Below are 1153433 nucleotides of genomic sequence, written 5' to 3'. Positions count from 1 at the left end.
ATGAAATCCCGCACAAAATACTATAGGAATCTCCCGTTAGCCTAGTGAATATAGAAGTCTCGGTCGGGAAAATTTGGACAGGGTACCAAGATAGACTAGAGAGAACTCTGTTAGAAATTGGAGCCCCGTCGGAAAGAAATAGCTACCAGGAGAGAAGAATTCAACACATCGCGTAATTTCAAGAAAATTGCGAAAAAAATCGCGATAAATTTATTTCACTTAAAAAGTCTTGTAAAAAAGATTGTAGAGTAAAAAATCAGGCAATGACAGGCAAAAAAAGCCCTAAACTGTTTAGGTTTTCAAAGACCACTTGAAGAGGCAGGCCAAGTTCCAGTTGGTACTTAGAGCCGTAAAGAAGAAGAAGAAGAAGGATCTGCAGAAGAAAGTTCTACCCAGTTGGACGGACATCCAGGATCAATCCCCGGAAGGGGCACCAATTAAGGTACCCTAACAGTCTAACACAATAGACTAATGAAATAAAAAAAAAGATCGATTATCCAGGGTGATTTTTTCCTATTGCCGAATGATCGAGTCCGTCCTTTGATTGTTTTATGTGCACATCCCATCTATTATTGATCTATCACGATTAGCTAAGCTTAGTATAGTATACTTATGTTACACATGGGAAATGATTGAGCCATTTTACAAAACGACAAAATTGTTGGTGATGATATTGATATTCACGTATAACCTCCTGCCACCTCCTGTGAGGTTTTCATTAATTACATTGTCTAGATTATTTTTTTTTGGTTAATTGATTTATTTTTTGTCATGTTCAAGTAAGAAGAAAATTATGCGTGAGAGAAGCATAAATTAACATTATTTTCAGCTGAATTTGAAATGTGTTGAAAGCTACTGTAGCATATACGTCTTCTATGTCATTATTGGTGGTTGCTTCAAATTCACTCATGGATGCATTGCCTCAAGATTAATGGTAAACTATAAATAATTCGTGCTCGACGGACAAAAACTTTAGTGTTGACAAAAACGGAATGAAATGTTGACGAAATCGGATACAGGTCGGACTCGATTATCCGGGGGCTCAATTAATCGGGGGCCCGATTATCCGGGGCTCGATTATCCGGCAAAAATGGCTCGATTATCCGGGGAAAAGTTTGTTTATGATTTGTTTACAAGATTTAAGATTATAATATGTCAAAAAATGTGATAAACATCAAATACAACACCTAAAAATTGGATTTAACCTATTTGAAAATTGTTTTTATTTTTTCACATTTTTCAGCTAAAATTTCATTTTCAAAAAACATGGTTATAATAATACCTAACGTTAAGTTTAGGCACTACAGAGTCATGTATGTTAGCTTCTATGTTTAACGAATAGTTATTGATTTAAGAACTTCAAAAATAAAAGAAAAGAAGCATGGCTCGATTATCCGGGTGATTCGATTATCCGGGGTGAAATAATTTTTGAGTCACCCGGATAATCGAGTGCGACCTGTAGTCAGAGATGGCATAGATACACTGATAAACAGCTCTGCGTACACATCTTCAATAAAATGTGCGCAGCTTTGTTTCGCTACGAATGTGAACCGGCAACAAACACACATCGCGCAGCCGTAAAACTTTGCGTGAGAGTGCGAATGTGTAAGTTGCCACACCAGCTGCGTGAGATGTCGCAGAGCTCAAACTTTTTCTGCGTGAGCTTCGCTCATTTCTGGGAATGTGCTACACATCTGCGCTGTCTGAGCTGTAAGTTGTATGCTCTCAACAGTACAGAGTAGCGCAGCGCTGCGGTGTGAGCTGTGTGTTGGACTGTACTTTCTCTTGCTTTCCTGCGCTCACCGTCGTGTGCGACGCGGCAACGATGCCGAGCGCGTGCAGTCGGACCACACAGAAGAGATTATTCTTTACACGCACTCTTTCTCATCTGACAGGCTGTGTGTATTGTGTATTTTTTTATCTTCTCACTTAGAACTCTGAGGAGCATGCCATCTCTGCCTGTAGTGACAAAAACGGATAGTGATAAAAACGGATAGTGACAAAAATGAAACACACATGTATTTTCGGAACGAGCTCAAAGAGTAGAAGCCAAAAATCGATGTCCGCCGCCATTTTGAAACGAAGATGGCGGCCATCGGATTTTGAAAATCGATAGAAACCCATGCAATATGGGTATTTTCGGAACGAGCTCAAAGAGTAGAAGTCGAAAATCGATGTCCGCCGCCATTTTGAGATCCAAGATGGCAGCCATCGATTTAGAAAATTGTTTGAAACCCATGCAATCCACTTATCCGCCAGCGGTAATGGCGGCGGCGGGCAAAACCAACCGGTTCGAATTTTGACGTTTCTTGGGGGAAAGTCAAAGCGGTTTCATTCTGCTCCTCACCCATTCGCCCACCGTTCGTTGGCACCAACCGATTGCGGTCCCAAAAATACCCATATTGCATGGGTTTACAACCATATATGAAATCCGATGGCCGCCATCTTGGATTTCAAAATGGCGGCGTACATCGATTTTCGACTTTAACTCTTCGAGCCCGTTCCGAAAATACCCATATTGCATGGATTGACATCATTTTTTAAAATCCGATGGCCGCCATCTTGGATTTCAAAATGGCGGCATACATCGATTTTCGACATCTACTCTTCGAGTCCGTTCCGAAAATACCCATATTGCATGGGTTTACAACATTTTTTGAAATCCGATGGCCGCCATCTTGGATTTCAAAATGGCGGCATACACCGATTTTCGACATCTACTCTTCAAGCCCATTCCGAAAATACCCATATTGCATGGGTTTACAACATTTTTTGAAATCCGATGGCCGCCATCTTGGATTTCAAAATGGCGGCGTACATCGATTTTCGACATCTATTCTTCAAGCCCATTCCGAAAATACCCATATTGCATGGGTTTACAACAGTTTTTGAAATCCGATGGCCGCCATCTTGGATTTCAAAATGGCGGCGGACACCGATTTTCGACTTCTACTCTTCAAGCCCATTCCGAAAATACCCATATTGCATGGGTTTACAACATTTTTTGAAATCCGATGGCAGCCATCTTGGATTTCAAAATGGCGGCGGACACCGATTTTCGACATCTACTCTTCAAGCCCGTTCCGAAAATACCCATATTGCATGGGTTTACAACAGTTTTTGAAATCTGATGGCCGCCATCTTGGATTTCAAAATGGCGGCGGACATCGATTTTTGGCTTCTACTCTTCGAGCCCGTTCCGAAAATACCCATATTGCATGGGTTTACAACAGTTTTTGAAATCCGATGGCCGCCATCTTGGATTTCAAAATGGCGGCGGACACCGATTTTCGACATCTACTCTTCAAGCCCATTCCGAAAATACCCATATTGCATGGGTTTACAACATTTTTTGAAATCCGATGGTCGCCATCTTGGATTTCAAAATGGCGGCGGACACCGATTTTCGACATCTACTCTTCAAGCCCGTTCCGAAAATACCCATATTGCATGGGTTTACAATAGTTTTTGAAATCCGATGGCCGCCATCTTGGATTTCAAAATGGCGGCGGACACCGATTTTCGACATCTACTCTTCAAGCCCATTCCGAAAATACCCATATTGCATGGGTTTACAATAGTTTTTGAAATCCGATGGCCGCCATCTTGGATTTCAAAATGGCGGCGGACATCGATTTTTGGCTTCTACTCTTCGAGCCCGTTCCGAAAATACCCATATTGCATGGGTTTACAACATTTTTTGAAATCCGATGGCCGCCATCTTGGATTTCAAAATGGCGGCGGACACCGATTTTCGACATCTACTCTTCAAGCCCGTTCCGAAAATACTCATATTGCATGGATTTATGTATAGCATTTTTTGAAATCCGATGGCCGCCATCTTGGATTTCAAAATGGCGGCGGACACCGATTTTCGACATCTACTCTTCAAGCCCGTTCCGAAAATACCCATATTGCATGGGTTTACAATAGTTTTTGAAATCCGATGGTCGCCATCTTGGATTTCAAAATGGCGGCGGACACCGATTTTCGACATCTACTCTTCAAGCCCATTCCGAAAATACCCATATTGCATGGGTTTAGTTTTTGAAATCCGATGGCCGCCATCTTGGATTTCAAAATGGCGGCGGACATCGATTTTTGGCTTCTACTCTTCGAGCCCGTTCCGAAAATACCCATATTGCATGGGTTTACAACATTTTTTGAAATCCGATGGCCGCCATCTTGGATTTCAAAATGGCGGCGGACACCGATTTTCGACATCTACTCTTCAAGCCCGTTCCGAAAATACTCATATTGCATGGATTTATAGCATTTTTTGAAATCCGATGGCCGCCATCTTGGATTTCAAAATGGCGGCGGACACCGATTTTCGACATCTACTCTTCAAGCTCGTTCCGAAAATACCCATATTGCATGGGTTTACAACAGTTTTTGAAATCCGATGGCCGCCATCTTGGATTTCAAAATGGCGGCGGACATCGATTTTTGGCTTCTACTCTTCGAGCCCGTTCCGAAAATACCCATATTGCATGGGTTTACAACAGTTTTTGAAATCCGATGGCCGCCATCTTGGATTTCAAAATGGCGGCGGACACCGATTTTCGACATCTACTCTTCAAGCCCGTTCCGAAAATACCCATATTGCATGGATTTACAGCATTTTTTGAAATCCGATGGCCGCCATCTTGGATTTCAAAATGGCGGCGGACACCGATTTTCGACATCTACTCTTCAAGCCCATTCCGAAAATACCCATATTGCATGGGTTTACAACATTTTTTGAAATCCGATGGCCGCCATCTTGGATTTCAAAATGGCGGCGGACATCGATTTTTGGCTTCTACTCTTCGAGCCCGTTCCGAAAATACCCATATTGCATGGGTTTACAACAGTTTTTGAAATCCGATGGCCGCCATCTTGGATTTCAAAATGGCGGCGGACATCGATTTTTGGCTTCTACTCTTCGAGCCCGTTCCGAAAATACCCATATTGCATGGGTTTACAACAGTTTTTGAAATCCGATGGCCGCCATCTTGGATTTCAAAATGGCGGCGGACATCGATTTTTGGCTTCTACTCTTCGAGCCCGTTCCGAAAATACCCATATTGCATGGATTTACAGCATTTTTTGAAATCCGATGGCCGCCATCTTGGATTTCAAAATGGCGGCGGACACCGATTTTCGACATCTACTCTTCAAGCCCATTCCGAAAATACCCATATTGCATGGGTTTACAGAATTTTTTGAAATCCGATGGCCGCCATCTTGGATTTCAAAATGGCGGCGGACACCGATTTTCGACATCTACTCTTCAAGCCCGTTCCAAAAATACCCATATTGCATGGGTTTACAACAGTTTTTGAAATCCGATGGCCGCCATCTTGGATTTCAAAATGGCGGCGGACATCGATTTTTGGCTTCTACTCTTCGAGCCCGTTCCGAAAATACCCATATTGCATGGGTTTACAACAGTTTTTGAAATCCGATGGCCGCCATCTTGGATTTCAAAATGGCGGCGGACACCGATTTTCGACATCTACTCTTCAAGCCCGTTCCGAAAATACCCATACTGCATGGGTTTACAACAGTTTTTGAAATCCGATGGCCGCCATCTTGGATTTCAAAATGGCGGCGGACACCGATTTTCGACATCTACTCTTCAAGCTCGTTCCGAAAATACCCATATTGCATGGATTTATAGCATTTTTTGAAATCCGATGGCCGCCATCTTGGATTTCAAAATGGCAACGGAGCTCGTTTTTTGGTATCCGGAAGATAAAAATTTTTGATTAAAACCAATATTTTATTTAAAGTTAATATTTTTTTATTCAATATTTTCCCACTATGCGGAAGATTTATGTTCCGGTTTTGCTATCAATGATAGGATAGATAGAGATAATGATAGAATTTTTCTGATAGTATCTTTTTTTCTAAAGATAGATGATAGAGATAGACCACGTCTATCCTTGATAGTAAAAATGCTGATAGTATCAGTTACCTTCTATCAGCTGATAGAGATATTTATTTTATCTTCTATCCATCAGTTTAAAAAAATTGATAGTATCTCTATCAGTGCCCCCACTGATAGTATCAATTGATACTATTCAAAGATAGGACTGATAATGATAATTGATAGAGATAATTTTGGTGCCTGGTCTCAGGAAATCACAGGAAAGTTTCAGAGGGCCTCTGCACAGAAAAAAAACTGTTGTGTAATATTACATCTGAACTGCTGCAACCCGATCAATACGTCGGTTGCATGAATATTATACCGGGCGATATACACATAAGAACAAAAGATTTTACATTATTCACAGGAATCGTGATTACATTGATTATTTAGAACATCGGAATGAGTTACATCGGGCGGGTTGCATTTATTTGTTTTGCTGTGTGGGGCGCTTAAGGGGATCTCAGTGGCCTTTTAAGGAGATTCAAGGCCTATTCAGAGGATCCCAGAGAATTTCAGGGAGGTCCAGAGGGTCTCAGGGGCGTTTCATGTGGTCCCAGGAAGATTCGGGGGAAGCAGGAGGTACCTGGAAGTTTCAGAGGCGTTTCAGCGGTCTCAGGTTTCATGGAGCCTCATGGGATTACAGGGGGTTCTAGAATGTCTCTGGGGCTTTTCATGGGGTTTCAGGGGCTTCATAGGGGATCACAGGAACGTTTTAGGGGGTCTCATTGGCCTTTTAGGTGGTCTCACGGGGTTTAAGAGGGTTCCAGCGGGTTTCAGGGATATTCAGGGAATATCAAGATATCTCAGAGGTGATTTAAGGGAATCCCAGGAGATTTAAGGGATACCGGGAGATCAAAAGGGCGTTTAAAGGGATCTCAGGGGCGTTTCATGGGGGTCTCGGGAATCTCAATGGCGTTTCAAGGGATCTCAAGGGACCCCAGGCACTTCAAGGGGTTTCAGGTGGTCGTAGGTGTGTCTCAGAGAGTCTCACACTCTTTATGTATTTCTAAACCATATTCATGGTTAGGAATAATACATTCATGGGCATATTTTCCAGATAGATAACGATCCCATCGTGGCTGCACATGCTGAGCTATTCGTTTTTCGCCTAGCGTGGTTTGGTTATGCTGCTTAACGTCAAATTTATATCATTGTTACTATGATCGCACGATGCGCTTCAACCGTAACACATTCAGGATCTTATCATGATCACTAGATGTATATTCTTGATTTCAGGAGATCCCAGAGGATTCCAGGGGCTCTCAGAGGCGCTTCAGGGGGTCTCACGAACGTTCTAGCGCATTTCAGAGGTATTTTAGGATGTCTAAGGGGCGCTTAGGGGAGTCCTGGAGTGTTTCAGGAGGGATCTCAGAGAGTTTCAGGGAGCTTCCAGGGGTGTCAGGAGCATTTCAAGAGGTCGCAGGGGCGTTTCAGGAGGTTCCATGGGTCTTAGGATGATCTTTGGGGTCTCAGGAGCGCTCTAGGGGGCCTCAGGGGCGTTCCAGCGGAACTCATGAGAGACTTAGGGGGTCGGATCTTAGGAGAATTTCAGGGGGTCTCAGGGTTATGTAAAGTCTCAGGGGGTTCAGGGGATCCAGGGTCTCTGGGGTGCTCCTCAATTCTTCGCATTCCCTTAGAAATACATCTTAACGCCTTGAGACACCTACAGAAAAACACTGGGAACTCCCCTGAAATGTCTAGAAACACCCCTGAACCTAATTGATCCCAATGAAATGCCCTTGAAATCCCCGTAACCAATTTGAAATACCTCTGAAAATGCCTGTAAAAGGTTCGCGAAACCCACTGAAACGCTCCTAAAAACCCTTCGAAGCGACCCTGAGAAGTTATCATATGGCAATAAAGCCTCTCGGAAGGTTCATAAAATATTCCTGCAACTCCAAAAAATGAGAAAATACATCCAGTTTCACACCTGGAACACATCTGGAACGCCCTTAAATCCCCTTGAAAAGCCCATAGAAATCACTTAAAACCTCCGAGACCTCCTGGGATGCTCTTGGGACTCCCTGAAACCCGATGAAATAACCTCGAACACACATGCATCGCCTTTGAAGCTCTCTGAAATCCAATATAACGACCCTTATACACCATTAACCGTAGTGTGGCCAGCAAAAAAAACACCCGTAGAAGGCCGGCAGGGTACCCGGGTACCCACGAAATGGAAATGATTATATCTCAGCGATTTTTCCACCGATTTTAAAAGTTTTTGCCTCATTCAACTCAGAAACTCATTATCTATCGAGATCGTATTTGGTTGGACCGGTCCGATCACCATGGGTACCGGAAAATCCGGATTTACGGATCCATGTTTTTATACAATACAATATACGGGATTTTCGGTAGGTTAGTAGCAATTTCGGTACCAAGCATCGTAAAATTGCTTTGGCATATTGTATCTGACTGGCCTGGAATCATAAAACGTGTTGACTTTGAAACTGTGATTTCGGAACACGCTTCTCGTGGGGCCATGGTTGACCATAAACATCCTAGTCTTAACAATGTGGGTTTCAATATGGTATAAGGACATGCTCCCAAAAATATGGATTTTCCGAAAACCACGGTGATTAGATCGGTCTAACCAAATATTTTCCCGATAGATGATGAGTTTCTGAGTTGAATGAGCTAAAAATTTCCAAAATCTATGCAAAATTGACGGAGATCATTTCAATTTCGTGGGTACCCGGGTACCCTGCCGGCCTTCCACGTAATAAAAAAATGCAGGAGCCCCTCCCCCTGCCCCTGCTTACTTTAAAATTCGGTCAACCCCATTAATAGATGTATATTCACGAGTTCTAAGATCTAACAGAGTTCCAACATCCTAGTTTCAACAACTATTAAAATGTCGAGATTTGAAATTGAAAACCCGGATTGATCCACCTAGTGGTGATAGTGCCTTTCTCGTCGAATTTGTACTCATGATCTTTCCGTCGACGTAAGCATCCTGAATCCTGTGAATACTTTATCTTTAAAAGCAAGAGTTTCATCCAATTCATCATCGAGTTGGGAATCTTATTGATGGCACATATTTCCGGCATTTTGTTCAATGTATAGGCAGAGCTGAAAAATATCAGACCTCTTACTTGACTGCGTGGCCACCTTTATTATTACTGGAGGCCAATTAATACCAAGACGATATTAACAAGCTAAAATATAATTTATTTCTCAACCACAAATCACTTTACAGTTTTCAGTTAGATCTGCCCACTGGAACTGAAGATTTCCATCGTCAAAGTTTCGAGGGAAATGATGATGCAAAAGACGGAAGATTGCAAAATTAACACGTTGTCCCGTATCACCTTAAGTTTCAATTTTCACATGCAATCCCCATTCTACTGCATATTTACACCTCAGAAATTTTAAAAGGTGTTATTTGATAAGCCTGCTTCAGTTTTGTTAAGATTTTGTTCTCTAACACATATTTATCGCTTGTATTGATTATTTTCACTGTTTGTACCACTTCCTATGAGATACCCGGAACCGGTTCCAAGACTGTACCTATTGTCTCAAATATAGCCTGAGACTAGTTTCTTGCTAACTGTTCAACAGGTTTTCTGCATGGATTTGATTCATTTTACATTTTGGTCACTCTGGCAGCACATACAAAACGGGTTCCGGAACACTACCGGTAGTCTCTGATGTGATCGAAGGCTGTGTTCTAGCAAACCGTTCATCAGATTATCAAAAAAGTCGCGACACATTAATCGCATGCACGGGTTTGGCTCCTATATGCTTTTAACCACTTCCAGCGCGACACCCGGAACCGGTTCCGGAATACTGCTGGTTGTATCAAATATGGTCTGAAACCATTTTCTTGCTAGCCGTTCATCAGGTTATCTAAAAAGCCGCTATTTGATGTGTCGCATGCATGGGTTTGGTTCAATTTTATATTTGGCCACTTCCGGTGGGGCACCCGGAACCGGTTCCGGAACGCTACCGGTAGTCTCTGCTGGATCAAAGGCTATTTTCTTGCTCACTGTTCATCAGGTTATCAAAAAAGCCGCGGTTTGATGTGTCGCATGCATGGATTTGACTCTCTTTTATATTTGGCCACTTCCGGCGGGACATCCGGAACCGATTCCGGAACACTACCGGTTTAAATTTGGCCTGAGACTATTTTCCTGCTTACTGTTCGTCAGGTTATCAAAAAAGCCGCAGTTTGATGTGTCGCATGTATGTGTTTGTTACATTTTTATGTATGGCCTCTTCCGAGGGTACTGGTCCGGAACACCTAAATGGCCATAACTCCGGAACGGATGGACCGATCCGAACCATTTTCAATAGGAAACAATGGGACCAGATTCCGCGTCGAATGAACCGTCGGCCATTAAAATCGGTTGATGTTTACTGCCAAAAAGTGATGTGAGTTTTTTGTACACATACACACATACATACACACACACATACACACACACAGACATCACCTCAATTCGTCGAGCTGAGTTGATTGGTATATGTGACTCGACCCTCCGGGCCTTCTATCAAAAAGTCATTTTTGGAGTGAACATATAGCCTTTCCAGTACACTTAGTGTACGAGAAAGGCAAAAAGGTACCCGGGTACCCTGCCGGCCACATAAGTGTTAAACCACAGGAATGCTCCTGAAATCTCTTGGATCCCCTCCGCAACCCCCGGAAACCCCTGGAAGGCCACTGAAACAAAGCAAAGCAAACATAACCGTACACTTCTTAGTTGCTACTCCGCGATTAACCAGAACAATCCCCTGCACAGAGAACCAATGAATGGTGCTTGGGGCTAGCTACACACTCTCAATGTGCACAATTCAAGAGTTCAATATGTGAAAGTCAATATCTGCGCCGGCCATGTCCTTACGGTCATCGGGAAAGGTTCGACATCCGTTGTCCGCAGCATCCCCATAGTTGTCTCGGGAAGGAGTATCTGTTAGTAGGGCAGGGTTAGGTGTGTATCTCGGAGCCACCTTCGGAAAGTGATATGATCCACTAGTTATGTAAGAATACACGTCGCGTTCTTCATCACGATTATGATTTATTTGAAAAGACATTTAGCGTAACTTTGTTCAGCAAAATTTTAGCTCATGAATGGTCGAATAACCACACGGTATTTATTTATTTATATCTGCTTCGATTTTTTGAAATAGGTTGAATTAGCAACTAGGGTCGAACTTTTGCCCCACCTTACTCTAAGTATAAGTATAAGTACACGTATAAGTATAAGTATAAGTATAAGTATAAGTATAAGTATAAGTATAAGTATAAGTATAAGTATAAGTATAAGTATAAGTATAAGTATAAGTATAAGTATAAGTATAAGTATAAGTATAAGTATAAGTATAAGTATAAGTATAAGTATAAGTATAAGTATAAGTATAAGTATAAGTATAAGTATAAGTATAAGTATAAGTATAAGTATAAGTATAAGTATAAGTATAAGTATAAGTATAAGTATAAGTATAAGTATAAGTATAAGTATAAGTATAAGTATAAGTATAAGTATAAGTATAAGTATAAGTATAAGTATAAGTATAAGTATAAGTATAAGTATAAGTATAAGTATAAGTATAAGTATAAGTATAAGTATAAGTATAAGTATAAGTATAAGTATAAGTATAAGTATAAGTATAAGTATAAGTATAAGTATAAGTATAAGTATAAGTATAAGTATAAGTATAAGTATAAGTATAAGTATAAGTATAAGTATAAGTATAAGTATAAGTATAAGTATAAGTATAAGTATAAGTATAAGTATAAGTATAAGTATAAGTATAAGTATAAGTATAAGTATAAGTATAAGTATAAGTATAAGTATAAGTATAAGTATAAGTATAAGTATAAGTATAAGTATAAGTATAAGTATAAGTATAAGTATAAGTATAAGTATAAGTATAAGTATAAGTATAAGTATAAGTATAAGTATAAGTATAAGTATAAGTATAAGTATAAGTATAAGTATAAGTATAAGTATAAGTATAAGTATAAGTATAAGTATAAGTATAAGTATAAGTATAAGTATAAGTATAAGTATAAGTATAAGTATAAGTATAAGTATAAGTATAAGTATAAGTATAAGTATAAGTATAAGTATAAGTATAAGTATAAGTATAAGTATAAGTATAAGTATAAGTATAAGTATAAGTATAAGTATAAGTATAAGTATAAGTATAAGTATAAGTATAAGTATAAGTATAAGTATAAGTATAAGTATAAGTATAAGTATAAGTATAAGTATAAGTATAAGTATAAGTATAAGTATTAGTATAAGTATAAATAAAGGTATAAGTACACAGTGCCCAACTTCGCACCGATCGTTTTTTATTTTCCTTTCCAGTTGGTGTTCAGAATCAATCAGAGGGCATGGATGGAAACCCTGAGAAGCGTGAAAAGTATCAATTCACGCGTAGCAAAAATGAATACTAATTATAACGCCATCACAACCCCGACACACCACTCAATATGATCAAACTCCCAGCCACATCACTACGGGAATATGAACGAGCACCCTGGATGGATGACTGATGACTGCCATTGCACCTCATCCCAACGAACGGTGATGCGATGGTTTCTAGCAAAACCTAGTGACATAGGATATGCTGGTTGGTTGGTTTAGCAGTGATGAATTTCGCTATCCTGTGGCACCTCGCCGGTTTATCAAAAGTTAGTTCGGCACAACAACATCATATACCTAGTGTCACTGGCTTTTTGCCTTTTTGTTATTATCATCGCTTTAGCCGCAAGGCTTTGTTGGTTCAAAATCCATCATAATTTATAATTCATCCGATAACAACGTCCAAATTGACATTAATGCAAATTTGTTAGTGGCTAATTGAATGGCCTCGCAGTCAATTTTCATGGTTTTGCTGATCGTTGGGAATAGGGAGTTCATGGTTTGGTTTGAACGGTGGTGACATGTTTGGATAATTAATAGTCGAAATTTTGGACAATTCCTTGGAGGAATTTAGTACTATCGTTCCATTGGAATTTACTTCGAAAGGCACCATAAATTATCATCCAAATCACATGAAAACGTACCTCGCATTTCATTCCAGCAAATCCACCATTTCATTTGCCAGTAAATCCTCTCCATTTGTTTTATGGAACACTTCAAAATGGAAAGAGCAAAACGAATCTTATGTTTTCTACCTTCCGAGTAAAGGATACTAATTTCTAGAGCTCAACCACAACCTCTGGCTGCACCCATGCTGCTTGATCTCCCAGTCCAACTTTCCACAACAGTAAAACTGAGAGAAAGATTCCGACAACCCTCAGCTGGAAAACCCCATTCTTATGCAAATAATAAATTATAGCTGGTGTACAATTAATTTAATATTTAAAAGCAATGGAGTGAAACCAACCGGCAGCCACCAATCCTTTCCTCGCACCGAAAAACTGCTTCCGTATTCTTTGGTGCTCCATTACGATTCCCAACGCCCGGGGCCTGGGGCACCTATCCTAAAGTGAGTTCACCTTTTCATTTCAGTTGAAACCGGTGTTCCGCACCGCCACCCCCCACCCGGAACAACTTGAGACGTTTGCTGGGAAATGGAGACACACTGCGAGTCGTGCCTGGCAGATGCCAGAATCAACTTTTCCAAGATAATTCTGAACCAATTGTGAATTATTTTCGTATTAACATCATTCTTTTGAGCAGTCATATAATTTATAAGGAAGCAGAGTGCCGGAAAGCGGATAGCTGCTGCATTTCATTTCCATGTGGAAGGGTTCTAGCTTGGAGTCGGTTGTTCACGTTGGTTGTACTGTTTACTGTGGAAGGTAGTGAGAGTTACATCGGGTGGATCTTAAATGTTAAATTTTTAATCCACAAGACAATGGATTGCTCTCAACAACAATATTTTGTACCGAACCAGTTGAATTGTACTAAATAATAAGATGGAACAAACTCGCAGCGAGCTTGACCGGACCGAAACATAATACAGAAGCTCCAAAGAGATTCATTATTAGCATCTAAAGCAGCTTGGAATCCTCTTATGGTACTCATCGGAACTTGTACATAATTTAATGTTACAAGACGTTCATTGCGGCAGCTTAGTTTTTTTTGTCAATAATAGAACATACATACATCAGGCAAATTTTCCAGCAGGTATTTGTCACTCCGTCAGTGGAGAAACTCAAATGTACCTCACTAAGAACCACCCGGAGCAATCTGCATCTGATACGCAAAGAGTTCGCAGCCTCATCCCAAAGTAACCCCATCATTTTCCAAGAAGAGCAACACGAAATCTCCTCCTACTTGCGACAAAATTTCCCGCAAGCACACACCGCCGCCGCCTTATACACCTACCGAAGATGGTGGTGGTTCAGCTCGGCGTACTTCGTCCCCTGTTTCGTTATGCACCAGCCAGATGAATTCAAGCTTTTCGCAAGATGGAAAATGATACAAGATTATAACGCACTACTGTACCTACTTCATGCCGCCCCCGGGCCGCGACAGGAAGCAAGAATTTTGTGAAGTATGAAAACTTCTGCTTACTTATTATTGTTGCGAAGTTTTCCTTCCGCAGCAACATCGCCTCTCCACACCTGTACACAGAGGCTTGCCTCCGTCCTTGCACACTGTTGAACTGGAGGGTCATGCCCACGTTGCGCTTCCGCTTTTCTCCAACATTATCTTCGTCTTCCGTGGCTATCGTTTATAGTAGCGTTTCGCTAACAATCAAAAGCACCAGGGGTCTTCAGCCGGATTTGCATGTTTCTCTTATGGTAGTGCTTTGATTGGTTCACTTACTGAGAACTTGTATTGCCAAATGACTCATTACGAATTCTTATCACAAATAGATCCTCGAAATTGCTAAGAATCAAATAATATCCTTTCCTAGCTAAAACATGTAAAATAGTTAGAGAGAATGCAACATGATGGTTGTTATTTCGTGATAAAAGCCTGGACACCCCACGAAACTTTGTCCGTAAACCAGTCTGTCCGAGACAAGTACGGACCCCTCAGACTTCAACCCTGCGCCCGTTGCAGAAATGTGACCTACATTCCGTACCAGGCTGCATAACTACCCGAGCAGGAATGAATAACTGCCACATAACTGGAGCATACCAAAGTCAGGTATCATACCAAGACAAGGTATTGGTCGGTTATCCACGTATTGGAAATAACTTATTTTGGTATTTTGTAGGTATTGATGGAATATCTCAATGAGTTATTGGTTTGGTGTTGAGGACTGCTTGAGGTATTATTCAATTATGGAAAAATCGCTATTTGTATGGAAAAATCGCTGATTATTATTTAGGTATTGCCATACCTGATGTCATTATTCACGCGTTATGCACAGAATACACACCAGATATTATTTTAGGTATTTTACCTCTTATGCAGGGCTACTTAATACCTCATTCAGGTTGTAGGTATTCAGTTTTCCATACCTGAGTTTGGTATTCTTCAGCTATTTTCTCCTGCTCGGGTATCCATTGTTTGCTGCTAACTGCTGGACAGGCGATAGATGGCCGTCGCAGAAATTAAGAGTAGGAGCTGGCTCCATGTATATCTTGCTCATCTCAAACAACGGTCGTCTACTGACTAGGAGAGATCAGAGATGAAACCAACTCGTACTGGGCCCACTGAACACGAACGAAAAACATCGCATGTGGCGATCTAGATTTGCAGATGATCGGGACAATATTAGGCAGGCAGATACCGACAGACCACCGATCGTGCGTGGAGGCTGCGCGTGGGTTATTTTAATTGTTTTTGTGTTAGTTATTACGTCAAATAAATGTTAGAAGTTAAGTGCAAATAAATGTCTAGCTTTAAATTAAATAAATGTAGTGATTTGCAACCGAAGTAAAGTCGCGTGTGTTCTTGTGTTTTACAAACCCACCTATCAACGAAATTGCCCGGATAGGAAGATTCTGGAAAATGACTCTACGAGTGTTGAGGAGCCATCAACTATCGAAGGCGGAGGTAATTCGGTTCCCCAACACAGTCGGTTTAGCTTCTTTAGACTGACACACTCACCTTTTTTGGCTATCTTTGAGCCTGAACTTCATCTTTTATTTTGAGTCGCCATCTTGGATTTAGAACGCCATCTTGAATTTTCTGCTTGGAATTTTTGGACTCCAGACATTTTCTACATACCAAATATACTCTAAAACTCTATTAAACAGCTGCCATTTTGAATTTTTAGCTGCCATCTTGAATTTTAGACCGTCATCTTTGATAATATTGTCGCCGCTTTTGGACTCCTGGAATGTTACCCATACATATTTCACAAATATTTCCCGGGTTTAGAGCCTAAAACTCGATTAATTTAGAATTTTTAACTGCCATCTTGAATTTTACACCGCCATCTAGGATATTAAGGTCGCCATTTTTTGACTCGAGACATTTTTATTACACCAAGTACACTCATATTGCGTGACTTTAGAGCCTAAAACTCCATTTAACTGTCGCCATTTTGAATTTTGAGCCATCATCTTGGATTCCAGTTCGCCATCGTGGATATTGTTGTTGCCATTTTTGGACTACTGGAACGTTTCCCATACCGATTTTACCAATATTTCACGGTTTTAGAGTCTAAAACTCCATTAAACAGCTGCCACCTTGAATTTTTAGCTGCCATCTTGGATTTTAGACCGCCATCTTGGATATTATGGTCGCCATTTTTACTCCAGACATCTTTATTATACCAAATATACCCAATAACCATAATGCGTAGCTGAAGAATCTAAAACTCCATTAAAAAGCCGTCATCTTGAACTTTGAATCCCCATCTTGAATATTAGGCCGCCATTTTGAATTTTGGGCCGAAATCGTGGAATTTATGGTCTCCTGTGTTGATTTTCGCACAAAACTCGTCAATCATGCAGGCTAAAGGTTACAAATATCGGCGCAGTTTGTTTTATTCGGCCAGTTCTACCGGTTCTGGTCCGGATCACTAAAATGGTCATAACCCTGGAACGCCTTGACCGATCCAAACCATTTTTAATAGCAAACAATGTGCTAAAATTCCGGTATGATTCGTGCTAAAACCCAAAAACCCGGCCAATGGGAAATGCCTTAAAAGTGAGTGAATTTTGTGCATAAATTAAGTGAGGGCTTAAATAAGGAAACTTAGTTCACGAGAACAAGGGCATTTGAGATGGGACCAAGGTTGATTTCCAGATGTTCTACACGCTCAGAAAACCGTTCTGATAAACGTGAACAAACAAACGCAAATATGAGAACAAGCAAATATACACCGTGAACTAGAACTACTTCCAGCTGTCAATATGGGCGTTCCAGAAAACGTGAAATCTAGTTCACGGTGTACATTTCTTATTGTTGTTATCGTTGCTATGCATAGTTCCCGTTTGTTCCCGTTGCCGTGACTGAGCGTGCACGAATATCGGAACGGATTTTTTTGCGTGTAGAATCTAGAGGCTCTCAAGGGGTTTTTTAGGACATTTCAATGGGATTACGGGGCTTGTTGACTACGCCTGGTCGACCTTATCTAATTCCATACCACTGAGTAACACACACGGCGGTGATCCAGTGACTGTATGCGGGACGTCCAACGTGGTAGCAAAGATACAATAGACTGTCTGTTTTCAATAATATTACATCATTGCCTGCGAATTGTTATGTAATACGTTGCCGCTGCACATTATGTAATCTGTTCTAGATATTAATATTGAGTCTATCTAACAATGAATTTATTTCTTAGAGTACGCCATAATTTCTACGCTTGAGAGTGAATTCGGTTTCATGAGTATTGTGTGGTGTTGCGAATGCATGTGGTTTGGATCATTGGTTTGTCCTTTGTCGCGTTCAGATTAATCCTGTGTGGAATGGGCTTAAAGCTTCTGCTCCCTAATGGGGTGGAGACGCGCGACAGGATTTCTTTTATTAGACATAATCTCGTATAGCAAAGTGGTCGGTTGTGCACGAAAGTTAGTGTTTATTGATCCATTATCAGATCACATCACCAACCATTGTTGACTGCTAGAATGACAATGTATCCTACCCTACTAACAAAAATTACTTCCCAAGACAATCGTGGAGACACTGGAATTTCCGGTCTCTATAACAACGGTTGTCTTACTAACATTCCCTTCTCACCTTGATGGCCGTAAGGACGTGGCCGGAGCCGTTATTGACATTACTATAACTGTGAGTTCTTGAACTGTGCAAATTGAGAATAGTAAGCTAGTTCCTAGCCCTATTCATTGGTTGCTTGTGCAATTTCGATTGCTCTGGTCATTCACGCAGTAGCAACTACGAATTGTGCGGTCATCTATGCTCATGCTCATGCTCATTTAGAGTGAATTCGGTTTCAATTCAGATTGGTTGGGTGATATAGTTTCGAAGGTGAGCGTACGTACATATGGTGCAATTTGTTGACATTATAACTTGATGCTATATGATTTGGAATTAGTAGTTGAGCAAGGCCTGCAAGCTAATCCTAGGAAAAACTTTGGCTGGTACAGTTTGAAAGGTAATTATTAACATTATCCGCAACACTCGAAGAAGTTTAGAGAAAGCCTAAAGTGCCCCACACAATGCATACGTTTGCATGTGCGTGACAGTAGTTTGACACATTCACTCAGCCAAATAACCTTAAGATTTCTATAAGGCCCAACTTATGAAACGGCCTTTAAATAATTCATAATGAATCGGATGAATTTCATAAGGTCACTCTATGACGTAAAATCGTCTCACAGCTCAGCTTTTATTCATGTTTAGCAGCATGGTGTTCTCAAGCGTCGGAAGCCGTGTGGATAAAACACGGGCTCGGTGATCCCGACGTTCATGGATCGAATCCAGTCTGCATCATTTTAAGATTTTTTTGTTCTTTTTATAAGTCTATCTTATGAAATTTTTCATAGCAAGCACGATCAATTTTCATAAGGTATTCTAATGTCATCCATAAGAATTAGTTATAGCAAATTTTCATAAGGTATTTCGATGAATTTCGTTAGTTTTTTTCGCTGAGTGTTCCCCATGGGAAAACTGTCAAAAAAACGCAAACCTCGACGGAACGGACGCTATGTGTTCCAGGCTTAAGTTTATTAACAAATACAGGGGTTCCATAATCGTCCGGAAAGGCACACTGTTGCGAGAGTTACGATCTGAGGATGGATCACTAAGAGTAAGCTCATTATGATCATGTAGAGGAGTAAGAATGCTAATGAATTTGTATATTTTAGGAATTTTAAAATTTTTCTCACCTTGAGGATAAGTTCATTGAATTTAGGTCCAGTATCCTCATTGCTTTCGCAACAACCCTTCAATCGTAGGGTTTCAGGGCATTTGAAATTGATTACGGTTATTTCAAGGGCGTTGAAATGGAATTTTACATAGACGTTACAAGGCCATTCAAGAGGATTCAAGTGTTTGTGAAGTGGTCTCAGGAGTGAAAAGACGTTCAGGGGTATTTCAAAGGGGTTTCAGATCGAGACCTCTAGAACCCTCCTGAAACCCCTGAAACGTACCTGAATCCTACAAATACCCATCAGAGATCTTTTGGAACGCCTCTAAGACCTTCTGAAGCACCCCTGAGACCTCCCGGAACCCCTTGAGGCATCTGGAATCCCTTAAAACCCACTGTGCTGTACCCAGAGGAACTTATTATGCAACGTGAATGTACCTCATACTTTATTATCTGGGAATGTAGGTTTTGGCCTCTATTCTCCGAATCTGTTTGGTTTAAAATAGGGTCTGGGAGGATTTAGGCAGGGGGCCTATTTTGGGCACTTGCTGCTATAACTCAGTCAATTTCAAACCGACTGACTTGAATTTTTGTACATTGCTTGATACTGTACATATCTGATCGTGTCCCAAAAATCAAGTCAATCGGATCGAAATTAGCTGAGTTATAGCAGGAAGTGTCCAAAAAAGGGTCCCCCTGCCCAAACGGTCCCAGACCCTATTTCATTTTGGGCTTTTGTATGTGTTTAATTTTTTTTTTTCTTTTTTTTCATACAACTGTTTTTGCATCCCATATAAAAATGTATGAAAAAAAAAACTCAAGATAGAATATTTTAAGCTGCTCATATATTGAATATAGAGATGCACAATGCGGTAATTGCGAATAAAATGCAATGTTCCTTTTGGATATAGAGTGAGAAACCCTAAAGCGCGCCTGAAACCCTCTGAAACGTCACCTCCCACTAACGCGTTTCAACACTAATGAAACGGTAATATCACAATAGATCTAATAACACTAGTTTACAAAATAAAACGAAAGTCGTGAACTTCTGTCAACGACCAAAATTTGTGAAGCACAATTTAGTATTGATTTTGAAACCGACCTTCAAAAAATTTTAAGTAGAACAGTTTCAATAAGAAAAAAATAATTTAAAAATTCTTTCTCGACGTTTATTTGACACATCATATGTAGGCGAGTTACAGTAAAAAAAAATCAGCTCAATCGGAGCATTGATTACGGAGAATGAGATGTTTGAAGTGAGCGACTTTGCTTAAAAATAGAACAAAAATCGATTTCAAATCATCAACCTTGTATGGAAAGTCGAAAAAATTTCCACTCTGCTGTAATTTTTTTTCTTTCGCGTTTTCGAACTCAGGGCATGATTCTACACCAAAAATGATCATCAGCTTACCGAGTTCAAAAATGCTGTAAACTAGTGTAATTGATACCGCCTGAAATACCCCACTGAGCGTTGCCACAAGAATCCCCGCTAAACCCCCCGGGACCTCCTGAACCGCCCTTTAGATCTCCTGGTGACCCCCCCCCCCCTGAAGTCCCCTGAAACTCCCCTGGGACCCCCTGGATCGCCCTTGAAACCTCATGAAGTTGATTTGGTGAGGGTTGATTAGGTTTTTTTCGCTGATAATGGCCATGGTCTTTTCGCTTTCAGAGCGAGAACAGAGGGTCGAGACCAGGGTTGTGCAGTTTCAGGATGGTTAATGTCGAACGACACTCGCTTTAGCCATCACTTCATACGACAAACGCAGTCCATCAAAACATAATCGATTCACGCAAAACCCACTCAAGCCAACCCTCGTTCAATGCAGAGTCAACCACATCCAACAGCAGCGATCGTCTCTTGTTTTCGAACCACACGATGAAACACCGAAGCGAGTTTTTGTTCTACGCCTTGCATTCTATTCATAGGGCGTGCAATGTTTGTGTTTGCTACGCCATGCAATACTACTTAACAAATTGAACTTCATCCTGGCCCTTTCAGATGAGAGTCACCCAGCAGTGAGTGACATAGCTCTGCGTCGAAACGACGGTAAACAAGCGTTCGGCTGCTCAGGAGTTGTGCAGAGAAAGAGCGTTGCGGCGGCAGCCACCGTGTCAATGCGTTCGTCTCGAATGTGTTCATTAGCAACATAGAGACGGTCGGCTGTAGCGTTGATGGAGGAACATGTTGATGTTGCGGCTTTTTTGTGTTATGATGGTGATAATGCACAAGACTGGTCGAGACGTTTCGGGAATCGCTGCTGATAGTTGGCGGCCTCCCACGTTACTTCCGACAGGTAGAAGACAATACGCATTCGGCTGGTTGATGTCCCATTCGCAAACAGTTTCAGCCGAACTGATAACGGTCGACTTTGGCTTCCTTGTCGGTGATCGAAAGGTTTGGAAAGCGTTCGCATTGTAATCGGTCCATAGCTTAAATAAATGTTCTAGCTGGACAGGGACTTCGATGCCCTGGGTTGCTTCATCATGATGAAGTGATGATTCTCTTCTACAGCTTTGAAACTAATGTTCTGCCCGACAACAACTCAGCAGCGCGAGACTCGGACGTAGTCACATGGTCGGCGCGCTACCGGGCAACCGGAGGGGCTTCGCGGATCAATTAGGGCGCTCATGGATTTAAATAATTAACACTAAAGCGGTTCGAATCTACGGTGTATTCTGGTGTTCTGTTGTTTGGGTCACTGGTTCACTGCACGTACCTTCTTTGGCTGCAAACCTGCGAGCGCTCGCGACGGGGCTGCTGTTCCAGCGATGGCAGACCAGGCTCGTTGTAGTCCACCGGCAAGATGGTGGAGCAGCTACCGATGATCTTTGGAATCCCGAACTTACAATGGCGCTGTAGATGGACTGGAATGGCGGTTTGTGGAGTTGGTTCTAGACTACAGGCGCTTCCTTCAAACGTAGTCGGTCGACGACGGCAAGGCCGCCCTCTGTCGAACCGAGAAGGGAATCTCTCCTTGGTAATTAGGGCTTTTGCCCGAGAGCTAGTTCCTCCTTAGCGTTTATGGCCCGAAGCCAGAGGAACAGTGTCGGTCCTTTACGATTAGATTTGGGCACCTTACGGCAACCCAGATCGTGGCGTGCACTGGCGGTCCTTCGACGCGCCAATCAGAAGGCTACGGTCTAGTTACCTGAATTCGGAATAACCTTGGCACACCTCACTATTGGCCTTACTATTGGCTTTGTTCACTCCACTATTTAACTTCAGCACGTCTGATCTACACGCTCGCCTGTTTTAAAGTGGGCGATGGCCGCCCCCCGAAAGTCCTTCGAACCCTTCAGCCATCTCATTTGTTTCGTGACGTCATTAACTGTGACTTGATTCACGACATGTTTAGCTGTAGAACATGTTTGCAGCCCAGTGGTTTTCTAATCGCTGAAGTATGTGAACCTACCTAAATCCTCGACTTACATGGCGCATATTTAAAAAACTTATTTGAACCTTGTAACAACGGTTACAGCTTAATGGTTTCGATGTGGCGCTCGAATGCTATAGTGGTGTGACGTAGAAATAAATCTGTAAGTTTGAGACCAGTTTAGCCCACACAAAACGGTAGTTTACAGGATAGGATTTTTTTATGTAGTTCATTTATTTGGGGCTCCAGCACGTATAACGCTTTACGGAGCCGAAGATCTTTGTTTGTACTTAATAGTATACATTATACAGAGTAATAACTGTTTAAGGCTCAAGCATCCGTCATTATTTTTCGGAAATGAAAAAGCAGTTTTCTCGCTGTAAATCAAAACATAGACCGTGAAAATATATTCACTGCATTCTATTCCTCGTGTGGAGTACAGTGAATATATTTTCATAGCAAAGACTTTTGTTTTGATCGAAAAAAACTGCTTTCAAATGTTTGAAGATGACGATGATTTCAATGAATTGTTCAACATTAATGATATCTTTTAGTAATGGGCGGAAGCCAGGGTACTCGTGGCAGCTCGAGGTTAGAAGGTCACATTTTGAGGTATGGTAAGGATGGACCATAGGTTTCACTGCACCTCATTCGGGGGTGAATCGCATCTTGATAGCGTATTCGGTTCCTAGTGGTGTTGGTACTAACCTGTTGTAGGACTTGGTCTTCCGGATGGCCAGGAGCAGCTTGGTAGCACAAAAAGGACAATACAGAGAAGAAAAAAAAAGCTGGAGAAGATAACACAAGCGAATTAAACTTTTATACCAGCAGAGCGAAGAAAGTCGAAAATACATCCCATCGCGGGTCCCCAACACATCTCTCACAAGAATAAAAAGTTGTCTACCTCGGGCCTCAAGGGTATCCAAAAGAAGTACTCTGGAGGCGTCATCATCCGGGCATTGCCAAACTACGTGGCCGATGTCTGTGAGATATAAGATGTACTGAATAAAGCTGTGATAAAGAGAATGATCACAGCAGGCGATATAGCGCATTTGAATGTGATGCGAACTGTCAAGCAGACAATAATGTTAGCATCCCTGCTTGCGTAGCAACAACTCCAGGCGTCACCCAACCGCGTTCACTCTTGCCACTTGCGAACCAACGTCAGCCTGGGTAAGTTGTCTGTGCTACACGTGAGGGGTGATTCCTTCCCAGAGAAATCCTAAACTCCACATTGGCGAATTCCTGCCAGTTTTTCGTTCAATTGCGAAAAAAATATCGAACCAATTTATTATTTTGTTGGGAGGAATCACTCTTCAATTTGCATGCGAAAGTGAGAAAATTCCGACAACCCAAAAAAAGTGAAAAATGTGGTGTGATATTCATCGTGGGCTCCGGATGGTGCATGCTTCCGGATGATTTTTTGTGCTTGGACAATTCTCGAGGAATAATGAAACACGAGAAAGATAAACCAGCAGCAGTAACTGGTAAGGAAAAGCTATAGTGATTCTGTTATTTTGTGCTTACAGCGTGTTGTTTGCCGTGGGGGGAAACCTCCGGCAATGTCCGCTGCCGAAAAGCAAGGTTAGAAAGATCCTGTTGTTTTGCATCGTGCAAATGTCGGATCGAATGCTTACAGCGTGTTGTTTGCCGTGGGGGAAAACCTCCGGCAATGTCCGCTGCCGAAAAGCAAAGTTAGAAATATCCTGTTGTTTTGCATCGTGCAAATGTCGGATCGAATGCTTACAGCGTGTTGTTTGCCGTGGGGGGAAACCTCCGGCAATGTCCGCTGCCAAAAAGCAAGGTTAGAAAGATCCTGTTGTTTTGCATCGTGCAAATGTCGGATCGAATGCTTACAGCGTGTTGTTTGCCGTGGGGGGAAACCTCCGGCAATGTCCGCTGCCGAAAAGCAAGGTTAGAAAGATCCTGTTGTTTTGCATCGTGCAAATGTCGGATCGAATGCTTACAGCATGTTGTTTGCCGTGGGGGAAAACCTCCGGCAATGTCCGCTGCCGAAAAGCAAGGTTAGAAAGATCCTGTTGTTTTGCATCGTGTAAATGTCGGATCGAATGCTTACAGCATGTTGTTTGCCGTGGGGGGAAACCTCCGGCAATGTCCGCTGCCGAAAAGCAAGGTTAGAAAGATCCTGTTGTTTTGCATCGTGCAAATGTCGGATCGAATGCTTACAGCGTGTTGTTTGCCGTGGAGGGAGAATCCCGACAATGTCCGCTGACGAAAAGCTAGGTTAGAAAGATCCCGTTGTTTTGCATCGTGCAAATGTCGGATCGGAAGCTTACAGCATGTTGTTTGCCGTGGAGGGAGAATCCCGACAATGTCCGCTGACGAAAAGCTAGGTTAGAAAGATCCTGTTGTTTTGCATCGTGCAAATGTCGGATCGGAAGCTTACAGCATGTTGTTTGCCGTGGAGGGAGAATCCCGACAATGTACGCTGACAAAAAGCTAGGTTAGAAAGATCCTGTTGTTTTGCATCGTGCAAATGTCGGATCGGAAGCTTACAGCATGTTGTTTGCCGTGGAGGGAGAATCCCGACAATGTCCGCTGACGAAAAGCTAGGTTAGAAAGATCCTGTTGTTTTGCATCGTGCAAATGTCGGATCGGAAGCTTACAGCATGTTGTTTGTCGTGGAGGAAGAATCCCGGCAATGTTCGCTAACGAAAAGCTAGGGTAGAAAGATCCTGTTGTTTTGCTTCGCGCAAATGTCGGATCGGAAGCTTACAGCGTGTTGCTTGCCGTGGAGGGACAGTCCCGGCAATGTCCGCTGACGAAATGCTTGGTTAGCAAGATGGCGTTGTTTTCTTTCGTGCAAATGTCGGATCTGAAGTTTACATCGTGTTGTTTGTCGTGGCCGATAAATCTTAGCAATGTACGCAAAAAAAAAAAAATAAAAAAATCCTGTAGTTTTGATTCGTGCCGTTTATCAAAAGGTGTCGTCAATGTCGGCTAGCCAAAAGAAGGATTATGTTGATGCAGTTTGTTTTCTGTGGCTAGTGTTTCAATGAATTACAATGCTTTATTCTCTTTATCTATAGATAGATCTATAGATTATATATAATGTATTTTATCAGATATCTCGAATTTAAACGACGGAGCAATGGGTTAAATTTGGGTATAAGATTGAATAAAGACTCAAAGAGCAAGATTTTTTTTTTTCAGAACCACCCAGTACCCAGTAGGGCCCATATAGCCGAGGCGGTAAACGCACGGGTATTCAGCATGACCATGCTGAGGGTGACGGGTTCGATTCCCGGTCGGTCCAGGATCTTTTCGTAAAGTAAATTTCCTTGACTTCCTTGGGCATAGAGTATCTTCGTGCCTGCCACACGATATACGCATGCAAAATGGTCATTGGCAGAGGAAGCCCTCAGTTAATAACTGTGGAAGTGCTCATAGAACACTAAGCTGAGAAGCAGGCTTTGTCCCAATGAGGACGTTACGCCAAGAAGAGAGAGAGAGAGAGAGAGAACCACCCAGTACCAAAGCGGTAATTTTCTTACAAGTATAGAGCCTTGCATTACAAACAAAACTGCAACAAAATCACATATGATTTTTAAGCATTGCCCTTAAAACTATTTTGAGAGCAAGGACGGCTGTATAGAGCGACCCCGAACGAGAGGAAAAGAGTTCGTCGGAAAACATCATTCCTACAATTAAGTACTATAATGTTCGATCTTTTTGGAAAACAAAGTACAGTCAACTTTCGGTCGTTGGGCTACGTTTAGGTGGGCTACGTTTTAACTGGGCGCCCGTTAGGTGGGCTATAGCCCAGTTAAAACGAAGTCAAACGTCACTTTTTGACGTGAAGCATGATTTATCAAGGTTGGTAGCCCTGAATCTCTATTGTTAGAGATTATTTCACAGCTCAAAACTCAGCCCACCTAGTGAAAGTCTTTCACTAACTGGGCTACGAGCTTAATGCAACGAACGAAAGTTGACTGTAGCAGCAGCGTAGTCAGAATGGTACTTCACAATGAAAACTGTATTCGGCAGCCATGGCAGCAGCTGCAACGTATGTGACGATGTAATATAACAGTTAATTATGCTGAATGGTTGTAAGTAAATACTCCAAATTGAGATACGGAAATTCAATTTTATGTTAAAAATGTGTAAAACTTCTTTAGAGTAGAAGAAGGATGTGAGATATAAGATGTACTGAATAAAGCTGTGATAAAGAGAATGATCACAGCAGGCGATATAGCGCATTTGAATGTGATGCGAACTGTCAAGCAGACAATAATGTTAGCATCCCTGCTTGCGTAGCAACAACTCCAGGCGTCACCCAACCGCGTTCACTCTTGCCACTTGCGAACCAACGTCAGCCTGGGTAAGTTGTGTGTGCTACACGTGAGGGGTGATTCCTTCCCAGAGAAATCCTAAACTCCACAATGTCATCATAATCGGAACCGCACTTAGTACAAACATTGCTCAACGCGAGGTTAATCCTGTGTAAATGCGCATCTAGCGAGTAATGCAAGGAGTAATGGCTGGACATAAGTCATGACATCACGCGAAAATAGGAATTGTAATTACATAAGTGACCCGATTTTGTCAGCTTTTTTCCGGAACACATTTTTTGCTCCCCTCCAAAATTTAAACAGATATTCATTGGGTACGAGTGCCATCAGTAATCTCACGCTCCCATATTCATCATATTCGAAAACAAGCGATTGAGGCACCGAATGATTCCGTTCTTTTTGGTTTCATGCGTGCTCACTTCTAACAAAAAATACAAAAATAGGAAACAAAACAAACAGCGCTTCAATCCTTTGTTTTTCATAGGATGAAAATGCGAGCCACATGCTTAATAAGGGAACCAACACCCTACTTATTATCTGAATAGATCGACATTCCAAGCTAAAAATATCACAGATGGCTCTTTTTTGTGTGGTAGTAAAATCAAATTTTCTCCGTGAAGAAACGGTTCCAGAACATGAAGTAAACACAGAACGTTGCCTTTTCAAACCATTCTTGATTATTATTCACTAACTTTTCACAAAACTCTCCCGTTTTCTAACAATTAACGTTTTTCGCGTTTTCCCATACGATTTGACAGTTCCTGACTACCCAAGTAACCACAGTGCTGAAGCCTTATTGCATGCAGATATACGGTGTATTTAGTGCAATCATTACTTTACATGCAAACTTAAGGTTGATTTAAAGTGGAAGTGGGCAATTATAGAATCAAATTAGGATTATACTGGTATAATCTTGAAGCAGCCGCATAATTGCCCATTTCCACTTTAAATCAACTTTAAGTTTACATGTATAGTAATGATTGCTCTAAGTACACCGTATATCTGCATGCAATAAGGCTTCAACATCGTGGTTACTTGGGTACCATGCTTCCGTGAGCTTGAGGTGAAAATTTTAGAAAGTTGACAACCGAGAGTACAGGAAGAAATATCGGAACCCCAAATGTCGTCAACAGCAGAGGAAGAAATGGAACCAGCATCGAAAGTACCAATGGATGACGTAGACCAAACAGAAGAGGAGCGTCTGGATCAAATTGATGTAGCGGCAGAAAAACTTGGATTTGGAAGTTTTCGAGAAAACTTAGCAAAATTATCTGAAATCATAGAAGCACTCCCAAGTAGCCAAGGTAGCAGCAATGATCAAGCAAGTCAACGACGGGCGCAGTTCGCAACGTCAGGCTCGACAGAGTTGCGACCGAAAAAATCCGCTCGTAAGAGCAATAAGTATAATTAGAAACTATTTTTAGTCTAATGATTCGGCTCCGTTATGCTTAAAGGCGGCTCGAGCCTACTAAATAAACAAATAAAGAAAAAAAACCGACGATGCATTGAATACAAGCGATGGTGTCGCCACCGGGCTGTCAGCGCTGGAAACTAGATGCTATAAAAGTTCTTGCATGCAATATTCACTGCTGGCGCCAACTGATAGCAATCAATAAAAATGTACACAGCAATCAATCTATTGGTCAATATTTGACCGTTAGATAAGAGGGCAAAAAGTTTGTCGCAAAATGGGGCTGACAAAATCGGGTTCATACTGTACTAAGGTAATTACCTTTTCAAGGCAAGTCTGATTCTAGCGCCTTGTATTCAATTAGACAGCTGATGCTCGAGGTGCAAGTCGCGTCCAGAAGGGGTGCTACTACCGCCGAATCGACGTGACGACGTGACGTGGTGTTTGAAAACTAACCCCCCCCCCCCTCCTAATTTAACGATCAACCACCTAAGCGAGCTCTCGCTTCTGTCAAATCAGCACAGACGCGAACCTTTAACTATATGAATACACGGGGGTTTGGGATCAAGCTATCCAATCATCGCAAACCGTTATAGAGGTGGCGATAACAAATTTGAATTTATTTTTTGTTCTAGCTGTCGTCGGTTCGTCGGTGGTGCTACTTCGACGTAACGACTGCTGCTGAATAGTGGTTTTGCAGCGCGGTGTCACGAACACTGATGCAAATCTGCTGGTTGCAAATATGCCCATTTGATTTTGCTGGGAACAGCTGATCTTTGTTTACTATTTTCAACCAGTAACTCAAGTGGTGTTCGTGTAATGCAGCGTGTACGTACACGCAACACTACTAAAAGCAGAAACCACTATACGTGCATATCAAAACCAAGCTAAAAACCAATCTAGGAACCAATAGATTGATTGCTGTGTACATTTTTATTGATTGCTATCAGTTGGCGCCAGCAGTGAAAATTGCATGCAAGAACTTTTATAGCATCTAGTTTCCAGCTTGTATTCAATGCATCGTCTGTGGCATTCTCGATTGTCAACTTTCTCAAATTTTCACCTCAAGCTCACGGAAGCATGGTAGTCAAGAACTGTCAAATCGTAAGGTAAAAATGGCGAAAAACATTAATTGTTAGAAAACGGGATAGTTTTGTGAAAAGTTAGTGAATATAAATCAAGAATGGTTTGAAAAGGCAACGTTATGTGTTTACTTTATGTTTCGGAACAGTTTCTTCACCGAGAAAATTTGATTTTACTACCATACTTAAAAGAGCCATCTGTGATATTTTTATCTTGGAATGTCGATCTATTCTGCGTTTTAGAGTGACTTTATGAAATTCATTCTAGTCGGTATGGATTATTTCAAAGCTGTTTCATAAATTAGATCTTATTAAAATCTCCAGCTAATTTGGATGAAAGTACGTAACTTACAGATGTCCCTAAATATCCGCGCGTTTACCACTTTGGGGGCTATATTGGCGCGTTAGATTTTTAACAGAGAAGCGCGCGACAATTTTCGTTGGTCGGTCGGTTTTCACGGTAGGGTGATGGGGACAAGTGTGTATTTCGGGATCAGAATCGCGCGTCGTGAAAGGTCGGTTTTCAAATACGGTTAAGTAAACGATCAATGCGCTAACACGTTTAATATTGAACGACCGTTGAAATATAGTGCATTGGGGGTGGTCATCGCGACCAAAGAAATCATAATCGAGATGAAGACCGCAACGTGTATCTTTATTCAACTAGTGGATCATATCACCTACCAAAACTGGTTCCAAGATCCACACCTTACTCTACCCAACTAACAAATACTCCTTCCCGAGACAACTTTGGGGATGTTATGGATTTCACGGTTTCTAGGAACAATAATGGTTGTCGAACTAACATACCTTCCCTTTCCCGATGACCGTAAGGACGTGGTCGGTGCCGTTATTTACTTTCAAATATTGAACTCTCGAATTGTGCACATTGAGAGTGTGTAGCTAGTCCCAAGCACCATTCATTGGTTCTCTGTGCAACTACGATTGTTCTGGCTGGTCAATCACACATTAATTCAATGAAGGACCCTCAAAATGCTCCATGATTTGAATAGTGTGTGAACCCCTAAATACTGCACAGAGCTCTTTCCACCGAAGAAGCACAGTGGGAGGTTCAGCAAGAGTTGCTTTTTCATCTTGTGCAAAGTTGTACACAAAGTTACTCCTCTCGTTAAATTATCGTCAAGATAACGCAATTCTTCCTGCAGAACGGAAGGAAAACTCTGGGTGGTTGGGGATGGGGGTCGGATACTGTATCTCCAGGATGATGATGGGTAATAATAATGTAAATTTGAAGACAATGAAGACATCCGACCAAGCAATGATAAACTTCGAGCCTCGGTGACGAGCGCTGAGGCTTGAGTTGAGTTTCTCGAATCAGGAACACAAGTATAAGATCCAGAAGTGCCTGCTGCAACAGGGGAGCCTTGAAAGTGAGAACGATCTGGTTGTGGCCAAACAGGAGGCCTGTTAGTAGAGTCAAGTGGGGTAAAATGCCATTTTTCAAACTTTCATCGTTTTCAATGATAATTAGCCTCATTTGTTAGGCTTCCAAAGTGGTAACAGCAACTAGACAATATTTGCTCGATACTTCAGCAAAAATATTCACAAAACTATTGCATTTTCATCGATTTTCAGCGATTTTAAAAACTGATTCGTTAAACGGAAGTGGTGCAAAACGACTATTTGCCATGGGGTAAGATGCCACTTCATGAAAACATTCAAAAATTACGTCCATCAGTTTTCGGGCATTTCCGACTCCTTTTCCCCCATCTGTCCCTCTTTTTTCGTATATTCAATAAATGGAGTGTTACCTCCCTCCCCGCAAAACGATGATCGTAATATTTGAATGACCTGAAACATGGAAAGCTTAGACATCAACAACCATGCGTCTCCATGTGTGCCTCAATCTTGTTGGAAACACTTGGCTGGTAATAAAATCACCAGAAAACCTTAATTGCAAGCACGAAAAACCGGAAGTTGCCAATTTTCATTGGGAAATCAAAGGATTTTTCGTGGGTTTGGTGGCCTACACGGAGAAACGAAAGTACCCAAAAGTGAGTTCAATCCACCCAACTTCGAGGTTGCGTGCGGGAAGCCAATTTTGAGTTGATGAAGTCGATGTTGAGGTAGGTAGTTTGCATTTAGGCGTATTCGGCCAAAGTACCTAAAGTCGAAGTTCTTTTTACTCAACCATCAGTTAAAATTACTCAACTTTCAGTTCTATGTCACTTACTCAATTTTGGCTTCCCGCATCGAACTCTCAAAGTTGGGTTGTTTTGCTATTCACTCTTTGACAACAACAAAGAGAGCGAATGAAATAGGATGCAAAAAAGAACTCAAAAGTGAGATTAAAAATACTCAAATTTGAGTTTCCTTGTTTTTCAGTGTAGCTTCTAGAAGAATGTTCGATGCAAACATATCTTGACACCATTTACCTACACTCAGCGAAATAAACTACCAAAATTCATCCAAATACCTTATGGAATTTAGCCATAACTGTAAAGTATGAATGCCATAAGAATACCATATGAAAATTAAACATGCTTATTATGACCTAATTACATAAGATAAACTTATGAAAAGAGAAGAAAAATCGTAAAATGATGCAAACTGGAATCGATCCATGAACGCCGAGATCACTGAGCTCGTGCCCAACCCACGCGGCTAACAACGCTTGAGAATATCGTGATGCTAAGTGTGTATAAAAGCCAAACTGTGAGTCGATTCTGCGTCATAAACCGACCCTATGAAATTCAATCTAGCCGTTATGAATTGTTTCAAGACCATTTCATAACTTAGACTTTATGATAATCTTAGGTTTATTTGCCTGAGTGTATAGCAATGATCAAGTCCTATTCAGGAATGATTTTATGAGTTGGGCCATTTTTAAAAGACACGGACAACGTCTTCAGCTTTCGGCTGTACAGACTGTTTTAAACTTAACATTAGACAACGGACAACGGAGCATGCACCAGTGGAAACGAAGAAGAAACTATTCTCACGAAAAGTTTCAACGCCCGAAGCGGGAATCGAACCCTCACCCCATAGCATGGTGCGATTATAAGCTTGGTGACCCTAATCACACGGCTACGAGGCTCCATCTTGGCATTTTGGGCTTTGTTCCCCTACAACTGAATAAGTTCCTCAGGGAGGTTATGTAAGCGTAATCACATCAAACAGAGAACAGGCGGTTGCCGTTGCTTTTGTCGTCATCGAGAGATTGAAGTTCTATGCTTACAGAATTGTAAACCAATGTTCAGTGTGTCCCTGTAATTTGTGATGGGAAAAGTTTTTGCCTTAAAACATTGAGTTGAGGATTCGAAATTATTGTTGTTACCTAAGGAAAAGATGAAGCAAGTTTCCAAGAAGCTTCTATAAAGTTAATTACATATCTGCATGGACTTTAATTAGGAATAATTGATTCCTAGCAAACAGGCCTCTCGTGTCGTGTCAACATCTGTTTTGGGGGCCATTCAGCAGTTCAAGCATCCACTCCAAGGAATAGGTAATTCCCTGTTAACAAGTTGCCATTAGTTTGAAAATTTATCGCCACCTGTTGGCGTGTTGGTCGTCTACGTTTGTGCTTAGTGAGACCGAGAAGCAGGTATATCAGGAATTCCTTCTCTCCTTGTGCAGGGAAGATTGACTTGAAGTTGTTCCGTATCTTAGGTGAAACAAGGCGATTGATACAGTTTCCATCATTAACCGAGATAATTTATTGACGTGCTTCGATTCTATTCCCACTTCGAATACGCCCTCTCGTATCAGGAATTTTGTGTCGCAGCTTCACACGCCAGGACGGTAGAAAAGTTACAGATCCAGATAAACGACATTGAGACACGCCAACGTCGTCGTAGTGATGCTCCGTGCATTTATAAAGTGCTCTCGATTTCCTTGGCTTGTGAAGTACAAATTCATCCTCATTGAAATGCTAATTTAAGCTCGAGTTTCAGCCCCTTCGAATCAATCTCAAATCGACAGAGCCAGAGTGAATGTAGTGGGAAAACCAGTGAAGTTTGTTGATTTATTATTCCGCCAGTGTCGCATGACTCAGTTGCAAATTCAATTCGCTCGTCTACAATGTCTTTATATATTTTTTTATTAAATTTGTTTTCATTATGACTGGCGTCACTTTGTTTCAATGTAATTATTTTGAGTTGCTTTATGTACGTCTTGAACCGAAGAGTGATTTGCTGATGCTTTTGACGTTTTCAACATTCATTCATTTATTTGGTTCAACATCTTCATATGTGGAGATGAACCAGCCTCGGGCTGAAAATCTCCCTAATAAAGCTAATAATAATCTTCATATAGATAAGACTGAGTCAACAATTCTACGTCACACATTTCAGTTCGTTGCTGTTTAACTCAACTCTGTGGAATATTCATCAGCCACACTAAACCACAGAGAACAGACATCCAAGTCCAGTTCCAAAACTGTGTAAGGAATTTAACGGCCATTTGAAATCGGCAACACAAGTGGCAATAGCGTGGCGCTGCAATCGGTTAATTTCCCATACTAACTTAATTCACCACTTGAAATGTTTCAATTCACCACTGACTGTGGCAATATGGTGTTTGGTGGCGTTAGTGTTGTCATCATGTATTGGTTTGCAACCTTACTCAAGTAAAGATTCAAATCCTTACACAACTTTCCGAATGAAATTTGTTCTAGCCTGGATGTCTGTTCTCTGTGACTAAACATATACCTAAATATTAGAGTGGGTCAACGTTATATGGAGAAACTTTAAATTTGATCGTATCAACTCGGAACAAAGGTTTTTCAATATATATTAGCGTCCAAAACAACTGTGCAAAATTTGGGAGCGATTGGTTGCGTCCCCGTCCTCCGCATTGCGATTGAAATTTGTATGGAAGTTAGTATGGGAAATCGAACTTTTTCGCATTTTACTCATAACTTGAACTCTTTTGCCCAATACCATGTAATTGATGACGTTAAAGTATAGCCTAGGATATGCCGAAAAACTTTGCCGAAGACCGCAAAGTGATCCGACGCTTGTGAAAAAGTTATTCGCCTGGTAACTTGGGCCAAAAATTGAGATTTTATTATTGATGTTATTCCTTTACATGTTAAATGTTAAGCACCACAGAGAACAGACATCCAAGTCCAGTTCCAAAACTGTGTAAGGAATTTAACGGCCATTTGAAATCGGCAACACAAGTGGCAATAGCGTGGCGCTGCAATCGGTTAATTTCCCATACTAACTTAATTCACCACTTGAAATGTTTCAATTCACCACTGACTGTGGCAATATGGTGTTTGGTGGTGTTAGTGTTGTCATCATGTATTGGTTTGCAACCTTACTCAAGTAAAGATTCAAATCCTTACACAACTTTCCGAATGAAATTTGTTCTAGCCTGGATGTCTGTTCTCTGTGTAAGCACCACCTGGCAATCTGTATGCTATAACTTTTTTCACAAGTGTCGGATCACTATGCGGTCTTTGGCAAAGTTTTTCGGCATATCCTAGTCTATACTTTAACGTCATTAGTTAGATCGGTTTAGACGAAAAATTTCAATTTATGAGAAACGTTTTCTGCACGTTTTCCCATACTAAATTCCATACAAATGAATTAACTACATCGGCTGTTTTCCTACTCTCCGCATCGACCAATGTGGCGCTAGCTTCTATGCGCGAAAAATCGCTAAAAGTAAATCGAAAAAATATTGTATGGCGAATAGCATCTAAAGGCAAATTTATCGAAGTAGAATACATTATACGAAAAAATATTTGGTAGTGGTTGTGCACAATGGTGACTACTATTAAGCCTACCAAATATTTTTTCAGTAAAAGCTTTCTATTTCAAGTAATTCAAGTTTAGATGCTTTTCACCATACAAAATAAAATGGATTTACTCCTGCTGATCAACTGTGGCTGCGCGCAAAGCCGGTAGTCCATTTCAATCGCAATGCGGAATACGGGGAAGTATCCAATCGCTCCCAAATTTTGCACAGTTGTTTTGGACGCTAAAAGGAATCAAAAAAGCTTTGTTCCGAAAAATCGACTTTATTGACCCAGTCTAAAATATATTTCGACAATGATTTTTCCTAAGGGCCTAACTGACCTGATCGATTTCTCTTCGTCGACTCTTCTATAGCAACATGTAGTCGTCTTCTTCGCATTTCAACCTGAAAATCTTTGGAAAACTTAATACACATTCTGTGATAACACAAAGAGAGGATCGATGAAGAGAACTCGAGAATGTCAGTTAGGCCCAAATGAAAAATCAGTGTCGAATTTGCTTAATACTTCAGTGGAAATATTGATGACCCTGAATAATGCATTTTCATCGATTTTTAGTAGTTTAAAAAGTTGATTAGTAAAACGGAGTTGTGCCTTCTGTCATGGAATAAGATGCCACTGCGCAGCATGAGCCTCTGCACGAATCTGGCGTACTGCTCACTCCCACAGAAAACTTGAAAACAGTTCGCACAGTAAAAGTCAAATGTGACTTTTACTGTGCGCGCTGTTTTCTAATTTTCTGTGGGAATGAGCAGGACAGGGCAAATTCGTGCAGAGGCTCATAGGCAAAACAACCATGCATCTCTATGCCACAGACAAACAGACGTATCGCTTGGAACAAATTACGATAAAAATCATCGTCACGAAAACATAATCGCCCAATAATGCTTACCAGGCTGTGTTGCGCAAACCACTCAGTAGGTGGTAGTAGTGTGCAAACGTTAAACTGGAGCAAAACGATGCGAGCGCTGTGACCGAGCTATTTGCGATCAACGAAATATTTGAACTAAAACCGGTAACAAGAGTAACGATGGTGAGTAGAGTGAGACGTCTGTTTGTCTGTGGTAAATAACGGTGTGCATTTGACTGATCCAGTTGCAATGCGAGTCTAATAAAGGTGAGGAAGAAGATACTTCGTGTGCGTGAGATCCGTGTCTGGTGCAAAACATGTCACTACTACAAACAAAGCGAGCTCCCATAAGAACGCGTGTCAAATAGTGACGTCACTATTTGTGTTTACATTTTTCTTTGCTTACTAATACATAGCCATCTTTTCTTCTTCCTCACCTGTAATGTACTCTCATTGATCCAGTTGTACACAAAAATGTGCCAAACCGTGTAGATTTCAGAAAGACCCGCACGCCTAAAGGCAGGCAATTTATTGCAATAACATCTGCTTTTCCCGAAGAAATGGCGCCTAGCTCTCCTACACCTAGCGCGCCTTACACGTTTCAGGTGAAAAGCTCAACACTCTGGCAAGCTATACGTAGATGGCGCTGATGGCTATGGGTTGTTGTCTAGAGTAAAGTTGCAATATAAAATTCGTTTCAGACCGTTTCATTCGCCTCGATTTCAAACACACTAAATCTTAAGAACACATCTAATTTTTAATTGCATATATAAAAATATCGTTAGACGGAAACATAATGTTAAAAATTTACCCGAACTGCGAGCAGAACTGATGGATAATATACATATATGAGCCTCTGCACGAATCTGGCATACTGCTCACTCCCACAGAAAATTTGAAAACAGTTCACACAGTAAAAGTCAAATGTGACTTTTACTGTGCGCGGTGTTTTCAATTTTTTTTTGTGGGAGTGAGCAGGACAGGGCAAATTCGTACAGAGGCTCATATATATTTTTTGTTTAAAATGTAAAATTTCAGGACTCCAACATATCCTCAATAACTATTACACAGACAATCTTTTCCCTGAAAACTATGAGTGAATAAATGCATAAATTTCCTTAAATTTGAAATTATGAGAAAAATATTCTCCGTGCAGTTGAAACCCGGAATTTTCGACTAACGAAGTTGGGGTTTTCTCCAAATCCGTGCGTCGGACCTAACTTCGGAAGTGGTGCGCTGTATAGCGGACCAGGTTTACTACACAGCGCACCACTTCCGAAGTGAGGTCTGACGCATGGATTTGGAGAAAAATCCAACTTCGCTAGTCGAAAACTCCGATTTTCAACTAAATTGAGAATAGTTTTCTTATTGCATCGCGAATGCGGGTAATTTTTGTTAAAACTCATTGTTTTAAAATGTTTATCCTCGGGTGTACGAACGCATTTTTAGCGTGTCTTGCTCCCAAGCACGTGGAGTTGAGGCGAATTCTCTCTGTTTATTTACATCCCAGCACGGAGAAAGTTAGGCGTTCGACAATGTTAGGCATTTGTTAGTTATGTTGCTCATCGAAAATTTTTGGAGAGCATAAATCATAACCCCGAATTTATGCTGAATGTTCGATTTTTTCGCGCATCATTGACAGTTGAGCAAATGGCAGTGGAAAAACACTTTGTTAGTTGCGGCAGCTCAAAAATCGCGTTCGTCGGTCGAGAAAAAGAAAAAAATTGCTCGTCTGAAATAGTTAAACCCGTAGGAACCATTTCCGTCGTTGCGTTGTCCAAACCGTCAGTTAATCGTCGCTGCGCCTGGCCACTAAGTCCGTTTCGTTCGCGTCGTACCATCGCCGGAACCAGTCATCTCCAAAACAGTGACCGATTCCGTTAAGTTTGGCTCCATCGTGTCGGTGAGTCATTTTATTTTTAATTTGATTTATTTTTCATCTAATTTCAATTAAATTTTAATTAAATTTTGATCAAATTTTAATTAAATTTTAATTAAATTTTAATTAAATTTTATTTAAATTTTAATTAAATTTTAATTAAATTTTATAATTAAATCTTAATTTATTTTAATTTAATTTTAAATTTAATTTAATTTTAATTTCAATTTTAATTTAAATTTAAATTTAAATTTAAATTTAAATTTAAATTTAAATTTAAATTTAAATTTAAATTTAATTTTAATTTTAATTTAATTTCAATTTGAATTTTAATTTTAATTTTTATTAAATTTTTATTAAATTTTAATTAAATTTTAATTAAATCTTAATTTATTTTAATTTAATTTTAATTTTAATTTAATTTTAATTTTAATTTTAATTTTAATTTTAATTTTAATTTTAATTTTAATTTTAATTTTAATTTTAATTTTAATTTTAATTTTAATTTTAATTTTAATTTTAATTTTAATTTTAATTTTAATTTTAATTTTAATTTTAATTTTAATTTTAATTTTAATTTTAATTTTAATTTTAATTTTAATTTTAATTTTAATTTTAATTTTAATTTTAATTTTAATTTTAGTTTTAATTTTAATTTTAATTTTAATTTTAATTTTAATTTTAATTTTAATTTTAATTTTAATTTTAATTTTAATTTTAATTTTAATTTTAATTTTAATTTTAATTTTAATTTTAATTTTAATTTTAATTTTAATTTTAATTTTAATTTTAATTTTAATTTTAATTTTAATTTTAATTTTAATTTTAATTTTAATTTTAATTTTAATTTTATTTTAAATTTAATTTTAATTTTAATTTTAATTTTAATTTTAATTTTAATTTTAATTTTAATTTTAATTTTAATTTTAATTTTAATTTTAATTTTAATTTTAATTTTAATTTTAATGTTAATTTTAATTTTAATTTTAATTTTAATTTTAATTTTAATTTTAATTTTAATTTTAATTTTAATTTTAATTTTAATTTTAATTTTAATTTTAATTTTAATTTTAATTTTAATTTTAATTTTAATTTTAATTTTAATTTTAATTTTAATTTTAATTTTAATTTTAATTTTAGTTAGGTTCAAGCTCTCGCTGCAACCAGACGTGTTTTTCAATTTCGCTTCGTATCGCTATTTTCGTTTCGCTTTTGGTCTCCCACTGCTGTGAGGAGAACGTATTTCGCGTCAGATTTCCTGGCGACCATAGAAACCTGTGCTATCCAACGCGTTAGCAACCATGACCGCCGTGCGTGCTCGCGAAAACACCTTCAAGGTAGATTTGTCGAACTTTCCGAAACGCCCGTCGTTCGAAGAAATCCATGGCTTTATCCATGAGACGATTGGTCTTACTGTGGAACAAGTGCTGCGTCTGCAGATGAACCACGCGCAAAATTGCGCACATGTGAAGTGCTGTGATTTGAAGACTGCCCAGGACGCGGTGGAGCGGCATGACAACCGTCATGAGTTCGAAGTCAACAGAACCAAGATCAGAGTCCGTTTGGCGATGGATGACGGGGGTGTGGAGATAAAAATCCACGACCTGTCCGAGAACGTGCGGAATGAAGACATTTCCGCATACTTGAAGCAGTTCGGAGATGTTGTTTCAATCAAGGAACAAGTTTGGGGAGAAAATTTCGCCTTCAAAGGCGTGTCATCCGGAGTACGAGTGGCCAAAGTTATTCTGCGCCGGCACATCAAGTCGTTTGTCACGATCTGTGGTGAAGAGACACTAGTGTCTTACCGAAACCAGCCACAATGGTGCAAGCACTGCACAAATCCATCACATCCAGGGAACACATGCGTCGAAAACAAAAAGTTGTTGGGACAAAAGATCGACCTCAACAACAGGCTGAAAGTTGCGCAAAACAAGTCGAGCTATGCCAGCGTGTTAAACCAGCCTCCAAACGCAGCCTCGCTTATGCCTGAGTTCGTAGGCACCAATCTGAATCAGCTTAACGATGCCGCTCGCACATCTCGTGCACAAACAGTAGCAGATGAAGCAGCTACCTCCTCCGGCGCGAACGTCTCTGCACCCTCGAAATACCACGAACGAATGGACGAGAACGAAGGAATAGAGACTACCATGATGCCTGCTGCTGTGGCTGCTGTTGTTGCTGTTGATGATGCCCCTGCTACCGTCACCGCCCCCGCCGCCCCCGCCATCGATCACGCCGTCGACCCCGCCGCCGTCGTCACCACTGCTGCTGCCACCCCCGCTGCCCCGACTGCTGTTGCTGCTGCTTCTGTCACCCGTACGGCGGAAGATCAATCCCCCCAGAAGTCAATGAAAACTGCGCCCAGCCAAGTGAGTGCGTTCAAAATTCCCTCAAATCCGATCCCATCCAAATCTATTACCATGGAGATTTCCGAAAGCGAAAGCAATGAGTCGTCCACTGAGAGTGGACCATTCACGAAGGTCAAACGTGGACGAGGACGTCCAAAAAAACAGAAGCTGGACGCGCCTTCATCAACGTTTGTCGATTCTGCCTAACAAAACTAGCGACGATCTGAAAGTTATCCGATAATCCTGCTCAACTAATCTTGCAATATTAATATGTACCCTATTCCTTTCCCAATTATTAACCTCGAGTCAGCCGCGAGTATGTTCGGCTTCCCGTCTCATAATCAGTGAAAATGGATCATCCCGCCACTATCAGTTACAATATTGGTTCGATTAATATCAACGCTATCTCAAACGAAAATAAAATTGCTGCCCTCCGCTCTTTTGTTCGTCTGGTCGATTTAGACATCATTCTCCTACAAGAGGTCGAATCTGCAAACCTATGTATCCCCGGTTATAACATCGTTGCCAATATAGATGAGGCGAAAAGAGGCACAGCAATCGCCCTCAAATCCCATATACCTTATTCGAATGTCCAAAGAAGCTTGAACAGTCGTATTCTAACAGTAAAGATTTCAAATGCCGTTACAATTTGCAACATTTACGCACATTCTGGAACCCAGAATTATGCTTCACGAGAAAAACTGTTTAGAGAACAACTGCCTTTTTATCTCCAAAATTCCGCTGAACACATCATACTAGGTGGTGATTTTAACAGTGTTATTGATGCAAAAGATGCCACTGGCTCCAGTAGCTTCAGTCTGTCTCTCAAACAAATAGTGGACAATTTACATCTCTCTGATTCGTGGAATTGCCTCCATAGGAATATGATCGCATATAGTTTCATTCGCCCGAATTCTGCCTCTCGCTTAGATAGAATTTACATTTCAAGGTCGCTTGTTCCGCATCTTCGCACTTCGGAGTTGTTCGTTACGTCTTTTTCAGACCATAAGGCATATAAAATTCGCTGCTGTTTGCCAAACCTGGGTAAACCACACGGTCGTGGGTACTGGTCAATTCGTGCGCATATCTTGAACGAAGAAAATTTGGAAGAATTTGAACAAAAGTGGAATCGTTGGTTGCGTGTTCGTCGAAACTACGACAGTTGGATGTCGTGGTGGATACAATTTGCCAAGCCAAAAATTCGTAGTTTTTTCAGATGGAAAACTAATGAATCGTTCCGTGAATTTCACGCTACTAATGAGTTGTTATACCGTAGATTAAGAGAGGCATATGATGAACTGTACCAAAACCCCAATGGAATAACAAAAGTTAACGAGATCAAAGCGAGAATGCTTCAAGTACAAAGTCGTTTTTCAAAAGCATACGCACGTATAAATGATAGATTTGTCTGCGGAGAGAAAATTTCAGCTTTTCAAATTGGTGAACGTTACCGGAACAAAACTATGATCAGTTCCATACGCCACCAAGAACGCCAACTTACAGAAGTTTCTGAAATAGAAAACCACGTATACGATTTCTTCAAGAACCTGTATACTGAGCAAGAACTCAATAGTAGCGAAAATTTTCCCACCAATCAAGTTATCCCTCTAGATTCCGATTCGAATAACGCCATAATGGACGAAATCACGACTGCGGAAATCTTTTTTGCAATTAGGGAAAGCGCTTCTAGGAAATCCCCTGGGAATGATGGAATCCCCAAAGAATTCTACTTGAAGGCCTTCGATATTATTCACCCACAACTCAATTTGATAATTAATGAGGCTTTGAGAGGAAACATTCCTGATGAGTTTGTCGAAGGAGTCATAGTGTTGTGTAAAAAGAAATCGAACGACCAAACCTTGAAAGGATATAGGCCAATAAGTCTCTTGAACTACGATTACAAACTCCTTTCAAGAATTCTTAAGCAGCGCTTAGAAAATGTAATGGTCGAAAATAATCTTCTTACTGTGAGTCAAAAGTGTTCAAACTCTGACCGTACTATTTTTGAAGCAATCCATTCAATCAAAGATCGAATTGCAGAGCTCAATTGCCGTCGTATATCTGGAAAACTGATTTCGTTTGACCTAGATCATGCGTTTGATCGTGTTAGTAAGAACTTTTTAATGGTTGTGATGCGGAACTTCCGTGTGAATCCCAGTTTCATCGAACTCTTAGGGAAGATTATGTCCGCTTCAAGCTCTCGCCTTCTCATAAATGGAAATCTCTCTCCCAAATTCCCGATCCAACGCTCCGTTCGACAAGGAGATCCCATGAGTATGCACCTGTTTGTCCTTTACCTCCATCCCCTCCTGGAAAAGTTACGCACCATCTGTAATCATCCCCTGGACCTAATAGTGGCGTACGCAGATGATATATCAATCGTTATAACGGACATGCGGAAACTAAACCTCATCAAGCAAGCTTTTCTGGACTTCGGGCGATGTTCAGGATCTCTTCTGAATTTCGACAAATCGTTTGCTGTGAACATCGGGACTCACAGTGGCGCAAGAGATACTGTTTGGCCACAGGTATGCGAATCAGTAAAAATTCTAGGGGTAACTTTCTTCAACTCTCAAAGGCAAATGATTGATTTCAACTGGGGCGAAGTCATAAGAAAAACGTCTCGGTTAATGTGGTTATTCAAACCAAGGAACCTAACACTGAAGCAAAAGGTCATAGTTCTAAATACTTTTGTTACATCGAAGCTGTGGTTCCTAGCATCAGTGATAAATATCCCAAATCAAGCGATTGCACGGCTTACTTCGCTCATTGGAACCTTCATCTGGGAACGATACTCATTCAGGATCCCCATTGAGCAGCTCACGCTCCCAAATAACATGGGTGGTCTCAACCTGCATCTCCCGATGCACAAATGCAAAGCTCTACTGATTACCAGATTCCTTAAAGAACTACAACACACACCTTTTGCTAGCTCCTTCAATCACCACCTACAGAACCCACCAAACGTAACTGCTATTCCAGCCCTTTACCCATGCTTGAAGAATATTGCCAAGATGCTTGCCTACGTCCCTAGGAACCTCCTAGAAAATCCCACGACTGCAGCTCTTCACAACTATTATCGTGGGAAACTAAAAGTGCCAAAGGTTGTTGAAGAGAATCCTGGAAATAACTGGACAAGAGTTTGGAAGAACATCAGAAGCAAAGGACTAACATCAATGGAACAATCATTGTATTACCTGCTGGTGAACGGAAAAATTCCACATGCTGCACTCCTGTTTCGGCAGAACCGTGCAGACAGCCCAACGTGTCAGCATTGCCCCAACATCGAAGAGGATATACAGCATAAATTCACCGGTTGTCGTCGAACGACTGCCTTATGGAGACATCTTCAACCACGGTTGGAAACAACCTTAGGTAGGAGGATAACGTTCAACGATCTTCGGATACCACAGCTAGAAAACGTTTCCAGAAGACAGAAATCGCAGGCGCTAAAGTTATTTATCAACTTTGTAAATTTTGTTTTAGATGCCAACCACGATTTTTCAGTGGAATCGTTAGATTTTGTTTTAAACTGTGCCTAAATGTACATTGTGTATGCGTCTAGTTAAATAAAGTTCCAATAAATGTGTTTGAAAAAAAAAAAAAATTTTAATTTAAATTTAAATTTTAATTTTAATTTTAATTTTAATTTTAATTTTAATTTTAATTTTAATTTTAATTTTAAATTAAAAATTGACGATTTAAATTTGAAATTCAAAACTAAAATCGTGATGGTCAAATTATAAGCTCGCGTGAAATAAAGGCACTTCACATTATGATTGTTACATGGAGGACTACAAGGATTTCATAACATGAAATCCATATTCACCAAAACATAATACTCATGTTCAGTATAATATGATATTGATATGCTCACAAGTTGAATTCTACTAGATCGAAATGGTATATTTATTTGCAATTCAATCAGAATGCATAAGTATTTCATTTTGATTCCGTGTGAAATACTCATTACAATCGTGTGGATTGATGATTGATTAAAAAATTAAAATTAAAATTAAAATTAAAATTAAAATTAAAATTAAAATTAAAATTAAAATTAAAATTAAAATTAAAATTAAAATTAAAATTAAAATTAAAATTAAAATTAAAATTAAAATTAAAATTAAAATTAAAATTAAAATTAAAATTAAAATTAAAATTAAAATTAAAATTAAAATTAAAATTAAAATTAAAATTAAAATTAAAATTAAAATTAAAATTAAAATTAAAATTAAAATTAAAATTAAAATTAAAATTAAAATTAAAATTAAAATTAAAATTAAAATTAAAATTAAAATTAAAATTAAAATTAAAATTAAAATTAAAATTAAAATTAAAATTAAAATTAAAATTAAAATTAAAATTAAAATTAAAATTAAAATTAAAATTAAAATTAAAATTAAAATTAAAATTAAAATTAAAATTAAAATTAAAATTAAAATTAAAATTAAAATTAAAATTAAAATTAAAATTAAAATTAAAATTAAAATTAAAATTAAAATTAAAATTAAAATTAAAATTAAAATTAAAATTAAAATTAAAATTAAAATTAAAATTAAAATTAAAATTAAAATTAAAATTAAAATTAAAATTAAAATTAAAATTAAAATTAAAATTAAAATTAAAATTAAAATTAAAATTAAAATTAAAATTAAAATTAAAATTAAAATTAAAATTAAAATTAAAATTAAAATTAAAATTAAAATTAAAATTAAAATTAAAATTAAAATTAAAATTAAAATTAAAATTAAAATTAAAATTAAAATTAAAATTAAAATTAAAATTAAAATTAAAATTAAAATTAAAATTAAAATTAAAATTAAAATTAAAATTAAAATTAAAATTAAAATTAAAATTAAAATTAAAATTAAAATTAAAATTAAAATTAAAATTAAAATTAAAATTAAAATTAAAATTAAAATTAAAATTAAAATTAAAATTAAAATTAAAATTAAAATTAAAATTAAAATTAAAATTAAAATTAAAATTAAAATTAAAATTAAAATTAAAATTAAAATTAAAATTAAAATTAAAATTAAAATTAAAATTAAAATTAAAATTAAAATTAAAATTAAAATTAAAATTAAAATTAAAATTAAAATTAAAATTAAAATTAAAATTAAAATTAAAATTAAAATTAAAATTAAAATTAAAATTAAAATTAAAATTAAAATTAAAATTAAAATTAAAATTAAAATTAAAATTAAAATTAAAATTAAAATTAAAATTAAAATTAAAATTAAAATTAAAATTAAAATTAAAATTAAAATTAAAATTAAAATTAAAATTAAAATTAAAATTAAAATTAAAATTAAAATTAAAATTAAAATTAAAATTAAAATTAAAATTAAAATTAAAATTAAAATTAAAATTAAAATTAAAATTAAAATTAAAATTAAAATTAAAATTAAAATTAAAATTAAAATTAAAATTAAAATTAAAATTAAAATTAAAATTAAAATTAAAATTAAAATTAAAATTAAAATTAAAATTAAAATTAAAATTAAAATTAAAATTAAAATTAAAATTAAAATTAAAATTAAAATTAAAATTAAAATTAAAATTAAAATTAAAATTAAAATTAAAATTAAAATTAAAATTAAAATTAAAATTAAAATTAAAATTAAAATTAAAATTAAAATTAAAATTAAAATTAAAATTAAAATTAAAATTAAAATTAAAATTAAAATTAAAATTAAAATTAAAATTAAAATTAAAATTAAAATTAAAATTAAAATTAAAATTAAAATTAAAATTAAAATTAAAATTAAAATTAAAATTAAAATTAAAATTAAAATTAAAATTAAAATTAAAATTAAAATTAAAATTAAAATTAAAATTAAAATTAAAATTAAAATTAAAATTAAAATTAAAATTAAAATTAAAATTAAAATTAAAATTAAAATTAAAATTAAAATTAAAATTAAAATTAAAATTAAAATTAAAATTAAAATTAAAATTAAAATTAAAATTAAAATTAAAATTAAAATTAAAATTAAAATTAAAATTAAAATTAAAATTAAAATTGAAATTGAAATTGAAATTGAAATTGAAATTAAAATTAAAATTAAAAATTAAATTAAAATTAAAATTGAAATTAAAACATGCTCCGAGTTTTTTATTAAATATGTTTCGTCCAGCTTTCATTCGAGGCAAGAGTATGGTTGTAGTAGTGAACGTCGACAAAAGTTCACTACTACAATCATACTTCTTGCTCGGATGACAGCTAGAATGAAAACAAGCAGCATAAAATCTATGCCTAACATTTGTCTAACAGCCCATAGTAAAACATGTCTAACGTTAGTCTAATGTTAGACTAACAAACATGTTTCGAATTTGCAACATGTCTAACAAAAGTGTGTCATATCTGTCTAATTTTAGACTAACATTAGCCAAAAGTGAGACAAAAAGTTAGCCTAACATGCTGGCCAGTTAGTCTAACATTAGGCTAATGTTAGGCTAACCCTCCGTACTGGGATTACTCACCCCTGCTTGCTGGCGAACAGCGAGCGAAAGCTCTCGCTCGCTCATCGAAACGTCAAAATATTCGCGTTTGCAATCGGTTTCACACGTGTTTTATTCATTTCCTTAAATTTATTGGTATTTTTAGGAAATTTAAAGTGTTTAAGCTGAATAACTGGTTACATCTTTGTTCTGTAACGGTAAGCATACCATTTGGATGTATAGTTCGGCGAATTTCAAACGATAACTCTTGCTTTTCAGTCGCAACGATGGCCACAAGTCTCGCAGCCCAGCTGCAGCGTTTGGCTGCCCCACAGACATCGTTGCTGTACGACAAACGAAAGCAACCGTCGATCCTTTTCGATGCCAGCCAGGCCGCTTCCAAGGATCGGGAAGTAATCTACGACATCGGCATCAGCGGGCTACACGAGCTCATTCAGTTGAATTCAGCATTTGCCCAGTTTGAGGATACGCTGTTTGATAAGACTTCGATCGATTTACAGCGCCTGGTGGAGAATAAGGAATTGAACCAGAAGTTGGACACCAACATCCGGAAGTTTTTCTTCCATGTTTCGCCGTATTTTCTGCTGCAACCGGCACACAAGTGTCTGGAGTGGTTGATTCGTCGTTTTCAAATTCATGAATTCAACCGGGAGGATTTTGTTCGGTTGATTCTTCCCTACCATGAAACGTTGATGTTTGTAAGATGTGTCCAGATTTTGGCCATGCCGGGTAAAAATGATCCGTTGTACTGGTTGAGTGGAGTGAAGAAGAGCGGAAGTCCTTTGGCGAAAAAGGCAATCATCAATCATGCTGTCGGGTATCCGGGATTTTTGAGGAGTTATGGAGAATTTTTGGAACGAGCAGTGCAGGAACTGGACAGTAAAGCGAACGTTCTACAGGCCATGATTGCTTTCTATTGCACAATAACAATTGGAGTGTTGGACGCAGTGGACTCGGTTAATGAGAATTTAGTCACTTCCATACTGAAGACCCTCACGAAGGGTTTAAACTCAAAGGCAATTGATTTCACTGCCGCCTGCTACATGATAATCGGACACCTGGTCACCAAGGCAAGCTTAGCGAAGAAAGCACTGGAAACCTTTCTCACCCGGCTTTGTGTTCTGATGCATCCCTCCCTGGAGGGAGATGCTGCCATGGTGATGGTGTTAATCACAGACACTCAGAAGAAGCAGCTGGGCCAATTCTCCGATAGTTTGGTTGCATCTATTTTGGGCGCAAAGTGGCTACCATTTGCTTTGGCTCGGATCAAAAAGGATGGCGTCAATGTTACACCGCTGTTCCGAGCGATTTTGGAGAAATGTTTGAAGAAGATTTGCCAACAAGATGAACAGCTCGAGACCTATGAGAAATTCTGCGAAGGCTTACTGCTCGGGATAACACTGGATGCGAACGAATCCGAAGCTATTATACAGTGAGTATTTGCCTATTCGAAATTCGGTGTTCGAAAGCAACAGTTAAATTCTAAAAATGCAATGCGCCTGATTCCCACATAATTTGAATTTTTGTTTGCGTGATTGGAGCCACAAAAAGTCACTATGTTTGTATTTTAACCATTTGTTTACAATTGTAGATGCGTACTGGATTCGTATTTCCATAAAAGCAACGCTCCGGTAATGAACGCAGCCGCCATGGACGACAAATCCTCGGAAATCATTAGTCTGGACTCGGAGGAGGAAGATTTCGAACGAAAGGACGAAACCGTCACCCGTTGGTATTCGGCATTCTTGAGGCGGCTCGAGACTCAGTACCCGACCGCATTCGACAACGTTGTCAAACGGATTATGAAGGGCCAAGGGAATTTTTCACAGAACAAGAGAAATGCTTTGCGCAATATTCTTGGATTTTTAACGCAAGCTTCGTACAACGAAAACGACACGAACATCTTTGAAAGTCTTTTTCATTATGATGCGGACCGTAGAACGGATGCGGTACGATACTTGGTGGATAATTTCCAGAACATCAGTCTTAAAGGCGATGGCAACTGCGAATTGCTGAAGGACAGCATCAAGGAACGATTGAATGACGACAACTGGGAAGTAGTTGCAGAAGTTCTGAAGCTGGACACTGCGGATTTAATCAAACTGATAGGGAAAGATGAGCTCATCGACAAACTGATCAAAATAAGCTTGAAGTGTATGAAAGACTTGCAGCGATGGGAAGCGGTCACGTCGAAGGTAATCGACGTTCTTACGGACAAAAGGCTCTACCAAGGCACAAATCTGAATAAGATCATAATCGCTTTGTATCCCTTCCTGTTTCCGTCGGAAGATGATGAACTGGGTGCCGAAATAGCCCAAAAGGTCCTTGCGTCGGATTTTTCCCGCAAGCACAACATCCTAATGCTGTCGATGAATAAAATGGACAACGTAGACTGCGAATCGATTCTGGACACGCTGGAAGCGATGCTCGGCGAAGGCCAGAACTTCCACTCCATTCAGGTGTGCTTCAATGTGCTGTTGGTAGCCTCGTCCCTTCCTCAGGATGCACCCGTCGCCCTGGCCACTCGGGTGTTCAACTTCGTGATCCGACTGCTGAGTGGGCGCTTCAAATACGCTCCTTCGTCCAGTTTGAGCTGTTTGAAGTACAACCGTTTACCGATGGACATTCACGTGATTGCCACCGGGTATTTGATCGATCGAGTTCGGTTCGCCGAGGAGGGCCAAAATTATTCCCGGCAATCGGCGTCGTTCAGTTTGCAGCTCAAGATTTTCGGTTTGTTGACGGAAAAATACTTCAGCATGAAGGCAGAGCATGGCGAATCCAAAAAGGTGTTCGGTAAAGAAATTAGCAAGTTTTTGAAGCGGTTGTATCCGCAGTCGGAGCAGCGGGTGGAGTTTTTGACTAGTTTCTATGCGGCACACTTGGTGGAAGGCCAGGTTACCGGGAGCCACATGATGGCGGTTCAATCGGAGATGCAGGTCAGGACGTTCCGGCTGTTGAATGCAATGCTGATGCAAGTTGGTAAGTAGCACAAGAAGTTCTCATGATAGGACCTAACATATTTATGAGCATTTGTTATCCTTTTTCTTGGCTTAATGTCCCACTGGGTTAAAGTCTGCGTCTTAGCTTAGTGTTCTATGAGCACTTTCACAGTTATTAACTGAGAGCTTCCACTGCCAATGATCATTTTGCATGTGTATATCCGTGTGGCAGGCACGAATGTACTCTAAGCCCAAGAAGGAAGTCAAGGAAATTTCCATTACAAAAAGTTCCTGGACTGAATGCGGATCGAACCCGACACCCTTAGCAAGGCCACGCTACAGCTATGGCTAAAGTGGCTCATTTGTAATCCGTTGGAAATAAATAAAAATTTCTTGCTTGGTTTCGTATCCACATTCGATCGACAGTGTAAACTGCCGTAATTAGCGTTGTCAACCTTCCAGATTTATCCAAATTTTTAGGTCTCATTTTACAAAATATCTGCAAGACCCAGACAAGGTTTTTCTCAGGTTTTGTAAGGTTTGTCCAAAATTTGTAATGTTTTTACGCGATCCAGACAAAGCTTCAGCTAAATCATTCAGATTTTTCGAAAATTGATCTTGTGCCCCTGGTCGTAATCAAATGCAAAGCGCTGTAAAAGTGTCTTTTTACTCTTTCTTATTATTGTGAAAAAGCTAGTTCTTCACTCTTCACTCAATAAAAGTATCCCTCTGAGATGGCCAACAAATGAGTCTACGTAGTTTATGGACAGCGCCTATCAACCCTCGAGCAGTCGCGTCTTCTACCATCTTCAGCGACACCACGTTCACGTGGTGTGTGTACCACAGGCGTGCATTTTTCAGGGTGCGTGTACTCAGAACACGACGCCACCACTCCCGGGTCAAGGATTTCGCTAATGAAACCCCTCGTCCCAGGCAGGTAGACTGGAGAACTTATTCAATTCAAAAATACTTCTGCGTCACAGTTCGTGCCCAATATCAATATTTTGTAGCGGTAGTAGCCATTTGGGGTAACGAAGGCAGTGATTTCTCTAAAAGGTAGTGACCACGGTGTACAACATTCTTCTTGTTACAAGATGCCATGCCAATGACAACATTCTAGTTATTTGAACGCTTGCACTAAGTCTGTTTTGCTAAAAAATCAACAGCCATCGAGGTGCGGCAGTATCTCTTCGTAATGAGTGACGATTCCCTGGAGGAACTTTCATAGGAATCCTGAATTATGATCTCCTCTAAATCTAAAAGTACTCTAAAGAACTCGGAATGAGTTCCATGATGATTTCAGGAACTGTTGGGACAATCCCGGAAGGACATCTTCAGGAATCTCAGCAAGAAGGGAATCCTGAATAAATTTCTGGAATAAGGAGCTTTCTAAGCAATCTCAGAAGGAGAAATCTCAAAAGGAATTCCTATAGGAATCTTGCAACTCCGAGAGGAATCCTTGAAGCAAGTTCTAGATCAATTTCAGGAAGAACTCCTGGAAGAATTTCGGAAAAAAGCGTGGTGCAGTTTTAGTATCAAACAGGTGCGTGTCATGAATTGCCCTCCCCCTGGATATTCGATCTTGACGCGATGGGAGGGCTTAACCCATTAGCACTTTAGCGCCAGTTATTCACCACCGCTTGGACATTGAGCTAGATATATCTGGTTTACGAGTTTAGTGCAAGTGAAGGAATCGGCCGTAAGTGCTAATGAGAACCAAAGGAGTATCCGTTGTGCATTTATCACAAGTCCAAAACAAGTTATAATTCAGCTTGCATAGACTTAATCTTTGCATTCTTTGAATTTTCTCAAATTTAACAATAATTGTTAAATTTAATGTAACGCAAGAGTGGGTAGGGGAGGTCTCTGCGTTACACTCATCGTTCATTACTTGAATTCGATAGTACACAGGATAGGGGACGCTAGGATAAGTTGACTTACTGTTGACTGTTTACTGTTGATTTTAGGAGTTTATATTTGTAATTCTTATTTTTATAGGTTTTGTTGGGATGAATATATAAAAGTTGACAAATAATCATTATCATTTTTATTTTTGACACAAAAATCAGTTGACTGAACTTTTTTGTTTTTATATCTTAGGCGGTATTATATCACAGACCAAAAAAGCAGGAATTTAGTTACATGTTTCTTACATGACGGTTAACAATATTAATGGTTACGGTGGATATAGTATTACTTCGGACTGAGATGATCACATATACGCATAGAAGACAACTAGCGAAATTAGGAACACAATTTGACACAATATAGACTATATTTTGACATAAAGGGTTTGACTAATTTCTTTACAACATCGAATGGAAGCTCAAAAAGTGTTATCTAACACTAATATGAGAGTTATTTGGGGATGATGCAAGCGGCGTCGGTGGTGTAGTGGTAAGCGTGGTTGCCTCTCACCCTCTGCCCCTATGGTGTCTCATCAATCAACTGTCCGATGCTACCCCCGCGCTAACTGGGTTGTCTTCCAAAGGACGGTAAATGCAAAGCTGAACCCAAACGATCAAATTTTTGCCACCATAGAAACCGAAGATGGAATCAACGCTGCCCTGGCCTATTTCAAAAACACACTTCTGGATGCTGAATCAGTCGCTGTTCCTCAAGTCGCCCCTCGTCGATACGCTGTAGCTGAAATCTCCGAAGACACCAAACAACTGATCCGGCTGCGTAACCTACGGCGTCGGCAGTGGACGCGTTCCAGGGACCCGATGCTGAAAGAAATAGTTCTATCTCTGAACAATCGCATCCGTGACAATTGTACCAACGCTCGGTACAGCAAGTTTACGGAAACCCTGGTGTCAATGGAACGCGGCGACAACAGAATTTGGCGTCTCTCAAAAGCTCTGAAGAATACGGTGAAGTACAGTCCTCCTCTGCGAAGTGGTGGCACGTTATATGCCTGCCCCCAAGAAAAAGCTACATTGTTAGCCGAGAATTTTGCCAAATCGCATAATAACCAATCGGTCGATGATAGGGACACAGTCGATGCTGTCAAACGTTCCATCGAATTGATTGAGCAATCAATGCCAGCTGCCGACAACTCTTGGATTGTTCGTCCCAAGGAAATCGCTATTACTATTCGCAACTTGAAAGTCAGGAAATCGCCTGGCCACGACGGAATAAGCAATTGGCTGTTGAAGCACCTCCCTCGGAAAGGTTTAGTGGTCCTCGCCAAAATCTTCTCTGCATGCCTTAAACTATGCTACTTTCCAGCTGAGTGGAAACACGCAATAGTAGTCGCGATACCGAAAGCGAAAAAGGATGCAACTGTTCCTTCAAATTATCGACCTATTAGCCTTCTTTCAACACTAAGTAAACTCTTCGAACGCGTCATTCTGACCCGCATCGATAGACACTTAGAAACCGCACGAATCATCCCACACGAACAGTTTGGCTTTCAAAAAGGACACTCAACTAGTCACCAGATCGTACGTTTGGTTAAGCAGGTCAGGCGAAACCTACAACAAGGCAACTCTTCGGGTTTGGTCCTACTCGACGTAGAAAAGGCGTACGACTCGGTTTGGCACGACGCGATTCTGCACAAAATGCATGTTGGAAACTTCCCTGTGAGACTTCTGAAGATCATTCACAGTTTTCTGAAGGATAGGACCTTCCAAGTCTCGGTAAATGGTTGTGCCTCGGAGCGGATGCAAGTTCCATTTGGCGTACCGCAAGGCTCCGTATTAAGTCCTACGCTGTACAACATTTTTTCAGCCGACATTGTGCAAATAGAAGGAGTACAATACTACTTTTTTGCAGACGACACTGGATTTCTCGTGTCACATCGGGATGCCAATGTAGTAGTTGACAAGCTACAACATGCTCAGGATTCTATTCTTGAATACCACAAGAAATGGAAAGTCAAAGTAAATCCTACCAAATTTCAAGCCATCTTCTTTACGCGTCGTCGGAGCCCAAGGTACCTGCCTCAAACTCAAGTTTCCTGCAATGGTGTCGACATTCCTTGGTCCGCTACGGTTGGATACCTCGGCGTGTGCCTGGACCAGAAACTCAACTTTGGTTGCCATGTGACCAACAGCATCCGGAAATGTGATACCCTCACAAAAACTCTCTACCCGCTTGTCAAGAGGCGCTCTCGGCTGCATCCTACTATCAAGTTGCTCCTTTACAAAACCGTTTTCCGGCCTACGGTGGCGTATGGGTTCCCTGCTTGGTTTGACTGTGCACAGTGCCACCGGAACAAAATACAAATCAAGCAAAACCGCCTTTTAAAGATGATGCTGGATTTGCCCCCCTTCCACCCGACCGACGAGGTCCACAGGCTTGCCGGTGTGGAACGGTTCGACGACTGGCTCCAGAGGCTGGTTCCTAAATTCCTGCAAAGCTGCTCTTCCTCTTCGAATCCTCTCTTGCAAGATCTGGCCGTGTAGTATTGTGATATTAGTTTTAAGCTTTCTTCTCTGTCCCATTTTCGTATAAGTTATTTCGAAGGTTTTTTTGTATGTATTTTCCTTCCCTGTCGATTTCTGTAAAGTCTCTGATAAACATTAAATGTAGCTTTGTTTGATGTTATTGCTGTAAGGAATTCCGTGTCACAATGTAAGGTCTTTATAAGAACATGTTGTATTGGATTAGTTTACAAAATAAAATAAATAAAAATAAATAAATTTTGAGTGATGGACCGAAAGTTCTAGAAAATATTGTGGATTTGGCATCTTGTGGATTGGTTTCCAAAATATCATCATGGACCATGGATTAAACTACCAGAAATGCCAGACAAAAAAAATATCTTACTTATTCTGGAATTATGTATCTTTTGTTAACTGCCAAAAGATCGTGAATCGATAAACAAATGGATAAGAAAATAAGCGAGATACACTTTGTCTAATATCACTTAATCAGTCGAAAATATTAGCTCCGAGGTACTTGGTATTCATGGTTATGGTGTAAAAAGGACAAAAATAATATATCTACTATGCTAATCAGTTTTGGAATTAGCTAGTTATTTTGGCTGTCCAGTTCTTGCATTTTTCCCACAATATATAAATTCAAAGCTCTCATTTAATATATTGTTAGTTTTCATAGAATTCCTGTTTATTTGTAATTTGTTATTTATAATTTTATTGAAAACAATAATCTGCTAGTATTCACTTTATATGAGGTCAGCATTATTGATTGAACAATAATTTCCCATAGACTGGTCAAAAGCTTATGCAAGATAACAAACGAATATAATAATAATAAAAAAGAATTTATTGAAATACTCCTCGAAAGATTTCTCAGTAACCAAATGTCCAATCGAAATAAAATTTCAGGGCCTTCTACAAGGATACTGGAGCTTTCCTTTGTGCTAAGAGAACCCAAATCGGTTGACAGACGGCTGAGATATTTATTATGATACACTTGGTCAAAAATCTCTCAAAAGTTTAACCTGTATTTGAAAGATATCTCGATAACCAAATATCCAATCCTAATAAAATTGTATAGGGTTCTACAAGGATGTTATAGCTTTCATTTGGTGCCAGGAGAACCGAAATCGGTTGACAGACGGTTGAGATATTTATTATGATACACATGGTCAAAAATCTCAAAAAGTTTAGTTGTATAAATCCTGAGTACTCTTCGAAAGATATCTCTGTAACCAAATGTCCAATCCTAAGAAAATTTCTGAGCAATCTACTAGTTGTAGCTTTCATTTGGTGCCAAGTGAACCCAAATCGATTGACACACGGCTGAGATATTTAGTTTGATACACTTTGTTAGAAATCTCAAAAAGTTTAGTTGTATAACTCCTAAGGGGGGTGAGGGGCTGAGGGTGACGGGTTCGATTCCCGGTCGGTCCAGGATCCTTTCGTAAAGGAAATTTCCTTGACTTCCTTGGGCATAGAGTATCTTCGTGCCTGCCACACGATATACACATGCAAAATGGTCATTGGCAGAGGAAGCTCTCAGTTAATAACTGTGGAAGTGCTCATAGAACACTAAGCTTAGAAGGAGGAGAACTCAAATCGGTTGACAGACGGCTGAGATATTCATCAATATGCTAAATGTCAAAAATCTCTCAAAAAGCTAACCTATATGACTTCAAAGTACTCGTCGAAAGATATCTCGGTAACCAAATGTCCGATCGTAATAAAATTCAATAGGGTTCTACTAGGATGTTATAGCTTTCATTTGCAACTAAGAGAATCCAAATCGGATATCAGACGGCTGAGAAACGTGCGTGACTTTTTTTTGTAACATACGCACACACACACACACACACACACACACACACACACACACACACACACACACACACACACACACACACACACACACACACACACACACACACACACACACACACACACACACACACACACACACACACACACACACACACAGTGGGTTACCCACACACACAGTTTTACCCAGTGGGAGTGGTGATACCCAGTGGGAGTGGTGATTGTCGGATTTGCCGACGATATTACGCTCGAAGTCTACGGTGAAACGATCGAGGAGGTGAAGTTGACTACCGACCACTCGATCAAGGTTGTGGAGGCGTGGATGCGGTCCAGAAAACTGGAGCTGGCTCACCACAAGACAGAGGTGACGGTTGTTAACAACATGCAGTCGGCGCAGCAGACGGAGATCAGTGTAGGAGAGTGCACTATCCTGTCGAAGCGCTCTGTCAAGCACTTGGGCGTGATGATCGACGATAAGCTTACCTTCGGTAGCCACGTCGATTATGCCTGTAAAAGAGCCTCCACAGCTATTGCGGCACTGTCCCGGATGATGTCCAATAGCTCAGCGGTGTACGCCAGTAAGCGCAAGCTTCTGGCTAGTGTTGCTACGTCCATACTTAGGTATGGCGGCCCGGCGTGGGGTACCGCGCTAAGTACTGAATGCTACCGACGGAAGCTGGAAAGTACTTACAGGCTTATGTGTCTGAGGGTTGCAAGCGCGTACCGTACCGTGTCTCACGACGCTCTCTGTGTCATTACTGGTATGGTGCCCATCAGCATTCTTATCAGTGAGGATATGGAGTGCTTCGAAATGCGCGGCACAAGAGGCATACGCGAGACTGTCAGGATGGCCTCTATGGTCAAATGGCAGCGCGCGTGGGACAGTTCCACCAAAGGAAGGTGGACCCATAGGTTGATACCGAGGGTAGATAGTTGGATTAATAGGCGCCATGGGGAAGTTTCATTCCACCTGACACAGGTCCTTACAGGTCATGGTTGCTTCCGACAGTATCTACACCGTTTCGGGCATGCGGATTCTCCCGAATGCCCAGTGTGCAATGGTTTAGAGGAAACGGCGGAACACGTGTTGTTCGTGTGCCCGCGTTTTCGCACAATGCGTGACCGCATGCTTGCCACATGCGGGGAGGACACAACTCCGGACAACTTGGTCCAGAGAATGTGTAGGGATGAGATTAGCTGGAATGCCGTTTCAACGGCAATCACCCATATCGTCTGGGAGCTACAGAGGAGGTGGCGCGTGGACTCGGAGAATGGCTAGTCCAGATGCAGTACAAGAGGTGGTCCAGGGGTTCGAAGTCGGCTTCGTAGGTCATACCGGTGCCCTGCGGTCGAGATCGACCCTTACAGCGATTAAGTGGCCGCGGAGAGGAAGTCCCGGTAGCGGTGCTGTCGTGGCGTCGGTCTACTGGGTTGGATCTGAGCCCGCGGTTGGAAAGGGGTCCCCGGCAAGGGACGGGGTAGGTGAGATCCTGCTGTCTGCAACCTACGGGTGCATCTGATAGGGCCTGAAGGGTAGTGATACCCTTCCTTTGCGGGCAGGTCAGATCGGGTTGCACGTGGGCATCAGTTCTTGATGTCCGCTCAGCAGTAGGGCGCGGGCGGGGTTGACCCTGCCCGCCTTCCGAGGACAAAGAGAGTGGCGAGGACCACTCGGGAAACTGGCTAAGCGCCAGCATGCTATCGTGATGGACTCTCCAGTGCGAGTCATCGATGTTCGTTGCTGCTAGGCTACGGCAGCTAACCTTGAGGGTGCGATATGCACTAGCCCCTCTCTGAAGCAATACCTTCTTGGTGGTTCCGGAGAGACGTAGGGTTTGGCGACCATAGGAATGTGTTTTAGTGGGTCGATGAGAGAGTAGTCCTGGCTTCTACCGGCATTGTAGAAGACGGCCTCATCCCCACACTACCCTAACCTTCCTGTTAGGGTGTCTGATGAGCAGATTTATCCCCCTATGGTTTAGAAAAAAAAAAAAACACACACACACACACACACACACATACATACACACACAGACATTTGCTCAGTTGGTCGAGCTGAGTTGATTGGTATATGAGACTCGGCCCTGCGGGCCTCGGATCGAAAGTCGGTTTTTCGAGCGGTATTTATACCCTTCTTATGGGTGTAAGAAGGGTAAAAACAGTATTTTTAAAAACTACTACGACCTAATACTAATTACTACACACTTTGCTCAAGTTGACGACATCGTCTAGTCCATCGTGAGTATTGGTCCTAGTAGGGGGAAAGTTGGGAAAGGGTCCAGGCTTTGCTATTAGCTGTCCTGCAGCTCCACCTGGCCACTCTTCAAAAAAAAAACAGGTGCGTGTCATGAATTGGTCAGATATTTGGATGATTTTCTTGTTAAAAATCTCGTGAAGTTATTGTAAAGGGCATCTTTGTTGAGCATGAGCATGAGCATGAGCATGATTGACCGCCCGCGGTTGCTCCTCTGTTATTGCAAGGACAGCTGCATTTACACAATGAACCAACAGATAATGCTTGGGACTAGCCTTTTCTTCATTGTGTAAATGCTGGCATCCCAATACTTCTTTAAAAAGCAATACCAGCGCCGGCCGCGTCCGAATGCAGGTCAATTAAGGATAGGGAAGGAAGTGATGACGTGATTCTCGCTTAGGCCAATAACCGAGGAATTCTCTGCGTTACTACGAGTAATCACTAGGAGTTTGGATACGGGAAGGATGATTTGTTAGGGGCTTTGTTTTGGTAAACAAATTGCTACAATCACCAGACCGATTTTTGTTTTGCTACGAACGATGCACTCGCGAAAAATTGAATACGTCCTCACATACGCGACATGCCAGGGAATAATGTCCACCGCACAATCAATTCGAGAAAACAAAACCGCATCTACTGCTAGCTGGCGTCGTACGGCTGATCCCGGATACCACACTCACGCCCCGATCACTGTATTTTAACTACCGGATGGCTTCCAGACATTTTGTTTTTTTTTTATTTCAAAAATAGTTTGCGTAAAACGAGGTTCGCGAAAATAAAAAACGAAAGAAGCACACATCAACACCCGTGAAATTACGAAACTGTACTCGAAGAAACAGAACACGCGAAATTATGAAACTCGGCTCGAAGAAATCGACGCGGACACCGTGGTCTACCTGTCACTGAATCGTACGGTAATCTTAATCTTTCTAAAAAAGAGATGCCTTGCCGTTTTGATCGCTGCTTGTAAATCTGAAATAGAAAATAGTATTAAATGGTGATACGTTCACAACAGTTTTATTTTTTGTAAATTGTGTTATTTACACATAGGACAAATTTACCTGCATTCCTCTGAAACAAACGGTATATTAGCAGTGAAAAACAAATTACAAAAATAGAATAAAAACAATTAATAAACAAAAAAAAACAGTAAAAAAAGTAAACCAAATCTTGATCCTGCATTTAAATTAACCAGACTGGAAAATAGCAAGATTAAAATTTGGTATAATATGGTAGATCTTACGCCGTAACGCACCATTCCAAGGTGATCTACCCACGTTACGGGTTCTTTTTTAGAATTTAGGCAATTGGTACAATTATAGGAATTATAACTGCTTTCATTTTCAACATAGATGTTTCCTTCTTTGCTGCATAGGCTGTTCTTTCGAATTGCACTTTTCAGGAAATTATCGGCATCACAGCTGTTTACTTTTTCAACATAGATTTCCCCTTCTTTTCTACATGGGCTGTTCTTTCGAGTTGCAATGTTTAGGTAATTATCGGCACCACAAGCACAGGTATTTAGAAATACACATGTTGTTGTGGAAGTTTCGTTTTGGCTATGAAAATTAGTTTGACACTTGTAGGACCGGTACTGATGTTGTAAGGGCGTGGCAAACTAGATGTTGGCCACACGTAGTAATCCTACATTATAGAGATGTGCGGAGGCGGCCATCGTGAGCCAATCGAGCAGAGAGAACTGCCAAAGTGTGAGCCAAATGAACATGTTTATCGTTTGTAGGAACGGTATTGCAATCGACAATAAACGTATTACAAATATTTATTTTTTTATCGAGAATTTGATGGCATGTAAATTTAGTAAGAAGATAATATTTAATTGATTCTGCTTTCAAAAGCGTACACTGAGGATACTGTTCGTATGCTTTTCATAGTTTGCATCTTATGAATCAGTAATTTTTATTTTTTTCATCATTTCATAGTTCTCGTATGCTTTTCATACATTGAAAAGCGAAATCCATAAGACTTGTCGTATGAAAAATCTCATAAGAAGCATCGTATGAAAATAATAAGATGTGTTATATGAAACACCATTGCTAAAAAGCAACAGAACCTTTTATTGGCTTCTAACCACGTCAACTTTCGAAGCGTCAATAGGCGTATGAGTAAAGCACGCACTCGTCAACCTTGACGTTCCTGGTTCGATTCCAGGTTGCGATTTTTTTAATTTGTGTAAAATATTTCATAAAAGTATGTATGATAGTCATACGACATAATTTCAGATTTTATACATTAACGGTATGGTTTTCATACGTGATTGTTAGGAAATTTATACAGTAACAATATGACAATAATAGTTGGCGCTTTGAATCCAAAATCATAGTTCGTAACTATGATTTTCGCAAGAAATTCTTGTGGCAAAAAATCATAGTTGATTCGTATGATTTTCGGAGTTGCAGTATCCTCAGTGTATGTATGCTCATGAAGAAACTTTTGTCGCTGCTCTTCTCGAAAAAACTTTCATTGCTGCTGTTTGATTCACTTCTGCCGATTTGATTCGCGATATGGTCCACTGCACGAATTTACGCTGGCCTGCTTACTCCCACAGAAAATTTGACGTTTGAGCGGTGCCGACACCGCTCAAACGTCAAATTTCGTGTGGAAGTAAGCAGGCCAGCATAAATTCGTGCAGTGGACCATTCTTTGCAATGCATTTCAGATTTCTTCGATTGCGTTGTTATTTTTTTTTTTTGAAAATTTGGGAGAAAAAGTTCGAGTATAATTAGCAAACGTAAACAAAACAACTTGCACCACAATAAAGTCACGCAAAAAGTTTGAACATCCAGCTTTGTGGCAAATGTTTGAAGCTGTTGTAAACAAAACAAACAGCGTTGCCAAATCGACATATGTAACTTCCGCTCATCTCTATGTAAATTGTAGAGGATTTCTAATCACACGAATACTCGCGACATTGACATTTTGTGGCGCAAAAACAACACACTTCTCAAAAATATTTTTTTTGGAATATAAACACGATTGGGCTGATATTTTTATGCAACTAGTGTAGTATTATCCAGAATCATTCTGACCATAGAATGTGCGTTGTTTTCTGCATCATTCGACCAAATTAACCCGATTTACCCTATGTTATCCAAGAACATCCGCGCCGGGATGAATAAAATTATGCGTGCAAAGGTAGCGTTTATAAATGACGTAGGCTATATTCTCACTTAATATTTCTTTCATTTCATCTCAATGCTCATAATTTCCCCTTTGGTCTATCCAAAGTGAGTATTTCTATACTGAATGATTCCAATACAATCACACACATGTTGTTCAAGTTTAATCATTTTTATTGACTGTTCGGCCCTCAGAACATCTGGCATGAATAGCCTGAGCAATAAGTAACGTAAAAAGCATTTGTTACAAAATAAAAGTGCTCGACACACTGTTCAACGTCGGGGCACTTTAGGGTAATAGGTACAGTCGATACAAAACACGAATGTGATATCCTCTGTTCTAACACAGCCAGTCACAAGAACGTTGCAGTTTTGAAGCTTATCCACATCCAAGCTTATTGTAAAGGGCATCTTTGTTTTCAAAAAAGTAGAATGTGAAAGCCAGCATCTTTAGAAAAGTTTTTAACATCACAGAAAAAGCAACTTTTTGCAAATAAAATGTTTCGAAAATCCACTTCACAATTTACTTAATTTTTGATTTAGTGTGTTGTTGCTATATTTAGTCATTATTCGGCCTATTCGGTATATTCGGCCGAATAAAACATTTAATATTCGGCTAAACGAATATTCGGCAAAATCCCAATAGAAAACTTACAAAAGAAAAGTTATTCAAAACATGATTAAAATACTTAAAACCCTCTGGAAAAAAGGAGCTGCATTTGCTGCAGGAGTATTTGAAGAAAGCAGAGTTTTCAAGTGCCCACTACATATATCGATTGTAAAGCTACAACACTCGGATCGGATTGGATGCCAGAGAACCGTAACCATACAAAAAGACTGGTTTAGAAGAATATATTTTGAACATGATCAGATCAGAGTTCCATTCAGAAGTACCTCTTGCGGTCCTTACAGATCGCAGAGGACAAGCTTTTTCTTATCTGTATAGTTCATTAATACACGCATTACTTCCCTTCCGAAGGAAGAACTCATTTTTTGTGAGTTTGTCTGGAGTGGGATTCGATTTCAGGTCCTCAGCGTGATAGTCAATTGTTCTAACCATCACACCAGGTCCGCTCTCAGGACAAGCTTCTTTTAAAGCAATTCATACTGCCCCCATTGGCACAACAGTCCCATGTGAATAGGAAACCCAGCCAATATGGTACTGTTATGCGAATATGGGCAGCATAGCTATGGTATAGCAGCACAATGGAGGGCGTTGTAGTAAAAAAATCACGCCCACAAATTGGAGTACCAATGAACGCGAGTGATCCATGAAATGTGGTCGCAACCTGTCGCAACCACATCGGTACAGGTTGCTGAGCTTGTTGGGCAGCTTTTTTTGTCTGTAGTATTAACGAGATTTTTAACCCTAGGCTAGTTCATCTCGGGACCCACGTTTTGTTTCTCTTCCGAAAGAAGAACTCACAATTATGTCGGGAGTGGGATTCGATCCCAGGTCCTCTACGTGATAGTCTTGTGTTCTAACCACCACACCGTCCGCTCCATTGTTGAGCAGGGATGCATGAACACGCAAAACTTTGCGAAATACCTAACACTGAAATATGTTAAGAAGGTCAAATGGAGATTCCTCATCTGACACATGCCAATCAATCAACTCATGACCATTTCTGCTCGAGTAGAGTTAGGTTAGGTGCAATTCTAATTAAACTTTTCCATGAACTGTACTGCCTAAATCTTCTATCAAACCGAAACCTCTCAAGGACGCAATATTCTAACTCTAATATTAACGGCGTAAAACTGTTAGTACCACCAGTTTTTTCGATCGTTTAATATGAATATAGGTGGTACTAGTGCTCTCACGCCGTATATATGAGAGTTAGAACATGGCGTCCTTGGTGATAATTGTAGGAAAAACACTAATCTACAATGATGATGATTAACCTGGGCTTGTTAGGGGAATATCTGTAAATAAAAAGAAAATTGCGTTAAGTACTGTTCCTTTGAATTCCACTAAGAATTTGCATCCTTTGACAGATACGTATTTCGACCTCAACTGTAAGGTCGTCTTCAGTGTCTTGTACACAAATACAGTACAAGACACTGAAGACGACCTTACAGTTGAGGTCGAAATACGTATCTGTCAAAGGATGCAAATTCTTAGTGGAATTCAAAGGAACAGTACTTAACGCGATTTTCTTTTTATTTACTAATCTACAAGTTTGCCGAACATCACATTTCAATATTATGCTTCTGAACTGAGTTATGGACAAATGAGTCAAACGGTTGCCAAGTGATCGAAAACATCCTTGCTTGAAATAATGTATAAGAAAAGGTTCAACATATGTACTGTTGATGTTATTCTAAATTATAGCATGCTCGAGGCACGTCACGTAAACTCACCACTGTATAATGTATAATGAAAGCAGCAAATTCGGGTTCACAAAGACATAACTATTTCATAAATCATACAAAATATTCCAAAACTACACTTTTCAATAAAGTAACATATATAACTGATGGTAAGCCAGAACAAGACAAAATAAAACAAAACAAAAATACTCGAAGTTTAAAACCACGACAACTTATTGACAACTTGATAAAGAACCTAACAAATTACATAGACATTAGTAAAAAAAAACATGTTCCCACTTCCTACCGTAACCAGTTTGCAACAGTGTCTTCTTGGATGCCACCCCATCCGTGCACGTCTGGTTAACTGCTTATCAGAAGCATTATGTTGTATCCTATCCAAAGCCTAGTTTAGTAGTTTCAGCGAGGTTTAGAGCCAAATATCTCCAACTAATTCAACTCCATCTTCCTACTACAGATTTCAACCTGAATCCGGACATCCTGGCGAACGTGCTGCTCGGCCTGACCTCCGAGCTTTCCGTCATCCGCGAGTGCGCCCTGAAAACACTGGAAATAATGTGCTCCGGTGACCGTTGCACTCTTGATCCACCGTACAAATCGTTCCTGAAGAAGCTACTCAAACGACGCGAAGAGCTCGCAATGGACGGCGAGCAACTGTCGCTGGTGATGTTTACGGTGTTTTCGTACGATCGGAACGGTAAACTGCTGGGCAACGTGCTGGCAGATTTGGTGAATAAAATCAACAGGGAGGACACGCCGGAATATGTGGCCGCAGGGTTGCTGGACATCCTGAAGCTGCTGGACGACGAGGACATCTTCGTCCAGGTTGTTGGACGAGGTGTGCGGATCCTGAAACGGGCTGCCAGTGGATCGTTGGATGTGTTTGAATCGAGGCTGTTGAAGTCGTTGGTGGCGAGAATCAATCCGAACACGAGCAGGAATCTGACCCGGGACGATCGCTGTCGGGAATTTGTCCACATGGCATTGCAGAATCATCTTCCGTTGCGGTGCTTCGAACGGAAGCACGTTTCTACGTCGATTTTGATGATTGAGGCGATTAGTGAGGAACTTTTTGCAACTTTCTCGGAGGCGCATGCTGCGGAGATTATTAAGTTGGTTGTGGAAGCGGCAACGCTGTCGCAGAACCCCGAAACGAACAGTGCTGCCGGAAAGTTGTTTAAGGGATTGAAATTGGATGTTTCATTGGTGCTGGACATATTGGAGTCGATGAAGGTACCTCATCGGACCCGCAATGAAAAAAGGAAGTCGAGGGCTTCTCTGGTACCGACCGATTCGGTGTTCTCATCGACGGAGTGGAAGTGCGGAGTAACATTGCTGGAACTACTCCAGAACAAAAAGCAGTTCATCAACAAGGTGCGACTAATTCCGAAGCTGTTTGAGATTCTGAAATTCTGTTTGGATTTTGAAGAACAGTCTGGCGTTGAATACGTCAAACAGATGATTCTGTCTCTGCTGTTCAACTGTTGTGTTAGTATGGAAGGCAAACCGGAAAAGGATTCCAGCATTGCGCCAAGCACTTTCAAGGTGGAGCTAATTGTGCAGTGTATTCGTGCGACTCAGAATCCGCAAACCCACCATCACGCGTTGTTATTGCTAGCTCACGTAGCTCATCTGGTGCCGGATCAAGTTCTGCACAACATGATGGAGATTTTCACGTTTATGGGTTCGTCCATCGTGAGACATGACGATGTTTACAGCATCCAGATAATTTCGAAAATAATTGAAACAATTATTCCCACTTTGGCCATGGAGAAGTCTGGAAAAAAGGAGGAGAAGGTTGTACCTATTCTGAAGATTTTTTCAGATGTCATTATGGACGTGCCGGAACATCGTCGCATTCCACTATACACAAAACTGATCGAAACCTTGGGCGCCACGGAACATCTGTGGATGTTCCTGGGTGTCCTTTTGGAATCGGATGTTATGAAAGGTGGCAAGAAGGCGGACTTGGATTCCAGTAAGAAGCGACACAAAGTTGAGTCGACTGATTCACAAAATTTCAGTAAACGTTTGGAGATCGGTATGAACATCGCCAGAGAATTTGAACCCCGAGTGGTTATGGAAACTTGCAACCAACTGTTACAATACATTATGGAGCTGCCGGTGCAGATCGAGACGAAGGAAGATCGAATGGAAGTTGACATAACGGATAACGGAATCTTCAGTGTTGCGAGTCATACAAATAAGGAACTGCGACATTATCGTTACTCGACAAGCGCGTTTGTGGCAGCGTTGATTCGATCGACTGAAATCATCAATAAGATTGCTTTGCTAGATGAGAAGGAAACGGATGCGATGAGGATTTACTACCGGGAGCTGATCGTCAGCAGTTTGGCGTATATAAATGTGGTGGCAAAAATTGTGGAAAAAGCTCGCAGCGAAAACGACCAACGAGAGCTGAATTATTGGGAAGTTGCATTGACCAAGTGCTACGAAATTCTGGACGGAATTGTTTCCCTGCTCGCTCCCATGATGATGATAACCGTATTTGGAGGTCTCTTGAAGCATCGTTTGTTGATCATCCGTATGAGAGTGATCGACATTTTCAACAAGAAACTACAATATGAGCAGAGCTATTTCGACGAAAGCCACCATCCTAAACTGTTGGATCTGTTGGGGCCACTGTTGGCACTAGTCCGCGGAATCCTCACCGAGGAAAATGTAGTTGGAAGTCACTCTGCACGATATAAGATCGCCCAGGAAGCGTATCTGTCTTTCAAGCATCTTTCAAAATTGCTGGCTCATAAGTATCCAGCGGAATTCAAAGCGGCCCTCACCGGATTGGTGGAAGAATTGCACGACTACAAGAAGGACCCCAATTCTTCCAGGTTAGCGTCGTTGATTCTATGTATCGGCGAGGTTAGTGTCAACGTCGGTGCACACTCGATTCCATTCCTCCCGAAATACATCCCGATGTTGACCAAATTCGTTGCCATACAAGTTCAGAAAGAGGAACCATTTGATATACTAACCAGCAGTATCGTGACATCAATCTTGAAAATAGTCGACTCTCTGTCTCGCTTCCTGAGTCCCTACCTGAAATCGATTATCGTTGGAATTGCCAAGTTGCACGCAAAACTCGGCGATAGTCAAGATCCTCGCCTAACCAACATCTCCAATCGCCTGGCTCAGATTTGGGAAAAACTTGGCTCTAATGTTCCTTTACGGCTGCTCATCCCGGCCATCGAAGATAGTTACTCGACGGTTGTTAAGGATGGCTCATTGGACGCCATCGGTCCCCTCATGAAGCTTTTGTCCAACTCCTTCAACAGCATCCAAACCAGCGAATTTAACACCCTTCAATCAGAACTGGCTGATTTCTTCCTGTCGGCGCTCCAGTTCCGCTGCGACAACTCGTCAAGCGCCAAATTCCTGCCGCAATCGGTCGACATCGCCGAAGAGCATGTCATTAAAGCCTTCGTCGTATTGATCCTGAAACTATCGGAAAGCACCTTCCGGCCACTGTACTACAAAGTGTTCGAATGGGCCAATCGCGACACTTCGACGAACGATCGCGCAATCACGTTCTTCAACCTGTCTAGTCACGTGGCGGAGGCCCTCAAGCATCTGTTCGTCCTATTTGCAAGCGAACTGATCACAAACGCTGCCCGGCTTCTCGATGCCACCAACGCTGCCAAGACTACCGACGAAGAAGATCTGTTCTTCCCAGTACCCAGCAAGAACGTCACCCTCATTCGCTACATCCTTCGAACCTTGTTTAGCATTCTCGTCCACGACAATCAGAACTTTATCAACTCGGTTCGGTTCGACACACTGCTGCAACCCATCGTTGATCAGATGGAGAACACGCTCGTCTTTGAGGACAACGAAATTCGTGGATTGGTTGTAAACTGCTTGGCCCAGATGGCGGTCGCCGTTGCGGACGATACCCTATGGAGACAGCTCAATCACCAAGTCCTGCTCAAAACGCGCAACAACGATCCGGAGATAAGGTAAGATAAATGCCACTAATCGATCAACCTATCAGTAGACCTTAATTCGCTATTCCCGTTTCCCACAGATTGTTCGCGCTGGAAGCGTGCACCGAGTTGGCTCGCAAGATTGGTGAGAACTTTGCGCCCCTGTTGCCGGAAACCATTCCGTTCCTGGCCGAGCTGCTCGAGGATGAAAATCAAGCGGTGGAGAAGGCCGTTCAGAAAACGGTCCGCGAGGTTGAGAAAGTCACCGGTGAACCGCTGCACAAGTATTTGTGAGCAGAGTAGGCTGCGACATAAAGTACATTTGACAGTTTGGAATAAGTTCAATTTTCAAATAAGGTGGACAATAAACCTGTCAGTTGATGTGTTTAAAAAGTGCGTTCTTGTTGGCAAGATTATTTATGAAAAAAGACAAGCCTGGGGTAACTGTCACCAAATAGTAAGTACCAGTTTTATATACGTGTTGTTTTGAAGACGGGCTACTTCCGCTACTCGGCGATATTAGAACCTTTTCTCCGTGGTGTCTTTCTTACGATGTCCGATTGTATCCTGTAAATCGGTCTTGACGATAAATGACGATACCTTTGTTAAACATGTTTGAAAAATATTAAAATTTTCGCTTAACACTAGTCCTACATTGGTGTCATTATGACCTAGAAAACCACGTTGAGTGTACCTATAATATTGCGTCAGCGGGGGTGAACTAAGCTTATGTACGAAGAAGGTTAAATCTTTTAAAACATGTTCGAAAGGATTCCTGGAAGTGCACAATGTGCCATCACAACTTATGCACACGCACCAATATACATAGTAGGAGCAGTGTGCATTGACGTTGACCCAACTACCACTAGGCTTACATGTTGTATGTCTAATTGCACGCGATACCAAGAAATTATATCACCTTTTACACCCCAGCCAGGGTTACTTCGTCACTAACTGTGTGTTGTTCTTCAAGCCCGAGATTCATTCACTCCAACGGATACAACAGCATCACGTTAGATTGACTGGTCTTGAGATGATGATAAGGAATACGAGATAAAACTCCCTATTTGCTTACCTTATCCAGTCAGGTCGGTTTCTGAGATAGACATTCCTTGAGCACGCTTTCGGTCATCCCTATGCTTTGTGAGTACTTACCGTATCTGGTGTTTACATATCCAGAAGATAGATAAGCCATTCGTGAGATTTGTAAGTCGTTTTATCAACTTTTCTGTAACTAACGCTTTTGCGTCGGGGAGACGGCTTTGGCAGTTTATTATCGTCAGGGAGTTAATGAAGTCATCGAGGCTTACATACATATTTTGGAGTTTTTCGTTTGGCTGCTGTAATTTCGATAAAGGTTTGGATTACCGAAACTTAGCAAAGTTTAACCGAGATTCAGTAGAATTTTACAAAAGTTCAGTAAAGGCATGTCCAATGCAGTCAACGAAATTTCCTTTACGAAAAGTTCCTGGGCCGACCTGGAATCGAATCCGCCACCCTCAGCATAGTCATGCTGAATACCCACGTCTTAACAGCTGTGACTTTAGGGACCTTATGAACAGTGCTGTCATGGTAAAATCAGAGCTGGTTCCTTAAAGCTTGCAAACTTCAGCGCCCTTTATACTAGTGCGCCCAAGGAAATGACTTCATCATTCCGAGAAGACCCCCCATGCATTATTATTTAACGATTTTTTTTTTCTGAAATTATCGCGGAAGGGACTTTCTTGGTATACTTTAATCAGTTTGCAAGAATTCTTCTTAACATTTCTAGAAAATTCTCCAGGATTACCGCCAGGCAAACTGCCTAAAATTCCTTTGGAGATTCTGGAACGTTCACACAAAGAATATTTTTGTGGGATTTCCAAGAATAAGTTTGGCGAAGAATTCTTCTAAAAATTCCTCTTACTATCCCTTCAAAATGCATTCCAGTTTACGGATTTCTTTGTAAATTTCAGCAGGGATTGCCCGAGATTCTTTCAGGAAATCGCTCAGCAATTTTCCTTAGCACTTCTTCAGGAGTTTTCTAAGAAATTTCTCAAACGATTCATGTTGAAACTTGTTCACGGGTTTCCTTAGAAATTTATTCCAAAATTCCTCCTGGGTTTTGTGTTACGTGACACAAAAATCCATGATGGGACTGTTATGCGGGTACTTTTGATATGGGACGCTCATGACTTGGTATTGATTTCACACATTGACAAAAAAATTCGTAATTTTCATTATAGTTGTTGGAAGTACACCGAAAGTGATGACTATTCATAACGTTAACTCAAAAGTGATGAAAAATCAAATGGGACTGTTATGCGAGTGGGGGCAGCATAGTTATAAGATAAAATATACTAGGGGAATTCAATTAACAGCGTAAACTGATTAAACTGATGTCTGCAACAGTATCAAAGTTACCCCGTTTTACGGTAACACGAATCAGAGGGCCTGCTCCAGAAGCACGCTGTCCTCCTAGCCAATGCTAGAATCTCAAAATTGAAACCTCAAAGTCCGTTAAATTTAGTAAATAGGACCACTGTGCAGTGGTTGCACTCATTACTAATCCGGTTGCCCCTCGACTACTATCACAAAAACACATCATCGTTCAAATAAAAGACAATGACTGGTCTAATGGTTTATCATCCCTGTCGCCGTGATGAAACTTTCTTGATCTCTCTTTTAGTGTAGTTTTGATCATCTGGCAGACTGCGAGCGTACACGGCCAGCCGAAACCGCGCCTCGTCCTTTCCTCCGCGCGTGCTTCCACCCCCGTCAGCAGCAGTTTAGGCTCACACGTGGTCAGTAGTCCTCGATAGTCCGTAACGTGTATCCTTCCTTGTGCGCTAATTACCGTTGTTAATTCGGTTGCCGTGCTTCCGCATCAGCAGCCCGGTTGAGTATGTTATCGAGAAGAGAACGTCCGAAAAAGTTTTGATCCATCTTGATGTGAAAGTGCTTTCGTCTGTGAAACCTATGGGGGGATGCCTATTAATGGAAAAACTTTAACTGCTCGATGAAGTGCGGTGTGTGGACCGTTGGAAGAGAACCTTATGTATCGATAGTGATTCGGGGTCGTCATCACCGGCATAACAAAATTTTGTTCGCTCCGGTGTGCACCAATCTAATTATGCAGTGAATCACTTGTGAATTCGTACTAGACGATGTTTTCAAATCGAATAAGCAAAAACAAATGCTGGACACGATGTTTTTTTGTAAAGCAAAACAAATCAAACGTTCGAAAACTTATTAATGCCTTATTTAATACAGGTTATGTGAAGATTTCTGGGATATGCTTGATTGGTGTTTCACAAAACTATTTTTTTTTTCAAATATACAATACAGACATGTTGTATCGATTCCCTTACGTATGAAATTTGAAGAACACATCATGAAAACACTCGCGGTAATAATCAAAATAATGTAGATCAGAAAAAAATGGACGAATCCTTAGATAAACTCATGACTCCATTCTTGGAAGCCCATTTTCGGCAATTTGTTCTTTTCGTTTTTGAAACCTGTTGAACTCAGAGTTGACCTCAGATCCTTCCCAACCAAGCTGAATTATATGACAAAGTTTCAGGCAGTTTAGCCGACAAAAACCCCAACAACAAAGAGGACACACCTGCCGAAAATATTCACAGTCATTCTAGATAAATTTCTGGAAGAAAGTCTAAAATAATGTCGTTGAACTTCTTTTGAAATATTTGAAAAATAATAAATTTGAAAATAGTGATCTGTACGAATACACAAGTGAGTTGCTCTAACTATTTTCCCGCACAACTCGGGAAGTGCTCTGGAACCGGCAAGTGTGCAAGTGGAGCTGAACGTGAACCTTTTATCCGAGAGGCCCTAGGCTCATTACTTATGCGGTCTCGTATTTAAATATTTATTGCTGTTTCGTAATTTATGGTTCGTAAATAACCGTATACTTACCACCGTAAGTCGTCCACCACGCTGCCGGTCGGTCTTGTTGTTCCCTGTGATAGGCCAGGTGAAAGTGTGGCGCAAAAAGGCCAAATCGCGCGACCCGGACCGGAGGAAAAGGCGAAACGGAAGGAAATCACCGACCGCCAAGGAGGCCGGTTATCGTTGGGTTCGTCGATAGTGTCTTGACGAATTCGAGAAACGGAGACCAAAGCAGTGACCGTTCGGGAGTGAGTGAGGTACACTGACTGTGTAGTGGAGTGTGTAATCACGCAGATCTGCGAAGCAAGGTCCTTGGCCGTGAACGCCATACGACAACGTGATTTCCGTTGTCGCCGTCGCCATCGTTGTCCGAGTCGACTGTGGAATAAAATACAACCGAGCAACTGTAGTCGCTGGAGGTTTTCCCAGAACGAGCCGAGATACAAACCAAAGAAAACCATGGACAAAGACAAGGAGAAGTCACTGATTATGTAAGTTTGTTGTGCACGTCATGGAACTCTTAATTGCCGCACAGGTAATAGCATAAATGTTAGTTTGCTGGTCGTAAGCCGTCGTAAATAAGAAAACTTTAATTAATTGCCCCTATTTAGAACGATGAAAGATTTTTTATGACGATGAACATGAAAATATACGGGCTCAAGATAAAGAGAAGGCTCAGACACATGTACTATTAGCAAAATGTAAAACGGTTTATACAAGCCATTTGACGAATTTCGCGCCAACCCATCTATGGGGCTAGCAGGACCCTGTCAGAACTTAGTAGGCATATAGACTACTTCTTTTAAAACAAAATATGCAATGTTTTTCGAAATGTAACAAAAGTAGATTGGGTAGTGGATACGGTTAGGAGGATACCTCAGATCAGTCTTCAGCATAAAAGAACAGCAACGATCAATCGTTGCATATTTATGCATAATGGCACAGCCTAAGTAACCTCAGTCCAAGAACACCTAAGTCCGGTATTTACTTTTAGTAAAAATGAAATGGCAAACTCGCGTGTCATGCCTCGAGTTTGTGTGCTTGTCAACAACGCAATCGTTGCCACACTCGTCTCTGAATTAGATGTATGTGGTGCCACAATTGATGTATCTTTTGGAAACCTCAACAGGCAATACGTTTATTATTCTATTTATTTACCGCATGATAAACCATCCTCTACGGAGGCTTTCAAATAAGTCATCGCAAGTCACTTGAAAAGGCTTACTTACCTTACCGATCAGGCTAAGGCCGGGGTGGCCTCTACTGCACATAGTAGCCGTCTCCACTCCACTCGGGCCATGGCTGTTTGTCTCCAGTTCCGCACTCTGCTTCGGGTCCGCAGATCGTCCTCCACTTGGTCGACCAACCTAGCTCGCTGCGCACCACGCCTTCTTGTACCGGTCGGATGACTCTCGATAACCATTTCAGTCGGGTTGCTATCCGACATCCTGATGACGTGACCCGCCCACCGTAGCCTCCCGATTTTCGCGGTGTGGACGATGGTTGGTTCTCTCAGCAGCTGATGCAGCTCGTGGTTCATTCGCCTTCTCCAAGTCCCGTCTTCCATCTGGCTTCTGCCGTAGATGGTACGCAACACCTTCCGTTCGAAAACTCCAAGGACGCGTTGGTCCTCTGCACGTAGGGTCCATGTTTCGTGCCCATAGAGGACTACCGGTCTAATCAGCGTTTTGTAGATGGTTAACTTCGTGTTACGGCGAACTTTATTCGACCTGTGGAGTCCAAAGTAAGCACGATTTCCTGCCACGATGCGCCTCAGAATTTCAATGCTGGTGTCGTTGGCGGTCACCAGTGAGCCCAAGTACACGAATTCTTCAACCGCCTGGATTTCATCACCGTCGATATGAATTCGGGGTGGTGGGCGCGGTGATTCCTTCCTGGAGCCCTTTGCCATCATGTACTTTGTCTTCGACACATTAATGACTAATTTGATTTGCCTGGCTTCACTCTTTATTCGGATGTACGTTTCCCAAATTTACGAGCTATAATATCAATATCATCAGCGAAACCAAGCAGCTGAACCTTCGTGAAAATCGTTCCACTCGTGTTTATCCCCGCTCTCCTAATTACACCCTATAAAGCAATGTTGAACAGCAAACACGAAAGACCATCACCTTGCCGTAACCCTCTGCGAGATTCGAAGGGGCTCAAGAGTGTTCCTGGTACTCGAACTACGCACATCACTCGATCCATCGTCGCCTTGATCAATCGTATCAGTTTATCCGGGAATCCGTATTCGTGCATAATCTGCCATAGCTGTTCTCGATCGATTGTATCATACGCCGATTTGAAATCGATGAACAAGTGTTGTGTGGGCACGTTGTATTCGCGACATTTCTTCAACACCTGGCGGATGGCGAACATCTGGTCCGTTGTAGCGCGTTCGCTCATGAATCCAGCCTGATACTGCCCCACGAACTGTCTTGCAATCGGTAATAGACGGCGGTATAAAATTTGAGAGGATATCTTGTAGGCAGCGCTCAGTAGTGTGAACGCCATTTTTGTAGATGGGACACACGATACCTTCCAGCTACTCCTCCGGTAATACTTCCTCCTCCCAAATCTTGATAATGACCCAGTGTAGTGCTCTCACCTCACTTAAAAAGGCCTTCCGCAGTGATGCCAATGCTCACCATATTATCTGGGGTAGCTCAGACATTAACGTGAGGGTTCCTTATTGATGGAATTCTAAAATAGTACAGATCTTGGATTACTTAGCATAATCTACCGCACACCCAGTCTACCAGAAAGCTCTTCGGTCTGCTGGATCGTCTTTTGAAACGTTTGAACAAATGTTTCTAGTCTGAGTGATTACAGTCGGTTTAACAAAATCCTTGCGAAATCCTAGGATTTTCGAGTGAACAAACTTCGTTTGCAAAATGGCGATTTCACTTCCTCTGATGAGATAGTTCAGTACACACTTGCCTGGATGTGGGGATATTACATCTTCAGATGAACCTGTTTCTTAGTTATGATTCTTTAGCTTTGACTCGGAGTATCATAGCTATATAGAATCGATTGTGTGGACACTAAATAGCTTTGCTCCTTTTGAATCTCCTGGGGCAGATGGGATTTATCCTATTATGCTTTAGAAAAATTTGATTACTTCAAACAAAAAAACTATTTGTTTGCAGTATGTATTTCTACTGGGCATATTCTCAAATCTTGGCTTCGTGCGTTGTATGTAGAAGCAGAGACCTATCTATCTGACCTCTTTTCTTCTGAAATGCTTAGACCGCATTGTGGATCATCACATCCGTGATGTTCAACTGGTCAGCTTTCCTAAGCTACATGAGGAACATGCCTATTAATCTGGTAAGTCCACTGTGACTCTTCTACACAAGGTTGTTCACGATATCGAGAAGGAATTCGCTCAAAAGCAATCCTGCTTGAGTGTTTTCTTAGATATCGAGGGTGTCTTTGTCAACGTGCCTTTCGATGCCCATATTGGAAGCCGCACGGAGTCATGGTATATCTGCAAAGATTTCCAATTAGATTCACCAAATGCTCAAAAACCGACATCTCTTCGCGACATAGTGTCAAGCGACGATTAGGAAATCGAGTGTTTGTGGATGCCCCTAAGGGGGAGTCTTATCACCACTTTTGTGGAATCTCGTAGCAGATACGCTATTGAGGCAACTCAATAATAGCGGGTTTCCTACTTATGTTAGTCGGTATGTGCATCAGCTCAGCACCCTTTTTGACCTAATGCAAAACGCTCTTCAAGTAGTTGAGAGTTGGTGTTGCCAGTATGGCCTTTCGATAAATCCGAGTAAAACATCTATTGTTCTTTTCACGGAAAAGCAAAACCGTAATGGTGTTTGACCTTTGCGTCTCTTTGATTCTGAAATCCATGTGACTGAACAGGTAAAGTACGTTGGAGTCATTCTTGATTCCAAGCTTTCCAGGACCTGAACACCTCATATTGAGTTCTGAATCAAGAAAGCTTGTATGGCCTTCGGGCAATGCCGGCGAACCTTTGGTACAACTTGGGGTCTTAAGCCCAAGTATATCAAATGGATCGACACAACTGTTGTTCGGCCAATATTGGCCTATGGATGTCTTGTGTGGTGGCAAAAGGGCGAAGTGAGAACGGTCCAATCAAAATTAGGCCATCTCCAAAGAATGTGCCTAATGACGATGTCTAGAGCGTTCTCTTCAACTCCTACAGCAGCGCTCGAAGTTCTCATCTCAAACAAGAAGCACTTTCTTGCACTTACCGTCTATGGATGATACTCGGTTTACTAGAGGAAGCTCCTGTGATCCGCATTTCAACACACACCTCGTTGTTTCCACTTTTGGTGAATTGGGACAAAGTTACAGAAAAACTTGTAGTTAGAAGACACAGATTGTTGCTAATTGACAAATTGAGAGATGAATTTTTGAAAAAAACGCGTTCTGGTGGGATTCGAACCCACGACCCCGTATTCGCTAGACCGGTGCTTTAACCAACTAAGCCACAGAACAGGCAATAATTCTGCGGAATAGAAAGCCAAACTGAACCCGAGCCTTCATCATGAACATTCACTATTTCAAGAACCATCTCTCTTTCGGCTTAGATGTCAATCCACAACACAGCCTAGAAGAGTGGACATCTGGTTATCTGGAGTGAAGTATTTCAGACGGCATCTTATGTTCCACTGATGGCTCCCTTCTCGAAGGTCGAGCAGGTGCTGGTGTTTATTCTCGTGAGCTAAGGCTGTATCAGTCTTACTCACTTGGTAGACACTGCACCGTTTTTCAGGCCGAAATCTGTGCTTTTATATGCGGGGAGTGCAATCGACACTTCAGCAGCCCGTAATGGGCAAAGTAATATACTTCTGTTCAGATAGCCAGGCTGCTATTAAAGCACTTGCTTCGGCCAACTCTAGGTCGAAGATAGTTATCGCTTGTCGAACTCAAATCGAGGAGCTAAATTCAGCAAACGCTGTTCACCTTGTATGGGTACCTGGCCATTCTTCCATCGCTGGAAATGAATTGGCTGATGAGTTAGCTCGCACTGGAACATCACATGACTTCATTGACCCTGAGCCAGCTATTCCGGTATCCAAGTGTTGGGTAAAGCTTCAGATTGACACCTGGGCTGCCACTCAGCACAAACAATACTGGAATAGTTTGGAGTCATGTCGTGAAACAAAATTGGGTTGTACTGAGCCATCTCTAGGGATGGCAAAGTATCTAACAAATCTGTCAAAGCAGAATTGCAGCATGCTGGTTGTGGTAACGATCCTGGAGGGTCAAGTACAATAACACACGCGCTGCGAAGTGGAATGAACTGTACGTTCGTATGGCCGGAGATAGACTGATCGCATGCGCCACAAAGCACACCGACGAACATTCATCGGGTGCGCACGAGGCATGCGAAGGGAAACGAATATTAATTGATACTCTACCACATCCCCTTTTTCCTATAAAAAAGATGTTTTCCGTCATTTGAGTTTTACTTTATAGTATTTAGTGATAGTCAAATAAGTATCACTCATTTTATTGTTTCGCTTGGGAATCAGCTAAATTAAAACATTTAATACAAACTCATCTGAACTATTTTGAATTCTTCACTATTTACATAATTTGGAAGACCTGTTAAAATTTTAAACCTACTATTATATAGGTTATTACGCCCGCTATCGACTACTTGAATACTGATTACATCAACGCATTGTTTTCATGGAGGAGCATAAACACAAAGCTCTATCCCTTCTTTTTCGATTGAATTATTAGAAATGAAGTGCACCGAATCTAATTTAACAGTTTATAATTTAACACTGACCAATTCACTCGCATCTTTTATGCAAAGCTGAACAGAATCAAACCACTATTGGTTTGCTACACTATGTTGATTTATATGACATAAACTCTTATTCAAAGCGAAAACTTTTAGAGCTCTGAATAATTTTACTTTTATGGTACTGATGAAACTTATTACCGAGGGTTTGGATACATTCATAGTTATGATACGGATCACATACTTAGGTGACATCTGAAAGAAACACTTGGCATTTGAAATGTTGGCATTATATTTCCAGCTAGACAAATATTGGTGAATTTGAATTGAATTTAAATGATGCCATGTTTTCTCTTACCTATTTCTGATTAACTAGTGTTACAATAAGGCGTTTAAATACCAATTGTTTTGAAAACTTATATTTTGCACCTAATGTAACATGCCATGCAAACATCATAGTCTCGAAAACTGTTATCTAAAAAAAACTAGAGGTTTACTATATTTGATGAGAGGTTTGATAATGATATTCGACATCATACATTATTTTTACGCCTTTCATCGGTTAGTTAATACTTTGCAATTGTTTACGCACACCAACCACTCTTGAACAGATTCTTGCCCATTTTTTTTTCAGAACAGTTCGCGATTAATTTCAGAATGTTGTTATTGTTGTTTGTTCATTAACCCCTATGTGGCCGACAGGGTACCCTGGTACCCAGCGCCCATCCGAAAAGCACGGTGTAGAAAAAAAAGCAAAAAGTTTGTCGGACACATAACGGTTAACAGGGATTTTAACCTTTTATGGGTCATCCATCCCGTATTTTGAGAATATTTACGATGAAGACTGTGTCTTTATTTTATCATTTATTCTATTTTTTTTTTCAGTTTGTTTGACAACCCATAGTTGCAATTGCAACAATGAAACACCCCTTGTTGATGATGGATTTTTGTTTTGTTTGCACAATTTAAAATATTGTGCACTATTCATTCAAATATTTAAACAAACTTCATCAGTATGGGTCCATGCTGTTGAAGTTGCATCATGATGAGAACAATAAGCTTGTTTCCAAAAGTGACAGTTTCATACCAACCATGTCATAACGAGGAAGAATATTAACTGCACTTTGCTACGCTAATATTTTTCAGCTTACTGATTCCATCATTTCTTGATAAGTTGATTGCCAGCGTCAATGAATAACATACTTAGCATCCCTTGCATGAATAACGCCTTCTGATCCACGAACTGGACTATCACAGCCGTTCTGTACTACTTGACATCCTGGCCAGTACTATCGAGAATAGTGATGTTCCACTCAGTAATGCTCTGCTACATACTAACCAACCACTGCACTCCGAGTAAAATTGCACGACACAGGAAGTTTTTTTTTCATGGAGTATAAGCTAGGTTTTTTTTTAATTCCGCAGGGGACGCACTACTTAGCTAATAGAACAGGAGTATGATGCATGTTTTCTTAACGAGAGAGCCTGCTAAAATAGTCGTATCTCAATAGATGAAAAATCACATCTTTTACTAATATGTATTTTCGTTTATCCATTCCACTTCTGGATACAATTGTGTTAAGATCAATGTTCCACGCTCTTCACAAAATATACTACTTTCTCCTTCTCCCTTTGTACTATTTACTAAGACAAACTTTCATAGTGGGAAGTGTACAGCGATACGCTGGCAATGCGGTATTCCTATTAACCTTCTTCGTGCATTAGCATGGCGCTCATCACGAGGACATGGTGCACGCTGATCGTGTCTGTCTGGGTCATACAGCCCATAAAAATACAGTCAAAACCGTCTTCTAAGTTCCCTTCATGAATGTTCAGCAATTATAACAATTCGTAATTAACGATCTCATTAGGAAAATAGTGTACTTTTTGGCAGAGCAACCATATCTTAGTCATGAGTGATAACGCAGTGATTTATGTATGAAAATCAGTATATCGGTCAAAGATATGTTTTATCCGTACTTTGATACTTTCATTCTGAGATCTTGGGTTTCACAATCTATGAACAAGTGTTTTTTTTTTCTTTACCCCTTGGAGTTTTTTTTTTGCCACTACTTTTGCAACTTCACTGCTACCGAACAATTTTTTTATGCACAGTTTTAGCGCAGGAGTTAATAAATAAAGTAGAGTAGTGTTGTAAAAAGCAGTAACAAACAGAATTCATTCGTGATGTATGATTTAACAATGATCGCATTATTCCTATAACATGCTCCAACAATTTCTCGGTATCCACATACATACGTTCTACTTTTATGTGAGGTATAATTCAACTCTTTTACTTCGCTGTATTATCATACTGAAATACGTAGCTTCTCATCGTCCGTTGTTTTTACTACAAAACCTATTTAATACTATAGAACAAAGACAAAACTTTTCTCCTTTCCGTAATCCAAGGTAATCCGTTTAGGAATCATTCACCGTTTAAAAAAAAATTAATCCTGCTCCAATCAACATAATCGCCCGTTTATCCAATGTATCATTTTTTTCATCGTTTAGAAGCAATCGCTCAGGAGATTGAAATTATCGTTAATTGAATTTGATATCTCAAAAACGATGTTTCAAGAGAACACATCATTGCATCATTTAAGAGCGAACATTGTTGTGTCATTCGAAAGCAATAGTTTACGGAATTTATGAGACACATTCTCACTAGTGTGTTACATTCTCTTAGCATTTAAGTACGATAACTCACGAGACCACCTTCTCGCATCATTTAAGAGCGAACGTCCTCGCATCATCCAAGAGCGACCATTCTTGAGTTACATTTTCGCAACATTTAAGAGCGATAACTTATGAGACTACATTCTCGCATCATCCAAGAGCGACAGTTAATGAGTTACATTCTCGCAGCATTTAAGAGCGATATCTCATAAGACCACCTTCTCGCATCATTTAAGAGCGGACATCCTCGCATCATCCAAGAGCGACTGCTTATGAGATACATTTTTTTTTGCATCTATGAGCGATAACTCATGAGACTATATTCTCACATCATCCAAGAGCGACAGTCAGTGAGTCACATTCTCGCAGCATTTAAGAGCGATAATTCATAAGACCACTCTTTCGCATCATTTAAGACAACATCCTCGCATCATCCAAGAGCGACAGTTTATAAGCTACATTCTCGCAACATTTAAGAGCGATAGCTCATGAGACTACATTCTCGCATCATCCAAGAGCGACAACTCATGAGTTACATTGTGGCAACATTCAAGAGCGATTGCATATGAGTCAACCTTCCCGGATCATTTAACAGCGAACATCCTCGCATCATCCAAGAGCGACATTTAAGAGCAACAGTTCCTGGGGAACATTCTCACAACATTGAAGAGCAAATGCATGAGACTACATTTTCGCATCATCCAAGAGCGACAACTTGTATGACATATTATCATTATATTCTGATCGATTACCCGTAAGACTTTTTCCTCACATCATTTAAGAGTGATCATTCTCGCAACATTTCACATTTTTTTCATTCAGACTTTCGTATCGTTTCATCGATTACTCGTACGATTTTGTTTCATTGTCTAAAAGCAGAATCTGTATTTTGAAATGTCCTCTGTGATATACACATAAGCTCCATTAAAAGTGCGGCTTTTGATTCATGTTAATTCCATATCACTGCATCTTTCGCACTTTCTTCTTCTTTCAGACTCTACATTACTACTGGGATCGGGTCTGCATCTATTTAAATTAGCATTCATTGAACACTTCCTCTTCCTTAAATCTTATCCATGCCGACCATAGTGGTGTCTGCCTTTAGTAGTGTTGCTTTAGTACATACATGTTGCATAATACGAACACTGTCTGAATTGCTGGAGGAAAATGATAAACAAACATCAACTGTTCCCCGCAAAACCAAACGAGCACATTTTCAACCAGTATTTTTGCGTTAGTATTTGTATGACTGCGCGAAAAGAGCTCAATTCCATGGATAAATAGGTGTAACTAACACAATGATGCACTGTGTCTAGGAAGTCGAGAAGTCCCAACTAAAACGGGAACCCGTCGTGCCGTTTCCGGATTGGCGACCCAAAGCCCTACTCACTAGGCTAACTGGAAACTCCATCGTTAATACTTTTTATTTGTTAAAATCATGGGCGACCAAAAATTATATCATTATAGCTTTTCAGCATCTACTATTTAACTCCATTCTGTTACAAATTAACAAAAGACAAGTTTACTTCAGTGTATTATAGAGTACAATATTTTTTTCTTTGGTCTTTGGTTAAATAATCGTTCATATATGACAACTGATAGATTGCAATAGTCGTAAATTAATGTACAAGCCAATGGAACATGTGATAACTGCTCTGGCTTCAACACAATGCTTTCAGAAAGACTTACCTTTATTTTACAGCATATGATACCTTCGCGATTTACTGGAATGTTTAAATCAAATGTTTAAACACACTGCAATCTCATTTCTTTTGCGGTAACAGTCATCATTTGCAGGAGCAGCAACAAGTGACCGAAGTCGACACGCCTGCGCACATCATTCACGCACTCAGCATCAAACATTTTTCCTTTCCTCCCTCACACTTGAACACCGGTTGCGGAAATAATTTCGCACTCCCTCAAAGCTACAACAATAAAATCGAACGATATGATTCCCCGCGCCTATTCACAAGCGTGACCTTGGATGCTGCTTTCACCTCCAGCAGCAACAGAAACATGACAAAAGAAGCGGAGGAGAACCTACGGCGCTGCAAAACTCTTTTCTTTCACATTAATTCGGCACTGATTTGCATCGGCTGTCGGCCGTATTTCATCTTATCGACACCACAGTTCTTCAAAAACTTCTTCTTTCAAATAATAATTTCATCACTCAATCACTTCAGCGCATCACATCGTTCAATTTTCCACCCGTCCCCCACGCTCAGCATAGATTCACACATTTTTTTTTTCTGCCGATACTTATTCTTTTTTTTTTTCCTTTCGAATTGATTTATCTACCACACTATACACAAGGACATATTATCGCAGGATTCTACATCCTCGTCGCCATCTTGTGGTAACGATCCTGGAGGGTCAAGTACAATAACACACGCGCTGCGAAGTGGAATGAACTGTACGTTCGTATGGCCGGAGATAGACTGATCGCATGCGCCACAAAGCACACCGACGAACATTCATCGGGTGCGCACGAGGCATGCGAAGGGAAACGAATATTAATTGATACTCTACCACACTGGTCATAGCATTGACTGGCCACTGCCGATTCAGCCATCACATGGTGAATATTCAGCAAATTGATTTATTTGTCTGTGATAACTGTGAATCCGATTATGGAACTTCGAATCATTTAATTATTAAATTGTAATATGTAACTCTCCAGTTGCGCAACTGCGTTTCCGAGTACTCGGATAACACTTATTAAGTGAAACTGACTTCAGAAACCTGAACCTTCAGGACGTTCTGTTGTTCCTGACCCGCTGTGGTAAAGAGCTATAGGGGAACAGAGCCCAAAACGCCAAGATGGGGTAAAATGGCCCAACTCATAAAATCATTCCTGAAAGGGACTTGATCATTACTATAGGTGAATGGTGTCCAGATATGTATGCATTAAACATTCTTCTAGAAGCTAAGCCGCCAAACCCACGGAAAATCTTTTGATTTCCCTATGAAAATTGGCAACTTCCGGTTTTTCGTGCTTGCAATTAAGGTTTTTGGGTGATTTTATCACTAGCCATGTGTTTCCAAGGAGATTGAGGCACGCATGGAGACGCACGGTTGTTGATATCTACACTAGGGCAGTTCAGACTTTAAACATATCAAAAATTCAAAGCTCCCATATGTTCATTGCAATCCTTGGTGCAAAATTAGAGTCCTGTCAAATTTTCAGTCATTTCGGTGATGATTTAATGGTGGCCCAAAAGCGAAATAGATTTATATGGGAATTACTATGGAGAATAAAAAAAAGGATCTCCGCGCTGTAGAGCAATAACACATGGATGAAGTCATAGGGTCAAAGTCAAATTGAATTCTTCTGACCTCAATGATGAATGTTGCCGAAGACCGCAACTCGTTTCGACTCACGAGACAGAAGTTATTCATCAATAACCATCCATCCACGCTTGAACAGAAGTCCACAGCTCGACCGACACGCTTGACACGCAATCATAGTGTGCGTGTTACCTTCTTGTACATCTTGCAGGACATCGTGTATAAAGATGCGCATGTGAGTAAGAATTTTTTTAATATCTTTTTTGCTGATTGTCGAAACAAGTCCCAGTCTTCGGCAACATTCATCATTGAGATCTGAAGAATTCAAATCGGCTTTGACCCTATGACTTCATACATGCGGTAATGCTCTACAGCGCGGAGAACCTTTTTCGAAAATTCTCCATAGTAATACCCATATAAACCTATTTTGCTTTTGGGCCACCATTAAATCACCACCGAAATGACTGAAAATTTGACAGGACTCTAGTTTTGCACCAAGGATTGCAATGAGCATATGGGAGCTTTGAATTTTTGACATGTTTAAAGTCTGAACTGCCCTAATCTACACTATCCATGTTAGGGGTCATTCAAATATGACGACCATCGTTTAGCTAGGGGGTCACACTCCATGTATTGAGTATACGACAAAAGTGTGACATAGAAGTGAAAGTGAGTCGAAAACGCCCGAAAAATGATGGATGTAATTTTTTAATGTTTTCATGAAGTGACGTCTTACCCTAAGGCAGCTGGCCAACCAGCTTTTAAAACCGCTGAAAAGCTATGAAAATGCAATAGTTTAGTGAATATTTTTGCTGAAGCATCGAGCTCTCGACGCATACTGAATTAGACACCAGCAAACAGACTGCTTGGTGGCTAGGTATGCGGAGTGCGAGAGTAAGTCTCGGCTTCAAATAAAAATAATACGCTCTCACTTGTAGTTGTTGGGCACAAACGAGGCTGTGTTGTGGATTGACATCTAAGCCGAAAGAGAGATAGATGGTTCTTGAAAAAGTGAATGTTCATGGTGAGGGCTCGGGTTCAGTTTGGCTTTCTATTCCGCAGAATTATCACCTGTTCTGTGGCTTAGTTGGTTAAAGCACCGGTCTAGCGAATACGGGGTCGTGGGTTCGAATCCCACCAGAACGCGATTTTTTTCAAAAATTCATCCCTCAATTTGTCAATTAGCAACATTCTGTGTCTTCTAACTACAAGTTTTTCTGTATGCATCGAGCAAATATTGTCTAGTTGCTGTTACCACGTTGAAAGCCTAACAAATGAGGCTACATATCATTGCAAACGATGAAAGTTTGAAAAATGGCCCCACTTTCCCCTTAGTTCTTTTAACGCTTTATGTGTTATCACAGTGCCCTTTTCAGGGCGCTATTTGAACTCATTGTGGACCGCTTATGTGTTTTTGACGATTCTATTTCCTTACCTCCCTTTTCTCTATCCAAATCCGTATTTCGTTCCCTCTCCCTCGGGTAAATGATGAATACACGGTCAGAAAATTCACTCATTTTCGAGCTAAAGTGGGACAACTCAAAATTGAGTAAATTTTTTTTCCAGCGATAGCGCTGGCCCAAGCGCGAAAATCTCATCAGTTTAAGCCGTATAATATTCTTGATGATGCGAAGAATATTATACGGCTTAAACCAGTTGGATTTTTGCACTTGGGCCAGCGCTATCGCTGGAAATGGAATTTACTCATTTTTTGAGCTGTTCCAGTTTAGCTCAGTTTTGTGTGAATCTTACTCATTTTAGAGTAACATTTTCTTAGCGTGTAGGCTCGTGTTCTTGGGTGATGGCACCAATTTCCAAAGTGGAGGAGAACGTGCCTCTGGATGCGACCTACTGACGCGACCTTATCACTCTTCACTACTGATTTCTCCTACCAATCAATCAACCTTCACAACAATCATTATAGAATAGAAAAATGTTGCATAATTTTCTACTTTATGCAACACTTTGCTATTCTATAATGAAATAAGGAAAAGTAGACCGTTATGACACACTTCATTTTTTTTTAATCAAACCAGATCAAATGGTTGAAAGGGACCAGAAGGGAAAATACAGTCGATAGTTGAACTAGGTACATACAATAAGTTGACCCAGTTCCACATCGTGACTGACGATCAACTTCCACTTCCTATCGTAAGTGGAAAGTCACTCATCGACGATGGAATTCCTTGGAGGCGGCACATGGTCCCTGGCAAACTTTGAACCGTCGTCGTCGCAACAGTTTCTCCGTGTGTGAGTCCTGCATTTACATTCGACGCCGTCATTGGCATCCCCCCCTCCAGATCCAGGCTGCCGGGGCATCGGGGCGCGTGAAAGCAAAAGTTTACGAGTTCATTTGTTTTAAAACCACTCGTGCGAGCCACGTTTGGTTTTGCAAACTGTTGAAGCACGCGAATAGTTACCGGGTGGTACCTTCGTGCAATTATGGGAATGTTTACTCTAATTGCATGCAGCCATTGTTGTTTTCCGACAAATATGTCTACACGTTATAGGATTTCATATGTATATGCGTGCTTGTACCTACCGGTGGAATAGGACGGCAATATGGGTTACTGAAAACTATAAAGTTGCGATTAGTTGGACACCTTAGACAGTTGAGGTGCGAAGTTGAACTGTTATTTGCCGGTAATTATTAGTATGGGAAATTGCTAGTGATTGCATGTCAGGACGATGAATTCTTCGTAATGCATTATGTCATGTAATCATCAATGTAAACTTGCACTAACTGTTTCCGCATAGGACTTAATTCAATGGAAAAACATTTGTGTTTACCCAACTGTAAGCGTGGGTAACTTTCTTCTGAATATTCAGGCAAGAATGATCATTTCCTAGACTTAATAGTATGAAATTAAAAATTGTTTTCTTTCCCGAACCGCAACCACAACTCTAAAACACCAGATAGTATGGTTGGCTGGCTCTTTGCCATCACGGAGCATAAACTTTGAACTCACGCAACAACAATGTAGTCCGCAACTGTTGAGCAAAGAATCTCAATAAAACTGAAGTAAAAGTAATGGAAAACTGTCACTAGAATCGCACTGATTTCCATCGTCCAAGTTTCAATCGGTGCTGCTGTTGTTCCCGTTGTCGTCGTCGTCGTTGGCGTCGCTGTCGTCCTCGAGGTGGCGCGAGTGACGACCAGCATCAGGGAATGGAATTACAATGGGAGTTTTTAGTCAACTTTTTACCTCGAAGCATTTCCGTAGCAACCGGATCAGTTGGCACAGTGATTCGTGATGAGTAAAATTGTTTGAACATTTTTTTTTGAAAAATCAATGGCATCTGATGTTAAAGTCAAAGTCAATGAACTTGAAGTCGATGGACAGGTGATTCATTGGTATCTGATATTCGCGGGATTTCTGAAGGAACTCATTCGTTTTAGGTGACAGACTACGGTATAACACTTTGTAGGTGGCATTCAGAATTATGATCGCTCTAAAGTTCTCACTTTCCAAATGGTAACTGAGTTTGATATTCAATCATGCCTGCATCGGTAATCAACTTTTATTGACCCCCCTCCACGGCAGGCAAGGGCGTAGCCAGCTTTTCGGTCAGGGGGAAAGGGGGGCAAGCACCCTTAGCCAATTTGTACCTACTAGCCTTTACTAGCTAACTAAAACTAAACGCAATGCGATGAAAATGAATATACTTAATAATATTGGGTAATTCTCGCTGTGACCGGCCCACTATTTACACCTTGTCTTCAAAAATGTTTAAGGTGCCGATTTTCTGAAAGCCCTCGCCTAAAAAGTTAGAAAAATGCATTTGGTTACTCAAATTGATGGACCCCCCGTTAGTTAGAGCCACAACAATTTTTGCAGACCCCTCGATTTTGGTCAAATGGTGGCTTACTTAAACCGTTATAACTCGCAAGTTTCTCCAACAACCACCTCAAAACGAATTGTTGTTGAAAAGAGGAAAGATAGAGTTACTATTTACAATAATAAAAAGTTGGACCGGCCATATTGATTTTGGCCGCCATCTTGGATTTTTATACCAAAACATTTTTTTCACCATGAGGGCAACCACCGATTTTCAAAATTTTTGCATCAATTGAAAGCTGGGACATTTATACATAACATATCAAAAAATTAGAGATGTTTTTTTCTTCTTTCAAAAGTTATCCGCAGTTTTGTAAATTAAGCCATGTTTTCTCCATACATTTCCATGCGCACCGGCAAAGACATGCAACAGCATCCGAGTTTACGCCTGCATGTATACACAAAGGCGCCTGCCGCAAAATTTGGCTAAATCGGAGGTTCGTTTCCGTTTTTGACTGATTCTCAATTATGCGGGCATTGTTTTTATAACTTTCTTAGTGTTTTGAAAAGCTTCAACCTTCAGCTTTCCATTAGTGGGTTCAGAATTTGAATTCGTTTTCGTAAACACTGCGAAATAACGCTGCATTTATGTAAACGGTCGGCACCGGGCCCAGTGCGCAAAAGTGGCATTATTTACAAATCGGCACCTTAAACATTTTTGAAGACAAATAGTGGGCCGGTCTCAGCGAGAATTACCCATTATATTTTAAAAGCACAATTTAACCCTTCAGCAGTCACGCTGTTGCTTTTGTACTATACGTTAAAATAAGCTCGTCGGATCTTCATTAATCAACGTGGTGCTAGTAGCGGTGAGCAATTTCTGGAAGATTAAGGAATTTTATTCACTCGTGCATTATTTTGCTCTGATTTTTTTTTGATAATGTCTACAAAACATTCATAAGAAGTTTTTATTTTATTTTTATTTTTTTATTTTATTGATGCATAAGGAGGTCATGGGGCCAAGTCTCCAATGCAAGTTCAAGAACTCACATCGTCCATAATACACCGTGGAATTTGGGAGTAGGCATTGCAACCTCTTTAGCCATGCGATTTTTAAGTTTTGCGTGACCTTAAGGATGAGGAAAGGTGGGAGATTTATTTCGCGTATTGAAAGAATGTGTTGTTAATTAAATGGTCAGCGTTATTTACCTTTGTGTAATTTCACACAAACTGATCAAACTTGACGATATGGTGCTTGATATTCATTAAACCGTTTATGCTAGTTCTTCTTGTGGTTCTTGTTCTTGTGTCTTCAATATTGGAAGCTTGGTTAATAATGATTTCAAAAAATAGAAGGACAATTTGTGTATCAACTTCCTTCCTGCAATCAAATATATCAAAAACAACAAAAAAGGACCGTGACGCTTCTTCGTTTGATCACGAAACGTATCGGTTCTTGTTTGCACCACGAGTGTGAATCTTTCTCTGTAGAGTAAAGATGCATTTAAGCCCCGAGACCTGACAGCAATCAAGCTGATCACAAGGTTGTGCCTTTGCCCAGGGTCTACAAAACATTCATTAGAAGTTAAAGCTGAACTCTTTTGGAAATTACGAACTTTTTTTAGGACTAACCTAGAATTTCCTGGGTACTGTATAAGTCTTTTTAAAATTATATATCTCCCAATAATATTCGGTTGAGTAAAAATTACTCCAGAAATGCTTGAAATAATTAAAAAAAATAATTAGGAAATCTTGGAGAAGTTCTTGAGTACATCCCTGAAAAGATGATTGAAGGATTAATGAAATTTCCGCAGGAACTCCTGAATGAATTTTTGAAGAGAACCTGAGAGAAATTTCTGAAGAAATCATTTGAGGAATTCGTGGAGCAATCCCTGGAAGAATTCCCGAAACAATCCCTGGAAGATTTGCTGGATAAATCCCTAAAAACACCTGGATGAATCCCTGGAGTAATTCCTACAGGTATGCCTGGAGGAAGCCCATTGGCGTAGCTAGGGGGGGTTCCAGGGGTGCCTGGCACCCCCTAGAACAAATTTGGCAACCCTTAGAATTTTTCCTTGACAGTTACCTAAAATTTAACATTTCACACAATAAATTTAAGGCACATTTGAATAAAACTTAAACACACACGGAATTATTTAAACACCTGTTGCACGTTTTGGCGTTTTGCATATTGGTAAGAACAATCATGGATTCCTCCAGTAATACCTTTATCTATTCAATAGTGACTTTTCTAGGCTTCCTTTATGGACTCCTCCCGATATTTCTTTAATAAACTTCTTGGAATTCTTCTAGGGATTCTTCCAAAAATTTATCTTGGGATTTCTTCAGGAATTCCTGGTGGGGTTATACAGGACAACCTTCCTGAGATTCTTTCAGAAGTTTCTTCCGGTGATTCTTCCAGGAATTCCTTCAGAGATTTTATTCAGAGATTCTTCCAGAAATTTCCTTTGGCCTTCCTCCGAGAACTGTGGCTAGGATTCCAGCAAATTTTCTTAGAACTCCTCCAATAATTCTCACTGTGATTCCTTCAGGAATTCTACTAGGGAAGTTCTTTCGGAAATTCTTCCAGAAAATCATCCTGGGATTTTTCTAAAAATCCCTTCGGTGATTCTTCCAAAGATTTCTTCAAGAATTTAACCAGGACTTCCTCCAAAGGTCATTCCAGAAATTCCGCAGGGGATTTCTCCAAGAACTTCTATTGGCCTTCCTCAATGAATTCTGGCTGGAATTCTTCAAGCAATTCCCATTCTAACTCCTTCAGAAATACTTCTAGGGATTTCACCTGGCATATTTACATGCTGCAATACTTTCGGGAAATCTTCCTGAGATTCCTCAAAAAATTCCTCCTGCGATTCTATCAGGGATTCCTCCAGTATACTTCTACCGATTCTTTCAAGGAGAACTGTAGGTATTCCTCCGGGGACTTGGTAGAGGAACTTCTTTTAAGATACCCCCGGCATTCCTGATTCATGGATTTCTCTAGAAATTACTTCTATGATACCTCCCTGAATTCTAGGAATTCCTCCAGATCCGCGCTTCCCAAACTCATAAGATCCGCTTCTCAATTTTGGGAAGCGCTGCTCCAGTTATTCCAGCTGGGATTCTTCTAGCAATTCCTGCGGTTCTTCCAGCTATTCTTCCTTAATACATTCTAACTATGGTAGTTCAGAAATTATTCGATGACAGATTTGATGGAGGAATTCTGAAAAGGGATATTTCTGTTGAATTCCTTGGAGGATTCTTTCACAAATTCCTGAAGGAATTCTTGGAGTTGGGCGAACTTGGAATACTGTTCAGAAATTCAGTAGTTCAGAAACTATGCTACGGATTCTTCTAGAGCTTTCTCTTGGCTCTTTTGCTGGAATCTTTCCAGGTAATCTTCCTGAAATTCTTGCAGAAATTTCTTTGGTTCTCCTACCAGGGATTCCTCCAAGGACTCATTCAGGAATTCCTATAGAAATTCCTCATGGAACTCCTGCAGAAACTCCATTTGGCCTTCCTCCAAGAATACCTCAAACAACTCCTCCTATGGTTCTTCCAGCAATTCCTTCAGAAATTCTTACTATGATACGTCCAGATATTCTTCTTGTGATTCCTTTACGAATTTATTCTAGCATTATAGCTGGAATTCTTCCGAAAAATCTTCCTGATATTTCTTCAAAAATTCCTCGCGATTCCTTCAGGACCTTCTCTAAAGATTCTTCCAGAATACTTCTACCGGTTCTTACAGGGACTTCTCTCGCATTTTTTCTTTGGATTCCGCCAGGCATTCCTGATTGGGTTTCTCTTTAAATTCTTGTATAGTTTCCTCCAGCAATACCTCCTACGATTTCTGCTGGGATTTCTACAATGATACACCTACCTCCTACAATACCTCCTGAGATTTTTCCTGTGATTTCTTCAGAAGCACTCCGGTGGTCCTCCAGGCATTTTTAAGGAAGATATTTTATCCAAGGATTTTCTCATAAATTCATCATGCACAGAGAAAATGTTCTACTCAGGGGCTGAGTTGATCTTCTCAGAAATCGAAAAATCCTTTGTTTTCTTACTCAGTTTCCGTTAAAAGTGGGACAACCAATTGCCAATGGGTTGTCCCACTTTTAGCCGAAACTGAGTAAGAAAACAAAGGATTTTTCGATTTCTGAGTAAGACCAACTCAGTCATTGAGTAGAAATTTTTCTCGGTGTGGGATTTCTCCAGGAACTCCACTTGGTCTTCCTCCAGGAATTTCAGCTGGATTTCTCAAGCAGTTCCTACTGTGGTTCTTCCAGCAATTCCTCCTAGGACTCCTCCAGAATTTCTTACTGTAATATCTCCCGGAATTTTTCTAGAAATTATTCTAAGAATTTCTCCAGGGATTCCTTCAAAACTTGCTGGGATTCTTCATTCTTCATATTGCAGAAGTACCTTCAGTGTTTCCTCCTGGAAATCCTGAAGGTTTTCCTGGAATTTCTCCAAATATTTCTTATTGGATTCTTCCAGTAAATCCTCTTGACTTTCATCCAGGAACTCCTCCTGGGATTCCATAAGCGATTCCTGCTTAAGGCTCAAATGAGAATCGTATAATATCCAAAACTGAAAAAGCACTTTTCTCCAGAATGACAAAAAAGTGAACAAAACCAGCGTGTCCGATTGTCATAATTGACTAAATAAATAGTCGGACATTCTTATTTTCTTCGATTTGTGGATCATTTTGGGAAAAAGTGCTTTTTTAGTTCTGGTACATTTGCCATTCTCAATAGAACCTTAAGTGTAGAATTAGCATAAGTTAAAATACACAATAACAAAAATTAAAAAAAAATAAAAATGATTCCTGCTGCTTCTAATGTTTCAGGAATGCCTCCTGTAGGTCTCGTCAAGAAATTCTCACGGTGATACCTGCAGGAATCGCTCTAGGGATTTCTCCTGGCCTTCTAGCTAGGATTCTTCTAGGCAGTTTTCCTAAGATACTTCCAGAAATGCCTTTGATCCTTCCAGGGATTTTTCTAGAGACTCATCCAGGAATTATTCTAGAGTTTTTATTTGTGAATTACTATAGAAATTAATCACGGTATTACTCCTGGAACTCCTCTTGGGCTTCTTAAAGGAATTCCAGTATAAATCTCTAGAGGAATCCCTATTCGAATTTCGGGAATAGTTGGAATTTCCAGAGAAATCCTAGAAGGCATTACTAGAGAAATCCCTAGTAAAATCTTTGGAAAACTTGTAATTAATTAGAAGGCACAGAATGTTGCTAATTGACAAATTGAGAGATGAATTTCCGAAAAAAAATCGCGTTCTGGTGGGATTTCTTTTTCAGTTATTTTGCGGATTTATTAGGCAATTGAATGAAATTATTTTTGAAATTCTTTATGATTTAACTGTATTTATATTCATTGCTTCCAAAAGTTGCTGAATTGGAAAATCTAAAATTCTCAACTGGTCTTGGTCAAAGAAAATCCCATGAAATTCACGAAAAACTTACTGAAAAAATTCCCAAAGAAATTGTCGGAAAAAAATCCATCAAAATTACATTGGAGCTTTCAAAGTAGTTGCCAAAGGAATGCATATAAGAATTACTAGAGGAATTCCTGAATAAAAAATATTAAGACTTTTTAAGGAAATTGGCCAAATCCAATCTCAAAATAAATTGCCGAAATATTGTTTATATTCTATAAAAAACATAGAAATGAATTCAAAGAAATTCTCAAAGAATTTTTCGAAAGCATTTAAGGAATTTCTGAAGAAAATTTAAAAAGAACCCCAAAAGTAATTTCCGTAGAATCACCGTGACAGAATTTTTAAAGAACCGCCAAATTTTTTTTTTAAATAAATTTCTGAAGGAAATCACTAAGAAATTTGTTGAATCGATTTCCAAAGAAATTACCAAAGAAGTTACCAAAAGTAATAATCGAAGTTGCCAAAATTTTCAAATGAATTGCTGATGAAATTCCCGAATAAATGTTCAATGTAAGTAACATCGGAATTGGCTTCTTTAGCGGTGTTGAGATAATTCCATATTCTGAATTTTTCATGTGAAACTGAGGCAAAATCCAAATTTTCATGAAGTTTGTATAGGAGCGATTTGTCGAATCACCCCTCGTCGCATTTTGTACTGGAGCTGTCAAACAGTTACCCAGCTGTCAAAAGGTGATTTCAAAAAATCTCTTTCGAATTGATTTTAAGTACCAAAATAAAGTTCTAAAAATATGAAAAAAATATAGTGGCTCAGAAAAAGGTGCTCTTTCGTATAAAATCAAAAAATCAATACATTTTTTATTAATTTAAAAACCCAATTGCCGAAGGTATTCCGGAATCATCTGCTGCAAGTATTCGTTACATAAATACTGAAGAAATCTAGAAGAAAATGTCTGAAGATTTTTCAATAAAATTATAGAAACGATTAATGAAAGATTTTCCGAAGGAGTTTTCGAAGGAATTGGCGAAGGAATACCGACTAGCATAAATAATAAAAATCCAAAAAATGGACGAAAATAAAAAAGAAATGCAGAATGACTTGCCGAAGATATTAAAAAAAAAAGTGTGTGGAAGTTCCCATAGTCATTGTCGAATGGCTTCACTAAAAGAATTCCCTAAGGAATTGCCTGAAGAATAATTGGAGAGTTTTTAGAAGGAAATATCAGACATCAACAAAACAATGCTTGAAATACTAATTTAAAAATATGCTTTATACAGCATTCCATTCACCAGATATATTAATATATGGTAATTACCAATCCAGTCGAAATCGGAATTTGGTGCGAACATCAGGATCCCGATGAGAAAAATCGAAGTTCGCTCGCACCAAATTCCGGGTTTCAACTGGATTGATAATATGTTAGTGAAGCTTCAGACCGGAACTCAGAATATTCGAGTGCGAATTTTGTAGTTTTGAGAATCATACTCACCTGAAAGTCTCTTTAATAAAGACAAATCAATCAATCAATCATACTCACAATTTTTCTGTAAAAATATTTTCGTGTCCACGTGGTAATATACAACTAATAAAAAAAAAAACGCTTTTTAGACATTAATTTTGTGGCCAAATCAAAAATGCAAATATGTATTCTGATTTTGGAATTTTAAGTATTTATATTTCTTAAAATTGTTCTTGAAAGCTATTTTTATAAGGATTGTTATCATGCAATAAAACAAAGAGGATGTCACGATGAATACAACTTACACGCAAATCTGTGGATATTTTAAAGTTTCCGAGATTTACACGTCTAATGATTGCTTCGAAAATATATTCTAATGGATCTGATTGTTTTCAATCCACAAAACAGGCGACAACGATGATTGTTAAGTACAGTAGACGTTCGATAACTGCAACATGTTTACGTTTCACTTAGCGAACAAAATTCGGTAACTGCAACGTCAGAAAGACGTCAATAACCCATCAATTGACGTTAAATGAACGAAAAATTCATTCGATTGTTCTTTTGGGCTAACATGGCGCACCGTTTTGATGGATAGCGGTGCGATAACTGCAAATTTGTTGCACTTACCGGACTTGCAATTAAAAAGCATTGCAGTTAAACCGTTTGCATCGACCGAACGTCTACTGTTCTTAAGTTCAAACTGAAAATACAAGTTCTATTTTCCCGCGACGCAGTATATCATTATACCAAGAAAACGAGGTCGGATCGGTATTTCCTTAAAAAAAGCAACCTGAGAGCCACTGAAACTGGCACCCCCTAGGCACCCCCTAGGAAAAAATCCTAGATACGCCAATGAGGAAGCCCTGTAGAATCCCTGGAAGAATCCCTGGAAGAATTTCTAAAAGTCTACCTGAAGGAATTCCTGTATAAATTATGGAAGAAATATCTCGAGACATCTCAAGAGGAAATCTTAGAAGAAATCCTAGATGAATCCCTGGAGGATTCCTTGGAGAAATTCCTAGAAGAATTCTGAGAGGACTCTCTAGAAAAAAATCAGAAGAAGTCTCTTGAGTAATGCCTAGAGGAAAACTTAGAGAAATTTCAGAAGCAATCCTTCGAGGAATTCTTGGAGAAATCCCTGAAGGAACTGCTGGAGGAATCCCTAAAGCAATTCTTGGGAGAATTTTTAGATGGAATCCTGGAGGAATGCCTGGAGAAACTTGTGAACAAATTCCTGAAAGAATTATTGGATGAGTCCCAGCACGAATTCCTGGAGAAATTTTTTGGATGAGTTCTTGGAGAAATCCCTGGAAAAAATCCTGGAGGAATATCCATAGAAATCTGCAGAGGAATTCTGGGAGGAATTTCTGGAGAAATTTCTGAAAAATAATTCCTTGAGAAGTTCCAGGAGGAGTTCCTGGAAGAAACCTTGGAGGAATTTCTGGAGGATTTCCTGAAGGAATTCTGGAAATATCCCTGGAGAAATTCGTGGAGAAATCTCTAGAAGAATCCCTGAAGCAATTCCTGGACGAATCTCTGGAGGACTTCCTGGAGGAATTCCTGGAGGAGTTGCTGACATAGTTTCTGGAGGATATCCAGGAGCAATTCCTGGAGAAATTCCTGAAGAGAAATTCCTGGATAAAATCTTGGAGGAATTCCTAGAGGTATTCCTGTGGGAATTGCTGGATGAATTTCTAGAGGAATCTCCAGAGAAATCCCTTGAGAAAATCCTGGAGGAATTTCTACTGGAATTTCTGGAGGAATTCCTGGAGAAATCCCTGGGGGAGTCCTTGAAATAATTATTCCATTATACATTAATAGAGAAATCTCTAGAGGAATTCTGGGAGATTTCTATTTCTGTAAAAATCCCTTGAGAAAATCCTGGAAGAATTTCTAGCGAAATTTCTGCAGAAATTCCTGCAGAAATCCTCGAAGGAACTTCCTTGACAATCCTTGGGAATCCTTGAAGAAATTTGTGAAGAAATCCCTGAAGGAATTCCTGGAGAAATACCTGGAGGAATCCCCGAAAAGTTAGTGAATGTATTCCTGGAGAATTTCATGGAAGAATTGCTGAAAAAATCCCAAGAGGATTTGCTGGAAGAATCCTTACAGGAACTTCTGGAGGAATCCCTGGGAAAATCCCTGGAGAAATTCGAGGAGAAACCCCTGAAGGAATCCCTGAAGCAACTCATGAAGGTATCTCAGGAGATTTTTCTAGAAAAATGCCTGGAGAAATTCCTGAAAAAAATCCTGGAAATATTCCTGGGAAATTTCCAGAAAGAATTTCTGGAAAAATCCCCAAAACATTTTCTGGAAAAATTCATGGAGAAATTGCTGACATAATTTCTGGATGTCCAGGAGCAATAGGGTCCTAACATTAAAGATGAAATCTCGCTTAAATTGAATAATACGATCAAGCATGGTGTTCTAATCGGAATTGTACTTTACTCGAACTTGAAAAACAAAGGAATTATGAAAAAATTCGAAATAAGTAAAATGGTAAATAGTTCTACTTTGACATTTGAGGTCAACCTTGTGTGACTGAGCTCGACATTTTTTGCACTGGGATTTCAAAAATGTTCCTATCTGACATACACGGTGAAAAAAAATCACTCAAAGTATGTGTTATAAGCTAGGGACGAGACAAAATTCTAAAAAAAATATATATATATATTTTCAACTACGGTTAATAAAAACGTCAAAAAATTAGTAAATATTTACTCTTGAACCATATATTGTGGTTTAAAACAAGAATCCCGATAGGACTTTAGGAGCTTATTCTTGGATCAATTCCCAGAGAAATTGCTGGAGGAATTCCTGAAGTTGGTTGATTGATTGATTTGTCTTTATTAAAGAGACTTCCAGCCCTTGGCTGGTTCATCTCTGAATTCCTGAAGAAATTCTTAGGGTAATTGCTGGAGAATTTCCTGGAGGAGTTCCTTAGGGAATTGCTGGAGGGATCCTTGTAGGAATTCTTGGAGGAATCTTTGGAGGAATGATTACAACAATTACTGGATGAATTTCTGTGGGAATCTCTACAGAAACTCTGGAAGAAATTTCTGAAAAATAACCTGAGAAATTCCTGGAGGAAATTCTAGAGAAATTCTCGAAGGAATTTCTGAAGGAATCCCTGGAGAAGTCCTTGGAAACCTTGGAGAAGTTCTTGGAAAATCCCTGAAGATGTTCCTGGAAGATTTTTTAGCGGAATTCCTAGACGAATCCCTGGAGCAATTTCTGGGGAAAAATCTGGCAGAATTCTTGGAGGAATCTCTGATAAAAATTCTAGAATGTGTTCCTAGAGATAATCCTGGAAGAACTTTAATAGAATTTCCTAGAGAAATTCGTGGATGAATTGCTGACATAATTTATGGTGGAACTCCTTGATTAATTCCTGGTGAAATTCCTTGAGAAATCCCTGAAGAAACTCCTGGAGGATTTTCTCGAGGAGATCCTGGAGAAATTCCTGGATGAAATTCTGGAGGAATGCCTGCATGAATTTCTGGAGGCATCCCAGGGGAAACTCCTGGAGGAGCCCCTGATGCAATTCCTGAAGGAATCTCTGCAAGAATCCAAGGAGGAATCTCTGGAAGAATGCTTGGAAAATTTCCTGGAAGAATGCCTAGGGAATTCCTGGTGGATTTTTTGAAAGATTCCCTGAAGTTATTCCTGGAGAAATCATTGGAGGAATTCCTGTAGGAGTCTGTAAAATTTCTGTAAGAATCCCTAGAGGAATTCTTGGAAGAATCCCGGAAGCAATTACTGGAGGAATCCCTGGAGGAAGGTCTGGAGGAAGCCCTGAAGGAATACATTAAGGAAACCATGGAGGATTTCTTGGAGGAATCTTTAAAAATATCTTGTAGGAATTCTTGGAGGGATCCCTGGAAGATGCACTTGAGAAATGCCAGTTGGAATTACTAAAGGAATCTCCAGATGAACTCCTGGAGAAATCTTTAGAGGAATTTCTGGCGGAATTTCTGGAGGAATCTCTAGATGAATTCCTGAAGGAATTTTTAGAGAAATCCTTGCAGGAATTCCCAGAGAAATCCCTGGAAAAAATCCTAGAGGAATTCCAGTAGAAATTAGTGGATGAATCTCCTAAGGAATTCGTAGAGGATTACCGGGAATTATCCTGAAAAAATCGCAGATGGAATTCTTTGAGAAGTTCTAGAGGAATCCTTAGAAGAGTTCTGAAGACACTCCAGAAGGAATCCCGGATGCAATTTACAGAGGAATTCCTAAGGGAATCCTTAAACAGTTCCTGAAGGAAGTACTGAAGTAATGCCTGAAGGAGTTCCTTAAAGAATACAAGGAGGAACTCCTGAAGGAATCCTAAAAATAGTTTCTGGGAGGCTTTTTGGAGGATTTTTTGTTTAAATAAGTAGTTCCAGAAAGAAACACAGAAGGAATTCCTGAGTTATGCCCTGCAGAAATTCTTGAAGGAATCCATGGAGGAAGCGCCATCCTGTAGGGATTATCGGAGGAATCGCTAGAAACATTTCAAAACAAGGATTATCTAGAGGCATTTCTTAAGGAATTCCTGGAATAATTTCTGGAGCAATCTCTGAAGAAATTCGTGGAGGAATCCCTTGAGAAATTCCTGGAGGAATCCCAGGAATAATTCATGAAGAAATTGTAGATGGAATCCTTAGAGAAATCTTAAAGGAATTCTAAGAAAAGTTCGTGAACGAACTCTTCGAGGAATTTTTTGTAGCAGTTCCTGAAGAAATCCCTGCAGGAGTTCCTGAAGAAACCCCAGGAGGAATTCCAAAAGCAGTTCTTAGAGGCACTCCTAAGGAAATCCCTAAACAGTCCCTGGAGCTGGAATAATGGATTATTTTTTGGAGGAGTTCCTGAAAAAATTCCAAGAGGAACTCCTGAAGGAATTCTATAAAGTGTTCCTGGGTGAATCCTTGGAAGAATTTTTTTAATCCCTGGAGTTGTTCCTGAAAGGAACACAGAAGAAATTCCCGGGTGAATCCCTGGAGGAATTCCTGAAGGAAAACCTGGAGGAGTTCCTAAAGAATTGCCATGAGGAATCCCGGAAGCAATCCCATTAGAAATTCCTTTGGAAATCCCAGGAAGGCTTTCTTAACAAATTCCTGGAAGAATTTCTGTAGGAAAAAAATATGAAGGAATCCCTCGTTGGATAAATGTACAACTCGTGCTGTAAAAATCTTCATTCTGCACCTTGTTGCGTGAACTACTATTAAAAATCATCAGTTTGTTATAAAATGAACTTAATGTTTTACCTATAATTTTGACCACTTTTCTCTAATGCCATCACAATGCGCCATTGTGCTCGCCATCATGTTCGCCATCGTCACCGATGCCGTCCTATGTCAACTATCAACGCCGCCGCTACTGCTACTGCTGCTGCTGCCAGTGCCAGTGCAGACAATGTGCCAGTTGGTACCACCTAGTAGTAACCACTTGTCACCGCGCGGAAGTCCGACTGCTGGCTGGCTGGATCCAAATCCCACACCATCGCCAAAAGTTAACGACAAAGCGAAGCAACAATTTCACAATTAAAGTTTTTCCTCCTATACTTTGGACCACCAGGCAAACACATACACCGCACAAAAGGAAGGGAACGAATGGGCTTCGAGGATACCTACTAGGGAAGGGTGGATTGGTGGATGCCCGTTTCCGCCTTATCCGAAATGTGGATCTAATGAGTAAATGAAAGTGACACGAACCGAAAGAATGGAACATCAGCTTCCGGGAATGGCTGCTATGGCCGATCTTTTGGCCCGCGGTCCATTGTCGTCGTTCCGTATTGGCGTAATATCTCTCCGGATTGGAAGGTAAAGGAGTCGGGTTGATGGAAGCTGGACCGAAAAAGAGCGAGGGTCATCCGACACGGAGTAGGGCTAGTGATTCCATTGTTTGTGTCATGTTAAAAATTTGAGGATTCCAATTTGTTCCAAATTTTAAAAGATTTGTTTTTTTTTTGCTTGTAGTTTTAGATTAATAAGCAAAAATTAAGAACACATATCAAGTTTTGATTCAATTTCATAAATAACAAAATACTATTAACATTGAGACGCAGAAAGGACCCGTTTCCCTACATTTGTATTTCAAAGCATGAAACAATTTTACACAGCTTTAGGTTCGCCATAGTGTTGCAGAAAATGCGAAACTACGGCAGCTGCGTGTTGGAAATTTGTCAACAAACTGTCTCGTTTGTCTTCCCAGAAGGATCACTTTTGGGTGTGGTGATGGTGTGAATGTGAATGCTACACACCACCGAGCGAGCATCCAGATGAGATTTCCCGATAGGAACGGAAAAGTTGCAGTACAGGGTGCGGCAGGAAAAAATGCGAAAATTTCAAGGCACTATTACACGCTAAATATGGAATATATATGACTATTTTTCCATGACAGTGTATCAGTCAATGTCTATATTCTAGCACTGCAAAATAAAAATAAACATATTTGATGTTTAACATGTGATAATGTAAGCCTAATAAGCGGGTATCAAAAAACTGCGCGCCCAATGGTCATTAAACAAAATGACTATAACAGTAATAAAATTTGCTTAAATTCGATTAACAACCAGACCAAACTGATCCAGAGCCATGTAGTTTCACATACTAGATGAAATAAGTACATATATTTGATGATATTGTAGAGCAAATTAAAAATTTTGTTTTACCAGATACGAAATTTAGCGACCTGTGTACTTTTCTGCGGTTTGAAAATTTTAATTGTCCTTAGCTTCAGGCGTCGCCCTGTAAAGGTTAGTGACCAAAATGGATTTTTTTTTAATTTACTTTTCAGAAAACTAGCCTATTAGAGATCATGGAACGTTGAAACATAGATTAGTTAACGTCAAATGGACGAAAATGAGATTTGAAGTTGAAAAACACTTTCGCATTTTTTCCTGCCGCATACTGTATAGTGAGTGGATAGTCGTCAGAAGGGCTCTGATGCTTTGTCCCTTAGCTTTACATTTCACAGTTGTTGCACTCTAGTGGCATTGTTATCGTTTTCTCCGTTTGTTATTCGAACTTGTTGAGTGGCATCTAGGGTAACTCGATTGCTGGAATTAATGCCTTATCTCCGAAAGTATCCACCTAATTTGTAGCATTTGTAATTTCTTCAGTGTTTCCTTAAGGTTGTTGAGCCATATCTTATGTGAACATGTTTATATGTTCAGTTTTAGTGAAGCAAGATTATAATTCATTTCGAATGGTAAATAAAAATATCTTCTCAGCTGAAGCCAATCCAATACGTTTGAACAGCATTGTCCAAGTTTCTGTTTATCGATTTAGTTTACATCGAAAATATCTTTTCAAGCGATCGAAATTCTGGGTTCGATCCCAAAGGATGCATAACCTGAATACCCTCGAAAAAGCAACAGCGTCGTCATTTGTTCTTCTGGTTCCACTTTCCACTACCTTGAAGCTCATACAGCGTACCTAATGTTCACAAACTCTTCGAATCAACTGAAGCGCATAAGGGTCGCATCTTAGGAAGGCAGTTCCAGCATGGAATGTTGAAGGAAACATATTTGTTTTTGCTTATGTTTCACGGGCAGCGTGGATTTGGGTTCGTTGTGAATCCAAATGTTAACATTATGCTAATGCCTAGGTGCGTTTTTTTTACAAAATTTTCAGCAGTCTTCTGTATGCGGAAGAATAAACCATTTCTTCAAAACAGTGGATTGCTCATACTGGGAGTGAGATTCTTCTGCCGCTTGAATAAGTCGAGGCGCAAAACTGCCTCTTTAATAATAAAGAGTTCAATTCCCATTTTTTTGAAAATATCATTCACATATTCAAAACCTTTTCACTGAATAACTCTAAATTCATTGTAAATTGGCAATTCTTATACAGGGTGTTAGGTTCCTGAGTGCAAACTTTTTAAAGGGTGATAGAGGACCATAAATGGTGAAAAAAATTGTTCTACGCATATGGTCAAATCTCAACCGTTACGTAGTTATTGAGCTCCCCATGTTTTTGACTCTTATTGCCTTAACTGGCTTTAACTTTAAAGTGGTCAAACTTATCGCAGTTTTTTTACCCTTATTCGAAGGATTGTTGAATTTTCTATCAAATGGCATCTCTGAACCGATTGGTTTAGTTAAATAACTAAGTTTTCTAAAGCAAAATAACTAAAAATAGTGTGTTTTAATTTGTTTATGTCAATTATCTTTGAAACATGCGTAATAAATTAAAATTCTTTCTTTGGAAAAGTTGTGGCCCCTGTTCCACTCTACAATTCGTTCTTCGACACCAAACTTCTAGCTCTTATCGTTTTCTTGCAATTTCGAATGAAACGTCGCATTTCAGATCATAAATTCGGCATCAACATGTCTAAAGGGTCTAACTCGTTTTGCAAACAAACATTGTTTCTGTAGCTGTAGGCCCTACAGTGTAGGGTCTATCTCCGATCCACTCACGCATCTGGGGGCCGTTATCAGACAGATTTATCTTCGCTCTTTCTGATAACGGCCCCCAGATGCGTGGGTGGATCGAGATAGACCCTACAGCGACAGGAACAATGTTTGTTTACAAAACGAGTTAGAATTGTGGAGTGGAACAGGCCACAACTTTTCCAAAGTAAGAATTTTAATTTATTACGCATGTTTCAAAAATAATTGACATAAACAAATTAAAACACACTATTTTTAGTTATTTTGCTCTAGAAAACTTAGTTATTTAACTAAACCAATCGGTTCAGTGATGCCATTTGATAGAAAATTCAATAATCTTTCGAATAAGGGTAAAAAAACTGCGATAAGTTTGACCATTTTAAAGTTAAAGCCAGTTAAGGCAATAAGAGTCAAAAACATGGGGAGTTCAATAACTACGTAACGGTTGAGATTTGACCATATGCGTAGAACAATTTTTTTCATCATTTATGGTCCTCTATCACCCTTTAAAAAGTTTGCACTCATGAACCTAACACCCTGTATATATGCGGCAATTCGCCGAACCTAAGTCATCCTCGCTAAATGTAAACGTATGATGTAGATGCGTATATAATTAACCTTCACGTACCCGACCGCCAACAACTCATTTTCAAATTTCTGGCATTTCGTCAATTTTCATCCGATTTTTTCGAAGTCACCCTTAATCGATCATAAATTCTAGCACCAATTTATTACACTCAAGTGACCATGTAATATCCTGAGCCATTCCAGAGATATTCTGGATTGTGGGGTGGGGGTTTTATATGTTTTGCCAAATGGCCAAAAGTGATTATTTCGTGTGTTATTGTGTTTGAGAGGCCCACGCGGAACCTGTTCCTGGTATTCTGGAGCGGCCATATCAGTTATTACATGCATCAGCACTTTTTTTTCTACCCCATTTTCTCGAAATCATAAAGATTGATACTTTGCACGGCATGTTTTGATTGCAAACCAGATATGCCCCCGATGACACCCCCGTGGAACCTGTGCTAAATGTTCCGGGGTGGCCATATTAGTTGATACAGACTTCAATCTATCGTTTCTGACTCAGTTATTCGAAATCATGAAGATTGATATGTCGCACGGCGTGTTTAGGTCGAAAATCAGAAGTGTCCCCAATGAGGCCCCGCGGAACCTATCACGGGGATCCGGATGGGCCAACTTATTCAAATCTGGTTGTCACAGTTGTGTTTCATTGTTCGCCAGAAAAATTTCGTCGAAAATCGATGGTTCAACACAAACACAAACGAAACGATCACTTTTATCCATTTTGGCCACCCCCTGACCCCAACACAATCCGGAATATCTCCGGAATGGTTCCGGATATTGAATGGCCACTTGAGTATAATAAACTAGCACTAATTTATGATCGATTGAGGGCGACTTCAAAAACATCGGATGAAAATTGACGAAATGCCAGCATTTTGAAAATGAGTTTTCGGGGGTCGGGTACGTGAAGGTTAACCTTCGTCGTGCATTGGGGACATTATGACCCAAAACGCGATTTCAAGCATTAATATCTCTTTTATTAGTTTACTTATCGTAATGAAACTTCTTGACTTTTAATATTATGCAGAAACGAGTTTTTTTTTTTTTTTTTTTTTTTAAAAGTAGAAGTATTCGACCGTATTCGATTTGCAACCGATCTAGGAAGCTAGTTGAGCCTCTGCCTTTTCGGATGCTACCGGACTTTTTTGCGAGAATTTGCGGGAAACCGAGATAGAATGATTTAAGCGCATGCGTTAATTTCACAATGTTTTACTCTGTGCTTAGATAGACTTTTGGCATTATGACGCAATCTCTTTATAGCTTGCGTAACAATACACATAGCAACATGCTACTATTATTGTGGAAGGTTTTGTTTCAGGTAAGACTGTGATTGTAGACGTTTAAATCAATATCACACACTTACTCAAAGTGCAAAGTTTCGGTACATCAATTCGTGTGGGCAATTATGATTTTTAATAATCTCAATTTATGTATAAATGTCATGTATGTATAGTTTTTGGTGGAAAAATTCGCTGCTCAGGTGTTTCAGATGTCCGGCATTTGGCAGAATGCCACTTGGCCGAATTATGTTCAAAATAATTCAGAGACCTCTTTTCACATTCTAGCTGCCAATTTGATCATCATTCATTTTTCCTTCTTCCTTCCTCCAATCATTGACTATTCTTTCTTATTTCATAATTCAGGGATTAGTTGATGTTAAAACTGTCAATATTTTATCAGAGATTTTTCCTCCTTTTAATCAAAGGGGATTATTTTGAGTTATACTGACGTGGTGAACAGTGGCACGATCGTTTCTTCTTCAGCCAAACGGCATTCAGCCAAATGACGTTCGGCCAAATGGCGTTCGGCCAAGCGGCAATTAGCCAAATGACACTCGGCCAAATGACTTGGAGTCGGTATTTGAACAATAAATTGTGTTCGCTCTTCGATCATATGTACAAGGGATGGATATATTCGCGATTAGGGAAAAGATTTGATTTTCCTCATAATAGGGTGCCGAGCCACTTAGGCGTGGCTTCTATTTTGGGCACTTTTCCGCTACAACTCAGTAAACTTCGAACCAATCAACTTGAATTTTAAACAGGGCTAGATGCTACAACTATCTCACCGCGTTCCAAAAATTGTGTCAAATGGTTCACAATTGACTGAGTTGTAGCAGAAAGAGCCCAAAATAGAAATGACTGCCCAAGTGGTTCGGTTCCCTATTTAAAATGCTGTGTCATTCATAGGCTCGGTAGCTAAGTCGGTAAAGCACTTGTGTAGCATATATGGGTCGTGAGTTCAAATCTCACTTGAGGTGTGGATTTGTTCCCATTTTCGCTAATAATGTATCCATCTGTACATATGTATGTACGTTGAGTTTATTTAAAATTCTAATTTTGATATACCGAAACTTTGCACATTGAGTAATTCTGTGGGCTTGATTTAAAAGCTTATATCCACATTTAAGGGCCCATATAGCCGAGGCGGTAAACGCACGGGTATTCAGCATGACCATGCTGAGGGTGACGGGTTCCATTCCCGGTCGGTCCAGGATCTTTTCGTAAAGGAAATTTCCTTGACTTCCTTGGGCATAGAGTATCTTCGTGCCTGCCACACGATATACACATGCAAAATGGTCATTGTCAGAGGAAGCTCTCAGTTAATAACTGTGGAAGTGCTCATAGAACACTAAGCTGAGAAGCAGGCTTTGTCCCAGGAGGACGTTACGCCAAGATGAGAGAGAGAGAGAGAGAGAGAGAGAGAGAGATCCACATTTATATTTGAAACAAAACCTTCCAGAATGAAAGTTGTTTGTTACTTTGTATATTGTTTCGCAAGTCATAAAGTCATAGCGTCGTAATGGCAAGAGTGGTTGATTATTGAAGCACAGCGTGAAATATTGTAAAATTTAAGGAAGCACTAAAATCACTATAACTTGGCTTCCCGCAAATTCCCGCAAAAAAGTCCGGTAGCATTCGAAAGAGAATAGTCTAAACTAGCATCCTAGACCGGTTGCATGTCGAATACGGTCGAATACTCCTACTTTTTGAACACATTGACAAATTTAACCGTAAAATTTGAGTAAATATTGTAAAATTTATTTTTAAACCTAAAAGCATCGCAATTTGTGCATCAAATATGCAAAGCATACTAAATTTACTTTTAGGAAACGTATGCGTTATATTTTTAAATCACACTTTTCATCACAAATCACATTTTTCTTAATATTGGTTAAAATTGAGAATTTTCGCTCGTAAGAAGTTTCTCCATACAAAAAAACGATATAATTTTGTTACAAATCGAAAAAATCAGTCGGTATATAATCAAACATAGCCCAAACAATCATACATATATTAAAATTGATTGATCTTAGAAAAACAATTTTTTGACTTTTGTCGCGAAATTTTGATTTCTGGCCCATAGTGCGTAGTTGGTCACACGTTCGCTTCATATGCGGATGGTCATGGGTTTGGTTCCCAGCCCCGGCACTTGCAATTTTTCATCAGTTGCTCTTCATCGAGAGCGGTTGACACTGACCCTCTTCTGAACCCCATGGCTCAAACGGACCTGGATACCTGGAAATCGGCGAACTGCTACTCATAATGGACCCCCAAACGGACTGGAAAGGAACAACGGCCATCCATCATCCTTGTGCTGCTCATCATTCTACCATGTAGTAGAAAAGTGAAAGCAGCATAAAGGCAGCCAGTTCAATAAAGTAAAAATAGAATACATTTGGGCGCTGTACAATACTGTAGGTGCAGCAGGGTGCAGCTGTAAATTGAAGTCGCTCACATAGTTCCCTAGTGGACAGTAGAGCTGTAAATTAGGTTAAGAATTAAGAATAAAAAAAATTCGTGAAGAATGTGTTTATATGTTGAAATAGTGGTTCCGGGAACATTGGCCACCGTGAATCTGCTACACAGGGCTCCATGTCGGACATGTGGGATAGCATTACATTTTGCCAGTAGTTGAGGAATATCTCGCATTCTGGACCACTTAGAAGGATACTGTCTTCGGTAAAGTTGCTCAGAAGACAAAGAGCTTTCACATAGAAAACAATTTAGTTCGAGAATCACTCACTGCGTGGCGCTAGTGATCCTATAAGCTACCTGTTCAGTCTGAATGTCGTATATCTCGCGTTCTAGACCACCTAGAAGGATACTGTTTTCGGCAAAGTTGCTCAGAAGACTAATATCTTTTACATAGGAAACAATTTAGTTCGAAAATCACTCACTGCGTGGCGCTAGTGTTCCTATAAGCTTCCAGTTTAGTCTGAACATCGTATACTTAAATCGTGTTCTGGACCACTTAGAAGGATACTGTCTTCGGCAAAGTTATTCAGAGCCAGAGGACTACAGAGGACTTACATAGACAACATTTTATTTCGAGAATCACTCACTGCGTGGCGCTAGTGTTCTTAGGAGCTTCCAGTTCAGTCTGAACGTCGTTTATCTCGCGCTCTCGACCACTTAGAAGGATACTGTCTTCGACAAAGTTACTCAGAAGGCTAAGAGTTTTCATGATGTGATGCTACACAACAAGACGCTTTCAGCCAAATTTCGATGAGCTGAAAGATTAAGTTTGTTTTGCTGAACTTTCGGCAAAATTTGCTGAGTTACAGAAAAACGTTGATGGTGATCAGTAGATTTGACTGAACAAATCAGCAAACCTTGCTGAATTTTTACAAACAGTTTGCTAAAACTTTCAACTCGGTAAATTTTAGTAAAAATTATTTGGGGTGTATTGTTCTTAGAAGCTGAAAGCTTGATATAATCGTTGTGTATCCGTGTTTCTATGTTTGTAAAACCTTCCAAGAAGAAAAAAAGCTTTTACATTGAAAGTTTATTTCAAAATTCTCTCACAACGTGGTACTTGTGTTCATTGGAGCTGTCTGTTTAATCTCGGTGTCATGGAGTTTATTCGTTTTTTTCAGTTATGACTTTGGATATCTGTGCAGCAATTCCTTAAGGAAATTCTTTGAAAATCGGTTCAAAAATTACTTTGAAAGTTCCTTCGGGAATTTCTTTGGGATTTTTTAAACCTGCTGCTACATTATGATCTTGTACCGAATTATCGAACCCTCTAAGCAGAATACCCTCTACGAATGAGTGATGTCAAAGGATAAGCAAAATAGGGCGGAATTAAAAGGTACAAAACTGATTACACTCATTCGTAACCTGCTAAATTATTTTTGGAGTTTTTTGCCAATTCTTTCGGAAACAGTTTTAGCGACAATTGAACTCGCAATTTCTTTGGTGGTATCGTGAGGTCAGATTTGAGCTGCATGAAATTCTCGGGGTCCGAGGAAAACAACAGAAACCCGTTAGAGAAGTGCTGGCAGGACTTGATTTGGAATACGTGAACCTGATTTACTAGTTTTTGAAACGTGTTGATGTCAGAGTTTGATGTAGTATGTACCTTGTTTTCGTTGCCCGCCTTTTGGTTTTGTTGTTCGTCCCTGTCCGTCGTCGCCCGCCTTCCGTTTGTCCTCTTCTTATCGGTATCTACCGTGTTAGGATTAGAAATATTTCAACACAATATTTAAATTTAAATCTTGCTATAGAATCCAGCTTCTACCAAAATTGCGTATTGTAACGCACCCTCACAGTCTATTGTGTAAAAAACGCACTCGCATTCCATAAGCTAATTAGGCGATTTTGAGCTTCCTCTTTTCGCTGTCGCCCAACCAGACCGGTCACCAGCACAGTAGTGTAGATAGATATAGTTAATAAACCACAGTGAACTCAGCCACATGCAAATAAAGTGTAGTCTCTCCTGCAAAATAAACTCGGTTTTCGATCAGTAATCGCGTCGTTTTATGTGAAAAGTGATCCCCGAAATTTACGCCCGTGATTTCGACCCCGTTCAGAACATTTTTGGTGCCGTGACCAGGATCACGGGTGTGTGAAAATCACTTTCTGGATCGTGTACTTCGACGCTAACACCTAACCCCATCACCCGTCGGGAGGATTTCCCGAAGGATTGCAGTACCGTACAACCATACAAGGCCTGTTTTTGGACAGGTACATGTGAGTATCTGTCCATTATTTCCCATCCCCATTGTACGGTGCTTCCTTGGTGGTTTTTTGGATCGATTTCAGTCCATTTCTGGTGTGATTGCTGCTGGGAGACACGAGGTTGTTGCTGCTGTTGCTGTGGATGGTTGTCCATTCCACCCACTGGATTGAAACTGGTTGTTGCTGTTGCTGCAGTGATAGTACCACCACCGGTGCTGAATTGAATTAAATTATCCAATCATCGTTCGGCTCATTCTGCCGAGCCGCTTTGTATGCAGCGGATAGTCCACGTCCGTGGATTAACATCGTGTTCGAGGTTCCTGCTATAATATAACACAAGGCCTGTCTTTGGACAGGCACAGGTGAGTGTCTGTCCAAGTGTATCATACCTCCCCCTTCGGTACTTCCTGGGTCCTCTCGATCATTACAGCTCCCATTTGGAAGTCGTCCGGCGCACACTATGTCGGAGAAGAAGATGAAGCAGAAGGAGCTCAAGCGTCGGAACATCATGGACTCGATCGCCCGCATCGATGAGTTCCTGATCAACTTCAATCCCGAACGAGACACCAAGGAGGTAGCGATACGATTGGCTAGATTGGACAAGCTGATGGAGAACTTCGAGGACATTCAAGGTGAATATGAAACTTTCGATGATTCCAATGAATTCGTGAAGAGCAATATGAGCATTAGGGCAAAGGTAGAAGAGCAGTATTTTCGGGTTAAAGGTGGTCTTACGTCGCTGCAACCTCCTCCCGCAGCAGTCCCAACACCGACGGCGGTTTCGTCGGCACCGGCAGTTTCCCACTCGATCGGCGTAAAGCTTCCGACGATTACGCTGCCGCAATTTGATGGTGACCTGAACGACTGGTTGACGTTTCACGATTCCTTCAGTTCCCTGATACATTCTTCCGGGGATATTCCTTGCATCCAAAAGTTCCAGTATCTCCGTACCGCACTGAAGGGCGATGCGCTGAAGCTAATTGAATCCCTAACAATCACCGCCGCGAACTATAGTGTTGCTTGGCAATCTCTGCTAAACCGTTATTCCAACAAGTATTTGTTGAAAAAGAAACACCTGCAAGCGATTACGTTTCCCCCAAAATCGCTTTCCAAATCCGCTTCCAAACTTTGTGTCGTTGTAGAGGAATTTCAACGGCATGTTAAAATTTTGGAACAGTTGGGTGAACCAACAGCTCAATGGAGTAGTTTGCTGGTTCAATTACTTTGCTCCAGGGTTGATGAGCAAACCCTCAAAGATTGGGAAGAGTACGTTTCCGCTGGTAACGATCCCACGTACACCAATCTGGTTGAATTCCTCACCAAAAAGATACGCACTCTGGAATCTCTATCGATCAACGCAGATCATTTCGCACTATCCAGCCCAAACAAGCACAGTCCCCCCTCAAAGCCGTTGAAGTCGTCCCAAGGTCCCCCCTCGTCTAGGATCAATAGTTATGCTGCAACGGAAAACTACCTACCTGGATGTCATGCATGTAGCCAACAACATCTGTTGGTGAAATGTCCCGCTTTCGAGAAAATGTCGCTGAAGGATCGGTTGAATTTGGTCAATGCCAAGAAGATTTGCAGCAACTGCTTTCGCGGAGACCACTTCGTCCGCAAATGCTCCTCCAAGTTTTCGTGTCGTATTTGCCAGAAACGACACCACAGTTTGCTGCATCCTGGGTTCGACTCGTCAACGAACGGTAATGGAAACTTGAACTCCAGTCAAGGTCAACCACCTCAGTCAACCAACGTAGCACGATGTGAAATCGAGACGACCTCGGCGCCAACTGAACAATCCATATCTTCCAACTCGGTGTCTGATCCACACAGTGTGAATGTGTTCTTGTCTACCGTCGTACTTATCATTGTTGATGGGTACGGGAGAGAGCACTTTGCTCGGGCGTTATTGGACTCGGGTTCGCAATGCTGTTTGATGAGTGAACGACTCTGCCAACAATTGCGATTGGTTCGCCGCCGAATCAACCAGCCCATCTTCGGTGTCGGTGAAGCGCAGATTCGGGCTGTTGGCTCGGTTAGTACCGAAGCTCGATCACGATTGGAGAAGTTCGCTGTACCATTAGATTGCCTGGTTCTTCGTAACATCACAACAAATCTGCCTGCAGTTACGATCCCAAAGAACAATTGGTCCATTCCTGAGGGCATTAACCTCGCCGACCCAGAATACAACGTGTCTCGCAAGATTGACCTGATTATCGGTGCTGAACACTTCTACACCTTCCTGAAGGGTGGCCGGATAAATTTGGGAGAGTCATCGCCGACACTTGTGGAAAGCGTGTTTGGATGGCTTGTATCTGGGAAATCGTCGTATGCTCCAATTACCCACCCCCCTCTGTGTCATATATCCACCCTAGAATCGCTAGACAGAAACATCGAGAAGTTTTGGCAAGTAGAGGAAGTTGACACGAAGGTTCTGTCCCCAACAGAGCAGTACTGTGAGGAATTCTACAAGCGGACGGTATCCAGAGATCCCTCTGGTCGGTATGTGGTCCAATATCCCAAAAAGGAGGATTTTTCGCGAATGATAGGCGACTCCTACCCCACTGCATTGAGGCGGTTGGAAGGCCTTGAACGTAAGCTGGACAAAAATGAGCCCCTGAAGGAAAGGTATCAAGCGTTTATGGCAGAATTCATCAACCTTGGGCACATGAGTGCAATCCCCCCCGAAGAGAAACTGCCCCCTGCGACGTGCTTTCTCCCCCACCACCCGGTTGTGAAGGAGTCAAGTTCGACCACGAAGGTTCGTGGTGTATTTGATGCATCCGCAAAAACCAGCTCAGGCTATTCCCTCAACGATGCCCTAATGGTCGGCCCGGTTCTGCAAGACGAGCTGTATTTGATTGTTCTTCGGTTTAGGAGGTACAGAATAGTTCTATTGGCAGATATCGAGAAGATGTACCGTATGGTCCGCATGCACCCTGACGATCAGCCCCTCCAATGCGTACTGTTTCGATTTTGCAAAGATGATCCCATCACCAAGTACGCTCTCACCACCGTAACGTATGGATTATCGCCGTCGTCGTTTTTAGCTACACGCACTCTCCATCAGTTAGCTGACGACGAAGGCAGTTCATTCCCACTCGCAGCCGAAGCCCTAAAGCAGGATTTTTATATGGACGATTTCATCCGAGGAGAGAATACCATCGACAGAGCTATACATTTACGACAAGAGATGACGGAGCTACTCAATCGTGGAGGCTTTCGGCTGAGAAAATGGTGTTCCAATTTCCAGGAGGTCCTTGAAGGAGTACCAGAGGACGACTTAGCCACTCAATCCAACCGAACATTTGACCCTGACGAGACGATCAAAACTTTGGGACTCAGCTGGGAGCCATCAACCGATCAGTTTCGGTTCGACATCAACGTAGGAATGAAGGATGGGCCGATTACAAAGCGCAAGATTCTGTCGGAGATTTCGCGTTTGTATGATCCACTTGGCTTGATTGCACCGATAGTAGTGAGGGCCAAGATAATGATGCAGCAATTGTGGATGCTTTCGTTGGAATGGGATGAGGAGGTACCTGTCGAAATACAAGAGAAATGGACGGCGTTTGTCACCGAACTACCGGCCTTATCCAGTTTCCGACTGGATCGCTATGCTTTTGAGGAAGGGGATGTGCAACTGCACTGCTTTGCAGATGCATCTGATGCCGCTTACGGGGCTTGTGTTTATGTGCGTACTATTGGGATCAACGGAACTGTGAAGGTCGAGCTGCTCACTTCGAAGTCCCGAGTGGCACCGCTCAAAAAACGTAGCATTCCCCGTTTGGAATTGTGTGCTGCCCAAATTGCTGCTCATCTCACGTCGAAGGTTCGCATTGCTCTTGGAATTGAAGCGGTTTCCGTTGTGTACTGGTCAGATTCGATGGTGGTTCTCTATTGGCTCCGTTCCCCGCCACAAGCATGGAAGACTTTTGTATCGAACCGTGTATCAGACATCCAAATCCTAACCCACGGATCCAAATGGCGACACGTATCCGAAATGGAAAATCCCGCGGACCTCGTATCGCGGGGCATGGCAGTTGAGCAGTTAACATCGAGTCAACTTTGGAGACACGGGCCTGACTGGTTGCGGGAGGGAGAGGACCTTTGGCCAGAACAAAAAGTTGATTTGAAGGAGTCGGACAACGATGAGCTGCTAGAGCGGAAGATAACCAGCTTCGCAATTCAGACCCCACCCCCACCAAACCCAATAATCACCCGATTTTCTTCGTACCACCGACTAGTTCGAACAGTTGCTTATTGCTTTCGTTTCGTCAACAATACCCGAATGAAGCAAAAGGTAAACTCAGGGTTCTTGTCCACCGAAGAGCTCGACCACTCAGTGCTTGCCCTGGTCAAAATGGTTCAAACTGAGTGCTACCAAGCTGAACTCCGTGCTTTGAAAAAGGGACAGACAGTTGCAACTCAATCCAATTTGAAGCTGTTGAACCCATTCGTCGATCCATCCGGCATAATACGAGTCGGTGGCCGGTTGCGACTCTCTGCTCAGCCCTATGGAACAAAGCACCCGATATTGCTACCTGGCTTTCACCATTTTACCAAACTGCTCCTAACGTCCTATCACCGCAAGCTGCTGCACGGCGGTATTTCGCATACACTAGCTGTTGTGCGGAACGAATTTTGGCCAACCAACGGAAGAAGGGCAGTTCGTAGTACGATATGGAATTGCCACCGCTGCACACGTGTCAATCGGCAGCACTTTTTTTGTACCAGTAAAACCACAAAAACGATCCTTAAACAAATACGAAACGATCCATAACATATATTTGCATGTTCCACAGAATTGAACTGAAAATCCCTAAAAAAGCAGTAATGATCCATACAAAAGTGCAATACGATCCATAGTTTATGCGAAAAGAGCAATAAAATTGCTTACAAGACCCCATGAAATGATATTTTTTATGGATCGTTGCGCATTTCTTTATGGATCATTTGGTTTGTTTTATATGCAAAAGGATGTTTTCCCCGTGTCAATCCTCATCCAATTAGGCAACCGGTAGGTCAAATCCCATCTGCCCGAATCACACCTAGCCGCCCATTCTCTTCAACCGGCATTGATTACTGCGGACCGGTGTTCGTTAAATCCAAAATACGCAGATCTGCTCCAACCAAAGCCTATATAGCACTGTTCGTATGTTTCAGCACTAAGGCTGTTCATATTGAACTAGTCGGAGATTTGTCGACGCAATCCTTTCTCTCTGCTCTACGGAGATTCATTGCTCGTCGTGGGTTACCCGAACACATATATTCGGATAATGCCACAAACTTTGCTGGGGCAAAACACGAACTTCATGCTCTCTACCAAATGCTCAATAACCGAACCGAAAATGCTCGTATCGCTACCTGTCTCGCAACGAATGGGATCAATTGGCATATGATCCCCCCTCGTGCCCCAAACTTCGGCGGCCTCTGGGAGGCCGCAGTTAAAGTGGCTAAAAAGCACCTCGTTCGTCAAATTGGGATTAGTTCGTTGCTGCAAGAGGACCTGGAAACAGTGTTGGTGCAAATCGAGGGAGCCATGAACTCCCGTCCTTTGGTCGCTTTATCGGATGACCCCAACGACCTTGAAGCGCTCACACCGGGTCACTTTTTGGTGGGCTCGAATCTTCAAGCGCTTCCTGAACCGGATTTGCGAGACGTCCCGGCCAACCGGCTGGACAGGTACCAATCAGCGCAGCAGAAGGTGCAACAGTTTTGGTACCGATGGACTTCCGAGTACCTCAAGGAGCTACAACATCAAGCTATAATCAACCCACGAAAGGTCGGCCTCAAGGTTGGTCAAGTAGTGATTGTCCAAGATCAACAGCTTCCACCGATTCGCTGGCCATTGGCCCGCATCATGCAGCTCCACCCTGGTCAAGACGGCGTGGTACGCGTTGTGACCATACGTACCGCTTCTGGAGTCTTCAAGAGGCCAACGTCCAAGCTTTGTCTTCTACCGTCGGCGCTGGAGGAAGACGCCATAGGAGCCGCAGAAGATACTTCAGATAAGTGAATTTTGTTAATATTCGACATCAATGAATTGAATTATTATTGTAATTTTGAAATATTCATTTCGGTGGCCGGTCTATGTTAGGATTAGAAATATTTCAACACAATATTTAAATTTAAATCTTGCTATAGAATCCAGCTTCTACCAAAATTGCGTATTGTAACGCACCCTCACAGTCTATTGTGTAAAAAACGCACTCGCATTCCATAAGCTAATTAGGCGATTTTGAGCTTCCTCTTTTCGCTGTCGCCCAACCAGACCGGTCACCAGCACAGTAGTGTAGATAGATATAGTTAATAAACCACAGTGAACTCAGCCACATGCAAATAAAGTGTAGTCTCTCCTGCAAAATAAACTCGGTTTTCGATCAGTAATCGCGTCGTTTTATGTGAAAAGTGATCCCCGAAATTTACGCCCGTGATTTCGACCCCGTTCAGAACATACCGATAAAGTCCTTTCTTTTTGGTTCCGTTACAGATATGGACAATTTGTCCCATCAATGTTTTAGTATAAGTTAGTAAATAATTTAGTTTTAAACCCATAAATCCGTCCTTCCCAATTTTATTTTATTTTTTTCAATCCTTAACCTCGAAACAGCCGCGAGTACTTCGGCTTCCCAAACTAACATAGTTTTAAGGTAGTAATAAATTCTTAAATGTAAAATCAATGTAATAACAAAAGATTTCGGCTCAGTTATGCCCATGTAGCGCCCGAGCCTTCCAAATAAACGAATAAGTAAAAAAAATCTTTGGTGAAAGTTTTCAAGATTTTTTTAGGAACTTATGTAACAAATGCTTCGGCAGTGGCTTTGTAGACTTTAAAAAAAAATCTTATACGGAAATTTCTTTGGGAATCCTCCTGAAAGTTCTTTTTGTGTTTTTTTACAATTAGTTTGGAAAACCCTATGCTTATTACTTTGGGAATATTTTGGGAAACATATGTGTCAATTCTTACTGATTCGGTATTTCCTTTGCAAATCGGTTTGGTGAATTTCTTAAAAGTAACCTTGCGAAAATATTTCGAATTTCCTTTTGGCGGAATTTCTTCAGCAAATTCTTTGAAAATCCTTTAGCAATATTTAGTGGATTTGATCCAAAACTTCATATAAGTTTTTTTTGGGTTTTCTATTTCGGCAATTCTTTGGATTTTTGTTTGTTAAATCTTTTGGAAATTTCTCAGCAGTAATATTGGAAATTGATTGAAGTTATTATATTTGAAAATACCTACAGTATAACTGTGGGGTGCGTGATTGTACTGTTAGTAACGCCAGTCTTTTAGGCTATTGTAAGCCACGAATTGTGGGTTCGATTTATATTCCGGTCGGGAGAAAATTTTCGCCAAACGGGAAATTCTTCATTGAGCCACTGGATATCTTACAGTCTTACATGTAATCCGTTGTCTAGTGTAAGTTATATTCAGTCTGTGGTCTTTGGCTGAAGAAAGTGTGCAAATTTATCAGGCAACTCTTACGGGATTTCCTTTATCAATTTCTTTGGAAGTTTTCTTTTATCTCTTTATTCGGGGATTTTCTGTCGTAAGCAGGTTCATACCGGCTTTCTTTGGAAGTTTCATCTGCAATCCCATTGGAAATTTAGCTGACAATTACTTTTGTTATTCTTTCGACAGCTCTTTGCAAAATTGAATTTTTAAAAATTTCTTCAGTATTCTTTTAGCATTAGAAAAAACTTACAGAATTTCGTTTGTTATTACTTTGAAAATTCAACTAGATACTCCTTACGAATTGACAAAAAAAAATACAATGGTATGCCCGAAGGAAATCTCATCGGAATCACCTAAAGAATTTCCAAAAATCAAGGTAGTTTCAAGAAGATCATCAAAAATCAAAATTCAGATTATTTCAAAAGCAATTTCCAAAAACGTTTGAATGTTGAAATAGCTGAAAGCACCCTCAACAAATTACCGAATGACTTTCCAAAGGAATTGCTACTGAAATTTCACAAGGGAATTTTGAAGTTAATTTCGTCTTGAACTAAATTGTTTTCTATGCGGAAGCTCTTAATCTTCCGATCAATTTTTCCTAAGACAGTATCCTTCTAAGTGATTCAGATCGCGAGACGACGTTCAGACTAAACTGGAATCTCCCAAGAGCACTAGCGCCACATTGCGAGTGATTCTCGAACTAAATTGTATTCTATGTGAAAGCTCTCAATCTTCTGAGTAACTTTTCCTAAGTTACTTTTCTAAGTGGTCCAGATCGCAAGATATACGACGTTCAGATTAAACTGGAAGCTACCAAGAGCACTAGCGCCACGCAATGAGTGATTCGCGAACTAAATTGTATTCTATTTGAAAGCTCTCAATCTGTTGAGTAACTTTTCGCAAGACAGTATCCTTCTAAGATGTGCAAAACGCTTAAGACCGGTGATCCTGTGCGGACACTTAACCTTCGAGGACGCGCGCCATCAAGCAACCGAAACTGCACCGCGCTCGCGCCGCATACGACGAGCGAGGTTTTTTGGTAGTGTTGTACTTTTTACAACAGCGCGCGTGCTGAAGGGTTAACCTCTATGCTCGAGGAGGACTTGGCGTGTTTGAGCTACAAGTGCTTAGAACGATATTTGGTGGCGTGCATGAGAGCAGAAGGTGGACTGAATCACATTTATGTAAATATGTTGAACTAATCAATTGATTGAAATGAATGTTTGGAAAATTCTCACTTAACGATTGTATATGGCTATAGGATTTGAATACGCAAATACCGTACATCGGATGCTCGATATACAAACCCTTCGATGACCAAAAGAAATGTTCACACTCAATCCCGAACTCGCACGGAACGGATGCTGCCCTGAATAACGGATTCCTAAAACGGCTCTCCAGATGGGTTGAAAACTATAAACCTTTTAAGAAATGGCAGAGCACACTATCATCATGGTGCGATGTATGGGTATGCTGATGAGCTGAAATGGTTTGCATGCCAAACGAACCCGAGTCCGGGCAGTTGGTGTGCCTTCTAGCTTCAGCTCCATCGCTGGTTGTGTACAGTGTTGGACACGCTCCAGAAGTACCGAAGAAGCTGGAGCAGTTTCGAAACGTTAGTGCCGTTCCCATATTCCACGGACATTTAGCCACAGCAGTAGTGAAAGCGGGTGCGGAAAAACGGACGACATCCATATAACATTGTAAAATGGGATTCCCGCACCCAAAACAAAGCGCGCATATTCCGTGCATAAACGCGCCTGCTGCAAGCGCAAAAGTAGCTTGTCGGCGGTAGAAGCACTTTTCCGCGCTTATTTGATGGAGCGCCCGCGTGCACAAAAATTCGAGCAGCTTTTTTTGCCACACATTGACAAGCTGCAATGTGTGGGTGTCATCGGTTGCTACGTTGCTGTGAATGTATTGGTGTTCACATACTTTCGCGTCACCAATACATGCAAAACGGGCATGTGTATTGGTTGGGGGAAAATGTTGAGAATGTGTGGGTGTCCTACCGTGTTCGGAAGGATTGACAGTGTTTTGTTTTCATTAGTCATTCCGAATCCGATCGAACGATGGACACGGGGGTGATTATCGGTCTACTTCGTAGGCGAACGGCAGTGCGGATTTCTTGCCGTTTATGAGGCATTTGGGAAAGTTCGTCTTCCCATTTTGCTCCCGTTTAGTTGAAAGCTGTGACAGCAAAAATTTAATGAGCGATTAAAACGATGATCCGGCAGGAGGGGTGGGAGCCTGTAGCAGTCGGATGCGATGCAGAAAGGTACCGGGCGCAGAGGCAACACCGTCAAGCTCGGTATGGAGAGTTTCCGCGATGGTCAATCGGAGACAGCTGCAGGAAACAACGGTGTTGGCTAACCTGGCCAACCTCAATTCATCTTTCAGTATATGGAGGAAATCTTTCGACATATTTCGGGGAAATATTTGTATATTTTTTAGAAAATTTATTCGGCAACTTTGCGCAAATTCGGTGCAGATTTCTTGGGGAATTGGTGCGAAAAAAATCGTTGATTCTTTTGAATATTATTTCGCCTTTTTCTGCAAGGATTCCTAAAGAAATACCTCCAAAAATACATCCAGGAATTCTTGAAGGAAATCGCCCAGACATTCCTCCAGGAATTCCTCTAGTGATTCCTTAAGAAATTTCTCCAGGGGTCCTCCAGAAATTTCTTCCTCAAGATTCCTCAAGAAATCCCTACATGGATTCCTCCAGGCATTTCTCAAGGAATTTCTCCAGGAATTCCTCCAGCAATTTTTCCAGGAAATCCTTAAGAAACTTCTCCAGGGATTCTTTCAGGAATTTCTCCAAGGATACTTCCAGGAATTTCTCCAGAAATTCCTTCAGGGATTCCTCCAGGAATTTCCCCTCAGATTCCTCCAGGAATTTCGCCAGAAATTCCTCTAAACATTCCTCCAGGAACGTCTCCAAAAATACCCCCAGGGATTCCTCCAGGAATTCTTTTGGAAATTCTTACAAGAATTCCTCCAAAGATTCTTACAGGAATACCGCCAGGATTCCTTCAAGAATTTTTCCATGGATTTCTCCAGGAATTTCTCTAGAGATTCCTCCAGGAATTGCACCAGGGATTCCTCCAGGAATTTCTCTAGAGATTCCTCCAGGAATTTTTCCAGGGATTCCTCCAGGAATTTTTCCAGGCATACCTCCTGAAAATTCTCCAGGGATTCCTCCAGGAAGTTCTCCATGGATTCCTCCAGAAATTTCTTCATGGATTCCTCCAGGAATTTCTCCAGGGATAACTCCAAGAATTTCTCCAGGAATTTCTCCAGGGATTCCTCCAGGAATTTTTCCATGGATTCCTCTAGGAATTTCTCCAGGGATTCCTCCAGGAATTTCTCCAAGGATACCTCCAGCAATTTCTCCAGGGATTTCTCCAGGAATTTCTCCAGGAATTTCTCCATGGATTTCTCCATGCATTTCTCTACGGATTCCTCCACAAATTTCTGCGGGGATTTTTCCAGCAATTTTTCTAGGGATTCCTCCAGAAATTTCTCCAGGGATTCCTCCAGAAATTTTTCCAGGGATTCCTCCAGGAATTTCTCCATGAATTCCTCCAGAAATTTCTCCAGGGATTCCTCCAGGAATTTCTCCATGGATTCCTCCAGGAATTTTTCAAGGGATTCCTCCACAAATTTCTGCAGGGATTCTTCCAGCAATTTTTCTAGGGATTCCTCCAGGAATTTCTCCAGGATTTCCTCCAGAAATTTCTTTAGGGATTCCTCCAGTAATTTCTCCAAGGATACCTCCAGGAATTTCTCCGGGGATTTCTCCAGGGAAAACTCCAAGAATTTCTCCAGAAATTTCTCCAGGGATTCCTCCAGGATTTTTTCCATGGATTCCTCCAGGATTTTCCAGGCATTTCGCCAGGAATTCCTCCACAAATTTCTGCAGGAATTCTTCCAGCAATTTTTCTAGGGATTCCTCCAGGAATTTCTCCAGCGATACCTCCAGGAATTTCTTCAGGGATTCCTCCAGGAATTTCTCCAGGGATTCTTCCAGGAATTTCTCCAGGGATTCCTCCAGGAATTTCTCCAGGGATACCTCCAGAAATTTCTCCATGGATTCCTCCAGGAATTTATCCATGGATTCCTCCAGAAATTTCTCCAGGGATTCCTCCAGAAATTTCTCCAGCGATTCTTCAAGGAATTTCTCCAGGGATTCTTCCAGGAATTTCTCCAAGGATTCCTCCTGGAATTTCTCCAGGAATTTCTCCAGGGATAACTCCAAGAATTTCTCCAGAAATTTCTCCAGGGATTCCTCCAGGAATTTTTCCATGGATTCCTCCAGGATTTTTCCAGGCATTTCGCCAGGGATTCCTCCACAAATTTCTGCAGGAATTCTTCCAGCAATTTTTCTAGGGATTCCTCCAGGAATTTCTCCAGGGATACCTCCAGGAATTTCTTCAGGGATACCTCCAGGAATTTCTTCAGGGATACCTCCAGGGATTTCTTCAGAGATTTCTCCAGGAATTTCTCCATGGATTCCTCCATGCATTTCTCCAGGGATTCATTCCCAAATTTGTGCAGGGATTCTTCCAGCAATTTTTCTAGGGATTCCTCCAGGAATTTCTCCAGGAATTCCTCCAGAAATTTCGCCAGGGATTTCTCCAGGAATTTTTCCAGGGATTCCTCCAGGAATTTCTCCGTGAATTCCTCCAGGAATTTCTCCAGGAATTTCTCCATGGATTTCTCCAGGAATTTTTCAAGGGATTCCTCCACAAATTTCTGCAGGGATTCTTTAGCAATTTTACTAGGGATTCCTCCAGGAATTTCTCCATGATTTCCTCCAGAAATTTCTCCAGGGATTCCTCCAGGAATTTCTCCAGAAATTTTTCCAGGGATTCCTCCAGGAATTTCTCCATGAATTCCTCCAGGAATTTCTCCAGGGATTCCTCCAGGAATTTCTCCAGGGATTCCTCCAGGAATTTCTCCAAGGATACCTCCAGGAATTTCTCCAGGAATTTCTCCATGGATTCCTCCATGTATTTCTCCAGGGATTCCTTCAAAAATTTCTGCAGGGATTCTTCCAGCAATTTTTCAAGGGATTCATCCAGGAATTTCTTCAGGAATGCCTCCAGAAATTTCTCCGAGGATTCCTCCAGGAATTTCTCCAGGAATTTTTCCAGGGATTCCACCAGGAATTTTTCCATGAATTCCTCCAGGAATTTCTCCAGAGATTCCTCCAGGAATTTTCCATGGATTCCTCCAGGATTTTTCCAGGCATTTCGCCAGGGATTCCTCCACAAATTTCTGTAGGGATTCTTCCAGGAATTTCTCCAGGGATTCATCCAGGAATTTCTCCAGGGATTCATCCAGGAATTTCTCCACGGATTCCTCCAGGATTTTCTCCAGGCAATCCTCCACGAATTTCTCCAGGGATTCCTCCAGAAATTTTTCCAGGGATACCTCCAGGAATTTCTCCAGGGATTCCTCCAGGAATTTCTTCAGGGATTCCTCCAGGAATTTCTCCAGGGACACGTCCAGGAATTTCTCCATGGATTCCTCCAGGAATATCTCCAGGGATTCCTCCAGGGATTCCTCCAGGAATTTCTTCAGGGATTCCTCTAGAAACTTCTCCAAGAAATCCTCCTGGGATTTCTCCAGGGATTTCTTCAGATATTTTTCCAGGAATACCTCCAGTAATTTTTATCAAGGATTCCTCCAGGAATATCTCCAGGGATTCCTCCAGTAATTTTTCCAGGGAAATCTCCAGGAATTTCTTCAGGGATTCCTCCAGGAATTTCTCCTTGGATTCCTCCAAGGATTCTTCCAGGGTTTCCTTCAGGAATTTCTCCAGCGATTCTTCCAGGAATGTCTCCAGGGATTTCTCCAGAAATTTCTCCATGGATTCCTCCAAGAATTTCTCCAGGTATTCTTCCAGGAATTTCTCCAGGGAATCCTCCAGGATTTTCTCCAGGGATACCTCCATGGATTCCTCCAGGAAATTCTCCATAAATTTCTCCAGGAATTTCTCCAGGGATTCTTCCAGGTTTTCCTCCAGGAATTTCTCCAGCGATTTTTCCAGCAATTTCTCCAGAGATTCCCCCAGGAATTTCTCCGGGGAGTCCTCCAGGAATTTCTCCATGGATTCCTCCAGGAATTTCTCCAGGCATTCCTCTAGGAATTTTTCCAGGGATTTCTTCAGAGATTCCTCCAGAAATTTCTCCAAGGATTCCTCCAGGAATTTTTCCAGGGATTCCACCAGGAATTTCTCCATGAATTCCTCCAGGAATTTCTCCAGAGATTCCTCCAGGAATTTCTCCAGGGATTCCTCCAGGAATTTTCCATGGATTCCTCCAGGATTTTTCCAGGCATTTCGCCAGGGATTCCTCCACAAATTTCTGTAGGAATTCTTCCAGGAATTTCTCCAGGGATTCATCCAGGAATTTCTCCAGGGATTCCTCCAGGAATTTCTCAACGGATACCTCCATGCATTTCTCCATGGATTCCTCCAGGAATATCTCCACGGATTCCTCCAGGATTTTCTCCAGGCAATCCTCCACGAATTTCTCCAGGGATTCCTCCAGAAATTTTTCCAGGGATACCTCCAGGAATTTCTCCAGGGATTCCTCCAGGAATTTCTTCAGGGATTCCTCCAGGAATTTCTCCAGGGACACGTCCAGGAATTTCTCCATGGATTCCTCCAGGAATATCTCCAGGGATTCCTCCAGGGATTCCTCCAGGAATTTCTCCAGGCATTCCTCCAGGAATTTCTTCAGAGATTCCTCTAGGAACTTCTCCAAGAAATCCTCCTGGAATTTCTCCAGGGATTTCTTCAGATATTTTTCCAGGAATACCTCCAGTAATTTTTATCAAGGATTCCTCCAGGAATATCTCCAGGGATTCCTCCAGTAATTTTTCCAGGAAAATCTCCAGAAATTTCTTCAGGGATTCCTCCAGGAATTTCTCCTTGGATTCCTCCAAGGATTCTTCCAGGGTTTCCTTCAGGAATTTCTCCAGCGATTCTTCCAGGAATTTCTCCAGGAATTTCTCCATGGATTCCTCCAGGATTCCTCCAGGAATTTCTCCAGGTATTCTTCCAGGAATTTCTCCAGGGAATCCTCCAGGATTTTCTCCAGGGATACCTCCATGGATTCCTCCAGGAAATTCTCCATGAATTTCTCCAGGAATTTCTCCAGGGATTCTTCCAGGGTTTCCTCCAGGAATTTCTCCAGCGATTTTTCCAGCAATTTCTCCAGAGATTCCCCCAGGAATTTCTCCAGGGAGTCCTCCAGGAATTTCTCCATGGATTCCTCCAGGAATTTCTCCAGGCATTCCTCTAGGAATTTTTCCAGGGATTTCTTCAGATATTCCTCCACAAATTTCTCCAGGGATTTTTTCCAGGAATTCCTCCAGGGGTTCCTCCAGGGATTTTTCTAGGAATTTCTCCAGGGATTCCTGCAGGAATTTCTCCAGAGAAACCTTCAGGAATTTCTCCAGGAATTCCTCCAGGAATTTCTCTAGGGATCCCTCAGGGTTTCCTCTAGGAATTTCTCCAGAGACTCTTCCAGAAATTTCTTCATGGATTCCTCCAGGAATTTCTTCAAGGGTTCCTCCAGGAATTTCTCCAGGGATTTCTCCAGGAATTTCTTCAGAGATTCCTCCAGGAATTTCTCCAGGGATACCTCCAGTATTTTTTTCAAGGATTTCTTCATGAATTTCTCCAGGGATTCCTCCAAGAATTTCTCCAGGGATAACTCCAGTAATTTTTTTTTTCAAGGATTCCTCCAAAAATTTCTCCAGGGATTCCTCTAGGAATTTCTCCAGTGACTTCCTGAAATTTCTCCATGAATTCCACCAGGAATTTCTCCAGGGATTCCTCCAGGATTTTTCCCACGGATACCTCCAGAAATTTCTCCTGGGACACTTCCAGGAATTTCTGCATGGATTCCTCCAGGGATACCTCCAGTATTTTTTAAGGATTTCTCCAGGGATTCCTCCAGGGCCTCTGCAAGAATTTCTTAATGGATTCCTCAAGGAATTTCCCGAGGGATTCCTCCAGGGCTTCTCCAAGAATTTCCCTATGAATTCTGCCAGGGATTCCTCTAGGAATTTCTAGAGGAATTTCTCCAGCATTTTCTCCTGGGATTCTTCCAGGGCTACTTCTCCGTGGATTCTTCCATTGATTCTTCTAGGGATTCCTCAGGAATTCCTTCAGAAATTTCTTCAGTGTTTCCTCTTAGAACTTCTCCACGGATTCCTTCACGAAATCTTCCGAAAATGCCTCCAAAATAGCTCCAGGGATTCCTGCAGGAATTCCTCCGGGGATTCCTCCAGGCAATCCTCCACTAAAACCTCCAGGGATTCTTCCAGGAATTTCCACGGGCGTTCCTTAGGAATTTTCTTCAGGGATTTCTCCAGGAATTCCTCCAAAGATTCCTCCAGCAATTTTCTAAAGAAATTCCTTCAATGATTCCCCCAGAAATTTAATCAGGGATTTCTTCAGTAATTTCTCAACGGTTCCTCGAGGAATTTCAAAAAGGATTCTTAAGGGATCTCTCCAAGGATTTCTCCAGGGATTCCTCCAGGAATTTCTTCAAGGATTCCTCCAGAATTTTCCAGGATTCCTCCTTCAGGATTTTTTTTTCAGGGATTCCTCCAGAAGTTTTTCCAGGGCTTCCACCAACAACTTCTCCAAGGATTCCTTCAGGAATTTCTCCAGGAATATCTCAAGGGATTCCTCCAGGAATTTCTTTAGAAATTTCTCCAGGAATTTCGCCAGGGATTTCTCCAGGGTTTCCTCCTGGAATTTTTCCAGGGATACCTCCAGGATTTTCCCCAGGGATTCGTCCAGCAATTTCTCAAGTGATTTCTGCAGGAATTTTTCCAGGGATTCCTCCAGGGATTCCTCCAGGAATTTCTCCAGGGATTCCTCCAGGAATTTCCCCATTGATTCCTCTATGAATTTCTCCAGGGGTTTCTCCAGGAATTCCTCCATGGATTCCTCCAGACATTTCTCCAGGGATTCCTCCACAAATTTCTGCAGGGATTCTTCCAGCAATTTTTCTAAGAATTCCTCCAGGAATTTCTCCAGGAATTCCTCCACAAATTTCTTCAGAGATTCCTCCAGGAATTTTTCCAGGGATTCCTCCAGGAATTTCTCCATAAATTCCTCCAGGAATTTCTCCATAAATTCCTCCAGGAATTTCTCCAGGGATTCCTCCAGGAATTTCTCCTGTGACTCTTCCAGAAATTTCTTCATGGATTCCTCCATGAATTTCACAAGGGATTCCTCTGGGAAATTCTCCAGGGATTCCTCCAGGAATTTCTTCAGGGATTCCTCCAGGAATATTTCCAGGGATACCTCCAGTAATTTTTTTTAAGGATTCCTCCAGGAATTTTTCCAGGGATTCCTCCAGGAATTTCTCCATAAGTTCCTCCAGGAATTTCTTCAGGGATTCCTCCAGGAATTTCTCCTGTGACTCTTCCAGAAATTTCTTCATGGATTCCTCCATGAATTTCACAAGGCATTCCTCTAGGAAATTCTCCAGGGATACCTCCAGTAATTTTTTTTTCAAGGATTCCTCCAAAAATTTCTCCAGGGATTCCTCCAGGAATTTCTCCAGGGGTATCTACAAGAATTCATCCAAAGATTCCTACAGGAATACCGCCAGGATTCCTTCAAGAATTTTTCCATGGATTCCTCCAGGAATTTCTCTAGAGATTCTTCCAGGAATTGCACCAGGGATTTCTCCAGGAATTTCTCCAGGCATTCCCCTAGGAATTTCTCCAAGATATCCTTCAAGAATGTTTACAGAGACTCCTCCAGGTATTTTTCCAGGAATTTTTCCAGGAATTTCTCCAGGAATTTCTCCAGAGAAACCTTCAGGAATTTCTCCAGAGAAACCTTCAGGAATTTCTCCAGGAATTCATCCAGGGATTCCTCCAGGAATTTCCGCATGGATTCCTCGAGGAATTTCTCCCGGTATTCCTCCAAGAATTTATCCAAAGATTCCTTGAGAAATTTCTCCATGAAATCCTCTAGAATTTCCTCCAGGGATTCCTATACGGATTTCCCCAGAAATTCCTCCATGGATTTCTCCAAGAATTTTCTCTAGAGTTCCTCCAGGGATTCCTCCAGAACTTTCTCAAGGGATTCCTCCAGAAATTCGTCCAGAAATTCCTCCAGGAATTTCTGCAGGGATTCCTCAATGAATTTCTCAAGGTATTCCTCCAAGGATTCCTCAAGAAGTTCCGCCAATAATTCCTTCAAGGATTCCACCAAGTATACCTCAAGGAATTTTACCTGGAATTTTTCGAGGGCTTCCTCCGGGATATTCCCGTGGGATGCCTTAAGAAATTTCTCCAGGGCTCCTCCAAGAATTTCTCCAGGAGTTCCTCCAGGGATTCCTCCAAGAAATACTCAAGGGATTCCTCAAGGAACTTCTCCAAGGATTTCTAAAGGAATTTCTCCAGGTATTCTTCAAGGAATCCAGGGATTCCTTAAAAAAATTCTCTAGGAATTTCTCCAGGGCTACCTCCAGGGAATCCTCCTGGAATTCGTCCAGGGTTTCCTCTCCAGGTATTTCTCCATGAATCCAGGGATTCCTTGAAAAAGTTTTTCAGGATTCCTCCACGAATTTCTCCAAGGATTCCGCCAAGGATTCCTCCAGGGAATCCTCCAGAAATTCCTCCAGTATTTCCCTAAGGGATTCCTCCACGGATTCCTCCAGGAATTCCACCAGGCATTCCTCCTGGATTTCCTCCAGGAATTTCTCAACGGCCTCCCCTAAGAATTCTTAAAGAGATTCCTCCAGAAATTCCTCCAGGAATTTCTCCAGGGATTCCTCTAGGGCTCCAGGAATTCTACAAGAATTCCTTCTGAAATTCCTCCAAGAATACCTCCAAGTATAAGGAATGAAGGTATAAGGAATTTTTAAATGTCCTGCGACAACTTTTTCGGCAATTATTATAGGGTGTCGCACTACTTGGGCGGTGGCTTCTATATTCGTCTGTTTTCCACTATAACTCAGTCAATTTTGAACCAATTGACTTGAAATGTTGTACACGGGTAGATACTATACCTATCTCACTGCATTCCAAAAATTGTGTCAATTGGTTCAAATTTGACTGAGTTATAGTGGAAAACAGACGAAAATAGAAGCCACCGCCCAAGTGGCGCGATTCCCTAAAATCCTTTCAGAAGTGCCTACTTTTAAATTTCTTTAAAAAATCTTCCGGCAAACAATTTGAAATTAATTTTAGTCAGTTTTAAGAAATTCCTTTGGGGGATTTCTCCAACGATTGCTTTGCAAAATCATCTTTCAGTATTTTAAAGCATTCTTTCGGCGTAATTCGGGGAAATATTCGTATATTTAGAAAGTTTCTTCGGAAACTTTGCACAAATTCTTCGCGGATTTCTTGGATGAAATTTATGAGAAGACAATAGTTGATTCTTGTGAAGATTCGCATTATTTTTTCTGCAAGGATTTCTCCAAGTATTCCTCCCGAAATTCCACCAGAGGTTCCTTCAGAAATTCCGCCAGGGATTCCACCAGAAATCCCTCCAAGGATTTCTCCAAAAATGCGTCTAGGAATTTCTCCAAGAATAACTCCAGGGATTCTACCAGAAATCCCTCCAGGGATTCCTCCAGAAATCTCTCCAGGGATTCATCCAAAAATTCCTCTAGGAATTTCTCCAAGAATAACTCCAGGGATTCCTGGAGGCAATTCTTCAGGAATACCTTCACGGACTCCTCCTGGGAATTTCCAGAAAATCGTTCAGGCTTTCCTCCAGCGATTCCTCAAAGGATTCCGCCAGCAATTTCTCCAGGGATTCCTCCCGGAATTCCTCCAGGGATTCCTCCAGGAATTTCTGCAGGGATTCCTGCAGAAATTCCCCCAGGAATTCCTCCAAGAATACCTCCATGGATTCCTCCTGGGAATCTTCCAGGAAACCATCCAGGCATCCCTCTAGAAATTCCTCCAGCGATTCCTCAAGGGATTCCTTCAGGGATTCCTCCAGGATTTTTTTCAGGAGTTTCTCCAGGGTTTCCTCTAAGAAGTTCTCTAAAGATTCCTTTAGGAATTTCTCCATGGATTCCTCCAGAGATTCCTCCAGAAATTCCTCCAGGAATTTCTCCACGGATTCCTCCAGGAATTCCTCCAGGGATTCCTCAAGGAATTTCTCCAGGGATTATTTCAGGAATTCCTCCAATGATTCTATTAGAAACTCATTAAGCTATTACTCCAGGAATACCCCCAAGAATTCTTACAGGGTTCCATCTTGAATTTCTCCAGGGATTTCTCCAGGCTTCCAGGCTCCAGAAATTCCTCCAAGGATTCCACCAGGAATTTCGTCAGGGATTCCTCCAGGAATGTTTCAAGCGTTCCTCGAGGAATTTCTCCAGGGATTCCTCATGAAATTTCTCCATGAATTCCTTCAAGAATTTCTCCAGAAATTTCTCCAAGGATTCCCCCAGGAATTTCAACAGAGATTCCTGAAAGAATTTCTCCAGGGCTTACCCCACGAATTCCTCTAGGGATTTCCCAGGAATTTTTCCAGGAATTCCTCCAGGGCTTCCCTCAAGGATTCCTCCAGGGATTACTCCAGGAATTCCTCCAGAGATTGCTCTAGGGATTTATCCAGGTATTCCTCAAGAAATTCCTCCAGGAATTTCTTCAGTGATTTTACCCGGGATTACACCAGGAATTTCTCCAGGGTGTCTTCCAGGGCTTCCCTCAAGAATTCCTCCAGGGATTCCCTCAAGAATTCCTCCAGGTATTTCCCCCAGGAATTTCTCCAGGGATTCCTCCAGGGCTTCCCTCAAGAATTCCTCCAGGGATTACTCCAGGAATTCCTCCAGGAATTTCTACAGGGATTGCTCTAGGGATTTCTCCTGGGATTCCTCCAAAAATTTCTCCTGAGATTCCTCCAGGAATTTAGGGAATTAGGAATTACACCAGCAATTGCTTCAGGGATTTCTCCAGGAATTCCTTCAGACATTTTTCCATTGATTCCTCTAGAACTTTTTTCAGTGTCCTTCAGGAATTTCTTCAGAGATTTCTCCAGGAATTTTCCAGGGTTCCCCCAGGAATTTTTCCAGGGCATCATCCAAGAATTTCTTCAGGGATTACTCCAGGAATTTCTTCAAGGATTCGTCCAGGAATTTCTTCATGAATTATTCTGGGTTTTTCTCAAGGGATTCTTCCAAGAATTTCTCCACGGATTTTTCCAAGAATTTCTCCAGATAATCCGCCAAGAATCCCTCTAGGGATTCCTCCAAGGTTTCCTTCAGGAATTTGTCCAGGGATTCCTCCAGGAATTTCTTCAGGGCTGCCTCCAGGAATTCGTCAAGGGATTTTTGTAAGAATTCCTCCACGGATTCCTCCAGAAATTCCTCAAAGGATTCTTTCAGGAATTCGTCCAGGAATTCCTCCAGGAATTTCTGCAGGGATTCCTAAATGAATTTCTCCAGGTATTCCTCCAAGGATTCCTCAAAACATTTCTCCAGTTATTCCTCCAGGGATTCCTCCTGGAATTGCTCAAGGGATTCCTCAAGGAATTTCTCAAGGGATTTCTCAAGGAATTTCTCCAGGTATTCTTCAAGTAATCCAGGGGATCCTTCAAAAAAATCTCCAGGGTTTCTCTTGGAATTTCTTCAGGGCTACCTGCGGGTAATCCTCGAAGGTGTTCGTCCAGGAAAGCCTTCAGGAATTCGTCCAGGGATTCCTCCAAGAATTTCCACACGGATTTCTCATGGAATTTCTGCAGATATTCCTCCAGGTATCCAATGATTCCTTATAAAAACCTCCAGGCAATCCTCCAGATATTCATTCACGAAACGCGACGCGAGACAAGACACGACACTTATGGTTCTTACAATCGTCAAAATAATTTAAAAAAAAATACCTTAATGCCGACCGGTTTCGGGCTCGATGCAGCCCATCTACGGGACAATGTCCGCCCGTAGGGACAATGTCCCCCGTAGATGGGCTGCATCGAGCCCGAAACCGGTCGGCATTAAGGTATTTTTTAAATTATTTTGACGATTGTAAGAACCATAAGTGTCGTGTCTTGTCTCGCGTCGCGTTTCGTGAATGTCGTGATTGTTCTTACGTTAGCACTAAATGCACAAATTGATAGTGAACTCCAGATATTCCTCTAGAAATTCCTTCATGGATTCCTCCTGAAATTACTTCAGGAATTTCTCCAGGAATTTCTCCAGATATTGCTCCAGGAATTTCTCCAAGGATTGCTCAAGGAATTCCTCCAGGAACACCTCCAGCGATTCCTCCAGGAATTTCTCCTGGGATTCCTCCAGAAATTTCTCCTGAGGTTCCTCCAGGAATTTCTCCAGGGATTACTTAAGGAATTTCTCCAGGGTTCCTCCATTAATTTTTCCAAGTATTCCTCCAGGAATTGCTCCAAGGATTTCTCCAGAAATTATTCCAGGTATTCCTCCAAGGCTTCCACTATGGATTCCTCCAAGGATTTCTTCAATTTTTCCAAAAATTCTTCCAGGGATTCCTCCAGAGCTCTCTCCAGAAATTCTTCCAAGGACTCCTCCAGGAAATTCCTCCAAAAATACTTCCAGAGATTCCTCTCCAGGTGTTTATTTAGGAATTTCTCCAGGGATTCCTCCAGGAATATCCCCAGGTATTCCTCAAGAAATCCCTCCATGGATTCCTTCAGGAATTTCTTCAGAGGTTTCTCGAGATTCCTTCAGGAATTTATCTAGGGATTCCTCCAGGAATCCCTGGAATTCCTCCAAGAATACCTCGAAGGATTCCTCCAGGCTCCAGGGATTCCTCCAGGAATTTGTCCAGGGATTCCTACAGGAAATTCCTCAGGGATTCCTTAAGGAATTTCTCCAGGGATTCCTCCAGGAATTTCTCCAATCATTCCCCCAGGAATTTCTCCAAGATACCCTTCAGGAATTTTCACAAAGAATCCTCCAGGAATTCCTTCAGGAATTTCTCAAGAGATTCATCCAGGAATTTCTCCATGGATTTCTCCAGGCATTTCTCCAGGCATTCCTCCAGGGATTCCTCCAGGAATTTCTCCTGGGAATCTTCCAGTAATTTCTCCAGGCATTCCTCCAGAAAATTTCTCCAGGGATACCTCCTGGAATTTCTCCTGGAAGTTCTCCATGGATTCCTCCAGGAATTTCACTATGGATTCCTCCAGGAATTTCTCCAGGGATTACTCCAAGAATTTCTCAAGGGATTCCTCCAGAAATTTCTCCAGGGATTCCTCCAGGAGTTTCTCCAGGCATTCCTCCAGGAATTTCTCCAGGAAGTTCTCCATGGATTCCTCCAGGAATTTCTACATGGATTCCTCCAGGAATTTCTCCAGGGATGATTCCAAGAATTTCTCCAGGGATTCCTCCAGAAATTTCTCCATGGATTCGTCCAGGAATTTCTCCAGCGACTCTTCCAGGAAATTCTCTAGGGGTTCCTCCAGGAATTTCTCCACGGACACCTCCAGGAATTTCTCAAGGCATTCCTCCAGGGATTCCTCTAGGAATTTCTACAGGGATTTTTCCAGGAATTTCTCCAGGGATTCCTCCAGGGATTTCTCTAGAGATACTTCCAGGAATTTCTCCAGGGATCCCTCCGGGAATTTCTCAGGGATTCCTCCAGGAATTTCTCCATGGATTTCTCCAGAAATTTCTTAATGGATTTCTCCAGGGATTCCTCCAAAAATTTCCCCAATGATTTCTCCAGAAATTTCTCCAGGCATTTCTCCAAGAATTTCTCCAAGATATCCTTCTGGATTTTTTACAGAGATTCCTCCAGGAATTTCTCTAGGGATTCCTTCTGGAATTTCTCCGGGGATTCTTCTAGGAATTTCTCCACGGATTCCTCCAGGAATTTCTCCAGGGATTCCTCCAGGAATTTCTCCAGGGATACATCCAGGAATTTCTCCAGGGATTTCTCCAGGTATTTCTCCAGGGATTTCTCCAGGAATTTCTCCAGGGACACTTCCAGGAATTTCTCCATGGATTCCTCCAGGAATTTCTCCAGGGATTCTTCCAGAATTTTCTCCAGGCATTCCTCCAGGATTTTTTCCAGGGATTCCTCTAAGAATTTCTCCAGGGATTCTCCAGAAATTTTTCCAGGGATACCTCCAGGAATTTCTCCAGGAATTTTTCCATGGATTCCTCCAGGAATTTCTCCAGGGATTCTTCCAGGAATTTTCTTAGGGATTCCTCCAGGAATTTCTCCAGGGATACCTTCAGTATTTTTTTTCAAGGATTTCTCCAGGATTCCTCCAGGAATTTCTCCAGGGATTCCTCCAGGAATTTCTCCAGGGATACCTCCAGGAATTTCTCCAGGGATACCTCCAGGAATTTCTCAATGGATTCCTCCTGGATTCCTCCAGGATTCCTCCAGGAATTTTCCCAGGTATTCTTCCAGGAATTTCTCCAGGGATTCCTCCAGGATTTTCTCCAGGGATACCTCCAGGAATTTCTCCATGCATTCCTCCAGTAATTTCTCCAGGGATTTCTCCATGGATTCCTCCAGGAATTTCTCCAGGGATTCCTACAGGGATTCATCCAGAAATTTATCCAGAGATTGTTCCAGGAATTTCTCCAGGGATTCCTCCAGAAATTTCTCCAGGATTCCTCCAGGAATTTCTCCAGGTATTCTTCCAGGAATTTCTCCAGGGATTCGTCCAGGAATTTCTTCAGGGATTCCTCTAGGAATTTCTCCAGGGATTCCTCTAGGCATTTCTTCAGGGATTTCTCCAGGGCTTCCCCAAGAATTTCCCCAAGAATTTCTCCAAGAATTCTGCGAGGGATTCCTTAACCCTTATGTGGCCGACAGGATACCCGTGTACCCAGCGCCCATTTAAAAAGCACTGTGTCGAAAAAAGCAAAAAGTTTTTCGGACACATAACGGTTAAGGAATTTCTGGAGGGATTCCTCCAGGATTTTCTCCTGGGATTCTTCCAGGGCTACTTCTCCGTGGATTCCCCTAGGGAGTCTTCTAGGGATTCCTCCAGGAATTCCTTCAGCAATTTCTCCAGAGATTCATCCAGGGCTTTCCGCAAGAATTTCTCCAGTGATTCCTCGTAGAACTTCTCCGGGATTCCTCCGGGAATTTCTCAGGGATTCCTCCAAAAATTTCCCCAGGGATTTCTCCAGAAATTTCTCCAGGCATTTCCCCAGGAATTTCTCCAAGATATCTTCAGGAATTTTTACAGAGATTCCTCCAGGAATTTCTCTAGGGATTCCTTCTGGAATTTCTCCGGGGATTCTTCTAGGAATTTCTCCACGGATTCCTCCAGGAATTTCTTCAAGGATTCCTCCAGGAGTTTCTCCAGGGATACCTCCAGGAATTTCTTAAGGGATTCCTCCAGGAATTTCTCCACGGATACATCCAGGAATTTCTCCAGGGATTCCTCCAGGTATTTCTCCCGGGATTTCTCCAGGAATTTCTCCAGGGACACTTCCAGGAATTTCTCCATGGATTCCTCCAGGAATATCTCCAGGGATTCCTCCAGGATTTTCTCCAGGCATTCCTCCAGGATTTTTTCCAGGGATTCCTTTAGGAATTTCTCCAGGGATTCTCCAGAAATTTTTTCCATGGATACCTCCAGGAATTTCTCCAGGAATTCCTCCATTAATTTTTCCATGGATTCCTCCAGGAATTTCTCCAGGGATTCTTCCAGGAATTTCCTTAGGGATTCCTCCAGGAATTTTTCCAAGGATACCTCCAGTAATTTATTTCAAGGATTTCTCCAGGATTCCTCCAGGAATTTCTCCAGGGATTCCTCCAGGAATTTCTCCATGCATCCCTCCAGTAATTTCTCCAGGGATTTCTCCAGGAATGTCTCCAGGGATTTCTCCATGGATTCCTCCAGGAATTTCTCCAGGGATTCCTCCAGGAATTTCTCCAGGGATTCCTCAAGGAATTTCTCCAGGGATTTCTCCAGGGATTCATCCAGAAATTTATCCAGAGATTGTTCCAGGAATTTCTCCAGGGATTCCTCCAGAAATTTCTCCAGAGATACCTCCAGGAATTTCTCCAGCGATTCCTCCAGGATTGCTCCAGGAATTTCTCCAGGTATTCTTCCAGGAATTTCTCCAGGGATTCCTCCAGGAATTTCTCAGGGATTCCTTAAGGAATTTCTCCAGGGATACCTCCAGTAATTTCTTCAGGGATTCCTCTAGGGATTTCTCCAGGGATTCCTCTAGACATTTCTCCAGGGATTTCTCCAGGGCTTCCCCAAGAATTCCCCCAGGAATTTCTCCAAGAATTCTGCGAGGGATTCCTTAACCCTTATGTGGCCGACAGGGTACCCGGGAACCCAGCGCCCATTTAGAAAGCACGGTGTCAAAAACGGCAAAAAGTTTGTCGGACACATAACGGTTAAGGAATTTCTGGAGGGATTCCTCCAGGATTTTCTCCTGGGATTCTTCCAGGGCTACTTCTCCGTGGATTCCCCCAGGGAGTCTTCTAGGGATTCCTCCAGGAATTCCTTCAGGATTTTCTCCAGAGATTCATTCAGGGCTTTCCGCAAGAATTTCTCCAGTGATTCCTCGTAGAACTTCTCCAGGGATTCCTCCACGAAATCCTCCGAAAATACCTCCAGGGATTCCTGCAGGAATTCCTCCGGGGATTCCTCCAGGCATTCCTCCACGAATACCTCCAGGGATTCTTCCTGGAATTCTTCCAGGAATTCCCACGGGCATTCCTTGGGGATTTTCTTCAGGGATTTCTCCAGGAATTCCTCCAAAGATTCCTCCAGCAATTTCTTCCAGCAAGTCCTTCAATGATTTCCCCAGAAATTTAATCAGGGATTTCTTTAGCAATTTCTCAACGGTTCCTCGAGAAAATTCAAAAAGAATTTCTTAAGGGATCTCTAACAGGATTTCTCCAAGGATTCCTCCAGGAATTTCTCCAAGGATTCCCCCAGAATTTTCCAGGATTCCTCCTTCAGGAATTTTTTTCAGAAATTCCTCCAGAAGTTTCTCCAGGGCTTCCACCAAGAACTTCTCCAGGGATTCCTTCAGGAATTCCTCCAGGAATATCTCAAGGGATTCCTCCAGGAATTACTCCAGGGATACCTCCAGGAATTTCCCCAGGCATTCGTCCAGCAATTTCTCAAGGGATTCCTGCAGGGATTTCTTCAGGAATTTCTCCAGGGATTCCTCCAGGAATTAATCTAGGAATTCCTCCAAGAATTTCTCCAGGGATTCCACCAGGAATTTCTCCATGGATCCCTCCAGGAATTTCTTCATGGAAGTCTCCAGGAATTTCTCCATGGATTTCTCCAGGAATTTCTCCAGGAATTTCTTTAGGGATTCCTCCAGGAATTTCTCCAGCGATTCTTCCAGGAAATTCTCTAGGGATTCCTCCAGGAATTTCTCCAGGGACACCTCCAGAAATTTCTCCAGGCATTCCTCCAGGAATTTCTCCAGGGATTCCTCTAGGAATTTCTAGAGGGTATTTTTCCAGGAATTTCTCCAGGGATTCTTCCAGGAGTTTCTCCAGGGATACCTCCAGGAATTTCGTCAGGGATTCTTCCAGCAATTTCTACAGGGATTCCTCCAGGAATTTCTCCAGAGATTCTTCCAGCAATTTCTACAGGAATTCCTCTAGGGATTTCTCCAGAGATTCCTCTAGGAATTTCTCCAGGGATACCTCCAGGAATTTCTCCAGGGATTCTTCCAGGAGTTTCTCCAGGGATACCTCCAGGAATTTCTTCAGGGATTCCTCCAGGATTCCTCCAGGAATTTCTCCAGGGATTCATCCAGGAATTTCTCCACGGATTCATCCAGGAATTTCTCCAGGGATTTCTCCAGGAATTTCTCCAAGGACACGTCCAGGAATTTCTCCATGGATTCCTCCAGGAATTTCTCCAGGATTTTCTCCAGGCATTCCTCCAGGATTTTTTCCAGGGATTCCTCTAGGAATTTCTCCAGAGATTCCTCCAGGAATTTCTCCAGGGATTCCTTCAGAAATTTTTCCAGGGATTCCAGGGATTCCTCTAGGAATTTCTCCAGGGATTCCTCAAGGAATTTCTCCACGGATTTCTCCAGGGATTCCTCCAGGAATTTCGTCAGGGATTCTTCCATGCAATTTCTACAGGGATTCCTCCAGGAATTTCTCCAGAGATTCTTCCAGCAATTTCTACAGGAATTCCTCCAGGAATTTCTCCAGGGATACCTCCAGGAATTTCTTCAGGGATTCCTCTAGGGATTTCTCCAGAGATTCCTCTAGGAATTTCTCCAGGGATACCTCCAGGAATTTTTTTCAAGGATTCCTCCAGGAATTTCTCCAGGGATACCTCCAGTATTTTTTTTTTACAAGGATTCCTCCAGTAATTTCTCCAGGGATCCCTCCAGCGATTTCTCCAGGAATTTCTCCAGGGATTCCTTCAGGAATTCCTCCAGGAGGAATCTTTTCAGGGATTTCTCAAGGAATTTCTTCAGAGACTCCTCCAGGGCTTCCCCCAAGAATTCCTCCAGGGATTAGTCCAAGAATTTCTCCAGTAAATCCTCCAGCAATATCTCCAGGAATTTCTCCAAGGATTTCACCAGGGCTTCCCACAAGCATTCCTACAGGGGTTCCTCCAGGAATTTCTCCAGGATATTCTTCAGGGATTCCTCCAGAAATATCTCTTGGGATTCCACCAAGAATTCTTCCAGGTGTTCATCCAGGAATTTCTTCAGGGATTCCTCCAGGAATTTCGTCAAGAGGAATCTCTCCATGGATTTCTCAAGGAATTTCTCCAGACTCCTCCAGGGCTTCCTCCAAGAATTTCTCCAGGGATTACTCCAAGAATTTCTCCAGTAAATCCTCCAGGAATATCTCCAGCGATTAGTCCAGGAGTTTTTCCAGGGATTCCTCCAGGAATTTCTCCAGGGATTAATCCAGGGATTTCTCCAGTGATTCGACCAGGGCTTCCCTCAAGAATTTCTCCAGGGATTCTCCCAGGAATTTCCCCAAGGATTTTTTCAGAAATCACTTCAAAAATTATTAAGAGGTTCCTCCAGAAATTTCTCCAGGAATTCCTTCACAAATTCCTTCAATAATTATTCCAAGGATTTCTCCTGCAATTCCTCCACGAATTTCTCAAGGGATTTTCCCAGAAATTCCTCTAATGCTTTGTCCAGGAATTTCTCCAGGTATTTCTCCCGGAATTGCTCCAGCGATTCCTCCAAAAATTGCAGATCCAGGAATTGCTCCAGGAATTCCTGCAGGAATTTCTCCAGCGATTTTTCCAGGAACTCTTCGAGGAATTCCTCCAGAGATGCCTTCAGTAATTTACCCAGGGATTCCTTCAGAATTACTCAAAAGATTCCTCCATACATTCCTCCAGCAATTCCTTCAGCAATTTTCACAGCGATTCCATCAGGAATTGGAGATCTAGGAAATCTTGCAGGACTTCCTCCATAAATTTCTCCAGTAATTCCTCCAGGGTATCCTCCAGGAAGTGCTCCAGGGATTCCTCCAAAAATTAATCCAGAAATTCTTCCAGGGATTCCTCCAGGAATTTCCATAGGGATTCCATCAGGAATTCCTCCGAGATTTCCTTCAGAAATTTCTCGGGGGATTCTTTCAGGAATTTCTCCAGGGATTTCGGCTTTCAATCCAACAAAAGTGTTGATTTTCTTATCTCATAGCCAACATTTCTATCTAGATGTTGGGATCTTCTTCAGTGCCTGCGGCTTATTTGTTTAATATGTTTCATTGGGAAGATTTTACAAACTACATCTAGGTTATTTTCTTGGACTGAAAGCCGAAATCCCACAAGAAATAAGTCAACTTCCCAGTCGAACCTCTACAAGTTTCTCCAGGGATCCCTTCAGGAATTTCTTGACAAATTCCTCCAGAAATTCCATCAGGAATTTTACAGCGATTCCTTCAGGATTTCTACCAGGGATTCCTTCATCCAAGACTGCAGATCCAGGAATTCCTTCTGGAATTCTTCCATATTTTTTTTCCAGTTTTCACCAGAAATCCTTAAAAAGTATTCCGAGGATCAGTTATTGTGGCAAAGATTATGATAATAATCTTTGAATTCCCTGTTGGTTGGCGCCAGAAATCCTTAAAATATATTCCAATAATCAGCAATTAGCACAAAGTTTTATTAAAAAATCAGTGAATTCCCAGTTTGCGCCAGAAATTCTTAAAATGTATTCCGAGAATCAGCTATTACCACAAAGATTTATAAAAAAAATCCCGCTTTGCACCAGAAACCATTTAAATGTATTCCGAGGATCAACCATTGCGGCAAAGATTATAATAATAATCTGTGAATTCCCAGTTGACACCAGAAATCCTTAGAATATATTCCAAAAATCAGCTATTACCACAGAGATATATAAAAAATCAGTGAATGCCCAGTTTGAGTTTGCACAAGAAATTTAAGTTTATTATTATTATTTTTGTAATTATTAATTTCTGGAGTTATCTCTAGAGAATTTTAGGGAGATTTATATTTCTTTTTCGATTAAGTATCTATATCTGAAAAAAAAACGCTCAAGAAATTCCTGAAGGAATTTCTAGAGGAATTTCTGGAGGGATTCCTGGAGAAGTCCTCGAAAAAAAAAAACCTGGAGGAATTTCTGGGAAAATCCTTGGAGAAAATCGTGGATATATCTCTGGAGAAATCTCTGAAGCAATTCCTTGAAAAATCTCTGGAGGAATTTCTAGAGGAATGCTTGGGATGTCTTCCAGGAATTCTTCCAGGGAATCCTCAAGGAATTTCTCCAGGAATTCCTCCAGAAGTTCCTCCAGAAATTTCTCCAGGGATGAATACAAGAGTTCCTCCAGGGATTCTCTCAGAAATTTTCCCAGGGATTCCTACAGCAATTCCTTCAAGAATTATTGAAGAATTCCTCCAGAAATTTCTCAGGGAATTCCTTCACAAAGTCCTTCAAGAATTATTCCAAAGATTTCTCCAGCAATTCCTCCAAGAATTCTTCAGGAGATTCTCCTAGAAATACCTCCAGGAATTTTACCAGTAAATTTTTAGGAATTCCTTAACCGATTCCTTCATGAGTTTCTTCACGGATTTCTTCCGAAATTCCTCAATAGATTAATTTAGGACTTCCTTCTGGACACCAAATCCAGGAATTGCTTCAGGAGTTCCTCCACGGATTCCTTCTGGGTATTCTGGATATTCCGAGAATCAGCTATTACCACAAAGATTTTTAAAAATCAGTGAATCTCCAGTTTGCACCAGAAATCCTTAAAATGTATTCCGAGGATCAACCATTGCCGCAGATTCTGAAAATAATATCTGAATTTCCAGTTGGCACCAGAATTCCTCATAATACATTCCAAAACTCAGCTATTTGCACAAAGATTTATAAAAAAATAATGAATTTCCAGTTTGCACCACAAATTTTAGTTCATTATTATATTTTAAATTTATTAGTTTCTTGTGAGTCAGTGTGTGTAGTGACGGCTCGGCAGCTGGAGGCCAGATTTGCGCGCGCGTTGCCTTCGGTACCCCGATTTTTCTTTGTTTCGCATTTTTGGTTCGATTGATGGCAGGCGATTATCCGGTGAGTTTGTTCCTTGTTATTCTCTTTCTATGGATTCTACATCAATTATTATATTGATACAATTTTATACCATATGTTTATAATATCCTCTTTCAAATATTTTTTCATTGACTTTGTATAGTTCGTCACCATGAGTGTCGACTTTGATTTTTGTTCCATTTTGTCACTGTTCGGGATGGCATTTTACAAACTATCTCTTCTTTTTATTCAATTTCATTTTTTTTGTGCAATCTCTTAACGACATACTGTTTTTCTATGTATCTGTCCATGTATATTTGTTGTATGTATTTTTATGAATAAATATTGAGCGATCACCTTACGTGGGTGGTCAATTGTTTGTTTTCCGCGTGAAGCGAGCAATAGCGCATCAGATTGCATGTTTTGACACGTCTTTTGTTGTAAATCTTGAGTGTCCACCTGACGCGGGTGGCTGATTGTTTACTTTCCGCGCGGAGTGAGCAATAGCACTTAAGTTTGTATGTGTTGTCGCGTCTTTAATAGTAAATATTAAACGATCACCTGACGTGGGTGGTCGATTGTTTGCTTTCCGCGTGAAGCGAACAATATCACTGCAGTTTGCACGGCATACTGCAACTCCAAAAGGTCATATTACTTATCGAAGTGAATCCTGACCCAACGATACCTGCCCTACTAACAATCACTCCTTCCTGCAGCATTTGGTGGAGACGTGCGGTAAACGCCAACTTTCACATAACAAAAGTTGCTATTAACATTCCTTCACTCTTCCAACCTGACTGCAAGGACGTGGCCGGCGCCGTTATTGTACTGTTAAAGAGAGCCTCTGAAGCGTGCACAGTGAGAATGTTGACCACTCCCAGTCAATTATTCAGTTGATTCATTGTGCAACTGTCATTGGTTCGAGTCAATCACGGAGTAGCAACCATAGATATGTGCAGTCAGTCTAAGCTCTCTCTCTAAGCTCTTTAAATTTATTAGTTTCTTGAGTAATCTTCGGGATTTTCGGGAGATTTCTATATAGAAAAAAATCCTGGAGGAATTTCCTGGAATGCCTGGAAAAAATCCTGGAAGAACGCATATGAGAGCTCCTGGTGGAAGTCTTGGAGGAACCTTGAAGTAATTTCTAGAGAAATCGTTAGAGGAATTCCTGTAGGAGTCTCTGGAAAAATTCTTGGAGGAATCCCTTGATGAATTACTGGATAAATTCGTGTAGGAATTCCTAGGAGAATTCGTGGTGGAACTCTTGGAGGAATCCCTGAAGCAATTTCCGGAGGAATATCTTGAGGAATACCTGGAATTTCCTGGAGGAATTCCTGAAGAATATTCTGGGGGAATCTCCTAAAGAATACGTAGATGAATACCAGGAATAATTCATAAAGAAATCGCAAGTTGAATTCTTGGGGAAAAATCTGAAGGAATCCTTAGAAGAGTTCGGGGAAGAACTCCCTCCTTAGAAATATTAGTTCCTGAAGAAAACCCTAAAAAATTGGTGAAGGAACTCAAGAATAAATCCAGGAAGCAATTTCATGAGGCATTCCTAAGGGAATCTCTAAACAGTTCCTGGAGGACATACTGAAATAATTCTTGGAGGAGTTCCTTAAAGAATACAAGGAGGGATTCCTGAAGGAATCCTTAGAAGAGTTCCTTGAGGAATTTTTAAAATAAGTTGTTCCAGAAAGAATCGCAGAAGAAATTGCCAACTGAAGCCCTGAAGAAATTCTAAGAGGAATCCCTGGATGCATTCCTGAAGGAATACGTGAAGGAAACCCTAGAGAAACGCCAGTATGGATTTCCAGAAGGATCTCTAGAGAAACTTCTAGAGGAATGTGTAGGGAAATTCATGGAGGAATTTTTGGAGGAATTCCTAGGGGAATCTCTTGATGCGTTTCTGGAGGAATCCCTGCAGCAATTCCCTGAAGTAAACCCTTGAGGAATCCTTAAAAAAATCGCGGAGGAATCCTTTGAGGAATTCCTTGAGGAATTCCAGGAAGAATTTCTGAAAAAATTGCAGATGGAATACTTGGAGAAATACTGAAGGAATCCTAAAAAGAATTCGTGAAGGAACTCATCGTGGAACCCCTGTAGCAGTTCCTGAAGGATTGCCTGCAGGATTTCCTGAAGAAATCCCAGGAGGAACCTCAGAGGCAATTCCATGAGGCATTCCTAAGGGAATACCTAAACAGGTTCTATAGGAAGTACTGGGTTAATTCCTGGAGCAGTTCCTGAAAGAATTCCAAGAGGAACCCCAGAAAGAATTCTTAAGGGTTCCTGGGGGAATACTTGGAAGATTTTTTGAAAACATTCCATGGAGTTGTTCCTGAAAGCATCATAAAAGAAATTCCCGGGTGTATCCCTGGAAACGTTGTTCCTTTAAGTTCCTGAAGGTATCCCTGGGGTAACTCCAGAAGAAACCCCAGAAGGAAACCTGGAAGCAATACAAAGGGGCATTCCTAAGGGAATCCCTAAACATTTCCTGGAGGAAGTACTGTATTAATTTCTGGAGAAGTTCCTGAAAAAAATCCAAGAGGAATTCCTGAAGGAATTCTAAAAAGAGTTCCTGGGGAAGCTTTGGAAGAATTCTTAAAATAATCCCCGGAACAGTTCCTGAAAGAAACACAGAAAAAATCTCGGGTGAATACCTGGAGGAATTCTTTTGAGGAAAACCTGGAAGGATTCTTGAAGAAATCCCAATAGGAATTTCTTAGGAAATCCTACGAAAGCTTGGCTTAACAAATTCCTAGAAAGAAAAAAATATGAAGGAATCCATGCCTGTAATATTTTTTTGACTAATTATTTGGAACCTTTGGATGGACTCCCAAAAGAATGTATTGTACAATGTTTTAGGGAATTCCTGGATTATTTTTTAGATAATCTCTGGTTTTGAAATATATGGAGAAATCTTTGTAAGGAACACTTGCAGCAATACCTAAAAAGATCTCTGTTGATATTCCTTAAGAAACCCCTGGAGGAATCCTTCAAAAAAGCACTGGAACAATCACTGGAAGGACCTCTAAAGATAGCCTAGGAGAAATTCCCAGAGGAATGTCTGGTGGAACCCCTAGAGAAATTCTTATAAAAATTTCTGAAGCAATCCATGATGGAATCACTGAAGGAAGCTATGGAAAATTCCTGAAGGAATTCGTCGATGCATCCTTGCAGAAGTATCTGTAAAAATGACTGAAACATTTCTTGGAACAAACCTTGGAACGGTCTGAACCCTGCAATATGCCCATGGAAGAATCCACGAAGGAAAAATTGCAGGAGAAGTCCCTTGAGGAATTCCTGAAGATGTCTTTGAAAGAATTCATAAAGAAATCTCAGATATTTTTCTCTTAGCATGGCGTTTGCTTAAACTCAATACTATTGAAGCATATCTGGAAAATTTGGCATGTTGTTTTTGTATTCCATGAGTAAACATCACGAACTTAGCCATTCAACCAAGCTTATTATTTGGTAAAATTCTATGATAAGATTGGAAAAATACTTGGTGAAATTTCTTATGATTTTCTAGTGAAAAAGTTTTGATGATTACACGGATAAAAACCTTAATTATCAGAATTGTTTATTTCTTGAACAAAATTTTCTGGAACTCTGAAGTATTGATAATTTTTGAGTTGGCTCGAATAATAAAATATCTGGTGACAAGGGGGGGGGGGGGCTTGTTCGCGCACTGTATCGCATAGAATGGAAAATCATTTCTCGTACGGCGGGGGTGTTCGTACAGTATTTAGTTTAGTTTAGTTCTCCAATTTCGAAATTGGTACGTACAGGGGATGGCCAAAATGTTTGGGATAGGCAACCTTTTTTCTCCCGCAAAAAAATTCAACATGCTGTAAATTTTCATGGAGTGCATCAAAAAATCTCAAATTTTGACTGTTTGTCAACCTATTATATGTGCATAATTGTTACAAATTTGGGCTCGATTGATCAATTTTTCGCGAAGTTAGAACCGTTCGGGTAAAACACTATTATTTAGACAACTAATTTTTGAACTGTCTTATCTCGTAAACCAGTGAACTGGCCTATTAGAGATCATGGAACATTGAAACATAGATTGGTTAACGTCAAATGGACGAAAATGAGGTTTGAAGTTGAAAAACACTTTCGCATTTTTTCCTGCCGCATACTGTATTTTTTCGGATGCTCGGTGACTCGGGTGACTCCACAAATTTAACTTAATGATTAGCCAACAACTGACAATTGATGCAATATTGAAATTTCTCCCAATTTCTACTAAAATCCCTCATTAATTAAACTTTAAAAAAATTCTTGGGAACCCGGGATTTCCCGGAATATGCTTCAGTTTTTATCTTGAATCCCGGGACAACAAAAATGGCCGGAAAATCGACACTCTAGTACGTAACGTTCCTTTCCCTAACCCAACATAACGAACGTTCGTTGGGATTAACCGTTCTCTATAGTATAGTATAATAAGGGGATTCACTAAACAGCGTATTTTTTTTTTGTTTTTATTAATGTGTATAAAACTAAACAGCATAATTATTCACGTAAAGCGCAGTTTCTGTCATTTCTTCGCATAACTGCGTACTGCGATCGAAGAAAAAAACTGTTCTTTGAATCGCAAGGAATTTCCCATGCATCAAGATAGGCTGAGAAATTCCTTTTGAACTGCAAACAGCCTTGAAGCCATGATTATATGATTATTTGAAATGTTTAAAAAGGACACGGGCACGTTCAATGCTCCCAGTGAGCTTTTCGCTCTTTGAATGAAGCACGACACTAGACAACGAACTAGCATGCAATGTCCAGTGACACAGCCGAAAAATTTACCTGACAGCTGCGGCGGAAATCGAACCCTCGCTCCTCAGCACGAAGCGACTAAAAGCTTGGTGACACTACCCGTAGGAACACGGAGCCGCACATTACGAATGAAATAATCAAAGATAGCCTAGGTGATCCTGATGAACACCGCGTTTATTCAGGATAATATTTAATCAACGGTTTACGCTGTTCACTTTATCCGGGGTTCCCAACCTTTTTGAGGAGACGACCCCCTTTAAGAATTGTTAAAACATCTGCGGTCCAATGAAAATTCAATTTGAATTTAGCGGGGCATCCGAAATTTTTTTTTTCTTCTGAAGGCGTTTTGTACTCAAAATTTGTTCCTCAAATTGGGGCTTTTGCGGGTGGCGGTAACCAAAATTAAAAATTGATATAATTTGCACAAAATAGAATAAGAGTTGTCTAGAAAAACGCAGTAGGCGTTGCCGCGTGCAGACATGTTTTGATCTGCTCGTCACGTTTCTTTCGCGTTCGGAAGAATTTTTTTCGCGATTCCGCCGACGGTTTAGTCGGTGCTACGCCATCCGGATGGTACTTCCGCGGGTGAAAATTGTGAATAATTGATTTTAAGAAGATGTTTGGGCGCTTGCGGGGCTTGTTGAAAGTGAAAGTGACCTCGGAATGGACGTGAGTAACCAGACATTCTGAAACGGGTCACGGGGGATTACCGGTTGGGAACCCGTGCACTAATAAATAATAGACGACTCTTTCTTTGCTTTACTTACGATTTTTCTCATGATCGTAGCCGACAATCACAAAGTAATCGGCGAACTGGGATATTTCTACGGTGGACGGAGTTTTTTTTCTTCCCACCTCAGCTGGCGCTGCTGCTGCTGGAACTATGTTGTGCAACTCCGATGGTGACGACGACGATGAAGTCCATATGCATATACATATGTATGAACAAAAACAACAATCTGGACTGAACCGCGAATAATCTGCCAATTCTTTTTTTATCTATTTTTATAATTTCACTAATGATTTTTCGCTTCACTCGGAATTTTGATTTTGCACTTTTTTTTATTTCTTTCTTCACTTGCTTCTCTACTAGGTAGGAAATCACTTATTTGAGAAAACTCTCCACAAAGCTATAACATTTTATCATTCGAAGCTGATAACACCCGAAAAATGTATTCTCCTTCCAACCGAAATTCCCCTCCACACCACCCACGATTGCACTCATTTGGAGCACTTACAACTCGATATGCACATCGCCGAAACCGAAAAGCAGAGCAGCGATCTTATTTTTGGGACCGCACCCCAGAAATTCACACCGAAAATCTAAATATGAAGCACTTCTGCCAAGACTTCTTCCTATGTTGCGTTCGCCACCCGCCACCTACTGCTTTACTTATTCCCACAGGTTGGCAGGTGGACAACGAGAGAGGAGCATCACCCCATCCGCAAACACAAGAACCACACACTATTATCGTCCCAGTAGCAATCACTTTCCTTCTTTTTCACGCTTTTTTTCTGGTATCAAATACTGGAGAAGGCGCTTCTGCTGGATCACCCGCCTGCCCTTTTCACTCCCGGAACTCGACCACACCTCGACGACGTATTCCGCGAATTCGATTGCGCGACCATAATATGGTAATAATAATAAATAATTAATAAAAATATCACTTCGCGCGATTTTGATTGACACGGACTGTCGAAACGGCGACGACGGACGGGCCCAGTCAAAAACAAACTGACGTTCAATGACACACACTTAAGCGTGCGCATACAGTACGGATGCTGTTTGTACATTCCATACAGTACTTGTGTGCGTGCACCATCATGCGCAGTTTGGTCGAGTTCCCAAGTCGAGCAGTTCATTAGTAGATCTTTGTATCGAGATACTATTTTTGCGACGCATGTATGCGATAACCAAGCATGAGCGCTTGCGCACCATCCAACGTGAGCGTTTTGCGCTTATGACGTGCACGTTTCGTGCACAAAACGTCGTGAGCTAAACGCGCTTAAATTCTTGTTTTGGGTGCGTGGATTGGATGGCGCATGTTGTGCCATCATGCGCCAAGTAGGTCCCCCACATGCTGGATCTGGAGTTTCTCCATCGCGTCTTCCAAATTCTAACCAACCCAACCGACGACGACGACGATGAAAACGGAGAATGCATGCTCATTCGAGGTTGATTCGTGACCGAGAGCATTTTCTTTCTTTCAATTCCTCCGGGTCGGGTGGCAGAGCGTCTTTCTTGGCCAGGCGATATCGAATTTATGAAAGTGTAATCAATTTGTTCCGAAAAAGCGGCGGATATTGGATGTATGGGGTGGTGGAATGGGGTGAAAAATTGGTTGACTTTTAGTGGCATATCTCGGTTGCCTGCCGGTGGTCGTTGTTGGAATGTATCGCAGTTTTCAATTTGCAGTTTGTGCTTTTGCGGTTTGCTTGCCTTTGTGCTCGGGATCGGGCCTCGTGATTTTTCCTCTCCGTTGCCCGTGAAGGGCAATGCAATGTGGGCGATGTGTGTAATATTGCAACATGACATGAGCTATCATGGAAACTAGCCGGGGTAGTGGTTGCAGTTGTAAGCATAGGGCAATGACACGTGGGATGGAAAGAGTGGGTATAATTTACAACTAAGCTTTGTCAACGGATTACATTTCTTCGGAACGGGGGCAGACATGCCGCTAGAATTAATGAGTTTTATGGTTATCCCTGGATTTAACTTTTTGGCATTAGTTGACGACGGTGGGAATGCATAACGTAAAAAGCGAGAATGTTGAACGACCAACATTTTAATGGAAATGTCAACAATACTTCGCCATGTTATATTTGTCTGAAACTAACTAGTTTGTGTCAGAAACAGCAGTCAAAAACAAAACCAGCTGTTTGCAACACCAGTTATGAGGGAAATAAACAGTTCATAAATTGAATTTTGTTGCAGCATTTAAAACACGATGATAACACGTTTTTGTGAGATTAATATTCGATTATCATAAAACATCAATTATTGGTAGTCTTCTTGTGGCATTTTGAAAATCTCAACTTTGAACGATGATATATGACAAGTTTGACAATTCCTACCAGAGACGGCTAGAGAAATCTTTCATCTATGTAGCACAGCGTGATTAGTGGTTTCCAAGGGTAAACTAATAAAACCAACAATAAAACAAATTACTCTATCACAACATTTTGATAACGTTCGTGTGACTGCAATCTGTGTACAGGAGTGGACGACCAGACCACCCTCGATAGCATCTTGACATTAAGTACAGATAATAACAAGAAACGCTGGCGTCAAAAAACAAAATTGAAATTTATTAAGTCTTCATCTCACGGGTCTGAGTGCAGTTTTTTGAACAAATGTACTATCGAAACTCGTTTAGTGTTTGAAACTAGCATATGTTAATTACTTTTTGACGAGCATGGTAACCATGCCTTTGAGATAATATCTGTCATTTCATTGTGTAGTTCACATTTAGGCATAGTGAAAATAGTGATAGCGGCGACAATTGACAAAATGGAATTGAGGTAAGAGTTCCGCAGAAGCTTGACATAAAATCAATTCTATTTGATTTTAATTTGAAACAATACGTAGCATTTTATTCAATTATAACTATTTCAATGATTTTTGTTCAATAATGAGTTTAATAAACTACTTTACATTTTTTTACATTTTTTGGGTGATTTTTAATTTTTAATCTAATTTTGAACACCTTTGCTCATAAAAAAACAAACGTTACTTAATATACGACTAAAATTTGATTACTCAAAAGTTGCATCTTTTCTTAATACTTGATACTGATTAAAACGATCATATATCTTGGTTTTACGGATAACCAACCGAAATAGCACAAATGTGTTGAAAAATAAACACATTAAAATAAAAAAAATAGTTCTGGTGGAACTTGAAGCCACGTCTCCACAATTCAGCAGACAAGGCGCGATGCCTGTTCTGTGGCGAAGTTGATTGACGCGACCTGTGTAGTTGGGGAAACATGGGTTCCAATCCCACAAGAACCATATATATTTTCTTTTCTCGAAATTTTTACATTTTAATTTGTTTTTATTATCACAATCCTGTGTACTTCAGGCTTTGCATATTTATGTCTATGTGGTATGTATCATGTTTCTGGACCGAATTGAAAAAAATATATAAAACAACTTTAAGACTTTTACGACGGGCTTGGTGGTCTAGTGGTTACCGCTTCTGATTTGTATGCAGAAGGTCCTGGGTTCAATCCCTGGCCCGTCCCTTTCCTCCTACTTTGTATCTTTCTATATACTTTCTCTCTGCTCTCTACATATACAACTCGTGTATATTAACATGTTCAAAGCCATCGCTAGAACATAAACGGGTTGAAAAAGCCGTTTCCCTTCCTTCCAAACTTTCACAGCACAGTGTCTCATTTTTTTTAAATTTCTTTTTATTTGTGAATTTTAACTTAAGCTAATTCTTCACACCACAGTGTCTCAATCCTATTAGAAAACGCCTACAAGTTATGCAATCAAGCGAATTGTGCCGCACATCTTCAAAATAAATGAAACACACAATTCTATCACCTTTACCCTGGTATCCACACCAATGTAAGAACCTTCTGCCAACCAATTCCCACCAACGATCCAACATCTGCGTGAATTTGTGCTGGCGCAGAGGTATATTCGGCCAGATGTGGATACAAACGATTGCAATCATCACTTCCTTACCCTTCCCCACATGGACCTGCAACCTTACGTGGCAGGTGCCATTGTCGCCTAAAAATAGAAGATCACCAACGCTCACACACTGGGAGGTATGTCTCAATGAAGGTTTCTATCCGACATTAAAAGGTTTTTATCCGACATATGGCCGAAAAGTCAGATGAAAAATTAAGAATCCTTTTTTTAGTTATTCGTCCCAATATTGAAACCCATAGCCGCAAAAAAATAATATCTACACACTTAAATTAAATCGCCGACCTCAGCAAACGGATAGCCGAGAATCCAACAGCCGAGAATCCAACAGCCGAGAATCCGGTAATAATTTACACTGAATCTCAATAAAAGTTTTACCGAGATGTCGTTGAAACTTTGCCGAGATCTCGGTAATCTAACTTTTAGTGGTAATGGCTTATTGAAATCTCGGTAAAAATTTTACCGAGAATCAGTAAATATTGTACCGAGATATCAGCTGTTAGATTCTCGGTAAACCGTTTACCGAGATCAAGTTCTGAATTTAAGTGTGTACAGTCAAATTCTATAGAAAGTTCAGCAAGGCAAGTTACTTTCAATGTTTGGACGATGAATTTGGATCCGATACTTCCTTCTTCTGGGATTTCTTTAAATGGGACTTCTTTCTAGAATTTCTCTCTAATATTATTAAAATTTAAGCTGATAACCCTAGTTCATTTATACTACTTTTCATTGACTTGAATGTAAAATTTTTATCAGTGGTAGTAACAAAACTAACGGGAAAAATTTGGCAAAACATTGAGATTCATGTGAAAAAATAGACCAATTTTCGAGTTAAAAAAAATAAATCGTTATAAAGTTAATGAACCTGGGTGTGTTGGTGGAATACATGTAAGTGAAAGAAAATCGGATTAAGTTCTTCTTCAGTCGAGCCAAGTATGAGACAGTGGGGGTCGAAAAACGTATGTAAATATTCAGTTGTATTTTGAAAGGAACAGTACTTAAACCGATTTTCTTTCAGTAAAATCGATTTAACTTTTTTGTGAACAATTTTAAGATCAGTCAAACGTTTTTCAAAATTCATTGTATAAGTCATGAATGCTCAAAATTTGATTCCGTTCGGTTAATTAAATCTGGAGATATAGGGTTAATCGCCAATTTAATTGCACACCTTCAAAACTCGTCAATTGCTGCACACTGCATGCTTTTCTTGTGGGGTGAGCAACAATTGGCGACTTTTAAAGATGTGGCGGTTTACCCTAGCAATTCAAAAATGGATATCAGAAAATTATGGTCTTGTTTTAGAATTGTACTAAATTCATGTCATGCTTCATGTATAATAACCCAATCTTTCCCAAATTTGGACCATTAATAGACAATTAGTTGATCAATATACTGTGAAATTTTGACAAGAAATTAGGCAGTTTGCAAAAAGTAACACGTATTTGAAAATTTTGTATGTCCCTATCATTCTCAAATCCTCCCAGAAACGCCTTTTGCTATTCATTCAGGTATTCCTTCTTGTTTTTTTCTGGAATTCCTTCTGGGATTGTACAAGAAAATTCCTTTGGAATTTCTCAAATAGTTTTTTCTGTGATTTATCTTGGATTTTTTTTCTGAAGCTCATCGTGGAATTCTTTTTGGTATTTTTTCAGCATCTTTAATAATTCCTTAGGGATTTTATCTGGGATTCCTTTATAAATTGCTTTCAAGACTTCTGAATGAGTTCTTTCTGGGGCTTCTTCTGGAGGTTTTTCTGAGTTTTCTCATGAATTTTCTTCTGGTATTGTTCATGGAGTGATTTAGCGATGTTTTTCGGCTTTCCTGTATATATTTGTTCGCGGATTTTTTCTGCGATTTATCCAAGATGATTCTGGGGTAATTCCAGAATACTTAGTTGAGCTTTATCCAGAGATTCCTAATGGTGTTCTTACTGTTATTTTTACTGGACTTACTTCTCCTGAACTTATTTCTTCTGCATTCTTTTTCCGGGATTTTTTTATGAATTCTTTTTACTGGCTTTTTCCTAAGGTTTTTCAGGAGGTCATTCTAAAACTGCACAGAGCTTAACCCAGCAAATCGTTCAGAGATTTTCAAAGGAGTTCTTTCTGTGATTTCTCCTGGACTTATTTCTCCTACAGTTTTTTCAGGAATTTCTTCTACTGGCTTTTTTCTAAGATTTTCCCAAAAGGTCATTCTGAAACTCCACAGGATGTTCTTTCTGTGATTTTGCATGGACTTACTTCAAGTTCCGAGTTTCTTATGTGTATTTTCAGGAATTCGTTCTGGTGTTTATCCTGCATTTTCTTTTGGCAATGTTCCAAATAGTCCTTCCCATATTCTTCATGATGTACTCTCGGATTTTGTTCTGGAATTCTTTCAGAAACTTCTGAGATTCCTCACGGAATTCTTTCTGAGACTTGTCCTGGAGCTTCTCTTAATATATATTTTTTTTGCGGGAACCCTCACTGGAATGCTTCCAGATATTTTTGTCTATTATGACTCCAGAAGTTCTCCTGGAGCTCCTTCTGAGATTTGTTCAGGCATTCTTTCTGTGGATCTGCACAGAGTTTTTTTAGGATTCCCCAGAAAACCAATCAGGAATTTATTTCAGTCGTCGACAATTGTTTCCTGGGATTTCTTAAGCATTGCTTGTGGGATACCTCCAGATTCTCATAAGAATTATTCAACTGGTACTCTCAACATTTCAGTAGTAGTTCTTTATGTGATTTCTCCTATATTTTTATGGTACTTCTTTAGCAGATATTTCTGGTAGTCGCCCTGGAGTATTTTTTAGTGATTTCTTTTTTCAAAACTCCCTTTCATGATGTACTGTAATTCTTCTGAGGAACACTCTACCCCCGTGTCGGGTGAATTAAACAACTCGTTTTTTTTTTAATCTCAAGACAGCGTAGCTGTTAACCATTACTCTTCTAGGATTCCTTCAGAAGTTCCTTTCTAGATTCCAGAAGGTGCCCAAGGAGAATACTACAATACTTTCAAGGAGAAAGTCTTCAATAGAAATCTCAGAACATATGAAGAATCTCAGAAGTAATTCCTGAAGATCGCCCGCCAGGGATTCCTGAAAATAAATGAGGGGATTAGAAGCCGAGGGGTGTAAGTGACAAAAAACTGCTTTCGAGTTAATGTTCGGGGTTCTGTTAAACCGAACTAAAGACCATTTTTTGAAAAATTAAGTTTTCTTAACCATTGGGTGAAGAAAATGATGATCTTCCTTTCATGTAAAAATCCAGTAATTCGGACAGCTCTTCGTAGAGTCAATTCAAAATTTCAGTTTGGCGGAACATACAAAACTTTATTTTGCGTCCAACCAGAGTGAACTGTAAACCATTCGATAGAATTAGCGAAATATTTTAGTTTTGGTCCAGGTGATGAACATTTCAAGTTCTCCTCATCGCCGTCAGATTTCTAACTTCTATCCGACTCATTGATACAATCTGTGAGAGAAATGAACACGTTATTAGAAATATGGGTGTTGGAGGAACCAATTATGTTTCGATGGCGCTGATTGCCATTATTCCAAATCACATTCAGCCAGACCGAACCAAGTCCACAGCATTTTAGAATCAATTTTTTCTCAACAATACAAAAACCAACTGGTTTTTAATACCAGAGTTATGTCGATACACCTCATACTGATAATTTAACACAGGAGCCGTCATTGAACAACAAGCCTAATTAGAATAATAAAGCTTAAAAAAACTCAAATACTTGGTTCGCTTTGGCTGATCGAAAATGGCGTTTTCACGAAAACCATCCTTGAGAAGAATGTTTGGAATTTAATTCAGACTTAACGACTGACCTTCAGCAAGGTAATATGACCTAGAGGTAACGCGCTTGGTTTTCACTCAGATGATCCAAGTTCGAATCTCTTTCATATTTTTGAAAACTTTCTTTGTACTTAGTGCACTTTGGCAGAACATTTTCATGGTTTTCTTCGACCAGCATAAATTTGAAATACACAAATTGCTCCACATTGTGTCCACATTCACATCTGAGGACCTCAGGGCATGCAAGGACATCGTTTGACATAATCACTCTTGCTCAGTGCTTCCACATGCACCGCTTATGAAGAAAAAGCATGGGTGGGAAGGGCTGAGCTGGGAGGGCTTCCGCCGTTCATATTTCAAACTATTTTGAGACCTCTGTGCTACTATACTATACGCGTCCTCTCTGATTCATGTTAAGGATTGTGAGTAATATCGACTTCAACTTCAGACGATGAAAAATCGAGATTTTTTTTCACAATCCGACTGGTTTTCTCTGAAACAAAGAGTCAGCCACACTGAACTATATACTATATTCCAATGTTTTTGTTCAGCCAGAGTGAACTGAGTGCAAAGTACTGAGAAATTAAATGTAATTATATCAATGATTTCAAATAATTTACATGTATTCTTCATCTCTGATTAATAAAGGCTTGTGAGTTACATGTGTGTGGAAAAGTTTCAAATTATCTTAGCTGATGTTTATTTGTGAGTTGTTGAACTTTAAACTTAATTATCTCGGAATAAGCTTTTTGGCGCTTAGTTCGGTTTAGCAGAACCCTGGCCAAAAGAGGTTCAAAGTTCTTCATCAATTTTTCGTCCCATACTTAATAAATAGAGTCTTAAAATTTACACAATTTTCTTCGATTTATTATATAATTTTTTAATTGTTGTAAAATAATCCTAAAAGAGTTCTTAAAAGTTTGAAATCTGCAGAATTTTTCGCTATGTTTAGCTCAAAACTGACAAAATGGTCACTTTGAATCTCAGAAGAAAATTCCTAAAAAAATATCAAAAAGTACTCCAGCAGAAACATAAAAAAATAGTCCAGGAGGAATCTTGAGAAAAAAAATCTTAAATACTTCCACAACGAATTTATGGAGAAATCCCAAAAGAAATATTCTTCCTAATGATAGATTCCATTAGGAAATTCGCGAAAAATCCCAGGTGGCGCGCAGATTTAGGAATGTGACCAACGTGACCAACGTGACCAAAAATGCTTAAAGTGGCCAAATACTAAGCGAGAGTCCATAAGGCGCGTCCATTAATTACGTAACGATCTGGAGCTGATTTTTGACCTTCTATATAAACAAGACACATAGTACAGAAAAATACAGATTTTCAGAATGTAGTACAGATTTGGGAATGTCCATAAATTACGTCACGCTTTGAGGGGGGAGGGGGGGTTCAGCAAAGTGTGACGACCTATACAAAAATTTCAGAGGTCCTATACAAAAAGTGTGACATATGCGGGAGGGGGGGGGGGGGTTGAAAATTGTCGATTTTTGCGTGACGTAATTTATGGACGTTCCCTTTCTCAAGAATGCATTCAATTTGAAGTTATTTTCAAAAAAAATTAATGTAAACTTTATAAATTGCTGCTTAAGCCTTTTAAGATTTTGAAAATTTGTACATTTTTACACATCATTTAGAAAATAAATACCAGTAAAAATTTAAAACCGTCAAAAAGTAGTACACATTTATTAGTTTATATTGAAATCTAGGAGTTTCTGTGTCTGCTGTACCCTTAAAAAACGCGATCCAGAAAAATCTGTGTTAATACAGATTTTACATAAAATAATCTGGCATCTCTGCTCTGGAGTGAGGGGGTTGAATGGCCGAGTGTAATGGCCCATACAAAAATTTTCGGATTTTCACACAAAAACGCGTTATGGAGGGGGGAAGGGGGTAAAAAATGATGCTGCCTAAATGACGTAGCATTTTAAGGGGGGGAAGTCTCCGATTTTGCTACCCACCATGTTTTAGGTATAGTAAAATATGCTATGTGGAGAGAGGAGGTGTCCAAAATTCGCTAAAAAATGCTACATCATTTATGGACGCTCTCTAATAAGCAGCTCATAAACCACGTTGACGATGCTTTGGTCCATTTAAGGCGTCCCTCCACCCTCGTTAACTTTCGTCCACACAAAAATTTTAAAATTCTCATGAAACGTAGACTTTGGTCAGAACACCCCCCCAAGTCTACGTGGTTTATGAAAGGTCCCTAACTTATTTAGTGTCATGTTTGGCAGCATTTGGTATACGTACGTAGCTGATTTTTCTACCACAATTTGCTTATTGATGTTGCAAGAGGTTCAGTGAAACAGATATTTAGGGTGAACTTGGATATTATCGGCTGATTTGTTCTGTTTGTCATGGGAGGTTTTTGTTGGCCAAATTTCCTGGAACTTGGTGATATAATTCAGCTTGATTGTGAAAGATTTAACGCCAACCTGACCTCACAAGTTTCAAAACAAAAAAAAACATGACGAACAGAACCAACCTGATGAAAATACGTAAGTTTACCTATGATCTTATTTACCTACGTACTTTTGCTAAACAATATTTCGATCATTACTTTGTTTTTTTTTACAATGAAATATAACCCATTCGTTATCGTTACTGTCGGTGTTTTTCATTTACTCATGCTCCGTTGCAGCAGAACCGTTAAATTGTAGCCTTTAGTTTACGAGGGATATTAATTTAAGTGATTCCACGAAATACTGATCCTGGCACCGAATCCACCAGAACGAAAAAAATAATCGTGCTCCACTTGCCAAAGTCCATGCCAAGTCGGGAATTCTTTTGATTACTGCAATAGAAGCTTACTGCGCTGCTGTGCTGCTGGGCGCCTTATTGGCGAATGAAGTAGATATTTTCCGCATGATTTTTTATTCACCTCCTCTTCGCGTTGGACCCTACTTATCGCAATCATCTTGAAACACATCCTTCGACTTACGCATCGGATTTTCACTGCGCCACTAGAGCAATGAGGTACCTTACTGGCTTGAGCGGAGCTGCCTCTGCATGCAATAACGTAGTTCTTTTTTTTTTTTTAGAAATGCACCCGTACTACTGCCCCCATTTCAGCACGCGGCCAGGACCATACTACTGCGCTGCGGAAAAGTTTATTGCTTTCGTAAAATTTCAAACATTTTTTCCCCTAGCGCTGCGCTCATACTCCTAACAATTCAACTTTGCTTTCGGAAAATCTTGGCACCCAGGGAAAAGTTGCTCCGGACTCGTTCCCTAGAACCGGAAATGCAATCTTTCTGCTAGTTCGGCCTTCGTTTGGTTTTCTCGCTTTTTTCTCTGATTTTCTTCCTTGACCCTCGGATTGCGATTTCCGCTTTACACTCGCGTGAATACCTACTCTATGGCCATGGGGCAAGGGCAAAAAATACGCTCGCTGCTGATCTGCACGTTAGGGCGAGCTTAATTTGAAAATATAAATTTTGCTGAATTATGACGAGCTGAATGTTTTAGCAATCAATTTGTTGTAATTCAGAAAAAAAATGTGATCCGTTCACCAAACTTTGTTGATCACCAGCAACGTTTTGCACAAATTTATCAAATTTACCAAAAGTTTAGCATAACAGTGAATAACAGAGTACTTCTAGATTGATTTTTTCTGCAGCATATATTCATATTCAAGAATGTAAAAGAAAATAATATAAAATAGGCCGCACCCTACTACGCCCTTTTTTGGCTTGCTTCCTTTTGTGCTCTTGCATCCTCCTGCCTGGTCACCGACCACCCGACCCCTCGTTGAGGTAACGAATGTTGATCCACTAAAAATTCTTCCATTCTTTTCTCTCCTCATTGCAGTGAATTCAAGAAAAGCTACGGAACCAGTGCCAATGGCGGCGTCGATGAACAACACCGGACATCAGCGCCATCGCTGCAGCACCAGAGATCGGTTATCTACTGCGTGCACGGAAAGTTGGCACAGTCGTGCTGCGAGCTGAAGGATGATGATGTTAGCATTAGGAAAATTGAGTGTAAGTAGGATTTGGCAGCGTTTCCTTTCGGGTTGTTATGTTCTTGCTTAATTCAGGGAGATACTTTCCAGCTTCCAAGGGAACTGAAGGCGTTTTCTAAGAAATTTATCCAGCAATTCTGACATAAAATTCCCTAAATATTCAGCAAAAGTATTGTTCCATGGCATTAAGTTTGAATTTAAGCATTTCAGCAACTAAACTTCTTCAATAATTTTGACACAATGCGTTATTTTAGATCTTTTTAGAAAACGACGCAACACACCAAAAACCGGAGAGACTCTGAAATCTATCGAATCCTTTTGAAACTTTCTGAAACCGTCTAAACCTTTCCTGATTGTTTTTTTCTGAAATCTATCTTATCTTTTTAAAACCTTCTAAAACCCCTTTAAACTGTTTGAAACTTTCCTTAAGCTCCAGTAGAGGTCTTAAACCCACATGCACACCCACGAAACCTTTGAAACCTTCCTGAAACTGCCTTGAAATCTTTTGAAATGCCCCCGAAACTTTCTTGAAACTTCTTAGAAATCCCTTGTTACTCCCAAACTCCTCTAGAACCTTTGAAGTTCACATGAAATTCCCAGAAATTTAGATTATAGTTTCTTGGGAGAATTTCTCAACTAGTATCTCGGGAAACACTTCAAGATTTCCTCGTAAAATTTCGGAAAATTACGTAAACTTTTTGGAAAATTATCTAGAAATTGCTTTGCTAGTATTTCTACAATTTCTCTAGAAGCCAGGAAGTTCTAACAGAACCATCTCTTTCAATTTCCTCATATCATGTTTTTTTTTCGTAGTAAGATCCACAAAAAGTTGCTCGAGGAATTGTTGCTGTAGTACCTCGAGTATTTTTTTTCACAAGTTCCATGTTCGTTTAGCAATCCCTTCGAACATTTTTTCCCGGATTTCTTCGGAAAATTCTCCGACATGCTTTGGAAAAATGTTACATTTGTAAAGTAATTGTAAGAATTTTCCATGAATCGCATTCCCTGATGCATAGAAAATTAAGTTTGTTAGTAATCGGGAGCGTAATGTTATACGATTACTAGATACGCAACCGTCCCTAACACGACCATTAGAATGTGGACTGTCTCCGCGGCGATTTATGCTTTTGTACTGAATTTATAACAGTTCTTAAATTTTGGAACGCCAAATATAGACTAAGTTCCAGCGGTGTTTGTTTTGAATTCCAAATTCCGCATGTCTTGCCAACGATATTTTGAAAGTGAAAGAATTTATCCTCTGAAATAAATCGAATTCACGAAGATACAGGAGGTTTCTGAAGATAGCTTATGTTTGTGGGAAGATTCTAGGGATTCTGAAAAAAAAAACTTGCAGTTCCGGGTGTTCACGAGATTCAAGAAAATTCTAGTGACTCACAAAATATATGTTTGAGAAATTTTCTTTCATTTGGAGAGCTCTTTTGAGGGTCCCTTTAGCAGTTTTAACGAGAGTTCCTATAGGCATTTTTCGGGAAATCCTCTTGAAGTTTCTCCGAGCATTTATCTAGGAGTTCTTCCAGGAAATTCTCTAGGAGTTCCACTAGAAATTATTCTAGAGGTGCTCCCAAAACTACTGTAGGAGTCTCTTCGAGAATAACTACAAGAGTTTCTCCAGGTATTCCGAGAATTCCTAAAAGAGCTTCTCCGAGAACTCTTCTTAGAGTTCCTTCGGAAATTCTACGAGTTTTGCCGGAAATCTCTCCGAGAATGCTTGTAAAAGTTCCTCTGGGAATTATTCTTGAGGATTCTCTAGAAGTTTCTCTGGGAAATTTCTCCAGGAATTCTTCTAGGTGTTTCCCTCGGAATTCCTTTAATAGTTTTCTCCAGGAATTCCTAAAGAAGTTGCTGCAGGATTTCCACTGGGAATTCTACTAGATGTTTATCACTGCGGGAGATTCTTTCGGGAATTTCTCTGAATGTTTTTCTTGGTGTTTTTTCTGGGAATTACTCTAAGGATTTCTCTATGAATCATTTTAGGAATTCATTTGGGAACGGTGGGAGTTTCCTCCAGCAAACTTCGGAATGTCCCAAAAAATTACCACGTGGTTCTTCCGAGAATTCCTCTGGAAATTCTTAAAAAAGTTCCGCTGGGAATTGCGGGAGTTTCTCCAGGAATTCCTCAATAAGCTCCTCCGGGGGTTTTTCTAGAAGTTCCTCTGGGAACTGCTGACAATTTCTCCGGAATTCTTCCGAAAAATCCTTTGGGAGTTCCTCGGAAAATTCCTCTAGGATTTCCTCGGAAATTTTTCTCTAGAATTTCCTCTGGAAATTGTAGGTGTTTTCTCTGAGAATTTCTCTAGAAATTCTTTCGAGAAATCCACTAGAAGAGTTACTTCGGGAATACTTGGAATACCTTTGGGAATTGCGGGAGTTTTCTTCGAGAATTTCGCTGAGGATTTATTCAGGATCTCCACTAGAAGTTGGTCCAGTAATATCTCTAGGAGTTCCTCCGGAAATTGTTCTAAGAGTTCCTCTCAGAATTCAAACAGAAATTCTTCAGGGAATTCCTACAGGATTTTCTCCAAGAATTCTTCTGGGAGATCGTCCGGGAATTTTTCTACGAGCTCCTCCGGAAATCCCTCTAGGAGTTCTTCTAGATGTTCTTCCAGAAATCCCTCCGAGAATTTTAAAAATTGCAGGAGACTCGTCCGCGAATTCCTTCAAGAGTTTTTCCTGGAATTCCTCTAAGAGTTCCTCTAGGAATTTCTCTGGAGTTCCTTTACGAATTCTTTTTGTGGGAGTTTTCTTCGTAAAGTCCTCTAGAAGTTCTTCTCCGAATTCCGCTAGAAGTTCTTCCGGGAATTCTGCTAAGAGTTTCACCGGCAGGTTCTCTATAAGTTACTTCGGAAGTTCTTCTTGCTAGAAGTTCCTTTGGGAATTTCGGGAATTTCCTCCAAGCATTTCTCTAAGAGTTCCTCCTGGAATTCTTTTAGGAGTTCATCCGAAAATTTCTACTTTCGAGAATTCCTCTAGGAGGTCCTCTACGAGTTTCTCCGGAAATTCCTCTAGAGGATGATCTCTTCTAAAAGTTCCTTTGCAATTGCAAGAGTTTTCTTTGAGGATTCCTGTAGAACATAGTTTCCCAAACTGTGGGTCGCCCACATGGGATCGCCGGGACAGTTGAATATTTTACTGTAACAGACAACAAATGAGAAAATGTCTATGGCGGGTCGCGAAGAGTACGTCTGCTGCCTAAGGGGTCGCGCACATGAAAGTTTAGGAACCTATACTCGAGAAGTTCTACCTGGAATACACTCCGACCTTGATTTACGTCCACTATCGGGGTCCACTATTGGGGTCTATAGTTAGCCTAGTGGTAATGGCTATGGATCGCCAATCCGGAGACGGCGGGCTCGATTCCCGTTCCAGTCGGAAAATTACTTACTGAAGACGTCGCCACAGCCCAAGTCATATACACAAGTGACCTATTTGGGTCCAATGTCCAAACTCGATTTTAGGACGGATTTATTACTATTGTTATTTGTTGTTTTATTTTGGTCCATTTTCACCCGTATTTTGTCAAACGCAAATGAACCCTGTATAATCAGATAAATCTCACCATTCTTAAATGATGCTTCCTTGTATTGTTTGTTTCTTTTCTCGTTTCCTCGCGATTTTTTTCCATGGATCATCATGATATTTGTAACCGATGTTATTTCCACTTAATTGCGGCTACTCTGTACTGATATTTTGCCATCTCAATAACATATTTTTGTGTCGCAATGTGACACAATGGACTGCACTTGAGGTTCACTATGACATTATCGAATATTAGAATTGCCTTTCTCACACCGGATCTGAAAAATTGAGTTCTATTTGAATCTGCATGGTCAGTGCAGCCAGCAATAACATAGTTTTTGGGTCACAACATGAAACAAAGTATTGCATGTGAGGTGCACTACAACATTGTCGAACATTTGAGTTGCCTGTCTCACACCACATCAGAGAAATTGAGCTATATTTGAACTTGTATGATCAGTGTTGCCAGCAATAATATGGTTTTGTGTCGCAATGTGAAACCATCTACTGCACTTGAGTTGTACTATAACATTGTCGAATATTCGAGTAGCCTGTTTCACGTAGGATCTGAGATATTGAGCTATATTTGAATCTGCATGACCAGTGTTGCCAGCTACTGCAAGAGCTCCTTGTTTAATAATCATGTTAAAAATTACTGTGTTTTGAAAGGATGCCTCTTGACTTATACATAATCTTAACTAGACATTCGAATTCGTTATCTTTTCGCGAAACCGTGTTGATCGATGTTTGACACTATGCAGTGTTGCCAGTTGCAAAGATAATTTTGAAAAACCAAATTTTACAAAGACATGTACTCAAGATGAGTACTGATGACAAGCACTAGATGACTTTCTGATAATAATGTGCTACGTTACTTCAAACTACAATGAACATGAACACCACAACAATCGTAGTGGATTACATATTCAGATTTCCACAGTTTAGCAGTGTTGCCTGCTTTAAAAAAAACTTTTATTCGATGCATCATGAAATAGCGTTTGACCTCTACTTAAATTATGCTGAATAGTCTAATATTTTGCAGACATACATAATGTAATACATGTCGAACTTAACCGTAGTGTGGCCAGCAAAAAAACACCCGTAGAAGGCCGGCAGGGTACCCGGGTACCCACGCAATGGAAATGATCATATCTCAGCGATTTTTCCACCGATTTTAAAAGTTTTTGCCTCATTCAACTCAGAAACTCATTATCTATCGAGATCGTATTTGGTTGGACCGGTCCGATCACCATAGGTACCGGAAAATCCGGATTTCCGGATCCGTGTTTTTATACAATAGAATATACGGGATTTTCGGTAGGTTAGTAGCAATTTCGGTACCAAGCATCGTAAAATTGCTTTGGCATATTGTATCTGACCGACAGGGAATCATAAAACGTGTTGACTTTGAAACTGTGATTTCGGAACACGCTTCCCGTGCGGCCATGGTTGACCATAAACACTTTAAGGTATCCTAGCCTTAACAATGTGGGTTTCAATATGGTATAAGGACATGCTCCCAAAAATATGGATTTTCCGAAAACCACGGTGATTAGATCGGTCTAACAAAATATTTTCCCGATAGATGATGAGTTTCTGAATTGAATGAGCTAAAAATTTCCAAAATCGATGAGAAATTGACGGAGATATGATCATTTCAATTTCGTGGGTACCCGGGTACCCTGCCGGCCTTCCACGTAATAAAAAAATGCAGGAGCCCCTCCCCCTGCCCCTCCTCACTTTAAAATTTGGTCAACCCCAGTAATAGATGTATATTCACGAGTTCTAAGATCTAACAGAGTTCCAACATCCTAGTCTCAATAACCATTAAAATATCGAGATTTGAAATTGAAAAAGGTACCCGGGTACCCTGCCGGCCACATAAGTGTTAACTGAAAATTATATGTTTATATTTAGAAAACTATTCAAGATTTAGAGCAATGATATAAATGGACATTAATCTAAATTTTGAACGTAAAAAAGTGGACGTAAATCAATCTGGCGTAAAATAAACGGACGTAAAAAAAGGTCGAAGTGTACCTCTGAATGTTCTTCCGAGTATTCTTCTAGGAGTTAGTACGGAAATTCTTCTGTAAAATACTCCGATAATTCTTCTACAAGTCCTATGGGAATTTTGCGAGTCAATCCGTCATTGTCACATATTACAAGTGCTCCAAGATAAACAAATTCTTCAGTAACTTCAAACACATCCCCATCAATCATTACCTTAGCACTTACACTACTAAGCCTGCCCCTGTCTCTACCCGCTATCATGTACTCCGTCTTGGTAGAGATAATCTTCAAGCCTATCCTCGCTGTCTCTTTCTTCAGAGGAGCATCATAAGCTTCTTCCGCTGCCCAACGATCAAGCCGATGAGATCATCCGCAAAGCCGATGAGCGTGTGCGACCATGTGATGATAGTGCCATTTCTGGCTATTTTGGCGTGCAGACCTTCTAATCGCTCGTTCGACTGCAATTTTGAACAGTCAATTTGAAACATTATCATTCTGCTTCAATCCATCTAAGGTCACAAACGAGTGTTGCGCGTATCAGCCTGATTAGTTTCGTGGCTAAACCATGTTCTGACATTATCTGTCAAAACTTTTTACTGAATCGTACGCTGCTTCAAAATCAATGAACAGATGGTTAGTCTGTAAGTTATATTCCCGAATTTATCTAGGATCACGCTGCAAAAGAAAAGTGAATGTTAGTAAAATTTTAGTTAGAACAAATGAACACCTGCATCTTCATGTAGTTTTCGTGGGACAGTTTTTGTTATTCGCCCATTTTGTAGATACATTACACACAATCTTTTGCATCTACCTCTCTAGGTGCTAACACTTCTTCCAGATTCTGATCGCATGGTTATAGATAGACCGCTATGGTTACCTGGCTACAGCTTCATTTCGGAACGTATTTTCACGGTAGGATGACGACGACAAAAGAAATATGCTACAGCAGAAACATCAGCTTGTATCACAGAGCCCCTGAAGGTATGCGAGCCCCCCACAGCACCGTAGAATCTCTTGCGGAATTTGGTTTAATTTTCAGTTACAATGACGCCAATATGCAACACACCACTGTCGCGGTAACCGGTTGTTGCTCCGGTGGTGTGTACTGTGAGAGCTGGGAAATGGCATTCTCTGCAGCCATTCTTTGGATTAAGCAATAATTTTCCTACCAACCATCCTACTGTGGGTACCAACCAGCAACAACGCCCGTACGGTTTCGCTTGAGTTACAGGCAAAAGGCAAAACCAACAACGGACGACGTCGACGATACTTGCGGCAACCGTCGTCGACGTCGTTGGTAACAACGGCAACGTGTATGGAACCGGTTATGTCCCAGTGAATAAATCGTTTACTGCTTATTCACTCGACAACAACGGAAGGAGGCAGGCATCAGGAAAATCGTTGCTTCCACCAGGCAACAACGGCACCGACAAGCGGAAAACTAGCAGATTGTTGAAAGAAAATTAACGCTATTGTTAGTTCATTGTCATACCTAGAACACGTAAACTATTTCCGATGGCATTTTCTTTTCAACCGTAGAAAATGATGCTAAGCAAGTGTGAATGGAGAGAACACCCTCCACCCATTATTGTCCTGTGCTGGTTTATGGTGTTTGTTCGGAACCCAGTAGTGAATAAGTATGGAAATTCTTCGGATGCAGGTTGATAATTGGCATGCAATGATTCGGATCATTGTCTTTCAGCTTGTTATTAGAATTTGCTACTTGTGTAGCGAATCTAACATTTGCATGAGTCCCTACTGAGTAACTGCGCCTGCAGTAGCGTAGCTAGGGATTTGGGGGCCCGGTGCGGAACCAAATTTGTGCCTCCCCCCCCATGAAAATTACAGATGTACATATTTTACAATGGTAAATCTATTATTCTAACTCTTAAATAATCACACCGTTGTATTTTGTACAAAACGTTGAAAAAAATCTCGACTTACTCAGCGTTAGAGTGATGCTGGCACTGGTGGCCGACTAACTGAATGAAGGTTAAAATTATGTTCTGTATTCATTCATGATTTTTTTTCGGGGATTTCTGCAAGGATAAGTACATCCCGGAATTCCAGCAATGAGCGTAAGATTTTTTTTCTAAGCAAGTTTTTCAACAATTTTGGTTAATGCAAGGGTGTCATTCAGTATTTCTCTCAACACTTCTTCAGAAATTTTTACAGTGTTGTCTCCGAGGATGTTTTCAAAAGTACTTCAGGGTACTTCAAAAGATTCTTGTAAAGGCTTCATCGAGTGTTTCTCGAAACATTTGTTCAGAAAGTCAATTCTAACAATAATATCTCTGAGGAATTATCTGTAAGATCAAAGAATTCTTAAGATATTCTTGAAAACACCACTACAAAAAAATCTCCAATGATTTTTTCGGAACCAGATATTTTTCCAAGAAATTACCTCAGAATTCCGTAATACGGAAGAGGAGTCCTTTTAGAATTTCTTCAAACATTCCTCCTTTCTTTCAGGAGACCCTCTTAATATCCCTTAAATGATTTTTCCACGGAAGTCAAGCATTTCTCCATAAATTTATCCACGAGGTTATCTTGGCATTTCCTCAAGCATTCATTTCTCATCTTGGCGTTCCTTTGAAGATTTCTTAAGAATTTCTTCCAAGGATTCCTTTAGAAATTCCTTCAAAAATTACTGCAACGCTTGTTTTCGAAAAAAAACTTGCAAGGATTCTTCAAGGAGATTCTCTAAAGTTTCATCAAGAGATTCATCCTAGAAATCTTCCAAGAAATTCCCAAAGAATCCAATTCTTAACCTCCATGGTTCCCTACAGGAGTCCCTCGAAGAAAATTCTTAGGGGAACTTTTGTAGGATTTTCTTCCAAAGACCCATCTACTCCAGTAGTTTCCCCAAGGAATCCTTCAGGAATTTTTGCTAACATACCTCTGCGACTCTTCTAAAAATTTCTATTGCGACTTTTGATAAGACTCTTTAAAAATTATTTTGAAAAACCTTTTGAAAAACCATTCTTAGTTTTCATCAAGCTATCTCAGTCATAAATTTCTCTAGGGTTTATTAATGATTTTTTCACAAATTCCTCTGAAAATTTGTTTAAAAAAAAACTCTGAGAATCCCTGGAAGGCTCAATGTGCCTTAGTAATCTTACAATCCTAAATTCATCTTATTCGAAAACAAAGCGATTACGGCACCGATTGATTACGTAATTTTTGTTATCATTCGTGCCACTTCTAACAAACAAGCGCTTCATTCCTTTGTTTAAAGTAGGATGAAAACAGGAGCGTATTTGCATATACATATAGTAAAATATTTCCTCAAAAAACACTTTCGGAGTTTCTTCATGGATCTTGTTAGGAACCTCTGCGAAGGTTTCATAAATCGGATGAAGCATTCTTTGCTTCATTTATTCAATAATTTCTTTTGGACTTTTCCAGGGATCGCTTTAAGAATTCTACCAAGGCTTTATTTAAAATTCTAAAGGAATTCCTTCAAAGAGGCATTTTGAAATTCCCCTTCAGGAGTTTTTCCAAGGATTTTTTTATTAGTTTATTCAATCATTTTTTGCGATTTCTCCAAAGATTCAACTAATTCGAGTTAAAAATCTTAGAATTTTTTCAAGCATTCTCACAGAAATATTCCCAAAAAATTCTACTGGTATGCCTTCCAACATTTTTGCGGGTTTTCTTAGGAAATTGTTTGTGAACTTCCTGAGACTTAGGGAAATTTCTTAGGTAATTTTTTGAGATTTTCTTCGGCCGCTCCATTGTAAATGCTTGTTTTATTTTTTTTTATTTAGCAAGAGTGTATCTCATAGAATTTCAAAAGTAACAATAGTTGGAAATCCGTAAGAAATTATCAAATGAAATATCCAGAGGAATTACCAAAGGAATTTTCTACTAGAGAAACTTTCTAAAATTTCCGCCTCAATTTCCAATTCTTAGAATTTTCGAAGTACCGGCCGAATGAATTTAGTAAGGAACTATTGAAAAAATTCCAAAGCAATTGTTAGGTAAATTAGCAAAGGGACTGCGGTGAAACTTTGAAAGTACTGCTGTAGATATTTTCAAAAATAAAAACCTAAATCAATTTCGAATATTATTGTCCAGAAATTTCCGAATGAGTTACCGAACCAAATTTCGAAGGAACTGCCGAAATTATTTAAAAAAAAAAATGTCCAAGAAAACCCCAACAATATTCTTATAGAGGAAATTTAGGATCAAATCCAATAAAAATAGCTAGAAGGATTTCCAAAAGCTTTGCCAAAAAAATAACTCCGTCAAAGGTAATATGAACAAAAAAACAATGAGAAGTTGTAAATGGAATTTCCAAAGAAATTTCCGTAGAAAAAAAAATCTGAAGAAGTTCGCAAAGCCATTGTTGAAGCATTACCGAGTACTGATAAAAGAAGTTTCCAAAGGAATTGCTTAACAATTTCTCAAAAGAATTGCCGTAGGAATTTTCAATGAAACTTGTAACAGAAATGGAACTTGTAATTTGCTTCCAAAGGAATTGTGAACACAATAACTGAGACAATCTTCAAATGAGTTGCCAAAGAATTTCTTTAAAAATAATGAAGAATGTATGCAAAAAAAATATTTAGGGATTCCCAAACCAATTTCCGAAGAAAATTTTCAGAGTATCTGCCGAAGGAGTTTCCAAATAAATTTTCAAAGATATTCCTTTAGCAATTCCTGTACGGAATTCCAAAGTAATTACTCAAAAAGATCCAAAAGAAATTTCCGAATGAAATTTCTATTCAAAAATGCAAGATTTTTTTCAAGAGCTCTTACAGAAATTCGTCCAAGAAATGTTATTGGAATTCTTTCAATAAATTCTTTGGGTATTATTCAAGGTTTCCATCTATTGATACCATTAAAGATTTCCGGAGGTCCTTCACGATTTTTTCTAACGATTTCATCAAGCATTTGTTCCAAATGGGGAACTCCAAGAACTTTTCTTAGATATCTTTTACGATTCATCTAGGAATCACTTCAAGGATTTCTTTACAAAATCCTCCAAGATTTGCTTAGCAAGTTGCTACAGCGATTGCTTCGGGAACTCCTCTAAGTGTTTCTGAAGCAATTTCTTCAGTTACGTGTTATATTCCTAAGAGTTTTGTTTTTAAAGATCTCAAGAACCAATTCCTTTGGGGCTACCCCTTGAGCAAATTTCCCAGAGGAATCCTTTAGGAATTCCTTCAAGATTTGTTTTTCAGAAATTTCCGCAAGGGTTTTTTTAAATGCCTTATATGCGTTTTCTAGAATTCCTTTCAAGGATTTCTTACGAAGCATTATTCAAGCATTTCAAAGATTTCTTCAGTAATTCTTTCAATAATTGCTGTATAAAATCGTCCAAAGATTCCTTAGGCAATTTTTCAATTCCTCTTTCACAAATCGTTCATGAATCCTTTAAGAAATTCCAGAAAAGACTAAATCTTTTTCTCCAAGGATTTTGTCAAGCTTCGTTACAAAGATTTTTTTCATGGATTTCCTTCAGATAATCCTGCAAGAGTGAAAACATTCATCCCCAAAGGATTCCTGCACAAATTCACTCAAGGGGTGTTAAAGAAATTCCCCCAAGGTTTTCAGCAGAAATTTCTCCACGGAAATCTATTAGAATTCTTTGAAATTGTTTTTTGATTTGCATCAACGAATTTGAGAGGAACGCTGAGAGGTTTATGCCATCGATTTCTTTGAAAAATACTATAGGCATTTCATAATTGATTCTTCCAAAAATCCCTTTGCTTTCTTCAGGAATCTACGTAATTCTTCATAGTACCTCTAGTACTTCTACTACTACTTCATACCCAATGATTCTTTCCGAATACATCTTAGAGTTCATCTAGAAGATTCTTCGAGGATTCCTTTAAAAATTCCTCCAAAAATTCCTGCAAGAAGTTCTCAAAGAATTCTTTCGGAAATTCCTCCGAAATTTCTTAAGAAAATCTCACAAGGATCCATTTAGGAGCCATACCTGATCGAGCATGATCTCAGAAATTCATCATAGATATTTTCAATGAGGAACTCCTGCTAGATTCCTTCTTGGAGAAGTCTTTAAAAGAGTCCTTGGAGAAATCCCTTAAGGTTCATCTGAAGCTTTCGTTAACGGACTTCATGACATCAACCATAAAGGAATTTATGAAGGGATCCGAAGAAGTTTTCTTGAAGGAATCCTTGAAGGAATTCGCAAAAAAAAAATAATCCTTGAAGGAATATTTGAGGGATTCCTTGATAAATTTTTGAAGAAATTCCTGAAGAAATTCTCGAAGGTGTTCCTGAAGGAGTCAATTCAAGTATTCCAAAATCAATGCTCAGATGAATTTCTGAAGCAATCCATGAAAAAATGTTCTAAAGTAAGTCTTAGAAGTAACTGCTTGATAAAGCGTAATACATATTCCCGAAGGCAAGGTATGTATTTACCTTGCCCGAAGGAATTCTTGCAGAAACCCTTCAAGGAATACTTGGAAAGAAATACTTGATGAAATCGTTGGAATACGTTGATTGCGCTTATTTGTCATACGAAAGCAAAATAAATCGACAAACCATTTTTATTACGGTTTTGACTTGACATGTGTTTAGATCGGAATTTTCATAAATGCGGCCCCTGAATTTTAGCTGCTACCTTAAGCTAAGTCAACAACTATATTTGGTCTTGTTATTAGGATATCAGGAACGTTTTCACAATGCTTATAAATTGTACCTCCAAATCGGTAATGAATTTCGCAAAATCCTATTTCAGTTTCTAACACACTTTTCTTGTAATTTTGGGGCCATCTATGTGCCCCATTAAAAAAAAACTCTTGATAATCACGAAGGGGCCCCCACAAAGGGTCTTGTATCATTTGGGCAGGTGTATCTATTTTGGGCACTTGCTGCTATAACTAAGTCAATTTCAAACCGATTGATTTTAATTTTTGTATAGAGTTGGATACTGTACGTGCCTAACTCTATACAAAATTTCAAATCAAGCGGTTTGAAATTGACTTAGTTATAGCGGCAAGTGCCCAAAATAGTTACACCTGCCCAAATGGTACAATACCCTACCTATCAGCAGTTCTGCAAAGTGTTGAACTTATACTTATAGGAAACTTTCACTATTTAAAGATCTTTATTCAAACTAGTGTTAGAAACCTTCCTTGATTTGGAAGCCCCCTGAATTCGGGGACACAGTGCGGACTGCACCCATCGCACCCCCTGCTACGCCACTGTGCGCCTGTCTACCTTCATCTTGGGCCGCTTGAAATTGGATATTTTTCTATAAAAAAAAGAAACTTTGTTTATAAGATGCTTGATTTATGATTCTTTGCGAAGACAAGGCTTATAATACACAATTTAAACATAAAAAGCCAAAACTCAGTAATAAAAAAGAAGAATATTCTTACCTTTATAAAAATACAGAATAAATAATATTTCAAGAATCATTGGCGTCATATAATTTCCCAATGTACCTATTTGCGGTTCTCCACGGCCCATTTTGTCCGATGATAAAACAATTCCCCATGACGGAAATTCGCCTGACAGTTATGATGTCCATCCATATTCACCACCATATTTTCCCGTTCATGCATAGTCAACTTAATTCAACAGCCACCATGCGTCCCCACCCAGCCAAGCACTGATGAAGTACACAGCTTCCGCGCTTGGCTTGCCAAACCGAGGGACAACACACTGCTGCTGCATGACCACCGCAACTAAGATGAATGACGTGTCAGAAAAGGGTTACACAAACAAGCTTTCCCCAACGCGAACGAAACGCGCGTTTGTTTGGTACGGCCCTGTGTACACACTACACACACAGTTCGGCTGGTACCCTTCGGAGTTCGGAAGGCCTTCCGCGATGAATTGGTCAGCCAGTGTGCGCTTTACCAGCCAAGGAAATTGGCAAGAGATTACGCGCATCTTTCTGCACCCTGCTCATCATCTCGGGAGGATCCGCCGAACCGAATGGGTGACGACGACGACGACGACGCCGACGACGGGTGGCCCGAGGTGATGATAGGAAAGCGTGAAAACTTTGCCACTGCCGCTCATAAATCATTTTCCGGACGAACCCGAACTTCGAACTGTTTGCTTAGGACTTCGCCGCTTGTTGGTTGCTGTGTGTGAGCGTAGAGCGAGTGTTGACTGGACGGACGCGATGCGATGTTGGCAAAAGTGCGGAATGACTGGAATGTTTGTGCAGGCACAGGATGGTGGTGACGGCGACCGGCGGATGCTGAAGAAAGAGCAAGTGATGACGATGATGAAGATGAAGTTTGCAACAGCTTAATCACCTACGTTTAGAGGCGCGCTCGCAATGGACAACAAATGGACTCCCCTGCGCTGTATGGTGCAACCAGGGCTGGATCTAAGGGGGGGCCGGGGGGGGGGGGGGGGGCGGGCCCCGGGCCCCCACATTTTTTGGGCCCCCACAAAAACCTTTTTTGCTTGTTAACATTAGCTTTATTTTTCATATTGCTCAAGCACTGTTCGAAAATAAGGAAAAAACATTTTTGGTCATCTCTCAGAAGGGCCTCCACATCCGCTCGGGCCCCGGGCCCCCACAATCCTTAATCCGGGCCTGGGTGCAACATAGCAGAAGTGTGGACTGGTGGTGTATGTGTTGCGGTTTGGCGGTCAATCAAAGCGAATCGGAGGATCAGTGGGTGATGAGTGGTTTGACATTGGCCGGAAATAGGACGGTTTGTGATGATTTAGTTAGATCGTTCTTCATGCGAGTCGAGCGGTTGTGCAATCATTATCGATTTAAAGGACAGCACAAGCTTGAGCGTAGTGTTTGAAGTGGTCTAATGATCGAAGCCGTATGCATGCAACAGTTAATTACATTTCTGAACAGCAAGTTTGAAAGTGAGTCAAAAATGTACATTCTGGAAGAAAATTGGTGTAAATCTAAGAAAAATCCAAAGATTCCTAGAAATGCCCGGAAGAATTAGATAAAAAAAGTTGAGGATTCGAAGAAAGTTTAGAGTAATCAAGATAAACCGAGTGGATCTAGAGGATTTAAGTAATTGGGAAATCATCAAGGGAGCATCAAGGAAGTGAGGTAATGTACTATCAATTTCCTTGAGAAATTCTTCACGGATTTTCTCCATGAATTCTCCCAAGATTTTCTCTAAAAATGACTCCAAAAACTCTGCTTGCGTTACTTCTGAAATAGGCTATCCAAAAAAAAAATCGATGTTCGAAAAGTCAAGGTGCTCAACCATAAAATGAAAGATACGCATTGTAGAACATTTCAATTTTCTAAAAAAAAAAAATCATTTAGAGGATCTGACAGGGTAATTAAAAAAAACGACCCTGTTTCATAAAAATTCTCAAAAATAAATTGTCGTAATATTTTTTCAATTTCTGAATACTTTTAAATTTTTCGTTGTGGTTTAAAAAAAGACGTTGAAAAAATACTACGAAAATATTTTTTTTTGAGAATTTCCATGAAAGAAGGTTATTTTTTAAAGACCACCCTGACGGAACCTCTAAATGATTTTTAGTAAATCCAAATGTTCTAAAAAAAGCTTCAAATATGCTTATCTTTCATTTTAGTGTTGATCACTTAGACATTTCGAACATAGTTTTCTTGGGACAGCCTACTCTGAATATTGCCCCAAGCAATATTATAAGAATAAGTTCTACAATAAGTTCCACCAGTAGCTTTTTTATTGGAAATTTTTCACGAATTCCTTTTGTATTGGCACAGGATTTCCTTGAAGGGATTGCTGTTGGAATATCCTCAGGCCTCCCGGCTTCTAACAACTCGTACAGTTTTTGCTTCAGAAATAGCTCCTGGATTTCCAAAGGGAAACCTGGAATAACCAGTAAAAATTTTCAAAACCTCTTCATGGGAAACTCGTAATTAGAAGACCCAGTATCTGGGCTAATTCAGAAATTGAGAGACAATCTCAAGAAGGAAAAATAAAACGTTTTGAACCCTCAACTTCGTGTTTGCGATTGCTGAGTTAAACCACAGAACAGGTTGAAATTCTACAGAACAGAAGGTCAAACTGACTCCGACCCCACACCACTCCTTCAAATTTTTCCTTCAGAAATTTCTTCGTAAAAACTCTCAGATTTTTTTCCTTAAACTTTTTCAGGAAATTTTTCCGAAACATCCACAGTATTTTTTCAGAAATTTCGCTTAGAATTTCACCAGAAATTTCTGCAGGAATTCCTAAAGAATTTTTCCAAAGAATAACCTTTCAAATTCCTGCTAAAAATTCTACAGGAGTCCAAAATAATTTATCAGGGAATTTGTTTGCAACTTCTCCAAATATAATAAAAAAAAAAAATAAATAGATAAAAGGAAAAACTTCCAAAAACTTTACAAAAAATCAGAAATTTTAGGAGTTCTCATCAAAATTTCCCAAAAGTTCCCCCAAGAATATTCAAATAAATCGTCTAGGTACCCTCAGTGTACCAGTAGCCGCTCGTGTTCCAATAGCCGCTCACGAGCATAGAAATGATGTTCACCTGCAAAAATACAATGTGTTTATCACGGATATTCAAAATGTGCGTGCCAAATTACATTTAAACGGGGAGGATTGCACATATTTATGCCGATTAACTTCCGTTTCATGACGGTGAGCGGCTATTGGAACACGAGCGGCTACTGGTACATTGACGGTAATAGTTCAAGATAATCCTCTAAGAATACTTTCATGAATTCTTTCAGGAATTGTTTCAGAAGTTCTTTTAAAAGAGATTCATTCGGAAATACCTGAAGGTTTTTTTCTTCTGAAATTTCACTCGGAATTCCTTCAAAATTACTTCAGAAATTACCCTAAAAAAATCTCTAAAAGATTATCCATAAATTCTTTTATGAATTCTTCCAGAATGTTTATGAGAATCTCTTCAAAAATTCTTATAGAAACCGTCACACCAGTTACTCCAATAGTTCTTCAACGAATTTCGAAGGAATATTCCTTTAGAAGATCTTTAACGAAATCTACTACAAATCCCTTCAAAAACTCCTGCAGAAATGGAAATTTCTTCAGATATTTTGATGAGATACTTTCAGAAAATCATATAGAAATTGCAGAAATTGATCCAGAGTGTGCTGCACAAATTTGTCTAGTAATTTGTCTAGATTTTTTTTCCAGAGATTTATCTAATAATTCTTCTAGGAACTCCTCCAGAAACGCCTAAAGTAGGTAATTCGGAAAGGCATCAATAATTTGCTCTGGGCATCCCAACATCGAAATTGATTCAGAAATTTCTTTAGGAATTCCTATTAAAAGATCGTTTAGTAATCCCTCCAGGAAATCTTCTAAGAATTCTTCAACATCTAGAATTTTCCCCTTAAATTTCTCCGATTATTTTTTCAGTAGTTGCTCCTGGACTTCTCCTGGAAGGTCTTTAGAAATTTCTCCAGGAGTTCGACCGGTTCTCCAGGAAGTCCCTCAGAAATCTATTTATAAATTTCTCCAGGGCTTTCTCTAGAATTTTATGAAAAGATATCTACAGAGATCACTATACGAACAGCTTTCAAAGAAATTTCCACCTGGAATTCCTCCATGAGCTGCTTCATAAATTTCAGAAATAATATTTAAAAAGAGATATGGACAGTGTACACTATCTGAAGCAATGAAACTTATCTCTAGACAACTGACACACGAATCATGCATCATGCAGTGGGTACGAAGAAGAGATTATTTTCACGAAAAAATACATCTCCCAGAGCGGAAATCGAACTTCTACTCTTGCTTCTACTCCAAAGTGGGCGATGTGAAGCATGGTGATTGTAACCACACGACCACGAGGCTGCCAAAATTTTTCCAAAATTGCTGCATAGTGCATATATCCCCTTTGGAGTCAATCTAGAAATTCATCCAGAAAATGCTAAAGAAATTTCTACTATGTAGGTACAACTTCTCAAAAAAAAAAAACCTTCAGGGATTCCTAAGGATATCCGTAAAGAAATTTCTCAAGAAAAAATCCAAATTTTTTTTCGGCAAACCATGCAAACAATACTCCAGAAAGTCTTCTAGAAAATCTTCTAGAAATTTCTTCAGAAATTCCTCCATGAATTCCTCTAGGATTGTTTCACAAATTCTTCTGCAAACTATTCCAGTAGTCCTCAAAACGTTTTTCCTTCTGACCTTCTGATGTAATAACAATTTACTGATAAATCTTACCGAAACACATTTAGGAATTTCTCCTGAAATTCCTGTTACGATGCTTTAAGAACTTTCTTCAGGATTCAATATAAAAATAATCCATGAATTCATTCAGATATTTCTATAGGTTTTCCAGGAATTTCTCCAAAACATCCCTCAGGAACGAACCCCAAGAGCTGCTCCAGAAATTCCTCTCCAATTTTTTCGGAAATTGGTTGGTGTTGACCGTTAAAATTCCTGCATTCCTCCACTAGTTCCTCCAAAAATCCTCGCTGGGATTTTTTTTCAGAAATTTATCCAGAGAATGCTCCAGAAGTTCCTACATAAATTTCACAAGAAAATTTTCCAAAAATCTCGCCATGAATTTCGCAAAAAAAAATCAAGAAGTTACAGAAGCTCTGTAGAAATGTCTCAAAAATTCCTCAAGAAAATTCATTCAATAATTCTCTCTAAATTCCTCCAGAAATTCCTCCAGAAATTCCTCCAGAAATTCCTCCAGAAATTCCTCCAAAAATTCCTCCAGAAATTCCTCCAGAAATTCCTCCAAAAATTCCTCCAGAAATACCTCCAAGAATTCCTCTAGAAAATTATCCAAAATTTCCTCTTGAAACTCCCATAGGAATTCTTCCAGAAATTCCTCAAGGAATTCCCTAGACATTCTTCCACGAATTCTGCTAGGAATCTTCATTGGAAATCCTTTAGAAATTTCTCCTGGAATTCATCCCAGAATTGCTTTGGAAAGACGTCCATAAATACCTAGAGAAACTCGTGCAACAATTCCTTTATATATTCCTTCTGGAATTCCTCTAGAGATTTCTCTAGGAGTTTTTCTAGAAATTCCTCAAGGAATCCATTAAGAAATTCCTTCTGGAACTCCCCACAGGAATTTCCTCAAGAATTTCCTCCAGGAATGTCTCCAAAAATTTCTTCAGGGATTCTTCTATAAATTCCGCTGCAATTTCCTCCAGATATTCCTTGGGAAACTCCTCCTGGATTACCTTTAGATATTCTTCCAGAAATCCCATATGGAATTCCAGAAATTGCTTCAAAAATTCATCCAGGAACTGTTCTAGAAATCCCTCCAAGCATTCCTCTAGGTATTTGCTGGGATAATCCTTAAGGAGCTTATACAGAAATTTCTCTAGAAATTCCTTCAGGAATTCCCCTAGAAATTCTACCAGGAGTGTCTTTATAAATTCATCCAGGAGTTTTTCTACAAATTTGTCAAGGAATTTCTCTTTATATTCTTTTAGTAGTTTCTCTAGAAATTATTCCATTCCTGTATATGCTACTCCAAAGATTCATCTTGAAACTATTTTACGAATTATTCTAGAAATTACTTTAGGATTTCCTTCAGAAGCTTGTTCGAAGATTTCTCCAGAATTTCCTTCAGAAATTCGTTTGAAGTTCGTTTAAAAATTTCCTCATGGAAATCCTGTGAGAATTCCTCAAGAATATTCTCTGAGAATTCCTACCGGAATTTCTCTAGAAATTACTGAAAAAGTTTCTCCAGAAACTACTCAAAGAGTTCCTATAGAAATTTACTATAGAAGTTTTTTTTATAAATTGCTCCAGAAGTTCCTTTTGAAATTTATCCAAGAATTTCTCTAGAAATTTCTTCAGGGATTCCCTTTGATGTTTTGCCATGAATTCTCCTGAAATTCGCTTTGTAATGCAACCAGAAATTCCGTAAATTCTAAAGAAATTTCTCTAGGAACTTCTCAAGGATTTAGCGAATACCTCTAGAATTTGCTTCAGGAATTGTTCAAGAATTTCTTCTAGAAATTGCTCCAGAAATATCTTCAGAAATTCCTCTTTGAGTTTTCTATACATTGGTCAAGGAACTCATTTTGAAATTTCTTTAGGAACTCTTCAAGTAATTCCTTTATAAACTGCTCAAGGAAAACTTCTAAAATAAGTTTACTGGAATTACTCCAAATTTTTTTTTGCACCAGAAAAATCTCCAGAAATTCAAAAAATTTTCTGCGAGAATACTTTCTTTTTAATTCCTCCTGGAATTCATCTAGATATTCCTCCACAATTTTTTCTAAAACTACCTCCAGGAATTCTTCTAGGAATTCCTCCAAGAATTGCTTTAAAAATTCCTCCATGAAATATCTCCAGAAATTTTCTCAAGTAAACCCTCCAGAAATTTCTCAAGGAATGCCTCCAGAAATTCCGCTAGAACAGAATGAAAAAAGCTCATCAAGAAATTGGAACATGAATTTCTCAAGCAATCCCTCAGGAATTCCTTGAGAAATTTCTCCATGATCCAGGAACTCCTCCAACAAAATCTCCAGGAATTCCTTAAGGAATTTTGCCAGACATTCTTCTAGAATTTCTGCAGAAATTTATCTAGGAACTCCCAAAAGTTTCAAGGAATTTCAAGAAGTCCCTCCAAGAAGTTCTGCAGGAATCCCCCAATACATTCATCCAGGAATTCCTCAAGGAATTCTTCTAGTAATTTCTCAAGATATTCCTCCAAAAAATTCTCAAGAAATTTCTGCGGGAATGGCTTCAAAATTCATCCAGGACCTCTTCCAGAAATACCTCAAAATTTTTTTTTCAGATATTCTGCAACATATTTTCTGCGGTATTTTCTATAGGAATTTCTAGAATTTCCTCCAAGAATTCCTTTGTTTTTTTTTTTATCAAGAAGTCTTTAAGAAATTCTTCCAGGAATTCCTCTAGTAATTCTCCCAGGAACTCTTCTACTAATTCTTCCGAGAGTTCCTCTAGAAATTCCTCCAGATTTTATTTCTAGGAATTATCTATAAATTTCTTAAGCAGGTACTAAACGAATTCTTCTAAAAATTCTACCAGACATTTGTTCAGGAGTTCCTCCCTCTAAAAACATCGCCAGGAATTCCTCTACAAATTTCTTTAGGCATCCCTCTTGGAAATTTTTTAGAAATATATCTTCGATTCTGCCGGTGATTCTTTCTCGGCATATTACCAAAAAAAAATCCTTTAGGAATTCCTTCACAAATTGCTATAAACATTTGTTTAAGAAATTTTCTAGGAATTCTCCTAGAATTACCCCTACAAATTTTTACTGAAATGTTTCCGGCCATTCTACAGAAATTCTTCCTGAAATTCTTCCAGAACCTGCTTCAAGAGCAGATTCAGAAATTTATCAGAAAATTGATTTAAAAAATACTCCTACAGATATTCCTTCATGAATTCCTGTGGGAATTTCTCTAGAAAAACCTCAACGAATTTCCCCTGAAACTCCTCTGGAGATTCTTCCAGAAATTGATTCAGATCTTTTATTCAGGATTTCAACCACACATTTTTTGGATATTGTGTAGCTGCGGATGATGAACCACAAGTTTTTACACTGCTTTGGCGTAAGTGTAGAATTAGCATAAGTTAAAATACACAGAAACAAAAATTTAAAAACAAAACTGGAAACTTTTAGTGGCTACGCAGTCTTTATTCTTAAAACGGGTAAACAATAAACCCGTTTTAAGAATAAAGACTGCGTAGCCACTAAAAGTTTTCAGTTAAAGTAACAGTCGTCCCCTTAAAAGCTAAAAACAAAACTTCTTCGGGAAAGCTAACGTTATCAAGAAATTGATAGCTTGGATGAAGTATGTCCATGTCCAACTCAACGACTAGTTCTAAGAATATCGGGTATTAAGCCTGTCAAATTTGTGACTAGGATGATGTCTTGTAGAAACAGCAGTATATTGATAATTTATCAAAAACAGGATTTTACAAAAAAGTGTTGACCACAAACGTCTATTGGAGCACAAAAACGAATTCGCAGAACCAGTGGTACAGCTTGCAATTATTTCAGTTCTATGTTGACAAAAATATCCCAGTTGCATCTACAAAAACGTTCAACATTATTGTCTCGCCTCGTTGCTCCCGCAACAGCAAATTGTCAGTCAACGTCAATATCCCTCAGCGGGTAACCAGGTTTTCACAAGCATTTTCTCTGTCTCTTTGCAGCGCATTGTCACCGGCCCCGGATGGATGGAGTTGACAAAATTGCCAGGAAGAAACTAATTTTAGCGAGCGTGCTGTGCATCATCTTCATGATAGCGGAGATCGTAGGTAACTGTTAATTTTGTTCGACTACGTGGTGTCTTCCCTGTTTTCAGTTGTGCGCTTACTCGTCTCTCACAATAAACTCTTAATATTCACTTCGCTGCACTCAAAATTAATAAACGCTCCGCTTTGGAAGCTTGTAATAATTCCGAAGAAATGCAATTCATTCAGGACGCCACCGGTGTTATAACGTTTCCACGTATACGTCATAAGCATCGGCGTTTTTCTCCTGCCCGACCCCCGCGCAAATTGATAGCGCAATTTGTCACTGCGAAGGTGTTAGTTTTTGCTTCACTTTCTCATCAAACGCCCGAACAGCTTTTTTTTGCCGCCCCCGGCTAACGTGTTGTACTTGTGTCTTCTTGCTCCGCGTAGGTGGTATCTACTCCAACAGTCTGGCAGTAGCAACAGATGCAGCACATCTATTAGCCGACCTGGCCAGCTTTATGATATCGCTGTTCGCACTCTGGGTTGCCGCGAGACCGTCGACCAAGAGGTAAGGTGTAACGCAAATTGCTCATCTACTTTTATTTTATTATACAGCTGCTCTTCTTCGGGCGGAGGCGCCGGACAGCACTACTAGAGCAGAGCGATAAAAACAGCTTACTCGAGTGCAACATCTAGATTGCCGTTGAAAATGAGTTGATTGTTATTAAACTGTAATAAAATTGGCCGATAGTGTCTGGCCATTATGGTTTTTATTTTATTGTTAAGATGGATCGTTTACTAGAAGTTTTCTGCGTGGATTGCTGTTGTGTTGAGAAGGAAGATTTTTTCAAAGCGTTAAACGTAATTATTAGATGTGTTACTGCTAGGTATGTATCGGATAGAGTAACTTGCTCATTAGGCTCCCCATTGCATTGAAAAGCAACTAAATAATCGGAAATAATTCGGTTTAAATCCGTAACATAAAAAGGAAAAACACGTCATTTTAACTCTCATATTTTTAAATTACAAAAAAAAAACACAGCTGAAGCATACACAACAAAGAAGAATTTAATCTTTCAACCATAGGCATTCAACCCAAACTTCTGGCCCAAGATATCTTCATCTCCCTAGAGGGTAAACTTTTTCTTTCCAACCATTTTTACACTCTCTTTGCATACAACTATAGCCGAAAATTCTTCCCAGCTGACAGAGCAGCACACAGCACTATTGCTCAAACAATTTTGATAACGAAAAACTAGTTAGAGAAGAAAATTGAGACTGTGACTACAGCACAACAACAATAACAACCCCCATCAGGCTCACGGGCATTCAAAAAGGAGATGATGCCACACTTTTTCTTCAAGCGGATGAAAGAAGAAGAATGGCGCAGCTGACGGAAAGCGAGCCGAGCTGAGGATATCATAGGAGGACCGAAAGTTTTGCCCCGGTTGGATGATTCTTCCAATTTTTTTCTCTCCCTTAGCAACTTCAACTGGAAAAGTCAAAAGCTATCAAGGAATGGCAAACACAACACAAAACGGCCACAGGGATTTTTTCCCGTTTCACGGAAATGGTGAAGCCAAAAGCTACGGATTCGGGATGGTTCAGGATGTTATGTATGGGTAAAGTGAAATGATACACGTAATTACTTTGCCAGCAGAAACAACAAGGGAGGCTTCCGTTCGAATGGCAGGAATGTGTACGTTTGCGGAGGAGGGGGGAGTTGTTTTCAACATGGGAATTCGAGATTAATCAAATTAGGGTTCAAAGTTTTGCGCCGGAAAATTGGTTGGATGATGCGTGCTTTAAAAGTTGTTTTCATGATCATCGGGTTGTGTCATTCCGTTGAGAACGAGGAGGTTTTGTCACCAATCTTTCAGGAAAAGATTTTGACGCAAATATTCAAATATTCCCTGTATACAAGGGGTGGCCAAAATGTATGGGATACGCAACATTTTTTCTCTCACAAAAAAGTTCAACAAGCTGTAACTTTTCATAGAGTGCATGGAAAATTCTCAAATTTTGGCTGTTTGTCAATCTATTATATGTACATCATTGGTACAAATGAGCTCGATTGGTTAATCTTTCGCAAAGCTAGAACCATTCTCGTAAAACACTATTTTTTAGAAAACTTATTTTTGATCTGTCATATCTCGGAGGCCAGTGCACCGAATTGAATAAAATTTTGAACGTTTATCAACAATGTATTAATCCTTGAAAAAGCTTTAAAACATAGGTACTTTTAAAACGTTGAATAAAGTAATGATGGATTGACACTTTTTGGATCTCTCTCAAAAAATCGTATTTCTTTAAATCAATGTGATTAATTTTTAGTTTCGATATCCAAAGATTTTCTACTTCTGTTCTCAAAATATCTATAATAAGATATATTAGAGCCTATTTGGGTTAAAGGAAGAACACATTTAGTAATTTTTGTGTGATATTGTAAATTTGAGTTACTTTCCTATATATGGGTGAAAATGTCAAACCACTATAACTTTATTCGTTGTGAGAAAATATTAAATTTTAAAACGTCGTAATAAGTATCAATATATTGTTGATAAACGTTCATAATTTCATTCAATTCGGTTCACTGGTTTCTGAGATATGATAGTTCAAAAATTAGTTGTTCTAGCTTCGCGAAAGATCAACCAATCGAGCCTAAGTTTGTACCAATGATGCATATATGATAGGTTGACAAGCAGTCAAAATTTGAGAATTTTTGATGCACTTTATGAAAAATTACAGCATGTTGAACTTTTTTGTGTGAGAGAAAAAAAAGTTGCCTATCCCAAACATTTTGGCCACCCAAACATTTCGACTCCCTGGGCATAGCATATGTATCATTGTACTTGCCTCACAATATACAAATTCATGCAATGGCAGGCAAGGAAAGCCCGTCAATTAATAACTGTGGAAATGCTCAAACAACACTAAGTTGAAGAGAGGCAGGCTAAGTTCCAGTGGGAACGTAGAGCCACAAAGAAGAGAAGAAGAAGTATATCTTATGTGAATAATCTCTTTTCATATGTTTGCGTAGATATTCGAAAATAAAAAAAAACCTTGCCCATGTGAAAAAAAAAACAACTACTATTTGATCTTTATTATATTGATGCGGCCACAAAACACAAATCATTTCCATCCTGATATTTAAATTTTTAATAGTGCTCCCTTCCCAAGTAACAATTATACTTTTGTGGCAATCCTGAAGTAATTTCTAAGATGAATAATAAAACTTAGCAATAAAGCTCTTTGTTCTGCAAATCCGAGATTAAATAGGCTTAAAACATCCATAAGATTAATCTGGCCCACTCTCCAGGAGATCTTCAAGGCTGCTTTTGAAGACTGCTTTGAAAGTAGTTGTATTTATGTACTTACACTGATGATTGATTATAAGAACTTCATAAAACTTTTACAAGAATAACTTGAGGCATGTTGATCTTTTAGCTGTCTTTCTCAAAAATGCTAATAGTGCATATTAAATGAATTTTTTTACCTAAGCATTATTCAGATGCGAACTAGTTTTTGTTTCATGGATGAAATGTTAAATGAACTGTGAATTAATTGTCATCAAATTGAAATGGCTAAAGCATTAAAATTGCCTGACAGATCGTTGATGACAGGGAATCAAAATTTTCCGTGCCATACCCACTTTGTCGTTGATATGCCACCCAAAACATACGAAAATAACAAAGCGCCTCAAAAATAATATCATTCATGTATATACGAAGACATAAATTTCCTATAAAAACAAAAGCCTACGCCACTTTTTCAATTCTTTCTAAACATGGCTGCCGTTCCAAGCGAACAAAACTCATGCAGCCGCCATCAATTGTTATTACCTTTAATCCAAACCACCTCAAAACAATGATGGAACCAAGTCGCCTTGCATGAAATCTACAACATTTATTGAAGATTGATTTTACTAGTGATAATCTTAAGGCAGATTTGTTCATCTTAAATGAAACTTATTCGTTTTATTCAAGAGTAACAGCCTTTGACAATTGTTTGTTTACCTTTTTGGAGCGAGAAAGTTGTTTCTGTATATTTTGCGTCAGGAAGTGCCGATTATATTATAGTTTCGTGTATTTAATTAGTGCATTACTAAGATTTATTAGTATTACACTATTTAGCATGAGCATGCGAAGAGTCACAGTAAGTACCCATTTCATTTTTGATTCAAGTTGCTGTGGCCTGTGTGAGTAACTGGCTGAAGGTTGGACTACAGCAGCAAGCTACTCGCATTTTTGATTGGCTATAAAACGAATATTTCGTCGATATGACTACTTTTGAGCACAAAAACGGCTAAATTAACAGTGAGCGAAAATGTTTGAGTGTTTATATTTGCATAAGAAAGCCAATTTGTTGCATAATTTATTATTTGAAATAATAAGATAGTTCGTTGTTTCATTATTCCGCTTAGTTCTTGTTCCAGGGTAGAGGCTCTAGCTCAAGAATTGAAAGCTTTAAGAAGTTTTTAAAGGAGAACAACTCAGATGAATTGTACTTTAATAAACGAAGCATAAACTTTTAATAAAATTAGTTGATGTTATGTGTTGAAAATAACTTCAAATACGTCTTAAAACTTATTATAAGATTAAATGCATTAGTGAATCAAGTTGTTTTATGCGCGATTTTCATAATTAACTTGAAGAAAACTTAAAAACCGCATACGAACGGAGATTATTTTCTCTTGATAAAAACAACTATAAATGTTTCATGAATTCTTCATGCTATGATAAAGCTTCTATAAAAATAAACAAATCTAAAAGGAGTTTAAATTGTTACTTGGGTTTTGTTGTCGTGTGAGCAGCTTTATGATTTTGGAAGAGCAGATATTCCTACAAATAAAGTCCCGACATCACTTCTGAATAATTTTCAAGAATTACTCCACGATTTTTTTCAAGAATTCCTCCACGTGTTTTTCCAAAGTCTATCAAAGATTCATTTGGAAAATTTCCCCAGAGTTCCCCTTTAATTTCGTTTGATTATCCTACAGAAATTTCTCCAATAAAGGTTCCTAACCCTTATGTGGCCGACAGGGTACCCGGGTACTCAGCACCCATTTAAAAAGCACGGTGTAGAAAAAAAGCAAAAAGTTTGTCGGACACATAACGGTTAAAGGCTTTCATGGGTTTCTTAAAAAAATACATCCATTGATTTTTTTCAGTAATCCTTACGAGAACTATTTTAGGAAATCGTTCACGGATGTCTTCGAATTCTTCAAGAAAAAAAAGGTTCTTCCAGAAGACTCTCCTAAGATTTCTTTAGAAAATCTTCCACATACTGTTGAAGAAATTTTTCCAAGGATTCCTGGAGATTCCTTTAAAAATTCCTTATGAGATTTTTTCATAAATTTGTCCAAGTCCTAGGAAACTTTTTATGGTTTTCTTCCATAATTAATCCATGTATTTCTTCAGATATTACTACAGGAATTTGTTATTATCTATAGAGGTTTGTTTCGAAAACTACTCCGGCGATTTTTTTTTCAGAAATTCTTCCATAAAACATTTCTTCAAGGTTTCCGTCAAATATTCCCTGATAAATTTCTACAGAAATTTTTCCAAGAACTCTTTCAGGTTGGTTTTTATGGGTTCTTTCTGAAACTTCACCAGGAGTTACTGTAGAAATTGTTCTAGGGATTCGTTTGAAAAATTCTTCGGGAATTCCTCCTTAAGATTTATTTTGAAGATTCTGAAACAAATCATTCCAGCGGTTTCTTCAGAATTTTTTTCAAATATTCCATCAGAAATTCGTTCAGGTATTTTTTTGTCCACCAGAGATTTGTCCAGGAATTGCTCTAGGGATTCAATTGAAAAAAATTGACCAGAAAATCCAGCAAGAATTCCTCCAGAGATCCTTGAATTTCTACTTTCAGTGATTCAGGCAAGAGTTCCTCCTGAGATTTTTTCAAGAATTCCTTTCCTTCATGTTTTACATACTTCAAAAATTTATCCGTTAACTCCAATAATTCCTCCATAGATTTTTGAAGAAATTTTATTAAAAAAAATCCCTAGGAATTTCTACGGAAGTTCCTTCAGAAATATCTTAAGAGTTTTTTTTCCTTGTTTGCCGACTCATACTTTTACGTGCCTATATGGAGAGATGGAAAATGATGAAGATTGCAGCTGAATAGACACAAACTAAAACAAACCTACTCGTTAACAACAGGGGCCCGAGAATACTCGCACTTCTTTATTCGTGAGTTAACGAAGCTGGCAAGCACTCGCATGTGATTCGCGAAGCGTCGCTGATTTTTTTTTTGTTTTTACGAAAAACCCATTTTTACGCCTGCACTGCCAGGCTTTTCAGAAACAATGAAGCATAAAGCCTTTTTTTCTACGAATTCCATCATTGGTTTTCCAAGACGTTTCTGCAGCAGGTTCTTAGGAAAATCCTCCTAGAATTCTTTCAAGAATTTCCTGGGATTTCTTCGGATATGCTTCCAGAGATTCAGTCAAAAGAAATTTCTAATATTTCTGCAGTAGAATCCCAAGAAAGATTTCTTCAGATTTCTTCAAAAATTTCTTCAAGGGATTTTTTGAGGCATTCCTGTCGAGATTCCTATTGAAATTACTTTGAGAAGATGTTTTTATATTCAGCGATTTCTGCAAAAATTCAGGGATTTCTACTGGAATTTTAGCAAGAGATTCCTTCAAACATTTTTCCATGGAGTTTTTCGGAAATTCTGCCATTTTTTTGTACGAATCCTACAGAAATGCATAGGAAATTCTTCCCAGGCTGTTTGCAAAAATTCTTTATGAAACTCTTTCAATGATTCCTGCAAAAAATCTTACGAGGATTGTGTGGGAATTTGCTCTTGCAGTTCCATCTGAGGAATTCCGCGGAATCATGTCAGTCGATCCTGAGAGACCATTTAAAAAATATCTGTAACTTTGCACAGTTTTTCAATTTCATCTAAATCGCCATTTTTCGATATTAAACCTTCATATTCACTCACGACTAACTTTTCAAAAGGGTGTATGCGAAAATAGTTCAAAAATATTCTAAAAGCAGTACAGCAAAAACGGATTGTTCGATTGTTATGAATTTTTCAGCAAAGTTAGGTAACTAAATGATGATTCCTTAGAAAATATACACTGCAGAAAATTTCTTTTTTTACTTTAAAAAAATATGATCTTTGTCACAAAAACTCAAATATCTCAAAACCAAATATCTTTTTACCAACGCCATTATATCAGCTATCTACCATAAAATTTTGGTGATGGTAAACTGATAAACAAAAAAGTTATGACATTTCAAACATTTCACAATTTTTACATTTAGTAACAAATTTTTTTTTTCTGTGTAAATTATTCCGAGAATTATATTTTGATGCTGATTTTATTGTAAAGGCTACCGCCTGACTTAAACACGTTGTTTTCATGATATTTTTGTTTGATTATTTATAATTACTATGTAGAGTATCTATTTGAAACTTAGACGCGATCCAGTGTTGTGATCAAAAATATTGAGAGTGTCATATTTTTATTGTACGTGACTGGTAAAAAAATCCCTTGATAGTGTTGAAAAGCTGTTGATTATAAGAAAAATGGAATTAAACTTATTTTGAAGACAAAAGCTGTATAATAAAAGTTTTATACAAGCGTATACGTCTAGTTTATCTGCAAAAAAAATTACCTCTTAGAGAACAGACTTTATGATCGGAAGAATGCGAGTAACTTCAACAACAACAAATGCATGAGAGGTACATACCACAGACAAACAGACGAAACGCCTAGAACAATTTTCGTGAAAATCCATCGCCCACCCAGCCAACACAAAGTCTTATATGATGTTGAATAGGATGCTAAAGTGGAGGCCATATGCGTACATGCTCCCATTTAACCGTGGGTAAAGTGTGCGTATATCGCCTCCACTTTTGCATCCTATTCAACATCATATGCGATTGTGTGTTGACTGGGCATTTTTTTTTTTTTTTTGTCTGTATTAACGAGATTTTTAACCCTAGGCTAGTTCATCTCGGGACCCACGTTTTACTTCCCTTCCGAAGGAAGAACCCACTTTTTGTGAGTATGTCGGGAGTGGGCAGTTCACACTACCACCACCTGGTGGAAATGTATCACGAAACACTACGTTGTGCAATATCGTCATCAGAAGGCGCTAATGTGAAACGTCAAACGCAAAGAAAAACGATGGGCGCTCTTCTGGTTTTGAAAGCCACAACCAAGATTCAAAATGATCGTTAAAGGCGTGGTCAATGAAAATTTCGTCAGTGTTACGTTTGTTTGTCTGTATATATACCATGAATATGCTCACGAAAAAGCAAAAAAAATACTACCGCTATGGATATTTATAGTAATTTTTTTCTTCAGCCAAGCAAACAGCACCAAACTAGTCAGTTAAAATTAATAAGTGATTTTGTTTATTTTAATCTAACGAACAACATGAACAGTCGCTTTCTCAAAAATCTTCAACTAAACGCTCTCTTGTAGACCGTTTGATGAAAAAAAAATGTTTAAAAGAGTTACGAAATCTCACCGAAAGCACCATAGATAAACTGAAAGATACTGGTTTATGCCCAAATGTTCACATTGAATACACATTTACGCATTTGCACGTCCTGCCGTCTAGACTTTGACAAACGAGCCATCTGTATATCATCGGTAAAGCAGGGCGTAGGAAGTTCGAAAACGACAACAACTGAGAAATTGCCAGAAGTGTTAAGTGCAGAGAGTCATGCCACCGTACCATCAGCGACATCTATTTAAACAATTTAATCACGCCGCTTTTCAAAAATGGTTTGAAATATTCTCCTGTGGAGATTTTCCTCCCAGGGAAAATTCCTGGAGGAATTCCTGAGAAAATTTCTGGAGAAATCACTGAAGAAGTTTGCGAAAAAATCAATGCCTTGCATTCTGGAGGGACAATAAGAGGAATCTTTAGAGGTGTTTTTTCAGAAATCATTATAAGAAACCCTTCTTATCCGAGAATCTTCTTTCTGTTAACATTGCAGAATAAGCTCTATGTATGAACAAAAGAATCTTCAAAGGAATATCTGGTGGTGTTTCTGGAGAATTGTTTGAAAATTGTTTTCTTGCTAACCTTATGAAAGGGTTTCCCGCAAGAATGTTTTTTCCGCGATAATTACAGAAACAACCTTGAGACATAATAATGCATGGAGTTGTTTTCCCGGAACAACGCTCAATTAGGCACGATAGTGAAGTCATTTCTTTCGGGGCGTACTAGTATAGTATAGAGGCGCTGAAATTTGGTAACTTTGAGTAACCAGCTCTAATTTTAACATGACAGCGTTGCTGATGTTTGTATGATATAATTTAGTTTGAGAATAGGCCAACTGATTTGCATTCGTGCAGGTCTCTGAAGTGTTATGAAGTTTAATATTGGGAAAAGTGACTGCAAAATTAGGAGAATCGTGAAAGCCTAGGTGGGGCAACATGAGCACCAGGCAATTTCAGCAGTGCTGAAAAAATCATTTCGTCATATCTAAATTCAATCACCTACAGTTCATTTTAGAAGCTGAACCTGAGAATATGGTATATTGGAAAATTTGTGCAGCTAGACCAGTTCTGCTAGAAAGTCACGGAAAAACCGCTATTTTTTGAACATTTAAGGAATATGTCATGGACTACCTTTGAAAAATGCCAAATGATATTCACGGTGAATATCATTTAGCAATTTTCAAAGGTAGTCCGTGACATATTCCTTAAATGTTCAAAAAATATCGGTTTTTCCGTGACTTTCTAGCAGAACTGGTCTTGCCGAACAAGTTTTTCATATACCATATTCTCAGGTTCAGCTTCTAAAATTAGCTGTAGGCGATTGAATTTAGATATGACGAAATGAAATTTTCAACACTGAATTTCAGTGCATTAAGTTTATATGTGATGATGCATTAAAGATAATACATAATAAACACCACAATACTCTGCACCCCCTGAACGTCTTCATGTACCTACCGAATTTGTGGCGAACACCAATTTTAAAGGATTATTCTCTGCATTGTTCAAATGTCCAAGTGCTTGCTGATCCTTCTCGAGCATGGCCCATGTTTCGTGTCCGTAGAAGACCACTGTAGGAGGAACGGTAGCAGACTTTCACCTGAAGCTGACTGGCCGGATGAGTGAGATTAACTAGATAATCTCAACACTCTTCTTCTTTATGGCTCGACGTTCGCATTGGAACTTGGCCTGCCACTCTTCAACTTAGTGTTCTAAGAGCACTTCCACAGTTATTAATTGAAGGGCTTTCTTTGCCTGCCATTGCATGAATTTGTACAATGTGTGGCAAGTACAATGGTACAACTATGCCCAGGGAGTCGAGAAACTTTTCCCGACCGGAATAGGAATTGAACCCGCCGTCTCCGGATTGGCGATCCATAGCCTTAACCACTAAGCTAACTGGAGACCCCAATCTCAACACTCTATGGGGGTGTATCCACGGAGCGATTGGTACTGCAGCGCGGGAGGGGATAGGTGCCATTCAAAGTCGACCTAGAGGTGGTTCGACGAGGAGTGCGAGAGGGTAACGGACGAGAAGAATACTGATTTGAGCCGGATGCTGCTGTCAGATACCCGACAGAGCGGTATTGGGAAGTGAGAGAAGCCGAAAAGAATCAACCGCAAAAAAGAAAAGAGATCATGAGGAATCTTTAATTTGCGGCTATCTCAGTCATACAATTTATTTAAAGTTACTTGTTTATTTTACCCGACGTTTCGGCCGTTGGGTGTGGCCTTTTTCAAGGGAAAAATGGTATGTCGTCTTTGTCTTTAAAGATTTTGCTGTAAAGACAAAGACGACACATCATTTTCCCTTGAAAAGGCCACACCCAATGGCCGAAACGTCGGGTAAAATAAACAAGTAACGTCAAATAAATTGTATGACTGAGATAGCCGCAAATTAAAGCCAATACCAAGTTCCAATCGTAACCATCATCGAATCATGAGGAAAATGTAATTGCTCATGCACTTGGAAGTATGGAACAGAGTGATATGCGGAGGTTTTATGAAATTGTCAATGGCGTGCGAAGAAAAACAGCGCCTACTCCCGTCATGTGTAATGATCGCGATGGAAAGGGGTTGAAAAAGCACTTCGAGGTATTGCTGAACGGTGAAAATGGAAGATCTACAAGCGGGATTCGACTCGACGACGACGGGCAGGCTGTGGAATCGCCAACGCTAGACGAGGTCAAGTCGGTCATTAGTGGATTGAAGAACAACAAGGCTGCTGGGAGGGGCGAACTCCCAGCTGAGTTTCTCAAACACGGTAGTGAGCAGCTGTACCAACTCTTACACCGCATTATATTGAAGATATGGGGAGAGGTTGATTTGCGTGCTAGATGATTGGATAGGCTCAGTTGCCCTATATACAAGAAAAAGTATCGACTGGAGTGCACGAACTACGGAAGTATAACACTTCTCAATTGAGCGTACAAGATTTTGTCCGGAATTCTGTTTGACGGGCTGGGGTCGATTGAAGAATCTTTCGTAGGCGACTATCAGGCGAGTTTTCATGAAAGCTAATGAAGGGCGGATAAGATTTTCACGTATGTGGGCCAAGTGTATGGGTTAGATGATATTTTGTCAACGTTCGTAGCCTCAGACGAACTTAAGCAGGGCGTTGCTCTTTCAAACTTACTGGTCAACATAACACTGTAAGGGGTAGTACGCACCTCATAAGTACTGTGGAAAAAGATAGGCCAAGGAACGGTCAAGAAATGATTTCGCTGTTAAAATTTCTTGAGCGGTCCGCAGCTGGAAAGAAATGAAAATTGTGTAACGCTCGTAACGCCTGACGGGCAAATCGAATGGAGCTGTCACTTTTCCTTGCGGAAAAATATTCCGTTCAATTATTCCTCAAGGAAAAGTGACATTTTTTCCCATACTAATCAGTTGTCAAAATTCCTTTGGTAATTAGAGGGATTTTTTCTGGAGTGCTTTTCTTACCAGGTGCATACCAGACTTAAGGAGCGATAAGGAAAGTTGATGTGCAAATTATGGGGCCCACTGCACATTTATGAATACTGGGTCTCCTGCCAGCGAACGAAGCACAAATCTGATTCTTGAGTTCTTGAATTTCCGCCAGGAATTTCACCATAATGAATTGCAAAATTATGAACTGTACCGAGCTTGGCGTGTAAACAAAGGCCTTTGACAAAACATGTATTTTGTTCGTTGGATAAACTAACTTGAATTTGTGAACAAAAATGCAGGTGCTCTGATGGGGATCGAACCTACAGCTCTAAATTCATAGATATTCTTTTAATCTCACGCTCCCAAATTCATACTACTCGAAAACAAGCGATTACGGCATCGATCAAAGCATCGATTGATTTCGTTCTTTTTGTGCTCACGCGTGTTCACTTCTAACAAAAAAAAAAAAACAAAAAAACAAGATGCTAAACAAACAGCGCATCAACCCTATTGTTTCAACTTTTCAACGCACAACTGTGAGGTGGCGTTTATATTCCATTATCACTCGGCCCACTTGGCAATAACAACAATCCCCAGGAAAATATTTCAAAAATTTATAGTTTTCGCAAGAAAGAAAAACAGAAACAACACCGAGCCAAGATTGTGCCTTTTGATAGAAAAGAAATAGTTGTTTTCGTCCTCGCTGTTTCGTATGTGTAACGAGTCCTGCGGCGACGTGCAGCTCCCCGATTTGGCTTCCCTACTTCTTCGAACCGGGTTAGCGAAGAAGAGATTCTTAGAAGGAAAAAAAAAAAACTGACAGAATCCTTCGCTACTGAATGCAACTGGGTACCCAGGAGCTACAGGGATGGTATCTCGCTGCACCTCGAACGGTTCTTTTCCGTGGTAACAATCGAGCTCCTGCTACCCAGCACGAGAAACGGATGTGTCGCCTTCGTATAGTGCTCCAAACTCCTAGGCGCCCATACGAGAGCTATTGTGTACAGCGAGAGTCAGAGCTAGTGCTTAATCCCTGAACTTTGCGTCGAAAGCCAATTTGGCGTATAAAGGAAATAGGATTGCATTTGTATCCCGAGGGGCTTAACTTTTTTCTCCCATTCCCAGCTCGGTAGCGGACCGAGTTGTGTGTGACTTTTTGAACTTCTGCGAAGCGAGGGCCAACCTCGCTGCTCTTCTTTGCGAAGGTTAGGGGGCAATTGTTCGATAACGAACGCCTGTGTATTCTGAACTCCAGACACTGACTGAAATTGTCGGCTTTTCGTTTTGTTTCTTGCAGGTTATCGTTTGGATGGCACCGGGCAGAAGTGATCGGTGCTTTGACGTCGGTGCTGATGATTTGGGTCGTGACGGCCATTCTGTTCTACCTGGCCGTGCTGAGGACAATCAATCAAGACTTCGAGGTGGACGGTCAAGCAATGCTGATTACTTCCGGATTGGGCATTCTGGTGAACGTAATGTGAGTATTGGATTGGACATTCTTTTCGCTTTGATTGTCGGGGTTTTTCGTTCCGGATTAATGATACAAAGGGATCGGTAACAGTAGTGATTGTATAATCCTTGAACTTTCTTTTTGAAAAAGGGATTTTTGTTCATGGGTAACGATGACATACATGGTTCTCGCAACATACGTGATGAACGTTATGAGGAGTTTGATTTATTTGGTCTATTTTCTATCTTCTATCTTCTATCTTCTATCTTCTATCTTCTATCTTCTATCTTCTATCTTCTATCTTCTATCTTCTATCTTCTATCTTCTATCTTCTATCTTCTATCTTCTATCTTCTATCTTCTATCTTCTATCTTCTATCTTCTATCTTCTATCTTCTATCTTCTATCTTCTATCTTCTATCTTCTATCTTCTATCTTCTATCTTCTATCTTCTATCTTCTATCTTCTATCTTCTATCTTCTATCTTCTATCTTCTATCTTCTATCTTCTATCTTCTATCTTCTATCTTCTATCTTCTATCTTCTATCTTCTATCTTCTATCTTCTATCTTCTATCTTCTATCTTCTATCTTCTATCTTCTATCTTCTATCTTCTATCTTCTATCTTCTATCTTCTATCTTCTATCTTCTATCTTCTATCTTCTATCTTCTATCTTCTATCTTCTATCTTCTATCTTCTATCTTCTATCTTCTATCTTCTATCTTCTATCTTCTATCTTCTATCTTCTATCTTCTATCTTCTATCTTCTATCTTCTATCTTCTATCTTCTATCTTCTATCTTCTATCTTCTATCTTCTATCTTCTATCTTCTATCTTCTATCTTCTATCTTCTATCTTCTATCTTCTATCTTCTATCTTCTATCTTCTATCTTCTATCTTCTATCTTCTATCTTCTATCTTCTATCTTCTATCTTCTATCTTCTATCTTCTATCTTCTATCTTCTATCTTCTATCTTCTATCTTCTATCTTCTATCTTCTATCTTCTATCTTCTATCTTCTATCTTCTATCTTCTATCTTCTATCTTCTATCTTCTATCTTCCATCTTCCATCTTCCATCTTCCATCTTCTTTCTTCTATCTTCTATCTTCTATCTTCTATCTTCTATCTTCTATCTTCTATCTTCTATCTTCTATCTTCTATCTTCTATCTTCTATCTTCTATCTTCTATCTTCTATCTTCTATCTTCTATCTTCTATCTTCTATCTTCTATCTTCTATCTTCTATCTTCTATCTTCTATCTTCTATCTTCTATCTTCTATCTTCTATCTTCTATCTTCTATCTTCTATCTTCTATCTTCTATCTTCTATCTTCTATCTTCTATCTTCTATCTTCTATCTTCTATCTTCTATCTTCTATCTTCTATCTTCTATCTTCTATCTTCTATCTTCTATCTTCTATCTTCTATCTTCTATCTTCTATCTTCTATCTTCTATCTTCTATCTTCTATCTTCTATCTTCTATCTTCTATCTTCTATCTTCTATCTTCTATCTTCTATCTTCTATCTTCTATCTTCTATCTTCTATCTTCTATCTTCTATCTTCTATCTTCTATCTTCTATCTTCTATCTTCTATCTTCTATTTTCTATCTTCTATCTTCTATCTTCTATCTTCTATCTTCTATCTTCTATCTTCTATCTTCTATCTTCTATCTTCTATCTTCTATCTTCTATCTTCTATCTTCTATCTTCTATCTTCTATCTTCTATCTTCTATCTTCTATCTTCTATCTTCTATCTTCTATCTTCTATCTTCTATCTTCTATCTTCTATCTTCTATCTTCTATCTTCTATCTTCTATCTTCTATCTTCTATCTTCTATCTTCTATCTTCTATCTTCTATCTTCTATCTTCTATCTTCTATCTTCTATCTTCTATCTTCTATCTTCTATCTTCTATCTTCTATCTTCTATCTTCTATCTTCTATCTTCTATCTTCTATCTTCTATCTTCTATCTTCTATCTTCTATCTTCTATCTTCTATCTTCTATCTTCTATCTTCTATCTTCTATCTTCTATCTTCTATCTTCTATCTTCTATCTTCTATCTTCTATCTTCTATCTTCTATCTTCTATCTTCTATCTTCTATCTTCTATCTTCTATCTTCTATCTTCTATCTTCTATCTTCTATCTTCTATCTTCTATCTTCTATCTTCTATCTTCTATCTTCTATCTTCTATCTTCTATCTTCTATCTTCTATCTTCTATCTTCTATCTTCTATCTTCTATCATCTATCTTCTATCTTCTATATTCTATCTTCTATCTTCTATCTTCTATTTTTCTATATTTCTCAACTTCTCTATTTTTCATCTCTAATTTGTCATGTTTTAACTTTCTTCTTGCATTTTTTATCTAGTTGTTTTCCGTTTTCACTACCACTCTCTTTATATGCAGACAGGTTGACACATTTTTTTCGCTGTTTGATTTTATTCATCGATCGATTTTGCCCCTTCAATGCACTTCATAGCAACCCTTCATATATGCATAAACGATGCGCTCAAAATCACATCGCCGGAAGTCATGCTGCTTGAGTGTCACACATGTGACGAAGGGTATCCATGATGAAACCAGAGAAAAAAAAGATAACCCTTGAACACAAGAGCAACAGATTATCTCACACACCGTGCGTGTGATCCTGTTGGTCTAGCGGTTCAGCTGGGTCGGTTGGTTGACGTGACGCTACTGTGAAGCAGTATGATGGGGAGCGTGAAGCTGGAAGACCTTTGTGACCTCTTCGGTGGTGGATACCGGGATGATGCTTTGTGTGTGCATTGCATGGGGCAACTCTATAGACCGGCTGATTGGATGCACTGTAATTTAGCGTTATCATCGTCATATCTATTGGTTTTTAACGTTCACTGTATGGGAATGGGGGGTTATTGAACGTCAAAGAACAATGTATGGGATCAAGAGACCGTGACGTGTGACGAGAGCTTATTACTTTTTAATTGCAAATATAGATGACAATATTGGTTTGATGGTGGAAAGAGGTTGAAAAATATCGGTGGAAAAAAGTGAAACAATGGAGCAGACGTTGGCTGACACTGTCACGATGATTTTACAGGCTTCACGTACTAGTTTAATTTTAGAAAGACAAAGCAAACTTCAAATAGCCAATTGAGCCAATGTCATGATATCGAACCTATGTTAAATACATCATAGCGTAATGCTACCGTGTCTGTTTCTCACCTACTACACTTCGATTTAATTCCATTAGTTCTGGTTTACTTTCTCCAGCTTAAATTACACATTGCTGCCCTTTGGTTGGGCGGTCACTGCGGTTGACCACTTTCGTATGTGCCTCTGTATGCTAGTTCGTATCGAATTATCCAGCACGGATATTAGGAACTTTATTACATGAGGATAATCCTTCATTTGTTGAACTAATGAGAGGAGTATTCAGAGCACGCCATCAACAGCTAGTTTTTGGGACGCTTTGCTGGCTGTTGAAACGCTGATAAGCAAGTTTCGCTGCTAAATTTGTTTCACAACGACGCTAAAAGCCTCATAACCAAATTTAAATTATATCCACCTGACGCCAAAGTTTTTAGCACGACCCAGTTTATTTCCTGCAGCCAGCCTCTGGAACGCACAGAATACGTTACTTTACAGAAATAATTGTGTGTAAAGCTCGTCAAATCTCAAGATTACATGTTTGTTCAACTTTTTCATTGTCGCTTCTCAGTGCTTGTTTACCCAAACTATGTGTGCCAGCTTGTCATCCAGAGTGGTAGTTGTCGTTGTCGTCTTCGTCCTCCATGTAGGTTGTAGGGGTAGGTATTGTTAGCGAAAGGATTATAAACACTGACGGCGAGGAAAAAAACGGGGAAAAGTGCATGTTGCGCTCGAAGGCGGAGTAGAAGGTGTGCATAATCTATTATTCATTATTTCACGTCTCGCACTCACACGCCACTACTGTTGGTTTTCTACAGTTGGTGCTTTTAAAAATGCTTCGCTCTATGTCCCGTGATTTGGGGGGAGGATGAGCAAAATTTACAGTCGATCTTACATGACGGTGACATCATTTGTGTGGTGGGAAAACTCAGATTTAACAGTTGCATCACTGACCTAATATTATGATTATAATAAGCTCCTAAAGCGTTGTCTCAATTTCTGCTGAAATCGGTCAAGTATTAATTAGTACGACAATAGTTATTTATGCAACGAGTTGCAAAATGATGATTTTTTCAGCACGAGTCGTACATTTATCCAACGAGGCTTGCCAAGTTGAACAAATACGAAGCGTACTGAAAAATCGAGTTGAATACAAAATTGTATGCAATGATTTTTTCATTATACAACTCATTTGAGTTGCATAATGTTTATAATGCAATTCAAATTGGTTGCATTATGAAAATTATGCAACTGTTTTTCATTATGCAGCTCATTTCGGTTGCATAATAAACCAGTACGGAAAAGTAGGTCATTATGATACTGAAGTGAGTAATATAAAGTTGCAATTATGATACTGAATTGCATAGAATATTGTTAACTCATTTTTTATTCTTATAAGGAAAACCACACAAAATAACTTTTTAAAACAGTTTATAATTTATACAATACTACTTGCTTAGCACTCATTTTTGGGTAAATTTTGTTTACCGTGTATGTCAAACAGGAACATTTGTTATCAAAAGCGAGCCAATGTGATGTCCTTTACAACCCACCGTTCCAGTTTCGTTACGTCAAGATTGACCTCAAACAAGAACTGTTTACCATTTTTTATTTTATTTTCAAATTTATTAACTATTCTGCCACTGTTTTAGTTCGGACAAATTGCAATTGGGATCAGAACAGTATGCTTCTTCGTGTTGTACAACAAAACTGGGAAAATATTCTTCATTTCAGGACCCTTTTAAAACAATAATAAAAAATGTTATAGAAAAATCCAAAAATAAAAATAAAATTAAAAAGGCTACGTCAGTCACATACAGGTTAAAAAAACTTAAAGTTAATTACTCATCAAATGTTATTTTGCACTAACTTCCCCTGTGACAAAAGCGAGGTCTGCACATCGCTGTTGATCCGCGTTTGATATGTACAAGTGAGTTCAACATAGTTCAAGACCTAGATGACATGAATATTGAAAATCTTAACCATCGATCCAAAAGGATATCGTGTAAACTTGTTTCTTCAGCCTTACTTTAAATCATTCCATGGAAAATCGATATATAGTGGATCTCCGAAAGTCGTGATACTTGGGAGGTTTTTAGTTTATCGGAAATTGGTAATTATAGACTCGTTTATGCATATTTTATTTCGTCATTCTCAGGATAGGGGTGATAAAAATAACCATTTTTTTGTTACTAAAACTATGAAATAACTTTTGGACCAGTAGGCCGATTTAAGATTTTATCGCTTAAAAATAATAATTTTCAGAAGAAATATGCAGAAAGAAGGCAAGTGAACGTAGGTAAATTAATGTGCACACTCGAGTCTCCTTTTAAAAGCTGCTACTGTATATAATTTTTTCGTATTTTCATGGTCTCAAGACCGAAGGAGCTACCGGTTTTTTTATACATATTTAGAAGGCACAACATATTAAAACACAGCGCAACATTTTTTTGTCTCAAGAGCAAACTTATGTGTCTCCGAAGGATTTTGGGCCGCTGAATCCGAATCCGGGCTCAGATTTGCTTTAACACGTCACAATTTTGAGCTATACCTCAATTTATAGGGCAAAATATGCGATTTTGGGCTTTTTTGACTGCAAGCCATTTAGCTTGGAAATAATTATTTTAAGCAATCAAAAGGTTAATTGGTAAATTAACATCTAAATTACCGACTCATGCAAAATATTTCGTTTTATCTAATCAAATTTGATAGATTAAAGCATTTTATGTTAGTATGAAAACTTGCATGCAACTTTTGGAGGATGACTTGTATAGGAAATATCATACCTAGTATAAATCGCTTAAAACTATCAAATTCGATTTGATAGAACGAAATATTGTTAATTGACCAATTAACCTTTTGATTGCTTAATAAAATATTTCCTTGCTTATTGGCTTGCAGTCAAAGAAGCCCAAAATCGCATATTTTGCCCTATAAATTGAGGTATAGTTCAAAATTGTGACGTGTTAAAGCAAACCTGAGCCCGGATTCGGATTCAGCGGCCCAAAATCCTTCGGAGACACATAAGTTTGCTCTTGAGACAGACAAAAAGTTAATTTTTGTTACGCTGTGAAATCAATGTTGGATATGTTTTAGTTTTTGTGAAATCATTTTTTTTAAATATAGAGACATATTTCTCCATACTATACTTACTTGATACTCGATGGGATACAAATCGTAGCGGTTGCCGAATGAAGTAATCACCTCCACTGGTCTGGGTTAACAGCTTTCGGTATCCCTGCACGTATATCTAATCGTTCGGTCTTATCGATCGAAATTCTAATGATCTAGAAGTGTGTCGTTTTCAGCAGGTTAAGAACTGTCTTGGAATCCTTGCACCAGCGTCAAAAATCCTTTTGTCTAACAATTCTCATAAGCTAAATAATATCACCTTCAGCAAAGAAGTTCAGTTTGGTTAGAACTAACTGGTAATGAAATCCTTGGTTCATAAATTATTTTCTAGGTGGCACCTAGTGTCATCAAATTCAAATACCTACGTGTATCTTGAAACCCAAAACGAAAAACTTGGAGCGAGATTCGTCCGTTAGACGACACCAGTATGTAACCATTCAAGACTCTCACTAGGTTTTGATTAAGATGGCTTTAGCGCCACTCTCGCGTACGAGAGATCACCAGTCTTTTCTGAATTTGCCCGACTGTTTCTGGAACTATTCCCTTAGGGACTCGTGAACGGCTATTATTTACTAAAATTGCCAATGTGACAAACCGGTAGGTACGCCAAACTCCTTTCCTTGAACCCGTTTATACCCGAACTTAAGCTCACTCAAATCAAACGTAAGCAATTGAAGAATAGAAGCCTGATAGGTCAATTTACCAGTAACGAAAAAGAAAGGAAAACTGAACGTAAAGGGTGAATTCTTCAGGGAAATGCCCAAACAGAATCAATTGACTACTCTCAGGTCTTTAAATTTAGCATTAACCTTTATTTATTGGAACCAACTTATTCGGTAATGGGATCTAAAACTAAGGGAAACTAAACATGATCATGGGAAAAGTTCCCACGTACCTGCGCAGGTTTTTGTAGCGGGGTGATGTCTCGATCTCCAATGCTGTCCTGGCCGTGGAACTCCCGACCGAGCCGGCTAAGACGGCTTGCTCTGACGACGTTCGATTCGACGTCCTCGATAGCGATGGCGGCAGATGGCTTAGCCGCTGTAGATGCTGCTATGGCGCGCAGCGATGCAGGTTGAGCTCGGGTAAGATGGCCGAATTACAGTGCGGAGGAAGTGGTGACTGGACGGAAGGCTTCCGATTTTTTATCCACGAGAGCTTAGCACGGACAGAGTCGTGCTTCTCGTATTGATCCTCCAAAGGTCACTAGGGATGCGACAGAGCCCAGCGACCCGGCTTCGCGTACTTAGTTCCTGCTTGACCGAGCGGGGAAAGCCACGCCTTCTACTTCCCAAATTCGGACTTGGTCCGGCGTACGCTGATTAGCGACGTACGGGGGACCGAGCTCTCGGACTCTCTCCACCGGGGCTTATGACGTGTGGTGGAGTCGACGACGGTTTTTGGCGATCGTCGAAGTTGAATCGTTCGACTTTGACGACGAACTTCACTTCTCTCCGTGTAACTGCCTCGAAAGGCTGACCTTAGCGGACATCGGAGCTCTATTTCCATCCTTCCTGGACGAAGTTGACGCCTGAAGACGCCACGGAACCCCAAACTCGACTCCGCTTCTTGAGATCTCACACTTGCACCAGCCCGTACAATAAAAAGGGCCTACGCGCTGGAGAAAGTCCAACGCGTATAAGATTCATTTTTTTTTTCATTGATTTAGTTAACATCAAATTCATGATAATACTGAATCAACAATTTGCCGCCATTATACTCGATTTGCAGCTGCAGCTCTCCAACGTCGGTCACGCCCAACACTCGCCAGATCACGCTCCACCTGGTCCGCCCATCGTGCTCTCTGCGCTCCACGCCTTCCTGTACCAACCGGATGGTTAACAAACACCAACTTTGCAGGGTTGTTGTCCGCCATTCTTGCAACATGCCCTGCCCATCGTATCCTTCCGGCTTTGGCCTCTTTCTGGATGCTGGGTTCGCCGTAGAGTGCAGCGAGCTCGTGGTTCATCCTTCTCCGTCACACACCGTTCTCCTGTACGCCGCCGAAGATCGTCCTTAGCACCCGTCGCTCGAAAACCCCGAGTGCTTGCAGGTCCTCCTCGAGCATCGTCCATGTCTCGTGTCCGTAGAGAACCACCGGTCATATTAACGTCTTGTACATGGTACATTTGGTGCGGGGATGAATCTTTTTTGACCGCAGTTTCTTCTGGAGCCCATAGTAGGCACGACTTCCACTGATGATGCGCCTTTGTATTTCACAGCTCACGTTATTGTCAGCCGTTAGCAAGGAACCGAGGTAGACGAATTCTTCTACCACCTCGAAAGTATCCTTGTCTATCGTAACATTGCCGCCAAGGCTTGTCCCGTCTCGCTCAGTCCCACCTACCAGCATGTACTTTGTCTTAGCCGCATTCACCACCAGTCCGACCTTTGCTGCTTCGCGATTCAGGCGGGTGTACAGTTCTGCCACCGTTCTAAATGTTCTAGCAATAAAATCCATGTCATCCGCAAAACAGACAAATTGGCCGGATTTCGTGAAGATCGTACCCCGACTGTTGAGCCCGGCTCGTCGAATAACACCTTCCAGGGCGATGTTGAATAGTAGGCAGGAAAGTCCATCACCTTGTCGTAGTCCCCGTCGAGATTCGAATGAACTGGATAGTTCACCCGAAATCCTTACGCTGTTCTGCATACCGTCCGTCGTTGCTTTTATCAGTCTGGTATGTTTCCCGGGAAAGCTGTTCTCGTCAATAATTTTCCATAGCTCTCTGCGGTCGATACTGTCGTATGCCGCTTTGAAGTCGATGAACAGGTGGTGCGTTGGGACCTGGTATTCACGGCATTTCTGGAGGATTTGCCGTACGGTGAAGATCTGGTCCGTTGTCGACCGCCCGTCGATGAAACCGGCTTGGTAACTTCCCACGAACTCATTTACTTTAGGTGAAAGACGACGGAAGATGATCTTGGATAGCACTTTGTAGGCGGCGTTCAAAATGGTGATCGCTCGAAAATTCTCACACATTAACTTGTCGCCTTTCTTGTGGATGGGACAGATTATCCCTTCCTTCCACTCCTCCGGTAGCTGTTCGGTTTCCCAGATCTTGACTACTGACTGGTGCAGACAGGTGGCCAACTTTTCCGGGCCCATCTTGATGAGTTCTGCTGCGAGACCGTCCTTACCAGCCGCTTTATTGTTTTTGAGCTGGTGGATGGCATCCTTAACTTCCCTCAGCGTGGGAGTTGGTTCGTTCCCGTCCACTGCTGCACCAACATAGTCATTTCCTCCGCTGCCTTGGCCCTCCGTGCCTACATTCTCTTCGCCATTCAGGTGCTCGTCGAAGTGCTGCTTCCACCTTTCGATCACCTCACGTTTGTCCGTCAGGAGGCTCCCGTCCTTATCCCTGCAGATTTCGGTTTGCGGCACGTAGCCTTTGCGGGATGCGCTTCTGGTAGAACTTACGTGTTTCTTGGGAACGGCACAGCAGCTCCATTTCCTCGCACTCCGCTTCTTCCAGGCGGCGCTTTTTCTCCCGGAAGAGACGGGTCTGCTGCTTTCGCTTCTGTCGCGAATAAGGTTTTGAAATTGAAAACACGAAAAACACTTAAATACACTGAACAACTACCTTTATTTGTACTAAAAATGAGTACGTTGTAGAACGTCGCGAACAACGGCCTCGCAGACCGGAAACACGTACTAACAAAACTGTAGGGCAACATAAAATACCATTTATAGAACATTTAAAACAAAGAATTCATTTTTTACGTAATTACCTTCGGTATATGACTCGAAAGGTCCAAATTCACTTTCAAACGAAATAACTTTCCGAAAACACTAGTCAAGTCGCGATCACTCCTACACTCCAGCCTTGTAGCGATTGATATGACTAAGCTTAAGTCATGTTCTTTTTAAGAAAACTTACTCTTACAATCCCCCTATTATTTCATTAAATTGCGCCAACGAACTATTCGTATGGCGATTTGAGTCAGTTACTTTGGTTATGGCATATGAGTTAGCGGAGACACAAACCAAAAGTCGACATGCATTATTTTAATGCTAACACAAACCAGCCACGAGCAAATTCAGGTTTTATCCGTTGATTCAACAAAAAGTACTGCACCGATTCACATGAAATTTTGCAGGTGAAATGACCACATCTTAAGAGGTTACCAGGCCAAATTTGAGCAATTTTATTGTATCTATTGCAGAATTACAGTCGTATTTCTGTGCCCCGATTATTGCGGATACAGGCTTTACCCCTTTCTTCCACTCCTCCGGTAGCTGTTCGGTTTCCCAGATCCTGACTATCAGCCGATGCAGATAGGTGACCATCTTTTCTGGGTCCATCTTGATGAGTTCAGCTGCGATACCATCCTTGCCAGGTGCTTTGTTGGTTTTGAGTTGGATCCGCTTCTGTTTGTATTGCTCCACATTCTGTCGGGTTCCATGCTGCAGTATTACCGCCCGCGTTGCGTCCTTCTCCTCCAGAACCGCTATGCACTCCTCGTCGAACCAATCGTATCGTCAACTTCGTTCTACGTACCCGATAGTGCTCTCGGCTGTGTTGCTGATGGCTGCTTTAACTGTAAGAACATACCAATATACATAAGATGCATTATGTAGATAAGAGAGAGAAAGTAGATAGAAAGATACAAAGTAGGGGGAAGGGACGCCACTAAACCACCAAACCCGTTACAATTTCATATCTTAAAATAATAAATTGAACATATTTTCCTAACAATTCACAGAATGGGAGCGACACTTCACGGCGGACACGGACATAGTCACAGTGGCAGTAGTGCACATGGCCACGCACATGGAGGAGCGTCGGAGGAAAACATCAACGTTCGGGCGGCATTCATCCACGTGCTTAGCGATTTCGTGCAGAGCCTGGGAGTGTTTCTAGCGGCGCTGGTTATCTACTTCAAACCCGAGTGGAACATCGTAGACCCAATTTGCACGTTCTTGTTCTCGATTTTGGTTTTGTTTACAACTCTGGCCATTATGAAGGATGCACTCATGGTAAGTGAATTCAGTAGTAAAGTTCGTTCAACCAGCTGTAACCTCATTATTCTACGGTAAAGGAAACCATGTGCTATTCGTTAGCGGTTTTTATCGCGGAAATATTAATATTCAATTTGCATATCTTCAACGAAACCACCGCCTTGTTTCGGAAGTGTGGCGCAAATCGTTAGGAATTTAATTTAATTGGAACCCTTGGCAAATTTTCCTAATGCCACGCTTGCCCGATAAAAATGCCTAATTCATCGCAGCAATTACGATCATTAAGGTTGAAAGCAGGTGGAAAATTTTGCCGGTTATCCGTCGGACGGTTTTATCCTTTTTGAAAAGTAGAAGAAAAAAAACTGCGAAGACGAAACAACGGATCGGACACTCGAGCGAGGTTGGAAGTGGTTTGGGTTTCGTCCTGCGGGTTTGAATTTTTACAGCTTCTGTATCGCACGTGTTTCGTTGCTCGCGATTTTTCGTTATCACTTAATTTTGAACCCATATCCTGAAGCATTATTACCTTCGCAGGCAGGCTCGTCTGTCGTTTCGCGTAACGGAAGGAAAAAGTATGTAGAGAAACGACTCCCGTTCACATACAGGGTGAAGTAAATGAAAAGTATTTTTTTTTTTTCTCTTGGTGAACAAGAAAAGTGATTGTGAGAGATAGGGCATGATAAGGTTACCTAAAAGAACCGTAAGTTGAGTTGCAAGTGGAAGTTAATACTATTTGATGATTGCTTACATAAAACAGAGTAAGATGATTGCTTCATATCTTCCAAGTTGGCATACCTTCGCTCAAAATAGGTTTAATCAATAACTCAATCCACAGCACCAAAATAACTTCATGTGTATACATATCCCGATGAATCGCTTTCTAAAATAAATCCAGACGAAGACAGACTTGTCCACGTGTTTTCTTTGGCGGAAACGCTTCAAGCAAAATCCTTCAAATTATGAATTTCATCACTCTTCCGCCGCTGCCGATGCCACACTATACAGCCCAAGCCTCTTTACCGCAGCCAATGCCGAATAATGAGGACCAACGAGACGGAAACCCGAAAAAGTTGTAGATGTTGGAACCGTTGCCGTTGCCGATGGTCGGCCGGCTTTGGGGCAAAACGGGAGTGCTTTCGCGACGCCTAATGAATATTGTATTTCAATTTGAAACGCTTAAGGTAATGGGCCTGAGAGAAGCACTTCCACTTTGCTCACTCGGCTATCCAGGTGGCTGATGAAATCCGTTGGGCTCGGTTCGATTCGAGAACCCGTGCGGGCCGTTTTATTCAGCTCAGGTATTCTCAAGCTCCATCTTCTTATTGCTTTTCATTTGAATGCTCACAACCGCGAACGGGGTCATCGGCGTAGCTAATACATGAGTGAAGGTATGCCTTTCTTTTCAAATTACTCACACATTTCAGAGGTGTTTATAATGATTTTTTGATGTTAAAATAGCCTTGCATCGTGGATGAGCAATCAATAATTCTTTGCTTTTTCAGACTGAATTGCGAGGAATGGAAGAAACATTGAATCGTTGTTCAAGTGGTCCATTAATTCAATGTCCACGAGATACAAATTTTGTTTTGTTTTTCAAAATGTTGCATCCCATGCAGTTTGTTTATGAAAACATTTTTTAATCAAGTTCACTGAACATTGAAGCATTGCCAGTCGTATATTACTGGCTACACTCTTGGCAAAAAGAAGGACATTTACCTCTGCCTGGAAAAACTCACATGTTGGAATTTTTATGCACGTATCTTTATTTTTTCCTGGGAACGCGAGTACCCGTTTGCTTCCCCTTCTAGTACTACCCACCGCACATTTGAACCGGTTTTTATTTTTATTGCGTTTTCGATCCGATTTTCATCCACAATATTCTTGTTCCAGCTTTTTATCTCTTCTTTCTTCGACCCCTCCCCAACAACAACGATTTAATATTATTTTTGTTTCCGTTTCCATACAGGTTCTTATGGAGGGTACACCCAAATATCTTGATTTCACCGAAGTCATGCAAACCTTCCTCCAGATCCAAGGTGTCGTACGGGTACATAATTTAAGAATATGGGCACTCAGCATCAACAAGATTGCGCTGTCGGCTCATTTGGCTGTCGGTGAGTATATTTGCATGTCGTTTACGGTAAGCACGCACCGTCCGCGACCTCGCCTTCTTGTACGTGATTGTTTGGGGTCGGATGGGGGAACTACGGGAGCTGGGTTCTCACCACACAACCAATTTATTTCAAGGTGTTTTTTTTTCGGGTTGAAGGGTAGATTTTCATTTATTATTTCTTCGAGTGGGCTCGTCCTGATTTTTATGGGCGGGTTATCCGGGATTAAATTGGTTTGGCAAATATCGTGATGAAGATATTTTGGGGTGCGCCTCAATGAAGTAGATGAAGGTGTCACGTAATGGTTCTGATCTGGATTAGCTTTGCAGACTATTCCACACTATGCATACCAAGATGCGAACAAAAACTTATTTACTTAAATTTACTTGATATTTTGAGAATACAAAGCCATATTCATTAGCATGTGGTATATTCACAGCTTACCAGATGTTGATGAATATGATTTTGTAGTCTCAGCATCATTCAGGCCCTTTTTTTTCATGACAAATCATGGAATTGGTAGTTTTAATTCATGTTTTTTTTAATTCATTTAAAAAAAAATATCAGTTCTAACGAATGTTCTTCTTAAAATTCGTCAACATTCTTACTTAGGACTGGATACTGACAAACTTTTCTCTTAAATTTCAAATAAACACGCCGAAGGAGCTCTGGAGGAATTTCAGGAGGATTACCTGAATGAATTCATGGATGAGTCCATAGAGGAATCCTTGGAGGAATACTTGGAGGAATCCCTGATGGTATTCCTGGAGGAATTTCTAGAGAAATTGCTGGAGGAATTCCTTGAGTAATTCCTGGGAAAATCCCTAGAGAAATCCCAGGAAAAATTTCAGAAGGAAATCTTGGGAAAATTACCTGACCGAGTGTTCAGGGAACTCCTGGAGAAATTCTTGGGGAACTCCTGGAGAAATTCTTGGGGAACTCCCGAGGAATCTTCGGTGAACTCCCGTGGAATCCTCGGGGAAATCCTGGAGGAATTTCCGAGGAACTCCTGCATGATTTTTCGTAACGTTTTTCAAGTTATTCCTGAGGAACTCCTGAAGGAATTCCAGAATGGCTCCTGAAGAAATTTCTGATAATCTGCCGGGAAACTTGTGAAGGATATCAAGGGAGGCATTTCCCAGGAACTCGTAGAGGTATTCTCGGAGAACATCACGAAGAATTTCTGAGGGACTTCTGGAGCAATTTCCTAGGAACGCCTGGAGGAATTCTTAATTCCAGAATAGTTTGGATGACCTAGATCATCAAGTGAATGTTGCTTGGTTATCAGATTTGCACTCTGAGGTTCTAAGAGTAGCGTAGATTATATTCCGTCAGTATTCGCTGCAATAAAAATATCCTAAGATTTACAGATATGGCGATCCATACTCTAAAATACATTGGGTCCATTTGTATGCCAGTGGACACCTAAATAGAGATACTTGTAATATTATGGGGTGCAACAGACACAATCGTGAAAGAATTATGCCAATAGAGTGAAGAGAAACAAGAGTAGAGCCTATAGACTTTGAAGGTTCTAATTTCACAATAGTTTGGAAAGCCTGGAATATTCCATGAATGTAAAACATCATTATAGATGCGCACTGAGGCTCCATCAGCAGAATAGACTACATTCCCCGAATAAGATAAAGTATGTAGATATTGTAACCCAAACTTCAAAGTGTATTGGAGGCCGTTTGTATTTTACGAAATATCCAACCTGCACAATATCGAGTTGCTCGTAGCATTGCCAGGTCTAATGGACATCAACGTGACTATATTTCTTGAACAGAGTGAACACAAATGATGGTAGATGTTGTACAACGAATTTCAGTGTAGTTTGGATTACCTAGATCACCCAATTCATGCACCATGATTTTTCTAGGGGTGCTTTGAGGTTTTTTTTTAGTACCGTAGCTTATGTTCTGTGATCATTCATCGTGTATAAAATTTGATTAAGAATGTTGGATTTGTGACAACAACTTCAGAGTACTTTGGAGGCCATAGAATAGCACTGCGATCAAAACTGCAACATATTATGATGGGTAGCAATGCATTGCATGTCAAGCATTAGTGAAAACTATTGATGATTAACAATACGATGAAATTTGAGCAAAACCATGTAGAATTAAAAAAAAAACCACGAATGTTCGGCTCCCACCAAAAGGAGGGAAGGTACAAAGGGGGGAGGTATCACGCATTTCCTAGCACAACTATTCCCCTTGACCATAAAAAGACTGCAGGGTTAAATGTTTTAATACGAAAAAAATATTGCATTTCTACTAAAATAAGATCGTCCCGGGTGTTTACAGGTTAAAAACTTGAACAGCTAAAATTAATGTGTAGTGGAACGAGTGAAACAACGTCTTTCTGGTTTATAGGTTTATTACAATCTGCGCATCCCTAATGTTTAACTCGACACTGATTTTTCATATGGGCCTAACTGACTTTTTCGAGTTCTCGTCATCGATCCTCTCTTTGTGTTATCACAGAATGAGTAGGGTAATTCGCCAATTGTTGAACGGTTAGTAGCGGCATTTTGGTTTTCGTTTGTTTTTCCGTGCATAATTCCACTTTAGTTGAAAAATATCCAATGAACGTCTAGATCTACTTATCCCTTATACTGCCCATTGAATTTGTATTCCCTTAAATTCCATTTTCTAAGACAAAATAGAACATTTGTATGGGAAGTCTGTAACCCAAATGTTGAACGCTTTCTTAAGCTAGCTCATCCTAATGTTGGACGGTTCTCGCCAATTGTTGAACGGTTGAAGCTTTGTTCGTAATTGATGACGTATAACCCGACATCAACCTATCATTCACCTGTTTTCATTTTGGCCACCAAACCCAACATAGACATGACAGTTATCCGATGTGGGTCAAACAGTGGTCCAACATTTGATAAAAATTGACCTGACTTTGACCCGACATCCGATATTTTTTCCCCCTGGCGGATTTTTTCCCGGGTTTTTTGTGTTTTGTGCCCAGCTAGTCCGAGCTAGTGACAATTCATTTAAATGACAAAGAGTCGCACATTTTAAGAGAGCTCTAGTGGACTGAAATCGGTTTAAAGATGATTAGATGCAAAAATGGCTGAAAAGGTTTGATTAGAAGCGAAAACGTTAGAAGTAAAGTACGCCTTTTAAAGCCCCTGAAACTCTTCTGGAAACCCATGGGACCCACTTAACCCCCAAGAACACTCATGGAACGACCCTGAAATCCCTTGAAAACCCATGGATTGCTCCTAAGCCTCCTGGAACGTCTTGAAATACTCCTGGGACCCCCTAACACTCTGAATTTCTCTTGAACACCTCTGAAACGCCCTTGAAACCCATTGAAAACCACTGGAATCTTTCTGAAGCCCACTGGAACACCCCTAGAACATCCCTGGAACGCCTTTGAAACCCCACGAAATGTACGGTTAGGTAAACTGAAAAAAAAATCTAGCAGTCATGCTAACATCGTAGGTTATGCCAGTGTTCAACAATTGGATCATGGATGCATAATGATAGTGTGATAAGAAAAATATTTTTTTCAAATTAAATTGCAATGAAAATGTGATTTTAAACTGTTAATGATATCCTTCTAGTTCTTGTAACTATGGTGTGCCTTCGATATTTGTGGTCGATTTGCCCGCAAAGCTTAGTTCGTAACAGCAGTTTCTTAAAATTAATCTTAAGAATTGTGCAGTTTTCGTGTCATCAGCGGTATAACATTTTCAATCAATTGTTTTGACGAAAAATATGTATAATTTTGTAACTTAATTAAAGCAATATAGTGACCCACATGTATATGCATCTACATCATACGTTTACGTTGGATGAAAATTACTTAAGTAAGATTTATAATAAAATATTTAGAAACTGTTCAACATTTGGGTAGTGTTCAACAATTAGCGAATTACCCTATTGAGTTTTCAAAAGATTTTTTGGTTGAAATGCGAAGAAGACGACTACATGTTGCTATAGACACAAAAAGAATAATGATTTTATTTGTTTTGATCAAGTTATTAGCGAAAGAGAGAGATTCGACGAAGAGAAATCGATCAAGTCAGTTAGGTCCTTATGAGAAATCATTGTCGAATTACTCTCTGGTCCTAAATCAGTCAACTATGAACTACTACATAGATAGGATGATCATAGGGGCAAAGGATGCAGAAGAGTACTCATAACCTAGTTACAGATTATCCCTTTCCAACTCATGACCTTCTTCATCAACTCCTAATAATTTACAAACGGCCAACACTTTAATAATGATTTCCTGAATGATTCGAGGTAATGGTTCATTCGGGGTAGTGGCTTTCGGGGTAATTGCTTTCGGGATAATGGCTTTCGGAGTAATGGCTTTTGGCGTAATGGTTTTCGGGGTAATGACCCATTCGGGGAAGTGGATAGCGGAGTAGTGACCTATTCGGGGTAGTGGCATTCGGGTAATGGCGTTCGGGGTAATGGGGTGGAGCCCTTCTGAGGTATCGACGTTCATACGCCCACGCCAGCTTACCTTCTTATTTCTCGACGTCCAGCATTGACTGGAACTGGATCACCCTACGCTGGGCCTGACACCAGCCGAGCCGAAGGTCATTAGACCGGCCATTTGACCCAAGGTCATTAGGCCGAATGGCCCAATGATAACTGCAATTCTGCTCTTGCTGTTGATTGCTGCTGTAATGTAAAGCTTACTTACTTACTTAAGTAATGTAAAGCATCGACTGGCAATTTTGTTTATTAGAGCTTTATTAAAAAAGGCTCTTCCCATTTATATCGTTTAATTTAATAATTATTGCAGTTGACTCTACTGATGTTTCACCCATGAAATTCTTCAATTCTTTTAAACATAGGCAGTTCTTCCTAGATTCATTGTTAACACTAGGAGCCACGAGATCAAAAAAGTTACGCGAAGCCCCGTGATCGAAAATTTGTTGTAACTAAATCTCCAAACGACTGTAACTCAGCGATGGATCAACTGGTTTTCAATTTTTTCATCAATCTCTTATCCGAATCTTAAAGTTGAAAGATTCGTCATTAACATAACCGTCATCATTGAAAATTCGAAAGCAGTTTTCTCGTTCAAATCTGAAATTTCTGCAGTGCAAATGTATTCACTGTAATGCATTCTCCACCCGGAATACAGTGAATACATTTTCACTGCGGAAATTTCAGTTTTGAACGAGAAAACTGCTTTCGAATTATCAATGATGACGATTATGTCAATGACGAATCCTTCCACCTAAAAGTTTCAGAAATTCTAGGGATGTTCAAATATTTTCTAGAAAAGTGCAACCGCTACAATTTTTTTCGACCTGCTTTTTTGATTGTAGATGTTAAAAATATTTCAGTAAACGTCATAAATCTTAGTGGTTCAAATGAATGCATATCGTAAATCCTAGAAAAAAAATATTTTGAACATCCCTAGTGCTCCTGACACAGTGTGCAATACAATTTTCAATTGGTTATATTTGAGCGATGGCTCAATCAATTTTCAGAATTCTTAAACCAAAGTTTCAGATAAATAAACAGAGATTATTCTACACTCAGCCAAATAGCCTTAAGATTTCCATAAGACCCAACTTATGAAACGGCCTTTAAATAATTCATAATGATTCGGATGAATTTCATAAGGCCGCTCTATGACATAAAATCGTCTCACAGTGTGGCTTTTATTCATGTTTAGCAACATGGTATTCTCAAGCGTCGGTAGCCGTGTGGATAAAACACGGGCTCGGTGATCCCGACGTTCATGGATCGAATCCAGTCTGCACCATTTTAAGATTTTTTTGTTCTTTTCATAAGTCTATCTTATGAAATATGTCATAGCAAGCAAGATCAATTTTCATAAGGTATTCTTATATCATCCATAAGAATTAGTTATAGCAAATTTTCATAAGGTATTTCGATGAATTTCGCTAGTTTTTTTCGCTGAGTGTAGGGGTGTTCAAATTTCCTTAAGAACAGTGTGACCGATACATTTTTTTTCGCCATGCTTGTTTGGATGTAAACGTTCTAAATATTCATAAATCTCATCATAAATCTGAGTTGTTCAACTTAATATAGTATAAGATAACTGGATGCGTATCGTAATTCCAACAAAAAATATGTGAACATCCCTAGCGCTTCTGGCACAGTGATTAGTTGCAATTAAATTTTCAATTGATTGGATCTCATCGATGGCTGAACCGATTTTTAAAGTTATTTTGCCAGTCTCTTGCACTTAATAAAAAGTTACAGCTTCTTGAACATTTTCTTGCTACTTAATAATAGGGTAACTCTCGCTGAGACCGCACAGAAAAAAATATGTAATTAAAATTCAGCGAGAAATCATGCACATAAAGGGAATGCTAGTGTTGGTGCAATTTTACATGAGATATAATGTAAAATTACACTACTTTCGTGTAAATTTCCGCCAACCATCGCGTAAACCATCATGGACACCAACCGGTTACACGACTATTAGCGGAAATTTACACGAACGTAACGTAATTTTACATGATATCTCATGTAAATATGCACTAACTCTAGCATTCCCTTTATGTGCATGATTTTTCGCTGAATTTTACATATTTTTTTCTGTGCGTCCCACTATTTACACCATGTCTTCAAAAATGTTTAAGGTGGCGATTTTCTGAAAGTCCTCCCTAAAAAAGTAAGAAAAATGCATTTGGTTTATCAATTTGATGGACCCCCCGTTAGTTAGAGCCACAACCATTTTTGCGGACCCCTCGATTTTGATCAATTGTTGGCTCATTTAAACCGTTATAACTCAAAAGTTTCTCCAAAAACCACCTCATAACAAAATGTTGTAGAAAAGAGGAAAGAAAGGGCTACTATTTACAGTTATAAAAAGTTGGGTCGGCCATATTGATTTTTGCCGCCATCTTGGATTTTTATACCAAAACTGTATTTCACCATGTTGGCAACCGCCGATTTTCAAAATCTTTGCGTCAATCGAAAGCAGGGACATTTTCACATAACATATCAAAAATTTAGAGATGTATCTTTTTCCTATCAAAAGTTATCTGCACCAAATGCATTTTTCTAACTTTTTTAGGGGGACTTTCAGAAAATCGCCACCTTAAACATTTTTGAAGACATGGTGTAAATAGTGGGACGGTCTCAGCGAGAGTTACCCAATAATTAAAACTTGTGTGCTCTTGTAAATTTGCAACCGTGGTTAATAATGTGGAAGATTTATCCTCCCCCCCCTTCTAGGAATCCCTCTCAGGGTTCTGGAGCAATCTCTTTCAGGATTCTAATGGGATATCTTTCAATACTGCAGGAGAATTTCTCTCAGGTTTCTAGGAGAATACCTCTCAGGATTCTGGAAGAATCCTCCAGGGAGTACTGGGTATATCCGTTTAAGTATTCTGGGAGAATCCCGAGCTAAAACTTTTCTCAGGATTCTGAGGCAATCCATCGCAGGATTCAGGGATCCATCTCAGAAAACTGGAGTGATTTCTCCCAGGATGCAATGGAAATCCTTAATAGAATTCAGGGAGAATTTCTATTGGAAGAGTCTTTCTCTTTTTTCTGGGATGAGGTCTCTTAGGATGCTGGTGTGAAAATTTTCTGCACTTCAAAGGAATCTGTCACAGAATTTTAGAGGAATCCCCAGAATTATGGAAGAGATTCTTTAAAAAATTCTGGAGGAAGTTTTCTCACCTGTATAATATGGGAATACCTATCAGAATTATAGGGAATCTCTGGATTCTAAGGGAATACATTGCAAGATTTTGGGATAACCCTACCAAGGTTCCCTACCAAGGGTAAAATGCCTTTCATGATTCTATGAAATTTCTGGATGATAAGGGTTGATTCCTCCAAAGATTCTGGAAGACCCTCACATAGGATCCCACTTAGAATTTTGAGGAATTTTTTCTCAGCATTCTCAGGAACTCCTTTCAGATTTCTTGTAGAATCATACTCAGCATTCTCAGAGTTTTGGCGAAATTCCTTTTAGAGTTCTGGGGGAACATTCCTTAGGATTCTGGGAGAATCTCACACAGAATTCTAGTGGTATCCTTCTCAGGATTCTGCGTAAGATCCTTTTGAGATTCAGGGGAAAAATATCACTATGTATTATGCGGGTACTCTTCGCAAGATTTTCTGAAAATTTGGTTTTCCGGGGTAATCCCCGTCAGTATTCTGGGGAAATTTCTCTTAAGATTTTAAGGAATTTGTCTCATGATTCTGGAGAAATCGTTGGGACTCTAGGGCTATATTTGTCAAGATTCTAGGGTACTTTCTTTCAGAACTATTAATTATTGGAAAGTCTTGCATGAGATTCTGGGCAGAAATCTCTAGAAAAATTTGGATTTTGGAGAATTCCTCCGGCATATATTTTGTGATTCCTCTTGGGGAATCAGGTAGAGTTCTGTTTTCTTTATTCTGGAGCAGTAGCTCCTAGAAATTTTTCTCAGTAACCAGGGGAAATTCTTGACAAGATTATGATAAGATTCGCTTGAGGTTCTGGTGCAATAATTTAAAGTATTCTAGAGGAATCACTCTCAGAGCTCTGGGGCAACCCCTTTCAGGAGTTTAGGGGAATTCTTTTAAAGATTCTGGGGGAATGTCTTTCAGGAATCTGCGGTAATTTTGCTTTTTTACTTGGCAATACCTCTCAGAATTCCAGAGAATCCTTCTCAGGATGCTAGGGAAGTCCATTCTAGAAATTTTCGTATTCCCTTTCAGGGAGAATCCTTATCAGATTTTCGGAAAAATCCTTTTTAGATTTCTAGAAATATTTCTCTCAAGAATCTGGAAGAACACCTCTTATGATGAATATCATATCAAATCACCTAGGATTTTAGGGGAATTCTGGGAACAAGTATTCTTTAAGTAAGGATAAGGGAGTAAGGATTCTGGAGGAATTCTTCTCAGGGTTCTGGGAGGATCCTATCTTTCATAATTCTGTGGGAGTTTTCTTTGGTAATCCAGCCCAGTATTTTGAGGAAACCTTTCTCAGGATTCTGGAGTGATCCTTTTTAGGGTTCTAAGCTACCCTTTTCAGGATTATGGGTCATTTCTTTTAAGTTTCTTGGGGGATTCATATTAGAATTCCGGAAACCTTTTTTGTGAGAATTTCTCAGTATTCTAGATGAATTTATCTCAAGAATGTGGAAGAACCGCTCTTGGAATTCCACGCAGGATTCTGGGATAATCCCTCTTAGGATTCTGAAACATTTTGGGAGAATCCAGAGGGAAAGCTTCTCTTAGGATTCTGAGACAATCTAGCACAGGATTCTGGGAGAATTCCTCTCGGATTCTGAGTCAATCCGTCTCATAGATATGGAGTAATCTCTCTCAGTATTTTTGGAAAATCCTTAGAATTGAGAGAGAATTCCTCCCAAGATACCGGAAGAGTCTTGCTTTCTTTCCTAGGTAATGTCGCTCAGGATTCTAGTGTAATTATTTTCAGCATTCTGAAGCCCTGGCCAAGTTCGCAGGGGTTGACGGTATTAAAGTGAAGGAGTTCCATTTTGATTATTGTAAATGTAGTGTTCTTTAGTGATGTCACCTTTTTAACACTTTAATGCGCCTCCAACGGTTCATCACGAACCGGCTGCTGCAGATGGAGTATGGCTGATCATATGATCAGACATGCTCGATAAACACGGAGGAACCGCCGGGGCTCATTAGAGTCTATTCCCAAGCAATAGTTCCAAGTCGGTTGGATTTTAGATGGTTTTGATGATCGTTACAAATCCTAAAAAAAAAAACATTATCGGATTTGTTACAGGTTTTGGAACCTTTTACAGCCAGCTGACTTCAAAATGTTGTTTGTGCTCTATTTCCCACGTTTCTCGGTTGATTTTGATTAGTAATTTACTGATGTCATAGTCGCTTTTTCAAATTTTTACAATGTTAGTTGGTCATATTTTCTTTAAATGAAGCAATTAAAATCGACCGAAGAATTAATAGTGGGAAGGAGATTTGCAGCACTTAATTGTGCTGATAGATTCGAAGCTAACGTGCGAACGTTATGCGTTCGACGTGACATTTTGGACAACACCTGACTGCTTTTATTAACTGAACAACGTTACTTGTGTATGACTAGGTTGACATTTCTAGGCTACACTTGAGAAAATGACATGGTTTATCTAGGTAGGACCGATAGGTCAATTGAACGAGTTTGAATATTTTTCATAGTATTTGTAGGGGGATGAATGCATAATAGTTGACAAGCAATCTTTATTATTTTAAAATTTTATTGCAATCAACTGACCAACTTGGCGTATTTTTCTTTATCTCTTAGATGGTATTCTGACAACAACAGAAAAATATCACAAGTTCAGTTACATGTTTCTGTGGGTTTTGAACCGATGATAATTTAAGGACACAAGAGATGAACACAGAGAAGTAGAAAACGATTATCGAAATCAAGAAAACAATTTGATCCAGGATCGACTATATTTTAACATACGGGGTTCGATTGATTCGATGAAAAATAAACAAATATACGCCAACTGATTTGACGAGGAGAAATACATTTTGAACGGAACCATACCACAAAATCAAACAAGAAGACAAACACAAATTGTGTAACACTACATAGGCAAATCCTGACTGACTGACCAATTGAAAACTTTCCATCCTTCTTCCGTAACTTTCTGAGTCAGTTTGCATCGTTTTCCGCGTACGGCTGGCAAACTGCTTCTGGAAGATTACGTACTCTTTTATATCTTCGGGTCTAGTGTAGAGGTTTCAACTCTATTCAGAGTGCAGCTAGAAACCTAGCAAAAACAAATATTTTCAGCATTCTGAAGAAATCTCTTTTATAATTCAGGAGAACACCTTTCAGAATTCTGGAGGAGTCTCTTTAAAGATTCTGCGGAAATTTATCCCAGTGATATATGGGAATACTTCTCAGAGTTCTGGTGAATCTCAGGATCTAAGAATTTTTCTTTCGATTCAAAAATGTTAGTTTCATTTTTGTTCAGAATGCACTGTTTCAACGTATATTCATTTTCGAATCAGAGTCGCAAAATGTTCGATATGCAATCTCAAATTTTGATATTGAATTTATTTAGACAAATTAAACATACCATGAACTTACTACATGCAGCAAACGAATTATTTTATGTTTTGTAATATTTTATAATATATAGGGCCCATATAGCTGAGGCGGTAAACGCACGGGTATTCAGCATGACCATGCTGAGGGTGACGGGTTCGATTCCCGGTCGGTCCAGGATCTTTTCGTAAAGGAAATTTCCTTGACTTCCTGGGCATAGAGAATCTTCGTGCCTGCCACACGATATACACATGCAAAATGGTCATTGGCAGAGGAAGCTCTCAGTTAATAACTGTGGAAGTGCTCATAGAACACTAAGCTGAGAAGCAGGCTTTGTCCCAGTGAGGACGTTACGCCAAGAAGAAGAAGAATATTTTATAATATCGGATCGATGTGAAAACATCGATTCAAAGCATTCGATTAAATCAGTGAATTGATCCTGCTGATCCGATTCAAATCGATTAATAAAAATCGATGTTTAAGCCAGATTTGCCCAATGCTGTGTGTTGTCCGTTGTCTAGTGTAAGCAATGTGTTCAGTCTGTGCAGCCTCTGGCTAAAGACGGTGTGAATTGCCTTAAAAAAAAATTAAGTCTCATCTGCATTTTGAGTAAAACTGAGTTAATGGCAGTTTTCAAAATTACAAAAAAAAATTAAAATAATATTTGTATCGTGCAATAAATTTACGTGAATCCAGCTCAAAGAAAAAGTTAATTAGCAGTAACAATTAAATTAAATCCAAGTAACATTTTAAGTCAAATAGACTAGAAGAGGTTCTTAGGGCCATCATAAAACCCAAATAGAAACTTTTAGGTTTTCTGACGGTTTTCAAAACCATTACAAGATCCATTGGTAGTCAAAATGTTACTCATGAATTATTACATCCACATAAAAAAGTACACCAAACTTTGATCTTGGAATATTTGTGAAGGCAGAAAATATCCAAATCAAAATTTGATTTCCTAGATCGAACACCCCCATTTTAAGGTGATCTACTCACGTTACGGGTTGCGTGAACAAAAAATGGTAGATCTTCACAAAACATATCTAATTTTCATTTTTTTGCACTTTTTTCATTTCATCAGAGCCAAACACCAACACGGAAGCAGTTCTCCAGCAGGCAACACGTTCCGTTCATGCAAAGTACGACTTCTTCGAAACCACCCTGCAAATCGAAGAGTTCCAGGCGGACATGGAGGATTGCAATCAATGTACGAATCCAGCTTAGGAAGATACCGTGACGATGATTGCAGCGGTGAGGATGTGAGGGCAGTGATAGGGAAAATGCGCTGAATGATAAGTAATTCGTGATTAGATGATGGAGTTTTCCTTTTAGTGTAGCATTGAATTTCATTACGTTTCCTAGTTACTCATTTTAAAGCAAATCGTTAGCCTTTTCCGTACATATGTTCAGAAACAAGCAGATATTTCAAACTAAAACAGAAAAATCAACTGAAACATTGAAATAAGTGATCCTAATCATACAGTATTCTTATTGTTGTTTCAATTTACGTTTATCTAGAAAAAAAATGCAAAAATCTACTAAAAGATTTTCATATAAACACTGCTTGAAATCTCATTGTGTCATTTTCATATACTTTGTTGTACAATTCATAGAACAAACGTTATAGTATAAATTTTATTGCTCTGTAAATCATATAATTTCGTGATTTATAATAGTTTCCAATAATGCTTCAAATTTAGAAAAAATATCAAAGTTTTAGAGTGTACGATATGTAATACAATTGCAGCATACGTCTGGAAAATTCGGTTTAAACTGAAAGGTTCCACAGCAAAAGTGAAATCAGACAGGCGAATTTCAAAGATGACTGAGCAAGATACCTTATGCCCAAGCAAAACAGAAAAAAAAACACACACCAAAGGAAACAAACAACACTTATTTGTATTCAGATGATGCCCGGGTAGTAATGAAAGATGAAGAAATTCACCAGAATGTGGCGAATAAAATCCAACAAACGAATGCCTAAACATGTGGAAATTGGGAGGGAAAGCAACCGAACGAAAGAAATTGTTCCGTTTGAATATTTATGAAGAGCTCTCCCCCCTTCCCCCCACCGTAAAGCATTGCCGACGAATTTTGCAAAGGAAAAAAACTGGGATGAATTCGACTGAAAACTCCGATACTGCAATCCCATATCAGTTGCGAATGTTTTTTTTTTTTTTTGTTTTGGGTTCATAAGAGTCCGGGCACATTCGTACACTGTTTGGCTTGTGGGAGATTTCTGATTGAGCAAATGAACTGCTGCAGTAGCTATGCGTAAGTTCGGGTCAAATTTATTCTGCGTGTGGTTTTTTGATGATGTTGTTCGAGGATGAAATCTTAATTTAAGGGAAACTCTATGAATTTATGATTGAGGGAATCACATAAAGATGCTAAGAAAACTGTGCGATGAGTATGGAAAGAATAATTGAGCAATTTGTAATTGTGAAATGAAAAAGCTTTGTTTATTCTGCTTGTGCTACTGTAATGAGATCAAATTTGACTGATTTTGCTTGTGTGATAGGCTGGGATAGAGCTAGGTTTCTAGCACTTCCACTACTGGTGGGCTAATCGCAGAAGGATTACCCTGTTCAACTCGACGTTCAAGATACTGTTGCGAGTCCTGTTTAACAGACTGAAACCCTTGACGAGTCCTTCGTCCACGAATACTAGGCTGGTGTTCGTGAGGACCAATCAGCGACTGATCTTAACACGGAAGTATACATTGCATACTCACCATCTGGTAATAGGAGGCAATCAGTGAAGTACTAGATTGAAAGTAGTGAGCTGGATTTTTGTATGGCGAGATGATCAATTCTCCATTTCTGCAATGAAATGGTGCAAACAGCGTGGGTTATATGATTTATTGACTAATTTGATGCTGTTTGAGCAAAAGTTTGGATAACTGTGTTGTTGAAGTTGCAGGAAAAAATAATACAACAACACAGTTATTCAAACTTTTGCTCAAATAGCATTAAATTAGCCAATAAATCATATAACCTACGCTGTTTGCACCATTTAATTGCAGAAATGGAGAATTGATCATCTCACCATACAAAAATCCAGCTCACTACTTTCAATCTAGTACTTCACTGATTGCCTCCTATTGATTTCAAAGCAGCGTACGAATCAGTGAAAAGAAATGCGTTTTAGCAGATAATGTCAGAATATGGTTTTCCAGCAAAACAAATTAGTTAGATTCGCGACGAAGTGTGTAACTCGTTTGTGACCTTGGACAGATTAAAACAGGGTGGCTTTTTCAAATATTCGGTACAACATTGTACTCGAAAGGGGCGATTAGGAGGTCTCGCGAGCTGAAAAATGGTACTATGTATCATCACACGATCGCACATGCTTCTTGACTTTGGGGACGATACTTATCCAATCGGCATCGACCATAGGGCATTGGTATAAATCTTATGTTCCTCAGAAGAGGGAGACAGCGAGAATAATAAACTCGACAATGACGACGTACATCATTGCGGTTAGAGGCAGAGGCAAGTCTAGTGGTTTTATTATGAAGGTAGTGGTAGTGAAAAATATATATATTACCCAAGCAACACACATGTTATAATAGAGTTACGACAGCGCAAGTTTTGGTTGTATAAAAGTTTATTTTACGTAATTCTGACATTGTGTTGAAATAACGTAAAATAAACTTCTATACAACCAAAACTTGCACTGTCGTAACTTTTATATAACATGTGTGTTACTTGGGTAAGGAACACTGGTGGCAATCATGGTTCCCGTTAAGTAAAAAAAATGTTGCAGGCCATCGACTCTGAGACTTGGACGATAAAAGAGTTATATAGAACGCGTATACCAGCTGTATAAACAGCTGCAACTTCATCGAAAAATTCAATAGCCTTAGTTCCAATGCAGCTCACGTAAAACCAGGATATCGACACCCGATAAACTCTACCACGCATACCTAACTTTGAACAATGTAGTTCAACCCCGAAAAGTGAACCTCGACACCAAAACCCTCACGAAGCCTCCGCGCAGAGTCTGGAGCTGCATAAGTAATTCAGCGAGAAAATTGATTTCCCTTGTCGATTGAAATTACAAGGCATTTTTTAATTAGAAAGACTCCACTTACTACGTTGGCTGGCTGGAACGAGCTTGAGACATGCAACCGGCGGAGCGGTCTAGGACCTTTGGGAAAACTTTTGCTTGCCTGCCTAGGTACGGTGCCCGCCGCGCCGTATAGCAAAGTGGAGGTCGAGACCAGAAAGCCGAAATCAACCGCGGCGCGAAAGCATGCAGAGCACGTGCTTCTTTTGTGAATCACAGTGCATTGGCTCCGCTCTAGAATGGGTCCTTGCGATGGCTGCGCTGGTATTATTTACACAGAGTAGGTATTTGCTTGTTAGGACGGCTTTCGGAGAGTGGGGTTCCTTGAACAATGGCAAGCATAGCGCGCCGCACCGCTTCCAGGTAAGGTGAAGAAACAGGCTCCTCCTGAACAAACGATGGGCCATTAGCTGTTAATGACATCCCGACTAGAAAATTGTAACAAAAATATAACATAATCCTAACAAATCATGATATTTCTATCTCAATGTGATATAATCATGTTCAACATCCTTGGTGTTTTCAAAATACTATAACTCAATTATATCACATTATGTTATAAATGTTGTTTCATAACTTATTGTATTATAATTTAGTTTTGAATCTTCGACATTTGGGAAATAATGTAACAAAATTATATCAAATTATGATAGAAACCAGTAATCCAGAGGCTAAAATTCATATCACATTTTGTTATAATTTCGATATGATTATAACAAAATAGGATATAATCTTGATTAGACCAGTGTACTTTTTGTTACAATTTTAGTTATTTTAACATCATCCTGCACCTAGTTTATAACATAATAAGTTAGAGAAAAATATTATAACATCATAACACAATATGATATAAACTTGATATAATTTTCTAGTCGGGATTCCAAAAACATATGCTTTCATAAATTTAGGGGCCGTTCAATGCGTCATGTGCATGCAAACGAATATCAGATCGTTGATTGAAAACGGTCGAAGCGCATGCAACCAAGTGGTACTCCCAGATAAATACGGTAATTGAAAAATTGGACTAAACAATGGGCGACTTTGGTTAGCTAGTCCTTCACCGTTGATTGAAAAAAAAAACTTCAATACAAGGTTCGATGTCATATAAACCAGAGGGGATATTTTAGTTCTTGAACTCGAATCGGGCACGAAACAGATAGAAAGTCTACGTAAAGCAGTTAATTATCTGAACTCCACACAGCTCGGTTAGAATCTGTGAGTAATTCTGTTTCAGCTGGTTCAGTAACAATTCCCAATGGTTTAGTACGATTATTGGATTATTATTTTTTTCTTAGATTGCCGCGGATTTCCAGTCAAAACTTTGTCGTAAAAATTATCTAGACTAACAAAAGGTTTATCTCTGAAAATCATCTAAAATTTCTTCTAGAATTTTAGATGATTTTCTAGTGAAATATAGAGCCATCGTAAAACCAAAATAAAAGGTATAAGGTTCTATGGCGGTTATCAAAACCTCTACATGACTCCTTTATGTTAAATTTAAGTGGAGCGTTTAAAAAAAATCTTCAAATTTTAAGCTTTTTAGAACTTTTTTAAGATAGTTGATTACAAAAATTGAACGAATTAAAGAAAATGGATTAATTTATTTGTCTTTATTATAGAGACTTTCAGAAAGAAAATTGAGTAGATTTTGATCATTTACACCCCTTTGTTTCTTAGAACATATTGGAATTCAGTTCACCGCATACATACTAGTATTTTCATCTCGGCGAAATTAATTCTCTAAAATGCACACTTGAAAAATTCACAGAAGAATTTATAAAATTATCTTTCTAAAATGCGGAAAAGACCGAATAGGTCATTAGGCTGAATAGGTCCTTAGGACAAACAGGTCACTGGGCCAAATAGATCATTAGGTCGAATAGGTCATGAGGCTGCAAATGGCATAAGGCCGAAAAGGTCATTAGGCCGAGTAGTACGAATAGGTCATAAGGTACAACTAGTCGTTTCATCGTATAGGGCGCTGCATTGTTTTGAATTTGTATGGGATTTTGACGTTTCTTGGCCTTGTTGTTTACAAAATTGCTGTAAGAGTGAAAGAGAAGGAGAGAATTTCATGCAGTGCCTTATAGATGGAATAGGTGATTAGGTTGAAAACATCATTAGGTCGAAAATGTCATAAGGTCGAATGGGTCATTAGGCCGAAAAGGTCATAACACCTATTAAATCATTAAGCCTAATGGGTGATCAGGTCTATTATGTTATTATCACTTGGAAGCGATTTAGTCGACTCGGTCATTAGGTTGGACAGGCCAGGTCATTAGGCCAAGACTGACATGTGAAAAGAGTGGAACAGCCATTGCACGCCTCAGCTTCTTTTATCCCTCCTAGGCGTATTACAATTCATTCATAAATACTTTTCCCGTTATCAAAAAGAAGGGAGTCTGCTCTATCTGTTACTGGACAGAGATTACATAAATAATGGAAAATACGCTCAGGAGCAACAGGGTAAGCAGGAATTCGAAAAGGTTATTACGCACTTTTCAAATGTTAGTCTATTAAGACATTAGGCCAAATGGGTTCGGTTTTTGGCGTCTTTTACGTTTGGCTGAAAATTTGATCCCTTGTATGCTTACATGTGATGAACAATCGATTGAATTTTCAGTTCGGTCAGTCCACTGGAACTGGAGAATTGCATCGTCAAAGTTTCGAGAGAAATAATGATGAAATAGATGGCAGATAGCAAATTTAACACGGTGTCCCGTATCACCTTAGTGAGCAGTTTTGGGACAAAACGTCGAAAGACATAATGTCAAAAGGAACAAAACTTTGAAATGTGAAAAAATAGTCCCTTCGTCCTTTTGTTTTTAAGCAAATTTTTCCCCACTATTCATTCTACACTGTGTGCCATTTATCCCTACCTTCCCCGTAGACTTAGTTAACGTCAATATTGTCAAAAGGCATACATTCGCTTACTGCTCCTGGCATGTGTATGATTTCCAAAGTGATGGCCGAGTGCAGTACGCTGTACTCAACGGCAAAACTCAAACATGTACTCAAACGTGATTGGCTTGATAAATGACATAGCGACAAAACGTCAAATGCCAAAACGTCAAAAATAATTGAATTGAAAATTGAATTAATAATATAATCTTTATTCCTTGAAAGAAACCCTATTCTTTCACTTTTCTACGTTCATTTTAGTCGGGTTGCTATCCGACATCCTGATGACGTGACCCGCCCACCGTAGCCTCCCGATTTTCGCGGAATGGACGATGGTTGGTTCTCTCAGCAGCTGATGCAGCTCGTGGTTCATTCGCCTTCTCCAAGTCCCGTCTTCCATCTGCACTCCGCCGTAGATGGTACGCAACACCTTCCGTTCGGAAACTCCAAGGGCGCGTTGGTCCTCTGCACGTAGGGTCCATGTTTCGTGCCCATAGAGGACGACCGGTCTAATCAGCGTTTTGTAGATGGTTAACTTCGTGTTACGGCGAACATTATTCGATCGTAGAGTTCTGCGGAGTCCAAAGTAGGCACGATTTCCTGCCACAATGCGCTTCTGAATTTCTCTGCTGGTGTCGTTGTCGTCGGTCACCAGTGAGCCCAAGTACACGAATTCTTCAACCGCCTCGATTTCATCACCGTCTATATGAATTCGGGGTGGCGGGCGCGGTGATTCCTCCCTGGAGTCCTTTGCCATCATGTACTTTGTCTTCGACACATTAATGACTAATCCGTTTCGCCTGGCTTCACTCTTTAGTCGGATGTACGTTTCCGCCATCGTCTCAAATTTACGAGCAATAATATCAATATCATCGGCGAAACCAAGCAGCTGAACGGACTTCGTGAAAATCGTCCCACTCGTGTTTATCCCCGCTCTTCTTATTACACCCTCTAAAGCAATGTTGAACAGCAAGCACGAAAGACCATCACCTTGCCTTAACCCTCTGCGAGATTCGAAGGAACTCGAGAGTGTCCCTGATACTCGAACTACGCACATCACTCGATCCATCGTCGCCTTGATCAACCGTATCAGTTTATCCGGGAATCCGTATTCGTGCATAATCTGCCATAGCTGTTCTCGATCGATTGTATCATACGCCGATTTGAAATCGATGAACAAGTGATGTGTGGGCACGTTGTATTCGCGGCATTTCTGCAACACCTGTCGGATGGCGAACATCTGGTCCGTTGTAGCGCGTTCACCCATAAATCCAGCCTGATATTGCCCAACGAACTCTCTTGCAATCGGTGATAGACGGCGGCATAAAATTTGAGAGAGTATCTTGTAGGCAGCGCTCAGTAGTGTGATCGCGCGGTAGTTCCCGCAATCCAACTTGTCGCCCTTTTTGTAGATGGGACACACGATACCTTCCATCCATTCCTCCGGTAATACTTCCTCCTCCCAAATCTTGGTAATGACCCAGTGTAGTGCTCTCACCAGTGCTTCTCCACCGTATTTTAGAAGCTCGTTTGGTAGTTGATCTGCTCCAGCGGCTTTGTTGTTTTTCAACCGGCCAACCTCCTCCTCAATCTCTTGAAGGTCAGGGGCCGGAAGTCTTTCGTCCTGTGCACATACTCCTAGATCTGTTACCACTCCACCTCCGGTACTTGCAACGTCGCCATTGAGGTGCTCATCGTAATGCTGCCGCCACCTCTCGACCACCTCACGCTCGCTCGTGACAATATTCCCGTGATTATCTCGGCACATGTCGGCTTGTGGCACAAAGCCTCTGCGCGAGCGGTTCAGCTTCTCGTAGAACTTTCGTGTGTTCTTAGCGCGGTACAGCTCTTCCACCGCTTCGCGATCTCGTTCTTCCTGTTGGCGCTTCTTCATCGGAAAGACTGAGTTCTGCCTGTTCCGCGCCTGTTTGTAACGTGCCTCATTCGCTCTCGTACGGTGTTGCAGCATTCTCGCCCATGCTGCATTCTTCTCGTTTTTCAACTGTTCACATTCGCCGTCGTACCAGTCGTTTCTGTGATTCGGAGTCGCGAAGTCTAGTGCTGCAGCCGAGGTTCTACCTAAGTAAGTAGTGATCCGAATCTATATTCGCACTACGGTATGTGCGGACATTGGTTATATCCGAGAAGAATTTACTGTCTATTAGAACGTGGTCGATTTGGTTTTCTGTTTGATGGTCGGGTGATCACCAGGTGGCTTTGTGGATATCTTTGCGGGGGAAGAAGGTGCTTCGGACTACTATACCACGGGAGGCTGCAAAGTTTACGCATCGCTGGCCATTATCATTCTATACGGCGTGCAGGCTGTTTCGCCCGATTGCCTGTCTGTACATTTCCTCCCTTCCTACCTGCGCGTTCATGTCGCCGACAACGATTTTCACGTCACGCGGCGAGCAACCATCGTATGTTTGCTCTAACTGCGCGTAGAACGCTTCTTTCTCGTCATCGGGTCTCCCTTCGTGTGGGCAGTGGACGTTGATGATGCTGTAGTTGAAGAAACGGCCCATAACTCTTAACATGCACATCCTTGCGTTGATCGGCTGCCACCCGATCACACGTTGTCGCATCTTGCCCAACACTATAAATCCTGTTCCCAGTTCATTGGTGGTGCCACAGCTTTGGTAGAAGGTAGCCGCTCGATGCCCGCTTTTCCACACTTTCTGTCCAGTCCAACAAAGTTCCTGCAACGCCACGATGTCGAAGTTGCGGGGATGTAGTTCGTAGTAGATTATCCTGTCACATCCTGCGAAACCTAGTGACTTGCAATTCCATGTTCCAAGTTTCCAATCCTACACGGTAAAAAATATGCACTCTGATATGAACAGATTGGCACTTGAATTCGCACTACTGTCCGAACAGTTTGTTATCATCTAAATATCAGTTGAAAAAGAACATCCAATGCCTCTTCAGTTTTACTGGAAGTGCACTTCAATTCACTGTTGACAATGTTTTGATTTCAAAATAAAAAATAAAAAAGTGTACCTCCGCAACACCAAGATTCGATACCAGGACCTTGAGAGTCCCAGTCTTCTGCATTACCACTACACTACTTCACATCTGATAATGAGGTGCGAATCGAAGCGAAACACTTTCTACCACCTGTTATTTTTATTTACTTTTATGCTCAAAACAGTCATTACCAAATCAACAGTTTTTCACTTTGGATTGTATTGCTTTATACATAAGTGCAAATCTAAGTGATTTTCAGTTAATTTCTTCGGTGGGTTTGTTTTGGTTCTCAAATCGAAACTGACAGCATTGCGGTTTAAAAGGAAAAGAATTTCTAATCATGTTGATTGGGACGTTGAATAGTTAAAGGATTTTTCTCTTACATCCAGCGTGCAGAATTTTTACCGTGTAGTCCTTATTTCGTCGCGTGGGTCTTTGCCGATTGTATCGAGTCGTATTTTCTCTTATGTTATTCTCAATGGGGATTTTTACGGATGGCTTATTGGGCCTACGCCAACACTCCTGTCTCGCCGGAGGGCCATCGTGCCAGTTTTGTTTAACGTCCCAACCAACACTGGGACGACCATGCTGATGGGGCTACCACCTTGGATCTAGCTGGGCGTGGTGCAGCGTTTCTTACTCAGCCGCTGCTGGATGCCAGAACAGACGCTGTTTGAGCCGCACCTCCTTGGTGAACAGACACTCGGATCGTACCTCCTCAATCTAGCTGAAGTCAGAAGGACAACAGTGCCCAGGCTGCACTACCAGCTAAGCACACAACTCTTAGCTGGCGGTCTTTGTCATCGCTTGACCCGTGGAAGCATGAGGTAGGAACTTGTGAGGACCAGAGCTATATTGGACGCTCTCTTTATCGACTCACCGTTTTGCAGCCCCCTTGCAGACGTAGTTTACGCCAAAAAGCAATATGACAGGTCTGGAATTGTTTTTATTATTATGATCAAATCATTCACTACACAATTGTATTTGGTTTGAATTAACCGAGTTCCAATTTCTGTAGTACAATCTTGAAACCTACTACCATGATGTCTAGTCCAAATCACGCTTACTGATGTTATCTACACTGTTACCAATCGTGTTTTGTTATTTTCATTAGCACATAGTGCTCCATAGACTGCTTACTTTATCCCTGCTAACCCACAAACTAAATTTCCCTGTGGAGCAAATACCGTTTCAATTCAATTCCTCGATATGACGCGGAAATCGCTCCGATACCTGACATCGCTTCCGGTTTTGATTTATATACCTACTTCAGCTCGGAGGTGTCTGCCCTGGTACAGATACACCACAGTTGACAACTCTTCTAATGGAGCTACCTACTTGCGCGTGCTTATATGTCTATGTCTCGCTTTCGGGGCAGACTGTCGTCGGTGGCATCGTCGGGTTGTTTGGTACGATGTCAGCTATCTATTGGAAAAATAGCTCCACCTCGACTAACACTAGGACCTCTCCACGAAGCATAGCGTATATCTTCCTACAACCAGCAACGTCAAATCAGTTCATTCAATAGAATAGAGTTTTTCTCGTGTTACCCTCAATCAACCGTTGTCACAGCCAAGACAACCCACCACGGGGTTGTTATATAGGTACGTCTGGAGGAAGCAAAAGTGTTGTGCTTGTGTGCATTGCATTGGAAGTTGACCGGAAAACTATCGTCTCTGCACTGACCAGTACTGACTGGATATTGACCCACTTGCTGCCATAGCTGCCTCCGGGACTTCGAAAGTTCACATTCCAAACGAACTATGCAATCTTCCAGACGATTTGAAATTATCTCAGGAATTTTTCTTAGCTTGAAAATTTGCTTGGAAAGAGAGCGAATGGTGTTTGAACCATTACTGGAATCGTGCTGTTTGATGTGAAATCATAAATTATATATTTGATTTGGTAAGTACTATTATAGTACAATACATTTAATACATTTATATCCTAAAACCCATATAAATAGCCAAATCAGCAAACGCCGCAAGCTTGTCACTTTTACTTATTCGATTGACGGTCATCATGGAAATTTACTTCAAGGTTGCGACCATTCATTTGCAAAGATTTACATTCATTTGCTATTATCTCAGTTCAGAAGCATGCTATCGAAAAACAATGTATGGATGAATTTAACCTTGTAATTTTATCTGAAAGTTTGCCGAATAACATTGGAATTGCACACGCATACCAAAGTCGTGAGCGAGCTGTGAAGGCAACTCTCCACGCGGTGAATGTAAATTACATTCACACTGAATGGTCGCAACCTTGTTTACTTACATCCTTGAACACAGAGTATCTTTGTGCCTGTATTACGATAAATATACGCATACACATCGGATTTTGCTGACACTTTCAACGCCAATTAGACATAAGCTTATTTATATTTTTATTCACAGTTTAAGCTTTCTAAATATATAGCAAGTTACATGACTGCAGCTGGAGAGCATTAGAAACTTTACGACCAACTGAATGCAATCTTCAATGCAGCATAAACTCACGCCAGAAACACACAAACAACAATTGGTATCCAAACTGCTGATGCAAATTGCAGCAGCACCAGCTTGGTATAATTGTTTGAAGAACTTCACCGTCTGTCTACTAAAGAGAGAGCTTCATAAACAGTGGCAACCAGCTCTTCCAGCTCATTCACGGAACCATCAACAATTGAAGAGCACTCGTGCTGATGAACTGCTGCATTCCATTCATGGCCTGACTCTTATCCTTATCGCAACAATCATCAAAGAGCGAGCGCTGTGCGCTGTGCTACGCTGCTGCTCTACTATAGGTACAAGTAGTAGAAGGAGCTTGGCGTTTGGTGCAAAAACGGTGCTGCGAGGCGGAGCCCAGGATAGGCAGACACAGGCGGGTTGGGTTTATTCCCACGCGACCCGCCTTCAAGTGCTATAAACATGTGCGAAGCTACATGTGCTTTGGCAGTAGTTTTTGAGGCCAATACTGCATTGTGGGTACGCCCGGAGGTAATGTAAATGCGGATATGCTTCAGCGATCAATGTTTCCTGTGTGTTCACCTTTTCGTGCCAATCCCGCATTCCCGGCCGACCGACCGACCGAGCCCCTCTGGCCTTTGCATGAAAGGTTCACGTTCAAGCAGCGTCCTATCCTGAAGACCTTCCTGGCTCTCTGGCGGTGGCCTTTCCTAATCCCGTACATTCCGGCGCGGCTTGCGCTCTTACTCTTGCTCTTCTTGGGCCTGCTCCAGTCAGGATGCCAAACGAGCGACCGCCGAAACCAACGGAAAACATCCTGACACAGGAAATATGTTCTTTGACTTCATAAAAATCACGTTGAGCCAATAGGTGAAACGCTTTGCGGGCGGAAATAAGGGGCTCCTTATAGGAGCATTCACCGCACACAGTGGCGTGAAGAAACAGATTTTCTCCCACTGGGAGGGAGAGAGGCGTCTGACTTGACTTGCCTGTTCCCTTCGGCGCTGTGGGCCAGAAATGCAGTACATTGGGCAGAGTCATATTGATTTTGTGGAGAAACAATTTGTTGAAGACTAAACTTTGCTATGATTGGAAGCATCCCAATTAAAGAAAGGTATTCGTTTTTCAACTAAATGTTTTAAAATACCTTATGTTTAGAGCTTGAACGGAATATGGATTTGGCCTTGCCCAGAAAAACCCGCAAACCTTTTTTAAAATTCATGGGAATGCATCCGGAGATTCTTCAAGGAATTTCTTCTGGAATTGGACGATAAAAAATTTTTGTATGGACGAATGACCACGCGGGGGAGGGGGGGGGGGTGTTGAGAAGTCCCAAAAAATGACCACGTGGTTTATGGACAGCCCCTAAGTTTTGGTCCACGTGGTTTATGAACAGCCCCTCTAGGGATCCTCCGGCGATTTCTCCAAGAATTGTTTCTGAGATTAATCCGAGAATTCCTCCAACGATTTCTCTAGGTATTCCTCCGAGGATTTCTCCAGGAATTCCTCTGAGGATTCCATCAGGAATTGCCGCGGGGATTGTATCAGGAATTCCCACAGGAATTCCTTAGGGATTTATCCAGTGATTTTCCGGGGATTTCTCAAGGAATCCCTCCGGTGATTCCATCAGGCGCTGTCCATAAACTACTTAGACTCATTTTTGGCCATCTCTGACCCTCCATCTCCCACCTTGAGGGAATGTGCCACCTGAGCCGACGTTCTTATACACCCCCTCTCCCCCTCGTAGACTTTTGTTCATACAAAACTTTCGAAATTTTTGTGGAGCGTAGACTTTGGCCAGACCCCCTCGTCCCCCCTTCAGAGTCTACGTAGTTTATGGACAGGCCCTCAGAAATTGCTGCGAAGATCACGTCAGGGATACCTACGGCGATTCCTAGAGGAGTTTGATTCAATTCAAAATATGAGTCTTGAGCGTGGGAAAGGTCTTATAACTTGATGACGGTTCGGTGGCACCCCTCCAGGAGGCCCTTTAGGGATTCCACAGCAATTGCATCCAAGAAATCCTTCGTGGTTCTTCACAACTTTGTTCCAGGGCTCCTCCAGGAGCTTTTTGTGGGATTCCCAAGGAATTCTTGATGAGATTCTTCCGGGGGTTCCTCTAGGATTCTTTCAGAAGTGCCCTCTGGGGCTTTTTAGGAGTTTCTTCTGAGAATCCTGATGAGTTTTTGTCTGGAATTCCATCAAGAGCTCTTGCCAGAATTGCTCTAAGAAGTACTCCCAAAAATCTTCCAGAATTTTTTTCTGGGGTTTCTTGAGGAATACCTGCTGAGATTACTTCAGATGTTCCTAGTTTCCTTCAAAATTCTCCGAAGTTTATTTAATAACGAATTCCGAGATTCCTCCAGGAATTTCTTCCGTGGTTTCTGCACAAATTTATTCTAGGATTCCTGTAGGATTTCCTCTGTGATTTCTTAGGGCTTCATCAGCGATTCTTTTTGTGGATTCTGCAGAAGTTCCCTCTGGGATCTCTTTTGAAATTCCTAAAAGGTTTTTCCAGAAACTTTATCCAGGATTTCTTCAGAAATTCCATCGGAGCTCAATGGATTTCTTCCGGGATTTCTTAAAGGTTTCCGGGATCCTCCAGGAATTCCACCCTGGATTCTCCTAATAGTTTGTTTTGGAATGTCTTTGGTAGTTTTTCTTTTACTTCCAGAAGGTCGTTCTGGAATACATTCCTGGGAATTTTATCAATTTATCTCGGGATTTCTTCCAGGATTCTTCCCGGAGTTCTCTAGGAGATTGCTTCTAAAATTCCCTCAGGGATTCCTTCCAGGGATTCCATGCGAGATTCATTCCGTAGTTTCTTCTGGGATTTCTCCAGGATTTTTTTCTGAGATCTTTTCAGGAATTCCACAAGAACTCCCGAAGCTCCTTCCGGGATTATTTCAGGATCTACTTCTGGGATTCGTCAAAGAACCTCTTCCTGGATTTCTTCAGGAGCTACTCCCAGGATTTTTTAGGGAAATTCGTCCGAGATTCCTTCAAAAATTCCTCTAAGAATTTATTCTAGGCGTCGGTCAAAGCCTCAGATGATTCTGGATTTTCTTCACGAACTTTTTCGTGTATTCTTTCAGATCTTGTTTGGGGAATTCTTTGGAAACCCTTTGCGGGACTCCTCTTGAAACTTCGTCCAAGATTCTTCAAAGAAGTTATTCTGGAATGTTTTCTGAAACTGCTTCCGGAATTGCGTTGGGAACTCTTTCCAGGACTAATTTAGGTAATATTTTCCGCTTACCTTAGAATGTTCCGTTTGGATTTCCTGAAGATCCATCTGGAATTCATCCGGTAGTTCATTCTGGAGTTGTTTAAGATGGACAAAATCTACTAAAAAATTAGGTAGTTTGAATTTTCTGTCCACAGGGCACTGCACGCCGCGATTGCTAAGGAAAGATCTTTGACGATACGGACTTAGAAAAAATTCATCGGTTCCTAATGTGAAGTCGATTGAGCTCAAAATGAGGAGTTCACGAGAATGGGAAAGTGGGCTGATTTAAGACTTGCTGGTAGCATCTCTCTAGGATCACCCTCAGAGGTGTTACAAGTACTCGTTTTGGGATTTTCCCTGGTATTCCTACTACACTTTCCTCCAAAAGTTCTTGGATGTCTCAAGAAATTTCTTTCCAAATTGTCTCTCGGAGTTTTTTTTTCCGAAATTATTTCAGTTTTTCCTTTTAGGATTTCTCCAGTAGTTTCTTTTGGGATTACCCAGAATTTTGTCCTAGGACATCTTTCTGTAGTTATCTGAGATTTTTCTTGATTTCCTTCAGAAGTTACCTCTGAGATTCTGTCAGAGATCTTCCAGAAAACTTCAAGGGATTTCTTCTAGGATTTCTCCTGAAGTTTCGAGAATTCTCCAAGAATTGGTTCCGTGATTCTTTCCAAGATTCCTCCAGGAAATTCTTCTGAGATTCTCCTAATAGTTCCTTAGAAATAACTTCAGAAGTTTTTTTTCCAAGTTATATGAGGTATTGGGTATAGCGTATTATTATGTGAAGGGCCCGTATAGCCGAGGCGGTAAACGCACGGGTATTCAGCATGACCATGCTGAGGGTAACGGGTTCGATTCCCGCTCGGTCCAGGATCTTTTCGTAAAGGAAATTTCCTTGACTTCCTTGGGCATAGAGTATTTTCGTGCCTGACACACGATATACGCATGCAAAATGGTCATTGGCAGAGGAAGCTCTCAGTTAATAACTGTGGAAATGCTTATAGAACACTGAGCTGAGAAGCGGGCTTTGTCCCAATGTGGACGTTACGCCAAGAAGAGAGAGAGAGAGGGTATTGGTTCATGTGGCTCCCATTTTCATCCTACGAAAAAGAAAGGTTGGAAGCGCTGTTTGTTTTGTTTCTTATTTTTGTATTTTTTGTTAGAAGTGAGCACCCATGAAAACCAAAAGAACGGAATCAATCGGTGCCGTAATCGATTATTCTCGAATAGGATGAATATGGGAGCATGAGATTACTGATACCCTAAAAAGAATTGAATTCCGGTAGGAACAACTGGAGGAAACACAGAAGGAACTCCAAAGGATTTTTTAATATAGCTGATAGTAAAACTATTTTAGAAATTTTCGGAGGAATTCTTCAAGGAATTCCTGTAGGAGCTTCATAGGGAACTTCTTGAGAAATTTCGTAAAGAATGCCACAAAAAAAATCTTGGACGAATTCCGTAATGAGCTTCTGGATGATTTCCTCAGATTTTATAAAAGGAATTCTACAGGAACTCCTGCAGGAATCCAGAAAAGAGTTCCTAGAGGAATACTGGATGGAGTTATTGAAAACTCTGGAAGCCGTTTCTGAAGAATCCCGTAAGACATTCCTTGAGGATTTTCGGATGAAATTCTTGAAGAAATCCTATATGAAGTTCTTGAAAAATAGCGAGGAAGGATTTGGAGGATTTCCGGAAGAAGTTTCCAGAGGAATTGCAGAAGGCGTTCCCAATGAAGTACAGTTGTTTTCGAAGAGTCAAACAGACAGACAGGACAGACAGGACGGACAGGACAGACAGGACAGACAGGACAGACAGGACAGACAGGACAGACAGGACAGACAGGACAGACAGGACAGACAGGACAGACAGGACAGACAGGACAGACAGGACAGACAGGACAGACAGGACAGACAGGACAGACAGGACAGACAGGACAGACAGGACAGACAGGACAGACAGGACAGACAGGACAGACAGGACAGACAGGACAGACAGGACAGACAGGACAGACAGGACAGACAGGACAGACAGGACAGACAGGACAGACAGGACAGACAGGACAGACAGGACAGACAGGACAGACAGGACAGACAGGACAGACAGGACAGACAGGACAGACAGGACAGACAGGACATACGGACAGATAAGTAACGATTTATTCAGCAATTGTACCAGGAAGGACAGACAGGACAGACAGGACATAAGGACAGATAAGTAACGATTTATTCAGCAATTGTACCAGGAGTTGCTTTGGAAGTTCCTCTAGGCATTTTTCCGAGGAGAAATGTCCCTTGGGAACAGGGAGTTCAGCGGATTTTGATTTTTCAAGTTTCCAAACAAGGTTGACGCTTCGATATCGAATTTTGTTCTATTTTTAACTCTCTAATACCCAAATTTGTAATTTTGGTCTAAACATCATTTTTTCGTCGACTAAAATCGATTTAAACAGTTTTTGAAAGATGATTCTTTTTCATTCTCGATTTTGTGAATTTTGGTTTTTGATTTTTCTAATATTTTTTTTGAACATCCCTACACTTTTATATTTTTCCTGGAAGCCTTTTTGGTTAATGATTTTTTAAGACGAAAACATTTTGAGATTTTATGATTATTGTTAAAATATTTTCATTTGAATTTTAGACGTGGAAAATTTTATTTTTCGTGTTATTTTCAGGAAAATCATTTTAGTGTGCATTCATCTCCCTTAAACTCTTTTGCTATGATAGAATTATTGAGGAAAAATTTATTCCGATATTCTTTGCTGCTAAACATCGGGTACACCTCAGGGAAGGAAGTTTTATTGAGGAGTGAATGTATTTAGTAAATACACAAACTGTAGCAGATATATTATATAAAAGCTTATATATTTTTTCAATTCAGTAATACGCTTTATTCATTAGAAAATTCCACCTTCTGATCCACTGTGACCAAGTCGGCTACCAATCATGTGTCAAGCCACTACTGCTACAGAACCTGTGGTTCAGCAAAAGGTACTGCACAGTACAGTACATACGTGTCGAGCGTTGTTTCCCGGCACGTAAAACAAAAATCAGTCCTCGCTGATTCATGGCGCTCGACTGGAAGGAGATTGGAAAATTATGTTCAACAATCTTGCTTCCCATCGACCAGGGGGTTTCTTCCTCCATCGCGGACCGTATTATGCTGGGAGCGCCCGCCACCGGTTGGGCAGTGCACTCACGTATCCGTCGACCTGCTTTCGCCCGGGTTCACTTACAACCGGATATCGGGGAGCTATACACACATACCTATGTACATACTTACACTGAAAAGTGGAGAAAAAATCCTTCTGGTGCTAGCATTACTTTCGATTTTTTTTTTCGCCATGGGTTTGTTAATGCAAAACTCGTACTGATTCTCCGGTCTGCCAAACTTCACACAGGTAGCATGAAAAGTGGTTTTTCATTTCGTTGCTTCCGGTGGCTGTCTTGCAGTTTCACATTCACCGGAAGCATGAGTGGTTTGGCGATGGAGAATCGGTTTACGGAGCTAGGGTGCCTAGCACCATTGTGCTGTTTCTCATCATTATTGGGTTTGACGTAGGGATGAATTTGGCGAATCTAATTTCCAAGATTGAATAAATGACCGTTTGTTATGTATACAGCAAATAATTTTGTAATAACCAGGCGCGTAATTTCTGGCGATGTATCCATTTTCGAACGTAATTTCAATATGTTACATGTTTTTCCTACAATTATCACACTCATCATGTACACCCTGATTGTCACCGGAAAGTGTCAACAAACCCATTCCAGCGGTTATTTAGAAGCAGTATCATATTTATTACCAAATTCTAACTCGGTGGAATAGCCGAGAGGTAAGGGATACGCCCCACAATCCACGGATCCGTGTACGAATCCATGCCAATATTTTACTTATATATGATTCATCCATCGATCCGGTTCTAGCGATTGCTAGACAAACTATCAAGCCGCGGCGGCTAATTTTCTGCGCGAAAAGGATGGTAATTTATACATCACTTTAACGACGCGACTGATGTGCACCGAAAATGTTGTGATATCACAAGAATTTTTTTGCTGTGTAGTCATATTCTATTCTATTCTAGCGCTTTCACAGCCAGTATTGAAAAGCATCCTGGAAATACCAAAATTTCTTCCGGTATTTTCTTGTCAGCATTAAAATTTGCAGCATATCAGCGAAGGTGATACAAATATTAAAATGGCCAGGCTCACTGTGCAGACTAATTGGGTTTGAGGAAATTCAAAAATATACGGCAATCAGATTACCTACGTATGGATAGTATGATTAACATAATGTTTATAGTTTGATAAAAAAAGAAGAAACAGGGACTACCGTATCAACCAGACCCGTGCATAGAAGTGGCACCATGGGAGGGGTTTTCCAATTTCGGCAAAAGGCGGGGGGGCGTCTAGTGTATGGATGGTCGGTAAAGAGGACGGGGGGTTTACATGAAAGTTGTTCATGTAAAATTCAGCGGGAACATTTACATGAAACATCATGTAAAATTACATTATGGTCATGTAAATTTCCGCCAAACATCGCATAATCCACCATGGACTCTAACCCGTTACTGACTATTAGCGGAAATTTACACGATCATAATGTAATTTTACATGATATCTCATGTAAATGTGCACTAAATCTAGCATTCCCTATATGTGCATGATTTCTCGCTGAATTTTACATGAATATTTTTTTCTGTGAAGAATAATTTAGGTGAGCTGCGCACCCGGAGAAAGCAGTGAATCACAGATGATACCTGGAGGAAGATAGAGGAGCGAAGAAACGCCAAAGCTGCGATAGAGTGGCCGAAAATACAAGGAGCCAAAGCCGTAGCCCGTCAGCGCTATTCAGCTCTCGAGAAGGAAATGAAACGGTCATATAGACGGGACAAAAGAGTGTCGGTGGACTCCCTAGTCGACAAAGGTGAAAAAGCCGCTAATACCGACATTCGTCTCCTCTACGATGTTTCACGTCGCCTTAATGGGACTAAGATAAATGCTACGATGTGCCCGTGAAAGACACGTCTGAACATATTGACAGGCTGGCCAGTTGAAACGCCAATTCTTGCATTTATGAAACCTTTTTCAAGTTTTGACCAGGTCATCAACACCTTATCATGATACGTCAGGGGTTTGACGCATTACCTTGCCAACACAAAAGATCCATTAGTGCAGGAGATAGAAACAGCCACCCGTAGCAAGAAATCTAACAGAGCCCTAGGGGTCGATTACTTTTCAGCTGAGATGCTCAAAGCTGACACCCACAGTATCCGCACAACTGCTGCAACATATGGGTAACCGGGACATTTCCGGCCGACGAGATGCAAGGCGTATTAGTGAAGGTACCCAAAAAGGGTGACCTGACTGTATGCGAAAATTGCAGGGCATCATGTTACTGGTGTATCGTTCTCAAAGTCCTCTGCAAAAGGATCCTTAACCGGATACAGGAGAAGGTTGACGCAACTCTCCGACGGCAGCAAGCAGGACTCCGTGCCGGACGATCCTGTGTGGCTCTGGCTCATATTCTCACGCTCTGTATCATCCTGGAGCAAATCAATGAATTCTCTATTTGGTGTTCATTCATTACGAAAAAGCTTTCGACCGTCTCAATCACGGAAACATGTGGGAACCCCTTAAGGCGCAAGGGTGTCCCTGAGAAAATCATCGGCCTCATTGAAGCACAGTACACGGCATTTTCGTGCTGAGTACTGTACAACGGTGTTTTGTCCGATGCGATCCGGGTCGTTTCTGGAGTGAGGCAAGGTTGTATACCACTACTGTTCCTCATCGTAATCGACGAGATCTTGGTAGGTGCGGTTGACCGTGAACCAAATAGTGGATTGCTTTGGCAGCCCATTACCATGGAGCACTTAAATGACTTCGAACTGGCTGAGGACGTTGCTCTCCTAGCTCAACGGCGCTCTGATATGCAGAGCAAGCTCGATGATCTTGTCAATCGCTCCTCAGCGGCAGGTCTTACCATCAACGTCAACAAGACCAGATCGTTGGATGTAAACACGGTCAGCGCTTCCAGCTTTACGGTAGCCGGGCAATCAGTGGAGAACGATGAAAGCTTACAATATCTTGGTAGCCTAATGGTGGCCGATGGCGGCACCAAGATCGACATAGGTGCACGGATCAAGAAGGCGAGGACGGCTTTTGTGAGTTTAAGAAATGTATGGAAAAACAACCAGATTAGTCGACGCACCAAAATCCGAATTTGCAACTCGAATGTGAAATCTATGCTGCTATACGTCAGTGAAACCTGGTGTGTATCAGTGGAGAACACTCAACGGCTGCTGCAGGTCTTGATCTATAGAAGCCTGCGGTATGTAATTCGTGCATGATGGCTTCACAATTGGATCTCCAACGTAGAGTTCCATCGTCGATGTCATCAAAAGCGGATAGCGACAGAAATTTGAGATCGAAAGTGGAGGTGGGTCGACCTCACTCTACACAGGGGCGGAAACGAAATCTGCAAGCGAGCGTTAGATTGGAACCCAGCAGGATACTACAGTAGACCCAGAGGCACATGGCGGCGCTGCCTCAACAACGCTTTATTTCGTTGTGGAACAGAAATTTGACCTGGCCTCAGGCGATGGAGGCCAATCGCCAGTATGACGATCTTTCAATTTGGCCCTCTGCACCACCGTGGGTGTAAGAGGGATTTCGAAGGGATTTCAGGAAGCTACACAGGTTTTTGGCGGGTTTCGGAGGCGTTACGCAGGCGTTTTGGGGGGAGGGAGGGGGGTGGGGTAAGTGGGTTTTGTAGGGTCTAAGGTACGTTGCATGGAGTCCACAGGGGTTTTTGATGGCATTTCAGGATATTTCAGAAGACTTTTAAATAGTACCAAACCGTCTAATGGCACCTTTAGAAGGGAACTGTCTTCAGAAAAGTTGCACAGAAGATTTAGAGCATTCACATAGAAAACAATATAGTGCAAACTTCACAAAAAGATAGATGCATAGATAGATAGACACATAAGATGGATAAATACTTACCTTACTTACCTTACCGGTCAGGCTAAGGCCGGGGTGGCCTCTGCTGTACATAGTAGCCGCCTCCATTCCACTCGGTCCATGGCTGTTTGTCTCCAGTTTCGCACTCTGCGTAGGGTCCGCAGATCATCCTCCACTTGGTCGACCCACCTAGCTCGCTGCACTCCACGTCTTCTTGTACCGGTCAGATGACTCTCGAGAACCATTTTAGTCGGGTTGCTATCCGACATCCTGATGACGTGACCCGCCCACCGTAGCCTCCCGATTTTCGCGGTATGGACGATGGTTGGTTCTCTCAGCAGCTGATGCAGCTCGTGGTTCATTCGCCTTCTCCAAGTCCCGTCTTCCATCTGCACTCCGCCGTAGATGGTACGCAACACCTTCCGTTCGAAAACTCCAAGGGCGCGTTGGTCCTCTGCACTTAGGGTCCATGTTTCGTGCCCATAGAGGACGTCCGGTCTAATCAACGTTTTGTTGATGGTTAACTACGTGTTACGGCGAACTTTATTCGATCGTACAGTTCTGCGGAGTCCAAAGTAGGCACGATTTCCTGCCACAATGCGCCTCTGAATTTCTCTGCTGGTGTCGTTGTCGTCGGTCACGAGTGAGCCCAAGTACACGAATTCTTCAACCGCCTCGATTTCATCACCGTCGATATGAATTCGGGGTGACGGGCGCGGTGATTCCTCCCTGGAGCCCTTTGCCATCATGTACTTTGTCTTCGACACATTAATGACTAATCCGATTCGCCTGGCTTCACGTTTTAGTCGGATGTACGTTTCCGCCATCGTCTCAAATTTACGAGCAATAACATCAATATCATCGGCGAAACCAAGCAGCTGAACGGACTTCGTGAAAATCGTCCCACTCGTGTTTATCCCCGCTCTTTTTATTACACCCTCCAAAGCAATGTTGAACAGCAAGCACGAAAGACCATCACCTTGCCGTAACTCTCTGCGAGATTCGAAGGGACTCGAGAGTGCCCCTGATACTCGAACTACGCACATCACTCGATCCATCGTCGCCTTGATCAACCGTATCAGTTTATCCGGGAATCCGTATTCGTGCATAATCTGCCATAGCTGTTCTCGATCGATTGTATCATACGCCGATTTGAAATCGATGAACAAGTGATGTGTGCGCACGTTGTATTCGCGGCATTTCTGCAACACCTGGCGGATGGCGAACATCTGGTCCGTTGTAGCACGTTCACCCATAAATCCAGCCTGATAATGCCCCACGAACTCTCTTGCAATCGGTGATAGACGGCGGCATAAAATTTGAGAGAGTATCTTGTAGGCAGCGCTCAGTAGTGTGATCGCGCGGTAGTTCCCGCAATCCAGCTTGTCGCCCTTTTTGTAGATGGGACACACGATATCTTCCATCCATTCCTCCGGTAATACTTCCTCCTCCCAAATCTTGGTAATGACCCAGTGCAGTGCTCTCACCAGTGCTTCTCCACCGTATTTTAGAAGCTCGCTTGGTAGTTGATCTGCTTCAGCGGCTTTGTTGTTTTTCAACCGGCCAACCTCCTCCTCAATCTCTTGAAGGTCAGGGGCCGGAAGTCTTTCGTCCTGTGCACATACTCCTAGATCTGTTACCACGCCACCTTCGGTACTTGCAACGTCGCCATTGAGGTGCTCATCGTGATGCTGCCGCCACCTCTCGATCACCTCACGCTCGCTCGTGAGAATATTCATCGCTCTTCCATCGCTTCGCGATCTCGTTCTTCCTGCTGGCGCTTCTTCATCCGGAAGACTGAGTTCTGTCTGTTCCGCGCCTGTTTGTAACGTGCCTCATTCGCTCTCGTTCGGTGTTGCAGCATTCTAGCCCATGCTGCATTCTTCTCGTTTTTCAACTGTTCACATTCGCCGTCGTACCAGTCGTTTCTGTGATTCGGAGTCGCGAAGCCTAGTGCTGCAGCCGAGGTACTACCTATGGCGGATCGGATGTCCCTCCAGCCATCTTCAAGTGTAGCTGCGCCAAGCTGCTCTTCCGTTGGTAGGGCCACTGCTAACTGCTGCGCGTAGTCTTGAGCCACTTCTACGTTACGAAGTAGCTCGATGTTGAGCCGCGGCGTTCGACTTCGACGCGTGGTGATAGCTGTCGAAAGTTTTGAGCGCATGCATACAGCGACTAAGTAGTGATCCGAATCTATATTCGCACTGCGGTATGTGCGGACGTTGGTTATATCTGAGAAGAATTTACCGTCGATTAGAACGTGGTCAATTTGGTTTTCTGTTTGATGGTCGAGTGATCTCCAGGTGGCTTTGTGGATGTCTTTGCGGGGGAAGAAGGTGCTTCGGACTACCATACCACGGGAGGCTTCAAAGTTTACGCATCGCTGGCCGTTATCATTCGATACGGCGTGCAGGCTGTTTCGCCCGATTACCGGTCTGTACATTTCCTCCCTGCCTACCTGCGCGTTCATGTCGCCGACAACAATTTCACGTCACGCGGCGAGCAACCATCGTATGTTTGCTCTAACTGCGCGTAGAACGCTTCTTTCTCGTCATCGGGTCTCCCTTCGTGTGGGCAGTGGGCGTTGATGATGCTGTAGTTGAAGAAACGGCCCTTAACTCTCAACATGCACATCCTTTCGTTGATCGGCTGCCACCCGATCACACGTTGTCGCATCTTGCCCAACACTATACATCCTGTTCCCAGTTCATTGATGGCGCCACAGCTTTGGTAGAAGGTAGCCGCTCGATGTCCGCTTTTCCACACTTTCTGTCCAGTCTAACAAAGTTCCTTCAACGCCATTATGTCGAAGTTGCGGGGATATAGTTCGCCGTAGATTATCCTGTCACATCCTGCGAAACCTAGTGACTTGCAATTCCATGTTCCAAGTTTCCAATCGTAGTCCTTATTTCGTCGCGTGGGTCTTTGCCGATTGTATCGAGTCGTATTTTCTTCTATGTTATTCGCAATGGGGATTTTTACGGGTGGCTTATTGGGCCTACGCCAACACTCCTGTCTCGCCGGAGGGCCATCGTGCCAGTTCTGTTTAACGTCCCAACCAACACTGGGACGACCACGCTGATGGGGCTACCACCTTGGATCTAGTGCAGCGTTTCTTACTCAGCCGCTGGATGCCGGAACAGACGCTGTTTGAACCGCACCTCCTAGGTGAACAGACACTCGGATCGTACCTCCTCAATCTAGCTGAAGTCAGAAGGACAACAGTGCCCAGGCTGTACTACCAGCTAAGTACACAACTCTTAGCTGGCGGTCTTTGTCATCGCTTGACCCGTGGAAGCATGAGGTAGGAACTTGTGAGGACCAGAGCTATATTGGACGCTCTCCTTATCGACTCACCGTTTGGCAGCCCAAGATGGATAAATACATCATATCAATTTTTAGTGTCATCACTTGCACTAATCTGGCCACAAGAGAGCTTCGCACTCTGAGTAGCTGCTAACCAAAGATTTGTGAAAGGCTTCAGTAGAGGAACACGCAAACTTTCATTAAGAGTATTCCTCAGTCAGCCACATTCTTTGAGACTCGAATGTTGAAGGTGTCGATGAGGGGCCTCCGGAAGCGACAACACCAGCAGTCTTCAGATTGCCGGTGGTGTTTGCGCGTCATTGCACCATGCCCAGCCCCACAGTCCATCGTCGACGTTTCTCCTTCAGGGTATATCGGTTTCAATTTGATCAGCCAATCAACCGAACCGCAAAAGTTTCGGTTGCTGCTGCAACCTCGGCAACCTACACGAGTCGCACATGCCGGCGATGGTGAGCGTGAGCAGGAGCAAATCGACAAAGACATTGCCGGTTCACATGCAAAAGAAACCGAAGACGCCTTCTTCCGCTACCGAAACGGATATTTTAGGATCTTGAAACGCGACCCCGGAATCCACATCATGTGCTTATAAGCTTCTCCACTCACGATCAGACCTTTACCTCCACTCAACACTGACTGACTACCCGGTGGAGTCAAAAGGTGCAAACCCGACACGGGACTCGTGTTTTTCTAATTGGGTTAAACATTAATTGCAATTTCCCACTCAACACATTTCCGCCACTTCGGGCTAATATAGTGCTAATGTTGGCGGACGTTTTTCACCTTGGCTCTCTCTCGGTTGGATTTCCATTTAAAAGCTACATTTTTAGTGAATGGTAGGGGCAAAATAAAAGTATGTGTTCGAAAACACCTTTCGTTCCTTCCGCCTCCAGCTTGCAGGAACCCACTCATTTCCTTCTTCAAGTTGAAGGCGGACTTCAAGGAAAGAAAACTTTCTCGATTGTAGATCGCCGTCGCCTGCCGCCTATCGAGGGAAGGTGAGCAAAATTAACGGAAGCAAAACTAAATAAGTTTCTGATTCGAGTGCGGGTTGTGGTGGTGATATACAAAGTTTTTCCTTCCGTCCGAGAAAATTACCAACAGTACAGCGGTGGAATTGCATTAAATCTTGAAAAAAAAAACCCAGATTAATCCACCTAGTGGTGATAGTGCCTTTCTCGTCGAATATGTACTCAACATTTTTTCCGTCGCCATAAGCCGTTCCTGAATCCTGAGAATACTCTAGAACGGAAAAAATTTCATTTTCTTCTTTTGTCACAGTGCTCGTTGACTCGTCAGGGGGGGTTGGAGTTGATGAATAATAAATGTATTTGATGAAAAATTTCTCAAAACATTAAGCAAATCGCTTAATTCATCGGATTTGATAAAAACATTTCTGGAAGACTCTAATTTCACGTTAAAATTTATAAATTTATTGGTTTATTTATTTGTGCCCTTCTTCAAAATGTTGAACTCCGACTAAACTTTCCAAGAAGGGACCTCTCTGGACTTAAGAAAAAATCGAAATTTGTGTCAGCCTTATTCAGAAAAGCAAGAATTTTATCAAAGCCATAATCGAATTTGGAAACTTATTGATGGCTCATATTCCGACGCTATGTTAAATGTATAGGCCGAGCTGAAAAATATCAAACCTCTCAGTTGACTGTTTGACCACCTTCACTAGCACTGGATGCCGATCATAATCAAGACATTTCAGCAAATTTTTTTTCTGCGCACTTTAGCCTATATTTTATTATCATTAGTTATAGGATTCATGTAAAATTTGACAAAAAAAAAGTGCTAGCGAGCGAAATCTCCATATTCAAATTTCAACCGTGTTACATAGCGCGAGGACTCAACCAGTTGCATCAAAATTGTTCGCAGTAAGTTTAGACGCAAAAGGGGATTGGTGCTATAAAATTTATTTTTTTCCATACAACGTTGATCCATCCTACTGTATAAAGACGCCTCAGGAATCTAAAATAGTGTAATTTGACAAGATCGCTTAAATTTCTATAAAGATTTTGTTCTTTTACACATATTAATCGCTTGCATCGATTTTGTTCACCTGCGTAATTTATATTTATTTATATTTATTTACATTTATGGGTTTGGTTTAGTTTTTTAATTGGTCACTTCCGACGGGACACCTGGAACCGGTTCCGGAACACAACCGATTTAGATACGCTATGAAACTATTTTCCTGCTTACCGTTCATCTGGTAATCGAAAAAGCCGCTCTTCGATGTGTCGCATGCCTGGGTTTGGTTCACTTTTTTAATTGGCCACTTCCGACAGGACATCCAGAGCCGGTTCCGGAATACCGTCAAGGCGCCATTCACCGTGGGGGCTCCATTCACCGTGTGCCTTCGAATATTTTTTCATTATTTCCATATTATGATTGAATGATATGACAATTTCCCTTCAATTTCACCAATACAACACTAATGTATTGTTAGCGTGTGAAAACGCTCATTAGAAACATTAAAAAGTATCATTTTGACACTAAAGTGTGTTTACATGAAGCGGGTTTCTGCTCATTCACTGCATTCATAGTGAAAAATCGAAAACTGCACTAAGGTGATTTAAGCGATAAACTAAATGTAGTAACGTTTTTATTCCACCAAGAAGCAATTAAATTCACATATCAGGCATGTATTTTGCATTACCGAAGTAAGTTTAACAAGAAAGTACGATTACTCGTACTTTTTAATTGAAACAAAAAGCCACGGTAAATGGGTACCCTAAAAATCAATGGTCTCCATTCACCGTGCCCCATATTGTCCCATATATCTAGAAAAAAATCGAAAATTTGAACATTTTTTTTTTCTAATAAAATCTTGCAAGTTATTACTTGAAATGAATTTAAACGAAGAAAATTCCCTTGGCTGGGTTGTTTTGATCATTTTTAAACAAAGTAGAATAAAATTTCTCATACACGGTGAATGGGTCCCTACTACCACGGTGAATGGTGACCTACCACGCAATTAGGCGACCTTACTACCCTTTACTGATTGTACTATATCACCAAATTTTGTGAAAAATTTTCTACTTCTGTGGTTATTTCTTTAATTTTAACCTATAATGAAGGCAATTAAAAGCGGCACCAACAATGTTTATAAGACTGGTGTCAAATGACAGCCCTTATTTACCCCGAATCCTCTTAAATCCACGGTGAATGGTGCCTTGACGGTACAATTAGTTCAGATATGGTCTGAAACTATTTTCTTGCTTGCCGTTCATCGGGTTATCAAAAAAGCCGCTCTTTGATGTGTCGCATGCCTGAGTTTGGTTCATTTTTAATTGGCCACTTCCGGCAGGACATCCGGAACCGGTTCCGAAACACAACCGGTTCAAACATGGTCTGAAACTATTTCTCTGCCTACCGTTCATCTGGTTATCGAAAAAGCCGCTCTTTGATGTGTCGCATGCCTGGATTTGGAACACTTTTTTAATTGGCCACTTCCGGCAGGACATCCGGAACCGGTTCCGGAACACTACCGGTTCAAACGAGATTTGAAACTATTTTCCTGCTTACCGTTCATCTGGTTATCGAAAAAGCCGCTCTTTGATGTGTCGCATGCCTGGGTTTGGTTCACTTTTTTAATTGGCCACTTCCCACAGGACATCCGGAACCGGTTCCGGAACACTACCGGCTCAAACATGGTCTGAAACTATTTTCCTGCTCACTATTCAACTGGTTATCGAAAAAGCCGCTATTTGACGTGTCGCATGCACGGGTTATGTTCACTTTCTTGTTTGGCCGCTTCCGGCGGGACACCCGGAACCGATTCCGGAACACTACCGGTTCAGATATAGTCAGAGACTATTTTCCTACTTCCCGTTCATCAGATAATCAAAAATGCCGTGGTTTGATGGGTCGCATGCATGGGTTTGTTGTATTTTTATATCTGGCCCCTTCCTGGGGTACCGGTCCGGAACACCTAAATGACCATAACTCCGGAACGGCTGGACCGATCTGAACCATTTTCAATAGGAAACAATGGGACAATGTACCCCGTCGAATGAACCATCGATCGTTGAAATCGGTTCATATTTACTATCTAAAAATGAGGTGACCTTTTTGTACACATACACACACACACACACATACATACACACACACACACACACACACACACACACACACACACACACACACACACACACACATACATACACACAGACATCATCTCAACTCGTCGAGCTGAGTCGATTGGTATGTAACACTTGACCCCTTTGGGGGCTCTATCAAATTTTCGTTTTTGGAGTGAACATATAGCCTTTCGGTACACCTTGGTGTACGAGAAAGGCAAAAATCACAGCTACCTTTTTGCCTTTCTCGTACACCAAGGTGTACCGAAAGGCTATATGTTCACTCCAAAAATGAAATTATGATAGAACCCCCAGAGGGCCAAGTCTTATATACCAATCGACTCAGCTCGACGAGTTGAGATGATGTCTGTGTGTATGTATATGTGTGTGTATGTATGTGTGTGCGTGTGTATGTGTGTATGTGTACAAAAATGTCACCTCACTTTTGGATAGTAAATATCACCCGATTTCAACGCTTTTGTTTTCAATCGACGCGGAATATTGTCCCATTGTTTCCTATTGAAAATTGTTTGATTCGGTCCAGCCGTTCCGGAGTTATGGCCTTTTAGGTGTTCCGGACCGGTACCCCAGGAAGGGGCCAGATATGGAATTGCAACAAACCCATGCATGCGACCCATCTAAACACGGCATTTTCGATTATCTGACGAACGGTAAGCAGGAAAATAGTCGCATACCGGAACCGGTTCCGGGTGTCCCACTGTAAGTGACCAAATGTAAAAGTGAAACAAACCCATGCATACGATACATCAAATCATCGCTTTTTATGTAACCTGATGAATGGTTAACAGCAAAATAGTCTCAGACCATATCTGATCCGGTAATGCTCCGGAACCGGTTCCGGGTGTCCCGCCGGAAGTGACCAAATATAAAAGTGAACCAAACCCATGCATGCGACACATAAAATCGCAGCTTTTTCTATAACCTGATGAACGATAAATAGGAAAATAGTCGCGCAGACTATATCTGTACCGGTAGTGTTGCAGAACCGGTTCCGGGTGTCTCACCGGAAGTGGCCAAACATAAAAGTGAAACAAACCCATGCATGCGACACATCAAATCACCGCTTTTTCTGTAACCTGATGAATGGTAAACAGGAAAATAGTCGCAGACCATATCTGATCCGGTAGAGTTCCGGAACTGGTTCCGGGTATCCCGCCGGAAGACGCCAAATATAAAAGTGAACCAAACCCATGCATGCGACACATCAAATCGCCGCTTTTTCTATAACCTGAGGAACGGTTAGCAGGAACATAGTCTCAGATCATATCTGAACCGGTAGCATCCCGGAACCGGTTCCTGGTGTCCCGCCGGAAGTGACCTAATTCATACATGCGGCACATCAAATTATGGCCTTTTCGATAACTTGTACGATCAGCAAGAAAATAAGCTATGCCCACATTAGAAACTACTGATAGTGTTCCGGAATCGATTTGAGGTATCCCGCTGAAAGTAGCCGAATGCAAAAGAGAACCAAAAAATATTCGCGACACATCAAATGGCTTTTAAGGTATCCTGAACGCTTACCAAGAAAAAATATCTCAGATCATGCTTGGGAAAACTAGTAGTGTCCCGGAATCGGTTCCCGGTGTCCCTCTGGATGTGGTTAAATGTAGAAGGGAACCCAACTCCATACATGCGCTTCATCAAACCGCGGTTTTTTCGATAAGCTGATGAAAGGTTTTCAAGAAAACCAGCTCAGATTACGTTAGAGATCACCGATAGTATTCCACAACCGGATTCAGGTGTCCCGCCGGAATTGGTCAAATGTAAAAATGAACCATGTAAATTTTCCGGAACCGGTTAAGGGTGTCCCACTGGAAGTGGACATACATAAAAGTGAATCAAACCCATGCTTGCGGTACATCAAATCGCTTTTTTGTCAGTAATCTGATGCATGGATGATAAGAAAATAGGCACAGTCCACAGAAGTTACTACCGGTGGTGTTTTTAGTTCCGGGTAACCTGATTAACAGTTTTCATAAACTCAGATCACATTTGAATATACCGGTAGTGTTACGGAATCATTTCCGGGGGTCTCGTAAGCAATACAAAATATACTCAGATTACATAAGAGGCTACCGGTGGTGTTGCAGAAGCAGCGTTGGGTGCTTTAGCGAAATTACGAAAGTGAACTAAATGAATGCAAGCGATAGAAATGTGTAAGAGAACCAAAAACCTAAAAAAAACTAAAGCGATCTCATCAAATCACACCATTTTAGATTCCTGAGACGTAAATTTACAGTAGGATGGATCAACGTTGTATGGAAAAATTAAAATTTAAGCGCATCAGCCCAGAACAGCCTAAAATTACTACGCAAAATTTTGATGCGGCTGGAGGGCGAGCTCTGTAATGTGGTTGATATTTGAATGTGATATAGCATTGGCAATTCAAATTACTACATTACATTCTAAATGAATTTTGCAACCAATGATAATAAAATATAGCATAAAATGTGCAGATAAAACTTTGTCAAAGTGTTCTGTGGAAAAAGTTTAATCCTGGCTAGTAATTGTAATCTTGGTATGAATCAGCCTCCTGTGAAGGTGGTCAAGCAGTCAACTGAAAGGACTGATACTTTCAGCTCTGCCCATACGTTGAATATAACGTCGGAATAAGTGCCCCAATTCGATGATGACCTTGATAAAATTCTTGATTTTCTAAATAAAGTATTCTCATGATTCAGAAATTCGTAGGTGATACAGTCCCAGATCGCTGTTACGAGCATTTCCCCCTTCTCGTCCATTACCAAAGCACAGAGATTTGGGGCTGATCACTGACTCTAAGGCAAGATTGATTGCGTCGACGGAAAGATCATGAGTACATATTCGTCGAGAAAGGCACTATCACCACTAGGTGGATAAATCTGGGTTTTTAACTTTTATTTTCGTGCACATTCCAGTGATTGGGTCGTAATATAATTATAATTGTACTGCATATGGAAGACTAGATAGTTTATCGGATGCATGCTGAAGTATATATTACATGCTGTAAATATTACTTTTTTGCGAAATCAATCCAAAGAAAACAATCGAGCGTGAAGAAGAGACTAGTTAGGACGGTTCATTTCGTCAATGAGAAAATGTTTGTCAGCCAAAGAGAACGACGTTCGACTAGCAACGGAGCAATTAATGGATGCATGAATTGGTAAGCTCGATGATTTTTTTTTCACGTTTATCAATATGTCTATCTTCAAAATGGAAAGGTTAATTACAAGAAAGTAACAGAAGATAGCAAATGTCAGCACCTAAGTCATCTCAAATTCCAAAATAATCTCATACGTGAACCTCATGAATGGTGAAAGAGACCGACGAAAATTTTGACATCTTTGCTTATCAGGCTCTAGTGAAAATTTGAATCGACATCATACAACCAATTCTAAAACACTAACCACGAAACACTCTTCGCAGATAAATGGCCGATACAAAAAGCACTTTATTTCTAACCATGCTCGCATTCATCACATCCTCGTCATCGCTATGATTCCTATGGAGAAAGCTAATCGAAGCAAATGGGTACTTACGCTGCCAGTAGCCGATTGGCGCACAAATAGTACGGCGCTACGGCTGAACATAAAATAAGCTCTACCGCGCTCTTGTCTCTTATGCTGGTGGTCATTCCACACTCTCCAGTAGGGTACCTACTGCTATTACTGTAAATACAGACTGATCCAGTTGATGTAGGACGAGATCCGGGTGGCGACCACGGCCTCACCGGACGCGCACCGTTCCTTGTCCCCGAAGCTGTACAGACCCACCAGGTAGGGCAGGTAGACGTTGTTGACTCGCTGGAACGAGATGAATGGATCGCCCTTGTGGCCGCAGTTGGCCGCCTCGCTCCCGTCCGGCGCGAGTTTGAACTCCTGCCAGCACATCTGGTCGTTGTTGAGCTCGGTGTGGGAGGTGAACTGTTTGCAGTCCCGATTGTGCACCACGTTCTTGTCCCGTGCGGTGAAAAACTGTTTGTTGAACTGCACCTCCTGTGCGTAGTAAGGCGTTCGATTTAAATCACGCCACAAACAGGCCGGAATGGCGTTCTCGTTGACACTGCGCCCGTTCGTTTTGGTTTGAGTTCACGTCCGTGGAGAAGGGGGGAGGGTCCAGATCCGGGTGGTACATGCAAAAGACAGACTCATTATTTACCACGTGTGTGTAGGGTGCAATTAAGTTTTCAATCGTTCTGTCTAGCACAAAATGATTTGAAACAGGTGAAAGTGCGTTCTGCAATTCGATTCTGAGCAACAGTCCCGAGCTGGAGAAAGTTACAGAGTCAAAACCAACAATTAGTACCTATTTAAAATATTGACTTAATCAAAACTATCTAAAACAAAATTAAAAAAAACCTTCTGAAGTCCTTGGAGAAAATCCTGGAGCATATTACAAGTTTTATTTATGTGTTAAATGTGCTATTTTAACTTGTAAACATTCCTCTAATATTAATGCACATTTATAGGGTTCTGGCAGAATGGAAGCCTGCAATCCTATTTCGATTGCCAACATTCAGGCCATTTCGGGCCGCGATTAAGTACTAGAGATGTAAACCTTTCCCTGGCACAGACTTCAAGTTATAGAACTCTAGTGATGAAACCGGAATCGCGATGCCCCTTAGGATTAGAAATTCCTAGACAAAACTCAAGCTATGAAAGCAACTAATGCAGCGAACGAAAGGCAACCTGCCAGATAAAATACGATAACAGGATTGACTGATGGACCAACAACATTTATGAAACCTCGTCATCCTGTCATCGGAAATTGTTATCCACTAGGGTAACAAAGCAAAATAAATGTTCTGTGTTGTGCATGTCCAAATGTGAGGTCCTAATTTATTACGCATTTATAAGGTTCCACTATAATATGTTATATTTTAATGTGCATTTGTAGTGCTTCAATATTTTTTCGTAATAATGGCGCCCAACGTGGGGCACGGGTATTGGTAGGGTCCATTTACTTTCGTAAAATGGCACCCAGCCGTAAAACCCACGCGGGCATTGTAAATAGTGTAAATACGTTACGGCCATGAACACTTGCAGTGATCTGCACAACTACGTTGTGAAGTAAGATATCATGTGCTTTGTGATTATTCAGTTATTCCAAGATCGATTGGAACTTTTCTGATCGATTTGGAGGTTTTGTTTGAGTTCGTACTAGTGCCGCCAAGATCGGACGTCCAATTATATTGGAAGATTCTCTGTTCGATTTGCATTGGAGCCTAGCTACAGTTTTCTTGCAGTGTTGCGTATAATTTAAGTTGCAGTGTTGCATATAGTTTAAGTTGCAGTGTTGCGTATAATTTAAGTTGCAGTGTTGCATATAGTTTAAAAGTTGCAGTGTTGCGTATAATTTAAGTTGCAGTGTTGCATTTTTTTGTTTTCGTAGGTCTAGCCGAACCAACTTTAAGGTCATCCATGAAAGAGTTGCTTTGTTGAAGTTGGATGTAAGTTAGTTATATGTTAAAGGTACCTTTATATAAGTTTTTATATAATTTGAGTACGTACGAAATTTTTGTGGATGGTTTCACCCACAAAATTTTCTTTTCCGTTGGTTGTGGTTGTATTACAAGTTTTATTTATGTGTTAAATGTGCTATTTTAACTTGTAAACATTCCTCTAATATTAATGCACATTTATAGGGTTCTGGCAGAATGGAAGCCTGTAATCCTATTTCGATTGCCAACATTCAGGCCATTTCGGGCCGAGATTAAGTACTAGAGATGTAAACCTTTCCCTGGCACAGACTTCAAGTTATAGAACTCTAGTGATGAAACCGGAATCGGGATGCCCCTTAGGATTAGAAATTCCTAGACAAAACTCAAGCTATGAAAGCAACTAAAGTTGCGTACGAAAGGCAACCTGCCAGAGGAAATACGATAACAGGATTGACTGATGGACCAACAACATTAATGAAACCTCGTCATCCTGACATCGGAAATTGTTATCCAATAGGGTAACTGGGCAAAATTTATGTTCTGTGTTGTATATGTCCATATGTGATGTCCTAATTTATTACGCATTTGTAAGGCTCCACTATATAATGTTATATTATAATGTGCATTTGTAGTGCTTCATTATTCTTTCGTAATAAGCAATCAACAATGTTTTTTCATTAGGGTCAAACTGACATTATTAATTTTACTCTATCAATCTTCTCTCTGTATAATTACCGAATGTGTATTGAGTTTTTCAAAGAAGTATTGGTAAAAATCTATAAGTGATGATTATGATTAAGTTTTGATCAAGTTAATAGCGAAAGATATAATCAACGAACAAAAATCAAAACACCTGCAAGCATTTAGAAAAAATATCCTTATCCTTGGAGTCGAAGGAATTCTTGAAACAGGATAACATAGCCATGGACAAAACACTTATACAAATCATGGATGGACTAGCTGTTCAATATGTACAACAAGTCTTTGCAAGAATATACCCGCATAGACCTAAAACAGCTTCCGCGAGATTAGAAGATGGTGAAAATAGCTTCAACAAATAGTCATTCAACAATATAGGAAACAAAGATTTTTTAAATTTCTGCACCAAACTTTACTTTCGGTACTTTTAAGTTTTCGAGGCGAATACTGCACTTCCTGTAAAGAATCATATGAAACTAGCCGAGAGCACACTTACTGTGTCAGTTTTCGCGCCAAACAAAGCATTCCTGCAAAAACTTACCACTACCACCCATGCACACTGTAGGGTAAAAGCTCCCTTAGTGGAGGTAGTACCATTAGTAGTGGTAGTCGCAATTTTACATGGGAAAATATACTTTTTTACCTTTCTGTCATGAGAAACTCGAATTTTTCTGAAACCATGTAACCGATAATGTGAAAACATAGCTTAAGATGTCCTGAAAAACTTTATCGAAGACCAGAAAGTGATATGATGCTTATGAAAAAAGTTGCTATTGTTATTTCTTTATATGTTTAAACTTAAACACATGCATGCGATTTGTTGAATATAACATACCTGTGACAAAAATGCAAAAAGTTCTACTGAATACTAAATCCCATACAAATTTCAATTGCAATGCACAAAGTGTAGACGCAACCGATCGTGCTCAAATTTTGCACAGATACTCAGGACCCGAAATGGAACCAGAAAAAGCTTTGATCTAAGAAAACGGTTCCGATGACCCACACTACTGTACATATTTATGTAGTTAGTAACACTGGATCCTTGTCGTGATGATCATCATTTAACGAAAGGTTCGACGTTTAGAGGTTGAGTGGGTCCCAATAGTTGTGGTGAGTCGTTATTCGCTACATGGACGTTGGATGTGAAGGACTATGATTCCAAGTTACTCGGATTGGCCAAGGCTCTTTCGGCTGTTGTACGTAGCACTCACTGTTCTAAGGAAAGTAATGAAAATAACAGCAAAGAACTATCTCGGAAGAATTTCCGGGAGTAAATCTTCCAGAAATCCTCAAAAAAAATCTGCGAGTGCGCCCTGGAGCAATATCTGAAATTCTTGATTACACTTCAGAACATAATCTCCAAAATGTTTGACAACTCTCAGGTCACTTGACAGATCACACACAAGCAAGATATGGAGAAAAAATATATTCTACTTCACAGACCTTCTTGTCGTCCTCTTTTTGCTTGTGTTATATGATTCATGTGACCTGATAATTGTCAAACATTTTACAGGTTATGTTTCGTGGTGTAATGAAGAATGATATCTAAACACATGCATCGAACAAATTTATAGACAAAAACAAGAGTGTATTATTCCCTAGAGAAATCTCTGAAGGACTTTTGTAGGATTGGTAAAGAAATTCTGGAAGATTTCTGAAGGAAACTGTTGGGAAATTCTTAGAGGAAACCAAGGAACTACTGATGGGTGCTGTAGAGGTTTTTTTTTACAGATTGTCGCGGTGGAATATTTGAAGCAATTTTTTAGCAAAATACGCTTGAGAATTGGATGGATGCATCCGCAGAAAAAAATTCTGATAATTTCTGCAGCAATAGCTTACAAAACCCTGTATTTATCCCGGAAAGAATCCGTTCAGCAATTTATGTGTTTTAGCAATACTAAAGAAGCAATTTTCCAAAAAAAAATATTGAAGTAACCTCTTTATAAATCTTTTCTTCGAAGATTTCCAGTACTGGTAAACTTATCCACAAGTCTCACTCATTCTGTTCAGCCAAGTTTGCAAAATGAATCGTGAAAAATTTAAACCATGAGTTTTGAGGACAAGTAATGTATTGCCTTTTCCGGCTATATCAGTCGGCCAGTATTTGTGTAATAGATGAAAAAGTATTTGGAGGAAATGTGCGTTTCATTGAGAAATAGAGAGATAAGCTTGTGGAAAAATTAAAACTTGTTTTTTAAGCGATTTGAACCCATGACTCCGAATCGTTAGTCCGGCGCTTTACCAACTACGCCACAGAGCAAGTTACGATTCTGTGGAAAAGAAAGTCAAACTGGATTCGAAGCGGAAGCACCACCATACCGGATTCGTCTTTCATAACTTTAGTCCTGTTCAACGACGTAGGTTGAACTTGCTCGAAGTTGCTGCATCCCGCTCTTACCCGAACAGGACTTTTATTTGCTCCTTCTGCTCCAACACGTGCGAGAGTATTTTTTTAGAGTGTTGGTATTGAAGCGCTGAACTAGCGAAACGGAGTCGCGGGTTCAAATCCCACCAAAACAGGTGGTATTTTTTTATCACAAGTTTACCTCTCAATTTGTCAATAAAACGCACTTTGTCTCAAAATCCCATGATTTTTGAGAACTTGAGCTTTTACCAACACTGTTGATTTCTGATGGAATTCCATGAAGAGTTCCTTTAGCAATTCCTGGAATCTTCAAGGAGCATATTCCTCAGGCATTCCCTGCAGAATTTTTTTTGTATCGCATGGATTTTTTTTTCGAAAAGATTCTCACGGAATCACTTGAGCTGAGTAATTCCTTAAGCAACTTCTGAAAGAATTCCTGATATTAAAGAATCTTTGTATAGGATTCCCAAAGGATTTTTATGCAACCACATATGATTCAGTCATTTGCTCCTGCTCGGGGAATGCGTTGTCGGTGGACGATTGGAACCGAATTGAGCAAACGATCCATCAGCTGCAAACTAACTCGCTGCTGCCTTCTCGCGGTTAATAGAGCCCTCAGTAGGTTGGTCGGTACCTATAGGCATACTTACGCAACATCCGATTCGAGCTTCAGGATGGCAATATCGTAGTCGTGCGTTTTGGGATTGTAACTGGGGTAGCGAATGGTTTCCATCACTCGGATAATTTGTGCCTCGCCGTCGTCGATTTTGCTGACATCGGTTTCACCGATGCTGATGACATCTGGACTGCGTCTGGATTAGAGAGTGATGGGGATTATTCAAAGTAAATGAGTTACAAAATGTGCATTGTGTACGTCTCGATCGCAAGGAAATGCCACAATCGAGTGAAAATCGGTTGTTGACAACATTATCTGTTGTTAGCTAGGCAGTAATTGAAGGCAAAATAACAAAAAAAAAAATATAAGAAATAACTACAATCTGTTTCGAAAAAAAAAACCGCTTAATCTAGAATAAAATTTTATGGTTTTCACTATCTCTATCATTTGTAGACAGGGGTGGAAATATTCATTTGCAATTTTTTGTTGCTAGAGTAAGTAGTTCTGAAGCATACTGTTGAATTTTGCCAGAAGTCAGTATTTCTGTTTCCATATTTAATCTAAAATATTGTGAAATAATGTAAGGATAAATACTTAAAATTCAGAGATATCTATATAATTGAAGCAAAAATTCATAACGTTAACATGAGAGATTTTCAACCCTCTTCTGTGCCATGCATTGAATCATACTTCATGAAGTTCCATTCATTCTGGTCAGTGAAGCCTAGCCGTATTAAAATATTACACCCTCGAGAATAATCGCCCTACACACACAGAAAGCACCCACGACCCCCTTCCGGAACTTACCTCTTGACCGTGTTGGTGCAGCCAGCCGTCGTGAGGACGGTGTTCCTGTTAATTAACGTGCCCATGCAGTTCCAGCTAGTGGCAGCAGTCCGATTGACTTTCCAGCCGATCATGACCGAGTGCGGATGGTCGGCGGCCTCTTCAATGCGCTGCCCTTCGGGCGACGCGAAATCGACATGCTTCTTCCTGAAGCGCTGGTAATTGGTTTCGCATTCGGTCAGCAGCGGCAGATGAGCCGTAGCGATGAACGAGTTAACCGGACAGCACACTATCGGTGCCGTTTCGTTGGTGCAGAATTTGATTTCGTCCACCAGCGAGCGATGATTGCAGTGGTCAATATGGACGCAAACGCCCGCCTCACGGTCCCAGGCCTCGCAGATGTAGTCCAGGGCCAGTTCCTTTTCCATCAGCACCTGCGGGGTGAGGGGATGCGGTATGTAAAATGTGCAATTCAGTATTATAATGTATATTTTAAATAACTTGGAGTCATGTGGAGCGGACCTGGTGTGTTGGTTAGAATACTTGACTATCACGCCGAGGACCTGGGATCGAATCCCACTCCCAACAAACTCGCAAAATGTGAGTTCTTCCTTCGCAAGGGAAGTAAAGCGTGGGTCTCGAGATGAACTAGCCTAGGGCTAAAATTCTCGTTAATATACACGGTGTTCAATAAGTTCGGATACACAGTAAAAATGAATTCATTTCCCATATGTAATTCAGATTTGCAAAGTGAATGTATTAATTGAAAGCTTACATAATACTGATCAAATACAGTATATGTTTTGAAATAAACTGTCCTTGATCCTTTTGTAATAATTGCAAATGTGTCTCAAGTTCCTTTCGGCCGGCACGCACGTCTGTCATTGGTATTTTGTCTAGTTTTTATTGAGTTATGGTGTTAAGTTATATCAAATTAGGTTGTTGTCCTCAGCATTAGTGGTAGCAACTATGGCCATACGAAATAATCTATAAGATTCAGATTTGGTGAAGTACGAACTCATTTTATTTTGATCTTTAAAATTGCTAAAATTGCCGCTGCACCTGTTTTAATGATTTTTGTTTTGTCAAAAAATATCTTAGTTTAATCTATAGTTATCTCCTCCAAAACTTGATTATAACCCTATTGTAGCAAATTTGAGCCAAAATTGGCTTTATATAATGTATTTATGCCTTTTTCATAGATTTAAGCACATTTTGACTAAACTTGCAAATATATCGCCATATAATCACTGAAATAGCAGTGTACAGCTTTTGTCTATTAATTTAGTTATTTTAATTTAGTATAGTGAGATGTAAACTCAAAAGTCAACGTTTTAGACTTCTGTAGCTTGAGCAACTTATCGAAAATTATTCCAGCGTGCCGGAGCAAACAAACTTTAGATACATCTAAGGCTTATGAAAAAAGTAGAAAAAGACTTAATTCAAAACCATATGCTTTATTTGATCAGTGTTATATGACCTTTCAATAAATACATTTACTTTGAAATTCTGAATTACAGATGTGAAATAAATTCAAGTTATATGGTGTATCCGAACTTATTGAACACCGTGTAGATAAAAAAGGCACGGTAAAGGCTGAGTATGCTGCGCAATTCAGATCCCATTGTGATCCACTAGCCTCTGCCCAACAACTCCTATCCCTACCTTCTCGTGGTACCGGCTGGAAACTACGAGCAACCTTAGGGAAGATTGGGAACCCCGGTTGGAACTTTGGTCGTAGAATGACAGGGATCCCGAGCAGAAGAAAATAACAAGTGAATAACATATCAAGGTATTTACCTTAAATACTACCATACCTTGATATGCCCTTCATTAGGTGGACATAAGAGGTAAAATAACAAAAAATGAATAACAAAATTTTGTATAAATAATACCTAGAAAATAACAAGCCTTGTTATTTCAATAATGAATGCATACCTAAAATTTCAAGAGCTGTATTTGTTATTCTAAAGTTATTGAATAACAAACTAATAACATTTCTTGTTATTAAATGTTTCATTTGTTTGATGACTTCATGATGTAATAGCAAATCTTGTTCTTCGGTTATTTTCACTGCTAAACCAACAAATAATACATCAATACCAAACTTTGCTCAAATACCTCCTACTGTTATTGTGATGCTCTCATAACATTTCGTAGAATAACGCAGCAATATCAATTTAAAGTATTAGACCACATGTTGCTCTTTGCATGGTATTTGTAAGGTATGCCCTTCTGCTCGGGAAGGGAGGCTCCTTCGGCAAACCTGAGCGTCTGTTCTCCAGGAGGAGCGGCTCACAACAGCGTTTGATCCCCATGTTAGGGGCGGCTGATCTACGTCCGAGTGCCAGGGAAGGACTTAACTGTGTACTATGGTCTTCCGAAAAGTTGGGGGTTGATGTCAGGCCCGTAAAAAAACATAGTAACGGAAAATCAGCAACATAATAATATGAACCGAGACTAACGGCAACGACCCTAGCGAACAAAAAGGACTTGCGATTGCAAACTCGGTACGTGGAACTGCCGATCTCAACTTCATTGGGAGCACCCGCATACTCGCCGATCTACTAAAGGACCGCGGGTTCGGCATCGTAGCGCTGCAGGAGGTGTGTTGGATAGGATTCATGGAGCGAAGGTTTACAGGTAATCATACCATCTACCAGAGCTGCGGCAACACACGCGAGCTGGGAACAGCTTTCATCGTGATGGGTGATATGCAGAGGCGCGTGATCGGTTGGTGGCCGATCGACGAAAGAATGTGCAGGTTGAGGATCAAGGGCCGATTCTTCAACTTCAACATAATAAAGAGCACAGCCCACATTCCGGAAGCACTGATGATGAATGAGGACGCATTTTACGCGCAGCTCGAACGCGAGTACAACCGCTGCCCAAGCCACGACGTCAAGATCATCATAGGAGATTTGTACGCTCAGGTAGGCCAGGAGGAGGAATTCAGATCAACGATTGGAAAGTTCAGCGCCCACCAGCAGGCGAACAAAAACGGCCAACGACTCATTGATTACGCCGCCTCCAAAAATATGACTCTTATCGATACACCTGGAGATCACCACAGCAGACGGGATCTCAAATCGACCACGTTCTGATTGACGGAGGCACTATTTCAACATTATCGACGTCAGGACCTATCGTGGCGCATCAACTCCGACCATTATCTGGTGATGGTTAAACTGTGCCCACAACTCTCCGTCATCAACAGTGTACAGTACCGCAGACCGCCACGGTACAACCTAGAGCGACTGAAACAACCGGATGTAGCCTCAGCATACGCGCCAAATCTCGAGGCCGCGTTGCCGGACGAGGGCGAGCTCGATGAGGCCCCTCTAGACGACTGCTGGAGTACAATAAAAGCAGCCATCAACGACCCAGCCGAGAGCACCATCGGGGACGTGTAATGGAATCAACGGAACGAATGGTTCAACGAAGAGTGCAGAACAGTTTTGGAGGTGAAGAACGCAGCGAGGGACCCGACAAAACATGGAACGTTACAAACAGAAGCGCAAACAGCAGACCCGCCTCTTTCGGGAGAAAAAGCTCTGCCTGGAAGAAGCGGAGTGCGAAGAAATGGAGCTGCTGTGCCATTCCCAAGAAACACGGAAGTTCGATCACAAGCTCAACGTATCTCGCAACGGCTTCGTGCCGCGAGCCGAAATATGTAGGTATAAAGACGGAGGCCTCTTGACGGACGGACTTGAGGTGATCGAAACGTTGAAGCAGCACTTCGATCAGCACCTGAATGGCGTGGAGAACGTAGGCACGGGAGACCATGGCAACGGAGAAAACGACGACGCCAGAGCTGCGGACTGGCTGAGGGAAGTTAAGGATGCCATTCATCAGCTCAAAACCAACAAAGCAGCTGGCAAGGATGGTATCACAGCTGAACTTATCCCAAAAAGTTAGCAACCTGTCTGCATCGGCTGATAGTCAGGATCTGGGAAACCGAACGGCTACCGGAGGAGTGTAAGGAATCTGCCCCATTCACAAAAAAGACGACCATTTGGAATGTGAGAGCTTCTGGACGACCACTATTTTAAATGCTGCCTACACAGTGCTATCCCAGATCATCTTCCTTCGCCTGTCACCAAAAACGAATGAGTTCGTGGGAAGTTATCAAGCCGGCTTTATCAACAGCCGGTCGACAACGGACCAGATCTTCACCGTACGGCAAATCATCCAGAAATGCCGTGAATACCAAGTCCCAACGCATCACCTGTTCAACGACTTCAAAGCGGCATACAACAGTATCGACCACGCAGAGATACGGAGGAGAATCATGGACGAAAACGGCTTCCCTGGGAAGCTGACTAGACTGATTAAAGCAACGATGGACGGTGTGCAAAACTGCCTAAGAGTTTTGGGTGAACTATCCAGGGACTGCGACAAGGTGACGGACTCTCATGCCTACTCTTCAACTTCGCTCTGGAAGGTGTGATACGACGAGCCGGGCTCAACAGCCGGGGAACGTTTTTCACAAAATCCGGTCAATGTGTGTGCTTTGCGGACGACATGGACATTATCGCCAGAACATTTGGAACGGTGGCAGATGTGTACACCCGCCTGAAACGCGAAGCAGCAAAGGTCGGCTTGGTGATGAATACCTCAAAAACAAAGTACATACTGCTAGGCGGAACCGAACACGACCGGATCCATCTGGGTAGTAATGTTACGATAGACGGGGATACTTTCAAGGTGGTGGAGGAATTCCTCTACCTCGGATCATTACTGACGGCTGACAACAACGTGAGTCGTGAAATTTGGAGGCACATCATCAGCGGCAGTCGTGCCTTCTACGGGCTCCAGAAGAAACTGCGGTCGAAAAAGATTCACCCACGCACCAAATGCACCATGTACAAAACGCTAATAAGACCGGTGGTCCTCTACGGACACGAGACATGGACCATGCTCGAGGAGGACCTGCAAGCACTCGGAGTTTTCGTGCGACACGTGCTAAGGACGATCTTCGGCGGTGTGCAGGAGGACGGTGTTTGGCGGAGAAGGATGAACCACGTGCTCGCTGCACTTCACGACGAACCCAGCATTCAGAAGGTGGCCAAAGCCGGAAGGATACGGTGGGCAGAGTATGTTGCAAGAATGCCGGACAACAACCCTGCAAAGCTGATGTTTGCTACTGATCCGGTTGGCACAAGAAGGCGTGGAGCGCAGAGAGCACGATGGGCGGGCCAGGTGAAGCGTGACCTGGCGAGTATTGTGGCGTACTATTGTTGATTATGTTTTGTCTTAAATGTGATGTTGAACAAATAAATGTATGTACAGATAAAACAAATAATAAATTGGAGTATTGGCCCTCATGGAACTTTTCAATATTTTTAATCAATGTCAAAGCATCAATGTTAGATAGAAGACTTAAAAAAGTTTTGAAGCTGTGACACATATCTAGAGAAGCAAACTGAATCAATGATTCATACCGCATACCCTCACCTGTGGTACACTGTTGACATTAATCGTTTTGTAGATAACCGAATTCATCCATTCGCGGAAGGCAATTGCCCTGGATGCCACCAACGGTCGACCGAATCCACAGTCCGGCGCATACGAACCGACGCCAATCAAATCCTCCGGGAACGGATTGGTGTCTCTCGCGGGTCTAATTTCGTTCAGCACTTCGTTCCCGTTCCACGGTTCGCACGCCCCCGGCACCAGATAGTCCCTGGACCAGGTACAGAACTGCGTCGTGTCGTTGATGCCATCCTTCAGAATGCCATACTTCTTGTAGAACTCGGTGCAGTTGTCCCTGGGCAGCAGTTCCAGGGCAGCCGTCAGGTAGCGCTCGGTCCCATCGGTGTTGTTATCCACGGTGCCGTCATCATTCAAGTTGTACGGTCCGATACCGAACGAAAGGAACCGGCTTTGATCTTCGTTGCCGGCGGCGGTGGCGGCGGCGACACAAGAAACGGATTTCCAATCGTAACGGTTCCTACAGTCATGTCACACCGGTTGTCGTCAATCGCGAGGCAGCATGGGGTTGAAAAAAAAACAAGAAATGGATGGACGATAGAGGGAAGAGAAAAAGTGGGTGAGCCACTTAACAAATTTCGAATCACGTCGAGATAATCACCTGTTATCGGTCTGCAGCCGGATCAGTGCCAGATCGTTGTAAAGCGTTTTTTTGTCGTACTCCGGATGGAAGATTACCTCGGCAATGCGCTTCCAGTCATTCTTGTAGTTGACGATGTCGACCTCGCTGGGGGCCATTAGGGAGATTGTGAAAGGAATGGAAATAAAAGAGATGATGTGGGGTAAAACTTGTGTTATGCAAGTGAGGGTGGTAAAGCTAAACACTTTAAATTAGGTGATACAATGTGTATACTTATGCATTTGAGTAACAATATGATTTTACAGCAGAGGCCCAGAAGGGACCGAGTTGCCTGTAAGATTGCATGAGATCCCGGTATGAAATCATATTTATACAAGTATTGAAATGTGTAAAGTCATTTTGAAACTTTTGAGATATTTGCGCTGATTGCTTAGTACCACCTACAGGCAGTGCTGAAAATGTCATTTTGACTTTTCTGGATTCAATTAGGGGGGGGGGGGTGTGATTAAGGTAATAAGGAGGGGGATTAAAGTAATAATCTTTGAAATAATTGCTAAAGCAGTCCCTATAGAAACCCTGGAGAAATTGCATAATTGAATCATAAGTGATTTCTATTGCAATATACTACAGCACACCTATTGTAATCCCTCCCTCGGGAAAACCAAAATTAGTAATCCTCACAAAAACCACATTTCTATTCTATTCTATTCTAGTGCTTGCACAGCTAGTATTGAAAAGCATCCTGGAAATATCAGAAATACTTCAGATATTTTCTTGTCAATATTAATATTTGCAGGTAATCCTCACAAAAACCACATTTAAACCAAAAAATAAAAACTAATGCAACCACCTCTACCCACCACAAACTTACATATTCTTCACGCAACGTGCCGATGTCAGTGCGAAATCCTGTGCCACTATCGTACAGCCACAGATCCAATCAATGTTGTCGGCGTCCTTTCCAACGGCACACTTTGCTCCCACAGTGGCGATATCCCGGAAGGGTTGCGAAAATCGACGAAAGAAAGACAGGAAATGCCAAGGTGAAAATTTACCCACTCAAGTCGTCGTCGTCGGTTGCGGTTGAAATGGAGAACAAGTTAACTAATCGTAATCCCGCTCCGTGCCGTCCCCGTCGCGTCACGCTGGGTGCGAGTGCATCGTACATACCTTGAATTCTTTGAAGATCTGTAGCTGTGCACCGGTTGGATCGACCGACATAGTTTCTTTTTTCCCGGTTAGTTGTGGGTGGTTGTAGGAGCTCTAAGGAGGAAAGTTTATAGGGAATGTTATTCGATGGCGACATGTTTATTGTTGCATTTGTTACGTACCTTAACGGCAGTGGGAACAAGGGCTTCGTCCCACTCGCGTCTAGAGATGTGCCTCGTGACACACTCTTGGGGATAATAGTTCCTCTTTGTAACATCTTCGATCCAATTAATGTAATGAGCTAGCTTGGCGTACACTCCGGGCGTTGTTTGTCCACAAGGAACTCCCAGAACAGAAATACCTATTACAAAGGGCGTGTATCTGGAACTGGACAGCAGTCGAACCTGGAGCGGCCCACCGGTGTCTCCAGGACAGGTTTTTAAAGTCTCATCTCCAGCGCACATCAGCATGCGGTTGATTCCCTTGCGGAATGCTTCTTTGTTGGTGCGATACCAGAACTTGCAACGATCTTGATCAATTGGGTTTAATGCGCTGTTGTAGATTGGTGGAGAGACATCCGAATCTTGAAAAGCGTTAAAGACCATGTGAGATAAGAGCATGACATTTTTGACTGGTAGAGGGGCTTATACTAACAGAAGTCCCAACCGGTGGCATACATCTTCGGAAATGAGAACGAGTCATTCGTATACAAACAAGCCGGCGTTACAAAATCAGTCACGCTGCAAGGTATCAACACATAAACAGAGAGAAAGAGTCTGAGAAAAAGCAGTTCTTAAAGAGAGAAACACAAACATAAACAAAAAGAGCGAGAGCGCGTGCCATCGATCACGCCGAAGAGATTTTGTAATCGTAGACAACCTACGTCACCGGTTTTGCAAGTCTGAGCAGTGCCACATCGTGATAGGCGCTGTTGAAATCGAACTGCGGATGACGGATGATTTCCTTAATGTCCAGCTGCTGCGCAAAGCGGTCATCGTTGGGACTGTAGAGATCTAGGTCACCGAACCGAACCGTCGTAGGTTCTGCCCTATTGAATACGGATTACTGTTAGAATATGAGGTTTCAGAATCTTTTATCGTAATTACTCTTCATCTTGTGTGCAATGGGCAGCCGTCAGCACAAAATCCTCCGCAATCAAAGCTCCCGAGCATCTCCACTCAACATCACCACTGGGCTGTTTCCATCCAACTGCGGCCAAGTGGGCAAACTCTCTGGAATACGTTGGAAGCTCCGCTGAAGAAGTAGAAGCTTTTCGATCGACCAACTTCTGCAGTCGTAGAGAACAATCTAAAACACACATTCGTTTCTATTCAATCCCGATCTCCAAATCACAACAATAACTCACCGTCCAACGAACCCCTATCAGGAATCGTATGTACGCTAAGCTCTGAAACGAGAAATCCAAAACCCACCCATTAAAGCACAACCATTTTTAACCTTGAAACACTTGCAGGCGATCGCATAACAACAATCTTTCACTCGCGATCACACGCTTATCAATTTCGCCCGCTCCGGTTCCAACCTTCAAACGATTTAAGGAACGCCTGGGCTCGAACAGCTGATGGGGCCACCACGGCCAGGATCGTCACCACCGTCGTCGCAGCCAGCGAGAGCTGCCGTCTCCCGCCGGCGACGGACTCCAGCGCTATCACTCCGATTCCGAACATTGCGCGAACCGAACTGACTGAGGCTCGCTTATGCTAGGCGTTGAAGTCACCGTTGCGCACACAGGCGACAAACCCGATCGTTGCTCGGTTGGCTTTCTTGCGATCGCTCGCTTCTTGTGTCTCACGCGCCACATGCATATGAGAATGCGTGGATTTTGGCTCGATCGATATGGCGACGCGACGACGACGACGTTGATGCTCGAAGGCTCACACGTGTATTATGTAAGCCGAAATTGAATATCGATCGCGGCCCGATATGCGATGCCACTATACCGGTGCGCTGCTGGTGCAGTTTAAGAAAAGTGGCCAAAGTGATTGAATGGAAGTGAGCGACACCCGACGCCTCCTGGCCCGGCTTTACTTTCACTTCCAGGTTCGTGCGACACGACTAAAGGTGTGTGCGCAAGATCGGCTTGGGGCCGGCTGTAGCAGTGCAGCGGGTCTTTGTGGTTGAAAGGCCGGAGATGTGAGTGGGTGTGTTTGACGTACGGCTTATAACGGTTGATTGATCGTAAATGTAGCTAGCTAGAGCGTCGTATTTACTACTGCAGCCGAATGGAATGTGGTGATAGACTTGATCATGAAGAGATGTTGCATGTATGTTGCACAGAAGAGTATGTCTCATGAGTGTTGTACTCTAGGCTAATATAGACTGGTTCACGCGAATCAATTGAATTGGTTAGTTTAATGATGAGAAGATATAGCAACTTGTTTTTCTTAATTTACTAAAAGTACACATTTCTGGGGCAAATGTTGGGTATGTATGCTGTTCAATTGTACACAAATCGAAGTCGTGACCCGGTGTTTCTTAGTGTTCCATTCAGACAATCCACTCCGCTGAATGTCTTCCAGCTTCAATTCCCACCGATTCAAGTTTTTTTTTTCAGAAGAAAAAGCACGAACGCCGGGGAAATTACCCATTACTAACAGATCTCATTCGCATGCTTACGATATAATAAAGCATTTCACTCACAAACGACAATACAATACGCGCGCGCCCGCTTGCAGTCGACGAGTAGCTATAATCTAGCTCTCACCACTGTTTCCGACGACTGCTGTTGCAACGTCGTGGATGTGTTGCTTTATGACATATCGCATCGTAAAAATCCCTTTTATTGAAATCAATATCCTTGCGAATCGGATCTATTGCCCCGTTCTGTTCCTACGTACCTACGTACGCTGCCGCCGCTACCGCCACCACCTGTTCTTAAATTTGAGTTGGGCGAAGTGGTGAGCTGGTAATAGGTAAGGTACGCTGCCGAAAAGCGGCGTGTCATATGTTATTCCTCTCTCTGTTTTCATTCATGTGTGCATGCAACACTATCAAGGTACAGTGTTGCTTTCCAGTGTGCGATTTTTTTTAAAGCTCAGTACTCTACTTCAACCCATCTAATTTTACGAAATTAGTTTCAATCTGTCAAACTAGTGTAACTAGATTCATCGGTAATCCATGCTCTGAGACTGCAGAAATTTGATTCTTATACTAAATCGACTGACACTTTGGAATCAATTAACAAAGATTTCAACCTATGAATTTGAAAATATATCAATGATTTGTTGCATTTGTTTCATTTCATTAACAGCAATATCGTCATAGACTAAATAGTACCGTGAAGAAGCTTCAGGACAGAAGATCGAAGGACAAATGGTCGAAGAACAAATGGTCAAAGGTCCATTCGTCCTTTTGTCCTTCGACCTTATGTCTTTCGATCTTTTGCCATAGATTCAAAACGTCCAAGAGACAAGTCGTCGAAAGGATAAAACGTCGAGAAGTGTGTAAGTTTTTGCAGTTCAGTGTGGACTGTTTTTGGATTTTGTGTGAATTTAAAACATGTTTTGTGAAAAAAGTGCAGGTATTGTACGTATGTGTTGTGCAGTTTTCTCCGTCAGTTAGTTGTTAGGCAAAAGTAGGATGGTCTACCATACTATGCCACCATACATAAAGTTCCACAACCCAGTACCAGATGGAAATCATGATCCCTTTGGTAGCCTGAGAGGGGTGGCGATACGATAGATCCACCAAGATGGAAAGATGACCAACTGATTAACGAGGACACACGAATATTGTCTCGTTATTTTGGGTCACTGTCTGAGCACTAAAAGCCAATGACCCATTTGCACTCCATGATGCTTCAGACTCGTGTTAAAACCACCAACTGAAAAGGTTGAGTGAACAATATTGTGTAGATGCTCAGTAATGTTTTGTACTAGGAATTGCGGAGAAGGACAGCAGAGCCCTGCTTTGAGCAATACGTTGGAAATCACCGGCAAGTCCCGACGTAAATTAAACAAGACACCGTTGAAGGAACAATGGGTCCAATAACCAAATATGCCAGAGATCCGGCCGACGATAGCTTAACCCTCTAATACCCAAATTTTTGATTTTGATCTAAATATCATTTTTCGTTATCTAAAATCGATTTAAACATGTTTTGGAAGATGATTCATTTTAATTCTCGATTTCGTGAATTTCGGTTTTTGATTTTTATAATTTTTATTTTTGAACATCCCCACACTTTTATATTTTTCCTGGAAGCCTATTTGGGATACGGATTTTTTGAGATGAAAACATTTTGAGATTTTATGATTGTTGTTGAAATATTTTTATTTTAAATTTTTTTCATAGAAAATTTTATTTTCCGTGTAATTTTAAGGAAAATAATTTTAGAGTATATTCGATTCCCCTCAACTATTAAACTAGGGTAGAATGATTTGGGAAAAATTTAAAATATGTTAATTGTAGCTATTCAATACAAAATAAACAATGACTTCTAAAAGGTGACTAAAACATCAATTTTTAAATGATTTTTAAAAAATGTAAATACGCTTTAAAATACACCAAAAACCATTTTGAGATATACAAAACAGTCCTAAATATCAGCCAAAAATATAAAAAAATTGATTTTCCACGAAACAAAAATTACAAAAATGATCAAACTATACCCCGTCTAAAGGCGAGGTTGGGTATTAGAGGGTTAAAGTCGTTATCCCTCTAATACCCAAATTTTTGATTTTGATCTAAATATCATTTTTCGTCATCTAAAATCGATTTAAACATGTTTTGGAAGATGATTCTTTTAAATTCTCGATTACGTGAATTTCAGTTTTTGATTTTTCTAATTTTTATTTTTGAACATCCCCACACTTTTATATTTTTCCTGGAAGCCAATTTGGGGTACGGATTTTTTGAGATGAAAACATTTTGAGATTTAATGATTATTGTTGAAATATTTTTATTTTAAATTTTTTTCATAGAAAATTTTATTTTCCGTGTAACTTTAAGGAAAATAATTTTAGAGTGTATTCGATTCCCTTAAACAATTACACTAGGATAGAATGATTTGGGAAAAATTTAAAATATGTTAATTGTAGCGATTTAATACAAAATGAACAATGACTTCTAAAAAGTGACTAAAATATCAATTTTTCAATGATTTTTAAAAAAATGTGAATACGTTTTAAAATACACCAAAAACCATTTTGAGATATACAAAACCATCCATAATATCAGCCAAAAATATAAAAAAAATGATTTTCCTCGAAACAAAAATTACAAAAATGCTCAAACTATACCCCGTCTAAAGGCGGGATTGGGTATTAGAGGGTTATTGTACTCACCCTCAAGGAAGTTGTGACGTATTATTGAAAGTTTGTGGAAGGAGATAACAGAAGAGGCCTCGAAGAAGTGAGAAAAGGAAAAATACAGGTTAGAGTAGAGATTAAGAATGTGGGAAAGTGTAGGGAGAAGAAGAGGTCGCAAAAATCCGGAAAGTGCAGAATAAGAGGCCGAAAATATCCAACATTAAAAAAGTATGAAGATAACGTGTCATGAGGCTTTTTTATATACGACAGTGCGAATACTCCCTGCCCGCGAAGAACTGGTGAAGAAGCATGTCGACCCTGAGATGTTGTTTCTGGAAGTCGCAGGACGGCTCCCCTCTGAGCTAGCCGGAAATTACAATAATTGAAGAATGGTGTTCCTTTAAAAGAATATAGAACTCTCTATTTGCTTAGATTACTCTTTTTCGACGTTTTGGCATTCGATAATTTGGCATTCGACGTTTTGTCTGTCGACGTTTTGTCCCTAAACCTCTGGACCAGTACCCCAGGAAGCAGCCAGATATGAAAATGCAACAAACCCTTACATGCGACATATCAAACCGCGGCATCTCTAAAAACCTGATGAACGGTAAGCAGGAAAGTAGTCTCAGATCATATCTGAACCAGTAATTATCTGATACCGGTTCCGGGTGTCCCGTCGGAAGTGGCAAAATATAAAAGTGAACCAAATCCGGGCATACGACACGTCAAACCACGGCATTTTCAATAACCTGATAAACGGTCAGCAAGAAAATAGTATCAGACCATATCTGAACCGGTAGTGTTTCGGAACCGGTTCCGGGTGTCCCGCCGGAGGTGGTCAAATATAAAAGTAAACCAAACCTGTGCATGCGACACACCAAATCGCGACTTTTTCGATAATCTTATGAACGGTAAGCAGGAAAATAGGCTAAGACCACATTAGTAACTACCGGTAATGTTCCGGAACCGGTTCCGGGTGTCCCACCAAAAGTAGCCGATCTGGGTGATCCGCCGGAAGTGATAAACTGTAAAATTTAACCATACCAATACATACGGTACCGGAAAACCCCGCTTATTCTACAATCATTGCTGTTGAATTACCGGGGTAAGCTTTTTTTTCAACAAAATGATCACCCTACGCCTACACAATCTAGTTCATGGCAATTTTGCAACTCTGTCTTAGTTTTTGTTTTGATTGTTGGATTTTTCATTGGACACAAATGTGTTGATGCGAATTGATAGCTTGTTCTTTTCACGATTATTGGTTTCCGCAGTTCATGTTAGTCGATTTAACAGCTTTTTCCGATAACCTGATGAATGCTACATAAGAACATAGACTCAGACCATATTTGATACAACCGGTAGTGTCGCGGAGCTGGTTCCGGGTGTCCCACTGGAATTGGTCAATTATAAAGTGAATCAAACGCATACAAGCGATGTATGAAATGACGACTATTTAGGGAACCAATGAATTAGTCTCATACCATATATAGGACAACCGGTAGTGCTCCGGAATGAGTTCCGGGAGTGTCGCCAAAAGTGGTTAAATATAAAAGTGAAGCGGCGTTGTTAATATCCTGAGGAACGGTTAGCAAGTAAATTGGCTGAGACCACATTAGAGACTACCGGTCGAAGAGTTGCAGAACCAGCGTTTGGTGCTTCGCCGGAGCTACGAAAGTGAACAAAATCAATACAAGTAACACATCAGTGTAAGAGAACGAAACTTGATAAAACAAAAGCCACTTACAAACAGACGTATCACTCTCCCTATCGTTTTTGTTTTCAACGGTTGATTCAAATATTCATCAGTTCACAAATTTGATGCTCACGGTGCACGCATCATTATCTCTCCTCTTTGACGTCTACTCACTACCGCCATCTAGCCAGCTGATTTGCAGCACGCAGCCGGATTAGCATTGGGCGATTATGTATCGTGACGGTGAATATAATCGCAACAGTCATATGGCTGTTTGTCTGTGCTAAAGCGATCTAATTAAATTACACCATTTTGGACCCTGAGGTGTAAATATACAGTAGGATGGATCAACGTTGTATGCGAAAATTAAAAATTTAATAACTGGGAAACATTTTGTTGCGACTGGTGTGTCCTCGCGATATGTAATGTGTTTGTAATTTGTATGGGATTAAGCATCGAAAATTTCACATGCTTGTATTTTTGTCAAATTTTACATGAATCTTGTAACCTATGAAAATTAAATATAGCCTAAATTGTGCAGAAAAAACTTTGCCGAAGTCCGATATTTTTCAGCTCTGCCAATATGTTGAACATGACGTCGGAATATGTGCCATCCATAAGTTTCCCAATTCGATGATGACTTTGATGAAATTCTTGCTTTTCTAAATACAGTATTCTCAGGATTCAGGGACACTTCGGCTTCGACGCACATTGGAGTAAATCATATCAAAACCTGATCATAAGTGAAAAAGCTCAAAATGCAGTTATTGGGTTTTCCGTTGTGTTTTTGCCAAGTGTAGTTATCGTGTAATCGTGTGACAGCTAAGCAGTGTCCAAATGTTTTGTTTACGCTTATCAGAAGAGTTTTAGTGAAGCTGAATGTTAGTCGTTTTCTTTAATACAACTCACAGCTCGTGCAAGTTTTGACCATACAAAGTGAATAAAATTGTTAGTCAATCAATGCAACGATGCAGTTTGTTAAAGAAGGTTAATGCTGTTATTCTATTAATTTGAACCCAAAATAAATTGACGTTAAGTTTACATACAATATATGAAAATATTTTTAAAAAATATTTGATGGCATCCTATACCGTACATTCAAAATGAAATAAGTTGATTTTCCGGTTATTTCCGGGAAATCTGCTTTTAGTGTATGATAAAACTATTGTTCCTCTTTCAAATGCAGGAAGAAAACCTTCCGGATGTTTCCGGTTTTAAAAGTTGCAGCACTTTGAAAAAATCGTGATTTTTTTTTTTTTTTTTTTTTTTTTTTTTTTTTTTTTTTTTTTTTTTTTTTATAATTTTTATTAGTATCTCAATCAATTTTTACATTCTTCAACTTAATCTAGGTGTTCTGTGTATTATAACACACTATCATCCTAATTTGGTGAAATAAATTTAAGCTATTATCAATACTAAATAATAACATATTACATTTCATTTGCTGTAGCAGTTAAGACTTTTTGCAGGCTTTATTTTTCACCTGCGTGTCAGAAATACATTTTTTTCAATTTATCCTAACCCTAACCCACCTTAAACTAATTATACAAAGAGCTAATCGTAGCAATAGAAGACTGCAACGATTTTTGACGAAAGTTGGCAATGATTTTAGTTGACATATGTTCCAATGTTTCAATATTAGAAATTTGATGCAACTCATTAGTGCTATACCAGGGAGGCAACTTCAGAATCATTTTCAAAATTTTATTTTGAATCCTCTGAAGTTGCTTCTTTCTGGTATTGCAACAGCTCGACCATATTGGGACAGCGTACAACATGGCCGGTCTGAAAATTTGTTTATAAATCAAAAATTTGTTTTTGCGACAAAGTTTTGATTTTCTATTAATAAGTGGGTATAAACACTTAATGTATTTATTGCACTTAGTTTGAATGCTTTCTATGTGGTTTTTAAAAGTTAAGTTTTTATCTAGTAAGAGCCCTAGATACTTAACTTCTTCCGACCAATTTATTGGAGTTCCCCTCATAGTGACAACATGTCTACTTGAGGGTTTCAAATAAAGAGCTCTTGGCTTATGTGGGAATATGATAAGTTGAGTTTTGGAAGCATTTGGAGAAATCTTCCATTTTTGCAAATAAGATGAAAAAATATCTAAACTTTTTTGCAATCTACTACAAATAACACGCAAACTTCGCCCCTTGGCTGAGATTCCTGTGTCATCTGCAAATAACGATTTTTGACATCCCTGTGGCAAATCAGGTAAGTCGGAGGTAAAAATATTGTATAAGATTGGTCCCAGTATGCTGCCTTGTGGAACACCAGCTCTTACAGGTAATCTATCTGACTTGGAATTTTGATAATTTACCTGAAGTGTTCGATCCGATAAATAGTTTTGAATAATTTTAATAATATATAGTGGAAAATTAAAATGTTTCAATTTTACGATCAAGCCTTCGTGCCAAACACTATCGAATGCTTTTTCTATGTCAAGAAGCGCTACACCAGTGGAGTAACCTTCAGATTTATTGGAACGAATGAAATTCGTTACCCGTAAAAGTTGATGAGTAGTCGAATGACCATGGCGGAATCCGAACTGCTCATTGGCAAAAATAGAATTTTCATCAATATGAATCATCATTCTATTTAAAATAAGTTTTTCAAAAAGTTTACTGATAGATGACAGTAAGCTAATTGGACGATAACTAGAAGCTTCGGCAGGATTTTTGTCAGGCTTCAAAATTGGAACAACTTTAGCATTTTTCCATTTTTCAGGAAAATATGCTAACTGAAAACATTTGTTAAATATATTAACCAAAAATGATAAGCAACTTTCTGGAAGTTTTTTGATGAGAATATAGAAAATTCCGTCATCACCCGGAGCTTTCATATTCTTAAACTTCTTTATAATAGATCTCACTTCGTCCAAATCAGTGCCCAATGAATTGTCGAAAATGTTCTCATGATTGAGAATGTTTTCGAATTCGCGGGCAACCTGATGTTCTATTGGACTAGTGAGACCTATACTGAAATTATGCGCACTTTCAAACTGTTTGGCAAGTTTTTGTGCTTTTTCAGAATTAGTTAATAATATTTTGTTATCCTCTTTCAGCGCAGGAATAGGCTTCTGAGGTTTTTTCAAAATTTTTGTCAATTTCCAAAACGGCTTAGAGCCGGGGTTTAATTGAGAAACTTTATTTGCAAAATTTTTGTTTCTCAATTCGGTGAAACGTTTTTTAATTTCCTTCTGAAGATCCTGCCAGATTACTTTCAAAGCAGGATCTCGAGTTCGTTGGAATTGTCTTCTTCTCACGTTTTTAAGACGGATCAGAAGTTTCAGATCGTCGTCAATAATAACTGAGTCGAATTTGACTTCACACTTTGGTATTGATGCGCTTCTAGCTTCGACTATAGTACTAGTCAAAGTTTCAAGGGCATTGTCAATATCAAAATGTGTTTCCAATGAAACATTAACATCTAAATGGCTATCGATGTATGTTTTATATGTATCCCAGTCAGCTCTGTGATAATTGAAAGTTGAGCTGATGGGATTAAAAATCGCTTCATGGGAAATTTGAAATGTTACAGGAAGATGGTCAGAATCAAAGTCAGCATGAGTAATCAATTGGCTACAATGCTGACTTGAGTCAGTTAAGACCAAATCAATTGTTGAGGGATTTCTAGCAGAAGAAAAACAAGTGGGGCTATCGGGATATAGAATAGAAAAATATCCTGAAGAGCACTGATCAAATAAAATCCTGCCGTTTGAATTGGACTGAAGGTTATTCCACGAACGGTGTTTCGCATTAAAATCACCAATTATGAAAAATTTGGACCTGTTGCGAGTTAATTTTCGCAAATCAGATTTAAGAAAATCTATTTGCTGGCCAGTGCATTGAAAAGGCAAGTAGGCCGCAATGAAAGTATGTTTACCAAAGTTTGTTTCAACAGAAACACCCAAAGTTTCAAAAACTTTGGTTTCGAATGATGAAAAAAATTGGTGCTTGATGCGCCTGTCAACGATGATAGCAACTCCACCACATGCTCCATCTAGGCGATCATTTCTATAAATAAAATAGTTTGGGTTTCGTTTGATTGAAGACCCAGGTTTTAGATAAGTTTCAGTAATAACTGCAATATGCACATTATTAACTGTTAAAAAATGGAATAGCTCATCCTCTTTGCCATTTAGAGAACGAGCATTCCAATTTAAAATGTTCAAAAATTTATTTGGATCCATTACCAAAACGTAATCCAATTACTATTTTATTTGTAAATTTAACTCCAACTTGGACTGCTTCAGCCATAGTTTGAGTTTTGAACATTGCATCAATCATTTGTTGCAATTGTTCAGATAAAAAGTCAAAATCGGAAGCAGACATGCCTGAATCACGTGCATTTTCCGAATTTGATGTTTGGTGATAGGAATTATTTGAATTTTGCTTACCCGCAGCCACATGGGCATAGGTAGCTCGATTCGTTTGAACAAAATTAGAAATATTACTCACTCCACTGCTGGAGGGTAGATTATTCGCTCTAAGGTTTGTTTGGTGGTTAACTACCTCCGGCGAATAGGTACGAGCGGTATGAAAATTATTCAACCGATCGTTGATGGAAGAATTTGTGTTGTTAGAAATTCTACCTGCAGAGTTTCGGGTACGACTAGCGTTCCCATTCATCTGCCGGGCACGTGATTCGACAACTTTTTTGCGGATAGGGCAATCCCAAAAGTTTGACTTATGGTTGCCACCGCAATTCGTACATTTAAACTTCCTGGTATCTTCCCTTACCGGACAGTTGTCCTTGGCGTGAGAAGAACCTCCACAAATCATGCATTTAGCATCCATGTGGCAATGTTTCGTTCCGTGCCCCCAACCTTGGCACTGACGGCACTGAGTTGGGTTCTGGAAATTTCCCCCAGGCTTACGAAAATGTTCCCATGTCACTTGGACAAGAAACATTTTCTTCGCCTTTTCCAAATATTTCAAGTTATTTAGATCACTTTTGTTGAAGTGAACTAAATAAAATTCTTGAGAGATACCCTGCCGAGGATTCTCAGAGCGGGTTCTCTTTTTCATTTTTATTACTTGGACTGGAGTGAATCCAAGTAATAAGTTGAGTTCAGTTTTGATCTCATCAGGTGATTTGTCATCACTAGAGAGACCTTTTAATACGACTTTGAACAAGCGTGCAGACCTGTCGTCGTATGTGAAAAATTTATGCTTCTTCTCAGTAAGGTACTTGAGAAGAAGATCCCGATCTTTCAGGGTTTCCGGCAATACGCGGCAGTCTCCTTTCCTGGCAATTTGGAAGGAAACCTTGATTCCCCTTATGGAATTCAAGATCTCCTGCCTAAAACCAGCAAATTCACAGACGCTGACCACGATTGGCGGCACCCGTTGTTTTTTAGCAGAAATTGAAGTACCAGGGCTAGAGGCATCCTCAATTTGCTGTTCCGAAAAATTGTTCAGCGTTTCATAAGGATTACTCATTTCAACGAAATTTTCATCCGAAACAATTGTTTTAGTAGAAGGAACCGGAGAAGCTGAAAGTTCTCCTTTCCTTCTAACTTTGCCGCGTTTAGCGACAGTTTTGAAACCGACTTTTTTGGAAGGAAGCGGTGAATTCAAGGATTCACCCTTCCTTTTGTTCGATGATGCAACCATGATTTAATTTGAAGCGACCTTCCAGGAGGTTTTTTCCCTAATCGGTGTCCAAGTAGGATTACCACCGTTTCACGGAATTTGACTTCCGTAAACGGGTCCAACGAAAAATCGAAGGCACGGGTCCAGGCAAGGATCGAAAAGGAATCAGTAGGTATAAATTTAGCGCTGAAAAGTGCTATTGTGGGTAGTACTGAGAAGTACTGTTGAATTGCTTTAGGTAGTAAAACTTCCTGCAGCAGAGAGAGCTTACGTCCGCACAGCACAAGAGTACGATGCGAACTGAAAAAATCGTGATAATTATATTATTATACCGTCAAGGCGCCATTCACCGTGGGGGCTCCATTCACCGTGTGCCTTCGAATATTTTTCCATTATTTCCATATTATGATTGAATGATATGACAATTTCCCTTCAATTTCTCCAATACAATGTTGTATTGGTGAAATTGAAGGGAAATTGTCATATCATTCAATCATAATATGGAAATAATGAAAAAATATTCGAAGGCACACGGTGAATGGAGCCCCCACGGTGAATGGCGCCTTGACGGTATGATATTATTTGCCCAAAAACACTATTTCGCCCTCTGAACGTATTTTTGCTGAAAACTAGAATACAACAGCTTTCAAGCAAAAAAATAAGTTTTAAATCGGTCAACCGGTTCAAAAGCTGTGATTTTTTGAAAAAAAAAATAGTTTCGAAAAATTTTACAATTTTAAAATTGGTCACCCTAATGAGGAATTAAAAAAAATACGGTACTAGTTATTTTCGATAAACTACAAAACCACCAAGTATCACGATGTTCGGAGACACACTTTATCAATTTTCTATGGTATTATTATATAAAAAAAATCTTGTTGAAGTCGGTTAGATTGGTTGTTTCTTACTGCTAGGTGAATTTATATTGTTATAAAATTCATTGAAAACTATGAAATACGTTTCATTACTAATTTGGGTTGTATTTGGGTTGCAAAAATACGTCAAAATAATTTTGATCAGTTTTGATGTACTAGGTGCTCCACTGTGCGACGGAGAGATCATGTGAACATTTTACGAAAAAGGCACATATTTGACGAAAAAGGCACTACCACCACTAGGTGAATTAATTTGGGTTTTTCTTATAAGTGACACACACCAGCTAGTAACTTGGCCTACTAAAATTTTTGTCCATTTGACCTTTTGTCCCTTTCGACCTATTGTCCCATTCGACCTTCTGTCCCAAGGAATTCTGCTTGCTGCTGTCGAAGAGATACGTCAATATTCTCCTGTATCCGGTTAAGGATTGATTTGCAGAGGACTTTGAGAACAATCAGAAGGCCGGCACCAGAGGCACGTTATCCTCCATTTGGGACATTTGTGCCATCATATGCGACCGGCTCCCGAATCATGCTGGGGTGTTCTTGAAAAAGGTTTCCAAAGTGCTCCAACGTTTCAACTGGTCAGACGAGTCGGTCAATAACTAGACAGACGTATCTTTCACGGGAACCGCAGCATGTCCGGATGCGACGGATATCAACGGTGTTTGCGGCTTTCTCGCCTTCATCTGCTAGGGAGTCCACCCACGCTCTTTTGTCCCGTCTCCATAAGCGTTTCACTTCCTTCTCGAGAGCTGAATAGCGCTGGCGGGCTATGGCTTTGGCTCCTCCTACTTTCACTCGCTATATCGCGGCTGTGGCGTTCCTTCGGTCCTCTATATTTCTTCAGATATCATCTGTGGTCCACAGCTTTCTCCGGGTGCGTAGCTCACACAAATTATTCTCGCTGGGAAGACAAAGGCGGTCTTGATAGCGCTTCATCGATCTTCTACGCTTTCACTTTCCGGACAACACAGTTCTCTAGCTCCTCGACGAAGGACCTTTTCACCGCAGCGTCTTCCAGACGGTTTGTGGTGAACTGGCGCCCGATTTTCTCCTCCTGTCGATGAATCAGTTACGTTTAGTGTAAATAATAATTTGCTATTAGTGTTTATATTGAGACGCAGACGATTCGTTACTATATTAAAGCATCCAATAATGATGAAATGAAAATATGTATTTTCTGTAACAAAGATGTGAATTATATTCGGTTAAAGATATTCACTATTGGAAGAAAGTTTGTTTCTCAACGAACACTAAAAAGCGTGGTGTGATGGTTCGTATTCTCCTTGAGTAAGCTGCCTCATTGGAGCGGGTAAAGAATGACGCTTGCCTTTTATTTTATTTTGTTTGTGCAAGCTGCTTTTGGAATAATACCCCTGTGTCCTCCATCGCGCTTACGAACTTCTGTACTACACACCGTTCCCCATCGTACCATGGTAGGGAAAACTACAAATTCCATTTTCTCGATGATTGCGATTTTGCACGATGACGATGTGAGATATGGTGTGTATGATTCAATACGTCAGCTTCAGCTCTTTTGTTATTCGGTGATGTCCTGGCTCTGTGAGAAAGCTTTTTGGTATACAGGAGACCCTGTAACAAACGCTCGGTAACCGGTGGAGAAATGGTATGCATACATACCTATCACGAGAGTTATTTTATGTAAAATGTTTTATTGATTTCGTGGTTTATAGCTCGTAAGCAGTCAGCATTTAGGGAGTTCAATCCGTTTCAGGCACAAGCGATGGTCAACAGATGTCATGATCAATTTTCATTCCGATAAAGTTTCTTTTTCTCAACACGATTATTTGATGAGATGTTAAATAAGTTGAGTTAATAATGTTGCTTAGTTCTTACTGTGTTCCCTATCATATATATTTCTATTTTTTTTTATTACCGATTTGAGATTAGAAAATTATAAGAAATTTGTCCCCGTTTTAATGGATTAATTCAGGATGTTTTAAATTATTTTACCTCTTATCAACAAAATCTGTTGCAGTTTCTGCAATGAAACATTTTCCACTTTATCCTAACTCAACAACATCGAGGCACCGAACTTGTGGATCGATATTAAAGAACAAAGTCAGTTATCATAATAAATTAGCATCCGCCTCGTCAAGACAAAGCTGCCTCGCATTTCTGGCGCCAACGTGGTGGTGCTCGCTCCCGAAACAGACGCGTAAGTATGAAGAACTATTGTCAGAACTTTCTTGATTTGCCAGTTCGTCATCATCGTCGTCGTCCTTGTGCGCCTTTCACAGACATTATCTGCCGCTGCACGTTATTCTCATCAAAACAACAGAATCATAAGACACACCATGCATCACATGTTGCCCCATAGCCAACCGCTTTCCCGCCGCGGGTTTTGCTGATGGCTGTCGGACGTTTCCCATTTAACCCTTCTTCAGCGCCATTATCGTTAGAGTTTCGTGTCCCCTGTTTCGTTTCAGAAGCTCGTTGCGATCTAATGTAGAACTGTGCTTTAGCTTTATTGTGATGGAATTCATGAATCCCTACATGGTTTCACTTACGAATCATAGGGTCTTCCCAGCAATCGATCTATAATTCAACGTGCCGTTCACTATTTGATACATCAATCTGCCGTTCTTAGTTTTGTGGTTTCCTCGCTGCTTCTGTCCACGCACATAGCACATGCCAGTGGGGCAAATGTGGAAACTCTTTCCGCTGACTCGAGGGAACGGTTCCACGGAATGGATAATACTTAATTTCCAAGGTGCTACTCTATAACCTCCATCAAGGTGAAATACAAATACGTAAATAGTGTAGACTTTATTTATAAGTTGAAAAACTCATTGATGGAATACATTACCAATGGAGCATCACCAAAATTTAATTGTATTCAGAGAAGTTGGTGGTCTAAAGGAGGATTCATTAGACGCAGGAAGAGGGGAGAAATTCAATTACGATTTTCAGTTGCTGAGAGACGGTAGGCATAGAGACCTTAACAAATTACCTTAGGGCTTTCAAGAACTCTGTTGAGAACGCGTAATAGAATCTACATGCGTAACTACTGATTATTAGTTATACAGATAAAAGTTATATGGGGCTTCTCCTGAAATGACATTAAACTACTTAAAAACTCCTCTAAAACCACCTTAAGACCCCTAACACCTTTTCTTATATTTTTTTCATATCCCCCCTATAACCATCTTTAACAAATCCTCTCGAAACGAAACCACATGAGATCCTCCCCCCCACCCACGAAATCCCGTAGAGCTCATTGAAACACTGGAAACTTTTTCAAACATCGCTAAAATTGACGTTAACTTCTTTTTAACTCCCCCTGAACCTCACTGAAATACTCGGAAACCCTATGAAATGCCTTGGAGCTCCCCTATGTTGAATGTAGGTACATCCTTGGAGGTGAACCGCATAAATCTCCCTGAAATAGCTTGAAACCCAATTTAATCCTTCCCAAGTCTACCTCAGAAATGTCTCTTAATCCTTCGGAAACCCTTATGCAGTGCCTTTGCTTCCCTTTTCCAATAGTGCACAAGATCTAACCTTTAATTATATTGTAACGTAGAAAAAATCGTAAGTTTAGTGTTGTTAATTATTAAATCTCAAGAATGTGGCGATTGCGTTAACTATGCAAATGAAACCCGATGAAGCTCCTCTTAAAAGTCCTGGAACGCTTAGAAAAGCCTCAAACCCTCCTGAGGCCACCAAAAATCTTTCCAAATCCCCAAGGAACTATCTTTGGAATCACCCTTGGAGCTCCTGAAGCATCCTCTTGAAACTTCCTGAACCCCACTGACACGCCCTTAAATTCCTCGAAGCCTTTCTGAAACCCTCTGAAAGACTCCCACGTAGTCCAAGACCCACAGATATCCCGCAGGCGATTTCGAAGATTTTCTGAAGTGTGGAAACAAAACTCAGGAATCACAAAGCAAATCCACAGCAGCTTCGAGTCGAATGTTGTCGCGCAGCGAGACGTTCATCCAACACTTATGTATAATTGCATGTTGTAGTTCTCACTTCCACTCACACTATAAAAGCACTCGCGAGTTCCACTCTCAAACAAAAAAAAAAGAAACGCAAGAGGCTTCTCGTGACGAGGCAGAAGCAATACACCACTCTAGAACATGACGAAAAATTCTTTTGATTTTGATGAGTACAATCAAGTTTGCCCTGGAGCTCAAACGGCATTCGGCCAAATGGCATTCGGCCAAATAGCCTGACACCAGAACCCATTGTGATCCACTAGCCTCTGCCTAGCAACTCCTATCCCTACCTCCTCGTGGTACTCAGGGAAGATCGGGTTACCAACCCCAGTGGGAACTTTGTTCGTGGGCTGACAGGGATAGGCTTCTGCAAACCTGAGCGTCTGTTCTCCAGGAGGAGCGGCTCACAACATCGTTTGATCCCCATGTTAGGGACGCTGATCAACGTCCGAGTGCCATGGAAGGACTCTAAGCTCAACTGCGCACTATGATCCTCCGGAACTTAGGGGGTTGGTGTCAGGCCCTACGAGCCAGTCGTAAAAACCCATTGTAACGGAAAATCAGCAACAGAATAACATGAACCAACGGCAATGACCCTAGCGAACAAAAAGGACTTGCGATTGTAAACTCGATACGTGGAACTGCCGATCTCTCAATTTCATTCGCGCATACTCGCCGATCTACTGGAGGATCGCGTGTTCGGCATTGTAGCGCTGCTGGAGTTGTGTTGGACAGGATCCATGGTGCGAACGTTTAGAGGTAATCATGCCATCTATCAGAGCTGCGGCAATACACGTGAGTTGGGAAAAGCTTTCATCGTAATGGATGATATGCAGAGGCGCGTGATCGGTTAGTGACCGATCAACGAAAGAATGTGCAGGTTGATGATCAAGGGCCGATTCTTCAACATCAGCATAATAAACGTGCACAGCCCAGACTCCGGAAGCACTGGTGATGACAAGGACACATTTTACGCACAGCTCGAACGTGAGTACGATCGCTGCCCAAGCCACGACGTCAAGATCATCATAGGAGATTTAAACGCCCAGGTAGGCCAGGAGGAGGAATTCAGACCAACGATTGGTAAGTTCAGCGCTCACCAGCAGACGTACGAAAACGGCCTACGACTCATTGATTTCACCGCCTCCAAAAATATGGCCATACGTAGCACCTTTTTTCTAACACAGCCTCCCTTATCGATATACCTGGAGATCACCACAGCAGACGGAATCTCAAATCGACCACGTTCTGATTGACGGACGGCACTTCTTCGACATTATCGACGTCAGGACCTATCGTGGCGCCAACATCGACTCCGACCACTATCTGGTGATGGTCAAACTGCGCCCAAAATTCTCCGTCATCAACAATGTACGGCACCGGTGATTGCCTCGGTTCAACCTTGACCAACTAAAATAACCAGATGTCGCCTCAGCATACGCGTAGAATCTCGAGGCAAGCGCGATGAGTTAAAGCAGCCATCAACGACGCAGCCGTAAGGAGCGCAAAGTAAGCCTATAGCTACTTGCCACAACGGGATCAGAACAACAGAACATCCTGAAGATGCAGGCTTCTTAGGTCAGTTTCACTTAATCAAGTGTTTACCGAGTACTCGGAAACGCATTTGCGTAAAAACTGGGTAGTTGATATCAAATGATTCAAAGTTCCAAAGTCGGATTCTCAGCTAAGATATACAAATGAAGCAGCCTGTTGAGGCTTGTGATGGACAAAATCATAAGTAGGATAACCACATTGAGTTATCTCAATTGCGTATCTACGAGATTCCTCAAAAGTGGTGGCAAGACTCCCGCATGGGGGCATCTACAAACACTCAATTTCCTAATCGCTGCTTGACGTAATGCCGAGAAGAGATGTTGGTTTTTGAGCATTTGGTAAATCCAATTGGAAATCATTGAAAGATAAATAGGACAATCCATGCGGCTTCCAAAATGGAATCGGAAGGTACGTGTTCAAAAGTATCCTAGAAATCCAAGAAAACACCCAAACAAAATTTTTTTGAATGAATGTTTTTCCGATATCGTAAACAACATTGTGTAAACAAATCACAGTGGACTTTCCATTTTGGTAAGCATGTTGGTTCCCAAGGAGAGGCATGTTTGCCAAAAAAATTCATCACGGGTGCTCGACGAAGTGTACTAATCATTTCAGAAGAAAGAGGTCAAATTGATAGGTCTAATCTTCATACGATGCATTATCCACTTACGGAATAAACTTGACAGTATAATCCCACCAAGATTTGGGAATAGCAAGGCTGCAAACAAGCAGTTTTATCAAAACATTTTGGGGCTCGAGGTGTGACACGCGAGATTGCCATTTCAATTTTACTGAAAGTAGCAAACATCGCGTCAAACGCAAAATGCTGAACCATATAGGTGTTAATTAAAGCATTGCATCTACATAGAAATCCCCCTACGAAAGTAAGGTTCTTGGACCAAAGCTGTCTTTTAAGCTGAAGATTGATCTGAGCTGTCATGACCATAGCCACTACCCAAACTAGGCACGATCAAACTCTTACAACCACAACACAAGAAAAAAGAGCAGCGATAAAAACCAATTCAGTATCGATTGAAGAACGTCACAGACGAAGATACACAGAGGACACTGTTAAGAACGCATAATGCGAAGAGCCATATAGGTTATAATTGAATCTAATATACAACATACTAATAATCCCATCCTTATTGAGCCTCGCTGTTGAGTCTTAAGAAGGATAGCAGATTATCTCGGAGAAACACAAGGTCAACTGCACCATTGCTCCGGTTAGCGCAGTAAGGGCAGAGTACTGTGGAAGGCACCGTTAAGCGGTTAGGATTTTATTAGACCCCCCTAACCATTCATTCCTAGGCACGGTAAACGTATAGCCGCATCACACCATGAATTAGGGGTCACCTGTTAAATGGACTCTTACCACCGGAACGGACTGCTTGTAGTGTTATTCTTAGCCAATTGTGACAACCGCTACCGACACTACACGGCTATCTAGGCTGATCGAGAAAAGAAGTTAATATTGATAATCAACTTCATACGGACCTGAACAGCCGGATACTTTTTGTGGCATTGTTTTAAGTATTATGAGATTCTTTAAAGGATTTTTGTGAAATTTGTTCAATGATTTCTCACGGAATACCAGTTAGGATATTTTTCTCGCGGAATACCAGTTAGGATACCTCGCTGAATGGCTTTGAAGATTTCTAACGAAATTCGTTCCAGGATGTCTGAAACATTTGTCACCGCATTGGACTTCTCATTGAGGGCAGCCAGAAGGTATACTATCATGTACACCCAAACCTGCATTTAGGTAATGTGTCGGGACTGTCTAAATAGAGTTTTTACCTAAACGGATTCAGTGTATTACCTAAATGGATTTCAAGGTTGTAAAGAAATTTAAGAAAGGGGAGTGGCTAGGTTATTTAAAGGGGGATTTCAGAGGGCTGTACAAGAAGACGTGGAGCGCAGCGACTTCGGTCGACCAAGTGGAGGATGATCTGTGGACCCTACGAAGAGTGCGGAACTGGAGACAAACAGCCATGGACGGAGAGGAAAGGAGACGGCTACTATGTACAGCAGAGGCCACCCCGGCCTTAGCCTGATCAGTAAGTTAGGTTCAGAGGGCTGTCAAGGGAGTTTCAGAAGGGTGGATCAGATGCGTTACAGGCGGCTTCAGGGGCGTTTTTGGGGGTTTCGGAGGGTCTCAGGTGCGTTACATGACGTCCGAGGAGGCTTCAGAGGTTTTTCGATGGCTTTTCAGGATGTTTCAGTGGATTTGCAGCAAGTTTAGGGGGTCTCAGGTAGTTTTTTCATGTCATTTTAGAAAGTATTAGAGGTTTTTCAGGGGGTTGTAGGCGTTACAGGAGCGTTTTCGGGAGCATTGTAGGATCTCAAGTGTGTTACATGAGAGCCGTGGAGATTTTAGGGGGATTCAGAGGGACCTCGAAGGCATTTCAGGATGCATCAAAGGACTTGTGGCGGGTTTAAGAGGCGTTTTGCAGGTGGTTCAAAGAATCTGAAGTGTGTTGAATGGATGGGGTCCGAGGGTTTTCAATGGCGTTTCAGGATTTTTAACGGGTTTCAAAAGCGGTACCGGGGTGTTTTCGAAGGTTTAGGAGGGTTTCAGGTGTGTTACAGGGGGTCCGGGGGGTTTTCCAGGGGGGTTCCAATGGTATTTCATGATGTTTCAGAGGATTTTGAGCGGGTTTCAGAGGCGTATTGAAGGGTTCCGGATGGTCTCAGGGATGTTACAGGGGGCTTTGAGGGAGTTTAAGGGGGCCTACATTTTTTTAAATACATTTTGGATCACTGCCCTCAAGTGATTGACAGGGAGATTCCAGAGGCACTTGAAAGCGTAAGTATAAAGAGCTATCATAATGATCAACAGAACTCTTGGAGATTCTTAAAAAAAACATTGAACTCATCTTTTGTCAGAACATAGTTGCATGAGGCTGTGCAATCATGACTTGATTCAATGGCTTCTGCTCAAGAAAGTTTTACTTAAGGCAACCTTGAACAGTCCCAGCACCCCAGCCCCCTTATCTCTCTCCCCACAGATTTTACCTAAATGGATTATACTTTGGAAGTTTGGGTGTATCCACCTTCTGATTGTAAGTGGCTATTGTAGGAATCTAATCCATCGAACGGAAAGCATATTCTAGAAATTCTACAGGAACATTCGTGACGAAAGGGGGCTGTCCATAAACCACGTGATCATTTTTCTGGGTACTCCGAAACCCCTCCGCCTCCCCTCTTGTTGATTTGTTCATGCACATGGCACAACTTTTTAAATTTGTATGGCCCGTGGTCTTTGCCCAACAAACCCTTCCCCCTCTCTCACTCGAAGAACCATGTGGTTTATGGATGGCCGCAACGACAGACAACTCTGGGATTTTGTATATGAGGGAGTCAAAAGCATAGGGGTGTAAGTGTCAAAAATCCAATTTTGAGTAAATAACGCTCAATGTTTTTTACCAATGTTTCATCCCATAAAAATGCATTGAAATCAAGCTGAATTTACTCCGATTTAATATATTTTTTTAAAGGTTGTAATAGTTTCAAAAAGTTTGAAATCTGAAGAATTTTCGTATATTCTCAGCTCAAAATCGAGAAAAAGGTCACATTTCTTTGCATCTGGGCCCCTAATATATGATATTACCTGGCAGATATCTGTCACGAATTCGTAGTGGAGTTCCTTCATAGCATTTCTTCAAAGATTTTTGCGAAACTCTTCCAAGGATTCCTTCAAGCAATCCTCACAGAATCCCTATAGAAATCCTAGCGGAGTCCGCAATGGTGCGATTTTGCATCAATTTCATACAGATTGCCTTGAACGATTTTTCCCCAAATTTCTTCGAAGATTCCTGCTCACGGAATTCTTTCGAAGATTTGTTGCATATTTTTTTCATGAATACATACTGAAATTCTTTCAAAGATTCAATTGTCAAAGATTTTTACAAATATTTTTCTCGTAATGTTAATTTTATGGAGTATTGGAAGCACTCAATAGATTCATCCAAACCTTGATCCAAAATTATTTGGTCATTTGGATGTCATTCACAGTGTGTTCAACTGTATATGCTATACAGGGCATATAAAATCCTGAGCATACCGTCACGTATGGTATGCATTACAAATCATCCGGTTCGACACGGTTATTGTGCCTTGAGAAGGACACTGCCAAATTTAGCTTCAGGGAGGGAAACACTAATGTCACCGTGGGAATGCCCAACATGAGAATCACGTCGAACACAGCTCGGCATTGTCGATTGTTTTATATCATGGTTACCTAATCGATATTCATTCACATATTTGGTTGCATTGTACGGGGGAGCGGAAACAAAATCAATGAGTGATGTTGTTCCATCCGACTATAGTGGCCATACTACCCCTCGAGCAAACCAAGGTTCACAATTCCAATGTTATGAAACCAGGAATCAAATTGACCACCGCATGCCCAATTATCGGCAGGACATGTCGCCGTAATGAGACAAGATGCTGGGCTAGGTGAACCAGAGGACTGCGACCGAGGTGATTTTATCACAATTTGGATTTGAATATACCGAGACCGAGTTATTTCGACTAGAAATCGATCTCGGACTAATAGGTAGCCATCGGATAGGAAAAACAGCTCCATTCTGGGAAAAATTGGATCCCATCCGAATAACAAAAGAGAAATCAACCACCTGAAAGCAAGCCGGCTAGATAATGGAAAACATGATAATGAATTCGAAGAAACACAACCAACCGAAGTCAAATGGCAGGTCAAAAGACCTTTTGCCATGGTAATGTTGTTCCCATATCACAAAAACACCATCCTCCACCGTCGAACCCACTGCAATGAAAGCCAATGACTCGGAGGCGAGCGCGTCGTCGTCAACATCGCAGGCGCTGGCTAACTGGCTGTTGTTCCGTCGTCGTTGTCCTGGCCTTGCGAGCTACCTACTATGCTACCCAATTGTGGGAGTGAAGGTGGGCAACAGCAGTATACCGGTAGGCATAGAAATTAACAGATAATAGCGCTTATAAGTTACTTTTTATGTCCTTCCTGGCAGTACAATCCACCGGTGAATCACGTTCTCACCAGTTCCCACAATACAGTGCCAGTGGTGTTTGAATAAATTTTGAATATTTCAGGAACATCAAACAAAATTCTTGAAACTGAAAGGAAATTAAAAAAAAGAAAAGGAATGGTAATAGGAAAAAGATGATAAAAAGAAAATACAAAAACCAGGTTGAGGAGAAGAAAAAAGGAAATATGAAGGAAATGAGGAAAAATATAAAAAAGTATAATAAAAATGCAAAGGAATAGGAAACCAGAAAGAGGAAAAGGAAAGGAATAGGACAAGGAGCAGAAACATAAACATAAATGGAAGTATAACAGGAAGCTTTCCCATGTCTTCATAACTAGAGAACCACTGATGCTTTTGTTTCTTTTTTTTTCGCCCAGTCATTCCCACCAACACCACTTCTGCCTCTATGGCCCAGAGGTATGTTCGCAGCACCACGGTACCGTATTCTCTCCACCAAGAAGGGATGATTACATCATTAAATATACATTATCGTTTACACTTCGTGCCTCCAGTTTGCACGCTCTAGGATACCCATCCAATTGAGCCCCCACTTACGCTGCACCCTTCGCCGTGGAAAAAAAGAGGCAAACTGCTGCTCACTGTACTCAGTACCGAACAAAACCCCTGCGGAAAATTACGGCCTACAGGACCGAAGGTGAGTTGTAATGCTTTCCCTTCCGTGTAATCTACATCTCGATTGCTTTCGGGCAGATATTCGCACTCGCAGATAAATACTCGACTCCGTGTGACTGAGGACGGGGTGCCATCCAAAAGCTTCTCGCATTTGCCCCGTAGAGTGTAAATAAATTCCATCATCCTCTTAGTAGTTCGTCCTCTGGTTCCGTTGGTCGGTGTCGTTGGTTGCGGAGGAAGCTTATGAGCCAGAGCTTGTTGTAGTTACCATCCAGGAAGGTTCACGCCAGACTGGCGGCGATCGGAATGCGAATCGGATTAAAGTACGACTATCGGTGTACATGATGGCGCGGCGTGCGGCGGGAAGCGGGAAACTAGGGGAAGTGAACATAGCCACACCTGTATGTGCGGTTCGTATCGTTGGTCGGTTGGATATTGTGGCTTGGTAAAGCCTAACCTGCTTACCACCGCGATTGCATGAATACCAAGCCGGCCAAGCCAATGCTTATAGCAACCAACAGCACCAATCCCCAACCGACATATTCTCTGATGGTGACTATCTACTATCCATCCTTCGGTAAGCCGCCACAAAGACCGACTAATTCCGAACCGAAAACATTGACATGCAATCTTTTATGTACTCTCGGTGAAACAAATTAATACGAAGATTTATATTCATTGACGGTGTTCGATTCGGGAAGTGGTGCCAGCCAGAATTGAATGATCATAGATAATAAGCAATTTTTTCGTTGTGATTTTAAGAAATTTTTAGGAATTTTTGAAAATTACATTTGTTTGCCCTACATCGCAATAACCAACAATAGTATGCCATAATACTCGGTTAGCGACTGCCACTCTCCATCCTCGGTCTTGCAAAATGCTCGCCAGATCACGCTCCTCCTCGTGAAGCAGGACTTCCCCCGAACTTAGCTTCTTGTAATTCGAACTCGCTGTCTTAAAGATATGTCATCATCTAAAAAAATTCACCAACACTTCTTAAAAGTACACTACTTTATTTTCCGAATAAAAAAAATATTTTTAATTTTCACAATGTACTGAATTTGAAAAGAAGATCTACAAATGAAACAAACTAGCTGACTATCTAAACCACTGAACTGAATCACTAACTAACTGCCTGAACTGAGCTATTTTTCCCAAGTTTAAATGGGAAAAACCTAAGCAAACTGGTATCAATTATTTTTCCAAGTTAAGATGGAGTACAAGAGTTGTCGATTAGCCAGAAATGGCGTCGAGCTCAAGACCCCAAACTTAACAATGGAAAAATTCTAAACACAAACTAACACCTCGATCCTTGGATCTGCTAGGCCTTATATAAGGGTCCTCTCCCTAGCCATCAACTCTTATTCTCCTGATCATAATTATGATCCGATCGAAAATTCTTCAGCACTCTCCCCCAGACCAAAGAGAAATCAATTTCCCAATGCCCCCATGCGGGGAGCAATTCTAATCTCTCCCCTACACGGATGATCTATTTTCCCTATGCCTCCCATTTTGCCATCTCATATCCGCGAGATCGATCGAGTATCCAGAACGGATGGTAATTTTTTCTCTATGCCTACCTCACATCTGAGATTCGCTCATCGCTCTCCCCAAAACAAAGGCTAATTTGCCCATGCATCATTGCATCACCCATCCATAATCTTCCTCAGTGAGATCGTATCGGGATAAAAAAAATTGTTTTCCCAATCCAACTCTCAAAATTCTGAGGTGAGCGGGAACATCCGCGAATTAATTCTCAGAGTTTTTTTCTTTTTCTTAGGGTGGCTGATTCATCAAGGGCCAACCCAACCATCATCATCCCCGAACTTGATGTTTCACGAACGCACCGGGCGATCATAAATTTATGGTGTCACCCGTCTCAGTTTTACGATCACTCATGCGTTAGAATTTTCACGCCTTCTAAGCATGGAAGTGTGGACGGCCGTCCAATCGATTCAAAACATAACTTTACGATCCATTTATGATCGTCGTCTGTGATTACCTTTCTTTTCGGGGAAGGTTATGCATTGCCAAGTTTTTTCTTGTTGCCAAAAACAACCCATTTTACGATCGGATTTCTAGACAATTGGGTTTTTAAATTTTGAAAAATATATTGATTCTTTATATTCATACGAAAGAGCACTTTTTTCTGAACCGCTATGATTTTTTTTCAGATTTTTAGAACTTCATTTGGGTACTTAAAATCAATTTCAAAGATATTTTTTGAAATCACCTTTTGACAGCTGGGCAACTGCTTGACAGCTCCGCGCAGTACAAAATGCGACGAGGGGTTATTCGACAAATCGCTCCCATAAAAACTTCGAACTGATTTTTAAATAGGTTCCCGGGCACCAACATTCATGTAAATTTGGATTTCGGCTCAATTTGACATGCAGATTCAAAATATGGGATTATCTCAACACCGTTTAAGAAGCGAATCGTTTATTTCATCAAGACGACCCTGTATGTACTTGAATTTCGTCACCCAGAATACAGGCAGAGAAGGCTTCAACATATGTTGAAAACCATGCCCAATGTTTATGCCATAAAATATAAGCCGAGATCCCAAAATGTTGGTTTCCCTTTCTCGAGTCATTCTTGAACAACTGACTCTCTCCCTTTTTGTCGCTTGTTCTCAATGTTCCCAACAATTGATTCATTGTTCATCAAATATCGTGTTCCAAAACAAAAATATGTTTTCCTTCGATACTTTTCATATCTCTTATATGAGCGAAAAATGCAAAATTGTTGCAAATGATTGGGGAAAAGGGTGGCGTACGGCCCATTCCCGAGAAATGGCAAAAAATATCATTTTGGCAATAAATAGCTGAATCTCGATTCAGCGGTTTGTTGCACTCGTCCGCCCATCGTGCTCTCTACACTCCAGACATTCTTATGCTAATTAGATCAACAGCGAACACCAATTCTGCATGACTGTTTTATGACATTCTTACAACATGCCCTGTCGACCATATCCTTCTAGCTTTGGGAAACTTCTGGAACGTTTTTAGAGGGTTCATCACTAGTTTGACCTTTGCTATTTCGCATTTCAAGTTGGTTCGTCGCATCACACCTCCCAAAGTGATGTTGAAGAATAGGCGTAAGAGTTCGTTACCTTGCCGCAGTCCCTGGAGAGATTCGAATGAACTGGATAGTTCACCCGAAATCTTTACGCAGCTTTCCACACCGTCCATCGTTGCTTTAATCTGTCTAGTCAGCTTGCCACGAAACCCGTTTTTGTCCATGATTTTCCGTCCATGAGCTTTGTGTGGTCAATATTGTCGTATGCCGCTTTGAAGTCGATAAAAGGGTATGCGTTGAGACCTAGTATTCACGGCGTTGCTGGAAGTTTTGCCGTACGGTGAAGATCTGGTCCGTTGTCGACCGACTGTCGATGAAGCCGGCTTGATAGCTTCCCACGAACTCATTAGTTTTAGGTGACAGGTGACGGAATATGATCTGGGATAGCAGTTTATAGGTAACATTCAAAACGGTGATCGCTCTGAAGTTCTCACATTCCAAATGGTCGTCTTTCTTGTGAATGGGGCAGATTACCCCTTCCTTCCACTTCTCCAGTTGCTCTTCGGTTTCCTAGATCCTGACTACTAACCGGTGCAGACATGTGGCCAACTTTTTTGGGCCCTTCTGGATAAGTTCTGCTGGGATACCGTCTTTTCCAGCTGCTTTGTCGGTTTTGAGCTGGCAAATCGCATCCTTACCTTTCCTCAGCGTGGAAGTTTGTTCATTTTCGTCCTCTTCTGCTTTGGCATAGTCGTTCTCTTCGTTGTCGTGGTATCCGGTACCTACAGGGGATAGACAAAATGATCGGGACAGGCAAAATTTTCACTTTTCAAAAAATGTCCAATTAGCTGTAGCTTTTCGAAAAGTGCATTAAATATTCTCAAATTTTCACTGTGAGTTGATCAACTAGTTGTGTATCAGTGGACAAAATTTGGAAAAGATCGAACTATTCCGCACGAAGTTCCAAGCATTTCAGAAAAAGGTAGAATTATCCGATAGCCAACTTTGAGCTGTTATATCTCCGGATTCAATGAACCGAATGCAATGAAGTTTTGTCCATTTATGACTTATATAATGAGCTCTGAAAAGCGTTTGACTCAACTTGAAATTATTAACTAGAGATAAAGTTATTGCGATATAATAAACTTTATGGTTTTTTTAGTAAATTGGTCAATTTTTAATATGCATCCCATTACTTTTTCAATGAATTGCCGTCTATGTTGTTATTTTCTTTCAAAACATGTCTTAATTCAAGATAATCGGAGGGAATTTAAATGAACTATAATTAGCATCTTGAATTTTGAAACGATGTTGAAATTTAAGAAAATTTGGAATTTTATTGACAAAAAAATCTAATCGTTATAATTTTCTTCCGTGTTAAAAATTTTAAATTATGACAAAAGTTTTTCAAAGCTCATTATATAAGTCATAAATGGTCAAAATTTCATTGCATTCGGTTCATTGAATCCGGAGATATAACAGCTCAAAGTTGGCTATCGGATAATTCTACCTTTTTGCCTTTCTCGTACACTAAGTGTACTGGAAAGGCTATATGTTCACTCCAAAAATGACTTTTTGATAGAAGGCCCGGAGGGTCGAGTCACATATACCAATCAACTCAGCTCGACGAATTGAGGTGATGTCTGTGTGTGTGTGTATGTATGTGTGTGTGTGTGTGTATGTGTGTGTGTGAGTATGTGTGTGTACAAAATAAACTCACATCACTTTTTGGCAGTAAACCTCAACCGATTTTTATGACCGACGGTTCATTCGACGCGGAATCTGGTCCCATTGTTTCCTATTGAAAATGGGTCGGATCAGTTCAGTCGTTCCGGAGTTATGGCCATTTAGGTGTTCCGGATCGGTACCCCAGGGAGGGGCCAGATATGGAAATGCTACAAAACCATACATGCGACATATCAGACTGCGGCTTTTTCGATAACCTGATGAACGGTAAGCAGGAAAATACTCTCAGTCCATATCTGAACCAGTAGTATTCCGGAATCGGTTCCGGATGTCCCGCCGGAGGTGGCCAAATATAAAAGTGAGCCAAATCCATGCATGCGACACATTAAATAGCGGCGTTTTCGATAACCTGATTAACAGTGAGCAGGAAAATAGCATTTGACCCAGCAGAGACTAGTGGTAGTGTTTCGGAACCGGTTCCGGGTGCCCCGCCGGAAGTGGCCAAATATAAAATTGACTCAAACCCATGCATGCGACACATCAAATCGCGTCTCTATAGATAACCTGGTTAGCAATAAAATGGAATCAGACTATATTTAGGAAAACCAGTAGTATTCCGGAACCGGTTCCGTGTGTCCCGCCGGAAGTGGTCAAATGTAGATAAGAACCCAACCCATGCATGCGACACATTAAATAGCAGCTTTTTCGATAACCTGAAGAACGATAAGCAGGAAAATAATCACAGCAGATACTACCGGTTGTGTTCCGGAACCGGCTCCGGATGTCCCGCCGGAAGTGGTCTAATATTAAAGTGAACCAAACCCTTGACCAAACCCATTCATGCGACACATCAAATAGCGGCTTTTTCGATAACCTGATGAACCGTAAGCAGGAAAATAGCCAGCAGAGACTACAGGTAGTGCTCTAGAACCAGTTCTGGATGTCCCGCCGGAAGTGATCAAATGTAAAAGTGAACCAAATCCATGCATGCAACACGTCAAATCGCGGCTCTTTAGATAACCTGATGAACGGTTAACAAGAAAATGGTTTCAAACAATATTTGAGACAACCAGTAATATTCCGGAACCGGTTCCGGGTGTCTTGCTGGAAGTGGTGAAATGCATATGACACATTCTACGGGCCCCGTATCATCAATACCAATTTTTCAAAGTTAAGTTATGGCATATTTGACATTTTTATCACATTCTACATTACTCTTGTCATCCAAAAATGTATTCGACATGATATTAGTGTGACAATAAATATAAATTGAACGACGATTAAGATTAACATTAAAATCGTGATTTTAAGTCTTTTAGGCACACTTTTCATCCAAACTATCGTATTTTAAACACCAACACACTGATTTTTCAAAAGTCTTCCATCATTTGTAGATAAATATATGTAGATTTTTTAGCATAAAAAGATTTTTAATCGGAAGACTTTACAAATCTGAAATATGGCTGATCATAGTATGGGTTTTTATTGCGTTGTAACGTCACGAAAAATCCACATTTTTAAATTTATTCAAATACGGAAAACGTTACAAACATGAAATTTTGTATGCTCTTTGTACTCAAAAAGATCTTTCGAATGAGACTAAAAAAAAAGAAAATCGGTTCACGGAAGCCTGAGCTTCACCTGGTTGAAGTTTGCGTTGTAACGTCACGAAAAAAAAGTTCTGTTGAAAAGACCAAATCTTTCTGGATTGGACGGCTTCTGAATTGGACAAACGTAGTTCTATATTAAAAACAGTTTCGTTCTCGTTGTGTATGAGCTCTTTATCGAGATTTAAAGTTCCACCAACAGGCGGCGCTAGAGAACTTACAAATTTTTAATTTCATACATCTCAGGATCCCTTTTACATAGAATTACGATTTCTTCGGCAAAGTTGTTTGGTAAGTAAAGGACTTGCAGTTGATTTACTAATAGATGCGAGATTTTGCCACTAGAAGACGTTAATTTCCATTTTGCAAAAGCAGGCAAGGGATTAGAATTTCTTAAAAAGTATTCTACAAGCTGGAACTTTTTTCACTTTGGACATTTTGTATTCAAATCAAATTGTAATCAAAGATTAATATATAATTCTTAACTCTCAAATTTTAATTTAATTTGATTCACTTATTCCTTAGATACAAGAGTTAATAGAACACAGTCAAAAATATGATTCTGCTTAAAGCGCTCCATCTTTGTGTAGAACTAACCAATCAAGTCCAAAATTGTAGAAATTACAGATAACAAGATGAGGAACTATCAGTCAAAATTTGAGAATTTTTTATATATTTTATAAAAAGTTACGGCTTGTTGAATGCGTTTCGGGTAATTAATAAAATTGGCATGCTTTTGAAAATTTGCAACTACCACCACTGTGTGGCAAAAATTAATACCATACGGCTATTGAACTGAAAGTTTAGTGATCTACCAAACAACTTTAATATAGCAACCATCTTTCCCATTATTCACGATCCTGAGATAAGTAAAACTAAAAATGTTTATGCCCTCTAGCGCTATTGAACTGAAAGTTTAGTGATCTACCAAACAACTTTAATATAGCAACCATCTTTCCCATTATTCACGATCCTGAGATAAGTAAAACTAAAAATGTTTATGCCCTCTAGCGCCTCCTAGTGGAAGGATTTGAAATCTCACGGACAGATACGGCCCATCAATTGAAAATTCCAACTGTCTAAATAGTTAGGATCTTGAAATATATGGGATGGATATTACGTCAGTGTTACATCTATTTTTGATATAACAAGAATCACCGACAAACAGACTTAACACCTACGAAATTGAAACTCATATATCTCGGGACTTACTTAGACTTTAGACTTTTAGAATGTTGATGTCTTTGGATAAGTTGTTTATCTTGTCAAAAATTTTCAGTTCAAAAGCCGTTTGATTCAAGTTTCTAACTGACTAGTGGTAGTTGAAATTTTGAAAAACAATACACTTTATATTTATTCAAAAAATATTCAACATGTTGTAACTTCTTATAAAGTGCCCAAAGATTTTGCCAAAAATTAGTTTCTCAACTAATCAGTGTGTCTGAATCTCACATCCAATAGTAAATCAGCTGTAAGTTTTTGACTTATCAAACAACTTTTTTTGTCAGAATTAGGTCTATTTGTCTCTGGAATCACAGAAATTGATGCCCCTAAGTGGTATGCAGATCCTCAGGTATGGCTTTGGTTCAATAACTGCTCGCACATCTTAAAGCGTTTTCAATTGAATCAATGACATTGCATAAATTATTGAAAAAATGATTAATTCGACGGCGTCATATGTTTTATGCTGCAAAATCTAAATATCTGGCGGTGCGAAGTAATGAATATTAACGGTTTAGTCTTTGGGACAATATTAGATCAATATGGGTGGTACTAGGCCGAAGATGGGTATCAGGTATCAGAAGGCCGGCTCCAGAGGCACGTTATCCTCCATTTGGGACATTTGTGCCATCGCCAAAATAACAGCCTATTTCATCATCTACCTGAGGGAAAAGGAAGGAAAAAGGATTTGGATGGGGATAGGGACAGGTAGGGAAATAGGAAAAATACCCTGGAAGAGGGTATTAACGCACAAGCGTACCACAATGGGTTCAAACAGCGCCCTGAAAAGGGCACTGTAATAACGCATAAAGCGAAAGAGAGCCTATAGCTCTTTACCACAGCGGGTTAAGAACAACAGAATGTCCTGAAGATTCAGGTTTCTGAAGTCAGTTTCACTTAATAAGTGTTTACCGAATACTCGGAAACGCAGTTGCGCGAAAACTGGACAGTTACATATCAAATGATACGAAGTTCCATAATCGGATTCACAGCTATCACAGGCAAATGAATCAGCTTGCTGAATATTCGCCATGTGATAGCTGAGTCGGCAGTGGCCAGTCAATGCTTTGACCAGCATGCTGCAATTCTGCTTAGACAGATTAGTTAGATACTTCGCCACCCGTAGAGATGGCTCAGCACTATACAATTTGGTTTGACGACATGACTCCAAACTATTCCAGTATTGTTTGTGCTGAGTGGCAGCCCAGATGTCAATCTGAAGCTTTACCCAACACTTGGATACCGGAATAGCTGGCTCAGGGCCAATGAAGTCATGTGATGCTCCAGTGCGAGCTAACTCATCAGCCAATTCATTTCCAGCGATGGAAGAATGGCCAGGTACCCATACAAGGTGAACAGCGTTTGCTGAATTCAGCTCCTCGATTTGAGTTCGACAAGCGATAACTATCTTCGACCTGGAGTTGGCCGAAGCAAGTGCTTTAATAGCAGCCTGGCTATCTGAACAGAAGTATATTACTTTGCCCATTACGTGCTGCTGAAGTGCTGATTGCACTCCGCACATAAGAGCAAAGATTTCGGCCTGAAAAACGGTGCAGTGTCTACCAAGTGAGTATGACTGATACAGCCTTAGCTCACGAGAATAAACACCAGCACCTGCTCGACCTTCGAGAAGGGAGCCATCAGTGTAACATACGATGCCGTCTGAAATACTTCTTTCCAGATAACCAGATGTCCACTCTTCCCGGGAAGGGAATTTCGTGGAAAATGTCCTATATGGAAAATTACAAGCAATTGTAAGATCACTTGGAGCAAGGACAATTTTGTCCCAATTCACTAAAAGTGGAAACAACGAGGTGTGTGTTGATGTGCGGTTCACAGGAGTTTCCTCTAGTAGACCGAGTACCCGTAACCGGTAAGTGCAAGAAAGGGCTTCTTGTTTGAGATGAATGTGTAGTGGGGCAACGTCAAAGAGAACTTCGAGCGCTGCCGTAGGAGTTGAAGAGAACGCTCCAGACATCGCCATTAAGCACATCCTTTGGAGATGGCCTAATTTTGATTGGACCGTTCTCACTTCACCCTTTTGCCACCACACAAGACATCCATAAGCCAATATTGGCCGAACCACAGTTGTGAAGATCCATTTGATATACTTGGGTTTTAGACCCCAAGTTGTACCAAAAGTACGCCGGCATTGCCCGAAGGCCATACAAGCTTTCTTGATTCTGAACTCAATGTGAGGTGTCCAGGAAAGCTTGGAATCAAGAATGACTCCAACGTACTTTACCTGTTCAGTCACATCGATTTCAGAATCAAAGAGACGCAAAGGTCGAACGCCATTACGGTTTCGCCTTTCCGTGAAAAGAACAATAGATGTTTTACTCGGATTAACCGAAAGGCCATATTGGCGACACCAACCCTCAACTACCTGAAGGGCGTTTTGCATCAGGTCGAAAAGGGTGCTGATGCACATACCAACTAACAATGTTAGGTAGTCGTCGGCAAAACCATAAGTAGGAAAACCGCTATTATTGAGTTGCCTCAATAGCGTATCTGCTACGAGATTCCACAAAAGCGGTGATAAGACTCCCCCTTGGGGGCATCCACAGACACTCAATTTCCTAATCCCTGCTAGACGCAATGTCGAGAAGAGATATCGGTTTTTGAGCATTTGGTGAATCCAATTGGAAATCATTGGAGATATACCATGACTCCGTGCGGCTTCCAATATGGCATCGAAAGGCACGTTGTCAAAGGCACCCTCGATATCTAAGAAAACACCCAAACAAGATTGCTTTTGAGCGAATGCTTTCTCGATATCGTAAACAACCTTGTGTAAAAGAGTCACAGTGGACTTACCAGATTGGTAGGCATGTTGGTTCACATGAAGAGGCACGTTGGCCAGATGAACATCACGGATGTGATGATCCACAATGCGTTCTAAGCATTTCAGAAGAAAAGAGGTCAAACTGATAGGTCTGAAACTCTTTGCTTCTTCATACGACGCACGACCCACTTTCGGAATAAACTTTACAGTAATATCCCTCCAGGATTTGGGAATATACCCTGTAGCAAAACTGCAAACAAGTAGTTTTTTCAAAACATGTTTGAAATAATCAAATCCCTTCTGAAGCAAAATAGGATAAATCCCATCTGCCCCAGGAGATTTGAAAGGAGCAAAGCTATTAAGAGCCCACTCAATCGATTCTATAGTTATAATACTCCGAGCCGAAGCTAAAGAATCATAACTACAAGAAAAGACATCAGGATCATCCGAAGATGTAATATCTACACATCCAGGGAAGTGTGTGCTGAATAAGCATTCCAGAACTTCCTCATCAGAGGAAGTCCGATCGCCATTTGGCAAACGAAGTTCGTTCACCCGGAAATCCTTAGATTTCGCAAGGATTTTGTTTAACCGACTGACTTCACTCAAGCTGGAAACATTTGTACAAAGGTTTTTCCAGCCGGATCGTTCAGCAGACCGGAGAGCTTTCCTGTAGGCCATGCGAGCCGACCTGAAAGCCTCCGAACCAGCCGAACGTCGTCTGTTCCAACTCTTTCTACATTGTTTCCTGAGTTTCGCCAGATCAGAGTTCCACCAAGGGGTTCCTCTTGTGATCTTCACAGACCGTAGAGGGCATGCTTCTTCAAAAGCTTCCATGATGAAGGTCGTTGTAGTATCAACGGCATCATCTAAATCACTTGGAGTGTCAATGGATGGTGAATATCCATGAAATTTGGCTGCAACCAAATCAGTATAAAGATCCCAGTTTGTTGACCGAGGATTCCTGAAACGCAATGTTTGCGAAGTAACATTTAAATGTTCAAAAAAGATATAGCGATGGTCAGATAAAGATTCTTCATCTGACACATGCCAATTGGTCAGCTCGTGACTAATTCTGCTAGAGCAAAGCGTTATATCTAACACTTCCTCTCTAGCAGATACCATGAAGGTTGGGCGGTTGCCTATGTTAAGTAATGCAAGATCTGTACTACTTAAGTACTCCATCAAACTGGAGCCTCTCAAGTTAATGTCTGAGCTGCCCCAGATGATATGGTGAGCATTAGCATCACTTCCAACAATTAGCGGAAGGCCTTTTGAAGTGCAGTATGCGATGACTTGTTTGAAAGCATCCGTAGGGGATGGTTCATCATGCGGTAAATACACAGAACAATAGACGTATTTCCTGTTGAGGTTTCCAACAGATACATCAATTGTGATAGCACATACATCTCTGGTGGTTAGTTCAGAGATGAGTGTAGCAACTATTGCGTTGTTGACAAGCACACAGGCTCGAGGCATGACACGCGAGTTTGCCATTTCATGTTTACTGAAAGTGGCAAACACCGGGTTCACAAGGTTTCCTAGATAGAAATTTCCCTTACGAAAGTAAGGTTCTTGTACTAAGGCCACTTGGGCTGTACCATTTTGCATAAGTCTGCAAAGATTGATCGTTGCTGTTCTTTTATGCTGAAGATTGATCTGAGCTATCTTAACCGTAGCCACTACCCAAACTAGGTAAGATTAAACTCTTCGCAACAACAGCACAACAAAGAACAGCAACAATAAAACCAAATCGGTATCGATTGGAAAACGCCAAAGGCGAGGATACACAGAATACACTGTGTAAATCGCATAATGCGAAACCATATAGGTGAAAATTTAAACTAATTAACAACATCTTCATAATCCCGCCCTTATTTAGCCTCAAGTGAGACTAAAGAAGGGCAGCTGATTGTCTCGGAGAAACACAAGGTCCACTGCACCATTGCTCCGGTTAGCGCAGTAAGGGCTACATACTGTGGAGGGCGCCCTGGTACTCCACAGGCTCCGTTAGCGGTTAGGTTTTTATTAGACCCCCCTAGCCATTCATTCCTAGGCACGGTAAGCATAAAGCCGCATCACACCATGAATTAGGGGTCACCTGTTGGTGGATTCTTACCACCGGAACAGGCGGTCCGTAGTGTTATTCTTAGCCAATTGAGACAATCGCTACCGACACTACACAGCTATCTAGGCTGATCGAGAAAAGAAGTTAATATTGATGATCAACTCCATACGGACTCGAACAGCCGACAAAACCATTAACCTTCGTGAAGGAGTTTTCATAGTGCTGATAGCAATAACTTGGCCCTCCGAGCCATGTATCACAAAACGGTTTTTCAATAGAATAAAGTTGCTCTTGGAGCAGTAAAAATAGATCAATAATATATTCACAAATTCGGGCAATTTTGTCTGATTATTCTGATTTAAAAATGATGTGCATTTTCGTGACATTACAACGCGAGCAGTACCCTGTTTGAAACTGAACGGGCGTTGTAACGTCACGAAATGTAAAAGTCGATTATCCAAAAACGAATCCGAAATGTTTTATTTCACTAAATTGAAGAACTAACCAATAAATTTCAATGGTGGGAGAAATTTTCAGTTTAAAATAAAAATCCGAGCAAATTTTTCAAGATGTTGGTTGCGCGGTAGAGGGGGTCGAATTCTAGTGCGTTGTAACGTCACGCTACAAATACGCATTTTAAACAAGTTTTTCTAATGAAAATTAAATGTTAAACAGGTCAAACGTATCGGAAATTTTACAAGGAATCTGAAAATGATAAAATATTTTGAGGATTACAGTCGTTTTTATGAACTATAGTGAAAAATCTGACTACGAATGCGTAGAAACGTTGTAACGTCACGGTAGAATGTGCCTTATCTCGACGGCGTGATGAGTTATATGCTGAAAAATTTAAATATCTGGCGGTGCAAAATAATGGATCTCAGCGCGCTAGTCTTTGGAACAAAACTAGAAGAATATGGGTGATACTAAACCAAAGATGGGTGCCGGTGTCATTAACCTTCATGAAGGAGTATTCATACTATTGGTAGCAATAACTTGGCCCTCCGAGCCATTTATCACAAAACGGATTTTCAATAGAATAAAGTTCCCCTTGAAGCAGTGAAGATAATGCAATGATATATTCACAAATTCGGATAAATTTGGCTGATTATTCTGATTCTAACATGATGTGCATTTTCGTGACGTTACAACGCGAGCAGAACCCTGTTTGAAACTGAACGGGCGTTGTAACGTCACGAAATGTAAAAGTCGATTATTCAAAAACAAATCCGAAATTTAAATGTTTTATTCCATTGAATTGAAGAACAAACCAATAAATTTCAATGGTGGAAAAAAAATTTAGAATATCATAAAAATCCGAGCAGATTTTTGAAGATGTTGGTAGCGCATTAGAGAGGGTCGGATTCTAGCGCGTTGTAACGTCACGCTACAAATACGCATTTTGAACACGTTTTTCTAATGCAAACTAAATGTTCAATAGGTCAAATATATCAGAAATTTTACAAGGAATCCGAATATGAAAAAATATTTTGCGGTTTACGCTCGTTTTCATGAGTTATAGTGGAAAATCTGACTACGAATGCGTCAAAACGTTGTAACGTCACGGTAGAATGTGTCATATAAGAGCCAAACCCATGCATGCAACATATCAAACCACGGCTTTTTCGATAACCTGATGAACGGTTTACAAAAAAATAGTCTCAGATCAAATTAGAGACTACCGGTAGAACCCGTTTTGCATGTCCCGCCAGAATGACCAAGATGTAAAATGAATCAAATCCATGAATGCACATCAATTTTCGGCTTTTCAGAAAACCTGTTCAACAGTTAGCAAGAGACTGCCATACCATATTTGAGACAATAGGTACAGTCTTGGAACCGGTTCCGGGAAGTGGTAAAAACAGTAAAAATAATCAATGCAAGCGATTCAGGATGCTTACGTCGACGGAAAGATCATGAGTATATATTCGACGAGAAAGGCACTATCACCACTAGGTGGATTAATCCGGGTTTTTTAGAATCCTTATAACTTCATGCAGAATAGTTCGATCTTTTCCAAATTTTGTCCACTGATACACCAATAGTTGATGAACTTACAGTAAAAATTTGAGAATATTTGATGCACTTTTCGAAAAGTTACAACTATTTGAAATTTTTTTGAGAAGGGAAAATTTTGCCTGTCCCGATCATTTTGTCTATCCCCTGTACGTCCTCCACGCCATTCAGGTGCTCGTCGAATTGCTGCTTCCACCTTTCGATCACCTCACGTCCATCCGGCAAGAGGCCTCCGTCCTTATCCCTGCATATTTCGGCTCGCGGCACGAAGCCGTTGCTGGATGCGTTGAGCTAATGGCAGAACTTCTGTATTTCTTGGGAATGACACAGCAGTTCCATTTCTTCACATTTCGCTTCTTCGAGGCGGTAATTTTTCTGCCAAGGAAAAGGCGGGTCTGCTGTTTCCGCTTCTTTTTACAACGTTCCTTGCTCTGCCTGGTTCGTTACTGCCCGCGCTGCGTTTTTACCATACAAAATCGCTCAGCATTCCTCGTCGAAACCATTCGTTCCGTCAATTTCTTTCTACTAACCCGATGGTTCTCTCGGCTGCATCATTGATGGCTGCTTTTACTGCACTCCAGTAGTCCTCTAGAGGGGCCACTTCAAGCTCATACTCGTCTGGCAAAGCTGCCTCGAGATTCTGCGCGTATGCTGAGGCCACATCCAGTTGTTTCAGTCGCTCTACCCCTCTCACGTATTATAATTTTAAGATTTTTTTCTGTAAACGCGAGGAGTCTCCCTTGCCAAAATTGTTTTTATGAGTTTCACAAGAGCTCTTCTTCAAATAAAAAAAAATGTCGAGATTACTTCTAGAGACACCACCAGAAATTTATTTGGGGATTCTTTGAGGATTTATCACAAATTATCTGGAATGTTTACAGAAAGAAGATTCCCGTATGGTTTCCTGAAATTCCTCTTAGTATTTCTTCAAAATGCATCTTTGTCCATAGATTTCTTTGAAAGATTCTACAGTGATTCCTCCAGATATTCATTCAGGAATTCTCACAGGAATGTTTCTTGGAATTTTTGCAGGATTTTTTCAAGAAATTTCTCAAAAGATCAATCTGGAAACTGGTCCACGGATTTCCTCTGAAATGTCTTCCCAAATTCCTCTTGGGATTAGTAAAGAGATTCTCTAGGAAATTCATGCAAGTATTGCTGCTTAAGTAAAATCTTCAATTCTTCCACGTATTTCTTCTAATTTCAATGAAAGAATTCCTTCAGAATATTGTCCGTATTTTACCCAGGAATTTTTCTTTCGGATTTCTCCAGGGGTTTAAGCAGGAACTCCTCCAACCGTTTCTTCAAAATATACCATTATAAAAGATTTTTTTTTCACAATGCCACGACATTCCTCTAGAGTTTTCCTTTGGAAATTCAGAGTTTTATTCCAGAAACTTTTTCAGACATTATGGCTTGAATTTCCCTGAAAGTTTCTTCAGATATAACATTAATTATTCGGGTATTTTCTCGAACATTTATTTAGAAATTCTTGTAGAAAACTCTCAAGGGATTCTTTGGAAGTTCCTCCAAGCGTTTCTCCAATAGTTCCTTCGGATATTCCTTCAGGCATTGCTTTGAATTTATGCAGACCTTACTTCGGGAACTCTCTCATTTTTTTTAATACTCCACAGATTCTCTCAACAATTCCTACAGAAATCACTACAAAAACTATTCCTTAACGTTTTCTAAGGAATTTTTCAATAAATTTGTCTATGAATACTTGCAGAATTCATTCTACGGGATTTTGTTCTCCAAAGATGAAGCAATCCCATTTATTTTGTATGTCTTCAGTGGTTCTCTAAGGAATTTATCCAGGATGCTTTTATTGTTTCTGCAGGATTCCCTGCACAAACTTCTTCAAGTAGTAATTTAGGGATTCAGAAATTAAATAAGAAACTTCTATAGACGTATCTGCAGGAGTTCTTCCAAGGATTACTGCAGAAAACCCTCCATAGATTCTCCAGAAACTTATTGAAGGATTTCTTCAAAAATTTGACCGGTTCTATTGTCTTCAACTTCTGCAGATATCTTTTTGAAGATCCCTTCTGAATTTTCACTACGGGTTTTACAAAATTCGCTCAAGAGGTGTCTCAAGCACTTTTCCTTGGAATTACTTGGAGAGTTCCTTTATGTTATTGTTTTTTTTTTTGCATTTCTCGTACACCAAGGTGTACCGAAAGGCTATATGTTCACTCCAAAAACGAAAATTAGATAGAGCCCTCGGAGGGGTCAAGTGTAATATACCAATCGACTCAGCTCGACGAGTTGAGATGATGTCTGTGTGTGTGTATGTGTGTGTGTGTGTGTGTATGTATGTGTGTGCGTATGTGCGTGTGTGTGTGTGTATGTGTACAAAAAGGTCACCTCATTTTTAGATAGTAAATATCAACCGATTTCAACGACCGATGGTTCATTCGAAAGGGCATTTTGTCCCATTGTTTCCTATTGAAAATGGTTCAGATCGGTTCAGCCGTTCCGGAGTTATGGCCGTTTTGGTGTTCCGGATCGGTACCCCAGGAAGGGGTCAGATATGAAAACGCTACGAACCCATGCATGCGACACATCAAACCACGGCATTTTCGATAAGCTGATGAACGGTAAGCAGGAAAATAGTATCAGATCACATCTGAACCGGTAGTGTTCCGGAACCGGTTCCGGGTGTCCCGCCGGAAGTGGCCAAATATGAAAGTGAACCAAACCCAGGCATGCGACACATCAAACAGCGGCTTTTTCAATAACCTGAAGAACAGTTGGGAAGAAAACATTCTCAGACCATATCTGAACCGGTAGTGTTCCGGAACCGGTTCCGGGTGTCCCACCAGAAATGGCCAAATATGAAAGTGAACCAAACCCAGGCATGCAACACATCAAACAGCGGCTTTTTCGACAACCTGATGAAGAATAGGTAGGAAAACATTTTCAGACCATATCTGAACTGGTAGTGTTCCGGAACCGGTTGCGGGTGTCCTGCCGGAAGTGGCCAAATATGAAAGTGAACCAAACCCAGGCATGCAACACATCAAACAGCGGCTTTTCGATAACCTGATGAACAGTTGGGAGGAAAACATTCTCAGACCATATCTGAACCGATAGTGTTCCGGAACCAGTTCCGGGTGTCCGCCGGAAGCGGCCAAATATGAAAGTGAACCAAACCCAGGCATGTGACACATCAAACAGCGGCTTTTTCAATAACCTGATGATCAGTAGGCAGGAAAACATTCTCAGACCATATCTAAACCGGTAGTGTTCCGGAACCAGTTCGGGTGTCCCGCCGGAAGTGGCCAAATATGAAAGTGAACCAAACCCAGGCATGCAACACATCAAACAGCGGCTTTTTCGATAACCTTAAGAACAGTTGGGAGGAAAACATTCTCAGACCATATCTGAACCGCTAGTGTTCCGGAACTAGTTCCGGGTGTCCGCCGGAAGCGGCCAAATATGAAAGTGAACCAAACCCAGGCATGTGACACATCAAACAGCGGCTTTTTCAATAACCTGATGATCAGTAGGCAGGAAAACATTCTCAGACCATATCTAAACCGGTAGTGTTCCGGAACCAGTTCGGGTGTCCCGCCGGAAGGGGCCAAATATGAAAGTGAACCAAACCCAGGCATGCGACACATCAAACAGCGGTTTTTTCGATAACCTGATGAACAGTAGGCAGAAAACATTCTCAGACCAGATCTGAACCGGTAGTGTTACAGAACCTGTTCCAGATGTCCCGCCGGAAGTAGCATAAAAATTAACCAAATCCTTAAATTCGACGCATCAAATCGCTGCTCTTTAGGTAACCTGATCAACGTTTAGCAAGAAAATAATTTCGTACCATATTGGAAACGACCTATGTGGTCAAATGTAGAAGAGAACAAAACCCGGCACAATAAACAGCGGCTTTTTAAATAACATGATGAACGTTTAGCGAGAAAATAGGCTCAGACCACATCTAAGATCTTTTTAAAGACTACCGATAGTGTTCCGGAACCGATCTAGGGTATCCCACCGGAAGTGGCCAAATGCCAAAAGGAACCAAACCCATGCATGCGACACATAGGATAGTGGATTTTCCGATAACTTGATGAACAGTTAGTAAGAAAATAAGCTCAGATCACATATCGGTAGTGTTCCAGAACCGTTTTAGTTGTTACGCCGGAAGCGGACAAATGCAAAAATGAATTCATGGCTTTTTAAGGAACCTGATGAACAGTTACCAAGAAACTAGTCTCAAACCACATAAGGGACAATCGGTACTGTCCCGTAATCGGTTCCTGGTGTCGTGACTTTTTCGATAATCCGAAAAACGGTTAGCAAGAAAATTGGCTCAGACCGCATTCAAAACTACCAGTAGTGTTCCGGATTGGGTTTCTCGGGTATCCTACCGAATGTGACTGTAAACGTAAAATTAGTTAGATTTCCCATTGATTTTTAACCCCATTTAATTTTATTTGCCAATTTGTATATTTGTATGGTATGTTAAGACGAGCAGATGAACTTCCGCAGAAGAACTCACTCTCAGTTCTCTTTCTCTCTAAAAGTCGCTCGTCATCGAATATAGTATAATTATTCAATTAGAATCAAGCACATTTTTTGTAAGTTTAGTCTTGATCTCAACCTCGTGTAAAACAGTTGTGCTAAACATATCTCGTTGCGTGTGTAATTTCGTCACCGCCAATAAAGCTTATTCAGTCTAATAATTTCGACTTCGCGCTTGTTTTTCTGGAACAAATCCGGAAGAAACGAGAAACCCAGCGCTAATTTTTCCCCTCATCGGCCGCAGTAAGTTCCCCAACAGTGGCCAAATACAAAAGTGAATCAAACCCATGCATGCTATACCAGAATCAGCATTGGGTGCCCGCAGGAACTACAAAAGTTAACAAAGTCAATACAAGCGATAAATATGTGTAAGAGAACAAAATCTTGACTGAACTAAGCCCATATACAAACAGCCGTCTCACTATACTCACCCATAGTGCTTGTTTTCAACGGTTGAATCAAATATAAATAGTTTTTGTTCATTTGACGTTTACTCACTATCGTTATCAAGCCAGCAGCGGCTTATGAAACGCAACCTGATTAGCATTTGGCAATTATTTTTTCATGACGAATAAAATAGCAATATGTTCCAAATTATATGTCTGTTTGTCTGTACTAAAGCAATCTTATCAAATCACACCAAGAATCACACCATTTCAGATTCCTGAGGAGTAAAAATATATAGTAGGATGAGTCTACGTTATATTGAAAATTGAAAATCATCACATCAACCCCGGACAACGTTTTTTCAATCCTCTTTTGCGTCTAAAACTACTTTGATTTTTTTTAAAGGTTTTATTGCTTGCATTTTTTGTCAAATTTTACAAGAATATTGTAACCTATGATAATGAAATATAGACTAAAGTGTGCAGAAAAAAACTTTGTCAAAGACCGTAAATTTATCTGGTATTGTGAAAGAAGTGATTCAAAGATAGTGAAAGTTCAAGCAGTCAACTGATAATTATGATATTTTTCAGCTCTGCCTATACGTTTAACATAACATTGGAATATGTTACATTAATAAGTTTCCCAGTTATATTAAAATAATTGCTTATAAATAAAGAATTATCAGGATTCAGGAACAGTTCGGATTACGTCGATGGAAAGATCATGCTTCGGAATGATGGCTCATGCACAGAAACTTGCTGAACAAAGGAAACAAAGGAAGATTCCAAAATTTATTCCAAAAACAGACCGCCCGATAGGTAGGAGATTGTCCGCATCACGACGGTTTCAAACCGAACGGACTCAATATATACTAAAATTTCCGTATGACATTTTTGAGTTTAGAAAAGCCATCTTGACTAGCAAACCTTGACCGATTGATCCCTTGAAAAGGCCCCACACGGACCGAAACGTCGAAAAAAATCATAAGCTAGTATTTTGGATTTCATCAAAAGACTGCAAAGCCAACATTCTGAAGCAAAATCATCCCAGTCGTATCCCAACCAAGGAAAGATCATGAGTACATGTTCGACGAGAAAGGCACTATCACCACTAGGTGGATTAATCTGGGTTTTTAAGAATAAATGAAGTATCTTGAAGCTTCTCTTCAGGTATTCTCTTAGGTATTGCTTTCAAGATAATTGCTTTGGAAATTGCTTCAGGAGCAATTCGCCAAAACAGTTTCAGGAATTTCTTCCAGATATTTCTTTTCAAGGGATTTTTGAAACATTCCACCAGGAAATTCTTAGAAATAACTTCTTTGTTTCCATAAAGAATTCATCAAGAACTCTTCATCTTTGTGGAATTTCTTGAAGAATCCACATCTTAAAATCTCTGGAGACATATCTGAACAAATTCTGCAGAGACCTCTCAAGACATTCCAGGAGATATTTCTGATAGAATCCCAATATATAAAAAAGTCATTAGAGGATTTAAAAAAAAATCACAGAAGGAAGAATTCTTGGAGAACATTTTTAACAATTTCCGAAACAACCATTGTAGGTTTTGCAAAGTCATTTTAAGAATAATATCTAAAAAAACTCCTAGGATTATGTTCAGAAAAAAAATCCTTTCTGAAGAAGTTCCTAAAATCTCTGGAGAAATATCTGAACAAATTATGCAGGGATCACAAAAGACATCCCAGGAAATATTTCTGATAAAATCGCAAGAACAATTTCTAATAAAATCTTTATAGGGTTTTCTACAAAAGTCATCGAAGTAAGAATTCTTGGAGAAACTTTGGCAACAATTTCCGAAGCAATCCCTGTAGGGTTTGCAAAAAAATGTTTAGAAGAATTTCTAAAAATACTCCCTGGATGAAGTTTAGCAATTTATCCTTCGTTAAAAAGATTGTTTGAATCAAAAGCTTTGTGTTATGGCGATCAAACTGTTGTTCATCATTAGAAAACATCATGTTAACCCGCTGTTTCATCTTGCCCCGGTGTACCTTACTAAAATTTCCTAAGAAGTTCCTGTAGGTAAAAATATCTTCTCAAAGGAATTTTACCAGAAACCACAGCAGGAAATTCTGAAAGAAACCCTGTGGAGTTCCGTCATCAGGAACACGGACTCTCCTTTGAAGTTTCAACTTGAACCTATCATTCCATGAACGTGTTAGTACACTTCAGCAAAACTTCAAATTATTGCATTTCTGTCAGTTCAGTTAAATCTCTGTAGAAATATTGGGAAATTCTTTTAAATGAACGCCTGGAATAATATCTGAAGAAATCCCCAGGAAACTCTTAAAGAAATCTAAGGAGCAATTTCTAAAGAGCTTTCAGGAGAAACTTCTTGGTACATCCTAGGTAGGAGTCCTTGGAAAAAATGAGGAATTTTTAGGAAAATTCCTGGGAAGATCCTTTCCTTAAATTGTTGGAGGATTTTCTTGAAGTTTTCGCATAACTTGCGAACGGATGGCCCGATTCGGGTCGTCTGAGTTTTGTTCTGTTAGTTTTCACCCAAGGAAGGTTTATGAGACAAAAACATGGAAAAAATTGAGAGTTTTTGAAAATCGGGTTTTCATACATTTTGAACGGGGACTTGGACTTGGCTAGGCACTTGAAACGTCAAAAAAAAAAAATGCAGTAGGCAAGACAAAGTTTGCCGGGTACAGCTTGTTTCCTATGAAATCCGAGGGAATTATTAGAGTTATATAAGATGAAATGCAGAGTAACGCATTGAGAAATAACTGAAAGAAATATTGTAGGAATTTCTGCTTGAACTCTTGCAGAAATCGCTACTAAAATTTAAAATCGCTCAAATTAGTTTTGGAATCTTTGGCGGAATTTCTGCAGGATGAATCTCTGCAGAAATTTCTGGACACATTTATGTGGGAATTTTCAATAGATTCCTCAGAACAATTCTTGAACAAATTTCTGTCGAAATGACTCAAAAATTAATTCTTGAAACGGATGAAAAATTTGTAATCCATTCTTCAGTTTATCCTCCCAAGACTTAAACATATCTGAAAAAAAATCTAAAGGAGTATCTGAAAAAAAAATCTGAAGAATCCAATTGAAAAGATTGTTCAAGAGTTTTTGACATTATTTCCAAAGAAATCCCTTTCGAAACCTCTGAAGGAATCCCTTGATTTTTTTCTTCATTTACAAGATTTTAAAACCGGGTCTTATACATTTCACGACCCACATTTGACTTTCCTTCCACAAGAAGAACTCACACTAAGTGAGTCTTTTGGCAGTGGGATTCGATTCCAGATTCTCGGCGTGATAGTTCAGTGTTCTAGCCATCAAACCAGATTCGCTTTATTGGAAATTTTTCGATAAATTTTTTGGGCGAATATCCAGAATATTTTTTTAAGTGGTGAAATTTCAGATGAAACTCAAAGAAATCCATAGACAAATTTATGGAGAAATCTCATAAGAAATTTTTGAAAATATCTCCTAAAAAAATTCTAAACGACCGCCTGGAAGTATTTCTAAAGTAACCTTTGTAAGTATTTTTGAAGGAGTCTGTGGAAGATTTACTTAAGAAATCCTTGGAAAAGTTTCTAAAAAAATATTTGATTTTATTAAAAAAAAATCACTGCATGCATTTCTGAAGGAATCCGTGGGTGATTTCGCACAAATTCCAGTAAAGATCTATGGTGATTAAAAAAAAACATGGAAGATTTTTAAAGGATTATTGAAGGAATTTCCTGAGGATCCTTTGACGAAAATTGCGGAGAAAATTCTACTGGAAATTCTGAAGCGATGCATGGAAGTTAGAACTTGAAAAATAAATCCGTGGAAAACTTTCCGACTGAAAAAAAAAAAACAAAATAATTTCTGGGATAATCTCTAGAAAACTTTGGAAGGAATTTGAAAGGAAACCAAGTTTTTTTTAAGGAATCAATGGAAGAATTCCTGAAGGTTTTCTCAGAAAAATCTCGGAATGCAATCAAAATTCAAAAAATTCCCTTTGAGATTTTTTGAACAATTGCTGGGAAATCTCTAAAGCTATGGGAAACTAAAGAATTTCCTGGAGAGAATTTCAGAATGAAACTTTGATAGATTGTTGCAAAGCGCCTAGAGGAATATCAAAAGGAATTTGAGGGGTCATCTTTGAATAAATTTCAGAATAAATCCCTTGACAAATGTATGAAACACTTTCCGAAATATTTCCTTTATTTCTAGAGATTTCTGTTAGAATCCCTGAAAGAAATCTGAATATCACAGAGTTTTTTTCGCACGTTTGAGAGTGCAAAAAAAAAAATATGGGTATGAGGTCACAAAAAGGTGAAGACGGTTTCTTATATTTGGAAGGAAAAGTTTCTATTGCGTTTGGTGGCATAAAAACTGTAATTTTAACATGAATCATGTAAATGATTTAAGTAGCTGTCTTATATTTAAAAGGGCTGAAGGAACATTCATAAATTATGTCCAACTTTTGGGGGAGGGTCTAGGAAAGTTTGACAGTACGTGTATATGGTATAGGGAAATAACGTGACAGAGGAGGGGATAGAGGTCTAGCAATCCCGAAAAACGATGGACGTAATAAATGAACCTTCCCAGAATAAAAATTACCTTGTTTGAAAAAGATGATTATTCCACATTATTCTTTCAAACTACCCAAGTGACCATATGGCACTATTATTCTGCGTAGTGCTACAGTAGTGCTAGTGCAAAACTGACCTGTCTGTCTGTCAATCGTAGTTAACAAGATAGGCAAACGAAGGAAAAAGGCGTACTTGGCAACCTTTCCACCAATATGGTACTTTGATTGCCAAATGGCTGAAAGCAATTCGGTGAAACGGATTCTTTATGGTGAGCGGGCCCATAACAAGCCACCACCCGACGATGCTCGTCGGGTCGGCGTGCCTTCCAAAGCACCGCAACTGAAAAACAAAGAAAATTAGGCTGTGGAAAAAAGATTGCCTTATTTCCTTCCAATTCCGATCGACCTATTTGCACTTCATCGTCCTCCACCGTGCCTCCGCCACATTGAAGTAATACGGAACCTCCCTTCAATTCGTTTTCCGTTTGATAAAGGTGCGGGAAAATTTATCGACAACTTAATTACTGGCCGAACCACATTGCTGCCGCCAAATGAAGTCATTAATGTCGGCTTCTAGGGGGTGTTGTAAGTTATTTTGACTGGGCGGAAAACAATTTAATTGTCTCGCCGGACTTTTATTAATGTCATAGGTCCGCAATTGCCTTCACATGTTGTTCACTACTTTGTTGTCGAGTGAAGGAAGCCCAGCAAATTCTCATGACTTTGTAGAAGCCTCTTCTAAGCGGGCAAACATTGGAAATAATACGACTCTCACTCAGCTCAACACTTTTCTCAAGGTGACTGAAACTCTCGAGGTCTCGACTCCCTCGGCTAGAAGGCTGGAAGATTGTGTGTCGTTTGTCACATAATCATCCGAACAATGTTTAAGTGCCTCTTGCAAAATCTTCAAAAGGGATTCCATACAACTGATGCAGCGATTGTTCGTTTTCTTCTTTTGTTGTTTGTGCTCTCACAAATAATTGCTTGCTTTCTTGCCTTGTCTGGTGCTCAAGGGCGGGGTATCGTATTTTTTTTTTGCTGGGCGTTGTTGGGATATCATGCAAAGCCAGTTAGTGATAGAAATCCTGACTGAAGTAGATACTGTAAACTAGTCACGTGGATGCACAAGAGTTATTCTTTTTCAACCATGGCGTTATTAAGAAATTATTTGTCGAAAAAATGTTTGAAAAAGAACTTTTGTTGAAGGTTATTTTATTGTTTGTTGTTGTTTTGGCTTTATGACAAAATCTGCTTCTTTAATCCTGTAGACTTTCTTGAAAACGTTCTTTCTATCCATTCCTTCCGGTGAAATCTCTAATGAATTCGTTATTTTGCATTTTTAGCAGTCACTTTTTAAAGTTTTCTGGAGTAATCTTGATGAGTTGTTTGGCTTTTTTTGCAATTATACTGGACTACCTGAATAACTTTGCGGAAACTTCAAATTCTTACTAACTTTACCTTACCGGGCAGACTAGGGCCTGAGTGTCCTTTGCTATACATGGGAGTCGGCTCCATTCTACTCGGTCCACGATCATCCTCCACTTGATCGATCCACCTAGTTCGCTGCGCACCACGTCTTCTTGTACCACCGGTCGGATGGGTCTCGAGAACCATTTTAGTCGGGTTGATGTCCGACATCCTGATGGCGTGACTCACCCACCCTAGCCTCCCGATTTTCGCGGTGAGGACGATGGTAGGTTCTCTCAACAGCTGATGCAGTTCGTGGTTCATTCGCCTTCTCCAAGTCCCGTCTTCCATCTGCACTTCGCCATTATCTGAAATAACTCATCAAATATTGTGAATATTGAATCAAAAATTAGTTATTTTTTGACAAATCATCAAAAACATCTAGAAAATGAAGCCCTTTTAAAATGATACTTTAAAGGCTCGATGAAACATCACACTGGGCTGCAAAACGGTGAGTCGATAAGGAGAGCGTCCAACATAGCTCTGTTCCTCACAAGTTGTAGGCAGCGCGGCCCCGGTAAGGTAGCCTGCTGAAAACCTTCAAACACCCAGAAAAGCAACAGTAGAGTAAACGAATTGATTCAACGGAAATAGACCCGGCAACGAATAAAGGACAACGATTGGAAAGTTGGATCTTGGAACGTGAGAACTTTGAATGAACCCGCACCTGTTGGGATCCTGGCTCGTGAACTGCAGTGGCTTTATAGTGATCGGCAAGCAGATGAAGCGAGTTATTCGGTGGAAGCCGATAAGCGACCGAATCTGTGTGTTGAAGATGAAGAGCAAATTCTTCAACTACAGCCTGATCAGCATCTATGCGCCAACGAACGTCAAACCAGATGACATGAAGGATGAGTTCTATGAGAGCCTTGATAAGGCCTACGGAGAGTGCCCAAAACAAGATGTCAAAATAGTCCTCGGAGATGCAAATGCGCAGATCGGCATTCGGCCTGTCATTGGAACGGAAAGCGTTCATTCTGTTATCAACGCTAATGGTCTGCGCCTTGTGACATTCGCTGCTGCTAGAGGGATGGCAATCAGCAGTACCTACTTCGCACGTAAGAGTATCCGAAAACACACCTGGCGACACCCGAGTGGTGACACTTGCTCCCAGATAGACCACGTGCTGGTCGACGGGCGACATTTCTCGGACGTCATAGATGTGAGGTCCTACAGAGGCCCGAACGTCGACTCGGATCATTATCTTGTAGCCGCTAAAATTCGGGCGCGATTATCCAGCGTCACGAGTTCAAGAAACAACAGGACGATGCGTTTCAATATCCAGCGCTTGTCAGCCGAAGGGGTTGCTGCACAGTACCATCAGAAGCTAGACGAGAGGATAGGAGAGACCAACCCAAGTAACACCGAAAACATAATCCGAAATAGCAAAATATTTACTTTGTTCTACAGCAGTTGTTATGAAGTTTCTCGAAACATATTATGTCATAGATAAGTAGCTTTCATGATACCTAAAACTTATACACAGTGATCTTCTATTTAGAAGTCTTATTAAAGAATATATTTTGTTTTCTCAAACAAACATTGCATGTTGTTTTCGATTATGTTGGGTATGTTCTATTTAAGTACACTTTGTTTGTTACCATACATGCTCAGTATGTTCTATATGTCATATTAGAGTAACATTTGCAGTTTCTTGTTTAAGACTTGTTTTCAATCATGTTTAGACAAAACATATTATGTTTCGTATGTTTATAATTAGTCGAATTTTGGTTTTCTGCAGTATGAAAGAAAACATGTGCAACATAAACCTCATTCATTTTTTTGAACAGGGACATGCTACACTACCGATCATAGAAATGTAGAATCGATTTTTATTTCCTACGTCAAAAAATATACTCCTAACAGAATCTTGGATATGAATACCTATATAAAAAAAATGACAGGAATATATGTTACCACAACATATATGATTATCTATAAGGGCCGATTTTACCGAACAAAATGCTCTTTGAGCCGCTTCAATGTACAAACTGTGATAATTATTTGATACTTGATATTTGTTTTCTTTCCGAATCGTGACAGATATCAAACCATTCAAATACCAAACCAAACATGAGAACCAACAACAACCACAAAAAAATTATCTACAAAAACAATATCAAGGCAATATAATCAAGCCAATTTTGAATCATATCCCAAAACATGTATCATGCCATGTCACAGAGTGCCATTTAATTTTGATTCTAAATTATTAAATATTTATCAAATATTCTATTATGTTTCAATAATTTGTTATATGTATGTATAAACTTGACAAATTTTTGAGAAAAATAAAGCATGTTTGAGTTTTTGTGTTAAAATAAGATGAATACTATAAATTTATTTTGATGCAAAATTCTTCAAAAATACTGATTTATAAGGCGCATTAATTTTATCGGGGTACAATAGTCTATTTCACCGTGAACAATGATTGGCATTAAAATTTATGACCACAGTAAGGCAAATAAGCGTTAAAGTGGCTTGTTAGAATTATTGATGCATGTCGATTTTCGCAGTTGTCGATTTTTATTGTTGACATTTTGAAACTTAATTATTTACAGTAATAAAACATCTTGATTGTCAAGGCACTGTTTTCTAGAATTTGTTGAAAATATATGATGGAAAACATACTAAGATACATAATCAAGTATGCTCAGATTCATACAGAACATGAATATGACATCACAAAGATGTTGCGCAGGCTCCACCTTCTGCGCTTTTTCAGTCGTATAGCAGTCTGCAAATCGGTTTTATTGCTTCACACCAAAACTTCGTAACTGGTCATATTGGAGTCGAAATAATTTCTATAAGACATGTTGTGTTACTTGGGAACGGATCTGGAGATGTCAACAGCTTGTGGAGAAGTATCCACGAAGCAGTGACAACAACAGCGCAAGAGGTGATTGGTACCGCTCAGCGACGCCAACGTAATGGTTGGTTTGACGCGGACTGCCAACGAGCGACGAACGAAAAGAATGTCGCCAGAAGTCGAATGCTAGTGGCCGGTACCCGGCAGAACAGAGAGCGGTACAGGGTTGCAAGAGCAGAAGAGAAACGAATCCACCGCAGGAAAAAACGGCAACACGAAGAGAGTGTTGTTGCTGAAGCGCAGGAAAGTATGGACAGGAACGATATGCGGAGATTTTATGCAACTGTCAATGGCGCGCGGCACAAGACTGCGCCAGTGCCCGCCATGTGCAATGACCGGGAAGGAAATTTGCTGACAGACAAAACAATGGTGGCAGCCAGGTGGAAGGAGCACTTCGAAGATTTGTTGAATGGTAGCAGCGAAGGAGCACCCAGGAACAGGATTAACATAATGGATGACAGTCAAGCAGTGGAACCACCAACACTGGATGAGGTTAAAAAGGCCCTTAAGGAGCTGAAAAACAGCAAGGCTGCTGGGAAGGACGAGATCCCGGTCGAACTTCTTAAGCACGGAAGCGAGCAGCTACATCAATCAATCCACCAGATTATTATAAAGATTTGGGAGGATGAAGAATTGCCCACCAGTTGGTTGGATGGCCTCATATGCCCAATCTACAAGAAAGGGCACAGACTGGAGTGTGCCAATTACAGAGGGATTACCCTTTTAAATTCGGCGTATAAGATACTGTCGCGTGTCCTGTTCAACAGACTGCGACCTCTTGAGGAGTCCTTCGTCGGCGAATACCAGGCTGGTTTTCGTGAGGGCCGATCAACGACGGATCAAATGTTTACCCTGCGGATGATCCTAGATAAATTTCGGGAATATAACTTGCAGACTCACCATCTGTTCATTGATTTTAAAGCAGCGTACGATTCAGTGAAAAGAAATGAGCTTTGGCAGATAATGTCAGAACATGGTTTTCCGGCGAAACTAATTAGGCTGATACGCGCAACGCTGGATGGATCAAAATCAAGTATTCGGATCGCGGACGAAGTGTCTACGTCGTTTGTGACCTTGGATGGATTGAAGCAGGGGGATGCTCTTTCAAATTTATTGTTCAACATTGCACTCGAAGGAGCGATTAGGAGGTCAGGCGTGCAGAGGAACGGCTCTATCATCACACGGTCGCACATGCTCCTCGGTTTTGCGGACGATATTGATCTCATCGGCATCGATCGTAGGGCAGTGGAGGAAGCTTATGCTCCTCTGAAGAGAGAGACAGCGAGGATAGGCTTGACGATTAACTCTACCAAGACGAAGTACATGATAGCGGGTAGAGACAGAAGCAGGCCTAGTGGTGTTAGTGTTGAGGTAGTGATTGATGGGGAAGTGTTTGAAGTTGTTGAAGAATTTGTTTATCTTGGAACACTTGTGACATGTGAGAATGACGTTTCCCGTGAAGTGAAAAGGCGTATTGCAGCTGCGAATAGGGCCTTTTACGGATTGCGTAGCCAGCTTAGGTCCCGTAACTTGCAAACGCAAACAAAATTCGCTCTGTATAAGACGCTGATTCTTCCGGTTGCCCTCTTAGGTCACGAAGCGTGGACGTTAAAGGAGGTAGACCGAAAAGCTTTTGGAGTTTTTGAGCGCAAAGTGCTGCGGACAATTGTCGGTGGGAAACAAGAAAATGGAGTGTGGCGCAGACGCATGAATCACGAGTTGTACCAAGTGTACGAAGATGCGAATATTGTGAAACGTATAAAATACGGCAGACTTCAGTGGGCTGGACACGTAGTGCGAATGTCGGAAGAAAGAATAGCGAAAACAATATTCAGCAGAGAACCCGGTAGAGGTAGGCGACTTCGTGGGCGGCCGCGAACTCGCTGGCTGCACGCGGTTGAAGAAGATCTACGATCCCTACACGTACGGGGAAACTGGAGGAACATCGCCCAAGACCGACAAAGATGGTGCTCTACTATACGCTCGGCATTGGAGTAAAGTTACTTTGTAGCCAACAAGGTATCAAGGTAAGGTAGGTACTTTTGACGGGTAGTGTATGTTGCCACCTCCCCTCGCCCCTTAGACCAAGTCCACCCGTGGGCTTAATACTACACACGCAACAGCACGTCGTTAACGATTTTTAATTTCGTTATCAACCCATTTTCGCACCGGTCGTTCGTTTCCATGTGAGTAAAATAATGATCGGTCGCCTTTGCGCACCGGTGGTCTCTATTCTCTCCGTACCATCGGTTTTTTTGCACTTCTGTAAATCATCGCAATATTTTGTGTACTTCTATGGGGTTATTGCAAATCTTATTCAATATAATAATTTGTGCTCATATTATGAAAGATGGGGTTTTGGATAAGACTGAAAACTGTTAGTTAAAAATGGAATTCAAATAAATAATTCCCTTGGAGATTTGTAAAAGTTTTGGTGCGTTTAAAGATATCATTTTCTCAATAATTTATGATTGTATTTAATCCCGGAATTCAAGCAATCTTTTTTAAAATTATATGTTTGTTGCTTACTGTATGACTTGTAGGTTGAATTTTTATATAAAATAATATCCATCTCTTCAATATTCATGTTGGCTTTCTCGCAAGAAATTTATCTGAATTTGAGATTATGAGCATCTTTTTCAATAATTAGGTTTATTGAATAATTACATCCCTTGCATTTCCAACAAATTTATAACGTACATGTCTCCTTTACAACTTCGCGTAGGTCAAGATTCTTGAATCCTGGTCATAGTAGAAGCTGTCTTCCAACAGTCTGCATTAAGTTTGTGCAACCTTTTTTCATTAACGTGTATTTTAACATCAGCTAATTCTATACTCAGTCACAACCTTTTAGTTACAAAGCATCACTCGCAAATCTTAATATATATTGCGATCTTTTGGATGCTGGTATATGAATATTTTGTTGGAAGCAGATTCTATGCGCTTGAAGTAGACTGCGTATTTGTCAAAGTACATAATGAGCCCACTCTCCTTTTTGGCACTTCATACAACAATTGTTGTATTTTAACATCCAACGCCTTGCTTTTTCTACAACGAGGAACCTACAATATGGCAGTCCTGCACACCGCCTATTTTAATTGGTCAAACTTGGCAGCTCGACTACATTTTTAAGATTTTTATCGGTATGATTTAGTTTTTACAAAAAGAAATAACTGTAGTGTTTCTATGATATCTGAGTTGAGTTAGGTACAGTCAATGCATCTTTGAAAAATCGTAACTACTCTCATCTAATCTCGCGGAATCACCCTGGAAAGCAATCGTGTTACTTTTCTTGTCAATGCTGATGCTTGCAGCATATCAGAGATATGACACATGCATCAAAGCGGCCTGGTCTACTGCGTTGTATTTACGCGCAAAGATGATTCTTCGAAATACTTGGAGTACAGAATATTTTATTTCGGCAAGGTACTTCTCGAATTTACAGGGCAGGAAAGATGCGTGGACGGTGAAGTTACCCATTTCGCACACTTTCTTCCTAATGTCTCGTTTATTTAATTTATATTTTTAAATTTATATTTAATAAACCACCCACTGACGACCACCATTTTCAAAAACAGCAATCAAACCAAAACTCCTTTGCCTTTTTGAAATATACACGACAAAACGAAACGCGAGGCACAGCTCTTCCAAAACGGAGGATCTCAGCCCGGAAAGTGAAGAAAGAAAACCTTGTGGTCACTTATTACCGTCAAATAGTTTCTTTTCGGGTAAGAAAATACGCACATCTTCTCACCGGAATCTGCGTCGGATGACGATAATTTTGAAACTTGTCGGAACGAACTTCGCGATTTATTTATTTGAACATTTTTCTAAATGTGCGAAACTAAGCTTTACTTGCTGCGTAGATAACCCGGCTCAAACATGTACGTGTTAAAACAGCAAAACTCACTGAATCACTATCATTTCTTCAAATATTAGTTTCGAAACGATCGGCCGAATCAAAAACTAAATGTGCGATTATGAGCAATCGTAACTATTTTTAAGAGAAAATCAATACATTTTCGATATGCATGATCCTAAAATTGGCGAAGAAGCGAAAACTTTATTCATAACATACTTAAGCAAAGCTTGTCAATTTAAACCTATTATTTTTCTGAGTTTGTATTGTCACTCTATCACAATTCTATGTCAGACAATTAGCTGTGTTATTCGTGTAACGATCTATGATATTGATTGGTTGAAAATTTCAAATATTTGATGCAAACTAAAATAAATTCTTACCTATACAAAACAAGAAAATCATTCTCTAGAAACTATAAACCGGGCAACAAATCCATACTCATGTTCTTTCGTCTCCTCTTTACGCTACCCAGAGAGCTAAACGCGAGAGAGCGCACGAGCCTACGGATAGAGACCGTACTTTGCGTGTCTCTATATTCTAAGCCCTGCTACGAACCGTACGTAAACTTTTCGCTTTCGAGCCCTACTTAGCAGCGACCGGTGCGGTTCGCTTCTTTGTTCGGGGCTCTACTTAACGTTAAAACGCTTGATTGAGCCCATGAGTGGGCTTGGTCTTATGCACGGGCTTGCAGTAGTTTTAAGTATTTTATTTTCGGTTTCTCTAACGGGGTTCTTGCTTCTGGAAAAGAAAGTTGTGAAGTGGTCCTATGGTACCCTATCACCTTAGGTATAGCTTTCGATGAAGTATCATTTCGTATTCTGCTGCTCGATACCTGAACAGACACTGTTTTGAGCTGCACCTCCTTGGTAAACATTGGTTGGAGATACACTTCCTAATGGTAGTTGAGTTCAGAACACCAGCGGTACTCAGGATACACTACAGAATAGGTACACAACTCTTGGTTAGCATTTTTAAAAGTAGTTAATAATTTTATAATCCCCCTGAGAACCAGCTGACACTGACCCTTTTCTGAGCCCATGGTTCAAACGGACCCGGATACATGGACATCGGCGAACGGCAACTCATAATGGACCCCCAATCTGACTGGAAAAAAGGAACAACCAACAGCCACACATCAATATCCTCGTGCTCATCATTCTACCATGATAGGGTGAAAAGTAAAGGCAGCGCATCGGCAACCAGTTCGGTATAGTAGAATTAGAATAGACTACATTTAGGCGCTGTACAAAGTTTCAGTACAGCTTCCAATAGGAAGCGCTGTTGATGATCATCACTACACCTATACCATCAGACTGAAACTCGCGCAAGCCAAATGTATAGATCCATACCTTACTAAACCGTATCGATTGGCTCTATCAACCGCACACACACACACAGACACACATACACATCAACCGTTGATGCGAGGTACCAAGCACTCGGTCGTAAATTTTAGTCTAATATATGTTGTTGATTGTTGATACATTTCCTTCGTGCTGGGAAATCTCCTTTTTCCTGCACGTATTTATACGGTAGGTACCGAAGAATCACATATCCGCAACAACACGTTTATGGCTTCAACCTCCTATCAAAACGAGCTGCGATGTTCTGATACTGGCGTATCTACTGTAGGGATTGCAATGAACGTACGTGTGAGGGTCCCTTTCTGCCGTCATAAATATTCGTAATAGATGGGAATTAAAGCAACATACTGGGAAGAACAAATATAGAATCGTTTATTGTTTACACAGTATGCGATTGAAGATACAATCAAAAATAAGAAATAAATTAATTCTGTGCTAGAAATTTGGATCGTGTTTTCTTGGGAATTTGCAATAATTTGAGTTAGGCATCTCAAATGAGAAGAATAATTAGTATTATTTTCACAATTCTCTCATTTATCTTAGTAATTCATGTTTACTTGTACGTCGATACTCAGTATTTTGTAAAATCATCAAGTCCAACTACTTGACTATGAAAGATTATACATGCCATCATAAAGTCAAAATAAAATCACTTTAGCGCTTCATGACGGTTTTCAGAATTTCTTGAAAGCTATGTAGTCATAATGTAGAAGTATTTGAATGCACAACTGTGTTATAGACTTACTTCTTGTGTGTTGTTGTTATACAATTTCTTACAGTTCTATTCTCACTGCTGAAATATTAACACAAATAAGCATGAAACCAAACCGAAAATAAATATTCATCCTATATCAGAAATGATTACACATTAATTCAGCACAACTCTCACAGGATTTAATTTGCATTCCAACTTCATCGATATCCACACATATCATGCAACAAAGTTCTGGAATTATTGCTACACAATTTTGCTACGGGCCATATCGATCGTCGATGCACACGATCTCCAGCGCCGCCGAGTGATAACAGAAATGCGATGCGATGATGATGAGTTGCAATCCGCAACAAAATAGTGAAATTGCAGCATTCTCCACAAACACCCTTTCGATGCATTGTCTAGCTGGAGCTGTAGTAGCATCGTAGCCAGTAGTACTGTTTCCGACAACAACGATTTCGGTCTCCGATATGCGGTTCTTGGTTTTTATCCTAAACCCAATCCCATTGCTATATGGTTGTCGACGATGACGGGCAGGAATCGGACTGACGACGAGGCGAGGCACACAATATATGCACTTCCCATTGTTGTGTCAGTCAGTGCTGTAGCTAGCTGTAGCAGTCAGTGCTAGGATGTGAAGTGGCACGGAACCATTCGGATAAACACATTCTCTGACTTGCAGCCATCATCGCACTCCGACGGCCAGCATCGGGAAAAACGTGCACTCTTCCCATGGAGATACGGAGATACATCTCAACACCCGAGCGGGGTAAAATAACTAAGGACATATTGAAATAATGCAAATTGTAAGTATAAAAAGGATCTAAAAAGATATACAATAAGATAGAAGATAGAGGAAAAAAGATACAAGACAGAAGACAGAAGACAGAAGACAGAAGACAGAAGACAGAAGATAGAAGACAGAAGACAGAAGACAGAAGACAGAAGACAGAAGACAGAAGACAGAAGACAGAAGCAGATATTGAAACTCATTTGCCAACTTGTTAGTCTCTCCTGTTCAGGCGTGATGGTGATTCAAACTAAGGAAGGTGCAGTTTTTCCCAGCAAATGCTTACTCTAGCATGGTTCTAATAAATTATTTATGTGCCTTGCTGCATCTGCATGTGACGGCGATAAATGTGAAGTGCCCAGGCATAGCGAAGCAAGTGTATTTAGCCCCAAGACATCATGAGTGAGAAAGGCAAGTCTATTTATAAAATCTTTCCTTGACTCATTGGCTTTGTCCATGATGGGTAAATAGAATCATCAGCCACGTTCCATCTTGATTGTAAAAGTGGTGATTTAAATGCAGAATTGAATGTGGAATTCAATTCTTGATAAAAGATTAAAGGAAGATTCTGTTCAAAGATCAATTTCCTGTTAAAATTTTAACGAAGTTAAATTAATTTTCAATGTCCGGGAGCAAACGATGCGGTATCTTTAGCTCTTACTGCTGTAACCATAATGAGATAGATTATGCATAATGCAATCAAGATTTTCAAGAATTTGCTCGGCAGATATCGACCCACATCCGATGTGGATATCCATTAGCCAACCGACCGACCAGTGAAGTGAAATCTTAATTTATTTAATCTGCTTTGATGTCCTCGGGGGAATGCAATTAGAATTGTAGCAACGGGGTTGACCGTCGATGTCCGAAGTCCTCTCGATGTAGTATACATATATCACTTCTGGAAGCATCAGATTGAAGCTGACAAGTGTGTGGGCGGATGCCATTGGACTGGAATGGGGTATGACGAAGGATCTTCCTTCTTCTTACTTTACCTAACGTCCGGCAAAACTCAATCTTCATCATACTGGCCCCTTGATGATCAGTGATTCGAATCTGTAATATGGATATTGATAATTGGCTTGCAACTCACAAGCACACAGACCCAGGTCGTTGATGATAGCCTTGTATTTGCCTGCTATCGATTACAATCTATTGCCCACGCAGACGAGCGACGCTCCGGCTGGATGACTGTCTCCGGTTGATTGTTTATGATAGTGTTACTTAACATTAGCATTTCAAAGGGACGCTAATTGCCGGCCATCGATGCGTGTGGTGCAGTCATTTGAATAGATAATCCAAATGGACGGATATTGGGGAATGGGATTCGCTAGATAACGTCCTATCCCGGCGGTATGTAAAATAGTTCAACCAGACAGTACGTATCATGATGTGAGTAAATCTGTTTTCGTGAGTGAAATGAAAGATATTAAGATAAATAAATAAAAATTTGAACCACGCGCAAGTTTATTTCAACTTGAATCAATACGAATTTTATACATTCAGAAGAAATCTACTTCGTCATATGCATCAATTCCCGGCATACCAGCCGTGAAATAGCCAATACAGGTATACCTCGATGTAGTGGACATTTCAATGTTCGAAATGTCTATAAAACCGAATTTTACATAAAATCGAAGTGATTTTTTATTTTATTTTTATTAAAATAATTTACCAAAATGTATGTTTTAACAAAAGACTCGGAGGTTTTGGCATTGCATTAGTAATTCTCGCTAAATAACGAATATATCACTATCTCGCTAGCTTGTTACGATCGAAATCTTTAGTATCAAAAATTATGTATGGTTGATTCAAATGCCAATATTCTAAGCTTCGGGCATACGCAATAACGTTATTTGCAAAGAAATTCAAAAAGTTAAGAAATACATTCAGAACTTTGTTTAGGAAATGTCTCCGAATTCCTTCAATAAATTTTCTTCGCGAATTGCTTCAGAAATTATTTTAGAAATTACTTCGGCAATTCCTCTAGGAAATTTAGAAATTCGTGACAAGCTCTTGATAGAGCGTGGCTACTGGTTGTGTTGTATTTGCCAAACGATATTTCTATACGAGTTGTGTAGGTTTCTATCACTATCTGCTCGGTTTTTTGTTGTAATTCTGCGGTGTTAAATAAAAGTAAGTGAACCCAGAATTGTCAACTTTATTACGACGGTTTCCGAAGCAAACTTCCCAAATAAAATCATCATGATACAGATTATTTAAAAAATCTTCCATGTGTTCCTCCAGAAATGTCATAAATATTTTTTTAAGAAATCTGGCATGAATTGCCTCCAATTCCTCAATAATTTTTAACAACTTTATTTTATAGATTGTTTGAGAAATGCGCCCAGGGATTACTTCAGAAATTTCTCTAGGTATTTATTTGTAGAATAAAATGGACATTCCTTCAGAACATATACCAAAAAATTTTTCAGAAATTCTTCAAATTTTTTTCTTAAAAAAATATTTTTCGGAAATTTGTGTGAGTGTTCAACCAAAAATGTTTTCAAAGATTCTTTCAAAAAATCCTCCACAGATTCATTTTGAAATTTTCTTCAGGGATTTCATTAGAAATTACTCCTATTCTACAAATTCCACAAAGCATTTTTTCAAAGCATCTTGCATGATTTATTTCCGAAACTTCTCCAGTTTTCCAAAAAAAAAAAAAATCCATAAATTTGAGCAGAAACTCCTCTAGAATTTTTTTCGAAAATTCGTTCGGAGATTTCATCAGGAATTTCCTTAGACATTTTTTTCAGAAATTCCTACAGAGATTCGTGTAATAAAACTTTCAGGTATCACTGGTTCAGGTATTCAGGTATCAGAAATTATTCCAGAGTTTTTCAGAAAATGTTTCAAATGTTCCTTTGAAAATTTGTAATGGAGTTACTATGAAAGTTTTTCTAAGAATTCCACCAGAAGTTCCCCAGCAGCTTCCAATTTCTCCAGAAATTTCACTTGAGAATTCTCCTAAAGTTTCACAAGTTTTGGCAGAAAATTCGAATAATAATTACTTCAGAAATATCTCTAGATTTTCTCCCGAGGTTCTCGTAGATTTTCTTCTTTCCAGAGATTCCTTTATAAATTTTTCCAAGGCTTGCTTTCATGGACCTTTGCTGGAATCCATTCTAGGAATCAATTCAAAAATCTTTCACGATTTCCTGAAAAAAATCTCTAAGGGATTCTTAAAAAAATCTTCCAAGAACTTCTTTGGAAACTCCTCGTAAACAAATTCAGTCAGAAATTCCTCCACAAAATCTTCTAGGGATTCCTTTAAACTTCAAAATATTCTTCAAAAATTTCTTCACGAAGTCTTAAAGCCTGTATCCGCAATAATCGGGACACAGAAGAACGGCAGTAACTCTGTACCGAATCGATAAAAAATGGCCAAAACTTGACTGAGAACTCTTCAATGTATGTTTATTATTTGTGCAAAATTTCATAAAATTCGATGCATTACTTTTAACTGTGGATGAGAAACAACCAGACGTGGTTTTTAAGATTTTCTACAATCATGACCAATTTTCATTTGCATAATAGGTGGTTCTTTTCCGATACAATTCAAAGATCTGTAAGGATAATTATGAAATTTCGTAAGCAGTTATGATACTTATAGAGACAATTTCTTGCAAAATTTCATCAACTTTTATCAATTGGATTGATAGTTACTGCTTTTGATAGGGGTTAGTGTTAGTGAACATGTTTCATGTTTTTCATGTGCGATGTTTGCCCATTCATAACTTTTGAATGTCTCTGCCAATTTTTATGAAACTTTAACAGAAGGTAGTTGACTATGTGTGTATTATGCCTAAAAAATTTGATGATTATTGGTATAGTACTTTCAACAATATAATCGAAACAATAAGGGGTGCTGACTAATTGTTGTCTGAGGGGTTAAAATCACGTTCAGCCCCATTATATGTTTCGACTATAAAATTGTTTATAGTGCATTGATTTTTCTGAAATTTTGTCTATGCAAGTAAAGTAGATTGAGAGGTTTATGTTCAACATTTCAGCCATTTCCTTTATCAAATTCAAAAGTTACAGCGTTGACAAGCTAAACCAGGGTCTGTACAAAATTCAATTGCGCGCGTTCTACTGTTTCATTGCAACAACAAAAAGTACTGCACCGATTCACATGAATTTTTGTAGGTGAAATTAACACATCTTAAGATATTATCAGGCCAAATTTGATCAATTTTAATTTATCTATTGCAGAGTTACAGCTATATTTCTGTGTCCCGATTATTGCGGATACAGGCTTTACACGGACAGCTTTCAAAAATATTGCATGGATTTCTTCAGAAAATATTTCAAGAATTCCTTTTAAAAACTCTTGCATAGATTGCTCCAGAAATTCATCTACGAGTTTCTTCAGATTTTTTTTGTGGAAGAATCAGAAATTTTCCAAAGCATTTCTCCAGAAAACCTTTCATGAATTTTCTCAAACTCCATGTTTTTTTTAAGAAAATTTTCTCTCTAAGCTTTCGAAACAAAGTTTCTTCAAGAATTTCTTTAGAAATTCTACAAGAGATTTTCAAGGACACATTCCTCCAGGAATTCATGGGAAAAATGTTTAGGATTTTTATTAGGGGATTTCTCCAAGATTTTTTCCCAACGATATCTCAAGTGGATTTTGCTTCAGATTTTTTTTTTAATTAACCCTTATGTGGCCAACAGGGTACCCGGGTTCTCAGCACCCATTTAAAATACACGGAGTAGAAAAAGCAAAAAGTTTGTCGGACACATAACGGTTAATTCGGAAATTTCTTCAGCAATACCCCAGGTAACAATTTCAGGCTGTACAAACGTTTTTTCAACTATTTTAAGGCCGCCTATATATGAACAAAAGCTGGACACAAGAGGTAAAATCCTTCAATCAGCTCCTAAACATCTAATTTTGGTGATTTTATTCCACTTTTAGCTGTTTGGAGGTTTTTTGAAAAAAAAAAACTGATTTAAAGCTGTATATGTGCTTAATCAGTAATCAATCAAATTTATTTATTGTAATTGAACATAAAAAAACGCTTTCGTAAGCATAATTTCATTATTTGCACTTCCAAGATGAAGTGTATTGGAAAGTATAAATTCATCTATGTGAAAAACTGCGAATTGAACTCGGACCTCCTGATTAATAGTCACTCACCTAAGCATCTTTGCCACACACAATTGTATACAGATCTCCGAAAATCTTTTCTTTTGTTTCCAAAGGTCGAACAACAGGCTGGTTTATGTTTTAAGCTGGTTACCCAGATGAAGAACATTCTATTCAACTTCATATTCAACCTTTTATGTATTGCTGATTAAAGAGGTTGAACAAGCCATACTTAAGAGTAATATTCAGCTTTTATTGTTTTCAGTCACTGGGACCATTTACCAACCAATGTTCAGCTCATACTCTCACTGTTCAGCATTCATTGTTACATTTGGAAATATTTTTATAGACTTCTTCAATATTCCTAGAATTACTACAGAAATTTCAGCAGGCATTTCTTCTCAAGGTGTTCCGTGGATTCTCTCAAAACTTGTTCCAGCAGTTTCTTTAGGAATTGCTCAAATGGTTCCTTCAGAGATTTTTTAGGAATTTATCTATGGCAATGTCAAACAAGCGGAGTACACGCCAATACAGTATGTACTAAAATAACGGAACATTACACAATTCTCGATGAGAAAGTCATAAGTAATCTGGAGAGAAGTTTCTTAGAAAGGAGGAAAATCTGGCGAATGGGCAGTTTGCATGCATCCGCCGAAATGTTGTCATTGCTAAGGGACCTCGCCAGAGAATAACCTCACATCCTCCGCTCATCGTGATCATCGACAAAGTGAGAGATATTTATAAAAAAAATTAAGTCAGAAAGGGAAGTATGAGATTAAGGTAAATGTGCTGTGTCGGACAAAACAATAAAACCACCAGCCATTTTTCATACAAAATGGCCAAGTTTGACTATGTGATGCTCGATTTCTAGTGATCCGATTTGACTGAAATTTTGACAGTCGCCATTGAGTTACGAAATTTTGATTTTTAATTAATTGATTTTGTTCCGTTCACTGCATCAAAAGTTACAGATATACGAAACGACAAAATAATAGGACCAGATTGCCATTACCAAAGCATATACGATAGTATCTGATGCGTGAGAATTGATAAACTAGTATTCAAATTAAGGATGCATTTTAAACATTGGGACATCTTTAATGAATTGACCACAAATAACCATCTTAAAAATCTGGTATTATTGTTTTGTTGCACCATATATCTGTAACTTTAGAAAGTGTTCAGAACTCATTCAATTTCATACAAATCAAAATTCATGTATTCAATGTCAGCTGCCAAAATTTCATCCAAATCGGTTTGCTAAACTGAGTACTATATCGTCAAACTTGACCATTTTTTGTGAAATAAGATAGGTTGTCTTATTGTTTTGTCCGACACTGTATAAAACTAATGTCATGTGGTATACTTTGGAGCCCTCATGGATACTCCACAAAACCATTTATTAATATGAAGTGCTCCACGTGTCAAAAGGCTGAAAACCCCTGCAATTATAGGTCATCATAATATAAACTGCAAGTTTTAAACAGATTAGATATTAAAAGAAATACCATTAAAAAATGTACAGAAAACCGAGGTAATAACCATAAAATGCAAGTACATAAAATCGAGGGTATATATAACCGAGGGTCCACCAAATCGAGGTATACCTCTATTATGGTCTGGTAGGCGAAAATAATAATTGAAATATTTTGGTATTCTGAAGCTACATCCATCTCAATTTAAAACTTTCTACTCAATCGTACGTTGGACACATGATGTGATGTGGATAGCGAAGAACGTCGTCTACTTTTCGAACAAACACCTACGGTCAAATAATGATTTATGTCCATCCGAATGTACCACGTAGAAGGTATGCCGGGAATAGAATTCAGAGTGTGCCCGAAATAGACGTGGACTACACGGAAATAGAATTCGAGGGACAATCATTCAATCTTATTATTTTAAGCAAATTGTAGCTCTTTTACAATATTTTTTATACGTTATTGAAGCTAAAACATAAATTAGTAACTGATATCAAATTGGTCTTGTTGCGTGAGGCGAGGTGCAGAAATAAATTAGATAATTATTGATCAGTATTTGGGTAGACGGGAATTAGATTAAAATCTCATATTGCACAAATATTATGAAGTGAAAACATTAGCCCATGAATAATTGCAGCGATATCGCTATTTTTCCCCTCTACAAACAGTAGATCTGTCTTGGCCATTGAAGGAAGGACTTAACTCCCGCAATCTTGGACATGGTATCAAACATCGTTGAATCTTCTTCCACCGAACAACCCCCATTAGAGCCACTACATGTAACTCACGTGGAACAACGCACCAGCACAGTAACTATACCTAAACAGATTGTCCGTCCGTCCAAGATGGAGGAACTCTCAAGCGTCTTGTGCTTCCGCTTGAAAACTCAAAAAGAAAGTGAAGCATGCTAAGTTGGGCAAGTACCACCACCTTGGTACGTGTCTTACAGCGCAAAACAACGAATGTCGGTGGAAACCGACCCAGCTGGAGCGCAACATTGAAATGGTTGAATTCCATTTACGTAACGGTGGTGTGGTGTTGTGCACTCAACAGGAAAGGACGCCGCATGCCATTGTTGACGTGTTGTACCATACCTACCTACGTACGTGTATTTATGTGTGGGTGTCAAGAACAGAAGTATCCTTTTTATTATTCTAGTTTCGTTGTTCCGCAGCTCTTAACCTTGCACCATGGGAAGGCTGCTACACCCGCGAGGAATATGAATATTTCTTATATTGTTGAGTCAGAGATAGAAACGATAACTGAAACTTGAACTCTTTCAAAAAAAAGTTGAATAGAATAATTCTGGAAGGAAATTAACGCTAAAACGCTAAAGCGTCATTAGTTTTTGAATTATGCTGAAAATTATGTTTCAATTGTATGAGAATCCCTCCCTTAAGAGCTGAAGGGATCTTTAACTATCAGAAGAACCTTCCCGAGTAAACCAAAATCATGCATACAAAGTTAAATTAATTTGATATCAGAATAATTACAAATTTCCTGGATTTAATTGTACCTAATCGTCTTTTTCCATCGAATTTGGCCCATTGATTTTGATGCTATGAATTCGATGAATGTCACTAAGATAGTTCCAACAAACACGTTAAAGTCAAATTAGTCAGCACGCTCTCGCTACATTGTCACGTCATTATTTCAACAGAACTTTCAATAAATTTATTTCAATTACGCGAATCAGAGAGCACACATTTATCAATTGTTCAGCACGCTTATGCCAAATTAACCTAATTTCCTGTACGCCGGCCGAAGCCCAGCACTTAAGCTGGAATCGTGCATTGTTGTGCAGCAATCAAACCATCAATTCTAATTAATACTGCAAACTGCAGGCCGCCGCCGGCCGATGACGTAACCTAGATCCAAAACGGACAAACCGCACGCGATTTCAACATGCAATATTGTCAAACTGCCCTCCCACCTGGACTCCCTTCCGCCGCCGATGCTATAATCAGGATGTGCAATCAAACCAACCAACCCACCGCACCGCGAACACATTAATCTTTCCGAAGATTATTATGTACTATCAGATCGTTGCTCCGGAGGAAACCGAGAAAAGCACAATAATGCCCCCTAAGTAGATCCGAACATAATTATCCATCTGCCCGAGTTACTTTGATATGATACGGGACAAGTGCGGCCACCCACCACGGCTCCGCACCGGGTCGGTGCTGCTAATTAGATGTAAAGTAATTATCAATAATTTTGTTCAATTAATCGTACCAATCAGTTGAACGACCACAGCGGTAATCAGATAGTGACAAATGAACAACAGTCAGTGGTGTGGTTCTGCCTAAATCAATGCAATCAATGCAACGGTTTGTCGAGGGGAAGAATAGATTGTCATCGCGATTTTAAACTACTGTCTTACTACTTACTTTCAGTTCTGAGCATCAATGGTGATGCAGAGGGCCAAATTGGCAGATCTGCATCCTGAGCGATTGCCTGCCGATCGCATTGACCTGTGACCAGGTCGAATTTCTGACAACTTCCTTTATTTCCTTGTTGAGGCTCCATCGCCATGAGCCTCTAGGTCTGTGATGTCCTGCTGGGTTCCAATCTAACGCTAGTTTGCAGATTTCGTTCCCGTCCCTGCGTAGAGTATGGTCGACCCACCTTCACTTACGCTTCCAAATTTTTGTTGCGATCGGCTTTCACGAGGTTTCACTGGCGTACATCAGCACATATTTCACGATCGAATTGATTATTCGGGTTTTGGTGCGACGCGGTGCGTTTGTTTTCCATACATTTCTTAAACTCGTAAAGGTAGTTCTCGTGTTCTTGATCCGTGCACCTATGTCGATCTTGGCGGCATTTAGCTACCAGGACATTAGAAGTTTTCAACATTCTCCACTACTTGCCAAGCCACCGTCAAGTTGGAAGGGTTGACCATGTTTACCGGGAAGCGTCCGGCAAGATCATCAAGCTTATTTTGCATATTAGAACGCCGTTGAGCGAATAGAGAACGCCATCAGCCAACTTGAAGTTGTTTAGGTGCTCCATGGTAATGAGCTGCCACAGTAATCCACGATTTGGTTTATGATCAATCGCACCTACCAGGATCTTGTCGATTAAGATGAGGAAAAAATCATTAAATATCATGTCTGTGAAAATTTTTTACATAAAAGCCAATGTATTTTTTAGGTGATTGCCGATGAAAAAACTTGCCCGAACTTGCCCGACTGCAAGAACGTCCTATATACATTTTGCGTGTTTTTTGAGGAACTTTCTATATAAAATCAATGCATATTTTTTTTTCAACTAATTTCCTCGATATATGTTTTATTTTAGTATTTTTCATTATTAGAGGCTTTCCACGAAGCAGCACGAAAAAATCCATTTTTTTAATTTTGCATTTTTGATTTGCATAAAATTTTGCACAGCTGTTCTAATCAATATAAATAAGTATTTTTTCATATTAAAACTTTTTATTGAGTCTCGACTAACTTTCAAATAGGGCCTATGAAAAAATGGAACACATGCAAATGAAAAATCACATCTCGGAAACTGCTTGTTTGATCGGAAAACTGTCTTCGGCAAAGTTGTAGATTAATTAATGGTGGCTCTCAGAAAAATACACATTGAAAAATTTATTTAGTTTTTCTTCTAAAAAAACTGAATTTTGTTACTAAAAATTAAATATCTCAAAAAGTTATTTTTTTACCTTCGTGATATTTTGTGAGAATAAAGTTCATTCTGTTAGCTACCATCTGTAGAAATTTCATAATGGTAAAAAAATGTACAAAAAAGTTATGGCACTTTGAACATTTTCGGTTGTGTGTTTTTTAGAGTGTATGACGAATTCACGCAAACTCGCCGTAGGGGTTTGGCAAAACTGTCTCAGAATCCGATGGAATTTCTTAGCTTTAAAGACGTATTTTAAAGCAAGATTGCATACGTTGTTTTTTTTTATTCACCTAGACTAATATTTGAAAAGGTCTAAAGTATTTGACCGTTTTTTACTCAATATAACTTAAAAATGACATTACCTACAAGAAAAGTTATGTATGGGTGACTTTTAGAACATCATGTGAACTTTCATACCATTGAAAAATGTCAATACGCTTTAAAAGTAAAAAAAAAATGCAAATAAGAAAAAATATTTTAATTTGCAAAACATGACATTTTTGTAATTATTGAAAATTTTACCATATATCGCAAGATGGGCACTTTTGAAGAAAAGCATTTCTGAGGTACCGTGATTTCGGATAAAATTGATCAGTGAGGTGAAATTGATCGACGTGATGGTAATTTTCATTTGTTAAAAATATTGCTTTAAACTTAAAATAATTTGTAGAAAATGACCATCATCCGGCTAAAGGATTATTGAATGATGAGTTACATGTTTTACAGTCAATTAGTCACATATTTCTGTATTAAATTCAATATTTTCTGTAATTGCGTGTTTGGCGAACCTCAAATACCCTTTCAAACTTTTGCTACCGTGGCTGTATCGCACATGTAATGAATATTCGAATGGATGCTTTTAGCTGCCAAGTATTTGCTAAACACGATTTCATAATCAAAAATTTTATAATTACACTAGTTTACAGCATTTTTGAACTCGGTAAGCTGATGATCATTTTTGGTGTAGAATCATGCCCTGAGTTCGAAAACGCGAAAGAAAAAAATTACAGTAGAGCGGAATTTTTTTCGACTTTCCATACAAGGTTGATGATTTGAAATCGATTTTTGTTCTATTTTTACGCAAAGTCGCTCATTTCAAACATCTCATTCTCTGTAATCAATGCTCCGATTGAGCTGAAATTTTTACTGTAACTCGCCTACATATGATATGTCAAATAAACGTCGAGAAAGAATTTCTAAGTTGTTTTTTTCTTGTTGAAAAAAATACATTTCTTCAAAAATTTTTGGGAATTTTGCTAAAATTTAAGAAGATCGTCCCTAAAACTCGTCAATATCTTGAATTTCATCAATCTGACGCAAAACCTGAATTCAGATGATCGAATGGTATTGTATTCAGCTTTTAATTTATGGAAAAAGATTTAAAATTGGTTGAACAAAACGCAATATATTTGAGTTTTAGTAAATTATATATTTTGAAAAGTTGCAGAACTCGATATTGAGCTAAAACTCAAAAACTGTTCTACTTAAAAATTTTTGAAGGTCGGTTTCGAAATCACCACTAAATTGTGCTTCAAAAATGTTGGTCGTTGACAGAAGTTCACGACTTTCATTTTATTTTGTAAACTTGTGTTATATACATAAAATTGCACTTTTCGGAAGTAATCACTTTTTCAGTATGAAAAGTGCATACTTTAAGGCGTTTTCATGAAATTTATTAAATTTAAAACTTGAATAATTAAAAATTGAGAAAACTCGCTAAACTTTTGCGCATTCTGGGGATGTTAATTCAGGTGGAAAACATATTGTTGGCACATGCAAAGGTATTTCATTTACTGATCAATTTCATCCCGAAAGCAAAATTATTGATTTTTTATTTTAAATGATATTTACCTATTGCAATAAAATGATTTGTAGTAAAAGTTTTAATCTCGTTGACTGATGAGAATCGTGGTCGTACTTGTTTATTGCTTTGAGTTTGACTTTCTTTGGGTGATCGACTGTACGTTGGATGATATCTTTAATTGGCAATTCAGTCTAATTTGGTCAATCAAAAAGAACTATATGTTTTCTTAACCCGACGTTTCGGTCCTTATTGGACCTTTTTCAAGGATTCTGTAATGTTTGAGTTTGACCATATCGCTGCATTCGAAATCACGGTAGCATTAGTAGAACATTTTTGACAGCTCCTCCCCTCTTAAAGTATATTCTCCTATACCTAATAGAAGGCTCCTAGCAATATCATAAACTTCCTCTAAAATGCTACGTCTTTAATGGACGATTCCTAACAACAAATACTTCATGTCATCATTTTGCGTGTTTCTCTTCGGTAGAAAACAAAAGATTTTATCCAGGGTGTTTTTTACAGATATTAAATTAAACATAGCTCCATATGTTTAAATCACAAGTCTATCTAATGCAAAGTATTTATTTTATTCTCTTATGAATAAGAAAACTTTTAAGTTGAAATTCGACTTCTGGTTGATGTTCTGAATTTCTGTGTAACAAATCTGGTGTTCTGGTTCAAAAGAAAATCCTAAATTATATTCTTTGTATTGGATAGATTTATAATTGAAACATGTTAAGCTATGTTCAATATCAATATGTGAAAATCCACGTATAAAAATACCCAAAAATTGGTTTGACTCAAAAAAAAAAAACATTTTGTGTTGGGTTAGATTTAGATAATAGCAATTTAATTACTTTGATCCATTTTGAATTCTATTCTTATTGGTTGGTGTCGGGTTTGGTTCTCCGAAATAGGATTAATTTAATTTCGCAAATGGGCATGTATTCCAAATTGGCTTCAATTTATTTTTTAACTTTTTTTAGCGTGATCGTTTTTTCAATATTTCAATTTTTTTACTTGAAAGTTTACACATATTCCTTAAAGTCACACATACCACACTTTTTTGCAGGTCATGTTATTTTTAAGTTATATTGGTATTAATAAAATAGTCAAAAACTTAAGCCCTTTTCAAATATTAGTGAAGATAAATTAAAAAAAAAACAACAAAGTATGCAACGTTGCTTTAAAGTACACAGTCTTCATACCTACACAATTCCATTGAAATCTGAGAGGGTGCTGCCAACCCCAAAATCTAGTTTGCGGGAAATTCGTCATGCACTCTAAAAAAAACACGCAACCAAAAATGTTCAAAGTGCCGTAACTTTTTTGTACATTTTTTTACCACTATAAAAATTTTACAGATGATAGCTAACAGAATGAACTTTATTCTCACAAAAAAACACGAAGGTAAAAAAATAACTTTTTGAGATATTTAATTTTTAGTAACAAAATTCAGTTTTTTCAGAAGAGAAACTAAATAAATTTTTCAATGCGTATTTTTTTGAGAGCCGCCATATATTATTCTACAACTTTGCTGAAGACACCTTTCCGATCGAACAAGCCGTTTCCGTGTTATAATTTTTTATTTGCTTGTGTTCCATTTTTTCATAGGCCCTATTTGAAAGTTAGTCGAGACAAAATATGAACTTTTGATATGAAAAAATGGTTTCTCACATGAAAAGGAATAGTATACAAAAATATCAAGTAAATTAAAAACATCGATTAAAATGGATTCGTGCGTCGTCCGTGGAAAGCCTCATTATAACTCGAAAACGGACATTAAATTTGTTTAAAAACGTATTTTAATCAAAAAAATCGATTTTAGGTAGGTATTTTATAAATCGGTCAATATCTCAAGAATAGTAGGCTTTGGAAATTTGACGTCTTCAGCAAACTTTTTCAGCATAAATAGCCGAACAACTTTACCGAAGACACCATATCGCTAAAATGCAATTTGGTCAAAATGACTTATAGGACTTTTATGCGAATAACGTAAGAAAAATTGACTACCGCTCAGAATATCGACCATGTCCATAGAAATATTTTCTCTGAAGACACCAAATGAGTATCTCGACATCTCGACGAGCTAGAGGTTTTTTCCATGTATTTTCAGTTCTGCCCCAGTGTGGGGCTTTGAAAACGATGCACAGCAACATGATACCCCGCCAATCTTGATGCAGCAGTGGTGCAAACACTACAGGGTCAGCTTTGAGTATCTCGGCTGATATGAGATCAACCTCAGGGACTCTGTCTGATTTCATGCTACGGAATGCTGTTTCTATGTCCTGCAATGATGGAGCTTCGGTGTTGACATGGTGTTCCGTTGAACCTTTGGCAGATCTAGCTTAGATGTTGGTGGCATGGCCGACACAGCTTGTTTGAAACAGCTTTTACGGGAATCCTAGCATTCATCTTAGTTCTAATGAGGTGACGTGATTAATCGTGGAGGAGATAAATGTCAGCGGTATTTGCGGCTTTCTCACCTTTGTAGGCTAGGAAATCCGGTCCCGCTCCTTTGTCTTGTCTAAATGAGCGTTCGAGAGCCGAATAGTACTGATGGGATATGGCTTTGGCTCCTCGTGTTTTCGCTCGCTCTATCGCAGAGCGCTGTCTCTTGTCTCCTCTATCTTTCTCCAGGTGTCATCTGCAGTGGTGTCATCGTGGTTACTCCAAGTTACTCACTGAGTAACCAGCTCCCAATATGAGCGCCCTTGCAAATATAAGCAAAAAATTTTTTTTTTTCTAAATTAATAGTTTGTGCTTCCATACATGAACCAAAAACAATTGAGCAATACTAGGTTTGCCGGGACAGCTAGTTGAATATATTTGTCTTACGCTCACCCAAATATAAGGAAACCTCCTATGTGAGATTTCATATATTATCCTAATATTCCTGCACTCACACAAACATGGAGAAATAATTCATGTAAATATTACAATTTAAGTACCTGCATACGTGATGGATATTTCGATTTTTTTGTGGCCTCATATTTGTAAAATATAATGTTACTTTGTGAGTTTTCTAATTTGTTTGTGCTCTCACACCTGCAAAAAAAAAAAAACACTGTTATATTTGCGATTCCTGCAAAAATCCCTATAAATAAAAGAAATATTTCAGCACAGAGATTACTAACAATATTCTTCCAAGAACTTTTATCAAAATTTCCCTGAAGTTTCCTTCAAAAATTCATTATTAGATTCCTTAGAAAATTTGCTCAATGATTCAATGATCAATTCTTGTATGGATTTCTTCCACAGTAAATCCACGGATTCCTCCAGAAATTACTCCAGGACTTCTGTCTTAAATCTTCCAAAGTTTGTTACAGTAACTCCTTCAGCATTTTTTTATTTACTCCAGGAATTCTTCAAAAGATTTGTTAAAAGGTTTCTTTAAATATTTCCTCCTGAATTGCTGCAAAATTTCTTATAGCTAGATATCTATGGGTTCCTTCTGAAACTTCATCAGGAATTGCTTAAAAAATTTTCTAGGGACTCGTTATATAATTAATCGAAAATCTCTTCATGATTTTCTACAGGCAAGAAATGTTTTTAAAGATTATTCTTCCAGCGGTTTCTTCATAAAAATTTCACAGATGTTCTTTCAGAAATTGGTTCAAATATCTCTTTAGAAAGTGTACTAGAGATGTGCTCTGGAAGTGCTCTAGGGATTCCATTAAAAATTCCAACATGAATGTGTCCAGAAATTTTCTTCAGGGATTCCTGCAGAGCAGGAGGAAGAGATTCAGAGTTTTCTTCAAGAATTTCACTAGAATTTATTCAGATATCCCTCTAAAGATTCATTTAGAAGATCATCCTAAAATTTCTTCTGAAATTCTACTGACAATTTCTTCAGAAATTCTTTCAGGGCTTCTTACAGAAATTCCTGCAGGGATTCTTTTTGAAATTTCCTTTAGAAGATATTATTATCTCCAGAGACTCCAACAGCATTTTGGGGATTACGTCGGAAATATCAGCAAGGGATTTCTTTAAAAGTTCAAAAAATCTTCTGAAAATTTCTTTGTAAATCCCAAGGTAAATCCTACAGGGATTTCTTCGAAAATTCTTCCAAAGGTTTCTTCAAGAGTTCTCTGAGATATTCGTTCAGTGATTTCAGCAGAAATTTCTACAACAATTTTTTTAATTGATCATGTGGTTACATCAGAAATATCTTAAAGGATCCCTCCGGAATTAGTTGAAATATTCCACCAAAGAAGTTTTTCAAAAATTGCACACGAAAATGACTGAAGAATCCTTTAATGAACTTTTGAAGGAGTTTCCAAGAAATCCCTGGAAAATTGTCACAAGAAATCCCCTGAAAAACTTCTCGAGACGTCATTGGGAAATTCCAAGAAGAAATGTTTTCAGAAATTCCTGGACAAAAATTCCAGAAGCAGTTTCTGAAGTTATTTGAGCAATTACCAGATGAATGCCTAGGATAATACCTAGGAGAATATCTGAAGAAACACCCCAAGAGACACTTTTAATTCTCAGAAAAAAAATCATGAGAGAATGAGGGAGGAACTCTGCCATTAATTCCAATAAAAAAAGCTTGAGATACTTTTGAAGGGATTCATGGAAAACACATCTCTGAAGAAGTGATCAGATTTTTTATACAATTCCTGAAGGGAAAAATCCCAAAATCATAATGTTAACAGTAAAACAAATTGTGAAGGTAATTCTGCAGAAACAAATTTTAAAAATCCTGGAGAAATTTTTTAGAACATCATTGAAGAAAAAATATAATTTATGAAGAAACCTTTTGAATAATACCTGGATGAACTGCAACTCTCTCTGCAGGTATTCATAGAGAAAAAAAACTTGATTTTTTTATTATCTTGAATTTCTGCAAAAAATATTAAGAAATCTTAGGAAAAAAATCTGGAAAAAATTCTGAAGCTCTGAAAAAAAACCAAAACCAATGCTTGGAGGAATACCTGAAGGAACGATTGGGGAAACCTTTGGAGGAAATTCCAGAAAATTCTGTTTAGAAATGTCTAGAGGAATTTCCAAATACATCTACAAGAAACTCCCTGAACAAAGGAACCTCTGGAGAAATTTGTGAACAAATTTTTTGTTAGGTTTTTGAAAAAAAAAACGTTGGCGACATTCCTGGAAAAACCGTGGAGAAATTCCTAGAAGAATATCTGCAAAAAAAAAATGAAAGAATTTTCGGAGAAAAATCAAAGAAAAACGTTTGAAAAAATTACGACAATATTTTTGGAAGAATTCTTTCAGAAATGTTAGAAGAATTGCAACCATGAGCTTATGTCGCCTTTCTTGAAGGAATTCCTTACAGAATCCCTTAAGAAATCCCTGGATAAGTTCTGGAATAACTGTCTGAGGAAACCCGTGTACTAGTTTCTAGATGAATCTTTCGAAAAACATGAGAAACTCCTGAAGAAGTTGAGTTCCTGAATGAAACATTGGAGGAATCCCTGGAGATTTTTTAAACAGATCCATGAACAGGAATGCATTTAAAAACGGTACTAAGAGGAATCATCAGAAGAATACTTACCAAAAATCATTCATATAAATCCTGCGAGAATTTTCTTTCTGTAAACATACCAGAAAAATTTTGATAAATCCTCAAAGAATCCCCGAAAACAATTCTGGCAGTGTTGCTGGAGGTAATTCAGGAGAATTTTCTAAATATACATACATTCTTGCAAAACTTTTATTATAAGGAATTCCATTTAAGTTGTCCTTTTCGCGATAATTACAAAAAAAAATCCGTTGAACATTATTGTTATTGATTATGATAAATATTATTATAATTATTGTTCATGCAGGGATTTACCGGAACAATTATTGATGTGGTGCAATAGTGAAGTCATTTCCATGGGACGTACCAGCATAGGGGGCGCTGACATTTGGAAACTTTGAGTAACCAGCACTGGTTTCTGTGGGTGCGTAGCTCACCCACATTATTCTCACTGGAGACGGTCATTTTCACCGCAACGTCTTCCAGTCAGCGTGTTTAGAACCGGTGCCCGATTTTCTCCTGTCGAATGATCCTACTTACAATGCGCAACTGGGTCCTAATCGGCGAAGGAGTTGATGGTCGGACGTAATGTCGGCGCAACGTTTGTTCCGCACATCAAGAAGACTCCGTCTCCATTTTCAGCTAATGCAGATGTTGTTGATTTGATTTTCCGTGACGCCATCACGAGGATCCCATGTCACTTTGTACACTGGTCTATGAGGAAAGAGCGATCCCCCAATCACCATGTCATTGTTTAAACAAAACTTTGCAAACAGTTCTCCGTTCCCGCTCATTTCTCCGAGACCATGACGTCCGTCCCATGACGTGCTCATAGTCCGAGTTGTCGGAACCAACCTTCGCGTTGAAGTCACCCATCAGGATCATGATATTATCCACGGAATCTTATCCACGACAACATTCAGTTGGCTTTGTCTTGCATTTCGGCAGCGTCGGTTGGTGTATAACATTGGATCATGGTAAGGTTTCGAACCCGTGTTCTGAATTTGTCCACAATTATCCTCTCATTAAAGGGTTCCCGTTTCGAGAGCGCACCGTGGGCATGGGCGCTAAGCAGAAAATCAACTCCACGGCGACGCAAAGCATGCTCACCTCGTAGGCTAGAGCTATAGTTTAGCAGAATTTACCCGATGATGCCAATCTGTGTTTTCCGAGGTTCGGTCAACTCAGTCCTAGGATTTCAAGCATCATACGGCTGCCTCAATGGCTAGTTGTGATAGTTTACCGTGCTGTGTTAGGGTTAGTACATTCCAAGTTTCAATTCTTGTCCATTATTACACGCATAAAGTCGTTGCTGTTGAATTAGCTCGTAATGTTTCATTTTCGGTTTCTGTAACGGTTTTTGGGTTTCGGGGTCAGTGGGATTTTGGCCTAAGGTGTCCTATCCACAGAAGTGGGGTTGCCATCTGAGGTATAGCTTCCGTTGGAGCAGCATTTCATTTTCAGCCGTTGGATTCCGGTGCAGACGCTGTACTACCCGCTAAGCACACAACTCTTAGCTGGCGGTCTTTGCCATGGATTGGCCCGTGGTAGCATGAGGTAGGAACTTGTGAAGACCAGAGTTATGGTGGACGCTCCTTGGCAATTCACCAGTTTGCAGCCCACCTTACCCTAATGTACTCGCATATTTAAAAAAAACGAGATGATACCGATTTTTCCCACTACAGGTACCAGTAAAACAGAATCAATTTTCAGTTTCCATGAACGTGATGAATGGCAAAGGTCAATGCAGTTGAATTCACACGCCATGTAGGTATGATGACCGACCCTATACAGTTCTGCCTCCAATGAATGTCGTAAAAGTCGTGAAAACAAACAAGCGTCACTTCCACCACCATCCACCACCACCTTCACCGTTGTTCGTTGGGCCGCTTCGATTTGAGTGAAATTATTAATGAAATTTTATGACCATGCAATGTTTCATTTTTCCTCCCATCCATCATCGCTAATGTTTGGAAAAACGAATCCATGTGGCACATAAATAATTTCGGCTCTGGCCGTGCAGGATATGCTTCCAATATTTTCGGTTCCGACTAACCCAGCGCCAGCACCAGCCGTTGCTGCATTCGTTGAATTGGTTTGGGCCAGTCGGTTGTGCTGTGTAGTATGTATGTTAAGGGTAACCCGCCAACCACTGATGCTGCTGCCTTGTTACATTGTTTGTGTTGGAAGTTGGCAATTGGCCTAATCAACGGATGTTGTGATGAACCGAGCTGGTGTTTTTGTCGTGATTTTGAACGCATTTTTCTAGAGAGTAAAAGGTTTTTCCAATCAGTATAACATGACAGCACGTCTTCAGAGTCTTCAAAGCTGGTCACGGTACGGGTGCATACCATGCAGCCTTGGGCCAAATTTTAGACTATTCGTTGAAGAGGTCATATCAGTTGGTATCACTAGTCTTGGCTAAGGCGTACAATAGCACCTGAATACCGTGAGTCATGCAGTAGCTCGCCGATTGAGGCGCACTTTCCAACTTGTCATAGGCATGTGGGAGCCTAGTATTTTATCCTAAACGACTTCCCGCTTTTGACGCTTCCCCCTGTACAGGTAGCTGAAGTGGAGTAAGGCTAGGAGTTTCGCCCTTGCTGAGCCTTTACATATCCGGAAACGGCTCTGTATAAGCAACGTGGCACCACTTCCAAAAGTGCCTTAAAGGAAAAGGTAACTTAAATGATACACGCTTATTGTTGCTGACACAACTCGAAGAACACAGATTTCTGAATTTTGAACGGTATATTTGACTGCGATTAAAATTTACTAGAAGGGATACAAAAACATAATAAGAGCAATCGTTTGGGTGGTTTAACTTGCGACTTACGTTTAGGGAACGTTCAAAAATTACGTCCAACATTTGGGGGAGGGGGGGGTCTACAAAAGTGTGACACTACGTGTATTAGGTATAGGGAAAATGCGTGACAGAGGGGGGAGGGGGGGTCTAGAAATCCCAAAAATTGATGGACGTAATATTTGAATCTTCCCTTAGTGGTTCCATCTTATTCTGATCCGAAATAGGGATTCTGTTGGTGGTTAGGGGCTGTCCATAAACCACGTGTTCATTTTTATCTGAACTTTAGACTCGACTGACGTGACGGAATTTTAAAGTGCACTAAATAACTTTGTTCTCAATGCATGACCTTTTCTTATGTTATTTTTTTCTAAAATACAGGTGGTTTGTTTGTACGGAGTCTAAATGGACAAAACAGTTTTTCAGTGGTTTACAGTACTCCATTCAGTTTTTTGTGCGTGGACAGAAAAAAGTAAACTTTTCTAGTCAAAACAAAATTGATTTTATGCTTTTGGAAAAAAATTGAAATACCAAATAAAAAACACGTGGTTTGATCGCGAAACCACCACCCCCCTTCGTGGCGTTTCGTGGTCTTTTAGCAGACCACCGGAAGGAGTAACAGCCCACCTAGACGGACTTATTTTTCATCGCTGGGAATTGAGTGGCATAGCTGAAGAGGGTGGAACGTTAGAGAAGGACGACGAAGTGGGGCTAAGTGATGCTCCCAAGACGATAGTGAGGTGGTTTAGGAGAAAAGGCAAGCCCCAAAAGGTTGACCCTTTGAATCCAAGGATCGAGCCCGAATGGAGTGACTAGAATACTTGTGATAGGGAAGAAGAAGAAATTGAGAAAAGTTAAGCCACAAGCGCGATACGGCGACATACTGGTCTTCAAAACCGAAGCAAACACACACGCCGTGATGTTGAGGGTCATGAGAGGAGAAAATTGCCTCTCGTCCCTGGGTGTAGATGTGAAAAGCATTAGGCACATCTGGACAGAAAAGATAATGCTGGTGCTGAAGAAGGAGGTGACCAAAATAGGCCCCTACTACAAAGCACTTGCCCATGAAGTCCTTGGCGAGATGATGCAGATGAGAGCCCTGACGGTGAAGGCGACCTGGACGAAATACCGACGCCGAGCAGCTTGCAGCCACCTTTAAGCAGCACTGCGAGGTAGATAAAAGGGGTTTTATTTGACAGAATGTTGAAGGACAAATGGTTGAAGGATAAAAAGTCGAAGGACAAAAGGTCGAATGGACGATAGGTTGAATGCGACAAAAGGTCGAATGGACAAAAGGTCGAATAGGACAAAAGGCCCAAAATTTAAAATATGTTTTTTAGGTTGTTAAATAATTTTGGCACATTGATTCTATTATTTTTATCGGAATTTTAATTACCAAATAAATAAATAATAAATAATATTCAAAACGGTTTCGTGCTCGTTGTGTATGAGCTGTTTTTCAAGATATCGTTTATAAATTGCGTACCATTGCCCGTTCATAAACTATGTAGACTTTTGAAGGACGGGGTAGATGGTGTTTGGCCAAAATCTACTATGTAATTGTACTGTGATATTATAATTTTTTTAATCGTAATCAAATACCACTCAAACCGAAAATTTTTGTGATATCAGTAGCCAACAGACGAAACACTGATGAAATTACAAAGTTATTAAGTTGGTCAAAGACTTACAGTTGATGGATAGTTGGATTTAAAGTTCCACCAACAGGCGGAACCTTCATACATCTCAGGATCCCTATTACATAGAAATACGATTTTTTCGGCAAAGTTGTTTGGTAAGTAAAGGACTTGCAGTTGATTTACCAATAGATGCGAGATATTGCCACTAGAAGACGTTAGTTTCCATTTTGCAAAAGCAGTAAAGGGATTAGAATTTCTTGAAAAGTATTCTACAAGCTGCAACTTTTTTCACTTTGGACACATTGTATTCAAATAGTAATCAAAGATCAATATATAATTCTTAACTTTCAAAATTTAATTTGATTTGATTCATTTACACTCCCGTGCAAATGTTTGGGGTCACCCCCAAAAAAACATGGAAATGTTTTTCGGTCATATCTAGAACTATGTTTATGAACATTTCATAACCATTTCTGTGTCTTGCCGTTCATCTATCATAGAAGGAATTAGAGTTGCACCAAAACAAATGACGATTTCAATAAAAATCCGACTCAGACTTCATTTGAAAAGTGACCCCAAACTTTTGCACGATGCAGCATCCTAAGGTGTGACCCCAAACTTTTGCACGGTGACTTGTAAACCTAACTCGAAAATTTAAATTATGTTATGAATTTTTCCGCTACAATCTAATGAATGGCTCTCAAAGAGGATAGAAATAGGATTCTAATGCAACTTTAATTTCAAAATTTGGTCGACCCAATTTTGAATTAAACGGAAAACAATTTTTCGTAAAGATTTAGGAAAAACATGTAAGTTTAGGTAAACTAAAAAAAACATATAAAATTTGTGAAAAGTACCTACAAATCAAATCTAACTCTTTATCTTTCGATAGAGTCTGAGAACGACTGGATTAAATAAAAGATGACAGAGATATGACCAAAAAACATTTCCATGTTTTTGAGGGGGTGACCCCAAACTTTTGCACGGGAGTGTATTCCTAAGATATAAGAGTTAATAGAACAACAATCAAAAATATGATTCTGCTTAAAGCGCTTGTATAGAGCTAACCAATCAAGTCGAAATTTGTAGAAATTACAGATAAGAAGATGAGGAACTATCACTCAAAATTTGAGAATTTTTGATACATTTTATAAAAAGTTACGTCTTGTTGAATGTGTTTTGGGTAATTAATAAAATTGGCATGCTTTTGAAAATATGCAACTACCACCACTGTGTGGCAGAAATTAATACCATACGGCTGAAAATCTCGATAATAAAGATAATAATAATAATAATAATACCATACGGCTATTAAACTGAAAGTCCTTGATCTACCAAACAACTTTAATGAAGCAACCATCTTTCCAATTAATCACGATCCTGAGATAAGTAAAACCAAAAATGTGTATGCCCTCTAGCGCCTCCTAGTGGAAGGATTTGAAATCATACGGCCCATCAATTAAAAGTTCTTGACCAGCCAAACAATTTTGTCGAAGACACCAACTGTCTAAATAGTTAGGATCTTGACATATATGGAGAAGGTGTCATTAACCTTCATGAAGGAGTATTCATACTACTGATAGCAATAATTTGGCCCTCCGAGCCATTTATCACAAAACGGATTTTCATTAGAATAAAGTCCCCCTTGAAGCAGTGCAGATACTGCAATGAAATATTCACAAATTTGGGTAAATTTGGCTGATTATTTTGATTCTAACATGATGTGCATTTTCGTGACGTTACAACGTGAGCAGAACCCTGTTTGAAACTGAACAAGCGTTGTAACGTCACGAAATGTAAAACTCGATTATCCAAAAACAAATCCGAAATTTAAATGTTTTATTCCATTGAATTGAAGAACAAACCAATAAATTTCAATGGTGGAAAAAAAATCAGTTATCATAAAAATCCGAGCAGATTTTTGAAGATGTTGGTAGCGCGTTAGAGAGGGTCGGATTCTAGCGCGTTGTAACGTCACGCTACAAATACGCATTTTGAACACGTTTTTCTAATGAAAACTAAATGCTCAATAGGTTAAATATATCAGAAATTTTACAAGCAATCCGAATATGAAATAATATTTTAAAGTTTACGCTCGTTTTCATAAGTTATAGTGGAAAATCTGACTACGAATGCGTCAAAACGTTGTAACGTCACGGTAGAATGTGTCTTTTTTAGGTTGTTAAATAATTTTGGCACACTGATTCTATTATTTTTATCGGAATTTTAATTACCATTTTTCTTCGACCTTTTGTCCTTCGACCTTTTGTCCTTCGTCCTTATGTGTTTTGACCTTTTGCCATAGATTCAGGCCATAAGTCGCGAATGTGTAAATGTCTCAACAGAAGCCAACTTTGCAGGATTTGCGGAAAAGAAGGCCACATCGCTAAAGATTGCAACTCGGCACCAAAATACCTGATAATCACGGCGAACAAGAACCTTTTGACGGATGGGTCTAAATGCTGAGGCACACTTCTTCTTCTTCTTGGCGTAACGTCCTTACTGGGACAAAGCCTGCTTCTCAGCTTAGTGTTCTATGAGCACTTCCACAGTTATTAACTGAGAGCTTCCTCTGCCAATGACCATTTTGCATGTGTATATCGTGTGGCAGGCACGAAGATACTCTATGCCCAACCCAAGGAAGTCAAGGAAATTTCCTTTACGAAAAGATCCTGGACCGACCGGGAATCGAACCCGTCACCCTCAGCATGGTCATGCTGAATACCCGTGCGTTTACCGCCTCGGCTATATGGGCCCTCACACATGAAACACGAAACAGTGACTTATTATGCAGGTTACATAGCTGAACCTAAACCAATGTGATGTTACACTATCGTTGCTGTGGAAGTTAGTCTCGGAATGAAGTACAGATGTCACCCCACTAGCGGTCCTACACCGCAAAAAAAACCTTAACCAAACTCCCCTCTCTCCCTTACAACTGAAACTGGGTAGGAAATAAGGCAAAGCTAGCGGTGATCTGTATAGCTGGTCGGTTTCCGAAGAACAACGGGATGTTCTACTTTAGTTGCTATGACCTGACTGGGTACAGGGTACAGGGTACATACCCACTGCAGTGCACTGCGACCATTTATTGGCCCTCTCAGGTGTCCGATAAAAATGTTCTCGTCCATGCTAGATTCACTATCCAGCGCACTAGTGTGATAGAGCCGTGTGGTCATCAGTGGTGACATCAATGCCTAGACGGTAGAGTTGGGTAGCCGCTTGGCTAGCGCAAGAGAATGGGCTCTACTCGAATCTATGGCCAGGATGAACGTGGATGTCGTTAACGTAGGTGACCAAACTACCTACAATAGGAATGGCGCAGAATCTAATCTATGTGACTTTTTGGAGTTCGGGAATAAGCCCTAACTCAGACTGGAGTGTCGACGATGGATACATACATAGTGAGCACCTAGAGACTCTGTACACGCAAAGATATCCGATAAGCATAGACAGAATATGGAGGAAGACGGCCACAGCTGAGAGTCATCGATAACCATTGGGGATTACTGACATCGCGGTTCGACAAGCCTGCATTTGTGGAGCTATTGCTCATACAGTGTAACACCGACGACCTGTCCGATGACGACTTTGTCGGAAACTTAAAGCGCGTGCGATGCCGCAATGCCAAAGGGGTCACCATTAGTGTGTGGACATCACCAGGAATGGGTGATGCCAGGTTGTGTCTTGAAATCTATGGAAGTCGTGTATCCTAACTAAGAGCTAGAAAAATGATGCAAACTGGCAGTGAACAAAGCGATTAACATGCGTAAGCAGACACGTGCTTGAATAATTTCTGCCAGGCAGTCAACACGACCCCCTGGAGCAATGTCTATAGAGTGGTCATGGAAAAAAAAACGAAGGATGTGTCGGCACACTCGGAACAAAATCATGCGCTCCCGTGCCCTATGGCCAAACCGGCCAAAGCTGGGTTTGCCCTGGTTGGAAAATAGAGCTCATCGCGATAGCGATGTCACTCAAAGGAATGAGGCACCAGGTCCAGAATGGCTATGCAGATGTTCCTGCTGGGTTGGATCTGAGTTCGCGGTTGGAAAGGGATCCCCGGTATGGTTGGGGTAGGTGAGGGCCCTTTGTCGGCACGTCCTTCTTTATGCTGGCTGATAGGGTCAAATCACTGTGCTATGCACGCGGTATCAGTTGGAAGCAGGCGTGGTGTCGGCTCTTCCTGCCGCCCGAGGACAAAAGGAGTGGCACGGACCACTCGAGAAACTGGTCAATCACCAGCATGCTGCCTTGGTGCAGTCCCCAAAACGTGTCATCGATGTTCGTTACTGCACCTTGAGGGTGCGATGTGCACTAGCCCTTAACTAAAGCCATGCCTTTTTGGTGATTCTGGAGAGACGAAGGGTTGGGGATGCCGCAATACCAAGACGATCACCCCCCCCCCCCCCCCAGGAATGGGTGGCGACCAATGTACAGGTTGTGGGTTGTGCTCAGAAACCGGGGTTCCCACCTTGTGCCTAAGTTCTAGAAGATGGATGTAAAAAGCTCGCATCGATGAGGGTAGAACACAGAGTAATGAACCTATAGCGCTGTATACAGCGCGGCTAAACTGGCACTGAACAAAGAGATTGGAGCGCGTAAGCGGATATGACACCGTGGGGCGATGTCTGTAGGGTAGTCATCACCAAACGAAGGCACACTTAGAATGCTCTTCAAAATGCTGCAGAAGATCGTGAAAACGTTATTCCCGCGTCATGATATATGACCATGGACTCTCGTCCTATGTGGCCAAACCGGCCGAAGCCAGGTTATCCTAGTGATAAAAGAGGTACTCATCGCGAAGACGGTTAAGGTGAATGAGGCAACGAGTCCAGATGGTATTCCGACAGTAAATGGCTACTGGAACTGGATGGAGGCGAATTTCCGGAGAGGTGGAAAAGACAAAGGTTGGTGTATTGCCCAAATACGGGTAGCCACCTGGCGACCCGTTTTCGTACCGATCAACCTGTCTAATCGATACCACCGCCGGGAAGTTGTTACTCTGTCGAGGCAGTCTATACAGAGAGGCCGGTTAACACTGTTCTCTGTTTCCTTCCTTCTCCCGCAGAAAAACGATGAAATATGCTCACTTTCATTACGATGGCGCACAAAAATGTTCCAAATGGTGTATCGTGGCTCTGGAGCCGACCTTCTAATACCTGATATGCACTCCTAGCAAAAAATCTCACAAAATTAGCCGAGCATACTTTCTTTTCCACGCACTAGTTCACTTTTCACACCGAACAGTGCCCCTGGCAAAGAATCTTCCCAAACTGCACCATGATCATCCGCTTAAGACTGGGAAGTATAGCCTGTTTTGACGCGACATGTAGGTTGAAAAATAATTTGATGTCTCAGTTTGAATGAGTCAATAATTGCGTAGAATGACGCATTGAAGCACATTCCATAAAAACAACTTTTTCTGGTACAACTTCATTCCGGTCTTGTCAACGACAAAATATACAGCCCTCAACCGAGCAATCTATCTGCGTCTTTGTCGATGGCTAGGGAATGATCCAACCCAGTCACCACCGCACCTTCGCCACCAGTTCACCTTCCTATCAACCATAATTTAGTCCAACTTGGCGTCCAACCCACTACTGCTGGGAATAACAACTCCACCTAGGATAGTGTATCACTAAAAGCCGACGACGACGACGACCAGAAGCGAAGCCACAACAGTCAACCTTGTAGGTCAACATGTAGGTTGAAAAATAATTTGATGTCTCAGTTTGAATGAGTCAATAATTGCGTAGAATGACGCATTGAAGCACATTCCATAAAAACAACTTTTTCTGGTACAACTTCATTCCGGTCTTGTCAACGACAAAATATACAGCCCTCAACCGAGCAATCTATCTGCGTCTTTGTCGATGGCTAGGGAATGATCCAACCCAGTCACCACCGCACCTTCGCCACCAGTTCACCTTCCTATCAACCATAATTTAGTCCAACTTGGCGTCCAACCCACTACTGCTGGGAATAACAACTCCACCTAGGATAGTGTATCACTAAAAGCCGACGACGACGACCAGAAGCGAAGCCACAACAGTCAACCTCAGAATGAGCCTACAAACGATGGCACGATGGACCAAATGGGTTGGTTGGGGTAAGTTTGGGGGCGTGTGTGTGTAGAGTATGTTATGTACACAAACATGACGGGAAATATCGAAAGCAATTCCTGACAAGTGAGCGTCTCGCAAACATGTCAGAAATTCAATTTGCAGTAAAATGTCTTATTTAAGAGCCCGGGACTGATGGGCTTCTAGCTCCGGGTTCAGGGGTGGAAACGGGGTCAATCGAGGGATAGGCTCAATGTTCAATATGTTGGGAAGCAACTGGTTCAAGGCAGCTCTGGATTGGGGGTTCATTGTTGATGTACTGTAGTGGCCGCCAAGTGTACCATAATGAGCGCAACCCTATAGCTCGTCACACCACAAGTGACTACGTCATGTTGATGCACTAGGTAGAGAAGGTACTCTGGCTGTGAGGTCTTGAGCTTAGTTTTGGTAGATAGGCCGGTAACCGGAGGCACTCTTGCAAAAACGACAGCAAATCGATACCGAAAAGTGGTGGTAGGGACGATTTGCCATGAGGCGACGTTGGCCAGCTCTACCGAGAACGGAAAGTCGATGATCATCGAAGGTTATGACTATTTTTGGTAAATTTTCATAACGACCGACGATAATATGTACTTTATGGCTTGCTCCGGGCGTTTGCAGTTTTTGCATTGGGATTCAATATTGAAGCCCTTTTCCTGGAAGCTCATACTTTGTAATACAATTCCGTAGATGACCTGTCGAACAGAAAACCGAATATTATTCATTTTCAAATCATTTTACAATTTCACAGTTTACAATCTATTCAAAATCGAACCTGAATCTTGGCTTTTATTAAAAGTGATTTTTAAAATTGCGTTCACAGAAAAAAATATGTAATTAAAATTCAGCGAGAAATCATGGACATAAAGGGAATGCTAGAGTTAGTGTATATTTACATGAGATATCATGTACAATTACGTTACGTTCGTGTAAATTTCCGCCAATAGTCGCGTAACCGGTTGGAGTCCATGATGGTTTACAAGATGGTTGGTGGAAATTTACACGATGATAATGTAATTTTACACTATATCTCATGTAAAAGTGTACTAACTTTAGCATTCCCTTCATGTGCATGATTTCTCACTGAATTTTAATTTCATTTTTTTCTGTGTTTCCCTCTCAAGATAAAATTTAAAACTGTATATTTTCCTTCATTTGCTATTGTTCCAGGCGATTACTTTCCATTTAAGTTTTACTCACTGTACAATGTACATATTCCATGATTCCGCAGCATTATTCCGCGAGAACAAATGAGCTTTTTCTTATGAATGAATTTCTTCGCCAGCCCCCTTGTTATTTACATGAATTCGCTACCATGCTCTACCATCATCGCCTTATTCAGGTAGTATGTACCGACAAACCATACAACCGAGCGAGTTCTTGTGTTCGATGGGATGGACGAAACAATGTTGACTTCTGCTCCACTCGGTTTTGTGCAAACTGCGTTACTCTCATGGAGAAGCGCACTATCATCATCGCCCACCCACACACAGTCCGACTGCCCGACGACCATCCCATCCTGGCACATCCTATCTCATCGCCGAGAAATGGGTGCGAATATGTGCGACAAACCGTGGGAATCGAGGAAAACATGCTGAACAAATAACAACACAGTGCGTCCTTCGCCGTTCGTTACCGCACTGCTGCGCTGCTGTATAAGAACCCACTGCACTGATGCTGTTTGTCTCGAGAGTAATGAGGATGGCAGGGATGCCTCGTGGGGCAAAATGCGCTTTTAGGACAAAATGGGAGGAACATTCATATCTGGTCACACTGTCAGCTTAAACTGCGTTTCTTTCTAAATCTTATATTGCATTGAACTGATGATTTCTTTAGACAGACTATTTTCCTTTTTGAAATAATCTTACCTCACTAGAATTGATAAGCTGACTGCACTAGCGAAGTTTTCTCGTTCAAAACAAAAGTCTTCGCTATGAAAATATATTCACTGAATTTCACATGAGGAATAGAATACAATGAATATATTTTCATAGTCGATGGTTTGATTTACAGCGAGAAAACTGCTTTTTATTTTCCGAAAAATGACGACAGATGCTTGAACCTTGATAACTGTGCAAGTGCCCATTCTTATAAGCTTAGAAGCAGACTTTGTCCCTGGTGGGACGTTACGCCAAGAAGAAGAATAACTACCCCACTCTCCCCAACACACCAAACGAAGAAGATGCTTCGCTTCCCAATTCCACCCCGCCTGTAGTGTGGCGAACGGCACAAAGAGCAGAACACTCTCAGCCAACCGAGCAGGTACAAATGAGGCAACAAGGATAACAAACAACACAACGTACCAATACGAAATTGGTGAGCTCTTGCTTGCTTGCGTGCTTCACAGCGAACGAGGAATGCGTTGCGTTGTTGGTTGGGAAAAGCTACCTACCTACACCTACAATATCTAACATTCAGTCTCATTCACAGAGTCTGGTCTGGTTTTGGTGTAGCAGATGCTAGGTACAATATCATGTGCGATGGCTGTGCCTCGGTGGCCCACTAGCCTAGTGACTGGCTGTGTTTGGATTTACTGGAGGAATGGGTGGTGAGGAAATGGGAAGTACTAGAATGAGTGGCCGTGGGAAAATTGGGAGGAAAGTTTAGCTCTGAGCGGAATACTGGAAAACAGTGCTGCTGGATATTGGGTCCCGGTCGGTCCAGTATCGTTATACGCTATCCATAAACTACGTAGACTAATATTTGGTCATCTCAGACTCCGTAGATTTTTGTCCACACAAAATATATAAAATTCGTATGTGCCGTAGACTTTGGACACACCCACTTCCCCTAAAGAGTCAACATAGTTTATAGACTCTTTGGGGAAATTTCCATAATGTCCTTGGATCTTCGTGACTGCCATACGATATTACACATGCAAAATAATCATTGGCAGTAGAAACTCTCAGTTTATATCAGGCTTTGTTCCAGCGGGGACGTTACGCCAAGAAGAAGAATACAATATGGTCGAAGCGGTCAACACGCAGACATTCAAACATTTTTTAAATTGTCTTGGGCATAGAGTATCATCCTGCCTACAACACGAAATCATCAATGATTTTTTTTTTCTCGTCAGCACTTTACGAACAACCTGTTCAAACCTAAAAGTAGCAATAGTGATAATTTTCAAAGAGTTTTATTTGTAAATTTGTGTATCCACAAAGCATTCCATTGTGGATACACGCAGTGGCGTAGCTAGGAATTTGGGGGCCCGGTGCGGAAGCAAATTGGTAGGCCCCCATGAAAATTACATACATAATGTGTACATATTTTACAATGATAAATCTATACATATAACTGTCGAATAATCTCACTGTTATATTTTGTACAAAACTTTTAAAAAATCTCGCTTTTTGTACTCAGTATTCTAGTGATGCTGGCAGTGATGGCCTAAGGAGGGTTAAAAATTATCTATATTATCCTATTTTCTGTTTTCCTTTATGATTTTTTTCGGGAGCGCGAGATTTTTTTATAAGAATTATGCTGAAAATGTTTTAACAATTTATTTAGAAATTGCACCAAATAATCATTTATAAACGCTTTCAAAGATTGCTTTACTTTTTTCTTTAAGAAATTTGTCTTGAAGAATAATTTGTATTCAAGAAACTTTTAAGTTGTAAATGCAAGGATATCATTCAGTACTCCTCTAAAAGCACTCCTTCAGGAATGATATTATTATAATTAGCCTTATTAATGAGGCTTTCAGTCCCTTGGCTGGTTCACCTCAGACATGCAGGAATGTTTTCAAAATACTACAGAGTAATTCAAAAGATTCTTGCAAAGGCTTCATCGAGTATTTCTCGAAATATTAGTTCAAGAATCTATCAATTATATTCTGAGGATTCATCTAGAAGATCATCTAAAGAATTCTTTCAAAATTGCAGAAAAAAATACTACAAAATATCATCAATGATTCATTTAGAACCAGATGTTACATCGGGATTCCCTCAGAGGAAGAGAAGCTCTTCTAGAGTTTCTTTAAACATTCTTCCGTTTCTTTCAGAGAATCCTCTCAATATTCCTTTGGTGGTTTTCCATAGATTCTTCAAGTATTTCTCAATTCTTCCCTCAAATAACTCTTTTAGATATTTCTCCAATAATTAAGCTTGGAATTTCCTCAAGCATTCATCACTTATCTTAGTGTCCTTTTAAAGATTTCTTAAGAATTACTTCCTAAGATTACTTCAGAAATTCCACCAAAAATTCCCTTTTCCAAAAAAAAAATCTTCAGGATTCTTCAAGAAGTTTCTCTAAGGTTTTACTAAGAGATTCATCATAGGATTTCTCCATTAATTAAACAAAATCTCCAAGGATTCCTACTGAAGGAATTGAATTAATTAAATTAAATTAATTAAATTATATTTTTAGATGGACTTCTGTAGGAGTTCTGTAGGAATTCTTTCGAAAAATCCATCTGGATTTCCTCTAACGAATTTTTCAATATTCATCAACTCTAGTTCCTTCAGGAATTTTTGCTAGTATTCCTCTGGGCACTCTTCAAAAAAATTCTATTTCTCCAGAATTTATGATTGATTCCTCCTGAATTATTACGTTATTTTTTATATAATCCGTGCTCACTTCTAACAAATATACAAAAATAAGAAACGGAACAAAAACGCTTCATTCCATTGTTTTGAGTGGGATAAAAATGGCAGCGTAAATGGCTAAATAGTAAAGAAACAGATATCCTATCTTATCAAAACAAATAACTTCTCCAGAAGTCTCTCCATTGATTTAAGAAATGTTATAAGGTTATTCAAAATTCTAAAGGATTTCCTTTAAGGCAGCCTTTAGTAGGCTCAGTGTACCAGTTATGGCTATAGTACCTCAAATTCGCCATAGTTGATTTTCAACCTTTAAAGATATAAATCAACAAGAAAAAATTTGTGAACAATAGATCACGATCACAAAAGATGATTGCAATCATTCAAACTTCACAATTTGGTCAAATTATGGTAAAAATAAATCATTTTCCTTAACTTTTCGGCCTCCTTGCACCCTATTTCGCCATAGTGTACCAGTTATGGCAAATCCCATAAGGAATGCATGTAAATAGTGCGAAGTGGAACCCAAATTAACAAATGTGTCCATAACTGGTACAGGGTTCCTATCATTGGCACACGCCGTAATAAATACTAAAAGTAGTTTTGGCTCCGGTTTTATATTTTTCCTGTAAAGTATGGAAACTAATCTATCGTTTGACATATTGTTTACATTCGTCGGTCTTCTTCTTATTTTTGTAGAAATAGTTTTTCTTAGGTGGTGCGATAACTGGAACAGGCACCCTAATTGCTCCCAAAATTCCTTCAGGATTCTTTCCAGAGATTTCTTTAGTAATTCTCTTGCGATTTGCCCAAAGATTCGTTCAGATTTTATTCAAGTATTCTCTTAGAGTTTCTTCAATTGATTTCATTCATTCATTTTTAAACTGATTTTTCCAGTTATTTTACAAATAATTTTGTACAAGATTACAATTTGCAAAGATATATCTCATAGAACATCAAAAGTAATAACAGACGAAATTTAATAAAGAATTATCAGAAGAAATTTACAGAGGAATTAACAAAGAAGCTTTTAAAAGTTGCCACTTAAATTTACAAACGAATCGACTAATTAATTTTCAAAGTACCTGTATGTGTCTCTAACAGGTTTGGGCCGCTGAATCCGAATCCGGGCTCAGATTTGTTTCAGGACGCCACAATTTTGAGCAATTTATAGGGCAAAATATGCGATTTTGGGCTTTTTTGACTGCAAGCCGTTAAACATGGAAATATTTTTTTAAGCAATTAAAAGGTAAAATGGTCAATTGACATCTAAATTTACGACTCACGCAAAATATTTCGTTTTATCAAATAAAATTTGAAAGATTTAAGCATTTTATGTTAATATGTAAACTTGCATGCAATTTTTGGAGGGTGGTTTGTATCGTACCTAACATAACCGCGGCCCAAAATCTGTCAGAGACACATTAGTTTGCTCTTGAGACAGACCAAAAGTTATTTTTTGTTACGCTGTGCTATTGAAAGAATTGCAATAGTAATTGTCAGGTATATGAGCAAAGGGACTGCTGGTAGAAATTTTAGAGAAATTGCTGAATCACGTAATAAATTTCCAAACCCAAAGAATTTCAAAAAGTTCTGTCAAAGATATTTTCAAAAATAATAACCTAATTCAACTTTGAATATTATTGTCGAGAAATTCCAAAAGAGTTATGCCGAAATAGTTTTCAAAAACATTTGCAGAGAAAATTCCAAGAATAGTCTTATAGTAACTTTCGGATCAAATCCAATCAAAGCATTTCCCAAGAATTTGCCAAAAAAAAACCCGCCAAAAGATATTTGAAAGTTTTTTTCAGGTAACTCACAGAAAACTAGCCGAATAAATTACCAAAAAAAAAAATGCCAAATGAATTACCCAATCAATTCCCGTAGGGATTGGCATAAAAGTTTCCAGAAAAATGTTAAAATTATTCCGAAAGTTATTATCAGAGGTTTTCTCAAACGAATTGTCAAAAATAAGTCAGTGAAAAGTTGCAGACGGAATTCCCAACAGAATTTTTGTAGAAATAGAAATCTAAAGAAGTTCGTAGAAATAAAAATCAGAAGCCATTTTTGTTGCATTTCTGAGAATTAGTTGAAGAAGTTTCCAAAGGAAATGCCTAACAATTAATCAAATATATCGTCAAAGGAAATTTTCAGAGCAATAGCCGAATGGATTCTCAAATTAATGTTTAAAGATATTCCTTAACGAATCTGTAACGGGTTTCCGAATTAATTACTGAAAAAGATAAAAAAAAATCCGAAGAAATACTTCAAAAATTGTAATAATTGATGTAAAAATTCTCACAGGATTTGCTCCAAGAGATTCTACTGCAATTCCTCTATGAATCCTTTAGGAATTCTTCCAAGGTTTTTATCAGCTTGTTTCGAAATGTTTCTAACGATTTCATCAATATTTTTTCTCAAGTGCGGAGCTCTAAGAACTCTTTCTTGGATATCTTTTACGATTCATCTGGGAAATACTTCAAGGACTTCTTTAAAAATTCCTCGAAGATTTTCTGCGAAAGTTGCAACAGCGATTCCTTAGGAAACTTCTTCTTCAATTCCTTGAAGGATTTTCTTCAGTATTATGTAATCCCAAGAACTCTATAAAGAGTTTCTTAAAGATATCCACAAACGATTCGCACATATTCTCTTCAGAGGAATACTTTGGAGTTCCTTCAAGATTTTTTTAGAAACTTCTTCAAGGGTTCTTTTTGCACTGCCTCATACGATTTTTCTTGGAAGTCCTTTCAAGGATTTCTTAAGAATTTGTTCAAGCATTTCTTTAGTAATCATACCTGCAGGGATTTCCTCATAAATTCCTCTAATAATTTCTGTAGAAAATTATTCAAAGATTCCTTAGGCAATGTTTTTAAGTCCTTTTTCACAATTCGTTCAAGAATCTTTTAAGAAATTCCAGTAAAAATTTAATCTTTTCAACAAATATTTTGTTTTTCAAGTTTCGTATAAAGATTCGTTCATGGTTTTTTCGAAGTTTTTCTTCAGATAATCCTACAAGGATGGACACAATCATCCCTAAAGAATTCCTGCACAAATTTCCTCAGGGGGTCTTACATAAATTCACCCAAGGCCTCCTGCGGAAATTCTCTTGAAGATTGTTTTTTTTTATTTGCAAAAAAAGAATTTGGAATTCTTTGGGGTTTCCGTCATTGATTTCTTGAGAAATTATCTAGGCATTTCATAATTAGTTCTTCCAAAAATTGCTCACAGATTTTTTTCAGGAATCCTTTAAGTAATTACACATAGTACTCCTAGTACTTGTAGTACTACTTCATAGTACTGTAGTAATCCTTCCAGAACATCATCAAATATACCTCCAAAATCAACCCAATGATTCTTTCCTAATATATCTTAGAATTCATCTAGGCGATTCTTAAAGATTTTTTTTTTAGAAATTTCTACAAAAAAATCCTACAGGCATTTCTACAAGAGTTTCTTCGGGGTATAAAGAATTAGCATTTAGTTAAAAATCACAAATACAAATTTCTTTGGAAAATCTCCCAAGGATCCATTCGGATATGGCTTCAAAAATCTCAAAAAATCATCAAATATATTTTCCATGAGAAACTACTGCAAGATTCCTTCTTGAAGAAATCTCTAAAATCATTCTTGGAGAAATTCCTTGAGGTCCATCTGAAGGATTTCTTGAAGAGTTTCATTGATTGATTGATTTGTCTTTATTAGAGAGACTTTCAGCCCTTGGCTGGTTCGTCTCTTGAAGAGTTTCATGATATAATCCTTGAACGGTTCCGAAATGGTATTTCTGAACGACTGCTTGAAGAAATGCTTACAAAAAAATCCCAAAGGAATTCCTGAAGGATTTCTTGATAATTGTTTGAAGAAATTCTTGAATAAATGTCAGGAGGAGTTCCTGAAGCAATCATTGTAAGTATTCATAAACCAATGCTTAGAAAGTTTTCTTAAGCAATCCCTGAAAAAAGTTCTGAAGTAAATCATGGAGGAATTTTTGTAGAAGTCTTTGAAGTAACTGCCTGATAAATCGAAAAATATATTCTTGCCCGAAGGAATTCCCGCAGAAACCCTTCAGTAACGTAACATGCGTTCAGTTCCTAATTTTGATAAATGGGGCCCCTGAATTTCAGCTGCTATCTTATGCTTAATCAACACCTATGTTTGGTTCTGTGGTTAGGATATCAGGGATATTTAATGCTCATGAATTATACTTCCATATCAGTACAGAATATCGTAAAATTCAATTTTGATTTCGAACACATTTTTTATTGTATTTTGGGGCTCCTGCAGGTGCAAAGAGTAGTCATCAAATTAATATAAACAAAACTAACAAAACTACATGAATAAAGTGTGTACATTTATAGTTGTTAATAATAGAACATCAAAATAGCCATCTGTGTTCCCCATTCCAAAATCTCTTGAGGCCCCTACATACCTATCAGCAGATCGGCAAGTATTTAACTTATACTTATATGTAGGAATCTTTCGCTAATCACAGAACTTTATTCAAACTGGACCCCCGAATTCAGGGGGCCTCTAAATCAGGGAAGGTTTATAACACTAGACCTGCCCTGATTTGGAGGCCCCCTTGGTTCGGGGGCCCGGTGCGGACCGCACCCTCCGCCCCCCCCCTTGCTACGCCACTGGATACACGATACATGTTGGCTCGTGTCAGATGCATTATGTGGGATTAGGATTGCCACATACGTGGTTTTATTTTCTTAATTTTTTTGCACATCTTGTTTTTGCATTATTTTTTTGAATATCTTTAGAACTTCCTACGTCTAGAGAAACCTTTTGGAATTTCAACCTGATGTTATTCTTTTTTTATTTATTACACTTTATTTATTTATTTACACTTTATTTTATTTATGTACACTTTACACTATAAAGTGCATTTGTGTCAGAATATTATTCAAGAAAACCTTCCATACCTAAGAAATTCTTCCATGGGTTGTTTAAGAAATTTCTTCAGGGATTCCTTCAGAAAACCATCACGGATTTCAGACATTCTTGCACCGAGTTTATAATTTTTACATTAATTTCTCTAGGGTATCCCCAAAATATCTTTCAAATAAGCCTACTGAAGTATTTTTCAGGGATGCCTTAAGATAACTGACCAGCAATATCCACTAAGTTCCCTTTAGAAATTTTCCAGAGATTTCTTTAAAAAATTCTCCGTAGATTCCTCAATAAATTTTCCCAAGAATTTCTATGAAGAACCTTCTATGGATTTCTTCTAAAATTTCTCCATCAATATGAAAGTCCATAAAACTCGTCACGCAATAGTCCATTTTAAACCCTCGTACCCCCTATGGCAAACTTTTTATATAGGACCTCTGAAATTTGAGTAGGGGTCGTCACGCTTTGCTTGTATTGCCTTTCTCTTCAAAGCGTAACGTAATCCATAATCGCTTCCCCTTAAAAAAATATAAAGTAATCCAAGGATTCGTTCAAGAATTCCACCATCGATTCCTTCAAAAATTCATTCAGGAATTCTTAACCTTCACATACCCGACAACATCTCATTTTCAAAATGCTGGAATTTCAACAATTTTCATCCGGTTTTTTTTTTCAAGTCACCCTCAATCGATCATAAATTGGTGCAAGTGACCATGCAATATCCGGAACCATTCCGGAGATATTCCAGATTGTACTAGGGTCAGGGAGGGTGCCGAAATGGCTAAAAATGATTATTTCGTGTGTTATTGTGTTTGAACCATAAATTTTCAGCGAAATTATCATTGAGAAAAATAAAACACAACCTCGATAATCAGATTTGAATAAGTTGTCCCACTCGGATCACCGTGACAGGTTCCGCGGGGGCCTCATTGGGGACACTTCTGGTTTTCATCCAAAACATGTCGTGCGACATATCAAACTTCATGATTTCGAATGACTTAGTCAGAAATGATACCCTGAAGTCTGTATCAACTAATATGGTCACCCCGCAACATCTAGCATAGGCTCCACGGAGGTGACATAGGGGATATTTCTGGATTGTAACCAAAACATGCCGTGCGACGTATCAAACTTAATGATTGCGAGAGAACGGGGCAGGAAAAATAATACTGAAGTATGTAGCAACTGATATGCCTGCTCCGGAGCACCTGAAACAGGTTCCGCGGGGGTCTTTCAAACACAATAACACACGAAATAATCACTTTTAGCCATTTGGCAAATGAGACACCTCCCCCACCCTGATTGATTGAGGGCGACTTCAAAAAAATCGGATGAAAATTGACGAAATGCCAGCAGTTTGAAAATGAGTTGTCGAGGGTCGGGTATGTGAAGGTTAAAAAAAAACTTGGGACCTTTTCAAATATTGCTCCAGATTTGAGTGATAACATAACGTACTTTCCTTAAATAAATTTATTTATCATCGCTTCTGCTTAACGAAACACGTTTTCGTAACATTTCTCTAAATTTCTCAAACAAATTAAATTTTAAGGTCAATTATGTTGCAAACACGTCATAAACTATAAGCCCTGTGGTATATTCTCGAAGTATACTCATGACATTGCAATAATTCCATTGAAACTCAAAATTTTCACATGTATACCTCGGCTAAACGAATGTCCAGGCAAAAAATGACATTTATATAATTTTTACCCTCGTTTTTGTTTCAGTGTATATGGAAGTGTGATGACCTGTGTGTGTGACCTTTTCTGTACTGGATATAATATCACTGCGATACAAAAGTTTTATCATAGATTCTTTTGTATGAGTTTTCTGACACTTTTTAAAATTTTTGGGCCGCTGCTAAACGAATGTCTACCACTGTGTGGTATTCTAGAAATTTTCCAGTACCTGCATTTTTTCCTTTCATTGGGGGCGTAGCTCTGATGTTACCATGGTAGCACTTGTCTATAATAAGTTTTAGATGGATGGGGGAATCGACTGTATTCCAACACCAACTGTATTCTGTATTCCAACTGTATTCCAACACTCAGTGAGTAATCAGCTCTTGAGGTAAATAATATAACAGCCAGAATGAGCGCCCTGAAAAAAAAAAAAACATAAAAAAATAACTAATGTGTGTGTGTTTTTTTTTAAATTTTTGTGCTTTCATACATGAAAGAATATATAATCTTAGTAAAATTCGAAGTTATTTCCGGTCTATTCAATATAAGAAAATTGAGAATATAACAAAAAATAGCTTCTTGGAAAACTTCCATGGGTTCCCTGAAATTCCTTTCTAGATTCTTGCAGTAATTCGCACGAGAATTGTTTCAGAAAGTCATCTAGGGATTAGAAATGCTTTCAACAATTCCTTCAGAATTCTGCCAGAAGTTTTCAAGGTTTTCTTTAGTTCTTCAAAGATTCCTTAGGAAATGTCCATTGAGGTTCCTTCAAAAATTTTGATTACGTTTCCTCTACAAATTTATCCACGGATTCTTTAAAGAAATTTTCGGTGGATTTTTTTTAATTGCTCCATTCCATTTTGATTCACTGCTAAAGTTTCTACAATAAGTCTTGTTTTCTGAAACCTCGCAAGCAATTACTTAAGAATTTTTTTTAGGGATTCGTATAGAAAAAAAACCTTCGGAGTGGAGCGGATCTAGTGTGATGGTTAGAACACTTGACTATCACGCCGAGGACCTGGGATCGAATCGCACTCCCGACAAACTCGCAAAATGTGAGTTATTCCTTCGGAAGGGAAGCAACTCCTTCAGATATTTTCTCAAAGATTATTTTACAAATGTTTTAAAATGCCGTCTTCAGAAAAAATTTCAGAGATTCCATCAGGTTTTGTCTCGATAATTCTCCCTTTATTTCTTCAGATTTTTTTTCGCCGTTTCCTTCAATGATAACTTTAAAAAATCTCACGGATTCTTTAAGAAATTTATTTGGGAGTATCACCTAGAAACTTCTTTAGGAAATTCTTTAAAAATAACTCAATAATGTTTTTCTTGGGTTCTTTACAGAAGCTATGCTACGCGATTTTCCAGGTGTTCCAATAAAAATTTTCGTATTTCTTCAGAAATACGAAGACAAATTGCTCTTGGAATAAGAAAATCATCCATGATTGTACATAATTAAGAGTTTTCTCAAGAAGTGTCTTTGAAAATAATCCAATAAACTTTTGTTGGAATTGCACTTAGGGTTTCTTCAGGATTTTTTTGAGGAAGTAAACTATTTTAAAGTGGCCTCATTTGAACAGAAGGTAATCATAAGAGGCACAATCCTTTCTTCAGCTCCTAGATATCTAATTTTGGTAATTTTGTTCAACCTTTAGCTTATTTACGGTTCATTGAAATGCTGATTTAAGGCTTAATATGTGCTTAATCATTTGTCAAAAAAAAAAATATTATATAGAAATAAAAAAAACACTTTTTAAGCCCAGTTTTACTATTTGCTGCTTTCATTTTCATGTGAAAGTATAGATTATTCTATGGGATAACTGGGCATTGAACCTGGACCACTTGATATATTTTCAATCACCTTTACACACCTATAGTGTATACACTGCACACAATTGTATACATATTCTCGAAAACGAGAGCATTACTTGTTGTGTCTGAATAATCAAGAATATAAGTTGAAATAAGCCTTATTGAGGCTAAAGAAGCGATGTGGCCTCTACGAAAATTTGCTTGGGTTAGCTGTCAAAAATTATTTGATCACATTTGGCTGATACAAATTTAATTTTGACTTTTTCTGTCTCCCCCCCCCCCCCCCCTTCACAAATCGTTGTCTGAATTTTGAATTTTAAGGGGGCAGATAAAAAAAAATATAATTTTGGGTGTCACAAAAAAATCTTTAAAAAATCCGATGATACTTTTTTTCAGACTAAATGCTTCAATATGTTTATATGACCCCCCCTCCCCCCCCCCGACCAGCCAAAGAGTGGTGGGACCAAAAGTGAAATAAATATTTGTAACGGCCTTAAATGTTGTACAAAAGATGCTTAATTGTGCATGTTGCTGCAAGGGGGATGACAGCTTTGCTCAGAGATCCTAGGCTCAGAGCAAGCTTCTGTTGATCGAGCAGCTGTGAGTTGCTCCCGTTGCTCCCATTTGCTCAAACATTTTTCTCTGATCCAAGTAGTTAGACGTATGTACGTTAGCGTGGGACACCAAAAGGCATTTTACTCCTGTACACTTTTTGAGTTCCATTTTGGTCCCATATCAACTGTGCAAAATTTCAGCTCGATCGCAGAAACTATATTTTAGCGCCAGCCATTTTAAGTTTTCATACGATTTACTATGGGGAAAATCACTTTTTCAAAGAAAAATCGCCACAGGTTGCCCCTCAACCCCTAAAAATAAATCGATGAATGATTTCTGTTGGAAATTTTACGAGGAACCAACCCTCCAAGGACCGCAAAGCGATCTAAAGCATGTAGAAAAAGTTATTGACTGGAAACCGAATGGCATGCCAACGCTGTTTAACATGTAAGAAACAACAATAAACAATAAAATCTCGTCATTTTATCGATCGGGTGAGGTTTAATAACTTTTTCCACGAACGTCGCATCGGTTTGCGGTCTTCGGAGGTCTGATTCCTCGTGAAGTTTTCTACAGAAATCATTCATCGACTTATTTTTAGGGATCTAGGGGTGACTCCTAGCGATTTTTCTTTGTCGAAGTAAAATTCCCCCATAATAAATTGCATGAAAAACTAAGAATGGCGGGCGCTAAAATATAGTTTTTCCGATCGATCTAAAATTTTGCACAGTTGATATAGGACGAAAGTGGAACTGAAAAAGTATACAGGAGTTAGACTTTTTCCATTTTTTGTATTTTCCCATATAAACCGTGTACCAGGCTAATGTACGTATGTTGGTGTGTTTTAGAGCTGGATACATTTTGCAATTCACAATCATAATTCGCAAGTTTACTCAAAAGGAATAAGAGGCGTAACGGCCTACTTTTCCTAGTGTGTAGAAGTGTTGCATAATGAAGCACATTATGCAACAGAAAAGTGTTGCATAATAATGTATATTATGCAACACTTTTCAATGCCCAAATATAATTCGTGAAAAGGAGCAGTTATTGACCTGCACACGTCTTTCGTAGATTCTCACGCCGCCTCTATGTCTATTGCGCAGTTCAAATCTAAATTGTATGCAATCGAAGGATTTGTATCGATGAAAAGAATTCGTAACAGCAACTGAAGCTACTCTTGATTACGCGACGAGACCGCGAAAACTTTTGACAACTCTGCTGTGCCTGCTATGCCACAGCCTACCTGATCATAAAAAAGCGCAGATGGATGCTCACACGTGGTTTCCCTTGAAACATGTTTGTGCTACATACTAGATAATATCATTCTCAGTGAATATTTTTGTCATTGCAAAAAATGTTGTATGCAACTCGTTGCAAAACTCGATTTTTACAGCACTCGTCATATTTATCCAACTCGGCAAGCCTCGTTGGATAAATGTATGACTCGTGCTGTAAAAATCTTCATTTTGCAACTTGTTGCATAAATAACTATTATTCAACTTGATATTCAGCCATCTTTGTATTGCTGACAGTGTATGCAGAATATGGGACCACAAGCGAAAAATAGGCAACAAAGAAGGCACGGCAACAACGCTTTGTTTTTTCGTTAGCAGATAATGACAAAGGTCGTTCCCGAGTTTGTTCACAACTAAAACGGTAGGAATATTTGTCTCGTTCCATTCACATCGTGATTTTCGCATTGTTTTACAACTCAAAATCGACTTTGAGGTTTGCAAATGTCTTAATGCGTCAAAATGCTTATGAATTCGATGATGTGGGTCGAAATTTCAAGCAGAAAAACCGGAATATTGGCAAACGCACGGCAAGCGATCTTTGTTTTATTGCTCTCATCGCCTGACATGCGTTTGTTGCGGAGTACCTTTGTTACCGACATGCACCGTTTAGGACGAAATTTTCATGTTTTTCGGTGTGATCCGTTTCATATTCTGATTGCTGATCATAGGTTGGACAATGTATACCTTAGACCAATATTCAGCTGTCACTGGTACCATTAATCATCCAATGTTCAGCTTAATCTCCCACTGTTCCACATTCATTATTACTACCAATAGGAATTCTTTCTGGAATTTTCCTGAGATTATTTAAATATATTTCTCTAGAGATGAATTCCTGAAAAATTAGCTGAAGGAATCCCAGTAGAATTTTTAAATAAATACATGGACAGGAACGTAAATAGGATACATTGAAAATTGTCTGCAGTCATTTTTGATATCATTGTGTGAAATTATGTAAGAATTTGCTTTCTATAGAAATTCTATTGAAGAAAAAAGATCGAGAAAATATATTTCATGAAAATTTTATCCGGAAAAAAGTCTTAATTAGGCATATTGTAACTTCCAGGCATTGCCACTAAAGAGGCGATGAAATGTTAGAATCTTGAGTAACCCGCTCTTATTTTTCCATGACAGCACTGACTATTTTCTGTGCAAATCGGATTTAACGGCTACGCAGTCTTAATGCATCAAAACAACAACAACAACTTGTAACCTGACGATTCGATACTTTGGATGGTGTCTTCTTTAGGGGAAAGATATGTTTTTCATTTTTTGTTCTGTATAGTTTTTTTCTAACACCAACTATCGAGTGGTGGGAATTTTGGTACATATCATCGGTTTTTGTAACACTGGTTGGTTTGAGGCGGACGCTTTGGCCAAAGTGGTGCCTACTGATCCGGTTGTCACAAGAGTTCGTGGAATTTATAAAGCATGATGGACGGACTAGGTGGAGCGTAACTTGGCGAACATTTGGAGAAACCGAGGATCAAAAGCGGAAGTTGTAAACCGATTATTGTGGCTTACTATCGTCGATTATGTCTCATCTTAATGTGAAGTTAAGCAATTAATTGTATGTAATGTTGATTAAGGTCTTCAGTAGTCTAGTGGTTAAGACTATGGATCGTCAATCCGGAGACGGCGGGTTCGATGCCCGCTCCAGTCGGGAAAATTTTCTCGACCCCCTGGGCATAGTGTATCATTGTACTTGCCTCACAATATACAAATTCGTGCAATGGCAGGCAAAAAACGCCCTTCAACTAATAACTGTGGAAATGCTCAAAGAACACTAAGATGAAGAGAGGTAGTCCAAGTTCCAGTGGAAACGTAGAACCACAAAGAAGATGATGAATAATGTTGTTTAAGGTGAATTTTCTTCCTAGCCGCACACCGCCGTAAAAAGTTCAACACTGTAGCAGAACAACCAAGCTCTCGTGCACTGTACGTGTATGGCAGAATAGGACAGATCGGTGAAGTACTAGATTTGTAGTAATAAGCTGGATTTTAGTATGGTGAGAAAGCCAATTCTCCGTTTCTGCAATGAAATGGTGCAAAAAGCGTGCGTATTATGATTTGATGCTGTTTGAGTAAAACTTTGAGCAACAGTGGTTTCTCCATTTCTTGCAACATAAACAACATACTTTACTATTACTTTAGAGCTTTTAGTAGAACTTGTTACTTCAGACTCTAGTTTAATTTAAAAACACTTCACTAATACTTTACTTTTGCAAAAGAAAATAAAAAATGAATAACTCTTTTAAAGAAAAACTAGAAAGGACGAGCAAATTCCTTTTAATTCTACTACTGTGCTTATCTTCGGACAGATAGGCCTATTTCGTCTGTGACTTACAGACTTCTTCAGTGTCAAGTGCTCGACTGAATGCGAGGTTTTCTTCAGTCGAGCACTTGACACTGAAGAAGTCTGTAAGTCACAGACGAAATAGGCCTATCTGTCCGAAGATAAGCACAGTAGTAGAATTAAAAGGAATTTGCTCGTCCTTTCTAGTTTTTCTTTAAAAGAGTTATTCATTTTTTATTTTCTTTTGCAAAAGTAAAGTATTAGTGAAGTGTTTTTAAATTAAACTAGAGTCTGAAATAAACAACATAGTTATCCAAAGTTTTGCTCAAACAGCATCAATTTAGGCAAGGAATCATAATACCCACACTTTTTCCACCATTTCATTGCAGAAACGGAGAATTGACCTTCTCACCATACAAAAATTCAGCTCATTACTACAAATCTAGTACTACACCGAACGTGCCCCATTGGTTTGGCTCACAATGGGGTCGTCCTAAATATTTAAAACTTCCTCATTCCTACCTGTCAAATTGTGGAGAGCTGCTAAATCTTTTTATTTTTTTTTTTTATTTTTTCGTTTTCTACTCCTGCAAACCCACCGTCATTTTTTATCGCGCCCTCAACACAAAACCCAAACACCCAACCTACGTCAACCAGTTCCGTCGTGAAAATCGTCTCGCTCCTCTGTCTGAGACTGCATGAAAATAGAAGCACACACGCAGCCACCCAAAACAAAAGCGCGACAACTCACCCGCATCGAACTCTGACTGAGTTACCACCCACAACGGACGAGTTCCCGTCGCCCAATCCTGCATTGCATCACTCGCGTGGTGTGGTGGCATCATATGATTTTCCACCCCATTCTAGTACTTCCTCCCGAAGACGACGAGGACGACGGCTGCCGGTCGTCGGTCGAATGCTGCATCGTAGTCGTCGTCGACGTCGTCGGAACGTTCACTTCGGCAAAGGCTCATTCACATTCGGGTCAGTAGTGGGCCGACGACGACGACGTAGAATCACAGACAGTGACTACTACTGCCCACTGACTGTGCTGCTGTGCTGGGAAAGCAACAAGGATTTAGCACGAGCTCGGCGTGACGGGACGCACAGGGAAATCTCGACAGTCGACACTCGGTTCGTCGGTGTTGTGAAAAATTTACTTCAGTTCCATTCGGGTGCCCGTTGCGGACGGTTGTCGCAGGACCGGTTCGGTTTTCACGTGTGGTATTTTCTGAGATTTCCCCAGCGCCAATTAGCCGGGTGTGTTAACGCTGTTACACTCTGTACCAGGGAGGAAGGTGGTTACGGTTACATGTAGCTAGGCCGAGGTGAAGTTTTGCGTTGTTTTGCTGACTGCGGAATTTTGAAGGCTTGAATGGGGTTAAGGTAAATCAGCAATCTCGTAGGTCAGTGAGCGAGGCCTGGTGCGTTCCGCAAAGGAAGTGGTGTTCCGTGAAATTTTCAACTTTTGGACGAGATTGAATTGGATATCAAAGTTGACAGGATACGCCATCGTTGTCGTTGGGATTTGTTGGATGCTGTAGTGTGTTGTTGGCAGATCGCGAATTGCGCGTGCATTCAAGATTCTCTGAAGAGATGCATCGCATCGTGTAGCGTCCTTGGTGAAGAATTTCGGCAAGTGAAGTGTTTGGGATGTGTTGTACGACGTATATGAATCAAGCGCTGTGGGAGTGAAATGCAGAATACTCTACATAGATGTGTCTACCTTGCGAAGCGTCGCTCTCATGTTGAACTAATGAATAAGTAAATGAATCTGTCGGATGTCAGCTTTCGTGTCGTGGCATGGAATATCCGTAGCTCGCTAGCACAGTCTGTGATGTATAGGGCTTACATATACGTATAGTTGTGGCACACACTAGCGACGACTACAGACTGCGCTTCCTCCCGATACGGATTCGGTCTGATCCTACTCCATGTGGATGGGATGTGTGCTTGACGTAGGATTTGTGTGGGGAATCTCCAACCCGTGTGCGCTGCTGGCACAGTGTCGCTCGGTTGCCGGTGCGCTTGTTGTACATGATGAAGGGATGAATAAAGGATTAGGTCGTGAAAAATTGGAGCGGAATCAGAAGCCGGTTCCATGAAGCCAATTCTGTACACTACATAGCAGGTGAACGACGAAGTGTATGGTGGAGACAAATTGTTACATTCGTTTGTACTATTAATTGTGCTGTCCGTGTCCTTCAGAGGACACCTACTCGGATTCAACCTCAAAAAAGGAAACTCACTGTGTATATCCATCTAACCGAGTTCCGAAGAAAACCACAGAAATTCTAGCTCATGTGAAACGGAATTCGCATCCCTTAAAGTGGATTCCAACGAGACCTCCCAACAGGGGGCAGACAAGTGAAAAACTGGAAATCCATCATACAGCCGGCGCGAAGTGTTGAGACAGGAGCCTAACAACGGAAGAAATCTCGGCCCCCGAGTGCTTTGCAGCTGCAGTACAGAACAGAACAGCCGGCAGTCTAGCACCCGCCCGCGCCAAGGTAGAAAAGTGAGCGCAAATTAATTGAAAAAGTTATATTAAAACGTTCGAGTGAAACACATAATTAATGATCCCCGACTACCGCTACTATTACGGTTGAGCCGCCGCGTCGAGTCGCGCCAAAAGTAGCAGCGTTTGCAGGTGGTTCAACTGAAGTGAGTGAATCAGTGCTGAAGGCAAAATGTTCCAACCAAGCCTACTAATGGCTTCACGTGTTTAGGCAAGTAGTCGAAAGCACAAATTCCGGTGAGCAATGTGAAATCATTGTGAATCGTTCAAGTGATTTTTTCGGTGGAAATTTAGAAGAAAAAAGCCGGAAATCCAACTGTTTGGAGCGGTCATAGCTGAATCTAAAGCGGAAACCAGCAGCAGTTCAGCCGGGGCGCAACCATCAGCAGGAGCAAACAACAAACACAAAACGGTAAAGTTGGTATAATTGGATTTCGTTCTGCTTACTGACCTGGGAAACGGGCGGCAACTGGTTTTTAATTGGGAGATTTCCTGGTAATGACTGGTTTCCGCAGTAGTTGCAAGAGGTTTTCAATTCAATTATTGTGGGGATGGATTTTTTCATGGATTTTCATCGATTAAACAGCAAGAAAACTTTTCGAAAATGTCACTTTGATTACGTTACAATCAAACATTCCAAGTATTAATTCAATTGTGCTACTTTGGGCTAACCAAATCATTGTTTCGAGCCATAACGCATGACTGGTTTACTGGTTTTCGCAAACATATGAAAAAATCGTTTGCATAAAAGATGTAAAGGATAATAAATATCGTAGGCTTCAGTGAGCAACTCAAAAGCTTGATGATAACAAAGGGTATGCCATACGCATTTTCACAAGTTCATGAGAAACGAAATGATATATGGAATGTACAACATTGAATCTAATGAAGAGGAACCAAACATCAAAATGATAACCCTTTAGAACGTGCACCGTTGTAAAAAGTACATCACCATCAAAAAATGTCGCACGTCGTATACAGCGCGCGAGCACGGTGCAGTCAGAGGCTCAAACAGGTGCGTCCTGAAGGATTAAACAAAAGTTAACTTAAAAGACAAATTTAGCAAAGCAAAAACTCCATCGAAAAGAAACTCTGCTTTTATTTCGAGAAATTTTGAATAAGAGCCTAGGTTAGAGTACTAAACTGCCGTGAATAACATATGTGTCCTATTTGCATAGGAAAACCTGCAAATATAGGACTGATATGCGATTCACGGCAGTAAAGTACAATAAACAAGTTAAATGTGTTGCTGAGCTAGTAAACTTCTTCTTCTTCTTATTTTTCTCATTCTTTTTCTTCTTATTCTTCAACTTCTTATTCTTGTTGTTGTTGTCATGAAATCACTGTTGGAGCACAACATGGCCGCAATTTGTAGTAATTGTGGTCCACAGAAGACAGGCTCTACTAGTGCATTTGGCTCTGTTTCCGCTGCTTTTCAGCAGTAATTTCCAAAGTGTTCTAAACCGAAAACAGCGCGTACCCATGATTCATACTTAATACTTGAAGCGGTCACGCATGTAACAGGAAAGTAAGTTTATCATAAAAGTGAGCACGATTCCTGAAGGAATCTCTGAAGAAATTCTTAGAAGTATCCCTAGAAACACATTTGGAGAAAGCTATGTAGAAAAATCCCTAAGGAAACCTATTCTAAACCCCAAAAGAAATCACCGGAAAAATCCTTGGTGAAATTCCAGTTGAAATTTATGGAGGAATCGTTGGAAAAATTCGTGGAGAAATTACCAGGGATTCCTGAAGGAATGCCGTAAGTAATTTCTGTAGAAAGCTCTAGATGAATTCCAGGAAAAATCTCTTAACTAATCTCTGAAGGAATCCATATGGCAATCTCCAGAGATGGAAAATGATGAAGATTGCAGCTGAGCAGACACAAACCAAAACAAACCTACTCGTGAACAACAGGGGCCCGGGAATACTCGTAAGTAAACGAAGCTGGCAAGCACTAATATGCGATTCGCTAAACTTCGCTGAGTTTTTTGCATTTTGACGAAAAACGCATTTTCACGACTGGTAGTGCTGCTTTTCAGGAACAATGAAGCATAAAGCATTAGTGTATGATGGATAGACATTGGATTTGCTATTATAACCACATTAAAATGCACTTCCCACACCTCCACTAGTTATTCACGAATAAAAACTCATGAGTGTTTTTATTTTCGTTTTGCTTCTTATTTACGAAGCAGGCGGGTGTGAATCGTGTGAATAAACTCACACACTGTTAACTCTCCGAATCGTGAGTAAGCGTTGTGTTGGCTTTACACTCGCGAATTGCTTTATGATAAGATTAATTTCATCACTGGTGTTACGAACATCAGCTTTCGGGCACCGATCTTCTAGCAAGGCAATGAGAACACACGGTTGATTCATTCACCCTATGCTGTAAAACTGTAATTTTATTATTTTAATTAGCCTAAGTGTCATAAAATATACGAAAAAAGTACTCACAACTTCGGTGTTTTACACATAAAAACGGATAAATTTTATCCTTTGCGCCCGTGCTGTTGCTTCATTTTGATGATCTATTCATTGATCTATACATAGGGGCTGTCCATAAACCACGTGATTATTTTTTGGGACTTTTCAAACCCCCCCCCCCCCCCCCGCGTGGTCATTAGTCCATACAAAATTTTTTATTTGTCCACACAAAATGGTCATTGGCCGAAACCCCCCCAATGACCACGTGGTTTATGGACAGCCCCATATTGACAGCACGGGTGCAAAACAGAAAACAACCGAAGATTGACATACATAAACACACAGTGTATAGGGGTTCCCACAACATTTCCACGTAACAACTGGCAATCTCCAAATCATTCGAGGGACCTCTATTGAAAACTCTGAAGATATCCTCGTTAGCAAGGTTGTTAATCGATAAATTATCGTTATCGGCGATAAAGTTAATGTCTGTTATCGTTTATCGTCGATAACGTCTTCAGGCGGAAACGTCATCGGCGATACAGTTAACTGTGGAAATTATCGACTCGATAACGTCTCCGAAAAATTTTCTTCGCGATCTGAACCGTTGTTGATGCCGTCACTAGGGCAACTAGATTTATCGCAAAATTATCGAAGGTACGTTGATCTGCGCGTTGATTTATCGTTTGATTATCGTTATCGAGAGATTATCGAGAAACCTTTATCGTTATCGAGTTTGCGATGAGTTAACCGTCGATAATTTATCGGTTAACAACCTTGCTCGTTAGGATTCTACATGACATTTCCTAGAGAAACCCACGTAAGCATTCCTGCAGAATTCCCAGCAGAAATTGCATGATGTGGAAACCCTGGAGTAGTCTTAAGAGGAACTCTCCGAGAAATCCATAAAAGATGCCCTATATAAGAAAATCGAAAGAGGAATGCTTGAGATATTCCCTGAGATAAATTGTTTGAGTAATTTCAGTTTCAATAAATAAAGAATCTATCGCATTTTTTTAAATAAATGTGTCCCCGTAGAAATCTTTGGATGAATCCCCGGTAGAATTTCTGGAGGAATCTCAGCAGGAATTTCTGAAGGGATACCGGAGAAAATAACTAAATACATTTCTGGGAGAATCCTCGGAATAACTCTGGGAAGAATTATTGGAGAAATCCCCACAGAAATTTCTGGATACATTCCTACAGGAGCAACTTTAGAAATACTTGGGAGAAGCCCTGCAGGAGTTTCAGCAAACAATTATGAAAGATTCCTTCTTCTTCTTAGTGTTCTTTGAGCACTTCCACAGTTATCTATTGAAGCGCTTTCTTTGCCTGCCATTACATGAACTTGTATATTGCGAGGCAAGGACAATGATACACTATGCCCAAGAAGTCGAGAAAATTTTCCCGACTGCAACGGGATTCAAACCCGCCGTCTCTGGATTGGTGATCCATAGCCTTAACAGCTAGGCTAACTGGAAACCCCTATCCCAACCCCAACATCCTACTACACACTTAGAAATTCTGAAATTTGCACGAAACAGAATCACCAAAGAACGTAAACGTTTCCAAGACTGAATCATAAATTGGACTCAATTTTACGCGCATCATGTAAGTGCTGGTTGGTTGCGTAAGATGTCAACAATTTCGTTTCACCAAAAACGTAAAATCAGAATCACGTTCATCAGCTATTTTCTAACTCGGTGAAATAGTTGAGAGGTAAGTGATGTGGCTCTCAATCAAGAGATCCGGTGTTCGAATCTATGCATGGCACTATTTTACTTTTCTATGTTTTATCTGTCAAATCGGTTTTAGCGATTGCTAGACGCTAAGAAAAAATAAGTTTCATTTTGGGGTGTCTTGAAAGACGTAAATTTACATGTTTTAACCTCTAAATTTGTGTTTTTGAAGATGCTCGTATATGTCAGGTTCAGGACACTTAAAATTACATGATATTTTCTAGGTGTGTAGGGTTTAATTCATTTCCAGTTTTCCTCGAGATTTTTGCAGTAGTTCTTCCATGGATTTTCTCCAGAGACAGTTTTCAGATACTTCTCGTAGATTCCCCTACTGGGTTTCTCATGTAGTTTCTCCCGGGATTTCTTTAAGATGTGTTTAGAGTTCGTCCTTAAATTTCTCTAATATTTCCTCTTCAATCCCAATTTTTCTCATGAACTCTAGAAGAAATCTGTCGGAAATTTATTGAAGAAATCACGAGAGAAACTTTGGAAGAAATCCCAGAAGGAATTCCTGCAGAAAATTTCTGCAAAAAAACTCCTTAAAACCCTTGGGGGAGCTTTACAAATCCCAGGAATAACTCCTTCAAGAGTAATCCCGAGGAAAACTCTAACATAAGTTTCACAATAACATCTGCGGCATATCCTGAGAGCAACTCTTGAGGAGACCTCGGGATGAATCCTGGTTGAAATCCATGAGAACGCTGGAAGCAATACTGGGAAAACCTCCAGAGAAATTTCGTATGATCCCCGTAAAACAATCCATAAGAAATCGTTCAGAATGCCGGAATACTGGAGGATTCTCAAGGAAGATTATAAATAAATATTCGAATCTCGGAAAAATGCTGGTAGGAATCCGGCATTCCAAGACAAGTAGCGTGAAGGAATACGGAAGAAATCTTGTAAAAAAAACCCTGGAGAGAAATTCAAGAGATATTTGCAAAAAAGTTTCAGGAAGAAACCCTGACGGAATTTCTTGAAAATTTACTGCTTTTCATTTATGCGATCCAATATCGTTTGGTGGGGCAAAAGTACGACCCTAGTGGTTATATTCAAAAAATGTCAGAAAAAAATCAATTTAAATAATAAATGTTTTCGTGATTTCGTGATTCTACTCTTTATTGGTTGGCCCTCAGTTTGACAAGATTTTTTCTCAAACAAATTCATTTTTTTGGAGATTTAATCCATTTTCTCTTTAAAGCTACTCTCGATTTGAACTCTTACCCCACCAATAGGGCAAAAGTTCGAATAAAGTGGGGCAAAAGTTCACACTTTGAAGCTGAGTAGTTGATATAAAAACATAACAAAACTAACTGCAATTTATAAAACAAAACAAATAAAATAACAATGGAGGCAAACTACTTTTTCTCAAATTTCACTTTTTCTGTGGAGGTTTTGGGTCGCTGAACAGCTTTTTGCGCCGTATGATAGACTTGGAGTTCATCTATTCTTGCTCCTCAGCCTTCAACTCAATCCTGGCTTTGAATGGTGTATTTGTTATAATTTCGGATTTTTGTTCTCTCTTCCTTCGCTTTTGCGGCTTGTCCCGCTTTGACAGAGGCCTAATTTCAGCAAAAAGAACCGTTCCTGTACGGTGAATCTAATTCGACGAAGCTGCTGCAGAGGAGCGAACAGCACAAGCTGCCTCGAAGGACTCCACAATATTGCGGAGAGAAGCTGTGAGGCTTGGAATTATTGTGGACAAGCGGGTGCCCCCAGGAAGTATCTTGTGTTTACACTTTGACGTTCGCGAAGTAGTGACGCGACGACAGTTTGTGCGACTACTAGATTGCTTGATGTGCATTTGGCAGACCCTGTGCTACTAGCGTGCATTGAGAGTCTAGTCGAATAACAATGTAGATTCAGTACCACACAGTAGCCACAAGAGGTCATAACTTCTCCCTGTATCTAGCCTGTGGATCTGAAGCGTTAGAACAAGAAGAAACAGCATTTGTAGCTTGGAGTGTGTTCCGTGTTGCTGGAATAACAGGACGCAAGATGATGCGCTGGGGTGATGAGTCTTCGTTAGACAGACTTCCGCTTGTCGTTTCCTGTCCCTTTACTTTCCCTTTTTTGCGGCAGTCAATCGATGTGAATAGAATTTCTGCTTCATCGTTTATGGGGATGTGCATTACTTCCGGATCTACTTTCTCTTCATTCCCCTTATTGTTGGTTACTTCGCTTGGGTTAAAATCTCAAAGGGCCATTTTTGGCCGGCGGCGGCGGCGGCGTGAATAGGCGTGCCCAATATTTGACCATAGTGTCAACATTATGCTATTATTATTGACCATTGATGATCTAGGTATTACGTTTGAATGAATACCTTTTTATTTCTGTTCTGGTCTGTCACTGTGACCAGTGATTAGATCCATTACTGCATTACTAATGAATGGCAATTAAATATGTATTTACTACAGTTTTTTTTTTGTTTTCTTAGAACCTTCAGAAACTGTCAAATATGATGATAAGGTCGTTCTATTTATACTAAGAAACCCCCGAATAATTTCAAGAGGACTCTCAAAAGGAATTCCACGAGGGGCACTAAAAAAAATCCTGGAGGAATCCTTGAAGAAGCTTCTGGATCAATCTCTGCAGAAACTGCTGTATGTAACCCTGGAGAAGCTTCGGCAGGAACCTCTGGTTGGCCAAGAATGTATCTTAGAGAGATCCCCGTAGAAACCTCTGAAGAAATCCCTGATTGGAATGTTCGAGGGTTTTAGAACAAAATCCAGGAGGATTCCTCCAAATGAATTCAAGCAGAATTCCCAAGGGAATTACAGCAGGAACTCCCAAAGGAATTCCAGGAGGAATCCCTGAAGGTATTCCAGCAGAAATTTCCAAAGTAATTTGACAAGGAATCCCCTTGGGGTTTCCTAGGAGGAATCAACGAAAATTGTAGGAAGAATCCCCGAAGGAATTCTAAGACGAATCCACGAAGGAATTCCAAGAGGAAATCCCGAAGAAATTCCATTAAAAATCCCCGATGGAATACCGAAATGAATCTCCTAAGGAATTTTAGAAGGAATCCTCCAGAAAGAATCTCCGAAGCAATTCCAGGAGGAATCCGCGAAGAAATTCCAAGAGAAATCTCCGAAGGAACTCCAAGAGGAATCCCCGAAGGAATTCCATAGGAGGAATCTTCAAAGAAAGTCTAGGAGGAATCTCCCAAGCAATTACAGGAGAAATCCCTGCAGGAATGCCAGGGGGAACCACCGAAGGAATTTTGGGAACAATCCTCAAAAAAAAATCCAAACGGAATCCTCAAAAAATTTTCAAGAGGAAACCACGAAGGAATTCCAAGAGGAATCTTCATAGGAAGTCCAGGAGGAAATCCCGAAGAAATTCATGAAGGAAATCGCGAAGGAATTCCAGGAGGATTTTCTAAAGGAATTTCGAAGGGAATCTCCCAAGAAATTCTAAAAGGAATCACCCAAGGAATTCCAGGAGAAAACTCCCAAAGAATTCCAGGAGAAATCCACTATGAAATATCAAGAGGAATTCCTGAATGACTTTTTGGGACATCTTTCACTATACAGGGGATAGACAAAATAATCGGGACTGGCAGAATTTTCACTTCTCAAAACATTTTCAAGTAGCTGTAACTTTTCGAAAAGTGAACCAAATATTCTCACAAATTTTCACTGTAAGTTGATCAACTAGTTGTGTATCAATGGTCCAAATTTGGAAAAGATCGGGCTATTCTGCACAAAGTTATAAAGATTCTAGAAAAAAAAGTACAGTTATCAGATAGACAACTTCGATCTGTTATGTATCCGGATTCAATGAACCGAATGAAATTAAATTTTGACCATTTATGACTTATATTCAACTTCTAGTTCAGTCGAAACGTCGAACCAGAAAGAAGAAAGAAGAAGACATCATGACGTGAAACACAGCGCATTAGGTGGGCCAACCAGGTCGAGAATGATTTGGCGAATGAAGGTTTCCGAGGTTGGGGAAAGCAGCAAAAAAAAAACAAAATGTTTGACGGATTGTAGTGGTGGTAACAGTGGAAACAAATATGTAGACTATGTAATTGAAAATTGACAGAAATAGAGAGTGTTTGATGAGTTAGTGAGCTAGTGAAAAAAGGCAAAAACTATTCCTGTTTAAATCTTGCTAATCCAGAAATATCAAAATGATCTGTAAATGCTCGAATGGTGTAATGACGAGTTGAGACAGAATACAGGATGACCCTCGAATTGCAATGTCAATGAATACTTAAATTATGTTTTAGCATTTCATACATTTATTAAAACATAAAGTGACAACGTTTCCTCCACCGAAAATTTTCTTATTGCAATTTTTTTAACATGTAGTGGCCATGTTAAACGAGTATCCATAAAAGTTAAATTCATCCAGATACCAACCATTCAACATCGTCCAAACACGTGTCACGAAGATGCCTCTGGGACCCGAGCAAAACATCTAAAACGACAAGCAATGACGACACCACCAGCACCGATAACCTCATGAAGCGATGACGGGACCTTCAAATGTAGAAATATGAATTCGGAGCGAAAGACCGCGTGCGTAAGAAGTCACAGCATAGCAGCAATATGTACTGCCAGAAGCAAACGGTGACAAAACCAGAAGTTCGACATTTTCCGAACGACCCGGGGCGATAAAATACACACGTATTGAAATCGTACTTTTGGATTTTTATTTTACCGACAATTTGATCGATAGCAATAAAAAACGCCTCCTAGCCGGCACTTATTTCCCACATATAGGTATGTGAGTGAATATTTTCTTGGTCGACGTCGTCGTCTGTGCATGATGAAGGACGCTCAACAGGAGAAAGAACTACGTAGAAGACGACGAATGCCATCAGCCAGAGCTCGCGCGCGCCAAGGATCGTTAGGACACGCGGCAGTCACAGTCGTTATTGCACCCTGTTTCTCGCTTTTACACTCACGCAGTCTGTTAGCGGCGCACAGGGGGGTAGAACCTTAGATAAAGGAATTAATGAAAGTCATGTGAGTGTTAAGTTTTGATTAAAAATTGAAAATGGTTTAATTTACAGTGTTTACAATACTAGTTCACACAATAGTTTTGAGGAGGTTTGGAGAACCGTCTCTTTTTGTTCATATTATTTTTATGAGTCTTCTTTTTCTCTTTGGCGTAACGTCGCATTTTTTTCGCAAACGCCGCAATTGCATAATGATAGATTTTCCATTTCTACAGTTATCAACCAACTGCTCTCCCACACAACAATGGATAGTTCTGTAGGTTTTCAAGACGTTTCAAAAACCATCTGGAACCCTTAAAAACTGTGCATATTGTTTTTGCCTTTCTCGTACACTAAGTGTACTGGAAAGGCTATATGTTCACTCCAAAAACGACTTTTTGATAGAAGGCTCGGAGGATCAAGTCACATATACCAATCAACTCAGCTCGACGAATTGAGGTGATGTATGTGTGTGTGTTTTTTTTTTTTTTTTTTTTTTCCTTCTAAACCATAGGGGGATAATCTGCTCAACAGACACCCTAACAGAAGGTTAGGGTAGTGTAGGTCTGACAGGCCGTCTTCTACAACAAAAGTAAAATCCAGGACTACTCTCTCCTCGTACCCACTAAACCATTCCTATGGTCGCCAAACCCTACGTCTCTCCGGAACCACCAAGAAGGTATTGCTTCAGAGAGGGGCTAGTGCACATCGCACCCACAAGGTTAGCTGCGTAGCCTGCAGCAACGAACATCGATGACTCGCTTTGGAGAGTCCATCACGGTAGCATGCTGGCGCTTAGCCAGTTTCCCGAGTGGTCCTCGCCACTCCCTTTGTCCTCGGAAGGCGGGCAGGGTCAACCCCGCCCGCGCCCTACTGCTGAGCGGACATCAAGAACTGATGCCCACGTGCAACCCGATCTGACCTGCCCGTAAGGAAGGGTATCACTACCCTTCAGGCCCTATCAGATGCACCCGTAGGTTGCAGACAGCAGGATCTCACCTACCCCGACCCTTGCCGGGGACCCCTTTCCAACCGCGGGCTCGGATCCAACCCAGTAGACCGACGCCATGTATGTGTGTGTGTATGTGTGTGTGTGTGTGTATGTGTGTATGTGTGTATGTGTACAAAAAAAACTCACATCACTTTTTGGCAGTAAACCTCAACCGATTTTAATGACCGATGGTTTATTCGACGCGGAATCTGGCCCCATTGTTTCCTATTGAAAATGGTTCGGATCGGTCCTGCCGTTCCGGAGTTATGGCCATTTACGTGTTCCGGACCAGTACGCATGGAAGGGGCCATACATAAAAATGTAACAAACACATACATGCGACACATCAAACTGCGGTATTTTGAATAACCTGATGAACAGTTAGCTAGAAAACAGTCTCAGACCATATCTGAACCGGTTGTGTTCCGGAACCGGTTCCGGATGTCCCGCCGGAAGTGGCCAAATATAAAAGTGAACCAAATCCATGCATGGGACACATCAAATTGCGGCAATTTCGATAACTTGATGGACAGTTAGCAAGAAAACAGTCTCAGACCATATCTGAACCGGTTGTGTTCCGGAACCGGTTTCGGATGTCCCGCCGGAAGAGGCCAAATATAAAAGTGAACCAAATCCGTGCATGCGACACATAAAACTGCGGCATTTTCGATAACCTGATGAGTAGTTAGCAAGAAAACAGTCTCAGACCATATCTGGACCGGTAGTATTCCAGAACCGGTTCCGAGTGTCCCGCCGGAAGTGGCCAAATATAAAATTGAACCAAACCCATGGCTTTTTTGATAACCTAATAAACTTTAGCAAGCAAATAGGCTCAGACTATTTAAGAGACTATCGGTAGTGTTCCGCAACCGGTTCCGGGCCGGAAGTGACACCAAACCCAACAGTTGCAAGAAAATAGACGCAAGCCATATCAGTGTGTTACGGAAACGATTGCGGGTATCCCACCAGAAATGGTCAAATGTAAAAGAAAACCAATACATGCGACATATCAATGGCGTATTCAGTAACAAGATAAACGGTTAATCAACAAATAATCTCAAACCATATTTAGGAGAACCGGTAGTGTTCCAGAACTGGTGACAAAACGAGTAACGCGTCGGAAGTGGTAAAATTTAGAAGGGAACTAAACCATAGCGGCGTTTTTGATAATCTGATGAACGGTCAACAAGAAAATAGTCTCAGGCCACATCTAGAACTTGTAATAATATTTTGGAATCCGTTAAACGGGTGTTCCATTGGAAGTGATTTAATAGAAGTGAACCAAAATCACGCATGCGATACATAAAATCGCGGCTTTTTCAAAAATTTGCTGAACGATTAGCAAGAAAATAGCCTCAGATCACATTAAATTTCGGCTTCTCAGGTAACCGGATGAACAGTTGACAAAAACATAGCCTCAGACCCTATTTGAGACAACCGGAATCGGTAGCAGGTGTCGCGCCGGAAGTGGTCAAACGCAAAATCTAACAAAACACATGCAAGCTGCACATCAAATAGCGCAATTATAAAGGTGAACAAAATAGATGTCAAAGCGATAAATCAAACTGTGGCTTTTTTGATAGCATGTAAACGTTGGGTAAGATTATAAGATTATTATTTATTAGAGAACAAAATCGTGACCAAAGCGATCTCTTCAAATCACACCATTTCAGATTTCTGCGGTGTAAATGTATAGTAGGATGGATCAACGTTTTATGGAAAAAAATATAATTTAATCGCATCAACACCTTATACAGTTTTTCAATCTTCAATGCTTCTAAAATTACTGCTCACAATTTGGGTGCGGCTGGTTGAGCCCTCTCGGGGGTGGAAGCTCAGGTAAAATATTATCTCCTGGGCGCCCATTAAAAACACCACCCCCGGCGAAGACTGGCGCTCGAGCCTAGCTATTTAGCACTGTAGTTGGAGGAAATGCCAATGCAGAACCCGTAGCTTCCGGGAAGGTAAGCCCAGCTCCCTGGGTTAGTGGGTTGGTGTCAGGCCCTGCGAGCCAGCCGTAAAAAAGACTAGCACCGGAAAATCAACAAGAGAAGAATGCGAACCGATACCAATGGCGACGACCACAGCGACGAAAAGGGACTTGCGATTGGAAGCTCGGTACGTGGAACTGCAGATCTCTCAACTACATCGGGAGCACCCGCATACTCGCCGATATACTGAAGGACCGCGGGTTCGGAATCGTAGCGCTGCAGGAGGTGTGTTGGACAGGATCTATGGTGCGAACGTTTAGAGGTAATCATACCATCTACCAGAGTTGCGGCAACACACGTGAGCTGGGAACAGCTTTTATAGTGATGGGCGACATGCAGAGGCGCGTGATCGGTTGGTGGCCGATCGACGAAAGAATGTGCAGGTTGAGAATCAAGGGCCGATTCTTCAACATTAGCATAATAAACGTGCAGAGCCCTCACTCCGGAAGCACTGATGATGACAAAGACGCATTTTACGCGCAGCTCGAACGCGAGTACGACCGCTGCCCAAACCACGACGTCAAGATCATCATAGGGGATCTAAACGCTCAGGTAGGCCAGGAGGAGGAATTCAGACCGACGATTGGAAAGTTCAGCGCCCACCAGCTGACAAACGAAAATGGCCTACGCCTCATCGATTTCGCCGCCTCCAAGAACATGGCCATTCGTAGCACCTTCTTCCAGCACAGCCTCCCTTATCGTTACACCTGGAGATCACCACAACAAACGGAATCGCAAATCGACCACGTTCTGATTGATGGACGGCACTTCTCCGACATTATCGACGTCAGGACCTATCGTGGCGCTAATATCGACTCCGATCACTACCTGGTGATGGTTAAACTGCGCCCAAAACTCTCCGTTATTAACAACGTACATTACCGGCGGCCGCCCCGGTACGATCTAGAGCGACTGAAGCAACCGAATGTCGCCACCGCATACGCGCAGAATCTCGAGGCAGCGTTGCCGGACGAGGGTGTGCTCGATGTGGCCCCTCTAGAGGACTGCTGGAGTACAATCAAAGCAGCCATCAACAACGCAGCTGAGAGCACTATCGGGTACGTAGAACGGAGTCGACGAAACGATTGGTTCGACGAGGAGTGCAGAGCGGTTCTGGAGGAGAAGGATGCAGCGCGGGCGGTAATGCTGCAGCATGGAACCCGACAGAATGTGGAGCGATACAGACAGAAGCGGAAGCAGCAGACCCGTCTCTTCCAGGAGAAAAAGCGCTGCCTGGAAGAAGCGGAGTGCGAGGAAATGGAACTGCTGTGCCGTTCACAGGAAACACGCAAGTTCTACCAGAAGCTCAACGCATCCCGCAAAGGCTACGTGCCGCAAGCCGAAATCTGCAGGGATAAGGACGGGAGCCTCCTGACGGACAAACGTGAGGTGATCGAAAGGTGGAAGCAGCACTTCGACGCGCACCTGAATGGCGAAGAGAATGTAGGCACGGAGGACCAAGGCAGTGGAGGAAATGACTATGTTGGTGCAGCAGAGGATGGGAACGAACCAACTCCCACGCTGAGGGAAGTTAAGGATGCCATCCACCAGCTCAAAAACAACAAAGCGGCTGGTAAGGACGGTATCGCAGCGGAACTCATCAAGATGGGCCCGGAAAAGTTGGCCACCTGTCTGCACCAGTTAGTTGTCAAGATCTGGGAAACCGAACAGCTACCGGAGGAGTGGAAGGAAGGGATAATCTGTCCCATCCACAAGAAAGGCGACAAGTTAATGTGTGAGAACTTTCGAGCGATCACCATTTTGAATGCCGCCTACAAAGTGCTATCCCAGATCATCTTCCGTCGTCTTTCACCTAAAGTAAATGAGTTCGTGGGAAGTTACCAAGCCGGTTTCATCGACGGCCGGTCGACAACGGACCAGATCTTCACCGTACGGCAAATCCTCCAGAAATGCCGTGAATACCAGGTCCCAACGCATCACCTGTTCATCGACTTCAAAGCAGCATACGACAGTATCGACCGCACAGAGCTATGGCAAATTATGGACGAGAACAGCTTTCCCGGGAAGCTGACTAGACTGATAAGAGCAACGATGGACGGTGTGCAGAACAGCGTAAGGATTTCGGGTGAACTATCCAGTTCATTTGAATCTCGACGGGGACTACGACAAGGTGATGGACTTTCCTGCCTACTATTCAACATCGCCCTGGAAGGTGTTATGCGACGAGCCGGGCTCAACAGCCGGGGTACGATCTTCACGAAATCCAGCCAATTTGTATGTTTTGCGGATGACATGGATATTATTGCTAGGACATTTGGAACGGTGGCAGAACAGTACACCCGCCTGAAACGTGAAGCAGCAAAGGTCGGACTGGTGGTGAATGCGGCTAAGACAAAGTACATGCTGGTAGGTGGGACTGAGCGAGACAGGACAAGCCTTGGCAGCAATGTTACGATAGACGGGGATACTTTCGAGGTGGTAGAAGAATTCGTCTACCTCGGTTCCTTGCTAACGGCTGACAATAACGTGAGCCGTGAAATACGAAGGCGCATCATCAGTGGAAGTCGTGCCTCCAGAAGAAACTGCGGTCAAAAAAGATTCACCCCCGCACCAAATGTACCATGTACAAGACGTTAATAAGATCGGTGGTTCTCTACGGGCACGAGACGTGGACGATGCTCGAGGAGGACCAGCAAGCACTCGGAGTTTTCGAGCGACGGGTGGCAAGGACGATCTTCGGCGGCGTGCAGGAGAACGGTGTGTGGCGGAGAAGGATGAACCACGAGCTCGCTGCACTTTACGGCGAACCCAGCATCCAGAAGGTAGCCAAAGCCGGAAGGATACGGTGGGCAGGGCATGTTGCAAGAATGCCGGACAACAACCCTGCAAAGTTGGTGTTTGCTAACCATCCGGTTGGTACAAGAAGGCGTGGAGCGCAGAGAGCACGATGGGCGGACCAGGTGGAGCGTGATCTGGCGAGTGTTGGGCGTGACCGACGTTGGAGAGCTGCAGCTGCAAATCGAGTATTATGGCGGCAAATTGTTGATTCAGTATTATCATGAATTTGATGTTAACTAAATAAATGAATGAATGGTTGAGCCCTCACTTTTCTTATTGCGATTGAAATTTGAATGGAAATGAAATTTAAGAATTTGAATGCATTTTTCTCGTAGGAAGGTCAAATTTTACATGAATCATGTTACCAATGCATGATAATAAAATCTAGCCTAAAGTGTGCTGAAATAAACATTGGCGAAGATCTCAAATGTTCAGTCTGTAGAGGCCGCAAGGTCGAAGACGGTGTAACTGCCTTTAAAAAAAAAGATCACAAAGTGATTTGTGATTGTGAATAAAGTTAACCTTCTTCATGCATTAGCTGACGCTCACCCCGCTGCCGTAGTGGATGGAATGTGGTCATAATGATCCCAATACACGACTAGGGTTAAGGTGGTCAAGCAGTCAACTGAGAGGTATGATATTTTTCAGCTCTGTTTTGTTGTTGAACATAACATCGGAATATGTATCATCAATTATTTTCCCAAATCGATGATGGCTCTGCTAAAATTGTTGCTTTTCTATATGAAGTGTTTTCAGAATTCAGGAACATTTTGGCTAACGTCGACGAAAAGTTCATGAGTACATTAGGGCAGTTCAGATTTCAAACATGTTGGAAATTCAAAGCTCCCATATGTTCATTACAATCCTTGGTGCAAAACTACAGTTCTGTCAAATTTTCAGCCATTTCGGTTGTGATTTAATGGTGGCCCAAGAGCAAAATAGGTTTGTATGGGAATTACTATGGAGAATTTTCAAAAAAGTTCTCCACGTTGTAGAGCATTCACACATGGATAAAGTCATAGGGTCAAAGCCAAATTGAATTCTTCAGATCTCAATGATTAATGTTGCCGAAGACCGGAACTTATTTCGACAATCGGCAAAAAAGATATTAAACAAATTCTCACTCACATGCGCATCTTCTTACACGATGTCCTGCAAGAAGCTAACACGCATACTATGATTGCGTGTCAAGCGTGTCGGTCGAGCTGTGGTCTTCTGTTCAAGCATGTATGGATGAATATTGATTAATAACTTTTGACTCGTGAGTCGAAATGAGTTGCGGTCTTCGGCAACATTCATCATTGAGATCTGATAAATTCAATTTGACTTTGAGCAAAGAACTTCATCCATATATTAATGCTCTGCAGCGTGAAGAACCTTTTTTGAAAATTTTGCATAGTAATTCCCATATAAACCCCTTTTGCTCTTGGGCCACCATTAAATCACCACCACAATGGCTGAAAATTTGACAGGACTCTAGTTTTGCACCAAGGATTGTAATGAACATATGGGAGCTTTGAGTTTTTAACATGTTTGAAGTCTGAACTGCCCTAGAGTACATATTCGACGAGAAAGGCACTATCACCACTAGGTGGATTTTTTTTTCCTGTTCGGGTTTGTCACTGCGACCAGTTTTTAGATCTATTGTGACATTACCCGTATCCTTAGTGTAGTGCATGTCGCATTACTCAATTGCCATTGAGGGGCAATAAAGTATCGATTTTGATACAGTTTTTGTTTTGTTTTCTTAGAAAACAAAACAAGAGTACTGATATTGGCCATGCATCGGAAACCTAGCATCACCCTTGTTTTACTGCTAAATTCTCCCCAGGTTTAGGACCCGGGTTTTAACATTAGCAGCAATATCATTCCAATAATGGGACATGTGTTCAGTAATAAGGATTCTAGTATGTTCCTTGCGTACTAGCACTTTCCAGACTTCGAAGAGTTAGTACATACATGGATCCCTAACCCAATTTGATTTCCTTTGCATTGAGTTTAGCCTCAGATGGTGAGGTTTTTAACTATATGCAAAGTAAAGTTGGTAAACTTAGTTTTATTCAAAGACTGGAAGTCATCACAACACCAGTAGCAAGGACTAAATACTATAATGCCTATAATTATCAGAACACATATTCCAAAATTGAAAAATAGGACGACACTAGATTTCGGTTTGGTAGATCTAACACCGCAACGCAACCCAAAAAGGCGATCTACCCACGCTACGGGCTCCGTTAAAGATCGAGCATGTTTTAAACCCCCTCAACCATTCATCCCTCAGCACGGGTCGCCTGACACCTTGGATTGGGGTTACCTGTTTGGTGGACTTTTACCCCCGGAACAGGTGGTCCGTAGTGCTATTCTAAGCCGGCAGCTACACGGACCACTAGGTGGATTAATCTGGGTTTTTAATTATACTTATAAAAAACACCACAAATGTACTTGGCATGAAATTGTTACTAAATACATAAATAATTTAATTTTAGTTTCATGATGGTTCTGAAGACCTCTTTTAATATATTTGACCTTAAAATGTTACTTGCGATTATCATATCGCGATTGCATTCTAAAGCGTGACAAAACATATTTGAACGTCTTATCTCAGACCAGACCCACTGTGCTTCATTGTTGAGGGGGCGTGTAAGGAGCGGATTTAGCGGCGGTGGTTTGTTGACTGAATGAACTGCTGCTCCCGTCCCGACGCCGATAACAAGGACGACGACGGCAGCGACGGAACGCCCCGGGAGCAAGCATAGGCGCACGATGGCGACGGATAAAAGATGGGGTGGCCTTATTTTACTTCGCAGCTTATTTTTCCCGCGGCGCTTTTGTGTCACTAACGTGTTTTTCGTGCCCCATGCCAGTTTTGTTTGTTGATGGTGCGCTGGCTGGCTGCTGGTGGTGGCGTGTTTTCTCCCAAAAGTGCTGAAATTCTGACGTGTGTACAATATTTTATTGTGCCACCTTGCGTGTAGGAATCGTTCACTGCAGGCCAAATTTTCCGTTTTTCTCTCGGATGACAAAGTTGGGAGAGGGCGTGGGGGTGTATAGCTGGGGATATTTCCATTGAATAGCTGGATTATGAAGAAACGCTCAATGGCAAGGTGGGTGATAGCTTTTCGTTGGTTTCGCCAGAATGGTGATGACAAAAATATCGCTCGTTCTCGTTACTGCACAATAGCGTAAGCTCTCGTCCTGTTGTGTATCTAGTCGTCTGCCGAGGTAGTGGATTTGTTGATGCCACCGAATTCGTGCAGACGGGACACAAAGGTGCCAGAAAGGAATTTATAAAACTCGTGAATTCGTTTTGTGCATATCTGGGAGGATGATATTTTCAGCTTGGTTTATAAATAGAGAAGAGTCAGTTATCTGAAATTCCGTAGTATTTAAAAAGAGGGGTTAGGGCAATGACCATGGTCCATACATTTTTTTGTGTGAACGAAAGACCACGTGATTTATAGACAGTTTCTTAAGAAGCTGCTAGTTTTAGGATAAGGCAAACTTTATTAGAATGGGGTTAGGTATTCTATGATCGGCCATCCACTTGGACCATTTGTACCATTGATATAATCAGAACTTAATTCATCATGGGAATAAGGAATTTAATCTGGGATAGATTGAAGATAGGGACAGGCTGACAAATAGTAAAAGATATTCTGGAAGGTACAAACTCACAAGCATATACCATTACTAGTTCAAAACGTGCCCTGAAAAGGAAACGTTAGGAAAACGCATAAGCGTTAAGAGCCAGAAAAGTAACTGTGTACATTAGGCTGCGGTTTATTTTTCAAAAGTTGTTGAAACCTGGGATTTAAGCCAAAAATATTGAGATTTAGAGGTGGCGCAATCGCTTCAAAGTTGAATTTACGAGTAATAAAACGGTGTTTTCACTTCAAGTGCCATAACTGTCTCAATTTTCAACCTTTTTTTTATGAATTTCTCACAAATTAAATTTCGAATAAACTCGTAGAACATTAAATTTTTCCAAAGTCACGCAAAATATGAGTTTTTAAAGATCTAATTTATTTTTTTCTTCTTTTTACAAAAAAAAATATCTTCATAGTCCGATAACTTTTTAACCGATTGACCAATTTCAATTTTTTTAGCTTGCTTTTGTAGATATTTCTGTTGCCTATCTTTATCCTAAACAAACTATTCATCAAAGTAGTCATTTTTATGATACTTTTCTCCAAAAAATGCCAAAACATCCCTTAAAACTTGATTCTTTCATGTTAAACTGGAGTTTTTGACGATTTTTTGCAATTTATTACTCCAAACCAGATACTTAGCATCAAATTTAAGGATATGGAAAACAATGGAGGATTTTTTTTTTCAAATTTTTTTTCCTCGCATTTAGAACATGAAAATATTTTTTGATTCAGAACACTCCAAAAACTGAAGTTTAAGGCTTCCATATGATTATTAAGTATTAATTTTTCACTTTTAGCCCGAAACTAAGCATGAAAACAACTAAAATTTTGCCAAAATTCTTATTTTTTCAATACGTGTTTTTGAACGGTTTTTGGTATTTATCCATTTCGAAACGATGATTTAAAGGTACAGCTTATTCACAGCATTCTTAGGCAACAAAAATATCTACAAAAGTAAGCAAAAAAAATGGAAATTGGTCAAACGGTTAAAAAGTTATAGGAATCTTAAGTCAATTTTTTTTTGTAAAAGTAAGAAAAAAAATTTAAGCTTTAAAAACTTATATTTTGCGTTACTTTGGAAAAATTTAGTGTTGTTCGAGTTTATTCGAAATTTAATTTGTGAGAAATTCAGATTGAAAATCGGTTGAAAATTGGGAAAGTTATGGCTCTTGAAGTGAAAACACCTTTTTATTACTCGAAAATTCAACTTTGAAGCAATTGCGCGACCTCTAAATCTTAATATTTTTGGCTTAAACTCAGAGGTTTCTCTTTTTGTGTCATTTGAAGAGCTCACGAATTCCAGGTTTCAACAACTTTTGAAAAATAAGCCGCAGCCTAGTGTACCTTTGACACAGGGGTGGAGTCCGATCTAGTAGTACACAAATCTGCGTCAATTGTACACATGCCTGTGTTGTTTCATTTTAGGGTGTACTAACCACAGCGAGTTTAGGTGGAACCTGAGAGAGAGGAGACAGCTGGCTTCGATTGCGTGCTACTTGATGTCAAGGAGGACCTGTCACAAACTGTCACCACGAACCGAGCTGAAAACCGCACATTGGTGGTGTGGAGTGGTCAAATATCCAAAGTATCTTATTAAAACTTCGCTCCGTTTGTTGGACTTAAAAAAAATAAAATGATGATGGTCAGTTTTCCTCAATCAGTGCAATGAATCCATGTATTTCCCATGCTCTGTCGCAGCAAACTCAATATGCAAAACAGTTTTGACCAATAATAAATTTTCAAACCATTGTGCGGCGCACAAAATTGCAATAAGAAGTAAGAAGAAGAAATGTAAACATCGGCGCTGTCTCCTCTCTCTCAGGGTGGAATATCAGAGAATACAAATATGGTTGCCACAATGAACAACTTGAACCATAACTAGAACTAATTTTAAAAATTCGTAAGCAAATGTGTCTGTTTTGAAAAATCTGCCTCTTTTAGCAAGTGAGCAAAGCCAGGATAAACTAATGCAAGTTATTCGGTGGTTCGATGTTTTGTTCGACAGATTTGTGCCTCTAAAATTTGTATGCAAAATCGAAACGGGATGTGTTGATGTTTCACTTTTAGAACAACAAAACATGCTGAACATTCTGTTTCAATATTAGGTGGTAACTGATTAGTTCAGTGAGGTCCCAAATTAACCAGCCCCTGGTATCTTTTGGGCTGACAAAACTGGAAAATTAAAAAAAATCTTATAAGTTCCATAAAAAGTGATTTTGAGTTCGTCAAACATAAGAGCAACGAGTGAGGAGTCCTGGGAATGAGTACGGGAGAGAGAGAAGTTAACTTGTGTTCTGGAGAAGGTGTTGCATGCAGAGAATCCCTAAAATCCTCTCAAAATCCCAAGAGGAATCACTGGAGAAATTCTTTGTGAAATTACAAGGATTTTGCATGCCGTGTCCCACCCACGCCGCGGTCACCCTACCAAGCGATGTACTCACCCAAACGCAGTTCTCATATCGACCCACCTTTACTACGTCACTGGTAAATAGAGTTCCAACACCGAGAGTGAGTGCTTCTAGCGAGTCCCCCAAATCAGCGTCATCGTCATTAAGCACTCATCGTGTGGTTCATCCACGGGCTCATCGCGTAGCAGCAGTCGAGACGGTAGTACGCGCATCACGATGGTTCCACACGTGCCTAGATGCTTCCGCGTGTTTCTAGAACGTGCGATAAACATGCGACCCGGTCACCAAAGGGGCTGTCCATTTATTACGTATGGGGCTGTTCGTTCATAAACCACGTAGACCTAAATTAGGTCATCTTAGACCCTCTCCTCCCTCGTAGATTTTTATCCATACATGGTCGACCAGTGTCAATTTCTTTCATACTTAAGTCCGAGAAATACAGTCCACCCGACCCGACCAGAGTTGGCCCCGGATACGCGCTAACAAACTCCATAAATAGTTTCTTAGAAACCATTATAATTCCCGGATTAATCTTTTTAGTTATTTCGCCTATTGCAATGTCCGTAGAAATCCCTAGAGGAATTCCTGGATTAATTCCTACAAGAACCACTAGAGGAACGTCCATTAAACTCTCTGAAGATATACCTGTGTCAAACATCCAGATGAAAAGTATTTCATGAAACAAGTTTTGGAGGAATTCCAGACGAAATGGCTTGAAAAATTCTAGCATTAATTCTACGAGAATAACCAGCAATGAACATTTCAATTTTGGCAGGAAATCCCGAAAACATCACAGAGGACATTCCTGAAGCAAAACCAAGACATATTTATGTAGGTACACGCAGAAAAATAAATTGTAAACACAATTGAATTCCAGTTCAAATCAACCGATTTTTCAGTTTACTATGACGACAAACTGATTTCTAGTTTAAACTGAACTGTTCTATTGTTTGATAATACAAATATATTCATTTGGATTCTATAACATTTACCCGAAAACCATTTACCCGAAAGACATTTACCCGAAAACCATTTACCCGAATGTAACATATCCCCGAATGCCAAATACCCGAATGCGACATTTACCCGAATAGTTTATTACTATGCACAAATTATGATTTTCTGAATAAAGTTCACTTATTTTGTTCTATTTAAAAAGTGCATGTATTATTTTGTATTGTGGATCAGAAAAGCATTTTGATATTCCTCAAGAACCCATTTGATCAAATTTTCCCTGAAATGATCCGCGATAGGAATTCACATGGCATATGCTTGAATAAAACTCATAACTGCAGCTTACATTGTTATGTTAACGCTGTTAGCGTTCACTCTAGATATTTACGCTTCTTTGATTCATATGCTGTTCTTTTGATAAGCAAAGATCAGTTTATGATTTAAAGAAGGGGAAATCTCTGTTTGTAGGCCAAGGTGTCATTAGTTCGAAACGATTAGAAACAGCCCTCGGAAAATCAACATATCATTAGAAAATAATATTTGACAGAAAAGTTTGCAGATTGTTCACCAAACAGAACATCCCATTATTAAAAGAAGGAAAAAATCAGATGTAGACTTGGAATCCATCACTCAATCATGTAAGAGTGTAATTTAAAAGAACATCATATAATCGAAACAAGGACAAAACTTATATGCATCCCAACTAACAATAATGGTAGCTGAATAACAGCTTATTCAATCAAAATTTCAAAAATTAAGCTTATGATTGACTTATTCTTCTATTGTACAGCAACAATGTTTGTTGTGCAGTTAGTAATTCGAACGCCTACAAAATATGCAGCAGTGCAACTCGAAAGAACAGCCTTTGAAGAGAAGAAGGGAAAATCTCCGAAGGATAGGTAATAGTTTGGCCACCAAACAACACAGTGATAGTATGTCTGTTAAAGAAATTCTACCCCCTTACCCCGAATGCCATCATAACCTCGAATAGGACATTATTCCAAAAGCCATTTCCCCGAATGGGTCATCACCCCGATAGACATGTATAATAGTTCCCTAAAGGACATAGATAGAAAGATGGATTCACAGGTCTCCTATGGAGTTAGTAGTTCGTCCGCAACAAACTAAATAACATTTCAACTCCAACGCGCAAAAGTAGCCTCTTATGGAAAGAATGAATGCATTATATGGAGAAATTACCAGTTTAGCCGGTACCAGCTGACCAACTCATCAACAGTTTACGGGTGAACAATGTAAATTCGAAAGAATAGCCTATTTTAAAAAGAAGGCAAATCTTAGAAGAAGTGGATAATACTTGCGGTATGGCTGCCAGTTTGTGATCGTGCATATAAGTAGCTAATTTTGCATTTTTTGGGCGACCTCCTGATTGATTCGGATTGGCGTTCGGGCTAATTGGATGGAGCCGTAAAAGAACAGAATATCAACAAAAATCTTTTGATTAAAATAGCATTGTGACAGCCAGTTAGTCCTGTACAAGAGTGTTTGATGATCACTCAGTCTGATGATTATTAGGTCTAACCAAAGCATTCTATATGATACCGGGCCATAACATATTTATTATTGACAAATCATATGGGGATCTAATACACATTTTTTTATTTTTCGGGTAAGTGTCGCATTCGGGTAAATGTCGCATTCGGGTATTTGTCGCATTCGGGTATTTGTCGCATTCTGGTAAATGACGTTCGGGTAAATGTCATTCGGGTAAATGTCTTTCGGGTAAATGGTTTTCGGGTAAATGTTATAGAACCATTCATTTGTCGATATTTTTGACAGTTTGTTAAAACAAACAGAGATATGGTATTTTCAACATGAAATAATGGATTGATTCAAACAACTGCACTTTTGCCACTTGTGACGGCAGCAACTGCGGCAGCTCGGAAATCTATTTTTAGACCGTCGGTAAGCGGATGGGGAGGAGAACGACTAAAAAAAGACAAAAAAGCGAAACCGATCAACTTTTTGTGGATGCTGTCGTGAGTACCTGCGCGTTATCCATCACGGCTAAAGCTGCACTTGGAAGTTGACGTGATAGATTTGCTGCACCTTCTTCGTTGTGGCGATGTTGGGGTAAGCATTTTATAGATGTGTGAGTGCTTTCGGACCATGTTTATGGTTTTAATTGTTGAAACAAATGAAATTTTTGACATTACATGAAATGATGGTAATCGGTTGTTTTTATTGATAAACTCTAAATGAAAACAATTAAATATAACTTTGGAATAAGTAAATTCTCAGTTTGAAAATAAACCATGCGTTTTATTGTTTTAAACAAGCGCCACTTTTCTGCGTGTAGGAATACCGAGAGTACATGCTCTAGAAATCTCAAAAGGAACCTCCGGGAAATCCATAAAGTAAGCCTTATAGAAAAATGAATGGAGGAGCCCTGGAGAAATTCCTAGAGGAATTCCTGGAGGAATTGTTTGAGGAATACCAGTGTGTTACTTGTGTTAGACATCGCTAGAGGGATTCTTGATTAAATACCTCTATTAATCCCCAGAAGGATTTCTGGATCAATGCCAAAAGGAATTCTTAAAGGAATCAAAAGAGGAATTCCTTAAAGTATACCTAGGAAAATCCCTGGATAAAATCCTGGATGAATTCGTGGAGTGATTCTTGATTTACGATCAATCGCACCTACCAGGATCTTGTCGTTTACGATGAGGAACAATAGCGGTGATAGGATACATCCATGCCTCACTCCAGCAACGATCCGGATGGGATTGGACAAGACACCATTGCCTGCACGAAAATGCCCTGTGCTATGCTTCAATGAGGCCGATGATTTTCTCAGGGACACCCATACGTCTGAGGGCTCCCCACATATGTTCGTGATTGAGACGGTCGAAAGCTTTTTCGTAATCAATGAACACCAGGTAGGTCTTGGAGTTCATTGATTTGCTCCAGGATGATACGGAGCGTGACAATATGGTCCACACAGGATCGTTTCCAAAGTGCTCGATCCAACGATTCAACTGATCAGCCGCGTTGGTCAATAACTGTCCAGATGTGCATTCACGGGCATCGTAGGATTCATCTTAGTCCCACTGAGGCGACGTGAGATATCCAAGAGGAGACGGATGTCGCCGGCGTTTCCGGCATTATCACCTTCGTCGGCTAAGGAGTCCGTCAACGCTCGTCTACATGAGCGCTTAACTTTTTTCTCGAGAGAGGAATAGCGCTGACGGGCTATGGTTTTGGCTCCTCGTGTTTTCGCTCGCTCTATCGCTGCTTTGGCGTTTTATCGCTACTTTATCTTCCGCCAGGTATCATCTTCGATTCACTGTTGTCTCCGGATGCGTTGCGTATCTCACCCAAACTATTCTCGCCGGTGGCTATGAAGGGGTTCTTGATGGCGCTCCATTGATCTTCCATGCTTCTACCTTCCGGAATATCCGCAGCACGGTTCTCTAGCTCCTCGACTAAGGACCTTTACACTGCAGCGTCTTCCAGTCGGCGTGCGTTGCACCGGCACCCGATTTTCTCCTCCTGTCCATGGATCCTAGAAATGCGCAGCTGGATCTCGTCGATTAGGAGATGATGGTCGGACGCAATGTTGGTGCTACGTTTGTTCCGCACATCAAGAAGGCTCCGTCTCCATTTCCGGCTGATGCAGTATGGTCGATTTGATTTTCCGTGACGCCATCACGGGAAACCCATGTCACTTTGTGCACCGGCCGATGAGAAAAGAGCGTCATTGTTGCCACAGAACTCTCACAGCTCACCGTTCCCGCTCATTTATCCGAGATCATGGTGTCCCATGACGTACTCATAATAGGAGTTGTCGGAACCAATTATCGCTTTGATGTCAGTCATGAGGATCTTGATATCACTTTTTGGAATCTTACCCGTGACAGCATTCAGTTGGGTGTAAAAGTTCTCTTTGTATTGCATTTCGGCAGGATTGCATTGGTTGGCGCGTAACATTGGATCATGGTAAGGTGTCGAACCAGTGTTCTGAATCTGATCACAATTATTCTCTCATTACAGTGAGGATTCGCTCGTTGGGTCACGACTGCGCCCCGATTAGCGAATCGTGTTCGTTCGTTGGGACAACTGACACCTGACAAAATTGCTCTAGACACACGCAAGTGACGAGAAATACGTCACGAAACTCTCACATACTTCCATACTTGCACAAACGTTCTGTATATAGGAGCTGCGATGCGACGGCGGTCAGACGTCAAACTCGTTTTGACATTGATTTTGACATTGACAGTGCTTTTTAGTTGGGTTTTTCCCCAACCAGCGAACATCCAACCATCGAGACAGTCCATCTAACGAGCCGCCAACAAACGAATCGGGACTGTAATAGGTTTCCACTTCATGAGAGCAGCGTAGGCGTGAGCACTAATCAGGAAACCAACTCCATGATGACGAGGAGCGTTTTCACCTCGTCGGCCAGAGTATAGCACACGGTGTGTCTGGTAGAACAAATTTATTACAAAAAAATGGGCATCGCTAATTTTTACGCTACGTGAAAGTTGACGCTACCAGCTTTCATTCAAGCCCAACATCGAAATATTCCACCGGGGGAACTTTTTCATACAAAAATTGGGTATGTTTGTTAAGTAGAAATAGGGATTAATTCGGAACCGTGCATTTTGTATGGGGAAAAACAGTATTCTGAAAAAGTTGTTCGGGATCCCTCGGTGGATTTTTTTGAGGGACCCTGCAAATGAAAGCTGAAAGCCTCTATTTTTGAATAGCGAAAAGTTTGACGATGCCCATTTTTTTGTTATAAACTTTTCCCATACACACGCCGTGTAGCAGAATTTAACCCGACGCGTCGCGAAGTTAATCTGTGTACTCCAAAGTTCGAACAACGGACTTCGCTCATTCCTAGGACCTCAAGCTTCATACGGCATGCCTCATTGGCTAGTTGTGCCAGTTTACCCTGCTGGGCTAGGGTTAATACATTCCAGTTCTTGTCCGTCGTTTCGAGCTAAAAGTCGTTTCCATTGAACCAGTTCGTAATCTTTCATTTTCGATTTCTGTAACGGTTTTTGGGTTTCGGAAACACTGGGTTGTTGGCATAAGGTCCCCTATTCACCGTGGTGGGGCTGCCACCTTAGGTATAGCTTCCGGTGGAGGAGCATTTCATACTCAGCTAATGGACGCCAGAACAAACGAAAACGAAACAGGCGAAGAAAACAAACCTGTCGATAATATTCGAAGTCACCCTATTTAGTGTTTATCAAACTCGAAAAATTGGATGAGTTAAACAAATCAACAATGTTTAGTTGCTTGTAATCTTGCTGTATTATTCTTATTATACCATTCCTCAGTAAAAGAAATCATCCTTAGGCCGGAGATCAGATTTTTCAGCCTTGTCAGCATTCCAACACCAATTTAGCCACGCCAACGGAAAAACTCGGATTCCCTCACCATAAGATACCCGGCATGCCCATCAAACACTGATTTGATTAATTTTCCATTCAAGTTTCATTACTGGCAAGGCTTCCGGTAAACACTTTTCGACGAAAACCTCTTAGAAGCCGGTGACTGCCACTGGAGTGTCGGCTTTAATTTCTGTAATTTGTTCGCCACACTTTCCAACCTCGGTAATGCTGTGAAAGTTACGACGATGACGGCGACGGCAGCTGAAGTAGGCAAAGTCGTCGTACTGCATCGTCCGTCGTCGTCCGCCAAAGAAAAAGCAAACGCAGTCAACTGTGAATCCCCGCTGAACCACCCCCATTTTAGTACTAAAGCACTTTTCAGTATTATTTACCGGTAGCGGAGTTGAGAAGAAGTATGTTATTTTTTGCTGGACGCTACCGGACTAGATACGACAACCGCACTGGAACAATGGCACACGGGAATGCGACGGGGAAAAATCATTTTAAAAGCATCTGAATAAGCTCTCCAAAGTTTACGAGAGTCGGCAAGTGGCCAGGCCAGAATTGGAAATATCTCCTAGCATGGCGTGGCGGCGGCCACAATTTCAACGACCAACGAAAGTCCCTAAAATGCAGAGGAGAAAGTTGGGGCCGTGAGCTCTGCAAAGTTGCACTGGTTCTCGGCGGTGAAGAAAAGCGGGGTTGGATGTTTTGTGTGCAGCAGCGCAGAGAGGGACTATCATCAGCTGCCTCTTGTTGTTAGGTTGTGGCTGTTTGTAGACTGCTGGTGTCTATGACTTGGTGCATGTGTTTCGGGTGTAAGTAGGTAAAGTGCTTTTGTAGAGTGCAGCAAAGTGTGCTTTTTCTTGTCTAATGATGATGACAGCACTGGGATCTACGATGAAATGTATGAGCCAGATAGTTGTGTTATTGTAAAAAGTGACTAATTAAGGCACAGCGCAATGGTTGGAAAATTTGGATGCATGTCGTTTTGAAATATGTTTGGTGAATGACTTGTCCTCTGTTGAAAACAAAGAAGGGAAGCCCAATTAGGTTGCCTGCGAAAGAAATGATGCAGGCTAATTATCTCTACCTAGGTTTGGGTTTCGAAAATAAATGGAATCATGAAATGACTTTTACATTTACTTACCGCATTTTGCTGTCTATTTAGGATGCAGGCTACGGCCAGGATAGCTCACTTCAATCTTTGAAATAAAGAACAGCAACGATCATTCCTTGCATACTTATGTAAAACAGTACAGTCCAAGTAAATTTAGTTAAAGAACCTTACTTTTGTCAGAAAAACTTCAAACTAGGTTATCTTGTGAATCCGTTGTTAACTGCTTTCAGTTGCAAAGAGAATTATCAAACCAGCGTGTCATGCCTCGAGCATATGTACATGCCAACGAAGCAATCGTCAGTTTACATGTCTCTGAATTAATTCAAAGAAAAATATGTATTGATGTATTTGTTGGAAACTCCAACAGCAAAAATACAAAAAAGAAAATAGAAGTAGATAGAATAGATCAAGGCATATTATCGCATATATGAGCTTATATGAGCTGAATTGAGGATATGATATTTCTTAAATTTCAAAATACAAGAAAAATATCAGCTTTAAAGAAAAGCGAAGCCTAGTGAGAATCGCATTGATTATCTTATTTTGGAATTTCTGATTTATAATTTATAGACTACATGAATGAACTGATTAGATCTTTTCCGGCCCCATATACAAATGCCGTAGCAATCGAAACTTTCTCATCCTAAGCAATATTCACTAACCATATAGCATCTGGAGAAGGTGTTCTATTAAACATAACCGGGCCCTTCGGTGGAAGATTGCCATCATAAATTTAAGATGAGCTCGATACAACCCAAGATTACCTGTGTGGTGACCCAAATCCACTTTAAAACTGTTACAGATGAAGGAGCTGCTGTTGCCGTTGGTTGTTGCTACTATTTCTTCCTCGGATGCCTCTTCAATATCGATCACTTCGGGTAAAGTGTATGCACCTGAGCACTCCTGGACCAAGGTGAGAAGCTTGAAACGACACGTCCAACGGTGTTATTACACTCTACACTCCTACGCCACCGCCTTAAGCTCCAGCATGGCCCATACGTATGTTTTGATAAGGAGAACCAACGAGAAACGAAGGACACCAGCCCAGCGCCAGCGGTGCGGAGGTCGGTGGTGGTCGAAGTATATGCATCATACATTTATGCAGCAATGCTTCACCACCCGGAAAGAAGCTCGGGCCATAGGAACACATAGTGCATACATAGATCTGTGCTGTTGCTGCACGACCACCCCTGCGGCAGCCGGATCCGACTTACTGACTTTATTACAGCTGGCTGGCAGATCAAAACACGTGCTACCCACTTCTCGCCGCAAGAAATTGAACTTGTCTTATTTGAACAAATGCTTCTGCCCGCCATGGCTTTCTATCTTTCTAGTCAAGCGGCCCGACTTGGGGGATGTGTGAGGGTCGGTTCTTAAATTTGTCATTTTTACATATCATTAGTTCACAAATTGAACCGAAAGTCGTTTAAACTACTATCAGCGACCAATATTTGTCATGCATAATTTCATGATAATCTTTGAATCGTTCTCCAGCAAAATTTGATAGAAAAAAATTGTTTTATAGCTGAAAATTGATTTTGACAATATTTAAAAGTTTGATATTTACTAAAACTTAAATATTTTTTGAAGTGAACCACACAAATCAAATCTTTAAGCGTGTTCAAGAAAATTTAATCTTTTGAATGTAGTTTTTGCGTACGATTTATGAAAATTTTGTTACCTATTGGTAAGCTTTCGGGACAATCCCATTCATTTTTTGCAAAATTTTCATAATGGTGAAAAAAATTAACCGTCTTTTTCTCAACGTATATTTCAGACATCGATTGTTGACGAGTTAAAGTAAAAGTGGCAGCACAATCGGAGTATACTTATGGATAATGAGATGCATTAAGTAAGCAACTTTGCTCACTTTGCTTAGATATTAAATCAGCAGCCTTGTAGTAGTGTTTTTTTTTTTACAAATTCCCCTTGTTCAGAATTGAGAACTCTCAGCACAACATTTTTTTGTCTCAAGAGCAAACTATGTGTCTCTGTAGGAGGCAATGATACACAGTTGTTTCCTTTTCAACGGTTTATTGGGTAATGGTCAACTGTGTATCATTGCCTCCTACAGTCTCCAGATTTTGGGCCGCTGAATCCGAATCTGGGCTCAGATTTGCTTCAGCACGTCACAATTTTGAGTTACACCTCAATTTAGTGTAGTGTGCGGACATCGGTGCGGACCGTAGGCAACGGCGACCAGGGAAGAGCAAAGGGAGGCTGCAGTAGAGTTTCAGGAGCTCCCAAGGAGTTTCAGGGAAGCACCAGCCGCAGGGTCGTCTTTGGAGCTTCAAGAGGTTCCTGCGGAAGTTCCAGTGGGTCTCAGGAGAGTTCAATAGACCTCAAGGGCCAAAAAAGCGTTCCAGAGGATCTCAGGTGCGTTTCAGGGAATCTCAGAGGCGTTTCAGTGGGTTTCATGGGGTATCTGAAATTTCATGATCGTTTTAGGGGCTCTCAGGAGGTAACTGTAGGGGTCTCAGGGTCGTTTCAGAGAGGTTCAGGGGCATTCCAAGGGATCATAGGGGCGTTTAAGGGGCTACATAGATTGATTGATTGATTTGTCTTTATTAAAGAGCTACATAGAGATGAAAAGGGCATTTCAGGAGTCTCAAGGGCGTTCCAGGGGGTTCCAATGGATTTCCCCGGGGGAACCAGGAGGTCTCAGAGGCTTTTCAGAGGCCAGTTTTCAAGGGAATTTAAAGGGTGTCAGAGGAAAATCAGGGTGTTTTAGAGGCCATTTAGGGCGTTTCAGGAACGTCGTAAGGCGTCTCAAGAGGTTTTCATAGGTGTTTAACCCGGGAGCGGTCGCGTCGCGTACTGAGTACATGCACCATGAAAAATGCACGCTTGTGGTACACAGAGTAAGCGCGGCGTCGCTGCAGGTAGTCAAAGACGCGACTGCTCGAGGGTTAAAGTATCCTCAGGTGGAAATCACAGGGTTTACATAGGCGTTATAGAAGGTCCCAGGGGGTTTTCACTTTTCAGTGGTATTTCAAGGTATTCACGGGGTGTCAGTGGCATTTTATGGGGCTTCAGATGGTTTTCATTTTAAAGAAAGTCTTAGATAGGAGCCAGGGGGAGCCACTTGAAACGCCTTTGAAACCCTTTGGAACACGCTTTAAAGGTTTCTGGAATCGCCCTGAAATGACTCTGAGAACCTCTTGAACCGCCTCTGAAATACCTTGAAAGCCCCTGAAACCTCCACAAACCCAATAAAACGCCCTTGAAATTTTTCTAACACATATTAGATGTCCCTGAAACCCCTATGACCTTCCACAGCAAAAAGCTTTGTAATATCGAGGTGCGTAATTCTGACGATATATCCATTTTCGAACATAATTTCACTGGATTACATCGTTTTCTAACAAATAGAGTAATGCGGGGCAAAGGTTCGCACGGGGCAAAAGTTCGCAGTGGGTCTTTTTCTGAACACGAGTTAAGAACCCAAACAAATTTGCATGGGTTCGACACATAATCAGGCCAGTTACTCGTCAACAAAAATTGGAAGGATTTCGTTATGGTGTGGCAGAGTTATGCGAAAAAATGTGTTTCTAGGTGTTTTGATAGATTTTTTGGGCTTTTTGGAATAAGAATTTGTAGTAACAGGAAGAAGAAGAATCTCAAAATCTCTTGATGTCGGAGAATCGTTATTCCATAGTAGTTCAAGAGGTGTACTCAAATAAACAATAAACTACTAGTGCTTCTTGCAGAAAGGGACATTGTTGAAACCTTGACGGTGGGGCAAAAGTTCGCAGTAGCTGTGGGGCAAAAGTTCGCACTAGCTTTCTGAATGTAGTACATCCATAAAATTACAGAATCTTTGCAGTAATGATGGTTTCGTATAGAAACTACTATATGTGTATAATATGTGTAGTATGTACCCTGAAATCGTTCCGGCAGAGGGTTTGAACTTTGTTTTGTAAGAAGATCCAGTGTAAGGCAAACATTATGTTCACCCATTTAAATCAAGAAATTAAAAATGGCTAAAAAACATTTTAAAACATTTTCTTCGTCATCCTCGTCGTGTCTTTTCGTATGTTTCTGAAGGTCATGTTATGTTCTTCTACTTTACCGGGGTCTTTCATAGCTTAGTTTGTAAATTCACAGTTATAATTCATCACCATACTGACGGGGATAAGACTCGATTACGATCCCGTTCAATAGTTTTGCAGCATATTTGATTTTTTTTAAGGTATTTTGTGCAACACGTATCTCTATGATTACCCCACAATGTATTTTGATAACTTCAGTTATGCAGGAAAGGACAGCTTCTTGTTAGTAGTTGTGGAAGTCTTCATAAAATACATTGTATACCAAAGCTGAACACCAGGTCGTATTCCAGTTGGGCCGTAAAGCTAAGAACAGAAAGAAACAGATTTCACGGCTAAAGTGAAAGGACGAACATGAATTACCATGAAATAAATGAACATCACACCAATAAACTATGTTATTCAACGTGCGAACTTTTGCCCCGCATAATGCGAACTTTTGCCCCCACTATGGGGCAAAAGTTCGCATTGGAGTACTTGCATTAAAAATTGTATTACTGAAACTACGAAAAGAACGCGAAAAAATCTAGTACTACGTTTTGAAGGCAACATGATAGGGACCCGTTTAACGAAGAAAAACGATATTATTTTCTTTTCGTTTAATAGCTATTTTGTGAAGTCTGTTAGGTGCGAACTTTTGCCCCGCATTACTCTACATACATATCACACTCTCAATTTGCACCCTGGTTGGCACCAGCAGGTGTCAATAAGTCCTTTCCAGCAGATACCTAGAAGCAGTATCTAGCAGCAGTATATTTATCATCTGCCTTTTAACTCGGTGAAACAGCCCAACATTCGATTTTTATTTTGATTCAACAATAATTACTTATTTTCAGAATGCTCTATAGAATTTATTCATTAAAAAATGTACATAAAATCGAGGGTCTATATAATCTAGGTTTTACCAAATCGAGGCATGCCTGTATAGGTTTCCTCTCAGAAGTCTCCTTATGGTCTAGAGAGCCCCTTTCAGGGTTCTAGCACATCCTTCTCAAAATTCTAGGTCAGTCCATCTCTGGATTCCGAACATTTTTTTTTTTTTGAGAATCCCTGTCAGGATGAGTTTCTCTTAATAATGTGGAGGAGCCCTTTCTGGGTTCTGGGGCAATCTCTTTCAGGATTGTAATGAAATGTCTTTCAATACTGCAGGAATTTTTTTTTCAGAATTCTAGGAGAATACCTCCCAGAATTCTAGGAGAATCCATCAGGGAGTTTTCAAACATTTTGAGAGAATCCATCTCAGATAACTGGAGTAATCTCTCCCAGAATTCTAGGGAAATCGTTCATAAAATTTAGGGTGAATTCCTATTGCAAGAGTTTTTCTTTTTTGGCTAGGATAATGTCTGTCAGGATACTGGCGTGAAAATTTTCAGCATTTTGAATGAATATTTCACAGAATTTCAGAGGAATCCTCAAAGTTCATTAAAATTTTTGGAGGAATTTTCCTAAGCAGTGTTATATAGGAATGCCTCTCAGAATTCTAGAGAATAATTGGACTCTAAAGAAATTCATTTCAGGATTTTGGGGTATTTCCTACCAGGGTTCCCTACCAAGGGTGAAATCCCTTTAAGGGTTCTAAGCAATTTCTGGATGATCCGGATTGATTCCTCTAAGGATTCTAGAAGACCTTCACTTAGGATCCTACTCAGAGTTCTGAGGAAATCCTTCTCAGTATTATCAGGAACTCCTCTCAGACTTCTTGGAGTATCATAATCAGCATTCTCAGAATTGTAGTGTAATTCCTCGCAGAATTCTGGGGGAATATTTCTTAGGATTCTGAGGAAATCCCACACAGGGTTTTAGTGGTATCCTTCTCAGGATTCTGTGTTAGATCCTTTAACACTCCCGGCCCCAAGATCAAAAATTTGTTGTAACTAAATTTTTAATTGGCTATATCTCAGCAATGGCTCAACCGATTTTCAATTTTTTTTTATCAATCTCATGTCCGAATCCTGAAATTTCAGATGATTGAACAGAAATTATTCTAGGGGTGCTCAAATTTCCTCTAGAACAGTACAACCGATACAAATTTTTTTCGACATGCTTATTTAATTGTAAACGTGCAAAATATTTCAGTAAACATCATAAATCTGCATGGTTCACATGAATATAGTATAAAATAGCTGGATGCATATCGTAAATACAATCGAAAAATATTTTGAACATCCCTAGCGCTCTCGGCAGTGGCTAGTTGTAATTAAATTTTCAATTGACTATATCTCAGCAACGGCTCAACCGATTTTCAAAATTCTTTTACCAATCTCTTCTCCGAATCCTAAAGTTTCAGATAATTGAACAGGAATTATTTTAGGGGTGTTCAAATTTCCTCTAGAACCGTGCAACCGATATATATATTTTTAAATGTTTACCTAATTGGAAGCGGTCTGAAAATTACTGTACGCATTATGGATGTGTGTGGTATAGTATAAGATAAAATATTTTGAACATCCCTAGTGCTCCCGGCAGAGTGGCTAGTTGCAATTAAATTTTCAATTGACTATATCTCAGCAACGGCTCAACCGATTTTCAAAATTCTTTTACCAATCTCTTCTCCGAATCCTAAAGTTTCAGATAATTGAACAGAAATTTTTCTAGGGGTGTTCAAATTTCCTCTAGAACAGTGCAACCGATATAATTTTTTTTTTTTTTCAAAATGTTTACCTAATTGGAAGGGGTCTGAAAATTAATGTACGCATAATGGATGTGTGAGGTACAGTATAAGATAAAATATTTTGAACATTCCTAGTGCTCCCAGCACGATGATCGAAAATTTGTTGAAACTAAATTTTAAATCAGCTATATCTCAGCGATGGCTTAACCGATTTTCAAAATTATTTTCCTTACATGTTGTCCTAATCTTCTAGTTTCAGATAATTGAATAAAAAATATTCTAGGGGTGGTCCAATTTTTTCCATATCAGTGCAGAAGATACGATATTTTTCAGCCATTTTTTCTTCATTGAGGACGTTCAAAATATTTCCTTGAACATCATAAACCTACATTATTCAAACGGGAATAGTATAAGATCTATCTGGATACATGCAGTAAACCTCAATTAAAAAGATGTTGAACATCCCTAGTGCTCCTTGAATTATGACCGAAGCTTGACTGTAATTAAATTTTCAATCGCATATATCTCAGCGATTGCTCAACCGATTTTCAAAATTATTTTACCAATCTCTTGTACGAATCTTCAAATTACAGAAGTTTGAAAAAAACCCTTCTAGGGGTGTTCAAATTGCCTTTTGAACAGTTCAACTTGTTTCAAAATATTTATATCATTGTAAAAGTTCTAAATATTTCGGTAAACATCATAAATCTTCGTGATTCTAATGAGAATAGCATAAGATCACTTGATACATATTGTGAACTACATAGTACATTGAACATCCCTAGCACTACCGGCATTGTGATCGAAATTCGGCTGTAACTATATTTTCAATGAGCTATATGTCAGCGATGACTTGACCGATTTGCCATATTATTTGACTAATCTCTTGTCAGAATTTTGTTTTGTGTTCAAATTTCCTCAAGAGCTCTGCATCCGGTGTATTTTTTTTCGACTTGTTTACTTCATTGTGAACGTTCTAAATATTTTCACAAGCATGAGAAATCTGCGAGATTCTTATTAGAACAGTATAACATAAAAGGATACATATTGTGAATCACATAAAAACACACTCGGTGATTGAAATTAAACTATAAATAAATTTTCAATTGGCTATATCTCGCAAAATAACTCAACTGGTTTTTTATATTCTTTTACTTATCGAATCTTCAAGTTTCAGACAATTGAACAAAAATCATTCTAGAGATGTTAAAATTTCCCCTGAACCAGATAACCGATACCATTTTTTTCCAACATGTTTACCTAATTGTAAACGTTCTGAAACTGTCACAGAAAAAAATATTGGGACATCCCTAGCGCTCCTATAACGATGACTAAATTTTCAATCTGCAATATCGTAGCAATAGCACAACTGATTTTCAAAGTTATTTTGCTAATATGTTGTTCAAGTCTTCGAACTTCAAACAAATGAACAAAATACGTTCTAGGGGTGTTCCAACTTCCTTCAGAACAGTGCAACCGACACACATTTTTTCAGTCATTTTCACTTCATTGTAAGCGTTATGAAAAAAATCCGCAAACATCATCAATTTGCTGGCTTCAAATGAGAAAAGTATAAAAATGCCGGAAACATGTAGTTACCCGAGCAAAGTCCAACAACAAAATTACAGCAAATCGAAAACATGATTTGTATTCAGTTACAAATTGATATCACATTTTGATATTATTTTATCTTTACTTAATTTGATTTCAAATTTTGCTTTCGGTTTGCTGTCATTTTGAATTAATGTAAGTATTTAGTGTTACAATACTTTTTAAATCTTTTAGTAAACTATGTAAAGTAATTCCAGGGATATATCATTAGTGCAATTGTATTATTGCATTTAGGATTTGAGATCAACCGAAAAACTCTACATTTAACAATTTTTCATTTTTTTTGCGCTGATAACAAAAACAGTTATCAATTTGCTATCATCGATAGCAGGAATGGTTTTCAATTTGCTATCACAGGAACATTTTTCTGCTCTCATTTTTGATGTTTTAACCGTTAAAACGACCAAAACGACATCAACCTGATTTATCAAAATTTGCAATATCACAACATCAAAATTAGTTTTCAATTTGCTATCAGACTTTGCTCGGGTAGCCTCACAGAAACAGGTTTTGAACATCCTCAGTCCTCCCGGCACTATGATTTTTAATTGGCTTCATCTCAGCGATGGCTCGACCGATTTTCAAAATTCTTTTACTAATCTCTTGTCTGAAACTTCATGTTTGGAACCATTGAACAAAACTTATTCTAGTGGTGTTGAATTTTTGCAATGAATGAGCAAATTGAAAAAATGTAATGGTAGTAATGGTTTGAAGGAAATTTGAACGCCCTCATAATGATTTTTTTCAATTGTTTGAATCTTGAATAACTGCAGAACATGTTACTAGAAGAATTTTGAAAATCGGTTAAGCCATCGCAGAGATACAGCTGATTAAAAATTTTGTTTAAACTAATTCGATCTCCAGGCACGCTAGGGATGTTCAAAATATTTATTCTTATGCTATTCTAATATAAACCACACACATAGATTATGCCTACGGAAATTTATAGAACGTTTAAATTGGTAAACATATCGAAAAAAAATATATCGATTGCACAGAGGAAATTTGAACACCCCTATAATGTTGAATTGTTTGAACCTTGAAGATTATGATAAGAGAGTTCTAAAAGCATTTTGAAAATCGGTTGAGCCATCGCTGAGATATGTAAGATTCAAATTTTGGTTACAGCTAAAATTTGATCTCAATTTCGGGAGCTCAAGAGATGTTCAATATATTTTTCTGTGAGATTCACTATAAGCATTCGGTTATCAAATACTTTTCTCATTTGAAGCACATAGATGTTTGATATTTACGGAAATATTTGGAAGGTTCACAATGAAGAAAAACTGGTCGCAAAAAATCGTATCTGCTGCACTGGTATGGAGAAAATTTGACCAGCCTTAGATTATTTTTCATTCATTTATCTGAAACTAGAAGATTAGGACAACATATTAGTAAAAAAATAATTGGAAATCGGTTAAGCAATCGCAGAAATATAGCTGATTTAAAATTAAGCTTCAACTAATTTTCGACCATCGTGCCTGGAGCGCTAGGGATGTTCAAAATATTTTATTGAATACGATTCCCATTTGAACCATACAAATTAATCATGTCTACGGAAGCGCTTGTATCGTTTACAATTAGGTAAACATGTCGAACAAATTATATCGATTGCACTGTTCTAGAGAAATTAGAACATCCCTAGAATGATTATTGTTCATTTGTTTGAAACTTGAATATTCGAACAAGAGATTGGTAAAATAATTTTGAAAATCGGTTGAGCCATCGCTGAGATATAACCAATTGAAAATTCAATTGCAACTAATCACTGTGCCGGGAGCGCTAGGTATATTCAAAATATTTTTCTGTTAGATTAACGATATGTATCGTTATCTTATACTATTTTCATTTGAACACCTCAGATTTATGATGTTTACTAAAATATTTGGAACGTTTACAACCAGATAAACATGTCGAAAAAAAAGTGTATCGGTTGCACTGATCTAGAGAAAATTTGAACACCCCTATAATAATTTCTGTTCAATTATCGGAAACTTTAGGATTCGGACAAGAGATTGGTAAAAGAATTTTGAAAATCGGTTGAGCCATTGCTGAGATATAGTCAATTGAAAATTTAATAGCAACTAGCCACTGTGCCGGGAGCGCTAGGGATGTTCAAAATATGTTTCTGTTAGATTAACGATATGGATCCAGTTACTTCTACTATTTTCATTTGAACACCGCAAATCGGTCAAGTCATCGCTGACATTTACCCCTTTGGAAATATAGTTACAGCAGAATTTCGATCACAATGCCAGTAGTGCTAGGGGTGTTCAATTTACTATGTAGTTCACAATATGTATCAAGTGATCTTATGCTATTCTCATTAGAATCACAAAGATTTATGATGTTTACCGAAATATTTAGAACTTTTACAATGATATAAATATTTTGAAAAAAGTTGAACTGTTCAAGAGGCAATTTGAACACCCCTAGAAGGGTTTTTTATCCAAACTTTTGTTATTTGAAGATTCGTACAAGAGATTGGTAAAATAATTTTGAAAATCGGTTGAGCCATCGCTGAGATATAAGCGATTGAAAATTTAGTTACAGTCAAGCTTCGGTCACAATTCAAGGAGCACTAGGGATGTTCAACATCTTTTTAATTGAGGTTTACTGCATGTATCCAGATAGATCTTATACTATTCTCGTTTGAATAATGTAGGTTTATGATGTTCAAGGAAATATTTTGAACGTCCTCAATGAAGAAAAAATGTCTGAAAAATATCGTATCTTCTGCACTGATATGGAAAAAATTGGACCACCCCTAGAATATTTGTTATTCAATTATCTGAAACTAGAAGATTAGGACTACATGTTGGAAAAATAATTTTGAAAATCGGTTAAGCCATCGCTGAGATATAACTGATTTAAAATTTAGTTTCAACAAATTTTCGATTATCGTGCCGGGAGCGCTAGGGATGTTCAAAATATTTTATCTTATACTATATCACACACATCCATTATGCGTACAGTAATTTTCAGACCGCTTCCAATTAGGTAAACATTTTAAAAAAATATATCGGTTGCACTGTTCTAGAGGAAATTTGAACACCCCTAGAATAATTCCTGTTCAATTATCTGAAACTTTAGGATTCGGAGAAGAGATTGGTAAAAGAATTTTGAAAATCGGTTGAGCCGTTGCTGAGATATAGTCAATTGAAAATTTAATAGCAACTAGCCACTGTGCCGGGAGCCGTAGGGATGTTCAAAATATGTTTCTGTTAGATTAACGATATGCATCCAGTTATCTTCTACTATTTTCATTTGAACACCTCAGATTTATGATGTTTTCTGAAATATTTGGAACGTTTACAGCCAGATAAGCATGACGAAACAAAATTTGTATCGGTTGCACTGTTCTAGAGGGAATTTGAACACCCCTAGAACAATTTCTGTTCAAGAATCTGAAATTTTAAGATTCGGACATGAGATTGATAAAAAAAATTTGAAAATCGGTTGAGCCATTGCTGAGATATAGCCAATTAAAAATTTAGTTACAACAAATTTTCGATCCCGGTGCTCCGCGTAACTTTTTTGATCTCGGTGCTCCTAGTGTTAAGATTCTGGGGGAATATCACTAAGTATTCTGCGGGTACTCTCACAAGATTCTCTGAAAATTGGGCCTTCTGTGGTAATCCCCGTCAGGATTCTGGGCAAATTTCGCACAAAATTCTGGGGAATTTGTCTCATGATTCTGGAGAAATCTTTGGGATTCTGGGGCTATACTTTTCAAGATTTTAGGGCACTTTCTTTCAGAATTATTAATTACACTAGTTTACAACATTTTTGAACTCGGTAAGCTGATGATCATTTTTGGTGTGGAATCATGCCCTGAGTTTGAAAACGCGAAGGAAAAAAATTACAGTAGAGCGGAAATTTTTTCGACTTTCCATACAAGGTTGATGATTTGAAATCGATTTTTGTTTTATTTTTAAGCAACGTCACTCACTTTACACATCTCATTCTCCGTAATGAATGCTCCGATTGAGCTGAATTTTTTACTGTAACTCGCCTACATATGATACGGTAAATAAACGTTGAGAAAGAATTTTTAGAATGTTTTTTTTTTCTTATTGTAAAAAATACATTTCTTCATATATTTTTGGAAATTTGACTAAAATTTAAGGAGATCGTCCCTAAAACTCGACAATATCTTGAATTTCATCAATCTGACGCAAAACCTGCATTCAGATGATCGAATGGTATTGTATTCTGCTTTTAATTTATGGAAAAAGATTTAAAATTGGTTGAACAAAACACAAGATATTTGAATTTTAGTAAATTTTATATTTTTAAAAGTTGTAAAACTCGATATTGAGCTAAAACTCAAAAACTGCTCTACTTAAAATTTTTTGAAGCACGGTTTCGAAATCAGTGCTAAATTGTACTTCAAAAATTTTGGTCGTTGACAGAAGTTCACTATTTTCATTTTATTTTGTAAACTAGTGTTATTGATGGATGTCTCACGAGATTCTGGGTAGAATTATCTTCATGATTTCGAATTTTGGAGAATGCCTCGCATAGATTTTGTGATTCCTCTTTGGGTTCGGAAGAAATTCTTCTCAGTATTCTACGAGAATCCCAGTGGAATTCTGTTTTCTGCATTCTGGAGCAGTTGCTCCTGGAAATCCCTTCCAGGATTCTGGAAGAGTCACTTTTAGTAATCGTGGAAAATCCCTGGCATGATTATGGGAAGATTCACTTGAGATTTTGGTGTAATAATTTAAGGTATTCTAGAAGAATCACTCTCAGAGGTCATGGAAAATCCCTTTCAGGAGTTTAGGTGAGTCGTTTCGTAGATTCTGGGGAAATGTCTTTCAGGAATCTGTGGTAATTTTTTTCTATTTTATGTGGGAATTCCTCTCAGAATTCCAGAGAATCCTTCACAGGACGCTGGGGAAGTCCATTATAAAAGTTTTCTCAATCCAGAAAAATAAATCCTTATCAGATTTTCGGAAAAATCCCTCTTAAGTTTCTAGACATATTTCTCTTAAGAATATGGAAAAACCCCTCTTATGAACCCTCTCAGGATTCTGAGGTAACCACTTGTAGAATTCTGGGGAATTACTTTTGGAAATTTGGCAGAACTATTCTCAGCATTCTAAGAGATTCCACCCAGGATTGTAGGGGAATTCTGGGAGAATACTTAAAATGATTCAGAAGGAATTCTTCTAATCTCAGGAATCTAGGGAATCATATCTCCCAGAATTCGGTGAGAGTTTATCTCAGGTTTCTTGGGGAATTCATCTTAGAATTCCGGAAATATTTTGTGAGAATGTCTCTCAGTATTCTAGATGAATTTATCTCATTAATGCGGAAGAACCGCTCTTTGAATTCCTCACAGGGTTCTGGGAGAGTTCATCTTATGATTCTGGGATAATCCTTCTTATGATTTTGGAACATTTTGGGAGAATCCCAAGAGTAAGTTTCTCTTAGGATTCTGCGCCTATAGCTATCACAGAACTCTGGGAGAATTCCTCTCGGGATTATGAGACAATCCGTCTCATAGATGGAGTAATTTTTCTCAGGATTCAAGGAAAATCCTTAATTCAGAGAGAATTCCTACCAAGATGCCGAAAGAGTGTTGCTCTCTGTTCTAGCTAATATCGCTCAGGACTCTGGTAATTCTTGAGGAACTCCTTTCAGAATTCTGGAGGTGTCTCTTTAAGGATTCTGTGGCAATTTCTCACAGCAGTCTGTGGGAATTTAACTCAGTACTATATGGGAATACTTCTCAGATTTCTGGGGAATCTCAGGATCTCAGGATTTTTCTTTCGATTCAAAAATATTAAATTTCCTTGTTTTTTTTAGAATGCATGTTATATCCTGCCACGAAATGTTCGATGTACAATCTCAAATTTTGATATTGTATTTATTTCGACAAATAAAACATACCAGTAGTTCAACATGCAGCAAACGAATCATTTCAAAGTTTTGTAATAATATCGAATCGATGTTAAAACATCGATCTAACGCATTCGATTAAATCGGTGAATCGATTCTGCTGATCCGATTCGAATCGATTCACAAAAATCGATGTCTCAGAAGGATTTGCCCAATGCTAAATAGATACATAATTTTACCCATAGAATATATACATGATCAAAATTCATGTAATATTTCACACATGTTCTTACCCACATTTAATCAATCGTCAGCCATCAAATGAGTTGAGCCATTTGAGTAAGAGAATCAATCTGTGAAAGTTGTAGCTGCAAATATCTGCATACAAGTTTGCAGGATGTTATATACATACTAGTCCTTCTGTAACTGTCTGAAATGTATACTAAAATACAGATTTTGCAGGAGATATTTCAATGCTTTTGACGACAATTGAAGGATATTTTGTTTGAAAACAAACTTTGTAAATGTATTTTTTTTTATTAATTATGAAAAAATACAATTTTGGAGGTATGGCTTGAGGTATGAGTTTAGTGGATTACAACCATTCGCATTTGGCCTCGTCAAAACGTACCATTCTAATTGAGGGGGTTAGACAAAGGGGTGTAAGTGACAAAAACTCACTTTTGAATAAATGAGGTTTGAAGTTTTTCACCAATTTTTCATCCAATACAAATTGTATGGGTGGAGTTTCAAAATCGTACCAATTTTTTACGATTTATTGTAATTTTTCTAAACATAGTAGATTAAGATTATAAAAAGTTCCTAATAACCTCAAATCTGAAGAATTTTTTTATATGCTCAGCTCAAAAACGACAAAATGGTCACTTACACCTCCTTGCATATGGGCTCCTCAATTGTCAAATTTCATGAGCAATTTTGCATTTACTGTTAACATTGGCAAAATTTTCTCAAAATCCATCCAGTACCTAAAACTGTACGAGTAATTACGATCTTCTTGTATTATTTACTGGACATAATTCTTCATATTCCCTTCCCAAATCTCAATATTTGATCAATTTACTTACGTTAAATTTTAGTATTCAAATTGATTTCTCTGATGCTATTGCAGGCACTTTGTCAAATACATAGCAATGTAGAGCGATATTTGTATATCTTTATTTTATTGGGTTAGAGCTATCTTTAACTGAAAGACCTTCAGAAAATTCCAGGATGAATATTCCATAGAATTTCAGTTAAAATCAGTGGTTTACTGGAGCAATTTTTTGAAAAAAAAAAACCTACGAATTTCTGAAAGAATTTAAGTACGAACTCTTGAAGGGTTTTTGAATGAATCCTTATAGGAATTTCCATGGCAAAAAAATCCATGTTTTCAGAAATCTCTGCTGAAATTATGGAAGTTATTATTGAAAGACAGATTTTTTTTCTTTATTAAAGAGTCTTTCAGCCAGATGCTTGTTCACATTTACGAATACTTCAGAGAATTATCTGAAGATATTTCTGATAGAATCCATGGAAAATTTTCAGAAAGAGACACTAGATAAACTTCCTATCAAATTTCTACGGGAAATAAATTTGAAACTTATCCCCGGAAGATTTTTTAAGCAAGCTTCAGTCGAACTACTGAAGAAATTTCATGATAAATTCTTGAAAGAAGTTCCGAGACAATCCAAGAAAAAATCCTGAAGAATTTATATGTGGATATTTAGAAAAAAAAAAGAATCCTGAAGAGTTTTCGGAATTCGTTCAGGAATCACTCCAAGAATCCCTCTTAGAATTCTTCTAAGAATTCCTCCTGAAATTCCTCCAAGGTGGCTTAGTGGTCGTGCGGCTTATGTCACCAATCATTTAGTCGTATCGTGCTGACGAAAGTGGGTTTGATTCCCGACACAGATGCCAGAGAAAGTTTTCGGCTATACAACTGGCCGTTGCATGCTAGTCCGATGTCTAGTGTTGTGCTTCCTTCAAAGAGCAAATAGCTCACTGGAATCATTCAAAGTGTTCGTGTCTTTTAAACCCCTGAAATTCCTCTGAGAGCTGCATCGAATGGGTCTCCAGTTAGCCTAGTGGTTAAGGCTATGGATCGTCAATCCGGAGACGGCGGGTTCGATTCCCCTCCCGGTCGGGAAAATTTTCTCGACTCCCTGGGCATAGTTTATCATTGTGCTTGCCTCACAATATACTAATTCATGCAATGGCTGGCAAAGAAAGCCCTCCAATTAATAACTGTGGAAGTGCTCAACAGAACACTAAGTTGGAGAGAGGCAGGCCAAGTCCCATTGAGGACGTAGAGCCATAAAGAAGAAGAGAAGAAGCTACATCGAATACTCCAGCAATTCCCCTATCAATAACTCCTGTAATGTGTGCGTTATTTCCTCCACGAGTTCGGCCAGAAATCATTCTCTGGCTCCAGAAATTCCAACATCAATTTTATAAGAAAGTTCCTCATAGATTGCTCCAGGAATTTCTGTACAAATGTCCCAAAAAAAATCTCTAGAAAGGAATTTCTTCTGGAATTGTTCCGGAAATACCTTCAGAAATTTTTTTAAAATTCCTCCATAAATTCCTCTTTCAGTACCTTCAGAAATTCTTCTAATAATACCTTAATTATTCCTTCAGGAATTTATCAAATAATTCCTTTAGAAACTCTGCCAGGAATTCCTCTAGAAATTCTTCCATGAATGCCTTTAGAAATTCCTCCAGGAATTTCCTGAAGGATTTTCTCCAAGAATATCTCCCAAAAATTTCTCCAGGTGTTTCTCTTTTTTTTATCTGTATTAACGAGATTTTTAACCCTAGGCTAGCTCATCTCGGGACCCACGCTTTACTTCCCTTCCGAAGGAAAAACTCACATTTTGCGAGTTTGTCGGGAGTGGAATTCGATCCCAGGTCCTCGGCATGATAGTCAAGTGTTCTAACCATCACACCAGATCCGCTCCACGAGGTGTTTCTCTAGAAATTCCGCCAGAATTTCTTCTGGAAATTCCTCGAGAAATTCTTCCAGGAGTTCCTCAAAAATTCGTCCAATAATTTCTCCAGGAATGGCTTTAAAAATTCATTCAGGAAGTCCTCTAGTCCTCAAGGGAATCTCCTCTGTGAATTTCGCAAGACAATCCTCAAAGAATTTCTGCAGACATTTCTTTATAAAAAGCTTCATGGATTCCTCTAGAAAACCTATTTCTTTATTAGTCTCTCCAGGGTTTTTTTTCTAGAAATTTCTCAAAGAATAACTCTATTAATTTTTCCAGTAATTTATGTTGAAATGACTCCAAGAATTCATATAACGCTCCTTCGGCTGCAGTTTTGAACAGTAATTTTACAAAAGAATCACCCTGAATCAAACCACCTAAAGTCACAAACGAGGTAAATAATTCGACGTGCCTCCGGAGCCGACCTACTGATAGCCAAATTTCATGTTCTAGAATCTAGATCATTCTAGATCTGTTCTAGACATTACATTCGACTTGCATACGGCATAAGCTTCTATCCCAAAGTTCTAAGCTTTGCTTTGTCTTCCTAATCGGGAACGATGCTGCGCTCTGTACTTCCCGCAAGGAGAGCTTCGGAAGTGTACTTAAGACCGAACATTCACCAACCGGCAGCCTGGCAGCCACCGACTGGAACGGAACTGTAGCAGTAGGTACTGCTGCATGTTTTCCACCCCAGGCAGGGCAACAACGACGACGACGAAGACGACCAAGACTCCTACGACGGACGCCGATGCAAAATATGAATATCAAATGAGAAAGGAACGATGCAAAGGACCAGATATGCAGAATGTGTTCCTTCTTACATGTGGCTGGTACGCTGTACAATGCATGCATTCAGGACTCAGCAGCAGCAGCAGCCATTCTCTGCTCTGTAAAACCTCATTCAGACACAAAATTGATCATCGAGCGACGCTGGGCAGGGTGACGAAGGAGAGGAGGCGAGAAGTGGTGGAGTGAGAAGAAGAATTTGAATTGCCTCCAGGTGAAACGATGGGGAAAATTTTATTAATAAATCAGAATATTTGTGTCTATCTGTTTCCATCTTCTTGGGATGGGAGTTCGTGTTTGCACCCGCATAGACCGAAAGTTTGGTGCCATAATACGGAAGGCACTGGAACAGGGTGCAACCTGTGGGTTTGTTCTTATGGATTTCATACGCGTTCGCAAGGCTTTGTGGAAGCAGTGGATTACGGAAGATTTGTTTTCTTTCGATCAAATTTGGCTTATGCTATGCAAAAATAAATTAAAAAGCGAAGCAACTTCAGAGAAGTGTTTCCTTCACAAGGCTTAGCAGTTGTGTGTTTGTTTTCGTAATAATTCAACTGGATTTGTTTTTTGTATGACCTATAAAGTCGATGCAGTAATCGGTCAGCTATACAACAAGACTATGTTGAGGACATCTGGGATAAATTCCTGGTCGGTCCAGAATCTTTTCGTAAAGGCAATTTCTTTGACTTCCTTATGTCTAGAGTATGTTTCGTTGTAAATTAGTTGAACAAACTCTCATTTGTTGTAAATTAGTTGAACAACTCTTATTTGTTGCCCATTGCTGAACATCTCCATGTTAATAACATGGAACGAGCTCACCAATAAACATCCACCCTTGTGTGCACCAGAGAGAAAAATCGAGAGAAACTGAGAGGTTTCTGCCATTGGTTTGTATCGTTTGACCAAATTCAGCAAGAACTGTTTTTACCGCGAAGCTACGACGTACTACACGGACTACTCGACGTAATTTGCCTTCGAGTTTTCTGCTCACAACATAAATTTCTCAACGATCTTCATAGAAACTGATTAAGAACCTTATCATAGATCTTTTGACATTTTCGCGAATATCCCATCACAGATTTTGCCGTATTAACTGTGAGCGTATGTTGTTCTTTATTTTCTCAATTTTATGAATATTCGAATTTCTTTCAATAATATATTTAAAACGGCATCACATCAACACAGTGATCCCTTCCGCTGAACGCTACTGTTTCCAACCAGACATAAACTGGAAATCGTCTGCTTTGCACCAAAAGCAGAAAACTTCGGACCTGGAATATTTAAGTTCATTACAACAAGTTTGCTGCTGATGATAGTGGAATTGTGTGCCGCTCTCTATGTCTGTTTGCAGTGGAGACCAAAACTTTATGCCACCATCCCCCCCACACAACACTTCTGACCACCACACCAAGTGGATGTATTTGTTTGTATATCCTTTCCTTCGTCCAAGCAGAAACAGTCAGAAGTCAAGGTACCCAGACGTTGCATGGAAGTAGAAGGAACGACCGCTCTCGTTGGTCACCACCAGTCACCAGACTGGGATTCTCAGAACTTCTTGGCAGGCACACACTTGCACAAAGTTACTATACCCACAGAGAAACACACAGAGGGCAGTGATAGAGCATTTATGCTGCCGGAGGCATTTTGCTATTCCGGCTAAGTTGCATCATCCTGCACCAATTTGCGGAAAATGGTCGGCTCGGCACAAACTTTATGCCGTGCATAAATGTGTCTTCCCAACGCCCCCTCTCTTTCCCCAACCTTCTTGGACAGAGCCAGAGGGGGACGGCCCAAGATGGTATTTAGGAGGGCTCTCGTAATCATTAGGCATAAAATTGTACGATCAGCATTTTTGACAATTATGCCGGAATGCAGTGGGAAAATTTATGCTAATGGGTGTCACGTTGAGGCCATTATGTTCTCTTGATGTGGGAGGGGTGGAAGGGCGCTTCGTCGCCCGTGTGGGCAAACTTGAGTACGATCCAAGTTGTTTCTTTATTGAGCAATGATTGTAAGCAATTGCTTTTTGACTTGAGGCAATTTAGATGCTATCTGGGTGGGTTCTTTTTTTCGCCTTCCATGGACGTGAATAATGGGGCTGGGAATCATGGGAATACATTGTTGCAGGAGACGGTCATCTGCGATTATTGCTTTTTGTCTCAGTGAAATGGGTAAAAACCTAGTGACCTTAATTGTTTCATTATTTTCCATCTCTCAAGGTGTAGTACTAGATTCAATGTGTAAAAAATATGTTTCTTTATGAGATTTTTGATTTGTTACATTTGAAACGTTCTCCATTGCCACAACCCACACATGCCCTGCCCACCGCAACTTTTGGCAGCCAGCGCGTAGTTGATCCTTTGTCGCCATACACCGTTTTTGTACACAGATTGTCCTTAGTGCTCTTCACTTGAAAACTGCGTTTGTTGGCAGGTCCTCCTCGAGGATAGCCCCTGTCTCTTGTCCATAGAGGACCATCGATCTTATTATTTTACATGCTACATTTGGTCATCAGTAGTCATTTTTGACCACACGTATTAGGCACGACTTCCACTGATGATGCGCTTTTGTATTTCATGAATAGCATTATTGTTAGTCGTCAGTAGGGATTCGAGGTAGACGAACTCCTACACTACCTCGAAGGTGACCCTGGCCATCGTGACATTACTGCTTAGACGAAGCCTGTTGTGCCGCTTTGCAGTAGATGGACAGTTGATGCAATGGGACCATTCATGGCATTTCTGGCCGTTGTCGACCGGTTGCCGGCTTGATAGCTGATATCAGATAGCTGATATTCACCCGTTTGATAGCAAAAGTTGAGTCGGATTTTTGTTCAAATCGTCATTTTTTTGGTGCAATTTCAACTCTTCTTTGAGAGTTGAATGGCAAGACACATAAATTGTCATGAAATGTTCATAAACTGAGTTCTAGACTAAGTTAAGGTAGAAAATGGTGTATAAAATCCATACTACATCAGCTAAGTACGTTATATAAAGTGTGAAAGAGAATAGTAATGAGATAAAAATGACTATTTCGTGAATTCTACCCTATATAACTGTATGTGTTAAAACCACAAATACACCATTACCCCAAAAACCATTACAACGAATGTCATTAATCCGAATGTACTATTACATTCGAGATTTTGGGTTTTGGTGAAAAGCAAAGGGATAACTTTTTGATGAAAATTCCATTTAAATTAAAATATGTAACATTCCTGAAACTTATGGATTTTGGGGTAATGGTATGTTTGTGGTTATTAGACTGGGTCAACAAAGTCGATTTTTTGGAACAAAGCCTTTTCGATTCATTTTAGCGTCCAAAGCAACTGTGCAAAATTTGGGAGCGATTGGTTGCTTCCCCGTATTCCGCTTTGTGATTGAAATTTGTATGGAATTTAGTATGGGAAAACGTGCTTTTTTGCATTTTTCTCATAAATTGAAATTTTTCGTCTAAAACGATCTAACCATTGATGTTAAAGTATAGCCTAGGATATGCCGAGAAATTTTGCCGAAGACCGCAAAGTGATCCGACACTTGTGAAAAAAGTTATAACGTACAGATTGCCTAGTGGTGCTTATCATTTAACATGTAAAGGAATAACATCAATAATAAAATCTCAATTTTTGGCCTAAGTTACCAGGCGAATAACTTTTTTTCACAAGCGTCGGATCACTTTGCGGTCTTCGGCAAAGTTTTTCGGTATATCCTAGGCTATACTTTAACGTCATCAGTTACATGGTATTAGACAAAAGAATACAATTTATGAGTAAAATGCAAAAAAGTACGTTTTTCCATACTAATTTCCATACAAATTTCAATCGCAATGCGGAATACGGGGACGCAACCAATCGCTCCCAAATTTTGCACAGTTGTTTTGGACGCTAATATAGATTGAAAAAGCTTTGTTCCGGGTTGATTCGATCCAATTTAAAGTTTCTCCATACAACGTTGACCCACTCTAGTGGTTATAATACTTACAGTTATATAGGGTAGAATTCACGAATCAGTCATATTTATCTCACTTATATCCTCTTTCGCACTTTATATAACATACTTAGCTGATTTAGTATGGATTTTATATACCATTTTCTACCTTAACTTAGTCTAGAACTTAGTTTATAAACATTTCATAACAATTTCTGTGTCTTGCCATTCAACTATCAAAGAAGAAATGAAATTGCACCAACAAAATGACGATTTGAACAAAAATCTGACTCGGACTTCATTTGGAAGGTAACCCCAAACTTTTGCACGATGCGGCATGCTAAGGGGTGACCCTTAACTTATAAACGGTGACTTGTAAACCTAACTCGATAATTTAAATAATGGTATGAACTTTTCCGCTAAAATCTAATGAATGGCTCTCAAAGAGGATAAAAATAGGGTTCTAATGCAACTTTATTTTTAAAATTTGGTCGACAAAATTTAGAATTACACGGAAAACAATTTTTCGTACAGATTTAGAAAAAAAAAACATGTAAGTTTAGGTAAACTTTTTATACTACAAATTTCATATAAAATTTGTGAAAAGTACCTACAATCAAATCTAACTCTTTATCTTTCGATAGAGTCTGAGAACGACTGGATTAAACGAAAGATGACTGAGATATGACCGAAAAACATTTCCATGCTTTTTGAGGGGGTGACTCCAAACTTTTGCACGGGAGTGTATAAGGTGCCGTCTACAAATTACGTAACGCTAAAGGGGGAGGAGGGGAGTACAGCCGAGCGTTACGGCCCACACAAAAAATTTTGGATTTTCATACAAAAAAGCGTTACAGAGGGGGGAGGGGGGTCTAAAAATGTTGATTTTAGCGTTACGTAATAAATGGATGCTGCCTAAGTGCCCTTTTGTGGCATAAGGGATAGGAATACTTACTTGGAAAAACTTACACTCACTTGCTATTCGTACAGCTCAGAAGCATGCTACCAAAAACAGTATATAGGAGGATTCTTACCTTGTAGTTTTATCGTGAGAGATCTATGAAAGTGACTCTCCACGTGATGAGTGTAAATTGCAAATTAAACCTGAGTTGCTTTCAAGGATTCATTCACGGATTCCATCAGGAATCCCTCCCTAGTATTTTTTTTTCAGAGATTTCTATATTTATTCTCACTCTTGATTTCTTTTAAAATTTTTCCCGGTATTTTTACAGCAATTTCCGGGATTTCTTTCAAAATACTTTCTGGAACTCCTTCAATGATCCTCCCTGGCTTTTTGAGAGATTTCTGCTAAGATTCAATCAGGGATTCCCGCTGGATTGTTCAGGAAATTCTTTCTGAATTCCCGTTAGGATTTCATCCCAAGATGCCTTCATTGATTCCTCCAAAGATTCCTTCAGAGATTACTCTCAGGATTTCATCTGAAATTTTTTGCGAAATTCCTTCAGGGATTACTTCCGGTATTTCATCAATGATTTTTCTCGGCATTTCTTCTAGGATTATATCACGGACTATTTTGTATTTGTATTTGTATTTATATTAGGACTATAGGCGGCAAGCCCGTTACCCTACTTAAAGACTAGATAAACATTCTTCTTTATAATGTTCATTGATTTCTTAAAAATAATCTCAATCTATCTCGAATCACTTCTGTAGTCATATCAAGAGAAATAACATCTTGTAGTCAGTTGAATTCATTCATGAATCTTACAGTAGGCTCATGCTGCGTATAATTTCTCGACCGCAATGCAGAATCGAATACCCTTCTCCGGCGAAGTGACACTGGACTGTTGTTGAAGCTGAGTCGGTCATACAGGAAAGGACTCTTTATTCGTTCGCTTAGAATATTACAGAAGAACACAATATCGGCGATCTTATGTCTGCTACTAATGGTATCCAGGTCAATGGGACAGCAAAGATCTTCTTATCGAGGAAGCTCTGCTGCGGTCCATCCGAGGTTTCTTAGTGCACACCTTAAAAACTTTCTCTGCACTCCTTCTAGCCTTTGGTCGTGTATGTCATATACTGTGGTTGCCACACCACGCTCGCGAAATCAAGTTTTGTCCTAACAAGATTGGCATAAATTGTCAGGATCACATGAGGATCGGTGAAGTCTCTGCCAAAACGTCGAGTGACTGCGGAGAGTTGTAACGCCTCTTTAACAACTCTGGTGATGTGATCATTGAATGTCAAGCACTGATCTATTATCATACCAAGATCCTGAACATTTTCTACTATTCCTGAGGTTACTTTAGGTATTCGTCCAGGATTCTTCCTGAGATTTTTCCTGGGAATCCGTTGGGGATGGCTTGCAGCAATTCTTCAAGAATTCCTTCCATGGTTCGTTCTTTATTTTTTTTGCAGATTAGTATTAGAGATTCATTCAGGGATTTTTCAAGTCTTAATCCCAGGATTGCTTATGAGTTCTTTATTGATTCCCTCCATTATTTTTCCAACACTTTTTAGGTACTCCTCCTGAGGTTCATTGAGGGATTCCTTTGGAGACCCGACTGGAAAATTATATCAAGTTTGTTACATAAAGGGTGGTACGGTCAAAATTTGGTCATACATTTTATTCTTCATAACGTCAGACTGCGTACACTAAAACAGCTGATTTTTGGACCAGTAATGGTACATTATGTGTAGCTCATGCCATAAAATTTTCATCAAAATCCATTAAGAATTGGTTGATATATAGATAAAACCAACGACCTGCCTTTTAGAATTTTGTACAAAGGCGCTCCATAGTAAATCTTTGACAATTTAAGATCAGTAGAGCACACTTTTGGTTATAAAACTACTAATACTGCTCCGATTCATATGAAAATTTTACAGTATAATACTATTATATAAATATGATTCAATTAAAATTTTGAGCCATTATGTATGAATACTTCCAAAGTTGTGGCAATTTGAATATGAAAAAAACTGACAGGGTACCACTTAAACAAATATAACTTTGAAACGCAAGATCAAATTGAATGAAATTTTTACACAACATTTGGACATGCATTCTTTATATACAGAAAAAAAATCATTGAATTCGGTTCAGTATTTTTGGCTCTATAAATAAAACAGTAAAAATGTGTTCTTATTTTTGAAGCCTCTTTGTACAAAATTTAAAAATTGCAGATCTCAGGATTCAACAATATCTCCGCAAAAACTAAACAGGTTTTGATGAAAATTTTATGACAATAGCTACATATAATGCACCATTACTGGTCCAAAAATCAGTTATTTTGGTGTACGCAGTCCATGTTATGAAAAAAAAAGTTTGACCAAATTTTGACCGTACCACCCTTTATTGTGTTATGATGTTATAATTTTTTTTAACTTATTATGTTATAAACTAGATGCAGGATGATGTTAAAATAACACAAATTGTAGCAAAAAGTACACTGATGTAATCAAGAAAATAACTTATTGTGTTTTACAACACAATGTGATATAATTGTGTTATAATATTTCATGCCCACCAAATAGTTTAAACAGAAATATAACATAATAAGCTATGAATATCTTAGTTAGTTAGAATTGTGTTACATATTTGTTAGAAACTTCAAGTCGGGGATTCATCCTAGATCCTTTCAAAAATTCCTTTACTCTTTTCCCCTGATTCTCCTGTGGTTTTCTTTGGAACTCATCCTAATATTTCTTCAATTTCCCCCGATTGTCAAATAATTCTTTCAGGGATACTTTCAATGAAATTCTTCCAAGGAATTTTCCGGGATTCGCTTAGAGATTTCTCCTGGTATTTCTTCATTAATACTTGTTGTATTTCTTTAGGGAACTTCTAGGTACTCCTCCCGAGATTCATTATGCGGGTTCTTCGGAGTTTTTTTTAAATAAATGTTCAGGGATTCCTTTGGTGATTTGTCTCACGATTCCTGCTTTGATTCTTACCGGTATTTTAAATTGCGAGGCTGTATTCCAGTAAAAATGTTATGTCAGAACAAGTGGAAAATGCAATTGATCGACAATTTTTCAAATCATGACGTAATTTATTTGCGTCACCTAAGGGAAGCGTCTCATAACTTGTGAATAGTCCATATGTAAAATAAAAGCCCAAATAACGCATAAAAGAGGAAAATAAATCACTTTTGCCTTTCTCGTACACCAAGGTGTACCGAAAGGCTATATATTCACTCCAAAAACGAAAATTTGATAGAGTCTCCGGAGGGGTCAAGTATAATATACCAATCGACTCAGCTCGACGAGTTGAGACGATGTCTGTGTGTATGTATGTGTGTGTACGTGTAAAAAAGGTCACCTCATTTTTAGATAGTAAATATGAACCGATTTCAACAACCGATGGTTCATTCGACGGGGTATATTAACCCATTGTTTCCTATTGAAAATGGTTTAGATCGGTCCAGCCGTTCCGGAGTAATGGCCATTTAGGTGTTCCGGACCGGTACCCCAGGAAGGGGCCAGATATGAAAATGCAACAAACCCATGCATGTGACCCATCAAACCACGGCATTTTTGAAAATCTGAAGAACGGGAAGTAGGAAAATAGTCTCAGACCATATCTGAACCGGTAGTGTTCCGGAGCCGGCTCCGAGTGTTCCGCCGGAAGTGGCCAGATATAAAAGTGAACATAACCCATGCATGCGACATGTCGAATAACGGCTTTGTCGATAACCAGTTAAATGGTGACCAGGAAAGTAGTTTCGGACCATATCTGAACCGGTAGTGTACCGGAACCGGTTCCGGGTTAAAAACATTAAAAAAGGGAACCAAACCCATGCATGCGACATATCTGAACCAGTTGTGTTCCGGAACCGGTTCCAGGTGTGGCCAATTAAAAAAAAATGAACCAAACCCATGCATGTGAAACATCAAATCATCTAAAGTGTTTGATAACCATCTGGCAAGAAAATAGTCTCTGACCACATCTAAGATTACCAGCAGTGTTGTAGAATCAGGATTGGATGCATCGCTGAAATTACGAAGATAAACAAAATCAATGCAAGCGATAAGTTTGCGTAGAAGAACAAAATCTTGATAAAATTTAAGCAATCTTGTCAAATCACACCATTTTAGATTCCCGAGGCGTAATTATACAGTAGGATGGATCAACGTTGTATGGGAAAATTTTAATTTTATAACATCAATTCCCTTTTTCGTTTGAAATTACTGCGCACAATTTTGATGCCACTGGTTGAGCCCTCGCGCTCTGCAGCACGGTTGAACTTTGAATGGGTTTTATTAGGAGAAGTTTCACTTGTTTGCACTTTTTTCTGTCAAATTTTACATCAATCTTATGACCAACGAAAATTAAACATAGGCTAAAGTGTTCAGAAAAAAATTGTCGGAATGTCTCGATAATTATCGGCATCCAATGCGAGTGAAGGTGGTCATGCAGTCAAGTGAGAGGTTTGATATTTTTCAGCTCTGCTTATACACTCCCGATCAAAAGTTTGGGGTCACCCCCTCGAAAACATGTCATTTTTTTAGCCCCATATCTCCGCCAATTTGCGTTCGATTTCAAAACCCTAGGTTTCATTCAAAACATAATAAGTCAAAGAAACTTTGAATATGATTTGAAAGAAACTTTTTCAAAAAAAATTGTATGTAACCTTAACCCAAAGTTGCAAAATTTTCTAAAAAATGAATATAAACTTACGACAGTGTCGCTGGAAATTGGGTCGATCAAAATAACCCAATTAATTAAAATTAAATTGTATTAAAATTGAACTATAGATGACGAAGATATCACCAAATCAGTTTTCCATGTTTTACGATAGTGACCCCAAACTTTTGGCTGATACATCATATTGACGGGTGACCCCAAACTTTTGGTCGATGACATCAAGAGTTAATTTACTTAATAACTTGTTTTCTAGATTTTTTAGCTAAGTTCTGTAAAAAGCAGTTGAAAGCTAATAGAAAATGGATTATATTACCGCTCCCATCTTAAAATTTGGTCGACCCAATTTCCAGCGACACTGTCGTAAGTTTATATTCATTTTTTAGAAAATTTGGCAACTTTGGGTTAAGTTTACATACAATTTTTTTTGAAAAAGTTTCTTTTCAATCGTATTCAAAGTTTCTTTGACTTATTATCTTTTGAATGAAACCTAGGGTTTTGAAATCGGATGCAAATTTGCGAAGGTATCGGCCTAAAAAAATTACATGTTTTTGAGGGGGTGACCCCAAACTTTTGATCGGGAGTGTACGTTTAACATAATACATAAAGTCGGAATATGAGCCATCAATAAGTTTCCAAATTCGATTATGGCGTTGATGAAATTCTTGCGACACATACTTCGATTTTCTCTCAAGTCAAGAGCGGTCCCCCTTGGAAATTTTGGTCGGAATTACACATTTTAGGTAAAGGCCCAGATAAATAAACCAATATTTTTTTTAAATTTTAAGGTGAAACTAAAGTCCTCCAAAAAATTTCTTAGCAAATCCGATGCGTTGAGCGGTTTTGCTTAATTGTTTAGGTATTTTTTCATCAAATACATTTATTATTTATCAACTCGAACAACCCCCCCCCCCCCATCCCAAAGAGCACTTGGACAAAAGAAAAAAAAATGAGATTTTTTTCCGTTCTAGAGTATCTTCAGGATTCCGGAACACTTCGGCTTATGGCTCTTGAGTACGAAACTGTAGAAAGAATCCTGCAATACACAGAGGATATCTTAACTACTCAGAGAAAATTGACACGACAAAAAATAATAAACATTGGGTTGTATTAATAAAAAAATAGCGAACTTTACTAATTGTAGATCTACTCAGAAGCAGATTCCACAGAGTTTACTACTTGGTGGTATTAATAAAAAAGTTTTCGGATATACGATGTATACGATTTTTTGACCTGAGCTCATATTTAATGGGACTGGTAAAATCACCAATATATCGAATCCCACTAATTTGATGCAAAAATTATGTTCAGTTCTAATCTCATCGATCTATATCATCTTCCTTGGTTCAATTCTAATCTCATCGATCTATATCATCTTCCCCTAAACCGCAAATATAATATTTGCGTTAGGGGATATTTGCGGTTTAGGGGAAGATGATATAGATCAATGAGATTAGAATTGAACCTTATGACAACTAAGTTGCCGGGTCATTAATTGGCTCGGTAGCTTAGTTGGTAAAGCACTTGTCTAGCGAATACGGGTCGTGAGTTCAAATCTCACCTGAGCTGTAGGTTTTTTCCCAATTTAACCAATAATTTACCCATCTGTACATATGTACGTTGAGTTATTTGAAATTCATAATTGACCACACGGATTGGTATTACCGAAAATTTACACTTTGAGTGAGTGAATCATTGTGATTTTGAGCGAAATAACTGATTTTGATGATTGAATTATGTTTTTTTGAGCCCTCATAATATAATGATTTATTTATTGGACTCCTGAATGATTTTTTCTGAATTTGATTTTTGAATTTTTAGAGTATTTGTGGATGTGTGGTGTGTATGGTTAAAAAAAATGAGAAAAGGTTAAAGTAATTTCTTGCTATTGACCCAAAAAAGCTTTGGGAAAAATCTAGAGATTGTGGCTCATTAAATTTGCTTCATTTTCGAAAACAAAAATTAAAAAAAAATAATAAAAAAGTAATAATTCAGCTATTTGGTGTAATTTAGTGGTTCATAAATCTTGAGCATTTTCCTATAGATTTGTTTCTTCATTTTTGAGAATAAGCATATACATTTTATAAAATTTGTGCTAAGTTTTTAAATACAAACATTCAAAATTCCCCCTGGGAAAAAAAAACTGGAAAACTCAGGGAATTTTATTTTGATTAAATTTTTCGAATTTGATTTTTTTTACGTTTCCAGTTTTAGAATATTTTGTGATTAATTGATTAAAATTCATCCGTAAAGATGGATTAAGTCGATAGCATCATCAGCAACGAGTTTCCTTGTGCTTCGATCATCGATTCTGATGCCGAACGCCTGACCCGGCCGTAATCTAGCAACCTCCCGTTCCGCCAGAGATTTTACCGAGGCGATCTAAACATAATATTATTTCCCGTCCTGGATTGGATGGTGGGACTGGATTGTGCGTGCCAGCTTAAGGGTCAATTGGATCGAAACCGAGTGGAGGTCCTGTCGTCCTTCCTGACATCACTTCCGACTGTGATGGGGGCAGTAAATGGAAAGCATTAGGAACAAGCGTCGGCTCGCCGTCGTCGTCGTCGTGGAAGACGATTTACGCCGATAGCAATAGCCAGCCAGCCGCATAGGAAAGATTTGTCCGAATTCATCGACTTACATTATGGGATTAATGGAACAACGCATTAAACCTGTTGAGATAAGGGCGGCTTGGTTCCCGCGCTGCCATGCCGTGCGCCGATTTCGTCCCGCTGGCTGTTGGATGAATTCAATAAACTCCTTGTCGATAAACGCAAAAGGAACGAAGAAAGTTATTGGCAATGCTTTTCGGTAGAAAAATTATTGCAGCGAATGCCATCGGCATCGTATACTAGCGATTAGGCTATAAAGTGGGGAAACGGTATAAGTAGGTACTTGATTTGCAATGACAAGGGGGTGGAGTTCGAAGAGTTTCGGATTTGTCAGCTGAAGAACAAGATTGTATGGATGAGACTGGAGACTTGTTTGAACAGCAGTGCCGGATAGAAAATGTAGTAGCCTTGGACCATGACCTTAATTCCACAACAATACTAGGAGTTCCAACTGAAGTAGCATGAACTCACTTCGCATCTACACCTATAGTTATTTAGTCTGAAATGATGCTTAATACGAAGTCTATATTTTTATTCAAAAATTTATTCATTTTTCTCTATCTGCAAATAATATGTATGGACCTCCATAACAAGATTCTTCTCTGCATAACGTACTTGGTAAATGCTATGTAGTCCGAAATTTTACAGCAGCGCGCGCCCATTCTACCGGAATGTAGTCAAACCCGGCTTAAGAATCCTTCGGCCTCCTAGCCGGCAGCAAACATTCACGGCTCGCCGAGCAGTGCCGCTCGAATTCTTTTCATCTTTGCCGTATGCAAATTATGCAATAAAAGCTCACAATATCATGAATGGAATCGCCGCCGTCGCCATCGCCACCACGCCGCTGCCGCTGCTAAGGCGACTTGAAAGGCCCAGTGAGTGCCAGCAATTTAGCATTTACATATGGACCGTAAAGCGGAGCAGGAGGTTGAAAAAACGGAATAAACGAAAAAAACATAACCTAACCAGCTGCAAGGCACAATGATGCGCTTCCGGCAATGGCAACCCTTAAAAATGGAGCCCAAAAGCGAAAAAAGGGGAAATTGGGGCTACAATTTAGTGAGTCGGCAACCTGAGTGGAGCGTCCAACTACGCATGTGGTCCTTGTAAATGCCTACAAAAACGGGTTCATCGATAATATTGACCGCCAGCTAAGGATTGCGTTTTTAGCTGGTATTGCAGCTTGATGACCGTTATTCTTTAACCTTCCTAATGCAGCACGTTGGGAACAGATCGCTGACGTAGTGTACGGTTAAATGACAGCTAGCTTGAGGTAGTGCGACATAAACAGTGCGTGGTGTCGTCGAGTTTATTTAAATAACCATACCAAGTGATCAGCTTTTGAAAACAAACAATGTTTCGCTCAATTCAGTAAGTTTCAACTTTTTTACACTGGTTCTACTAGATTTTATATACATTGTGCGTATTCGTCCAATTCCGTAAGGCTCGTCACTCCTTCTCTAAAAAAGCTTAATTTACCTCAAGCCTTACGGCTGCGCTCCCTTAAACATAAAAATGGCCTTAGTAAGTTTTTATTTTTTTGTAAACCCATACTTGTTAGAAAAATCCTGATTTTAATAATATTCTTCCTACATCTCTTCTTCTTCTTCTTTATGGCTCTACCGTCCGCACTGGGACTTGGCCTGCCTCGCTTCAACTTAGTGTTCTTTGTGCGCTTCCACATTTATCAATTCAAGGGCTTTCTTTCCTGCCATTGCATGAATTTGTATATTGTGAGGCAAGTACAATGATACACTATGCCCAGGGAGTCGAGAATTTTTTTCCAACCGGAACGGGAATCGAACCCTCTAGGCTAACTGGATACCCATTCTTCCCACATCGATATAGGAAAACTCTGAAAAAATCCATTGAGATATTTCTGTGGAAGAACTCCTAAAGAAACCTGATAAATTCTACGAGAGAAATACGGAAGAAATCCATGGTGAAATTCCAGGTAAACTTTCTAGAGGATTCGTGGAGATATTTTCCAAGAAATTGAAGGACGCAATCCTACAGGAATTCTTTAAGGAGTCCCGTAGATAATATCTGCGGAAACCTCTAGAGTAGTTCTCTGATAATTCCCTTGAGAAATTTCAGAAAAATCCTTTTGCAATCTCCGAAGAAATACATGGGAGCTGAAAAAAGTTCTGGGGAAATATCTGGACCAATTCCGATAAGAGCCCCAGCAAAAATGGCTTGAGAAATTTCAGCATACATTCCAGGAGAATACCTAGCAAGAATTTTTAGATAACCCTGAGTAGAAATTCGAGATGATCTCACAAAAGAAATTCCTGAAGTAATACAAAGAGACATTCCTGTAGAAATACGAACAGGAACGCCAAGGATATCCATAGTCCAGCGTTTCTCAAAGTATGGGTCGCGACCCACTAGAGGGTCGCGGGCTGATTTTTGGTGGGTCGCGAAGTCTTTAATAACTTATGTCGAGTGTTATTGCTAGCCTGTTTCTTATTTTCAAATACTTCCTTGGGGAATCCATTTCTAGAAGAGTTATTTCTACAATTTCGGTTTCTTCTTAATTCTAATCAAAATTTTGTATCACCAGTCTTGTCTGGAGTATATTGAATATTGAAACTACTCTCTGCGTCCTGAAACTATGAAAACTCGGAAGTTTTGAGAATAGGGTAAAATTTGAGATTTTACTTGTGTTCTGGAAAAAATGAGTTCCAATGTTAGACTTACACGCCAATTTCAGCAAAATCAAATATCAAAATATTTGAAAATACCAAAAATCAGCAGAAAGTAACCAAACTTTGACAAGAAACATTACCTTTACCTAACTCCAGTATAGATAAACTTCTATGAAATTCAGTAAAATGTTGATAATCTGAACTTAAACGAAACAACTGAAAAGTGGGTTTAATAAAAATGGAAATAAAATAAGTGTGTATGAATAACATTAAAAATTTCAAGTGGACTTATCTAATCATCCAGAAGTACTATAATTCCAAAAACTACTTGATGTTTACCCACCGGCAGTGAATAAGCATAGCATTTTCAACCGATATTTTAATTGAAAGTTCTGCAGAAGCATAAAATTACCACTATATTTGGAGCCAGACTGGTCAAATGTATTAGAAACTTGGAATTTCATCTCAAATTTATAAGGCTAAGAGTTAACCGATTCTGCAAACTTGGGCACCTTAATTTTTCTTAGACTTTTCCAGAAAAATACTAAAACGTTTATTTTTTATAGTTTGAGGGCTACGGAAAGTAAATTTATCACAACCTATGAAAGTGATAAAATGTATTTATTTAAAAAGGCAACCAAAATTTGCAAAAACAAATAACTTTTTTTAAATTTTCGTTCTGGTGGGTCGCCCAATTCTTCGAAAATCAAAAGTGGGTCGCAAACTTAAAAGGTTTGAGAACCCCTGTCATAGTCCATAAGTCCAATAGGCAATGATGCAAATTATAACCTCACGAATGCTCAATCAACTCATCAATTTTATTTTTATCGCTTGCGATTGAACTGCACATTGCTCAGCGATGACCAGAGGCAAAGAGGTGGCAAAACGAACATGATGTAACTCACAAACGACAACAGCTCAACGGCGAAAAGGAGCAGCCAACAATGCTGATCAGCGTCGAGTCTGTTCGTGTGCTATTCGTACGGGAGGTTGGTTTGATAAAGCGAGGATGGGTGAAAACGTATTCGTTGTCGAAAGTCGCATCATTTCGCGAATGTTTTCACCAAATAGGGTATCGCGCCACTTGGGCGGTGGCTTCTATATTCGTCTGTTTTCCACCATAACTCAGTCAATTTTGAACTAATTGACTTGAAATTCTGTACACGGGTAGATACTATACCTATCTCACCACATTCCAAAAGTTGTGTCAATTGGTTCAAATTGGACTGAGTTATAGTGGAAAACAGACGAATATAGAAGCCACCGCCCAAGTGGCGCGATTCTCTAGCAAGCTTGCCAATAGGTACATCTATCGGGAAATCCTGGAAAAAACGTGAAGGAATTCTTGAATAAATTGTTTGAGTTATTTGTGAAATTTTAATAGGGAAAAAAATTCGTCAAAAGGTCTACGGAAAAAAATCCTAGTAAAATTTTTGGAGGAATACCAGCTGGAAGTCCTGAAAGAATCCTTTGACTTGCCTACCTAATTATCCTCCTGCGCTCTTCCAAATTGCCTGTGTGATTTTAAAATCGTTTCAGAAAAAATATGTGTTCAGGCAGGGTATCCGTCAGAAAATCCTGTAGATATTTAATCAGAAACTTCTTTAAGGTTTCCTTTGAAAAATCAGAGAAACGCTTAGAAAATCTACCAGAAATTCTGTCACACATTCTTTCAGGAAATCTTCCAGAGATTCCTTTGAAAGTATCTCCAAGGATTCTAGGAATACTTTTATGCACTTTATTCAAACAATGCTTGAAAGTTAATTCGAAAATTTTCTTCAATGCTAGCTTTAAAAATCCTACAGTGATTCCTTTTGGAATTCCGCCAGAAGTTACTTCTGATATTTTTGCGAAGGACTTTTTTGGAAAGTCGTCGATGGATTCCTTCATGAATTTGCGGAATTCCCCCAGAAGTTTCACAAAGATTCTTTTAGGCAATCTTGCGTGCGTTACTTCAACAATTCCGTCGTGAATGTTTTCAAAATCCATTCCAAGGATTACTTCTGAATTTCATCTAGATATTTGGAAAATCTTTCAGAAATTCCTTAACAAAACTATTCAATTTTTTTTAAAGTTTCTTCAAGCATTTCAATGGAAACTTCTGCAAGCATTATTTCAGAAATTGTCCGAGGAATTCGGTCACGGATTCCTTAAAAACATCTGCCAAGGAATCGCTAAGAAAATCATACATAGATTTTTTCACTAAATCTACTAGGGATTCCTTTAAAAAATACCTCCAGGGATTTCTTCAGATTCCAAAATTTCCTCTAGAAATTAATTCAAGATATCCTTCGAAAAGCCAGCAAAAGATTGATCACGTAATTGTTTGAAAAACTTTTATCTTTCACATAAACTCATGGGAGCCATTCAAAATTCATTCGATTTATGATAAAATGTTACACGGTTTACTTCATATTCAATAAATTCAATAAATATTCCCATCAGGAAACACTCCAAGGATTTTCCCAAAAAGTGTTTCCAAACCCTTTAGAGATACTTCAGATTTTTTCCTAGAATTTCTTTAGAGATTCTTTGTAAACTGCTCCAGCGTTTTTATCAGAAAATCTTCCCGGCTTCTTTTTTCGGGAATTCTTCCAGAGATTAATACAAAAAGTCATAAGTGTTGTACAGTATTTCTCTATGTATTTTCTCAGATATTTCTGCATGTTTTTGCGTTCATCTTTGATAGCGGGTAAAAGTAGTCGCCGAAGTAGATTTTGTTTTGATTCGTATAATATACAAGATAGCGATCTAAATAATATCCAAGATGGTGACTCCAAATTCAATATGGCGGCTGTTGGTGGCTGGTGTTTTAGGCTCGTAAACCGTGCAATATGGGTATATTTGGTATGGTCAAGAAGTTTGGAATCCAAAAATGGTGACCAGAATATACAATATGGCGCTCCAAAATCCACGATGATGGCTCCAAATTCAAGATGGTGGCTGTTTGATTATGTCTTAGGCCCTAAAACCATGCAATATGGATATATTTTGTATGGGGAAGATACCTATGTAGAGTCAAAAAATGACGACCAAAATATGGCGATCTAAAATCCAAGATGGCGACTCAAAATTCAAGATAAAGCCTGCGCACTTTAGAATCGGTACGCTTTCTACCGGCTGTAGATCAAAAACGGTTTAACCTAGAAAAAAATGTTGTAAGAAGCAAATGAAGCTTATTTATTGTATTTTGTCGGAAAAATATGAAAAAATAAGTTTTTATTTCTTCAAGATAAAATTTTGACCTGATTGTGAAATTCATACCATTTTATTCTGCACAAACCAATGATCGTCAATATTTTCAAATTTTACAGCTTACGGGCTGAAATTTCCACAAGAAACAAAATTATACTCATCAAACATATGCTCAAAACAAGTTACGACATCAAACTCTTGACAAATATGGTTCACAAGACCATAATAAACTTATAGCCTTATTGTCCATTCACGCTATACATATTCAAAACATAATTTTACTCACCCTATTTTTTTATGAAAAAATATATCCTGAGATCATTTTGTGGATCTACAATTCCCCAATTCAAGTGGCCCAACTTGATTCATATCGAAAACTGGATTATTTTTGGAATTATTAGCAGTTTTCCCTCACAGTAATCGGAAATTAACAGTCATAAGGCTAACTCCTCATAATAAGCCTAAAATAAGATAGTTTTCACTGAAAACCATATAGATTATGGAACTATAGATGTGATTATATGATCACAAATAAAAAACTTCTGAGTAGATTCAGTTTTATTAAAAAAAATCGTTAGATATTTCACGCCATCAAAACACACCCAACGAATTTCGTCAGCAATAGTCCATACAGCTTTCGAGCCACGATAAATTATATTGTTCTGCATCAAATCATTGGTTTCTTGTATACCAATACTATTCGTATTGTATCCTTCCCGTATGCGTATTTGCCGAACTAAAGCTTATGCGAAAACAACTTGTTTGACCTTAAATATCTATGCAAGTCTTTGATTTTCCATGAAACCCTTCAAAGGCTTACCATAGCTATATTGGAAATTTTAAAACACTCATGGAATATTTTACCTCCCTTAATCAACAATCATAATACCAACAACTATTCTATACTGCGTAATTGGTGGGTTTGGTAATTATATATTCCTACACAAATCTTGAATCTGCCAATGATTGGTTTTTGCTCAATGTGTGCAGAAAAAACTGGCACTATTTACGAATTCAGATCAATAGTTCATCTAAAAATATAAAAACAGCAAATTTTATATTTTTTCTACAAACTACAATAGATAAGCTTCAATTGCTTCTAACAACACTTTTTTCCAAGTGACACCGTTTTTGAGCGGCAGCCGGTTGAAAGTGTACCGATTCTAAAGTGCGCAGGCTTTAGAGGATGCTTAATGGAATTTTGGGTTCTAAAACCTTGCAATGTGGGTATATATAGTATGGAAAATATGTCCCGTCTCCAGAATCCGAAATCGGTAACCAGAATACCCGAGATGGCGATCTAAAATCTAAGATGGTGTCCTAAAATTTAAGATGGTGTCTGTTTAATGGAGTTTGAGGCTCTAAAACCATTCAATATGGGTATATCCAAATATACTATATTAACAATATAGGTCACTCTTACGAATTTTTGGCGACACCTTTTTAGTGAATGTGTCGCAACCAAGCGGCAGAAGAGGTACTACTACACACTAAATGCAAGCGCTATCCGAATGACGTTTATTCTGTCGAACTGTCATTACATGATGGGGATGCACATTTTTTCTTTCAAATAATCGATTGAACAATTATCATTTTATTTTTTCAACTACTCAAATTAGAACACATTTTATTCTCTATTCTTCAACATTTTCTGGCGTAATATATACGAATTCAAATATCCCCCAATTGTAGATAAGACAAGGTGAAAATTGTTTGTTTACAACAAAAGTTATTTTTTTTTCTTTAAAATTAACCTATATTTTGCTCTATACGTGATTTTTTTCCATTTTTGCAATGGTCTTCAAATAGCATCATTCTCGATGCTCACGCCAACAGACATCGGATTGGCAAGCAAACAAAACATCCGGAAGATTGCCCACCAAAGGCAAAGCAAGTGCTCCTCAATTTAATCACATGAATTGTTCGTAAGTACCTACCGGATCTAAGCGCAACTGAAAGAGAATAACATTTTCTATCCAAAAAGTGCTCGTTTGGTTATCTACAAAGCAGAATTCGATAAGAAAAAGTGAAAAAAGAACACTTTGCCTACACAGACCGACTTGATTATCCGGAGTCAGGTTCTGAAGCTTCCACAAGATAATCTCAGGAACGGAACTATCTACAAAAGCTCAAATTTTGTCTGATTACTAATCTAGATTGGCTTGATAAAATGTAAAAAGTTAAGCTTTATACATCATTCCGTTCCCCAGATATACATCTGGGAAGCTTCAGAATCCAACTACGGATAATCGAGTTCGACCTGTACTGCGCCATAGCACTGTTTGGAAGAGTCACTCCTTTCATAGGGTTCTCATTCCTCCCACCAGATGCGAAGGGACCCGAGCAAAGACGGATAACAAATGATAACACATGCATCATGATAACCAGGTATCATTCATTGATAATTCAGTTTGTTATCATTGAGGTTGAATCAAGAACCAACATATCAAAAATAATAACTCAAACTTATTCTAGAATACCAACATGATAAGTAGTTGGTTTATCATTAAGTTCAAGTTGAAACTAATTGTGTTATACAATATTTTGTTTAATTTTACATTTAGTTATGAACCTGAAATAAGACACCTGTTTGATAACAGGTTTTGTCTTGCTTAGTTATCATTCAGATCTATTTTATCGACCAAAATAGTAAAAATCCTCTTTATCGTCAGCTTTTGAAAAAAGTTTCCTATTGAGAATTATGACATGCTTTCAATTATAGCGTCCAGTGGGACCCAAACCCTGAACGAGTGATTATCAGTCGCAGCCGATAGCCCCTATACCACGGGGCTTAGTGAGAGGGAGAATGATTTAAGGCTACGTATCGTACTGCAGTCACATTGAACTGGAAAACTCAATCTATTTTTTTAGATTCGAGATACACCCAGACCCGCAGCTTTAGGACAGCTTTGAATTGTGTGTTTAGAAAGTGATAAATAACATATTTTGTTATTATTTTATTTTTTTCTGATATCTCGATATTGCAAAATTATTGATAACTAAACTTGCTATCGTCCAGTTACTATCAATTTGAAAAGATAACAAAAATAACAAAATTATAACACCGATAACACAATTGATTATTGATTGATATCACTATGTTTGCTTGGAAAACCCTGACAAAAGTACAACTCCGTCAAGGCGAAGCATATGCACCTTTTACCAAATTCTGCTCCATAGAAACACAAAAAAGGCATTTCTGTACAGAGAAGTAAATTAATCTGGAACTAATTATACAATTAAATTAAGCATCTCTTGATATGCCTCTTGTTGGTGATCTTCCGGATTTTTTGTAAGCTATTCAATCCGATATATGTGAGCGTTGATGCCCACGAATGATGGTATTAAAAGCCATTGTCAAAGCAAAATAGCAGCAACCACCAGGGCAAAATATTAGTTAGTTTTGAGGGAGAAAAAATAAAATTTTGTTGTTAACGGATTTCGGCGCCGTTACAATGAGGAAGCATTAAAATTCTTCTATAGATGTACCGTCGTTGGGGGTGAGAATGGGTCAAAAAAGGATACTCAAAGATTGTTTGTTAAATAACAAATGCAATTGAAGTCGGAATAACTTTTTATTTGGTATGTATACTCTTCTAAGTGGTATTGATAGTTTAGCAAGAAATTATTACATTATATGAATTGCTTACTGGACTACAAATGATTGAAAATTGACCCAATCTCACCCCTTAGAGGGGGTGAGAATGGGTCAAAGTATTCGAAATCGCCTATCTATGAATATAAGTTAATTTTATTGATCATATCTAGTAAGCCTACTTAAAAAACAATATAACCATTACTAAAAAAACTTTTGTAATTTTAAAAGATGATTAATTCACCTAAAAGGGCTAATACAATCGAAAAAATGTTGAAATATGATAAAATAACGTTTGTATGCTGTATCGCCATTTCTAGCCACCATAGTCATCCTCATTTAAAGTTTCAACCTCCATGAGAGGAGGGGTGGGGATTACAATGAGGGAGGGACGCATTGAAAGATTGCATGAGAAATGTTTAACCAAACCAAAATTCGACTTTCATTCATTTTCCGACATTGTACTATGTTACCGGTTTTTCCTACCCTGAATTTCCTAAATCCCACTACTGTCTGGTAGTTTCAGGATATTTCCTTAAAATTTCAAAAATGAGTGGAGAAGAAGAACGTTTTTAAGTCTATTTTGTGAGATTACGATATTGCAGTACACTGAACGTTAGATGATGATTAGAGGAGCTGTCCATGTTTATTGTTATAAATGATTTTAGGCACTAAACGTATGAACACACTCGCTTGACACTTCTGCGACATATTTTCGAAAAAACGTACTTTTATGAAGATACGGTAAACATGGCACCACTCTTACATCAAATGGGGACTGGATAACAAGTTGAATTTTTAGTTAGGGTTATGTGCACACGATAACTTGCTTGACCCAATCTCACCCCCATTTTTAATATTTAGACATAGGGTTGAAAATATGGAATTTTTATATAAAAAGTGCATTGACAGCCCACTTTTTTCGTTGCACCAACCAGGTAATACCTACAGATAACTACTTATAAGAAAATTTATGGTTAGGTGCTTGTGTAAAACATTGCGAAGGAGAAATTTTTTCAGAGTGATTTACTAGTAGTTTCATCATATAAGTTTAGCCAGAATTTGAACAAAAAACGATTATTGCTAAACATCTTTTTCTGCATCATGACGTGTAAAAACATCACCTCTTCAAAATAATATAAAATTTTCAATATAAATTAGCCATAGTTGATGAGCTATTTCAAATTTCATGTTTCTCCGTTTTGACCCAATCTCACCCCCCAGACCCATTGTCACCCCCATCGACGGTATTCGCAGATGTTTATAATGAAATATTGTTTTGTTTGCGTATATTGTAAATCGATTATTTATTGTCATCGCGGTTGAAACCCGAACAATCGAGTTTTCTTCAAATACAAACGTCGGACGTAGTGCGCTGGGCAGCGAATCTGGCCCTCTATCCAACGTACTTTTTCCGACGCACGGTTTGGCAGAAAAATCTATTTTACGTGTCCAAAATTCTGATTTTCAACTACACGAACAATATTATATTAATCGATTATTTGGGAACAATAAACTTCGACACCCCTAACAGCTTTTTCGAGAAATGTCGCATTGCACCGTAAACTGAAATTGATCAAAATACAATTATTGACTTTTTCTGATAACAGGTGGTGCTGTAATCATTCGCGAACGGTGTCTCCATGTCGTTGTAGTACACGCTAAGAAAAAGTTACTCTAAAATGAGTAAGATTCACACAAAACTGAGCTAAACTGGAACAGCTCAAAAAATGAGTAAATTGTATTTCCAGCGATAGCGCTGGCCCAAGTGCAAAAATCCAACTGGTTTAAGCCGTATAATATTCTTCGCATCATCAAGAATATTATACGGCTTAAACTGATGAGATTTTCGCACTTGGGCCAGCGCTATCGCTGGAAAAAAAATTTACTCAATTTTGAGTTGTCCCACTTTAGCTCGAAAATGAGTGAATTTTCTGACCGTGTATGTGGAAACGCGAAGTGACCTATATTGTTAATATAGTATATTTGGTATATCTGATATGGGAAAAATTACCTGAATCCAGACTGGCGACCGAAACATACAAGATGGTGGACTTAAATCCAAAATGGTGGCTCAAAATTCAAGATTTCGAATTTCTTAATGCTCAAACATCAAAAGTCAGATGAACGATTTGATTTTGGTGTCATGAAGTGGATTTTCGTTAAACGTATGAAAGTGGGATATTCATCAACTTGTCACTTGAGTTTTATTCAAAAGGGTTTTCGAAGGCACAAGAAAGGCGCCATCACCGCTATGTGGATTCATATTATCTAGAAATTTTAAGCAGACTTCCTGCATAACTCGTTAAGAGAATTTCATCAAGAATGTTCCTTTTGCAAATCGTGAAATAATAATGCATGGAAGAGTTTTCCAGGAATAATTCTTGATTAGGTGCAATAGTGATGGCAGTTCCTTCGGGCGTATCAGTACAGGGGCGCTGAATTTTGGAAACCTCTGATTCTATCATTACAGCACTAGCTACAGATAAAAAAACTAAGGACACTTTCAACAAAATAAAGTACGACCCAATCTCCCCTAGGTGTAAAGAAGTGAAACGAAATACGAAAATAAATAAAACTTGAACGGAATATTTCATGTAGTTCAACCGACCGTCGACGCCGTCGTGGTTGCTGCGCACAGTCACTCACTCGCCATCCAGCTCTCTCCTTTTCCTCGGGGATACATGGGAAGTATGTAAGTAACACAAAAGGAACGCCAGGGCAGAACAATTTCGGTGGCTATATCCGTTCGTTCGGGGTACCTACTTCATACATTTTTATTCCCTTCCCAGCAGGCAGGGCAGAGGGATGCTCTGCTCTTGGTCGGTTGGTTGCCTGGCAGGTATTTATGAGCTGCGCTTTCCCGCGCTCCATAATGGCATTAATAATGACCCGCATGAGCTGGAAAAATAAGGAAATTTCTCACCAGCGTCGCGTCGGCTGGATGTCGGCGGCGACGAAGAAAAAGGCCTTGCTGGGATACTTATTATTATCATAATACATGAGAAGCTCTTTGAGGGCTCTCGTTGTCGTTTTATGCTCTCCTTGAGTACGTTTGTTAAGGAGCACTGCGAATGGGGATTTGTACTGAAGGCTCAGACGCGTTTGATGATGGTGATTGTCAAGGTTAGGGAAGGTTCGTTTTTATTTATTCTGTTTTGCCTGTGTGGCTTACAGAAGATAAATGAGATTATTTGTAAAAATGTAACCGGAGTAAATTACCGTCACAGGTTCTAGATTGTTATTGTTCTTTGTCTTGGTTTAACGTCCCAACCGGATCAAAGTCTTTTCTCAGCTTAGTGCTCTATGAGCACTTCCACAGTTAATAACTGAAAGGTTACTTTGCCAATGGCCATTTTGCATGAATTGTGTATAAGATAAGAAGAAGGCCACGAAGATAATCTACGGCCTAGAACTCTCCGTTACGAAAAGTTCCTGACCCATCAGGAATCAAACCCGTCATCCTCAACATGGTCTTACTGAATACCTGCGCGTTTACCGAAGCGTCCATATGGGCACTGGTTCTAAAATTTTAACGAGATTCAAATTGCATTCCAGTATATCGGATGTGGGATTTGATCCCAGGTGCCCGGCGTGATAGTCACGTGCTATATCCTTCACACCCGGGTTCGCTCCACAGGTTACGATATGAAATTAAATAATTCAGGAAGGTGTAACAATTTACATATTTACCGATGCGATGCTCTTTTGGGTCTTCTGTTCATATTCGTGCTTTTTCAAACCTTTGAGCGTTAGTTTTAAGTAACAAACATATTTACAACATTTGCCACTAACGGTCTTTTTCTTTTCTTTCATTGCAGGTACTGTATCTTCAATATTGAGCATTCACCTTAATCAAGTAAAGTATCCGGGGAAAGTAAGATCCCACCATAGTTACATCACTTTTGTTACGCTACTTTATATCGTGCAATGTGGATTTTTGCCTTTCTCGTACACCAAGGTGTACCGAAAGGCTATATGTTCACTCCAAAAACGAAAATTTGATAGAGCCTCCGGAGGGGTCAAGTCTTATATACCAATCGACTCAGCTCGACGAATTGAGGTGATGTCTGTGTGTGTGTATGTGTGTGTGTGTATGTATGTGTACAAAAAAACTCACATCACTTTTTGGCAGTAAACCTCATCCGATTTCAATGACCGACGGTTCATTCGACGCGGAATCTGGTCCCATTGTTTCCTATTGAAAATGGTTCGGATCGGTTCAGCCGTTCCGGAGATATGACCATTTAGGTGTTCCGGAACGGTACCCCAGGAAGGGACCAGATATGAAAATGCATCAAACCTATGCATACGACACATCAAACCACGGCATTTTCGATAACCTGATGAGTGGTAAGCATAAAAATAGTCTAAGACCATATCTGAACCGGTAGTGTTCCGGAACCGGTTCCGATTGTCCCGCCGGAAGTGGCAAATATCAAAGTGAACCAAACCCATGCATGAGACACATCAAACCACGGCATTTTCGATAACCTGATGAGCGGTAATCAGGAAAATAGTCTCAGACCATATCTGAACCGGTAGTGTTCTCGAACCGGTTCTGGGCGTCCCGCTGTAAGTGGCCAAATATACAATTGTACCAAACTCATGCAAGCGACACATGAAACCACGGCATTTTAGATGACCTGATGGACAATGAGCAGGAAAACCATCTCAGACCATATCTGAACCGGTAGTGTTCCGGAACCGGTTCTAGTCGACCCGCTGGAAGTGGCCAAATATATAAGTGAACCAAACCCATGCATGCGACACATCAAACCACGGCATTTTCGATAACCTGATGAGCGGTAAGCAGACAAATAGTCTCAGATCATATCTGAACCGGTAGTGTTCCGAAACCGGTTCTAGGCGTCCCGCTGGAAGTGGCCAAATATACAATTGAACCAAACCCATGCATGCGGCACATCAAACCACGGCATTTTCGATGACCTGATGGATAATGAGCAGGAAAATCATCTCAGACCATACCTGAACCGGTAGTGTTCCGGAACCGGTTCTAGGCGTCCCGCTGGAAGTGGCCAAATATACAATTGAACCAAACCCATACATGCGACACATCAAACCACGGCATTTTCGATGACCTGATCTGCCGTGTGCAGCATAGTTGTCCCATGTTAATAGGGATTCCCATAGAACATGGGACAACTATGCCGCACACGGCAGTGATGGACAATGAGCAGGAAAACCATCTCAGATCATATCTGAACCAGTAGTGTTCCGGAACCCGTTCCGGGGTTCCCGCTGAAGTGGTTAAATCTGAAAGAGAAACAAACCCGTACATTAGGGTGGCCCACACTTATATGAAAAACAAAAATATCGAAAAATGCCAAATCTTACCTCCAAAATCAGTTGTTTTGGACTCCCAGAAGCTACGTTCAAAATTTTAGCAAAATCAATTAAGCCTAAGGGGGCGCTCAAAACGCTTGAAGTTTGTATGGGAAAACTTGGCCAAATGTATGTAGAAATTTAAAGTTTTGGAATTTTGCCGCTAGGTGGCGCTGTAAGCGTTCAATAAATCAACCCTTTGGTATTATTGTAGGTGATTATATGCCAAACAACTTTGTCGAAGACTGCGAAGTGATCCGACGGCTGTGAAAAAAGTTATACCCTAAGTAAAGTGAGGCAAAGTATTGAGATTTCATTATTGATATTATTCCTTTACATGTATTGGAAAAACAACAATAAAGTTTATCCTCACTTTACCTATGGTATATCTTTTTTCACAGACGTTGGATAACTTTGCGGTCTTCAAGAAACTTATTTGGCATATAGTCACCTACAATAATACCAAAGGGTTGATTTATTGAACGCTTACAGCGCCACCTAGCGGCAAAATTCGAAAACCTAAAATTTCTGCATACATTTGGCCAAGTTTTCCCATACAAACTTCAAGCGTTTTGAGCGCCCCCTTAGGCTTAATTGATTTTGCTCAAATTTTGAACGTAGCTTCTGGGAGTCCAAAACAACTGATTTTGGAGGTAAGACTTGGCATTTTTCGAAATTTTTGTTTTTCATATAAGTGTGGGCCACCTTACCGTACATGCGTCACATCAAATAGCGGCTTTTTAGATTACCTAATGAACGGTCAGCAAGTGTTTCGGAATCGGCTTTGAGTGGCCGGAAGAGGTCAAATGTAAAAGTGAACCAAATCCAGGCATGTGACACATCAAATCGTGGCTTTTGCGATAACCTAATGAACAGTTAGCTAGAAAATAGCCTTACGTCACTGGTAGTGGTCCGGAATTGGTTCAGAGAGTCCCGTCGAAATTGTCAAACCCTGCATGTGGCACCTTCAATTTGTAGCATTTTTGGTTAACCGATGAGCAGTTAACAAGACAATAATGTTAGACCATATTTGGTTCAGTCGGTAGTTACCCGGAATCAGATCCGGGTAGTAAAATGTAAAATTTAACCAAACCCATGGATGCGGTACATCAAATCACGACCAGTCTTGTAAACATTCTACACTTTTTACTACCTTCATTTCGTTGCCGCAGTCGGGTGTCAGTCGGCTTTGTTACATTCGTGTGCTATCGTTACCTCTTACCTACACACAACACGAGCAATAGAACGAAGACTGATCACGACTTATCGACGACCTGATGGAAAAATAGGGTCAGACCACATTAGATTCCCGGTAGTGTTGCGGGTTCAGCTGTGTCTTCGAAAGTGGTTAGAAGTAAAAGTGAAGCAAACCCATTCATGCGATATATCAAATCGCGGTTATTAGGTAAAGGTGAATAAATAGCAATAAAATATTCTCAGACCATAATTGGGACAACCGGTAGTGTCATGGTCCATGACTCATGGAATCAGATCCGGCTATCCCACCGGAAATTACCAAGTATAAAAATGAACCAAACCCATACATACGACACATCAGATCGCAGATTTTTGCTTTTCTCGTACACTAAGTGTACTGGAAAGGCTATATGTTCACTGCAAAAATGACTTTTTGTTAGAAGGCCCGGAGGGTCGAGTCACATATACCAATCAACTCAGCTCGACGAATTGAGGTGATGTCTGTGTGTGTGTGTATGTATGTGTGTGTGTGTGTGTGTGTGTGTGTGTGTGTGTATGTGTGTGTGTGAGTATGTGTGTGTACAAAATAAACTCACATCACTTTTTGACAGTAAACCTCAACGATTTTAATGACCGACGGTTCATTCGACGCGGAATCTGGTCCCATTGTTTCCTATTGAAAATGGTTCGGATCGGTTCAGCCGTTCCGGAGTTATGGCCATTTAGGTGTTCCGGATCGGTACTCCAGAAAGGGGCCAGATATGCAAATGCTACAAAACCATGCATGCGCCAAATCAGACCACGGCTATTTCGATAACCTGACGAACGGTAAGCAGGAAAATACTCTCAGTCCATATCTGAACCAGTAGTATTCCGGAATCGGTTCCGGATGTCCCGCCGGAAGTGGCAAAATATAAAAGTGAGCCAAATCCATGCATGCGACACATCAAATAGCGGCTTTTTCGATAACCTGATGAACAGTGAGCAGGAAAATAGCCTTTGACCCAGCAGAGACTACCGGTAGTGTTCCGGAACCGGTTCCGGGTGCCCCGCCGGAGGTGGCCAAATATAAAATTGAACCAAACCTATGCATGCGACACATCAAATCGCGTCTCTATAGATAACCTGATGAACGGTTAGCAATAAAATGGAATCAGACTATATTTAGGAAAACCAGTAGTATTCCAGAACCGGTTCCGTGTGTCCTGCCGGAAGTGATCAAATGTAGATGGGAACCAAACCCATGCATGCGACACATTAAATAGCAGCTTTTTCGATAACATCACGAACGGTAAGCAGGAAAATAGCCTTTAATCACAGCAGAAACTAACGGTAGTGTTCCGGAAGCGGCTCCGGATGTCCCGCCGGAAGTTGTCAATTATAAAAGTGACCAAATCCTTGACCAAATCCATGCATGCGAAACATCAAATAGCGGCTTTTTCAATAACCTGGCGAACAGTAAGCAGGAAAATAGCCTAAGATCACAGCGGAGACTACCGGTAGTGCTCTAGAATCAGTTCCGGATGTCCCGCCGGAAGTGGTCAAATGTAAAAGTGAACCAAATCCAGGCATTCAACACATCAAATCGCGGCTCTTTAGATAACCTGATGAAGGGTTAGCAAGAAAATGGTTTCAAACCATATTTGAGACAACCAGTCTAGCAACCAGTAGTATTCCGGAACCGGTTCCAGGTGTCTTGCTGGAAGTGGTCAAATGCATATAGGAGCCAAACCCATGCATGCGACATATCAAACCACGGCTTTTTCGATAACCTGATGAACGGTTTACAAAAAATAGACTCAGATCACATTAGAGACTACCGGTAGAACCCGTTTTGTATGTCCCGCCAGAATGACCAAAATGTAAAATGAATCAAATCCATGCATCCACATCAATTTTCGGCTTTTCAGAAAACCTGTTGGACAGTTAGCAAGAAACTATTCTCAGACCATATTTGAGACAATAGGTAGTCTTGGAACAGGTTCCGGGTATCTCACAGAAAGTGGTAAAAACAGTTAAAATAATCGATGCAAGCGATAAATATGTGTAAGAGAACAAAATCTTGACAAAACTGATGCAGGCTCATCAAATCACACCTTCTCATATTACTGAGGTGTAAATATACAGTAGAATGGGGGTTGCATGAGAAAATTGAAATTTAATCGCATCAATCTCGAGCAAAGTTTTTCAATCCCCTTTTGCGTCTAAATTTTGATCCGACTGATTGCTCCTCGCGCTCTGTGATATGGTTCTAATTTGAATTGTAGTAAGTACGAAAAAAATTACTTGCTTCCATTTTTTGGTCAATTTTTTTTTTGAATCTAGTAAGCAATGATAATAAAATTAGCCTGAAGTGTGCAGGACAAAGTTTATCGAAGACTGTAAAGTGATTTTTGGTTGTGAAATAAATTATATTTTTAAGCTTGTTATTATCGTGTTGGTATTGATGGGTCTCCAGTAATAGTAAAGGTGGTCACGCAGTCAACTAAGAGGTCTGATATTTTTCAGCTTTGCCTATAAATTGAACATAACACCGGAAATATGTGCCATCTGTAAGTTTTCCAACTCGACGGTGGCTTGGATAAAATTCTTGCTTTTATAAATAAAGTATTCACAGGATTCAGGATGCTTACGTCGACGGAAAGATCATGAGTACATATTCGACGAGAAAGGCACTATCACCACTAGGTGGATTAATCCGGGTTTTTTTTAGAAACGATTGAATAAATATCAGCGACATCATAGATTTATAAAATTTGAAAAGGTGTGTGCACTTTCTAGAGTTTCTGTTATCTATTGTGCAGAAAATCTGAAACGGTTACCGTTTATGGCTCCAATAGAAATAAAAATATATAAAATCAAATCAAGAAGTGGCATTAGAGATGGCATAAAAGAATCTGATGACAATGCTACTTCGACCGTTGCCATCCCGATGCCAATTTTCCGCAACCCAAGCTTGCAGATTTATCGAAAAATTGAATAACATCCTCTTAAAACGTACCATGCCAAATCCCTGCTAATCGGTTATTACTTACGAAAAGGATTACAGAGAGCGATGGTTTATTTAGGGATGGAGAGAAATCCCCCATTCGATCCCTTTTCATCGGGCCGGTTTTCGTATCCATCCGTGCTATCATCGTATCTTTTTTGTGCTGGGCTCGGGTCGATTTGTCCGAATATGCCGGACAAGCAATGGCAGACCAAATTGAACCATCGTAAACATATTAGCAACATTGAGAGCAAAAAGATTGGAATGAGGGTCTTTGACCCTCCTTAACAAATTTCCAATAAGGGATGGATGAAATGGGGCCGGTAAGTGAACTTCAATTGCTTACTTATGGCTGCTCGAACAGTTTCGAGACAAAACAACCGAAACGATTTAAACTCAAGTGAGAATTGCTTACAACGCCATAAATGACCAGAAAAAAAAAACATAATTATAATAACGGAAAAGGATTCTTTCCTTAATTTATCGTCAAAACCGAGTGCTTCCATAGTGACCAAAACGGGACACCGAAGGAAAATGTCCCCAAAAAAGGTACTTTTCAGGGGATCGTCCTCAAAAGTTTGACCGTTTGCAGCCGCTTCAAAACGAATGCCCCTTTTTAGGTCATATTTCCATTTTTTTTGCAGACCGTTCATCTGCGTTTGGATGTGGAAACCGACCCGAAATAAACCGAAACCAGACTTACCCTGTCCCAAAATTGCTTGTAATGGAAGATCTCTCTATTACATCTTCTTATGCACATCCAGTTTTTTTGTTGTCGACTGTCTGGAAAGAAGAAAGTTTAAGCCAGGTGACAACGATGTTCGTGTGAAACTTTTGGGTTTGAGGCGTATAATAAAATAAAGCCATGATACAAAATAAAAAATAATAAGTAAAATGTTTATTTATTTTACTTTCCACATTTAACTATATGAAGCATGATTACATACGCAACACTGTAACGCATGACCTAAGATACGCCTTGGTCAATAATGCTACACATCACAATTCGTTTAGAAGCAGTCTTTTTCCAACTTTAGGAAGCATGTCAGTTCTGAGCACCCATGGTGGTGCAGAGGGCCGAATTGAAAAATCTGTATCCTGGGCAATTGCCCGTCATCGCCTTTACCTGTGGCATGGTCACATTTCTGTTGACTTCCTTTATTTCCTTGTTGAGGTTATGCCGCCATGAGCCTCTCTGTTTGCCTCTGCTACGATGTCCTGCTGAAACGCTTACTTGCAGATCTCGTTTCTGCCCCTGCGTAGAGTTGCTGGCTGTTTGGGCTCGTTTGGAAGTTGACCATCAGTGTTAACTTCTTTTCCGTATCATCCTAGATAGCTGTGTAGTGTCGGTAGCGGTTGTCTGAATTGGCTAAGAATAACACTAAGAGTCCTAGGCAGCATCCATTTATTACGTAACGCAAAAATCGGCATTTTTCGACCCCCTCTCCCCCCTCCGTAACGCTTTTTTGTATGAAACTCCGAAATTTTTTGTATGGACCGTAACGCTCGACGATAGATACTCCCCCCCTCCCCCTAGAGCGTTACGTAATTTGTGGATGGCGCCCTAAGCAGGTGACCCCTAATTCATGTTCTATAGGGGCTTTGCGCATACCGTACCAATGATTGAACGGTTGGGGGGGGGTGCTAATAAAAACTTAACCACAAACGGAGCATGTGTATTAGACACATTTCACGCACTTCTACACCGCGGTTTTTTGGACTTCATTGAACGATATTTCTATGGGGCCCATATAGCCGAGGCGGTAAACGCACGGGTATTCAGCATGACCATGCTGAGGGTGACGGGTTCGATTCCCGGTCGGTCCAGGATCTTTTCGTAAAGGAAATTTCCTTGACTTCCTTGGGCATAAAGTATCTTCGTGCCTGCCACACGATATACGCATGCAAAATGGTCATTGGCAAAGGAAGCTCTCAGTTAATAACTGTGGAAGTGCTCATAGAACACTAAGCTGAGATGCAGGCTTTGTCCCAGTGAGGACGTTACGCCAAGAAGAGAGAGAGAACGATATTTCTGGGTTCTTGCGCTATCAATTTTTATTCTTTTTGCACCAAATTGAAGATAATTACTTATATTCTTCGCATAGTACCAGAAACTTTGAAAACTGTTTCTAGAAAGAAGCCAATTTTTCCCCGTTCGGTCAAAATTCATCATTTTTTGCAGTGGTGTCCCGTTACGCTGTATTTCTTGATTTCTTTCGAAGTTCAAAGGTCTAATTCCCAATTAGAAAGCATAAAATAAATCTTCTATTCAAATCTGATCGTTTGATATATTGGTGGGCATGTATTTAACAACATAAAAATTTTTGGAAGCAAAATCTCGCTCAAAACGTAACGCTTGGAATGTGCCATTACGCTTTTACCACACTAACCGGAGCAATGGTGCAGTGGACCTTGTGTTTCTCCGAGATAATCAGTTGCCCTTCAAAAATCTCAAATTTAAGGCTAAATTAGGGTGGAATTATTGAAACGTTGTCAACTAGCTTACATTTTGACCTTTATGGTTTCGTTTAATGCATTTTCGCCATTGGCATTCATCAATTGATACCGATTCGGTCTATCAATGATGTCTCTTTTTTATGCTGTGATTGTGAAGAGTGCATCCCTGTCTTGTTTTGGTAGTGGCTACGGCTAGGATTCCTTGGATCAATTTCCAGCGTTAAAAAGGTCGACTAAAGTAGTTGTTTTTGCAGATTTTTGCATAATATTGTACGCTCTGTTTCAAAAACATTCATTGTCATAGGGTAACTTCTGTAAAGGTTACCTGGTGAACTCAGTTTTACTTCTTTTATTCACGTAAATTCACGTGTCATGCCTTGAGCATGCATAGTATAGCAGGATAACGTCAACAATAGGTTGAATCTTTCCTTGCGGATGCTTTCTAGCAAGTTGTTGCATATTGTTTTCAGTATCCTTTTGCAGATTTTTGGCAGTATTGCTCTAATAATTTAATTCTATGAAGTAACTCAAATATTAGTTTGAGAGGCTTCAGTTTGATGAAATACTTAATAGGTAGTACAGTTCATAGATAACCTAACATAAAATTGCACATAACCTAAATCTGCTTTTGCAGAATTTGTCATGAATTAACTAATTAGCATCTGTCAAACGTTAAGTCTCCATTTGACTTTCTTTGCACATTTCAATGTTCCTTTGCAAACTTTGCGTGTTCAGGTATACCTGCTCAATAGACTGGGAACCTGTACTAGTTTGATCATGACCACATTTCATCAATAACTCTATAATAATTTTATCCCAAAAGAATGCATCCGTTGTATGAAAAAAGAAACATTTTCAGATTTATCTGGTTACACTCGTTTCTTCCAGAATACTTAAACGCATTGTCGAATATCAAATCCGTGATGTTCGTCGGGCCATCATGCCTATTCATGTGAACTCATATGTCTCCCAATTTGGGATGTCCGAGTCACCGAAAACTTATACACACAAAGTTGTATAAGTTTTCAAGAAATCACTCATTCAAAGGTACTTTTTGATCGAGTGGCTTGATAAATTCCCTCTAACTTTATGGTACATTCGTTTTTGATGCAGACTCAGATTTGATTACCGAAGTCGGTAAAATTTTACTGATTTTTTGAACAGCAGAGTTAAGTCAGTAATTTTTGTGGGCTTCGTGGCCGTGCGGTTAGCGGCGTCAGTCGTTTAGGCGTATTGTGAGTGCCACGGAGTGAGGGTTCGATTCCCGCTCCAGCCCGAGGAAACTTTTCGTCAAACGAAAAATCCTACACTGGTCCACTGGGTGTTCCGTGTTGTCCGTTGCCTAATGTTAGTGAATGTTCAGTCTGTGCAACCTCTGGTTGAAGACGGTGTAGTGTCTTTTAAAATAATTTGCAAATACCGAAAGCTAAGCAAACTAAGAAGCTTCCGAGATAAAAAATAAATACTGATTTGGTCAGTAATATTTGATTTAACTTTTACTGATTTTTCGTTGTTTTTTATATTTTGAATTAAAAAAAATCCTTTCAGCTTTGATCTAAATTTCCTTCATTTCAATGAATCTCTAACTAAATTTCGATTCAATCGCCCTTGCTCTTGAAAGGCATGAAAATCCATAATGCTTTTTACTGTTCCCAACAGTTTTGGCAGAGCTAGATCGACCTTTTGGCTCCTAAATAGAAAGAGCCGTTGCTGGAAAATCCTACCGGTACGGTGTTTAAAGATATGACGAAGCCACCCCTCGATTTTTTAAGAGCCCAAATCTGAAGCATCGAGGTCCACTTTACGATGAAATGTTGATCAATTTATCAGCGGGTTACCAAACGATCAACTTTCCAGCGCAAATCGACATTCGGTTTTTCAGATTAAGTCCATCCGTTGCGCAATCCACAGGCCAGCATTGTTGTCCGGTTCAGCTATACTGCCACATAAACAATTTCCGTTCGAAGACTGAGGGATTTCTGGTGCATTTTCTTAATGAATTCTGAATGAGTCTTCCCTGGGTGAATAGCCGATGGATTCCCTGCAGCAATGTCTAAAAGCACTTCTTGCATGTACGTATTTATGTGTTAAAATTAAGTCACAGTGACTTCTGCGCAACCAAAGTCTGCATTGCCGTGACTCTTCTTTGACATGTGCTAGGACAGAGTCCCTTGAGAATTCCTGATGCAATCCCTGACTAAAATGCTGAAAAACTAATTGACGGATTACTGAAGGAATCCTTGAAATTTTTAAGACAACTTCTTGAAGAAATTCCAAGAGAAATTTCTGAAGAATTCCCTTCACAAATTTCCGAAGGAGGTCCTTGATAAATTCCAGAATAAAGCCTAGGATAAGCTGAAAAACAATCGAGGCATTCCCTAAGAATTTTTGAATGAGACATTTTTTGCAATAACCTTTCAAGGACTTTCTAAAGGAACACCCTCAAAACATCCCTGAAAAACTCCCAGAGAAATTTCTAGAGGAGTTCCCGAGAAAAAAAAAATCATCGAAAAACTTCTTAGAGAAAAATATATAATACTAGGATACATACCTTTAGGAATCACAGGACAAATTTCAAAAAAAAATCTTTGCAGGAGCTGCAGGGGGTATCCTTGAAGAAATTAATTGATACGTGGTTGAACTCCTTGAAGATTTATTGAAGATAATAGTGAAAGACTTCCTGGATGAGTTCTTGGAAAACTTCTTGGCTCCTGTATGCTTCCCTCTAAAATTATCTACCAATACAAGGAGGATTTCCTCAAAATATGGAGATGTTTTTGGGTGCAACCATGGAAAAGATGATTTTCTGAAATTTCCGAAGGAACCAACTGAATAAATGTTTGAAAAGATCCCGAGAGCAATTTCTGAAGAAATCTTCAGAGGAATTCTTGGAGCAATCCCTGGAAGAATCTCTGAAGCAATGCCACGAAAATTCCTGGAGAAATAACAGGAGGAATTCCTGGATGAATCCCAGGATGAATCATTGGAGGAACTTATGGAAGAATCCCTAGTGCAATTCTGGAAAGAATCCATGGAGTAATTTTAAAAGACATCTTTAAGGAATTTTTGGAGGACTTCTTGAAGGAATCTCTAGTGGAGTTACTGAAGCAATTACCGGAGAACTCTTTAGAAGAACTTCTGGATAAATTCCTGGTGGAATCCCCGGAGAAATTTCAGAAGAAAACCATGAAGAAATCTCTGTAGAATTTTTTGAAGGACTCTCTAGAAGAAATTCTGGAAATCTCTAGAGAAATTCTGAGAAGAATCCCTAGAGCGATTCCTTTAGGAATCACTAGAGGTATTAGTGGAGGAATCCCTGGAGAGTTTCGTGGAGGAATCTGGAGGATTTCTGGAGGAATCCCTGAATCAATTCATGAAGGAATCCCTGAAACAATCCTTGGAGGACTTTTAGAGAAATCCTTGCAACAATTCCCAGATGAAATTCTGAAGAAATTGCAGAAGGAATCTTGTAGTATTCCTGAAAGAATCTAAGGAAGAGTTCGTGAAGGAACTCCTATAGAAATCCCGGTAGTAGTTCCTTACGGAATTCCTGAAGGATATCTCGAAGAAACCCCATGAGGAATCCCGAAGCAATCCCAAGAGGAATTCCCAAGGAATTCCCTAAACAGTTCCTGGAGGAAGTCCTGGATTAATTCGTGGAGAAGTTCCTAATAGAATTCCGGGAAGAATCCCTGAAGGAATCACAAAAAAAATTGCTGGAGGAATCCTTTATGGAATGTTCAAAATTATCCCTGAAATTGTTCCTGAAAGATTCACAGAAGAAATTCTCGAGTGAATCTAGTGACGTTTGTTTGAATTGAATACGAGTGAAAATTCGTGACTTTTGGCCTAAATACTACAATCTATAGTAGTTGGTAAAATACTATGATAAGATTGAAATGATTCTCTCAGAGAATTACTTGGCTGTATTTCGTGTTGTTTTCAAGTGTTAGTTATTAGAATGGTTTAGTACTTGAGAAACTTTTTTTTTCTGGAACACTGAATTGTTGATAATCTTGAGTTGGCTCGTATTAAAAAATAAAAAAGGCAGATCGTATTCTCTTACCATGATAAATCGGTGACAATAGTGGACCTCCTTAGATTTAACCTATAGTGGACCCCCAGACTTGTTTATAATTATAAATTTGTTCAAATAATCATCGCTATCCAGGCTAACTTCATCACATGGAACTACTGTCTAGGGACATAAGCCATGGCCTCCCGGTTGAAGTTTGCCGGTAGAAGCATATTTGAGCGAGAAATTTGAGAAAAATTGCAAGGGTCCACTATTGGAGTAACAGAAGCCTTCCAAGGTAAACTTGAGGGTTTTAAAGATGTTTTAGAGACGTTTCTGCTGGTTTCATGGAGATTCTGGAGATTTTGGCAGCGTTTCAGGGGGTTTTATGGTTTATATTAAAGCAAGATCTTCTATGTTTTACTGAACTACACTGTTCAGAATAAAACGCACTTTTTTGAATTTCTCGTCTTTGCAGTATATGCATTGCAATACCTGTAGATATCTATCTATTGTACCGCCTCTACAAAATTTGGTTTCATTCTATTAATCTAAGGCTTAGCTTGGCGAGTTCAGAACTAGCCTTCAAGTCAACATACATTTAAATAAAAACGAAACACAAATCATGTGAGGAAAGCTAAAGTGTAAGCTATCACTAGGTGTTTTTGCCAGAAAAATTACCGTGATTATGCCGGTTATCACTGCGAAAGTATCCGTAGATACCTTCCGTTAACTGTCGGAGTTCCCTCGAATGATCATAAGTCCGTCCCTAACTGATCAACTTGACCTCAAACCACCGACATAAAAAGTCCCCAACCTATTTCGCCGGATAATTTCAATACATTTTGATGAATTCAAGGCCTTTTTTTGCTCCCAATGGTTGCTCAAAGGTCAAATGCAAACATTGCTAGCGGCGGCATCACTCCATGATTCATCGTGGTTCATTTGAGGTGGTTAAGCCAGGTTCCGATGCCGATTCCTAGAATCCTTCGCGCAGCACTTCAAGCGTAGTGACAGCGGTCCCTGCCAACTCAAGGTCGTTTCGACGTCGAAGCCAACCAACGCCAGCGTCATCCTAACCACCGTGCTGCACTGATAGACGACGTCTACAACCAGAGGAGCATATCGCCCGGGTGCTGCTGGATACCGGTTCCCAACCCAACGCAATCAGCGAACGATTGTGCCAATTGCTCCATCTTCCCCGAAAGATTGTCAATGTCTCGATCACCGCAGTTGATAGCACTACTACAAATGCAAAATACGAAGTCCGTGCAGAAATCCTCTCCCGTCTCGTAAATTTTGCTGAATCACCAGAATTCTTGGTGTTCTGGTAGATGACTAGCGATACGCGTCTGTGTCGTTGTCTACCACTCTATGGGGCAATCCCGGCGGATTTGCCCTCGCCGACTCCAAGAAGAGTTGATATGATACTCAGCGTCGAATATTTCGATCTACTCGTTCCTCCATTAATGATTTTTTTCAGAATTGTTAAACAGAATTTTTAGAGGGGCTCCAGTGAGTTCCAAGGTGTTTTAAGGGCGTTTCAGGGGCTTTGAGTGGGGCTTTCTTAAAAACTGTCCTGAAACTATCATGAAACTCCTCACACTTAGAATAAATTACAGATTTCAGTGAAAAAAATAATGAAACAAGCAAATTACAGTATTACGGCGAAATCAATTAAATTACAGGAGATCAGAGAAAATATTACCGAACAGATCGGTGATGATATTTTTTACCCTGCATTTGACATCCACGCCGGCAGCTTTGAGCATCAGTTCTTTCTGAATTTGCGCGTCACCTTCAAGCAAGGTAACAAATGATCTTCCTGATCAGACGGTCGTGAGTTCAATCTTTTATGATCAACCATTAAATGAAATTAGAAGTGCCGTAAATTTGTAAAAAAAAACTGCTGAACAGTCGGTAACACTTAGGGTCCATTTGTAAAATTTGCCGTACGTTTAGTGATACTTACAGTTCAACGGAGAATAAAATACCGAACGTCCTGTGATTTTTACGGTAAATTTGTAAAAAAATACTAGTGGTAATGACAGGTGCATTTTCCTAAAATACATAGTACGTTCGAAAATCACCGAACTTTTGACCGTACATTCAGCTGTTGCGATTACGGTAAAATTTCACCGTAATCCGTCATTTGTACTAAGTGTGCTCTGAAACCAACTGAAACCCCTCTGAAACACCTCCCGAAATACCACTGAAGTTTTCTAGAAGCCCCTCCTCTTAGGCTCCATAGAAACTTTCTTGAAGTAATATTGATTGGTATTGGAATTAATTTTAGCCAAAAATATACAATGTTAGCACAATTGTACAAAATTTTCCAACGCGAGTTCAACCAAGTACTTCCCTAGCATATATGTATTTTTACATCTGCAAGTACGGAAATGTGCAATTTCAAATTACCTTCAGGACCATATTGTGTACGCGTGATCGTAGTCCGGCACTAACAACCACCCCGGCAGCAGGTGTGTAATTTATTTTCCCACTTTCCACTTTGCGCGTTTTTTTTTTCTGGTCAGCTCTAGTACTGGCACCTACTGGTATGATTATATCTTGCGGAATGCTGCGGATGGACGAAACGGATGAATGGTGTGGGTGGAGGCGAGCGCACAGACCAGCAATGGATTGTCCCACCAAACAACAGACAATGGAATTCTTTACTTACGTACCTGGTCAGGTGCAGTTGTTGGAGCTGAGAAATAACGTGAAAAATCCTAGAGGCGAAGGTGAAATTCACCTTTGGAGTAAAACACGCAATCTAGCATTACTCTGTATCTATTAAAGGCACAGTTTTCACGAAAACCTTAGTGATCATAATAGTAATGGAATATCTCAGACTTTGAGAAATGAATAGATGATGCATTCACTCGCTCACGGCAGACTGCGTACATCTGTCCGAGTTTATGAGAATGTCGATTACCTATAGTGGAAGTGTTACAGTGGTACATATTCGCTTTGATTAGTGGTTTGCTGGTTAAGAGCAATATGATGTAGATTATTCATTACACAGCGTAACAAAAATTAACTTTTTGTCTGTCTCAAGAGCAAACTTATGTGTCTCCGAAGGATTTTGGGCCGCTGAATCCGAATCCGGGCTCAGATTTGCTCTAACACGTCACAATTTTGAGCTATACCTCAATTTATAGGGCGAAATATGCGATTTTGGGCTTTTTTGACTGCAAGCCATTAAGCAAGGAAATATTTTTTTAAGCAATCAAAAGGTTAATTGGTCAATTAACATCTAAATTAACGACTTATGCAAAATATTTCGTTTTACCAAATCGAATTTGATAATTTTAAGTGATTTATGTTAGGTACGACATTTCCCATACAAGTCACCCTCCAGAAGTTGCATGCAAGTTTTCATACTAACATAAAATGCTTAAATCTTCCAAATTTGATTAGGTAAAACGAAATATTTTGCATGTGTCGTTAATTTAGATGTTAATTGACCAATTAACCTTTTGATTGCTTAAAAAAAATATTTCCTTGCTTAATGGCTTGCAGTCAAAAAAGCCCAAAATCGCATATTTTGCCCTATAAATTGAGGTATAGCTCAAAATTGTGACGTGTTGGAGCAAATCTGAGCCCGGATTCGGATTCAGCGGCCCAAAATCCTTCGGAGACACATAAGTTTGCTCTTGAGACAAAAAAATGTTGCGCTGTGTTATGTACTGAGAAATTTTGGCACAAGTCTGGTTTTGCTTAGCTTCCGAATTTTAATGTCAAATTATTCAACATTTATATATCTAGAGATTTAGAGTTTACATACAACATTCCAGAATACGTTTCACCCCAATACCCCTTTCTCCACCACCAGAGATTCACCGTTTCGGGTTTTGAATTTGGTGTACCTAGTGGAAAGTTTTTCCTTTCTCAACTAACTACCTATGGAGTCGTTTTTCATTAGTTCCTCTGCAGTCAGTAGTGGCCACCAAACTAATGGGGTGTGTCCAAAGTTGGCGTAAATTAATAAATTAGTCCTAAGGCAAGGCTGAACTATAGTTTCGTTATGAATGGCGGTGGTGGTGGGTGATGGTGATTTAGTACGTATTTCGCCAAGTTTAGTCAGCTATTGTCTTTGCACTTTGTGCTTACAGATAAAACATGAATAGAGGAAGAAGCATCCTACCGCTTTCCAGTGCAAAGGTTTAAGTAGACTCTGAAAAGTGAGTACCTCGTGATGGTGTTCAGAGAAAGTTCCCGTAAGTAAAAAAATCTCCATGTTGTGCAGGGAGGATCTGCCTCCCGACAACAATAGTTTTACGATGCGATGTACTCGTCGTCGGTTTGGTGGAGAAGATGGGATCCACCTTTGATGATGCCAAGAAAAGGTGAAGAAAAACCGAAAAAAAAATACTGCTCCACTAAGGGAGTGGGGACGTTTGGGGGTGCAACGAAAAGGCTCTTTGCAGGCAAGTCCTGCGCTTTTGCTGAATACATTGTATTTTGAGGTGGAATGAAACAAAAACAAGTTGGCCCGCCCGGTGCTTACGGTGTGGTGTAGGAAAGGCACGGACAGGGTGCTCTTTGGAGGATAGAAACGAGACTGCAACGGAAGAGTGAGTTTTAGTGCCAAAGTGTTAAAAGTATCGTTGAACTTTTATAAATTCAGCTGTTCTCATTTTTCTCGTCTGCTGGGACTTACAGTATGTGGCGGTGTGCAGAATTACTTCTGCTAGTGGTGCAGAGAAAGGATCTATGTGCAAATTACGGTTGTATCTACGTCATGAGGAATTTAGTGTTTGACTTGAACTTAGTTCGTGTAGAATTCTGATTTTTATAATAAAAGTACGAAATTTCAGCAGCTCAGGGGATGAACGCAGACACTTTTTTTTACGAATCCTGCTCCGTTCGAGGATTATTTCGCTTTTTGTCGACTTTCTCTTATTTACGAACTTTTCATTCGATTTTCTCAAAAATCTTTGAAACAGGCTCTGTATCATTTTCAAGTTGTCCATTGAACGCTCATGGAGATCGGAGAAAAATCTATATACTACATTGATAAAAGTTTAGTAGTTTTTTACGGATTAACCTTTAAGTTTACATCATAAAATTCTACGATATGTAATTTTGTATATCCAGTGAAGCTGTTTAGAGTTCAATGAACATTAAATGATCAGATGAGATTATCCTTAGTATTATCTGTTACGACATTTTGCTTCCAGAAAGAGATAACGCTATCAAAATCTGTCTTTTCGGTATCCAAACAGATTCTCCTCAGGTTCAGCCTTAAACCACGCAAGACCACGGGGGGAGGTCTAATGTTCAGGAAAAAAAGACCACGTGGTTTATTGACAGCCCCTAAACAACCTCTACGCATTTGCCCCTCCCCCGAATCGTGGCTTGTATCACCTGGAGAGCCAATCGGCGTAAAATCTAGGTTAGGGTGTACAATTTACGGCCCGCAACCAAGTACAGCCGTACTGTCGGAAGTAAGATTGAACTTTGCCATTTTTTCCATAAACTTGCTCCCTAACAAAACTCAAATCCTTCGAGGCATTTCTAAGTAAAAATTCTGGAAGTATCGCTCACGACATTATTAAAATATGTAACCTCAGACTAGCTCAGTAGTGAAGCCTTCCTGAGACTTCCTGTAAGAACACCTTAGGGTTGGCCAGTAATTCGCGGGCAGAGAATCTTCGGACTGTCGCCACTATCAAAAACTCCGCGACGGACGCTTACAAGCAAAGGCTGTTCTGGTCACTCACGGAGTAGAAACTATGAATTATACGGTCATCTACGCCCATTCTCAATATCAAATAACAAACTTAATTATAATTTAAACAAACAGAAGAATGCAGCAAAGTGTAGGCACATAAGTAGTCATTACCTTAATCCTTTTTCAATTAAAATAAAAATATAAAAATTAACCATGCGCCCGAAAATGTAATCCAACTCAATGCAAAAACACCCATAAAATCAATCGAGTATGTCTACTACCTCAATAAGTCACCGTAAGGAGCCATAAATTTCGAATTCATGCACCCCCAAATATTTACGACCCACCGGACCAAGTATCACTACAACCCAACAAATCAACCCCCGGCAGATAATATGTAACTACCCTACCTAGGTTATCCCAACTGATTACAAGGGCCGCACACCCTCTTCGGATCATCGATGTTGCAGCGCATCAGACCATCCGTCGGTCGTCTCGTCGTGAAACTCATCGGTCACAAATCGTTCCTAATGTGGCAACTTTTACGTTTATGGACATGTGACCAACATTCAGAGCCCCATGTTGTTACCGCTGCTGTAGTGGCGCTGTGCGCCTCCGCCGATGGGAAACGGAAACCGGACGTTCCGGAGAGTCCCTTCGCTCACATTCAAAGTACAAATGATCCTTAATGGTATGGTCTGCCCGCTGCCGGAATCCTTGTATCAACGAAAGGGGTGGTTGGTTGTCGAGAAGGGATTTGTGCAGGTGGGGGTAGGTTAAGCATCAAATTTTATTGCGCAACCCGTCGTCCGCTCTTGGAAGGCGAATGTTTTCTCCTGTCTGTTTCGAGGAAGTAATGGCAAAACTTGATGGCTGTGATGCAGTGCGATATAGCTTCGTGAATCCACAGATTACCAAGAAGCAAGGGTGGTGTGCCTGAGTTTTATGGCGGTTACATGAGAACGATATGAGCGGGGAAGCGGACTGGGAAAACACTACTAATGCCAAGCGTGGGAAGGGAATTGAAAGGTGAAAACAAGTGTGTAAGAAGTTGGAAAACTTCAATTTGGTGTTCATTGTGTTGCTGCAGGTCTGAAAAGTTTTACCTTTGCGGTTTACTGGGTCATTGCTGGGTGGACTGCTAAATATTTTACAATATATCGGTTGAAGTTTTGGTGTAAAATTTGTAAATTGTGTTGATAAAAGTTTTTTCAAATAACGGACTAAGAATAGCAATAGAATTTCACAGGCAGTTGATAACTAAATACACATTGAGTACCTGTCGAAACCCCGTGGTATGTTTCAATCTCGCAGCAAAGTGTTATGAAACTTCACGCCAAGCCCGTGCACAGGGGGGAAGGGGGTAGGCGGTGGTGGTGGTTAACAGGAATATGTACCAAAGATGCACATTATAATAGGTTGACAAACAGTCAAAATTTGAGAATTTTTGATGCACTCTATGCAAAGTTACAGCTTGTTGAACTTTTTTGTGAGAGCAAAAAAAGTTTCCTATCCCAAACATTTTGGCCTCCCCCTGTATAGTGGAAACGGCCATTCCTTTACATGTTAAAACATAAACACATGCATGCGGATCGTCGGTTATAACTATTTTCACAAGCATCGGATCGCTTTGCGGTCTTCAAAAAAGTTTTTCAGAACATCCTAGGCTATCATTTTATAATATCGGTTAAAAAGTTTCAGACAAACTTTTTCAACTTATGACAAAAATGCAAAAAAATATGTTTTCCCATACAAATTTCAATTACAATGCGCAAAGTGTAGACGCAACCGATCGTGCTCAAATTTTGCACAGATACTCAGGACCCGAAACGGAACCAGAAAAGCTTTGATCTGAGAAAACGGTTCCGTTGACCCACACTAGTAGTCATATGCTATTAGCTTCAATGTAGGTGATACAAATAAAACGAGTATTAAAACGATAGTATCAAGTGCGTTGATCACTAGTCGATCACAGTAAGTTTGTTAGAATTTGTTATAAAAGAAAACTAGATTCGGGTTGAACCAAAGCCGATAATAATAATTGTCAAGTGACTGAAGAATTTTAAGTGTTTTGAAATGAAAAATGAACGCTAAAATGAAACAAAGTATTCCAGTTTGAGATGATTCGAGCAACCACCAGTGTGCTCCATCTGCTCAAAGAACTCCAATCAAATTCTACCTCGGCAACACTATGAATTATTGAAACCGCCTAACGGGCTACCCCAAAAACCAACCAGTTCATCATAGGATAACAACTCTCCTGAACGATCACGAAAAAGAGAGGAGAATGAAAGACGGTGCAACATGCTTCATTTTCCACGGTATTATCAAAACTTACTAATATTTGACTAGACCATTGGGCATTCAAGTCTCCTAGTCTCTAACCAAATTGCTGAGCGTTGGTTGAACAAATTACGTTCAATTTATCCATATACATATATTTTGCATCAGTAGGTCGGCTCCAGAGGCACCTTCGACTCAAACGATTGTCTTTGAGATGAGAATACCAATGAACCCGAGTAAAGATAACAAATTGATAGCACATATTAAAATTAGATTATCATTGAGTTCAAGTTGATAACTAATTATACTATACCATATTTTTTTCAACATTATATTTAGTTGTATATTATATGAATAGTTTATATGAAATACGACGGCTGTTTGATACCTAGCTGGTTTTGTTATCAATCAGTAGCTGTACGAACCTGGCAGTCCTTATTCCTCGACTTCGATAGTGGATGATACAGCAGTGGTTAGACCAGGTCCGACATCGACCAAATGGTGGGATTGAAACGGGATCCAAAGGAGACCAAATCCAATAGTCTATGACCAGTCCTGAAGCTCGTTGTTCCAGGGTCCAATTAGGGGTATGGCATGCACTGGGGTTCCGGTCTAATTAATTAAACACTCGCGGGCTAGGTTGATGACACTTGATACATTTAAAACACATTTATTAAAACACACATTACTTAGAACTATATTTCCACTTAAAACTAAACAAGTTAAAATTCGTGCGTGGGCTCAGTGCCCAGTAGTTTCACCGGCGATCCAAATTCGACTGACTATTCGTTCTTGAACAACTGCGACTGTAGGTAGCCAGAAGGATGATTGCACGAGAGCGAGGATCTCACTCTCTTATCGCCGTTATCAGTTCGGCTATTGATCGGTCCCTTGATGATGGTCAGTTTGATCGATGATGGCAACAGATCTGGCGTTGGAAGCCTATTGTATTCAAACAGCGAACCGACCAACATACGTGTGGATGAAGCAATCTCGCAGGCACAGAATGTTTGTGGTGATATCACTGCGGACTTCTGCTAGTCCACCATCATCCAGGGATGTAGTCTGGGGTGGGTGGTATTCCTTGGTCGCAGACATCCTCACCCACCCAGAAATACCATATTTCTGAAAAGAGAGAAAACAGGAATATCCTCTTCGACAGGGTGGGGAAATGGAACGAAAATTACGTTTGCTTGCTGGATGAACTGTCCTCGGGGTCTTCTTCGGGGATGCAGTCTGGTATCGGCAGAATACACAACTTCTCTACCGGACGAGTTAGCATACCAGAAGCTGTCCTTAGTGTAACGACCCGAACCACGTTATCATCTCCGGGATGTAGCCTTGCTATTCGCCCCATTCTCCAGCGCATGGGGGGAACCTTATCGTCTTGGATAACGACCAGTTTTCCGACTTCCACCTGAACCGGTGGTTTCCAGCGTTTAGTCCTGGCTTGGAGTTGACATAAATACTCCCGGCGCCACCTTCGCCAGAAATCTTGGAGTTTTCGTTGCATTAATTGGTACTTGTCGAGGCGATTCATGGGGATGTCTTCTAGGTTGGGTTCGGGTAATGCTTGGAGTGACGTGCCGACAAGGAAATGCGAGGGAGTCAACGGTTCCAGATCGTCCGGATCCTCCGTCAAAGGCGTGAGCGGTCGGGAATTCAAGCACCCTTCTACTTGAACAAGCAGCGTTGTGAAGTCTTCTGGAGAAACTGGATCTTCACCGATGACCTTCAAGAGGTGTTTCTTTGCCGAGCGCACGGCGGCCTCCCAGAGACCTCCGAAGTGAGGGGCGCTTGGTGGAGAGAAATGCCACTGAATACCTTGCATGGCACAGTCCTTTGCAACGATCTCTCTGTGGGTTTGATCCTTCAGTAGATTCAGAAACTCCTGTAATTTCCTCCGAGCACCGACGAAATTGGTTCCGTTGTCGGAGTAGATGTCGCTACATTTTCCACGTCTAGCCACGAAACGATGCAGAGCTTGGAGGAACCGGTCAGTCGATAGGTCTGTAACTAATTCGAGGTGCACCGCCTTCGTGCACAAACAGATGAAAAGTGCGACGTAAGCCTTCACTGCCGGACGTCGAGGGGCTGGCCGGATATAGATGGGTCCAAAATAGTCGACACCTGCTCGAGAAAATGGCCGAGAGATGGTGACCCGTGCTGCTGGTAGATCTCCCATATATTGCTGGATTGGTGTTGGTCTCGAGCGATAGCATTTGAGGCAATTGTGGACTATATGTTTAGCGACACTTCGTCCTCCCAATGGCAGAAACCGTAGTTTTACTACAGCCAGCAGAAGCTGCGTACCGGCATGTAATAGCCTTTCATGGTAATACTGCAGAAGTTTGCGGGTGAAGACGTGGCGAGCTGGCAATGGAATGGGATGTTTGCTGTCTTCCGCTTCCTGGGATTTGCTCAAACGACCGCCTACCTTCATAATTCCATCCTTGGAGATCGTAGGATTATACCACCGTAACGGGGAGTTCGATGGAAGAACGGATTGGTTTACGATCGCCTTCCATTCCTTACTAAAAGCTTCCTTCTGTACTCGTCTTATCAGAACGTTCTCTGCCTCTCGTAATTCCGCTGTAGTCAGGAATGATCCATTCTTCCTGTCACTTGTAGGTTTGCGTAGCAAGTCCATCAATCGTAGCCAATAAGCAGTTCGGCGGACCATGTCGGTATAGGAAGCGAATTTACTGATGTATTCTTCGTTGAATTCAGCATACGACGAAGCTACGGTTGCTGCAACAGTACGACGTCTTTCATCCTCACCTTCTTCTCCAAGTCCTTGCTGAAGTTTTGGCCATCCTTCAGGATCACCTTCCAACCAACTTGGTCCTTGCCACCAGAAACGATTATCTACGATGTCTTCCGGCGAAATTCCTCTAGATATGAGGTCTGCGGGATTTTCAACACCAGGTACGTGTCCCCAGAGTCCCTTTTCAGTGATGGCTTGGATCTTCGAAACTCGGTTTGCAACGTAAGTCGTCCATGCTGTAGGAGTAGCATTTATCCAGCGTAGAACACAGGTTGAATCAGTCCAAAAAAATGTCTTCATCGGGCGCTTCAAGGATGATTGGACCTTATCGAACAGTTCAGCGGAAAGCAATGCTCCACAAAGCTCTAACCGCGGAATCGATTGACTCTTTAAGGGTGCTACTCGGGACTTCGAGGTAAGAAGCCTAACCATCACCTTCCCAACGGCGTCTACACTCCTTAGGTATACACAAGCACCAAAGGCCTTCTCCGAGGCGTCTGAGAAACAGTGTATTTCCACAGAAACCGCTCCAGGAACGATAACGCAACGGCCGATCTTGATTTGGTTGAACGCTGATAGTTGGGTACGCAGTTTAAGCCATGCCTCACCCACCGTGGAAGGAAGTGGCTGATCCCAGTCCAGTTTTTGACCTTTCTCGTCCTGAACAGACCACAGCTGCTGCATGAAAACCTTTGCGGTGGTAATAGCAGCTCCCAGTAGCCCCAAAGGGTCAAAAAGTGTGGCAATTATGGACAAAACTCGACGTTTAGTGAGCTTCTCCGTCTCCTCTAATGCAGGGATTTCGAAATTGAATTTCAACTCGTCGGTTTTGGGCACCCAGGTCAGACCCAGTGTTTTTATGGACGGATCGGTCCCAAAATTGATTTCTGCTGTTTGTTTAATGGCAAGGTCTTCTGCTGGTACGCCCTCCAATACCTTGGAGCAGTTGGACGCCCACTTTCTCAACCGGAAACCTCCTCTAGACATCATGTGGTCAAGTTGTTCTCGGAGAATCAGTGCCGTTTCGACGTCGTCCGCTCCCGTGATGACGTCGTCCATATAAACGTCCTCGCTAGCTGCTTGTGCTGCCATGGGATACTGTGTTGCTTCATCTTCCACCAGTTGCTTAACCGTCCTTGTAGCCAAAAAGGGAGCTGGTTTGGTACCGTATGTCACGGTGTTCAGCTCGTACACGCCAACCTCTTCTATCGGTGAAGATCTCCACAGGATGCATTGGAGTGGCCGATCCTCTTCGCAGATGTAGATCTGGCGGAACATTTTTTCCATGTCTGATACCAGCATGATTTGGCGTGTGCGACACCGTAGAACAATTGACCTTAGATCCTCCTGAATCACTGGCCCCACCAGTAAAACATCGTTCAACGACACTCCTGATGCCGTTTTACAGGAAGCATCGAACACTACTCGTACCTTAGTGGTGGTGCTTGCCTCCTTGACCACCGGATGATGCGGCAAATAGCATCGTTGGATCGTCTCCTGAGTAGTTTGGTCAACCTTCCGCATGTGTCCCATCGCGAGGTACTCGTCCATAAACGCGACGTATTGCTCTCGCAAACTGGCATCCCTCGCCAGCCTACGTTCCGTTCCCTGAAGCCGACGAAATGCAGTCTCTCGGGACTCGCCCAAGTGTAGAGGTGTTTCGTTGTGTTTCGGGAGGGCGACGGTGTACCGACCATCCTGTTCTCGACGAACTGTTTGCTGGTAGAGCTCTTCACAGCGCCGCTCCTCTGGAGAAAGTGCTCTTTCCGATTCTAGCTCTTCACACTCCCAAAACCGCTCCAATAGTAGGTCCAGCCTTCCGGATGATGAAGTGTTGCAACTGATTTGCAGGGAGTTGACGGAAGTAGATGTGCCTCCACAAACGACCCATCCGAATACCGAGTCGTTGAGGGTTGGTAACCCTTCGCCTAATGAGATTCGCCTGCCTGTTTCGAAAAAGTCGAAGAACGACTCAATGCCGAGTACGATGTCCACTCCCTTCGATTCAAAAAATGCCGGATCTGCCAGTTCGATCCCGCTTGGAATGACCCAACCATCAATATTGACCGAGGTTGTCGGAAGGTTAACAGTCACCTTGGGTAGAATGAGGAAATCCAATTCCCGCGAAAACGGAGATACTCGCGAGCGTATCACCGCTCGGATTCGTTGCTTAACTCTTGTTGAAGCTTGTCCGATGCCTAGAACCGAGATGTCTACCTTATCTCGAGTCACTTTCATCCGTTGGCACAACCGTTCGGTTATGAAATTGCTCTCGGAACCGGAATCCAACAGAGCACGAGCGGGATGCCGATTGCCGTCGTCGTCCACCATCACGACGATCGCTGTTGCAAGGAGAACTTGCGAAGAGTATTGGTGCGCTGCATTTGAGACCGTTGTATCAGTGGCCACCGCATTGGCCACTTGAGAGGAGCTGGGTTGCGAAGTTCCTTGTGATTCCTTATCGGAGGATAGATTGTTACCCTTTGCAACTGTGGAAACCTTATTTCCACCACTCCTTTCTGACTTGAAGCAGACCATGGAATGATGGCGACCCTTGCAATGCCTGCACGAGTACTTTGATTGGCATTCCCGAGCCTGATGTCCCGGCCTGAGACAATTTCGGCAGAGGGAATGAGTTCTCAGCAGGCCGTCCCTGTCTGAAACCGATAACCGTTGGAATGTGCTGCATTGGAACAGCGGATGATTCCCCGAACAGCATACGCAACGCACTCCGGACGTTTGCGATGTGGTGAAGCTAGTTCTTGTGAAGGATGACTTCTGCTTCGGCTGTGGTGGAGGCTGATGGACACCCCTAGTGTCCATAGATTTGGGTGGCAGTGACTCCAGTACGTGCACTCGCCGATTGAGGAACTCCCTGAGCTCATCTAGAGAATCGTTTTCCTTTGACGAAGAAAACTCTTCCCATCCCCTACGTGTCACTGGATCCAAGCGTGACGTGAGGATGTTCACCAGCAGTAAATCCTTATACTCGGCTGGCTGGATTACCTGATCGAGGGTTTGCACTATCCGCTCAAAACTTTCCAAAAGTGTGTGCAATTCCCCGACGGATTCCTTGGAGAGCGTAGGCAACGACAGCAGTGATTGGATTTGCCTCTTCTTCAATTGCTTACTGTTGTTATAACGCTTCAGTAGCATATCCCATGCTACCTGGTAGTTTGCCTTGGTTATCTTCAATGGATCGATCAGGCTCCGTGGTTCCCCTTGAAGACAACCCTTAAGGTAGTGGAATTTTTCGACTTCCGGAAGATCAGGCTTCCAATGTATAAGAGAGGTGAACAGGTCCCGGAATCCTAACCACTCGTCGATATCTCCATTGAAGCTTTGAAGCTTGATTTGCGGCAAGCGCACATTATCAAGCACGCCATGCATTGTCGCATCGGCAGTTCTCACACTTTGGTCTAACGACGATGGTTCCTTCAACTCCTTAACTTGATCCACAAGGAAAGATTTCGCCTCATAATAATGATTGTTGAACTCCCGCCTTTCCTTGTCATAAGTCTCCTCCCCGTTATAATCGTCGTGAGATTTAATCTCAACTAACGTCTCGGAAAATTTCTCCCATATCTCTTCCAATTTCTCCAGACGAACCTCCACTTGAGAAAGCTTCGTATCCTCCTTGAAATCCTCAATGAATTCCAAAATGTCCCGAAGTGAGGACTGTGTTCCCGCAAACCTTGCAGTTAGTTGCTTCAGCGAAACTTTCTTAGTGGATGATCCAGCAGGCGGCATAGTTGACGTCACAATTCACCGGCAACAGAATAGAGAGATGGTGGTGTAATATTCCGCGTATACGCCTAGCTTGGCTGGCATATACTATCGTGTTCACTAACCTGACAAAACAGGCGGTTCCGCCCAACGATAATCGACAATCCAAATAGCAAATCACGATCAGTGCAGTGTGATTTCTCAACGTCAACCAGTTCGTCTCAGCAATAACGAAAAGTAGAGGAATGAAGAGGAGGGAGATACGATGTAGTATTCAAAATAAATGCCACGGCTGGACATATACTGTGGTGGCTTACCCAGACAACCAACAGCGGTGCAAGTCCAGCGTGCAATTCACTCAAATGTCCAAGGTGGATGACTAACGTTCACGAAAGGCATTTGACAGACCCAGCCGGGTCCACAGGGCTCACGTGTGTAAATAAGGAGTCGAAGAGGATACGAATTTCGATCAACAGGTGTATTTACTGTACGCCTAGCTTCGGCAACATATACTCTAATAAAGTGTATTTACCTGGACAAATATTCGTTGACGCTGCCTCTTCTCGTCCACACGTACCCCGATGGTAGTCTCGATCCTTCCGTGATGATCGGTGTCGTTCACCAGATGAATGGATTCCAATCGATGAATGGCGGGTCAGGCAATGAATGAATCACCACCGAGGCGATCTTCCCAGGAGACGAAATGGCACCCTGTTGCCACGAATGGTCTCGTCGTTCACACAACACCACAAAGTGCAAGACCGTGTCCGAAGCCACCTGACGGTCCTGTCCAGGTTGGCTCCGTTGCGAATAATCCAGAAAATGGTCGAAAATTGGGTGTAAGTACAATGAAAGGCACACTTCGACTGGACATATACTCGTTCTTTAACATTTACCTGTGAGACAAGTTTCGGCGCTTGTCCAGTGAGTGTCCTCCGGCGAAGTACCAATCCTTAGGTTGTTGTCCTCCTCCACTTGGAAGCGAATGGTAATCGTGTCGAGTTCCAGCCACACGATGGGAGCCAGTATCCAGGAAATATCCGAGAAGTCCAAATCTCGATGGTATCGCGCATGCAGATTTGTGGAAAACACAGGTGTTAGGATGTGATGGTAGCCTAGGGTCGGCTGGACATATAGTAAGCGGTCTTCACTAACCTGACAGAAAATACCGCGCAGCGAATGTCCAAGCCAAGCGACGCTATTTCCAAAAGATGATGGTGGATATCCTTTATTCCTTTGAACGCACTGATCCTTTGTCGCAATCGATCCTTTCTTCCTCAAGAACAATCGCAGCATTCAGCCCTCCTTGGCTGGCAAAATGGCACCAAACAGCGTCCCAACGTCCAGCCCGCGTCGACGATATCCAAACCGAGCTTCAGTTGATCCTTCACTGGTCCCCATCCGGCTCGAAGGACCACAATGTACGAACCTGGCAGTCCTTATTCCTCGACTTCGATAGTGGATGATACAGCAGTGGTTAGACCAGGTCCGACATCGACCAAATGGTGGGATTGAAACGGGATCCAAAGGAGACCAAATCCAATAGTCTATGACCAGTCCTGAAGCTCGTTGTTCCAGGGTCCAATTAGGGGTATGGCATGCACTGGGGTTCCGGTCTAATTAATTAAACACTCGCGGGCTAGGTTGATGACACTTGATACATTTAAAACACATTTATTAAAACACACATTACTTAGAACTATATTTCCACTTAAAACTAAACAAGTTAAAATTCGTGCGTGGGCTCAGTGCCCAGTAGTTTCACCGGCGATCCAAATTCGACTGACTATTCGTTCTTGAACAACTGCGACTGTAGGTAGCCAGAAGGATGATTGCACGAGAGCGAGGATCTCACTCTCTTATCGCCGTTATCAGTTCGGCTATTGATCGGTCCCTTGATGATGGTCAGTTTGATCGATGATGGCAACAGATCTGGCGTTGGAAGCCTATTGTATTCAAACAGCGAACCGACCAACATACGTGTGGATGAAGCAATCTCGCAGGCACAGAATGTTTGTGGTGATATCACTGCGGACTTCTGCTAGTCCACCATCATCCAGGGATGTAGTCTGGGGTGGGTGGTATTCCTTGGTCGCAGACAAGTAGCCATGCAGTTTTATTTTATCGTAAACACTACTTTACCAATAATAGTTCAGAATGTTTAGAGCCCACTTTCGCAACCTAGCGGACAAACTTACAACCAACTAGTTCACTCTCAGATAGCTCTTGATGTCCTGATCGACCTTGACGAAGTCAAAATTCTTCTGTGTAGTTCGATTCTCGAGATACAAAAGTTCAAAACTTTTAGAGCTCACTAGCGCCACCTACCGGATAAACCCAGAACCAACTAGTTCACTATCCGTTAGCCCTTGATGTACTGATCAACTTTGCTGAAGACGAAATTTTTCTATGAAGCCTGATTTTCGATATTCAGCAGCTAAGAATTTCTAAAACTCACTAGCGCTACCTAGCGGATAAACCTTTAACCAACTAGCTCAATATTGGAATGCTTGGTATGTCCTGATTGACGTTACCGAAGACGAAATTTTTCTATGTAGTCTAGTTATCAAGATACAGAAGTTCAGAATTTTAAGGGCTCACTAGCACCACCTAGCAGATTTACCTTGAACCAACGAGTGCACTATCGGGTAGCTCTTGATGTCCTAATCGACCTTGCCGAAGACGAAATTCTTCTAAGTAGTCTGATTCTCGAGATACAGAAGTTAAGAACTTTTAGAGCCCACTTGCGCCACCTAACGGATAAACTTACAACCAACTAGTTCACTATTGAATAACTCTTGATGTCCTGATCAACTTTGCCGAAGACAAAATTTTTCTATGTAGTTGGATATTGGCAAAGGCTATTGACGAGACACCCATCAAAGCACAATGTTCCATATCACCAGCCCCCTACGGGAGCGAATACGTACTAAATTACGTAATATCGGAGAGTCCTTGATCTCCTCAACAACTTTGCTGAAGACACCAATCTTCCAAAATGTTTCATTTCTCCGCAGTTATCGCAAAAGATTCTGATCTATAAATAGATCACTGGGAGTAAATGGGTTAAACTCACTTCTCCCTTGTTTATTTAACTCTATTATCCGGTTTTACGGTCCAATGCCATATTCACAAAACTAACTGGAGAACCAAATGTTCAATTTATGAGAATCGTTTTTATATCTGTATTAACGAGATTTTTAACCCTAGTCTAGTTCATCTCGGGACCCATGCTGTACTTCCTTCCGAAAAAAGAACTCACATTTTGTGAGTTTGTCGAGAGTGGGATTCGATCCCAGGTCCTCGGCGTGATAGTCAAGTGTTCTAACCATCACTCCAGGTCCACTCCACTATGAGTATCTTGAATTGATAGTTAACGTTCATGATAATTATTTTTTTCGCTAACGACTCAAAAACATCTGGAAAAACTTTTTATGATAGTTCAAGAATATAAATAATTAATACATTTGCAAATGCGATCGTCGCCCAAATTGTTCAGATGAAAAAAAAAATACTTTCGGAGAAGCAAAATCAAATTGATTCATCTCAAATGGTTTATAAACAATAGATTTCCACTCACAGCTTCCAAAACTCCAAAATTTGGAACTGTAAACCCTGGAAAATGACCAATTTCCCCCGAAAAATCGCAGTACCTTTAATTCTCGATAAAAACCATCCTATTGCAAACGGAAAGCCACACACGTACCATAGCGTGTGTTCAATAATCACACCGAACAGACCCCCATATCATGACTCCCCGTGTGTAATATACACACGCACTCGAATGCGGCTGTCCGGAGAATAAATATTCCAGTCAGAACGCGACCGAGCTTCCGTTCGTTTCCTGCCACAGTTCCGACACTAATGTCGACGTCGATGATGAATGGACGTGGAAGCCCCTTTTTTCGCACCATCCAGGCGAGGCGAGACGAGGTTGCTTTCATCGCCCGGTGTAGCTTTGAATTTTACGTACATTTAGGTACGTGCATATAACTGTTGTCGGGATGTATGTAGCTCGGTAGTGGGGCCCAGCAGACCATATATTTTGGGGAAACATAACGAACGCGAACGAACGCACTTCACTGGTCATCTGCCGCTGCTGTGGTCCTCACACGCAAAGCCATCGGCACAACAACCGCACGTACATAAATATGGGAATTATATTGCCCTCTGTTGGGTTTTGTCGGTGTTATTGTACAAGTACGGAGATCCTCCCAGTTTGGGAGCAGTGCAACGAGCTGAACTGATATGGGATTCATAAATGATCCGGGAAGGGAGGAGGGTCTGCGTGTAGAATTGCGGTGGGGATTCCACTTTGGCCCGTCAAATTACCGATTCAGATATGAGTGGCGTGCAATGGGTATGACACGCCATTAACAAACACGTGAGAAATAGATGAGCCTTTAAAATAAACAAAAATTAGGGAAACGCAAATACTGTTTGTGGCTGTTATAGTCGATGCGGTGAACGTTGCTCATGTTACGTAAGTTCCGTAATCATGAAACTATGCTCATGAACAGAACTGGATTGTACGCTCCTTATTATCCTGGAGCCAGTCAATGAATCCCAAAAGTCAATCTACCTAGCCTTCATTGATAACGGAAAAGCTGACGATTGGGCGTCCCTGAATCAAATCGTGGATTTCTGTGGCAGCTGATTATCATGTTCCATGAAAGTTAGAGTTGGCTGATAACGCGGTGTTATTCTCTTTGTTCAGTGGCATTCTATACCCAGTGCAGATAGTGGTCAATGATCTTGGCGATCGTTCCTAGGCTGCAGGACTTATCACCAACGTTGCATCTTGTTCCCGAAGAATATACCAATCTTCATCAGAAGTAACTTTCACTTCAATGAGCAACGGCTCGAGGTACTTCAAACGCACAGTATAAAGTCAATTTAAACGCAATTGCATTTCGCGCCAAAGCTTGTAGATACTGCTTAATCATCATCAATGAAAGAGCAGCTAACCAGAGCGAACCGACCGACCCATCGCCGGTCAGGGTCAAGCGTAAAATTAATTAAAAAAATTCCCCCAGCCGGTGAACGACGCAAAGGTTGCCCGAAATGATGAAGAGACACACTGATGAAGCTGGATGAGAGACTCCGAACGAGCAGCCCCTGGTAATAAACCTTACACCGAAGCGATGGACGAACGCATCCCCATGAAACAGGAGGATTTGAGAACATAAAAGTCAACAGAAAAAAGGGCAGTAAAAATAAAAACCAAATTTGCATAGTGAATGAGCTGCTGGACCAATTGAGGCAGGGCGGTGGACGATAAACGTGAGAGTGACACCGGAAGTTTTGTGTGGAAAATGTGACGCCTGCACGGAGTCTCATTCACAGTTGAGGGAATGTGCCGTTTCCAAGATGGATCTTTAAATATGGATATTTTCCGGTGGGGAAATTGTAACGATTCATTTTGAATTATTTTTTTTTTGGCGTAAACAAGACAAGGCTTTGTTCTTTACAAATGAAGTATTACATATCACAGGAGTAGTAAAATAAATGAAGTGCATCGTTTCAATTGAGAATCAACCATGGTGCACAACAAACATAAAAACTAATGATTTGACCTAACGATAATGGTATTTCATTTTCAGTCGCCATGACTTCTGAAGTCCAGTCAATCGTCCAACGTCATAGAGTATGTCTGTGAGCTTTGAGTCAATATTAAACTCGCTAACTATACTGTACTGCCTTTCAATTGCTGATTATCACCATTATGTCTTGTGGTGAACTATCGATCGCTTCTTCCCACGCACCCAGTCTTCCAACGTGTCTATCGCCCCCGTTGTCAGTACTTCAGCTACTTCTCGTGACTCACCAATCACTAGAAGCACCCAGTCGTTCGAAAAGTCTACTATTTTTACTTCTTTGGTAAGGTTCAGCTTAAATACATACCTCGTCATCCACGGCATTCCAGAGGGTCGGGCCCAATATAGATCCCTGTGGAACGTCTGCAGTATTAGTCACACTTTTTTTCCAGGCGTATGTTGCGTAAGTGTGTGATTCTGAAAATAGTTGGCACTGATGTTCAGACACTCAGACAACTAGCTGGCGCTGTTGAAGGCATTTTTGACATTCAGGGTGACCACTGCACAGTAACGGTTTCTTCCTTGCCAACAGCAAGCTTCTGCGTTCTATATCGTCTCCATAGCATCCACAACAGTTCTGATGGCCTCTACTGTAGAACTGCCTTTCTGGAATTGTTACAAAAATAAAAGAAAATAATATTTACAAAGTATTAACACTGCACGATACACATATAACCTTACAAATGCACAAATTAGGAACATTACAAATTGACGCAGCACAACACATAACATTAATGTGCCCTGTTATCCAGATGGATAACTCCTTCCGATCACAGGATGACGAGGTTTCATGTAAGGGTTTGTGTCCATCAGTCATCCTGGAATTGTATTTTAGTTGGCAGTTTGCCTTTTAGTTCACAGCATTTGTCGCTGTGTTCATAGCTTGGTTTTGTCTAGGAAAACTAATCCTAATCGGGCATCCCGTTTCAGGGTTCGATACTTGAGCTCAACAACTTGAAGTCCGTGGCAGGGAAAGGCTTACATCTCTAGTACTTGACCGCTGCCCGAAATAGCCTGAAAGTTGGCAATCAATATTGGATTGCATTTCATATTTTGTCAGAACCCTATAAATGTGCATTAAACTCGGGGAATATTTACAACTTAAAATGAAACATGTAACACAAAGAACGCACGAATATAAAATTTATAACACATTTAACAATTTTTCTGTCTTATAATTGTAACAAATATTTATACCCGTAACACAATCCAACGTTTGAGCAAGAATTTTTCGTGAATCGTTCACCGATTCACGAAAAATTCAGCTCCCATCTGCTTCGTATCCTTCATAACAATAGTGTTAAGGCCATATACTTAACACTACGATAAAGATAAATAACTTAACCTAAACTCAAAACGAAACCAAAACGAGTTTTGCTACCCGAAAGCCACAGTTCTTTCCAGAAACGTAGCGGTGAACAGGACTAACAAGTCCCCAAAAAACACCTCAACTCAAAACTAGATTTATGTTACCCGAAAGCCAAACTGCTCTCCAGATTTTGTAACGAATAAATCTTATCTCAACTAAATTTTACTTTTATGAAGGAGCTCTATCCACAAAAATAAAATGGCCTTAAGACTGAAGTTATAATCCTTCCAACTAGCTTTCATTTGTATACACGGGGTTTTTTAGTTGGGCGCCATGTTACAAAAATAAAAGAAAAATAATTATTGTAAATGACTAACATATCACAACACATAGAACCTTATAAATGCACAAACAAAATACATCACAAATTGACACATTACAACACAAAACATAAATGTGCCCTGTTATCCATATGAATAACATCTTCCGATCACAGGATGACGAGGTTTCATGTGTTGGTTTGGGTCCATCAGTCATCCTGCAATTGTATTTTAGTAGGCAGTTTGCCTTTTAGTTCACAGCATTTGTTGCTGTGTTCATAGCTTGGTTTTGTCTAGGAGAACTAATCCTAATCGGGCTTCCCGTTTCAGGGTTCGATACTTGAGCTCAACAACTTGAAGTCCGTGGCAGGGAAAGGCTTACATCTCTAGTACTTGACCGCTGCCCGAAATAGCCTGAAAGTTGGCAATCAATATTGGATTGCATTTCATATTTTGTCAGAACCCTATAAATGTGCATTAAACTCGGGGAATATTTACAACTTAAAATGAAACATGTAACACAAAGAACGCACGAATATAAAATTTATAACACATTTAACAATTATTCTGTCTTATAATTGTAACAAACATTTATACCCGTAACAGAATCCAAACTGCATCTCTGACAGACTGGGCTCGTACTCCTGGCCTATGGCTATCAAATACATAATGGTAAGTTTAGAACAGCTATGGCAAATTATGCACGAATACGGATTCCCGGATAAACTGATACGGTTGATCAAGGCGACGATGGATCGAGTGATGTGCGAGTTCGAGTATCAGGGACACTCTCGAGTCCCTTCGAATCTCGCAGAGGGTTATGGCAAGGTGATGGTCTTTCATGCTTGCTGTTCAACATTGCTTTGGAGGGTGTAATACGAAGAGCGGGGATAAACACGAGTGGGACGATTTTCACGAAGTCCGTTCAGCTGCTTGGTTTCGCCGATGATATTGATATTATTGCTCGTAAATTTGAGACGATGGCGGAAACGTACATCCGACTAAAGAGTGAAGCCAGGCGAATCGGATTATTCATTAATGTGTCGAAGACAAAGTACATGATGGCAAAGGGCTCCAGGGAGGAATCATCGCGCCCGCCACCCCGAATTCATATCGACGGTGATGAAATCGAGGCGGTTGAAGAATTCGTGTACTTGGGCTCACTGGTGACCGACGACAACGACACCAGCAGAGAAATTCAGAGGCGCATTGTGGCAGGAAATCGTGCCTACTTTGGACTCCGCAGAACTCTACGATCGAATAAAGTTCGCCGTAACACGAAGTTAACCATCTACAAAACGTTGATTAGACCGGTCGTCCTCTATGGGCGCGAAACATGGACCCTACGTGCAGAGGACCAACGCGCCCTTTTAGTTTTCGAACGGAAGGTGCTGCGTACCATCTACGGCGGAGTGCAGATGGAAGACGGGACTTGGAGAAGGCGAATGAACCACGAGCTGCATCAGCTGCTGGGAGAACCAACCATCGTCCATACCGCGAAAATCGGGAGGCTACGGTGGGCGGGTCACGTCATCAGGATGTCGGATAGCAACCCGACTAAAATGGTTCTCGAGAGTCATCCGACCGGTACAAGAAGACGTGGAGCGCAGCGAGCTAGGTGGGTCGATCAAGTGGAGGATGATCTGCGGACCCTACGCAGAGTGCGGAACTGGAGACAAACAGCCATGGACCGAGTGGAATAGAGGCGGCTACTATGTACAGCAGAGGCCACCCCGGCCTTAGCCTGACCGGTAAGTAAGTAAGTAAGTTTAGTACTTAATTCAGCCGCTATGTGGCGCAAGTGTGCATTCAAAATAAAGTACTTTGTCATGGTTTATCTCGTGATTCTGACCACCTAGGCCATACGCCGCAGTTTGTCACGCCGCCGGTTTTTATTTTTCGCGCCGGTGATCAGTGCACAAACAAAATTAAGTTTGCATAACGTTGAGCTTAAAATTTCTCACGATCACTATCGTAAGAGTTTCTCATCATCGATTTTTTCATCTGATAGTCCTGGAGGCATCCCTGATGAATTTTCTGGAGGAATCCCTGGTGGATCTCCTGTAGGCCTCACGTGATCCTTCTAGAAAAATCTCTGAATAGAATTCTGGAGAGATATGCATGATAAATTATTAATGAAATTTAATGAAAAATGACAGAAGTACCTTCAGGGAAAAACCAGGAGTTCCTTCAGAATTTCTTTCCGAAGGATTTATGGATGATTCCTAGAGATACATCAGAGAATCATCCTGAAGATCCTTTAGGGATTTCCATAGGAATTCAGAGAATTATATGAGATTTCCTGGTTCTGGTATAGTGGTTTATTCAGGTTCAGGTAGTCGTGGATTAATCCTGAAATTCCTTCACGGCTTCATCCTGGAATCCTTTTGTTGATTCCTCTTAGAATTCCTTCGTAGATTCCACTTATAATAACTTCGGGGATTTCTCATGGAATTCCTCCTGGGATTTCGCCTGGACTTCCTTTGGGGATTCTTCCTGGAATACTTTCGGGGATTCCTTCGGGAGTTCTCTCGGAGATTCCTCCTAGAATTCATTCTGGAATTTCTCCTGGAATTTTTATCGAGGATTTCATCTGGACTTCCTTCACGGATTCCTCTTAAAATTATTTCGGGGATTTCTCCTGATATACTGTCGTGGGTTTCTCCTGAAATTCTTTCGGGGTTTCCTCTTGGAATTTCTTCGATGATTTCTTTTAGAATTCCTACGGAGATATCTCCTTGATTTCCTCCAGGGATTCCTCATGGAATTCCTCCACGAATCCTCCTGGAATTTCATCGGGGATTCCTCCTAGAGTCCCTTCGGAGATTTCTCCTGAACTTCCTATGGGGTTTCCTCTTGGAATTCCTTCGGGGATTCCTCTTGGAAATCCGTCGATTATTCCGCTTGGAAATCTTTTGGAGATTCCTTCCAGAATTCCTTCAGGGGTCCCCCTGGGATTCCTGCAGGGATTTATCCTGTAATTTCTTTGGAGATTTCTCCTGTAATTTCTTCGGGGGTTTCTCCTGGAATTCCGTTGGGTATTCTTTCTGGACTTTCTTCAGGGATTCCTTCGAATATTCCTTCTTGAATTCTTTCTGAGATTTCTTTTGGAATTCCTCCGGAGATTCCTCCTTAAGTTCTTTTGAGGATTCCTCCTGAAATTTTTTCGGGGATTGATCCTGGAGTTCTTTCGGAAATTTCTGCTGAACTTCTTTCAAGGATTCCTCCTGATTTTTTTTCGGGGATTTCTCCTGATATTCCGTCGGGGATTCCTCCTGAAAATTCTACGGGAACTCCTCCTGCAATTACTTCGAAGACTCCTCCTGGATTTCATTCGGAGTTTCCTTTTATGATTTCTCTTCGAATTACTTCGGACATTCCTCCAGAAATTTCCCATGGAAATACTCCGGGGATTCCACCTACAATTCCTTCGGGTTTTCCTTCTGGAATTCATTAGGGAACTTCTTCTTGAATCCGTTCGGGGTGTCCTCTTGGAATTCCTTCGGTGATTCCTCCTAGAGTTCTCTCACGAATTTCTCCTGGAACTCTTTCAGAGATACCCTCTGGATATTTTTGGTTGATCCCTTCTAGAAATTCTTTGGCATAGGCGAAACTACTGGGGGTGCCGGGGGTGCCAGGCACCCCCTAGAATTTTACTGCACTGCTGTGGGATATGGGGCGATGAATGAAGAATGGATGAACTAATGAATATTTGTTTGTAGTGCACCCCCTGGTAAAAATCCGTAGTTTCGCCAATGTTCTTTGGGGATTCTTCCTCGAGTTTCCTTGGAAATTCCTACTGGAATTCTTTTGGGGAGTCCTGCTGGAATTTCTTTGTGGATAATTGTTGAAATTCTTTGGGATTTTATCTTCAGAATTTGCTGCGAGGATTTCTCCTGAAATGCCTTTGGAGATTCTCCCTAAAATTCCTTCGAAGATTATTTTTCAATTTTATTCAGGGGTTCCTCATGGAATTTCTTTGAAGATTCCTCTAGATTTTTTTTCGATGGTTCCTCCTAGAAATCTTTTGAGGATTTCTTCACGAATTACTTTGTAAATTCATCCTGGATTTTTTTCGGGGATTTCTCGTGTACTTCCTTCATGGATTGCTCCTGAAGTTCTTTTGGGGATTCCTCTTGATAATCCGTCGTGGATTTTTTCGGGAAGTCCTTCGGGGTATCCTATTAGAGTTCCTTCGGGGATTTGGCTTGGAATTCCTTCGTGGATTCCTGCTAGACTTCCTTAAAAGTTTCCTCCTGAAATTTCTTCGGGTATTCCTCCTGATATTCCGTCGGGGATTTCTCCTAAAATTTACACGAGAATAACTTTGAAGTTTGCCTTGGATGGGGACGTATTTTTGTTTTTTTTCGGAGATTACTCCTGGAATTCCTTAAATTCTCCATGGAATTCCTCCAGGATTTCTCTTGGAATTCCGTCAAGGTTTCCTACTTGAATTTATTCGTTGATTTCTACATGAATTCCTTCGGAAATTCCTTCTAGAATTCGTGGATTCTTCCTAGAGTTCCTTCTAGGATTCCTTCTTGAATTTCTTCGGGGATTCCTTCTGACATCCTATGGGGATTTCTCTTGGAATTCCTTCGGGGTTTCCTCTTAAAAGCCTTTGGGGATTCCGCTCGGAATTCCTTCAAAGATTTGTTCCGGAATTCTTTCGGTGGCTCCTCCTGGATGGTGATTCCTTCTGGAATTCCTGCGGGGATTCCTCTTAAAATTCCTTCGGGGATTCTTCCTATAATTCCTTTGCCGATTCCTCCTGGAATTCCTCCAGAAATACCTCTAAGGTATTTTTCGTTGATTCCTCTTAGAAATCCTTTGGAGAATCATTTTCGAATTCTCTTGGAAACTCCCACTAGAATTCATTTGAGGATTTCTGCTGGAAATTATTTCGGGATTTCTCCTGGATATTTTTCGTTGATTCTTCCTAGAAATCCTTGCTCAAAGGATTCCTTCTCGAATTACTTTAGAATTTCCCGCTAGAATTCTTTCGGGGATTCCTGCGGTAAATCCCTCAGGATTTCTTCTTGAATTCATTTAGGGAATCCTCCTGGATTTCCTTCTGAATTTCCTCGAAAATTTCAATCATGGATTCCTTTAGAAGTTTCTGCAGGGATCTCTGTAAGACAGACTCTTGAACCACCAGCGATTTCTGCAGAAGTTCCTTCTGGCTTTCCTACAGCAGTTTCTGCAGAGAGAAGTTCAAAATTTTCTTCATGAATTTCTCCAGCAGTTTCTTTTAAGGTTTCTCCTGGAATTCCTCCTGAGATTTCTCCCTGAAATTATTCGGAGATTTCTCTCTTTCTCTCTTCTTGGCGTAACGTCCTCATTGGGACAAAGCCTGCTTCTCAGCTTAGTGTTCTATGAGCACTTCCACAGTTATTAACTGAGAGCTTCCTCTGCCAATGACCATTTTGCATGTGTATATCGTGTGGCAGGCACGAAGATACTCTATGCCCAAGGAAGTCAAGGAAATTTCCTTTACAAAAAGATCCTGGACCGACCGGGAATCGAACCCGTCACCCTCAGCATGGTCATGCTGAATACCCGTGCGTTTACCGCCTCGGCTATATGGGCGGAGATTACTTAGTTTAAATAGTGCGATCTTATTATCAAATTTGATAGCTTCTGAATGCTCTAAGAAAACGAAACAAAAACTGTAGAAAAATCGATGTTGTATTGTCTTCATTTGCAATGGCTGGAGCGGACCTGGTGTGGTGGTTAGAACACAAGACTATCACGCCGAGGACCTGGGATCGAATCCCACTCCCGACATACTCACAAAATGTGGGTTCTTCCTTCGGAAGGGAAGTAAAACGTGGGTCCCGAGATGAACTAGCCTAGGGTTAAAAATCTCGTTAATACAGACAAAAAAAATTTGCAATGGAGTAATGCAACATGAACTGCACTAAAGATACGGGTAATGTCACAATAGGTCTAATCACTGGTCGCAGTGACGGATCTGAACAGGACTGAAAAAAGGTAAGAATCATGAGATAAACCATGTCAAAGTACTTCATTTTAAATGCACACTGGCGCCACATAGCGGCGAAATTACGCACTAAACATACCACCATTTGATAGCGATAGACCTTTTGACCAACTTTGCTAAAGAAACGAACTTTCTAGGAGGTCAGAATCATGAGATAATCCATGTCAAAGTACTTCGTTTTAATGAAACACTAGCGCCACTTAGCGGCGGAATTACGTACCAAACATTCCACCATTCGAGGGTCATAAACCTTCTGAACAAATTTGCCGAATGTCTAAACTTTGCAGAGGATACGGTTTTTGAGATTTAGGTTAGTAAATCATAAGGTTTTCAGGTGAAGCCAAACTTTTCGGGGTGCTGCAATATTCAATTGGGGTGTTATTGTGTGTTGCAAGCAAAACACAATTATGATGACTACTTTCCAAGGCCTTCAATGATGGACAAAATTTAATCGCAGTGCAAATGCCACGTGCAGTCGCAGCAGTAATCACACCACCCGACCATGTGGCGACCTTTTTTCAAGAATTATCAAAGAGCGCTATGATGTAAAATTTGAAAACAGGTCTGTTTTCTTAGGCGACTGACTCGCGCGTATATCTGACTGCGGGGAAAAGTAGTCGCGAAAGTAGATTTTATTTTGATTCTTATAATACAATACTAGACGATCAAGAGCCGGGGCCCGTGGCGTAGTTGGTCACACGTTCGCTTCATATGCGGATGGTCATGGGTTTGATTCCCAGCCCCGGCACTTGTAATTTTTCGTCAGTTGCTCTTCCCCCGAGAGCGGCTGGCACTGACTCTCTTCTGAGCCCTGTGGCTCAAACGGACCCGGATACCTGGACATCGGTGAACTGCTACTCATAACGGACCCCCAATCGGACTGGAAAGGAACAACGGCCATCCATCATCCTTGTGCTCATCCTTCTACCATGTATAGAGTAAAAAAGTGAAAGCAGCAGAAAGGCAACAAGTTCGATAAAGTAGAATAGAATATACATCTAGGCGCTGCCCAAAAAAAAAATGTAAATGCAGTTGTCAATTGAAATCGCTCACGTAGTGCCCTAGGGGACAATAGAGCTGTAATTAGGTTAAGTGATTAAGAATAAAAAAAAAAAAATACTAGACGATGCGATTCCATATTTATGGCGAGTAGTGTATATAAAAAACATTGAAATTGAAATTGTCATACAAATGATAGAAATGAACCGCTGTGTGATTGTCTTGCACTTTGATGTACGAGAAAAGCAAAAACGTTGTGGAACAAGATAACCAGAACTATTGCCCATTACCAGATTGCCTTTGCCTTTGATTGTCTGTTGATCTCCGATAAGCCACATTTGTAGCTTTACATTTCCGTCCATTGTCTCATCCACTTCGTCCGCCCCGGCCGAAATGGATTGCATTTCCACCCAGGAACATCTCCGACTCCGGCTCTACAACACCAACCGATCGCAATGAAAGTGTAATTAGTTCCATTTTGTGCAATTAAATTAATCACCGGCTCCGAGGATTTCGGGTGCAGTGATTTATTTGCCACCGCCATACCACCGGTCGTCGAGCCCTGCTGTATTGCTTTCAGCCTGGGTCTGGATTCCATTCTATAATTTACGAACGGATCAGTGCACAAATCAGGTGATAATTTATTTACAGTGCTTCCGTTTGAAAACCCGGTTTCAGTGGCCCTCTGGTTTTGTATTAGGGACGTATTTTTATTCTCGCTCTGTTTATGGCGCACCTATATTTTCATCTAAATAGAAAGATTTTACCATAGCTAGTGTGTGCATAGCATTCCGCGCTCGCACCAACATCCATTCACGTCAAATTAGAAATTATTAACATTTCTACCTTTCACGGTCGAATGCATGCAGCCGAACGGGTTTGCTAGAATATCACCAACCCTTCCAGGCCAGCCAGCCAGTGTGCCACTTGATTCAGACTGGTTCTCTGGTTCATTCCAATAAAAGGATGGGGAAATTCATGGCAACCGTGGAAACTGTGTCATGGCGAAACGATTCCTATTTTTGGTGCGTGGAGCGAATTCTCCTGCAACAGTGTTTCCCAAATTTGTATTGCAATAACCAACATAGATTACTGAGCAGGGTTACAAAACTTGGTACAGTTTGATGTGTCGCATGATAGGATTTCGATCAGTTCCACTGGTTTCAAATCTTACAAATTATCATAACTCCGGAAAGGGCAGTTCAGATTTCAAACACCTCTTCATTGCTTTCCTTGATGCAGAAATAGAGTTCTGTCAAATTAACCATTATCACTGATCCCAAAAACCCGCCAGTTTGAGACCCTCTGCCGGGCACTGACTGGTCGTGGGGGGAGGCTCGGTGAGGAAAAAATGAAACTCACAAAAGCACGTAATTAGCAATAAATTTTTGACTTCAATGAACATGGAAATTCAGGCACTCACCCGTGGAGCGCCCGCGAATACGGGATACGAAAAACCTATCGAGAGCACAAACTTCGTTCTTTTTTTTTTGGCACGCTACTGCGTTTCTACGATGCACGCTGTGCTTGTAGTTCAGGCCGCCTCTGTTATACCTATGTACCCGGAAGATTCACAATTCTTTCGAGAGGGAACTGGTGGAAGCAGTGCGCGTGCAGCGCACAAAAAGTAGGCGGCAGTGGAGCGTGCGAAATTGGAATCCTGACGCTTTTTCGGTGGGCGTTTGTCTTCTCTAAAGAATAGTTCACCTCCGGAACGAAAAATGGATGAAAATGCTTTCTCGTTCTAGGGTTTTATAACTGAGGGGGTTAGAAGCAAAGGGGTGTAAGTGACAATATCTCACTTTTGTGTAAATCAGGCTCAAAGTTTTGCACTTATTTTTCGCCCTATACAGATTGTATGGAGATTTAAAATCAATTAAATTTTCTCTGATTTATTTTAATTTTTTTCGAATCAACGTTAAACAAATTTTAAAGAAGTTCTGAGAAGCTCATATTTGACCAAATTTGACATATTGCAGGTCCTCCTCGAGCATGGTCCATGTCTCGTGTCCGTAGAGGACCAGTGGTCTTGTTAGCGTTTTGTGCGTGGTGCACTTGATGCATGCGTCAATCTTTTTAGACCACAACTTCTTCAGAAGCCTGTAGTAGGCCCGACTTTCGCTGATGATGCGGCTTCGAATTTCACGACTCACATTGTTGTCAGCCGTCAGTAAGGGTGCGAGGTAGACGAATTCCTCCACCACCTCGAAGGTATTCCCGTCTATTGTAACATTACTACCCAGGCGGATCCTATCGTGCTCGATTCTGCTTACCAGCATATACTTAGTTTTTGAGGCAATTCACCACCAGTCCGACCTTTTCTGCTTCGCGTTTCAGGCAGGTGTACAGTTATGCCACCGTTCCAAATGTTTTGGTGATTATGTTCATATCGCCCGAAAAGCACACAAATTGACCGGATTTCATAAAAACCGTTCCCCGGCTGTTGAGCCCGCCTCGTCGCATTACACCTTCCAGAGTGATGTTGAAGAGTAGGCATGAGAGTCCATCACCTTGTCGTAGTCCCCGGCGAGATTCAAATGAACTGGATGGTTCACCCGAAACCCTTACGGAGTTTTGCATCCATCGTTGCTTTAATCAGTCTAGTCTGCTTCCCAGGAAAGCCTCTTTGTCCATGATTTTCCATAGCCCTGTGCGGTCGATACTGCCATATGCCGCTTTGAATTCGATGAAAAGGTGATGCATTGGGATCTGGTATTCACGGCATTTCTGGAGGATTTGCCGTACGGTGGAGATCTGGTCCGTTGTCGACCGGCTGTCGATGAAGCCAACTTGATAACTTCCCACGAGCTCATTCGTTTTAGGTGAAAGACGACGGAAGATGATCTGGGATAGCACTTTGTAGGCAGCATTCAAAATAGTGATCGCCCTGAAGTTCTTACATTCCAAATGGTCGCCTTTCTTGTGAATGGGGCAGATTACTCCTTCCTTCCACTCCTCCGGTAGCGGTTCGGTTTCCCAGATCCTGACTATCAGCCGATGCAGATTTTTCTGGCCCATCTTGATGAGTTCAGCTGCGATACCATCCTCACCAGCGCAAATTTTCAGAGTGACAGGCTTTGTCCTATCAGGTATCAGTAGGTCGGCTCCAGAGGCACTCCTCCATTTGGGAAATTTGTGCCATCGCCATGAACACGAGCCCATTCATCATTTACCTGACGGAGAAGGGAATGAAAAAGGATAGGACAGGAGAAAGGACAGGTAAGGGAATAGGATCGTCATACACGCCAAAGCGTACCACAATGGGTTCACATAGCGTCCTGAAAAGGACACTGTAATAACGCATAAGCGTACCACAATGGGTTCAAACAACGCCCTGAGAAGGGCACTTGTGACAACGCATAATGCGTAAAGAGAGCCTATAGCTCTTTACCACAGCGGATCAAGAACAAGAGAACGTCTTGAAGATTCAAGTTTCTGAAGTCAGTTTCACTTAATAAGTGTTTTCCGAGTACTCGGAAACGCAATTGCGCAAAAACTGGACAGTTACACATTAAATGATACGAAGTTCCATAATCGGATTCACAGCTATCACAGGCAAATGAATCAGCTTGCTGAATATTCGCCATGTGATAGCTGAGCCGGCAGTGGCCAGTCAACGCTTTGACCAGCATGCTGCAATTCTGCTTTGACAGATTCGTTAGATACTTTGCCACCCCTAGAGATGGCTCAGTACACAATTTTGTTTGACGACATGGCTCCAAACTATTCCAGTATTGTTTATGCTGAGTGGCAGCCCAGGTGTCAATCTGAAGCTTCACCCAACACTTGGATACCGGAATAGCTGGCTCAGGGCCAATGAAGTCATATGATGCTCCAGTGCAAGCTAACTCATCAGCCAATTCATTTCCAGCGATGGAAGAATGGCCAGGTACCCATACAAGGTGAAGAGCGTTTGCTGAATTCAGCTCCTCGATTTGAGTTCGACAAGCGATAACTATCTTTGACCTGGAGTTGGCCGAATCAAGATAGCAGGCTGGCTATCTGAACAGAAGTAGGGTCTGGGACCATTTGGGCAGGAGCACCTATTTTGGGAACTTGCTGCTATAACTCAGTCAATTTTGAACCGATTGACTTGATTTTTGAGGCACGACCAGATACGCACAGTATCTAGCCATGTGCAAAAAATCAAGTCAATCGGTTTAAAACTGACTGAGTTATAGCATCAAGTGCCCAAAATAGGTGCTCCTACCCAAATGGTCCCAGACCCTATATTACTTTGCCCATTACGTGCTGCTGAAGTGCTAATTGTACTCCGCACATAAGAGCAAAGATTTCGGCCTGAAAAACGGTGCAGTATCTACCAAGTGAATACAACGGATGCAGCCTTAACTCACGAGAATAAACACCAGCACCTGCTCGACCTTAGAGAAGGGAGCCATCAGTGTAACATACGATACCAACTGAAATACTTCTCTCCAGATAACCAGATGTCCACTCTTCCCGGGAAGGGAATTTTGTGGGAAATGTCCTATATGGAAGAATACAAACAATTGTAAGATCACTTGAAGCAAGGACAACTTTGTCCCAACTCACCAAAAGTGGAAACAACGAGGTGTGTGTTGAACTACGGTTCAAAGGAGTTTCCTTTAGTAAACCGAGTACCCATAGTCGGTAAGTGCAATAAAGTGCTTCTTGTTTGAGATGAATTTGTAGTAGGGCAACGTCAAAGAGAACTTCGAGCGCTGCAGTAGGAGTTGAAGAGAACGCTCCAGACATCGCCATTAAGCACATCCTTTGGAGATGGCCTAATTTTGATTGGACCGTTCTCACTTCGCGCTTTTGCCACCACACAAGATATCCATAAGCCAATATTTGACGAACAACAGTTGTGTAAATCCATTTGATATACTTGGGTTTTAGACGCCAAGTTGTACCAAAGGTTCGCCGGCATTGCCCGAAGGCCATACAAGCTTTCTTGATTCTGAACTCAATATGAGGTTTCCAGAAAAGCTTGGAATCATGAATGACTCCAACGTGCTTTACCTGTTCAGTTACATTGATTTCAGAAGCAAAGAGACGCAAAGGTCGAACACCATTACGGTTTCGCTTTTCCGTAAAAAGAACAATAGATGTTTTACTCGGATTTACCGAAAGGCCATATTGGCGACACCAACCCTCAACTACCTGAAGAGCGTTTTGCATCAGGTCGAAAAGGGTGCTGATGCACATACCGACTAACAATGTTAGGTAGTCGTCGGCAAAACCATAAGTAGGAATTATTAATGAGTTGCTTCAATAGCGTATCTGCTACGAGATTCCACAAAAGTGGTGATAAGACTCCCCCTTGGGGGCATCCACAAACACTCAATTTCCTAATCGCCGCTTGACTCTATGTCGAGAAGAGATATCGGTTTTTGAGTATTTGATGAATCCAATTGGAAATCATTGGAGATATACCATGACCACGTGCGGCTTCCAATATGGCATCAAAAGGCACGTTGTCAAAGGCACACTCGATATCTAAGAAAACTCCCAAGCAGGATTGCTTTTGAGCGAATGCCTTCTCGATATCATAAACAACTTTGTGTAAAAGAGTCACAGTGGAATTTCCAGATTGGTAAGCATGTTGGTTCACATGAAGAGGCACACTGGTCAGATGAACATCACGGATGTGATGATCGACAATGCGTTCTAACCATTTCAGAAGAAAAGAGGTCAAACTGATAGATCTGAAGCTCCCTGCTTCTTCATACGATGCACGACCCACTTTCGGAATAAACTTTACAATAATATCCCGCCAGGATTTAGGAATATACCCTGTAGCAAAACTACAAACAAGTAGTTGTTTCAAAACATGTTTGAAATAATCAAATCCCTTCTGAAGCAAAATAGTATAAATCCCATCCGTCCCAGGAGATTTGAAAGGAGCAAAACTATTAAGTGCCCATTCAATCGATTCTAAAGTTATGATACTCCGAGCCGAAGCTAAAGAATCATAATTACAAGAAAAGATATCAGATTCATCCGAAGATGTAATATCCATACATCCGGGGAAGTGTGTACTGAATAAACATTCCAAAACTTCCTCATCAGAGGAAGTGAAATCACCATTTGGCAAACGAAGTTCGTTCACTTGAACATCCTTAGATTTTGCAAGGATTTTGTTCGATCGACTGGCTTCACCCAGACTGGAAACATTTGTACGAAGGTTTTTCATGTCGGATCGTTCAACAGACCGAAGAGCTTTCTGATAGGCCTTGCGAGCCAACCTGAAAACCTCCGATCCAGCCGAACGGCCGCGTAAATGAAAACCGCGTAAAAAAAGGCCTGACTGTATGCAATGACTTGCTTGAAAGCATCCGTAGGGGATAGTTCATCATGAGGTAAATACACCGAACAGTAAACGTATTTCCTGTTGAGGTTTCCAACAGATACATCGATTGTGATAGCACATACATCTCTAGTAGTTAGTTTAGCAACGATTGCGTTGTTGACAAGCACACATGTTCGAGGCATGACACGTGAGTTTGCCATTTCATTTTTACTGAAAGTAGCAAACACCGGTTCGGTTTCCCAGATCTTGACTATCAACCGGTGCAGACAGGTTGTCAACATTTCTGGGCCCATCTTTATGAGTCCAGCTGCGATACCATCCTCACCAGCGCAAATTCCCAGAGTGACAGGCTTTGTCCTAGTTACAACGTAACGCCAAGAAGAAAATGCAAATAAAAAAAATAAGTAGTAGAAGAAGATGAAGAAGAAGAAAAACCCACTTAAGATTTTTAAGTTAAATAGGTACAAGGGGGTTTTAATAATCACCATCAAACCAAAACAAAATCATTAATGTTTTATAACCGTATTCAAAACTTCTTGAATACTACTAAAAATTGAATTGTTGCTTGGGAAGAATCAGCTAGATATGTAAACTGATAACCTGATACATGCACAATACAACATCTACAACTGCAACAGAGCATCGCACACAGTCGCGCCTATCCATAAGTGCATTCCAGATAAAATGAAATAATAAAATTTAATCAAATAGATTGATATAGTTTAAGCCTCATGCAAGCGCATATCCAACCACTACACTTGCACAGCACTTGCAGGAAAACCACATTCGTGTGGTTGGTGTGTGGTCCACGACGAAGGTCGCAGTGAGGAGGCACTGGCTGCGGTTTGCCACATTGGCCCTCGCTGGCAGCCTGCACCAGCGCTTGTCTGTAGTCTGGATTTCAAATGGATGCATGTTGGGTTCGTTGGTGTCTTCGTACCCTCGAGTAATGTGATGAAACACGATGGATATAATCAAAAAGTTGAAATCACACATTTGTATGATTCAGGTCAAACAAGAGGCGTGAAAGTGGAGGATATGGAATCAATCGGGAAAGCAATTTTGTAAATGGAATCGGGAATATGCATAGCGCTTTAAAATTGCTTGCATTTTAGTGGATGTGAGTGGGACTTGCAAGCGTTCTTGCATGCCAAATTTATAATCTGAATTCCGAAAACGCAAGCATTCATGACCTATACGGTTCATAATGCAGTACCGAAATGTGCGAAGTTCATTTTTCCAGGTGCCACTTTTATTGCACCTTGTTAATTCAAACGAAGTACACTTAAATGCACTCCATAAACGCAAATTTCTACACACTCCATGATTCCCTCTTCATAAGACCCCCAACTATTTGCCTACCAAAGCATTCTGCCACGTCTTCCTTGTTCTATCGACCACTTGAACGATCATCTCCCATTTCAACCAGCTCGACCCGAAAGTACGCTAATTAGTTTTCACATGCTTCTAAACACTGGATATGCATATTTAAATGCTCATAATCAACCCCGGCTTGGTTCATTTGGCGGCGCGCCTCCGTCCTTGTGGTGAACGACTGGCACAAAATGGAACTGCTCTGCTGAACTAGGGTTCCTGCTGCTGTTGCTGCTGCTGCTCGTTAGTCATACAAACTGCTTTACAGCATAAATTCGTCGTCGTCGTCGTACTGCTACGCCACACTTCCGAACCCGAAAACTTACCGAGTTGGGCATACCTACCTATGTAGTCTAGTAGGTGGTACTGTACTGGCAAGCTACGGGGTGCGAAACAGGAGGGAGCAAAAACCCATCATTGCTAGGACAGGATCCACTCACTCCGGTTCGCAGGCGACAGCAGCAGCACAGGTTCGTTCTAACTAACCTATGGGCATGTATTGCCTAGGCTAGGCGGAGTAGAGTAAAACAGGCCCGAAACTGGGGGAGTCATGGGAGGTTACTCAAAAGTGGCAAAAAAGAACATTTATTTTAAATAATATCGCATCCAATTTCTTCACAACAGACGAGTGTTGTATGAAACCTTTTTAGTATACTGGCAAGGCAAGTGATGGTAATTTAATCAGTGCTATTCGGATCTGATTATTTCTCAAGATAATGCAAATGCATATAAAAATATTAATAGTACATAATTGAATGCCCGAATCGCAAACGCAGAATCTTGGTTGACTTTAGTATTGTCCGCATTATCTTCCGCAGTTGGAGTTTTTGCCTTTCTCGTACACCAAGGTGTACCGAAAGGCTATATGTTCACTCCAAAAACGAAAATTTGATAGAGCCCCCGGAGGTGTCAAGTGTTATATACCAATCGACTCAGCTCGACGAATTGAGGTGATGTCTGTGTGTATGTATGTGTGTGTGTATGTATGTGTGTGTGTGTATGTGTACAAAAAGGTCACCTCATTTTTAGATAGTAAATATGAACCGATTTCAACGACCGATGGTTCATTCGACGGGGTACATTGTCCCATTGTTTCCTATTGAAAATGGTTCAGATCGGTCCAGCCGTTCCGGAGTTATGACCATTTAGGTGTTCCGGACCGGTACCCCAGGAAGGGGCCATAAAATACACATTAATAAAAACAAAAAAAAAAAAGGAAGGGGCCAGATATGAAAATGCAACAAACCCATGCATGCGACCCATCAAACCACGGCATTTTCGATTATCTGAAGAACGGGAAGTAGGAAAATAGTCTCTGACTATATCTGAACCGGTAGTGTTCCGGAACCGGTTCCGGATGTCCTGTCGGAAGTGGCCAATTAAAAAAGTGAACCAGACCCAGGCATGCGACACATCAAAGAGCGGCTTTTTCGATAACCAGATGAATGGTAAGCAGGGAAATAGTTTCAAACCTCGTTTGAACCGGTAGTGTTCCGTAACCGGTTCCGGATGTCCTGCCGGAAGTGGCCAATTAAAAAAGTGAACCAAACCCAGGCATGCGACACATCAAAGAGCGGCTTTTTCGATAACCAGATGAACGGTAAGCGGGAAAAAAGTTTAAGACCATATCTGAACTAATTGAATTCCGGAACCGGTTCCGGATGTCCTGTCGGAAGTGGCCGCAATTAAAAAGGTGAACCAAACCCAGGCATGCGACACATCGAAGAGCGGCTTTTTCGATAACCAGATGAACGGTAAGCAAGAAAATAGTTTCATGCCGTATCTAAACCGGTTGTGTTCCGGAACCGGTTCCAGGTGTCCCGTCGGAAATGACCAATTAAAAACTAAACCAAACCCATGCATGCGAAACATCAAATCATCAAAAATGTTCGTTAACCAAATAAACGGGCAACAAGAAAATAGTCTCTGACCACACTTAAGATTACCGACAATGTTGCAGAATCAGGATTGGATCCATTGCTGAAATTACGCAGGTGAACAAAAGCGATGCAAGCGATTAATATGTGTAAAACAACAAAATGTGGAGCGGACCTGGTGTAATGGTTAGAACACTTGACTATCATGCCGAGGACCTGGGATCGAATCCCACTCCCGACAAACTCACAAAATGTGGGTTCTTCCTTCGGAAGGCAAGTAAAGCGTGGGTCCCGAGATGAACTAGCCTAGGGCTAAAAATCTCGTTAATACAAATAAAAAAAAATAAAAAAAAAACAAAATCTTGATAAAAATTTAAGCGATCTTGTCAAATAACATCATTTTAGATTCCTGGGGCGTCATTATGCAGTAGGATCAACGTTGTATGGAAAAATTTAAATTTTATAGCACCCCTTTTGCGTCCACAATCAATGCGAACAATGTTGATGCAACTGGTTGAGCCCTCGCGCTCTGTAACACGGTTGAAATTTGAATGGGCTTTAATATGGGAAATTTCGCTTGCTTGCACTTTTTTTTTGTCAAATTTTACATGAATCTTATAACTAATGATAATAAAATATAGGCTAAAGTGCGCAGAAAAAAAATTGTCGAAATGTCTTGATAATGATCGGCTTCCAGTGCTAGTGAAGGTGGTCAAGCAGTCAACTGAGAGGTTTGATATTTTTCAGCTCGGCCTATACGTTTAACATAGCGTCGGAATATGAGTCATCAATAAGTTTCCAAATTAAATTATGGCTTTGATAAAATTCTTGCTTTTCTGAATAAAACTGATACAAATTTCGATTTTCTCTTAAGTCCAGAGGGGTCCCCCTTGGAAATTTTGGTCGGAATTCAACATTTTGAAGAATTATTATTATTACACCCAAACCAATAAGAGTATTCTCAGGATTCAGGAACAAAATGTTGAGTACATATTCGACGAGAAAGGCACAATCACCACTAGGTGGATTAATCTGGTTTTTTTTATCAAGATGGCTCATATTGGCGGTATAATTCAGCTTTGTATTTCGAAACATTTAGCATGTAAACAGATTGAGAGCGTGCTAAGTTCAAGGAAGACCGAAAGTGCAGCAAGAAAACCTAGAAATCGATGTTTTTTCTCTACTTCAAGGAGTATGAAAACAAATGGTTTATCAAACTAGCTTGTAGAATTTTTGAATTTGGTAAGCTGATGATTGTTTAAGTGTAGATTTTTTAGTCCGAAAACGCGATGGAAAACAATTACACTACAGCGTACATTTTCTCGACATCCCATACAAGGCCAGGGGAGACTTGGTAGACTTTAGTCCACGCCCGTGCACAAGGGAGGTGTTTTGGAGGTTAAACACATCCCATTGTCAATGTTTCATATACTAGGCGCTACCGCCTTTTGTCAAATTTAGGAAAAACCCCTCCTTTGCCGCCTTACTGTGCACGGTCCTGCTTGATTTTTTTTAGCCCAGGTTCATCATCGCAAAAGTAGATCCGATTTTTGCACAAAATGGCAGGGTAACATCTATTGTAAGTTTATACCCAACAGGGGGACTTCAAGTTATTGTTAAAGATTTCAAAACTGGGTTTTATGGAGGCACCTGTTACATACTGTATATTGGGGTTCACATCCAATATCGGATAACTGTTGGGTCCATGTCGGGTTTTGTGACCAAAATAAATACAGGTCAATGATAGATTTATGTCGGCTTTGACGTCATCAATGACGAACAAATCTTTAAACCTGTTGATCAATATTGAAACTACGTAACACTGTAGCAAGAGTTGATCTCTGTTCGAATTTCTCACATTATCCGGCTCGGATTCACTCGTAGGGGCATACAACTCCATAGGATTTCCTGGAGGAATCTCATTATAATTTGTTGGCATACAAAGAGCAATTCCTAGAGAAATCTATGAAAAAATCTCTGAAGAAATCATCAAGTATCCTTGGAAGAACTTCAAAAGGACACCCTTGAGGAATCCGTTGAAAAAATCCTAGAGGAATCGGAGAAGGAACTTTTAGAGGCAGCTGGCATCCCTAGAGGAATTTCCAGAGAAATTTTGGAGAAATCTTTTGAGAAGTTCTCTTGAACCTCCTCCAGCATGGACGATGGGATTCAGCTAGAACTTTCAGCTGAGATTTTTCCATGGATTTCTCAAAGGAATCCTCCGGAAAATTCTTCGATGGTTTCATTAGAAATTTATTCAGGAATTTCTCTCGGAATACCTCTAAGAGTTCTTGTTGGGATTCCTTCGTGAATTCCTGCCAGGATTTCTTCAAGCGTTCTTGCTGAAATTTCTCAAGCATTTCCAGATGGTATTTCTACAGTTGTTGCTCTTATGAGTAGTTCAGAAAAGCATGAAGAATTTTCAGCAGAAATTGATTGTAGAATCCCAATCTCAATAGTGTAGAATCCCCAACCAGCACAAATCGCAGCAGCACTCCAGGAGCAATTTCAAGAGTATGAAAAGAAATTCCTAGAAGGATCTTTAGAGGATTTCTTTGAGAATCCCTAAAAAAATCTCTAGGTGAAATTCAGGAGAAATCCATAGAGAAGTTACAGCAGAGATTTCTGGATGATTCCAATCAAGAATAATTGGAGGAATCCCAGCAAGAATTTCTAGGGATATTTTTTGGACAAATTCCAAGTGAAATTCCTGCAGGAATCCTTGATAAAATATGTGGAGGATCCTAATAAGGATTTTTTTAAAGGAAACCCAGCAGGCACTCTTTGAGAAAATTTCAAGATGTATTTGTAGAAGAATCATTTAAAAAGAAAACCTCGTGGCCGTGCGGTTAGCCTCGCTAAGCGTATAACCGTGTCATGTCATGGGGTGAGGGTTCGATTCCCACTCCGAGTGATGATACTTTTCTCAAGCAATGTTTCTTCCTCGTATCCACTGGTGCTCGTAATGTGTGTCATGTCCATTGCCTAGTGTTATGTTTCGTCCAGTCTGTACAACCTCTAGGCTCTAGCTGGAGACGGTGTACGTGTATACATTACAGAAGAAATTTCTTCAGGAATCCCAGTGGGCATTCCTAGAGGAATTCCTTGAAGGAACTGATAGGGAAACCCGCGAAAAAATGTCTAGAAGAATCAATGGAGAAACCTTTGGAATAATTCTCTTGGACTCCTCCATCAATGCCATGAATGGAATATTCTCTATGAGATTGCTTCAGAGGTTTCTCCAAGTATGCCTATACAAATTCGTTCTATGATTCCTCCAAGGATTACTATGGAGATTCCTCTTTTGATTTTTCATATTTCTTTCTTTGTTAATTTCTTCAGGAATTCTTGCTGGGTTTTCTCAAACAATGTCAGCCGAGATTTTTTCAGTAATTACTTCTAGGAGTCCTACAAGCATTCCTGGAGGATTCTTAAAAGGAATCCCATCAAAACTTCCTAGTGCATTTCACCAGAAATTTTCAAATAAAAAGCAGCATCATTCAGAATCACTGGGTAAATTCTAAAACAATCTGGAAGAATCTTTGTAGAAATCCTCGAAGGAATCTCTGCAAGAAATTTTAGATATTTATGGAGATATCAGCAGGATTTTTGTAGGAATCTCAGCTTTTATAGCATGAGCAGTTCCAGCGATAACTTCTGGAGGAGTCACTCCAGATAGAATCCGGATCGAAATTCGTTCTGTGATTCCTCTAGAATTATTTCCAAGAAAATCTTTTTAGGATTTCTTCAACAAATGCAGGCTTTGTTAACATGGAGCGTCATTTCAATGAGAAGGCATATTTCTTTACAAAGAATAATTTTGTAAAATACACTAAAATTCCGAAAAATCTCTAGCCAAAGTGCCATAAAAAAAATATTTCAAGCCGTTCATAAAAACGGCACATGAAAAAATTGAGTAAGTAAGGTAAAAGTTAGTTTGGAAAGCTTTTCCAAAAAAAAAAGAAAAATCTGCGACTTTGCAGAACACCAATACTCTATCTTCATTTATGAAAACTTTAAATTTCTATCGCCCTTTTAGATAGATAAATCACAAAAGTGAAAATTCCTCAAGTATATGGAACGCACTTTTGTAAGAAACCATACCATTAAAGTCAACACTTTAGGCTGCAAAAATGAACTACAGTTTGTGGCAGGTTCCTCCGGAGAATATGTCTTGTGGCCACATCCGGTAGTTCCTGAATGGCCCAAAACTGTAGATATCCAATATTTTATAGCGGAGTAAATATTAGTAAAGTTAATTGCAAATCATAATGGAAAACACGCTGTACAACGAAACACAGAATTTTCATTACAATCTGACCCAAAGACCCAGTAACTTCGGCTTCATAGACTGTGTCCTTTTTTACAAAAAAAAATCATATGCGTTAAGTGTTCGTCGAATGGCGAGATTTTCACTTCGTGTGCGCTAAGCTGACTCAGGCCGATACGTCAATAATTGAAAACGTAAAATGTCTTAAAATATGGCACTTTCAATCGCATTTTACATCAAGATACAGATAATGATGATTCGCTCTGTTTTGATGATTTTTTTGAGCTACTTTCAGTAAGAAGTCGTTCAGCTAAACAACAAAAGGGCATCTAGGGTAAAATCTAAAAAAAATGAATTCCAGGTCAATGTTTTGAAAGGATTTTCTTAAATATATGTGGAATGTTTATAGAAATATTTATGAGAAAATGTTTTGATATAAGCGCTGAAGCAAGTTAAGTACAATACATATCTATGGAGAAAACGAAATATTGTGTGTAAAAAGCTTTGAGTTATTCAATTTATTTTACGGGATGTTCTCTAAATTATAAACGAAGTTCTCTGAGAGATCTGATATTGTTGAAAACTGCCAATCTTCAAACACTGCCGAAGGTGGTGTGATTCCCGGACGCCCCACTGTGGCTGTCATCGAGACAGCTGCGGTAGATAATCAACACGGTGAGGAGAAACGAAATTGAAGCCAACGAGCGTGGTCGATTTCATAGCCGTGCATTGTTCGCCATATGATTGTTAGGCACCCATCGTCTACAGTGTAGTGCAAAGTGCGTTTACCGGATACAAAAGAGTCCATCTCTACGATCCCGACAACCGGTGAGCCATCATGCCAGCAGAACAATAAGATTTGGATTATATCACGAGAATTGTATATTTGCAAATTTGATTCTATATAGCACTCGCTAGGGAGTTCGTCAGCGCCGCTGAACCGCTTGAGGCTACCGGTTGAGCCGTACCGAATAGGATTGATTCGGAACAAAGCCCATTACCTTCCCTTTGAGATTTGCACATACTGTAAGTTTGAGCTTGGTCCAATTAAACTAAATAATGAACTGATACCCTAAATTTGAAACCTAAAATTTGATAATCCTAATTATTGCTAAAATCTCTATACATGCACTATCCCTAAGTTAACCAATAAATTATTTCCTTTGTTAGGATACATTTCGTTTACTCAAGAGAATTGTTGCGAGTCGTGGTTTCAACGATTAGGCATTATAATACTGAATGTAAGTCTTGTAATGTATATACATAATTATATAATCTCAAATAATGAAGTTCTTAATAAATTACAGCTTTAAGCTGCCATTGTGTTGGACTGCTAACGGAAGTGTTTAAACTGCCTTGAAACCCTCCGATCCGCAACAAACTTAAAGATTCATTTAGTGAATCCGTCACTGCGAAGTAAGCGGTAATAAGTCCTGCGAAGTAAGCAGTAACATGAATTCCGCTCGGACCTGCGGAAAATGCAATGCGTATGGCGAGGTGAACCATATGATTGGATGCGACATGTGTGATATCTGGTTGCATAGGGAATGCGCAGGCTTTACGAACGAGGATCCTGATCCTAATAAGAGCTGGCGTTGTGAGCGATGTATTCATGACGAGGCAACGGAAGTGGCCAGTAACCGTACCCAGCATACTACAAGAACGTCAAGCAGCATCCGGGCACAATCCGAGTTGGACTTAAAGCTTCTTGAGGAGGAACAAGAGTTGATCAAGAAGACCCGCGAAAAAGAGGATGCGTTGCGCAAAAAGGAAGAAGAAATACTGAAGAAGAGAGCAGAGGAAGACGCAATGCTTCTGAAACAGAAGCACGAACTGCTGCAATCCTTGGAGGATGGAAATGGGAGTGTTAGAAGCATAATGAGCAGTAAGTCAAGCCGGAGGAAGGTCGAGTCATGGTTGGGCGCCAACCGTGCTATTATGCAAACACCGCTAGCTGAGCAGCCACAATCAGCTGGCCGGTTTAATCAATCCATAATACCACCGGGTACGGTAGTGGTTTCGGAAGCGAAGTCGAGTTTCGATGCCCCGTTCGAGAAGAATGCTGCAAAGGACATCAACATTCCTAAATCGACGTCAACACCGCAAAAAACCTTAAGTACACCTTCAGTTGTCCCCATGCCATCGGCCCCTTTGTGCAATTTACCACCATTGTCTTCAAAGTGGGCTGGGCTTCCCAAGTAACACACATGTTATATAAAAGTTACGACAGCGCAAGTTTTGGTTATATAGAAGTTTATTTTACGTTAATTCAACACAATGTTAGAATTACGTAAAATAAACTTCTATACAACCAAAACTTGCGCTGTCGTAGCTCTATTATAACATGTGCTTGGGTTCGTCCTGGGGTAAAATTTCAGTCATCGTCCGCATTTCCGACGATATTGGAATCCCATTTAAACTCGATTAGTGCCATTCAGACGACTGCTTCTATTGGAAGTCTGGGTGCCATACCAAAAGTTACCTTTGCAATCAAAACATACGATAGTCAATTATCTTCAGTACATCCTACTGGACCTCCAAGAATATCCACCTTTGGATGCGGAGGAAGTATGAATCAGATAGTATCAGTCAATCCCTCCGGTTCACAATTTGTGCCCGCACCATCGTCTGAGTGCCTGTCAAGTGTAGTGGCAACGAGTTCTCAATCAAATCTTGTGAATGTGCCCAGTTCTGTGCAGTGGAATAAATCTTGGTTTACGCCAGCTACAGCTGCAGTACCTGTTGCACCAGTTCCATCATCGGAAGCTCACCAGCCAACCGGCGCAACAATCGGGGATGGTTCGAATCCAGCGTTGACAACAATGAACAATAGTGGAAGTTCACATCACATCGATAGCTCGCATTGTACCGCACCACCATATGGACAGCCGTTTGATATGTTGCTTCAAGCCACTCCTTCAGGCGCGCAAATAGCGGCACGACAGGTAAGGCCGCGAGATTTACCGTCATTCTCCGGTGATCCGCAAGACTGGCCGTTGTTTTCCAGTTCATTTTACAACTCAACGACTGCATGCGGATACACAGATGTGGAAAATCTGGCTCGTTTACAACGTTGTTTGAAAGGACATGCGCTGGAGTCCGTTAAGAGTCGTTTATTGATGCCACAGTCAGTACCGCACGTAATGGAAACCTTACGGATGCTTTATGGGCGACCTGAAATTCTAATTCATTCCCTGCTACAAACACTGCGTAGTGTTCCATCGCCAAAACAGGACAATCTGCGGGATGGCGGTGCGCAATCTTGTCGACCACATGTTCATTGCAAATCTAGAAGACCACTTACGCAATCCAATGCTGCTGCATGAACTGGTGGAAAAACTTCCACCACAAATGCGGATGCAGTGGTCCTGGTACAAGCGCTCAATCGCCGATGTCAACCTGGCGACATTCGGGGAGTTCATGTCGGAGTTAGTGAAGACAGCAACGGAGGTTACGATTCCGGTAGAAGCTTCGACCCAACACATCAAGCCTGGCTACGCAGGGCGGGACAAACAAAAATTGTATGCCCACGCAGGAGCTGATGCACGCCAAACAGTAGAAACGGATGGGTCAAATTCTTCAAGAGAGATCGAAACTACAAAAAGATTATGTGTTTTCTGTTCGGATGACGATCATGAAGTTGCGCGGTGTCCCCAGTTCAAAGCATTGGATCTTGATGGAAGATGGAAGGCGGTTCGATCGAAAGGACTTTGCAGGACCTGTTTAATTCCACATCGGAAATGGCCGTGCCGATCGGGCAAGGAGTGTGGAGTGAACGGTTGTCGATTTCGTCACCATGCACTACTACATTCACGGTCAGAGTCAACTGAAGATAAGAGCTCAAGCGAAAGCGTCACATGACAAAATTACCATTCTGTGAATAAGTTGTCGTTGTTTCGCTATCTACCCGTAACACTTGAAGGAAACGGAAAGAAAGTTGATACGTTCGCATTTTTGGATGACGGAAGCGAGTCCACATTAATTGAATCCGGACTCGCAGTGGAGTTAGACATCAGGGGCCCTGAAGAACCTTTCTGGCTGGGCTGGACTGGGAATATATCCCGAGAAGAGAAAGGCTCACAGCGAATCTCGGTAGCAATCTCGGGAACAGGCCTCAAGAGTCAATTTCGACTGAGAAACGTGCGTACGGTGCAGACATTGAAGCTACAAAGTCAATCGCTCCAATATACTGAACTTCAGAAGCTGTATCCACACTTGAAGGGACTCCCGTTGCGCAGCTACACAGATGCGGTACCAAGGATGATAATTGGAATCGAGCACGCGCAGATGCTTACTACTTTGAAGGTGCGAGAAGGCGGTGCAAACGACCCGGTGGCAGCGAAGACGCGACTAGGTTGGTGTGTGTATGGCAAACAGGACAACGGTGGCACTGCAGTTTCCAGGCTGCATGTTCACTCTGACAAGATTGGAAACCGTGAGCTACATGAGCAGATGAAACAGTATTTCGACATCGAACAAGCAGCAGTGGCTACTCCGCTAGAGTCAGAGGAGGACAGGCGAGCACGCAGAATACTGGAGAAAACAACTCAAAGGATCGACGGCGGCTTCGAGACCGGGCTTTTGTGGAAGTACGACCGGCCATCGTTCCCGAATAGTTATCCACTGGCTGTGCGTAGGATGCAGTCGTTAGAGAAACGATTAAGTAAAGAACCAGCACTTCTAGACCGAGTGAACGGAATTATAGCCGAGTACGAGTCTAAAGGATACGCTCACCGAATTACACAAGCCGAAATCGAGTCAACTAATCCAGATCGCGTGTGGTATCTGCCGCTCGGCATCGTGCGGAACCCTAAGAAGCCAGAAAAAATCCGCTTGATTTGGGATGCTGCGGCCCGGGTAAACGGTATCTCATTTAACGATATGCTCCTGAAAGGGCCAGATATGCTGACGAGACTGTTTGCCGTTCTACTAAGGTTTCGACAGAGATCAGTTGCCGTGTGTGGAGACATCCGGGAAATGTTCCACCAAGTTCGTATCATTCCACAAGACAAACAGTCTCAAAGGTTTGTATACAGAAAACATTCCGACCAGGCTCCCCAGGTCTTCATCATGGACGTGGCAACATTTGGCGCAACTTGCTCACCGTGTTCCGCACAACATATCAAGAATACGAACGCAAAAGACTTTGAATCCAAATTTCCTAGAGCTGCTGAAGCCATTGTCAATGCGCACTATGTTGACGACTTCCTGGATAGTGTGGACACGGTTGATGAAGCAGTTCAACTAATGGAAGACGTAAAATACGTACAAGCCCAAGGAGGATTCGACATCCGCAACTTTTCCTCTAACTCGTCTGAGGTGCTGCAACGTTTGGGTCAAACAGAACACTTGGAGGTAAAATCAATGGTCTTGAACCAGATCGCCAATCCGGAACGCATCCTGGGGGTAAATTGGAAGCCCGATAAAGACGTTTTCACCTTTGATAAAGCCCTGAAAGATGATCTGGCGAAACAGCTAGCAGAAGGAGACATGCCTACAAAGCGACAGGTATTGAGAATCGTTATGTCACTATTCGACCCGTGTGGGTTCATCGCCCACTTTATCATTCATGGAAAGATTCTCATCCAGCACATCTGGAGATCCGGTACAGACTGGCAGTATTTACTGAAAGTATTGTGGACGATTTACGAGATTTGTGGAACAACTGGACTCAACTCCTGAAACAACTGACCGAAGTAGAAGTGCCACGCTGTTTCTTCGGGAATACAAGTAGTCAGCTGCATAGTGGAATACAGCTTCACGTGTTCGTTGATGCGAGTGAGTTAGCATACGCATGTGTCGCGTATTTGCGGATTGTGCAAACTGGGCAGGTGCGGTGCGTGTTCGTTGCAGCGAAGTCAAAAGTGGCACCGCTCAAGCCTCTATCCATTCCACGTCTAGAGCTGCAGGCCGGTCTGATAGGATGCCGATTAATGGAGAGCATATGTGCAGTCATAGATCTTCCATTGGAAAGACGATACTTGTGGACAGATTCCAGAACATGTCTCTCGTGGGTCCATTCGGATAGTAGACGTTACCACCCATACATTGGATTCAGGGTCGGTGAAATACTGAACATCTCCGTCGCAGATGAATGGCACTACGTTCCGTCAAAACAAAATGTGGCCGATGACGCAACGAAGTGGGGAGTTGGACCTAGTTTTAGTTCAAGCAGTCGATGGTTCACCGGACCGGACTTTCTCTACTTGTCAGAGAACGAATGGCCAAACCAACCTACGAAGGAAGTAGCAACTAAAGAGGAACTCCGTGTTATGTTCCATCATCATCGCGAGATGCCTCAAGCATTAATCAACGTGGACAGGTTTTCGAGATGGAATCGTCTGTTACGATTCCTTAGAGCAGTGAAGCTATTTCGACGAGGATGTGAGGTTGGACCGTTAACGAGGGAGGAGCTACTGCAGGCGGAAAATTTATTGTGACGGCAAGCACAGTATGAAACATTCTCCGACGAGTATTGTGTACTTGATTTCAACAAAGCCAACCCAGAGAAAGAGCAGAAGCGAATCGAAAAGTGTAGTTCATTATATGAACTGTCACCCTTCATGGATGAGGCGGGTGTAATTAGAATGAATAGTAGAATTAGTGCTGCCCCTACCGTACCATTTGGAACTGAATACCCCATCATTTTGCCAAAGCAACATAGGGTAAAAACCCTTCTTGTTGATAGTTATCACCGTCGGTACAAACACCATAATCATGAAACTGTACTAAATGAAATTCGTCAGCAGTTCCGAATACATACCGCAGTTACGCTCTTCGATTAGACGTGTGGCCAAAAACTGTCAGTTCTGCAGGATTCGCAAAACAAAACCTAAACCACCAATGATGGCCCCATTACCGACAGTTCGTTTGACACCCCACGTCCGACCGTTTTGCTATACCGGAGTCGACTACTTTGGCCCGCTCCTAGTGAAGCAAGGTCGGAGTTTAGCAAAACGCTGGGTGGCGCTTTTTACGTGCCTTACAACAAGGGCAGTGCATTTAGAAATAGTGCACAGTCTATCCACGCAGTCCTGCGTAATGGCGATACGTAGATTTGGATCACGCAGAGGATTTCCAACTGACTTCTACTCGGACTATGGAACCTGTTTCAGAGGAGCCAGCCGCTTGTTAACGGATCAGATCGAAGCCATTCACGAAGATTGCGCAGCAACTTTCACAAATACGAAAACAAGTTGGCACTTCAACCCACCCTCTGCACCCCACATGGGTGGCTCCTGGGAGAGGATGGTGCGTTCTGTAAAGAAAGCAATGGAAGCCATCGCAGAATACCCTCGTCATCCTAGCGACAAGGTTCTGGAGACTGTAGTGCTGGAAGCTGAAGCTATTGTCAACTCGAGACCGCTGACCTATGTACCATTGGACGATGATCAGCAAGAGGCATTAACGCCTAACCATTTCTTGATCTACGGATCGAGCTGTGTAGCGCAATCGAGAACGTCATTAGTGAATGAAGGCATTGTTCTACGAGACAGTTGGAAACTGGCACAGTATCTGGCAGATGAGTTTTGGAAACGCTGGGTCCGCGAATATCTGCCCACGCTGACAAGACGGACCAAGTGGTTTGAACCAGTGAAACCTTTGGAGCCTGGAGATTTAGTGATTGCTGTCGACGAAAACAAGCGCAATGGATGGATACGAGGACGTGTCGTCGATGTTCTACGAGGCAAGGACGGTCAAGTCAGAAGTGCAGTTGTGAGGACCGCTGAAGGGATGTTGAAGCGGCCAGTAGTGAAGCTGGCTTTACTGGATGTACGCGGTAATCAGCCACAAGGTCCCCCGGAACCACACGGAGGGGGGAAAGTTGAAAACTGCCAATCTTCAAACACTGCCGAAGGTGGTGTGATTCCCGGACGCCCCACTGTGGCTGTCATCGAGACAGCTGCGGTAGATAATCAACACGGTGAGGAGAAACGAAATTGAAGCCAACGAGCGTGGTCGATTTTATAGCCGTGCATTGTTCGCCATATGATTGTTAGGCACCCATCGTCTACAGTGTAGTGCAAAGTGCGTTTACCGGATACAAAAGAGTCCATCTCTACGATCCCGACAACCGGTGAGCCATCATGCCAGCAGAGCAATAAGATTTGGATTATATCACGAGAATTGTATATTTGCAAATTTGATTCTATATAGCACTCGCTAGGGAGTTCGTCTGCGCCGCTGAACCGCTTGAGGCTACCGGTTGAGCCGTACCGAATAGGATTGATTCGGAACAAAGCCCATTACCTTCCCTTTGAGATTTGCACATACTGTAAGTTTGAGCTTGGTCCAATTAAACTAAATAATGAACTGATACCCTAAATTTGAAACCTAAAATTTAATAATCCTAGTTATTGCTAAAATCGCTATACATGCACTATCCCTAAGTTAACCAATAAATTATTACCTTTGTTAGGATACATTTCGTTTACTCGAGAGAATTGTTGCGAGTCGTGGTTTCAACGATTAGGCATTATAATACTGAATGTAAGTCTTGTAATCTATATCCATAATCAGGGTTGGTCATCACTGAGGAGAAACGAAAGATAAGTGCATTTTTCGCACCTACCATACACGGCTTGCTTGATCAGGATTTCTCTTCTAATTTTCACTCTTCTCTTGCCACGCACTTTTGTGCAATCTCACCGGAGTGAAAGAGAATTGTTTTCTCGTACACCCGGCAAAAAAAAGAAATTTCAAGGCACCGAAATATGATCAAAAATACAGTGTGATTACGATCGTTCCGACCTAGTATTGCAGGATACACTAGATATGAAGTTTTCAGACCTAGTTGTAGGGCTTTTTATCCAGTAATACTTGTCCGTGCCATTCAGTCTATGAACGTAAGCTTTTTGGGCGTAAGAAAATCGTCTTGATCTACGTGTATCTGAATGTATAGAATATTCTAGGTGATATGGAAAAGTTTAAAAGAGATGGAATGATACCCTAAAACTGATCTACGTCCAGGATTACCCGGTTCATCAATCGGCTAATTAATCCCGATGAGAAAATTTGTCGTCCGCTGATAGTAAAGGGAAGTTTATGGGAGGTAGCTTCTGCAGAAATGGCCGTGCCGTATTCCATGCTAGGAGCAGCAAACTATGGTCCCATTTCTAACGAAGTTAATCGTGCGGTACTGTGCTCTACGGTCTCATGTAAATCTGGTAAATTGGTGAAAAACAACGAAAAAACACATCCACACAAAGCGAATCCGTCCAATGTCGGTTAGCTTCAAAAGTCAATTTTTTTTCGGTACTCCGTTTGTAGATGAGTTTATGTTACCTTGATGCCATGACAACCTACAGCTTTTCCAGCGCGACACTCTGAAGATAAAGCGAGGTAACTGCTCCACTCAAAAGAAAAATCATGGTGCACTACGTACTCGGTCAGTATTTCGCTTTGGGATGCGTGTGATTTTTCTCTTCGCACAAAAGAGCAGCAAGGCACACTTCTCTGGACTGCACCAAAATCTGCACTTTTTAAGCCGAAGCGTGAGAAATGACCAACTCTGTCCATAATTATATAATCTCAAATAATGAAGTTCTTAATAAATTACAGCTTTAAGCTGCCATTGTGTTGGACTGCTAACGGAAGTGTTTGAACTGCCTTGAAACCCTCCGATCCGCAACAGATATATTCATACCATTTCCTCCCAATGACTTGCCCATGCGCCGCCAACTTATTAGCTTTGTCATCCTGAAAACTTAATATCCTGAAATCCGTTGAAATTCCCCCGAAAATCCCTCGGCAGTATCTTGAAACGCTCCAGACAACCTCGAAAAATTTCCTTAAATTTCTCTGGAATGGCTTAGGACACTGAAATTTTCTGAAATTATCTTGAAAACATTTGAATCCTCACTGAATCCCTTTGAAACCACTTGTACCCTCCCTAAAAACCCTCTGAAAACTTCATTAATTCCCTGAAACACCTCTCAAGTCGGCAAGCGTCGAAGGATATCATCATCTTATAAACAACTATTTTACGGCCCATTATCTATAATCCAACTCGACAATGACAGTTTTAGAATGCAGAAAAGTTTACGTGGATACATAATTACACATTCCATCGATGAAATTTGTTTTAGATAGCGTAATAACAGATTTATGAAGATTATAAAAATAAAATAGTAGATGAATTTTCAGGTAACATCGTGGCAAGTATTTGATGCCACGATGTTACCTGGAAATTTATCTACTATTTTATTTTGAGGAACCATTTTGTTATTTCTTCATTGAACAAGGCAAAATCAATATGCATTCGAAATTCTAGTGAATGTTTCTTTCAGATAACTCCTTAACATTCTCTTTTGGTTACTTCTGAAGACATTCGTCGCATTTATTCAAATATTTTACAGTGTAGACAAACATATTTTAGATGGAAAATTTCAGTTCATACAATTGTTGGAAATAACTTTATGTTTATTTAGGCTTCATCTCTTGTAAATCTAGCACAAACCATCAAGTCGTATTTACCCAAAAAGCTATCGATGAGTTTTTTTATCCTCAAAACAAATTAAATATTTTAGGAACTCTCAATAAATTTCATCAGGTCTTTCTTCGGAATTTCTGGAATGGAGTTTTTTTTAATTCTTTAATTCTTAGCGGCTGCACTTACACTTTGTACAGCGCCTAAATGTATTCTATTCTAATTCCATAAATTATTATTCGAACTGGTAGCCTTTGCGCTGCTGTCACTTTTCTACCCTGTCCATGGTAGAATGATGGGCACGATGTTGCTGTGTGGCTTTTGTTCCATTTCCAGTCCGATTGGGGGTCCATTATGAGTTCGTTTGCCGATATCCAAGTTTCCAAATCCGTTAGAGCATATGCTCTGAAGAGGGTTGGGTGTCAGTCGCTCTCGGGGGGAAGAGCAACTGACGAAAAATTGCAAGTGCCAGGGCTGGATCGAATCCATGACCATCCACTTATGAAGTGAACGTGTATCCACTACGCTACGGTTTACGGAAATGACCACGTGGTTTATGGACAGCCCCTTTGTTATGCTGACAAGGCCCAGGTTCGTGTTCGCTCTGTTTCTCAATAATTCATGTGCATGTCTTGTGGTACGTAGATTTGCTCTATTTGGAAATTCAGTGTTGTGATGAAAGTTACGATTGTTCAAAGCGTTATGTACGTACATACATGACAGTGTTAAAATCACGTAAACCAAGAATTGGAATAACATTATGATGCAAATCAGTGTAAAGCAAAGTCTTCGAAAATATTATAAATAAATAAATTGAAAATAACTTTGATACATCGATTCAGCAATACTGTAGGACAGAATGTATGCAAGCGTAATTAAATTTCAGTAAAACTTCCTTTTTCTCAATACTTATTTCACTATTTTTTCCTGGGTTTCTCCTGGATTACCCTTCAATGAATTTCTTAAGAAATTTTTTAATGTTTCCTTGTAGATATTCCTACAAAAACATCTTTAAGGATTACGGATTAGGATTCCGGAACTGCTGCACGCTAAAACTGCTCAGTACTAAAATGTGTAAGACCTACTAATAAATGCATAATTTCCATACTATATTTTTAGGTTCGCCAAGTTCACTAGTAAACCAAGCTAGATTGCCATACAAAAAAATTGCAACTTTGTGGACGCAGGAGTAGATTTTGTGAATGTGTAACTCTTACACATTTTATGAGTGGTATGGAAATTATGCATTTATGAGTAGGTCTCACACATTTTAGTGCTGAGCGGGTTTTACTGTGTATGGATTCCTATAGGAACTCCTGCAGAGATTCGTTTAGATATCTCTCCAGCGATTCCTTTATAAATGAGAATTCCTTTAGAAATTCTTCCAGGTTTTTTTTTTAGAAAATCATCTATAGCTTATTTTAGAAACTCGACGAGTTTCCTACAGAAAGTCTTCTACACATTCCTTTAGGCTTCTCGAAGTCATCCCTAACGGGCGTACCGCGAAGGTAAGGAAGAGAGAGGATGAGTTTTTAGTGGGTCGATCCCCACATCACCCGAGGAACCACCTCTTGGGAATCTGTTGCAGATTTTCTCATTTTATAAAAAAAAAAGATTGCTTTAGAAAGAAGAAATCTCTCATATCGCTTGGACAATCTTTTTTTTTATGTCTTTATTTATGAGATTTTCAGCCCGAGGCTGGTTCATCTCAGTTGGACAATCTTTCATTAATCCCTTTCAAAATTGGTTCATTTTCATTAGATATTTTTCCGAGGTATTCCGTTTGAAAATCTGCCATTGAATTTCTCTAGGGATGTCTTCATAAAACCTTCAAGGGAGTTGTTTAAGAAAATCCTCCAGTAAGATTCCTTAAGAAACTTTTTCAGGGATTCTTTCAAAAAATTCTCCTTCCAGAGATTTTCACAATGGTTTTCCACTTTTTGTTACAGGAAATCCTTTAGGCATTTCTTCTGCAAGTGCTCCAGGAATTCTTGCAAGAATATTTCCATGAATTCCAATGGAAATTCTTGCTGATTTTTTTTTCGGGTTTCCATAAGGTATACCTCCGGATCGTCCTGCAAGAATTACTACAGAGATTCTAGCATAATTTATTTCAGTGATTCAGCAGGATTTTTTCCAGAGATTTCAACACAAAGTCATATAGAGATTTCTCCTGGATTTTCTCCTGCAATTTCTCCATGTCCATGATTCGTCTAATGTTTATTGGAAAATTTCTAAAAGATTTTCCAAAATATATTTTGATTGAACTTCAGAAGGAACCTTTTGTTAAGGTAACGGAAAATTCAGTTAAAACCAATTGAATAAATCATCGAAAATTTGTAAAATAGATCGTTTGAGGATCCCTGAAAGCCTCTAAAACTCTATAAATTAAAAAAAACACAGAAAATAAAAAAAATCAAATGGAATTTGTTTCTTCGGAACACCAACTAAAGAAACTTTGAAAAAAAAATGAATGACCACATTTTTTTTGAAAATTCACAATGTTCTATTGTCGTGGGGCGCCAATCTGAATGATTGCCAAGGGCGCCATGGGACTACGTTACGGCTCTGTACATACTGTACCAAGCGGTTGGTAGGAGATGTCCTGTTCTGCAGCTTTACTGTGGAATTAATATCCAATATCCATACCAATATTCAATGACGCTGCACAGTAGGCCTGGCCACTTCAATGCTTGTATTAAATTTGACATTTGCTGCAATGACAAGACAAATTATAGAAGCAGTCGATTCTACCATTTTCCTGGATTCTTTCAATGAATGGCTGTGTATATGTAGACTATACTAGACTAGACTAGATAAGGTAATAACGTCTTCGCCACCTTAGGAATATAGTGAATTCTACCTTAGGGATATAGTGAATCCAATCGTTGAGTTCTGTGGCATGGAAGGTTCACAGTAGTGCATCGTCTTGTAGAAGAATGAGATCTAAACGAATGAAATCAATATTATCGGCCAAACCATCTTTTAGTGTGGCTCTTACTTCGGGTCCGAATTCGTCGTTTATGCTCTGATAAAACCCCGCCATGGTGGATATTTACTATATTGACGACGACTGTTTTGAAGACTTTCGAATAGTTTTGGCGTTTCAGTCTTTTCGGGGTCAAAAACAACTAAATGTTTTCTTCTTCCAACGTTTCGATCCTTATTGGATCTTCCTCAGGGAATCTGTAATTTATTATAGTCGTTTTTATAGGTTTTAACACTTTGGACTACACTTAACACATACCGAATGAAATTGTTGCTTTTTCGTCCAGTGGTAGTTTTTTAAAACTTTTAACCGTCATTTGTTGTTTTTTGCTATAAAAGGTTATTGTCAATTAAGGAATACCTTAATGTCACTGTCTACTTACAATTTGTCCGTTTTTTCTGTTCCGAAAAACCTTCAAATTCAAAAAGATATTTTTTTTTCCGTTGGTCGGAAACCGGACCGCTATCCACTACCTTTACGTACAATTTTCAAAATGACAGTTTTAGTTTGTTCTATTCGTGCGTTGTGTGTTCGGTTTCAGTCGTGTCAGTGTCGTCAGTTTGTGTCATGTTTACATTCGGTCTGTTTTGGTTGTTTGATTTTGTTCTTTTTACGTTCATGATAGAGTGGAGTAGACCAGCGTAGACTACGTTCAGATTGTCTGTGTCAGTACGTTTGTTTACCGTGTGTGGCGTGTTGTATATGTGACAACTTTCCAAGATGGGAAGATTTGATGGTTTTTGTGTCCTATCTAATATCTTCACATCGTTAAGTCTGAAAACATGGTCATTTTCTGCTGCGTGGTCTACTAGCGCTGTCTTTTCCCTAATACTAATAATCGCTGCGTCTGCATTGGTGTGTCCTGCTTCTCTCAGTGTCGTCAGTCTGCGTACGTTGAGCGATGTCCCGATATGCGCGTTTTCAGCTTCGTCGTTGTCATCCCAATGTAGCAGCCATCACAGTTGTCGCAGTTGATTTTGTATATTATATTACTCTGTTCGTCATTGGGTGTCTTGTCCTTAATCTGTGGTAGTATCGCGCCAACCGTGTTTGTGGTGGCAATTCGTGTTGGATATTCCCTTCTCAGTGTTTTGATTATCTGTTGTGAGAGTCCATCGATTTTGGTGAGCGAACGAAAAACAGTTTCTCCCTCATCTGGTCTGTTTTCGTTCGCTTCCATAGCTGTATCCACTTGTTGTCTGTGTAGTTTCACCCTATTGATTACTCGGCTGATCAACGTATTCGGATAATCGTTAACCAGGAGTTGCCGACGAATTACGCTTTCAACTTCTTCTTCTCGATGGTTCGTCGTAAACGTGTACACCCGTTTGGCGAAATTGAAAGCTACATTCATTTTTTGGTAAAACGAGTGCAGCGATCGATAGTTTAGAAACCGCCCCGACGATATAGGCTTCATATACCATTCGGTTGTTATGGTTTGGTTCTGGTTTCTTGTCATAACCATATCAAGAAACGGTAACCGATTGTTCTGCTCTCGTTCGACTGTAAACTGGAGATTTTCGTCTTGGCTGTTGAAAATTTCCTGAACCATTTCTATTTTATCCCCAGGGAGAGCTAGGAATAAATCATCCACATACTTTTTTAGGTATGGGATTGGAATTGGTACAGCTTCTACTGCCTGATCTAGAATATCTTCCATGACCAGGTCGGCTATCATCGGAGAGAGGGGGTTCCCCATAGCCGTGCCAAATTTTTGCTTATAGAAAGAGCCATTGAACGAAAAATAGCTACATTCTATGCAAAAGGCTGTAACCTCCAGAAATAGGTCGAGACAAATGTCGGTGTGTGTACCAATTTCATCCCAGTGTTTTATGATGCTCTTTCGCACTAGTGTTTGCGGAATACATGTGAACAAAGAGACGACATCAAACGATACCATGACGTGTCCCTCCGGTAGGGTAACCGTGTTCACCAACTCGCAAAACTTAAACGAGTCCGAGATGTTGTACTTACTGTGCAACGAGCGTTGTATGATCGCTCCTACGAATTTTGATAGTTCGTACGATGGAGACGTCATACACGGCACCACCGGCCGTAACGGCAGCCCGGGTTTGTGTGTTTTTGGCTGTCCGTATATTCTCGGGCACACTGCTTTGTAGGTACGCAATCGTCTCGCTGTTGCTGCATCCAGTAGACCCAAATTTTCGAGGCGCCGTACAATGCCGTTGTTCTTCGTTTGGAACGCACTGGTCGGATCTCTCTGTGTCTTCTCGTATGTGTTGGTGTCTGCTAACAGCTGATCCATCCGTGCTACAGATTCCCTGAGGAAGATCCAATAAGGATCGAAACGTTGAAAGAAGAAAACATTTAGTTGTTTTTGACCCCGAAAAGACTGAAACGCCAAAACTATTCGAAAGTCTAACAAAAAAGTTCAGCATGCTGTAAGTGTCGAAAAACGTTAAAAAATCATTCAGTTTGGTTCACTGGTTTCCGAGATATACCAGTTCAAAAATTATTTGCTTAAAAAATAGTGTTTTACCAGAATGGTTCCAGCTCCGCGAAAGATTCATCAATCGAGCTCAAATTTGTACCAATGATGCACGTATAGGTTGACATAGGAGTCAAAATTTGAGATTTATTGGTATGAATAGTTACAGGTTGAACTTTTTGTGAGAGAAAAAAAGTGGCTTATCCCAAACATTTTGGCCATCCCCTATATATTTCGAAGAAATTTATTTATTTATAAATATTGTGAATTTTTATTTAAGGATTGTAGGATTGCCCTGTGGTTAGGGCAGAAAGAAAAAAAAATAAATATTACGTGAACAAGAATTAGGCCGTCCGATACTTGATCCCCGAAGCCTTAATCTGGCCCTTGTTGGGTGCGCAACACCGATGCCTAGCCCATTTGCATAACGCTTCGAAACACCGAGCGGCATTGTAATAAATTTATGCACATAATTATCAACGAAAATACGTGTCATAATATAAATATACATATATTTTTAGAGTTCTATGAAACACGGTCTGAGGACCGTCTGCCACGCTTGCTGTTCGGATCGGGTTTGCGTCCCACGGGTATATTGTGGATTGGTTGGTTGGGGCAGGTCACCGGGCGGTTGGGAGCAGGATCCGACCGTGTATGAGTTGTTAGACACAACCCTTTTCTGTCAGCCGGCGTGCATATATGAATTGCGGTACTCATTACTTTCTTTTCGGTGGGGGTAGGTCCAACCCCCCTCCCATCTCTCTGTCCCGGGTGTAGGTCGTTGTCTCTCCCGGCTGGCTGGCTGGCTGGCTGGTCGTTTGACTGCGGCCGTCTTTTCCGAGAATCACTGCCTCCCGTGGAAAAATTAAGAGCGAGGGCGATGTTAAGTGGGGGACTGGGAAAAAGGTGAAAACCTTTCCGGCTAGTGCAGAAAGCACTTCCGTATGACATGAAGCTGACGTAGTCGTCGGTGTCGACGGCGTCGCACAACTCGGATGAAGAATAATCGGGTTAACGTTGTTCACTTGGTTCAACGTACCTCTGAGAATGTGGCTGGCTCGCTGACTGGCTGGCGGACACTGACTGGTGGCGTGCTGTGTCGGTCGGTTGGTCGTATCGTGGGCGGTGAGAACCAAAGCGCGACGATATTAAATATGACATTTGAGCAGTCTTGGTTCTCGGGAAAAATGCAAAGGAAAAATGTCGCTGTGGGTTTTCGTCGCGTCGTCGTCGTTGGACGGGACGGCCGCGGTCGGTTGGTTTAGTGGGACGCTGGAACTTCATAAATATCATTATGGAGGAGGTCGTTGCATTGTGCATTCCGGTGCGATGAATTTCACATTATTATTTATATGCGGATGAATGTCGCTGTATAGAAGACGACAAATCAAATAAAACAGGCGTAAAATTGTGAAAGCTTTCAGAATGTAACGGTATTAAAAAGAGGAATGCTTTCTAGAATAATTCATTTATGAGATGTAAAATGGCTTATATGTATAGTCGTAGCAGTAAGTTGCGGGTATTTAGCAACTCTATGCTAAGGGTTGACATAGATATACACATGCTAAATGGTCATTGACAGCGGAAATTCTCAAATAACAACTGTGCAAGTGCTCATAAAATACGTTGAGTCACAACCTTAGCTTGTTGGGACGTTATGTCAAGAAGCGCAGAGAGGATGTAACAGAGCTTAAGGACAAACGTCTTGACATTTAGCTTCAACAGTGCATCAAAACTTCAAACGCACAAATCTCAAAAAGCAAGCTTCACTCAACATATTTGTTTACAAAGAGATTTGTGCCCTCGAAATCGTGAGTAGGTATCAAAGTCGGCCACTGTGGCGGCCATTTTGGGATTCTAACAAGTATGTCCTTAACCATAAAACAGAATACGCTCTTTGTTCAAAACCATATTTTTCTATTATTTCTTTCATCCTATTTTTGCCAGTGCCTTAAAGATTTTTTGTTCGTGAATGGCTTTCTTTTTCATTTTTTTCCTGGAATTATTCGGAAATTCTTCGTATTTTTTTTTAAGAAATCAATTCAGAAATTTCCATGGTTGTTTTGAGTGGTAGCTCCAGAAAGAAATTTTTATTGAAATCGGCGTTTGCCCGATCAGTTTTGCACTGCTGTGCACCTTGAACGCTAAATTGACAAAGATGGTCATCAATCCATATGAAGAACTCTAAACAAATAGTCGATGTTTGTATTAATAATTTTCTTGTTTTCTTTTTTTTTCAGATATGAACGCTCTGCATCCTTGTGGAAAAGGTATCCTTTTGACGCAGCTGTAGGAACTATCCATTACTACGCATAGATTTTTAAACAATTTATATCTGGATATGGGTTTAAGCTATCTTTATGCTTGTAACGATTTTGTACTTGAATTCAACCAATGTAATCATTTGTCATCTGATTGGCTGCAGTTTTAATTAACCGGCATCAGATTGGCTGAAAATGATGTCATATGTTAAAGTTTTCTAGCCATTCACAATCTATTGCGTAGTGGATTAGTAGGGAAGCCTCCGCGCAAGTAATATAAATAGGGGCATTAGACGCGCAAACGAGATCAGTTTCTGTGCAAACCTTTGGACCTGACGACAACTACCCAACAAGCAGTCTCCACAGTGGATAGCAGCCCCTCTACCTTCGAGGTGAACCCTACTGAGCCTGTGTGTCCAGCAAAACAGTATTACCCGTTGCAAGAAAATAGAGAGCGAAAGAGGTGAAAAATCGCTAAATAATAGACCTCCGCTGGTGGAGATGAACCAGCCTCGGGTTGAAAATCTCCCTAATAAAGCTAATAATAATAACCTCCGCTGGTATGTTTAATCGTTATGGTGTCTTCTACAATAAGTGCGCGAATTGGCCAAGGAATACTGCGCCGAATACACCGAAATGATTTTTCTTACAGGCGGAGATGTATGGGCGCTTGCGCGTACAAATTTTCGCGCAACGCATAATACTATTCGACGGATGTTGCGCACAGCCTAACCCGAGAGCCACATCTTTTCGAAACCGGCGGCACCTAGCAACAAGAGTTATTTTATATTTTCTTATATCGAGCTGCTGCCCGTCGAGCAATTATTGTTTTCTGCCGGCTCAGTAAGATGTATATGGATCGAACCGACGTAAGTCATTTCTGGTATGGAGAAACGGACAGGGTTGTAATCTGTGACCTTTTTAAACAGTGATCAACAGCAGTTGGTTTTACTGCCAAGTCTGTGAAGATCTCTTTATCTGGTGGTCCTGGACACCGTAGTTCCTGACGCATGCATGAAAATTGGTGAAACAACTAGTGTTTGCACGAAGATTAGAATGCTTTTAAATTAAAACTGTTTGCGCGTCAGTAGGTTATCAAATTGAACAATAGCCTTAAGAAATCAAGTAATCTGCTGAAATGACCAAAATGCATTATGTGTTAATACAGCAAAAGCATGTGATGGTGTGAACACTTTGCAAAGATTAAAGTTTTATGTTTGTGTGTCTATTTTGTAACTTATCATTTGTTTATTTTTCTTTTATTTTTTTACCTTTTTTATTTTTTTTTAACATAGTGCTTCCAACAATATCTTCTTTTGAAAAGTGTTGGGATCGACTGACGACTGACCGACAGCAAGCTGGGCAACTCAAATTGGAATCTTGGCATTCCTACTTTGGGAATGGCGCATAAGCTGAGAGTATTAGAACGAAGAATTGTTGGAAATATTTTTGTGATTTTTTTTTATTGGCACACCGGGAGAAAACGTTACATGTTTTACAATAACTTATTTCAATTCAGCAATATTTTCACCAAACTTTTGAAAAAGTCGAATGAAAAAAAAAATAGCTTTTTAAAAAAAATGTGACTCGAAAGTGTCGCACAATCGCATAGTTGACGTAAACGCCACTGTAGTTCTCAACAAACTTTTTAAATTATAACAATAAACTATACGAAATTAAAGATTTTTTCCACGTTGATAACTAACTAAGGGTAGAATCTTGTACTATATTGAATAATATTAGTCACAAATATGTACATGTGTTCGTTAAAAGCTTGTGTATGCTGACTTTGCCAATGGTGCAGTGAATCAAAATTCAACCATCGCGCAACAATAATGACAATGTCGCAACCTGTATTTGTTGCGACAATCCACCCAATGCGACATAAGTTTGTCCCAACTTGAAAATAATAGGATAAACATTGCGATTTTCGAACGGTAACTTCGAGTCAGTAAACACTGCAACTCTGCTGAAGATCGATCATCAAACAGCTTCGACTTTGGGTTAGTAAATATTGATTATTCACGAGTTGGAAAGTACGCAACAAATTCAACTTCCGTTTTGTCTGCAACATAAATTTTCGAGATTATGTCATTATCTGTTACCAGTAAGGATAAAGAGTAATCGTCGCGCCTTCTTTGTTGCTTGTTTTGTGTCTCTTTTGTCTGACAATTCTCTTCACTGCAATGGTGGTTACATCGACTATGCGAACATGGGCAGGCAGCGGTTCTGGAATAAAATTTTGTCTTTGAAGATATTTCAGGATATTTGAAAAAATAAATGGAATGAGAATAGTATTCGTATCTTTGAAATTGAGTAGAAAACCCCAAAGTAGATTTTATTTTGATTGGTGTAATACCTATTTACGCAGCTTTTGGTAATTATGTACCGCAGGCATCTATTGATAAAGACCTGCAGCCGTTGCGTGTTCTCCGTTGATACACACCAGGTTTCACTGGCGTATAGCAGCACAGATTTCACGTTCAAGTTAAAAATTCAGATTTCGGTGCGTTGACTGATCTGGTTGTTTTTTCCATACATTTCTTAAACTCGCAAAAGCAGCCCTCGCATTTTTGATCCGTGCACCTATGTCGATCTTGGTGTCGTCATCGGCCACCATTTGGCTACCAAGATATTGGAAGCTTTCAACATTCTCCACTGCTTGCCCAGCTATCGTAAAGCTGGAAGGGTTGACCGTGTTCACATCCAACGATTTGGTCTTGCTGACGTTGATGGTAAAACCTGCCGCTGAGGAGCGATTGGCAAGATCATCGAGCTTGCTCTGCATATCAGAGCGCCGTTGAGCTAGGAGAGCAACGTCATCAGCCAGTTCGAAGTCATATAGGTGCTCCATGGCAATGGGTTGCCACAGCAATCCACGATTTGGCTCACGGTCTATCGCACCAACCAGGATCTCAAGCCCGTGCACAAAGGGTGGGTTTTGGGTGGTAAACCCTCCCCATTACTGGCGCTTCATACATTAGGTGCCCCTCCGCCTTTTGCCGAAATTGGGAAAACCCCTCCCTTGGCGCCACTTCTCTGCACGGGCCTGGCGGTGGTAGTATACAGGGGATGGCCAAAATGTTTGGGATAGGCAACTTTTTTTTCTCTCACAAAAAAGTTCAACAAGCTATAACTTTTCATAGAGCGCATAAAAAAATCTCAAATTTTGACTGTTTGTTAACCTATTATGTGTGCATCATTGGTACAAATTTGGGCTCGATTGATTAATATTTCGTAAAGTTAGAACCGTTTGGGTAAAACACTATTTTTCAAACAACTCATTTTTTAGGTGTCATATCTCGGAAACCAGTGAACCGAATTGAATGAAATTTTGAACGTTCACTTACAATATGTAAATGTTTCACAAACTATTAAAACATAGGTACTTTTAAAACGTTGAAAAAAGTTATCATAGGTGTATTAGAGTCTATTTAGATTGAAGGAAGAGCACATTTAGTAATTTTTGTGTGGTATTGTAAATTTGACTTATTTTCCTCTATATGGGTAAAAATTTCAATCCGGTATAACTTAATTCGCCGTGAGAAAATATTACATTTTATAACGTCGTATTAAGTATCAATATATTGTTGATAAACGTTATTAAATTCATTCAATTCGGTTCTCTGGTTTCCGAGATATGACAGATAAAAAAATAGTTGTCTAAATAATTGTGTTTTACCCAAATGATTCCAACTTCGCGAAAAATCAATCAATCGAGCCCAAATTTGTACCAATGATGCACATATAAAAGGTTAAAAAACAGTCAAAATTTGAGATTTTTTTATGCACTCTATGAAAAGTTACAGCATGTTGAATTTTTTTGTGGGAGAAAAAAAATTGTCACCGGATCGGACAAAACACCATTGTGCAGTACTCTGCACGAAAATTCTCTGTACTGTGCTTCAATGAGGTCGATGATTTTCTCAGGGACACCCTTGCGCCTGAGGGCTTCCCACATGCTTCCGTGATTGAGACGGTCGAAAGCTTTTTCGTAATCAATGAACATCAGGTAGAGAGACTCCTGGAATTCATTGATTTGCTCCAGAATGACGGGGCGTGACATTATGGTCCACACAGGATCGTCCGCCACGGAATCCTGCTTGCTGCTGTCGGAGAGTTGCGTCAATCTTCTCCTGTATCCGGTTAAAGATCACTTTGCAAAGGACTTTGAGAACGATACACAGTAACATGATGCCCCGCCAATTATCGCATACAGTCAGGTCACCCTTTTTGGGTACCTTTACTAAGACACCTTGCATCCAGTCGGCCGGAAATGTCGCGGTTTCCCATATGTTGCGTGAACACACGCGCAGTGGACTGTATAGGGTGGATGGATGTGGCTGGCTATTGGCCGGTTTGGCCTCACCGGGTTTGCTCACGTACCCGCAGAGACGGAGCCAGGTGGGAGCAGGAGTATTGGGAACTCCTTCCCGGGATGCCCTCAGGCTATGAAGTCCCTGTGACTTCACCTCTCAAGTGGATGTGCTCACGTCCCCGCAGAGACGGAGCCAGTTGGGAGCAGGAGCGGTAGGGGGCTCCTTCCCAGAGATGCCCGCAGGCTGTGAAGTCCCTGTGACTTCACCTCGGTGGAACTGGTGGACTGGAGCAGCCTCGGTCGGCTGCCAGCACCTCAACTCTAATTGGATGAAACTCCGGCTGAAGTTCCAACACCCAAACTCAGGCGGATGAGAAAGGGTGATAGTAAAACCAGGAAAGTAATTTCTGAATAACTATGTTTATTACTCTTCACTTAATTCTACTAAGGATAGCGAACGTTAGCCGGTTCGATAGAAACTGTTCATCGCACTGCGCCACGCGCGCATGTTTATAGTTCACCCCAATGCGCTCTAGAAAACGGTAGAACCTTCTAGGCGCACCGACTATTGATGACGATGATGAATGATGATGACAGCGTGGGCTGCACACGGCGCGGATGGTAACTCTCTCTCTCTCTCTCTCTCTCTCGGGGGCGTTGCCTCGCTGTGTCGGTCACTCACACTCTTCGTGGGTTCTCACTCGCTCGTCGCATGTGCTCCGTCGTCATCGCGGTCGTTGTTATCGTCGTAGGGGAACAGAGCCCAAAATGCCAAGATGGGGTAAAATGGCCCAACTCATAAAATCATTCCTGAATGGGACTTGATCATTAGTATTGGTGAATGGTGTCAAGATACGTTTGCATCGAACATTCTTCTAGAAGCTAGGCCACGAAACCCACGAAAAATCTTTTGATTTCCCAATGAAAACTGGCAACTTCCGGTTTTTCGTGCTTGCAATTATGGTTTTCTGGTGATTTTATTACCAGCCAAGTGTTTCCAACGAGATTGAGGCACGCATGGAGACGCATGGTTGTTGATGTCTACGCTTTTCATGTTAGGGGTTATTCAAATATTACGACCATCGTTTTGCGGGGAAGGGGGTAACACTCCATTTATTGAGTATACGAAAAAGTGGGACAGAGGGGAGAAAAGGAATTGGAAATGCCCGAAAACTGATGGACGTAATTTTTGAATGTTTTCATGAAGTGGCATCTTACCCCACGGCAGATGGTCGTTTTGCACCACTTCCGTTTTACGAATCAGTTTTTAAAGTCGCTAAAAATCGATGAAAATACAATAATTTAGTGAATATTTTTGCTGAAGTATCGAGCATATATTGTCTAGTTGCTGTTACCACTTTGAAAGCCTAACAAATGAGACTAATTATCATTGAAAACGATGAAAGTTTGAAAAATGGCATTTTACCCCACTTGACCCTACGCTCTCGCTCGCTTGCCATCCGGGTTGGAGGTAGCCATCTCGAACGTTCCAAATGCGTGCACTCACAGTCTTTCGGGGGAAAGTAGGGCACAGCGGACATAAGATGGGGAAGTGGCGATACAATTTCTTCTTTCAGTTCGCCTTGCGGACTCAACACCATATGTTGCTGAATAACTGATGTAGTAGTTGTGCGGATACTACGAGGTCAGCTTTGAGCATCACAGCTGATATGCGATCGACCCCTGGGGCTCTGTTCGATTTCATGCTACGGATGGCTGTTTCTATCTCCTGCACTGATGGAGCTTCGGTGTTGACACGGGTAATGCGTCGAACCCTTGGCGGATCATGCTGAGGTGTTGATGGCGTGACCAACACTCGAAAAAGGTTTCCAAAGTGCTCGAACCAGCGTTTCAACTGGTCAGCCGGATCGGTCAGTACCTGTCCAGACGTGTCTTTCACGGGCATCGTAGCATTCATCTTAGTCCCACTGAGCCTAAGGTGATGTGAAACATCGAAGAGGAGACGGATGTCGCCGGTGTTTTAGGCTTTTTCGCCTTCGTCGGCTAGGGAGTCCGCCCACGCTCTTTTGTCCCGTCTACATGAGCGTTTCACTTCTTTCTCGAGAGCCTCACGGGCTACAGCTTTGGCCCCTCGTGTTTTCGCTCACTCTATCGCAACTTTGGCGTTCCTTCGCTCCTCTATCTTTCTCCAGGTATCATCTGTGGTCCACTGCTTTATTCAAATGCGCAACTCACCAAATTATTCTCGCCGGTGGCGATGAAGGCGTTCTTAATGGCGCTGCATTGATCTTCTACGCTTCCACCTGATGGAATATCCGTAGCACGGTTCTCTAGCTTCTCGACGAAGGACCTTTTCACCGCAGCGTCTTCCAGTCGGCGTGTGTTGGACCGGCGCCCGATTTTCTCCTCCTGTCGCTGGATCCTAGCAATGCGCAGTCGGATCTTGCCGATTAGAAGATGATGGTCGGACGCAATGTCGGCACTACGTTTGTTCCGCACATCAAGAAGGCTCCGTCTACATTTTCGGCTGATGCAGATGTGGTCGATTTGATTTTACGTGACGCCGTCACCGGAAATACATGTCACTTTGTGCACTGGTCGATGAGGAAAGAGCGATTCCCCAATCACCATGTCATTGTTGCCACAAAACTCTGCAAACAGCTCTCCGTTTCGTTCAGTTCTTCGAGACCATGGCGTCCCATGACGTGCTCATAGTCCGAGTTGTCGAAACCAACCTTCTCGTTGAAGTCGACCTTTCGGAATCTTTTCAACGACAGCATTCAGTTGACTGTAAAAGTTTCACTTGCCGATGTGTTCGGCAGCATCGGTTGGTGCGTAACATTGGATCATGGAAGCAGGAAACCAACTCCACGGTGGGGAGGAGCGTGTTCACCTCGTAGGCCAGAGTATAGCAGAATTTGACCCGACGCCATCTGTGTTCTCCAAAGTTCGGCCAACGGACTTCGCTCAGTCCTAGGATCTCAAGCTTCATACGGCATGCCTCTTTGGCTAGTTGTGCCAGTTTACCCTGCTGGGCTGCTGGGCTAGGGTTAATATTGGAATGTTGCAATTCTTGTCCGTCGTTTCACGCTAAAAGTCTCTGAATCAGTTCGTAATCTTTAATTTTCGGTTTCAGTAATATCCCCTATCCAACGTGGTGGGGCTGCCACCTTAGGTATAGCTTCCGGTGGAGGAACATTTCATACTCAGCCGCTGGATGCCATAACAGACGCTGTTTGAGCCGCACCTCCTTGGTGAACAGACGCTCGAGACGTACATCCTCAATCTAGCTGAAGTCAGAAGGACACCAGTGACCAGGCTGCACTACCAGCTAAGCACACAACTTTTAGCTGGCGGTCTTTGTCATCGTTTGACCCGTGGAAGCATGAGGTAGGAACTTGTGAGGACCAGAGCTATGCTGGACGCTCTCCTTTTCGACTCACCGTTTTGCAGCCCTTAGGGGAGTTAAATACACTCTTAAATTATTTTGCGTAAAATTACACAAAAAATAAAAATTTTCGTGAAATAAAAAAGATAAACAATAATCATAAAAACTCTAAATCATTTCGTTTTAAAAAACGGTATCCTAAGGGGTGTACGAGTCTAGTAATGTGTGATGACTTCTCATGTACCTCGGTACCTGATTCTTAATCAGTAGACTTTAACATAATTCGTTGTTGATTTCAACATCTAACATAATTATCTAAATGATGATGTTCGAATTCCAATCTAAAAGACAATATTTGGAAAAAAATTCATAATATGACCGAGATGGGTGTGAGTTTGAGAAGAAGTTTATCTACCATATACAAGCAGAAAAGCAAATCGTTGCGCATAAAAAAACAGAATTAAGATTCCTGCTTAGTGCACTTTTCAAACTAAATTACGATTTTCAGTCCAATGCAAAGGACTTACGATATGGAAGTTACATAGCAGAAATATCGACAGTAGAAACTTTTTACGACTCTTTCCTTTAGAAGCCCGACCAATCACTGCGACAATGAGCCTTTGTCTTTTATAAGTTAGGACTTTCTGCAACCGCACCGACACCGATCCGACCACAACAACGGAAATTTCACCCCCAGAAAATCGCACCAAACCAGGGACGGGGTGTCGTAGACTTTGTAATCGCTTCACCACCGACGAACTTCCGTCCGATCCAAATGTATAAAACCACGATTCGGCGGTCGCCAGCAGCCACGGCCAAGACCGACGCGGGGGCCGAAAAACAGATAAAACCATCCGGTCCATAAAAAACTTTTTTATTCAACAAACGTTGAAAAGTACCGAGAATAAAACTCCGCTTTACGGCGCTGTTGGGATCAATTTTTATTTTCGTTAAACAATTACCCCAATATTTCTGTGGAGTAGTACCCTTGCGCAGAGCCTAGATGGCGGAGCCTTCTACAATCTCCGTCCTGCCGCGTCCCCGATTCGGAGACCAATGCAATGGCGGGGCTTGATGTCGAATTTTCCAGACCGAGTTGAATGTTTCATTCTTCGCATAACCATTCCGTTGGAAACGGTCGAACGGAACACGGTCCGGTTCGGGGTCGCCTCTCAGGGGGACAGTCTCATCAGCAACAGGCCAGGCTCGTAAAATGTTCAAATAATAGTCGAAAATAGCGTATCGATTACAGCTGCCAGGCCAGCCAACTAGTGACCACAGGCGTAGCTGGGTGGTGATAGGTAGTCCCTTAAAATGCATTTCGCATTTTGATGAACATTTCCTCCGTTCAAATTAAACAAACGCATATAATCAACGTGTTAGTTAGTTAGTTAGTTAGTTAGTTTTTATTTTTAACCAAATTTAGAAAGAGGGAAAAGCCCCTTTGCGTGATTTCTTTTACTTTCAATGAAATCGTTCTCATAAAGGCACAAAACCTCTTTTTCTTTTCAAAAATATTTACAAAGGTATTATAACTTAAAATAAAGGCTCAAACGGCATTCGTCCATAGCAGAGCCAAATCTTGAAAATGGGCCGAAAATTCTCCAAAGTCTTGAATGAACCACAATTTTCATCTACCACTGAGATATTTCTGAAACGAGAAATTAAAAAAAAGAGTATCATACTATATACGAAATTTCATTTAAAAAACTATAAAGTATTTTCATCAAGCGAAGATTTTTACTACCTAAAATATCACGAACAGATTCTGGAACCCTATGATTATCTATCCTAATATTACTAATAAAGTTAATTCTAGGTACAGATTATCTACTACAGTGGAAAACTATATGATTAATGTCCTCATAGGCTGAGCAAAAATCACACAAATTAGAATCTTTGTTATCAATACGATATAAATGACTGTTACATATATAATGATTAGACATAAGTCTTGATAATGTACAAATGAAGTTTCGTCCAACAAACATATTTTTAAACCATAAATTTTGGTTGACTATAGGCCAAATGGAATGACACCAACGCCCCTTATCACTAGAATCCCATGAATTTTGCCATTTAACTAACGAATGATTTCTCAACTCTGTAAAATATTCAGATGATGCAATTTGTCGACAATATTCAACACCATTACGAACACCTAGTTTGGCTAAAGCATCAGCTTGCTCATTACCATAAATATTTGAATGAGCAGGAACTCACACGAACTTGATAACAAAACCCTGAAGATGTAAATTATATAGTTCTTCTTTCAACTTCAAAATGATATGATGCGTTTTAAAATTAAAATTAATCGACTTGATAGCATTCAAACAGCCTAAACTATCTGAACATATAATAAAAATATTTGGCGACAAATTTCTGATTAAAGTACATGTATAATATAATGCAATTAATTCAGCAATAAAAATCGAGCAAGGAGATTGTAGTTTGAAAAAATATGCTGAAGAATAATTGTAAATACCAAATCCAGCTACATTTTGGATTTATGATCCATCAGTAAAGTAAAACTGAATAGGCTCAAGGCCAACAAATTTACGTTGAAATAAAATAGTTGCAAAACGAGGATATTCATAATTTGGAATTTGTTTCAATTCGTGATAAAAAGACAAATCCACTACCTGTAGGATGAAATGAATGAATATCAATACCATAATGATGGAAATGACGTGATGGAATTGAACTCGGTATTAAATTTACTGAAGAACAATAATTAAAGGAATCTAAAATTCTACAAGTAGGATTTATTTCAAATAATTATTTTATTTTTTTTTGTTTTTATTTTTGTGTATTTTAACTTATGCTAATTCTACACTCGTATATTTTAAAATGTTAACTACTGGATGACTAATATTGAAGCATTGTAACAATTTGCTATTTAATTCAATGAAACGAATTTTAAGAGGAATAATTCCAGATAAAACTTCTACTGATTGAGTATGAGTAGAATTCATTAGTTTTAAACAAATTCTTAGACAACGAAATTGAATTTTTTTCAAGTTTGGAAAAATGAGTTTTGGCAGCACTTGCAAAAGCAAAACATCCATATTCCATAACAGAACAAATGGTTGTTTTATAAAGTGCAATTAAATCTGAAGGGTGAGCTCCCCACCAAGTACCTGATATAGATCTAAGAAAATTGATTCTTTTTGCACACATTATTTGTACATATTGAATATGTTTATTCCACAATAATTTTGAAACAAACCATATTCCCAAATATTTATAATCATCAACTTGCTCGATTTCATGACCATTACGATACAAATTAAAGCTGACTGTAGAATGTTTACGTGAAAATATAATAAATTTGGTTTTCGAAACTGAAAATGTAAATCCATTGTTATGAGCCCAAACATCAATATTATCTAACGTACATTGCATAAAATGACGAATAATTTCTCTGTTTTTACCATTGATAGATAAAACTTTATCATCAGCAAATTGATAAAAATAACATCCATTTGGTATAACTAACGCCAAATCACTTGTGAATAAATTATATAAAAAAGGACTCAAACAAGAGCCCTGAGGAAGTCCAAAGTAACTATACCTAATCAGTTTAGAAGAACCATTGTGATAAAAATGCATAATTTTAAAAGAAAATAAATTATATATAAAATTACTCATAACACAAGGAATTTTGAAATTATTTAGTTTCTGAAAAAGTAAATCAATGAGAACAGAATCGTAAGCCCCGGAAACATCCAGGAAAGTAGAAACTACATCCTGCTTCATATTAAATGAAAGATTGACTTGGGCAGCCAAAAAAGCAATGCAATCACGAGTGCTAGATCCTTTCCTAAATCCAAACTGCGATGAGGATAAAATGTTGTTGTTCTCGGCCCATAATTTTAGACGATTTAATATCATTCTTTCCATTAGTTTCCGTAGGCATGATAGTAAACTAATTGGTCTACGACTATCTACAAACGAAGGATCCTTACCCGGTTTAACTATACTTATAACCTTAATAGCACGCCATTCTAAAGGTAAAGTGTTCTCAAAAAGAAATGAATTATACTTACCTTACCGGTCAGGCTAAGGCCGGGGTGGCCTCTGCTGTACATAGTAGCCGCCTCCATTCCACTCGGTCCATGGCTGTTTGTCTCCAGTTCCGCACTCTGCGTAGGGTCCGCAGATCGTCCTCCACTTGGTCGACCCACCTAGCTCGCTGCGCTCCACGTCTTCTTGTACCGGTCGGATGACTCTCGAGAACCATTTTAGTCGGGTTGCTATCCGACATCCTGATGACGTGACCCGCCCACCGTAGCCTCCCGATTTTCGCGGTATGGACGATGGTTGGTTCTCTCAGCAGCTGATGCAGCTCGTGGTTCATTCGCCTTCTCCAAGTCCCGTCTTCCATCTGCACTCCGCCGTAGATGGTACGCAACACCTTCCGTTCGAAAACTCCAAGGGCGCGTTGGTCCTCTGCACGTAGGGTCCATGTTTCGTGCCCATAGAGGACGACCGGTCTAATCAACGTTTTGTAGATGGTTAACTTCGTGTTACGGCGAACTTTATTCGATCGTAGAGTTCTGCGGAGTCCAAAGTAGGCACGATTTCCTGCCACAATGCGCCTCTGAATTTCTCTGCTGGTGTCGTTGTCGTCGGTCACCAGTGAGCCCAAGTACACGAATTCTTCAACCGCCTCGATTTCATCACCGTCGATATGAATTCGGGGTGGCGGGCGCGGTGATTCCTCCCTGGAGCCCTTTGCCATCATGTACTTTGTCTTCGACACATTAATGACTAATCCGATTCGCCTGGCTTCACTCTTTAGTCGGATGTACGTTTCCGCCATCGTCTCAAATTTACGAGCAATAATATCAATATCATCGGCGAAACCAAGCAGCTGAACGGACTTCGTGAAAATCGTCCCACTCGTGTTTATCCCCGCTCTTCTTATTACACCCTCCAAAGCAATGTTGAACAGCAAGCACGAAAGACCATCACCTTGCCGTAACCCTCTGCGAGATTCGAAGGGACTCGAGAGTGTCCCTGATACTCGAACTACGCACATCACTCGATCCATCGTCGCCTTGATCAACCGTATCAGTTTATCCGGGAATCCGTATTCGTGCATAATCTGCCATAGCTGTTCTCGATCGATTGTATCATACGCCGATTTGAAATCGATGAACAAGTGATGTGTGGGCACGTTGTATTCGCGGCATTTCTGCAACACCTGGCGGATGGCGAACATCTGGTCCGTTGTAGCGCGTTCACCCATAAATCCAGCCTGATATTGCCCCACGAACTCTCTTGCAATCGGTGATAGACGGCGGCATAAAATTTGAGAGAGTATCTTGTAGGCAGCGCTCAGTAGTGTGATCGCGCGGTAGTTTCCGCAATCCAACTTGTCGCCCTTTTTGTAGATGGGACACACGATACCTTCCATCCATTCCTCCGGTAATACTTCCTCCTCCCAAATCTTGGTAATGACCCAGTGTAGTGCTCTCACCAGTGCTTCTCCACCGTATTTTAGAAGCTCGCTTGGTAGTTGATCTGCTCCAGCGGCTTTGTTGTTTTTCAACCGGCCAACCTCCTCCTCAATCTCTTGAAGGTCAGGGGCCGGAAGTCTTTCGTCCTGTGCACATACTCCTAGATCTGTTACCACGCCACCTCCGGTACTTGCAATGTCGCCATTGAGGTGCTCATCGTAATGCTGCCGCCACCTCTCGACCACCTCACGCTCGCTCGTGAGAATATTCCCGTGATTATCTCGGCACATGTCGGCTTGTGGCACAAAGCCTCTGCGCGAGCGGTTCAGCTTCTCGTAGAACTTTCGTGTGTCCTTAGCGCGGTACAGCTCTTCCAAATGAATTATAACTGCGCGGGTATTCTTTATTAAACCACGAAACCTAACCTCCTCCAACCTCTTATGGCTCGTATGCAAAAGGTCCTGTCAATGTCTGGCCCGACCCTTCCCTTCTACATAGTATATTTCTATCAACTTTCAACGCTATATGACATGAAGCAATATCTTATGCGATTTACGGTTTGCACTATTGCGATGTAATATAGCATCTTATGCGACTTAATAATATCCGAAATAAAAATAAACACAGTTCTTGTCACTTCAGTGTTGAACTAATGACCTTTAGATTATCGAGCCACACTTTACTTACACTCAAACTAAACACTACTAATGAAACTCATGGAATCTCGTGCTACGCCAGTGCCTGCCAAGCAAACCAACCATCGCGCTGGCGTTCTCCACTTGGCATCAAGTAGCTTTCTCAATCCCCGCGGGTGAACGCCAGGAAAAATTATGCATCGATAAAAATTTATAATAATTTCTCCACTTGAACGGTCGAATGCCTTCCCACTATCTTTGGGCAGCCTGCCGCCTCATCGCTGACCCCTCCCCCCCACGCTGCTCCACGAGATGTTCTCAGACACCGGGGAAGAAAAATGCACCATTTGTGTAAAGACAAGGAGCAAGTCGTTCAAACAAGCGAGCATCATTTGTTCCGTTGCAGTTGGAGATTTTCTTTTTTTTTCTACTGAGGAGCTCTGTTTGTGCTGTGCATCCATTCGTCGAAAATGCAGTCAGTGCTGCTGCTGCTGCTGTTAGGTGGACTGGAATGGTAAGTTGAAAAATCAACTGAATTATTGAGAGACGACTTGGCAATTGCGATGGACCGGTTGTTGGTTTGGAGAAATCTTCTGCTGAAAAATGAAGTGCGTTTACATCGGAAAGTTGTTTTTTTTTGCGCGGACAATTTAGAAAGTTGTATTACATTCTTTTTCCAGATTGGAAATTTACATTGAATGGAATATTGATGAGCACAATGGTGAAACTGGACAGCAAAGCTAAAAGATCGGGCAGCATATTTGCATAGTGCGTTCATACCTTAGCGATTTTTTGCCAATGCAATCTTAATTTGAAAAGCTGTTGAAAAAAGTTTGAGCTAATTTCGTTTTTTTATCACCAAAGGCTATACATTTTCAAATTCTTCTCATATTCGTCACCCCTGGGCGTTGTCTGAGTATTGCCTTCATCGAAGCATAAGCAAATTTTTAGAAACCATTTTCATAGCATTTTTAGACATACTTTTGGTTTCTTTGAGGTTTTCTTTTTTGGCTTAGCGTCCCAACTGGGACAGAACCTTTTGTCAGCTCAGTGTTCTATGAGCACTTTCACAGTACTTAATTAAAAGGTTTCTCTGCGAATGACCATTTGGGATTTGTTTATCGTATGGCACGAAGATGCTCCATGCCAGAGGAAGTCAAGGATATTTTGGAATAACCACAAGCTAAAGTGCTGGAGATACTCCTGAAGGAAGATCTTCGGGAAGAAGTCTTGGAAAAAACTTTGGAATAACTCCTGAAAAAAATCCGGAAGGAATTACACGAGGTATTCCGGATAGCATTACCTGTGAATCTACGGACGAAATTCTTGCAAGAACCATGTTACGAGGGTTTGTAAGAGCTCCGGAAGAAGTGCTAGAAAAACTATCGAAAGAATTCTTGGAGAAAATCCAGAAGGAAGTCCTCGAGGAACTCTGAAAGGAATTCCTGGAGGAACTCCAGAAAAAACCTGGAAGAACTGCGGAAGGAATGTGTAAAAAACTCCGGATGTAATTTCTGAAGGAATTCAAACAATAATTTCTGAACGTCTTTCGGAAAGAAGTCCTGGAGAAGCACAGAAAAAAAATCCTGGAAAAGCTGCGGAAGAAGCCCCTGGAGAAACTCCAAAAAGAGGTATTGGAAGCACTCCACCAGAAATTCTTGGATGAGTTGATAATCTGGAAAAGGTCTTGGAGAAACTCCTAAAGAAAGAACCACATAGAACTCCGTCCAAAACTCTGGAAAGAATTTGCTGTGGAACTCCAGAAGGAATTCTTTCAGGAACTTCTGAAAGATTTCTGAAAAGAAACTTTAGAAGGAAGTTTTGAAGGAAATCCGGATGGGATTGCTAGAGAAGTGTTGGAATGAAGTCCATGAGCAAATCCAGATGGAAGTCCTGAAAAAAAAAACCCCGAAGAAACTTCACCAATACCTCCGGAAGGAAATTTTGGAGAAAACCCGGAAATAAAATTTGCAGACTCTTGAGAAGACATTTCTCTAGGAACACCCGATGGAATTCCTGGAGGAACTAAAATCGGAATTTCTGAAGGAATTTCTGCAAAACCTCCGCATGGAATTTCTGGAGAAACTACGGAACCAATTGATGGAGGTTCTTCTCCAGGGACTCCAGATGTAATTCCTGAAGGAACTCATATAAGAATTTCTGAAGGATCTCCAAAATAAAGTCATAGAAGAACGTCAGAAGGAAATTTCGGAAGAACTCCGAAAGAAAGACGTGGATGAGCTAAGGAAAGGATTTATGAAAAAAACCTTGGAATTAGTTTATGGAGGAGCTTCAGAAGGAATTCCTGGAGGAACTTGAAACGAAATTTATGAAGGAATTTCTGCAAAATCTCCGGAAGGAATTTCTGGAGGAACTTCGGAACTCCAGATGGAATTCCTGATGGAACACAAAATCTCCAGAATAAAGTCCTGGAAGAACATCGAAAGGAATTTTCGAAACAAAAACCTGGATGAGCTGCAGAAAAATTTCCGAAAAAAAACGTTGGAATGAGTTCCTGGAGGAGCTTTAGGAGGAATTCATGGAGGAACTTAAAACGGGATTCCTGAAGGAACTCCGGAAAAAAATCCTGAAGTATCTTCGGAAGAAATTTCCGGTAGAACTCCTAAAGAAATCTGTGGTGGAACTCCGAAAAAATTTCTGGTGGAGCACCGAAAAAAAAATAAATACGTGGGTAAATCCGCAGGAAAGGACTTTGGAAGAAAGTCCTGGAAAAATTCGAGAACGATATACTCGAAGAAATCCAGAAAAATATAACTGTGGAGCTATGGAAGGGATTATTGCAGGAACTTTGGAAAGAAGTCCTAGAGGAACTCTGAATTGAATATTCCCTAATCAACTCCAGATGGAGTTTCTGAAGGAGCTACGGAATTTATTTATAAAAAAAAACTTATCAAGGACTTTCTAGAGGAACTCCGTAAGCAATTTTTAGAGGAACGTATAAATTACAAAAATTTCAGAAGATATTTCGGAATAAAAATCCTGGAGGTACTGCGGAACTCAGAAGGAACTTCCATAAGAGCTATCGATTTAATTTCTGACGGAAGGAACTCCGGAAAGATTTCTAAACGAACTCCGGAAGAAAATCCTGGTAGAACTCTGGATGGAATTCTAAGAGGAACTTTCGAAGGAATTCCTGGAGGAGCTCCGTCAGAATGTTTTGGATGGGCTGCGGTGAGAATTCCGGGAGGAACTCCGTGAAACATCACTGCAGAAACTTCAGGAACGAGTTCCTAGAGGAATTGCGGAAAAAATCGGGGAGAAACTTTGGAAGCTATGTTTTCCGGTAGAACATTTTGCAGGTATTTCAAGAGGAATTCTGGAGAAAATACCTGTTGATTCTGGATATAATTGGAACGAAGGTTTAGGAGAACTTGGGATGAAATCACTGAAGAAACTTCGGAAGGTATTCCTGGAGAAATTTTAGAAGGAAGTCCTGGAGGAACTCTGGAATACTAAGTGAATTACACTGCAAAACATTTTTGCTGGTAATCAGCACACTTTGCTGATTTTGGCGTGCTGATTGCATTCAGCAATACAAATTACTGGGTATCAGCAATTATTTTTCAACTTGCTGAACCATCCAGCAATTTTGACAGTTGATCAGCAAAGTTGTGCTGAAATTCAGCAAAAATGTTGCTGAAATTCAGCAATTTCTTTTGCTGATTTTTGGCGTGCTGGAAGCATTTCAAAAATTTTGGTGTGTAGGCTTCGAAAGGGAAACATACTTGAATTCGAGATAATGTCATTTGCCAGAAAGCCACTTGCCAAAATTCCACTTGCCAGAATCAGTTTTCCAGAATGGACTTTTTCCCAGAAAACTTTTTTCCAGAATGTTCCATTCGCCAGAAAACCATTCCCCAGAAAATATTAATAAATAAGAAAAATAATAGAATTAATTTCATTTTGTTTCATTTTCCCAGGCTGCTGCCTTGTCATTGACTCTACAGAATTTAGTTGAAAGATTTTATAGTTCAGTTTTGATGTTCGTTGGTTTCCGGGATGATAATCGGAATGACTGAAAATCATGATCATATTCTTGTTTACAATCACCAGTGACCTCAAGTACAGTATTGTTTAAAGTTTTATTTTCAATTTTATTTCATCTATCTATACAAATAAAAATGAAATGATGTTTGTATGTCATGAATAGACTCGAGAACGAGTCAACGGATCTACACCATAATTTAAGCGTTGACTTGATAGGAGATTTGCCCTTCTTACGATATTTGGCTGTTCTTTCAAGTAACATTGTCATATTTGGCTAGCGACCAAACCGCTATCTTTATCGGAGTTTTTTTCTCCAAAAATGGGCTATTTTTTTCAACCAACAGTACAGTAAAACCTCCATGAGTCGATATTGAAGGGACCATCGACTCAAGAAAAAAATCGAGAAGTGGAACAAAAATCCTTTGGGAAGCTTTTTGGGGGGACCATCATAATAACCCAGAAATTATTTTTCAGTATAGAAAAAAATTACCTCCATGAGTCGATATCGAGTCAAGAAGCATCGCCCCAATAGTTCGACTGTAACACAGTTATTAAAATTAGTTATTGAGGCTTTCTTCCCAGTTGATTTGGCCCAGAATCAATATCATCCCTGGCCATAATACCCCAAGTCTGTATGACGCATTTGGGGATTTTTTTTATCGTACAAATTGCGCCAAATTGTTACAAATTACAAGATTTTTATGAAACTTTTTCCACAGGCAGGGCTGATGAATAAATGAATAAAAAAATTGAGAAAAATTCCGTGTCGCATATTTTGCTGGGAAACTCAGGTGGATATTTTTGTTTCCCCTGACACTACTTACTTTGAAAAATCATAACTCAAGAACGAAGCATCGTAGAAACAAAGGTTTTTAAGAAAATGAAGGAAATTTTCTCAAAAATAAAAAAAAATATGAACTGGAAAAAGTTTTCCACAAAATATTCCATAAATCCCTCCTTCCCAATTTTATTTTATTCTTTTTTTTTCGATTCTTAGCCTCGAAACAGCCGCGAGTACTTCGGCTTCCCAAACTAACACAGTTTTAATGCAGTAATAAATTATAAAATGTAAAATCATTGTAAAAACAAAAGATTTCGGCTCAGTTATGCCCATGTGGCGCCCGAGCCTTCCAAATAAACGAATAAGTAAAAAAAAAAATTAAATCACGGTTTTCGTTGTATTCACAATAACCGATTTCAAATCTGAATTCATTATAAGGAAGCTGAGTTTTAATGGCTTTTCAAAACATTAAAATATTTATGTGAGCATTGACCGTAACAATGAAATATTGATGAAAATGTAAGCAAACCTTCCATTTCATTCTATAATCTATATAGTTGTCAAAAAAGAAACAATTCTTCACATTTCGTGTATTTGATATAAATAAAAAAAATTCAGTGGTACTGATAGTCAAAATGAAAAACACCTACGGCAGCTGCTTTAATCAGGAAATAAATAAATTTCCGCTGTTAGAACCAATCGACCCCTGCGATGAAAACTACCACCCAACTATTGCGGAGCAAAATATTGCTCCACGTCCACGTAGAATGCTTCTGCTGCTGATTCGGCGTGTATTTTTTATTCGTCCGAAACATACAGAGAGCGAATGCTCCTGGAGAAGTGAGGTCATGTTGAAATATTAAGCCATTTATTTCCATTTATTTTGGATATACCGTTGAAGCGTTTTTTTGCTGTTTTATACTGGTGTTCCAGCCAAGAGGCACCAACAAGAGCGGGTGCCCTAGCGATTGGCATCGTTCATCCGTCGTCGTCCTAGCAAATTGGCAAACTTTAGGGTGCGACGTATTGTTTGGAAGTTTAGGGAATGTTATAATCAATTATAGGAAATGTTATGGGATTTGTAGACCAAGCTCTTCAGTTGTTAACCTTCAGTGTGATTGCTTAACCGTAAAAAAGCCGGTAATTCATAGCCACATGCTTTACATTATGTATAACTTATTTGCTCCACATCACATAAATGATAACGCATAATCAATGAATTATTTCCATAAAACCAGCTGCCGTCCTCCACCCTCAGCCAAACCAATGCTCGCCGGATCACGTTACGTTCTACCTAGTCCACCTATCTTGCCCGCTACTGTGCTTACCCTCTTGTACCTCTTGTACCTTGTGGTGAATACTGAATTTGCATAGATGCTGTCCAGCATTCCTGAAACATGTCATGCCCTCTGTATTCTTCCTGATAACACAATTGGCTCAACTTCCTTTCCATAAAGAGTAACTCATGGGTTCTATTTCAAGGTCATGACATGAAATGGACAAAGTAAGGATTACCGAATGCTCTCAATGGGCTTTTCTGTAGTTAAACTAAGAAGAAGAAGAACTACAACAATTAATCGTCGTGTTCTTTGCTCCAACATAGATAAAATAATTATTACACTTTTACATCTGGTGGATCAAATATATGTATGTGCAGTGCACTACAAACTCAAAGAGTAAAAGATAAATAATTTATCAAACAAAATGTTGCACCCTATTAAAAAGGGCAAGCGCAGGGCGATTTTGATGAAGGGACAAACAAGACAGAGAGCTGAACAGCAATGCAATGTACAGCAGTAGACGGAAAGGTGTGGGCTGCTGCTGTTCTCAACTGTCTGGTTCGGTACTATTTTTCGGTTTTGCCCGGCATCAAGAGATGGATTTTATAGGCTTATTTGTTTGCGATGATAGCGGTCAATTATTTATGGTTTGTTTGTCGATGTGTATTGGTATCCGTTCGTGGAGAAAGAGAGACGACAGCGGGACACGGATGTTTGGGTTTGCTCTCGGATGGTAGAACTTGGCACTCGTTGAAACAATATGGCATTAAGCTAATAAGCTTGATTAAGCTGAAAATGGGGGGTCGTAAGCCAGATATTTAATTTGATGGCTGTAAGCTTTAAGAATCAATAGAACCAAGTTCTTCCCAAAAATATGGAATGGGAGGTAAAAAACTAGAACAACATGTAAAAAGAGAGGAGTAACTATCACAAACTTCAGCTTCCCTCGTCCCTCCTAGGCGCACATTCAATCATTCATGTAATATTTTGCCACTAACAGGTATAGTTCACTTTTTTCTTCTGTAACTGCAGCAAGTGATATGTATTAATTTTATTTGGTTGTATCGAAAATATTAAATAACCATGAGAGATAATATTTTCAGCATACATGACCAGTTTGCAATCTTGGCGATACAAACGTAATAATGATGCTCAATGAATACTTGTATAAGTAGTCTACGACCGCTCTACCGATATCCCGTTAACCAACCCAAACCATTGCCGCAAAAGCACTCCAAATGATATAAACAGTTCCACTACATCACTATAATTGAGTTAAATCGAGCTAACAAACGTGCTGATAGCACTGACTCGATACACTGTCAGAACGCCACTCGAGAGCTCCTCCTTCCAAGAGTTTCCCAGATTTCCCGAACCGAACACATATTCTCCCGGCAAATTCTCCGACCCGACGCACGGCGACGACGATGAGCCGTGATGCAATAATGTGTCCTCATGGGAAAATTAATGAGTTTTATGATAATGTTTATCGATGCCACCGCCATCGGAGATATTACCAACCACTCTGTATGCTGCTGTTGCTACTGCTGCTGTTATGGTGCCCATGGGCTGAGAAGTGTTGTTGACGCCCAGGAGAGGTGCGAATTTTCCCTGGCTTACACCTGGCGAATCTCAAACCGCCAACGTTGGAGTACACTCCTATGATCTCCGTTGTGAATTGTCACCTATATCGTCGTCCATCAGATAGCGTATCGCCCATTCACAATTATATCGATCGTACCGTACTAGAGGACTTCGTTTAAACGGGACCATTGTAGTGTTGTGTTTCAGAATCACATTCGCTGGATACAAAATAACTGGATATGCTTCTTCTTAGTGCCCGTGCAGAAAGCTAAACCAAACCTGATGCAAATGTTGATGAACTTCTTTGGAAGACAAGTGGTCTTATATTTCAAAATCCTTTGTTGCAACTCCAGTATCGTTAGGTCACTTACACTCACACTAGACATCCAAAATCGACTTATTTTTATATCACGGTGTGTCTGGTAGAACAAAATTATTTAAAAAAAATCGGTATCGTTAAAACACCCACCAAACGAAAGCTGAAGGTCCCCCCTTTCATTTGAGGCTAAAACAAGAAAGTTCTATCGGCGGTCCTAGAACAATTTTTTTTTTTCAAAAATTCATTACTATAAGGACACATTCCACGCACTTCTACACCACGGTTTTTGGACTTCATTGAACGATATTTCCGGGCTCCTGCTGTAGATTTTGATTTTGCACCAAAATGAAGATAATTACCTATATTCTTCTAATAGTACCTGAAATTTTGAAAACTGCTTCTAGAAAGTAGCAAATTTCTTGGCGTTCGGTCAAAACTCGTTATTTTTTTCGATGGTGTCTTGTTACGCTGTATTTCTTGTTTTCTTTCGAAGTACAAAGGTCCAATTCCCAATTAGAAAGCATAAACTGAATCTTCTTCTGATCGTTTGATATGCTGGTTGGTATGTATATGACAAAATATCAATTTTTGGAAGCAAAAGTTTGATTCTCGCACAAAACGTAACGCGTGGAATGTGTCTAACTTGCATTTTCTTCCTTTCAACCTTGAGTGTAACCTAATGGGCTCGTATGAGGTCGCTCATTAGTATCGTATCATATTAATAGAGTAAACGGGTAAAAACATATTAAAAATTTTCCATACCAAATGTTGCCTAGACAAGTGTAAAAAAATAATTAAGGGAGTTGTAATATAATTTTACCAATATTTAGGTATATATGTTAACCATCTTCTCCTTATTGACATGTAGAAGAAGTTATTTCGACTGCCATTCTCCTCGTTTTTATCGACAGTGCCAAATGTTCGAAAAGTTTTACAGTCGTAGTAGGCCATGACTTGGATGTCAATAAAAATATAACGATCAACAAAGTAGCTCGGATGAAATGACCACGTTCCATTATAGGCCGTATACGTTCTGGTACTTGTAAAAGCAATTAACATTTATCGCTAATTTGAAGGATTGCTGTGTGGTATAGCGTTAGGTATTAAATCATAAAAAATAAGAAATCCAATTTCAACATAGCTTTGCTCCAAACTTTGAGAGAAACAAATATGACATGAAATCATAAAGTCACGATGAAAACCGTACCAAGGTGTGCGTGCTGTGTTCGAAGAAGCTTTTTCTGCAACCATCAATATCAACGAAGGTAGTTGATATTCACAGATTTAGATATTTGTTTTATATGGCTGCGCCAGATGCAAAAAGATAGTGCTCGTTGCAGTTCTGCTAAAGATGCAAAAGGGAGATTTCATGTTTGCATTGAAAATGTAATCACTGTACTCCATTCTCCTGCAGCATTACAGTAAATACATTTTTGATACGAAAATATCAGTATTGGACGAGAAAACCGCTTTAGATTTTTCAATGATGACGATTATGTTAATGACGGCCTTGAGAACAAAAAATCTCGGATAACAATTAGATATTATGAAAAAGTAACTATTTTACCAAAAAACTAAATGAATCAACGAAATTTTCATTTAAGTTTTGCTTCGTTATTGTAGGACCGCCTTTCTCTAATTATGTGTCGTGACCCACCTGCCCCATTAGAAATACACGCGTTTTAAAGATATGATTCCAGAAAATATCGAGTTGCGGTCATCTTAGGATTCTGGAAAGTGTATGTCGTCTTGTAATTAATTGTAGTATCTTAGCATCTAACATCGTGGCCTTAAGGATGTTTTTCACTTAAAACAGCTCAGTCAAATAAATTGGCAATGTTTTGTGCCTAGAGATTTGTAGAACTTGTTTATAAAGTAAAAGTATCAATAACATGTTCAGTTTGCAGTTTTAGCCAATTCATGGTATTTGGAACACACAGCCAATCCCTCATATCACAGACAAGAAGACGTAACTCTTAGCGAAAATTCATTATTATTTTTTTGCTGTCTTTTTCGTGAACACGCATCCACCTATTCGTAGAACCGCGCGAGACATTGTCGGCCATGATGGGATGCGATATGATGTTTGCCTAACACGCACACTTTTATACATGTCTCCTGTAAGTTTCGTTTGTATCATTCAGCACCGTGTACACTTGCAAACATCAAAGCGATCGAACATTAGCACCTCTGGTAAAAGAATCACGGAAATCAAACGAAATTTAAATTCATCGTTAAATGCATGTGCCAAGCCCTATTGAAGAGTTTTACGTCTGTTTGTCTATGCTCAATAGAGAAAATAATAAAATTCTTTAAATAATTGAAAGTTTTGTCAAATGAATTCTATAAGGATGAACACGGTGATTTAATAATAATTACGAGTATTAGAGCATGATGCGGTACACATGTAAATTGAAATTTGAACTCATCATGTCCACCTGCTTGAAACTATTACAATTTTTTAAGCATTACTTTCGTGGTTATACGAAACCGACTACTATTTACTGGTTTTTTTATATGACCATGGGACTACTATGCTTTTGTTCTTCTTCTTCTTCTTTATGGCTCGACGTCCCCACTGGGACTTGGCCTGCCTTGCTTCAACTTAGTGTTCTTTGAGCACTTCCACAGTTATTAATTGAAGGGCTTTCTTTGCCTGCCATCGCATGAATTTGTATATTGTGAGGCAAGTACAATGATACACTATGCCCAGGGAGTCGAGAAAATTTCCCCGACCGGAACGGGAATCGAACCCGCCGTCTCCGGACTGGCGATCCTTAGCCTTAACCACTAGGCTAACTGAAGACCCCCATGCTTTTGTAGGAAGTGTTATTAACATCATATAAAAAATCTTCCGTCGGAAAGCCATGTTGGCAATGGACAAACTGTTTTTTCGTTATTACTTAGTACTTCGAGAAAATACAAAAAATATCACACTATTTCAAAAAAAAAAAAATGTTCTAGACCCGCCGATAGAACTTTCTCATTTAAGTCTCAAATGAAAGGTGGGACCCTTAGCTTTCGTTTGGTGGGTATTTTAGCGATACCGATTTTTTTGAAATAATGTTTTCCACCAGACACACCGTGATATCTTTATTAACGGGAGTGAGATTCATTCTCAGGTCCTTGGCGTGTCAGTCATGTGCTTTAACCATCATACCGCTCTACTCAACCCATCCTACTCTTAGAGCCGATTTCTTTATCCTGGCTTAAGCGTTAAACCAGTGTTAACTATATGGGTACACCTGGCTTACCAATTAAGCCAACGTGAAGAAATCGACCCTTATTCATTCCTCTTTGGAGATCTACAGTATTTGGAAGCCGAAGTAATGAACGAACCAGCAGAAGGGAATAACAACAACATAAGGAGCTGTTATTTGGGAAAAATTATTATTATTATCTTTATTATCAAGATTTTCAGCCTGGTTCATCTCCTATTTTGGGCAAAATAACTGAATAATAAAATCGATTATTTTTAAGTTATTACCATAACATATTGTGTTATAAACATGTCTGTCATAAGCGGCAAAGTAATAAATTCCATAACAAAAAAAAATGTTCCTTGAGAACTATTTCAATAACTTGTTTTGTTAGTTTCAATAAGAACTTAATAACAGTGAATTCGGAAAATATTTCAATAACAAATCGTAACTAAATAAGTTGTAATACTTATTATATAAAATTATTCGTTTTGTCTCACAAACCCGCCAATAACATGAGGTTCATCACTCTGAAGTAAGAAATACTTTCAAATAATCGAAAAATACTATATTCAGCTTTTAATTCATTCTAAGAGATTTGAAGTCGCAAGATTATCGAACTTTAGTAATTTCTATATTATCAGATACGACGAGTTTCGATTTCCACGTGTAATTTATAAACTGTTATACTTAAATTGTTTTCGGAGCACGTGTGACCTTTGTTTTTTTTTTTCAGCATAGAAAGTGAAGAATTTTAAGAATGCTCAACAGTTTTGCAGTTTTTTTTTGGGATATTGGTATTATTGTACAGAATATCACAATTTTCCTGGAAAGATTGTTTCAATTCCTCCGATTTTCCCTGGATTCAAGAGTTACGTCGAATATTCCTCCTGGATTCTACAAGAATTCCTCCAAAAATTTTGCTATAATTTCTCCTGAACTTCCTCACATGATTCCTATAGGACTTTCACCAGAAATGTTTGCAATATTTTTTTCTAAAATTCCTCTATTCATTTCTCTAAGGATTCCTTCAAAAACTCCTTTTATCCCGAGCAGGAGAAAATAGCTGAAGAATAACTAACTCAGGTATGGAAAACCGAATACTTACAACCTGAATGAGGTATTAAGTAGCCCTGCATAAGAGGTAAAATACCTAAAATAATAACTGGTGTGTATTTTGTGCATAACGCGTAAATAATGACATCAGGTATGGCAATACCTAAATAATAATTGGCGGTTTTTCCATACAAATAGCGATTTTTCCATAATTGAATAATACCTCAAGCAGTCCTCAACACCAAACCAATAATTCGCTGAGGTATTTTATCAATACCTGCAAAATACCAAAATAAATTATTTCCAATATCTGGATAACCGACCAATACCTTGTCTTGGTATGATACCTGACTTTGGTATGCTCCAGTTATGCGCCAGTTATTCATTCCTGCTCGGGATGTTTATCAAATGACTTTGTCATAAAATTCTTCCAAAAAATTGTCGACAGATTTGGTCATAAACTTTTCTATAAATGACTCTAAAAATCTTCCAGAAATTTCTCCGAGAGTTCTTTGACGGAATCTTTCATGGATTTTCAAAGACTCCTCTGGAAATTCCTCCTGAATCCTGCATAGAATCCCTTCATGGGTTTCTTCAGAATTTCCTGTGATCATTAGTCCTGAAGTTCATCTTAGGATTTCTCTGAAAATTTCTTTGAGGATTTCACCATGAGTTTTTCCGAAGGATTCGTTGTGTTCATTCCTTCCCGCCAGGAGTGGGAAGGAGGTGGACCCAGCGTTCCAACAGGCTCTATAGATTTCTTCACAGATGGTTCGAAAATGAATAATCTGACAGGCTCCGGAATCTATGGCTCTAGAACAACAATCTCTGTCCACTTAGGACAGTGGCCCACAGTATTTCAGGCGGAAATATATGCAATATTAGAATGCGTGTTATTATGCCTGAGGAGAAAGTATAGGTTTGCAAAAATATGTATTTTCTCTGACAGCCAAGCGGCACTTAGGGGCTGTCCATAAACCACGTGGTCATGAGGGGGGGGGGGGGGGTTTCGGCCAATGACGATTTTGTATGAACAAATAAAAAAATTTGTATGGACAAATGACCACGCGGGGGGGGGGGGGGGTTGAAAAGTCCCAAAAAAATGACCACGTGGTTTATGGACAGCCCCTTAAGGCGAAACTGGAAGCATTTCCTCACTTTTTGGTTTTTGATTTTATATTCAATAACGAAGCAATATTTTCAAAATCGGTTTTCGTGCACATGTAGAGTATGGATCAAGGTATCTTCTGAATTTTTTTTGTAGTGGAAAATGTTTTTCGTTTTTGCAGAAACCATTTTTGAACAAAATTTCACAAAAAAATGGTTTCTGCAAAAATGGAAAACATTTTCCACTACAAAAAAAATTCAGAAGATACCTTGATCCATACTCTACATGTGCACGAAAACCGATTTTGAAAATATTGCTTCGTTACTTAATAAAAAATCAAAAACCGAAAAAATGAGAAAATGCTTCCAGTTTCGCCTTAAGTCCTTGTATTGTAACGCAAAGCTAGTATGGGAATGCATTCTGGCTTTGAAAAACTTATCCATACGCAATAGAGTCTACCTATATTGGATCCCAGGACATACGGGTCTAGAGGGAAACGAGATTGCTGATGAGCTAGCCAGGAATGGATCTAATGAAAGGTTCATTGGCCCTGAGCCCTTCTGCGGGATCTCAGACTGCTCTATAAAAATGGAACTGAACAAATATATGGTCAGTCAAATCACATCAAACTGGAATGCACTTCCCCATACGAGCCAATCCAAAAGGCTCGTAACGATAAACCCCAAGAAAACCCAACAACTATTAGGTCTCAACAAAAGGGATCTCAACATCTACACCGGTCTAATAACTGAACACTGCCCCTGCAGATACCATCTACAAAAGATCGAAGCAATCCAAGCCTCAAATTGCCGCTTCTGTGACGAGGAGAGGGAAACATCAGAACACATCCTCTGCTATTGCAGTGCACCCACTCAACGTAGGTTCAAAGTTCTCGGCAAGCCCTTTTTAGGGCCTGCTGACATATGGATCTTATCTCCCAAGGACGTGGTTGGCTTCATAAAGCTAGTCTCGTCAGAATGGGGGAGTCACATACTGTAACTCAGGATCTCTATTCATCAATAATAGATGGTCTTGAGTTCAGTCGATACCTAGGTATCTCAGTGACAAATATGTTACTGAGATAACTTGCGTACCTCACAGCAAAAGGGTATATCACAATAGTTTTAAAATCTGGACGCAGTGATCTTCATCCGACAAACGAGAGTAGTGTAATGAAGAATGACCAGCATAAAAATGTTTTCAAATTTACCATGGCAAAACGTGATCATCGACCTACAGGCGCTTCTTGTTTGTGTTTTGTTTCCTCAACTGGTTTGATAGCCTAGTGGTAGCGTGCGATCCTTGTTAACTCAAGGTTCTTGGTTCGAATCTGGTCGCAAACAGAAACTTTTTTAATTTGTAAATCAGGTCCATGGTAAAATTTAAAACACTTATCTGTTAAATTGAAACGAAATTCAGTCTGCACAAATTTTATGGCGTTCTGTATTTAAATTGACCCTCAAAATCAGGGAAGCCATATATACAGATTTATTTGTATTATACAGATTTTTGAGCATCCATACATAATTTATTTTATATAAAATACAGATTCTTGAGCTAGAGGGGCTATTTTATTTTTGTATGGGATACAGATTTTTCACCTAAATTTTGTATGGCATACATATTTTTAAAAAGTGCGATACAGATTTGTAATTTTAAGGTCTGTAAAACGTCGGTGGTAATAAATTCCACAAAACAATATTTGGCATGTATAGTTTTGTAAATTCCTCCATTATTCAGAAATTTCTCAAATGATTCCTGCAAAAAATGCCTCGAAATCGCTGTATTTTTCAAAGGTCTCCAAATTTCCACTAGAGACTTACCCTCTCAGATTTTTTTTTAATCTTGCAAGGGTTCATTCGTAGTTTTTTTCAGGGATGCTTAAAAAAAGTTCCAGAGAAATCTTCATAAATTGTTAACAATGGAAAAAAACTCATGAAATTAAAAAAAAAAAGAATTCTCTGTTAAAAAATATTCCATGCATTGTAAAAGATATTTATTCGGTTATTTCTTCAGAGTTTCCTTAAGAATAAATTCGAGGATCTGGAAAATCTACACAAAATCTGCAAAAGCTCTTCAAAAACTTCTCCAAGTATTCTTTCATAAACTTTTCCATGGATTCCTTTGCAGATTCTTAGGATTTGCTCCAAGGATGCCCCTAGGATTTATTTGGAAATAATTCCTCTCCTGACAAACTCACAAAATGTTGATTCTCCTTCGAAAGGGAAGTGAATCGTGGGTCCCGAGATAAACTAACCTACAGGGGATGGCCAAAATGTTTGGGATAGGCAACTTTTTTTCTCCCACAAAAAAAATCAACATGCTGTAACTTTTCATAGAGTGCATAAAAAAATCTCAAATTTTGACTGTTTGTCAGCCTATTATATGTGCATCATCGGTACAAATTTGGGCTCGATTGATCAATATTTCGCGAAGTTAGAACCGTTCGGATAAAACACTATTTTTTAGACAACTCATTTTTGAGCTGTCATATCTCGGAAACCAGTGAACCGAATTGAATGAATTTTTTAACGTTTATCAACAATATATTGATACTTAATACGACGTGATAAAATATTATATTTTCTCACGGCGAATTAAGTTATACCGGGTTGAAATTTTTACCCATATAGAGGAAAATAAGTCAAATTTACAATAACGCACAAAAATTATTAAATGTGTTCTTCCTTCAATCTAAATAGGCTCTAATATATCTGATTAGAGATAATTTGAGAACAGAAGTGGAAAATCTTTGGATATCAACACTAAAATTTATTGACATTGATGTGAAAAAAATAGATTTTTTCGAGAAAAATCCAAAAAGTGTCCATCCATGATAATTTTTTTCAATGTTTAAAAAGTACCTATGTTTTAATAGTTTGTGAAGCATTTACATATTGTTAGTGTACGTTCAAAATTTAATTCAATTCGGTTCACTGGTTTCCGAGATATGACAGCTCAAAAATGAGTTGTCTGAAAAATAGTGTTTTACCCGAACGGTTCTAACTTTGCGAAAGATTTATCAAAAGAGCCCAAATTTGTACCAATGATGCACATATAATAGGTTGACAAACAGTCAAAATTTTTTTGATGCGCTCTATAAAAAGTTATAGCATGTTGAACTTTTTTGCGAGAGAAAAAAAGTTGCCTATCCCAAACATTTTGGCCATCCCCTGTAGGTCTAAAAATATCGTTAATTCACAATAAAAAATATTTGGAAATTTTCATAGAAATTCCTACCGGATTTTTTGCTGCTTTCACACTAGCGCTTAAAAAAATTGCATCTTTCAAGGATTCATTCGTATTGTTTTTCAGGATGACCTCAGAAATTTTTTCAAGGATTTTTTTTCAAAAATTCCACTAGGGATTCCTCCAGAAAAAAAATCATCGAAAGTTCGTCGAAACATTCTTCTTGATATTTATACAGAGTTTTTCCAGGGTATTCCTTGGTAAATTCTCCAGATATTCCTTCACATTTTTTTGTAGGATTTTACAGAAAATCTTCCGAAAACTTTATTAAAATTTCCTTCGAAAACTTAACCATCACGAATTTCTTTAAAACAAAATCCTTCTACGATTCATTTGGAAAAAAATCATCAATTCTTTTCACATAAATTTCGTTATTTGTTAATTTGTTGATTCCCACATACATTTTTCAAGGATTTCAGGAAAAAATTGCATCGTTCGATTCTTCTATTATTTTTTTTTTCAGATATTTCAAAATCCTTCCGAAATTCTTATGAATTTTTCCGAAAATCTTCCGAAGAATCCTTAGGATATTCCTCCTAGTATTTCCTCAGAAGTTTCTCTAAGGATTCTTGCAGAAATGGAGTTTAGAAATTCCTTTAGAAATTTCAAAAAGATTTCTTGCATAGATTGTTCCAAATATTCCTCCATGAATGTCTTTAGAAAATCTTCTTATATTTCTGTAATAAATTCATGCAGGCATTCGTTCCTTTGCAAATCTTCTAGATATTCATTAAAATATTTTCCAGGGTATCCATCAGAAAACTCTTCTGAGGTTCCTTCAGAAATTCAGTGTTGGGACTCTTCACGTTCCAGATAGGAATAACCATGTTCAAAGTCGTTAACAATGTCAACCTACACCACAACTGGATATTCAGCGGCGCACGACATCAACATCAAACAAGATATGCTCATATGCTACAACAAAGTGGTTTTAAAAGTGAAGTAGGAAGACGAAGATTTATCAATATGGGACCTAACATATTCAATCAGCTTCCAGAATATATAAAAAACTCAAACTCAATCCTAGAATTCAAGAGATGTTTGAAAAGTTATATTAAAGATAATGTTATTAATTATATCATACCATAATGTATAAGAGCACACTAGATTTAGCTTAGGTCAACCTAACGACCCTTTAAAAGAATGTAATTCATTAGGGATCGTAAGCAGGTACACTTAGGATATATGCTTTTTTCCAATAAATTGAATTGAATTGAAAAAAAAAAAATTCTTTGGTAAGCTTTACAAAATTCCTTCAGGGATCCCTCCAGAAAGTTTAACAGGAATTTCACCATGACTTATTTTAAAAAATTCCTTCTAGGATTTATTTGGGAATGTTCTTCAGCAATATTCTTCCAAGTTCCTCTAGATATACCGGAGAAATTTATCCATTTTTGTTCTATAGAAATTTCTCCTGTGATTCCTTCAAAAATTCTTCCAGAATTTTTTCAAAAGATTCCTTGATTTATTTAAAAATTCCTCCCAAAAAGTCAGAAAACCACAGGATGTCTTACAGAGAGGTACTCTGTATGTTTTCCGGAAATTACTTCAGAACAATTCTTTCAGAAATTTCTCCAAGTATGTCTTAATAAGTTTCATCAGATATTCGTACAGAACATGCTCCAGGGAAATCCTTTTAGCCTCTCCAGATTTTTGCCTTTCTCGTACACCAAGGTGTACCGAAAGGCTATATGTTCACTCCAAAAACGAAAATTTGATAGAGCCCCCGGAGGGGTCAAGTGTTATATACCAATCGACTCAGCTCGACGAGTTGAGATGATGTCTGTGTGTATGTATGTGTGTGTGTATGTGTACAAAAAGGTCACCTCATTTTTAGATAGTAAATATGAACCGATTTCAACGACCGATGGTTCATTCGACGGGGTACATTGCCCCATTGTTTCCTATTGAAAATGGTTCAGATCGGTCCAGCCGTTCCGGAGATATGGCCATTTAGGTGTTCCGGACCGGTACCCCAGGAAGGGGCCAGATATGAAAATGCAACAAACCCATGCATGCGACCCATCAAACCCCGGCATTTTCGATTATCTGATGAACGGGAAGCAGGAAAATAGTCTCTGACTATATCTGAACCGGTAGTGCTCCGGAACCGGTTCCGGGTGTACCGCCGGAAGTGGCCAAATAAGAAAGTGAACATAACCCATGCATGCGACACGTCAAATAGCGGCTTTTTCGATAACCAGTTGAATTTTAAGCAGGAAAATAGTTTCAGACCATGTTTGAACCGGTAGTGTTCCGGAACCGGTTCCGGATGTCCTGTAGGAAGGGGCCAATTAAAAAGTGAACCAAACCCAGCCAGAGCGGCTTTTTCGATAACCAGATGAACGGTAAGCAGGAAAATAGTTTCAGACCATGTTTGATCCGGTTGTGTTCCGGAACCGGTTCCGGATGTCCTACCGGAAGTGGCCAATTAAAAAAGTGAACCAAACCTTTGCATGCGACACATCAAAGAGCGGCTTTTTCGATAAGCAGATGAGCCGTAAGCAGGAAAATAGATTCAGACTATATCTGAACCGGTTGTGTTCCGGAACCGGTCCCAGCTGTCCCGCTGGAAGTGGTCAATTAAAAAAGTGAACCAAACCTATGCACGCGACACTTCAAAAAGCGGCTTTTTTGGCATGTGACACATCAAAGAGCGGCTTTTTCGATAAGCAGATGAGCCGTAAGCAGGAAAATAGTTTCATACCGTATATAAACCGGTTGTGTTCCGGAACCGGTTCCAGGCGTCCCGTCGGAAGTGACCAATTATAAAACTTAACCAAACCCATGCATGCGAAACATCAAATCATCAAAAATATTTGTTGACCAGATAAACGGGCAGCAAGAAAATAGTCTCTGACCACACTTAAGATTACCGGCAGTGTTGCAGAATCAGGATTGCATCCATTGCTGAAATTACGTAGGTAAACAAAATCGATGCAAACGATTAATATGTGTAAAAGAACAAAATCTTGATAAAAATTTGCCGAAATGTCTTGATAATGATCGGCATCCAGTGCTAGTGAAGGTGGTCAATCAGTCAACTGAGAGATTTGATATTTTTCAGCTCGGCCTATACGTTTAACTTTGGTCGGAATTCAACGTTTAATTTTGGTCGGAATTCAACATTTTGAAGAAGGGCAGAAATAAATAAACCAATAAATTTTTAAATTTTAAAGTGAAATTAGAGTCTTCCAGAAGTTTTGTTTTATCAAAACCGATGAGTTAAGCGGTTTTGCTAAATTTTTTAAGAATTTTTTCATTAAATACATTTATTATTTATCCACTCCACCGCCCATTGACGAGTTAACGAGCACTGTGACAAAAGAAGAAAATGAGATTTATCCCGTTCTAGAGTATTCTCAGGATTCAGCAACACTTCGGCTTATGGCCGGAAAAAATGTTGAGTACGTATTCGACGAGAAAGGCACTATCACCTCTAGGTGGATTAATCTGGTTTTTATAGAAATATTTCAATAAAACTTCCATGGCTTGCTTCAGATTTATCTTTAAGAATAAATTTAGAAATTTCACCAACATTTTCTTTCAAAATTTTCTTGAGTTTGCATCAGAAATTCCTCTAATGATTTCGCTAGTCGTTGCTTCAAGGATTCTTAGAGAAAACCTTTCATAGATTTCCTCAGGAATTTATCCATGGATTCCTTAAAAAATCTGCATGTATCGCATTGGAAATCCCTTCACTGATTGATTTGGTAAGTCTTCCAAGGATTTGTGGCATTCTAACGGATATTCACGAGTTTCTTAAGGGACCCCATCAGCAGTTGCTCCGGATGTTTCGTTTGGGTAGGAATCTTTGCATCTAGGATTCCGTTTTAAATTATCGAAGGAATGTCTCCGGCAAATTCTCAGGGATTCCTCCAGAGACTCTTGCGTGATTTTTAAGGACTCAAGCAGTAATTTTCCTGGAAACTCATACACAGATTTTCTTTGAAATTCCTTCGAATATTTGTCTATGATTGTCTAATAAATTTCCACAGGATGTCTCCCAATGATACTTTAGGAAGTTTTTCTATGATTTTTTCAGGATGTAATTAACCCTTCAGCGCGCGCGCTGTTGTAAAAAGTACAACACTACCAAAAAACGTCGCTCTTGATGTACAGCGCGAGCGCGGTGCAGTTTCGGTTGCTTGATGGCGCGCGTCCTGGAAGGTTAAACAATTTTTCCGGAAATATTTATTTAGATTCATCAATATCACGTACACCGACTTTTCAGGGAATTTCTTTAAAAAAAGTTCAGTGATTATTGCAAAAATATCTCAAGATACTCAGTAGTTTCTCTAATAGTATTCTATATGAAGTTCTTCAGAAAACTCTTAAATTATATTTTCTGTAATTCCTTTACATTTATTCAGATCAATATCAAATTTTGGGCTATTTTGGCGTCTTACGAGAAACCATGGGAATTCAGAATACTTTCTGATGCAGATGTCTCCGATAAGAACTTTCGAACAAAAGCTAGAGGAATATTAACATTAAAAATTAAAGAAAAAAATTAAAATCAAAATATAATGGTTTAATTTTGAAATTATAATATCTCACAAATACACATCAATATAAGGCAATTATACTGTCAAAATTTTGAAGAGTAATATTTTGGTGTTTTAAAGAAATTTGATCTTTTGTTACTGTATTATTAAAGGTGGTGTCAGCGTCTAACTTTATACCTTGACACTTTAGAGAATTGGTTTCTATGAAAAAGTTATTGTTTTGACAAAATAAACATATCTTTCATAGACGTCAAAATTTCACGGCTTCTCGATAGTGTCACGGTTGCAAGTTAGACGCTGGCACCACTTAATAATTTAATACTATTACAAAAGAACAAATATCCCAAAAACACCAACATATTTCTCTTCAAATTTTCCACAGTATATTTGACTAATATTGATGTGTATTTGCTGAACATTCTTCGGTTTTTTGCGTTTTGTAACATATAAATATTTGAAAATTTCAACCATTTTTTCGATTTTTTTTTAATTTTTTTTTATCTGTATTAACGAGATTTTAAATACTATGCTAGTTCATCTCGGGACCCACGCTTATTACTACCCTTCCGAAGGAAGAACTCACATTTCGTGAGTTTGTCGGGAGTGGGTTTCGATCCCAGGTCCTCGGCGTGGTAGTCACGTGCTTTAACCATTATGTACACCAGATCCGCTCCAATTTGATTTTTGATGTTAATATTCTACAAACTTCTTTCCAAAAGTTTTTATTTGACACATCTGCATAAGAAAATATTTTAAATTCACATGGTTTCTCGTAAAAACGCCAAAATCTATCTAAATATCTCATTGAAAATCGGTAGTCATATATTTTGAAACTAGCTGCTCCAAATTTGCCTGATATTGTGAAACTTCATAATACTATGTCTTGTATTGCTTTTTGAGTGATTCCTGGTCTCTTTGGCATTAGTACATGAATAAGGATTAAAAATATTATCAAATTAGAAAAAAATATTTTGTATGGGAAAATTTGGCCTTTTATTTTCAAAAAATCATATCTCAAAAACCTAAAAACATACATCTTTGATTTTTTGATATGTTACGCCAAATTTCCTGAATTTTCTGACGAAAATATAATACCAGGGTGCCTCTTTGGTCCCGAGACCTTGAAAACGTGAAAAAACTAATATATTTGTACAATTTTTGCACAAAAATACAATTTTCCCATTTAACGTATTTTTCCTGAAAACTAGAATTCAATAGCTTTCAAACAAAAAAAAAGAAGAATCGGTTAACTGGTTCAGAAGATATGATTTTTTAATTTTTTTTTTGTTTTCCAAAACCTTGGACCCTAATTCCAAAATTGGTGACCCTAATGATGAAATAAAAATATGGGTCTAATTATTTTCGAAGAACTTCCAACCCACCAGCTTTCACGACAATCGGAGTTGCACTATATCGTTTTTCTATGGAATGGTTGTATATAGGGTGACATTGGGTATTTTCGGCAGGTTTGTTCTCTTCGTCATGGGGGGTTTTTGTCAACCAAATTGCCTGAAGAGAGAGAATCCTCCCATTTTTGGAATGGCGGGCGCCCATGCAGATGAAGTTACGGGGGGCTTTTCTAGAGAGCTGTATGACAAAAAACAGTAGGCAGGCAGTACGTCGTTTGCTGGGGCATCTAGTAAACTATAAAACTGATCTTGAACTATTTAAATTTATTTTTGAAATAACTTTGACGTCTAGAAAAGAGTTGTTTATTTTGTCAAAATGAACAACTTTACTGAAGACACGAAGTGCCGCTACCTATGCGGATAAGTGACGAACTACTAAATTCTTGGCAATCGATGTCCCTGATCATTACAAACAACTTTGTCGAAGACAACATATGGCGGAAATGCTTCGTTTCTGAGTAATTAATTTAGTCCCTCTAGATTGCGATGCCGGCCCTTAGTACAATGTCACTTACGTCGCTTTGCAGAATGACGGCAGTATATAGGTTGCTACAAAATTCTCAAAAAGAAATTCCTTCGATAGGTATTTTTTTCTTGATATGTGCTTGTTCTTTTTCTTCAAGAAACAAACCAGTTATCACATAAATTTTGGTCTTGTAATCTTTAGACAGTTGTAAAGAACTACGAAATTCCACGGCTAACTAACGATAATTGGATCGGTTAGCTCTATGCGCTCAATATTAAAAAAAAATAGTCACCAGATTTAATAGTAAGACACAATGGTAATTTTATTCTATTCTAGTGCTTGCACAACCAGTACTGAAAAATATTGCTTGATTCTTATCTGTTCCTAATAATTCGTTAATTACGCACGCTATCACTGACTGTCTGCCAGGGTTCCATTTTCCCACTCGGGAAGTGTTTTGCTATTCCAAACCGCCAGGCCAGGCTAAGATTGTGCATGCAATGTGGCAGAAAATTAGATACGAGCTAGATTACGGCCACATTACAGAACTATTATATGTTTGTTTAGTCTTATTATCTGCTAGGCCCGGCTTGGCGGAGTCAGATGTGCTGCTGATCGCTTGGTTAGCGTATCTTTAGCTCGATGTCAGTGTGGCTGCAAACTTCTGGAGGTTGGCATAAGCAGACACACATGTAGCACAATCAATTGTATGGGGCAACAAACAAAGAAAAGCAAACAGAGCCGGAGAACTTCTTGACTCGGTGTCCTTCGGCCACAGTCGGGGGCTCGGAAGCCGTATTCTCAAACAAACGGTATCACATTACTGCTTAAATAGAGGGTTAATTTCCACAAACGATGGGGGTCCATACCGTACCGGATAATATTATAATGGATTGGATCGTAAATGGCCCTACTGAATGTTGCTAAATCGCCAAACCGTTGTCTTTGCTCTGTTCTTTGAAGTTGACTGTGCTTGGCTGGCACGTATGCGCACACTATACTACTGTAGGGCATGGCAAAGACTGCAGTGATATGAACTCCTGGAATTCTGACAGGGTGTAATTTGCATTTATTTGCTAGGAGGAACTAACTATCCTTCGAATACGTGTGGTTATATGATTGTTTGTACACATTGATAGAAGATACTAAAATAGATTTTTCTTCCAAATACATAGATTCTTGTTTTTGTTGTTTTCTTTGTACATTTCCAAGTGCTTCTACAGGAATGCGATGCAGTCTTCTGTAAAGTTGTAGCCGATAGATTAGCCTGTCAATATGTCGACTAACCTTCTAGGGCACTTGGGAAAATGCTACGGTCGGTTGAATGAATAAAAAAAATGTTTTCCCATAGTAATTCCCATACAAACTTTGAAGGGATTGTGCAGCTTCAATTTTCCACCAAATAAGCTCAAATTTTGAGAGAAGGCATATTATAATCTTATTACGAATCGTATAAGTTGTGTGGAGCAAAAACGAATGTTTGAACCACGCCAATACACATACATACACACACAAATACATACACACATATATCACCTCCAGGGATGGGGCCATTCACTTGCAAAGATTTACATTCACTTGATATTATCTTAGTTCAGAAGCATGCTATCAAAAACAATGTATGGATGAATTTAACCTTGTAGTTTTATCTGAAAGTTTGCCGAATAACATTTGGGTCGCACACGCATACCAAAGTCGTGAGCGAGCTATGAAGGCAACTCTCCACGCGGTGAATGTAAATTACATTCACGCCGTGGAGAGTTGCGTTTGCAGCTTTCTGTTGACTTAATTATTTATTCTACGCTAATATATTCTTCTACAAAGTTACAGGTAAAACAAACATGAAAAAGTGTTCCATACATTGATTTTTGCTGCGATGTTTCTGAAGCGAGTTAACAGCAAGTAAATGTAAATGATTTCAAATGAATGATCCCATCCTTGATCACCTCAATTCGTCGGGCTGAGTTGTTTGGTATAAGTGACTCGTCTATCCAAGCCTTCAACCAAAAGTCATTTTTGGAGTGAACACCCAGGTAACCAATAAGCATTTAAATAAGCTGTATTTCAGCTATAAAACTGCATTATATCTGCTTGCTGATGTATCATAGCAGTTCTACTGCTGAATTGCTCTGTATCAGCATTTCAAATGTTGCTTAAAATCTGACAGCTGTTGTGTAGCATTTCAAATGCGCGATATTTTTTGGTTAACAAGCATCCTAACTGCTACTTTATTGCCATAAAACTGCTAAGAGAGATGGGCGATAGTAAAAATGTTACATATTTCAACTTTTCAATTTATGTGCCACGACTGTAGGATCCATTACCATTCAGATGTCCTATCATTTACTGGTAGCAACGAAGCAAACCAATGAGAGAACAAATGTTTTCCAAATAAATCCAAAGGAATAAGAAACCAATTATGCCATCGTGTATTCTGTGGATGGTTTGATTATCAGCACTTGTCCGAGCCGCTGTCCGGGCACAGAAAAATAACTTCCACACCGTACCACACCGAAGCCTTTTAATAGATCAATAAATCAACGCACATTATCTGATCGTTTATAGCTCATCCTGTAGCGCGGTTCAGCATCATCATCAGCCAGAGGATTGTGGGATCGAATCCCAATTTCAGCGGGAACAGCAAAAAACAACTGCAAAAATAATCAAAAGCCCCAAAGTCGCACAGGAGAGTGTGAGTAAAAATAGAAAGGAAAGAATATGAAGCGACTGAAATGCGCAGGGCAAAATATTTTTGTTTTTGTTCGATTTTTTGGGGATAGGAAAGATAAGCATTTAATCAGCCGTATATTGGGCCAAAACCTGCATTTAATTAGCACTTATGGCGCATATACGGCATATTAGCATTTAATTACCTACAGTAAAGGCGCATATAGTGCTAAATAAATGCAATATTAACTGCTTATTGGTTACCTGGGCATAACAGCCTTTCCAGTACACTTACGAAAAAGGCAAAAAGCTGCAACGCATCTCAATTTTCATTTAAATACGCAATTTCATTCTTTATCTAGTCTGCTTCTAAAAACGGTCGTGAATTGTTTTGCTTATTCTGTCCTTCAGACAGGAAACCTTTTTCGCATTGGTACTTGAAAGCTTCGTTTGCCTCTTCTTCGGTGACATTCACCGCTCTTCGGCACTCTTCGTTATTCATTTTAGCTTTTCAAGAGGTGTTCCTCTCTCGGTCCCGTTTGTCGAGTACCTGGTCTTTCTGATGGAAATCTGAATTATTCATCGCTCGTTAGGAGAACATCCTCGGAGGCAAGTGGCCGCCCAGCCTTTCCGTAGAAAATCAGCCAGGCTGCGAAGAGGAATCTGCGCTATCTTGTTAGACCGTAATCGGGAGGAAGTGGCACCCTCCTGGTTGTTATCCCTGAGTAGACGCCCGGCAAATTTAACAATACGAGAACAAACAACCCTGTCGCGCTCCGAACAATGAATGGAATCCACCCACTCGCTTCAATCAAGGCCTCCCAATGAGCACCACGTCACCACACCATTCACAGTGAGTAGTGGCAGCAGGCAGGGGAGGGAAATTGATTCAACGCAGCAGCCAGCGCACGCTACATTTAATTGATACGGAAATCGTGTTTCCAGACCACAATCGCTATCGGCCAATTCCATCCCGCCCAGCCGCGGCAGCGGCGGCGGGTATCAACGCTAATGGATCATGCCTTCGGAAAACCATAACCCTGTTAGACACACTCGCTTTGAACTCGGCCTCGACCCCCGCAACCAGCGCAACAACGCACGTCGAGTAGGGCCAGTCTGCTTGGTTTGGTTCAATTCCGGAAAACCATTAGCCACCCTCCCACTCACACTCACACACACACACACACACAGCTCTCCTGAGGGCACTATTGATCTATGGATGCGGAGGTGATTACTGTTTCCAAACAGTTGAATTGAGATGGGTCTGTGGAGTTGGGCAGCTGGGCAGTTGGTAAGACACAGGATTTAATCACGCTCGTGTGTTTGGACGACCACAAAAGCATAACCAACGACCATTTCCAATCGCTTTACATCATTTGTTAATACCGGGTTCGGTGTGGGATGTTATGGCAGCAGCCTGAGGTTATGTCATCGAAAGCAATTCATTCTAGCTTACTGTTAGGTACAATTTGCATAACGTTTTCGTTCACTTATTGGGAACATCACCGCTTAGCGTCCTATTTATAGGACAGGATGTACTTTAAAATTTCATGAATTGCACAATATTTCTGTCACGGATTTATCAATTTTTCCTGGAATTATATAAGGAATTCCTCCCGATTTCTCTAAGGTTTCCTTTAGGGATTTATCCTGAGATTTCTTTTTGGAAATTCTCGCAGGATTCCTTCCAGGCTCTTGCATGGATTATTCCCGAGATTCCATCCGATATTGCTCCAGAATTTTCCCTAGGTTTACACCCGGGATTCCATCATGAATTTCTTCCAAGCTTTTGTACGGGATTTGATTTTTTCAAGCTTTCACTTGAATTCTTTCAAGGATTCCTTATTTTTTTTTCAATCTGTATTAACGAGATTTTTAGCCCTAGGCTAGTTCATCTCGGGACCCACGCTGTTCGCCGCAACAGCCTCTTGTATTGAGCACCTCTACTGTAACACAGTGGATCACTGTCTATCTCATTCATGTCTTGTGAGAATAATAGAACCCCTGCCCGAAGACAGTCAAGCAATAACAGGTAGCAGAAACTGATAGTAAATAGAGACGGATTTGTTGATTGTACCCTGCAAATGAATTTTATGCTTAATATTCTCTAGTGAAGGTAAACTATAGTGTTATTTCCTAATTGATTAAACTTTATGTATATTAAACTTATAAGCTACTTACAGGCTACTGAATAGTCCAAAATGAAGGTTGCGTGTAGGTTAAGGCATAGTACGGAGACAGAATTGTAAGTAATCATATGAATTTGTTATGAAATCTATTCTAAAAATAAACCCTATTCTAGCTTTAAGCTGATCATTCTAAATCTTGGGTTTTGATCACTGCTGGAAGAACTCCCAACATATCTACCGCAACACACGCTTTATTTATTTTTATTTATTTGTGAGTTTGTCGGGAGTGGGATTCGATCCCAGGTCCTCGGCGTGATAGTCAAGTGTTCTAACCATCACACCAGGTCCGCTCCATTCCTTCATATATTTCTCACAGAATTTCTTCAGAGATTCCTCCCTGAACTTTCTGCCTCCAGGAATTATATCTGGAGTTTTGTTAGGAATTCTTCCCGAGATTTCAAACCCTGGGGTTCTTTTCCAAAATCTATCCAATAATTTTCTCAGGTTTTTTTTTTAGTAATATATGCCATTATATGTAAATTCCGTGATTTTCAATTTTTTTTTCCAGGGATTCCTTCAGAAATTTTTCCATTCGCTTTTCCTTGAATTTTTCTTGCAATCTTTCAGATTCATTCCCAAGGTTCGTTTTGAAAACATATTCCAGGATTTCTTCGAGATTTCTTTCGAGCTTCATTGAGTGATTTCTCTCGGGTTTTCTTTAGAGATTTCTTCTGGGGGTTTCCTAATAAACTCCTTCAAGATTTTTCTTAGGGACCCCTAAAAGATTTCTTCAGGAATTACTTTCGAGATTCCTCCAAGGACTTCTGCCGGGATTTTCTTCAATGGTTATTTCAAAGATTTGTCCGTTTTCCTTCAAGGATTTTTCCTGGATTTTTCTTCAGGGGTTTCTCTTGGGATTTCTCCAAAGATTCTTTCCGGGGTTCGGCCTGTAGGAAAATCCGCTAGGGATTTCTCCAGGGATTTTTACATCAATTCTTCGAGGGATTCCTCCAGGAACTTCTATTAAAATTCTTCCACGTATTGCCTCCGGAATTCTATCAGAGATTTCTGCTGGAATTTTTCCTGGATTTTTTCATGGGTTTCTTCCAAGATTCTTTCCGTGATTCTTTCCAATATATCTTGTAGCATTTCTCCTGATCCGAAGACTGAATTGCTCCAGATTATTTTCCGCGATTCCTCCATGATTTTACTCCATATTGGGAGGGGGTGTTGGACTCTTCGGTTGTGTAATGAGCTATGTAATTGATATCGATAAGATGTCGAAAATTGATCTAAATAATGCAACGTCATGCATGGATTCTCGCTTACGAAAAGCCGCCCTATTGAGTATGATAAAATGATCGACACGATTTTTCGAAACTTTGGCGGCCTCACAAACATTATATTTAATCCCCTCCATTTTTTTGTGCCTACTTATGTGAAAAAAAAAATCTCTAGACATTTGTTCTGAAATTCCAACAATAATAATAGAAAATCCCTCAGAGATTCCTTAAAAATTTGTCTGTGTGGAGCGGACCTGGAGGGATGATTAGAACCCTTGACTATCACGCCGAGGACCTGGGATCGAATCCCACTCCCGACAAACTCGCAAAATGTGAGTTCTTCCTTCGGAAGGGATGTGAAGCGTGGTTCCCGAGATGAACTAGCCTAGGACTAAAAATCTCATTAATAAAGATAAAGAGAAAAAAATGTGTTTGTTTTTTTTTACCTTCCGAAGACTCCTTCAGAAATTCCAGCAGGGATTTGTTTAAAAAAATCTCCATGCATTTCTTGAAGGATCCCTCCAGAACGGCTTCATAGAAGTTTTTTTTTCTGAGATAAGTCTAAGGGTTGAAGAATTCATTAAAAAACCTTTCCTTTCTTTCTTTGTAAATTCTTAAAAAGATTCTTTCAGATGTTCCTTTAGGGGTTTCTTCAGAAAGCCCTCAAAAGATATTTCAAGAAAATCCTCCTCAGATTGCGTCAGAAATTCCTCTAGAGATTCCTGCATGAGTTTCTCTTAGTATTCCGATGAAAACATCTTATTAATTTTCTCAGTATTTTTTCCATGGAATCTTTCATAGATTCCTTAGGGATGCTTTTGGTACATAAGCCATGGATTCATGCAGCAATCTTTCTTAAAATCTTCCAGGAATTTCTTGAGAAGATTTCTCTGAAAAAGCGTTCCATTTTTCCATTATTCAAGATATTATTTGAGAAAATTCTTTAAAAATCTCTCGAGGAACAGAACTTTTAGATCGCCACATAGATTCATATGGGATTTTTTTTTCAGAAATCCCACTGAGTTATTATCAAGCAATTTCTTCAGATGTCTGGCAGAATTCGTCAAGAATACATTGTTCAATAAAAATAAAAGGTGTTATTTCTGTCGTCATTTTTTTGTATCCAATATACGTTTGGAATGGAATCTGAACAAAAATTTTATAAAATTCCTCCATTTTTTTTAATCAATAATGCATTCAACAATTCTTTCGAAAATCTGTTCAAAAAATAATGCCCGAATTTATACTTGCTATTACTTTTAAATTTAGGTATTTCTAAAGTTAGTATCTATATCCCACCAAATATGTCAAGGATTCTGCAAGATACTTCTCTAGCAATACTTTCAAACATTTCTACAAATTGTTGAATCAAAACTTTGCAAAAACATAAAAACATACTTAAGAAATCTATTTTAAAACTTTCTCAAAATTATACAATCACTTTGAGAAATCTAAATTTCTAAAATTGGTCTAAATATCCTCTGGATTTTTCTCTTTCTTTCCTGGAGCTGTCTGGGAAAGAGTTTTCTCAACATTCTATTTAGAACTCTTTCAGACGTTCCTTCAGGACTTTAATTGTAAATTCTTCTATAATTTTTTTGCAAAATAGTCTTCCATAAATCGGCTATAAATATTTCTCAAAGATTATGTCTGCGTGTTTCCAGAGCACGTCTTCATTGGCTTCCTAAGAAATGCTAAGAAACGCAAAAAAATAAATCGAAAATCTTCATAACATTTTCCTTATCAAAATTTTTGGAAATTCTTCCAAAAACTTGAAGCACAAATTCCTTCAGAAATATCTAACTATCCACATCGCGAACAAAATTTCAAATAATTTTGTGTTGAATCCTGTAAATTGCTGATAATACATTCTTGAATCACATGCGGCTCGCAGTCTCTTTCTTAAATTCAATTTTGGCCCGCGAGGACGGTAGGGCTGAGGATCACTGCTTTAGACATATTTCCATGATTAAAAATTTTTTCCATTCCATCATTACAAAATTTCGCCAGAGTTCTTCTCAGTAATTTCTCAAAAGATTCCTCAAAAAATCTTTAAGAAAGTCCTCTGACGATTCTTTTGATAAATCTTCCAAGCATTGCTTCAGGAATTCATCGTGGATTCGTTCAGAAAATCAGTGTTCACCGAAGTTTTTTAAACGACGATAGTTACCGTCGTTTACGCGAGTTTTTTTTAAGATGGGTTTTTAGCGATGTTTTAAAATAACACGCTGATGTAGGAAACACGTGAAAAAACGGATAAAAAAGTCAGTGTGTTCTTTTAGAAAATCTACCAAAAAAAATCGTTTGGAAATTCCTGCAGTTTTTTTAGATTTTTTTTTTCTGGGGTTGCTTTAGAAAATCATTCGAGATTGATTTTAAAATTTTTCAAAAGGGGTGATCCCTTGATAACCCTCCAAAGATTTCCTTAAAAAAAAAACAACCAGGGATAATTTGAGGATGTCTTTCGGCGATTCTTCTTGAAAATTCTCCAGAAATTGTCCAAGAGTTCCTCAACAACATCTTTCTTGGATTCCTTCCAAAATTGCGCCTGAGTTTCTTTAAAAAAAAAACCTCAAGGCATTCTTTCAGACTTTTTTTCATGGAACACTAACTTTTTCTCTAGCAGTCTCTTTGTTATTACATCAGCAGCGGTTCCTTCAGAATTATTTTTAGTTATAACTTAAGAGAGTACTTATGATATTTCTTCAGGAATTTCTCCATAAGTTTCTTCAAGGTATCATTTTAAAAATCTTGCTTCCTTTAGAATATTCATCAGGGATTTCTACAGAAATTCTATCAGAAAATCATTGAGGAATTATTTTAGCGACATTTTATTTTCATACGCATTGTCTAATGAACTCCATCAGGATTTTAGGTTACCTTCAGGAGGATTTTCTCTCTGTATGTCTCTGGTGTATTCTCTGGAAGAACGAACTGGTATTTCTCATGAAATATGTTTACAGGGATATCTTTTCCACAAGATTTTTTAGGAACCATTATAGTTAATTATTGCCCAGATATTCCTCCAAGGATAATATGTATTTTTGATTTTTTTTTTGTCAGAAATATGTCCATGGAATTTTCCAAAAAAATCATCGGAAAACATTCCTAGACTTTTGCTAAAGTATTTCTCCAGCAATTTTTCTACATAGTTCTCAATATATTTTAGCAGCACCACTAGGTGTCTCTTCAGGTATTCCTCCAGGAATAACTTCTGGACATTTTTAAGGGTACTTACCTCACCGATCAGGCTAAGGCCGGGGTGGCCTCTGCTGTACATAGTAGCCTCCTCCATTCCACTCGGTCCATGGCAGTTTGTCTCCAGTTCCGCACTCTGCGTAGGGTCCGCAGATCATCCTCCACTTGATCGACCCACCTAGCTCGCTGCGCTCCACGTCTTCTTGTACCGGTCGGATGACTCTCGAGAACCATTTTAGTCGGGTTGCTGTCCGACATCCTGATGACGTGACCCGCCCACCGTAGCCTCCCGATTTTCGCGGTATGGACGATGGTTGGTTCTCTTAGCAGCTGATGCAGCTCGTGGTTCATTCGCCTTCTCCAAGTCCCGTCTTCCATCTGCGCTCCACCGTAGATGGTACGCAACACCTTCCGTTCGAAAACTCCAAGGGCGCGTTGGTCCTCTGCACGTAGGGTCCATGTTTCGTGCCCATAGAGGACGACCGGTCTAATCAACGTTTTGTAGATGGTTAACTTCGTGTTACGGCGAACTTTATTCGATCGTAGAGTTCTGCGGAGTCCAAAGTAGGTACTATTTCCTGCCACAATGCGCCTCTGAATTTCTCTGCTGGTGTCGTTGTCGTCGGTCACCAGTGAGCCCAAGTACACGAATTCTTCAACCGCCTCGATTTCATCACCGTCGATATGAATTCGGGGTGGCGGGCGCGGTGATTCCTCCCTGGAGCCCTTTGCCATCATGTACTTTGTCTTCGACACATTAATGACTAATCCGATTCGCCTGGCTTCACTCTTTAGTCGGATGTACGTTTCCGCCATCGTCTCAAATTTACGAGCAATAATATCAATATCATCGGCGAAACCAAGCAGCTGAACGGACTTCGTGAAAATCGTCCCACTCGTGTTTATCCCCGCTCTTCGTATTACACCCTCCAAAGCAATGTTGAACAGCAAGCACGAAAGACCATCACCTTGCCGTAACCCTCTGCGAGATTCGAAGGGACTCGAGAGTGTCCCTGATACTCGAACTACGCACATCACTCGATCCATCGTCGCCTTGATCAACCGTATCAGTTTATCCCGTAATCCGTATTCGTGCATAATCTGCCATAGCTGTTCTCGATCGATTGTATCATACGCCGATTTGAAATCGATGAACAAGTGATGTGTGGGCACGTTGTATTCGCGGCATTTCTGCAACACCTGGCGGATGGCGAACATCTGGTCCGTTGTAGCGCGTTCACCCATAAATCCAGCCTGATATTGCCCCACGAACTCCCTTGCAATCGGTGATAGTCGGCGGCATAAAATTTGAGAGAGTATCTTGTAGGCAGCGCTCAGTAGTGTGATCGCGCGGTAGTTCCCGCAATCCAACTTGTCGCCCTTTTTGTAGATGGGACACACGATACCTTCCATCCATTCCTCCGGTAGTACTTCCTCCTCCCAAATCTTGGTAATGACCCAGTGTAGTGCTCTCACCAGTGCTTCTCCACCGTATTTTAGAAGCTCGCTTGGTAGTTGATCTGCTCCAGCGGCTTTGTTGTTTTTCAACCGGCCAACCTCCTCCTCAATCTCTTGAAGGTCAGGGGCCGGAAGTCTTTCGTCCTGTGCACATACTCCTAGATCTGTTACCACGCCACCTTCGGTACTTGCAACGTCGCCATTGAGGTGCTCATCGTAATGCTGCCGCCACCTCTCGACCACCTGACGCTCGCTCGTGAGAATATTCCCGTGATTATCTCGGCACATGTCGGCTTGTGGCACAAAGCCTTTGCGCGAGCGGTTCAGCTTCTCGTAGAACTTTCGTGTGTCCTTAGCGCGGTACAGCTCTTCCATCGCTTCGCGATCTCGTTCTTCCTGCTGGCGCTTCTTCATCCGGAAGACTGAGTTCTGCCTGTTCCGCGCCTGTTTGTAACGTGCCTCATTCGCTCTCGTACGGTGTTGCAGCATTCTCGCCCATGCTGCATTCTTCTCGTTTTTCAACTGTTCACATTCGCCGTCGTACCAGTCGTTTCTGTGATTCGGAGTCGCGAAGCCTAGTGCTGTAGCCGAGGTACTACCTATGGCGGATCGGATGTCCCTCCAGCCATCTTCAAGTGTAGCTGCGCCAAGCTGCTCTTCCGTTGGTAGGGCCACTGCTAACTGCTGCGCGTAGTCTTGAGCCACTTCTACGTTACGCAGCTGCTCGATGTTGAGCCGCGGCGTTCGACTTCGACGCGTGGTGATAAATGTCGAAAGTTTTGAGCGCATGCATACAGCGACTAAGTAGTGATCCGAATCTATATTCGCACTGCGGTATGTGCGGACATTGGTTATATCCGAGAAGAATTTACCGTCGATTAGAACGTGGTCAATTTGATTTTCTGTTTGTTGGTCGGGTGATCTCCAGGTGGCTTTGTGGATATCTTTGCGGGGGAAGAAGGTGCTTCGGACTACCATACCACGGGAGGCTGCAAAGTTTACGCATCGCTGGCCGTTATCATTCGATACGGCGTGCAGGCTGTTTCGCCCGATTACCGGTCTGTACATTTCCTCCCTTCCTACCTGCGCGTTCATGTTGCCGACAACGATTTTCACGTCACGCGGCGAGCAACCATCGTATGTTTGCTCTAACTGCGCGTAGAACGCTTCTTTCTCGTCATCAGGTCTCCCTTCGTGTGGGCAGTGGACGTTGATGATGCTGTAGTTGAAGAAACGGCCCTTAACTCTTAACATGCACATCCTTGCGTTGATCGGCTGCCACCCGATCACACGTTGTCGCATCTTGCCCAACACTATAAATCCTGTTCCCAGTTCATTGGTGGTGCCACAGCTTTGGTAGAAGGTAGCCGGTCGATGCCCGCTTTTCCACACTTTCTGTCCAGTCCAACAAAGTTCCTGCAACGCCACGATGTCGAAGTTGCGGGGATGTAGTTCGTCGTAGATTATCCTGTCACATTCTGCGAAACCTAGTGACTTGCAATTCCATGTTCCAAGTTTCCAATCGTAGTCCTTATTTCGTCGCGTAGGTCTTTGCCGATTGTATCGAGTCGTATTTTCTCAGGAGGACTATGTTATTCGCAATGGGGATTTTTACGGGTGGCTTATTGGGCCTACGCCAACACTCCTGTCTCGCCGGAGGGCCATCGTGCCAGTTCTGTTTAACGTCCCAACCAACACTAGGACGACCACGCTGATGGGGCTACCACCTTGGATCTAGCTGGGCGTGGTGCAGCGTTTCTTACTCAGCCGCTGGATGCCAGAACAGACGCTGTTTGAGCCGCACCTCCTTGGTGAACAAACGCTCGGATCGTACCTCCTCAATCTAGCTGAAGTCAGAAGGACAACAGTGCCAGGCTGCACTACCAGCTAAGCACACAACTCTTAGCTGGCGGTCTTTGTCATCACTTGACCCGTGGAAGCATGAGGTAGGAACTTGTGAGGAACAGAGCTATGTTGGACGCTCGCCTTATCGACTCACCGTTTTGCAGCCCACATTTTTAAGGGTGATGACGATAAATTCTATCATACATGAGAACGTAATTCCAATGTTTTATTATGCTCCCATGCACCTGTAAGAATACGTATTGTGTTGACTATCCCAAATACTATTGCTCGATTTTGTCAAAAAAGGCGTACAAAATCTTACGCTCAATCAGTTGAAGCTTCCCCAACTAACATTTTCAGCGCTATAAGCTTCAGTCATTTGCTTTATGTTGTGTAACAATTGGATTGAAGCAGTCAACGCTGAATAAAAGGGAAGCTTGTCAGATATAAACCATAGGCTAATACACGGCTGCAAAACAAGCACCATACAATTACCAAACTCGATTTTCTGATATCAATCACTTGTCACTGGGGCTGCCTTTACTGCACTCTATTTCAACTCCGGGAAATTTCCCGGAAGGTGTGAAAACTTGAACAAATCGAATAGAAATACTCACTAACAAAACAGCAGCTACTATACAGTACAATTCGTAATACTGACAAATCCATAATACCAGCAGTGCTTTGAAATGCGTTATGCATGGGCGAAACTTCGGATTCTTGCCAGGGGGTGCACTACAAATAAATATTCATTAGTTCATCCATTCATCTTTCATCGCCCCATATCTTACAGACACGCATTCAGATTCTAGGGGGTGCCTGGCACCCCCGGCACCCCCAGTAGTTTCGCCTATGGCGTTATGCGATATCATTACAGCTAGAAACTGTAATAAAGAAACTGTTGGTATACCAACACGGATTGTCGGATGTAAACATTATTGTCAAAACAAACTTTAAGCGGGATATACAGCTACTACACAAATACTTCAAAGCTATCCATCTCTGTGTTGTGAAATTATTTGGGTTGCTTTTATTGTACTTTAATGGAGCTCCGAAAGATGTGCCGGAAGATGTGCAAATCGAATAAGAGTCCCAGCCAATAAAACAGCTGCTTTTATACAGTACGTTTTGTAATGTTGCCAAATACACAAAATAGCAGCGCTTCGTAGCTGTTTAAAGAACATTCTTTCAGCTAGAAACTGTGACGAAGAACCTGTTGGTGCAACCACACAGCTTGTTCGATGTAAAAATTATTGCGTTTGACGTTTCACAAGCTTTTGCAGCAAGATGAAGTTGGGTAAGGTTTCTTGTTTCACAATAGATCAAACGGACCAACACGTAATAAAAAAAAACCAGATTAATCCACCTAGTGGTGATAGTGCCTTTCTCGTCGAATATGTACTCATAAACTTTTCTTCGAAGTTGTTCCTGAATTCTGAAAACACTTTACACTAGCAACAATTTTAACAAAGCCATCATCGATTTTCGAAACTTATTGATGATACATTTCCGATGTTATGTTCAACAACAAAACATAGCAGAAAAAGATCAGACCTCTAAGTTGACTGCTTGACCACCTTAACCCTAGTCGTGTATTGGGGTCATTGTGACTTCATTCCATCCACTACGGCAGCGGGGTGAGCGTCAGCTAATGCTTGAAGAAGGTTAACTTTATTCACAATCACAGATCACTTTGTGATCTTCGCCAATGTTTATTTCAGCACACTTTAGGCTATATTTTATTATCATTGGTAACACGATTCATGTAAAATTTGACCTTCCTACGAGGAAAATGCAGAAAATGTAAATGTTCCATTCAAATTTCAATCGCAATGAGAAGAGTGAGGGCTCAACCAGCCGCACCCAAATTGTGAGCAGTAATTTTAGAAGCATAATGAGATTGGAGATTGAAAAACTGTATAAGGTTGACGCGATTAAATTATATTTGTATATAAAACGTTAATCCATCCTACTATACATTTACACCGCAGGAATCTGAAATGGTGTGATTTGAAGAGATCGCTTTGGTCACGATTTCGTTCTCTCGCATATATGAAGACTTTGATCATTTCTTCATTTACAATCTTACCCAACGTTTACATGCTATCAAAAAAGCCACAATTTGATTTATCGCTTTGACATTTATTTTGTTAACCTTTATAATTCCGCCATTTGATGTGCAGCTTGCATGGGTTTGGTTAAATTTTACGTTTGACTACTTCCGGCGGGACACCTGGAACTGATTCCGGTTGTCACAAATATGGTCTTAGACTATGTTTTTGTCAACTGTTCATCACGTGACCTGAAAAGCCGGAAATTGATGTGATTTGAGGCTATTTTTTTGCTAACCGTTCGGCAAATTATTGAAAATGCCGCGATTTTATGTTATATATTTTATGCATGCATAGTTTTGGTTCACTTCTATCAAATCACACCCGCAACCGATTCCGAACTACTGTGGCCTGAGACTATTTTCTTGTTGACTGTTCATCAGATTATCAAAAACGCCGCTATGGTTTAGTTCCTTTCAATATTTTACCACTTCCGACGCATTACTCGTATTGTTACCAGTTCTGGAACACTACCGGTTCTCCCAAATATGGTCTGAGATTATTTGTTGGTTAACCGTTTATCTTGTTACTGAATAAGTCATCGATATGTCGCATGTATTGGTTCTCTTTTACATTTGATTATTTCTGGCGGGACACCCGTAATCAGTTCCGTAACACACTGATAGGGCTTGCGTCTATTTTCTTGCAACTGTTCATCATGTTACCTAAAAAGCCGTGATTTGATGTATCGCATGCATGGGTTTGGTGTCACTTCCGGCCCGGAACCAGTTGCGAAACACTACCGATAGTCTCTTAAATAGTCTGAGCCTATTTGCTTGCTAAAGTTTATTAGGTTATCAAAAAAGCCATGGGTTTGGTTCAATTTTATATTTAGCCGCTTTCGGAGGGAACTTGTTTCGGCACTACTGACAGTCCGTAATGTGGTCTTAGCCTACTTCCTCAATAACAGGTCATCAAGTTGTCGAAAAAGCTATCCAAAATGCCGCAATTTGATGTGTCGCATGCATGGATTTGGTTCACTTTCATATTTGGCCACTTCCGGTGGGACTCCCGGAACCGGTTCCGGAACACTACCGGTTCAGATATGGTCTGAGACTGTTATCTTGCTGACTGTTCATCAGGTTATCAAAAACGCCGCAGTTTGATGTGTCGCATGTATGTGTTTGTTACATTTTTATGTATGGCCCCTTCCAAGGGTACTGGTCCGGAACACGTAAATGGCCATAACTCCGGAACGGCTAGACCGATCCGAACCATTTTCAATAGGAAACAATGGGACCAGATTCCGCGTCGAATGAACCGTCGGTCATTAAAATCGGTTGAGGTTTACTGCCAAAAAGTGATGTGAGCTTATTTGTACACACATATACACACACACACACACACACACACAGACATCACCTCAATTGGTCGAGCTGAGTTGATTGGTATATGTGACTTGACCCTCCGAGCCTTCTATCAAAAAGTCGTTTTTGGAGTGAACATATGCCTTTCCAGTAGGGGAGACTGAGGAGACTTGATCCCTGGGGAGACTTGTTCCCCCCATATTTTTTCGGTATCAAAAACAGTTTTCTTCTAGCATATTTTTTCTAAAACAACATCTGGACAGACGACAATGTTTTGGCTACAATTGATTTTAATTGTGTATTGCATTATTTTTTAATGATTGATGGTTTGTTTTTAGTCCTTCAGAAATCTTTCAGGCGATTCCGAAAAATCTCAATAACTTTGTGAAAATTAAACCCAATCGTTTAAAAATTTCACAGCACATAGTATAAATAAAATACTATCAAACGTATTTATATAAATAAGGATGTTATATAAATATTTCAATTAATGTAGCTTAGTGTATACAACAGTGACATGGGGAGACTTGATCCCTCGAGGATTACACACACATTATACATGTAAAGAAAAATTCAATTTGGAAGCCTCTATTTACTCGGAATTCTAGTATATTCAACGATAAAACGTGCCAGATAATTATTATTTTATTACAAACCATTAAAAGGGGGATCAAGTCTCCCCATTTTCAAAATACGATATATCCTTAACAATTTAAGGAAATCTTATAATTTCAAATACACCATATTCATCAAAAATGTAAGAAAACTTGAAAAGAAAATGAACAGGGAGCTTCTGGAGTTATTTTCCCTTTAAATTAAACATGTGCTCAAAAGGGGATCAATTGTGACCCATTTTTGAAAAATACATCATAAGACATGCCTCCATAAAAACACAGTTTTCGAAACTTAAACAATAATTTAAAGTCCTTCTGTTGTGTATGAACTTACAATAGATGTTTACCTGCCATTCTGTATGAAAAATGGATCTAGTTTTGTGTTTTTTCTTAAAGTTACAGGCACATTAAGAAAAAGGGATCAAGTCTCCCCAGTCTCGCCTACAGTGTACGAGAAAGGCAAAAAGGTTTCTTGTGGCACAATTATAAAGCCTTGTCTGGAGTAAAACAAATCGGGCAATATGGCAATATGGCAGCGAGGACATTATTAGGACCAGTGGATACGAAGATCGGAAGTTCGATTCCAAGTATCGGCAGGCACTTTAATTTTTCATTTTTTAAAGCGAAAGTTCCTGTTCCACATGTATTGCGTCACGGTATCCATAACCTAGTTTTATTTAATTGATTGGTTTGGGAATGTCATAAAACTATTATTTAACACCTGTGCAAAGGCTGAAAAAGCGCCATTTCAAGATGATATTCAGTTAGTGGTTACATAGAAGTCGAGAAAAGAGTTTTGACCTAACGGCACAGAAGCTGCTCGCACAGCATATACATGTGGATTAAGTTCGCCAGATTCGTTGGTATAGGGCTTGCCCTATTTATTTTGTTTTGCTTGCTCTAATGCACATTTAATTCAAAGTTTCCTTGGTTCGATACGGTGAACCTACGCCCAATGAAGAATATTTCAATTTCTGTGCTTTAAAATGATGAAAAACATTCAGGAAGCATGGAGCGTGTAGAACGCACCGTGAAGCGGAATAGTTCTCCAAAGTTGATTAATGCCTCTTTCTGTTCAATTCAATTCCATTCGTTAGCTAAATTGACCTCGACGAAGGGAAAAAACTCAAACGTAAAGATGAGTACGCACCGATAAACTCTTTTCACTAGAACTTTGCAGGTGATACTTGAAATCCCTTTTTCTTTCACGATTTCTTTCATCGCAAACGTCTGGAGTGGTGCTCTGTATGTCCTCCCCCAACCCTTTCACGTACATTCACTGTCGAGACTGCGGCGTCAAACGTGGGGTGAGATGGTCGTCTGAAATTTGATAACACATGTATTGGACCTATACGGAATATTGGAATGCTGAATTGCTGGAGTATTAAAGCCATGCTGTAATTTCCGGTATGATCCAGAATACAAATAGGACATCCTAAAAAACAATACACCTGATTCTATTTTTGCACGGGTCTGGTTTTGCTATAACTCAGTCAATTTTAAACCGATTTTCATGAAATTTTGTACACATGTAGGCACGTACTATCAGTGTACAAAATTTCATGATAATCGGTTAAAAAATGACTGAGTTATAGCAAAAACTAGACCCGTGCAAAAAAGAATCAGGTGTGATCTGTAAATAAATTTGGTAAAGCATTCCAGAATAATACATTGCTCATCTTTGAACAACTAAAACGATCATCTCTCCCTACAATCTCCATATTTTCCACACATGCAGTCATCAGACCATCACACTACTGAAGCTGAAGCGTGATACGGAGAAAGATTTTATTGTAGCTCACGGCTGAAAAGCTCGAGCGTCGAGTCGCGTCGAATCGTCAATGGCTGTGGGATAAAAAAGGAGCGGCGGCGACGGCGGCTGACTTTTGCGGAAAGCTTCCAATCCGGAATGTATACCATGGAATGCGTTGGATTACCAAGGGGAACTGGATATTGATTTTCACTCCAGCGAGATTTCATGGTTCGCGGAGAAAGTTCTATACATCGAAAAGCTGTCGACGCCCGACATACGGCTAAACGATGTGGTACGTACTACGGGAATTCAGGCCGGGTATTTTCGTTAAGGTAGAAGAGGTATGGTATGGAAATGGTATAACTGGAAAATCCTAGAAGAATTCTTCAAATGAGGCTTGTTTACATCATTGTGCTCTTGCAACTTTCTAGAGCTTCTCATTATATTTCAGCAGTAGTTCAGTTGATATTTGACCGAAACGCAGAACAGTTTCACAGTTAGCACAGTCAGCGCATATTTTTCTCATTATTCCGCTGCTCCTCTCGTCACTTCTCCTAGTGGTTCTTTCAAACTCGAAAGCACATCATCCCAAATACTTCAATGTGAATAAGCATGTCAAGAACCCAATCGCAACCCTTCAACATGATTACGATCTATCAAATGTTGCCTGAATTAGTCTGACTACTAATGGGCCTTTTTTATTAACGTCACTTTAAACAATAAAGTTCATTCGACTATGAACTACTAATGGGCCCCATGACGACTAATGGGGCACCTTCGGTGTAGTACTAGATTTTTAAGTAATGAGCTGAATTTCTGTACGGTGAGAAGGTAAATTTTCCGTTTCTGCAATGCAATAGTGCAAAAAGCAAGGGTATTATTATTTCTTGTCTAATTCAATGCTGTTTGAGCACAACTTTAAGTAACTGTGTTGTTTAAGTTGCAAGAAATGGAGAAAAAACAATACGGTTTTGCTTAAACAGCATCAAATTAGACAATGAATCATAATACCCACTAGAGCGGGTCATCAAAGTCGATTTTTTGGAACAAAGCTTTTTCGATAACTTTTAACGTGCAAACAACGTGTAAACAACTGTGCAAAATTTGGGAGCGATTGGTTGCATTCTCGTATTCCGCATTGCGATTGAAATTTGCATGGAATGAAGTAAATTCGATTCACAATGAAAGCGCAAGAAGTCGCTACTGATACTGTGAGTGAGTAATACGATGATCCATTTGTACGTATGCAGCATAGTATAGCGTCACTTGCTCAAGTCGTGGATGGAGTTGCAAGTTGATCGAATGCAATTATAGTTTCTGCTACTATCTACAATACCTACCGCAGATCTGATCAGACAACCAACTTACACGTATAATCAAGTTTATGATCGTGTTACGTACTCTGTGCTACGCAAAAGTGCCTTATGCGTACAAAAGTATAGGCGATATACGTACTTTGGCTGGATAGCATCTTATTCGATTATATTAAATTCGATAATATTAAAAAAAAAAAAATTGCACCTCAGTGTCGAGCTAATGATGTTTTGATTGACGATCTGCACTTTACACTTAACACCGAACACCTCAAGTAACTTTTTCAAGCCAAATAGACTCATTGACGTTCATAGAATAATCATAAAGCCAAAATAAAAGTGGTAATTTTTTATGACGGTCCTCAAAACCTTCTCAAGCTCAATTGACTTTGAAAATGCGTATCTGCAGTCTGCACAACTGCACTATGCGCGTTTGTTTGTCAATCTGGAGTAGAAAACGACAGTGTGTGATTTCTATTACAGGCGTACCCTCGATAGTACGTACCCTCGATAGAACGTACATTTTGCCTCGATAGTACGTACACCAAAATTTAGTTAATTTTTAATTTACAAAAATGAGTTCGAATCATTAGTAGACGTATAGCAGAGACTCCGATACTATAAATTTGTGTTACGCGCATAAGCGTAACTAGGTCATAGCTTAAGGGGGTGGGCATGGCCATGTCGATATAGATTTTTTATGCTAAGAAGATACTTTTCGCCTGAATTGCGTGATTTTTTTTCGAAATGGATTATTCTCGAGGGGGCCAGAACGTTGTAATAAAATAAAAAGGCACATGATGGTTCTATTTTGCGTAGTAATAAAAAAACTTAATTTCTCGGCGAAGAATGCTCTCCAAAACATAAATCAAACCCATCAAGTTACTTATCCAAACCACTGATTTCAGTTCACTTACTTGTTATTTTTTATTCCGTTTTCCAACAATTAACTTTTTTTTAAACAACTTTGAGTATCGTAGGGCACTGCAAACCGCGGTTGCTAAGGAAAATGTTCTTAGTTTTAGACGTTTCGTGGCTTTGTTGTTTACGATTCGGACATTAAAAAAAATCTTCAGCTCTCGGATTAAAAAAAAATTGTCAGCTTATGAGTGGTTGGATTTAATTCAAAATATGGGGTATGCGTGCGTGTACTGTTTTAGAACTTGATGGTGGCTCACCTCATGGAGTTCCATCCAGGACTCCCCTCGAGGTTTGTCCACAAATTTGTTCCAGAGCTTTCTCCTGGGATTCCGTAAGCTCTGAATGAGATTCTTCCGGAAGTTTATTTAGGATTCCTTCAGAAGCTCCTTCTGGGGGTTTCCAGGAGTTTTTTTTTTCTGTGATTCCTTTAGAGGTTCCGTCTGGAGTTCCGTCAAAATCTCTTCAAGAAGTTCCCCGAGATTTTTCCAGAGATTCCTAGATTTCTGTAGAAATTAATTCCGTGATTCCTTCAGCATTACTCCTTCTTGGATTACCTTAGTATTTTTTCCTGAAACTCTTCCAAGTATTTCTTCCGTGGTTTCTCCATGAACTTATTCTAGAATCCCTTTAGGACTTATGTGATTCTTTAGGGAGCAACAACTGAGTTGCTTTTTCCTGTGTTTATTCAAGGAAATCCTACAGGAACAACATGAGGAATTCCATAAACACAATACTACAAAAAATCATAATAAACTCCAGGAGGATTTTCATTACAAACATCTGAAAGAATTCCAGAAGGGTCTGCAGGAATTCCTGACGGAGCTCCTGGTAGAATCCAAAAAAGAGTCCCTAGGATTACTGGAAAGCGTTCTCGAAGAAATCCCGGAATCAGTTTCTCAAAGAATTTCTAGAAGAAGCTCTAAGAGGGATCTCGGAAGAAGTTCCTGAAAAGTAATTACCGGAAGAATCCTGGAAAAACCCCAGAAAGATTACTTGATGAAACTATTGTAGGAGTCTCAGAAGGAATACTTGAATTAGAAGTAGCTCCCAAAAAAACCGGAAAAGTTCTTGGAGGGATCTCGGAAGCTTTTAGAGGAATACTGAATGAATGTCATGGATCTTGTAGGATTTCTGGAAGGGTTTCAGAAATTAATTCAATTAATTCAATTGTTTCACTTTCTCGCTTGCTTTAAGAATTTCTGCAAGTTTCAAGTTTCTTTCAGTTCCGAAATTCCTCTAGGTGTTGGTTCCGAGATTTCTCCAGGAATTCTTAATGGGATTCCTTAGGCATTCTTCCAGGAGATTCTTCTGCGATTAATAATGAGATTCCAGGGTCTCTTTCAGAGATTTCTCCAGAGATTCCTTCCGAAACTTCTCCAAGAATTTCTTCTGTAACACTTTCGGGAGTTCCAGGGTTTCTTCGGGAATTTCTTCCAGAATACCTCCAGGAATTTCGTTCCGGGATTTCCCCATGAATTCATTCCAAGATTCCTCCAGAAATTCATTCCGAGATTCCTACAGGAATTTTTTCTAAGATTCATCAAGCATTTTTTTCTTGAATTCCTCCAAGAGTTCCGGGATTCCTCCAAGAGCTCCGGGATACCTCTAGGAATCCCTTCTCGTAAAAAAAATGAACTCTTGGATGAGTCCAAGAAGGAGCAATGTTCAGAAAATATGACGGCAATAAATATTGCAGGAAAAAATACACCTAAAATGTTTCTATAACAAGATATAACTGATCTAGATAGATTTGATTATATCTAGACCAGTTTGGATGGTTCTAAAAGATAACTCAAATAAAACAAATATAAGTTCCCAGAAATGAGATGCCTCTACGAAGCATTCTGGGGATGCATAAGAAGAATTTTCCAATAAAGATAGGATCCTAAACAAGCAAAATTACGTAAATAATAAACGGACCCTTAGGCCACATGTAATTTATTGGCAATCCTGACGTTCTAGAAATAACATTCTTTGATTTAAAAATGAAATTTGAAATAAAAATTTGTGATTCGATAGTACGTACATTTCGATAGTACGTACACTAAACGAAGCGGTGGTGTACGTACTATCGAGGTATGCCTGTACCTACACTTTAGACGACTACTTCCTAACTGGCGCCAACCATTGATAACGAAGGCGGTTCACTTTCTTCAAGTTTCCTGACAATGCATATAATAAATCGAGTTAAGTCAACATAAATGATTGTAGTTTATGTGAGTTTATATGTACATTTCTTAAGGAATCGACTGTTGATCTTATGTTTTGAGGTTATGGCTTTCAGTCTTGGAAGAAAACTCAAAAACGGATTGTTAAGGATGAAGACTTAACAATCCGTTTTTGAGTTTTCTTCCAAGACTGAAAGCCATAACCTCAAAACATTTATATGTACAGTGTAACGAGTTTATTTTTCTATTTTTATGAATTTTTTCATACACTAATGCCAGTTATCCTGACATAAAGTAAATAAGTTAAAAAAAAATAAATCATTGTATGCGGTGCTAATTGACCATCCACTGTACATATATGCGATAGTGACTTCAAACAGCACTTCATGTGAAGTAATGCGCGCACCCTTATGCGACTTCTGGTTGTTTTGGAAACGATTCGTTCTCCGCTCTCGCTCGCGTAGTTTCACAAAAGAATACGACATTAGGAAATGCACGTAAATTAGGCACATGGTCTCAAAATGCAACAACCAGTAACTTCAAATTGTTAGATACGTTATTTAAGAAGAGACTGGATGCATTTCCTTATTTTTTGGTATTTATAACAAATAACGAAGCAATATTTTCAAAATCAGTGTGTGGATCAAGATATCTCTTGCTTTTTTTCCTTGTGGAATATGTTTTTGTTTTTGTTTTCACAAACAATTTTTAAACAAAATTTTACAAAAAAATGATTTTTGCAAAAATGGAAAATATATTCCTTCACGAAAAAAAATCAGAAGATATCTTGATCTAAACTCTACATGTGTACGAAAACCGATTTTGAAAATATTGCCCTGTTATTTAATAAAAAATCAAAAATCAAAAAAAATGAGGAAATGCTTCCAATTTCGCCTTACAACAAAGGCGAAATATTTCAATGTATGTATTTTCTATGACCTTCAACAGTATTTTTGATTCCTTGACATCTTTTTCATAAATTTGACCATAGCTTAAAGTATGTTGCTCCGAACACAACGAGAAAATCCGTCCAACAACCATCCGTCATCATACATTCCACTCATACGTAATAATCCAGATAAAAATGCTATACGAGCCCCTTCACCTGATACAGTGCAGAACCGTCCACCATTCTCGGTGCCAACATCCATCTTGTGACTTTCAGCTTGATTGATTATTATCTTGTAATACATGGCTCTGTAGTGGATTTGATGATGAGCGTTATCTCGTTTTTCTCATTCCGTTGTCTGTCGGATGACGGCGGAAACTTGGACACCGACCACCCACCCACCCACACACGGTGGATACACTAAGACTCAACCGTGGACAACAAAAGACCACTCCAGCGTATAGCTCTGCTCCGCACTCTCGACTATTGCTAGAGAGATACCCACTATACACGTTCGTGGATGAATGAACACACCTAACACCATTCAGACTAAGCCGGAATTCACTTGACGATAGGAGCCACGGCACAGCTATAAGTAGCCTGTACCTAGTACCAAAAGGATACGTGTAAGCACTCGTCAGCACTGACGACGACAACGGCGACGGCGGAAAAAAGGAGGATGAAAACAGCATAGTAGGATAACGAGCTGAAGAGAAACCGACTTGTCGACGTGCTTCTCGCATATGGTTTCTCGGATTTAGCAACGATGATTTCTTCAGTCAAAAACAGGTTCGGTTGGGGTGTGGGGCGCTGTAGTTCCGTGCTTTGCAACGAAAAATCCGGCTTTCGGATCCAAGATTTTGATGCTGATAGCAAAAGATGGGAATTTATTGCTTCGAACTTGGAAAACCGAAAATATGCTTCCATGCGGGAAAGGGTACATCGTGGCCGTAAAATCTCATAGGTGGACATGGGCACACGCAACAACTGGCTATTTCTGGACTGGGCGCATCCGACAATTTCTGCGAAGAAATAATTTACAACCATGAGAACCTTGGAAAGGCAGAAGAAAAACCCACGCGAATCGAAAGAATGCCCGGTCCCTGAGAATGATTTATTGTTTCATAGTCAACGAAAGCGACTGTTGATGCCTCTCCGTTGTCCCCATCAATCGGGCTCCAGCGGATAAAGGAATCGACGAGAAGGGATTGATTTTTTGCTCGTTATGCTCGCCGCCCTGGATGAGACGGATGATAACGCTCGGCTTGGTGGGCTATCACGGATCGGCTTTGTATGTGACGAAGTGGAAGTAATCTCGTAAAGCAGTCAATTTCCAGTTCGACGTCACTTTGGATTTAGGAATTTTTACGGGAGTGATAAATGGGACGCTGATTTATGAGTGGAGTGGGTAGGACGGAGATTTTTTCCTCTCTTTGGTACCAGAAACAGATTTGTCAAACTTTTCACATGTTTTGGGGCCAATCTGGATGAGTGATTATCCTGCATCACGAGTTTCAAAGTATAGCAGACTGACATACAATAATGTCAGTGAATGCATGAATTTATGCGAAAACAATTGGAAGGCTTTAAAGATGCATGATTGGAAGATTGGTGTTCGGACTGTTATAGCAGGATTTATGAAGGGAATCCCATACGATAGCTATAGCGGAGCACTCAAGCTCCAGATTGTTCGAATTCCAAATAATGTTTTTATGTCTTATGGGACAGCATGAACACAAATAGGGGATGCAGTTTAAAAAGATGAGTTCTTTTCGCGCTGAGCGGTGCACTTCTGATAAAGTATCTGCGGCAACGAGCTGCACACAAACTCATTGTTTTTGCATTGAAAAATGCATTTTTCGCAATCAATCTTTGGTAAAGTGACCAGGTATAGCATTCTTTAATGCGGGACACAGTTTCATTTAACTCAAACTAACTCTGGTATAAATTGATAACTATGAAGTGATTAATTTTAATGATTTAGAAATGGCACGTTAATGTTGGTTTGAAAATTCGGAGTTTTATTTTTAAAAAATATCGATTTTTTTTACCAAAGTTCAATATCTAAACGACTCCAAAATTTACAGTTTGTTCAAAACACCACAAACAACAATAACTATCGTTTGAAACAGAGATATCTTTTATGTTAATGAGGAATCCGCTTACCTCGGATTCGGATCCTTATAGACGGCTGACAACAGTGTCAGTCGTGGATTCGGAGGCACAACATCAGTGGCAATCGTGTCTGTTACGAGCACCAGAAGAAGATGCGGTCTGAAAATTCATCCTCTCACCAGGAGGTCCTACAAGCACTCAAAGGTTTCGATCAGCACGTACTTTGGCGTTGTGTAGCAGAATGGTGTGTGGCGATGAAGAATGAATCACGAGCTAGCTGCACTTTACGGTGAACTCAACATCCAAAAGGTGGCCAGAGCCGGATGGAAACGGTGGGCAGGGCATGTTGCAAGAATGCCGGATAGCAACCCTGCAACATTGGTATTTGCAACTGATGCGCATTAGAAAATACAGTTAGGGTTAAAGGTAGGATGGATGAGAGTGTAGAGAGTAGGGTGATGGGTTTGGGTAGAGAGTACAGTAAAAAGTAGGGTTTAAGGGTTAAAACCCCCTTTGAAGCAAAATTTGTGGAACACATTTTCAGAATAAAACCCATTATGGCGAATACAACTTTCGGTTTTTATCCACAATTCCGCACTTATGCTAACGTCGAAAAGGGTTCAGAGGACTGGGAAATGTGCAATACATGATTTCATTGTTCATTACTGTTTACGAAATGTGAGGTAAAAAAGTACTATTGATCGTCGAAAATCCCTCCTAGAGCAAGTATACTGCTACGCCACTGGGTAGGGTAGATAGTTAGGGTAGAGGATAGAGAAGACGGTTAGGTAGAGGGTACACGGTGTCAAAATTTTGATTATTATCGAACTTTCATGTACCTCGGATTTTTCTTCATAGAATGTTAGAATTTATAAATGCAAAATTTGAAAATATTCTATCGGGGACAATTTGAGTTAGATGAGTTTTTAGCTATTTTCCATACCAAAAATCAATAATTACTATTTTAGCCCAAAAAACGTCCCATACAAAATGTATGGAGAAATTTTGGCCGATGAAATATTTTCTAGTTTTCCGATTATGTATATATAGCCCAAATACTTATCATTTTCGAAGAAAAATCCGAGGTACATGAATGTTCGATAATAATCGAAATTTTGACACCGTGGGGAAGAGGGAAGGATACAAAAGAGGATTACGATAGAGATTAGTGTAAATAAATGAGAAGAGAATTTCTCGAGATACCTTCAGAAACTCTCTCCGGGTTCGGGGTTTGAGGCATTCCTCTCGCATTTCTTCACAGTATTCCTTTAGATACTCCTTCAATAAATCCTGTAGGTATTCCTTCTGGGATCTTTTCAGGGATTCCAGCTGGAATTGCTTCAGAAAATTTTGAATGGATTCTTCTAGGTATTCTAGTCGGCATAGTTTCAGGGATTTCTGCAGCAACTCCTTCAAAGATTCCTTCCAGGATTTCGTAAAGGATCTTTCAGAGTCTCCTCCTGGGATTCCTTCATGGATTCATCCCGAAAAGGAATATTAATTAATATAGATTTCTGCCGAAATTTTATTAGGCAATTCTGGTATCCTTATGGAATAAGGTATTCTCTGCACAACTCCTTTAGACATTACTTCGGGGATTTCTACCGTGATTGCTTTCAAGTGTACTATTCGGCATTCCTGTAGGTTTTTCTGCTGGGATTACTTCATCAGGAATCGAAGATATTCCTTCGAAGATTTCTGCCGAGTTATATACAGAGAATCCTAGAGGCATTTTTTAGGTATACGTGCCGGTATTCCTTGAAAGATTCTTCCAGGGATTTTTCTAGGGATTTCTTCCAAGATTCCTTTTGGGATTCAACCAGAAATTCAGAAATTACCAGAATTCCTTTAAAGACTACTCCTGGGATTCCTTCAGAGATTTCTACCGGGATTGCTTTAAGAAAATCTTGGAAGGATTGTGTACTAGACAGCATTCCTTCCTGGAACCCTTCAACGATCCCTTTCGGAATTTCGTAAAAGATTCCTTTAGAGGTTCCTGCTAGAACTTCTTCAACTATTCCTCCTGAAATATTTTTCATAGATTCCTTAGGGACATCTTGTTGGGATTCTTTTTGGTATTTATGCAATGAATCCTGCTGAAGTTCCTTCAAAGATTTTTCGCATGTTTTCCTCAAAGGATCATTCTAATAGTTCCCCCGGGATTTCTTAAATTGCTCTTTGAAAGATTCCTGTCGAGACAATCACGGGAATAGTCTCACGAGCGAGTGTGAGGTGGTCGAGAGGTGGCGGAAGCATTACGATGAGCACCTCAATGGCGACGTTGCAAGCACCGAAGGTGGCGTGGTAACAGATCTAGGAGTACATGCGCAGGCAGAAAGATTTCCAACTCCTAACCTCCAAGTGATTGAAGAGGAGGTTAGCCGGTTGAAAAACAACAAAGCCGCTGGAGCAGATCAACTACCAAGTGAGTTACTAAAACACGGTGGAGAAGCACTGGTGAGAGCACTACACTGGGTCATTACCAAGATCTGGGAGGAGGAAGTATTACCGGAGGAGTGGATGGAAGGTATCGTATGTCCCATCTACAAAAAGGGCGACAAGTTGGATTGCGGGAACTACCGCGCGATCACACTACTGAGCGCTGCCTGCAAGATTCTCTCTCAAATTTTATGCCGCCGTCTATCACCGATTGCAAGAAAGTTCGTGGGGCAATATCATGCTGGATTCATGGGTGAACGCGCTACAACGGACCAGATGTTCGCCATCCGCCAGGTGTTGCAGAAATGACACGAATACAACGTGTCCACATATCACTTGTTCATCGATTTCAAATCGGCGTATGATACAATCGATCGAGAACAGCTATGGAAGATTATGGACGAATACGGAATCCCGGATAAACTGATACGATTGATCAAGGCAATGATGGATCGATCGATGTGCGTAGTGCCAGTATCACGGACACTCTCGAGTCCCTTCGAATCTCGCAAAGGGTTACGGCAAGGTGATGGTCTTTCGTGCTTGCTGTTCAACGTTGCGTTAGAACAGGCCTGCCCAACCTTTTTCGGCCGCGGGCCACTGGTGAAACTGCATACCAGTCGACGGGCCACAAATAAAAATTCGTTAATAATACATTTTTTTTATCTTTTCTGAGCATGGCTAGATAATAGAAAAGAACTTTTTTGCAGTTTAATGTTTCTAATGAAATTTGAAAGGTTTTTTGATTTCTTGCAAAATATTGGAGCTTGACAAAGTATTTAGGAAGTTTCAATAACATGTTTCAATGTAGTACTAGACAGAACTATTGAATGGCACAAAAAAATCTCTGAAATCTTTGAAAATTGTGATTAAATTTTTCATGTTTTTCCTAAATTAGGTTTATGATGTAATATTCTATTTTGTTTTACAATCTTTTCAAGCGAATTTTCACATTACACATTATTTTATTGTTAAGAATCTTTTACTTCAATTCTGTAGGACACTCAAACCAAATGCTTGCATATTTTTAAATCTTTTAAAAATTTTACAAAATATACTCTAAAAAGTCATTTTATTTTTTAAGATTATTAATATACATTTCGATTGAAAAGGGAAAATATTCAGAATAATCTCGGGCTAAATTCTATCAGTTTTGTCCAATCGTGCCGCGGGCCGCACAAAATGTTCTCGCGGGCCGGATCCGGCCCGCGGGCCGTACGTTGGGCAGCCCTGCGTTAGAAGGTGTAATTAGGAGAGCGGGGATAAACACGAGTTGGACGATTTTCACGAAGTCCGTCCAGCTATTGATATTATAGCTCGTAAATTTGAGACGATGGCGGTAACGTACATCCGACTAAAATGTTAAGCTAGGCGAATCGGATTAGTCATTAATGTGTCGAAGACAAAGTACATGATGGCAAAGGGCGCCAGGGAAGAATCTCCGCGCCCGCCACCCCGAAATTTATATCGACGGTGACGAAATCGAGGCGGTCGAAGAATTCGTGTACTTGGGCTCACTGGTGACCGCCGACAACGACACCAGCAGAGAAATTCAGAGGCGCATTGTGGCAGGAAATCGTGCTTACTTTAGACTCTGAACGCTGATTGGACCGGTCGTCCTCTATGGGCACGAAACATGGACCCTACGTGCAGAGGACCAACGCGCCCTTGGAGTTTTCGAACGAAAGGTTATGCGTACCTTCTACGGCGGAGTGCAGATGGAAAACGGGACTTGGAGAAGGCGAACGAATCACGAGCTGCATCAGCTGCTGAGAGAACCAACCACCGTCCATACCGCGAAAATCGGGAGGCTACGGTGGGCGGGTCACGTCATCAGGATGTCGGATAGCAACCCAACTAAAATTGTTCTCGAGAGTCATCCAACTTGTACAAGAAGACGTGGAGCGCAGCGAGCTAGGTGGGTCGACCAAGTGGAGGACGATCTGCGGACCCTACGCAGAGTGCGGAACTGGAGACAAACAGCCATGGACCCAGTGGAATGAAGACGGCTACTATGTACAGCAGAGGCCACCCAGGCCTTAGCCTGATCGGTAAGGTAAGTACATTTTAAAAGCATAAGGAAGCAATTTCCTTTTCCATTCATGAACGCATATTACGGAACATGCTTTGCTTTCTAGGGCTACCTCAATCTGCTAGATGGTATGGTTGATACGTCAACTACAGTTGGAAATTTCCATGTTTAGGTACATCGATTAAACTGTTAATTGCTTCCCCTTTCACTGCCAACCTTAACATCATCAATGTTTTCTTCTCTCTATATATGAATATTAGGGTGGACCAAAACAAATGGAAAATATGCATTAATGTTTACTACAACCAAAAGTTGAGGAAAAATAAAATGCGGATTTACGAGTTTTCGCATTAGGAGAACTGCATGACGTAGCTGGGTATACTTCTGTTTCATAAGCAGATGTTCGTGGATTTAATTCACAGACAGAGAGTTATTAAGATTTACATTAGGGTGGTTCATTTTTTATATGAAAGAACACCCCAATTTAAAAAGCTTGGAAGATTCCTTCTGAGTTTGTTAGTTTTGTCACCCATAAGTTCCAATAACATTTTGGTTCAATTCCATGAAGTCTTAGGTGACTCTGAACGAGCTTGATTTTTTTTTTAATTTCTGGCCGCTTAACTCATTTACAGATTAATCTGCATTTGTCCACTGGGGCACTACGTGAGCGATTCTAACTGACAGCTGCAATTCTGCTATAAATTCCTTGGCTGCGACTGAACTCATGACCATCCGCTTACGAAGCGAAGTAAAACATTTTGTATTAGGTACAGGCGATACAAGAAATATGTTTGCAACGTTTATACATTTCGTGATTTTGATCCACCCTAGCATATTGATTCAATGTCGAATATAGAACATCAATTGCATCCAACAGGAAATAATAATGAGCATCCCGGAAAGGTCAGCAAGACCACCCCGCACCTACTCTATCCACATCCGCCTGTTTTCCAGCCCGATATCATACGGTGCGGCAGCACTACACTGATGGTTTCCATTAGTCATTTCCCGACTTCGCCGTATATTTCTGTTTCAGCATTCGCATCTCACAGCTAGCGCACATCTCTACCACGCCTCGTGGGGCGGGCAACCGAATCAATCGATCGAATTCAATTAAAAATTCATTCCTTGTTCGGCTGTCAACTTCAGCTCCATCCGGTGTCCAATTTTTCGCCTCATGATGGCGATGGCAGCGGCGGTGCAGTGATGGTCTCGCTCGACATGCAGTCGGATTTGGTAATGGAATTTCGACTGGAGGCCGTCAGTGCACAAGGAAAAACACGCTGAGACTATTTCTGAAGTTGGCTGTGTGAAATTTTAATGCGTACGGATAAAAAAAGTCCACAAGAAAGAGCATATTTTTTTACCCATCGTCACCACTAAGGGAGGAAGTCCGTAATTTCACGCTGCGATCATCAATAATGACTTCATCATTAACAGGGTGGCATAATGATGGTGTTGGTTGGCGGGTTGGCTGACTTTCTCGGCGGCCAAATTGGTGCTTTCAGGCATGGTAAAAGAAGAAGGATTGGTCGTTTCCGTCAGGGTTGCCATCGTTGTGACATTTTCAACTTGGTTGTCTATAGAGTTTTGAATATATAATCGAAGCTTTAGCGCCATAAGTTCAAAAAGCAATAACGCGTTTCAATATCCAATGCAAGCACAAATTAGAGGGTGATAATAACAGAGGGCCTCATTGAAGCACAGTGCAGGGCATTTTCGTGTAGAATACTGCGCAACGGTATCTTGTCCTACCCCATTCGGGTCGTCGTCGTTGGAGTGAGGCCAGGATGTATACTATCAACGCTAATGTTCCTTATCGTAATCGACGAGATCATGGTAGGTGCGATTGATCGTGAATCAAATCGTCGGTTGCTGTGGCAGCCCATTACCATGGAGAACCGTAATAACCTCAAACTGGCTGATGAAGTTGCTCTCCTAGCGGAATGGCGCACTGGGAGTAAGCTCGTTTATCTATCCGATTGCTCCTCAGCGGAAACGTTAACAAGACCAAACTGTTGGATGTTAATATGGACAAGTAGTGGAGAAAGTTGAAATCTTACAATATATTGGTAGGCAAATGGCGGCCGATGGTGACACCAAGATCGACATAGTTGCATGGGTCAAGAAGGCGAGAGCTGCTTTTAACAGTTTTAAAATTGTATGGAAAAATAGTCAGATAAGTCAACCAAGTCAACGCTCCAAAATCTGAATTGTCACCTCAAACGGGAAATCTGTGTGGCTGCACTCCAGTGAAACTTGGTGTGTATCAGCGGAGAACTCTCAATGGCTGCAGGTCTTCATCAATAGATGTCTACGGTATATAGTTCGTTCATGGTGGCCTTACAATTGGATCTCCATCGTCGATGTCATCAAAATCCAATAACGAAAGGAACTTGGGAACGAAAGTGGAGGTGGTTCGGCCACACTCTAGCTGGTAGGTAGTGCAGCCTGGACACTGTTGTCCTTCTGACTTCAGCTAGATTGAGGAGGTACGTCTCGAGCGTCTGTTCACCAAGGAGGTGCGGCTCAAACAGCGTCTGTTATGGCATCCAGCGGCTGAGTATGAAATGCTCCTCCACCGGAAGCTATACCTAAGGTGGCAGCCCCACCACGGTGGATAGGAGACCTTAGGCACACAACCTACTGTCTCCAAAACCAAAAAAACCGTTACAGAAACCGAAAATGAATGATTACAAACTGATTCAACGGCAACGACTTTTAGCGCGAAACAACGGACAAGAATTGGAACTTGGAGTGTATTAACCCTAGCTCAGCAGGATAAACTGGCATGACTAGCCAGTGGGGCATGCCGTGTGAAGCTTGAGATCCTGGACTGAGCGAAGTCCGTTGGCGGAACTTTGGAGAACACAGATTGGCGTCGGATCAAATTCTGCTATATTCTGGCCTACGAAGTAAACACGCTCCTCGCCACCGAGCAGTTGGTTTCCTGTTCAGCGCTCACGCCCACGCATCGCTCATAAAGTAGGAACCTATTAATGAGAGGATAATTGTAGCCAGATTCAGAACGCGGGCTCGAAACCTTACCATGATCCTACGTATGTTACACATCAACCGATGCTGCCGAATTGCCAGACAAAGAGAACTTTTACAGTCAACTGAAAACTGTCGTGGACAAGATTCCGAAAGGTGATATCAAGATCCTCATGGGCGACTTCAACGCGAAGGTTGGTTCCGACAACTCGGACTATGAGCACGTCATGGGAAGCCATGGTTTCGGAGAAATGAGCGAGAATTGAGAGCTGTTTGCAGAGTTTTGTGGTTACAATGACATGGTGTTTAGGGGATCGCTCTTTCCTCATCGACCAGTGCACAAAATGACATGGGTTTCCCGTGATCTCGTCACGGAAAATCAAATCGACCACATCTGCATCAGCCGAAAATGGAGACAGAGCCTTCTTGATGTGCGGAAGAAACGTAGCGCCGACATTGCGTCCGACCATCATTTTCTAACCGGCGAGATCCGACTGCGCATTGCCAGGATCCAGCAACAGGAGAAGTAAATCGGGCGCCAGTTCATCATACACCGACTGGAAGACGCTGCCCTGAAAAGGTCCTTCGTCGAGGAGCTAGAAAACCGTACTGCGGATATTCCAGCAGGTGGAAGCGTAGAAGATCAATGGAGCGCCATCAAGAACGCCTTCATCGCCACCGGCGAGAAAAATTTGGGTAAGCTACGCACCCGGAGAAAGCAGTTGATCACAGATGATACCTGGAGGAAGATAGAGGAGCGAAGGAACGCCAAAACCACGATAGAGCGAGCGAAAACACGAGGAGCCAAAGCCGTAGCCCGTCAGCACTATTCGGCTCTCGAGAAGGAAGTGAAACGCTCATGTAGACGGGACAAAAGAGCGTGAGCGGACTCCCTAGCCGACGAAGGCGAGAAAGCCGCAATCACCGGCGACATCTGTCTCCTCTACGATGTTTCACGTCGCCTTAGTGGGAGTAAAATAAATGCTACGATGCCCGTGAAAGACACATCTGGAAGTTACTGACCGACCCAGCTGACTGGTTGAAACGCTGGTTCGAGCACTTTGGAAACCTTTTTCAAGTGTCGGTCTCGCCATCAACACCTCAGCATGATCCGCCAAGGGTTCGACTCATTACTCGTGTCAACCCAAAGCTCCATCAGTGCAAAAGATAGAAATATCCATCCGTAGCATGAAATCGAACATGGCTCCAGGGGTCGATCGCATATCAGCTGATATGCTCAAAACTGACCCCGTAGTATCCGCACAGCTACTGCATCAATTATTTATTCTGCAACATATGGGAAACCGCGACATTTTCGGCCGACTGGATGCAAGGCGTCTTTGTAAAGGTACCAAAAAAGGGTGACCTGACTGTCACGCTCAAGCAAGTCGACAGAAATTTAACCTGGCCACAGGTCAAGGCGACGGCTGGCAATCGCCCAGGATGGAAATCTTTCAATTTGGCCCTCTGCGCCACCGTCGGTGCCCAAGACTGAAAGGACCGTGGGTGCCCAGGACGATAGTCTTAACTGACTATCATGAGCTGTGTCGCTGACATTAATACTGATGGTTCTACAGCACCCAAAATTCTCCGTCTTCAACAATGTACTGTACTGGCGGCAGCCGCGAGCCGATATAACTGTGACATACAATTTGTGACTCTGAATTTTCTACTAAAACACTTAAAAATCATTAAGAAAATTGCTTTGTTTTCAAGATTAAGATGGAATCCGAACTATTCAACTCTGGCAACCCTGCCCGGTCGTTCCTGAGCCGAAAACTGGGAGACACCTTCAGCCATCAGATTTTGTGACATCCAACCAACCAACCACCAAGCATGACAGCATCGCGCCAGTCAACCAACAATCGCCGCACCGCTGGAGAGCAGGATGCCACTAATAATATTTTCGACATTATTATGTTGACAAGATTTATTGCTGACGCGTCTCGCCGACTCCGCCCCCTCAGTCGATGCCGCCGCCTTCCATCCTAGAGGTAGGTAGGTTTGTAGTTAGCAAGGTATGTATCGAAATCGGGACGCGCCTCGGGGAATCCCGTTTATCGCGTACGCATCGTCATCTGTCATTGAGGATAACGTCACCGTTGGGGGAGATTTATTTGCTGATAATAATCAGATCGTTCGTTTGTTTGGCATACAGTTGTCACCCCGTAAATGGATGGTGGCGTGCGGTGAGGTGGCAGTGTGGGCGCGATTTTACATGCTTCATTAGTTTGATGAAACAATTTATGCGCCATTTGGGGAAGGGAATTTCGGGGATCATACATCAATGTTAACATGATGGGATAGTTTATTGCGGATCACGGGATGAGCGAGGTTGTGTTATGGATTAATTAGTGATTCCCTTCAATGATTGATATTTGTAGATAAGTGTGTTGAAAAATTAACAAACAAGAGTTTATGGATTTTATCGTTTGCTTTTTCACTATGGAAGGTTTCCTGTCTGCAATCCGCGGGCCTTGTGACTCCAAGTGACAACAGTCAAGTTATTCGATATTTAACACTTAAAAAAAATCGCATACCTGTCAAAACTATTTCACAATTTCGATGGTACATGCTGCAACTGCGGGTCTTACTATGTCTGCTAAGTACAAGAGTACACCAACAGTTACTAGGTTACTAGGCTACGGTAGGATGTTATATCCTTGAGCACTTGTCTGGGATCAGTCATTTTCAAGTAGGCCGTCTTGCACTCCTCCATCCCGAACATACTGATTAGCTTTTCGATGTACTTAGTTGCGATGACTCAGCTTGTAGACACCGCTGACGAAGTGTTGAACCTCTCTACGCCGAGGAAATGGCGTACCTCTCCGAGAGATATCAACTCGAACTCCTTTCGCAGCCGTTACCAGATCTTCGCTAACTCGCCTGCATCCGCAGAAGCGTCCGGAAGGTCGTTTACATAAACCTATTTCATCGGGTTTACCTTCATTGTGCCACCATTCTTTACATACAAATCGCGGTCCTCCTCTTCGTCAACAGATCATACAAACGTTTGTTCCAGTACCGAGGTGACTAACCATCCTACGCTGGAGTTGGCACACCCACGGCCTCGAAACCAGGTGGTTACCGAATCAGGACTATTAACTCGAGGTGCTCATAGAGGTACGATGTCTTTATGTCCAAGTGACGGACAACGGACGTCTTGTGGTTCGAAGTGCACGAACTGTTGTCTAGCACATCACTACAGCTAACATCGATTGCTGCTCGCAAGTACACCTCAGGGCAACCAACCTTGCCTTGCACTTCGCGATCTGATTATTCAAGATCGTATGTCTTCAGGTCCTGAAGCAAATCAATGAATTCCAAGAGTCTCTCTACCTGGTGTTCAATGATTATGAAAAAGCTTTCGACCGTCTCAATTACGGAAACATGTGGAAAGCCCTCAGGCGCAAGGATCTCCCTGAGAAAATCATCGGCCTCATTGAAGCACAGTACAGGGCATTTTCGTGCAGAGTACTGCACAACGGTGTTTTGTCCGACCCCATCCGGGTCGTTGCTGGAGTGAGGCAAGGATGTATACTATCACCGCTACTGTTCGTCATCGTAATAGACGAGATCCTGGTTGGTGCGATTGACCGTGAACCAAATAGTGGATTGCTGTGGCAGCCCATTACCATGGAGCACCTAAATGACTTCGAATTGGCTAATGACGTTGCTCTCCTTGCACAACGGCGCTCTGATATGCAGAGCAAGCTCGATGATCTAGCCAATTGCTCCTCAGCGGCAGGTCTTACCATCAATGTCAACAAGACCAAATCGTTGGATGTAGACACGGTCAATCCTTCCAGTTTTACGATAGCTGGGCAATCAGTGGAGAATGTTGACAGCTTCCAATATCTTGGTAGCCAAATGGCGGCCGATGGCGGCACCAAGATCGACATAGGTGCACGGATCAAGAAGGCGAGGGCTGCCAGATCGGTGTGCTGCTATACACCAGTGAAAAAATAAATAAAATAATTTTTTTGAAGAATATGCCGAAAGCCTCAAAACTACCAAACGATTTCCCGAAGACCATGCCAGAGATATTCTCAAAGGGATGGTTAGAAGAATCATCAAAAGAATTTCTGGAGGAATTTTAGAAAAAAAAATCCCAAATTAAATGCCAAAGATTTTTATGCCGATTCTGAAGAAATTGAGCATGAGCATGAGCATGAGCATAGATGACCGCACAATTCGTAGTTGCTACTCCGTGATTGACCAGAGCAATCGAAATTGCACAAGGAACCAATGAATAGGGCTTGGGACTAGCTTACTATTCTCAATGTACACAGTTCGAGAGCTCTCAACTTTAATAAGGTCAATAACGGTGCCGGCCACGTCCTTACGGTCATCGAGGATGGAAGGGAATGTTAGTAAGACAAACGTTGTTATAAAGACCGCGACTCGCTGCATCTCCACGTTTGTCTCAGGAAGGAATTTTTTGTTAGTAGGGTAAGGTACATTGTCAGTCCGGGAGTCACCTATGGTTGGTGATATGATTTGACAATGGATCAATATACACAAACCGCCGTTAACAACCGACCATTTTTCGACGCAAGAACTAGGCAAAAAGAAAATTCTATCGCGCGTCTCCACCCCACTAGGGAGCAGAAACCTTTAGTCTATTCCACACAGAAATACACTGAACGCGACTCACTTGTCGGCGCCCGGATTTTTTTTCGACCGGCGAACCCGAACTAACATTTTTCACTCTTTTGTATAAATGCAAAAAATGAAAGAAAATATTTATTATCAACTAAAAGTGTATTGGAAACTAGCGCCGATGGGAAGCGAAAAATTCGGAATCGACTCGAACCACGGCGCGCCCACCGCACACTCGTCCCGTCGTCGGAGCCCCGCAGAGAGAAGAGAAAAAAAAAATCGCAAAAATCTAGCTAAGCCAGCGCGCGAAACTTTGCTGCTGCCGAACTACTGACTGCTTGGCGTCCCGTCGTCGGAGCTCCGCAGAGAAGAAGAAAAAATTCGCAAAAATCTAGCAAAGCTAGCGCGCGAAACTTTGCTGCTGCCGAACTACCGCACACTACTCTTTATGCCGATTCTGCCGATTCTGAAGAAATTAAAGAAAAACTAAAAGAAGGAAAAGAAGGCGATGATTAAATAAACGAAGGAAATCTCTATGAAATTCGCCGCACAATAATCGAAGAAGTCTTTAAAAGCTTAGCCTGAGAAATTTACAAAGGAATCACTAATGAAATTACCAAAGAAATGGTCGATTTAAGGATACATGGGTATTGTCGAAGGCATTCCAAAAAAAAAACTGCTGCGGAATTCTTTAAATCATTTCTGAAGGAATCTCGAACAAATAATCATAAGAATACTTATAAGAATTAGAGAAAAGATTCATAAAAAAAAATACCAAATGAGTTTTCAAGATAATGGATTACCGGCATGAGGTACGTTCCGTTCACAGCTAACACTCAATAAAAATATCCTTTTATTTTGTATGGTCAAGAGTGTCTTAGCTCGAATTCCTCGAAATGAGAATCTTTATACCAAAAAAATATAATAATTATGGCAGTTTTACTAAGGTCTGAGTGTCGTCAGCTGTACATAGGAGTCGTCTCCATTCGATTCGGTCCATGGCTGTGTGTCTCCAGTCCTGCACTCTGCAAAGGGTCCGCAAATCGTCCTCGCATTAAAAAAAAATAGAGGGGTCAGAACGATCAGCATTATTGTGCACATCTGTCAGTTTCGAATGACATTCATTGCTAAAAAAAACACAAAAATACGTGAACTTTTTTTGTATTTTTAGCCTCCAGGCAAAAAAAATGAGAATATTATCGGCCTCAATAAAGTACAGTATGAGGCATTTTTGTGCAGAGTACTGCACAACGACGTCTTGTTCGATCCCACCCACGTCAACAATTTTCATAGTGAGATGTAAACAAGTCAACCCATCCAGCTTTATGATAGGGTAAGTGTGCCCATCGTTGTGGTATTAAGGTAAATTCATTTTAAAAACATTGATCGTGCCATCTAATGAAGAGTTGCAAAACGTTAGTTGGTAGTTTTCTATCCAAGCTTGCTTGGAAAAATATAAAAACTATCGTTTCTCTCTGTTTTCGATCATAAATCGCTTACCACAACATTAGGCACACTGTTCCTATTATGGAGGTAAAATTTAATTTTGGTTCCTATCGTTGCGGTATCCCCTTGAAATCATATGGGATACCGCAACATTAGGAACACTACCGCAACAATAGGAACACAGCAGCAAAAAATTTAAGGAAAATATTTTTTTTAAATAGGTTTATGGGCAAATCTTAAGCACACAAATGGTGCAATCTCATAATTTAAGCATAATACATCTATTAAAAATGCCTTTTGGTAACATTTCAGTCGAAAAAGTGCTCAATTGCCACTACCGCAACATTAGGTACTACCACAACAACAATTACCCCAGCTGGGCAAGTTAATAATTTTGAAAGTTGTCAATAGCTTGGTAGCCAAATGGCAACATCAAAACCGACGTAGATGCATCGATCAGGAAGGAAAAGTAAAATAGTCGGATTAGTCGACGCACCGAATTCCGAATAATGAACTAAAACATGAAAGCTGTTCTTGTACCGACATTTCGAACCCTCTAAGCAGAATACCCTCTTCAGATGAGTGTAATCAGTTTCGTACCTTTGAATTCCGCCCTATTTTGCTTATCCTTTGACAGTTACGCATATTTCGACAACCCCTCGTAATCTTCCTCAGTGTATGTTATCCAGTGGGTACGCGTATCTGTCAAAGGATAAGCAAAATAGGGCGGAATTAAATGGTACGAAACTGATTACACTCATTCGAAGATGAAAGCTGTGCTGTTGTACGCCATCAGGGATGTCAGATGATTTTTTTTAAAATCTGTATGTATCACTCATCGAAAATCTTTATCACATACAAAATTTGGGAGAAAAATCTGTATCCCATACTAACATAAAATGGCCCCTCTAGCTAAAAAATCTGCGTTTCATATAAAACGAAATCTGTATGGAAGCTCAAAAATCTGTATAATTCCATTCCTGACGCCAATGAAATCTGATGTGTATCAGTGAAGAACACTTTACGGCTGCTGCAGGTCTTCAGCAGCAGATGCCTGCGGTACATACGTTCATGCTGGCCTCACAATTGGACTCCAACGCGTGGATTTATCGTCTAAGCAGGCCCGGATTAAGGATTGTGGGGGCCCTGGGCCAGAGCAGGGCAGAGTGGAGGCCCCTCGGAGGTACAAGTGCCATGAGCAAATATGCTTATCTTCGTTTTTGTTAATGTTTAGCAAGCAACAAGGTTTTTGTGGGGGCCCCTAAAATGTGGTGGCCCGGGGCCCTGGCACCCCCGCCCCCCCCCCCCTTAAATCCGGCTCTGCGTCTAAGTCAACCACGACCGATAGCGACTGATATTCGGGAGCGAAAGAGGAGTTGAGTTGGCCATACTCTACGCAGGATCGGAAATGAAATCTGCAAACAAGCGTTCTGCTGTAACCGAGCCGAACATCGCATCAGACGCAGGCCCTGAGACTTATGGTAGTTCAGAATCAACAAAGAAATAAAAGTATGTAGTCGGTTAAAGTTAGACGTGGCGTCGTTGGCCTTTTGCACAACCATGGGTTCACAGCACTACAACTAGCAAGTATCTGTAGTCTAGAACGTCCATCGGTTCTGCAATACTGCGAGCACCAGTTATTTGCCACGAAGCTTTCCAGTGGAATTATGAAGGGCGACAAAGCAAAGAAGAAAAAAGCCACTAAAAATTTATCATCTTTTATGGTGCAAAATGCCTAGAAATTATCATGAATCTTTCCCGAGCCCCGGCATAATATAGAATGAATATTAAATTAATGAATACCCAAGATGCACCATTTGGATGCGCGCTGGCCTAATTTTGATTTATTATATGCTAATTTTGCATTTCCGGCCTCCTCGTGCCGGTACATTTTCCAGCATAGAAAGCCGAGTTGGGCACAATGTGGGCACGCCGCATCGCATGTCTATGTGGAGGCGGTAGAACCTACTGCAGAACTATGTAAGGAAGCTGCATGTTCTGGGCTTGCTCGCTTGCTGTCTCTGAGCAAGAAGGAACAAGGAGCAAGTGAAAACTTGATTCCCTTCGGGAAGTGAGGTACGATCTGCACTGCGGTCAATGTTACCAAGAGCATCTTACCTGGTACCGTGAAGTGGATGACATTCATTCCTTTGGAAGATCATTTCTAGATATTGTTGATATCAACACTGAAGTAACAAAATGTCGGAAGAAAGAAAGAGGAATATTTGGGAAGCTTACAGGTGCCAATAACACAATCTTCCGCCATGTGAATTGACCAAGAGATAAAAGAAATTAAATCAAGACCAAGAAAGAAAGGCCTCGCAAGACTTTATTCTACCAATTGCGCAGATTAGGCTTTGTCGGATTAACTCTGCTGCTCCTAACGTCCCCAGTTTACGGTGCTTGGCCCTGCCGTCCTCTAGAACAGTGAGAGAAACTCAAATTTACGGCCTTTTCTCTTGCCTAAATGATGTTATCACTGCCTGATAGTCAGCGCAAATTTTCGGCAAATTTCGCGAAATAACTTCCAAAAATTCCTTCGAAAAATGACTCATTTTAGCGCCAACCATCTACAATGTCCAAAGTCCTTTCGGGCGGGAATTCCTCAACCCATTTCTGCAAGCGTGCACTTTTACAACTGAGTACACTCTGGCATCCCGCATCTCCTCGTTGTAGTCGTCGTCGTCGTCTCCATCGTTATGGTCCGTTGTGGTAAAAGTCCATGAAATTTTTATTTGCCTTAGTGATATTCGTTGTTCGTCGTTGCACTGCACCACCTCCGAGCTGTGTGCTGTGCTGAAGGAAAAAGTGAGAAAGAGTGATTCAATATTATGCACTTCAAACTGAGCGAACTGCAGTGGGTAGGTATGTAGTAGTTGCACAATACTGGGTGGTGGGTGGTATGGCATTCGTTGGTTGGTAGACGCTTTCGCCTGCCTGCGAAGAAAAGCTTGGAAATATGGCATAAAATATGGTTTTCTGTGGATTCTCGGGGGATGACGTTCGTTGCCATCGTCATTTTTGGAAATGTTGACGTTGTTGTTGGGATAGTTTTTTTTTTAATCTGAAGCAAACTAAAAGAATGGCACACTCCTTGTCGAAAGTATGCCAAATAAACTGAAAAAATATAGACGTAGTGTTAGAAAATAGATTTAATTTCTTTTGAATGATTTATTTCAAGGTGAATGCTGAAGGCGCGATTTGCAATGTTAAAAATATTGAAAATGCATATAGATTTTGCAGAATATCTCAAATAATTTTTGAAAGGGGGCGTGATAAAATCGGAACAATACTGTATATGTTGACGTTTTCCCATAGCATCCAATAAATACAACAGGATTGGTCTCCTGCATAATATTTTTACACAGAAGGTATTCCTTTTTAGAGGATTCTAATAAAAAAAAGAATTCGTGGAGTACACACTTTATATTTTACAACATCTTGAATCTTGAAACTACATTTATTGATACAAAATTACCAATTGGTATCAACAAAAACAGTTTTTAAATGTTCTCTTAAGCCAGACCTACTATTTATTTACATTTAATAATTAAGTTCATCACACGGCATGGGGTCCAAGAGAAAGGATTTAGGGGTCAAACAACTTTCATGACCGAAGCTGCATATACTAAGCGCCCTTGCGCTTTCTGTTTAGCTTATTTCAACCGTTTTGTTGCAGCCTTTTCTGCGTAAGTACGAGCCTGTTCTTCAATGATTATTTTTCCTTGCAGGTACTCATACTTCTATTTAATAAGGCTCTTCTAATTAGGAATGTCCTGTTTCTCCTTCCAGTATCCCTTGAAAAGTTTATGTTGGATTTTTTTTCAGATTTCTCACTCTAGAGATTGCTTCAGAAATGAAAGTAGGAATTACTGCACGGAACATTTCAAGTTCAAAACACAAACAAAATTTCCATGCTATATTCGATATTTTTTTTTATTTTGAATGAGATTTTGTTCATGCGCTGGATTTTATGAATTATTTACCTTTGCAGCCACATAGCATTTTTTCCTGACCCTCACCAGCGATATAATCGTAGCGGTATCCCTTTGACCTCCCTAAAGAAGACCCAAACCAAGGATCGAAACGTCGGGTGAAATAGTATTACCCCGCTTATAATTTAACCTGACCCAAAAGCCAACCTTAGAGGGATAACTTTACCAATTCGTCGGTCGTTTCCACAATAACCTCTTTTCACTAGTTAGATGGAGAATATTGCAAAACGGTTCCGGGTAATTTGGCTGAATGCCATTTGACCGAATGAACTTAAGCGACCATGCCACTGTTTTCCGCATCAGTGTAACTCGAAAGAACAGTCTATGATTCAGAGAAGGAAAAATCATTGATAAGGTTTTGGCAGTTTCAACGTCATCTAATACCTGGATGTCAAAACTAGAAAGAATAGTCTATGATTAAAAGAAGGAAATATTTCTGATGATTCTAATGGAATGTTCAAAACGTCCTCCGAACTCTTTTGATCATAATTCGGCCAGATGGGATTCGGCCAAATAGCGTTCGGCCAAATGGCCGGACACCTTGCAAAACAAGTCACATGAAAAACATTTTCAGGTGTAAGCTCATACATACATACGTTAGCAGAAATTGCTCTAGGATCTCTTGAAAGATTTTCTTTTCATATCACTTCGGGAATTGCTAGAGTAATCCCTCCAGGAGCTGCGCAAGGAATCTTTCCGGAGTTACTTAAAGAATTCTGAAAGGATTTCTTTCAAACATTATTTTGGAAGTTGATTCAAAAGCTCCAGGAGTTGCTTCTGAAATTCTCCCAACAGTTATATTACAAATGTTGACACGAATTGTTCCAAAATTAAATAATGGAATTCCTACAAAACTTTTTCAAAAACTGTCCAAGAATTCATTTAAGAATTCATTTTTGTTAATTATACATGAATGTCTTTAGGAGTTATTGAATGGACTCGTCCCGGATCTCCTGCAGGTACATCTCCAGATGTTTTTGATGATATTGCCCCAGGATATCTTCAGGAGTCACTTCTGTCATTTCTCTAGCAGATTTTTGCACAAATATTTCTGGAAATATATTGAAAATTTTGTATGTGGTTTCCTATGGAAATACTTCCAGGTGTTCCACTAATTAAAGCATTAGAGATGCTACAAAAAGTTCTTGCAGAAATATCTCAGTAGGTTCTGGAGGAAGTCCTGCTGGAAAAAATCCTGGAGAGGTTCTTCGAGTATCGTCGTTGCAGATGCGAATATGTTCACTCAAAACACGAATTTTCGATAGAAAACTCGGAGAGTCGAGTCACATATACCAGTCAACTCAGTTCGACGAATAAAGATGATTTATGTATGTGTGTTTGTATGCATGTCCGTGCACGGAAAAAGTTCACTCACTTTTAAGGTACCACTCATTTCGTTGACTGATTTAACGGATGGTAGCTCGAATCGAACCGGAATTTTACCGCATTGTTTGCTATTGAGAATGGAGCTGATCGGTCAAGGCGTTCGGGAGTTATGGCCATTTTATCCTAGTAACTAAAAGTTCAGATAAAGCAGCTCGTTCGAGGTTGCTCATTAGCCTTCTAAGCAGCTTCATTTTTAAGTAATTTTGTAACTTGAAAGTTCACATAAGCAAGCTGGATAGCCTTCTTAGCAGCTTCCGACAGAAATTTGACAAAATTCATGCAGATACAAAAATGTGTTTTCCATAATCACAACCCTGTTGGTGGGTTTGCGATTTAATATCTGGAAATGGCTTCTGATACTTATATTTTCACACATGTCGCTGCAATGTAGATTTGAACTAGATCCTCCTGCGTGATAGCCTGCCGACTTACCGCTACGCTGCTGAAGACACTTGACCAAGTCAAGCTAACTTCACTACTGTACAAATGTGCAAAACTAGCTGCCGACAGAAAATCGATTAAAGTCAGACTTTAGCTGCTGTTCACTCAATCGCAACTGTAGTACTGTAGTAGAGCGTAGGGTTCTCGACTATCGGTTCGAATCCGATGGGCGGTAATTTTTTTTTTGCTCAAGCCTAGTATTCATTGGTTTGATAAATTCATATTTGTCTTTTATTCGTGTATGCCTAACAGTTGTTTTTTGTAAAAGAAATAAATTAATATAATTATTAGCTTTATTAGGGAGAATTTTAGCCCGAGGTTGGTTCATCTCCAAAATAAATTTAATCTTCATTGAAACACAATGCTACTGAACTGCACTTCTATGAACATGAAAGTTCCGACAAAGTTCCGAGTAGCATCTTAAGCAGCTTTAAAGTTTAACGAAGTTCAGATAAATTTACGAATGGAACTTTCGGGCTGCTTAAGAGGCTAACAATTAGCCTTGCCGGAACTTGTGACCGAAAGTCCCAACAAGGCTTATAGTTAGCCTCTTAAGCAGCCAGAAAGTTCCATCTGGAGTTTATCTGAACTTCGCGGAACTTGAAAGTGCATTTTGTCATGGGGAGCCGAAATCTTGGTTACTTGGGTGGTGATCCAGGCCAGTACCGGTAGAACTGGCCGTATATAAAACTGAACCAAGCCTCATAATGCGACACATCAAACTGCGGCGATTTTTGTAATTAGCATGGTTGACGAATTTGTGCGGAAATCATCACTGACCAGAAATTCCACGATGTTGGCCCAAAATTCAAGATGGTATCAAGATGGTGGCTCCAAATTCAAGATGGCGGCTGTTTAATGGTGTTTTAGGAACTAAAACAATGCAATGGGGTCTCCAGTTGGCCTAGTGGTTAAGGCTATGGATCGCTAATCCGGAGACGGCGGGTTCGATTTCCGTTCCGGTCGGGAAAATTTTCTCGACTAGGGTTACCAAACGTACTCTTTTTAGAGTACATGTACTCTATTTCAGCAAAAAATTGGGCGTACTATTCTTTTTGGTAAAATGGGCCCAATTGTACTCTTTTTTGTAAAATTGATTGATTGATTGATTTGTCTTTATTAGAGAGACTTTTTTTTTTTGTAAAATTACATTTTTCTGATAAAATATACATATCAGTCAAAATAAACTTACAAGTAGTAAAAAAATCAGCATGATACAAATTAGAATCACTTTTAACGAGAGGTCTTATCTGCAGAAGAAAGGCCATCTTAATTTTCACTTTCTTCCATCGAAATCACTCTAATTCATTCAGATTATGATTCGCTCCTTGCTGAAAAATGTTGTTAAAACTGCCGTTTATTAATTTGTTTTTGCAAAAATGGTTTCACTTTGACGTGCAATAATCGGAAGGGTAAATAATAATGAAAGTATTTCGTTTCTGTAATATGCTAGCTTTTGAAAGGAGGCTCAATTTTTTAAACTGTCTTGAACGAAGCAGTGAGTTACATTTTCCATTGAGATCTTAAAAAAGTTTGTAATCTGTATTAACGAGATTTTAGCCCTTCCGAAGAAAGAACTCACATTTAGCGAGTTTGTCGGGATTGGCATTCGATCCTGGGTCCTCGGCGTAAGCGTCGCGTGTTTTAATCATCACACTAGGTCCATTTCACAAAAAAAAATAAAAGTCTTACGAAACCTATTGCACGAAATCCATCTACGGGAGAACAAAAATTTGACAGTTCTCGCTAATTCGTAACGAAAGAAATTTGAAAACAAATCACTAACACACAAGTATTTGGATTGGCCAATAGTTGGCATGAATACTGAAAAAATGTGAAGTTAGAAACTGCTGTAATAACTATCCAGTGATGTCTTAAGTAGACACAACTTAAGTTTTTCACTTCGTTAGAAAATTTACCTACCTTTAGGTGTCAAGTATGGTTCACAGAATTAAAATATAAAAGGCTTCACGAGTGTCAAACAGTATTTAATCGATTCCTGTACTCTTTTGTACTCTTTTATCAAAATTCTTGAATTTACTCTTTTCATGTGTGAACAATATGGTACCGTAAACCGGGGTCAAATTGATCTCCGGGTCGGAATTGATCAGACGATTTTCCGTTAGATAAAACATATTTCAAATGGTTTCCGAGCAATTATCGTTTGGTATCGGTTCCCAACTGCACGATAGTTGTAAGCAAATTAATTAAAATATGCTAAACTTAACCGAAAAACGTGATCAATTTCAACCCGAAGATCAATTTGACCCCGGTTTACGGTAACCCTATTCTCGACTCCCTGGGCATAGTGTATCATTGTACTTGCCTCACAATATACAAATTCATGCAATGGCAGGCAAAGAAAGCCCTTCAATTAATAACTGTGGAAGTGCTCAAAGAACACTAAGTTGAAGCGAGGCAGGCCAAGTCCCAATGGGGACGTCGTGCCATAAAGAAGAAGAAGAATGGGTCTACAGTGTCGATTCGTTTATTGTGGAGTTGTCTCGATGGTTGGATGTCCGCTGGTGGGGGCAAACCCCAACTAAAATGCGCAGTCAATGTCAAAATCGATGTCAAAACGAGTTTGACATCGGACTGCCGTCGCATCGTACATAACTTTTATATACAGAACGCTTGTGCAAGTATGTGAGTGTTTCGTGACGTATTTCTCGTCACTTGCATGTATCTAGAGCATTCAATTCAAGTTGGCAGCTGTTCCATGGAGTTTTAGGCTCTATAACAATGCAATATGGATATGTTCGGTATAGGGAAGATGACTGGACTCCAAAAATGGCGACCAAAATATCCAAGATGGCGATCTACATCTAAAATGGCGGCTCCAATTTCAAGATTGTGGTTGTTTAAGGGAGTTTTATGCTCTAAAACAATGCAATGTGGGTATATACAGTATGGATAATACATCCGGAGTCCAAAAATGGTGTCCATAATATCCAAGATGGTGTCCCGAACTTCAAGATAACAGCTGTTCAATGGTATTTGAGATAAATAAATCATTCAATATCAGTATATTTGGTATGGAGAAGGGATTTGAAGTCTAAAAATGGCGAACATAACTTCCAAGATGGCGGGCTTGAATTCAAAATGGGGCAGAAAACTCAAGGTTGCGACTTTCTTTGAAGAGTTTCAGGCTCAAACATTAAAAGCCAGATAAACGATATGATTTCTGGTGCCATGAAATGGATTTTTGGCAATCATATGAAAGGCCCAAGCAACACACATGTTATAATAGAGTTACGACAGCGCAAGTTTTGGTTGTATAGAAGTTTATTTTACGTAATTCTAACATTGTGTTGAAATAACGTAAAATAAACTTCTATACAACCAAAACATGCGCTATCGTAACTTTTATATAACATGTGTACCGGGCGATCCATATTCATCAACATGAAAGGTGCCATCACCGTTAGGTGGCATAATTAGAGTTTTCCGACTGGTATCATGGGAATTAGCGCATATGACGAAGTCAATTTCTACCCTTAACCTGCCGTTACTCGCGTGGTTGGCCACAACTGTCAGCACCACGCTGATGCTGAATACAAAAAGGCGTACTTTTCTCAACATGTTGTACAAAATACAACAGCGCGGTCGCTCGTGGGTTAATGATAAAGAATGGTACTCATGTCTTGGCAAAATAATTGAAACAAAATATCTATTGAACCGACAAGTAGCGCAAACACATCAACATATATTCAATTCACAAACTCCCAACGCTCCATCTTCATATCGAGATAAATTACCACTTTCCGGAAGCATTGGCATAAACTCTCTTAATGTATTGCATAAAGATTCACTGCCTTGGTGAAAACTATTAAACGCGAATAAAAAATCGACTTCCCTGTTTCATCCCAGAAGCAGTAGCGCAGCGGCACACTTTATCCGAGTTTTTTTCTCATGTGACATTGTTGCAAGCTAGTTCCCGTATGTATGTGTAGCTTGTTAAACCACTTCCACTTCCACTGTGAAGCTGAAGTGAAATATCACTCCAATATATCATGCAACAATTGTCGCTGTACAGTCACCCGGCACGGGCGCCACCACCACCAAGTTCTATGCCGAAGAGTGCGAAGACTCACAGTTCCGAAAAAGCCGGGTTCTTCGTCTGGCCTGGTTCAAATTGTGTGGAATCTTAACCGCGTCCCCCGTTTGTCATCATTGCCGGTTAGGGTGCGTCCTTTTGTTTTGATGCAGTAAGGGGCGGGACCATTTGGGGATCATATGTTGGGCAGATTTTTGCTACAACTATAACTTTGGTGATGAGCCGAAATCTACTGAAACCTGTATCACAAGTTTATTTATTACGAATTGATAGAGTTTCCTTTACCTGTTTGTGTCACATTGATAGGCCACTCAAATATAACAGCACTTCAGCTCTCACTTCAGGATTCGGTGTGTCTCTTCGTTGACCATTCACGTCTCAAACTCGCGCGCTGCCAATTACGAAGCGATGCAAAAGTGTGTGCATCAATTGGTGAGCTCGTTTCATATTATTCAACCATATGATACTACTTTGTCTTGAGATTGTTCAATAAATTTAAGTTGAACGAATTCCAAAACTTCATTTTTCTAGAATTAAAATTCCAAAGGCACTCTGAATATCTTGACTGATATAAAACACAAACAATAAAGTTTCCAATAAAATATCGCATTTCGGAAATAAAACCAATTTTTCTCAAACATTTAGTCCACTCTACTCCCGCGTGCATATGCGTGTGCTCCATCAAATCACAACGGCAGCAAATAGCGGGTTCCATCGCAGTAGTTTGGATATGATAAATGAGTGAAAATTTTTCACATCACGAATCCGTTCTCGAGCGACATGATCCTGAACGTGGGTTGTTGCAGCAAAGACGTCAGCTGTGGTCGAGATTTTTTTTTGTTTTTTCCCCAAACGGCTAAGAATGGGGCAAAATGCAAACTTGTTACGTTATTTTCAGTTAATCTTACTGTCGAACGAGTTCCTGTTCAGTTTCTGATTTTTTTCCCTCCTTACTCTCTCCCTAAATCAATTTCAGATTCGATTTGAGTGAGTGCCTCGGTGCGGTGTGCGACAGTGTGCCAGTGAAAAAAAAATGATGGATCCCATCGTGCGGTTGGCAGCAGGAATCCTCTACACGGTGGTGGTGACACTGCTCGCCGTCGAACGAACACGACTCGGTGCCGACGGGTGGAAGCTGGATAACCGGAACATTCTCTACACCAATCAGGATGTTTCGTACGAGTGCCCGATCAATACGATGTGCCGGTGTGCCAGCCTGCCGAACGAGACCACGCTGCTGCAGATCAACTGTAACGAGGTTTCGCTGTACAAATTTCCAGGTTAGTAAAAGGGTTGGGAAAGGTGGATTTCGAAAGCGGGATTGTGGAAAAAAATTGATACGGGCTTATTTGTAACCAAAACAAAATACTCAACAAGTTTATAACATTGAATGTTCTCCAATTTCGATGTCTTTTCCGTAACTTTTTTTGTCTTATTTTGCCTTCTTTCTTTTATGTCTTTTTAGTCTTGAGGGGATTTATCTGCCTTCTTGTTTCTTTTGTATTCTCTATACTATTACCGGCCTCTATACTATACTACGGCCGTCTTACCCCGTTGGTTCGACACGTTTTAATACAACACTTTTTAATTCGTACCCCGCTTATTCGACAAGTCGGCACCAACATTTCAAAAGGGCGTAACTGCATTTTGAAACAAACCCCTCTTTCACATCTGTGGATCGTATTTCAATGCCGCCATGCAAATCACCGCCAGTATAGGAAAGAAGAGCAATATCTCTGTCTAGTAATGTTTGTGAATTTCGTGGGAAACTTAAAATATGACCCACAGATGTGAAAGAGTGGTTTGTTTCAAAATGCAGTTACGCCCTTTTGAAATGTTGGTGCCGAAGTGTCGAATTAAAAAGTGTTCAAATGTCACAGCGATGTACACTGTAAATGCAAATCAGTTTGATATTGCGCTTATACTCGCACCCGCAGCAGCTCCTCTTGCAGCTGCTAATTCCGGAAGCTCAGAGTTGGTGCTATTCGACACCCAAACCGCCTGGAGACCAACCGGAATGAACTGAGGATGGCAACAATCGTAGAAAGAATGAGCTTTTCATTCGCACCACCGCGATATCTGTTGAAATTATGTTTCACAACAAATCCGGAAATCAAAACAAAAACAAAAATAGAGTTGCCAAATTTCAATGAGCAAGGTGGTGTAGGGTGACCAGTTTGTCGAATTAAAAGTTTACCCCGGTTGTTCGACAACAGTCGGTGTCGTATTAACGGGGTAATTCGGTAGTCTTCCCTGTCTTCCCTGGGCTCTCACTTTTCTGTGTTATCTCAGTCGTCATAATTTTTCTTGTCTTCTTGGTATTTTTGGACTTCTCTGACTTTTCTGTATTCTTTGTCATATTTTCCTCTTCTGGTTTCTATGATTTCTCTTTTTCTCCTGTCTTCTTATGATTACGAAGACTTTTTTCATAGTCTGTGTTTCTTTATTTGAAAAAAAAAGACATTTACACCGTCTTCGGCTTTGCGGCCACTACAGACTGAACGAACATTACAACATTAGACAACGGACAACACATATAACACCCAGTGGACCAGTGGAGAATTTTCCGTTTGACGAAAAGTTTTCCCCGACTGGAGCGGGAATCGAACCCACACTCCGAGGCTTACGAGACACCTAAACGACTGACGCCGCTAACCGCTCGGCCACAAAGCCCACATTTTCCTTAACTTCTCTAACATCTCTGCTCGGATTGTCTTCTTTGATTTCTCTGTCATAACTGTCCTTTCCGTCCTTTTTTACTTCTCTGTTACTTTGTCTTCTATGTATCCTTTTTTCACTTTTTTAAAGATTGTTTGTGGCTTCTTCATCCTCTCAGTCTTTTCTTTCTTGTCTTTCTTCTTTGGCCTAGTCTTCTTTGGTTTTTTTGTGTCCCTTGTTTTTTGATTCTACTCTTTCTTCTTAGTCTTCTTAGTTTTTATCCATATTCCCAGTCTTCTTGGAATTCTGAGTTTTTTTATTTCTAATCAATCTTTCAATCATTTTAATCTTCTCAGTCTTTTCAGTCTTCTCAGTCTTCTCAGTCTTCTCAGTCTTCTCAGTCTTCTTAGTCTTCTCAGTCTTCTCAGTCTTCTCAGTCTTCTCAGTCTTCTCAGTCTTCTCAGTCTTCTCAGTCTTCTCAGTCTTCTCAGTCTTCTCAGTCTTCTCAGTCTTCTCAGTCTTCTCAGTCTTCTCAGTCTTCTCAGTCTTCTCAGTCTTCTCAGTCTTCTCAGTCTTCTCAGTCTTCTCAGTCTTCTCAGTCTTCTCAGTCTTCTCAGTCTTCTCAGTCTTCTCAGTCTTCTCAGTCTTCTCAGTCTTCTCAGTCTTCTCAGTCTTCTCAGTCTTCTCAGTCTTCTCAGTCTTCTCAGTCTTCTCAGTCTTCTCAGTCTTCTCAGTCTTCTCAGTCTTCTCAGTCTTCTCAGTCTTCTCAGTCTTCTCAGTCTTCTCAGTCTTCTCTGTCTTATTTTCTATGTCTCTTTTGACTTTATTGTTTATCCTTTGTTCGTTTTGTTTTCTTTGTTCCCTTTTTTGTTTTCCATTTATTTTTCCTTTCCTGTTTGCTGTTTGCTATGCTTTTAGTCTTTTCTGCTGCCTTTTCTTCAGAACGGCTTTATGAAACGGTAAACACATTTGAATGAAATTATTTCCGAAAACATAGCTAACAAACATACTCTATTTGGTGAAACTCTGCATCTTACACACCGATGACAAGAATTCATCCATTCACTTCAATTGAAGAACTTTCTTCCAGAAACAGCACTTCTTGAGAGAAACATTCAATTCGTATCCGTGTTCCTTTCCGTATTTTTCCCCAGCACCTCAACTCACTCCCGTGTTGCTAACAAACCTTCCAAAAAACCCTGTACCTTCTCCCGACATATTTATTTGCTTGGGAGCATCACTAACAAAAATGTTCAAATCCGGAGCTGCTTATTTTGTCACTTGCTGCCGTGAAGCATGCATTTCCTCGTTTGCATTTGCAAGAGCAATGAAATCACTTCAGGAAAAGTTTTTGTCAACAATTCTGACATGCCAGCAGCAACAGAGTGCTCGAATTGGTTCGTTGTACCTTGCTCGTAGGTAGGTGCTCTATGTTCCACTTGGCGCAAGAGGTCCTCCCGGTGGGAAGGATGGAAACCCTTTTCCCTACTTGATGCTAGGTGCTACTGGCGGCCGGTGTGGAAGCCGGTGGGGAAATCTAGAGACATCATAAGAGTTGCAGCTTCGTTAACTAGCTCACTTTTGAACCGTGACTGTTCGTAAGTACATTTTGAATAGGCTTAACTTGATGAAAGGATCGGGCCGGAAATCAAATAGCGAATCCCATGGAGCATTTCTTGAATGAGTAAAGGTGGCACAGGTGAGAGCAAATATGCCAGTGTGTATTGAATGATCATCATCATCCTATTTGAAGTGAAGTGTTAACAATTTGAACGCAATTTTTAATTAAATGTATTTTGCCATTATATTTCTTCTTTCTACGATGAGGAATCTATAAATAGAAAACAGAAGATTGATACAAATATAAAATAAGGTAGAAGATAAAAGTTAGTCGAGATAAGATGAAATAAAGATCACAGATGCTTAAAAGACAGAATAATGAAGAGAGATAGAAGATAGAAGATCAAAGATAAGAGACAATAATTCAAAGATAGCATATAAAAGACAGAATATATAAAACAAATAAGATAAAATACTTTCGATAAAAGTTAAAAATAGGAACGTGGAAGTTAGAAGATGGGAGGAAGAAAATAGAAGATAAAATAAATGTGTAAAACTCTATTAAAACGACATATTTGCTCCAAGAATCAGATACGACTTCAATTTTCCGTTCAACTGCGTGTTGATTTCCAGCAATATGATAGAGCGTTGCTCAAACAAAGTTCAAATACATATATTCCAATCCTAATCTGCATCTCCGTTAAAGTTGAGCATCGTTTAATTCGAAAGCAAGCAAATCTCCCCACAAAACACGTAGCTAGTCCTCGGTACATTTCCAGAAATTCAATTAAAGAAACAAACAGCATCGTTGAAGTTTGCACCTGAGATTAGCTGCCTCTTGTGTGAAACTTGTCTCGTTGTTGTGTCGTCGTTTCGCTGCGCTTGGAGGGCGACAAAACTCCTCCTCCGGTGATGTCGAACCTCCGGAACGACAAGAACACCGGCCCAATTTAATGCATGCGTGGGTTTAAGCACTTTACTAATTCTCTGACTCTGATTCACCAGTGTCTCTCCTGCTCGTTGTTTCCCCTCTGGAGTCTGGAATCCTCGTTGTTTGGATAAACATAATCAACCTTAGATTGTATGTGTGGGAAAATGTATGAAAAGTTTGCCCGTTTTTGGCAGATTTTGAGCAACGGAAGCATTCCCTTTGTGAACAAATTTTTGGCGCAGTCTCCTACCGGAATTGGGGAACTCGTGCTGCTACTGCTGCAACTTTCCTAATCCAGAGTAGCTTGTTCGGTCTGAGACAATATTTTTCTTTAATTTCCTTGCTCGGATTCCCTTCTTTGCATCTCTCGGAGTGCCACAGACAGACTGTAGCTCATTCCTACCGGCAAAAGGTTAATGCAACCATAACAAATTGCAAATGCTCCATAGAAAATCAAAAAGCGCTCCATAAAGAATGAACATATGTTCCATGAAAATGTGAAATGTTACCCATAAATAATTGAAAACGTTCCATACTTTATAAAAAATGTACCGGTAAAACAAAAAAAAATCTCATTAAAAGTGAAATTTTGCACCAATAAATAATACTGAAATGCTCCATAATAAAATACAAATGCTCCATAGAAAAATGCAAACGCTCCATAAAAAATTGAAATTGTACCCATAGAAAATTGAATATTGCTCCATAGAAAAATTAAATTGCACCATAAAAAATAGAAATTGCACCATTGAAAATATATGAATGCTCCATAAGTATTAGCAAACTGCACCACATAAAATACAATTTGCTCCATAAAAAATTGAAAATTCTCCATAACTTTAAACATTTGCACCACTAAGGCAGTGCAATGTAAAGTAATTCAGCCCTGCCGAATTAAATTATAAGAATATGCTATCTATGGAGGATTTTCAATTTTTCATAGAGCAATTCATATTTTCTATGGTGCAGTTTGATAATACTTATGGAGAATTCATCTATTTCCTATGGTGCAATTTAAATTTTTTATGGTGCAATTTAATTTTTCTTTGGAGCAATATTGAATTTTCTATGGGTACAATTTCAATTTTTTATGGAGCGTTTGCATTTTTCTATGGAGCATTTGTATTTTATTATAGAGCATTTCAGTATTATTTATTGGTGCAAAATTTCACTTTTAATGAGAAAATTTTATGTTTTACCGGTACATTTTTTATAAAGTATGGAACGTTTTCAATTATTTATGGGTAACATTGCACATTTTCATGGAACATATGTTCTTTCTTTATGGAGCACTTTTTGATTTTCTATGGAGCGTTTCTATTTGTTTATGGGTGCAATAAATAGGCTGCCATTCCTACCCCCTTGGTTCATAAGGGGTCTTCTTTTGGGGTTCCGAGCTACGGAGACAAAGTTTACCCTAGCCTTTTTGCCCGGGTGATTCGAGGATGAGAAATTGCACATACAAATGCAAAACGGTAGCACTTCTGTTGGAGAGAAAGGTAGCATCAGGAATCGTATGTTCCACAAAGTACAGAGTATGTAAAGTAACTTTTCTTCTACAGAGTTAACTCAGCTGCTGGAACTGGCAACTTTGTAATCCATTTTTTTTTGCTTTCAACAGTAACAGTACTAAAATGAGGCATTCACTGCGAGTGGATCGATATTTTTATATACATTGATTTTTAGACTTTCATTTGATTGGTCTAACGTCCCTCAGAACGGCATATTGGGGCAGAACGGTGTTGTCGACAGACAGACTAGTACCTAGGGAATTGATTGATTGATTTGGCTTTATTAAAAAGACTTTCAGCCCTTGGCTGGTTCGTCTCTACCTAGGGAATCCATCTTACAGGCAGTGTTGGGAATACTCACTAGCGAAAAGTTATACTCACTTGCTTCTATCTCAGTCCAGAAGCATGCTATCAAAAAATGATGTTTGAAGGGCTTTTAGATTCTTGTTTAATCTAAAAGTTTGCCGAATAAAGTAAAGGTCACAAACGCATACCAAAGCTGTGAAAGAGCTGTGAGCACAAGGTGAGTATAAATTACACGAATTTTTCTCACCTCGTACTCACAGCTCTCTCACAACTTTGGTATGCGTTTGCAACCTTTACTTTATTCGGCAAACTTTTAGATTAAACAACAATCTAAAAGCCCTTCAAACATCATTTTTTGATAGCATGCTTCTGGACTGAGATAGACGCAACTGAGTATCACTCTTGCAAGTGAGTATTCCCAACACTGTTTACAGGTTGGTGTTTGGCTTCTATAGCCACAGCCTCTGTTGAGATGTTCTGCTGGGTTCCCATCTTACCCATGTAGTCACAAGTAGACCGTTTGAATGCAAACGAGTTGCTTCACTATTACGTCTAGTTGAATATTATTCGGGTGAAACCCCTCCATGCATATTTTTTTCACGAATTATTTCTGAAATTATAGAGGAAGGAACATTTTTGCTGAAATGCCTTGAATGAGTTTAGCAAGAATTATTCTTAACATTTCTAGAAAATTCTCCAGGATTACTTCCAAGGACACCATCAGGAATTCCTTTGTGGATTATTTCAGGATCAGGAACTTTTATAAAAAAAAATCTAGAATGTTTACGGAGAGAAAATTCTGTATTTATTCTTAGAATGATTTGAGCTTGAATTCCTCTAAATATTTATCTTAGTATCCTTTCAGATTACATCCCTATCCATGCATATTTTTGAAAATTTATCCGGGGATTCCAGAGAATGTATCAGGAATTCCGCCAGGAAGTGTGCTTGGGACTTCTTCAGGAGCTATTCGAGACAATAATTCCAATAATTTATCTTGAAACTGGTTCATGGGTTTCTTCAGAAATTCTTTTTAGGATTGCTCAGGGCTTCTTTAGGAAATTCCTTCCAGTATTGCTTCATAAGTTCATGCTTGTGTTATGGAATTCCTCCACAAATATTTTCGGATTTTGGGATTTCTTTAAAAACTCGTCCTGAAATTTCTCAAGATTTTTTTTTTCTAGGAATTTCTGCATGGGTTTCTCCAGGATTTTTTTTACAAAGTTTTGAAGATTCATTAATAGATTCATACAGGGGTTTCCATTAGAAATTCACTTATTTTTTTCAGCAACTTTTTCAGTAGATTTTGCTTGCATTTCTTTAGAGGCTCTTTCAGCGGTTCCCATTCATTTGGGGATGTTTTGGGCTTTTATTTGGAAATTCCTGTATACAATTCTCAAGAAAATCTTCTGGAAGTTTCTTCAAGTGTTTCTGCAACAGTTTCTATAGGTACTTCTTCAAAAATGGCTTTGGTTTAATTCACACCTTCATTCAGGATTTTTTTCCCGATTTTTTTTTAACCTCTCAGAAAATCCTGCAAAAATTACTCCAGAATCAATTCTTTAGCATTTTAAAGGTTTTTATTTTTCAAGAATATCATACTTAGAAATTTTCCTCAGTACCCTTAGGTATAATATCGAAAAATCCGTAAAAAAAACTCATTTATTTTTGTAAAATTTTCCAGGGTTTTCCAAAATTGACGTAAGAACTTGACGTATTTTTAGCAAAGCACGTTCAATTGACAAAAGAAAGATAAATGCGTAAAAAAATACCACCGAACCCACGACTCCGTATCGCTAGCCCGGTGCTTTAACCAACTAAGCCACAGAACAAGTTACGATTCTGCCGAATGGAAAGTTCAGTTTTTTATGTCAATTTGAACTACCCTAAATACTCTAAAATAAGGTTTTTATTTAAAAGTTTGCCTCCTGAGTGGTCGTGAGTTCTGACTTATGTCAATTCCCATGTACAGTAAGCACCCTGCTTTTTTTTTTGGAAATGTGCACCACTGGCCGACTAGTAAAGCCGAAAAAGAGCAATAAATTCATTGTTTATTTCATAATTGCCTTGGAATGAATTTTATTTATTTTTGCCTTTCTCGTACACTAAGTGTACTGGAAAGGCTATATGTTCACTTCAAAAATGACTTTTTGATAGAAGGCCCGGAGTGTCAAGTCATATATACCAATCAACTCAGCTCGACGAATTGAGGTGATGTCTGTGTGTATGTATGTGTGTATGTGTGTGTGTGTGTATGTGTGTATGTGTGTGGACAAAAAAACTCACATCACTTTTTGGCAGTAAACCTCAACCGATTTTAATGACCGACGGTTCATTCGACGCGTAATCTGGTCCCATTGTTTCCTATTGAAAATGGTTCAGATCGGTCCAGCCGTTCCGGAGTTATGGCCCTTTAGGTGTTCCGGACCGGTACCCCTGGAAGGGGCCAGACATGAAAATGCAACAAACCCATGCATGCGACCCATCAAACCACGGAATTTTCGATTATCTGATAAACGGTAAGCAGGAAAATAGGCTAAGACCATATCTGAACCAGTAATGTTCCGGAACCGGTTCCGGATGTCCTGCCGGAAGTGGCCAAATATAATAGTGAACCAAACTCATGCATGCGACATATCAAACCGCGGCATTTTTGTTAACCTGATGAACGGTTAGTAGGAAAACAGTTTTAGACCATATCTGAACCGGTAGTCTTCCGGAACCGTTTCCGGATGTCCTGACGGAAGTGGCCAAATATAAAAGTGAACCAAACCCATGCATACAACATATCAGAGTGCGGCTTTTCTGATAACATAATGAAAGGTTAGCAAGAAACTAGTCTCTGACCATAGCTGAACCGGTAGTGTTCCGGAACCGGTTCCGGATGTCCAACCGGAAGTGGCCAAATATAAGAATGAACCAAACTCATGCATGCGACACATCAAACAACAGCATTTTCGGTAACCTGATGAACGGTTAGCAAGGAAATTGTCTTAGACAAAATTTGGGACAACAGGGCCCCTAGAAGGGGTAAAATTGGGCCAATTTCATTTGGGCTATAATATTGTCAAAACTAAAGTTGAAGCATTTATACTTTAAACAATCCTAAACAACATAAAACTGAATGTGTCTACTGAATTCAACATTGATTTAGAGCTAAAATATTCTTGTAACGACATACAAAGGGATGGGCTATGCAGTTTTGGCCCAATGACACCCCCATTGACGGTAAGATTTAAAATGAAGAAATGATCGCAGTATTCATATATGCAAAAGAATAAAACCGTGGCCAAAGCAATCTCATCAAATCACACCATTTTAAATTAATGTGGTGCACAGTGGTCCAGATTTGAAATACCAAATCATAGTAGTCTGCTAGTTTTAGCCTAAATGAAAAGATCTCAATTTCATTTTTATGGCAAATTCAAATTTTACATGAATTGTATTGAGCGTATAAGTACTCACAGGATCGGCACACGTCGACGGAAAGATCATGAGTACATATTCGACGAGAAAGGCACTACCACCACTAGGTGGATTAATCTGGGTTTTTGTTTTTTTTTTAGGTTTTCTATCAGGAATTTCTTCAGGCAGTAGTTAAAAAATTTTGTTTACAAATCCGTGAATAAGTGCTGTATTAAATTTTTCTGAAATTCCTTCAGAAACATTTCCAGGAGATTTTCCAAGGATTCCTTCGAAAAAAAAAATCCTTTAGGTATCCCTCAGAAAGACGGATTTTTTTTCCACTAGTACCTTTGCCTGCAATTTATGCAGACATTTTTCTCTTTGAAACGGCTACGCAGTCTTTTGATAATGAAACTGTTTTTGCAAACTGCCTAACGTTTCGACACGGGGTTAGTGTCTTCTTCAGAGGTGTCTTCATTCAGAAGAAGACACTAAGCCCGTGTCGAAACGTTAAGCAGTTAGCAAAAGTCGTTTCATTATTAAAAGTCTGCGTAACCGTTTCTAAGAGAAACTTTATAGTCGAGCCTCCAATAGAGCTTATGCAGACAATTTTTTAAGAAATTCATTCAGAATTTCTTCGACAGATTTTTCTTGAAATGCTTCCGGCATCATTTCAAGCACTTTTTCCTTGGAGATATTTGCTCCTTGCTTGCAGATGTCTTTCATAAATCTCCCAAGTTTTTTTTTTTTCTAAGAATTAAGAGGAGTTCTTAAGGTGTCTCGTCAGGTATTCTTCTAGGTATTATCCTTGGCATTCCCCAGCCAACATATATGATGTTTAATATGATGCTAAAGTGGTGGAGGCCACATACGTACATGCTTCCATTTAACCGCCTGAAAAGTTTACGAATACCGCCTCCGCTTTAGCATCCTATTCAACATAATATGCGATCGTGTTCAGGGATTTCTTAGAAATTCCTCCAGGGAATCCTCAAATATTTTTTCAGTATTTTTTGCAATTTCTGAAAACAATCCTGAAAAATCTTTATAGGAATATCTCAATATGCTTTGCATGAATATCTAAAGATGGATATCCCAGAAGATATTTCTGATAAAGCCGTACCCGAGCAGGAACAAATAACTGGTACATAACTGCAGCATACCAAAATCAGGTATCATACCAAGTCGAGGTATTGATCGGTTATATCGGTATATACCCAGCTGGGTACCTAGGTATTGAAAATAACTTATTTTGGTATTTTCTTGGTATTTATAAAATACCCCAACGAGTTATTGGGCTGGTGTTGGGGACTGCTTTTCAATTATGGTAAAATCACTATTTCTATGGAAAAATCGCCTATTATTATTTGGGTATTGCCATACCTGATGTCATTATTCACGTGTTATGCAAAGAATATACACCAGTTATTATTTTAAGTATTTTTCCTCTTATGCAGGACTTCTTAATACCAGTGTGTGTAGTGACGGCTCGGCAGCTGGAGCAGGGATGCCAGATGATTTTTCCAAAAATCTGTATCAGGATTTTAGAAAATCTGTATTTGTCTGTATTTGGAAACTGTGACTGAAAGCCAAAAAACACCAAGTTTCCGTAAATTCTGTCGGACTCCGTTAGAAATCGGTGGGTTCAACATGTAAACAACATGTTTATGTCTCGAATTTTGCATGAACAGTAGTAAGTTTTCACTAAACGGTGTAAATAGCAGAACGTTATGGTTTTGAATAGAGAAATAAATATGTCTATTCTTAATAATTCTGACCTTTTACGTCGCCGGATTTCTGTGAAAACTTCTCCAGGGATTCTTCCAAGAATTTTCCCTGGGACTTTCCTGAGAGTTTCTCAAAAAATATCCTGAAACTGATTCACGGGTTTCCGCAGAATTTTTTTTCGAAAATCCTCATGAGATTCTTTAAAGGATTAAAGAGAAAATTCCTTCAGAGATTGCTACATAAGCAATGCTTGTATTTCTTAATATATTTTTTTAAATATTTTTGGGAAAATTCCTCCAATTTTTTTTCAGGAGTTTTTCTATAGCATTTCTCCGAAAATTTATCTCCATGAATTTCTTCTCACGTATGTTGAAAAATGCAACTCCAAGAGATATTTTTCTTTAACAAACATTCAGAGATTCAATTAGAAATTTAGAAACTTTCAGTTTGTATGAAGAATTAGCATTAGAAAAAATACACAAAAATAGAGAGATTATAAAAAATAATCTTCAAGAACCGTTCCAGAAATTTTTGCTTGAATTTCTAACTAAAGGATTACTCCATTTTTTCAGAAATTTTCTCGGATTTTTTTTTTGAAAATTCCTCTAGAAATTCTCGAAAGATTTTTCTGTAAAGTTCCTCCAGGAGTTTATCCAATAGTTCCTTGAAGTATTGCTCTAGGCATTGCTTTGGATTTGTTCAGACCTTTCTTCAGGGATTTATCTTTCATTTTTTTTCCAAAAGATTTTCTCAACAATAAGTTCTGCAGTAATTGTTGGGAGAATCTTTTGGAACTACTAAGGCCGATGTAAATATTTAATTTGTTTTATGTCACCCCCCCTTCAAAAATCTCAAAATATTGAAGGGGCGAAAAAAAACATGGCGTCTCATGACTCCATTTTCAATAGACAATTTTTTTACAAGCAACTATTTTTCAATAGTTGAAAAAAAAATTTTCAATAGTTGGTAAAATTTTTTTCAATAGTTGGTAAAAATTCCAATTTTTCAATAGTTTTTTTTTCGTTTGTTCCTTATTTATGTTTGTCCCCCCCTCGTACCTGATGAGAGGTCTCGGACATAAAAGAAAAATAATATTTGCATCGGCCTTGTAAACAACATAGCCAGCAAAACTGAAGTTTAGCAGAATTTCTGTAAAAGCTCCTGAAATAGCTGAAAATTTTTCAGTAAACCAGTAGACTTTATTTTGAAAAAAAAAATAGGCAAACCTAAGGTTAGAAAATAAGATGTTAGAGGATTGTAAAATAAATATAGTTGTTCCTGGAGAAATTCTGATGGCATTCCTAGTGAAACTTTTTATACTTTCTATCTGATGCCTCAAAAATTTGATTTCTTTGGCAGAAATTCAAGAGAAATCTTTCGAGGAATGTAGTACAGAATTCTTAGATTTACTCTTTGTGATGGAATATTGATTTTAATTAATATTTGATTTTGGGTGAAATTTCAGGAAAAAAAAAACAAAAAGAAAATGTCACAGAAGACATTACAGAGCATTTCCAGCTCAAATCTAGAATAGCGTAGACGCGATTTTTTCAATTCAGGCGAAATTTTACTCATGTATGAGCTCCTATCTTAAAATGTTTTTCATGTTATTTGTTTTGCAATATTCTTCAAACTTTTGATAAGGGCGTATGAAAAGAACCAAATAAGGCCGATGCAAATATTTAATTTGTTTTATGTCACCCCCCCCCCTTCAAAAATCTCAAAATATTGAAGGGGCGAAAAAAAAACATGGCGTCTCATGACTCCATTTTCAATAGACAATTTTTTTACAAGCAACTATTTTTCAATAGTTGAAAAATATTTTTTTCAATAGTTGGTAAAAATTCCAATTTTTCAATAGTTTTTTTTTTCGTTTGTTCCTTATTTATGTTTGTCCCCCCCTCGTACCTGATGAGAGGTCTCGGACATAAAAGAAAAATAATATTTGCATCGGCCTAATAAGCTTTATTCAAAGATTTTGTCTAGAAATGCTTCAAAGTATATTTGTAGAGGGTTCTAAAGTTATTGTATGTTTCTCAACGATTCCTTGAAAATCTCTTTTTTATTTCTTTATTGGTTTGGTTCTCTAAAATATTCTTCCAAGACATCTCTTCATCAACTGCACGAGTTTTTTTTTTCGATGAATCCTTCAGAAGTACCTCCAGCAGTTCTTCCAAGGATTCCTTCTGAAAATCCTCCAGGGAATCTTTAGAAACTTAATGAAGGATTTCTTAAAAAAAATCCACAAGTACCTTTGTATGCAATGTTTGCATTTTTTAAGAGATTTCTTTAAAAATTCCTCCACGGATTTTCCAGGAATCACTGCAGAATTTTCTCAAGGATTCCTGCATTGATAGAGTTACTCCAGAAGTCTATCAAGATTTTTTTCCTTTTTTCTAAAAAACATGAAGGAGTTTCTGCAGGATTCACAGAACGAATTTCTCAAAAAATCTTGGAGATCCCTGGGAAGAGTTTCCGAACAAATTCCTTTAGGATTTGTGAATAATTTACTTGAAGAAATTCAGAATTTTTATTTTTTCAGGTATACTCCATGAAGGAACTTCTAAATTTTGAAATATTTATGAAATCTCTGGAGATAAATATATCTTCACATACGAATTTCTAAAGAAATCTAGGCAGAAAATTCTGAAAGAAATCTAACTCTTAAGTAAAGTAAAGTTAGTAGTAAGTAAAAAGAAAATCGGGTTAAGTACTGTGCCTTTGAATTCCACTAAGAATTTGCATCCTTTGACAGATACGTATTTCGAGCTCAACTGTAAGGTGGTCTTCGGTATCTCGTACTTGACTGGACTTCAGCCAAGTCCAGTCGAGTCAAGTGCGAGACACTGAAGACGATCTTACAGTTGAGGTCGCAATACGTATCTGTCAATGGATGCAAATTCTTAGTGGAATTGAAAGGAACAGTACTTAACCCGAATTTCTTTTCTTACATCATAGAAGAAGTGCCTGGAGAAACATTTCGGGAAATCCTTGGTGGAACGCATTACAAAACATTTGCAAAGATCCCAGAAATAAATTCTTCAGGTATTTCTTGAAGAATTTTCGTAGAAATTCTTTGGAAATATTCCCGAATGAATTTCTCAAAGAATCCGTGGCGATATCAATGGAGTTATCCGTCGACAAATATCTAAATCGTCTATCGATTTTTTTAATTTCAACACAATTTTATAGTTGTTTGAAAAGGTGTGCACTGGCTAATTCTTCTCAGGTTCGATTCAATATTATTATTTGAAAAAAAAAACTGTCATTATTTTCAATTTTCAACGAAAATATTATTCGTAAGTTTTCTCATTATTTTCATTCAACATATAGGAATGAAAAGCATAAAGAAAACCAGCTCTTTTGCTTAGCAAAGTTTCCAACTTTTATTTCATTTTTCATGTACTTTAACTTAAATTTTCTTACATCTTCATATTTCACTGGAAATTCGCGACTCTTGCAAATTGTCAAGCAAACAACAATACACATAAAAAAGAATGAGCAAAGATATAGTTTATTCGATTTTTCCTTATACTAACTTGAAACTAAAAAGTTTTATATTACAAGATTAAGATTTCAACGTGATAAAAACATAAAAAGGACACCCATAACGTATGCTTATTACATATCTAGGACGTTTTATGTTTCGTAATATTTGTTTTATTGAATTCAATTCTAAAGAGAAATTTCCTGTAATGAAATGATTGAAAATTGAGGTCAAATCTGAAAAATATAGATAATTTAATGGGTTTGTACTCTCAATATTTTGTATTACTTTATTCTCCATCTTGCATGAATGTATGAGGAAAAACCCTAATTAATCCACCTAGCGGTGATGGCGCCTTTCTCGTGTCTTCGAAACCCCATTTCAATAAAAATCAAGCGAAATGTTGATGTATATCGCACTTTCATACAATTAACAGAAATCCATTTCATGATACCAGAAATCATATCGTTTATCTGGCTTTCAATGTTTGAGCCTCAAACTCTTAAGAAAAAACGCTATCTTGAATTTGAAGCTGCCATTTAGGATTTAAGATTGTCATCTTGGATATTCAAGTCGCCATTTTTGGAATCCAGAAATCATCCCCTTACCAAATATACCAACAATGCATTGTTTCAGGCCCTAAAACTCCATTCAAGAGCCGTGATTTTGAATTCGGAGCCGCCATCTTAAGTTTTAATGGAGCTTCTGATCTTCAGTGTTGATTTCCGCACAAAACTCGCCAACCATGATGTATCGCATGATGGGGCTAGTTCTGTTTTATATACGGCCAGTTCTACCGGTGCTGGTCCGGATCACTGAAATGGCCATAACTTCGGAACGCCTTGGCCGATCTGGACCGTTTTTAATAGCAAACAATTCCAGTTAGATTCAAGCTATAATCCGAAAAATCGGCCAATGGGAAGTGCCTTAAAAGTGAGTGAAGTTTTGCGCACATACATACATACATACATACATAAACACATACAGACTTAATCTTAATTCGTTGAACTGAGTTGATTGGTATATGCGACTTGATCCTCCGAGAATTTTTTCGAAAAATCGTTTTTTGAGAGAACATATAGTTTTTTAGTACACTAATTGTACGAGAAAGGCAAAACACTACTTTTAGGTTTTAGTTATCTAACTAAACAAATAGACTCCAAGATCTTTTTTGATAGCAAATTTAATAATCTTTCATATGCGATCAGTTTGACCATTTTCAAGTTATAGCCAGTTTGAGACAAGCAAAGTCAAAAACATGAAAAGTTCAATTACTACGTAACGTTGAGATTTGACCATATGCGTAAAACATTTTTTTCACCGGTTTGAACCTGTTTGCTTGCCCTCGTTCATCAGGTTATCAAAAAATCCTAGCTTTGCTCTGTTGCATATATTTAGCCGCTTTCGGAGGGACACCCGGAACTGATTACGGCACTAGTGGCTGTCCCTAATGTGGTCCTAACCTATTTCTTTGATAACCAGTCATCAGGTTATCAGAAAAGCCGTTATTTGTTGTATCGCATACATGGGTTTGGTACTCTTTTATATTTGGCCACATCCGTCGAGACCCCCGGAACCGGTTCAGGACAACTACCGGTTCAGACATGGTCTGATACTGTTTTTCTGCTAACCGTTCATCAGGTTATCGAAAATGCCGCTGTTTGATGTGTCGCATGCATGGGTTTGGTTCACTTTTATATTTGGCCATTTCCGGCTCGACACCCGGAACTGGTTCCGGAATACAACCGGCTGTCTCTAATGTGGTCCTAACCTATTTCTTTGATAACCAGTCATCAGGTTATCAAAAAAGCCGTTATTTGTTGTATCGCATGCATGGGTTAGGTACTCTTTTTTATTTGGCCCCATCCGCCGGGACCCCCGGAACCGGTTCCGGAATACCACTGGTTCAGATATGGACTAATATTGTTTTCCTGCTAACCGTTCATCAGGTTATCGAAAATGCCGCTGTTTGATGTGTCGCATGCATGGGTTTGGTACTCTTTTATATTTGGCCACTTCCGGTGGGACATCCGGAAGCGATTCCGGAACATTACCGGTTCAGATGTGGTCTGATACTGTTTTCCTGCTAACTGTTCATCAGATTATCGAAAAAGCCGCTGTTTGATGTGTCGCATGCATGAGTTATGTTCAATTTGATATTTGGCCACTTTCGGCGGGACACCCAGAACCGGTTCCGGAACATTACCGGTTCAGATATGGTCTGAGACTATTTTCCTGCTCACCGTTCATCAGATAATCGTAAATGCCGTGGTTTGATGGGTCGCATGCATGGGTTTGGTGCATGTTCATGTCTGTCCCTTTCCAGGGGTACCGATCCGGAACACCTAAATGGCCATAACTCCGGAATGGCTGGACCAATCCGAACCATTTTCAATAGGAAACAATGGGGCCAGATTCTGCGTCGAATGAGCCGTTGATCGTTAAAATCGGTTGATATTTACTGTCTAAAATTGAGGTGACCTTTTTTTGTACACATACACACACACATACATACACACACACACACATACACACACACAGACATCATCTCAACTCATCGAGCTGAGTCGATTGGTATATGAAACTTGTCCCTCCGGGGGCTCTATCAAAATTTCATTTTTGGAGTGAACATATAGCCTTTCGGTACACCTTGGTGTACGAGAAAGGCAAAAAATATGTGGAGGAAAAATCTGTATCAAGATCATAAAATCAGTATTTTTTCTGTACTCTGTATCCTGTCTGTATCAACCTCTAAAAATCTGTATAATACAGAAAAATCTGTATATCTGGCATCTCTGAGCTGGAGGCCAGATTTGCGCGCGCGTTGCCTTCGGTACCCCGATTTAGTTTTTTTCCATTTGCTTTTTGGCGCTTTTTGGTACGGTTGATGGCAGAGGAAGAAGACCCGGCTTCAGTCAGTGTGTGTAGTGACGGCTCGGCAACTGGAGGCCGGCTTCACGCGCGCGTTGCCTTCGGTGCTCCGATTTTTTTTCGTTTCGCATTTTTGATTCTATTGATGGCAGGCGATTATCCGGTGAGTTTGTTCCTTGTTATTCTCTTTGGTAGCACCCATTAAGTACATCACGCCAAAATTGGGAATTTTCGACCCCCCCCCTTCGTACGGGTTGTTCCTATACTTAATACATTGCTTGTCACACTTTTGTAAACCCCCCCTCCCCCCTATAAACGTGACGTACTTTATGGATCACCCCTTTCTATGGATTCTACATCAATTATTATATTAATACAATTTTATACCATATGTTTATAATATCCTCTTTTCGAATATTTTTTTATTGACTTTGTATAGTTCGTCACCATGAGTGTCGACTTGGATTTTTGTTCCATTTTGTCACTGTTCGAGATGGCATTTTACAAACTATCTCTTCTTTTTTTTTTAATTTCATTTTTTTTGTGCAATCTCTTAACGACATACTGTTTTTCTATGTATCTGTCCATGTATATTTGTTGTATGTATTTTTATGAATAAATATTGAGCGATCACCTTACGTGGGTGGTCAATTGTTTGTTTTCCGCGTGAAGCGAGCAATAGCGCATCAGATTGCATGTTTTGACACGTCTTTTGTTGTAAATCTTGAGTGTCCACCTGCGCGGGTGGCTGATTGTTTACTTTCCGCGCGGAGTGAGCAATAGCACTTAAGTTTGTATGTGTTGTCGCGTCTTTAATAGTAAATATTAAACGATCACCTGACGTGGGTGGTCGATTGTTTGCTTTCCGCGTGATGCGAACAATATCACTTTGTTGCTTCATTTGTAGTAAATATTAAGCAACCACCTGACGAGGGTGGTTGGTTGTTTGCTTTCCGCGTTAAGCGAACAACATCACTGCAGTTTGCACGGCATACTGCAACTCCAAAAGGTCATATTACTTATCGAAGTGAATCCTGACCCAACGATACCTGCCCTACTAACAATCACTCCTTCCTGCAGCCTTTGGTGGAGACGTGCGGTAAACGCCAACTTTCACATAACAAAGGTTGCTATTAACATTCCTTCACTCTTCCAACCTGACTGCAAGGATGTGGCCGGCGCCGTTATTGTACTGTTAAAAAGAGCCTCTGAAGCGTGCACAGTGAGAATGTTGACCACTCCCAGTCAATTATTCAGTTGATTCATTGTGCAACTGTCATTGGTTCGAGTCAATCACGGAGTAGCAACCAAAGATATGTGCAGTCAGTCTAAGCTAAGCTAAGCTTATGCAGGACTTCTTAATACCTCATTCAGGTTGTAGGTATTCGGTTTTCCATACCTGAGTTTGGTATTCTTCAGCTGTTTTCTCCTGCTCGGGTAGGAGCTGTTGACAACACCAGTTTATTTTAGGGATTTTCCGTTTTTATTAACCCGTTAGGGGAGGGTTATAAAATTCCTATCAGTATTATAGTGATTAGATATACATTTTGTGGACAATTGTAGAAGCGCAACTTACGTTTACTGCCCTGGTTATACTCGACGGTGCTGTAAGGGTTAACAGGTCCCCTTTCGGATCGCCGTTTCTGGTGTGCCTATGTTAACAAAGTTGCTAACCATTATTCAGCCGTCAATATAAACAGTTTGTACTTACCAACAATGAAATAGGAATTTAGAACTAGGGTTTAATTATTTTCCGAATAGGATTCGACTACAGAGCTAACCTATCGCTACAAAAGTAAGGGCGAGCTTTATAATAGTTAATTCACAAATTCAGCATAAACTTTACCTTTACCAATAGCTTCTAAGTAATTCATAGGTTTTAGCAAACAAATTCAAGAGAAATATAACGCTTTTCAATAATTTCACTAAATTATTTCTAGCAACCTAGTAAACACATGTCGTAGTTGCACTCTCGTTTTAGAATATCTCCTCGCTTCATCGTCCTATCTATTGTCATCTCCGTATAGTATATACGTATTTACCAACAACAACAGTCAAGGTGTCGTGTTGCTCAGAAGGTGCGCGCAGACGGTACTGTGTGCAACAGGAGCATTTCTAGAAAAATCCTTGTAGGAATTTTTGTACGAACCACTGAAAAAATTCTCTCTTCTTGGAAAAAACCCTGTGGAGAATTAAAAAAACATGGATACATTTTCAAAAAAAAAAACCTTGTTGAAATTCCTGAAGAAAAAAAATTCTCAAAATTTGAGGAAAGCCTCTGTATATAAAAAACATCTCCTTCAAGAAATTAAAGAGCTTCAGCAGACACTTATGAATGAGCCCACGGAGGAATTTCTGAAGAAATCTTCAATGGACTGCAATTTTTTTTGCGAGTTATCAGCATTTTTTTTTTGGTTTGCTGAGGCCTCCAGCATCTTATGACAGATAATCAGCAACGCTTTGCTGAAACCCAGCAGAATTCTACTGGAAATTTGGCACGTTTCATTCCTGGTTTTTGTGCTGGAAACAGCAGAATTCCAGTACCGTATTACCCCGCTAATTCGACACCAACTGTTGTCGAATAACCGAAGTTAACTTTTAATTCGACAAGATGGTCACCCTACACCACTTCCTCATTGAAATTTGGTAACTGTGTTTTTGGTTATGTGTTGATTTCTGGATTTAATATATTGTGATGGGGTCTCTAAAAAATCTTCCTGAAATGCCTCCAGCATCCCCCTAAAAAATCCCCATCGGGCCCCATGTAACGCACATATGAAGGACCGAAACCCCCAAAAAACTCTTCCGTAACGCCTCTGAATCTCACCGAAAATGCTCTGAAACTTCCTGAAATGCCTCCAAAATCCCCCTGAAATCCCCTTAGACGCCATGTAACGCACCTGAGAGGCTCAAAACCCCCTAAAACTCCTCCGTAACGCTTCTGTAATGCCTCTGAATCCCACCGAAAATGCTCAGAAACTTCCTGAAATACATTCAAAATCCCCCTTAAACCCCCTCGGACTTCATGTAACGCACTTGAGGGGGTTCGAAATCCCCGGAAACTCTTCCGTAACGCCTCTGAAATCCGCCGAAAATGTCTTGAAACTTCCTGAAATGCCTCGGAAACCCCCCTTAAGACCCACTCGGGCCCCACGTAACGCACGTGGGATCATAGAAAACCCCCGAAAACGTAGCTGTGACGTTTACAATACCTCTAAAATCCTCTAAAACTCTCTGCAATACTTTCGAAAACCCCCTGAAATCTACCTTATTGAAACCCCTTGGGCCCCCCTGAAACGCCCATGTAACTTTCCTTTGCTCTCTATAAGCATCTCCTATAAACATCCCCTGACTGCCGTTGTAATAGTTCCCGTCATTATTAAATATTTGTATGCACAATATTGGTACTGAGTAGCTTTCCTTTTTCTATTCAGAGCATAAAAAGGTGCATAAATTAAATGCACATTAAAATAAGAAAAGGTACATAGGGAAGTGGAACCATTTCGGCAGGGGTCCTATTTTGGGCACTTTTCTGCCATAACTCAGCCAATTTTGAACCAATTGATATAATTTTTGGAACGCGGTGAGATACCTATAGTATCTAGCCGTGTACAAAATTTCAAGTCGATTGGTTCGGAATTGACTGGTTTATAGCGAAAAGAGCCCAAAATACCGGCCGCTGCCCAAGTGGCTCGCTACCCTACAAAAAAAGAGGTTTTAATGTAAAAGAAAAGGTAAAAGACACTTCACACCTTCTACAACCACAGGCTGTTCAGACTGAACATAACTTACACTAGATAATGGACAACATATACGACACCCAGTGGTCCAATAAAGAATTTTTCGTTTGACGAAAAGTTTTCTCCGACTGGAGTGGGAATTGAACCCATATTACGTGGTTTACAGTTACAATACGGCTAAACGGCTGGCGCCACTAATGTTTGTAATTTCAAACTTCACCCTACTTGCAAAACCACCACGAAAAGCACTGTAGCTCAGTGCTTTACGCTAAGGGTAGGGTAATTCGCCAATTGTTGAACGGTTAGTACCGGCATTTTGGTTTTCGTTTGTTTTTCCGTGCATAATTCCACTTTAGTTGAAAAATATCCAGTGAACGTCTAGATCTACTTATTCCTTATACAGTTATCTTAAGAATTGTGCAGTTTTCGTGTCATCAGCGGTACAAAATTTTTAATCAATTTTTTTGACGTAAAATATGTATAATTTTGTAACTTAATTAGAGCAATATCGTGACCCACATGTATATGCATCTACATCTTACGTTTACGTTGGATGAAAATTACTTAAGTAAGATTTATAATAAAATATTCAGAAACTGTTCAACATTTGGGTAGTGTTCAACAATTAGCGAATTACCCTATTATGTGAAATTTAATTGCACTTCTCTATTTGATAAAGAGTGACTTTCTTCCATCCACATATGGTCGGCGTTAAGTCAGAGAGGACCATGTGTCTTTTACTTAATTTCTAGAAAAACGACTTTAAAGTTTGCAACTGTATAAGTTTTGCGTTTTTCAACAAATGATCTTGAATTTTTGCCATAAATCTCAATAAGTATTCATCACAGCATCGCTCTGTATTGATCGCGAAAAAACGTAAAATAAAGCTTGAAACCAAGAAATTGCTAAGTAATTGATTGCACTTAGTCCACTCTGACTGAACGGTTTTTGGAAAATCTGCAACCAATTACAGTTCACACTCAAGTTTTTACATATTTGATGACAAAAATAATGCACAAGTAGGACAACAGGTAATATGAGTGGTGTATAATTTGAGCAGGAAGTTTGGAATTTGATATTTCTGATATTACACTGTTGATTACCATTTTCAATTTTTATGTTCAGTCAGAGTGAACCAAGTTCAACAGTTTAATATCACATGAAGGGTAGTCAATTAATGAGCTATTTAAGAATTCTTAACTTGAACATTTAATAACTAACAACTTTTGAATGTATTTTCATGGTTCAGTACGTTTTTGAAATATTGTAGTTACACAGTTCATAATAATTTATTCAGAGGAATGGCATTTTTCAAAAATTCGTTCAGACAGAGTGAACCAAGTACACAATTCTTAAATAATCGGTAAAATCAATTTCTTCATTTATTTGTGCCTATCTTAGTCTCATTAAGGATGTGCAACATGAAAAATCAGTCACAGCGCAATGTATACGCTTCAAACTTAATGATACAAACCTTTAACACACGTGCTCACTTCCACTGTTGATCTTACGATGCACTAGAGTGGGATTTACCTTCAATATTTGATTTAATTGCGATCACAAATCGCGAGCCACTCGCACCTATCTTCAGCACACCGTAAAATTTTCATCTCATCGCGGTCCACCGGGTGGCCCCTTATTCATCTCAACAGTATTTACAGCAAATCCACAACCACTCTCACATTTTCTCATCGTAGAGCATTCTGCACTCACCCACTAACGCACTCCCTTTCCCTAGCAGGTGACAGTTTTATTGTGATTGTTTTCATCTCTCGCAAAGGAAAAGTCACAACAATGTGCGGCGCGACGAATCGTCTATGCTCGCTCCCCACGTTTTGCACTCGCATACATTCACAGCTGATTGGCAAATCAGTGCTGCCGAACTGGATGATAGTTCGTAAAGCTTGAGCGGTAGCAGCATATTTAGATGAAAACCAAACCAAATATTTTTAAAGAAATGGCGTTGGAAAATGAAATTATTGATCGATTTGCGTAGAAGTTCGATTACCAAGATGTTAAACCAAGAAACGACCATATTCTGATTGAAAAAACATCGTATTTGTAGTGACCAAATCTCATTCAATTAACTACTTGTTTCTTGATGTCTGGCACCGCTGTGATGCTTGCTTTGGTGCTTCGGCAGAGACGTGCGCCGCGGTTAAAACATCATTTTTGGTCGTCGGCGGCGGCGGCGTTAAAATGAGATTTCAATATTTCGCTCTTTTACATCTCATATAGCGAAACATTTTAACAAACTATACTTTGCATATGAGAATGTAAATACACTAAAACCTCAATTTATGCATGTTATTTTAATGCTTTTTTTAATTTATGCACCTTTTTTATGACCTCCATAAATTAAGGGAAAGCTACTCAGAACCAATATTGTGCATAAGAATATTTAATAATGACGGTAACTATTGCAACGGCGGCTAAAGGGTGTTTATAAGGGTGAGCAAATGGAAGTCACAGGGGAGTTTCAGGGGGTTCCCAGGGGTTTCCGCGAGGTACCAGGAGATCTCCGGGGGGTTTTCGAAAGCATTGCAGAGAGTTTCAGAGGATTTTTGACGGGGTTTGGAGGCGTTACTGGTACGTTTTCGGGGGTTTCCGAGGATCTCACGTGCGTTAAACGGGTGCAATTGGGGGTTCAGATGCGTTACATTGGGTCCGAGGGGACTTTAGAGGGATTTTGGAGGCATTTCAGGAAGTTTCAGAGCATTTTTGGCGGGATTCAGAGGCCTTATGGAGGCGTTTTCGGGGGTTTCGGAGCGTCGCAGGTGCGTTACATGGGGTACGAGGCGGTTTAAGGGGAATTTTGGAGCCATTTCAGGAAGTTTCAGAGCATTTTCGGCGGGATTCAGAGGCGTTACGGAAGCGTTTTTTTTTATGCACAAATTTCCCTCATTTTATGCCTTTTTTAATTTATGCACCCCCAGCCATGTGTATAAATTGAGGTTTTAGTGTAGTAACTTGTAATTGCGCACTCGTATATAGTGCGGCAGACAATTAAACGTTCCATAATAAATAAAAAAAATCCATAAGGCGCAGTCCGCAAATTACGTAACGCTCTTGGGGGAGGGGGGTAGTATGGCCAAGCGTTACGGCCCATACAACAATTTTTGGATTTCCATACAAAAAAGCGTTACGGAGGGGGAGGGGGGTCGCAAAAATATAAATTTTAGCGTTACGTAATAAATGGATGCTGCCTAAATAATTCTTAAGTTATGGCATGAATTGAATTATTAGAACCTGAATTCTTCAGATTTCATTACATCGGAGAAAATTGGGTTGATTTTGAAATTCCTCACATTTTGTATGTATGTAATGAAAAATTGACGAAAAATTTTAAACCTCATTTACTCGAAAGTGGGTTTTTGTCACTTACACCCCTGTGGTGCACAGTCAAAGACGTGCCCATCCTCAGTTAAGTTAATTCGGTGGTTATAAAAATATATGCTGACGCGAACGATGAACCAACATCGAGGTTCCACGCATTTGCGGGGAGCTCGATAACAGTTCGATCGATCGCGATAGGCAACGATCGGACCACAATTATTTTGTCACGCTGACCTCAGCATATGTGCTCCAGAACTCTTAACCCATTACTTCTAGGCAAAACCATTAATGTAGCACATACCGGTGCAACACTTTTAGGCATATTTAAGGAACCCAAAGTCATTGAATACACCAGTTCATTTTTGGTCTTCGAACCAAGCAAGTCTATAGTCAATAATTAAATATCACCTCCGTAATTGTATCGGTCTACCAGACCCCTTTGCTTCTAACCCCCTCAATTATGACCTAACCGAACGTCGTTATGACGTCACGCGGGGAAAAGCATGCATGCTGTCATTGCATGCTTTATACACCTTGTGTGAAGAATATGATATTTGCTAGGATTTTTATATGATGATATATAAGTGACTAAAAAGTAACTAAAATCTCAACAGGATCATTGAACGAAATATTTTGTTTATTCGGCAATGAATGACATGCATTCATTTTGGGAGCGTTTAAACTTAAATCGATTATTTTCTGAAGATTATTGGGGAAATTCTAAGTTCGGCGGCGTGATGAGTTTTAAGCTGGCGGCGTGCTAGAAAATCAAAACATCCGGCGGCGTGAAGTAATAAATCTCGACGGCGCACATCTCTAGTCCTTGAGACAAAATGAGATGAATATAGGTACTAGGCCGAAGAAGGGGGCTTTTACCCTACTTCCAATTGAATTGGTATTCCCTTAAATTCCATTTTCTAAGAGAAAATAGAATATTTGTATGGGAAGTCTGTAACCCAAATGTTGGACGCTTCCCTAAGCTAGCTCATCCTAATGTTGGACGGTTCTCGCCAATTGTTGAACGGTTGAAGTAATTGATGACGTATAACCCGACATCAACCTATCATTCACCTGTTTTTATTTTGGCCACCAAACCCAACATAGACCCAACAGATATCCGATGTGAGTCCAACAGTGGTCCAACATTTGATAAAATTTGACCCGACTTTGACCCGACATCCGATATTTTTTCACTCTGGCGGATTTTTTCAGGTTTTTCGTGTTTTGTGCCCAGCTAGTCCGAGCTAGTGACAATTCATTTGAATGACAAGTAATCGCACGTTTGAAGCGAGCTCTAGTGGAGTGAAACCGTTTTAAACATGACTAGATGCAAAAATTGCAGAGAAGATTTGATTAGAAGCGAAAACGATAGAAGAAAAGTACGCCTTTAAAAGACCCTGAAACTTTTCTGGAGACCCATGGGACCCACTCAACCCCCAAGAACACTCATGGGACGACCCTGAAATACCTTGAAAACCCATGGGTTGCTCCTGAGCCTCCTGGAACGCCTTAAAATACTCCTGGGAGCCCCTTAACACTCTGAATTCCTCTTGAACACCTCTGGAACGCCCTTGAAACCCATTGAAAACCACTGGAATCTTTCTGAAGCCCACTGGTACACCTCTAGAACATCCCTGGAACGCCCTTGAAACCCCGAGAAATGCACGGTTAGGTAAAGTGAAAAAAAAATTCTAGCAGTCATGCTAACATCGTAGGTTATGCCAGTGTTCAACAATTGGATCATAGATGCATAATGATAGTGCGATAAGAAAAATATTTTTTCAAATTAAATTACAATGAAAATGTGATTTTAAACAATGTTAAACTGTTAATTACATCCTTTCAGTTCTTGTAACTATGGTGTGCCTTTGATATTTGTGGTCGATTTGCCCGCAAAGCTTATTTCGTAACAGCAATTTCTTAAAATTAATCTTAAGAATTGTGCAGTTTTCGTGTCATCAGCGGTACAAAATTTTTAATCAATTTTTTTGACGTAAAATATGTATAATTTTGTAACTTAATTAGAGCAATATCGTGACCCACATGTATATGCATCTACATCTTACGTTTACGTTGGATGAAAATTACTTAAGTAAGATTTATAATAAAATATTCAGAAACTGTTCAACATTTGGGTAGTGTTCAACAATTAGCGAATTACCCTATTATGTGAAATTTAATTGCACTTCTCTATTTGATAAAGAGTGACTTTCTTCCATCCACATATGTAAAGTGCATATGTTGAACTTGTATGTACTAGATCACAAGGAGTGTGTAAAAAATGCCATTGCGGAGCAAAACGCTCCGAGAATAGAAATTGCTTCTCCTGCATGTGAAGAAGAGCACGATTTTGATTAAGTGATGAATAATTGCTTTAATATTTAATTCCGACAGGTTTATACTTCTTGTGTTGGGGATTTTCTTCTCTTGGGGAGCGTTCTCTCAACGGCGACCGACGACGGATGGTGTCCAATGTTCTAACACAGTCCATTAATTGGATTGCCTAGTAAATAACCGGATATGGATTGGTCATTTTCTATTCCCGTGGTTGGTCGTGTCTGGTGTCCTTTCGTGCCTGGAAGAGATTCCCTCATTCGCTCTGGAAATAAATGTTCAAACAATCAAATTCAAGTGCCCAAAACGACCATTCGAGTGGTCATTTAGTTTCGTCTTCTCGGTCGTCGTCCGCTCGTAGTTTGTCCAGTCGTAGCCAGCGCTGTGGGGGAAATCACCGAGAAATATTTTCCCCATCTATCCTCATTCGACTGCCATCGCCATTCTGCTAGGGTGGAGCAGTGCAAAATGAATCCCTGATGATTACAAATAGAAAATAATATGTAACAAATTTTGCAGAAAAAAAGAAAAAAATCTGTGGAAATATTATTCTGTCAAGTATAAAGCTTAAAAAGGTATTCAATAAGCTAGAATTAGCAAGGAATAAGAATACATGTACTTCCGAAAGTCTTGAAACGAATTTGGCGTGATGGTTAATGCTCATGCCTTTGAAACCCAGAATCTGGAATCCCGTTCTATTTCAGACAAGCCACAAAATGTGAGTTCTTCCTTTGAAAGAGAAGTAATAAACCGTGAAGTCTGAACTGTACTAATCTAAGACTAAAATCTCGTTAATGTAAATTGAAAAACCCCGATTCGGTACGTTCTGAAGCATCCTCCCCTGTCAAGCGAAAAACGAACTGCAAAGTGAAGCAAGAAAAACGACCCTGCCGCATTCTGCCATCTACCGATCCGGGAAGGAAAGCCAGAGCCAAAGAATGATGGTGCAAAATAACGGAATGCCTGTGCAATAAACACGTTTTCTCTGACATGGCAGTTTCGGCTGCTTTTTCTCTTCCGCAAATTGACAAATATTTACAAACGGATGTTTGGTTGCCGGTTGAATAAGACAAACTTCAGCTTCCGCTTCAGCTTTTGGCACGTTTGTTGTGCCACGCAGCACAGCAACGACAACGACGACGACGGGCCGAAGAAGCCGAGATTCTGCAGCTTTTTGGCTTTCCAGGAATGGCGAGAGAGGACTCGGAAGGAAAAATGCCTGGAACTGTTAGCCTGTGTGAGGAAGGCACAAGCACAAGGCAAGGCGACCGATATGCCCTGCTCATATAGAATTTATGGATTGACGAGTTGAAATGTCACGTGGTTTTATCCACAAACGAGAAAAATACACTCTCATCGGTCACATGACAATGATTTCAGGGATATTAAAGTGTCTGATCGTACAGCACATAAGATCTCACGCTGCTTGAGATTTGATTGTAAGAGACACGGATATGGCAATACAGGCTAAACGAAACATGACAATAAAGTAAGAAACGGTTTTTACATTTCTGTTTTTAATTCATAAATAGTCATTTTTCTGTTTCTTCTTCTTTATAGCTCGACGTTCGCATTGCAACTTAGCCTGCCTCTGTTCAACTTAGTGTTCTTGGAGCACTTCCACAGTTATTAATTGAAGGGCTTCCTTTGCCTGCCATTGTATGAATTTGTATATTGTGATGCAAGTACAATGATACACTAGGAAGTCGGGAAAATTTTCCCGTCCGGAACGGGAATCAAACCCGTCGTCTTCGGATTGGCGATCCATAGCCTTAACCACCAGACTAACTGGAAAAGTTGGTCAATTTCTCTATTTTTGCTTTGGTTAACCAAGCCAACTACAACTTCTGTTGACACAACAAATCCAGGAGACGGAGATGGTAAAGTGGCTCCGAAGCTTGGAGGAAAGAACTGCCCGTCTAGCGAATTGGGAATCGTGGGTTTGATTCCCACCGAAGCTTTTATAATTCAATTCTCGATTTGTTCATCAAACACGTATTTTATTTGTGGGCATTTGACATTCATGCAATCAAACGTTGTTAATTTGTCCAAGAATTCTTTGTGGCATTTTTCCAGGATTTTTTTTCCGAGGATTCATCTAAGAATTTCACCTAGTTATTGTTCCAGAAATTCAGTCAAGAGGAGATCCATGTTCCGATAATTTACTTCAGGAATGTTTACTGGCGTTTTAATCAAAAACTTTACTGGATTTATCCAGAAATTTATCCTAAAGATTCCAACAAAAATTCTTTCTGAGAATTTTAAGAGCTCCTTCGAAGATTACTCCAGGAGGAGGAATTCCCAAGCAACACACAAGTCACAAAGGAGTATCGACAGCGTAGGTTTTTGGTTGGTCACGAGTCATTTTCAAGTTATTTTGCCTTTGGGTTAGAGTTATATGAATATACCACCTGTGCAACCAAAAACCTGCGCTGTCGATACTCCTTTGTGACATGTGTGCTGCTTGGGTTCTTTAAGGTTTTCCAGATAGAAAGTAGTAAAGTTTCTCCAAAACAAAGTTCAGGAGAACATTTCTATGGTCTGGGGTTTTTTGGTCTTGCTGCCTTTGGTGCACAATCCCAAAAGGATTTCCTGTAAGAAAGGCAGGAGGAACTCTTTGCAGAATCCTAGAAAAACCTTCGGAGCAATCTCAGAAAGAACGTCTGAGGGACTCCTGCTGGAAACTCTGAAGAAGCTTTAGAAGAGACATTTTGGGAAATTACACTCATAGCACAAATATGGGTCATTAAAGAAGCAATCATTTTCTAATATAAATCGCTTTTCGTACAACCATAAGATTTTTATCATATTAGTTTTATATTCTGATCATTAAAATGAAATCCTTTTTGAATGTTTTACATAGAAATCTACTTATTTAATTCACTTTTGACTAAAATGTTGGAAAATAGTCAAAACCCCAATAAACAGTAAAAATCGTTATTGAAACAATACTAAAGGGTGAGTCGTTAATTATTGTGCCACCCTACCTTCAACTGGTTCGCAAATTGTCTACAGCTAACGAAATGAAACCAAATTTTTACAGTAGTTTAGTATATGTATGTATTTCAACTTTTTGGTATAGGTTCAAATTTTGGATGCGTTTTAGTGAAATTCACGACATTTTCAATTAACGTCCTCCATGTGGACATGTTCAGGCTCCACTTGAAACAAATAATTAAAGCTCTCTGGTTTGTTTATGCGCATCGTGCCTGGTTTTCACCCAGCTCCAAGCTTATGTTTCACTGACAACCGTTCCTGAAACCTATTGACGAACATTAAGATGATCCGATAATGTATAATTATTAATTGTTCCAAGGCGCGATACCATGATTTTTGATTTTAGCAGCTGATTGTACAACATCTTTTTTAGAACTTGTAACTAAATTTATTCTATATCGACCGGATTCTCACTGATAACTTATCAATTCATTTTATGTAAACAAGAGACTATAAGGAGAAACTGTGCAAAATTTGGTTGATTTTGGTGAAGTAGGAAAAAAGTTACGTTAGTTTGAAAATGGCACAATAATTATCGACTCACCCTTTAGGTCTGTTTGTTACCTATTATTATGGGTTACTCAAGGGGAACGTAGCCCTGTAGCGTACTGTAAAGTACACAATTATTGATGCTGTATATTATTTATGTTGTGCAATAAAATAATCGCTGCTTATATTGCGACTATAAAAGATCATTGTGCACCATCCACAAATAACAAAACATTTTAAAAAAGAAAATAAATCCGATTATTAATAATATAAATTTCTCTGACATAATATAGTATGTACATTGTACAAGCAAACAAAGTACAAAACATTAATTTTAACGTAGCATAATACACTCAAACCTATTTCAAAGCAGGTAATTTTTATACACTTTTAATTTATGCTTCTTAAAAGACCTAAAAAAAGCGAGAGCTACTCAGGACTGATATTGTGTATAAGAAAATATAATAATAACCGTAATTACGGGAACGGCAACCAGAAGCTGAGCAGAAATGGTTGCATTGTCGTTTCATGGGGTCCCAAAGGGTTTCCGGGGGGATGTGGGTACCAGAAGATATCAAAGACGATTCAAGAGATTACAGAGGTTACCAAAAAGTATTAGGAGAGCTTATGTGCATCTAGAGCCCCCCAGGCCCAGGAGTTTTAAGGGGTATCTTGGGGGTGTTTCAGGGGGTCTCAGGGGAGTTCCACAGGACCTCAGGGATGCTTCAATAAGATCACAGGGGGTTCCGGGGGTTCTACGACATTACCCGGAAAACCTTTACCCGGAATGCCATTTACCGGAAAACCATTACCCGGAATGAACCATTTACCGGAAAGACCATTTACCGGAATGAACCATTTATCGGAAATTATTTTTTTCCGAAACTTGTTTCCAGATTGCACTGCGCTTTTTGCACCGGCCATCCTTTGACATCAAACCATGACCCGGTCATTTAGTTGAAAACTAGTTTCGCCAAATTATGATCAGCAATAAATTGGTTAACTGACGGAGCTGTCATGTACTGCACACTGTACATACATGTAATTCATCAACGAGTTTATAAAAAAAAACCGGATTAATCCACCTAGTGGCCTTTCTCGTCGAATATGTACTCATGATCTTTACGTCGACATTAGCCGATCCTGAGAACACTTATACGCTTAATACGATTCATGTAAAATTTGACCTCCTTATGGACCAAATTGTGCACAGTAATTTTAGACGCAAAAGGAGATTGGAAAAACTTTATTCAGTTGTGATGCGATCAAATTATAATTTTCCCATAACACGTTGATCCATCCTACTTTATATTAACACCACAGGAATTTTAAATGGTGTGATTTGATGAGATTGCTTTGGTCACAATTTTATTCTTTTGCATATATGAAAACTTTGACAATTTCTTCACTTTTAATCTTTCCCACCGTTTACCAGGCTTTTAAAAAAGTCAAGATTTGATTTATCGCTAACATTGGTTTTGTTCACTTCCATAATTCCACTATTTGATGTACTACCACATGCATGGGTTTGGTTCAATTCCACGTTTGATCATTTCCGGCGGATACCTGGAACCGATTCCATGACACTACTGGTTGTCCCAGATATTGTCTGTGGTTATTTTCCTGTCAACTGGTCAGGCTGGCTTAAAAGCCACGAGCATCCATTAAGTATGTCACGCTGAATTTAGGAATGTTCGAAGCTCCCCCCTGCCCCTTTCGTACGGGTTTCTCCTATACTTAATACATAGCTTGTCGCACTTTAACAACCCCCTTTCCCCTAGGATCGTGACGTACTTAATGGCCTCATGCATGATTTTGGTTTACTTCTACATATAATTTACCATTTCTGGCGGGGCACTCGTTAGCAGTTCTTCAACACTACCGGTTCTCCCAAATGTGCGTCTGAGACTTTTTGCTGACAACCAGTTAATTAGGTTATTGAAAAAGCCGCGATTTGGTGTGTCGCATGCACAGGTTCGGGTCATTTTTATATTTTACAACTTATGGCGAGACACCCAAAATCGGTTCCCGGACAGGACCTGTTGTCCCAAATTTGGTCTGAGACTATTTTCTTGCTAACCGTTCATCAGGTTACATAATAAATCATTTGACATGTCACATGTATTGATTTCGTTTTACATTTTATATTTCCGGCGGGACAGACGGAATCGATTCCATAGTGCACTGATTGGTCTGAGACTTTTGTCTTGTCCAATGTTCATCATGTAGCCTAAAAGCCTTGATTTGTGGTGTCGCATGCACGGGTTTGGTTCACTTTCAGATTAAGCCACTTCCGTCGAGACACCCGAAACCGGTTCCGGAAGACTATCGATAGTCTCTAATACAGGGTGTTAGGTTCGTGAGTGCAAACCTTTATTTTCTTGCACCGCGCATCGGTGGTGTTATCCTTATATGTTTATTCATACGCACAGCTGCTGTGGTTCGGCAGATGATCAAGACTGTGTGCGTGGTGCAAAACGATACATTGACTGGTGTGCTGAATGATACACAGCGCGGCATTTGTAATGTTTTCAAACGCGCATTTGCACGAAATTCCACGCGGCCAGTCCTCTTGGAAAGGAACAGCCGCGCTTGAGGAAACGCCGCAATGTTATCTCCCATAAAAATGGAGTTAAAGGGGAGCAACGCGGCTGTTCCTTTCCTCAGGGATTTGTCGCGTGTACTTTGGGCAAATGTGCTAATATCAGCGTGCGCTAGTTCCAGCGGCACAGTGTGCAAAAAAAGTGCTAACCTTTACAGTTGCAAATTCATGATCTAAAATACGATGTTGACTTCGGAATACCAAGAACACGAGAGGAGCTAGACGTTTGAAGTCAAAGAACGGGTTGTAGAACGGAACAGTGGCCTCAAATTTTCCTAAAAGAAATTTAAATTTATTACGCACTAGCTGACCCGACAAACCTTGTATTGCCTTTCTTAATTGTGGATCTTTCACTACGACACTTTAGATTGGTTTAGTTTTGATGGTTTTGAGTATCTCTTGTTCTCATAAAACATATGATAATTTCATAGTTTTTCTGAATAGTTTTCTGAAAGTTATAGAACTTTTAGTATAACTTATAAGATTTTGGAACACATTTTTTGCTTTCTCCACATGCCAAATTTGATTGATTGGTTCTCAAGTTATGCAGAAATTTATTACGCATTTTCAAAAGATAATTTACCAAAATAAATAAAAAACAATACTTTCGAGCTTATTTGCATTAGAAAACTAAGTTTTTTAATTAATCCAATATGATTGAAAGATCTTTGAAGTAGATAATTTAATGAACTTTCGAATAAAAGTTGAAAAACTGCGATAAGTTTAACCATTTTCAGTTGCCAGTATAAGGCAAGCAAAGTCAAAAACATGTAAAGTTCTATTACTACGTAACGGTTGAAATTTGACCATATGGGTACATATTTTTTTTTCACCATTTATGATCCTCTATCACTCCTTAAAAAGTTTGCATTCACGAACCTAACACCCTGTATAGTCTGAACCTATTTGCTTGCTAACGTTCATAAGGTTATCAAAAAAGCCGCGCTTTGCTGTGTCGCATGCATGGGTTTTGTTCACTTTATTTGGCCACTTCCGTTGGGACCCCCCGGAACCGGTTCCGGAACACTACCAGTTCAGATGTGTTCTGATACTGTTTTCCTGCTAACCGTTCATCAGGTTATCGAAAATGCCGCTGTTTGATGTGTCGCATGCATGGGTTTGGTTTTTTTATATTTGGCCACTTCCGGCGGGACACCCAGAACCGCTTCCGGAGCACTACCAGTTCACATATGATCTGATGCTGTTTTCCTGCTAACCGTTTATCAGGTTATCAAAAATGTCGCTGATTGATGTGTCGCATGCATGGATTTGGTTCTCTTTTATATTTTTCCACTTCCAGCGGGACATCCGGAACCGGTTCCGGAACACTACCGGTTCAGATATGGTCTGAGATTATTTTCCTGCTTACCATTCATCAGGTTATCGGAAATGCCGTGGTTTGATGTGCCGCATGCATGGATTTGTTGCATTTTTATGTCTGGCCCCTCCTAGGGGTACCGGCCCGGAACACCTAAATGGCCATAACTCCGGAACGGCTGAACCGATCCGAACCATTTTCAATAGGAAACAATGGGACCAGATTCCACGTCGAATGAACCATCGGTCGTTAAAATCGGTTGAGATTTAGTTAAAAAAAGTGACGTGAGTTTTTTTGTCCACATACATACACACATACACACATACACACACACATACACACATACATACACACACACAGACATCACCTCAATTCGTCGAGCTGAGTTGATTGGTATATGTGACTCGACTCTCCGGGCCTCCTATCAAAAAGTCATTTTTGGAGTGAACATATAGCCTTTCCAGTACACTTAGTGTACGAGAAAGGCAAAAATATACTGAATGTGATTGCTAATATTTCCAGCAGATATTTGCCCTTCTTTTAACATACGTTGTTCTTAGTAGGCTTACTGTTATGGTCATACAGTTCAAAGGTTCTCATCATCGTTACATCGGTTCTAAACTATTTCTCAGAAAACAATTTTCCGGACTGCCCCATTTCCCAGAAAGGCCTAGAAAAACCTAGGATCTTAGAAGATATTTTGGTGTCTTTGAACATGATCTGATATTTTGTTTCTTATTTCGATTAATTTTATCAGTCGAAGTTCAAGAAAATCAAGCCTTAAAATTATATTCTAAATATTTTTTCAAGAATTTCTATGGAACTAAAACTTGATTGGGCTGAATTAACATTTTTAGACTGGCAAACTGTACTTTTTCCATTTGACATTTTCTTCCTTTTCGTCGAAGATTGTGCTTCTAGGTTCATTTTTGAAGTTTATTGGCAGTCAAACTGTTAACTGTATAGGAGATTTGCCCTTCTTCAATTAATTGGCTGTTCTTTCTAACGATGTAACGTTACAGAATTGGTTTGCGATCAATCTATAAATTCCATATGGTGTTTTGCTTCTTTGAAAAGTGGGCTGTTCATTTGACTTACACTGTAATAGAGCTGTTTGGTTACCATGTTGTTTATTGGCAATTGTTGTTTTTTTATGTCGGAGTTTTGCCCTTCTTTAATTGCATCTAGTTGCATCGTTGCAATTGACGAAAACTATTGACTTTGTCTGATATTTTTCCTTTTCTTAAAATGTATTGTTCTTTCAACTAAGCCTGTTACAGAATTGTTTAAATAACATACTCTTAGATATTTGCCCTTCGTCCAGCAACAGGCTGTTTTTTCGATGCCTGTTTTCGGTCAGTTTACTTCGATTGAGCCTGATGACTATTTGGCTTAATAATAATTGGGTTCTTCAATTTAATCCAGGTTATTGCATAATCTGAATCATGACCAATCATAGTCAATCAATGGCATAATAATCACCCAGGAAAAAAATATCTCTTGCAATGATCCTCGGTTGGACTAAGAATTAAAACTCATGTCTGGATTGGCATTCAGAAGCAGTAACTATGTACATGACCTAATATAGATTATATGGTATACATTATGGTAAGGGAAAAGTTCCCATAAACTTTTTTTTATCTGAACATGCACACACATGTACCGTCCACCCCCGTTGGTTTGACCGCATCTAATCTGAACAGTTTTAAATTTTATCCCCGCTTATCTGCACATCGTTCAAATTAAAAATAATTCAAACGTCGTTTTGCCCAGGGAACGGGATAAAACTAAACACAGTATCAAAACAAAACGACAAAAAGGATTACCATTAGTGTATTTTTCGATACCCTCAGTTACTAGAAAATCAAATTAAAAATGAACGCCGTTGGTTTGCATAAGGTGTCATTCAAACCAACAGCAGTAGACGGCCCAAGTAACACACTTGTCACAGAAGAGTCACGGCAGCACAGGGTTTTGTTGCACAGAAGTCATTGTGACTTTCTTCAGACATATAAATACTTACTTCAGTGGATGATCAGCTCTCGACGCGAACAGACGTTTCGTGCAGTTGCTAGTTTCTTTTGTTTGATTCTATACAGTGCATACCGATCAAAATGTCGAGTGAAATTGAAATCAAAAACACGCTTGCTTTCCTGTTCCCTGAAGATGCCGCGCAACCGACCGTAGCAGATATGGCCAGCTTTGTGAAAGCACTCAAAGGTGACCTGTCGCTGATGGAAACGGCCTACAAGATTTCGGATGAGAAGTCGGTTTTCATCCGCTTCAAATCCGCAGAAGCATTGAAATTTGTGTTCGAAAACAACAGCCAATCGTTACCGTTCCATTACGTCAATGGAAACAAAGTGGTGGTTCGCATGTCGGTGGCAGGAAACACGCGATATGTACGCGTGTTCGATCTACCACCCGAAGTATCGGATGCTGATCTGGTGAAAGTGATGCAGAAGTATGGAAAGGTCAAACGTACAGTACGCTAGCGATTCCCGGCAGATTTCCTACTGGATCTGTTTACCGGAGTCCGGGGTGTCTATATGGAAATTGAGAGAGAAATTCCGGATCCTCTACTTCCGCAACAGGAAGGGAAGAGTGTATTTCGACGGAATCAAACCGAAGTGCTTCAGCTGCAAATCAGAGTTGCATTTTAAAAAAGATTGCCCAGTTTTGCGAGAACGGACGAGTGACAAACAACAAAAGCAGTCGACAGCAGCCGTGGAAATCGAAACATCCGATGAGCAGACAGATGGTGGCGCCCCTATTGTAGCAGAGGACAAAACAAGTGCGAAACGACAGCAAAAGATAAAGAAGACCGAAACAAAACGACAACGTTCGTTGGATACAGATAGTCAGTCTGAATCTGCACAGACACAACCTGTACACAAAAGGCAGAACAAAAGTAACACCTCCTCCAGTGAAAGTGATGACAACAGCTTGGCTACCGTCCCGGATGTGGCACCCAGAAGAATCTCACAGAGAATTGCCAGTTATGATTGGATTACCGACGAAAATGAGCGACGATCGTTGATTGAGGAAGACAAGCAGCGGATTGCCAAGGCTACCAACACTCCGATGGAACAATTTGATTTTTATCACGATTGATTTTTTTCTTAATTATTGTTATTTGAACTTTTCTTTATGTAAGTATGATTGTTATTATGATTTTGGCTCCGTTATGCTCTTGTGGCGCCCGAGCCTTCCAAATAAACGAATAAGTAAAAAAAAAAATACTTACTTGCTAGTACGTTACAATGATATCTGCGCAACAAACCCCTGCGCTACCGTGACTCTTCTATAACAAGTGTGTTATTTGGGAGAAAATATATACTTCCGTAAAATAGTACATTCCTATAAACGGTTTTCCGGTAAATAGTACATTCCGGTAAATGGCTTTGCGATAAATGGCATTCCGGGTAATGGATTTCCGGGTAATGGTTTTACGGGTAATGGTATAGAATCGTTCCGGGAAGTTTGAAAGGGTCTCAAGAGCGTTTCGAAGGGATCCTGAAAGGCGTTTCTGATTATATCGGGAGGCTACAGGGCATTTCAAGTCATTTAAAGGGATCTCAGAAGGATTCTAGAGCACCTTCCAAGACCAGGGAGTCTGAGGGGTCTTTTAGAGAATCTCAGAAATGTTTCAGGAGGTCTTAAGGTGTCTCAGGGTTGCTTCAGGGAGCCTCATGAGTATTGCAGGGGATCTCAGGGGCGTTTAATAGGGTTTCAGGGAGCACCTGGAGGTCTCGGAGACTTTCAGGGAGTCTCCGGGCCTTTTCAGGAGTCTCATGGAGCTCTCCGGAAGTTTATAAGGTGTTTTAGGGGGTCTAGATGGATCCATGGGGTCTCAGTGGCGCCTCAGGAAGCCTCAGGGCGTTCCAGGTGGTCTCATGGGCATTTCAGGGGGTAGGAGGGGCGTTTCAGAGGGGTTCCAGGGGTCTCAGGGCCGCTTCAGGGGTCCCAGGGGATTTTTGGTTGTTTTAGGGGCGTTCATGGGGTCTCAGGCACATTTCAAGGAATCCCAGTGGGCTTTAGGGAGGCACCTAGAAGTCTCAGGGATTCTCAGAAGGTTTCTGAGGTAGGTAAGTGTACCAGTTATCGCCATAGTGGTTTCCTATTTGGCCACATTGGAAAATTAGAAAGTTTTCAAGCTGTGACCTACTATTGAAGTTTTGCCAGCAAGAAAACTCTTGAAATGATGTAAAATCTTGAATTATCTCAAATAACCACTATGGCCAAATAGGGAACCACTATGGCGATAACTGGTGCATTCAACCTTTCTTGTGTTTAAGCCAACAAATTTTCAATATTTTTCATGAATAGAAACCTGAATGAATACAATATGTTTCGATCATCTGAATATAATGTTGGTTCCAGATTGATCGAATTCGAGATATTGATGAGTATATGACACGATCTTCCTGAATTTCAGCAATATTTTCAGTGTATTTTAACATATCTTAACATATTTGTCTCAACGTGTATTTGAAATATAAGATGTAAGTGAGTTACAGTAAAAATTTCAATCGAAACATTGGTTACGGAGAATAAGATGTACAACTTATTATTATTATTTATTTATCTTTATTAAAGAGATTTTCAACCGACGGCTGGTTCATCTCTGATGTACAACTTCACTGCATTAATCTTCCTAATGCATCACGTTGAAAACAGTTCGCTAACGTAGTGCACGGTTTGGGTCGAAAATGACCCTGTTCGCGCAACACTATACAATATATACACAGAGCCGTAGCGTGGTCCCATGGCGGCCTTGGCAGGCATCCAGATTGATGCCCCTCGACAATTGATATTGTTAATTTGGAAAAAAAATGTTATTCATTTTATTTTCCAAAGTTTATTTGCCGGGACTGCAAACGTCGTCCTGTCTGCCTACTTTGTTTTTTGACATCCGGTTCCATGAAGAAATGCCCCTCAAAATGGAATTTTAGATTTTCCCGTTTTTCTTACCTTCCCGGTCACTTTTTCTAATTATTTTTTCGTACGAACACGTCGGAGACCTGGCGGAATGCAACAGTGAAAGAATCATGTCGATCTGTTGACCCGTTCCCGAGCCTATTCGTGACATACAAACACCATTCCATTTTTATTTATATAGATTTGTATACTTAGAGCGAGGTTTTTTGGGCGTCCTGAAGAGTCAATTGAGTTTCAGGGGATTTCAGAGTTTACCAGAGTTTTCTAATAAACTTGCCAAAGGTTTTTTTTCTAAAGTTTAATCAAAATATTCGCCAGAAAATCTGTAAGAAAATTTTCAGTATTAATTGGACATGGAAAAATGCCAGAAGGGTCTCCTGAAGAAATCTCTATATGAGTTTTTGTTGGAATCTTCGGAAGATGTTTTGTTAGAATCTCTTGAGGAATTTCTGCAGGAATATCCGGAGAACATTTCAGTGAAAATTTCAATGGAGTTCATGGAGGAATTATTGCAGGAATTTCTGAAGGAGATCATGAAAAAATGCTTGAAGACTGGAATATTTTCTGAAAAAAAAAATACTTGGAAGAACTTTGAAGGAATCTCTGAAAAAAAAGTTTCTCAGAAAATGTCTGGAGGATTTGCGAAAACAAACCCCTAGAAAGTTATATGCAGGAAACCCTGGAGAATTTTCGAAGGAATCCATTGAAGACTTTCAAAAGAAACCTTTGGAGAAATTTGGGATGAAATTTTTTCTAAGGTTTTTTAACGAAATACATGGAGAAATTTCTGAAAGACATTTCAAATTTATGATTTTTTGAAGAAATTTATTAGGAAATTCATGAAGGGTTTCTACTGGAAATCTAGCAGAAATTTATGAGGCAACCTCTAGTGAACATGGAACAATATCGGAAGGAATCAATGGGAGATTTGATTTGCAAAGTGAATGATTTCTTCTTCCTTAAAGAATCTATTAAAGATTTTCTGAAGGAAACTTCTTGAATTTCTAAAGAAATCTGTAGGAGATTTCTAAAAAATCTCTGGAAAAAAATCTGAAGGGATTTTCGGAGTTTAAGTTAAAGATTACTAAGGGCAAGCCCGCGACCAAGGGGGGCGGGGGTTTTGTGGTTAAACCCTCCCCATTGTCGACGTTTCATACACTAGGTGCCCCTCTGCCTTTTGCAGAAATTAGGAAAAACCCCTCCCTTGGCACCACTTCTGTGCACGGGCCTGACCAAGGGAATACATGCAGGATTTTCTATGTGAATCTATGGAGAATTACTGAGGAAATCTATTGAAGGGCTTCTAAGTAATCCCCAAAGATATTTTATAGGAATCTCTATATGCGTTTCTGGAGGAAACGTAGGAAAATTTGTAAAAAAAAATCATTGGTGGTTTTCCTGGAGAAACCCAGAGAAAAATTTGTGAAATAGAAGTATAAACCCCTAGAAGAACTAAGAACTTTTGGAGGAATCTGTGGAGGACTTTCTTGAAGAAACTTTTCAAATTCAACCCTGAAAGATTTTTTCAGAAGAATGTCTGCAGGCATTTGGAAACTACGGAAGAATATCTAGATAACTTTCTGGAAGCCTTCCTGGAGGAATTTCTGAAGGAAACCTTCGAAATATTTCGAGAGAAATCTTCAGAACATTTTTTGGTTTGATTCTTTTTTGTAATCCATGAAGAAGTTTCTGAAAGAATTTCTGGAGCGATGCTTTGAAAATTTTCCGAAAGAGTTTTCGGAAGAAATTAGGACTTTTCGGCACCCCTCTGAGGTTGACGCCCTTGGCAGGGGCCAACCGCACGCTACGGCTCTGTATATACAATTGCCTTACTGAGAACCTCACAGCCATTATAATACACATCGCACACAACTAGCAGTCAAATAAACAGTGTCAAGTATGCCTGCGCCATGGCTGAACGAGAAATAACTGTTGTTTCACTTATTCAACCACAACATAGGAAATATCCCTGGCCGGTGTGCTAACAGACCCTTATGCACAAAAAGGGTTAAAATAGAGAGTCGAAAAAAACTCCGCTCTACTGTATTTTGTTCCCACACGTTCTCGAGCTCCAGGCATGATTCTACTCTAAAAATAATTATCAGCGTACTGAGTTCAAAAATGCTGCAAACTAGTGCAGTTGTGTGTGACGCAGCATTGTGCAATGAGTGAACCACAGATTAATTCTGACAAAAACCCTTGAAAAATTGCAGAAGCAACAGGTTTTTTTTTTCACTTTTGAGCATCCCTACATTTTTATATTTTTTCTTGTATGCGTATTTGGGATACCGTTTTTATAAAACGAAAACATTTTGAGGTTTTATGATAATTGTTAAACTATTTATTTTTCAAAGAAAATTTAAAGTTCCGTGTAATTTTATGGAAAATAATTTTAGAGTGTATTCAACTGCACTATACTAATTAACTACACTAAAATGGTTGGGACAATCATTAATATACAGTTGGGTCTCCTATTGAACGCCACCACCTATTTTACGGCTGTCTTACATACAATCTAGCTGATTTTACTAGACTTACTATAGACTCATTACTTACAAAATATCAACTAAATTGGTTAGAGGACAGCCAGGAAAATGCGCTGGGCATGAAATTAGTGGCAGCGTCTAATAGGAGACCCAACTGTATGTTAATTGTTGCGATGCGATTCAAAAGAAAAGAAACAATGATATTTGAAAGGTGATCAAAACATCAATTTTTCAATGATTAAAAAAATTTAAATACGCTTCAAAAGACAACAAAACCCGGGTAGAAGAAAAGAGCTCAATAATAGCATATTCTGATATTGAGATCAAAATGTGATATTGGTTTGATTGATATAAGAGATAAAAGATCTAAAAATAAAATCTAAAATTTACTCCAGGATCATTATTATTAGATCCTATTTAGATCTTGTAAGACCTAACCAATAGCAGCAAGCTATTCGCTTGGTCTTGAAAAATCAAATGTTGATATTGTTCAGATGTTCCAGTAACATTTTATATCAATCAAACCAACATCACGTTTTGATCGTCAGTACTTCACTTCTACGTGAGAAACTATTTTAAGATATACAGTTGAAATTTCCATGAAAAATAACCTTCACAGGTGATGTTAACCTAGGTCCTTCTCCTACTAAATCAAGAACAAAACGAAGCCCTAGTCCAAGGCCAACAAGAAAACCTGAGTGCCTTCATCCATCGTACCACATCCATAAACCATACTTCCGATACCGGGAATCAGTACCGATAATCAATTACAATGACGCGGCAGCTCTATGTACCCTCCCGTATGTTATTGTAACCAAACCATGATTAAACATTCGACAATTTCCTTCCATTATGGTCTCACTGGTGAGCAAACACGCACCACGCCACGACTGCAGGACTCCGTTTACTTCTGTTGATTGCGCTACGAACACACCGGCAAGCCCCGCGCCAGCCAACGCCCCAGTCAGCCCCACCACACGTGTGTGGCGACGTCCCACGGGAGGACCTAATATTGTTGATTACCCTAGCACTATTGCCATGTCGTCGTATCTGCCAGAAGCTAGCCAGGCTTGACCACGGGACCACTCAATTAGGAGCCTAGACAGATGGGCACATTGTGTTTGTGTGTGGTGACTGGCCACTGACTGGTGAAGGGGTGCCTCAGGGGGAATCTGAACGACGACGTTTAATTCCCGCCCAGAAACACTTGTCATGTTGAAATGTTTACAGTTTTAATACTTAATAGGCTGGCTGGCTAGCCTAGCTCTGGGTGCGACACGGCTATTTACTATACAACCTGCAGTGGGATTGCTTGACAGGTTTTATATGTACCTACCACTAGAACTAGACTGTCTCAGTTATAGTACAGTCAGTGGTGAGTAGGTACACGTTACTCTGGAAATAAGCTTGCGTGCGTGCGGATGGCTCAAGAGAATCGAAATTTATGACCCATTAGAATCAGTATATCGGAGACAGCAGGAACTCAATGTCCGACGCGACGTTGTCGGACCGTCCGGCACACAATTATATCACCGTGAATCAAAGGCCTATTTATATGGCTTGCGTTTGGTAAGGAAAAGGATACTGTGTGGTCCAGAGGTGGTATAAGGGATTGCGAAAGTATTGAGTTCTTGGTACTGAAACACTACGAACATCGGATCTAGTTCCTTTGCACAGCTATTCAATGATATTCGTGATAATTTGGTACATGCATGCATAATTGTTATTGTTATTGTTTATTTTAACTTGAAATTTTGTAAGAAGGAAAAACCCCTTTGAGTGATTTCGGCATTTAAAAAACGAAATCTTTCTCAAAGAGGCACAAAACCTCTTTTTCTTTTTTAAAAAAAAAAAACATTATTAAAATTATAAAAATTGCTGAAATTTTTTAAATGTACTTTTTTTTTTTTCATTTTTGAGTTATGACCAATTATGTGAAAAATGTCCACATATTATATGCGTAAATGGTTATTTTTCACAAAATTGACCATAACTCAAGAATAAAAAAAAAAGTCCATTCCAAAAATTTCAGCGGTCAAAGCTTATGAAATTACCTTCTCACAAATATTTTTTTGAAAATCTTCCGCGAGTTCGGGAATAGTTTTTCCGACTTTTCTTTTTGAATTTTCTCAACGGTGGAAAATTTTGTGGAAAACTTTTTCCAGATCATATTTTTATTTTGATCCCTGAGAAAATTTGCTTTCATTTTCATTAAAAAACTTTGTTTCTACGATGCTTCGTTCTTGAGTTATAATTTTTCAAAGAAAAGGCTTGTATGGTACATTTGGACATTTTTCAACAAAATTAGCCTTAACTCAAAAACGAAAAAAAATACATTCCAAAAATTTCAGCGATTAAAGCTAATGAAATAACCTTCCCAAAAAAATTTTTTTTTGAAAAATTTCCTTGAGTTTGGGCATTGTTTTTCCGGCTTTTCTTTACGAATTTTCTCAACTGTAGAAAATTTTGTGAAAAACTTTTTCCAGTTCATATTTTTTTTTTGGATTTCTGAGAAAATTTGCTTCCATTTCCTAAAAAAAAACTTTGTGACTTTATGATGCTTCGTTCTTGAGTAATGATTTTTCAAAGTAGTGTCAGGGGAAATTAAAGAATTTCCACCTGAGTTTTCCGGGAAAGTCGGCGACCCTGAATACTCAATTTTTTTTTGTTCATATATTCATGAGCCCAGCCTGTGGAAAAAAAATTCATGAAAATCTGAGACCCCCATGACAGTTCCGTGAAGTTCACCTGAAAGCTTTTGAAGGCCCCTTAAACCCCTTTGCCCGAGCAGAAGAAAATATCAACAGCATAATAAAATATGTTATTTTGGCCCAATAACTGTATATTGGAATCAGTAATTTTCATGTTATTAATATATCTTATTGTGTTATAAACTTGTCCGTCATAAGCGGCAAAATAACAAAAATCATAACAAAAAAAATGTTCCTGGAAGACCAATTTTATAACATGTTTTGTTAGATTCAATAACAACTTAACAACAATGAATCTTGCAGTGAATTTCAAAACTTGTTATTGTTGTGTTATAGTCCATCACATATTTGTACATTTTCAATAGTAGAAAAATAATAAAACTTGGTTTTCAACAAAGTATGTTATTTAAATATTATTTAGTGGATGAATCTCAATAACTTGATCTGAACAAAATAAGATTACATGTTATCAAAAAGTAATACTTCGATATGTTAAAAATAACAAATTATGATATTAACCCTCTAATACCCAACCCCGCCTTTAGACGGGGTATAGTTTGAGCATTTTTGTAATTTTTGTTTCGTGGAGAATCAAAATTTTTATGATGATGATTAACCTGGGCTTGTTAGGGGAATATCTGTAAATAAAAAGAAAATCGCGTTAAGTACTGTTCCTTTTAATTCCACTAAGAATTTCCATCCTTTGACAGATACGTATTTCGACCTCAACTGTAAGGTCGTCTTCAGTGTCTTGTACTTGACTCGACTCAAGTACAAGATACTGAAGACGACCTTACAGTTGAGGTCGAAATACGTATCTGTCAAAGGATGCAAATTCTTAGTGGAATTAAAAGGAACAAATTTTTATATTTTTGGCTGATATTTGGGACTGTTTTGTATATCTTAAAATGATGTTTGGTGTATTTTAAAGCGTATTTATATTTTTAAAAAAATATTGAAAAATTGATGTTTTAGTCACCTTTTAGAAGTCATTGTTTATTTTATATTGAATCGCTACAATTAACATATTTTAAATTTTTCCCAAATCATTCTACCCTAGTTTAAGAGTTTCAGGGAATCGAATACACTCTAAAATTATTTCCTTAAAATTACACGAAAAATAAAATATTCTATGGGAAAAATTTAAAATAAAAATATTTCAACAATAATCATAAAATCTCAAAATGTTTTCATCTCGAAAAATCCGTACCCCAAATAGGCTTCCAGGAAAAATATAAAAGTGTGGGGATGTTCAAAAATAAAAATTAGAAAAATCAAAAACTGAAATTCACGAAATCGGGAATTAAAAAGAATCATCTTCCAAAACATGTTTAAATCGATTTTAGATGACGAAAAATGATATTTAGATCAAAATCAAAAATTTGGGTATTAGAGGGTTAAAACAGGCTATGCGATTCTGTTGTTATGAATTTGATATTCTCCTCTGCTCGGGTGAAACCTCCTGACACACCATGAAACACCTTGAACCCCCATAAAATATCCATGTTATTTAGCTGCGAGCCTCTGAAGCCCTTTAAGCCCCCTGAATTATCTTGAAACGCCCTAAAACTTATTGAATCACCTTGCAATGCTTTGAAACGCTTGAAACCTCCACAAAATTTCCGTGAAATTCACCTGAGATCCTCTGAAGCCTTTCAATCCACTCCAAAACTTCCTGATACGCATTTAAACGCCTTGAAATGCTGTGAAGCGCCTTGAAACGTTATTAAACACTTTGAAACGCTAAAAAACACATCTGAAAGTCCCCAGAAATCTCCGTAAAAATCGCTCGAGTGAGAGGATTAGAAGTCCTCCAAAACGCCTCACAAACCTCCTGAAGCGGCCTGAATTGTCTGGAAACGTCTATCACCCCCTATCCTCCTAACTTTTCAGGACGCGCGTCTATTTGAGCCTAAATTTGCGCTTGTTGTACACAGTGCGAGCGCGGTTGTTTGCCGGTGTTGGCGGTGTTTGGCGCGCGTTCTACAGGTTCTTTTTTAAATACACGGACACGTTCAATGCTTCCAGTGAGCTATTCGCTTTTTGAAGGAAGCATGACACTTGACAACGGACTAGCATGCAACGCCCAGTGGCACAGCCGAAAACTTTCCTGACAGCTGCGGCGGGAATCGAACCCGCGCTCCTTAGCACGATGCGACTAAGTGCTTGGTGACACTAGCCGCACGGCCACGAAGCCACTGGGTTAAAACCCCTTTTAAAACCCTCCCCTTTACATCTGATAGACTTGACCTCCTCCCCTTTGCATCTGCCAATCACTTACTCTTTTCAAATTTCTTTGCAACCTTGAAATCCATTTAGGTAAAAAATCCATCTAGGCAGTCCCGATGCATAGCCTAAATGGAGGTTCTGGTGTACTTATACATATGTGTGCTACTTGGGTTTAAGGAATGTTCAAGAAATATTTTAGAATGTTCTTCAGTGATGCTTCCGGATATTTTCTAAAGAATCTCTCTGGGAGTTGGGTTGGTGATCTGATCCATGGATAGAGGCTATTCATATAGTGTTCGTAAGGTGATAGAATGTGTGGTGATCACTATTAAAACCTTAATAAGCATGATTGCCTCAAAAAAAAAAAAATGGGAAGAAATATCTAACTCTAAACTCTTTGAAAAACTCCATCCGAGCATTTTCGAGCATTTCGCTGAAATGCCTAAAAAATTTAAGACGTCGCTGTAAATATTTTGGAGGAAATCCTTAAAAGAATATCAAACGGAGTTCGAGCAGGAAGTTTTGAAAGCATCTCTGAATCAATTGCTGAAGAAATCACCATGAGAATCCCTGTTGACTCAGAATTCTCAGAAAGTACTCTCCAGAGGAATATTTGAAGAAATCCCAAGGTTCTTAAAGACATTTCAGAAGGAATTCATTTTATATTTCTTGGAGAAATACCTGGAGAAACTTTCACGGAAACTCTTGGTGGTATTCCTAAAAGGATGTCCATCTAGCTGGAACGACACTTTTCATAAAATTAAAAATAAAGACCGGTAAGTGAGTGTACCAAGTGCGTACCATAGCGTACCTAACGGGATGTTGAACGTACCTGACGAATTCTTAGAAAACAGGTGTCCTGCTGGATAGATGGTGTTTTTTTTTTTGAAAATCTTCGTGAATCTTTCCGAAGTTAAGGTTTTCTGCATGTACCAACAACGTACCTTCCGAATCTGACCTCCTTTTTTAACGTACCTTAAAATTTCCCATACGTTCTTACATAAAACTTTTTAAATTACATTATATGTTTAATAAAACAGCGTCATTGCATTCCATGTAAAATTCTAGGCATGTTTGACCTAAAAAAGTTTATACTTAAGTTGATATTTGACTAATTTATGGCAAAAAAAATGTATTTTTTAATAGGTTTGAGCAATATACTTGATAAACTCCTAAAAGTATGCCAACCATGTATTATTGCAAATAAAATCCTAAATGTATGCAATAAAAAAACACAAAAACAGCTCGAAAAGAGAACTGACCGAATATAACATAAAAAAATTGGTTAATCAACATTATATAAGCAAATATTTGAAAAATCAATAGTTTCGTAGAAAATTTCAAGCAACTTGAAAAAAAAAACTTACTTTATTATTAATGTCTCGAATTGTTATTTTCATCGGATGAATAAAACATGTTCTACAAGTATCTACATTGAACGTACCTCGATAATATTTTTTTTCGGAAAGATTCACGAAGATTTCCGAAAAAAACACCATCTATCCAGCAGGACACCTGTTTTCTAAGTATTGGCCAAGTTCGTTCAAAATCCCGCTATGGTACGCACTTGGTACACTCAATTAACGGTCTTTATTTTTAATTTTATGAAAAGTGTCCTGCCAGCTAGATGGACATCCTAAAAGGTTGTCAACCTACAAGGATTCTTGCAGAAATTTCAGAAATAAGCTCTTGAGGGAAGCCCTGGAGAAACTTCTGAGAGAATTCCTATTTCTCGAGAACTGGTGGAGTTGCTTTCCGGGAGAAACCAACTTCCGGAAGTAATTAATAAATAGAGTTATTTTGAAAAACATGCATAGAATATGTTTTGAAGGAATGAAGGAGGGAAATTTTTTAAAGAAATACTTTGAATAACGTCGGAAACTTCGGAAGAGTTTCTGAAGGAATTATAATATGATATTCTAGAGAAATCGCTAAAAGCATTTCTGAAATAGTTCATGCATGATTTCTTAAAATCATGCTAGTATGGATTTCTGAAAGATTCTATGGAGGAATTTCTGAGAAATCCCATGCAGGCTTCTCTAGATGAATTTTTGGATAAACTTTTAAAGGGCTAGAGGAAAAATGTTTGATGCAATCCAATCTTTCAAGTGAAATCCATGGAAGACTTTCAGAACATAATTCTTGGAGAACTTTCTAAAGGAGTCCATGGAGCAATTTCGGAAGAAATTCGAGGACGGTTTTGTAAAGAAGTTCTTCACCTATTTTTTTGTAGAAAACTTAAGAGATTTTTAAGGTAACTACGATTTTTCCAAAAACATCCTGTCACCGTGTTAGTGACATTGACGGTTTAGATGTGTTCAGCACAGCAGTTCCATTTCCTTGCACTCCGCTTCTTCCAGGTGGCGTGTTTTTCTCCTGAAAAAGGTGGGTTTGCTTTCTGTTTGTAATATTCCACGTTCTGCCGGGTTCCTTGGTGCAGCATTACCGTTCACACTGCTAACATGTTCTTCAAAACCGCTCTGTATTCCTCGTCGAATCCGTTCCATGCTGCGTCGTTGATGGCTGCTTGTACTGTACTTCATCAGTCCTCTAGAAGCTAGAGGGGTCATCGATAACGTCCTTGTACGGAAAAGTTATCTTGTGATGATGCGCGTATGCTGCGGTTATAGGTTGTACTATGGAGGTCGCTGATAACGTACATTGTTGATGACTGATAGGTTTAGACACAGTTTGATCATCACTAGGTAGTGGTCCGAGTAGATGTTAGCGCCACATATGTCCTGACGTTGATGATATTGGAGAAGTACCGTCCATCAGTCAGAACGTGGTTGATTTGCGAAAACAGCTTCTAACCAGTCGGTTAGATAGAACATACAAAAGATTGTAGGTGTTCACCATAATTTTGACATCATAAAACTGTGTTGTGCATTGAGCTCTACTTGTCTTCAGGATCTCTTAAAACTTTATAAGCTGTAAAGGCCTTTAGCTCTACAAACCATCTATCCGAAGAGTCTAAAGGCCGAATCAATACATGCAGACTCATGAAAAGAAGTACGGGTCCCAAGTAACACACTTGTCACCGAAGAGTCACGGCGGCACAGGTTTTTGTTGCGCAGAAGTCACTGTGACTTACTTCTAACAAATAAACACTCACTTGCTAGAAGTAAGTCACAGTGACTTTTGCGCAACATAAACCTGCGCCGCCGTGACTCTTCGGTGACAAGTGTGTTACTTGGGGTGTAACGCCAGAAAGAAGAAGAAGGATGAAAACAAATTTAACCGAACACAAACTCCGTAACATAATACGCCACTGAACTATTTTTTTTTCTGGTAATGGGTATCAAGCTTCGTACCCAGTCACCATATACAACCTGAACCAACAGCCTCAGCTTGTTCTGTAACGTGGCTACACACGCCCTCCTTGTTGCTGTTACACAAGGCCGGCAGAGGAAATACTACGCCACACCTTGTGACAACATCCGAGAGGCACATTTTCACACATTTGCCTGTCGTCAGCAGGAATCGTACACGGAACAGAACGGCAACATCAAGGTTGGCTTTCGGTATTTCACCTCTTCCTGATAAAGTTACAGCAACACACGACCAAGCTCGGTGAATGGTTCTCGGATCGACCTTGGGGCGTTCTGGGCAACACCTGGAACAGCACGAAGCAATGTGTACAACTGGAAGATTTGCCTTCTTTCCTGTTCTGTTTTTCATACATCTCTCATGAACACTGGTCAAGTACACTTGCTCCGCACGTCCGCACCCCACCGTGACTCAAGTTATAGTTGGCGGTGCCGGAAAGGGGGTAAGTTTTTGTGTACAAGTGTCGACAGGGACACAACTCAACTCTGCAACCTCATTGCTGACAGGCGGAGTGCTCGCTCACTATGGCAGCAAACCACTACCACCCGCCCCATCCAGTGCTGCACCCATGGGACTGCCGTGTGCGCATTATTTGTAGCAACATCATGTTTACATGAAAATATTTTTGCTTCACCCCTTCACGCTATCCAACCTGCGCTGGCTGCTCCCTGGGGGGAGCGACTCATATGGGGTGTTTTGCCCCACCCGGCGTTTTTTTTTTGCTATGCTTTCCGCTTTAACCGCTCTAAACGTATAGAGAACGACCAACGAGACGATGGACGGTGACCTATGTACAGTTGTTGATTTTTTACGGTTTTCTGGAAGCGTAAATATTTTCTCTATTGTTGAAATATACACAGACATGGGCGGTGGAGATGCGCGAGTGTTGTAACTTATAAAAGTACCATAGTCCATGTATGTACAACAGCCAACTCTTCACTATGGCTGGCAGCCGTCGCCATCGTCGTCGTCACCCTTCACTCCGTAGTCCGTGATGGCCTTCAGATGATACGAGTCGACATTAGAAGAGTTTGTTAGTTGTGACATGTCAAGTTTTCGGGAAAGGTCTTGCTGCGGTTTTTGCTATCATCATAGGGTAGCGAACCACTTGGGCAGCGGCCAGTATTTTGGGCACTCTTCGCTATAACTCAGCCAATTCCAAACCAATTGACTTGAAATTTTGTACACGACTAGATACTATACGTATCTCATCGCGTTCCAAAAATTGTGCCAATTGGTTCAGATTTGGTTGAGTTATAGCAGAAAAGTGCCCAAAATAGGACCCCCGCCGAGATGATTCCACTTCCCTACATATTAGAGTAGCAGACACATTTCTTGTAACATGTGATAGCTACTTCTTCGTCTTCTTGCTATTATTCGTCTTCTTGGCGTAACGTCTTCACTGGGGCAAAGCATACTTTTCAGTTATGTTTTCTCAAAATAAAAGAGAATCGGGTTAAGCACTATTCCTTTTAATTTTAACTAAGTATTGGCATCCTATAACAGATATGTATTTTGAACTCATCTGTAATCCTTTGTAACAATCGACCTTATAGCTGAGGTCGTAAAATAGGATGCAAATACTTAGTTGGAATTAAAAGGAATCGCCAGCAACTGAGAGCTTTCTCCGTAAATGTCCAATTTGCATGTGTATTGTTTATACCGTGCGGCAGGCACGAAGGGAACCCAGGGAAGTCAAAGGCATGTCCATTACGAAAAATGCATGTACCGACCGAGAATCGAACCCTCAGTGGCCATGCTGAATACCCAGACCCACGCCTTTACTGCTATGCTACATTGGCCGCTGTGATAGCTTCTATGCTTCTTCATCATCATCATCATCATAATCTTGTCCTTCTTCTTCTTCTTCTTCTTCTTCTTCTTCTTCTTCTTCTTCTTCTTCTTCTTCTTCTTCTTCTTCTTCTTATTCTTCTCCTTCTTCTTCTTCTCCTCCTCCTTCTTCTTAGTCTTCTTCTTCTTCGATATTTACTGTGGAGAAATTTTACTTCTGCAAAGAAAAATCGCTAGGAGTCACCCCTAGATCCATAAAAATAAGCTTGGCCTGACTCTCTTCAATAAGTATTCGTTACGGGATTCCTCCAAAATTTTGTTTCGAGATTATTCCAGGAATTCGTTCCCAGATACTCGGTGGAATTCTGAGAAAACTCCAATGATTCTTCCTGAAATTCCTCCAGGAGTTTCAAGATTCTACCATGAGCTTCGGGATACCTCCAGAAATGCCTTTCTGTGAAAGAGCTCTTGGATGAAAACTAGAAGGAATTGTTGGGGAAATTCCAGTAACAGTTCATAAAGAAATCTTAACAGAAGGAATAAGAACTCCTAGAGGAATCTCCCAAGGAAATTCTATAGAAATGCTCGATGGAACTCCTGGTTAATCTCAGAAAACAATCCAGCAGGAATCCCAGAAGAAACTCTGAAAGGAATCCTAAAAAACCTAGATTAATCCACCCAGTGGTGATAGTGCCTTTCTCGTCGAATATGTACTCATAATCTTTCCGTCGACGCAATCAATCTTGCCTTAGAGTCAGTGATCAGCCCCTATTCTCTGTGCTTTGGTAACGGACGAGACGGAGGAAATGCTCATAACGGCGATCTGGGGCTGTACCACCTACGAATTTCTGAATCATGAGAATACTTTATTTATAAATTCAAGGTCATCATCGAATTGGGGCACTTATTCCGACGTTATGTTCAACGTATGGGCAGAGCCGAAAGTATAAGACCTTTTAGTTTACTGCTTGACCACCTTCACTGGAGGCTGATTCATACCAAGATGACAATTACTAGCCAGGATTTAACTTTTTCACAGATCAATTTGACAAAGTTTAATCTGCACACTTTATGCTATATTTTATTATCATTGGTTACAAGATCCATGTGAAATTTGTAATGTAGTAATTTGAATTGCCAATGCTATATCACATTCAAATATAAACAACATTACAGTGCTCGCCCTCCAGTCGCATCCAAATTTTGCGCAGTAATTTAAGACGCAAATAAAGATTTAAAAAAATGTTCGGGGCTGATGCGCAAAATTTTGATTTTTCCATACAACGTTGACCCATCCTACTGTAAATTTACGTCTCGGGAATTAAAAATTGTGTGATTTAACGAGATTGCTTTAGTTTTTTTAGGTTTTTGGTTCTCTTACACATATCCATCGCTTGCATTGATTTAGTTCACTTTCGTAATTCCGCTGAAGCACCCAACGCTGCTTCTGCAACACCACCGGTAGCCTCTTATGTAGTCTCAGTCTATTTTGTACTGCTTACGAGACCCCCGGAAATGATTCCGGAACATTACAGTCAGGTCTTTATTTACGCGATTTTCATTTACGCGGCCGCGTAAATGAAAACTCCATACAAAAAAAAAATCATCGTCTTATTTTTGCATGATTCGTCGAGAAATGCTGAGACATTTTTTCCGAGGTTTTTCGAATTTTGAACTGAGTTTTTTTTACGCGGTACGTATCCCCCGCGTAAAAAAACCTGACTGTACCGGTATATTTAAATGTGGTCTGAGTTTATGAAAACTATTAATCAGGTTACCCGGAATTAAAAACACTACCGTTGGTAACTTATATGGACTGTGCCTATTTTCTTATTATCCATGCATCAGGTTACTGACAAAAAAGCGATTTGATGTACCGCAAACATGGGTTTGATTCACTTTTATATATGTCCATTTCTAGTGGGAAACCGGTTAACCGGTCTTAACCGGTTCTGGAAAATTTACATGGTTCATTTTTACATTTGACCAATTCCGGCGGGACACCTGAAACCTGGTTGTGGAACACTAGTGGTGGTCTCTTACGTAATTTCAGCTAATTTTCTTAATAACCGTTCATCAGCTTATCAAAAAACCGCGATTTGATGAAGCGCATGCATGGAGTTTGGTTCCCTTTTACATTTGATCACATCCGGAGGGACACCGGGAACCGATTCCGGGACACTACTAGTTTCCACAAGCATGATCTGAGATATTTTTTCTTTGTAACCGTTCATCAGGATACTTTAAATGCCATTTGATGTGTCGCGAATTTTTGTTTTTTTTGCATTCGGCCACTTTCAGCGAGACACCTCGAACCGATTCCGGAACACTATCAGTAGTTTCTAATGTGGGCTTTGCTTTTTTTTGCTGATCGTACAAGTTATCGAAAAGGCTACGATTTGATGTGTCGCATGTATGAATTAGGCCACTTCCGGCGGGACATGAGGAACTGGATTCGTGATGCTACCGGTTCAGATATGATCCGAAACCGGTTCCGTAACACTACCGGTTCAGATATAGTGCACGACTATTTTCCTATTTACCGTTCATCAGGTTATAAAAAAAGCTGCGATTTGATGTGTCGCATGCATGTGTTTGGTTCACTTTTATATTTGGCCGCTTCCGGCGGGATACCCGGAACCGGTTCCGGAACACTACCAGATCAGATATGGTCAGAGACTATTTTCCTGTTTACCACTCATCAGGTTACAGAAAAAGCGGTGATTATATGTGTCGCATACATGGGTTTGTTTCCCTTTTATATTTGGCCACTTCCGGCGGGACACCCGGAACCGGTTCGGGAACACTACCGGTTCAGATATAGTCTGCCACTGTTTTCCTGCTTACCGTTCATCAGATAATCAAAAATGCCGTGGTTTGATGGGTCGCATGCATGGGTTTGTTGCAATTTCATATCTGGCCCTTTCCTGGGGTACCGGTCCGGAACACCTAAATGGCCATAACTCCGGAACGGCTGGACCGATTCAAACCATTTTCAATAGGAAACAATGGGACAATATTCCGCGTCGATTGAAACATAAAGTGTTGAAATCGGATGATATTTACTATCCAAAAGTGAGGTGACATTTTTGTACACATACACACATACACACGCACACACACACACACACACACACACACACACACACACACACACACACACACACACACACACACACACACACACACACACACACACACACACACACACACACACACACACACACACACACACACACACACACACACACACACACACACACACACACACATACATACATACATACACACACACAGACATCATCTCAACTCGGCGAGCTGAGTCGATTGGTGTATAAGACTTGGCCCTCCGGGAGTTCTATCAAGATTTCATTTTTGGAGTGAACATATAGCCTTTCGGTACACCTTGGTGTACGAGAAAGGCAAAAAAACATTTAGAATTCCATCTAGAGCTTCTGTACAAATCTCAAAAGCAGCAACAGGAATCCAAAAAAAATGGATCGTAGAAGAAGTTGCATGAGAAATCTCCGAAAAAACTGCTCTAGGAATTTCAAAAGGATCTCCAAGAGGAATTACAAAAGAAACTCATGAAGGAATCATGGAAATAACTATTGGAGTAATCTTATATGGTTATCCTGTGGTAGAATTCTGAAATCGTAAAGTTCTAAGAACTCACTGGGAAACAAACAATTTGTTGATTGTGCTAACGTAAGAACATTCACGATCACAAAATACGCGAACACGAGACGGAACACAACACTTATCGTTCTAACTAATTAAAAGGAACTTTAAAAATTACCTTTTTGGTCGACCGGTTTCGGGCTCGAAGTTGCCCATCTACGGAACGATAAGTGTTGTGTTCCGTCTCGTGTTCGCGTATTTTGTGCTCACTGGGAAAGCCCAGAAGGATTTCGTTTTTGAGGAATCCCAGATCTCATCCAGGATTTTCTTCCAAAGCTCCTTTTAGATTTCCCAGGAATTTGATTAAACAATCCTCCAAGAATTTTCTCTGGGATCTCTCTGGGAGTTCTTTAAGATTCCGTTGGAGACCCTTCCAGATATTCCTTCAGTGATTCCTGGCATTCAGATGTTCCTGGCATTAATCCAATAATTTCTTCCTGTGGTACTAAAGGAGTTTCTTCTGAGATTATTTCATGAGGCATTCAAGAAGCTCCCTCAAGTACTTCTCTCTGAGATTTATCCAGGAGCTCCCTTTGGAATTCCCCCAAAACTTCTTTTTGAGATTCCTTCATCAATCCTTCTTCAATCACTTAACCTAATTTACAGCTCTTTTTGTCCACTAGGGCACTGCATGAGCGATCCCAATTGGCGGCTGCACTTACACTTTTGTACAGCGCCTAAATTTATTCTGTTCTTATTCTACTATATCGAACTGGTTCCCTTTTGCGCTACTGTTACTTTTCTACCCTGTCCATGGTAGAATGATGAGCACGAGGAGTTGATGTGTGGCTCTTGTTCCTTTTCCAGTCCGATTGGGGGTTCATTATGAGTTGCTGTTTAGCCGATATCCAAGTTTCCGGGTCCGTTAGAGCATATGCTCAGAAGAGGGTCAGGTGTCAGCCGCTCTCGGGGGGAGAGCAACTGACGAAAAATTACAAGTGCCGGGGCTGGGATCGAACTCATGACTATCCATTTATGAAGTGAACGTGCATCCACTATGCCACGGGCTCCAGCGATTTCTCTAGTAATTCTCTACTGAATTGCTCCTGGAACTTTTTTCCGGGATTTCTCCATTTACTTCTTCAGGAATTCTCCAAGACCTGTTCCTAAGATTTCTCATGGAGTTACTTCATGGTTGTCTCGCATAGTTGCTTCTGGAATTTCTCGGGGATTTTCTCCTGAAATTCCTTTAGAAATTCTTTCCTAGATTGCTGCAGCAATTAATCCCGAGATTCCTTTATGAATATTATTCGGGAAATTTCGGAATTTTCATAATTCCTTCAGTATTCGTTCAGGAATGCCATTTGAGAGTCCTCCAGAAGTTCCTTCAGGGATTTCTTCAGGAGTAAGCTCTGGGGTTTATCCAAGAAATCCTTCCAGTATAACTCCAACAAACTCATGCGAAGTACTTCTTCTATCATTTTTACTGGAATACTCTGTAATTAGGAATACTCTGCACATTATTTTGCAATTCATCCAACTTTCTGAAATTCTTTCAGATTTTTATAATGTGAATCTTTAGGGATTTTTTTTACTGAACTCCAGTAGGAGTTTTAATTTAATACTTAATGGAATTATTCTAGGAATTCCATTCTACTATGCATTTCTTATAAAATTCATATAGAACTTCCTTGAGGAATTTCTGCAACAGATTCTCAAAAGATTCCTTTTTTTTTGAGGAATACCTGTAAGAGTAGCTTCTAGATGTCCTCCAATATTAGTAGCAATAGTTCTTGAAGTTTTAGAGATATTCTTTCATAGAATATCACTTTAATCTTCTTTCACATGTTCTGACGTTCTGACCTTTCAGATAAGACATGAGTCATTAGTGTACATGGATGGTCCACAGCCAAGAAACAATTATTGCTTTAAGAAGTGTTTCTCAAAGCAGTGTTGTTAAGCTATAAGTTGAATTATATTTGATTTAGTTAGAATAAAACTGCACTTGAACTCTTGTTCGCCCAAAAATGAGAATCTATTCAACTAAAGTTGGTCATGACATTTATGTTTATTCAACGATTATAGCTCGGTTGTGCAGCTGTAATTCAATGTTTAAACCATCAACAATTTATTATCACATTATAAACTCTTCTTCAACGTTCCTTAAATAAAGCTTTGTGATGCTTTGTTGTTTAATCGCTTAAGAAAAATCACTAAAACATTGTTGCGGAATGGAAGTTAGGCTCATAATAACAAGCTTTTTTCGACAATTATTCCACCATTATGCATTCAAAACATGTTGAACAATATGCTTCCTGTAACATTATAAGGATTTCATTTCTAATAATAGATTTGATTGAATAAAGGTTGCCAAAAAAGTTTTTTAAACGTTGTTTAAACGTCACTGTTCCAATAAATTTGAAAAATTAATTTATTTTGTTCAACTTTTAACTGAAATCACTCTTAAAACCTGTAACTACGCATTTCATTCATATTTTAAAGACAAACCTAGGAAACAACTTACACTTTTGGCAAGATTCGAACTCGGGACCAGTCGATTTATAGATATCTGCATCTGCTCTGCTTCAATCACGATTACATAAATCAGAAGTTTTTGAGCAGCATATAAATAAATACCTGAGCTGAATACGTAACCATACACGTGTTGGTTAAACATCGCTTAAGAGTGTCTATTCAACTAATTGTCTATGCCAGCAATGAAGTTGATCAAAACTTTAATAATCACTATCGCCGTGTTGCTTGAGATTGGTTACTCTTCGGTCAAGTTTTCAAATACCCAAACAAGTGTGTTTCAATTTGTGCCCTCCTCGATTCGAAAAAAAAACGAAAAATCAGCATTTTTGTAGATTTTTTTAGATCTTGAAGGAAACCTACCCTATTTTGTTCAATAACTAAAAAACGATTAAAGATTTCTCAATTCTAAGCACATTTTCGGCCCTCTTGGGTCCTAAAATCACCGGTTTTAGTAGAATAGCGTATTTTTTTCGTCGAAACAAAATTTCATGTTTTTTTGGTCCCATACCATTTTTGACCCTTGAGGGACCACTTAGCCTTGAGATATGGACTTCTTATTTTGACACGATCATTTCTTAGCTAAAACGATCATTTTCCACTAACGAACTTATAAGATTTCTATTTTTTGCAAAATAAGGGACGGCCTAATGAGCAGCTTCCTTATCTGCCATTTCATGTGTTCTGATCTGCAGTTTCTCTGTCGTTGAAGGAAATTTCCTTTAAAGGTGAGTCTGAATGTTTTTAAAAGTGAATTATAATTATAAAGGGCTATTTAGCCGGGGCCCGTGGCGTAGTTGGTCACACGTTCGCTTCATATGCGGATGGTCATGGGTTTGATTCCCACCCCCGGCACTTGCAATTTTTCGTCAGTTGCTTTTCCCCCGAGTGCAACTGACACTGACCCTCTTCTGAGCCCCATGGCTCAAACGGACCCGGATACCTGGACATCGGCGAACTGCTACTCATAATGGACCCCCAATCGGACTGGAAAGAACAACGGCCATCCATCACCATCCTTGTGCTCATCATTCTACTGAGCAGCATGAGCATGAGCATGAGCATGAGCATGATTGACCGCCCGCGGTTGCTCCTCTGTTATTGCAAGGACACCTGCATTTACACAAAGAACCAACAGATGATGCTTGGGATTAGCTTTCTCTTCATTGTGTAAATGCTGCAATCCCATTACTTTTCAATAAGCAATACCAGCGCTGGCCGCGTCCGAATGCAGGTCAATTGAGGATAGGGAAGGAAATGATGACGTGATTCTCGCTTAGGCCAATAACCGAGGAATTCTCTGCGTTACTACGAGAAATCACTAGGAGTTTGGACAGGGGAAATGGAGATGTGTTGAGGATTTCGACGTGGTAAACGAATGTAATGTTTTGATTCGCGATTAATAATGCGCTCGCGAAGAAATACCCTTCTAAACCTTTGACGACGAACGCGATCTATTGTGCCTCAAAACTCACCCTACATAAGTTATTCATTCGCAACTAAGGAGAACACAATGCTAAACACCGACGCATTTGTAGTTTGCGTTTCCGCGCGAGACAATGCTGAACGCGATCGATTCACAAGTATTAACAAAATTACACGGGATAAATAAATCAGAAAGATCTTACCGCATGGTTCGCCGTCTATCTTTTACCGACCCTCTCTTTTTCCAGAAATTCATGCAACGTTTATTTGAGTCAAAACATTTATTCATTTGGGCTAAAATATTACAAATGTCGACACCGAAGATGACGAACCATTCAAATTTTTGTGTACATGCAAAAAATGAAAGAAAAACATTTATTACCAACTAAATGTGCAAATGGAACTTGCGCCGACACATGACGTGACGAACTTTTCAATATTTGTTAGATAAATACACAAAACCCAGTGCAGAATTTTATACATCCTATAGCATTAATTATTGTGATAAAATGGAACGAGCTCACCAATAAACATCCTTCGAAGTGTCCAGTGCGTATGTGCTGCAGCATCTTCCACAAACTGGCCTCGAAATCACACTGAACCGCTACAACAACACACGGGTACGACGATGTGCACATTCAAATTGTCGACGACGACGCGGCCGATCCGAATGAAAAAAGCGGCACTTCCACTTTGCCTCCAAAAACACACTTAACCGCCCCGTACAAAGACGAGCACGCACGCAGAACGACGACGCGATGCAACGACGAACCAAGACAGACTGAAATGTCATCCGCTGCTGGCATCACACGACCGACTCGCACGAAAACTAGTTTTTTCCTCTAAAAGCACACACACAGAACGACGACGCGATGCAACGACGACCCAAGACAGACTGAAATGTCATCCGCTGCTGGCATCACACGACCGACTCGCACGAAAACTAGTTTTTTCCTCTAAAAGCACACACACAGAACGACGACGCGATGCAACGACGAACCAAGACAGACTGAAATGTCATCCGCTGCTGGCATCACACGACCGACTCGCACGAAAACTAGTTTTTTCCTCTAAAAGCACACACACAGAACGACGACGCGATGCAACGACGACCCAAGACAGACTGAAATGTCATCCGCTGCTGGCATCACACGACCGACTCGCACGAAAACTAGTTTTTTCCTCTAAAAGCACACACACAGAACGACGACGCGATGCAACGACGAACCAAAACAGACTGAAATGTCATCCGCTGCTGGCATCACACGACCGACTCGCACGAAAACTAGTTTTTTTTTCCTCTAAAAGCACACACACAGGACGACGACGCGATGCAACGACGAACCAAGACAGACTGAAATGTCATCCGCTGCTGGCATCACACGACCGACTCGCACGAAAACTAGTTTTTTCCTCTAAAAGCACACACACAGAACGACGACGCGATGCAACGACGACCCAAGACAGACTGAAATGTCATCCGCTGCTGGCATCACACGACCGACTCGCACGAAAACTAGTTTTTTCCTCTAAAAGCACACACACAGAACGACGACGCGATGCAACGACGAACCAAAACAGACTGAAATGTCATCCGCTGCTGGCATCACACGACCGACTCGCACGAAAACTAGTTTTTTCCTCTAAAAGCACACACACAGGACGACGACGCGATGCAACGACGAACCAAAACAGACTCCATCCTTGTGCTCATCATTCTACTAGGTATAAAGTAGAAAAAGTGAAAGCAGCAGAAAGGCAACCAGTTCGATAAAGTAGAATAAGAATCTAGGCGCTGTACAAAATGTAAGTACAGCTGTCAATTGAAATTGCTCACGTAGTGCCCCAGTGGACAATAGAGCTGTAAATTAGGTTAAGAAAAAAAAAAAAAAGGGCTATTTACTGCAGGGCATTTATTTAATATTCAAGCCAATGTAACAGTGGATGCTATTGTTAGGTTCCTCATCAGCCATCATGTTTGCAAAAGTAAATATGTTGAACAGTGGCGATTTAGTGATACTATGAAACTGCTGATCAACATTGTCTGGCGCAGCTGAAAAAAATATTTCTAAGCAAGTGTTGTTAAACTTTGTTTAAACTACTTGTACCACTGTGAATTATAAGTGGAATAATGGCATCTCATATGCATGAAAAAGCTCAGCTTCTTCCATTATTAAAACACTATAAAGCGTCAGATGGAAGGTTTTAAACAACTTTCTTTCAAATTTAGTTCGATTAGCTGTTCAATGTAAAATAATGTGTTGAATAAAAGTGCTTTTTTCACTGTATGAAAAATTTTTTCGCCACTTTTTTCCACACATACTCTTGTTAAACTGCTCCCGAATAAAACGATATCATACAGCGCTGATACAGGTTATGATTTTCTAATTATACATGTTATCATACAATGGATTGTAAGCCAATGATAGCGTGAATCATATGGATGATAGCAGGTACAATTTTCGAACTTTTTATGATAGACCGAATGGGTTGTTAAGTATCGTTACCATTCAAAAACGCCTTTTTTCTCGAACAAAAAAATTATGATATCATTCATGCAATAATTACTTTATCATTCGCTATATGATACATGGAATCATCAAAACAAAACTGAAATATTTCACAAATTCTGCATTATCGATTAAAAAAATGTCCACCCCTGTGCGCATATGTCGCTGCTGTCAAATTGGGCTACCGTTGAGTTAATCGTTGTGTTACCAATGTTTTTTTCCGGTAGTTGGTGATTGAACTCTGGATCCCGGGGTTGCTCCGTTTCTCGCCGCACGTTGTTACCGATTACGCTATACACAGTAAGTGCTCGCGGGTGTTTCGAAGGTGATAATGTTGTGAAGTTTTTCTAAGGAAGCATTCCGAAGAAAATAATATTAAGGTGAGGCCAAGAGGATGATTACCGGAAGGCCATTTGGACATGGACAAACTTTGTGGCAAGCGAGTCTGGATGTCGAACGGCAATGGAAGTTGCGTGCATGGAAGGAATCACGGCGGAAGCTGATTTGCAAGGAAACATTATTTTCGAAGAAACGACTCTTCCTCGATCCCAGTGATGGTATGATCCGCTGCCGCACCGCCTGCAACATGAGATATCAACATATTCCCCACAAGAACGTAACAGGAACAAAGCGCTGGGTGTTTGGGAATAGATATTTCCAGATAATTTCTACTGAGTGGTGCCGATCGGGCATGGATCAAAAGGTAGGTACACACATGCTGTCATAATTACGTTTTGATAACGACCTAATGCCAGGTAAAAAGTATCAATAATTGATTATGGCCAGGATGGTAATCAAAAACAAATTATTCAAAATTATTCGAAAATCATACCGTGAATCGTTATCATTAATACTATGATATTTAAAAAGTGCTGTATGATCTCATTTCATAAACTTCCATCATTCAATCATTAAATTATTATTGAATCTATCATAATTATTCCACGAATGGACATGTTATGATACGAGTGATACCATGAACCATAAATTTCTATGCGGGCTGGCGCTTTCGTAGAACTTGTGTTAAACTGGCATGCTGATTAATGGCTCTGAATTGTTTCTTGGGCACCCCATATATTTTGCCCATTCTGGTTTCGGAAAAAAAAACCATCAAGTCTCATTACATACTAAACATCAAATGCTGAAGTAAGCTGTTTCAATTTCGGTTAACGTTCAGATCACTAAGGTACCAGTTATTTTTCTACCGAAGAAATTTCAAAAGTATCGGGGCATTTGATTTTTATTGTGCAATCAAGTGTGCAATAAATCTGACATTTATTTTTCCAAAGCTAATGAGCACAATTCTCTGCACAATTTGGTCGATAACTCTATGTAATCAAGACTTATGTAAAGGAAACAACTGAAAGGAGATTTAGAAAAAATCTGTAGGATCATTTATAAGATTTCAACTCTCAGTTGAAATAGCTTGTCAACTTTCAGTATACCCTTCCACATTTATCCAGCACTTTTTCTCTCGGTCCCAAATCTACGGCTTCAATCAGCGAAAATTGAAGTTCGCTTCTTTAACACCAACCGCAAACATCATCATCATTGCCATTCTCAGAGTTAACCAAGCATCCGTCTCTGGTTCCACTCTTCTCATTTCCGGACACCATTCGACAGTCCAAAAGAAACATGAACTGAACACCCAACGCACCCGTAGCGCTTTCCGCAACTAGAGCTCCACCGGCTTGCGTGAAGACTATACCTAATATCCAGTGTATACCCAATCCGACGATGCGACGAAGCGCACCGTACCGCTGAACGTGGAACACTATTTGCTCAAACTGGGATCCACCCGCGCGCGCGGTGCTATCTCGTGGATGCAGCTTTTCCATACACCCACAGAGACAGATGCTGTTGTGTTGTTACTGGCGCAGTAGTGCGGTGTGGTGTTCATTTGAAATGTGGCGGCGCGAGATGATGACATGAAAAAATAAAAACAGTCGGAAAACCAGAAAGCATAGTGCTTCAAACAAATCGTTTTCTTTTTTTCCCCATTTAGTCAGATTAACTTCTGACTATTTGGAGTACACACTGCTGCTGAACAACAGGCTGATGTTGAATAGCGTATGCTTTTTTTTCGAGCTTACTGCATGCTTGTGAACATATTTGTATGCAAACATTTTTCCATGGGATTCGAAAACATGGCTGCAGTCCGGTACCTGCTGTACATTGTGAGTGAAAAATTGCCTGGAGAATACTCTGAGTATTCAACGCTGTACTTATTTTCATTCCTGACCATCCATGGTGGTGCAGAGGGCCGATTGCCAGCCATCATCGCCTTGACCTGTGACCAGACCAAATTTCTGTCGACTTCTTTCATTTCCTTGTTGAGGCTGCGCCGCCTTGGGCCTCTGGATCCGTCTCTGCTGCGATGTCCTGCTGGGTTCCAATCTAACGCTTGTTTGCAGATTTCGTTTCCACCCCTGCGTGGAGTGTGGCCGACCCACCTCAACTTTCGCTCCCGAATTTCTGTCGCTATCGACGTTTGATTACATCGACGATGGAGATCCAATTGTGAGGCCACCATGCATGAACTGTATACCGCAGGAATCTATTCATGAAGATCTGCAGCCGTTGAGTGTTCTCCACTGATACAGACCAGGATTCACTGGCGTACAGCAGTACAGATTTCACGTTCGAGTTGAAAATTCGGATTTTGGTTCGTCGACTAATCTGATTGTTTTTTCCATGCATTTGTTAAACTCGCAAATTCAGCCCTCGCCTTCTTGATTCGTGCACCTCGATCTTGGCGCCACCATCGGTCGCCATTTGGCTTTCAACATTCTCTTCTGCTTGCCCAGCTACCGTTAAGCTGGAAGGGTTGACCGTTTTTGCATCCAACAATTTGGTCTTGTTGGCGTTGATCGTAAGACCTGCCGCCGAGGAGCGATCGGGTAGATCAACGAGCTTACTTCCGAGCGTCGTTGAGCTAGGAGAGTAACTTCATCAGCCAGTTCGAAGTCATTACGGTGGTCCATGGTAATGAGCTGCCACAGCAACTCACGATTTGGTTCACGATCAATCGCACCTATCAGGATCTCATCGATTACGTGAGGAACTGTAGCGGTGATAGTATACATTCTTGCCTCACTCCAGCAACAACCCGGATGGGATTGGACAAGACAAATGCATGTTTAATACATATTTATGCAATCAAAAAAACTTAAATGTCTGAGTTTCAGGTGAGCTTTCGAAAGTCTCGTAGTGACTTCTTGAGCATCTTGGAAAAGCTCTCAGTTTATAACTATGTAAGTGCTTATAGATCTCGAACCTGACGAAGTTGTCCCAGTTCAAGCGTTAAGCCTGAAAAAAAACTGTTGGAAAAAAAGTAAAAGAAGTTAATGATACATTCCGTTAATTTTAAGTTATGGGAATCTAGCAATTCAACACTTAAAGTCTTGAAATCGTCCAAAACCCGGCTCTCTAATTTATAACTATAAAGTACAACGACTATAAGCAGCGCTTTGTGGCCACACAATCGTCCATTAGAATCATGGCTTAATGGACATATCCGAGGCAAAAGGGATCCAGCAGAGATACAGAAAAAAATGCAAATGGAAAGCACTCCATGCAGCTGCAAGTGAGCATTTCCATAGCGCACACAAAGTGGTAATTTTAATTTCCACTTTAAAATCTCTCAGTTCTGCTCGACCACGGCAGGAACTTGGTCATGGATTCCCTCCCCTGCTCTCATTCTATCGATTATGTCGGTACTTTTTACTCGAATAATTTGCTACACCAACAATGAGAAGCCAGCCAGAGTGGTGGAAATAAAAACGAACGACAATGGAAGCAACCGGTGCACAGTGGTTAAGAAATGTTCAATGCTCGCCAGATCACACTGGTCCGCCCATCAGATCTGTAGAGAGCACCAACTTTTTCATCCTTTGACAGATACGTATTTCAATCTCAAATGTAAGGTCGTCTTCAGTGTCTTGTACTTGAGTCGAGTCAAGTACAAGACACTGAAGACGACCTTACAGTTGAGGTCGAAATACGTATCTGTCAAAGGATGCAAATTCTTAGTGGAATTCAAAGGAACAGTACTTAACGCGATTTTCTTTTTATTTAACTTTAACTTGTTTTCTATGTCTTTCAATCATTTACAGCAGGTAGAATGTCTTTGTTGTGAAGAAATAATGAATTGTAAACCGTGTGTTTTTCAAGGCTGGCACGAAAGGTACGGGGTGAAATGGATACCCATCGAGGCATAATGGACACCCCTGCATATTTAATGCAAATTCTTTGGTTACACCGACCAGTTAAGTAATTTGCCTACAGAGATCAATACCACATATATAATAGTCCATCTTCGACGAGTTTACATAATACATATCAAAGTTATTTAAATAAACTTTAGGCTAAAAAATCGGATTGATTTTTTCCGAACTCTCTAAAACGCCTAACAGTATGCAATGCGCGTACATCCATTTGTATTTGCCAGTGTTCATTTCGCCCCGAATCGACTACAACATTAAAATTGCTATTTTAAGAAAATTCTGATCAAAAATAGAATACTCCATCCATTTCTAAATCATCGTATACATGTAGATAAGGTGACAATTCACTTGTTTTTATGGTGGACACACGCCAACACTCGTAATACCTTCTTTGATGCTCCTTCGATATTATAAGAATTTCATCATATGAAAAACATATTTCAATTTCAATGATATTTTGGTTATTTTGGAGCAATATAAATGGTACTTTTAGAAAATAGAACCATGACTTGTTTTTTTATACTTATGCGTTAAAAGTTTTACATAAAAGTCAACGGTTCCGGCAAAAACTGGGGTGTCCATTATGCTCCTCATCCCCCTACTAATTTATAAATTAGCTTCCATGTAACGTAAACAATATGTAAAAGAACTACAATTTCCTTAAAATAATAAGATTAAATAACTGTCCCTGGAATTCTGTTTCCGTCTAGTCAACGTCTATTTCGGAAACCACCTGAACTAAATTCCCGGCGCACCTTCTACGTGAAATTATGGTACATAAGGTGGTACGTAGATGTTAATTTAAAAAAAAAATCTTCAAATTCTTCGCAATCCCAATCAAATTATGTGGTCAAAGTACGATTAAGCCGGAAGTTTTAAATTGATATGGATGTAGCTTGTGTGAATTGAAGGTTGGTTCAACATGCACACTTAAAATAAAGTACCGTATTCAGCTGTTCTATTTTCGGTAGAAGTTCAGATTACCGAATGTTCAGCAACATATTACCGAAGTTCGTCAAAAAATTACCGAACGTTCGGTAAATTCTGCTGAATCATCGGTAATAATTACCGAACGTTCGGTAAAAACTAACCGTACTTCGGTAAAACTTGCTGAACTTCGGTAATCCGAACTTTTACCGAAAATAGAACAGCCGAACAAGTGACTCTAAAATAAGTGTGTGTGAATTCTTCGAAGTGAAAGTTGAACGGTGATGAAGAACAATTCCTCTAGATGTTGTAAATGGAGTGAAATTGCAACTTGAAATTTTGTGTAATTATTCGATTTCCAGTGCTTAACCCGTTAATGCCCAAGGTGTCTCACAAGTTAAAGCTTTAAATAAATTTGTTATTAAAGGTCAAGTTTCAATAAAATAAGCATGATTTGACGAAAAAAATGGAAGTCTGTGGTGTAGTTCCAAAAAATTTCTTCATTGTAAGTCCTCAATATCTGATAATTTTCTCAAGTTCTATTTCAGCACAACTTCTACGCTATCGCTATATTCTGGTCCGTATAGATACAATACAGCTCTAAACAAGGGAGAGAGATGATAACCATTCCAAAAAAATAGAAAAAGGACTTTTAAATTGGTGCAGAAATATAACCCGATAAACGCCTAAAAGTATGCAATGCATGATCCTTGTATTTCATGCAGTTTCGACTGCAGTGTTCAACATTTCTCAAATTTATTTTTTTAAACAAATCAAATAAAGAGTCCTTACTATGTGTAGCATAACCAAACGTTAAAATACTGTAGAAGTTAGATTTTACACAAATAATGATTTCTAATAACTTAATTGAGTTTTTCCTTCAGTACCCCACAAACTTTCATTACGTACTCACCATACGTAAACTTTTCAGGAAAAAGAAAAAAGAAAATCGTGTTTAGTACTGTCTCTTTTAATTTGTCTCCTTTGACGTAATATTATCTCAACTATAAGGTCGTCTTTAGTGTCTAGTACCGCCTTTTCGAAGGTACGTGATCGCCCAGCAGTAAAGGAGGTGAAAGTTGCTGCGGTGATCAAAATTTGCTGAGGATGGCTGAAGAGAAACAGTAAACCGAAACGTCACAACGTTAAATCAGTAGTTTTCATTGGCTCACCGAGAAACATTAATAAAACAGTTAAATATCAGTTAACGGTGCTTAACACATCCAAATAATTTAGAATAACGTACAAAAGTCTACAAAAAATTAAACATGGAGGGGGATCATTCCAAGTAGAAATCCCTGATGGAATCCCGGGAGGATGAACTGAAGAAATTCAGAGAGGCAAATCTGGTAGAACTCTGAGGGAATCATTGCTGAAAGCTTGGTAGAAATGCCTGAAATAATCACAGTAGAAGTCCCGGGAGGAATTGCTGTAAATCCCGAGCGAGGATTCCGGCTCGTAGAATGAATTCCATTATGGTTCTCTGAACACGTTCCAACAGATCACTTTGAAAGTAAACTAAAATGAATCTGTTAAGTAATTCCATCAGAAATCCATAAAAGAATGGTGATTAAAATTTCTGAAAGAATCCTTTCAGGATTTTCTAAAGTAATTCTGGCTGAAATCCCTGAAGTTATTCCTGAAGGAATCCCGTAAAGAATACCTGATGGAATCCATAGAGAGATCACGACAGGAATGCCGGCCAGAAGCTGACAAGGTATTCCTGCAAGAACCATAGAAGATGTCTCTATGATCTAGGATAGCCTAAAAAAATACGGCAGAAATCTATATTTTTCATATTTTTTTGGGAGGAATCCCTGAAGGAATCACAGCAAGAATCCTGAAAGGAATCTTTGAAGGAATTCCAGCGCAAATCCCGAAGGATTGCAGAAAAGAACAGCTAAAAGAATCCTTTCAGGATTTTTCAAAGCAACCCCTGCAAAAATCCCTGAAGAGAACTCCGGATCAATCCGTACAGCAATCTCGGAAGCATTATCTGAAGGAATCCCGGGAATAAACCTGGGAAGATTCTCGAAAGGAATACCTGAAGAAATCCATTAACCTTCCGTAACTCGCGCGGTTGACTACCTGCGTCACCACCACGCTACTGCTGAGTACAAAAAGCGAGGTTTTTTCAACGTGTTGTACAAAATACAACAGCGCGATTGCTCAAAGGTTAAAGAATTTCTATAGGCATCTCGAGAAAAACCTCAGCTCATCTAATCTCATCTTAATTCTTCACTCTACTCTCTAGCCTCTACCTTACTGTCTTCTTTGCCCTCTATTCCAACCCTCTATCCTACGCTCTATCATAACCTTCAATCCTATCATCTGCCCTACCCTCTACCCTATCCTCTACCATAACCACTGCCGTACCCTACGGTACGTAATCGTACCGTCTACCCTACTCTCTACCCTAACCTTTTTCCTACCCTCAACCCTACTCTCTATTCTACCCTCTTCCCTACCGTCTACCCTATCCTCTACCATAACCTTCTACTCCACTACCTCTACTCTATTCTTCACCCAAACCCTCTACTCGACCGTCTGCTCCACCGTTTACCCTACCATCTACCATGACCCTCTACCCTTTTTCTCATAAAGCCCGATCGACAGATACCCGAGGGGCGATTCACTTATGTATTTTCGACGCAAGCTGATGTATTGAAAAGCGAATTTGCGTATTTTTTGTGAATTTTTATGCATTTTTTGTAATAGTATAATATTTTGCACTTTTTGAATCATTTTGTATTGATGTACATTTTGTGATTTCAAACCGATTTAAAATGCATTTTTCGAATAAACGCATTTTTTCATATTTTTCCAATTCCGCATGATTTGTTGTGGTTCATTGTTTGTAAACAAGAAAAAAAAATCCCCCGCAGTACTCACACAAACATTTTCGTGTGATGTTTCTCTTTTTGTAGCCTGTCTGTAGAGATTATTAACAATATTATTGGTAATCTGTGTGAGACTGAATCCGGCATTATAAATCTCACAAAAATCCTTCTCTGACCGGGAAAGTTCTTGCAAAAAAAGAGCTCAGCGAATCCTTGCTCCAGAACTCCCATCCCCATCAAGTATCGCCGCTCCGGAACTCCAGATCCAGAAGCCTGCCTCAAAATTTGTGGAGGAATTTGTCAAGGAACTGGAAATATTGAATACTTTTTGCCTTTCTCGTACACTAAGTGTACTGGAAAGGCTATATGTTCACTCCAAAAATGACTTTTTGATAGAAGGCCCGGAGGGTCGAGTCACATATACCAATCAACTCAGCTCGACGAATTGAGGTGATGTCTGTGTGTGTGTATGTGTGTGTGTATGTGTGTGTGTATGTGTGTGTGTATGTATGTGTGTATGTGTGTATGTGTACAAAAAAACTCACATCACTTTTTGGCAGTAAACCTGAACCGATTTTAATGACCGACGGTTCATTCGACGCGGAATCTGGTCCCATTGTTTCCTATTGAAAATGGTTCGGATCGGTTCAGCCGTTCCGGAGTTATGGCCATTTAGGTGTTCCGGACCGGTACCCCTGGAAGGGGCCAGACATGTTAATGCAACAAACCCATGCATGCGACCCATCAAACCACGGCATTTGCTATTATCTGATGAATGGTAAGCAGGAAAATAGTCTCAGGCCATATCTGAACCGGAAGTGTTCCGGAACCGGTTCTGGGTGTCCCACCGGAAGTGGCCAAATATAAAATTGAACATAACCCATTCATGCGACACATCAAACACCGGCATTTTCGGTAGCCTGATGAACGGTTTGCAAGAAAATTGTATAAGACCATATCTGAACCGGTTGTGTTTCGGAACCGGTTCCGGATGTCCAGCCGGAAGTGGCCAAATATAAAAGAGAACCAAACCCATGCATGCGACACATCAAACAGCGGCATTTTCGATAACCTGATGAACGTTTAGCAGGAAAACAGTATCAGACCATATCTGAACCGGTAGTGTTCCGGAACCGGTTCCGGGGGTCCCGACAGAAGTGGCCAAATATACCCATGCATGCGACACATCAAATCACGGCTTTTCCTATAACCTGATGGCCGGTTATAAAGGAAGTAGGCTCAGATCACATTGGGGACTGCCGGTTGTATTCCGGAACCAGCTCCGGGTGTCTCCCCGGAAATGACATTATATAAAAGTGAACCAAACCCATGCATGCCGCACAACAAACAGCGGCTTTTTCGATAACCTAATGAACGGTTAGCATGAAAATAGTCTCAGATCATACCTGAACCGGTCTAGTTCCAAAACCGTTTCCGGGTGCCCCAACGGAAATGGCCAAATATAAAAGAGAGCTAATACCATGAATGGGATACAACAAATAACGGTTTTTCCGATAACCTGATGACTGGTTATCAAGGAAATAGGCTAAGACCACATTAGGGACTTCCGGTAGTGTCGAAATTAGTTCCGGGTGTCCCTCCGAAAGCGCCCAAATATAAATTGAACCAAACCTATGCATGCGACAGCAAAGCGCGGATTTTTTTGATAATCTTACGAACGTTTGCAAGCAAATAGGTTCAGACTATACAGGGTGTTAGGTTCGTGAATGCAAACTTTTAAAGGTGTGATAGAGAATTATAAACGGCGAAAACAAAATTTCTACGCATATGGTCAAATCTCAACCGTTACGTAGTAATTGAACTTTATATGTTTTTTGACTTTGCTTGCCTCCAGTCTTGTAAAAGATCACAGTCATTGACTCCTTTTCGTTGATATTCGGCTGCCTTTGTCTCCGATATTCATAACACAAGCAATCTACCGTACGAAACAAAAATGTCAAACGAATGCACTTGACCACGATTGCGCCTTCGGGAAACGGTTCGGCTTTCGTTATTCTTGTCTTCCTCTACAATGTGTTGGCCATATGTGTGTCGTGTTAAAATCAACAAGCAAGAATAAACTAATATTAACATTCATAATCGAAATTGGCTGAAATCCATGCGATACGCTAGAATTAGACAAATGTCATCGTGTCAGACGACATTGATTTGACCCTCTTTTATATTCATTGATCTTCGTCCTACCGCTCGTGTTGTGTGTAAGAGGTAACGGTAGCGCATGAATTTAACAAAGCAAGCTGACACCCGACTGCGGCACCGAAATGAAGGTAGTGAAAAGTGCCGAATGTTTCCAAGACTGCTTGCCTCAAACTGACTATAACTTGAAAATGGGCAAGCTTAGCGCAGCTTTTTAACCCTCATTCGAAAGATTATTAAATTTTCTACCAAAAAGATCTTCGAATCTATTGGTTAGTTAAATAACTTAGTTTTCTAAAGCAAATAAGCTCAAAAGTAGTGTATGGTTTTGTAAATTATCTTTGAAAAATGCGTATTGAATTTGAATTTTCTCTTAGGCACCCTGTTCCGTTCTACAATTCGTTCTTTGACATCAAACGTCTAGCTCCCCTTGTGTTCTTGTAATTCCGAATTCAACATTGTATATCAGATCATGAATTTGCAACTGTAAAGGTAAGTACTTTTATGCACACTGTGCCGCTGGAGCTAGTGCACGCTGGTATATCCCTTTCGAGACGGAGCGCAAAAAAAGTGAAATTTCCATACAAATTACTCAAATTTGGCTCTCTAGAACTCTTATATTTCCCAAAAAAGCAAGAATTATTTTTCCTCATTTGAAAAAACTACTCTTTATCTTTCGAATTCTAGCTTTTACTACCTGGATAAATCGGAAATAAAATATATGCGACAGATAAAACTTTTTCATGTTTTACGGTTTTTGCTCACTTTTTGTTTACTTTATTGTGGTAAATTTCACAGGCAAAGTAAACAAAAGTTTGTTTGAGCACATACGAGTACAAGTAATGGCTGAATTATTGAAACAGTTTATATCACATAAAACAAAGTCTAAATAGATTTAAAAATACCGTCGTTGGGGGTGAGAATGGGTCAAAAAAGGATACTCAAAGATTGTTTGTTAAATAACAAATGCAATTGAAGTCGTAATAACTTTTTATTTGGTATATATACTTTTCTATGTGGTAATAATAGTTTGGCAAGAAAGTATCACATTATATGAATTGCTTACTAAACTACAAATGATTGAAAATTGACCCAATCTCACCCCTTAGAGGGGGTCCCAAGCAACACACATGTTATAATAGAGTTACGACAGCGCAAGTTTTGGTTGTATAGAAGTTTATTTTACGTAATTCTAACATTGTGTTGAAATAACGTAAAATAAACTTCTATACAACCAAAACTTGCGCTGTCGTAACTTTATTATAACATGTGTGTTACTTGGGGTGAAAATGGGTCAAAGAATTCGAAATCGCCTATCTAAGAATATAAGTTAATTTTATTGATCATATCTAGTAAACCTACTTAAAATACAATGTAACCATGATGAATAAAAACTTAGGTAATTTTAAGAAATGATTAATCCATCTAAAAGGGCTAATACACCCAAAAAATGGTTGAAATTTCATAAAATAACGTTTGTATGTTGTATCGCCATTTCTAGCTACCACAAACATCCTCATTTAAAATCTCAACCTCCATGAGAGGAAGGGGGATTACAATGAGCGAGGGGCGCATTAAAAGATTGATTGAAAAAAAAAACATGCCAATCTCGTATGCCGCAATTCGACGTTCGTTCGCTTTCCGACATTGTGCTATGCTACCGGTTTTATAGCCCCGGTATTTCCTGGATCCCACTACCGTCTGGGAGTTTCACGATATTTCCTTAAAATTTCAAAAATGAATGGAGAAGATGAACGCTATTAAGTTTATTTTGTGAGCTTACGATATTGCAGTACACTGAAAATTAGCTGATGATTAGAGGAGCTGTCCAAACGCATGGGTTTATTGTTATAAATGATATTAGGCGTTAAACGTATGAACACACTCGCTTGACACTTCTTCGACATATTTTCGAAAAATAGTGCTTTTATGAAGATACCGTAAACATGGTACCACTCTAACGTCAAATGGGGACCGAATAACAAATTGATTTTTTTAGTTAAGGTTATGTGCACTCAATAACTTGCTTGACCCAATCTCACCCCCATTCTTAATATTTAGACATAGGGTCGAAAATATTGAACAGTGACAAGCAGGGCGTGGAGGCTGAAACACGCCGCATTTCGTCTTTACCGCGTTTTCGTATTTTTCTTTGTGTTTTCGTTCGTACTTGGGTGGAACGCTGATGGAAGAGTGAACGGTCGTCGGTCGTCAGTGACAAGCAGGGCGTGGAGGCTGAAACACGCCGCATTTCGTCTTTATCGCGTTTTCGTATTTTTCTTTGTGTTTTCGTTCGTACTTGAGTGGAACGCTGATGGAAGAGTGAACGGTGGTCGGTCGTCAGTGACAAGCAGGGCGTGGAGGCTGAAACACGCCGCATTTCGTCTTTATCGCGTTTTCGTATTTTTCTTTGTGTTTTCGTTCGTACTTGGGTGGAACGCTGATGGAAGAGTGAACGGTGGTCGGTCGTCAGTGACAAGCAGGGCGCGGAGGCTGAAACTTGCCGCATTTCGTCGTTCCCGCGTTTTCGTATTTTTCTTTGTGTTTTTTGTTCGCACTTTGTGTAAACGATCGACATTGCCCGCATCGTGGTGCTCGTGTTCGTCGTTATTCCGAGTTCGGAAATGCTAGTATCCAAGAGATTGTTTTTCAGTGCGTCGGGTATTCTCGCTTATGTATTTTTTCGGATTCTTCGATGGACGATCGGAGAATCAACGAGCGGTGTGAACGAGTGCACATTTAATATGGTTGGACCGTTTGCATGCTGAGACCAAAGCCAAACATAGAAAACCAGCTGGTCAGGATTACCCGGTGAGTTCGTTCCTTATTACTTTTTATATTTGAACATGACATATATGGGGATTTCGGAGGGGTAGCCTAAGGAAGTTAAATGAACTGGTTTCCGGGCAAATGTTCGTGGGGTGGCCAGACTTTGTCACGAGATAACAACTATCATGTTGTTTTCCGAAGGTCTCCAGTGAATTTAGCTTACCCTGCTACAACAAACCATCAGGTAGATCATTCCGTTCCGGTATGACTCTGCAGCCATAGGTAATCCTTGCGCTGATGGTGGGTACACAATCATCATCATCATCATCATCATCATCATCATCATAGGGTCGAAAATATTGAATGTTTAAGTAAAAAGAGCAATGACAGCCCGCCTTTTTCGTTGCATCTACTAGGCTATACCTACAGCTAACCACTTATAAGAAAATTTATGGTAAGGTACTTGTGTGAAACATTACGGAGGAGAAATTTTTTCAGAGTGATTTTCTAGTAGTTTCATCATATAAGTTTAGCCACAAATTTAACAAAAAACGATTATTGCTAAACATCTTATTCTGCATCATGACGTGTAAAAACATCTCCTCTTTGAAATAATATAAAGTTTTTAATAATAATTAGCGATAATTGATGAACTATTTCAAATTTTATGTTTCTCCGTTTTGACCCAATCTCACCTCCAGACCCATTGTCACCCCCATCGACGGTATGTAAAACTGTTACCGCTCAATAGCACAATTGTGCTGGTTCGTCACGAAAGGGATATCATTTTGCATCGCGCTCACAGTCTTGATCATATGCCGAACCACTGCTGCAGTGGTTATGAAATAAAAAGACAACGCCGCCGATGTGCGGTGTAAGAAAATAAAGGTTTGCACTCACGAACCTAACACCCTGCATTAGAGACTATCGGTAGTATTCCGGAACCGGTTTCGGGTGTCCCAACAGAAGTAGCCAAATCTGAAAGTGAACCAAAGCCATGCATGCGACACCTCAAATCACGGCTTTTTAGGTAACATGATGTACAGTAGACAAGAAAAAAGTCTCAGACCATATCAGTGTTCCACGGGACCGATTCCGTCATATCAACTCATGGTTTTCTAGGCAACCTGATATCCAGTTGACAAGAAAATAGCCATAGATAATATTTGGGACAACCAGTAGTGTCATGGAATCGGTTCCAGGTGGCCGCCAGAAATGGTCAAACGTAAAATTGAACTGAACTCATACATGCTCCACTCAAATAGTGGAATTATGAAAGAGAACAAAACCAATGTTAGCGATAAATCAAATTGTGGCTTTTCTGATAGCCTGATAAACTTTGGGTAAGATGAAAAGTGAAGAAATGATCTAAGCCTTCATATATGCAAGAGAACAAAATCGTGACCAAAGCAATCTCATCAAATCACACAATTCCAAGTGTAGGATGGATCAACGTGTTATGGGAAAATTATAATTTGATCGCATCAACACTGAAAAGCACTGAATAAAGTTTTTACAATCTCCTTTTGCGTCTAAAATTACAGTGCCCAATTTCGGTTCATAAGGAGGTCAAATTTTACATGAATCGTATTAAGCGTATAAGTGTTCTTAGGATCAGCTAATGTCGACGTAAAGATTATGAATACATATTCGACGAGAAAGGCACTACCACCACTAGGTGGATTAATCTGGTTTTTGTCTATCCGACCGAAATCATTTCCAGTTTGGATTGGACTGTGTAAAGGAGTTTAAGAAGAATCGACCTCGGAATCGACTGCGAAGTGACCATGCCATTTCGATCATCGGGTATGAGCAGGGGTATGAGTCAATCTACCGTGCAAGCATGCAGGACTTGGCCAGCTGGAAAGCGCTCGGTTGGTTGACAAGGCGATTAAGACTCCCCCTTCCTGCGGAGTGCTGCAGTACGGAACAAGCCTCCTAGTGCAAGCATTCCGTTTCTGACGAACATGGGGGATCAACCCGCCAAACTGGAAGCCCGGATCTATGGCCATGGCTGCGAACCAGCAGCAATTAATGCAATTCTACAAGTTAGCTATAATGTATCCATATTTGAACAAAAATTTATTAAATGCACTATAGGCTCTTTTATGTTTCAATCCTGGTTTCAATTCAACATACTTGAGCAAAAGTCAGTATGTTCCAGGGTATGTTTAAAGCTAAATGAAATAAATTCACTACTCCGTGAAACCTAACACAAATCAAGACATTACATTCAATTCAAGTTCCTTTGCTGATCTCAAATTCCTGCTACATCATGGTATCCGGTAAAAAAAATAATCGGCTGTTTCTCCAGTATCTCATTTTTGGCATCTGCATCTTCCGAAATTGGGTCAACTTTCGAAAGGGAAATAGTATTTTTGATCTTGTAAGAGTATGTGCACAATGGTAATAAACTCTCGAATAAACTCATAAACTCCAAAGTATGAATCCAGAATGTAGTTTGATGCCGGATTCCTGATTCAGCAGAGCGATGGAATGGGTTCCAACGGAATTAATTTCCTTCTAGATAAATAGAATGTCATAATAAACAGCTTCAAAGTGGCTGCTCTTCGATGTTTGAAAATATAAATATATTCTTGGAATTTTCAATGTTTTCGTTGTAATTAATCAAAGACATTACAATTACATGCATTTTTTGCATTTTACCATGTATTTTATCAAGTTCGTGCATTTAAGATGAATTTGCAATATTTTTGCATTTTCTAGGTATTGACGCATTTATGCACTTTTATTTCGAATTGAGGTATTTTTATCGAATTTAGTGTATTTTTGATGGATTTTTGCATTTTTCGTGCATTGAAGTATTTTTGTGCATTTTATTTAATCGTGTATTTTCAATTCAGTAATTTAGCAGAGTGAATTGCCCCTCGCAGATACCCATATTGCATGGTCTCATAGCTTAAACTTAGCTAAGGCCGCAATCTTAGATATGGTCCGCCATCTTGGATTTCAAAATGGCGTCAAACTTCTACAATTTCTCCTGACTTCTACACATCAAGCCCGATCGATAGATACCCATATTGCATGGTGATATAGATCAAACTACCATTCCATGGCCGCCATCTTGGATATGGTCCGCCATCTTGGATTTCAAAATAACGTCGGATATTCATTTTTGAGTTCTACTTATGAAGCCCGATCGATAGATACCCACATTGCATAGTATCCGAAGCAGCATTGCCGTTTTGACCGCCATCTTGGAACCTGAGCCGCCATCTAGAATTCCAATACCCCTACTACCACTTCCACATCCTAAGGAATGTGTATGCCAAATTTGATTGAAATTTCTTGACACATTCCAGAGTTATGCCTATGTTCCGGCATTCATATATACATACGTACATACATATAAACATACAAATAGACAAACATACAAACCTATAAACATACAATCATACATACATCGACTTTTGTAGGTATTGATTAACAACTCTGCCGAAGAAATGAACTATAAATTATTAACCCTTGTTAAGACTCCAGAGAAATATTTTTTTTTCGCATTGGAAATGAAGCTCATAAATCATGACAATATGTAATCTTTGCAGCATCGTTTACGCCACCTAGTGAAGAAGTCACAAACTATATTGTCCACTATAATCAAGGTATGGGTGTGGAGAACATCTACTCTGAAGAAAGTATTCTAAAATTTTACGTAATTCTGGAGATATTCACATTAAAAGGACTGTCCTATTTATAGGACGCTGGGCGGATATGGGTTTAGAGGCTGGTTGTCTATAACCTACATCTTTTTGTTTCCATCTAATGAGGTTGTAGCATACATAGGTATGTCGGAATATCTGAAATGATTGACTATTTTCCATCAGGTGTGACGGGAATTAACGCATATGACGAAGTGATTTTTTTCCACCGATAAACCGAATTCACTCGGTTTAAAAATTTTGACACTAGAGCGGGACCATTTTGGAATCCAATTCCAGTTCTGATTGGAAACGGTCCCAGTCTAGGGTAAAAGATCTCGGACCAAGTGAATTCGGTTCATCGGTGGATAAACCCATTGCCATCTCTGGATTCCACTCAAATCACCCACTCTCTCACGCTGTCTGCAATGGCCGTTCCGGTACGAGCCATTTTCAATTTCTCCAGTAGTATCTTTCGGTATTCTCACTGATGTTTCTTCTAAAAGTGTGTCAGGAAACTCTTCAGGGAGCCAGATGTCGGTTATTCGGTGCAAAAAGAAAACAGTGGCAGTGTGTGTGGAAGATTTGCAAGTTTCCACGCCGGAAGTCGGTTTCGAAACTAAAAGTAAACAGTGAGCGACCAGTTCATGTTCGCTTAGTAGCGTTTGTGATCATTTCGAGGAGAAGTGGATTTTGCGGAATTCATGCATGCTGCCACTCTCGATTCTTCCATTATTTTTCGTTTGTGCTTCGTCCGACAACGAGTGACTCAGTGAGTGATGAAGAAGGGTGAGAACCAACTGCGTAGAATTATGCAGTGAGTTCGTTCCATATTGTTCCCTTTCTTGTGGATTCTATTATTATTATTGTATGAGGTTAGTTTTTAGCACATGTGACTATTTGCTTCTAGCTATTATTATTAGTGCATGTCTACTTTTTAAATTTTTCTTTATAGTTCGAAACCAAGAGAGTCGAATTGGATTTTTTTTTAATGTAAATGTCACTATTCACGACTAATTCCAATGTACCTCATCATCTTGTCTGGAATCCACTGTCAAATATCAGTGTGTTTAAGTTCAATAAGAAGATGGGCTTCTCTTTCCAATTTTACCAAAAAACTGCGTACCTTTATCCTTGTTGGTGATAGCCACAATTGTATACATTGTAGAATAACGAATTGACCGAACAGCTTTGCTTCGCTCATCACTAAAATTAGTTAAATATACGAGAGAGCATGAGTGACCTGCCGATGGTCAATCGACACCGTTTTTAGGTATTACAAATTGTAAATAGGATTAGTAGCAAAATATACATCGAACTCGACACTACGCTCGATCTTGTCCTTGTCCTTCGAAAATCGGCATTGGCGCGTGTCGCCGTCAATCTTATTTTGGGATTGGGATTGAGTTTTGCTGTAAAGTGAAATCATCCCTCGAGGATCGCCTCTGGGTTCCATAACAATTTGCGTGCTTTCATTCACTTGATTTGTGAGTTTCATCGCTCGAGAAAGCACATCTGGGGCACACGTTATTCTGTTGCTCGGGATCCGCACCTTCCGAATAGACATCATCCCCAAGATTCTGGGTTTTACAGTACATCTGAGATTCGTGAAGAGCTTTTCCTTACTGTAAAAACCATCCCCAAGGATCCGGGGCCCATCTTCAGGATTTTGGAATCTTTCCTGAGAGCCAGTGATGTTTTCCAAGCTCCGAATGAATTTCATCCCTAAGATTCCGGGTTTTACAATAAAACAGAGTGAAGGAACTCTTCCTCACTGTAAAATCTCTTGGAAACCGGGATCCATCAGAGATTTCTGGAATCATCCCTGAGAGCAATCTCATCCAAATACACTCACGTAGTATTGATCAGGCCTACTCTTCATCGAAATTTTCTCCTGATTGAAAAGTATTTTCCTCGGAGTTTGGGAGTTTCAACCGTGGATTTTTCTGGGATTTCCTCTTAAACTCCTCCAGCCATTACCCACGCTTTACTTCCCTTCTGAAAAAAGAATCCACATTCTGTGATTTTTTCAAGAGTGGGATTCGATCCCAGTCCTTGGCGTGATATTCAAGTGTTCCAACAACCACGCCTGGTCCGCTCCACTAGGAGTTCTTTTTAAGATTTCCTTATGAGTTTCCAGTCTGCGATTGCTCCTAGAGGTCTTTCAAAGATTTTCAGGAATTTCTTCAGAGATACCACTCCACAACTTCATTCTGCGATTCCCTTTAAAGATCCGTCGGAGATTCCTCAAAAACTTCTGTTTTGCTGGGATGTCTGCTGGAGTTTCTCTACGTATTCCTGCCACAGATGCTTCTGAGGATTTTTTAGAAGTTCGTTCTAAGATTCCATTAGGAATTCGTCCTGGTATTTCATCTTTCTAAGAACATTCAAGGAATTGTTTCCGATACTTTCTTCTAACATTTCTCCTGAAGATCCTTCTTAATTTTGGTCAATGTTTTTCTGCTTTTTTTAAATTCTCTCAAAAGTTCTGTCTCAACTTCCCCAACGAGTTTTTCTGAGATTCTTCAAAGAGTTCCTCCTGTGCTGGAGATGATTGTAATTGTTTTTTTTTTTCTAGAATTTCTCCAGTGGTTTCTATATGAATGTTATTTGGGATTCTTCCAGAACGTCCTGCCTTAACTCCTTAAAGATTCTCATCTAGTACTTCTACTGATATTCTTTTTATTATTTGTTCAGGAATCATTTTAGGGATTCCTTCAAACATTTCTTATTAGAGAAGGTCATTCTATAATTCCTTTAATTTGCCTTTGATGCTACATTGACAATCTAGATCGTCATGATCAAGAAGATAAAAACATAACATTATTACTAATCAGTAAGGTGGAATCATTTTTTTAGTACCTCGAATCTTCAGCTTAAATAGTAGATTTTTTTCATTATAAACAATAGCATCCCAAGTAACACACATGTTATATAAAAGTTACGACAGCGCAAGTTTTGGTTGTATAGAAGTTTATTTTACGTTATTTCAACACAATGTTAGAATTACGTAAAATAAACTTTTATACAACCAAAACTTGCGCTGTCGTAACTCTATTATAACATGTGTGTTTCTTGGGATATCATGAGGTTCATCCGCATCTGGGATCGTAAAAGCTATTTTAATTTACATAAATATTACCGGAAGACAGTAATTGCCTTTTGTTTCGTTCGAAACCTCTAAACACATCTTTCTTCATAACTCCGATTTTTGTACCATTGTGCAACGACAGAATGGCTTGCAACGGACCGTGCGTTTGGCGTTGCGACACTCGACAGCTCCGTTGAAGGAATTGGCAAAAAGTTATCCACTACCTACTCTTTTTTTCTGCGGTGTATCAAATTCCACTGCTGGCTGGCTGGCTGGTTGCGATGGGCGCGAGCCCCGCCGGAGTGATAATGGAAATAAATTTTGTGTAATGTGCATTTAAGCTGTCGACGGAGATTCTCCTTTCGTCTGCCATCGGGATGATGGTTTTTACACCAAGCTAGCCGAGAACATGGATGATTTAACAAAAGATATTAATTTTTTGCTGCGGAATCGTAGAAAATTTGAACTGCAAAATGTTTCATTGAATTTCAAAGGAAAGAACATGAAGGTAGAAAAGAAGATTTTATTGAGTCATGCCCTCAAAATAGTGGAGGTCTTGTATTTTGCATTCCTGCCACTCAATGGTGTGATATTAGAAAATCATTTACTTGTTGCAAAATCTGTCATGAATTTCTCCACATATTGTCCTTGTTTTAACATTAGTTGCAACTCGGGATCATCTGACGATGGAGAATGGCTGAATTTAATATTGTGCACACTTGTAGCCTTCCGTAGAAAAACTTCTGGCAGCAAAATCAAAAAAGAATTTCCATCTATGCCACGATCAAACGAACCCCTAACGCAATATGCTGAGCTGAAGCCGGATGCTGCCGCCTCCCTGCTTTTACTATACGTGTAGAGCTGCATTTGTTATTCATAAGTTGTAGAGAGCTGCGTCGATTCCAATTCATGCATATACTCCTCTGGAAAAAGGAAACAAAGCTTTTCCAGCTAGATGTGCAGATGCGAGGGTTGTTCCATAACTTTCAACCCCCCCATTTCCCTGTCCCCGTTCACGGGTAATCGTTTTCTGATATTTCCAACAACTTTTCGCGAAAGTATTCGAAGGAACATCAGTGCCTTCGGGATATTGTTTTACTTTGTAAACAAGCTTTCTTCGCCCGTTTTGTCGGGATGGCAATCTTTCTCGTTCGCCTCCGGATTTTTACTTCTCGACTCAACATGATACATACAACGGAAAAAAGGTATTCCAATATCGAGAAATAAAATTTCATTTCCTTCTTCTCGCTACCCTTCTAAAATATGTGGAATTGGGGAATAAAAGCGGGAGACCTGTTTATTTTAGGGAAAGATGCTCAAAATGATACACATCATGAAGTCAGTATGTACATGGTACAAGAGACTGTCACGCAACAATCGTAAAATCGATTGTCTTATCACCAGTTTCATTCTTTTAAATTCTAGCACCTGAGTAACAACACAAACGGATTTTTTTGCTTCATAAAAGGTTTCCATTTCTTCAAAATAACACAAAAACAGTTCAAACATAACGAAACATTGCACGTCAACTTCCCCTGAAAGAAGATTTTATTCCAGAATTGGTTGTTGGTCTCCACCCATTCACCCGTTTGATTGTTTCCCATTTTGATGTCTTCACCTTCCGGGAGTTTCCGGGCGACAAAAAGGTTCGATACCTAACTAGCCGCGCGCGGAGCGAAGAAAGTCAAATCGAAACAGCAATCTATATGCAGACTTTTGCTCTCGTTTAGCAGCGTTGTTGGAGCACGTTCTTCAAATGAATCATGGATAATGCGATTCCACGGGGGAAATCTTTGTCTTTGCGTGTTGAAATCTGTGGAGGGCTTATCTTAGAATTTAACTCTGGCGTTAAGAGAGCGTTCAAGTAAGTTTTTCAAGTCTAGTCGAAAAATGGACGTTCTTATAACCACCATTAAAATAAAATATTTGTAGTTTTATAATGGTTCTAAAAGAGCATTTCCAGCTCGAAGCATGGATCGTGTTGATGCGACCTTTTTCAATTTAAATGAAACTTTGCGTATATATGAGCTTCTACCTGAAAATATGTATTTGTTATGCTTTTTCGTTATCCTCAATGTGGTATAAAAGCTTGCTTGATCATCTACTTGAGGAAAAAGGGAAGAAATAAGGAATAGGGTGGCAGGAAAATGGGAATAGATACCCTGGAAGAGGGTACTAACGCATAAGCGTACCACAATGGGTTCAAACAGCGCCCTGAAAAGGTGACTGTGATAACGCATAAAGCGTAAAGGGAGCCTGTAGCTCTTTACCACAGTGGGTTAAGAACAACAGAACATCCTGAAAATTCAGGTTCATGTGATAGCTGAGTCGACAGTAGCCAGTCAATGCGCTTTGACCAGCATACTTCAATTCTGCTTTGGCAGACTAGTAAGATACTTTGCCACCCTTTGAGATGGCTCAGTACAACACATTTTTTGTTATGACATGACTACAAACTATCCCCGTATTGTTTGTGTTGAGTGGCAGCACAGGTGTCAATCTGAAGCTTTACCCAACACTTGGATACCGCAATAGCTGGCTCAGCACCAATGAAGTCATGTGATACTCCAGTGCGAGCTAACTCATCAGCCAATTCATTTCCAGCGATGGGAGAATGACCAGGTACCCATACAAGGTAAAGAACATTTGCTGAATTCAGCTCCCAGATTTGAGATTGCCAAGCGATAACTATGCCTGGCTATCTGAACATAAGTTTATTACTTTGCCCATTATGTGCTGCTGAAGTGCTGATTGCATTCCCCAAATTGGAGCAAAGATTTCAGCCTGAAAAACGGTGCAGTGTCTACCAAGTGAGTAAGACTGATGCAGCCTTAGCTCACGAGAGTAAACACCAGCATCTGCTCGACCTTCGAGAAGGGAGCCATCAGTGTAACATACGATGTCGTCTGAAATACTTCTTTCCAGATATCCAGATGTCCACTCTTCCTAGAAAGGGAATTTCGTGGAAAATGTCCTATATGAAAAATAACAAGCAATTGTAAGATCACTTGGAGCAAGGACAATTTTGTCCCAAATCACCAAAAGTGGAAACAACGAGATGTGTGTTGATGTGTAGTTCACAGGAGTTTCCTCTAGTAGACCGCATACTTGTGTAGACGGTAAGTGCAAGAAAGTGCTTCTTATTTGAGATGAATGTGTAGTGAGGCAACGTCAAAGAGAACTTCCAGCGCTGCCGTTGGAATTAAAGAGAACGCTCCAGACATCGCCATTAGGCACATTCTTTGGAGATGGCCTAATTTTGATTGGATTATTCTCATATCACTCTCTTACCACACAAGACCTTCATAGGCTAATATTGGTCGAACAACAGTTGTGTAAATCCATTTGCTATACTTAGGTTTTAGACCCCAAGTTTTACCAAAGGTTCGCCGGCATTGCCAGAATGCCATACAGGCTTTTTTGATTCTGAACTCAATGTGTAGTGTCCAGGAAAGCTGGGAATCAAGTATAACTCCAACGTTCTTTACCGGATCAGTCACATTGATTTCAGAATCATAGAGACGCAAAGGTCTAACGCCACTACGGTTTTGCCTTTCCGTGAAAAGAACAATAAATGTTTTACTCGGATTTACCGAAAGGCCATATTGGTGACACCAACCCTCGACTACCTGAAGAGCGCTGTGCATCAGGTCGAAAAGGGTGCTGATGCACATACCGACTAACAATGTTAGGTAGTCGTCGGCAAGACCATACGTAGGAAAACCGCTATTATTGAGTTGCCTCAATAGCGGATCTGCTACGAGATTCCATAAAAGTGATGATAAGACTCCCCCTTGGGGGCATCCACAAACACTCAATTTCCTAATCGTCGCTTGACGCAATGTCGAGAAGAGATGTCGGTTTTTGAGCATTTGGTGAATCCAATTGGAAATCATTGGAGATATACCATGACCCCGTGAGGCTTCCAATATGGCATCGAAAGGCACGTTGTCAAAGGCACCCTCGATATCTAAGAAAACACCCAAGCAGGATTGCTTTTGAGCGAATGCCTTCTCGATATCGTAAACAACTTTGTGTAAAAGAGTCACAGTGGACTTTCCGGATTGGTAAGCATGTTGGTTCACATGAAGTGCCACATTGGCCAGATGAACATCACGGATGTGATGATCGACTATGCGTTCTAAGCATTTCAGAAGAAAAGAGGTCAAACTGATAGGTCTGAAGCTCTTTGCTTCTTCATACGACGCGTGACCCACTTTCGGAATAAACTTCACAGTAATATCCCGCCAGGATTTAGGAATATACCCTGTAGCAAAACTGCAAACAAGTAGTTGTTTCAAAACATGTTTGAAATGATCAAATCCCTTCTGAAGCAAAACAGGATAAATCCCATCTGCCCCAGGAGATTTGAAATGAGCAAAGGTATCAAGTGCCCATTCAATCGATTCTAAAGTTATGATACTCCGAGCCGAAGCTAAAGAATCATAACTACAAGAAAAGACATCAGGTTCATCCGAAGATGTAATATCCACACATCCGGGGAAGTGGGTACTGAATAAACATTCCAAAACTTCTTCATCAGAGAAAGTGAAATCACCATTTGGCAAACGAAGTTCGTTCACTTGAAAATCCTTAGATTTTGCAAGGATTTTGTTCAATCGACTGGCTTCACTCAGACTGGAAACATTTGTACAAAGGGTTTTCCAGCCGGATCGTTCAGCAGACCGAAGAGCTTTCTGGTAGGCCTTGCGAGCCGATCTGAAAGCCTCCGATCCAGCCGAACGTCGTCTGTTCCAACTCTTTCTACACTGTTTCCTGAGCTTCGCCAGATCGGAGTTCCACCAAGGCGTTCCTCTTGTGGTCTTCACAGACCGCAGAGGGCAGGCTTCTTCAAAAGCTTCCATGATGAAGGCCGTTGTAGTATCAACGGCATCATCTCAATCACTTGGAGTGTCAATTGATGGTGAGTCTCTATGAAATTTTGCTGCAACCAAATCGGTAAAGAGATCCCAGTTGGTTGACCGGGGATTCCTGAAACGCAAAGTTTGCGAAGTAACATTCACATGTTCAAACAAGATGTAGCGATGGTCCGATAAAGATTCTTCATTTGACACATGCCAATTGGTCAGCTCATGACTAATTCTACTAGAGCAAAGCGTTATGTCTAACACTTCCTCTCTACCAGATACCGTGAAGGTTGGGTGGTTGCCTATGTTAAGTAATGCAAGATCTGTACTACTTAAGTACTCCATCAAACTGGAGCCTCTCAAGTTAATGTCTGAGCTGCCCCAGATGATATGGTGAGCATTAGTATCACTGCCAACAATTAGCGGAAGGCCTTTTGAAGTGCAGTATGCCCGAGCAGAGGAGAATAGCAAATTGATAACAACAGAATCACATAGCCTGTTTTCATATCATATTTTGTTATTGTTAACTTATCAAAATAGTTCTTTTTGATATCTATTTTGTTGGGCTATCTTATTTTGTTATTTTCGAGAAATTTGGGATATGTCCACAAGATAACATTATATAATATATTTTGTTGTAAAACATGTTTAGTTATTATTTTAGTATATAGAATGTACAAATATGTGATGAACAATAACACAACAATAACAAGTTCACAAATTTCCTATTATTAAGTTGTAGTTGATCCAACAAAACATGTTATTGAATTGGTCTTCCAGGAACATTTTTTTATTATGATATTTGCCGCTTATGACAGACAAGTTTATAACATAATATGTTATACTAATAACATAAAAATTACTGATTCCATTATTCAGTTATTAAGCCAAAATAACATATATTATTATGTAGTTGATATTTTCTTCTGCTCGGGTGTGATGACTTGTTTGAAAGCATCCGTAGGGGATGGTTCATCATGAGGTAAATAAACCGAACAATAGATATATTTTCTGTTGAGGTTTCCAACAGATACATCAATTGTGATAGCACATACATCTCTGGTGATTAGTTCGGAGATGAGTGTAGCAACAATTGCGTTGTAGACAAGCACACAGGCTCGAGGCATGACACGCGAGTTTGCCATTTCATGTTTACTGAAAGTAGCAAATACCGAGTTCACAAGGTTTCCTAGACAGAAGTTCCCCTTACGAAAGTAAGACTCTTGGACCAAGGCCACTTGGGCTGCGCCATTTTGCATAAGTCTGCAAAGATTGATTGTTGCTGTTCTTTTATGCTGAAGATTTATCTGAGCTATCCTTACCGTAGCCACTTCCCAAACTAGGTGAGATTGAGCTATTCGCAATAACAGCACAACAAAGAACAGCAGCAATAAAACAAAAACGATATCGATTGGAAAACGCCAAAGGCGAGGATACACAGAATACACCGTGTGAATCGCAAAATGCAAAACCATATAGGTGAAACTATAAACTTATTAACAATATCTTCAAAATCCCGCCCTTATGTAGCCTCAAGTGAGACTAAAGAAGGGGAGCTGATCGTCTCGGAGAAACACAAGGTCCACTGCATCTTGCTCCGGTTAGCGCAGTAAGGGCAAAATGTTGTGGAGGGCGCCCTGGTACTCCACAGGCTCCGTTAGAGATTAGGTTTTTATTAGAACCCCCTAACCATTCAATCCTAGGTACGGTTAGTATATAGCCGCATCACACCATGAATTAAAGGTCATGTTAGTGGACTCTTACAACCAGAACAGATAGTCTGAATGTTATTCTCAGCTAATTGAGACAATCGCTGCCTGCCGACACTACACAGCTATCTGGGTTGATCGAGAAAAGAAGTTGATATTGATGATCAACTTCATACGGGCTCGAACAGCCTGCGGAACGCATGGTAGCTGTTCCAAGACCCCCTCATAAGATTTTGTTTAGGTAATACTTGTAGTAACAACAACCGTTTATTCGTGGAGATACGAATAAAGAAGCCTTGTGTTCAGATGTCCGCGGACAAGCTTATTCCAAAATGGTCGGCTCTGTACTTCTAAAGCCTAGCTGCCTCAATGATCTACTGTTCTCATTATAATCTTACACATTGTAATTCAAGCAGGAAAACAAACCGGTATCCACCTCAGACTTATGTACTCATTTCGCGATGCTCTCGGTACCGGGATTTCCATTGTGTAATCGCTTTTCCAACAAAGCCGAACGACACGACTTGTTACCGTCATTAATTTCTAAATTTAAACGGGACTGTTATTTCAAACGCTCGGTGCGCACCGCACTTGCTAACACACCAGCAAGCCAGAAGCCTAGAACATCCACTCCATCACCACACCCGCTACTACTGTTCGAGGCGTGTGCTTTCCTCGACTCCAAAGCGGAGTGTGCGGCGGGATTAACATCAACAAAACGGGAGATCTGGAAATCTCCTTTTCTCTCGGTCACACTAATCCACACCCACATCCAGCCACTCCCGGTCCCGTTGGCAGCGTCGTTGTCGTTGTAGTCGTCGAGAGCGTTCGCATAAAAATTAATGATGTTGAAAAAGCCGTCTAAATGGAAATTAAGCAAATTAAATATTTATTCCGTCATCTGAAAATGGTGCAGCAACAGGAAGCATCTCTCCACTCCATCGTCTCGTCGTCGTCCTCGTCGTCGTGCTAACACGGTCGTCGGGTCGTTCATCTGAGAAGAGGTGGTTTGTGCACTAATCTCGGTCAGATAACAATCGCCCATGTCCGGTGCCATGCAGTAGTCCCAACAGTCAGTAGTCAGAAGAAGGTAGCTAACCCGAATTAAAGTTGATACCGAAATGGGGGCCATTTGATTCCGACATAGGACAAAGCCTGCTTCTTAGCTTTACTGAGGAAGTCAAGAAAAGTCAAGAAAATGTCCATACCGTAAAGTTTCTGGATCGTCCGGGAATCGAACCTGCAACTCAGCATGGTCTTGATGAATACCCGCAAGTTTACCGCAGCGGCTGTATAGGTCCTTATAGTAACAAAGTGACGCTTCCTAACAGTCAAGTATGTCGTATTCCCTCCAGCACGGGACTCAACACAATAGAACATTTGTGTGAATGTGGAAGAGACAGCAAATAAAATAATATCATCCTTCTTGGGTAAACCAAAACCGTACCGACAGCAACACCGTCGTCGTCGCCGTATCCGATGAATAGAACAGAAGTAGGTAGTAGCAAAGCCGGCCAAGGTCGTAATAGAACTCTATGCTGACTCTCTCAAGAGAGGTTTTTAGATTAGGGAAAGATTCAACAGCGTTATTGCTTATGGGGGATTGAAGAACTGTTGGTGGTGGGTGGGGCTGTGTACTTGCGGATTTCATGGAGGCTTGCGGTGTATGGAAGATGAGAATTTTCAGATTTTAATAGGACTCTTCGGGGTTTGTTTTATATTTCCGCTGCTGCCGAGTATCAGTTACTTGGCTAAAGATACGGAACGTATCTAGTGATGGCTTGATGCATCGTTAAGAGCAGTGGAATATTCTATAGTAGTGAGAACTTCTCACAGCCATCTTGAATTTTGGTCCGCCATCTTGGATTTTCATATCACCATTTTCGAGCTCCAGACATCTTCCCCATATCAAAAATACCCATATTGCATGGTTTTACGGGTTAAAATCCCTTAAAACAGCAGCCATCTTGAATTTTGGTCCGCCATCTTGGATTTTCATATCACCATTTTCGAGCTCCAGACATCTTCCCCATATCAAAAATACCCATATTGCATGGTTTTACGGGTTAAAATCCCTTAAAACAGCAGCCATCTTGAATTTTGGTCCGCCATCTTGGATTTTCATATCACCATTTTCGAGCTCCAGACATCTTCCCCATATCAAAAATACCCATATTGCATGGTTTTGTAGGTTAAAATCCCATAAAACACCAGCCATCTTGAATTTTGGTCCGCCATCTTGGATTTTCAGATCACCATTTTCGAGCTCCAGACATCTTCCCCATATCAAAAATACCCATATTGCATGGTTTTACGGGTTAAAATCCCTTAAAACAGCAGCCATCTTGAATTTTGGTCCGCCATCTTGGATTTTCGTATCACCATTTTCGAGCTCCAGACATCTTCCCCATATCAAAAATACCCATATTGCATGGTTTTACGGGTTAAAATCCCTTAAAACAGCAGCCATCTTGAATTTTGGTCCGCCATATTGGATTTTCAGATCACCATTTTAGAGCTTCGGTTTGGACAACATCCCCATACCAGCCGCCATATTGGTTAAAAAAAAATAAAAACTTTGTACAGATTCCAGTTGGAGACTAAGATAACATATGCATAATTTTGGTACCACTGGCTGATCCTGGCACATCCTAAAATTTGATCCCGAAACCACAACCGCGACACAACCGTGATTGGTGCACCAGAAGTCTCGGTTTGGTTTTGGTTTTCGTGTACCGGTTTACGAAAATCGAAACTGAACCGTGTGCTGTGTAAACGAAACGCGGTTGAGGTTCAGATGCACGAAAAATACACAACCAATACCGAAACCAAACACGGTGTGCAAAAGTTCAGAACACGTGTTGAGATTTAGTGAACCGCACCGGCACTGCACCGGTATTTTCCCATGTCTGGTGAGAAGTAGTCGGATTTGGTGAACAAAGGGAAATGGGGTCACATGACTCGACCGACGCGTATTGGGCAAGACTATGCTGTAGGTGATGGGTTCGATTCCCGGCTAGTTTAGGCTCTTTGTCGAAACTTGCTTGACTAGCCACGATAAAGAGAGGGACCATTTGCCCCTGGTTTCATCCCGCTCTTTCTCGTGTTTGTAAAGCCCGAAACCTCATTGACATCATCCCTCGAACGGTGCATCGAAGCACTATCGAGACGCTTTGAAGAAGGCCTTGTCAGGTAACTTCCGTGAACGTGACTGGCACCGTAAGCGTCCAGGCCATCGTTCGACCTGTCAGTGAGAAGCAATCAAGTCGTTGTTGGATCTGTTGTTGGACATGGTGCCGACTTTCTCAAGCATTTCGATCTTCTCGTGGATCTGCCCCGAAACCCAGAAATATCCAGAAACATGACCACGTGTTTTACGGCTGGCCCCTAGACATCATCGCTTCTAACACTTGCATCGGGGCCATCCTACACCAGATCACAAACTATGGTCCTCAATCGCTTGCTTTCTTTTCCCGAGAACTGTGCCAGAGCCAACAAAAGGCTAGCAGCACATACGATAGGGAGATAATCGTTAAAGATCACTCAACTGGACTGGTGACTTTGAAGAATGTCCTTTCACTACAACTACTGATGAAACTTTAGAGCTAATGATGAGAACTCATTTCCCTTGTTCTATTGTCAATTCTAATGAAGACCAAAGTACACCTTCATTAGGAACTGAAATCTGCAATACCAGAACGATCAATCATACAAAAATGAATGAAACGACTGGACAAGAAAAATCCACGACAAATGCCTCTACCTTAGCCGAACTAATTTCCAACGAGAATAAAGTTAAATGGACGATTGACACCTTTGAGCCCTTCAAATCACCAGGTAGAGATGGAATTTATCCTGTTCCACTTCAGAAGGATAAGGCGATTTTAACACCCGTATTAACAAAACTCTTTCAAGCAAGTTTAGCATTAAGCAGCATTCCAGAAGATTGGCGAAAAGTACGGGTAACTTTTACAGACAAATAAAAAAGATAAAAAAGTGAAAGGCAAATAAATAGGATAAAACATCATCAAAATCCTTCAGGCCGATAAGCTTATCGTCGGTTCTGCTTAAAACTGTGGAAAAATATTGATAGATATACAAAATCATCATATTTGGCTAAAATTCCTCTCAGCAAACATCAGTTTGCGTATCAGAAAGGCAAATGATCAGTAACAGCGTCCTGGGTAGTCGTGAATATCATAATCATATCTCAAAATAATCAATTTTTGGTGTCATATCTGAATATGATATTGGTGAGATATTCAAAAACTAGCCAAATATCTGCTCAATATCTCATCGTGATATGATTTCAAAATAAGTACTTAAATTGATCTTCAGAAAGCCTTGTGTAACCCACTGTATGAAAGTCGAAATTTCCCTACAATACGCATGAAAACTAACTGTATATTTTCATTATGCACCGTCCCCAAATGATGTAACACTTCAGGGTATAGAGAATTAATAAACTACGTAACGCTTCAGGGGAATAGGAAATATAGCCTAGCGTAACGACCCATACAAACAAGTTGGAGTTTTCATAAAAAAAAAAACGCATCATGGATGCTCCCAGATTCTACTGAACCAACACTTTGCCAGCCACCGTGTTCGAAATGCTTAAGTTGCAAGAAATGGTGAAAACAGTAACACAGTTACCCAAAGTTTTGTTTAAGCAACATTAAATTGGGCAAGGAGTCATGATAGCCACGCTTTGTGTACCATTTCATTGCAGAAATGGAGAATTTACTTTCCCATTATACAAAAAAATAGAAAGAAAATCGGGTTAAGTCTAGGGTTAAGTACTGTTCCTTTGAATTCCACTATGAATTTGCATCCTTTGACAGATACGTATTTCGACCTCAACTGTAAGGTCGTCTTCAGTGTCTTGTACTTGACTCGACTCAACAATTGCCAGTGTTTAACAATTGGATCATGGATGCATAATGATAGTGTGATAAGAAAAATATTTTTCAAAATTAAATTACAATGAAAATGTGATTTTAAACAATGTTAAACTGTTAAGGACATCCTTCCAGTTTTTGTAACTATGGTGTGCCTTTGATATTTGTGGTCGATTTGCCCACAAAGCTTATTTCGTAACAGTAATTTCTTTAAATTAATCTTAAGAATTGTGCAGTTTTCGTATCATCAGCGGTACTAAATTTTCAATCAATTTTTTTTTGACGTAAAACATGTATAATTTTGTTACTTAATTAGAGCAATATCGTGACCCACATGTACAGGGGATGGCCAACATGTTTGGGATAGGCAACTTTTTTTCTCTCACAAAAAAGTTCAACATGCTGTAACTTTTCATAGAGTGCATCAGAAAATCTCAAATTTTGACTGTTTGTCAACCTATTATATGTGCATCATTGGTACAAATTTGGGCTCGATTGATTACTTTTTCGCGAAGTTAGAACCGTTCGGATAAAACACTATTATTTAGACAACTCATTTTTGAACTGTCATATCTCGGAAACCGGTGAACCGAATTGAATGATTTTTTTAACGTTTATCAACAGTATATTGATACTTAATACGACGTTATAAAATGTAATATTTTCTCACGGCGAATTAAGTTATTCCGGGTTGAAATTTTTACCCATATAGAGGAAAATAAGTCAAATTTAGATTACCACAAAAAAATTGCTAAATGTGCTCTTGCTTTAATCTAAATAGGCTCTAATATATCTGATTAGAGATAACTTGAGAACAGAAGTGGAAAATCTTTGGATATCAACACTAAAATTTATTGACATTGATGTAAAAAACCAGATTAATCCACCTAGTGGTGGTAGTGCCTTTCTCGTCGAATATGTATTCATAATCTTTACGTCGACATTAGCTGATCCTAAGAACACTTATACGCTTAATACGATTCATGTAAAATTTGACCTCCTTATGAACCGAAATTGGGCACTGTAATTTTAGACGCAAAAGGAGATTGTAAAAACTTTATTCAGTGCTTTTCAGTGTTGATGCGATCAAATTATAATTTTCCCATAACACGTTGATCCATCCTACACTTGGAATTGTGTGATTTGATGAGATTGCTTTGGTCACGATTTTGTTCTCTTGCATATATGAAGGCTTAGATCATTTCTTCACTTTTCATCTTACCCAAAGTTTATCAGGCTATCAGAAAAGCCACAATTTGATTTATCGCTAACATTGGTTTTGTTCTCTTTCATAATTCCACTATTTGAGTGGAGCATGTATGAGTTCAGTTCAATTTTACGTTTGACCATTTCTGGCGGCCACCTGGAACCGATTCCATGACACTACTGGTTGTCCCAAATATTATCTATGGCTATTTTCTTGTCAACTGGATATCAGGTTGCCTAGAAAACCATGAGTTGATATGACGGAATCGGTCCCGTGGAACACTGATATGGTCTGAGACTTTTTTCTTGTCTACTGTACATCATGTTACCTAAAAAGCCGTGATTTGAGGTGTCGCATGCATGGCTTTGGTTCACTTTCAGATTTGGCTACTTCTGTTGGGACACCCGAAACCGGTTCCGGAATACTACCGATAGTCTCTAATGCAGGGTGTTAGGTTCGTGAGTGCAAACCTTTATTTTCTTACACCGCACATCGGCGGCGTTGTCTTTTTATTTCATAACCACTGCAGCAGTGGTTCGGCATATGATCAAGACTGTGAGCGCGATGCAAAATGATATCCCTTTCGTGACGAACCAGCACAATTGTGCTATTGAGCGGTAACAGTTTTACATACCGTCGATGGGGGTGACAATGGGTCTGGAGGTGAGATTGGGTCAAAACGGAGAAACATAAAATTTGAAATAGTTCATCAATTATCGCTAATTATTATTAAAAACTTTATATTATTTCAAAGAGGAGATGTTTTTACACGTCATGATGCAGAATAAGATGTTTAGCAATAATCGTTTTTTGTTAAATTTGTGGCTAAACTTATATGATGAAACTACTAGAAAATCACTCTGAAAAAATTTCTCCTCCGTAATGTTTCACACAAGTACCTTACCATAAATTTTCTTATAAGTGGTTAGCTGTAGGTATAGCCTAGTAGATGCAACGAAAAAGGCGGGCTGTCATTGCTCTTTTTACTTAAACATTCAATATTTTCGACCCTATGATGATGATGATGATGATGATGATGATGATGATTGTGTACCCACCATCAGCGCAAGGATTACCTATGGCTGCAGAGTCATACCGGAACGGAATGATCTACCTGATGGTTTGTTGTAGCAGGGTAAGCTAAATTCACTGGAGACCTTCGGAAAACAACATGATAGTTGTTATCTCGTGACAAAGTCTGGCCACCCCACGAACATTTGCCCGGAAACCAGTTCATTTAACTTCCTTAGGCTACCCCTCCGAAATCCCCATATATGTCATGTTCAAATATAAAAAGTAATAAGGAACGAACTCACCGGGTAATCCTGACCAGCTGGTTTTCTATGTTTGGCTTTGGTCTCAGCATGCAAACGGTCCAACCATATTAAATGTGCACTCGTTCACACCGCTCGTTGATTCTCCGATCGTCCATCGAAGAATCCGAAAAAATACATAAGCGAGAATACCCGACGCACTGAAAAACAATCTCTTGGATACTAGCATTTCCGAACTCGGAATAACGACGAACACGAGCACCACGATGCGGGCAATGTCGATCGTTTACACAAAGTGCGAACAAAAAACACAAAGAAAAATACGAAAACGCGGGAACGACGAAATGCGGCAAGTTTCAGCCTCCGCGCCCTGCTTGTCACTGACGACCGACCACCGTTCACTCTTCCATCAGCGTTCCACCCAAGTACGAACGAAAACACAAAGAAAAATACGAAAACGCGATAAAGACGAAATGCGGCGTGTTTCAGCCTCCACGCCCTGCTTGTCACTGACGACCGACCACCGTTCACTCTTCCATCAGCGTTCCACTCAAGTACGAACGAAAACACAAAGAAAAATACGAAAACGCGATAAAGACGAAATGCGGCGTGTTTCAGCCTCCACGCCCTGCTTGTCACTGACGACCGACGACCGTTCACTCTTCCATCAGCGTTCCACCCAAGTACGAACGAAAACACAAAGAAAAATACGAAAACGCGGTAAAGACGAAATGCGGCGTGTTTCAGCCTCCACGCCCTGCTTGTCACTGTTCAATATTTTCGACCCTATGTCTAAATATTAAGAATGGGGGTGAGATTGGGTCAAGCAAGTTATTGAGTGCACATAACCTTAACTAAAAAAATCAATTTGTTATTCGGTCCCCATTTGACGTTAGAGTGGTACCATGTTTACGGTATCTTCATAAAAGCACTATTTTTCGAAAATATGTCGAAGAAGTGTCAAGCGAGTGTGTTCATACGTTTAACGCCTAATATCATTTATAACAATAAACCCATGCGTTTGGACAGCTCCTCTAATCATCAGCTAATTTTCAGTGTACTGCAATATCGTAAGCTCACAAAATAAACTTAATAGCGTTCATCTTCTCCATTCATTTTTGAAATTTTAAGGAAATATCGTGAAACTCCCAGACGGTAGTGGGATCCAGGAAATACCGGGGCTATAAAACCGGTAGCATAGCACAATGTCGGAAAGCGAACGAACGTCGAATTGCGGCATACGAGATTGGCATGTTTTTTTTTTCAATCAATCTTTTAATGCGCCCCTCGCTCATTGTAATCCCCCTTCCTCTCATGGAGGTTGAGATTTTAAATGAGGATGTTTGTGGTAGCTAGAAATGGCGATACAACATACAAACGTTATTTTATGAAATTTCAACCATTTTTTGGGTGTATTAGCCCTTTTAGATGGATTAATCATTTCTTAAAATTACCTAAGTTTTTATTCATCATGGTTACATTGTATTTTAAGTAGGTTTACTAGATATGATCAATAAAATTAACTTATATTCTTAGATAGGCGATTTCGAATTCTTTGACCCATTTTCACCCCAAGTAACACACATGTTATAATAAAGTTACGACAGCGCAAGTTTTGGTTGTATAGAAGTTTATTTTACGTTATTTCAACACAATGTTAGAATTACGTAAAATAAACTTCTATACAACCAAAACTTGCGCTGTCGTAACTCTATTATAACATGTGTGTTGCTTGGGACCCCCTCTAAGGGGTGAGATTGGGTCAATTTTCAATCATTTGTAGTTTAGTAAGCAATTCATATAATGTGATACTTTCTTGCCAAACTATTATTACCACATAGAAAAGTATATATACCAAATAAAAAGTTATTACGACTTCAATTGCATTTGTTATTTAACAAACAATCTTTGAGTATCCTTTTTTGACCCATTCTCACCCCCAACGACGGTATTTTTAAATCTATTTAGACTTTGTTTTATGTGATGTAAACTGTTTCAATAATTCAGCCATTACTTGTACTCGTATGTGCTCAAACAAACTTTTGTTTACTTTGCCTGTGAAATTTACCACAATAAAGTAAACAAAAAGTGAGCAAAAACCGTAAAACATGAAAAAGTTTTATCTGTCGCATATATTTTATTTCCGATTTATCCAGGTAGTAAAAGCTAGAATTCGAAAGATAAAGAGTAGTTTTTTCAAATGAGGAAAAATAATTCTTGCTTTTTTGGGAAATATAAGAGTTCTAGAGAGCCAAATTTGAGTAATTTGTATGGAAATTTCACTTTTTTTGCGCTCCGTCTCGAAAGGGATATACCAGCGTGCACTAGCTCCAGCGGCACAGTGTGCATAAAAGTACTTACCTTTACAGTTGCAAATTCATGATCTGATATACAATGTTGAATTCGGAATTACAAGAACACAAGGGGAGCTAGACGTTTGATGTCAAAGAACGAATTGTAGAACGGAACAGGGTGCCTAAGAGAAAATTCAAATTCAATACGCATTTTTCAAAGATAATTTACAAAACCATACACTACTTTTGAGCTTATTTGCTTTAGAAAACTAAGTTATTTAACTAACCAATAGATTCGAAGATCTTTTTGGTAGAAAATTTAATAATCTTTCGAATGAGGGTTAAAAAGCTGCGCTAAGCTTGCCCATTTTCAAGTTATAGTCAGTTTGAGGCAAGCAGTCTTGGAAACATTCGGCACTTTTCACTACCTTCATTTCGGTGCCGCAGTCGGGTGTCAGCTTGCTTTGTTAAATTCATGCGCTACCGTTACCTCTTACACACAACACGAGCGGTAGGACGAAGATCAATGAATATAAAAGAGGGTCAAATCAATGTCGTCTGACACGATGACATTTGTCTAATTCTAGCGTATCGCATGGATTTCAGCCAATTTCGATTATGAATGTTAATATTAGTTTATTCTTGCTTGTTGATTTTAACACGACACACATATGGCCAACACATTGTAGAGGAAGACAAGAATAACGAAAGCCGAACCGTTTCCCGAAGGCGCAATCGTGGTCAAGTGCATTCGTTTGACATTTTTGTTTCGTACGGTAGATTGCTTGTGTTATGAATATCGGAGACAAAGGCAGCCGAATATCAACGAAAAGGAGTCAATGACTGTGATCTTTTACAAGACTGGAGGCAAGCAAAGTCAAAAAACATATAAAGTTCAATTACTACGTAACGGTTGAGATTTGACCATATGCGTAGAAATTTTGTTTTCGCCGTTTATAATTCTCTATCACACCTTTAAAAGTTTGCATTCACGAACCTAACACCCTGTATAGTCTGAACCTATTTGCTTGCAAACGTTCGTAAGATTATCAAAAAAATCCGCGCTTTGCTGTCGCATGCATAGGTTTGGTTCAATTTATATTTGGGCGCTTTCGGAGGGACACCCGGAACTAATTTCGACACTACCGGAAGTCCCTAATGTGGTCTTAGCCTATTTCCTTGATAACCAGTCATCAGGTTATCGGAAAAACCGTTATTTGTTGTATCCCATTCATGGTATTAGCTCTCTTTTATATTTGGCCATTTCCGTTGGGGCACCCGGAAACGGTTTTGGAACTAGACCGGTTCAGGTATGGTCTGAGACTATTTTCATGCTAACCGTTCATTAGGTTATCGAAAAAGCCGCTGTTTGTTGTGCGGCATGCATGGGTTTGGTTCACTTTTATATAATGTCATTTCCGGGGAGACACCCGGAGCTGGTTCCGGAATACAACCGGCAGTCCCCAATGTGATCTGAGCCTACTTCCTTTATAACCGGCCATCAGGTTATAGGAAAAGCCGTGATTTGATGTGTCGCATGCATGGGTATATTTGGCCACTTCTGTCGGGACCCCCGGAACCGGTTCCGGAACACTACCGGTTCAGATATGGTCTGATACTGTTTTCCTGCTAAACGTTCATCAGGTTATCGAAAATGCCGCTGTTTGATGTGTCGCATGCATGGGTTTGGTTCTCTTTTATATTTGGCCACTTCCGGCTGGACATCCGGAACCGGTTCCGAAACACAACCGGTTCAGATATGGTCTTATACAATTTTCTTGCAAACCGTTCATCAGGCTACCGAAAATGCCGGTGTTTGATGTGTCGCATGAATGGGTTATGTTCAATTTTATATTTGGCCACTTCCGGTGGGACACCCAGAACCGGTTCCGGAACACTTCCGGTTCAGATATGGCCTGAGACTATTTTCCTGCTTACCATTCATCAGATAATAGCAAATGCCGTGGTTTGATGGGTCGCATGCATGGGTTTGTTGCATTAACATGTCTGGCCCCTTCCAGGGGTACCGGTCCGGAACACCTAAATGGCCATAACTCCGGAACGGCTGAACCGATCCGAACCATTTTCAATAGGAAACAATGGGACCAGATTCCGCGTCGAATGAACCGTCGGTCATTAAAATCGGTTCAGGTTTACTGCCAAAAAGTGATGTGAGTTTTTTTGTACACATACACACATACACACATACATACACACACACATACACACACACATACACACACACATACACACACACATACACACACACAGACATCACCTCAATTCGTCGAGCTGAGTTGATTGGTATATGTGACTCGACCCTCCGGGCCTTCTATCAAAAAGTCATTTTTGGAGTGAACATATAGCCTTTCCAGTACACTTAGTGTACGAGAAAGGCAAAAATTACATTTTGCCTTTCTCGTACACTAAGTGTACTGGAAAGGCTATATGTTCACTCCAAAAATGACTTTTTGATAGAAGGCCCGGAGGGTCGAGTCACATATACCAATCAACTCAGCTCGACGAATTGAGGTGGTGTCTGTGTGTGTGTATGTATGTGTGTGTGTGTGTATGTATGTGTGTGTGTATGTGTGTGTACAAAAAAAACTCACATCACTTTTTGGCAGTAAACCTCAACCGATTTTAATGACCAATGGTTCATTCGACGCGGAATCTGGTCCCATTGTTTCCTATTGAAAATGGTTCGGATCGGTCCAGCCGTTCCGGAGTTATGGCCATTTAGGTGTTCCGGATCGGTACCCCAGGAAGGGGCCAGATATGAAAACGCTACAAACCCATTCATGTGACACATCAAACCACGGCACTTTCGAAAACATGATGAACGGTAAACAGGAAAATAGTCTCGGACCATATCTGAACCGGTCTAGGAACCGGTAGTGTTCCGGAACCGGTTCCGGGTGACCCGCCGGAAGTGGCCAAATATGAAAGTGAACCAAACCCTTCATGCGACACATCAAACAGCGGATTTTTCGATAACCTGATAAACAGTAGGCAGGAAAACATTCTCAGACCATATCTGAACCGGTAGTATTCCGGAACCGGTTCTGGGAGTTCCGCCGGAAGTGGCTAAATATGAAAGTGAACCAAACCCATGCATGCGATACATCAAACAGCGGCTTTTTCGATAGCCTGATGAACAGTAGGCAGGAAAATATTCTCGGACCATATCTGAACCGGTAGTGTTCCGGAACCGGTTCCGGGTGATCCGCCGGAAGTGGCCAAATATGAATGTGAACCAAAGCCATACATGCGGTTTATCAAACAGCGGGTTTTTCGATAACCTGATAAACAGTAGGCAGGAAAACATTCTCAGACCATATCTGAACCGGTAGTATTCCGGAACCGGTTCTGGGAGTTCCGCCGGAACTGGCTAAATATGAAAGTGAACCAAACCCATGCATGCGATACATCAAACAGCGGCTTTTTCGATAGCCTGATGAACAGTACCCAGTAAACATTTTGGTCTGTATAATTTTCGATTTGCATCATCATATAAAAACCAAATTAATCCTATAAGATGCACAAATCTGCTATATACGTACCAAAGTGGAGGCCATATACGCACTCCTGGCGACTTTTTTCGACTTGCCATAATCGCTATTACGATGTCTAAAATTATTGGCATAAATTAAAAAAAAAATACATCCTAGTCTAGAACACGGAGCCTCGAGATCCACAATTCGAAACCTTACCACTGTACCAACAACTCACTCTTGAGGTGGATCGAATTTATGCCCATGTTATTTTATCATATGCTTAACGTCACATACACAGTTTGTAAACCAAATCTTACAAGTCCATGCGATTTTCTTCGGAACTTTTCAGACTTGATAAACGATCTGTCAGTTTGTGGAAATTCTGCTTGTCCGTCGGTCTCCTTCAGAACAAACAAACGCGCTCGGTGTTGATTCGACGTCGTGTCGCGAAATATTCCGCTTGTGCAGTAATTTAGATCATAAAATCCGCTCGCGCTCATCCATCATCGAATTCCGGCAAAAAATAGCTGTGTTTCGGCGCCGCATCGGACATCTTTGCACCGCAGAAAGCCCAAATCAAGTGATACCACCGAGTGTATCAGTGCGCCACCACCGTAGTACCTACCGGAAAAGTGTTCCGTTGATACCTAGCGATGCAGTGTAACAGTGATTATGTTGAGCGGGGGTGTTATTTGTAACTGTTTGGAATGGTCCTTAGTCTAGAACCGGATTATGTGTAAAGTTTGATTGCACTCGCAGGGTGCGTCTGATCGTTCAGAACAAGCAGGCAACAGATCATTTGCAGCACAGCCGGATGGGTCTGGTAAGGTGGCAAACATTCTCCACACTTCTAGGCGGCGCCGCCGTTTGTCGCTGTATGGAAATCGACGAAGAAGGTGAATTGGACCCGGGAGGCATGTTAAACATGTAAGTTTTTCTAGTTTGTTTCTAAAATATAATCTTTCTCATAGCTCCGACTTTACAATGAACTTGAATTTCATCTGTTATGACTTGGTTTGTTTACATTTCAGTTAGTCGTTAAAGAATCGCATCGGCGATTTATATACAATTTGTTTAAGATGTCGCGTCGCATCATTTGGCGTATTGTGCGATGCTGATTTATAGCGAATGAAAATGCGATTCCGCATACACTTCGTTATACGATATGTGGTTATCTGGGTAGGCAGGAAATTATTCTCGGACCATATATGAACCGGTAGTGTGCCAGAACCGGTTCTGGATGTTCCGCCGGAAGTGGCTAAATATGAAAGTGAACCAAACCCATGCATGCGATACAACAAACAGCGGCTTTTTCGATAGCCTGATGAACAGTGGGCAGGGAAACATTCTCAGACCATATTGGAACCGGTAGTGTTACTCAACCGGTTCCAGATGTCACGCCGGAAATAGTCAAGTATAAAAGTTAACCAATCCCTTACATGCGACGCATCAAATCGCAAGCTCTTCAGGCAACCTGATAAACGGTTAATAAAAGAGAATAGTTTCAGATCATATTTGGATCAACCGATAGAGTTCCGGAACCGGTTCCGGGTGTCCCGCTGGAAGTGGTCAAATGTAGTAGATATCAAAACCCATGCCTGTGGCACATTAAACAGCGGCTTTTTAAATAACGTGATGAACGATTAGTTAGAAAATAGGCTCAGCCCAGAACGAAGATCTTTATAAAGGCTACCGATAATGTTCCAGGGCCGATCTAGGGTGTCCAGCCGGAAGTGGCCAAATGCCAAAAAGAACCAAACCTATGCATGCGACACATCGAACCGCGGTTTTTTTTAAACCATGAGGAACGATTAGCAAGAAAATAGGCTCAGACCACATTAGAGGCTACCGATAGTGATGCAAAACCAGCATTGGGTGCTTCCTAGGATGCTTCGCAGGAACTTCAAAAATGAACAAAGTCAATGCAAGCGATAAACATGTGTAAGAAAACATAATCTTGACTGAACTAAGGCCACATACATACAGACGTCTTACTCTACTCACTCTCCATCGTCCTTGTTTTCAACGGTTGAAACAAATATTAATCGTTTTTGCTCGTTTGACGTCTACTCACTACCAACATCAAGCCGCGTAACGATGAATATAATAGCAATATGTTACAAATGATATGTCTGTTTATCTGTACTAAAGCAATCTCATCAAATCACTGAGGTGTAAAAATATACAGTAGGATAGGTCAACGATATATGAGAAAATTATCGCATCATCCCCGGAGAAAGTTTTTTCAATCCTCTACTGGGAATTTTCTTATGGGATTTAGTATGGGTAATTTCACTTGCTTGCATTTTTTGTCAAATTTTACATGAATTTTGTAACCTATGATAATAAAATATAGCCTAAAGTGTGAAGAAAAAACTATGTCGAAGACCGTAAAGCAGGGATGTCCAACATACGGCCCGCGGAATCGATGAATGAAACTTGGCCCAAGGATTGAAATATTTGAAGATATTTCATATTTACATAAAATTTAATATTAAAATTAAACTCGAAATAGGTAGAGTGTTTTGTTAAAAATTTTCAAAGATTAAAAAATTTAAATTCATAAATTTAAAAATTTTAAACTTGAAAGGTACTGCCAAATTTGAAGCAGAATTTCAGCAAAATTTACTGAATTTCAGAAAAACGTTGCTGCTGAACAGCAGAGTTTACTGAACAAATCAGGGAAGTTTGCTGAATTTCAGCAAATTGTTTGCTGCAACCTGCAGTTCGGCAAAATTCAGAAAAAAAGTATTCAGGGTGATTTTTGCAAAAAATCGAGAATTCTTGCTCACATTTTTATGACCCAAATGATGTCAGTGTTGTGATTTGCCGCGAGAACGGGTACAAAATTTCACTGTTGCATTCATGCTTTCGAAATTTGATGTCGAAATTTAATGTCTTGCCCGTCGACTGGTATGGAGTATCACTTGTGGCCCGCGGCCACGAAAGGTTGAGCAGGCCTGCCGTAAAGTCATCTGTGATTGTGAAAGACGTTATATCCTAGCTTGTAATTATCGTCTTGATGTTGATCGGTCTTCAGTGATAGTGAAGGTGCTCAAGCAGTCAACTGAAAATTCTGATATTTTTCAGCCTAGTCTATACGTTTAACGTAACGTCGGAATATGTTCAACTAATAAATTTCCCAATTTTATTAAAATTATTGCTTTTCTAAATAAGGTATTCTCAGGATTCAGGAACAGTTCGCATTACGTCGACGGAAAGATCATGCTTCGGAATGATGGCCCTAGCACAGAATCTAGCTAAACAAACAATAGCAGAAGATTCCAAAAACAGGGACCGAATTCTAAACCGCCCGATAGGTAGGAGATTGTCCACATCACGACGGTTTCAAACCGATCGGACTCAATAAATACCAAAACTTTCGTATGACATTTTTAAGTTAGGCAAGGCCATCATGACTAGGAAACCTTGACCGATTGAACCCTTGAAACGGCCCCATACAGATCGAAACGTCGGAAAAAATCATAAACTAGTGTTTTCGTTTCCCCCAAAAGGCTGAAGCCAACATTCTGAAGCAAAATAATCCCAGTCGTATCCCAACCAAGGAAAGATCATGGGTACATGTTTGACGAGAAAGGCACTATCACCACTAGGTGGATTAATCTGGGGTTTTTTCTAGAAAAATCCAAAAAGTGTCAACCCATGATAACTTTTTTCAACGTTTAAAAAGTACCTAGGTTTTAATAGTTTGTGAAGCATTTACATATTGTAAGTGTACGTTCAAAATTTCATTCAATTCGGTTCACTGGTTTCCGAGATATGACACCGCAAAAATGAGTTGTATGAAAAATAGTGTTTTACCCGAACGGTACTAACTTTGCGAAATACTAATCAATCGAGCCCAAATTTGTAACAATGATGTACACATAATAGGTTGACAAACAGTCAAAATTTGAGATTTTTTGATGCGCTCTATGAAAAGTTATAGCTTGTTGAACTTTTTTGAGAGAGAAAAAAAAGTTGCCTATCCCAAACATTTTGGCCATCCCCTGTATATGCATCTACATCATACGTTTACGTTGGATGAAAATTACCTAAGTCTCTCTCTCTTCTTGGCGTAACGTCCTCATTGGGACAAAGCCTGCTTCTCAGCTTAGTGTTCTATGAGTACTTCCACAATTATTAACTGAGAGCTTCCTCTGCCAATGACCATTTTGCATGTGTATATCGTGTGGCAGGCACGAAGATACTCTATGCCCAAGGAAGTCAAAGAAATTTCCTTTACGAAAAGATCCTGGACCGACCGGGAATCGAACCCGTCACCCTCAACATGGTCATGCTGAATTACCTAAGTAAGATGTAGAATAAAATATTCAGAAACTGTTCAACACTTGGGTAGTGTTCAACAATTAGCGAATTACCCTATTTCATGAAATTTCGAATGAAATAATCCGAGATTGCCTTGGTGATCGCGACGTTTAATCAGGAAAACAATGGATTAGCGGTTCACGTTGTTAAGTGAATTCCCCTAATGTTTAACGATCAATCAGAGCAAATTTCAGCTACTAATAGGCCCACTATATGTTAAAATACCCTATGTTAGATTTGTGACACAAACTTCCGAATACTTTGGAGGCTTGAGACTAGCTCTGGGAAGAAAACTTCAACAGACCATGATGGGTGATCGTGATACAGTGTCGGACAAAACAATATGACCACCTGATATTTTTCATACAAAATGGCCAAGTTTGACGATGTAATGCTCGATTTCTAGTGAGCCAATTTGGCTGAAATTTTGACAGTCGTCATGGAGTGCAGTGAATTTTGATGTGTATTTAATTGTTGAGTTTTGTTCACATCATCAAAAAATACAGATATACGAATTGACTAAATAATAGGACTGCTTTCAGATTGGCATTACCAAAGGATATATGGGAATATCTGATGCCTGATGATTGATAAACAAACTCTAAACTTAAGGAAGCCATTTTTTATCTGTGTTAACGAGATTTTTAGCCCAGGGCTTGTTCATCGCGGGACCCACGCTTTACTTCCCTTCCGAAGGAAGAACTCCCATTTTGCGAGTTTGTACTGATTTATCGACCGTATTCTATAATTAACTTGATGATTTTGTGGCTATATCGGTCTCTTTCTACTCATAAGTATAAGGGAGTAGAGATCAAAGTGGATAATGAAATGATAGATATGATAGCGAATTCTGTAGAGACCGTAGAAAGAGACCGATATAGCCACAAAATCATCAAGTTAATTTGCGAGTTTGTCGGGAGTGGGATTCGATCCCAGGTCCTCGGCGTGATAGTCAAGTGTTCTAACCATCACACCAGGTCCGCTCAAAGGATGCCAATTAAACTTGGGGACATTATTATTGAATTGACTACAAATAACCATCATACAAATCTGGTGTTGTTGTTTTGTCGCACCGTATGTCTGTAACTTTTGAAGTAGTGAATGGAACTCAAACAATTCAATACTAATCGAATTTCACGTGCATGTCGGCTACTAAAATTTCAGTCAAATCGGGTAACTAGAAACCGAGGACTATATCGTCAAACTTGACCATTTTGTATTAAATAGGACCGGTGACCATTGCATGTCAAGAATCAGTGAAAACTATTGATGGTTCTGAGATGAATGCCCTCTAGGGTAAAATCTCAAAAAAAAAAAAAAAAAACTATTGATGGTTAGCAAAATGATCAAATTTATTTATTTATTTAATAAACAAAACGATCAAATTTGAGCAAAAACATGTAAAATTCATAAAAAAATAAAAAAAAGGCCCGTATTTTCTGCTACCAGCAAAAGGGGGACTTGAGGGTTAAAGTTTGAAAGGAAATAAGATATTGCATTTCTACCAAAAGAAGATCGCCCCGGGTGTTTAGGGTTAATTGGCACAGACTTACGTGAGTAATCTTAAACCTACAAAGTGAGTCATAAGAGATATTCTACTGGTATGGTCAATGAGCTATACCTGAAGGATTTCAACATAAACGTTCTCATTCGATGCCATGAGCGTCGATTTGCTGGAGATTTTTGACAACACCATTTTATTATGATCGACGTTTTTATTACTTCGTATTTTTAAGATGTGCATATGCACACATCTTCGTCAATCACGTAAAATAAGCTCATGTAGTTAGGATGTTGAGACTTCCACAGCAAGTGAAAAATGACGCTGGAAATGTTGTTCGAAAGAAATGGTGGATTTTCCCATGACTTTTTTGGTTCATAGCCACTACCTTGCACTATGGGCCAGAAATCGAAATTTCGCGACAAAATTCAAAAAAGTTGTTTTTTTTTTAAGATCAATCAATTTTCATATATGTATGAATGTTTGGGCTATGTTTGATTGTATACCGACTGATTTTTTGATTTGTAACGAAATTGTATCGTTTTTTGTATGGAGAAACTTCTTATAAGCGAAAATTTTCTTTAAGTTTGAATTACAATTTTACAATGTTTACTCAAATTGTACAGTTTATTTGCCAATTTGTTCAAAAAGTAGAAGTATTCGACATGCAACCGATCTAGGAAGCTAGTTGAGATTCTTCTTTTTCGAATGCTACTGGACTTTTTTGCGGGAATTTGCGGGAAACCAAAATAGAATGATTTAAGCGCATGCGTTAATTTTGCAATGTTTTACGCTGTGCTTTAATAACCATCCACTCTTAGACAGCCTTTTGCCATTGCGACGCAATCTCTTTATAGCTTGCGAAACAATACACATAGCAACATACTACTATTATTCTGGAAGGTTTCGTTTCAGGTAAGACTGAAAAATGTAAACACAAATAGTGACATCACTATTTGACACGCGTTCTTATGGGAGCTCGCTTTGCTTGTAGTAGTGACATGATTTGCACCAGACATGGATCTCACGCACACGAAGTATCTTCTTCCCCACCTCTATTAGACTCTCATTGGGTAAGACTGTGATTGTAGACGTTTAAATCAATATCACACACTTATAAATTATGATTTTCAATAATCTCAATTTATGTATATATGTCATGTATGTATAGTTTTTGGTGAAAAAAAAAATCGCTGCTCAGGTGTTTCAGATGTCCGGAATTTGGCAGAATGCCACTTGGCCGAATAATGTTCAAAATAATTCAGAGATCTCTTTTCACATTCTAGCTGCCAATTTGATCATCATTAATTTTTCCTTCTTCCTTCCTTCAATCATTGACTATTCTTTCTTATTTTACAATTCAGGGATTTGTTGGCGTTAAAACTGTCAATATGTTATCAGAGATTTTTCCTCCTTTTAATCAAAGGGGATTATTTTGAGTTATACTGACGTGGTGAACAGTGGCACGATCGTTTCTTCTTCAGCCAAACGGCATTTAGCCAAATGACGTTCGGCCAAATGGCGTTCGGCCAAGCGGCAATCAACCAAATGACACTCGGCCAAATGACTTGGAGTCGGTATTTGAACAATAAATTGTGTTCGCTCTTCGATCATATGTATAAGTGGGATGGATATATTTGCGATTAGGGAAAAGATTTGATTTTCCTTAATATATCTAAAATGCCGTGTCATTGATAGGCTTGGTAGCTAAGTCGGTAAAGCACTTGTGTAGCATATAAGGGTCTTGAGTTTAAATCTCACTTGAGCTGTGGATTTGTTCCTAAATTCACTAATAATGTATCCATCTGTACATATGTATGTACGTTGAGATTATTTAAAATTCTAATTTTGATTGATATACCGAAACTTTGCACATTGAGTAAGTCTGTGGTCTTGATTTAAAAGCTTATAATCACATTTATATTTGAAACAAAACCTTCCTGAATGAAAGTTATTTGTTGCTTTGTATATTGTTTCGCAAGCCATAAAGTCATAGCGTCGTAATGGCAAGAGTGGATGATTATTGAAGCACAGCGTGAAATATTGTAAAATTTAAGCAAGTACTAAAATCACTCTAACTTGGCTTCCCGCAAATTCCCGCAAAAAAGTCCGGTTGCATTCGAAAAAGAAGAGTCTAAACTAGCATCCTAAACCGGTTGCATGTCGAATACGGTCGAATACTCCTACTTTTTGAACACATTGGCAAATAAATCGCAAAATTTGAGTAAATATTGTAAAATTTATTTTTAAACTTAAAAACATCGCAATTTGTGCATGAAACATGCAAAAAATACTAAATTTACTCTTAGGAAATGTATGCGTTATATTATTTAATCACATTTTTCACCACAAATCACATTTTTCTTAATATTGGTTAAATTCGAGAATTTTCGCTCATAAGAAGTTTCTCCATACAAAAAACGATACAATTTTGTTACAAATCGAAAAAATCAGTCGGTATATAATCAAACATAGCCCACACAATCATACAAATATGAAAATTGATTGATCTTAGAAAAACAACTTTTTTGACTTTTGTCGCGAAATTTTGATTTCTGGCCCATAGTGCCTTGTTAGTTTCCGACTCGAAAAAGTATTGCCTTGTAACTGACCCTTAAGTAATCCGAACAGAATCCAAGCGGTTGCGATTACGCAACTGCTTGGCATACTACAGTAGAACGCAGACGTTTATTGCCCCGAAGAAAAATTCCTCCGACAATCGCATCGTTCCCTCGCCATCTAGTACTTCAAGCAAGCGTGGGTGCGCTGCGCACCCACCACGCCGCCCCAAAGAAGGTGGTATTTCCATCGTTATTTTGTCATGCTTGGCGCGTTCATCATTGTTGCGTCTCTCGTTGCGGATGGGCAACGTGAAAGGGGACCGCCGGGGACAGGACACTACACGCTAAAACTGTTCAGCACTAAAATGTGTAAGACCTACTCATAAGTGCATAATTTCCAGACCACACAAAAATGTGTAGCAGTTACACATTCTCAAAAAACAGCTCGTACACTCTTCTAGATGCGAAATGTTGATTTTTTTTTGTTTTCCAAGGTCACTAGTAATCCTACCTAGATTGGCGTACAAAAAATTTTGCGATTTTAACAATTTTGTGGACACTGGAGCTGATTTTGTAAATGTGCAAGGGTTACACATTTTTGGTGTAGTCTGGAAATTATGCACTTTAGTGCTGAGCGGCGTTAGCGTGTACAGCTAACTGTGTCGGAAAGCGATCTCGCCGGAGTGCTTTGAATGCACAAGATGCTCCAGGGAAACCCCCGGTTGGAATCATCGGTAATGGAGAACGTGACCCGGACTGTGATTGCTGCATTCTGGTAGCGGGATTCATCCTTCGGAGAATGTTTTGTCGTCGGGGGGAGTTGAGTCTTATCTTTCATTGTTTATTTCTTAATATTCAAGAGGCACTGATTGCTTCCCACTTGAGTGCAACGATTCTATGGATATTTAATAAGACATTTTCTTTTAATATTCTGTTAGAAATTTAATTGGGTATAGAAAAAGCTGGAAAGTGGAAGCTAGAAACTAGATGTTTAAAAATTGTTGCTAGAATATAACCTGAAATCTAAAAACTGCAAGATGGACGAACCCACAAAATAGAACCCATGGGCTTGAAGCAAAAATGAGGTAGAAAGCTATAAATCTGTGTTGGAATCTTGTATACAGATTTGAGCTTCTGCTAAATGATACAAGATAAAATTAGAAATCTGTAGCAAAATACCAGAAATTAAGAGATAATGAGTACATAAGAAGAAATATGTTAAATTCTAAGAACTCTTCCTTTTAGTTGAAGTATCTTCTTGCTTGAAATACATTCAAACTAGAATAATTTGAACATGCTACATCTTTAGTCAACCAGTTTGGTCATCAGCAATCCCGTGTTACAATCGCATGGATTTATTTCTGAAATTTTGTTGACCATGCTCTAACACGAGCTCATTTGCAAATAAATGAATTCGTCTGACCTCACCGTGTATCACCATTCTCACAAAACCATTTCAATCTTCTGCCAACTAAAATCCATCGTGTCATCTCTTGAAAAATCACATCCCCCATTCTAAATGACATGCAACCCCCCGAATGAGCTAGCTGGATGGAATTGGTTTTATTTGTCTAGACATATTTCAAGTGACGTCAGTTGACCTTCTGCTTACATTCTCCGTTCATGTCCCCCTCCCGCCCGGATCCCCACATGGAAATAAATGTCATTCCTTGGGTCACAAAATCACTTTTCACTATGTTAGCCCAGTGACTCTTAATGTCGGTCCTCGTCGTCATCAAGAATGTTGTTCCGGATGAGGGAGCTGCTGGCTGGAGCCCTTTGTCACCAAGAAGGATCACGGTCCAGTGAAGTCCACCCGAATCGAGTTGCTAGGAATTAGTTGGCATCATGCAACCTAGCAGCAGCAGCACAAACCAAAGCCTCAAATGTGACATTCTGTGGGCCACTGCTGAAGGAAATCACTCAGCCAGAAGACATTCTCCGGCAGAATAAGAGGTTGCCGCTTGACGAAGCCTGATGGAAGTGGGTTTCTATGCTGGTGCGATTGTGCAATCCAGGCGCTGAGACACTCTGCACTGTGGATTAGATGTTTTGATGTGTTTCCAAAAAAAAGAAGGTATACAATATGTTTCTACAAATTAATCAAGTGAGTTAAATAAGATTTTAGCTTATATTCGAACCTTCATTCCATTCATTTAATTTATTTAGGTCAACATCAAAATACTGTGTCAACAATTTGTCGTGTTCTTCCAGCTTTTGTGACCTTCCGGATGCTAGATTCGCAGTAGAGTGCTGCGTGCTCGTGGTTCACCGTTTCCTGCACACTGCCAAAGATGGTCCTAAGCACCCGACGCTCAAATACTTCAAGTACTTGTATGTCCTTGAGCATAGTTCAGGTCTCGTGCTGATGAAGCACCACCGATCAGCGTTTTGTACATGGTGCATTGGGTGCGAGTTGCTATCATAACAATGTTGCCTAGTTTTGCCCTGTCGTTCGCGGTTCCACCTGCCAGTTTGATACGTTCAACATCAGTCCAACCTTTGTTGCTTCATGTTTCAGGCAGATGTACATTTCTGCCACCGTTTCAAATGTTCTAGCGATAATATTGATGTCGCATAACACCTTCCTCGGCGATATTGAACAGCAGGCCTGAGCGTTCATCAACTTGTCGCAGTCCAAGGCGAGATTCAAACCAACTAGACAGATCGCCTCGAAACCCTTACGTAGTTTTTTACACCGTCCATCGTTGCATTCTTCAGTCTTGTGAGTTAACCGGAGAAGCCGTTCTCGTCCATGATTTTCCATAACTTTGTGTAATCGATACTGCCTTGGAGTCGATGATAGTGGTGCGTTGGGACCTGTTCAACTTTGGAGGATTTGGCGCACGGTGAAGATCTACTCCGTTGTCGACCGGCCAACGACGAAACTGGTTTGATAGCTTCCCACAAACTCATTTACATCAGGAGGAAGACGACGAGCGGCATTCAGAACTCTGATCGCTCGGAAGTTCTCACACTCCCACTTCTCACATTTGTTGTAGATGGAACATATGACCTCTTCGTTCCCCTTCTCCAAGCAGACAGCCAACTTTACCGCTAAGCTATCATCCTTATCAGATGACTTGTTGTTCTTGAGCTAATGAATAGCATCATTAACTTCCCTCAACGTGGAAGTCGGCTCATTGCTGCTCCCTGTTGTATTGACGCAGTCATTTCTCCTGCTGCCTTGGTCCTCCATATCTGTGTTCCAGCACTATTCTGGTGTTTGTTGTTGTGCTGCTTCTACCTTGCGATCACCACACGTCCGTCAAGATGCTTCCGTCACATTTCTGCTTGCGGTACGACGCCTTTGCGAGATGCTGTGAGCTTCTGGTAAAACTTTCGTGTTTCTTATGAACGACAGAGCAGTTCCACTTGTTCACACTCCACTTCTTCCAGGCAGCGTGTAACAAATAATACATTGGAACCTTATAAATGTACATTTTATTTTCCGTATCGGGCTCCACTTTTGGGAACAAGATACGAAAAATAAAATGGAACTTAATAAATGCACAAAACACAAACATGCAACAGATAGCATTAATTGTGCCCAGTTATCTAAATAGATAACGTGGTCCAATCCCAGGATGACGAGGTTTCATTTTTTGTTCTTGGTCCATCAGTCAATCCTGTAATCGTATTTCTTCTGTTATCGGGCTAAATTTCTGTTATGTGTTACATGTTTAAGGTGACTTGGTGCATCACAGTATTTTCATAGGAATCATTGACTTTTCAATGTTCAATGATTGTTTGCCTCGCTTTTTTGAAGTGATAAAAACCGGGCAATTCTGCAGCCACGCAGCAGAAAAAGTATCACCACACTCACCACGAGTGAACATATGGGATGATACATTTTCATACAAATATGCGCTTTGGTGATTGAGTTTTATCACTTTGAAATTTTGAGCGAGATTTCAATGATGCTGATGACGCACTACGCGTCCTTAAGGTTAGTGCATTTGTAATGTTCAATATTGTTTTTCGTATCTAAGTTCCCAGACGTGGGGCCCGATACGGAAAATAAAATGTACATTTTTAAGGTTCCAATTTATCTGTTACAAGAGCTTTTTCTTCCAAAAGAGGCGGGTCTGCTGTTTCCGTATTTATATCGTTCTCCGTTCTGCCGAGTCCCGTGCTGCAGCATGACAACCCTTGTTGCGTTTTTTTTTTCAAAAATTTCCCTACTCTCATCGTTGAATCAATCGTTTCTCTGGCTCCGTTCCACTTTATCCTACGTTGGTCACAGCAGCATTATTTATGGCTGCTTTTATTGTACTCCAGCATACCTCGAGAGGGGCTTATAGTATATGCTGGTGCCACGATAAGTCCTGACGTCGATAAAGCCAGAGAAGTACCATCTGTCAATTAGGACGTGGTCGATTTGGGATGCCGTCTGCTGTGGTATTCTCCAGCTGTAACGATAAGGCGCTGTCCATAAACTATGTAGGCTCAATTTCTTGGGGAAAAATCCTCATGTTAGACTTTTTTTCATACAAAATTTTCGAAGTTTGTAAGAACCGTAGACTTTTTCCAGAACTCCCCCCCCCCCCCTCTAAGAGTCTATGTAGTTTATGGACAGGCCCTAATGGAGGCTGTGCTGGAAGTAGGTGAGTATGTGGTGGCTATGCTGTTAGAGGCTGCGAAATCTCTCAGTCATACGCCGTTTTCGTTCATCAGCTGGTGGGCGCTGAACATTCCAATCGTCGATATTAATTCCTCGTTCTGGCCTACCTGAGTATTTAGATCATCTATGATGATTTTTACGTCGTGTCTTGGGCAACTATCGCACTTGCGTTGAAGTTCTGTCAACATAGAATTCCCTATCCGGGTAGGCATGTGGTGACATCCGATCCTGCCTGGAAGAACAGCTCGCCATACCCTTATGAAAAACTTCTGTAACATAGCTGTAGCTCCCCTAAATCTGTTCTGAAACCTCTCTAGAACATTTTCAGGCTCCTTAGCATACTCTTCTTCCCCAGAAACACCTTGTTTATTCTTAAAAGTCTCTGAAACCTGCAACATAATTCTAGAGAAAAAGTTTTGCTCGCGGAGGTTAGAAATGAGTCGAAGAATGAGGTTCCAGGGATGTTTTTCGGTACTCCAGCAGAATTGAAGAGGGCTTGAGATCTTCAGGTGCACTTCATAGGGATTTCAGAGATGTTTCCGAGGGATTCAGGATGATCCGTGGCCGTACGTGAAACCCTTAAAAAGTCATGGAAATCCCTGAAACGCCCCTTAAACGCACATCACACCTTTTGGGATCCCCTGAAGTGCCCCTGGAACCTTCTTAAACTCTATAAAACTCCCGGAACTTAAAAATTGACCAAAAAAATGCTACGTCTTTTGTGGATGCTCCCTTAGTTCGTTAGTGATTTCAGGCAAATCCCTTTAGGATTCCACCAGTAGTTTATTACAAAATCCAAAATTTATTGCAAAAATAGTTTATTACAAAATTACAAAATCCTTCGGGATTTGCTTGTGGAATTCAACTAGGACTGTTTTTTCCTCCCTCTTCTTCTTCTTCTTCTTCTTCTTGGCGTAACGTCCTCACTGGGACAAAGCCTGCTTCTCAGCTTAGTGTTCAATGAGCACTTCCACAGTTTTTAACTGAGAGCTTCCTCTGCCAATGACCATTTTGCATGTGTATATCGTGTGGCAGGCACGAAGATACTCTATGCCCAAGGAAGTCAAGGAAATTTCCTTTACGAAAAGATCCTGGACCGACCGGGAATCGAACCCGTCACCCTCAGCATGGTCATGCTGAATACCCGTGCGTTTACCGCCTCGGCTATATGGGCCTCTTGTTTTTTCCTCCCCTGTTGGGGAAATTAAGCCACTGCGTCCAATAGGCTGAACTTTTGTGGCATCACTAGGACTTACTTTTGTGATTCCTACAGTTGTCTGGGATTCCCATAGTAGCTTCTTCTCTCACCTTTTGTGATTATTCTTGGATTGCTTTCTGGGATTCTTTCAAGAACACCTGTAATCGTGTCCTAAGGAATTTCTGCAAAAGTTATTTTAGATTCCTCCAGAAGTTCTTTTTGAGAATTCTCCAGCAGGTCCATTTGTGTTTCTTCTTGGAGTTCTACTAGATTCTCTTCTAGGATGCTTCCAAGAATTAGTTCTAAAGCTTTCTCCTGGACTTCCTCAACAATTCCTAAAAGTTTCCCGGAAATTCCTCCAGAATTACACTGGAAAATTTTCCAGAATTTCCTCAGAATTTGCTCCAGCAGTACCTCGGAAATACCTCCTGGAGCTTCCCGAGATTTTTTTCCAGTTTGTCGGAAAGCCCTCCTGAAGCTCCCGAGAAGGAGTTCGGAAGTTCTCCAGGCGTTCCTATAAAGCTTCCACAGGAATACAACAGGAATTCCTTTAGAAGAAATCCTCCAGCATTTGCAGGATTTTCCAGTACATTTCTCCATTATTTCACTGAAAAATATTGCATGAATAATTCTAAAATTCTCTCCAGGCCTTCTACTTCAGCAGTTCACCAAAAGTTCTCCAGTAATATTCCATGCTTTTTTACAGGATTTTTCCAGGATGTTCCAGAAAAAGAATACTAAAGGAGTTAATCTTGCATATTTCCACGAGTGTGTGTGTGTGTGTGTGATCCAACTAACCCCCACTGTCCGGCAGTGGTATTATGGAAGAAAGTTTTCTGCAATATCATTTTGATGTTATTGCAAAAAGCTTTAGTCCGGGAGTTAGAAGGTGATAGCTCTATTGCAGATTCAGAGACCCATTTCAGAATGGCTGGAGAGACACGTCCATTCAGAAGTCACTTTCACTTACAATAAGCCCCGCATGTGTACATTACCGTTATCATTTGGATAATGATAATGCAAACACACTTCCTGATTCAAAGAAAATCTTTGAAACTGGCGCGTATTTAGTTCAATTTGTTGTAGTAAAAGTAATCAGAACATTCTCACCGGAATCCATGCAATCCAAGGTAGCGCTGCCATCACCATGGCAACGTCTTCAGGCCTCCTCATCTCGCCACCGTTGCGCTTGCAGTCAGTCATCATTTGAACACACGTCACTTTAGCTCCCACGAAATTATGAATGTTAAGCCACACGGGATGATTCTGTAATCCCTCGCAAATCTCTAATGGTATGGCGATAGCCACATTACGTGAAAAAAACACGAAACAAAACTGCAGTCACAGTGGCTTTACAAAAACTTTAAAGTTGAAAGCTACTGGAAGGCGTAGCGCCATTGCACCGTAGCGCCGTGAAAACGCGAAATAAACAGCACATTCCTACACTCTCGAAACGAATTTCAGCACCGTTTCCTAACCCGAACTACTTTAGCAGCGGCATCGTGAGCGGTATTCAAACACACACAATCTTTGTAAACCCCCGCTATCGCACAATTCATTTAATAATTATTATTTTTTTCGAATTCCATCAATTCATTCCTCACTATTTAAATTCTCACAAAACAAGCGCTCTTTCACACGCGGAAGCTATCCGGATGGCGTAGCACCAACCAAACCGTCAGCAGAATCACAAAAAAAAAATTGGCGAACGCGAAAGAAACGCGACGAGCAAAACAAAACACGTCTGCACGCGGCTACGCCTACTGCGATCTCCTCCTTGCATATTTCCACGAGTTGCTCAAAAATTCCCCGGGAATTCTTTCAAAAATTCCTCGGAAACTTCTACAAGAGTCCTCCTGAAATAGATCGAGATGTTCTCCGAGAATACATATACGAATTCCTTCCCGAGAATTCCTCCATGAATTCCACGTGAATTCCTGTAAGAATTCCACAGGAACTCCTCCAAGATTTTTTTTGTTCCTCCAAATTCCTCTAAAAACAAAAATTCCTCCAAGAGTTCCCTGGGAAATCCTTCAAGAGTTGCTCAGGAACTCCTCCGGCAGTTCCTCGGAAATTCTTCCGGGAGGTTTCCCAGGATTGCTGCTCGGGAGTACCTCTAGGATTCCTCCAGGAGTTCTCTGGAAACTCCTCCAAGTGATTTTTCCAAGAGTTTCTCCAGGTATTTCTCCAGAAATTCCTAATTTCTCCAGGGATTCTTCCAGGAATTCCTTCAGGAATGCCCTCAGCGATTCCACCACGAATTCCTCCATGGATTCCTGCAGAAACTTGGTCAGATATTGCTCCAAAAACTAATCCAGGGAACAATTTAGTCAGAGGGTTTTCAAGAATTCCTCCAGAGCTTATCCGACAATTCATCCAGCGATTTCTCCAGGATTGTCTTAGGGGTTCCTTGAGTTCCTTCAGAGATTCCACCATGAACGCTTCCTCCAGGAATTCCTGCAGGACTTCATCCAGGAATTACTGCAGGAATTCATTTAGAAATTTTTCCACGGTATCCACCAGAAATTGTTCCTCCAGGAATTCCTCTAGAAATTCATCTCGGATTTTTTCCAGTGATTCCTCCTGGAATCCTTTAAGCAAATCCTTATAAAATTCCACCAATAATACTTGCAGGGATTGATTCCTCCAGGGAATTCTCTCTCCAGGAATTCCTCCAAGAATTTCTTCAGGAGTTCCTGCATGGATTCCCGTGAGACTCCACCAAGGAAACCCCAGAAATTCTCCCGGACATCCTGTAGAAATTTACCCAAGAATTCCTCCACTAATTTCACTAAGGATTTTGGGATTTTTCCCCAAGTTTGGGCGAGTTTCGGGATTTCCTCCCAAAATTTCTCCAGGAATTCGCCTGAGGAAATCCTCTACACATCCCTCAGGAATGCTGCCAGGAATTCTCTTAGAAATTCCTCCAGAAGTTCTCTAAGATTTTTTTTTCAGGAATTCCCCCGGAATTCCTTCAGCAATACCTCCACGGATTCCTAAAGGAATTCCTCCAGGATTTACTCTGGAAGCCCTCCAGCAATTCCTCTAGCAATTTCTCGAGGAATTACTGCAGGATTTCCTCCAGGATTTTCTCCAGGATTTCTTCCAGGAATTCCTCAAGGAATCAATCCAGGAGGAGTTTCTCCAGGAGTTTCTTCAGTAATTACTCCAGGAATTACTCCATTCCAGAAAAGCCCTCGAGCAATTCCTCTAGCAATATCTCCAAGAATTATTCCATGAATTCCTCCAAGATTTCCTCAAGGAATTAATCCAGGAATGCTTCTAGGAGTTTCTCCAGGATTAACTCCAGGAGTTTCCCCAGAAATTCTTCCAATAATTACTCCAGAAATTTTACCAGGAATTCTACGAAGAATTCCTTTATGAATTCTCTAGGAATTCATCCAAAAATTCCTCCAGGATTTTTTTCCAAGAATTTCCCCAGGAATCACTTTACAAATTCCTTCAGGAACTCCTCCAGAAATTATTTCAGGAATTCCGTCAGTAATTACTCCGCAAAACCCTCCAGCAATTCCTCCAGCAATGACTCTAGGAATTATTGCAGGAATCCCTTCAAGGAATTAATCCAGGAATTCATCTAGGAGTTTCTTCAAGAAATCCTCCAGGAATTACTCCAGGAATTCCTGCAGGAATCACTTCAGGAATTTCTATAGGAATCACTCCAATAATTCTTTCAACAATTACTTCAGAAATTACCCCAGCAATTCCTCCACAAATTCTGCTGGAATTTCTCCATGAATTCTTCAGGAATCCTTCCAAGTATTGCTCCAGGAATTTTTCCAGGAATTCCTGCATAAATTATCCAGGAATTCCTCCAATAACACCTCCAGGAATTCCTTCAGGAATTCCTCCATGAATTCTCCAGGAATTAATACTTGAATTCGCCAGGAATTCCTCTAGGAATTTCTCAAAGAATTACACCTGGAATTTCTTCAAAAATTCCTACGAGAATTCTTTTAGGAATCGCTCCATGAATTCTCCAGGAATTAATACTTGAATTCGCCAGGAATTCCTCTAGGAATTTCTCAAAGAATTACACCTGGAATTTCTTCAAAAATTCCTACGAGAATTCTTTTAGGAATCGCTCCATGAATTCACTACGTCAGGAATTCCTCCAGTTATTACTTCAGGAACTACTCCAGAAATTGCTCAAGAAGTTACTTGAAGAATTCTTCCAAGAATCACTCCAGGAATTCCTTCACAAATTCCTTTACAAATTCTTCAGGAATTCCTGCAGGAATTGCTCCAAGATTTTCTCCAGAAACTTCTTCTAAAATTCCACCGAGAATTCTTTCAGGCTTCTTTCACTTCACGAATTCCTTCAGAACTACGAAAGTAATTCCTCTAGTAACTACTTCAGGAATTACTCTGGAAAACAATTCTTTCAGCAATTCCTTCAGCAATTCCTCCAGAAATGTCTGCAGGAATTACTCCAGGAATTCCTCCAGAAATTGATCCAGGAATTCCTCTAGGAGCTTCTCCAGGAATTACTCCAGGAATTCTTCCAAGAATTACTCCAGAAGTGTTTCCAGCGATTGCTTCAGGAATTCCTCCAGGAATTACTCCAGGAACTACTCTAGGAATTACTCCAAGAATTCTTGCAAGAATTCCTCCAGTAATTTCTCCAAGAATTATTCCAGGAACTCCTTCAGGATTCACTTCACGAATTCCTTCAGAAAATACGTCAGGAATTCTTCCACAAATTACTCCGGAAAACCCTCCAGCAATTTCTCTAACAATGTCTCAAGGAATTTTTCTATTGCAGCAATGCATTTTCATTGAAAACAATTCATTCCCGACCCATAGTGCACTGCCCAACCCATGATCTTGCGGCACTGTCCGCTTCGGAATGCGTAACATTTTCATTAAGAGTTTGACACAGACAACGACCATCGGCAAAATAACTCATGCATTCATCTGTGTCATTAGGATGTTGATGAAGATAGGAAATAATATATATTCATTACCAAGATATGGGCTATCGATATGCAATTCTCGAAGCCAGGCGAAGCAATGGAAACCATCGGAGCATGTCCACTTTTATCAGAAAATGCTGTTCCATTTATCAATTACATGATCTCAGCACATGATAGAGTCGAGAGCCTTTGGAAAGCTCTCAACGGAAATTCCATTATGATGTCGACTGTTTTCCCTCCCAGAAAGATGTTTGCAAACTGTTGTGAAATCAGAAAGCCATCATTCATGAATGATTACATAATTTTTGCTTAGGGAACGTTCTCGGTAGGTCAAGACCCCTCTCACAGCACTGCACACCACAAAAGTTAATCCCTTTGTACTGGAACTGTGCAGTACCAATCTGTGTGTCAGTAGAGCTTGTTTCTAGTCCCCGGCCACAAATCCAGGAAGATGTCCATTATCGACTGAGGGTGAGAACAGCACAGCGCAGCGTAGGTAGGAGCAAAGCTACAGTATCCACTTATCCGCGAGCGGTAATGGCGCCGGCGGGCATAACCAACCGGTTCGGATTTTGACGTTTCTTGGGGGAAAGTCAAAACAGTTTCATTCTCCTCCTCACCCCTTCGCTCACCGTTCGGTGGCGCCAACCGATTGCGATCCCCATGAAACGTCAAAATGCGAATCGGTTAGTTGTGCCCGCCGCCGCCATTACCGCTCGCGGATAAGTGGATATAGAAAAGGGATTATTTGCCGAGGAGCGAGAAACGGAAGGATTGAAATTCCATTAATTATTGAAATGGCTGCAAACATGCTACTCAAGCGTAGGACAAGAAGAAGATTATCTCGTTAGTCTCTCTTGAATTGTGTTGGCCGGAGCAGGGACGTACAATTTCCTTTCAATGATACACTTTCATGCAACATTTGAATGAGTCACTTCAACCGTTTCATACATTTTTCTAATCACTCGTTCGTTTAAAAAAACCTTTCCGCTCATCGTAGCAGTCGGTAGTCTCCCACCCGGTCGCATTGCTTGTGCTTCACCCGGCAGAGCATTAGTGTCTCACTGGTGCGCGATAGTCTCTCAATGGACATGGGCGCCGATTAATTTGATTTAAGTGGTCGAATTTGTTATCCTCTTTCATAAAACATAATTATCATTCTATTGGCGTGCACCACTATTGAAAAATGCGGTTTAAATAGTGTTTTTAGCATGTTGAAGTATTTCAATGACTCATAAATGAAACGAAAATCCAAGTGTATCATTCCATGTTTCATACACACTTGTTTCTGTAGCAGCAGCAAACGAGTGTGTTGGTGGGTGAGAGATGAAGCATCACAGCAGTCCGTTCGTATGGGAAACGATTTGCTACAGCTTTCGCACGTCATGTTTTCCTTTCGAAATTGCACGACCCTGGGCCGGAGATCTGCTGAAAGCCAAATACCACAGAAACTGTCGGGGTCATGCTCAGTCAGATACCTAGAAGTGGGAAGCAATCGTTACCCAGAAGCTTTCGGAGCGTTTTGTGTGTGTTTGCATTAATCAATATTGAACTTGGCTACCGCAATAGTGGTAATCACGTTCAAATGTATGCGTGTCTCTTTTGTAGGTGTAGTTGTGAAACTTGAGGGAAAATATATGCACTCTTACCCCGGTTGTTAGTTTTATCATTATTTAGCCGTTTTACCCAAATCAATTGGGTAATATTTTCATATGCAATCTGAATAGCCTTTGTATTGGCGTGCATTTTTGTGTATGGAAAAAATCAAGCTAGTGTACGTGTGTTGAAATGTCACTTATCTCTATAGGAGAGGAGGGGCGCTGCAGTGGCTTCCAGGAGATTGTGATTTTGTTCACATAACCGGCACTCATCTGTTTCACAGGAATTGTGACGGTGGCAGGTTTATGCTTTGTGACAGCTGATAAATGACGATGTTTGATGACATAAATGTCCATGAGCATTTGCCATCGGTCTAGATTTTAGATAGCTTTTAGATCGTATGTAAGGTTTGAAAGTATGTGGCAAAAACAAGCTTTGAATCACCCCATGACATGAGCTATGCTCGTGGGGGTTCTTCATACACTATCCAGTCCTGTTGAAGAGCCACCATGGCGAGTTAACAGTTCAGAAGTGAAATGTCGTTAGAAAAAGGTATAATTTCAAGATTGATGACTCTCTCGAAACGACCAAATCGTACATAATCACCAAAAATTAGACTTCAGGATCACTTGGAGAAAGACCCAGACTACCCCAAGGCCGTAAATCCATCAAATTTATTGTTCTTGAACCTCTCTGCCGCGCCGGCCGCCTTGAAATTCTCAATCAACCTAAAATGACAAGCAATTTGACCTACCATTTTACCTCCCGCTAGCAAAACTTCTCTGTCGTTAGCGACCATTTGTCCACGGCAAACGATTTCGTCTCAATTCCGGGAAAAAGTCAACGGACGGTAAATATTGTCACACAAGCCCATCTCGGTATACTGAGCTTGGGGCAAGGCTTGCAGCGGCGTGAACACGGTGACATTCAAAGCCCTATTCCATCTACCCACCAAATACAAACTGTGTCTCGTGCCTCAGCCTACCCACCATGCCAAGAAGAAATTGGTACGCCCCATCATTCCCGCCCGCCGGCCGTCATCAGATCCGGTAAATGTTCTTGCTTCGCGACATTGAGCGATTCCATCGAAATTTACGGTTTCGCACTTTACTACGTTGCCGCCAGCAGCCGCGTAAAGTTGATCTCTGCCTCTGGCAGACTGATTACACCGACCCACCAGCCAGCAGCGCAGTTGTAACTTCCCCCATCGCATCGTCGTCGTTAATGACTTACTGGGTGGCGACGGCGGATGCTTGCTCGAGTGTCTTCAGCATCGCCGGAAGGGCAAACAGTTTGGCGTTGAAATGGAAACAAATAAACATGAGCGAATCCGAGAGTGGGATTTCGTGGGGTTGCATTGGGGGAGCGTGCTGGCTGGTGGGAAGTTGTTGGAGAAATAAAAGAAGCTTATTGTTGATGAAGCCCCATGATGGAGGTGCATGGTGGTGAGCTACGCGCCCAACTCGGAATATGATTGGATGATGGTGATGCGATGTTGACGATGAAGATGTTTGCGGGTGAGCTTTTGACACGGTGTCAAGCCACGTAAACCAAGTGACAATCTCTTTTGAAGTTAAGTTAAGTACTTCTACTTTTAGCGCACAACTATTGGCTGCCAACTAACTCGGCACCGTTCAGAGTGTTTCCCTCTGGTTTCAGGCATTTCGCGAATACGTCACCGTGAAAGCATGTCTTGGGTAACATATCCCTATGATCAATCCTGACAACTTTCGGCAGGAACAAACTCAGGAATTCCTCCTGGGATGGCTCCAGCAACTCCTTCAAAAATTCCGCCAGGAACTCTTCAATGAACAAAGAACAACCGCATAGATTCCTTCTGAGATCCCTACAGGAACTCCTTCAGGAATTTCACAAGGGACTCCTTCAGAGATTCTCCCAGGAACTCCATTAAAGGTTCTTCAACTTCTTCATAAATTTTAGGGGTTTTCGGCCTTTTCAGTCGGTAAAATCAGCGAAAACTATTTTACCTCTACATCCGACGGTTTCGGTTGCTTTATTCAACCTTTTTCAAGGACTAAGCAACCGAAACCGTCGGATGTAGAGGTAAAATAGTTTTCGCTGATTTTACCGACTGAAAAGGCCGAAACCCCCTAAAATTGCTGAGAGCTACAGTCGTAAAGATCTTTCTTGCTTCTTCATAAATTCCGTCAGTAACAACCTCAGAGATACCTTCTGGGGTTCTTCCAGGAATTCCTTCAGAGATTCCTCAGGAAACTTCTTCAGGGATTCTCTTTCAGGAACATTTTCGAGGATTGCTCCAGGAACTTCTTCAAGAATTCTCCCAGTAGTTCCTACAGAAAGTCCTCCAGGATTTCTTCCAGAAACTCTTTCAAGAATTCCTCCAAAAATTTCTCTAGGAATCTGTCTGGGAATTCCTCCATAAGTTCCACCAGACAAGGGCGTAGCCAGCTTTTCGGTAAGGGGGGTAAGCAGCCTTAGCAAATTTGTACCTACTAGCTTTTATAACTAAACGAAGCACGATGAAATAGAACTTTAGAACATTATAATCTCAAAGCATTATTTAATCCTTCCGCTGTCAAACTGTTGCATTTTGTTCAATACGTTATAAGAAGCTCGCCTGATCTACACAAATCGTCGTGATGCTAGTAGCGGTGACCAATTTCTGGAAGATTGGGGATTTATATTTACTCGTGGATTATTTTGCTCTGATTTTTATTTTGTTAATATCTACAAAACAAATTATAGCTGAAATCTTTTGGGATTTACGAACTTTTTTTGAAGACTAACCTAGAGTTTCCTGGTTCCTGTATGCATCCCTTTCAAATTATCTTTCAATACTATTCGCTGGAGGAATTCCTTCACAAATTCTTGAAATAATTAATATATTAAAATCAGGTAATCCTGGAGAAGTTCTTGGGTACTTCCCTGAAAAGATGTTTAAAAGATTTCTGAAATTTCCGAAGGAACTACTGGATGAATTTTTGAAGAGAACCTGAGACAAATTTTTGAAGAAATCACATGAGTAATTCCCTGAGCAATCCCCGGAACACTTCCTGAATAAATCCCTGAAGAAAAATGTGGATGAATCCCTGGTGCCTGGAGGAAGCTATGTAGAATCCCTGGAGGAATTCCCGCCGAAGCTCCCGGATGAACCCCAGGCAGAATTTTTGAAAGTAGACCTGGAGGAATTCCTGTATAAATTATGGGAGGAATACCTAGAGAAATTTCTGAAGAGATCTCATGAGGAAATCCTAGAAGAAATCCTAGATAAATTTCTGAAGAATTCATTGGAGGAATTCTCGAATAAATCCCTGAAGCAACTCCTGGGAAAATCTCTAGCGAGAATCCTGGCAAAATGCCTGGAGAAACTTCTGATGTAATTCCAAGCGTAATTCCTGGAGGAATTCTTGGATAAGTCCCAACTGGAAATCCTGGAGAAATTTCTTGTGATGAATTTTTGGAGTAATGCCTGGAAGAATTCCAGAAGAAATCTCAAGAGGAATTCTGGGAGGAATTGCAGGAGAAATTTCTGAAAAAAAAACCCTTGAGAAATTCTAGGAGGATTTTCTGGAAGAACTCTTCGAGGAATTTCTGGAGGATTCCCTGGAAAATTCTATGGGAATATCCCTGCAGATATTCGTGGGGTAATCCCTGGAGGAATCTCTGGAGGAATCCCTGAAAAATTCCTGAAAGTATTCAGGGGAAATTTCTTGAAAGAATCTCTAAAGAAATCCAAAGAGCATTTCCACGAGAAATTCCTGAAGCAATTGCTGAAATAATTTCTGAATTCCTAAAGAAATTCCTGGAGGAATTCCAGGATAAAATTCTGGAGGAATTCCTTGAGGAATTGTCTGAGAAAACTCTAGAGGAATTCTTGAAAAAAAAAATACTGAATAAAATTCTAGAGGAATCTCCTGAGGGATTCTGGGAGATTTCTATTTCTATTATTTTTATATTTCTGAAAAAAAAGCCCTTGAGAAATCCTCAAAGATGTTCCTGAAAGAATCCCTGGGGGAATTCCTGAAGAAATTTGTGGAGAAGTCCCTGGAGGAATCGCTGGAGGAAATCCCTGAAAAATTCCTAACGGTATTCCTGGAAAATTTCCTGGAAAAAATTCTGAAGGTATTCCCAGAGGATCACCTAGAAGATTCTTTGGAGGAACTTCTGGAGGATTTCCTAAAGGAATCTTCGAAGGGTTTCCTGGAGGAATTCGTGGGGAAATCCCTGGAGAATTTTTTGGAGGAATCGCTGAAGCTATTCCTGATGGAATCTCAGGATAAATTCCTGGAGAAATTCCTGCACGAATACCTAGAGAAATTGCTGACATAATATCTGAAAAATCTCCAGGAGCAATTTCTGGAGAAATATTTGAAGGAATTCCTGAAAAAAAATCCTGGGTCAATTCCTGGAGGAGTTTCTGGAGAAGTTTCATTATAAAGTTCTGGAGGAATTCCTGGAGGAATTCCTGAAGGTATTCTTGTTGGAATTGCTGGAAGAATCTATGATGGAATTCCTGGTGGAATCTCTAGAGCATAGGTTCCCAAACTTTTAGGTGTGCGGCCACCTTTTTCCAGCAAACGTACTTTTCGCGACCCACTAAAGAAATTCCCTCATTTGTTGCCTGTTACAGTACAATATTAGACTGTCCCTCGCGATCCTCTGGATGAAGGATGGCGACCCCTTTGGGGGGTGGCGACCCACAGTTTGGGAAACCATGCTCCAGAGGAATTCTTGAAAGAATTACTGGATGAATTTCTAGAGGAATTTCCAGGGGAATTTCCTGAATGATTCCTGAAGGTATAACGGGAAAAAAATCCTGAAGATATTCCTGAAGAATTTCTAAAAAATCCCCAGAAAATTTCTGAAATAAATCCTAGTGAAATTGCTAACATAATTTCTGATGGATGTCCAGGGTATTTCTGGATGAATTCCTAGAGAAATTCCTGAAGGTATTCCTTAAGAAATTCTTGGGGTTATTCATGAAGAATTTCCCACAGGAGTTCCTGGAGAAATTCCTTGATTGATTCTTGGAGGAATTCCTGGAGGAATTCCTATAGTTTTTCCTTGGGAATTGCTGGAGGAATCCTTGAAGAAATTCCTGGAGGAATTCTTGCAACAATTACTGAATGAATTTCTGGGTAAATCTCTAGAGAAATACTGGGGGAAATTTCTGTGAAATCCCCTGAGAAACTCCTGGAAGAATTTTCAGAGAAGTTTCCTGGAGAGAATCCCTGGAAAATCCCTGAAAAAGTCCCTGGAGGAATTTCAGCGGAATTCCTGGAGTAATCTTTGCAGCAATTCCTGGAGGAAGATCTGGAAGAATTCTTGGAGAAATTCCTGGTAAAATTCCAGAAGGTATTCCTAGAGAAAATCCTGAAAGAATTTCTGAAGGTATCCCTGGAATATATTCTGGAGAAATTCCTGGATGAATTGCTGATATAATTTATTAGGGAATTTCTTGTTCCTGGAGGAATTCCAGGAAGAGTTCTTGAAGCCATCCAAGAAGTCCTTGAAGCAATATCTGGTTGAATTCTTGAAGGAATCGCTGAAAAAAATCCTAGGGAAATCTCGAAATCTCTGCATCTGTAAGAATCCAAGAAGGAATCCCTTTAAGAATGCCTGGAAAATTTCTTGGAAGAATGCCTGCAGAATTCCTGATAGATTTCTTGAAAGATACCCTGAAGTGAATCTGTAGAGGGATTCCTGTACGAAAGGCCCGTGCACAGAAGTGGCACCAAGGGGGGGGTTTTCCCAATTTCGGCAAAAGGCGGAGGGGCGCCTAGTTTATGGAGCGTCGGTAATGGAGGGGGTTAAACCAACAATTACCCTCTCCCCTTGTTCACGGGCTAGCTGTACGAGTCTCTGAAAAAAAAATCCTTGGAGAAATGCCTTACAGAATTCCTGGATAAATCCTGGTGGAATTCTTAGAACAATTCCGGAAGCAATTACTGAAAGAATCTCTGGAGGAATGTCTGGAGGAATTCTTGAAGGAATGCATTGAGGAAACCCTTGAGAATTTCCCTCTGAAAAAAAAATGTAGGAATTCTTGGAGGGATGCATGAAAAATATCCTAGAGGAATGCCTGTAGGATTTCCTGAAGGAATCTCCACAGGAACTTCTGGAGAAATCTCTAGAGGAGTTACTGGCGGAAGTTCTGGAGGAATTTTCAGAGAAATCCCAGCAGGAGTTCCCAGAGGAATCCCGGGAAAAATCTCCAGGGGATCTCCTTAAAAAAACTTTTAAACAATTCGTAATGGAATACCAGGAATAATTCCTTAAAAAAACGCAGATGGAATTTTTGGAGAAATTCTGGAGGAATCCTTAAAAGAGTTCCTGAAGAAACTCCAGCAGGAACCGCGGGAGCAATTTCAAGAGGAATTCCTAAGGGAATGCGTAAACAGTTCCTGGAGGATGTACTGAATTAATTCTTGGGGGAAATTCTTTAAATAATACAAAAAGGAATTTCTGAAGAAATCCTAAGAAGAGTTACTGGGAGAATCTTTGGAGGAATTTTTAAAATAAGTTTTTCCAGAAAGAACCACAGAAGCAATTCCCGAGTTAAGCCTTCACAGCTAGTCGCGTTCGGTATTTTTTACCGAAATCTCAACTGCTGAGCGTCCGGTAATGGTTTTTTAACGAAATTCTGTAAACGTCACCGAATTTTTGCGGTAAAAAAACTTAACAGTTGAGATTTCGGTAAAATATTACCGAAGTCGGTGATTTTTTCTAAGTGTGTTGCAGAAATTCTTGGAGGAATCCCTGGATAATACCCTGCCTAGAGGAATGCCTGTAGGGATTAACGGAGAAGTCTCTAGAAATACTCCTGGAGAAATCTCTAGAAAAATTCCTGGAAGAATCTCTAGAAGCATTTCTGAAGGAGTCCTTGGATGAATTTTTAGAGGAATCCCTGCACCAATTCCCAGAGGAATCCCTTGAGAAATTCCTGGAGGAATCCCAGAAAGAATTCCTGAAGAAATTGCAGATGGAATCCTTAGAGAAATCCTGAAAGAATTCTTAGGAGAGCTCGAGGAGGAACTTCTTGAGGAATCCTTGTAGCAGTTCCTGAAGGAATCCCTGCAGGAGTTCATGAATTCCGGAAACAGTCCCATGAAGAATTCTTCATGAAATCCCAGGGAAGCTTTCTAAGGAAAAAAATATGAAGGATTCCATGTCTGCAATAATTTTTGGATGAATTATTGTTGGAATCTTTGGATGAACTCCCAAAGTAATGTTTTGTACAATTTTTTATGGAACTCCTGCATAAATTTTTAGCTGATCTCTTGTAAAATTTCCTGTAAGGGTTTCTGGAAAATATTGCTACAGAAATATTTCGATTTATTGGAGCAATCTCTAGTGGAATTCTTGAAGTAATATATGGAGAATCCCTGAAAGAGTACTTGCAGAAACACCTAAAAGATTTTCTGTTGACATTCCTTTGGGAATCCCTGGAAAAATTCCTGGAGGAATCCTCGAAAAAAGCACTGAACAATCACTGGAGGAACCTCTCCCAGGAGAAATTCCCGGAGGAATGTCTGGTGAAACTCATAGAGGAATTCTAGAAAAATTCTATGGAGCAATCCATGATGGAATCACCGGAGGAAGCTATGGAAAAAAATCCTGGAGAAATTGGTCGATGCTTTTGTATTCCATGAATAAACATCACAGAATTTAGCCGTTCAACCAAGCTTGTTATTTGGTAAAATGCTATAATAAGATTGTAGTAGTTCTCTCGGAGAAATACTTGGCGAAATGTCCTATGATTCTCGAGTAAAAAAGGTTTCATAATTGTGGATAAAAACCTTAATTTGTATAATGGTTTGTTTTTTGAGATATTTTTTCTGGAACTCTTAATTGTCGATAATCTTTGAGTTGGCCTGGATTAAAAAAATAAGGCGGCCAGGGGAGGGCATGCACCCCTCACCCCTCTGGCTACACCCATGGATCCAAATATTCCTCCATGAATTCTCCCAGATAATGAGAAATTCCTCCAAGGAATAAGGAATTCCACAACGGAATAAAGAATTTCCTCAAGGAGTCAGGAATCCCTTCAACAGTTTTTTTAAGAATTCCGATCGGATTTCCACCAGAATTCCTTCAGCATTACTCCAAGAGATTCCTATGGATTCTTCAGGAAATACTTCCAGGAATTTCTTTGGGAATTCTCCCAGGACTTTTTGCGGAAATTCCCTCAGCGACTCTTCTAGGAAGTCCCCAGGGATTCAGCATTTTTTCCAGAGAATTAAAAAATCCCCCAGGGATTTAGGAATGCCCTTCAAATATCCTCCAAATAATTCCTTCGGCAGTACCTGGATTCTTCCGGGAATTCCGACAGGGGTTTCTCCGGGAATTTCGACAAGGATTCCTCTGGGAAATCTCTGGAGGAAGTTACGGTGAAACCTCTGGGTTAGTTTAAAAAGATTTCCTTTGAGGAACCCCTGGAGAGATTTCCGGAGAAATCCCTGGGGGAATTTCTGGATGAATTCGTGGGGGAATTTCTGGAGAAATTCCTGAGGGAAATCTCGGAGAAATCCCCAAGGAATTCCCTGAAGAATCTGTCTAGGAATGCCCTGAGAAATTCCTAAAGAAATTTCCTGAGGGCAGGGATCCCTAAAGAACTTCTTTGAGGAATCCCTTGATAAATTTTCTGAGGAATCCCTAGAGGCATTATCTGAGGAATCCCTTGAGGAATTCCCTGAGAAATTCCTGGAGGAATTTCCTGAGGAATCCTTGTAGGAATTTCCTGAGCCATTCCTGGGGGAATTCCCTGAGGAATCCCTGGAGTAATTCTCTGAGGTATTTCTGAGGTAATTTTCGGAGGAATCCTTGGAGCATTTCTTGGAGGAATCCCTGGGGGAGTTCCCGAAGGAATCCGCCATTTATAATGAATGTTGTAGAAGAGCGTGTAGTTCGGTTGTTTACTATATTCACAATGACGTTTATTTCCTGATTCCTAGATTAGCCTACTATAATAACAATTGTGATCTCAGCCTACTACATCTCTCCCTTTCTTCAAAAAATAGCACTATTGTATTTAATATACCATATCATGAATTTAACAACATTCGATGATTCTTGATTTTAGCTTCGTTGAACTCATATATTATAAAACAGGATTTCGTCCAAGGGTCACTGCCACCAATCGTTAGGCCTTCCCATGCGTTTTCTGACAACTTGACATAGTTTTGGTTATCTATAAAGGAATATAAAATAAGGATTTGTAAACCATTTGATATCTTCAAGTAAGTGGCATTTACTTGGCCATTTTCACATACGTTTACCTTGTTCTTTTTTTTTCCATTCAGTGGAATAGTCTTACCAGAGTCATTGGAAAATTTTATGTTTTATGTTACAATCCTACTTTCAGCCCCAGCTTCAGCTTCGATCTTGATAGTTTCTTCAATTCTTCAATTTATTTTTCTGGGATATTAGCTACAATGAACTTCAGAATAGATTATTTACAGGTTTATGAACAACATACTAAATGTTGCATCAAACGAACTGAGCTGGACTCCTTCATTTTGGTCTTTATTTTCGCTTTTTTTCAGTTTTGAACTCCAAATAGACTAGGATAACTGTATCCCCTATATTTGGTAACAGAAACGGACTAGAACTATTCAAAAGTTCCCTTCGTTTCATACTAGGAATGGACTAGGATTCGTGATCCCCTACATTCCATAATTTCTTCTTTTTGTTTTGAACTCCAAATAGACTAGGATAACTTTATCCCCTATATTTGGTAACAGAAACGGACTAGAATCTTCTAAAAGTTCCCTACGTTTCATGATAGGAATGGACTAGGATTCGTAATCCCCTACATTCCATAATTTTCCTTTGAACTCCAAATAGACTAGGATAACTTTATCCTCTATATTTGGATACAGAAACGGACTAGAACTCCTTGAGAGGTCCCTACGTTTCTTTCTAGGAATGGACTAGGATTTTTTTTTTATTCCCCTACATTCCATGTTTTTTTTTCTTTCCAAATAGACTAGAATGATTTCATCCACTTTATTTGAAAACGAGCATTCTTTGAACTTCCTACTTGAATCTAGTGAATCTACTTAAATTCAGCGAGTGTGTCTGCGATTGTTTGCAATTCTGTCGTCTGTCGTTGAACCTGAACGTTTAGTTCATGCTTTTGTGTTTCTGCTAATGGATCAAAAATAGACGTTCTATATTTGATCTTTTTTTTTTTTACATTAAACTTTTTGCTTTTTTTTTAGATTACCATACCATTTTTTCCTCATGTAATGCATTAGTTGATTAACTGAAAAATAGTCTTAATTGCTATTTCTTCTACCGATTTGTAAATCACGTTCACAAGCATAGGAAGGAAATACTCATTCAATTATCACTCAATACCACGTGTAATCTGACAATCTACCCAATGTGCCTCAGGTTTGTCCCAATCGAATCGAATGCCGTAAAGATTGTGCACCACGCGTTTAGAGATTTTTTTTTCATCTTGCATTGCGATTTTCTAGGACTCCTTTGTCGTTTATTTTGTGCCTCTTTTATCTGATAAATCTCTTCTCTGCCAGTAAATCTCATGTATTTTTTTTCAAGTTCTGATATATTTATGCATGTTCATTTTCACTCAAAACTCTTTTATTCTGATACGTTGACGATACGGTACTATCTTTCTCGACATTTTAAGTTTCGCGTGACAAAAACGCGTGACGAAAAGTCCTCCAGTTTGTAACATTGAATAAATGAATATCTTACTTAGCTTTTAACAACCTGATGAGAGTGATGAAACAGTGAATCATTATACAACTAACATTAACAACTGTGTATCTAATACATATTTTTGTTTTGTTTGAATGTTTTTTTTTTTTTTTTAAACGCTACTATGTTAAGTAAAATCGATAAACAAATCAGTTTATCTAATATAGATGCTATTCGTGAAGTTTTTTTCTTTAATAACTTCGTTTATTGTGAAGATACCGCAACAAACACAAATATCCACATTTTAGATATTTTTTTATGTTAGAACGCATTACATAGCAGCTCAAATTAAAAAAAAAAAAACATAAAAAACCTCTCATATGTAGTAACCCAGTAAACATTTTGGTCTGTATAATTTGTGTTATACACTACGATATAAGAACCAATTCAATCGTATGAACTGCACAAAACTTCTATATACGCACCAAAGTGGAGGCCATATACACACTTCTACCGATATTTCGCGATTTCATATGATCATCATTACGATGTCCCAAATAATCGATCGAAAGAATAAAATACAACTTCAGGTGATATGTAATACGATGTCCGAAATTAGCTATAAAAAAGTTGACACCTAGCCTAGAACACGGCACCTCGAGATTGTAAGTCTAAGCCCATACCATTGTACTAACTGATCTGCCTTGAACAGAGCGCAAATATTGGCCAACATAAACTTAAGCTTTCTAAACCACCCATGAAACTTGCCATTGCTTTCCTACATGAATGCTGATATGAGGAATGGGTTGCAATGTTTTCTAAGTCATTGCGATTCCATTTATTACAATGCTATACTGATATATAGTATACCTTATGATGAGTTGTCAATTCGTATACAACTCGTAGCGAGTTGGATTTGCACTTATTACAACGTCTTTTGTTTACAACATAAGTCCCGCATCGAGTGCACGTTTCGACGACGTTGTCATCGTCGTCGTCGTCGTCGTCGTCGTTGTCGTCGCAGGAAAAGTATACAGCTCATGTAGGAATATTTGTGAGACAAATGTCTGCCTTCGGTAACTATTAACACTCCCAAAGATTGCCTGAATATCATTATTGGTAAACACAATGTTTCCAGTCCCAAAACATAATTAGCGGTCAGGTGGTGGTGAGCAAGGCAAATGGGATGCTTTTTCATTTTGCATCCAACACCACCCAATCACCTCGTCGCGGTGCCGAAATTCATTAAGTCGTTACGATTCGCAACCAAAGTTTACTAACATTATATATGACTTGAAAGCGCATGCAAACAGCGACGACTTCAATTAGCGCTATTTATGACTTGCTTTATGCACAACAAACTTACTCCAAAACAAATCGCAGCAGCGATTTATATACAATTGGACTAGACATTTTTTATCACAAAATTCAACGGTTTTTACGATTTTGATTTCTAACAGCGAGATATACGATTTTCAATGCACTTCCCATTACGATCTGTGGTTTACTGGGAATTGATTCATTTTTTTTCGTTTCATTTTCCAGTTCACTATGTCAGAAACTATGCATGCTGTCGTCATTAATATAACATAAAAATCAATTATAAATTAGGTTCAAATATGTTTTCGGATGTGTACAAAACCAATGAGTTATTTTTTTATCTGATTCCTCTTCCTTAGATTTTATAAGTGGTGCCTATTGGAACTTTACAATATAAATTATATATTGCTCAGTCAATGATATAAATTCAAAATATCATTTGGTGGTAGACTTTTTTTTTTTTTTGATGGTAGAATAATATTTTCTTTAACACAGGTAATAACAAATAATGGAGATAACTATACAATGGTAAAACCGAAATAATATTCAAATTTATGTCCATATTGTATCAAAATTGTTCCATTACAAGTTAACGAACATTTTAAAATAGGTTTGTTTCGTATATCAGAAAATTGAACACATTATATCAAATGACTTGATCCACAGAACGAAGCCATTTTATTTCAAATGTTAAATCTAATTAACAAAGCAGCTATATTATTTGCCGTCCCGTTGCTAAGCAACTGTTTCTGTCGGCAGCAAACAACAAATTATCAAAACAACGTCTCAACCAAGTTTTGCGATAAATTACATCAGTGCACTGATTTTTTTCCAATGAGCAAATTAAATCTAAAACATTAAAACATTTCTCACAGGAATTCCTATGGGAATTCCTCATACGCGAATATGGCTTTTCTTACCTCCCATCTTTGTCTTTTTCTGTTGGCTTTTTAGAGCACTCTTTATCTTTCTTCTTAATGTATAATTTTCTATTTGAACAAGATCTCTTGCCACAATTAGTTAGATTCTGCAGGCGTTTACCATCCAAAAGACAAATCTCACAATATTACCACAGAGCTTTCATCGACGACGCAATTTCCTTGTCTTTGCAATGAATACACTCTTTCGACAGTCCTGCTTTATGGTTACTTCTAAACACTATACATGCACTTCACTTCTCAACAGTTCTGCACTATTTTTTTTTTTTTATCACAGACATCTTAATCGCGGAAAAAAAAGAGCTTTTATTCTCGTCGCCAATGTAGAAGAGCGTGTAGTTCGGTTGTTTACTATATTCACAATGACGTTTATTTCCTGATTCCTAGATTAGCCTACTATAATAACAATTGTGATCTCAGCCTACTACAAATGTATGAGTGCATTAATGAGTTTTCAATAGTTTACTGATCTACTTCTGTTACTATTAACCATCTTACAATTTTCGAGTTTCAAACCCATTTCAGTTGACTTTGATAAGCACATAACTAAACTGATAATGCGAAAACCGGAATTCCCAAGTAACAATGAATGCTGAACAGTAGGAGTATTAGCTCAACAATAGTTGGTTAATGGTGTCAATGGCTGAACACAATGACAGCTGAATATTGGTCTGAAGTATGACTTGTTCAACCTCTTTAATCAGCAATACATAGATGACTTCAATCAAATATTTTTTGACAGCTGACCCAAGCATGGTTTACTTGACTATTCAGACAGAACACGAAATGCTCTTGTTTTCGAGGATATGTATACAATTGTGTGTGGTGTGGGTGCTAAGGTGAGTGACTATAAATCAGGAGGTTCGAGTTCAATTCCCAGTTTTCCCACAGATTAATTTATACATTCCTAAACATCTCTTCTGGAAATAGACCCAGCTAATGGTAAAAATAGCCTCACGAAAGTGTTTTTATTTTATTTTTACACAATTAATAAATTTAATAGATTATTTAATAAGCGCATAGTGAGCCTTCCAATGAACGTCAAATCAGCTAAAGGTTGAATAAAATCAAGTTAGATGTTTAGGAGCTGAATAAAGGATTGTACCTCTTGTGCTCAGCTTTTGTTCAAATGAAGGCTGATTTAAAATTGTTGGAGAATCGTTTGTACAGCATCAAATTGTTACCGGGGTTGCGGCTTCCTGGCGATCACCCTCCGGATACTGGTCCTTCATCCGTCATTGCTGTCCTCGGTCAGTAATCGAGCACTAAATTCAATCGTATATGTTGCTATTTTCCGAAGTGATGATCATTCGTCGTATTTCAACAACAACTAAAGGGAAAAACACTGCTGCCCTGTGCACTAGTGCACAGGCCAACTTGTGCAAAACAAACTTTTGCGAGAAGTTGACCCGGGATCGGGTCGGGACCCTTTCGGCGGCGCGCCGGCTACAAAAACGCCCCCCAAATGGCATGCAAATATTTTCGGCCATATTCATATTTATAAAATGCTTCCATTTGTTTGTTTATTTATGTTCTCTGGGCCATACTGCCACGCCGGCGGCCCGTGCCGAATGAACCGATGCGATGGAGCAAATGTGGCCCGTCATCGAATGCAAGCAATTTTCTCTGGGCAGGAACCCTGTAGTGGTTGGTGTACAGCTGAGCGGATTGTGTGCCGAGGGGATATGTGAGTATGTAGTATGTATGTGCGATTTTCATCCCTTTGGGACAACAACTCATATGGTTTTGGCTACAGAAACACAGCAGACATTAGAGCAGTGGTATGATTCAACGCGATGTTTGGCTAAAATTACGAAAGTCGACAAAGAGACATATTGCCCTTTACTGGCATTTTACGAGATTTGCTGGAATATCTGAAACATACTGAAAAAAAAACTAGTAATTAGAAGGCACGAAATGTTGCCAATTGACAAATTGAGAGGAGAAATTTTTAATAAAAATCACGTTCAGGTGGGATTTGAACCTATGACTCCGTATTCGCTAGATCGGCGCTTTAACCAACTAAGCCACAGAACAGATAATGATCCTGCGGAATAGAAAGCCCAACTGACTCGAAGCCAAACTGGCTTTCTATTCCCCATGATCTTTACCTGTTCTGTGGCTTAGTTGGTTAAAGCGCCAGTCTAGCGAATACGGCGTCGTAGGTTCGAATCCCACCAGAACGCGATTTTTTTTCCATAAATTTCAGCTCTCAGTTTATTAATTAGCAACTTTTCGTGCCTTCTAATTACAAGTTTCTCCAGGATGGCACAAGGAGAGTTAAAGAAAATACTGTTCCATTCAATTCCAACTAGGCTTTGGGTGCTAGTAGTAGAGCTTTTAAGGACAAACGTCATGAAATCCCGCTTCAACATTGCATCAGAGCTTCAGATGCACAAATCTCAAGAAGCAAGCATCAAACTACAGTGGATTTTATTATTCTATTCTTGCTCACTTGTAATAAGCCTAAAATAAAAATCTCATGTGCGCTGGTTTTGTTTACGAAGAGATTTGTGCCCTTGAAATCGTGAGTAGGTGTCAAAGTCGGCCATTGTGGCGGCCATTTTGGGACTCTAACAAGTCTGTCCTTAAGTAAACGAAGTTGACTTCTGTGGCTTTTCAGCAATGTTACCTTAATTGTCCCAAACTGGATTATAGTGTAGAAAGTTTACATCTTTAAAGACCAAAATATATGAAAAGTTGCAAATCGAGTGTATCGTCGGTCGTGATGAGCCTGGCATTTTACTCGTAAATGATTCCGAAAACCTTTTTTTTTTTTTTAATTTTGACCACTTTCCGGCCACTGCGCCAATCTACCCAGCGAGGGAATAGCATAAAACATCCAAAAAGTCAAATTGTCTGGTACTGCGTGCCGTTCGTTTCTATCCAATGCACCGGTAGCTATGTGAATGTTTTTTTTTTACTTTTGGGTAGCACGCTTTGCAGGGTAGGGCCTTTCACTTTGAGCTGTTTGTAGTTTTACACTTCATCTGCAATTTTCGCCTCCACACTCCCCTGGTGGTTGGGGTTCACTGCATGCTGCTGGTATAGTCCAGATCAAGCTGCCGGGGCCGCTCGTTTGCTGTTTGTCATGTTTCTGGAAGGGAATGAATGCATTAATGTGCACATAATGTGTGGATTGCCATGAAGATAAGAATGTTGTTTCGGGCGCTCTGTGTTGAATTGAATATTTGACCGCAGAAAGGGAGTTGAAAGGGTGTGCAGATAAACTGAAAGTTAAATATGAAATTCTATTCATCATTGAATTCATCATGTGGATTTCTGATTGAGCTGCCGTAGCAGCTACACCAGTGTCGCTAGATCAGTTACACGTCCCCATCTCTCTCTTCTTCGTCTTCTGCTTGGCGTAACGTCCCAAATGGCACAATGCTTACATTTTAGCTTTGTGTTCCATGAGCATTTCCACAGTTATTAAGAGAGCTTCCTCTGCAAATGACCATTTTGTATGTGTATCGTATGGCAGGCACAAAGATAATCGATGTTCAAGGAAGTCAAACCAATCTGCATTACGAGAAGTTCCTTGATCGACCCGGGGCCCTGACCACCAGATCCCACCTACCCACCTAAATCCAGCCCTGTCTGCACCGCACTGGTTTCAATGTGATTGGAAAATTTGTTTATTATAGGTTTTTGAATTACATTCGATCATACTTGGACCCTAGTCACAACACTTGACTCTTTAGGAACACTTCTGTTCGTGCTGGCCGGGATGGAATCACTGTGGGGTGTTAGGGGCTGTTCATAAATCACGTAGACTTTGTGGGGGGACGGGGGTCTGAGCGAAGTTTACGCGCCATACAAATTTTAAAATTTTTGTATGGACGAAAGTCTACGAGGGGGGAGGGGGGGGGGATCTGAGATGGCCAGAATTTGGTCTACGTGGTTTATGATCGTATTTGTTTGTGTTAGTTGGGTGGTTAGATCGTTTGTATTTTGTCGATTTTGGTTAGTGGTAGATGACGCATTTCTCTCATCTCTTCGGTTTTGATCGTCGAGAGTAGATCTGCGTACGCACAGCTTAAATTACACTAGTTTACAGCATTTTTGAACTCAGTAAGCTGATGATCATTTTTGATGATCATGCGCTGAGTTCGAAAACGCGAAAAAAATAAGACAGTAGAGCGGAATTTTGTTCGACTTTCCATACAAGGTTGATGATTTGAAATCGGTTTTTGTTCTATTTTTAAGCAACGTCGCTCACTTTAAACGTCTCATTCTCCGTTATCATGCTCCGATTCTGTTGAATTTTTTACTGTAACTCGCCCACATATGATATGTCAAATAAACGTTGAGAAAGAATTTTTAAATTACTTTTTTCTTATTGAAAAAAAAAAAATACATTTCTTCATATATTTTTGGGAATTTTGCTAAAATATATGGAGATCGTCCCTAAAATTCGTTAATATCTTGGATTTCATCAATCTGACACAAAACCTGCATTCCGATGATCGAATGGTATTATATGCGGCTTTTAATTTATGGAAAAAGCTTTTAAATTGATTAAAACAAACGCAAGATATTTTAATGTAAGTAAATTACTTATTTTAAAAAGTTGAAAATCAATATTGAGCTGAAACTCGAAAACTATTCTACTTACATTTTTTAAAGTCGGTTTCGAAATCAGCGCTATATTGTGCTTCAAAAATTTTGGTTGTTGACAGAAGTTCACGACTTTCGTTTTATTTTGTAAACTAGTGTTATCTGTGCCTGTTCGGTGATTGACCGTGTTGGAAGTCGTCGCTATATGACACATTTCCAACACGTGGAATATTGTTACATTTTTTTTAATCAGCATTTGTAGAATTTTTGCATGTTTCGCATAATACGAATGGAAAGTGCCTATAAATAATAAATTTGCAGTAGATTTCTTATATAAACCCCCCTAAAATTCTCCTAAAATGTTCTCGAAGCACCCTCTCCACCCGACATTTATGATCCACTTAACCCATTAACGCCCGAATCATGCCACAATCATCGTAAACGTCCGTTTTTTTTTCTGGATTCCAAAGCCATAAAAGAAAGTTACTGCACTAGCAGTCATTTAAACGAAATTCTATGGTAAATTTTGTTCAAAAACAGTGAGCTATATGAAAGAGAAACATTGAAAAAACAATTATTCTCCATTTTATGTGAGCCATGAGAATCATTTATGGATGACTGATATGATATGGGGAATAGTTGACCTTCTTTTAAATGGATAATTCCAAGTAAAATTTCTAAGACCTTTTAGCGCTACCCAGCGGATAGATGTAGAATCAAATAACATGTCATCGGATAGCTTTTAGTGTTTTAATAGTCGACTAATTTATAATCGGATAGCTCTGGATGTCCTGATCAGCTTTACAGAAGACGAAATTCTTCTAATGTGGTTTGATTCTCGAAATACAGAAAATAAGAACTTCTCACTAGAATTAACTAGTTTATTAGGGACCATTCATAAGCCACGTTGATCATCTCTGCCCCTTCCCTCTTTCCATCATATAGAAATTTAAAAGGCAGCCAATTTAACGCCCTATAATAAATTGAAAAGTTTCCATACATAATTTGGAAATGCCAATAAATAAATAGGGGTGGAAGTAATAATAAACTATAAAAAAAATCCATAAACAAATTAAAAAGCGCATAAATAAATCAAAACTTCCCATAAATAATTGATTTTCGAGCAATAAAAAATGCCAGAATTTCCACAAATAAATCAACGATTGCAATAAAAAACTATATTTTTTCCAACAATTCCAACAATGTGCAATTTAACAGACAATCGCTTGCTGTCCGAACTCGCTAACTCGCCCTCGTCGGACTTTAAAAAAGGATAACATCTCTGTTCGCATTATACCGGCGCTTCGGATTTCGGAAACTTCGGCGGCTTTCTGCCGCCTCAATTCCTCAAACCTCTATGCGGCTTCGCCACATGGCTCGAACGATAATTTTACTTGGCTGATTGTTTCGTATGTATTGCTAAATTTTCAATTGCTTTTTTGACGTTTTTCAATTGGAGATTTTCAAATTATTTATGCAAAAATCAGATTTATTTATGGAAAATTTAAACTTTTTTGGTGGAAAATGTAGTAATTTAATGCAATTATTGAATAATTCGTGGAAATTCTGACATTTTGTATTGCTCGAAAATCAATTATATATGGGACATTTTGATTTATGTATGCACTTTCTGATTTATTTATGGAAATTCTGTAATTTATTATTGCTCGCACCCCTATTTCTTTCAATCACGAAACGCGACGCGAAATAAGACACACAGATAAAAATAATAAGATTTACACGTCATGTAGACTTAATTTTAGTCATGTAAACTTAGTGTTATGATGGTTTACATGATATATCATGTAAATTTGTGTTATATGTCATGTAAACTCTCAGATTCATGCTGAATTACATGACATATAATGGAAATTTACATGACATTTTATGAGTTTTACATGATATGTCATGTAAACTTCTGTGATATCCCACGCTCCAATTATGTGCATTATATGTCACAGAATTTTACACTCTTTTTTCGATCTGTGCACGACACTTATGGTTCTTACAATCGTCAAAATAATTAAAAAATTACCTTAATGCCGACCGGTTTCGGGCTCGATGCAGCCCATCTACGGGACAATGTCCGACTGATTACGTTGTTCCAAGTTGGGAGAGAGAGAGAGAGAGAGAGAGAGAGAGAGAGAGAGAGAGAGAGAGAGAGAGAGAGAGAGAGAGAGAGAGAGAGAGAGAGAGAGAGAGAGAGAGAGAGAGAGAGAGAGAGAGAGAGAGAGAGAGAGAGAGAGAGAGAATGTCACTGCTACTGCTCTCTCTCTCTAAGTACACAAATTGAAAGTGCCCTACTTCTTTATTGGCAATTTCTGATTTTGTCATGGAAAATGAAAACTTTTTTATGAGTCGTTAATATTTTAGCCAATTTTAAAACTTGTATGGAGCGTCGATTTTGGCCAGGCCTCATCTGCCACGGATGGCACCTTATCGGATATCTTTTGATGTCCCAATCAACTTTGCCGAAGACGAAATTATCCAGATACATAAGTTTACTAAAGATTGCTAAGGATAACTAAAACCTACTAGCATCACCTAGTATATATATTCAGGGTCAGCAAGATTATCGCCGGACAGCTCTTGATGTACTGATCTACTTTTCTGAAGACGAAATCCTTCTATGTAGTCTGGTTCTAGAAATATTTACAGCAATTTGAAATTTATAAGAATCACTAAAATTAATAAGACTTACTAGGGTCACCCAGCGTATATATTAATGTTCAACTAGGCTATTTATCAACGGACCTGATGAATTTGTTCGAAAACGATTCTTTTCTAAATGGTCCAATTCTCAACATACATCCGTTCAGAATTTATAAGATTCGCTAGCGCCACTCGGCGGACAAACCTAAAATCAATTAGTTCACTATCGCATAGCTCTTGATATTACTGATCAACTTTGCTGTGGACGAAGTTCTTCTAAGTAGCATGGTTCTCGAGATACAGCAGTTTAGAATTAACCAAGACCCACTAGCGCCACTTTGCGGTTAAACCTAAAATCAACTAGTTCACTGTCGAACAGCTTCATGTTATTATGTAAAATTCCGACTCCCCCTCCCCTCTTTTATGGGAAGCATATTCTTTCTTATTGCAATTGTTGATTTATTAATTGCATTTTCGACGGTTTGCGAAAAAATAATTTTTATGGAATATTTTGATTTATTTATGCACTTTTTATTTTTTTATGTAATATTCATCTATTACTGATTACACCTAGTTTCTTCACTAGGACTTTTGGAATTACTTATAGTATTTTTTTTCTTAGACAGTTACAAATATTTATTTCACTTTTTTTTCCCACCGTTTTTTGGCTGGTTGACGTGGGGATAAAAATAATACAGCATTTAATTTGAAAAATATTAAAAACTCATCGGATTTGTTAAAGAATTTTTAACAAGATCCGACTTTTTTTTTAATATTGTTTATCTGCTTCCTCAAAATATTTTTGAAGAGGGAGGGATGGGGGAGTCGAAAAGTCAAAATTAAACTTGTATCCGCCTTATTAAACGTTTAATTGTCTGCCTGACCCGATCAACTTTGCCGTAGACGACATTTGTGACCTGATTATCGAGATACAGCAGTGGAAAATTTCAAAGATTCACCAGCACCACTAAACGGGTAAACCTAGAATCTACTAGTTCACTATCGGATAGTTCTTGATTTCCTGATCAACTCTATCGAAGACAATTTTTTTCTGCGTGGTCTTATTTTCCGGCAGTTCAAATTTCTCACTAGCACCACCTAGCGGATAAACCAAGAATCAACTTATTTACCCAATAATGGTTTCATCATATGCCAGGTACACGACGCATTGCAAAAGTAAGCTTGGTGTTCACAACACGAGAGTGGCGATACTGACATTAGCTTTCGGCACGAAGCCTTCCAAAGCCTGAAATGTTATGGTCACCAGCGCCACCTACTGAAGCAAATATGTACAAAAAATACGTACTATTGTAGAGGTCCTTACCTCCTCAACAACTTTGCTGAAGACACTAGCCTTTCTGCATGCCTCATTTCTCCACGGAAATCACAAAAGTTACTATTTTTAAATAGATCACTGGGCGTAAATGGATAAATCTCTCTGACATAGCCTGACATACACCTTTGCTCAAAGCTTTAGAAATCTCCTAGAGACTCCTGTGAGACGTTTTTGAAGCTTTTCAAAAACCCATTGATATTCCTTTATAGAACTCCCATTACACACTTCTTAATTCCCCCTCTGGAAAACTCCGGAAACTCTCTTATTCATTGAAGCAAGTGAAGCCTGAAACTACCCCTGAAACATCCATGAAACCGTAATAATGCCACTGAAACTACACATGGGCTCTTCTACGACTCTCCTAGCCACTAGCCACACGACTTCTAACCACTCAACACTGTAACTCATCTAAACTATCATTATTTGAAGTCCTATTGCGAACCCCCTGAATCTCTATAGCGCTCACCTTTTCACTCCTTATATTCTTATTCCTGTCATTCTTGCCACTTAAACTTCTTTATAACCATCTGAGATCCATCCAAGCTATCCTTATTCCTCTCTGAAACCTCCCAGCAACCTTCCAATAATATCGTTAACCCCCATGAAACACCTTTCGATATATTTTAAACACCTCTAACCCCCATTTAAAGCTTCACTGCTACTCATTTCCTTTGGAATCTTTCTGATATGTCTTCCACCTTTTTCTCCCTAAACCTTCATTGAAAACTCACTAATGTTATATTTTTTCATATAAACTCCCATACAAACTTCAAATGAGTTTAACATCACCCAAATGTTAACAGATTGAGCTGAAAATTTGATCAGAGCATCGTAGCGTAATATAGAATGAAATAAGGAGGGGGACCATCGAACTTTTTGAGATGTGGCTCAAGCACCCTAATCCTAAATACTGAATCTAACTCATGAAATTTTATTACAATCGTTCCATTCAATTGTTTCAAAAATCTAATCTAGAATATTTTCTTCTGTATTTCAGGTAACTTGATACCATATGGTTGGCATATGTAAGTAATAATTATCCAAAATCTGAACAATCAAAATAACCTTGACATCCGAAACCAGATCCACCCCATTCCACAAACAACCTAAAACAATAATTCTACCAAGAAGTAATTTACATCGTGAAAATAAAACCATTTCCCTCCGGAAATGTCGCGGTTCGGTTCGGTTCGGTTCGCTTTCACTGCCAACTTCCCGGACCAGAAAATCCACCAAGAATGAAGAATTATAAATTATTTGGAAAGTTGATATCTTTTACGAGCACGCTCCATGTAGTAGAGAGGTACCGGCGCGGTGCAAGCACATTCTCTGTCATGTTACCCGACAGAGCGACAAGCAGTCATCTCTCCAAAGGAAGGTACATGGGTAAGGTACCTTTATAATACGTGATCCTTTCGCGGCCATCCTGGCCCGTCGTCGCCCGCCCCAATCCCGCCATTATGCTGTCTCTAATGTGCCTCTCTAAGAGCAGCTCATTTGCAGCACCAGACCCAAAACCAGATTCGACCGCGGGGACAAATGTAAAAAGTGCGGTGGGCAGTTTATGGCACCTATAGAATGTCTGGATTAATCATAGGAAATAGCTGCATTCTGATTTTAAATAAAAAAGGTTTACAACTATTAAGAATAATATATTATGAAAGTTATACCCGACAAGATGGGAGCAACAGAATTATTACATGTTGTATTATTATTGTAACAATAACTTGAATATAAAACATGTACCGTTAGTAGTTAAAAAATAACAAAAAAATAAATTTAAACTCCCTACAATTGAAACAAAACTATAACAGATTGAGCTACTATTATAACAAGATTATATCAAACTTTGTAAGAACAAACTTGCCAAAGTATAATAACATAAGAAGTTTGGCTATCTTTTTCAGTACAAATTTATTATAGGATTTATTAGAAATCTTGTGGCCAAACCAAAATAACAAAATTATAACAAACTTGTTCGCAGCAATAGAAAACATCTATGAAGCTTTGAAATAATTTTGTTACAAATATTGCAAAAATCGTTACGAAATTATGTTACAAATAATTTTATTACTATGCATAATTTGTTGTTCAAAATCTGTTCGAATAAATAAAACAAGTGTCAATTTTGTTACTAAAATATTAACATATGTTATTATAATGTTTTTTTTTGTATCAAATTCTGTTACTTATGGCAACAGTTGTCATAAATATGTTTAATGCTCTGGTCAGGTAGTGATTTTTATTTTGTTTTCTTTGCACTACATTCTCAAAGTCTCAAAAATGTTGTTCCAGATTTCAGATAACATTTTTCGAGCAAATTTTTGATGCACATAGAGTTTCCAATCGTCGCAAAACCCTATCGCCCATAAAACCACTCCGCCAACCCAACCATATCCCATCGTAGACCAGGAGGAGACCGGGTGGAACAAGATTTTAAAGATTTATTCACCCAGAGTGGGTTGTGAAATTATCCTACTTTATGACTGACGTCGTCGTTCGGCGGTGTTAGGATCGCTCGCTGCCGGTTTGCCGTCAGTATGTGGCGATGCGCGGGAAAAAGCCCGAAAGCAAAGACACGACACGGTTTGCTTGATTTTGGTTTTTATCATCCAACTCCTTACAGCACGGATATGGCTTTCAGGCTTTTTCTTGTGGAAAGTTTGACGTGGCATCACCGTCGTTGTCGGCGGCGTTGTCTCGGATTTCTTTGGCGTAGTTGTTGTCATCGTGGGAAAATGTTGAGGTGGCTTCGAGCGACTGCATGCCAAAGGGTTTCGCGCGCTACATGGAAAACTTTTCAACAACATGATGGGAGCTGGAAATCATTAGTTGTTGCTGAAACCAGATCCTTGTAAGTTGGAGTAGTGGCTTCTTCTTTGTTGAGTTTATTGCTGAGTTTTGTCTGGCTGGGAGGAAAAAGCACATGTTCCTGGATAATGTAGTAGATGACTGAGAATATGTTTTGAATTTAATTCCATAAATCCAGCGAATGAACTTATCGTAGCTCTACCTCGTCGCAAACCGCATTTCATGGATTCATCGAGCAATAAACCCGGACGCTAGAGTTTTCTATTTTGACTGAAAAAGCACAAAAAGAAGAACAAGAATCAAGAATCAAGAATCAAGAATCAAGAATCAAGAATCAAGAATCAAGAATCAAGAATCAAGAATCAAGAATCAAGAATCAAGAATCAAGAATCAAGAATCAAGAATCAAGAATCAAGAATCAAGAATCAAGAATCAAGAATCAAGAATCAAGAATCAAGAATCAAGAATCAAGAATCAAGAATCAAGAATCAAGAATCAAGAATCAAGAATCAAGAATCAAGAATCAAGAATCAAGAATCAAGAATCAAGAATCAAGAATCAAGAATCAAGAATCAAGAATCAAGAATCAAGAATCAAGAATCAAGAATCAAGAATCAAGAATCAAGAATCAAGAATCAAGAATCAAGAATCAAGAATCAAGAATCAAAAATCAAGAATCAAGAATCAAGAATCAAGAATCAAGAATCAAGAATCAAGAATCAAGAATCAAGAATCAAGAATCAAGAATCAAGAATCAAGAATCAAGAATCAAGAATCAAGAATCAAGAATCAAGAATCAAGAATCAAGAATCAAGAATCAAGAATCAAGAATCAAGAATCAAGAATCAAGAATCAAGAATCAAGAATCAAGAATCAAGAATCAAGAATCAAGAATCAAGAATCAAGAATCAAGAATCAAGAATCAAGAATCAAGAATCAAGAATCAAGAATCAAGAATCAAAACCATGTGATGGCCCTAAACAGTGCTACGTAAACTACATCAATGAAAATGAGGTCGATAGCCAATTCTGTTTCCTTTCATAATTTAATAATTCAAAAGGAAGTCAACAAAGATTACAAAATCACTCGGACACATAAATCTTCCTGCGGACATCAATATTGGCTCATATGCTACCCCCCGAACAAAGGCGAATCACTTGATGGCCTTTATGGGCCACCACCCGCGCGCACAGTCCCGGAGAGAAATCATATCCGTTTTCGATCATTTCTCCTCTTGTTATCCTCCATGGATTGCCGCATAAAAGCATCCGAAAAACAACCCTTTTTCCCTCCGGCGGCGGCGGCGGCAACGAGGCTGGAATGCTCCAACAAGGGCGGCTAAACGATGAAAAATATTCACCGATGGATTCCTGCTGCATTCTCACCCGTACGCGCGCCTCGACCGTCGTCAGTATTTTTTTTCTTTTGAGCGAAATTGTTTCCCCCGGGCTTTGGGATGAAAAGTTGGATTTATGTTTATGGAATTTGTTCGGGGGAAAAGGTCAACCACCTCCGCCCCCATCATCATCGGAGCGAGCGAGACTGCTGGCTGATTTGTATAGCATTCTGACGTTTCACTCTCGAGATTGACAAATTGCTTCTAAATCAAATTTGTGGGTTATTCAACGAACAAAATCGATCTGAGCTATAGCCGGGGAGACGTTGTTTATAGGGTAATTCGCCAATTGTTGAACGGTTAGTACTGGCATTTTGGTTTTCGTTTGTTTTTCCGTGCCTAATTTCTTTTTAGTTGAAAAATATCCAGTGAACGTCTAGATCTACTCATCCCTTATACTACCCATTGAATTGGATTCCCTTAAATTCCATTTTCTAAGAGAAAATAGAACATTTGTATGGGAAGTCTGTAACCCAAATGTTGAACGCTTCCTTAAGCTAGCTCATTCTAATGTTGGACGGTTAAACCGTCACGGTTCTCGCTAATTGTTGAACGGTTGAAGCTTTATTCGTAATTCGGTTTTTAAATTAAGAAAAATGTACCGATTTTTTGATTTTATATGAAAGAGCACCTTTTTCTGAACCACTATGATTTTTTTCAGATTTTTAGAACTTCATTTTGGTACCTAAAATCAATTTCAAAGATATTTTTTTTAAATCACATTTTGACAGCTGGGCAACTGCTTGACAGCTCCGCGCAGTACAAAATGCGACAAGGGGTGATCCGACAAATCGCTCCCATACAAACTTCAAACTGAATTTTAAATAGGTTCCCGGGCACCAAAATTTATGAAAATTTGGATTTCGGCTCAGTTTGGCATGCAGATTCAGAATATGGCATTATCTCAACACCGCTTAAGAAGCCAATTGATGACGTATAACCCAACATCAACCTATCATTCACCTGTTTTTATTTTGGCCACCAAACCCAACATAGACCCAACAGTTACCCGATGTGAGTCCAACATCCGATATTTTTCACTCTGGCAGATTTTTTCCGGGTTTTTCGTGTTTTGTGCCTAGCTAGTCCGAGTTAGTGACAATTCATTTAAATGACAAGGAATCGCTCATTTGAAGAAAGCTCTAGTGGGCTGAAATCGTTTTAAACATGACTAGATGCAAAAAATGGCCGAAAAGATTTGATTAGAAGCGAAAACGACAGAAAAAAAGTACGCCTTTAAAAGCCTCTGAAACACTCCGAGAAACCCATGGGACCCACTCAACCCCCAAAGAACACTCGTGGAACTACCCTGAAATCCCTTGATAACCCGTAGGTTGCTCCTGAACCTCCTGGAACGCCTTGAAATACTCGTGGGACCCCCTTATCACTCTGAATTCCTCTTGAACAACTTTGGAATGCCCTTTAAAACCACTGGAATCTTTCTGAAGCCCACTGGAACACCTCTGGAACATCCCTCGAACGCCCTTGAAACCCCATGAAATGCACGGTTAGGTAAAGTGAAAAAAAAAATCCGGCAGTCATGCTAACATCGTAGGGTATGCCAGTGTTCAACAATTGGATCATGGATGCATAATGATAGTGTGATAAGAAAAATATTATTTTTAAATTAAATAACAATGAAAATGTGATTTAAAACAATGTTAAACTGTTAAGGACATCCTTCCAGTTCTTGTAACTATGGTGTGCCTTTGATATTTGTGGTCGATTTGCCCGCATAGCTTATTTCGTAACAGCAATTTCTTAAAATTAATCCTAAGAATTGTGCATCAGCGGTACTAAATTTTCAATCAATTTTTTTGACATTAAATATGTATAATTTTGTAAATTAATTAGAGCAATATCGTGAACAACATGTATAATATACATGTATAATGTACATTGTATATGCATCTACATCATATGTTTACGTTGGATGAAAATAACTTAAGTAAGATTTATAATAAAATATTCAGAAACTGTTCAACATTTAGGTAGTGTTCAACAATTAGCGAATTACCCTACTTGTTAGAAGTTGCGACACCGTAGCTAGCGGATTTTACTCAGGGTTTCTCTGACGAAGAACAAGCAGTGATTTTTCTTGACCAGTGATATTGTGACAACGGTGTGTGATTTTATGTTTTGCACTGAACATTGTTTTCGTATCAGTGAAAAGTATTTCGTTCACTTCATAAAAGTTGATGGTCATAGGTTCGAACCCAGTCCCGGTACTTGCAATTTTTCGTCAGTTGCTCTTCCCCCCGAGAACGGCTGACAACTGACCCTCTTCTGTTTTTAAAGTTTTACACAGGTATCGAGGTGTGTGTTGATGTACGGTTCACAGGAGTTTCCTCTAGTAGACCGAGTACCCGTAACCGGTAAGTGCAAGAAATTGCTTCTTGTTTGAGATGAATGTGTAGTGGGGCAACGTCAAAGAGAACTTCGAGCGCAGCTGTGGGAGTTGAAGAGAACGCTCCAGGCATCGCCATGCGCCATGCAGAGCATATCGGCTAACGCCAACCTATAATGGACCCCCAATCGGACTGGAAAAGGAACAAGAGCTACACATCAATTCAACAACCTCATGCTTATCATTCTACCAGGGTAGAAAAATGACAGCAGTTCTATACAAAATGTAAGTGCAGCTGCCAATTATAACCGTTACAAAGTTTTACACAAGGCAGAAAGAAAAGATAGACATCTGTTCTCTGTGGTAGTACGCTCAATCTTTCGCTTTGCCGATTTTACGGCAATTAATATAGGGGAAATTACCTATTCTCGGCCGTTTTGTTCTCTTCGTCTTTGGGGTTTTTTTGAAACCTATTGAACTCAAAGTTGGTCTCAAATCCTTCCCAACTAAGCTGAATTATATGGCCAAGTTTCAGGCAAATTGGCTGACAAAAACCCCCCATGACGAAGAGAACAAACCTGCCGATAATACCCATTGTCACCCTACCTACTACCGTTATTCCTCCAGTGCAAATGACATATGTTGGTAATGTCAGAGCCAAGACAAATGGCGCTCAAGTGAAAGTTCTTTGTAACAGTGTTCGTAATTTGTCATTAGAAAAGGTAGTGTGCGTAGGTTTTGAAATAGCATAGCATAGCGTAGCATGAATACTTGCACAAATCTTGGATGGAGTTGCAAAGTTGAATATATCCATTTACATTGCTGATGTCGCTACTATCTACAATGTCATAGATTCACTCAGCTCCACACACCTGGCCAAGTCCTTGCAAGCATTTATAAATCCCTTCATCAACTAAGAAAGATCCCATAACTGAAGCAGTTTCCAATAGATGAAAGGATGTTGAAAATATCGAATTTTCAACTTATATGCAGTTGTATAGCAAATATATACTGAAATAGAATTAGGGTATTGGTTCCCTTATTAAGCATGTGGCTCCCATTTTCATCCTACTAAAAACAAAGGAATGAAGCGCTGTTTGTTTTGTTTCTTATTTTTGTATTTTTTGTTAGAAGTGAGCACGCATGAAACACAAAAGAACAGAATCAATCGGTGCCGTAATCGCTTGTTCTCGGATAGGATGGAAATGGGAGCGTGAGATTACTGATGGCACTCGTACCCTATTTATAAATAAATAATATTGGAAAGATCTCACCAATTGTTGTGTGGTTTTTGTGCTTCAATGCCGATTATCTATTGCCTTAATTAATGTTCTTCTCTGCAAAGAACAACACAATACTCAGCAAAGAACAACACAATACTGAACAATAAACACCCGCCCATCTATTGTTTTGATTTTTACACGAGACAATAGCGAACGTGATAGATTACCCGAGTAGAAGTAAAAATCAAAACAATATCATCATTTGATATTCCTCAGTGAAGTACTCAAGATCATAATTAGCTATTGGTTTGTTTGACATAAGAGATAAAAGATCAAAAATACGATCAAAAATTAGTATGGAGAAGAACATAATAATATCTCATTTTGATATTATAAGATCAGACTAATATCTGGGCAGATCTGGGCTTTAGCACATCAAACCAATATCATAAAATGATCTGACAGATGGATTAGAGTAAAAAAAATAAAAATGGCCGCGATCAGAATCGAACTAATGACCTTGTGATTTATGAGCAGTGACATTACCACTGCACTACGACTCATATCTGAAAATAGAAGATAACAAGAGCATCAACTTCTACGTTTTCCAAGGTGTTTGCGACTCATGGTAGTTGTGTTGGTTTGGTCCCGCCATGTTGTAGATGAGTGTGTGAAAGAACTAATTTTGATCTTGAGCAGTAATTTTCAGATCTTTCAATTTCTGGATGTTGCAGATGGGAATGTGAAGAGCTAATTTTGATCTTAAGCAGGAATTTTTCAGATTTCCCAATGATAAATGTTCAGTTGCAGAATATTAATACAGTTTCCACCCAAACTTTAAAACGACATGTGTAAAAACATGTTTGGTTTATTTTGCGCCTAAAACAGGACGAATGTCCACTAATAGAATGCAATCAGTGAAGTACTAGATTGTTGTAATGAGCTGAATTTTTGTATGGTGAGAAGGTAAATTCTCCATTTCTGTAATGCAATGACGCAAAAAAGCGTGGCTATCTTGATTCTTTGTCTAATTTAATGCAGCTTTAGCAAAACTTCGGGTAACTGTGTTATTCAGTTTTCAAAAGTTTTGTTCTAACAGCATTACATTAGGCAAGAAATAATAATACCCACGCTTTTTGCAAAATTTCGTTTCAGAAACGGAGAATTTACGTTATAATCATCAAAAAATTAGCTAAAAATCTAGTACTTTACATCACTGAACGTGCCCTATGTGAACTGTCGCCCAGAAAAGCTTTGGAAACATTCAGAAGATCGTAGTCGTCACGACTGTCGTCTGTTCATATACTCGAGGCAGAATCACTACGCACTTTGTTGGGTGAAATTAAAAAAGCTAGTATGCAGCTGTATGTTTTGTTGGATCTAGAATAAATGGTCCGTTTTTCGAAAAGGTCGTATTTTGCTTAGCGGGCCGATAAAACTCCCAAATAGTCCGGTGATTCATTTATTGGATTCGTACCACAAATGCAAGCTCTTCAGCTTATGTTGTCATCGAACTGAATTGGAAAGCCTCTGCTGGATTACTCACAGTGAAATAAAATAATTATAAACTGGGATTAAGAAACCAATCAGAGAATTAAGTATGGATTACTGCACGAATTTATACTGATCTGCTTACTCTCACACGAAATTTTACTGTTAAAAGGTGTCGGCACCGCTCAAACGTCAAATTTTCTGTAAGAGTAAGCAGACCAGTATAAATTCGTGAAGTGGATCATATACTTTTGTGCCTTTTTTAGTATCGTGAACAATTATATGCATTTTTTGTGCCGATTACTCTGTTTTTTTGGTTCAATTGCCACATCTATAAACCCGCTTATTGAAAATGAAGGCCATTTATTCTACTTCCGTTTTGTCCCAGTGTTCGTTTGTGAAATTTGTGATGGACATAAGGGAGCATCTATTTATTACGTAACACAAAATTCGACATTTTTGAACTCGGTGTTTGGTTCATTAAGATCTGGCGGCCTCCATAATGTGTTTTTGTATGATAACTCCAACTTTTTTGTATGGGTCGTAACGCTAGACTGTATTCCCTATTCCCCTGAAGCGTTACGAAATTTATTAAAAACCCTATCTTCTGAAGCTTTACGTTATGTGGGGACGGCGCATAATCAAAGTTGAAAACTTAAAATAATTTTCATGCGCAATGTTGGGAAATTTCGACATTCATACAGCGGGTTGCCCAAGGCTGTCCAAAGATCAAATTAAGTACTGATTTTGAAATCATATCACGATGAGATATTGAGCAGATATTTGGCAACTTTTTGAAAATCTCATCAATATCATGTTAAGATATGACATCAAAATTTGATCGTTTTAAGATATGATTATGATATTCACGTCTACCCGGGTATGCTGCCATACTCACCCCTTACAGGAGCGATGCATGCACAGCAAACAACAACACAATACTAAACACTAAACACCCGCGTATCTATTGTTTTTAATTTTCACACGAGACAATAACGAACGCAATCGATTATGCTGCCATACTCACACCTTACAGGAGCGATGCATGCACAGCAAAGAACAACCGTGTGCGTAGGTTTTGAAATCCTCATTTAATCAGTTAAAGATACGGTCGCAGCCTATTTCGCCAGAAAATTTATGTTTAAGATTATAGGAAAGTTTTATATAAGAACACCCGAAAGGGTCGGAAGGGGAAACATTTTTTACGGCTTATTCAGAATTTTCAGTTTTTCATACATTGTGAAAAAAGCTTCTAATTCAGTCAAACTTATTCAAGTGTAATGATAAAAAATGGCATCTTAATTTATGGTAAACATGGCTTTTAACTATGTAAGAATCGAACACAATCAATCAAATACATGTCGTGTCGAATGGTTCAGAAAATATGTATGTACAATTCCTTCCGTGATTCCTCCAGGAAATTCTGACCAAGGAGTACTTGATGAAATTCTCCCAGGGGTTTATTTAGGATTCTTTCTGAAGTTTCATCTGAGATACTTCCAGCAGGTTCTCCTGAGATTCATAAAGAGGTTCCGTTTGTCGTTCCTTCAAGAGCTCTTGCCAGGATTCCTCCAGGAAGTGCTTGCGAGATTCTATCAGAGATTTTTCGAAAAATATCTTTTAAGATTACTTCAGGAGTTCCTAAATTCCTTCAAAATTCCTTCTGATTTTTTTTAGGAATGCCTTCTAGGATTACCTTCCTGAGATACCTCTGGAAATTTCTTCCGTGGTGTCTCCAGAAACTTATTCTTGGATTCCTCTGAGATTTCCTTCTGTGATTCCTCAGCGAGTTCCATCTGAGATTGTTTTTGGGGATGCTTCAGAAGTTTCCTTTAGCATTTTTTCTGGGATTTATAAAAAGTTCCTCCAGGAACTTCTTAAAAGATTTCCTGAGGATATTTTATTCTTTTCTTTTTAGAATCCTCATGGAATTCCATACTACATTCTCCTAATAATTTCTTTTGATATGTCTTCAGAAGTTATTTCTTACTTCCAGAAGGTATACCAGGAAATTATGCCTGTGCGAGCATTCCAGTATTTCACCTGCAGTCTCTTACTGAATTCCTCCTGAAGTGTTTTCGGGAATTACTTCAGAAATTCTTTATAAGATTTGTACAGGAATTCATTCCAAAATTCCGTCTCGTATTCCTTCAAAGATTTCCATGCGGGATTCCTCCCGGAGTGCCTTCTGGGATACCTTCAGAAATTCTTTCTGAGATCCTTCCTGTAATTCTTCTAGAACTTCTCTCAATATTCCTCCAAAAACTTCTCCGGAATTCTCCAGATAAAAATAAATCATAAATTTGTCCGATTTTGCCATAATTATTGTGCTGAAATTCAGCATAAATTTCTATTGCTGATTTCTTGATTGCTGAAAGCTTTAGATGTGCATGTCAGAGTCAATGTGTACGCTAAGATAGCTCCTCACGTCAATAAAATAGGAGAATTGCTGTCAATCAATAACAAACGTGATCGGCTTGCGATTCCGTGTACTGTGGTTTTCCATATAAAAACCTGAAAGAAGCAAATACCAACACTAGCAAACGCCAAGATAATCTTTCCCAACGTACCTGGAGAGTTTCCCACCTTCCAACCCCATTCACACGCATTAGTGTCGCTCGTTGGCTGCTTATCCCAAGGAAATGCTTCCCATTGTTCGGAGAAGAAAGCACCGGAAATGTATGTGTTTTCAATTGTGTACTGTGCTATTGTACTGCGAACATACTCTACTTAGAACTTTCTGCCTGCCTGCCTGAAGCGCGCCAAGTGGAAATCGATAAAGAAAAAGGCTCTTCCGGTCGAGCGGCAGCTGCCACCGCGATGGTCGTGCTCGTCGCACAGGTATACCTCGAGCCGTGACCAACGAGGAACGCGTACCAGCTGTAATTAAATCGCGTGGGTTCAGCCCGACCGACCGTGGCCTTGAACCGAGTCTGGGGAGTGAGCGCTATTGACCGAGCTCGTGAATGGTTTGGAGTGGTCGGTCACCCGGTGCGAAGAATGTTGTTTTGCCACCTCGTCTGCCACCATTGCTGCTGGTGACGCCAACGCCTTAGAATTGTACCTATAGGTGGGAACAGAGGTCCCTTTGGTGGAGGGCACGTACAAAAGGAGGAAGCCTAGAAAATAACTTGGTTGGTTTAGCACGTGAAGTAGGAAGCTTATTATTAGTGAGGAATGTGCGTGAATTGAATACTGATTGGGGGGATTACTGGAATAGATTGAATTTATTTACTTGATTGCTTCCTACATGCCGGAGTGAGAACATATTCATGGTTGGTGAATTGGGTTGGTTCTTTTTATGATACGGTAATATTTTCTTTTCTGAGTAGCATTCGGAAGGCCTCTCATAATATGTGTAGTTGTAATGCAAAGTGTGATCCTGGTTCGTAGTATAGTCTTAGTCTATATATATTAGCGTGGTTCAAAAAATCATTTTTGCTCCACACCGCTTATTCGATTCATAACCAGATTCTATGCCTTCTCCCAAAATTTGAGTTCATTTGACTGAAAATTGAGACTGCACAAGCCCTTCAAAGTTTGTATGGGAATTACTATGGGAAAACGATATTTTTCATTCAATCGACCATAGCATTTCCCCAAGTGCCCTAGAGGATTAGTTGACCCTTGGTACTCCTAGGCTACTCTATCAGCTACAACTTTGCCGAAGACCGCATACAAATCGCATGCCTCATTAATTAGTTACCGATTTTTATCCAGAATCGAAATCTTTACTCATGATGGTTAAACTAATCGTCGGGCATCACTGCATTTTGCAGTGAAACATAGTAGCCATGATTTCAGTGTGCTATCTTTGGCGCCGTATGCAGCAATGTTGCCTACTGGGAAGCTGGAGGATCATTGCTAAAGTTTGTCCAGTTGGATATAAATCGATAACTAATTAATGAGGCATCCGATTTGAATGCGGTCTTCGGTAAAGTTGTAGCTGATAGAGTAGCCTAGGAGTACCAAGGGTCAACTAATCCTCTAGGGCACTTGGGGAAATGCTATGGTCGATTGAATGAAAAATATCGTTTTCCCATAGTAATTCCCATACAAACTTTGAAGGGCTTGTGCACTCTCAATTTTCAACCAAATGAACTCAAATTTTGGGAGAAGGCATAGAACCTGGTTACAAATTGAATAATCGGTGTGGAGCAAAAACGATTTTTTGAACCACGCTAATATATATACAGGGGATAGACAAAATGATCGGGACAGGCAAAATTTTCCCTTTTCAAAAAATATTCAAATAGCTGTAACTATTCGAAAAAAGCATCAAATATTCTCAAATTTTTACTGTAAGTGGATCAACTAGTTGTGTATCAGGGGACAAAATTTGGAATAGATCGGGATATTCTGCACGAAGTTATAAAGATTCTAGAAAAAGGTATATTTATCCGATAGCCAACTTTGAGCTGTTATATCTCCGGATTCAATAAACCGAATGCAATGAAATTTTGACCATTTACGACTTATATAATGAGCTCCGAAAAACGTTCAACTTAACTTCAAATTAATCACAAGAGAAAAAGTTATAGCGAATTCATTTATTTTATGATTTTTTAGTAAAGTGGTCTATTTTTAATATGCATCCCATTACTTTTTCAATGAATTGCCGGCTATGTTGTTACTTTCTTTCAAAACATATTTATATTCAAGACAATTAGAGGGAATATAAGTGAACTATAATTAGCATCTTGAATTTTGAAACGATGTTGAAATTTAAGAAAATTTGGTGTTTTATTAGAAAAATAATCTAATCGTTATAATTTTCTTGCGTGTTAAGAATTTTAAGTTAAGTCAAAAGTTTTTCAAAGCTCATTATACAAGTCATAAATGGTCAAAATTTCATTGCATTCAGTTCATTGAATCTGGAGATATAACAGCTCAAAGTTGGCTATCGGATAAATATACCTTTTTCTAGAATCTTTTTAACTTCGTGCAGAATAGCCCGATCTTTTCTAAATTTTGTCCACTGATACACAACTAATTGATCCACTTACAGTAAAAATTTGAGAATATTTGATGCACTTTTCGAATAGTTACAGCTATTTGAATATTTTTTGAGAAGGGAAAATTTTGCCTGTCCCGATCATTTTGTCTATCCCCTGTATAAATGAATTTCCGTCTGTCTGTCTGTCTGTCTGTCTGTCTGACCGCTATGCATTTGGAAACTACTGAACCGATCGGTGTGAAATTTTGTATGTGAGTAGTCTTGGGACCGGGGAAGGTTCTTAGCTTGGTGCGGGACCTCTCCGGTCTCTGGAACGGGGGGCTTCCAAAGAAATGAACCGGAAATGAGGTGAGAGAGAAGTTCAATACAGTCGCAAACAAAACCGATCTAGAGTGCGGTGCTGCAATGAGCCCAGCAATTGTCAAATGTGAAATGTGTGTGCCCACCGGGGGCAGGATGCAATCTTCAGAGGCGAGCGGAGGAGCAACGACGGTGGTAACTGGGAGCAGTGGCGGTGGCAGCGGCGGGGAGAAGTCCAGGATCGAAGAAATGCAGTCGGGCGGCCGGGATCAGGGAGACAGTCCTACCTGATGAAGCTTCGGGCGCGTGAATTTGCCGAATGGCTGAGATGGGGATGGATTCAGCCAGAAAAGATGTTCACAGGGTGGCCGGGCGCTGGAGGCCAGGGACTTTGGCAAGCGCGTAACTACAGCGCATTTGGCCCCCAGCTTGAAAATCGTGCACGCTGGCTGTAGTGCATAACATGCGTGCACGACATCGGAGCTGAGGGGCCAAATGCGCTGTAGCTGTTCGCAGGCCCGTGCACAGAAGTGGCGCCAAGGGAGGGGTTTTTCCCATTTTTGGCAAAAGGCGGAGGGGCGCCTAGTGTATGAAGCGTCGGTAATGGGGAGGGTTTAACCCCCAAAACCCCCCCCCTTGTGCACGGGCTTGGCTGTTCGCATGAGCTTCGGGCACGTGGAATTGCCCGGGTGTTCATCCGAAACGGAACGAGATGGTGACGAGGACCGGCTGGAAAACGACCTGCTGCGGCTAAGTGCCTGAGGTACGACGATTGCTTGGGACGCCGTCGTGATCGCTGGTCACGAGATTTGGAAGGGCGCCGAAATATGACGCCTGACAAAATCCAGAATCTATTCTCGATCTTGGTTCAAGGGTTGCCACGGGTATCTAGCCGATTAGCTAAATCGTCGGGTAACAAACTCGATTTGGCAGGTCACACAAAACTTCTATTCACCCAAAACGTAGCGGATTTTCATAGCACAATCGGTATCACCTCTTGACTTCATGACTATCTTCCAATTGCCTCGACGATCATTCTAGCCGAGCCTATATCAACCACGAAGGGCTGCTCACGTTCTCGGGTCCACCTCTTCCGCCTACAACCAGTTGCGGTTCAGTGGAGGCCGCCACCCACCGCACTCAGGTGGTGTATCTCTATGCGTATGCGCAACACCGCCCAGGCGCGGAAAACAAATTGACCGTTGCGAGCTTGCGTCATTTGAACACTTATTGCCCTAAATTCACGCACTCCCCAAATACTACGTTACGGAAAATGTTACCAGCCGATAACAAGAGGAAGCAAATGTTGTTCACCGTGTGTTAGCCGAGATCGATAAGAAGGACTTAAATATGCAACGTTTGATCCCGGATACCGGCAGCGCCAACCCAGAGTCTGAATTGATCTGTTTTATTAGAAGAGTGACTGCTGATCAAAGTCAAGAAAACCGGGCCTACAATGATTTAAATCCTGGATGGCGTGTTTCATTGGGCATATGTTTCGAGCTGCAGCAAGTATGTTCCTAGGGTATGTTCTACGATACTAAAGCATAAATTAGTGTTTATGTGATTACTTCGTTTAAGAGGACAGCAAGAAACATGGCTGAGAATCACAATATCCATGGAGTAATAGAGAAAAGTAACGATTATTAACTTACTACCTACTGTAACTTCAAAGTTTTTGCCAAATTTTAAAGCAAATTCAATACTCGAGTGGAGCCTGAATTGGTAACTTTGTTTCGATAAAATACAAATCAAACAATTGATTAAAAACAGTGCAAGCATATCATGCTCACTATCAGATATTGTTCCTTCTTTTCAACGAAAGTTTTCTATCAAGTGGCACTGCTGCAGTCCAACCGCCAACTCTATGGGAGATCGGTCCTAAAGCTATACTGATGAAAAGTTGGTTGAAATTGCAACTTCTTCATCTGAGGTTTCTCCTCCTTTTAAAAAGGTTGTTGTTTTGCGTTGCACTCACTACTAACATTTTAGAGCTTGAGATCCGATCAAGTAAATCGAACTAAATGTGACAGATGGAGGTATTATAAGGCAAAAATTGTTTGTATGATCAAACAAACCGAATCAAATTCGACATGTGCAAATTTAAGAGAGAAAGAAAAGTTTTTATCCTATTTTGAGACCCTCCCGCTCTGATATTAGGGGCTTCTATAAAAATGAATCAAAACCTTTCTTAATATTTTTAGAACAAATCAAGCTTATAGAAAGGCGTGGAATGTTTCTATGTTAGCGTGAGGGCCCTTTTTTTATATAAACAGGGCTCCAATACAAATGAAACAGAAACTTCTGCATATATAGAGAATTAACCAAGCAAATAGAATTTAGAATTAAGAATGTGACGAGTATTGAAAGGACTGCAATATTAACCAAAGTCTTTGATAACAGAGAGATGTTTTTCTTTTTATCATTTGCACAAAAAGTAATTCAAAAATGTCCAAAGGGTTTTCAGTAATTCAACAAAAAATTCAATTTTTATTGCTTCTCTCATATAAAGTGTAAAGCGATTTTGACAATATTTATTGCTAACTAGCTGACCCGGCAAACCTTGCAAGACATGTTTCAAAAGTCGTGTTCGCACCCCTCTACATCTCGCAGCACCATCCCCTATAAAAAAAGTCGCATAACATGAGCACTCACAGTAAAAACACAAAGAACTTTTAGCGTCTGGAGATTTTTGATGGCTAAAAATGTCCATAATTCATCCGTGGAAGGGAGAAAGGCATAGTTTGGCAATGGTATCCGTCTGAATGCACATTATCCTGAACGGACACTAGGCTGAATGGCCATTGAACCAAAAGGCCATCAGGCAGAATTATCAGCATGCCCTCATTGTAACACAAGTTATACTTCCTGCTGCTAATACTGCTCACTTCATCCGAGATTTTTCCTTCTTTCAGTAACAGGCTGTTCTTTCAAGTCACCCTGTTACACTTTTTTTGGGGTTCAACTGCTGAAAATGACAACAGAAATGTTTCCTTCTTTTAATCAAAGGTTTTGCATCGTTGTGTAGCCTATGGCATTTTAACTGTTACCTCTATGGTAGGTATTTCCCTTCAAGCAATGCTCATGAAGAGTTGATTGAAAACAAACTGCATAGTACATCTGAGATTTTTCCTTCTTTTAAAAAAGGCTGTTCTTTTGCATTACACTGTTACGAAACAGTGGACCTTCACATAAAAATTCGACCAAAATTAACATCATTAATAAAGGTAAATGAAGCATGAACGGTGTTTCTTAGGTAAGAAGCATGTTCTAATAGAAGTTTGAAATTCTTATTAGTCAAGTATGTGGGATTGTGAAAAAAATGTGAATAAATTCCCAAAAGAAAAATAGCGTGCCTTTGGAGTCGGTCTTCCAATGTATATACATATCCTTTGTAGCCATACCCATAACTAATAAACGAATGAAATGATCAACAAGATTTTTGTTCAATTTGTTTGTAAGGTGACTGTGTTGAGAAAATCAAAAAACTGAGAAAAGTTTGATAAGAAAAAAAAGAATTTTAAAACCATCTCAACTAAACCCATTTAAAGTGTTGTAGTGCCACAAATGAAATGGACAATACAAGGTTTGCCGGGTCAGCTAGTTTCTAATAAAATATGTGTATTTTTCCTGATCATGCGCTACATCACCATCCATGGAATAATGATTGTAGAAAAGATCCAAAGAATACTCCAGTGGAGAATATTCTAATTAGGTATTCAATGAGTTGATCTTTGCTGGAATACATATTAAAAATATAAAATTATAAAATTATAAAATCAACGTCAATGTTACTTCAGAGATTAAAAACAATTAAGCATTACTTGTGACCAGAGATGCCAGATAATTCTATCAAAAAATCTGTATCAATACAGATTTTTCTGTATCGTCATATTTGAGGGTATAGCATACACCGAGAGTCCTCGATTTCAATAGAAACTAACAAAAATGTACTACTTTTTGACGGTTTTTAATTTTAACTGGTATTTACTTTTCTAAGATATGTGAGAAAATGTAAAAATTTACATTTTTTTTAAGCCTGAGCTACAGTTTTGAAATTTTTCATTAAATTGATTGAAAATAACTTCAAATGTTATGCTTTCTGGAGAAATCTGTATCACATGTTAAAATCTGTATTTTTCTGTACTCTGTATCTTGTCTATATGGAAGGTCAAAAATCTGTACAATACAGAAAAATCTCTATATCTGGCATCTCTGCTTGTGACATTACATCTGCATTGTTTAAGCCTTTAGTGCGATTACAACTGAACCATAAATTTCCATCGGTTAAATCCAGATAAGCATTGCCTAACAAATTTTAGGCATGAAATACTGACAGGAATTGCTGAGCCTTTAATTTGGTTTGCCAGGAACAAAGGGATTTCTGTTTTTCCCCACTTCAAGACCACATATTGTAACGGTCATAAATCAATCACTAAACCGGTCGGTCGGCCTATCGTGGAAACCGGAAAAAAGCAAGGAAAATTGCAATATGACTTTATGAATTGTGACACCCGGCCTCCCCGTATTCCGTTCTATCTGTAACTCACCGTCAGCCGTTCAGTACCTAAATTGAAAGCGAAAAGCCTCGATTGGAGCTGTCAGATTGCGTTCGTCGGTTGGTTTCTCAGCTGCCAACAACGGGTGACATGCATCCTGCCTGAGTCCCACAGTTCGTAGAACCGCTCGTCGCGTCGTCATCATCGCAATGAATTGAGCTTGTTCATGTGAAAAGTGACATGTGCTCGCTTTGAAAATGGCAGCCGTGGTAGGTGGCAGCTTCGATGGTTAGGGGGCATTGCAAAAGAAAACGTGTCCGAGATTTGCAGCTCCCACGAGCACCAGTAGATATCTACTCGTTTTTAGTGATTGGATGGATGTAATCACTTGCGATATTTTCTGATGATTGGATTAGGTTCTGAGAGTTTGAAAGAAGCCGACGATATGATTTCATGGAATGCATTTCTTCAGAGTCCAGTTAAACAACTAACAGACAGATGAATAGTACAGTAAATACCCAAACTATTATTTCCAGGTTCCAAGAGTTCAAAGCTTGTGCAGAGATTTAGACTGGTACCAGTGCTGTGAAGTCCAATCAAAACTAAATATATTAAAAAAAACCTTTAAAAACAGTAAGTTAGGTAAATTTTTGCATCAAATCGAAAATAATAACCATATTATAACAGACAGGTAATGAAAAGGCAGGCTAAACACAAATGGTTAGGCAATTATATACACGAGAGACGATAGACACTAGTGAGTAGTTATATGTTTTATGTTAAATGTTATATGTAAAGTGTTAAATAGATGTTTTAGCGACCCTTGAGAAAGGCCAAAACCCTTCGGCCGAAACATCGGGAGAGTAGGAAACATTTCGTTCTCGACTTAAAGACTGAGAAAGCCACCCAAAAGATCGGTCTTAATTAAGGTTTAGCAGGGATTCCCTTCAGGAGATCCCCTTTGGATTCCTCCAGGAACTCCCGTGGGGATTCCTCCAGGAACTCCCGTGGGGATTCCTCCAGGAACTCCCGTGGGGATTCCTCCAATAACTCCCGTGGGGATTCCTCCAGGAACTCCCGTGGGGATTCCTCTAGGAACTCCCGTGGGGATTCCTCCAGGAACTCCCGTGGGGATTCCTCCAGGAACTCCCGTGGGGATTCCTCCAGGAACTCCCGTGGGGATTCCTCCAGGAACTCCCGTGGGGATTCCTCCAGGAACTCCCGTGGGGATTCCTCCAGGAACTCCCGTGGGGATTCCTCCAGGAACTCCCGTGGGGATTCCTCCAGGAACTCCCGTGGGGATTCCTCCAGGAACTATTCGAGATAGTCCCAGGAAAGTTTGGAGAGATTGTTTTCAGAAATTCAGAAGAAACAAAAATTTACTTTCATGAAACTATTATCCTGGTCAATTATTTTCGTAGATCATAAGCATGTTGCTTAACCTATCTGCGTGCGATTAACAGTGACATCGTCATCCATTACACCGGTACCTAATGTTCGTGCTGTCCCAACTCGCTCGTTTCCAGAAATTCCATTTCCATCATCAATTATGTATTTCTGAAGGACATTCATGTTCTGTGCCGTGCGACAGTGTAGGTAAGTAAAATTATTTCGAACCTGTCACCGGTAATATTTTCCGTTGGCAAATTCAACCCCAGCGTAATTAATGCCTTCAGCTGTCGGAATCACAATGTCATTCGTCAGCCAATCCATTCCTCCGGCTCTCACTGGAGGTAACACTAGGCATACCAGCCAGCAGAATGGGAATGTACTGTGCACTCTCTAACAGTAGTTCATTATAAGCCGTTTCATCCCTACGCCCCATGCAGCGATGCACTTTTGTCCTAGAGCACACGAAGGAGGCATAGCTCACTGCACTGAGTTGTCGCTGTCACACTGCATATGCTGTTTCCTGTCACGTCATCCACCGACCAACCACGAACTGCTCTGACGTCGGAGTCATCATCATGTGCCACTTGGAGTAATGAATCTCGTGTCCCCCCGCCTTCAAAGCCCAACCACCTTCCTAAACCCGCACTAAATGCATCGAGCTTGCGAACTTAGGGAGAGGGTCCTACTCCTGTTGCTCGCTAGACCTGATTGGTTTCGGCTGGAGGTACATATGACAGACCATTGTTCTGCATGGTGGAGTACCTTGTCCACTTGTACCTTGGACGTGGACAACAAGTGCTCGCATTGCATTTGTGTTGTAATTATGCATAACGAATGGCTCTGAAGTGTGGCATTTGAATGCTATCATGTAATTAATTGTTAATTGTCTGATGGAAACATTGCCGTCGTGATTGCGCACCTCTGCATATATATGGTCCTTGTTAGCTGACCGACCAGTTGCCAGTTGATAACGTGCGGTTATAATGACTTATCGGATTGTCTGCTCACTTCAACTGGTGGAGATAATTGTTGTGCACCTACCTATTGACGGATAAAACAATTTACTGTGATCGAAAAGTGTTGATCATTGTACGGCTTTGCCGTGGGAAAATAAACATACTTTAAAGCACTGTTGAGTATGGTGGGTTAAATTTTTGTTCAAATAAGCAGAGTAAAGCAAAAGTCATTTTCAAAATTTGTAAAATGAGCAATACAGGAAAAATGCCCAATAAAGAAGGTACCCGATGACACAATGGATAATCTTTTTTTTTTTTATCTGTATTAACGAGATTTTTAGCCCTTGGCTAGTTCATCTCGGGGACCCACGCTTTACTTCCCTTCCGAAGGAAGAACTCACATTTTGCGAGTTTGTCGAAAGTGGGATACGATCCCAGGTCCTCGGCGTGATAGTCAAGTGTTCTAACCATCACACCAGGTCCGCTCCACATGGATAATCTTTGCTTGGATTGTACGGCTCATTTAATGATATTCAGTCTCCAAATCTTCATAATCTGATATTAAATACAAGTTACAACAATAAGTATGTCACCAAATCAATTGACCAAACTTTGTTAAATCCTGTAGAGATATTCCCCATCGTCTCAATTGAAAGAGAACAAGCTAAGAAAAAATCGTAGAAATAATCCAAACTTGGATCTATATACAGTGTTCTGCCAAAGTTTGCTCTGGTTTAATGAGATTAGATTGTTGTTTACGTATCGATTCGTTCTTCGGCCAAACTTTCTTCTCCCATTCGGGAAGAGTGGGTGTTTTTTTTTCTTGTTGGTGACGCCCGTGGTTTGATAGACCCATACAGTGAAGAACAAAAGTACGCAAATGAATTTTAATCCAAAAATATGTTAAATAACTCTTCATAAAATGTGAAATTTGTGGACATTTTGACAAATTTCTAAATTTTAAGAAATTTTTAAATTTATAGAAACATTGAAATTTAAAAAAGCAACACAGAAAAAAAGTGTATAGCTTTTGATTAAACGCATCCACACAGCTGATTTTTTTAAACAGTTAACGTAATTACAGAGGGTGGCCAAAATGTTTGGGATAGGCAACTTTTTTTCTCCCACGAAAAAAATTCAACATGCTGTAACTTTTCATAGAGTGCTGCAAACAATCTCAATTTTTGACTGTTTATCAACCTGTTATATGTGCATCATTGGAACAATTTAGGGCTCCATTGAATAATTTTTCGCGAAGTTAGAACCGTTCGAACGCGTTCGGGTAAAACACTATTTTAACTCATTTTTGAGCTATCATATCGCCAAAGCCAGTGAACCGAATTGAATGAATTTTTTAACGTTTATCAACAATATATTGATACTTGATACAACGTTATAAAATGTAATATTTTCTCACGGCGAATTAAGTTATACCGGGTTGAAATTTTTACCCTTATTGAAGAAAAGAAGTCAATTTTACAATACCACATAAAAATTACTAAATGTGTTCTTCCTTTATTCTAAATAGGCTCTAATATATCTGATTAAAGATAACTTGAGAACAGAAGTGGAAAATCTTTGGACATCAACACTAAAATTCATTGACATTGACGTAAAAAAATTACATTTTTTCGAGAAAAATCCAAAAAGTGTCATTCCATGATAACTTTTTTCAACGTTCAAAAAGTGTCTATGTTTTATTGATTTGTAAAGCATTTGTATATTGTTAGTGTACGTTCAAAATTTCATTCAATTCGGTTCACTGATTTCCGAGATATGACAGCTCAAGAATGAGTTCTCTAAAAAATAGTGCTTTACCCGAACGGTTCTAACTTTGCGAAAGATTTATCAATCGAGCCCAAATTTGTACCAATGCACATTGGGCAAAATCAAGCCCGAAGGTGGAAAAAATTAATAACTTTCTTAATACAAGAAACTATGTGACCATCAATGGCCTATTCGAAAGCAAATTTTCTCAAGAATTGGTTGGTGGATGATTCATATACGGGCAACTTCTCTGAAGCGAGTTATAGAGCCCGTTTTACCCCAGTTCCCCCTCAAATTTGTGAATTTCTGTTATTTTACGGCACTTGTTATGATTTTAATGATTATTTCGCTGGGATACGATCGCCCCACTCCCATTGAGTAACGTTACATACCAAAAGTTATTAAAATGTTGGAATTTTAGGGTGTTGTGGGGTCAATTAGGCAATGGTATATTTTCTAGGTAGAAATTCATTTTTTATTTTTATTTATGATTTTTTACGTGACAATAACCAAACAAATGATCGAACACACATGGTTTACTCCTAAAGAAACCATTTTTGGCGAGTTTGATCTCAAATTATTGGTTATATTTAAGTTTTCCCGCATACAAATATGAGTAGTTCCCATCCTTATACCACCGATTCCAAACATTTCCAAACGATGAGCCATTGCTTATATACTCCAAAAATATCCTAAATGTTGTTTGCGCATAGCCCCATAGCCGGGAGGTGACGGCAGCATATAGTTTTAGAGCTTAGTTTACCCAAACTCCCCTATAAACTTATTTTTTATTGTTTTTAAATTAAAACAACTTTAACTTGAAACTTCTATGCATGATATGAGTTAATATTGATGAAAAGCTAACCAGTAATATCTCTGCATCCTATGACATTTGGAAATTAAGGGTACAATGGGGTAAAATGAGAAAAAAACATTCAAAAAGCTTATGTACACTATATTAGTTATATGTACACTATTTTCTGTGGCGCAGTTTTTTTGAGTACAGGCCTTACATAAACACTCGTTTAAGGGCGACCATCCCGAGGAAATATCCGCCATTGCTCTGTTGCTGCTGGGATGGTTATCTCAGATTCTACTTCCTATTTTGCAACAAAAACTTATCATTGTGTTGTTGTGTTGTGTCTCACATATTTTTAAAACTCACAAGCATACATTTGAAGTTGTTGGAAGTTACCAACATTTAATGGCACGGTATGATTTTAAAATCAATAAAACCAGAACAACCGGAGGCGTAAAATTTACGTTCTTTGCAGGGGTAGTATTTTATTCCTGAAATATGTATTTTACTTGATATTTGTGTTAGTATTTGTATATCGTTTTTCTTAAATTATTCATGTTTGGTGTGATAATTTTAAGTTTTGGGCATTTTAACTCACGTTGTGCAATGCTTGTCATCAAAGGTCACGCGAGATTTTCAGATCTACCTAAGGGTAAAGGTGGCGTACGTTACCTGGGTGCGCTGGTGTGCAAGAGTTGGTATGATAATTGGATCGCACGGTTTCGTATCTACGCCATACACAGTAAAACCGCTCAGCACTAAAATGTGTAAGACCTACTCATAAATGCATAATTTCCAGACCACACAAAAATGTGTAGCAGTTACACATTCTAAAAAAACAGCTCGTACACTGTTCTAGATGCGAAATTTCGATTTTTTTTTTGTTTACCAAGGTCACTAGTAAACCTAGCTAGATCGCCGTAAATTTTTTTTGCGAATTTCACGATTTTGTGGACGCAGTAGCTGATTTTGTGAATGTGCAAGGGTTACACATTTTTGGTGTAGTCTGGAAATTATACACTTTAGTGCTGATCGGTTTTACGGTGTAGGCGAACTCAACAGGTATCAACTTTCATTAGAATACACCCCAAAATCTCCTAAAATAAACTTTATAAAACGAGTTGTGCCTAGTTGGGATCAGGTGTTACAATGGTTGCATTGTCCATCACAGTTCAGTTGTGACAGGATATTTGACTAGCATCAAATGAAATCTGGGTCGAATACGAATCAAAATAAAATCTACTTTCGCGACTACTTTTACCCGCAGTCAGAGATACGCGCAACACAGTCGCCAAAGAAAACAGACCTGTTTTCAAAATTTCCATCGTGGCGAAAATAGGTCGCCACATGGCCGGGTGATATGATGACTGCTGCGACTGCACGTGGCATTTGTACTGCGATTAAATTTTGTCCATCATTGAAGGCCTTGGAAAATAGTCGCCATAGTTGTCTTTTTCTTGCAACGCACAATACCATAATAATCCTAAATAATGGACGCAATGGTTAAAAGGCTCTACAGATGAGGAAAAAAATCCTAAAATTCCCAAACACTCGCTCTTGGATCTTGAATTTCTTCAAAATACACCCCAATTTGACCTTTAAACTCCAAGCACTCGTTAGGAGGTCTCAACTTCCCTCAGAAAGCTCCCCAAGTTTGCCTTAAACACCCAAACACTCGTTGAGAGCTCCCAAATTACCTCTAAATGCACTCTAATATTACGATAATTCCCAAATGCTCGTTAGGAATCCCAACTTCTCTCAGAATGCTGCCCAAATTTAACCAAAATATCCAAACCCTCGATGGGAGGTTCCTCCCTTGAGACTTCCCTCAGAATTGACCTCAATTTTGCCTAAAGTGCCCTAACACTTTTCGAGAGGTCCCTGCGGGATCTCCTGAAGGAATCCCTGCGGGATGTCCTAGAGAAATTCCTACGGGATCTCCTTGAGAAAATCTTGTGGAATTTCGTGGAGGAGTTCCTGCGGGAATTCTTGGAGAAATTCCTGTGGGATTGCCTAGGGTAATTTCTGCGGAATTTTCTAAAGGAATTCCTGCAGGATTTCCTGAATATATACTGGAGGAATCCTTGAGGAATTCCTTCGAGAGTTCTTGGAGGAATTCCTGCGGGATCACCTGGAGGAATCTCTACGGGATATCCTGGAGAAAATCTTGTGGAATTTCCTGGAGGAGTTGCTGCGGGATTTCTTGGAGAAATTCCTGTGGGATTGCCTAGAGAAATTTCTGCGGAATTTTCTAAAGGAATTTCTGCGGGACTTCCTGAATAATTAATTACTGGAGGAATCCTTGCGGGATCTCCTAGAGAAATTCCTTCGAGAGTTCTTGGAGGAATTCCTGCGGATTACCTGGAGGAATCTCTACGGAGTTCTTGTGTGCATCCCTGGAGGAATTTTGGGGGATTTTCTGGAGGAATTTTTGGGGCTTTTTCGGGAGAATCCCTGCTGGAGGAATCTCTGCGGGATCTCAATTCATCAATCCACCACATTTTTTCATGAATTCTCTCTAAGATCTTTTTCATTTTTTTTTTTCGGATATTGTTTCAGATATTCATCTTGCGATTTCTCTTCAAATTTCTTCAAAGATTTCTCTCGGATCACCTTCTAGGTCCTACCAGACAATCCACTTAAGGAATCCCCTCATTAAAAATCAGGTACTCTGTTTAAAGCATTCCTTCAAAGATTTATCAAGGCAAATCTTCCAGATATTCCACTATAGATTTTTTTTCCTATTATTCAAATTTTGTCCGAGAAATTCCTTTAGAGACTTCATCAGGAATTTTTCCAATGATTCCTCCCAGGATTTCTTTAGGGCTATCACTAGAAATTTCTCAAAAATATCCTACGTTTTCTATTAAGAATTGTCCTAGAGATTGTTTCAGGCAAGCCTCCAGAAGTTTCTTATGGATTTTGGAAATCCTAAGGACAGGAATCAGGAACTATATTTTTCAAGGACTTTTTCTGCAAATATTATCTCACGAGTCCTTGCCTTGATTCCTCCAATCATTTTTTCAGAAATTCCAGCACTTAGTTTTTGAGGAGCTACTTCAAAGATTCCACCAAAAATGTGTTGATGAGTTTCATTTTCTCATCAAGTTTTTTCGAAAATCGAAGAGTTCCTCCAGAGATCCTGAAATATCCTCCTGAGATTTCTTCAGAACTTTCTCTGTGGGTTGCGTCAAAGGAATCAGTTGCAGGAGTTACTTTGAGGACTCATTCAGGCATTTCTTCTGAAGTTCTTTCATATTTTCAAAAATAAAAACACTAGATCAATCTTCTGGTGAATCTTTGGAGTGAGCTTTAAAACATTTGCGGGAGCATCTTTTGGATAAATCTCTTGAACAATTCCAAGATGATTCTTTTGAAGAACTCCTGCAGGACGATCTGGATTAAATTCTGGAAGATCTTATTAAAGAATCTACGAAGAAATTGCTTGAAAAGTTTTTGAAAGAATTCCGGATGAAGAGCAAGAATCTGCGAGGCATTTCATTGGAGGAACTTCTTTATAGATATCTGAAACAATTTTCGGCAGAATATTTGGAGTAATTCCTGGAAAAACTTTTAAGCATTTCTTGGATTAGCTCTTTAAGGACAAACGTCTTGAAGTCCCGCTTGAATAGTGCATCAGAACTTCAGACGCACAAATCTCAAGAAGCAAACTTCAAACAACAGTGCGTTTTATTATTCTGTTCTTGCTCACTTGTAATAAGCTTAAAATAAGAAGTTCATGTGTGCTGGTTTTGTTTATGATGAGATTTGTGCGCTCAAAGTCGTGAGTAGGTGTCAAAGACGGCCATTGTGGCGGTCATTTTGGGATTCTAACAAGTCTGTCCTTAAGAAATAGTCAATGAATCATGGTGGTATTTCGGAAAGCATCTCTGGAGAAACTCCTTGTTGAATCATTGAAGGAACTCCTGGAGGACCTCGAGATGGAATCTTCAGAGAAGTTGCTGGAGATATCTTTGAAGAAATTTTCTGGAAGAGTCATAGGAACAATTTCCGAGAAAACCTGTGGAAGATTTCGTCGAAAATCAAATTTCTAGGTATCATTTCCACAAAAATTCTGAGAAATTCCTCTAGAGGTTTCCTATAGAAATGTTTCCAGAAACTTTTTCAGAAATAATTGCTTGAACTTCTGCAGGTATCCTGGGATTTTGTCGGGCATTTGTTTGGAAATTCCCCTAGAAAATCCTCAAGAGATTTTTCTGGAATTTCCTTAGGAGGTTTTTCCAATAGTTCCTTCAGGTATCCATCTTGGCATTGCGTTGGATTTTTTCAGAACTTCCAATAAGGGTTATTGCAGATTTGGTTCCGAAGAATCCCTCAACAATTCCAGCAAAAAATACTCCAGAATCTATTTCTTAACATTTAAAGAATGTTTCAAGAAATTTTCCTATAAATAACGGCTAAGGATTATCAATTTCTTCTTGCAAAGATTCCTTCAGAAAAATAAAAAAAAAATAAAAATAGTATTATTTATTTAGTGTTCGTAGGCTGTTCACAGTTGGAACAGAATTCCTCTAGGATTATGCTTCTGCAGAAATTCCTTCAGAAATTTCTCCAGGTAGTATATTAGGAATTTTATATACAATTCCTTATAGAAATCGTAGGGTAGGTAATCAAAATTTGATCCAAATTGCGGCTTTCTGAAGCAGTGCAAATTTTAGGTGATTTTTTATCCCACATGAAATGATTTACTTCGGCAAAATCGTATGTAAATGAAAGCCACGGGTATAAACTTTCTATTAAATGGTAAAAAGTTTGTATTTGAACCGAATTTCATTGAAATATTCGACTTTTCATCAACAATGATTTTAATCTTAATTTGAACCATCGTAATCATAATTTGAACCAATTTTAATCTTAATTTGAACTACTGGCGGCAGCAGCTCGAGCAACTCAAAAAACAGCCAATTCCATGCTAAACAATTAAAAATCACATGAATCTGCTAATTCTCATACCTATTTTTCATTAGGCAGTGAAATCTCAACTCAGAATGTTCGAAATTCTTTAGGAATTTGAGAACTAAATTTGGATTTTTTCATCCCCCAAGGGTAAACAAAGCAACCACTAGCGCAGTCTGCAGGCCAATACTGGAAGCTCGCCCCCGTTTACTAGTTCAAATTTAGATTACAAATGGTTCAACTTAAGATAACATTCTCCAAGTAAGAATCACTTAAATTTGATAATTTTATGACAAAAAATGCGAAATATTATTCGGTTGGTCGATTCTACACTCAGCGTAAAAAACTAGCGAAATTGATCGAAATACCTTATGAAAATTTGCTGAGTGTACACTCAGCCAAATAACCTTAAGATTTCCATAAGGCCCAACTTATGAAACGGCCTTTAAATAATTCATAATGATTCGGATGAATTTTATAAGGTCTCTCTATGACGTAAAATCGTCTCACAGCTTGGCTTTTATTCATATTTAGCAACATGGTATTCTCAAGCGTCGGTAGCCGTGTGGATAAAACACGGGCTCGGTGATCCCGACGTTCATGGATCGAATCCAGTCTGCTTCATTTTGAGATTTTTTTGTTCTTTTCATAAGTCTATCTTATGAAATTTGTCATAGCAAGCACGATCAATTTTCATAAGGTGTTCTTATGCCATCCATAAGAATTAGTTATAGCAAATTTTCATAAGGTATTTCGATGAATTTCGCTAGTTTTTTACGCTGAGTGTACGATAAATAAGCTTTCATTTGACGTATTCACTTATTGCGTGTGATGTAATGCATGAGCTGTATGGATGCACCGAAATTGTGCTTTCTTTGGGGGGAAATAGGTGAAATCACAGTGATTTTTCATTTGCTTATTTTCGATGGCAAAAACGCTTTTTTCAATGCCTTTAAAGTTCATGTTATCAGAATATATTGCGGAATTCTGTTTAACATCTTAAAATCTGACCGATTTTAAACTTCTTTTCTTTTTGTTTGAAAGCTTTTGAATTGAAGTTTTCAGGAAAAATACGTTAAAGGGTCTAAAATGTAAAGAGTACTATAAAATATGCAAATATATTAGTTTTTTCACGTTTTCATGGTCTCGAGACCAAAGAGGTACCCTGGTGTTTCATATTTTTATCAGAAAATTCAGGAAATTTGGCGTAACATATCAAAAAATCAGAAATGTATGTTGTTTTGTTTTTGACACATGATTTTTCAAACAAAATAAAAGAAGTTTAAAATCGGTTACGATTTTTTGAAAATTTTTAGTTTTGAAAAACCTTAATTTTTTGGACCACCCTATATGAAAATTGGTCACCCTAATGACAAAATAAAAAAATTCGGGTCTAATTATTTCCGAAGTACTACAAGCCCACCAAGTTTCACGACAATCGGAGATGCACTATATCGTTTTTCTATGGAATGGCTGTATGTATATGTATATGGAGTTCTTCCAAGGATTCCTTCAGAAAATACTTAAGGAGCCCCATAGAAATTTATTGTAAGATTTCAACAAGAATTCTACCAGTACCTTTGTCTGCCATTCGTTCAGACATTTTTTATGAGATTCCTTCTCTTTATAAATTTCTTCTTTCCAGGTATTTTTTGAATTACTTGCAGAATTGATCCAGAAATGTTTTATGATTTTTTTTCTGGAAATTAAGGGGATCATCTTTTTCTTCATCTTCTTCTTCTTGGTGTTACGTTATCCAATATAGGACATTTATCCAGGAATGATCCAGAGATAACTTCATAAATTGCTTAAGGATGTTTTGCACAGGAATTCTTCCAGAAAATTTTCAAGAGTATTCTCCAGGATATTCCAAAGGTATCTCCAGGAGATTTTAAGAGGTTTCTTTAAACAATCCTATAGGAGTTTCTTGAAAAAAAAAACCTTCATAGATTACTTAAACAATTCTTCAGTAATTTTTGACAATTTTTGGAAGAACTTCTAAAAATCTGAAAAAATGTGAAGGGATCTCTTGAAATATCCAAGCAGATGTTTCTAAAGAAATCACAGAAGCAGTTTCTTAAAATAATCCTTGTCGAAATTTCTGCAGGAATCAATGGACAAACTTGTCAAAGATTTTTAGAAGATATCCTGGGAAGATTTTCCGGAGAAAACCCAGTAGAATTTGTAATGAATTATTTAGATAGTTTTCTGAAAAAATCTAAAGATAAACTTTTGACATCCCTTGCTGAAATTTCTGAAGAAATCTTTACAATTCGGTAGTCTTTGAAAGTAAAAATACCTCCTCAAATGAATTTCAGAAGATTCTCAGCAAAAATCGTTTAAAGAAGTCCTGACAAAATTTCTGAAGAAATCTTCAGTGGAACCCCTGTTGAAATCATAGTAAGAATTTTCAAATGAACCTCTGAACCTTCAAGGAATATCTGAAGAAATCTTAGGAAAATTCTTAAATGAATATCAGGAGGCACTTTTTGAAGAAATACCCGGAAAAGCTGATCGGGAAACCCATGGATAAAAATGGGTTAACTCCCAGAAAAATCCTTTGATAACATTTTTGGAAGTTTTTCTGAAAGTATTCCTGGAGAAATCTGTAGACAAGTTTCTGGAAAAACATCCTGTACTTGGAGAAACACATAGACCAGTGTTTGCCAAGATCCTAAAAAAATTAAATTAAGATTTTTTCAAGGGAATTCCGTAGACATTCCTATCAGGTATCAGGTATCAGAAGGCCGGTTCCAGAGGCACGTTATCCTCCATTTGTGCCATCGCCATACATATAAGCCTATTTCATCATTTACCTGAGGGACTATGGGACAAGGGATGGAATGGGATTAGGAAAGGAAAGGTGATGAAATAGGAAGGGGTGCCCTACAAGAGGGAATGAACGCAAAAGCGCAACGAGAGCTCATAGCCCATACCACAACGAGTTATATCAGTGCCCTGAAAAGGACACTGTAAAACGCATAAGCGTAAAGAGAGCCTATAGCTCATTGGAGGTGGCTTGTGACGTCATGCGACTCTCAATTTGACATTGAAAGGAACATTATCGAAAGCATCCTCAATATTCAAGAAATCACCAAAGCAAAAACTACGTTTGAACGAGTGTTTTCTTGAAAACGTACACAACTTTGTGTAAAAGAGTCACTGTGGACATCCCAAATTGGGAGGCATGTGGGTTCACATGAATAGACATGTTAGCCAGACGAACATCACAGATGCGATAATCGACAATGCGTTTCAATCAATTCAGAAACAACAAGGTAACCAGATCAATCTGGAACTCATTCTTTCTTTATACAACGCACGCACCCTTTCGGGATAAGACTATGGAGTAATTTCACGCCATGAAAATACCCAATAGATAACTACAAGAGTTCAAAACATGTTTGACATACTCAAATCCCTCTGGAGAAAAATAGGAGAAAACACCCCATTTGATCCTGGAGATTTGAAGTAAGCAGAGCTTTTTAGTGCGCACTAAATCGATTCTATAGCTACAATCCTCGGGGCAGAAACTAAAGATTCGTAGCTATACAAAAGAAGATATTTTTGAACTTGAACAGGTCAAAGTTCCATTCAGGAATACCTCTTGCGGTCCGCACAGACCGCAGAGGACAAGCTTCTTTCAAAGCAATAGCTATGGTATACCACAATGGAGGGCGTTATAGTAACAAAACCACAATGAAACTCTCTTGGAGTAGCAATAGAAGCGAGTTATCCATAAAATGTGGTCGCAACCAATTAGTACAGGCTCCCTAGTTTGTTTAGCAGGGACGCCTGAATACGCAAATTTTGCGAAGGAATACTCAAAAGTGCAAAGAAGGTCAAATGGAGACTCCTCATCTGACACATGCCAATAAGTCAACTCATGACAAATTCTGCTCATGCAGAGTTGGGTTAGGTGCAATTCTATGCAAGCTTGCTATTTGATGAAAACATTCGCGAAATGATGCGATTTGCTTTCGACAACGAATACGTTTTCACCCATCCTCGCTTTATTCAATCAACCTCCCATACGAGTAGCACACGAACGGACTCAACACTAATCAGCATAGTTGACTCTTCCTTTTCGCCGTTGAGCCGTTGCGTTCTAGCCAAGCATCTCTTTTCATCGCTTTCGATGCTTTTCGACAGCTTATCGCGAAGCATCGTTGGCTGGAAGCTTTATTAGTATGGTATCGGTATATGCGAATGTTGCTTCTGTGTGCGTGTCGAGCGTTCGTGCCGTAGCTTCGCAAACCAACCTATTCGGTATGGTTCGGCTGTTCGGGCGAGCGTGTGGCGGCGCAGTCAGATGTGTGCAAAATCGTTTGTGATTTACATCTAGTGATGTCGCAAATTAATCGATTATCCCAACTAATCGATTAATCGTTCCACTAATCGATTAAATTTTAATCGATAACCGCCTTGCTCGATTAATCGGATAATCGATTATTTGGTTCGATTATTTTACCGATTATTGAAAAAAAAAAACTGCTATTCTAGACTCTCCACTCAACCCATTTATCCGAGACTGTTGAGATAGATCGTTTGGTAACTTTGTTCCTTGTAAATAATGCATAATTAATCAAACGCAAGGTCATTTTCAAAGTTGACAAAAATATTTCAATGAATTAACTACATCGGCTGTTTTCCTACACTGCAAAAACTGCAAATATGTGTTTTATGTTTCGCACACATATATTTTTGCAATTTGTCTGGACAAATGATGTTTATGTGTGACAAACATAACATGTTTTTTTTATGATTATCGTTTTGATATGTTACACATAAGAACAACACAGAATGACAAATAAAATCAATAGTATAACTTATGTATTTTATAACTGAGCTCAAATTGTTTTTATGTGAGGAAATAAAAGCTTTACCGGGAATAAGTGTTATAAGTATGATCCAGAAAGCAAATGTATATTAACTGAAATACAAAAACAATTATATTTGATTTCCTCCACAAGGCGAAGCGATTGATTCGGCCTCTGGGTCAGTCAGCAAGAGCGCTAATTCATCGCTTGTTATTTTGAACAGCGTCGTAATGTCCAATTGCTTATCTGAAGAGAATAGTTCATACGTAAAGCAGTCCTACTTAAAATATTTTGATATATTTACCCTCGAAAATCTCCAATAACACCACAGGAAGCTTCAACTTCTGGAGCACAACTTGCCGCAAACGCGTTTCAGTCACCATTTTCTCCACTTTGCGTATCGCCGGCGGCTGGCACAGATACTAATGCAAAATTGGTTTCGCTATACATTGGTATTATGTGTGTTCACCCATATTTTTTACTATGGGTGATAACACATACCTAATATTAGCGAAACTAATTAAAAGCATAAACAACAAACTTGTTGTTCATAATTTAGGTAATAAAAAATATGTGTGGGAAGGTCAATTGAATCGATATGAAATTCCACATGAAAAAAATGTTTGCAGTTTTTGCAGTGTACTCTCCGCATCGACCAATGTGGCGCTAGCTTCTATGCGCGAAAAATCGCTAAAAGTAAATCGCAAAAATATTGTATGGCGAATACCATCTAAAGGCAATTTTTTCAAAGTGGAACACATTATTCGAAAAAATATTTGGTAGTGGTTGTGCACAATGGGGACCACTATTAAGTCTACCAAATATTTTTTCGGGAAAAACTTTGTATTTCAAGTAATTCAAGTTTAGATGCATTTCGCCATACAAAATTAAATTGATTTACTCCTGCTGATCAACTGTGGCTGCGCGCAAAGCGGGTAGTCCATTCATAAAAGACTTAAAGATAATTCTACGAGAATCGCTCTCCAGCCCATAATTCTGCGGAGTTGTGAATAAAACTGCGATTTTGCCAAAACGATTCAGGGTGTCTTCTGCGCACTTATTCAGCACCTTATAATGCACAAGTGCGCACTTATACTAACTACGAAAGGCCCATTGGACACTGGAGAATGCGCAATATTGAATTTTAAATAAGCTACATTCCGATTTTTTACAAATATTTCTCCTCGGAAATTCCCTAGGAACATCTTCCGGAATTCAGACATCTCCTAGAAATATTCTTCTGATATCTGGCAATTTTTTCCAGATATTTCTCTTCACATGAATACAATTAAAAAACAGAAATAAATAAATAAAATAATAAATAAATACATAAATAAATAAATAAATAAATAAATAAAAACAAAAAAATAAATAAATAAAAAAATAAATTAGTAAATAAATATATGAATAAATTAGTAAATAAATTAATAAATAAATAAATTAATAAATTTGTGGGCTTCGTGGCCGAGCGGATAGCGGCGTCAGTCGTTTAGGTGTCTCGTAAGCCTCGGAGTGTGGGTTCGATTCCCGCTCCAGTCGGGGAAAACGTTTCGCCGGACGAAAAATTCTTCACTGGGCCACTTATTAATAAATTAATAAGTTAATGAATGAATAAATGGATAAATTAATAAATTAATAAATTAAAAATTAATTAATTAATAAATTAATAGATTAATAAATTAATAAATTAATAGATTAATAAATTAATAAATTAATAAATTAATAAATTAATAAATTAATAAATTAATAAATTTATAAATTAATAAATAAATAAATTAATAAATTAATGAATTAATAAATTAATAGTTAAACTAATTAATAAATTAATAAATTAATAAATTAATAAATTAATTAACTTATAAATTAATTAACTAATAAATCATTAAATTATTAGATTAATAAATTATTAAATTAATAAATTGATTAATTAATAAATATTAATAAATTAATAAATTAATTAACTTATAAATTAATTAACTAATAAATCATTAAATTATTAGATTAATAAATTATTAAATTAATAAATTGATTAATTAATAAATAATTAAATTATTAGATTAATAAATTATTAAATTAACTAAATTAATAAATTAATAAATTAATAAATTAATAAATTAATAAATTAATAAATTAATAAATTAATAAATTAATAAACTAATAAATTAATAAATTAATAAATTAATAAATTAATAAATTATTAAATTAAAAAAAATTTTAAATTAATAAATTAATAAATTAATAAATTAATAAATTAATAAATTAATAAATTAATAAATTAATAAATTAATAAATTAATAAATTAATAAATTAATAAATTAATAAATTAATAAATTAATAAATTAATAAATTAATAAATTAATAAATTAATAAATTAATAAATTAATAAATTAATAAATTATTAAATTAATAAATTAATAAATTAATAAATTAATAAATTAATAAATTAATAAATTAATAAATTAATAAATTAATAAATTAATAAATTAATAAATTAATAAATTAATAAATTAATAAATTTATAAATTTATAAATTTATAAATTTATAATTTAATAAATTAATAAATTTATAAATTAATAAATTTATAAATTAATAAATTAATAAATTAATAAATTAATAAATTAATAAATTAATAAATTAATAAATTAATAAATTAATAAATTATTAAATTAAAAAAAATTTTAAATTAATAAATTAATAAATTATTAAATTAATAAATTAATAAATTAATAAATTCATAAATTATTAAATTAATAAATTAATAAATTAATAAATTAATAAACTAATAAATTAATAAATTAATAAATTAATAAATTAATAAATTAATAAATTAATAAATTAATAAATTAATAAATTAATAAATTAATAAATTAATAAATTAATAAAATAATAAATTAATAAATTAATAAATTAATAAATTAATAAATTAATAAATTAATAAATTAATAAATTAATAAATTAATAAATTAATAAATTAATAAATTAATAAATTAATAAATTAATAAATTAATAAATTAATAAATTAATAAATTAATAAATTAATAAATTAATAAATTAATAAATTAATAAATTAATAAATTAATAAATTAATAAATTAATAAATTAATAAATTAATAAATTAATAAATTAATAAATTAATAAATTAATAAATTAATAAATTAATAAATTAATAAATTAATAAATTAATAAATTAATAAATTAATAAATTAATAAATTAATAAATTAATAAATTAATAAATTATTAAATTAATAAATTAATAAATTAATAAATTAATAAATTAATAAATTAATAAATTAATAAATTAATAAATTAATAAATTAATAAATTAATAAATTAATAAATTAATAAATTAATAAATTAATAAATTAATAAATTAATAAATTAATAAATTAATAAATTAATAAATTAATAAATTAATAAATTAATAAATTAATAAATTAATAAATTAATAAATTAATAAATTAATAAATTAATAAATTAATAAATTAATAAATTAATAAATTAATAAATTAATAAATTAATAAATTAATAAATTAATAAATTAATAAATTAATAAATTAATAAATTAATAAATTAATAAATTAATAAATTAATAAATTAATAAATTAATAAATTATTAAATTAATAAATTAATAATTTAATAAATTAATAAATTAATAAATTAATAAATTAATAAATTAATAAATTAATAAATTAATAAATTAATAAATTAATAAATTAATAAATTAATAAATTAATAAATTAATAAATTAATAAATTAATAAATTAATAAATTAATAAATTAATAAATTAATAAATTTATAAATTTATAAATTTATAATTTAATAAATTAATAAATTTATAAATTAATAAATTAATAAATTAATAAATTAATAAATTAATAAATTAATAAATTAATAAATTATTAAATTTATAAATTTATAAATTAATAAATTAATAAATTAATAAATTAATAAATTAATAAATTAATAAATTAATAAATTAATAAATTAATAAATTAATAAATTAATAAATTAATAAATTAATAAATTAATAAATTAATAAATTAATAAATTAATAAATTAATAAATTAATAAATTAATAAATTAATAAATTAATAAATTAATAAATTAATAAATTAATAAATTAATAAATTAATAAATTAATAAATTAATAAATTAATAAATTAATAAATTAATAAATTAATAAATTAATAAATTAATAAATTAATAAATTAATAAATTAATAAATTAATAAATTAATAAATTAATAAATTGATAAATTAATAAATTAATAAATTAATAAATTAATAAATTAATAAATTAATAAATTAATAAATTAATAAATTAATAAATTAATAAATTAATAAATTAATAAATTAATAAATTAATAAATTAATAAATTAATAAATTAATAAATTAATAAATTAATAAATTAATAAATTAATAAATTAATAAATTAATAAATTAATGAATAATTAAATTAACAAATTAATAAATTAATTAATTATTAGATTATTAAATTAATAAATTAATAAATTAATAAATAAATAAATAAATAAATTAATAAATTAATAAATTAATAAATTAATAAATTAATAAATTAATAAATTAGTAAATTAATAAATTAATAAATTAATAAATTCATAAATTCATAAATTAATAAATTAATAAATTAACAAATTAATAAATTAACAAATTAACAAATTAATAAATCAATAAATTAATAAATCAATAAATTAATAAATTATTAAATTAATAAATTAATGAATTAATAAATTAATAAATTAATAAATTTATTAATTGATAAGTTAAAACATTAATTAATTAATAAATCAATAAATTAATAAATTAATAAATTAATAAATTAATAAATTATTAAAATAATAAATTAATAAATTAATAAATAAATAAATTATTAATAATAATTATTATTATTAAATTATTATTAATAAATAAATAAATCAATAAATAATAAATTTCATTTCATTTATTTAGTTCACATCAAATTCATGATAATACTGAATCAACAATTTGCCGCCATAATACTCGATTTGCAGCTGCAGCTCTCCATCCTCGGTCACGCCCAACACTCGCCAGATCACGCTCCACCTGGTCCGCCCATCGTGCTCTCTGCGCTCCACGCCTTCTTGTGCCAACCGGATCAGTTGCAAACACCAGCTTTGCAGGGTTGTTGTCCGGCATTCTTGCAACATGCCCTGCCCACCGTATCCTTCCGGCTTTGGCCACCTTCTGGATGCTGGGTTCGCCGTAAGGTGCAGCGAGCTCGTGGTTCATTCTTCTCCGCCACACACCGTTCTCCTGCACACCGCCGAAAATCGTCCTTAGCACCCGTCGCTCGAAAACTCCGAGTGCTTGCAGGTCCTCCTCGAGCATCGTCCATGTCTCGTGTCCGTAGAGGACCACCGGTCTTATTAACGTCTTGTACATGGTACATTTGGTGCGGGGGTGAATCTTTTTTGACCGCAGTTTCTTCTGGAGCCCATAGTAGGCACGACTTCCACTGATGATGCGCCTTCGTATTTCACGGCTCACGTTATTGTCAGCCGTTAGCAAGGAACCGAGGTAGACGAATTCTTCTACCACCTCGAAAGTATCCCCGTCTATCGTAACATTGCTGCCAAGGCTTGTCCTGTCTCGCTCAGTCCCACCTACCAGCATGTACTTTGTCTTAGCCGCATTCACCACCAGTCCGACCTTTGCTGCTTCACGTTTCAGGCGGGTGTACAGTTCTGCCACCGTTCCAAATGTTCTGGCAATAATATCCATGTCATCCGCAAAACAGACAAATTGGCTGGATTTCGTGAAGATCGTACCCCGGCTGTTGAGCCCGGCTCGTCGCATAACACCTTCCAGGGCGATGTTGAATAGTAGGCAGGAAAGTCCATCACCTTGTCGTAGTCCCCGTCGAGATTCAAATGAACTGGATAGCTCACCCGAAATCCTTACGCTGTTCTGCACACCGTCCATCGTTGCTCTTATCAGTCTAGTCAGCTTCCCGGGAAAGCTGTTCTCGTCCATAATTTTCCATAGCTCTGTGCGGTCGATACTGTCGTATGCCGCTTTGAAGTCGATGAACAGGTGGTGCGTTGGGACCTGGTATTCACGGCATTTCTGGAGGATTTGCCGTACGGTGAAGATCTGGTCCGTTGTCGACCGGCCGTCGATGAAACCGGCTTGGTAACTTCCCACGAACTCATTTACTTTAGGTGAAAGACGACGGAAGATGATCTGGGATAGCACTTTGTAGGCGGCATTCAAAACGGTGATCGCTCGAAAGTTCTCACACATTAACTTGTCGCCTTTCTTGTGGATGGGACAGATTATCCCTTCCTTCCACTCCTCCGGTAGCTGTTCGGTTTCCCAGATCTTGACTACTAACTGGTGCAGACAGGTGGCCAACTTTTCCGGGCCCATCTTGATGAGTTCTGCTGCTATACCGTCCTTACCAGCCGCTTTGTTGTTTTTGAGCTGGTGGATGGCATCCTTAACTTCCCTCAGCGTGGGAGTTGGTTCGTTCCCGTCCTCTGCTGCACCAACATAGTCATTTCCTCCGCTGCCTTGGTCCTCCGTGCCTACATTCTCTTCGCCATTCAGGTGCTCGTCGAAGTGCTGCTTCCACCTTTCGATCACCTCACGTTTGTCCGTCAGGAGGCTCCCTTCCTTATCCCTGCATATTTCGGCTTGCGGCACGTAGCCTTTGCGGGATGCGTTGAGCTTCTGGTAGAACTTGCGTGTTTCCTGTGAGCGGCACAGCAGTTCCATTTCCTCGCACTCCGCTTCTTCCAGGCGGCGCTTTTTCTCCCGGAAGAGACGGGTCTGCTGCTTCCGCTTCTGTCTGTATCGCTCCACATTCTGTCGGGTTCCATGCTGCAGCATTACCGCCCGCGCTGCATCCTTCTCCTCCAGAACCGCTCTGCACTCCTCGTCGAACCAATCGTTTCGTCGACTCCGTTCTACGTACCCGATTGTGCTCTCGGCTGCGTTGTTGATGGCTGCTTTGACTGTACTCCAGCAGTCCTCTAGAGGGGCCACATCGAGCACACCCTCGTCCGGCAACGCTGCCTCAAGATTCTGCGCGTATGCGGTGGCGACATCCGGTTGCTTCAGTCGCTCTAGATCGTACCGGGGCGGCCGCCGGTAATGTACGTTGTTAATAACGGAGAGTTTTGGGCGCAGTTTAACCATCACCAGGTAGTGATCGGAGTCGATATTAGCGCCACGATAGGTCCTGACGTCGATAATGTCGGAGAAGTGCCGTCCATCAATCAGAACGTGGTCGATTTGCGATTCCGTTTGTTGTGGTGATCTCCAGCTGTAACGATACGGGAGGCTGTGCTGGAAGAAGGTGCTACGAATGGCCATGTTCTTGGAGGCGGCGAAATCGATGAGGCGTAGGCCATTTTCGTTCGTCAGCTGGTGGGCGCTGAACTTTCCAATCGTCGGTCTGAATTCCTCCTCCTGGCCTACCTGAGCGTTTAGATCCCCTATGATGATCTTGACGTCGTGGTTTGGGCAGCGGTCGTACTCGCGTTCGAGCTGCGCGTAAAATGCGTCTTTGTCATCATCAGTGCTTCCGGAGTGAGGGCTGTGCACGTTTATTATGCTAATGTTGAAGAATCGGCCCTTGATTCTCAACCTGCACATTCTTTCGTCGATCGGCCACCAACCGATCACGCGCCTCTGCATGTCGCCCATCACTATAAAAGCTGTTCCCAGCTCACGTGTGTTGCCGCAACTCTGGTAGATGGTATGATTACCTCTAAACGTTCGCACCATAGATCCTGTCCAACACACCTCCTGCAGCGCTGCGATTCCGAACCCGCGGTCCTTCAGTATATCGGCGAGTATGCGGGTGCTCCCGATGAAGTTGAGAGATCTGCAGTTCCACGTACCGAGCTTCCAATCGCAAGTCCCTTTTCGTCGCTGTGGTCGTCGCCGTTGGTATCGGTTCGCATTCTTCTCTTGTTGATTTTCCGGTGCTAGTCTTTTTTACGGCTGGCTCGCAGGGCCTGACACCAACCCACTAACCCAGGGAGCTGGGCTTACCTTCCCGGAAGCTACGGGTTCTGCATTGGCATTTCCTCCAACTACAGTGCTAAATAGCTAGGCTCGAGCGCCAGTCTTCGCCGGGGGTGGTGTTTTTAATGGGCGCCCAGGAGATAATATTTTACCTGAGCTTCCACCCCCAAATAATAAAATAATAAATGAATAAATAAATAAGAGAAAAAATATAATATAAATTAATGAAAAAAAAATCTTTTGTAGATTCCAACTAGGATTCTTCCTAGAATTATTGCCGGAATTATTTCAGTAGCATCTTTCAATTTCAATGATTTTTTCCTAATTTTTTACAAATATTTCTCCCTGGAATTTTCCTAGGGACATCTTCCGGAACTAAGACATCTCTTTTTACTTTATAGGCTTGGCTTTGTTCTTAAGTTTCTAGGAAACTTTATCCAAGCTGAACCTGGTATTTTTTTTTAACAATTTCCTTTTGTCTTCCATTAATTCTTCCCAGAATTACTCCAGACGAATATCTGAAAATCTCCTGAAATTCTTCAGGCCATTCCTAACGAAAGTATTACATGGAATTTACGGATTTTTTTCAGCACTCCTCCCACAACTCAACCGGGAATTGTTCCAGGGATTTATTTACCGGAATTCTAACACAAAATCTTGCTGGAACTATTTTATTTCCATCTTCCAATAATCCTAATGAGATACCTTTCAGAATTCTTTCAAAAAATTCTAACGAAATTCTTTCCTTGAATGTTTAACAAAGATTCCTTCCAAAACTCTTCCACAACTTTTTTCTCTCAATTCATTTAGAGATGTTTTTTGAAGCTCTTCTAGGGTTTACTTTCGTACCTAATTCCAAGGATTCTTCCCGGAATTGCTCACAGATTTCTCTCCGAAATTTTAGAAGCTTCTTCCGGAAATGTCTTCAAGGGTTCTTTCTGAAGTAATTCCAGAGAATGCTCCCGGAATGCTTCCAGTAATTATTTTCAAAAATTTTTGAAAGAACTTTAATAGCATCGTTTTCCGAAAAGCTTCCCGATTTTTTTTTGCGAATTTTCTCAACTATTTACCCCGTCGGGGATTAACCAGCCTCGGGCAGAAAATCTCTATAATAAAGAGTCATTAATGAAAGATTTACCCGGTATTCCTTAACAGATTTCAGCTCAAGTTCTTCCAAGAATTGCTCTCTGAGGTTTTCCAAGTTTACCAAGGTTTCTTCCGACATTTGCCAAGGGATTTCTGCCCGAAGTTCTTGTAAAGATTCTAACTCAAAAAACTCCTGGAATAAACCACTTTTTCCTAGAGAGATTAAATTCGGAACTGTTTCCAATATTCAACAGGGAATTAACCCAGAGATTTTAAATCCGAGAAGTCTTTCAAAAATACTGTTCGAATTTTTACATGACAATTTTTCAAAAAGCCGGGCCCTGTAGCGTAGTGGCTACACGTTCACTTCATAAGTGGATGGTCATGGGTTCGATCCCAGCCCCGGCACTTGCAATTTTTCGTCAATTGCTCTTCCTCTCGAGAGCGGCTGACACCTGACCCTCTTCTGAGCATATGCTCTAAAGGACCCGCAAATTTTGGATATCGGTTAACGGCAACTCATAATGGACCCCCAATCGGACTGGAAAAGGAGCAAAAAGCCACACATCAACATCCTCGTGCTCATCATTCTACCATGGACAGGGTAGAAAAGTGACAGCAGCGCAAAGGCAACCAGTTTGATGTAGTAGAATTAGAATAGAATACATTTAGGCGCTGTACAAAAGTGTAAGTACAGCTGCCAATTGGAATTGCTCACGCAGTGCCTTAGTGGACAAAAGAGCTGTAAAATTAGGTTAAGTGGTTGAAGAGTAAAAATAAATTTTCCAAAAAAATCTTGCTCGAAAAATGTAAAAGATTCTTCTCGGAATTTTTCTCTCTCAAATATTCCATTGTATTCTTCCAGAGTTTTCTCCAGGAGTTCTCCCATAGATTTTTTTTAATTTTCTTTTTATTACGGAATTTTAACTCATGCTAATTCTCCCATAGATGCTCTCAGAACTATGTTCACAAATTTTCCACAAAAAAATGAATCCTTTCGGTACAGTCCGGATTCGCTGGTTGGGTCACGACTGCGCCCCAATTAGCGAATCGTGCTTGTTCGTTGGGGCAACTGACAACTGATACAAATGCTCTAGACACACGCAACTGACCTGAAATTCGTCACGAAACACTCGCATATGGCATTTTTTTTAAATATTCGTACAAATTGGGCCGAAGGGTCTCAGATTCATTTTCATTTTCTTTAAATCTTGGGCCCTTCGCCCCAATCCCGTACGGTAATGAAAAAAAAAATGCCCACCACATTCTGTGTACAGGAGTTGCGATGCGACGGGGGTCAGACGTCAAACTCATTTTGACATCGATTGGCCCAACCAGTGAACATTCAACCATCGAGACAGCCCATCTAACGAGCCCTCAATGAACGAATCGGCACTGTATATATATTTTTGTTTCTATAGGTTATTCCCTGATTTTTGCATAGATTCATTCACAATTCTTTGCGGCATTTTTCCATTTTTTTTTCAAGAATGATTCTACCATTTTACCCTTTTACTATTCTTTCAGCCAATTCTTCCGGAAATCTTCCAGGCATTGCTTGGAACAAGGATTTTCCTTGTTTTTTTCTATGATTGTTCCCGGATTTCTCTCGCCATGCTCTCTGGGACGCTTTTCGCAATTGCCCCATGATGTTTTATTGGATTATATCAATAAATTCATTCAATTAATTCTCCGAATTCTTCGGGTATTTCTGCTGGATTCTAGCTAAGGATTTTTTTTACAATTCTTTCAAAGTTTGCTTCTCGATTTTTTTTCCTATGTAAACCATTGGAAATTCGTTCCGTGATTTCTAAAAGAATTCCTCTAGCGATACCTTCCGAAATACCAACATAGACTCTGGATGGAACTTTTTTCCTTTTCTTTCTTTAATTTCCCAATATGTTTTATGCAGTTATCTCTATTTAAATCTAAAAAAAAAGACACGGACACCGCACGGTGGGACGAATGGCCAAAAACGTGAACTTTTTTCAGTAGTGTCTTTAAACGTGATTTTATCGGCATGGTGTCTTCGGATGAAAATTTTATAAAAATAGGGCGTGTCCAATGGCGTTTAGTTTTAGTTTGCAACTTTGCCACAGGCGGCGCTGTAAAATCCAACTTTTTTGTTTGACGGTTTTTCAATATGATGTCTTCGGCAAAGTTGTAGATATGCTCAATACAAATATCTTTGCCGAAGACGTCAACTCTCTATCTCTTAATTATTTCAAGATACAGACGTATTTGATGATTGACCCCCCAAAAATCGTTTGATTTATATATTTCGAAAACGCGCAGTTTTAGAAAGTTGCAATGTTCTACAAAGTTATGTAAAATGTCAAAATAAACAACTTTGTAGAAATGAATAATGTTCTAAAATGTCAATAGGGTTAGTTATGGCTATTTTTGAGTAAAAAATAGCCGTTTTTCAAGGCTCAATAACTATCTTGGATGCAAATGGATGCAAATCAAACCCCACTAGGTTCAATATGTATAACTATTAGTTGAATATCCTGATGTTTTCGGCTGTATCCTCGAGTATCCTTAGCAGGGGTTCTTAATCTTACTTGCTGATATTATTGTTTTGGCGTAAAAAATAGCCTTTACGCCAAAACAATAATATCAGCTTTTGTATGTCATTTAGAACCCCATTATCTTCTGTGAAGTGATAAATAAATACCAATTCGCATATTTGTATGCATTATTGTGCCTACAAAAATCAATTATTATCAAATAATTATCATATTATTTTAGAAACACTTCATAGAAGTGAGCTAAACCTGTCGGTCATATGAATCTAAGTGATCTCACCAGTAAGCAGCTTTTATTCGTGTGTTCAAATCATAAATATAAATCTGGCATTCAATTTGAATAGGTCGAATCAGGGTAGGAACCACAGTCAACATACGACCTATTCAAATCGAACGCCAGAAATATACATATTCTTTTTGAGCACGTATAGTAACCAAACAAACAGCAAGTCTAGAAAACCTGAAATCATCTGCGTTAGCATTGGTATTCATTTTCCCAACATTCAAATATAACTACAAATTGATTTGTGGAAATGAAAAGGAGCACTTTCCGCTATCGAAAACAACATTAATTTGACAGGTGCCGAACAAGCGGGAGAGAGTGTATATTTATACGGGAAGCTCAATGAACACATGGTACGATTAACTCTCGATTGAGCCAGTAAAAGGGTGAAACAGCTTCTCTAAATTAGTTCTAATATGGCAACACATACCCAAAATAACTTTTATGATTTTTGATTAGGGAAACCTTTATTTTTAATCAAAGATGTTGTGCATATCCACAACTTTTTTATAACTAGAAATCGTCATTTTATTTTAGTAAGCTTATTTGCATTCATTCAGGGTTTATTTAGAGCATTCACACAGCGATCGAAAAATCTCATGCCTGTTGACACCTTTAAGTGAATTAGAAAATTAGTAATTGGTTATTCGACATTAGAAACGTAGTGATCTAATATGAGTTGACTTTCTGCTTGTTCGGTTACTATACGTGCCAAAAATATTATGTGTATTTGCTTGCTGGTGAGATCATTCGGATACATATGACCCACAGGTTTACCCCACTTCTATGAAGTGTTTTTAAAATAATATGATAATTTTTTGATAATAATTGAAATTTGTAGGCACAATAATGCATACAATTATGCGAATAGTTAATATTTATCACTTCTCAGTAGATAATGGGGTTCTAAATGACATACAAAAACTGATAGTATTGTTTTAGCGTAAAAAATAGCCTCTAGTAAGATTAAGATCCCCTGCTAAGGATACTCGAGGATACAGCCGAAAACATCAGGATATTCAACTAATAGTTATACATATTGAACCTAGTGGGGTTTGATTTGCATCCATTTGCATCCAAGATAGTTATTGAGCCTCGAATAACGGCTATTTTTTTACTCAAAAATAGCCATAACTAACCTTATTGACATTTTAGAACCCTATTCACTTCTACAAAGTTGTTTATTTTAACATTTTACAAAACTTTGTAGAACATTGCAACTTTCTAAAACTGCGCGTTTTCGAAATATATAAATAAAACGATTTTTGGGTGGTCATTCATAAAATACGTCTGTATCTTGAAATAATTAAGAGATAGAGGGTTGGTATCTTCGGCAAAGATATTTGTATTGAGCATATCTACAACTTTGCCGAAGACATCATATTGAAAAACCGTCAAACAAAAAAGTTGGATTTTATAGCGCCGCCTGTGGCAAAGTTGCGAACTAAATCTAAGCGCCATAGGACGCGACCGGAATTCTTCCATGGGTTCTCTTTGGAACTATCTTGTAAACATTGATCCTCGAGCTTTTTCAAGCATTTATCCTGGAATTCTCGTAAAGGTTCATCCCAGATTAATTGCTCCGGAATTATAACATAAATTTATGCTTTTGGAATTTCTCAAAAAGTTCTTAACAAAAACTTTCTGTAGATTTCTCCCACAGATTCCTACCATCCGGAATTCTTCCAGAGTCCGCTTCCGGAATTATTCAAAGAACTTCTCCCAGAGTTTTTCATAGTATTAATCCTTTTTTAAGAGGCATTTACCGCAAATCTTCTACAGATTTCTGATGAACCTTTTCCATGATTTTCCAATGCTTTTTACGACATTGTTCCAAGGGTTACACTCGAAGATTTTCCATATGCTCTAACCAAAATTCTCCTAAATGCCTGTTCCGGATTTCTTTCCTGAAGTCTTTCTAAAATTCTTTTGGGAAATCTTCAAGATTTGCTTTGGAAATCTTCCCAAGGATTTCTACCGGAATTCTTTCAAGTATTCCTCTCGAAGTTGATCATGGCATTTTTCACAGGAGTTTTTATGGAAATCCTCCAAACTGGCTCGGCCGTTCTGCTGGTGGTGGTCCGTTGCTTACTCACACATGCAGTTTCGAAAATTATTGGAACATATTTTCAATATTTTGGAAAATTATACACAGTCAACACAATTTTAAATATTTTTCGGAATCCAGTTGAAGAAAATATGGAGAATATTCGAACTCAGTAGGGTCTGGGACCATTTGGGCAGGAGCACCTATTTTGGGCACTTGCTGCTTTAACTCAGTCATTTTTAAACCGGTTGATTTGATTTTTGAGACACGATCAGTTACGCACAGTATCTAGCCATGTGCAAAAATTCAAATCAATCGGATTGAAATTAATTGAGTTATAGCAGCAAGTGCCCAAAATAGGTGCTCCTGCCCAAATGGTCCCAGACCCTACTTTGAGAAAATTCACATGGTATCAATATTTTTCGGATTAATTTATTTACTGGCCCAAAATTGAAAAAAATAGGGATAAATTCAGAGTAAACAATCTTGAATTATATAAAAATGTTGTTCATTTATGCTTCTGTGGAAAACAAAAATCATTAACTCAACGAAATAATTTACATTCACTAAGGAGTAATATTGGAATAAATATAATTGTCGTTAAATAATATTTCAGAGGACCAGACTTGGGACCATATATTATTATAATTTATTATCAGTTTGGTGGTCACTGTAATAGGAGAGCCGAAAAAAGGACATGTCCTCCCAAAGGATACCTGTCCTATCCATTTCTCGTGCTTCTGAATCAAGTAAATACAGCTAAATCGCGACTATTCGTTGCATTTGTATTATAATGTGTTAAGATTTGGGGAAAAAACAATAAAAATATAATCGATTATTAGGACTAATCGATTAATTATAGCCGATTAATCGGTACCGGTAATCGACAAGACATAAGCATAATCGATTACAGATTAATCGATTATTTGAAATTTTGCGACATCACTATTTACATCATGTTCGTTTTGCCACCTCTTTGCTGCTGGTCATCGCTGATCAGTGCACAGTTCAATCGCACGCGATAAATATACAGTTGATGAGCTGTGATGAGCACTAGTGAGGTGATAATTTGCATCATTGATTCTATGTTAAGTTATCCATGAACTGTGCTACCTAAGTAATCCATCAAACTGAAGCATCTCAAATTAATGTTTGAGCTACTTCAGATGGTATAATCATCGTAGCAATACTGCCAAATATCAGCGAAAAGGTGCTGAAAACAAGAGCTTGCTTAAAGGTATCCATACGGAAAGGTTGAAACATACTGTTAACGTTATTCTAAAATATAGCATGCCCGAGGCACGACACTTCATCTATAATGAAAAAAGCAAAACTTTTTTCACAAGGTAACCTATACAGAAGTTACCCTACGAAAATGAACTTTTTGAAGTAGAGCCACTTGGGCTAAACACGCTTTTTACGCTGAAAATTGATCTCGAGGTTTCCTAGCCGTAGCCACTACCCAAACTAGACAGGATTACACTCTTCACAATCACAGCATAAAAAGGAAACATCAACGACAAACCAAATCGGTGTCAATTAAAAAACGCCAATGGCGAAAACGCATTAAGCGAACCCATATAGGTAGTAATGTAAGCTAATTTACAGCATTTGAATAATCCCGCCCTTATTAAGCCTCAAATTTGAGACTTAAGAAGGGCAACTGATTATCTCGGAGAAACGCAAGGTTCACTGCACTATTGCTCCGGTTAGCGCAGTAAGGGCGTAATACTGTGGAGGACGCCCTAATTCTCCATAGGCTCCGTTTGTGGTTAGGTTTTTATTAGACCCCCCTAACCATTAATTCCTTGGCACGGTAAGCATAAAGCCGCATAACACCATGAATTAGGGGTCACCTGTTTAATGGACTCTTACCACTGGATCAGGCGATCCGTAGTGTTATTCTTAGCCAATTGAGACAACCGCTACCGACACTACACAGCTATCTAGACTGATCGGGAAACGAAGTTAATATTGATGGTCAACTTCCAAACGAGCCCGAACAGCCGACTGTAGGCAAGTTTCTGGAAAAAACATCCTGTACTTGGAGAAACACATAGACCAGTACTTTCTAGGTTTAATCACCGCATGACTTTATGATAATTGAATTTTATTGGCTTTTCTCGGTGAACGTAATACTACTCAAAGAAGGAGGGAGTAACGAAAGTAATGAAAGAAACGGTGGATAGAATCGCAAGTGTGCGACGAGAGAAATTGAATATAAGTTGAAAATTAACATAGGGCCATAATTGAACAACACAATCACAACGATTGCGATCCTATCCACCGTTTCTTTCATCACTTTCGTTACTCCCTCCTTCTTTGAGTAGTATTACGTTCACCGAGAAAAACCAATAAAATTCAATTAACATAGACCAGTGTTTGCCAAGATCCTAAAAAAAATCAACTTAAGATTTTTTCAAGGGAATTCCGTAGACATTCCTAGGATTTTTTTATATAAATGTCTCAAAGAATCCGTGGTGAAATTATTGGATTTATTTTTACAGGAAAGTCCGATAAATTTCTATGGGAATTTGATTGAAGAATTTCTGGAGAAAATCCTGAAGAAATCTCTGTTTGAACATCTGTAGGAGATTCTGGTGAAATTCTTATCTGAAACACTGAAAGCAATAGTGCTAGAATCTTTGGAGGAGTTCTTGCAGGAATTTCTAGATGAATCGCTGAAGAAATACCTGGACATATTAATGTGGGAATTTACAATGAAATGCCCAGAGAAATTTTTGAACAAATCTTTGCTGGATTTCCTGAAGAAATATCTGAAAGATACTCTGAAGATTTGTCTGAAACATTTTCTGAAGAAATGTCTAAAAATGTTTCTGAAGAATCTACTGGAAGAGTTTATGAGAAAATCTTTGAAATAATTTCTACAGGAATCCCTGCAGAAAATACTGAGGAAATTTCCACCGTGGTTTCTTAAATTATCCAAACATTTGTTCGACACTGTGGTTTCCCGTATCCTGAAACCACTCAGATGATAACACACACTCCCATTTCCCGCAATCTCTCACGTTCACCAAACTTCACCGCAATAATGTCTGGACCCCAAAGAGAGAGGGTGGGAAGGAACCTGTGTTGTCAAGCTGTTTACTGCGACTTCTCCCCGGCACGACTCGAACAAGTTGTTCAGTTCACAAATTAGCGCCCATATAATGCGACGAGTAGTGGAGTGGAGAGTGAAACTTGTTCGATTGCGTTGCTTACATTCATCGTCGTAGTCGTCGCCGGCCGGTCCCGGTCCCGGAAGAGGCAGGCGCCAAAATCGTCGTCGTCCTCGACGAGTGAGGAATTCCGTGTCTGTTCATTCCGGCGGCTGTCGTCTGCCCAGGAAATTAATTGCTAATGGTTTCTCGATGATGGTTAATTTCCAGGGAAGAAGCAGTGGGTGGCGCAGGAGCAGAGTAGGAGACGAGACGATGCGACAGACAGCAGTCAGAGATTGCGTCCTTCCCGACTCGACTCGACCAGCCAGCAGCAGCAGGCATACGCACCAAGTGATCACATTTTTATGCTGGGAATTACGCTTTATTGGAGGAGATAACTTTGTTTCAGCAACGGCAAACTGTTGATCGATTGACGGGTTCCGGCCTGGGGCCGGGGGTCGTTAAATCGCTTATCGTGCTACGCTTTGTCAGCAGCACAGTCCTAGGTGAGGTGCGGGAATGTTGAAGGGAGATTGTTTGCTTAGGACGAACTGCGAAGAAAACGCTTACTCGTGTGAATAGGCTGAACGGTGCAAGAATTTGTTTTGCTTAGCTTTGGGGTTCACTTTTTTCCGATAATTTGTTGTAGTGAAAGCGTTTAACTCTGGTTTATTTGTGGTTTGTGTACTACTCTGAAGCAAGGTAGTATAATACCTGGTGTGAATGGAAGCTATCGTTGGGCAATTTTAAATCGATGTTCGCAACATCGATGTTTTTGTTTCGATTAATCGATTTTTTGAATCGAAGTTGAAGCCCCACAAAATTGACCGAATCGATTCTTCACATTCAATTTTACTTTCGATTCAAAAATATTAAATTTTAATTTTTCTTCAGAACGCATTGTCTCTAAACGTTATAATTCCTCCACGATTTTTTTCGTAGCTTACTGCAGTGATTCCTTTAAGAATTCCTCCAGAGATTCCTTGATTCCACCAGACATTTCTTCGAGGATTTATCCTGGGATGTTTTTAAAGGTTCCTCCAGTGATTGTTCAAGTGCTGTTTTCTAGGTTTGCTTCAGGAATTTCTCCAGAGATCCATTGGGGTATTTCCGCAGATACACCTTCAGAGATTTCTTCAAGGATTTTTTACATATATTCCTTCCAGAATTCCGATGGAGATTGCTCCAATAATTCCATGTGGAATTTTTTGAAGTATTTCTGCAGGAATGTCTATCAGAAAATCTTTCAGAACAGTTTACTAGATATTATTCCAAAATTATTCAGGAATTTCTTTAAAAATCAATTAGAAGTCCATCCAAGTTTTTCTTCAATAATTTGTCTAGAGATTACTGCAGGCATGGATTTCTTCAAATTTCCAGGGATTCCTACAGGAATTTTTCCAAGAATTCGTTAAAAAAGCTCTCGGGATCTCGAGCTCATGGAATTGCTTCCGGGATTCATCATGTGGTTTCTTCACAAATTTCGTCAAGATTCCTCCAGTGATTCAACTAGGAGTTCCTTCTGCGATTCTTTTGGGAACAACTTCCAACATTATTTTGAAAATGCCTCCGAGATCTCAACTGATACAAGGATTACTCCGAAAGTTCCTTTGCGTACTCTTTTTAGGATTCCTTCAGGATTTCCTCTGGAGTCGCAGCGATTTCTTTAGTACGTCTTTCTGGGAATTCTTAAGAAACTCCTACTAGAATATCCTCAGAAACTGATCCTTGGATTTCTTCGGGAATTCTTCCTAGGATTCCTTCAAGAATTTCTCAAGGGAATTCTCCAGAAGTTCCTACATCCCAAGTAACACAGAAAACATCTTTGGATATCTAAATTTTAAAAGATGTTTTTTAAGTATATTATAAGTGACACATAATACATCTTGTGTTAGTTTCTAGCTCTAAATATGCTAGGCGATAACAAACAGCACCGAAAAAATATCATTTGGGTTACCATGCATGAGATACTTTTATATAACAATTAAACAACAACTAATCCACCACATGAAGTATTTCAATCATGTCGCAACACTACTAAGTAAAACAAGAAGAATTAATCAATGTTTGCAATTTTAAAATCCCAATCCCAATCACTTTTTCGTTTCACAGGCGCATAAATGGTGAGCGGTTCATGGCAGCTTGTTTCACGAAACAGTAGAGTTTACAATAATAATCACACATATTCCGTGTTCCGTCTTAGTCGAGCCACTATCAATGGTCCGTTTAACGTATAACCTGATCCTACGAGATGCACACCGTCGCTCTAACAGGGAAAATATTCTAAAATCTTGCCATTTGCACAAAACCAAAGCAGCTGCCTGAATCTATCCGGCGGCTCCAGTCATATCAACCTTCAACAATCAAACTATAAGCTATTCTGCAGCAACGTTTTGTTGATCCAGTTCTCTGGAATCAATCGAAGAAATTTTACATTTGCGGCACTGCCGGTACTGATATCAGCTCCTCTTGATGGTTGCACACATTCGACCTTCACTCCAGCTGGCAGCTGGTATGAAATCCTGTCAGGCCCGTTCCCAACGATCTGGTATACGGCTTCACAATTCTTTAATGGACCACCTAGAATCCTCCGTAATCTATAAACCTCCGAAGAACCACAGCGACCAACAAGCAACGTTAGTGAGGCAATGTTTTGATATTTTGACAGCTGTTGCGCTGGTAAGAATGTAGTTATGCATAAGTTATTTTGACGTTATAAAAATGTTCACATCACAATAATATGGCTAATGTGTAGTTCTGTTGAAAACATGTATTTTGGACGTATTATTAATGCTATTAAAACACTCTTACATTAGCTGTTGTGGAGTTGTTATCGGAATGCTATTTTAGCGTAATTTCAGCTAATTTCTAAATCCAAACATTGGAATTGTTTATGTTTTGTACATTTTGTTCAGATTACTATACCGGTCAAAAGTATGTATACACAAATAAAAATATGTAACAAATTGGAAAATTTGTCTTGTTTTTTTATGAACTAATTTTGGTTTTATCTACATATTTTTCAATCTTACTAGGTCATAGCCAATAGTGAGCTGGCTGGTTAAGATCAGTTTCAATTTCTAACTTTGTTAGAAATTCAAATTGATCTTAATATTTTTGAACGACACTGTAAGTCTCGTAGAAGAGCTGCCATATTGCTTTTTGTGAGGAATGAGGAAAATATGCCACCAAACCGTACCATTTATTTGGCTCAACTTCCAATTTCCAATTAAATGCTACGGCGGTTAAATTTTGGATGAGTAAAAACCACTGCTTCACCATAAATCTAAAACCGCAAGTGGAATATATCTATTGCTATTGAATGTTAACAATGTCATGATTTTTTATAGAAAATGTTTGCAAAATACTTGGTCATTCACACTTATCACTTGGATTTATTTTTTCCAGATAGCAAGAGTATATTTCCATTTTTGTTTTGCCGGTTGCTACTTAGCATACATATTCATATATTTTCTATCCATATTGGTTTGTAAAATAAATGATAACCGTAGGTTGTTCTACCTACATATAGCCTAAGTACAACCTATGCAAATGATATGTCATATAAAAGTTGTGCATCCGCTTTATAACGTTCAAGTAACTTAATTTCAACCAATCAATTAAGTTGTATTATTAAAGTATTTTACAAGGTATTTTTGTTGACACATAACTTAATTTCAGCTAATCTATACATGAAAGTTGGATGGAATGCAATTATTAGTATTATAAGTGTATTGGGATACATCTTATATAACCTGAAAGATGTTTTATAAGCCGCCATTTTTTGCGCTGTTTTCAATATATAAGTGTTCAATTTTACGTAAATAATGCAAGAAAAATACAACAGAACTAGTGTGAAACGTGTATTTTAAACTATTATATAGCAAGCTGTGTTACTTGGGATGGATTGCTCCAAAAAAAATTTACAGGGATTCGTCCGGGAATTCCTCAAGCAACTTCTCTAGATTCCTACAGGTATTTCTCTTGAGATACCTCAAAAATTTTTTTCTACAGATTCCTCCAGGAATTCCTCCTCAAAGTGCTCCAATAGTTCTTTACGAAAATCCTCCAGGAATTCCTCCAGGGACTTCTCAAAGGATTCCTTCAGGGATTCCCCATGGAATGTATACATGGATTCCTCCAGGAATTCCTCTAGAGATTCCTCAAGGAATTTCTCTAGAGATTCGTCCAGAAATTCCTCCAGGCATGTCTCCAGGAATTTCTCCAGGGGTTCCTCCAGGCATTTCTTCAGGAATTCCTTTAGGAATACCTCCACAATACCAACGGCAAGTTTTCCAAAAAACCTCTAGGAATTTCTCCCGGAGTTTATCCAGGAATTATTCCAGGCATTCTTCCAGACATTCCTTCAGGATTTCATCCAGGCATTTCTTCAGGGAATTCCACCAAGAATTTCTCCAGGGATTACCCCAGGTATTTCTTCAGGAACTCCTCCAGGAATTTGTCTCGAGGACCTGTAACCACTCCGGACTTTCAACTGTCAGTTTGAATTGGCCATAATAGAAAGCTCGCACATTGCCCCTCAAATTCATTTCTATGACGCAATGAACATTGCGTTCTTTAATTTCCTCGTTTTGTACCACTAACACTAGTATATAAGCTCCGAAATCAAAATTGTACTCTACTAATCCTCAGTACGAATATAGCAGTCAAACCGATCACATCGTGTTTCGAAGCTCGTCCAATAATCCGGAAAAGGACCAGTCCGCCGCGTAAATCTACCTCCGAAGTAAGTCCGGTCACGTGTCCGGTCCACCAGTCCGCCGTCGTAGTTCTGTGAACTTCTGGTGCACCAAAGTAAGTAAAGTTCGCGAGTTTGGTGCGAACAGAATTCTTCCAGGAATTGATCCAGGTTTTCCTGCGAAAATTCCTAATTTCTCCAGGAAATCTTCCATGGTCTTTTAGAAAATCTTTCAAGAATTTATTCAGGAATTCCTCTAGGATTATTTCCAGGGGTTCCTCCGGGATTTCTTCCAGGGTTCCCTCCAGGAATTTATGTGAGAACTCCTCTAAGAATTTCTTTAGAAATTTCTCCAGGGACTCCTTTCAGAGTTCTCCAGAGATTCTTCCAGAAATTTCTTCGACGATTCCTCCAAAAATTCCTCCAGAAATTCCTCCAAAAATTCATCCACAAATAGTTTTTGGGAAATTTCTCTTGAAATTTCTCCAGAAATTTTTCCAGGGATTCATCCAGGGATTTCTTCAAGAATTCCTGTAGGGATTTCTCCAGGAGTTCCACCTAGGATTCCGCCAGGAATTTGTGCATAAGGTCCTTCAGGCATTCCTCCTGAGTTAATTCCAGAAATTACTTCAGGGATTCCTCCAGTGATTTTTCCAAAAAGTCCTCCAGGAGTTCTTCTAAGAATTTCTTCAGAAATTTCTCCAAGAATTCCTCCAGCAATTCCACGGATTCATCCAGGAATTCCTTCAGAGACGGTTCGATGTACATTCTAAATTTTTGATATTAAATTTATAAAGACTGCAAACGGATTATTCTATAGTTTTGCAACATTTCATAATATCGAATCGATGTGAAAACATCGATTCAAAGCATTCGATTAAATCGGTGAATCGATTCTGCTGATCCAATTCAAATCGATGTATCAGCCAAACTTTCCCAATTGTTTGTTTTGTGCATTAAGCAATTTACTATCTATGGAATTTGCAATGCAATTATGAGTTACATGTCCCGCGAAAAATAACCAATTGAATTCTTTTGAAGCATTATTTCAAAATCAGAATCTTCAACCGAAAATGAATCAAAGTTAAAAATTGTTGGTGCCCGGGAACCAGTGTCAGTGCAGTGGAGTAATCGAGATTACTCCAAGTTACTGATTGAGTTACCATCTTTTCCGATAGAAAAATAAGTTTTACTTTTTAGTATGATACATAATCTTTAAGATGTATTCCTGTAAACAATCTTACAAGAAAACCTTAAAGAAATGTTTGCCGAGAAGCTCCACAAATTCTTTTAGAAAATCTTCCGCAGATCCCTTCAGAAATTTCTCAATGGGTACCTAAAAATAATCTTTCAGGTAGTCATTCGGACATATTTTTCAGGGATTCCTCCAGAAATTTATTTTAGGGATATTTTAAAATCTTGCGTGAATTGCTTCGAAAATTTCTCCAAGTTGTATTAGCATTACAGATATCCCTCGATTTAGAGGACCCTCGATTAGACCCTCGATTTTATGTACATTTTTCATGTTTTTTTTTTAAATATTCAATCAGTTTAAATCTTGCAGTGTGTGTCATGATTACTTAGAATGCAGGGGTTTTCAGCCTTTTGACACGCGGAGCACTTCATATCAATAAATTGTTTTGTGAAACCCCCAAGTTAACTCAAGATTTACTTATTTCTTTATATTTATCATAAACTCATACTTCCCTTTCTGACTTCATTTTTTTTAATAAAAAATGTCCCAGAATCAAAGGGGTGTAAGTGACCATTTTGCCAATTTTGAGCTGAGCATATAAAAAAATTCTTCAGATTTCAAGCTTTCAGGAAGTTTTTAAGATAATTTTTACGATGATTGGAAAAATTACAATAAATCGTAGAAAATCGGGTCGATTTTGAAAATCCATACATTTTGTATGGGATGAAAAATTGGTGAAAAACATTAAACCTCATTTACTCGAAAGTAGGTTTATGTCACTTACACCCTTTTGCTTTTAACCCCCTCAAATATCCTTGGCTTTGTCGATGATCACGATAAGCAGAGTATACGGAGTGATTTTCTGGCGGTATTTTTTTTTCATATCCAATAGAAATGACAACATTTTTGGCGGATGTATGCAAACTGCTTATTTACCAGATCTTCCCTAAAAATTTTCTAACAAACTTTTTTCAACATTTCTAATGACTTCCGTACCGAGAACTGTATTATATTCCTGAGATTTTTTTGGTAGATATCTGCAAATTGAATTCCAAAATTTGTAACAAATTCCATAAAAAGGTCATTGTAATGCTTCGGCTGATTACTGGTAAGATGTGTGATAAATTATTTCTTCCATGGTACCCGAGCAGAAGAAAATTACAAGTGAGTAACATATCCTGGTATTTATCTTAAATACTACCATACCTTGATATGTCCTTCATAAGGTGGTAATAAGAGGCAAAATAACAAAAATGAATACCAAAACTTTTTATAAATAACACCTAGAAAATAACAAGTCTTGTTATTTCAATAATGAATGCATACCTTAAATTTGAAGTGCTGTATTTGTTATTCCAAAGTTATTGAATAACAAACTAATAACATTTCTTGTTATTAAATGTTTCATTTGTTCGATGACTTCATGATGTAATAGTAAATCTTGTTCTTCGATTATTTTCAAGCTAAACCAACAAATACTACATCAATACCAAACACTGCTCAAATAACTCCAACTGTGATTGTGATGTTCTCAAAACATTTCGTAGAATACCGCAGTAATAACAAATTTAGGTATTAGAGCACATGTTGCTCTTCGCATGGTATTTTTAAGGTATGCCCTGCTGCTCGGGTAGAATCAGAGCTAATTAGTCAAGGTTCCCCGATTTCAACGTCCCTTCACGTGCACATTCCCAATGATGAATTCCTGGAGGAATCTTTCTTGGAGCAGCTTTTGAAGAAATCCCTGCCAAAATGTCTGAATCTAGTAACATTGAACAAGTATCTAAAGATAATTCCGAAAGTATCGCTGAAGAAATTTTAGAAGAAATTTTAAAAAAAATCTTAAAAAAATTCTAAATAAATTCCTAAAAAAAAGAATAGTTTTTAAAAAATCATAGGTGGGTTTTCTGGAGAAGTTCCGGAAGGAATACCTGGAAACTCCTGGTGGAATAACCAACAAAACCCCTTGAGACATTTTGGAAAAAAAAATCCTGAAAAATCTCCAAGATAAATATCTTAAACATTTTTTAATGAATTCCATGAGAAACGTTGAGAAACGCTCGGAAGAGATCCCGGAGGTATTTCTGATAAAACATATATACTAATACCCGGCGGAATTTCTGATGGAATCTCTGTGTCAGTTTCTGCAAGAGTGTCTCTAGCCTTTCCATAGCAATCCTCTGTAGAAGTCTGCAAAATCTGTAGAAAAAAATCTGAAACAATCCTTGGAGGATTTCCTGAGACTTTCTTAAGAAATCCTTGGAGCAATTTCTGGAAGAGAAATGCCTTGAAGCAATATCTAAAGGAGTGTGAATAAATTTAAGGAATTTCCTTAATAATCTCTTGTAGGATTCCTAAAGCAATCCTTGGAGCAGTTCTTCAGAAAGCTTCTGAGAAAATTTTGAAGAAGTTTTAAGTTTCTGATTATGATACATTGAGAATCAGAAACTCAAAACTTCTTCAAAGTTTGAATCATATACAAAAAAAAATATGGATTTTTTTAAACTTCTTGGCAGGTTTTCTGCTTTGAAAAATATCTGAAGGAATTACTAGAAAAGCAATCCGATGAAATTCGTGGCTGAATTTCTGGGATAATCTATGCAAGATTTTTCGAACCCATGCAACATTTTTGGAAGCTATCCATGCAAGACTTTCTTAATGAATACTTGAAGATGTTTCAAAATGACATTCTAAAATCTAAAGGAATCCCTAGAAGATTTTGTGAAAAAAAAAATCTGACAGAATTTATTTCGGATTTCCTGGATCAATTTTTGAAGTAAATTTATGAGCAGTTTTCCAAAGATTTTTTCAGGAATTCGTGGAAGATTTTTCAAAAGAATCCTTGGACGGATTTCAGCAAGGGTTCATGAAAGAATTATTGAAAAATCTGTGGAAGTTTTTTTTTTCAAAATAATGAATAAATTTGTAAAAAAATCTCTGGAGGAAAATCTGGAGATATTTTTAAAGAAAGTACTAGTCGAATTTAATAAAAGCCAAGGGAGATTTTCTGAAGGAACCCCCGGGGTAGTTTCTACAGGAATTCCGGCATAAGATTCCTAAATGGATCTCACATTTTTCAAAGAGTCCCTGGAAAAATTTCTAGAGAAATCCCAGATAGTTTTTCTGACAGAAATTCAGATTAAAATAAATCTCGAGTGCAATTCCTAAAGCAAACCCCGGAAAAAATTTTAATATAAATCCTAGGGGAATAGCTTGAGAGAATACTTAAAGGAATTTTCGTTGGATTGTTCCGAAAAATCTAGAAGAGTCTCGAAAAAAAGGTAAATCTCTGAAGGATTTTTTGAAGTAATCCCTGGAAGAACTTCTACAAAAAAATCATACACAACTCTTTCTGAAACTTCTGGAAAAATCACTAGTACTGTAGGATTTTTTGGTGAAATCCTTGGAAGATTTTCCATAGTAATCCCAGTTCGTATTTTGAAACATTTTCTGAAAAATAGTTTATGAAGGCTAAATTTGTATTTAAGGAATCTCTGGAGAAATGTCTGAATAAATGTCTAAAGAACGCATTTTTGTAAGAATCCTTAGAGGAAGTGCTACTCGAATTCATGATTTTTCTTTTTTTTTTTTTAAAGTGGAGGAATTTTAAAAGTAAAGCATGAAAGATGCTTTGAAAGAATTCTTAGTGCAATTAATAGAATAAAATCAATGTCTAAACAAATCTCTGAAGAAAATTTCCAAATAAATCCATGGAAGATTTCCAAAGAAATCTCCAAACGAATGCCTAGAGAAATTTAAAAATAAATAACAAAAGGAATTTCTGGAGTACTCCGTGGGCATATTTCTCAAAAAATCTAAACCGCTGAAAGTCGTCAAAAATTCAGAAATTTCTTCGAAATTTGATTCATTCATTTTTCCAGGGATGTATCAGGAAAATCCGTCACGAATTCATCAGAAAATTACATCAAAGATGCACTCGAAAAATTTTTAGATTTTTTTTCTAAAGATCATTAAAAAAAAATCTGGAAATAACACTAAATATTTCTTAGGATCTTCCCAGCGAATGTCGCCAAAATTTTGCGCCCATATATCCGATGCGATACAATGCACCAAAATTAAAAGTCCACAATAAAATTCTTTAGGGGTTCCTATAAAGAATTTTGCATGGTTTCCATCAGTTGTTCCAGTAGGATTTCCTCCAGGGATTTCTGCGGAAGTTCATGCAGAGATTTCTTTAGAATTTTCTCTTTGAAAAATTCGATCAGATTTCTTTTCGTAGGAATTCCTTAAGAAATTTCTCTGGGTTACAAAAACTAATTACAAAAGTTTAACCATTTGTATCTGCAGATATCCCTCCAGAGTGGTAGGTATCCCCAGAAATTTCTTCATAAAATCGTCCAGAGATATTTCAGGAGATTTCTTCAGGATTTCTTCTAAAAATATCTTAGTCGAATCCTTTAACCGAGCAGGCACGAATATCTAGCACATAACTGCATCATATCGAAGTCAAATACCATGCATGACAAGAAATGGTATTGGTTGGTTAGTCGGGTATTGAAAATAGCTTATTTTGGTATTGTGTAGGTGTTGAGTCACCAACAAAAAAAAACCTAAAAAGTTATTGGTTTGATCAAAATTTCATTGCATTCGGTTCATTGAATCCGGAGATATAACAGCTCAAAGTTGGCTATCAGATAATTATACCTCTTTCTAGAATCTTTCTAACTTCGTGTAGAACAGCCCGATCATTTCCAAATTTGGACCACTGATACACAAAGAGTTACAGTAAAAATTAATGAATATTTGATACCCTTTTCGAAAAGTTACAGGTAGTTGAACATTTTTTGAAAAGTGAAAATTTTACTTGTCCCAATTATTTTGACTATCCCCTGTAGTAAAAGAGATTAAGGCAGGGGAGTTGTATACACTCTAAAAATATTTTCCTTTAAATTAGACGGAAAATGATTTACTCCATGAAAATATTTCTACAATAATCATAATATCTCAAAATATGTTCGTCTTAAAAAATCAGTATTCCAAATAGGCTTCCTCAAAAAAAAGTGGTGGGATATGCAGAAATAAAAAAAATGAAAAATCAAAACCAAAATTCCACGAAAAACGCGAATTGAAAAGAATCACCTTCCAAAACATTTTTTTTATTGATTTTAGATGACGTAAACTTATGTTAAGATAAAAAATCTTGGTATTAGAGGTTTTTTTTGGAACAGAGTTTACGCATTGCATTGGTGATACATTGTGTGTTGATTACTATGAAGGTGAAGCGGCATAGTTCGCTTGATGCATAACTTATAAGCGTTGTATGATAGATTGACACTGTGCTGAGGAAGTTGGAAGGATGGCAATTGGACTTTCTAACCTAATGGCTATGAACCAATGAAAATACCGTAAACCGGGGTCAAATTGATCAGCGGGGTGAAATTGATCATTCGGATACTACATTGTAATTAAATACTAGGAACTTTTAAGCGTCGTAATGATCTTAAACTTTTAACGTCATCTGGTTCGTAGATGTCTAGAGATGAGCGTAGACTTTTATTTTTATAGAAAAAAGTTAGTTTTGCCTTATTTTCTAAGGAATTTGCAAAATATTTCTCATTTAGCTGAAATCATTGCTACTAAACAATCGATTGCTAATAGGACTTCCCGTAAATTCTCTGTTTTAACATTTTTGTGGAGCCTTGGTTGGGAAGTTATGTAGCTAATCAGAACAAGACATAGTTAAAAACAGTTTATTTTATGATTAAATAGTCATTTATTGTGATAGACATCATTTATTTCAAATGAAATTTCCTACCTTTAGGCGTTTAAGGGGGCATTTCAAAATTTAATTTTGCATTTTAAGTATTAAATTCACTAGTTGTAAGATTTTAAACGTGTTATTCGGTTTGAGAAGAGCAAAATTAAGCGGAGAAGGAAATTTTCCTTTTCAACCGATGCTTATTTGTAAACTGATCAATTTCGTCCCAAAGTGGCATTTCCAATTTTTTGATTTTTGGAGTTACTTAAAGTTTAAATTTGTTGAATAAAATTCTGCCACATGGTTCCATGGAGATCCACTGGGTACTGGTTTTACAGAAACTCTTTTGGCAATATTTGAATTGCTACTGATGTTATCCGCAAAAGTTGTTTTAAAGTGATCAATTTGACCCCGGATTACGGTACATGAGTTGTGTTTCTAGTAAAGAGCAAGAGAAGATACAAGGTAGTAGAAATGGAACGGGCCATGGATTGAACGTAGGACCTTCTACATACAAATCAGAAGCGGTTGTCGCAAGACCAGCAAGCCCGTATGCATTGAACAGAATTATTATTTAAATTCAAGAACCGTCGTCTTTCTCCCAACAATTGCGTATCAAATACGATCACATTTCACACCCAACCAATCCCCGATCGAACCTGTATCAAATCTCCATTTATCCTCGCACATGTCTAATTTCCGACGTTTCCAAAACGATCAGCTCCACACGTTTGTCCGAAAAGAAAAACTTCCCAATGGAGCCGAAAATTTCCATTAAAATATGCTTACTGCGAGATCCCCGGATTGTTATTTTATTCCCACGAAATTCGCACGGTACGCACTGGCTGTGCGGCTACATTTAATAATAGTCACACGTGGCGAGGATTCATCTCCGCCGGTTCGGTTTTCACCGCATTGTTGTTGTTGTTGCTCCCCATTGTGGGAGGGGAAAGCCCCGTGAACAGTCAGTCAGTTAGTCAGTTCACGGCTCGGCTGGGTGTGTGGCAATCTCCGCCCGCTGTGCAATCAAATTTCCTTTATGCAAATCAAGCCCAATCACTGGCAGAACGCTAAAACTTGGGTGTAGGAGGGGGAGGATGTGGAAGAACTTTGTGTTGGAATGTGGAGTTTAGGGGAGAGAATTTCGTTTCGTGCCCATACCTAAATTAAGTGGGTTTAAACGATCAGAATAAATATAACGGGAAAGTAAGTCAACTAACTTTTTTACATTTTCCCCTCGACAACGGCGGGTACTTTCGGTATTTGCTCTGGTGTACCTGTAAGACGTGAAACCTCTTCAAAGTTAGGTTTGTTTGATTAGCATGAGCGAGGAAAAGTGGCGAGAGTTTGCAAACGTTCAACGAATTCTTGATTCGCTTGAATAGCAAAGAGCGACATAATTGGTTTCCAGAACTAGGTTGATAGCGGCACGGAGGGATGATTTGCTTTAAAATATTCATGTGTTTATGTAATCACAATCAGATATGTAGGGAGTTGTTGAATGAGTTGGTACTAAAAAAAGAGCACCAACCCTATCAGAGCGCTGAAAAGACGTTACCGGATAAGTGCGAAGAACTAGCATAAGTTAAAATTCACGAAAATTAAATGAAGTAAAAAAACGTTACCGAATAGAGGTTGTGTGCTAGTAGTGGACCCTGCGCCTATAGTGGACCCCTTACAGAATAATTTAATAATAAATGCCCAAATCAACTGCTTTCGGGCAACTTCTATCGGGGGAACATCAATTCCATTGCTACACAGCAGTTTCTGGCAAACGAATTGCCCAGTGGCCACGAAAATAGGTTATTTATACAATTTAATGAATGTAAACACGGACATAAAATTTGTTATAAAATTTCACTTTGGGACAATCAATCATTGCCAAAAAGCCGCAGAAGTAAATTTCGATGGCTTAGGCTTAGGGGGTCCACTACTAGCACCCTAACCCTACTCACTGATTGAAAGAAAAAAACAGTTACCAACACCAAGTAGATCACCCGAAGAAAGAGGAATCGTTGGAAAAACCTTTTAAGAAAACTCTGTGGAAAAATCCCACTGGATAAATCCCTGTTGAAATTCCAGGTGCAATTTATGAAGGAATCCCTGAAATAATTCCTGAAGCGTTTACCCTAGGATATACAGGACATATCCCTAAAATCCTAAGCTCTGGAGGGGTGCCGGGATAAATATCAAGATTTTTAAAGGAATTTTCAATTCATTATTAGAAGATCTACCTAGATTAATTCCTTAATTATGCCTGGAGTAATTCCTATAAGAAGTATTGAACGAATTCCTATTGAATTCTTTGAAATAAAAAAACCGTGTTAGGATTTTAGATAAAATTCCTGGAGAAAGCCATGGAGCAATTCCTGAAAGAAATAGAGTTATTGGGGAGTATCTAGAGCAAATATTGTAGAAATCCCCGCAGAAATAGCTTGAGAAATTTGAGCAGGAATTTCTTGCAATAATTTATAGAAGATATCCTGCAGATATCCCGGAATAAATCACAAGAGAAATGTCTAAAGCAATTCAAAGCCCAACACACTTGTCACAGAAGTGTTACGGCGGCGAAGGTTTTTGTTACGCAGAAGTCACTGTGACTTATCTTTAACAAATTAATACCTACTTGTTTGAATCAAATCACAGTAACTTCTGCGAAACAAAATTATGCGCCGCCGTAACTCTTCTGTAACAAGTGTGTTAATTGGGAGAGATCCTGATGGAATTCCAGGAGAAATATATAGAGGAAGCCAAATAGGAGAATCCATAGATGAATCTTGGATAAATTCCTAGTAGATTTTCTAGATTAATATTAATTCTTGAAGAAATATCTGAAGTCGTGGAGATTTTTTTATTCTCTAGAGAGAGAATTTCTGGAGGAGTTCCAGCAGAAATTCCTGAAAGAATCCCTAGTAAAATCCCCAGATGAATTCCTGGATAAATCCATTGAGTGTCTTCAGGAATAATTATTGAAGAAAGAATTACAGAAATCACTGGTTATCCCTTGAGGAACTTTCATACACTGTTTTGGTATAAGACCTGCAGTAATACCAACAGGAATTTTTAGAGGAATCCCAGCGAAAAAAACTTCTGAGACATCCCTTCTAAGGCATGCAAGGAAAATCTTAGAGAAACATCTGAAGGGAAATCTCTGAAAAAAAAAACATTTCCAGGAAGAATTCTTGAAGGAACACCGACAGAAATTCTAGGAGAAATCTCCAGAATCCCCAAATTCCTGGAAAATTTGCAACAAGAGTTTCCAGAAATTTTTCTGGAATTCTTCCAGGAATTGCTACAGGAATTCTTCCAGGAATTCTCACAAAAATTCTTGTAGGAATTCCTACAGGAATTCAACCAGTTTTTTTTTCTCCAAAAACTCCACCAGGAATTCCTTCAGGAATTCCTCCAGGAACTCCAGAAGAAGTTCCTCCTGGAATTCCAGCAGAAATTTCTCCTGGAATTCCTGCAGGAATTCCTCCTGGAACTACAGCAGGGATTTCACCAGAAATTCCATGTGGAATTCCACCGGCAATTCCACCAGGAATTCTACCACAAATTCCTTAAGTGATTGCTCCATGAATTCTTCCAGATATTCCTCCAGAAATTCAACCAGGAATTCCTTCAGAAATTCCTCTAGGAATTTTTCCCACAATTTCTTAAGGAATTTTTCCATGAATTTCTCCAGTAAATCCTCCAGAAACTTCTCCAGAAAACCCTCCAGGAATTCCTGGGATTTCCCCAGGAAGACCCCCAGGAATTCTTCCAGGAATTCCATCAGGAATTCCACCAGGAATCTCTTCAGGAATTGCTCCAAGAATTCCACTAGATCCGGGAGCGGACCTGGAGTGATAGTTAGAACACTTGACTATCACGCCGAGGACCTGGGATCGAATCCCACTCCCGACATACTCACAAATGTGAGTTCTTTTTTCAGAAGGGAAGTAAAGCGTGGGTCCCGAGATGAACTAGCCTAGGGCTAAAAATCTCGTTAAAACAGATAAAAAAAAAATTCCACTAGAAATTCCACCAGGAATTCCTCATGGATCCCTCTAGGCATTCCACCACCAGGAATTCCTCCAAGAATTCCACCAGGAATTACTCCAGGAGTTTCACAAGGAATCACTCCTGGAATTCCACCAGGAATTACTCCAGGAATTCTTAACGGAATATTACTGTAGGAATTCCTGGTGGAATTCCAACTAGAATTCCCGGAACAATTTCTAAAGGAATTCCTGGAAGAATTCCTGAAAGAAATGCTGATGGAGTTCCTGCTGGAATTGTTTCAGAAATTCTTGTTGCAAATTTTCCAGGAACTTGATTACTCTGGGGATTTTTGCTTGTTCTCCTCCACGAATTCCTTCTGGAATTTTTTCAGGGATTCCTCTTAAGACATTTCTGTAAGATTGTTCACCAGTAGTTTCACCGGAATTCCACCAGGAATTCCTCCAGGAATTCCCCCAGAAATTATTTTCAGCAATTTGGAACGATATTGTTTATATAGGGTGAGGCGTCAAATAAGCAGGAATAACAAAAAAGTTTGGCCTTATTCAAAAGCTATGCGAGGTTCGTATATTGGGTTATGTATATATAAAGCCAAAAGACATCAACTTAAATAAAATGTATTATAAAATGGCAATCAGAAACGAATCACACTTCAAATTTGTTTGCCTATAAAATGCTGTCAAAATCGGATAGAATATCTGTAAAATCGGAAGTAGACAAAACCGGATCACCAAGCAAGCGAATAAGAGTATTTTTTGAAAAGAAACCAAGAAATAAAAAAATTAAGAAATAAAAAACTAGAAGAGTTTCTAGGCAGATTTATGTTGGATTTTTTTATGAAATTTCCAGTCGAAATATTGTAGGAATTTCGGAGATATCCCAAAAAGAATCCTTGGATGAATATCTGAAACATTTAAAAAAAAATCAAAACTGTTCAAGAAGGATTTTCTGTAAAACCTGGGGGAATCCATTTGAAAGAATCACTGAAAATTTTATATAGAAATTACGGAAAACTCTGTCAATGCGGCAATTTTATGGTTTTCTGAAGGAAATCCATAAACACATTTCTAAAGAACTCTTCCGAGGCAGTTTTGGAGATTTCAATGTACAATTTTTCGTGAAAAAAAAAATTTTTTTTTTTTGATAAATTTTGAAAGGAATTGCAATAGACATTCCTAGGTTATATTTTTAGAAGAAATAATTGAAGGAATTCCTGAAGGAATTATTGAATAAATCTCTGGAGGTATCTTCGGAACAAGTCCTGAAGGAATCTTTGTACTTATTTATGCAAGAATACTTAGGTCAATTCCTGCTGGCACAGCCGACAGAAACGATAAAATAATCTCTGGAAGAATTCCTGAAGAATTTGTACCCTTGGTACAACTCCTGGAGGAGTACGTCATAGCATACCTGCACAAATCCTGAAGAATCAGAAGGAAGCCGTAGGAGCAATTTCCGTAAGAGTTCTTGGAAGCATCTGTGGAGGAATACCTAGAAACATTTCTGAAGCAAATATTGGAGAAATTTCTAGAAGAGTCTCTAGAATAATTTTGAGGCAAATCCTTGGAGGAATTTCTGTTGGAATTCATGGAATACTTTCCAATGGAAATCATAAACAAATTTCAGGAGTAATTCTCTGATAAACAGAAGGATTCCCTGGAGAAATTTCTCAAAAAATCTCTGGAATAGTGTCTGAAAGATCCACCGAAGGAATTTATGGAACAATTCTTGGTTGAGTTTAAGGAAGAATTCATTTAGTATCATTTGGGAATCAGTAGAAGATATTCAAAAGAATTTTAGGAGGAACTTTCAAGATGTAATTTGAACAATTTTGAAATAAATCAATTATTTCTCAAATATTGTTGAAATATTCATTGGCAGATTTTCTAAAGGTTCCGAAGACTGGTCAATATCGGAATTAGTTCTAATTATTTTTTTGTTACGAGTTCCTATTTTTAAAAAAAATCTTTGGACGTATTCCTAAAGATTAAATGAAACCATTTTGGAAGGAATCCATGGAAAGTTATCTAATGGAATCTTTGGCTTAGTTTTTGGAGGTATCTTAAAATAAATTCCTGAAGCAAAATTTGAAAGATTTTCGAAAGAAAAGAATTTATGAAGGAAACTTAGAAGGTATTTATTAACGAATCACCGAAGATTTTCTAAATGAAATCGTTGGATAAATTTCTGAAAGAATCAGTGGAATTTTTATCGAAAAATCCCGAGGATCTTTCTCAAAAAGTCTATGGAAGAATTTCTAAAGGATTTCATAGAAGGTTTGCTAGATGAGTCCATATAGGATTTCATATAGAAATCTCTAGAGAAAGTTCTGAGGGATATGCTGGAGAAATTTTTGAAGATATTTATGCACATTACATGCAAGGTTTTTTTTTTCAAGAATTCCGGATCGGAAGCAATCCACGCAATTTTTTCTAAAGAAGTCCTTGGATATATTGCTGGATGAATTTTTAAAAGAATTTGTGAAAGAATTCTTGAAGCAGGAATCCCTTGGAGAGTTCGCGAAAGAATTATTGGAGGAGTTTTTAATGAAGCCCTGGAATTTTTTCTTGATTTTCGAAAGATTTTTTTTTTTAAGAAACTTCGAAGAAATTTAATGAAGGAATTACTAGGAAGCATTTCTGAAAGAGCTCTTAGAAGAATTTCTGAATAATTCAAGAATTAATTGAAGGTTTTACTTATAAAATAATCCCTCGAGAAATTGGAAGGATTCCCTAGAAGAATTTAAGAAGGTTTTTCTTTAAGAGTTGAAGGAATTTATGGGGTCAAATACCTTGCGGGGATAAAAAACGAGTTTTTTTACTGCATAATATAAAAGTATTCTAGGAAGACAATACACATTCCAAAATTCATAAGAATTGATTCACTATAACCAAAGTTGCAGCTCATTGTAGCGTGCGCCCTCCAAAAGACCAGGCAAAGCGCGAAACTATAAACGTAATTATCTCAAAATGGTGTTTTTTTTGAAGTGGCGTTGCGGTGATCACGATGACCGATTTGAAACTTTTTTTTATTGTTTGTAATTCAAATCTCGAGGTACTGAACGGATTATAATATGACAATCCTGAATGAATTACACTTTTATTTTTCTTGTACAAAACATGCGTCAAAAAGCTGAAAATTGCTGGTAGACCAAATCGGAGGCTGTTAACATCGAGTCACCTGCACTGTAGTCATTTCTGAGAAGAAGCCATGGAACATACATACATTTATTTGTTCAACATCATTAAGATAAGACATAATCAACAATAGTACGCCACAATACTCGGTTTGTGGCTGCCGCTCTCCATCCTCGGTCGCGCCCAATGCTCGCCAAGTCACGCTCCACCTGGTCCGCCCATCGTGCTCTCTGCGCTCCACGCCTTCTTGTGCCAACCGGATCCGTTGCAAACACCAGCTTTGCAGGGTTGTTGTCCGGCATTCTTGCAACATGTCCTGCCCAACATATCCTTCCAGCTTTGGCCACCTTCTGGATGCTGGGTTCGCCGTAAAGTGCAGCGAGCTCGTGGTTCATCCTTCTCCGCAACACACCGTTCTCCTGCACACCGCCGAAGATCGATCTTAGCACGCGTCGCTCGAAAACTCCGAGTGCTTGCAGGTCCTCCTCGAGCATGGTCCATGTCTCGTGCCCGTAGAGGATCACCGGTCTTATTAGCGTTTTGTACATGGTGCATTTGGTGCGTGGGTGAATCTTTTTCGACCGCAGTTTCTTCTGGAGCCCGTAGTAGGCCCGACTTCCGCTGATGATGCGCCTCCGAATTTCTCGGCTCACGTTGTTGTCAGCCGTCAGTAAGGATCCGAGGTAGACGAATTCCTCCACCACCTCGAAAGTATCCCCGTCTATCGTAACATTACTACCCAGACGGATCCGGGCGTTTTCGGTTCCGCCTACCAGCATGTACTTTGTTTTTGAGGCATTCACCACCAGTCTGACCTTTGCTGCTTCGCATTTCAGGCGGGTGTACAGTTCTGCCACCGTTCCAAATGTTCTAGCGATAATGTCCATGTCGTCCGCAAAGCACACAAATTGACCGGATTTTGTGAAAATCGTTCCCCGGCTGTTGAGCCCGGCTCGTCGCATCACACCTTCCAGCGCGATGTTGAAGAGTAGACATGAAAGTCCGTCACCTTGTCGCAGTCCCCGGCGAGATACGAATGAACTGGATAGTTCACCCGAAACCCTTACGCAGTTTTGCACACCGTCCATCGTTGCTTTAATCAGTCTAGTCAGCTTCCCAGGAAAGCCGTTTTCGTCCATGATTCTCCATAGCTCTGCGCGGTCGATACTATCGTATGCCGCTTTGAAGTCGATGAAAAGGTGGTGCGTTGGGACCTGGTATTCACGGCATTTCTAGAGGATTTGCCGTACGGTAAAGATTTGGTCCGTTGTCGACCGGCCGTCGATGAAGCAGGCTTGATAACTTCCCACGAACTTATTTGTTTTAGGTGATAGACGACGGAAGATGATCTGGGATAGCACTTTGTAGGCAGCATTCAAAATAGTGATCGCCCTGAAGTTCTCACATTCCAAATGGTCGCCTTTCTTGTGAATGGGGTAGATTACCCCTTCCTTCCACTCCTCCGGTAGCTGTTCGGTTTCCCAGATCCTGACTATCAGCCGATGCAGACAGGAGGCCAACTTTTCTGGGCCCATCTTGATGAGTTCAGCTGCGATACCATCCTTACCAGCTGCTTTGTTGGTTTTGAGCTGGTGAATGGCATCCTTAACTTCCCTCAGCGTGGGAGTTGGTTCATTTTCGTCCTCCGCTGCACTGGCGTCGTCGTTCCTTTCGTTGCCGTGGGCTCCCGTGCCTACGTTCTCCACGCCGTTCAGGTGCAGATCGAAGTGCTGCTTCCACCTTTCGATCACCTCACGTTCGTCTGTCAAGAGGCCTCCGTCTTTATCCCTGCATATTTTGGCTCGCGGCACGAAGCCGTTGCGGGATGCGTTGAGCTTCTGATAGAACTTCCGTGTTTCCTGGGAACGGCACAGCAGTTCCATTTCTTCACACTCCGCTTCTTCCAGGCGGTGCTTTTTCTCCCGAAAGAGGCGGGTCTGCTGTTTCCGCTTCTGTTTGTAACGTTCCACGTTCTGTCGAGTCCCTTGCTGCAGCATTACCGCCCTCGCTGCATCCTTCTCCTCCAAAACCGTTCTGCACTCTTCGTCGAACCATTCGTTCCGTCGATTCCGTTCCAAGTACCCGATGGTGCTCTCGGCTGCGTCGTTGATGGCTGCTTTCACTGTACTCCAGCAGTCCTCTAGAGGGGCCTCATCGAGCTCGCCCTCGTCTGGCAACGCGGCTTCGAGATTCTGCGCGTATGCTGAGGCGACATCCGGTTGCTTCAGTCGCTCTAGGTTGTACCGTGGCGGTCGCCGATACCGTACATTGTTGATGACGGAGAGTTTTGGGCGCAGTTTGACCATCACCAGATAGTGGTCGGAGTCGATGTTGGCGCCACGATAGGTCCTGACGTCGATAATGTCGGAGAAGTGCCGTCCGTCAATCAGAACGTGGTCGATTTGAGATTCTGTCTGCTGTGGTGATCTCCAGGTGTAACGATAAGGGAGGCTGTGTTGGAAAAAGGTGCTACGTATGGCCATATTTTTGGAGGCAGCGAAATCAGTGAGTCGTAGGCCGTTTTCGTTCGTTTGCTGGTGGGCGCTTAACTTACCAATCGTCGGTCTGAATTCCTCCTCCTGGCCAACCTGAGCGTTCAAATCTCCTATGATGATCTTGACGTCGTGGCTTGGGCAGCGATCGTACTCGCGTTCGAGCTGCGCGTAAAATGCGTCCTTGTCATCATCAGTACTTCCGGAGTGTGAGCTGTGCACGTTTATTATGCTGAAGTTGAAGAATCGGCCCTTGATCCTCAACCTGCACATTCTTTCGTCGATCGGCCACCAACCGATCACGCGCCTCTGCATATCACCCATCACGATGAAAGCTGTTCCCAGCTCGCGTGTGTTGCCGCAGCTCTGGTAGATGGTATGATTACCTCTAAACGTTCGCACCATGGATCCTGTCCAACACACCTCCTGCAGCGCTACGATGCCGAACCCGCGGTCCTTCAGTAGATCGGCGAGTATGCGGGTGCTCCCAATGAAGTTGAGAGATCGGCAGTTCCACATACCGAGTTTCCAATCGCAAGTCCTTTTTGTTCGCTGGGGTCGTTGCCGTTGGTCTCGGTTCGTATTATTCTGTTGCTGATTTTCCGTTACAATGATTTTTTTACGGCTGGCTCGTAGGGCCTGACACCAACCCCCTACTTTCCGGAGGACCATAGTGCACAGTTGAGCTTAGAGTCCTTCCCTGGCACTCGGACGTAGATCAGCCGCCCCTAACATGGGGATCAGACGCTGTTGTGAGCCGCTCCTCCTGGAGAACAGACGCTCAGGTTTGCCGAAGCAAATCACCCCTTCCCTGTCAGCCTATGACCAAAGTTCCCACCGGGGTTGGTTACCCGATCTTCCCTAAGGTTGCTCATAGTTTCCGGCCGGTACCGCGTGGAGGTAGGGATAGGAGTTGCTGGGCAGAGGCTAGTGGATCACAATGGGATCTGAATTGCGCAGCATACCCAGCCTTTACCGAAGCCATGGAAGGATGTAAGAAAAATCTTTGGCATACAAATAACGAGAAGAACTTTTAAACGAGTTTGTTTTTAAATTTCTAGTGCAATTATCAGTCAAATTCTCAAAGTAATCTTTGTATGAACCCCCAGAAGAATCCAATGAAGGTTTTTTTTAATAAAATATTAAAATCACGGCATCAGAATACAAGTTTCTAAATTAAAATTGAGTTATTTTTAGCAAAAATCTCAAAGAAATCCCTCAATAAAATTCTCGGATGGTTTTCTGAAGGAATTCCATAAACGCATTTCTAAATAATCCTCGGCAATATTAATGGAGAATTGAATCATTGAACTTGAAGTGAAGAATCATGATGGATTCGTTGGTTGGTGGACTTTCCTGAAGAATCTTTGGAAGCATCTCCGAGAAAATGCCTGGGAACATGGAATTGGAACATGGAATGGAATTTAAAGTGAAACAATGGAGAATTTCGTACAGAAATCCCTAGAAGAGATTCTTTAGAAATAACTTGATGATTTTGTGGCTATATCGGTCCTTTTCTACTCAGAAGGGATAAGGGAGTAGAGATCAAAGTGGATAGTTTTGATTTTCTCCCCTCGGAAAATTTTGTGAGTATTCGACATTTTGAGTGGGAAAACAAATAAATTATTCAAAAAAAAGCTGAAAATTTTAGAGTGAAATCAGAGCTATCGAGAAAATTTCTTCACAAATCCAAATTCGATGAGTTTGACGATTTTGCCTAATTGTTTGGGTTATTTTTATCAAATATATTTATTATTTATCATCCCCTCCCCCTTGACAAGTCAATGAGCAAAGTGACAAAAGAAGAAAATAAGATTTGTTCCGGCCTAATTAAATGAAACAAACAGAAAGTTCAAATCCTTTTTTGGAAGACCTCAAAAAAGTTTAATTAAAACCTGCTTTATGTTTGGACTTTCCAGAAATCCTGCCAGAAAAAAAACAACAAATTATACAAAATGTAATGCATGTCATAAGGCATAAATCATTGTGTTTGATCATGAAAAACACATCTGTCAAAAAAAAATCCAAATAATAGCTGCTTTCCTATTAACAAGCAAACCTTTTGACTTCATCACGAGATGCATCGGCAGTTTTTCACAGTAACTGCAAAAAATCCCCCAGATTAACGAGTTTCATTTAAGTGCGGAATCGGATTGCAAACAGGATCAAACATCCACCACCGCCGCCGCTTTGTGGATTATTTACCGTGTCAAAAATAATTAATGAAAATATCGATCCCTTCGGAATAAATTTGAGCCAACATAAAACGATTCATTGCACCGAAATAAAATCAATATCCTTTATCCGGCGATGGCTTATGTGTGGGAGAGGGGCCATCGGGCCACCATGCGTTTGTGGGTCGTTGCACTTTGGCTCTCTCGTACTGTGACCTGTGGACAGCAGAAAACCACGATACTGGTGTGAATTTAAATTTGAAAACTTCAATCAAAACTGGATGCAATTCAGCAGGTTCTTGCCGCGAGAGTTGGTAACGGTTGTGCGTTCAATGGAAACTCTCTTCCCGCATGGACGATGCGCTTGACTGATTCGCAGAGGTTTAGACTTTTGGGAAAATATGCGAAACATTATTTCTAAAATGAAAAATTAAAAAAAAAAAAAAAAAGAAAATAAAAACTGGAGACAGAAATTAGCAAATAGAGGACATAATATTGAATGAAGAATATATCTGGAGCAACATTTGAAAAGGGCATACAAGCATTGGTAAACAATGACTTCACACGTCGCTCCTGAGTCTCCATCAGCTTATTCACACAAACTAGGACCGTTATCAGATAGAGCGAACATCGATCTTTCAGATAACGGTGTTCATTTGCGTGGGCGGGCCGCTGTTATGCCCTACGGAGCGTTTTCGAAAAAAACACACAAGACCTCTTGGGCCCTTTTCAAATGTTGCTCCAGATATGTGAGAGAATAGACAGAGGTGAAATATAGAAATTACATGATTAAAAACAGATTTTTTTTATTGTGAAGGATTTCTGAAATCTGCGCCACTGTGGCATCTGCGTGCAATCGACACTATTACACTGCAGTGTTCGTGGTCATTACAGCGCCCGGTGGATGCACATTAAGAGACGCACCGTCAATATTTGCAACCAACGAGCGAACCCAGCGCATATATTATTAACGTCGTATGTTTATTTGATATCTCATTTACAACGTCATGCATCATGAATGCAAATATAGGTACAGCAGCGCAGCACGTGGGAGCCACGTCGTCAGAAAGCTGCAATTGAAGCGAACCAAAATGATCGACCATTAAAATTGATATCGGATCCGAGAGAGAGAAAGAGGAATACAGTAGAACTGGGATAGGAAGCCATTTCGTTGATTAAACATTGGATATAGTGTCCACCCCACCCCTTGGAAATGGTTTACTTGGAATGAATTGAGCTTGGTGAAGAATTTTCACCCGCTAAATTTAACTTAATACATATGTCATAAAGTGGAAAAATCTAAATATATCATCGAAAGATAGAGATTAGCACATTGATATACGTGTATTTGATTTAAACCCTCATATCTACGAAGGACACGGCCTGAGTGAGAAAATAAAATCGGTCGTATTAAAACTTGATTGTATATTTCACTCGCAAGTATGGCTGAGACCGAGATTTGCTATAAATGTAAAGCCAAACATGCAGTAAAGCTAAAAATTGAGCAAAAATAAATAATGTAATTGCAAAGAAGAAGAAAGTAAGTAGCGTCATTCAGGTTGGTTGAGGAGCGACTGATGGATGAATGTAAATTGGTGAGCTCGTTCCATGTTTTTGAAGTATTATGAAAATAAGTTCTTAAGTATATTTCCTTTGTGGTCCATGTGAAATTCCAACTTTTAAATCTTCTCCATGAAAACAGTACACATATAGCATTTATGCAATATTTTATCGTCATTTTTTTCTTTAATGAATGACATGCTTTTGGAGGATTTCTGATTGGTTTACTGGGTTAGGTCCAAAATTAATGAAGTCCCTCAATCCCGAAGCAATATGCACAGAATCACCCTTTCAATTTGGCATAGTTCAACGTTCGCGAAAAAAATGACAAAACCCATCCATTAGATTGCTAGCTTTTAATTATGCCGTTGAATGTGGTGCCGTCGTTATCTTCTTCGGAAAACACACCCCATTAGTATGGCCGTCGTACGGAATGCTTCCAAATTCCAAATTCATATCTAAGTGCTCCCCGAATGTGTCTCCCGTGGGGACCGTGGGGACGGATCCATCATGTGAATCTTGATTTTGAACTATGGTAGGTACGACATCGAAGCACAATGGCACGAGTGAAGGTTGAAACTGTATTCGAATGGTTGAGAACGATGCCACACATGGACCAGATGGAGATTAATTGGTCTCACTAGTATAATGATGTTATCCAGGGCAACGTAAGACGCCATGACATTTTTTTGGCTTTTTCAAAAGAGGTATAGCTCCAGTGCCATTGAAATGCTACGTAAGCCCAAAAATGTAGCATGAATGATAGGTTCTGTACTTTGCTCTTCACTAGAATATACTAATTTGGTTGATATGTCCTGCAACCAACCAGAGAACTTTTTTATCAGCAGATGCAAAATTGTGGTCTAGTGGGATTCAATCAAAAATGGTTACAGAGAAAACATTGGGTAAGTAAAACACAGAAAGCTATCTGATCGTTTGTGACTCACTGAAACTTCTTCGATGAGGATTACACTTAGAGTAATATTCTTCGCCGATCCATGTAAATAGTCATCACAGCGTAACAAAAATTAACTTTTTGTCTGTCTCAAGAGCAAACTTATGTGTCTCCGAAGGATTTTGGGCCGCTGAATCCGAATCCGGGCTCAGATTTGCTCTAACACGTCACAATTTTGAGCTATACCTCAATTTTTAGGGCAGAATATGCAATTTTGGGCTTTTTTGACTGCAAGCCATTAAGCAAGGAAATATTTTTTTTAAGCAATCAAAAGGTTAATTGGTCAATTACCATCTAAATTAACGACTCATGCAAAATATTTCGTTATACCAAATCGAATTTGATAGTTTTAAGCTATTTATGTTAGGTACGATATTTCCCATACAAGTCACCCTCCAAAAGTTGCATGCAAGTTTTCATACTAACATAAAATGCTTAAATCTAACAAATTTGATTAGGTAAAACGAAATATTTTGCATGAGTCGTTAATTTAGATGTTAATTGACCAATTAACCTTTTGATTGCTTAAAAAAATATTTCCAAGCTTAATGGCTTGTAGTCAAAAACGCCCAAAAACGCACATTTTGCCCTATAATTTGAGGTATAGTTCAAAATTGTGACGTGTTGGAGCAAATCTGAGCCCGGATTCGGATTCAGCGGCCCAAAATCCTTCGGAGACACATAAGTTTGCTCTTGAGACAAAAAAATGTTGCGCTGTGTAATTTGAATTTTCCAAAAAACTTACTCTTGAATAAAAGGTTTGTTTTTAAACTTTTTATAACAAAAAAAGATTCTACGTACACGTGTCAATGAAAAAAACTATGCATAACTTATATCATAATGTTCTTAACCTTTCAGGATGCGCGCCATCAAGCAACCGAAACTGCACCGCGCTCGCGCTAAATACAACGAGGGAGGTTTTTTGATAGTGTTGTTGTAGCGCGTGCTGACCGGTTAAGCTACAGCGCATTTGAAAAGAAAAAAACCCAGATTAAAACACCTAGTGGTGGTAGTGCCTTTCTCGTCGAATATGTACTCATGATCTTTCCGACGACGTTTGCCGATCCTGTGAATACTTATACGCTTAATATGATTCATGCAAAATTTGACCTTATGAAAAAAAAAAAATGCAAAAAGTGAAATTTTACATTCAATATTAAATCCCAATGAGAAGAGCGAGGGCTCAACCAGCCGCACCCAAATTGTGCACAGTAATTTTACACGCAAAAGGAGATTGGAAAAACTTTATTCAGTGTTGATGCGACAAATTATAATTTTCCTATAATAAGTTGATCCTATAATAAGTTGATCTATCCTACTTTTTATTAACACCGCCCAGAGGTCCAGTTTTTTGGGAAAAGCTGACAGAAACTCAATTTGTGTACATGTATCTAATGGGTTACAGTATATCGAGCACTCTTCTATAATGTCATAATCATTGAATAGCTTTTAAAGATTGATTTTGTATCTTGTTACGATACTGAGTAGCTGCTGATGGAAAAATATTACATTTTTGATAATGAACATAAACGAGTTTAACCCTTATGTGGCCGACAGGGTACCCAGCGTCCATTTGAAAAGCACGGTGAAGAAAAAAGCAAAAAGTTTGTCGAACACATAACGGTTACACGAGTGCGAAGAGCTGCCAAAACATTAGTGCCATGGTTATATGTATATAGTTAAATTGTATGAAAAAGAGTTATTTTATTCGGACTTCGTTGGAAGAAATCGAAAAATAATGAAAATGCCATCACAATGAAATTGAGGTCTTAATAATACTGGAACTTTATTCATTTAGGCTAAAACTAGCAGACTACTATGATTTGGCATTTTTTGCCAGATATTTCAAATCTGGACCACTGTGCACCACATGCACGCAGAAAAATAAAAACAATCAAATCAACCGATTTTTCAGTTTACTATAGCGACAAACTAATTTCTAGTTTAAACTGAACTGTTCTATTGTTTGATAATACAAATATTTTCATTTGTCGAATTTTTTGACAGTTTGCTAAAACAAACAGAGATATGGTATTTTCAACATGAAATAATGGATTGATTCAAACGACTACACTTTTGCCACTAACAAACCCGGAATGTGATTGTGTTGGTGACGGCAGCAACTGCGGCATCTCGGAAATCTATTTTTAGACCGTTGGTAAGCGGATGGGGAGGAGAACGACTAAAAAAGGCGAAACCGATCAACTTTTTGTGGATGCTGTCGTGAGTACCTGCGCGTTATCCATCACGGCCAAAGTTGCACTTGGAAGTTGGCGTGATGGATTTGCTGCACCTTCTTTGTTGTGGCGATGTTGGGGTAAGCGTTTTATAGATGTGTGAATGCTGTCGGACCATGTTTATGGTTTTTATTTGGTTGAAACAAATTAAATTTTTGACATTATATAAAATGATGGTAATCGGTTGTTTTTATCGATAAACTCTAAATGAAAACAATTGAATATAACTTTGGAATAAGTAAATTCTCAGTTTGAAAATCAACCATGCGTTTTATTGTTTTAAACAAGCGCCATTTTTCTGCGTGTGAATTTGAAATGGTGTGATTTGATGAGATTGTTTAGGTCACGATTTTATTCTTTTGCATATATGAATACTTCGACCATTTTTTCACTTTAAATCTTACCGTCAATGGGGATGTCATTGGACCAAAACCGCATAGTCCATCCCTTTGTAGGTCGTTACAACAATATGTTAGCTCTACATAAAAATTGAATTCAGTGGACACGCTCAGTTTTATGTTGTTTAGGATTGTTTAAAGTATAAATGCTTTAACTTAAATTTTGACAATAATATAGCTTAATTGAAATTGGCTTAATTTTACTCCTTCTAGGGGGTAACATTGGGCCAAATACGAAAAGTCAAACAAAATTGTTCAATGTGAGAAAATATCGCTTGCAAATCAAAACTATGGAATATATAGATTTAGCTTGAATCTTACATTTATTTCTAAAACAAACACCGTATTATCCATAAAATAATATTAATTTTCTCAGTTGTTGTAATTCACATTTGTAAGGTTCTCGTACTGACCGGTGTTCAGCTTTTTCTACTAGCAATTTTAAAATGACGATTTTGTACAGTACGCTTAACCTTGATATTCACATCACGTTTTCTTAATGGAAAATCAACAAAATGTAACTTTTTTCTACAGCGGATGGTCAACGCAAGTTATATTTACCAAATACTATCCACTTTTTGATAATTACTTTAATAAATGTTAGTATTTTGAGCGAATGTCACCCCGACTGGCGGTACCCAACATTTACCAGGCTATCGAAAAAGCCACGGTTTAATTTATCGCTCACATTGGTTTTGTTCACTTTCATAATCCCACCACTTGATGTGCCGCATGAGTTTGGTTCAATTTTACGTTTAACCACTTCCGGCGGACACCTGGAACCGATTCCATGACACTACTGGTTGTCACAGATATTGTCTATGGCTGTACATCAGGCTGCCTAAAAAGCCGTGAATTGATGTGTTGCATGGGGAGCATCCATTAAGTATGTCATACTGGAATTGGGAATTTTGGACCCCCCCCCCCATTCTCCCTTTCTACGGGTTTTTTCCTATACTTCATACATTGCTGTCACACTTTAAAACCCCCTCCCCATCTCCCTATGATTGTGACGTACTTAATGGATGGCCCCATGCATGTTTTTGGTTCACTTGTATATTTTACCATTTCCGGTGGGGCACTTGTTACCTGTTCTTCAACACTACAGGTTCTCCCAAATATGCGTCTAAATTTTTTTCTGTCAAACTGTTAATTAGGTTATTGAAAAAAAAAACCGTGATTTGGTGTGTCGCATAGGTTCGGGTCACTTTTACCTGTTTTCCCAAATTTGGTCTGAGACAATTTTCTTGCTAACCGTTCATCAGGTTACCGAAAATGCTGCCGTTTGATGTGTCGCATGCATGAGTTTGGTTCACTCTTATATTTGGCCACTTCCGGTGGAACATCCGGAACCGTTTCCGGAAAACTACCGGTTCAGTTATGGTCAGAGACTAGTTTCTTGCTAACCTTCCATTATGTTATTAAAAAAGCCGCACTCTGATGTGTTGTATGCATGGGTTTGGTTCAATATTATATTTGGCCACTTTCTGCAGGACAACCGGAACCGGTTCCGGAACACCACCGGTTCAGATATTGTCTGTTACTATTTTCCTGCTAATCGTTCATCAGGTTACCGAAAATGCCACTGTTTGATGTGTGGCATGAATGGGTTACGTTCACTTTTATATTTGGCCACTTCCGGCGTGACTTCCGGAACCGGTTCCGGAACACTACTGGTTCAGATATGGTCTCAGACTATTTTCCTGCTTACCGTTCATCAGATAATCGAAAATGCCGTGGTTTGATGGGTCGCATGCATGGGTTTGTTGCATTTTCATGTCTGGCCCCTTCCAGGGGTACCGGTCCGGAACACCTAAAGGGTCATAACTACGGAACGGCTGGACCGATCCGAACCATTTTCAATAGGAAACAATAGGACCAGATTACGCGTCGAATGAACCGTCGGTCATTAAAATCGGTTGAGGTTTACTGCCAAAAAGTGATGTGAGTTTTTTTATCCACACACATACACACATACACACACACACACACACACATACACACATACATACACACAGACATCACCTTAATTCGTCGAGCTGAGTCGATTGGTATATATGACTCGACCCTCCGGGCCTTCTATCAAAAAGTCATTTTTGGAGTGAACATATAGCCTTTCCAGTACACTTAGTGTACGAGAAAGGCAAAAATATGAGATTTTTTCTACTGTTTCACAGTTTTTTTTTCACAAAAGGATCAATCATTTCTTAAATATGTGAATCTCAGACTGCCGCGAATGTCATTTAACAAAAGCATTTTTATTTTATTTTTTTTGTATTCGCTGTAAATTAAGAAGGGTTGAATGAAGGAAAAAAAGCATGCATTGTTATTTCATTGAAGCTTGTACGATAAATCTTTTATTATATATAAAAAATCCAAAAACTGTTTTCCCGTTTAAAAAATTGTAAAAAAATTTAAAAAAAACGAGAAAAAATAATAAGAAGTATTAAGCATTTGTCTATGTTGAACTACTTAGCAAATTTTAAGACAGGAAGCCAGCTTTCTGCAGACAAACAATAAAAAATATGGGTCAGATTATTGGAAAATTGACATTATATGACATCTACTCAGCTCGCGAAAAATATTGCTCTCAATATACTTCTTTTTTTTTCTTAAAGTCCATCAAATATCCTCAAATTGCATCGGAAACATCATTTCAATCCAACAAACCGGTTTCGATTTATCTCGACGCACTGAACACGATTTTCATCAATCTGACGCCAAAGCTGTGTTCAGATGGTCGAAAGATGTTTTATTGAGCTTTTATTCAAGCCAAGAAATTTGAAATCGGTGAAATCACATCATATGTGAGTTTCAGAAAATTATATATTTTTCAACATTTTAAAACACGTTTTTCAGCTATTTGCATGAAATCTGTTCTATTTTTTTTTAACAAGTGTCCGAAACAGAGATACCAGATATACAATTTTTATTTGACTATACTGGATTTTAGAGGTTGATGCAGACATATAGTGTACAGAAAAATCATCAGATCTCAAGAATATGAAACTATTATTCTTTTTTCCAATATTTCACAGAAGTTAAATAAAATAAGTATTAAAAGTTATTCAGGGTACAAAGGCATTTATGCACGCAGAAAAAAATATATTGGACTCAAAAATAAAGTGCTTTGAATCAAAGAAAATAAATCATTGAACCACGGCTTAATACCATTTTGCTTTGAATCTAATACATTTGGTTTTAGTTTCAAAGCATTCCTTTCATTGTTTCTAAAATCAAGCCTTTGCGGGTTGATTTTGGTTTCAAATACTTTTTTTGCTTTGAATCTAAAACATTACTGCTTTGAATCCAAGCAATTTTGCAAATTTAAATACTATATTTCTTAAAAACAAATGTACATGGACTCAGATTCAAAAACCAAATATTTTTGTTTAAGAATGACACCGAATTCAGAAAGGCATGCGAGAATCAAACACGGGTACTGTTATAATGTGTTTCACTGATAGCGAGCTATCGTTCACGGCTAGATCTGCTCTTGAAAAGCTGAGGGTAAAACTGAATCATCTTGCTCATTATTGGCGATGTGCATTCTCCAATATTGGAACAAAGAAATATTTTTTGATTCAACAAACCTCGCGACTTAGAAATTAAGTCTCTTAAATTTGGGTCTAATATGTGTTATTTTTCAGCGTGTGTATCCACATTTTTCAAATTGGGCTCACTTTTCAACCATTTTTCAATCACCTTCCAATTTGGATTTATGACAATCTTATGAGACATAATTCGCTCGGAGTGTGTAAAAAGCATGCGATTTGCTTCAGGATAAACGAAGACTTTCAAACCATACGTCTCATTAGGCTTTTGAGCATATTTTCAAAAAACAATTTGTTGTCCAGATTCGAAAAATTGCCCCATTTTCCAATCTTTATATTGTTGTTTGCCAAAATCTGTCAAGAATCGCAGATTTCCAGAAAAGTTTAGAAGTAATAGGCAAAAATGACCTAGGCTTAAAGCTGAAAGTAGTGAATAACATAAAATAAAAAAAAGAAAGCTATGCCTAGTAAAGGGAGTTATTATTCTTTGACTTTTTGTCTCCCCTCCTTCAAAAATGTTTGGCTGGATTTTGCATTTTGAGGGGACAGATAAAAAATATTTATCTAAATATCGGGTCTTGCCAAAAGATCTTCAACAAATCCGATGAGTTTCAAATATTTTTCTGATTATATGCTTCCCCTCCCCTCCCCTTTCGACCAACCAAAGACTGGTGAGACAAAAAGTGAAATAAATATTTGTAACGGCCTTATATTGAAAGGTTTAACTCGTTCAAAAGTTTTTCGAACCACTGAACTACAGGGGGTGGCCAAAACGTTCGGGGTAGTCATCTTTATTCTCTCTCACAAAGAAGTTCAACAAGCTGTAACTTTTGATAAAGTGCATCAAAAGCTTTCAAATTTTTACTGTTTGTCAACCTATTGATATGTAATTATTCTTTTGCAAAGCTAGAACCGTTCTCGTAAAACACTTTTTTAGACAATTAATTTTTGAACTATCATATCTCCGAAACCAGTGATCCGAATCGAATGAAACTTTGCACGGTTATCAACAATATAATAGGGGTACTCACTGAACAGATTAAATTGCTGCGTAAGCTATGACTTTTTGCTTATTTGAAATGTTTCATGATTTTTCGAATGAAATAATCAAAGATTGCCTTGGTGATCGCGACGTTTAATCAGTTTAATCAGTTTACGCTGTTTAGTGAATCTCCCTCATATCTGAAAAACTACCCTCTTATACCGACTTTTCGAACCCTCAAAAAATCCGTTTTGTACCTTTTAATTCCGCCCTAATTGCTTATCCTTTGACAGATACGCGTATAGGGCAGTGCATGAAATTATCTCCTTCTCTTTCGCTCTTACAGAAATTTTGTAAACAACAAGGCCACGAAACGTCAAAATCCCATACAAAATCAAAACAGTGCAGTGCCCTATATCGACTACCACTTGTAGTCTTCCTGAGTGTCAGTTAATCACGTGGAAGGGAAGTAGGGAAGGTATCGTTGAATCAGAATTCATTTCGATAAGCAATGCCGTGTGAACTGCCGCGCTATTCTTTGCTTCAAGCGTTAAGCAAAAGGCCACCCACGTTGTTCGATTGCTCAAGTTTAATTAGTATAGCACAAATTATTATTCTTAAGCGCAGTTTCGAGTTCGAAAGGAATCGCTCAAGAAACTTCTTGAGTGATTCCTGGCAGAAACTTTCTTCGGTGACTGCCATTTGAACTGTCATTTCTTCGCGACTGCGTACTGCGATGGAAGAAAAACCGGTTTCTTGAGCGATTCAGGCAAGAAATATCCCATGCATCAAGATAGGCTGAGAAATTCCTTCTGATCTGCAAACAGCGCTTTAATCTTAAGTACCGGTTGTACACCGGCGAGAATGTTCTGATCAAGGTATCAATGGATAAGCTGGTTATCTCCAGACCATACAGTAAACGGCGGCTACACGAAAACGTAGTTGTTGCTCCGGTGGGAACTGGAATGCACTTTTATTAGATTAAGGTGGCTCTGGTAGCTAGCCTTGACACCGTCGAAGTGTAGTTTGAAGGTTAGACTGCGATCGATAGCAATCCCTAGGATCCTAACAGTTTTGCGTAACGGAATCGGCAGGTTGTTTATGCTGATGGGTGGACCTTTTACCCGATAACCGGAGTTGCAAATATGGCAGCGAACACTCTTTGAAGCTGACATGGTAAACTCTACAGACGCAGCCCATTTGGCTACCCTGGTCACGGCTGATTGCGCCTTCTTGCTAGTGGCGAGGATGGTGGGGCCAGACTCGACAATGACGATGCCATCGGCGTACACGAAGATTTGGACTCCATTTGGAAGGTTCTCGAAGACACCATACATCAAGATGAGAAATAACGTCACTGAAATTACAGATCCTTGTGGAACGCCAGTTTCTTCTCTGAAGGACTCCGATTTGCTGTCCCACATTATGACTCTAAAGGTACGATCAGTTAAAAAGTTTTTCGTGAATTGGAGAATGTTAGGGTAAATGCACTAGTCTTCGCCCCCTCCCTAATTTTCGCCCCCCTAATAAAACATTCGTAGTTTTTGTGATTAATTAGGTAGATTGTTGTTTGCTTTTCAACGTATCTGAGAGAGCAAATATAAATCAATCTTCTGCACTAATGATATTCCACAAAACCTATAACTGAATCTATCGAATTACCGATTGTGAAATTGTCATGGCAATGATGTATGTTTTTTTCAACGCAATGCAAACAGTAGCGATAATCAGAACCTGGGAAGACATACCAAATCAACTCTTCCAACCCAAAATAATCAACATTGATAATCATACAAGTCTTAGGAATACACAGCAGGTTATTTATTCAGCTAAATTGATAAAATTTATCAATTTTTAGCTATTTTTATAGGTGGCGAAAATTAAAGCACAAAATTTTAGGTTTTCAATTTTCGCCCCTGGCGAAATCCCTTGTCCTGTTCTATTTGTATTGCGTGTTTCAGTTTTCGCCCCTCCCTTTCTTGTACTGAAATCGGGTGTGGAGATAACGGATGACGTGAAGTTGATCTTTGTGAGGTAGGGGAAAGTGGGTCAAAATGCACCATTTATGCAAACGTGGCCATTCTAATCTATTTAATGAATGTCTTCTGTGATTTTTTGGCCACTGAATTCGAAAGTCGATTCGACACCCAATTTTAAACGCAATTTTCAACGATCCTTGTCAAATTGAGTCTCCTTGCTATCAGACAAACTACTTCGTTTTTGATGCGACGTCTTGTTGTCATCGAGACAAAAAAGGAAGAGAGTGAAAATGAAATGCGAGCAAGCCAGCCAGAAAGGACGTGCCAATCTGTCACTGTCAGGTTTGAAAGCATAAACTGGCGATTTCTGGGACTGTTCATGGCACGAACGTTCCAATCCGTCGTGTTCTATAAGGGAATGCCCCCTCAACCTAGTTTAGAGTATAGTTTACTACTGTATAAAAGACGTTAATACCTATTTAATTCGCGTGACGCAAATTTACCGAATCAAATAAATTGTTGAGGAGTCTAGATGTAAGTGGCCTTTTTGTTGAATATTAAAAATCCAAAAGTTGAACTTTTCTAATCTTGTTTAAAACTATGTTCGCGTTGGTGAGAAGAAATACAAAAAATCGGAGAGAAAATGGAATTGATTTTGAAAGACTTTGCATGGGATGGACACTTGGTGTTAAATTTCGCGCCTCTTTTACTCACGAGGGTTTATCACTAACACTATATATTTCAAACTCTCTGAGGACTCTGTTGGACAATTTTACGGGACGAAACTTCCGCTGGTATTTTTCGTTTTGGCTAGTAATGAAATGTAACTTCCATTCAACTGTCATTTAACTATTCGCAACAGCTATGAAAGATTACAGACGCTTGTGGTAGTTACAGTCCCGGATTAAGGATTGAGGGGGCCCGGGACCAGAGCGGATGTGGAGGCTCCTCGGAGGTACAAATGCCATGAGCAAATAAGCTTTTCTTTGTTTTTGTTGATGTTTAGCAAGCAAAAAGGTTTTTGTGGGGGCCCTGCCCCCCTTAGATCCGGCCCTGGGTAGTTAATTGGTCAATGTCAATCGCTTGAGTTCCACGTACCTCAAATTAGAAAATCTTTTTGACGTAATTTATTTATAAGAATATATCTTGCGTTTGATTTAAATAAAACGTAAGTTTGCTGAGATTGAGAACAGCCGAATTTGCAAATATTGTTATATTGTCGGGCCGCCACCAAACCGGGCGTCGCACAATCAAGTCACGACGCGACCCGACTCGCGACGTTTTTGAATCATGTCAAAAGTAGTGCGCATCCTTCCTCTTGTTGTCAGCATGGGACGTCAACAGACCACCCACTTGTCCACATAGCGTAACGTAATTTGTGTACGTACCCCATTAATACGTAATTTTAAGTTGGAAATGTTTTCTACTTTACAATCTATCTATTGATCTATGCATGTATTGTTTCATTCTGTTAATTTAAACTCAAGGAGGCGAATGATATGCATACAGAAAAATCATTTTTTCTTGAATTTCCAGACGGGAGCTTGCTTTGCATAACTCAAAAACGCACAAGACAGTACTAAGCTTGCCGGGATAATTCGTATTCAATAAAATTTTAAGGATAGCTATTATCGAATTGAGGAAAACTTGTGGGCAACTGTGGGGGCAAAAATTAGAGCGGAGGTGGGGCGAAGATTGAATTTTGGGGGGCGAAAAATAAATCACAAATCAATATTGAAAATTGTTATTTTAATGTATTAAATCTTCATTTAATGATACTTTTGAGCTGGGTTATCACTGATTGAAGGGTAATTGGCAAGAATCACCAAAGAAACATAGAAATTATCGGAAATATATGTAGAAACTCAATAATTTGGATAGTTCAATGCTTTAGGGGGGCGAAATCTAGTGCTTTTACCCTACCAGCGAGGCCCCAGCGTACTAATTTGCGGAGAATTAAAGGCGTCCAGGTTCTGCTGAACGCCTTCGAGATATCCAAGGAAATGATCTAGCCCAAGCAACACACATGTTATAATAGAGTTACGACAGCGCAAGTTTTGGTTGTATAGAAGTTTATTTCACGTAATTCTAACATTGTGTTGAAATAACGTAAAATAAACTTCTATACAACCAAAACTTGCGCTGTCGTAACTTTTATATAACATGTGTGTTACTTGGGAGGTACGGTGGCCTAATTTCTTAGCTTTATGTAGAGCTTCCCCTACGGCAGCAACATACGTGTTGGTTCCGTACCCTGATATGAAGGCGTGTTGACGATGATCGAAGAACCTATGTCCTTGCAGATAATGCCCTTGTCCTTGTAGATAATGCTGCCTGTTGACCATGCGTGCGGCTACCTTCGAAAGGCAACACGTGAGGGAAATGGGTCGAAAACTGGATGGCTCGCGGGTCTGGCTGCCGAGTTTTTGTATAGGGACCATCAAACTCTCCCGCCACTCAGGGGGGTAATGATGACGACTCCATATTGAGATTAGAACAAGGGTGCGACCATTCATTTACAAAGATTTACATTCATTTGCTATTATCTCAGTTCAGAAGCATGCTATCGAAAAACAATGTATGGATGAATATAACCTTGTAGTTTTATCTGAAAGTTTGCCGAATTACATTGGGGTCGCAAACGTATACCAAAGTCGTGAGCGAGCTGTGAAGGCAACTCTCCACGCGGTGAATGTAAATTACATTCACGCTGTGGAAAGTTGCTTAACACCGTACTTATATGGAATTTCCAGATCTGATTAAAAATCCATAGCATCTTAGGGAGGGCGAAACAGTGAGAATCTTGCCATCTGATTGTGTCAGCATTCCGGGGAATCCGAGACACACTTTTACTCTGAACCATCAGAAAAAACCACCACAATCACTCATTTACATCATTAACAATCAATAGTAATTTGCTTTTTGAATTAAAAACCGTCTTTAAAGCTGAAAATCGGACACCAGAACTGAGCAAAATACTACTAGATTCCTTTGTGCGGCACTTGTGTGACGACTACCCGTGTGGAAGTTTGTTTATGCGGCTGACAGGGCGCATGAACCGAGTTCCAGATTTTGTGATCAAAATCACAAAAATGATTTTGAGGGTTCTTAGTTCCGTGATTTGAGTTCGTAATATTGCATGCGTTACCAAATCAGTATGGGGAATGAAGTAGGCATGAACTGTGTTCTAAAATTTAAGACTTGTCCTTGAAAAGTCAGGTTTACCGAATCATGTTTGCATGAACTAAATCACGATGTTGAAGGAGACGCGGGTTCCATAATGTATGACTTCTTGTTCCCGAATACTGGAACGGATTTTTATGCGTGTAGACCCAGCGAGGATGCCTTGTCGTAGCAGGTGCTTTTTTTTTTTGTTTTTATTAATTAACACTTATGTGGCCGGCAGGGTACCTGGGTACCTTTTTCAATTTCAAATCTCGATATTTTAATGGTTGTTGAGACTAGGATGTTGGAACTCTGTTAGATCTTAGAACTCGTGAATATACATCTATTAATGGGGTTGACCGAATTTTAAAGTGAGGAGGGGCAGGGGGAGGGGCTCCTGCATTTTTTTTATTACGTGGAAGGCCGGCAGGGTACCCGGGTACCCACGAAATTGAAATGATCATATCTCCGTCAATTTTTCATAGATTTTGGAAATTTTTAGCTCATTCAACTCAGAAACTCATCATCTATCGGGGAAATATTTGGTTAGACCGATCTAATCACCGTGGTTTTCGGAAAATCCATATTTTTGGGAGCATGTCCCTCCACCATATTGAAACCCACATTGTTAAGGCTAGGATATCTTAAAGTGTTTATGGTCAACCATGGCCCCACGAGAAGCGTGTTCCGAAATCACAGTTTCAAAGTCAACACGTTTTATGATTCCAGGCCAGTCAGATACAATATGCCAAAGCAATTTTACGATGCTTGGTACCGAAATTGCTACTAACCTACCGAAAATCCCGTATATTGTATTGCATAAAAACATGGATCCGTAAATCCGGATTTTCCGGTACCCATGGTGATCGGACCGGTCCAACCAAATACGATCTCGATAGATAATGAGTTTCTGAGTTGAATGAGGCAAAAACTTTCAAAATCGGTGGAAAATTCGCTGAGATATGATCATTTCCATTTCGTGGGTACCCGGGTACCCTGCCGGCCTTCTACGGGTGTTTTTTTTGCTGGCCACACTACGGTTAATGAACATTAATGTGTATTTTAACTAAAACCTTATTCTACACTTTGGAGCAGGTGCTTCAGTTGCCACCGATATTTGTAACGGGTGGTGGTTGCTACCGTGTAGATCCGGGTTACGAATCCAAAAAAGCGCTGGGTTTCGGACCAACTGACGGTCGGCAAATATGCAGCAAAGCATGCATAGAAACATATGTTAGCTGTCACCTACCACCTGTGCGCAAAATTTTCGAGCAGACGCGCTGAAGTTCACCGGGTGGCAATTTTCATTCCTTTGTCAACTGAATGAGAGTCTATGAAAATGTACAAACAATTTACTGATAGAATATTAACGATTCGATTACATTTGATGGTGCTTTACACAGATCTTGTACGATTTGGTAATCGTGGAGTGTTTTTGTGAGAATCGTAGCCATAAACGTAGGTGATTTTGAAAATGTTTCTCGATCGGTCATTGAATATGAAGACCACGAAATGACTGACTGTGTCAAGAAGAGGAGAGGAAATGAAAATGTTTGTTTTGAAGATTGAGTGCAGAAATAATCAAATTCGTGCTATTTTCAGTCAATGACTTTGAACATTTTGCACCCTGCCTACCGCACTGCTTAAACAATTAAGTGAAATAAAAAAAAAAAAACCAGATAAGCTATGGTATGGAGGGCAAAATTATATAAAAATTTCAGTCGACACTCAGGACCACGAGCCATCCCAATTCAATGGACAAAAAATCATAACAGAAATAAACTCACATAATAAGTAAATACAAATCATCATCTTTGGTTATCGACTGAACTAATAAAATAATGAAAATAGAACCCACAGGGGCCCATATAGCCGAGGCGGTAAACGCACGGGTATTCAGCATGACCATGCTGAGGGTGACGGGTTCGATTCCCGGTCGGTCCAGGATCTTTTCGTAAAGGAAATTTCCTTGACTTCCTTGGGCATAGAGTATCTTCGTGCCTGCCACTCGATATACACATGCAAAATGGTCATTGGCAGAGGAAGCTCTCAGTTAAAAACTGTGGAAGTGCTCATAGAACACTAAACTGAGAAGCAGGCTTTGTCCCAGTGAGGATGTTACGCCAAGAAGAGGAGAGGAGAACCCACAGAAAATGGAAAAACAAAGATTGTACTCAACGGATTATCCTGTTCAGCTGGCGTAAGAACGTGACGTTGTTTATCAAAATGTCACTTCTTACATTATCATCGCAGTTCGTTTCGTTAGCTTAAAAAAAATTATAGGAGCTACTTAGTGAAGGGAACTTGAAGGGTGTAGAGAAGAGTGTATAGAACCTTAGAAAGGGAAAAGAAAAAAAAGAGAAATTCATGTTTTAATGATCGTAGCAGGCGAGTTGACGAAAATGAAAAATTTGAAAATTCAGTTTGTTGGTTAGTTTCGGAGTGATTAAATGTTCAGAAGTTGAATCTGTGTGTTTTCTGTGATATCCCTGGTGATTCCGAAAGAAATGGCTGGTCCGTGGGCTGATCACTACACTTAGGAATTGTGATGTCGGACAATAGCTTAGCGGTGGACCAGAAAATTGATGTTTTGTCGCCGCAAAGAGCTCTTGGTCGAGTGGAAGGTAATTTGAGCATCTGTGATTCATAACGGAGTTGTCACGATCATACCTTCGCCTCCTAAATCTACCGCATCAATCGGGATCGCATCAACCTCCCAAACTACGGAGACCGCTGCAGATTGCTCGGGGTTGAAATTCTTGAGCAGAAAAGGAAGGACACTCATGCTGTTTTCGTGGCAAAAACTCAATATCTATGCTCCAACGCGAGTGCTTTGTCAACGTGACTTTTTGATACTCGAGTCGAGAAATACAGGTTATAGATCACATGAAGCAATCAACACTTCTGCCAGCTCATTCAAACGAAGGCTCCAGGAAAGCCATCGATAGTGAAGAAGCTGGTCAAATGCTGTACAATGCTCAAATATGAGTTGAATCACAGTGGTTTTTCACTAACCTATTTAGAAATAATCATTTATGCAACAAGTTGCAAAATGATGATATTTTCAGCACAAGTTGTACGTTTATCCAACGAGGCTTGCCGAGTAACAAAAAGTGTGTGCTGGCAAAAGTGCTGAAAAGTACTACTTTTCAGCACTCTAAAGAGTGCCGAAGAGTAGTACTTTTCCGCACCTTTGCTTCAGTGAAGAAAATTAGGCCGCGCCGCTTTAACATTGTTTCCGCGAGTGAAAAGTAGGGGAATTCGCAACGCAATTACAAAAAAAGCCTTTTTTAAATTCTTCTGAACACAGTGTTACCAGGTTATGTTACGGAAAGCTTTTTTTATATTTCTTTCTATTCGTGAATTTTGAAATTACGGAAAACTGTTTATCAATTTGTCCCAGATAATAAAAAGTATGTCAATGTTATGATGTTTAAAATGGTTCATATTAAGGTTACAATTTTACTAGTACAGCGTTTAATTTCTTATCCTAAAATTAAAAGCACTGTCCATTTTTTTGGTTTACAAAATTTTCCAGATATGTGCTTCAAAAAGTGATACTAATAAAGCTTTCCTAATTGAAACCAAATCAATGAAATCATGTGTCGTATCTGCGATATTGGAAATTGACACAATTTTCCCTTAATAAATGACTGGTTGTATTCTGAGAGCATATACTCATTGTAGTTAATTATTGCATCAAGCATTCCAAAGCCATGCTCCCCATGATGATTTGTGCGATCGGCCCTACTTATAAATCAATCCACCATCATCCGTTCCATCAGTCCTTGCTCGTACATTCGCAAAAGCTTGTGCGAATCAATATTTTCTCTTTGAACCCAGCTAAAGCTTATTATTGGTTCAATCATCATTGCCAGTGCCATCACCGTTATCATCATCATCATCATCATCTTCGAATCTGTCCCAACAGTCTGCCACACATTTCATCAACAAAAGCTTTCTTCGTCAGCCAGAGTGCCTCTATCGGTGAAACAGAATCTTCGTCTTTCGGGCTCGCAAAGCGCATTTTCCCAATCGAATCGATTCGTCGTCGATCCCGTTCCCTAACCATCCCTAACTTATCCGACCGTGTCACCGCTGCGCCGAGGTTTCTCGGGTTCCCTCGTCGCCACCATGGAGCCGGGCGGGTTGTGTCTTCGATAAGAAGGGTCTTCACTTCAAAAGGGATTATAAAAAATTAAATCTTCTCGATTCGACTCGAGAAGAGGAGCTCGCTCTGTCGCCTGCTCCCCGAACGGGGTGGTGTCGTCTGGAGAACGGCTGAGGCTAGGTGTTGGTGTGTCGACAAGGTGTGTGCCCGATCCGGTCCGCGTTCATAGCAGAGGCGGTGAAGAGTGCTCAGAACCGTGCGATGGGAATACGAGTTTTCACGCTGATAACACAGCGTAACAAAAATTAACTTTTGGTCTGTCTCAAGAGCAAACTTATGTGTCTCTGACAGATTTTGGGCCGCTGAATCCGAATCCGGGCTCAGATTTGCTCCAACACGTCACAATTTTGAGCTATACCTCAATTTATAGGGCAAAATATGCGATTTTGGACTTTTTTGACTGCAAGTTATTAAGCATGGAAATATATTTTTTAATCAATCAAAAGGTTAATTGGTCAATTAACCTTCCGAAACTCGCGCGGTTGGCTACCTGCGTCAGCACCACACTAAAGCGGAGTACAAAAAGCGAGTTTTTTTCAACGTGTTGTACAAAATACAACAGCGCGATTACTCGAGGGTTAACATCTAAATTAACGACTCATGCTAAATATTTCGTTTTACCAAATCGAATTTGATAGTTTTAAGCGATTTATGTTAGGTACGATATTTCCCATACAAGTCACCCTCCAAAAGTTGCATGCAAGTTTCCATACTTACATAAAATGCTTAAATCTATCAAATTTGATTAGGTAAAACGAAATATTTTGCATGAGTCGTTAATTTAGATGTTAATTGACCAATTGCTTAAAAAAAATATTTCCATGCAAAATGGCTTGCAGTCAAAAAAGCCCAAAATCGCATATTTTGCCCTATAAATTGAGGTATAGCTCAAAATTGTAACGTGTTGGAGCAAATCTGAGCCCGGATTCGGATTCAGCGGCCCAAAAACCTTCGGAGACACATAAGTTTGCTCTTGAGACAAAAAAATGTTGCGCTGTGTAATGCGAAAACAGGCTTCCATCGTCAAGTTTGTTGCAGCATTCCTGGATTCTGATTCGCTTGGGGGTCCTAGTGGTCCTGGCATTCCAGGGAATAATATTGAATTGGTGTGCAAGGGATAAATAGAGCTACAATAGAAAAATACCATCTTTAGCAATTCATCGTTGACAGTTCAATCGATAGAATGCCAGCTCGCTTGAAGAAAAATAAAAAAAATGTCAATTTCGAATGTTTTATGGTATTACTGGGTACAAAATTTGATTTTGTACTTCGACTCATTTTCTGGTGGATATTCCGATTACGGAATAAACTGAATACCATTGAAGAACTTAATTATTCTTCCCTTATCAAAATAACGCCCCTAAAACCACATCCAACTTTCATTCGACAATCTTTAAGAAGAAAACCAACATAATCTGAAAAGAAAAAGGAAGAAAAACTGGGAGCAAGTGGGAAAACTTGTCACCTTCGTTCAATACCCTCTGCCCACCTGACTTGCTTGGGAGCATAGAAGACACCCCAAGAAGATGATTATACCGGTTGTTGGAACGTTGTTGACGACGTTGTTTGCGACAATAGTGGAACCCAAGCTGACGACATCTTAACGCTGCGGCTCAAAGCTCCGTTGCGGACCCCGTGGAGTGGAAGGGAAAGGTGGCTGATCGTTCTTCTTCATTTTGAATCTGAATTCGCTTTCGCCGTCTTTGTCCGTCGCTGGCTGCTGGGCGGCGGCATGGCGGGTCGGGGGATTCTTCTGGGCCTTGGCATTCCCGATGATTACCGGGGTATTATCGTTAGATAGGATAACAGCAAAAGAAGCTCTCCTAAGAAGGTAATCTTAAACGATTTGCCTTGTGTTCGGGGGACTAAATTTAATTTAGGGCCTTTCAGGCGCTGCCTATTCGTTTTGCTTTGGGGTTCCCTTCTTTGGAAAATGAGGTGCTTAGCTTGGCGATGGCGACCCGTTGATGGACGAGAAAAAAAAATGCCCAATGGCCAATGCGATTGCCCACTGAGGTGGGTAATTGGACTTTGAAATGCAGGATAAGACATAATATTGGCCTGATTTGATGGGTTCTAGGACCCGTGGATGATTTGTTGTCTGCTAAAAGTAATGCCAATTATGAATCGTTTACTTAGGTAGATTAGACAATGTGGTTTGGAATAGGTGAAATTTGCTTCAGTTAGTGCCCGAGTGCGATAAAACCGGCGCTGCGATGATGGTACCTTTCAAGCGGTAGAAGCCGGAAATTTTCGGAAGGCGAGTGTAAATATCATCCAGAAATTGAATCGGGTAAACTACGTCTAAGTCCGGGAAGAGGAACAGCTCAACAAGTAGCACGTCGAGATTCAAGATTCAGCCCTTTTGATCCTAAACGCCAAGCTCAACAGTACATTCCGGTGAAGGATTTGATATATGTGGCAAACTTTGTGGGCATTCGAATTATTACCCGTATAAACGGCTGCAGCAGGCGCTGTATATACGTCCGTATACATTTTTTCCGTGAACCCTTCAGTCGTTTAAACAATTGCTATGATCCGAAACACTGGGAAGCAGTCAAGCAATCTTCCGCTACCTAAACGGGAATATCCCTTAACCACGTTCCGATGCAGACTGGAAGTTTAATCTAGGAAGAGCACTAAACGAAAGCACAGTATGTGCACAGAGCACAATTGAAGGGGTTAGAAGCAAAAGGGTGTAAGTGACAAAAACCAGTAAATGAGTAAATGAGGTTTAAAATTTTTCACTAATTTTTCATCCCATACAAAATGTATAAAGTTTCAAAATCGACCCAATTTTGTACGATTTATTGTAATTTTTCTAATAATCGTAAAAATACTGTGTAAATAAAAAAGTTCCTGAAAGCTTGATATCTGGAGCTTTTTTTTTATGCTGAGTAGCTCTAGCAGCCCAGGTGTCAATCTGAAGCTTTAGCCAACACTTGGATACCGGAATAGCTGGATCAGGGCCAATAAAGTCATGTGATGCTCCAGTGCGAGCTAACTTATCAGCCATTTCATTTACAGCGATAGAAGAATGGCCAGGTACCCATACAAGGTGAACAGCGTTTGCTGAATTCAGCTCCTCGATTTGAGTTCGACAAGCGATAACTATCTTCGACCTGGAGTTGACCGAAGCAAGTGCATTAAGGACAGACTTGTTAGAATCCCTAAATGGCCGCCACAATGGCCGACTTAGCACCTACTCACGATTTCGAAAGCACAAATCTCTTCGTAAATAAAACCAGCGCACCTGATTTTCTTATTTCAAGCTTATTACAAATGAGCAAGAACAGAATAATAAAATGCACTGTTGTTTGACGCTTGCTTCTTGAGATTTGTGCTTCTGAAGTTTTGGTGCACTGTTGAAACGGGATTTCAAGATGTTTGTCCTTAATAGCAGCTTGGCTATCTGAACAGTAGTATATTACTTTGCCCATTACGCGCTACTGAAGTGCTTGTTGCACTCCGCACATAAGACCAAAGATTTCGGCCTTAAAAACGGTGCAGTGTCTACCAAGGGGGCGTCGATTAATGACGTAGCTTTTTTTAAGCAATTTTTTATACCCTCCTCCCCTCGTAGCATTTCATCACAAATTTGGATACCCCCTTATAAATGACGTATTTTTTTATCTGTATTAACAAGATTTTTACAGATAAAAAAAAAATGACGTAGCTTTTTAAACACCCACCCCCCGCAAAATTTGTATTCAAAAAACACAAAGATAATCGAAACCTTGTTCTGATATCAATTTTAACTTGTATGTTTAACGAACACTTATTACAAAAAAAACAACAATAGAAAGAAAACATTGCCGACTGCCAGGTCCATATCGCCGACATCAAAACCAGTGAACACTATCACCAAAGCTAATGACTCAATAAACCACCCATCATTCTGCTTGATGCCGAAGAATAGGAATTTGAAGCTCCCAATGTAGCTAATCTGTATTGCAATCAGTAAACTGTAATCTGTTAAGAATAACAAATTGATTTCATTTGAATAAAATGCATCATGACTTTTGAGGGACCCTGCAAGAGTTTCCATCAGCATTTCATTCTCGAATTTCTCAAGGAGCTATTTTTGGGATTCCCATTTTTGAGAATTCCTTTCTTTTTAATTTCTCCAACACTTCCTTCAGAGATCCCTCCAAGAATTCCTTGCGGAGTTTCTTCTTAGTTTCCACCAAAAGATCCTTCTGAGATTTCTCTGGGAGTTTTATTTTCTATTGTTTATCCATGGTTTCCTTCAGCAGTTCTTTTAAGGTTATCTTCTCCTCTTTTCCACCAGCAGTTTCTTCGAACATCTGGGATTTTATTCTGAATTTCTTGTGAAATTCCTTCAGAACTTCTTTCTGGGTTTCCTAAAGAATGTTGTTCCTGGATTCCTCCAGGAGTTCCTTCTGGGTTTCTTTCAGGAATTCCTTCCGGAATTCAATCAGATATTCATTCCTAGATTTTTGAAAGAATTTCTTCCGACATTCTTTCAAAATTCCTCCAAGAGTTGATCCCGGGATTCCTCCAGGAAATGTTATTCGAATTCCTTCCTGAATTCTTCTAGGTGTTTCTTCTCCATTCACTCCTTCCAGTATTCCTCCACGATCTCTTAGAATTCCGCGAGGACTCCCTTTACGGATTTCTCCCATAGTTTCTTCTGGAATTCCTCCTGGGTTTTCTTTCTTATATTTCAAATTTCCCAAAAAAACGGGATTCCTTAAGAAATTCCTTCCGGGATTCCATCAAAAATTTCTTCCGTGTTTTCTACAGAAATTAAACCAGGAGCTCCTTCTGAGACTCTAAAAATAGCTCCTTCTGAGATTCTTTCAGGAGTTCATTCAAAATTTCTCAAATGTTCCATCTATAAATGCTCCAGGAACTCCTCACGGCAGTTCTTTTGGAAATTGTCTATGATTTCTTTTCAAGATTCCCCGAAGAGTACCTTCTGAAATTCTTCTGGAAGTTCCTTCAGAGATTCCTCCAAATCCATTTGGAATATTTTCAGAAGTTTTTTTTTCTGGGAATCCCAGTGAGAATTCCTGTGGAAATGTTATCCTTCTCCTGTTGGGGAAATCTATAAAGAACACCATGAGAAATTTCTTACAAAGCTGCTAGAGGAGCTCCTTAAGAAATTGTTGTAGGATTTCTTCGCGGAAGTTCTGTAGAAACTATATAAGGAACTCCTTAAATAATGGCATAATGCCAAAAACTTTTTTTTTTCCTTTGCAGCCTTAGCGATGTGCACAGCAACCAGCAAACTATTAGTCGTGAGAAGCATTTGAGCGATATTGAATTTTTTCTGCGTACACAGTACATTATTCTTTGGACAGGATTACAAACCATTTTCTCAAACGCAGTTTTTGCGTTCGATAACTGCATGTATGATGAAAAGAAGCCGGCATTATGTCCATTATTAGTTATTTACATTAATGTGAATGGAAAGAGAAATCATGCAATATATTTTTTCTTCGATTTACTTATACTTAATGCAAGTAAAAATTTTATTAATTACGAAATACTTTTTTCAATAAGCTTAGTAGAAAGCTACGTTGCATAACATAAACCCCTACCCTCGTATCGTCACACTTCGTCACAAAATCACAAATACCCCCCTCCCCCCAAAAAGCTACGTCATTTATAGACGACCCCCAAGTGAATAAGACTGATGCATCCTTAGCTCACGAGAATAAACACCAGCACCTGCTCAACCTTCGAGAAGGGAGCCATCAGTATAACATACGATGCCGTCTGAATGCCGTCTCTCCAGATAATCAGATGTCCACTCTTCCCGGGAAGGGAAATTCGTGGAAAATGTCCTATATGGAAATTATCAGCAATTGTAAGATCACTTGGAACAAGGACAACCTTGTCCAAATTCACCAAAAGTGGAAACAACGAGGTGTGTGTTGAACTGCGGTGCACAGGAGTTTCCTGTAGTTAACCGAGTACCCATAGACGGAAACTGCAAGAAAGTGCTTCTGGTTTAAGATGAATGTGTAGTGGGGCAACGTCAAAGAGAACTTCGAGCGCTGCCGTAGGAGTTGAAGAGAACGCTCCAGACATCGCCATTAAGCACATCTTTTGGAGATGGCCTAATTTTGATTGGACCTCTCACTTCGCCCTTTTGCCACCACACAAGGCATCCATATGCCAATATTGGACGAACAACAGTTGTGTAAATCCATTTGATATACTTGGGTTTAAGACCCCAAGTTGTACCAAAGGTTCGCCGGCATTGCCCGAAGGCCATACAAGCTTTCTTGATTCTGAACGCAACATGAGGTGTCCAGGAAAGCTTGGAATCAAGAATGACTCCAACGTACTTTACCTGCTCAGTCACATTGATTTCAGAATCAAAGAGACGTAAAGGTCGAACACCATTACGGTGTCGCTTTTCCGTGAAAAGAGCAATAGATGTTTCACTCGAATTTACCGAAACGCCATATTGGTAACACCAACCCTCAACTACCTTAAGAGCGTTTTGCATCAGGTCGAAAAGGGTCCGACTAACAATGTTAGGTAGTCGCTAATAACCGCTATTATTGAGTTGCCTCAACAGCGTATCTGCTACGAGATTCCACAAAAATGGTGATAAGACTCCCCCTTGGGGGCATCCACAAACACTCAATTTCCTAATCACCGCTTAACGCAATGCCGAGAAGAGATGTCGGTTTTTGAGCATTTGGTGAATCCAATTGGAAATCATTGGAGATATACCATGACCCCGTGCGGCTTGCAATATGGCATCGAAAGGCACGTTGTCAAAGGCACCCTCGATATCTAAGAAAACACCCAAGCAGCATTGCTTTTGAGTGAATGCCTTCTCGATATCGTAAACAACTTTGTGTAAAAGAGTCACAGTGGACTTTCCAGATTGGTAAGCATGTTGGTTCACATGAAGAGGCACATTGGCCAGATGAACATCACGGATGTGATGATCGACAATGCGTTCTAAGCATTTCAGAAGAAAAGAGGTCAAACTGATAGGTCTGAAATTTTTTGCTTCTTCATACGACGCACAACCCACTTTCAGAATGAACTTCACAGTAATATCCCACAGCAAAACTGCAGACAAGTTGACTTTATTTATTTATTTATTTATTTATTTATTTATTTATTATTTAATTCGCAGCGTAAGATTTACATCTTTTAATTGCTACAAAGTATTGAATACTGGAACGCGTCATAGCAACAACAGACTAACAATTACTAACACAAATTACAAATACAAAACTCAAAAATAAACTAATCAAAATACACTTTGCATTGCTTCTTAAAAACTAAAATAGAATTCATTTCCTTCAAGAAATTCGGTAGAGTATTCCACAAACTTACACCTCTTACGAAAAACGTACTCGCATATTGGGATGTACTATGAACAGGAATAGAAAAATTTCTACTTCTGTTACTCCGTAAAGGCCTCATTTTTGCGTGCAAATATTTAGGACATTTGGTAAGAATTAACTTATGCATGATAATACAAACACGTGCCTTGTAAAAACCAGTAAAAGAGTTGCCCAACAGAGAGCATTGCAGGTGCGAAACATGGTCAAAACGATTAAGGCTGTGGACAAAACGAATACATGAATTAAGTGCCACTCTGAGTCTTTGCTGGGTACAAAACGTAACGCCGGAAAACACAAAATCACAAGATAAAAAGTATGGTAATATGAAAGATTTGAACAATTTCAATTTTATGTCTACGTTCAACACATTGGCTTTGGAATAAAGAGTCCTTAAAACACCATAAATTTTACCTACTTGACCTAATACATATTTATCCCATTTGAACGATTTTTCAATTGTATAACCTAAACTGATAGCTTTGTCAACAAATACCACTGGATCATCACCAATTAAAATTCTAGGAACATCTGAATTATTACCGCGGGTAATCAAAAGAGCATTAGTTTTACGTGCATTTAATCTAAGAGGATGCTTTTTAGACCATTTCCTTATAGATTCAAGATCCTCGTTGATCATACGCTCAATTGTTTCGATGTTGAAATTTTGACAATTAAAATACAACTGTACATCATCGGCAAATAAGTGATATGAGCTGAGCAGTGCCTGATAACTGATGGAAGATCATTGATGTACAAGCTGAAAAGGATTGGACCTAAAACCGAACCCTGCGGTACACCTGAAGTAACATCAAGGAAGCTAGATAATATCCCATTGGAAAAAAACGGCTTGTCTGCGGTTAGTCAAGTAAGAACAAATTAACTGGACAGATTTTTCACAAAATAGAAACTGATGCGCTAGTTTTTTACAGACCATTGAATGAGAAATTGAATCGAAAGCCTTTGAAAAATCCAGTAATATCATTATAACTTTGTTTCCTTTATCAAGAACAACACCAATGTCATCACAAATCTTGATCATTGCTGTTTTGGTACTGTGTCCTGGACGGTATCCAGATTGGTATTCGGAGAGTAGATGATTATCTTGAACGAAGGTACAAATTTGTTTTTTCAAGATTCGCTCGAAAGCCTTCGATAAGGCACAAAGTATACTTATAGGACGCAGATTTTCAAGTAAATTACTATTATTTTTCTTTTTTATTGGAACGATTTTAGATAATTTCCATCCATTCGGATAAACTGAAGATTCAATAATACAGTTGAATAAATACGTTATAGGCTGAAGGAGCAATGGCAAAATAAATTTGAGTTGTTGTTTCAAAACATGTTTGAAATGATCAAATGCCTTCTGAAGCAAAATGTGATAAATTACATCTGCCCCAGGAGATTTGAAAGTAGCAAAGCTGTTAAGTGCCCACTCAATCGATTCTAAAGTTATGATACTCCGAGCCGAAAGAATCATAACTACAAGAAAAGACATCAGGTTCATCCGAAGATGTAATATCCACACATCCGGAGAAGTGTGTACTGAATAAACATTCCAAAACTTCCTCATCAGAGGAAGACAGATCGCCATTTGGCAAACGAAGTTCGTTCACTTGAAATTCCTTAGATTTTGCAAGACTTTGTTCAATCGACTGGCTTCACTCAGACTGGAAACATTTGTACAAAGGTTTTCCCAGCCGGATCGTTCATCAGACCGAAGAGCTTTCTGGTAGGCCTTGCGAGCCGACCTGAAAGCCTCCGATCCAGCCGAACGTCGTCGGTTCCAACTCTTTCTACATTGATTCTTTAGTTTTGCCAGATCAGAGTTTCACCAAGGGGTTCCTCTTGTGGTCCTCATAGATCGCAGAGGGCATGCTTCTTCAAAAGCTTCCATGATGTTGGTCATTGTAGTATCAACGGCATCATCTAAATCTCTTGGAGTGTCAACTGATGGTGAGTATCCATGAAATTTGGCTGCAACCAAATCGGTAAAGAGATCCCAGTTGGTTGACCGGGGGTTCCTGAAACGCAAAGTTTGCGAAGTAACATTCACATGTTCAAACAAGATGTAGCGATGGTCAGATAAAGATTCTTCATCTGACACATGCCAATTGATCAGCTCGTGACTAATTCTGCTAGAGCAAAGCGTTATGTCTAACACTTCCTCTCTAGCAGATACCATGAAGGTTGGGCGGTTGCCTATGTTAAGTAATCCAAGATCTGTACTACTTAAGTATTCCATCAAACTAGAGCCTCTCAAATTGATGTCTGAGCTGCCCCAGATTATATGGTGAGCATTAGCATCATTGCCAACAATTAGCGGATGGCCTTTTGAAGTGCAGTATGCAATGACTTGTTTGAAAGCATCCGTAGGTAATGGTTCATCATGCGGTAAATAAACCGAACAATAAACGTATTTCCTGTTGAGGTTTCCAACAGATACATCGATTGTGACAGCACATACTTCTCTAGTAGTTTGTTCAGAGATGAGTGTCGCAACGATTGCGTTGTTTACAAAGGTGGGGTGAAAGGATAGGATAGTGGATGGGGCAAGATGGCGAGTAGGGTAGAGGATAGAGCAAAGAGTTAGGGTAGGAAAGATGCTAAGGGAGACGATGGAGAAGTGGGTAGGATGTAGAGCAGGGTGAAGGATTAGGGTAGATCATAGCGTAGAGGTAGGGTATCAAGTAGGATCGAAAGTTAAGGTAGATGGTAGGGTAGAGATAGATAGTCGGGTAGACGGAATGATAGATGGTTAGGGTGAAGGATAGGATAGAGAGTAGGGTACAGAGTTAGGGTAGAGAATGGAGAAGACGGTAGAGTAGAGGGTAGGGTAGAGGGTAAGGAAGGAGGTTACAAAAGAGGATATGGTAGATGGTTAGGATTTACGGTATTACTGAAGGTAAGGTAGATAGTTAGAGTAGAGAGTAGGGTGAAATGTTTGGGTATAGAGTAAGGTAGGGCAGATGGTAGGGTCTTGGGATAAGGTGAATGGAATTTCCTCGAAATACCTTCAGAACTTCTTTTTGAGATTTCTAGAAACATTCTTCTGGAGAATTTTCCAAGGATTCTCCCCGGGATTCCTCCAGATGTCCCTTCCTGTGGGGATTGCTCCGAGATCTCTTCAGCGATTTTTGCCGACACTGCTTTAGATAATCCTTCCATTCCTGCTGAATTTCTTGCTGGCATTCCTTCGATACCTGCTGTGATTAAAAGATTGTCGAGATTTCTTCAAGCAATTCTGGATTGTCACTGTTGAAAATGCTTTGACATCCATGTACACAACAGAAACATGTGCTCGGTAAACGAATTGAGATTTGAAATATGAGGAAAAAATCGACGTACTCCGGTGAGATTCGAATTCACGACTTCCAATTCGCTAGACGGGCGCATCTATCTTCTATATAAATAAAAATGGAAAGGGAATAGGCTCAGTAACGGGCCCAAGGATTCACAAAATGCATCCACTATTGTAATCGTGCAGGGCTCCGACGTGTTCGTGCGAAGGAATAATTATAAAAATCGACCAGAAAAGCAATAAAAACGGAAAAATTTAGAACTTCATTGTTCGGGATATTTTTCCTTCGACCTACATGTCCAAAAAGCACATTAGACAGGCAGTACGAATTTTGTTTTTTATTTATTTGTATTAACGAGATTTTTAGCCCTAGGCTAGCTTATCTCGGGACCCACGCTTTAACTTCCCTTCCAAAAGAAGAACTCACATTTTGCGAGTTTGTCGGGAGTGGGATTCGATCCCAGGTCCTCGGCGTGATAGTCACGTGCTTTAACCATCATACACAGGCAGTACGATGTTTGCTAGGGCAGCTAGTTTCAAATGAATATACAGGTAGGGTCTTGTACCATTTGGACAGGTGTACTTATTTTGGGCACTTGCCGCTATAACTAAGTCAATTACAAACCGATTGATTTGAAATTTTGTATAGAGTTAGGCACGTACAGTATCTAACTCTGTACAAAAATTCAAATCAATCGGTTTGAAATTGACTTAGTTATAGTGGCAAGTGCCCAAAATAGGTACACCTGCCCAAATGGTGCAATACTTTACTCTTCGATATAACGTACATTTTTTTCCTCTTTGTACGCTATATTGAAGTGTACGTTATATCGAGAGTGTGCGGTGGACGCGTCGTGGCTCGAGTCAGTTCCGAATTTTTCGCTTCCCGTCGGCGCTAGTTCCCAATACACTTTTAGTTGATAATAAATATTTTCTTTCATTTTTTGCATTTACAAAAAAAAGTGAAAAATGTTAGTTCGGGCTCGTCGGACGAGAAAAAAATCCGGGCACCGACAAGTGAGTCGCGTTCAGTGTATTTCTGTGTGGAATAGACTAAAGGTTTCTGCTCCCTAGTGGAGTGGAGACGCGCGATAGAATTTTCTTTTTGGCTAGTTTTTGCGTCGAAAAGTGGTCGGTTGTTAACGGCGGTTTGTGTATATTGATCCATTGTCAAATCATATCACCAACCATAGGTGACTCCCGGACTGACAATGTACCTTACCCTACTAACAAAAAAATCCTTCCTGAGACAAACGTGGAGATGCAGCGATTCGCGGTCTTTATAACAACATTTGTCTTACTACCATTCCCTCCCATTCTCCATGACCGTAAGGACGTGGCCGGCGCCGTTATTAAAGTTGAGAGCTCTCGAACTGTGCACATTGATAAAAGTAAGCTAGTCCCAAGCCCTATTCATTGGTTCCTTGTGCAATTTCGATTGCTCTGGTCAATCACGGAGTAGCAACTACGAATTGTGGGGTCATCTATGCTCATGCTATATTGAAGTGTACGTTATATCGACGCAGGGAAAAATTTAATATTTTTCATGCTAGGGTTGATGTGATATTTCGATGAAATTCGCAAAACCAATAATAAAAACGTACATTTATATCGAATTCGTTATATCGAGGATACGTTATATGTATCGAAGAATACCTGTATTCAAATCTCAATATGATAACATATGCACTTACCAAAAATTAGTCCTCTTAAAAAAATAGACCACTAAATATGATTATTCATGTCACATTCCGCGTTCACATGTCTTTTTCTTCGATTGATCAATTCATTCATACCTATTCATCGATTCGGATGTGATCAGTGGGAAGCCAATTTCGGTTCGTTTGTTGTCAAGGTTGTTTTCGCGTCCTACCGACCAATCTCATTTCATTTTGCGTCGTCGGCTTCGATAAAAAAAAAACCTGTCCCGACACATTTCCAGGTACACTGAATGAGTTTTTCCTTCTCTTTTTCGTCCTGCTCTTTACAGAATTCCTCCACACGATAAAGCACATCGATATGTCACGCACATTCATCCACAACGTGGACGACGAGACGTTCCAGGGACTGCGGCTCGAATCGCTCAAACTGGTCGACAACAAGATCCAGGACATTTCCGAGAAGAGTTTCAAGTAAGTTAAATTGCCTCATCGTTGCGGGATTGATTGAGTGCTGAAAGGGGGATGGTGGTGGGGGAAGTGAATAGATAAAGGAGAAAACAAATCCAAACAAGTACGCGGTGGAAGTATTCTACGAATTCTTCTATGAAGGTATTGGTTTTTTTTTTTTATTTTGTGAGATGTTACAAGAAATGGATTAAGACATATTGCTAGAAATAATAGTTGAAGTGGTTTTAATCACACTGCAGGAACACCTTATTGAATGTCATCTCACGGCAAAGTTCTTGAAATGCCTGTTCGCCTTGCCAATGGTCTCGGCTGTGGTTAATAACGCCGCAAGAAAGTTCTTTCTTATAGCTGCCGGAAGACTTTTCAAATGGAGAAGAAAAAAGAACTCTTTTTTCCTCGTTTCGCTGATTTTTTTCCCGCCGATGTCGTAAAAGCAAACGGAAGTTACCAACAGTACCTGGAAAAGGACTGTTCCGCCTATCCGTCTTCTTCGAGTACCGCCATCAAGAGACTGCTCGAGAATGATTGATGATGGCGAGTGCTGCTGGCCTGCCATTCCCCGAGGCTTCCCCTTGGCCCCCGGAGGTCTCTGCAGATGGATTTTCCCTTTAGGGCTTCTACCGGGGGCCTGTTCGCTGATGGTGATAAATTGAAATTTTGTGTGTTCGCTTGTATCGGCTGTTCCCTGCTCTATACCGTGACTGCCATTGTGTGTCGTTTGACGAAGAAAAGAAAATCTGACTTTTTCCAGGCGTCCAACCTTTACAATATGTCTACCTACTTATACAGTCATAAATACCGGTCAACTTATAGGAGGTAGGTAGAGGTAGGTTTGACCGAAAATGACGATGGATTCAAAATTGAATGGCATGCGGTCAATTTGGTTGCTGATTGCGACGCTTTATCGGTGACCTGATTGCGGGTGATGAAATCTGAATGCTGAGCGCCAATAAAAATTCCGATTTCTATTCGATGGTCGTTCGATGGAATCATTTGTACAAATTAACAACGATATCGGGAGTGTGAATGATTCTTCTTTTTCTTCTTTATGGCTCTACGCCCGCACTGGGACTTGGCCTGCCTCGCTTCAACTTAATTAATGTTCCTTGTGCACTTCCACAGTTATTAATTTGAAGGGCTTTCTTTGCCTGCCATTGCATGAATTTATAACATTGTGTGGCAAGTACAATGACACAACTATGCCCAGGGAGTCGAGAAAATTTTGCCGACCGGAACGGGAATCGAACCTGCCGTCTCCGGATTGGCGATCCATAGCCTTAACCACTAGGCTAACTGGAGACCCCCACTGGATTGGATTTTCACGTGCTTTCTTGATCAAAAATCATTAGAAAATGCGTTAGGGAGTCATACGATTTGAAAACGTATTACCTTTTTGCGAATCAATACACTTTTTTTCAACTCTTTTGTCATCAAGCGCTTGCAAGCATTTGGCCCACTCTGACTGCACATTATTATCGATTTTCACAGTTCAATCAAAAGAAAATAGTGCTGTAACTCTCGTTAATTGTAACATTGAGAAAATCGGGTGAATGTTCCAACTAGCTAAAGTAATTCCTAATCAAATGCCTTAAAAATCTAATTTTCGTCACATATCCTTGGTCCCCTCTGACTTAACGTCGACCATGTAAGCTTATACTGTATTATTTGTCAATTTGAAGGTAGTGAGCGTTTTAGGAGGCCTCAGAGACGTTATAGGGAGCCTCTGGAAGTACATACATAGAGTCTTGTACCATTTGGGCAGGTGTACCTATTTTGGGCACTTGCTGCTATAAATAACTCAATTCCAAACCGATTGATTTGAGTTTTTGTCTTGAGTTAGGAACGTGCAGTACAGGGTGCGGCAGGAAAAAATGCGAAAAGTTCAAGGCAATATTACACGCTAAATATGGGATATATATGACTATTTTTTCATGACAGTGTATCAGTCAATGTCTATTTTCTAGCACTGAAAAATAAAAATGAACATATTTGATGTTTAACATGTGATAATGTAGGCCTAATAAGCGGATATCAATAAACTGCGCGCCCAATGGTCATTAAACAAAATGACTATAACAGTAACAAAATTAGCTCAAATTCGATGAACAACCAGACCACACTGACCCAGAGCCATGTAGTTTCACATACCAGATGAAATAAGTACATATAATTGATGATATTGTAGAGAAAATAAAATAAATTGTTTTATCAGATGCGAAATTTAGTGACCTGTGTGATTTTCTGCGGTTTGAAAATTCTGGTCGTCTTCATCTTCAGGCGCCGCCCTGTAAAGGTTAGTGACCAAAATGGGAAATTTTTCAATTACCTTTTCAGAAAACTAGCCTATTAGAGATCATGGAACGTTGAAACATGGATTAATTAATGTCAAATGGACGAAAATGAGGTTTGAAGTTGAAAAACACTTTCGCATTTTTTCCTGCCGCATACTGTATCTAACTCTATACAAAAATTCAAAACAATCGGTTTGAAATTGACTTAGTTATACCATAAAGTGCCCAAAATAGGTACACCTGCCCAAATGGTACAAGACCCTACATTACATTTATTTGTTCAACATCACATTTAAGACAAGACATAATCAACAAAATTACATCGCAATACTCGGATTGTGGCTGCCGCTCTCCAACCTCGGTCGCGCCCAATGCTCGCAAGGTCACGCTCCACTTGTTCCGCTGATCGTGCTCTCTGCGCTCCACGCCTTCTTGTGCAACCGGATCAGAAGCAAACACCAGCTTTGCAGGGTTGTTGTCCGGAATTCTTGCAACGTGCCCTGCCCACCGTATCCTTCCGGCTTTGGTCACCTTCTGGATGCTGGGTTCGCTCTAAAGTGCAGCGAGCTCGTGGTTCATCCTTCTCCCCCACGCACCGTTCTCCTGCACACCGACGAAGATCGTCCTTAGCACGCGTCGCTCGAAAACTCCGAGTATTTGCAGGTCATCCTCGAGCATGGTCCATGTCTCGTGCCCGTAGAGGATCACCGGTCTTATTAGCGTTTTGTACATGGTGCATTTGGTTCGTGGGGGAATCTTTTTCGACCGCAGTTTCTTCTGGAGCCCGACTTCCCATGATGCTCCTCCGAATTTCACGGCTCACGTTGTTGTCAGCCGTCAGTAAGGATCCGAGGTAGACGAATTCCTCCACCACCTCGAAGGTAACCCCGTCTATCGTAACATTACTACCCAGACGGATTCGGTCGTGTTCGGTTCCGCCCTCCAGCACGTACTTTGTTTTTGAGGCATTCACCACCAGTCCGACCTTTGCTGCTTCGCGTTTCAGGCGGTTTTACAGCTCTGCCATGGTTCCAAATGTTCTGGCTGTTGAGCCCGGCTCGTCGCATCACACCTCCCAAAGCGATGTTGAAGGGTAGGCATGAGAGTCCATCACCTTGTCGCAGTCCCCGGCGAGATTCGAATGAACTGGATAGTTCACCCGAAACCCTTACGCAGTTTTGCACACCGTCCATCGTTGCTTTAATCAGTCTAGTCAGCTTCCCAGGAAAACCGTTTTCGTCCATGATTTTCCATAGCTCTGCGTGGTCGATACTGTCGTATGCCACTTTGAAGTCGATGAACAGGTGATGCGTTGGGACCTGGTATTGACAGCATTTCTGGAGGATTTGCCGTGCGGTGAAGATCTGGTCCGTTGTTGACCGGCCGTCGATGAAGCTGGCTTGATAACTTCCCACGAACTCATTCGTTTTCGGTGACAGACGACGGAAGATGATCTGGGATAGCACTTTGTAGGCAGCATTCAAAACAGTGATCGCCGTGAAGTGCTCACATTTCAAATGGTTGCCTTTTTTGTGAATGGAGCAGATTACCCCTTCCTCCGGTAGCTGTTCGGTTTCCCAGATCCTGACTATCAGCCGATGCAGACAGGTGGCAAACTTTTCTGGGCCCATCTTGGTGAGTTCAGCTGCAATACCATCCATACCAGCTGCTTTGTTAGTTTTGAGCTGGTGAATGGCATCCTTAACTTCCCTCAGCGTGAGAGTTGGTTTATTTCCGTCCTCCGCTGCACTAGCGTCGTCGTTTCCTCCGTTGCCGTGGTCTCCCGTGCCAACGTTCTCCACGCCATTCAGGAGCAGATCGAAGTGCTGCTTCCACCTTTCGATTACCTCACGTCCGTCCGTCAAGAGGCCTCCGTCTTTATCCCTGCATATATCGGCTCGCGGCACGAAGCCGTTGCGGGATGCGTTGAGCTTCTGATAGAACTTCCGTGTTTCTTGGGAACGGGACAGTAGTTCCATTTCTTCACAATTCCATTTATTCGCACTCCACTTCTTCTATGCGGCGCTTTTTCTCCCAAAAGAGGCGGGTCTGCTGTTCCCGCTTCTGTCTATAACGTTCCACGTTCTGTCGGGTCCCTTTCTGCAGCATTACCGCCCTCGCTGCGTTCTTCTCCTCCAATACCGTTCTGAACGCTTCGTCTAACCAATCGTTCCGTCGATTCCGTTCCACGTACCCGATGGTGCTCTCGGCTGCGTCGTTGATGGCTGCTTTCACTGTACTCCAGCAGTCCTCTAGAGGGGCCTCATCGAGCTCGCCCTCATCTGGCAACGCGGCCTCGAGATTCTGCGCGTATGCTGAGGCGACATCCGGTTGTTTCAGTCGCTCTAGGTTGTACCGTGGCGGTCGCCGGTACCGTACATTGTTGATGACGGAGAGTTTTAGGCGCAGTTTGACCATCACCAGATAGTGGTCGAAGTCGATGTTGGCGCCACGATGGATCCTGACTTTGATAATGTCGAAGAAGTACCGTCCATCAATAAGAACGTGCTCGATTTAAGATTGCGTCTGCTGTGGTGATCTCCAGGTGTAACAATAAGGGAGCCTCTGGAAGTTTTAAGGGAAGATCTCAGGGGGTTTCAGGAGTATTTCAGGATGACTTTGAGGCGTTTTAGATAATTTAAGGAGGATTCAAAGGGCAACTTGTGGGGTCTAAGCAGATGAAGGGTGTTTGAAGGACAGATCAACTGGATTCAAGGGCGTTTTTGGGAGTCTTGGGATGTTTCTGGGGTATCTCATGCAATGACAGGCAGAGAAAGGCCCTTAAATTAATAGGTAACTATGGAAGTGCTCAAAATACACAAGTTAAAGAGAGACAGGTCAAGTTCAAGTGAGAACATAGAGCCACAAAGAAGAAGATGAAGCCTTCCTACCAGGAAGTTTGCAGGACATATCCTCCTTCTTTTCCTGTCATCCTAGATCCCATTACTGGAGTTAATAACCCAAAAGGGTGGTGTTGAAACAGGCTAAAATAATAACGACACATGAAAAACTTATTATTCTTCATACGTTATTTCCAAAGTTTCCATAAACAATTGATTTTCATGCAAAGGACGTCAAGTGGCTCCGTTCCGCAGTTTGGAGGAAAAAAAACGCCCGTATAAAGAATTGGAAATCGTGGGTTCGATTCTCACCGGAGCAAGTGCACTTCTTTTCGCAATTCAATTTTCAATTTCAGGGATGTTTTCTATTTTATTTTTTTTTTGTTTTTATTTATGTGTATTTTAACTGAGAGCTAATTCTACACTTTCGGGATGTTTTCTATCACCTGCCAATCGTTTGACTCATTTGTCCATAACTCAGTTCAGAAACATAATATTGAATTGTGATGTTCGGCAAAGTTCTAGATTAGTGTTTTTCCTACAATTATCACCAAAGACGTCATATTCTAACTTTTATATAAACGGCGCTAGAGCGCTTGTACCACCTACTCATACTAAACGATCGAAAAATCCGATCGTTTATTATGAGTAGGTGGTACTAACACTTTTACGACGTAAATATTAGAGTTAGAATATACCCAAGTAACAATTTTAATTTTATCAAAGTTTTTTAGCGATTCAAAAATCCTAAACATAAAACCATTGATGCCGACTTGAAAATGCTCTCGAGTTCTTGTATGCCTCAATAAGCCCACGTTCTGGCTAGTTGGCCCAGTCTTATTAGGGTCTACAGAACTTCGTATGCAAACCGGCTAAGGATTTCGGGTTGTATCATAGTTTTATCAATCTTCTAAATAAAACCATCTTCTGATTTGTAAAATAATTGTTTTGATTATTTTTCACTCTCAATGTTCGATCGTCAGAATAAATTATGCTTGGTTGTTTATCCATCCATCAATTGGAAAGATGCAGATATGGAATTCAGATTTGTTTTCCTATTTAATACGTGTCAGGAGACATGCAACGGAAAATTTGTGGTGAATGTGACTGTGATAATGACAAAAACTAAGTGCGCCACACAAACTATGCATAATATGGAAGTTAAATGCATTTAATTTACTCGGTGGAATTGGGTGCAAAAAAGGTTTTTTCAATACAGCGAAGTTTAAAAGACATTATGTAATTTTTCTGATAAAATAAAATGACGAGAACGTGTTGTATGGTTTAATTTAATATTAAGCTGTACGTGAAATCATAAAATGGAGTAATAATTTTTCTGTATTTACATGAATTATCCCGGCTAGGCGACATATATATACATAACCTCTGTGGGCTTACCCTCCTGAGGTAGTCATAACTGAGCTCATGATAGTACTAGCGGTTTTATCACAGCATTTTTTTTTGTTTATGTTACGGCCACGAAATCTTTTGTTGGTTTTATGCATTGCCTCACAGTTTTGTGTATTTGTTTACGAAAAAAATCTCTCCGACAACAACCGCAAATGTAAGTTTTATTGAAATGGTATATAATAAGTGATAAAACCAATTCATGTCTACTTGCAAGTTTTTAACTGAAGATGTTTATAGCAGAAGTTATATGATAGTTGTATGGATCGTCAAAGATTCAAAGTAAAAATCTACCACATAAAACTAATTTAGAACAACAAGCTTTTTGACATGCTCGTATAAAACCAGGATAAAACATGAATAAACCTTCAAGGCATGCTGATTGTTACTTGGGTAGCGTCTTTGGTGGCAATTGTAGGAAAAACATTAATCTACAACTTTGCCGAACATAACATTCCAATATAGGGCTTCTGAACTGAGTTGTGAAGAAATGAGTCAAACGATTGCCAAGTGATCGAAAATATCCTTGCTCAATTTGTTTATCAAACACGTTTCTGTTTTGTGCATGAATGTCAAAGCAATCAAACGTCGTAATTTCACTTCAATCTCCACTCTTTTTTGGTCGGAAATAATTATTATTGTAAAAGCAATGACAAACTTAACACTTTTATACTTTTTAACACTTCGCTTGATAAAGGAGATTTATCAAAACATATAAAATTGTCCAGTTTAGTCATTACTTGCACGGTAGAAATAATTTGCGATCGTTCATGGGTTGAAAGCAAAAATCGACCAAATATTCAAAATAGCATATCTGAAAGGAATAAAAGGGAAAATACTTTTGAGATTCCAGATAAATCTTTAAATTTAGCATCGTTGATACTGACAAGCAAATCTTAAAAAATTTCAACTCTTGGCAGTTTTTCAATCTCATTGCCCCCTTTAGGTCCAGGTAATAGATTTGAAATTAAACTATAATTATTTCCGTTGTGTTGATGAACTGCTTTAATTTGAATGCCATAGTTATGGTTCGCTATGTACATGCAAACAATATCACAATGCGAAACCCATTTATTTTACTTTTCTGTCATCAGTGGGTTATATCCTAAACCAGATCACGTATACAATGGTTTAGTGGTTAGTTAATTGATGGTTTATTAAACGTTGATTGATGGTTTATTGTTTCATGAATACCGATGGGTAGGCTCAACCCAATCAAAGCAATTATTCCATTGTATTCACGTGGTAAACTCATGCATATATGTGTTGCTAACATTGTTAATATTGAGCGCTCAAATTGCACACATTAAGAATGGCTGATGTATCCCAAGCTTATAGAATAGTAACTAGTAACTGGCATCTAGGCATATGATCATCAGAATGGGTATTTTTCCTTTCCTATTATTCCGAAGTTACCGAAGTAAAGTTTTTTTACCCTAAACCCCAAACCCTAAAAACCAGAACACAAAAAAAAACACCGGGGGGTCAAATAAAAGAAGATTTAAAATACAATTTAAATTTACATAGAGCCCATGAATAGATATGATGGTATCCAGAATGCTAACTAGCACGTACCACGTCACGTTGGCAAAGGAAACTGCGATTCCATTGGCATACTGTACCCGTTGGGGGGTTTTGTCTGCCAGGCTATCATCATCATAGTCTAGTAACCACCGACCACGGACGCCATGCCACCGGGATGCTACCGCGCCGCCATGATATGGCTCCTCATCCTACTGTTGCTCAGCTTTGGGGCCTGTGGTGAAGTCTGTAATAGGCTTGACTGGATTCTGTTTCTGGTTATACTCTTAACTGAGCATGAACCATGGAAAAGGATTGCTATGCGGTGAAAGTTAATCTAGTTCTTCATGAAGCTCTATGAGTAGCACAATTATTTGTGCTACTCATAGCAGAAATTCATTAACTTCCATGTAACGTTATATATGATAACAGTTTGAAAATTCAATCCCCTGATCGCATGAACTTCAATTTGATTCACAAAACAATCGTTCCTAGCAATCGTTGATACCTAGCTTCCATCATAGAAAACCTTATTTTCAAGTAAAGCGTAATTCAGCACCCTATAATCAACAACAGGAAGAAAAAAAAACGCCCCCAACAAAGTTGTAAAACAATCGAGAATCAATCACGCTGATTGCACGGTCAACCTGAAACCGTGACAACCGACACGAGTCGTGATTCTCTTGCTACAGTGTTTCCATGAACGCGCCATCGAACGCGGTGGATGCGCCTTTGCTGGTTTTTCTTGTGCTCCCTATGGAGCCCCAGATTCGAAGGCCCCGGATTCGGTCGTTCCAGACCAGTGGTGACGAGCCAAACAAAATGCCACAAAATCAGAGCTAATGCAGCGTGAACTATAGTCGAACTTCGCCCATCAATTTGCCTTTCACGGTGACCGTAGTAGATATAGAAAAGCGGCATTCTTGTGCAGCTCTCATTCCCAGTAGGTGGAAGGAAACACTAAAGAACCTTGAGTTTCCCGTGGAAGCAATGGAATGTTGGTAGGAGAGAACGGGGTAAATTGAAGACATGTTTGATTGATGTTTCGTTATTTGATTTATACTGACCTTGAGCTTGCTGGAGTTTGATCGACCGCCCGTAATTACTACTTTATTTTTAAAGGAGAAGAACGCATCGTTATATCGTTAAACATTACACTAGTTTACAAAATAAAACGAAAGTCGTGAACTTCTGTCAACGACCAAAATTTTTGAAGCACAATTTAGTGCTGATTTCGAAACCGCGCTTTAAAATTTTTTAAGTAGAACAGTTTTTGAGTTTTAGCTCAATATCGAGCTTTACAACTTTTCAAAATATGTAATTTACTAAAATTCAAATATGTTGCGTTTTGTTCAACCAATTTTAAATCTTTTTCCATAAATTAAAAGCTGAATACAATACCATTCGATCATCTGAATACAGGTTTTGCGTCAGATTGATGAATTGCAAGATATTGGCGAGTTTTAGGGACGGTCTCCTTAAATTTTAGCAAAATTCCCAAAACTTTTTGAAGAAATGTATTTTTTTCAATAAGAAAAAAACAATTTAAAAATTCTTTCTCGACGTTTATTTGACACATCATATGTAGGCGAGTTACAGTAAAAAATTCAGCTCAATCGGAGCATTAATTACGGAGAATGAGATGTGTGAAGTGAGCGACTTTGCTTAAAAATAGAACAAAAATCGATTTCAAATCATCAACCTTGTATGGAAAGTCGAAAAAATTTCCGCTCTACTGTAATTTTTTTCCTTCATGTTTTCGAACTCAGGGCATGATTCTACACCAAAAATGATCATCAGCTTACCGAGTTCAAAAATGCTGTAAACTAGTGTTATTTATCATATTCCAAAGCAGACTCACGCTGGAACAATGAAATGTCCCTTATTTAATCTAAATATAAGATCGCTCAAATGACAAAACTTACGAAATTGAAAAAGGCTGAAAGACCAATTCATCAAAAATGGGACGAAAGTTGTAAAAAATATATTCTGGCGTCCGTCCGTCACTGCTACTGTACGGTGTCCAAACCATACATTTTCATTCAATTTGTCCGTTATCTTCATTATTTCAGTTTCCTTTGACTGTCTCATTACGATGCTTCTAGGATATAAACAAATATAATAAATTAAAAATCTTTGATATAAATTAACTTCTTCATATGAGCTAATTCTCGTCATATACTGGGTTATTTAACAAAATATATTATCGAAAATGAATCAGTAGCGCTAAATCACCAAATGAAAGCTAATGATCCCCTCTTTCAATCAAATCTAAGAGCAAAATATTCCAGAACAAATTTTATTTTTTTTTTCGTAATTTCTAGAACCAATTTTCGAAAAATATCCATTTCTAGGCTCTTTTTACCCAAAATTTGCATGGAAAATAACCCCCGATAGAACTTTTTGCTCTTAGCCTAAATTGAAAGAGGGGACCTTCAGCTTTCGTTTGGTGGGTGACTTAGGAATACTGATTTTTTTTTCTAATAGTATTCTTCTACCACAGACACCGTGATATCAGACGGGAAATCGTTAATCAATACAGATATTTCAACTTAGCTTTGCCAATGGCTCATCAGATGCAAGCAAAAAGGATGTAGACTACCAATAATCAACTGATTTAGCATTAACAAACGAATAATTACGCAATATGTCACGTTTCTGTTTGTTTTTCTCTTACGAGTTTAGATTTTTTTTCTCTTTTTGCTTACGACGAAGGCAACTGCACCAAAGCAGCAGCTAGCCGAACTGTTTTTCATCACCGTTCAATTTTCACTTCGTCAGATTCACTTGTTGTTCACACCCCATTAAAACTCTGTGGCACTTCAAAGTTGGACTTCACTGCTGCAGAATGCAGCAAAAGCAGTTCAATTGTTCAAACCAATCGCTTTTTACGATCGGTATTAGGCATTAAGCGAAGTGCAAGAAAAAAATTCGATTATTATTGGTCGGTGCTTAGATAGACGGAAATTAGATAAAAAAAAACCCTATCTGTTTTGGTTTCTATAAAGTTCTCACGTCTTCGCTTCCCTTCTCATGCTCTTGACTCTCTTGACTCGACTGTTGTCTTCTCTATATGTGATTCCTATCTGGCTTTTGGGACTATCAAATCCATCAACGACCTCTTTAGCTCCACGAATATTGTATGTTCCAAAGTCTTCAAAATTCGCTCAATCTGCCCACAAATATCTACCCGATGGATGTTTTCCTCCTCGCATTCGATCAATGCACTGTGTGTACGAATCAAATGATGCCAAAGCTTCGAAGTGACACAAGACCAAAGTTCTGATTCAGACCGGATGAAATTAGTTTTACTTTATCCCCAATATTATCTATTTCCACTCTAAGATAGTGCTTTCCGAGGCAAAAAATCGCTTCTTAACTTCTAAGGTCTCTCTTCGATCGAATAGCTGTCCTCGAAGTTTTAGATCCAAACCAAGCTCCTCGGCCAACAGATACTCTGCTTCCTGTCAGTGTTGGTAACGTCAGAACTGATTAATAAAGTTTAAAAATTTCAGCGCGCCTATGTTGGAAATGCTTTCAGTATTGCTTCTTTAAAACATTTTTTTGATGTGTGCATTTAATTATAACGATAATTCTTAAAGAAAAATCATTACGACTGTCGCACTTAGAAATTTTAGGGAATTTCGGCCTTTTCAGTCGGTTAAATCAGCGAAAACTATGTTACCTCTACATTTGACGGTTTCGGTTGTTTTATTCAATAAAATAAAACAACCGAATCCTTTGGATGTAGAGGTAAAATAGTTTTTGCTGATTTTACCGACTGGAAAGGCCGAAAATCCCTAAAATTGATAATTTTTAAGTTAAGAAATCCAAATAGCGCTTATTAAAAGAACCTCTAAAAAAATCTTGGAATAAAATATTTGAAAATTCCCGGAAGATAAAAAGACATCCTCACAGAAAATTCTTAAAATAAACTTTGGAAAAACGTCCAAAGAAAGCATAAAGGAGTTTTTTAACCCTCGTCGTGCATTGGGGTCATTATGACCCCTAGACGTGCACTAAGTCAGCGAGGTGAGCGCAAGCTAATGCACGAGGAAGGTTAAGATGTTTCCGAAAGGAATCCTGAAAAATTCTAAAAGAAATCACTGGAGAAATTTCTAAATAAATTACTGCCAAATTAATGTCCGATAAATTTTAAACTGTGGTCAAATTCCTGTAGAAATGCCTGAAAGAGTTCTTGGGAAAACTCCTGGAGAAATATATGAAGAAATCCAAGGAAAATTAATAAAGGCATCAAACGGGAATTATCTGTTAAATTAATGGAGAATTGCCTGGACAAACTCCTTGAGAAGCCCCGCTGAGATACTTAACAGCACCTTCAGAGATGTTTTTGAAATAATTTCTGGAGAAATCCGGCAATCACTTCATGAACAATTTTTAAAATAAATTTCAAATCCTGATGGAATTTCTGAGAAAATATATAGAGTTATACTCGGATAAATTCCAGAGAAATCTGTGTATGAGTTTCAACAGCAATCTCTGGAAGCTCTCATCAAGGAATACCTGAAGGAATTCCGGGGAATTTCTGAAAGAAATTCAAGGTGAATCTTTAATGGAATTCTCGTAGACAAAGTTCTGCTGAACTCCCTGAAGGATTTTAAAAGACTATCTAAAGGAATTCTTTGAGAAATTACTGAAGGAAACATTTCTTAAAGAACCTCTGTATGAATTTCTTAAGTAACCGCTGCAGCAACTTTTAAAGGAATACCTGTATTTATTTTAAGAGGAATTCATGAAATGTTTTCTAAGGGATCCTTGCCGAAATTTCTAAAAAAAAATCTAAAGCAAATCTTGAGAAATTGTTCAAAAATGTTGCGAATTTAAGATTTTTTTAAAGAAATTTGTAGAATTATTTCCGAAAGAATTTCCGGAAGTATTTCTAAAATGGAGTAATTTTTGAAGAAGTTCATGAAAGGTCTTCTAGAGGAATCTGCGGAACAATTACGGGGTGACCTCAAGAGGAATTTTTAAAGGAGACAGGAAAATTTATAAAGAAATTCATGGAGCAGTTTTCTAGCAAATAATGCAAGATAAGCTTCAAAAATCCCTAGAGGATCTGTGGAAGATTACCTGAAGTGGATCCCTGAAAAAAATATCATAAGGACTCCATGTAACAGGTTCGGAAGTAAACTTTTTTAACCTTCTTCGTACAAAGTTACGAATAATGCATTGGGGTCATTATGACCCAGAAAATCAAACTCTTATAGAATGATGATTTTTTCACCAATTCAAATGACCATAGTCTTATTTAATAAATAATTTCGTCAAGAATGTGTTGATAAATTTAAATAGTGGTCCCGGGAACATTGGCCACCGGGAATCTGCTACACAGGGCACCATGTCAGACATGTGGGATAGCACTACGTTTTGCCAGCAGTTGTGGAATATCTCGCGTTCTGGACCACTTAGAAGGATATTGTCTTCGGAAAAGTTGCTCAGAAGACTAAAAGCTTTCACATAGGAAACAATGCAGTTCGTGAATCACTCACTGCGTGGCGCTAGTGTTCCTATGAGCTTCCAGTTCAGAATAAATGTCGTATATCTTGCTTTCTGGACCACCTAGAAGGGTACTATCTTCGGCAAAGTTGCTCAGAAGTCAGAACACTAAAAGCTTTCACATAGAAAACAATTTAGTTCGAGAATTACTCACTGCGTGGCGCTAGTGTTCCTATGAGCTTACAGTTCAGTCTGAACGTAGTATATCTCGTGGTCTAGACCATTTAAATGGATACTGTCTTCGGCAAAGTCTCGTGTTCTGGCGACTTAGAAGGATACTGTCTTCGGTAAAGTTGCTCAGAAGACTAAGAGTTTTCATGATGTGGTGCTACACACCAAGACGCTTTCAGCCAAATTTCGCAACATGAAACAACACAAAACTGAACACTTAACACCTGTGCATCTATTGTTTTCGTTTTCACGCGACACAATAGCGAACGCGATCGAATATGCTGAGATACTCACTCCCCACAGGAGCGATGCATGCACAGCAAGGAACAACACAATACTCTAGACATGTGCACGGAACTTTACATATGTAAAATTCAGAAGATTTGTATTTCCTCGTCAAAATTTGGTCTCAATTCAGCAAAGCAAATTAAAGTTATTGCCTTTCAAAATTGTATATAGGGCCGTACACAAATTACGTCACGCTCTTAGGGGGGAGGGGGGGTTTTGCAGAACGTGACGACTCATACAAAAAAATATGAGGTCCAATACAAAAAGTGTGACATAGGGGGGAGGGGGGGTTGAAAAAGGTCGATTTTTGCGTGACATAATTTGTGTATCACCCCTATTCGGAAACCGGTGTTTGACCGATCATCTTTGGGAAATTCTCGAAAGAATCCTAAACGAAATTCCTGTGAGAATTTCTGGCGGAATCACTAGAAAATTTGTAAAACGAATCCATACAGGAAATTTTCAAGGAATCTTTGGAAGATTTTCTTAACAAAAATCAGAGGGTATTTCTATAAGAAACCCAGTTGGATTGAAGAAATTCCGGAGGAGTTTTTTGAATAAATACTAAGAGGATCTTCTGATGTTTGTTTTGGTGAACATGTTGTTCATACAATGTTGTTTTAATGTATCGAATCTATGTGGCTTGTTTAAGTTTGAATCAACATATAATTGCATCTGAAATTCCTCCCAAGAACATTACAAGATCAAGCTAGAAATTGGTCTACTTATCATCAAATCCATTGAATTAATAGAAAAGTTATGGGTGATTTTTTTCTGTTTGCGTGTTCTTGTGTATAATGTGTGATAAAACTTTAGCGTGGATACTAGCCTTTGAGTTTCTAACATTTTTCCGAAAATTATTTAAGAGTGAATTAGATGAGTTTTGGCACACCAGAGCGGCGCTTTTCGTGTCGCCTGATAGAAGATGGGAGTCGCTCATCTTTTTACCCTTCTTACACCCATAAGAAGGGTATAAATATCGCTCGAAAAACCGACTTTCGATCCGAGGCCCGGAGGGCCGAGTCTCATATACCAATGAACTCAGCTCGACGAACTGAGCAAATGTCTGTGTGTGTGTGTGTGTGTGTGTATGTGTGTATGTGTGTGTGTGTGTATGTGCGTTACAAAAAAAAGTCACGCACGTTTCTCAGCCGTCTGTCAACCGATTTGAGTTCTCTTGGAAGCAAATGAAAGCTACTACATCCTAGTAGAACGCTATTGATTTTTTTTTCGATTGGACGTTTGGTTACCGAGATATCTCTCGAAGAGTACTTATGAGTCATACATCTAAACTTTTTAAGATTTTTGACCAAGTGTATCATAATAAATATTTCGGCCGTTTGTCAATCGAATTGGGTTCTCTTAGCACCAAATGAAAGCTTCCGCATCCTAGTAGATCGCCCAGAAATTTTATTTCGATTGGACATTTGGTTACCGAGATATCTTTCGAAGAGTACTTTGAAGTAATATAGGTTAGCTTTTTGAGAGATTTTTGGCATTTAGCATATTGATGAATATCTCAGCCGTCTGTCAACCGATTTGAGTTCTCTTGGCAGCAAATGAAAGCTACAACATCGTAGTAAAACGCTCTGAAATTTTATTTCGATTGGACATTTGGTTACCGAGATATCTTTCGAAGAGTACTTAGGAGTCCAGTCTTGTGAATAATCGCGACCATCACGAGACAATCACTTGAACCGCTTTCTGGAGTCACCCTCCCCAAGGTGATACGAACCAGCAAGCATGTCACGCCTGCAATGACAAATATGTTGTGGGTTCCACCCTTCGCAGCTTTGCAGCGATAGCAGTTGCTGAGTATGCTTCAGGCGGGTTGTGAGAGAATCAATATCTCTGAACAACGATGCATAACGGGCGAAGTGAGAGCGTTTGCCGTAGCCAGGGCGAACTGCGTGGTGCGCTCAATGTGTGCGTTCAAACTGAGCTATGCAAAACGAATAGGATTTATGACGTAGTACCGTGCTTGTGATAATACACATGCATAATTTTACATGCTGTTGCGCGTGCATCTGCTTGAGGCGACGGAGAGAGTCATGACACTCACATGAGCCGTATCCAAGTCAGGATGATTGTAGCAAAACAAGGGTGACCGGGTGACTATGATGGGATTCTGTCTTTTCTGGTGTTAGCGACTGTAGAGAGAGCGAATCAGAAACCGCAGAGACAGGGTGATACAAGCTAGGTGTTTATCAGCTTTTTTGTGACTTGTACGCTGATGCTTCGCGACACTGAATACAACTAAACTTTTTGAGATTTTTAACAAAGTGTATCATACTAAATATCTCAGCCGTGTGTTAATCGATTTGGGTTCTCTTGGCACCAAATGAAAGCTACAACATCCTAGTAGATTGCTCAGAAATTTTATTAGGGTTGGACATTTGGTTACAGAGATATCTTTCGAAGTGTACTTAGGATTTATTCAACTAAACTTTTTGAGATTTTTGACCAAGTGTATCATAATAAATATCTCAGCCGTCTGTCAACCGATTTGGGTTCTCTTAGCACCAAATGAAAGCTACAGTATCCTTGTAAAAGGCTCTGAAATTTTATTTGGATTGGACATGTGGTTACTGAGATATCTTTCGAAGAGTATTTCAATAAATTCCTTTTTTTTATTATTATATTCGTTTGTTATCTTGCATGAGCTTTTGACCAGTCTACGGGAAATTATTGTTCAATCAATAATGCTGACCTCATATAAAGTGTATACTAGCAGGTTATTGTTTTCATTAAAATTATAAATACAAATTACAAATAAACAGGAATTCTATGAAAACTAACAATATGTTAAATGAAAGCTTTGAATTTATCTATTGTGGAAAAATGCAAGAACTGGACAACCAAAATAACTAGCCAATTCCAAAACTGATTAGCATAGTAGATATATCATTTTTGTCCTTTTTACACCATAACCATGAATACCAAGTACTTCGGAGCTAATTTATTCGACTGATTAAGAGATATTAGACACAGTGTATCTCGCAGATTTGCTTATCCATTTGTTAATCGATTCAAGATCTTTTGGCAGTTAACAAAAGATACAATATTCCAGAATATGTAAACTATTTTTTTTTTAATTTCATCCAAGATTCTATAAGGTGTCTGGCATTTCTGATAGTTTAGTCCATGGTCCATGATGCTATTTTGGAAACCAATCCACTAGATGCCAAATCCACATTATTTTCTAGAACTTTTGGTCCATCACACAACATAAATATGCTAAATACAAATAATACAACAATAGTTTTAATAAGTGTAAGAAGGGTTCTGTTCACCATAGGTGGATTAAATCGGGTTTTTTTCTTACTATCATTGTTTTTACAGAATTTATAAAAAATAGATATTCTCCTATCAAAAGTTATCTGCAGGTACCAAACGAATTGATGATCGAGTGTGATTCACCTGTACTGTGTGGTATACCATCGTCCTGACGAGAAGCATACAAACATAACACAGCGCAACATTTTTTTGTCTCAAGAGCAAACTTATGTATCTCCGAAGGATTTTGGGCCGCTGAATCCGAATCCGGGCTCAGATTTGCTCTAACATGTCACAATTTTGAGCTATACCTCAATTTATAGGGCAAAATATGCGATTTTGGGCTTTTTTGACTGCAAGCCATTAAGCAAGGAAATATTTTTTTGAAGCAATCAAAAGGTTAATTGGTCAATTATCATCTAAATTAACGACTCATGCAAAATATTTCGTTATACCTAATCAAATTTGAGAGATTTAAGCATTTTATGTTAGTATGAAAACTTGCATGCAACTTTTCGAGGATGACTTGTATGGGAAATATCGTACCTAACATAAATCGCTTAAAACAATCAAATTCGATTTGGTAAAACGAAATATTTTGCATGAGTCGTTAATTTAGATGTTAATTGACCAATTAACCTTTTGATTGCTTCAAAAAAATATTTCCTTGCTTAATGGTTTGCAGTCAAAAAAGCCCAAAATCGCATATTTTGCCCTATAAATTGAGGTAAAGCTCAAAATTGTGACGTGTTAGAGCAAATCTGAGCCCGGATTCGGATTCAGCTGCCCAAAATCCTTCGGAGACACATAAGTTTGCTCTTGAGACAGACAAAAAGTTATTTTTTGTTACGCTGTGTAATCGGCAACCAGTGCTGTGCAATTTCAGGACGGTTAATGGCCAGCATCACTTATTTGATGTGAGTGTCATAAATTACATTCTCTGATCATCAAAAGCGAGATGAAGCTATATCTACAACATCCAAAAGTAGTGTTCACGTTTTCTATCGAAGCTTTGACTGCATGAATTTTTATTCTGCGCTATATATGATGTTTATGTCCCCTGCACAATACAAATTGACCTTCATTTGAGTCAGAGCCAGACATGCATTTTGAACGCTCATGTTCAGTGAGCGTGTTCGCTGAGACTCAAATGTTTGGAATAAACACGATATTATGGAAGCAAGAGGCTCTCAATTGAACAGAAGGTCATATCGTTGTCCATTGAGCTTTTCTCATTACATCGGACCGGTTCCATTAGGATAACCTTATCATACACAAATGAAAAATAGTGAATTGGCAAAGTTAGCACTGATAACTGTGAAAGTGCTCATAGAACTGAGCAGAGAAGCGATTCTGAGTAGTAAGATCCGTTCAAGACCTTTAGGAAGAAGAGAAAGAAAACTACTTTATCATGGACAAACTTATGTTTGTTTTGATGATAGTCAATTCTGGATTTGAAGTATACTCTATGATGATGCTATTACTATATTTGTGATTGTTAAGCAGTTGTACTAAGACTTGATAGTCATTTTTCCTTCTATGTATTTCCAGACTGAATTCGAGCCTCTCATTAGAGTATCCCAATATAGCCCTCAATGACACATTCAACACCACTTTCCCCTACACAAAAACGAGCAGGAAGCTTCTTCGAGGCCCTCGCAACACACCCGTCTAACTGCTTCATCAAGTTTCAATTTATGTGCTTTGCCTAGCGCCTGGTTTTTCATATTGCAGCACAGAGAGATCGAACCAGATCGGGGCGGCGGCACGGGATCCGTTGCGCGTTGGCCCGATTCCATCTTGCTTCCGCTTGAGACTGACTGGTGTGGTACCGATGTTATGTAGGTTGGGTTGGGGAATGTAAAAACTTGGCAAAAGGAAAACGAGCATTCAAGGGCGGCCCAAGCTAGAGCAGCACATAAATCTTATCCTGGTGTGTGTGCCTGGAGGAACGGGATCGTAAGTTTCCTTTTCAATTGTAAAGCAATAAAGATGTACAATCTTCCAGATTTGCACGATGCGACTTTGGCTGTGGATGGATGTCTAGTGTACTGGTGAAATAGGTTTTTTTTTCGGGGGTGACGGTTGGATGGAGCTCTAGAAGTTGAACTGTACCTATCCTCTAAAAGTTACCAACGATGAAAGTCTGACGAGTTTATAGGATGAACTGCATGCTTAGGGATAAGAGGGACCTTGATAATAAAATAAGATAACTTGTAAACTTTTAAGCTCTTTAATACAAATCTGTCTGACTCTACGTATCTACTGAGGATTGACCTGATCCCTTGGTTTGAGTGCTTCCATCATTTGTTAAGTAATTAAAGTTTCAACCATGTCAGTTTTGATTGGAGCTGTTCGATTCCCGGTACAGTACAGGATATTTTCGTAATGAAAATTGTCCTTACTTCTATGGTTCTGCATGCCACGCAATGTAAGATTAAAACCAAAAGTAAATTAGCCAAGAACGTTTTCAGATAATAACTGTTGAAGTTCTTAAAGATTACTAAATAAGCTGAAAGGCAGACTCTTTCTCAATGGTGGCATGCTAAATGTAGGAAAAAAGGAGCCATATGCAGACTTCCTGCTTAATCGCTTTTATTTTCCCACGCTCCCATTTTTTTACATCAGATTTTATTCTACCAAGCCCCTATCCCTTCTTTAACCCGGTCTAATCCAACTTACGTTCACCGTATTGTAGTATTTCACTATTCGCTTTTTCGGTTCAGCAACTTCTTTCAACAGAATTCGGCCTGGATGGGAAATTGTTGCGAAAATGGAGAAGAATTGGCTGACTTCTACCATTATTGAACGTACCCTTTCACAACCATGCATGCAGTCAGCAGGACCAAGCCTGCATGCTAGCCGTGCCGTGTGCTTTGCCAGGGCTAACGAAGTGCAATGAAAACACGAACAACTGTTCTTCGATTTTGTTCGATGTTTGAATTGGGCTGCAACAATGGGGAATCGGAACGGAAGAAAAGATGCTCCAACTATGGGTTCCGCAAACTGGCAATAAACCAACAACCGACAACGACGATGACGACGACGACGACGGCTAAAGAAGAGAATTTGTTTTTGAAGCGAAACTTTGTGGAACAAATTGAGCTAGTCTGGCAGGAGTTGGTCTGTTCTGTTCCTTTGTGCGGACTTTTGGGTCGATTGGGATTAGCTTTATGATTGCATGTGTGCGGTTTCCAGTTGAGCTTGTTCATCAAAGTGAAACTTTATGATATTGGATTGGGGCGGAAGAGGAATACCTACCTCGGTCAGAGCGAGCAAAGTTTTCCAACTCAGTCGATTAGGCACATCATTACGGTGCTGGTGGGGGTTAGGGGGCTTGTATCTGTGAGTTTGACCTCATTAATTTGTCAGGCAAGGTTTGTAATTTTATGGAAAATTGTTACAAATTTGAAGCTATCGAATCTTTGTGACAAAGACAGAGTTAATCAGTGAGAAACGGAAAAGCTAGAGGTCCATTAAAATTCTGCAGCAAAAACCTGACTGGATCCCTTCCGAAGTGATCAAGTCTATAGATTTTTGAAAACTTGCAGGACTCTCAATTCCAAGAATATTCGATAATTTGCGTTATGGGATTACTCATAGCGGTGCGTCTACGCCGAGTAAAGCAATCGCCTCCACTGGACTGGGTCCTTGTAATCGCTTCGAGTCACCCTGAACGTTTAGTGTCCTTATATCCTCCTGAACTGCAAAAATCCAACGCCTATCACGAAGCCGAAGGCCACTTCCTGGTTCTCTGCTAACTATGGTTTAAACTTGTCGTTCCTTCAGTATACGAGCTACGTGTCCAGCCCAACGCAGTCTGACGTGTTTTGTTCGCTTCACTATATATATCTTTTTATATACATGGTACAATCCGTAGTTCAAGCGACGCTGCCAGATGCCGTATTCCAGTTTACCACCAAGTATTGTTCGAAGATTCCAAAGACTCTCCGATCAACTTCTCTGAACGTCCACGTTTAATGGCCGTATAAAGTGACCGGAAGAATCAGAATCTCATACAACGCGAGTTTCATCTGTCTTCTCACCCCGGGGGTAATATCATTATCGCACGTACCAAGATAAACAAATTCGTCCACATAATCAAACTTTTCACCAACTAGCACCATTGTTACGGCCGCACCGATGTTGACTACCAGCTATTTTGTACATGGTCTATGTGTTGTTAACTGTAAGTCCAATCTTCGCAGTCTCTCTCGTAAAAGGTATGAACGCCTCTCCCTCCGTCCGGCGGTCGATCCCGATGAAGTCGATATCTTTCGTGAAGCCCAGAGAAGCATACGCGACCGCGTGATAATGGTTCCGCTTCTTTGAACACCATCTCTCGTTATTGCTATTTCCAGTGCTATATTAAACAGTTATTTTGAACGAGCATCACCCTGCTTCAGTCCGTCTAAGGTTGCGAACGATAAAGTAATTTCATTCATAACTCATACACTTGATTACAATCCGTCAAGCGTCGCACGCATCAGTCTAACAAGCCTCTTCAGCAACCCATGTTGGATCTTAATCTGCCATAACTCGTTTTTCTCGGCAAAGAATCATACGTCGCTTTAAAATCAATACACACATGATGGATGTACTAGTTGTACTTCCGAAATAACGGTCGGCTTTCACGGAAACCCGCCTGATATTCCTTTGTGGGGTTTTTCGTCACCGTTGAATTTTATGTTTCGAGATTTGTTGATTTTTTTTCGGTGAACCGAAAAAAATCAACAAATCTCGAAACACCGCCTGATATTCGTCAACGAGGACTCCTTAATTGGCCTCAGCCTGTTATACAGAACTTCTCTGTAATTAGCGCACACCAGACGATCCAACCAACTAGCAGGCAGTTCTTCCTCTTCCCATATCTTCAAAATAATACGGTGTAAGAGGTGATACAGCTGGACACTACCGTGCTTGAGAACCTCGGCCGGGAGTTCGTCCTTCCTAGCAGCTTTGTTGCTCTTCAGACCTCTAATGACTGTCTTGACCGTTGACTTGACTATCTAGCGTTGGAGGTTCCGTAGTGTGTTCGTTGTGGACGACTTGAATTCTGTTTGTCATTCTTCCATTCCCACCGCTAAACAATTCCTCAAAGTGCTCAAATGCTCCTTCCTTGTGCATTGGGATTTCATTGGGATGCATTAGGAAGATTAACCTGGAAGCCACCATCATTGTTTTGTTTGTAAACAAGTTTCATCCAGCCGTCGCACATGACGGGAGAAGGCGCTGTTTTTCGTCGCGTGTCATTGACAGTTTCGTAAAACCTTCGCATATCATTCTGCTCCATACTTTCCAGCGCCTGACCAATCACATCTCCCTCATGGTCTCTGTTCTTTTTGCAGTGGATTCGTTTTTCGGCTACTCTTCAGACCTGATCAGCCACCTCCCCGACATCAGCATCTGGCTTCTGGTAGCATATTTCTCGTTCGTTGCACTTCTCGTGGAGAAGAATACGCCGAAATTTATAATAACGAACATTTCGACAATTATTTTTCATAAGGGCCTAACTGACTTGATCGATTTCTCTTCGTCGACTCTCTCTTTCGCTAATAACTTGATCAAAACAAACAAATAATGATTTTGTTTGTTTTGAACAAGTTATTAGCGAAAGAGAGAGTCGACGAAGAGAAATCGATCAAGTCAGTTTTTGTTTCTATAGCAACATGTAGTCGTCTTCTTCGCATTTCAACCAAAAAATATTTTGAAACCTCAATACACATTCTGTGATAACACAAAGAGATAATCGATGAAGAGAACTCGAAAACATCAGTTAGGCCCAAATGAAAAATCAGTGTCGATTTCATAGATTTTCATAGTCGATCTAAAAAAATACAAAAAAAATCAAAGTAAAAAATCATCAAAAATCAAAGACTTGGTGTTTTATTGTAAACATGTCTTTTGAATTGATTGAGGGAGTTAGAAGCACAGGGCAGGGGTGTTAGGGACAAAAATTCACTTTCGAGTAAATGAGGTATAAAAATTTTATTGTAAACATGTCTTTTGAATTGATTGAGGGAGTTAGAAGCACAGGGCAGGGGTGTTAGGGACAAAAACTCACTTTCGAGTAAATGAGGTATAAAAATTTTCACCACCAAGAAAACTTTCGGAAAACCTGTGCAGGACGTGCGTCCGTGCGAAAAAAAAAACTCTTAGGGATATCAACTCACTTGAAGTGCAAATTTTCGGTAATACCAATCCGTGTGGTCAAATTATGAAATTCAAATAACTCAACGTACATATGTACAGATGGGTAAATTATTGGTTAAATTGGGAAAAAAATCCACAGCTCAGGGGAGATTTGAACTCACGACCCTTATTCGCTAGACAAGTGCTTTACCAACTAAGCTACCGAGCCAATTAATGACCCGGCAACTTAGTTGTCATAAGGTTCAATTCTAATCTCATCGATCTATATCATCTTCCCCTAAACCGCAAATATAACCATCTCTGTTGTACATATGTACGAAGAGCGAAAGCGATTTGTTTATTGTTTGAAACTGTTTGCCTATCGTACAGGCAACGCTTCCTCAACCACTTGTAGAGGAAGAACAATGCTACCTGGAAGTCGATCAAACGCGTCGTTCGCATTCTATTTGATACGACGGGTAACTACGTAGAGGTAGATGCTCGAAAACGACTCACTTGAAGTGCAAATTTTCGGTAATACCAATCCGTGTGGTCAAATTATGAAATTCAAATAACTCAACGTACAATAGAATGCGAACGACGCGTTTGATCGCCTTCCAGGTAGCATTGTTCTTCCTCTACAAGTGGTTGAGGAAGCGTTGCCTGTACGATAGGCAAACAGTTTCAAACAATAAACAAATCGCTTTCGCTTTTCGTACATATGTACAACAGAGATGGTTGTATTTGCGGTTTAGGGGAAGATGATATAGATCGATGAGATTAGAATTGAACCTTATGACAACTAAGTTGCCGTGTCATTAATTGGCTCGGTAGCTTAGTTGGTAAAGCACTTGTCTAGCGAATAAGGGTCGTGAGTTCAAATCTCACCTGAGCTGTGGATTTTTTCCCAATTCAACCAATAATTTACCCATCTGTACATATGTACGTTGAGTTATTTGAATTTCTTAGGGATATTCCTGTAGGAATACCACGATGAAATTCTGGAAGAATCCCAAGAGGAATTTCCGGGAAATCCATAGAAGAAGCCCTATAGGGAAATTCATAGAGGGATCCTGGAGAAATTGTTTGAGTGATTTCTGGAGAAATAACTGAAGGCAACCATAGATAAGTTTTAATTTATTCCAAGAGGGTTATCCGAAGAAATTTCTGGATGAATCTCGGGTAGAATTTCTTGAGAAATCCATGCAGGAATTCTGGAGGAAATCCATAGAACAACTCTTAGATAACATTCTGAGTAATTCTAAGAAATATCATTGGAGATATAATTACATAAATTTATAGATTCATCCCTAGAGGAGGAAAGCATTTCAGGAGGAATCGTAGCAGCATTTTTTTAAGTATCTAAAAAAAAACATGAACTATGGAGGTATCACAGGAGGAATGCCTGGAAAAACATGACTGATAGAATTCCAATATAGGTCACCGGAAGGAACTAGAGCAAAATGGGTGTAGGCTTTAGCTAAGCAGTGACAGGCTTCGTAGAGAAAGCAGAGGATCACGGATGATAGCTGGAGGCGACAGAGGAGTGAAGAAACGCCAAGTCACGAAAAAGCGAGCGAAAACACGAGGAGCCAAAGCCGTAGCCCGTTAGCGCTATTCGATTCTCGAGAAGGAAGTGAAATGCTCTGATAGACGGAACATACGAGCAGACGAAGGCGAGAAAGCTGCAAATACCAGTGACATTTATTTGCTCTACGATGTCTCACATCGCCTTGGTGGTGAGGTGATTAGTTATAACGATAACTTTGCAAACCATCTAGTTAGTAAATTGTTCACCGTGTAAGAAGTATGGATGTTAACAACAAGTTTTCCGGAGACAGCGTACTGAAATGTGTGTAATTCTCAAGATATGGGCCGGATTTACAAAGGACAACAATGTGGGGCCTCTTTTTTCAGGAATCTCTGGAAGAATTCTTGGAATAATTCCTTGGCAAATTCTTGGAGGAATTTTTGAAGGAATCCCCGAGGCAAATCCTGGAGGTATCACAGAAGGAATTCCCATTGGAATGTCTGAAGGAATGTCTAGAGAAATGCCTGGAGGAATTCCCAGAAAAGAAATTCCTGGATATATTCCTGGAAAAATCCTGGAGGAATTCCTGGAAAAACTTTTTAAGTAATCCCAGGACGATTTCTGGAGAGATTCGTGAAGAAATTCTTGATGAATTTTCGGTAGTAGTCCCTGGAGACAAGCCTGAATGAGATCCTGACCCAAGTAACACACTTGATACATGACTCTTCTACTTCTGCCAAGTTACTATTTATTTGATAGAAATTAGTCACAGTGGCTTCTGCGTAACAAAAACCTGCGCCGGCGTGACTCTTCTGTGACAAGTGTGTTACTTGGGGAACCTGAATTACTTTAGGAATCTCTAGAGAAAGCCCTTGAAGAATTCTAGGAGGAATTTCTGGGAAACCCCTGGAGGAATACCTGGATCAATTTTGGGTGGAATACCTGGGGAAATTTCTGGAGGAATCCTTGAAGGAATGCCTGGAGAAATTCCCAGACAAAAAATCTGTATCAATTCCTGGAGTAATTTCTAAAGGAATTCCTGGAGCATTCCCTGGAGGAATATCTGTAGGAATCTTTAAAGAAACTCCTGAAAGAATTCCTTGTAGAATTATTGAGGTAGTTCCAGAAGGAATCTCTGGAGGAATTTCCAGAGGAATCCTTGGACCAATCCCTAGAGAATTCTTAAAATGTATGCCTGAAGGAACTCCTGGAAAATTTTGAAATTCCTATGATAAAAATCAAACCAAGTTATCTATTTTCTTTTGATTGACAAAGTTCTTTTGATATTTCAAATAAAAACGACGAGGATCATCGTCGAATAACGCGCAAAGAAGAAAATAATCAAAAAGAATTTTTCAATTTATTCTCCTATTCCATTCTTCCTATCCATTCCAAACGTAGCACAAACCAATGCCGTGCGATAGCATTCCCACACAGTAGCCATTCGAGCAAGTTTTTTGGCACAAGAAGCTACATTCCTTTCCGTTAATTACCGCAATTAATTTGGGCTCCCCAGAACCCCCAATTGATTACAGCCGCAGAAATAATTGTACAAATGCCTGAAATTTCAAGCTTGACTGGAGTGGAATTTCTTCAATTTGACAGTTTGTGCAGAAATTGCTTTCAATTGTCGTTCCAGCCGACGACAACATCAAAGCTCAGCATTCCGCTTTAAATAGATGACGGCCTCCTCCTCGTCGCCCAAGTTTCTCCATCACCATCGGTTTGTATTCGAGCAGAATAAATAAATCTCATAACCGCACACACAATTGAAAGCTTCATTTCGATTCATTGAATTCGATAATACGAATAACGGAAACTGCTCTAGGTACTCGCATTCACACACAATTCTCTGATCCCCGTCGTCGTCGTAGCTTTTGTATGCCGATTCGTACGACCGAGGACGATTGTGGGTAACCCAATCTGCTTGCCGATGGAGAATCTATAAAGTGCGCTCTCAAAAGACTCAAACACACCCCCATGAGCTTGGGGTAACCAAGCAACTGTTCTCATATGGGCCGGGTGGGCATGCATATGTGCGGAGCAGATGAATCGGGATGTCTACGCTATAGGTCACAAAAGTTTAAACTCAATCCCGCACAGAACGGAGGAGTTCGCTGTCGGGGAGCACTATGAGCCAGAAATCGCGATATCGAGCGTTCTGAGGTATAAGGTTATATTCTAGATGTGAAAGTTCTAGCACAGAGAAACAGACGTCGCACTCCACTCGCCTCCCATCGAACACTTTTTTAACGGTTGAATACAATATTCGATAGTTGATCAATTGACCACTCGCGGCGCTGGTATCGTTTTTGCTCCTGTTTGACGTTTGCTCACTACCGCCACGTAGTGGTGGTCCTGCCAATTACAGTAGGATTAGCGATTAGCATTTGGCGGTTGTGATTTCGTAACTATGTTTTTCAATGAAATTTGTTCTAATTCTTACGTCTGTTTCTCTGTGGTTCTAGCTTGTGTGAAGTGAACAACTTCTTCATGTGTAGCTTTACGTTGTTTGTGAACACCTACTTGTATTTCCCATCTTCCATCTTCTATATCTATGTTCTGTTTTCCGTCCTCAAAATTTCATGCTGCAAAATTTTATTTTCTGGCACAACGCGCATCATACGGCATAAAGGTTGGTCGGAAATGGTAGGTTTTCCCCAAATGTGGACCAAATCGTGTGTCGAATGAAATCGAACTTGCATTCTCTGTTCCCAAATACCTAGATAGTGCACAGACTCCAAATTCCTCAGCCAAATAGCAAGAGTTTCGTTCGATGTCTGCTTCTTGGGGGCGAATTCGAAACCGAAACCTCCGAGAAGAGAAGGACCATATGCGCTCATGCACGGGTGAAGGATTATGAACTCAGTTAGAAGGGTTTAAAAAGTTTATTCCATTGCTCAGGATAGAGCGTGAGTGGGTTCTTTTGTGTGGAACGGCTGGCTGCCATTGGAGCACATAAAGGGCGACAATGAAGGAAACTGGTGCCGCCACTGTCCCGGCCCCTTGGTGGCAAACAGTGGGATGAATTTTAAAGAGACATTCGAACGAAGATAGAAGCAATGTGCTTCGGATTCTTATTCGCAAACCAGCTGTGAATATTTGGTAAATCGGGGGAAAATTTAGTTTTGATGGCATTAGGAAACCACAGCATACTTTCGGATTAGGACGATGTAGTGACGTGTGCACATTAAGGAAGGCATACTTGAACATTTCTGATTTTTTTGTGCGAATAAAGTTCATAAAATGAGAAGAAAAAAACTGAAGGAAGAGAACAGAGCAGAAGAAAACGATACACCGAATGATTATACCAATTGTTCCTCAAAATATTTCGCGGTATTCCACGAAATCGAATTTGACGAAATTGAAATTTTTGAAAAACGTTTTGCTTCGAAATACCTGACGAATTAAGACACAGTAATTCAATAGTTTACACCACCATTTCGTTCAAGTAAACGGTATTCCGGTACCAATATTCATGTAAGACATTCTGAAATGATTCATAGATGAATTCGTAAACGTAATTCAGAGGAATCCCAGGAAGAAAGTCTGGGAAACAATAAAATTTTGTAAAGAATTGAGATCACAATCTAAAAAAAACACTATTGCACCACTTGAACGTCTGCCCTACCTCTTTATGATACTTATCCCGGTATCAGTCATTTATTTAGAATTTTATCAAGAAAACTCTTAAGAGGTTCTTTTGGAGGTTCCTCCAAGGGTATCTCCAAAGATTGCTTTTGATTTATTCTGGGATACTTTCAGGAATTTTGCCGGTGATGTTGAGGCAACTTCTTCAAAGATACTCTCATAAATTCCAGCGGAATACAAAACAGAATCAATTCCTGAGCATTTTTAAAAGAATTTTTCAAAAAATTATTACTTGCAGAGAGTTTTCTTGTTTTTTCAGATATTCTTTCAAAAAATCAGAGTTTTCTTCAGTGGCTCACTAAACAATCCTCCAAGATTGTTTTTTTTTTGTTTCTGCAAGATTTTCAGAGAACCCTCAGTATTTCATTGAGGAATTCCACCAGTACCTTTGCCTGGAATTTCTGCAGACATTTTTAAAGAAATTCCTTCAGAAATTCGTTTACGGACTACATCAGAAATCCCTCTTTAAATATCTTAAACTTCGAAGTTTCCAGTTGTTCCAGAAGTATCCCACGATTTTCTCTAGACATTGAGGAGTTTTTAGGCATTCTCCTAGGCATTCATCCAGGAATTTCTACAGAGATAGGAAGCATTGCTGCAAGAATGTTTGACCAGGAATCTCTCCACAAAACTTTCAAGTATTTCTTGAATTTTCAAAGGTATAGTCAGGAGTTTTAAAAGGAATTCCTTCAGACAATTCTCTAAGGGTTATTTTGGAAAATTTTTCAAGGATAACTTCAAGAATTCTTCCTGTATTTTTTTGTGTAATTACTTGAAGAAATTATGAAAAAAAATCTGGAGGAATATCTTACACAATTCCTACCGGGGTCTCTGAAGGAATCCCAGAAGGTATTTCTGACCACCCGCAGAAGCAATTTCTTAATAAAATCCTTGTAGAAATTTCTGCAGGAATCCCTGAAGAAATTTCCCAAGAAATCGTTGGAGGAAACCTTGGAAGGATGTGTAAAGGAATTCTTGTAGGATTTATCAAAAAAAATTTTAAAGTTTCTCAAGAATTTCCTGGAGAAAAGCTGGAGAAAATTCTCGGGATACTCTTGTATGCCTTCGAACGCCAGTGCCTGACAATTAAAGGGTTATCAACCGTTCGGACTCTAGGGACCGACGATCGATAAACGCATATTTTAGGAGCCGGTTCGCTTACTGACTACCACCAGAAGCTCGCCAAGCAGATAAGTGAGATCAACGATAGCGATAACCTTACACAGCTAGTCGCGTTCGGTAATTTTTACCGAAATCTCAACTGCTGAACGTTCGGTAATGGTTTTTACCGAAATTCTGTAAAAATTACCAAATTTCGGTAAAATGTTGTCGTTTATCTGTCAAATTTTAACGAAGTTCGGTAAACGTCACCGAATTTCTCCGGTAAAAAACTTATCGGTTGAGATTTCGGTAAAATATTACCGAAGTCGGTGATTTTTTCTAAGTGTGTAGCCAACACTCTATAAGGAAGTCTATCCACGGACTTTTTGCAATGTCTATCCACGGCAATGCGGTAGGTGATGTGCACTGCTCAAAAACGATAGGTTTGACAAGGAGTGCCCGTGGATAACGGACGAAAAAAAAATGTTGCCAGAAGTCCTGCCAGAGCAGAGCAGCGAGTGAGCGATGCAGAGAAACGAAAGTAGCTAATCGAAATCAGGAATCGAATCCACTGCAAACAGAAAAGAGAACATGTAAAAAATGTGATTGCTCAGATTCAAGAGAGTACCTTAATGCGAAGGTTTCATGAAACTGTCAATGGCGTGCAGAGAATACAGCACCTTCACCTGTCATGTGCAACGACCGTGAGGGAAACTTGCTGACAGATAAAACAATGGTGGCTACTAGGAGGAGAGAACATTTCGAGGAATTGTTGAACGATGGGAATAGAAGAGCGACAGACAGCACTTGAATCGATGGCAACGGACAAGTTGTGGAACCTCCAAAGCTAGACAAGGTCAAGACAGTAAATATGTGGAGGGATGAAGAACATCAAGGTTGCCGGAAAGGACCAACTCCCATCTAAACTACACATGCACTGTAGTGAGCAGCTGTATCTATTCTTATACCGTATTGTATTGACGTTATTAGAAGACAAAGAACTGCCTGTTAGTTGGTTGGATGGTCTCATTTGCCCTCTATACAAGGAAGTGCATCGACTGGAATACGCTAATTAAAAAGGAATAGCACTTCTCAATTCATCGTATAAGATTTTGTTCGAAATTCTGTTTAACACGTTGAGGTCGATTGAGGAGGCCTTTGTCGGCGAATGTCAGGTAGGTTCTCCTGAGAGCCATTAACCATTTATTGATTTCAAGGCGGCGTACGATTCAGTGAATAAAAACGAGTTATTGCACATTATGATCGAACATGGCTTTCGGGCGAAGCTTATTGGACTGGTTTGTGCGACGCTTAACGGATCGAAATCAAGTGTACGGCTTGCTGATGAAATTTCGTCATCGTTCGTAGCTTTACACAGACTGAAGCAGGACGATTCTCTTCTGAACTTACTTTTTAACATAGCACTGGAAGGAGCGATAAAGAGATCTGGTTTGCAGAGGAGCGGAACCATTTTCACGTGGTCGCATATACTCTTGGGCTCCACGGACGATATCGACATCATCGGGATCGATCGTCGGGTCATGAATGAGGCGTTTATACCTTTTCATAGGAGACTGCGAGGCTTGGATTTATGATTAACACCACAAATACCTAGTACATATTTATTGATGGTTCACGGCGCGTCGCATCGGTCCAGCCGTGGCAGTGGTGACGAAATGATGCTAGGTGGTGAAAAGTTTGATGCTGTGAACGAATTAGTTTAGTTTGATAACTCTAGTGACGTGCGATAATGATTTTACACGGATTGCGATTGCGAGTGGGACCTTTTCCGGCTTGCGAAGCCAGCTGAAGTCCAATAGGCTGCACACGAAGACAAAACTCGCATTGTACAACACTCTGATTCTGACGGTCATTTTATATGCCTACAAGTCTTAGATGGGAGAGCCTTAGAGTCTTCGAACGTAAAGTGATGCATGAAATACTCGGAGGTTAACTGAAGGACGGCATCTGTTATGCTATGAACTACGTGTTGTACCAATAGATGGATGGATACTTGAGGATACATGTAGTTGAACACGGCAAGCTGTGGTGGGCTAGGCACGTAGCTCGTGTGCTAGTTGCTTGGAAGGCATCACGTGTTTATTTTTTTATTTACAAAAAAGGGAGTCTGACTTGACGCCAATTACTGACAATTATAAATTATCAGCTCGATGTACATACAAAATTCGTATTCATTCTTCCAATAGATTTAGATATTTTTCGACAGAATCTAAGCTGGCTTTCGTGAGGGCCGATAAACTAGGGATCAAAAAGATTGAAATGACATTTAGAAAAATTCCAGGAGTACAACTTATAGACTTGCCATCTGCTTACGCTAGAAACTAATATATGCTCAGAAACTAGGTTCAAAAGCAGTTGCTCTAATAACATGTATTCTATTGTTTGTGTATGTAAATGCAATCTGTTGACGGTACTGTGAACTTTAAATCACACTCACAAGCTGACTCAGACTTAAATCTTTGTTTCGATCAGCATCTAGACAACACAAATTCATTTTAACAGCTTCCGGCTGCATCCGCACAGCTTGCCTCTTGCATGAATATTCATAGTGCCTTAATATGTGACAAATTCAGTCCCAATTCCGAAAACTTCAGGTTCGTTACAGAGTGTTACGACAACAACGACAACAACCAGCACCACCACAGTTCGGTCCAATTCACCCATCTACCAACCTACCGCACTACTGACTGGCCGAAACAACGAAACGACCATCCAACCAATCCGGCCAACTGCCCTGGGAACGTACAGGCAACAACCGACACCAGGCAACCGAAGAACTACTGAACTGTGCAGCAGTAATTTAAATTTCTATCCAAAACAAACAAAACATGGATGGTACACAGAATGGTCTCTCGGTTGCCTCGGATCGGCCCGGGTACCCCTGGACAAATCGAAACCATTCATGGTGGCGGAGACAACACAATGGAAGGGTGATAAAACACCAGAGATGGTTCTGCATTTTTATTTTTCGGGTGTCTACCTTCATCAGCCGGTCGACGACCGAAGCCAAACTGTTCGGCATTTCGTTGTTGGTTCGTTCGAGATGTATGGACACTGGACGTGGACAGGCAAAGGTATCTGCCGGAACCGAAACCGACCGATGCGGTACGGACGAGGGTTTGGTCATTCTCGAGCCGGGATCGATTGGTCAGTGTTTGCTGAGCGGTCAGAATCATCTTCAAGTGCCTACAGTTTGAAGTTTTGACTCAAATCTTGGTATAACTACAAAGCAGTACTTTTCATATAACTTTCAGATATAGACACATTCTACCGTGACGTTACAACGTTGTGACGCCTTTTTGGGCAGATTTCTTACTATAACTCATAAAAACGACCGTAAATCTCAAATGTTTTTCCATATTCCGATCCCTTGTATAATTTGTGATAAATATAAGCTGTTGAACATTCAGTTTTCATTGGAAAAGTATGTTCAAAATGGGAATTAATAGCGTGACGTTACAACGTTGTAACGTCACGCTACTAATTCGTATTTTGAACACGCTTTTCTAATGAAAACTAAATGTTCAATTGCTCATACTTATCTAAAATTTTACAAGGAACCCGAATATGCAAAAGTATTTGGGGTTTGCGGTCGTATTTATGAGTTACAGTGGAAAATCTGCCCAAAAAGCGTCAAAACGTTGTAACGTCACGGTTGAAGGTGTCTTTAATATATTTGATGCCCAGAAAGATTTTAAGAGTATCGTCGTATACAATTTGGGAACCCCTGCCATAAGTCCAGTAGTGTAACGGACGACCGAAAAGCGATAGTTCTTGTTGCGTCGAAGACCAAAATGAATTACGGAATTCTAGTTTGGAAGGACATTCGGATCCGGTCCGTGCCCGATCCGCAAGGCTAGGGGATCCGCCTATCGTCTGTGCGACGACCGTATCAGAGGTATTCAGATGTAAAACAATAAATTTTCGAACGATGTGAAATATCGATAATTCACCCGCTCGGGGCTTCTTTTCGGGCTTAGCAATGAGTCGCAAAAGCACTGCGAGTGAGCAGGTGCATTTTTTATTCCGGGGGAGACTTTATCGCCGGTGGAATGCGTGACACATTTCACGTATAGAGTTGGTTGTCTTTTTTATGTAGTTTACCTAATGAATGGAAAAAGTACGATTATTTATTGCTATTCAGTTAAGTATCGAGACAAGACTTTAAAAACGGTTAATTTAGCAGTTCCCATATAACAGCTACTATTATACAGTACACTTTGTACTGCTGCCATTTTCACAAAAGAGCAGCTCTTTGAGGTCTATTTTGCGATATTACAGCTACAATCTCTTTTCGCCTTTCTCGTAAACCAAAGTGTACTGAAAGGCTATACGTTCACTCAAAAACCGAATTTTCGATAGAAGGCTCGGAGGGTCATATACCAATCAACTCTGTTCGACGAATTGAGATAATGTATGTATGTGTGTATGTATGTATGTATGTCTGTGCACAAAAAAAGTTCACTCACTTTTAAGACACTTCCCATTGGTCGTTTTTTCGGATTATAGTTCGAATCGATCCGTAATGTTATCGCATTGTTACTGTTAAAAATGGTCAGGATCGGTCAAGGCGTTCCGGAGTTATCGCCATTTGAGTGATCCGGGCCAGCACCGGTTGAACTGGCCGTATATAAAATTGAACTAAGCCCAAGTTTGATGCGACACATCAAACTGTGGCGGAACTCACATTGGAGACCAGAAATTCCACTATGTGGGCCCAAAATGCAAGATGGCAGCCTAATATTCAAAATGGCGGCTCCAAATTGAAGATGGTGTCTGTTGAATGGCATTTTAAGCTCCAGAGCCATGCAATATGGGTATGGAGAAGATGTCAGGAGTCCAAAAATGGCGACCAGAATATCCATGATGGCGGTCTAAAATTCAAGATGGCGGCCAAAAACTCAAGGTGCCGTCAGTTCAATGGAGTTTTAGTTTAAAGCCTAATGTTTGTAAACATAAGAAAGAGAGATCGGAGTAGGCAATGGCTGAGAACGGGAGTGTTTTGGTTTTTGGCAGCTCTTTTTCGTGCCCTTCTTCAAAGTTCCGGTAGTGATTCGGCGGGTGCTACGCCCATTTGGTAAATGATTTCGACGGTGTTTTATCCGAAAGGTCAAGGTTCTTTTCGATAGAAAGACGTCGCCGTCGTCTGGGCTGCAAAACGGTAAGTCGATAAGGAGAGCGTCCAACATAGCGCTGGTCCTCACAAGTTCCTACCTTATGCATCCACGGGTCAAGCGATGACAAAGACCGCCAGCTAAGAGTTGTGTGCTTAGCTGGTAGTGCAGCCTGGGCACTGTTGTCCTTCTGACTTGAGCTAGATTGAGGAGGTACGATCCGAGTGTCTGTTCACCAAGGAGGTGCGGCTCAAACAGCGTCTGTTCTGGCATCCAGCGGCTGAGTAAGAAACGCTGCACCACGCCCAGCTAGATCCAAGGTGGTAGCCCCATCAGCGTGGTTGTCCCAGTGTTGGTTGGGACGTTAACCAGAACTGGTACGATGGCCCTCCGGCGAGACAGGAGTGTTGGCGAGGGCCCAATAAGCCACCCGTAAAAATCCCAATTGCGAATTACATAGGAGAAAATACGACTCGATACAATCGGCAAAGACCCACGCGACAAAATAAGGACTACGATTTTAAACTTGGAACATGGAATTGCAAGTCACTAGGTTTCGCAGGATGTGACAGGATAGTTTACGACGAACTACGGTTTTACGAGAACATTGGTCACAAGTTCCGGCAATGCTCATTGTTAGCCTCTTAAGCCGCTCTAAAGCTGCATAAGGTTCTACTCGGAACTTTTAAGTTCATAGTAGTTCAGTTCAGTAGCACTGTGTTTCAATGAAGATTGAATTCCATTTTTTTGTAGAAAACAGCTATGTACTTAAACATACACGAATAAAATACAAATTTGAATTAATCAAATCAATAAATTTTAGGCTTGAACAAATAAAAAATTACCGCCTACCGGATTCGAACCGATAGTCGCTGCGTGAGAGCCCTACCACATTACTACAGTTACGATTGAGTGAACTGCAGGTGAGGTCTGACTTGAATCGATTTTGCTGTCGGCAGCTACAGGGGATACTCAAAATAACTGGGACAGGATAAATTTTCATTTTTCAAAAAATGTTCAACTCGTTGTAACTTTTCGAAAAGGGCATCAAATATTCTAAAATTTTTACTGTAAGTTCATCAACTAGTTGTGTATCAGTGGTCAAAATTTGAAAAAGATCGAGCTATTCTACACGAAGTTATAAAGGTTCTAGAAAAAGGTATAATAATCCGATAGCCAACTTTGAACTGTTATATCTACGGATTCAATGAACCGAATGCAATGAAATTTGATCATTTACGACTTATATAATGATCCTTGAAAAAACAGTTGACTTAATTTGAAATTATTAATAAGAAAAAAAGTTATAGTGATTTAATTTATTCTATGATTTTTTAGTAAATTTATCTATTTTTCATGTGTATCCCATTACTTTTTCAATTTAATGCCGGCTATTTGGTAGCTTTCCTTTGAAACATAAATATATTCAAGTCAATTAGAGGGAATTTAAATGAACTATAATTACTATCTCGAATTTTGTAACGATGATGAAGTTTTGGATAAATTAGTGTTATATCAGAAAAATAATCTATTCGTTATAATTTTCTTTCGTGTAAAGAATTTTAAGTTTAGTCAAAAGTTTTTGATAGCTCATTATATAAGTCATAAATGATCAAAATTTCATTGCATTCGGTTCATTGAATCCGGAGATATAACAGCTCAAAGTTGGCTATCGTATAATTATACCTTTTTCTACAACCTTTATAACTTCGTGTAGAATAGCTCGATCTTTTTCAAATTTTGACCACTGATACACAACTAGTTGATAAACTTACAGTAAAAATTTGAAAATATTTGATGCCTTTTTCGAAAAGTTACAGCGAGTTGAACATTTTTTGAAAAGTGAAAATTTTACCTGTCCCAGTTATTTTGAGTATCCCCTGTATGTAGTTCTACACACTGTGTGATTTTTGCAAGTGTCTGCAACAGCGCAGCGGTAAGTCAGCAGGCCATCACGCATGGGTATCCAGTTCAAATCTACATTGGAACGACGTGTGTAAAAATACAATTATCAAAAGTAATTTAAGACATGAAATAGATCCCCTCAACAAGGTTCTGATTCTGAAAAATACAGTTTATTGTGTATAAATGTTTTAAAGTTCTGTCAGAAGCTGCTAAGAAGGCTATCTAGCTATCTTATGTGAACTTTCATGTTCCAAAATGACTTAAAATGAAGCTCATTAGCCTTCTAAGAGCAACCTCAAACAAGCTGCTTAGCTTATAAAGTGCCCTCTTATCTGAACTTTTGGTAACTTGGGAACAAATCTAGGAGTGCGTGCGTAGGATGAAAGATTTCCAGCCTCGGAGAGATTGGTGAGGAGGTTTGGTGGTTGTAAAGCAACAAAGCCGCTGGAGATGATCAACTAAAATGCGGTGGAGAAGCACTGGTGAGAAAAATGCACTGGGTCATTACAAAAAATTGAGACTAGGAAGTGTGGATTTTTTTCCAGGGATTTCTTTAGTTTCCCTTGGATATCCTAAGAAATTCTAAGGAATTTTAAAGAAATTTCGCCATGATTCCTTCTGATAATACACCTTAGAAAATCCTTCATTAGCTTCTTCCGGAATGTCTTTCACGTTTTTTTTTTGAAGTTCCTTAGAATATATTCCTTGATCGCTTCAGAATCTCTTCTAGAATATCCTTCCAAATTTTCGATAGGGAATTCTTTCGGGCAATCATTCCTTTAGAAATCCTTTCAGCGATTCTTTGAGAAAATCAAAGGTTCCTCCAAAATTATCCAAGGCATTTTTAGAAAGCCTTCCGCAGACTCCTACATAAATTCTTATAAAGATTCCATCAGAAATTCTTCCAGGAATATTTTTGGAAATTTCCCTGGAAATTCCTTCAAAGATTCCTCATAAGATAAGTTCATAAATTTGTCCAAATATCTCAAGTCAAAAGAAATCTTCTATGACTTTCTTCCACAATTAATCCATGAATTCTTTCCATATGTGCGTTTTGTGAACCGTCATGAACGTCCCCAATTTCTTCCAGAATTCTTTCAGGTAGATATCTATGGGCATCCATCAGAAATAACTTAAGAAATTCTTCAAAGATTCTTCCCGTGTTTTTTTTTCTGAAAAATTACCAGATATTCCTTCAGAAACTCGTTCAGATTTTTTTTCAGAAAGTCCACCAGAGATCTGTTAAAAAAATTGATCTAGGGATTCTATCGGAAATTCCAACATGAACGTGTTCGAACATTTCTCCACGGATTCGTTCAGAAAATTCTGCAGGAATACAACGAGAGACTCTTGCATTACCACTTTCAGTGTTTCAGGCAGAAGAAACTCCTCCAGAGATTCCTACAAGAGTTCATTCAGAGATTTATTCAGGATTTCCTTCAAAAATTCCTCCATATATATATCCGGATTTTTCTCTAAGGATAACACCAATGATTTATTCACTGGTTCTTTGAGAAATTTATTCTGAAATATTTACCTGGAATTTCTATAGAAATTCATTTAGAAATATTCAGAAATTCATCCGCAGCTTTCTCCAAGTAAACTTCTATAAAAATCATCCAATATATATTTTTAAGGATTTCCCAATGAGTTTTAGAATCTTTTTTCTTGAAATGCCACCAAGAGTTTCCTGAAAAGGTTTTTCAGGTATTTTTTCAGAAAGTTCTTAAGAAATTCCTTCAGAAATTTTCCGGGGGTTTCTTCAAATATTCTTCCAAAGGTTCGTTTAGAAAAGCTTTTTTTAAGGTTTTTAAAAGGATTTACTGAAGATTTCTTTCGGAAATCCATGCTGGGACTCATTCCAAAAGTCCTTCGAGAAGATATTTTCTTCAGAAAACTTAGTAAGGGATTTCTAAAAAAAAACATTCTTCGGAGATTTTAAGATATTCTCATAAAAACTTACGAATTCTATAGGGATTGCTTTGGAAACATTTTCCAGCGGTTCGTCAAGAATTCTTTGTGAAATTCCTTCACTGATTTTTGCAAAACTTTATTCAAGTTTTTTTTTTAGAAATTGCTCTTGTGGTTTAATCAAAAATATCTCCTCGGATATTTTTAAGATATCACTGCAAAATTTGTTTAGGGAGCGTCCATAGATAACGAAGCTTTTAAGGGAGAAGGGGGGAGTCTGGGATTGTGTGACGAGCCATGTCTTAGGTATGGGATGTATGCTACGAGGAGGGAATGGGGAGTAAAAAAATCGGCCAAAAATGCTACGTCATTTAAAATTCTTTAAGGAATTTGTAAGAGATGCTTGGGAGATCATTTCAAGAAAATCCCATAAAAAATCCTGTCAAAAAATCACTTAAAACTCCTGGGGACACCTTTGGAAACACCCACAAGATTTTTTTTTGTAGGAATTCCGGAATAAAAATTCCTGAAGTTCTCAGAAATTATCTCTTGTACTGTTCTGGGATGTATGCCTTGGATAATACGTAGATGAATATTTGAAGAAGCAAACATGAGAGCCATATGGAAGAAATCTGCAATCAGTTCCAAGAAAAAATGCTTGAGTATTCTACGGAGGGACACCTGGAACAATCAATTGAAGTCAATCCTCTAGAATTAATTCATTGAAACATTCTGTTGAAATTGCAGACAAAAGTACTGGTGGAATTTTTCTTTTCTTCCCTCAATAAATTTCAGAGGGATCCCTGGAGGATTCTCTTAAGGAATCCTTGGAAGAACTCCTGAAGATACCTATGGAGGAAGTCTCAGACAAATTTCTTCTTTTTGTGGGCTTCGTTGCCAATCGGTTAGCGTGTCAGTCGTTTAGGATTCTCGGAAGCCTTGACGTGTGGGTTCGATTCCCCCTCCAGTCGGGGAAAACTTTTCGTCAAGTGAAAAATTCTCCACTGGGCCATTGTCGAACGTTAGTAATGTTCAGTCTGTACAAGCCACAACACGGCGTTATTGTCTTTCTTTTAAGAGCTGGAGAACCCTCTCTAAGTATTTATAGAAAACATCAGTAAACAATTCCTTGAAACAGGCTTAGGAATTGATTCTGGAGTAACATCCACAGGAGTGGTTGAGATAATCTTTGGAAAAATAACTCATAAAAAGAATCCTTGGAGGAAATTCTAAATAAAACCAAAGCAAAGCCTAGAGGAATACTTGAAGGAATTTCCACAACAATCTCTTGAGAATTTTATAAAGGAAATTCCAAATAAGTGCCCTAAGAAGTTTGTAGTAGAACTTCTGAATTTCTAACGGGAAACCCAAGATAAATTTTGGTAAGAATCATCGAGTCTTTATAAAAAAAAAATCTCCTAGAATCGCATCTTTTGAAAATACGTTTGGATAAATTTCTGTAGAAGAGTTTTTTGAGAAAGTTGTAAAGGAGTATTCGAAGAAATTCGAGAGATTCTCCTAGAAAAGTTTTGACAATATTTTGTGAGGAATTCCTTCAGAAATGTTTGAAAAAAAAAACATGAAGGAATACAATCCTGCGCAATCCTTGAGTGAATTGTCTATAGAATCCCTCAAGGAATGACATGTGGAATTTCCATCGAAATTTATGTGGTAACTTTCTAACAAATATTGTTGCTGTATAAAAGATGTATTAATCACCTTATATTAAGCTCAATTTTGAAAATTAATTTCGCAGCATCCGATGTTATTTATCGAGACTACAGTCTGTCGCAATGCATTCAGACCAACGATGAAAGCTGTTATTCATTTCCGTTGCTTTTCAAGTTTCCAGATTGCGCATTCGTATACCTATGTAGTAGTGCTAAACCAAACACCACCCAGGAGGAAATCCATCGTTTGTCCTGACCAACAAGGATGGTGTTTAGGATTCATTTCCGCTCCTTTGTTCAACTGTCAGGTGTTTCCACACTGACTGGTGTTGACGTTTACCGACAGCAGCCTCAGTATCGTCATGTCATATCAAATCAACGCTAGCCAGACCGGAAGGAATCCGAATCGGAAAGCTTTTCCCTCTACGTGGAACCATATATCTTGTGATAAGTACTGTGAGCTGGGGAGAAGTTGAGCTGGCTTGATGTTTTTTGCTCTGGTTTCTTTTCTCCATACTAGAACAAAATTGTACCAGTTAAAAAAAGATTCAGTTTAGGCATAATATTACTCGAATTTCAGATCGAATTATGTTTATATTATTTCAGCTTTCAGCCAAATAAAAGATTCAAAAACGATTTTGTGAAGAACTTGCCTAAATGTTAAAATTTATCAAACATAAAAAGAACAAAAACCAAAGTAAAGTCAATTCAGAACAATTAGACTTGATACAGCCAAATAGAAATACAAATTTGAACAATTACTACTAAGGAAGGCACTATCACTTCTTGGTGGAACAATTTTGAACATTCATGATAAGGACTGTATCGGAAATTAACTATAAACATTCAGGATGCTCTATCTCGAAGCATGTTTGGTTTTATCATTTCGGTTCTTCTATCAAATCTTCACAATACAGTCAAGTTTAGAACAGCCTGAAAAAAATTGAAAAATGTTTAGCATTATTGAAAATATTGTAGAATGAATACATCTCACAAATTAAAGTTTTGGACAAATTGTTGTTTTTTAAAGATTTTTCAGCGTTTCAATAACCTGTAGCGAATAAAACTTGTATGGCGAAAAATCCAAAAAATATTAATTATTGTTAGCAGTTATGTACACATAACATATCACCGAACACCAACTTAAAAAAAAAATATTTATGATCGAAAAACCCTCAACATTTAAAAAATGACCTATCCTAAAAAAACACTAATTTTTTGTCGAACTTTGACAGTCTGTTTTAAATATCTTCAAAGGTTATACAATCCCGTTCTCTACTAAAGCTACCTCGTCGTGAAGTTTAAAAACATTTCCAATTAAAAAAAATTGAATCATCAATTTGATGTATTTTTTATTTGCGTAATCGTGCTTTGAATGAGCATCAAAAAATAGGATCCCTGAAAAATGACCTTTTTTCATTTTTAAGAATTGCGCTAAAACGGAATCGAATTTTTTCTTGAAAAATTTTTTTTACCTATATTATGAGCAATCTGGGAAAGAATATATTTGCGCTAATAAATTTAAAAAAATCAAAAAAATTTCCATTTTTTCCGCAATTTCAAATTTTTAAGAGGTGTCCAAAATTTCAAGATCATGCGTTTAAACTTTGAGATTGATGACCATGTAAAATAATTATTTTTACAAAAGCAAAAGTGCCATTCCTTTTTCTGAGGATTTATATAGTACCTCCAAAAATAAAATTATTTATAACTTGAATAAATTATTTTTTAGGATGTTTTGAACATATATAGTTTATTTCCGATACAGTCCTTAATATTTGTTTAAGTTTCATTTAAACTTCTCGTAGTATAGTTTTCAAAAGTTGTAACTACTGGTCTATATAATTTTTATAGAAATTATTGCAATGGGCCCTCAATACATCGAAAAATTCATGTGGTTACAATTTAGAGTAAAAACTCAGAAAAAAAACACCTAGATTTACAGTAACTACAATCCGACTCCGATGTAAATACCAAATATCGGACACAAGCTTCACCCGGGGAAGCGTTCCTTACGGACACGTCTGGCCTCTGGCCGGCAGCACAGATTTGCCGTAGGAGATAAAATTCAATTACCGGCCGTTCAAATATTTTCCCTCTCGTACAACAGCAGCCGGACTTTTGTCCAACAGGAGTGTGTGATTTTTGCCGATTGAGAAAGACACGTCTCTGATGGGTGCCATATTGCGGCGACTGAATCCGACCGGGCATAAACTCTAAAACGATTCGGTCCACTACTGACTGGCTGGCTGGGAGCGGACCCGGGAAACGGGAAAAGTTTATTCAATTTTTAGTAACATTGCTCTATTTGCTTTTCTCCGTCTCTTTGCAGCTTCATGCAGCACTCGCTCGTCTCGCTGGACATCTCCGACAATCAGCTGCAAGGATTGCCGTTGGATTCGTTGAAAAACGTCCATACGTTAAGCCGATTAGTGGCACAGAGGTGAGTGAAGTTTGCGACCACCATCGACTACGAGGGCGACGACGACTATACGGGGTGTTTGCTCTACGGCTTAGCCCGTGTGTGACTTTCGAATGAGTGATACGGTGTGGGTTCCAGGAATGTTCAGTGTGTGGCCTCTGGCGGTAAATCAGTTAGTGATACTGGATTAATCTTTATTTTTCTTTCATTTCATTACAATCATATAGAAAATACTAACTTTTATTTTGTCTTTGGTAACATTTTGGGATCCAAAATAATGATGATTATCTTAACCTTATACTTCCTATGGTTGCCTTAGAGCACCATCGATTTTCCTTTTCTTTAGCTTTATTAACGACTTTTCATCCCTCCGCAAGTTCATCATGGAACCCACGCTTTACTTCCCTTTCTTAACCCCTTAACCTTCATGGCCTCAGTTTCGTCACTTCGCTGAGTGTGTTCCATCAAAGACGAGTTCTGAAAGGCGCCTGGGGTCCAATGGATGTTCAGATTATATTCTAAAGTTTTTGAGAAAATTCAATCAAAGGAATGCGTTAAAAACGCTCTACACAAAACCACTCCATACAAATTCCGAAAATTCTTCCAGAAATTACTTCAATACTTCTTTCTAATATTTCTTCGGGAATTCCGGTCTTAACGTTTCTTGAGAATTTGTCCAAAAGTTCTACCAAAAAATGCTTCCAGTATTTCATACTTGAATCCTTCATTTGGATTTTTTTTTCCAAATCCCGCTTGCTTTCTGGAAATCCTTTCATAAGTTCTTCTGGAAATTCTGTCAGATTTTGTTTCCACTCACAAGTTTTTTCGAGAACTCTTCCAGAAGCCCTTCCTGTTCCCTTATATCTCTAGTAATGTTCATTCATAATTCTTCCAGATTTTTTTTTTAGAAGTTCCTTAATAATTCTTCAAAAAGTTTTCCAGGAAATTTTGTCACATATTTGTCCGAATTTTTTTTTTCACTTACTCGTTCCGATATTTTTCCAGATTTTTTCAGTTCTTCTGGCAATTCGCTCTTGGATTTCTTAGGAAAATTCTTCCGTAAGCTCTTGAAAAAATATGTCCAGTTGTTGACCGGATTCCATAAACACTACATAGTACTACTTTAACATTTATTCCACACTATATACACTATATAAATTACATAAAACATAGAGATATGCGGACCCCTGACCGCCTGTTCCAACAAACTGAACCTAACTAAAATTGTGGGTTTAATCCTGAAGCTAATTAGGCCCTTTATACGTTGGATGAGTTCCAGTCGGATTGCCTACTGATCCTATCAATAGTCTTCGAACTCCATGTTGCACACAGAGAGAGTGAGTGATGCAGATTCGCCGCATTTGCATATAGAAATCTCACAAGCGTATGAAGGATGGGTGGGTAATGCTAGTCCCGAACATGCTCACCCACCCTGAAATGTCCGACATTTCTGAAATTTTACCAAGCCCATCGTTTGCTCCTTGTTCCATTCATAGCCGCTTTGAATGTACCGAAATTAGGGCTAGAAATACAGGTGTGCTTGCCCTCATTGACCTTGTTCCGTAACGCAATGAACCCAAAAACCGCAGAGCCACTATCCTCAATGGCTAATCGGATGTCCTAGGAAAACGCCGACCTGCCTTGGTCGTGTGAAACGTTTCCGTTGTAAAGACGACTGATGTTCCAATCATCGTCTCAATCCTTCTTGGGAGTAGGAAACTGAGTAAAACGCCAGATCAACCCTGTTAATCTCGTCGTCGTCAGTGTATCCTTCGATCATGAAATACCTTGGAAACTAGTTTCCCGTGGCCTTGGATAGAATCTTCCGAATGGTGCGAAAGATTCATCTAGCAGAGTGGATTTCTGCCCCGTAGCATTTCCCTTGAAACGCCTATGGTTGGTTGACTTGTTGCTCCAGTAGCCGCAAGTGCTTGCTATCATCCCAGTGACAACAGCATCCATAAACTCCCCTCGAGTTTATTTGGGGGACCACGCTAGTAGTGGTATCCAGGTATTCGCTTCAAAATTCCGGTCTCCGTAGCAAACTATTGATGTATTCCTATTGCCATCAATATCGTTATCCGCTGCGACAATCTGATTAGTGGTATTTGTATTTCTCCTTCGTAAACAGAGATTCTCGTTGAGTTGTGTTTCCAAAACCGATCTGCCGTTCCATCTCCCATCGATCTTCGTTTGTGTAACCATCCTAATTGTTGTCCAAATTACTGAATGACTTCTAGGTATCGTGAGAGCATGTCGTCAATTCGCTCATTTCGTAAATCGTCGTGAGTAGATGAGAAGAGAAATTTGCCGTTGTAGTGAACCGATGTACTATAGGCTTCGGCGGACATATACTGAACTAGCTTACTGACCTTACAGAAAGAGCCGGTGCTCTTCCACATATCCAACGTTTTCGTCATACACCACCACAGAAGTTCAAATCTTGCCAATACCGTCATGATAATCAAATGATCTGCGTATATGGAGAGGGGTAGGTAGCCTATGCGCAGACGATACACAGAGCCAGTCTTGTGCATTATCACCATCATAACACAAAAAAGCCGCAACATCAACATTGCCCTTCTTCTTCCATCAACGCTACAGCCGACCGTCTCTATGTTGCTATCGAACACATTCGAGACGAACGCATTGATACGGTGGCTGCCGCCGCCACGCTCTTTCTCTGCAAATCTCTTGAGTAGCCGAACGCTTCTTAACCGTCGTTCCGAAGCAGAGCTATGTCACTCACTGCGGGGTGACTCTCGTCTGAAAATGCCAGGATGAGGGTCAATTTGTTAAGTAGTATTGCATGGCGCAGCAAACACAAACATAGCACGCCCTATGAATAGAATGCAAAGCGTAGAACAAAAACTCGCTTCGGTGTTTCATCGTGTGGTTCGGAAACAAGAGACGATCGCTGCTGTTGGATGTGGTTGACTCTGCATTGAACGAGGGTTGGCTTGAGTGGCTTTTGCGTGAATCGATTATGTTTTGATGGACTGCGTTTGTCCTATGAAGTGATGGTTGGAGCGAGTGTCATTCGACATTGACCATCCTGAAACTGCACAACCCTGCACAGAGCACCTATTGCTCTATGTGTTCACAAACGAAAGTGCATAGTCGACGTACGATCCAAACTAGTTCAATCCATGTAATTAAAATTAGCGGTGGAAGATATTCACCGCCGCGATCGACGTGAATTGTGTTGCTTTGGTAGATGGTCCTATATGTGGTGTTTGGTGTTGATTGGATGTTCCTTGTGCCACCTTCGGTGTAATTTTCTCAATGCCAAGAAAGTGTTGTTTGGATAGATGTCTCCAAACTCGACACAGAGACCCATTCGCGTGTGAAGGTTATGAGATCCTCAGTTACGTCACTTCGATTAGTGACGTAGTTTCAATCCTCAGGAGTGTGGTGTTGTTTACCAAAAGGCTATCGGTTGATTCGGTTCGTTGAAAACAGACGTCCATGCACCTTCCTAATTTGATTGGGAATCGCCTTGCAACGCAGATTACCTGATGATTCCTTGGTTGTTTGCTTGTAGAAGCCCGTTTCGGTTGAGATGCCATTGTGATGGGAAAATTTGATGGTTAGTATTTATCCGTTGAAGCTTCGGCAAGACATATACACTGCATTTATATAATTTACCTGTGGAACAGAAATCCTCGCCGATGCAGTGCATGTCGTTTGCGATTCTATATTAACCGTGTTGGATGATGAGATCCCTCTTGCACATCGAGTCATCTCCGAGATGCCATGGCTTTTCCTCGATGTCTCGGTTGCGGAGGATGGCGCCTACTTCCATCGTGCAAATTGGGAGCTATAGTTGGAATTGCACGAAATCGTCGAGATGGTTTCCCGCTTGGTAAGTCCTTTGTGTAGTAGTTTGATGAGGCCCATTGAATCGAGTAAGTAGCAGTGAAAATGGCCTTTCCTTTTCCGTCCTTCCGGGGCCATCCGGCTCGAAGGACCATAATGTCGGGGAGCTTCCTTCGTCCAAGGCCCAACCCAACATCGAATTGGATGGCAGTTAGCCCACAGAAGGAGAGATGTGGGGGGGGGGGGGGTTGATCCTGATCGATACCAATCGATCCCCTTGAATTAGGCTGGCCAGGTTGGAGTCCATTTCGGTCTAATAACCACACTAAACACCGGATTCCATAAACACTACATAGTACTACTTTAACATTTATTCCACACTATATACACTATATAAATTACATAAAACATAGAGATATGCGGACCCCTGACCGCCTGTTCCAACAAACTGAACCTAACTAAAATTGTGGGTTTAATCCTGAAGCTAATTAGGCCCTTTATACGTTGGATGAGTTCCAGTCGGATTGCCTACTGATCCTATCAATAGTCTTCGAACTCCATGTTGCACACAGAGAGAGTGAGTGATGCAGATTCGCCGCATTTGCATATAGAAATCTCACAAGCGTATGAAGGATGGGTGGGTAATGCTAGTCCCGAACAGTGGATATTCTTCAATAAATACATGAGAACATTCTTCACGGTATTCTTTCAAAACATCCTAAACAAATTGTTATAGAAGTTATTCCTGGAATTCTTTAAGAAGTTTCTCGGGATATTCCTTCTAGAGTTACTCTGGGAAGCTTATCGAAAACTCCCAGAAATGCTTTCAAATGTTTCTTTGATAGGTCTTCCTATAGTTCCTCTGGCAGATCTTTCAAATCTTGCTTATGGAGGGCTAGCATAAGTTTTCTTGAGAGTTCATCCGAAACTTTCCTGTAGAATTTCTCTAGAAGTTTGTCAGGAAATTCGTCTAAAATTTAACTGGAAATTCTTTCTAGGGATCTTCTGGGCATTCTCAAAACTTACCGGGTGTCAGAAGTTCTCCCGGAAATTCTATCAGAAATGTTTTTCAGTAGTTCCGGGTTTTAATTTATCCAATGGCTCTGGCGTTCTTCCAAAGCTTTGGAATATCTTCCACAAGTTCGTCCGGGAACTCTTGCCGATATTCCTCCGTTAAAGTCTTTCTCGACTTACGCTAAAACTCGTTCAAGAGCTAAACTTTGGAAGAAGCCCACGACAAATTAGGCATTCAACATTACAAGGAATGTCTGATGTACTTCCTAAACAATATTTGCCAGAGTTCCTCAATTTTCTTCCAGGGGTTCTTTAACTTCCAAGAATTTCTTCAAGTATTCTGAAAATTCTTAAAGGATTTCCTCTGGGACTTTTTCAGAAATTTTACAGAAGATTCTAGCAGAAATGTTTCCAAATATTCCACCGAGGATTTGTTTTCGTTAATTCCATTAAAGGTCTCTCCTATAATTACTCCAAGAAATCCTTCAAGATTTTCTCCAGGGTTTTCTCCAAATATTCTTTCAAAACTTAATTTAAAAAACTTGCTCTGTGAATTCTTTCAAATCTTCTCATATAATTTTCTTTATAAATTCCTCCAAGGATTTTTCCATTTATTTCTGAAAAACTCCTACAGGAATTTCCGAAGATTCCTCTAGAATTTTTTAGAGGAATTCTTTCTGAAATTCGCATAAGTGTTTCTCGATAGATTCTTGAAGGATTTCTCTGAAAATTTCTGAAGGATCCCCCAGAAAATGTTTCTGAAATATTGGGACGGAGTACGCGGTAATTGATAACGACTGGACGACACTTCACTTTAATATATACTTTATTAATTATTTGCACTTGAGGAGACGGGTACACTTGCGTCCGTACTGCCCAACGGTCGGATGAAAAGCGAACGATCAGAAGTGATCGTTCTAACAAGAAAGCTATTTGCTATAATTTTACTAGCTAATTCTATAAAAGATATCTAGATACTACAATCTCTCCCGGCTTAAACAAGTTTTACAATCTTTTACAATAATAAACTCTACAATACTATTTCAAATCAAAAAGGTTTCACATCACACTTTAAACTATTTCGGGTACTTTAGACGGGGTTGCCCTTTCAAACGATTAGAACGTCGAACTTTCGGTGATTTTGATTCAATTCTTCGGCGCTTGTTATGCTTCTTTCTTCGCTTAACTTTGTTGCTTAGCTGGTCACCTTCCGCTTGCTTGAGAATTTGGCCCGATATCACGATCCTCACGGTCATCAGCATTGGTGATTTCTGCCGGTCTTGGCTGGACAATCGGCAAGCATGGATGGAACTTGTCGGACAGGTTCGAAAGTCGTATTTGGTTTGCATGTACCATACGAACATTCCCTTCAATACTGATCAAGTATGTTATTGGACTATTTTTTTTTTTGAAGAATGATAGCAGGTATCCATCGCACGACTTCCTTGAAGTGGTTGCGATACAACACTTTTTCTCCCGGCTTAAACGACTTTTGTTTAAGTTTTCCTTCCTTTTCCATCGATTTAGGGTTCGAAACCACTGAAGGTTTAGGAATTGGAGGACTGACTTCTACTTTTCGGGGGTTAACCGAATTCAGTAGAGTGCGTGGAGTGTATGCAAACACCAAAGACGGAGGAGAACGATTTGTTGAAGTCGTTGGAGTATTCCGATAGTTAATCAAAAATCGATTGATTTTTCGCGACATGGACAATTGCCTGCATTTTTCGTCCAGAAGGTACTTTTTCAAGACGTCCTTGACTGTACGCACACCCCTCTCGGCCAACCCGTTCGACTGAGGGTGGTAGGGAGGCGTCTTGGTAACTTTGACGTCATTAGCTTCCAGAAAGGACACAAATTGTTCTGAATTAAAGGGTGGCCCATTATCAGAAACGACTTCTTCAGCGATACCAAAAAGGGCAAAAAACGACTCCAGATGTTCTATCAGTTGAACACTGGTAGAACTTTTCAACAATTGAACATCAATGAACTTCGAGAACGCATCAATGATGATCAAGGCCGTATGGCCTTCCAAATAGAAGAGGTCCAAATGGATCCTTTGGAAAGGTCTTTGACACTTTGGCCATGTCGATTCCACCTTTTCTTTCGGAACCGGTTGGCGCTGTTGGCAGATCTTACAGCTTTGAACAAAATCAGACAAGTCTTTATCAAAACTTTTCCACCAAACATAGGTTCTCCCAAGCATCTTCATTCTAACAATGCCGTCATGGCTAGCATGAAGTTGATTGATTACAGCCGGTTGCAGACTATCGGGTATGACAACCCGATCATTGAAGAACAATACATTATCATCAATTCCAAGATGTGAATTGAACTGAAAGAACGGTTTTAAGACGGTATCCACCGTCTTTGGCCAACCGTGTAAGACAGACTCGCGAACTTTCACCAAAACTGGATCAGATTTCTGGTGTTTCTGCACCCCTTGTAAATTTACGATGTCTACAGAACCGGTCAAATTTTTGAGACCAAGGCCGATGTGCTCCGCATCTGTGGGTTCATTTAATGGAAGACGGGAAAGGGCGTCAGCATGGCTCATGAACTTTCCTGGTCGGTGTTCAATGGAGTAGTCATAATTAGACAACATCACAGCCCACCTTTGCAATCTTGTAGCTACGATAGCAGACGTCCCTTTAACTGGATTGAAATAGTTATTTATGCAACAAGTTGCAAAATGATGATTTTTTCAGCACGAGTCGTACATTTATCCAACGAGGCTTGCCGAGTTTTGCAACGAGTTGCATACAAAGTTTTTTGTAATTGCAAAAAATACTCATCCAGTATAATCTTGCTACGCGTACATGTATCAAGACGAACCACGTGGCAGCATTCATGCGCATCAGCTTGGTGCTTTTGTTTGATCAGGTAGGCTATGATAGGGTAGGTGTCAGAAATTTGCAAACTCCCGTCGTCGTCATACCGCAACCGCACCATGGGCAAGAGCAAAAGTAGCTTCAGCTGCTGCTTCTACGCCTTATCTACAGTCTTAAATCTGAATCTGGATAGTCCTGATTCGAATTCAAGCTCATTAGAGGATGTAGATGTAGCAGCAGTTTCTACGGTAGCATCGAAATTTATCGAAAAGTGGGTTCTGACAAAGGTGCCGAAAAGTACTACTTTTCAGCACTCTTAAGAGTGCCGAAAAGTAGTACTTTTCGGCACTTTAGTTTTAGTGAAGAAAAGTAGGCCGTTTCAACGTTACAACCGCGAGTGAAAAGTAGGGGAAAACGCAACGCAATTACAAAAATTTCTTTTATGCAATTCTGTATTATAATTTACATTTTACTTAATTCATTTCGGTATCATAATGGCCAGTTTTTCCGAACTGGTTCATTATGCAACTGAAATAAGTTGCATAATGAAAAATAGTTGTATAATGTTCATAATGCAACTCATTTGAGTTGCATTATGAACATTATGCAACTCAAATGAGTTGCATTATGAAAAAAAAAATCATTGCATCGGCAAGCCTCGTTGGATAAATGTACGACTCGTGCTGAAAAAATCAACTTTTTGCAACTCATTACATAAATAACTATAATCGCACTGTTGTCAGTGACGAGTTTGAACTTAGCGCCATACAAGTATTTATGGAACTTGTTTATTCCAATAATTACAGCCAAGGCTTCTTTATGCACTTGTGCATAATTTTCTTGAGCCGGCGATAAGGTCGAGGAAGCGAAGCACACAGGCTTTTCCTCGCCATTGACCACATGAGACAGGACAGCCCCTAGGCCATATGGACTTGCATCGACTGCCAATACGATCGGTTTCGCAGGATCGCAAGGCTCGAGTAAATCATTTTCTGACAATAATGCCTTAGTTTTCTCAAACGCTACCTGGCAGTTTGGCGACCAAACAAATCGACTGTTCTTCCTCAGAAGATTATACAGCGGACGGAGTTCTATCGACAGATTAGGGAGGAATCTGTGATAGTAATTTAATAGTCCCAGATACGCTTGTAGCTGGGTGACATTTTTAGGTGACGGGGCGTTCAATATGGCCTCGACTTTCGACGGATCTGGGCGTATACCGTCTGACGTGATAGTATATCCCAGATGATTGACTTTTTCAACGTAAAAACACGATTTGCTCAAGTTAATTCGAACGTTATGATCGTTTAACTTTCGCAGGACAATTAGAAGATTGGCGTGACACTCTTCACGGTTGCGGCCACCGACAATTATGTCGTCCAAATAAGGAACTCCGGGTGAATCCACGAGAATCTGATCGATTATAATCGATAATTATCGATTGGAAAATCGCCGACGCGGAAGCTAAGCCAAAAGGCATCCGCGTAAACTGAAAAAAGCCCCGTTGAGTGTTCACGGTGCACGAAACCTGTGAAGCTTTCGAGAGCGTGACTTGTAAATACGCTCCGGAGAGATCAACCTTACATAAAACTTTCCAGTTTGCCAACTGAGCTAAAACATCGTCCATCCGTGGTAGCGGATAATGTTCGACAGTGGTATGACGGTTGAGGGCAGCCTTGCCGTCAAGACAAATTCTGACGGTGCCATCTTTTTTAGGCACTACCACGATGGGGCTTGCCCAAGGTGATGAACGAACTGGGACCAGGATACCGTCCTGGACAAGTTTGTCAAGACTTTCGTCCACATTTTCTCGGAGCGAGAAGGGACGGTATAAGCCTTATGAAAAACAGGTGTTGTATCGGGTTTCAACACAATGTCAGCCGTAAAACCGGTAATCACATTTTCCGGCGGCTCAGAAAACACGTTTAGAAATTTCGTTTTAAGCTCAGTATCGAAGGATTGTCCTGACTTACCGACCGACTTAAGCGAGAAAGTTTTCCGCCATCCAGGGAAAATCAGGTCCAGACCGTCACGGCCTAGTAACGGATGTACTGTGCGGTCAGTGGGAATAATCACCAACTCTAGTTGACCTTGGATTCCTGATGAAGCGGAGACTCGAATGCCAACAGTTCCCATTGGCGTAATGCGTTGGCCTGAAACGGAAACAAATTCTAAAGCAGTGGGAACTAACTTACACTCAGAAAAATGCTTTTGATACGTATCTGTGGATATTACACTCCGACACGCCCCACAGTCCACCTCGAAATCGAGACGACGACCTTGACAATTCAATGTCACGAACTCTAGAGCGTCGACCTTGTTGAGAGAGTTGAGGTTGCTAGTAGACGCCTGCTCCAGTATGGACAAACTGCAATCATCCTCCGGTTCTGCCGCATTATTCGGCAGTGAAGACGGTGACGATGGCCTTTCTGCATCGATCGACTCCGCCAACAGATTCAGTCGAAGAACTTCTACCGCTTCAGCCATTTCAGCGACACGTTGGTTTCCTCCAGACTTTTTCGACGACGACGACGACGACGGTTTCACTCTACAACATGTTGACACGTGGCCTTGTTTCCCGCACGAGTAGCAGGTCCAACTGTGAGCCGGGCAAGTTGCCGGAAACATGGTTTATCTTGCTTCATAGACGACCGACCTGACTTGAAATCCGGTGCTCGGGCACCATTTTGCTTTGTTTTATGGACCGGATTCCGCTTCTCCCTCATTGCAGCTACCACGTGGTTTGATTGCGACGACATTTCCTTGATCTGGCTACGCGCTGCCTCCCAGCTCCGACCGATTGATCACGCTTTATCGAAAGTCAGCTCAGGCTCCGTTAACAGCTTTTTCCGCAAACTTTGGTCGTTGATTCCCGCGACGAATTGATCCCGAAGCGCATCCGACAGGAAATCTCCAAACTTACACGACTGGGCAGTGGCTTTTAGGTTGATAATGAACTTGGTCACGCTCTGTGACGACATTTGCTCACACTTGCGGAATTTGTACCTTTCCGCGACGATATTCGTGGTTGGATCGAGGTGCTTTTTGAGGAGACCGACCAGATCCTCGTAGGACTTCGTACGTGGATCCTCCGGTGAACTCAACCTAGCTGCGCGATTGAGTATAGGCTGGGACCAGCCACCGTGACCAACACCGGCACTTTTTTATCGTCCGGCATGTCATTGACGAGGAAGAACATTTCCAAACGGTTCACATATTCCCCGAAATTCTCCCCGACGACGTACTGTTCGATCTGGCCGAACATGCCAGCACGAACTATTGGAGCAGCACCTACTGCTTCCATTTTCAACGCGCTCTGCGCTACACCACTTGCACCTGCAGACTCCGTCATTTTGAGGTTAGGGTTTCCATTCACCACGTGTTCGCGACCGACTAAAATGCACGCGCTATTGTTGCTTTCACTGAACGAATACTTTTCACTAATTTACACTCGTCGCCAAGTTGAAATATTATGACGGAGTACGCGGTAATTGATAACGACTGGACGACACTTCACTTTAATATATACTTTATTAATTATTTGCACTTGAGGAGACTGGTACACTTGCGTCCGTACTGCTCAACGGTCGGATGAAAAGAGAACGATCAGAAGTGATCGTTCTAACAAGAAAGCTATTTGCTATAATTTTACTAGCTAATGCTATAAAAGATATCTAGATACTACAGCTTCAATGGATTTCTCCAAGAACCATCCTAATGATGTATTCAAAATGCTTCCTAAAATTTGCATTCAATTTTCGACAGGCATTCCTTCTAATTTTTTGGTAACATTCCTCCAGAAGATATACTAAGGACATAGGCAAGAGTTTTTACCAGAAATCCTACAAGAATGCTTCCAAGATTACCTCCAGAAGTCGCTCCAACGATACTTTCATGAATTCCACAGGACTTCCATCGAGTTTCAAAGAGTTTACTGGGAGAAGGCGAATTCCTGGGTGTTCAAGGGGTTTCATTTGCGTTCAAGAGGTTTCCAAGGGATTATAGGAGTGCTATAAAAATTTTCAGGGATTTTCAAGACGTTTTAGGGGCATTCAGGGAGATTTCAGGGGAGTTCCAGGAGGTTTTAAGTGGCTTCATAAGCGTTTCATGACGTTGCAGGAGGTATCAGGGATGTTCCAGAGCATTTCAGAGCCGTTCCAGGGGGTATGAAGAGATTTCAAGGGCCTTTCTGGGAATTTGAGCGGTATTCCAGTGTTCCAGATGATTTCAGCGGCGTTTCATGCGTTTCAAGGGTGTTGAAAGGGGTATCAACGGCGTTACAGCAGGTTTGAAAGGCGTTTAAAGGGTTAACAATGATTTTGAGGAGCGTTCCAGAAGATTTTAGTGCCGATCTGGGTAATTCCAATAGTGATCCAGAGGGCTTTAGGGCCAGAAGGCTTTCAATCGCTTCCACAAGAGATCGAGGTGCGTTCTAGAGGCTTTTCAGGGATGTTCTAGGGGTAGTATGGGCGTTCTAGAGGCTTTTCAGGGATGTTCTAGGGGTAGTATGGGATGTTCTAGGGGTTGTATGGGCGTTCCAGGGAATTTATGGGGCATCCAAGGGGGTTTCAAAGGATTTCAAGAGGTTTTAAGGGCTTTTCAGGTATTTGTGGGGTATTACAGGGTTGTTCTTGTTAATTTCGGGTTTCAAGAGGTTTCAGGGTTGCTTCAGTGGAGTACAGAGCGTTCCAGGGGTGTTCCTTGAGTTTCAAGGCGTTTCAGATGTGATTCAGGGGATTTCAGGAAGTCTCAGAAGAATTTCAAGCACTTTCAGAAGAGTTCCAGAGCATTCCAGCAGTGTTCTATGGTTTTTCATGGGTTTTTAAACGGTTTCAGTAACGTTCCAGAAGATTTAGGGGCGTTTTAGAGGTTTTCAAGTGGTTTATAGGTGTTCGTACCATGGCGTTTCAGGGAAATTAAGGCGAGTTTCAGGGGGTTTCAATGAGTTTCAGGGGAGCTTCAGGATTTCATAAGTATTCCAGGGTGTTTTGGTGGCGTTCCAGATGTTTCTAAGGGGTTCAAGGGCGTTTCTGTGGCGTTCAAGGGCGTTCAGCGGCATTACAGAAGGTTCAGGGGTGTTGCAGGGTGGTTCAAGGGCTTTTCAGGGATTTACAAGGGTTTTCATGGGCCCTCCATTTCTCGGAAGGGTTTCAAGCACTTTCAGAAGAGTTCCAGAGGCGTTTAAGGGGGTTCCGGGAGATTTTAAGAGCGTTCCAGGGATTTTCCAAAAGTTTATGGTGGTTGCATGGGCGGGGGTCAGGGGCATCATCTCAACCAAACGGAAATCCCATTGGCATTCTCCTGAAATTTCCTGAAGCTACTGAGGACCCCCGTAAACCTGAGGGGAACTGACGTATTTTCGGCAGTTTTGTTCTCTTGGTCAAGGTGGGGTGTTTTGAAACCTGTTGAACTCAAAGTCGGCCTCAAACCCTTCCCAAGTTAGCTGAATTATATGACAAAGTTTCAGGCTATTTGGCCGACAAAATCCCTCCATGACGAAGGGAACAAACCTGCCGATAATACTCAAAGTCACTCTATTTATAACAGATAAATTAAAATTTCAACTAGCAGTATCGAGCGATCAATTATAAACGTTTGCAAGTTAGTGTTAGTCGAGTTAGCTTTAGAATACGTTCAACATTTGGATGCCCGACTTCCGGTATAAATGTTTTTATTCTTCTTCTTCTTTATGGCTCTACGTTCCCACTGGAACTTTGGCCTGCCTCGCTTCAACTTAATGTTCTTTGAGCATTTCCACAGTTATTAACCTTCACATACCCGCACCGTGACATCTCATTTTCAAAATGCTGGCAGTTCGTCAATTTTCAGCCGATTTTTTCGAAGTCGCCCTCAATCGATCATAATTTGGTGCTAGTTTATTATACTCAAGTGGCCATGCAACATCCGGAACCATTCCGGAGATATTCCGGATTGCACTGGGGTCACGGGGGTGCCAAAATGGCAAAAAGTGATTATTTCGTGGGTTATTGTATTTGAATCATCAATTTTCAGCGTAATTTTTGTTGCGAGCAATGAAACACAACTGCAATAACCAGATTTGTATAAGTTGACCGATCCGGACCACCGTGACAGGTTCCGCGGGGGCCTCATTGGGGACACTTTTGGTTTTCAACCAAAACATGTCATGCGACGTATCAAACTCCATGATTTCGAGAGAATGAGACAAAAAAGGTACACTGAAGTATGTATCAACTGATATGGCCGCTCCGGAACACCTGGAACAGGTTCCGCGGGGGCCTCATTGGGGACACTTCTGTTTTCAACCAAAACAAGTCATGCGACGTATCAAACTTCCAGATTTCGAAAGAATAAGACAGAAAAGGTAGACTGAAGTATGTATCAACTCATATGGCCGCTCCGGAACACCTGGAACAGGTTCCGCGGGGGCCTCATTGGGGACACTTCTGTTATTCAACCAAAACAAGTCGTGCGACGTATCAAACTTCATGATTTCGGGAGAATGAGACAGAAAAGGTAGACTGAAGTATGTATCAACTCATACGGCCGCTCCGGAACACCTGGAACAGGTTCCGCGGGGGTCTCATTGGGGACACTTCTGTTTTTTAACCAAAACAAGTCGTGCGACGTATCAAACTTCATGATTTCGGGAGAATGAGATAGAAAAGGTAGACTGAAGTATGTATCAACTCATATTATAAGTATAAAAAGTATTTTTGGAAATGAACATCTAACCTTTTATTTTTTTCAAACATATGTCCATTTTTCAGAAAATATACAGCTTGTGTACGTTTTGTGGATTGCTTAATCTAAATTTAAAAGGAACCTATAGGAAGTTTTCTAGAGCGCCCTTTCAAGTCGATACCGAGTCGAGTCTACTTAATTTTATCTTTTCTGGCTTATTCATTCGAAATCATAAAGTTTGATATGTTGCACGGCAGGTTTTGATTGTAAACCAGAAGTGTCATCAATGACGCCACCGCGGAACCTGTGCTAGATATGCCGAGGTGGCCATATTAGTTGACACAGACTTACGTCTATCATTTTTGGCTCATTCATTCTAAATCATAATGTTTGGTACGGCGCACGACATGTTTTGATTGAAAACAAGAAGTGTCTCCAATGAGGCCCCGGAAAACCTGTGCAAGATGTTCCGGGTGGTCATATTAGGTGATATAGACTATAGTCTATCATTTCTAGTTTATTTATTTGAAATCATGAGGTTTGATACGTCGCACGACATGGTTTGGTTGAAAACCAGAAGTGTCCCCAATGAGGCCCCCGCGGAACCTGTTCCAGGTGTTCCGGAGCGGCCATATCAGTTGATACATACTTCAGTCTACTTTTTCTGTCTCATTCTCTCGAAATCAGGAAGTTTGATACGTCGCACGACTTGTTTTGGTTGAAAAACAGAAGTGTCCCCAATGAGGCCCTCGCGGAACGTGTTTCAGGTGTTCCGGAGCGGCCATATGAGTTGATACATACTTCAGTCTACTTTTTCTGACTCATTCTCTCGAAATCAGGAAGTTTGATATGTCGCACGACTTGTTTTGGTTGAAAAACAGAAGTGTCCCCAATGAGGCCCCCGCGGAACCTGTTTCAGGTGTTCCGGAGCGGCCATATCAGTTGAAACATACTTCAGTGTAACTTTTCTGTCTCATTCTCTCGAAATCATGAAGTTTGATACGTCGCATGACATGTTTTGGTTGAAAACCAAAAGTGTCCCCAATAAGGCCCCCGCGGAACCTGTCAAAGTGGTCCGGATCGGTCAACTTATAAAAATCTGGTTATTGCAGTTGTGTTTCATTGCTCGCAACAAAAATTACGCTGAAAATTGATGATTCAAATACAATAACCCACGAAATAATCATTTTTTTGCCATTTTGGCACCCCCCTGACCCCAGTACAATCCGGAATATCTCCGGAATGGTTCCGGATGTTGCATGGCCACTTGAGTATAATAAACTAGCACCAATTTATGATCGATTGAGGGCGACTTCAAAAAAATCGGCTGAAAATTGACGAAATGCCAGCATTTTGAAAATGAGATGTCAAGGTGCGGGTATGTGAAGGTTAATTTCAGGGCTCTCTTTGCCTGACATTGCATGGATTTGTATATTGTGAGCCAAGTACAATCATATACTATGCCAAGGGAGTCGAGCAAATTTTCCCGACTGGAACGGGAATCGAACTGGAGACACCACATGTTTTTATTTCTCTTAGAAAATAAAATTTAAGGGAATTCAAATTCATTGAAAAGTGTAAGAAATGACAGGATCTAGACGATTACTGGATATTTGTACACTACTGTGTATCTGTCAAAGGATGCAAATTCTTAGTGGAATTAAAAGGAACAGTACTTTATCCTAGTTTCTTTTACTTAGAATCTAACAAATTTGGAAATAATTCCAAAAACTGGGATAAAATGGCAGTCATTGCACAATTATGGATCAATCTGTTACAATTAGTCAGGCTTTTCATCATGTAATTCAAATGAGATTTAGTCATGATTGTTCTATGACTGCATTTTTCAATCAAAATGTATAAGTAAGTGCCTCAATTGAAACAAAAGTCAAGGTCACATTAAAGGTGATCCAGTTCAAATGAAATCCTCCTATCTAATGAACGAGAACGTCTTCGAGATTTGGAATTGAAATGAAATACCTCAGTTTGATGGAAACGAATGATCCACAGATGAGTCCCTCAGTCTATGCTCCATACACCAAGGCTAGCTCTATTTTTAGTTTGATTAAAACCCAGAAAATGGCCTAAGGCTTCCATCATCATTGAAGTGCAAGAGCAGCAGAGGGCTTCCTACCTTTCCATCCATTTAGAACAGGGGTTCCCAACCTTTTTAAGGTGGCGATCCCCTTTAAGAATTGTCAAAACATCCGCGGTCCAATGACAATTTTCAGAAAAAAAACCCGAATTAATCCACCTAGCGGTAATGGTGCCTTTCTCGTGCTTTAAAATATCCTTTCAACAAAACTCGAGCGACATGTTGATGACATTGACATAAATACAAAATGAAAACTGCTTGCTAAGTCTACTCAATATGGATACATTTTATATGTATTAGCATAACATCCAATATTCAGAAAATATAAGACAACGATCCAAAACTCAAACCAAACAAGTATCATGAAGCCGCAAAATTTTGAAACGTCATTTTAGATTTTCCGGTCATCATTTTATGACTCCGGATATCTACCCCAACTAAACTAACCGCCATCTTGAACATTGAGACACCATCTTGGATGTTCTGTTACATAGTTTACATAGTTTTAGAGCTCAAAATTCTTAAAATTCCTTAAAACAGCCACCATCTTCTGTTGACGCGATCAAATTCTTATTTTTCCATTCAACGTTGACCCATCCTGCTATAAATTTACACCCTAGGAATCTGAAATGGTACGATTTGATGAGATCGCTTTAGTTTTGTCTATATTTTGTTCTCATAAATGAGAACTTAGACCTATTCGTCACTGTAGTTCATACCTAAATGTTCATCAGGCCATTAAACAAAGCCACGATTTAATTTTTCACATGAACGTTGGCTCTGCTACACAACAACTAGTCTCTAATGTGATCTAAGGCTATTTTCTTGCTACCGTTAATTAGATTATCAAAAAAATCTGGGATCTGATGTGTTGTATGTATGGGTTTGGTTCATTTTTATATTTTGTAATTTCCGGTGAGATACCCGGATCTGATTCAATGACATTACCGTTTGTCCCAATTATGGTCTGAGAATATTTTATTGCTATTTATTCACCTTTACCTAATCACCGCGATTTGATATATCGCATGAATGGGTTTGCTTTACTTTTACTTCTAACCACTTTCGAAGCCACAGCTGAACCCGCAACACTACTGGGAATCTAATGTGGTCTGACCCTATTTTTCCATCAGGTTGTCGATAAGTCGTGATCAGTCCTTCGTTCTACTGCTCGTGTTGTGTGTAGGTAAGAGGTAACGATAGCGCACGAATGTAACAAAGCCGACTGACACCCGACTGCGGAAACGAAATGAAGGTAGTAAAAAGTGTCGAATGTTTACAAGACTGGTCGTGATTTGATGTACCGCATCCATGGGTTTGGTTAAATTTTACATTTTACCACCCGGATCTGATTCCGGGTAACTACCGGCTGTACCAAATATGGTCTAACATTATTGTCTTGTTAACTGCTCATCGGTTTAAACAAAAACGCTGCAAATTGAGGGTGTCACATGCAGGGTTTGACAATTTCGACGGGACTCTCTGAACCAATTCCGGACCACTACCAGTGACGTAAGGCTATTTTCTAGCTAACTGTTCATCAGTTTATCGCAAAAACCACGATTTGATGTGTCACATGCCTGGATTTGGTTCACTTTTACATTTGGCCTCTTCCGGCCACTCAAACCCGATTCCGAAACACTTGCTGACCGTTCATTAGGTAATCTAAAAAGCCGCTATTTGATGTGACGCATGTACGGGTTTGTTTCTCTTTCAGATTTAACCACTTCGGCGGGAACCCCGGAACGGGTTCCGGAACACTACTGGTTCAGATATGATCTGAGATGGTTTTCTTGCTCATTGTCCATCAGGTCATCGAAAATGCCGTGGTTTGATGTGTCGCATGTATGGGTTTGGTTCAATTGTATATTTGGCCACTTCCAGCGGGACGCCTAGAACCGGTTCCGGAACACTACCGGTTCAGGTATGGTCTGAGATGATTTTCCTGCTCGTTATCCATCAGGTCATCGAAAATGCCGTGGTTTGATGTGCCGCATGCATGGGTTTGGTTCAATTGTATATTTGGCCACTTCCAGCGGGACGCCTAGAACCGGTTTCGGAACACTACTGGTTCAGATATGATCTCAGACTATTTTTCTGCTTACCGCTCATCAGGTTATCGAAAATGCCGTAGTTTGATGTGTCGCATGCATGGGTTTGGTTCACTTGTATATTTGGCCACTTCCAGCGGGACGACTAGAACCGGTTCCGGAACACTACCGGTTCAGATATGGTCTGAGATGATTTTCCTGATCATTGTCCATCAGGTCATCTAAAATGCCATGGTTTGATGTGTCGCTTGCATGGGTTTGGTTCAATTGTATATTTGGCCACTTCCAGCGGGACGCCTAGAACCGGTTTCGGAACACTACTGGTTCAGATATGATCTGAGACTATTTTTCTGCTTACCGCTCATCAGGTTATCGAAAATGCCGTAGTTTGATGTGTCGCATGCATGGGTTTGGTTCACTTGTATATTTGGCCACTTCCAGCGGGACGACTAGAACCGGTTCCGGAACACTACCGGTTCAGATATGGTCTGAGATGATTTTCCTGATCATTGTCCATCAGGTCATCTAAAATGCCATGGTTTGATGTGTCGCTTGCATGGGTTTGGTACAATTGTATATTTGGCCACTTACAGCGGGACGCCCAGAACCGGTTCGGGAACACTATCGGTTCAGATATGGTCTGAGACTATTTTCCTGCTTACCGCTCATCAGGTTATCGAAAATGCCGTGGTTTGATGTGTCTCATGCATGGGTTTGGTTCACTTTGATATTCGCCACTTCCGGCGGGACACCCGGAACCGGTTCCGGAACACTACCGGTTCAGATATGGTCTTAGACTTTTTTTTCTGCTTACCGCTCATCAGGTTATCGAAAATGCCGTGGTTTGATGTGTCGCATGCATAGGTTTGATGCATTTTAATATCTGGTCCCTTCCTGGGGTACCGTTCCGGAACACCTAAATGGCCATATCTCCGGAACGGCTTAACCGATCCGAACCATTTTCAATAGGAAACAAAGGGACCAGATTCCGCGTCGAATGAACCATCGGTCATTGAAATCGGATGAGGTTTACTGCCAAAAAGTGATGTGAGTTTTTTTTGTACACACACATACACACACACACACATACACACACACACACATACACACACACAGACATCACCTCAATTCGTCGAGCTGAGTCGATTGGTATATAAGACTTGACCCCTCCGGAGGCTCTATCAAATTTTCGTTTTTGGAGTGAACATATAGCCTTTCGGTACACCTTGGTGTACGAGAAAGGCAAAAATGAATTAAATGAACGAAACCGAGTTTTTGGGTACAGTGACGTAGCCAGAAATTTACTGTGGGAGGGATTTTCGACGATTAATGACACTCACATTTCGTAAAAATGATGTCATGAACATTCAATTTGAATCATAGCTGAAAAATAGCGGCGCAGCCGAAAATTTCTTCTTCTGAAGGCGTTTTATACTGAAAATTTTGTTCCTCAAATTGTGGCTTTTGGGGGTGGCGGTATACAAAATTGATATAATTTTCACAAAATAGAATAAAAATTTAACAATCCTTTTGGTAACATCGCGGCCCCCCTAGACTGACTTCACGGCCCCCCAGGGGGCCGCGGACCACCGGTTGGCAAAACCGTGATTTAGAAATCTATGAGTGTATGAGAACGAAGCACTCCAGAGAGATAGAGGATTAAACAATTGTACAATGAGAATGGGAGTAGCTTTTTTCGTCCTCTCCACTTCGAGAGTTGAGTGGATGGTGATTAGAATTTAGTACGAAGAGATTTCGTAGAGCTTCGGAGCAATCCCCATGAGGAAACTAATTTAGATTTAAATTCCCACCGGCTGCAAATGCAAATGATACCGATATTTTTCCTCCGTTTGGTTTGTGTGCTTTCAGGAACAACATTCACCACCTGGACGGCAACTGGGGGAGCCTGGCGGATTCGTTGCGGAGTCTGCACATTTCCGGTAATTCGATTTCGGAGCTTTCGCTGTTTTTGCACGAGGACAAGCGCCCAAACCACACGGTGCCCACGTTCCAGGCGTCGTCTTCGATAATCACTGCAAAGCACTCACCGCTGGGGCCATTACCGGCGGTTCCCGGACAGCAACAGCAGAAACCATTCGCCAAGCTGAAAAAACTCGTGTGGTTGGATATCAGCTCCAATCGGATAGCCCACATAGGGCCGAATATTTTTCCGAAATCGCTGGTGACGATTGATTTGTCGAAAAACATCCTGAGCGCGTTTCCTGCCGCCGTGCTGGAGCATTTGCATGATTTGCGGATCCTTTCGCTGAAGGACAATTTGATATCGAAGCTGGTCGGGGTGGACATGGCGGGGTCCCGAATCAAGTTCGAAAAGCTGGACCTCAGCATAAACCTGATAGAGGAGCTGCCATCGTGGCTGTTCAATGGGACGGTTCGAGTGAAGGCTATCAATTTCGATAAGAATTTCATACGCAGCATACCGGGGGACGCATTTCGGGACCTGGGGGTGGTGCACATGGTGCTGGCGTTCAATTTTATTGAATCGGTGGATGATGAAGCGTTCGCCACGTTGGAGCAGTCGTTGGAGTATTTGGACTTGGAACGTAACCGACTACTGGCGGCCCCGAGGGCGATTGGCAGTTTGAACAAATTGCGGTATCTGTACTTGACATCGAATGAACTGACAGGGATCGATCAGCTGCCAGCGACACTGAAAGTGCTCTCACTGAGTGGCAATAATTTCACCTCCATTCCAGTGGAAGGATTAGCTAATTGTACCGAGCTGTCCTATTTGAACATGGGCTACAATAAAATAGCGGAAATTGCGGAGAACGATTTCGTCGGATGGGGTGCCAATTTGCAGACACTGCTGCTTAGGAACAATAAAATAACTAGTCTCAATTACGGCATTTTCAATGGACTGGACACGATAAAGGAGATTAGCCTGAGCTTCAACGATATTCACTATGTGCACCCCAATGTGTTCGATAATGTGTCCAGCACATTGAAAATCCTGGAGCTGTCGTTCGGCATCTACCGGGAGGAATATCCAATGGATGCACTCAGCGTGCTAACCGAGTTAATGTGGCTGGGGCTGGACAACAACAACCTGAAGGTAATTCCTGACGATGCCCTTTCCACTCTGAGCCAGCTGACGTACGTGAATTTCGCATTCAACCGAATTACGGTGCTCCCACGTAGGGTGTTCCAGTCAGACATCCACAAAAACCTCGTCGAAATTGATTTGTCATTCAATCAGATTGAAGCTCTTCACTCTGACACGTTCCATAATCTGGAGCTGATTCAAATCATAAATTTGTCCTCGAACAAAATAAAAAGCATGGAGAAAAACTGTTTTCACGAATTGCCCTACCTGACGTACGTGGACCTGTCATTCAACGGGATGCAGAACGTGAGCGAGGCTGCGTTTAGATCCCTACCGGCGTTGCTCAGCGTGGACCTGATGTACAACGAGATGAGTACGTTCTCGCTGAAAATGTTCAAGCACGTTTCGAACGCCACCACCCCCATGAGGCTGAATATTAGCAACAATGCGATCGATAATTTCGATGGCGACGTCAACTCTCTGCTCTACGTCTACTCACTGGACGCCAGCCACAATCAGCTTCAGGAGCCACTCGTCTTCCGCGCGCTAGCCTACTCTCTCCGTATCCTCTACCTGAACTGGAACAATTTTACCACGCTCCAAAATCATGCCTTCGGTGATTTACAGATACTGGAAATCCTCAACCTAGCTCACAACAATATATCATCATTAAGACGACGCAGCTTCGCCGGCCTGGTGAACCTGCAGGAATTCGATTTGAGCCATAACAAGATAGAAGTGCTCCAAATTGAGCAATTTTCCCCGCTCAAAAAACTCCGTCTGCTGAAACTGAATAACAATCGCCTAAGGGCAGTTCCGCGCGATGCATTCCTGAACACGCGAATCGAATTTTTGGATTTGTCTAACAATCTGTTCGCTGCCTGGCAGGCAACTGCATTCGCCGACATCGGATTCACACTTCGCTCCATCCAGTTTAGCAACAATTTGTTGGAGTTTCTCGACGAGTACATGTTCACCAGCACGCAATATTTGCTCGAGCTTAACCTCTCGTATAATCAAATCAAACTCATCCCAGACAACTCTTTTGCTAATTTGAATAATCTGACAATCCTGGACCTCAGCTGGAACCCATTTATCAACATCAATTTCAAGGAAATCTTTCTCAACGTGCCACGCCTCCACGAATTGCACCTCCAACACACTGGCCTATACCGATTGCCTTCCCTCATACTCCCCCAACTGGTCACCCTGGACATCAGTCACAACCACATCCAAGAAATTGAATCCCTCGAGGAGCTCTACTACCTACGGGAATTCTACGCCAAGGACAATAAAATCAACAACATCACCAACCTACTCCGAAACCTCCCAACCTCCATCCGAGTCCTGGAAATCTCCCGGAACCCCATCCGAAAAATATCCTTCCACGACTTCTCTCAAAACCGCCGCCTGGAAGAACTCCTAATCGAAGACATCAAAATCACCAATCCGGACATCTTCATTAAACTACACAACCTCAAAAAGCTTCGCATCAACTCACAGCACAACTTCTCCGAGCTCATCTCCAAACTGCGTGGCCTCCAGGAGCTCTACGTGACCGTCTACGAGGACCACATCGATGACAATCTTTTCACCGCCAAAATGCACACCATCACCAAGCTGAACCTCCTGGAAATCACCGGCCGGCGGCTCGTTCAAATCCACCACCGGGCCTTCGTTGGCCTAGCGCGCAATCACGACCTCAAGCTGCGGATACGAAACACCCTGGTGAACGACCTGCCACCGGGTATATTCTACGCCCTCAAGTACATCCCCCGGCTGAGCATCGACCTGTCGGATAACCTGCTGGCGGCGCTGGCGCCCGACAGTTTCTATCCGAACGCGAGCTCATGGGATGCCGTGGGGACCCGGAGTGTCATCGGGGGCCTAGACATCAGCAACAACCCGATGCAGTGCGACTGCGGGCTGGTGTGGTTGGGCCATTGGCTGAGGCGGTGGCTCCGGGAGACGACCCAGGTCAACCCGATCCAGAAGGACGAGATGCGGAAGATGATTCGGGTGAGTAGGATAGCAGCTTTTGAATGATTGCATTTTTCTCATTTTTTGTTCCACTGCTGTCCGGCTGGTCAAGAGGGGTATATGAAATAACAAAAGAACATTGAATTTAATAAAAATAAACCTCATCGAATTCGTGAAATATTGTTTACAATAGACCTTAAATTCCGATAAACATTTGTTGAACTACATACACCGTCAGAATAATGAAATTGGGAAAGTTTTTTAGGGGAGAGAAACAAGAATCAAATTTGAATTTCACAGTGCAACACATAAACTGTTAATAATAGGGTTTTTTACCCTATTCCTGGCACTACATGTAAATAAAATTGTGCAGTACCTAAACTCACAACGGAACGACCGTTTTCGTCCATTTTTTCCATCTGAATCAGATACCTTATAGCGTGAACTTGTTGTTAACAGTGATTGTTGTAAAGATTTGCTGCCGGAAAGTTTATTTTGAACAAGTTTCCTGCGCCTAGTCCAGCATCAATTCTCGGCACCAGTGCCGAACTTCCAGCAAAATCAAATGTGAGATCACTTCGGCACGGGGGGTTTGGAATCTCCCAAAAAATGACCACGTGGTTTATGTTATTATTATTATTATTTATTTTTTAACTTAAAATTTTGAAAAAGGGGAAAAGCCTTTCTCAAAAAGGCACATAACCTCTTCATTTGTCCCATGTACAGGAACCAGTGAATCAAAATTCAACCATCGCGCAACAATAATGACAATGTCGCAACCTGTATTTGTTGCGACAATCCACCCAATGTGACATAAGATAGTCCCATTTTGAAAATAATAGGATAAACATCGTACACCACGAGTTTAGAGATTTTTCAGCCTTGCATTGCGATTTTCGATTGGTAACTTCGAGTAGGTAAACACTACAACTCTGCTGAAGATCTATCATCAAACAGTTTCGACTTTGGGTTTGTAATAATTGATTATTCAAGAGTTGAAAAGTACGCAACAAATTCAGCTTCCGTTTTGTCTGCACCAAAAATTTTCGAGATCATGTCATTATCTGTTACCAGTAGGGATAAAGAGCAATCGTCGCGCCTTCTTTGTGGCTTGTTTTATGCTTCTTTTGTCTGACAATTCTCTTCACTGACAGGAACGTTTCACATCCTTCTCGAAAGCAGAATATTGGCATACACAGCAGAGCTATTGGACATCATTCGGGACAGTGGCACTATAGCTGTGGAGGCTCTTTTGCGGGCGAAATCAACGTGGCTACCGAAGGTAATCTTGTCGTCGATCATCACACTCAAGTGTTTGACGGAACGCTTCGAAGTGATAGTGCAATCCTCTACACTGATCATCACTTGCTGCTTCGACTTCCAGTTGTTCACAACCACCATCTCAGATTTGTGGTTAGCCATTTCCAGTTTCCTGGAGCACATGATCCACTTCTCCACAACTGCAGTCGAGTGGGCTGCAGTCCATTCTACAGTATGCGGCAGAAAAAAATGCGAAAGTGTTTTTTTAATTTCAGTTTTTGACCATTTGACGTTAACCAATTTATATTCCAACGTTTCATGATGTCTAACAGTTTAATTTTCTGAAAAGTTAAAAAAAATCCCATTTCGGTCACTGACCTTTACAAGACGGTGCCTGAAGCTGAAGAATTTTCAAACCACTAAAACGTACGCGACATGTGTACATTTCAAAATATATTTTTAAAATATATGTGCTTATTTCATCTGGTATGCGAAATTACATGGCTCTGGTTTAATATGGCCTGTTTGTTCATCGAATTAAAGCTATTTTCATTATTTAAGCCGTATTCTCTTATGGCCATTGGGCGCGCAGTTTATCGATACCCACTTTTAAGGCTTGCATTATCACATGTTAAAAATCAAATATGTTCATTTTTTTTTGTAGTGATAGAATATAGACATTGACTGATACACTGTCTTGAAAAAATAGTCATATATCCCATATCTAACGTGTGATAGCGCCTTGAACTTTTCGCATTTGTTCCTGCCGCACCCTGGACTTCGTCGATCAATTAACCCTGGACGTTCAGCGTAATGTCGTCAGCGAAGCCAACGATTGCCACTTTCACCGGGAACTTTAACCTCAACGTCTCGCCGTACAAGACGCGCGTCAGCAATAGCCACCCAACTAGCGCAATTGATCCCGATCCGTACATCCCGAGTCACTACTGTACAGTATCGAATCCCACTTCTATAACGCTATCTTGGCGATCTTTGTAACTGACACGACTTCCTTTTACGGAAGCTGAATTTGTTGCTCGAGAGACCATTTACACCCTCGATGTGCCTCAATATTTTATTGAGGATGATCTTTCGAGTAATTTCCCCGCCGTGTCAATCAAGCAGATTGGTGTACATGCCGACGAGTCTCCGGGTAATTGTCCAGGCTCAGTCGCTCCCAACCTCTAGGAAAACTTCCTCGTCCAGGCATTTCTGCATAGCAGACCTGAACATTCCGGGAGCCTCTCCAATAGCTACTTTTAAGGCCAAGTTTGGAACTACGTCCGGACCTGGGGTCTTACCTACACTAAGGTACTTTGCCATCCCCGCAAGTTCCACATCAGTGACCCTCTCCTCATCACCAGCCCCAGACCCCAGCTGGAGCCCAGCAAGTTCCACATCAGTGACCATCTCCTCATCACCAGCCCCAGAAAGGAGGCTAAGGACTAGGATCATGACGCGGAAAAGGCCCCTGGAGGATCTCCTCCAACACCTCGAGAGACTACTTTGTAGGAGCCATTTGACCTCTTGTATGAACCATCATGACCCTGTAGGTATCACCCCACGGATTCGCATTGGCACTCTGACAGAGACCCTCAAAGCCAGCATTTTGCTTGCCTTGCTTCATCTTGGTTTTCAGTGAGACTTTGTCAGTGGGGCAGTCGCTCATTTCGTTCTTACTTAGTTCATGCTCAATGCATCCGTCGCCTAGCCCAGCCCATAGGCAGATGCAGTGCAGGTTCGCAATGGCTTGAGTTCACCAGCAGTTCAAACTATGTACCTACTTGTAAAGCCAAGACTACAAAAAGTAGCGTCGATAATCGGCTTCACTCCGTTCCGCATGAAGGTACTTTTGGTAGCAACATTAGACAGATCGACATCAAGCATGGTCAAGGTCAGTGCCTCTCACAGGATCCGACCACGCCGGATCGTAAAATGGTTTTTTGCAATTTCTCATCGTAATAGGCTGTTTTACCTCACGCAAATCTGACAGGAAAAGGCCTACTTTCCCACACCAAATTAACAGTGCTGTAATGGTTCATTACAGCACTGATTTGTGTTGCGTAATGGACCATTACAGCACTGTTTTCAGTTTTTTTCAACTTCTTGATGCTTTCTGGGCACAGTTTTGAAAAATTGTGACAACTGCACAGTATAACCTGTTATGTTCAGATTTTCTTAAACATAGCTATGAACATCAGTGTGCAGATTGATGAAAAAGTTTTGTTAAAAACTATCCTCAAGGGTAATTTATGGAATTGCAAAAAACGTTGTACGCAACTCGGTGCAGAACTCGATTTTTCCAACACTCGTCGTAATTATCCAACTCGGCAAGCCTCGTTGGATAAATGTACGACTCGTGCTGTAAAAATCGTCATTCTGCACCTTGTTGCGTAAACTACTATTACAGCTCATGCATTTTACAGATCAGGCATACCTAGAGATCATCCGCTATTACCACCGGCCTTCGCCCTGTCGGTGGAGGCGAATAACAGCTGGCGAGCATCAAGCCATCATAGTAGGCATCAACTCTTGGACGGGGTATTTGCTCGCCGTTCATGAGCTGCCTGAAAATGCCGTTGCTGAGCTGCTCAGGTTCAGCTGCGTTATCTGTACTGTGATTTCTTCACTGCGGCTTTCGTGAAGGCCGAACACCTTGGACTACTCGTTGGTGCATGTTGTTTACGGATTTCCCGGAATAAATCAGACACACGAGTGGACTCCTGCAGCCTAGTGCCTTATGGCCTTCGGGACCATATCGCCTGCACAGCTTGCTCCTGTCATGGCCTTTGCAGTCTAATGACATGTGTCATGGCCTCTGATACCTGATGCAAGCCACCGAAGCCTCGCGCAAGGTCAATTGGCATACTGACCAGTTAACCTTGATTTTCCCTTCTTCAACGGACTTGTTTGCGTCCGCCACAGGTAGCTGTGTCAAGGCTACCTGTGTCCCTGTCGGGCCCTTTCGTAGCCGAACGGCTGCGGTGACCACATTCACCTTGGGGAGCGTCCATAAATGACGTAGCATTTTTAGGCGATATTTTACTCCCCTCTCCCCCATTGTAGCATATTTTCCTAATACATGGATCGTCACACAATTCTGCACTCCCCTCATCCCCCTGAAAGCTACGTCATTTATGGACGCTCCCTTACACTGCTGCCGCAGGTCCGTGACGAGCTCTTCTTTTCAGTGATTTTGTTCGATTCGACCCCTTCGCCAAGGACCTCATTAGCCAGACTTTTGTAGGCAGCACCTTTGCGCTCCTTGTCGCGCTTGAGTTCTTGGATTATTTCACCACTGCGCACGCCGACTCCCAGATCCACAAGCTTGGCATCGTTTCGCATCACCTTCAAGACTTGCGAGTAGTTAGGCTCTTCAGTATTGATGACGAGCGAGCCCACTTTCTCACACTTGCCACCTGCCCTCCTATGTTTCTTAGGCATGGTATCCCTGCGCTTCTGCACCTCATGTGGATTCTTTTCCTGCTTCTACCGTTCAACTATGATCCAATGGGCGTCCTATTCTTGGCCCGCCCTAGATTGCTATCGAAATCCCCTGTGCCTTTCTATCCGGGACGAGCTGGCCTTATCAAGCCCACTCTTCCCTTCTTTCCGGGACGTCTGGCTGGGGTCCGACTTGACTGCTTCACTGCCGACCTTCGGGGTTAACAGCTGCCTAGCCTTGTGGGCACCGGCTGGTAGTTCCTGACGGTTGTCTCTCACGCTTCTGCCAACATGGCACATTTTTGGGGCCACCCACGAATGGAAAAGCCTTCGTCTGGGCAGACTTCGGAACCTTTGACTTCACGGGTTCTGCCGCTGCCGCAGTTTCCATCAGTTTCTTATGGTGTTGCTTGGCTGCAGTTTTTGGTTTTTGGCCTGCTTGAGGCCCTTGCTGGATTTCGAGAACACATAGTCAATGATGGAGTCAAGCGCAGCCACCTTCATCACATCTCGATTCTTGTGGAAGGCCCTCATCAACCACGCTCCTTCCAATACCTCACTCGACAAACTAGGAGGGGAGGGGAGGAAATCGGATTACCAACGCTCTGTACTCCTCCTTCTTCTCTCCATAACGGAGACCTAGCCAACTCGCTTCTCGCGAAAGGTTTGGCCTCGCCACTACCCCTACCACTAGTTGATTGGTTTTTGTTATTAATATTCATGTTTCTCCCTCAAGTAGAACAAGTAAAAAAGGTCCACCACGCCAGAGCCGTACATTAACGCGGTAAGGGACAAACAACTGAGGGGGTATCCAGGTACTCCACAGGCTCCGTTAACGACCGAGCTTTTTTTTATTTCAATCCCTCGATTACTTATTCCTCGGCACTCGAGTCGTCTGGCACCTAACACTGAATTGGAGATAGTAGTACTCGTCTTAGCCAGCTGACTCGCAGAAGGAGGGGGGTCATCAGGCCCCTGAACTACCGACCCTGCTGCTCCATGGCTAGTGCTGATCTGAGGCGAATTGATGGTGAACGTGATATGATCTGGTTTACCGGTGTAGGGTTGTACCGAAAGCAAGTGACCGACGCATTGGCCAACGACCTCACGAGCTAGATCTGAATAATGAACATGTTTACGTTCATGACCACTAGTCCGATAAATCCGAGTAACTCGAACAATTGCGACATCTAGGAGACGACAGTCCACTTTGTCACTGCAGGCAAATCTGAAAACGCAGAAACCTTGAAATTGATCACATCTCGCTGGGGGAACCACAACAACCCCGAGATTTTGATGGCTTGCGAACGATCGAGCTTTAGATCTGCCAATGATCCCATAGTTCATCGGGAACGTGATACAGAACTGTTTTGTAGTTCAAAGCCCATTTTCCGACTTCATCATCTCGTTCAACTGCCATCTTCTCGTTAGCCATCTTATTATGATCATCGTGGGGTCTCCAGTAAGCCTAGTGGTTAAGGCTATGGATTGCCAATCCGGAGACGGCGGGTTCGATTCCCGTTCCGGTCGGGAAAATTTTCTCGACTCCCTAGGCATAGTGTATCATTGTACTCTCAATATACGCATTCATGCAATGCATTGCATTGCAATGGCAGGCAAAGAAAGCCCTTGAATTAATAACTGTGGAAGTGCTCAAAGAACACTATGTTTAGGAGAGGTAGGTCAAGTTCCAGTGGGAATGTAGAGCCATACAGAAGAGAAGAAGAAGAAGAAGAAGAATAAGAAGAAGATTACGGCCATCGTGTCCTGTTATCACGTCGTCGTCGTAGGTGCCTTTCAGTACCACTGTCATGGCCAGCGAGAAGCGTTGTCCTTCGTCGTGTCGTCGGCTAGCTTATTCAAAACGCGAGGAGCATGCCCAGCTAGCACAAAGTCTTATATGATGTTGAATCCCAGACAACCAATTTGCACGTATAATGAAGTTTATGTTCATGTTATACGTACTTTTATGCGTTAAAGTTACATCGTATAAGATGCAGCAAAAGTGCCTTATGCGTATAAAAGTGGAGGTGCTATACGTGCATTGACGGAACAGTAATAACGCTATATGACTTGAAGCGATATCTTATGCGATGCACCGTGTGCGCTATTGCGACGTAACTAAGCATCTTATGCGACTTAATAATATTAAAAATAAAAATTCTTGGCAGCTCGATATCGAATTAATGACTTCTGGATTGTCGAGCCGCACTACACACATAATACCAAACGCTACTTATGAAATAAGCTGATTAATTATCATGATATTCTAACTCACCTCAGTGTTTGTTGGAATGCACTTGGTTCACTTGCGGTGTACGTGGATGGTAGGCTAAAACGACGAAGCACCATTTCTCGCACAGTTTTCACTGCCCCTCTCTGGCTAGTGCATCCCATTGTTGATTATCAGGCCAACAAAATAAATAATGATGACTTTGCAACCATAATTCTGGCTATTCACTTTCTGGTAGCTTTTTGGCATTGCATCCACAGTTCATAATTGTTATCACACATCAAATCGCATTATGTCAACATAAACGCTTCTAGCTTATGCGAGTTTATATGCATACTTTAACGAGTTTATTTGTACTTTTATGCGATTTCATCCATACACCAATGCGAGGTAAACTGACACAACAAGAAAAGTACCAAGCGAAGTCGTATAATCATCGCAGACGCAATTATGCGAATTCATTTAACACTTTGCGAGTTTGCTCGCACGCTTTTGCGAATAAGTAAAGTTCATCGCAATAAAACATCAGTACATCATCTACTACGATGTTCTCATACCTAATAAAAGTTGATTTGTATTCTTATATGACTTTACCTGATACTTCGTAATAAGTTCAAAATGTAACATCATATGCGATGAAAATTGTCAGCCAGCCGTACATATATGCGATAGTGACTTAAAACAGCACTTTATACGATGTATAGCGTGGTTTCTTATACGACTCCTGGTTGTCTGGGATAGGATGCTAAAGTGGAGACCATATACGTACATGCCTTTATTCAACTGTATGTAAAGTGCGCGTATACCACCTCCACTTTTGCATCCTATTCAACATCATATGCGATCGTGTGTTTACTGGGTTAAAGACCGTCGGTGACGGTTTTCAATTGATACGTGCGGATCGGTTCCGATGGGCTGCCACACCAACAAGTTTATTGGACCCAAATCTGTCTTTCATTTTCTCTGTGTTGGCAGTTGGCATTTTAAACTAGCATGCATCGCCCAGTGGCACAGCCGAAAACATTTCCTGACAGCTGCGGCGGGAATCAAACCCGCGTATCAGACGAAAGTTGACGGCTGAACCGTTGGTCCGACGTACAGTTTATTCTTCAGCGATATCGAGGCTCTGTGTAGCTTCGACGAAGATCTTCATCACCGGCGAATCTTTTCTCCATTTGCTAGAATCTTTACAATCAATGAAGTTATCAATTTCCCAGTAACGTTGGAGCCTGACTTCGAGGCAGATATGACAGGTCTGTGCGTTGGTTGCTTCAGGCGTTATCTGCTCTATGAAGATCGAAGAACCGAGTAGTTCCGATGATGATGTCCAGTCCACGCTTAGGCTGATGTTGAACTGTGGATCAGCGAGAGGGAGATTCCTTATAGGACTCTCCAGCGAGCGACATCGATCTGGTAGTTACGCTGCGAGACGGTAAGCTCTGGCTGCACGAGCAGCTTATTCAAACGGACGACCATTATGAGCTTGATAATGCACCAGTTTGAATCTGAAACAAGTTTCGCAAATTAGATCATCATCCACTTTGTTTACAGCGCATCAGAATTGCAGCTCCGCTCACGTTGCACCGACTAGCATGGAGCCGGATCCAGTCGTGCAAAAGTGACACATTTCCACTAACTCCAAATTGAATCTAGGAGAGCCAGAGCCATGGTGAAAAAGGGTCACAAACAAAACCTGCAACCGACAACAAGCTTCTCATGACGAAAGACTGAAAGAGATACATTGCATTCGGTTTGGGGGTGGGACCGCACCTCGTTCGCAACCGACTGGCTAAGCTAATTTAATCAAAGTTTATTAACTGTACATAACTTTGTGAGCTCGTTTTGTGTGTGTTTGCCGTTCGTTTCGTTTTCTTTAGTCGCCAAAAATTTTACCAACGATGCGACGACAACGACGGCGATGGCAATGATGATGATACCGCTGCTGCTGCTGATGATGATGATAGTTCGGAGGCGGGCATTTTCCAGCGCTCGAGTGCCTTCTTCCGACTCTTCGGAAAAACTCAATTAACCTACATTCCGTTGTAATTTTCTTTAATCTGCACAAAAGTTTATCGTATCCCACTCTCTTTAGAGCCCTTTGAGAATCGGGCTGAGATTGTAGAAGTATAGCTGCCGCCATGCCATGGCTGTCCGGTATAGGTATGAGTCAAGTTGCATCCCTCGAGTGCCAGCTAGCCAGTGTTCCAGCTCGTTACTCATTTCTCTCACCGATCCGGGGGCTGGCCAGAACAGTTGGAAGATCACAGTCAGCATCGTCGTCTCGTCCACCGGCGTCACATAGGAGTGGTGAGACAAAATGGGTGGTTGAAATGTGTTATCAGCGTCACGTGTAGAATTTCATGGACTCTGCAGTTTGTTGTTTTTAGCATATCTTGAGGTAGGCGTAGAAAACCTTAAAGCAGGCAAAGAATTCACTATTTTAGATATAAATTTAAAAAAAAAATATCATTCGTTTCAGTGGGAATCGAACCCACGATTCCGAGTTGCTAGTCCGGAACTATGACAAACTAAGTCACAGAGAAAGCTACGATTCGCGAAAAGCAAAACCAAACTGGATTCGATGCGACGCTTAAACCGGGTTCTTCATTCACCACTTTATCTCTCCTTTGGTTCTTAGATGTTGATCTCCCATACTCAGATTTCTACGGTACTCTGACCAGAATGATTGAAAATTTGGCAAGAGTGATTCTTCCCAATTTCATTTCAGTAGCCACAAGGTATGGATGAATATCTAGGCTTCAAAAATGATAGGACCAACGAGTCTTAAGGAAACGAACAATTTGAATGCATTGGAGATTAGTGCCGTGGTACACCATCTATGTGAATTGTAAGTTTTCGGTCGACACCACTCGAAACCCAAAATCTTCACAGTGGCAGTTGGCGGCCGAGAGTCATTCTCGTATTTATCAGACAGATGCAATTGTAAACCACTGAGCACCTCCTCGCAGTTCGAATTTCACATGCGCAATGTGTATCCAAATTAATCGTTCAGATCGACCATCTCTCCAACGAGTTGTTTGCTTTCATGAGGAATATCGACATTGGACGAAATATCGTTGACGTAGAAGTCTTTCCGTAGGCCCTTCGCTGGCAAGATTCTTCGTCCTGGGCTAGCTCAGCAGTAAGCAGCACATTGCGATGGGGACTTCTTCCACAGAATCATCTGCAACTTGGCCTCGAGAGCAAATGAATATTTAGTACATCTATACATACGACTACAATTGCAATGCCGACTTGGTGCAACCGGAATCGAACGTGAAACAATACGCGGTCGTGTTGGACTACAGGGTCGACCATCATTCCATCGTTTACCGAATAGCGAGTCATGGTTTTGCACCAGACGTCGAAAAGTACACATGAGCAAAAATATAAAACAGTGCAACTCCTTCATTATTCTCGTCCATGATGAATCTGTGGTATTACCATTGTTTAATCTCTAAAGAAATATCTGGCGTACTGTCTAGAAAAATTTCTTGTGAAACTCTTGGATGAATTCATTGATGCTTTTCCTGCGACATTTTAAGAGGAATTCGTGGAGAAATTCCTTTAAAAGTCCTGAAGAATTTCATGAAGAAATTGCTAGAGGAATCCATGGACGTATATCTGGATAGAATCCGTGGACAAATATCAGTAGAAATGCCTAGATCCCTGTAAAGGTTCCTAAAAATTTAGCTCCAGAAAAGTTTGTAATCAACTGAAGAAATATTTTTAAAGAAAATTTTAAATAATTTACTGAAAGATTTTGTGCAGTAATTCCAAGTGTTCTTGGCGGCTTATCCGAAAAAAATCCTGAAGTTATCTCTGTATGAATTTCTGCTTGGTTCACTGAGAAATTTCTGTAGTAACAACTGGAAAAAATCCTGGAGACAGTTTACGTAAATTTCCGATGGAATCCATGGAGAAATATCTGAAGGAATCTCTGAGTGAGTTCATGAAGTCCATACGAATTCCTTTAAGAAGCCCTGCAAGATTTTTTGAAAGAATTCCATTAATAAATTTCCTAAGGATCCCAGGGAACAATTTTCGAAAGAATCTCCGGAAATCTGAACTTGATGATGATGACTTTCTACAGGAATTTGAGGAGAAATTTCTTTTAAAAAACAAACGAGTATCTGATAAATTCGCTGAACGAATTTCCTCAAAAATCCCTGGAAGGGTTTGTGGAAGGAATTTGTGAAAAACCTTGAACCTTTGGCAATGTATTTCTGGAGTTATTTCTAACGCAATCCAGGAAGTGTTTAAAAAAGAATCCCTGGAGAAATTTCTGAAGAGATCTCCGGAAGATATTCTAAAGAAAACATTGAAGAATCTCTGGAAGATTTTTTAAAGAAGTTTCAAAAGAAAACTTTAAGATATTTCTTAAGGGTTCTTTGGAAGAATTTCTAAATAAAATCAAGAAAGGAAATAGCTCTGGTTGTCCGAATTTCTAAAGAAATCGCTGTAGACATTTTTAAATGAAATCATGGATGTTTTCTTGAGCATTCCGTGGAAAAATTTCTGGGCGAATTGTAAAGTAAAATATTGGAGAAATGTCTGAAAAAATCCGTGTAAGATTTTCTGCATGCAATTTCTGTAGGATTTTCTTAAGAAATGCACGAAATAATTTCGGAAGATTTTCTGAAAAAATTCTTGGAAAAAATGCAGTAAAGTTCTCTTCGAAAATATCTGCAGGGTTCCCTAGATTTTTAAAAATATTCATTGATGATTTTTTGAAGGAATCCATGGATGATTTTCCAATGAAGTAATTTTTTTTTCGCGCAAATAAATGGATTTTTGGGTTTTTGATTTTGGATTTTGGATTTTGGGTTCTGAGTAAATTTACTAAGAAATTTCTAAAGCACTAAGCAAATTTTCCAAAATAATTCTTCGAGGAATTTCTGAATGGGTTTTCGCAACTTTTTTTAAGATCTCCCGAAAGAATGTATGAAAGAATCTCTGATGGTTTTTTTGGAGAAAGCCTGGAGAATTTTCTAAAATAATCCCTGGTCGAAGATCTAAAAGAATCCTTCCAAGAATATCTGAGGAAATTTTTTCATAAATATTGGTAAATGTTTCTTCACTTTTGAGGAGTTGTGGAGAAATTATTGATAAACTTTTCTGCACTTCTCCCTTAAATGACAAATACCGTTTGAATGAAAAACGCAAAAATTGACGTAACGTTAAGGACAAGGTATTTGGAGTACATTACTCAAAATTTCTAGAGCACCGTTTTTTAGAACCGTTGAACGGATTTGGATTAAAATGCATCACGCTAATTGTTCAGTGGTTGTCAACAGCGTGATGCATTTTAATCCAAATCCGTTCAACGGTTCTAAAAAACGGTGCTCTAGAAATTTTGAGTAATGTACTCCAAATACCTTGTCCTTAAACGAAAATAAAACACAAACGCATTTTTTTCATACTTATGAGGAGGAATGTTCAAGCATCATAAAGGAAAACTTCAAATGATTATAGGTCCTGCTCGAGCATAGTCCACGTCTCGTGTCCGTACAGGATCACTGGTCTTTCTGACTGCATCAGAGAATATTTTTCACAAAGAATCTCTCTAGACATTTACGGTGGAATTTCAGGGAGATTTTCCTTGGGGAATCTTTGGAAAATATTTCCCAGAATCTCCCAAAAGAATTTCCGAAAAAATACTTCTAGATTTAAATCTTCGGAAAATCCTTGGAGAAATTTCTGAAGGCATTCTAATATTTGAAATTTCTGAAGGATTTGCTGGAGAGATTTCTGAAGGAATCTTTGGAGGAATTCCTGAGGAAAACCTTGGGAGGTTTTCTAGAGTACTCCGTGAAGAATTTTCTAGAGGGTTTTCCGGATAAATTTCTAAAGAAAACTTTGGAGAAACTTCTGAAGGAATCCGTTTAGGCAATATGAAATCAGGAAATCTGAACACATTTCCTTAGGGTTTTCTTAAGGCATCCATGGAGCAATTTCAGAAGGATTATATGGAAGAAGGAGCTTTTGGGAAATAAATGCTGTATGATTTTTTTGAACAATGTCTCAAGAAATCGTTTGATTTTTTAGAAGAATGAGGAATTTTTGGATATTGATTTGAAGGTTTTTCAAAAGAATCTTTGGAGGAATTTCGGGAGAAATCTATTAATTGCAAGGCCAATCTGCAGTTTTTTTCCCTGTATAAATCCACGGTGGAATTTTCCAAATGAGTCCCAGAAATACTTTTGAAACAATCTTTCGAAGAATTTATCAGGTAAATTTTCCTGAAACCCGTACTAAAAACAAATAATAAAGGAATCCATATAAGAGTTTTAAGAGGAATCCATGGAAATTCCAGGAAGATTTTCAGAAGGAGTTATTGAAGGTATTTTTAAGGAAATTTTGGAGGATTTTTTGAAGAATATTTTTAAAAAATCAAAGAAAAAATTTGTTGAACAATTCATAGATGATTTTCTAATAGGCTGTTTTAAGAAATGTTCGACGAAACTGTCTAAAGGAATAACTGAAGAAATTTTTGGAGACATTTCTTAGGGATTAAAAAAAAGCAATTCCTGAATCTCTGGTGATTTTTTAAAATGAGTCCATGGAGGAATTTCTGAAAAAAATAATCATGAGCAGTTTGCAAAGGAATCCATTGAGAAATTCTAGGACGAATCTCAAGAAAAATTTCTAATGCAATCCCGGTAAAAATGTATAAAGAAAAACCACGAAAAATTTTCTTAAACATTTAGCAAACTTTTCAAAATAATGTTTTGTGGAATTGCTAAACGGATTTTTTTTAAAGATTTTTTTAAAGAACCCCCGAAAGAGTTTATGACGAAATATTTGAAAGAAAAAACTAAAGGAATTAAATAAATTGGAAAACTCAAAAAAGTAATACAGGTAATCTTCGATATAACGTACCCTCGATATAACGTACCCTCGATATAGCGAATTCGATATAACGTACATTTTGCGTCGATATAACGTACAACATTGAAATTTTTTATTTTTCTCAGGAATAACCCTTAGATAAACTACGAATTAATCAAATCAGTGTTTTGTTGCAGCATTAGCCTTGTTACCCAGAATTAGCGCAATTTGGGGAAAAAATTAGTGTACCGTCGTGCGGGGCTACTTTTGAAATGCGGGGCTACTTTGGACACTTTTGAATATGGATTTTTAAAATTCAAAATATGGTTCAAATCTGTTTGATGTCTTTGGGACTATTATGAAGCAATAGTTTTCCCTTCATTTGGTTGAAATTATATTTCAAACAAACCGTTTATTGCTTGTCAGGACCCGGAAAAACATCGATAAAACCAATAAAATATACATAAAGTATCAGAACATTTGGTCAGTAAGCATTGTTTCTACAGTTCATAAATTTCAAAGGGTTGCTCAATTCATTCAAAATGTATCAACGTAGCATATACAATCGAATATTTGTATCGTTATAGATGATAAATGACCATTTCACCTAAATAAAGGATTGATGGTCCCTTTTTTCAGGCTATCTATATAGCAATATCACGCTGTTCATAATACCAAAGGTAGCACAGAACCATCTTAAAACGCATATATGTACTTATTGAAATTATGACTGATATAGTTTACTACAGTATTGGTACAAAGTAGTTTTCTAAATAATTCTGGAATTTGAAATGCAATTTTGTTATAGATAAAAATGTCCAAAGTAGCCCCCATCCAGTTTTATATGAGATGTGTCCGATTGGTGTATGAACAACTTTTTTGTTTATTGATGGATTTAGTTGAAATTTTGCATACATCCTACATACTTACTTACGATTATTATGTGTAAAAATTGTGGAAATCCATTCACTACTCTGAGAGTTATAATGTCATAAAGTTGAAAAACCATGAAAAAGTGTAAAAAGAAGCCCCGCACGACGGTACGTTATATCGATGCAAAATGTACAGGGGATGGCCAAAATGTTTGGGATAGGCATCTTTTTTTTCTCTCACAAAAAAGTTCAGCAAGCTAAAACTTTTCATAGGGTGCATCAAAAAATCTCAAATTTTGACTGTTTTTCAACCTATCATATGTGCATCATTGGTACAAATTTGGGCTCGATTGATTATTTTTTCGCAAAGTTAGAACCGTTCGGGTAAAACGCTATTATTTAGACAACTAATTTTTGAACTGTCATATCTCGGAAACCAGTGAACCGAATTGAATGAATTTTTTAACGTTTATCAACAATATATTGATACCTGATACGACGTTATAAAATGAAATATTTTCTCACGGCGAATTAAGTTATACCGGATTGAAATTTTTACCCATATAGAGGAAAATACGTCAAATTTACAATACCACACAAAAATTACTAAATGCGTTTTTCCTTCAATCTTAATAGGCTCTAATATATCTGATTGAAGTTAACTTGAGAACAGAAGTGGAAAGTCTTTGGATATCAACACTAAAATTTATTGACATTGTTGTAAAAAAATTACATTTTTTTCAAGAAAAATCCAAAAAGTGTCAATCCATGATAACTTTTTTCAACGTTTAAAAAGTACCTATTTTTTAATAGTTTGTGAATCATTTACATATTGTTAGTGTACGTTCAAAATTTCATTCAATTCGGTTCACTGGTTTCCGAGATATGACACCACAAAAATGAGTTCTGCTATTCTGCTATTCTGCTATTATCAACGCATCCCCTGGCTTTCGCCCATCTGCGTTGCCTTTTCCCTAGGCAATACGTCTATTAATTGATGTTTATGGGCTTGCCGGACCAAGTCATGTAGCTAAGCCAAACACCCCACCTACAACTGTTGGGTAGGCACCATTGTCCCGCCCACTGGTCTTTTACAGCTAGTTGTAGGTGCATGTGTGCGTGTAAGTATTGGTGTATGTGTGTTAGTGTTGGTGTATTGTAGGCGCCAACTCGTTCTAATCCACTCTGATTGCTAACACCCTATTGAACCATTACCCTTAAATCTGGCAATCTATGAAATAGAATGAGTTAAGCGCCTGTACATAATAGTCAGTTAATCAAACAAGGAATATTAGTATTAAAGCGAAGATACAATAAAGCAACGCCCCGAACCTCGAGAGCACAAACCCCAAGAACCAAATGACAGGCTGCGCGAACAGTCGATCGACTGGCCATCACCAGTGAATAACCAATCGAGCAAACCCTCCAGCACAAACCGCCTCCAGCTCTCCCGACCTGCACCCAACAAATCCGAGGCACAGTCCAGCCATAGCTTCACCTTAAAACCAAAATCTAGATTGCAGAGCACAATACTTCCCAAGTAACCGCGCAGCTCGGGCCGCAAATCACGCACAACACGTCACAAATAAGACAAACACTACCCCGCCCGTACAACCGAAACCGATCTAGGGTAGATAAGGGTCTCTTTCCACTCCAACCCGGACTCAACTGCACCCACAGGGTAGCGCACTCCACACACACTGCACTCATGCATCCATCACGACCAGAGCCGCACGGTCACCTGGGTTGCTTCTATCTGCATGACCTCACCCAACCCGTAACGCAGAGTTTAAATCCCTCTCTTGCATTACAAAGCAGTCCCTCTTCCCAAAGTTTGTGCGTGGTATAAATGAGATTATAAAGCTGAAGAAATCGTCACCAACACAGCCGCCAACAATGAGCACTCAATGGTGTCGGTAGAATCAATGACGACCCCCTCAGTCCCAAACCCAATTATCCTACACTACCCAAGTAACCACAATGCTGAAGCCGTACGCACTGCACGTACGAAGTACATACAGACCTACCCGCACCGCCTAAACAAACCACCTAGGCCGAACACAAGCGAAAATTGGCGCCACCACTGTTAAACCACGACTATACCAGTAGGTATAATCGCAATTAAGCAATCGTAGATCCATTCTTCGCTCCTACTCAGCCCTAACGATCCATAGCAATGCTTGTCAATATATGCACCACACACACGCAACCGCCACAACCCAACAGTATGGTCACTTGAGTATCCCTGGGATTTTGATTACATGATGGTCAGGGATCACAGCCATCAAAACGTTCCACACTTTACCAGGGCTTGCGACCTGTTACCATGATGATTTCCGCTATGGGAAACCATAATGGCTAGCGGTGTTATATGACACCACAAAAATGAGTTGTCTGAAAAATAGTGCTTTACCTGAACGGTTCTAACTTTGCGAAATATTAATCAATCAAGCCCAAATTTGTACCAATGATGCACACATAGTAGGTTGACAAACAGTCAAAATTTGAGATTTTTTGATGCACCCTATGAAAAGTTTTAGCTTGCTGAACTTTTTTGTGAGAGAAAAAAAAGATGCCTATCCCAAACATTTTGGCCATCCCCTGTACGTTATATCGAAGCACAAAAAACGGAATGACTTTTTCGTAAAAACTCAAGTTTTCCATGATTGGTTATGTGAATTTCACCGAAATCATTATTTGGGATTAATTTCACGTCGAATACATCAATACTAGCATAAAAAATATTAAATTTTTCTCTGCTTCGATACAACGTACACTTCGATATAACGTACAAAGAGAAAACTTTTTTGTACGTTATATCGAAGGGTACCTGTATTTTGTTTTTGAAGAGCACAAAAATGTTGTAAAGTTCGAGTTAAATGGTGAAGGGCAAAAAAAAACGACTATATAACTTTACCAAACAACTTTTTGTCATACTGGAAGTTTATTCAGTGAGTAATTTAGAGTAACCACGATTTGATGACTCTACTGCTGACCATGCCATACACAATTCCTTTAGGGCACGCTTGCCGAACGACCAATTCCTTTCACCCTCAAGTAGGGTAATTTTCCAATTGTTGCACGGTTAAAAACTCGCCTATTGTTGCACATTCCATGTTATTCTTATGAGGTGTGCAGCAATTGGCAAATTTTTAGCCGTGCAACAATTGGAAAATTACCCTAGTTCAGAAATTTCTTGAGACTTATTTGTTGACAGAAATCGGATGTGACGAATATAAGCGTGAGTCCAGCAAGCATTGTATCGGCCAGTAGCGTGCTTTCGTCATCATTGCAAATCCGGACATCAGGACAGCAAGACTTTTCTTGAGAGATGTTTTTTTTTGTAACGGAAGGGAGACAGTGGCAGTGAGTCTATCGTACATTGTATGTTAATCAAATCGTTGATACTTGTCATAGCTTCTCAGAGTCATTAAACTGTCGGATAAATGTACAACATTACAAACAAGAAGCACTCATCCAAAAGCCTGGCAATATTGTTACACGAAAAACAATTGACACCGGACCCATATAAAAAGGCCTAATAAAAGAGCTGAAATGTCGTGAAAAGCGAAACTCGATTTGAATAACCCATAACTGGGAAAGCCAGTTTTTCGGAAATGAGCTGCCCTAAAATGTTCATTTTTTATATATTATTCTGCCAACCAGTCCTGTCAACTTGTTGCCATTCCATCGTCCATTAGTTCCCATACATTTTCATCCGATTTTGTCGTTCCTAAAACATGTATTCTCGCCAAGAATTCATCAAAGTAACTCCTCCTTGGCGTCACTAGCAGCAACTAGCATAAACCAGCATGGCACTGTACACGAAGTGAAAAATGGGATTTTTGAAGAATTTGCCTTTGAATAGGGATGAGTATCCTTTCGCAGCAGTTTCGTAATAATGAAATCGGATAAGTGCGCTGAAAAGCTCTGCACAAGAAGGGGTAAGTTTAACGGAGCCAGCCACCACCGCCGCAGCAGCATCTCATTTGGCAAACTTTCCACAACTCGTTTTTCTCCCACAAGTTTGAGCTAGCTGGTCCAATAGATCATACCCCGCATGTCATCTTTTATGTATGAGCACATTAATTACACCCGAAGCTTTTGGTCCGGAAAAAGCGACGACGGAAGCAGGGCCTTTTGGTGGTTCCCACCACCAGACGTCCAGTCCCAGTGAGTGCTGCTGCTGCTGCAGAGGACGGTTGTTGTAAATGAACCGGGTCCGGCGCAAAGTTTTTTCGAGCAGAATAGCAAACTGTCCGGTTCCGCTATATCAACACCAAATGAGATTCTTTGTTGAGGGCCAAACTGAAAATCACTTGCACCAGTGGGCAAACCGAGTTATCATCGTGATACACCAGAGTGTGGATGGATCACGCCGCCGGTATTGTGATAGGGAAAAAAAGTTGGTTGAAAGTAAGTTTTCTCTGTAGCGATATGGAACGGAGTGTTGCATCAAAGGGGTTGAGTCTTGATTAATTATGACTGGTGGTCTGTGTGATCGATCGCAGATTAGCCTGTAGATGAAAAAGTAGTTCATCAATCATGCACAAAGAAGAATGTGTTTTGATAACTTTGAAAAATGTGCTTCTCGAATGATTGCTAATATGAGAATATTTTAGGAATTTAAGAATATGAAAAATCGTACAGCAGCTAAATTGTCGCCAGTTGTTTTCTTTATTCTCCGAAGTGTTATGATTAAGTTCTTCTTCTGTAAAATCTACATACACAACTTCCTTCTCAGGTTCAGTCGAAAAAAGGTATAAACAAGTCTTCAGGCAACCAGAAGAAGAGCACATTTGTTGTAAAAAAAGGACTCAGTAACCTCACACGAATTGAAAAAGAAAACTCTATAATTAGTAGTTTGTTCTTAGTTTGTATGCGTGGAAAACTAATTTTGTAGTGGCAACATGAGTATTGAGTAATGGATAGAGCTTGTAGGTGCATTCCTAGAATCGCTGTTGTCAAATAGCTAATTATCTGTTTCATTTTGATGTAAAATACTACACATATTTTCTGTTTTCTTAATGAGTCTAACAATTAAAACAATCCGTTTCATACTCATGATTCAATTGCAGAATAATCACACTAAAATAAGGCTAGGTACCAATTACCGGTATCATTACGTTTAGTAACTGTTGCTTCCAAAATCGCTTATTGCAGCTCCACAAATCCACTCAAACAGCAAGCAAACCATGCTTTCGGACACAAGAGGATAGTTAACCACTCGTTTCCGTTTGATATAACAATCGTTGCAAGGATAATTAGCGTAACTATTTCTGGTCCGTCTGCCCGGGATCAGGGCCAGGGAAACTCTGCTCCCGTTTCCCATCTCCCCCCCCCCCCCCCCGGCGTCTGGAATGCACATACATAGAAGCAATGCAGGAATGTGCCCTCGTTGGAGCAGTGTGGGTCACATTCAGAGTTACACGAGCTGACCTTCAACCATCTCCATATGAAACATAATTATTTGAGCTGATACTCGACAGAGATCCACCTAGAGTATATTATGATGGAAAACCGATAAGAAATGAGTTACAAAATTATAACCGATTGAATTATTATTTTAAAGATAATTTTATAACAGATTGTGTTATAAAATTCGCCGGTTAGGTGTTAAAATAACAAACTAATATAACAATAATTACCCTATCCATATCACTATTATAACAGATATTATAAAAATTAACTCATTTTTAGGTAATTCATTTCATTTCATTTCATAATTGCATTTTTAGTAAAAAGTTACTGGCATCAAAAAACTTCTCCACATGGTGAACATAAAACCCAGGGATTGGAAACTAGGACGCCTTGAACCTGGAACAGAAACACTACTACTGGCTCAAACAAAATCCTCGTAAGAATCCTTGAGAGAAGCCTTTGAAGAGTTTCTGGAGGACAACTTGAAGGAATTACTGCTGCAACCCTGCTGAATTTTTAAAGAAATATTTGGCAAAAAAAATCCTATGAAATCCTTTGAGAAACCATGAAGATTTTTCAAAAAAAATCCTTGGAGTGAAGGAGTTTTTGGAAGAATTTGTGAAAGATTTTTTTGGAGTTTATGGAGGAGTTCCTGAAGATATCCGTGAAGAAGTTGTCACTGGAGGTAAGGTACCCCGGGGCAAGTGGGACCTAAAAAAATGCTAATTTGGGTTTGTCATGCCAAAAGTTTCAGAACACAAACTCTTTAATAATTCCAATGGACCCAAAAGACGTTGTTGGTATATTTGTACTTATTAACGTGCATTAAAACTGTTTCAAAATTTTTACATTCCATATATTATGCATATAATGAAAAGTGTAGCAGATCTTCATTTACTGCGTTTCACGGGGCAAGTGGGACCTATTCAGAGTTTTTGTTCAAAGGGCTTAATATAAGTTGCAACAAATAAGGTAACATAAATCATAAATCTCTTACATGAATGACTATGTTTAGAGATTAAAATAAGAAGAGGTGTATGGTATCATGCATAAATTACGTAACACATAAAAATCGCTGGGGGACATTGAATAAACTCTAGCAGCTAATGCAAAATAAATTGATTTTTTCTATACAAAAAGCGCCGTAAAGTGAAGAGACAAAAGATTTCAAAACTTGGTCTCTAAATTCTATAGTTAATGATTCTCACCAATAGTAAATCTGGGGTTTCGAGATTTTCAGTAATATCTTCTCTCTTACATAATCTTACGATCGTTAAATAATGTTTTTTTTAAATCATGAATTTTGAAAAGGCGATTTCCCTATTTTAAATTTTTATGGATGGTTCCCGAATGCTCAGAAGAATGCATTATGCAGCGTTAAGTGAAAAAAATGGAAGATATTGAAAAAAAAACATAAAAAATACATGCTTTTGATTTTTCTTGTTTTACACATGGTTTTACCATTTTTAACAAGAATTTCATCATCTAAATAGAGGTAATAAAGTATACATAATTCAATAGTAGATTGCTTAACGCGTCAATTTTTATTAACTTTCGTGCTGATTTCATCTTAGGTTGGACAAGACGAGATGATCCCATAAAATTGTCTTTGTTTATTCTCATAGGTCCCACTTACCCCAGATAGCGAAATGCACTGAGGCAAGTGAGAGCAGTAAACTAAAGGTAATAAATAAAAATAAAATACAGCTTTTTCGCTTGAAATCATGTGCATGAACTCCAAATACTATCCTGAAACCAAAAAAGCATTTGTAGAATAACAAATCTATTTTTAAATGACGAATGTAGTAGAGCTCGTCAATCTTACCTAGTGAATTGAAAATTTCATATGAACAACAATAACGTATATGGTCTCTTTATGGTTGAAACAATAACATTTTTTGTATTCAAAGTATCCGTAGGTGTGATTCCTATGTTTTCCATGAAGAATGTTAGTCTTAGAAATAAATAATAATAAAAAATACTAGCTATAGGTCTCACTTGCCCCCGATTCTTACTTGCCCCGGGGTACCTTATTTCCAAAGTAAGCTTTAGAGGAATTATCAGAAAGAGTCCTTGGGAGAGTTATTTCTAAAGTTTTCTGTGGGGAGTACCCAAAGAAATCAGGTGCAATAACTTCTAAGAAAATTAGCATAACGTGTCAGCTTGGTGTTTTATTAACAACTCCGCAGTTATTATTTGTTGAAGATTGCATTAAGAAATCTTTTCTGGAATCTGTGGAGGAATTCTCTAGAGCAGCGTTTCTCAAACTATGGGTCGCGACCCACTAGTGGGTCGCGAGCTGATTTCTGGTGAGTCGCGGAAGTTTGAGTTTAAAATCATATTTATAATCTTTTGAACACTACAAAGATTTTTCTACTGTTGCAAGGGTTGAATTATTTCTAGAAATGAGGTTTGTTCTTGAAACCGATGAGAGAGTTTGAACTTTCGTCATAATTTCTGCAATGTTTTGAAATCGATGACCTTAAATTGTTACCTTAACCGGTTTTTATTTAATTTTGAAACTCACTTTTTTCTGAGGCACCATTATTTATTTTCTGATTTTTAAGTTCTTATGTCAATACCTGAAACCCATAATAAAGTTTTATTGGTACAAAATCAACCAAGGGTTGATTCAACCAATTGCTTCAATACGAACTATAAATTGAGTATTTGGATTCCGTGCTCCAAAAAAATATGAAAGTTTGAAATTTGACCAAATTTTACATACAGATTCAAAATATTCAATTGTTCTGATACCGCTTGAAACCCAATTCTCAATAATCTGTTGAAACATAAAATTGCAAATATATTTGAGCGGCCCAGAATCAAAGGGGTGTAAGTGACCATTTTGTCGATTTTGAGTTGAGCATGTCATAAAATTCTTCAGATTTCAAGCTTTCAGGAACTTTTTTTAAGATTGTTTCTACGATGATTGGAAAAATTACAATAAATCAGAGAAATTTGGGTTGATTTTGAAACTCCATACATTTTGTATGGAATAAAAAAATGGTCAAAAACATTAAACCTCATTTACTCGAAAGTGAGATTTTGTCACTTACACCCCTTTGCTTCTAACCCTCTCATTTTTGCTCCAAAAATCTCACAAAAATTCTACATATGTGATATCCATGGAACCGAGATGCCGAGTTTGTTTCGAAAAAAATGGGAATATTTCTATCCTATTTTTAAATTGGCGCGGTACAACTCCAAACATCATCAATTATTGCAATATATTGATTTATTTTAAAAAGAAAAACAAATGAGATTTGTGATACATCAGAACTTTTCCAGGTGAGTGAACAATAGAAACTGGATTTTTAGTGATTCATGCAAAGAATTTCTTGTGCAAAAATGAGTAAGAATTTTCGATTATCTAGCCCAAGTAACAAATTGACAACCTTTCAGCTTTCATGGTAATTTATGAAGGTTTTATTATAGCAGCAAACTTGCCGTATTGCCTACAGGAAGCATTTGAACAAGCAAAATAACCACAGTTCAAAATCTTACTTCTTATTGTTTTCATAACCTTCTGTAGCCAAAATTTAAAATCAAATATGACATGGTATTTAAAACAAGTTTATCATAGCATTCTGTTCCTCTAGAGAACCGTTCATTCAAAACTACTAACATAGACCTATGAATGTTGTGATAAATTATTCTATAAAAGTGCTTTGCTATTATAAAAGATACGAGTAAGCCAAACGGTTTTATCTAAGATCAAACGGCATTTAAGCCAGCTGATCAGCGGCTGCCTGCTGACCGAGTGCCATTTTTGTTTTTGGCACATAATTCACATCCCGTAATGGCACTCTTGCGCTAGACAACAAGAATCTATGCTTCCAACCAAAGCTAGCTTCGGGTGGAAGTTGATCTCGGCATTGTCCAGGCCGTGAAAGTAAAACAAAACCAGGGGCAGAATCACAAACGGGGCACTTTACGAGGCACTCACCAGTGCCACATCATGAAAGAGGTTCATAGCCGGCATCGCTTAATGGATTAATTGTCACTATGAGCAATACTCGTCATCAGCTACTTACCACTGGATTCCCAATAACTTAATATGATGGTCTGGGAAAAGAGCCATCGTACCTAATTTCTGCAATTTGTAGTCACTTTGATAATTAAATATCCTAAATGAAGTACTTTCACTGGAATTGATGGTTTAAATGTAAACATCAAATTCCAGCTGTCAAAATTTTATCAGGTTGCTGTTTAGTCTTCATATAAGTAAAAAAATAACTAAACGGTTTTAGATTAGCTTTTAACGTAACCATTTAGCTTACACGTTATCATTACAAATGCAATCACAAGACATTATGCGTTAGATGATGCTTTTATGAAAGCAAATTGGAGATGATAGAAAAATAGATAATTTCACCGCCGACATGTTGGATTGTTGATTTTTTCTTGCTTGGTGATGATTTTCAAGCATGTTTTCAGGTGACATTTTTATGTAATATTAACGATTTCGAAGAGGGCGCTTATTTTTTCACATCTTTACTAGCATATTTCACATTAAATTTTATTGGACAACTGGTGTGGCTGCACTATACGATAAATATTCACCATGCGAAATTTGCAAATTTGGAACGTATTATTTGCATTATTTCTCTGGCAGTTTGTTTTTCTTTCATGATAATTTTATCAAGACTAAATAAAATTTATAAATTCAGAATGGTTACGATGAAAGTCATTATTAGTGGGGATAGCATTTACTTAGGTAGAGTACTCTTGAAATAGTCACTACAAATGCTGGATTACTTTTGCTGAATACACTTCATAACCTTCACCAGGATGGGCCAACTAGCAAAATTGTAATCTTCCTGAGGTTACGGAAGAAGCGATGCAGATAATGTGGTTTTGGCTAGAGTTTTATTGAAGTAGGTTTATGATAATTCTCTAGTGTTTCATAAAACTGAAAATGTTACTTGGGAGGTATATGACTTAAAAAAAACAAGACGGTGGGTCGCCACATTCTCTTGGAGTTAAAAGTGGGTCGTGGCCTGGAAAAGTTTGAGAACCCCTGCTCTAGAGCAATGATTCCCAAAGTGGGGGAAATCGTCCTCTAGGGGCGAAAACCGCATCGAAGGGGGCGAAAATTTGAAAACTTTAAAATGGGGGGTGAAAATTTTAATAAGGGTGCGATTTTTCAAAAAGCTAGTGAAAAGTTGAAACCTTTATTTTGGAATTAAACCTGCGGTTACTCATTGGTAGATTGAAAAAAAAATCCAAAAATATTTTTTTTCCTATAGAATTTAAAATTAGTTTCTCAACTTTTATTTATTTTATTTGTTCATTTGTTTTTTTTTTTTTGAGTTATCAGCCGTTGAGTAACAGTTCTTCAAAATTTACATTTCCGTTTTCTAAACAAAATAGTATGAGAAAACCTAAGCTTTCCTGATGTTTTGGATTTACAAAAAAAGAAGTTATGATAGAAAGAAACTGTACTGGTGCTTACTTACGTCAGAATCGTTTTATATTTATCGCAGTTTTCGCACAATATGACATGTGATTTGATACATTCGTAAAATTTAGATGTGATTCAATAAATAAAAGACATTACTGTGCAAGATTTGATTCAATTCTCATATGTGTCACAAGTTCAAAATCTTTTCGCAAAATCTGCAAATATTTCATAAAGTGCCCAATTTTTTTTAACTTTTTTTTTTATTTTTCCATAATTTTCAAGATTTTTTTGTCCTGTTTTTTATAGAATGTTAAGATATAGATGAGATTTTAAAACTGCAATACTTCTCAAGCATTTTTTTATTTTACAAGTACTTTGTAATTCACAGTAGACATTGCAGTTGATATTTTTGTTAAACAAAATAAATAAAAACACATTTATTCTATTTTTTTTTCAACTCTTGTAAGTTACTATATTTTACCCTCCTTTTGCATTAGGTTTATTTTTAACCTAAACTGTACACTGCGTCAAGCTGCTCTCAACGTGATGTAAACGACAGGTCAGAAGTGAAATAACCTTAAGATTCTGAAAAAAAAATGTGATAGTAAATGTTATTTACGATATTGATTTAAAAAAAAAACTAAATTGGAAAGAAACCAGTAAGTTAAAATAAATACAGTGTGTGGACACCTGTACAATCGAAAGAAATCAGAAAATGTTATGTTATTCTAAAGCGTCCAATTTGGATTCAAAAATTCAAACGGTGGGGGGGGGGCTATAGTTCATGTTAGTGTCAAAGTGGGTGATTTCTCCGACAAGTTTGGGAAACAGTGCTCTAGAGGTAAATGTATAAGAAATAATTTTTCAACAAATCCTTGGGGTATTGAAGTAAATGTATCAAAGCATGTCAAAAATTGTGTATTTTGTACACAATGGCGCCATTCAACGATTAACTTACGCGCTAAGCCGAGAGATATTATTAGCACACAACAATTACCAAATAATATTATTAGTTATACATTGCGTTTTGAAAACTATAACTGAGTTTGTCATAATGTTGATATAAAGATGATGAAATCAGACATTAATTTGTTGTAGCTGACTTTGTTATAACTATGATATAATACAAACTTGTTTTCGGACCGATTCCAACAGATATATCTAAATATAACAAAATTTGTTATAGATATCAACCGTTATTCTGTTATGTTTTTGTTATGCCTTTCTTATCGGGTAGATGCTGAACCGAGATTGGCTATAAATGTTACTATCTCAAGAAACACACTTGTCACAGAAGAGTCACTGCGGCGCAGGTTTTCGTTCCGTAGAAGTCACTGTGACTTACTTCTAACAAATAAACATTTATTTGCTAGAAGTGAGTCAAAGTGACTTCTGTGCAACAAAAACCTGCGCTGCCGTGACTTTTCTGTGACAAGTGTGTTACTTGGGATGTAGGTGTGGAGAGACATTGAGATGTTTAGATTATCATTTGAAATTGTTGGTAATCTTTTCCATTAAGCTAACGCGAATGACTTATATAGTCGGAGCGGGCATTCAGCAAGACCATAGTCTATGAAAACTTTTCATAGTTTTTGTTGGTTTATAGTTTTGTATTTTACTCCACTCATGTAACATTTTAAGATTAATTTTGTTCTTCAAGGGATTCACGTAAATATTTTTTTCAAACTTCCAATAAAACTGATTCATGCTTAAAAACTTTCTAATAACCTGTTTAACCTTTTAATACTCTTTTTTTATTTTGATCCAAACATCGGTTTTCGTAATCTAAAATCAATTAACATGTTTTGGTGGGTTTTGATTCTACCCTTTAATATTCTTTTCTGGATATCTATTCGGGATACCAATTTTTTATGACGAACACATTTTGTGATTTCATGATTATTGAGGGTTACTCTTAAGGCGAAACTGGAAGTATTTTCTCATTTTTTCGATTTTTGATTATTTATTAAATAACGAACCAATATTTTCAAAATCGGTTTTCGTGCACATGTAGAGTATGGATCAAGGTATCTTCTGAATTTTTTTTTTGTAGTGAAAAATGTTTTTCGTTTTTGCAGAAACCATTTTTGAACAAAATTGCACAAAAAAATGGTTTCTGCAAAAATGGAAAACATTTTCCACCTCAAAAAAATTCAGAAGAACCCTTGATCCATGCTCTACATGTGCACGAAAACCGATTTTGAAAATATTGTTTCGTTATTTAATAAATAATCAAAAACCGAAAAAATGAGAAAATACTTCCAGTTTTGCCTTAAGCAAAAATATAAAAAAATATTGTCTAGCAAGAAAAAATACAATAATGCGGAGTTAGGTATTAAAGAGTTATGAGCACCTTCCGGCTATCAGTAGGTCAGCTGCAGAAGCATGTTTTTCTGCTCCTTCCGGCCACCCGGCTAGAAGCACATAACAAGATCATAACAAAATTTAGACAACTGTTGTTAGAAATAACAATAGTTGATATAATTCTGAAATAAGGATTTTTCCATGTGAATACACTGAAGTTTTTTTTTACGCGGTTTTTTTTACGCGGTTTTTTTACGCGGTTTTTTTTTACGCGGTCCGTCCTAAAAAAAAACCGCGTTATTTCAAGACCCGTCGTAAAAAAAAACCGCGTTATTTCAAAAACCGTCGTAAAAAAAATCCGCGTTTTTTCAAAAACACGCGTAAAATAGTCAGCACCACATCTAACGTGACTTGACTTTTTTTACGACGTTTTTTGAAATAACGCGGTTTTTTTTTACGACGGGTCTTGAAATAACGCGGTTTTTTTTTACGCGGTTTTTTTTACGCGGGACCATTACCGTCGTAAAAAAAAAACTTCAGTGTATCTATAGCAAAATTATATTACCATTTGTTAAAAATTAAGTAACAAATTTATAACAAAATTTTGTTATATTATTTGTAATAAATTTATTTCAGAATTTATAAGAAATGTTGTATTGTCGTGAAAAAGATTGATAATTTTTGTAAAATTTTTCACTCGAGCCAACTGATTTATAATAAAACTTGTAACCAATTTGTTCTGAAATATACAGGGTGTTAGGTTCCTGAGTGCAAACTTTTTAAAGGGTGGTAGAGGACTATAAATGGTTAAAAAAAATTGCTCTACGCATATGGTCAAGTCTCAACCGTTACGTAGTTATTGAACTCCCCATGTTTTTTACTCTTATTGCCTTAACTGGCCATAACTTTAAAATGGTCAAACTTATCGCAGTTTTTTTATCCCTATTCGAAAGATTATTGAATTTTCGAATTATCAAATTATCAAATGGCATCTTTGAATCGGTTGGTTTATTTTTTTTTTAACTAGTTCATTTATTTGGGGCTCAATCGAAATCGGTTGGTTTAGTTAAATAACTAAGTTTTCTAGAGCAAAATAACTAAACATAGTGTGTTTTAATTTGTTTATGTCAATTATCTTTGAAACATGCGTAAAGAATTAAAATTCTTTTTTTTTGGCAAAGTTGTGGCCCCTGTTCCACTCTACAACTCGTTCTTTGACGTCAAACTTTTAACTCTTATCGTTTTCTTGCAATTTTCATTTAAATGTGCGGCACAGTGCGTAAAAAAGTGCTTACCATGACGATTGCAAATTTATGATCTGAAATGCGACGTTTAAATCGAAACAAGAACAAGAAAACGATAAGAGATAGAAGTTTGATGTCAAAGAACGAATTGTAGAGTAGAACAGGAGCCACAACTTTGTTATAGAAAGAATTTTAAATTATTGCGCATTTTTTAAAGATAATTGACAAAAACTAACTAAAACACACTACTTTTGAGCTATTTGCTCTAGAAAACTTAGTTATTTAACTAAACCAATCGGTTCAAAAGAAAATTTAATAATCTTTCGAATAGGGGTAGAAAAAACTGCGATAAGTTTGACCATTTTAAAGTTATAGCCAGTTAAGGCAATAAGAGTAAAAAACATGGGGAGTTCAATAACTACGTAACGGTTGAGATTTGACCTCATGCGTAGAACAACTTTTTTCACCATTTATGATCCTCTATCACCCTTTGAAAAGTTTGCACTCAGGAACCTAACACCTGTATAACAGAACTTGTTATTACTTTGTGATGATTTTGTTAATTTAGTCTAACAAAATTTGATATAATCTTGTTATGATTATATCTCAACTTGTTATGTTTTGTTTTAATTGTAACGAATTTTGTTAGAATTTTGGTTATTTTTACTACTAACGGTACATGTATTATAAAAACTGTTTTTACAAAATTCATTATAACAAAATAACACAATCTGTTGTTAGTCAGGTAAATGTACTTATCATAAAGAGATTTAAAAAAAAAGATCTGAAATTGTGTAAACCCTTGTTGAAAAATGGTCCACTCTCGATGATGACCATGTGATGGATTGAAAAAAAAAAGAAGCAATACACTCTTGGAGGATTTTGTTTCTGGTGTTTCTTAAGGAATCGCAAGAGAAATTTCTGACAGACTTCCTGTAGAACTTTCCGATGAAATTCCCAGATGATTTCCTAGGAGATTTTTTTTCCATCCATTAAAGAGTTTCTGAAGAAATTCCTGCTGAAATTCCTGAAAAAAAAAACACTTGGAATACTGGAGGAGCTTCTAGAGATATTTTAGAAAGAACCATTGGAAAGAAATACCTATCGTGACGAATTTCTTAATGAATTCTTGAAAATAATTCTGTAAAACTCTTTAGTCAAGTTTCTACCTCTGAATGGGATTTCTATCTGGAAGACATCTTGAAAAAAGTAAGAGAAAAATATCTAGAAGAGGAAGATTTTTCGAATTAGTTCTTGAAAGAATACTCGGAGAAATTCTGTTGAAAATCCATGGTGGAACTCATTGAAGAATCTTTTGGTACATTTTACAACCCCAGTAAGATGTTGGAGTCAACAGGGCCCAGACAGGCATTCTGGACGTACATTACGCCAGCGTTGTGTGCTAATCTTTACATCCTAGAAGAGTTAAAAATTCTTCAATAGTATTCCTGGGCAATATTTTGATGAAAAATCTGAAGCTTCTTCTATAAATTCTTCCAGAAACAACTTTTCAAAATCTTCCAGGGATTCCTTTGAAAACTCCTTCGGCAAGTATTTATTCAGATATTGCTTCACAAACACATCCAGGAATATTCTCTTCCTCCACAGAACACAGAAAATATTCAGAGATAGGATCTGGGACCATTTGGGCAGGGAGACCTATTTTGGGCAATTGCTGTTATAACTCTGTCAATTTCAAACCAATTGACTTGAATTTTTGATCATGGCTAGGAAGTACACGTATCTGATCGTGTCCCAAAAATTAAGTCAGTCGGTTCAACATTGACTGAGTTATAGCAGTAAGTGCCCAAGATGTGTTCCACTGCCCAAACGGTTCCAGGCCCTATTTTACGAAATTATTCCCAGAGCTTCTTTGAAAAATGAAATATGAAATATATGAAATATGAATGAAATATTTATGAGATATCTAATTGATCTATGGTGTATTTCAGAAAATCATTCAGAAAATCTGCCTTGTCAAAGCTATTCCAAAGATTTTATAGGAAAATATTCCGTGGATTGATTCAGAATTTGATCCAAGAATGACGTCAGAAATTTCTCCAGTATTCCCTTCACAAATTTCCAAGGATTTACCCAAAAGTTGCTCCATGATATTCACCTGTATTTACTTCAGGAATTCAGTACGTGAATCTTGTGCAATTTCTTAGAAAGATCTTCCCAACGTTTTAATAGAAATTTCAGCGATTCCTTTATAATTTATCTCAAGAATTCTTTTCATTGTTTTTCATTTGATGCGTTTTGCGAATATTGGTTTGGTTCTCTTTTACATTCGGCCACTTTCGGCGAGACAACTGGAACCGATTTCAGAACACTATTAGCAGTTTCTAATGTGAGCTTGCTTAGCCTATTTTCTTGCTAACCGTACAATTAGGTTATCGAAAAGGCAACGATTTGATGTGACGCATGTATGAGTTTGGTTCACTTTTATATTTGGCCACTTCCGGTGGGACACCCGGAACCGGTTCCGGAATGCTGCCGGTTCAGATATAGTCTGCGACTGTTTTCCTGCTTACCGTTCATCAGATAACCGAAAATTCTGTGTTTTGATGGGTCGCATGTACGGGTCTGTTGCATTTTCATATTTGATCGCTTCCTGGGGTACCGGTCCGGAACACCTAAATGGTCATAACTCCGGAACGGCTGGACCGATCTAAACCATGTTCAATAGGAAACAATGGGACAATATAACCCGTCAAATGAACCATCGGTCGTTGCATTCGGTTCATATTTTCTATCTAAAACGGAGGTGATCTTTTTGTACACATACACACACACATACATACACACATACATCATCTCAATTCGTCGAGCTGAGTCGATTGGAATATAAGACTTAATCCCTCCGGGGGCTCAATCCAATTTTCGTCTTTAGAGTGAACATATAGCCTTTCGGTACACCTTGGTGTACGAGAAAGGCAAATAGGTGTGTGGTTAAGACGCGTGATACGAAACGCAAATGTCAAAATATACAATAACGAAAACAATATTAAACATGCAATTAGGTCTAAGGGAAGACAGAGTGATCAACCCCAGAGGGAATTTTTGTCGTAGGATGAGAGGAGAAAGTAGTTTGGTTTTGCAATTTTACGCGCCTGTTCTCCTGGACAATGGAGCAGCTCTCAGCAGCGTCTGTTCCTCATGTCACGGCAACTCCCAGGACCCCAGAAACTGCAAGGACCCCAGCAAACGAAAAGACATGCGATTGGAAACTCGGTTCGTGGATCTGTCAATCTCTCAGCTAAATCGGGAGCATCTTCGCTGATCAACTGGAGGAAAGCGGGTTCGGCATCGTAGCGTTGTTGGAGGTGTGTTGGACAGGATAAACGATGCAAACGTTTTAGGTAACTAAACCATCTAGCAGTAGATGCGGCAACACATGCAAGCCAAGAACAGCTTTTATCGTATTTAGCGGAAACAGAAGCGCATTATCAGTTGGTGGTGGTTGGTCAACGAAAGAATGTGAAAGTTGATGATTAAGAACCGTTTGTTCAACTTCAGCATAATCAACGTGCAGAGCTCTCACTCCCGAATCACGGATGAAGACAAGGACGCATTCTATGCACAGCTCGAACGCGAGTACAAACGTTAGCCATACCACGACGTTTGCATCATCATAGAAGACCTAAACGGGAGGGTTGGCCAGGAAAAGGAAATGACCGACGATTGTAAAGTTCAGCGCCAACCAAATGACGAATGGAAACGGCCTACAATCAATCGTTTTCGCCACCTCCAAGGATATACGTAACACATCTTTACAACTTGAAGTGTTGATTTTCTTCATTCATCGCCTATGTTATCGAAATATCCAGAAAAATGGCTTCGTGGTTTATGGATAGAGTCAATTTTATGAAGGAACTAGATAAAAAATTTTTATGAAGTTCAACTCGCTCTTTGTGTTTGTGGAAAATCCACAGTAGGCCTGTCCAGCTTTTCAAAAATGGTCTCTGATTCTCAAGTCCACCCCCATATTTTGATTGGCATCCTAAAAGAAGTAACTGGTCAAAATTTCAGCCAAATCCATTGAAATTAAGAGGTGCATCAAATCCATTTTGTGTTTTTCAACTATTTTTGAACTTCAAAAAATCATAACTACACTAAAACATGTCAAAACTTAATTCTTTCGGCAGAAATTGAAAGCTATACTTGTCTGCTATAACTTCTCCGAACAACGTGTGCCAATAAAATTGAAGGAAACATGTGTAATTATCACATTTGTAATCAGAAAAACCTTAAAAAGTTGATTTTTTGATAGATTTCGTTCTGGAACACCCTAATATACTTAATAAGTTGGATTTTTCAAAACGGCATCATATTCTCCAATGTTTTTTGGTTATTTGCTTCTTTGACACCAATGCTGTAGGAGTTGAGCAAAAATTACTAAAATTCGTGAAAGTCAAATGTGGCCTAAAAACTAGCTTTTTGGAGGCAATCACGTTGTGGCGCGAAATTGTACTGAACGTAGTAGCTTTGCTTCCTAGTAGTTTGCCTTGGCTACCCCCTACCACGGGTGATAACAAACAAGCGCGATGACAGGTGTTGGCTATCATATCAGTGCTGACGCGATGCCACTTTTTGCGCGCCAAAGCGTGATTGCACCCGAAAAGCTAGTTTTTAGGCCACATTTGGCTTTCACGAATTTTAGTAATTTTTGCTCAACTCCTACAGCATTGGTGCCAGAGAAGCAAATAACCAAAAAACATTGGAGAATATGATGCCGTTTTGAAAAATCCAACTTATTACGTATATTAGGGTGTTCCAGAACTAAATCTATCATAAAATCAACTTTTTAAGGTTTTTCTGATTACAAATGTGATAATTACACATGTTTCCTTCAATTCTATTGGCACACGTTGTTTGGAGAAGTTGTAGCAAACAAGTATAGCTTTCAATTTCTGCCGAAAGAATTAAGTTTTGACATGTTTTAGTGTAGTTATGATTTTTTGAAGTTCAAAAATAGTCGAAAAACACAAAATTGATTTGATGCACCTCTTAATTTTAATGGATTTGGCTGAAATTTTGACCAGTTACTTCTTTTAGGATGCCAACCAAAATACGGGGGTGGACTTGAGAATCAGAGAACATTTTTGAAAAGCTGGACAGGCCTAATCCACAGGGAGTGGTTGAAAATTCCTACTCCTTGCCATCAACTCAACGGCAGATTTCAAAATGTAAAACCTTTGAAAACATAAAAAAACAAGAAGTTCATCAACACTAGGAGACACACCTTCCGAGAATCTCCATCCTCCAATATCCAAACGACGACGCACATGTGCCTTCTTTTGATTGTAAATTTTCCGCCTGACATGTGTTGCTTCGTTCGTTCGTTCACCATTCTCAGAAGCAACAGTCCGAAAAATCAACCTTCTCGACAAAAAAAAACAGTTTCTCGCTCGATTGACAGAAATTAATACCCTGTTTCGTCCGTCAGGCAGAACAACGACAAGACACTGAACTGATGATGGCTCTGATTTTTTTCTTCTGCCTCCTTGTTGACATCAACCTATCACCAATCTTTGCCAGCGTTTTTTTTATGCGTAAAGGAAGTATGCAAAGTTCGGTGGGAGGCCCTAGCTATTCTCACTGTTGGTGGTGGGTGACCCAGTTGGCGCCTAGCGAATCGTTCGACGACACAGGAAGAAGCCTTGGTGCAGGCGACGACGATGGAGGAAAACCAGAGGAAACTTTTTATAACTTTTCAATTAGCTATATAAACAGCAGGTTGGAAATAAACTTTTCTTCCCGTCCAAAAACCACACGACTGGTTTAGGTTTCTTCTTGGAATCTATGGTCGTTGAATGTTACTGCTACTACACTTTGTTGTTGTTGTTGCTTTTGCTGGAACGTCGTCGTCGCCGAGGAAAAATGTACCAGTCAGCACTGGCGGCGTTGTTCTTGCAGCCAGCAGCGGTATCCTTTTGATTTGTGCTTTATTCATGTTTTATTGTCGCATAAATTTCAACTTATGCTCACGTTCACGCACGCATGTTTGTATACAAATTTGTACAAATACCGTGTTGTTAGTACTATGGTATGGTGGTTCCACGTAATTCTTGGTACGGCAAACTTGTGCGCTGGGGGTTGCAAGGAGTGAATGAAATTGCGTCTGTTTATTTGATGACAGCGATTTTTTTATGGCACCTACACAGCTACGACTTAGCAGGCAGGAGAGAAAGACTAATTGCAATGCATATAAAAAATGAAATATAAGTGATCCATAAAGTTTTTTCAAAGTTAAAAGAAATATTATGCCATCGTTAACCCGAAGAGGTACAGTAGGTAGATTGGGAGATAAGTTTTTCCCAAAGATTTCCTTTTTCAATGAAAGATTATTCTAATTGAGCTGTTATCCGATTTCCATGTGTAATTATCACATTTGTAATCAGAAAAACCTTAAAAAGTTGATTTTTTGATAGATTTCGTTCTGGAACACCCTAATATACTTAATAAGTTGGATTTTTCAAAACGGCATCATATTCTCCAATGTTTTTTGGTTATTTGCTTCTTTGACACCAATGCTGTAGGAGTTGAGCAAAAATTACTAAAATTCGTGAAAGTCAAATGTGGCCTAAAAACTAGCTTTTTGGAGGCAATCACGTTGTGGCGCGAAATTGTACTGAACGTAGTAGCTTTGCTTCCTAGTAGTTTGCCTTGGCTACCCCCTACCACGGGTGATAACAAACAAGCGCGATGACAGGTGTTGGCTATCATATCAGTGCTGACGCGATGCCACTTTTTGCGCGCCAAAGCGTGATTGCACCCGAAAAGCTAGTTTTTAGGCCACATTTGGCTTTCACGAATTTTAGTAATTTTTGCTCAACTCCTACAGCATTGGTGCCAGAGAAGCAAATAACCAAAAAACATTGGAGAATATGATGCCGTTTTGAAAAATCCAACTTATTACGTATATTAGGGTGTTCCAGAACTAAATCTATCATAAAATCAACTTTTTAAGGTTTTTCTGATTACAAATGTGATAATTACACATGTTTCCTTCAATTCTATTGGCACACGTTGTTTGGAGAAGTTGTAGCAAACAAGTATAGCTTTCAATTTCTGCCGAAAGAATTAAGTTTTGACATGTTTTAGTGTAGTTATGATTTTTTGAAGTTCAAAAATAGTCGAAAAACACAAAATTGATTTGATGCACCTCTTAATTTTAATGGATTTGGCTGAAATTTTGACCAGTTACTTCTTTTAGGATGCCAACCAAAATACGGGGGTGGACTTGAGAATCAGAGAACATTTTTGAAAAGCTGGACAGGCCTAATCCACAGGGAGTGGTTGAAAATTCCTACTCCTTGCCATCAACTCAACGGCAGATTTCAAAATGTAAAACCTTTGAAAACATAAAAAAACAAGAAGTTCATCAACACTAGGAGACACACCTTCCGAGAATCTCCATCCTCCAATATCCAAACGACGACGCACATGTGCCTTCTTTTGATTGTAAATTTTCCGCCTGACATGTGTTGCTTCGTTCGTTCGTTCACCATTCTCAGAAGCAACAGTCCGAAAAATCAACCTTCTCGACAAAAAAAAACAGTTTCTCGCTCGATTGACAGAAATTAATACCCTGTTTCGTCCGTCAGGCAGAACAACGACAAGACACTGAACTGATGATGGCTCTGATTTTTTTCTTCTGCCTCCTTGTTGACATCAACCTATCACCAATCTTTGCCAGCGTTTTTTTTATGCGTAAAGGAAGTATGCAAAGTTCGGTGGGAGGCCCTAGCTATTCTCACTGTTGGTGGTGGGTGACCCAGTTGGCGCCTAGCGAATCGTTCGACGACACAGGAAGAAGCCTTGGTGCAGGCGACGACGATGGAGGAAAACCAGAGGAAACTTTTTATAACTTTTCAATTAGCTATATAAACAGCAGGTTGGAAATAAACTTTTCTTCCCGTCCAAAAACCACACGACTGGTTTAGGTTTCTTCTTGGAATCTATGGTCGTTGAATGTTACTGCTACTACACTTTGTTGTTGTTGTTGCTTTTGCTGGAACGTCGTCGTCGCCGAGGAAAAATGTACCAGTCAGCACTGGCGGCGTTGTTCTTGCAGCCAGCAGCGGTATCCTTTTGATTTGTGCTTTATTCATGTTTTATTGTCGCATAAATTTCAACTTATGCTCACGTTCACGCACGCATGTTTGTATACAAATTTGTACAAAGACCGTGTTGTTAGTACTATGGTATGGTGGTTCCACGTAATTCTTGGTACGGCAAACTTGTGCGCTGGGGGTTGCAAGGAGTGAATGAAATTGCGTCTGTTTATTTGATGACAGCGATTTTTTTATGGCACCTACACAGCTACGACTTAGCAGGCAGGAGAGAAAGACTAATTGCAATGCATATAAAAAATGAAATATAAGTGATCCATAAAGTTTTTTCAAAGTTAAAAGAAATATTATGCCATCGTTAACCCGAAGAGGTACAGTAGGTAGATTGGGAGATAAGTTTTTCCCAAAGATTTCCTTTTTCAATGAAAGATTATTCTAATTGAGCTGTTATCCGATTTCCATACAAAGTGGTCAATTTTGACATGCTATAACTTTAAGGTTGAAGGATTTGTCATTGAGATAACCGTCATCATTGAAAAAGCAAAAGTAGTTTTCTGGTTCAGTGCTGAAAATTCCGCAGTGAAAATGTATTCACTGTATTGTGGATACAGAATGGAGTACAGTGAATATATTTTCAAAGCAAACATTCAAGTTTTGAGCGACAAAACTGCTTTCGAATTTTCAATGATGACGATTATATCAATGACGAATCCTTCAACCTTAATTTCCTTTGTTCGACTGAGCTGAAAAGTTGACAACAAATTATTAAGCTTGATTTTGTTATAGAACAATTTTGAGTTTTTTTTTTAGGAAGAGGAGCTCCAACGGAGTGACATTAACATTCTTAGCGACGTCACTCCCAACGTTTTTGCTTCACGTTTATGATACGATACGGAGCGGCTGACGAGATGTCGCCGTTCCATAGTTTTGTTCAATTGTATTCAATGACGCTGCACAGTAGGCCTGGCCGCTTCAATACTTGTAATACATCTCTGATGCCTTGCAAGCATTGATAATGACAAGAAAAATGGTAGAAGTAGTCGATTCTACCATTTTCCAGGATTCTGTCAATGAATGGCTGTGTATGTGTAGACTAGACTAGACTAGACTAGACTAGAACAATTTTGAGGTTTTTTAGAACTTCTGTAAAAAAACAGTAAAAACACCGTGTCCGATATGTTTATTTCATATCTGCAATCCATATTTTAAAAGTGAATGCATGTCTTGAAGGGCCACATAATACTGATCAAATAAAGTATACAGATTAATAAGACGTCTCTTTCTACTTGCTTTTCTAAGCCTTACAGTGCACCTGAGTCTGCTTGCTCTGGTAGGCAAGCAAAATTTTAAAAAAAGTTTTCTATTCTAAATTTCTGAAAAGGTTAGTATTGAGTTTTCTCCCCAAATATTATATTAAATGTATTGACAAGAACTAATGAATAATCAACAACAGAATACGAACCGATACTATTGGCGACAACCCCAGCGATGAAAAGGGACTTACGATTGGAAGCTCGGTACGTGGGAATGCAGAGATCTCCGTTTCATCTGGAGCACCCGCATACTTGTCGATATACTGAAGGACCGCGGGTTCGGCATTGTAGTGCTGCAGGAGGTGTGTTGGACAGGACCGACCAACGCACAGTGGGAAAAAACCGACCCAAAAAGGCACCTAATTATTGCGGCTGATTGCGATCTTTGAAGCCCATCTTTTCCGAATGGAAAAATGTCAAAGAATCGATTGATGATAGTTTCATTCACCGGAATTAAGTGTAAGTGTCCATTTTGCCCCATTTTCCCCTAAAAAACACTGTTTTTCTGAATTAAATAATGGTTTCAACTGATTGCGGCTAACCAACCAACTTTTTATTGACGTAGAATTGACAGGTGCATTCTATGGAGCATACCTCGATCTGTGTCTTTGACTGGAAGTACCCATATTGCCTCATTTTCCCCTAAAAACTGTTTTTCTGGATTAAAAAATTGTTTCAACTGATTGCGGCTAACCAACCATTTTTTTCTTGATGTAGAATTGACAGGAGCATTCTATGAGACACACCTTGATTTGTGTCATTGACTGAAAGTGCCCATTTTTCCTCATTTTCCCCTAAAATACAGTTATTCTGAATTAAAAAATAGTTTCAACTGGTTGCGGCCAACCAACCATTTTTTACCTGATGTAGAATTAACCGGCACATACTTTGGGGTGCACCTCGATATATGTCATTGACTGAAAGTGCCCATTTTGCCTCATTTTCCCCTAAAATACTGTTTTTTTTCTGATTTAAAAATTAGTATCAACTGATTGCGGCTTACCTACCATTTTTTCTTGATGTAGAATTGACAGGTGCATGTTTTGAGGCACACCTCTCCCCGTGTCCATGACTGGAAGTGCTCATTTTGCACAATTTTCCCCTATAAATACTGTTTTTTCTGGATTAAAAAATAGTTTTAACTGATTGCGGCTAACCAACCAATTTCAATCTGTTTCAGAACTAACCGGCGCATACTTTGGGACGCACCTCGATCAGTGTCTTTGACTGGAAGTACCCATTTTACCCCATTTTTCCCTAAAAATACTATTTTTCTGAATTAAAGACATGTTTCAACTGATTGCGGCAAACCAATTGATTTTTGTTTGATGTAGAATTAACTGGCGTATATTTTGGGGCACACCTCGTTCTGTGCCTTTGGGTGGTGGTGCCTATTTTGCTCCATTTTCCTCTAAACTACGGGTTTTCTGGATTTAAAAATAGTTTCAATTGATTGCAACTAACCAATATTTTTTCCTGGGTTTAAATACTGTTTTCTGGGTTAAAAAGTTTGTTCCAACTAACTTAAACAATGTTTTAGGGGAAAATAGGACAACATGACCATCTCCAATCAATGACACAAAGTTTGTCTGACAATATGCTCTGATCAATTCTACATGAGGAAAAACTTGTTTTATTAGCTTAAGCTGTTAGCTTAAATTGCTTAGCTTGTTAGCTTGTTAGCTTGAATAAGTTGAAATTGTTTCTCAAACGAGAAAAACAGTGTTTTAGGGGGTAAAGGGGAAATGGGCACTTCTAGTCATAATGCATCGATTATTTTCACATTAGGAAAAAAATGCTTGGTTAACCGCAATTAGTTGGAACTAATTAGGGGAAATTTGGTTAAACGGGCAATTTCAGACTAACGCATAGCGCGAGGTGTATCCCATAGTATGCATAGGTCGATTCTACATCAGGAAAAAAATATTGATTAGCTGCAATCAATTGAAACTATTTTTAAATCCAGAAAATCCGTAGTTTAGGGGGAAATGGAGCAAAATGGGCACTACCACACAAAGACACAGAACGAGGTGCACCTTAAAGTATGTGCTGGTTAATTCTACATCAAGTAAAAATTGATTAATTAGCCGCAATCAGTTGATACAATTGTATAATTCAGAAAGATAATATTTTTAGGGGAAAATAAGACAAAATAGGTGCTTCTAGTCAACGACTAAGATCAAGGTGTGCCCCAAAACATGCGCCGGTTTATTCTACATCAGGTAAAAATTGGTTGGTTAGCCGCAATCAGTTGATACTAATTTTTAATCCAGGAAAACTGTATTTATAGGGGAAAATGGGTCAAAATGGGCACTTCCAGTCAAGGACACGGATCGAGGTGTGCCTCATGAAATGTTCCTGCCAATTCTACATCAAGAAAAATGGTAGGTATGCAGCAATCAGTGGATACTAATTTTTAATTCAGAAAAAACAGTATTTTTAGGGGAAAATGAGGCAAAATGGGCACTTTCAGTCAATGACATATATCGAGGTGCACCGCAAGGTATGTGCCGATTAATTCTACATCAGGTAAAAATTGGTTGGTTGGCTACAATGAGTTGAAACCATTTTTTCATTCAGAAAAATAGTATCTTAGGGGAAAATGAGGCAAAATGGGCACTTTTATTCAATGACACAAATCAAGGTGTGTCCCATAGAATGCACCTGTAAATTCTACATCAAGAAAACAATGGTTGGTTAGCCGCAATCAGTTGAAACTATTTTTTAATCCAGAAAAACAGTATTTTTAGGGAAAAATGAGGCAAAATGGGCACTTCCAGTCAAAGACACAGATCGAGGTATGCTCCATAGAATGCACCTGTCAATTCTACATCAATAAAAAGTTGGTTGGTTAGCCGCAATCAGTTGAAACCATTATTTAATTCAGAAAAACAGTGTTTTTTAGGGGAAAATGGGGCAAAATGGACACTTACACTCAATTCCGGTGAATGAAACTATCATCAATCGATTCCTTGGCATTTTTTCCATTCGGAAAAGATGGGCTTCAAAGATCGCAATCAGCCGCAATAATTAGGTGCCTTTTTGGGTCGGTTTTTTCCCACTGTGCAACGGGGCGAACGGCTGCGGCAATACACGCGAGCTGGAAACAGCTTTTATAGTGATGGGTCTGGCTAAGGGCGCTATGCAAAGGCGCGATCAACGAAAGAATGAGCAAGTTGGGGGTCAAGGGTCGGATCTTGAACTCCAGCATAATCAACGAACACAGCTCATACTCCGGAAGCACTGATCATGACCAGGACGCATTCTACGCACTGCTCGGACACGAGTACGATAGCTGCCCAAAACACGACGTCAAGATCATCATAGGAGACCTAAACGCTCAGGTATAGGCCAGGAGGAGTAATTCAGATCGACGTCATACGTTCATACGTTCATACGTTAGCGTTAGCGTTAGCGTAGTTACGGTATACTTCGTAGATTGGATACTAACAACATTCATGTACCTTTTGCTAATCTTGCTCGGATTGCTTTTCGGAACAAAGCTGGGGAGCTAACTTCGCTCCAATCTTATGCAAGAATACCAAAAGCACAAATGTCATTATTCCCGGCCACGCCCATCTTTACCGTAACTTGGGATAGGGGAAGGAAATGTTGATGTAGCACTCATATAAGAGGCCTCCGACTCAGTGACACTCCCATAAGTACTACGGAGTGGGTGGTTGGGAGATGTATTATGTAGACACATAGCTATGAAAAGCTGACGATGGATCCACGGCATTGGTTGTTTAGTTGATTAAAATTTAATCTTTTGAAAGCCGGCAATCAAAAGAGATTTTTTTCTATTTATTGTTTAAATAATTATGTTTCTGCTCAGTAAGAGGCCCAAGCAGAACCGATCCCTCCAGGGTCATCAGAACATTACAATAAATGTTTGAAACACGTGAAAAAAAAATGGCGATCCGAGAAAAAAAACTCAATTTAAATAAAAAACGCGAAAACAACGAAAAAAAAACATCTTAATTTATTAAAAAAAAATACGAAAAACGAGTTGAAAAAAATAAAATCTAAAGATATTTTTTCTATTTATTGTATAAATAAGTATGTTTCGGCTAAGTGTGAGGCACAAACAGAACCGATTAAACGCAAGGAAAAAAAAATTGGTGATTCGAAAAAAAAATAACAAAATAAAAAATAAAACAAAAAATCGCGTTACACAACAACAAAGAACATTTCAATTTATCTAAAAAAAATAAAATAAAATAAAACAAGATCGCGTAAAACGAGTAAAAAAACATGATTGGCAATCAAAAAAAAAAAAACAATTTTTCTAAAAAAAAAATGCATCAACACCCGCGACATTACGACACAAGGCACAAAGAAAAACGACGCGAACAACGTGGTCTACCCGCCACCGAATGATATGGCGATCTTGACCCTTCAAAAAAATAAGAAGGATGTTTCGCGTCCCGACTTCAGGGTTGCCCGCTTGTACATCTGAAATTGAAAATAATATTAAATGGTGATAGTCTCACAACAGTTACATAATTTTCGGAAAAAATCTCTCTATACATAGACATAGACATAGGGTCTCCAGTTAGCCAAGTGGTTAAGGCTATGGATCGCCAATCCGGAGACGGCGGGTTCGATTCCCTATTCTTTATTGATATAATTCAACGGACTTATAATAGTCTAATTGAATGTATACTTAATCTAAATGCACTTCAACTTCGATACAAATAAGACATCCTCACATCATTGACATTCAAAAACTTATAAAAATGAACATAATTCCGAGAACAACATTAATTACATTTTAAAACAACTGCCATCTACAATTCAATTACAGACTATGAAAAAGAATTACGCAGTATCAGGTCTCCACGTGCATTGTCTTCTTCTAAACTCGCGAAACTTTACACTCCTTGGCCACGTAGAAGATTTCATTGCGACGGATTTCCACTTATGGTCGAGCACAATTTTGAAAGAGATGTAATCAAGAGTCCTACTGTCAATATAATTCGGTACGAGTTTTCTAACATTGTCGCACTCAGACTCACTGGCACCTAGACATCGCGAAACCATCCGCTGGACATCTCCCTCAGAAACGCTTCCGTCAATGTTGGATAGCACTAAAACGAAGTTCTCATCTCCGTCCGTTGAAATGGAATACCCTTCCGAGCGCTCCGAAACTTCGATCGAATATGATGGTTCTCTGCTAGAGTTTGTTGTACTTTTTTCGCTATCAGGTCGTCTCGTCGGAGTCGAATGTCGCATTACAGAGGTCATAGCACATTCAGTATTTGAAGCAAGCACAGACAATATCGAATCCACTTTTGTTTTCAAATCGTCGACATCTCGTTGAAGTGGGCATTTCGGCTCTAGATCGTTCGAAGTAATCGGCTGTTTTGGCTTTTCATTTCTTTCCTGTCTCCATTGTAAGAACTCGGTCATGCATTCGTCACACAACCAAAAACTATTTCGTTTTGGCGGCGACACAGCAGCGAGATCGGCTTTGTCTAACCCAGCGCAAGCAGCATGGAATAATGCAGCACACAATCCATTGCAATAGATGAACGGTTCATCTCTTGTTGCGACTGGAACGAGGCATTTCTTGCAAGCCATGGCGGTCAAATGTGATCACGAAAATGCAATTTTTGAACGTAAATAGCTTTAACTTGGATAATTTGGCAGTTAAATTATCTACAGTTACTTGAGATCCGTAATTTTCCAGTGCTTCACATAAATTTAAATGACTATTTTGGCGGTAAGCGACAATATTCCGAGAGCAATACTTTATACACACCGACCAATCGAACAACACAACACACACAATATACAAATTCATGCAATGGCAGGCAAAGACAGCCTCTCAATTAATAACTGTGGAAGTGCTCAAAGAACACTAAGTTGAAGCGAGGCAGGCCAAGTCCCAGTTGGGACATAGAGCCATAAAGAAGAAGAAGAAGAAGAAGAACATAGACAAAAATTACCTGAATCCTCCTGAAACACATGGTTTATTAACAATGAAAAACATAATACAAAAAAAAAGTAGAACAAATTATGATCTTGGAATTTTCCTGCATTTAAATTAACAAAGTTAAAAATTACAAGATCAGAATTTGGTATGGTAGATCTTAAACCGTAACGCACCATTATAAGGTGATCTACCCACGTAACGGGGCCCTCTATGAACACGGCCATACGTAGCACTTACTTCCAGCCTTTATTGTTAAGCCTGAAGATCACCACAGTAGACGGAATCACAAATCTACCACGTCCCGATTGACGGACAGCACTTTTCTGACATTATCAACGTGTGAACTTATCGTGGCGCTTAAAGGCCGTTCACACCAAAATTTGGACAAAGTCTTCATCCTGTTTCTTAGTCGAACTACTACGGAATGGGATGAAACTTTATATGCTCAAAAGCAGAGATGCCATACATACAGATTTTTCTGCATTATACAGATTTTTGACCTTTTATACAGACAAGAAACAGAGTACAGAAAAATATAGATTTTTAGAATGTGATAAGGATTTTTTCCGGAAAGCATACAATTTGGAAATATTTTCAATAAATTTAATGAAAACTTTATGAATTGCTGCTTAAACTTTGACCAATTCTTCAAAAATTTATGCATTTTCATGCATGTATAAAAAAATAAATACCAGTAAAAATTAAAACCGACTGAAAGTAGTACATTTTTATTATTAGTTATTACTGAAATCTAAGCCTCTTGGTGGCTGCTATATCCTCAGAAAAATCTGTATTGATACAGATTTTTGATAAAATAATCTGGCATCTCTGCTCAAAAGCGATACATAGACGAACGAAAATAAAATACATTGTTCTTCAAATCACCGTTAGTGTTCAGGATGGCACCATCTGAGTTAGCAAACAGAAAATCTATTTTGCGCAAAGGCTTTGAAAATTCGTATTTTTTATTAACAAGTTCTCCCAAAATTCCGTTGAGTTGTAATGGTCGATGAAACATACTGCCTCAGAAAGTTCGAGTATCTCACAGTACAGGATTTTAACAAAACAAACTTACCATAATGAAGATCCTGAACGTCTGAAACGAAAAATTCTCTGAAAGATATTAAGTATGGCAAGCAATATGTTCGTGAGAGCTAAAATTTCATTTTTGATTTTTGTAACAACACATACGTTGGGATTTTTTCGGAAGAATGCCTCCAAAAGCTCTTACGTTTTCTGAACAAAAAAAACATGTGACCTTATTCTGATAAGATTTGGCCAGTTGCCAATCACTTGGTACAATCAAAACAACGTTGCTTATGTAACCAAGGATTGTTATCCACCAAACCGTCTACAGCTGCGACCAATTGAATAAAACGACAAGTTCACCGTGCAAACTTCACGAAAGGTGTAAACAAGAAAGTGCGCGCAGCAGCTAATGGCATCAAATCCATATAAGTCTATATGCTGTGGAGTTGAGTATCATATTTGTCTATAATATGAATAAAGAAATATGGATCAAAAACATGCTGTTGTTTTTCTAGAATAATTTTTCTGTGTCCGGATTTAGGTGTGAACGGCCTTTACATCGACTCTGAGCCTCTCTCGGAGGCTGCTGATGTACGATATAAGCAACCATCAACCACGCATCATGATATCAACATTGAGTACATATGTGGGACAAAGTGAAGAGAGATTTGGCAGAGAAGAACGCAGTGAGAACGGTCATGCTGCAGTACGGGACTCGGCAGAATATAGAGCGATGTAAAAGAACGCGAAAACAATACACCCGTCTCTTCCGGGAGAAAAGCGCCATTCGGAAGAAGCGAAATGCGAACAAATGGAACTGCTGTGTCGTTCGCAAGAAGCACAGATCCCAAGTAACCATTAGCATTATATTTAGCCTTTTTGTCCTTATAGGGCAATTATACAGCCATTAAAGAGTAGGTCAGTTCTACACTAGCACTGTATTAGCAGGCAAGGCGAAGTGCCGTATACTTACTTGGGATGTTCTAGCAGTTAAGCAGTTCATCAGTTTAACGCACCCCGCAAAGGCTTCGCGCCGCTAGATGAAATGTGCAGAAATAAGGACGAGACTCAACGAGAGCATGTTGACGGACGAACGTGAGATGAAAGGTGAAAGCAGCACTACGACGAACACTTGAATAGTACGGGAAGCACCGACATGGAGAACCAAGGTAGTGGCGAAATGACTATGCCAGTACAGCAGAGAGCAACAATGACCTAACTCGCACATTGAGAGAAGTCAAAAACACTATCCAGCAGCTCAAGAGCAATAAAGATAAATAAGAATGGCATCGGAGCTGAACATATAATGATGGACCCGGAAAAGATAGCCCCTTGCGTATCTGGGAGACCGATCTGCTACCGGAGAATTCAAAAGAAATTCCAAGCGATCACATTTCTGAATTTTGCCAACAAAATGCTTTTCCAGATCATCTTCGGTAGTCTTTCACCTAAATAAAATGAGTTTGAGGGAATTAACGAGCTTTCAAGGCTTAATTCAAAGCTGTGCGACAACGGACCAGATCGTCATCACGCGGCACTGTTTCCTTTAGGAGTTCTGCAGCTGGTAATCCAGGAGTTCCTCCAGGACTACCTCCAGGAACTCTTCAGGGGATTTTTATAAAAATTCCTTTAGATATCTTAAAAAAATCCAAGCTTTGCTTCTGTGATATATTCTGAAGTTTTTCTTGAGATTCTTTCAGGTACTTCTTCTGGGATTCATCCATAAATTCTTGCTGGTAAACCTGCCAAGCTTTTTCCAACATTTTCTACAGGAGCAGCTCCGGAGATTTATCCAAAGATTTCTGTACGGATTTCCTCCTTTAATAACTCAGTGGATTTATCAAGGAATTAAAAAAAATCTCAGGATGCATTGAATTATTTTGTCAAAGATGAAACAGATGTTTTGTTGGGGACTTCTCTGTGATTCATTTTTTTGAGCTCCCCCCTTTAGTTTTTCCAGGGGTTACTTTTGAGATTCTCCAAGAATTTCTTCTGGGTATTCCTACACCGATATGTCTTGGTAATGCTTCAGGAATTTCTATTGTGATTTCTTCCGGAATTCCTGCAGAGATTTATCTAGACTACCTAGCTGGATTTTTTTTCTGGGATTCATGCTTGAATTTCTAAAACCTTTTCTCTTGGGATTTTTCTAGGAATTACTCCAGATAGTCTCCCAGATTTTTGTTTTCAGGAATTCTCTCGTAGACTTCTCGGAAAATTTCGTGCAGAACTCTAACCGGGATTTCTTCAGAGATTTACAATGGTTCTTTTGGGAATAACTTTAGGGATCTATCCAGGAATGCCTTCAGAGAGGTTCTTGGAGGTTAGGGGCTGGAAATCTTTCGTCCTGCGGACGTACTCCTACATCTGTTACCACAACATCTTCGGTGTTTGTTCTGTCGCCATTGAGGTGCTCATCGTAATATTGCAGCCACCATCCGCTCGCTAGTGAGGTAATTGTGTTACAAAGCTTCTACGCGAGCGGTTCAGCTTCTCGTAGAACTTCCGTGTGTCCTGATCGCGGTGTAGCTCTTCCATCGTTTCGCGATCTGGGTCTTCCTGCTGACGCTTCATCCTCCGGAAGATTGTATTTGTATGTTCCGAGCCAGTCTATTTCGCGCCTCATTCGGCCTCGTACGGTGTTGCAACATTCTCGGACATGCTGCATTCTTCTCGTTTTTTCAACTGTTCATATTCGTCGTCGTACCAGTCGTTTCTGTGATTCGGAGTCGCGAAGCCTAGCGCTGCAGCCGAGGTACTACCTATGGCGGATCGGATGTCCCTCCAGCCATCATCAAGTGTAGCTGCGCCAAGCTGCTCTTCTGTTGATAGGACCACTGCTATCTGCTACCCGTAGTCTTGAGTCACTTCTACGTTACGCAGCTGCTCGATGTTGGGCCGTGGCGTTCGACTTCGACGCGTGTAATAACTGTCAAAAGTTTTGACACAGCGACTATGTAGTAATCCGAATCTTTATTCGCACTGCGGTATGTGCAGGCATATTCGGGAAGAATTTACCGTCGATTATAACGTGGTCGACTTGGTTTTCTGTTTGATAGACGAGTGATCTCCAGGTGGCTTTATGGATATCCATAAAGCCACCTGGGAATCATCTCATTATCAAACATATATATCTTTGCGGGTGACGAAAGTGCTTCGGATTACCATACCACGGGAGGCTGCAACGCTTATGCATCGCTGGCCGTCAGCCCACTTTTATCCATGCAATGGTAAATGATAGTGAAAGCTTTCCGTCCAGTGATCTAGAACTTTTTTGTTTCACACTCACACCCACATAAATATATCAATTCATCTTCCAACACTCACATTATCCAGCTAATCTCAACTTATGACACGTGTTCCAAGCCATCAAATCACAAATTTGAAATGCTTTGAATCATCCAAACGATAAATACCAACCAACCCACGAAGTTGTGTCAGACATTGAATGTCTCCTTTCTCCCATATCTCGAAGATGCCACCGCCAAATTCACTCTCCCCTAGACCGTCATAAACAGCTTATAATGTGACACTCGTTTGCCATTCCATTGTCGTGAAATTCCAGCGCGCTATCCTTCCAGCCAAACATTTCCACTGTCACATTAGCTCTCCTCCATGCTCCATCCCATCAGCCCCATCCGATTAGCACCACCCCAGTTTGACACGTCGTCTTTCAAAGGACCGACCACCGAACCAAAGGAAGGAGGCATATTCCTCCGTGACATTTCATGGCTCGGCATCATCATCGGTCGGAACCAGTTGCCGCCCGCCGAAGTTCCGGAACGATTCATTCCATTTTCCGATTGGTTTCTGGCTGGCTTTGCGTGTGTTCCTCTATGCGTTGACGCTGACGACGCACAGAGGTCCAATTCTGAGAAAAGCTGTCAGAAACTCAATTTCTGAACATGTTTTATATGGGATACAGTACATTGAGCATTCATCCATAATACCAGGAGCACTAACTGGCATTTAAAAAAATTGGAAATATTGATTTTGTATCTTGTTACAGCACTGAATAGCTGCTGATGAAAAAAGTGCTCAATTTTTGATAAAAAAAAACACAATCAAGTTCAACCACTACAAAAGTCTATTGAAATAAGTAATACAATTGCTTTCAAAAGTTTATTTGTAAGTTCTTGTGTATATCAGACATCTGCAATGGAGCAAGAGATCAAAATAACACTTTTGGCTTCAAAATTGATATTATATATCAATAGTACGAGACATTCTTACGGTTCGACTTTAAACTGTCTTACAAATCGCTCCCCGCTACTCCCCGCGGGGAGATTCCGTTCAAATGCTCGTTTATGCATGCAGAATCGGTTAGAAAAAAATGCAACTGCCAAGAGCTGCCAAAACAATAGCGCCATGATGATATGTGCATTTTTTTTATTTTTTTTTTTAACGTTCAAAATTTAGTATATTTCGTTGATATTGTATAAAATTAATTACAGAGCAATTAGTTACATTTCAACTGAGAGATAAAATTCCATTTCATTGACGTCTACTGCATTATCACAATTATTGATGAAGGTGACGTAGTTTACAAACATTTTAAGAATTTGAATCTTTTGGTTCCTATTGATATTGTCTAATTTTGGATGTATAAGTTCTTCGAATGATAGTCTCCTCCGTCCATTCAGGATTGTTGCCAGTATTCGTTGCAGACGCTCCCATGCCGCAGTTACTCTCGTACATTCGCATAATTTGTGCTTGATTGTTTCCGTTGCTGCATTACAGTATGGACACTGCTCGCTGTCTGCTCGTCCAATTATGAACCACAATTTCCGATGCTCGATTTTTTCGTTCACCAAAAGATACCAGCTACTTCGTTGCGCTGATGTTAGCCTCTTACTACCGATGTTTCGCCACACTCGTTTCGAATTCATAGTAAAATTGTATGAAAAACATCAATTTTGTTCGGATGTTGGTCAAAGAAACCGTTAGAGCGCTAAATCATGTTCCAATACACTCATATACAGTGTATCAAACAATTGGGTTTTTCAATTTTGAAAAATGTACTGTTTTTTTGATTTTATACGAAAGAGCACATTATTCTAAGCCACTATGATTTTTTTCAGATTTTTAGAACTTTATTTTGGTACCTAAAATCAATTTCAAAAACATTTTTTGAAATCACCTTTTGACAGCTGGGTAACTGTTTGACAGCTCCGCCCAGTACAAAATGCGACGAGGGGTGATTCAATAAATCGCTCCCATACAAACTTCAAAATGATTTTAAAATAGGTTCCCGGGTATCAAAATTCATGAAAATTTGGATTTCGGCTCAGTTTGGCATGCAGATACAGAATATGGAATTATCTCAACACCGTTAAAGAAGCCAATTGTCCGTACAGCAAATTTTTGTCAAAATAATTTTTCATTCAAATGTTTATAACTTTTTTATACGTCCATAAAAAACGCTAAAATTTAGACCAATCATAAACCATATATTGAAGCTCCATTGGTGAAATTTTGAGCGAGATCGAATAAGGGGCTGTCCATAAACCACGTGGTCATTTTTTTGGGACTTTTCAACCCCCCCCCCCCCCCTGCGTGGTCATTAGTCCATACAATTTTTTTTATTTGTCCATACAAAATGGTCATTGGCCGAACCCCCCCCCCCCCTTAATGACCACGTGGTTTATGGACAGCCCCTAAGTTTTCTGAAAGTTATAGAACTTTTTGTAAAACTTATAAGATTTTTGAACACATTTTTAAAACATTATATCTCAATATATACTCGATGAAACTTTTTCAATTTTTTTTTGTGTAACAGCTTAAACCTAAGGCTTTCATATGCACTACAAAAAATATGAAAAATTTGCTTATGTAGTTGACGATATTTAAAAAATTATCATATTTTGCACATATAATCTGCCAAACGTTTTCCACCAAAAAAGGGGCATTAACTGAACGAAAAATGCATAGGACCTACTCTTCATATGTAGTTTAGTAGGTCCTGTATAAAAATATTACATTAAGAGAGTTTAAAAAAATTGAAAACACTTGGCACTTTTATTGATCAAAATATAATAAATTTCCAAATAACTCTTTGAACATATACAGATTTTTCATATTTTTTGTAGTGAATATTTAACCTCAAACAAAGCTGCATATGAAAGCCTTAGGTATAAGCTGTATCACAAAAAAGATTGAAAAAGTTTCATCAAGTACATATTAAGATATAATGTTTTAAAAATGTGTTCAAAAATCTTATAAGTTTTACTAAAAGTTCTATAACATTCAGAAAACTTATTCGATCTTGCTCAAAATTTTACCAATGGAGCTTCATTATATGGTGTATTATTGGTCAAAATTTCAGCGTTTTTTATTGACGTATAAAAAAGTTATAAACATTTGAATGAAAAATTATGTTGACCAAAAAATTGCTGTGCGGACAATTGTTTGATACACTGTAGGCTAAAACTAGCAGACTACTATGATTTGGCAATTTTTTCCAGGTATTTTCAAATCTGGACCACTATGCGACGACGACGATGATGATGATGTTGCGAGACGGTTTTCTCGAAATTGGAAAAATACCCCCTAATGATGGGTTTAATGCACGCGTTTGTTGGCCTGTGGGTGACCTTGCTTCCCGGGTAGACGAATGTAACGAAATAGAGGGAAATATGGTGTTCAATTCATTTTGATACCGTTTTTGGTTGTGTTCAAGGCAATTTTAATAATAATTATTGAACTTGTCCAAATGAAAAAAAAATACTAAATGATCACATCTACTGTCATCGTATGCTCGGGTTACCATTTAAGTCAATGCCGACTAAATGGTATGGTTAGTGCCTCAAATGTTTCGTGGAAGAAGGAAATTCGAAATGGTGCTTAAATCGGACGACGGTTATTACAACCATTGGGCTGAGGGCGTGCTTTAAGATATTTTTTCCGATAGGATTTGGGTGTTCCGTGTTCGTGCTGTGGAATCATCCGTAGGCATCAAGCGTTGCTCCAGTCGTCTAGTGTCTAGACTAGAATCAAGATGAGGAGTAATGTTTTAGGACTAGCAGCCTCACGCCATGGATCAATGCCGGCTGTCGTTAATGGGAGTGGAGCGAGGAGCGCTGTCTGAATGATTTGTCTAATAGGCTTATGAATGCCAATGGGTTTTCAAGGGCGTAGTCAGGGAGGGCTTGAACTTGTAAGAAGCTTCAGTCTTTACTAAACATAGTCTAAAGGTGAAGCGGAATCAAAGAATTTCCAGTTTCACATTTTTTTAGTAAACAAACTGTACTTGCACCATTCTACACTACTGCCTCAAGTGTAGTTTTTATACTCTGTCGTAACAACACGCACAACTTATGGTGGATTGAAAAATGCAATTTCAACCAAATTGGAGAATTTGATGAAAACATTCAAGCGTAGTCGGTTAGCAATTAGGTTGAGATTTGAGCGAGATTTAGTTCTTAATGATGTGGTTCTAAGACGGGAAAACGATGTCGGTGGAATGGTGCGGTCGTTTTATTGGTGCCTTTTAATCGTTTACTCATGGAAGTAAGGATGTTAACATTTGTTGGAATGATGGAATTTATATCCTGTTCGCGTGGAAAGCTAAGGTTTATCGATGATTTAGTCGTGCTGCGTGCAAATTAGTTGAAATGTTGTGGGTGTGTAAGATTTACCTGCGTAAGCAACAGATGCAAACGCTATTTTCTTCTTCTTGGCGCAATATGTCAATTAGCATAAAATCAGCTTCTTAATTTAGTGTTCAAATAGCACTTCCATAGTTATTGATTGAGAGCTTGCGCTGTCAATGACCATTTTTCATAAGTATATCGCGTGTCAGGCGCCAAGTTACTCAATGCCCAAGGAAGTTATACTATTAGTGATCATTTAAGTTAATTTAGTTATTAGTATCAGTCTGTACAGTATCTACTGAAGGCGTAGGTAAATAAATAAATAAACTCCTAGAAGTGGAACTATGATAAAAGGATAAACATTAAAAGGACAAAAGGTATAACGAATAGTACATTAAAACCTTATAAATGCACATTTTATTTTCCGTATCGGGCCCCACGTCTGGGAACTTGGATACGAAAAAAATGGAACATTACAAATGCACAAAACACAAACATGCAACACACAATATTAATTGTGCCCAGTTATCTAAATAGATAACGAAGGCCAACCCCAGGATGACGAGGTTTCATAATTGTTCTTGGTCCATCAGTCATCCAAGACAGGTCCGTGCACAGAAGTGGCGCCAAGGGAGGGGTTTTTCTCAATTTCGGCAAAAGGCGGAGGGGCGCCTAGTGTATGAAGCGTCGATAATGGGGAGGGTTTAACCCCCAAACCACCCCCCCCCCCCTGTGCACGGGCTTGATCCAAGAATTGTATTTTGTTTGGCAGTTCGCCTTTTAATTCGCATCATCTGTTGCTGCAATCATAGCTTGTTTTGGTCTTGGAATTTCTAATCCTAAGGGGTCACCTAGATTCCGGCAACAGCACAAGATCGTCTGACGTTTGATGTCAGTGTTAGGGGACGACTTATTTGTTTTGTACAGGATCGCTGCCCGAAATGACTGGAGCGCTACAAATGCGCATTAAAATTTAACAACAGATGTACAAACCACAATAGCACATACAAAATAAACTGACGAAATGTTCACAACAATTTACAAACGTAACACACTCCATGCAACAATCGAAGAATTTTCCATGAATTGGAGAATGCAATGCATGGAAAATTCTTAAATCTACTTTACAACGTATCAACTATATTACAAACGTGACAAAGGTCGAATTGACGAAACATGAAATAGTTTTCATATCAAATTTAAAGTCATCAACTTGAATTTTGGCACACTGTCTAGGATTGTCTGATTATTTGGACGGAACCCAGCGGTCTTCCCATACAAAGTATTCTCATATTGTATAGTTTACTAAACCTCATGGAACAGCGGACATCTTGGATTTTCTGATTACAAATTTCGAATTCCGAACGTGTTTCCCAAAGCAAATACGCTCATATGGCAAGGTTTTAAAACTCCATTAAATAAGCTATGCTTTTAGGTAGGCCTTCATTTTCAATATGGACCCGCAATAATGGTTACCATTTTTGGACTCCGTACATCTTCCCCATACGACATGTCTTGGAGCCCAAAACTCCATAAAATACCCACTAGGGGAACTGGGGGTAAGACGCCCACGTTGAGGAAGAGTCAAATTTTAACCACGAAACACTTCATAATAAACACTTTTTTGGCACTAACATGAAGCACCAACATGTTTCCTCTCAAATAGAAGAGACCATAAACCAGTTTTATGTTTTACTACTGAAAAATTCAAATTTGAAAAAAAGTTTGATTTTCAGATTTTGAGTTTCAATGCGGGGTAAAACGCACCACTAGCCACAGCTAACGCCAGGATGCCAAATTGTGTACATATACTTGCGCGCCTGGTTTATTGTCAACTGTTATTGTTCGTGAATTGTAAACAGTCATTGCATAATTTTGGATCACCTGTAATTATGGGTCAATTCCATTTAAACGTCATAGTGAGCTGTTTTATCAATAATTACTTCAAAATGACACCTGGATGTGTGATTAGTGAACTTATTCATAGTAAAAATGGGTTGTTGCTTGGTTCCAATTTGTGTTCTACATAATTTATGCCAGAATTTGGATCTAAATGGCTATTTTAATGTAAATAACTAGGGGTGGGCATTTTACCCCACACATGCCTCAGAAGTTTGGACCCCTGTAAAAAAGTTATAAGGGCCAAATTCGATACTTTTTCCGCTTGGTACACAAACAATGGGAGTGTGCAAAACAGTTTATGGCGATAGCGAAAAAAATTCTTTTTAATGATGTAAAAAAGTGCAACAATTTGACAGGCTAAAATTACATCAAAAGTAACCAAAATCTTTTTTTGAAGTTTTTGTACAATTTTTTTAGTAGAAATATGTAAACTCAAATGTAAAGAAGCATTTTTAATCTTATTTTAACGATTACAGTTGAAAAAAGTGCTGATAATAACGTGGTTTGCCCAAAACAAGGGTGGCGCAACTTGCCCCCTATGGGCGTTATGGCCACAGTTCCCCTACTTTGACTTATATGACGCCATATTGAATTTTGGGCAGCCATTTTAAATTGTCTGAAATTAACCCCAAGTTTATGTGCTATGCTGCACTGCGTTCTTAAGAACCCATATCTTAAGGTAAAATAATAAAAAATATCGATTTTGTGCTCGACCTCAACATATATAACCCCTAAAGGACTGTTTAGATGGACTAAGCGATGGATTAAGGAGACTGTCAACACCCTACAGGTCCATGGAGCAAGATGGTGTAGAGAATAGTGTTCCAGGACACACAAGAACTTTCGCGAGTAAAGGACTTAATATCTACGAGCGTAATCGATTGATTGTTGTTACATTACTGATGCAGTGTAACGTCCTACAGGTCCATTGAACAATGCGCTGAAGAGAATTCATTTCCAAAGATATGCTAGGTCTTCCATGAACTTTCGCGAATCAAGGCCTCAAGATCTATAACCGTAATCAATGAATTGTTCTTACATGACTGATAATTGTGCTACATTCTAAAGGACCATGGAGCGGTAAAGACCTGAACAGATACAAGCGTTATCAATGCATCTTGGATATAATGCTCACTATTTTTGGACTCCGAAAATGTTTCTCATGCCAAAAGTACTCAATTATCATAGTTTTAAAGTTCATTCATTCATTTACACTCGGTTCGTGGGTGCAGTCCACCATCGTCGGCCGCGTTCCACTTTTGCCAGATCGTTCTGCATCTGGTACACCCACTTTGTACGCTGCCCTTCAGTTCTTTTTGTACCAAACACCAGCTTTGCAGAGTTGCTGTCCGGCATTCTCACAACATGCCCCACCCATCGTATCCTTCCAGATTTTGCCTCCTTTCGAAGGCTAGGCTAGGTTCGCCGTAGAGTGCATTGAGCTCGTGGTTCACTCAACGCCGTCACACACAATTCGAGTGCTTGTATGTCCTCCTCGAACATAGTCCAGGTCTAGAGTCCACCGCCGGTCTTATCAGCGCTATGTACATTAGGCCTGTCCACCTTTCAAAAATGTTCTCTGATTCTCAAGTCCACCCCCATATTTTGATTGGCATCCCAAAAGAAGTAACTTGTCAAAATTTCAGCCAAATCCATTGAAATTAAGAGGTGCATCAAAACAATTTTGCGTTTTTCGACTATTTGTGGACTTCAAAAAATCATAACTACGTTTACGTTAACTTTATAGCGTTTCAGGGGACTTTAGGAGGTTTCCATGGAAGTTTCTTGGCGTTGAAGAGACTTTTAGGAGTGCTTAGGATATTAAAGGCATTTTCAGGTAAGTTTAAGCCTAGCTATTTAGCACTGTAGTTGGAGGAAATGCCAATGCAGAACCCGTAGCTTCCGGAAAGGTAAGCCCAGCTCCCTGGGTTAGTGTGTTGATGTCAGGCCCTGCGAGCCAGCCGTAAAAAATACCGAAAAATCAACAAGAGAAGAACCGATACCCATGGCGACGACCACAGCGACGAAAAGGGACTTGTGATTGGAAGCTCGATACGTGGAACTGCAGATCTCTCAACTTAATCGGGAGCACCCGCATACTCGCCGATATACTGAAGGACCGCGGATTCGGAACCGTAGCGCTGCAGGATGTGTGTTGGACAGGATCTATGGTGCGAACGTTTAGAGGTAATCATACCATCTACCAGAGTTCCGGCAACACACGTGAGCTGGGAAAAGCTTTTATAGTGATGGGTGACATGCAGAGGCCCGTGATCGGTTGGTGGCCGATCGACGAAACAATGTGCAGGTCGAGGATCAAGGACCGATTCTTCAACATTAGCATAATAAACGTACACAGCCCTCACTCCGGAAGCACTGATGATGACAAAGACGCATTTTACGCGCAGCTCGAACGCGAGTACGACCGCTGCCCAAACCACGACGTCAAGATCATCATAGGGGATCTAAACGCTCAGGTAGGCCAGAAGGAGGAATTCAGACTGACAATTGGAAAGTTCAGCGCCCACCAGCTGACGAACGAAAATGGCCTACGCCTCATCGATTTCACCGCCTCGAAGAACATGGCCATTCGTAGCACCTTCTTCCAGCACAGCCTCCCGTATCGTTACACCTGGAGATCACCACAACAAACGGAATCGCAAATCGACCACGTTCTGATTGATGGACGGCACTTCTCCGACATTATCGACGTCAGAACCTGTCGTGGCGCTAACATCGACTCTGATCACTACCTGGTGATGGTGAAACTGTGCCCAAAACTCTCCGTTATTAACAATGTACAGTACCGGCGGCCGCCCCGGTACGATCTAGAGCGACTGAAGCAACTGGATGTTGCCCCGCATACGCGCAGAATCTCGAGGCAGCGTTGCCGGACGAGGGTGTGCTCGATGTGGCCCCTCTAGAGGATTGCTGGAGTACAGTCAAAGCAGCCATATACAACGCAGCCGAGAGCACTATCGGGTAGGTAGAACGGAGTCGACGAAACGATTGGTTCGACGAGGAGTGCAGAGCGGTTCTAAAGGAGAAGGATGCAGCGCGGGCGGTAATGCTTCAGCATGGAACCCGACAGAATGTGGAGCGATACAGACAGAAGCGGAAGCAGCAGACCCGTTTCTTCCAGGAGAAAAGGCGCCGCCTGGAAGAAGCGGAGTGCGAGGAAATGGAACTGCTGTGCCGTTCACAAGAAACACGGAAGTTCTACCAGAAGCTCAACGCATCCCGCAAAGGCTACGTGCCGCAAGCAGAAATCTGCAGGGATAAGGACGGGAGCCTCCTGACGGACAAACGTGAGGTGATCGAAAGGTGGAAGCAGCACTTCGACGAGCACCTGAATGGCGAAGAGAATGCAGGCACGGAGGACCAAGGCAGCGGAGGAAATGACTATGTTGGTGCAGCAGAGGACGGGAACGAACCAAATTCCACGCTGAGAGAAGGTATGGATGCCATCCGAGCTAAAAACAACAAAGCGGCTGGTAAGGACGGTATCGCAGCAGGACTCATCAAAATGGGCCCGGAAAAGTTGGCCACCTGTCTGCACCAGTTAGTAGTCAAGATCTGGGAAACCGAACAGCTACCGGAGGAGTGGAAGGAAGGGATAATCTGTCCCATCCACAAGAAAGGCTACAAGTTGATGTGTGAGAACTTTCGAGCGATCACCATTTTGAATGCCGCCTACAAAGTGCTATCCCAGATCATCTTCCGTCGTCTCTCACCTAAAGTAAATGAGTTCGTGGGAAGTTACCAAGCCGGTTTCATCGACGGCCGGTCGACAACGGACCAGATCTTCTCCGTACGGCAAATCCTCCAGAAATGCTGTGAATACCAGGTCCCAACGCACGACCTGTTCATCGACGTCATAGCGGCATACGACAGTATCGACCGCACAGAGCTATGGAAAATTATGGACGAGAACAGCTTTCCCGCGAAGCTGACTAGACTGATAAGAGCAACGATGGACGGTGTGCAGAACAGCGTAAGGATTTCGGGTGAGCTATCCAGTTCATTTGAATCTCGACGGGGACTACGACAAGGTGATGGACTTTCCTGCCTACTCTTCAACATCGCCCTGGAAGGTGTTATGCGACGAGCCGGGCTCAACAGCCGGGGTACGATCTTCACGAAATCCAGCCAACTTGTTTGTTTTGCGGATGACATGGATATTATTGCCAGAACATTTGGAACGGTGGCAGAACAGTACACCCGCCTGAAACGTGAAGCAGCAAAGGTCGGACTGGTGGTGAATGCGGCTAAGACAAAGTACATGCTGGTAGGTGGGACTGAGCGATACAGGACAAGCCTTGGCAGCAATGTTACGATGAGAGACGAACCAGGCAAGGGCTGAAAGTCTCTTTAATAAAGACAAATCAATCAAATCAATCAATCAATGTTACGATAGACGGGGATACTTTCGAGGTGATAGAAGAATTCGTCTACCTCGATTTCTTGCTAACGGCTGACAATAACGTGAGCCGTGAAATACGAAGGCGCATCATCAGTGGAAGTCGTGCCTACTATGGGCTCCAGAAGAAACTGCGGTCAAAAAAGATTCACCCCCGCACCAAATGTACCATGTACAAGACGTTAATAAGACCGGTGGTTCTCTAGGACACGAGACATGGACGATGCTCGAGGAGGCCCTGCAAGCACTCGGAGTTTTCGAGCGACGGGTGCTAAGGACGATCTTCGGCGGCGTGCAGTAGAACGGTGTGTGGCGGAGAAGGATGAACCACGAGCTCGTTGCACTTGACGGCGAACCCAGCATCCAGAAAGTGGCCAAAGCCGGAAGGATACGGTGGGCAGGGCATGTTGCAAGAATGTCGGACAACAACCCTGCAAAGTTGGCGTTTGGTAACCATCCGGTTGGTACAAGAAGGCGTGGAGCACAGAGAACACGATGGGCGGACCAGGTGGAGCGTGATCTGGCGAGTGTTGGGCGTGACCGAGGTTGGAGAGCTGCAGCTGCAAATCGAATATTATGGCGGCAAATTGTTGATTCAGAATTATCATGAATTTGATGTGAACTAAATAAATGAAATGAGGTGTGTTTCAATAGGTTTTAGCAGTTTAGGGGAATTTCAGGTTAGTTTAGAGCAGGGGTTTTCAGATCATGCACCGCGGTGCACTTGGTGCACCACGATGCCTTGATAAGTGCACCGCGGCAGTTCCAAAATTCTGCTCTAATTTCAAAATTCTGTTTTCAATACTATCTATGTCCACAGCATCAAACATCCTACAAGGAATGTATTTTCAAGACATTTTCTAAAAATCTTGGAAGTAATCCAACTATAGTAGTACCGTCTACTCCCATTGATTTGAACGACACCTTATGTAAACCAACGAGGTTCGTTTTTAATTTCTTTAACTTCTGGTAGCTCTGTGGGCATCGAAAAACACTTTTCCGGTCATCTTTGTTTGCTGTTTTGAATTGATTCGGCGTTCCGTTTCACCCCGTTTTATGAGCAGAATGACGTTTGAATCACTTTTAGTTTGAACGATGTGCAGATTAGCGGGTGTCAAATTGAAGAGTGTTTAGATTAAAAGTGTTCAAACCGACAGGGGTGGACGATATTGCTTAGGATCTAAGAAGGGATCATCTATCAAAGATTTCAATCAATTTTCCAGGAATTCTTTTAAAAATGTGTTAATGATTTCAAATGAATCTTCTTCGGATCTCGTGATTCGGCCAAGAAAACCTCGAAGAAATTTACCAAATACCTTGACAGAAATATGCAAAAGTTTCAAAAGTGAAGCTTCCAAGGGTCGTGTTGGCATAGATTTCTTCAGAAATCCAGTAATCTTGTTGGAAAAACAAAAGTTATCATACAAAGGCCAAGCAGGAGTACGAAGAGGTTTTAAGAACCCGCCAAAAACTTTTTCAATGTGGCAAGAATCTCGCAATCAGGACCTTACACGAAAATTTCCATAAAAATATCCCCAGCAATAGAACATTATATGTCGAACAACTATGTCACTGGAACGAAACTCCGAAATGTAATAAATACAAAATGCAAGTGAATGTCATAATGACATCTGTGTGGGAAAAAACTATTTCAAAAATGGATGCATGCACGTGAAAGTCGCATTGAAAAATACGACAACATTTTAACAAAATCGATATTGCACTTTGGACAATAATGACCAGGTGCATCGCGTAGAGATTTATTTCCAAGAAGTGCACCGTGAACCAAAAGGTCTGAAAACCCCTGGTTAAGAGGTTTTCAGGGCTTTTGGAAGGACTACAGGGGCGTTTCAAGGATGGCTTAAAGGATACTCATTAGTGTTTTAAGGGTGTCATGAGGTTTTAGTTGAGTTTCAAAGGAACATCAAGGTGGTTTCAAAATAAAAAGCGTATTTACAATTCTGTAAGGCGTTTTGCAACTTTTCCAAATGTCTTTGATACAAGGATTGTTTAAACTACTGCGTACCAGATATCACATGGTACATATGTATACCATATTCCGGCATGGGCAGTCTTAAGATGGCAGGGTCAAATATTTGATCAAAAACAGACCACTTCTCAAACATCTGGTTTGACTTGATCGTATTTTCATTAGTGTCAAATTGATGTTCCTTCTTTAGTTCATTCCTTGTCAAATATTAGAACATGTGTACTCGATGTTCAACAGTTGATGAAAAACTGGAACAGAAAAACAGCCACACTTCAAGACTGAAATGTAATCATCGAAGATGAAACTCAATAGAAGATTAAGTACACCAGGGAAAATCTGAAGTGTTTTGCTTATTCAGCGGATTTTTTACGGACTATCACCTCCATTTTCTGTTCAGTGATAATAATTCACCGTAAGCCAGCTTTCTTTTCCGCTACCCAGGAAAAAAAAACAATCGTTCAAACCAACCGCAATAATTCTTGCACACACACACTTGTTCTAACAACATATCTTTTCCTATCTCCCACTTTCTGTTGCAGCGGGCGAAGCGAAGTACCTGCACGGATCCGCTGACTGGCCGGCGGTTACCCTTCCTGGAGATGTTCCCGGAGGACCTGCTGTGCCACGCGAGCGCCCTCAGCAGTTTGGCGCTGAAGCTGCGCTTCCGGTTTATGATCATCTGCCTGAACGTGCTGCTAATAGTCGTACATAAATCTAGGATTCTGATATTTTAATGCTCCGGTTCCGCCACAAACCACCACCCACCATGAGAGAGTATCCTGCGCCGCCGTGGGTTTGTTTGGGTAGGGGTATGAGGGTGTGAGCGATTGTCCAACTTTCGTGTAAAAGTTTTTCATGCTCCATGGCAGCCAACAATTCCTTACCCTAGCGGAGCCGAGAAGAGGTGGTCAGCCAAGTGATGCGGATTAAGAACACTCACACAATTTACCGTCGGAATGTGGATGGAGGATGAAGGTAAGCCAGGCAGAAGGGCGTGAATGAGGGAATGAAGCTACACTGTATAGACGATAAGCCGAGTAAGTGGAAAACATTTTTTTCTGATTGCTGCAGCCAGTATTGAGGGTAAATTCGTTGTACATACTAGGGAAATATTTTTTTAATCGAGTAAAAGGTCCAAATTAGTGTTACAGGAGCTCCCTTTCCTAGGAGTTGTTGAACAGAAGAAAAATAAAGAACATTAAAACGTCGATTGAACGAGATTTCAGAAAGCGTGTACCAAAGCCAACCTTTGTATAAGTGAGTAAGTTCGCGATTAGTTTCCCTAAGAAGAGAGACCGATAAGTTAGGAGAAGCTCTTAAAATGTGATAAACGGAAGATTTGCTATATATAAATCCAAACTTATAAAACCGAAATGAAAATAAACAATCAATAAAATTGTATTCAACGGCGAGACGAGAAAACTTTTTCCTTCCCACGAACGCAATGAAGAGAGAGGGGAGGTGACATGGCAGGCGAAAAACTCCCATTTGTTCGTTAACTAATTTAAATTTTAATTTGTTCGCCATCTCCGAGTGTTTTGCTCTTCCTTTTGAGTTGGCATCGCATTTCCAGTGTACCACCTACCACCTAGTAATCCACCATGTTCATCCGAATTTTCGCGCGGTGACGAGAAGAGAGGGATCCTTATCCCGGGCGCAGTCAATATGTTCTTTAACTTCGGAAAAATATGGAAATATGATGCCAAAAACAAGTGCGAACTGCGAGGCGATGCTTTCGAGTGGTGGGAGGGTTTTCGTTATCCATGCAGATAAGAGGGGACTTGAATCAGAAGAGGGGCGCACTTACTGCAGGAAGTGGCAAATTGATTTAACTTTTTGCTGGTGAATATTATGCAGGCGATGATGAGATTAATTCAAAGTGCTCAAACTGCAGTTGGGTTTTATTTTGTCAAGTGCGATGTGCTGCGATTGACGTGGTTAGTATCAGACGGAACTGTAAACTAAATCGTTTATGTCTGGCATTTGTAACTTTGCCAAGGATGATTGTATTCATTCTTCTCCATTTTTTAGCACTTCATTAAAGCAAAGTATGAAAACTTGCACTAATATTAAATGCATTAATTCATTTCATTTATTTAATTACACTTCTTTACATAGATATATATAACTGAGTCCATTAACCGCGTGGTTATTTTTCTAGATATTCCGAAGTAACACAACACCACATAAGCTCTTCAGATAAAAAAAAATCCTACCAGTATGAGAGCCCATGGGTTACTCCCCAAAATGCCCCGGCAACTCTTGGGGTTCTTTAAAAACAATCTGGTAAAGATTCATACTTAGGTTTCATGCTGAGAGTTCTAAAGTTTCTTACATGATTTAATTCAGAAATTTCAATAGCTATTTATCCAAAAATATTTAAAAAATATTAAAGAAAATCTTGCAAGGATTGCTTTAGAATGAATTACGAATTTCCTAAGAAATTCATTGGGGATATCTTCAGAATTTATCTGAGAAATTCTTCTTGAAATTTATGAATGGATCCATTTGGAAAACGATTCATTGTAATCTTCAGATATTTCTCCACGGATTCCTTTAAAAATTCATAAGAAATTCGCAAAGTGATTTCTTCAGAACATTTTACAAATAATTTAATAAAAAATCTGCCAGGATTGCCCCGGAACATTTCTCCTTGGATCCCTTCCGGAATTGAATTTTGATTCTTGAAAAACTTCTCCAAGAACTCCTCTTGAAAACCTTTTATAGGTTTCCTCAGAAATTCCTCCATCAATTCTTTCAAAATTCCGCTCGAGAATTCTTTCAGGATATCATCCTCAGAAATGCTTTCAGCAGTTCCTTCAGAAAAATAAAAATTCCTCCTGAAATTTCTCCTCGGATTTCTCTAAAAAATCTTTCACAGATACCTTTAAGAAGTTTTGCAAAGTGGTCATCAGAAATTCTTCCATGAGTTCCTTAAAAAAATTCCCTGGAGATCCCTCCAGCTTTATAATGTACTTTCATTAATTTGTCCAAGGATTCCATCTCGAAATCATCAACGGGTTGCTTTCAAAACCAGAAATTTATCCAGGAATATTTTTATATTAATTTCCATGAGTTTCTTCTGAAACTCCGCCAGGGATTACTTCAGATTTTCTCCAAATTTCTACAGGAATTGCTCAAGAAATTCTTTCAAAGATTCTTTCGTAAACTCCCAGTGGTTTTGTCGAAAACATTTCTGGAGTTTAATTCAAAAATTCGTTCGGGAAGTCCACTAGAGATTTGTTTAGGAATTGATTATTGAGATTTATATAATTGAGATCCATTAAAAATTTCCGCCGTAATTTGTTCAGGAGCATTTGCAGGGATAAATCCAGAAAATCCTGCAGTGATTCTTCCAGGAATTCATACAGAGATTCCTTCAGGATATCCGCCAAATATTTTTCCATGCAATTCTCCATAAATTCAATCATTGCTTAAAACATAACTCAAATATTGTCTCTGCAAGGAAGAATTTGATCAAAAATATTTCCTAGAAATGTTTACAGGAATTCTTTGAGAAATATTTCGAGATTTTTCCAAAGAATCTTTACTGAAACTTAGGTATCTGTGCGTTTTATTTTTATAAATATTCCTACAGGAATCGCTTCTGAAATAAGACCTCAAATAGCGATTTCTTCATAAAATGAAAAGATCAAAATTCCTCTGGAAATTTCTCCATCTATTTCTTGAGAAAATCTAAAACAGACTCGTTGAGGAATTTTCTTTAAGGTAACTTTATAATTTTTGTAGGAATTCCACCTAAGGCTTTTCCTGGGAATTTCTGCAGGTATTTCTCTAGTATTTTTATTACAAAACTCCCTGCTGGAATTTCTTAAAAAAAAATCGCAGTATTTTTTTCAGTTATTTTTCTGGAGATTCATTCGAAAGTTTTTCCTGAGATTTCACAGAAGTTTTACTGGAGATTTATTCAAAAAGTTTTCTTATGAAGCTGAGAAGATCCTTCTGGGATTCCTGCACGTGGCTGGAAATTGCACAAAAATGCTTGGAATAATCCCAAGAAGACTCACTAGAGGAAATTCTAAAGAAATCCCTGGATGATTGCCTTAGTAAATCACTTCTTATTATTATTTTGGAGATCTCAGAAGAAATTCTAACGGACATTGTAGGCAGGCACTGGTGCGTTCCGTACGATCATTTTGGATTAACAGTTAGTGTTGGTTTGAATCTCGTTAATACAGATAAAAAAAATTATTGTACACTCCGTTACTGAATAAATTGAAATCTTTAAGCATTTATTTCGTGTCGCGTGTATTATCATTCGCCGTCTTTTCCATTACGTTACATTTTTCTGGAGCGATTCTAGGACAAAAAACTAATGGAAAAGTACTGGAAGAAGGTCTTTAAGATATCTCCTTAATTCCTAGAAAAAAATCATGAGAATCTTCTCAAGGAATTCTTAAAGTTATTTTAAGGAAAAAATGTTTGAGATATTTCTAAAAGGAGTCCTGCAGATATCCGAAGAGAAATGTGTGCAAAAATTCCTGCAGATATGACAGACGAAGGTACTGGTGAAATTTTTGTATTAATCAACTAATAAACTTCTGAGGAATCCCTGGAAAAACCGTTGAAGGTATCCTGGAAGAAAAACTCCTAGAAATATCTCTGGAAGAATTCATAGAAGAATTTCGTATGCAATTTCTTCATGGATAATTGCATAAACATCACTCACTGAAGATAAAAACAAAACACATCCTGGAAAATGTATACATAGAACTTCTGAAAGATTTTTTGATCTTTTTTAAAGGATCTTTGAGGAATACCTGTATGAACAGGAGAATCCTCTGCAGGTATAAATGATATAGATGGTTCAATCACCGCGAAATGATGTGTTGGTGGTTCATCGATTGTCTGGCAAATATGGACAACCTGGCAGAAGTGAGGTTTTATTATTTTTTCGTCGAAAACAATCGATGAACCACTAACACGAAGGTAAAACAGAAGGATTGACTGATACAGTGATACATGTTTTGAAACATTTAAGGAAATTAATTATGGAGTACTTTCTGTGGGAAATGCTGAGGGAATCTTTGGAGAAATTTTGCCATCATCGCCGGAAAAATATGAAAAATATCTTAACTAAGGTCTCAATTAGCCTTAAAGTATCCCTGGAGGAATACCTGGAGTCATTTCTGGCGAAACTTCTTGAAAATGTTCTAGTTAAAATTATAAATAAATGCCTAGAGATGGAGCAAGACTTGAAGAAATTCTGGAATTTTCAATAATAATTTCTGAAAGAGTTTAAGGAAAAAAATAGTTTTTCAAAGAAAACTTCTCGAGGAATTTTTGAATGAAACTCTGAAATAATATTCAATTTTTTTTCTTGGAATTGCATTTTTTGAAAAAAATCTTTGGATAAACTCAAGGATAAACTCCTTGAAAATCCTTGGAAATATTTCTTGAGTTCTTGAGAGATTTCCAGATGAATATTGATGGAAAATTCTTACAGAAGTGTGTTAAGCAACACATTAAAGAATATTTGCACAAACTTCCGTAGCAATCCTTGAAAAACATTTCTAAATAATCGCTGAAGAAATCTCAGGAAGAATTTATGAACGAACCTTGCTTATATCATTCTAGAAAGTCCTGCGAGATTTTTTTTTTAAATTTTGATAAATCTCGACAGAATCCTCAAAGGAATTTCTGGCGGTATTCATGAAGGATATCATGGAGCAGTAAGGGGATAGGAATGAATTCTCAATTTTAAAAGACTTTTTGGAAGAATCTTTAGAACAGTTATTGCTGAACTCAAAATTCAGTCATTCCTATGGGAGTTGATAACATAAGAAGGCGCTGAGATTCAGAGATCTTGAGTAAACAGCTCTGATTCATCCACAAAACCCTGAAGGAACTCCTGCAGAGATTGTTGCATTACTATTTTCAATGATTCGGGCAGGAGTTCATTCAGATATTCTTGCAGAAGGATACAGGATTTTCTCCAGGTATTCACATCTTACTACAGAAATTTCTCCAACATTTGCTCTAAGGCAAACTCCAAAAATTCCTCTACCGATTTTCAAAAATACTTCCTAGGCATATAAAATTTTAGAAACAAATCAATTTTTTTCTAGGGATCTTTGCAGACGTTTATCTATGCGCTTCCCCAAATATTCCTACAATTTTTTTCATAGAATTCGTCCACATATTTTCCAGGAACTTTCCAAAACATTCCTCAAAATTATTTCTAGGATTTCCACCAAGGGCTCCACGATAAGTTTCCCCAAGAAGTACTTACAAAATCTCTCCTTGGATTCTTTCAAAATATTTCTTGGGATTTCTTCAGATATGCTTCCAGAGATTCAGTCAGAAGTGCTTCCTCAGATTTTAACGGGGATTCTACTGAAGATTTCCTAAATAGTTCTTCAAGGGTTCATGCTGGGATTCTTTCCAAAATCCCTTCGAGAACATTTTTTATTTTTTTTTCTATTTTCATCTCCATAGAATTCTTGAAAAAAAAACAGGGTTTTCGCCAAGAACTTCCTTAGAAGATTGTTTTAAAAGCTCTTCCATGGAGTTTTTTTTAGAAATTCTTTAAAAAAAAATCTTTGCATATCCTACAGATTGCTTCGATAGTTCTTCCTATAGTTTCTCCAAAAGTTCTTTAAGAAATTCCTTCTGCGATTCCTGCAGAAATTCCAACAAGGTTTTTTTTTGGGAATTGCTCTTGCAGCTCAATCAGAAATATTTCTCAGGATGACATTAAACACCCCTGCCAAATTTGTTCAAATTTGTTCAGAATTTTCCTAGGAATTTTTAAGAATTCCTTCCAGAAATTTCCTAAACTGTAAAATTCTGAAAGCAGCCCAATGGAATTTTTATGAAATTTCAGAAGAAATATTTCAAGACATCCCTTAACAACACCTGGAAGTACCTTTGTAAAATCCAAGAAGATATTTTGAAACTTTTTTGGAGGAATTTCTGGACACAAAATACTTAAGTAATTTCTGAAGTTATCGCTTGCTAGACTCCTGTATGAATGCCTTGTTTAATACCTAGAAGAATACCTGAAGAAACACATGACGATACCTTATCAATTTTTGGAAAAATATCTTGAGGGACTTCTGAAAGAACTGTGTAAGAAATCGAGGAAAAAAATTTTTAAGAAATTTCTGGAAGGATTCCTAGAAAATTGAATGAGGAATTTCTAAGCGAGTTTCTTGAAAAATGTCTGCAGAAATCACAGACAAAGTTGCTAATGGACTTCTCAAAATAATCTTTTAAAAAATTTATGAGGGATCTCTGGAGACTTTCTGAGGAAATCCTTGGAAAAACTACTGGAGATACTGGAGATACTCTGCGGGAATTCTCAGAAAAAATCTTTTACAATTCCTTAAGGCATTTCCTTGGCGGGTTCTTTGGAGAACCAGTGAGAAAATTTAAACAAAATGAATTTTTGAAGGAATCGGAATTGGAAATTATTGAAAAATCTTTGGAAAATGCTAATGAATAGATTCTGGAGTCATTTCTGTTGAGGTAATATTTGGAATAAGATAAAGAGAGAATAAAGGAACCTCTAGAAAAATTCAATTTTCAACTTATATGTTTCTGGAAAACTGTTTTTTTTTAAGAAAAGCTTTAGAATTATTGCTGAAAAATAAAATCTAAAAATCGTGGCAAAACAAAATTTATAGGAAATTTCTAGAGGAATTTCAGGAGGAATTTCCAGAAGTATTCATTGAGGAATTTCCAGAGGAATTACTGGAGGGATTTTCAAATGAATTCCTGAAAGAATTTCCAGAGGAACTCCGGAAGGAATTTCTAGAGGAATTCCTGAAGGAATTTGCCGAAGTATTCCCGATGGAATTTCCTGAAGAATCCCTTATAGAATTTCTAGAGGAATTGCTGAAGAAATTTCCAGCGGAATTCATGGAGGAATTTCCACAGGAATTCTTGAAAAAAAATTCAGAGAAATTCCTGGAGGAATTTCCAGAGGAATTTCATGAGAAATTTCTAGAAGAATTCCTGATGGAATCAACATAAAAATTTCTGATGGAATTTTCAGAGGAACTCCTGAAGGAATTTCCAGATGAATGCCTGAAGGAATTTCCAGAGACATTTTGGAAGGCTGTTCTGGGATTTCTAGGAACTCTCAGAATTGGAATTTCCAGAGGAATTCCTGAAGGAATTTCCTGAGGAATTCCAGGAGGAGCTTCCAGAGGAATTCCTTAAAGAATTTATAGAGGAATTCCAGAAGGAATTTTTAAAGGAATCCCTGTCGGAATTTCCTGAGGAATAACCGAAAGAATTTCTACAGGAATTCCTGGAGGAAGCTCAAAAGAAATTTCTAAAAAAAATCAAAGGAATTCCTTTGAAATTTCCAGAGAAATTTGATGAAGAATTTCCAAGGAAATTTCCAGAGGAGTATTTAGAGAGATTCTTGAAACAATTTCCAGAGGAAGTCCCGGTGGAATTTCCAGAGAAATTTATGGAGTATTTTTTAGAAAAAATTGGGAGATTTTCCAGAGAAAATCCTTCAGAAACTTCCAGAGGAATTTCCAGAGGAATTCATGGAGGATTTTTAGAAAAAATCCTGGAAGAAGTTCCAGAGGAATTTCTGGGGAAATTTCCAGATAAATTACTGAAGGAATTTCCAGAGGAGAATTCCAGGAGGAGTTTCTAGAGGAGCGTTTCTAGTAATACACGGCATACTCCTGTCCTGACAATTTGGAAGAAAACCGCAACTCCACTTAAGGTGCTCAAGATATTATGCCCAAAACCAGTAAACTCAGAGATGCTTACAATTTAACTAGAGACATTTTACCAATTAAATATATTATCTTAACAACTTTGAAACATCAATCAGCTTTGAACCTAATTTGATTGCAAGCCAATGAAACATAACTGTGTTAACCAGTTCAAAGAAATCACCAGAAAGTCGGGTTTTGTCATCACCTTTACTCCCTCCAAATGCAAGTTCTCAGAACTCATTTCAAGAAATCAAAAGAAGGACCGAGACTCATTCAACGTGGGGCCCGCAAGAAGCATATCAATTAATCTTGTTTTCGGTTGTCCCCAGTTCCCAACCTCCCATTGAGATCGGATGAACTGTCGCATTTAGCTCAACGGGATTCAACTTTTCATTCTTGTTTGTGGCTTTTCGAGAAGTGCCTTAACTGAATCAACGGATAAACGGACGCCGGTGACGAAGACGGCGCCAGAACCAGAACCAGGACAAGCATAAAAAAAAAAAAGAAGCTCAAATAGGCACTCTTTGGCGCGGAACAGAGCGGAATCATCGCCACCATCATCGCCTTTGCCATCCTGACCACCACCTTGTGGTTTTTACGGCCAAGTTCAAAGAAACAGAAGAAAAAAAAACAACGAAATGGCAACTGAGAAAAATCAAGTCGTTTCGGGGTCTTTTCATAGAGAGCCGTTGATTAACGCGTGTTGCCACAACTACCGACCGACTGCGGATAAAACCAGAGAGTTCGAGCGCGAAGCAAAAAAGGCTTTCAGGCGAACGAAACAGTGACCAAACAAGCGACGGAAAATCCGGTCACCGACACCGTTTTATTTTTATTTAGATTTTTCTCTCCGGTTCCGTGGGAAAAGTGTAGAACTTTCATAAATTAATGATTTTCGCCAAACGAATTAGATACATTAGAAAAACTTTCAAATGAATTTGAATTCCCGAAAATTCCAAAAGAACACCTGGATGAATTTTCTACATAATTCCAGCAGGAATTTTGAGAGGAATTCCTGCAGAAATTTTGAGAGAAATTCCTGGAGGAATTTCCAGAGGAATTCCTGGAGGAATTTCCAGATGAATTTCCAGAGGAATTCCTTGAGGAATTTCCAGAGGAAATTCTGAAAGAATTTCCAGAGGAATTCCTGGAAGAATTTCCAGAGGAATTCCTGGAAGAATTTTCAGAGGAATTCCTAGAGGAATTTCCAGAGAAATTCCTGGAGGAATTTTCAGAGGAATTCCTGGAGGAATTTCCAGAGGAATTCCTGGAGGAATTTCCAGAGGAATTCCTGGATGAATTTCCAGTGGAATTCCTGGAGGAATTTCCAGTGGAATTCCTGGAGGAATTTCCAGAGGAATTCCTGGAGGAATTTCCAAAGGAATTACTGGAGGAATTTCCAGAGGAATTCCTGGAGGAATTTCCAGAGGAATTCTTGGAGGAATTTCCAGAGGAATTCCTGGAGGAATTTCCAGAGGAATTCCTGGAGGAATTTCCAGAGGAATTCCTGGAGGAATTTTCAGAGGAATTCCTGGAGGAATTTCCAGAGGAATTCCGGAAGGAATTTCCAGAGGAATTCCGGAAGGAATTTCCAGAGGAATTCCGCAAGGAATTTCCAGAGGAATTCCGCAAGGAATTTCCAGAGGAATTCCGCAAGGAATTTCCAGAGGAATTCCGGAAGGAATTTCCAGAGGAATTCCGGAAGGAATTTCCAGAGGAATTCCGGAAGGAATTTCTGGAGGAATTCCGGAAGGAATTTCCAGAGGAATTCCGGAAGGAATTTCCAGAGGAATTCCGGAAGGAATTTCCAGAGGAATTCCGGAAGGAATTTCCAGAGGAATTCCGGAAGGAATTTCCAGAGGAATTCCGGAAGGAATTTCCAGAGGAATTCCGGAAGGAATTTCCAGAGGAATTCCGGAAGGAATTTCCAGAGGAATTCTGGAAGGAATTTCCAGAGGAATTCCGGAAGGAATTTCCAGAAGAATTCCGGAAGGAATTTCCAGAGGAATTCCGGAAGGAATTTCCAGAGGAATTCCGGAAGGAATTTCCAGAGGAATTCCGGAAGGAATTTCCAGAGGAATTCCGGAAGGAATTTCCAGAGGAATTCCGGAAGGAATTTCCAGAGGAATTCCGGAAGGAATTTCCAGAGGAATTCCGGAAGGAATTTCCAGAGGAATTCCGGAAGGAATTTCCAGAGGAATTCCGGAAGGAATTTCCAGAGGAATTCCGGAAGGAATTTCCAGAGGAATTCCGGAAGGAATTTCCAGAGGAATTCCGGAAGGAATTTCCAGAGGAATTCCGGAAGGAATTTCCAGAGGAATTCCGGAAGGAATTTCCAGAGGAATTCCGGAAGGAATTTCCAGAGGAATTCCGGAAGGAATTTCCAGAGGAATTCCGGAAGGATTTTCCAGAGGAATTCCGGAAGGATTTTCCAGAGGAATTCCGGAAGGAATTTCCAGAGGAATTCCGGAAGGACTTTCCAGAGGAATTCCGGAAGGAATTTCCAGAGGAATTCTGGAAGGAATTTCCAGAGGAATTCCGGAAGGAATTTCCAGAGGAATTCCGGAAGGAATTTCCAGAGGAATTCCGGAAGGAATTTCCAGAGGAATTCCGGAAGGAATTTCCAGAGGAATTCCGGGAGGAATTTCCAGAGGAGTTCCGGGAGGAATTTCCAGAGGAATTCCGGGAGGAATTTCCAGAGGAATTCCGGGAGGAATTTCCAGAGGAATTCCGGGAGGAATTTCCAGAGGAATTCCTGGAGGAATTTCCAGAGGAATTCCGGGAGGAATTTCCAGAGGAATTCCGGGAGGAATTTCAAGAGGAAATCCGGGAGGAATTTCCAGAGAAATTCCGGGAGGAATTTCCAGAGGAATTCCGGGAGGAATTTCCAGAGGAATTCCGGAAGGAATTTCCAGAGGAATTCCGGGAGGAATTTCCAGAGGAATTCGGGAAGAATTTTCAGAGGAATTCCGGGAGGAATTTCCAGAGGAATTCCGGGAGGAATTTCCAGAGGAATTCCGGGAGGAATTTCCAGAGGAATTCCGGGAGGAATTTCCAGAGGAATTCCGGGAGGAATTTCCAGAGGAATTCCGGGAGGAATTTCCAGAGGAATTCCGGGAGGAATTTCCAGAGGGATTCCGAGTGGAATTTTCAGAAGAATTCCGGGTGGAATTTCCAGAGGAATTCCGGGAGGAATTTCCAGAGGAATTCCGGGAGGAATTTCCAGAGGAATTCCTGGAGGAATTTTCGAACAAATTCTTGGAGGAATTTCAAAAGGAATTCCTGGAGGAATTTCCGAAGGAATTCCTGGAGGAATTTCCGAAGGAATTCCTGGAGGAATTTCCGGAGGAATTCCTGGAGGAATTTCCGGAGGAATTCCTGGAGGAATTTCCGAAGGAATTCCTGGAAGAATTTTCGAAGGAGTTCCTGGAGGAATTTCCGAAGGAATTCCTGAAGGAATTTCCGAAGGAATTCCTGGAGGAATTTCCGAAGGAATTCCTGGAGGAATTTCCGAAGGAATTCCTGGAGGAATTTCCGAAGGAATTCCTGGAGGAATTTCCGAAGGAATTCCTGGAGGAATTTCCGAAGGAGTTCCTTGGAGGAATTTCCGAAGGAATTCCTGAAGGAATTTCCGAAGGAATTCCTGAAGGAATTTCCGAAGGAATTCCTGGAGGAATTCCCGAAGGAATTCCTGGAGGAATTCCCGAAGGAATTGCTGGAGGAATTTCCGAAGGAATTCCTGGAGGAATTTCCGAAGGAATTGCTGGAGGAATTTCCGAAGGAATTCCTGGAGGAATTTCCGAAGGAATTCCTGGAGGAATTTCCGAAGGAATTCCTGGAGGAATTTCCGAAGGAATTCCTGGAGGAATTTCCGAAGGAATTCCTGGAGGAATTTCCGAAGGAATTCCAGGAGGAATTTCCGAAGGAATTCCTGGAGGAATTCCCGAAGGGATTCCTGGAGGAATTTCCGAAGGAATTCCTGGAGGAATTTCCGAAGGAATTCCTGGAGGAATTTCCGAAGGAATTCCTGGAGGAATTTCCGAAGGAATTCCTGGAGGAATTTCCGAAGGAATTCCTGGAGGAATTTCCGAAGGAATTCCTGGAGGAATTTCCGAAGGAATTGCTGGAGGAATTTCCGAAGGAATTCCTGGAGGAATTTCCGAAGGAATTCCTGGAGGAATTTCCGAAGGAACTCCTGGAGGAATTTCCGAAGGAATTCCTGGAGGAATTTCCGAAGGAATTCCTGGAGGAATTTCCGAAGGAATTTCTGGAGGAATTTCCGAAGGAATTCCTGGAGGAATTTCCGAAGGAATTCCTGGAGGAATTTCCGAAGGAATTCCTGGAGGAATTTCCGAAGGAATTCCTGGAGGAATTTCCGAAGGAATTCCTGGAGGAATTTCCGAAGGAATTCCTGGAGGAATTTCCGAAGGAATTCCTGGAGGAATTTCCGAAGGAATTCCTGGAGGAATTTCCGAAGGAATTCCTGGAGGAATTTCCGAAGGAATTCCTGGAGGAATTTCCGAAGGAATTGCTGGAGGAATTTCCGAAGGAATTGCTGGAGGAATTTCCGAAGGAATTCCTGGAGGAATTTCCGAAGGAATTCCTGGAGGAATTTCCGAAGGAATTTCTGGAGGAATTTCCGAAGGGATTTCTGGAGGAATTTCCGAAGGAATTTCTGGAGGAATTTCCGAAGGAATTTCTGGAGGAATTTCCGAAGGGATTTCTGGAGGAATTTCCGAAGGAATTGCTGGAAAAATTTTCGAAGGAATTCCTGGAAAATATGTTTGAGAAATTCTTTTTCTTGCGGAGGAATTTCCAGGGGAATTTCTGAAAGGATTTCCAGAGAAAATATCAGAAAAACTCTGTGGAAAAATTAATGAAAATATTGTAATTTCCATGGATCTATCTAGCACTCACGACTTTTCCTTTGCTATTTTTTTCACATTTGATGAATGACGCCTTGAAAGCGAAGCAGAGTCTCCCGCAGACGCTGAGCTGGTTGGGTCCGGACAAGCAATTGTGAAAATTGAGTTTGTAAATGAGGATGTTTCTTAAATACTTTTTTTCCTCTGGTACCAGTCTCCCTTGGACACCAGTTTGGGTTGGACGGCCACAGCCAGCATTATGTTTATCCGTCTGTGGCCGCGATTCAGCGAAATATAATCAACTAGTACCATTAGACCCCCGCACCGACCGCGCTTCCTCTTAAGTACTTGCTTCTGGTGGATGACTGTCATCATCACTCATCAACCTTTTCTGTTCTGTGGGTGGTTTTCTCATGTTTTTGATCCCACAAAATAGCGGTGGAGAACCAGGCAAAAACAGTTCACTAATCAGATTGCTATCTACTACAAGACTTTTGGGTCCATTCTATAGCAGCTTGACGTCGGTTAGTGGCATCATTGATCCTAGCAGGAATCTGTGTACTCATATAATTAGAAAATTTGCATTTGATTGTGATTCCGCCCATGCCACACGACGACTCAATTCGTTTCTAATTTCATCAATGTCCGTCTTGAGACTGGAAACTCATCCTCTTCTAGGAGTGCAGCTGCCCGACCGGAAATTTATTCACTTCTCAGAGCTCAAACAAACGTGTCTGCTAGCTCTCCAGTCTCCAGTCAGCATCAAAAACCGAGACGGTGATTACTTAATCTGCCGGTTCTCTGGAGATCGGATTGCAAGGAAACCTTCCCCGGCACACAGTCGGAAGAAAAATGTTCACTGCAAATCTTTTGACGTCTAGGCTGGGCACAGTCGGGCTGGGGAGGCCCCCTCACCCCATTCAGCGTTGCCAGGAAGGTTTTTATTTTTGCCGTATTCTCTTGTGTTTTTGCTCGAGTTCGGCTTTACGGTACTGTTGGCGGGTGCGCGCTTTGTGATTCATGAAGTTCTGCATGAATTTAATTTATCAAATTGCTTTTCTCCTGAAAAGACTTTTGCTGCTGCGTCAAAGTTGATGCCATGTTTCTGCTCTTTCACTTGAAAATTGCTGCAGAGAGAACAACAACAGTGCTTAAGGATTTTTAAATGGGAAAGACTTCTTCGAGATCTGTTTGTTTAAAAACAATGTTAAACACTGTTAGAAATCGATTATTATCTGATGAACAATTTGTAATTTTATTATCTTAATAGCACATAATTCCTAGGTACGAAGGTACTCTAAGCCCAAGAAAATCAAACAAACTTCCATTACTAAAGGTTCCTGAATCGACCTTGAATCGTAACATAACGTAACCCTCAGTACAGACAAACAGGCTTAACATTTGTAAAATTTTCATCGACTACACTTTTAACGATCATTTTCGTGGCTTTCACATCCAGAGGCGCACGCATCGTTTTCTTTGTGTTTGACGTTTCACACTAGCGCCATCTGTTGAAGTGAGCGATGAATTTTCACAAATATTGTTCTAGGTGTTACGTCTGTTAATCTGTGCACTCAGCATGGTCATGGCTAATATCCGCGTGTTCAGCTACGTAACTATATGGCTCTTACCTAGAATGCAAGCATTTCAGTATAAACCTTGATAAAGTATGCCAAGATCATTCAAAAACTTCTATGTGAAAAATCAGCCACCTCGTCAAACCACGCCTGACTAACCTTTATCGATTTCCAGCTGAACGACATCTAGGTACAGAAAAAAAGTACATACCAAAAGAATGTGCTTCACCTCAATTTGTCACCGATTTTCGCCTCCTCGATTTCGTGTGAGCGGCTTGACACTAGACAAAACGTCGTCGTCATGTCACGTTGACACTGCCTAAAGCTTCGATCCTATAGGTATAGGAAGGAGGTATCCCTAGCTATAGGTGGTGTGGTGGAGGTTCGCGGATTTCGTCAATCGACAGGCATTTGGCAGCGATTTGTATTAATCAAAAATGTGTTTTCGTGATTTCCCTCGCTGGCACTGACTGTCTCGGCACGCTAACGGTAGCACTCAGTCAGTCAGTCAGTGGTGCAGCGTTGGAGGGTGGTTTTGCTATCTTAGGCTTGGCTCTTCGCCACCTTTGGACGATGAGGTCTCGATGGGATTAGAAGGGATTGTTGAGGGGTTTTTCTTCCGGTGCGCAATGGATTTCAGTGCTGTTTTTTTTTTCCTGTACTATATTACAAGTTTTATTTTTGTGTTAAATGTGCTATTTTAACTTGTTAATATTCCCCTAGAATTAATGCACATTTATAGGGCTCTAGCAGAATAGAGGCCCGCAATCCTATTTCGATGGCCAACATTCAGGCTATTTCGGGTCGTGATCATGTAGGGTAATTCATGTATTTTGGACAGGCTGAGGACAACGTTGAAAAAATCGTCCCCTAGCTTTCTTAGAAAGCAATTGATTATTTTGCAAAGTTACCAATACGCTTATAATATGATTGTGCTTTACGTTCCTGGTGACAAAAATCTTAACGAAAGCATTTTAAGCTGAGAAAATCTCGATTTCCGATCGCCTGTAAGAATTGCATTTGGACACCGAATATATGTTTTGGACACCCTCAGGTATATATAATTTGGACAGGGCAATTATCTCAATGTTCAGTAATGAATACTGCTAAATCATGGAAGTAGCATAAATTAACAAATATTTTCTTACAAATAATCAAATTTCTCCGCTTAACAGGCATCTATTTTGATAACTATTACAGTTTTTGTTAAAATCGAGGAATTATCGCCAGACCCACAGAATACGCCTCCAAGTATGCAATCGCAGTGCATCCCCATGTAGTTCGTCATATGACCAAAATATATTTACAGTAGAAAACTTGTAATCTATTTTGGACACCACCTATTTTAAGCGTTCTAGATGAATGTTAAGAGATTGGCTGCCTAATGCTTCTTTATTGAACATGTTTCAATGCAATAAAGCTTTTAAATTTCTTACAATTATTATTTCAACGATTTTGAGGTGAATATTGTATGTGACTGTGAAGTGTATGTCGTCTTGCATACCTGTGCATTTGAGGGGTTTTAGTGAAATAATTTACATTTTCGATAATTTTGAAGTAAATTCTTAATTGTTAGGGGAGTAGGGGGTAAGACGGACATGTTTAGGAAACACTCTATTTTGACAGTGTAAACAATGCGATAAGTAAAATTTTATCTCCATACTACTTACTTCAACTAAGGTACTTTACAGTCTGAAAGCCGATTATGCAATAAAATTTGATTTTCCATGACTTTTGAGATAATTAAAAAGTGATCTCCAAATGTATGATTTTCAACGGTGTGGGTAAGACCAGTAAGACGGACCGGTAGGGTGGGTAAGATGGACACGTTTGGAAAATTAGCTAATAAGTCATTAATTGTGTTAAATGATGTTTATGGCCGATTATATTCGGTAGATCAATCATTGTAGAATCTAAATCTGACTCTGAATCGCTTAGCGAAACGTGTTTTTGCAAATTAAAATCTATTTTGTAAATTGGATACCTTCATACACATATTAAACGCCTAACAGTATGCAATGCTCGGTAAATTTTACGAAGTTCAAACTATTCAAACAACAAAACACCTAATATAATGAATTTTTACACAAACAATCTATATGAAATGCTTTACACGGCTTCCACAATCATTTTTGGCCTCCATAGATTTCAATCTGTGAACAATGTGTGGGTTTTAATGTGTTTCTCATGGCACTATCAAAGTAACCCCAACACTGTCCGTCTTACCCACCCTCAAGGCGGACCGTCTTACCCCCACACAACGCTAAATATTAAGTCCACCACCGTTATCCAAAATCTATGAAATTCACCTAAATTTCGACGTGTATAGCACGGAACAGTTTAAAACAGCTGGGAAACTCAAAATAAAATACGAAAACTTAGCAATTTAATGTTAAAAAAGCTTATTTATTGCCGTCAAAAAATTAGATCCCATCACAAAAGCTTGTAGCCAGGTAAACAATTGTTTATTTTTTGCACTTTTGACATATGTATTCTCTCATGGAATGGTTCAATAATCGTCAACTGATAATAAGATAGAGTTAATCGTAAAAGAAAGCCAAATTTCAGCTCTTAAATGACAGAGCTAGTCGGTGGTCCGTCTTACCCACCCGGTCCGTCTTACCCCCACCCCCCCTAAGCGAATTTTCAACGTAAGTCATCAGAATAGGGTCTATTTGATCAAATAATCGATATTCAGAAGTATTCACTTTTATTAGCTCTCCGGAACAAGGCATACATCTCCATGCATGTCCAAATTATATACATGTCCAAATTATATTTTTTACCCTACTAGAGATGTAGACCTTTCCCTGGCACAGACTTCAAGTTATAAAACTCTAGTGATGAAACCCGAATCGGGATGCCCCCTTAGGATTAGAAATTCCTAGACAAAACTCAAGCTATGAAAGCAACATATGCTGCGAACGAAAGGCAATATGCCAGAGAAAATACGATTACAGGATTGACTGATGGACCAACAACATTAATGAAACCTCGTCATCCTGTCATCGGAAATTGTTATCCAATAGGGTAACAGGGCAAAATTTATGTTCTGTGTTGTATATGTCCAAGTGTGATGTCCTAATTTATTACGCATTTATAGTGTTCCACTCCAATATGTTATATTTTAATGTGCATTTGTAGTGCTTCATTATATTTTTCGTAATAATGGCGCCCAACGTGGGCCCGGGTATTGGTAGGGTCCATTTACTTTCGTAAAATGGCACCCAACCGTAAAACCCACGCGGGCATTGTAAATAGTGTAAATATGTTACGGCCATGAACACTTGCAGTGATCTGCACAACAACGTTGTGAAGTAAGATATCATGTGCTTTGTGATTATTCAGTTATTCCAAGATCGATTGGAGTTTCTCTGATCGATTTGGAGGTTTTGTTTAAGTTCGTACTAGTGCCGCCAAGATCGGAAGTCCAATTATATTGGAAGATTCTCTGTTCGATTTGGATTGGAGCCTAGCTACAGTTTTGTTGCAGTGTTGCGTATAATTTAAGTTGCAGTGTTGCATATAGTTTAAGTTGCAGTGTTGCGTTTAGTTTAAATTGCAGTGTTGCATGTAGTTTAAGTTGCAGTGTTGCGTATAATTTATGTTGCAGTGTTGCATTTCTGTTATCGTAGGTCTAGCCGAACCAACTTTAAGGTCTTCCATGGAAGAGTTGCTTTGTTAAAGTTGGATGTAAGTTAGTTATATGTTAAAGGTACCTTTATATAATTTTTTATATAATTTGAGTACGTACGAAATTTTTGTGGATGGTTTCATCCACAAAAATTTCTTTTCCGTTGGGTGTGGTTGTACTACAAGTTTTATTTTTGTGTTAAATCAAATGTGCTATTTTAACTTATTAATATTCCCCTAGAATTAATGCGCATTTATAGGGTTCTGGCAGAATAGAGGCCCGCAATCCTATTTCGATTGCCAACATTCAGGCCATTTCGGGCCGTGATTAAGTACTAGAGATGGAAACCTTTCCCTGACACAGACTTCAAGTTATAGAACTCTAGTGATGAAACCGGAATCGGGATGCCCCTTTAGGATTAGAAATTCCTAGACAAAACTCAAGCTATGAAAGCAACATATGCTGCGAACGAAAGGCAATATGCCAGAGAAAATACGATTACAGGATTGACTGATGGACCAACAACATTAATGAAACCTCGTCATCCTGTCATCGGAAATTGTTATCCAATAGGGTAACAGGGTAAAACGGTTTGCCGAAACCGTCGACTTTTATGTAAAACTTTTAATGCATAAGTGTAAAGGAACAAGTCATTGTTCTATTTTTCGAAAATACCATTTATATTGCTCCAAAATAACCAAAATATCATTGAAATTCAAGTATGTTTTTCATATGATGAAATTCTTATAATTTCGAAGCAGCAGCAAATAAGGTATTATGAGTGTTGGAGCGTGTCCACCATAAAACAAGTGATTTGTTACCTTATCTACATGTATACAGAGATTTAGCAATGGATGAAGTATTTTATTTTTGATCAGAATTAACTAAAAATAGCAATTTTAATGTTGTAGTCGATTCGGGGCGAAATGAACACCGGCTATTACAAATGGATGTACGCGCATTGCATACAGTTAGGCGTTTTAGCGAGTTTGTAAAAAATCAATCCGATTATTTTTGCCTAAAATTTATTTTATTAACTTTGATGTTATGTAAATTCGTCTAAGATGGAGTATATCTGTGGCGTTGATCTCCGTAGGCATATTACTTAACAGATCGATGTAATCAAAGAATTAGCATAAAATATGTAGGGGTGTCCATTATGCCCCGATGGGTGTCCATTTGGCCCCGTACCTTTCCTGCCAGCCCTGAAAAACACACGATTTAAAATTCGATATTTCTCCACAATAAAGACATTTTACCTACTGCAAATGATTGAAATACGTAGGAAACAAGCTAAAGTTGTAAGCCATCTGATAATATGCTAAGTTTTTCATCGTTATACAAGTCTACCGTACTCATTTGCTTAGGGTGTTCATTATGCCCCTAATCCCCCTACTTTCGTAAAATGGCACCCAACCGTAAAACCCACGCGGGCATTGTAAATAGTGTAAATATGTTACGGCCATGAACACTTGCAGTGATCTGCACAACTACGTTGTGAAGTAAGATATCATGTGCTTTGTGATTATTCAGTTATTCCAAGATCGATTGGAGTTTCTCTGATCGATTTGGAGGTTTTGTTTAAGTTCGTACTAGTGCCGCCAAGATCGGAAGTCCAATTATATTGAAAGATTCTCTGTTCGATTTGGATTGGAGCCTAGCTACAGTTTTGTTGCAGTGTTGCGTATAATTTAAGTTGCAGTGTTGCGTATAATTTATGTTGCAGTGTTGCATTTCTGTTATCGTAGGTCTAGCCGAACCAACTTTAAGGTCTTCCATGGAAGAGTTGCTAAAGTTGGATGTAAGTTACTTACCTTACTTACCGGTCAGGCTAAGGCCGGGGTGGCCTCTGCTGTACATAGTAGCCGCCTCCATTCCACTCGGTCCACGGCAGTTTGTCTCCAGTTCCGCACTCTGCGTAGGATCCGCAGATCGTCCTCCACTTGGTCGACCCACCTAGCTCGCTGCGCTCCACGTCTTCTTGTGCCGGTCGGATGACTCTCGAGAACCATTTTAGTCGGGTTGCTATCCGACATCCTGATGACGTGACCCGCCCACCGTAGCCTCCCGATTTTCGCGGTATGGACGATGGTTGGTTCTCCCAGCAGCTGATGCAGCTCGTGGTTCATTCGCCTTCTCCAAGTCCCGTCTTCCATCTGCACTCCGCCGTAGATGGTACGCAGCACCTTCCGTTCGAAAACTCCAAGGGCGCGTTGGTCCTCTGCACGTAGGGTCCATGTTTCGTGCCCATAGAGGACGACCGGTCTAATCAACGTTTTGTAGATGGTTAACTTCGTGTTACGGCGAACTTTATTCGATCGTAGAGTTCTGCGGAGTCCAAAGTAGGCACGATTTCCTGCCACAATGCGCCTCTGAATTTCTCTGCTGGTGTCGTTGTCGTCGGTCACCAGTGAGCCCAAGTACACGAATTCTTCAACCGCCTCGATTTCATCACCGTCGATATGAATTCGGGGTGGTGGGCGCGGTGATTCCTCTCTGGAGCCCTTTGCCATCATGTACTTTGTCTTCGACACATTAATGACTAATCCGATTCGCCTGGCTTCACTCTTTAGTCGGATGTACGTTTCCGCCATCGTCTCAAATTTACGAGCAATAATATCAATATCATCGGCGAAACCAAGCAGCTGAACGGACTTCATGAAAATCGTCCCACTCGTGTTTATCCCCGCTCTTCTTATTACACCTTCCAAAGCAATGTTGAACAGCAAGCACGAAAGACCATCACCTTGCCGTAACCCTCTGCGAGATTCGAAGGGACTCGAGAGTGTCCCTGATACTCGAACTACGCACATCACTCGATCCATCGTCGCCTTGATCAACCGTATCAGTTTATCCGGGAATCCGTATTCGTGCATAATCTGCCATAGCTGTTCTCGATCGATTGTATCATACGCCGATTTGAAATCTATGAACAAGTGATGTGTGGGCACGTTGTATTCGCGGCATTTCTGCAACACCTGGCGGATGGCGAACATCTGGTCCGTTGTAGCGCGTTCACCCATGAATCCAACCTGATATTGCCCCACGAACTCTCTTGCAATCGGTGATAGACGGCGGCATAAAATTTGAGAGAGTATCTTGTAGGCAGCGCTCAGTAGTGTGATCGCGCGGTAGTTCCCGCAATCCAACTTGTCGCCCTTTTTGTAGATGGGACACACGATACCTTCCATCCATTCCTCCGGTAATACTTCCTCCTCCCAAATCTTGGTAATGACCCAGTGTAGTGCTCTCACCAGTGCTTCTCCACCGTATTTAAGAAGCTCGCTTGGTAGTTGATCTGCTCCAGCGGCTTTGTTGTTTTTCAACCGGCCAACCTCCTCCTCAATCTCTTGAAGGTCAGGGGCCGGAAGTCTTTCGTCCTGTGCACATACTCCTAGATCTGTTACCACGCCACCTTCGGTACTTGCAACGTCGCCATTGAGGTGCTCATCGTAATGCTGCCGCCACCTCTCGACCACCTCACGCTCGCTCGTGAGAATATTCCCGTGATTATCTCGGCACATGTCGGCTTGTGGCACAAAGCCTCTGCGCGAGCGGTTCAGCTTCTCGTAGAACTTTCGTGTGTCCTTAGCGCGGTACAGCTCTTCCATCGCTTCGCGATCTCGTTCTTCCTGCTGGCGCTTCTTCATCCGGAAGACTGAGTTCTGCCTGTTCCGCGCCTGTTTGTAACCTGAGACGAGACTCGCGAAGAGGAAAAAAAGCAACGTCAAGTGCAGCCCAACTGAGCTGTCAGTTGTAGCCCGTTTGATTACGTTACCTAAAACGAGGAAAGTATTGCTATCCGAGATAAATTCTGAAGCCAAAATTCACTCCGAGCAGCATTTTCTTCTCCTGTACTTTCAAAAATAAATTGAAAACAAAATATTCCAATGATTACTTTGCTTGGCGATTGTTGGCGATGCAAAATTTCACCTCAACATGATTTTGTGCGTGAATGGGATTCAGTCACGCTGCATGTGAGCTGATGCGGTCACGTACGTGTTTGAACCACCAGCCCAAAACATAATGTCAACACAGATAGGAAGAAGAAAAAAATAACAAAGTGGAGAAAAAGAAGACCGTCTTCGCGAGTCTCGTCTCAGTTTGTAACGTGCCTCATTCGCTCTCGTACGGTGTTGCAGCATTCTCGCCCATGCTGCATTCTTCTCGTTTTTCAACTGTTCACATTCGCCGTCGTACCAGTCGTTTCTGTGATTCGGAGTCGCGAAGCCTAGTGCTGTAACCGAGGTACTACCTATGGCGGATCGGATGTCCCTCCAGCCATCTTCAAGTGTAGCTGCGCCAAGCTGCTCTTCCGTTGGTAGGGCCACTGCTAACTGCTGCGCGTAGTCTTGAGCCACTTCTACGTTACGAAGTTGCTCGATGTTGAGCCGCGGCGTTCGACTTCGACGCGTGGTGATAACTGTCGAAAGTTTTGAGCGCATGCATACAGCGACTAAGTAGTGATCCGAATCTATATTCGCACTGCGGTATGTGCGGACGTTGGTTATATCCGAGAAGAATTTACCGTCGATTAGAACGTGGTCGATTTGATTTTCTGTTTGTTGGTCGGTTGATCTCCAGGTGGCTTTGTGGATATCTTTGCGGGGGAAGAAGGTGCTTCGGACTACCATACCACGGGAGGCTGCAAAGTTTACGTATTGCTGGCCGTTATCATTCGATACGGCGTGCAGGCTGTTTCGCCCGATTACCGGTCTGTACATTTCCTCCCTTCCTACCTGCGCGTTCATGTCGCCGACAACGATTTTCACGTCACGCGGCGAGCAACCATCATATGTTTGCTCTAACTGCGCGTAGAACGCTTCTTTCTCGTCTTCGGGTCTCCCTTCGTGTGGGCAGTGGACGTTGATGATGCTGTAGTTGAAGAAACGGCCCTTAACTCTCAACATGCACATCCTTGCATTGATCGGCTGCCACCCGATCACACGTTGTCGCATCTTGCCCAACACTATAAATCCTGTTCCCAGTTCATTGGTGGTGCCACAGCTTTGGTAGAAGGTAGCCGCTCGATGCCCGCTTTTCCACACTTTCTGTCCAGTCCAACAAAGTTCCTGCAACGCCACGATGTCGAAGTTGCGGGGATGTAGTTCGTCGTAGATTATCCTGTCACATCCTGCGAAACCTAGTGACTTGCAATTCCATGTTCCAAGTTTCCAATCGTAGTCCTTATTTCGTCGCGTGGGTCTTTGCCGATTGTATCGAGTCGTATTTTCTCCTATGTTATTCGCAATGGGGATTTTTACGGGTGGCTTATTGGGCCTACGCCAACACTCCTGTCTCGCCGGAGGGCCATCGTGCCAGTTCTGTTTAACGTCCTAACCAACACTGGGACGACCACGCTGATGGGACTACCACCTTGGATCTAGCTGGGCGTGGTGCAGCGTTTCTTACTCAGCCGCTGGATGCCAGAACAGACGCTGTTTGAGCCGCACCTCCTTGGTGAACAAACGCTCGAATCGTACCTCCTCAATCTAGCTGAAGTCAGAAGGACAACAGTGCCCAGGCTGCACTACCAGCTAAGCACACAACTCTTAGCTGGCGGTCTTTGTCATCGCTTGACCCGTGGAAGCATGAGGTAGGAACTTGTGAGGAACAGGTACCTTTATATAAGTTTTTATATAATTTGAGTAGGGGGATTAGGGGCATAATGGACATCCTAAGCAAATGAGTACGGTAGACCTGTATAACGATGAAAAACTTAGCATATTATCAGATGGCTTACAACTTTAGCTTGTTTCCTACGTATTTCAATCATTTGCAGTAGGTAAAATGTCTTTATTGTGGAGAAATATCGAATTTTAAATCGTGTGTTTTTCAGGGCTGGCAGGAAAGGTACGGGGCCAAATGGACACCCATCGGGGCATAATGGACACCCCTACATATTTTATGCTAATTCTTTGATTACATCGATCAGTTAAGTAATATGCCTACGGAGATCAACGCCACAGATATAATACTCCATCTTAGACGAATTTACATAACATCAAAGTTAATAAAATAAATTTTAGGCAAAAATAATCGGATTGATTTTTTACAAACTCGCTAAAACGCCTAACAGTATGCAATGCGCGTACATCCATTTGTAATAGCCGGTGTTCATTTCGCCCCGAATCGACTACAACATTAAAATTGCTATTTTTAGTTAATTCTGATCAAAAATAAAATACTTCATCCATTGCTAAATCTCTGTATACATGTAGATAAGGTAACAAATCACTTGTTTTATGGTGGACACGCTCCAACACTCATAATACCTTATTTGCTGCTGCTTCGAAATTATAAGAATTTCATCATATGAAAAACATACTTGAATTTCAATGATATTTTGGTTATTTTGGAGCAATATAAATGGTATTTTCGAAAAATAGAACAATGACTTGTTCCTTTACACTTATGCATTAAAAGTTTTACATAAAAGTCGACGGTTTCGGCAAAAACAGGGGTGTCCATTTCGCCCCGGGTGTCCATTATGCCCCTAATCCCCCTACGTACGAAATTTTTGTGGATGGTTTCATCCACAAAAATTTCTTTTCCGTTGGGTGTGGTTGTATTACAAGTTTTATTTTTGTGTTAAATGTCCTATTTTAACTTGTTAATATTCCCCTAGAATTAATGCGCATTTATAGGGTTCTGGCAGAATAGAGGCCCGCAATCCTATTTCGATTGCCAACATTCAGGCCATTTCGGGCCGTGATTAAGTACTAGAGATGGAAACCTTTCCCTGACACAGACTTCAAGTTATAGAACTCTAGTGATGAAACCGGAATCGGGATGCCCCTTTAGGATTAGAAATTCCTAGACAAAACTCAAGCTATGAAAGCAACATATGCTGCGAACGAAAGGCAATATGCCAGAGAAAATACGATTACAGGATTGACTGATGGACCAACAACATTAATGAAACCTCGTCATCCTGTCATCGGAAATTGTTATCCAATAGGGTAACAGGGCAAAACGGTTTGCCGAAACCGTCGACTTTTATGTAAAACTTTTAATGCATAAGTGTAAAGGAACAAGTCATTGTTCTATTTTTCGAAAATACCATTTATATTGCTCCAAAATAACCAAAATATCATTGAAATTCAAGTATGTTTTTCATATGATGAAATTCTTATAATTTCGAAGCAGCAGCAAATAAGGTATTATGAGTGTTGGAGCGTGTCCACCATAAAACAAGTGATTTGTTACCTTATCTACATGTATACAGAGATTTAGCAATGGATGAAGTATTTTATTTTTGATCAGAATTAACTAAAAATAGCAATTTTAATGTTGTAGTCGATTCGGGGCGAAATGAACACCGGCTATTACAAATGGATGTACGCGCATTGCATACAGTTAGGCGTTTTAGCGAGTTTGTAAAAAATCAATCCGATTATTTTTGCCTAAAATTTATTTTATTAACTTTGATGTTATGTAAATTCGTCTAAGATGGAGTATATCTGTGGCGTTGATCTCCGTAGGCATATTACTTAACAGATCGATGTAATCAAAGAATTAGCATAAAATATGTAGGGGTGTCCATTATGCCCCGATGGGTGTCCATTTGGCCCCGTACCTTTCCTGCCAGCCCTGAAAAACACACGATTTAAAATTCGATATTTCTCCACAATAAAGACATTTTACCTACTGCAAATGATTGAAATACGTAGGAAACAAGCTAAAGTTGTAAGCCATCTGATAATATGCTAAGTTTTTCATCGTTATACAAGTCTACCGTACTCATTTGCTTAGGGTGTTCATTATGCCCCTAATCCCCCTACTTTCGTAAAATGGCACCCAACCGTAAAACCCACGCGGGCATTGTAAATAGTGTAAATATGTTACGGCCATGAACACTTGCAGTGATCTGCACAACTACGTTGTGAAGTAAGATATCATGTGCTTTGTGATTATTCAGTTATTCCAAGATCGATTGGAGTTTCTCTGATCGATTTGGAGGTTTTGTTTAAGTTCGTACTAGTGCCGCCAAGATCGGAAGTCCAATTATATTGAAAGATTCTCTGTTCGATTTGGATTGGAGCCTAGCTACAGTTTTGTTGCAGTGTTGCGTATAATTTAAGTTGCAGTGTTGCGTATAATTTATGTTGCAGTGTTGCATTTCTGTTATCGTAGGTCTAGCCGAACCAACTTTAAGGTCTTCCATGGAAGAGTTGCTAAAGTTGGATGTAAGTTACTTACCTTACTTACCGGTCAGGCTAAGGCCGGGGTGGCCTCTGCTGTACATAGTAGCCGCCTCCATTCCACTCGGTCCACGGCAGTTTGTCTCCAGTTCCGCACTCTGCGTAGGATCCGCAGATCGTCCTCCACTTGGTCGACCCACCTAGCTCGCTGCGCTCCACGTCTTCTTGTGCCGGTCGGATGACTCTCGAGAACCATTTTAGTCGGGTTGCTATCCGACATCCTGATGACGTGACCCGCCCACCGTAGCCTCCCGATTTTCGCGGTATGGACGATGGTTGGTTCTCCCAGCAGCTGATGCAGCTCGTGGTTCATTCGCCTTCTCCAAGTCCCGTCTTCCATCTGCACTCCGCCGTAGATGGTACGCAGCACCTTCCGTTCGAAAACTCCAAGGGCGCGTTGGTCCTCTGCACGTAGGGTCCATGTTTCGTGCCCATAGAGGACGACCGGTCTAATCAACGTTTTGTAGATGGTTAACTTCGTGTTACGGCGAACTTTATTCGATCGTAGAGTTCTGCGGAGTCCAAAGTAGGCACGATTTCCTGCCACAATGCGCCTCTGAATTTCTCTGCTGGTGTCGTTGTCGTCGGTCACCAGTGAGCCCAAGTACACGAATTCTTCAACCGCCTCGATTTCATCACCGTCGATATGAATTCGGGGTGGTGGGCGCGGTGATTCCTCTCTGGAGCCCTTTGCCATCATGTACTTTGTCTTCGACACATTAATGACTAATCCGATTCGCCTGGCTTCACTCTTTAGTCGGATGTACGTTTCCGCCATCGTCTCAAATTTACGAGCAATAATATCAATATCATCGGCGAAACCAAGCAGCTGAACGGACTTCATGAAAATCGTCCCACTCGTGTTTATCCCCGCTCTTCTTATTACACCTTCCAAAGCAATGTTGAACAGCAAGCACGAAAGACCATCACCTTGCCGTAACCCTCTGCGAGATTCGAAGGGACTCGAGAGTGTCCCTGATACTCGAACTACGCACATCACTCGATCCATCGTCGCCTTGATCAACCGTATCAGTTTATCCGGGAATCCGTATTCGTGCATAATCTGCCATAGCTGTTCTCGATCGATTGTATCATACGCCGATTTGAAATCTATGAACAAGTGATGTGTGGGCACGTTGTATTCGCGGCATTTCTGCAACACCTGGCGGATGGCGAACATCTGGTCCGTTGTAGCGCGTTCACCCATGAATCCAACCTGATATTGCCCCACGAACTCTCTTGCAATCGGTGATAGACGGCGGCATAAAATTTGAGAGAGTATCTTGTAGGCAGCGCTCAGTAGTGTGATCGCGCGGTAGTTCCCGCAATCCAACTTGTCGCCCTTTTTGTAGATGGGACACACGATACCTTCCATCCATTCCTCCGGTAATACTTCCTCCTCCCAAATCTTGGTAATGACCCAGTGTAGTGCTCTCACCAGTGCTTCTCCACCGTATTTAAGAAGCTCGCTTGGTAGTTGATCTGCTCCAGCGGCTTTGTTGTTTTTCAACCGGCCAACCTCCTCCTCAATCTCTTGAAGGTCAGGGGCCGGAAGTCTTTCGTCCTGTGCACATACTCCTAGATCTGTTACCACGCCACCTTCGGTACTTGCAACGTCGCCATTGAGGTGCTCATCGTAATGCTGCCGCCACCTCTCGACCACCTCACGCTCGCTCGTGAGAATATTCCCGTGATTATCTCGGCACATGTCGGCTTGTGGCACAAAGCCTCTGCGCGAGCGGTTCAGCTTCTCGTAGAACTTTCGTGTGTCCTTAGCGCGGTACAGCTCTTCCATCGCTTCGCGATCTCGTTCTTCCTGCTGGCGCTTCTTCATCCGGAAGACTGAGTTCTGCCTGTTCCGCGCCTGTTTGTAACCTGAGACGAGACTCGCGAAGAGGAAAAAAAGCAACGTCAAGTGCAGCCCAACTGAGCTGTCAGTTGTAGCCCGTTTGATTACGTTACCTAAAACGAGGAAAGTATTGCTATCCGAGATAAATTCTGAAGCCAAAATTCACTCCGAGCAGCATTTTCTTCTCCTGTACTTTCAAAAATAAATTGAAAACAAAATATTCCAATGATTACTTTGCTTGGCGATTGTTGGCGATGCAAAATTTCACCTCAACATGATTTTGTGCGTGAATGGGATTCAGTCACGCTGCATGTGAGCTGATGCGGTCACGTACGTGTTTGAACCACCAGCCCAAAACATAATGTCAACACAGATAGGAAGAAGAAAAAAATAACAAAGTGGAGAAAAAGAAGACCGTCTTCGCGAGTCTCGTCTCAGTTTGTAACGTGCCTCATTCGCTCTCGTACGGTGTTGCAGCATTCTCGCCCATGCTGCATTCTTCTCGTTTTTCAACTGTTCACATTCGCCGTCGTACCAGTCGTTTCTGTGATTCGGAGTCGCGAAGCCTAGTGCTGTAACCGAGGTACTACCTATGGCGGATCGGATGTCCCTCCAGCCATCTTCAAGTGTAGCTGCGCCAAGCTGCTCTTCCGTTGGTAGGGCCACTGCTAACTGCTGCGCGTAGTCTTGAGCCACTTCTACGTTACGAAGTTGCTCGATGTTGAGCCGCGGCGTTCGACTTCGACGCGTGGTGATAACTGTCGAAAGTTTTGAGCGCATGCATACAGCGACTAAGTAGTGATCCGAATCTATATTCGCACTGCGGTATGTGCGGACGTTGGTTATATCCGAGAAGAATTTACCGTCGATTAGAACGTGGTCGATTTGATTTTCTGTTTGTTGGTCGGTTGATCTCCAGGTGGCTTTGTGGATATCTTTGCGGGGGAAGAAGGTGCTTCGGACTACCATACCACGGGAGGCTGCAAAGTTTACGTATTGCTGGCCGTTATCATTCGATACGGCGTGCAGGCTGTTTCGCCCGATTACCGGTCTGTACATTTCCTCCCTTCCTACCTGCGCGTTCATGTCGCCGACAACGATTTTCACGTCACGCGGCGAGCAACCATCATATGTTTGCTCTAACTGCGCGTAGAACGCTTCTTTCTCGTCTTCGGGTCTCCCTTCGTGTGGGCAGTGGACGTTGATGATGCTGTAGTTGAAGAAACGGCCCTTAACTCTCAACATGCACATCCTTGCATTGATCGGCTGCCACCCGATCACACGTTGTCGCATCTTGCCCAACACTATAAATCCTGTTCCCAGTTCATTGGTGGTGCCACAGCTTTGGTAGAAGGTAGCCGCTCGATGCCCGCTTTTCCACACTTTCTGTCCAGTCCAACAAAGTTCCTGCAACGCCACGATGTCGAAGTTGCGGGGATGTAGTTCGTCGTAGATTATCCTGTCACATCCTGCGAAACCTAGTGACTTGCAATTCCATGTTCCAAGTTTCCAATCGTAGTCCTTATTTCGTCGCGTGGGTCTTTGCCGATTGTATCGAGTCGTATTTTCTCCTATGTTATTCGCAATGGGGATTTTTACGGGTGGCTTATTGGGCCTACGCCAACACTCCTGTCTCGCCGGAGGGCCATCGTGCCAGTTCTGTTTAACGTCCTAACCAACACTGGGACGACCACGCTGATGGGACTACCACCTTGGATCTAGCTGGGCGTGGTGCAGCGTTTCTTACTCAGCCGCTGGATGCCAGAACAGACGCTGTTTGAGCCGCACCTCCTTGGTGAACAAACGCTCGAATCGTACCTCCTCAATCTAGCTGAAGTCAGAAGGACAACAGTGCCCAGGCTGCACTACCAGCTAAGCACACAACTCTTAGCTGGCGGTCTTTGTCATCGCTTGACCCGTGGAAGCATGAGGTAGGAACTTGTGAGGAACAGGTACCTTTATATAAGTTTTTATATAATTTGAGTAGGGGGATTAGGGGCATAATGGACATCCTAAGCAAATGAGTACGGTAGACCTGTATAACGATGAAAAACTTAGCATATTATCAGATGGCTTACAACTTTAGCTTGTTTCCTACGTATTTCAATCATTTGCAGTAGGTAAAATGTCTTTATTGTGGAGAAATATCGAATTTTAAATCGTGTGTTTTTCAGGGCTGGCAGGAAAGGTACGGGGCCAAATGGACACCCATCGGGGCATAATGGACACCCCTACATATTTTATGCTAATTCTTTGATTACATCGATCAGTTAAGTAATATGCCTACGGAGATCAACGCCACAGATATAATACTCCATCTTAGACGAATTTACATAACATCAAAGTTAATAAAATAAATTTTAGGCAAAAATAATCGGATTGATTTTTTACAAACTCGCTAAAACGCCTAACAGTATGCAATGCGCGTACATCCATTTGTAATAGCCGGTGTTCATTTCGCCCCGAATCGACTACAACATTAAAATTGCTATTTTTAGTTAATTCTGATCAAAAATAAAATACTTCATCCATTGCTAAATCTCTGTATACATGTAGATAAGGTAACAAATCACTTGTTTTATGGTGGACACGCTCCAACACTCATAATACCTTATTTGCTGCTGCTTCGAAATTATAAGAATTTCATCATATGAAAAACATACTTGAATTTCAATGATATTTTGGTTATTTTGGAGCAATATAAATGGTATTTTCGAAAAATAGAACAATGACTTGTTCCTTTACACTTATGCATTAAAAGTTTTACATAAAAGTCGACGGTTTCGGCAAAAACAGGGGTGTCCATTTCGCCCCGGGTGTCCATTATGCCCCTAATCCCCCTACGTACGAAATTTTTGTGGATGGTTTCATCCACAAAAATTTCTTTTCCGTTGGGTGTGGTTGTATTACAAGTTTTATTTTTGTGTTAAATGTCCTATTTTAACTTGTTAATATTCCCCTAGAATTAATGCGCATTTATAGGGTTCTGGCAGAATAGAGGCCCGCAATCCTATTTCGATTGCCAACATTCAGGCCATTTCGGGCCGTGATTAAGTACTAGAGATGGAAACCTTTCCCTGACACAGACTTCAAGTTACAGAACTCTAGTGATGAAACCGACAAAACTCAAGCTATGAAAGCAACATATGCTGCGAACGAAAGGCAATATGCCAGAGAAAATACGATTACAGGATTGACTGATGGACCACCAACATTAATGAAACCTCGTCATCCTGTCATCGGAAATTGTTATCCAATAGGGTAACAGGGCAAAATTTATGTTCTGTGTTGTTTTTGTCCAAGTGTGATGTCCTAATTTATTACGCATTTATAGTGTTCCACGCCAATATGTTATATTTTAATGTGCATTTGTAGTGCTTCATTATATTTTTCGTAATAATGGCTTTTTTTCCGAAAATAAAATACATTTATAAAAATCAGGTTTTTTTCCAAAAAAAAAAGGTATATTTAAAAAAATAATTTAGAAACTTTAAAATTTAGTTTACACAAGATTGTTGGATTGTCTAAAAATTTCCGGTAATCAGCGGTTCGTCCGGATCCCGTTGCGGCGGATTGCATAGAACCGTTGTGATTTTGTTGGTGTAATTATGCCAATTATATGCTCGGAGAGCGTTTGGTAAGTATCTGATCATGTAGAGCGCCGTTCGATAATACAAGACGTTACGGGCATGATGGGATATTTTTTCCTTGTTGACGGCTCCAACAAAGTTAACTTGGGCCGTCGGGTACATCGTATAGATGTACTCTGAAATGAATACTCTATAGATGGGATTGTTTTCCAGCCAGCGATCTTCAGTTTCCGGATTTACACCGTATCCGGTTACGATCCGGTATGATTCATTCTTCACATCCCGGAAGTATTCATGAATGGTAGGTCTTGGGAACTGCCATTTCCCCCCAGCACTGTGGTCTGTCTTGATCTTAGTTATCTCTTGTTCGAGAATCTCCACCCGTTCTTCCAATCGGGCGATGCGCTCCAAGTAGGGCTCCAATTGGGCCGCTTGTTGGACAGCAGCTGATGTTCCGAGCGCCGATTGAGGGGGTGTTTGTTGAGGAGATGTTTGGGCCACCAGTTGCCGAGGGGATGTTCGGGCCACCGACCGAGGGGATGTTCGGGTCGCTGATGGTCCCGGAAGATCTTGATGATCCGGCAGGATGTAACTAGTAGCACTAGACGTACTAGCTTCCGGATCTTGATGTTGAGAGGCTCGGACAGATACCGGAACAATTTCGTTGTTGGTTTCTGATTCCGGTTCACTCTCCCGGCTTCTGTCTTCGGATCTGTCCGAGGTTTCATGTTACGATTCACTTACTTGGTGAAGACGCCGCCGTTTTTCAGGTGCCCCTTGACTTTCCGCTGCTGTCGCACGTTGTCATTTTGTTTTACTGCGAGTATTCATTTCAGATTTCGATAAAATAATGAAGCACTACAAATGCATATTAACATATAACATCTTGTAGTGGAACCTTACAAATGCGTAATAAATTAGGACATCACAATTGGACAAATACAACACAAAACATATAGTGTTGCCCTGTTACCCTATTGGATAACGATTTCCGATGACAGGATGACGAGGTTTCATTAATGTTGTTGGTCCATCAGTCAATCCTGTAATCGTATTTTGTCTGGCAGGTTGCCTTTCGTTCGCAGCAATAGCTGCTTTCATAGCTTGAGTTTTTGTCTAGGAGTTTTTAATCCTAAGGGGGCATCCCGATTCGGGTTTCGGTCTAGTGGCTACCGCTTGGTGGTCTAGTGGCTACCGCTTCTGATTTATATGCAGAAGGTCCTGGGTTCAATCCCTGGCCCGTCCCTTTCCTCCTACTTTGTATCTTTCTATATACTTTCTCTCTGCTCTCTACATATACAACTCATGTATATAAACATGTTCATAGCCGTCGCTAGAACAGAAACGGGTTGAAAAAGCCGTTTCCCTTCCTTCCCAAAAAAAAAAAAAAAACTTTCACAGCACAGTGTCACAATCCTATTAGAAATCGCCTACAAGTTATGCAATCAAGCGAACTGTGCCGCACATCTTCAAAATAATAAAAAAAAAAAACACACACAATTCTATCACCTTTCCCCTGGTATCCACACACCAATGTGTGAACCATCTGCCAACCAATTCCCACCAACACTCCAACATCCGCATGAGTTTGTGCTGGCGCAGAGGTATATTCGGCCAGATGTGGATACAAACGATTGCAATCATCACTTCCTTACCCCTTCCCCACATTGACCTGCAACCTGACGTGGCAGGCGCCATTGTCGCCTAAAAATAGAAGATCACCAACGCTCACACACTGAAGATGCCTGCTAGTCCCCGGCAGTTATCTCATTGGTCCTTGTGTGAGTGTAGCTGGTCTGGCGATACTGGAGTAGCATCCACGGGCGGTCAATCAAGCTCAAGCTCAAGCTAAGGGGGCATCCCGATTCGGGTTTCATCACTAGAGTTTTATACCTTGAAGTCTGTGCCAGGGAAAGGTCTACATCTCTAGTAGGGTCAACAGGTATAATATGCCCCCCTAAGCAGAAATGGCAATATATCTGAAACTGGCGCCTTATTCCATCTATTGTTCACTGCAAATCGTCGTTACTAAAGTTAGTGAAGTGTTGCATGTGAACTTTGCCTTGGAAGAGGTGGCTTTGGAAGCTTTGAAACGTTTTTCGAAAACGTTCCAAAATTTGCCTTTTCAAAACAAACGGGGCAATACGCCCCATCAAAAGAAAAACGTCCAGCCCCGTGATAAAACTGTCCCAGGGGATAATTCCACCACATGCTTATCCTAGGAGAGTCTTTCAACAAGTGTTTAACTGCATAAAAGTTGCAAAGTAACACAAGCGAACAGAACTAGCTTCGTTTACAATGAAGTCAGCTTACAAGAGGTAAAATATTACGCCAAAAGCCTCGATTTCAGACTTTTTGATATTTTTATTGCTTTTCTGTACCAATCCACTAACGGACCAGCTTGATGGCAATTATTCTTCAATATTCGAGATTTCTAATCGATCACGCATGTGAAAAGCGCTTGAATCGCTAGAAAATGAAGGGGGGCGTTTTGCCCCGGTGGGGCGCATTATACCCTTTTACCCTACATGATCACGGCCCGAAATAGCCTGAATGTTGGCCATCGAAATAGGATTGCGGGCCTCTATTCTGCCAGAGCCCTATAAATGTGCATTAATTCTAGGGGAATATTAACAAGTTAAAATAGCACATTTAACACAAAAATAAAACTTGTAATAACTAGTGGAGACTTGAAATCGCAAAGATCAGTGATGTATTCAGGATTGTAATAATCTTCAGTGGCGCACTGTTCCTCCGAACTCAGGGGGCCTCCAAATCAGGGAAAGTATCAACCATAAGTTCTTTAAATAACGAAAGTTTTCTAAAAGTACCAGTTCAAAACTTCGCCGAATTGCTGCTGAGTAGGTGGGGGCCCTTTCGATAGAGTTTTTAGAATGGAGCGCACAGATGGCTAAGTTAAAGTCCTACTATTAACAATTCAAGTACTTTAATCAGTTTAGTTAGTTAGTAGGTGTTAAACAGGGGCCTCAAAATTGCAAGAAAAATGTATTCAATTTTACGACGTTTAGTTGATATGGTTCATGAACATTATTTAAACGTTCTTGAATCATAGTTAAAGGACCAAGTACAAGACCAAACATATAGCTATTGACTCAGCTTGATTTTTAGGGGTCACATTTATAAATTTTTTAGATGAATGAAATACATCTATTCAGACCAAAATTCATGGAAAATATCTCTGAATGAATTTCTGTGGTCATGCTTGGAGCCATACTTGAATGGATCTGTGGGAGTTTTTCTTAAAGAATCTGAGAGGAATTCCCAAAGAAATTTTTTCTAAAGGAGTTCTTGGGAATATTCTTGAACCGACTTTTCGAACCCTCTAAGCAGAATACTCTCTTCGAATGAGTATAATATGTTTTGTACCTTTTAATTCCGCCCTATTTTGCTTATCCTTGGACAGATACGCGTATTTCGACTACCACTTGTAATCTTCTTCAGTGTCATCTATGCACTCAACTGGATAGCTGACACTGAGGATGTCCATTGTCCAAGGATGAGCAAAATAGGGCGGAACTAAAAGGTACAAAACTGATAACATTCATTCGAACTTGGGAATATTACTGAAGAAATTCTTTCAGAAACGCTTTTTAGGAGTTCGAAGAAATTCCTAGATTCATCGTAAAATATATCCAAGAGTTCTTGGAGTTCCTTATAAATACAGGAGTAATTTTATAAATATACGAAGAAATCCTTGCAAGAAAAATTCCTGAAGAAATCATGTATGAAATTTCTAATGAAACACTTGTAGACTTGGTTCGGTGATATTGTTTCAAGAAACTCTAAGAGCTTATTTGAATTAACTGTGAACGAATCTTTAGAGAAATCGCAAAACATTTTATTGGATATACTACTATAACAACTATTTGAAAAAATCCTGAATGAAGTTTGGGAGGAATTCCTTTGGAAATTCGTTTGATTCCTTGGTAAAGCACCTATAGCAAACTCTGGAAAAATCACAAATGTAATCCTTGTTAGAATTCTTGGAAATAATATTAAATAAATTAAACAAGAAATGCTTTGTTCTATTGATGACAACTTCACAGCAGTTTCTCACAAGATTTTTGCAGAATTTCTGAGAGATTTTTTGAATAACACTAGTTTACAAACTAAAACGAAAGTCGGGAACTTCTGTTCACGACCAAAATTTTTGAAGTACAATTTAGTACTGATTTCGAAACCGTGCTTAAAAAAATTTGAAGTAGAGCAGTTTTTTAGTTTTAGCTCCATATCGAGTTTAACAACTTTTACAAATATGGAATTTACTAAAATTCAAATACCTTGGGTTTTGTTCAACAAATTTCAAATCTTTTTCCAGAAATTAAAATCTGAATACAATAGCATTCAATCATCTAAACGCAGGTTTTGCGTCAGATTGATGAAATTCAAGATATTGGCGAGTTTCAGGGGCGAAGAAATGTATTTTTTTAAATAAGAAAAAAAAACAATCTAAAAATTCTTTCTCAACGTTTATTTGACATATCATATGTAGGCGAGTTACAGTAAAAAATTCAGCCAAATCGGAGCATTGATTACGGAGAATGAGACGTGTGAAGTGAGCGGCGTTGCTTAAAAATAAAACAAAAATCAATCTGAAATCATCAACCTTGTATGGAAAGTCGAAAAAATTTCCGCTCTACTGTATTTTTTTTCCTTCGCGTTTTCAAACTCAGGGCATGATTCTACACTAAAAATGATCATCAGCTTACCGAGTTCAAAAATGCTGTAAACTAGTGTAATTTTGAGAGATTTTTTGAAAGAAATACTTGAGAAATCCTTGAAAAAAAATCCGTAGGCTTTTATGAAGCGATTCCTGATGAATTTCCAATGGATATCTTGCATGATTTACTTAAGAGATACTCTTAAGCATTCTTAAAGATTTCCTGAAGAAAGTGACAAAACAGCTTTAGGAGAATTCCTGAAGGAATCCTTGGAGAAACTCGTAAAAAAATCAAAATAAAAAGGAATCATTGAAGGATTTTTTGAGGCAATTCTTTATGAAATTTCTTAAGAGTTGTTTGGATGATCTTCTGGATGTATCCTCAGAGATATTATTGATAGATTCCTTTTGAAAACTTTTAAAAACCTTTTCGGAGACAACACCGTTTTCATGGAGAGAAATACTGAATAACATCCTTGCATCAACAACTTCAGGGATTCTTGATTATTCTTCAAAGAAAGATTTCTTATAGAAAACGGTAAAGCGATTTTTGAAGGAATTCCTAAAGTATTACTTGGTGGAATTCCGAGATAATTTGTTATATTTTTTAGATATAAATCTAAGAACAAAATCTTACGCTCAGTAATGGAACTCTGGAATACTGTTTCACTCTTTATTTGTAACGAATGTTTGTGGAATGAGTGAAGTCTGTGCTACTGTTGGAGCATGAGTGCTTCAATGCTCTGAGTACATTTACGGGTTATTCTAGGCTGTCCAAACTATTCTGCAATAAGGACCTTATCCTTCAAGATTTACAATTCAATTCAAGATTTCAAGATTTTTTTCTTGATTTTTTTTTTCAGATTGCCCAGGATACCTCCAGAAGCCACTTTTGGAATACTTCTAGGAGTTATTTCTGAGATTCTTCAAGAATAGTTTCAGAGATTCCTTCAGGGCGTCCTTCCGAGATTACTCCAGAAACTGTTTCTAAGATTCCTCCAAAAGCTTTTCCGCGATTTCTCCAGGAGTTTATTCCGGTATTCTTTCTGAGATTTCTCCTTTTGGAACTCCTGCTGGAGTTCCTTGTTCGATTTCTGCACGAGTTCCTTCTGGGATCCACTGGAAGATCCGGCATTCTCTCCAGAATTTGGGACTCCGGATAAAATAACCTTCGGAGGATACTTCCGAGATTCCTCTAAGAGATCCATCCGAGATTCCTTCAAGAGTATCCTTCAGAGTCCCTCCAGAAGGAAAAACAGGTTATTCAAAGATTCTGCAAGGAGTTCCTTCTCAGGTGTCTAGCTCTTTCTAGGATTGATCAAGGAGATCTCCAGGTTCCCTCCCGGAATGCATTCTGGGATTTCTCTTGGAGTCTCATTCAGAATTCCCCCGGGACAGTGGTGTATTCAGGTCTGCTCCAATTATCTCACTGAGTAACAAGCTTTCATTTTTCAAGAAATTTAAACAAAACTCTTTAATAAAATCTTGCATGATTTGATTAAAAAAAAAGTACTAGAATTTAAAAAAATATTGCTTCTGATATTTAATCAGGAACTCCTCCTGAGATTCCGGTTAAAAAAATCTTCCATAAATTCCTTTAGCAATTTCTCCAGAAGTTCCTCAGAAAAATCATCCAAGGATTTTTTTTCGGAAAAATCATAGGAATTCGTTTGCTACTGAAATTCTTTCACGAATCCTTTCGAAGAACCCTTCCAGAAATGATTTTTTTTTTCAGAAATTGTTTGAGAAATTCTCCCAAGATTTTTTTTTTTAATAAACTTTCAATGTAGATTCTACCCAAAATGTAAAAAAAAAATAGAAATACCAAGCATGGATTGCAGCAATAAATCGAAGGATGCCTGTAGAACATCTTCTACAGATTTTTTATTCCCGCAGTTACTTCACCAAGTATTCCATTACTACATTTTCCATAAATTCCTTTGGGATGCTTGCAGAAAATTTTCCAGGGATCTGGTCAGGTATTCTTTAATAAATCATTTGAAAAAGTTGTGTAGAGATTCTTTTAGAAATTCCTTCAGGAATCCCGTCAGAAATTTCTTGAGATTTACTTTTAGAAAATTATCTATTGATTCGTTCAAAAATCCCTCTAAACATTTCTCCAGAAAGTTCTTCGAAGGCTTTTTCAGAAATTCCTCCACAGATTTCTGCAGGGATTCCTTGAGAAACTTTGTATAGATTTTTTCTTCAACTTTTCTAGAATTCTTTCAAAAATGTTTCACATACTATTCAGAAATTTTCTGAATTTTCGTTCTAAAACTCTTGTAGAAATGTTTCCATAAATTTGTCGAAGCTCTCCTCTTGAAAACATTTCATTGACTTTCTCAGAAATTCATGAGAGAATTCTTTCAGATATACCTCTCGGAAAATCTGTCATGTTTTTCAGAAACTCCTGCAGCGATTACTACAGAAAATCATAAATTTAGAATCTTTCAAGAAGTTTATTCAAAGTTTTTTCCTTAATTCTTCCCGAAATTGTTTAAGAAAAACTTCAATGACTCCAGACAAAAGTTTATGAAGTAACTGCTTCAGAAATTCTTAGGGTCTCTTCAGAAAATTGCTCTCGAGAAGAAATTAACAAGTTTCTCCAAGAATTCCTTATGCAAGTCGTTTGATTCATTTAAACATCTTCCGTAAATTTCTCCTTTTATTTAGACTTTTTTGGAGACAAGGTTTTTTATTCGTCTATCGGTTTCATCCAGAGATTCACTAAAGAATTCATACAGATGTTCTATACCGAACTCCTCCAGGAAATTCTTCAGAAATTCAAGGTTTGCATTCTATTTCTATCGATATTTCGTCAGGCATTCTTTTAAGAATTCCTTCTTAGTTCAGTGCCACAAGATGGGGTTTTTTTTATATTTTTTTTACGACATGGTCATCATCCTAATGAGGAGAAAAACATCCGAATAATGTTCTATAGGTGCAGTACTAAAGTCATTTACATTTTCACGAAGGGCACCGAAATTTGGAAACCTTGAGTAACCAGCTCTGATTTTACAGCACTAGTCCAGGAGCTGCTTCCTGTATTCCCACATCAGATTTCTGAGACAGCCATGTTGGCTTGACAGCATAGTTGGCTTACGAGCTTGCTTTAGGATTTGTCTCCAGAATTTCTCCTGGGAGTGCTCCCTATATTCAAATGGGTATCCTGGAAATAATTTCTGGAGGAATGCAGGAAGGAACTCCTGGATCTAAATTCTGAGGTGATTTCAGATGGAATCATAAAAAAAACTTAAAAATCCTCTAGAGAAGTCTCCATAAAGAATTTCAGAAGATATTTTTGTTGGAATGCCGGAAACAGTGCTTGAAGAATCTTCTAAGAAATGTTTTAGGGATCTCGTCAGAGACTCGTAGAATGAGGCATTGTAAGGATGGGAAATCCTTTGAAGTAAAATCCCAGAAGGCACTCCTTGAGAGATACCAAAAGCATCTACTTTGCCAAAAAAATCACAGAAGCAACTGATAGATAAATCCCAGATTGAATTCGTAGAGTAGTCTCACATGAAATTAGTGAATGAATCCCGGGAGAAATGCCTGGAGAAATCCCGGAAAAAAATTTCGATGAATTTCGAAAGAAGCTCCTGTTGGTAGCTTAAGGATTCTTGGAGAAATGTCAGAAATTCATTCTGATGGCATCCTTTACAGAGCTTCTGGACCAATCTGGACAGAGCTAATGGTGGAGTTTTTAAAGAAACTTCTGAAGCAATTCCTAAAAGACCTCCTGCAGAGATGAATAGCTTTGTGCATGCCATTTGATACACTTATACAAAATGACTATTGTGGAGCGGATCTGGTGAAAAAAAAAAAGTGACTATTGACAGCGTTCGGAATTTTCGCTCATTCTCACGAAAATAGGATTTTTCCTCACGGCAATTTTCAGCGAAAATCTGGCTTGAGAAATCTCCCGCACAAAGAGGAGAGCGAACATATTTTTTCACACACTCCCAAAGCTGTGAGAGTTTTGTTTGCCCTTCGTCAGCCAATCATGTTGTTTTTCCTGGACTCCTATGACGCCGACGATGATTAGTTCTATGTAGTAAATTTTCTACACCTTCTGTGTGGTTTGTGTGGTGGTGTGAATAGAGTGCGGTGTCGCGGTTGTTTTTGGTATTGTTCCAGGTTCGAATCCAATCGCGGGCATAATTTTTGCTTTGCTTTGAAAAGATTTTCGAGAGAATTTGGTGAGAGACAATTTAAACAGAACCAAAATATGGGGAGATTTTCAGTTATCATTAGTCGTTAATCTTGAAATAAGTGTGGAAGGGGAAAAGTGTTTCTCAAGCAAAATAATGAAAATAAGCTCTCCCACAGCCGTGAGAATTGGTTATTTCGTATCGCCGAAACGAAAATTACGTACGCTGGCTATTGACATAGGAAGCTCTCAGTTGAAATGCAGTCTTCATTCCTGATGGGACGTTACGCACAGAAGAAGAAGAAGATTGAACTGAAATTCTATAGTATCGCTTTTCTACTCCAAACGCGAGAGGTTTTAGTCATCACGTGCTGTCTGTTTCTTAGATCTGTCCCGAGCACGCCCCCGTTGGAATTCGCCGGAAATCGCGACGCTTGAGTCGATCCGGGCTGTTGAACCACGCGCGTGGCAGACAATTTTTCACAATCGCTCTGGTGTGCCGTTTTTTCACGCGCCAAAGCACTTCGATTGATTGATGAAGACAAAGTTGTTGGGTTTTCTTTCTCACTACCGACTGCCATCATCAGGATAGCTGTATGCATTTTCACCCTTTCTGGCCGTGCCAGGAGTTGCTAAGATTTGAGAACAATTCGTGATTCGGCTGTGACTGAGTGGTGGGAAGCATGACTGCTCTGTTTGGACTTTATAGGCTTTTGAAGGTTCACTGATTCCAAAATCTGCTCGTGGCACGTGTTGATTGCGAGCGGATGACAGTCAAAGTCTGTTAGAAATTCTTTTGATTTTTTATTACCAAATTTTCAGCTGAGCTCTGTTTCGGTCACCAAGTCAAACCAATTTATCAACGAAAGGTTAACCGAATCATAATTAAACGTCGCGCCCCAATCAACCAATCAATGTCACGTTCAAACCGTGCAAACAATGCCCCCTCAATACACTTTCACACATACACACATGAGAGCATAAACCACTCGCTCGTTGATTGCCCTCTTCCTGCGATTCGCCGTGGGGCCACCACCGTACCTTAATGATCACCATTATTTCCGTGCAGTTTGCTCTCAGACATTATAAATCGTCCATTTAATGGAAATAATGATTACATAAATAGAGGGAGTTAATAATGTGCTGTTGTTGGAAACGCCGGAAAAAGGAGCAATAAAATGTTCTGTGCTTCCTGGAGTTCGAGTGGAGTCTCCCAATCCGTATCCATCAGCCTTGAATTGAAATTTATGACAAAATAAGAACAATATTAGACTCTGGCTTTTTCGTTATGGATACTATTTTTTCGGTTTTTACCCGTGAAGAAGACACAACTCCCATTTGGAAATGTCGCGCAAGTAGTAAACCTTATTTTCCCACATATTATACACATATCTATTGAAATCTACACCTTACCGATCAGGCTAAGGCCGGGGTGACCTCTGCTGTACATAGTAGCCGTCTCCATTCCACTCGGTCCATGGCTGTTTGTCTCCAGTTCCGCACTCTGCGTAGGGTCCGCAGATCGTCCTACACTTGGTCGACCCACCTAGATCGCTGCGCTCCACGTCTTCTTGTACCGGTCGGATAACTCTCGAGAACCATTTTAGTCGGGTTGCTATCCGACATCCTGATGACGTGACCCGTCCAGGGTAGCCTCCCGATTTTCTCGGTGTGGACGATGGTTGGTTATCTCTCAGAAGCTGATACTCGTGGTTCCTTCGCCTTCTCCAAGTCTCGTCTTCCATCTACACTCCGCCGTAGATGGTACGCAACACCTTCCGTTCGAAAACTCCGAAGGCGCGTTAGTCCTCTTCACGTAGGGTCCATGTTTCGTGCCCATAGAGGACGACCGGTCTAATCAGCGTTTTGTAGATAGTTAACTTCGTGTTACGGCGAACTTTATTCGATCGTAGAGTTCTGCGGAGTCCAAAGTAGGCACGATTTCCTGCCACAATGCGCCTCTGAATTTCTCTGCTCATGTCGTTGTCGGCGGTCACCAGTGAGCCCAAGTACACGAATTCTTCAATCGCCTCGATTTCATCACCGTCGATATAAATTCGGGGTGGCGGGCGCGGTGATTCCTCCCTGGAGCCCTTTGCCATCATGTTCTTTGTCTTCGACACATTAATGACTAATCCGATTCGCCTGGTTTCACTCTTTAGTCGGATGTACGTTTCCACCATCGTCTCAAATTTACGAGCAATAATATCAATAGCATCTGCGAACCCAATCAGCTGAACGGACATCGTGAAAATCGTTCCACTCGTGTTTATCCCCGCTCTCCTAATTACACCCTCTAAAGCAATGTTGAACAGCAAGTACGAAAGACCATCACCTTGCCGTAACCCTCTGCGAGATTTGAAGGGACTCGAGAGTGTCCCTGATACTCGAACTACACACATCACTCGATCAATCGTATCAGTTTATCCGGGAATCCGTATTCGTGCATAATCTGCCATAGCTGTTCTCGATCGATTGTATCACACGCTGATTTGAAATCGATGAACAAGTGATGTGTGGGCACGTTTATTCGCGGCATTTCTGCAACACCTGGCGGATGGCGGTCCACCATCCATCGCAACCATTTGGTCCGTCCCGTTGAAATCCCAAATTTATTATTTACCGATTTCAAGTAAGACTCTTTGCAACAAATTCATTTCTTTCATTCATAAATAGCAGATTCCTGACTAGACGTTTTCTAACTAATGATGATACAGCTGAAACAGATTCAGATTCATAATCATTAGAATCTTTTCCACAGTTATTGACGGAGAGCTTTCCTTAACAATTGACCGCTATTGCATTCGTCGTATAAGTGAGCTCGAGGTAATATCTCGAATCATATCCATCATCAGCGTGAACTTGTTCAATAGCTGCTGGATATAGTGAACTGTTATATGTATTGCCAAATTCTTTTTTTAACAAGATCCAATTCCTGGATCAACTCAATGTCTTCAATTATCTGACAGGTTTAGAGATCCTTGATCCTTGAAGTGAAATATAGCTGTGGAGATCCTTCTGTTATTATTTTCAACAATGTCATTTATTGATTACTTACTTCACTTGTTTCCATAACAACACAAATAGAAATCCTATCATACTTATATTGTTCTAAAAAGTAAACTCAATAATTTGTTATCCTTTCCCATCCTGGAACCGCGAGAGGCCAATATAATATCACCAATTGATGTTAATGCAGTTGGTTGAACCCTAGTCTCTGTCCCCACCCAGGGGGGCGGCGGTGGTGATGGGCTGCGCCAACAACGCAAGCCGAGGTGTCTCCCCGGAACACAATGCCACGTGATTGGAAAATATTTATGTACTACAGTTTAATTCTATTTGAACCAATTAAATCGAAGTACCGGTCCGTCAATGCGAATGGTATGTAGGGACGGACGGGCAGTACCGACCGGCAGCTCTGATAAACGTGTCTGGTGTCGTTCGCTGCTGCTGTCACACAATTCTCGTCGTCGCGTTTCAATAGACTGTTTGGATTTCAATTATTGCATTGTGGAGCTTCAACGGCATTGGCAATGGTATGGTGCAAACAAAAAAAAACACGGAATAAAAAGCCATTAAGCGAACACACACGAACACATTCAAAAAACTGGCCCATCGAAAACAACCGACAGGATATTGAAGCTAGCCATCGACCTGACCAAAGCCAAATCGGGGAGGTGGAGGTTCTCAAACCAAAGAAGGCGTATCATACAGGTGTATGATGTTTCGGGTAGAACTCTCGGATTGTTTTCTACTTTCCCGACGTTTCGGCCGATGCTTTTGGGCCTTTCACAAGGATCGTTTACACCGACCATTTTGAAACGATCGTTGCCAATGCGGTGAGAGCATAAGCATGAGTATGAGCATTGGTGACCGTACACTTCGTGATTGCTACTCCGTGATTGACCTGAGCTAGCGAAATTACAAAGAGAACCAATAGGCTTGGGGCTTGGGATTTCCCACCATCCTCAATGTACTGTACACGTTTCGAGAGCTCAAACTTTATTAGGCCATTTACGGCGCTGTCCACGTCCTTACGGTCAACCGAGGAAAGGAAAAGAAAGGAATGTTAGTTCGACAACCGTTGCTACTAGAGGTTGTATATACTACTGGACCCTCCACAGTCGTCACGGGAAGGAGTTTTGTTAGTAGGGAGGGATTGATAGTTGCATACATTATGTATTCACTTTGGTAAGCGATGCGATCCATGTAACCGTACAGTGTACACACAAATGTGTCACCACACAGTTTGGAAGATCATGAAAATTTTAAATGAAAATTAATGGAATGAAAAAGATTTTGCGTCACCTCGCAATTGAGAGGACTGGTGAACCAATATGCTACATGCCATGAAATTGATATATTGTAACAAAACATTGTGCCGACACTAACAGAGATGGACCGCACAAACTTAGGCAAAATACTGACGCATAATTACAGATCAAACCAGTGTTGCCAGCACCGTAAGGTGACGGACTTTACAAAAACATGGGAGTATTTTATTAAAATAATAATTAAAATAAAACAAAATTAATGACCTACCGCTAAAAACGTTACGATCGTGCGAGACTATTTTTCGACACTCGCATGTACAGCGAAGAACATCAGAATACTGAGCCCGATCGTTGCCAATGTTGTGAGATTCAAAGAAGTTAAAGCATTTGTATTTTATTATGAAACACTTAAGTATCATTTACCTACCTTGTTGGCTACAAAGTAACTTTACTCCAACGCCGAGCGTATAGTAGAGCACCATTTTTGTCGGTCTTGGGCGATGTTCCTCTAGTTTCCCCGAACGTGTAGGGATCGTAGATCTTCTTCAACCGCGTGCAGCCAGCAAGTTCGTGGCCGCCCACGATTTCACCTTCCTCTACCGGGTTCTTTGCTGAATATTGTTCTCGCTATTCTTTCTTCCGACATTCGCACTACGTGTCCAGTCCACTGAAGTCTGCCGTATTTTATACGTTTCACAATATTGGCATCTTCGTACACTTGGTACAACTCGTGATTCATGCGTCTGCGCCATACTCCATTTTCTTGTTTCCCTCCGCGAATTGTCCGCAGCACTTTGCGCTCAGAAACTCCAAAAGCTTTTCGGTCTACCTCCTTTAACGTCCACGCTTCGTGACCGTAGATGGCAACCGGAAGAATCAGCGTCTTATACAGAGCGAATTGCGTTTGCGTTTGCAAGTAACGCGACCGTTTCCGTTTGCAAGTTAGGGACGCAATCCGTAAAAGGCCCTATTCGCCGCTGTAATACGCCTTTTCACTTCACGAGAAACGTCATTGTCACATGTCACAAGTGTTCTAAGATAAACAAATTCTTCAACAACTTCAAACACATCCTCATCAATCACTACCTCAGCACTTATACCACTAGGCCTGCTCCTGTCTCTTCCCGCTATCATGTACTTCGTCTTGGTAGAGTTAATCGTCAAGCCCACCAGGGTGCGATGACGTCACGTTTTCGATTCCCGCATCTTGTACCAATGTTTAGAGAACATGCATTGTCAATGGGGGAACCCAATTGATGTTGGCTGCAAACAATCCTATTGGGTGGGAATAGGGATGTCATATACGTGGTCAACCCTATCCTCGCTGTCTAATCGCTCCTTCGAGTGCAATGTTGAACAATAGATTTGAAAGAGCATCCTCCAGCTTCAATTCATCCAAGGTCACAATCGACGTAGACACTTCGTCCGCGATCCGAATACTTTATTTTGATCCATCCAACGCTGCGCGTATCAGCCTAATTAGTTTCACCGAAAACCATGTTCTGACATTATCTGCCAAAGCTCATTTCTTTTCACTGAATGGTACGCTGCTTTAAAATCAATGAACAGATGGTGAGTCTGAAAATTATATTCCCGAAAATTGTCTAGGATCATCCGCAGGATAAACACTTGATTCGTCGTTGTTCGGCCCTCACGAAAACCAGCCTGGTATTCGCCGACGAAGGACTCCTCAAGAGGTCGCAGTCTGTTGAACAGGACACGCGACAGAATCTTATACGCCGAACTTAAAAGGGTAATCCCTCTGTAATTGTCACACTCCAGTCTGTGCCTTCTTGTAGATTGGGCATATGAGGCCATCCAACCAGCTGGTGGACAATTCTTCATCCTCCCAAATCTTTATAATAATCTGTTGGATTGAATGATGTAGCTGCAAGCTTCCGTGCTTAAGAAGTTGGACCGGGATCTCGTTCTTCCCAGCAGCCTTGCTGTTTTTCAGCTCCTTTTTAACCTCATCCAGTATTGGTGGTTCCACTGCTTGACCGTTATGCATTATGTTAATCCTGTTCCTGAATGCTCCTTCGCTGCTACCATTCAACAAATCTTCGAAGTGCTCCTTCCACCTGGCTGCCACCATTGTTTTGTCTGTCAGCAAATTTCCTTCCCGGTCATTGCACATGGCGGGCACTGGTGCAGTCTTGTGCCGCGTGCCATTGACAGTTGTATAAAACCTCCGCATATCTTTCCTGTCCATATTTACCTGCGCCTCAGCAATAACACTCTCTTCGTGTTGTCGTTTTTTGCCTTTCTCGTACACCAAGGTGTACCGAAAGGCTATATGTTCACTCCAAAAATGAAATTTCGATAGAGCCCCCAGAGGGGCAAGTTTCACATACCAATCGAGTCAGCTCGACGAGTTGAGATGATGTCTGTGTGTGTGTATGTGTGTGTGTGTGTGTGTGTGTATGTATGTGTGTGTGTATGTGTACAAAAAAAGGTCACCTCACTTTTAGATAGTAAATATCAACCGATTTCAACGATCGACGGCTCATTCGACGCGGCATCTGGTCCCATTGTTTCCTATTGAAAATGGTTCGGATCGGTCCAGCCGTTCCGGAGTTATGGCCATTTAGGTGTTCCGGAACCGGTACCCCTGGAAGGGGCCAGACATGAAAATGCATCACACCCATGCATGCGACCCATCAAACCACGGCATTTACGATTATCTGATGAACGGTAAGCAGGAAAATAGTCTCAGACCATATCTGAACCGGTTGTGTTCCGGAACCGGTTCTGGGTGTCCCGCCGGAAGTGGCCAAATATCAAATTGAACATAACTCATGCATGCGACACATCAAACAGCGGCATTTTCGATAATCCGATGAACGGTTAGCAGGAAAACAGTATCAGACCACATCTTAACCGGTAGTGTTCCGGAACCGGTTCCGGATGTCCCACCGGAAGTGGCCAAATATAAAAGAGTACCAAACCCATGCATGCGACACATCAAACAGCGGTATTTCCGATAACCTGATGAACGGTAAGCGGGAAAACAGTATCAGACCATATCTGAACCGGTAGTGTTCCGGAACCGGTTCCGGATGTTCCGCCGGATGTAGCCAAATATAAACGAGTACCAAACCGATGCGTGCGACACATCAGAGGCATTTTCAAAAATCTTACGAACGGTAAGCAGGAAAACAGAATCAGACCATATCTGAACCGGTAGTGTTCCGGAACCGGTTCCGGATGTCCCACCGGAAGTGGCCAAATATAAAAGAGTGCCAAACCCATGCATGCGACACATCAAACAGCGGCATTTTTGATAACCTGATAAACGGTCAGCAGGAAAGCAGTATCAGACCATATCTGAACCGGTAGTTGTCCGGAACCGGTTCCGCGGGTCTCCACGGATGTGGCGAAATATAAAAGAGTACCAAACTCATGCATGCGATACAACAAATAATGGCTTTCCTGATAACCTGATGACTGGTTTTAAAAGAAATAGGTTAGGACCACATTAGGGACAGCCGGTAGTGCCGTAACTAGTTTCGGGTGTCCCTCCGAAAGCGGCTAAATATAAAATTGAACTGCACCTATGTATGCGACAGAGCAAGGCTAGGATTTTTTGATAACCTTGTGGGGATCTCTGTGACCGCGAATCCAAGATACTCCGGATTCTATCGGGAACCTCCGGATCCGATTCGGGAACCAGTCTTTGGCTCACCTGTCGTAACTCTATCGCTTGCTATTCCTCCCGCTCAATCACTGACTGATGCAACTGATGCAACACACTCAAGTCCGAATTACCCATTCGATGCCAATATCAACCCAAGTGCCAAGGTATCTAGATGTTTCATTTACAGGTCACCACATCTCCTTTTTTCTCCGAAACAAATGTTTTACTTTCGAAACTCAAAACACCGTACTTCCAAACAAGTTTAAATGAAGCCCGAAGTCCAATCTCTGACAGAATGTATCACATTCTTAAGAGACTCATTATTTAAATTCTGAACAAATCTGAATGTATTCAGAACTTTTTCAAGAACCCCTCTATCTTTCTCCGTCCCACTTATACGCTGATATTTTGTCGTTTTCATCTCCTCGTAGTTTCTCACGATGCTTACCCCATGGCTTTCCCAACATAAGTTTCAGTTTTGTATATTATATATTTCTCTTCATTACAGCTCACATCACCTACCTTCCCAACAAACATTTTTGCAGTACAAGAGTGCAATAAACCACTCTTAAACAAACTTTAGTTTAAGAAATTGTTATTCAACTAGATCTGTTTCTTGGGTTAAGAACGAGGGTACTATCTGGTATTATTATGTGTTTCTTGCATCACACACTGCATTATCTGACCAACGTCGTAACATCATCATATTTTCCTTCCGACTCACAGTTCTGTGTACAGAGAACTCACTGTTCTTCTATCAAGCTACAATCTTGCTGCGTTTACTTACACATATCCATTAGTTTATTTTTTTTACAGGACAAAATGGTGTTCCTGTTACACTAAATTCTGTTTTTACGCGATTGATGCGTTCGCGCAAAAAAAGATCGTGTAAAAAAAGTTCGCGTAACTTTGAGAAATCGCGCAAAAAAAATCCAAAGGAAATTTTTTTTACGCGATTTGTTCTCCGCAAATGACCAAAATCGCGTAAAAAAAAGTCGCGTAATTTCGAGAAAATCGCGTAAAAAAAGTCGTGCAAAAAAAAATCGCGTAAAAAAAAAGTCGTGTAAAAAAAGAATTCAGTGTATTGCTCTCTACAAATAGCCTGTGATTTATCAATCTCTCCTTTTAGCTCAGACATGTAGACCTCATCCTCTTCTTTCCAGCCTGAAGTTCCAACTGGAACTTGGTCTGCCTTTTTTCAGCATAGTGTTCTATGAGCACTTCCACAGTTTTTGACTAAAGAGCTTCTTTGCCTGTCATGATAAGAATTTGTATATTATGAAGCAAACACAATGATACACTATGCTCCGGAAGTTGAGGAAATATTCCCAACCGGAATGGGAATCGAACCCACCATCTCTGGTTTGGCAATCCTGAGTCTTACCACCTGGCTAACTGGAGACTTACCCATGTATATATAGGCATATACTCTCTCAGATAACCCATTTGTTTTTTTCTACATATTTCAATTGACCGTCTTCCCATACGGATTTCATGTTTTCCCCATACATCTTTTGTTCCTAAAGAATTTAGAACGACTTAAGTCACAACTTCGCACCCATATCATCTCAATTATGAAACGAACGATTTCTCTGTGTGCCTTTTCATGGCGAAATACTTGACGAAAATACTATGTTTATACCATTTCACAAACGCCTTGTACATATTTACAACTCTTTTGGTCCTATAGATTAACCATAAACAAACAGACGAGTCACTGTCTACAGTCCAGTATTTTTTTTTTTGATTTTCTTGTTTGTGTTCTTCTTAGTCAACCTACTCCTTTCGGCATTAGCTGTATGTAGTAACATCAGCCTATTTCTGGTGCTAATTCCAAACACATATGAACAGGGAGACGTTCATTCACACCCTATACATATTTATGATAGTAACAAATGGGCCAGTCAAGGGGCCAGTATTCATAATCGGTTTTACTTCCTCTCCATTGTAAGACTCAGATATCTTTGTCTCAAAAATGTCGATGGCGTCAACTCTGGTGAAATGCAATCATGCAATCACGCTTGCGCTTGCCATTGCATTACCAAAAGCTGTATTTGTTTCACCTCCAAATATAAACGACTCCACTCCAACCCTCGTCAGGCTCTGTGTCGTTTTATCCAATTTCCAAAAAAATCGATTCGCCTCTTCATTGGATACGCTCTCCGGGAGCTGCGCTGTGCCTCGCACTAGCCGTTTCAGTCATTTCGGTCTCCGGGACCACTTTTCTTGTTACGCTCTCCGGGAGCTCCGCCGTGCCTTGCACCAGCCGTTTCGGTAATTCGGTCTCCGGGACCACTTTTGCATTTCGCTCTCCAAGGGCATTTTTATTTGAATTGTCAACTTCAAACACTCCCTTTCTCAGATTAACAACAATCGCACAACCTGCACAAATAACCTTAAATACCTTCCGCACTGCGGCGGTTACATTGCCTTCCGATATTTCCTTTAGGACAGCCATTTTCCACTTTCACTTTCAAAACAACCCAATCACCCTCTTCCACCAGAAACTTCACAAGCCACAACAATCCCATCCCTGTCGCCACTGTGGGGATCTCTGTGACCGCGAATCCAAGATACTCCGGATTCTATCGGGAACCTCCGGATCCGATTCGGGAACCAGTCTTTGGCTCACCTGTCGTAACTCTACCGCTTGCTATTCCTCCCGCTCAATCACTGACTGATGCAACTGATGCAACACACTCAAGTCCGAATTACCCATTCGATGCCAATATCAACCCAAGTGCCAAGGTATCTAGATGTTTCATTTACAGGTCACCACAAACCTTATGAACGTTAGCAAGCAAACAGGTTCCGACCGGTGAAAAAAATGTTTTACGCATATGGTCAAATCTCAACCGTTACGTAGTAATTGAACAATACATGTTTTTGACTTTGCTTGTCTCAAGCTGGCTATAACTTGAAAATGGTCAAACTTATCGCATTTGAAAGATTATCAAATTTGCTATCAAAAAGATCTTGGAATCTATTGGTTTAGTTAGATAACTAAAGCAAAAAAGCTCGAAAGTAGTGTTTTGCCTTTCTCGCACACTTAGTGTACTATAAAACTATATGTTCACACAAAAAACAATTTTTCGAAAAAAGGCTCGGTGAATCAAGTCGCATATACCAATCAACTCAATTCAACGAATTGAGATTATGTCTATATGTGTGTATGTATGTGCGCAAAATAAGTTCACTCACTTTTAAGGCACTTCCCATTTTTCGGATTATAGCTTGAATCGAACCGGAATTGTTTGCTATCCTAAATGGTCCAGATCGGCCAAGGCGTTCCGGAGTTTTGGCCATTTCAGTGATCCGGACCAGCACCGGTAGAACTGGTCGTATATAAAACTGAACTAGCCCATCATGCGATAAATCAAACTGCGGCAATTTTTGTAACCCTTAGCATGGTTGACGAGTTTTGTGTGGAAATCAACACTGGAGACCAGAAGCTCCACAATGTCGGCCCAAAATTCAAGATGGCAGCCAAATGTTCAAGGTGGCGGCTCAAAATTCAAGATCGCGGCTGTTTACTAGAGATTTAGGCTCTTAAAGCATGCTATATGGGAATATTTAATATGGGGAAGATGTCTGGACTCCTAAAATGGCGACTAGAATATCCAAGATGGCGGTCTTAATTCCAAGATGGTGGCTTCAAATTCAAGATGGCTTCTGTTTAAAGAAGTTTAAGGCTCTAAAACCATTGAAGATGACCGGAGTAAAAAAATGTCGACCAGAATGTACAAGATGGCGATCTAAAATCGAAGATGGCGGCTTCAGTTTCAAGATGGCGGCTGTTTGATGGAGATTTAAGCTCTAACGGCTGTTTAATGAAGTTTTCGGCTCTAAAACCGTGCAATATTGGTATATTTGGTATGGGGAAGACTTCCAGAGTCCAAAATGGCGATCAGGATATCCAAAATGGCGATCTAAAATTTAAGATGGCGGCTCCGAATTCAATATCGCGGCTGTTTAATGGAGGTTTAGGGCCTGAAACAATGCATTATTGGTATATTTGGATTCCAAAGATGGCGACCAGAACATCCAAGATGGCAATCTTTAATCCTAAATGGCGGCTTCAAATTTAAGATAGCGTCTTTTTCTTAAGAGTTTGAGGCTCAAACATTGAAAGCCAGATAAACAATATGATTTCTGGTATGATGAAATGGATTTCTGTTAATTGTATGAATGTGCGATATTCATAAACATTTCGCTTGAGTTTTAATGAAATGGGGGTTCAAAGGCACGAGAAAGGCGCCATCACGGCTAGGTGGATTAATTAGGGTTTCTCTGTGGTGGATTCGTTTCTCTTCTGCTCTTGCCACCCTGTACCGCTCCCTGTTCTGCCGGGTACCGGCCACTAGCATTCGACTTCTGACGGCATTCTTTTCGTTCGTCACTCGTTAGCAGTCCTCGTCAAACCAACCATTACGTTGGCGTCGCTGAGCGGTACCTATCACCTCTTGCGCTGTTGTTGTCACTGCTTGTCACCCATAAGCTGTTGACATCTCCAGATCCGTTGGTCTCTCCTATCCTCTCGTCTAGCTTCAGCAACCCCTTCGGCTGACAAGCGCTGGATATTGAAACGCATCGTCCTGTTGTTTCTTGAACTTGTGACGCTGGATAATCGCGCCCGAATTTTTGCGGCTACAAGATAATGATCTACCGAGCGTAAGCTTGAGTCATTGTTCGGGCCTCTGTAGGACCTCACATCTATGACGTCCGAAAAATGTCGTCCTGGGAGAAAGTGTCACCACTCGGGTGTCGCCAGGTGTGTTTTCGGATATTCTTACGTGCGAAGTAGGTACTGCTGATTGCCATCCCTCTAGCAGCAGCGAATGTCACAAGGCGCAGACCATTATCGTTGGTAACAGAACGAAGGCTTTCCGTTCCAATAATGACAGGCCGAAAGAAACTTTCTCTGCCGATCTGCGCATTTGCATCTCCGATGACTATTTTGACATCTTGTTTTGGGCACTCTTCGTAGGCCTTATCAAGGCTCTCATAGAACTCATCCTTCATGTCATCGGGTTTGTCGTTCGTTGGCGCATAGATGCTGATCAGGCTGTAGTTGAACTTGCCCTTCATCCTCAACACACAGATTCGATCGCTTATCGGCTTCCACCGAATAACTCGCTTCATCTGCTGCCCGATCACTATAAAGCCAACTCCGCGTTCTGCCTTATCGCCGCCGCTGTAGTAGATGTGGTACTTGAATGAAGTGTTGGCGATGGGATCCACCGCTCGGAATTCGCGTTCTCCAGTTTCGGGCCAGCGTATCTCCTGGATGGCGGCCACATTAACGCCGACATTCTGCGGTTCACGAGCCAGGAGCCCAACACGTGCGGGTTCATTCAAAGTTCTCACGTTCCAAGATCCGACATTCCAATCGTTGTCCTTTATTCGTTGCCGGGTCTGTTGCCGTTGAATCATTGAAGGGGCTGCCTTCTTAGGTATAGCTGGCGCAATACAGCATTTTATACTCAGCCGCTGGATGCCAGAACAGACGCTGTTTGAGCCGCACCTCCTTGGTGAACAGACGCTCGGGACGTACCTCCTCAATCTAGCTGAAGTCAGAACGACAACAGTGCCCAGGCTGCATTACCCAGCCACTTGTCATCCGAATACTACCCCACAGTAAAAAAGCGAGCCAACATCTCTGACCCCCATTGTGCGTTGAACCCCATTTTGACAGCAAAAGTTTGTAAACAGTACACTTTTCTGGACCAACACTTGAAAAGCGCGTAATATTTTCTACAACAAAAAAAGAAAATTTTCGAAAATACTAGGAGAATCATGAAAAAATCTAATTCTCTTAGCTGAAATATGTTACAATAAATAAAAACGTGTTCAAATTAGGCCGCAATTGGGGATGCAAAGAACTTTTTTGTTAAAGAAAAAATATCATTCGTAAACTATGCCTAAATCAAATGTTTGACCTGAAACAGATGATGACTTCAAAAACATGGCCGCATCGCAGCCGGTTGGCATGACCAGCTAAGCACACAACTCTTAGCTGGCGGTCTTTGTCATCGTTTGATCCGTGGAAGCATGAGGTAGGAACTTGTGAGGACTAGAGCTATGTTGGACGCTCTCCTTATCGACACACTGTTTTGCAGCCCTGCACAGCTTACTTCTGTCAATTTCTTTACAGTTCCACTGCATTCCAGGTGGCTGTATTCCAGACACCGGTAGCACCCTTTCGGTTTCTGGGAAAACCTTAGTGGGTATACTGAGCAACCAACTTGGGTTTTACCGGTTGTCAAGGATGGGAAAAAATCATTAAAATATTGCGTATCCCTCACTCACATCCATGCACAATCTGATGCGAGTGTGCTTCTCCCCCAGCCAAGCAGAATCTTTCCACTTTCATTGCCCATTCTTTCTAATAGCCGAGCACCGGGCGACGCAAGCAACGGCGGCCGAATGAATCGCTACCGAATCTGAGTGCCGAAGGCGAACAAACCAATATTGAACGAATGTTTGCGTTCTGAGTCGGGTGCGAGAGCATTCGTTTTGGAACGTTCATTTAGCGTTCAGTGGAAGCATTCAGTACTGGGAATGGAATCAGTGAGTGCGTTTTGATTCAATCAGCTGAATGCCACTCGGTAGTTGAGAGAGCAAACGTTCTTTTCGTATACACCGATGCAAGCTGATTCAATTCGCTCTCTATAAGTTTCTCTCCAGATTCGCTTCGTTGGCGTCGGTGGCGAGCCGTTCGTTCTTAGTGCGCCGTGCTCTCACTCAGTATTGGGTTGTTGGCGTTCTTTTTGCTAGTTTGCATCGCCGGCATTCGGGTGAGTGAATGAGTTTTCCCATGCTTGCCGGTTGTACCGTTATCTCCAGTGGATTCTCCACGCCCTCTATGTATGACTGCGTGTGTATGTATGTATGTATGTGTGTATGTATTTTTGTGTACAAAAAAGTCACTTGCCTTTAAAATATTTTCCATTGGTCGAGTTCAACGAATTCAGCGCGAATGGAATCAGAATTTTACCGAATTAATAAATGTTGAAAATGACCATTTAACTGATCCGGACCAGCATCAGCAGCTGGAGCAGTAGTCATTTATAAAACCGAACAAACATGATTGATGATTTTTTTGTGAACTTTATGGAAGGAGACCAGAAAATCCACAATGTCCTCTCAGAATTCAACATGGCGACCTGAAATCCAAGATGGCGACCCACAATTCAAGATTGCTGATTTTTTAAAGGATCATTCGGTTCTACATAGGGCACTCACAAACCATCCAAGATGGTGGCTTTGGATCCAAAATGGCGGCCCAAAACTCAAGATGGCGTCTATTTTATGGAGTTTTACTCCTTACCATATGGGTCCATATGGTACGAGAAAGAACAGAACTCAATAAAACGATGTGATTTCTTTTACCATGAAATGAATTGTTGTTAAACGAATAAATATCCGATATTTATCAAGCTACCAAAGTTTGTTGATCGAAAGCATGGGAAAGGAACCATCACCGCTAAGTGAGATAACAGAGCACTACGAGAGCGATTAAAATTGACAGCTGCACATTTCCAGCGCCTAAATGTATTCTTTTCAACTTTATATAAGTGATTTCATTTTTACTGCCATCACCGAGAAAAAGTATCTGCAATGATTGAGTTGAACTTATGCAGAAATCTTCATGTCTTTTGTTTTCGTACCATTTATTGCCAATGCGTTGTCCTACTTTTACCAGAAACTGAGTAAGAAAACAAAAGACTGATCTATTTCTGAGTAAGCCCACCTCAATAATATTTCTGGGTGTTCACTTTTCTGCTCAATCCATGTTAGAATGATGAGCACGAGGAAGCTTATGTGTGACTGTTATTGTCCCTTTTTTCAGTTCAATTGAGGGAACATTATAAGTTGCCGTTCGCTCATATGCAAGTATGGGAGCGTTCATAAAAGACGTAGCATTTTTTGCCGATTTTTTACTCCCCCTCCCCCTCGTAGCATATTTTCGCATACCTAATACATGACTCGTCACACAATCCAACACTCCCCCTTCCCCCTATAACGCTACGTCATTTATGAACGCTCCATATCATGGTTTGACAAAACCAGAATGCTTAGGCGTAGGAGCGGGTCAGCAGCTGAAGAAATTGCAAATGTTGGAAATGAAATCCACGATAATCCACTTACGAAGCCAACGTGTGACCAACTGTGCTACGGGTCCCGGCTAAAACCCTGTATATCGAAGAAAAAAAATTCGAAAGCATCGTCTCTCGCCATCACATCCAGAGAGTATACGACAATCCTTGTTCCATTTCACCTGTTCTTCGCTGCTTAGCTCACAACCATTCCACTAAGTTTTCTTCCAGTAAATCAAAACGATTGAAACAATCTCTACCATACGTAAAACGTACCCCAACTATGTGCTAGAAATAATCGGAAGCTGTTTTTGGTGTTCTACACTCATCGATACTATTTGTGTTATTGCTGTAAAACTGTCCATTAGTTAAACGACAAACCAATTAACTGTTCATTGCATCATTTGAAATGAAATGAAACGACTGAAAACTATTGTGTATTATTACAGAAAAAAAAACAGAAGAAAACTACAAAAAAAAAACTTTTAGCAATACCAAACAAATCGTAGCTTATTGAGAGAACAACGCGAGGCGGACGATTTCAACGTCGATGAACCTATAACTCAATAAAACCGAAAGGAAAGTAGTTACACAAGATGCACCGAGATATTTTTAATACCGAAGAATTGAACGAATTTTATTAGACCTTTATACTTCAGTAGCGAAATTCGTTGTAGTACCGCAGCAGATTATGCACACCACGATTAGAAAGGGGCTGCTCCGATGTAAATACCGTAGACAGAGAGGGGAAAACCGAGCAGCAAGCGTAGCAAACGGCACTTATAAGAAAATCTAAGTAAAAAATCTCACACACACTAATCTGCACTGACCATGACGGTAGTGGCATCAGTTGAGAGGGAGAAAATATTGAAAAAAAAGAAAACTTTTATACCAAAACATTACAGTTAGTTTATTGAAAGTTATGGCTCGTAAGAATGTAGCGTGTAAGCAAACTAATGGAGAAGTTACAATCGCTGATGGAAGTGATTTGAATGACCTAAAATATAGAAAAAAAAAACAGTTGTATAAAGTAAGAGAAAAATGTAGAAAATGAACCACCTTCACACAGAGACACAAAAATGACACAAACACTTTCACAACCACTTGAAAAACCCGGAAAACAGTGAAAACTGGGAAGGTTTTACCTAGTATTAATCGGTGAAAATCCAAGCGAATCGAAATCCCGTTATAGGACAAATACATTTTTAAACATCATAAACAGACTATGATCAACAACAGACGCCCTCAAATACTTATGAAGATGGAGAATAAAAAGAAAATGGAAAATTAAAATGTTCGTGCAATTGTTTTCATTATTTATCCGAAATGTCCTTTTGTAAAAACATCCGCTTGAGTCCAGCTAAAGCAAGGCCCATTTTTATCAAGTTTCCAAAAAAAAACTGTCCAAGTTTTTAACAGAACCTTGCTCAGGATTCCGACAGAATCCTGTTCAGGATTCCGACAGAATCCTGTTCAGGATTCGGACAGAATCTTGTTCAGGATTCCGACAGAATCCTGTTCAGGATTCCGACAGAATCCTGTTCAGGATTCCGACAGAGTCCTGTTCAGGATTCCGACAGAATCCTGTTCAGGATTCCGACAGAATGCTGCTCAGGATTCCGACAGAATCCTGTTCAGGATTCCGACAGAGTCCTGTTCAGGATTCCGACAGAATCCTGTTCAGAATTCCGGCAGAATGCTGCTCAGGATTCCGACAGAATCCCTCTCAGGATTCCGACAGAATCCCTCTCAGGATTCTGACAGAGTCCTGCTCAGGATTCCGACAGAATCCCTCTCAGGATTCCGACAGAATCCCTCTCAGGATTCCGACAGAATCCTGCTCAGGATTCCGACAGAATCCTGCTCAGGATTCCGACAGAATCCTGCTCAGGATTCCGACAGAATCCTGCTCAGGATTCCGACAGAATCCTGCTCAGGATTCCGACAGAATCCTGCTCAGGATTCCGACAGAATCCTGCTCAGGATTCCGACAGAATCCTGCTCAGGATTCCGACAGAATCCTGTTCAGGATTCCGACAGAATCCTGCTCAGGATTCCGACAGAATCCTGCTCAGGATTCGGACAGAATCCTGCTCAGGATTCCGACAGAATCCTGCTCAGGATTCCGACAGAATCCCTCTCAGGATTCCAATAGAATCCTGTTCAGGATTCCGACAGAATCCAGTTCAGGATTCCGACAGAATCCGGTTCAGGATTCCGACAGAATCCTTTTCAGGATTCCGACAGAATCCTTTTCAGGATTCCAACACAATCCTGTTCAGGATTCCGACAGAATCCTGTTCAGGATTCCGACAGGATCCTGTTCAGGATTCTGACAGAATACTGCTCTGGATTCCGACAGAATCCTGCTCAGGATTCCGACAGAATCCTGTTCAGGATTCCGACAGAATCCTGTTCAAGATTCCGATAGAATCCTGCTCAGGATTCCTCAGCATTCCGCCAGGCAGAAATAGAAAAGCGTTGCGAATCACTGAACCGCACAGTTCCAGAATTAATGGCCAAACCATAGTGTACGCATTGTTGTGCTCCGGTAGTGGTTGTAATCAGTGGCATACATATCCGCTGGATTGCAACGGGACGCAACAAAAAAAAGTCACTGCCGAAGCTAAAAGTGTTGCTGCACCGTCGTCGTCAATGCGCCAATAGGACTCGCAGCCACCAAATTCCGTGGCGTTCGTCCATTGTGGACAAACATATTTGTATGCGCGCTATTGCATTGCATTTCTCTGGAAATAAAAAGGGGTTATTGCACCGAAATGGTGAATGGGATTCGCTCGACGTCATTGTTGTAGGTACATGTCCGGGTTGGCTTGCTTGCCTGCCTGTAGTTGGTCTGGCGGTCTGGTTAAAGTGCAGACTAACGGCCGTTGGACCCCCGCTGGGATCAAACTCGGTGAAGCACCAGTAAGGACCGAAACAGGAAAACCATTTTCCCACAGATTTTGGAACAATTTGTCATCGGTGATTGGTGGGTTTGGGCGCATAAAAGTTTGCCTGGTTTCGATGCAGATACGGAGCTCTCTAAGCAATATTTCATGGGATTTCAAAACAGCATAATTACTATTTGCATGGTGTTTATTTATGTCGTAAAATACGAATTTATCAGGTTCAGCAAAAAAAAAAAATAGAAAAAAAATCATGCTTCGAAGCTTTCAGATTGCAGGATGGTAAATGGTTCTATACTTCAAAATCTCAAAACGAACATAACTTTAAAAAAAAAAAATCAGGAGGAATATCTTAACAAACTCTGCAGGGGTCTTTAAGCATCCTAGGAGGTATTTCTGATGGAACTGCAAGAGCAATTTGTATGAAAAATCCTTGTAGGAATTTCTGCTGGAACCACTGAAAAAGTTTTTCATAGAATTTTAGGAGAAACCCTGGGAAGAATTTTCGAGGCAATCTCTGCATGATTTGTTATGTTTTTTTTAAGAATTTCCAAAAAATAACTCGATGAAAGGATCCTAGAAAAGATTTCGTAAGAGCTTCCCGCAGAAATACCCGAGGAAGCTTCTCGAGGAACTTTTAATGGAATTCGTAGTAAAAATATTGAGGGATTTATAATTATGTTCCCGGAAAAATATGTGGACAGTTTCCAAAAAAAAAATATCCTATGGGAAAACTTGGAAAAACACACAGCTAAGCGTCTCCAAAGTTCTCAAGAAAATCAATATTTTTTTTTTTTTTAATAATTTCCGTAGACATTCCTACCAAATATTTTTAAATAAAATTAAAAAAAAACAGGAGGAATTAATATAGTCATCCTAAAAGCAAATGTCAGAAAATGTTAGAAATAATTTATTATTTTTTAAAGATTTTTTAAGGATAGCACTGAAAAAGTTTAATAAAAAAATCTTTTGAAAAAATCTTGAGAAATCTTGAGCTCTGAAGAAATCCCGGGAGAAATTTTCAATGATTTTTTTAACCGGTTCTCTAGAAGAATTTCTAAAATAATTCGTGGTAGAGGTTCAATAAGAACCCATAGAAATCAACCTCAAAGAATTCTTGGGGAAAATTTTGTGGAAATTCATAAAAGAATATGTAAAGGAAGTCCTGAAGAAATTTAGTAAGCGTTGTCCAATAGCAGAATGCCATCCACAGTCCAAATAGCAGTGAATTAAATCCCCACATTATCCCATTTACGCCAAAAACCCATCACAATCACACAGATCCCACAAGCACAACGCAGTCGCCATTGTCACTCAATCGGGTCATAAATTGGTTCTATAACATTTACCCGAAAACCATTTACCCGAAAGACATTTACCCGAATGACATTTACCCGAACGTCATTTACCCGAATGCGACAAATACCCGAATGCGACAAATACCCGAATGCGACAAATACCCGAATGCGACATTTACCCGAATGCGACACTTACCTGAATACGACATTCACCCGAATGCGACACTTACCCGAAAAATAAAAAAAATGTGTACTTGATCCCCATATGATTTGTCAATAACAAATATGTTATGGCCCGGTATCATATAGCAGGCTTTGGTTAGACCTAATAATCTGAGTGATCATCAAGCACCCTCATACAGGACTAACTGGCTGTCACAATGCTATTTTGATCAAAGGATTTTTGTTGATATTCTGTTCTTTTACGGCTCCATCCAATTAGCCCGAACGTCAATCCGAATCAATCAGGAGGTCGCCCAAAAAATGCAAAATTAGCTACTTATATACACGAGCAGAAACTGGCAGCCATACCGCAAGTATTATCCACTTCTTCTAAGATTTGCCTTCTTTTTAAAATAGGCTGTTCTTTCGAATTTACATTGTCCACCCGTAAACTGTTGATGAGTTGGTCGGCTGGTACTGACTAAACTGGTAATTTCTCCATATAATGTATTCATTCTTTCCATAAGAGGCTACTTTTGCGAGTTGGAGTTGAAATGTTATTTAGTTTGTTGCGGACAAACTACTAACTCCATAGGAGACCCGTGAATCCATCTTTCTATCTATATCCTTTAGGGAACTATTATCTATCGGGGTGATGACCCATTCGGGGAAATGGCTTTTGGAATAATGTCCTATTCGAGGTTATGATGGCATTCGGGGTAAGGGGGTAGAGTTTCTTTAACAGACATAGTATCACTGTGTTGTTTGGTGGCCAAACTATTACCTATCCTTCGGAGATTTTCCCTTCTTCTCTTCAAAGGCTGTTCTTTCGAGTAGCACTGCTGCATATTTTGTTGGCGTTCGAACTACTAACTGCAGAACAAACATAGTTGCTGTACAATAGAAGAATAAGTCAATCATAAGCTTAATTTTTGAAATTTTGATTGAATAAGCTGTTATTCAGCTACCATTATTGTTAGTTGGGATGCATATAAGTTTTGTCCTTGTTTCGATTATATGATGTTCTTTTGAATTACACTCTTACATGATTGAGTGATGGATTCCAAGTCTACATTTAAGATTTTTTCCTTCTTTTAATAATGGGATGTTCTGTTTGGTGAACAATCTGCAAACTTTTCTGTCAAATATTATTTTCTAATGATATGTTGATTTTCCGAGGGCTGTTTCTAATCGTTTCGAACTAATGACACCTTGGGCTACAAACAGAGATTTCCCCTTCTTTAAATCATAAACTGTTCTTTTCTTATCAAAAGAACAGCATATGAATCAAAGAAGGGTAAATATCTAGAGTGAACGCTAACAGCGTTAACATAACAAATGTAAGCTGCAGTTATGAGTTTTATTCAAGCATATGCCCTGTGAATTCCTATCGCGGATCATTTCAGGGAAAATTTTATAAAATGGGTTCTTGAGGAATATCAAAATGCTTTTCTGATCCACAATACAAAATAATACATGCACTTTTTAAATAGAACAAAATAAGTGAACTTTATTCTCAAAATCATAATTTGTGCATAGTAATAAACTATTCGGGTAAATGTCGCATTCGGGTATTTGGCATTCGGGTATATGTTACATTCGGGTAAATGGTTTTCGGGTAAATGTCTTTCGGGTAAATGGTTTTCGGGTAAATGTTATAGAATCCATAAATTAGCCTAAACCGCTCTGCCAAAACAACAACACCTACTACCCTTCTGTGGACTTCGATAAGTGTGCGGTGTGTGGTGGGTTTATTTTCGCTAATTTGCTGATACGCACTTGTTTATTATCCCAAGCAGCCATACAACGAACGCATCGCCTCACCTGGCCGGGGTCACACCTGGGAAGATGGAGGTAGGGTCTCCGGTGGTGTCGTTGATCAACTGCATAACGGTCAATAATATGCACGATTGGATTGGTACAATCAGAGCGCCGCACTCAATGCCACCACGTGTAAGGGTGGTCCACTATTCAAAAGGTTGAAAGTCAGCGTATTAGTTAACTGCTGTTCATATCTAGAAATTATAAAAGGGCCTCGTGCCTAACGTTCAGCCTGGGAGCCATCTTTTATAACAGTTGTATCAAAAAGTGAACAAGAAACAACGAATCTGTTCAATAGCACAAGTTTACAAAATAAAACGAAAGTCGTAAACTTCTGTCAACGACCAAAATTTTTGAAGCACAATTAAGTGCTGATTTCGAAACCGACCTTCAAAAAATTTAAGGTAGAACAGTTTTTGAGTTTTAACTCAATATCGAGTTTTGTAACTTTTCAAAATATGTAATTTACAAAAATTCAAATATATTGCGTTTTGTTCAACCAATTTTAAATCTTTTTCCATAAATTAAAAGCTGAATACAATACCATTCGATCATCTGAATGCAGGTTTTGCGTCAGATTGATGAAATTCAAGATATTGGCGAGTTTTAGGGACGGACGATCTTCTTGAATTTTAGTAAAATTCCCAAAAAATTTTGAAGAAATGTATTTTTTTTTTCAATAAGAAAAAACCAACCAAATTCTTTCTCGACGTTTATTTGAAATATCATATGTGGGCGAGTTACAGTAAAATTTTCAGCTCAATCGGAGCATTGATTACGGAGAATGAGATGTTTGAAGTGAGCGACTTTGCTTAAAAATAGAACAAAAATCGATTTCAAATCATCAACCTTGTATGGAAAGTCGAAAAAATTTCCGCTCTACTGTAATTTTTTTCCTTCGCGTTTTCGAACTCAGGGCATGATTCTACACCAAAAATGATCATCAGCTTACCGAGTTCAAAAATGCTGTAAACTAGTGTAGTCAGCGATCGCTCCTCATAAGTTGTTAGGAATACTGGCAGCACTGAACGAACTAAAATATATCGAGTGTTGTGTTGTTGTTTTTAAGGTAATTTCTCTTGGTTAAGTTAACTCATACTATAGAAACATTGCATAAATATTCTGTGACTCGTTAAATTTTTTCATTTGTTACTTTTGCGATTGGGTAGTTTATCCAGATATCTGAGGTCGGCCAACAGAATCGACATCATTGTCGATGATCAAAAAAAAAAAACCGTGGAAAAATTCCTGAAGACATCTCTGCTAAAATTCCCAAAATAATACTTGGAATACTGAACGGGTTTTTGGAGAAATGTCTGGAGAAGCAACTCCTGGCAAAATATGTAAATTTTTATCTGTAAAAATCTTCAAATGAATCCCCTAAAGGAATTTTTGAAGGAACCTCTGGTCGAATTGTTGTAGAGCTCTAGAGGAATTCTTGAAGCAATTCCTGGACGAATAGCCGTAAGTGCTCAAGGGAAATTCCTGAAGAAGCAACAATTGATTTTCTGATAGTATACATTGGACAATACCTGAATAAAAGTTTTGAGAATTTTATAGAGAAAACCCGGAGCAATCCCCTAAAGAATCTCTGAAGGAATATCTGAAAAAACTTCTGTCAATATGTCTACAAAAAAATACTAAAAAATGTCATCAGATTCATGTAGAAATCCTCAGTAAATATTTCTTCCTGGAAATCCAGAAGGAATATCTAGCAAAATACATAAACGAGTAAACGGAGGCATGTATCAGTGAGTCGATGTGAGAATTTATATAATTATTCCATTAGCAATTCCTATTCATAGCAACCATACAAGCATCTCTGGAAGAATTCCGGAAGAAATTCATTCGAGAATTTCCAATGGAATCCAAAATGGAGGCATCCCTTGAGAAATGCCTGAAGGAATATTTGTACGGATAACTGCAAGAATATTTGGAAGAATTTCTGACGGAATTTTCAAAAAATCTTCGGGAGTAAATGATCTGAGTAAATTCCATTTGAGGGGGTTATAAGCAAAGGGGTGTAAGTGACAAAAACCCACTTTCGAGTAAATGAGGTTTAAAGTTTTTTGCCAATTTTTCCTCCCATACAAAATCTATGGAGTTTTAAAATCGACCTAATTTTCTCCGATTTAGACCGGAACAAATCTCATTTTCTTCTTTTGTCACTTTGCTCGTTGACTCGGCAAGGGGGGGCAGGATAAATAATAAATGTATTTGATGAAAAATTTCCCAAACAATTAGGCAAACTCATGAAACTCATCGGATTTGTTAAGAATTTTTTTCGGCGACTCTAATTTGAGTTTAAAATTTTTGAATTTCTTGAATAATTTATTTGTGTCCCTCCTCAAAATGTCGAATTCCGACCAAAATTTTCCGAGGGGGGGGGGTGACATTAGAGAAAATCGAAATTTGTGTCAGCTTTATTGTAATTTTGCTAAGCATCGTAAAATCTGAAATCTGAAGACTTTTTTTCATATGCTCAGCTCAAAATCGACGAAATGGTCACTTACACCCCTTTGCATCTGGGCCCCTCATTTAAAATTTCTCGAGTGATCCCTGGATTAAAATATCCGCTTGTTCCAAGAAAATTTGCTGATCAAATACCTCGAGATCTACTAAAGGAATCCTATGAAGAATTTCTAGGGAACCCTTGAGAAATTAAACAAAAAATCCTAAAAAAAATATGAAAAAAACGTCGCAGACATTTCTGAAGGATTTCAGAGTATCTGATTGTTTAAGGAATTAATGTGTGCCGGGGCCCGTGGCGTAGTAATTACATGTTTGCTTCATAAGCAGATGGTCATGGGCAGTGATCCAAAATGTACTGTCAAAAACTGTTGTTTGCATGATAATCGTGGGTGTATGGTCTTGACTATCATGCAACAAAAACATTCACGTATGACCAGATGAAATATTCATGGGTGACTGTGACACGATTGTCAAATTGAGTGAACTAAATGAAATCCCTGTGGTTCCGAAAACTGCGAACGGGACATGCGTATAACTGAGGAACCGGAAGTGTGAAGAAGCGGAGAAAAAGATGTTCGGATTGTGCGTTCCGAGGGTCATGTCCACCAATGGAGCAGGGGAACAAAAGTCAGTGGCTCCCAACTGAATAGTTACGACTCACGTCTAACAAATCAAAAACTCTCATGCCATACGGATATTTTCGAACCTGGCTAATTGAGTTTATGTTGAAACCCGATATCCTAGGCCATTTTGGAAATAAATGCGCTTGGGGTTTCGAGGACAATATAGGGACACTACTGAGAGTTTCCGCCATCCTCAAAACGCCTCTGTAACGACTTTGAAATCAAATCCACTGAAAATGCTCTGAAGCTTCTTGGAATGCCTCCGAAATTTACCTTAAACCCCCTGAAGCCCCATGAAACGCACCTTAGATCCTCCAAAACCCCCGAAAATGTCATGTAACGCTTCCGTAACGTTTCTGAAATCCTCAAAAAATGCTCTGAAGCCTTTTGGAATGCCTCCAAAAACCCCCCAATACCCCCGGAAACCCCATGTAACGCACCTCAGACCCTCCGAAACCCCCAAAAACGCCATATAACGCCTCCGTAACGTTTGTGAAATCCGCCGAAAATGCTTTGAAGCTCTTTGGAATGCCTCCAAAATCCCCTTAAACCCCCAGAAACCCCATGTAACGCACCTCAGACCTTCCGTAGCCCCTGAAAACGCTATGTAACGCTTCCGTAACGTTTGTGAAATCCGCCGAAAATTCTCTGAAGCTCTTTGGAATGCCTTCAAAATTCCCCTAAAACCCCCGGAAACCCCATGTAACGCACCTCAGACTCTCCGAAACCCCAGAAAACGGCATGTAACGACTTCGTAACGTTTCTGAAATCCGCCGAAAAATGCTCTGAAGCTCTTTGGAATGCTTCCAAAATCCCCCTTAAACCCCCAGAAACTCCATGTAACGCACCTCAGACCCTCCGAAACCCCAGAAAACGGCATGTAACGCCTCCGTAACGTTTCTGAAATCCGCCGAAAATGCTCTGAAGCTCTTTGGAATGCCTCTAAAATCCCCCTAAACCCCCAGAAATCCCATGTAACGCACCTCAGACCTTCCGAAACCCCTGAAAACGCTATGTAACGCTTCCGTAACGTTTGTGAAATCCGCAGAAAATGCACTGAAACTCTTTGGAATGCCTCCAAAATCCCCCTAAAACCCCCGGAAACCCCATGTAACGCACCTCAGATCCTCCGAAACCCCAGAAAATGCTATGTAACGCCTCCGTAACGATTATGAAATCTGCTGAAAATGCTCTGAAGCTTCTTGGAATGCCTTGTCTGAAATCCCCCTAAAACCCCCTCTGACCCCATGTAACGCACATGTGACTCTCCGAAACCCCCGGAACGCCATGTAACGCCTTCGTAATGTCTTTGAAATCAGCCGAAAATCCTCGGAAACTTTCTAAAAAACCTCCAAAATCTTCCTAAACTATCCCCCTTCCCTGTCAGACCCCAAGTAACGCCCCTGACACCCTCTAGCACGAGTTATCCGCATTTTTCTTTCGCAATTTTCGGAACCACTCCAGCTCTACATTTCAAAACAGTCATTTCGTACTCCCATCATATTGATTACAAACATGGTGCCAAATGATACATTCATGGTAGGCGACATTCATGCATCGACGGCAGTATGAATGTAGTGTGTGACGGTAGTATGCAACATTAGTCATGACGGTAAAAGCGTTGCGACGATAATGAAAAAAATGTACTATACGGTTCACGGGTTGGAAGGTATGGCTTTCAATCTTTGGAGGAATAACTTATGAAAGCTCAAGAATCCGTTTTTGAGTTATTCTTGCAAAGACTGAACGCCATACCTCCCAACATAATCATCAACAGTCGAAATTCGAAGAAATGATTTATACTTATACAGTGTAATTCGTCGGAACTACCTATCAATCCAAGAGGGGATGATCACTAATCACAAGTAGTAATTGTTTCTGCAGTATAGATAGGAACAACAGCTATTGAATTAAAGAAGGCAAAATTATTGATTGAATTATAAGTACCGTAAACCGGGGTCAAATTGATCAGCAGGGTGAAATTGATCACTCGGGTACTTCATTGTAATTCCATACTAGGAACTCTTAAGGACAGACTTGTTAGAATCCCAATATGGCCGCCACAATGGCCGACTTTGGCACCTACTCACGATTTTGAGGGCACAAATCTCTTCGTAAACAAAACCAGCGCACCTGAGCTTCTTATTTTAAGATTATTACAAGTGAGCAAGAACAGCATAATGAAATGCATTGTTGTTTGAAGCTTGCTTCTTGAGATTTGTGCGTCTGAAGTTTCGATGCACTGTGGAACCGGGATGTCAAGACGTTTGTCCTTAAGTGATCTTAAACTTTTTACGTCATCTGATTCGTAGATGTCTAGAGATGAGTTTAGACTTTTAATTTTTTAGAAAAAAGTTAGTTTTGCCTTATTTTTTCAATGAATTTGCAATGTATTTCTCATTAAGCTGAAATCATTGCTACTAAACAATCAATTGCTAATAGGACTTCCCGTGAATTCTCCGTTTTAACATTTTTGTGGAGCCTTGGTAGAGAAGTAATGCAGCTAATTAGAAAATGAAATAGTTATAAAAAGTTCATTTTATGAAGAAATAATCATTTTTTGTGATAGAAATCACTTATTTTAAATGAAATTGCCTACATTTAGGCGTTTAAGGGGAAATTTCAAAATTTAATTTTGCATTTAAAGTATTAAATTCACTAGTTGTAACATTTTAAACGCGTTTTTCGGTTTCAGAAGAGCGAAATTAAGCGGAGAAAGAAATTTTCCTTTCCAACCGATGCTTAACCTTCACATACCCGACCCCCGACAACTCATTTTGAAAATGCTGGCATTTCGTCAATTTTCATCCGATTTTTTTGAAGTCGCCCTTAATCGATCATAAATTGGTCCAAGTTTATTACACTCAAGTGGTCATGTAATATTCGGAACCTTTCCGGAGATATTCTGGATTGTACTGGGGTCAGGGGGTGGGGGAGTTGTCTGTTTTGCCAAATGACCTAAAGTGATTATTTCGTGTGTTATTGTGTTTGAGAGGCCCTAGCGGAACCTGTTTCAGGTGTTCCGGAGCTGCCATATCAGTTGCTTTATACTTCAGTCAATTTTTTCAGCCCCATTCTCATGATAACATGAAGTTTGATAAGTCGCACGGCATGTTTTATTTGCATACTAGAAATGTTCCCGATGTTACCCCCGTGGGACCTATGTTAGATGTTCCGGGGTGGCCATATTAGTTGATACAGACTACAGGGTATCGTTTCTGACTCAGTCATTCGAAATCATGAAGTTTGATATGTCGCACGACATGTTTTGGATGAAAACCAGAAGTGACCCCAATGAGGCCACGCGGAACCTGTCCCGGTGATCCGGATGGGTCAACTTATTCAAATCTGCTTATCACAGTTGTGTTTTATTGTTCGCAATAAAAATTCCGCTGAAAATCGATGGTTCAAACACAATAACACACGAAATAATCATTTTTAGTTATTTCGGCACCCTCCTTGACCCCAGTACAATCCGGAATATCTCCGGAATGGTTCCGGATATTACATGGCCACTTGGGTGTAATAAACTTGCACCAATTTATGATCGATTGAGGGCGACTTCAAAAAAGTTGGATGAAAATTGACGAAATGCCAGCATTTTGAAAATGAGATGATGGGGGTCGGGAACGTGAAGGTTAATTGTGTACCGTAAACTGGGGTGTAGTTGATCAGTGGGGTGAACCTGATCACTTAATTATCCGCGGATATCGATTTTCAAGGAAGCAACAATTATGTTTTAACCATTCGCAATCCAATGACGTAACATTAAAATGGAATGGTAACTTCCTTGAAAGTCGATATTCGTGGGAATTAGAGTGATCAGGTTCACCCCACTGATCAACTACACCCCAGTTTACGGTACTGATCAATTTCGCCCCAAAGTGGCATTTCTAATATTTTGATATTTGAAGTTATTTAACTTAAGGTTTAAATTTGTTGAACAAAATTCTGTCACATGGTTCCATGGAGATCCACTGGGTACTGGTTTTACAGTAATTCTTTTGGCAATATTTGAACAGGCACTGATGTTATCCGCAAAAGTTGTTTTAAAGTGATCAATTTGACCATTTGTCCTTCGACCTTCTGTCCTAAGGCCCTATCAAAGTAAGGCTATCGTTTCACGAATGAGGCATTATTCCATGATCCAGCGTAGACTGCAGCTGCGCCTTAGCCTTCATCACAATTGCGGCGTCTTGACCGAAGAATATCGCTAAATAAACTTTGACACAGTTTCAGTATAAGTACTCTTGATCATCATCAATTAAATCTTGATGCGATTCTATTGCTTTCTCAATACGTTCCCACAATTATTCTAACTTATCAACACCAATGAACATGTAAATTGCCGTAGTTTTTTTTTATCCCATGGATTCAGACAAATCAATCCTTCCACAAAATCATCATCACGCAGTCATGATTTTCCCGGAACATAGCAGAACCCCGTGAATAATTTTTACGGATTCGAGAACTTACCGGAACCTTGCGGAACCTGTGTGTAAAGTATGCATAACGGTACCACCTAGCTAGAGAAAAAAAAAATTACACATTCACACAAGTGTGAATGAGACAGTACAAGAACATAGTAAACGTCAAAGGCCGATTCTTCAACATCAGAATAAATATTAAACGTACATAGCCCTCACTCCAGAAGCACTGATGATAACAAAGACTCATTTTATGCGCAGCTCGAACGTGAGTACGAACACCAAATCACGACGTCAAGATCATCATAGGAGACCTTAGCGCTCAAGTAGGTCAGGATGAGGAATCCAGACCGACGATTGGAAAGTTCAACGCCCACCATCTGACGAAAGAAAACGACCTACAATTGATTTATTTCGCCACTACTAAGAACGTAGCACCATATTCCACCACAGCCTCCTTTATCGTTGCGCCTGGAGATAATCAAAAATCGACTAAGCTCTGGTTGATGGACAGCACTTCTCTGATATTGAACGTCTGGATCAATCGTGGCGCTAACATCGACTGTGGCCACTTGTGGTGTTCAAACGCCAAAAATTCTCAGTCAATAACAACGTACACTACCGGTACGATCTAGAGCAACTAGAGCAGCCAAATATCACCTCAACATACGCGCAAAATCTCGAGGCAGCGTTACCAGGCGAGAGTGGGCTCGATAATGCCCTCTCGAGGAGTGCTGGGGTATCGGGTACGTGGAAAGAAGGCGATTGAACGAATGGTTCGATGAGGAGTGCAGAACGATTTTGGAAAAGAATAACGCAGCGTGAGCGGTAATGCTGCAGCAAGGAGCCCGACAGAACGTGAAACGTTTCAAACAGAAGCAAAAGTAAAAGCAGACCACCTCTGTTGGGAAAACAGCGCCATCTGGAAGAAGCGGAATGCGAAGAAATGGAATTGCTGTGCCGTTTCCAGAAAAAGGAAGTTCTACCAGAAGCTCAACGCAGCTCGCAACGAACAGCGATCCGAAATATACAGGAATAGGGACGGGAGACTTTTGACGGACGGACGTGTGGTGAACGAAAGGTGGGAGCAACACTTCGATAAGAACCCAAATGATGTGGAGAACGTAGGCACGGGAGAGACCACGGCAACGGAGGAAACGGAGTGCAGAGAGGACGGAAATGACCCAACTTCCATACTGAGGGAAGTTTGGCATGCCATTCACGAACTCAAAATCAATAAAATTAGCTGGTAAAGGTGGTATCGCAGCTAAACTCAACTAGATCGGCCCAGAGAAGTCGGCCAGTTGCCTTCGTCGGTTGATCTGGAAACTGAACTGCTACCGGAGGAGTAGAAGGAATGTGTAGAATTTAGAATGTGAGAACTTCCGAGCGATCACCATTATGAAACCTGCGTAGGGGTTTCGGGCGAACTATCTCCAGTTCATTTGAATCTCGCCGGGGTCAGCCGAGAAATTCGAAGGTGGAATATAAGTGGAAGTCGTGCTTACTACGGGATCTAGAAGTATTCTTCTTCTTCTTCTTCTTTTTCTTCTACTTCTTCTTCTTCTTCTTTCTGGCTCCACGTTCCAACTGGAACTCTGCCTGCCTTTCTTCAACTTAGTCTTCTTTGAGCACTTCCACAGTTATTATTTGAAGGGCTATCTTTGCCTGCCATTGCATGAATTTGTATATTGTGAGGCAAGCACAATGTTACACTATGCCCAGGGAAGTTGAGAAAGTTTCCTTGACCCGAACGGGATTCGATCCCGCCGTCTCCGGATGGGCGATCCAAAGCCTTACCACTAGGCTAACTGGAGACCCCAGATCTAGAAGTAGCTGCGGTCTATAGAGATTCACCCCCGCACCAAATATACCATGTACAAAACCCTAACAAAACCGGTGATTCTCTACGGACACGAGACATGGACCATGCTCGAGGAGGACCTGCAAGCACATGGAGTTTTAGAGCGACTGTGTGCTCGACGATTTATGGCGGCGTGCAGGAAAAGGGTGTGTGTCGGGAAAGCATGAACCACGAGGTCGCTGCACTCTACGATGAACCCAACATCTTGGAAGCAACTAATGCAGGACAGATACGACAGGCAGGGCAGGGACAGTTTGGACTTCATTTTTTGGGAGAAAATATGAAAGTTTAAAAAACAACCTCAAAATCAGTTTTTTGAACTTTTCCATGATTATATCGTAAAATTTCAACGTGATATGTTCTACAAGTTTGTAGATACTACAAGAATACACTATCTTGCTGAAGACACCAACTCTGTAAAATTGAAAATTGCTCCAGTAAACCAATTTTTATGAAAATTTTTCACTATTTTCACTATTGAATATTTTTTGAATAGGCACTTTTTGGCAGTCGCGCTATCAAAATTTCAATGCTTTATCATGTCCAGAATAGACCAAAAGTGACTAAACAATCGGGTCTAATAAGGCACTTTGATTTCTGATGCTATTTTAATAGTCATTTTTCAAAGAAAATATTCACAAATTTCATACAAATCAATTAATACAAACTGAGAACTCACGAAAACTTTTCGACATTAATATTTGTTAATCCAAATAGTATTCTTGTTGAAATAGTCTACATTTCTAACACTGTGGTTGACTTTACATTGAATATACGACAAAAAATATCGCTTTTTAAATTTTTAGACCAATTAAAAACTGTGTTTTTTATCTAATTTTTTATTGTAATTCCCAATGCATTTGTTTATGTTAAAATACATACATTAATCAATCAACTAAAACAATGATAACATTTTTTTTTCATTTGCTATGTTAACATTATAACTGCGGTTAAAAAACTAAAAAGGCGAAAATATAATGAATGCCTCTACAAGTTTTGTGTTGAAAATAAAAAATAAATAAAATAAAACGAGTGAAACATTGTTACATCACATTGAAATAGACAGTATCTGTTAGAGGTATTCTAGGTTGTAAATCTTACGTCATGATGAAAATTCTTCACAGATATTTTATTGAATTTATTATGCTGTTTGACACTCTTTAAAATTTATTTTTTCCAGTTTTCAAGAACTGCGTCCGTTAGGTCGATTCCTGTACATGATTTTCAAAATTCCTTCGTCGTAGACATTTACCTTGGGTAATCCCTTGACAAATCCGCATCAAGATCAGGGCTCGATATGGATACTTTTCCGGAGGAGCCTTTAGTTTTAAGTTTATATTATAACGATTTTTTGAAAAGATAAAAAGGTTTTGTGCCTTTTTGAGAAAGATTTCGTAGATGAGGAAGTCACTCAAAGAGGCTTTTCCCTCTTTCAAAATTTGTAGTTCAAAATAAGTGACACTAACAGTTGAAATAGTCTACATTTTTTAAACTTGTTTTTTTTTTTATTCAGAATTACTACTTGGATGAGCTAAAAATAATATCGAAAGGTTGTATGAGACTTGTGAATATTTTCCTTGAAAACTACTATTAAAAAGCTTCAGATATCAAAGTGCCTTATCAGACCCGATTGTTAAGTCAATTTTGGTCTATTCTGGACATAATGAACCATAGAAATTTTGACAGCACGGCTGCCAAAAAGTGCCTATTCAAAAAATATTCAATAGTGAAAATAGTGAAAAAAATTCAAAAAAAATGGTTTTGAAGCAATTTTCAATTTTACAGAGTTGGTGTATTCGGCAAGATAGTGTATTCCAGTAGTACCTACAAACTTGTAGAACATATCACGTTGAAATTTTACGATATAATCATGGAAAAGTTCAAAAACTGATTTTGAGGTTGTTTTTTAAACTTTCATACTTTCTCCCTAAAAATGAAGTCTAAGCTATATGGTGTCTTCAGCAAAGTTACTTGAAATTACTTGTTCTACATCTTTGCTGAAGACATCTACCCTCTGAAAAATTATTTTGAAAAAATATTTTTTGCTCGGGTTCACCCTACAGTTTTACCATACAGTGAATATGCATAAAAATAGAGACGATGTTTCTGAACATATCTTCCAAAGCCACCTATATGCTAAAATGTCATCTAACGGCTCTTAGAGGTTTTGATCGTCTTTTTTCAGCATGATCCCACTGTGCGGCCTTTTGTGCGGTGCATCCTATTGACAAAACAAATCGTTTTAATGAAACCAATTAGAGCAAAACCCGGGACTCAATCGTAACGGAAAATGGCTTCCCACAACATTCGTACACCACGCTCGACCTCGCTCACCACGCACCCATGGTGCTGCCGTGGTGGATTGTGGATGCATTGTTTGAAAGGGGAAAAATCAACCACGTTTCTGTATAAATCAGAGTGAATTATAACACGGGACCAAGGCCAATAGAGTGACATGGTTTAAAGTGCCCTGGTGTTGATTTTTTAAAGTGAATTGACAATTTCAGGATTGACCTGCTTGCTTGCAAGGTTTTGTGGTAATTTTGTTATCAACCATGTGTGAGATTGAGAAACTCATGGAGGCGCATGGTTGTTGATACCTATGCCATCCATGTTAACCTTCCGTTAATCGCGCTGTTGTACTTTGTACAACACATGAGAATTAACGACTATTACTTTGAAACCATCTTTTCTATCGATGTCAACCCCAAATGTATTCTACAGGAATCTTATTTGGAATATTATAAGACCTTTTTTTGAAAACAGTATAACTCCTTATAATGCGGAAAATTGAAAATCGCAATATGAAGAACGTACTATATTTAAGATAAGATAGACAGTTGAATGTGAATTAGTGTATTTCAAAATCTCAATGATCTAGAAATATGGTGTCTTCGGCAAAGTTACTTGGGATATCAAGGGCCTTCGCGAGGTGATCTGAGAAATTCAGATTTCAACCGATAGGCGGCGCTAGTGAGCATGTAATTTTTATATCCCATATAACTCAGGATCCTGAGTACTTAGAAAGATGGTGTCTTCGGCAAAGTTGTTTGGTTGGTTAAACACTAACTGATGGAGAGCCGTTTGGTTTGAAACTCCACATCTAGGTAGCGCTAGTGGGTATTCAAATCTTGCGCTTAGTATCATACAGGCGTATCTACAATGATCGATTTCTCTTAATCGATTTTCTCTTTGGTTAATAACTTGGCCGGCAAATCATTTTCGGTTGTTTTTGTTGTTTTAGATGCTAGTCCTAGTCGACCTTTATCGAAACACACCGACATATCATCCGAATATTGGTCGTATTGCCCGGAATAATCCAAAAAGAAAAGCGATGAAGAGAAATCGATCATTGTAGTTACGCCCGTATGATACTAAACGCGACAAATTTTATAACTCATGTGTCTCAGGACCCTGATTACTTAGAAAGATGGTGTCTTCTGAAAAGTTGTTTAGTAGCTCAAACACTAACGGATGAAGACAAATATGAAGTGCAATTTCACATCCAGGTGGCACTAGTGAGCATTCCCATTTTATAACTCATATATCTCAAGTTCCTGATTACTTAGAAAGATGATGTCTTCGACATTGTTGTTTAATGGATAAAGGATTGATGTACTTATCCCGTGAGATTGACAACATTAAGATAGAGTATATTGAAATACGACGGTCAGATATTGTATATTTTACTAAGCGCTTTAAGTTCATGTAAAATTAATCAATCAAGTGCAAATTTAAACAAATTATAATCAACTACAGGTCGGACTCGATTATCCGGAGCGAGATTCTGATGCTTCTCAAATATATATCTGGGGAACGGAGAGCTGTACGAAGTTGAAATTTTCACATTTTGTCAAGCCAACTTCGATTAGTTTTCAGTCAAAATTTCAACTTCTTACAGCATTCCGTTTGCAAGATATTATTTTGGGAAGCGCCAGAACCCGACTCCGGATAATCGAGTCCGACCTGTAGTTGTGTAATTTTCAAATTTTGAAAACTTTCGGAAGTATAAAAATTTACAGCTCGTTGATTTTTTTTTTCTAGATGAATAATAACACGTTCATGTTTTTGCAAATTTACAACTAGCGTCTTCTGGTGGCAGAAGCACGAATCAAATGGTCAATCAACTGAAAGCCCTTGATCTACCAACCAACCTTGCCAAAGATATCAACTTCTCAGGGAATCAGACTCGGAGATATATAAGATATTGAATTTGCATACTCATTAGCACCACTTACTGGCGAAATATTGATTTCAACGACCCATCAACCAAATGCACTTAACCTTTGACAACTTCGCCGAAACCACCATCTCTCTTCTAGTAACCAGGATCCTGAGAACTATTGCATATACATTTTTTATGTTCACTAGCGTCATCTAGTGGTGAAATTACGATTCAAACGGACAACTATCCGTAAGTTTTCGATCTTTTAGAAGGTCGGCACGTAAGGTAACTTTTCCTCCATTTGGTCTTTGATCTACCAAACAACTTTGCCGAAGACACCATCTTTCTGAGTAAAGTGGAGCTTTGTGGCCGTTCGGTTAGCGTTACCAAGCGTGTAACCGCACCATGCTATCCACTGGTGCTTGTAATGTATGTCGTGTCCATGGTCTAGTGTTAAGTTCTGTTCAGTCTGTACAGCCTCTGGCTGAAGACGGTGTCGCCTGCCTTTTTAATCGGGATCCTGAGCTACATGAGATTAAAAATTTACATGCTCACTAGCGCAACTGTCACTCATGTATAAGCCCTTGATATACCAAACTTATTAGCCAAAGACACTATCTTTCTAAGTAATAAGGGTCCAGAGATACATAATATATAATATTTACGTGCTCACTAGCGCCGCCAAGTGATGAAATTTCAAATTAAACTGCGAATCATCCGTAAGTACTTGACCTACCAAACAACTTTGTCGAAGACACCATCTTTCTAAGTTATCAGGTTCCCGAGATACATAGGATATAAAGTTTATTTGCTCACTAGCGCCGCCTAGTGGTGGAATGTCCAATTAAACGGCTAATAATCTATAAGCCGTTTACCTACCAAACAACTTTGCCGAAGACACCATCTTTCTAACACATCAGGATCCTGAGATATAAGATATAACATGAAACTGCTCACTAGCGCCGCCTAGTGGTGAAATTTCGAATTAAACTGCGAATCATCCGTAAGTCCTTGACCACCAAACAACTTTGTCAAAGACACCATCTTTCTAAGTAATCAGGTTCCCGAGATACATAGAATATAAAGTTTATTTGCTCACTAGTGCCGCCTAGTGGTGGAATTTCCAATAATCTGTAAGCCGTTGACTTACCAAACAACTTTGCCGAAGACACCATCTTTCTAAGACATCAGGATCCTGAGATATAAGATATAACATGATATTGCTCACTAGCGCCGCCTAGTGGACGTATTACGAATCAACTTTGTCAGCATCAAGTAGCCCATGAAATTTACAACAACTTTGCCAAAGATAGTCCTCCTCTAAACAATCAGGATCCTTAGATATTTCAGAATGTATGGGTGTTGTACAAAGTACAACGCGCGACTGCTCGCGTTACAAAAATTGGCGCGAGTACTGAAAGGTTAAGCGGCATCTTACTCCATCATGCATTTTGCATTTTTAACCAATTAGGCTTCGCACTTCCTTTTTACAAACCATTTTTTTTTTTTCTAATTTCTGAAAATGCATGAGTTTCGAAAATGTTTCCACTGTCGTATTCAGCAAGTATTCAGTTTGAAAGTTTGGCATATTAATCCACCTTACCCTACTGCCATCACCACATCTACCACCACTATGTGGGGGTGGGATTTGGGTGGCTTCAGAGTACCTAGCTTGCGGGTGATGTGATGATGGCGGTTTCAGTACATATAGGGTCAAAAATGTGGGGCGGTAAGCTAATTTTGAAACAGTTTTATTACAACTCTGCTGATTGTATTTCATTTCATCAGGATGTGCATACGAGAATGAGTGTTCGTTATTCGATGCGATTGTGGTTAGAAAAAGTGGGCGCCTATTGCAACAATGTTCGTTCATTTAAAAACATTAGTCCTGTCCTGTTCAACGATGTAAGGTTGAACTTGCTCGAAATTGTTGCATCCTGTTCATACCTACGTTGTTGAGCAGGACTATTATTGAAATTTCTTTACCAATCAAAAGTATTGACAATAATTCCCTCATGCGAGGTCATGGATGAAAACATCCACTTACAAGGCCATGTTGCGGTGTTTTTGCTTTTCAGAGCAAATACATAGTATCCCGAGCAGGAGAAAATAGTTGAAGAATAGCAAACTCAGCTATGGAAAACCGAATACCTACAACCTGAATGTGGTATTAAGAAGCCCTGCATAAGAGGTAAAATACATAAATAATAACTTGTGTGTATTCTGTGCATAACACGTGAATAATGACATCAGGTATTGCAATACCTCAATAATAATCGATTTTTCCATACATATATTGATTTTTCCATAATTGAATAATACCTCAAGGAATCCTCAACACCAAACCAATAACTCGTTGAGGTATTTTATTGATACCTACAAAATACCAACATAACTTATTTCCAATACCTGGGCAATCGACCAATACCTTGTCTTTGTATGATATCTGACTTTGGTATGCTGCAGTTATGGGTCAGTTATTCCTGCTCGGGATGAATCTTCGTATTTTCTACATGATGCAAAAATGCAATAATCGTCGATTGCAAAAGAAATTTCGCAATTAGGTAAAAATTGCATAACTTCAGCAGAAGTACTAATAGAACAGTTAGCCTAGTGGTTAAGGCTCGCCAATCCGCAAATCCGGTTATGGATCGCCAATCCGGAGACGTTGGGTTCAAATCCAGTTCCAGTCGGGAAAATTTTCTTGACTCCATAGGCATAGTGTATCATTGTCGATGCCTCACAATATACAATTTCATGCAATGGCAGACAAAGAAAGCCCTTCAATTAATAACTGTGGAAGTGCTCAAAGAACACTAAGTTGAAGTAAGGCCGGCTAAGTCCCAGTTGGGACGTAGAGCTATAAAGAAAAAGAAGAATTAATAGAACATTAACCCGAGAAGCAGTCACGCTCATCAGAAAAGACTGAAAGTACGACCGTCAACTGCTCAATGGTTGAAAGGTCAAACATTTAATAAAACATTCCAGAAAGCAAATAATGATTTACATGCCAAACCCAAACCCAAACAAGTATGGTAATGGTTGTACAAGTTTCAACCACCAACGCTCCAACTGACGTCATTGTGCTGGCAAAATTAATTTTCACCATCCCATCGTCGCCATCGTCATCGTCAACGGAAGTGAAAATGGCAAATTATTATTATTAGTGCTGTATGATATGCGGAATTTTAATTACGTGTTCGATTGATGCTATACTGCTGGCTGCTCTTGAATTTCGACGATCGTTATCTCTGTTAAATGAAAAACTGTTTATTGTCGTTGTTCGTTGTATGGCAACGGGAATACAATCGTGAAAATGAATGATGCTTGTTTGATGACTGAAAAGAGGATTCATTCATGGATTTTATTTCGGATTCATTTGATGTTGGAGTCAACGTTTGGGTAACATTTATAGAATTCATGGGAAATAATACAAAATCATTAAATCCGAAATGCCATGAAGAATCGTCTTGTTGCTAGTTTTTGACCCAAACTTCGTCAATGCAATAAATGCGCAGTATTTATTATTGTCGAAGGATTATGGCTTAAGCTGATACATTGTTTTACAAACCTGGACTATTACAAAAGTATCTTGGAATGGTTCTTGAGGTTCTATGAGATAAATCAGGGGGCTTTTGGGGATGACAGGCGAGTGGCACTTTCATCAGAGGGGTTAACGTAAGTGCACGGGAATCTTAAGAGCGAGTAGGTGTTATAAATAATGAGTTTTAAGAAATTTCAAGACGTTTCAAAGTGTTTCTAGAGATTTTATGGGTGTGTACAATGATCTTTGGTAGAGTTTAACCCTAGTACGATAATCAGATCAATATGAAAACATACAGGCACGCTGAACGTGTACAACGCCTTCGTGTTGCGAAAATCCTAATATCTTAGGACAGAGTTTCTCAAACTATGGGTCGCGACCCACTGGTGGTGTGTAGCTAAACGGGACCACATCGACACGATAGTAGCAACCTTCAATGAGTTTCACGAGAAACTGAAATTCACTGTAGAAAATAAGGAGGACAACAAACTGAAATTTCTTGACATGACGCTGCAAAGAAGGAATGGAGAAATCGTAAAAATTTGGACAGAGCGTTAATGATTAAATTCAATCATGATTAATGATTAATGATTAAGATTAATCAAAATCATTAATCATAATCACAAAAAAATCTTATTTAATCATTAATCATTAATCTTAATCACACTATTTTAGCAATCTAATCATTAATCAGTAATCATAATCATAAGAAAAAATATTAATCAATCATTAATCATTCATCACCGAAAATGATTCATCATATAAAATTTATGATCCAATTTAAATTGGTTCAAATGCTGTTCTAAATAATATAATTTATGATTCTTTTTTTCAAAAATCACCCGGACAGAGTTACCTTTTACTTTTGAAACTTCAGAAACATGTTAAACAATAAATATATTTTAATCATTTCCAGTTTTTTGTGATTGATTAATCATGATTAATCATGATTTTTAATCAATGAGCCATTTTTAATCATTAATCATAATCAATAATCACAGATAAAACCAATTTTAATCATTAATCATAATCTTTAATCATCCTGAAAATCAAATTAATCATTAATCATAATCAGTAATCACCAAACTAGGAATTTTAATCATCAATGATTAATCATGATTAAATTTTTTGTTAATCATGAACGCTCTGAATTTGGACACCTAAACAGACAAATGGACGTTACTTGGACTACAATTCGGAAAGTCCATTTCAACATAAACGCAACACGGCGATTGCGCTTATTGATCGTGCAATCAATCTGACAGCCTACTCTCGTAGCCTTCGGACGTTATTAACAGATCTCGCGTGCTTCATATCGTTAAAATGACTGGTGTTCGGGAGAATACATTAGTAGTCGATTTTAGTGTTGTTCCTGGGCGACCCGACGTCCGAAAAGTCGAACAGTTTCTGGAGAAGGAGATGCAGTTGAATCTCTCCGATGTAAAAAGTCTGCAATTGCATAACACACACAATTGCGTTTACATTGAGATGGTGAATAAAAACATTGCGATGCGCTACGAAAAGGCGCACAACATCAAGCGCGTCTTTGTGTGGAAAGAGAAACCTTTCAAAACCCCGGTGTATGTGGACAGCGAAGCAATCAATAGCTGTCCGAGTGCACGATCTACCTCCTACCGTTCCTCATTCTATGGTCGCGAACTATATGATGAAGTTCGGGGGCGTTTACTCCATACAAACTGAACGCTGGAAGCATTATTTTACCGGCATACCCAACGGGGTTTGGGTGCTGTTGATGCGAATCAAACACCCGATTCCATCCTATCTCACTATTGCAAATGAGATTTGCTATGTGAAGCACACAAACCAGACCAAAACCTGCAGGCGGTGCACAAAACCAGCACACCCCAAGCAGAGATGCTTGGAGACCACCGTACCCGAAAACAAAACAACTGCGACCACAACAGCGACCACTTCGATCAGCGAACCGATCTTTACCGAAGCTGATTTCCCACCGATGAGCAGTACCCAGTCGCTTCAATCATCCCCTTATGCGAGTGATACGTTCATCACAATAGTGGCAAGAAGCAGGCGCGCGCTTGCCGAAGCCGAACGCGCAACCAACACAACTTCCATACCAGACCAAGAGGAACAACAGACCACGAGCGAAGATGATGACGCCGATGACGGGAGCAGTTCAATTTCTCCGTACGACCTACGATGGCAGTATCAAGCGACGGCTGTCAACAAAGCGCAGGAAGGAGAAAAAAAGTTGTGTGCTATTCAGGGATCACAGGGCTGTGATACCAATTCGCCTAACGAAAAATGTAAATAGTATAGGGCACTGCACTGTTTTGATTTTGTATGGGATTTTGACGTTTCCTGGCCTTGTTGTTTACAAAGTTTCTGTAAGAGAGAAAGGGAAGGAGAGAATTTCATGCAATGCCCTATTTCGGCCTCGTTAAGCGTTTGGGCGTATAGGCCTACTAAATAAAGTTTGAAAAAAAAATCTGACGAACGCTAGAGAACGGCACCAAACAATTATGACAGTTGAACGAATTTTAGTTAAAAATCACTACCCAAATTGGTTCATTAACACATTGCTAAAACAAAGAACAGACAGACACTACAACACCTTAAGACACGAAGAAAGACAAACACAAGACAAGAAATATGTTTCTACACCCTACATCTCATGCCTAAGCGAAAAACTATCAAAAATCCTAGACAAACACGACATTAAATTAGCCTACCAACCACGTAACAAGATAAAACAGACAATATTTAGTAAACTTAAGGATCCCATACCGAAAGGAAAGACAAAAAATGTAGTATATGCAGTACCATGCGACACAGACGATGGAAAGATTTACGTGGGACAAACAGGTAGAATGTTAGAAACGCGGCTAAACGAGCATAGAAATAACATAAGGAAAAAGGAGGCGAAAACAGGACTAGGACAACACCACATTGAACAAGGACACAATTTTGACTTCCAGAACACCGAGATCCTGGAAAGAATCGATAACCAGGAGAGCAGAACCATCGCAGAGGCTTTCAACATAAAGCTGCTAGGAAACAACATCACAGTTAACCTGCAGCGCGAGTGTGGTGGTATAGATGCAGCGTACAACGGACTACTGTGCAAAATACGAACGTTGTCGAAGCGCACACAGCCGAGAAGAACCGAATGACTCAATGTGACGATAGGGAATACATGTAAATAGGACTTAGGGTTAGTTGAAGGACCACAGTGGTGGCAAACAATCGTTTTATGTAAGTGGGTGGTAATTTGAAATTTTAGACCAAGAAAATTGTACTAACGTGACCAATTAATAAATGTTCACAGATCTGATAATGGCTGAATAGAGTAGGCCGAAACGTTATATCAAAACGATTTGCAAAGTATTGTTTCACCGAAAAAAATCAACAAACAAGAAATATGTATTGAATAGTGTTGAAACTACTGCAGGCGTTCCGAAATAGATTATGAAACTATCGTTTTTAATCAGATATTATAAGATTGGGGTAAAATTTTTGATTTTTTTTTTCTGAAAAAATGAGTTGCCTGCTGCTAGTCCGCACTGAGCGCATGAAAATTCTGCTCTTTGGATTTACACCATCAAGAACATTAAAAATTGGAAATCTTTTCATCTTATCATATAGACGGATGTTGAAATATCCTAAATGTCATTTCGAACTGTCAAAAAACCGCACCGCAGAGCCACACGGAGCGCGCAAAGAGATTTTCACCCGGGTGAAAACACTCCAGTGAATTTCACTTTGAACGGTCCGTGCGGCTCTGCGGTGCGGTTTTTTGACAGTCCGAAATGACATTTAGGACATTTCAACATTCATCTATCTTATAAGATGAAAAGATTTCTAATTTATAATGTGCTTGATGGTGTAAATCCAAAGAGTAGAATTTGCATGCGCTCAGTGCGGACAAGCCTGGCTAGCAGTTAGACCTAAGCGTGTCAGATTCAGCAGGTCAAACAAAAAAAAAACAAAAATCAGCAATAAGTTACCAAATATCGACAAGACTAAAAGTTAAAGGATGATGTGCACTTGCGCACCTTAACCTTCCGTCACTTGCGTGGTTGGCTACCACCACCAGCACCATGCTAATGCTGAATACAAAAAGCTTGATGTTTTCAGCGTGTTGCACAAAATAGAACAGCGCGATCACTCGGGTTTACCTTATTTAGAATTAAAAAAAAACGAAAAAAGAATCAAAAAACATTTTTTTTAAGTTTGAGTGCTACGTAACATATGTTTATAACATCATATGCAAGTGATAAAATGTATCTACTTATAAAGGCAGTTCAAATTGCAAAAAAAAATCTCGTGAAAATACGTGCTGATGGGTCACCAAATTCTATAAAAATCAAAAGTGGGCCGCAGACTGAAAAAGTTTGAGATCCCCTGTCTTAGGAGGGTTAAGGGAAGTCTTCGTGTTCATTAGATGATGGTTTTCTGAGAGCTTTCTTGGCGTTAAAAGTCGCTTTAATGTGTTTTGACGGACTTTGAGAGTTTCAAGGGGTTGTAGAGGCTAGAGGGTTGTTATTGAATTTAAGGGTTTCCATAATACAAGGTTCGTGGCTGTCGTTCTTCATCCTCGGTCACGCCCGATGCTCGCCAAGTGACGCTCCACCTGATCCGCCCATCGTGCTCTCTGCGCTCCACGCCTTTTTTTGCCAACTGGCACTGTCGCGAACAACAACTTTGCAGGGTTGCTGTCCAGCATTCTTGCAACATACCCTGCCCATCGTATCCTTCCGGCTTTGCACACCGCCGAAGATCGTCCTTAGCACGCGTCGCTCGAAAACTCCGAGTGCTTGTAGGTCCTCCTCCAGCATGGTCCATGTCTCGTGCCCGTAGCGGACCACTCGTCTTATTAGTGTTTTGTACATGGCGCATTTGGTGCGTGGGTGAATCTCTTTAGATCGCAGCTTCTTCTGGAGCCCGTAGTAGGCCCGACTTCCGCTGATAATGCGCCTCCGAATTTCACGGCTCACGTTGTTGTCAGCCGTCAGTAAGGATCCGAGGTAGACGAATTTCTCCACCACCTCGAAAGTATCCCCGTCTATTGTAACATTACTACCCAGGCGGATCCGGTCGTATTCGGTTCCACCTACCAGCATGTACTTTGTTTTGAGGCATTCATTACCAATCCGACCTTTGCTGTTTCGCGTTTCAGGCGGGTGTACAGCTCTGTCACCGTTCCAAATGTTCTGGCAATAATGTCCATATCGTCCGCAAAGCACATTTTCCAATTTCCCATATAGCACATTTTCCACGAAGTTCCCTTCCCGGGAAGAGTGGGCATCTGGATATCTGGAAAGAAGTATTTCAGACGGCATCGTATGTTACACTGATGGCTGCCTTCTCGAAGGTCGAACAGGTGCTGGTGTTTATTCTCGTGAGTTAAGGCTGTATCAATCTTACTCACTTGGTAGACACTGCACCGTTTTTCAGGCCGAAATCTTTGCTCTTATGTGCGGAATGCAATCAGCACTTCAGCAGCACGTAATGGGCAAAGTAATATACTTCTGTTCAGATGGCCAGGCGCTTCGGCCAACTCCAGAACGAAGATAGCTATCGCTTGTCGAACTCAAATCGAGGAGCTGAATTCAACAAACGCTGTTCACATTGTGTGGGTACCCGGCCTGTTGAGAACCTCTGAACTCATTTCACGGCCAACGAGATAGGTATAAATGTCAAGCGATAGTAGGTACCATTGATGAATTAGCAGAGCGAGAAATACAATAGGTTGTTGTGATGACTAGCCAGGAATGAAAGTTTGGTGTGACATTAGAACTACAGCTAAACAAAATTTGGATTTTCCTATTAATGTTGTGATTTCTTCTGAAATCAATATTTGAATTCATCTACTAATAAGAAACGATCAAGTAAGAATTATACATATTTATTTATGCACTAAACATACGTTGAAATTGCCTGCTATATAGATTTAGTGGATCGAAGGAGTTCGTATAAGGCATTGGAATTCGGAGGTTCAGTTGTTTCTATCACGGATAGAAAGTAACCTCAAAGTCAAGGTCACTGCTATTAAGGGAGCTTATGCTATAGGAATTCGTAAGTAATAATGAACTACAACATATTGAACGTATGTGCAAAATCTATTTCTCTTAACAGTAGTAGCAAGTGCCGCAGTAAAAGGCTGTAATCTGTAGTTGCGAGGGGAAGTAATAGAGGCGAGCTAACTACTAAGGAAACAACTATTGTAAGTTGAAGAATATTCTAAAATCTAAAGTGAATTAATACCGAAAATAATATATTTTAGCTTTGATCGGCTATTACCGTTACAAGTCGATTCACAAAGAGGTTTCCCTATTCCATCCGAACACGGCCATTTTTCCATCGCTGGAAATGAATTGGCTGATGAGTTAGCTCGCACTGGAGCACTACTTGACTTCATTGGCCCTGAGCCAGCTATTGCGGTATCCAAGTGTCAGGTAAAGCTTCAGATTGACGCCTGGGCTGCCACTCAGCACAAACAATATTGGAGCAGTTTTTAGTCATATCGTCAAACAAAATTGTATTGTAGTGAGCCATCTCTAGGGGTGGCGAAGTATCTAACAAATCTGTCAAAGCAGAATTGCAACATGCTGGTCAAAGCGTCGACTGGCCACTGGCGACTCAGCTATCACATGGCGAATATCCAGCAATCTGATTCATTTGTATGTGATAGCTTTGAATCCGATCATGGAACTTCGTATCATTTGATATGTAATTGTCCAGTTTTGGCGCAACTGCGTTTCCGAGTACTCGATAAACACTTATTAAGTGTAACTGACTTCAGAAACCTGAATTTTCAGGACGTTCTGTTATTCTAGACCAAGTGTGGTAAAGAGCTATAGGCTCTCTTTACGTTTCATGCGTTTTGCCCTTTAAGGGCGCTGTTTGAGCCCACAGTGGTACGCTTATGCGTGCATGACGATCCTATTTCCGTACCTGTTCTTTTCCCTGTCCTATCTTTTTCTCCTTCTCTTCTCTGCAAGATAAATGATGAATAGGCTCGCGTTCATGGCAATGGCACAAATTTCTCAAATGGAAGAGAACGTGTCTCTGGAGCCGACCTACTGATACCTATTGATACGTGAAGGTTCTTGAAACAAGGCCACTTGGGCTGTACCACTTTGCATAAGTCTGCAAACAAAGATTGATCGTTGCTGTTCTTTAATGCTGAAGATTGATCTGAGCTATCTTAACCGTAGCCACTATCCAAACTAGGTAAGATTAAGCTCTTCGCAATAACAGCACAACAAAGAACAGCAACAATTAAACCAGATTGGTAGCAATTGGAAAACGCCAAAGGCACGGATACACAGAATACACTGTGTAAATCACATAATGCGAAACTATATAGGTGAAAATTTAAATTAATGAACAACGTCTTCATAACCCCGCCCTTATTTAGCCTCAAGTGAGACTGAAGAAGGGCAGCTGATTGTCTCGGAGAAACACTAGGTCCACTGCAACATTGCTCCGGTTAGCGCAGTAAGGGCAACATACTGTGGAGGGCGCCCTGGTACTCCACAGGCTCCGTTTGCGGTTAGGTTTTTATTAGACCCCCCTAGCATTTCATTCCTAGGCACGGTAAGCATGAAGCCGCATCACACCATGAATTAGGGGTCATCTGTTGGTGGACTCTTACCACCGAAACAGGCGGTCCGTAGTGTTATTCTTAGCCAATTGAGACAATCGCTACCGACACTACACAGCTATCTAGGCTGATCGAGAAAAGAATTTAATATTGATGATCAACTTCATACGGGCACGAACAGTCATCAAAATTCGGAGATTAAAGAGATTTCGAAGATTTTAATATATTCTTATAAAAACTTCTTTACGAATTGCTTCGGTTAGCGCAGTGAGGCAAAACTACTGGGGACCCGAGTAAAGGCGGATAACAAAATGATAACAAGTTCTGTTACGTGGTTATCATTCGTTCGATAATTGAGTTTGTTATCATTTTGGTTGAATTAAGAGCCAACATAACAAAAATGATAATTCAGATTTACTTCCCGAATACCAAAATGATAGAAAGTTTAGTTATCATTGAGTTCAAGATGATAACTACTTGTGTTATACAATATTTTGTTCAACATTACATTTAGTTATCAACATGAAAAAATACAGCTGATTGATAACTGGTTTTGTTAACAATTAGTTATCATCAAGTACTATTTTACCGATCAAAACAGTAAAAATCTACTTTACCGACATCGTCACCTATTGAAAAAAGTTTCTTATAATTTACAACCAATATTTTCAACTATTGTGCCCAGGCGGGTCTTGAACCCTGATCGAGTGATTGTCGGTCGCAGTCGATAGCCCCTATACCAACGGGACTCATTGAAAGTGAGAGTAATGAAAGGCTACGCTTTCGAACTACAGTCGCATTGAAGGTAGAAAGCAGAATCTATTTTTAGAATAGAGCTTCATCAGACTCTCAATTTTGGGAATGCTTTGAAATACACGTTTGGAAACCGATAACATATTTTGTTATCATTTAGTATTTTTAAGTTATCGCGATAGACCAAAATTATCGATAACTAAATTTGTTATCATGTGGTTATCATCAATTGAAAAAGATGATAACAAAAATAACAAAATGATAACACAGTTTATTATCAAAGTGATATCACTTTGTTATCCGCCTTTGCTCGGGGAGGGCGCCCTGGTGCTCCACAAGCTCCGTTAGCGGTTATGTTATGCAGGCACGGCACGCATCACACAATGAACTAGGGGTCACCTGTTTAGTTGACTTTTACCACCGGCACAGGCGGTTCGTGGTGTTATTCTTTGAAAATTGAGACTATCGACACTACACAACTACCTGTATATCGAGAAAAGAAGTTAATATTGATGATTAACTTCATACGGGCTCGAACAGTCAGAAGTTAAAGTGATTATAGAACACATACTGTAAAGCAGACGTTATCCCAGTTAGGATTTACGCCAAGAAATGAAAAAAAAAACGCCCGGCTTTGAAATAACTTTAACCAGTGATGGTCGAAAAAATCGAACAAGGTCATCTTTAACCAGAACATCCATTAAAATGAAATAAATTCAAATAATCATAACCGAGGTATATCTCACTCTCACACACACACACACTGAAACCATAACCGCTGCAATTCTCGTACCCAACAGCAACACTTGCGGTAAAATGCCACTAAATTTCCAACCAAACTGCAATCTATATCCTACCGACTATCCATCCGACCGAGATTGCCACATATTTAATAACGGACGGAGCAAAACTTTGTTGCCATTAGTCCGATATGGTTCACATACTTCTTCTCCTTCTTCTTCTTCGTCGTCGTCGTCGTCGTCATCATCCTCTACAGTTGTATCCAAGCTAGATTACAGAATCGAGTCCTCCTCGCTTGACCAACGCCGGTTCGGAGATTATCTTCAGTATTCCCTCTGGCAAACAAGGGCCAGTTCGGTGTGTCGACCTGCCTGCCTAGATTGCACCGGAGGAAGATACCCATCTGCGTTGCATCATATTGTGACACAATGTTTCATGATGGGAAATTACAGGTAAGAGTAAATTTAACATACTTTCTATATCTCCACTAGATAGCAAAACACAGATGACTAAACATAGTTTTAAATGCATTTTGTCCTTTTTCTACGAAAATCTCCCCCATTGTCCCCAGCAAGGTCTACCGCTTGAGCAACAATGTACGTAGCGTAACTGGAAGTATACGTAGACGAAACCATGTTCCGAACGGGCAATCAATGGCATTGCTGGATATCTTCCGGAATCGAATGCATACCGCTCTATCCGGAAAGTTTCCCTTCAGGTTTTCCACTTGGGAACGGTGCGGTGTGTGTATGGCTTCCATCGTTTTCCCCCGATGATGCACCGAGGGTTAATCAAATGCCTTTTTCTAATTGAACGATGATGGGAACTATTTTGCTGGTGGCAACTAATTGCCCCGTGTGGTTGTGCAAAGAGTTCAGTTTGGGATCCTGAAACTTAAAGAAGATTGCCGATTGCAGCAGAGCTTGTGTGGCATCCTGTCCCTCAAGGTGGGTGCTCTGAGCAACAGGTTTGTAATTGATGTGGTTCGCTACGCTTGCCAAGGGGGAACGAACCAATATGCGAAAGTTGGCTTTATTGAAAATGTGGCTTGTCTTGTGAAGCTACCTAACTAAACTGATCTTTTGATAGTTTATGAATGTTGCTCATACTCACGAGAGTTCGTACAATGGGGATGTGTTTTGAATGTAACGAACAAGTTCATCCAAATCCAAAGTATATAAATATGTACCAAGGTAAGAGATTCCCGTAAATGTCAAAAATGAGACTCACCAACACATCTGCGTTAGTTATGAAAAGTTGGTGTTTTCACACTAAAATGTCATTATTTCAGCAAAGTTTGTGAAGTTTTGTTAGTTTGGATGTTTCTAAATGCTGAAAAAATATGTTTAGAATCAATTAAAAAAAAAATGTTACCGATTTTCAAATGGCGATATTTTCTGCTTTATTGCATGGAGGTCACATTTAATCCAGTCAGATGCAATTAAATAATAGCTTCTAAGATGGGAGTGCTTAATTTCTTAAGAAAGTTTGCTAAATAGTGATGTGCCCATACAAATCAGCGCAAACTTCATAACTATTTTTTGCTTTTTTCCTTTTCTCACTAATCCGTGAATATTAGCGGGAATCTCTTACCTTGGTATTTAGATACTTTGATCCAAATCAAGAGAAGTTTAATTCTTTAGCCATGACACCACGAATCTCAAGCCGTAATGCAAGTATAAATACGGTGTGTCTATGTAAAACATTGGAATTTATAGCCCTAGAATAAATATCTCTGACAGAAGTTTCTTCAAGGATTCCTCCTAAGACTGTTTTGTTCAGGAAGAGCCTAGAAGCATCCTCTAAGGGAATTAAAGCCTGTATCCGCAATAATCGGGACACAAAAGTATGGCTGTAGCTCTGCAATGAATCAGTGAAATTGGTCAAATAATTGACTGAGAACTCTCTGGTGTATGTTTATTATTTGTGCCAAATTTCATCAAAATCGATGCATTACTTTTAACTGTAGATGAAAAACAAACAGACGTGATTTTAAGCATTTTGTACAAACATGACCAATTTTCATTCGCATAATAGATGGTTCTTTTAAGCTACAGTTTAAAGTTCTATGATGATAATTATGAAATTTCGTTAGCAGTTATGATACTTATAGATACACTTTCTTGCAAAATTTCATCAACTCTGATCAATTGGTTTGAAAGCTACAGCTGTTGATAGGTGTGAGTGTTAGGGAATATTTTTCGTGTTTTTCATGTGCGATGTTTGCCTATTCATAACTTTTGAATTTCTCTGCTAATTTTCATGAAATTTTGACAGAAGGTAGCTGATTATGTGTATATTTTGCCTGCAAAATTTTAAAATTATTGGTATAGTACTTTCAATAGTACAATCAAAACAATGAAGGGTGCTGACTAATTGCTTTCGGAGGGGCTAAAATCACGTTCAGTCCCAATACATGTTTCGACTATAAAATTGTCGATAGTGCATCGATTTTTTTTTGAAATTTTGCCTATGTAACAAATGTAGATTGAGACGTTTTTGTTCAAAATTTCAGCCATTTCCATTGCAAAATTCAAAAGATACAGCGCTTACAAGCAAAACTAGGGGCTGTACAAAATTCATTGGCGCACATTCTACTCTTTCATTGCTACAACAAAAAGTACTACTCCGATTCACATGAAATTTTGTAGGTGAAATGAACACATCTTAAGATGTTATTAGGCCAAATTTGAGCAATTTTAATGTGTATATTGCAGAGTTATAGCTGTATTTCTGTGTCCCGATTATTGCGGATACAGGCTTTATGCAAGGCTAAGATTTCAAACAAGATATCCATCGAAAATTCTTTAAAAATTGCTTCAAGAATTTCTACGGCATTTTTCAAGTATTTCTTTAATATTTCTTCAGAAAAATCTTTTGAAAATTATTAAAAGATGCTTTCAGAATTTCTTCAAGGATCTTGAAAGTTTGAAACCTGCAACGGTTTCATCAATCGGATAAAGCTTTCCATGTTTAATTTATTCAAAAATATCTCCAAGGATTCTTCCGAGGATTACTTTTAGTTTTTTTCAGGGATCGCTATCCCTTTCAGGGATAATTCTTCCAAGGTTTTATTCAAAATTCTAAAGGAATTCCTTAAAAGAGGCCTTTGGAAATTCCTACCAAACATTCTCCAGGAATGTTTCCAAAGATTTCTACAGTAGTTCATCCAATACATTCTCTTGACACATTTTTCGACACCAACCATATGTCAGTCGAGCTTCAATATCAACATTCTAAAAACAATTCCCGCACACTTGTTGTTCGTAGGCCGCGAGAGTGCGGGAGATTGGCATCTAAGAGCCGAAAGAGAAATAAAGTTGTAAAAGACGGAAACGGTTGGTGGTGTTTCGAATCCAGTTTGACTTTCTATTCTGTAGAATTGTAACTTGTTCTGTAGCTTAGTTGGTCAATGCGCCGGACTAGCGATAACGAAGTCGTGAGTTTGAATCCCACCAAAACAAGTGGTAATTATTTCACAAATTTATCTCTCAATTTGCCAATCAAACGTACTTTGCCTAAAAATACTTCAAGTTTTAAAGTCAAAAATGATTTTCCCAGGAATTTTACAAATAATTCTGTACAAAAATCTGCTGGATATTCTTTCCCGCAAGGATTTCTTCATGTATTTATATAATTACTCCTGCAAAGACTTTTTCGAAGATTTTTACACAAATTCCTCCCAGAAATTCTATAGGAATTAAATAAACCATTCAAGCACCCTTTAGAAATTTGAATAAAAAAATATAAGAATTCTGTTGAGAATAGAGTTGGGCACCGACCTTTCAGCAGGGCAAATGAAACGCGCAGTTGTTTTTGCCGCATGCTGCAAGGCTGTAAAACATTTTATTATGCATTATAAATACATATATAAGACATCACAACACTTACAATTCGGTGTTTCTCCACATAGGAATTGCTTAATTCCGATGCGCCCGCTCTGCCTCTTGATTTCACAAATTCTGCTTTGTGACGTGGTTGACAAAGCGAAATAGAGAAACACAAAGAAAAACAATAAATGTACACATGCAACTCCGACACTGTTCAGGGGTTCCCAAGTCGCATTCTCACGCAACAAATTCTTTCAAGAATTCTTACAGACATTCCTGTAAGAAATTGTATTGGAATTTCTTAAAACATTTTTGGGAATTTCTTTGTGAGTTTTTTTTTCTGAAAATTGTTTGTGAACTTTTCTGGTAATCATCTTTTATTTTGGAAATTCCTAAGAAAATTATTTTGAAATTTTCTTCGGTCAATCTGTTGTAAGTCCTTGGATTTTTTTTTTAATTTGCAAGAGTGTGTCTCATAGAACTTTAAAAAGTAATAACAGACGGAATTCCGAAAAAAAAAATTAAAAAAAATTCAAGAACAATAACCAATGAAATTTATAGAAGAATTACTGGACAGTTTTTCAAAATATTGCAACTTAAGTTTACAAACGAATTGACTAAGGAATTTTCAAAGTACATGTCGAATGAATTTCACTTTAGGAACTATTTAATGAATTACTGAAGAAATTGTCAGGTATATTAGCAAAGCGACTGCCGGTGCGACTTTCAATGAGACTGCTTAAATCTGGTAGGAGTTGCCTGCTAAATTTCTAAAGCAATTGCCCAAAGAATTTCAAAAAGGAATGCTGTAGATATTTTGAAAAATAATTACCTGGGGCTGTCCATAAACCACGTGGTCATTTTTTTGTGACTTTTCAATACCCCACCCCCCCCCCCCCCGCGTGGCCATTAGTCCATACAAATTTTTTTATTTGTCCATACAAAATGGTCTTTGGCCAAACCCCCCCCCCCCCCCCCCCCTCATGACCACGTGGTTTATGGACAGCCCCTTAATCAATTTCGAATATTATTGCCGAGGCATTTCCGAAAAAAATAAAATTTCAAATTCCGAAAAAGATCTCGAAATAGTTTTCAGAAAAAAAAAATTATCCAAAAAAAAACCCAAAAAAACCTTATAGAAATTTTCCGATCAAATCCAAAAAAAAAATGCAAAAAAGATTTCCAAAGAATTTGCTGAAAAAACTTCGCAAAAGATAACTCTTCAAAATATGAATTAAACAAAAAAAGTTTCTAGAATAGTGCTGAAGTTATTCCCAAAGTAATTATTAGCTGAGGATCTTTCAAACGACTTGTCATAAAAAAAAGAATAGCAGTAAAAAGTTGCAGATGGGATTTTTCTAAAGAAATTTCGTAGAAACCAAAATTTGAAGTAGTTGAAAAGCCATTACTGAAGTATTGCCAAGTATTGATTAAAAAACTTTCCAAAGTAATTGCCTAACAATTTCTCAAAAAAGTTGGCGCAAAATTTTTTTAATGAGACTTTAAACGGAGGTCCAAATGAACATGAATATCCTTACAAAAGGAATAGCAAATTGAATTTTCGACACAACAGCTGAGACAGTTTCCAAAAGAAATGCCAAAGAAATATTCCAAAAATATTGCAGAATGAATTCAGAAAAAAATGCTTAAGGAACACTCAAAGGAATTTGAGTAATTTAAGGGATTGCCAAATATTTTTAAAAATATTCCTTAACTATTTAGCTGCACTGATTTCCAAAGTTATTACTGAAATAGATGCAAAAGAAATTCCCGATGAAATACTTCTGCAATTCTTACTAACAATATGTAAAATTTCTTCAATTTTTCTTAAAAAAAATCCAAGAACATTTTACTGGGATTCTTTCAATTAATCCTTTAGATATTATTCCAATGATCCATCCTGATCTTTTCTTTTGATACCTTCAAAAATTTGTCAGCGATAATACCCGTTTCGTCCAGATTCCCTTCACGAAACTTCTCAAAATGTTCCTCACGATTTCATCGAGCATTTCAGTAATAAAATTTGAAATGCTACACTATTTATTATTCGTCGTTTTCAAAATTTGTTACTGATTTGTTCTAACTGAGGAACTCTAAAAACTCCTTCTTTGGGTATTTTTTACGATTTATCTTATAGTTCATGGACTTCTTTACAAATTCCTCCAAGATTTCTTTCGAAAATTGCAAATGCTTCAGGAAATCTTTCAAGCGTTTCTGAAGGAATTTCTGCAGTAATATGTAGGTATTCCCATTAATTTCATAAATATTTTCTAAAATATGTCTACAATTAAATTCGTGCAGGAATTTGTCTTGGAATTTCTCCAGGAAATCCTCACGAAATTTCTGCAGGAATTCCTCCCAGGATTCTCCCAAGAATTTTTCCCGGGATTGCCCCAGGATAACTCTAGAAATTTCTCCCTGGATTTTTCGAGGAACTTTGAAAATTTCCGGGAGAAATTTTTAAGGGAATTCCTGGAGGGATTCCGAAAGCAATTACTACAGGAACTCATGGAGTAATATATAGATGAATTCCTGGAGGAATTCATTCATAATTCCTGAAGGAATTCATAAAGGAATTCCAAGAAGAAATTCCTGAAAGATTTCCTGGAGGAATTTCTAGAGGAATTCCTAGATGCATTCCTGGAGAAATTCTGAAAGGAATCTCTGGTGGAGTTTCTGATGGAATCCTGGGAAGAATTCAATGAAGAATGCCGGGAGAAATTCCTGCAGAAATCCCGGGATGGTTTCCTGGAGGAATTCCTGGATGAGTACCTATAGCAATCCCTGGTGGAATTTTGGAGGAATACTGAGAGGAATCCAGGGAATAATCCCGAGAGTAATTCCTGGAGGAAGTCTGGGAAGATTTCCTACAAGAATCAAGAGACGAATTTTGGGACGAACCCTGGAACGAATCTTGGAGAAAACTCCAGGAAAAATTCGGAGGAAACTTATGGATTCCCGTAAGGGTATTCCTGGTGGAATTCCAGAAGGAATTCCTAATGGAATTCTTGGAGAAAGTCCTGAAAGAAATCCTTGAGGTATTCCTGGAGGACTTCTTAGAGAAATCTCTGAAGGAATTCCTAGAGCAATTCCTGGAGGAATTTCTAGGGGAACTCCTGAAGGACTTTTTGGAGCAGTTCCTAGAGAAATTGCTAGAGGAATTGGTAGAATAATTCATAGAGAAAATCCTGAAGGTATTCCTAGAAGAAATCTTGAAGGAATTCCTAAAGAAATTCCTGGAAGAGTTTCTAGAGGAAGTCGTGAAATAATTCCTTAAAATACCTAGAGCAATTCCTGGAAAATTTTGTGGAGTAATTCCTAGGGGAATTTCTGTTTGTATGCATGAGAAGTCTCGGATGGAATTTTTGGAGTAATGCCTGTTCTGGCAGCACTAACCGAGCAGGAGGAAATAACTGCCAAATACCAAACTCAGGTATGCAAAACCTAATACTCAAAACCTGAATAAGGTATGAAGGAGCCATGCATAAGAGGTAAAATACCTAAAATAATAATTGGCGTGAGTTCTACGAATACCACGTCAATAATGACATCAAGTATTGCAATACCTCAATAAAAACCGACGATTTTTACATACAAAAGGTGATTTTCCTATAATTGCATGTAGTTATCATTACCAAGCCAATAATTCATTGAGCTACTCTTTGTCGGTGACTTAATACCTACACAATACCAAAATAGATTATTTCCAATACCAGGATAACCGACCAATACCTTGTTTTGGTATGATACCTTCCTTTGATTTGCTGCAGTTATGTGCCAGTTATTCGATCCTGCTCGAGTAACAAGTCCCAGCCGCCACGCATTCTTTGGCTGATGAGGCAGTGTAAGTGACAGGTCAGTAAGTGACGAGTAAGAAGACGTTAAGTGAAAGAAAGAAAAAGAGTTGTTGAAACAAATGGTAAACAGTAAATAGAAGAATTATTAATGATTTGATTGATTTAGATTTTGACTGAGAGTCAAGTTAATAGGTAGTGTTGAAACCTTTTGTAGCGCTATATGGTGAGAGATAGTGTTTAGCGAGTTTTGGGCAAGCGATCATCAGGGAAAATGTAAGTTGTCTTGTTTCGGAAATGGTTAGAGATGTTAGACGAATGTTTCGTCCAGCGGCAAGGGGTTTCCAACAGGTTTTTAGTGACAAGTAATCAATGATTACTTTCGATTTCTCTGAGTTTTCAGGTAATTACAAGTAATCATGGTAAGGACTGTATCGAAAATTAACTATAAACGTTCACAATTGCCTAAAAAATAATCTGTTCGAAATAAACATAACTTTATTTTTGGAGATACTATATAAATCTCTTAAATAAAGAATGGCAGTTCTGATTTTCAAAAAATAATCATTAAACTTGGACTTTTATCTCAAAGATTGCACAAATGTTTTTAAAATTTTGGACACCTCCTAAAAATTTAAAATTGCGAAAACTGTGGGAAAATATTCAATTTTTTCTCTTATTTTTGCGCAAATATATTCTTTTCCAGAATGCTCATGATATAGGAAAATTATTTTTATCAAGAAAAATTCCCTCCGCAGTTAAGGGCAATTCTTAAAAATGAAAAAAGGCCATTTTTCGAGGAACTCTTTTTTTATGCGTCTTCAAAGAACGATTACGCAAATAATAAATACAAAAAGTTGAAAATTTGCATTTTTTTCGATTAGGTATATATTTAAATCTATTGAAGAGGTAGTTTTACCAGAGAACGGAATTTTATTACCTCTAAAGATTTTTAAAACAGAGCGTCAAAGTTCGACCAAAAAGTAGGTGTTTTTTGGGATAGACCATATTCTTAATGTTGGAGGTTTTTCTATCCAAAATAAAGATTTCAAAAGTCGGTTTTGAGTAATATGTTATGTGTACATAACTGCTAGTAATAATCATTATTTTCCAGATTTTTCCCCGTACAACTTTTTTTCGTTACAAATGTTTGAAACGTTAAAAAAATTTAAAATAAAAACTGTTTGTCCAGATTGTTATTTTGTGTGGTATACTCATATACCCATATTTTCAATAATACTAAACATTTTCCAATTTTATTCAAGCTGTTCTAAAATTAACTATATTGTGAAGATTTCATAGAAGAACCGGAATGAAAAGACCAACCGTGCGTCGAGATAGAGCATTTTATGTTTATAGTTAATTTCCGATACAGTCCTTAATCTGAAGTAATCATTAGTTATCAGAAGCAGTGAAGAGAATTGTCAGACAAAAGAGGCACAAAACAAGCAACAAAGAAGGTGCGACGATTAGTCTTTATCACTACTGGTGACAGATAATGACATGATCTCGAAATTTTTTGTTGCAGACAAAACGGAAGCTGAATTTGTTGCGTACTTTTCAACTCGTGAATAATCAATTATTACTAACCCAAAGTCGAAACTGTTTGATGATAGAGCTTCACCAGAGTTGCAGTGTTTATCGACTCGAAATTACCGTTCGAAAATCGCAATGCAAGGCTTAAAAATCTCTAAACTCGTGATGTACGATGTTAATCCCATTATTTTCAAGTTGGGACAAACTTATGTCGCATAGGTTGTTTTGTCGCAACAAATACAGGTTGCGACATTGTCATTATTGTTGCGCGATGGTTGAATTTTGATTCACTGATCAGAAGTAATCATTAATAATCCGAGGTAATCAATGGTAATCACATGTAATCAATGGTAATCAGATGTTATCAATGGTATTCAAATGTAATCAACTAGGTAATCAACGGTGTTGGCGTAGTTTGATGGATGATGGAGTGGATTGAAACAGTCTTTTAGTTGTTGTACTGAACAGCTTTAAAGCTAAAATATATTTGCAGAAATTAATTTTCATTAAATGAATTAATCTATAATGTACTTACAATTCTGTCTTTTTCCATATGCTACGCAACTACGATAACAGACTTGGAAACTATTGCTATCGCAAACTGATATTTATTGTACTTACTACGTGCCAAATTTGATAACGACATCACCAACTCGCTTGGAGCTAACAATGGAGCTGACTGTGCTTCTATAAGCTAACTCTTCTGCACAGTCTATATTGATTACAATTGATCTGTTGGGCGCATCGATACACAAAGGAAACCCAGGTTGTTCCTCTATCTATGTAGATCGATTGCCGCTGCACAGTGGTTGCGGCAACAAACGGTACAACCAAACAAAGAAATCATGAGTAATTAGTTGTAATCATATGATAATCATAGGTAATCTAAGTAATCAGTAGTAATCTTGAGTAATCAATAGTAATCTTGGTAATCAATGAGTAATCAAAAGTAATCAACGGTTGAAAAGGTCCCACGTTGTGTACTTTTATGCCCCGGGGACAAGACGAAGACGAAGTACCTCTACGCTTCACTTTCCTGTTTATTTGAACCACAGAGAGGCAATGCTCCTGCTCTGTGGTGTGACGACTCGACTTACAAGCGATCATCAGGGCAAATGCAAGTAGTACAGGTACTCTTCGATATAACGTACAAAAAAGTTTTCTCTTTGTACGTTATATCGAAGTGTACGTTATATCGAAGCAGAGAAAAATTTAATATTTTTTATGCTAGTATTGATGTATTTGACGTGAAATTAATCCCAAATAATGAATTCGGTGAAATCCACAAAACCAATGATGAAAAATTTGAGTTTTGACGAAAAAGTCATTTCGTTTTTTGTGCTTCGATATAACGTACATTTTGCTTCGATATAACGTACACTAAATTTTTCCCCAAATTGCGCTAATTCTGGGTAACAAGGCTAATGCTGCAACAAAACATTGATTTGAGTGGTTTCGTAGTTTATCTAAGGGTTATTCGTGGGAAAAATAAAATTTTTCAATGTTGTACGTTATATCGAAGCAAAATGTACGTTATATCGAATTCGCTATATCGAGGGTACGCTATATCGAGGGTACGTTATATCGAAGAATTGTATTGTTTTGGAAATGGTTAGAGAATATTAAAAATGGAACTTATTGAACAGTGTGATCAATAAAGCAAAGGTGATACAGTAAACCCTCGAAGTACGCGGACGACAGGAAGAACAGTCGTAATTAAGATTGAGTGAAGTTGTGAGTATTCATTTGAAATAATAGAATCACGAACTTATTCATTGTCTGCATTTGATAAAAGTTTAGAACTTCGTCAGCTAGTGAGAAGAAGAAAAGGGCCTTAAAATGGAAAATCGCAAACTAAAATTGTAAGTTTCAAGTATTGAATTTGTGAAATAAATACATATTTTCTAATGCAAAACATTAAATTTGAAATCGCATCTCTGATCTGCCAAAGAAAACCAACTGATTGGCTGATTAACAAAGAAAGTTTGTCGATCGAAAATTCTGATCCGAACATTGCCGGAATGGAGAAAACTCGGATGGAACTTATGGAGGAAATCCGGGAAGAACCTACAGAAGCAATCCTGGATAAAACTCTTGGAGGAATCCTAGAAGGAACGCCTGGGAAAATCCCGAAAAGAACTACTGGACGAATCGCAGAAGAAACCCCAGAAAGATTCCCGGAAAGAACTCCTTGAGGAATCCCAGAAGGAACTCCTGAAGGAATTCCGGAATGAGCTCCAGAAGAAATCATTGAAGGAACTCCTGATAATTTCTGAAATGAACTCCCGGAGAAATCCTGGAAGAGACTTCTGCAGGAATCCTGGAAGCAACTCCTGGAGAAATCCCGGAGGAACTCCTGGAGGAATCATGTAAAGAATTCCTGAAGAACTCCTGGAAGTAACTCTTGGAAGAATCCTTGTAGGAACTCCAGGAATATTCCCTGAAGAAACTCCTAAGGTACGAATCATGTGAAGAAATCCTAAAGGAATCATGGAAGGGATGCCTGAGGGAGAAACTTAGGCGCTGTCCATAAACTACGTAGACTCATTTTTGGCCATCTCAGAATTTTGGAATCATAGTGGCCATTTTTCCGAACTGGCTCATTATGCAACTGAAATGAGCTGCATAATGAAAAATAATTGTATAATGTTCATAATGGAACTCATTTGAGTAGCATTACGAACATTATGCATCTCAAATGGGTTGCATTATGAAAAAATCATTGCATAAAATTTTATATGGAACTCGTTGCAAAACTCGATTTTTTATCCAACTTGGCAAGCCACGTTGGATAAATGTAGGACTCGCACTGAAAAAATCAACTTTTTGCAAATCGTTACATAAATAACTATTATGCAATGATTTTTTTCATAATGCAACCCATTTGAGTTGCATAATGCTCATAATGCTACTCAAATGAGTTGCATTATAAACATTATACATACAACTATTTTTTATTATGCAACTCATTTCATTTGCATAATGAGCCAGTTTGGAAAAAATGGCAATTATGATTTCAAAATGAGTTATATAAAATGTAAATTATGATACTGAATTGCATAAAATAATAATAGGAAGTGACTCGATGCAGGTAAATACACGAAAAATATTATTAAATTTTTATACCAAACACTGTAAATTGTTTCAATAATATGGAATGAGCTCTCCGATTAGTATCCATCCAAGTGTCCAATAATTGTATGCTCTTTATTACCGCAGTCAAAAGCGCCAATGATTAACATTACCACAGCAAATCACATTGAACTGCTGCGGCTACATACATGAGACATTCGGATACATTTTCGAAGTGAACGAGACTAAACCGTGGAAACCCCTGTTCAAACCTATAGTTACACCAACTTTACTTAATAAATCTCGATTCAATGTTTTATATATAATTTAGAAAGGATTGGGCGAATCAAAAATGTAAGAGTCCACATACATTATTCAAGACAGTATACAAAGATCAACTGTTTTAGCCAGAATCCACAAAGTCACTTGCACTTTAAAATATCTTTGAAGCTGGTTTTATAGACTACTCTTTCCTTTTTTCCGTTATCATTCTCGCTAAGGAAGGACCATCTGATTTGAGCAGGAAAGTGTGAACCCACTACCAAATCTTCTTGAACAATTTCCGTCCCCTCCGGACCCTCACCGACAAGTGGATCAAAACTTCGGTAATGACTTAACGATTATCTTACTCTCAATAAAATTCGTCTGTTTTCCCCCGGACGTGGGGGTGGCAGACCACTTGTGCCCGCATCAACTATTTCGTAGTCTAGCCGCCATTCCTTTGGTAGTGGAGGAATGCCCAGTTCAAAGAATCATCATGCATTGGCTTCTGCTCCTCCGCAGTCAACCAAGTTACATAGTCCAACCGAGTCTGCCCAGCTCAAGTGAATAAGAAGTAAACTTTCTTCTCGGTGGTTCTGATGTGGCTCCGGGAGAGTAGGTGCTGATGGTTCACTTCTGCAACGATGGAATCATCAGCTACTACCATGCGGTGGCCCGGCCAGCCGGTCTGCCAAAGGGAAGTGTTCCACAAACTGTTGAATCAAAAACTTTGATTATCATTCACTGCCACACTATAGGGTACCGCAAATTGTAATGACTTTTACGACTGATTTAGTTCGAATAAATCGTCTGCTTCTTATGGGAAGTGCACTGTCATATAATGGAAATCTAGAAGACCACTCGATTACACGCTCGGTTTGCTCGGGTCCAGGAAGGGCAATAAATCATGCTATTAGCAAAAGTTTGGCTATAAATTCTCAGCAGGAAGTAAAATTAGTTTTCACCAAAGGACAAGTTTGATGAAATCAATTTGAGGATTTCCGAAAGCTGAATATCACACATTCCAGGTCATTGACCATTGTTGAACATTGATCGATGTTCAACGAACAGGAAAAAAACTAGAATGAGTTACGGTCAGTACATTTCAGCTAAAGTAATCAAAAATTTAATCAACGTCCAATTCAAATCCACTCTATTTTTAAAATCCCTTAACTCAAACAAATCTGGAAAACCACAGGCAATGAGTGAAAAAAAACACAACGCAATCCAACCGCTCAAACTAAACAAGAATGATGCCAGTCATTACCGCGGCAATCCTAACTCCCCGAATGTGCACCGAGCTGTAAAAATTAATCCACTCATTTGTGTAAACCACATTACTGCGAAATACATTTAATTAACAAATTTTCGACAGTTTCCCGTAGCGGGCGACGAACAAAAACTCCCCACAGCGGGTACGGGTGAACAGTGAACTGAACATGGTACCTACACGTTGCAAGAGTAGCAATAGCATGGCAGAGCAGTTGCCGTCGAGTTGGTTTGGTTCACTCACTGACATGGAGTGTTATGCGTTTCCACATGTTGTACGGGGGACCACCTTTTCCAGTTCATAGAGTTTTCCGGAATTTTGCTGTTGGTTTTGGTTTGGCCCAGTGCTTTGTGCTGGGGACTGTTGTACACACCGTCAAAGTTACATCGTTCATGTTGGCAGGTTGGAGAACCGGTTGGAGGTACGTTGCTTAGTTTTAGATCAAGGACTAGAACGATATGAATCTTATCATTAAGGTAAAGGAAAGTAAAAGCTTCGAAAAAAAATCCTCGTACCGTCGTTGGGGGTGAGAATGGGTCAAAAAAGGATACTCAAATATTGTTTGTTAAATAACAAATGCATTTGAAGTCGGAATAACTTTTTATTTGGTATGTATATTCTTCTATGTGGTAATGATAGTTTAGCAAGAAAGTATCACATTATATGAATTGCTTACTAAACTACAAATGATTGAAAATTGACCCAATCTCACCCCTTAGAAGGGGTGAGAATGGGTCAAAGTATATGAAGTGGCCTATCTAAGAATATAAGTTAATTTTTATGATCATATCTGATAAAACTACTTAAAATACGATGTAACCATGATGAATGAAAACTTAGGTAATTTCAGAAGATGATTAATTCACCTAAAAGGGCTAATACAACCGAAAAAATGATTGAAATTCGATAAAATAACGTTTGTATGTTGTGTCGTCATTTAAGCCACTATAATCATCCTCATTTAAAGTTTCAACCTCCATGAGAGGAGAGGGGTGGATTACAATGAGGAAGGGACGCATTGAAAGATTGATTGAAAAAAAACATGATATTTTTAGTATACTGCATAAGAAATGTTTAACCAAACCCTCCGTTATAAACTCTTATGTACATTGGCCTCTATATTGCCAAAGCAAATCACTCCATCTCAAGATAGAGAGTCGTTCAAATATTATGTTACACAACATTTCACATTATTAGACCCACTCTCGCAATAACATTTAAACGGATTTTTTAATAAATTTTATATGAGTTCTAGCACAACGGTAGACTTATTCTTCTTTTTTTAGTATTTTATGTATTTTATGAATGATCCTTATATGGCACTCTTAATTCATAAAGTTCAAATTAAATATGGAATCAATAAGCAATTTCGTATGCCACAATTCGAAGTTCGTTCGCTTTCCGACTTTGTGCTATGTTACCGGTTAACCGTTAACCGGTTAAAATTTTATAGCCCAGGTATTTCCTGGATCCCACTACCATCTGGTAGTTTCACAATATTTACTTAAATTTCAAAAACGAGTGGAGAACGCTATTAAGTCTATTTTGTTAGCTTTCGATATTGCAGTACACTAAAGGCTAGATGATGATTAGAGGAGCTGTCCAAACGCATGGGTTTATTGTTATAAATGATTTTAGGCACTAAACGTATGAACACACTCGTCTGACACTTCTTCGGCATATTTCCGACAAAATCGTGCTTTTATGAAGATACGGTAAACATGGCACCACTTTAACGTCAAATGGGGACTGGATAACAGTTTGAACTAGACTAAACTTAACTAAAAGGTTATGTGCACTCGATAACTTGCTTGACCCAATCTCACCCCCATTCTTAATATTTAGACATAGGGTCGAAAATATTGAATTTTTTAATATAAAGTGCATTGGCAGCCCACTTTTTTCGTTGCATCAACCAGGTAATACCTACAGCTAACCACTTATAATAAAATTTATGGTTAGGTGCTTGTGTGAAACATTGCGAAGGAGAATTTTTTTCAAGGTGGTTTACTAGTAGTTTCATCACATCAGCTTAGCCACAAATTTAACAAAAAACGATTATTGCTAAACATCTTATTCTGCATCATGACGTTTAAAAACATCTCCTCTTTGAATTAATATAAATTTTTCAATATAAATTAGCGATAGTTGATGAGCTATTTCAAATTTTATGTTTCTCCGTTTTGACCCAATCTCACCCCCAAGACCCATTGTCACCCCCATCGACGGTAATTAAAGAAAATAAAAAAATACACTAGAAGCAGAACAATCGAAGAAGCGAAAAGCTTAAAATTAGGAGAAAGCTTAAAACTGAAAGCTAAAGTTTATAGCAAGCAAAGCAAAGACAACCGTACACATCGTAGTTGCTACTCCGTGATTGGCCAGAACCAACGAAGTTGCACATAGAACCATTGAATGTGGAAGCATGGGTCTAGCTGGTGTAGAAAGGCTACACAACTACTATCGTGCTTGATGATTGTTTGGAATTAGAATCAAATAAGAAGAGCAAAATTTTAGATCACACATTAAGGGGCCTTAACTCTTTATTTATTTTTTTGACATGTGTTGTATACAACTATAGTTCAACTCATTGAGACAAAATTTTGTTTTCAAAAACTTGTTCGCCCCTCTAAGACTCAAGCTCGTTACTGTCAAATGGAAAACGAAACTGCCGAGCATTTACTCTGCAACTGCGGAGTGCTGTACCATCACAGATTGGCGATATTTGGTAAAGGGTTTGTAGAGCACTTGGAGAAGTAATCCCAACAGGATAATAAACTTTATAAAACGAGTTGTGCCTAGTTGGGATCAGGTGTTAGATCAACCATTGTCCATCACAGCTCAATTGTGACAGGATATTTGACTAGCACAAAATTAAATATGGGTCATACTACAATATTCCTAAATAATGAACGCAGTGGTTAAAAGGCTCTACAGATGAGGAAAAAAAAGGCTCAAGCTCAATAAATAGATATATCATATTTTTATATATTCTATAAAGCATTAAACAAAACCTATCCTTTCATAACTGAAAACAAGTAAAGAGATAACTAAACAATGTTGTTAGTTGGTACTGCATTGTCAGACATTATAAACCACGATTAAGCAAGGGTGATTATCTATGGATTTGTTTTTGGACCAATTGCCTTTTGAATATTTACATAATATCGACAAGCTACACAGACAAAAAAATGTGTCATTTAAACCTATTCTTGAAATTTAAGGTAGTACATTTGCACCAAATGCGTACAGTCTGTTGCAAAACTGGAAGAAACAAATCAGCCATGTATACACAACAACCCGACAAGACAGTTACAGTTAGACAAAACATAAGACCAAAAACGAAACATTAACTACCTCTGAAGATTACACAAATCACACTGTCGAAACATCGGGTAAATAATAAACCTCATTTGCCGAAATTAACAGACTGCGTAGTCATTTAAAACGTTGAATAAAATCCACAGTCGATCCGGTTGGAAGCACCCTCTAAGCAAATAATGAAACTTTTTTGGTGTTTTTAAACTCTATATCTCAAAGAATATAGCACAAAATGGACAACCGTCCATGGTCCGCTCATCCGTCGGCCGAGAGGATAGTTCAGCTCTTCCAGGTAAGAAGCTGGTATATGTCTGGCCGAAGTAAGTGATGCTGCGCGCCTAATTAGACCGAAAAACTGTTCCAGAACTTGCGAAAAAACATTGCCACTGGCTTCCACAATGTGCTGAAAGTACCACCGAAACTGGCTTCCATCATGCTGCAACTCCATTGCGCTGCGCTGTTGGACAACCGTCCATGGTCCGCTCATCCGTCGGCCGAGATCCATCTTGCTGCTACTCTATTGCGACGTGCTGCGGACAACCATCCACGGGCCGCTCTTCCGCCGGCCTAGAGGAAAATCCAGCTCTTCCATAACGTGCGTATAATACCATCGAAATTGACTTCCGTATTGCTGCAACTGCGATGTACTATTGGACAACCGTCTATGGTCCGCTCATCCGCCGGCCGAGAAGATAGTTCAGCTCTTCCAGGTAAGATGCTGGTATATGTCTGGCCGAAGTTAATGATGCTGCGCGCCTAATAAAATTAATGAATTGTTCCAGACCACACGCGCGTCCGAAAGGGGCTCATCTGCCAACCGAAGAGATTGCAAAACCCGTCAGCCGTATTCCTTCACCACCGTTCCCACCAGTCATCGTCACCTCACAAATGAATTTGATATATTTTTCTAAAATTAAATTGTAACAGCTTATGCACTTCCTTCAAAGAGATATAATTCTCACTGGAAGTGCCATTGTAATGTATTTTGAAAAGAAGAGGAGGTTTTATGCCTTTGGGAGAAGGGATTCAAATGGACATTCCACTCCCAGGGGCTTTTCCCTGCTCCTAATAAAGAAGATAAAGATAAAGATATTGAATGAAATATTTTTAAAGGAACGCAATGAACATTCAATACGCAATTATGTTAAGGGTTAATTTGTTCACTACAAAAAAAAAGAAAAGTTTGCTTGTGTAGTAGACGGTGTTAATAAATTTACCATATTTTGCACATACACTCCCGATCAAAAGTTTGGGGTCACCCCCTCAAAAACATGTGATTTTTTGGCACATATCTCCCCAATTTACGTCCGATATCAAAACCCTAGGTCAAAAAGATAAAAAGTCCAACCCAAAGTTGCCAAATTTTCTAAAAAAATGAATATAAACTTACGGCAGTGTCACTGGAAATTAATATAACCTATTTTCTATTAGCCATCGACTGCTTTTCACCGAACTGAACCGAAAACAAGTTATTGAGTAAATTAAATCCTGATGTCATCGACCAAAAGTTTGGGGACACTATCGTAAAACATGGAAAAGTGATTTGTTAATATCTTCGTCATCTATAGTTCAATTTAAATTATTTTTGGCTCATTTCAAAGATAACTTATTAAATTTACGTTTGATGTTCTTAATTTAACGTATTTAACGATTTTTATATATAAACATGTTATGTAAAGTAAGCACATTTCAACAACTTTCAAAAAATTAAGGCAATTTTTCGTTGTAAATTGTAACAAATATGTGTGGTTCAATGTCTATGTAGTAAGTACCATTCATTTTGTTTCAAATAAGCCAAGAAAAATTAAAATTGAATGAAAGATGACAAAGATATCTACAAATCACTTTACCATGTTTTACGATAGTGACCCCAAACTTTTGGCCGATACACCATTTTAAGGGTGTTGGTCGATGGTCGATCGACATCAAGAGTTAATATACTTAATAACTTTTTTTCTAGATTTTTTAGCTAAGTTCGGTAAAAAGCAGTCGATGGTCAATAGGAAATTGGTTATATTACCGCTCTCATCTTAAAATTTGATCGACCCAATTTCCAGCGAAAATGCCGTAAGTTTATTTGCATTTTTTAGAAATTTTGGCAACTTTAGCTCAAGTTTACTTTAAAACATTTTTGAAAAAAATTCATTTAATTCATGTTCAAAGTTACTTTGACTTATTAGCTTTTGAATGAGACCTGGGGTTTTGAAATCGGACGCAAATTGGCGGTGATATGGGCCTTTTTATGCCCATGTTTTTAAGGGGGTGACCCCAAACTCTTGATCTGGAGTATACAAGTTTAATCAAATTCATCAATTATCGATTTTTCCGGCTTAACCAGCCAAGTGAAAGTTTTACTTAATTTCAAAAGCTAGAATTTACAAATACTGGCGTGAGTAAGAAATATAGAAATTGGAGTGGAATTTGCGAAAAAGTTACTCGTCCTCTCGGTGAGACTCGAACTCACAACTCCTACTCACTAGACAGGCGCGTTGCCAACTAAGTACACCTCGAGAAGACCAGAAGATGTAGTGACTTATCTGAATTCAAGTTCAGCTCGAAATTCTGAGGTTATCTTTTCCACAGACCGTACTTCTTTCGGATGAATTAGATGTCCATCCACACTACGCATGTATTGCAGCTACACACTCTCAATGTGCACAATTCGAGAGTTCAATATTTTTAAGTCAATAACGGCGCTGGCCACGTCCTTACGGTCATCGGGAAAGGGGAAGGAATGTTAGTTCGGCAACCGTTGTTACTAGAAATCGTGGAATCCACAGCATCCCCACAGTTATCTCGGGAAGGAGTATTTGTTAGTAGGGTAGGGAAAGGTGTGGACGACGTCAACGATTGTTTAATATTAAACGCGTCACCGCATTGATCGTTCACTTAACCGTGAAAACCGACTTTTCTACGAAAAATAACGCTCGCTTCTGATTTCGCATTTAATATTCGCGTCCCCATCTCCCTACCGAGATATCCGACCGATTCACGAAAATAGCCGCGCGTTTCTCACAGTATTGAACTTAGAGTATACGGAGAATAAACTTTCAAGCTTAGTTAGCTATTTTCGAATTATGTATTTTACTAAGAGAAGTCCCATGTGTTACCTGTGATCGACAGCCGTTGAGGTAATTATGCCAATTATTTTAAATTTGCTCAATGATTTTTATCACTTCACGAGGAAGGACAATGTACACCTGCCCCAAACACGCGTCATTTTCCACTTTTTCCTTCGAACAACGTAACGCGACCGAGATCCCCATCGTAACTGCTTAAAACGCGCGTTATTTTTACTTTTTCTTTCGAACAATGCCACCCGATCGCGATCCCCATCGCAACTGCCCCAAACACGCATCCTTTTTACTTTTTCCTTCGAACAATCTCTTCAGTCCTCTTCAGACGCCTAGAACATTTATTAAAACGATAACAATATAATTAGTCAAAATTACATAAAAAAATACAATACACTTACAATGTGCTGAATGTGACTATCAACTTGGTCTGTCACAAATATACTAAATTATTTTTTTGCAATTTCTCATCGTAATAGGCTGTTTTACCTCACGCAAATCTGACAGGAAAAGACCTACTTTCCCGCATCAAATTAACAGTGCTGTAATGGTTCATTACAGCACTGATTTGCGTTGCGTAATGAACCATTACAGCACTGTTTTCAGTTTTGATCAACTTATTGATGCTTTCTGGACGCAGTTTTGAAAAATTGTGACAACTGCACAGTATAACCTGTTATGATCAGATTTTCTTAAACATGGCTATGAACATCAGTGTGCAGTTTGACGAAAAAGTTTTGTTAAAAACTATTCTCAAGGGTTAATTATGAAATCGCAACAAACGTTGTACGCAACTCGGTGCAGAACTCGATTTTTCCAGCACTCGTCGTAATTATCCAACTCGGCAAGCCTCGTTGGATAAATGTACGACTCGTGCTGTAAAAATCTTCATTCTGCACCTTGTTGCGTAAACTACTATTCCCAGACCACTTGATCATTCTAACATCCTATTCGACACCTATTCCGTTCGGTTCGTTTTCGGTTTCGACGTCATTCGTTCTCTCTCGTTCGTGCTTGCGTTTCTCCACGTAGTCGGCCAATAGTCCATTGTACGTCGTGTTGAGACTTTTTCGCAAATTCCACTCCAATTTGTCCATTTCTCACTCACGCCAGTATTTGTAAGTCTAGCTTTTTGGACATATAAGCTGCCAAACGTTTTTCACTAATAAAAGTGTTATTGATTGATTTAACTTTATTATAGGGACATTCAACCCTTGGCTAATTCAGTAACAAATTTTGAAAACGACGTATAATCAATGCTACACCATGGATTATACGTCATTTTCAAAATTTATTACTGAATTCGTCTCTCGATAATAAAAGTGTATTAATTGAACGAAACATGTAGTTTAGTAGGTTCTGTATAAAAATATTACATAAGGAAAGTTTTATGAAGTTGAAAGCACTTGGTATTCTGGACATATACAGTTTTCCATATTTTTGTAGTGAATATAAAACCTCAAACAAAGCTGCATATGGCAGCTTTAGGTATAATCTGTAACACAATAAAAATTGAAAAGCTTCATAAAAAAATTTGGGAAATAATGTTTTAAAAATTTGATAAAAAATCTTATTAGTTTTACCAAAAGTTCTATATCTTTCAGAGATTTGTTCGATCTCGCTCAATTTCAGCATTTTTGATCGACATATAAAAAGTAACGAACTTTTGAATGAAAAATTATTTTGACTAAAAAATTGCTGTAAGGATAATTGTTTGATACACTGTATGTTTAAAAAAAAAAAAGTGCCGACTTCCTCTCAAAAGTGATCTACAGGTGATAACTACAAAATAAGCCAAGTTTCAAGATAAACATATTGAAAAATTTCCAAATGGAGGTCTCTCTTCTTGGCGTAACGTCCTCATTGGGACAAAGCCTGCTTCTCAGCTTAGTGTTCTATAAGCACTTCCACAGTTATTAACTGAGAGCTTCATCTGCCAATGACCATTTTGCATGCGTATATCGTGTGGCAGGCACGAATATACTCTATGCCCAAGGAAGTCAAGGAAATTTCCTTTACGAAAAGATCCTGGACCGACCGGGAATCGAACCCGTCACCCTCAGCATGGTCATGCTGAATACCCGTGCGTTTACCGCCCCGGCTATATGGGCCCTATATGGCCCCAAATTGAGGTCTATACTGCAAAATAATATTTTTTAGAAATTCAACGTTGATCAAAAAAACACTATTCCCTACCAACCGTCCATACAATGTCAGTTTTAAGCAGAAAAAGCATTTATGTCCTTATGATTGTTTTTCAGTATCTTTTGCAATCAAAACCTAAACCAGTGAATGTTATAATCATCATAGAATTCAATAAATCACAATTTGTATGGAGATGTTGCCTCATTTATTCAATCTTCCAAATGATTTCTTACATTCGAAATGGGTTTTTATATTTGTATACTTTGCATACTAAGTTTCTTCATAGTTTATCTAGTCTCTTGAAAAGGACTAATATTTTCAACCGATTTTTTTGTATCAAATGTGCTCAGTAAAAAAAGTGTTTTTGGGAATATAATCACAAAATAAGTCAAGTTTAAGGAAATCCAAACTGGTAGGGCTCAATTAAAAAAATCTTTTTAAATCGCATTACGACAATGACAAGGCTTGAAAAAATGGGAATAGGTTACTTTTTGGAAATTGTCTTGACCTTGATGTAAAAAAAATTAATAAATAAAAATCAATTCCAAATTTCCATAAGAAAGTATTTCAAAATTTTAATCAACTTGTAAAAATGCCCATTTTTTATTTAACGAAATTTGTTCCAAAGAAAAACAATACTGTTTCAATATTGTGTGAAATTCCCATTCGCCATTGTGATTGTTTCGGGAGAAAAACTGGGTGTGTTACAATTCAGTGTTTCTCAAATATGTTTTGGCTTATACAAATGTGATTATAATGTGTATTTGGAATGATGTTTGCAAACCTATGTGATTGTGTGTGTCCTCAATAGTGATATATGGCGAACTTTTGAACATGTTTTTTTGAGGAAACACAACAACACTTAACGCAAACTTATCCAGCAATGGTCCTTCATAACGCAATAACATTTAGTAGGCATGATCGTACATCTTTGCAATAAAAAAAACATCTAGACTATCATTTTAAAAGGGTCAATGTCAGTAAATTTGCATTATGTGAATCTAGCACAAATAAAAACCCATGAGTAAATCAAGTTTTTGAGCCTTGTTCTTTTATTTTATAAACGAGTATTGTGTTGCTCTTTGCTGTGCATGCATTGTTCCTGTATGGGGTGAGTATCGCAGCATAATCGATCGCGTTCGCTATTGTCTCGCGGGACAATGAAAACAATAGACGCGCGGGTGTTTAGTGTTCAGTATTGTGTTGTTCTTTACTGTACACGCATTGTTCCTGTATGGGGTGAGCATCGCAGCATAATCGATCGCGTTCGCTATTGTCTCGCGCGGAAACAAAAACAATAGATGCGCGGGTGCTTAGTATTGTGTTGTTCCATGTTGTGAATGCATATAGTTTAGTTTATTGGTGTGACCTTCACGCTAAGATCAGTTTACCTTTTTTCCACAAAGTGCACAACCGCAAATATGCATAGGTAAACAAAACTCAAATATGGGTAACATGGACCCAAATATGAGTAATTGTAACCCAAATATGGGTTAATATTAGGTAGCTATAAATGCGAATGTGCACTTTTCTAAAATATGAGTTTTATTTACCCATATTTGGGTAAAGTTCACGCAAATTTGAATAAAATTTACCCATTCTTTTGTAAAATAGGTAAACTGATCTTAGCGTGTTTGTTGCGTACAGTTTATTTCTGCGTGGAATAGGCTTAAGCTTTCTGCTCCTTGATGGGGTGGAGACACGCAACAGGATTTCTTTTATTAGATATGTTTTCGTATACATAATGTAATTCGTATACATACATACCACTAATCGCATAGTTAGGCCGATGCAAATCTTTAATTTGTTTTATGCCCCTCCCCCCCCCCAAGGGGTTTTAATTTTTGCCGCTAGGTGACGCTGCGAGTGTTCAATTAATAAAACAATCGAAGACCGTAGAGTATACATTTTTAACAGGCTTCGGATCACTTTGCGGTCCTCAATAAAGTTGTTTGGCATATCGTCACCTACAAGAATAGCTAAGGTTTTTAAATATTTTTTTATTAATTGAACACTATTAGTCGCCTACAATAATAACAATGTGTTTATTAATTGAACGCTTACAGCGCCACCTAGCGGCAAAAATCACAAGCTTAAGATTTCTGCATACATTTGGCCAAGTTTTCCCATACAAACTTCAAGCTCATTGAGCGCCCCATTAGGGGCCATGCACAAATTATGTCACGCTTTAGAAGGGGAGGGGGCGAGGTTTTGCAGAACGTGACGACCCATACAAACAGTGGTGCGGTCCCATATAAAAAGCGTGACATAGAGGAGAGGGGAGGGGGTTGAAAAAGTACGTGTTTTGCGTGACATAATTTGTGTATCACCCCTTAGACTAACTCGTTTTCCCTCAAATGCTGAACGTAGCTCCTGGGAGTCCAAAACAATCGATACAGGAGGTAGGACTTGTCATTATTCGAATTTTATGTTTTTCATATAAGTGTGGGCCACCCTAATACGCCCTTTTCAAATGGTAGTCTAGATAAATGTTAAATTATGCAAAATTGCTTCTTCAACAATTTTTTAAACATCCGTTAAGTTTCATTGGTTGATGAGAGGCTACTGAACCTATATATGGCCATGTTGGCACGAAACACTATGAAACATATTCACTCAATGTGGACATGAAAAAAGTTTTTGTTAGAAAAACTTTTTTCCCTTAAATATGTCACAGCAACATTGTTTGGAGAAAATGTAGGTAATTGAAATACCTTTCTCCAGAAAAAAAAATAATCGATTTAAAAACATAGGGTTTTTTGTAATATCGATATGAATTTTTAAAACCTTTATTTTTCAGTGTAGAAATTAATTTTGTATTTTTTAGATATTTTTCTAAAAAACTTCATGGAATTTCACGGTAGTCCGCCATACAACTTTTTTGTAGGTCTTTTTATTTTTGAGTTACATCGATTTGAAAAAAATCTTTGAAAAAAAATTAGGCCCTCTTCAAATGTTACTCTTGAAAAATTTCGAAAAACAAAATATGCAAAGTTGCTTAGAAAGACCTATTGTTTATGCCCACAAAGTTTCGTTTGATTCTGAGAGGGTGCTGCCAGCCCCATAGAAGGGTTGGCGCGAAAATCGTCATTTGAAACATTAGATGTTGACCAGTTACAGTAAATATTTCAGCACAATCGGAGCATTGGTTACGGCAAAGGGAAGCGGAATGGCGCAATTGGTCGGCGTTAAGTCAGACCGGACCATCTGTTTTTCAATGATTTCGAGAAAATGTCCTGCAAGCACTTGAAATTTCAAATCTCTGGCATTATTTTCAGAAATGCTATTATTCTTTTATGTAATGATACATCTGCATTAAAATAACGTCGAAAAGTTCAGGTTTAACGAATTCCTCAATTAATCTTTACCTGCTTGAAAAATCGCGTAGTCCACTCTGACTGAACGCCGACCAATTATGCTTAAAAAAGAACAAAACTCGAGTCAGTTTCAGCTCTATTGCATTCTTTTTCCTTCACGTTTTTTAACTTAGGGCATGATTCTACACTTAAAATGATCATCAGCTTAGCGAGTTCAAAAATGCCGTAAACTAGTGTTATTAGTCGGTCTGTTCATTATGTTATCCATAAATAATAGCCAATAATTGTGGCTGACCCATGACTGTGATACGACTGTTCCTACGAAATTGCCAATTGATATTCATTATGAATATCAATTGGTATTTTCGAAAATAGGCGATGATATCACAGACAAGCAGACGTGTCACTTAGAGCAAATTTAGATTTAAATCGTCGCTATTAAAACAGAATCGCGCGATGCTAAGAATATTGTGCTTCGAAAACCGTTAGATTGGTGGCACTAGTAAGCTAACGTCAAACAGAAGCAACAATTATGCAAGTGCTTTGAACGAGAGATTTGCGAACTGCAGCTTATTTGAATGAACCGTTAAAAAACAAAACGATAGGAAGTTAAAAGAGTGGATCGTCTATTTGTCTTTGAATATATGCTAGAACCTTGAAGCTTAAAACTGGAAGGATGAAGCATAAAGTCAGATGCTGAAAGCAAGACACTAGATAAAACTTAAACCTAGAAGCTTGAAAATAGAAACTGAAAACTAAGTGCTAGCTGCTGTAAACTGCAGGCCAGAAGCCAGAAGCTTTTACACATACACATGAACAATTATAGAGCGGCAGACAATTAAACGTTCCACAATAAATACAAAATTTCCCATAAATAATTCGAAAAGTCCCAGTGAAGAAACAGGGGTGTAAGCAGTAATAAATAACAAAAGTTCCATAAACAAATAGAAAAATGCATAAATAAATCAAAAGTTTCCATAAATAAATGATTTTTGAGCAATTAAAAACGTCAAAAATGCAATGAATAAATCAACTGTTGCAATAAAAAAAGCCAATTTTCCCACCAAATAACTTCGAATTTTCCATAAATAAATCCGATTTTTCCATAATAAATTAGAAAATTCACAATAAAAAAATATCGAAAAAGCAATAAAAAATACAAAAAATGCAATAACAAAAAAATAAATTATCAATATTTCCGGAATTATTTATGACGAATGATCACTTTCTTATGAGTCGTTTATATTTGAGCCATTATAGAGCTCAAGAAAAGCCTTTGCTTCATTGTTGCACAATGACAAGAGAAATATCCTGCTGTAAGCCCCTCCTGCTGGCTTCCCGTAGAATGTTGAGCATGCAGCAAACAACTGTACCTACCAGAAAACCTCCCACAATTTTCCCAAACCAAAACAGGTCCACTTCTACCAAAGTTTCAAAATCAAAGCACACTGCAGTATCAGCAGCAGTGGCAGCCGTTCTAGTCGTTTGTACCTCCATTTGTTAGTACTGCAAGCTGCAGTGTGGTGTGCTTTGAACATGTTGTTGCAAATACACTTTTGCTCGAGTCACTCGTTCCAGCAAATGGCAGCTTCGGTTTCGGGTCATTTGGCAGAATGCCATTTGGCCGAATGTTGTTTGGCAGAAAAATAATGACGAACTTATGATAAGATGCTTTTACCAATTGTGCATGAATCTTGTTAAAAAGTGCCATTTCTTATTAGACTGACTATTAAGTCTTTAATACTAAACCTAGAAAAAGTGACCCATGTTCGACATTGAAGATGATATTAGCACAATTGTAAGCGAAACATTGGAAGTCAGAAGTTTTTCCAGCAGTAGAATTCTTTAAATCAGTTACTTTTGGTGAGCTGATTTTAAGCTATGATTTGGTTCAACAACATTCGCACACAAATATCTTATTTCCTTGTCATTCATTTAACCAAACACCCACAACCTATGGTTATCAAAAACGAAAAACTTCGGTAATGCATGTTTATTTTTCGATTTGTGGCATTCGGTCAAACAGAATTCGTCGAATTGATCTGACACCGTCAAGCATCCACCTACCAAATTAATCTGAACTTTCCCCAGGACGGCTGCTACTGGGTTCTGTGTGTGCTGTGGTCCAACTCCAGTACAGCATAGCAGTAAATGCCACAGTTTTAGGAAAATACCCTGGCAGTCGTCTATTACCAAACCGACGAACGTCACGGTCAGAGGTACAAAGGTACGTTGTATAGGTACGTAGGTACGTACATTGACTGCTGCGTTACGAACCTAACCCAAGAGCCTGGATTGCGGAGCAAATATGCAGGAAATTTTAACCGCGAAATGAAGCTGTGTAGTGCGCTGTGTATGGCACTTCGGCCGCGAAAGCTCATCGCACAAGCCCATGAAGCGATGTGCTCATACTTAGAAATGGAACGGGGTGAGTCAACAGGGGTAAATGGTAGTAGCAATATCAAATTTCATGCATCTTTGGCGTTGCGAGTTGGTGAACAACGAAATTCCAGCAGCAGAGGGTGTGCGCTTGTTCTTTGAATTATAGAGAGTTTTTTTTTCGAAATTTGGAAGAAAAGTTGCAGTACAATATAGAAAAGTTCGATTACTGATAATAATGTATTTCAATAGAACGAAAACAATAGCAGTTCTAAAGTAAATATTGAAGCGGTCATAAATTTACTGTGAACTGGAACACATACAGGGGATACTCAAAATAACTGGGACAGTAAAAAATTTCACTTTTCAAAAAATGTTCAACTAGCTGTAACTTTTTGAAAAGGGCATCGAATATTCTCAATTTTTTACTGTAAGTTCATCAACTAGTTGTGTATCAGTGGTCCAATTTTGGAAAAGATCGGGCTATTCTACACGAAGTCAGAATATTCTAGAAAAAAAAATAAAATTATCCGATAGCCAAATTTGAGCTATTATATCTCTGGTTTCAATGAACCAAATGCAATGAAATTTTGATCATTTATGACTAATATGATGAACTTAGAAAAACATTTGATTGAATTAGAAATTCTTAATAAGAAAAAAAGTTATAGCGATTTCATTTATGCATCCCATTACTTTTTCAATTTAATGCCAGTCATTTGGTTGCTTTCCTTCGAAACATAAATATATTCAAGTCAATTAGAGGGAATTTAAATGAACTATAATTACTATCTCGAATTTTGAAACGATGATGCAGTTATGGATAAATTGGTGTTATATTAGAAAAAAATAATATAATCGTTATACATAATTTTCTTTCTGTGATATTCTATATCCTACATCAAGATTGATATCACTCGATCGGTATTCTAAACCATCAAAAGGCACTTTAACTAGGAGCAACACACTATGGATGTCCATCTAATTACCGACCCTGATGTTGACTGACTCGTCGCACTCACTGGCTCTCACACACTTATATCAGGATACCACATCCTCCCCTTGCAGAAATGTTCCAATATTATCCATTACAATTGATGACACTACAAATAACCTATGCTTACTTTGGAATAAGCTGCAGCAAACTTTTTAACTTGATTACTTATTAGCCTGTGAAGTACAATTCGCTTAAGTTCAATGGTCGATTCAATAATGTAATGATTGTGATAATATGACGCCCTGTTGAATGCTTAAGGATTCTTTTCTTCGTTTATACTCCACCCTTGATAACTTAAAACCTATTTCTCTCAACTACTGCTCCTTCCAACAAAGAAAAGGAAAAAAATGTTCGACGCCTTCTAGGAAATAATATTTTTGATGTAATATGGATTGATACCAAAAAATCAACATCAATCTTGAACGGAAAATACTGAAATGAAGCAACCAACTTGATTTCGGTGACGCGAAATGGAAAATTTTTACCTTTAGTGCACTTCTACGCTCACATTTTGGCCGAAGATCACAAGTTAATCACACAGTTAAGAAAATCTAGATTATCGTTAAAAGTAAAAAAAAAAGATTTATTTTTACATTGCCATTATCGTCACACCACCAAGTCAAAGTCGTCGCTTGAAGCACATGCGAAGTTGCAGCTGCGAAGTAAAATTTGAATCTATGTTTTCTGTTGCGCAAACATTAAGCTAATTAAGAGTTTCAATGTGCAGTAATCCAAAATAAGTTGCGACATTTCTAAGTAGGTTAAAAATCAATTTTCGCACCGCCGGTCGCTTCGAATTTCAAGCAAAAGCATTAGATAGAAACGCATTCACAATCTGTCCATATCCCCAAAACGTGCATTGATGGTTGCGCACTTAACTTTTGCGGCAGAGACTAATCTGTATCGCTTGTGATTACAAATGTCAGCTGGAACAAATTAACAGACTTTTAAAAGAAAACTGCAACTACAGATGTTCGTGGAAATGGTGATTTTGGATGATTTGCCTCATGTTTTCATAGCCAACAGATACTTATTTTAAACAAAATTCTGCCCACGTCAACGTTACAGGTATATTGGATTTATATTCCACTACAAACATGTGACCAATCTTTTCACATCAACGAGTTGCTCGTCAACCGCAATTCGAGAGACAGTTCCAGAAAATAATACCGCCAGCAACTGCAGTTAAGGGGATTCAACGATTCAACCTTAACCCTTTAGACCCTGACGATGAAACCGGGCATTACAAACGTTTTCGAGGCCAGCAAGTTTGCGACAGCAGTGACAAAATAATCCGGGTCCAAAGAGTTAAGATAGGGTTTTAAATCCCAAATAGGGTGTGTTAAGAATAGGATTAATTTTGGAATCACCCTAATCGTAAGTTCGTTCTCACGACTCTGCGCACAACGATAAACCTCTCTCCTCTACCAATCCGATAGGCGAGCGAAAGCTCTGTTCGTATAAGCAATTTTGCTCAGTACCTATTATAGATCTCGTGTACCATAGCCAGGCCTGCCAGTTCTATGTAGACACCGCCGACCAACCAAGATCATTCGGATCTCTTCGCCTAATAAACGTACCCCTTTCAAATCAGATACCGAGCCAATCGAGTTTCATTTCGCATACAGGGTGCTCAAGTTAATTTGCCCATTCTTCATTTGTAATGTTTATAACTCTTTCAGTATGAGGAAAGTCTTACGTTTTCTTATGTTACAATTGGCTTCTTTAGCGGTGTTGAGATAATTCCATATTCAGAATCTGCATGCAAAACTGAGCCGAAATCCAAATTTTCATGAATTTTGGTGTCCGGGAACCTATTTAAAAATCAGTTTGAAGTTTGTATGGGTGCGATTTGTCGAATCACCCCTCGTCGCATTTTGTACTGGGCGGAGCTGTCAAGCAGTTGGCCAGCTGTCAAAAGGTGATTTCGAAAAATCTCTTCGAAAGCGATTTTAGGTACTAAAATGAAGTTCTAAAAATCTGAAAAAAATCATGGTGGTTCAGAAAAATGTGCTCTTTCGTATAAAATCAAAAAAACATTACATTTTTCTTAATTTAAAACCCCAATTAAATGGAATATTTTTCCGCTTGGCTCCATTTGATTCACTCGAAGGTGCAACGAAAACTTCACGATGTTTTCATGGTTGTCATCTGTGAACTCCTTATGTAAATTTCATAGAAGAAACATTTATTTATCATTACTTGTTCTATCCTTTTGCACAGTATTTAGAAAATGGAAACAAGTTATTAACAGACACTGTTTATTTTCATATGTAAAGAAAGCATCAACAACACAAAAGATAACAGGTTTGCTCATCCAAACTTACAGCAAACATCCAAACTGAATTTTAATAAAACAACTTGTCCACGCTTGCAACAATCGCTTCAACATTTTTCGTTAAGGCATGTGTACATCAAATCTCATTTTAGTGTCTTCGGTGTTAGATCAATACAGCTCCTCTTACCCTAATGAATCTAAAAGAAAAAATCAAAAAGACTGTGATTTTCCAGTTGCCAACCAACACATCTCAAGAAGTAATGCATGCGGAAGCTGTCCAAACTGAAATCAGCGCACAGCGCTCACCGACCCACACCTACACCAAGATTAGTCTGTCATGGTTTCACAATGTGCGCACCATCTGCGCGCTTCTCACCCTCCTTTTCTGATAACAGTTACCACAGGCAAACACAAAGCAAACACGGCCTGCGTCCCAAAACATTCACACATGTTTACGCATCTCGACAAGAAAGCATAAATGAAACAGCCGCTTCTTCATTGCCCCGCCCCACCAACACCGCCCGGTGGAACGCGTGCGGAGCAGAAAGCAAATGCAAGCAAATCTGAGAAGGCCAAGCAAAACAAAAACCATCCGGGTGTTCTGCCTCCCCGACATCCCCCTCCGATCCAGCGACAGGTCCAGCAACGCATTTTTTTTTTGCTGCGTGCTTGAACTAACACAACCAAACCTCGAAAATGAACACTTCATTCTGATGCCACCACGTGGAGGTGACTGCATGGATGGACAGTGCTACCAGAAGCCACACTTCGTTTTATTTCCGGAATTCTCATTTTCATTTAATAACGGATTATTCTTTATTCGTATATTTTCTTTGAATTCTTCTGTTTATATTTCGAATGGATTTCAATTTACGTGCTGTCGATGGGCTTATCCTTGCACTGCATTGTTTTGATTTTATATGGGATTTCGAAGTTTCTTGGCCTTGTTGTTTACAAAATTTCTGAGAGTAAAAGACAAGAGAAATATTTCATACAGTGCCCTACTGGCTTTGAGCTATACTCGACTCAATACACACCCATTTGTTGGCCTTGGGCATCACCCGACTCAACTTCGAACATTCTTGACTATGGGCCATACTTTACTTGTTTTTTTTTTTTTAAGTACTGCATTGGCCATGAACTGTGCTCGACTCAATACGTACATACCTCTGTTGGCCTTGGGCTTTACCCGACGCAACAGTTACAAATGCTCGATTCCATTTTATTGTATTGGCCATGAGCTATACTCGGCGCAATACTCCTGTTGGTCATGGGCTTAACCCGACGCAACAATTCTAATGCTTGGTAATGAGCTAATACTCTACTCAAGCGTTATGTTCCGAACTTCTTCTGTATTGGCCATGAGCTATACTCGGCGCAATACCCCTGTTGGCCATGGGCTTAACCCGACGCAACGAGTGGACTACTTGGCAATGAGCTAAAACTCTGCGCAAGTCATACCGCAACTGTAAAAGAAAACTGTAAAAGAAAACATTGTTGGCAACCGTGTTGGGTGAACACATCACCTCTACTTACAATATTGACCCTTCGCAGCACACACTTCACTCACACCAAACCAACACATCAAGCTTTTCTTGGATATTCTTTCACTTTCGTTTCCGACTTTTCACCAAGTAACTATCGTAAAATATTGATATTTAATATCATGGCAGGATCGCCAATGTGATATTCTATATCCTACATCAAGATTGATATCACTCGATCGGTATTCTAAACCATCAAAAGGCACTTTAACTAGGAGCAACACACTATGGATGTCCATCTAATTACCGACCCTGATGTTGACTGACTCGTCGCACTCACTGGCTCTCACACACTTATATCAGGATACCACACTTTCGTGTAAAGATTTTTAAGTTTAGTCAAAAGTTTTTAATAGCTCATTATATTAGTCATAAATGATCAAAATTTTATTGCATTCGGTTTGTTGAATCCGGAGATATAGCAGCTAAAAGTTGGCTACCGGGTAATTTTATTTTTTTCTAGAATATTTCTTACTTCGTGTAGAATAGCCCGATCTTTTCCAAAATTGGACCACTGATACACAACTAGTTGGTGAACTTACAGTAAAAAATTGAGAATATTCGATGCCCTTTTCTAAAAGTTACAGCTTGTTGAACATTTTTTGAAAAGTGAAAATTTTACCTGTTCCAGTTATTTTGAGTATCCCCTGTACGAGTTATTCAAATCAAACTAAAGCGTTCTGCTGGATGAATGCGACCAAAAAGCTGATACTTTCAAGAAAACTGACTTTCCCTGTTTTGAAATTCTGTATACCTAGTAGTATGCCAGACGAAACCATCAAAATTATTCCCATTTCTCAACATTTCAAACACATCCGTTTTTTTATGTATGCTTGTAAGGTTTCGTGATGATTTTAGTGTCTACCTTATGTTTCCACTGAAGATTCAGAAACTAATGGAGGCGCAGGGGTGTTGATACACCAAAACCTCCATTTAGGTAATGAGTCGGGACTGCCTAAATAGAATTTTTACCTAAATGGATTCATTACCTAAATGGATTCAGTCTGTTACCTAAATGGAGTACAAGGTTGAAAATAAGTTCAACAAGGGAGATTGACTAGGAGATTTAAAGGGGGTCATGCGGAGTTTCATAGGACTTTCAAGGGAGTCTCAGGAAAGGAGGGGCTTCAGGGGTTTTGGAGGGTCTCAGCGTCTCAGGTCAGACTTGTCATTCAAATGACTAGATGGGCACGAAACACGAAAAACCCTGCAAAATTCCGCCAGACTGAAAAATTGTTGAATGTCGGGTCAAAGTCGGGTCAATTTTTATCGTATGTTGGGCCACTGTTGGACCAACATCGAACAACTGTTGGGTCTATATTGGGTTTGCCGGCCAAAATGAAAACAGGTCAATGATAGGTTGATGTCGGGTTTGACGTCATCAATGATGACCAATGACAATCAAATTCCATTTAGGTAACGTTACCTAAATGGAGGGACCTAAATAGATTTTACCTAAATGGATCCTACCTAAATGGAGGTTTGAGTGTACCTAATATGCTACCAAGGGCGTTGACAGCTTTGCACTCATTGATACATTTTTTATTCTTCGAAAATTTTTTTCCGTAAAAGCAGTAAAATAACTGTAAAACTTCGACCATAGCAAATTGCAATTGCTCCATCTATCTATGTTTTTCTTTGAGAATTTTTCCAGGGATTTCAGGATTTCGTCCAATAATTGTTCTTAGATCTTCTTCAGAAGTTTTCCAAGAAATTTCTCAAAAGATTCATCTTAAAACTAGTCCACAGACGAATTAAATTTTCATAAAAAATTCCTCCTCAAGATTATTGTTTCAAGCACTGCTACAGAAGCTCGTGCATGTCTTCGTTCATTATTTTTCAAACATTTCTGAAGGAGTTCCTCCAGGAATATTATCAAAATTTACTCCAGGGGCTTTACTTTGAGATTTTCTAGGATTCCTTCAGAAATTTCTCAAGAAATCAGGAATTTCTTCAAAATATGCTATTCCGGGAGATTTTTTCGTAGGCATTGGGAGATTCTTTCACAAATACCTCTTGGCTTTTCCTTAACAAATTTAGATATTTTTCAGCATATTTTGTTGGAATTCCTCCGGAGGTTATTTTAGGTATTACTCCATATATACAGGGATTTTCCCAGGCATTTATTAGACAATTGCTCAATAAAAATCTCAAGGGATTTCTCTGAAATTTCTCAATGGGTTGCTACAAAAATTGCTAATCATCCATGGATTGCTCAAGATTTATTCAGACCATTCTTCAAGGATTCTTTCAGAACCATTCCTGCAGAAATTACTTCAGAGTGGAGTAATTTTCCAATGAAACTTTCACAAAATCATTCTATGAATACCTGCACAGAGTTCTTCAGTTTTTCCATTTATTCTTTAAAAGATAACTTCAATTTTTTTTTTTGCTTTAAACATTTATTCAGTTTTCTAAATAATTTCATCTGATTTTTGTCCAGTTTCTGCAGGATTTCTTTCAGAAATGAACCCAGATGTTAACTAATTTCTACAAAAATTACATTGGAAATAATTTAAGGATTTTTTCTTTAGATGGTTCCAAGAGCTCTTAAAATAATGTTTTTCAGGTAATCCTGAAGAGATCCTTCGGAAATATAGTAAGGGATTTCTTCAAACACCCCACCATGAACTTTGTGTGCCACTTCTGCAGGAAGTCACGCAAACATTTTTTAAGAAATTCCTCAAGAAATTCATTTACGAATTTCTACAGGAATTCATTCGAAAATTCGAAATTTGGGTCAAAACGGAGAAACATAAAATTTGAAATAACTCATCAACTATCGCTAATTTATATTGAAAACTTTACATTATTTCAAAGAGGAGATGTTTTTAAACGTCATGATGCAGAATAAGATGTTTAGCAATAATCATTTTTTGTTAAATTTGTGGCTAAACTTATGTGATGAAACTACTAGTAAATACCTCTGAAAAAATTTCTCCTTCGCAATGTTCCACACAAGCACCTAACCGTAAATTTTCTTATAAGTAGTTAGCTGTAGGTATTACCTGGTTGATGCTATGAAAACAGTGGGCTGTCAATGCACTTTTTATTTAAAAATTCAATATTTTCGACCCTATGTCTAAATATTAAGAATGGGGGTGAGATTGGGTCAAGAAAGTTATCGAGTGCACATAACCTTAACTAAAAATTCAACTTGTTATCCAGTCCCCATTTGACTTTAAAGTCGTGCCATGTTTACCGTATCTTCATAAAAACACGTTTTTTTTTTTCGAAAATATGTCGAAAAAGTGTCAAGCGAGTGTGTTCATTCGTTTAGTGCCTAAAATCATTTATAAAAAATACACCCATGCGTTTGGACAGCTCCTCTAATCATCATCTAACCTTTAGTGTACTGCATATTCGTTTCAATGCTATTGCGAGAGAGGGTCTAATAGAGTGAAATGTTGTGTAACATAATATTTGAACGACCCTCTATCTTGAGAGGTAAATGATCATGTACATAAGAGTTTATAACGGAGGGTTTGGTTAAACATTTCTTATGCAGTATATTAAAAATATCATGTTTTTTTTTCAATCAATCTTTCAATGCGTCCCTCCCTCATTGTAATCTTCCCCCTCCTCTCTTGAGCATGAGCATGAGCATGAGCATAGATGACCGTACTATTCGTAGTTGCTACTCCGTGATTGACCAGAACAATCGAAGTTGCACAAGGAACCAACAGACGGAGCTTGGGAGTAGCTTACCGTCCTCAATGTGCATCTTCGAGAATTCCAAACTTTATTAGGTCAATAACGGCGCCGGCCACGTCCTTACGGTCATCGAGGAAGGAAAGGAATGTTATTATGACGTGCGTTGCTTACTAAAGACCGAGATCACCTCTGCGTCTCCACGTCTGTCATGGGAAGGACTTTTTGTTAGTGGGGAGGGGAAAGGGCGCATGATATGAGTTCACTTTGGTAAGTGGAGTGATTCATGCAACCCTATTAATATCAAACCACTTATTTTCATTTGGACTAAAACAAAACACATGCCGACATCGAAGATGACGAACCATTCAGATAGTTTTCGAAGTGCGAAAATTAACGAAAGAGAAAATAAAGTGATTTGAACCAACGTGGCTTTGGAACTTGGGCCGACATTTGACGTGACGAACATTTCAATGTCTGTTGACTAAAATCGCAAAAAATGTTGTTTGTTGCATTTATCGTATCATAAACCGCCCCGTACGAAGATGAGCAGTCAAATAGACGACGACGACGACCGAATGAAAACGCGGCCTGTAAACTTTGCCTCCAAAAACTCACTAAATCACCCCGTACGAAGATGAGCACTCAAATAGACGACGACGACGACGACCGAATGAAAACGCGGCCTGTACACTTTGCCTCCAAAAACTCACTCTCGCAAAAATCTAGCAAAGCGAGCGCGCGAAACTTTGCTGCTGCCGAACTACCGCACACTACTGACTGCTTGGCGTCCCGTCGTCGGAGCCCCGCAGAGGGAAGAGGAAAAAAAAATCGCAAAAATCTAGTAACCCGACGTCTCCACTAGACAGAAATGTCTTGCCATTTTGCTGGACAGATGTGTCATGGTCATGACAGAAATGTTCACTCACTGTTTGCATGGAAAGCAGCGGTGTTGATCATTTCTGTTACGTTTTCTCTTTCTGGCAGCAAAATGGCAAGACATTTCTGTCTAATGGAGACGTGGGGTAAAGCGAGCGCGCGAAACTTTGCTGCTGCCGAACTACCGCACACTACTGACTGCTTGGCATCCCGTCGTCGGAGCCCCGCAGAGGGAAGAGGAAAAAAAAATCGCAAAAATCTAGCAAAGCGAGCGCGCGAAACTTTGCTGCTGCCGAACTACCGCACACTACTGACTGCTTAGCGTCCCGTCGTCGGAGCCCCGCAGAGAGAAGGGGAAAGAAAATCGCAAAAATCTAGCAAAGCGAGCGCGCGAAACTTTGCTGCTGCCGAACTACCGCACACTACTGACTGCTTGGCATCCCGTCGTCGGAGCCCCGCAGAGGGAAGAGGAAAAAAAATCGCAAAAATCTAGCAAAGCGAGCGCGCGAAACTTTGCTGCTGCCGAACTACCGCACACTACTGACTGCTTGGCATCCCGTCGTCGGAGCCCCGCAGAGAGAAGAGGAAAAAAAAAAAAAAAAAAAAAATAAATCTAGCAAAGCGAGCGCGCGAAACTTTGCTGCTGCCGAACTACCGCACACTACTGACTGCTTGGCATCCCGTCGTCGGAGCCCCGCAGAGGGAAGAGGAAAAAAAATCGCAAAAATCTAGCAAAGCGAGCGCGCGAAACTTTGCTGCTGCCGAACTACCGCACACTACTGACTGCTTGGCGTCCCGTCGTCGGAGCCCCGCAGAGGGAAGAGGAAAAAAAATCGCAAAAATCTAGCAAAGCGAGCGCGCGAAACTTTGCTGCTGCCGAACTACCGCACACTACTGACTGCTTAGCGTCCCGTCGTCGGAGCCTCGCAGAGAGAAGGGGAAAGAAAATCGCAAAAATCTAGCAAAGCGAGCGCGCGAAACTTTGCTGCTGCCGAACTACCGCACACTACTGACTGCTTGGCATCCCGTCGTCGGAGCCCCGCAGAGGGAAGAGGAAAAAAAATCGCAAAAATCTAGCAAAGCGAGCGCGCGAAACTTTGCTGCTGCCGAACTACCGCACACTACTGACTGCTTGGCATCCCGTCGTCGGAGCCCCGCAGAGGGAAGAGGAAAAAAATCGCAAAAATCTAGCAAAGCGAGCGCGCGAAACTTTGCTGCTGCCGAACTACCGCACACTACTGACTGCTTGGCATCCCGTCGTCGGAGCCCCGCAGAGGGAAGAGGAAAAAAAATCGCAAAAATCTAGCAAAGCGAGCGCGCGAAACTTTGCTGCTGCCGAACTACCGCACACTCTGTAATCTTCCCCCTCCTCTCTTGGAGGTTGAAACTTTAAATGAGGATAATTATGGTGGCTAAAAATGGCGATACAACATACAAACGTTATTTGATCAAATTTAAACATTTTTTTCGGTTGTATTAGCCCTTTTAGGTGGATTTATCATCTTTTAAAATTACCTAAGTTTTTATTCGTCATGGTTACATTGTATTTTAAATAGATTTACTAGATATGATCAATAAAATTAACTTATATTCTTAGACAGTGGTTTTCAACCGGGGGGGAATGGTCCACCCAAGAATAATATTTTATTTTCATCAACATTCAACACTGGAAATTCATTGTCAAGCACCTGCTTCCAAGACGCTATCAACATCAGCGATGCTTTTGGATCGAATGATAACAGTTGATTTTTGTTTTAATCTTGTGCTTTGAAATCAAAACTTTTTACCAAAAATAGATTCTAATCATCAAATGATTTATATCACACCAAAGCAACGTGCGTTGATTCTCGAAAGGAAATCTTTCTTTGATCTCAAAATTTTGAAAAGATTCTTCGAATTTAAATCTAAATTGAAGGTTTTTCTTGAACTTCGACTATACGCGTACTTTTGGATGTGGTGAGCATTCCTCATTGTTTTCTACAGTTTTTTACTGACATTTGCGAGCAATTGAACAAGTTCAATTTAAAGCTTCAAGGGAAGAAAGCAAACCATTTGTGGATTCTATCAATGCATTTTTTTGGTATATTGAACGCATAAAAATGTTCAAAACAATAAATTATGTTACAAACTTTATTTGAAAATGATCACATTTGTTACCGACAACCAAAAAATACTGTTATCTATGCTTTTTGCTTGTCGGTAACAAATAAGTTCATTAAAAAAAATGTAGCGGAATTCATTGTTTTGAAATTGTTCGAAGAAGGGGGGAATGCGATTTGGGAAAATGCCAAAGGGGTGCACAGACTGAAAAAGGTTGAAAACCACTATTCTTAGATAAGCGACTTCGAATACTTTGACCCATTCTCACCCCCTCTAAGGGGTGAGATTGGGTCAATTTTCAATCATTTGTAGTTTAGTAAGTAATTCATATAATGTGATACTTTTTTGCTAAACTAACATTACCACATAGAAGAGTATACATTCCAAATAAAAAGTTATTCCGACTTCAATTGCATTTGTTATTTAACAATTAATCTTTGAGTATCCTTTTTTGACCCATTCTCACCCCCAACGACGGTAGGGGTGATGGGGGTAAAGTGGACAGGTGGGGTAAAATGGACAAGATACAGTTTCATGGCTTTTATTGTTTTTCAAAATGTTTCAACGATTGGAGCTTATGCCTAAGCATGAATCATTGTACTTTTGCTGATCTTGAACATTAAAATCAAATAAACCTCTTCAAGATGACAAAATCTTTAAAAACCACGTGAAAATTCGGAAATGATGAAAAATCTGCTTATAATTGCTAAGGTTTTCTCGTAAGTTATTTTCAAATTATTACAAGTTTTAAACCCTACTAAACCAATAAAGTCCACGCAGAAGAATATATTTGACCGAAAAAAATTTAAGTTTTGTAAAAAAAAAAGTTTTTGAAATAATTTTAACAAAATCAGACCGTGGGGGTAAAATGGACAATCGCTTCAAATTTCACCAAAATTTCATATTTTTTTTGCAAACTTCAGAATCATCAGCCGTCATACCTATCGTGAGAAAATTGAAGTAAAAAGTTATAAAAAAATGTTTTAAATCAACAAAATATAATTTTCATCCAAAACAGTGCTTGTTTTTTTACACTATTTTAACAATAATTATTTAAGTGTGTTTTAAAGTTTGTATTAAAAGTTTGAAAACAACAAAATAAAGGTATCGTATGAAATTTGATAGTTTGTATTTAAAAACATAGAAACAATATGCTGTTATATAACTTTTAACGATTTGTTCATTTTACCCCATAGATTGTCCATTTTACCCCCACCAATTTTTTTCACGCTATTTTGATGCACGATTTGGTGAAGAAAATAATCAAAGAAAACAATATTTTTTAAATGCAACATCTTACAAGATTTCTAGAGTATATCATTACCTTCCATGTAACTTGTAAAAGCAGATGGATTTTGCCGCATTTCCGCGGGAAACGACCAAAATGCTTAGGTTGTCCACTTTACCCCCACCACCCCTACCTTTGATTGGATCTCTAGCGAATAACTTAATAAATCCCAGGTATATTTTTGAATGAATCCCAGGAAGAATTTCTGGAGAACTTCCAGGAGAAACTCCTTGGTGGAATGCCTAGAAAAAATATTGAAGAATGTTAAAGAAAAGTCCTAGAGAACATCCTTAAAGAATAGTTCAAGAATATCCTTCAATATTATTCTTGCGGGAATTTCTGAAAGTATTACTGAGGCAATCTAGAGGAGCAGAGATGCCAGATATACAAGGTTTTCTGTATTCTTCAGATTTTTTGACCTTTTATACAGACAAGGTACAGAGTACAGAAAAATACAGATTTTAAAAATGTGATACAGAATTCTCCAGAAAGTGTAAAGTTTGAAGAAATTTTCAATAAATTTAATGAAAAGTTTATAAATTGATGCTTGACCTTAAAAAAATATGAAAATAAGTACATTATCACACATGTTTTGGAAAAATACATCAGTTAAAATTAAAACCAAAAAGTAGTACATTTTTGTTAGTTTCTATTAAAATCTAGGACTCTCGGTGTGAGTTATAAACACAAATACGGCGATACAGAAAAATCTGTATTGATACAAATTTTTGATAAAATAATCTGGCATCTCTGTGTAGGAGAGCTTCTGTAAAGATGCTCATAAGAAACTCTACCAATATTTCCAAAGGAATTCCTGTAAAAGTTCTTAGGAAATATTTTTGTTTTCCGTGATGACATGCTTATTCCCAAAAGAAATGCCAAATTTTCTGAGAAAATATGGAGGAATACCTGGAAAAAATCCTAAAGTTATCAGTGGAGTCTCCAACAGGAAACTCTTGATAAATTCAGATTGAAAACAATTTCTGAGCAAGTCTCTGGTGGACTTCTTGAGAAAATGCCTGTACGAATTTCTAGAGGAATCTCAGGAAGATTTTCAAGAGACACCACAGGAAGAATTCACGAAGGAATCTTTTTTTACAATTTCTGAAGGAATCCCTGTAGAAAATTCAGAAAGAATACTGGGACAAACTTTCAAACGATTTTCTAAACGAATACCTAGAGAAATTTCTAAAGTAATTCTTTGTGGATTTCCAAAAGAAACCCATAGCAATCTACATAAGGAATCCTTAGAGAAATTGTTAAGGGAATACTTGAAGGAAGCCCCGAAAAATTTCCTGAACTATCACTCAAAAATGCTGCAGAAATTTCTAAAAGAATCTCTGAACCAAACACCTGGAGTAATTTCCGAAGAATTCATGGAGAAATTTTTCAAAGAATCAGAAGAAAATTTATTAAAGGAATCCTAAAGTCACAATAGATCAAAATCTGGTCGCAGTGAGAGACCCGAACAGGAAAAAAAGGAATCCCAGGACAAATTTCAGATAGAATCTCCAGAAAAAAAAAATCAAAGAAATCTCTGCATGAATTTCTCGAAGAGTTTCTGAATGCATATGTGGAAGACTGTTTTTTAAATAAATCATTGGAGAAGTTTCTGGAGGGATCATAACAAGATTTTCTGAAGGAATGACTGTAAGCATTTTTGAAGGAATCCTCGCAGGTATTCTGAAATCTATATTTTCTAACCGAACTTTTTTTTAAAGAATCCGTGTAGGACTTATGAAGGAAATTCTTATAAAGCATTTCATAAATTTGTTTCTGAGGTATTTTCTAAAACTTTGGAGATAACTCTAAAGGAAATTATGAACCTTCTATAGCAATCCTGGAAGAATTTCCGAAGAAATTTTCTGAAAAATATCCGAAAGCATTCCTGGTGAAATTTTTAAAAAATCTCTGGGAGGATTTTTGACGAAATGGAGGAATTTCTAAAGAAATATCTGAAGTATGTTTTGACAGAAATTCATGTAGGAATTTCTAAAGATATCCAAGGAAAGTCTGGAGAAATCTATCGATGAATTTATGAAGGAATCACTAACGCATTTCTAAAGCAATTCATGGATCAATTTGCGAAGAAATATCGAAAGTTGAATGGCGCTCATACCGGGAATTGTTTTTTTTTATCTAGATAACTGGATACTCACTTTGGAAGTTATTCATTGATTTTTTTGATGATTTTTTATATCATTACTAGTAGAATATGCGTTAAAATTGCACCAATAATTCTAGGCATCTAGTGATCCGTAGTTTTCAAGACTTCGAGACAGGGGAGACGAATATTCGTTGGCCATGAAGAGAATCAGTTGGAACTTCGCCGACAACTATCCTTTGCCGACCTCTGTTGAACAGGATACGTGACATGAGTTTGAACGCCGAATTGTTATTCCTCTTTGCCATGAAAGTTCAGCCAATTGGATGCAGTTGCTTTATATCCATAACAGTTGGATGGCCTTTTTCCTGTAGGTAGTACGTTCTCTACCGTCTATTCTACAGAGTACGGAGGAATATTTCTTGTTGCTGCTCAGTGCCGTGTTTGAAAAGTTAAGCCCTAAATTCGTCCAGCAGTCTTATACTTCTTCAGTTCCTTGATAACTTTTTTTCTCATCTAGGATGTCCACAGTTAGGTCATCGTTACTGATGCTTTCCGTTTCAGTAGCGCAAAATTTTTGCATATCATTTTATTTCATACTGTTCTGCATATCAGTAATGATACTATCCAAATGCTACCTTTTATTTCTATGAGCGCCGCCCAAGTAACACAGAAAACATCTTTGAAATTAAAGTTTATAAAAGATGTTGTAATGCAGTACTATAACCGTATCTGCACACATCTTGTGTTGAAATTATGTTTTAACAATGTTTGTCAATAACAAACTGCTGAAAAATCTTATCAGCTGCTCTGCAAGTTGCAGTAACGTAAATTTAACGTTGATTATACAAGAATGTTTAAACATCATCTTCTTTCAATTAAAGGTGATATGTAAAACATCATCAGCACATAGTTATAACCTTTGGGCTCGAATATGTTTGGAATACGCTATTTTTACGTATTAAATACGTCAATGGGCAAGATTATCAGTTACATTTACATTTTATATAACTCATTTTGATATCATAATGGCAAATTTTTCCGAACTGGCTCATTATGCAACTCAAATGAGTTGCATAATGAAAAATAGTTGTATAATGTTCATAATGCAACTCATTTGAGTTGCATTATAGACATTATGCAACTCAAATGGGTTGCATTATGAAAAAAAAAATCATTGCATAAAATTTTGTATGGAACTCGTTGCAAAACTCGATTTTTCCAGCACTCTTCGTATGTATCCTACTCGGCAAGCCTCGTTGGACAAATGTACGACTCGTGCTGAAAAAATCAACTTTTTCCAACTAGTTACATAAACAACTAATTCTTAACGAATGCAAATTCTACAGCCCAAACCCATCATCAATACAACACAATTGGAAATTGTATTCTTAAACTTCCAAACGGTACTGTGTCAAGAAGGCACCATGTTGCTTATTTAAAAATTTGCACCAAAATCTTACAAAAACTAGAGAGATGACAAAAACCTTTCTTCTTGTTTCACATCGGACGAAAAACGAATTAATTTATGCAGAGTGAAATTTTTTATTTCACCATAAATTTATGATGGCACAAGAAATTAAGTCATAGGGACCAGTCATCAAGGTGGTAAATTACTAATGAAATATAAGGCTTGACCATTATTTTGTGCCATTACCAAATTTCTTATGATGCACATTTGCACAGCGTGCGCTTGAAAAAAAAAAAAATAGATATTTCTGCTAGCAACAAGTAGGGTCTGGGACCATTTGGGCAGGAGCACCTATTTTGGGCACTTGTTGCTACAACTCAGTCAATTTCAAACCGATTGAATTGAATTTTTGTACATGGCTAGATATTGTGCCTAGCTGATTGTGTCTCAAAAATCAAGTCAATCGGTTGAAAATTAACTGAGTTATAGCAGCAAGTGCCCAAAATAGGTGCTTCTGCCCAAATGGTCCCAGACCCTATGCACGATGTTGCTGAGAACATACTCAATACTTTATTTGATGTTATAAGAATGTATTGAAAAAAATCTTTAAAAACATCAAAGATGTTTTATAAGCCGCCATTTTTTGCGCTTTTTCGGTGATATAAGTGTATGAAAATACGTTTTCTGTATTCGGAATAAAACATAGATATTTGTTTGAAACATGTATTATATATATTATTGTAACAAGTTGTGTTGCTTGGGCGCGATTTGAGCTCCGGGAAGCAAAGGCCCTATATCAGCAAGTACCAGAAGAAGTTGCTGACCAAGGTGGCTCCACTTGCCCCACCTTTACCCGAGACACCTTCCAATCCAACCACGGGCACGGATCCAACTCAGTAGGCCGACACCACAACAACAATTGAGGGGCCCAGATGCAAAGGGGTGTAAGTGACAATTTTGTCGATTTTGAGCTGAGCATATGAAAACAATCTTCAGATTCCAAGCTTTCAGGAACTTTTTTAAGATTGTTTTTACGATGATTAGAAAAAATACAATAAATCGGAGAAAATTGGGTCAATTTTGAAGCTCCATACATTTTGTATGGGATGGAAAATTGGTGAAAAACTTTAAACCTCATTTACTCGAAAGTGGGTTTTTGTCACTTACACCCCTATTGCTTCTAACCCCCTCAATTGTTACCAGGATGTTTTCCACGCGATCACTTATGCGCTTATGTCCTTTCCTCTAACTTCAGCAAAAGGGCATTTTTTTATTATCGTGCAAATTGAGCCGAAGGGTCTCATATTTACATGAAAATTTTTCCACAGGCTGGAAAAAAATGAGAAAAATTCAGGGTCGCCTATTTTCCCGGAAAACTCAGGTGGAAATTCTTTTTTTTCCCTGATACTTACTTTGAAAAATCATAACTCAAGCACGAAGCATCATAGAAAGAAAGTTTTTTTTTCATAGAAAATGACAGAAAATTGTCTCAGAAATAAAAAAAAATACGAACTGGAAAAAGTTTCCCACAAAATTTTCCACCGTTGAGAAAATTCGTAAAGAAAAGCCAAAAAAACAATGCCCGAACTCGTGTAAAATTTTCAAAAACATATTTTTGAGAGGTTATTTCATAAGCTTTAATCGCTGAAATTTTTGGAATGCATTTTTTTTCGTTTTTGAGTTATGGCCAATTTTGTTGACAAATGTCCAAATGTACCAGATAAGCCTTTTCTTTGAAAAATTATAACTCAAGAACGAAGCATCGTAAAAACAAAGTTTTTTAATCAAAATGAAAGTAAATTTTCTCAGGCATAAAAAAAATATGAAGTAGAAAAAGTTTTTCACTAAATTTTCCACCGTTGAGATAATTAAAAAAACGGAACTCGCGGAATATTTTCAAAAAAATATTTTTGAGAAGGTAATTTCATAAGCTTTGATCGGGGGAATTTTCGGAATGGACATTTGCTTTCTTGAATTATGGTCAATTTTGTGAAAAATAGCCATGAACGCATATATTATATGGTCATTTTTCACATAATTGGCCATAACTCAAGAACGAAAAGCAAGTGCATTCCAAAAATTTCAGCCATCAAAGCTTATGAAACTACCTTCTCAAAAATATTTTTTTTTGAAAATTTCCCGCGAGTTCGGGCATAGTTTTTCCGGCTTTTCTTTATGAATTTCCTCAACGGAGGAAAATTTTGTGAAAAACTTTTTCCTTTTCATATTTTTTTTTTGAATCCTGAGAAAATTTTCTTTTATTTTCTAGAAAAAAAAACTTTGATTCTACGATGCTTCGTTCTTAAGTTATGATTTTATATGACACATTTGGACTTTTTTCAATAAAATTGGTCATAACTCAAAAACGAAAAATAAGTGCATTCCAAAAATTTCAGCGATTCAAGCTTATGGAATAATCTTCTCAAAACAATCTTTTTGACATTTTTTTACGAGTTCAGGCATTGTTTTTTCCGGTTTTTCTTTACGAATTTTCTCAACTGTGAAAATTTTTGTGGAATACTTTTTCCAGTTCATATTTTTTGGATTTCTGAAAAAATTTGCTTTGATTTCCTAAAAACTTTGTTTCTATGATGCTTCGTTCTTGAGTTATGTTTGTTCAAGGTAAGTAGTGTCAGGGGAAAACAAAGAATTTCCACCTGAGTTTTCCGGGAAAATAGGCGACCCTGAATTTTTCTCAATTTTTGTTTATTTTTTTTTTTGTTCATATATCCGTGAGTCCTGCCTGTGGAAAAAGTTTCATGAAAATCTGGGACCCTTCGGCCCAATCCTGTACGGTAATAAAAAAAAAATGCCCAAAAGTCACTAGTCTTAGGTCGTAGGTAATTCACTTATAATAGAGTTGAAGCTCTCCTTACCAATCATCTGTAGAAAATATTTTTCTCTATCGCCCATAGGGTTGGCAACTCCGATAACATTTAATGGGCTTTAACAACTCTCCGTAGATTTTGTCGAGACATACGTTGAGAGAACTACAACGTATGATCGTCATATAGCATCCCCAACAAACAAATTCATAACCAAAGTCGAAAGTCAAAACGAACACACACCTTCATAACTTTCCTGAGGGGGTGGGAAAGTCACTGAATGGTGTGTATGTACTAATGACAGTACCAGGAAATGTTTGCTGCTCAATTGGGTGTTTGTTCGGTTTGTTATGATGACAATAAATTAGCACCGGTCGTTCTGTTGCGCGTTGCGTACGACTGTTAGGGGAACATGGTGAGTAAATGCTACCAAGTTGAAAAATCTTTTATGAACAATATTCATTACTAGGATTTGGTATAGTGATAAAGGTCCACAGGAAAACGCGTCGCTTTTCACTGAGTGCATTCTGAAGGCTTCTGGGCTAGATCGCCGATTGGGCCTATAAACTTTTTGTAATGAAATTTAACATGGCTGGCCACGTCTAATTTCTGAGGCTATTTTGAAAGATTCTTTCCTAAGTCAAAAACAGACACACATCCGCACATACGCGGCGGTAAACAATAACATAACGTCCTCTTGTTGATGTGGGTTGTAGGGAAACAGCAGAATCGATTATCCACCAACATCAACAACGGTCGCACAATAATGGGCGTCGGCAGTAATATGATACACATTAGGCTAATAGCAATTGTCATTATTATCCCTGCGCCTTCCATCAATGGCAAAGCCCACCGAGTGTGGTGTGGTGGGTATATCATGATGGCGCCAATTTATTCCTGAGCACGGAATAATCCGACGAATCGGGTCCAGATTTTCCATGCATGAATGGCTAGAAATGACTTTGCTTTGGATTGCTAAATGGATTTTGTTTGTTTGTTGGCATCAGCGCTGGGGGACGTGTAATCGATAGCTGCGTTGAAGTGTTTAATTTTGCGAAAACAGTTATCTTTTATATGTGGCTATTTAGGCATGAGAGTGAATGTGTTTAGGCAGTTTTTATGTTATGTGGTTTGTACTACATAAGTGACCCGATTTTGTCAGCCCCTTTCCGGAACACATTTTTTGTTCCCCTCAAAAATTTAAACAGTCATTCATACTTTTTATCCCTCTATGTTCTGCCTTTCCGTAGTAGCTTGATGATGATCTTAATTGAATTGGTCAATATTTGACCGTTAGATAATGAGAGCAAAAAGTTCATCACAAAATGCGGCTGACAAAATCGGGTCCGTACTGTAATAACAATAAGCCCATTTTATGAAACGACAACAGTATTGATATTGCTGTTCAGGTGTTAAGATGTCCCCTCCTGACAATTTTTCATCCATAAAATTAGCTGGTAAAATGGACTATTCAAGTCACATAATGCATTAGTTCATATTATTTCTCCATGAATACAAGAAAAAACAACAATAATTCCACACTCTACGTCTCGATCTTCATCACGAACAACTCCACAACTGACATAGAGTAGTTTTCCATTTCCCCTCCCGACAGAACTTCAAACTCATCACACAAGCAGCAAAATTAATGGATATGAAAAAGTTTTCCTTACACAGCGCAATACCTACCTACTTGAGTGATATCAAATTTCCATCTTTTTCACTTGCAGCAATGCGGCGGTAAACCTTCTACGTACTGCCATTTCCTCTCCGCGGAACGGTTTCAACGCTTCACTATCAGTGATTTTACCAGTCAGGAACACTATACTTTTTTTTTCTACATATTCCCTCGAATGCATCGCCGCACACTCTCACAGAACTTTCAGTGCCGGTGTTGAAAAGTTGAACATAATTATCAAACTTATACACTCTCGCTGCCTACATGTCTGAATCCTTTCGTATGCAATAGGTTGGTACAGCGATAACTACTAGTGTGCATATTGGCAGTACGCTTCAGTAAACTGCGTGGATTGTAATGGGATAGAGTTGAATTGTTCGTAAGAGATCCCACGGCAAGGGAAGATTCAAATATTACGTCCATCGTTTTTCGGGATTTCTAGACCCCCCCTCCCCCCTCTGTCACGTTTGGTGTTCGTTTGGGAAGACTGCATGGTGGTTCAGACGGCCGAATTGAAAGATCTCCATCCTGGGCGATTGCTAGCCATCGCCTTAACCTGTCGACTTCCTTTATCCCTCTAATACCCAATCCCGCCTTTAGACGGGGTATAGTTTGAGCATTTTTGTAATTTTTGTTTCGTGGAAAATCAAATTTTTTATATTTTTGGCTGATATTTAGGACTGTTCTGTATATCTCAAAATGGTTTTTGGTGTATTTTAAAGCTTATTTACATTTTTTTAAAATCATTGAAAAATTGATGTTTTAGTCACCTTTTAGAAGTCATTGTTTATTTTGTATTGAATCGCTACAATTACCATATTTTAATTTTTCCCAAATCATTCTATCCTTGTTTAACAGTTTAAGGGAATCGAATACACTCTAAAATTATTTTCCTTAAAATTACACGGAAAATAAAATTTCCTGTGAAAAAATTTTAAAATAATAATATTTCAACAATAGTCATAAAATCTCAAAATGTTTTCATCTCAAAAAATCCGTTCCCCAAATTGGCTTCCAGGAAAAATATAAAAGTGTGGGGATGTTCAAAAATAAAAATTAGAAAAATCAAAAACTGAAATTCACGAAACCGAGAATTGAAAAGAATCATCTTCCAAAATATGTTTAAATCGATTTTAGATGACGAAAAATGATATTTAGATCAAAATCAAAAATTTGGGTATTAGAGGGTTATTTCCATGTTGAGACTTCACCGCCATGGGCCCCTGGGTTTACCTTTGCTGCGGTGTCCTGCTGGGTTAAAATCTAACGCTCGTTTACAGTTTTTGTTCCCACCCCTGCGTAGAGAATTGCCGACCCACCTCCACTTTCGCTACCGAATTTCTGTCGCTATCGGCTTTTGATGACATCGACGATCGAGCTCCACGCTGGAGATCCAATCGTGAGGCCACCATGCACGAATTGTATACCTGCAGCCGTAGAATGTTCTCCGCTGATACACACCAAGTTTCACTGGCGTACTGCAGCACAGATTTCACGTTCGAGTTAAAAATTCAGATTTTTGTGCGTCGACCAATTTGATTGTTTCTCCACACATTTCTTAAACTCGCAAAAGCAGCCCTCGCTTCCTTAATCCGTGCTCGGTCTAGGTGCCTCCATTGCATTGGCCGCCATTGGTATTGGAAGCTTTCAACATTCTCCACTGCTTGCGCAGCTACCGCAAAACTGAAAGAGTTGACCGTGTTTGCATCCAACGATTTGTTCTTGTTGGCGCTGATGGGAAGACTTGCTGCCGAGTAGCGATCGGCAAGATCATTGAGATTACTCTGGATATCAGAAAGCTGTTGAGCTAAGAGAGCAACGTCAGTAGCCAGTATGAAGTCATTACGGTTCTCCATAGCAATGGGCTGCCACAGAAACCCACAATTTGGTTCACGATCATTCGTACCTACTAGGATCTCCTCGATTACTATAAGGAACAGTAGCGGTGATAGTATACATCCTTGCCTCACTCCAGCAACAACCCGGTAGGGATCGGACAAGATACCGTGCGTTGTGCAGTACTCTGCACGAAAATGCCCTATACTGTGCTTCAATGAGGCCGATGATTTTCTCAGGGACATCCTTGCGCCTAACGTCTCTACAAATGTTTTCGTGATTGAGACGGTCGAAAGCTTTTTCGTAATTAATGAATACCAGGTAGAGAGATTCTTGGCATTCATTGATTTGCTCCAAGATGATACGGACCTGCTTGCTGTCGCCGGAGAGTTGCATCAATCTTCTCCTGTATCCAGTTATTTTCGGTTTCTGTAACGGCTTTTGGCTTAATTTCCCGTATACACCAACATGGTGGCTGCCACCATAGGTGTAGCTTCCGCTGGAGCAGTGTATCATACTCAGCCGCAGGATGCCAGAACAGACGCTGTTTGAGCCGCACCTCCTTGGTGAACAGACGCTCGAGACGTACCTCCTCAAGCTTGCTGAAGTCAAAAGGACAACAGTGCCCAGGCTGCACTACCAGCTAAGCACACAACTCTTAGCTGGCTGTCTTTGTCATTGCTTGACCCGTGGAAGCATGAGGAAGGATTTTTTGAGGACCAGAGCTATGTTGGACGCTCCCCTTATCGACTCACCGTTTTGCAGCAAGAAGAAGAGTGTTCGCCCGAAATCTTAAGGAAGTCTATAGTTTATTCAACCAACCTTGTCAGCTTCCAGGAAAAAATCGTTCGGGTCCATAATTCCGATAGGTCATTCAACGTAGAAAACAAGCTTCCTTATGGTTGTTAGGCGAAATCCACCAAGCAATCTGAGAGATCATATTAAAATTATTTTGATGACTGCCATCAACACTCTTTCAGAGACTGAATAAGTTTGGTGTCTAACCCATTTGAGTGACAGCTTTGTCATAACATTTTTATTATACAGGTTGACTGATGTACTGCAAACTGTTCGCATTGAATTAGTTTTCCTCCCAACCACAAACTCGTTAACTACAATAGCTCGATAAGCGACCCATTGCAAAAACTATAACTGAACCCTTCTCCCCTGACCCTGTAATGCACCCAACTTCACGTAACAAGCTGCGGCCAAGTAAAAATGGCACCAGCCTGCAACCGATGGACTACTCCACACTCGATGCATACAGGAAAGTAAATTATTTTCTATTAAAAATAATCCTAAACGTGCTTTGGTTGCAGAAACAGAAAACTTGTTCTTGGGACTTGAAACTACCCACCCGGCGGCGGCAGTGCAGCTCTCGGCAGGATATTCAATCCATTTGGGTGTGCCACCACCGCACCGTCAACCAATGCCGAATCGGAGAAATGCAGCATGCCTGCCAGTGCGGACGTGTGAGGGTATAATTCGTAATTAGTTTCGAAAGTGTGCCCGTTAGGGTTGTGTCGGAGCGCACGGTGTATGCGGTGCGCGGGCGGTGGTGTAAAGTGATTACCACTCGGTTTGAATTTATCGCACCTCATTGCCGAAAGTTGACAAACTGCTTTGGAACCGGTGCGCGATGGTGCTGATTGAGGTGATGTTGGCAGGATGATAAATTGATTAAATATTCTGAAATTGTGGAGTGATTCGAAACGCTGTACTTTCAGTTGTTTTCATGAGCAAGCTTTGAAAGCCGATTTCATTCCACAAATCTTATACCAAACATAAAGAAGAAATCCCAGGAAAACCTAAACAGATTTCTTCGAAACATTCTGGGAGTACACTAAAACCTCTTTTTATGCATGTTAATTTTATGCACTTTAAACCGTTATGTGGCCGACAGGGTACCCGAGTACCCAGCGCCCATTTTAAAAGCACGGTGTAGAAAAAATCAAAAAGCTTGTCGGACACATAACGGTTAATTTATACACCTTTTTTATGCTCTGCATATAAAAAAGGAAAAGCTACTCAGAACCAATATTGTGCAAAAGAAAATTTAATTATGGTGGTAACTATTGCAACAGCGTTCAGTGGGTGTTTATAGGGGAAAGCAAAGGGAGGTTGCAGGGGCGTTTCAAAGGGCTCCAAAGGGTTTCATCGGGGTACCTGGAGAGCTCCGGGGAGGTTTCGGGGGACTGCGGGAATTTTCGAAACCATTGCCGAGAGTTTCTGAGGATTTTCGCAAGGCTTTGGAGACGTTACAGGTATGTTTTGGGGTTTTCGAGGGTCTCATCTGCGTTACATGGGGTCCGAGTGGGTCTTAAAGGGGTTTCGGTGGCATTTCAGGGCGCCTCATAGCATTTCAGGCTGGTTTCAGAGGCGTGTTTAGGGGGGTTTCGGAGGGTCTCAGTCAGTGATGGAAAACAGTGAGGAATGCAGCTGAGTAGACACAAACGCAAAGCTATCCTACTCGTGAACAACAGAAGCCAGAATATATTCGCACTTTCTTCACTCGCGAGCTAACGAAGCTGGTCGCACTCGTGATTGATTCGCGAAGCAGCTCTGAACATTTTTCAATTTTGTGAAAAAACGAATTTACACGGCCGACAGATTAACTTTTCAGGAACAATAAAGCACAAAACACTACTATCTGATGGATAATTACTTGTATTGCTATTAAAATCGCACTAAAATGCAATTCCCGCATCTCCACTTGTTCTTCGCGAATAAAAATTCATGAGTGTTTTTGTTTTTGTTTTGCTTCATACTCGTGAAGCAAGCGGGTGCGAATAAACTCACACACGGCTTACTCTCGGCACCGTGAGTAAACCGTTTGTTGCTTTTACACTCGCGAGTTGATTCACGATGAGAGTGTTTCCATCTCTGGTCTCAGTTGCATAATGGGTCCGAATGGGTTTTAGAAGGATTCCGGAGACATTTCAGGAAGTTTCAGAGCTTTTTTGGCGGGATTCAGAGGCGTTACTGAGGTTTCGGGCGTTTCGGGTGGTTACAGGTGCGTTACATGGGGTCCAAGGATTTTTTTGAAAGATTTTGAAGGCATTTTAGGAAGTTTGAAAGCATTGTCAGCTAGATTCAGAGGCGTTACGCAGGCATTTTTTGAGGGTTTCGGAGGGTCTCAAATGCGTTACAAGGGGTCTGATGGGGTTGGAGTGGGATCTTTGTGGCATTTTAGGAAGTTTCAGAGCATTGTCAGCTACATTCAGAGGCGGTACGTGGGCGTTTTCGAAGGTTTCGGAGGGTCTCAGATGCGTTACATGGGACCTGAGAGAGTTTCAGGAAGATCTTTGGTCTTTGGGTGCATTAAATGGGTTCTGTGGGGGTTTTTAGGAAACTTCTGAGCATTATTGGTGGGATTCATATGCATTACAAAGGTGTTAGGGAGGAGTTTTTGTGGGTTTCGGAGGGTGTCAGGTATGCGATCCGAGGTGACCTCAGGGGATTTTTGGCAGATTTGGGAGGCGGTAGACAGGCGTTTTCGGGGGGCTTGGGTGGATTTCGAAGGCATTTCAGTAAGTTTCAGAGACCCCATCACAATATCTTTTGGAACGCCTTTGAAATGCCCTTTGGTTTAAGGGCGTTCTTGAAACCCCCTGTTACAGTCCTGACCTGAAATGGCTCGAGACGCCCATGATACCTAATCCCATTCCAACATCCTTGACATCATCATTATCAATTTTAATATGCTCCAGAAACTCCCTAAGACGCACCTGAAAATCCCTTGAAATGCCCCTGAAGTGCTATCAACGCTCCTAAAGGCTCTAGGAATGCTGTTACATGATCCTGAAACCCCCTGAAACTCTCTGAAATACCTTGAAACGCCCCTCAAGCCCATTATAACGCCCTTTCAAGGCTCCTGACATCCCCTGAATTTCCCTTAAAGCCCCTTGAAACTCCCCTGATAGTTCCATAATACTATTTAACTGCCCCTGGATTCCCCGTTATCCCATTAAAACGCCAACAAAAACTGATAGAACGCACTTTAAAGTGTTGTAGATATTATGCGGAAATTTAAAAATTTGGATCGTTGTGCGGATATAACGCGCACCGGGCTATCCCCGCGTAGAAGAAAACCAGCACAGTATGCTTTGAATTTGTTGAAGAATGAAAACCATCATCCACCCAATCATCAGCTGTCACATCCTAGGTTAAAACTATTGGGGGAGCGAAAACGAAATAGGTTTTAAAAGTGTTCTGCAATGTGATTTGTAGTTTATAGAATATGAATTGATGTGGCAGAGGTTATTCTTATTCACCCGATGATCCGATTTATTCGTTTTGAAACTTCTATTGAGATAATTCTCAAAATTTTCCCGTGGCATTAATCCGCAGCTGCGGATGGATTTTTTGCATGGTTTATTGAAAAAGATGGATAGGGACGCTCCTCAATATTTCAGAAATGCTCATGACCGATAATAACTGCTAATCGGCCATGTTTCGAAGTGAATCATTTGGAGACAAAAGTAAATGATCAGTTTTTGTAAAGAATATTTCAAAATGTCAACTTATTGATTCAAAACAACCTGATGACATGGTCACGAGCACAGCTGACTGCGATCATTTGCTAGGAAAATTTCCCATTGAACTCCTTCAAATTTTCCAGGATTCAAAATTTTTCTTGCAACGCGTAATATGTGTAGCAATAACCTTAGCAATTAGTTGATCATAGTAGCCGGAGTGATGCAATGAAAACATATTAGTCCTGTTCAACGACGTAGGTTGAACTTGCTCGAAGTTGTTGCATCCCGCTCTTACCCGTTTGATGACAAATAGGTAAGAGCAAGATGCAGCAACTTCAAGCAAGTTCAACCTGCGTCGTTGAACAGGACTATTATCTGTTGAGTGAAAATAAATTCATTTTTATTTCGTGTTTCGTACAAAACCTGGTATTTTACTGCCTTAGTTCAACAGGCTATCGGCCCAGCAACATAGTTTTGTAGTGATTTGTGGAACAGAATGGATTTTTCAAAATTGGGAATTAAGCGATTGTCGTACGACAACTACGAAACCTGGACGATTCGGGTTCGTCAGGTGCTCACAAGGGAGAATTTGTGGAGTTTTGTGTGCGCTGAAACCCCGAAGAAAGATCGAACGAACGACTGGATGGCAAAGGATGAATTGGCGCTTCAAACACTCGGTTTCCTGGTGGAGGATGCACAGTTGAGGATCATCAAGGATGTCACTACTGCAAGGAAAGCATGGATGCAGCTGAAAGAGTATTTCGTGAAAGTTTCTTCAGTTAGGAAAGTTGCCTTTCAAAAGACTATCGAAATTGGAGCTGACAGAAGGTGGCGATATGTGACATCATCTGGTTTAGTTTGATGCACTATTTGGAAAAAATGGAAAACGTCGGATGCAAAATGGGCGAGGACATGAAGGCGGCATTCATCTTGACAAGCTTGCCACAGTCATACGAAAGTATCGTGTCATCGATTTAAGGGCGTATGGATGTTTTCACCTTGAACTTCGTGAAAACAAAGCTGTTAGAAGAGTTTGAGCGACGCCAAGAAAGAGAAGAATTTGGAGACAGGACTGCCGTAGCTGCGAAGGTAACACAGAAGCAGGCAAGAGGTTCGGACAATTGACACGTTGCTATGGTTGCGGTAGTTGCACTCATCTGATACGTGACTGTGACATTTTGAAGAAAGTACGGAATGAGGTGCAATGAAGCCAAAGATGCGTTCTATGGGAGCAACTGAAGAGGAGGAGGCGTTCCGTGGAAATGTATGTTTTGTCGCATTCGAGGTGGACACCCGTGAAGGCTGGTTCTTAGATTCAGGAGCATCGAACCATATGACTTGTCGAGTTGACTTGCTGGACAATATTATGGAAATGGAGAAACGAAGTGTGCTCCTGGCAAATGGAAAAAAGATGCTTTGTAAATTGAAAGGTGATACTACCGTCCTAGCAGATAATAGACAGAATCGCTCTAAAACTGTGTTATAGAAAAATGTAATTGTTGTCCCAGGCTTGTCAGTAAATCTCATCTCAGTTTCGGTAATAACTAGTCAAGGATTTGCAGTTATATTCGAAACAAAATGTTTGATTATGAAGGACGGTAAAATTGTATTGGAAGGAAAGAAAGTAGAAAAACTTCATCGTTTGAATTTGTAGTAAGGTTAAAAAGATGCACGGGGCAAATATCCAGATATGCTTCCGTTATTGAGGAGGAGTGTTGGAGATATGTGTAGCAATAACGTTAGCAATTTGCAGATCATAGTAGGCGGAGTGATGCAATGAAAACAGTGTTGTCGAACGAGTGGCACTATTGAATGAAAATAAATTCATTTTTATTTCGTGTTTCGTACAAAACCTGGTATTTCACTGCCTTAGTTCAACAAAAGCCTCCTGAAAACCATTAAAACGTCCCTGAAGCCCCTTGGAACCCCTTTTAGGACTCTCTGGGAACTTTCTGGAAATCGCCTTAGACTCATCTGAAATTCCTAGGAGCAAGACCTGTTCTCACGAACTAGATTCCCTCATGAAAGCCCAAACTAGATTTATGCACATTTTTTTATGCATTTTTTGATTTATGTACATTTTTAAATTATGCACCCTTAAAGCAAAATCAATCAAAATATCACTTGCCGCATATTTTCCAAACGCACTTCCTTGGGTAATCATCTCCCGTAACATTTCCGCAACGGGACCCAAGCAGGAATGAATAACTAACACATAACTGGAGCATACCAAAGTCAGGTATAATACCAAGATAAGGTATTCAGGCTTATTCTGCGCGGCGTGTGAGGTGAGACGAGTCGAATGAGGTGACAAAAGTCGACTCGCCCCATTTGATTTACATTAGTCGTCTCACGTCACGTGAGATGAAACCGTCCGTCTCACCTCACACGCCGCGCAGAATAAGCCTGATTGTTCGATTATCCAGGAGTTGAAAATAACTTATTCTGGTATTTTGTAGGTATTGATAAAATACCTAAACGAGTTATTGGTGTGGTATTGAGGACTGCTTGAGGTATTATTCAATTAAAACCCGTTATTTGAATGAAAAAACCGCCAAATGTTATTCAGATTTAGATTTAGATGTCATTATTCACACGTTATACACACAATACACACCAGTTATTTTTTAGGTATTTTACTTCTTATGCAGGGCTACTTAATACCTCATTCAGATTGTAGGTATTCTGTTTTCCAAGCATGAGTTAGGTATTATTCAACTATTTCCTCCAGTTCGGGAATCCACAGTAAATGAGCTACACGTTCACTTTGAAGCCGCACAAGTGCTCAAAAGAACTATCAGGCTTATTCTGTGCGGCGTGTGAAGTGAGACGAGTCGAATGAGGTGACAAAAGTCGACTCGCCCCATTTGATTTACATTAGTCGTCTCACGTCACGTGAGACGAAACCGTCCGTCTCACCTCACACGCCGCGCAGAATAAGCCTGTATGTATTACACGCAGATGAGTGCACTTCGTCAGCACAAAGATGGGTGCCGAAGTGATTCCCCATTTGATTTTGCTGGAAGTTCGGCACTGGTGCCGCGAATGGACTGTTAACAACAAGTTCACGCAATAAGGTATCTGATTCAGATGGAAATAGTGTACGAAAACGGTCATTTCCTTGTGGATTTAGGTAATGCACAATTTTGTTTACCTGTAGTGCCAGGAATCGGGTCAAAAGCCCTTATTCGTGCATGGTGACCTCACAATTGGATGTCCAACCCGGAGCTCTATTGTCGAAGTCTTCAAAAGCCGATAGCGACAGAATCCAGCAGGACATTGCAGCAGAGGCAGACCCAGAGGCAATCGCCCAGGATGGCGATCTTTTAACTTTGTCCTCTGCACCACCCTGGGTGCTCAGGACTGAAAGTAAGTATGATATCTACATACGTCTTTGAACGTAGTACGATGGGTTCGTACTTAGATGTTTGATGGGCATACCTTTTGAGCATAGACGTTCCTAACATGGAGAAATTCATGAATAACATTTCGCCAACATTTCTAACTTTAAATCCAAATCCCCTTATGTCACACTTTTTGTACAGGTTTTTAAAATATTTACGTGGGTTTTGTCGCTTCAATGAAACCCACTCCCACTCTACACCTGATAGTGCAGTGTGACGTCATTTATTGCAAACATTCGACCCTTTCACCCTTTCTTAAAGCTTCCAAGAGTTTTTAAATTCATACTTTTGTGAAACGTATACAGTTGCTCATTTATATTACTCATGATAATTAAATAAAACTTTGTCCCAAAACGGCCATCTTTCAAACGTTCGTTAACAAAATAGTTTTTTTTTTCTTATTCGCACTTGTAAACGCCGCTCAAAAACTCTTAACTTTTAATATCTCCATTATGCGACCAAATGTAACCATCGGCAACAAACTTCAACCACAGCTAGCAAACCACCGCTCCTTAATAACCACGCTCCAGTTGATCCCGTTTGGGGAATTGCTCCACCGTAAAACTATAATACCTTTTTGCACTTTTCGACCTACACTCCAAACGTGGAAAAGCGACAGAGTGGGCACCCAGCAAGGAAAAATTGCCATCCAATCCGACCTTCTTTTAACGGTGCCATACTCTAAACTCCATACGACACACCGGTGCGGCGGCGATCCTCCGGTGTGCTGCTCCACAGTCAGGTTCAGAACGTTCGTTGTTGCCTTACAAAAGTGGTGACAGAAATAACTCAGCTCCGGCTCAAAGTCCCACAGGCGTGTGCGGCTCAAGGCTCGGCGCCCGGACCGGAGCCCCAGCCAGCCATCGCATCGCATCGGAAGCAAAATGTAGAAAAATAGCGCATTGGGTCGTCGTCGTCGCCGCCTAACCACCCGTTCGCTCAGGGCTGATATTTTAAGCTTTCTTCTAGTCAAAACGAAACCACTTTTGCGGACTGAGCGCCCGATGACAACAATGGTTACCTACCGCCAGGACCAGCCAGTCAGTGGCAGTCAGTGTGGTAGAGCGCACCCCCGACATACAATGTGACGGTCGGGTTAAGGGGCTGTCCATAAACCACGTGGTCATTTTTTTGGGACTTCTCAACCCCCCCCGCGTGGTCATAAGTCCATACAAAAAATTTTATTCGTCCATACAAAATGGTCATTGGCCGTACCCCCCCCCCCCCTCATGATCACGTGGTTTATGGACAGCCCCTAAGGTATTCTGCAAAAATTATGACAGACATTATGCCGGCAAAATTATTAAATAATAAAACAGACACTCATATGAGGGCACGTTCGCTACTTTGCTCCTGCTGGGCTAAGGGGATCACTAGTTGGTTGGATATCTCAAGAGGTGTGTGGTTTGATGGCCATGTGGTTCGTTCTCTGCTGGCGAACTAACCTTTGAAATGCTTTTGTGTAATGGTTGGAGTCACGAGTTTGGGACAACTTTGCGAAGCTGAGAATAGAATCTCACACATGCTCGCATTCACGTGAACAGTGGCTTTCAAGTTTCCTGGCATTTGTTGATTTGAACATACAAACAATTATTTATCAGTTGAAAAATGAGAAGAATGCAGGGGCGAAAATGCTGCAACACCGTACGAGAGCGAATAAGGCACGTTATAGTCAGGCGCGAAACAGGTAGAACTCAGTCTTCCGGATGAAGAAGCGCCAGCTGGAAGAACGAGATTACGAAGCGATGGAAGAGCTGCACCGCGCTAAGGACATACGGAAGTTCTACGAGAAGCTGAACCACTTCTCGGCTTTGTGCCATAAGCCGACATGTCCCGAGACAAACACGGTAATCTCCTCCCGAGCAAGCGTGAGGTGGTCGAGAGGTGAGGACAGCATTACGATGAGCACCTCAATGGCGACGTTGCAAGCATTCGGTGCTGGGTAACAGATGTAGGAGCACGTGCGCAGGACGAAAGATTTCCAGCCCCTAACCTCCAAGAGATTGAGGAGGAGGTTAACCGGTTGAAAATAACAAAGCCGCTGGAGCAGATCAACTACCAAACGAGTTACTAAAATAGGGTGGAGAAGCAATGGGGAGAGTACAACACTGGATCATTACCAAGATTTGGGAGGAGGAAGTATTACCGGAGGAATGGATGGAAGGTATCGTGTGTTCCTTCTACAAAAAGGGGGACAAGTTGGATTGCTACCGCGCGATCACACTACTGCGCGTTGCCTACAAGATATTCTGTCAAATGTTATGCCGCCGTCTATCACCGATCGCAAGAGAGTTCGTGGGGCAATATCAGGCTGGATTTATGGGTGAACGCGCTACAACGGACCAGATGTTCGCCATCCGCCAGGTGTTGCAGAAATGCCGCGAATACAACGTGCCCACACATCACTTGTTCATCGATTTTAAATCGGCGTATGATACAATCGATCGAGATCAGCTAATGCAGATTATACACGGGTTCGGATTTTCGGATGGACTGAAACGATTGAACAAGGCCACGATGGGTCGAGTGATGTGTGTAGTTTGAGTATCAGGGACTCTCTCGAATCTCTTCGAATCTCGCAGAGGGTTACGGGAAGGTGATGGTCTTTCGTGCTTGCTGTTCAACATTGCTTTAGAGGGTGTAATAAGAAGAGCGGGGATAAACACGAGTGGAACGATATTCACAAAATCCGTTCCATGCTTGGTTTCGGCGATGATATTGATATAGATATTGTATTTGAGACGGTGGCGGAAACGTACATCCGATTAAAGAGTCAAACCAGGCGAATTGGATTAGTCATTAATGTGTCGAAGACAAAGAACAGGATGGCAAAGGGCTCCAGGGAGGAATCACCGCGCCGACCACCTCGAATTTCTATCGACGGTGATAAAATCGAGGCGGTTGAAGAATTCGTGTACTTGGGCTCACTGGTGACCGCCGACAACGACATCAGGAGAGAAATTCAAAGACGCATTGTGACAGGAAATCGAGCATACTTTGGACTCCGCAGGTGCTGTACACCATCTACGGCGGAGTGCTGATGGAAGACGGGACTTGGAGAAGGAGAATGAACCAGGAGCTGCATCAGCTGCAGATAGAACCAACCTTCGTCCACACCTCGAAAATTGGGTGGCTACACGGTGGGCGGATCACGTCATCAGGATGTCGGATAGCAGCCCGACTAAAATAATTCTCGAGAGTTATCCGACCGGTACAAGAAGACGTGGTGCGCAGCGAGCTAGATGAGTCAACCAAGTGGAGCCTGATCTGCGGATCCTTCACAGAGTGCGGAACTGGAGACACGCAGCCATGGACCGAGTAGAATGGAGACGGCTACTTTGTACAGCAGAGGCCACTCAGGCCTGAGTCTGACCGGTAAGGTAAGTACGTCACAATACTCGGTTCGTGGATGCCGCTCTCCATCCTCGGTCACGCCCAATGCTCGCCAGGTCACGCTCCACCTGGTCCGCACATCGTGCTCTCTACGCTCCACGTCTTCCTGAACCGCACAAGATAGACCATAGCATTCTGGTTTATAAACTAGCTAAGCTTGGTGCTACGACATCTCTTAAGACGTGGTTGCTATCATACCTGACCAATAGGACTCTCCGTGTGAAGCTTGATTCATGTGTTTCAAAACCATTCTCCAGTACGTCTGGTGTGCCTCAGGGAAGCAACTTGGGACCGTTGCTTTTCACATTGTTTTTTAATGATGTTGCGGCATTACTGGGTGATAAGTGCAAACTGAAATATGCAGATGACCTGAAACTCTACCTCGTCGTGCGTACGGATCAAGACTGTCATCGTCTTCAAAAACTTTTGGACCTTTTCGTAGAATGGTGCCGGCGATGTAGACTAACCGTCAGTACCACAAAATGTGTGGTGATGACATTTCATCGCAATAAGAAACCCATCCGTTTTGATTACCACAAAAATGGAGTTAAGCTAAACAGAGTAGACAAAGTGAACGATCTAGGTGTTCTTTTGGACCCAAAACTTGATTTTCGTCTACATTACAGTGCAGTAATATCGAAAGCGAATCGCCAACTAGGATTTATTTCCAAAATCGCTCGTGATTTTAAAGATCCCTACTGCTTAAAAGCATTATACTGCTCTTTGGTAAGGCCACTGCTAGAAAACTCCGCAATCGTTTGGAGTCCATATGAAACAACATGGATACTTCGAATTGAACGTGTTCAGAAGAGATTCGTGAAGCTGGCGTTGCGACATTTGCCATGGCGCGATCCGGCTAATTTACCTCCATACCAGGATAGATGCCAGTTGCTGGATTTGGACACTTTGGAGCATCGAAGACGGGTTCAACAGGCAACTTTTGCCGCGAAGCTTTTGAACGGCGAAGTGGATTGCCCAGATCTGTTGTCGCAGTTAGAATTTCGTATTCCTCAACGCGTGCTTCGGACTTCTTCCCTACTGCAGACCAGGTATCATCGTACAGACTACGGCTACAATGAACCGCTCACGTCTATTATTAGAGCTTTCTCGGCGGTGGAGTCGGAATTCGAGTTTGGCGAGGCTTCCTACAAGTTTCGCAACAGAATTAGAAGATTAAGATGACCTTTTTTGATGACTGTTTTATATTTGTGTTGTAATTTTTACCTCTTAACATTCATGTTGACTTAACTGTCGGATGAATTATATTAAATAATAAATAATAAATAAATAATAATAATAACCAACCAGATCAGTAGCGAAGACCATCTGGTTCGTGGTTAAAGCTTCTCCGTCACACACCATTCTCCTGCGCACCACCGATGATCGTCCTCAGCACGCGTCGCTTGAAAACTCGAAGTATTTGTAGGCCCTCATTGAACCCTCGAGCAATGTCTATCCCAAGTATCTTTTTTTAGTCAAGTATACTAGAAGAGGTTCTTACAACCACCATAAAACCAAAATAAATGGTATAATGTTCTATGGCGATTCTCAAAACATCTACAAGACTCATAGGTCATCCAAAAGTTACTTGGGATGTCTCATGCCCATAGAGGACCACTGGTATTATGTATTAGCGTCTTGTACATGGTACATTTGGTGCGGGGAAAATCTTTGCTGACTGCACTTTCTTCTGGAGCACGACACTGATGATGTGCCATCGAATTTTATGACTTACATTGTTGTCAGTCGTCAGTATAGATCTGACTTAGACCGAAACAGGTTTCAGGGGTGGTCTATAAAATCTCAGGGAGTTTCAGAGGGATTTCCGGAGGTCTCAAAGCGTTTCAGGGGGTCTCAAGAGTGTTTCAACAAGTCTCAATGGTGTTTTTAGGGTTCAATTTCAGGAGGTCGAAGGGGGGCTCAGTGGCGCTTCAAGGAGAATCCAATATTGTTCCAGAGGGTGTCAGGGGCTTTTTTTGGGGGTCGCAGAGACGTTTTTCGGGACTCCAGTGGGTATACAGGGTGATTTATGATTTCGCCTGCTGTGGTGATCCCCAGGTTGAAGGTACTAGGAGCACTCAGTGGCATTTAAGAGGTCTCAGGGAGGCTCTAGAGGTTCTCAAAGGCGCTTTAGGAGGTCCGAGGGGCTTTTCAGGAGGCTTCAAGAGGGTTCCAGGGGTCTCAGAAGCGCTTCCAGAAGATCTCAGGGGTGTTTTAGGACGTCCCAAGGAGGCTCAGTAGAGCTTCAAGGACGTTTCAGGGGGTCTCATGAGCTTTTCAGGAGCTCCTCTGCTGTTTCAGGAGGTCTCAGGGGCAGTTAAGAGAGTCTCAGGGACTCTCAGAGGATCTTCAGGAGGTCTCGAGGGCATTTCAGGGAATCTCAAGCAGAGTTTTCCATTGCTCATTTGTACATACTTAAATGTGACTGCGAGCCTCCCACCATCATTCCTTACCGATCGCTTTCAGCAGCCGGTTGTGTTTACCGTGTCTCATCGCAGGCAAACAATTTCGTAGCCGGTGGAGTTTTTTCTCCACAAAGTGGTTTTTATATCGTGCGCTATTCCCACCGAGGACGAAAGTGATTTGCCTAAGGCGATTAACGCGATCGTCGTGAAGGAAGTCGACACTATACGTGTACGATTCCACCGGTAATTAAAAACCCACGCCACCGTTTGTGGGCAACAGTTTTCATCGAGGGCGGCGCGGCGGCGAGTACCACGAGAGGGACAATCATCAGCAACGCCAGCTTGTGTGTATCCGAGTCGTCATCACCGTGCTACCTACAGTACTGTATCAATAGATAAGTATTTTCGATATACGCTCTCGCCTCATTGTTCCCATTCCACAGTCTATCACGTGAACACGAGATAGTTGTCTGACTGCTATTCTATAGCAGTGGTTCCCAACCCACGTTCTGTGGAACAGTATAAAAACTTGTAAAAAGTTTTCAAAGTTATTTTTTTTTTGGTTTATTTATTTTTCATTTTGTTCTCTCGTTTTTTAATTACTTTTGACACTGCATAGCGTGTGCGTCAAAGTAAACATAAATTGAATTTTATTTGAACTATCACATGGACGATCCGAATGGAGGCGGATCGCCTCCTAAAGATATTATTGCTCGGACGCGGTTTTACCAGCCATCTTCGCCTGGGCCTTGGGTTGTCTATTTCCGGCGCAAATGCAAACCTTTGAATGTGCTCTCAATCTCTCGAGAGCTGACGCGTAAGTATCCCGGGACTGTTATTCACCAAGTGAAACAGTCCAAGCTGCGTGTAACCGCACCTAGTTACAAAGCAGCAAATGAAATTGTCCAGCACGAGTTGTTCTCATGTGAATATGCCCTATACATAAATGCACGAGAAGTGGAGGTGGAGGGGAAGATCCTCGACGAAACGCTGACCTGCGACGACATCAAGACCGGTGTAGGCCGGTTCAATAATAGGTCGATCGCTGATGTGAGTATTCTTGATTGCAAACCTCTTCAAAAGGCATCCATGGAAGGTGACAAGAAAGTTTACTCACCGTCAGGGGCTTTTCGAGTGACATTCCCAGGCTCCGTCCTCCCAGAATTTGTGGTAATTGATAATGCTTTTTACACAGTACGTCTTTTTAGGCCGAAGGTTTTTAATTGTACCAAATGCAAGCAGTTTGGTCACAGTGCTAGCTTTTGCGACAACAAGCCCCGTTGTGGCAAATGCAACCAAGCTCATCTCGACGAGTCTTGCTCACAGGAAGCTGAAAAATGTAGCTACTGTGGTAGAGAACTTCACGACTTGCAAAAATGCCCGGCCTATAAAAAGCGTATTCAAAATGAGAGTCGCTCCATAATCAAGCGCTCCAAGAAGACATACGCGGAAATGGTGAAATCATCAAATCCGCCCGCTATAATGTCTGAGTCAGCTGTCCCAGTTGAAAATCCCTATCAGGAGTTGTCTTCCGATGATCAGGACGATGGCGAAACTGATGAGGGTGGATCCTTTTCGGAGGTACACGCATCCGGAAAAAGGAAGTCACCATCTTCCCCGGGATTGCGCCGAAAGGTTTTCTTAAAGTCTACCCTCAAAAGTTTGACAACTACCAAAGGAGGCGGAGGGAATTTAAAAACTCCGAAGAAGCAGGTCTCTGATGGTGCAGTTCCTTGCTGCAGCAAGGACCTAGAACCTCCGCCTCCAACTGTTAAGTATACTTCAAAAAGAAATACTCGACAAGGTGGCAAGAAAAAAGCCACAAAAGCTCCTCGAATTTCAGCAAAATCTATCAAGCCCAAACGAGGACTGTTCACTTTTAGGGCCCTTGTGGATCGCTTATATGATGCTCTCGGACTTTCCGACTCCTTCAGAGGCATACTAGACATTTTTCTCCAAGCAGTAGAAGAGTATCTTCGGAAATTGACACAATCATGGCCCCTCCTTGCTTCGATCATATCTTTTGATGGATAATTCATCAACCGAGGTTCAAGATATGATCACTGTGCTACAGTGGAACTGTCATAGTTTAAAACCTAAATTGGACCTGTTTAAATTTTTGGTTCACAACTCTGATTGTGATATATTTGCACTTTGTGAAACATGGCTTTCTTCTGAAGACGAACTCAACTTCCACGACTTCAACATTATTCGCCAGGACCGAGATGACCATTACGGAGGAGTACTTTTGGGGATCAAAAAAAGTTACTCATTTTATAAAATTCCAATCCCAACTCATCCTGGCGTAGAAATCGTCGCTTGCCAAATAAACGTAAAGGGTAAAGATCTTTGCGTAGCTTCCGTTTACATTCCTCCAAGAATTTCAATTAACCGCCGTCATCTTTGGAATGCGGTTTCTGCACTTTCACATCCAGTTTTAATTCTGGGTGATATGAACGCACATGGTACAGGGTGGGGCGAACCATATGACGATAATAGAGCGGTCATTTTCTATGATTTGTGCGACGATTTCAATTTGAACATTTTAAATACAGGTGAAGTGACACGTATTGCATCTGACGGCAAAGAAAGCCGTCTCGACCTATCACTGGGATCAAGTTCACTATCATTCGATTGCTTGTGGAAGGTAATCGAGGATCCTCATGGTAGTGATCACTTGCCCATAATAACCACCATAAAGCATAATAGTGAAAGGTCAGACCAACCAATTCAGGTTCCTTTTGACCTCACAAGGAATATCGATTGGCAAAAATATGCAGAAGCGGTATCTTTTGGCATCGAATCATTCAATCCCCTCCCACCTTTGGATGAATATCGATTCCTGTCAGAACTGATATACAAGAGTGCATTAGAATCACAAAAACGACGTGTTCCAAGTGCAACCTTCAAAAGAAGACCAGCCACACTAGGCTGGGATGATGATTGCACCCAGTTGTATCTTAAAAAATCTGATGCTTTCAAAGCTTTTCGTAGGCATGGTACTTCAGATCTTTATCAAGAGTATGCTAAGCTCGAAAAACAGCTGAAGAACCTGCTGAAAGCGAAAAAGCGTAGTTATTGGCGACACTTCATTGAGGGCCTCTCTAGAGAAACTTCAATGGCAACGCTTTGGAGAGTGGCTCGCAACATGCGAAACCACTCTTCTTCTAATGAGAGTGACGAATACTCCAACCGTTGGATATTTAGCTTCGCGAAAAAGGTCTGCCCAGACTCAGTCCCAGCACAACCGATATCTTGGGAAACATCCTCAAGAGACAGTTCTCTGGACAGACCCTTCACTATGCTGGAATTTTCTATGGCTCTTCTTTCATCAAACAATTCCGCTCCGGGACGCGATATGATCAAGTTCAATCTTCTTAAAAATCTTCCAGATATCGCGAAAAGACGATTACTGGACCTGTTCAACTCATTCATGGAGAACAACATCGTTCCGCCAGAATGGAGACAGGTCAAAGTAATAGCTATTCAAAAGCCTGGTAAACCAGCGTCTGATCATAATTCATACCGCCCAATTGCTATGTTATCATGTTTAAGGAAATTGTTAGAAAAAATGATCCTATCGCGACTCGACCATTGGGTTGAATCGAATAATTTGCTTTCAAATACACAGTTCGGGTTTCGCAAGGGCAAAGGAACAAACGATTGTCTAGCGTTGCTTTCAACAGATATTCAACTGGCCTTTGCGGAAAAGGAGCAACTGGCTTCAGTTTTCTTGGATATTAAGGGCGCCTTTGATTCAGTTTCCATAGGAATATTGTCAGAAAAACTGCACAATAGTGGACTTCCAGGAATTTTAAATAATTTCTTGTATAATTTGTTGTCAGAAAAACATATGAGCTTCAATCTCGGACAACTGACAACTTCCAGAATTAGCTACATGGGCCTGCCCCAAGGCTCATGTTTAAGTCCCTTGCTTTATAATTTTTATGTGAAAGACATTGATAGCTGTCTGGAAGGACAATGCACGCTAAGACAACTTGCAGATGATGCTGTGGTTTCTCTAAAAGGCCCACATGCAGAAATGTCGCAAAGACCATTGCAAAGTTCCTTAAACAATCTATCCATTTGGGCAAGAGATTTGGGGATCGAGTTTGCTCCGCAAAAAACTCAATTGGTTGTGTTTTCCAGAAAGCGGAACCCAGCCCAACTGAAACTTAATCTTTTGGGAATAGAAATCGACCAATCTTTGACTTCGAAATACCTTGGGGTCTGGTTTGATTCAAAAGGCACTTGGGGTACCCAAACTAAGTATTTGGTGCAAAAATGTCAACAAAGGATCAATTTTCTACGCACAATTACCGGAACATGGTGGGGTGCTCACCCGGAAGACCTCATAAAACTTTACAAAACGACCATTCTTTCTGTTATTGAGTATGGCTCTTTCTGCTTCCACTCAGCAGCAAACTGTCACCTAATAAAGCTGGAACGAATTCAATACCGTTGTTTGCGTATTGCCCTCGGCTGTATGCACTCAACGCATAATGCGAGCCTGGAGGTCCTGGCAGGGGTGAAACCTCTCCAGAACCGCTTCTGGGAGCTCTCGCTAAGGTTACTTATCAAGTGTGGAGTGAGCAACACACGCGTTATTGAAAACTTCGAAGAAATGCTCAGTCTGAACACTCAGTCAAAATTCATGAGAATCTATCTTTTCTACATGTCATCTGATATAAGCCTCCCAGGTTATAATCCTCCTCGTGTACACTTCACCAATGACAGTTCCTCTGTTAAATACGATCTGTCCATGAAACAAGCTGTTCAGGGAATACCAGATCAACTTCGATGTATATCTATTCCTCGCATTTTTAACGAAAAGTACCAAAATGTCAATTCCTGGAAGAGATTTTTCACTGATGGGTCTCGCATAAATGGATCCACTGGTTTCGGTGTCTTCAATGAAAATTTCACCGCCTTCCGCAAACTTCAGGAACCTTGTTCGGTTTATGTTGCTGAGCTGGCAGCAATCGACTTCGCCTTGGGGATGATCTCAAACATGCCCGCAGACCATTTCTTCATCTTCTCGGATAGTCTTAGTTCTATTGAGGCACTCCGGTCGATGAAACCTGTAAAGCATTCATCTTACTTTCTTACAAAAATAAGGGAGCAGATGGGTGCACTGGTCGAAAGATCATACAAGATTACCTTTGTATGGGTCCCCTCACATTGCTCAATTTATGGCAATGAGAAGGCGGACTCTCTCGCAAAGGTGGGCGCACAGGAAGGTGAGATCTATGAAAGAAGAATTTCACACGATGAATTTTTCCATTTAGTTCGTCAGAGTTCTCTTCAAAGTTGGCAACGTGATTGGCGAGATGGCCAACTGGGACGGTGGTTACATTCTATTATTCCTAATGTTTCTTTGCGAGCGTGGCATTACGGTTTGGACGTAGGTCGAGACTTCATACGCGTGATGTCAAGACTCATGTCCAACCATTACTCGCTAGGCGCGCATTTGCATAGAATAAACCTCGCGCTCGACCATTTATGAGTTTCTTCGCATGTGTTGTATAAAGGTATAATCTTCTGTTTTTTTTTCGCTTCAGTTTTTTCTTTGTGTGTGTCTTTTTTTGTGTTATATGTTCCTGGCCATCCGGCAGACGAAAACCCGTGACAAGCCCATGCCAACACCAGAGGCGACGCCAAAAGCCAAGATACCTCCCGGATGTGCTACAGAGAACCCTGAAACCTTATCCTCACCATGCCTTTCCTTGAAATTTTGTGACCCACTAACCTCGAGCAGCCACGAGTACCCTGGCCTCCTCCCAGTACTAACCTTGAGTACCTAAGAAAGTCAGAAAATTGTATGTAACTGAATACAAATAATGAATTGCGGCTCCGTAAAGCGTTACACGCGATTGAGCCATAAATAAATGAACTAGACAAAAAAAGCCTCCCACCAAATTGTCTCCTAGCTCTTCAAAATAGCAGTGTGCTGCACTGGAGGCTAACGAAAATACTGTTGGTACGAGCTAGACGCATAGCTCCCGGGGAGCTCGTCTCATGCGCTGCGTGAGCTGTTGGTATCTAAGGTGAAAAACAACATCTTGGTAACGATGAACCTTAACATCTTTTTTCCGTACACTCTGGTTGATCTATGCGATACGACTACGGACTCTCAATGCAATGGTTAAGGTTTCAATTCTTGTTCCTTTAGGAAGTTTTTGTCGTGAAATCTTCCAATTAAATCAGCGCATGAGACGCAGTTTATGAGACATAATGTTGGTGGCACGATTGGTGTTGTTGTTCGAAGACATTTTCCAGCAATACAGTCAAAAAAACCTTGGGTTGATTCTTTCAAATCTTCGCCAAAGTTTCGGCCCTTGTTGAGCCCTGAAGAAGGTCCCAACAAGGGCCGAAACGTTGGCGAAGATTTAAAAGAATCAACGCAAGGTTTCTTTGACTGTATTGCCGGAAAATGTTTTATGAGACATATCTTGAGAGAAATGAGGCGCACAGCTTCTAGTCTCAAAATGTACAGTGCTCCTGGGAACTTGCTTGCAATGTGTTTTCCGTATATGGAACTACAGCACGTGTACATCAAATCTGATCTCAAGGGTGTTTCAACAAGTCCCAGGGGTTTTTTAGGGGATCTTAGAGGCCATCCAGAGGTCATCAGAGAGTTTCAGATGGTTCTAGGAGATTACAGGGCCGTTTCAAGGAGGTCACAAACAGTTTGAGAGGGTTTCAGTGTCGTTTTAGGGGATTTTCCAGATAGTCAAAGACTGTTCCAGATGGGCTTAGTGCTGCTTCAAGGAGACTTAGCGGAATCCAATGGAGTTTCAGAGGTCCTCAGGAGCCATTTTGAGGGGTCTTAGACACGTTTTTGGGGAATTCAGGGAGCAGGGATGGCATTCCGCACTTAAAATGTGCACAGTGCAGCTCATTTTCATATTAAAACCGCGCACACTTGCACACAAACTGAGGAGCATGCCATCCCTGTCAGGGAGTACCAGGAGATCTCAAGGGCGTTAAAAAGAGGCACTAGGAGATCTCAGGATCAACCAAGGAGATCCAAGGAGCCATATATGGGGCGCGCCTGGGCGTTTCAGAGGGCTTAGGAATAAAACGTCGAAAAACGAAACGTCGAATGCCAAAACGTCCAATGCCAAATGGTCGATTGCCAAAACGTAGGAAAGAACAAAACATCAGAAGATTAAAACTTTGAAAATGAATAATCTAAGCAAATATTGAGTTCCTTAGTCTTTTAAAGAAAACCCATTCTTTCACTTTTCGACGTTTTGTCCCTTCGATGTTTTGTCCTTTCTACATATTGGCATTTGACCTATTGGCATTCGATGCTTTGTCTTTCGACGTTTTGTCACCCATCCATTTCAAGGGATCCCGGGGAATTCCAGGGGAGTTTGAAGAGGTTCAGGGGTTCTTCAGGAGGTGTCAAAAGCGTTTCATGAGGTTTCAAAGGTTCCAGGGAGTCTCTAGGGCGCTTCAAAGCTCCAATGGTGTTTCAAAGGGTCTCAGAGGCGTTCCAGGAGGACACAGGGGCGTTTTTGGGATTTAGAGGGTATCAAAAGATCTCAGGGGCGTTTCAAGGGGTCCGTAAGAATGCCAAGGGGTTCCAGGGAGTCTAAGAGGCGCTCCAAGGGGCGTCAGTAGCGTTTTGAGGAACCCCTTATTGAAACTCCCATAAAAGGTTCATGATGAACCTCTGAAGTGACTCTGAAACCCCTTGAAATAAGAGCAGCTTCAAGGGGTTTCAGAGGCGTTTCAGAGTTTCTTCAATGTCCTGCCCTGAACCCCCAAAATCCCATTTAAATTGTCCTAAATAAATTTATCCACTTTAGTAAAACTATTGCATGATTTAAAATTGACAGACTGGTTCAAAAGATAGATCGAGAAGTGTGCATTAAAGTATACAAATTTCCTGGGACGTCAAGCTACATGTATGGAAGCCACTGCTTCGGAGTTATGATAATTGCATAGTCCCCAAGGCAGACAAAGTGGGAATCGCTGTTTTCGGGACTAATAAAAATGGCTAGAATGTAACTTTCGAGGGGAGGAGGGAATTAAAAGTTTTATTCAAGTTTCAAGCAAAAACTTCCACTCACTCCTGCCAGTCCCATTCACACCCACGGTTAGTGACAGACCGGAGAATTCCATTTTCCTAAAGGACGGGGTGTATAGTTTTCAATTTTCATTCCCAGTGCTGCTGCTATTGTCAATTGCTAAAGTTACAACACGCTTTGGTGTGGTGCGGTGAGAGCGGTTGGCCAAAAGTAACGAACCTCACGTGCGGGTCTAGTTGAGCAACGCTTTCCGAAACAATTTGCTACTTCGGTGCCATTGGGGACGTGTTAAATATTTCAATTAATTAGTGGCATTCATCGTGGTGGTAGGAGTGAATCTGACATTTATTAATTTGCAACGAAGAAAGCGGGTATGGGCTGCAGTGGAATGCTAATTTTATTGCAAATTTTGTAATTGATTGATTTCGAAAAAACGGCAACTCCAATACTCTGTGAATGAAATGTGCAATGATGGTCAATAGAAGGATTCCGTAACGGTATCCAAACATGAATTGCATGCATATTGAAATCGGTTGTGATGTTACTATTTTTTATATCAATCAATAAATAAAAAAAACCTGTCAATACGACATGTATTGTAACATTCTTCATTGAATAATTTTAAATTTTTGAAATTACAAAACGATTTGAGAACCTTGAAGTTGGCGATGTAAATTCCGTTTCCATAAATTCATATTTTCATTAATGGTAGTGAAATTAGCCACCTACATGTTTGCCTCCCATCAGCTCGAAAACACGTCAGCATGTTAAATTCGTCAGAATACTAGTCAGAATAGCATTCTATTTCAACGAGCCGCGGGCTTTCATTCCAAAAACAATTCACCCAATCGGATTATTCTGCGAACTTTGAACCATGTTCGATTCCCACTCACTTGTCGAGCAGTAGCAGCAAAGCTTCTTAGCGATGCCATAAACAGATTGTTGTAAATACACCCACGTAAATTGGAAACAGCATCCGGGTCTATCACGTATCATCAGTAGTGTGGCCATCAACACATTTAGAAGCGCAAGGCTCACAACATTCTGTTGTGCATTGTGGAACAGAATGGGAACTGATGGGATACATCAACCATGTGTTTCATGCAAGATGCTTTTTGAGATGACTGGTCAACCTGATCGCCTGATACGGCCAATATCAACGTCATCGCTGAGTCTGTGATTCAAAGACTAAAACTTCCAAAACAGCCAACGATTGTTCGTGTCCAAACCCGTACCCAAGGGAGGGGTTTTGGGGGTTAAGGCTTTTTACGGCATCTTCAGCATCGGCAGCCATGTTGGATATGAGCCTCAAAATTTCAAGGTGATAATTCTCTGCCACCAAAGCGAATATTCGTATGAAAAAGTATCATCCTTTATGCTCACTCGCAGTGATTGCGATGATATTTTTTCTGCTGCGTTGCTGCAGAATTGACAGTTTTTTATCACTTCAAAAACGCGAGGCAAACAATCATTGAAAAGCAAAAAGTCAATGATTCGTTTGAAAACTTAGTGATGCAGTAAGACACCTTAAACCTCCCCATTGGCGATGTTTCATACACTTAACTCCTCCGCCCTTTACCTAAATTAGGAAAGGCCCTTTCCTTGTCGCCTTTTCTGTGTACGGACCTAATTGTGCTTAAAATAAGAAGATCAAGTGCGCTGGTTTTGTTTACGCGGTGAATTGTGTGCTCGAAATCGTAAGTAGGTGTCAAAGTCGGTCATTGTGGCGGTCATTTTGCGATTCTAATAAGTATGTCCTTAACCTAATTTACAGCTCTTTTTTGTCCACTAGGGCACTGTGTGAGCGATTCCAATTGGCGACTTCACTTACACTTAAGTACAGCGCCTAAATGTATTCTATTCTAATTCAAACTGGTTGCCTTTTGCGCTGCTGTCACTTTTCTACCCTGTCCATGGTAGAATGATAAGCACGAGGATTTCATGTGTGGCTCTTGTTGTTTTCCAGTCCGATTGGGGGTCCATTATGAGTTTCCAGGTCCGTTAGAGCAAATGCTCAGAAGAGGGTCAGGTAGGGATTCGCGCCACTTGGGCGGTGGCTTCTATATTCGTCTGTTTTCCACTATAACTCAGTCAAATTTGAACCAATTGATACAACTTTTGGAATGTGATGAGATAGGTATAGTATCTACCCGTGTACAACATTTCAAGTCAATTGGTTCAAAATTGACTGAGTTATAGTGGAAAACAGACGAATATAGAAGCCACCGCCCAAGTAGCGCGATACCCTATCAGCCGCTCTCGGGGATTAAGAGCAACTGGCGAAAAATTGCAAGTGCCGGGGCTGCACACTGTTTCCAAAGGCCCAATTTCGTGATCGAAATTGTTTTGGGCATGAAAAATTGATTTTAGAGATTTGGTGTCTTTGAAGAAGTTGTTTGGTATATCAGAGCCCTTCTTTTGTAAGTATCACTAATATGATTAATCCACCTAAAAGTGAGATAGAAATTGATTTTTTTTCATAAGTGAAGATAGCGTGTTTATAACTTCAGCAAAGTTGTAGAAAATGTCATTATGAGAAAACTTGCCGAACAAACTTTTGCTCTATCTGCTCAATTTCTAGAGATATGGTCCATTATTTGTGAATGACCCCTTAAAATCAGTTTTTTTGTTGTAACTTTTTCCAGACATTTTTGGGAATTTTCAAATGTTCCACAAAGTTATTCAGTGTGACTAAATACGTGTTTCTTCTGAAGACGGCAACATTGTATCTTTGACAGTTTTTGAGATAATCAATAATTTATTTAAAAAAATAGCCTTTTTTACGTCTTTGTGACATTTACAGAGGCAAAATGGGGCAAGATTTTTCAATTGAATATGAAAGAAGTTTATAATAGGTGTACATTTTGTTTCAATTCAGGCTGGACACTTGCTTCCTTGACAGTAAAATTGAGCTGTGAAATATTTTAGTTCGTAACTGAAATTTTCAAAAAACTCAAAAAGTATTGAAGATAGAACTTTGTCGTCTCTAAAGAAAACATGTATTTTATCATATATAATAACTTCGTAGAACATTTAAAAATTCCTAAGAATGTCTGAAAAAAGTTACAATGAAGAAACTGATATTTAGGGGTCGTTCTCAGGAAATGACCCATATCTTTCAAAATGGAGCATATAGAACAAAAGTTTGTTCGGCAAGTTTTCTTATAATTATATTTCCTACAACTTTCCTGAAGACATCAGTATACTATATTCACATATGGTAAACACTGAATTTTCATCTCACTACTAGGTGAATTGTTCACAAAAGTAATACTTTCAAAAGAAGGATTCTTGTCTATCAAACAACTTCTTGCAATAAACTTTTGTCCTATCTGCTCCGTTTTGAAAGATATGGGTAATTTTCTGTTAACGACCCCTAAATATCAGTTTTTTCATTGTAACTTTTTTTCAGACATTTTTAGGAATTTTCAAATGTTCAAACTTATTATATATGATAAAATGCATGTTTTCTTTAAAGACGACAAAGTTCTATCTTCAATACTTTTTGAGTTTTTAGAAAATTTCAGTTACGAACTGAAATATTTCACAGCTCAATTTTACTGTCAAGGAAGCAAGTGTCCAGCCTGAGTTGAAACAAAATTTCTTCTTCTTCTTCTTCTTGGCGTAACGTCCTCACTGGGACAAAGCCTGCTTCTCAGCTTAGTGTTCGATGAGCACTTCCACAGTTATTAACTGAGAGCTTCCTCTGCCAATGACCATTTTGCATGTGTATATCGTGTGGCAGGCACGAAGATACTCTATGCCCAAGGAAGTCAAGGAAATTTCCTTTACGAAAAGATCCTGGACCGACCGGGAATCGAACCCGTCACCCTCAGCATGGTCATGCTGAATACCCGTGCGTTTACCGCCTCGGCTATATGGACCCCTGAAACAAAATTTACACCTATTATAAACTTCTTTCATATTCAATTGCCCCATTTTGCCTCTGTAAATGTCACAAAACCGTAAAGAAGGCTACTTTTCAAAATAAATTAGTAAATATCTCAAAAACTGTCATAGATATAATGTTGCCGTCTTCAGAAGAAATACGTATTTTGTCATATTAAATAACTTTGTAGAACATTTGAAAATTCCCAAAAATGTCTGGAAAAAGTTACAACAAAAAAACTGATTTTAAGGGGCCATTCACAAATAATGGCTTATATCTCTAGAAATTGAGCAGATAGAGCAAAAGTTTGTTCGGCAAGTTTTCTCATAGTGACATTTTCTACAACTTTGCTGAAGACATAAACACGCTATCTTCACTTATGAAAAAAATCGAATTTCTATCTCACTTTTAGGTGGATTAATCACATTAGTGATACTTCCAAAAGGAGGGCTCTAATATACCAAACAACTTCTTCGAAGACACCAAACCTCTAAAATCAATTTTTCATGCCCAAAACAATTTCGATCACGAAATTGGGCCTTTGGAAACAGTGTGGGCTGGGGTCGAATCCATGACCATCCACTTATGAAGTGAACGTGTAGCCACTACGCCACGGGCCCTGGCAAAAGTTTCTTAATAACCTGTGAAAAGGTTATAAGTTATTTCGTTTTATCAATAATTTTTGTTATCTCCAGTGGCTCCCAACCTACGGTCATGAGCCAAGCGAATTTCTTACGAACCGAAGGTGTGAGAATGAAGAGAAAAGGTTTTTCGGATTCTGAACTTCAGCGAGAGCTAATTACCATGTAGTTGTATAGCAAAGATCTGTGGTTTCCAATTTAGGGTCACGGCCCAGAAGAATTTCTCAAGCGCCGAAAGTGATAGGAAGAAGTGCAAATGTTTTTCGGATTGATCTTCTCAAGGAGCAGTATTTTTAATACAGATGCATTCAAAAAAAATCAATGGTTTACAATTCACGGTCACTGGCCACGCAAAAATCTCAAAAACCATAAACATGAGGATGAAAGGAATGTATGTTTTTTCTCACGCTTTACTTTCCTTGCGCCTTACGCCCTACTGATTACACCATAGTTGTGTTGCAAAACAAAGTGGTTTCCAATTTTTGTTCACGCTCACAAGAATTGCGCTAGAACCAAAAGTGTCATCTCATGAAGAGTACACTGAAACCTCCATTTAACCCTCTAATACCCAAATTTTTGATTTTGATCTAAATATCATTTTTCGTCATCTAAAATCGATTTAAACATGTTTTGGAAGGTGATTCGTTTTAATTCTCGATTTCGTGAATTTCAGTTTTTGATTTTTCTTATTTTTAGTTTTGAACATCCCCACAGTTTTATAATTTTCCTGGAAGCCTATTCGGGGTACGGATTTTTTGAGATGAAAACATCATGAGATTTTATGATTATTGTTGAAATATTATTATTTTAAATTTTTTTCACAGAAAATTTTATTTTCCGTGTAATTTTATGGAAAATAATTTTAGAGTGTATTCGATTTCCTTAAACTATTAAACAAGAATAGTATGATTTGGGAAAAATTTAAAATATGATAATTGTAGCGATTCAATACAAAATAAACAATGACTTCTAGAAGATGACTAAAACATCAATTGTACAATGATTTTTACAAAATGTAAATACGCTTTAAAATACACCAAATACCATTTTGAGATATACAAAACAGGCCTAAATATCAGCCAAAAATAGAAAAATTTTGATTTTCCGCGAAACAAAAATTACAAAAATGCTCAAACTGTACCCCGTCTAAAGGCGGGCTTGGGTATTAGAGGGTTAAGTAGGATCCATTTAGGTAAAATCTATTTAGGTCCCTCTATTTAGGTAACGTTACCTAAATGGAATTTGATTGTATTCAGAGCAGTTGGATTACCCCCAAGTTACCATATAAAGTTGATTAACGAAAAAAGCAGAATTAAGAGTTAAGGGACGTTTAAAGAGTGTTTAAGGGTTAAAAGTTTAAGAGTATCCGAGAGATCACTGGAGTTTAGGCCATTTGATCTACAAGCGTAATCAGTGATCTATTGGAGCATTGCTAATGAAATTTATGCCTACCGCCTTATAGCTATGTGCTATCTAGTGGTGAGTTCATTGCCAGTTTGAGGATCTCCAAGAACTTCCTTGAGTATAGGTCATCGAATCGATGAAGACTACTAGTTGTTTCTAATTGCATAAAAAATGAGGTTTATAGTCACACAGTTTATACTCAGATCATCCGAAGTACTCTAAAATATATGTAAAACTTCCTGAAATACCCTGAAACGCATTGACATGCCTTGAAACACTTTGAAATGCCTATGAAACCCACATAAAACCTTCGTGAAATTCATCTGCGAACCTTTGAAGCCCCATTATAGCCCCCTAAACTTCCTGAAATGCCCTGAAACGCATTAAAACGCCCTGAAACGCTTTGAAACGCTTCTAGAACCGCTTTAAAACCTTAAAACGCTTTGAAACGTCTAAAAGCCCTTCTAATCCTCCGTGAAATTCACCTGAGGAGCTCTAAACCCCCAAAAACCTGTGAAACCTCCTGAACCGCCCTGAAACGCATTGAAATGCCTTGAAACGATTTGAAACGCCTCTAAAACCGTTTTGAAACCTCGTTGAACTTTACCTGAGATCCTCTGAAGCCCACTAAAGCCCCTGTGAAACATCCTGAAACGCATTGAAACGCCTTGAAACGCCTCTGTATAAAATCCCTATAAAACCATCTTAAAATTTACCTGAGATCCTCTGGAGCCCACTTAAACCCATGTGAAACCTCCTGAAACGCATTGAAACACCTTGAAACGCTTTGAAACACCGTGAAATGCCTGAAAACGCCTCTGAACTACCAACCCCATCCCCTAAAACCTTCCTTGAAATCCTTCTGTCCATCCCCCTTTTACATCTCAAAACCTTGACCCCCGCCCCTTTGCATCTGCAAGCCACTTGCCCTTTTCAAACTTCATTGCAACCTTGAAATCCATTCAGGTAATGAACTGAATCCATTTTGGGAAAAAAATCTATTTAGGCAGTCCCGACTCGTTACCTAAATGGAGGTTCAGGTGTATCTTTAATATAGATGTGTTTCAAATATCAGTGGTTTTCAATTTATGGTCATGAACCACGCGATTTTTTCAAAAACCGAAAGTGTGAGAACGAAAATAAATTATTCTAAGGGACATTTAGAAGGTCTCAGGTGGTTTCAGGAGTCCCAAACGAAGTTCCAGAGGGACTTAGGAGTGTTTCAGGTGGTCTCAGTGTTATTCCAGGGGTTCTCAAGCAGTTCCAGGAGGTGGCTGGGTAATTTCAGGAAGTTTCAGTGAATCCCAGGCGAATTTCATGGATTCTCAGGGGGTTTGAGGGAGATCTCAAGAGGCCTCATGGGTGGTTAAGGGGGACGAGGGGCATCTGAATGGCCGAAATTTGGTCTAAGTAGCTTATGAACAGACCCATACTAGATTAATATACGCCAAACTGATCGTTATCTCAGCATGAGTACCACAAAGCTTTGTAACACCCCTTTATTGTAAGAAGTGATTCTTGAAGATTATACGGATATTTGAAGACTATTTAGGATATTTTCTATGGATTTCTTCCAAGATTAATTCATGGGTAGTTTCAAAAATTACTTCAGGAATTCCGTGTAAAAATCTATATCAAGATTAGATTCAGAAATTACTCCAGCATTTTTTATCCTAGAAATTCTTCCAGGGATTCGTAAAGAAATTTATCCACGGCTTCTTTCAGATATTTCAGCAGAAATTTTCCAAAATTTGTTTTCAGGTAGATTTCCATGAGATAATTATGAAATTCCATCAGGAATTACTTTGGAAATTCTTCTAGGGATCCGTTTAAAAAAATCGACGGAAATTTCTCCTGGCATTATTCTACAATTTTCTTCAGGGATTTCTATATGAATTCTTTTGAAGATTCTTCAATTAACTCTTTCAGTGTTTCAAAATTCAAATATTTCTTCATAAAATTGTCCAGGTACTTTTCTGCCCACCAGAGATTTGTTGAGGGATTGCTCTAGGGGTTCCATTGAAAATTCCCACAGGAATTTATTCTGAAAATTTCTGCAGAGACATATGCAGAAAATCTTGCAAGAATTCCTCCAGAGATCGTTACATGACTACTTCCAGTGATTCAGGCAGGAATTTCTTCGCTGTCTTACTACAGAATTTATTTGGCGTTTGCTCTAACGATAACGCCAATAATTCATCCACTAATTTTTCTTAAGAATTTTATTCAAGCACAATCTTGATGTATTTCCAAAAAAAAACTGTACAAATTCCTAGGAAATGGGAATTTTTACAGTTTTTTTTTTTTGGAAATACATCAAGATTTTTTAGGGTCCTTGGTATACGCTTATCTATTCGTTACTACAGGATTTTTTTTTAGATATTCGTTCACCAATTTTCTAAGAACTTTCCTATAAATTTATTTTTTCTATGAATTCCACCAAAGGTTTTCTGAAAGGTTTATTCAGGAAGTTCTTACGGAATCCCTCCTGGGAAGCATTTCCCTGGGATTCCTTCAGTTCCTTCCAGAGATTTAGTCAAAAGTGCATACTTAGTTTTTTACAAAGATTCATCTGTGATTTTTCAGAAGTTCTTCCAGAAATTGCACAAAAACTACAGTATAATTCTTCAATCAATCCTTGCAAGAAATTCTAAGAAATTCCTGGCAAATTATTTCAAGAAATCTCTTAAAAGTTTTTGGAGATGCCTTTGTAAACATCGAGATGATATTCTTGGAATGTTTTTGAAAAAAAGCAATTTCTGAAGTTATCGCTTGCGCAATTCCTACATGAGTGCCTTGGATAATACCTACGAGAATACTTGAATAAACACCTGAAGCTACTTTATCAGGATAAAAATCTCAAGATACTTCTAGAGGAGCTCCTAAAGAATTGAAAAGTTCCTGGAAGGTTTCCTGGAAAATCTATTCAGGAATTTCTGAGGGAATCTTTTTAAAAAAAATATGCAGAAATATTTCAATAAATTTCCGACGGATCTCTGGAGGCTTTTCTAAAGGAATCCTTGGAGGAACTACTGAATCTCTAAAGGAATTCTCACAACAACATCATATACAATTTCTAAAAAGATTTTCTGGATGGATTCTTTAGAAAATCAGTGAATAAATTATAGAAAATGATTTTTCGAAGGCATCATTGAAATTTTACCTGGGAGATTTGGAGAACCCTCTACGGGTATTCATAGATTTTTTTCAATTTTGAAAAAAAAAAAGCTAATGAATACAATTTGAATTTATTTCGTTAGCAATTGTTGACATAATGTTTGGAAAAAATCAAGAAATACCTAAAGGTCTTACATCTTAGGAGAGTTAAAGGATAATCTTAAGAATCTCCGAAAGAATCTTCCGATCTTTGTAAAAAAAATCCTTTGAAATAATATCTTTTGAAGAAACGTTTGGAGGAATTCCCGGAGACCCCCGAAGAAAAACATAGAAGATTTTTTTGGAAAAAAAAATCCCATAGAAAACTTCCTGGCAAAGTTCGGACCATATTTCTAGATGATTTTCTTCAGAAATGTTGGAAGAAATGACCGAAGGAATTACAAGCATGCACTGATAGCAATTCTTGGAGGAATTTCCTACAGCACCTCGTAAGGAGTTCTAGGAGAAAATTCGAAAGGAATTTCTGAGGAAAAACAAGTCTCAAGATGAATATATTGAGAAATGCCCTCAAAACTCCTGAAGAAGTTTCAGAAAAAATCCTGGGCGATTTTCTGAAAGGATCTCTGAAGGAATCCCTGTGATAATTTTCAAAGAAATCCATGGACAAGGATGCATTCTGAAAAAAAAAATTCAAAATAATCCTGCAAGATTTTTTTATAAACATTTCAGAATTCATAAATCTTAAAAGAATACCCAAAGGAATTCCTGGTGGTATCCCAGGCCTGGAGGTAATCTTGAAGAATTTTATAGAAATATTGCAAAGATTTTTTTGTAAACTCATAAAAGAAATTCCCGCAAGAATATCCTTTCCGCGATAATTACAGACATTTTTGCCAAATAATAATGCATGGAAAGGTTTCTCATGAATAATTCTTAATTGGGCGTGAAAGAGAAGTCGTTTTCTTGGGGGCGTACCAGTATAGAGGCGATGAAACTTGAAAATCTTCAGTAATCAGCTCTGATTTTACCATGACAAGGTTTTGAAAATATTAAATTTTTTTTGCGAATGTCTTACCTGACTACGTTAAATTTTCAACATTTCGGGCAAGATTTTTTTCTGAAACAACTGTTCACTCGTTGCAAAGAACAGCGATGAAATTTTCACAATTTAAAGAGAACTAGTTTCTGAACCGACTGCTGAGTATTGTGTTGTTCTTTGCTGAGTATTGTGTTGTTCTTTACAGAGAAGAACATTAATCAAGACAATTAGATGATCGGCATTGAACCACAAAAAACCCCACAACAATTGGTGAGAGCTTTCCAATATTATTTATTTAAAAATATTTCTATTTCAGTATATTTACTTTATAACTGCATATAAGTTGAAAATTCGCTATTTTCAACATCCTTTCATCTATTGGAAGATGCTTCAGTTCCGGGCTCTTTCTAAGTTGATGAAGGGATTTATAAATGCTTGCAAGGACTTGGCCAGGTGTGTGGAGCTGAGTGAATCTATGACATTGTAGATAGTAGCGACATCAGCAATGTCAATGGAAATATTCAACTTTGCAACTCCATCCAAGATTTGTGCAAGTATTCATGCTATGCTATGCTATGCTATGCTAACTAGTTTCTGAACCGACTGCTGTCAAATAATGATGATTATGATCATTGAGAGCGTCACTTTAAAATATACCATGCGTACGGATTCCTAGTGGATAATGCTTGGGATAATGCTTTATTGTACGGTGATCCTTGTTCTTAGCGTGTCCCAAAATTGCACATAATCAAAAATTTTGGGGGCTCACCCTGCAAACGATAGCTAAGGGTGTTAGAAACAAACTTTTGTATGACGTCAACTTTCAGAAATGACGTTTAGAGGCCGCCCCGGCGAGATATTTGGAAAATGGCTATTTTTCGTAATAAATTTCAAACAAATATTTTTTACCGTACAAAAATTGGCCATATCCACCAATTTTATATTTTTTACAGCTTGATATAGATCCAAACGACTTGGGAAAAATAATTAACAATATGTTTTGCAGGTAACTTTTTTAAACTAAATTTTTATATCAAGCTGTAAAAAATATAAAAATGGTGGATATTGCCAATTTTTGTACGGTAAAACATATTTTTATGAAATATAACGAAAAAAAGGCCATTTTTCAAAAATCTCGCCGGGCGACCTCTAAACGTTATTTCTGAAAGTTGCCGTCATACAAAAGTTTGTTTCTAACACCCTTAGCGATCATTTGCAGGGTGAGACCCAAGCTTTTAGACTATTTGCATTTTTGGGGCACCCTGTTCATGTTAATTCGTACAAAACTCAAAACGTTTGACGCTTCCCAAAAAACTTAAATTTCGTTTCAGAAACACTCATTCTTGAACCACAGTTCAAAGAACACACCATCGACCAACAAAGAGCTCCCAATATCGATGCGGATCCACCAGAAATCTCATTTGCAAACTAACACCTCCCTGTTTATGCATGACCCACACGGCTATTCTCATTTTCCGAAAGCGACTAACCCTGACCACCAATGGACACTCGGGGAAATCAATTGAAGCATAAAACTGACGCAATGGCCGCTGGAGGAACAAGCCAACCAATTGCTAATTGCCAACATCGCATTGTCTCTCTAGGTAGGTCGTCGCCGTTTGTCCGATACGCTTGGTGTGCGCTGCGCAGTGCCAGTGCATTCAACGACACCGTCCGTGGCCCGGGGTAATGACGAAATCTGTGGAAATCGGCTTTCGGATGGAATTTTCACAACAAACACATGGCTGCGGGATCTCCACCGGGGCTCGAAAATGCGCTAATTATTACACTACACTATACGGTTGCTGTCGATTGGTTGGTAGCGATGTCCGTCCATTGTCAAGCAGCAGCAGCAGCAGCAGTAGCGGTCATCGAATCGGGTCCTCGTACGGCTGCTGGGGAGTTCCCCCAAACTGTGAGCTGTCAACGACTCGCTTTTGGCTACACGATAGCAGTTCTGACCTTTCCTCCTGGAGCAGCTTGTTTCCGGGGGTGGGTATCGTTATCATCATCATTGTTGCTGGATTATTGCCGTAGTCCATTATCTTTGCCATGGTGAACACGAAAAGGAATGAGGTAGGACCGCATTTGTAGTTTTACCGTTCCCGCGGGGTATCATTTATTAATGCTTACATTAACATTCCATTTTCGGAACTGGCTGGGTAAAGGAGATGTGGACACTTTTGGATGCTCTCAAAGGTTTCATTCTTGCAGGAAATAAAGATGTGTGGTATTTTTAAACGGGCCCATATAGCCGAGGCGGTAAACGCACGGGTATTCAGCATGACCATGCTGAGGGTGACGGGTTCGATTCCCGGTCGGTCCAGGATCTTTTCGTAAAGGAAATTTCCTTGACTTCCTTGGGCATAGAGTATCTTCGTGCCTGCCACACGATATACACATGCAAAATGGTCATTGGCAGAGGAAGCTCTCAGTTAATAACTGTGGAAGTGCTCATAGAACACTAAGCTGAGAAGCAGGCTTTGTCCCATTGAGGACGTTACGCCAAGAAGAGAGAGAGAGAGGTATTTTTAAACGAGATTTATTAAACTATGAAATTTGTGTGTTACATGTTCTGAAGTTAACGGAATATCTGGTAAGGCTCTGTATGTGAGTTAGTCAATCTTGTGAGGGCCTAAGAAACACACTTCACAGCTAATCTCGTTCGGTAATTTTTACCGAAATCC

General features: G+C 39.8%; 7 protein-coding genes across 14 annotated transcripts; 4 read left to right on the top strand and 3 right to left on the bottom strand.

The window, feature by feature from the left end:
- The first annotated feature begins 46571 nt into the window (after positions 1 to 46571).
- LOC109407734 (HEAT repeat-containing protein 1 homolog) lies at positions 46572 to 67714 on the top strand. Its single transcript, XM_029852861.2, has 5 exons — positions 46572 to 46704; positions 46766 to 47939; positions 48099 to 49489; positions 63835 to 67351; positions 67420 to 67714. Exons 2-5 carry the CDS (start codon positions 46774 to 46776, stop codon positions 67610 to 67612), a joined length of 6267 nt encoding a protein of 2088 aa, XP_029708721.1. The 5' UTR covers positions 46572 to 46704; positions 46766 to 46773; the 3' UTR covers positions 67613 to 67714.
- LOC115255085 (proton-coupled zinc antiporter SLC30A2) lies at positions 67640 to 217931 on the top strand. 6 transcript variants are annotated; one of them, XM_029852866.2, is made up of 9 exons: positions 69938 to 70101; positions 71290 to 71700; positions 156486 to 156658; positions 178230 to 178334; positions 178704 to 178824; positions 191448 to 191627; positions 202573 to 202846; positions 204795 to 204942; positions 217028 to 217931. In XM_029852866.2, exons 2-9 carry the CDS (start codon positions 71669 to 71671, stop codon positions 217168 to 217170), a joined length of 1176 nt encoding a protein of 391 aa, XP_029708726.1. In that variant the 5' UTR covers positions 69938 to 70101; positions 71290 to 71668; the 3' UTR covers positions 217171 to 217931. The 6 variants fall into 6 exon arrangements, with proteins under 6 accessions (XP_062706185.1, XP_029708726.1, XP_029708724.1 ...); XM_029852864.2 differs by having other exon boundaries at positions 71246 to 71700; XM_062850203.1 differs by having other exon boundaries at positions 69938 to 70118; positions 71246 to 71700.
- A 31414-nt stretch (positions 217932 to 249345) lies between these two features.
- Positions 249346 to 265044, bottom strand: LOC109420638 (uncharacterized). The gene is made up of 13 exons (XM_029852856.2): positions 264619 to 265044; positions 264442 to 264483; positions 264182 to 264383; positions 263959 to 264123; positions 263730 to 263815; positions 263258 to 263658; positions 263097 to 263189; positions 262798 to 262898; positions 261948 to 262073; positions 261311 to 261806; positions 255875 to 256287; positions 255102 to 255263; positions 249346 to 250006 (listed from the first exon to the last, which is right to left on the bottom strand). Exons 1-13 carry the CDS (start codon positions 264761 to 264763, stop codon positions 249610 to 249612), a joined length of 2829 nt encoding a protein of 942 aa, XP_029708716.1. The 5' UTR covers positions 264764 to 265044; the 3' UTR covers positions 249346 to 249609.
- Positions 265045 to 368381: 103337 nt separating this feature from the next.
- LOC109420550 (chaoptin) lies at positions 368382 to 980127 on the top strand. 3 transcript variants are annotated; one of them, XM_062850197.1, is made up of 7 exons: positions 368382 to 370699; positions 514774 to 514803; positions 601669 to 601972; positions 851013 to 851154; positions 893831 to 893941; positions 914260 to 917476; positions 979255 to 980127. In XM_062850197.1, exons 3-7 carry the CDS (start codon positions 601726 to 601728, stop codon positions 979447 to 979449), a joined length of 3912 nt encoding a protein of 1303 aa, XP_062706181.1. In that variant the 5' UTR covers positions 368382 to 370699; positions 514774 to 514803; positions 601669 to 601725; the 3' UTR covers positions 979450 to 980127. The 3 variants fall into 3 exon arrangements, with proteins under 3 accessions (XP_062706181.1, XP_062706180.1, XP_062706182.1); XM_062850196.1 differs by lacking the exon at positions 514774 to 514803; XM_062850198.1 differs by lacking the exons at positions 368382 to 370699; positions 514774 to 514803; positions 601669 to 601972 and adding exons at positions 703043 to 703884; positions 746157 to 746184.
- LOC134286153 (uncharacterized) lies at positions 463312 to 468645 on the bottom strand. Its single transcript, XM_062847726.1, has one exon. It carries the CDS (start codon positions 468643 to 468645, stop codon positions 463312 to 463314), a length of 5334 nt encoding a protein of 1777 aa, XP_062703710.1.
- Positions 499913 to 503106, top strand: LOC134286152 (uncharacterized). Its single transcript, XM_062847725.1, has 3 exons — positions 499913 to 500187; positions 500905 to 502208; positions 502256 to 503106. Exons 1-3 carry the CDS (start codon positions 499913 to 499915, stop codon positions 503104 to 503106), a joined length of 2430 nt encoding a protein of 809 aa, XP_062703709.1.
- LOC134289026 (uncharacterized) lies at positions 510085 to 512350 on the bottom strand. The gene is made up of 2 exons (XM_062855015.1): positions 510343 to 512350; positions 510085 to 510281 (listed from the first exon to the last, which is right to left on the bottom strand). Exon 1 carries the CDS (start codon positions 512348 to 512350, stop codon positions 510965 to 510967), a length of 1386 nt encoding a protein of 461 aa, XP_062710999.1. The 3' UTR covers positions 510085 to 510281; positions 510343 to 510964.
- Positions 980128 to 1153433: the final 173306 nt, after the last annotated feature.

Source organism: Aedes albopictus, chromosome 2, assembly GCF_035046485.1.
Source record: "Aedes albopictus strain Foshan chromosome 2, AalbF5, whole genome shotgun sequence".
Lineage (NCBI taxonomy): Eukaryota > Metazoa > Arthropoda > Insecta > Diptera > Culicidae > Aedes > Aedes albopictus.
This window is presented reverse-complemented; position numbering and strand designations above follow the sequence as displayed.

Excerpts from the sequence above, each read along its gene's own strand:
- LOC115255085 (XM_062850201.1), top strand. The coding sequence starts at position 67,699 with ATGTGTTTAAAAAGTGCGTTCTTGTTGGCAAGATTATTTATGAAAAAA. Across the intron at positions 156,659-178,229 it reads TAGCATTAGGAAAATTGAGT|CGCATTGTCACCGGCCCCGG; the intron begins GTAAGTAGGATT and ends GTCTCTTTGCAG. Across the intron at positions 191,628-202,572 it reads GGCATTCTGGTGAACGTAAT|AATGGGAGCGACACTTCACG; the intron begins GTGAGTATTGGA and ends AACAATTCACAG.
- LOC134289026 (XM_062855015.1), bottom strand. The coding sequence starts at position 512,350 with ATGGATCAGCTGTTAGCAGACACCAACACATACGAGAAGACACAGAGA.
- LOC109420638 (XM_029852856.2), bottom strand. The coding sequence starts at position 264,763 with ATGTTCGGAATCGGAGTGATAGCGCTGGAGTCCGTCGCCGGCGGGAGA. Across the intron at positions 264,384-264,441 it reads TGATAGGGGTTCGTTGGACG|ATTGTTCTCTACGACTGCAG; the intron begins GTGAGTTATTGT and ends TGTGTGTTTTAG. Across the intron at positions 262,074-262,797 it reads GCACGTTGCGTGAAGAATAT|CGAGGTCGACATCGTCAACT; the intron begins GTAAGTTTGTGG and ends AATGGCCCCCAG.
- LOC134286153 (XM_062847726.1), bottom strand. The coding sequence starts at position 468,645 with ATGCCGCCTGCTGGATCATCCACTAAGAAAGTTTCGCTGAAGCAACTA.
- LOC109407734 (XM_029852861.2), top strand. The coding sequence starts at position 46,774 with ATGGCCACAAGTCTCGCAGCCCAGCTGCAGCGTTTGGCTGCCCCACAG. Across the intron at positions 49,490-63,834 it reads TGCAATGCTGATGCAAGTTG|ATTTCAACCTGAATCCGGAC; the intron begins GTAAGTAGCACA and ends TTCCTACTACAG. Across the intron at positions 67,352-67,419 it reads AACAACGATCCGGAGATAAG|ATTGTTCGCGCTGGAAGCGT; the intron begins GTAAGATAAATG and ends CGTTTCCCACAG.
- LOC109420550 (XM_062850196.1), top strand. The coding sequence starts at position 601,726 with ATGATGGATCCCATCGTGCGGTTGGCAGCAGGAATCCTCTACACGGTG. Across the intron at positions 601,973-851,012 it reads TTCGCTGTACAAATTTCCAG|AATTCCTCCACACGATAAAG; the intron begins GTTAGTAAAAGG and ends TGCTCTTTACAG. Across the intron at positions 851,155-893,830 it reads ATTTCCGAGAAGAGTTTCAA|CTTCATGCAGCACTCGCTCG; the intron begins GTAAGTTAAATT and ends GTCTCTTTGCAG.
- LOC134286152 (XM_062847725.1), top strand. The coding sequence starts at position 499,913 with ATGGCGGTGCGCAATCTTGTCGACCACATGTTCATTGCAAATCTAGAA. Across the intron at positions 500,188-500,904 it reads GGGCGGGACAAACAAAAATT|CTACACAGATGCGGTACCAA; the intron begins GTATGCCCACGC and ends CCCGTTGCGCAG. Across the intron at positions 502,209-502,255 it reads TATGTCACTATTCGACCCGT|CACATCTGGAGATCCGGTAC; the intron begins GTGGGTTCATCG and ends ATTCTCATCCAG.